The sequence below is a fragment of the Leptonotus elevatus genome, chromosome 2, assembly GCF_054856555.1.
Source record: "Leptonotus elevatus isolate MCC_2025b chromosome 2, RoL_Lele_1.0, whole genome shotgun sequence".
In the NCBI taxonomy this organism is placed as follows: domain Eukaryota; kingdom Metazoa; phylum Chordata; class Actinopteri; order Syngnathiformes; family Syngnathidae; genus Leptonotus; species Leptonotus elevatus.
The window spans coordinates 25,581,764-26,735,196 of NC_141240.1; the positions used below are offsets into that span (position 1 = coordinate 25,581,764).

A 1,153,433-nucleotide genomic window follows, 5' to 3' on the forward strand; every position below is an offset into this window, starting at 1 on the left:
GCCAACAGACTCTTACATACTATAGGTCAAAAGCTCTTATTATATGCAGAGAGACAGACATACAGTCTCGAACAAAGAAGCTTATTTCCATGGCAGCGACTTCAAAGTACCACATGTCAAGCATGGCGTGTGAATTTTTATCTACTCCTTCCATAGTTTCATAGTTCATGTGACATCAACACAGTGCTACTGCTAGTTGGCCTCAGATTTCGCCATGCCGAGAAATATGATACAATGACAACTAAAACACTTTTTGGAACGGTATTTTTAACGTAATGTAATGTGATTTGTCCCTTCGGCCACAGTACATTTTAGATCATCTGGGAAATGTATACTTTCTTTACTCCGTCAAGTATTTTCTTCGGCTTTTTTTGTTACAGTTAGTCCCCAAAAAAAGTAAAAGCCTCAATAAGACATGTTAAGAAAGGAAGAACAAGAAGTGAAGTAAGCAGACTCACGTTCAACTCTCCAGCAAAGTAGAATGTTTGATTATTCTTACGATTTACTTTTGCAGTGCTCAACTTGAATATTTTTATTATGCATGAGCCGCAACACATTAAAGCCTAGTTATTCATCATCATAACTAGAGCCATGTCCACAATTATCTAACATAAAACTATTACAGAGCGTTTCAAAGTTGTGCAAATTATCTTTCTGAGATAAAACAAGATTTATGCAACTATTAATTCCTATGTTCACCATTAGCTAATGAAAGACTATTATATAGTTTACAGTCCTCATGTTGACCATGTTACTAAAGATCCTTATTTAAATTTAGTAGTATTTGCTAATTTGTCTTGAATCACATTTGAGGTATTATAAGAATTTGTGTTCATGTACAATATATTAACACTCTTATTCCATATAGCCTACAAAAAAAAATCCCATATCGTTGGACTAATTATAGCCTATAGCCTGCTGTCCCTTGCTTATGTCTGTCGTTGACAAGCTATAGATGCTGTTCATTCTTCTGTTAAGGCTGCTAGCAGTATGTTAGCAATGTTAGCAGATGAAGCAACAGGTGAAGTAGCATGAAGTCTTTCTCCATTCACGTTGTGGACATACTGCACAAGTGTGCTTTTGAAGAGACTATCTACAACTCAGTGAGTGAGAGAGCGTGCACTCATCAAGTTGAAGGCAGCAGCAGAGTAGAAGGCACGCACACACGAACATACACACGCAAAATCACAATGCAATTTTCAGTCGAATTCATCCACATGCACACATGCATTCTGCACTGCCTGCTGTGCTTACACAAAGAAAAGGCAAGGACGAATGAAAATCCATGTTCCACTACAGTGGCTTCACAAGATGAGTTCTCCAACAATTCCCAGTCTCTCTCTGGGAGAGGGAGTCACGGCATGTACGGTCTGGGAGTGGGGTATATTGTATATGCAGTCCTGGTGGCCAGAGCAGCCACATTCTCCCGGAATGTAGTGTGGGCATCTAGTGTAAACCCCAGTTTACACCAATAACTAGTTTACAAAAGGGGAAACAGTGTTGCCAACTTTACAATTTGGTTGCTATATTTACCGACTTTTATGTCCCCTCTAGTGACTTTTTTTTATTACTACTTCCGCAAAAAAAATAATTGACAAAATGAGCAGGATCAGTTTCACAATGTTTTATATATGATAAGAAAGGTGCCCAGTTGAAGGCAAATCACAGTCAGTTGCACTGAATATTGCCAAAGACAATGTGCATTGACATAAAAAACAAAAGCAGTGATTCATTGACATTTTTGTTAATTTTAACTTTTAAAAAATAGACAACATCTGGGGCATTTCATTTTGGAAGGTTCATGGTAAGTTCAAGAGTGCCATTCTCGTTTTTCGTTGTTATCAGGCACTTACTTTAATCAAGGCCTCTCCTTTTAATTTTGATCATATCTGACACATTACCTTTTTACTGTCAAGAAATGGAGACCAGATAATTTTGAATCATCCATTAAGACCAAAATGAGGATAATGAAGAAGCTTGCCCAAAAGCATTAAGAAGCCGGCGATGTAAATATTACATGGACAACTGAGGGCAGAGAGAAGCCCTCATCTCAACAATGGATGCCCCCCAGGAGAAGACTAACACTATTACCTGGACACGTTAAACGATGCAATAGCCTCTTTGATGAGATGAGCGAGCTGCTCAGTGATTTGTCCACTAGTCATCTTAAGGGCAGTGTGCATTCAGCTATGTTGCCATGACAGTGAGGTACACACCAGGCACAAGTTGTTACATACAGCAGCCTTCCTAAGGTTAAAAATCACATGAGCGTGGTCTTTATAAGTGGAACGGAAGCCTGTCCTGCTAGTAGAGGGGGTAAAAAAATAAAAATAATAAATCCATAATTGAGTCAAAATTGCTTCATTCAAATAAAAAAAAATTCGGAATTGTGACCACTACAAAACAGTCAATCAATTGAACACGGTACAAGTTGTGCAACCATGTAAAGCGAAGCCACTGACCACAAGAAATGTGAGGCAAGGCATGTAAACATGCATTGTTATTGATTTTGCCCCTTCTGTTAGTTATGTAGTGATCCCAGCAGACCAAGAAAAGCTGAAGCAAAAGGGATGTTTCAATTCAATAAACTATATACTTTTTTTTGTTGTTGCTTTCTCTAATTAACGAGAATGCTGATATTTATTACACACCATATATTAGTCAGGAAAAAAATGCCAACAGATTTTTTAAATTAGTGTCACACAAATCCTACTTTTTGTCATCAATTCTTAAGTTTTGGCTTGGGGTTTAAAGTTAGGGACATTAACGATGGTGAATATTATTTAGGGCTGCTACTAATGATTATAGTGATAATAAACTAATGTGTTGATTATTTTGTCAATTAGTGGATACATCATTTAAAATACAAAAAACCAAACATCCCCTTCATTCAAGAACAGGACATTATATGAAATTGGAAGTGCAGAGAAACGCACAAACAAATGAATTATAATTAATTCCTGGTTTGGCCCGTACTATGAGAGAAATTCTCAAAAATATTGATCATTGTTTTCCAAAGCTAAGAAAGATGTTCGAAGCAAATGCCTTATTTAAAAAACAAACAAAGATAATCAGTATGCTTTCATGGATGACTACAGAAATCTGACCATATGAATATAAATTAAGCAGAAATCAACTCTCAATCGACTATTTAAAGGGCTCAGGTAATGACCAATCACAGCTCACCTGTTTTCTGAAGCTGAGCCGTGATTGGTTGTTACCTGAGCAACTGTGATGTCATTTTCATTTGACAGCAAGTGGCTAAATGGTCGCACCCTAAAATGGATAAGAAGGGGTGGATTTTGCGGCTTAATTTATATTCCACCAACGCAACATTAATCACAATACCGTGTTACTGTTTAAACTAGTGAAGGTACATAGAACAAATTATTGTAAAGAATATTTTTGGGTTGACTTCCCCTTTTTACTGATTAATTAATGATTGAGTCTCTTGGTAATTGATTAGTGCACCTATACTATTACAACAATAATACAATTTTGTACAAACTGCTATTGAATCTGAGGAAGCCAAAACAGATATATTTAAGGCACCTTACAGATGCCTTGCTTCCAAATGAAATAGTGACGATGTAAGGAAAAATACAGGTCTTCTTTGGTGACTGCACTGCAGATAAGACTGACTAGTTGATTTGAATCCGACATGACAGCTTCTCAGAAATCTTGCCACTTCATTTACCTCCATAAAAAACTGCCAATCACTTTCAAACCAGCGAATGAGGACATTTGCAAGATAATCCAACAGACAGGATTTCCGCTGTTTCACTTTTTCCACGTGTTATTTTACACTCTTCCCAAAATGGAAAAATATATTTTTTCTCCCAGAAAAATTCTACACACAATATCCCATAACGACAATGTGAAAAAAATTGTTTTGAAGTTTACGTCAATTTATTTAAAAACAATTTAAACTAAGACATCTTATGTAGATGCACAGCTTTGCTTAAATACTTTGTTGATGCATATATAAAACGTTTGGCACACCTAGGCTCCGTCATTGAATCAATCGCAACTGGACTGCTTTGTTTGTCTTTGAAAACGTTTCGCCCCACACGATAGTTCTTGGGCAGAAAAGGGAGAAATGTTGTTGTTTTTTAAGAAAGAGAGAAAAAAAAGCACTTTGACTAGTACTTTCCAGATGCACTGTACACCCCCAGTCCATCAGATTGTGCATGCTGTGTGTTTTACAATCCTGATCTACGCTGATACGGCCAGAAAGTCTATAATCGCCAGCAGATCGGCCCTTCTGGACCTGCCAATGCTACTTGAATTTAGAAAGAGAATAAGAAACACTTGGCTTCAAATCACCTCCAAGTGTCACTTATTTTTACTCTCTCACACAAATACAGAGTGGCAAACATCTACAGTAGGCCTATTGTTGAATTAAAGGGAAATTATATTGATGCCAACCGATCAGCAAAAAAATTTGATCTAGTGAAGTTAAACGGAGAGTGTTCCAGGAGGTCATTTTTCGGTATTCAAATAACTTTTCCTTATAAGAAGCTTTTAAAATAGAATGTGTCCATTCCAACTGATTTAACGTGGAAGTAAAGTAAGTAGTAGCCCAGCAAAAAGATGGATGGACATATTAACTAGTTACCTAGTAAATACACAAATAACTACTTGACTTTGCCAACATTTCATAAAAGCTTCAAGTACACCAGACTCGCAGTCGCTGGTACAATTTAATTTATTTTGAATGGTACAAACACACAAATACAATAAGAACACTTGCTGGTGGCTAAATTACACATTCTCCAGTATTATGTTTTTTTTAAGCTTTTATACAACACATTGCTATTTTTCTTTTTTAAAACACTTTAAAAAATACTTTCAGTTTTTGGGGGCTGAAGCAGATTAGGCCAATAGAATTTCAATGCAAGTCATATTCATGATTGTAATATTTTTTTCCCATTTGCTTATGGAAAAAGAAAATGAAACCAAAAAAAAAAAAGCTTTTACTTTTTTCCCTTTAATTCTCAGGCATTAAAAAAAAATTCTGCACAGGTGAGTCAAGGCAATTTTACCAAAATATGTGACATAGAAGCCCATACCTGGGGTCAAAACAACTGCTTTGCAATGTGAATCATGTATTTTGAAATTTACAGCATGATTGACTCCATGATTGCCTTCCACCGGGCTTTTATCTTGTCATACAGAAACGAACGTTAAAATGATTCTGCTCACGTCGTCTGGGAAATGAATGTCGCTAGTCACTTTTTTTTCAAGTCACTCGAGCATTTGGAAATGCTATTAAATATAGCCAAACTAAATTGCTACTTTAGTAACATGCATTTGTAATGTGAACTCTCTGTTCACATCCATACTGTCAGTGTAAGCAGTGCACGTCAATGGAGTGGTGCTTTCAACACTTTTTTTTTTAAGTACCTGTACCCGTTATAGTACCCGTCGACAATTAATAAAATCACTGTCAATACTGATGTCATCTGCCTCACACTTTGACTAAATGAAAACACGTAATAGAAGCAACTATTTACGTTTAACATTAAGTGTCTTAAAAGCCCCACTTAAGTACTGTGAAGCTTTAGCTTTAGGCGCAGATTGTTTTCCCTCCGGTCTAATTGTGACCTTTTAAAAACAAGCATTTTAATCCCTAAGTGAAATTCAGCTTAGACAACCATCATCATTATCATCATTAGGAATGTTGTTCTTATTTATATGTTTTTTCACAGTGACCACATGCTGTTGTTACCTGCAGCAATTGTGCTGCTTCTGCTACACAGCGGACACATGCAGATTAGGCTCCCAAGTCTTTTTTATTTTTTGGTGGTTCCACAATCATTGTCGGCTCTTTCATCTCCATCTACAGCAAATGTTTCAGCTCACGCCTGTTTCAATGTTATTGCTACCCTCCCTCCTTCAGTGACCCCGCCTCTCTTGCCCGCCCGTTCTTGCCCCTTTTATCTCCACATTTCCTCTCTGCCTGCGGTGAGCACTCACCAAGCTTGTTATTAGTAGCTGAAGCCGACCTGCAATGTAATTCCACCCTTGGAATAAGCGGTGGAACCACACTGAGTGGAATACCTGAGGCAGACAAAATAATGTAATATAATTTTTGGTTTGTGAGGGTACATGTGGTGTTTAAACTTTGACTACTTTGTCGCCATATTGACAAAACGAGACAGGACAAAACTGAGAAGTTTGCTTTGTTGTCACAGAAGAAAGACAGAATTGCAAAAGCTGTGCTGTGTTACAGCCCAATAGGAATTCATTAAGATGACAAAAATAAAACTCAGACACGTATCCAACATGCAAAATCACAATTCTATATCTTCTCACAATATTTTTACTCTCTCGGTTATGATGTGGTTTAGAATTTGACTATTTAAATGTTATTTCTGTGTTGCAAATTGTGTATTACTAACATGTTTTCAAGTCAGTAGCTTTCAGTCACTGAAATAAGTGACAGAAGTAAAAAATATTAGTCTGTGAAATAAAACAAAACAAAATGTGACAAATGGAAAACTAAATATTTATGGTCCAACATAATTACTGTAGTCTGCATAAAAATGATCAAACAATTTCAGTAATACTTAATGAGTTGTGCACGTGTCAACTCACGGTATTTTGGCCAAATCCTCATGAGTAAATAATTGCTCCAGCCGTCTCAAGATTGAAGGGTCCCTTCACCAGATTTAGATCAGGCTCTTCAGAATAATTTGCGGTTTTTGTTCTTAGCCATGCTAATCTATTTTTAGCCATGTGTAGCTGTGTATTTTGGATCATCATCCTGTTGGAGGACAGCTCACTGACAACACATTTCCTTGCAGAAGGGCTTGATAATCTTTCAATGTACCCTGCACAGATCCCAGACACCCTGTGCTGAATGTCGCAAAGGAAACCCAACTATTCCCACTCCTTTCAACACACAAGGCTCGAAATAAGCGTTTTCGCATTGCAGATTGCGACACAATGAATATCAAAACTGAGAATCACAAAAATTTCTGTTTTTGCGATAATTGAACGGAGGAGAGACAGTACCAAAAAGCGGAAGACATGCTAATTGATAAGATAACCTAATGTCATCGTAACAGATCGTAATTAAGTACTTCAGAAGTTTGTCTGGAACTGCATCACAGCGGAGCGTATCCAATGGTGAACAACAAAATAGCAGGAAATTTAGTAAGTGCCTGGACAGAAAATTATATGAGGTAATGTTACACACATACGCTTAGCTTAACAGGAGCGTAAATGTTATAGCATACCATAGATCTGCCGGAAGGAATGGCCTAGAAGTTAAAATTATATTAATAGTATAATGAATATCATTATCATTGATTTGTTTTCACCAAATAATTTGTCGATGCCCAACTGTGTCAAATAAACCTAGAAAAATATAAAATCATGTAGTTTTTTTCCATAATGAACCAGAATAGCTACAGTAGCTAAAATGGTAACCCAAGTTATAAGAAACAGCTATCAGTATGATTCAATGGAGTTCTATAACACTATAAACTGTAACCACAATAATAAACAATGCCAAATTAATGTTTAATAGCTCTTTGCAAAGGCAGACTTTTTAATATGACTCTCGTATAGGATCTCATTAGATTTGCAAGTGTCCCTAATGTTGTGGCCCGTGAACATTCATATACGGTAAATTTTTTAAATTAATGAACACAGTAAATGGCTTGTAATCAGGAGAATAAGTTCTGTTGTTGCCATTGCAACATTGTATCACCTGATGTAAAATATTGGTGGACCGCCCATGTTGTATAAGTGTCCGCACAAATATTACTGTCGTCACCACAAAATTAATTATGTTAAATGGATACTTTTGGTTTGTCTGGTGGTGGTACTTACAGCATGGCCCCTTACGCAGCACCTTGATCCGTCGCTGGGTGTGGCACTGGGCTTTCTCCAGCTCGCACTCATTGGTGTAGGTGGACGAATCGGAACCACACACGGGCGCCACCAAGGATGGACATTCGCCTCTCTTGCACACGCACTCTGCATTGGCGGGGTCGCTCGAGTCTCGCTCACACACTGCGCCAAAGCCGCACAACTTCCCTCGGCAGCCTGAATAGGAGACAAGAGAAGGAGGTCTTAGGAGTGATTTGGTACAAATTCATATGATGAGTGATGGAGTCTTTGCAAAACATTACTATGTACTCTATTCAGCTATTTTAAATAACTGTATAATACTATACAACATAATTCATCAAAAAATAATGTGAGAACTGATTAGTTGTCATTAATCATTACACCTCTACAATAAACAAACCATAAGAAAGCGATTCAAACATGAAACAATGACTGTGAAGACAACAATGCAAAACGTCTGCCTTTGTGCTTAGCTTCATGACCAGATATTAAAGTGACACACTGCTGAAAGCATAACAAGCAGAATACAACATGTGGATGGCTTTGTGTTTTTATGTTGTGTGAACATAAAACACAAAGTTAGAAACTAATTGACCCGTGTTGTGGCAGCTCCAGCTGGTGACGCGCTGCACTCACTTTGAGGGCCGCTTGCGAGCCAGCTGGAAGCTGTCCTTGCAAAAAACAAAAATATTCGCAAAGGTACCCCACCTGATCATAACTCAGTGGACAAATTCACACTCACGGGAGTTTACAAAGCCTCGTGCGCTGATGAGAAACATGTCACGTTAACCCACACCTGCACACAGATAGCCAATTCTTATCACTAGCTAGCAGGCTGGGACTTTAAGCAGTCCAGCATGTCCACTTGGACCGGCTGCTGGGTTTCGCTGAAGTAGATCGACAGTTTGATACACATCGCACACACCCACAAACACAGAGTGTGTGTGTGCAACCAGTCCAACTTCTCCCCAAGGCATCTCACTTTATCCTGAGAGTGAGAGTTCCGTGTGTGTGTGTGTGTGTAAGACATGCCCACTATTCCCAGTGGGAAAATGCCTGACAGCTACCTGAGCTCACACTCTTTTGTATCTAGGGAAAATATATCTCTGCATGTGTGCGTGTGTGTGTTTCATTCACACATATAGAATGACTAGAAAATAAACCACTCTGCGCCTGACTTCACCTTACACCACATATACAGTATAAATGCAACACCTTTGTCTTTGCTCCCCTTTTTTATGAGATGAACTCAAAGATCTCAAACTTTTACTGCATACACAATATCACCATTTCTCTCAAATATTGCTCACAAACCAGTCTAAGACCCCGTCCAGACGGAAACAAAGCCGGCGTCGTTTCTCAAACAAATCTCGTACACACAGAAGCATTTCACGACTTGCGTGTGTCCAAAAGATTAACGTTTAATGGCTGTAATGTATATGCCAAGTCTGGAGTGGCGCTGTAGCGCAGCCACAGGGAGTTAACGGAAAACGTAGAAGAAGACAAACACTTTTTTTTTTCTTAACTTTATTGCAATCTACAGAACAAACATGGCTTTGCATGTATCAAAACAACATGAAAAAGACGAACATAGGAGAAGTGAAAATGGCGGGTGATTCAAGTTCAACACCGCTTGTTGAACGTGGGAATAAAGAAGCAAAATATTTTGCTGCAAAAGCATAAGCAAGCTGAGGAGGCTGCGCAAAACGACTACGACACGGCTATCCGCCATTGTTGTTGACAGACTGACGGTTCGCGTGCAGTCCCGCGAGAATTGGCGCAAACATCATCAATCTGCGGCAATGTGTCGGCATCGAGCTGCAACCATTACATCATCATTGGAGGAGTATCCTGCATATGGTGTCCAGACGGACGCGTACGGGGCGAGTTTTGAAATCTTTCTACTCTGGAGCCCGGTTTCAAAAGTGATCGGTTTCAAGCTCCGAAACCGCGCCATCGTGTGGACGAACGGCTTAAACGGTAAGAAATTTGTGAGGATACATTGAAACTGGCTTTCGTGTGGACGGGACCTAAATCTGTGATAGTGAGCACTTCTACTTTGCCAAGAGACTTATTAGACACCATGATTAGTGCACAGGTGTGCCTTTGACTGCCCACAATAAAAGGTCGCACTCAAAAGTGCAATTTTGTTTTGTTGTATGTGTGTGGGGGGGGGGGGGGGGGTGCATGGGGGTGACCGATTGTCACCAAAATGTATGTGCACATGTGTAACCTTGCGATAATCAAAATATTCAAACTGAAATCAAAATATTTTGGATTGGAAGCACTGACCTACTTTTACAACTTACATAAAATTGCATTACTTTATTTCCAACCATCTATTGTCTTCATTTCATAGTGTGTCTTAGCTGCCCAGCTTTCATTTGTGTGTGTTAGAATAAAAAATTGTATGTATTTATTTTTTGTCCTATCAGAGTCTGTTTCTGTCTGTTGACATGTCTTCAGTGCCTTAAGTGATGGCAAATGGCACATACAAACTGTTGACTATGGCTGTTTTTTTTTTTTAACCAATCAGATTGCAAATTCACCATGCAGGCCACAGTGATGTTGGCATAGCAAAAATAGTTTTGCGATATGCAGCCAATCATAATGTAGCGGGACGTGTCTTGCCTAAATCTTGAGTGAAGTTCATAATTCTTCACAAGTTCCAGGGGCGAATTATTAAAACATTTTTTTATGGCAGACTTGGAAAAACTGGACACTTGTGATAGGTCGGCTAACACCGTATCTGGCCGGCTTGTTTCAATCCAGAAAATGATTTATTTGTTACACCCGAAGCAATAACAACTAGTTAACTTTGACAACCAAGCTATCTAGCTCTGAGGAGAGAAAAAAGGAAAGATTTTGTATATAAATAATTAGCATCTCTGGTGAGTATGATGTATTTTATTCAAGGTTTTTACTTTTTTGTCATGTTATTAAATAAATACTGATTTTGAGCTGCTAATTGCAGTGTGAGATTCTGACTTTTACTGGATTTTGAAAGGACCACAGAATATTGTGTTCAATTGCTATAAAAACATGGAACAATTCTATCTGTTTCCGTTTTATAGCAATTAGCATTAGAATATAGCTAAATTTCATCCTTATTTACAAGTCTGTTTAAAACAGTGGGGAAAGGAGCATTTTTGCAACATGGCCCTGGTTGATCTCTTATACTCTGCTGCCACCTGATGGCCATTTTTGTAATAACTAACATTTCTTTAAGCGTTCTCTTCAGTTCGGAGGCTGCATCAAAGCCTTCTTTATGCTCCAGCATTAAGAAAACATTTAAACAAATATATATATATATATATATATATATATATATATATATAAATACGATTTTGGGACCACGGCAATATTTAAAATATAATAATAATAATACGTTTTGGGGAGTGAATGAGTTAAAAACAGTAACCCCAATGTGAAAATATGCCCTAACCTCATCAAAGTTGAATAAACAAGTACCATATATAGCCCGTGTTTAGTTTCAAACACACAAATTTGAATGTCATCTGTGCACAAACTCTGCGGTGGATGGATGATGAATCGAAAGAGGGGTACAACAATTCCCATATAACATGATGAAGGGCTACGAAAAAAAATGCTTTCTCTTGACAGTTGACACACCACCTGGAGAGAAAAGAAGACAAAGAATGACGGTTTGCAACCAAATCTCTTCTGCAATGTTTTGCTCTGAATCCTGACTGTAGCCTGGAGCTGAGCTGAGTGAAGAAAGACTGACATTGAAGCTGCAGGTAGGGTGAAAGCCAAGGCACAGTATCAGGTGCATGCAATGGACTGAGCGTACAAACTGCATACTTATGTAGTTATTTCCTGGGGGAGACCATCTCATAGTTGATGATTTTGTTTTCTTCAGATCCACAAACACACAAGATACTTAACAGGAACATCACAGCTAAACAATAAAAGCACCCAAAACTTTGTCCATAATAAATAGAAAATGTGTTGGCTCTATCTCAGTCTGACTGACAGGTGGTCTGTGGGAATATGGAAAGAATGTGAACAAAATAGCTCAGATAAACGTATCCAGGAAGAAGAAAGGTATTAGTTTACAAACTTCCATTCTTTCATTTATGTTCTATTGCTTATCTTGTTTAGGGTTATGAGTGACCAGTTGAATAAATGTAACATATAGAAACCACAACCAATGTTATTTTTGTTGTTTTTCATTAAAGAAATTAATGACATGCTAATAAATTCACAAAATGAGTCTCATCTTGAAGCTAATTGAAGCCCCAGTGAGAGGCGGTTAGACCAAAATCGTTGTTAGCTCTCAAAACATCCATTATCTGGACTTTTCCCCTGGATAAATAACTAAGGCTGGATGCTGGACTACATTATCCATCCTTCTCCTGGCGTGCTTCCACAGTTGACCATTCAAGGGTGTCCCCACGACAACAAGACGATATGCCTCGCAAATATGACTCAGCTGCTAATTCAGCCTGGTTCCATCACGTCCTCAACCATGCTTAAACTATGCTCTCCTTTGGGAGCATGGCTTGAGCCTTGAATTTTTTTCTGTCTTCCCTTTTTATCCAAGATCTCGCAGTACCGACTAGCCTCTCAGTCCTGTCTCCCTTTTTTTTTTTCATGTGTCTTGGACGAGGTTTAGCCTGTTAAGTTCATTGCTCTTGTACTTGTGCATGTTTCCAGCACTGATCGCGGACTTTTCATGCATATCAAAACATTCAGGAAAATGTTTTCAATCTTAACACTCTATAAACATGGTGGACTTGCCTCCACCATGGAGAAGATGTTGAACCTTTAAAAAAAATATCTGTGGGTTTTTCGGGGTTGGAAGTGCAGTAGAATACAGCGGTTTCAAGTAAAAAGGTACAATTATGTATGTTAATTTTGTTATTAATGCAATGTATGACTTTGAGCGGATGATGCAACAAAATGTTCATGTGAACAGGCTTAACAAGAACTCTGTATGGCTACTCATACACCATGCATAATTGATCAAAACGCTACAGCATTTTCTACTTCTACAACAAATCTACTTGATTAATGGTTAAGAGTCCCCAAAGTTTAACAGCCTTGTCCATTCAACCAACAACATTCACATGGTTTTTAATTTAAAATTCCTTGCATGATGAATGCAATCATGTCCCTAGTGTACATGACACAATTTTGAAGAAGAAAAAAAAGTGAGGCGAGGGCATAAAGACTAAACACTTTTCCCCATAGGTAGCTGTAATGCCTGCTATCTTTCAAGGACGCAGCAAAGTGAACACTGTGTACTATATTACGGAAGTGTCCAAAGCAAAGGCAGAAAAAAAGTTACTAACTCTTAACACTGGCTAGTCAAATACTAGGAACGGTACCTTGTTATAGCTGATAGTAGTAGAATGCAAACACACGCACAGGCAATAGTGTACATGGATTCAAATGATCAAAATATGCAAAGTTGACAGCATGAGCTGAGCTTGGATTTTAAATGTGTGTTTGGTGAGCGTGTGTGTGTGTGTGTGTGTGTGTGTGTGTGTGTGTGTGTGTGTGTGTGTGTGTGTGTGTGTGTGTGTGTGTGTGTGTGTGTGTGTGTGTGTGTGTGTGTGTGTGTGTGTGTGTGTGTGTGACGAAAGAGTCTGCTGTGAAGAATGTTGACTGGATGGCTGCACCGTGTTGGATTTACACTTTGCTCACTATTGATTAATAATACAAACTCATACCATTTCCAGTGTGAATACACACTTTGCAATTCTTTGTCCAAAGGTCTTACAGAGTGAAAATGAGTGTGCGTATGCATGTTTGCTCTTCCATGCACTCACAGAATGTAAGGTAATCTCCCTTGAGCCCTGCAGCGTTACAAGCTTCACTTCCATGCTATTTTTTTTCTTTTCTATTGGAGGCTGAGGAAGAAAATCCCATTGCAGAGAAAGACAGCATGTCCATTTTGTACTTGTTAAAGCAAACATGTTTTCCAGGTAGCGCTTCATTGTTGTTGAGGCTCATCCATTAAACATGATGGTTTGACGGCGCCTTAAGTATCGACAGAATGGGTCATTAAAGGGATTGAAACACGACACACAAGTGGAAAGATGTGGTACCATTTAACGTCACAATACCCAGTGCTGATTCAGTATGTTCCGAACTTAAAATAATAAAATGAAAAATTCTGCCTCAATGCTGTTTTATTTTTTGTGGAAAATTTAACAACGTATAACACTGTGTGCAAATATACTTATCAACACTATATTTTACAATGGAAAAGTGAATTTTGCATGACATCACAGTGTGTACCGTTCATCTCCTGACATTATTTTATTCATTACTGTATTTGCTTAGTTTATTGATTTTGTGTACTCTTATTAAGTTATTGTTTTTGTGAACTTTAAATGTAATAATCAGATGTAACGCTACTTTAAAATAAGTGTTTTTTTTCTGGCCCCTGTGTTATAACATGCATTTTGGAAGCCAGAGTAGACGTGGCTTGTGGTATATTTTTCCCCCTTCATTTAATCGATGTGAAAAATGTAAAAAATAGATACATAAATAAAATGAAAACATTTATAGGACTGGTTGAAATTACTTAAGCAACTGTGTCCGGTTTTAGTCTTATAGCATCCTTTCTGTCATCTGAACGTATCAAAATACATGTTTCGGAAAGTCTCAACTCTAGTCAGAGCGAACCAATTTGTGGATACAGTGATAAGATACATTTGGAGGGAATTCACGACTTGGCACAAATTACCACCTTTGTCACAGTTAGCTGTAGCTGTTGGTAGGAATGGGCCATTTACTGGTTTCAAGGCATACTACGGTTTTAAAAAGTCTTGGTTTAAAAAACGTTAGAAACATTCCGTCAGGGGGATTAGCTGTTTTCATTTATTTATTTATTTTTGAGTCCCCGGTGCAGGCAAAGTGACACAACGTCTTCCTTGTTCTGCACAGTAAATTTCGTTGAGTAAATTTCACTATATTCAGTCCCAGTTTAAAGTCAAATTTACACTTGAAAGAGAGTAAAATATTCAGAGTGTAAAGTGTACATTTTACTCTGTACTTGGTAGAGGAATGCTTTGCAAAACTTGCTGGCTTCCAGTTTAGTTAGTTAGTTAGTTTAGTTTCTGCTCCTGACTCCAGTAGTGGCTGTTACAGCAAAGTCAGTCTGCAGATTTGCCACAACCGTGAAACAAAACATTAAGTACATGGGAGAAGAGCAAAATGAACCAAGTGAAGAAGGTCATGAATAATTAAAAGTCATGAACTGAGTGAGACAAGACTAGCGACAAATATCTAAGGAGCACATGGGCGGAGATGCCCAAATGGCAAACGTGTTGATTAGCCCTTTGAGGTGAACCCTCAGATTTGGTCAGTGACACAAACACCAGCTAACAACTGACAGCAAGGGTCCATTTCACAAAGCATGTTCAGCAAACACCGAGACTAACCCTGAACAGCAAGTTGGCATGCCCTGAGATTCCAGGACAGCTGACTTGAGGTAGTTATATCAACGCAGAGTAGTTTCACCTGGCGTTGCCACTACACTAAAAAGGTCCACGATTGGACCCCCGATTTGCCGAGTCACCATGGCAACGGGGAAACGCAGTGTGCGGCGCCGCCCTTTGCTTCTGCGTTTTTGTTTTTGTACTCCTCTCAACTGAAAATCTTAATGCAATCATATGGCGAATTTGAACACGTCTTTAGAAAAAACATGCAATACTGCAGCGGCTCCCCATAGCGGAAGGCGGCGCGGGAGAACGTTGCTGCTCAGGTGTCCGGTCAATGCGTACATTTAAATGTAGTCTTTTGCAATCACAATAATATTACAGGGAAACCTGTTGAATGGTAACTCATTAATTAATTTAATTTAGCTGCAATGCTGCGGGGGAGAAGCGTACTTGACTTAAGATGAAATATAAAACCATGGTTATAAGAAAAAGAAAAAAAAAACAGAGCATAACACACAGTATATGCTGTGATGTGAGCGCATGACTACGGCTGGTAATGTGCAAATGTAAGGACGGATTAAGATGTGTATGGTGTAGGTGATGGACTGTGATGTGAAACAGTACAGTTCAAAAAGATAACTGTCCGGAAATGCCAGCATATCTATGCGCGGTCTGATAATCTCACGACAAATATTTAATTGCCTGCGCAATAATGCGGCACCTTCATCAATAGGGTAATTGTCAAAAGGACATGCCATGTTTGTGACAAAAGTGGACTTCATGCTATAGACTATAGGCGTATTTACGCAAAAACTCGCCGCAGCAGACTTTATGAATGAGGGAATGTGGCTGAAAGGAGGCGGGGACAGAGAAAACCTCGAGGTACATTGTGGAAAACCGGCAATCGACCAGGTTTGGTTCATGGAACATGTTACAACAGTAACTGACCGAGAGCTTAAATGACCTCTTTTTATGAGACAGGCTAGAGTTACCTCTTTTTCTCTGGTTTCAATGACCTCCCTTTCTGAAACGGAAAACGTAGAGTTTCCCACATTTCAGGGTTTCCTGACCCAGAGTTCTCACAAAACCTGTTTTGTGAAATAGACCCGAGATCAGAGAAGGAAAGCGGATGGTGTTTCCGTGGGAGACACAGCTCAGTGGCATCCAAGTGACGTCGCATCAATGTTGAATGAGTGTAAATTCATTACACTCCAGCACTCCTGAGGGACACCTTCCACTTACTGCCCAATAAATGGAGCTGTTTTTTTTCCCAGCTGATGCTAAGTAATATAGAGGAGATCTCTTAATGGTTCTCTGTCTTGGCCCTTCTATTTATAAGCAGCGCTCCTATTAGCGGCGGGGCCTGAAAACTTGAGGCAGTGAGGGGAAAGCTTGCCATGACAACATCCGGTGATGCAATTAGAGCGGCTTGCATCATACAGTAGTCCGTCGTGCACACAGGTGGTTTAGATCACACAATCAACACTCAAGTTTGACTCCATCTGGATCTTCGTGTCGACGTCCACATTAAATTTGCATCAGTAGTCAAATCTCTCCATTGTTAATTGCTTCGGCTCACTACTGTAAAAAAATATATTTTTAAAATTGAATTCCAGGCATGGAGGCTCAATATAAGTAGTGAATGAACAATAAGGGATTGGAGCAAAATTGATAAACAGTTGTGGTGGACCTACATACATTTGTTAATTGGTGATGTGTCTGTTTAACTAAGGAAATGATCTGTATCAATAGATTGATAAAACAAAAATACTATTTTTACCCATGAAAACTCACAACATAGCAAATCTTGAGTTATTGAGATTGTCACATGATTTGTGTTTTATTCAATCATGGTGAAACATTGACTTTTCAATGTAACGTAAAGCGGGCATTGAACATTCATGATACAAGACGGTCTCTGAGACAACTAGGTGATGGTAATAAATCTGTTGAGTACTGTATGTGCCTTCGGCTGGTTGCTGCAAGTAATGACATTCATGAAGCCTCCATTCCCTAAAGGGCTGATGAGCTGGTAACGGCTAGAATAAAATAGCTAATGGAAAAATAGTAATTAGTAATTTTACAAGCTGTGAAGCAACAACATACACACCTTAAGAGTTCTCACATTTCCAGTGCATTTTTATTTTTAACCAAATTACTGGTAAGTGTAAGCCATTTATTTTTAAGACTATTTTTACAAGATGAATGAAAAATGCTATCCAAGTTATTTTGGAGCATATTTTATCGTATAATGTTTAAACTTTTAATCTAGTTATTTATCCACAATGTTTCACTATTCAGATCGGGGCCAGGCATTCGTAGGGGTTCCACTAAAGCAATTTCACCTGTGTATCTGACTATGACACCCACACTCACACATAAGCCATCTGGTTCTCACTCGGCTAAGGTGCAGGATGAACGCAATCACCAAACAATATACCCTATATTGTGCAAGCATAGGCTAGACCAGCACTGCAAGTCAGTAAGGACATTTAGGAAAATGAGAAATAATCTTGAAGAGCGCAAACACGGAGGAAATGACATTAGCTAGCTTCATTAGGAGTTTTAGGGCAATGTTGTATGCAGGATAGGGAAACAAGGGTGTCAAAATGAGTTTGCAAAAATAAAGTATTTTGTTTGTATAAACTTTTAAAAGCAGATCGTTGCTGATGTTCACTGTGCCAGAGTAGAGTATACATCACTGCATCAATACCAATAGGTCATCTCTAGAATACAAAGATATTCTGCTTGTTAGGATATTGTGTTTCTTTAAAAACAAACCAAGATCAGTCATTTCCCCACGCTAACGTTGTTTCCTATTGTTGCTCCTGCTTTGGGATCCAGTCATTGCTATTTGTAGACTCCCTTGGCTAATGCTTCTTTCCTTTTAATTACATCCCACTGGCATTGGCTGAAGACACCAGACAAAGAAGCAAAGAGCATATGAATACTTGTGGCGCATAATTATATGTAAAGCTACCCGCATCAAAATAAATATTTACACTATATCTTTGTCATTTAAGTTGAATGTTTTATTGTTTTTAACAAGAAAAATCCAGTAAAGTGAATTAGTAGATTTGTAAATAGGGGAGACCGGGGCTAGTTGTATCACGGGTCACATAGCAATTTTCTTCTCCACCAGACTTTAAACTAGAGCAAGTATTAGCCAACATGGTAGAATGGGGCAACTTGTCTCAGTCATTTTGGGGTTTGTTGTTACATTTGCAAAGAATGGGACAATGAAAAAAGGCACCTCTGGCAACTGTTTACGTATGCCAGATTTGTTCTTCAGATGAAGAGTCTAAAGTCTGAAGAGTGAGGAAATTAGTTTGCCAGGTTTTGTTTCATTGTTTAAAAATGGATTTCCCAGTTGTTGGAACCTCAGTATGTGCACATTTCAGGACTGGTTTACGTTTTTTGATGAACAATCCTTCCATTAACCAAAATGCTTTCTTTTTTTGAAATTCAAAAACAAACAGGAGAACAAGGATAATTTTGTCCTTGTTTTATTAGTTGCAAAATCCTATGTGACATCTTACCTCATATAGTGTGACCATTGGTGGGGCAACATGTCACATGTTCACTCATGTCACGCCTCCGCCACAACACAACTTGAATCCCATGTTGCATCAGATATCCGGCCCAATTGCTAGCTTACACCCTGAAAAACCATCATCCCTTCGGATAATCCTCTGAAGGGACTGTTTTAGAGTGCCTCGTAGGTCATGAATGTGTGCAGAGAAAGGCGGCTTCGAGCTGGTATGACAACTTAGCAGCATGTGTCATGGCATGGGAAAGCCCCATGACAACTTGGTGCGAGGCTCAAAGCAGATTTGTTTTGCGGCTCAAACATGTAGTTCAAGAGGAACTTTAACGATGGTTAACTTGTAATACAAATGTTATTTAACACATTACCTGTAAAATTATAAAGATGTTTTGTGATTGCAACAGTTTTCTGGAACAGGTAGTTTCTATTTTCTACTGTAAATATTGTCTTCAAATCATACGTCAGCAAACAATTCTGGAATGGGCTACTGCTACATGAAATAGGAGTCATAATTTATAGTCTAGCACCCTGTAAAAAAACAGGAGAAATAAAATAGTTACCTAAGCAACTGTCCGGCAGCTACAGCAATCTCTTCCATCGTTTACTGTTCTTTTAGTCTTGGAAGCAAGCATATGCTGTGTCTTCATAAATCAGCTGTGAAATATGATAGTTGTTGACAGCAAAGAACATCTGCCTAATCACACTTGTTATGGCAGGAAAACAAGTTTGTTTGAAGGATAAGACACACAGCTATATCTCTTCAATGAGCAACAGTGACTGACAGGCCATTAAATTCAAAGTCGTACCGATTGCAATTATTAATGCGGTAGAAATCAACAAGAACATTGTGTCTGTCCTCCGCGTGTGGAAACCAGAACTTAACAAAAATATTACATATACTATTCCTTGGATACAAATGTGAAACGTTCAAAGATAGCTTAAAATTACGTACCCAGTTCCGTTGCACGACAATCATAGGTCACTGCTTACCTACATATTTCACATGCACGGTTCATCTATTTGCAGACAAATTGGAACAGCGGGCATAAAGTCGCTATACCCTTACTAGTCTAGTGCAAGTTAATATTGACCCGATGGAAATGGAACAGAGTTACTTTCAACTCTATTGTCTTCTTGTTTTGTTGTCGTATCTTTTTTTCTAAACATTATCCATGCAGCCGTGGATGATTCTGATCACCTCCTATCTCCAGCTCCAACTCATCAGCAGTTAGCCACAGAACTGATTTCTGCGGGTTTGCAATATGTATGAAGGAAGCCAGCATTGCTGCCGGCACACTGTTGGATTCAATTATTCAGCCAAGCTGGTGTTATGTGGAGAAAGAGTGCCGCTTTGTTCACATCACTGAGTGCGACATCACTTCACATAGGCCTCTGATGGACTTTCTGGAGAAAATATTTTCTCGTCTCTCGCTTTGGGTATTGTATTTATTTATTTTTTTACCCTTTCTAATTACATGCAGTCGTTGTTAGGAAGTGTGAGGAACACGTTTTAATGAGCAACGGCATACTCTGAGACATGCTTCAAATAGATGCAAAGAAATAAAGATAATGATGCAGACGCATGCAGACATTAGACCACAATTTCAGAAGCTCAACCAATTTCCAACTCTGTAATTTGGAGGCAGTTGCTGCATGATATGAACTACTTTTTAAATATTTAAACAACTTTGAATCGAGCTTTGGCTGAGTTCCCACAAGTGACTCCTGTCCAGTTGACGCTTGGCAAGAGGAAGCCATGCTGTCAGAACTCTCCTTGGAAAAAGGAGTTGGACAGGATTGTAGCCCTGCATGCTGGTTCCCGCATTGGGCAAATCAGGGTTCTGTTTTTATCTTTTTATTTTTTTATTTTCCTGGATTTTTGGATGGAGCCCAAATCAATAGCAGATGGCAGCAGGATGCATCTCACAGGCAACCCGGAGAGGGCTTGGATGGCGAGCCAGGAAGCGCCCGCGTTCCTAGATGAGAGAGGCAAGCCTCCTCCATATGGTCCTCATTGCCATCCCTCAGCACAACAAAGTGCACACAGACTCATTACCACTCAGGATAGCTGGGAGAGGAAATGTTTCTTACTTGTGCATTAGTGCCACCATATGGGAAAAGAGGAATTAGGACAGGGCTAGCCTTCTGATGGCTCCATTAAGAGGACAATTTGAGATCCTGCAGGTAATGCACTTCATCTTGCACAAATTTTTTTCCACCGAGTGTTGCAAATCAGTAGACTAAACATCGCATGGCATGCTAAGGCAGAGAGATGTGCCCTAAGACATGTGCCGCATAGAATTATCAAATTTTACTCATTCAACCTTTAAATTATTATGTATTTAATAGGGTCTGCGTCGCTCCTAAAATCCTGATTTGCTAATTGTGCCGATGTCAGCGAACAAATTCTGGTTTGATTCGTAACTTTATATGACGTATTTCCAGGAAAATAAATACAATTTGACCTAAATAGTAAATGGAGAAGACTTATATAATGCTGTATTTATATCAAAACAAAGCGTCTAAAGTGTTTTTTTTTATTATTTTAAAACAAATCATAATCCGTAGACACATTGTTGCCACATTGTTCTAACTACGGAATAGTGGTTTGTTCTTCAATTCAAATGGCTTAATTTAATAGAATCTCAGCATTGCATTATGGCCAACGGTAGAATGTGCATCAGTTATTGCACATTTTGGTGTTGTAAAATAGTGGACCTCATGCAAACATCCTGAATGTTGGATGGCTTAGCCTGTATGCTACTTGGTACATGAGCTAGCTGCGGAGATCATAAATGTATCAGCTTTTGATGGCTCCAAGAAGTTAATAATAACAATGAATTATTTATCAATTTTGACATGGATTGGTTTGTTACAAACATCAGACATGCAGCTATGATATAAGCCACAGATGTCATTTTATAATCGAGCAATTAATATACAGACCATCGCGGGACTTGCTCAACACAGTAGTCACTCTGACTGAAGGCTCTATGTGTAGACATCTACAGTATGTCGACGGTTGCTTGCCTCAAATCGATGTTTGCTTCATTTTTCGCGTAGCATTTCAAAAAGTCTTGCCCAGCTTGGTAAATTGTTGTGCTGTTGGCCTTTCAACTAACAATCAGGAAGAAAAAAGCGTCAAAAGCAAACGCTTTACATGAAATCACCGGAGAAGATTTGCAGGATGCCCAGAGAAGATTCAGTGCATTGTCAACAGAACAGAAGATTAGGCTTGTCTTCATGTGTATTGAGTCAATAGTACACATTTTCTTTGAGGATGCCCCTCTACTTTCACATCCAATAGAGTGATTCATTCCCTTTTGTCGTTGTGTTATTCCGAGTGGACCTTGAATGCATCATGAGCAGTCGGCGCACACATGCACAAGATCAATTACCCAGTCAGCAGATGAGAGACGTATGCTGGTCCTGGCAGAGCTAAAACAAATATTTAGTAAAGCAGCATGCAAGAGGCAAGAAAATCTTGCCTATATTCTTCCAGACAATCCATGTCAGATGGGAAGAACTGTTACACATTAATAATGCAGCCAATTTATGACAAATAGGTAGGCAAATTAGTGTCTCACTCATGATCGAGATTAGTCATTTTGTTGATTATTTACTCAATTGATTGTGTGATTGGTAGGTATGCAATGATTTTCAAGGTGATATTTGATAGACAAGACAAGGAAATGGTGTTTTGCTTTGAAAGTAATTTTGTCATTGGTGATAAAGCATGACTCTTTCTTGTGACTGGCTCCAAGTTAGCCCTTAGATCCTTCAGAAGCTCCGTTGCTGATGAGACGATATGTCGTGATCATGTTGTGAAGCCAGCACAATTTGTCTCAAGTTTAACAACTCATATTGTACGTGCCATATTGACTAATTTGCATATGCTCTTCCCACTGACCCACAACTCGAAAATTAGATGTGCAGCAATTTAGTAGATACACTTCCACATCTGTTTGCGTGTGAAATCAAATGTGTCTCCCAGAGGTGTGGACTCGAGTCATTTGACTTGGACTGAAGTCAAACTCGAGTCGTGAATTTGACGACTTTATACTCGACTTGACAAAATGTTAAAAGACTTGCAACTCGACTTGGACTTAACCAACAATGACTTGTAACTTCACTTGGACTTGAGTCCTTTGACTTGAAAAGACTTGCTACTTCCACCAAAACAAAAAGATTCAAATGTATGTTAACGAATCAGTTCTGTCTCGGTGTGTGGAAGCTGGGCTGACACAGCGCCGTCAATCCGACGTGTCAGGGATGCCGCAAACACACGCCGCCTACGCTCTAAGACAAATTTCAAAATAAAGCTGACCAAATAATACAGTGACACCAATGGAACAGCCTTGGCGGATTTGTCTGCCTGCATGGTGGCGTGAACGCCAGCTTGACTACTTCTCTTTGACATTTTGGCTTGCATTATCGACGTTTTTATTGAAATTACATATTTTCTACTACCATTAAAATAATGCCACCCTAAAACTATATTAAATAACTTATTTAGGACACGAAGAAACCGCAAGTTAATTACGCCGTCATTGTACGATACTGTACAAGTATCCGGTGTTGGTGGCTAGCAGCTTGCTGTTAGTGTTAAAATCAGGTGTCTGGCTGGCAACAGTAGTTTGACAGCTGTTGCTTGGCTCACTTGATTTTCTCATTGGTTTCAATATTGTAGACCTATGCTACTTTGTAATTCACTCTCCACGTTTAAACGAAGAGAATGTGGCTTAAATTGAACCTAGATGTATTTTTCATTAAAAAAAAATAATAATAAAGAACTTTATTCATTTATAATTATTTTATAAAACAATAGCTTTATAAAAAAAAAAAATAATAATAATAATAAAAATGTCCAATATGGCCATTTGGATTTTAGGAACACAACTTCAAGTGCATTAATAAGTACAATATAACTTAAGGCAGGATACCTTGTTATTTTATACATGGATCAGGTATAAAATAATTATGTATCTTGCCTTATATTGTACTTAAAGTTGGATTCCTAAATCCTAATGGCCATAATAGACATTTTGAGTTTATATATATTTTTAAAAATGTAATGGGCAAAAGCATTTTATAAAATAAATTAAGACAAAGTTCTATTTATCTGATTTCATATTATCTTTTTTTTTTTTTAACAATCCAATCCGTGACTTTTGTGATCGGTTGCACCACTCGTTGTTTGGGTACAAAAACTATGAAGTGGTCAACCAAAAATGAATTGCAGTATGTCCAAGATTAGATCACTGACGGGGAGGCAACAACTTCAAACTACGTTCAGCATTAAAGTTGCACAAAGAACGGTAAGTAAGCTAATGTCAGTCGTTTATCGCCTAATTATCATTGCTAGCTGCGTAGTTAATGAGACTGTAAACTCACTGGTAACACATTGCAAATCTGTTGCACCACTCTGGGTTCACTCCCCGACTCCCACTTTTGTGGTCAACCGAAATAATATAATCTATGATATTGTTAAAATGACTCAAAAGGACTTGAAACTCAAAGTGTAGAACTTGTGATATGCTTGATACTTGTCAGTACTCGGGACTTACCAGTCTTGACTTGGGACTTGAGGACAAAGATTTGAGACTTACAAAACAATGACTTTCTCCCACCTCTGGTGCATGGTATAGAACTTTTACAAAAGAAAGGCGCAATCTATCAAAATGTATCAAAGAAAACTACAGTAATCCTTCAGTTTGTATCGAGTCTCTATCAAGGGGGATGTGATGAAAGCTGTGTTGTTAAGGTAGACAACGAGGTCTGGATGACCTGTGACTGGCCTAGTTGTGGAGGCACCTCCAATGAGCACCATAATTCACCTCCCTTCTGTGCACCTCCTCATTCAATTGCTTTAGGTCTCTGATCAATAGCCCCAACCAATGTGGCTACAAATCACTTCATTCTGTTCGCCTCCTCCCTCTCTCTTTCACCAGCTTCTCTGAGGGAAAATAAAAAGGGGGCCAGGGGGACACAGATGTGAACAATTGACCTCTTCTTTAAAACCAGTTCAACTTTAGGGGCCCAAAGAGACCAATATAGAGAGTAATAGAACTAAGTGATTTTCATAGAAGCAAAGCCTGTGTAAACCCTACCACTGTTTGCAAACTTTTATCTCGGACTATCTCTCTGTTAATAGCCCTGAAAGTTGAATGTAGCACATAATTGCATTCGCCCAAAAATCAACATGCGACGACGCTTGCAAATCCATCACACTGAACTTATTTTCCGAGGTACCTTGAGGGCCTTCGGCGCACATAATTTACAAAAACACACCCATTTGGAGAGGATGGCTAACCGTAAGGGATCGAGAATGGGTGTAGATTTGAATTTATTGGCAGTATACGCACACGCACCGCTGGCTTTAAGCGTAGTATCGGAGCAATGTGAGACACCACTAGCGGCCGCTGAGGAATTAATTGAGGTTGACACAAAAGAATCTCAAAAAATGGCCACACTTTTGTGCTTTTCATTAGCAGGCTGGGAGTGCCTGTTGTGATATTTTCTCTGAGAGGGAAAAATGGAAAAACGGATATAACTTGGGCTCGTGCATAGTTTGGAATATGGCACTGAGTGGGAACGCGTTTAGCACCACTCAGATCATTTGTCTTCATTTTCTCTCTTATGAGCACTTAGCTCATCCTGACCCACAACATTATGCCACCGCTATGTTAACAGCTGTGGGGAGCTGAGCTTACACTCATGCGCACACACTTGCAAGAACTTACAGCATGAGCAATCAGATTTAACAAATAGGTAAATAGTCACAATCTGCGCCAGACGCTATCCTACTCTTGGTACGGTGTGACACATCAGAGTGGATAGCTGTCCAATAACCACCACAACATTAAATACAGCTGCACAGTCTAATAAGATTCAACAAGAAGGGGAAACTTATGTCTCTACAAAGTTAATAATGCAGAGGTTTTTTTTTTTATAGACACTGTCAGAACGTTATTAAGCCAATAAAATCTTTATCATATTGGCTGTACGTCAGCGGTGTACAACTGCACTGCATCATACTGAGAAATTTTGTCATATTTTGTTCCATCCTAGTTGCGCTAAAATCCTTGAAATAGAAATTAATGGCAGACCACTACTGATGCATCATTACATACAGTAAGTTACTCCACATAACAACAGCATGTGTCCAGAATGGCTACACACGATCTAAAGCTTTTTGATGAATATATCCGTTTTCCATATAGCTTGTCCTTGGTGGGGTCTTGGCTATCTGGAGCCAAACCCCAGCTGAAACAAGATGCAGTGTACACACTGGAGACACAGACAGCCACTCACACCCGAAGCTCCCGACTTTGAAACAGACATGCTACCCACTATTTCATTGTGCCTCCTAAAACATACAGCATTATTAAATAGTATTATAAATTTCTGCAAATAAAAGTTAAGTCTGAGTTATGGATGTTTTTCGATCCAAATTATGAATAATGATCACCCCTTCTTTATATTGAAGCTAAATTTAATCCATTTCATCTAAATCCATTCCCAACAAATAAATAAATATGCAAGGCACAAAAGCAGTTTGAGTGCCTGTCTGTTTTATTCATACATAAACAGCACAATATTAAAGACTACAAACAGTTCTCACCCTCCCTCTAAAATCGCTCCTTTGACTAAGCATTTCTGCTCACTAGGAAATAATAAAAATAAAAGAAGGTGCTTCTTACTCTCACACAAAAGCTCATTTTCAACAGTGTCAATCAGAAAAGATGGGCTTTCAGAAGTGCCGTTTGGTTACCCGGGGCAACAAGCTTTTTTTTTCTGTTAACACATGCCTTTGCCATTAGGCACTGCCATTTGTCTTTGAATGTGTCTCTGTCTGTGGTTATGCTTGTTAATTATCCACTCCCAATATGTCCTCCATACTAAGGAATGTTTTAACACATGGCTTTTCTGCTGTTTTAAAATACAGTAATTCAATGAACAGATTTTGCTTCAGCGCTTTCCACGACCAGGCCATCACTGGATGAAGCTTACTGATTTTGTCCACTTTTCTCACAACTCTTCATTTTGACCTGTATTGGCGTGTAAGGTAACCTAAGAATATTTTTGTATATAGTAATAGGAAATACTTAGATTGGATACAAACTGATGGACATGGATATTTATTTTTTCATCTAGAAATTACAACATAATTATATATTTTTTTTCCTTTTTGGCAATGTCCTTTGAAGAATACCTAGCCATTACAAAAATGTACTATTAATCTTATGGTAATTGGTAATTTTTTGTAGACATCCACTTCAGTGAAAACCTGCTAACCTAATGTACATGACCTACTTGGCCTATAAAAGCCGCGTTAAATCTTAACTTCCCGGTTCATTAAAACGTACAAATAAAGTGGCTCGTTTAGCGGTTGCCTTCCCGTTCCGTTCGGCACGTATTTGCTTCAGAGCTTATCTATCATACCTTACGTTGAGCAATTTATATGGAAAATACTTTTTATGTGCAGCAAAGAAGCACATTGCCTGAAAACGAGACATCCGTTTAAAATACACGTCAGCAATGTTTCATCTATTAGAGGCTTTTTGGCTGAATGATTTCGCACCTCCCGATGTTCACATATGGCAATGCAGATAAATGTTGCTCTTTGTCTCTACTGCACCACGCTCACTCTCTATGGTCGTCTTGTGCATAAAGAGAATCTAGTAGAAATGGAAAGTAGTCATTTACAGATTATCACGGCCTGTGTGAGTCTCCAGGAAGGTGCGCTCAACATCCTTTTAGCACCAACGACACATCGTTGAGGTTGATTAGAATAGTGCATCCGCTCAGCCCAACAACAGGGATCATGTCAGGGTGAATTTGTTCACCTGTAGTTAGATAGCTTCAACATATGTTGAGGCTTCGTGGTACACTTTGGACACGACCTGAACTTTACTGTGCAATATCCAATTCCAAAGCTCGCGCTTTGTTTAGGAGTCATAAAAACAGAGGGCCACGCCTTCCTCTGTGCAAAGCTTTTGTTTCCTTCATACATACACAGATTCTCTGACACGATTTGAACTGCCAGTGCCTCTTAAGCGTCACCTTCTGAGTTCAAACTGTGAACATAGACCATTCAGTTTGTTTTGAATGGAGCATGTGGCACACAAGAAAAAGCAGCTGTGAAAGTGTCCAAGCTACTTAGGGCTGTCGCAACACAACAAAGGCAATGTGCATGTAGTACTCAACAAAAAATACACATTTGACACTTGTTTTGGCTCCCACTTTCCATAAATTAAAATAAAAGATGTCCTAAAAGCAAACAAAAAGGCGTACAACATATCTTTCAAATGGGTTTCAATTTGAACCTGTATTACAGAGCACTATAATAACTTGCAATTCATTGATGAATGCTGTCTGACAATGTTTACAATGTCGTGTATTTTATCTAATCTTTATCAAATACGTCAATAAACATGAGAAATCTCTCTCTGTCTCTCAACACACGCACAGCACTAACAAGACAATGTAGATGTACGGTGTTTATTGTTATACTGTAAAGGGTGATAGACTTTTCTTTTCTTTTTTAAACACAATTAAGCAAGTGTAAAGTGAAATGTGTGAGGTACATCCATGGCATGACTCATTGCAACATGCATTACATCTTTGGATTTGTATGAGTTTTAATAGCTTTGGTGAACTTATTTTGACAATTGTATGACTTAAAATATTTTCTATTCATTAGTTATAAAAATCTGAGGAAGTCATGGAAAAGGACATGAGAGGTTAAACTGTATATAGCCAAAAAAGGGCAATGGGCAATGTGCAAGTAGCCATTTTTCGCAAATATAGAAATTAGAATAATAGAACATTTTCCTTAATTTTACGCAACTTTAAGGAAAAATTCTATACAGTATTGAGATATGTACAGTCGATCTTTCTTTAAAATTATCTGTAAAGTTTTCTTGGGGGAAATGTTATGCATCAAAAGTACTAGTGGCATTGGTAGACTACTACTCAAGAGTTAAGCACTTGCACTGTTAGCGGTCTGAAAAGTGAGGTATCGAACGTCCCTACCAAATATTAGCAAGTAGGCACACAAAAATCATAAAATTATACTGTTTTCATTCATATAAAAACAAAGGTCACGCACACTTGTTTTCCAAAGCAGTTTTAATCTGATAAAAAGCCTAATTTAATATCAGTGGACCTATTTCATCTGGCAATGACGTTACCTTTAAAAAGCCCTTAGAGGCAAAATAAGAGGACAGCAGTAAGTGGTTTACTGATGCTTGTGTGTTGAGTGTTTGTCATCCCACAGCTAAGCAGAGTGGCTTTGAAGCAAAGATTGCATCAGATTCGCTTTTCATTTAATGGAGTGCCAGAATGCATTAAGTACAATCATTTACGTACTAAATATAGGCCAATTCATATCGTGAGATGTGATGGTTGCGGATGTATGAAAATGCCAAGTAAATAAATGAGCGGTAATAACAGCCTTGGTTAAAAAATAACCAAGCTTAAAAAAAAAAAAGATGTATTTTTATAAACAAAAACAAAAAAAGAAAAGGCAAACAAGGCCCAGGCTCAACACAAAATATGACATTAGCAAAGTCTATGATATATGTGTGAATTAAATGGTGGTTGTTGTTTGTTTACTTTAAATGGTAATCACTGGCGGGCTAATGCAAATCGTGTCCGCTAACCGTTTAGCATAGGCTAGTCTTATCGTACATGAGAGTCAGATACATTAAATTAATCAATGATGGATCAATCCATGGAATCCAGCAATCCACTAATTCAGTCCAACCATCTCCCATCCATCCATAACTGTGCATTCACCCTCCATAAATGCATCCGTCGCCCACCACCCACTGACAAGCTGTGCACATTTAACTCACTTAACCTTCTTCTACCTTTACTTCCATCACTGGAAGCACATTTCTTTCTAGCTGGTTTGCACTTACTGTACACAAACACACTAAAGTGCAGGTGCAGTCTCTTAACCTGAGACACGATGGGAGCTGGGATTTGACCAGTTCATGTGGCTGTGTACACGTGCGTGCGTGCGATTTTGTTTTTGTTACATAGTGGGCCCACCCATCCACGTGGGGCCATTTTGCTGGGCCCCACAAGTTTAGACCTCTTTTTAAGGGTCAAGAATTGGTTTTAGAGTTAAGTTTGAATTTGGTTATGGTTGAAGTTAGGGTAAAGAATAGGGGTAGGCAATCATTTTTGATGGTTGGGGTTAGGGTTAGGGGCTAGGAAATGCATTATGTCAATGAGATGGCCCCACAAAGATAGTAAAACATACGTGTGTGTGTGTGTATACATTCTGGGTATAATAGCAGCAGGGCCATTGGAAAGGGCATTATGAATATTGCATTAGGATGGGTGGGGTCAGACTCTTCAATGTCCGCAACCTCTCAGCAGATGATCTCCAGCTGCTTTTGGTGGGTTTCTTTGACTGGTCAGACATTAGTGCGTGTGGGGGTGTGCCGGAGTTTTTTTCAAGCAGTGACTGTTCCATATTTATGTTTCACTCATAACCGGAGTATAGAGTGTCACATGAGGTCATTTACATCCTGGAAATTGTAGGTGGCGACATTGGGGGTGGGGGTCCGACCTTTGAACCTTGCTTTGTGAATGAGAGTTATTATGGAGGTTTTGTTCAATTTAGGACTGTAAATTGAGGCTTTGCTCAATAACACAAATGCTAACAAAGATTGTTTTTAATAAAGCTCTCCTGGATCACATTTCAATCTTCAGTCAGTCTGCTGATGAATGGTCACATATCACACTCTTTTGTCGGTCTGATCTATTTCTCTTCTAATATTATTGTGCCTCACACTGAATACTATTTAATAACGGTCTAGGCAGGCAGGTAAACAGCTTCGACCGATCTGTTCCTTCTCAGAAATGAGACCAATCTGAAGCAGGTCAGGGTTGACGCCATATTCAATGATGGAAAATATACACTGGAAATTACAGCAATGGATGAAACACAAGCAAATCATTTTAAAATTGCCAACCTCAAATGCAGCTTGGGCTGTTTCCATTGAGTGGATGCTGGGGGATAAGTAATAGCTGTTATTATTATTATTAGTAATAGTATTCATGCTTAATTGCAGCAGCAGCAAATTTCAACAGACAACATGTGTGGCTTGTTAAGTGAAGCACACAATTGTTGAGCTAACCATGGTTATAGTCCTCATTTTATTTATTTATTTAGGCATTTTGTCTTGGTTACATGAGCGTTCTAATTTGATGTGTTGCTTCATACATTCTTACAGTTGGTAAAACGAATTTCTGTTCAATATTGGACATTTATGTGTTTACGGATGGCAACCAACCACTATTCATCATTTCGTTTAAAAAGTCCTTACTGTATTTTGGAGGTCGGTAAATGACACAGCACAGCGACAGTTTGGCCGACTTCAAAGCTGTGATCGATGTGGTAAATAGACATAGTTTACATTTAAAAATGTTTTTGTTTTAAAACAGTCGCAAGTAAGCACAGCTAGGCGGTAGTAATTCAATCATCGCGGTGGACTCGCCAGCGAGAGTCCAGGTCTCCGTCAGGCAGAGGAAATCCAAGTTGTTGGAAAGGAAAAAACTCCCTCAAAAAAAAAAAACGTTTTGTTTGTCAACGACTGCGCATTTAACAGCCCGAGCAGCAGGGGTGCATGACCCTTCGATCCGGCGGTCTCGAGGAATCTCCTTCGGAAGCTGGAGGTCGGCACCGCGTCCAAAACGCGGAGTGCAGCACAGCCGAAGCTTTTCGGATGAGCCGACGAACGGTAGCAGCCAGGAGTCGACAGGGTCCAAGGATACGCCACAACGGAGTACATCTATGCGTTCGGGAACGAGAAGGGGACGAAGCTTGTTCCAGTGCCCGTTTTCGCTTCACCAACTGGCCGCCGCGCTTTTTTTTTTATATCCCGCCCCCGTGAAGAGGTTGCCGTTTGCCTTTAGGAATAATGACTACCGCCGCCGATGGTACGGAGGGGAATTACTTCTCGCGCATGCGCTGAAGGTACGTAATGGTCGGTGCAACGTGCCAACGTCTGGGCCGACGCCACAGTAGGTAGGCGTCGGTCACATTTGGCCGATGTCGGATTTGTGTATCTAGGCCTTTAAATGAATCTGTCTTGTATGTTATTGGACTATGGTACGAGGACGTAGCATTATAACCCACATAAGTACAAGAGGAACATGCAAAGTTCACACAGCAAGGCCTGAAATCCAGATTCGAACCACCAACCTCAACATTTATGTACATGCAACCTCATCCAGATTCTCACCAAGTTTTCCTTGCCAGCTCTCTTCAAAGTTTCATGGAAAAGTGAATCCCGTTATTTGTTCCCATGTGCTAAAAGTGAAATATAGCATGCCTTTTTCACAGCCCTGTATGTAATGATACTCTCTCATGCATAAACATACCCAAAGAGTTCTTTCTTCACTTTTCTTTGACACCTCAGTGTTTTATTATTAATCTTTACACGGATTCTCTCTGCACTCAGAACTCCTCCAGTCTCCAAATCTAAACACACACACACACACAAATTCACATACACACTCTGGCTTCAATAATTGATACATTTCCCAGCTCTCCCCCTAAAAATAGCCTGATCATCTTTGTTTTATTCAGGATGCTTTCCTCTCCACAAAATACCAAATTCAGACTACACAGACTGAAATAATGCACAACCACATACACCAACAACACCCACACCCACAAACAATAATCCTTGCCATGGTGGTGTGAGAGAAACAAGTCCTGAGGACAGGAATACTAATAACAAAATGCTTCCCAAGCACACCGAGCTCCTGTTGAGCCCTCAGGCAGGAACACAAGAATGCACCAACCCACCCAAACACTCATGTGCAGCTAATCAGACGCAATATTGGCTTATGCAATGCACGGGCAATCCTTCATAATCCATCACTATCCTTGAGCCGCTGTCCACTGAGGTTTAATAATTACCAGCAAAATAGATGGACTTGTAGTTGTACAAAACACTCAGATGTATCCAGAATTTGTATTCAGCCGGTTGAGCTCGGAGCCATGCTGAAAAGCATTTGGGAATATTTTAGAGGACGCACTTTTGTTTTCAAATTAGTGAAGGTGAGAGGTACTGTTCTGTTAGCTGTTTGTTGATTGTTTTGTTAGTAAGCAAGATCATGCAAAACGGATAAAGACCATTTCTGCAGAACGTAGTGATGGAGTTGCACACGTTCAAAGAAATCCTCAAGTTTGTGAGCAAATGTATGTAAAAATCCAAATACAAACATTTGTTTGAAGGAGCAATGAAATAGTTTCTCCTCTCCAGAACACAAATGTTACGAGTCCCATCAATCTTTTACTAAGGTCAACCACCAACCACAACAAACAGATAGACAAACACATTGTATCCACTTTTGTTTCAGAAACCATTTTTTTCATTGTGTGGTTTGCATGATGATCATCATCATATTTGTGTTACCAGTAATTGAATTTGTGTAGTATTTAACACATTTATGTCTGTCTATGATTAAAAAAAAATTTTTTAACAACCTGTAACTTTAAGTTGTGTGTAAAATAATTACAGTAAATAATTACATTGCTCATCTGATTACGAATTTATATGTTTTGTTTGTGGCCGGCTGATTAATTGGTCCGACATTCCAAAAAAATTTTTTACTTTACAAAATCGTCTCGCGGTCTAGATTAAACCCTTTTGCGGGCTTGATCCGGCCCACGGGCCGTATATTTGACACCCCTGTTCTAAATGATGGGTTTATCGGTATCGGTTGAAAATAGCATTATCGTGCATCCCTAAAATGAAGTGGTCAAAAGTAGACAGTGAGGCAAGTTAACAAGAATGTCAAGTTGCAGGATAAATCAATCTCAACATTGAGGCAAATGTGTTGTGACAATCTGTAAATCTTTCAAAATCATCTTTATCTTTACCAGTCTGTATTTGCTGTGCTCTTATCTCCAATGTGCCTGAGCTGTACGGCAACGACCCGTATTCATGCTATCTGATCCAAACAGTTTTCAATGCGTTGCACTGTTCCCAACAAACCTATTCCGGGCTAACGTAAAGCAGTTACAGCCAAGTATATCTTTGGCGAACCCTCCTCTTCTCAATTTTTTTTTTGTATGATATGCACGTTAATCTAAAACTTCTCTTGAATAAGAATGCAGAAATGTACTCCGATTTGAATCCCCTCTCATGCACCTAATGGGCTGCATGTCATCTTGGCAAGTGCCTCCACTGACTTCTCTCCTTGCTCATTAAAAACTCAATGAAACTAAAACACTTCCTTAAAAAAACGGTGGCGTTTTGACAGCGGCTCTGACTCTGACCCTTACCATTGTGTCCTTTCACTATTTAGTCAATGGAGGAGATTTAAATGAAGGAACAAGAACCATGCATGGTATAAACCTGCCACGTACAAAGTATTGAGTATTGACTTGTTGTTTGTTAAGGAGGACCTAAACCTTTGAGTAATAAGTATATCCATTTTGAGTGACATACATCAGAGGCCAAATTAATTTACTTTGAGATCTCTGCCTACAAAAACTTTTAAATTTTCTGTCTCTCTGTGCAAGAATCCTGCTGATTTGAAACAACTGCTATGTTTGAGGTAACCAGGGTAAAAGGTCAAATCAGTGCATGTTTTTCCAAATTTGTGAATAACTACAGCAAGTCGTGGTCCCCGACCAGCTTCCCCTGCGGCTCATTTCTTTACAGGGTTGCAGAAAAAAATTAACTAAGTAGCATTTTTTGGCAGCATGTGTTTGTGAGTGTTGCATTCTCCACTAATATACTAAATTAGAAAACACTCCCCCTCTTCACTAAACGTCATTCACAAACATGTGTCCACAAAAACACACCTAATAAGGTATGTGTGGCGCAGATGACTATGTAGATTGTTGCACTTCTGTGTGGAAGTATTGTGCATAGTAGTTACCAATTAATCCAATTGAAATTGACATGGCAATGTATTAGAATGCAAATTTCAAATCGTAAAAGGCTGCACAAAAAAAAGCTTCATAGTATAGAGGTAAAGAGCAAGTCTGAGGATTTATACTTGCAGTGTGAGGAATGCAATTTTTCTGCTTTCCATTTTAATGTACCCCTCTACCTTAGCTGATTTAAACTCAGATGCATTCAATTAACATCACATCATCAGCCAACCGGTAAAAGTGGGAGGGGGGAAAAAACAAGCAATGATAACGATTACAAGTGGAAAAACTCTAAACTTTAAATGTCAAAATAAGAAACTTGTTAGTGGAATTATGGCGAAGTGGTGACAGGAAGCAGCTGTGGCAAAATTAGAATCTCCTGACACCAGTGGCTAATGTCACAGCTAATAAATCGCAAGTGGAAGCCCTCACACTGTTATTCTGCACATTGTGTGTGTGCATGAGCGTGCATCAGCTGTGCAGGAAGTTCGAGCAACGGTAATCTCGAAATGGCACCTAGTCAAGCGCAGACCTCCGCCAAGGCTGGTCCAGCATTATAACAGACTACAAATGTATCTGAACTGGGGTCACCATGGCAACAACACACAGACTGTGGCCTTCTCAATACAAGCCTGGGCAGCATCAACATCACGCCAAAGCTGTTATTCGGCTGTCAAGTTATTCCCTACTGTCGCTTTAAAGCCTATTTACAGTATATATCTCCTACAAGGTAGTAGTGCCGCTCCACCCAAGATGTGCTCTGTCTCTATAATGAGCTTGGACCAAATATCCATTTTCAGTAAATGTAGCTGCTTCCTCTTCTTTAAAAGAGCACATATACACACACAGCACTTGCACTGTTGACATTAACTCCTAATTATAAAGACAGAAGGGTGGTAGGGGGGCTTAAACCGGAAGACTTTAGAACTACCAGCATGCTTGCTCACTTACTGTATAAGGGGAGCTTTGTATTTCTCATGACTTGTTTTTATGCCTGTCACATTATTACCACGAGCAGCTAACTCTTCACAGAGTAAAGCACAGTTTAAATGAGCCTGTTTCATGGAGTGTACTTAGTAGCGCCATCAGTCGTGCTGCTTTTATTGTGTTTGGAGCGACTGTGGCTGTGTTTCCAACAACATTGGCGAAAGATTGCTGACATTGACTTCTGTTCTTCATTTTTTTTTGGAACATTGGCAACCACTTTGTGCGCATTACCATATTAAGTACGTCTCAACCAATCTCTGCCCATTCAGCATTTTGTCAGTCTTCTTCTAACCACTTCAATGTCAAAATCAACCATATGACAGTCATGGAAAAGCGAATGCACATCCATTTTAGCTTTATGGGAACATCATTTTAGAGCACAGGTTTGTAATGCACATTAAGGTGCTATAAGTTACATGCATGTATTGTAAACAAGCCCCAGGGATGTTTATTAAAGCCATTTTAGGTGCGGACAAGCTGGTAAACAACATAATGTGTCTTGATCATCCACTTTGCTTCTGGCTGGCTTCACGTGGCAGCAAACAATATGTGAGCTCTTTGCACAAATAGTAAATCTATTATTGTTTATTGATGTATTTTCTGTACACTCACATGTATAAAAAAAATAGTGTAGCAGAAGCATTACCATAATAGTGATTTACCAGCCTTCTTTCTTCGACTTGCTCCTGCTTTTGCTGTCATAAATAATATTAGAGCGGACAACGAGCAGCATCTACTGAAGCGTTATTGTGTATTGTGAACATACATGGTGTCAGTCATATGTCACTGAGGCATGGGTTTAGGTGTTGCAATGGTGTGAGGCAGAACACAACGTGGTTGTCAAACTTGTCATGTCAGCATCCATGAAATTAATACAGCACATCACACTGAAAGGGACAGTTTTATTTTTTTATCTTATTATTTAGCAATATCTAGTGGTGAACTAATATTCCAAATAATATGCAAAAAAATATGTTCTATCACATCATCTTACATAAAAAAAAAATGTAGGTCTAGTGATCGCTAATTCTATTACATAGGTCGTGCATGCCGTGCTTTACAAGAGGCCGACATGTCTCGCCGCCATCTTTCTGCTACGGGTACTCAAAAGAGAAGAACTTTGCAAACGTAGTTAGCCTCTGGTGGTGCTTCCAGATAGCGTCGGACCCAATGGGTCGACCACTGCTTAACCTTTAAGCCTGCAGTTGGTTGCCCCGCTTGTCTCCATCTGCTTTGCTCTTGCTAGCTTTTGCTAGCTTCTCCTGCTAGCCGCTGTTGTTATAAAGCACGTTTACGTCCGTCGATTGGGGTGAGTACAGATGGTCCCTCTCGTTCCACGCATTTTTGTCATAAATGTCATGAAGCATTCGGCGAATATGCAGAAGCACGTGGTGAAAAGGTGGGCATCGTCATTGATGGGAATTGACGATTAACAGAAGTGCTCAGCTCTGGAATTAACTTTACAATGTTCCACTGTCAACAGAGAGCATTGAACCGCAGAGCTCTGTTCGTTGAGCTTGCAAGGATTGGGTGTGTGTGCGTGCATATGTATGTATGTGAACATTCCCCCCCACCACCACTAACAGCTTAAATAACTTCACACAGCCTCATTACGGAAGACAATGACTGTGATGGAGGACTCAGTTAACAACAGGAAATCAGAGAATGATGTTGTTCAGCAACACATTGACATGGCAAGACATTTCGCTCAATCTAATTGTCATATCTCACCCTAATTAACATATTAATCATGACATTCGTCATCCCGGTTATGTTTTAGTGTGTGTGTGTATGCACGTGCATGTGCTTTTTATATATATATGTAGAAAAAAAACCACTTCTGTCAACACCACCCAACAATTTAATTACAGCCATCACTGCCTGAACACCTTTCATTTTAATATAATAAACTAATTATGATTATTAAGGAGGAACGTAAGACAATAAGTCGACATCTCAACATGAATGAAAGAAACCATTCCCAGCATATTAGCACATGCTAATTTCCTGCAATATGTCGAGGTGAAAAGGGTACTTTCCCTCGGTACCTCCATGTTGATTGATAAAGGCTTTGATTAGCAAGCGGAAATAATTAATTATCTGACCCATACTACTAGGTTATTCCATCTATTTTTTTTTAAAGCATATTAAACATTTTCTTTTGTTGAAATACATTTTCCTTATTGTATCAACATAAAACGAATAAGGGGTAGGACGTTTTTAACTTCCTCTTACCCTTTTTGAACATATAAACTATTTTTGGTTTCTTCCTATTCTTGTTTTTCTTTTTTTACTTCAACTTATATTTTATACTTGTAATGTGTTTTCTTCACGTTTATATGTTCAATAAAAACATACCCCCCCCCCCCAAATAAATAAATAATATACGGGATTGAAGCAATGAACGTTCAGAGAATTTAAAAAAAAAAGCTTAAAATGCTTAAAAAATGGTCCTGACATACTGTACATCATTTTGCCCACTCTTCTTTTCTCCTTCAACTCCATTTATTTTCAGTTTAGACCAAAGATACGTTGATCCGTACAAGGGTCTGGGTTATAAAATGAGCAAAATCAACATCAGCTTGACAAGACTCTATGCAACAATACTCAACTAGGTCATGTAAAATTATTATTTTGGGCAAACAGCAGTGTTTTTCCTTTCACTGCACCTATTTGCTGTAATATTTTGGCAGTGTATATTTGCAGAATTAAGAAGGGAGGAAGAATGCAAATGGCATTTGAGGTTAATTAAACTGCAACTGAATGTTATTTCTACTCTTTTGAATAAACCTTCAACATGACGCATATGATGGGGTCATGAAATGAAACGGAGCACCCTGACCATGAGTTTTGTGTACTTTTGAAGGGCATTCAACTTTGTTTTGGTGGAGTCAAGGCCTTCACAGGGGTCAGACATGAAAACACTTCTGTGAATTTCTATTTGTGGGCAGGCAACTTTGACAGCATGCATTTGCCAACTTAATGTGAGACCTTCTCAGCCAGTAAACCCACCCCGCCTCTGAGATGCAGAAGATATTTTGTCTCTGTTGTGAGAAATCTATGATGTGAAAAGATTTAATTAAGATAGGCTGAGGAGTCATAATTAATTCCGCTCCTCTCTGAGTCAGGCATATTGCCAAGAACATAGGAAAGACTCAAGCAGAATAAATTGCATTTGTGTATGTGTGTTTAAATGTAAACCCCGACCTCCCCACTTTTCCATGGTTTCTAATGATGTAAAATGTTTGGTTCCTGTAGTATCCCTGAGCTGGCAAAATGTAATATTCAATTGGAGATAGTGTTGTGCTCAAAGTGTAAACAAGCATGCAGCCAATTTTTTGGCAGGGGTCCCACTGCCTTTGATCAAATCTAATATCAGTCCTACAGGGGTATACTTTGTCTGTCACTCAGGAATAACCTCTGGAGAACTCTGTTATACACCAAAACTGGCTGCTGTCAAGAGAGCTGTTCGCAAAAAGATTGCAGACCTCCGGCAAGGCCTAAATATTAGTCATCCGAGAAATGAAAGCGTGATTGACTGATCTAGGCTCTTGATACTTCAAAAAGAGCTACAAATCATCCAGATCCAATTGTGGAACTTGTGATTCCAAAGGAACACAAAGTATTTAGTTCCTCCCAAAAAAGAACAATTTGTATTATTCAATTTACATGTGCTCACACCGTAACATTTGGTTCGTCTCACAAAACATGTGGACGGCTTGAAGAAGAGCGGTCTGGTGGTAGAAAACCCACCACACATGAATCTAACAGACAAGACAACATTATGGTTTCCATATTGCCATCACATAAAACAGCCCAAGAGTGTTAATTGGGTTAATCCAGTCAGGTTATGTCTTCATGCATAAGATTTTTACTTGGCAACTTTAGGTTTCATAATCAAAATAGTGGCGTGAACATTACCACCACTAACCACAGCCAACAAATCATTGGTTTTATGTTGCTGATTCCAATACCGATCATTCATGCGTGGGATCGTTCAATAGCAATTCTGATAACGATCAGGATTAGCTGCACCTTTTTCAATCTCAGAGCTGCTCACTAATTAGAATATTATTAAGTAACATATAAATATATTTTTTAAATTAATCAGTTAAAAAAAACCATTAAATCCAAATTTCCATTCTTTATTACACGAAAACAGGACATTATTTCAAATTGGCAGTACAAAAAATGCATGATGATTCTGTTACCGATTTGATCTGTAGCATGCGCGGTGTTAAGGAAAAGGGTTAGGGACGCTACACTGCACACATGCTGGTCTCTAGTTGGCTGCAGGCTGCGGGTGATTGGCAATAAAAGGTATTGATTGACATATGCCAATCGTGCACCCTTCCAAGGAAACCGGCCAATCAAGATTGGTGGTCAATTGATCGGAACACCACTAAAAAAAACTAATTTTCTAGAAAGCTTTGCCTATTAAAAAAATAAATTCTTTACTTTCTATTTTTTTATGACTTCAGGGATGTTTATTACCAAAATGAAATTGGAAAATCCTTGCAAGAATATAACCCATAATAAAAACAAATCCAGATGCTATATCAAAAGCTGTAGTCAGAAAGTTGCACAAAAACAAGCCCAAGGAAACAGGACAAACTTATTCAGATGACAACATAAACACTAGAGGTCATCCCTACAGAACCACTTGCACCAAAATTAAGAAGTTAGCTCATTTGTTGTCCTCCATAAAGAACTTCCTAAAGTACACTTCTAATACCCTAAACTGCCTATTAGCAGAGCTTTCTAGCTTTGGCCAAACATCTAACAACTGTCTTATCATTAAAAGACAACAGGCACTAAAGAACGTGGCTGAGCAGAGCTAATTAAATGCTGTTTTGTGACTTTTATCATTGTAGGGACTGGTGATTATAGGTCATTCATCTGGCAGGGAAGGGGACTTCACATTCATCTGTGGGTGGTACACAACATAAATATCTAAGAGCTAGGGTAATTTGTCCCCCAAGACCCAGGATTCTCTCGCTCTAGTTTGCAAAAGAATTCCTTTACAATCTGTGAGCCAAAAAGGAACGTCTCATCAACAGCAGTTCCGAGACAAACTGGGCTCTTCAAAAATGCGCTCTGCTCGCTATCCTTGTCTGTGATTTCATGTAATTAAGAACCAGGGAGTGGAGTGTCCTTGGCGTGGAGGGCGGATTCTGTGGAAGCCCTGCTTGTGCTCTTTGGACCAGATTTGACTAATGGCATGGTTATATTAGCCCTTGGATGCTGGGGAGCATCTTCTAAATCACCCCTCCACGACTACTAAACCTCCAAATAGTGGCCAACTTGTATTGAGGCAGACTGTAATTGTCTCACTAATCTCCCCGGCGTTAAATGACCCGCAGAAACAGCGTCCCACCGGACAGGCTTAATCCACTGATTGGAGACTGGCCTTTTTGTTTTCCGTGCGATATAAAAAAAACATAGGGTTGCTGATGGAAAGCCTACAGAACTATTGGAAAGGTAATTAAGAACCAGCAGCGGTTTTTAAACGCTTGACTTGTGCAGAAACAAACTGTGCCCCCAGACACGGAAAATACATGGTGAATGCTGGGCTGAGTCCATCAGCAGGATTTTATTTCTTTTGTGTGGGTAAAATTAGATGAGTGCACGGCAGACTCCCCAAAAGGGAATCACATTCTGTCACAATATTTGCTTTTCAAATGTGTGTTACTGTTTGTCATTTGTCAACTTCTTTGAGTTAATATCATTAAAATGCAAATAAATTACTGCCCTAAATTGTATTGCCTGCAATCAAATATCAATAGCTTTTGGCACACAACAGCTCAATAAGCAGATGCAGGTGGAAGGCAAAGTAAAGAAATGATCAATTAATCCACTTCAACAATATCTCAAGACAGTAAGCAGCCTATTAGCGCTAAGAGGACAACATCCCTCTGATGGACACGGTTCTATCACTAAAATAAACCGGCCTATGTGGGGCACGATGGAGCACTTAGTGTATCAAAGGAGGATTCAGCAGCATCAAGGTCTGGCTGGAATCATTATACTTATTCGCCCTTTAGGCTCCCAGCTTTGGCGCCTACCAATAAGCAGGATGATCCATTACCTTTAGAGCTTGCAAAAGCCCAGCCCAGGGCGTTGAAAAACTACACAACTAAAATCTATCAAGCACTATCACATTGTGCTACAGCTGATAAATATTCATGCTGAGGCTTGAAACAGAGATGTGTTGGCTTGGGTTGCAAAAAATGAACTATGAACTTCATGATATGTATGTGACAGAAAATTAACAAATTAATATTTATCTAAGGTGCCTTTAGGGACAGTAAGAGAAATGTCCAAATAAAATATAAATTGTTCTTCCTCATTTACATTTACAGTGAATATATTAAATGACAACATCAAGGAAAGGACAGAAGCAATGACGATATACGATATACTGTGCATAAGATAAAAATATTGACCCATGATCCTGAACTATAATGACTGTAGCCAACTTTCTGTTCAGAGTCTTTAGTTATCTGCAGTATCTGATATCCTCATAACAGTGGTCAACAATAAGAAAGCACAAAAGACTTACCATCAGGAGGCTGAGCAGGTGTAAAGTGAGGAGGCTTGTCTGAAAGAGATAAGAGCAAAAAATATGTTTTTTTAAATCCTGCAGCAAAGATCAAGTGATTAAAACCCATTTTGCCATTTACAGATCATGGAGTTATTATTGATATACCGGTGCATACATTATGTCACACAATTATTGTTTTGGGGGTTAAGAGCAATAACATATTGAGAGGTGTGTTATTTTCATTGGAAAGAGACATACATACATACATACATACACACATACATACATATATTTGTACGATGTTGCCATATCATAAAATAAAGGGAGCACACTATCATTACTGTACAGTGTACAGTGTAGCTGCAAGTGAATCACAACCTGAACTCTTGGACACAAGCCGTCCTTTATGAACGTAACCAATTGCCGACATTTGAGAGGTTTTTTGGCTCATGTTGCGAACTCTTGTACTTTTATAAACAGACAAAATTGGAATGTGATCCACATAGTAAAACTGTAACCTGTGTTCTGTGCATTAAAAAAATCAACAAATAGGTAAATTATCTGAAATACTTGTGATTCATACTTGATTACTTGTACAATGGAACCAAAAAATTGAGATGTCCCACAAACTTGTACATTTCAGACTTCAACAAGAAGATTTGGAATGAATACGACTTCAAAGTGACCTAATATTTCTGAGCTCAGACATCAAAGAAGAGATCCGCATAACTTAAATGTTGAAATGATATTTAAACGTACAGTGTGTAGGATTTAGTCCTATCTAGTGGTGAAGTAATAGAATACAACAGTTTTGAAGCACGCACACGATGGTGCCTCAGACAGACCACACTGTAAGCCTACCACCAATTACTACCGATTATTATTTGGAGTGTGCAAGCAAGCGAGCAGCCCGGCGAGTAGGAGATAGCATGAACAACGTTCAAGAGCGGCAGCAGGAACAAGCTGGAGCGGCTAACCAGAGCGTCTAGCGGGAGAAGCTACCAAAAGCTAGCAAGAGCAAAGCAGAGGAAGACAAGTGGCAGGAGCCCATATCATAGGACTCAGCAACAACCACCTGCAGACCCCAGCTGTGGAAGGTAAGCAGCGGTCGACCCATTGGGTCCGACATTAGCTGCAACTACCACTAGAGGCTAACTCTGTTCGTAAAGTTCTTCTCTTTTGGGTATCCGTAGCAGAAAGATGGCGGCGAAACATGTCAGCCTCCTCTAAGGCGAGGTGTGACCTATACAATATAATTAGCAATTACTAGACCTAGGATTATATAAAAAATATATGTTGATGTGATAGAAGATAAATTTGTTTGCATATTATTGAAATTAATAGTGTTTATTTAAATTAATGAATTATTAGTTCAGCACTAAATGGTGCTAAATAATACACCCTTTCCCTTTAACAACTTCCAATAAAAAAATAACGTCATTAACAGATTGCCTAAAAAACATGAATTCTATTTCCATTTTTGTTCCCACTTTTCTATGGCTAAAATTGTTTGGAAATATGAATGACTCTGAGCTCGACCACAAGACATCAGAATGAGTTATGTTCAACCTTGGAGGCGCGATAGTTTGAAACTTCACGTAACAAAAAAACAACAACATGCCAACAATATGCCAACATAGCGTGCTCCTCAAAGATATATGGATCCCAGAGCAGCAGCTAGCTGGAGTGCAGAGCTCAATCAAACCTCCATCTCCACTCGGATGCCAGTCTCACTAAACAGAGCCCCCTGGTGGGTCAGGGCTGCCTTCGCACCAAATTTCACACCTTAACATCAATCTGCACGAGTGCACTGCGAGGAATAGTGAGGACGATAAAAGACATCAATTAAGCCACCAACATAATACACTGATGCGCAGATCCACAAGTCTTTCTCCACACTTTCCAAGAATGCTGAGACAAGGCCAACTTTGAAATCGAGACTGACAGAGAATTGCTTGTCAACAGCTGGGGGCTTCAGGGGGAGAAAGAGAGCGGGAACAACAAGACGAGAGTGGAAAGACGAGGTCGGGGCTTGAAGTGAATAATGAAGTGTCTGCTGAAGCCGTGTCCCAGTCACTCATGACGGGAGCCTTTTCCAAGCTTTCTAGTGAAAAGCAGATATCGCTCTGAGATAAATATAGAGTACTTAAGTAAAGGGTCTGGTCAAAAGTCTTGGGACACACCTATTTATTTATTAAATACAAAGTTGGGCTACACCTCTTAACAAACCCAGAACAAGCACACTCCATTATTCCTTTCCCTCAGTGTTTTACCCATTTGTCATTTGTGCTGAAATGTCAAAATCACATGACCAGAGAAAATACATGCACATGCACACAGCACACCTAGAACATACTGAGAGAAAGATGACATACAGTAAGAAGTGAAGGATAGGGTGGAGAAACAATTTGTCCAATTTTTACGGACATGATAAGCTCTTTTCAAAAAACATATTAGTCTTCTCCCATCTCACTTTTTTGGCACAGCGGCTGCCTGTGTGAATGTCACCGCATGAACATCATTCAGCCAATATCTTTAGTGAATCAATAAGTGTCTGAGTGTGACATTTAGCCATGCGCAGGAACAGAAGACGTATGATTTTGTGTGTCACTTTTCCCCTTTCATGTATAGTTCAACACAGCGCACGTGTGTGTGTGTGTGCGTGCGTGCGTGCGTACGTATAGCAACATGCAGCATGAATGAGTGCAACCACAGTCATTCTTGAATCACATGCTGACTTCATCCATCTCTACAGTACACATTTCCACCCCCTCCCACACACATAGACACACCGGTTTGCTCATTTAAGAAGTCATATTTGGCCAACATTGTGTGACATTCCGTCTGTCTCGAAATGAGGTTAGAAATGAGCTGCCCTAGCCCCAGTTGCCACCAAAAGTGCAACATGAGAAGCAAAGGCTCGCAAGGATTAAACAGCATAGAAGCGAAAAGTGACATAGCCAACTGGTTTTTGTATTTTACTCCGCCTTGTCTCCAGCTTGTAATAACATGTAAAATGGATTGTTGATACTTTGGCAAAGTTGAGAAAGGGTACACACTTTCAACTTAAGGTTTGGAAATACTATATACACTGTAGCTGAGTTGTGAAGTTCAGGAAATAAATTGATGCACATTCTCAAACATTGAAGGAGAAATTTGAACAAAAACAACAGTGGATATGCCCTATTATTATAACATTATTTACTATTTGCATAGAGCCTTGTGTCCCGAGTCCCGGCGTATTTCCCCAGCTCCAATTGTCTCACTTTTACGCAGGTAATGCACCGTTCTGTTTGTCAGCAAACCAATTGTTTGGACAATGTGTATGTTATTCACACAGTTGTCATAGCGATTCATACAGAAAACAATTAAAAAAGGAATTAAATTGTTAAATTCCTTCCTATTTACATTCACATTTACGTTTGCGTTTTCATTCTCATCCGCATCTAATCGCGAGCAGGTATGTTTTCGTCATACTGGAAGTAGAACTACTTCCTGCTTCTGTGTGTAAGAATCATGGGAAATGTAGATTTTCTGGCAGCATATTTCCAGTGTTACAATGTGACCGCCGCGAAGCAAGAGGAGCAGCCAGTTTCCAATAGCTGCTGGGGCTGGGCAAAAAAGGTTGGATTATGGTAAGTGCATTGCATTGTTTAGCACTGTTGAACTGTCAACAACGATTCAGTGGTATTTAGCATTAGCTAAAGTCATAACACAACCACCGGTCACCAGATTGACTATCAATTAAATTTATTATAAATATTTCCTAGTGAGAACTTATTTTATTTTTGATTTCCAGCGAAACTGTAGTGTCCCGGTTCTGGTCAAATCAGGTCGCCCTATATTAGTCTTTTCAACTTCTAATTTCCAAAACTATGACTGTCTTAATCCACTTTGAAAACTTTTCTGTTCCCATCCCATTGGCCATTTTCTGGAGCTGAATCAAGAGTGTAGGGAAAAGGAAGCGAGAAATTAATACAGTTCAACTTCCTTTCCAAGGGTTGTTAGAAGAAACACTAACAGCTGTGCACCATACCAAACTGAATCAAACTGTACTCATATGTAAACAAAGTTTTTCTGCCTGCTTTTTCGGTGCAACAAGCAAAGTGTGGTACATTTAGAATGCATACATATGCAAAAACAACGACTGGGTGAATGCGGACTCAACAGGTTTAAACCTACAGTTATTAAGGAAGAGAAGTACGGCAAATCCCAGGGTGGACGTGGCCAGCAGGATCAGGCAGATGTTGCACGGGATCATGAAGTAACGCACTACCAGAGACACTTTGTGCTGGTACCTCCGCTCCCGCTCCGGCGGTGTTGGCGAAGGATAATGGCACCCGGCCATGGTCCACTCCATTGACCCCCTTCCCTCCAGGGCGGCAGAGGAGACAACGGGGCGAGGAGGGCGTCGAGAGGCGCCCAAAGACCCGTTAGAGAAAATGATGGCGGTTGGGCGAACGACGCCCAGAGAAGAAAGACAAAAAAAATGCAACTGTAATAGTCCGCTTTTCAGGTGCGTTTCCAGCCGTGGACCGTGATTGGATTGTTTCCGGCAGAGAATGGTAGTTGCAAACTTTCAGCCGTATCCAGGCAATTCATTTTGAATCACAATAACATCCACGTGGGGGGAGAAGCTTGGACAGAGGGGGACTTGTTGGACTCAGCCCACCACCTGTCCATACTACCGCTTACTACCTACATCCTGTCGTGGCCCCTTGGGGAAATCCTAATGGTCCTTTGTGAGTGGCGGGAATGTGTTAAGACTTAAGAGTGCAAATAAATGATTGGTGTAAGTGGGTGGTGACAATGTGATTGTAAATATGCACAAGAGAGTGTTGCACTGCTATGCCTCCAAGTGATGAAAAAAAAGTATGGTTAAAAAATGGTAATATATCCACACGGAAAACTCCGACAGGAATCCTCTTCTGTTTTTATAGTGACCCTGACTGCCGATTTGTTGATTTGGGGATTCCCTTCTCCTAAAAGCCCTCTACCTCCGTGTCAAAAGCCCTTAGAAACCACGCCAAGGTCTGGTGCTCACCAGCAACATGTCAAGTATTTCCCTAAGAACCAAGCATCTTATTCCAACGTCGCCATGGAACCTCGGAGCTCGCTGCTCTCATGAACAACAACTTGCTCCTGTAACTCGACACAGCTGTTTCTTTATATCCCGCGGAAAAGCTGGTCACGGTGAAGAGATACACAAGTGTGGCACATGAGAACCTGACACCGGCACTGGCGCGTATCTGTTGCAGCAGATTAGCTGCTGGATCCCTTAAAAAAAAGAGCATACGCTCTTGGGCTTTCTATTCTTCCTCTTCTGTGGCTCCAAAGTCTGAAGAAGTGTTAAGAAGCGGGAAAAGTTGAGGATTGCGATCCACGCAACCTGTCAGAGTGGTCCCACCAGGATGAGACACAAGATCAACGCTCTAAAGGAAATAACTCTAAGACGGTGAAAAGTGAAACTCAGCCAGAGGTGGAGATTTGTGGCGCTCTCCTGGAGCAGATTAACGCCACAACTAAAAATCCCAACTGCAAAAATGAGAGGAAAAGGTTCTCATTTCACTTCAATCCAGTTTATCATCATGCTCTGTTACGGCTCCTTACAGGAAATAACTTCTTCATTCTCTGCCCTCATTCATCAGTTTATTGTCAGCTGTTGTTTACGCTTCCCTGACCATCCATTCCTTTGGATTGTCTTGATCCATGCATGTGGCCAAGTGTAATTATGTGTCCCTTCTCTGAGGTGGACCCTCACAGCAGTCTGCAGCCAAAGCGACAAAGCGGACTTCGGCACGCTTAATCCCCCGGCAGCAGGTTGTGGTCCCAGTGTCAACAGCCTCAGCCGGCTGAAGCAGCCGTGAGTGAGCTTGTGAGCCAAGTCCGCGCACAGATGTGGCAATAGAGAAAGCGCGAGTGAGAGATGGGGGGTGGGAAGTAAATGATAGGGAGCCAAAAAACAAAAAGAAGATCCTTACACTTTGGTCCACCGCATCATTTTTTTCCCCCCAAGAAAAACAACAGCAGCGTGTCGCTGGTTTCCCAAACACGCTCCTCCTGAGCCGGCAGGATGAGTGCGTAATGAGAGAAGAGAGAGAGAGAGAGAGAGACAGAGAGAGAGAGACAGAGAGAGAGAGAGAAATGGGGGGCGTTGGATGAGAGACTGTCTTAACAAAAGGGAGAAGGGAGGAGGGGTCGGGAATCGAACGAGCAAGCATAAAGGCTTTGCAGAACCGTCGTCCTACAGGAGGGGAGGGCAACAGTGTAGCGCTAAACAAAAGAGGTTTGAGGTCTTGGCAGATGTCAGCCAACTCCAATTGTTTAGAGACTAATCAAAAGAATCTCTTGTACAAAAGTGTTTTTACAAACCATTAGAGAGGGGTTGACCAACAGATTTTGATAAGCTCACCGACGCAAGTGTGCATTAAGTGGCTCACTTTTTTATATAGCAAACAACTCATTACATTTCACTGAAACCTATGTAAATACTGCTACATTGCTAAACAAATTTATTAGACCGTAAAGCACATTGAGTTGCCTCGTGTATGAAATGTGCTATAGAAATTAACTTGCCATCTGTAATAAAAAAAAAACATCATTCAATAATTTTTCATTTGAGTGATGTTTTACCATTTACAACAGGAATTGAAATATAAATTCCCTCTTTAGTATCCACATTTGAGACGGTTCACTTGAGCTTCTCTGACATTTCTCGAGTAAGTCAGAAATTAATAGACATTCGACCATCAAAACATATTTCTTTCTGGCTTGCAATGCAGGGAAATAATCCTAATTTAAAATCAATCCATTTACCGTTACCATTTACCATAATTTGACATCTTCAAGAACTAATAATGTTCGAGGTTTTAAAATAATCCTAATTTAAAATCAATCCATTTATCGTTACCATTTACCATAATTTGACATCTTCAAGAACTAATAATGTTTCTTGTTTTTTTTAACAACTTAAAAAGCAGTAGTAGGCCTACAGATATCGTATTGCCATTGGGCCGATGCCAGGCTCAAGATAGGGAGCCCTCGAGTTACGACGTACGCAATCCTTGACTTTTCGACTTTACAACACCCGTGCCTCGCCAGTAGCACCTTCTTTTTGTTCATTTCCCACCATAATCACGCCATTTTAAAGTTATTTAAAGTTGTGTTGTTGGAATCTCCAACAAAATGCGTCCATCAAGCAGTTTGGCTCGCCATCAGGCGCGTCAAATGTCCATGTTTAAGTTTCCATTAGCTCCACTTTGCTGTCCGTCAGCAATGTTCGTGTGGAAACACAAAATATTAGTTCCGGCATATTCCAGGTGGCGCAAATATGTTTGTTTTTTTAATTATAGTACAAAGTATTTTGATGTAAATATTGACTTTGAAATCCAATTTACGTTGAAATTCGGGTTACATCGCCAGCGTATGAACAGAAGTCGTTCGTAACTCGAGGACTCTGTATTCGCCACCGATATACAAAAAAACAAAATCAGTAAGTAAGTTCTTGTCAGTAGTTGTGCTATACTGCAGCAGTTTGACATGGCAGCAAATCATAAGCATATGAAAGAAAGAAAGAAAGAAAGAAAGGTCTTTCTTCACAATTATGTGTCATTGTGTTAATTGAATGAGTTATATCGGTATCAGTCTAAAAAAAAAAGTGGGATCAAACAATTGTACCTTTTACCAATGTGAAGTACAGTATGTGAATCAAATGGAAGAAACACACCAAAAATAAGCCTGGGAAACACCATATATGCGACAAAAAAGCAAACATTGTTGGACTGCGTTGAGATTTTCTTTCCAAAAAGGTAAGCACTACATTCTTAAAATAACTTTGCAGTAACGTGAGTAACCACCACAAAAATATTGGATGACATTTGCTCTATTGAAAACGCCCTGTTGTGTTAATCAGAAGAATGCCATTGCTGATGTCACCGTCATGTTTGACCTCTTTAGAAGCAAACTAGTTGATACTAAATCAACAGCGCCTCTGCTGTTTGCACCAAAGTAGTGCACTCCAGTTCGCCTCAACACAACCCACAGCCGCCAATTATGCCCCGCTTTTGCCTCTGACACAAATAATACTAAATCCTCAGGCTCTCCGATTTGCAGCTCTTGCTAAATACAAGAGGTGTGGAGGCATTTGCATCCATATCATATCATTAAATTTTTAAAAGGTATTTTTAAAAAGCCATTTATCACTGCTCTCCTAATGCGATAATGAGGTCATGCTATGTTTCGACTTGGAATAAACTCAACGACAGCAGGCGGCAGATGCGAGGCGGATCGGGCATCAATTATTTATGTTTCTTCGCTCTCTCATGTTCTGTGTCTTCTCCAGCTCCATCTCTGCCTCCATCGTCATCTCTGCCATTCGCTTCCCCGCCACACTGTCTACACACATCCCTGAAATCCCTTTCCTCCTCAACATCGTCATCATCATCAGTATCTCAGCAACCTCTTTGCTTCTTAATAGCGCGACAACCCCAATAATTCAGTTGTATAGCAAAACATGACTGAAAACGAAAAAAAGGTCATCATTATGGTCTGTTTATTGTCCTCTTCACTTTTACAACCGTTTGCGGGCATGAAAAATGTCGAGCAACCGCACCAGGTCAGTGAAATGCTGCATCCTCCCAGCAGAGGGTGACGAGGTTCGGGCAGGAGCCCTCGTGGACATCAAAGCTGAGCCGCTTTGATCCATTTTTAATGCCACCGGTACCGCACAAGGTTAACATCTCTTTCATGAAGCCTTTGAAATTACAAAAACTATTAAAGGAGCTGATCTCCCCTGTTTAATGATCATCATGATCACGATGGTGAGAGGGGGGCGAAGAAAAAAGTTGTGTGCTTGTTAAAGTTTGTGTGCCAAGAGAGACATTTGTCGAGTTCAATAAGTGATTGGGAGCGACGGGTCAATAAGGCGTGTGTGGTTTGTGTCTCCTGGCTGCTACTTTAAGATGCGCACAACAGCTGGCCGTGCTGCATGATGATCTCTTCACCTAAAGGCTGCAAGGCTTATCAGCAATAGGAGCAAATCATGCCTTTAAGATTCACTTTAAAGAACACAAGGGATGAGATATCCCTTACGTCATTTTTACCACAGAAGTTGAACGCGCCTGGTGTGAGTCACACAATTGCCACTTTCATCATCATCATGTTCAGAGCATCAATGGATGAACTCTGCACATTAATGTTACACCATGGCAGTGGTGTCTAAAGTACGGCCCAGAGGACATTTGTGGCCCACTATATATTTTTCAGTGGCCCACAGCATATGAAATTGACATTTGAAACAGCCTGCAAGAGAAGTTAAAACAAAAAAAAACATAAATATGCTAAGATACAAATAAACTATTTACGACTAAAATGATAACATGATTCCTCTTCAAAACACTAGAATAAATAATTCAATTTTATAAGCAAAAAAATCCACTTTCTGCTCTGTGTCAAGGTCTTGTTTATGAACATTAATAGTTCTCAAATAACATTTAAAAATGGTCATCTTACTACAGTTTGCTCTTGTTTTGGTTCTGAATGTGGAGGTGGGGTTTGGTCACTGTTCACTGCAGGGGTGGATCTAATCTAGTGTTATGCAGGGCCCCGAGGCCACCTCAGAATCTTGAAAATTCTCATCTATTTGCCATATCACCTTTAACAGAAAAATGTTCTGTAACAGGTTTTCAAAATAAGTACAAAATACAAACCCTATACAGTGAAATTGCTTTCTTGATAGATTTTTGTGTCTTAATAAACTTACAAGCAAAACATGCATCATTCCATTATTTTTTTTTTCTGTATTGGCCCTCAAATAAAAATGTTTCTGGGTACTCCCATTGGTTTTTGAGGGCAACAGAAGGACAATATATCCTGGACATATGAATGGCATTCAATGAAATTATGTTCACACATTGTGAGTGTACATTTTCATCTTAAAAGCGCCAACAGCAGGTGTTTAAACTCCCCGAATTGTATGAAAAGTGCTAAGGCATCGTTATGCGCTGATTTCCTTATGGTCAAAGCCAATATCTGCAGGATTTGCAAAGCTGTACCCTGAAAGCGAGAATCCAAAGTAGAAAAAATAAGTACATGAAGATGACTAAGCACACAAGGGATGTAGTTCTTAAGAAGCAGCATTTATTTTCTGGGTTAGACCTGGTCAAAACTCTTAAGTAAAGTAAGTATGTAGTCAAACTTGTTATGATGGCTCTACAGGCTTCATTGAGTAAGATTATATTTCCTCTAAAGTTTTCTGTTTGTTCTTAAGATTGGGTATATTTGTCACAAAATGGTCATAAATACAACATAACATGCTACAACATCAATCCATCTATCATCTTTAAGACTTCTAAATCCTTTGCAATGTATCAAGGTCACACAAATGATGCTTTTGGGGTCATTCGTTTGACATGTGTTGAATCCTGTGCAGCGAGGCGTACAGCCGAGTTTGCAGAGGGGAGGCTCGCTGCAGGTGGGCCAATTGTCTTCCTGAGGTATTAATTCCAATCATCATTAACTTGCCCTGCAACATTAACCTTGTTCTGCAAGCTGAATTCTCGCGGTGGTCACAAACTCCGAAGAATACATCTTGTACCGAGCCCATTGATTTCCACCGATTCAAACCACTGGTGGTTCGGACCAATCACAGAGCGACATTGTGTTTGAGGGCGGGATATGCAGCATTGACGAAACCAGGAAGTGCAGACATCTAACACGGGCGAATGGACGCTGCGATGAATTCTGTTCTTGCTGAATTTCTCACAGTTTCCTTTTTGTATGTTGAACAGCTGCGTTTCGTGCATTTTTATCTGGTAAAGATGTTCATGCATTTTTTCCCCCCTACAATGAGATCGAAGACGACATTTTCATCCGTTGCTGTGATTGGCCAAAACAAACGTGAACAAGATGCCGCCATCGTCCAATCAGCTCGAAGTATTGTACTGAATGTCCCGCCTTTGATTGATATTGTGGAGAAATCTCTTGAGTGAATCACAATTATCAATCTGGCTATTGCCAGGTTACTGCAACATAGCCTTAACTTTTGCTGAATTGCACTTTGTTGTAGCCTATTTTTTGGTATTCTACATACACACACTATTCAAAGCGTGTTGGACTTGGCCATCATTCCCTCACGACTCATCCTAACCCCAACCATTAGTCTGTGAACTAAAAATTAACACTAAGATCATTATTGGACTGTTAACTCAGTAAGTTAGACGTCAGTCTCCCAACCAGACGATCCAGGTTTAAGTCTCAGTTTTGTATTTTTTCGCTATTTAACATGGCCGATAGAGGTCGCTAAACTACAATATGTAACACTTGGTCGTATTTTGGTGCATGGTAAAATGAGCAATATGGTCGTTATTGCATGCATGACTGAGAATGTTGTGGACTTCTTGGGGAGTATTTAGAGTCGTGTTAATTTATATTGTGGTTTCTTATAGTGAAAACTAATTACAAATCAAATTAGTTTGCCCATTATTAAAAGACTATTCATTTCTAATTGATTTAAGCTAATTGTTTAGAGAGTTCAGACAGTACCTCAATGGTTTTTCAAGCAGTAGAAATCTGATCCGAAACTGCCAAAGACATTTGCTTAGTGACTGGGCCACGGCATGTAATTTCATACTGTGACCTGTATGGAAGCATACATTTATCAACTTGATTTCAGTTGGCTTTTTTTGTGTATTGACTCAAATCATTAACTCATATTTTAATAGAAAATCCTTAGAAGTGTGATTCACACTTAAATAATATAAGAATAAATAATTTAGAAGTGGTCACGAAGAGCCAAGTATTTGTACTGACAAACATTTAAGAATCTTACTTTTACTCACAAATCAAACTAATACCAGAAAAAAAACGAATTGTTGAGGTCAGTAGGAAGAGGTGACATGAGTAAGCTGACACGTACCTGCATATGCTGTAAATAAATATGCATATATGAATAAATTATTCAGGGAAATTGAATAACATTGAGTTTGAGAAACAGATATAGTGGGTAAAAGAGACTAAAAACTGCTGGAGTTCAGTTGCAGCACGTCATAATAGTGGAGGTTGACACGTGTGACTGGCATGTGATTGCGGAAAGACCTTAGGAAGCCTCCAAGCCAAGACGCAAAAATGAAAAGTCTGGAAGGGCAGCACTGAAAAAGGAGGCTGAAGGATGACACAGATGCCAGTCCTCAGCATTCAGCCAACAAAGATCTGGCACAGTCTTAGAATGAATTGAGAAGCATGACAACCAGTCATTAGAAATTGGAAGCTGTCCTTCTAAGAAGGAAGCACCTAATTTGCCCTCGACGGTAGCACGACAGATTTGAATTATTTGTGCTTGCATGAGTTGTTCCCCTCACAGGACAAAAACACGTATAGAATGTTAAGTACAATAAAGACTCTAAAGTCAGAGGTCTTCATATAACTCACATTTGTATCCATTGCAATTGGACCAATTTCTGACCTTGGCTGATTTTTGGTCAGATATTTCCACATGATTGTATAGCATATGCCATCTTCTAAGACTAATAAATACCTCCTTTAAAAGCCTGTATCCCACTGAGAGGTGAACATTTGCGACACTAACGGATGTTGGTTTCACATTTCCTAAATTGTCTTGTTTTGAACATGCGACACGAAAAAACAAAACAAAAAAACATTACAACTGTTTAAAGAATCATTAAAACTGTTTAGAGAACGTTTAAGAAAAAACTTGAACAAACCCTGATGAACCCTTACGTGAAATCTTTATTGGATATGGGTTAGCACACAGCTGTTGTCCGCACATCATTAGACAAAACATTTTGTTAAGAAGATGGAGCTTCACTTCACATCTTGATGATTTTATTACTAGTTTAGTGATCGGAATAGCCAAAGCTAGCAAGGCTAACCACTATTCTCCTTCACAACCCAAAATCGTATTTTTGTACGCTCTGACATCTGAGACCGATGCATTCTGGCACCAGCATTGGACGACCTAGTTGAAACTCTGTAAATTGGCCGTTTTGAAAATGGAATCCCAAAAAAGACATGATTAACGATTAGAAAGCTTCGTGAAAAAAATAAATAAATCACACTTTACTGAATCTATTCCAATCTGAAATACCACACACCACTCTGTGTACCCGAGGAGTAGAAGTTCATTATAAGCATTCTGTGAGTTTCCTCTATTACCTTTGCAGAGAAATGTAGTTTCAATGCCAAAACTGCTTTGGCCAAAGGAGTGTGTTGCTATTCACAGATGACGATCAGTGCCGAACTGCCGATGCACAAAGTGAACAATTCTTCCATGCACAGCTCCTGTTTTATTTTAATGAGCGTCACGCCTGGCAAAATATTCTATTTTCCATTCCAATTCCATCAAAAGCCTTTATGTGCTATTTTCTTTTTTAATGGCAATTCCCTTGTTGGTGCTTTTTTATTGCATGCATGCCTGGATCTTTCTCTAAACAGTGTAGAACAACATACAGATGTAAAGCAAACATGCTGTATAGCTGATCATTTTTGTCCTATTGAAAGTGACAGCGAGAAGCGATTTCGTAGCAGTGTCCATTCATTTGCATGTACAGAACAGAGCTCGCTCCAGTTTTTCTCTCCGTCTCTGTCACCGGTTGCTGGCTGCCTGTCGAGTTGGATCTTCTCTGATACAGGGAGAGGGGCTATATTAATTGGCCAGCTATGTTGAGATTCAGCCAATAAATGAGACTGCCATAAATTTTACATACATATGCTCACGTTGTTCATTCAAACAAAGTCAGTCACTGTAGTTTCTGCTATCTTTTTCACCCTCATAATTACAGTTCTTTTTAATAGCGGTGCAGTCTGACAGCATGCTGAAATTGTGCCAAAATAAGGAAATCACAATTACTGTAGCAGCAATCACACAGACAGGCAAATGAATGGGCTGTTTCGCAGCATTTATTATAACTTGACAAGTGTTGGGAAGGTAAAAATTGAAGCAAATACAGATATAGCGTAAAAGTAAACTACAATGACCAGTAGCTGGTGCGAAAATGTAAATAGAATTGTCACATTTTACAAGAGACATTACAAAAACAAAACAAAAAAAATTATAATTTTGGCTGTGTTGCCTAGTTTTCCCTGCATGTACAATGCATCCGGTCAAAGTCTTCTTAGTTAGCTTAGTAGGAAATCAGTATTTTGCCAACAAAACCCCATATTTCAAAATCATATAAAAATCATTTAGTTGTTAACCAACAGTGGTTAGAGGATTATGGTAAACCTCTTTTTTTCATAAATATTGTCTGAAGATGATTATTCATTCAGCTGATAACCCGCAGTACAAATTATTTTCTATAAGCTCAAAAATCTGCAGTTTGCAATTGCAGTAAGAAAGCCAATGTCGGGAAAAGAGGCTCCCATGCAGCCAACACAACCTCGTGTAACCCAACAAAACACACAAGGATTTTGGCGTTCACCAGAGAACAGAGAAACTTCACACAACAATAAAATGTGTCTTCTTATTATGGCCGACAGTTACTATACATGTCAAGCAAATACACAAGATCCTTATCAATTTCAATAGCGATACATCCAGTTGCTGTTGTCAGGGTGGCGTGGTTCAGTGCTAGAGTGGTCGTCTCACAACCCTAAAAGCATGGGTTCGATCCCAGGCTAATGTAACTGTCAAAGTGTCCTTGAGCAAGTTTCTGAACCCTCAGTTGCTTCTGATGCCATGTCATCAGTAATCAAAATGTAAAGCACTTTGAGGGAGTGTAAGGAGGAAAAGTGCTATATAAATGAAGTACCATTTACCAGAGTAAAGTGTCACCATTGTGAGTACTTTTAAACACTACTCAGTGCTAACTAGTGTCGATTTTTAACACTACACAGTGTTGGAGTAACACTGGTTAAGTGTGAAAAATGTCCGATTTACAGTCATTGGCCTGGACACATAAATACTTTTCTAGTGTTAGATTTAACACTCTCAGTGTTAATCTAACACTGGAGATTTTGATGTGTACTGTTGTTTTTATATGATATATATTTATATAAGTATAGTAGTATATAGGGGGTTAGGGTAAGGGTTTGCTTGTTTTTGTTTTATGGGAATCACTATAAGTTTAATATGTCCAATGTAGGTGGATGGATGGATGGGCTATTCTTCAAGTGTGATATCTGTTGAATGTAATTTTTTTTTTTTTTTGGGGGGGGGGGGTGTTGAGGGGTAACATGAAATGAAAAGAGCTGTGTATGTCCCTCGCAAAAGAAATTGACTGAAGCTTTTTGTGCACGATGACAAAAAGAAACAATTCTTTCTTCATCCAGAGCACAACTGGCAAGACTCAACAAGAGCGGCGGGAGCCTATATGCATCAACTCGTCTGTCATCCACAAGTGGCTGGGGTGGAGTCGGAGGGAGGCGGCACTGGGAGACGGAGGGAGGTCAGCGGGCTTGATTTTTCTTTTTTCCTTTACGAGCTAACGCATCACAGCGATGCGCTTGGCGTGTTGCCAGGGCCACAAACCACCTTCTCCATTATTCATCTGGCTAACAAACTGCTAAACGAGGTAAAAGAAAAGGAACAACTACAGTGAAAAGTGTGGCCATGAACCGAGACCAGCCACTGCACAAAGACCGCATGCACAGTAGCATAAATACTAAAGTCCACTCAATAGAATGTTGACCTCGAATGACAGAAAATTGTGATTTCAAAATGGGCAGCACTGTCACAAAAGGTGTAGCTGATGGATCGTGTGGATCACTTCACCCCAAAGCAAGTGACCAGAAACTGCCAGGAGAAAAAAAAATTGTATTCCCACTAAGACTTCTTGCACTATTAGCAAAAGAAAAGTATTTCTATATACCTGGTAATTGCCTCGGGCTAACTTGTAAATTTTGTATAACCCTGTTTACTATTAAACAAACTAGAATGTCTCTCCTCATATTCCAGCAAAGACTGAAAAAAAAAACTCAATTGTACACCTTTATAGACAGCCACCTCCTGTGTGTCTATGTAACTGAAGGAGAAATGAAGAAAAATGAGAGAGAAAAAGAAAAACAAGAAAGAGCGGGGGGGGGGGGGAGTCCTGGATCCGTAATTGTATTCAAATCTGCACCAAAATGAAATGGTTTCTCTCTTGGCCCATGCCCCCGTGTCCTCATCAAAGCTTCATGAAATTCAGATAAGTCATATTCCTTTTGCATAATCCTGCGAAGTAATAAACCTTCGATAAAAACATAACCTCCTTGGCAGTGAGGTAAAAATGTGAAGTCCTCCAGATTCTTTTAGTGACAAAACCCAGTAGGTTCCCCTCAAGTCAGCCTAAATTCAGAGGATGCTTTCGACACAAGTCATTACGTCATCTTGCATGCAGCCTGCACACCTGACCCGTCACCTTGGCCCTCTCCCCAAAACGCAAAAACGAATCACTTTGCCACAGACGGCAAGCACATGTTACAGAGAGCACGGACAGCATTTCACATCTCGCAAGTCGGACCAAATCCATGCATCCATGATCTTTACAAGACAGCGGGGGGAAGAATTATTGCCTCGTTGCCACGGCAACACCTCGTATGGAGAAAACACCACATTGAAAAATGGTGATTTGTGAGATTTCATTTTGAACACCATCCCGAAGACGGAGGGGGAAAAAAGGAGTCGGTGAAATGAGAGTGGAGAGAGAAAAGGAGAAGAGTGCGGTCTGCTTGCAGCAATTTGCGGGAGTACGTTCCACAATTTGGCTCACTGTGTTTTTATACGAGGCGAGCTGGAACACCTCTTCTGACATTCATTTCATTTCCATTTCAACACCTGCAAACCATTCCTCCACGAGCGGAATGATAACTACGCCATGCTGGAACACGACATCCTGCATCCAAAACAGGAGGAACATGTCCGACCTTTTTTGACGTGCTCCAATTGCCGTCCCAGTGGTCCTCTCAGGTTTCCACTTGCACCCCCCTCCTACCCCATACACCCTTCACCTCTTGATCTAAACCAGATCTTTACCATGTGACCCTTTTACAAGCCCCACAGTGCCCAGTGGCTCCCTGGGGACCTGAGGCCAGATCGTATGTCTTGACTCACCACGGCAACAAATGAAGCAGGCGCTCAATAGCTGGCTTGATTGGGCCGTCATGGGCCATCATTCCGGACGGCCACCACCGGCCTTTGCTTTTGTTGCAATAGCGCAGTCATAGGTGGAAGAGGGGAATGCTTTTGTGGCCTCATTTTACATGACAATGAAAGTGATTTTTAACACAAGAGAGGTGGTTATCATGAGAAAGACCTACAACAGTTGTATGCCAGAAAAGTAGCATCTTAACATACTTTGTAGGCAGATTTACAGTACATGGCATTTTTAAACAACATTTTGGGTTACAAGCATGATATGACTTTTATACAAGATTATTTCCAATAAAGGTTCCTGACTTCCTGTTATCCGGCTGCTTTTCCATTTACTTTGCCATTTGCTGGTGTGCAGGGAAAAAATGATCAACAACACAAAATGAGAAAAATGAAAGGGTTTCAGCACCATGGATAGCACCACTATTTTATCATCCATCCATCTTCCATCCATTTTCTATGCGGTAGATGCCACGGACTTCCGACTTCCGGGTTTCGCAGCGTCGTTTCCGGCCACTGATGGCCGCGTTCCAACACTCGCGTCCCCACCCCTGAGACAGACACGCTACACACTCGCACCAGCCGACGGGAACGCGCAACCACAAGGGCACAAAGGCGGAAGCGCAAGAAATGGGACGCGGGCCACACGTTGCAAACAGGAAACGGAAACAAATCTGATGTGTGAAAACCAGGTCGGAAGTCCCGCCTCCTCTGTGGCATATGCCCCATTGTGTTTGTCGTCATTTGAGTAGCAGATGAGCTGGAGTTTCTTCCAGCTGATTGGACAAGAGCAAAGCCAGAGACTGTAAAAAAAATAAAATAATTAAAAGCCCGCAGTCAAGAATTGAGCCTTTAGACTTGGAGGCAGATGTGTTAACTACCTTGAAAAATAATAATAATAAATGAAAAATATAAATGAAATAGGGGGCTACGGCCTACACAACAGAGGTTTTTAAGCTTTTAAGGTGATGGTAGATTTTCTGCAATTAAAGATTTTGTTTTGCTTGGAGGCCAAGTGTGAAACGAAATGAAATATGATAAATAGTAGCCTGAAGTTACGTAATGATGAATAATCATATTGCTGTATATTGTTATTTGACTTAAGGCATCAAAAATAACAGATGCATTTAGCTATGGGATGTTTAGTGAGCCTCCAAAAAAGCAGCTATTTAGTGATACTACCGGCATTCTATTATTAATAATTGCAGTACAAATCCACGTTATTCTTATTGTTTTTAAAAGTTTTGATTTTGTACTATTTTAGTTGCTCTGGACACACCACATATTTCTGAGTTTGCCTAATCATATAGGTGTCATTTTGGGAAGTGTCAGTCGAGCACAACTCCTTATTTGGGGGCGGGTTTCATTTCAGCAGAGTTTAATGTGATGTAATGTTATGTAGTGCTTAAACTTTATGGAGGATTTCTTACCCAAAAACACATACACATTCCAATATGAACGATATGAGTTATATGTGAGCAAAGCTATAATGTTGATATTTTACATTGAAATTAGCCCAATTAATAAATGACTGGCAACCTAGCTACTCGAGTTAGCCTGCATGCAACACTAAGACCTGATTGTTTATTTTCATTTGTTATTATTGTCAATTATTAGCTCAGATCCGTCTTCTAAACTTGTCACTACTAAACTTGAAAAACAGAAATGTACAGTATACATATTTTATGTTTAAGTTATATATACAGCTCAAGAAGGAGTATCAACCACCCCGCCCTGGTGAATCGACTCATTGGTCACTTCGGCCATTTTTGATCACTTGTCTGATTTCTTGCAAATTCCGTTTTTCAGGATTTAAATATAAGAATGTAATTGTATTTTTTTTTATCTTCTTTTCTCACTGCCGTGCCCCATGTCTAAATTGCGCCACTTGGGAGCTATAAATTGTACTTAAACCATGTCGTGTAAATCCAGCCAATGAAACTGAAAGCAGTCGGTCTGACCTTGGCTCTTAACACAATGAAGCCATTTAAGGCCAAATATCCGGGAAATGATCTCCCTCAGCAAAGTTTATCTTTGCTCAGTCTCATATCGGTCCCCAAGTCAATAATGTTGAGCCATCGATCGTCTCTTTCTTTGCCGTCAATAAAGAACAACATAGCTTTTAAGCTAACACACCTTGTTCAACAAGCAAAGTGGATGACCTCCAAGATCTGAGCAAGAACAAAAAGAAAATGGAAAACAAGACACAAAATAGTTGACATTAACCCATTAGTAGGTGTAAAGCTTTACATGCTGTGCTTTATAGGCATCCTGTGTGTTGTACTTTTTTCACTCCACAGTTAGCACACAAGTTGCAAGCAGGAAAAACATACAATAATTTGTGAGGTGACGGCCATGAAAACGCTCGATAGTAAGATTGCAATTGAAAATTAAATCACGAGTATCTGTAAGACGATAAACATGTTTTTCCAAACCAAGGTGAACACAAAGTAACTGACTCGGAAATCAATTTTCATTATGTCTATATAGCAAAGGTTGAAGAACGAGAAAAGGAACGTTTCTCCTTCCTGTTTGTCCTTGTTTAAGATCGCTATTTAATCTGCCTCTTAAACTCTTCCACACAGACCGCAAAAAAATATCAAATACTCTGCAAGGAATAAAGAGTAGAGTTGTCCCAATCCAATCATGTGATCACATCATTATCAGATGATCTTCAGGGGAAAAAGATTGGAATTTTTTTTTTTTTTCAAAATTCATAAAGTGACAAAGTAATCCTGGGGTTTTAAACTTGTTTAGAGGGCTTGTACAGCACCGGTTTATTTATTCCATAGACAAACTAAATGGTTAATTTCTAGATGTCCACAAAGGAATGGATGCCAAAAATTTACAGAACACTGTCAAAATTCATCTTTTCTTTTACAAAGGTCTGTAAAAATACATGTCAGAGAATGTTGAAGGCACAGATTAACAAATAAATGGTCCTCCACGACAAAGGCTAAAGTGATGGAGAAAAAAAACATTAAGACTCAAAAATATTCCAGCAACAAACATTACGTTATAAAAACTAGCAAGTGAGGTGTTCCACAAATTACACATTAGGTTTGCTATTTGTCACACAAAAAAAGTCTGCACATCTCAACACATTTAACATCAAATTGCATTTTCCCTGGATTTCCCATGGTGAAACGTTACCCCTGCAATTGTGTATGCACAACGTGCGGTGAGAGGAAAATGGCAGCATGAGATATGAAACACAAAGAAAAGAGATGGTTGTGAGTAAAGGGACGTTGTCAGCATTTGTAGGTCAGTGTAAATGTTTAATGCTTTATGCAAATGAGATGATGCTCAATCCGCCTCTAAAAGGATACACTCCATCATTCCACACAAACACTTTGGAAACATCTTTCTCCTACTACTACATTTCCCCGAAACTCCCTACCCACCAATTTAGCACCCAAAAGTGCCAATTAGGCTAATGGACCTCTGCGACACAGGACCTCTCATACTTGCATTACTCATTTCCCAAGCAAGATGTCGCATTCGTCTTAACCAAACTATCACAATTCTTCCAGTTCTCCAGTCAGCCTGCCGACGTCACGAGCGTGTCCAAATAATCTAATTTTAAACATTCAGAGGTTCGCATTCAGCTCCTGCTCTCGGCACTGCATGTACAGTCATTTTTTTTTCTTCGCAAAATGACTTAAGCAGTGTTCTGAAAAGGCCGTGCTCCGTGCACTCCATTAGGGAAGCCAGGGATGGATTAGTGTAATGTGACAAGGAGGAGACGACTGGAGGTGTACACTAAAGGTGGAGCGAATAAATCTCATAATGGTCTGCTTATCTGATCAATTAGGGAGCAATAATACATGCTCTTTCGTTCTTGTTTATGTTTTTTAATAAGAAACTGCCGGGCTTTGCCACCAGGTACAATCATATCCTAAATTAATTGAATTTCATTTGCCTATTCTCAAAGGACTACTGGAGTTTCAATGCAAGGTATTGTATTGAGTCGACAATTTGACATTTTTAGGGGCGAGGGGCTTAATTGAAAAAGCTTTTCTAATTAATCAATTCATGTTTTTAAAATAATGTCCCAACCCTAAACCCCTAGCCATTTTAATATGCTGTGTTTTTGCGTTTAGTTTTTGCGGTGTTTTTGTGTCAAAATAAAAGCCGGCAGAACCTGTAAAGTCATGTAATTACACTGTAAATTCTGTAGAGTAAATTTAACTCTATTTAGAGTAAGACCAAATAGACTCACAAACAAACCTAACAGACAAATGGACGCGGCGATTAATTCTGTTCTCACAGAATTACTTACAGCGAGAGGCGCTTCGTGCATTTATATCTGGTCCAGATGTTCGTGCTTTCCCTCCCTCTCCCTAAGATGAGACAGAAGACGACAATTCCATCCGTTGCCTTGATTGGTCAAAACAAACGTGCAAGATGCCGCATCGTCCAATCAGCTCAAAGCATTGTACAGCAAGTCCCTCCTTTCCCGAACAGATCTGCCGAGTGAAATACCAGATTGATAATGTGAAGAACTACCTCGAGTCAATCACAATTATCAATCTGGCTTGCGAGGTTAGTATATCGCTCGTGTCAGCTGGAACCTTTCTAACTAAACAATGTTTTTTGGCTCCTCTTGGAGTTAAGCAAATAGTAGGAGGGGCATAGCTGAGCGAGCAGTGTGGCAGTCTCCCAAGCTGAAGGTCGTGAAGTTCCTCAACTCTTGAGTGATTTATTTATTTCAATTCTTTATTTTACTCTCTTCCAAGTGTAAATATTACTCTAAAACCGAGTTTATATGGTCCCGCTCTAAATAAGAGTCAAATTTAGTCTAAATAGAGTCAAATTTAGTCTATTGAATTTACTGTGTAGGAGTGGGATCAACATTTGAAAACACATTTCCAAAACGTTCATTTTTTATTATTTTTTATTTTTTGAGTGAGCAGCAGCATTAAGAGAATGCTAAAGGCCGCTGCTTGAATTGTGTGTTGTTGTGTTTTTCTCTCTATGTGTCATTTCTCAACCTAGTGAGTACATAATGGCTTTTAGATGCTGCCTCCCACACGTGTGCTTTCCATCGCAGAATGAGTATGTCGGGTGCTCACAGTGGTTTCATCACTCCCATATGTTGTGTGGTTATGAACTCGCCTGTGTCACAAACGAGAATCTTCGTCATATAAGCCAGCGCGTCAAAAATCCAAACTGCCAATGATGGTAATTGGTGGCGAAAATTAAAGGAAGAAGTGACATGCTCCGTGTTAACCTGGCAAGAGGCTTATTTGTTTTTTGTTGTTTACATAAAAACAAATTTAAACTGCACATGTACATCATTTTAATAATAATGATGTTGAATAAAATATAAAAATAAATAAAGGCAAATGGAAAAATGTTGAGGCAAATGTGCTAACCAAGAGTCCACAGTGATGACCTTGTTTTTACGCGTGGATGCCAAAATGTAAAGACATTAGATGGAGAAATGGTTTAGAAATCTGAACCAATCAGAAATGGACTCAAATAGCCCTTAAATGTTCCATTGTAGTTTATGCGCATACTATGTCATTTTTTCAAAATTTTCAGTAAGCACAAGAAAATGAACCATTTTCATCACGAGGAGACGATTTAAGCAAAAAAAACAAAGATTTTTTTGCAAAAAAAAGGACTTTGACAATTAATTTACGAGGGTGATGACATATTGTCGTCTGCTCGATCTACTGGACCATGTTTTGGGCTGTGTCTGGTGTTTACAGAAGCTCAACAAGGCGTCGAGCCCCCAACCCACAATTAGACCAACAACATAAAAAGGGCTTCTCTTGACTGGGTGTGTCCTGAATTCGAATAAAGCCAACCCCCTGCGGGTTAGTGCCTTGTGAGTGGACTGTACGGACGAGCGAATTGGGGCCAGCAGAGAGGATCCAGGGCAAGTCTGGCCTGTGGATGGGGAGCCAGAGGAGGGAGAGGATAAACAAACGCCATCGGATATGTGGGGGGAGTATAAAGGGTACTTGGATGTGCAGGATCTGGATTATCGTTCAATTAAATACAAATCTCCGGGCAGGAATAGGAGCAGTCATCAATGGATGCTTATCAGCTTATCCTAAGGTTCTTATCAGTATCACCATACACTGATTTTTAAATGTTACCCTTTACACTATAAATCGATAAAAGCTTTGCAACTTCAATGAAGACCAAAGGTTTTGATTGGCTGCCACTTGATATGGATTTTATTTTGCTTTATGCTTAATGTCTGTATCCTATAATACTTTTTTTTTTTATTATTATTCTCCCACCGCTGCCTTCTTTTAAGTCCCTTTTTTCCCTACGAGGGGGGTTAGGCTGCTAATGGAGACCTCACCCCAAGCCTGTCCCCTGAGCTTGTCCGTCCAAACCACAAAATGAGGATGACAGTTGGGGGCATTTAGTAAAGGAGTTAGTGGGGGAGGGATGGTGCATATTCTGGGTCAGACACTGGCCTCTTAATCTGGGGATGGTCAACATGTGCGCACACACACCAGACGGAACACCCCAATTGTTATTTACCTTACTTTTGTACACAAAGTTATATTTATCACTACAGTAGATGCAATCATGGGTAAATGACTTCATAATACTATAACCTAGATACTGTACACCCCCCCCCCCCCCCATGCTTTACTGGGTTACAATAGGAGACAACGCCCTATACAATAACCCAGCGGTGCACCCGAGCGGCGAAGACTCCTCACTCCGGGGCTCAAATGACATATTAAAAATGAATGGGTATGAACTAGCGCTCTCCTTTTTAGAGTTCTGCCTCCCCAATTGCTCCCTTTTAATGATCGCGGGTCTGCATAATGTGCTTATGTCAATTCCCACAGCCCCTTTGCACTCATTACCCGTTCTCATCACTCTCTATCTAATGACAAGATGTAATATAAAAAACATAAACACTTGGAAGAAAAAAAACGATTAAAATTGAAATAGCTCACTGGCAACACATTGTGGGAGTTTTGCCTTGTTTGTCATGTGCAAGCATGCGAGTGAATGGTAATGTAATGTCGTGTTAGCAAGTGATTGAGGATGAGCAGTGGCCACACATTGTGGCATTTCTTCCCCCCCCCCAAAAATGTGACATGAAATGTTTTCTACTTTGTAAAGCTGTAACCTGTTAATCACTGCCGTTTATATGGTAATTTGCACACACCCTTGTGGAGCCACTCTGCTGCAGAGATGCATAGTGACTCAGCATCTCTAAGTAAATTTGTGTGTGTTTGAAACCCAGGACTGAGACCAAAGCAAAGAAAAATCTTTAGGTCCAACCGGTCGAATAAAACCAATGCTAGTAATTCAATGCAGTCATTAGAACCGACAATCCTGTCCCTCATACATGATCAAAAATGAACAGGGTGGTCACTGAACAGACCACGAACCTTACTCGACAAGATAATAAAACATACATAAACTCCAATGTCCAATACCAATGTTTGTCAAATTTCATTAAACACAATGACAAAAAAATGTGAAGCAAGACCTTTCTTTCTAATCTGGCATGGATGATGATTTGCCGATGGCAGAGTATAGAGCCAGCTACTGCTGAGGAGGACTTACTCAAGTTCAATTTATTTATTTATTTTTTGCCTTAAGTCTCAGTGGCCGGTTTTGGCACTCCCCGTGAGTGCCCAACACCTAAAAATAAGGCCGATATTGGCCCGATACCAATACCTGGTATCACGCATATACTCAGTATACTCACCCATCCTTACTATCTACAAAATGCTACTACATAAGCACACCTAGCTTCGACGGTCCGTGTTGTGTTGATGTAATTTTCTCAGTGAATGCAAACTTTCCATTCGCTTTGTATTACCAGGTCACTGCTAAATGTTGGAATAAAACGCCCAGTTGAATAGCTGAACATGAAGTGCTGGCCAGAGGAGATATCCCTTCATCAAGAAAAAAAAGAAGAAGAATTTTCAGCCTTGAAAGGTACCAGCACCAAACTACATTAAATATAGCTATAGCTATACGCCACCTTATCACACAATTTAAGAATGAGGTTATTTTTCTTTCAGATGGCATCCCAGTATCTTGAAACGAACAGACACTGGAAATTGATACGCCGCCTAATCTTACCACACAAAATGCTCAAGGTGTTGCCATGTACATGATACATCTCATTTTAGATGTTTGTGTTAAATCAATAACAGTTGCATGTGTGTTACACTCTAAATTAAGTGGATGTCCTGTTTACTGACGCCCCTGTTCACTTCATGATAGGCACATTGTCAGATCAGTTTAGGCCAATTCCTTGCTTCATTAAAGAGCCTCTTCTCAAAGCAAAGCGGAAATGTTTTTGCTCATTTCTTGTGTGACTCATTAATGCCACAGCCTTCTGTCCTTTTATGGGGGAAAGGTGGATTCCATCCTTAAATTGCCAATAACCTCTCATGCGATGTAAAGGTGGTTTTACTGTAAGGAGGTAATTAAAGGGGCTCTCTCACAGGGTACCATTGAAACTAGGAGGAAGAGGATGGTCGAGTTCATAGTAGGTAAGCACTTGAAGCTTTGTGCTGGAGCAACAGGCTCCTCTAGTGGTCCTGTTTGTGATTGCAGCTGGACGGCGCAACCTCTCTTCTTCTTTTTTCCCCCTTATGCGATTAAAACATGTCATTCGCTCAGGTACCACTTGACTTCAGAAGGTGACTTGAATTTGCTTTTAATCACCTAAAATGCACCCTCTCAAAATAGAATATGAGTTGGTAAGGGGGGGCTCATCGAAGTTGTTAAATACCGCAAATCATTTAACATGTGGGTGAAAACTAAAATAAAATTAAAAACAATACTACTACTAATACAAATGCATGTAATTATAAAACACAAGAAAACTCCAGGGCCCAGTCAGCTGGGCTCCCCCGCACCCATTGAAAATAATAAATGAGGAGAATTGATGAATATTTTTTTGCAATTCCCCCTGGTTTTAGCAGCAGGACGTTTTTGTTCACTCAACACATATAGTACTGTACATACATGCAACTCGCCAAGAGATGGCAGCAGTTGCAAAGAGAAGAGCACCTTGCTGAGCCGTGTCAGGATTGTTGGGAAAAGAACTACAACCTTTCAATTATGGCAAGAGCTTTTAATCCCCTTGAGAGACCTTCAATTTTGATGCCCGAGTCAGCACAATTCACACAGTAAGACATAAAAGGGAAATATATCAGTGACATTCACACATTTAAGTGCCGAGCATTTACAGTGTGGTAAAAAGAGAGACTAAAAGTAACTTGACTAAAACATTGCTGTAAAACCAAAGCACTTTTTGAAATGAAATATTTAAAATTAAGTATCCCACCCATTTGAAGGTGCTGTTGGACACGTGGCGGGTCAAGGCTCGTCAGAGGCATGAGCAGACATTGCAGGAATATTTCACCAAGTTTGATGAGACCTTGCAGATAAGAATTTACATGGGGGTTGGAATGAACACTCTTGGTTCTGGTGCTACTGTATCTGTACTTGGGGGGGGGGGGGGGGGGGCTGACTTCAATTGTTACACTTTCTGAAGTAGACAGAAAATCAAGTGTTAAGCTTAATGATAGTGTGCAAAGACAACCGCAGCAACTCAATAAACATGCCCTTTAGGCAACAATCGTCTTATATAGTGAATCACAATGGTTATGCAAAAAAATACTTGAAAGACTCATTTATTTATTATTTCTTTGGCTTTTTTTCTCAGAAAAGAATGTGAAAGGACAAGCTCACCATACTTGTATTATTCATATATACATATACTATTATGAGTTTTTAACCTATTTCTACACTTAACAATCAGTGGTACTTTTAACACCACTGCTAAATGTTACAATGTTACATTTCATTAATCCGGAAAAAAAAAAGGCTACTCAAGATACAAACAAATCAGAGTCCTGTTCCATTTGTAAATCATTGAAACTCAATTCTGTCTGTGAATTGCATCACCCTAAATAAAAATAAAAATGGATACATGTTAGAACAAATGTTGTCTGTGCAGTGATAAAATACAAGAAAAAAAAACATTTGGTTATAGCTCTAAAATATAGTCATTATTTATGGCCTTTTTTGCATGACTATAATAGGATCAAATGTATGTCTGCCCCAAAAATCCACATTAGTGTTGATTTAATTGAAATCTAAAATTATAAAGCCTTTAAATGTGAACACTAAACTGCCAGAGGCGTCTGCTCTCGACACAGCTCATCTGCTTCAAGACACTTTTGGAAATAAACTCTCAGGCTCAAACATGTGGAGCGAGAAATAAACAGACCTGTGTGCAATTGTCCATTGAAATAAACACTTATAAGTCCTTTGCAAAGACACTACTTGCACATACCAGCCTGCAAGAACTAACATGTTTATATTCCAAGGCCCTGACACCTTGAAATGGGCACAAACAAGGCGGAGTTGATACTGGTAATGACTAACAAAGATTTGTCACAGAGGACTTGAAATAACAACCAAAGAAAAACAATGACTAAGAACCAAGAAGGTAAACCATGTCAAACTCAAGCATGAGTCAAGTATGTGATGTTTAAGGAACTCTGACATTGAAGCCCCCGGGGGTCACACAATTTGGAATTTGTCCAAAATCTTCAGGAAAATATGCGTACAGTAATCAGATTTGAACCACCATCACATCACGCATGACATCACACAAGATCTTGGCAAACAGAGACACACAACGATCAGCTATACGTTTAACTTGCAAGTATTTGGTGTATCGTTTTTAGGTTATGTTTTGCCCTCCCAAGAAGGGAACTAGCGATAACAAAGAGAAAAAAAATCAGAAGGAAAAAAAAGTTCATATTTTTACACTTATATCGCTGTTCTTAATGATAAAATGCAACATTAAACTTTTGCTTCCGTTAATACTTGTTCTGACAGTTTGATAAACTTGAATTTTTTTTCACTTATTACAGTAGAACCTCGAGCTAACAAGACCTGAACCAATGGACACCAGATTAAAATAACAGAAAATAGTGTCCAGTACAATCTAAATGCTAAGATTTATATAGACTTTTTTTTTTACTCGAAAAGATGAACATTTTTAACCAATCCAAATGCTGCTTTGCTCAGTACCTTTTAAAGTCTGTTAGTTCCAGAACGGTCCACAATTGACGGCAATTTACACCAGCAAACAGTGCTGACATAGACTGGTCACATTTCCAGCTTGCATTGCTCTCTCATCTTCGATAAACAGACTTATAGTAGACTGCGTGCTGATGTGACAGCCATGTTGATTTTCCCATCAAAAGCAATGCATGTATATATGGGGCGGCCATTTTAGCAGAGGCGACTGTCCCCTCAATGGTTACAAAAATATATAAAACAAAGTTGTTGTTTTTTACTTTATTAGATGTTTTTAGTCAATGAAAAACTTACTTTGATGTGACGGATAATTGATTCAAACTGATTATGTCTTCCCTCTAACAGCCTGTAAAATCGAGGTTCCACAAGACTTATGTTTCTATTATTTTCTATGGGAAAAATATGAACGAAACATGAAAACTCTGTGTTCAATTTATTGGATCCTATTACTTTAATTTGAGTAAAAAAATCATATGTAATTAAAATGTGATTTGAGTAGCAAGACCCTTATCACATTATATTTAGAAATTAGGGCGGAGAATGATTTGTCTAAAAAATACATTAAAAGGCACTCGTTTTTGCAAACAGTCCTTATACTTGTGATCATGGGAGAACAACAACACATTCAAAATGCAACAATAATCTTCATCATCAGCTAGAAGAGCTTCATTTGCCTGACCTTCAAATGTTACAAAGTGAACGAGTATGGTAGCAGTGCCAAATGTGACAAATCTGCCGTCAAGGGCCTGTAAAATGGAAGAGACAAGTCCAGGCCTTGAAAACGTTGCTGAGTGTGTCACGTCATTAGACTCTTATCTGTACAGAGGCAGAAACACAGGGTCAGGACGGCCCTGACTACTGGGAGGCTTTCCAGATAGATGAGGACTGTGTCTCATCCAAGGCTGGACCTCCTGGGCGGGGCCTTTAATCTGAAGGAGGATGGGATGCCAAAAAGAAGGCGAGATAACTCGAGCACGAGAAGGTGTTGCTTGCTTGTCTTAAAATGGGCAAAGCGAAACAGTGTCCACAATAAATGGAAAGGGGAAATGGGTCGTGTTATTGCTGGTAGTTGACTAAATATCAGGCATTCACTGACTATCCCGCTGAAGGTCTTGGGAAAAAAAGGATCACTGCTGGAGATAAAAGGAAGAACTATTTTCGGCTAAGGAATCCACAAAAGATGCGCTTGTGTGCACTGTTAATAGACTGTTAACTTTTGAGAAAGTAAATGATACTGCCTTTCAGCGAAGCACCTGCAAGCTCAATGTGCTCGTCGTGGGCTTTTTAAAGAACATGGCCAAACTCTAAGAAATGAATTGTTTTTATACAATACCACACATACCGTACATAGAGATATTGAACAAAGCATGGAAATACCTAATTCTACTTTAAATTGAACTAATGACTACGGGAAAAGGCAGCATATTAAAACCAGAGCCACAGGTGATTACAAGGGACCCAAATCAGTGCATTCACAAATGTATATGCACCGGTTTGTGTTCCGGTCTTAAGAGGAGCTGAGGTTAGACACCTTTCTATCTTAACGCATCACTAATGGCTTGATAGTTCCTCTAATATAGAAGATGCACTGTGCTCAGAAGAGTATAACTTGCAAGTGGGAGTCATTGCTAATCATTTATCAACAGTTTGTTCTTCACACAGGGAAGGTCCATAGATTGATTGCTGGTAACGATGCTCAAAAAGTGAAATATAGTATTTTGATCGATTGGGATTTATTTCGCTTCAAAAAAAAAAAAAAAGAGAGGATCTGCGAGAGGAGACTTTGTTATCTCTCTGCGTAGGAGCACCTTTAGTCAGTCCGCCTGGACTGTGAGAGGGGACAGGGAATGGAACGCACTGCCAGATCAGATTAGACAGTTAACATATAAGGCTTTTACTAAACATTTGAAAAAAGTGGCTTATTGATTCATATACTTGTCAACACTAAAAATACTGAATCTGTTGTGCTGTTATGTGTATTTGTAATGTACTTTATTGTTTCTATTCTTAACAGCAAAGTTGTGTTGTCTTGTTAGTGTGCCGGGACCTGTTTAGTCCAATTCTATGTTTTTACTAATAGTGTGTCTGTGTTGTACTTATATTTTTGTATTTTATTGCTTTTTTTTTTAACATCATGGCCAGGGGAATACAGATGGAAAATAGCCTTCTGGCTAATTCTGGCTTTTTGAACTTGTGAATTTCTATGTGTTTTATTAAATTGCACTGTCCCCTTTTAAATACAGTGGTATCTCAGAGTTTGAACATAATTCGTTCCTGCGAAGTGTTCAAAGTCCGAATTGTTCAACCTCCGGGAAAAAAATTTATCATAGGAAATAATGTAAATGCAATTAATCCGTTCCCAAGCTACAAAAACAGAAACTTCAGATTTTTATTTCTATTTATGTTTTTTACATTTACACCCTGTACAGTATTTAAACAATAAAAAATACCTTACTTTACCTGTTGTGGTATGATGGCATCAGTGGATGATAAATGCTATGTTAATGCTTGCTTTAGTTCAGTGCTGAGTTTGTGTATTTTACATTGGGCATATTGTTAGACTACTAAGCGGTCCTTGCGTGTGTTGTTTAACATCAGGCACGTTGTTGAACAGCTAAGGGGGGTCCTCGTGCCAGTGCATCGTCTCAACTACCGCAACGTGAGCATTCGTCATTGCTCGGCTTCCCGTTTTCAAGGTACGTTCGGCTTAGCTGGCTTTGCTTGGGTGTTCGAACTCCGAAAATGAGTTCAAACTCTGAGGCATTTTTTACTCCAATTTTTTGGGTTGAAGTCCGATTTGTACGAGTTCCGAGACGTTCAAACTCTGGTTCCACTGTGAAGCACATCAAATCAAAATCAAGTTCCTTTACCTGTCAAACTGTTTCAGCTGTCATCATTTTCTCTGCTCACCAAGTATCATGACGGCAGAAAGGGAATTGGTCCCAAATCAGGTCGAGGCGAATAAACACAGCGCCATTTCACAACACTCTCGGCTCAGATACACTCTGTAAACTTTGGAGATGATCAGCGCATAGCCGTGACTTTTTTCTTCTCAGTTTTTGTGACGTGAAAGACACTTTGCTAGTTCGCGAACTACATCTCGAAGTTGTCGCCGCTTCTTGATGTGAGACCAAGCCCTCTAAGATTTGGGACACCCCTTTGTTCTTGTGAATACGCACAACCAAGGGCTAAGGGGTATAATTTGAATTGTCTTTAAATATATTGGTGGCATGACGCTAATTAGCCCATAACAATCCATAAATTAGCTGTCGTGTTCTAAACTCGAGAAAAACGTAACGGCTTACAGTCCAGAAATTACGGTAATTCAAATTTTAGCAGGGGTATGTCGATTTTAATGGTTATAATATTTTCGATTTTAATGGGAGTTTGCGTTAAGAACGGCACTGATGTTAAGAGCGAAGATGGCAACAAAACTCACCCTCTTCCTACACTGCAGGTTGGTACCAGGCAGCTACATTGTCTTATCTTCTTAGAGGTGATTGTTTGCCTCGGCTTAGACCTCCAGAGTTGCAGTTAATAAGATCCCTATGGAGACCAGTTCTTGGGCTTTTGCAATAGCCAGAATCTTTTGCTCAGCCACTCATGATCTTTGACCTTCAACTCACTCTTATCCTTGCCTAAAAGTCATGCAAGTGTTTAAAGCCTCACTTGAGGGTCGATACCACACACAGATGCATTCACAGACTAGTTTGACTGAACATTAGTCATTATGGATTTCCCCAACCCGTAAAATGTTAGATGTGCAGCTATAAACTAACATAAAATGTAATCAAAGAAGGAGAAATTCCAATGAGCAATAACAGTTGGAAAGGTGCAAACATTTTCATGTCAGATCTCCTTGAACTCCAGCACAAGTAACACTGACTGAAACATTTTGAACTTTCACACTTGATCTTAAAAGTGGTTCACAAATTCCATATCGGTAAGCAAGTTAGAAGATTAGCTTGGTAAAAGAAAAGTTCTTACCTGCAACGATATACTTGTGAGCTTTCGTTGGCAAAAAGAGGAGGAGAAATAAGAGTTATTGGAAGTTAGCTTGAAGAGAAAGTCTGAACAACAAATCAAAAAATATGGCTGAGGGTGTACAAGATGAGAATGACTTAAATGAGGCAGGAAGTAAATCACCACATCTAATGATTGTCTTCATTGTTTTATACTATGAGGTCAAAATCTGTTTTGTGTTTCAAAAGTGTTAATTGTTTTGGTTTTGATAGCTGCTTGCAAAATGCACCGGGAGCTAAAACGTCCCTTATGTGTGAGCCCCTTACACATGGGAAACACCAATGGAAGGCCATCAAGCAGTTGAAAGAGTGCTGCTGCCCCCCCACCCCCTCCTCCTCTCAAACTAATTAGAAAAAGAATTGAGAAAGTAACACACTGCTGGTATTGAAGCACTGTCACCAACATTGATCATTGATTAAAGATTTTATGGCAGTGACAGTTCCTCAGTGACAAATTGGATGCCATCTATCATCACTATTTCATTCAGTACAAATTCAAATGTTCTGAATTGTGGTCAAATTTGATCAAAGTCCTTGATCTAGCCCCCAAAAAGTAGCCATCCGTCCTCCCAAACAAGACTAACTTTGACGGAAGTTGTCCCTGGGTGGGTATTAGCGCAACATCCTCTGTCCTTCTCTGTTCGCCCTCTTTACTTTCTCTCATTTTGCTTTCTGTGCTCTCTTCTTGATCCTCATTATTCCAAACTGGGGTCTCTGAGGGAGCAAACAGTCTATTATCCAAAGATGGAGCTTAAGACAACTTAAATCTCCGGAGGAGTGGCTATTTAGTCAAGTTGAAAGAGTGCAATAGAAGGAGGGAGTGTGTGTCTGGCCTGGCGTTCCCATATCACTTAGGCTAATGTGATTATAAGGGGAGCGAAGAGTGGTGGTGGGAGTGGGGGGGGGGGGTCCATTTAGCTCAGTGTGTTGGTTCTAAGTGATTCATGTCAGGGGGAGTTGTGGCTATAGATCGAGAGAAGTGGCTGATCTCAGGACTTCCTTTAGCTCAATCAAGCTAAATAAATAAGCTCGCAGAAATACTGAAGCTCATAAAACAACAGCCCTTCAACAAGTTCTATTTTTCATTTGGCTTTAACACTCGTAGGCATGGATGTGGGCTAAATCCATTGAAGATACCTGGAGCTATACAGCGGAATTTAGGAGGAAGTATATTATTTTCTTATTAGTAGTAATAGTACTTGAAGAGATCAGACTGTACTCATTACACCATCTACTGTAATTAGTTTTACGGCTGCAGTATGTTGTCATTACAAGAAGGCCATTAATATAAATATAAACAATATAATTAGAAATTCAAAGCTTTCTTCATGTAATGACATGTAGGGGACTCTCTTTCACTTGTGTATGTCATTTTCATCTGCTCTTTTTACGCTCTTCCCTAAAAAAAGAAAAAACACCCACTGACATGTTCAAACTCCCAACTAGATTTTGTGCAATATTAGAGCTGTATTTTTATTTAAAGTTTTAAAAACTCTGGGCCATTCAAATTTAGAAGTTCCACAGTCAATTTTGTTAAATTCACAACATGGCTAAATCCAAATGGAGACGATTAAGTGTGAACCGGTTTCCCTAATTTATTTGGAATTCCAATGAAATTCCAGTCAAAATGTCTTTGTTAAAAGTTGTGTGTCCCGAAGGTAGGGGGTCTTTGTTTACAACTTCTGATTCAAGTTCACCACATGGAGAGAGCCCACAGAATACTGTCCCTCTCAAAGAGAAACCCCCTCTTCACGGTCTTTCAAGGCAGGAAGAAAAATTTGTCATCCGTCCCATTCTTTCTCATTCCATTGTACACTTCCAAAACCTCTCTCACCTCACACTGGTCAAGGGGAAATGCTTTCTTGGCATGGAAATGTTTCTTTATGTAAAGACCAACCTAAAATCAACTGCATAACAAGCTTACAACCCACCAAACACCATAAATGAATGCCATTGGTAAAATTTCGGACATCATCATAAATAATTTATTGAGGCAGACTTTTCAGACTGAAACCTCGTGAACAAGCTTCAGAGATGTGTGAGTCCGGACTGAAGAGGCGTGGGGCCAAGACCCATAACTCGGAAACCAGCTGTGAGGCATATACAAACCTTTCACTATATTCCCTCTTTTTCTCAAGAATAAATAGAAGCCGAGAAATAGGCCGGGGGCAAGAGCAGGAAAAAGGGAGGGATGGGATGGGATTCTTTGGGTCCTTGTTTACTTCATGCAGCGAATCTTTCAAGTAGCACCAATTGCTGTGGTGGCCTTTGCCAAAACGTGACTAGCTGGAGGGGAGAAAAGAAAAGTTTAACTAACCGCTTAGTAGTGATGGGAAAATTAAGCTTCATGAAGCACTTGTAATATTTTTTGACTCCTCTAGATGCCACTCTCGGTTGAAAGATGCAGTGGAAATGTAATCAATTTCCTTTGCACTAGCCTTTATATTTAAACCAAGAGCACCGTCGAGGGGAGTCAAAAAATATCACAAGTGCTTCATGAAGCTTCAATTTCCCATCACTACCGCTTAGATCCACCATTCTGGCACAATTTGGTGTTATTCTTTTATTAGTCAGTCAAGTTATATTAATGTCAGGACACCCTGGCCTAGAGTTCGTACATTGGTGCAGTCCAGTGATATTGTGATTATGTATAAATGACTGTGAAGAAATGAACTTATCTAAAGCACTGATGCATGCCACTGAGGTTTATGAGTTCTCACAAATCTGTACCGGATGAATTCAGCTTCTCGTAAGGGAGTGAGAGTTTCCCCTGATTTGACAAGGGTTCCAGAAACATTCCTCCCACACCCACAGTTTGATGATGAGCATGCAACTCCTCCTACAATCTGCTTGCACTGTGTTGACGAGTTGAAAGGTGGGAGCTGCCGTGATTATGAAGAGGTCCGATGGCTGGTGGGACTGAGACGGGGGAGAAGTGTGATGGCTGCTTATTTCCTTTCATCTTCCAGAACTTCATATCGAGAACAATTTGTCCGAATCTCCTTTTTTTTCTTTACATTTTGTCAAGACCGCTACCGTAGGACAGTTATTGCAGCATACAGGATAAAAATATTTATGCATACTGTTTAGTTGCAAAACCAAATCATTACTCTATAATCATAATTTTTTTTATAAATTAGGGCATCAATATTTGTTATTATAATCTATGTATTGCATCAATCGTATAATGGTGAATACAGTTTTAGCCTGAATTAAAAGTATATGAGATTTCAGCGTGCCATTGTCCCAAAAATCTGTATCTATGGATGTAACCTGTTTTAAACTGTAGTAAATAAGATCTATAAAATCATAGTACCGGTAATCAGATCTCAAAAGTCAAAAAAAAAAAAACCACGCTATTTTGAAACATTGTTGATAGATTGTATAAGATAATTTAAGCTCGGACAACATTTTGATTTCTAATTACTAGTGTTGTTCCAATACCGATACTGGTATCGGCAGAGGCCCCGGGTTCTGCATTGAAACAGTGATATCGGTATCAGTGAGTACTAACAAGTAACATGCCGATACCATTAATTGTTCACTGCATGCCGAGCTAAGATATCCTATTGGCCCTTGAATGCTCTGAACCAATAGCAGGACAGCTTTTTCATGTTGAGAAAAAAATTAGGTATCGGTATGGTATCGGCATCGACCGATACTGCAAAGCTGGTTATCGGTATCGGGGGCCAAAAAAACGGTATTAGAACAACACTACTCATTACTGCACTGTAGTTTTTTTCTATTTCCTTTATGTACCTACTATTGCTGATAAAACAACGGCAATTTTCACCTTGTAGTACTAATAAAGGTTATCTTATATCAAAATATTTATTATATTAGTATACTTTTGACCTCATAGGTTTGTCCACTGGACTGACATACTGTCAGGTACTAATTCATTTCCTCTCCTATGTAGCTGTGTAGCATTATTTTTTATGAGCTCATATTATATCGTATCAAGTGTACTGTATCGCCCACTCACTTATTTCAGTGTTCCACATCCACATGGCCGTCGCAGGCGCTTAGCAATTAGCATAGCTTCTCCGTCCTTCTCCCTGTCCTCGTTTGGCTATAACGATACTAGTCACAAGTGTAGCTGATTGGCGATGATAAGTGACTGTGTTCTGTGTTGACACCGGATGTGAAATCATGTTTCGCTATACGTCAGCAAGCCAGCCAAAGCTCGCCAGCAGCTATAGGGCAGCACAAAATAGCATATTGAATCTCATTTTTGACTTTCAAGACTCGCTTTCAGCTGTTAATCATGAGCATGTTCAGCAATGGGTATGCCAAGCTGTACAAGTTAAATGCTTCGTTATTACACAAGGCCATAAATGGCTGTTATGGAAAGGGTACTTGTCCCGATCCATTGGTGTCTACCTGTGGTCACGCTAGATCAATCAATTCAGACAGGTTTGCTAACTGATGCTTCCAAATATTCCATATTCTGATAAAGGCCTGGCAGTGACGCCGTTGGAGCAATACTCTCGCATTAACCTTGTCAAGCGTTCCATGAGGCAGCAGTTGCTTTGGACGGCTTCACCGGGTTTCATTTATCTAATACGCTCGTCCAGTGCAAAATGCCGACTTGGCATGGGCAGCCTTTTCAGAGGGTTTTGCTGCATAATTAAAGCAGGCAGATGTTATCAGTATGTTCAAAGTCAAACAGATATAAGGAAATTAAATATATCGTATATATGTTGTTGTTTTTTTAAGTTCCATCTTGCTGCCTGATGCTATCACTGTCTGACCTCCATTTAACTATATGTTGTCCTAATATTTATTGCTATATTAGGCTACTCTTTTTTCCTTTTTTTTCAAATATATTGCTCAGTTAAAGTCTCTGAAAGCTCCCACGGTAAAAGGACATAGCTTTACATGTATGTAATTAACAAGCTCATCAATTTGTCAATGGAGCAAGATGAAGAAGAGAGAAGGACGATGTGGATCATCATTCCGTATCAAGGTTTAATGATGAAAATCACATTTGGAGAGGGCTGGAGCTCAAGTCAGGCAAACGCACGAAGTGTGAGACATTTAATGATAATGTCCTTGCTTGACGACACACATTGGCCTTTTACAGATGAAGGATATTATTATTTTAGACACGCCTGCACAGTAGAAGACCCTTGCACTCAAGATGGAGTGATAAAAGAACAACGTCAAGTAGTTGATGCAGTCGAGACAAGATGCATCAGGATGAAGGTTGCGCAAAGATGATAGCGACAACAACAAAAGAAGGCAACTGGGGATTGTCAACAGATAAGGCAGTAGTGGGTGGTTAATAGTGGAACCTTCAAATCCAACACAAACTTCTTGTTCGCCATCAATTTGGTCAAGTTTAGAAACATGTTTCTCTCCATATATTAAATTATCAGTGTGAAAGCTGGACCTATTTGATTGAACACAAGTCTGATGTACACACAAGACGCCATGACTTTTTTTTTCCAGGTTTTGCATTCTGCCATCTTCAGGAAGAGCATTTAATTGTTCTGCCTGGCCCGATGCGTTGCTGGAATAGATAGATGAAAAATATATATATTTGGAATTAACTCATTCACTGCCATTGACGGCTATGGACGTCAAAAATTCATTTGAACTATTTTTATTAGTAAAACATTTTTGTTAAGAGTTTGAAAACCTATATATATATTTTTTTTTTTATTGTATTAGATTGGGCAATTTTAGTACGAGACATAAAAGGATGGTTCATATTTGCACCAAAGACATCGCAGGTAGAGTTTTGACTTTCAATGAACGCAGTGCAGCTCAGTCTGGTGCCATTAATATCCATAAATGTCACTGTCCTGCCACACATTTTCCTCAAGTGGAGAAAGAGAGTGACGTTTGTACAAAGCTGCTGTTTTTTGTTGTATTTTTTTTGTTTCGCTCATGGAGGCCAAGATAAAGGCCCTTGTGTAAAGGTTGCCATCCATCTTCATCCGCTTGGCATGTGCTTTGGTTTATTCTGCCCTCAATGTGTCTTTTTGTCTACTCCTTGTGTGTCATTCCGCGTGTGCGCTTATGCACGTGTGTATGTGTGTTTATGTTGCACGTGACATTGAGGTTAATGAAGTGTATCCAACGCTTCCTCCTGGAGGGAGCAAGGCTTCATGAAGCGGACTACTGACTATCCTGCCATTCTGATGAGGTAATACGTACGCTGGCACATGCATGGACACACTCACATGCAGTACTTGAGGAAGGAATTCATGTGCTCACATTACAGGCCCTCGAACAATGCCTTGTTTTGGCAAGTGACACCAAATGAATTTTTGAAAAAAATTAATACATACATTTAACGCTATATGACGTGAAGTCACTATAATGAAACTCATATCAAGTGCACTGACAATGTTTTAAGTCATATTTTAGCATGCCTAATAGTCATTGAAATAATTTACAACATGCATAAGACATAAGACGTCAGGAAGATGTTTTTAGAACAATTTTCCTCATTTAGTGGCATTACAGTATTGTTAAACAAAATTTATGTATTTCTAATGCTTTTATTTTCAGGTACATTTTCCGCAATATTTTGGTTGAACTCCAAATTTTACCACTTAAATGTTCATCATATCCTCACAACTATCTTAGTAAATGGTTTGACATCTGGTTCAAATCTTATTCATCAAATATATATATATATTTGTTTCCTGCGGTTAATGGCCACCATAGGTGGGAGTATGTCCCACTTTCCTTCAACGTTACTCAAGGGCAAGTCTTTTTTTCATTTTTTTTTTTTTTTTTTTACTTAGAAATTTAATTAATTTGAAAGTATCTCATAACACTAGTTTGTAGATGACTTCCAGATCTTAGTATAAACGTGATAAGTGCACTGCAAGATTGTTTCACTGTAATGGAAGGATTGAGCTTAAAAACTGATAAATAAATGCAATTTACTAACTTATTTTTTAGAACATTAGTATTTATTTGCAACAAAAAAAAGCAGTTTTTACAGATGCTGGGATTTTTTTGGTGTTGAAATGTTCAAATTTCCATGTCTTGTCTTAAACCTGTGAAACAATGTACAATTTTGGCAGTAGATAAAAGAATGACATCAGTCATCATCCGTCAACATCAAGTTGCGTCCAATATTTAGCGAGCGATGGGTTTGAAAGCACCCTTCGTATACTGAATGTCTATGCGCCCCTTCTCTATCGCATTACGTCACGAGTGCCACTCTTTCCTCTCTCTTAGTGTGTCCTTTCTTTTCAACCTCCCACATAATTCAGGTTATGGAAAGCAATCGTCTAAAGTGTTCTGCCGGTCAAGAGCTGATGAGAACACATCCAGCTCAGGTAAGAGCCTGGCTGAATCGCTGTGCATTACGTAATGCAGCCATTTTGCAGACGCTATATCACAATCGATTAAACATGATTGTTGTCAGATGATAAGATTAACCTTTTTCAAAGGGTTCATTACAGAAGAGTCAGGTGATGTTAAAGTATACCTGAAGAAAGCAATTCATTGGGATGCTCCCCAGGAAGATAGTGACCCAAAAAAAAAGTAAAATTCTGAAATAGAAATATGTATTTCTGAGTCTTTAAAATTGCACCGAAATATGAGATTGTTGGACACTCTTCATGTTACAATATTTTTCTCCAACATCTTTTGAATGGACTAACCCTGCCCACTTTATCCTCATTATCCTCTCTCTGCAAGTCAAAGATAATAAAACAGAAGTTCATACAAGTCAATACAGAGAAAGGTGTTCCTGCCTCTCAGTTGAATCATTAGTTTTATTGTGGGTTAGAATGTCTCATTCATCCCTCTAATCAGCTGTCACATTCTCAAACAAACAGTAAGTATATCTACCCAAAGCAGGATCTCAGTTGTGGACAAGCCCCAGCAAAGCCCAGACAAACAACTTTGAAGACCTGGCAGTGTCATGCCTGAATAATAACACTGCTGAGAAAGGATGTTACAAAACCATCATGAAAGCATGGCCGACATTCTCAACAACTTAAAATTGATTGATTGATTAATGGTCACTTGCTGGCACCCTTTGATAGTGTGTCGTCAAAACAAGAAGAAGAGCAACATGCTCATAATAGTAAGGAATTACGACTTAAGTCCAAATTCAATTGGAATTTTCTATTTACAAGTCCTCACTTTTTGCGGGTGTTATGTTCGACACCCACCCACATTAGTAGGGTTAGTAGAAAAAAATAAATAAATAATAATAAAAAATCTTGGGTTTCAAAACCTCATAATGTATGAATTTTGGACCAAAATACAAATCTGCGATATAGTGAATCCACGACAAGTGAAGTAGCGAGGGACCACTGTAAAAATATAAGAAAATCGATCAAACTTTCAATTGCCATGTCAAGTATGATTCTTTACATGTGTTTTGATTATTTCCAATGGATTTTTCTAAAAATGCAAATACAAATTAAAACGATCAACTTTAACAATACTAATCAGCATCAATCTACATTTCAAACTGCACTGGCAGAAAAAAAAGTGGCTTGTAACCACAGGTGTTGGTTGATGGAGTACACGTTTGCAGACAGACCACAGACCCATTTAACATCGCTTCGGTTCCCAGGCCTCACACTAGCAAAATACCCCCTTTTTTTTTCTTATTTCTTTCCGGTGAGAACATCTGCATCCAAGACATTTGGCTTCACACAAAAGGGTACATTCCTCAATTTCTAATCTTGAAGGTGACAAATTTGATATGACGGCGTAATTACCGAAGCAGCAATCTGACTGATGTAAGGTGACAACTGTGAAAATTGCTGCGATGACATAACTGCTGAAAAACACCTTCATATCCTGAGAAACCGCTATTAAAGCTAACACTGGAGCCTAGCATGGCAGCTCCTGGGGCTATCTTTCCTAATCCTCTACTTAAATTCAGTCAGAGGTCCAAGTCAGCTTACTGTGGCATGGCAATGGGAGCTCGTCTGCATATGTTGCATGCAGATAATTGGACCAAAGCTGGAATGAAGGAGGAAGGGTCCGCTTGTCCCAGTCATTTTGGGCTTCCCTCCATATTTACATCAGCAAATCCCATCGCACTAGCGCCTCCACGCCCGCTGGCATGTGTGCAGCCAAAAATGGTCACTTATGTTCCCACAGGGGAAGTAAAAGATGGTGTAAGCCCCCCGCACATACACACAAAACAAATGAGTGAAAAAGCACACACGTACATACAGTATAGACACACGCACACACACACTGAGAAGTCAGCCCTTTTTATAGCCACTAAACATTATATACGGCCAGTGACATTGTGATGACTGATGGCGAAGCAACAAAAATGAGCAGGATGGTTGAAATCTCCAAAAGGGTGAAATGAGGTGAAAATGGGAAAAGTGGAATTCCGAGTTGAAATGCACTGTTGCAACCATCTGGTTGAAGGATTTTGTGAGATGAGGATTTGGGTTACAGGCGGAAAATCTACAACCTACACTGATAAACAACAGAAAGAGATGTTACATAATATGAAGGACAAGGAAACATACATGAGAATATCTCAATCTCATGTTTTCCAGACCGATACCAGTATGAGTATTCAACTCCAGAGTACTCACTGATAATGATACCAAGTAACCAATACAACTTTCCTTCATAATATTTTAAGTTATAAGCCTGAAGTTTCAGATAAATAAATCAATTTTTATACAAATCTTACAGTGTGCATGTATAAGTTTACTGATTTTCTAAATTTGAGTAAATAAATCGCAATAATCGACTTATAGATTAAATTACAAAGAACTGGTGGAACCTTGTGTTTAGAAATAACATCTTAATGCGAATAAGCAGAGGTGGAGGGTTTTTGCTTTCTGGACCGGAATTCTCCACCTCGGAGTATATGAGAGCATATACAAGGATGCAATTCACATAAAAATCTTCTGTCAGCCTTGTGTGCTATTGACTTCCTGAAAGTAGAACAGCCACAGGAAAGCACCTTAAACCTCATTCACTGCCATTCACGGCTATAGATGTCAAAAATTCATTTGAATTATTTCAATTAGTTTAACATTTTTTCGACTTTTGTTAACAAGAGTATGAAAACCTAGGATTTTTTTTATTGTACATTTATAACACATAATATTTTTGATTAATCGTGAGTTAACTATTTAAGTCATGTGATTAATTACAATATAAAAAAAATCTCCTGATGTGATTTAAAAAAAAAGATTTTAAAATCAGTCGATTAATTTTTTTAATCATAATTAATCGCATAGATTCATTAGTTAACTCACGATTAATCACAAATTGTATATCTGTTCTAAATGTACAATAACAAAATTCTAGGTTTTTATACTCTTGTTAACAAAAGTGGGGGGGAAATGTTAAAATAATAGAAATAGTTCAAATGAATTTTTGACGTCTATAGCCGCCAATGGCAGTGAATGAGTTAAATATCGGTGACTGGCATCGGCAGCATTCATGAGGACTTGATACATCGGAATAAGGCCATATCAGTACTTGTCCACTTGACAGTGTCAATTGAACATCCATCCATCTATTTGGTTGTCTTGTTCCTGCCGATTTTGGGTGAGTGGCAGATTATTTATCTAACGTATGTTTTTGAAAGTGGGAGGAAGACAATAACTGGTGAGAGCACACGCAAGCATGGGAAGAACATTCAAGAAGATGTGTGTTTAAAATTTAAAGGTAGATATTTGGATCCTGGTAACACCCATTCCATATTCACAAGTTCAATTTCAAAAAGTGCATTTAGGTCACTGGACACTAGTGATGGGAAAATGAAGCTTCATGAAGCACTTGTAATATTTTTTGACTCCTCTAGATGGCACTCTTGGTTGAAAGATGCAGTGGAAATGTAATCAATTTCCTTTGCACTAGCCTTTATATTTAAACCAAGAGCACCATCTAGGGGAGTCAAAAAATATCACAAGTGCTTCATGAAGCTTCAATTTCCCATCACTACAGTGGACACAGCCCGAAAAATGGCTGACTGCCTTTTCATGCCACAGTGTCTGTCATTATCTTATCACTTATATATTTATTTTACTGTATGAATGAATGGATTCATCCAAATATGTTTTCATTTTGTCATCAATCCACATGTACAGTATGAGTCCCTCAATAACCACTTTTTATTACTTTATATTATTTATGATAAGCTTTTGCACTGAGAGGAAAAAAAAAAGGAATAGTCCTCAAAAACCCCGACTGCAAGTGTTGGCTTGTGTTGTTGAATTATTAGCTTCCATGTGATTAAAAGATGGACGCTGTGAACATTAAGCATATGGTAATTATCGCAGGCTTATGATTGCTCATCATTAGGCTATTACACTGTCCCTTGATTGAGACGGTGTCCTGAACCCATTTAGTGAAGTGTTCCATTGACAATACTCAGAGAAGAGATTGAGCGATAGACAGAGATAAAGATGGACAGAGCGAGAGAGCACATGCAAGAATGTCAGTGCAGGCTGACACAGGATCAGCCGGAGACATGCCTAAACTTGTCTTTTCCTGAGCTGCATCATTCATTCCTCATGTCTCGACTCTTTGCTCAGGTGTGACTCCCTCCCTCTTTCAGGTCTCACTGTTCATCATTTTCTTGTTTCGCTATGGACCGAGAAGAGGAGGTCTGGGAGATGTCTCGTTTGGGAAGTTAGCAAAAGCTTTGGTGTGTGCGTGAACGGTGACTGGAGCTGTTGTCACATGGAGGAGCTTGAGTTGCTCTCACAGGAAGTCCCGCACACATACCGCCAAGTGGTGGGTGTCCCCGGTGCTTGCCACCATGTGAGATCATCATGCCTCGGCATTACACTGGTGCACAGGCGTGCACGCAAACACACAGGCAAGCATGCGGCACTCATGGATTTTGCAACATTTATATGCACCGTGCTGAGCTTTTTCGAATTTAGTATTGCACCAAAATTCCATTGGAGATTTACAACCAATGAAAGATGTATCTGGATGCTGGTTTCCGGTGTCATACTTTACCCTACCTAAAATCTGAGGACACATTGGTTGGCATTTCAGCACATTTTGGGAAAACACGATGATGATAAATCATCTTCGAATCTGTTAACCCCTTCTGCACAGATGTTGAAGACAAAGTGTAAACAAAAGGCCAAACACATGACTTCGTTGATTTGATTAAGTGACTTTTTTAAAATTCAAATGTATATTCATTTTAAAGTAAAAAAAGATATATACTATTTATAATATTAAATTATCCTGTGTTGAATAAACCGTAAAATAAATATAGAAGAAGGGAGAAAACATTGCCATCTAATACATTTGTCTCTAATGTTGTCTCTGATTTGTAATGATGATTGAAGCGTCAAGTTGTTGTTGCATTCATTAATTTCATAGACACATTTTTACACATTTAGAACCCTCAGAAAGCGAGATCACATCTCACGTCGATAACCCTGATTGATAAACAAATACAAGATGAAAGCTCCACCTGCACCGCCACAGCTCTCCATGTTCAGAGCACAGGACTGCACATGGGAATAACTCAAATTCCTTCCTCAGATGCTATGGACCTAATCTTATTATCTGGAAGGATATGAAAACCACATTCCAGCCTCCTCTCTCTCACTCTTTCAGTCTATCCTCCTCTCTCACAAAGGTTTAACAGTTCAAAATAAGGACAACAAAGTGCACATCTAAAGTTGTATCAAAGTGCCATCAGGAATGGCGTCATTGCAAACTAAAATGACCTCCAGTGATGCATATTTAGTTTTTTCTTTGGATTTTGTGGTTTCTTTTCCAAAAGAAAGAGCAGCCTGAGCAAGATGCGTTAAGAGAAGAACGTATACCAAAGATACATGAGAAAATCTGATTCACATTCAAAACAGCAAAAACCAGTGTCATTACTTGTTAACAAAGTTTAGATAGAGCGTATGTATTCTGTTTTACAATTTACGATACAACAAGTTAACAATTAAATTGATTTTACATTGACATTTTATTTTTTAAAAGGCACATGTTTTATTGGCTTTGTGTTCTAATATAAACATTGGTTACCTTAATTCTACATTAGAGTAAAGAATGCTCAAATGCTACTTCAAACATTGCCTGCAAAGTGAATACAGATTTGATGCTGATGGCAGTTCCACCCTGGAACAGATTCCATTATTCGCAATGACTAAAATAGTTTCAACCAGCATCACATAACTAATTGTGTTCTGCCTTAGATTTTCCATTTTCATAAAGAAGAAAAAGCTTCTGATACTGAGGGACTGGCTGAATAAAAAACAACGTGCAGCTTCCTCCTCTGAAGAAACGCTAGGTTGGAAGAGATGTGGGCACCGCACGGAGTGACAAGAGGACCTCCCACTTTAAAGAGGCGCAGCGATGAGGCGTAACCACTCCTCTGACAGGTGTTTTGTCTCGCTCAGTGCAACGTGCAGTGGCCACTTCCACTCAAATGACACACAAAATGGGGGGGAGAGACTTAAGCTATGTCACAAACACACACACAAACGCAAAAATGGACGTCAATCAATAAGCCAGCGGGACAATTCGAAGAAAGGCCAGTGAATCGAGTGACAGCGCATCAAAGCCTTGAAGGTTAAACAGTTTTTGTACTTGTTGGGGTTCTGGTGGCTTTATTCAGAGAAAAAAAATGTAATAGCCGCTGTCAATTCTTAAGAGCAGGCTGGAATTTAATCAGCAGAAATCTGCAGTAAGCCACAAAGAGAAGGTATTGAAATCCTATTACAATGTACAAGGCCTCCACTGTTGTGTGGTATTGCAGTGTAAGGTACTTAACTTACTTTCATTTTTAGCTAGCAGCCACTATTATTTGATCTGTATTTTGGTTGACTCTGTTTTGATTAGATTTTGCTTTCTCATGTTTTCCTTCTGTGCCTTTTTTCATGTCTTGTTTTTTGTTTCCACTGTTCTCATCAGCACGGTCCTTTGTGTCGACCAATCAGCACCCTCCAGTCACTCATGTCAAGAGTACCTCACGGTTCACAGTTTGTGTGGTGTGGGTGGGGAAAAAATGGAGGGTCCAAGCACAGGAAGGCAAGAAGTACAAATGTCTAAAAAAATATTTATTCCCCAAAAATGAAAAAAAGGTGTGTTGAGGAATCAAAATACGAAACTAAAAAAGTTAAACAAAAATACTTTAAAAATAACTAGAAATAATGAACAGACACACTGGCAGAAACCTCATACAAGATTTTTTTTAAAAACTGTCAAGACAATAAGGTACACCTGTACGGACCACGGGTGGCTGAAGGGAGATGATAGACACAAGGAACTGGACAAGCAAGACAACATAAAATCGACACAGGGAAAACATGACAAAATGTGAAACAGAACTAAATCCAATCATGACAGTTTGTATCCGAAATTACAACTATGCTCTATGGGCCCTTTGAATACAACCTTTTCCTGTCTCTATTAAGCCATTAAGTACCCCCCCCCCCCCCACACACCCCCTTCCACACACACACACACCCACACACACACATTTTGGTTTGCATGCTTCTTTTAAACTTTTAAAATAACTTTTTTCTTTGCTTTCTTTATTCATTCAAAAATCAACATCCAATAAATACCGGTGCTGGAGGAGGAAGAAGAGGAAGAGGAAGAAGAAGAAGAAGAAGAAGAAGAAGAAGAAATTAGCACAAAAACCCACAAAATAGTGAGGTAACCCCATAATAGATGAAGTTATGGTCACAAATGAAAACCTTGTAATACAGTGCAGCCGCAGCAACCAAACCGTGAAGTAGTGAGGTAACATTGTATGCATATGGATGCGCAATCACAGCGTTTTAAGCTACTTTGCTGGTTACAGCTGAAGAGCAGCTCGGCCGGGACAGCACTGACAGGAAGGGAAGGGCAAGCGAGGGGAACACATGAAAGGACATCTCTGTCATCTGAAAGCTTTAATAACAGACTGAAAAGCTGTGTTTTGACTGAAGAGCTCTTTCAATATGCATAACAAAAGACATCCCTACGAGACCTTCCCTGGCAACGGCGCTCCAGCCCCAGACCGAGTCTTGTTGTGGTGCGCCTCTACGTTTCATCGTGTCATCATCTGCGGTGGTTGAAGGCGCCATCAAAGTGGATGCGCCTTTAACCCGAGCAAAGCCATCTGCTCTTGCTGGCCCATTCAGAGAGTTGGAAATCAGTGTGCTTCATGCACAATGAGTTTCAAACAAAAGGGGCACACAGTTCAACTTCTAGGCCTGCTGAAATTGGGAAATCAACCAACCTCACTCACTCACTGTAAGCTTTAAAAGCATTCTTCACTCATTGTTCTACTTTAGCCACTTTCACACAGAGATCCCGTGCAATAGCCGTAAGTGAACACTGGTGCCTTTTTCACAGAATCACACACAGCGACACGTCATCTCGCAATTATGTAATCAGAAGTGTGACAACCCTGTTGCAAGCCACATTTGCTCGCAACACAACAGCAAAGAAAAGTGAGTGTGCTGTTATAGTCTGATACTACCTGTAAAAGTGCATTATTGGCAGGCAATTTGGTGGCTCTGTTTCTATGCTAGGTATATAGTGTAATGAAGACAATATGCATTTAATCATGTATCATTAGATCATGCAGGACGATAAAAGGATGGGGTGGGGGTTAGCAATATGTTTTAGGGACCAGGGTCATTACGATGGAGGGAAAGTCAAGAGAGTGGTCTTACCTGGAAGGGCGTTGGCAGGACGAAAGGCAAACAGCACATGAAAGAAAGGGAAGAAAACATTAGGAACTGTTTGCCAAGACTGCAGGCATCCATCAATATTGGTATTGGACTACGTGGCTACACTGTCTAGACTGGAGCTACATTTAAGTTTATGGGCTTCACATCAAACAACAGCCTGGATGGTAATGTTGGAGGGCATCAGGAAATCAAAATCAAATCATATTCTGGGCCAAGAGATAAAAATACTTCACTTTTCTAGTACATTCTTGCTTGTATTGACTTTTCTGCTACTAAAATCCGACATTGAAATATAAAGCAAACTTCAACACAGCATTGGCATAGGGCCAACAAGAACAAAACAAACTACTGCACAAACTGTCTTTCAAATACAAATACAAGATAGGAATACTTTTTTCCAAAGACTGCAAAGTAGGGCAAGTATAAATATGTCAATCGCATGTACAATATTTAGTAGTGTGGTTTGTATAATAAAGACAAATGTGGAAGGCTGAGGAGAAGGAAGATGGTGAGTGTGAATTCCAAGGGAAGCTCTTCGTTTATCACTTGGGATGGTGCCTTGATGGAGAGATACTGTGTGGTGGGAAACAGCTATAGACAAAACAGGAGCACTATCGACCCCTATCCATCTTGTCAGGGTCACAAGACCAGTAGGTGAACCCAGCAACAGGCGAAAGCCTTTTCTGACCCAGAAGAAGTTCAAAGAGGTGAGATGGACTGCGAGAGAATTCGGGCACGCCTTTTTTCTTCAGGAAAGGAAGGAAAATAGCTGAGTTTTCATTTCTGTTAGCTAGATGCTATATGTGATGGAAGAGGCTGGAGCAACTGAACTGTAGTCTCTCTACGAAATGACATTTTTTAACCAAGAGTCTCCCTTCACTTCAAAACACACTTGAAATTGGCTGTCAAATCAACACAAACGGACAAGTGGATGTATTACTAACTACTGTATAGCGTAGCATCATCTTGGAATCAAAAACAAATAGTAACACTGACACATCAAACTGGCTCCTGAGTCATGTACCTTTTTAGGCAGTATCTTCAAGGAGGACATAACGTAGTTATTATCTTAATTACATCTCACAGTTTAACAGTGAATATAGTAGAAAAATGATTTTTTTTTTTTAAATATGTGGACTCATTGTTCATGAATTTTTACAGCCATGATGCAGATTTTCTGCAAGTAACTATGCTAAGTTGGCAGATGGACAACACACAAAACAGCATCTAAAAGGAGCACCTTAAGTTTAATGGCACTAAAGGTAATCAAGTTCACAAGCAATCTTCATTACTCTGAAAGCACTCAGCTTTATTGAGATTTGGAGACGAAGGGAGGTTGCAAGCGCACAAAAAGGATTTATTGATTGCACTTAATGCAATAAGCATGAAGGTTCTACGGCAACCATTTCATTACAGTCAGGCTCCGGAGGAACAGTGCCGCTGACTTTTAGAGGAGAATCACTGAGTAAGGACGAAAGGAAAAGCTGACGCACGAACATATGGAAGCGAAGACAGACATGGCCCTTGAATGGGTCGTTTAGAACTCCGTCATATACAGTACTCATCAGACTCTTGTGAGAATTAATTAGCGATGGGTGCAATAGAGTTTCTGATTCGTATTCTCAATACATATATTGATCATATAATATTTAATTCAATTCAATCATTCCTAAACAAGCTGTCTTGAAGCAATGAATGCTTCACAACCAACAGAGGGTGCAATTCATTTCGACTCAGCAAACTTGTTAGCTAGCTTTAAGAGCTTAAACAAGAACTAGGTGAATTCACACCACATTAGAATTGACCAGAGTATGATTAATTTTGCATATGGCATATTGACCATTAATCTTTTCAAGAGAGCACATTTGAATCCCTTTACCCAACCATAGTATATTTTGAAGAAACGTGCTCACAGAACACAGAACCATCAATAAAAGCCGCAGAGCATCAGTATGTATACTTTTCGAATCAACGCAAGAAGAATCTTCTCTCCCAAAACAGGCTTCAACAGGAATGATTATACACAAGCTTGATTGGTCCATGTTCTTTTTCGAAAACCTCAATTCTACTGGTGTTGACATAAGGGTTGTATTTGCCTTAGTTTTCCCATTTAAATCATCTCCCTTCTTATTTATGGACAGCTGGATCTTTGCCGTCCATAAACAAAGAGGGACCAATTAAATAAACAGATCTGGAGGAGAGGTTACGAGGAACAGTCGACGACAGTCAACCATATGTTCCAGCTGTTTGGTTTTCTCCCAGTGCACCCCCCAATGTAGAGCGCTAGCCAGACGACCCCCAGCTGAAACCCCTGTCAACTCTTCATTCAACCTTCCCATCTCCATCCGCCCGCCCTGCTACCCCCCACCACCCACTTCTCTCCCTGACCCTTTACAGATTGGGTCAGGGCAATAAACTGTGGGTGCCGCTCTATGGAGGCGTGTTGTCAATTCAGCCCCTGACACCTGTACAAAGACTGAGGAAACTTGAGCAAATGAAGACAGCAAGCTTGACACAGACATAGTAAATCTCCACATTTTTTCCAGGGGATTTCTGCGGATATCATGTTTTACAGTGAATTCATGTTTCTGGGTCTGTAAGTCTCCTGTTGGCTTGCTGGTTTTGAAAGATTAGGACTGTTTCCAAAAAGGCGGAACATTTTTATGGTGCCGTTATTCAAAGACGTTTAAATTCCTGATGACAAGACAGAGAGGGGATGTTCATGAGGAATTAGCTATGGAATTCAAGAGTTTGAGAGGCTGAAACAGAAGCTGAAAATGGCAACAGTAACTTTTAATAGGCAATCTATCATATCCTCATTGAATTCCAGACACTCTTCCCTCCTGGGAAGTTGTTACTGGATGGTCCATGTTGGCCAACTACTTCTGACTTTTAAGCAGTCACGCTCCACCTCAGTTCAGTGGTTGTTTGCCAAGTTAATAAGCGCATTTACACAACTCCTGCTGTGGTTGTAGAAACAACATCAAAGCTCACAGTCAGTGTAAAACGAACACCAGGCAAAATTCGGAACTGTTACTGCGACCCAATAAGCTGAGAAGCATTGTAAAAACAGCCATTTGTTTTATTCATTCTCAATTGACCACCATCATATTTTTTCCTTTTCGTCAACAGCAGTACCTCCCTGTGGTGGTAGCACAAAATGTAAACAAAAACAGATGTGGAGTTAATCTTTTAGCTCAAGGGTGTCAAACTCACTTTTGTCACAATCCACATAATAGTTAAGGTGTCACTGCTTTATGGGCCATTATGACTGTGAACCCATATAAATGTAAATCAGAAGATGGTAAAAATAAAAAAAAGTTCAACTATTTTTCTATTTCGTTTAAAAGGGGCCACAACAAACGCTTGCAATATCACAATGTAATGTATTGAAGACAATTAGCAATTTTGGTATTTTAGCTAAATTGATACACATAAGTTGCCTTCCTGCGCCACATACAATGATGTAGCGGCCCAAATCTGGCCGCCTGGGCCTTGAGTTTGACTGACACCTGTGAAGATGAAGTCGTACGTAATGTCACACGAATAACTTTTTGGAGGAATATTCTTTCCAAAACTGTAGTCTGTTCCCAAATTTCATGGTCTCTACTGTAGATCCCAATGTAAACTAGAAGTTCAACACCTGTTGGTATGATTTCTAACTTTAATCCTTAAAAAAAATGAATTTACTTATGAGGTATAAGCCTGCAGAGCTGTTAATAACTGAGCTAAGAATGACAAGGTTCCCTTAGTAAGCCACTTTTCCTTTGCAGTTTCACACTTCACAGTACAGTTCCTCCTATTATGACCAAAGGCACATTTTTAACTACTGCCCATATCTTGGGTCTTCTGTGGTTTCACTGCAGAGGCCTTGTTGCATGTAGCTGCTCACCCATTCATCAGCCTTGATTAGGCTGCCAGCCGAGTATTGACCTCCCCTTGACACACTGAAGACATATATACGCCAAGTGAAACGAATGGACCGACGGTGGGCCGCTTTCCCTGAGATGGATGGACATGCTGTACACACCCACCAAGTTTTGTTTCCCTACAACCGCAATGCTGTTGTTTGAACAGCCTGACAGGTATGAATGAATATGCTCATGTTAGAGCAGGTCAGTCTTAGAATTTAGATGTTTTAAGTTCAGTACTCTCAACGAAATCTGCTCCAATAAGAAAAGGGTGTGCATGTGCGTGCGCTATGTCTGTGATTCCCACATACTTGCAGCGTTACGCGCACTACCTGACCCGATACACTACTAATCCTCCCCACCCTATCCACCACTTCAAGGTTTTGAACTTTGACCTTTTGGTGATGAGAACTTTCATGGCTCTGTGATCTTGTTTCATACTATGTTTCTGACTTTCTTCTTTTTTGGTACATACTTTCCCCACTTCCCCCACTGCCGTTACCCCCCGAGCCCTGCTACTTTAGTGCATGTCTGCGTGTGAAAGGGCTTTCCCTGAAGATTAAAGGTCTGATTTCTGGGACGGATCTTGAGCTAGTTGACTAGTAATTAGATGTTGGGAATGCATGTAAAAATCAAGACCAACTGTTAAAGCGCATTAATTTATTTATTAATAAAATATTCATTTGGCAAATACCCCCTCAATCACTGACTGAATATGATTTAGAAGCCACACAAAATACCAGAATTGGGTCAAGACGGGGATACTGGCATAGTTTGGATTTAAACACACACACGCACACACACACACACAATAACGTGCACTATTCAGACTTCATCTCTTTCCCCTCATCAAAGCAAGAGCTTGCACAAAATCCAGTGACATGCAAGGGTTTAGCAAACAAAGACTTTTATGATCAATGTCTGGGGTCGGATTGGGTGTTTCTCTGAACTCACTCGCTGGCTCTCCTCACCACAAAGTCAGATTTATTTTAAAACTAAGACCTACATAATGACCTTTGAAAAACAACTCTACTTTAGCATCTAAAACTGGGTATCAAAATTGTCTTTAACCTCGCTGTACTGTACTTAACACATTGTCTCTGCCGAGGGTGTAGAGCTGGTCTACTGTTCCACGGCCGGGACAAAAACCACCAGCCACCTTACGACCACATCTCCGATCGGCTGCCTCAACAATGGAGGCGCGGAACATGGCCCACTCAAACTCAATGTCCCCCGCCTCCCTCGGGGCAAGAGAGAATTTCTGCCGGAGGTGGGCGTTGAAATTCTTTTTGGCAGATGTTCCGAGCAAACCCTCACAGTACGTTTGGGTCTGCCAGGTCTGACCAGCATCTTCCCCCACCATCGGAACAAACCAGGTGGTGATCAGTTGACAGCTCCGCCCCTCTCTTCACCCGAGTGTCCAAAACATGCGGCCGTTAATCCAATGACATGACTAAAAAGTCGATCAAAGAACTGCGGCCTAGGGTGTTCTGGTGCCAAGTGCACATATGGACACCCCTATGTTTGAACATGGTGTTCATTATGGACAATCTGTGATGAGTACAGAAGTCCAATAACAGAACACCACTCGGGTTCAGATCGGGGGGCCGTTCCTCTCAATCACACCCCTCCAGGTCTCACTGTCATTGCCCACGTGAGCGTTGAAGTCCCCCAGCAAAACAAGGGAGTCTCCAGAGGGAGCGCTCTCCAGCACACCCGCCAAGGACTCCAAAAAGGGTGGGAACTTTGAGCTGCTGCTCGGTGCATAGGCACAGACAACAGTGAGGACCCGTCTCCCCCACCCAAATGCGGAGGGAGGCTACCCTCTCATTACCGGGGTGAACACCAACATACAGGCGCCAAGCCGGGAGACAGTAAGTAATAATAATAATAAATCAGATTTATATAGTGCTTTTCTAGACACTCAAAGATGCTTCACAATGGAATGGATACATTATTCATGCACACATCACACATTCACACTGTGGTGGCAGTAAGCTACTTAAGTAGCCACAGCTGCCCCGGGGCACAGCTGCCAGTGTGCACCTACGGCCCCTTCGACCACCACCAAACATTGGCACCTTCCATACACCAGTGTGAGTAGCACTGGAGGCAATGTGTGTGATGGCCTTGCCCAAGGACACAACGACACATGACTTGGGTAGAGCGGGAATTGAACAGCCGAACTTCTGGTTAATGTCTCTTCATCCTGCGCCCCGGCCGGAGGATTGGTACCAGAGCCCAAGCCGTGTGTGGAGGAGAGTCCGACTATATCTAGTTGGACCAGCTCGGGCTCCTTCCCCGCCAGAGAGGAGACATTCCATGTCCCAAGAGCTTTGGGGATCGGACCGCCAAAGTTCCCGCCATTGGCCGCCACCCAACTCGCTACGCACCCAACACCTTTGGCCCCTCCTACAAGTGGTGAGCCCATAGGAAGGGGGACTCACGTTGCCTTTTCAGGCTATGCCCGGCCGGGCCCCATGGGTGAAGGCCCGGCCACCAGACGCTGCCTCCAGGCCTTGCTCCAGAGGGGGGGCCCAGTGACCTGCGTCCGGGTAAGGGAAACCAAGATTGTGACCCTACCAGGGGCATAAAGCCCCAGACAACATAGATTCTAGGATTATTGGGACACGCAAACCCCTCCACCACGATAAGGTGGTGACTCACGGAGGGGCAAAAAAGGGCACAAGTGATGGCAAAAATGTTAAATGATGAAAAGCCGAGAATCTTAAACTTAAAAGTTCAATATCAGTTAAAATTGGAAAGTGGCCTCTTACCACGTCATATCTTGATGACTCATCTTTGTGATCACCACAAAAAAAATTGCACAACGTTTAGTAATTTAAAGTACATTTCTGGTATATTTATGTTATAGTTATAGGCCAATGTTATTCCCTGTACACTTATTAAAGGTAATGTGGTAGTGATAGTTTTAATGTGGTACAGATTACTCCCTTTTGTTCCAAATCAAGACAAATTGGAAATGGTCCAATGTCCTGGAGTGTTTTCAATAACTTCTAATGCTCAACTAATTGCAAATTACACATTTTACTCAAGCACAACTATATTTCTTTACTAATAACCCCTCTGTAAATAGAGAAAGCACAATATTGTGTGTGATGTGATGTTAAGCCCAACCTAAACAACTTATATGGGGAATAAAAGGCAAAGTACTTCAGTTTGAGCTACGCACGTCCACCCTCTTTGCGGAGTCCACCCACTACCAGGTGAGTATTTAACTTTAACTTGGAAACCAGACTCATTGCTGTACCAGTGAGTGAGTCTGGACACAGTCGTCATCAAGCACATTTCTGAGGCGGGGCAAACCTAACCAAACAGACAGTGGAAAGAACCAATCAGCAAAGAGCGGAAGTTATGTATTTTGGGAACTTCCTACGTATTTTGACCTAGTGTAGCTGCCGTAGTTGGCGAACAAATATAGCCTCGCGTTCTTACCGATTGAATTGCATGTAGCTCTTCTCCCAGTCTGATCGGTGGCATTTTCGTCGCTGACACAGAAAGTAACGTGAAAATGCCGCCGATAAATCAATGTATTAAAGTTAAGTGGCCTTAGTGAGTGGCAATCAAAGATGGCCACCGGTGGCTTCACTTATCACGACGGTGAGTAAGCGTCATTGTTAGTCCATTCATATATCATAAGTCTGAGATCTTGACATGTCTTCTTTTTAAATAAACGTGTTCAGTGCCGTCAGCTGCAGGGCTTTATGACAATGTATTTCTGATCATTTAACCTTGCTTTCTTTATTTAACAGATTGTCTTTAATGTCAGCAAAAACCTTTGAAAACCTTATACAGTTCATGGTAATGGTTGGCCGCTGGGCATTCTTTCCGCGCCCAACCAGTCCACACTGGTATTTAAGCTATTCAACTAAGTCCTTCCTCAGTTCTGTCTTGGGCAACATTTGGCCTCATGAGAGACAAGTTTGACCTGAGAGCACAGCCCCGTGAAGGAGAAGTCTGTAATCTAATATCTAATTATGGGAAACAAGCTCAGACTGAAAACAGTTTATACAGAAACAAAAGCACACTCCGGGAAATTTGAGCAAATTTACAGGCACGTTCAAAATATATCAGGGAGAAAAATGATGAAAATATGTCTTGCTGCATGCAGTCCCAGCATTATTTGGGAAACCTCAACAACAAAATGGTACTTTAACATGCATGCAATACAACTGCATGCCTCCATGTCTTTATACAGTATGATTGATAGAAGGTATTGTCTTAATATGGATGTAGCTACAGCTTTGGATTTGGTTGTTTGATGACACAATCTTTCATGTACAGCAAAGATAGTGAAGAGGTCTGATTGTGTCATCATTTAAAAAAAAGAAAGAAAGAAAAAAAAGCACATGCCTGCCTGGGTACCCTGGGGGAAAAGGGTTAAGCAGGGAGGAGAGGAATGAGAAAGAATCCCATTGTTGGCTGAAGAAGTACAGAGGCACCGTGACACAGGTATTCTGCTCAATAAGGACCAGCATTGTACTGTACAAAGAGAGCAAAAACTTTACAAGAGGGAGAGGGGGGGGAAGAATGCGGGGCTACAAAATGCTTGAATAATAACCTTCGCATGGATTGAAACCTTCAATTGGAAAACCTTGAGAAAGAGAAAAGGCATTGCTTTTTTTTTTTCCAACAACCACTTTTTTTTTACGAAAACAAGCACAACAACATTAATGACTTCCAGAGGAGTCGCTTCATGTTTTTGTGGCAAATGTTGTTTTTCAACACAGATCGCCCATCATGTTAGGTGGAGTGATGTGTGGCAGTGGAACAAGCCATTGTTGCTTCTAAAAAAAAAAAAAAGAGTCCAGTTATGATGGCTGCACTGTATTCTGGTTTACTTTACATATAATCTCCTACTCAAAACTTGTGAAAACATAATGAATGTATTATATAGGTAGGGTTTAACTTTTGGTGTAACAACCCATGTTAAGAAGATCATGTGGCCTTTTTTTATCAATACCAATGTGTATTTTTTTGTAATGCCCCTAAGTTCACGTCAGTCATTATTTTTATTATATATTATATTTTTAAAGTTGTTTAAACCATCATATGACAACAAGATTGCCACAATTGCCTTTCATGACTTTTTTGCAACACTTTTTTTTTATGACAAAATGGGTGTTGAGAGAAAAATGGCATTGGAAGAGAAGGATATATACCAGCTATGAAAAGTAAGGTTTAATGTTAACCATTTTTTACTTACGTGACCATTAAAATAACACACCACTAATAACTCATTTTCCAGTATTGGATTAAGCGTTGTGTATAAAGAGTAAAAGTGCAAATATCTCTGGCATCTTATTCCCTGAATTTTCTTTTAAACCGATTAAGAATCAAAATAAAAACATACCATGTGCAACCCCGTTATCCTGGTCACGTGACCGCGATGACGCATCCCGTGCGTAAACGACAGCTGCCGTCATTGACTTGAATGGGAGTTTGCTGACGTAACGGGCAAGAAAAAGGCCGTCTTCTATCCCAATTACTGCGCCAATTCTGATCAGAGTAAAATCCTCAGCCACGTAAGGCTTCATGTCATTCTGTGTGGGGAGGGACGGTGGCCTCGCCTAATGTGGGCTAAAAGCGTGCTTAGCACACAACATTTAGCATGGCCTGTCGAATAAAGTCACCCGGATGTTTACCGTCCAGTTAGGGACCGTACACAACTTACATTTCCAGAGTGAACAATGTCAATGGTGACTTGACTGCTAATTTGAGCCTATGTAGCATGCAACTTGTCGACGGTCCCCAACTCCGACTTGCTATGAGCCGGCCGGCTGAATGAGTTGTTATCGGTTTCTTTCATCCCTGCTTTCAGCTGTGGACACAAATCTTTGGCAAGTCTGTACTGCTTTTGAAGAAGTGCTTCTTTGCTATGGGGCGTAATTCCACTTTTGATGTCCGCCGTGGGACGCAATAATTCCTGGCGAGTGTCTTTGTTGTCATTAGCGGCCATGTCATATATGCGTGTTTTACGCACGCAAGACGTCACAATGATCACGTGACTGTCTAAAATGGCCGATACTGTACGAAAATATTCACAAAAAGTGCTGTAAAGTCATAATCGCTCAACATAAATTGCCATTTTTTCAGGGAACAGTTGAAATACAGAATAGCTGGTTAGTTTTTCATAAGTATTATATTCCTTTAGATGTTAAAAATGTGATGCATAAGGCAAATCCGGTTCACATTACACCATCAAACTAGTTGGTATGCCACACAACAAAATCTAAATATCTGATCACACAGGAAGTGCAGGACTGAAAGTGCACAGGCCAGTTACTACATTTCCAAGTCTAATAAAAGTCAAATGTCATGGGCATAATCTTTGCATATTTTACGATATCCAAAGTCACAAAGGAACTTGTTAAAAGAGCATCTCAAGTCTCTATCTAAAGTTGCTCCCTGCTGCCACTATGCAGGTCGCCACAGCAATTCCATTATTGGATTCCATTCCCTTCTCTCACTCTTCGGACAAAGCAAAGGCAGATACAGTGGCATTGATTCATCCATTGCAGCCCAGTGCAGTTAGAATCCAATGCGCTTTTCTCTGGATCCTCAGCAAGCAGTGGCTGTGATCTAATTACCAGTGGAGAAATTAAGTTGTCTCCCCCGAGCCGAGCTGAAGGGACCATTCTTCTTGTGAATAGAAAAGAAGGCTGATTCTCCCATCAAGTCATCTTACCGGAAAGAAGCTAATGCAAGAGTGTATTAGTAAAGACCATGGTCCATTGATTAAAGCTCAGTTTCAACCAACCAATAGATTTTAAGTCAGTTCATTATGTAATGTTTTTCCAAGGCTTTCTTCAGGAAGGGCACTGGTAGTGTAGTGCGTTGGGTCCAACGCAAAAAACATACCCACAAAACTCAAGCAAGTGAGTAACATGACTCAGTTTAGTGACCTTGACAAAATGGTAGCAGGCAAATACATCCAATCATATCCTGATGTCAGACACAAACTACAGCAAAACGGGTGGCACACGTGGATTTAAAACCCAGCACTTCCAATCAAAGTCAAGGAACAACACAGAACAAAAATGTCAAAATATTGTATATGTGTATAACAAATTATTGAGGTTGGTTTAAATATTTAAAACGCAATGTATTCTACAATGTATCTTGTCATGGTACGGTAGCTATACAACCAATGAAAACATGTATTATTGTATACAATAGTTAAATGAAAACAAAGGTGCTTTATTGAAGGTCTGTCCATCTAATTATACCTTCTCATTGGATTTTTACCTGGGAACGTAACCTTATTGAATATTCACACGATACTGTGGACATTACTCCTAGTCTGGAGAGGGTTAGCCTTTAGCCCTGCGAATGCCAAGGGTTCAAACACATGTCAATGAGACGATAACAAAGCTTCCCATAGACGAACCCTGTCACACTGACACTTCACCACCGCTGTGGTTGCATTCCTCTGGCTTGTCCCCTCCACAAGCAAGTGCGCTCGCCTCGGGAAAACGGCTTGACCTGCTTCAGCCAACATGTACACTCACAAAGTTCTTTGTCCAACCATTTTCTTTACGACTGAGACACGACCACACACAAACACAATCTCTATGACTAGTGCTGGTATTGTTTCTCATGGTTGCTAAGGTGCCTTTGAGGTAAAACAGACAAGGGATTGGCCACAGTTGTTTCAAGGCTAATGAATGGCTTGTATTTATCCTGCCATCACTGCTGGCAATAACTGTGCAACTGGCTGTATGTTTAGGGAACACAGTTGTTTCTCTGTCTAAAGGCTTTGGTAAACCGGCGCTATTTCACATTTGCTTTCCGATAATCAAACTGCTAGTAAACTCAGGTTCACAGGCGTTGATTATGCAAAGCCCCAAACAAACGTCATATGTGACAATCCTCACAGAGTCCTTCTTATTAGGTATTCAGATGAAAGGGATTACGTTTGCGCCTCAAGCCAAGCATGTAAAACGTTTCTAATCCTTTTGTCAGACATGTTTGTCTTAATGATCAAACTCATTAATTTATCATATTACTTATTTCATGTTGCAAATCAATCTCTATGCCGTGGCTTTAATTCAACACATAATATTAAACTTTCTGATAATGACTGAATACTGTACTAACAAGCAATAGAGTAGCATTAAGCAGACCTCGGCTTGATCTCTTTCATTTGCACAGTAAAACAATGCCTCCCCAGGCCTCAAATTACTACTTGTTTCAAATTATTGTTAGCATCATGTCTGCTGGTGTCATGTTAATCAGGGTTTAACATGACACTGAGGTTTCTAGAATTAGCAGGCACGGGAAGAGTAAGTAAGGCATTATGCAGCAATCACAGTCATACACTTTGACGGTGGATATGCACTGAATACATTTACAAGCAGAATAACCAGATGTTGGCAAAACCGTTGTTACATCAGCCTGTCAGTGACAAATGCCCACCTTTCAGCCAATACCTCAGCATTTTCATCGAGTGCTATATGACTCGAAGCCTCGAAACGTGGACGCAGCGCAGCAACACACTTTTGGAGCGAGGAGGACACTGACTACTTTATTAGTGTGGTGATTGAAATGAAAATAATGTATTTTATCGACGGTAGATGATAATAAGAAGCGGAAATTATGTCTATTTATGTCATGATATTAATTTTTCACCAGACTAAAACTAGACTAGACTGGACTAAAACCCTCATTAATAAACAATAAATGAGACTTAAATCAGTATGCATTTTTGTCGACTAATGAAGACGATATGAAAATGTAGTGCACTTAAAGTTCCTGAACAAAAACGAGACGAAAATTAAATGATTTTGTAAAATCTTGTCTCTGCTAATATGTCAAATCTGCAGCTAGCGAGTGCAACATCCACAAACACATGGGACAGACAGGAGGTGTGTTCACGGTGAAAGGTAAAAAAAAATTACAGTATATATTATAGTTCAAACGTAAGAATAATCTAACAGCTATAACGTTCCAACAACAATGTTAATCCAACCGTTAACTAATGCTGGCTAATTTACTAGCTTGTAGCATGGCACCATAGTAGCCACTTGCTGATATACTGTAATTGTGTGTGAAGTTGTTTTTTATGTGTTATAGTTTTAGATCCGAAATGTTCAACATTATCTGCTGACAAAAAAATATATACAGGGGTAAAATGATTGCCCTGACTAAAACTACACTAAAACGTTAACCGTTTTTGCTGACTAAAACTAGATGACTAAAATTACGTTTTCTTGGACTAAAATAAAGACTAAAATGCTAGATTTATAGTCGACTAAAAATGGACTAAATAAAAATGGGATGAGGTTGATTAAGTGTTATTAAAAACTAACAAGCGTGATTGAAAGTGGACTAAAACTGAGACTAAATTTAAAACTGCCTGATAAAATTAACACCGTCATGACACTGTCGGTGTGTCCTGTCGTGGTTTAGTGGTATTGATCTCACATTACCGTAAGGTGTCACTCTACTCGCGCATGTAAACCAGTTATTCTGAATCCTTCAGAAACCAGAATATATTGAATTACTAATAGGAATATAACATCTGTTAAGTTTTGTATTTCCATTAATGGGTTTGTTGCTGCAGTTCATTCTTGACAGTCAACCAACATGTTTAAAAAGTACAGCCTCTACTCAAGAATAAGAACATAGCTTTGATAAAGGCAGAAAAGGTACAACAGGTGGAACAAGTGCCCACTAAAGCTGCATATTTTCCAGCACAGATCATAGTAAGCACCGTCAACTTGATGTAAGAAGATAAACCATAAGATATGTGCTTCACGTGACACTTTGGACACTTTTGTGTCTCATGAGCCTTGACCCCAACAGCTGACGGAAGACTTGCTAATTTCCGTCCTGGCAAACAGACGATGCCAGAGGGAGATAACGGGAGGTAATAAAGACTGAGTCACATTTTAACCAGCGCTATGGTAAACTGAATTTCAACATCAAATTCATCCATAAGAATATTGTTGTAATGCAAACCATACTGTACACCCAATTCCAACAGACTCACCTGTTGTCGGAAATATAACACTCCCAGGAAAATAAATCTGTTTGAAATAGTGATTAAAACTGTCATTTGATGGTTGTCTTATACTGTGCAGATCTATAACAAGATGTATTCCGAATATTTAGTTAACCCAAGCAGTAAAAAAACAGGATGTACCAAATAAAACATCACCACAAATTAAAGACTCAATGTCACATTGAAAAAGTGAAGAGAAATGATTTGTGTGAGTGATCATTAGTGAGGGCAGAGATATTCCTCATTCAAGGCTCTTTAATTATCAAGCCGCTGTGGTAACCCAGAAACTCAAGGAAGAAAAGCAAGCAGGCAAGAGAAAGCAAAAAAAAAACAAAGTCTGTTGGTCAGGCCTCATATCACAGACTACGTTTTCAGGTTTCTAAAAACCCGAATAAGCCCCTTGGGTTACCCCTTTCATAACCGGAATACTGGTTCATATAAGCGCAATCGGAATACCTCCAATCAACGGTGCATTGCTTTTCATTGTGCGCATGCTCACAACCTCTTTTTCGTCTCCTTTTCCTCTTCTTCGCTTATTTGTACTCGCAAGGAATCGTGGTCTTTGTAGTAACGAATTGCATGCGCAGCGCTGTCCTACACGGGCCTCGCTTAAATACATTGATTTCTCCGCGGCGTTTTCACATTATATTGTGCCTCTATGGCGAAAATGCCACAATTTGTGACACGTTAACTATTCATGTGAGACAGACGCGACATCACTCGTAATGCTTGAACAATGTTTATCTCCAGCTTTCAGTGTTCAACAATACACGTCCGTGTAGGAACATTAGATGACACACACATAGTTCTGCTTTATCCAAATGAAGTAAGTCCGTGCTTCTGGCGTGTACCGACAAGCAACCGCACTTCTGGAGGGAGTAGGAAACCGACTACTTTATTTAGCGTGGTGAGTGACATGAATATAATGTATTTTATTGACAGTTTAGAGTTAGAAGCGGAAATGACGTCTATTTCTGCCATGATGCTGTCCGTCCTTCACCCCCTTACATCCGGTTATTCCAAATGCCAAGTATACGAGGGTAACTCTGTCAACTCGCGCATGTAAACGTGTTATTCCGATTGTTCCAGAAACCCAAATTCTGACCATAACCCGAATATTGCCTGCATGTAAACGTAGTCACAGTAGTCTCACTTAACAGACACAATTTATTTAAAATTACAACACTGCAGTCTTTTATTTGAATTATTTATCCCAAAATGCCTTCACAACATGATTTTATTTTTTATATTTATTTGTGTAATATATGACAAAGTTTATGGTTCTTAGTGGCTCTGCCTGACTTATTTACACAATCCGAAACTCAGTTCAAGTAGCTACCTGTCTTTATAGCAGTTTTGACAGGTATAACTACCTCAAGACCAGTTTCATGAGGTGGAAAATACAATGTTTCCTCTTACTGGCGCCCAAGGACTTATTTCCAATGGGACCATGTGTTTTTGGAATCTGCTTCTTATTAGGTATAATAGCTACAGGCCTATATTTGGCTCTGGTGTGTAGTGTTTAAAACCACCGCACGAATGGATTTGAAACAGGAAGCAGCTGCTTAGGGCAAGTTAGGTTGAGCTACAAGACATTGAGCCACTGCAGCAGGTTAAGTTTTGGCAACATCCCTGTTAAGCCTTTATCCTTTCTTTCCAGAACCTGCAGATAAAGTAGGTATCTAATGAGATCTGTTCTCACAAGAATGTCTTTCACAAAGAGTACCCGTAATGCTAAAAGCAAGTCATTTTAATTTTAAGAATCTAAACTGTTTCCTGACTATGTCCTTAACAATTTGGAAACGCAAACTTTATGAAGGTGCTGCAGTGGTCAAACTATCAATGTATTAATAGATAGCATTTAGTACAATTTTGTACTGCCTCCGCCTTCAGTCCAATTCAAAAAGGTGTTTCAGGAGGTGGAAGAGGTCACTCGTCTAGTTATAGGTCCTTTGAGGTTTGAGGTTATAGTACGGCTTAGCAGGGATCCTTCATATGACGGATGTCCGCAAGGCATATTATCGTACAGCCAAGCTGATGTGGAGCGCTACATCATGGAAATTCACTGAAGTGATGTGAAGTTGACATACTCGGTGACTTTACAGCCTTATTAGCTCTTGCAAATGCGGGGAGCATTAGTGGCATTCACAATCCGAGACCTGAAGCGACAGAAGCACGTGGGTGGATTTCATTTGTGAAAAGTGTGGAGTCACAGTGAGCGAAAACGGCTGTGATAGGAACTAAAGTGCTGCCTGAAGAGCTACTTCATGAGAAGGACTGTTAATAAGGAGGTGGTCATATTTAAAACCAGCCATGAGCGAAAACGCTCATAGACAGCATGAAAGTTTTGTTATTTCTAAAAGCTGCCTGACTGTCCTTAACTAGAGTTGATGTAAAATAAAATATTGGAATTCAATTAAATCAACAAAGATTAAATGATACTGTAATACTTTTTTTTTTTTTTTTTTACCTATTTGGGTTATCAATTTTGATGAGATTATCCTTGAAGTGAAATGTGATTTTCACTTTGCTGAACCGACCAATCATCCACCCATAATTCCTACAGTCCATCCTGAGCAATTAAAATAAAAATAAAAAAATGACCATATGATTGACAAAAAATGAGAGCAATCAAGACTAAATCTAAGGGACATTGCGGCTTTTGAGGTTTTCTCTGGCTGGCTCTGTATGTCATCATACCACTGAGCAGTTTGTGTTTGCAGCTGCAAGGCTGGCCGGACAGCTGTCCACTCGACTGTCTGGGCTTTGGTCCAAGCTAGCGTGGAGGAGGATGCATTGGCTTTGGGCTTTAATCCTTTTTGGTCAAACCTGAGATGTGCAGTTGCGCATTTCTATGCTCTGTGAGTGTTGGAATTGCTTTATGAGCCTGAAGAAAAGCCTGGAGGGAAAGTCGGTCTACTACAAACTATCCAGGGAGGAATCCAGTTGCAGCGTACACATGCTCTGAGGCGCATCGCTAGCAATGATTAGCCCCAATATCCAATTTAGAAAGTTGAAAAATTATTAACAGATGTAAAAGGTCTAATGGAGCCTAAGAACGTTTGTCAATGTAATCCAGCTATGGAATTTAGGTTTATGTAGCTTCACAAAGTGCAAAAAATAAGGAGGTGCTTGTGTTGCTTATGCAAAGTGAACCACAATTGGAAGATATACAAATAATCCTACACTGTTATTTATCTAACATAGGTATACTGTACATTAGCTAAAAACTACCTCAGTTTGTTTTTAGGGTGTTTTTCACACTTGCATTCATTGGTCCATTGAACTGTAGTTTGTTTACCCACCCCCACTATTGACTGTTTCACACGATGTGACGAAACAGTGAAGGATTTGGACTCGTAACACCACTATCACAACAGAACTCATTTCTTAGCAACTCTCTATACATCCCAGTTACCAAAGTAATATTATCCAAAATAAAACTTTTTCTGCAATATTAATATTTCATTGGAAACTACTCATTATCTTTGTGTTCAATCCAAATAAAACATTAGCTTTTACTTAGAAAACAATGCTTTACATTTTTGCCTATTTTTTTGACATGTTACAAACCAAGGCAGTTATCTTAAAGAAATGGAAATGAACATGTATCTTTATATCTGATTCAACAATTTATCGACAAAATAACTGACAGATTCATGGATTATTAAAAAAAATAGTTGCAGCCCTATTGGAAACCAACCAGGAAGATTTGAAAGATGTGAGCGATACCTAAGGTCACATTGGTTGCTTCGTGTTCCATTCCCATTTCCGACAAATCTTATTATTTTCCTCCGTGAAAGGCACACAATGCATTTATTCTATCCAAGTGGTGGTGACAATGCAGAGTTGAAACTTACACCAGGACAAGGCCGGTGGTGCAGTGGCACGTGACGACAAAAGAACAAAAGCCATCAATAGAGGAAGGAATTTGAGAAATGTTGAAAAGTCAACAGAAGTGCACACGCACGACTACATTGTATCCTCAGGTTTTAACTTTAACCTGGGTCGCTAATTATTGCGAGATTACAGAACAGTCTTGTCTGTAGAGGATGCAACACTGAGGTTGGAACAGGGTGAGAAGGAATCTGAGGAGAGGGCTACTAAAGTAAGCGCAAAGGTCATAGGCTGTGACATTGTGACAAGCCTTAAGGTAATGGAGTTGAAATGGCATCTGAAGTTAATGAGTATGTGCTGAACTTCATACTCAGGTTCACATTGTGTCTCTAACAACAACAAGAAAACGTATGGAACCTCCTTGACCTTATACGATTCAGAATTTACCAACAATTGGGGGGAAATATTTTGAGAAGAATGTGAGCAGAAAAAAATTGACTTTACTTTTACTTTCACTTTTTATTTACTGTAAGATGTCTCACATTGTAAAACAGCAAAACTCCGCAATGAGGGAGACTGTTGTATTGTTTTTGTACATTTCACAAACTTTAACTACTTCTAACACTTACTTGATCATATAAATTCATGTATAGTTAGACATGTTATTCTTCTAGATCCATTATTTCCTATGGGAAATGTTCACCATTATAACAATGGTTCTTCACCTGGGTTCGTTCAAAGCCAGGGGTTCGGTCAGTCTCAGGGGTTCAGCGGGGGTGAGGACACACACCTGACTCAAAAGATTTGTGATGATATACCCTGTTTGGCCATCATTGGTGTGCTGTTGTGATGGTACATGATGTGATTTCTTTATTATTGTAATCATCAGCCAAAAAAGAAAGTGGTCCGACAAATATGTGCAATATGAACTCACAAGTATAACAGAATGTATGGTGTTCCACAGGGTTCAATTCTAGGGCCACTGCTGTTTTTATTGTATCTGCTGCCGCTATATTTCATTTTAAGAAAACAGCTGTGGTTGTTTTAAAGCGCTCTATAAAGAGAGTTGAGTTGATTGATGAGAGACAGCGTCCTAACTGCATTATTTACAATACCAAGTTGAGCCATCCTAGTTAAGCAAAACTAGCTATCAAGAAAAACTAAAGGTATACTTGCTGCATGGCGATGGGAAATAGAAAAACACTGCACTTTCTAAATTCAAGGTGAGGAGAGCCAGATTCAGTGAAAAGGTTACTATCCTTGTTCATTTTGTTCACCAGTAAAACCTGTCTTGAATTAGATTTTTTTTTAAATCCTATTTTATTTTTCAATGAAGAGGGGTTGGGTGAATGTGCATAAAAAACTGGTACGGTTCAGTACATCCAAGGTCAAGAACCACCGCATTGGACATTACATTGTAGAGAAAACACCTGCTGACTAAAATAATGTGCAAATTCCTCCCAGAAGTGTCAGAGCTGTTACGGCAGCAAAAGAAGGGCAAAATGTCTTCTTTCTGCAGGTGTAATGACCAGGTTTAAAGTGTAAACCACATTATTCTGTTTCTGTTGTAGCTGTGTTTATTCTGTAATTTGTCTCTAGAATTGCAACTATCAAAAATCCAGACAGTGACATAGTCGATTTTATGTGCTATTTATTTGCGAGTAAACATTTTCCCAAAAGGCCCATGGCTCAGCTGAAGGACATGTGCCAGCTCCCCCACCCCCGCCTCTATTTTGCTGCAATTCTATGCTATGTGCTTAGTGTTCACTTTGGCCGATTCCCAGCTCTTGCTACTTTGCTCCAGTTCCCATTCCCCTCTCACTTGGCCCCGCTCTCTCAGGCTCAGCACAATCAAGTGCTCCCGTCAGCCATGGGCATTTCATTAGCTAAGTGCCAATTCCTTAGCAACCGGGCAGGTATAGCACTTGACCGCAAGCTGGATGTTGAATTTGAATAAGGGCATGAGCCTAGTCCTAGTGCTTATATAGACAAAGACTTAACAAATTATGAAAAACAAACAAGCAAGTTAAAGGGACAGTAGCGTAAATCAACTTTTTGGAGTTTTTAGTCATGTTAAAATGCTAATTCCTCACTAAAAACATCACCGAAGTGGTGTTTTCCTCTATTCGGCCCTCTATGAGAAATTCTAGGTCATTCTGCTCTCCAAGCACCAGTCCCTCCCAACCCGAGAAAACGAGCGTTATGAACCCTGCTTCCGTTCAAACAAAACTAGCACTTACTGCCGTTACTCTCCAACAGCAAGTGAATTCTATATTAGGAGACAACATGAGACATAAGATCACTAAAAAGTACTGTGCTTTCCAATTCGAGTGGAACTCTATCTCCTTTACCTCAGGCAGCCGTCAGGTAAAATGACCCTTAATGTCCCCTGAATGGAGCGGCTAACTTTACGCGCTCATGTCATTAGGGAGACAAAAGGGCAAGCCAAACAGCTAGACCACCATAGCCCCCTTTCACCAATCTGAGAACTACTGTTCAACAAACACTCCTCATGATTCCCCTCACAGTTCCTTATTATGTGAGCAACAGAGCAGAACTTTCCCAAGTTGGATAAAGACAAGTAGATAACAGTGGAATGGAAAAAATTAAGTTGGGTGTTTGCAATTGGCTCGCGTTCAGCTGAAGTAGTCTGGATGGCTGAGGATGTATTAAAACGGCTAACAGTCCTTTTGGGAGAGCCTGACAGCCATTGCATCGACTAACCTAACGATGTTTGCAGATGGCTAAAAGGCCAGCAGGGAACATTGATGATAACCTTGTGTTTGTGTGCATTTCCTGTTAGCACTCTGCAAACGCACAAAGAGCACTCACACAGCAGAGATTATTCATGTCTCACTTAACTGTCTTCCAATACTGAATGGTTCTCTCAGATATCAAGGTCACACGATGACTTACAAAAATGTACTGTCTGAGTGTAGACAGTAGTGTCCACTTCATCCTCTGAGAAAGAATGTTGGAGGTCAGTGCTAAGTTGTGCTAACTGCAAGATGTCATATTCTCAGCTTGTCTTTTTCAAACAGAGACAACACCAAGCTAGCCTGGGATGTGCCAAAAGTTCAGTATTTGCCAACCGCCGAAAGAAAGTAGAAGAAGAAGGATACCACTGAAAACTTCTAAGGCCAACTTATTAATAAGCCTGAATGCATTCTGGAAACCACAGATATGCAAAATAGGACAAGATGACACGTCCGTAACCGTACGACGCCACGCGCGTTATGTTCCTGGACGACTGGACTCAAAAAACAAAATATCAAGGATGCAGCCTGTTCTGTATTGATAACAAACATTTTGGCGTAAGTGAAGCGAAATTTGGTTGAGATATATGAGCAATTAAGTTATGATTTCTTTCACTTAATAATTTCACATGTCATCCCAAAACCAACATGCATTGCATTGTGTGTGAAATGCATGTGCTTTTTGAACATATAATAAGCTTGCGTTCATTGTGGCCAATGTTTGTTTGCCTCTTCCACTAACAAAGCGCAAAACCCTCTTTTAAGTATGGGATATGAGCTATTGGTATGTTTTGTGTGCAAAACCAGAAGACAAGACGCCAAGTCAGGCTGTGGGCCTTCTCGCTATCCCATAATCCAGAGGTGGGCATCGAGGGCCGGTGTTCTGCAGGTTTTGCATGTTGCCCTTCTCCAACACAGCTGATAAATGATCAGTTCATCAGCAAGCTCTGCATAAACCTGATAACAATCCTGTTGATTGGAATCAGCTTGTGTTGGAAGTGAGAAACCTCCAAAACCTGCAGGACTCCGGCCCCCGAAGACCGAGATTGCCCACCTTTGCCCTAATCAAATAGCCAATCATCACAGGTACAAACTGCTTAACTCTTTGACTGCCAGACATTTTCAGAAAAGGGATGCCGTCAGTGCCAGCCGATTTAATAATTTTGACTGATCTTTCAAGGTCTACAGAAAATGTTCTGTTTGGACTATGGAAACAATACTACCAAATGAAAGATTAACTTTCATCTTTCATCAGAAAAAAAACGTTTGTTTCTACCTTATTCCGTTCTTTAGTAATCAACAATAGAAAATGGTTAGTTTCACCCGATTTCGCTTGTTTTGGACCAAAATACGGAGAAATCAAGCTTTTAGTGAAACGATATTATTTCATGCACTCTAGTGAATTTTACACTTCTTTTTGTCCATGAATGATGCCACAAACACATAAATAGTGCTTTACTTCTATAAAATACTACCACCAAGAATGAAAAAGTGTTTTTTGATAGCAAAATACGTTTATTTACATTCAACAGTGTAACAATTTGACAACAATTTGGCAAACTATTTACAAATGTGTGCAACTGTGGTGCTATTTACAATTATGTGAATGTTTCAACGATAGTTTTTCTTTTTGTGAAACACTCCTCTGCGTGCAAGGAGACGCAACATGATTTGCACAACATATTAGTTTTACTGCGATTGCCTCTTCGCGTGCAGAAGCTACACTTTCTTGCAGGCCGTTTTTTCCGGGGAATAGCAAGTATATACTGCAGTGTGTGTTGCCATAAAGTCTAATATCAGGATATTTGTTACGGTTACATTACGGTGGTGTTACGTCTGGCTTCCTCATGTCCTTCAGTTGCTAGATGTTCTGATCCATCTTATCCACTCCATTCATGGTGGCATCGTAGTCCAGAACCAGTATCTTCTCCGTGATCAGACTGTACCCGCTCCTCCGATGAATATGCATTGGACTCGGGGTACTCTTCATTGTCCGACCGAAAGTCCGCATGTGCAGCTCCGGCGTTAGCAGCGCTAGCCGGTGATGCTTTATGACGTGAGAATAAAGGCCGTGTCCAACTGTGGCGTCCAACTGTGGCGTCAACCTCGGGATTCACCATCATCATCATCATCAATGTGCATTGGTCGATGCTTTTCGACACCTCTCCTTCGCCCGATCGAATACCCGGTCGGTTGTGCTGCGCGTTTTCCAGCGTTAGCAGCGCTAGCCGCGCTAGCCGCACTAGGCGGTGAGGATTACTACGTGATCATAACGGTCGCGTCAAGGCTTCCAACTTTGGCGTCAAGCTCGGAGTCATCATCATCGTCGACATCAATGCGCTTTTTAGTATTGATCGATGCTTTCCGTTTTTGAAAAAAAACATAGTGAACGTCTTTTAACGTCCTCGGCGCCCTTCCGTAGGTTTATACTACACGTTTTATAACGTTTATGGCGGTCAAAGAGTTAATACTTGAAGACACCACAAAACGTATGTTGTACTGAAGCGGTTTACTTTAATTAGAGATGTTATAATGTAATATGTTATAATGTATAATGAAATGACGATGATAGTTGTGTAGTCTTGTAGTTTTGAACAAAACATGAGTGGTCATGCACTTGCAGTTTCATTAGATGTAGATAGAGAGGCAGCAATGAAGCATCCATCCCCAACACCCCCCCTCAACCCACGGCTGCGATATTTTTGAACAAGATGCCAAAACCCTGAACTGTTCCGTGGTTACTGTAGTGGGTTCAATGCAGGACAAAGGTTTTCATGTGCTCAGCACAATAAAGATGATTCTCGAATCTCTATCTTTTATGTGCTTGAAACGTCCCTGACAATAAGGCCATGCGCCCACTAAACCTATTTCAAAGGGGAGTTGGAATGGAGGGATGGATGAATGGATGGAGGGATGATTTTGGGGGATGTGAAAATTACAAACCCTTTAAATAAATAAATGAATGAAAACTGAGCTGTAGAAGTCTCACTCCAACTAAACTAGTGTGACAAAAAAAAAAGAACATCAAAGTTGTAATTTCCTGTGGAAAACAAGACCTTGTTGTCATTGTGGTAGTCAAGCACACTCCATCATCATCATAATTGTTCTACTCTACATCTTTTTTTTGGGGGGGGGGGGCACCCTGTCACCTCCAAGGTCAAGTTACGCTGCACAAACCAACAAAAGGGAAGCCGAACAAAAAAGAAGTGGCCAGCTCTGGAAGTGACTTCTTGAAAGGCCCTCTTGACTGAGAGAAATCATTTCACCTCATTTAGAATGAAATCCCTGTAGATAATCTGCCAACATGAGAGCCTGACTCTGTTATCCAGAATGGTCCGGATAAAGCATGCTTGGGTGAGTGTGAGTGTTATATGCATCCCAGAGGATAGTCAGTCAAACCCTTTCTGGGTCTGAACCCACCTGACTATCGGACACTGTACGGGTTTGCGCCCTCACCCAAATGTCGCACTCAGAAAAGAGACATCAGATGTGACTAAATAAGGCAGTTTAGGTAAGGAGGCAAAAAAGATCAACTGCACTACAAGGTAAGCCACATTTGCAGTAGTAAAATTTTGCTTGTGATACATTTTAGTTTGGAATACGGAACTTCAATATGGACAAAATGCCACATTTTGTGTTATTAAAAGGGGGGAAACAAAGTGGATGATAATCCACAATTTTAAATTTGCATATGTTGTGTCCTTCCCATTATATTACCAAAATTGTCAAGCGTCACAAATGATTTTGACAGGCTGGAATGTTATGAGCTTCCACCGCTTGAGAATCTTACGTTTAGAGTGGTCGTCTCCTATCCGTGAGGTTGTGGGTTCGACCATGTTGAATTGTCCTTGAGCAAGACACTGAATCCTGATTTGCTCCCAGTGGACCTGGCAGTGCCTTGCATGGCAGCAGCCGACCACTGGTGTATGAATGTGTGTGTTGATGGGTGAATGTGAGGCTTAAAATGTAAAGCGCTTTGGGCACCATATGGTGTAGTTAAAGCGCTATTTAAAAAGCAGTCCATTTACCATTTATCATTTACTCCCCCAGTCATTTGTGTCATCCAATCAGATCCCTCAGCCATGTGTTTCAGTTCTGCGCATGCTCTATTCGCAAGGAACGTTGGTCTTTTGAGAACAATTGGTACTTTACTTGTGCAGCAGTCTCGCACGCATGCATACTAGCCACCGGGAAAACAGAAGTCAATATAAACAAAAGTAACAAAAAGTTTGGCGCACAGCAGCAAAACACTTTGGAGCCAGGTCGAAGCTGACTTCTTTATTAGTGTGGTGACTGATATAAAAATGTATTCAATCAATGGTAGAAAATAAGCAGAAATGACATCTATTTATAACATTACGATGTCCGTGCATCACAGTTTAAACAGCAGTCGATCACATTACCATGTAAGGCAAACGAGAATTACTTTGTCTACTCACGAATGTAAATGGGTTATTCCGAATCTTTCCAAAAGCCGATTTTTAACCTTAACCTGAATATTGAAAACATAGTGAGTGTGATGGAGCAAGAATGGCGGTGCACCTCCACGACACCCACTTCCCCCTTTCTGCCTTGATGAGCGAGCGTTTACATAATACACCAATTCTTTAGAGCTGTCACCGTCCCTCCGTTTAATCACCTCCCAACAGTTCATTCCTTGAACTTGAGGGTATACACTGAGGGCCATTACATTTTTTGTAACCCCATCCATTGTGAGCCTCTTAGATCCTATCCGATCTCCTAAGTCTGTGGTACTTTGAGCCATGATGGAAGACAGGTGGCTGGGAGGGGATGCTTTCAAAAAGACAACAAAGGCAAGCACCGCCTGTCACCTCCACCCATCACAGCCCACCAGAAAGTGGCCTCCAAGCTTTGTCTATGCTGATCTGAAAAAGCGAGAAGCCGAGTGCTGGTGATCATTTACAATCAAACTCAGGGTACTTGTTCTGCATGCCTCGACCATGTAGCACACAAGCAGATATAAAGATGAAGCTCTGACACTGAACCAGAGGCACTCGTACATGGAGTAGTACGTACTGAGTAACTGCTGATTTAAATAACAATAACTTTAGTTAGACGGCTCTGCACTATATCCTCAAAAAACATTTTGTGTAAGATAGGGATCGTATTTTAGCCTTCCAAAAGCTGATTTTCGGGCTAGATGTCGGCCAGTTCACTGGCTATCAAAGTTTGAAAATTGACACTGGTTGCAAATTCTGTCAAGTCTGTAATTCTGGACTATTTAGCATGTTTAATGTCATTGAGCATGATATTCCCCCACGTAGTGACTCTGATGATAAATTCAAACTTTTAAAATGTGTCTTTTGCAGTTGCTGACATTTCTATGGAATGCAATAAATAGTTGTGCGGCCTGAAGGTAAAACATTTCAGACACAGTAAATCGCATTGCAAAAAAACTTACGTACAGAATAGTACTGTTTTGTTTTGTTTTGGGGGGGTTTCTCTGATGCACTGCTCTTTCCCATGTCTTGGACCACAATTTAGTGACCCTTTATAAATATTTAATAAATTATTAAGTTTGAGGGGGGGGGGGAGGATTTTATGTATCAAATGTACTAGTGGTGTCGGTACTTCACATTGGTATCTGTAACCACTCAAGAGTGAAAATCCCTAATATTGTGTCTATTTTGTAGTGCTCACTTCAACTCAAAAACGTATAAGTATGTTAAATTTTAAATATCACCATGGTCCCAAAAATGTATTTGTTTTTTATGTGTGACCTTTTTTTATGCTAGAGCATACAGAAGGCTTTGATGCAGCTACTGAACTGAAGAGAACGCTTGCAGCAATAGTAGTTATTACAAAAACAGCCAGCAGGTGGCAGCAGAGTATAAGAGATTAACCAGGGCCATGTTACAAAAAGCTTTTTTCCTTATTGTTTTAAACAGATTTGTGAATAATGATGAAACTTAGCTATATTTAAATGCTAATTGCTGCAAAACAGATGAAAGAAGAGAGACTAATCTTTCTTTTGGTGGGTTCCATGTTTTTATAGCAATAGAACAGAATATTCTGTGGGCCTTGGAAAATCTGTCAAAATCCAGTAAAACAGCTGGGAGCGAAGGGGGTTGCTTCAGTGAAAATGGCTAGGAGTGAATGAGCACTCTTTTGTTTTGTTTTTTTGTTTTGTTTTCTCTTTTCTCTCTTTTGTTATTCTCAGAATCTTACATTGTAAAGGTTACCAACCTACGCATTGTTTAACTTTACATCATTTGGCATCTGTTAGTCTGTTACTATAACTGGCGGGAGAGAGAATGATCAACTATTTTGAAAAATGGGACTAGAAAACAAAACGTAACAAAAAATTTATAATAGTGCGGACTACTATGGAATATAGTTCCAATACAATGTCAAGCTCAACTGTACTGCTTAGTGGAAACGTGGCTCAAGTGTACTGACAGACCAATATCAGCTCACCCTGTTTTACTTGTCTAAGGGAAAATGAATTGACCGTGGAAAGGTTTGAAACAGGAACATATTTGCCCTGTCCTTTCTTGCAAATCATGTACCATTAAAACTGACACTAATTACAGATTTTGAAAAGCCCAAGTGCCCCCTGACAGGCTGTTGACATTTACAATTTGTTAAAACAGGATGAGAACATTTTAGTTGGGAGTGCTTCACCCTAATCTGAGATGCATTAGAGCATGAGGAGGGGCCAGTCTGTCAAACAAGATCAGCGTATACATTGCAAAGCCTGAATATGACACTACAGGTATTGGTATGGCAAGTCCTCATGTCACATACAAATGTATTGTTTAGGTCTTAAACGTGTTAACGTGTAAAGAAACGTGTGCTGTTCATTAGCAGACAAGCTTTGCCTTTGTGATCACAGATGAAGTTCAGTCACATTTACTTTAGTCTACTGCCTCCATCTTTTGTGCACCCTCTTTCAAGACATTGCATTACCAAAAAGAACAATGAAAGAGGAGGGGTTGGTCGGGACAAGCCAACTGAAGGAGGACAAGGAAGAGGAACGGGAGGTTCAAGGAGGGGAAAAGAGACCACGCGATGAGAAAGACTGCCTCTCCATTCTAGCCATTGTCTTCATGTAAATTGGAGCTGATCAAAATTCTGCAAGTGACACGAACGGTAACTTCAACCTTCACCAACTACACAGGGAAAGGCAATGCCACCACGCTCAAAAGCAAAATAATGGAAATTTCACATATACATAACCTAACAAATGAATAGATTGGATTTTAGTGTCAGTAATGAAATCAGCCTGAACTTCATCTACCAACAACTCACTTTTCAGCTTTTATCAAATATGTGTGGACACAGGAAATGTGGAAATTCATTAGGATGTCAAGTGAGATGTCACTATATCTCACATGATCGGGGTACGACAGTTTAATGAGTATCAAAGAATTAAAGGGATTAAAGCATACATTTTGTTGGACTCTTTGGGGCCTTTCTGCAATATTTATTCCCAAACCACCAGCATGCATGACATCATGTCAAATGTCAAAAAAATTGCACAAGCCTCAGCATACCACATGAGAGCTCAGGTCAGTGGCCAAAGCATCAAATCTGCCTGTGTGTTTTGCTTTTCCTTTCACTTTCTTTTGAGTACACTCATTCCAGAAGAATGGGACCATCTCAACAAGATAAGAAGATACACCAGAAATCATGCAAAGTAAACAGAGTCATATTTAAAGTTCAGTATCACCATATGTGTTGTCACTTGTCATTAAACTTTTCTTCTTTTTTTTTACGAATTACAGTGGTTCACTTATATACTTATACACTCTCATATACAGTGTTTTCCTGATTCCGTGATTAGGTCATTAGCAAAGTAATCATGAATTGAAATTACAGAATGAAAATACAATTTCACCTCTGGAACTATATTATATGTGCTCTGTCTAGTCGTATACAAAAGAGTCACTGAATCTTTGAAAATTATGCAAATTAAATAAAAAAATATTCCAAATGTAAACAAAAATTAATAATTCGATTAAATTAAAAGAGATACAAATTAAGTTAAGACTTAAAATGTGCTTTCGTGTAGCCTTGCATAGTGTTTAAAAGTGTTTTGACACAGAAAGAGGTGGTGAACAAACAAAACCATATCATATAAGAACTACAGTACACCAAAAAATTGCCATGGCTTCAGTTTGAGAAAGAAGCGTGCAGCATATCAGAGATTTAAGTATGAAAACAGAACACGATGACACTCGAGCAGAGCGTAGGTGCTAAGGGTGACAGATGAATGCGGATGTAACATATGGATCGCTAGTACGCATTCACCATCTCTCTCCTGGAACAGTTCAAGGATCTAATTGAGTGCAGTGCTACTTTAGCAGCGTCCGTGAAGCCTCTGCTACCAGCAGCAAACAGTTTGAATGTGTAATAAACCATATGACTCCAACTACATCAAATTTGCTTTTGGGTACGGGAGAAAGGAAAAGTCGCCTCCCTTGTGTGTGGTTGATGGCAAAGTAATTGTCAATGGCCACATGAAACAGTCAAAGTCCACCATTTAGTCCCATGGATAGCTAAACTTAAGCTCGCCTTAAGGAAGATTCATATTGTGATCATATTGTGTACTCAGTTGGTGGAAGAAAAAAAAGAGAACCACTGTATTTGTACTTGTATTATAGGATAATAAATAAAATAACCAACTTGTACAAAGGTGACATTACGCGTGATGAAACTTTAAGGACCTGACAATGAGGGAAGATGGGCGGCTGCTATACCAAACATGCCTTTAGAGTTAGAGTTCCAAGTCTGTGATAGAACTTCTCCCCTCAGGCAAAACCTCTCTAAGAGGCTTTGCTTCACCAGCAGATGCTGTTTTGAGGGAGTTGGCAACAAGATACCATCACTATTTGGGGGTTGTACCCCACAGACAAGTCATATAGGCATTGTTTAATATTGCTTATAACAAAGCCAGAGGCTAATGCTTATGTTTTCAGATGAATTTGAAGATTTGAAAAAGAAAAAAAACTTTTTCATGAAGTGAATTATTTCAGAAAGTAAAAAAATGAAGACATTTAAAGTCACCTCAAAATACTACTTTTCACATCAAATTCAACAAAATGTATTTTTTAAAAATGACTCAAATGTTTTTAAGAGTTCTTACAAAGCAAGATATTAGAAGAAGAAAAAAGACAGAAATATTCACATAAATCTTAAATGCACTGTGCATCGTCACTGTTTGACTTTGCGGAGTGTGCGTCATGTTTGGCTGAGATTGACAAACAACTTTGTAGGCTGAGGGGAGGAGATTGCCTCTTATGAAAAGGTCGTGTGGGGCAATAATAATCATAATGATGCTTCTTTGGCGATAGAAGATGTTGGACAATGACAACATGGATGTTATGTCATGTATGATTTGGATGGCTGTGAATATGTGTGATTAAAAAAACAAACATTTGTATTTTATTTTGGTTACCACTCTTTATTGTTGTGAACAGGCTTCAATGCTTCACGTACATTTTCTTTGTATGAGGGCAGAAATGTGTGTGCGTGCGTGTGCATGTGTGTGTGTGCGTATACACAGAGACATGGTCAAGTTGGTGAGACATCCTTCCCACTTATCTCAGTTTGACTCAGAAAGCCATCATGTCCTTGCTATTGTTGGCTAAAACAACAGAACGGAGCAGGACAAGTTCTTGCCATGAGGCTGGAAGGCACTGACCCTATTTTTAGGAATTGGTATGATTTTCGATCACATTTAAGTCACGGAAGAGATAAGAGTTTGTTAGCAAGTATTAGATTTTAATCACCATAGCAAATCATGTTTCAGAATGTTTACTTATGACATATCCCTGTACAATGACAATATACTGTAGTTAACACCAACTCCAACTTAGTCAAATAGTCTGTTTTAAAAGTTAAAGAAACTAAAAGTGTTATTCCACTCAGTATTTATTATTCCTGATGACAGTAACATATTTAATCGGAAGACATTATCATATGACCGATGACATTCTGTATATTGTATGTGCAGGTCAGCTAAAGAATGTGAGAGGCTGACTGAAGATAACGAATGTAAGTTGGAAGTAAGGCAAAGTGATAAGAGAAGAAAACATGGCATTCAAAGTGGGTTCACCATGACAACTCATTGACAGAGGGACGGATGAGTGGGTGGAAAGGAAGTCACAGAGACTGACTGAGGTGTTGTCCGAAGGGCTAAAAACAAACCAGCCATCCCGTGTTTATTGATAAAAGTGGGACCCCCAACTGTCAAGTCTGCCGTGCTTCCTGTATGTGCAAACCTGACAATTGCGTTGGCATCAAGCAATGCATTTGGATTCAAATTATATCTTTTGTGGGACTATTTATATATATATTTAAAAGAAAAGAAAAGAATAACAACATTGTTTTTCTTTTTAAATTGTATTTGATACTTGTGGTTCTATAAATGCAAATTCCAATTCCTTCTACAATCTCTTGAGTGTCCCAGCAAAATTTGATTCCCCTAATTGCGATGATTTTGCGTGATAACAGTAAAGAGCCGCACTTGCCCCAGCAGCTACCCCGCTTTAGTAATGTAACCCAGGAAGAGGAATTCAGTTGCCCAGAGGGAGTCCAAATCTCATGCGGACTGCTCCTCTGATTTCTTTATATCTCAGACACAAGAGGGACTTTTCCGGGTCAGTGTACATCCAAGTGACAGCCCAGAATCGCTTTGGGCATTTCAAGTTGCCTCTTCTTCACCTTTAAAATGATTTAAAAGGGACATTGGCATCAACTAAATTTGCACCTTACAGGTCAGTAGTCTTCAAAAAATAAGATTAATTGAGAGATCTCGCTCCTGCAGAGTCTAGGCTGTTAAAGTCCCATAACCCACTTTTATTTAATTTTTTTTACTTTTCATAGTCTTTGATGTCATTTTATTATGTACAGTTGCTCTTAAACACCTAGCATCTCGGATGGCTGGATTTCTCTATCATATTCAATAAATAGTGTACGATAGGACTGTTGAATAATTGGGTACAAAATAATTTTGCATTATTTATTTATTTTTTAAGTTCCAATGTCTTGATTTAAAAAAAAAATAGCACTGCATTGTGAAAAACAAAACAAACAACAACAAATAACGAATAACAGACCATGTATACAGAAATGAATCTTTCATTAAATGTAATAGTTGAATGTTGGGACAAGCCAGAAGACACATTAACCCTTGCACTCCTGAGCTGTGCGCCTTTAAAGGGGGCATGGCCTTGTGAGTTGTGTAAAGAACATCGATGGTCTGGACTTGAGTTTTATTTTTATTTTATTTTTTTATTTTTTTATTTTTTTGCTGTAGCGCCTAGCCAGTGTTTACATTTTGTATTTGTGTTGTAAGGTTTCGGGTCTTATGGAGTGAACAAAGATGAGGGGCAGAAAACCATCTCCACATGAGTGCTTATAGTTTATTCAGGCTGCAACATATTAAGCTCTGTTAATATTTAGTCATACATGAACCAAATAGTGCCACACGTTACAAGGTGAATTGAGCAACAACAAAGAGCTTAAAAAATGACAAGGTAATGTCAATTGGTATTTGACCATTCAATAAAAAGCTGAAAGTGCATTGTGACTATTTTTTTTTAATGTTTTTAAAAAGTTGCCTTATTCCACAAAGAATGACTTGCTCAAACTAAGCTAAAAGAGAAAAACATTTAAAGTAGCACTAAGGAGCTTTGCAACCTTCATAAAATATTTTCATAACGCTTCTGATGCAACATTGACTTAAAACTAGTTGAATGGTACCTTTGCCATAGCCTGAGGGGGTCTGTATCATTTTTACTGGCACTAAACAACTTTGAGGAGGATTGTAGGAACACTGCCACACAAAAAACTACAAATGTGCTGACTGCTTTATGGCATACGTCACTTCCCCCTTTACCCATTTGTCACAAAAACGGAAGTCAATTTGAATGTCGTGAGCTAAAAAATTATGCAATGTGCTTGTCCTCATGAGAAACGTAGTCTTTCTTCCAGGCATAACGTAACCGATTGTGTCCATATGGCGGCACCATAACCAACGTAAACTGAAAGTTCCTTAGTGTTGCTTTAAAGATGCTCCTATTCTAAAAAATAAATAAATAAATGTTTTAAATACATAAAACCTTTAGCCATGGAGTGACTCATGAGGTGAACCTGGGAAGTGACCTTGCGTATTCCAGAAAGTCTTATTCTTTGAAAAAAAAACGGTCGGCATGGGCAATATTAAAGTTAAAAAGTACCACTGATTGTCACACCCAACTAAGATATTTAAAAAAAAAATGCTCTCATATAGGGAAAAGGCAGACAGGTGGTTTGAGCAGGTTATAAATTCCAGACAATTCAGTGCCTCCACCTTGCACAAACAGTTGGCAGAGGCCAAGACTCATTCACAGAAGGAGCAGCGGAGGGAACGGGAGAAAGAAGGGAATGAAGGGGAGGGGGGCTTGACTCATACAGTTCTCTATCCCACCCACCCCGAGAAGAATTCCACAGACCTGTCTGCTTGCATGTCATTAAGCAGGACCTCCTGCTGGTAAATCAGGACCCCCGTCATGATCTCAGCAAGCCCGGCCGGCTAACCCAATCGCTATGGAGCCCGATCATAGAGATCGAATGACTGAGCAGGAAAATCCGCCTTACGCATACACAGTAAGTATCAAGCAAGGATGATACAAATACTATAACCATCTCTTTGTAAAGTCAATAAAAAGAAGGGAGGAAGATGGAAAGGAAGAAACAACCTTTTGTTTCTCCACCGTGTCAGACTATTGAAGGAAAAAGTAATCACAGGCTAGGCAAGAGCAAAAGTGATAACATCTCAATGTGTTCAACACATCTCCATCAAATGGGCTTCCTAGCTTCCCAAACCTGCCTCTGCCACTGTAATTAAGTCAACAATGGGGATGCAATGAAAATTAGTTGGAAAACATAAGAAAGACGGCATACATTTAATATTCTTAGAACATCATCAAAGACAAAGCATAACTTTTTGCAAAGAATTTGCAGATTTTTCATTAAAACCCTGTTTACTGGAATATTGTAAACCCTGTTCAGGGGAGGGCTCAATGAATGCCTGTCAACAAGCAGTTGTACACATGATACATGCTTCCGCCCAGCAATACAGTTGAATATGATAAAAGGGTACAATAGCAAACAGTAAACCCTCATTGGACTTGTGTTTCCACTACTGGGAGTGTTGCTGGGCAACATTCAGTACAGAATAAAATGATCAGTGTTTCCATTTAATGCATCACAACATATCCACTTACGCATCCCACTTTTCAGCACTCTTTTGTTTGAAGTGCTCTATTTATCTTAGTAGAATGGTACGGGATGTGCATTTCCTCTTTCTTCTCCTGAATTCTCAAATTCCCAGTGTCAAGTGTCTCACACAAAGCCCTTTTCTTGAGAGCATGTCTCCCGGTCTAGCTCCCTGCCAGGCATTCCGGAGTCTATCCAACATGTCAAGAATGAAGAGAAAGCATGGGAGTGCACAATGAGTTCGATGGCAGGTAGAGTCTTGTCCCATTGCTAACATCCAAATCTCTGAAAGTGGTTGTTGCACACAATCTGATCTGACTTAACGCTTTCAATTCAAATGTAGCCTATAATAAGCCTAAAATACCAATTCCTTTAGATGGAGCCATGTCATCAATTGGTCCAATTTATAAAGGTTTGGTACTTGTCCAAACTGCCAATCTTCTTAGAATGTTGAACAGCATAGTAAGAAAATGAGAAATGAAGTCTTGTAAACTCTTACATGTTTAGACCACAATGGGGTATATTAGATGGAGGAGGCGGGACTTCTGACTTCCTGGTTTTCACACATCAGTTTTTTTCCATTTCCTGTTTGCAACGTGTGGGCCACGTCCCAGTTCTTACGTGTCCGCCTTTGTGCCCCTCGGTTGCACGTTCCTGTTGACGGGTGCGAGTGTGTAGTGTGTCTTTCTCGGTTGTCCGAAGCATTTCAGAGTTGAGACGCCCGCGGGGAGTGCGCGGTTGAGGGACGCAGGGTTGGGGGTGCAAGTGTTGGAACGTGACCATCAGTGGCTGGAAACGACGCTGATGTGTGAAACCCGGAAGTCGGAAATCAATGGCATCTACCCCATAGCCGCGTTTCCACTTCAGGACGTTCTGGTAGAGAGCGGGGGGAAGGGGCTTACACAGGAATCGTCATGAGTTTCGATCGACGTGTAATCGCCGTGCGACGGTTTCTCCCGTGACGTCACACAAGTGCGGCGCAGCAAAAATCTGAACAACGGGGAAAGAGGAAAACTTTTTCTGCTTTTTATTTTTGTGTACTTGCTGTGGATGGATGGTTTGAGTGAGAGGAGACGGCGTCTAGATGAATTTGTAAAGGCTAACAAAAATAGGCAAAGGATTATTAGGAGAATTATTCTGGTGGAAGAGACTTTAGCCGAGAATCGTCGCACATGAAAGTACTGTAATATATTTTCGGGAGTTTATCAGGCCGGCAGAGAACATAACCTTAAGTAGGACCTCCGCTCGTCCACATAAGTTCCTGTAAATGGTGCCCAGTCGGGAAAGGTCCCGCAGTGGAGACACGCACATGCGGGGCTGGCCCCGTAAATGATCCCCGAAGTTCCTGCGGTGGAAACGTGCCTATAACAGATGATGTCTTGGCGGGCTAGCACCACATGTATTTAGTTTTATCAAACTTGAATTTGTTTTCACCTTTGGTTTGGTGTAGTTCATTTGGTCAGGTGTAAACATGTTTGGGGGGGTTTTCCCCCACACAGGTTGATTTCTGGACCTAATCAGTGAGGAAACTGCAGAGACTCTGGCATGGTTTGGCTGTGGAGAGTAAGGGATCCAAACTTGAGTTGTACCAATACTAAATGACTGAACTACAGGTAGTAAACAGATGAGACTCATTGAACACATCTTAAAGTTGAACAAAAAATCGCATTCAAGTTTCAACTCATTCGGAGGAGAGAAATTGAACTTTAAATCTCCCAAAAAATAGGACACTTTTTATGGTGGGGAGGGGGAACCGAGACCGCACCACGACTCTCCGGTTTGTGAGCGCAGAGCACTACATGTGAGCTAAAATTCCGACACACCTCAGCACCATATTTGAACACTCAGAAAAGGCTGACAAAGGCCAAAACAAACAGGAACGATAGTAGCCAGTTAGTCAGAGTCAAATATCTACTCACTCCAAAGGACTAGTGAGAAGACAAGTGGGGGTGAAGGCAATAATAGACAAACACAAATGAATACTTGAAACAACAACACTTAAATCGAACTAAACATATCTGAAGTGAAATATTGGCCCTTATTCACCTATACCACCCTTACTCCCACCCCCCAGAAACAAACTTTGAACAGCTGCAAACAGTAAAAGTTCAACAGCGGCAAGCTCACTTCCCACTGGTAAGGGGGTACAGGTGGCAAGCACCTTCATGAACTCTAAAGATGTATTATTCATGGCTACCTTGTTCATCTCATAAGAAGAGAGATTAACGTTGAACCGTATCATTGCAAGCTAATGTTTAATTTATTAAATTGAAAATGGTGCGTCATAAAAGAGTGGGCACACTCAGATTGGACTGTTACAAGGCTATAAATGGTAAACTGTTCAACCCCGGATTTAAAATAGCAAAGCAATTGAGTGTAAAGGTCAGAAATCACTCTTTGACCACTAAAGTCTGATCCTTCGGGTGTTCGTCAGGCGCACCCACCTCCAGGCAAGGCTAAAGCTTCACCATAGCAACAAAGCACCTAAAATGACTCAGGTGTCCTTGATTCATAGAGTTCTGGGAAACAGAGTCTGTAAGCCTAATTTAAGAAGTGCCCAGTGTATGAAATCTTTGCAGCTTTAAGTGATTAGCAATTTACTTTACGTTCAGTCTATTAAAAAAAATCAGTTGCGACGTTCTAGGTCGACAGAATTTGGCATTTCATCACATTTGATTGGTTTTACTGCTTACCTTCCACACAGTGTTCCACATCCTCCAGGTTCCGCAGCGTAATCCTCATCAGGCTTGAGTTGAGCATCAGTTCATTCTTGTGTTCGGCCCCCATGGACTCCGCGGCAGGGTTAAGGAAGAATATGCGAGTGTCACCCGTGGCAACCTGATTGTCGCAGATTCCTGTGTTGCCAAAGCCACCGATCAACACCTTGTTGCCACCATCCAAGAGAATTTCACGGTTTATGCTGGTCTTTCCTTTCAAGTAGCGCCACACCCTGACCTATTAGTCAAAGGACAACAGAAAAACACAACATAACTACCTAAAATAATATGAATAATTAACAATTTTCACACAAAAATGTTTTTGTGTGGGACAAAGAAGAAGCCATAACATTGGTTTAGGTACAGATTGTGGAAACAGGATATTTTTATTGAACTAAAATTAATCCACCTTTAGGACACACATGCCACAACGATCAGCAAAATAACTTTTATTGACCAAAGTATTTAAAAACTTATAATCTGGTAACACAGTATCTAGTGTGCAACAGCGAGGATCCTCAGTTATTTTCTGGGGCTGCTGCTACATTTGGCATAGAGTGTCTTGAATTTGTGCAAGGTACAATGAAATATCAAGACTATGAGTGCACCAAAACCAAAGCAAAATGTGCTGCCCAGTGTCAGAAAACTTGATTTCAGCTGCAAAATGGCTAAGATCAAAACAACAGACATTTTTAGGTACCATTGTTCATGTTTATAAGGATCTGAAAAATTTGGAAAAGGCAGACTTCAAACGTCAGACAATTGCAGTTTGCTTACGAGGAGTGCACCATAATACCTGTTGGCAGGTGCACAAGTCAAGATTGCAGTTATTGCATCCAAAAGTTGTGCAACAAATGTTATTTTTTAATCATATTTGGTTGGATCACAAAAATAAAGCAATGACTGATTTTCATTAGCTATTTTTAAGTAAGTTCTTGCTTATTACTTTTGTCAGCTTCAATTTATTTCAGTAAATATTGTGGGTTTTCCCTTCTTTCATGCGAAGGTGCCGACATTTTTACCACGTGTGTAAATGTACAGTATGCAGTTTGTTCAACAATCCATCCAACAGGTTCCTATAATTTAATTAGTCCAAATCACTTAATTGTCATAGGGACAATCTGAATTCATGTCATAACATTACAAACACACAATCCAAATGTAACTTTGCTGTGTGTTGTGCGAACAAAGTATCCCGGGGGTTCGTTCAGTGTGATACAATAATAAATCTTATCTGGATCCACAGGGGATCCAACCACTGCAGTCAAAGATTGCTTGACATTACAGGAAGTGGCACGAAGTCTGATGTATGCATTGTCACAGGGGGACCATTTCCATTTTGGAGGAATAGTCTCAGTTTAGCCATTATTGTGGTTTCTGCCTCCAGTGCAAGAACTGTGTGCCTCTAATCTACTCAGCTCATTCATTCGGAGACGGAAAGCAAGTTGACCAAACACGGTTGTTTATTTTGACAGATTATAGAGTGGTCTACCACAAGTCCACTGCGGTGCATAAGTTTCACAATGAGTGCCCATGAAATAGGGAGCGAGGACGACTCCTTTCAGAGCGAGGCACCAGAAAGTGTTTTTTTCCCAGTGCTATTTTAAGGACCACACAAAATTTGCAGTTAAAATGTCATAAAGATGTGAATATAGCCTAAATCACATTTTATAGCCCATAGGGTGGGCCAATAAATTGTGAGCATTTATTTTGAATCTTACAATTTCCAACATAACATAGATTTGTTTTTTCATTTTCAGGAATTTCAACAACAAATCACATAATTCTCACCCTAATTGATCAAAAACAATATATACTGTGGATGAGAGAGTAAAGATTGTGGAAGCATTTTGAATCCAAATCGATAAACAACACTGAGCAACAATTCACGATTGACTTTTCGGGAAGAAATCCTCCAAGCAGACTCACAATTAGACGTCTTCTGCAGAAGTTCAGGTAGAAAAGGACATGTGTGTGACAAATGTGAATGAATAAATGGCATAGTGGTAGACCAAAGGTCTGCAAGGGAAGCCATCAACACCATCTGGAGAAATCACCGACAAAATCAACCAGACTTTTATCACGGGAGACTGTCGCTGAGTGTGGCTTATCAATATTGATTCAAAAAATGCTTCCACGATCTTCACTCTCTCCCTCCACAGTAGATTGCTTTCAATCCATTAGGGGGTTAATTGAGTGCTTCATTGTTGATATTCCTGAAAATTTAAAAGTTATTTTGGAAATTGTAAGAATTAAAAAAATAATAATAATAATTGTTTTGTTATTTTGGAAATTGTAAGAATTAAAAAATATATAGTTTTTTGTAGCACATGTCCTTACTTGGGTCATAGGAGAGCAACTAATCAGCATATTTTGGGTAAGAGGTGGAGGACACCCTGAACTGCATTGTCACAATCCAATTACGGGGCAAATATAGACAAACAACCATTCATATCTAAGAGGAATTTTGAGTCAATGAAGTTGAACTACTAATTAATGTGGAATAAGGTTGGAGTACCTGAAGAAAACACAAGGGTGAGGACAATATGAAAACTCTGGATCCCCATGCTTAATATTCGATTCAAAATAATCACTACTTGAACTCTTGCACATTAAATCACTTTGGTAAATTACCAGACACACTAACTCTCCACGCACTGAGTAAAGTTATTTGTTCAAGATTTTTCATGCTTATCGGCCTACGCTGGGATCTTCCGTCTCACCTAAAAATGTGTTGAAGGTTTATCACAAATATTTTCATCTTAAATGTTAAATTTGGTTCCTCAGCAGGAGCCATGCTAAAATACATAATGTGATTCCAAGAACATAAATATGAACATAAATACAGTGCATATTGTGAACAACACAAAATAGATCAATCTATCAATGAAGTGAAAAAGCATTTGCCGAGAAATTAGCCCATCATTAGAAAATATTCATAAAAAATACTGCAGGTAGGCGACATATCAGATCTTGATGTACAAATATATTTGAATTTGATACAAATTATTGTATGCGCCTCCTGCTGCAGCAAATGTATGGTCTTTATACGTCTCATCTGTTCCTTGTGGAAAAGAAAACCACTTCGTGTGCACAGCAAATAACTTGTTCCGTTCTTTCCGGGCAAGCAAGTGTGGCCGTATAATTGCATACGCTCCATTTTGTGAAGTTTTTCTGCATGCAGCAGGTGTACTGGCTTGCTAGTTGCAAAAATCACAAACCGCATGGAGAAGCACTCACCTTGCAAGAGTAGGTGTTGTGCACCGGGTCCATGTTTATGATTTCGTCCACTGTTCCAGTCAAAACTACGTTGGCCTCTTCTTCGCGGTCCTCCAAGTCTTTCTCCGGGCAACTGGCCGCACAGGACCGCAACAGGACCGCCAGCAGCCCGGCTAGGAGCAGCGTTGCCCGGCCGGCTCCGAGTCTCCGCTGCGAAGTCATGACCGCCGCGCGAATCTGCATAAATTAACTTTTCTTACGTTAACACGATCACAAATGTTACCACCTGGAGTGTACGACAACTCCCAACTGGTTTTGGATGGGTTTGAATTTTGGACCGAGGCTCTCCACAACTTCTCTACCGGCTACCCGCGTCTCTTCCACTCCACAGACCGGTTTCGCGCATTTGCAGCCGGGAATGAAGATCTCCTTTTCGCAGCCGCCGGCAAGAGAGAGGAAGGAGGAGGAAGGGGAAGATGGGTCGCGCGCGCGCTCTCTCTCTCTCTCTCTCTCTCTCTCGCTGCAGGAATGCAACAGCACTTTTCTCTCCCCCTCTAACACTCATGGATTTGCATGCAATCTGAATAGCTGATCCCACAAGTGTGTCTGTGTGTGTCCTCTGGGTTGGGGGGGGGGGGGGGGGGGGATTGCAGGAATGGCCGAGTTAAGTGGCTGATCAAGGGCGCCCCCAGTCGCACAGTTGATGTCCTTACCATTTTTGTCAGTGTCAATTTAGAAGAAAAAAAATCACGAGAAAAGTAATGAGGTCAGCTGCAAGCAAATGAAATGCATTTGATAGTACTCTCATATTAAATTATTAATTTGAACTGATAAGAAATGTTTTCTAAAAAAAGTTTTTTTTTTAAAGGTTTTTAAAAATATATGAATCATGCCAAACCTATGTGCATGCAATCTCTTTTACTTTCTACCATAAACACATTTTGTATGACCATCATTGTAATCTTTTAAAATGAAATAAAGTATCTTTACAAAACCATCATTCATTCATACAGTATGCGTAAAGCAAGACAATCATTTTCTCATACACCATCACCGAGTGGGAACAGAAAGACGTAGTCCTCTTACAAGTGACAACACTTCTTCTTAATGATATGTTACAATGTCTTGCTTTTGGTTTAGTATGTATAAATCCAGGTGCAATTTTGGCACTAATATATGTCTAACTCGCTAGGACAAATTAAAAGTCTTATGATAACGTAATTGTTTTAATTTGCAAATGACAATTAACAAAATAGTAGTTTTCCTTGAATCCCCCAAAACATTTTTTAAATGCAGATAGTTCACAATTACAAGAAGCTTTTCAGTGTTGCAGGAAAGTTTTACCTACTGTACAATTTCTGGTGGAGGAGCTTTAAGAAACCAAATTCTAATGCTGCAAAGACCTAAGCTAAATACACACTGTGTCATATGTCATTTAGGACCTATGCTTATATCATGAACCTTGAATAAATGTATAAATGATGCCATATGGTTATATTCTCAGAGCTCCATTTGCAAACAGACAGTGCGTCAATTTCTAGTCCTTATAAGCTGTAATTTTAACTAGGCGTCTATTCCTGGGGAAAATGACAGGCTTGCTCCTGCACAGTTGCTGGAGAAGATATTTGTAGAAATTTGTTTCTAAACCTCACTTTTGACAACTGAGTTAGTACAGACAACTTTCTTGGGTGAAATGGGAAAAAAATTGACACCAGGTGAAATATTACAAGAGTGAGCTGCTGGAAGAACTCACTTGCTCATGACAGTCTGTCGTTGCTAATTGTTTATGATTCAGCCATGAACCATGACCATGAATAATCTGACATATCATTAAAGAACAAAATCAAAAACACCATCAACATGTGTGGCCTGGAGTTGATCCACGGGTCCAATGCTGGCCCAATCCAATTTTGGGGGATTCTAAATGTGCGTCACTTCAGAGCAGTAAAGACCAGTTAGAGCCACAACAAACACTTGCATATACATACAAAGATAAAACCAGAAATAACTTCATGCTGTGTGAGCCGTGTCTTGTTTAAAAAATAAGTCAACTCTCATAATTTCATCAAAATATCAAATACTGTAATTACTTTTAGATGCATGCATTTGTGAACAGTAAGAAACACACATTGGCATACTGGCATGGTGTTTGTTACAATGCAAAAGTATTTACAAGCATAAACACCTAAAAAAACCATCGTAATCTTAGTAAAGTAATAATTTATTTGCACTTTTTTCATAATCATATAGCCATAGCAAATTGCCGTTTTTGCCATAGCTCGCTCTCATAAAAGCTTTTTGATCACATAATCTTAAATCTTTCGTATTCAATGTTTTCAATGTGAACATAATCATTGAATAAACTGAAATGAGGAGACACATGCTTTTATTAGACATACTGTCCATGGGCATTAAAACACATTTACAAACAGTCCCCCCAAATAATAATCTAGATTTGTCACAACTGTTTTAGTTTTTACTAAATTCCTTATTTCACCAATCACGTATAGTTTGTCCAAGTGGTGTTGTCCTATTAGATTAGGTAGATCTGCAAATTCGTTACTACTGTAATGATTAGCATGTATACACCGATTGACATCACGGCCAGCGTCCCGTGATTGTTATGGCATTTATTTTTTTCCCACAAGGACACATATACAAGACAGAGTGCTGTAATTTGACTGAAATTGTATGCAAATCTAGTGGGAATGCTTGTGATGAGAAGCAGCTGCACTACTACACCCTAGTTGTTCATGGGATGTCGTTGAAATATTGTGTAGTGCCATGCCAAAAGTCTCTCTTAGCGTACATTTCAGTCATGTGATATCACACATTGTGTGAAACATGAATAACTGAGCATACCTGCTGAAGTTGAGATCCTCCGCTCCTCATGCTTTCTCAGATTTTTGGCTTTGCAGTGCAATATGTAACTGAGAAATCCCTAAAGACGTTTGTGTTAAGAGAAGAATTTGTGAAAAAAAATATTCGTTAGCATAATTTATTTCTGACATCAGTGATTTGACTTTTTTCCAAGCAATATGCTGAATACAAAATACAGTGGAACCTCGGAGTTTGAACGTCTCGGAACACGTATAATTCGGACTTCAACCAAAAAGTAAAGAGTAAAAATGCCTCGGAGTTTGAACTCCTTTTCGGAGTTCGAACACCCAAGCAAAGCAAGCTAAACCGAACGTACCTTGAAAACGGGAAGCCGAGCGAAGCCGAGCGAAGCAGAGCGAAGCCGAGCGAAGCCGAGCGAAGCCGAGCGAAGCCGAGCGAAGCCGAGCGAAGCCGAGCGAAGCCGAGCGAAGCCGAGCGAAGCCGAATCCTCACGTTGCGGTAGTTGAGACGATGCACTGCTCATTTCCAGCCAGATCGTGAATACTCCCGGACTTGCTCCATACTCGCAAGTGCATTTAGATTTTTCCGCGACAATTTTCTTCGCCATGGGCCCAAAGAAAGACAACAGTGCCAGTGGCAGCAAAGAAAAACATACAGTGCTACGAACCACAGTGGATTATCGCACCGTTACTACCGTGACTACTTCTGTAAATACTGGCACGAGGACCCCCCTTAGCTGTTCAACAACGTGCCTGACGTTAAACAACACACGCAAGGACCGCTTAGTCGTCTAACAATATGCCAAATGTAAAATACACAAACTCAGCACTGAACTAAAGCAAGCATTAACATAGCATTTATCATCCACTGATGCTATCACACCACAACAAAAAAGGTAAGGTAATTTTATTGTTTAAATACTGTACACTGTATAAATGTAAAAAAACATAAATATAAATTAAAATGTTCTGTTTTTGGAGCTTGGAAACGGAATAATTGCATGTACATTATTTCCTATGGGGGGAAAAAATTCGGAGGTTGAGCAATTCGGACTTTGAACACTTCGCAGGAACGAATTATGTTCAAACTCTAAGGTACCACTGTATAATAAGCAGTGAAATGTGTAACGCTATAAATCTGCTTTCCTGCAAATCAGAACATAGTCAGGACAAACCAGCACACATCATATGGTTGGAATAGTAAGAATGGATGGATACTTTAGGTGGTCCACAAGTTCCATTTTTTTCTTTTTTTTTTAGGTAAGTGGTCCTTCTCTCTCTCAAAAAAAAAAAAACCCCAACAACCCCAAAACAGAGCTGTCAAACCACTTTGTTCTAATGAACCCACCAGTAGACCACTGGTGACTCCAGAACACCCCAATGACCTGATAAAATTAGCTAAAACCAACAAAGGAGAGACCACCTGGTTTCTTTCAACCCAACACCCACAGATTGAAGTAAATATCCAATGCTACATTTACAGTATACTTTATGTTAGAGTTGAAGTCTGACCAGCACAGAAGTAACAAGTGAACAATAATGCAGAGTTTCATTCATTTGTTTTCCTTAAGTCAGAACATTGGCCCTGGTCAATAAATTCAGTTGACAGAAACCCTCAACACAAAGGACTGTAGACGGGTTCTTAGCACTAACTGGTGGTTGCTTGAGTGGTAGTTGTAATGCAAGCAATATTTTACTCTGAATTACTGCAATGGCACTCAGTAGAGCACAGAATTTCCGCCAAACATACAGTCTTGATTTGCACCAAATTGTAAACCCACTTCCTGAATGTGGATTAAAAATGAAGCCATTGTTGACTGAGAAATTTGAGAAAATGTGGAAAAAATAGGTCAACACAAATAGCAAACTATCTAGGTTGAATGTTTTTTTGTGTGTGCAAATGATCCACTTCTCAATGTGGAAATGTGTTTCTGCAAAATCCTTGTAATGGAAGCCAACAGATACATATTAAGGACATGCTTTAGGCGGCTGGTGTTAAATTGTATGTTTCAAGTGGCACAATTGCAACATTCTGCTGCGGCAAAATTCAAGTATACATCGTGACGGCGTCAAGAGAAAAAAAAAGGCACATACTCAGCTAACCTAAAATCATGCATCTTCCAAATGTGGATACAAGTCTGATATGTAATAGATATCTGCCAATGTGACTGCAGATTAAATGCTAAATAGACAGATGAGATACTGATACTCTATGGCCCTTTTAACATTTAACAGACTGGGACTTGTATTTCAGATACAATTCAGTTGTGCTTAGTCAATAACAACATTTCAGATATCTGCAATTGCATTTTTGCAATCAGCAAATATCAGTTAAAATATGTTCAAATATTTCACCCAGGAAAAATTATGTCATTTTGCCATTCATCTGTATGAAGTCTGAACAAATAGCTACAATTCAATTGCAGATACTGTCTGTTTTCCGTATGTGGAATACTGCAACTAAATTCCGAAATCTGTAACGCCTGTTTGATGTATCTGAAACATAATTTTGACTCATCATAATTGCAGTTCAAAACATTAGATTAAGTTCTAACTAGGCAAAATGACGTGGATATTTATAAGTTGATTTATGGCTACTAAAAATTACAATGTAATCTGTATAGAAACTAAGGGTGCGCCAAAAAATCGATTCTCATAAGAATCGCGATTCTCATTTTATGCAATTCAGAATGGATTTTAAATGTCCCCAAATCGATTTTATTTAAATTATTTTATACTGTCTTGCCTTTGTTTGTGTGTGCCTTTTTTGGAGCGCCGTTCATGTTGTACTCGATTTGGCCACTTAGGGGCAGTGTGGTTCCACGCGGTCTGATACACTGTTAAGTTGTAGCCACATTAGAGAGTAGAAGGAAAAAGTCACGATCAAATTATTCCAATAAAAGTTGTTTTTTTTGCAGCGTGGAGCCGTTATTTTGAGTGATAAAAGTGCCGCGAGTAGCGCGCTAATTAGCATTAGCCAGTCTGACTGGAGTAGATCATTACGATTTTTTGCACATCTATAAATTGAAGCAAAAATCATTGTCAGTCAAATCATTTTGAATCAAAAATCATTCTTAACCGAAAATGGATTCTGAATCGAATCGCAGGCCCAAAAATCGGAATCTAATCGAATTGTGAGAGATTCAAAGATTTCCACTCCTAATAGAAACTCCATACTCATGATAAATGGTAAAAGTGATGTAGTTTGTCCTCCTAGGCGAAATAACGTAATTCTGCTTTGACCAGGAAAAATTTAATCATTGTACATATTTTTCTATCTGTCATTTGAAATAGTCACAATTGCATTACAGATATCTTGAATGAAAATTAAAATGATTCAAAATAGAATTATGTTTAATCGTATCTACAATGTTAATTCTAGACAGTCAAGCAATCTTTAATCGCTTTAAAACATTAACTATATTTGCCTCAATGTGAACTTGACGTCATCGAAATACATCGATGGGTGACGTACTGTATTGTCTGCTCAAACAACACAAACAAATAAATGTAAAAATCACCTGGGGGTCTAACCAACCATAAGTAAGGCAAATAATTGCAGTCGGTGGAGTTACATGGGGAAAGCATCAGTTGTTGTGTTTGCCACATTTGCTGCACCGCACTGGAGGAGTTGCAGCAAACGCTGTTGGTTAGCTTTCTGACAATTTGCCAGATGCTGCTTTGTGGTGTCAAGTCCAAACACGAGAGCGGGATTCACACCTGGTTTTATCCCTGTGCATTTAACAGGAATGTCAACTGCTTGATTTTCTCTTGAAGACTTTCCCATTTAAATTTTTCTTGACAGCTTCCAAAATTTCACAATGCATTGTTTTTCTCTTATGGTAGTTAAACAGTAAATAATAGCTAAATATTGATACTATCGATGTTCAGTTATGTTAATAAAGTATTTTCATGACGTATGCACACTTTATCATGATTTTATTTTTGGGCTTTCAACAATGATGTAAATGTAAAAATTCTGTTCATATCAGGTACAAACTGCAAAATTAAAAAGGTTAAAAAATAGAGTGTATTATTTATTTATCTATCTATTTGTTTATTTATTCATTTATTTTAACTCTGCATAAGTTGTGTGCTCGCGGACAATATGGGCTACTGGGTTGATTGCCAAAAAGATTTGCATTCTTTTAAATAGCTGTTGTGAAAGTTGAACAAATGTTTACATTTCTATTGTGATTTCTCATGGATGAATTTCTTCCAGTAATATACGTTTAAGTTAAAGCACAATTTCAGACGCATAATACCATTGACAATTAGGAATGTCCCGATCCAGTCACGTGATCGGAAATCGGGCCGATCACATGGTTGCTGACTCAATCGGAATCGGACATTGTCTCCCGATCAGGACCCGGATAAATATATGAGGTTATTTTTGATAACTTTTTATAAAATCTGGAGTTGGGCGATGGCACAGAGGGAGAGTTCATGTTTCCACACAGCTTAGCGTGCGGCATGGCGTCACTTTGCTACAGTGACACTATTAATGCCATCGAGCGAAGGGGCCAAATAAGGAAATGGTGCCGAGGTATTTGGAGGTCGATGATAATAAGTTATTATCATCTTTAATGTGGAAAGCGGAGACAGTGCGACTTGCACTGTGTGCAAAGTGAGCATTTTGGGTGGCGGAAAGGATGTCTATAGCCTAGCCTAGCGCAAATCCGGATGGTCGGACGTCCTAGCGGAGCCTCCAAATCCCGCCCGGGCCGGCAATCTGACCTGATGCAAGTCCAGACCCAAAGTCATGATATGATAAGATTAAATACATTTTGCTTGCTTGCTCTTCAAATGCAGCCTTTTGTTTGTTGTGAAGTTGGCTTGTTTTACGCACTTCTTTTTTCTTGCTAAAGTAAAACAACATTAGGTTAGCGGCGTTAGCCCATCAATTTGTGTTAAGTAGCATGCTTTATGTCTCACGGCTGGCTTGGGAACGCCTTGGGATCCCGTCGGAGGAGCTGGCTGAAGTGGCTGGGGAGAGGGAAGTCTGGGCTTCCCTGCTAAAGCTGCTGCCCCCGCGACCCGACCCCGGATAAGCGGAATTGAAGACGGAACGGAACATGCTTTATAACGGCTACAGTAGGTTGTCAAAAATAAACCTCTTGTGAAAAATGTATATACTGGTTAATAATAGCCCTTTGAGTTCTCACAGATGTGCCAAAAAAAGGAGGGGAGGGGGTAAATGTTGTACTTAGTTTAACCACTGTCCACACACCATATTGGGGTAGTTTTGTTTAAAAAATAAAAAATTAACAAAGGATAAATAAAATAATAAAATGCAGAGGTATGGTATCGGGACTCGGAATTGGCCAATCTCAAAATGAGGTGACTCGGGTCCAAAAAAAGTGTGATTTGGACATCCCGATTGACAATGTATATCGTGATTTACTCCACAGACAAAGCACAGTCCCTTTCTCCTCTAATTTTCATCCCACGTTCCTCGGGGGTCCTGCTATTGGCTGACTATATCTGTCAAATCCGAATGGGTTCTAAATATAAGTTTGAGTGGAGCCAAGATAAAGACATGTCTGCGACAAACACCACTTTGAGGGGTTTGCCTCGTTTAGATAAGGTAGATAATACCTACAATATCTATTCACTATTACACAATTTGTCAAATACTGTATAGAGTGATCTTTGCAAATAAATTATCACATGATCATGCAGACCCTTTGAAAAAAAACATGATGAAATAAAACAAAATAAATTAATTCATTAATTCATTAATTTCTTATCTGCAAGTGAAATTAACAAGTGCTGAAATATCTGTATCGTGGCCTATTTTCTTTTAACCCTGATGGATGTTTGGTTTCCAGTTGCCACTTTAGTTTTAAAGGCTTCATTGTTGGACTCTGCTCTGCCTTTCCATTTACAAAGTCAGACTTAACGAAATCATCGTTGTCTGGGAAACTGTAGCTTTTAGGGGTGCTCGGCATCTCTTTTGTCTTCATTTTCATTTGGGGTATTTATCCACAACTTTGCCTACAGGTTCACGGCTTGACTTTCGTGCTTATTGGAGCTTGTTAAACAACTGACGATGCGTTAAGATGCGTTATGGCCACAAATTGGTCAGAACCTGTGTGTCTCATGGATCACTGCAATAGCTCTGGTATTGTAAATTAATAACCAGTGCAGGGACAACACTGGGTGACAGGGAAAACATGAATGCAGTTTGCAACCCACACTTTGGCCAAAGCCCCATGGTTAATGACATTGCCTTTGACTACGTAGGCAGAACTGCTACATTAAAATAAAAATAAATAAATAAATACAAACTCATCCATCTCCCCTAGCCATTTATAATACGCCCTGAACACAATTTATGCTGGCTTTTTGTCTAATGGATACTGCACCTATAATATATTCCCTGCTTGATCTTTGGCAGGTGGTCGCCAAAGTACATTAAGAGATGAGTCTACTCAAAAAGCCTGCTTGCAAGCACAATGCAGTCGGCATCTATAACCAGGTTTCCACCAGTTCATTTTACGATTGTGCAGTTAAAAATATGATTTTTATTTGTGGGGTGTGTCTGTGGGATGGTGAGAAAAAGTGTGACAACGTAGCAGTGTAAAAAACGTCCACACGTTTTTACTGTCACTTACCTACTGAATATTGTGATACAATACATCGTTGATAACATTTCTGACAATATTTCGAATATCGTAGATATTGCGTATTAGGGGTGTGAATTGTCTAGTACCTGGCGATTCGATTCGTATCACGATTCAAAGGTCACGATTTGATTCAATACCGATTAATCCTGATACGAACCTATAAATTGATTATTGCGATTTTTTTAAAAACTCAAATTTAGAAAAATACTTATCAGTAAACTTGTACATGTACACTGTAAGATTTGTATGAAAATGTATTTAAATTCAGGTTGCAGTCTGTTTTATGTTTGAACAGCACTGAAATAAAATATTAAGATTTAATGTTCCATTAATATAACATTCTTCCATGCTTAATGTGTGAATCCTAACCCTAAGATGTTTTGTTGAATATTCCCATAAAAAATTAATCGATTCGAGAATTGCGGGCTGTAATATATAATGCTGAATCGATTTTTTCTAACACCCCGATTGTGTATCGTAATATTATTGTTATTGTGGGCAACATATCGTCACAGTATCGAATTGTGAGTTACCGTATCCTTCCACCCCTTTTGGATCAGCAATAGTGCTTGATGTCTCACCAAGGAGTGAAATACAGTAGATTTCTACACAAGGACTCTGTCTTTCTAACTGCCCTTCGAGTCAGAACGCTGATGTGTGAGTGTGCCAGAGATTAATTTAACTAGGGACGCAAAAAATTATAATACAAATAAAATAGTGCACCATCATCATGACTGCCTCCTTTACATACTTGGTTTGGCTCTTAAAAGGCTGTCCAGTTGCATTAGCTAATTGCTCACCGCAGTGTCATTGTACCACTTTATGCCCTGTCATTACACAAGCTGTGCTGACTCAGCTCAGAATCAAAGACGCCTGGCTGGGTTGAATAGTAGGTTTCACATTTGACTTAAGTGGAAATAAAAGTTTATTTTAGGCGCTATGATGACATGGGATATGCTTTGAAATCACAAATTTTGCTTTCAAATGTGAATGCCACTTGAAGATTTAGACCAGCCAAGTAAAGAGTAATTGTCATATTGCTGTTGTCATGCCGTAATCTACAATGTACCAGTTTGCTAAATTTTATATTTTTTTCCCACAAATCTATATTATTGGTCAGTCCACAATTGTCCATCTATCCATTTTCAACTCTGCTTATCCTTTTCAGGGGTGGCATTGGTGCTGGAGCTATTTCAACAGACTTTGGGCAAAAGGCAGACTATAGACCAGGGATGGGCAATCTCGTACTGCAGCTTTTGGAGGTTTCCCTCTTCCAACATAAGTTGATTCCATGCACTCAACAGGATCGTTATCAAGCTTATGCAGAGCTAGCTGATGAGCTGATCATATATCAGCTGAGTTGGAGAAGGGGAAAAATCCAAAACATGCAAGACTCCGGCCCTCGAGGACAGAGTTTGCCCTCCACTGCTATGGACCCTAAACTGGAACGGTGAAAATGGCGTGCTCTGATGATGCAACTTTTAGTGTCTCCTGAATAGTGATGATTTTGGAGGTACAAGGATTCTGCCCGACGCCAGTGATATTATATTAGCTACCTCATCCTTTAAGATCGGTAGATTAGCCGTTATGAATACTAAAAGCTTGAAGGAAATGTGGGACTTTTCTATGGATTAACCTCGGTCTTCTGTCAGATACATTATGCTTTTGAAATCAGTACATCATTCACAACGTCATGATCGGTGTTTTTGTTGTTTACTTCAGTGTTTCTCAACCCAGGTCCTAGCCAACGTGTTTTCCATGTCTCCTATTCCACACACAGGTGAGGATCGTTATCAGGCTTCTCCAGAGCTTGCTGATGAGCTGTCATGGGAACCACCTGTGTGTGGAATAGGGAGACATGGAAAACAGGCTGGATAGTGTGCACCAAGGAGGACCAGAGTTGAGAAACTGGTTTATATTACTATTAGTTTTGTCACATGGATTGTCTTGTCCTGATCATCATCAACCCTTTGAAGCTTATAATCGTCTCTCAGCAACTCGTCTTGTTCAGGTGTTCCTTGTTGCCTCGTCAGCTAGCTAGCTTGTCTTTTGTCGGTACATTATAGCTTCTGTTGCTGTTTTCAAGTACCTAAGTCATGTCATGTTTTCCTTTTGTTGTGAGTTTGTTTTCTGAATTTCCTTGTTACTTTACTTAGAACTTTGCTTTTTGTTGTTGTTGACTTTTTTTAATTTAGTATTTTGATTATTGTTTGAGTAAATCATTTTCTTACCTCCCTGTTTCCCTGCACTAGGATCTTCATCCATGAAAAACTGTAACACACAAACTAGATTGCAAGTTTCTACAGACAATCAACGTGGACCAATGATTTGAACTCTCCATTCATCCCTCCATTTTCTATAGGCCTGCCGCATGTCCTCAATAGGGTCGCGGCTGAGCTGCAGACTTTGGGTGAGAGGCGAGATAGAACGTGGACCCCATGATCACGGAGAACATCAATTAAGCTTGGTTGAAATTTGACGCAGCACTGCGAAACAATACATTTGACACTGGAGTTAAAAAATCTCAGCTACCGTGTGTCAGTTTTAATTCAAATTGACTAAAGCGTTTCTGTAGTCGGTCGCTATCAAAGTGGACTAATTTAATTTTCAAAGCACTTCTGTGACACAAATCACCGTAAATATTTGTTAGTCATTCATGTTGTTTATCTTAATAATAGATGTACATTTTTACACTTTCTTGGCATTTGTCAAAGTGTTTCTTTGGCTGCCTTCTCGACCATGAACAGGATAAGTAATCGATCATGAATGGTTCAGTTTTACATTGTACCTGCCACAGTCTGTGCATACAATTGAGCTCTACAAATCTACTATTTGTGAATTGTGTGTCAAAATAAATAAAGCAAATCAGCAGTGTCGGGGCTGGTGGATATACTAACACACGGGATCGTGGATACACTTCTGGGCTGTGTCCAGGGTCGGTGAGGAGAGGCGTCCCTCAGCCCCTAAAACCAGATGTTGCCGTGTGAATCTTTACGCAGGAATCTGTGACTCAAACAAAACCCCTCCCCCTGCTTAAAAAAACATTTTAAAAAAAAGTAGATTACAAGAATGTGATTGTTGGTGGGTAGGAAGGGGGTAAAGTACATGATAGTGGGAGGGAAGTGTGAAGGTGTGAGTGATTAGCAGATGGATCAAGAAATAGGGGAAGCAAATATAGGCGTTGGCCCACCTTTTCAACGAGCATATGAATTTCCTTTTGCTCTGGTCTCTACATAATGATGGGCTTAACCACTGGCAAAATATTTCAAAAACACATTGGCGTGAAGAGACAAAGCACAAAATAAACACGCGCATGAAATCAAAGCCTTCGTTAAAGTTGGCCCAACATCATGTCCAGAAGAAGCTGCTGGGACAGGAACACTGAAGTATGTATAGACTTGTCGAACATGTTCCCTGTTACTCACGCATGAGCAAAAGTTCCACAAGAAAGCTACTAACTGATTGAGTATGACAATATATCAGTTAAAAATGATTGGCTTGCCCAAGATGAGGCAACAAAAGAATTTGTTCAATCCCCCCAATGGCGGAGGCACGTGGTGGTCAGGGGTGCTTCTCCTCCATTTGTAAAACCACATCACGCATAATACAAACATTGATGTTATCACACACTGATGTTGAAAAGTACTTTCTTAGCTATTATAAGTGACAATGGGAGAATGCTGCTGAAAATTATATACTTGTGTGTATATTCCTTTTAAAAGCTTTTATTTTTTTACTCGATACCACTCTAATTAATTGGTAGTCTGCATTGCTGATGCATCTTCCCATCCATTTTCTTTGAGCCCTAGCCTCTTGAAGAGAACTGGAGCATATCCCAGCTGACTGAAGGTGAAAAGCAGACAGCCTGTACTGGGCACCAGTCAATCACAGGGTACAAAGAGAGATACTAAACCATTATCGTTACAGATATTTAATGAATCTGAAGGCCAATAAAGCTTGCATCTCACTGAGCGGTGTGAAAGCTTGCAAACATAGTGAAATTTAGGGTTTTCATCAGGATTTGTAAGATGTTCACAGACAGTTTTTACTTGCCGCAAAAACATTTCGAACATATTCAGATAATTTTTTACTGTCTGCGAAGATCACCTGAGTTGCAAAAAAAAGGGGGCTTGCAGGCAAAGGACATTTCTGCAAGTACTGATTTATAAATTTTTTGATCAGCAAGCAAGAGGTTTGAGGTTGATATAAATGGTGGTCTAGGACATGATATTGGTGGCATTGGGGTTCTAACCTGAACAGGAGCAGGCAGGGATAGTGAGGTGAAGACTGCTGAAGACAGAAGCCAAATAAAATGCTTCATATTTCTGTTTATATATGGTGTCTATGGTAAGGAAAAGAAAAGTAACCTGTGCATTGGTAACCAATATTAAACATGGCTTGCCTTGCCTAATGAAACAATATAAATAAATACTGTGTTGTCTAATATCTCTCCGATGGTGTCACCCAAAACTGAACATTATTATTGTTAAAAAGGCATAATATTTGTTACACGTGCTGTACTTTGTAATGTGTACCATTGTATTACAGTATTTATATCCTGTATGTATAAAAAAAAAATACTAACACGTTTTGACAAATATGTACAGTATTTATATAGCATCTCATATCTTATACGCTATTTAACCGATGCTTATGCACTTTTTAGATGTTATCTGCATTTCGTTGCTTCAGTTTAAACACGGAAATACAAGTTGGGAAAATACAACTTTGATTTGCTGCTGTGCTTTGGCGAATGCACGCCAGGCACCGTTTTGTCTCCCCTTAGGGGCCAACCAATGTAAATTACAAACTAAAAATCAGTTTTAATTTGTATTTTTTTTTAATAATCATCATACTCATTTTTCATGTTATATATTTATGCTATTTATTAATCTCGAATTTTAAGAAATAATAATAATATTTTAGTGATGCATTGCGTAGCCTGCGCAAACGACGCGCAGCATTACTCTCGTTAAACTACACTAAGCGCCCTACAGGACGTTAGCTTCCTTTAAACATTAGCTAGCTAACCTTGCGCTCAGGTTTAGCCTAAGTGTATTAACCATGTGGGATCATCTGCAAAATTCGAGTACTATATAAGCTATGTGCCTGTAAAAACGTAAGTAAAGTAATACGATTAATTTAAAAGTGTGCTACATTGGCTGTGATAGCTTCACGTTAGCGCTAGCTCACATTAGCTAAACATAAACAACTAAAGCTGTTTATGATACTTGTAGGTATCACGTAAGAATCTCTGCAGTAATATGTGATAAACAGTGTATACTTCATTATTTTTTCGGGATCAAACATTTTCAGTAGATATAAGCATTTTGATACTGGCCAGAGACGAAGCGTGTCGTGCACATGAAGTCAATTTAGACATATTATGACAACATATAAGTCGTCACTTTTTGACAGTTGTTGTTGTTGTTGTGAATGCAGATCAGGCCATCGAAATGGTGATCATGTCGGGTACAGCCACTGTGCTGCAGCAGTTTGTCAGTGGGCTCAAGAGTCGAAATGAAGACACCAGAGCCAAATCTGCCAAGGATCTGCAGCACTATGTGACAACAGAGTTGAGAGAGGTATGTCTGTCAGGGAGGACTCCCAACTCCACATTGACTTAGTTTTCACTTCCTGTTTGTTTAATGTTGCTTTTTAAATGAATGTATTTACAGTAGATTTCCATCGCTGATCGAGGCTTTTTGAGATGGTTTAATGGAAACACTGGTTTTGTGCTGTTTATTCAACAGTTAAGTCAAGACGAAGCCACCACTTTCTATGATGAATTAAATCACCACATATTTGAGCTGGTCTCCAGCTCTGATGTGAATGAGAAGAAAGGAGGGATTCTTGCAATAGGTAATATCTTTTTTGGGGGGTAAAATCCTCAAATAATGGCCTATGCTCCAATAGATGTAAATTTATCAAATATAGTTATGTTATCTGCGTGTGTACCATACTGCCCCTAAGATGTCAAGGTGCGCACAGCACACTCAACATATATAAATAAAACACACACACAACAGCGGTAGCAGTGCACAGCCACCATTGATCCAGCAAAAGTATTACTAAGCGGAGGAAAATAAATTACAGGATTCAATCAATAGAAGCAAGGTAAATGTAATGATATAGTGATAGAGGACTATATCGTATGATAGAAATATTTATACCATGCTATGATAAACACTGCTAAAAAAAATAAATGGAACACTAAAACAACAAATCCAAAATCTGAATGAATGAAATATATAAAAAAAATTATTTACATAGTTCAATGTGCTGACAGCAAAATCACACAAAAATTAGCAATGGAAATCAAATGTATTAACCCATTTTGAAATCACACAATAAACTGATCCAACTTTGATGTCTGGTAAAAATGAGGCTCAGTCATACGTGTGGCCCCAACTGCCTGTATGACCTCCCGAGTCCCCACAATTCCTGGGCCGTGGGCATGCTCCTCATGAGGCGTCGGATGGTTTCTTGATCGGATGATCTCCCCCCAAACCTGGACTAAAGCAGCCTCCTACTCCTGGACAGTCTGTGGATCAATTTGGCATTGGTGGATGGTGCGAGACATGATGTCGCAGAAGTGCTCAATTGGAATCAGGTATGGAGAACGGGCAGGCCAAGCCAAGGCATTGATGCCTTTATCTTGCAGGAACTGCTGACACACGCCAGCCACATGAGATCTAGCATTGTCTTGCATTAGGACTAACGTGTCACATGGCCAACTGCACAAGCGTATGGTCACACACAGGGTCTGAGGATCTGATCTCGGTACCTAATGGCAGTCAGGCTACATCTGGCAAGCACAGGGAGGGCTGTGTGGCTCTCTAAACAAATGCCACCCTACACCATTACTGACCCACCGCCAAACCTGTTGGAGGATGTTGCAGGCAGCAGAAATGTTCTCCACAGCGTCTCCAGACTATCACATTTGTCACATGTGCTCAGTGCCAACTTGCTTTCCTCTGTGAAGAGCACAGGATGCCAGTGGGGAATTTATCAATCATCTCTCCATCCACCAATGACACATTGTCCCACACACTGTCCATGTCTGGGAGGAGATCCCTCAGGAGACCAGATCATACAGGCACGAGGACTACACACACTACTGACCCTCATTCTGACTCGTTTTAAGACATCAACGTTGGATCGGCCTGTTGTGTTTTTCCACTTTAATTTTGAGTGTGACTCCAAATCCAGACCTCCATGGGTTGGTAAATTTGATTTATTTTAATAATTGTTGTGTGATTTTTGTTGTCAGCACATTCAACTATATAAAGAACAAAGTACTGTGTTTGATACAAATCTGGGATGTGTTTTTTCAGTGTTTCCTTTATGTTTTTGAGCAATGTATTAGCAATACCTGGAGTGCAGTATCATAATTCATTTCAGATGATTTAAAAACAAACTTTCACAGTGCAATGCAAAAAAAGGACTTTCCGCCCCACCCTTGAAAGTTGAATAAATTATCATAATTTTTCACTATATGGGGAAATACAGAGATTACTTTAGGATTATGTAAAGTACCGGCTGTTTTTTCCCCTCCACAGTCAGTCTGATTGGAGTTGAGGGAGGCAATGCCACCAGGATCAGCCGCTTCGCCAATTACCTACGCAACCTGCTACCCTCCAGTGACCCAGTGGTGATGGAAATGGCTTCCAAAGCCATGGGTCACTTGTCTATGGCAGGGGACACCTTCACTGCTGAATATGTGGAATTTGAGGTGAAGAGGGCCCTAGAGTGGCTGGGAGCAGACCGGAATGAAGGCAGACGCCATGCTGCAGTAAGTGGCAAGACTGGGGACTGCTGATGGTAAAATATCCATGCTTTTCATTTGTGTTTGTATGGTGAAGATTTTCCAGGTGCACCAAGAGCAAAGACATGTGATGGGTTAAAAAATAAAGTACAATATGTTTTGATGACAATAAAAGTTTCTAATCTGTTTGGAGATAATGTTGATCACAAATATTTAAGTAGTGTTTCCTCAAATAGTGGACTCCACTCTAGACATAATCCTAATCCTAAAGTAATTTCTGAGATGGCATTGAAAATCGAAGACCCCGAAAAAAAAGTCTGGTTTCATTTGATCTTTCCAACTCTCCTGCTTGAAAACAAACAAACAAAAACAAAAAAATAAACGTTTTCCCCTCCTTTTGAGCTTTGCTTTATTTCTCCTGATACCAAACAGTTTTCCCCCAACAATTAACTTTCAACAACTAGCTAATGTAAGTAAAAACTTACAACAACAAAAGAAAATAGGTCAGTCAGAGATGGGCTACTTGCAGCCCAAAACTTTTTTCTTGTCTTTTTCGGTTGGTTTATATTTTCATGGTTTCCTTCCTACTGCAGTTGGACCCCTGAATATGTGGTTCGGGACCCATGAACTCACTGATTTGTGTATTTTTTTTTTGTGTTAGGGGTGAAGTGTGCGGACCTACCCTGTATGTAAGCAGGGGGAGAACAACGCTATTGTTACTTGAGATTTTGACCTGATAACAGCGATGTACAATATACACCTCTAACAAATGCCAAGTTCTCTGCATTTAAGATAAACAAAATATCTCCTTCACTCTTACTCGTACTGCAGTTGAAGTAGTGTGTGCGAAGATCAATTGTGCAACATTGTTGGACTTACACTGTAGAAAAATAATTTAAAAAGGTGATTATGGCATAAAAATATTTTCTGTCTTCTATTTCAGGTATTAGTGCTGAGGGAACTGGCTGTGAGTGCGCCAACCTTCTTCTTTCAGCAAGTGCAGCCCTTCTTTGACAACATCTTCTACGCCGTTTGGGACCCCAAGCAGGCCATCCGAGAGGGTGCTGTGTCTGCACTGCGGGCCTCTCTCATCCTCACCACACAGAGGGAGACAAAAGAAATGCAGAAACCACAGTGGTACAAAGTATGGCCCTCCGTCGTATCCACTCAAAGCACCCTTTAATGCAAATGTTGTCAAGTTATTGATTTATTTTATGTGACAGCAAACATTTGACGAGGCAGAGAAGGGCTTCGATGAAACCTTGGCGAAGGAGAAAGGCATGAATCGGGATGACAGGTTCCACGGTGCTCTTCTCATCTTGAATGAGCTGGTTCGCATCAGCAGCATGGAAGGAGAGGTGAGGCATTCACTCAGTAAGTTTACTCACAGTTTAGTGAATGCAGTGAAGATGCATAAAAATACTTTTGTTCCATGGCTTTATTGTAATTCGATTTTAGCAAACGTATGTACATGTACTGAGCGCAATTGTCCATGTAATTGTCCATCAGCGCATGCGTGAGGAAATGGAGGAGATCACGCAGCAGCAGCTAGTGCACGATAAGTACTGCAAGGAGCTCATGGGCTTTGGAACAAAGCCCCGCCACATCACTCCTTTCACCAGTTTTCAGTCGGTGCAGCCACAACAGTCCAACGCTCTCCTAGGCCTGCTAGGATACAGCTCGCCGCAGGGCTTCCTCAGCTTTGGAGCTACACCGGCGCCCGCTAAGAGCTCACTGGTGGAGAGCAGATACTGCCGTGAGCTGATGGAAGAGCGTTTTGATCAGGTGAGGATTAATCGGCCGCCGATATTGCCCTTCAAACACAATTGGGCCAAATGGCCGATTATTTCCCCCAAAGAGTTATAAACCTTATCGAAGAGACCCAAAGTTTTCCACAATGTGAAAGTACCCCGAATGCACCATTTTGCTCGCATATAATGATTAGCAACTACCAAGTGTGCAGCGAGCGTATGTTATTATGGTTATTCTGTTGTCCGCTGAGTGAATTAAGCGTTAAGCATTATGACGTTTTGCTGACATCATTGCGTGATTGGATCTGGCGAGTGTTTTATTCTGAAAAGTAACCAGAAGTTTTTTTATTTTGAAACTGCGTCTGTCTTCCTGTCCCGGTCGATGTATTCTGCTGTGCTAGTTTGCCGTTTGACGGATGTGTCGTCAGGTGTCCTTGTTGATGGGTGTCAGCGTGAATTTCCGAAAGCCATCCATTGTTTTGTTTAAAATTTGAATTGCAATCACATTTTGCTTTCTTGTCAACCTTGAAGGACTTGAATACGGAGTATCAATTGCTTTGGGATGAGGTCTTAAAGTTTTTATGTTTTGATATGTGAGAATGTACATAGTGGCTGGTAGAACTGTTTCATCTTTCTTTTTAAAATTTTTAATACAATTTTTTGTTTCCCTTCTAGATGTTATCTCCCATTGAGAGTTTGTAAATTGTTTTTGTGAAATACATTTAAAAAAAGCGTGAATTTCCAAACGCGCCCCCTTATGTCTGCCAAAAGCATTCACTAGCTCCTGGCTCACACGACTCCAGTTCCTCTCTTCTACTTAACACAGTAATAAAAATTGTGGTCAACACACATAATGACAAATGCTATTGCAATACATTGTCATTAGTGGCCTGTGGTACGGCCTGCTAGCGGTTAGCTAAATAAATAAAATACATCAAGTAATATATCGGAACAATTTTTAAGCATCTAGTAAACTACTTTATGTACAATGAACCCAATTATTTATTGGGTTGTATGGACATCATGAATGTACACTCATGTTGGTTGTGTAAGTAATTGGATATTAGGACATAAGGGAAAATGTCAATACTGTTAAAATAGCCAAAGCCTTTCACAGTTGTATGGATTCTCTGGGCGCTGTTGTTAATAAGGACAATCTTTTCATTTTTGGTGGAAACTGTTGGCATTGCCACATAAATTGTTAATATAATCCGTCTTTGTGTGTTTTCCCCCAGGTGTGTCGATGGGTGCTAAAATACAGAACCAGTAAGAATCCCCTCATTCAGATGACCACACTAAATCTGCTGCCACGACTTGGTGCCTTTCAGCCGCATACTTTTACTGGTGGGTCGAATTCTTATTTAAATTTGACAATGCTTCCTGACTCTGATCGAGGTAGGACGCATTTTAGTGCGCCGCGAGTTCACTCCCGTGGCGCCAGCTGAAAACAATAACTCCATTGTTATTTTTCAACAAGCCTAGTGGGAAAAGAGCAGACAAAACGTCTTAAAGTCTTCTATTCAAAAATTGGAGAGTACCATATCCAAAATGAGTAAGCAGATGCTGGAATTGATCCAAAACCAAAACCAAGACCTTCTGAAGGAAATCCAACAGCTGCGGATTGAGAATCAGGAACAAGTGAAGGCGATAAAAGACACAGATCGGCGCATTGCAGACTTGGAGAAACTGGCAAAAGAGCTTGATCAAAATGCACGCACCAATGATCTCATCATCACAAGCTGTGGCCTGAAGAAGTGAGGAGGATTCTGATCTGAATCCTGACAACGAAACTGTTAAACAACAGGTGATTGCCAAACTGCAAGAATTGGGAATAACAGTGGAATCGCAGCACATTCAACAGTACTACCCGCTTCCATCTGGAGGGAGCAAACCACCAATGGTCCTCATGAAGCTCACCGACAGGAAGAGCAAGATTGCACTCCTTAAACAGGGGCCTCCCCTCAAAGGTTTTCTTTCTTTTTTTTTTTTTAATGAAAACCTGATCAAAAAGAATGCTGAAATAGCAAGAAAGGCACATCAACTGAAGAAAGCTGGAAAAATTGTGGGGACCTGGACCGCAAACTGCAAGATCCTCATCAAAACACAAGATAATGAAAACCAGGGTAATCAAAAGCGTGGAAGTCCTGGTGGCTTGTGAAAATTAAACATGGCCCAATCAACTGATTCCATACTCTCATCACATCGGAATCTGGATGATCAATTTGAGTATTGTTTTTTCGATGAAAGTAGTAAGGAAGAATTCGCAAATAACAATTTTTTTGTATCTATTGGTCCTGACCTGGCAAAAAATATCCCCACAGCTCAGTTTGATAACACTCAAGTATGGAACTTACACTCAATGTTTCTGGAACCAGTCAAGGACACTGAGATAAGACACCTGGTTGCAAAATGCGCAGCCAAATCTACCACTGACTAAATTCATTGATATGAAACTAATCAAGCTTAAAATAAGCGAAATTCTACAGCCCCTAACTCACATATGCAACATCTCATTTATTACTGGGATGTTCCCAAATGAGATGAACATTGCTAAAGTTGTCCCCATTTATAAAGGGGGAGATTCATACGAATTTGGCAATTACAGACCCATTTCAATATTACCACAAATGTCAAAAATCTTGGAAAAACCTTTTAATGATAGGCCTGATAAATTTATAACAAAGCACAAAATAAAATATAAAATATTGAAAAGAGCTTTTGTTTGTTGGTTTGTTTTGTTACATGCCCCAACTTGTGTAAACATGATATTGTGATTAATATTGCGTTTGTGGAGTAAGAATTAATAAAATTAATCCATCAGTTTTCATCCATCAAAGGGTGCAGACATTTTGACATTTGACTGCAACTTGCTGTCGACAGAAATTGACGTCATAGAGCACTCTCCCCACATTACCAGCATCACAGCTCATCTGTTTTCTGGGTTTTGTCACATGAAATTCGCAATACGAGCCGAGGGCTCTTAAACATCAATTTCAGTTGACAGCAGGTGGGAAACACTGTTTAGGTTAAGCTAAATTCTAAATTGTCCACAGGTATTTGTGTGATATTGTATGTACTTGGCTGACAATAAGTTCAGGGTGTACCCCACCTCTTGCCCAAAGTCTGCTTGGGTGCTGTCTTGAGGAGGAAAGGTGCCAAAAGAAAATGTTTTCCAACACTCGGCCTAACTTTTTTTCAAATTATTTTTCTTTGTCGGACCAATAACCCTGTTGATTGACTTCAAGTTGCAACCTAATGTTCAGTGTTTTCCACACCATGTCAATACTTGAGTGGGCCACCCAAGTAAATAGGCCATCACCCAAGTAGATTTCAAGAAAATTTAATAAAAATACACATAAAAAAAAAGTGTCGCGAGCAGATATACTGCATATAAAATTTGTCCCCCCACACCCCCACCCCGCCAATGGAGTCCCCCCACCAGAGTCCACTCACGCCAAGTAGATTTTAAATCTGTGGGAAACACTGAATGTTGCTTCACTGGTTTGTCATGGCTTGTTCATATTTCAGCCAACACACAGATTTACTAATATAATATTTACATGTGGATAAGCTCCTCCAGGGTGCCTTTCCTCACAGGGTTTTTCTGTGCCCCACCATGTTGTGATTTGTGTTTGTGTATTTGAGCATGGGGATGCTGGGGGAGGGTTGGGCTATGTTTTTATTGTACTATGAATTTTTAAATTGAGTTGTGTTTTAATGTATGAAAAGTGCTATATAAATAAAGTTTGATTGATTGATTGATGTGCATTACAGACCAATACCTGTCAGACACAATGGGCTACCTACTGGGCAGCCTCAAGAAGGAGAAGGAGCGAACAGCAGCCTTCCAGGCTCTGGGCTTATTGGTGGTGGCAGTCCGAGCTGAAATACAGCCGTATCTTTCCAAGATTCTGGAGATTATAAAGGCGGCTCTACCACCAAAGGACTTCGCTCACAAGTTAGTACAGGGGTCTACAGTGAGCACTGTAATCTAACATATGACCTCTTGAGGTTACAAAAGTTGTGCAATGAAATAGTTTTTGGTTTTGCAGCCGTGTAAAACTGTTATCATTTGATCGTTTTATATTCATGGCCTTTGTCCTGCAAATAATTACTGTAATTATGACTTTACTACTGCGTCAGCGTAGGTTAGTGATAGTTTACAGTACAGTCTGACTTCAGTGTCAACTTCGTAAACCAGCACTTTTTCTGGTTGTTGTGTCGTACAATTGCAAGACATCACATCACTCTCTCTGCTCATCCCTCACCATCGGCTGGTTGGGCACTCCTATTTTTAAGCAATTTAAAATATAAATATATTTGAATAATTGTACATTTCATCATGTTGGGTGGCTTATATAAGTTATTTCTCTTTCCCATATTTCATATGCAGGAGGCAGAAGTCCATACAGGTGGACGCCACTGTGTTCACATGTATCAGCATGCTTTCCAGGGCTATGGGTCCCACCATCCAACCAGACATCAAGGAGCTGTTGGAGCCAATGCTTGCTGTGGGCCTCAGGTATCATACATACTGCAAGCAATATGCTATACAACATATACCTGCATGTGTCCTGGGTGCTTGAAATGGTTGCGTTTTTGAGGTATGAAATGTGAAAGAATATTTAGCTTTGAAGTACTTGGGGGAGGGGGGGGGGACAGTTTTTTTATCTAGTATAAATGCTCTCAAGGATATTGTAGCTTTTTTCACAATGGCCATAAAAAAAAGAAGCTGTGGCTATGATATTCTTCAACACGATAACGTCAATGTATTTTCTATTTGTCCAGTCCTGCACTGACAGCGGTGCTGTACGATCTGAGCCGTCAGATCCCACAGCTGAAAAAGGACATACAGGATGGGCTTCTGAAGATGCTCTCGCTGGTTTTGATGCACAAGCCGTTACGTCACCCAGGCATGCCCAAAGGCTTGGCTCACCAGCTCGCATCGCCAAGCCTTACCAACATCCCAGAGGCCAGTGATGTTGGCAGCATCACATTGGCGCTGCGCACTCTGGGAAGCTTTGAGTTTGAAGGTAAGAGTCTTGACATTGACACAGTTAAGAATGTTGGTGTATTTCCTACCTATTGAAGACTGCAATCTTAAAAGTTTTAGGTGGTCCATGAAAGTTGAGTTATTGCAATTGGAAAATTATACTGTACATCTTGGTAAACATCACTTTCAAATCTCGATATATAAAGTGCATGCTATGAATGGAATAAATTTGTTTTTATTGTCAAAATTCGACACACAACTGATGCTAGTATGCACATAGGAGCGATGTATTGTTTCAGATAAACACATTTTGACTACACATGAGCCATAATGAGGGATACAATGGCCACAGTTTGGAAGTCAGACAGGTTTAGGCATTTTACACACCGAATGTGTATGTGTGTATTCGCACACATGTATTTCTCGTGGTAGTTAGCAGAAGTGTGTGTCATGATCTTGAAAACGTGCGATACCGATGATATCAAAATTAATGTCTAAGTCACTGCTTTGCTTCATACATTTCTTCTCACAAAAAATAGTTTTTCCCCATTTTCTGGGGGAAATTGATGCATTTGGTGAACAAAAGAGGTTTATTTAGATAAATAAACCTTTCACTGTGATCTTTTATCAGGACACTCCCTCACTCAGTTTGTGCGACACTGTGCTGACCACTTCTTAAACAGTGAGCACAAGGAGATCCGAATGGAGGCAGCTCGCACTTGCTCTCGTCTCCTCACCCCTTCCATACACCCCATCAGCGGCCATGTTGTGAGCCAGACGGCTGTGCAGGTTGTTGCAGATGTGCTGAGTAAACTTCTCGTGGTTGGCATCACAGACCCAGGTAACTTCGGACAGACTTCCACTAAGGATGACCATCCACTCTAACATTTGTCCCCATCCTTCTTCAGATCCAGACATACGGTATTGTGTGCTGGCGTCTCTGGACGAGCGATTTGATGCCCATCTTGCCCAGGCAGAGAACCTGCAGGCTCTCTTTGTGGCCCTGAATGATGAAGTGTTTGAGATCAGAGAACTGGCTATATGCACAATCGGACGTCTCAGCAGCATGAACCCGGCTTTCGTCATGCCCTTCTTACGCAAGATGCTCATTCAGGTTGTAGACGTTGATGAGAAAAATTGTGCGAATGCTGAGAGATTGGCACTCAATTAAAGAAAAGTGATTCTTTAATGTTCTACCGTTCAGTGTTACATACACTTTACATCAATCCTATAAATACTCTGAAATGTCATGCATATCAACCTTATGATGTTCATTATCAGTTGTGTCATGCCTATTAAGTACCTTTAGAGGGCAGTAAATACAAATATATCAAATGGCCATTTGTGTACCGTATCTTTAGTTCAAGAAAGTCTTAACCCACAGTAGCAGAGTGCAAAATTATCTTCTTATAACAATATGTATTATATATGTACTGTAATATGTAAAAAAATGAAATTGGTACAATCCTGTTAAAAATGTACAGGATATGCGTATAAGCATATTCATCTACCGGTATATAACTTGTTACTCCAGTCAAGGTCCTGAAATGTAAACCTTCTCCTAGGACAAATTCTCAATAATAAAAACATTTCACACATAAAAAAAAATAAAATACAATCTTACACAAGCACAGGATTCTTTACAGTGATGTTTACCGATTTAAAAAAACAAAGATAGCATTTTTGTTGATGATTTTGTGTTGCAGATTTTAACCGAACTGGAGCACAGCGGTGTTGGCCGTAACAAAGAGCAGAGTGCACGTATGCTCGGGCATCTGGTGTCTAACGCCCCTCGCCTCATACGTCCCTACATGGAACCTATTCTCAAGGTACAACTGTGCTAATTTGCCATTGTGAAGGTGCATATGGCTATACATTTAAGCAGAGTTCTGAAACAGCAAATTTCTATAATACATTCTCTTTGTCACTAAAAATCCCTTCTGCTTTCTTCAGGCTCTAATCCTCAAATTGAAAGACCCAGACCCTAATCCTGGAGTGGTTATCAGTGTACTAGCCACCATTGGCGAATTGGCTCAGGTAAGGGTTGAGGCACTCTGTCCAAGTCATTAACAATTCTTCTAAGTAGGCAGCAGAAGGAACCAACTGGAACCAAATCAAACTGGGAAAAAAAGCATAACCATAATAGCATTTTCACTTACCTGCTGTACAAAATAAGATAAGAAAAAGTTGAGTATATGTACTTACTATCATTTTGAAAGACAAAGGTTTATTTTTCGAAGTCAGTGCTGGAGAATACATAAACAATACGTTGCACATGCTTTATGTAATGTGTCTTAGGCAAACAAGCATACCGTAAGACTGATTTGTCACAAGCAAGGAAGTGTCAATTGAGGAAAATGTGTGCAGCGCAATTAGCAAGAATGAATCTTTAAAATTAATTTGAGAGGACAATATTAAGAAAGAAATGTGATTTATGCTATGTGTTCTCTTGTATAGGTGAGCGGTCTGGAGATGAGGAAGTGGATGGATGAGCTTTTTCCTATTATCATGGACATGTTGCAGGACTCGTCCTCATTAGCCAAACGACAGGTATGTAAATTTATTAAAGTACTGTTTTTATGTTTCTCTTTAAAAAGCACGGAACAGCAACATTTTTTCCTGTAAAAAAAATTATGAAAAAAAACAAACAGTTTTATGTTGAAACTAAAACAGTGTTTGAATGAGTATTTATAGAACTTAAAGCTAAACTAATTGAACAATAGTGAACCACTGGAAATGAGTCAAAATCTGTTCCATGAGGCAGTTCTACTGCATTTCAAATTAAGTTTTTCCTCAGAGAATGAAATGTAATTAGCCATTTCTACTGTTAGTACTGGTAACATTTGAAGTAACATTTTAGCATAGTTAATTGTCAATTAAATGCAGGAAGTTGTTGTACAAGTAACTTTTAATGCAGTGTAAATGACAAATTAGCATTGAGTGGGAAATAAAATGCCAAATGCCATTTTTATTTCAGTACATTTATTTCTGGTTCTGACCTTCCACCAGGTGGCGTTGTGGACTTTGGGCCAACAGGTGGCCAGCACAGGCTATGTAGTGGAGCCCTACCGGAAATACCCTTCCCTTCTAGAGGTGCTGCTCAACTTCCTGAAGACCGAACAGAATCAGGGCATCAGGAGAGAGGTATGCACATTGATGCCTCTGTCCTCTTGTGTTTCTCACGCTTTGCTTAGTAGCACATGCTTGCTTCAGGAATTCATTGACTTGTAATGTGGCCTTGCTGCTCACATATGCGTAACAAATTAGGACTTGCATATTTTGATTTCAACCATTGAGTCATCATCACATGAATACAAGCACTCCAAGTTGCATCCCTACTTTTCCATTGAGACTTGAAACTCTTGTGCAATGATGTAATTGGTTATTGTTTGTTTTTGCTACCTGTTACGCAATGAGAGACTCAGGGAAGGTGAGTCATTATTGGCAGTGTACAAGAGTACAGCATCCACACAAATTGCTCATTTAAAATTATTGTCATTTTATATTTTAGAGGAGTAATATACTTTTAGTATTTCTTTAGCTGTTGTATTGTTCTTTAAACTGTCTTGTGTTTACCAGAATTCTATATTCTTAATACATACAAATAATAGTATTAAAGAAAACAAGGAAAAACTACCACCACAGCATACACCACTTAAACAGTAGTTTCTAGCATGCTGTTTTTATAGATGTACAGTAACCAATATTTTATGTTTACTGTAGCCTGCTTCATTCGTGGTAAAGAGTTTATTATTTGCCAACAAAGCTTTATTTTCATATTTTTTTGCTAGCCTTTACGATAGTTTTGTTATGAGTGAAGCTTTAAAAATATTTGGTGAATGTAATTTTACCAACATTATCAATGTTTAGCCAGTAGCTACTATTTTTATATAAGTTTTATCTGGGTCTGACCTGTTTATCGCATTTAGCTGCAATTAGTTTAAATTTTGTTAAATTTCATTAGGTTAGCGTATTTTTTTGTGGGTCAATTCAGATTTTTTTGTCCATATTCGACATGTGTGAACAGTACAGTTCAGACACGGGCCTCTTTCATATGTGGATATAAATCAGATATGTATTTGATATGTTTGCAGTATAAATACTGCTCCGTACACGTTCAACCTATACGTCATCAAAAGCCCAATAATATATGCACGTTAGTGTTACTTTTATGTTTGATTTTGATTTAATCCCACATGAAACGTAAAGTGGACGTTTGCAGTGATTGTAGCAATTAATCCATACAGATGGTTCATTTGTTACACGCGACGATGACATGATGTCATCTTTAGTAAACATCTCCATGAAATGAGGAGATCAAAGAGCATTGTCTTATTTCTCCCAAAATATGTCTACCTCCTCCAACTTTGCCTCTCCGTCATTCCGAAATGAGTCACTGCATGCAGGACCATACTATGCCACCTTTTTTTTGTCGTTCGTTGTGTTTCTTGCGTAGATGTATCATTTCTAGGACGCGTTCCATTCACATTACAATGCGGGTTTCATTTTGATTGAGTGACCGAAAAATCTAAATTGGGCATCATGACCTGCATTGTGAATGTAGCTAAAAAAAGGTGAAGTTACCATTCAGACCCTAGATTTCCAGTTACAAGGGAATAAATGCTGAAAACATTGGAGGTGCCCGTAATCCTTGATAGCATCGGCTAGAGTCTGTGCTCCGTGATTGTTCATGGGTATTGTCTGTTTTAAGAAAATAATCATTAATAATTGCAGATTTCCACCACTTAAGAGATGACTTACTGTCAACCCTTCCTAGGCCATCCGCGTTCTAGGTCTGCTTGGAGCTCTGGATCCGTACAAGCACAAGGTGAACATTGGCATGATTGACCAGTCACGAGACGCCTCTGCAGTCAGCCTCTCTGAGTCTAAGTCCAGTCAGGATTCAGGTATGCCTATAAACACCGTGACTAACCTCTGCGTAGGCAGCACTTTTTATTGTGCTCTGAATATTGATTAGTTAAACATATATTTTTTTTTCTTAAAAAGAACGAACTAGTCTAAAAGCTGCCTTATTACCTGATCCGTACTGGAAATGTGCAATGTCTGCCAGATTTTAATACGCATGCTGACCATTGGACATTTGTAGCCATAATAGATTGTGTTTGGATATACATTTGAAAATATATATTTCAATGAGGCATGGAGGATACAGTGCATTTGAAATTGCAAACCTGCTGTGGATGGCTAAATGCATTATGAACACTTTAAAAGCAGACTGTGACGGGACATTGAACATTTAAGAAATGTGTGTAAAAGCAGTTTAATCCACAATGCCATTAAATATGTAAAATACATTTTTTTGTAGGGATTGGAAAGCCATTTAATAAATCAAATAAAACATTTGAAAGGGATTCAGATTGACTTTATCAGCCCCTTTTGTATTTTGGGTTGACAAAATGTCAGTTAAAAGATGGTGAGAGCATCTGAACTTTTTGGCCATTCCCTTTCAAAATGGTTCTTTAGTTTTGACTGAGTGATCGAACATTACAAGCGCATGGTCATTGTTGAAAGATGTCGTGTTGTTCATTCAACCTGTGTATTTACAAGACACCGCACGTGTCCATTTGAGTATAGACAAACTTGGGAAGAGTAAAAAGAGCTTCTGGTTTGTGGTGCTTTAGTTTGACTAGATTTACCAGCTGGCATTTACCATTGACACGTATGAAGAACAGAGTAATTGATACCTTTGCATGCTAATCACCGGATTCGAGCATGCATTTGACCTCCTAAAGACGAGACTGAAGGAATAATCCCCTAGAAACACACAATAACTAAAAAAGGCTGTGTAAAGGTCTGGAAAAATATTTCAAATTAAGAATGCAACAGTCTGGTAAAATCAATTTCCGACTTTTGCTCTTGAATAATGAAAAAATTCTTGGCAAATAAATTAATGCAGTTATTGCAAGCAAAAAGGTTATGCGACTAAATATTAAATGTTATTCACTTGAAGTTAATTTGATGATGTCTGTTTCAATACTTTTGCTCGCAAATTAGTGGGTTCACATCTACATGTAAATGCAATGAAATAAACGCTGGAATGCTAAACTTTTCTTTTCATATTTTGCTCTGAAACTCAAATTTCATCAGTATACTGTACACCAAAAAGGAATTGACCTTACCATTCCAATACTTTTGGAGGGGACTTCATATATTGTACTGTATATAGGTTTACTTTCTTGCTGTCAGCTCAAACTGACAGCTTTACACATATGACAAAACATATAAGCATATAAATTGCAAACTGCCCCTATACAATTAGAATTATGTTTTTATGCTTATTGTGGAAGGGTGAAAATTGGAATAAACCACTGTCGCAATTTTAGTCTAATAGAGCTATCACTGTTCATTTTTGACAGACTTTTAAGGCTTTAAATCTACAAAAATACATACATTTGATGGATCTATAGTTAGATAAATAGATAAATGGGATATATTTTGACACTGAATCTACATGTAACCATGCATATATTGTAGAAAACCTCCGTCTGCACCCCAGCTTGTTTCTTGACTTACAATACAATATGGTGATATTCTTACCAGATTGGTCTTAAACTGAATGGAGTCCGGCCAGACCTGAAGGATCAGGTTTAATGTGTTGGCAGATTTATTAGGGTCATTTTGTGGAGTGTGGGTTTTTAGGGCACCGTTTTTGCTTATCACATTTTTCATTGGTTCTGCCCATCTCTGTGATTCTTTTTTTGCTATTGCTATGACTCAAAGTTGCTAAATAATTTCCGTCAGTTCTGTTACTTCATTTAATTGCACTGATAACTTATTTTAGAACTAAATAAACAGACCATTATCTGTCTTCTGCAGACAAGTTGTTGGTTTGAATAATAAAAGTCACAAGAGCAACATTTTTCTCTGTTTTCTGCAGGCCTATTTGACAGTCTGTTATGTCTACAGTCTTGAGTCTTCAGAGAGATGAGCTGTATTGCAGAAGCTCAATGAGACCCTGAATATCAGACGTCGAGTGTCTAGTATCAAATGTCTGTCTACTTATTTACATTTAAATGGACACATTAACACTACAAGCATCACCTGTGTAATAAAACATGCACAAACCTACTTAGAATGACAAAGGGTTGAATACTCAACCAACAGCTGTCATTTGAACTTCGAGATTACAGTGTGTCAAGCTAATAACTTATTACAAAGGGACAATTATTGTATGTTATTGAATAACAAGCACTCCAGTATGCGCACCCGCAAAAATTGCCCTCGTACTCGCATATTTTTTCGCTCCCTCAATTTACTGGTATCAGTGCTCAAAAATTGAAATATTTCTGTATCCACAAAGTAATTTGAGGGATTAGGATTTCTTGTGTTCAGACACTAGGGGTGGGAAAAATACTGATTCATTATTGCATTGCAATACTTCGCGAATTTAATCGAATTGCTTCCTTCATATACAAGGATCTTTGACCGTATTGTGTTATGAAAAAAATAGCTAGTTAATAAGGTGGTACACACCTTCTAAGTGCTAACCAAGGTACACAATACCAACACAAAAACATGTCAGAAGTCTTATTTGTGTGTTTTTACTTCTTACTGAATTGATATCAAAACATTTTAATCAATATTGAATCGAATCAAATCAAATCGCAACTTGAATAGTCAAAATAGGATGGTAACCTATAGAATCCAATCGTGAGATTTTTAACAATGCCCATCCCTATCAGACACACATTTTTGGAGTAAAGAAAATGTATATTACCTTGCTAACCGTTTCGGCTGTCAACAGTCGAGCCTTTTTCAGAGCTGTCGCCACTTTGTGTGATGAATTTTGTTCCACTTTATGATTGTGCCCTAATTAGTTTGGATTCTTCACAACAACAAAAAATCTAATTAATGTAATATATTTGTTTTGAAGCCTAAAATGTGGCAAAAGGTCAACATTTAAAAGTGGATAATATTTTTGCAAGGCTTGTGTGTAATACTCCAGCTAAATTTAGGATCTACATATTTTTTTATAACCAAAATAACTGCATGTTATTCTCAAAATTACTGTACTGTATTTGGCAAAATAAGAACTACTTGCTCTTATTAAGAACTGCAACGCGTTGTGTTAATATACAGTAGTCTTACCTCTGCAATTGCTGTACAACTCGTATGGAAATGGCATTGTAGAGACTCAACACGTGACAAAGCCTTGTGTGTCTGCAGGGAGCCATTATAACCATACAGTATATCCCCATATGATTAGGCATTACCTCATGAAGCTCATAGTCGGAGAAAAACGTAACTATGTTTGCTTTGGCAGACACATACTCTACCACGTTGGTTTTTGAAGATGAGAAACCCACAGGATATAGTCACTCATGATCAAGCATTATAGCTACTTGCTACAAGGAAAATTCTTTGAGTTTGGATGTAGTGCTGATTCATGGTTATGCTTATGTTCATGCATTAAACCTCACCCACTATGTTGGAGCCAAAGCCTTACAGTTAAGGTCCTTAAAAACTCATTCACTGCCAGCCATTTTAGAAAAAAAAAACTTCCAATACCCACACAATATTATGTTCTATAATTATATATGAACCTATTATGCCAAATGACAGAATAGACTCTCTCCTTTCTGCCTTGTCCCCGTACTTTTTTATAATTGACAGTAGAAAAATGTATACTTGTCAAAAGCAGTGGATGTCCTCTATAAGTATTGAGTATACACAACCACTAAGGTGCAGGCATTAGTCACCATCCAGTGCACTCCACTACTATGCAGATTACAAAGGACAACTACTAAACAACTTAAAAAACATGAATCACGCCATGTATGAATCTGCAGGGTTTTTCCTGGCTCAAATTGAGGCAGAGGTGGTTTCATCCTGACTATGATGGGTGACTACCGATCGGTAGTGATGGGAAAATGAAGCTTCATGAAGCACTTGTGATATTTTTTGACTCCCCTAGATGGTGCTCTTGGTTTAAATATAAAGGCTAGTACAAAGGAAATTTATTACATTTCCACTGTATCTTTCAACCAAGAGTGGCATCTAGAGGTGTCAAAAAATATTACAAGTGCTTCATGAAGCTTCATTTTCCCATCACTACCGATCGGTGCCAATGCAATACGATGACGATACAATTACCGGCACTCTCCTGCGGCCATTTTACGATCAGGGACAAGAAATTAGAAACGATGTCAATACAAAGTTGCCATTAACTTCATGCAATTTTGAGGAAAAATTATTTATTGGCATATATAGGTCTTTCTTTAAAATCATCTGTCATTTGTGGCTGGGGAATTTTATTTACTAATAGTATCGCTATTTGGTACAGTAGCGGTGACTACTCAAGAGTTGCGTATTTGTCAGGAAAAAGTGGTATCGAACATCCCTAATCCTGATATAATACGTGCATGTATTCTGTAAATTCAACTCACTGGCTTTTATTTTTTTACATTCAACATATAATAATTCCATGTTTCAAAAATAAGAATCAAATTTTTTTATTATCATTATGCAAGCATAACAAAATGTAGTACCCAGGAAAAACCCAGATTCTGTGTTTTCACTTTTCCATTGGAATTTTTTGATCCGTTATGAGAAGCCATTGGTAGTGTAATGGTTCACATAGCATTATATTAGTAACCTGGCAATAGCCAGATTGATATTGTGATTCACTCAAGGAAGTTCTCCACAATATCAGCCTCCATGGTGATTTGCTCGGGAAAGGCGGGACATAGTATATAATACTTTGAGCTGATTGGACGATGCAGCATTGCACGCGTTTGTTTTCACCAATCACGGCCACGGAAGAAAATGTCGTCTTCCTTTTTGTCGAAGGGGGAGAAAAAAAGCACAAATTTATTTACCAGCTAAAAATGCACGACGCACCTCTCGCTGTTCACAATTCAATGGTGAGTAATTCTGCAAGAACAGAATTAATTGCAGCGTCAATTCGTCCATGTTAGGTTTGTTTGTTTGCCCCGGCGTCGGCGCTGGCTTCCTGGTTTTGTCACAGCTGCATATCACGCCCCAAACACAATGTCGCTCTATGATTGGTGGTTCGGCTTGGTGGAAATCAACGGGCTCGGTACAAGATGTATTCTCGGGAGTTTGTGAACTCACAAATACCGCGAGAATTCATCTTGCAGAGCAAGGTTATAATTATAGTGCTGGTGTGAGATCAGTTTCCATTCAGTTTGCTCTTCACAATCGAAGGTTCACACTTTTCAGATTGACTGAGTTAGAGCAACAACTTGACTGCCCTGATGTTATGTTCTCGTCACTGGTATTTCCGTCATATCCTGTTGATGACTGTAGTTTTCTCTTGATCCCAGCTGATTACAGCACCAGTGAGATGCTGGTCAATATGGGAAACCTGCCCCTGGATGAGTTTTACCCTGCCGTGGCGATTGTTACTCTGATGCGCATCTTGAGAGATCCATCGCTGTCAAACCACCACACCATGGTGGTCCAGGCTGTTACCTTCATTTTCAAGTCTCTGGGCCTCAAGTGTGTCCAGTTCTTACCGCAGGTCATGCCCACTTTTCTCAATGTGATTCGTGTCTGTGATGCCAGTATACGAGAGGTAGGTAGCACGACAGATGGGCTATGATATCAACTTCCTTGCAGTTAATAACACCAATATTCACACAGCCGGTGTGGTCTTACTCTCTTTCCTCCTGTGTTTCTCCAGTTCCTTTTTCAGCAGATGGGAATGGTCGTCTGCTTTGTGAAGATCCACATCCGCCCCTACATGGATGACATATTCACCCTCATCAGAGTGAGTAATTATGTTTACTTTCCAGCCTTCTAATTACAGTCCCCCTTTTCCTGATCACCAAGGATGTTCCAATGATTTAATATGTCACGGATAAGATGAGCAATGGGAGGAGAGAAGACCTCGAGAGAAGCTTAGAGCAAAGAAATAGCACTGGTTGCAGATGTTTTTCGGAAATTCTCTCATTTGGAACATGTTTATTGATTAGTCATCTGGCTCGACTGTAAAAATATTTTCAGAGAGTAGCCTGGAGCGAAATACCTTTCGGGATGCATTCTATCATTTTCATTGTAACAATTTTGGTCTTAAAGATAGGAGAGGCTGCTTGGTAATAAAGAGCTTGCTACCTTTTGCCATCAATAGCTTTTTTGTAGTAATGTGCACATTCATTAAGGTAAGGAATGATATATGTTATAAACTAATGGTTTTAGTAATCATATTTTTATTTATCTGAGTTGGATGCTTTGTCATCATGAAGGACACAAAAGTTTTTACGAGACAAATTCTCGTATTTCCTGACCCCTAGATTTCAAACAGGAATGACACAGTCTATCTCTTTATACAAACAGCTATAAACCTTCGAGGTGGAGGTTGTGTTCTCTACTTGAATCTTTTGTTACCCTATCAGGGCATCTAAATGACATCTGGTCCCCTCGTCACCTAGCAGAGCACATCATACGGCAATTTATTACACAAAGTGTCACTCAAGCAAGACCCAAAGAATCATGTCAAATGTTCAATCAAGTTTAGTCATTAAATTCCTTCCACTCAGGCTTTTCCAGCCTCCCATTTGTTGGAAATAACACTTCACACACAGCATTGGTAGCCACACTTAACGGCTCTGATGAATGTTTTCCACTCAAAATGTCCAGTTCTTTCTTACCCTTAAAACCGACAATGACTCATGAGACTCACCTTTATCACATGATGCTGAATAATGGCTAAGTCCATAGAGTCCTCTGCACTTGCACAAACCCACCTGTCAGGCACATAATTAAATAGCAAGGCACAAAATATCATATGACTGTCTTTGTTGGAACTTGCTTGCAACTTCAAAAGCACTTTTCCAATGATGATAAATCCTAGGGCTAAATAATTGAGAGAACGATGCTACTGTGTCTCAAGTCTCACTGAGTTAATAAAAAACGAGTGAAACAAAGAATCTATTCATTTTTTTCCCCTTCAGCCTAACTGCTGCATCCAGATGAGGTGGCTGGAATAGTCATTCAAAATGTGCACTCATGTGCTATGTAGTGAGCAGCCAAAGGTAAGCAAGGCAGGAAGTCAGTATTTGCCCTTTGGCCACTTGACCAAAAACACCTCAACCAGTTAATGTTACTTTACGTGCCATCTCTCAGGAACATAGCGGTCATGCCTAGCAACTATTCCTAAAATGGTGTCATAATCCTCGCATAACTGTAACGTCATCTTACTTCCCAGTAAATGTCCCCACCATCCCCCATGGCCGCTGCACCTAGTATTGTGACTCTTTTTTTCTGGATCCAGCACATGAAAGCCTCCCAGACTCAGAAGAAATACATTTTGTCCCATTTTCTCAGATCCATACAAATCGTCAACACTAGACCACAGCCGGTTAAATGCTTTGGAATCCACACTCTGAATAATATATGGCACATAAAAAAATTTTCACATGATGTTCCATAATTGAAATAACATTTAATAAGGTCACTCATATTTTTGAGAAACCTTCAACGAAGTCCTCTGTTTTTTTTTACTTAAACATAATTTGGTCTGTGCCATCTTTTGGATTGTATGATACACGTAAAAAAAAAAAAGTACCACATAGTGATTGATGGTTTGATGTCCAGTTCGATATTTTGAAGAGGCCCATATCTGATATCAATGTGCATTTACATTTAGTTAATGCCTTAAACAACCCAAATGCACACATGCCCAGGAATCACATCAACATTGGACAGTGACAACACAGAAGTGAACGATAATAAGTAAATAAATAAATGAGAAAAATATCAAATTTACAGATACACATTTATTTCTGATCAACATTAGAAAGAGGTTTATTTCAAATTGTATTTAATCTCGTTAGCTATATGTTTTAATTGTGCCACACGGGTACAAAGAATCAGAACAGCCACTTGAATGAGTGCAAATCCATCTGAAGAGTCTAATAATCTCTGATAGTCTTGCAATTTATGTAGGCCTGAAGTATGTCTTAATAAGTGGCATGCTAATATATTTACAAACAATATAACAAACATACTGTTTTGTTATTTTATTGTTGTTACTGGGTAAACTAAAGTACACGTTGTTTTGCAGGAGTACTGGACACCCAACAATCCCATGCAGAACACGATCATCCTTCTGATAGAACAGATTGTGGTAGCCCTTGGTGGAGAGTTTAAACTTTACCTGCCTCAGCTCATCCCGCACATGTTGCGTGTCTTCATGCATGACAACAGCACTGGACGCAGTGTTACTATTAAGGTAAGTGCAGTGTTGTGCTCATAACAAAAACAACAGTCTTTTTTTTAAACTGAGTACCGGTACTTGAAACAATGACTGCTGGTGAAAACTTCAGCCTCCTTTTTTAAGGTTGAGGTTTTAATTTGAAACAAGTTCACATGTGTTTGTAATAGTTTTTTGAATATCACCATAGGCTGAAAGTGTATAGCCATGAAGTTGGACAAATGGCAGAATTAGAATAATCAGAATGTGTACCTTTTTGTTATGGGGTGAAGAAATAATTTAAAACTGCCTCGTTTGTTTAGATAAGAAGCTACACTCAAGCTGCTTTTAATGCTGCATTGCAGTAAATTGACAGATTTTACTGTTGAGCACAGTTCGCTTGCAGAAGCTGGTCGACCTACTGGTGTGTTTGGATTTCAAAGTGATTATGATTGAAATACAATAACTTGTTCCTGGGTCAAACTGATACCATCATAAGCCCTTTATTAATGTACAGTCAAATGTTAACATCACATTTTATACAAGAGGAAAAATATGTAAGCCACATATATTATTATGCAAAAACAATAAAACTATACCTAACTTGGATATGAAGTGAAAACACAGCTGCTGTCTGAACCCTCTGTATGCAGTCTGGTTACGTCATGTAACTTCTGGTATGCATTCTTCTTGTCTTAATACACGTTGTTGAGGCTGCTTGTGATAATTATCTTGTAATATCATGCATGATGGTGGTGTGAACTCCCAATGTTTGTGTGAATTTAGATGCATAGTTTTAACAAAAAATGTCATCAAATTCCCAATTGTAACTTTGTGGCATTACAATTTGGAGGTTTCAGTGTAGTTGACATATCACAGCTCTGTTTTCTGTTAGTCCATTGAGTTCACTCAAGGCTAACCAGTAGTGTTCAATCATGTAGCCAAATTACACAATATAGACCTGCAACAATCACTTACTCCTGTTTTAGGTGCTTCTAGTGTTTTTTTTCCTTGAAATCCCAAATCATAGTTCGGGATTAAGGCTGCAATTACATTATCATATCATCGCTGCTATGTGAAAAACACTTATGTCCATTTTTCTCATTTTTACATTCTGGGATGTATGCGTTCAGTTTCATCCCAAAAGCATAAAAAAAGTAGTGAGAAAAAAAGACAAAAATGGATATCTAGTGTTTTTCAGCGACAATATGCTAAATAGTCATATGCAGTGCATTTGCCGCCGCTACTGGTTAGTCTCTGAGGCTTTAGTATTAGATAATAGCAGTCTATAGACTGGGTCATCTATGAGTCAGATCTGGGTCTGGATTTGGATTTGGCTTTTGAGGATTGGGGGTTGCGCAAAATTTAGAAAAGTTGGACTCCGGTTACTACTAATCCAAAGGAGAGGAAAAGAAAAACATACTTCCATCATTCCAAGGAACTGTTCATTCTATCTATAGCCATTTCTCAGCATACATATGCACACTTGCACACCTCCATCTCGGCTTCCTGCTGTCGCTCCATGTGCACGTTAAAAAGGGGCGCTGAATTATGCTCATATGTTTTAGCGACTGGAGGTATCATATCAACACTTTAGGACTGTTACAAATGAATCTTTTTGGGGAATTTATTATCCTATCAATTATTCCATCGAATACTTGGTTTTTCTTTTTGTGTATTATTCCATAGCAAGGATGACACCATTGACTGATTGCGCCTGTCTGCAACAAATGTCCGTGCAGTAAACACAGAAGTGGCCAATCACTTTTTAGAGCAGTGCACTCTTTTAACATGATTAATTTAATAATAGTTTCAAGTTTTTTGTGTCAACCAGTTTTTGGGGTTGAATGGTGGTTTTATGTTGAATCGAATTAGCTGATTTCTCACCCACCCACCCACGACTTGCATACAACACGACACACTAATCCACCAAGCCATAGAAATCAGTAAATCAGCAACATATTTCTAATTAACTTGCATGTCTCTTGTCAGCTTGTTATAATAAGTGAATGGTGATGCCATAAGACGCCTATTAAGATGTTTGTGCTGAGTTGTGTGCTTTCATCTGCAGCTGCTAAATGCTATCCAGCTGTTTGGTGCCAACCTCGACGACTACCTCCACCTGTTGCTGCCTCCTATTGTCAAGCTGTTTGATGCGTCTGATGTGCCCCTGCAGTCCCGCAAGTCTGTACCACACATTTGTGGATGTAGTGTTGTATTATCCTGAAAATGTTATTTCAGTCAAGCCTCACTAAATCATTAATCTTTACTTGCTAAGAACATGTTAGTCTATGATACCCAATAACAGTAACATTAATAGTTTGACTAGTAATAGTAATGATTAGAGTTGTGTATTACTAATCCTAATAATTATTATATAACAAGAATTATTGTTATTTTGCAAAAAAAAAAAAATGTAGTCATTTTGACATGAAGACTGCAAGTTGTAGGACGCATCCAGGCTGAGCATGATTGAAAATTCCGAACTATTTTCACAAAACTTGAGAGTGGTGCACGGAACCATTGAAATATTTAGGGAAATTTTTTGGGGGGGGAGGATGATAAAAAATGCTTCTTTAAAAAAATGTTTTTGTTATAGTTTTAAAGTTTATTATTATTACTGTATTATCATTTAATTTTATTTTCTGTGCCTCAGGGTTTCATTGGAGACTCTGGACAGGCTGACAGAATCCCTGGATTTCACAGACTACGCTTCTCGCATTATCCACCCCATCGTCCGGACACTTGACAGTACGCATGAATTGCGCTCTACATCCATGGACACCCTGTCCTCACTCGTGTTCCAGTTAGGCAAGAAGGTAGTTGTTTGCTCTCTGTGGGGTTCCCAGATGGAGCTATTATTCAGTAGAACACTTCCCTCCTTGCCTCTGCCGGCCGCATATGAACGGTATTTCAGTTATCCCTACACCCCCTGTTCTTTATTACTTCCCGTTAGACTGCTTATGTCATGGTCTGTTTGTCAGTGGGGGGTTCTGTTTATGAGCGAGGATAAGGTCACATTTAGTTGGTCTCCTCCCAGGCCTTACCCCTCCTCATTCATCAACACTATCGTTAGCATTCCTCGTGTAGCCACGTCTGGCAACATGTGAAAGGGAGCTTTTGATCAAAGCCCCTGAAGTAGTTTGATCCTCATTTATTTGGCTTTTAGGAAAAAGGATTTTCGGGTAAACAAAATTAAGTATATAATTAAGCGCACATAAAACCCTTGTATTTACTCTTAATTCACCATCCTCCCATCTGCAGTACCAGATCTTCATCCCCATGGTAAATAAAGTGATGCTGAAGCACCGGATCAACCACCAGCGCTATGACATTCTCATATGTCGCATTGTTAAGGTGAGCCCCTGTCTCCTGTTGTGTGAAGTAAAAATACTGGAAACTCTATTAAAGTAATAAAAAAATACACATTTTAACAGAATTGAAGTGATTAAATAGTTAAACTATAAACAGTTAGCCCTTTAACGTAGCGCAGTGCCACACTATCGAGAAAAAAAGTTCAACAAGACCAAACAAAGCCTTTTATATTCATATGTAACATAAGCAAATAATTAGTTGTTATTTCCCAGAGTAGATTTGCACTTGTTAATTCACAAATCTCTTTTTTGGTCAGCTAGATTCAACAGTTAGCCTGTGTGACTGCGTGTGGCCTTTTTTTTTTAATTTATTTATTTATTTATTTATTTTCGTGTGTGGTCCTACAGGGCTATACTCTGGCAGAGGAGGAAGAGAATCCTCTAATCTTTCAGCACCGCCATCTACGAGGTAACCAAGGTGATACATTGGTCAGTGGACCAGTGGAAGCAGGACCAATGAAGAAACTTCATGTCAGCACAACAGCACTTCAGAAGGTCAGAAGGAAAATAATAACAAAACTGTATTTGGCTTTGTTTCCATTGTGATTAGCTAAAGTAAACAAACAAACCTAAGTCTTGTGTGCAAGGCATTTTAGTTCACTTGAGGTGCGAGCTTAAGAACAAAGTGACAAATTAAAGAGGGGAAACACTAAAGACTGTTGGGTAATTCTAATGAGTGCAGATGTGCACTGGGTAACTGAATGCCTTGATATGTAAAAGAAGAGCAACAATGCTGCAGAGCACAGACCTCTACCAAGAAAATAGAGAAATAATGCAACGTAATTGTAGATATCTCTGTCACAGCTTAGCAGAGTATAATACAGGGTATTTTAAGTCTATGCCACTTTACAAAACTCATACAATATCTTAAGAACTGGCAATGGTAAGCAAGATAGAACCGGTTAACTTGAAAGGTGAAAAATCTTTTTTACGTCACATTCAATGTTTTTACTTTTCGCATAAAACATGGTTTGCACAGATTTCATTGCTATTTACTGATAATTCTCTTCACTGCAAAGGAGGAGGTGTTTTGTGTTAGTTTGCTAAGAATGAGTTGTGGTCACGTGCTCAATGCAAATTTTAGATATAATTTTCAAAACATTTATTACCGTTTTGATGTATACCATGTAACCAAGGACTCGCATATTGAACATTTGTGAAACGGGGCAAGTCAAGTAAAATTTCTTTACAATAATACGTTCAATGCAGCCTCACTTGTCAAAACACGGTATTCTGATGAATATTGCATTTGTGGAATATGAATTATTAAGTAGCGAAATCAACCCGTTTTTATCTATCTCACTGGGCAGCCATTTTGCTACATGCTGTCGACTCAAAATGTTATCACGGTGCTGAAAGGCTCAGCTTGACCAAACCGAGAAAACAGGTGAGCCGTGATTGGTCATTGCCCTTGGGCACTGTGAGGTCATTTTCAGTCGACCGCAAATGGCAAAATGGATGGATAAAAATGGGTGGATTTTCTGCTTAACTCATGTTCCACAAATGCTATTTAAATCGGAATGCTGTTTAAAACTAGTGGGGGTGTATCAAACATAATATTGTAAAGGTTTAAAAAACATAAAACTTTTTTTAACTTGATTTTATCTTCAATAAAACATTAATTTCTTGGATTTTTTTGTGTTCCAATTTTTGCTACAAAAACTTAATACTATCTTTTGGGAAGTATATGTTGAGTTTTCATACCTTCAGCAGTCTTTGAGATATAAGGTGATGTAAAGTGACACAGACTTATAAAACATTCTGTACTGTACTCAAGAGAAACATATTTTTGTACTGACACATCTTAAAATAGCTGACAATTAGAGAAAGCATGTCCACTATCTTCCATAGATCAGATTTTTAATAGTGATAAACTGTACTCAGAATGCAGATATTTTAACAAAGATTTTAAAATAGTATGAAGCACTAGTTTGCTTCTGGTGTTTGTTTGTCATTCTGTTCATTTGTTAGTTGGCTACCCTTTGGTTCGTAGGGGATGATGTAAAACATTAGGAATGGCCAGGAGGGGCTCTATGTGTTCCGTGATACCGTGGGCAGTTCCAATGATTCAAACAGTGACAATAAATGTGACACCTTATTCCCTCTACAAAGTTTTGTGGGAAATAAGTTATGTAGTATTTGCATAATTTCTCTGACAAACTGACCAACTCATACCACACCTAATTTCACTGAAAGCAGTTGCTGAGTTAAGGTTTTAAAATAATGTTTGATGACAGAAATGTAAGTGTGCATGGCAATCATCCAACAGACTGCTCCCACGTAGTTCCCAAAGCCCTTAGAAAACGATCTCTTGCTCACAGGCCTGGGGCGCCGCTAGAAAGGTTTCCAAAGATGACTGGCTGGAGTGGTTGAGACGCTTAAGTGTCGTCCTCCTGAAGGAGTCTTCCTCCCCGGCACTGCGATCGTGTTGGTCTTTGGCTCAAACCTACATCCCACTGGCCAGGTACACCACCACATTAGTCATACACAGACTAAAGTATTCAGACACCTGGCCATTATACGTACAGGAATTGAAGATGGAAGAAAATATGGTGTTGATCTTCTGTTTGCTCAAAGACTTTAACTTTGTCTTTTGCCATTGATCCAGGGAAAAAAATGTTCCCACAAAGTTATAAACTGTCCAAAATGACTTTGTGGCCAACAGAAGAGTTAAGATTAGGGTTGAAGGGGGAAGTTTAATTAACACATAATTAATATAATAGTTCATTAAGGGATGTGACTTTTGTCCATATAGTTTATCTGACCCGTTAAAACTCTGTTACTTAAGTAAAAAAAAACTTTAAATTGGCCTTTTTATTTGTCCCACAAGATGGGAAAACACAATCGAATAGCTACAGCTGAGCATAGCAAAAAAATAAAAAGTAACAGAGTGAGTGTTGTTGTGGATCTCTGTACTGGTTGCAAACACTAGTAGTTTCCAGATGTGAGCATGCAAATTTGAAGCAGATTGCACTTGTTTAATCATTGTGTTTGTAAGCTGCAGTAATTTCAGGACTACAAGCCGCTATTTTTTTCCACTTGCATTAGACCCTGCGGCTAAAACAAAAGTGCGGCTTATCCATCAGATCACAATGGGGCGCACTATAAAGGAAGCGCAAGAGCGTCAAGCAGAGCAAAAGAAACCAAGTGAGCCCAAATACAGTAGGAGAGACAGAACGAGAGCGAGACAATTTGCACCCTCATTATGGAAAAGAAAGTAGCGAGAACCCGGTGCGGTAACATTAAAACACCTGCGACATACAGTCGGGTGCGGCCTATATCTGTAACAAAATTGAGTATTCCCCGAATTTAGCTAGCGCGGCTTATAGTCAGGTGCGCCTTGTAGTTGAGAAATTACTGTAGTTGAAAGACTGTGTCCTCCCCAACAACTCCAAGTGTATGTGTTTTTAACATTTGTGTGTCTCTGTCCATAGGGATCTTTTCAATGCAGCTTTCCTATCCTGTTGGTCCGAGCTAAGTGAAGACCAGCAGGATGAGCTCATCCGCAGCATCGAGTTAGCTCTCACTTCACAGGACATTGCGGAGGTCACACAGACGCTACTTAACCTGGCAGAGTTCATGGAGCACAGCGATAAGGTTGGCATTGAGCAGTAAACTAACAAGGCATATTTTTGGTGGAATCTCAGATATTATCGATGTGCTATTTGAAATGGTCCGCTGAAAATGTTCCAATTTCCTAGAGCTGGGATGGGCAACTTAAATATTGTATGACAACATTATAAAGTAGGTATGTACACAGTGCATGCATATGTGCAAAATATGTGCTATTTTGTTTCTCATAATACATTTCTCAATGCATATACAGAATAAAAGATCCACTATCCCAACCCAATATAAAGGGTTTGAAGCAAACAAGAAAATAATGAATTGTAAATTGAAATTGAAATTGCAAATGGCTCTTACATAAATTACATTACATTTACCCCCCGTTTTTCATGTAAAACATTTATTGACATTTTTTCACCAAAATAATAAAATTAATTTATCAAGGGGTCACTTCATTAGGATTGTGTATGAAGGAAATTAGTCTTTCTTAGGGATTGCATTTAACTGCATTTTCTTCTTAGACATGTAATATTAACATATCCACATAACAATACAATATAGAAAGAGTCAGTCTAGCAAATATAAACACAGTTAACCAATGCTGTGATAACGAAGGACTAATGCCACTCGCTTCTGCGCTAACTTCGCTAGCCTGTGTGCTATGTTAAACTGTGCTATCCTGGGTGAACTAGCTTGTCAATGTATAGGATTGAGGAGCTGTAGAGCACCTTCCTTGTTGGACTTGTTGCTTGTTTTGGTATAATTTGTTCTGCTTTCCAGGGCCCTCTGCCATTGAGAGATGACAATGGCATTGTGCTGCTTGGTGAGAGAGCTGCAAAATGCCGCGCCTACGCCAAAGCTTTGCATTATAAAGAGCTGGAGTTTCAAAAAGGTCCTTCGCCCCTCATCCTGGAGTCTCTTATCAGGTAGGAAGTTGAAATTAGTTTCCTAATTGAAATTTCATGTGAATGCTGAGACGTGCTGACTGAGTTAAGGTGAATTAAGGGAGTGGTTAATATAAACATATCATATTATAACAGCTCAGACAGCACAGACTTCTGCCAAAGCTAAAACTTAAGATTTATTACCGGAACTGCTAAGATCTAATATCTTAATTTCCTTAATTTCCTCTGTATGATTAACAAAACACATCAATCTAATTCTAAATCTAGGTCTGATTTTGAAATGGTTGTACTCTATGCTTTACAGAATTTGTCTTTTTAATGGCATATTCGTGATTGTAAAATATTGTGATTGTATGTCAGTTTAAAGTAGCATTAGGTAAATTGCTTTATTAACATTGAGTCAATTTAACTTAAAGATTACAACTGTCTCTATAGGCCAATTTCACGTCTCTATTAATTGTTCCTGGTAGTTAAGCGCAGCTATTGTCACAAAAATCAAGTTGGACAGATGACTGTGATACAAGCCAACTGTTAATTTCCACACAAAAAACAAACGGAAAATGAAATTACAATACACATGTCATTAGTCCCACAACCTTTTGATATAATTCATCATGTTTCCAACCCCTTTGTGTTTGCATTATTTCTCTGTTTTTGGAATGGCGTGCAGAAAGCAGTTTTCCAGGCATCTAATTGGACATTTGCCCCTTTTTCATCTATGAGTGTCTGGAGTTGTGTTTCACGGGGGCCTGTTTTCAATTTCTAGGGAGCCTTGATGATGATGAATGATGGGAGCAGGCACTCTGTGTTTTCAATATCCCCATATGGTTCTCACCTCTCCAGAATTTCTCATAAAAAAAAAAATCGTGTGCAAAAAGCACTACGTAAACCTGGCTCTAATGAGTCGTGACTGTATTTGAAGAAAAAAAAAGAAGGGTCTTCACATGGCATCTGATTGCCATTCTGATAATATTGAAGGCAACATGCTGGCGTTTGAGTAAGTGATTAGTCATGGTGTGTGTTAATGGCTTTCTGATTACTGTAAGAATTTTTATTCTGACACGTGGATCCCCATGGTCAAATTTTAACATCATTTTATTTACAATAATCAAGATGAAAAACGTCTGTCATTGTATTTAATTGTTGCTGCAGTTAGATTGCTGCCGTTTGAATCTTATAAAGGGTCATGTTTTCATGACCATTTGTAGGCCTATTTGCTATGGCCAATTTCAGAATATCTTTTTACCCTTATCCTCAACTGCAGAGGTATGCTGTTCATTGAGCGTGTTCCATCACCATTATAATGATCAAGGTTGGCAGTAATATATGGGGCAATGGGCTTCAGAATCCGGACCACATGTTAATAATAAATGCTTGGGGGTACAATGGAAATGGAATTTTCAATTACCTTTAGGGTGATCTGACTTTTTACATGGCTACAATTCATAATGAAAATGTCATAATAACCATCCAGTCTACCCTTTTAATGTACTTTTTTTATTTTTATTTATAAGGGAATAGCCAAAATACAGAAACATTTCTTCGTGGTAGTGCAGCTAAATACAGTGCCTCACATGATGCTAAATGAGTTCAACATATTTGTAGAAAACAGCTTATATGGCATAATATACTGCAAAATACTCCCAATGGGCCATTGCCTGCAAATGTGAGTTGCCAGTGATCACACGAAGATGTAATCTTTGTGTGCAGCTGTACCGTAACATGGAAAGCATTACATTTGTCTTTCTAGTATAATTTTGCTAGTCCACATCACTGATAATAAAACATCTGAATGTATACCACAAATTCAGCTCTGTTTAGTGTTAATGTGGACAACCATCCAGCAATCGTCAGTGTCTCTTGCAGTTATGGGTGTGTAGTTCATAAAGTCTACTGTACAATATGTGTACGTTTGTAATATATATGACTGATTGTTTTTTATGCAAATATGGCTTTTAAAAAAGGTTTTAAAATGCTATAGTGTGCCACGTTATATTATTTCCTTGGGAAAATTTGAACAAAGTGGTGGTTGGCCAGCGTTAGTCAACAGACTGTGTTCAACCTTAGAGCCTCTACAGTACATAAGCTATAGTTGTTTCACTTGTAAGCCAAGATTGAGCTAAGAAGCATGCGGAATCTAAGTGAGAATGCTAAAGGTCTTGGCACATCTCTGCCAACATTTTAAAATGCTAAGAAAAACAAAAACTATTATCACCAAGCTTTTAGTATCGCAAGCCAAAAACACTCAGTTAATCACAATGCTGTTTCCGCTTTGTAGCAGCAGCGGCCCATCGGCAACATTTTTAGACCCTGTCTGGTCTCCTGTACAGATATATGCAAATCTTGCATTTTGCATGTTTTCGGGATAAGGACGTTTGCCTTTTGGCTTCTATTGCAATGTCATTTTTGTCCAACAGAAAGCAGGTTGATAAATGACGGGCACTCTCAGAATGCAGCTCATATACAATGGGAATACATTTTTGATTTGTCTTAGTCAAGCCCATTAAAAGTTCATGTGACTCGGCACAGTCCAAAGTATTAATATTTTCCACAGTTTTTTGCAGTTGGTTCCACCAGTTTTTACTTAGACTTGGATTAGTGAGTCTTCCGCCACATTCCAAAGGTCTTTTGGTTGACTTTATTCCAGTGTTAATTTCTTCCAAAAGGGAAGCGATACCATTACAGCCTTAATTAGATGTTTATCGTAATTTAATGTGGCACCTTGTAAAAGGAAAATAATCTGTCTAAACCTACCACAGAGTTCCTAGAGGCAGGAGCTTCTTTCAAAGTTTTCTTCTTTTTTTTTTGTGTAAAAATGTTTAACACATTTATTGATCAACACATAGCCAAATTTAATAGTTGTCAAGGCCACGGAGCTAGCTAAGCATGTTTGTTGATGGCAGAATAAAGTATTTTGTGTGTGGTCTTCATTCCAGTGGTAGCAACCTTAGGACCTTATGTCAGGAGGTGACCACAGGTCAGAGCCAGAGGTCAGTCAGTCACTCAAAGCAAATGGTGATAATACTGTGGTATTCATTGAGTTAGTCACGTTTCAAAATTATGTAGCCACAGTAGTATAGTTAAACGTCAGAGGCACGTTAGGCATGTAATTTATTTTAAAAATATGTTTATTTTCTGTCACATAAAAACGGCATACTTGCAGCTCTGTACACATTTCACAAATGAGAAATTTCAGACATCAATAGTTAGTTTTAAAATAAAATGCAGCATAATTAAAATATATTTAGTCCCATTCCAGCAAATAAAGACATACATTGAAATTGGGTTTCACACATGAAATAGATTTAATCCAACTTTTATCCAACATAGAATGGAACTGATCAAGTGGGGGAAAAACCCTTTCTTGATTTTGCAATTACTATAAATGAGTCATAATCCAGCCACCCATGTGGTACAGTGGTAAAAGAGCATGTATTTAAGATTTTAGAAAATATACTTTACTGATAAATACACCAGACACAACTACAGTTTACAATCACACCCAGTACCAACAAAACATTCAACTGACTTGAACCTAATCAGAACAATTACAGACAAATTGACTTCCTTTGACAGCTGAGGGGAAGCCATCATTTGGTTGATCGTGTATAAATGAGATCTCGTGTGATCTTGATCCAGGATGTACAGCTGTAGAACTTATGGCTGGAAACCTACTGGCCGGACCTTCATCTCCACCTTTTTGAGGGAATAGTTGGGGCCATGCCATCCGTACCAAGTGATCCCATCTGTGCTCTTCATGTGCTCACCATATCGGTAAAAAACTCCATTCAAGTTTGAGTCAGTGCAGCAGTTGTACCAGTAACCACCTACAAAGAGATGAGATTGAGTTGAGACAATTTATTTGAACATTCACATTAAAGTTATTTGACAATCTCCTTTAAAACTTTCATTGTTCTGTTTTTGGGAAGGAGTTGGTGTCATGAATTACCTTTGCGTAATGAAGCACAGTCATCTACACACTTGTCATTGTCTTTGTTGAGGGTGCTGAAGTTGGTGTTGTTATGGTAGCGCAAGGAATCGCCAGCATTCCCTCGGTAGTGGGCAAGGAAAAGCTTGTAGCTGTTGAGCTCGTTGGCCACAGTGAAAAACCCATACTCAGCATAACGGGTTTCTCCTTCCCAGTCCTGATATTAAATGTGTAATAGAAGCAGTCATTTTTGTGCACTCATACTATTGCTTATAAAAATGTTTTATGCATGGTTTATGCCCTTTTTTTTTTCGTGTCTAGACTTGTCTTTGCCAAGTTTGCCAACACTTACCTCCATCTCAATCCTGAGCACACTGGGCTGCCTTGTTAGACGGAATATATGATCATTGCCAAGCCAGAAGTCTCCACGGATGGATCCAAATCCGCTTTTGTACTGCTTCCAGTCACGGTTAAATGATGTCAGACCAACTTTGCGCCTCTGGATCAGAGTCCAGCCGCCTCCGTTCGTCTTCATATCACAGAACACCTGAAAGGATTTTCAAAATGTTTTACCAGAGTTAAAAGCCAAACATTTATCATGCTTTAGTAAAGTTATCACAATAACACAAAATACAGAAGGCTTCAGGATTACTCACACTGATCTCAGGTGTTCTCAGGAACTCGTCTTTTGGAAGTTTGTACTCGCCAGAGATTTTATAGTTCTTGGTGTAGAGTGATGCGCAGTCATATATGGCATCTGGATAAAAGAACATTGTCAGTCATTTGAAAGTCTTTAAATGATTTAATGTCCTGATTTGGACTGGTGCAATTTTTTTTTAATCTAAACTCTAGCCCAATCCAAATCCCTTCCTGCTCTATGCTCCTGTCTGATTTGCTCAAGTTCTCCAAAGGTCTCAGTATTCCCTTTCCTAGTGACACAGATGTGACCCTGTGAGACTGCACAGTCAAGTTACTGATATAATAAATGACGTCATGGCTGGTTTACCTCACTGTGGCAGGCAGCACTGATTAGTGTTGTTTTAATCCTGAAATGATATAGCTTTGACAGACGGTCAGATTGACACTTCTGCAGATCAGATTTACAGTTTTTAATAAAATAATTTTGGGCCAAATACAAACAAGACTAATTATTCATTCCCCCAGGAATGTTCACATGGGTAACCGCTGATGATGGGTAACTGGTGGTGGTTTGAAATAGTACAGATACAAAGAGATTCTAATACAAATATTAAAAAATACTTGCATACTAAAGTACTACTAATTGGGGTACTGTTAACACCACTATAAAACTATGGATACTCACCTGATGATGTCTGAGGAGCAGACTGCAGGGACTGAAGCTGCATGATCTCCACGCGGTTGTTAATTTCAGAGTACTTGCTCTCGGCCTCGGTGACCCTGTCTTCCTGCTGCCGGTTCTGCTTGTCCAGGTCCATGATTTGCCTCACGACATTCATCAAGTCTGCCTCCTGCTTACGACTCAGCTCCCCCAGGAGACTGGTCAAATTGGCCACTTGAACCTTGAGAGAACGCACCTCGTCGCAGCACTGGGCTTTGGTTGGCTTTGATGGTTTCAGTGTCTTCCTGGGAGTCTGGGCCCATGCCCCTGCTACCAGAAGAACGGTGACTACCACAACACTGAGATTGACTTTTGACATCTTGAAAATGGTCTAGATTTATACTCTGGTTGCTGATTGCCTTTAGAGCTCAAACAATCTAGTTGCGGTTGCTCAGTAGCTCCTATTTGAACGGCGGCTCTCTCGTGTTTCTTCAATGAAGACCTCCTCTCACGGGGCATCTTAAGTAATTGCATGTGGATCTGGTTCCTCCCCTTTTCTCCCAATGCTCAGCCCTCTGGGTGTAAGTCATTTTTCATCCCTGCCCCTCTACCTTTCCTTCCAATTTACTTTCACTTATTCCACAGAAGCTGGATTCACATTCTGTTTGGACTTTGTCTCCTGGAACGTAGTCTTTTTAAAAATGTATTTATTTATCTCTGAATTATTATTATTATTATTATTGTCAATAATAATAATAATTTTAATTATAGGACCAAGCTTAATTATAGGACCAAGCTCATTGTGCATTAACAACAAATTGTGATTTTTCTTTAATTTTGTGAAATATAGTAAACACTTATCCCCTAACCCAAAAAGTGTTTAGACATGTGGTAATGTTATATGTATATTATATATTTTAGCATAGAACTGCAATTTGATATCCTATAATAATCGAGACAGAATTGAAAACATAACATGGTTTTTGAAATGTCCAATTTAAATACCCAATTTTAATAAAAGGTAATTCAGATGCATTTACTTTGACATGGTACAATATATCAGATCAAGTTTGTTTTTTTTGCGCAAATCTGCCATTTTAAATTATTACTCACATTTATGTGAAATAGTTTTTGTCATTTAACTTTGTCTCCGTTCAAAGTAATTACAGGGAGTTGGTGAAGTGTTAATAGATGGTCATTGACTTTCGTGTGAATCCTATAACTTTAAGTCACTGATGTGTGTCAGCCTCTCTTTATGGAAAAATGGGATTCATTTGCCTTCCTCCATTTCCTCATTTGCCTAACGCATCCCAGCGGCATGCATCACTTTCCTCTTTACTTGCCCTGGACTCTGTCATTCAGTGCAAGCACAGGAAAAAACAGCTGGATGTTGTTTTTGTATGTTTACAAGCACACTCCCCCCCCCCCCCCCCCTTGGAAACAGCACACTTAAACACAGTTACCCTCTAACTTGTCTCATCAGACACTACAAACTCACCAAACAACCTACCTACTGTGTCTTTCCCAGATTTTTCTGTCCTTTGTGTAGTCACTTTGAACCACCTGTCAAGCTAATTGCATTTACTTTAATATGGTGGCTGACATAACGCTGTAACTACAAAATGCTCACTGGAGACTTTTCTGTCACTATGTATCCTGAAAGTTGTTTTGGTATTAAGCAGTGACCACTGGGGCTAAGCTTTCAGCAGAACACTCATGGGTTCAATTACATGAAGAGGGGAAAAAAAGAAAAAGAACAGCATTTTTTTCTCTCTCAAAATTTTGAATTACATAACATTCGTTAACTGTAACCCTTTTCTACCTGTCCTGCCAATCCTTCCCCGTAATGCATTTTCAGGGATTTTTTTTAATGGTAAATGGACTGCATTTATAAAGCGCTATAACAACACCATATGTTTCAACATACCCCACCTCTTGTGAAATATCAGCTAGGCTTGGTTCCAGCACCCTGTGACGCGGTATGGGCTAAGTTGTATCAATATTGGATAGATATCAAAGCTAAACATAATATTTTAGCAATATGGTTTTCATTAAATGTAAGTTTGGAGATTGCGCTTCTCTTTCCTTAAAATTGCCAGTAGATATGAAAATTGATAGTACGGTAATTTAATTTCAAGCGCCAATCCAACAATGTTGTTACTATAGTATTTTCTCCATCAACCTCGGTTTGCTTAACTTTTGCTGCCAAGATACCACACTTTTTATTGGTTGATAATACAGCAAGAGTTTGATTGAAACTAAGCAGAGTTAAAAACCTTTTGATTTTATGAAGTAGTGGTGCGCTGATTGATGGCAACCAATTGTGATTGGACAATTTCTATGGAAAAGTATGTGATCGGCATATGCCATTCAATGCCTTTCATCGCTGATTAGCTTTACAGCTTGCAGCCAACCAAGACCAGGCTTTTAACACTGCACTTACAGACCAAACAAGCAACTAAATCTTTATATGTTTAGGCATTTTCTGCACTGTCCGTTTGAAATAATGAACTGTTAATGCATATTAAATTGATGGAAATTTGGATAGAATGTTTTTCTTAAATGTAATACTACACTTATTTAAAAAAATATATATTACCAGATTAGTCAATTTTCAAAATAATTGTTAGTGAACAAGCAGCTCTAAAATAAAAAAGTGCGTTCCTTGCGCATGGAATCGGCCAATTTCATTCATGGATGATTGCATTGAAATTTCCAGCATAAAACGTTAATCAGAACACCCTATTATGAAGTCAATATGAAATAAATTACTGTTGATTTGCATTGGGCTGTATATATATATAAAAAAATACAATAGAAGATCTGCTATGCAGTTTAACCTTTTGACTTTGGCTTAAATCAACTATACTAAGATACAATTTTACTATTTTCCATCAGGTGGTAGTCTGTATCAATACACTGGGTGTATTGTGCAGCTCTGAGTTGCTGACTTCATGCCTTGGCAGACTTTCAAGTGTCCTGGTAGCTTAAGCTGGTGATGGCTGCCAGGTGGTATCTGTTATACAGCAAATGCAAGCCACTCCATCAGCTAGCAGTTTGCCACCCTCCAAACCAGTAGCTCAGATAAACATCCTGACCGAATAGAGCATTATCCATAATTCTCAAAAGTATTCTCACTGATATGAATGAGGACATTTTCAATGTGGTATGGCTTCAAGAGAAATGTAATGACAACTGGATGAAAAACCCACAATGTTATTTTGTTTATTATATTAACATGTTTCCTTAAACAATTTGTATACAATTTGTGTATCACCTAATTTTATACGTTGAACAAATAAGGAATATTTCTGCTTTACTGACAATATTGTTAAGATGCAACCAAGTCCAGACTTATTTTTTTCACACAGTAAAAACAGCATTCCAATGAGGTCACTTCCAGTTTTTTAGAGGTGGGAGCACCAGAGACACTTTGTTCTGCCGGCCTCTTAACCTGAAGGTGACAAGCCCAGGAAACACGTTCTGCTCTAGTCTCCCAGTTGGTGATTGTGTTTCAATAGTTTCTCCAGCTGTAAGCCCAACATGCTTGAGGCAACAAAATAAAACCACAAACTGTTGCCTGCTTTCTGTTCATTGTTAGAAAGAACTAATGTTATCACTGGTAAAAGAACATTCTGGATAGTTTTACGGTGTCAGAGCTTTCCACCTTTTATTCCAGAACAGATTGTGAGTGTTGAGGTAATGGGCTTTACCTACATGCATCTTTCAACCAGCTATCTATCATTTTCTCCTGTATATATTTTTGCTTCTTGTGAAAAAAAAAAAAAAGTACATAACTCTAGTATGGAGTTGGTAGACAGATCTTCATAGTCTGGGTTTGCGAATGGATGAACCACATGTGGACCCACCTTATCGACATCAAAGTTGCTAATCCCTGATCCACATGTAAAAATATTCATCCATAAATTCTCTGAACCATTTATCCTCACAAGGGTCGTGGACTCACAGGTTTGCTAGAGCCAATCACTGCTGTCTTTGGGCAAGATGTGGGGTACACCCTCAACTGGTCGCCCGGCAATCGCAGATTGGAAAATATTTACTCTATTCTTATGTGAATACTTGTGAATACCTGTACATTTGACGGACCCGTATTAATTTCTGAACTGTGCATTACCTGCACCCTTATGTTTAGATATGCATTTGGCTGGCCTCATTTATTTATTATGGATATAGTAGTGGTAGATTTTTATTCAGCCACCATATATTCCACAATACACACACTGTAACAATTAGCAGTCATATATTGACTGCTAATGGAACTCGCACAGGCAGAAGCAAAAGCTCAATTGATCCTGGCCATTTTTTTTTAATGTTTTGTTTTCCCTTTTTTTCTTACAAACATATTTGCTTAAGCTACAAGTTGAGTGAATCTAAATTTTTCAAATTTATACTTGCATCATTCCAACATTTAATTCCAATAACACAAACACATCTCCTTTTAAATCCTTTAACAGCTTTTTGTACAACACCTCTTCAATTGGATTGTGACTCCTGAATTAAAAGGAACTTCTTTTTTTTAATGAAGGAAGCGATTGTTGCTTTGAACATTACGTGCATTATTTTAGTATTATGTGTTTTTTTTTATAACTTCATAACATTAGATTTAAAAATAATGGCTTAGTATAAGCAAAAGAGGTCTTTGAATTATTGCTCATTTTTCCAAAGTGACAATTATTGCCTTTAATGTTGTTTTTTTAGTAGAGCCCCTCTACACTGGGATAACTCCAAGAAATGTTGTTTCAAAAACTCTTTCAATACTAACTTTACAAATTTATAGTGTAACCCCCTTTTGTCTGATTCCCAAAGACCATAAAACTTGATATTAATGGTGCTTTGTGGAGTTTTGGCATTTTTTCATGCGACTGCCACCTCTGGCCTAAAGCGTAACTGCAGCCTTTATGCCAAGCTCGTGCTTAGTGCACGTGCAACTACGTGCACTAGAATGAACTCTTCGTTGTTTCAGTTTTCTTGGAGTCTAAGAAGGAGTTTCGGCTGTGCTCGAAGCCAGCCTCTGGTTGTTCCAGTTTCCATTCCATTTGTGTCATATGCTAATACTAATGTCCATGGGGACAAGCATGATGTCACCCTCCACCACTCCACCTCTCCCCAGCCCCAAGAAACTATAGATTGTTTGCCCCAAACACTCTACAATGTAAGGCCAATACAAAATGATAGTCGGAATAAAAGTCATGGCTCTTTGTATTGGTACTCATCTGGGTATTGGCGGAGCATGCATGATGTAGAAAAAAAACTAAAATATTACTGTTTGAACTGCACAATTAACATTTTAAGAGATCATTTACCAGTACACCAAGCTACAACTGGAGAACAAAACTAATTTGTGTCATCAGATCATCAAAAGTGGCATATTAAAAAAAACAATGCAAATTTCATAAATGTAAAACAGAAATACTGTAGTTTTGAACCAATCATGGTCCCTTATGGCACTCCACGGGTAACCTGAAACTCTGACACAGTATTATTCATTTTTACACATTTCACATTTCTATTCTCCAAATAGCTTTAGACCCCAAGAATAAGCAACACCCCTTATTCCGTATGTCTCCAATTTCTCAAGTAATTGTAATCTATTGTATCAAACACTTCCTTCTTATCGATTATACAGTACAAGCCAATAGAATATTCATTATTTTCATTTGCAGTGTCCTCTACTATTTGCATCATTGCATATATAATGGTCCTATTTTCTCTAAATCATTATTGGTTTTCATTCAAAATTGTGTTTTTATTCAGACATTACTGGATTACAATTATTAGATTAGGTAGTTGTCGCAGGCCTACATTCTTCCATTTTTAGTCAAGTTTGATCAGGAGTCTTTGAAACAAATATGTTAAAGGTTTAATTTATATATTTTAGTCACAGTCTAACGTTTGTTTGTTTAGAATTACTGTTCTTGCAGTAATTGTGCAAAGCCAAGATATATTTTGATTAGCCCTGATGAAGACTCTGCAGTGTACTGCACAATCATTCTTTCCTCTTGATTGTGAAGATAAACGGTTCAGATTATGAATAGCTGGATAGTTGAAGAACAATAAAGGAGCAAAAGTGTTTTTCTAATCAGAAGGCCATTAAAAATTATGATTCATTCAATCTGAAAAACAATTCTGTTTGTTCAATAGGTGAAAACCAATTTAGGGCCAATATATTTCTATATAATCAGAAATTTTTCTTTTTGAATGTAATTTATTCGGTTTCTGTGTTTTGTTTACATTCAAAAGTCAATTGCCTGGCCATTCCTCTTTGCAATTGGAATCAGTTTTTGTCATTTGTTTTAGTGGAGGACTCACGTGCCAATAACCCTGAAGAAATTCAATGTCTGAGTAATTTGACTTTACATACACAGCACTTAAAAAAAATTTTTTTTGCTAATAGTTAGTTATTTTCAATTTAGACTCGGCAAAGTTTCAACATTTGGCTGTCACCTCCCAAGGCCTCACATTTGAACAAGAGAGATTCTTGACACTAGTCTTGAAAGTTCGTCCTTGCCAATAGTTAAGATGGAGAACATGATGTTTGAGCCTTGTCATATGGATGTGTTTAGACTGCATGTGTTCTGGAAGCTGGTTGCCAGATGGTTTTAGCTGTGGGACAATTAAATCTCCAGGGTCTATAGGAGAGAAGACTCTTATTCACAGTTGTCTCCTCTGATAAAAACCACATCTGGGCAACTTTAGCATACCTTAGCTGCTTCTGTGTTTCACGGCATGGATGTCCATCTGTTTTGTAGAAATATTACATGTCTACAATATATTTTTTATTTTACACAAAATATCTTCATGTCACATCATATCATATCATATCATATCACATCATATCATATGTATAAATAATACACCAGCGATAAAGAAACAATATTATTGCAAGTTCAGGTTCAAACAATCATGTGATCAGCCTGCAATTATAGTTATCTGTGCACACACAGGAAGTCTGTCATCCTGTTTTTTTCGATTCAGTCGTTGTATGCCGCATAGATCTAAGTTGTATTATTATTATTATTATTTTCATTATTTTCCATTTTTCTTAAAAAGCATCAATATATTTAATTGAGCATTTTTTGTGCCAATATCATTCCGGGAATGGTCAACGTGAACTGTATAAAACAAGGTTTTACAAAACCTTTTTATTTTGTAATTTCTATTACAACAAAACAAAACTTTAGGTTCCTATAACCTTCCATGATGTTTTACGATTTGGTGCTGATTCAAATTTAGTTTGCTCAGCTGTTGTGTGACTTCTTAATGCAATGTTATTAATAGTAATATATCATATATTTTAATCAAATTTGTGAAGCTGGTGTTAAAACTAGCTTTATGACGTTCTCCTTGGTTTTCTCATGTTAACTATGCTAGTGAATGATGATCATTTCAGAGTTCAGCGTCTAGTTTTTACATTGCTTATAGTGGTTACATTTGGTTTTTATTCAAGTCAATTCCTGGTGTGCATATTAATTGTACCTGTTATGCATTCATTTGCTGAGCATTTCATCACCCTTGGACCTCAACTCTGTGTCAAAAGTAATTCCTGACAAATATGCTCAGGTATCTCTCATTGACTGTCCTCAGGAACTCCACTGCATACCAGCATTTATTACATGCCTTATTTTACAGACATATTGGCTGGCCCCTTATGGGTTTTGCCATTAAGGAAGTACAGTACAGCTGCCCTTCACAGGAGTGTTTCCAGATGTTGAGTTCAGGGGTGTTTAAACAGGATCTGCAGTGAAAGATAGCACATTTATGCGAAGTGTGGCAAATGTCAGTCATTCTGTTTATTTACACAAAATCCAATTTACATAGCATTGCCAATATATTTGCTCAAGGTTCTTAGTCACCTGTGAATGTATAAGACTGTTGTTGATTGCAACCTTCTAAAGCATAATAATTATCTGAGAATAATTATCCAAGTTACTTGTTGTCGGTGTCTGGAGTGATTGTTTACAGACCAAACCATGTCATACTCTCATATTTAGCAGAGGAGTCTGAATTCAGATCTTAAATGAATAGTATTACCTACATCAAATGCAAAGAGGTTATGTCAACAATGATTATAATAAGTTATTTGGAGATCATAGCCATAGGAAGGTCAAACATGAAATTTGAAAATGTTCTAGCCTGTAATTATCTATTTTTTTGTCCAAACTTGATGGACATGGGGTTGATTGTTAGTAGACCAAGCATACATTTCACATAAATTTGGTGGTCATTTATGTTAACCTTCAGGGGAAGTGCTTATGGTCAAAAATCAATGGCAGTTGTTCAGCAAACCCACTGTTATTTCATCAATATAAATTATGTTTTCACAAATTATGTTTGTGTTGCACAGAATTTATTTTTAACCACACAACATTAAAAGTAACTGATTCATTAAATTTTCATTAGTTTCAATGGAAAACATTGAGTTTGCAAATAGAACAAGTTAGCAAAACAAATTAATTTTTTAACCCAATGTTCCACTGTATTGTACTCATACTTGATAGTAAGGCAGTTAGTTCACTTGTGCTTTACAAATATATGTACAGCAATTTCTGGACTAAAAGGCGCACCTCACTATAAGCCGTGCTAGCTAAATTTGGGGAATACTTGAGTTTGTTACTCATATAAAGCGCACCAGACTATAAACCGCAGGTGTTTTAATGTTACCGCACCGGGTTCCCCTGCTTTCTTTTCCATAATAAGGGTGCAAATTGTCTCACTCTCGTTCTCTCTCCTACTGTATTTGTGCTCACTTGGTTTGTTTTGCTCTGCCTGATGCACTTCCTTTATAGTGCGCCCGCGTGTGATCTGATGGATAAGCCGCACCTTTGTATTAGCCACAGGGTCGAATGCAAGTGGAAAAAGTAGCAGCTGTAATCATTTTCTCACTGGTATATATGGCAGCATGTTTAAGTAAGAACAATTGTAATTTGAAGTATGACAACATTGGCCCAAAATTTCCATCTTAATGTAAATTTTATTGACAAACTATATTAAACTTATTTCATCACAGTATTTGGAAGCTTTCATTGAAGCTATTTTACGATAACCAAAAGGCGTCTGATAAAGCTCATTCCAAAAATGCCAGTGTAGATATTTATCTGAAAGCCTGTATGTGTCTTATTTTTCAGTATCAACAATAAACTGCAGCAGCCAGAAGCTGCATCAGGTGTGTTGGAGTATGCCATGAAACATTTTGGTGAACTGGTAAGTATTTTTTGCCTAAACTAAAGTGTTATCTGTAGTGTGCTCTAGAATCCTTTTTGCCGCCAATATGTGTGGCTAGATTGGTTTTTTTTTTTTTTTTTTTTTTACTTGATAAAGATTGAACTAGTTAATTTGTTGTTTCTCAGTCTAATCAATTGGGATAAATGTTGGCATCTTTCCATATGCGTAACCTTGGGTTAAATGTAGGGATGCACGATAATGCTATTTTTCACAAATATGCGACACTACTATAGGAGAAGGGGAGGTTGGGCACAACTCAACAGATGGACCAACGTGGCTATCGGCTGATTTCTTTATTATCTGGTTTATCTGTATGACGTCAAATTGGTTGGTAATTGCCTATAATTATCGGCAGATTTCTTTATTATTTGGTTTATCTGTGTGACGTCGAATTGGTCGATAATTGCCGATAATTACCGGCCACCGATATTATCGTGCATCCCTAGTTATATGTAATTCAAATTATGTACTTTAAAAGTGTCAAGACAGATCAGAAAATATCATGATGAGCCTGTCTACAAGTGGTTAAATCGATTTTTTTATTGTCAGATTTTGATATTGGGTTTCAACCTCTTGGCAATGGAGTTGATAATTCTCATTCTCACGTTAGTTTATCAACACCACCATTCATTCTCATAATAAAATAGAACCTTAAAGAACTGTGCAGTGGGTGGTCTCGTGTCTGCTTACACCTCTTTAGGGGGTATCCTTGGTCATTCCAGCCGCATATTCGCAGAACACCTTGTTCTCAAAATGCAGCATGTGGGAAACCCATTTACTTGTCTTGGGAGGGAATATTTTCCCAGTTGTACAGACAAAAAAAAATACTTGAATATGCACACAATAAAAAATGAATCTTGACTTGTAATATACAGAAAACATGTGTTATCTCATGTTGCATTTTTTTTTAGCCATTACACACTCACTCAGTGACATCGCAATTAGTGGTGCTGCTATAATTGACATCAAGAAATATACAGGCTTACTGATGATTTTTAAAGTCCTCAATGGACAATTTTTGTAGGTTCCACTTCTTATACACATGCCTAGAGAAAATACATGCCTTATAAGGTGGACAACAGTAATTTCTGGACTACAAGGCGCACCTAACTATAAGTCGCGCTAACTACATTTGGGAAATACTTGGGGAGTTTGTTACACATATAAGCCGCTGTAAGCCGCAGGTGTTATAATATTACCGCACCGGGTTCCCGCTACTTTCTTTTCCGTAACGAGGGCGCAAATTGTCTCGCTCTCGTTCTGTCTCTCCTTCTGTATTTGGGCTCACTTGGTTTCTTATGCTCTGCCTGACGCTGTTGCGCTCCCTTTATAGTGCACTCCCTTGTGATCTGATGGGTAAGCCGCACCTTTGTATTAGCTGCAGGGTCAAATGCAAGTGAAAAAAGTAGCGGCTTGCAGTCCAGAAAATTCTGTACTAAGATTTGACATTTTGCTACAGCTCATGTTTGATGTTTTACAAAAAAAAAGTAAGACTATAATTGCCTTACTTTTGTAATTCATCAGTCCAAACAATGCTGTTTTATATGTCTGCTTTTTGATTAGGAAATCCAAGCCACTTGGTATGAGAAGCTCCATGAGTGGGAAGATGCTCTGGTGGCATATGACAAGAAGATCGACATGAATAAAGAGGATCCAGAGCTCATTCTGGGCAGAATGCGCTGCTTAGAGGCCCTAGGAGAATGGTATGTGATTATATATTATTATATTATTATATATACCTTCAGTTTGACATCAGAAGTGCCATTCTCTACTACTCTAGCCTTTCAGGTGTGTGTGCAAACACCTAATTGTGAATTCATCAACTATGTCCTATTTATTAAAGACTTTCATCATTAATAATATTACTCTTCACGTATTTAGTTTTTGTCCTGTGTAGGACAGGGAGTTAGTCAATGTGGTGCGAATGTGTTAATTATACCTGTGATCTCTGCCTTAACAGCCTTTTCCAAATCTGTCCTGACAAAATTCCCTTTGAGGAGGTGAAAAGATTAAAAAAAAAGGTTCCTTTGAGTTGACTGAAGTAATTCAATACGGAAAGAATGAACAGACGGCCAACTCTGGTTAGAGGTGCAGCCACTCTACTGAAAGCTTACCATAGCGACAAAGAGCATTCTTAGGGAAAAAGACAGTAATGTCAAAAAGATCCAAAAGCTCTGTCACTGAAATTCTGACATTAAACAGATGGCAATCTACTTATGTAACTGTCTTGTGTGATTGTTGTCAATGGTCTTTTTGGTAAATGATATGCTATTTATTTAGCAAGAAAATGATTTTGCTGAGGTTGGGCTTTGTGTGAACTGTAGAGTCTGAAGATTATATAACATTTGACATGGTCATGAGTAAATGAAGATCGGATTTTTTAGTACGCATAGTTTCCTGTCAGGTTAAGGGATATTGTTCAGATCCTCACTGTGCTAATCCAAAACTGGCGTCAAAGAGCTTAAGTACATTTATAGTATTAATATGGGAAAGCGTTTGAAGGCTTTAATAAAAATACCAATCATAACATTTAAAAGGACACATGTATTAAAGTAGTAACCCTTTAAAATACAAAATATTTCTGCTGTTCAAAATACAGCGTACCTTCTAAATTTAAACCATTAAAATGCATTTAATCTGCTCCAGGATTACTTTACAATGTTTTAAGTATCATTAAACATTATTTACTAGGAGTATCAATTAGGTTAACAATTGTATAAATAAATCAAATGTCCTTCAGTAATGTTTTCAATGAGTAAATGATTAAAGCGTAATGCAGAGATGATTTGTCTGAAAGGTGTGGCTCACACATTCTGCTTTTTAACGTAGGGGTCACCAACTCCGGTCGTCGAGGCCCCCTATTCTGCAAATTTGAGATGTTTCCCCTCTGCAACACACTTGATTCAAATGATCAGCTCATTAGTAATCTTAGCAGAAGCCTGATAGTGATCCTGATCATTTGAATCAGGTGTGTTAGAGGAGGGAAACATCTAAAACATGCACTGGATAGGGGCCTTTGAGGTGACTGCTGTTTGAACATAATGTTGTAGAATTTAAAAACAACAAAACAATTAACTTGACTTAACAAGCAACAAGGTGTGTAGTACCATTTGAAGCTTACTGGTTTGAATGAGACTACTTGCAACATTACAACTAGTTTTAAGTTGATGGTTCATCAGAAGAGTTGTGAAAATATTTTATTAAGGTTGACAAGTTGGAACTTCCAGTGTATATTCTTTTTCTCTATTCACATCCAGAAAATGTCCAAGACAATCATAACACTTGTTAAGAACTAAAGAAAGAAGTAATGTAAAAAAATAATAATAATCGTTCAACAAAAAAAACAGTAAACACACCCACAAAATCAAATGAATAGGAGCATCCAGGCACAATTTGGATTTGTCTGCTCCTTGAGCTCAATCACCTTATTTTGGTGAAGGGGTTAATGCGTCCCAAGGATCTTCTGAAATCAGTTTTCGGAGGCTTAAGGCCTCTATACACCCATTGATGTTGTCAGTTGGAAAGTTGGCTGAGCATCTATGAATGCTGTCTGCCAAGTGTAGCGCATACCATCGGCATATCAGAGCCATTGGCAAACTGTTAATTGGCCGTCTGGGTTTTTTTCCCCCCCGATTCAACATGTTGTATCAGCATCAGATGTCGTGCCAATTGATCACTTTGATTCTAGTGCTTGAAACATTTAACGGAAGTGATGAATGCAAACAAACAGCGAAGAAGAACAGTCTCAAGAAGATGGCACGCACAGGTTGTCCTCATAGTCATACTGACAACATGGACAGAAGAAAGTGAAGAGCAATTTAGCATGATTTAGGATAGGTCACAGGGTACGACATTAGGGAGAATGCTACGTGCCAAGATCAACTCTGTTGGCACAACTTTGTAATTTCAATAATCAAGTGAATTTAAATTTTTTTTTAGTTTTCCGACCCACCATAACATTTTAACATTTGTCTATGACCAACTCAGGCACTTCCTTACATACTGTATTGATACACTGTATTTGAGCTGTGTTTAAATGCATCTGTTGCATTATCCAATCAGATGGAGAATGGCGTCACTTTGTTTCCAAACCTGCCTCGTTCTCTTTCTGTCTTTGTGTATCCCTCTGTTTTTCTTTTACTTCAACGCTTCCTATCTAAGAAAATGTGATGATTTGGTCTCCTGTAGGACTGTCTGTCCAGCACTGATTGTTCTGCTATAGGTGCAGTCATTCTTTAAGAAAAATGCATTGTGGAATATGCCACAGTAGGTGCATTGCTAAGATACTTGATGTTATCACGCTGTTTATTGGAAGTTGCCTTAATCTGAGATGTAATGAATATATGAATGGAAAATTATATTGTTAAAAAGAAAAAAAACATGAGCCAATATTTCATCCAAGAGCCAGTGCTTTGTGTTTTTTTATTTTTTATTATTACCTGTATTTACTTAAATTAGCTCATGCAAGTGCAATAAGCTCTATGAAGTAAATCATTGTCACTTCATATCTAAATTATAAATGGAATTTGGCATGGTGAAGCATGTGGCTAGCACGTTTGCCTCACAGTCAGAGGAACCGGGCTCAAATATATCCATTTTTTCTGGATCTACACTAAAATGGAATGTGTTCTTCTTTGGTCCATTTCACACCCCTCAAATAGGCTTTGCTGGAGATTACTTGGCAGACCTCCACCATGACTGAACAATCAAATTTAACAGTTGTGATTTTGTCATTGAGATTGATGCACTATACATAGCAAAATTTAGGAAAAATGTTGCAGTGCTAACCTCAGTTTAAAAATTCCTGCATCTTATGTATCTGGAACCATGCTACAATTTAATAGGTTATCCTATGTGCGACCTTTTCACAAGTTTTGTACAAATTCGATTAAGTATTACATTGTGGACAAAGCTGACACACTCGCCAGTGCGCAAAATGCAATTAAAATGACCTAATTGACAGAGTGTCCTTTGGATACTTGATACATTACTTTAGATCACTAAAGCCTTTTATTTTGTATAAACATTAGAGGCGTACCTTACCGATTTTTTTTCCCGCCCCCTCTTCATTTTCCAAATTGTGTGCCCTTGGAGGTATTTAAGATTTCACTGTGTTTTTCTTGTATATGCACACTTGTAACCCATGCTGATTTTTATTGTTTTTTAAGGGGTCAGTTGCACCAGCAGTGCTGTGAGGAGTGGACTCTTGTCAGTGAAGAAACCCAAGCCAAGATGGCTCGTATGGCTGCTGCGGCCGCTTGGGGACTAGGTAATTCAGATACTTTTTAATCACATCAATCTTAAGCATAAACTCTAGTTAAGAATAGCTAATGAGGAGTAGGTTTAGCAAATTGTATGCATTTAGAGCCACAGACAATTCAGCAAATGGGTAGCTGACCGATACAGTGCCAATGAAATATGAAGATTCGCCACCTCGCATAACATGGAAGTGGCCAACCACAACATTGACATAACGCATAATGGTGGAGGAAAAATGTGCCACTGTCAAAGCGCATCCCTTGAGATTTGTGGTCTGTGACTTTGCCATCATAGCTGTCTATATGAAAGCTATCTTTACCGCATATGATTTACAAATCATGTTTTTTGTCCTTGCATTATGTAATTGGTCAGCTAAGGTGAAACGATCATCACATTTCTTTTTTATAATTGATTGTTTTTCCTTCAGGACACTGGGACAGCATGGAGGAATACACATGCATGATCCCAAGAGACACACACGACGGTGCCTTCTACAGGGCAGTGCTAGCCTTGCATCAGGACCTGTTCTCATTGGCCCAGCAGGTATGTTACCTCATCATATTTGAAATACACCCAATGGAGCGAACTTCCACCCCCCATTTACTGTACAGTGCATTAAGGCTGTATTTTTAGAAAACTTAAACACATGCCATGGGAATGCACAATAGCCTCACAGTTTCTGGACTTTCCATTAGTCTTTTGAGCAATCCATTAAAAGTCTACCTCATCAGACAAACTACTATAAAGGAACAAAAATGTCTATGCATATTCCAGACTCAATCAAATTCCCTCATTGCCTTATTATGTTCGCAATGGGTTTGTTTAATAACGTGATACCTATATGGTGTTGAAACATTATGTAACTTGCATTTGAAGCATTAAATCGTAATTTTCAGGTTCACGCAGTTTACAACCTGTTCCTTTCTGCAGGGTGTGGTGGAAGATAGGATACAGTAAGAGTCCTCGTTCCTGTTACTATTTGTGCCGGAAAGGAAAACATTTATAAAACAAAAACACTATAACAACAAAATACAAAACATGCTGAATATATACATATACAGTTGTACACTAGGGGTAAGATGATGGAGTGAATGGGGCTGCAGTGTCGCAGCTGAGCAATTGTGGATTTGATGCAGTACCAAATGCAAAAAGCATCCGTTTACTAAAAGGGTCATTCCATGTCATTTCATCAAATTTTTGACAATCTTCGTGACAATCACATAATTTCTTGAAAAAAAAAGTGTAGTACATTTATTGATAGGAAAAATCTAATTATTATGTCTCTACTGTCATTAGTTCTCGCATGAAAAAATCTGGGTAGTTAAGATGGTTTTTTTAATAATTCTCTGAAAAGCCATTTTTAAACAGCAACATCTGGAAAACACTCTCACCTGTAGCCTTCAAAATGTCTCCAGTCAATGTATGTTACTAATAGCCTCCAAATTCGGAATGTCAGGTGTGGTGCATCATTATAACATATCCCAAAATTGGGCTTCTTAAAATGATATTGCAAATTTGAAGAGCGGCTGACCTCCCAGTTTTGCCTCTATCTTGGGTGCCATCTTAAACATTCTCCAAGATATGGATTAGTTTCCCATATATTGAGGCTAAAAAAGGGAAGTAAACAAATGTTGGCCCAACTTTAGAGCCATATTCCAAAAAACTGATGAGCCCATGAAGGGTTAAAGCCATATACTATAGTAAGAATAAGCATTTTATCTTCCAAATCAGTCCTATTCATATTAACACTCCATAGGCTAATGGTAAAAAGCCGTCCTTAACAAGTGTAACTCAGCTGATTCTGTAGTTGTTCATTTTAATCACACAGTGCATCACAAATGCTAACTGATCAGCCTGTGACTTTATCTCCCGTTATATGATGTTTACTAGTCAACAAGACCTGTTTGAACACTAAACCAGGGCCACATGTGCTTTTCAAAACACAAGTGTTTTTGTGTGAACATAGCCTTAAATACTTCTCTGTATCACCTTACTTACATACAACTTGGTAAATGATATGGTTCTGTATTTGTCGTATCTTGAACCTGCAGCCTTCTATCTCTTAGAGCCAAGTCCTTAATGCAAACGAGATGAGCTCATTGGAATACAGTACGTTGCCAACAGTTCTAATGAATACAAGCTTCACCATTGACAGACGTAAACACCTGTTCCTCCAATTTCCTGGGATTCATCCACCACGTCCCCTTTTCACTACAAAGCCCCTAAACTTGCTCTCTGTGCTCCCTCGGCCCTCCCCACCTCATCCCTCTAAGGCAGAGATTAGATCCAGGTGTGACCTATAGGATGCAGCGTCTGATGAATAGGAAAAGCTAACTTTTTACTCTTACTGACACCAGGCCGCTCAAAATGAATAATGAGCAATGAAAAGCAGATGGAGCACGGGTGAAATCTTAAATGTCAACATGAGCTCAGTCTAGTCCACCGGATGAGGTTCTTAATCCTCACACTTAAATTATTTTGATTTCATATGGGCTGGTTGTTTTGCCACTCAAGCAGACTTATGCTCGCCAAATCCCAAATCTTCTGTGTCTGAATAGTTTTAGGTGACTTTGTAAATTGACTGTTCCAGCAATGATGCATAGCCATAGCAATCCCAGTGAAGCATTCTTCTGTAACAATACTGATGATATAAGCGGCTTTCTACTGTGTATTTATTTAATTTTTACATGTTTTAATCTTTTTAGGGACAGACTTCATACCAATGTTTGTCTCTACTGAGGGCAATTTGTCCCAAACCATTCATAAAGCAACATACATACCATGCTTGAATGGTATATTTAATGATATAGTAATGTCAGAGGAACCACATAAGTGCATATAAGCACAATATTTAAGGAAGAGAATAGATTGGGTCATATTTTTGTGTTGCCTATAGCCAGACACTGCATTTATCAGGAGCCGTTTGGGCTGCACAAGTCCACTGAGGGCCCCAGTGCAGGAATTCAGGTGTAAACAGAACTGTAACTGAGGCTGTAAAGAAAAAGCCTCATAGTCACCTCTTCACCATTTCTCTCCCACAGCCTCTCCTCTTGTTGTGCAAGCCTGCACAGGTGTTTTGCACACCAATCTTCCTTTCCCTCCCTGTGAAAAATAATTACTGTTAGTTGGTCTGAAACAGCTGTTTGCCCTGGCTTGTGAAAACTTCCTCAGTCATGGGCCATCATTTTAACCTTTTTCAATTGACAGCTCCACAAAACATCATTTTTACAGGCAGCAAATCAGTATCAATTAAAAGGATCTGAACACAACACATCTTGAAAGATTAATTAAAACGTTTTGATCACCCTACAATTTTTCTTGAATTCTCTTAGTCAGAAGCTTGTACTGACACCCCCCCCCCCCCCCCCCAAAAAAAAATTCTATCTGATCAGTGTTTGGGCCCACACAGCATTGGCGGCCTTTCAGTACACTGAAACAATTATCAGTCTAAACTTTTTGGATGCAGGAATGAAAAAAAAGTATTATGAGCAAGTATATACAACTTAGTTGATTTCAATAATGATGTATGGATAACTTTCACCACCATACATCTATTATTAACTGTAATAGCAATGTTTTAGTATCATTTTGTAAAAATAAAACCAATAACTCATTCTCTGACAAAGATAAATGGTTCATATCACTGATATGCTTCCCACATTAAAATAAAAAATATGCTATTGACGCAAGTGTAACAAAAAATTAACCACCATTAAACATTAAACCAATAAAATTGACATTTATGATGTTGTAATCTTACTAATAACTATTTGAATGACTTTATGACATCTGGTTTCAAGTTGAATTCCTATATATTCATTAAATGTACAGTACTCTTTATATTTAGATACTGTTTATAAAGTTAGTTGTTAGACAAATTAAATTATTGTTTCATTCCACAAATTAGTGTACATCTGTAAATTTAGTAAATCATTTACACTAGAGATACCCTTGTGAGGAATAAGAGCAGTTAAGAAAATGGATGGATGGATTTATACTGGAAATTGAATAATTTTAAGTACAGCTGTGTATTCTTCCTCTAAGCTTACGTTGATCTTTTAACACAAATTGGAAGGTTGATCCTTATGTCACCCACAAAGCCCAAAAAATCAAAACATACACAGTGTTAATCCTTTGATGTTCACTGAATTAATGTATTGCACAATAGCCGAAGAAAAAGCAAAACAGGCAAAAGTCCTTTGAGGCTTAATGAATTAAGGTCTTGCACAATAGTGACATCATGCATAGCAGTGGTTGGAACTCAGATCTTTTGTCCATATTGCTAATAAATAATTATATTCTCCCCACACTTGAGGTTACGTGTCTTCCACGCGGTGGATTTCAACAGTTCATTTTATGTAACACCTACCACTGAACAGTTAATTAAACTGCTTTGTTGTATGCACTGGCCTAAAGTCTTAGTCAGACTCCTGGTTCACTGTTGGCAACCTAACAATGGTTCAGTAAGCCTGTGAGCCTTACCCTGCTTTTCCTCATTCTTGAAGTATTTTTACCAGGCTGCAGTCCAATACCATCTGCTTTTTATTCATTATTGTTCTTAATTGCATGCTACTGAATCAGTAACCAGCGCCGAAACTTTTGAATGAATTCAGAAGCTTATTCATAGATTGACATCAGGCATGCTTGCTTTTCAGTGACCCTGCAGATCCAGTCTTACGGAACACATTTCCCTATTTAAGACTACTATTACAAACCAGCAGGGTGCATTTTTTTGTGCGTGAGAGCATTGTTGTCAACATCCAATCTATAATTGCATTGTATTTGTTTTGCAGTGCATTGACAAAGCAAGAGACCTCCTTGATGCTGAACTGACAGCCATGGCTGGGGAGAGCTACAGTCGAGCATATGGGGTACACGCACACATACACACATACATACACACATACATACATAGAATGTGTGTGTGTGTATATATATATATATATATATATATATATATATATATATATATATATATATATATATATATATATATATATAGACAAACTCAAGATGGTTGAATAATCCTTCCACGAGGCATGACAGAGAATGCTGGAAAAGTGCTTCAGACTTGAGAGAGAAAACATGTTGTTTGGAGTTCAGTGGTGCCTTGAGATACCTGATTTACGAGCTGTTATTTGACTGATTTTTATTTGTTTGTTTATTTATTCATTCATTCATTCCTTTCACATGTGAGTGCTAACTTGAGAGACGAGAGCAGTGAAATCCACTTGCGCCCCAATGAGGAGCACTTGGGAAAAAAAATTCCACAATTATTTGAAAAAGTGGCTTCAATCTGTTTAATGCCACTCCCACATAATGTTTACTGTCAAACTAAATGCAAAACTAGGAGTATAACACATTGTGTACAACCATATAGCCTTGCCTGCTTGGTACCATTAGTCCAGTAGATTAATGTGAATACTAAACTAACCAAGGTTATTACAAAATAACTAAAACTAAAATAGAAAAACAACACAATTTTTGTTAACAAAATGAAAATGCTTTTTAAAAAAATTAACTGTCTGAAATTACATCTTATATTTATAAAACTAAAACTAACCAAAGTGAAATAATCCTTGTTTTCATCTTTGTCAATTAATATAATTCATGAGCATTTGGGGTTCATTTTAAATGTATTTTATTTTGGTATTGCTGTACATCTGTCAGTTCTCTGAGAATTGTAGTTTATTTGTTAACACAATACTTAGTGACCTTGTTTTTAATCTTGTACTCGACAAATACTTAATATATATATATATTTTAAAACAGTTATACTAAAACAAATGTAAATGAAAAGGAAGCATTTTTGAGAAAAAAAGCAACTAACAAACGTGCTTAAGTTGCGCTGATAATTCACGGAACAAATTAAACTCAAGGCACCTCGGTATAGTTTTTGTGACACCAGTCCTGGAACTTGTTCCCCACCTCATATAATGAGTTTAGCGATAGACAAAATCCAGCAGGGCTTTATTTGCCGCCTCCACGCTAAAGTGAATTAAAAGGGATTTTCCCTGAAGTTTGAAGACACCATGCCCTGCAATATCAAGTTTTTGAACGTAGCCTAGGCCGTAATGAAAAGGACAGATATCTTCTGATATGAAAAAAAGCATAGTTTTTAACCACTCAACCATAATTATTGCCATTAAACATGACTGTATTTACCATATAAAAAGCCAATTCAGCCTTACTCTATGAGGTAAGTAGCTATAGCCAACTATAACACAATGTAGTTGGTCTAAAAATAGGCATTTTAATGTTTAAAATCAATGTTGTGAAAGTTAGTCCAACAGTTAAAAACAATAACTACCAGGGTACCACAGTTGGAGGAAACAGCTCATTTAATTAGTTGCAAACAAATTAATCATTCACATGGATGATTGCTGCTACCCACACAACATAAAGTTAATAGTAAATCATCTCCATCTCAAAATGAGACAGTTGATTTTTGGCATTGCAGCTAGCTATGTCTCTAAATAGAGGAATGGCAGAAATATGAACCTGAAGTACAGTAACTGAATTATTATTATTTTTGATCATTATTCGTTTATTTTCTACTGTCCATGATGCAGTTCGACCCTACATCCCTAGCCTATATTCTTTACTTTTCACCCCTAGTTGAGATTTGTCATTTTGGAATTAGTGCCGCCAAAAAATAAATAAAGTACACTTTGAGGTAATCCTTTAATGCTTGCTTTATTGAGGTCTTGAATTTTGAACCCTATTTAAAAGGCCTATTTTGCACACAATTGTAGTTGAATACCAGATATGACCACAGGGGTGCACAACTTTTCTAGAAGATGTACAGTATCGTGTCCAATTCCAAAAAGCTGACATGTGAATAACTGGTAATGTCCATGTTCTTGCGACAGCCACACATGTTCACGTGACTTTTGTATTGTACATTTATGGCATTTTGTCCCAATAAATTTAAATGCTTAAATCATAGCAAATGTGTTCATCTGTTTCCCAGGCAATGGTGTCGTGCCAGATGCTGTCAGAGCTGGAGGAGGTGATCCAATACAAGCTCGTGCCTGAGAGGAGGGACATCATTAGGGAAACATGGTGGGAGAGACTTCAGGTAACCTCAGCCTTTCAACATATGATGTATGGGAGCGCGCACACACATGAACTCACGTGTTAAAGCTTAAACGCATCTTATAGCAGATGTTGAAAAGACTACTGCTGCTCAAGGGCGTCATTGTATGCCAAACATCATACAGTTTGTGCGCACAAAGATACACGAGTAGTTTCCCAGCCAAACTATATAGTCGCAAAAGTATCAGGAAGCATGCTCCTCTGTCTCTGAATTGGACAAGTTTTATGGCAAGTCAAACTTAACTTTCTTTTATCTATCAAGATAGTAGTATTTATTGGTGCTAAGAGTTGTGCTTCCTGTTTTTAGTTTATAATCTAACTATGTGTGATCTGATGTTTCAATTAAATATCAACCAGCATTGTGAGGGACAGTGTTGTTGGTTTCTCATATTTGGTCAGGGAATAATTACAGTATTTGAGTTGAAGTTTGAATGTGTCTGTTGACAAAGGTTGGCTCCTCACCACTATTACTTCAAACTGAAAAGCAGCTCGTTTCATCCCGGTCTATCCATTTTCTTCTCACGGTTTGTAATGGCACCTGGCAAATTCCTTTCTGTGACTTTTCAAAGCTTATAGAGCTAACAGTTGAAAAGAGAGCATTTCCAGACACACTGAATCCCTACCACAGTAAGGTACTCTTGATCAGACTACCTTTTTTTCCAATCATAAAAGATGGGATTTGTTTTGTGAGGGCCGTTCGGAGCGAATACACTGACCTTATAATGCCAACACCAGAGCTGTATGGACAGACAGCCTTTTTTCCTGATCATAATGATTCATTTGGGACTGACCTCACGCATCTGTCAAATCTGTCCCTGTCCCACTCCTCAACTACGCCTTCTACTTTATTTTATTTGTAAGAAGCCTGCGCCTTATTCTGTAGGCGATTATCATGCATTATAGGTTTTCCAGATGTTTGTTTCTGTCAAGTTGACTCAAACTTGTAAAAATTGAGATCCCCTCAGAAACTTTGCCACAACAAGGTTTTTGCACCATCTCTAAAATGGATTGAAATATGGTCATCGCTTTATTGCAAGACTTAAAATATTGAGTTACACAATTTTGCTCTTTCATGCAAAAAGAAGAATGTATAATACTGCCTTCCTCATGTAAATCATGTCAGAGTAGAGGATGCCAGCGATTAGTTCTTGAAAATACATAAATGATGACCCACAAGTGTATGTCTGTTTTTTGTTCTGGCGCATGGAACCAGACTCACGTGTGGGGGTGTTGAAAATGGCACTAATAACCTCCAGGGTTTTAACTATACAGCTCTCTTGTGTCAATAACATATATGATAATGAGTATGAGTAGGTGCCTGGCTTTAAAGACAGGAACAAAAGAGTATTTAATCCGCGCTTTTTTTGTTGTTCTTTGTGTGTTTTCTCTCAGGGTTGTCAGCGTATTGTAGAGGACTGGCAAAGGATCTTGATGGTCAGGTCACTGGTGATCAGTCCCCATGAGGATATGAGGACGTGGCTGAAATACGCCAGCCTCTGTGGCAAGAGTGGACGTCTGGTAAGTCCATTTCCCGGAAGCAGCCACACACTTCTGTTTTGTATATTCTCATAAAAAAAAAAAGATTTATTTGCCACAAACAACGGCATACCTAAAAACTCTGGTTGTTTTTGCAACATGCTGAAGGTCATTGTCCGTCTGCACTGTAAAGCGCTGTCCCCACCATGCTTTACTGATGAGGGGGAACTCTTATGTTTTGGATCACGAGCAGTTCCTTTCCTTCTCCATACTTTTGTCTCCCCGTCACTTTGATACAAGTTGATCTTTGTCTTTTTTTTCCTCGATTTGGCTTTCTTGGCTTACATCTTGTAGTGAGCCTTCTGTATTGACTCTGGTGAAGTCTTGATCGTTGTCTTCGACACACTTAGACATACTGTACCTGCTAGAGAGTATTTTTGACTCCTCTGGCCAACTGTTGTGAATAGTTTCTTCTTCACCAGGGAAAGAATTCTTCGGTCATTTTACCACAGTCATTTTCTGTGGTCCTCTGGGTCTTTTGGTGTTGCTGAACTCACCCGAGCGTTCTTTCGTTTTAAGAATGTTCCAAACAGTTGATTCGGCCAAACCTAATGTTTTGCTAGGTCTTATGATGGGTTTGTTTAGATTTTTCAGCCTAATGATGACTTGAGGTTTAGGGTTGGTCTTGGTCTTTGGATATGACAGCAAGTTGACATAAAAATAGCACACATGATATGAAATCTAGAACTTTTGTCTGCTCCTTTTAATTGGGATAATGAGGGAATAACACACACCTGGCCATTGAGCAGTTAAATAGCCAATTGTCCTATTACTTTTGGTCCCTGAACAAGTGTGAGTGTGAGACAAATATACATTTGGAGGATTTGGATGTAAATACACTCCAATTGAAATTAAAGCAGAACATCTTTCAGTTCATGTTGTTTCAAATCTATTGTGGTGGTGTTTAAAGCCGAAAAGATGAGAATGGCAAACTAATGTGTGCACAATTCTGAATAATCCTGTGAAACATGAGTGAAATGATGTATTTTATTTAATCTGCTTTCACAAATGCAAATATGAAGTCTGTAATTTGCAAGGATTTCAACTTTTTTCAACCTTTTTGGACTATGGTTACAGCAAGGCTCTCTTAATGGGTGTTCAAAAACAGCATTTGTGGGTGTGCTCATTTCAAGTATTTTCCATCTTTTGCCTCACTGTTATTTTCATTGATTGCAAAGTATTGCAGACAATCAGCCACGCACACACACGACACACAACATGCTTGAATGACAACATGCTTGAATGACTAACTGTGATGTAACTGAAAGTGAAAGCAATGGCAAGCATAATGGAGAATGTGAATACAGTGTGTTGGAAAAAATGACCCAAGTTCTAAGACTGTTCTTTTTCTCATTTAAACTTCTTTGCTTCCTAATAACTTTTTTGCGCCCACTTCCCTAAAGTTGTGTCATGGCCGTTATATAATGAAGTCTGTCTATAAGGTCTCAAGCCCTATAAGTTATTCCAAAATGACACACAAAGTGTATGCCTTTACTGTCTATAACCTTCCTGACATTGTTCTTCATCCTACTGTGATGCATTTACCCATTTTTTACTTTCTCGCCGCCCTCTCTCCAGGCTTTGGCCCATAAGACTCTGATCCTTCTTTTGGGTGTAGACCCCTCCAAACAACTTGATCATCCACTGCCCACAGCCCATCCACATGTCACCTATGCTTATATGAAATATATGTGGAAGAGTGCCCGCAAGGTAAGCACAAGCAACCTCTCAATTTGGTCACCCTTTTTAATGGAAATACACTAACTAATACAAGGAATTGGAAGTTTCAAGCTATCAGTCTTGTGACCACTTAATATTATTTTCGCACATCCTGTCTGGGCTCGGCCAGTTTGACTCTGCATGTTGGCCTACGGCTGCAGACTTTTATATTTCCATCACAACTGTAAAGACAGCCTGTAATGTTAGACGTCCTTGAGTCAGTCGTTCAAGAGCAGCGGTTTATGATTTATGGCGTAAAAGTTGGATAAAAAACATTTTGTTTCCAATAAATTCCTTGCAATTGAAGTCCTGCAGAGAAACTTTGATTCACTAGAAAGTTGAGACCTTATTTTTTTTCCATGTAATTTCAAAGTTAAAACAAAACTAAGACTCATGAGTAATTGTTTTAAATTTGGCAATTAAGAAGCTATTTAAAATGAATGTAGTTGTGTGTACTCATACAGCACAGATGTCAAATTCATTTTTGTTATGGGCCACATCATAGTTACAGTTTCCTTCAGAGGGCCATTATGACTTTGAAACCATATAAATGTTTAATCGCCTCATCATAGTATTACATATACAGAAAAAAATGATGGGAAAACAGCTTTGCAATCTGAAGTCAAGGATAGCAGTTAATAAACTAATGTTGAAGTTACAGTAAAAAGGGTTTTGGTATCAAGAAAATGCTTGGATCTATGTGCATAGGCCAATTCTACAAAAGAAAAAAAAAATCGCAATACATCAGACTATGTTCTTCACCTTTTTGCTTGTTCAGGTGATCTTACTACACCTCATTTTGTTCTTAATGTTTTCATTAGCTTTAAAGACCTAAAAAACAAGCACTAACTTCGTCCCACATTGCAGAAACATCTATGTTAGTTTAAATCAAGAATGTGTGTGAATGACTGGCGATGAGTGCAAGGTTTACATTGCCTCTCGGCTCTCGCCCAAAGTAAGCTAAAATGGGTTTTTGCTCATCTGTGACACTGAAAAGGATAAGCAGTAAAAAATAGTAAATTATATAGAGTTCAGTTTATAAAGAAAGTATTTTTTAATTTACAATAGAGTACATTTGCCATTTTTTGCCCTGCTCTCTGCTGATGTTCCATCTTTATTTTTGTTTCTTTGTTTGGTTCAGAGTGACACTTAAAGGCCAGAAAGCCCTCCACGCTCTTTTTTTATTTTTATAAAATTTTAATTTTGTGCTTCTTCAGATTGATGCCTTCCAGCATATGCAGCATTTTGTGCAAGGGATGCAGCAGCAAGCCCAGCATGCTATTGCAGCAGAAGACCAAAAACACAAACAAGAGCTTCACAAACTGATGGCAAGGTTTGTCACCCCCCCCCCCCCCACACACACACACACACACTCTTTTTTTTTTTTTTTACATGGTACAGTACTTTACTACAAAATTCAAAACAGATCTAATCTAGTTTGTCCTGCTGACGTTTGACTGGCTTGTGGTTTGGTTATCTGTACATATGGAAAGATGTTCAGGAGGCATACTTGAGAGGAGGATTGCTCAACTCATTTGGGTCAGTTTTCTTTATTTTCATTGACAGACTGTGTCTGTCTACATTATTAATGCTGTTTGGTGTGCCAACTGTCATATAGCCACATCAGCCAAAAGTCAAACTCAACATGCTAATTGAAGGAAAATATAGCCTTATGGGTTTTTCCTCTTTTAAAAAGTACCTTTCATTCCTAGGGTCTTTTTCAAGGTGAGCCAGACCCTTTGAGTGACTGAATAGTAAATGTTTGCAACACAAAATTAGCCCTTTTTCGCACTCTATTACGCACAACCACTCATCAGCATCCCTAACATGGCACCATGCCGTCAAATGTCACAGATTGTGGTGTGTCTCCTCCACAACACGTCGGTTTTTCACCTTCACGCCTCCCACTGAATGGTTGACTGACAGCTCTGGCAGAAAGATGCAGCTCACTGTGGGAAATCATGCATAGCATGAAATCTTTTTCAAAATGTTGTCAGCTTAAAATTCCGATGGTCTTCCTGTGTTGTCAGATTGTTGGTTGTCAGTGATTACGGAGATTTGATTCAGATTCAGAGTAATGGAAAATGGAAAGCAAAAACCTGCTCTGAATACAATATTACTTTAAATAGAGATAATACTTCCATTCTAAATTGTTACACAAATATAAAACAGAATTGGACACTGCAGTATTAATATAAAACATTGCACCTCAACAAGTTACCACACGCACCGTGACACTGGATTCCTACTTTGTAATATACAAAGAAAAGGAAAGCACATGTATCTGTGATCCTTCCATACGTACTAGAATAAGGTGTTATTGCACACCCACTACAATAGGTGGCAGTTGTGTGCTCATTGTCAGGGTAACAGCAAATAATTGAGAAGCGCTGATTTGAGTGCAACCGTAGAATATCATTGTACATTTGTAGTATTTATAATATCTGTTAATTGATTAATTTTTTGTTTGCTGTACACACGAACATCAATTAATATGAGATCATATCCTTTTGATAATATCTGCAAAGGTTTGTGGAGTGAATTGATCAAGAAGAACAAATAGGCCCTTTTTGCTTTTGACAAGTTCCCTTCTGGCTCGGCTTCTTGCACAAATACACAGACATGGATCATTGCTTCTTATTAGTCACACATCAAAACAGAGAAAAGCGTGACAAGTTGAAAAAAGACCTGGGCTATTTTGGAAAACTTATTTCACCCACCCAAGAGGGAAGCTGGTTATCTGAGGAATGTATGCTAGTGACAACAACAGTATCTTGTCAGACAAGGACAGGCTCCCTCCAGACAAGCTGACACACTTTAAATAATACAGGTTGGATATGCGGTATGGGACAGGCCTGGCTCGGCCCGACACTGTGTCCACACAATCATGGGGACATCCCTCCGCAGACGAATCCTATCTAGTGTGACTAAGCTCTGCAACCTGGCACCACCAGTCCAAATCACACATAGTTCTGACATCCCCCAACGTCCACACACCCTCTGCTATTTTCCCAAAAGTCAACCTGTAAGACATTTGCTGCAGTTTTAGGACACCATTTGGCATTGATACGTGAAACCGGACTGCATGCCTGCACGGAAAAGTGCTCAGGAGAAATTACATAATCTCCATGAAAACAATTTAGTTTAGGTATTCTGCAAATGGGCCTTAGACTGTTGGATTCTTGATCGAAGGGATGACAACACCATGTGTACCAAGTGCTCAGTTTGACGTGTGAATTTTTTATTCAGCTTTTGCCAGACACCAGTAGTTTGCTTGTGAACGTCTTACCATCCAGAACTTGATGGATGAAGTACAATACAGCAGAGCTCCATGTAACTAATGAAAAAAGCAGTTTTGGATAATTAAGGAGACCCTCTGGATGTACTCCCAAAACCTTTCAGCACGTATGTGAAGTTTTTATTACAGAGAGATTTAAAAATGCCCCCTTGCTGCTCCCAAAGTCAAAACAGAATTGGTTCCTTTTTTGATCTTAGTGCTCTGAATGTCACTTATCACGTTTTAGAAGCTGCAACATCATAATTATAATCCTCAGTACTACCATTTTACTGCTCATGTGGTCATGTAATACAAGTGCATATACAATTAAACATGTCCCTTGTTAAAATATATATATTTTTCCTAATGTAAGGGAAAAAAGAGACCATTCTTTATGAATGCAATCATTTATGGAACCTTTTTCTTTCCTTTTCACAGATGCTTCTTGAAGCTGGGAGAGTGGCAGCTTAGTCTTCAGGGCATCAATGAGAGCACCATTCCCAAAGTCCTGCAGTATTACAGTCATTCCACCGAGCACGACCGCAACTGGTACAAGGTCAGCTCCATCCCTGCTCTTTACACTCTAACCATTCCCTTTTGACCTCTCAGGCCACCAGCTGTGTAGTCCATGGTACACAGCGTATACACACTTTTTCAGTCAGCATTGTGTATACCCACTTCTTATTCCCCGTGATGTACACCATTCAGAAATATATGTGAGCCAGGTTACTCTAACCTGGCAATAGCCGGATTGATAATTGTAATTCATTCAAGGGAGTTCTTCACATTATCAATCTGGAACTTCACTCGGCAGATCCGTTGGGAAAGGAGACACTTGCTGTACAATACTTCGAGCTGATTGGACGATGCGACATCTGTTGCAAACGTATCAGTGGGAGAAGTACAAGATATATTCTGGTTGTATTTGTGAACAAATACTGCTACAATTCAGCTTGCTGGCAAGGTTAAGATTACGGTACCCATTTTTTACTCAAGGTAGTGAAGCCATGACCCATCCTCCTCTACCTTTAATTGCTGAGCCCATCAGAGGCAGCTGGGGAAAATAATCCTTCAAATATTGTCCTGAACTGTGATGACAGGCTGGATATTTAGCTCAGCGGAAGCACTTTGCGCTCATAAACTGGAGACTTGCTCATGGTGTGGGTTCAATCCCCAATGTGGGCGCCGCCAGCTACACACTAAATACATGATCTGGTTTAGTAAACTGTATTCCGTTACAGTTACAGGAAATAACATGTAATCAGATTACAGGTACATTTATTAAAAATGGGGATTACTTCGAAGGATTACAATTTCTAGGATGAGAGAGAGTGCGAGAGAGACACACACACAGAGAGACAGAGTGCGAGTGGGATCGTTGCTACATATCGGGGAGGTGGGGACGAATGAACTGACTAGTCGTGTCCTCCACACGCGGGAAGTTTGAAAAAGCTTCATGAGCGGGAGGAGGAAATGGCGACCGGTATTCACTGGAACTTGTCTTGCTGAAGGAGCGAAAGTTTGAGCTGAGAGTCCAGCGGCATGCTACGCGCTGTAGCTTCTTGTTAGCTAGCCCGCTAGCCTACAACCGTAATGTGAGTTACTTTCCAAACAAATCTTCCTCCCACCAATTCACTATTTAAACATCATACATGGCTAAAAGTTAATTTTGCAGTTGATGACATGCATCGTCATCCTCATTGGATGATTGTATCTGTCTGTCTGTCTGTCTAAACTGTGAGGTGTGGTTGCTTTCAGTGACAGTTCAAAAACAGCATATGGCCTTCAATCAATCAATCAACCTATCTATAGCCTACATGTTTTTTAATTACACAAGGATTTTTGCTATTTGTAGGCTGCCCGGGTCCCTATCACCCGCAAATAGCAAGGGCACATTTTATAGAATATAAATTGTGGTGATATTTATTTTTATTTTGTCTTCATTAGCATACTCGGTATTGGCGTATCCAAAAGTAATCAAGTTACGTTACTTTAATATTATGGTACATTACGTTACTAACTAAATTTTTTAGCAGGTAACTTGTAACTGTAACGGAATACAAAGGAAGTAACCCTCCCAACACTGATTGTGAGCAAGTACAAATGACAGATTTTTTTTGTAAATTTAGAGGATACCCACTTCTCCAAGGTCCCCTACACCTCTACTGGCCACAGTAAAAAAAGAAAAAGAAAAATCCAGCTGTGTCAGCAGAAGTTATTTCCTAACAACATTTAGTTTCAGTCGGTGCATGGCCCATTTATATAGACAAGTGGATGGTTATATTAAAAGTGCATCCTTTGGTGTATCAAAGAGTTCACAAAATTGCGGTCCCGGAAATGAGAGCAGGAGTTGTTGTTTTTTGGTCCAAGCCAACGCTTCAGGCTACGGAATGTTTGCATTTTACTCACCTACCCAGCTTCCTAACCATCCCTCCTTGCCAACTCCCTTAAGCTTTTAACCTTTCAATAGGTGGTTGCACAACCCAGCAAACATCAGACTCACGCTTTGTTCACCCCTGGAAGACTTTTTGTCCCACCCTAAACTGGAAAATTACATAATGTGCCGTCATCATGGTGGAAGTCATTTCCAGTTGTTGCCCTGTTTTGTTGACTCAGCTTGTACCATCTTTTGGCAGGCCTGGCACGCCTGGGCAGTAATGAATTTTGAGGCGGTGCTGCACTACAAACATCAGAGTCAGGCTCGAGATGAGAAGAAGAAGCTGCGGCATGCCAGTGGTGCCAGTGCCAACAGTGAGGCCAGCAACAGCGACAGTGAGGTTGACAGCAATGACCACAGTCCTGCTCCCTCGCCAGGACAAAAAAAGGTTAATGAGGTGAGAATGGTACAGAACGAACAAATTCATTTTAACATGACTGCAATATTCAAATAGTGACTTAAGATCATGCCACAGTCCATTGGACCAAGCAGTAGAGTAGGTATAATAATCTGCCTTATTTCACCAATTTTGAATTGAGATTTGCAAAAAATATCTAGACAAAAGAGCACCATTGTGGCACAGTGAAGGTGACAGTAGGGTTGGCTACTCTTAGATCATTGTCTTTGGAATGGTCACACAAACAAGCTTCTTTATGCTAGACAGTGCATAACAATATGTGACTTGCTGCTGAAAATTGTAAAATAAAATGAGGTATAGGTCCCAAACTCTATACAAATTTGCCCCCAAACTGATATTGTTACTGTTGCGACACATGGCTGACAGCTGTTAAGACGCCAACTCCCATCACATAACTAAACGCTATATTTATAGTGCACTTTAAAACAACCACCACTATTTTCTTAAAGGGATATTTGACTCGTGCCATGCAATAAGAAGATAATATTTTGTTTATAATTAATGAGGTAACTTCATAAATTTTCATGAACAATTAACACCTTTAAAAACTAATTTTACCACTTGCTGTTAGGAAATAGCTAACGAACAATCATGGCTCAGTTTGCTGACCAAACCCAGAAAACAGGTAAACCATGATTGGTTGTTACCAATTTCCTCAGCACAGGTGATGTCATCTTCAGTCGACAGCAATTGGCAACATTTGTTTATAAACATTTTAATTGTTTATGAAAAATAGTGATGTTATCAACTTAATTATAGACAAAATATTAACGTTTTCTGCTGAAATGTGTTCTGTTAAACGTGTATAGATATAGTTAGTATGAAGGGGTAAGAAATCACACGACATACCATCACAACAGCCACAAGTTGACGGCTGAGCGCACTGAATTCTCTGCAGAACATATAGGTCAAGCAATGTATTGTGATCACCTGCCGCCAATGATGGCCAAGTGGGGTGTATCACATGGATCATTTGATCAGGTGTGTGTCTGACTCTTGACCTCTGCCTAACTCCTGAGAGACTGACTGACCGGGGTTCGCTCTAACCCAGATTAAAAACCACTGTCCTAGAAAAATAGACCACAGTGTATAATAGATAGATATTTACTGTTATTTTATTCATCCCATGAGTGAAATTAAATAGTTAGATTTCCTAGATGGACTATGGAGGAAGTTAAACAAATTAAGTAATTTATTGTCAGGGCATTGAATCGATCACAACTGAGCTTTTCAGGCTGCTTGAGAAGATGTTTTTGTGCCCAAAGAATTGATAGGAGAGCTGTAATCTGAACCCAATTATGGTATTATTTATACTCTAAGACAAACACTGGTACACCCCAAAGACTGAACACATACCCAGAAAAAAAATCTGGTTGTATGCTGTCCAGTGAGAAATGCAATATTGGGAAAACCAAGCAGACACTAAGCAGACACATCATAACTAGATAGCTGTGTTCACTCTTCAGGTCACAACTTTACTGTCTACCTGCACCTCAGAGAAACAACACTCTTTTTGAGGACCGAAAAAATTACATATCATTCAAAATACTGCCTGAAGATGTACTTTAGCTCAACCTGCCTTAGCTGACAGACTATTGTTCTACAAGTTGAAGCTTAATGAATCAACAGAGCCTCACAGGTTGGAGCCAAATAATGCAGTGGACTCCATTGCTTCAAACAAAGAATGATTAAGCAAAATCATGACATGATTTATTAACAATGGCATTTTTAACACTCAATTAAAGAATTTAATTAAAGATTATAGCAATGCTTATTAATAATTGCAGATATATCGTGTTCCTCAATGTGACTGTTTTGTTTTCCCTCTCAAAGACATTGCTCCTGTACACGGTTCCTGCTGTTCAAGGGTTCTTCCGCTCCATTTCTTTGTCCAGAGGAAACAACCTACAAGACACACTCAGGTGAGTCAAATAGCTGTAGTACTGCCATGAGTTGTCAAAGCAAACGCTTATCAGTAGACCTGTTATGTGGGTTTAAGGGGACCTCTAGTGGTCGGTTGTCCCCCTAATCTTAGTTTGGTCTGTATTAACTCGGAGAGCTCTTGTATCTCCAACAATCCATTGTCTCTGCTGCTAATCCTCACAATCTATTTTATGATTGTACTTTTTAGGGTTCTGACTTTGTGGTTTGACTATGGCCATTGGCCTGAAGTAAATGAAGCCCTGGTGGAGGGCATCAAGACCATCCAAATAGATACCTGGCTGCAGGTAAAACTTGCACACATACTATTGTCATCAAATTAAGGCCAGAACAAATTAAATGTGTTTTTTTTCATCGCTATAGTTTTTCAATCACCAATGTATAGCCTGTTTATTAGTTTACCATATGCCCAGTTGTGTTTAATTAATTATACTAAATAGTTATTGCAATAATGTTGTATTTGAAAAAAATCAGGTGAGAGTGAATATACACATTTACAAACTACTACCACAACAAAACAGCACTATTTTATACAGAAATTTGCCATGTAAGTAAAATCCAAAGTAATGATAGACCGATTTTTGGTCAGGCTGATTAGCTAGTATTTGACATTTTGGCAAATTTTTTGGCACTTTCTATTGTTTTGAACTTTAAACAAATGTAACAGTAATGAATGATAAGTGAAAGATTAAAATTTCACTTAGTCATCCCCCACTATTCGCGGGGTATAGGGACTGGGCCGGCCTGCGAAGAGCGAAAATTTGTGTATGATTGACACTTATTGAAATAAATACATTGGGAGGAAAAAATTGTAAACCCAAACAATAAAAAAAAAAAGTTTTTAGACTCTGTATTGAAACTTTATAAAACTTTATTTACTGTAGAAAACTTTAGGGGAAGTCTTTCTTTGTTAAAAAGTTTCAGTTTATTTGTATAAGACATGCTGCTGAGCTCAGGAGCTCCCTACACTTTTTGTTAGAATTTTATGATATAAAAGCTGTTTTTAATAAGCATGCTTAAAATAAAATTAAATAAATACACAAATAATACTGAGGATTAGTAATGTTCAAATTGAACGGGTTTATGAACAAATTTCTGGGTGTGAATCTTGACGACAAAATCTGCATATAAAACATGTTAGGGCAAAGGTAGTACGCACTGTTGGATTGTTGGGAAAGGCCAGACACATATTAAATGAGAAAACAATGTATATTTTGTATTGTTCATAAATATTACCATATTTGAATTACTGTGTAGAAGTTTTGGGTAATTCCTACAAAACCACAATACAACCATTATTCACACTGCCAAAAAAAAAGCCTTAATCAAGTAGGGTACCTTGAACACACCACTAAATTTTTTTTTTTTACGCACTGTTAAGTTTAGGGATTTGGTAGATTTTAAAACTGGACAAATAATGTATAGGGCACAAATAATAAAATGCTGCAGGGCAACATACAAAAGTTATTTACAGAGAGGGGGGGGGGGGTATTATTTGAGAGGGGAATTGAAATTTAAACATTAGGCTTGCACAAAACTCAAAAGTATGTGCATTTCGATCTGTGGAGTGGTTTTGTGGAAGGATCTTGAGGAAAACATTAAAAGAAGTACATGTATTTGTCAATTTAAGAAATTGTATAAAAAATATATTTTTGCTAAATATACTAGGGAGGAATAATAAAAACAGTGGTTGAAAGTACAATTTTTGTTAAGGCTTATATGAATAATGAGTTAAAGTAATAAATGAGGTATTGGTTGTGACATTATGCTTTTTTGTTTTATTGTCATTTTAAATGTTCGAAATAAGTTGAAAAAAAACATTTAAATGACATAAAGTGTTAGTTTGTATCATACAAAAAAATAATTCCCTTAAATGAATCGACTCCAAAATATTGGTTATCGACCTCCGTGACTACTACAAAGTACAAACTGGTATTGGTATAGGCTCTAAAAAAAACCACATTGGTATCACTAGTCAAGCCTTCATGCAAAACCAATATCATCTTGAGCTGATCAATATGAGGCATTTGCCAGCAATTTTATTTTAAAAGGAATTTTCTCTGTCAACTCTCAGCTCCAGTTATTTGTTGTAGGCTTATTGTGAGATGACAGTTATTTAAGACTTGGTGGAGATCTGCCATTTTGGTCTTTGTTTTTGCTATTTAGGTGATCCCACAGCTCATTGCTAGGATTGACACTCCTCGTCCTCTCGTGGGACGCCTCATCCACCAGTTGCTAACAGACATTGGACGGTATCATCCACAAGTAAATTTGCTCTTTGACTGCAAAATGGGTTCCCCATTTTTTTTCTCAAGCAATTTTTAAAGCAATAACTGTACAAATACCGTTCTTCTCTAGGCGCTGATCTACCCACTAACTGTGGCCTCAAAGTCTACCACCACAGCTCGCCACAATGCTGCAAACAAAATCCTGAAAAACATGTGTGAACACTGCAACACGCTGGTTCAGCAAGCCATCATGGTATGGACATGATTGTCATTACGTTCGAACTATGCTTTAATAAATTGTAACATCATCTTCAAAAGAATCATTTTTGTGTAAGCTGTTGTGAATGGCAACGGGGTATTTTTGTGTCCTTTATCCAGGTTAGTGAGGAGCTCATCCGAGTTGCCATCTTGTGGCATGAGATGTGGCACGAGGGCCTCGAGGAGGCTTCACGTCTCTACTTTGGGGAGCGTAACGTCAAGGGCATGTTTGCTGTGCTGGAACCTCTACACGCCATGATGGAGAGGGGGCCGCAGACCCTGAAAGAGACCTCTTTTAATCAGGTGTGTGTCTGGCAGATTAAATCTGTCCACTTCGCCAGAAAGTACACCTAGTTCTAACCTTATGACAAAAAATCTAATGTGTGCCATTAAAATTAAAGCATTTTAATTTAAGATTATTAATTAAGTAACATATTATGACTAAATCCTTGTTTTTTATTTGCGCTAAAGGCTTACGGCAGAGACCTGATGGAGGCTCAGGATTGGTGCAGGAAGTACATGCGCTCTGGAAATGTGAAGGACTTGACCCAGGCGTGGGACCTTTACTATCATGTGTTCAGACGTATCTCCAAACAATTGCCGCAGGTAAGCAAAGCTGCACCAGCACCAATCTCTTTAAGATCAATACTAACTTCCTCAGCGTTTGTACTGTATATGCTACACAAGCATGTAAATGTGTAATTCAATGCAATGAATGAATGAATGTTTCTGCGCTTATAAATGTACAGTGAGTCAGCGAATACCCACTTAACAATATTTATCATTGCGTGGCCTTCCTATTCTTTGCTAATTGATTTTGCTGTGTCACACTGCCACGATATCACAATATTTACTCAGGTGACAGAGCTATTGCCACCCCACCTACAGTGCACTCAAGCCAGATCGGGAGTTGCCATTCTAATCTGTACAATAGTCAATTTAACTCTACTGTTTGGTGGAGACTTTGCTTTATATGTGTAAAACATAAGAATGGGGAAATATCCCTTATCTCATAATAGTTTTGGTGCAAATTGCTGGCAAATGTCATAAAGTTCCTCACATTGAGAATGCCAACAGTTTTAACAGGGGCACTTCCCTTAAGTTAATTCACACTGTGCCTTGGTGCAGCTCTTATGAAATATTAAGTGACATAAGAACATGCTGAGAATGCTGCAACTGTATGCCCACTGGGAAATAAACCCTCCTTGGAGCCTGGTACCTCCAATCTGCAAACACAGGTTAATGCAGTGATGAAATTAGCTTACGTCATCATTCATAACTGTGGCAAGTCTTTAAATAACTCACATATGCATAAATAAGCACAGGTGGTGGATGCAGAGAGACAGTAGGTATCTTTTTTTCTCTCCAAAATTTACAAATTTTGGAGCACACATGAGTAGGAGCATGTAATTAAGGTATTGCTGGCAGTAGCAGTTTTGTCCACTTATCCATTTATTCTCTAGACCGCTTGCTGTAAAAGAGTTGCAGGTTTGCAGGAGCCTGTCCCAGCTGACTTAGGACAAAAGGCAGGGTATACTCTGAAGTCTGAACTGGTGGCCAGCCCAATTACAGGACACAAATACTCACATATGCACATACGTATAATTTAGTGTTCGATTAACCTACAGTACCATGCATGTTTTCGGACTGTGGGAGGAAACCGGAGTACCCGGAGAAAACCCACGCAGGCACGAGGAGAACATGCAAATTCCACACAGGAAGGCCAGGGCCAGGATTTGAACCCAGGACTGCACTTTGAGGCAGCTGTGCTAACCAGATCCGCTTTTTTCCCTTTGACACGAAAATTTGCTTCCTATCCTGCATCATGAGCCCATCTCATTAACTGTTCCCATCAAAATTCTATGCAGCTTACCTCTCTGGAGCTGCAGTATGTTTCACCCAAATTGCTGATGTGCCGTGACCTGGAACTGGCTGTGCCGGGCACCTATGACCCCAACCAGCCTATCATTCGTATCCAGTCCATTGCGGCCTCCCTGCAGGTCATCACCTCCAAGCAGCGGCCACGTAAACTCACCATTATGGGTAAGGAATATTGTTTGCTTTAGGCCGGTTATCAGGTTAGGAAAACTGATTTATGATTCTTTAACTTTGATTTTTAAACTCAAAATAGAGTAAATTTAATTTGTAATTGAGTTACAATTAGTATTTTTTTAAGGAATCCACCACCCACCTGAAGTTCAGAATTTGAATCACTGGCATTCCGCATGCATAAATTTGTGCAAGTTATCCACGTCTTACGAGACCTCTGCTTAGTTGAAGCTTGTTTTGAATTTATTAAAATGGTACACATTCTGTTTCCATTATTTCTTATATTTGATTAAAAATCTGACCAAATGGATGTCAACCAGAATTTCAGAACAGGTTGTTTGAAATTAGCAGTTCCATGATAGTGGTGATTGAAAATGTCCATACACACATAAACCAGGCACACTGCCTAACATCAATCTTTGACAATAATTTGAAGGCATAAATAAATAATAGTGACACAGTGCTGTATGGTATGGAATATAATCCTGAAATGCCTTTAATAATGCCATGCCACTGTAAAGTCACCTTGTCTCGAAGCCAAATCACGCTGCTATTAATCACAAATGGTTCACTTTACCTCCCACTTTCCACTGGGCAGTGTCGTACCTTGTTCTCATGTTTCGCCATCAGTGATACACAACATGGGCTGTAAAAGATGAAAGGCAATAAATCAACTGACCTCTGGAGCAAGACATCAGATTAAGACCTGTCACCCACTACGGAGCTCCTAGATTTACTGTCAGACCTCCCTGGCGACAGAAAACACGTATTGCTTCGATGGTCTTGAGGAGCAAACAAGAGCTGTACTAATCTAATGTCACCTTTGTGAGTGCAAATTAGACTGTCGGCGAGACCACAATAATGCATTCGCAACCCTTTGTGTTACTTGAAATGGTCACAGTGATCCCTCATAGAACTCCTAAAGGACATGAACATATAAGCAGTTGAATGATTCGGTTTTCTTATGTGGTAACAGTGCCAATGTTGTTTTGTGGCTCCCTCTGCAGGAAGCAACGGCCATGAGTTCATGTTCTTGTTAAAGGGCCACGAGGACCTCAGGCAGGATGAGAGAGTCATGCAGCTATTTGGTCTGGTCAACACACTGCTGGCAAATGACCCTGCTTCTTTGCGCAAGAACCTCAGGTAGACTAAATGGCGTGTATACATGCATCTTTGTTGAAAAGCCTTCACTGACATAATTAATCATTGTTATCATTGTTCATGTGTTAAACTCCATAGCATCCAGCGCTACGCAGTGATCCCTCTGTCAACAAACTCAGGTTTGATTGGCTGGGTTCCCCACTGTGACACCCTGCATGCTCTCATTAGAGACTACAGAGAAAAGAAAAAGATACTGCTGAACATTGAACATCGCATCATGCTCAGGGTATGTCACCACAGCTTGAACGTCCTCTTTCCTCAAGACTGTTTGCAAAGCGATCCGAGAATGGGTTTTAAGTCTGCTGCCTATAAGAGGCCTATAAGAATGTATGTAATCCGACTCTCTTTATGGGTCTGCCCTGAGTGCTGTTTTGGTTTCTTCTATTTTCAGTTCAAAAGCCAGTTTAATTTTATTTTTCCCTGCATTTGTAACCAATTCCACATTTGCCATCATTTAGTGTATGTTTTATAATAAAAATAAATGTATTTTACATTTATGTCTCTCAAGGTACTCAAAGACAAATGATCCAAAATTATATGTCACCTGTGCATCCATTACCCTATGGGTGTTTTTGTAATCATGAAAGAATTTGATTTTGTTTTTGTTTTTTCTTCTAGTAGAATTTACTTGCAGCTTGTGAGCTGTTACTAGATTCAGCTTTGGAAAAGATGACAGGAAAATCAGAATTACATGTATATAACCTTTTGGATCTATGCACCAACTGGTGATTCATCACTGTCATGTCATACAGTACATGCAAATGTTCCCATTGTAACAAATGACATACTTATTGAGAGTTGTCCTTAAGTGCCCTCCTAGACAGTGCCCTTAACCTCCTAACAGCATAATGCCTAGTGAAAAACATGATCGATTTTATGCTTTGGTTTGTGTATTAATCCCAACGCAAAAATCTTCTGAAACATAATGGTGTTGTCAATATATTGAACAACAGTCTACTCTGTATTGATTTGTTTTTGCCAATTGCCCCTAACACTTTCATAGTGGTCCTTTAATTCAAAGAGCAACACTGAGGTGCAAATTTTTGTAAGAAATTACTGATACTGATACTTCATTTTGCAGAATGCAGATTTAATTAAGCAAACTCATGGCCTTCACTGTTTCTGCCATCTGTAGTTATAAAATGACAGTTTCCAAATAAGTCATCGATGTTAACACGTTACATTTCAAATTGATTCCTCAAAACACCAGATGCTATTTGCATTCATTTGTTCTAATGAACACCAATCCGTCTTAAATGAAGATGCACTTGTGCTTCTTAATTGCGGTGTTCTAATTAAATAAGCATGCATCAGACATGCCCAATTAACCAAGTTATATCAAGCAAATCCATCACTGCAATTTTCTTGAGGTCATTTATAAAAGGAATTGAAAGCTTTTTGCTTTTGTCCCAATAATTATGATATCTAATTATCCAATAGTCAATGACAACAAAGCTTCATGAAATGAAAGGTATGAAATCAAAAGCCTGTCTCATTTATTTACGATGGAAGTTGATGAAGGTGAGGCCGAGAGGAGCGTTTGTTCTAGGGCCTGCTAATGATGTGTGGCGATGCAGTCGATGTAGGATCTGTCTTATGGGAAATTTACTTCTTTTTTCTTTTTCTTTTTTTCTTTTTTTTTATGGTCTACCGGTACTTCTTTGGAGGGCCAATTTGATATAATTCTGCTTAGAATATTTCTTGGAATGGATGTAAGCATGATACCTAAAGCTACCTATAGCAGTCCTTGAGGTTTCCTTTTTTTACTCTTGATACCTAGACCTTCAGCGTAGTCGCTTGGCACTTTTTCTTCTTCAGCTAAATAGCTGATGGGGTAGTGTTGTTGCCATTTCTGGGTGTGCTTCGATGACTTCTGGTGTTATCCATCCGGACTTGGTGCTTTGGAATCCTTCAGTTATTTTATATCCTTTTTTATTTATAGTTTATTGTACCTGTGTGTGTTGATGTTGAGGGTGTGTGATTGGCTAGATCTGTTGATCTTTGTCTGTTCAAAAGTACCTAAAGTGCTTATCCCATTTCTTTAATTTTCCTTTCTCATGAGTGTTTTTACATAAGTTGTTTGCATGTTGTGTTGATTGGCTGTGTCTTCTATGCCTGGGTTGCAAGGTTACTCATGAACTGTCTTTTGTCTTCCCTGATGGTTCTTTTCACTTAGCTGTGTTTTTGCTTTTGTGGCTATTGTTGTGGGTGTCCTTCACATTTTCCAAGTTTGCCGTTCCTTCAGAGTGTCTCCAGATATTCATTCCATATTTGTTCTGGTCCTTCACCCATATGTCTTTGCATGCCTCTATCCATGCCCTCTTAATTATTGGCCACTATTTAGCTATGGTCTGTTCTTCTTCACAGTTGACTGGTTGAATAGGTGGAATAGCCTGGAGGAATCTGATGTTGAATGTTGTGCTGGCTTTTTTCTTCTTCGACATGTGGTTTGTGGGTTGTATTTTATGAGGGAAGACTTTCCTTTTGATCACCAAACTGTGAAAGGCACAGATTAAGACGGTTTATTGTTAAGTATTGGTTTAATTTTCCTTTCACAGTATTGCCCATTGTTTGGTCTTTTCACATGTTATCTTGATTTATCTTTAAACTCAGGTTCCATCAATAGGTTTTTTGTAGCTTGGTTTGTTAATGAGGTTTTCATAAATCGTTTTTTGCTGCTTTGTTATAGGTGCATAGCACTGGAGATTTTCTTGGTTTTGGACGGTGCAAAATCTTGCTGTCAAAATATGAGAGTTTACTGGTTCCCACTCTGAGGGGCCTGGCTGCTTCTTTTAAAAGCATAATTTCTACTCCTTCTGTGTGTGGGGCCTGTTTCTAATCTTGGCCTGAATATACTATTATTTTGCTGCAGGTTGTGTTCTGCCTGAGTGAGTCCATGTTATTGTGCGAACCCTGTTGATGATAAATTATAATTTTAGCTGTTCTCTGGGATGTTTTACCATCTTAATTGTGTTGCTCTTCCAGGCTCTTTGTGATGTTTGGTTGTGAGAAGGGGTGTCACCTGGACGACCAGCGTCATGCTTTTCTTAGGGCAGACATCTTCCATTTCCTATCTTTGCCGGATATTTTTCTTGAGTGTTTCTGTACCACCATGTGAATGAATTTTTTAACCTAGCTTCACGAGAACCCCGTTGGCCAGCAAGTTTTAGGTACATCCGGGTAGACCTTCATGGCCACCCACCATAGTCTGGCAATAACAAACTATTATGTCCTAGTGGTTATGATCCCTGTATTGAAATGTTTAAAATGTTTTTATTTTATATTTTTCTTTTTTTGCAATAATAATGACCCTTTTGATGTGTAGGATTGGTTTCTATTTACTGTAATGGTGCCGCTTTAGAGTCCTTGCTAACTGAATATCAAGGTTGCACGCCAAAAGTTCATGCAACGGGCTGTTTTTCGTCCAGATGGCGCCTGACTATGACCACCTGACGCTGATGGAGAAAGTGGAAGTGTTTGAGCACGCTGTCAACAATACGGCCGGAGACGACCTGGCAAAGCTCTTGTGGCTAAAGAGCCCCAGTTCTGAGGTGAGATGCTCTACTTTCTTTATTTGCAGCACTGGCAAGGATGAATGAGTGTCCGTGATCTTTTCAGCACCCGTCCTCACAGTTCAGTGGTTCAGAGGTAAAATGTCAAGGACACTTGACAAAAACAACTGTCTAAAATAGGAAAGCATACAATAAAGAGAAACTATTGTAGGACAAGGAAATTGTCATTGAAGGAACTCTACCTCTACCTGCAACTTTTAATAAAGTTTGTGTACCTTATTAGAATTTGCATAATCTACATCTCATTTAGATATTTTGTAACCCTGTCATTATTTCTCCTCTAGGTGTGGTTTGACAGGAGGACGAATTATACACGCTCTTTGGCTGTGATGTCAATGGTCGGCTACATCCTGGGACTGGGCGACAGGTCAACTCATCAACGATATCAAAGTTACCATTGCATGACATTATTTATAAGGAAGTGTTGTGCTTATGTTCTTCACAGGCATCCCTCTAACTTGATGCTGGATCGGTTGAGTGGAAAGATCCTCCATATTGACTTTGGAGATTGTTTTGAGGTAAAACGAAATTATTTATGCGGCACGCACACATCATACAATTATTTAGCCCAAGATTAACTAAGATTACATTATTGATTAGGTTGCCATGACTAGGGAAAAGTTTCCTGAAAAGATTCCCTTCAGATTGACAAGGATGCTGACCAATGCTATGGAGGTAACTGACACTACATCATCTTATGTGTTTACGTCCTTTAGCCTTTTGTTGCAAATAGTGGAAGAATGTATTGATCCTGAGAGAAATCTGTGACTGTGCACAAGGTTTGTGGTTGTGGCCACTAAATTGTGTATTTGACTGTGTGCAAGGTGACGGGCTTGGACGGTAACTACCGCATCACTTGCCACACGGTGATGGAAGTGCTGAGGGAGCACAGAGACAGTGTCATGGCCGTGCTGGAGGCCTTTGTCTACGACCCGCTGCTCAACTGGAGACTCATGGACAGTAAGAACCCATTGAAGACAATTTCACATATCCTAGTCTTTCATTACGTAGGCTAAAGTTCCATTAAATGATCAAAAATGTGCAGTGGCACTGAAATAATGTGAGATAAGTTGCCATAAATTTAATTTGCTAAAATTAATATTGACAAGCTACAAAGGAGAAAGCCCTTTGGAAAGGTGAGAGACAGCTCTATACTTACTGAAAAAAATGAGCACACAAGTACTACTAGTCCTACTAGCTACTAGTAGATGCCATGGACTTCCGACTTCCGGGTTTCACACATCAGCGCTGCTGGCCGCGTTCCAACACTCGCACCTCCACCCCTGCGTGCCTCTCAGCTCTCTGAAATCCTTCGGACAACTGGGACAGACACACTCGCACCCGTCGACGGGAACGCACAACAGAGGGGCACAAAGGCGGAAGCGCAAGAACTGGCCCACACGTCACAAACAGGAAACAGAAACAAAGCTGATGTGTGAAACCCGGAAGTCCCGCCTCCTCCGTGGCATATACCCCATAGCATGTCAATAGGGTACCTAGTCTAACTCTTCAGACAAAAAATATTTAAAAAAAATGAATAGGTGATTTGTAGTTATCTCATACCACTTGTAGGCTCAAGAAAATGTAAAAAGGATGCACGATAACTGCTTTTTTTCCTCCACTGAACTATGTTATTTTAGGCTGTGAGGCAATGAGCAATCTCAAAAGCTCTGATGCATATCAGTACCTACACAGTTAGGTAAAGTTGGTCATGTTTTGTGAAGAGGTTGGATGAATATTTTTAATCTTAAAGCAGACGTAGGACCCAACCAAATCCTTAATCGTATATCATCCCCACTTCCTACTACATGGTAACCACATCACATGTATGCTCCAAAAAACAAAATATCAGGCGCATAGAGAAATAAATTAAAATACTGAATTGTTTAACAATTTATTATGTCTGTGCTGAAATTATTATTATTAATGACCAGCACCAGTCCAAATGCATGTCACATATGAACGATTCAGAAAAAGCTGAAACTACATGTTGTCTGACTAATGAAATTCACTCATTCACTGCCATTAACGGCTATAGATGTCAAAAATTCCTTTGAACTATTTCTACTAGTTTAACTTTTTTCTCCACTTTTGTTAACAAGAGTAAGAAAACCTAGAAACAAATATTGTACATTTAGAACAGATGTAAAAAAATATATATATTAATCGTGAGTTAACTATTGAAGTTATACAATTCATTACAATCAAAAATTTTAATCGCCTGACGCGATTTAAAAAGAAAAAGAAAAGATTATTAAAAATTAGGGGCGTCAGGCGGTTACAATTTTTTATTGTAATTAATCGCATGATCTTACCAATGCTGGTGTATTTGAGGTGGTTCTTGTTATCAGTCCAGTTTTGTTGATATTGGACATTTTTTCCCCTATATCGGTCCAATAGTTATCTGGTAGTTATCATGAATCCCTAAAAAATATATATAACTTTTTGACCAACCTATATCACAAATAGCAATGTGCTGTCAGCTAGTAGGAAGAATTGTGTATAGTTCAGCGTGTGTGGATTTGTTGTGCGTCTGCTGCAGCCTGGCTCAGTGTGACCGTTTTCGCTGCCTGTGATAAAATGACACATTATGACTTTGTGAAATAATGTCTCAACTGCATGGCTGGACAAAGGAACAGGATGTATGTAGGCGGTTTAATGGAAGTCCAGCAGGCACCGTCATTTAAAGTATGAATTTCTACTTTTCTTTCCATTTTCAAGGTCATTTCAAGCAACAGAACAGATTTACAGAACAGATGGTGATGCACTATTAGTAAAAAAAACTACATATCAGTTATCAGAATATAAGTGTAGTGTAGTGTCATTCACCTACGCATTGATGTGTATCCTTCAACATCTGGTTGACTGTAAATTAGGCTCTTAGTTTAAAACTAAAAAAACAAAGAATTCTAGGAAGCTAGTATACAATATGTTTTAAAAGTAGGTTTATAAATAAATGTATCAATGTGAAAATGTGCCTTTTTGTTTTGCTTTTTAATTATAATAGTATGTGATTTTTCTGTAAATACAAGTGACTACTATCTTTAACTATATGTAGTATAATATATATATATTATATTTTATATTTACAACACTAAACTGTTTGCACATTACCGAAACTTCAATCAGAAATAGAATTAACAACAGTTTCTTGAACATAAAAAAAGGAGCCAAGTTGTTGTCATCATCGCTAACAAACTTGACCTGATTTTCCCCCCTAGCTAGCACAAAAGGCAACAAGCGCTCACGCAACAGGACAGACTCGTACACGGCGGGTCAGTCTGTGGGTGAGTCACCGGTGTTGCTTGATGTTGTACAAAGATGTCCCCCAACCCCTCTTGACAATGTTTTTTCCTCTTATACAGAAGCCCTTGAGGGAATAGAAATGGGTGAGACCACACACAAGAAACCGGGAACCACAGTGCCTGAATCCATTCACTCATTCAGTGAGTTGTCTGTCTTTGAACGCATTATTTGCTCTTGTTGTTACTGTTGAACAAGCTCAATTCTCAATGTCACAATATAGTAGTACACTTTGATATCTTTGAAATTTGAATTGTCAACTTTATAGTCAGCAACTGTTTGTCTATTTCAGTTGGAGATGGCTTGGTGCAACCTGAAGCCCTCAACAAGAAAGCCATTCAAATTATCAACAGAGTGCGAGATAAACTTACAGGTAAGTCCTTCAACCAGTCACCTTCAGATTTCACATGGCAGATGTATTATTTGCTCTAGCTTTGTGTGGTCACAGTGCCACATCTCGGTGAAAAATCAATGTAAATGTAAATGAAACACACAAAAAGGAGAGGGAGAGAAAGAGAGAGAGAAACCAATCACAATGGTACATTTGCTGGCAATGCTGTTTGGTCAGTCAAGGCCATCAGTCAAAGATGAGTATTATCTTCAATGCCATTTCCCCAACTGACACTGTGTGTCATCTACTCAAGAGAAATAAACATCTCCCTCAAATCAAATAGATGTCTCCCTTTTGGACAAGGAATACAAACAATTACAACAGTTAAGAGACACAGACATCACAACGTTCTCACACACACACACACACACACACACACATACACATTAAAAAGGTAATTGCGCAGCCCTAAAACAGCAGCGCCTATCATGAAGTAGTGTTTCAGATAAATTAAAGTGTGGAGACTAATTGCATGTTGTTGACAAATGTATTGCCCAGTATTAATATGTATTTCATTTCATTATTCATTCATGTAGAGAAGGCATCTTTAATGATAGTATTTTAGTACAAGTTAAGGCTATTCATCTACAATGTTGTCATTTGACATCCATGTGTCGGGTTCATCGTTTGCGTAAAGTCACAGGTCAAGAAAAAAAAAAGCACCACATGCCGGATGTTCTCCATATTTGCCCTTTATTTAGTTTATTTAGCTGAATTTGTTGTCATCTGCACCATCCCACCTACACACCCGGTGCTGGGAGGGGAAAAAGGTGAGATCATTTCAATGACCAGTCAGATTTTTATGTATTTTTTTATGGATTGAAATGGACAGCACACATTTACTTAGCATGTCACAATGCTCATTTCAGATTTGTGTTTTGTTTTTACTATTCACATCCACTTGTGATAGCTCATATCTGATAGCAACGTGCTTCCATTTCCCTCATTTATTATTTGCCCAAAATGCAATGAAACAACTACACACAGAGAAATGGTAGCATCAGTAATGGACACTGAAAATGGATGTAAACAAACAATAGAAATGTGCAGAGGGAAGCGATGACTGACACATTTTGCTAGGTACATCCTTAGTGTAAATGTGGCTGTATTAAATTCATCGGTGTGCTTTGTTAGTGTTGGGAGAGAAACTTGCCACATTAATAAAGAACTACTCCATCACCCTGCTAACTTCATGGCATTTCACACTAAACACAAACGCACGCACACACACACACACACACAGAAGGTGCAGTCTTTCCTCCTGGACACTGGAAATTAATCTTAAACCGCCGATGTTATTTTTTCGAACTTGGCCTGCTGGCGCTTGGCTGCTGGTCCATCAACAAACGGCATTTTACTTTAAACATGTGAAGCATTTTGACGAGCCTGTGGCCCCTCCAGGTCGAGACTTCTCTCATGATGAAACTCTGGATGTGCCAACACAAGTAGAGCTGCTGATAAAGCAGGCCACGTCCCATGAGAACCTCTGCCAATGTTATATCGGATGGTCAGTACCACTCTTTCTTTGTGCGTGTTTGCTTCCCTTTTTGTGGTTTTGTTTTGTTATTCTACAATACAATTGGCAGCGTTGTCATGATAATTGGCAAGCATATTAATGAAATTAATAGAGTGATTATTACTCTTTATAAAAGCTGTGGAAAGTAATTTTATCTGACTTGTTCATATTTTTTCGTTTTTCTCTCTTTAGGTGTCCCTTTTGGTGAAGAATAATTTTTGGAAGCCATTTATACACTCAACATCCTTAATGTTAAATCATGAAGACACATTCTTAAACTCAATCCACATAGTAATTCCCTCAATGAAATTGTACAATGGGGGCACCTTGACCACAACTGATGAACTTCAATTTAGTCGACTTTTAAAGCAACATTTTCAATTATATCTGGAGCAATTTGTTCCAGATTCCAAACTATAATCATCATGAAATCTTGGTTATACAAGCCATTTTTAAATAGACACATTATGCATTAATATGAATTTAAAACAATTCCCAGACTTCTTAACATTTCTGTCATTTGCTTTCATCAAACTACACCAATGATGAAGAATTAAAGACATAATTTTACTGCTTTGGAGAAACAACTAATGCTGTAATGTCAGTCCTCATCTTTCCTTACATACTGCTGGGCCAAAGTTAGACTGACATTATTCGTTTGATTGACAACCATTTGGCTGGCTGGCTGGCATTCCTGCCAGGGTTTAGCCATCTCATCCTTCACCACCAAGCTACCGAAACACACGTGACAATGGCAAACACAGATAAACCCTTCCACGTCTACAACTTAGCCAAACATTATTATCCCTTATATTCAAAAGCTGTTACTGGTAAAAGGATTTCACTTACTCTGTATTCGGAGAGTATTCAGAGTGCTTGACTTTTTCCACATTTTATGTTAAAACCTCACTCCAAAAGGAACTCGGGTGCATCATGTTTCTACTGATCAGCCTTTTGATTGATTGATACATTTTAATTGGAGTCAAGTTCAGTTGATTGGACATGATTTGGAAAGGTGGGGCTGCAGTGCACAACAGCTCACTTAGAAATATTTTCAAAGGATTTGTTTAATTTCACAGTTTAGAGGTGTGCAAGCAGTGTAGAGATGAACTGTAGTACAGCCCGCGAATAGTGAAAATATATAAATGCCGCCCATTGAAATGCTGCATAAAGGGGGAAAAAGAAAAAAGTGCATTTTAACACAAAAATAATGTGTGGGTGCCAAGTCACGAGAATGGGGGGACTTGGGGTCCACTGTATATGAACTGTATAAGATATTTACAAAATAAATGTTCCATATTTCTCCTCTTTGTAACATTTTAACTGTACTGTCGTACATGTATAAGCAGTAAACCAGTCTAATATTATTGCATTCAAAACAATGGAACACTTGTTAATCACACTTACCATTAGCATATGGCAGTTAGCCAGTGAGCGTGAGAAGCTAACATTGCAATCTACAGCTTCACTCAGTGCTCCTTTTTTTTGTTTTCAATTGTTGCTCGTACTCCAAATTTCATCTTTGGAAGTTCTGCTGTATGTTGTTTTTTTTTTTTTTTTTTTACACATTGTAGTTTTTGTTGTTTGAGTCCCACCTCCCGCTCCCCCACATCCATTGTGGAGCCTTGTAATCTATTTCCGTTTTGGGGAAAAGCTACTTCCAAACTCAGTTTTTACCTGATTATCCTAATTTAAGTCGACTCGCTGCGTTCCCCCCAGTAACAGCACATAACTCAGGGCTAAAAGCTTTCCACTGTGGCTATGTTGGCAAGTAACACAATTTTGCTTTGCACGCTGGTGCTTCATAGACACCTGGATGTCTGGTTGTGTCGTACTGTATTACATTGATATTTCAGTAACATGGTAAGCCTTTTACTAACTTCAAATCAACATGTAATCCTTGACCCGATATGAATGAAATTTGAAATCATGAGGACACAATGTATAGGCATTGTGTGCCATTAAACGTGTACAGACACACTTTGTGTTCATTTGGTTGTCCTTTGTCCCAAATGAAGACGGAAAAAAGGAAGGCTTGCATATTTGAGCATCAGGCAGATGCAGTCTATCCTTCCCCTTGTTTTTCTTTTATTGCCCACAGAGGGCACTCTGACTCCTAATAAGACCATCCTCCCACCATCTTCTCTGGCAATGGAGGATGTGCTTATCAGGCCGCATATAAAAGACAAAATGTTCTTTGGAAATCTTAGCACTCATACTTTGCATTTGTTGTTGAACATTTGGCCCAGGAATGAGATTAGATGACATGTCTAACAGCAGCGACACAGTGTTTACCCTCATCCCAAACCCAAATTGCTGGTGTTTTATATGTGCTCATTGTTATTCCCTCTCTATCGCGCACATTCTCCTTTGAAGGTTAATTACTTGTAGATAGTTAAGGATTACAGATCACAAAAAAAAAAAAGCAGCTCATTGATCTCTTCCCTCACCTCTGCAATGTCACACACTTTACACATGGGGACAGAGCCCTGGTGTGATTATCTGTTCTCATCGATCCATTGCTCCTCTGTTTCCTCTCTGTTCTTCGCTTTCTTCCCTTCATTCCTATCTCACTCTCTTCCCGCTGCTGCCGCCAAAACCTCATTAGCGAAAATGTGTCTTTTCATATGCCGACTGCCACCATTTCTGTTGTTCTTTTCTCACTCGTCTAATTTGTTTGTGTTTTGTCCGTGCCCGCCACCGAGCCTGTTGAGGGGCAGGTGAGTCATTAGCTCATGGTAAATAGGCTCCATTGATTGAGGGAGGGGTTAAGCTGTGTACTAACGGTGTATATGGACTGGGGTCACAGTAAAACAGTGCTGGTTTCATTGGGTAGTAAGTCAACGGTGACAAATAATACTCTGTGGGACATACAGTGTGTTTCAATGGCTTAAAGTGATGACAGAATCTTGGGATTTCCACCTTTTCCAAAACATTAGGAACAAGCAAGCAACATTTTCAGGCTTAAACATCAACAATAACTAAAATTCTTGCCAGATAGCCAATATGTACAGAGAATACATATTAGATAAAAGGTAGATGGCACATGGTACGAAAAATGATTCGTTTAGTTTGCTACGGGTGAGTCAGATTTTTCTTCCAAGCGGCGCAGAGAGAAAAATTGAAGAATGCAAGTGCCACTTTCTAATTGTTCACCTTTAATTTTGCAAATATTCTAAAAGCAATCCGTGTAGATTAGCGGTCTCTACTCAAATTACGAGGGTGCCACTGGAGATAAAGTGTGTGGGCCAGCCGCATGAAGTATTCCGCAAAAAAAAGAGGTTCACGTTTTCAAAAAGTTTGTCCAACTAATCCAATCTTCTCAATCGTTATTAATGCAATTAAAAACATAAACGGTTCTTCAGAACGTGAACAAGATTGGTGACCTGGTCCTCTCGCTCATCTCCCTGCTACTTTGCATACTCCTCAGCATGTCTAGTTTGACTAAAGACATCCGAGTTCTTGAACACTGCTACTTTCTCTGTGCATTCACGGCACGTCAGGGTGTCGCATCTCCTGTTTTTCTTGGAAACGGCTGTTCTTCTCACCAACCTTTCTCTTGACGGCAGGTTTTGAAAGAGACATGACTGAGACTGGGTGACAGGATATCTTTTCATACCAGTTGGTATCACTTCATTTACAATAGTATTTGAATTTCTTTTGTGCGCTGATCTGTGTTGAAATTCCTCAAAACCCAAAGCAGACGGAGTGGACAAGGCTGAGAGTTTGAGAAATGTAACCAACGCTTCGTTTCAATTGCACGGCCATTGTAATGACTGACCAAATTTCCGACTCAATTCAGTGCTCTGGTACTTTATTCTTGTACATGAGTCACTTGTTTCTCTGGTATTCTGAAATACTAAACCGAATCACTGAAGGCCCCTACTGCAAACAAGTGGACTCAAATAAAAACGGGGAATCCAACTGGTGAATGGAAAACACAATTCATTTTCACCTCAGGGATCACAAGCAAAGTAAGACAGAGTGCAGGCCTTTCTGCTTCAGCTTGAGGCCTGCACATCGGATTTAATTAAGATGTCATGAAAATGTATTGCTCTTCTAAAGAGGCGTAAATCAGGTGTGAAGGTGGAGCGCTGCAAGAGAAAATAGCGTTTAAGTACTACTTTCAAAGTTGCTCACAAAGAACTTGAGACAACAACAGCCGCCAACCTTCCCCACCTCACGTCTCTTTCTTTTTCCGACCGCGTCGAAGCAGAAAGAATATGGCCAAATTGACGGCCCGATCCAGGAGTTTGTTAGCAGGCTGAGAAGTTGTTAAGAAGCACCAGCTGCAGCCAGTCGTGGGCTTGTCTTTCTTCACTGTGCTGGAAAGCTTGCATCGATGAAGCTGACAACGATTTAGGCCACCAGAGACCGGCTGTTCTCTAAGGGAGCTTTTCAATGTGCTTTGTTTCCCTTCCTGTTAGTCTTCTCTGCAACACGGAATCTTTGATCAAATACTTTTTCTTTTTGCACTGATCTTCTGCGGAATTTCTGTGTTTGAATGTAGGGACAAAACAATAACTGCAATCCTGTGAGCCTGTTCCTAAACTACAAACAGGACTGAGATTTAGTCTAATCTGAAATTTAGATCGAGATTATAGTCTTATATTGTTTCAGAAATGGGAAATTTTGTGCCGCAATAGTGACAAACATGGTACAGTATTGTACCCTCGACTGCAAATGAAAATGCAATTAGAACAGTCCTAGAAAATAATTTTAAATCATTAGTGTTCATAGTTTTTGAAGGGGGCAAAACAAGAATTGGGTGTGACTACCACAGTGACTTGAGATACAAGTTTAATTTTTTCTGTGACCACGTTCGGAAGTCAAAACACTTTTCTCTTTAAAATCATATTTTCCTATCGAAATGAATGGAAATGCCATTAATCCCAGTAACACCATCTACCCCAGCAAAAAATGTTATCGTCTTTTTAATGTTATATTGTACATTATGAAAACATACAATAATGACATAATCACAGAATGCAAATGATCAAACAGATTTTGACACATTGTGTTTAGCTTCAATGGAAATTGTAGTCAACCTTTATTAATTATCTAATCGCTTCTTTCTTTGATTTAATAATTGGGTCTCTATTTGTTTTATATACATCTCCCCAAACTTGAGCACAATATGACATGTGAGGCAACACGAGAAGAATACAATATATGAATACCTTTCTTATTTAGGAAATCCTTTATTTATAAAGAACAGCCGCTGTTTAGCTAGTTTCCGTTTCTATGGCTTAACTTCATTTGGTGAGTGTTTATATTAATAATCACTCCCCAAAACTTTACTTAAGTAATTTGTTCAATTTCGGTACCATTTAAATTCAGTTTTATGTTACAGTATGCAAGGTGTAATTCTTAATTTTGTTTAGTTTGATAGTAATCTTAATGCGCGATGATAAAGCGCTTGATGCTTGAATTGCTCGATATCTGCCAAACTGCTGTTTGATGTGAAGGGAGTTGAGTTCCTTTCCACCATACAGTGCTCATATCTCAAAAATGTTCAAGGGGGAAACAAACTAGCAGAATAATGGCTCTTATCTCGAAAAACTTCTAAGTAGGGTCACTTGTATTTCAAGTAACCACTGTAATTTCTACGTATGTCGCAATTGCAATTTTGTTGCCCCCGAGGCTTGAATTTTACATTACAACAGAATTTACATTGTGCTTAGACCCACCATGGGATTCAACATTTTTATTCTGTTTTGAAGGACAGTCAGTGGAGACAAAAGATGGATTTTACAGAACAGGTAATTATTGTATGACTATTTTCTGTTACAGAAATGTAAAATAAGGTTTAGTTAACTTATACAAATGGGAAACGATGAACCTTACTCGGTCAAATGCGTCCTTTCCGGTACATACTGCAGCTTTAGCGAGCTTTCTAGCTTTATGGACTATTTGACAAAGCCTACTTTAGCTTCAAAACAACTCAGGAAAATGATACCTTGGGATCTTTTGGTTAGCATTAGCACCGATACTAGCACTGTGAGAGTTGTCCTGGCTGGTCCATCCTTATTAAAGATCAGAGTAGTAGTAGATTTGGGGTCACTGTGGCAATGAGAGATGATATTTTCCGTTTAAAGAACCCCATAATTTGAAACCGTTATTTGAAAGTCATACAATGCTTTGAATTTAATTGATTTTTATCCCAGTTTGTTGGTCACGTTACAGGATTAGCTGCAGTACTTTTTGTTTGTGAAATTGGAGTAAAGCTTACGTTTGGCTGCATTCTGCCGTCTGCAATCTCGATGTACCCTGACCGACGAGTTATGCCCAGTTTTGCTCACCAGAAAGCCCACAAAAGAAACACACTGTGATTTAAGGTGCATTGTGTACTACTATGTGCAGCCATGCTGATGCAATCCAACCTTTTCTTCCATCATCACGCGTTACCCCGGCGGACACCTTAAGTGGTGCTAGGCTTTGTTGGTGGGGGGCGGGTAAAGGTCTCCTTTAGCCAGGAGCGCTCAACCTTTTCAGTCATCTACGTGTTCGACGTAAGACTATTACTGATTTAGCAGCGGTAGACTAGAAGTGTTATTCCGAAGTTCCACCAAATGCAACCTCAACATTTTGTCCGCCTCAGTTTGGATCTGAATAGCGTGTGACAGCTCAGGTGTGAGTCTGTTCTCCAGACATTCTTGTGCACTTTCACAAAGTCTTCTCAATAAAGACCAATATTTTTAAATGCGCATCTCAGTAACTACCTGATGTGATTGCAGCATTGTCATCTGGAATGCATCACACACTTATTGGATTGCAGAGATGCATTAAGCGACTCATTTTCCCACACAGGCTAAGGAGCCAAAGAGTAGAAATTGAATCAAAATGCTCTGTGGTGATATTTCACCGTCTTAAGAAGCCTTCACGGCTTAACCCAGGGCTGGACTGGGACTCATTTTCAGCTCTGGAGTTTCAGGGCTCAGACCGGCCCATTTTAGGTCACATTTTAATGAACATACACAATTTTACAGTATATTTAAAATAGATGAGCATTCCCTTCAACAATAATCATATTCCGTTTGATCAAAAATGTCATTTACAATTGAAAGAGCACAGTCTTTATTTCAACAAGTATGTAAACAAAAATGGGCACAAAAAGAAACCAATAAGCAAATGTACATTAAATGGGATAAGACATTGTACACTTTAAAAAACACACTCACCAAATAAAGTTAAGGCAGCTAACACTGTACTTCCTGTTAGTACTCTTATTTTGAAACATTTTCTCACCACTTCTGGGGCATACTTCTGAGCTGACTGACGCTAACTCGAAGAGAGCAACGTTATTCGTAGGAGACTTTCCCATCAAGCTTTGTGATTGTGTTTTGCCTCTTATGTGTTATTTTTGTACAGACAAGGTTTAATATAGTTATATTGTTTCTATTCAATTCATGGATTTAAGTTTTGCTACTTTTGATATTAAATTATTGTACCTCTGTGACAAAGGCAGACAGGCAGTGCTATATGTAATTCAATGGCTGTTACAGTTGATTGACAATGAGAAAGTCAACATAACATGACGTGGATACTCCTTATTTTTACAGGCTGATTCAAAAAGGAATGTGTGGGCCGCTGCACGATTTTGTAACGAATGTGTTGGCTCCTGCCTGCCGATTCGCGGCCCTTTATATAGTTCCTCCAGATGGCCCAGTCCGGGCCTGGCTTAACCTGATCATGACCATGTGCGCACTGGGTTTTTAGATTTAAAAGCAATCACAAGATCCACCCTTAACCTAAAGAACTGCTCTAATGTACTGTAAACGTTTGAATGACAACAATAGGAGGCTTCATCGATCTTTCATTTTTAACTGTTATTTTACACTGAGGGATGTCAGATAGAAATGTCTGAACATGTGGGTCACACACTCCCTCGCTTAAAGGATATCAAAAGGCCTCTTTTAAGAAACCAGTCCCAATTTCCCCGCAGCGGGTCTTGAACCCGCAACGCTTCAGTCCCCAAGCCAAAAGCCTTGAAGAATGACCTCAAGACCAAAAGCTTGTAAGCTATCAGCATCAAGTGGCAGTCATGGGGTCAACTTTATGGAAGCTGAACCAAATCAGTGGTCCGCATCGATATGGTAGATCCACGGCAGTATAAAAGAAAATCATGTCATCACTGTAAATGTACTCATTAAAACAGGATTTTCCCGATGTTAGCAGCCAGAGTGGTCACGCTCTCTTCCTGCACACGCCCTTAACTCATTCGCTCCCAAAAATGTATTTAAAAAATGTTCTATTTAAAATAGTGCCATGGTCCCAAAAACGTATTCATGTTTTTTTATACTAGAGCATACAGAAGGCTTTGATGCAGCCTCTGACATGAAGAAGTTTCTTTATTTATTTCTCTTGAGAAGAAAAAAAAGAAGTTTCTCAAAACAATGGTAGTTTTTACCAAAAAAACGACCAGCAGGTGGCAGCAGAGTATAAGAGATCAGCCATGTTGCGACAAGCTCTTTTCCCCCCAGTGTTTTAAACCGGTTTGTGAATGATGATGAAACTTAGCTATATTCTAATGCTAATTGCTGCAAAACTGAAACAGATACAAACATACTTTTTTTCCTGATGAAAGAAGAGACTCTAATCTTTGTTTTGGTCGGTTCCACGTTTCTATAGCAACAGAACTGTGGGCTTTGAAAATCAGTCAAAATCTAGTAAAACAGCCGGGAGCGAAGGGGGTCGTTTCAGTGAAAATGGCTGGCCATAAATCATGACGCTTAATCATGCAAGCAAAATCAAAACACATGACAAATTACAGTCATCTGGAAATGCAACTGTGCCAGTTTATTATCAGCTACCAGTTTTGCATAAATTAAAAAAAATGTGGTCTGGTCTTGATCTAAATCAACAATAGACAAACACTGCCGCAGTGCTTCTTGAGAATAGAAAATTGAAACCTTGTGTGTGTTTTGATGGGGCAGAAAAGCTTTTACCAACTCCTCAAACCTCTTTCCATTGATTGGCGATAATAATGTCATCAGGCCTTGAAAAAGCTCCTACTGTCACCCTGGCAGTATACCGGTTGTTCCTTACAAACATGCATCAGTTTGAATAAAAATCGTCCCTGCTCTCTAATGCAAATGTAGTATTTGAGGCGTGACCTTCTAGCTAGTGTGGGAGAATTTGGAATGTTTGGTTGCTATTCTGTTTGACACATGGCTGCAATTCCTGTGTATTATACATGTGAGCTGCAAAGAGACTGCAACCATCCCTCAAATGTCATCAGCCTTCATGGCATTGCCCACCAGCAACAGCAGCACGGATGTTTGTAAAAAATAGTCAAGCATTAGCTTATAGCACAAGCAAGCCATCGCTTCAGTTTCTGCTGACTCTCCCGAGCTCTTCAGCTCCTTGAACCCGATGCTTCAGGCTAAATAACTTGTTGACGCGGGCCTGTCTTCCACCCGTCTCAGGTCGGCCATCGACGGACAGATTTACACACCGGGGGTGTATAGCTATTACATCTCCTGTTATTTGTCATAAAAAAGCACTGAACAGTGACCAAGTCTGAGGCGGCGATAAAAAGCGGCGGCCTGTGAGATGGCAACCGCGCGTCATCAATCAGACACTGTGGTGAAACAGTGGGCCCCTCCGCTGGGTGGTGGAAATTGATTTTTCTGTTAAGTCTCACCGATTAGGGTGTGAAAGAGGCAGCGAGGGGGAATGGGCTCACATTAGATCGGCCACTGTGAGAAAACAAAGCAAACGCTGATGATTCCCAGTAGGTTGGTAGCTTATAGACTGACCCATCTGTACAGATGTAAGTATACATCATGTCTTTATTGCAATTTGTTGAAAGGATTATTTTTTTTCCACCTGTAAGGAATAATGGAGACAGTCACTGATACGGTCGTATGTTCCCACACAGTGACAATGTCAATTTAATCATGTGAATGATTCTCTCTCAATATGTGTACCCAGAATATCATCAAAGCAGCTGTGACAGGTTTTTGCTCGACTTCAGAAAAATTAATTCATGGATGGATGATATTTGAAAAGCTTCCAGGCCAAGGCGAATGCCATGTGTGTCCCATCTAAAATGCGTTGCAGTTCCTTTTGCCAAAATGTAATTTTTATTTTTTTTATATCATAGGTGGGCAAACTTTAGTCCTCAAAGGACACATTATAATTGATAAAATGATCATTTAGTGCTTTGTAGGTCAGCAGAAAGCTTTTATATTTAATTTTTAATTTTATTAGCTAATAAGGCCAGCACTGGGGAGAAATGGACTCTCCTCCTCATTCTGGCATTCTGGACCAGCTTGAGATTCTTTCATGACTTATTGGAGCAGCATGTGAAGAGAGCATCACAGTAATCGAGCCTTAAGGTCACGATGGCATGTCGTTTTTCAGGACCAGCTAATGGCAAGAAATTACTGTTGTTATTATTATTATTATTATTATTATTATTATTATTATTGTTATTATTATGTTGCCCAAGTGTGTGACTGCTGTCATTGACAATTTTTGGATGCGAGTCACAGATGTTACCAAAATTCCTCACTATACTGCTTGGGGCGAGTGCAAAATAATCTAAAGTAGCTGTATCACTAGAAAGTTTAGCTCTTAAGTCATGGGAGCCAATTACTTCAGTTATATCGGAGTTCAATAGTAAGAAATTATTAGCCATCTAACTCTTGATTTTTTTTTTAAGGCATTCCTGAAAGTTGGTTAACCAATTAGTTTCCTCAGGTTTCATAAATAGGTAGGTAGTGTGTCATCAGCTTTGCAGTGGAAATTGACAGTGTTTTCTACTAATACTACACAAGTAAAGACTAAAGAGTACTGGCCCAAGTACAGACTCCTGTAGGACACCATATTGAATTTTAATAAGCACTTAGTCTTTGTTGTCAATATTTACTCACTGTTGGCGATCTGACAAGTACGAGTTAAAGAAATGTAGGTGTGGTTCATTTAATACCAATGGCATCGTGTTTATTTTTATATTAAATCTATTTTAACTAGGGGTGTCAGCCAATAAAAAATGTTAAGCATATCTAATCACATGACTTCAATAGTTTACTCATGATAATTGCAAAAAAAAATTCTGTTCTAAATGTACAATAAAAATAGTTTTTCTAGTTTTCATAATCTTAATATAAGAGTGGAAAACTGTTAGAAATATGGCTGCATCTTTTAATCATTGATACAGTAATTTCATAATTTCATAAAATTTTGTTAAAATGTAAAAGTACTGTAAAAAAATAAATAATAATAAATAAAAAAAAACTAGTGTAATATTGATTTGTGTTTAGGTCATTTTTCTGCCACTAGATGGCACAATTGCATGTGTAAGACGTGACAGCTCGGTGCATTTTTCTTTTCATATTAAGAGCTATCTAATCTTTAACATGAAGCAACTTGTGAAATTCTGCACGTTTTTAAAATTGTAAAGTACAACATGACCCATCTCCACAAATATATGGATTATTATTAAGTTCATTACTGCTCATTTTCAACGTCGACGTGTCTGCTGTGTTGTGACTGGAATGACCCCAGTACTGGCTTTTCAAGTAAGGGACTAAGTCATTAATCGCATTAACGCACTAATTGTGACACCCCTTATTTTATGATTTAGTTTGTTCGCTACTTTCCACCAAACAAACGTGACACTATTTTCCTACATCACAAAGAGATGTCGCTGTGTGCATCCACTTCCTTGCTCTTATCTTCCATTCATTCACCATGCGCAAAAGTGCGCCGTTGAAATATGATTCAGTGCACTATTCTTATTGTGTGATGTTCTGAGGCATGCTGGTGCAGTGACCCCCGCACCCCGTCGCCCATCTACCTAATAAGCATAACAATATGTGACAAGGCTAGAGCTACTGAAGGAAAAGAGGAGTATTCTCGCCTGCTTGAAATGTAGCTGACCTCTTTTCCACATGTTTGTAAATCCTTCCTCTTCGCCTCATTTCTAAATGCATTTAGCATGTACATTAAATCCGCAAACTGTATACCTTGGCTCATAATGGAAAATAATCTCAGCTATTTTACCACCAATATCTTGTGTTAATATGTGTGAAGTGTCAGTTGAGAGAAAGTTACAAATTGCTTTAAGACGGAATTCCAGCGGATAAGTTGATTCGAAAAATAGACCTGGTGGAATTTGTGGTGGACGTAGTTGGCATAATTGAGGGGCTGGGTAATGAACTGAATTTTTCAGTTATTCAGATTAATGGCAAAGATGGGCTCTTTTGACTCTGAAATGTATAGCTTGTTATAGTCTACTCGAAGGCGTGCCATAATGTTTTACTAAATTACTCAAAGACCGCTGTGCTGTATTACAATTTATGCAGGTTTGACATTTTCCTGAACTAAGAAATGAATTAGGAGTTGATCAGTGAGTCATTTGTACTCTCAGCTTCTCCTGCTGCTGCTTCAAACCTGAAAGTTGAAACACAGGCCACTCAAATATTTAGGATTCGACTGCGTGGTTTAAAGCTTTTCAGAGTAATCAAGAAGTCTAGAGTACATGGGGAAAAAAAGTGTTTACTATCTAAACATTTTGTGGTGTAGAGGTTAGCAAAGTGATAAAGATACAGAACGCCTGAATGTTTGCTTTCTTGGTCCGGCAAAGCTACAGAGATAAACTTGATGGTCGGAGGTTCTGGGTTGTAAGCGGACACTTTTGTGAATTCATTAAGACCTTAGATGATTAGCTATTCATTCTTTGTCTTCAGCCTCTATAAATAGGCCAGCAAACCGAATTGCTGAGCTTTAGTTCCCAGTTTGCCTTTTAAGAAGTCTTACAATGTTCTCTGTACAACTATATCGATATCCAATCACTTTGTCGTCCTCACGTCAAAGAGTAAAAAAAAATATATATATATATATTTTTTTAATATATTGGGTGACGCAAAACCTCTTCTCTTTGTGTTCTTGAGACGTCGTGTTGATCTCACAGATACGTAAATACGTTGACATTAGAAACATTGAACAGGTTTAACATTTATGGTTGTCGGACGCACCATTGTCCAAGCAGATTCGAAAGGAAAAGCCATCTCCACATACCCCACACCGAGTAAACCAAAGCGTACTTGTGTTGGCCAGAGAAAATAACGCAAAGAAGGATACAGTCTCACATCTGTGTATTTTATTTTCTCTACCCCCGCATTTCTTTCTTCGGAGTCAATCTTGTGTCTGCAGAAACAATGTGCATACGGCCATTATCTCAAGCAGGGCGTGCCAGAGCGTGAGGGGCATCCTTCGCCTGACTGACTTTCATTTACAAAGTAGTCGTGTCACTTTTGTGTGGGGAAATGAGATAGCACTGCAGCTACATTATCCCAAGCACGCTTTGCATCCTGTTCTTTCTCTGCCCCCCTTTTATCAGACCACCCCCCCCCCCCCCATATTGTTTAGCGGCTCCCGAGACTCCCCGTTCTCCTGTCTCCCAGGATCAATTAGTCACTTGCACAGAGCGACGGAGCAGAAGAGACAAAAGGGCCGGCCAAGATGGCGTTGCAGCGAGGTGAGGAAGTGACATGGACTTGGTTCCAGGTTATAAACATGACAAGCGGTCCTGGTGGGAACAGAGGACTTGACAGGTACTGCCGGGACATCAACACAAAGTCAAAAGAGGGCTCACTTGATGTACAGTTGCCCATATTTGATGATTTCATAAAAGAAAGGTGAGAGAAAACTCGAACTCTCTCCTCTTTCTTTCCTCCCCTTTTTGAACCTCCTTTCCTCACATTTATGCCTTACTTTTTAAGCGCCTTCATTTAAAGGACTATCATGGAAATTTGACTTTTTAATTGCCCGTGTACATACAGTGGTGCTGATTTAACGGTTGCTACAACTCATCCGTTTTGCTTTTTGTTGTGAGACAAAATTCAATATATATCTGAAGGAGCTGCTTCAGATACACTATCACTCAAGTCAAGTGAAAAATATGTTTGATTAATCGTAGTTTTAGCTGCAATTCACTTATTATCGAAGCATAGTGTTGAATTTAATGACAGTGCTATTTGCAGTAGTGGTACACACTAAAAACAAATGCTGGGTTATTTTCTTAACCCACTTGCTCGGTAGCAGAATGGGTTTGACCAACGTTTAGGTGAATTATTTTGACCCAACAGATTGGGTTGAAGATTGGATTTGGGCGGGCTGAAGACTGCGTTTGGTCATGTGACTTTGCAAGATGAGCCGTAATTGGTCGAGAACAAATGTGAAGTCATTTTCAGTCGATAGCAATTGGCAAAATGGCCGCCACCTGAGATGGATAAAACCAGGTGGATTTTGCTACTTATTTCAGATTGCACAAACGCAATACTTACAACATATTATCGTAAAGAATAGTTTTGACTAAAAAATTCATAAATCTGCAATTTTAGACATGTCTTTGAAATTAAAAGTGCTACAAAAACACTAAATATGGGGCAAAAATTTGAATGTTGTGCCATTATTATTATTATCTATCTGTTTAAAGCTAATACGTGATACAATTCTCTAAAAATGTTGTAAAATTGTTTGACAAAAGTATTAAACTTTTTTCTGGAATATTTTAGTGGTGAACTCATAGACCATTTATTTAACTTTTTTTTTTTTTCATTTGCACAAAATCTTACTAAATTCTCTCCACAGAAGATGGTGAGTCAGCCAGTATTGTGTTGTGTGTGAGGGCCAAATGTTTGTGCTCATGTTTTTTTGTTTGTAAACTCCTTTGACAACGACCCTCGGGAATATTCATTTATTTGCTCATTCATTCAAGGCTCATTCTCCACAAACAGAACATGTTATTGTGTCAATTATTGTTGTAAACAGGCTACTTACCGAGCATTTAAATGGTACGTTTCGGTCATGTTTCTCCGCTCAAATGGATTTACTTGAAGATCGCCAAGGTGACACTGGCCGTGCAAAACAGTGAGTCACAGCAGGACCAAAAAAAGGTTGGACTATTTTTAGTATTGGCTATGACGATTCCACCAATGCTTGCCAGAAGCATCGTGGATTGCATTGAGAGCTGGGAATTTGGAACCCACTGAATCGCGTACAAACCCCACAACCCCTGCCTAGTCGCAGTTCATGTTTCACAGATTCACTTATAATCCCCCCCTTTTTTTCCCCCTATGTAACCTTTCATAAACTATTTAATGAAAAAGCTATTCCCAGCTCTTAGCATATTGTGTGCTCTTTCTGTAACACACGCAAAACCTGCCACATTTTGGCAACCGGCAGTTAAACTATTACCTGCCGGTTGAGTAGAAGCACCCTGTGGCTAAAGCCACAATGTGGTAGGGTTTTTACTTTCTGGATCTAGATCTGACAACATTGAAAAGAGTCTTCACTGCATGTATATTTTTGTCCTGTTGAGTGGCTGTTGAAAAGCTCAAGCTAACAATTACGCTAATGCTAATTAGCTTACGCCTCTGGAGCAAGTTTCTCAAATCAAATCATCTGTAAAATTGTTGTGAAATGATCGGTTCAAAATGATTAAGGTGTTTTGAGATTTACTATAGGTAGTTGTAAAAATGTGTCACCGAGTTCGGGCCTCACCTTTCCCCTGCAAATATCTGGTGTTTACTGTATCCTGCTTTTCTTAAAATGTGTGCAATTCCTTTTTCTTTTCGTTTTTGTCTGCTGAGTTTGCTATTCAAATTAACCGTGTATGGTTGTTGGCAACTTTTATTGCTCTTTTCACATGATCCACGTCCCCCCCTGGCTGTCGGGACAACATGAGTGATGAGCAAAAACACTGCTTTTGTTAAACGGCAATAGTATTTCAACTAATAAAGTACTACTGACACTCTGGTGTGGGCCAAAGAAGAAACCCTGTAAGGATAATTCTGGCGAGAATAGAAATAGAGGGTTTTTTGTTGTTGATCCCTTGTTGTGAAAAATTCCATTCCAGAAAAGACAGAGGCCATGTTTCTCATCTCCTTCAGTTTTAAGGCAACCGCTTTATTGCATATTATTGCCACCGACTGTTTCTCATATATACAGTGTTGCCAAAAAGTTAGGAATATTTGGCTTTCAGGTGAAATTTCCAGATGAACCTAAAATGCACTATTAGCTTTCCTGGTAAACTTAATTTGACCTTCTCTGAAACTGTTCAATGTTTCACTCACCTGCCCAGAGCATAATGTGCGAAAATAAAAAGCTGCACAGTGCACAGTCATCCTGTAATTGCTGTAAAGTGTTCCCTTCTCTCTCTCGTCTCCTCCTCACATGTTAACATTCTGATACCATCCAGCTCTCCTACTTTTTCATTCTCCTTCGCCTTTACTTTTCTTCCTCAAGGTTTCTTCCTCTAAATGGCTTTGAAGACAGACACTCCATCACTTCTTTTCCCGTTACGACCTTCTCAACAGAACCACCATGTATCTCATTGGTCACATTCAATTTGACAAAAGCTCTTATTTGAATATGGTTGAAACAATCCTACAGTGTAGTATTCAATTCTATATACAGGGAGTCCTCGAGTTACGTCGTACGCGCCCTACGTCCTTTCGACTTGACGCGCCCGTGCCTTGTCCGTAGCACCTTCTTTTTCGCTCATTTCCCACAGCAATGACGCCATTTTAAAGTTATTTAAAGTTGTGTTGTTGTTACCTCCTCCAACAGACGTCCATCGAGCAGGTCGGCTCGCCATCAGGCGCGTCACATTAACGTGTTTAAGTTCGTATTAGCTCTGCAGTCCGTCAGCAATGAATGTCCGTGCAGAAACACGAAATATTGCAATATATATATATATATATATATATATATATATATATATATATATATATATATGCAAATATGTTTTTTTTAAACTTACTGTACAAAGTATTTTGATGTAAATATCGACTAACGGTGAAATTAGACTTAAGTCAAAATTCGTGTTACATCGCCAGTGTAGGAACGTAACTCGGACGTAACTCGAGGACTCCCTGTACTAATGTTAATTTTATCAGCCATTTTTTAATTTAAAGTTTTTCCAGTTTCAATCACGCTTGTTTGTTTTTAGCATAATTCAGCATAGTCAACTATTACTATAAGTTGAGCATTTTAGTCCAAAAAAACAATATTATTGATCTAGTTTTAGTCAACAAAACCTGTCAAAGTTTTAAGTGTAATTTTAGTCAGGACAACCATTTTACCCTTTTACATTGAAAATTTCCATCTGGTCCAAAACTATTTCACATTAAACTAATTTTATTTTCTCTCATCTTTTTGTTGAAAAACAACTTCACACACAATTACAGTATATCAGCAAGCTAGTAAATTAGTCAGCATTAGTCAGTGGTTATATTAACGTTATTGTTGGAATGTTAAAGTCGTTGGATAAATGTTACGTTAAACACCACTAAAAATGTTCTAACAAAAGCATATAATTTTTGTCTCGTCTTTATTCATGAAGTAAAATGTCCTTTGGTCCAGTCTTTATTAAGTGGACATTTCGTCTCGTCGCCATTAGTCAGCAAAAATGCATACTGATTTAGTCCCAGTTCTTATTTAGGGTGGTTTTAGTCAAGTAGTCTAATCTAGTTTTCGGCCGGTAAAAAATGTTAGTTGACAAAATTATCTTCATTTAGTTTTTGTTAATGAAATTAACACTACTATATACTGTATATAATTTACTGAAAAACTCATTGTACCGGTTCCTATCTTAATCCGATAATCCCAATATAAAAATGTAACTAACAGTGAGGGAAGCACAACCACCTTGGTGGAGGTAATCGATCTAGTTTAACTTTTCAAGGACATTGAATGTGAACTGTGAAGTTAAACACTCAAGTGTTCTATTAGAAACATCATTCATCTTAAAAGCACAACTTTTGGTCACTGTGAATGACAGCATTTTTAAATAGCTATCGAACAAGTGTCGCCTCATGTCAGCTCGCCACTGGCTTTTGTCATCTGCCTTCATTCCAAGCCTCCAGCCTACCTGACAGGCACATTTTGTTGCCGGGGTTGGAAAACACAACTGTCATACTTCAAATTTGAATTCATAGGATGTCTGTGATTTATTTGAAAAGCTCCTTGTCCAACATGACTTACCGATATAACATACTTACTTTGTGTCTGTTAAGGTAATATACAGGCTTGGGGAGTAACAAAATATATGTACTGCCGTTACGTAATCAGATTGCAAAAAAAAAAAAAAAGCAACTGCATTCCATCACAGTTACAGGAAAAAACGTGTAATCAGATTACAGGTACTTTAATTAAAAATAGGGATTACTTCGAGGATTACACTTTCTACGATTAGAAAGAGGAAATAGCAAGAGAGAGAGAGAGAGAAGGACAGAGCTAGAGAAGGATAGAGCTAGAGAGAGTGCGTGCACGTTTGCGCGAGTGGGACTGTTGCTACATGTCGGGGAGGTACGAACGAGCGGACGAACGAACGAACGAACTGACTAGTCGTGTCCTCCACAAGCGGGCAGTTTGAAAAAGCTTCACTGACGGGAGTAGGAAATGGCGACCGGTATTCACTGGAACTTACTCGGAGCGAAGGTTTGAGCTGAGAGTCCAGCGGCATGCTACGCGCTGTAGCTTCTTGCTAGCTATTCCGCTAGCCTACAACCATAATGTGAGTTACACCTTCCAAACAAATCTTCCTCCCATCAATTCACTATTTAAACATCATACACAACATATATACGGCTAAACTTGTGACTGGGATCAAAGTTTCTTTTTGCAGTTGATGTCACGCATCGTCATCTTCATTGGATGACTATCTATCTATCAAACTGTGAGGTGTGGTTGATTTCAGTGACAGCATATGGCCTTCAATCAATCAATCAATCAATAGCCTACATGCTTTTTAATTACATAAGGATTTTTGCTATTTGTAGGCTGCCCGGGTCCCTATCACCCGCAAATAGCAGGGGCACATTGTATAGAATATAAATTGTGGTGATTTTTATTTTCATGAGCATACTCAATATGTGAGTAATCCAAAAGTAATCCAGTTACATTACTTTAATATTATGGTACTTGGATTATGTTACTAACTACATTTTTTTTTTAGCAGGTAACTTGTAACTGTAATGGATTACATTTTAAAAGTAACCCTCCCAACCCTGGATATAACATACTTTGTGTCTGCTAAGGTAATATAAATATAGTATATGCTGAATGGTGATGTGAATTTTCATACTGTTTCATCTTTGTTGTCCCCGAACTGCGTTTGAGTTGATCCATTGACATCTTTCCATGTTAGGTTGCAAAAGTGAAATCTTCCGTCACAATAGTGTCTTCAAAAGCATCTGCTCAGGCGGAGGGCTGCACAAGCTGTGGTGGTAACGCTGGTGTTGACTTTGTGCACGGCGCATGCAGGTTGCTGCAGGCCTCAACAGAAGAACACAAACAGCCACCAAGTGTGAATTCGCTTGACTAAGTAACAATCTGCTGTGCCTGCCTCTTCTTCGAGATGCCGCAGCAGTGAGTTACCAAATTACAGTTGTAAATTTTGCACAGCTGCCTCACGCTTGATTATCTTGATCTTAGTTTTCGCTCTCTTTTTTTTCTATCACTTCTCTGTACCTGCCTCGTCAGTTCTTGCTGTCCCCATTTTGCATTTGTGTCTCTTTTTTTCCCAACATTGTCCCAATTTTCCTGTTTAGCCTACTTGTATTTGAAGATTCTTACTCCTGTGTTTTGTTTGATTATTTGCCAAATCCTTCTATGGTGGGCACGTGGATAGCAAGCGGATTCCAATCTCTTCTCTCACCTTTGTTTGTGTGTGTGTTTTGGGAATTCACACAGTTGTGGGGCCCACCAGTGCTTGTGTCGACTTCTTTTTGAGGGTCAAGACTTGGTTTTAGAGTTTAGTTTTGAATTGGGTTAGGGTAAGGAATAAGGGTAGGCAATCATTTTTGATGGTTAGGGGAAGGGGATAGGAAATGTTCAATTTGATTTCCATACTTTATATCTTGTTTTAAAAGGAGCTGTGTAAAAAAAAATAATAATAATTTGGGATTTGGATTCAGATGATCAAAAGTTGATCATTACCTACGATACTCACCGTAGTTCATTGATGCATGTTCATTGGACTGGTTTATAGAATGATGTGAATGCAAATGCAAATGCATCATGTTTTTCTAGAAAACCATCACTTGTGTTTCTAGTAAATCCCCTTAAAAGCACAAAGGTCTGTTGCATTACGTAGGTCATATTGTCAAACCACCATAAAAAGGATAAAATCCTGTGTTTTTTTCCTGTGAAATAATGAACTGGAATTGTTTGTTCCCTGGAAAAAGCTGTTGTATTCCTCTCATGGGCTCTAGCCATGCTTTCTGAACTGAGACAGCATTTTTTCGGAATATCACAATGCTCGCTGAACGGGATTGTGCAGCAGACTTCCTTTACTGTTCCTCGGTCGTGAATATTTCATACAGTTCAAGGCCTCCGTGTAATGTGCCGGCCCAGCACTTTTGAGGACTCCATTTGAATGATGTGCCTGTTGGCCATCTTCAGATCCAGGCAGAAGGAATAAGGGCTACTTTTCAGAGTGGAGCAGCTCATTGCTTCTAAATAGAGGTTAAGGTGAGCTCTTCTGTATGAGGATGACTCATTATAAACGAAGCTGCCATTCAACATTTAGGTGGACAGTGCTGTGATTTCAGCAACAAAACAGCAAAGGCTCCTGAGGGAGGAAAATGTTGGAGCAGGGAAAATATGCACGGCTAATTCCAGTTCATCCAGTTTTTTCCCCCCGTCAAGTAAATAAAATGTTAACGTGTGCGGCGCTGAGTGCAAGACGAGCAACATTACTGTTCCATGACCAGGAAGTCACTTCGTCCCCGACGAGCAATTCAAACTTTGCGCTGTTTACATGTCACTGTGCTTTTTAACTTTAGAAGGAATAGGCCTCATTAAAAACAAATCTATATCTATGCATGTAGGCGATTTCCTTTTAGTATACTTCCACTGAAAAAGCAACCTCAAAATGGTCACTTTAAATTGAAAGTAACAACAGTGGAATTTTGCCCAAATGCGCTTTGATAAACTGCAAAGCTTCTAGAATTTTGGTTAATCATGATTAATCACTTAACTCATTCACTGCCATTGACAGCTAGAGACGTCAAAAATTAATTTTAACTATTTCTATTAGTTAAACATTTTTTTCCAATTTTGTCAACAAGAGTATGAAAACCTAGATTTTTTTATTGTACATTTATAACAGATATAACATTTGTGATTAATCGTGAGTTAACTAGTGATTTAATGCGATTAATTCCGATTTTAAAAAATTATCGCCTGATGGCCCTAATTTTTAGTAATCTTTTTTCTTTTTTTGTAATAATCGTATGACTTCAAAAGTTACCTCACGATTAATCAAAAATGTTATATTTGTTATAAATGTATAATAAAAATGTTTTCTAGGTTTTCATACTCTTGTTAACAAAAGTGGAAAAATGTTAAACTCATTGCAAAAGTTAAAATAAATTGTTGACATCTTTAGCCGAATGAGATAATTAAAATAGCTTTTTATCAACATTTTTTGCACGCTAAATTTGAAGTTGTGTTAATTATTTTTACATTTAATGTTATGAAGACGACTTCCACATTTTTTGATCCACTGCATGTGCCCGTCCTCCTCTTTTTCTAATCAGTTAATTACTTGCATAATTTAAAATGGGGGGAAAAAATGTCATACTCAAATATCTATTAAATGCTTTACTTTAATGTATGTGGTTATGTTTATTGCTCACATGTGCTACCTTTAACGTAACCATCCGCTGTCAAGCTAAAGGATCTTCTGTGTGATTAATCTGTTTTAATATATGATTAATGCGATAATGTTTTGTGATTAATCAATGAGTTAACGCTTTAACTTTGACGAGTACAAATTGAATTGTTGAACCACAGCAAAACTAGAGAACAACAGTCAGTCACTATTGACAGCTAATTGCCAAACTGCGCATTAGGGGATAGTTCAGTCAGGTCGGTTGTGTCGGTCGTCATGAGGAGTGTTATAGTTCAAAATAGTGGCAACCAAATATTTGAGTACATTTGAAGAAAAGTGGGGGGGAAATCCATTTTAGTACAGATTCAACTTCACAGAGTTCCATGCTTTTAGTATGTGTAAACTCCGTGGCCAAATTTACAGGGTAAACTTTAGTTTTACAGATGCCACATCTGCTATGTCAGAGAGAGATGTGTGTTGTGGAAATGAGGTCGACTGTGTCACAGATGTGTAATTGCAGCCATCTTGTGGAACCACCTGTTGGTTTTTTTTCTGTGAGGGAGGGCGCATCTATTTGAGGCGAGGCATTTATTTATGCACGTGTGCTGCTCATCTTGTAATTCGTAGCACATCTTATGCTGTATTGGATTGGCTATTTCAGTATTCAAACACGCGAGCTGGTGGGTGCATGGTGAGGTCATCACTTAAAATCTCAGCAAATGTCATTCAAGTGAGCGTTGGATATTAGCAGTCGAGTCATCAAATTGAACAGTTGGTGAAACTACTTTCCCGCTGACGAAAGCGAACAAAAATGGAATGGTTGGAATAAATTAAGATTCATTTGAAAAAAAATAATAATAATTCATACTATTGGAGTCTGCAAAGAAATGAGAAAGCGGTGTTTGGGGTTGGGGTCTACCTCTGGAACCCAGGTGGATGGATACACATATGCGGCATTCTTTCAACTCATTCACTGCCATTGACGGCTATAGACGTCCAAAAATTCATTTGAACTATTTCTATTAGTTTAACATTTTTGTTCCACTTTTGTTAACAAAAGTATGAAAACCTAGAAAAAAATATTGTACATTTAGAACAGATATAAATTTTTTGATTAATCGTGAGTTACTAGTGAAGTCATGCGATTAATTACGGAAAAAAATGTAATCCCCTGATGCTCCTGATTCTTAATAATCTTTTAGTCTTTCTTTTTTTTTATTGAAATTTTATTTATTTTATTTTATTCAATAATCTGTTTTTTTTAAAGAAACAAATATTCAAATTCCAAGTAAAGCAAAAGAATGAAGGTCAAACTTGTTTTGTCTGCCCTTGATCAACTAAAAAAAAAAAAAAACACGATTAATCACAAATTTTATATCTGTTCTAAATGAACAAAAAAAAAATCTAGGTTTTCATACTCTTGTTAACAAAAGTGTGAAAAAATGTGAAACTAATAGAAATAGTTCAAATTAATTTTTGACGTCTATAGCCGTCATTCCTGTTCATTCATGTTTGAATGACTTGTGTGTCTTAAATTCGAGAGTAATACAGTGACAAATCACACTGGGTTCCTGATGAAATACTGTATATCTCACCTAAAGACACTCCAACTTCTTAATCCTCTCCGGGAAAATTCTGTAATAACTATGGAAGGCCTCGAGCCTGCACCAGCTACCTTTCTCCATGCACATTGTTTGCATTCAAAGACCCACACAGCTGGAGGATAAGCCAAGTCGCTTGGCGGATAAAGTATTGCGCCTTTGGCTGCTGCTCCCTCTTTTCATTTCCGTCTTGTCTGCTGGAGTGTCGGAGGCTCCTGGCCACAGCTGGAAGATGAATAGTACCGCACCACTCCACTCTGTCATGGTGTCCAAGAAGGTCCTAAATGGCATTGAGAGACTCCGAGGCTCGCGCAAACAGGATCTCAGCAGCCCCCGTGTAACCTTGTATGAATCTAAAGAGTTGCTGCATAGCCGCGAGTAGGCAACATTGTAAGCAGTAAGGTGTAGTCGTTTTACTTTGAAATATAATCTTTGACATCATTTAAATGTAGATGCCCTGTCTTGCTTGAAGTGTGACCAACTGGCAGTGAAACGGAGCAGGGCACAATGTGTAGCTGCAAATATATTGGATAATAAAGAAAAAGCAGATGCCAGACACATAAAAAGGGCAGATGTTTAGCAAGAAATCAATAATACATTGATTTAATATGCTGTCTTTTGAGCAGCCCAATGACTAAAATGCATTATTGAATAAATATAAAGAAAAATAATCAGTCTAGGGCAAGCTACTTGGAAAATAGGGCAAGCTAAACGACAACGTATTCTACATGAAATCCGTGCACTACACTGAAAGAGAGAGAGGCAAAGTGCGTCCGCTCTCATTCATTTCTGAACGCACTAATGTGTTGTGTTAGCAAAACTACTACTTGTCTTTTGTTTAGAACTCAGCTCGGCAATAATCAACTCGCTAGCCCACACAGCTAGCTAATATCAACGTTAGCCACCGCCTTAAGAAAAGTACCACTCCCAGCGCAACTAAATCTCAAATTTCAAGGGGGTGTAATATAAACATAGCAATTTTAGAATTGCCCACGGTACATGAATGGCGAATGACGTTTATATCCCCCGTCACATGACAACCTTCGCATCTTGCTAGTACTGTGTCCATCTCCTACTGACCACTAAAAGAACTAAGATTCGTCAAGCAGAACTCATTTTCCACATGACCTCAGATACCTGGATTGGACCACTCTAACTTTAAATTTTATGCCACTATTTTACAAGATAATTTTGCAGATGAGAGCACAGACTGCTTTTTCATTTGTGTTTCATGTGACAGGTGTGTGTGAACTCCGTTTTCCCCACTTCATGGATGTGCCAAACTTAAACTGGCTGCTGGTGCTTAAGCTGGCAAGGCAGAGATAACAAAAATAATTCCTCCAGCGGTATTTTTGTCTCTGTTCCAGTTGGGCGGTCCGCAACACTTACCTACTCCTGGAAATGCATCAAAAGAGCCGAGAGCAACACCCGCACTGACAGAGGAAGAGAAACGGTGCTGTTGCATCCTTGGTTACTGTTGTAAATCTTCTTTTGGTTAAGCAGCTGATACAACACACGCTGCCATGTTTCCGCTGGTTTTAATGTATTTGTTGCCAGTGTGTGTTTTAATGCGTGAGATGAAAAAGTGGCGCTGACGTACGAGAGCTGCGGGGCCTGAGGAGTTTTTAGAGCCGAGATAAAACCGCAGACGCCGTAGGCCTACAGGCGCTGATAACACCAGCTCCCATTTTAGAAAGTCTTGATGGCAATTCCGAGTGACGTGTGCGTATGGAGAGGATGCATCTGTTTGAAGGAGCAAATGAGAAATAAAAGCAAAATTAGGATTCAAGTATAGCAGGGACACTTACAGGAAGTGGAAATGGAAGATACAGCATTATGGATTTGTGGATGTAACTGCATCCGCTAGGAAGACTCTGAAAGGTGTCAGAGTGTTGTTGGATGTCTGAATGTTTCACAACAACCTTATATATGTGAACAGACAATTAATAGCCAAACGCCTTCTGTCGATGCTGCCGCGTCATTGCAGCACAGCAAACTGCGCTCTGACATTTGGAGGAGATTTACTTGTGACACAAAAACACTCCCCTGTGAATCCTGTCCTTCCAGTGCTTCAGGGGGGAGGAGTTAAGACCCAGAGGCCCGGCTCGGGAATAAAAGGATGCTGGCGGTGTGCCTAATTCCGCCTTTGAGGACTCTGCAGCACAATGGCTACTCTCGGCACAAGCGATATGGCACATGAAGAAGGAAAGGCTCACATTTAATCTCGGGGTACTGAGGCAAACGTTACGCTCAGCGTGTGTCATTTAAGCTGTATGTCCGCAATATGTGTGGGTTTTCTCAAAACTGTTTTCTCCACTGGGTGATGGAAAAGATTTTTGCCGTATAAAAAATTGCCAAAGCAGCAGGTGGCCCCACAACCATAAGGCCACTCTCGTCAATCAGAAGCCTTGGGACATTCATTTTTGGAAAAGAGCACAAAACTAAGCAGCGCGCAGGTATTCTGCCAGGGCAGAAAGATTGTGCTCTGCATATCAACACAAAGGATTCCAGACAAAGAACATAAAAAAGTGAACATAATATAAGTGTACTTATTCACAATAATGGTATAAACAAGCAAGCGTATACAACGAAAGCTAAGAAACACGATTGTACTGTATATGCTCATGTATTGGATTCTCACAAGGTCACATGGCTTTGCACACTCTAAAAAGGGAATCGTTGAACCAATTGAAGATTACAAATGGAATAGTTGACCAACTTTTTTTTTTTTTTTTAATCGCTTCAATTGGTAACACTGTACACGTGATGGAATTAAGTTAGTCCAAAGTGAATATATTAAGTTAAATTAATTATGAGTTCATCTATCCATTCATTCATTTTCTTAACCGCCTATTCCTTAAAAGGGTCGCGGGGTGCTGGAGCCCATCCCAGCTGCCTTCGGGCAGTAGGTGGGGTACACCCTGAACTGGTTGCCAGCAGATTCAGCTATGAGCATTAAACTTAATATATTCACCTGAATTAATTTCATCCAAAGTGACTCCGATCCAAACTATTAAGTTCAATGAACTCGAAATTAAGTTAACTTAATACATTCACCTTAGACTAACTTAATTCAATCGTGTGTTACCAACTGAAGCATTTTTTTATTTTATTTGGTTAACAATTCACTTTTGTGTCTTTTTAGAGTGTAGCACTGCTAACCAACCAACGGGTCCAAACAATCCCTCCTGACTTTACAATTTTGCACTTGTCAGAGGCAACAATGATGGCGTAACAGTAAAGTGGAAATCAGTTATAATGCCAACACAACGAAATACATCCAGCAAAAAATAAAAATATTTCAAACATCACCAATTATTAAATGTTTCACTGACAAAAAAATAACCTATTTCGATATCTAGATAGTTACGGATTTTGTGGAATATTTGAAAAATCTGTCATTTTTTTGTTTTTAGTGAAGTTCAACTCATTTGAATGCTCGTATATGATGTAGTGGTTCATTCATTGGCCTGACGTGTGTGCCAGCACTTGTAGTCGGTGCAGCAGTTCCCACTCAGTGATGGATTGAAATGTTAGTTGTCTCTGCCCTGTGATTTGACTGGGGATCAGTCAAGGGTGCAGTCTATCTTTTGCCCGGAGTTATCTGGGATAGGCTCCAGCTCCCCGTGACCCTCGACGGGCTAAGCACTACAAATAGGGATGAATGGATTTCATGCCATAGTTTTCTCCATCTCCTTGAAAGTTTTCATTGTCATTCGTTGTTATTTTACCTCCCTTTTGATATATTATGGATTATCTAATGTGTGGTTCCCATTTCAATCACGAGAGACTAATGAGCCAAAAGACAATTAATTTTTAATAGTACTCAAAATCAGCTCCCGAATACAGTTGAGTTCATAGTGTTGTGCCTGAACGAGTTCAATGAATGAAAGTCCGTGAACTCGGGTATGTTTACCTCAGCCTGGTTCCCACTGTGAATAGTATTCGTGCTTATAAATTAAAGACGACAGTCATTATTTTAGTAGGTTTTTTTTCTTGTTTAAAAGCAGTGTTAATGTTCAAAAGATGATTTTTGGTGATAAATCGTACCTTGCTCTTGATGAATACCTATCTTGGTCGTGGTGGTCCTCAGAGAGCGGAGTTGTTGTTTTTTTTAGGTGGTAAATGTTGTGAAGCGTTTGGGAAGCATGTCGATAGAGGATCTTATCGCATTGTACAGGTGGACTGAGCTGGAGAAAGGGTTACGGAAGGTCATGGACAGGCTGATGGACATTGAATGTCATGCGCATTCAAAATGAATTTCATCACCGTGCATCCAATCAGATCACTTGATGTTATCATCCGGCTTGGGGAGTAACGGAATACATGTACCGCCAATACGTCATCAGATTGCAAAAAAAAAATTTTGAACTGTATTCCATTACAGTTAAAGGAAAAAAACATTTATTAAAAATGGGGATTACTTCGAGGGATTACAATTTCTATGAAGAGAGAGAGAGAGAGAGAGAGAGAAGGATAGAGCGAGAAGGCGTGCGTGAGTGGGACCGTTGCTACATTTCAGGGAGGTGGATACGAACGAACTGACTAGTCGTGTCCTCCACACGCGGGCAGTTTGAAAAAGCTTCACGGACGGGAGTGGGAAATGGCGACCGGTATTCACTGGAATTTACTCGGAGCGAAAGTTTGAGCTGAGAGTCCAGCGGCATGCTACGCGCTGTAGCTTCTTGCTAGCTATTCCGCTAGCCTACAACCATAATGTGAGTTACACCTTCCAAACAAATCTTCCTCCCATCAATTCACTATTTAAACATCATACACAACATATATACGGCTAAACTTGTGACTGGGATGAAAGTTTATTTTTGCAGTTGATGTCACGCATCGTCATCTTCATTGGATCATCTATCTATCCATCTATCTATCATCTATCTATCTATCTATCTGTGAGGTGTGGTTGCTTTCAGTGACAGTTCGAAAACAGCATATGGCCTTCAATCAATCAATCAATCAATTAATAGCCTACATGCTTTTTAATTACACAAGGATTTTTGCTATTTGTAGGCTGCCCGGGTCCCTATCACCGGCAAATAGCAGGGGCACATTGTATAGAATATATAATGTGGTCATATTTATTTGTATTTTGTCTTCATGAGCATACTCAATATTGGAGTAATCCAAAAGTAGTCCAGTTACATTACTTTAATAGTATGGTACTTGGATTACGTTACTAACTAAATTTATTTAGCAGGTAACTTGTAACTGTAATGGAATACATTTTAAAAGTAACCCTCTCAACCCTGGTTATCATTTACGGCCACCACTGGGGGATACTTGCATCACATTTGTTAATTAATATGATATGTTGTGTTGTATTAACCAGCATGTCCACAAATTATTTATTTTGTGGCATTTAATGCATTTATGCAAATTCCACTTTGAAAAATGGTGCTACAAAAAGAACAACAGCCTCCAGAAGCACAAGCACTGTTATTTTTAGCCATACAATGACATTAAGTGGTGTTTAGAAAAATGCCGGCAGAGCTTCTAATGGGATTGAAAGTCCCACCTAGGAGGATTTAATTAACGCTCGGAATGAATAACGTTTCACCCAGATCTCTCTCTGTCCTTGGTAATCAGTTCTGGGCCATTAATGAGCGGCTGACTATCGACTGGCGGAGCACACGCCTGATAATTGAATGTGTAAGAGGCCATTAAACATTCCTGATCAAAAACAAACATTCCAAAAAACTGTTTCTGCATAACAATATGAAGCAACAATGGAGTTATGTTTGTTGTAAAAGTGACACTCTGCTGTAAATCTCTAGTAGCCTTCAGGGCGAGCAGCACACAACGGAATCATTCAGAAGACACGGTCAGAGATCCCATCCTAATCTCAACCTTAGTGTGTCTTTTCCACTACGCCGTACCTAATTGGCTCGGCATGCCTCGACTTGATTGACACTTTTCTCCAGGCAAAAGCAAGTACTATTTCTGGTACCTGGTAAGAGCGCCAAGCTGTTATTGCTGCATCATTGTATCATTTGAGAATATTGTACATGGCTCCAAATGGGACAAATATGAAAGCATGTATTAGTACTTGCTGTAGTGCCGTGGCGCACTACGACAGTAGTTCAAGTTAGCAGCCGTGTGTGGGCCTAAAAAAAAAAGATTTTTTTTCTTTCATTTTAAAAGCAATGCAAATACAACATGATCAGCCGTTCGGACATCTCCCAAAATTCCCGATGGCCAGTCCCACATGACCATTGATGTTGTCCGTTTTATTATAGTTAGCGACACCTAACAAAACCACTCAAATTAAAATAATTTTTGTTAACGGAACACAATAAAAAACGAAAATATTTTTACAAAAACGAAAACTGAAGCAACATCTTAGATTTAACTAAAATAAATATTTGTTATATATTATGACCTTTCGGGGTTCATTTTAAATTATTTTTCATGTTGCACTCGACAAATAATCCATATATATTGACAAAAAAAATACTAAAAGTGACAAAAATGCAACTAAAACAAAGCGTTTTCAACAAAATAAAAAGTAATTTAAAAAAATAGGGCTATTTTGAAGAATCTATAATAAGAAACATATTTTTTTCAATGATTTCACCTTTTTTTGTTAAATACGTAACTCCACATCAGTTCATACATACATTCTGATGGCCTCAGTGAGAATCTCCAAAGTAACCAATCATGAGAATAAAGTAAATGCATTGAATAAGAAAGTGTGTCCAAACTTATGGCCTGTGTTGTACAAAGTAACAAAAAAGAGAGCAGGGCTGGATGTTAATGTCATGGAAGAAAAGCTTAACGTACTGCCAACGTGTCACTGAGCAACTCGAACTTAAATACTCAGAGACGTCAGGCCATGCCCAATCCTCTGTGACAAAATAAAGGTGACAATTTAAAGGACCCAAGCAACTGATCACATCAAGGTCCAAAACCAAATCACAAACAGTCACAACATATTTGTATCTTAAACTTATGACAGGTAATAATGCTTAAATATGATTTTTGAAATATTCCCCGTGCATTCAATAATGCTTATAATTTTTCCAACCCTGTATTTTTCCCCCTGGATTTTTTCTTAAGAGAATTGGCAGAATCCAATTTAGTCCCACGTCTTCCTTCCACCTGCCCACCAGCCAAGTCAGAATGCTGCATGTGGCCCGAACAACGTCATCCGCCGGTTTCCAAGGCAGGCCAGCCTGCGAAAACATCTCTGACACAGAACAATGTGGGCCATTTTTCAGCGTATGACAGCGGTGATGAGGCCGGCCCAATACGTCATCTTAAAAGCCATTCCGAGAGAAGGCTGATGGCGGAGCCGCACGCTGGGGGACATCTTCATCTGCTAATAAAGTGCACCTTCTTTAGTCATGGAATATGCCGTGAGTGTGTGTGTGGGAAGATATGTTATCGTAATGATCCTTGAGTGGCAAGGGAGTCTTAAATGGTGCACTTTCACGAGATAGACTGTCTTTTTTGCCAACACTTTTGTGTGCACAACACATTCACACATGCGCGCGCACACTCACACCGAGTATAATTTAGTGCAACTTCCTTAGCCCTTTATTAGGCACAGAGTGTTTTTTTTTTTTTTTTTTTAATGGAGTCTGCATTCACTATGAAGTACTTTAGGGTTAGAACGGTGTTACTTCTCCAAGTCAATGAAAAATAATAATGGTGATGATAATGAACCAAATATTTTGCAGACCGAAACCTTGTAGGTACATCCAAAAGCTTGGTCAGTTATTTGTAAAAAAATAAAAATAACACCCACACGTGTGGATTGACCAATAGTGTATATTTTGGGAAAAAATAACCAGCAAATGTATCTTTATATGTTTAGTTTGAATGAATTGGGTTCAGTAATGGTCATCCTCCAATTTGGTTGAATTAACTCATTCACTGCCATTAACGTCTATAGACGTAAAAAAATAATTTGAACAATTTCTATTAGTTTCACTTTTTTTTCTTCACTCTTGTTAAGACTATGAAAATGCTAGAATTTTTTTTGTGTACATTTAGAACACATAAAATTCATGATTAATCTTGAGTTAACTAGTGAAGTCGTGATTTTTACAATTAAAAAGAAAGGATTATTAAAAATTAGGGGCGTCAGACGATTACATGTTTTAATTGTAATTAATCGCATGACTTCACTAGATAACTCACGATTAATAACACATTTTATATCTGTTCTAAATGTACAATAAAACAATTCTAGGTTTTCATCCTCTTGTTAACAAAAGTGGGGAAAAAAGTGAAACTAATAGAAATAGTTCAAATTAATTTTGGACGTCTATAGCCGTCAATGGCAATGAATGAGTTAAGAACCAATCTTTCCCCAAAAAGACATGGAAATAATTTGCTAGTATGGCAAATTGTTACCTCTAACGACAAGCAATTTCAATTACAACTAGACAATTAAAACCTGCATGGCCAGGTTAATATTATGTGCATTACTGCAGTCAAAATCCGTTAAGTGTCAGAAAAAAAGCTGCAAAAAGAACGAGCAAAGCAAAACACAAGCCTAGAATGAATCATCGGATACTCAATGAACTGTAATTCTGCTAGATTACAAGATTCACAATGGTAAACTTTAGTGTAATTTAATGCACATTTTCCACAAAGCGGTGTTTGTCTTTACAGCGTCCACTGTAAAGCAATAATATCCATCTATTTTCTTTTCATGAACTGGAGCCAATTCCAACCATGAACTGGTCGCAAGTCAATTCAGGGCACATATGGACAAACCACCATTCAACACCACTGATGGACAAGTGAGAGTCTTCAATGAGGAAGCCCAAGTCCAAATTGGAAAACGTGTTTGTCGTCATTGTCAGTGAGTGCATATAGTCCTGTCAGATAAGCGTGTTGTTGTCATGGTGGTGAGTTAAGATAGCACATCTGAGTGTGCGTAAATCAGCATCATCTACACTTTGGGGTTTATGGCCCGAGAGAAAACGTTCTCTCACTTGGAGGAAGAAATGAGGGCAGGGTGTGTGTGGGTGTGTGTGTGTGTGTGAGAGATAAATTGGGGAGGCTCAATACATCAAAAGGCAACACAAAGTGCGCTACTGATGTTCGTCCACTTAATACGGTAAATATTTTTCATCACCATCACGTCCATCCACTTCACAGGCCTGCACAGATTTCTATCCATCATCCATCCTTTTTTTTTTTTTATACCACTTCTCCTGTTCAGGGTCACGGGGTGCTGGAACCTATCCCAGATGGCTTTGGGCAAAAGGAAGACAACACCCTAGACAGGTCGCCAGTCAATCACAGGGCACATAAAGAGATGGGCAGCAACCTTTTAAGATTCAGATTACTTCATTGATCTCTAAAATGGAAATGGGGGGGGGGGTAACAATTTAACAATGAAGAACAGGGAGAGACAGAATTGGAAGCCTGGCAGGTCGCCTTTCAGTGCCATTAGATTCTTAGATTAAAATTTCACATGTTGGTTTGCAATCATGGATGCCAGGGGCAACACGAGTATTGTGCCACTTCATTTGTGGACCATTAGCATTCACACTGTGCCAAACATAAAATACTGGAACAGTTCAATAATTTGTTGGAAAAGAGAAAGATGGCCGACATGCTCCAAATCCTATTCGGTGACGGGGGACCGCTCCAAAAATAGATCGGCCGTTCAAAATCCCCGATGGCCCACTGGGCCTGGAGCACAGCTCAGTGCATTTTTCTTTTCATATTCAGAGCTATCTAATCTTTAACATGAAGTCACTTGTGAAATTCTGCACATTTTCAAAATTGTAAAATACAACTTGACCCCAGTCTTCACAAATACATGTATTCATATAAAATTAATTGCTGCTAAATATTTACGTGGATGTGTCTGCTGTGTTGCGACTGGAATTTCCCTAGTACAAGCGTTCCAAAAAAAAGGGTCGGTTTTTAATCGCGCATTAAAAAACGTATTGGCCTTAAAGGACCTTTAAATTAACAAAAAAATACCACACTAATTTTCCATTCATCCATCCATCTTCTACCGCTTATGCGAGGTCGGGTCGCGGGGGCAGCAGCTTTAGCAGGGAAGCCCAGACGTCTCTCTCCCCAGCCACTTCAACCAGCTCCTCCAGCGGGATCCCAAGGCGTTCCCAGGCCAGCCGAGAAACATAGTCTCTCCAGCGTGTTCTGGGTCGTCCCCGGGGCGGGAGGCGTCCAGGAGGCTGTCCGAACCAGATGCCCGAGCCACCTCAACTGGCTCCTCTCAACGTGGAGGAGCAGCGGCTCTACTATGAGTCCCTCCCGGATGACCGAGCTTCTCGCCCTATCTCTAAGGGAGAGCCCGGACACTCATTTCGGCCACTTGTATCCGGGATCTTGTTCTTTCGGTCACGACCCACAGCTCGTGACCAGAGCTGAGGGTAGGAACGTAGATCCACCGGTAAATCGAGAGCGATATATAATTGCATTTTCCCCGCAGTTAATTGATGCCATCACAGCCTCCTGACGCCTCCTCCCTTGCTCTCCGCTCCTCTGCCACTTGTACACCGCTGACGCACTTTCGCACCTTGAACCAGTCGCAGACGACACGCACAGGTTTGCGCTCAAGTTTGCGCACCGTTGGTTTACGTTGCTTTGGATTAAAAGTCGTGCGTAGAAGTAGCCCGCGAGGGAGGGATCCTTTATTTACTGCCATCCTCTTCTTCCTCCTCCTCCTCCTCCTCCTCCTCCTCCCCATTCCCGCGTTTGGATCAGAAGTGCACATTCTCCTTCCTCATACAGAGCCCAGCTTTCATCGGAACCACTCGATTCCGTCGAACTGGACCCACAGCTGCGTGAACTTGGACACATCCCCCGACATTGTGTGTTTGCAAAACTGAATTGGATCTGCATCTCACTGAGGGAATTATCTTTTTGGGGAAGCGGGGGCAGGAAAGGGGATTTTATTTTATTTTTATGTTTACTTTTGCCTCACCAGCCCCCTCCCTCTCTTTATTAGCCCAAAATGGATGCCGTCGACGGGATGTGGAGGCACCCCTGGATTAGCCGCTGATGTGATTGACAATTGAGGGGGGCACAAAGTTTTGGTCATCCAGGCGGCGCGAAAAAAGGTGCGGGATGCAGTCCGGAGTGAAGACGCTCTCCGCAGGTGGAGGTGCGTCCCTCTGTTTCCTGCTGCTACTCTGGCTCATCTACTCCCATCTGCTCCGAGAGGGTAAGTCTGCAGTCTTACTTTGCCTCCTGGGGGGCTTTTACCTACAAGAAATGGTCTTGGTGACGTATTTGAATGGCATGCAGCAGCTCAAACCGAGGGCCACACTCCAGAGTCACGTCATTCTCTCAGCTGACTTTGGGTCAAAGATAGAAGATAAGATAAATCCTAGACTGGTCGCCCATAAATCACAGGACAGACAGAAAAACATTCACACTCACATCCATGCTGTTGCTGAGTGGGGCTGGGAACTGAACCCACGCTACCATCTTGTGACTAGGAATGTATAATTTTGGACCACAGGGAATAGTATTTAAAAATATAAATATTTGGATCTACATATAATTGAATCTGCTGTCCCTTTTGGATATAGTGCAGTCGAGGGCAAGGACTGGCTGCTTAATACATTTTGTTAATTAATTCCAATTTATTGCTGACATTTTAGCATTGTGAGCACAGTGCCAATTTATCGACTTTTATCACCCCTCCAGCAACTTTTTTGACCAAAATTGAGTAGTGATGTTAATTCCCACTAAGAAACAGGCACCACGAATGAAATCATTTTTTTTTATAATTGTTTGTGTATAATAAGAAAAGTGCTCAGTGGAACGCAATCATGCAGTCAATTTCGCTGAACATTGCCAATGTGCCTGGTGCACATTTATTGGTTGCAAAAGAAGGAATTTATTGGCACGTTGGAAACTGAGCTTCCAAACACCAAATTATTTCACTTAGGCACAAACTTTTTTCCCCCTTAGCACTTATTTTCACATGATCTCTACAGGAATCCAGTTTTATATCGCATTGATGTAAATTGATGCTGGGATAAAAAATAATAATAATTGTTTTGATGTTCATTTGATATCAGGAGAAGTAAAGCAAATCTCAGATAAGGGGAACTTGTTTTCAATATTGTCATTGGCATGTGTTTTTTCTATAAGCAATGGGTGAAATCAATTAAAGGCATAAATCAGAACAAGATCTGCAATTTTATTCTAAGGCCACAACCTTCAGCCCAGGTTTACATCTTCTGAATTTTCAATATTTTCAGTATTATTATTTCCTTTGTTTATCTGCTAATATAGAAAAAAAACTTACATAGAAATAAAAATACATAGATTATACACACGTTTTTCAGTTGATGTTGTAGTGATGTTCCAAGTGGAAGAAATCACAATTATGAAGCATTGTGGCTATAGTGTTAACAGTACTAACTTTGGCCTCCATTGCTAATCAAAAATCACATTTATCTGTATCTGTCACAATTTGCCCCAACAGACATTTTATGGTCTCTGGTGTTCAAAAGCATGGGTTCAATTTGATCAATTCTTTCTTTATATATGAATATCAATAAAAGTGACTTTTTGAATAGTCAGAAAAGCCCTCACAGGCACGCACGCTTTTCATTGGACAGCGACAATATTTAAATGGAAGAAAGTAAAACTCGCGTCATGAAGTTGGTGAACTACATCGAACCCAGATTAAGAACCACTGCTCTAGCAAGTGGGACCTTGGTTAAATACCAAACAATTCTCCCTAATTTTGTCCCAAATTGGGATTTTAAGTATTGATTTCTAAACAAAATATGTTTTGAATATTACAAGAATAAAGTAAACATAAATAAATACATAAATAATAATAATAGTGCGAGAAGCTATAAGAAAAACATTCTAAAAATACATTTTCAAATTGTCTTACAGATAATCACTTCGACGTTTTGTCTTCTAAAAGAGGCTATTTGACACAAACATGAGCAAAACGGTGCAAGAAATGACGATCTACCTTGTGGAGTTAAAAGCTTGCCATTATTTGTGTAATACTAACATGACTTGACATTTTCCCCTCCACCCCACTTTTGTGTTGGTTGTGGGTCTTTGACACGCATTGCACTGTGTTATTATTGTCTGGAGTAATAGCTTGACGAGGCTTCAGGTGAAAGAGAGCGACACATCTTATTTCAATTCCGGGTGCAGGAAGAGCCCCGTCGGTGCCTTCGGAGCGTTATAATTTCTGACGGTATAAATCTGGAATCCCGTAGTGCTTTCCTTCTTGAATAAAACATCCTCTGGTGCAATTACACTATCACCCTGACACGGAGCAGAAAGTAAAATGATGTTTTTTTCCTGCACTTTATTGGTTGTGGTTGATGACAAAAACACTCAGATTTCACTGTCCTAGGCTCGGGAGAAAAAAAAACTGGATCTTGTTGGGGGATGTAGAACACAACATTTGGAGATTAGATCTTTTAATCAAGATTTGGCCAGCATCTTAATTACCTCCTGGGAGAAGACGAAGAGCGCCTACGCCGACGTATCTGGCGGCGTGCTGACAGCACAAGTCGACAGTGATGTGAAAAATGAACGGGATGAGCGTTGAAATATGCTCCCTTGTGTCTAATTTACACGTTTGCGCAAATGTGCTTCCGTCACCGGCCTTTCAAACTCCTTCAGCGAAGAGCTTGTGTTCCCCTCAGCTATTTGTAGTGCACTACTTTCCATTGCACAATCATCTCATTAGTGTCTTATGGCGCAAAATTGTTTAATCAATCTCTGCTAACTTTACTCACCCCGATATTCTACAGTAAATAGAGCATGATTTTAGCCTTGATTACTCCTCATTCCAACTGAGGCGTAAGCCCAAAGTGAATCATGTTTTCAAATGTAAAAAAAAAAAAAAATCATTGTATTTGTTGAGTCTTATTTGAGGTAATATCTGTCTCCTGCTAGCACAGTCAGCTGCACTACAGAATATGAATGGATGGATGGGATCCAGCCTGGTGGGGACACATTGTTGTTGTTTATGCATAAATCCCTCGATGTTGTTAAGAGCTGTGGCACACACAGCGCATAAACAGAAACAAATGCCAACATCGTATACATTGTAGACAAAAATAATGATGCTCACTCATGACACAGTGGTCAGGAACTGCTGTGCAGTTAGTGAGTAGGTGTGCAGCAATGAACCGGTTTTGCGTTTTTAAACAGGATTAACAAACCGCAGCCGTTCAACAACGCCGGTTATTTCCGCTCACGCGCAAAATGAGCCATGCGGCATAGTTCATTAGCCTGGTAAGCCACACCCACTTTCTTGAAAGAGAAAATGGGTCTGGACAGGCGTCCATAGAGCGCGATTCAGACTATAATCGTACACCAAAATCTGAAACCGTCGCACCCCTCACAGAATGAACTTACTTAACACTGGCATTGGGCGGGAACCTCTCTTCTCTAACACCATCACTTTTGAGGATAAAAAAAAGAAGAACAGCATGTTTGTAACAGCGACAGCAGAGGAGAAGCCCAAGGGCTTATATGTTTTGTCATCAAAGAAAGAAAGCCATTTTCAACAGTTTATATTGGTCAATAATTTGTTAAAAGAAGAAAAAAAAAACACGGCCAGATGGGGACTGATTAGTGGTATTGATATGTGAAAAATATTAAATTGACCAAATTTGGCCTTAGGTGGTTTTGGCACGATTCCAGTGTTAAGCGATTCCCCTTCAACACGAGCCGAGGTTACATGGAGTTTTTTTGTGTGATTCCGATTAAAATCATTCCGAATGAAGATCTGTGCACACCTGTTTACATGTGATGTGATCCATTCCGACCTGCCATTTACATGCTCTGCTCCTTTAATCAGATCAGCCCCGCAACAGCTGTCGTGATAGTTTTAACACTTTTATTGAAGCAAAATATTGATAAAAACAAGTTCCAAGTACTTTAAAACAAGTCCTCCCCTGGCAGACGAGCTCTTGGCCAGACGCCGCCATTTTTACGCACGGAAAACGCTAACGTCACGATGCGTTTATGTAAAGACGGAGCATGCGCATACCGGACGCACTATTCTGAGTGTTTACTTGCCGCTCGTTCGGATCGACGAAAGGAATATACCCCCCCACCCCCCCTGTGATTCCAAATGAAATTCCGGTCGGATTCAGCCATTTCATTCCGATTGATGTATTTATATGGAGCATTTTCATTCCGTTTGGCCGTCTGGATTCATTCTAATCGGAATACACGGCTCCATGTAAACCCGGCTAATGACTACGTTTACATGCAGTCAATATTTGGGTTCAGGTCAGAATTCCGGTTTCAGAAACATTCAAGATTTTTTAAAACCCGAATAAGAGTATATTCGGGCTGTTGTGTGGGTTTACATGGCATGTGCTGCTGTGGTGCGAAATACGTGGCTGTGTTTGGCAGTCGTATTACCGCCTTTGACAGCTCTGGAGTGAAACATAATTGTCATGATATTCCATTCAAAGAAATGCTTTTGGGATTGTTCCACCTTGGAATAGGTTTGCGCTCTACTGAATGTCAGTCTCTATAAATGACATCATCTGCTGTCTAACTGTGAGTTGGGAAGGCCTATTATTCTGATCCTAGCATGATAGTTTGTAGCTTGTGTTTGACTGCCCAAAGCGTAATCATTGTCCATCACTGCTACTAACATGTGGATGTGTTTTTTGTCGAGGGGATGGAAGCCGTCTTTGGTCAGAGAGGCGAGGCCGCCGCGTGGCAACGAGAGCCTGTTTTGCCTTCCATCCACTCTGTAGTTCATCTGTCAGGCCAGCCAGGACAGGAAATCAAAGCGCAGCGGCCCTGTCTGTGCACGGCATCGAGCCAGCGCCCACCACGATGAATGGCCTGTCAGCTGCTCTCTACGCTGCCAATTTATTCAACGATAAATTTGGAAATGTCTGGATTCCCTCACCGGACCACACTCACAATGCGAGGGCCGCAGTCTGAGCTGTGGCCACGCCTCGCAGCTTTGAGCTTGGACGGGTGATTTGTTTTGAGTTTTTGACATTTTTAACCACATTAATTAGGAGGTGGACAAACTGCTGGCCTCTGCTGCAGTTGGCCAGTGAAACAGTGAAACCGTTCTCCTGATATGATGGATGGATGGATAGACGGATAGATAGATAGATAGATAGATAGATAGATAGATAGATAGATTCAGTATATATATATATTTAAATATAATAGAACTTTGTCTTCATTTATTTTATAAAACATTTTTTGGCCCATTAAAAAAAAAGAAAAACATTCAACTCAAAATGTCAAGTTTGCTTGTTTAGATTATAGGAACACAACTTTAAGCCATTAATACCTTGTTATTTTACACATGGACCATGTAAAAATAAGAATGTTTCTGCCTCATATTGCATTTAAAAGTTGTGCTCCTAAAACCTAAACGGCGGTAGTAGACATTTTTTTATTGATATGTTTTTTGTTTTATGTATTTAACGGGAAAAGGTGGTTTACAAAATAAAGACAAAGTACTATTTATCTTCTTTTTTTTTTCGTGGCTGATCCCAAAAGCAATCCGATCCATGACTCAAATCCATGATCCGAACCGTGACTTTTGTGACCCGTTACACCACTAATAGATAGATAGATAGATAGATAGATAGATAGATAGATAGATAGATAGTAGGGGTGTTAGAAAAAATGGATTTGGCAATATATCGCGATATTACAGCGCGCAATTCTCGAATCGATTCGATATACAGCCAAATTGAATTTTAAACATCCATTTTTTATGGGAATATTCAACAAAACGTCTTACTTACGGTTAGGAATCACACATTAAGCATGGAAAAAAAATTATATAAATGGAACATTAAGCCTTAATATTTTATTTCAGTGCTGTTCAAACATGTAACAGACTGCAACCTGTTTGTCAAATGCAGTGGCTCAGTTATAAGCCTGAATTTTCTGATAAATAAATACATTTTCATACAAATCTTACAGTGTACATGTACAAGTTTACTGATTAGTATTTTCTAAATTTGAGTTAAAACAAATCACAACAATCAATTTATAGATTCGCATCGGGATTAATCGGTATCGAATCGAATCGTGACCCATGAATCGTGATATGAATCGAATCGCCAGGTACTCGGCAATTCACACCCCTAATAGAGAGTTAGTTTGAAAATATTTCAACACCCCAACTTCATTGGAATTGGAGTTTGTTGAAGCACCACTCGTAGTGAACTGTGTCAGACCAGTGCTGCAATTTTGCTCCTCCCGTCACACGCGTCATAACATAACGCACTGAATGATTTGGACGCTCCAATTGGAGGCTCCTGAGACGAACAACACTATGTTGCTAGGAAAACCAAATCTATAGTGTTATCTTGCCGTGGCGTACAGGCCCGTCGATGGGACTGACAGACCATATCTTGTGAGATATGACTGTAGGCTGTCTCACTAAATTGTGAAGTGACTCAGTAGGCCTTCAACAATCAGTAGCGAGCCGCTCCACTGATGAATGGCCAACATGCTCCACTGTACTTTATGGACGCCACTGTGTCTCTCTGTTGTCCTGAAATGTCATCAAGAGACCAGGCAGATTTTATCTTGGGGAATTAACCTGTGTGCTCTCATGGTTATTTGTGCATTGTCGTGTGGTGAATCTTTATGAAGCGTCACAATCACTATGTTTACTCTACAAGAACAGTTTAGTTGAGCTGCATATTGCTGTAGATCCATGAAAGTGGGCTACACATGTCCCAACATCTTTTAACGTCGGAACACATTTTTCGAATTTAAGAGACTCCACACATGGAGAGGAAAAAAAAACGGATATGCCTGTTCACTGCTCTTACTGGTCAAGATGATTTAACATAATCTGCTCCTCCAGAAGGACTCAGATGTCTGTTGTCATACCAAGACTGACCTGTGGGAGGCAGCCTAGTGCTACAGCGTATCCAGACAGCCGGAACAAAGAGTAGTGCTACTTTGTAGAAGAAATGTTAGAAGCTAGGCTAACAGTTAGCTTAGGAACCGGGCCGAGCAGTGAGCGATCAACAAACTCTTTATTTCAAAGCAAATTATTGTCTCTCGAAATTAGTACTGTAGGCTACTGTACCGCAACCGTCAACCGACTTGTGTACTTTGTCACTGGGTATGACTGTCCGCGATAGATATTTTCTCAGCCAAAAGTCGGCTTCCACTGCATCTTTGGTTTAAAATAGCAGACAAGAACAACATCCGGGTATTCTGCGTGTTCGTGAATGACGACGTTTCACGAGGTTACAAGGACGTAAGAACGGACAAGAACACCAAATTGAGATGTGGCTGACGTAGCCTCTTCTCTCAATGCTCTTCGACCCCTCAGCCAATCACAAAGATTTACTCGTTTGGTTGCTTTTAAGGCCACCCAGAAAATAATAAATGACAGAATTTATGAACGTAACTTCAGTGTTGTGAGTGTGACAACATTCAATGATTTTATGTACCATCACACTTTTGCTGGTTCAATAATTAATACAATTGATGAATTTGATTGTAATCAAATACTTTTAGGCTATTGCCCATTCCTGATTCAGAGGATAATGATTAGTTAGTAATTAAGTGGGACTAACGCAATACTAGTAATTTCATTCTCCCTGTGAGCGAATTGAAGGACTTGAAACTTTTAACTGGAGGACCACGGCAGCAGGGCGTCTCCCTCCTCGCAATAAAGTATGCATGCGAGCATGGAATGGCGGACTTTTCTGAGAAAAAATGGCAGATTTCTCTCGCAGTGACTTTGAAGGTGGCATTCCATATGCAGCGTGAGCGCTGCTTGATTATGACCTGGGCTGTAAATGTTAAGCAAATCGCTAAGGCCCACTGCTACAGGCGGAGGAGCTATAAAAGTATGAGCATCTTTATGAAACAAAATGAAAAGAATTTTTACAGCTAAATCAATTTGGCAGCCCACAAAGTTCATATTTCACAGCCCCCCGAATATGAATTCTCTCTCGCTGTCAGCGTTGACCTCCCCAGTGGATGAGTGCAGTGCGCCGCTCGGTGTTTTTCCGCATTGTAATACTCTGGGCTGAGTGTGCTGGGCCTGGAACGGCTCCATCTCCACCTGGGTGGTGCGCATGATTAGTTATACTCCTTCTGTCTTGTGCCATACACCATTTGCCATTTTGGTGCAGTGATTATGTTGTCCTAGAGAGTCGTAGCTTAATATTAAAGCTGCGCGTCACACAATCATGCATTTTACTGTCATTTGGGGGTTTAATAGTCTTGTGTTCTGCGTTATTCTTTCCGTCTTTGCATTAAATGAGGAGGAGGACGTCCTGGAGGGCTCTTCAAGTGAAATTTGAAGCGAGCCACTCTCTGCTGTATCACAGTGAACATTTTTGCACGTTCACTCTTCCATCTTCCATACTGCCTATCCTCATTAGTAGGGGTGTGCGCCCAAAAAATCGATTCTCATTTAGTACGATTCAGAATCCATTTTAAATGTCCCAAAATCTATTTTATTTAAATTATTTTAGACTGTCTTGCCTTTGTCTGTGTGTGCCTTTATTTGGAGTGCTGTTCATGTTGTACCCGGTTTGGCCACTGAGGGGCAGTGTGGTTCCACGCGGTCTAATACACTGTTAAGTTGTAGCCACATAAGAGAGTAGAAGGAAAAAAGTCACGATCAAGTTATTCCAATAAAAGTGGATTCGTTCTTTTGAGTGATAAAAGTGGCGCGAGTAGCGCGCTAATTAGCATTAGCGAGTCAGACTGGAGTAGATCATTACGATTCCTTGCACATCTATAGATTGAAGCAAAAATCAATGTCAATCAAATCATTTTGAATAAAAAAAATATCTTGATTGAAAATTGATTCTGAATTGAATTGCAGACTCAAAAATCGGAATCAAATCGAATCGTGAGAAATTCAAAGATTCCCACCCCTACTCATTAGGGTTCAGGTGTGTTGATCCAAATCATCAACCTCAGAACTGTGGATGTGCTGACCGTTCTTCCACATGAAAAGACATTGTGACATAAACATTGTGTTCCGATTATCCAATGCTCAAAATGTCATATGTGGAACCTCTAAAGCAAAACGTAATCCATTCCATACTGCTAGTTGACCTCCGAATTGTTCATAAGAAACTATTCTAAACATAAATCAAAATAATCTGTTCCTGAGTCTCATTGTCACAGTCATAAATAAAACATATTAGCAGCACAGGCAAGGGCACCTTTACAGTAGCTAGTTGCCATTTTTACTATTCAACACGGCATGACTTGAACTGTGACCCTCTGGCTTCAAAGCCCAAAGTGTTATGGATGAGCTACTGCTATCTGCCAACATTTCATTGACTTCTCTCATTGGTTATATCAGGGGTGCTCAAGTTGGGTCGTGGAGAGCCCCTATCCAGCCTGTTTTCCATGTTTCTCTCCACTAACACACCCTAATTCATGATCGGGATCATTATCAGGCTTCTGCAAAGCTTGCTGATTAGCTGATCATTAGATTCAGCTGTGCTGCAGGAGGGAAACATGGAAAACAGGCTGGATAGGGGCTCTCCAGGACCCAACTTGAGCACCCCTGGGTTATATGATTTATTGTAAATACCTGTGGTTAAATTCAGAAATTTGACTAAACTATTTTATTACTAAAATGAACTATTTTGCAGGTACATACATAATTGTTTAGGTTAGGGATGTTTGATACCACTTTTTGTTATACGGTTACTAGTACCAGTACTGTACTCAACTTTGGAGTAGTCACCGATACTGATACCAAGTACCAATACCACTAATACTTTTGTTATGGGGGTGGAAATCTTTGAATGTCTCACGATTCGATTCCGATTTTTGGGTCTGCGATTCAATTCAAAATCGATTTTTGATTAATAACGATTTTTTAATACAAAATGATATGATTGACAATGAGTTTTGCTTCAATCTATAGATGTGCAAGGAATTGAAATGATCTACTCCAGTCTGACTTGCTAATGCTAATTAGTGCGCTACTCGCGGCACTTTTATCACTCAAACGAATGGCTCTAGTTTTTGCGGCAGTTGTCCGCTGCGCGACTTGTTAAGCGGGCGAGGATCACGACGCTGTTGGCACAAGGAGGCCACGCAAACATCTGCCTCATTCACCTGCTGTCCTCAGTCTCGCTTCTCGTCTGGCGCAGCTAGCGCACACGCGTCAAACGGCATCTCGGTAATGAGAAGCACTTGGCCGCCGTGATGAGCATATGCTCAGTAGAACGAGACCGCCGTTTGATGTCATGATGTGTCGTCGGGAGCAGACATGAAATGAGAGCATGTGTTAGGGTGGCAGTCGATGCTGAATTCAGGCTCGAAAAGATGTCTGGAATTAATAATACATGAGATAAATGATATGGGGGGGGGGGGGGGGGGGGACACCAGGAAGTGAAAGTATATTAAAAAAAAAAAAGTTGTTTCTTCTCCGCATCTCTTCACTTTTCTGGGAAGACTTTGAAGAAGACCTTGGAGTGTGTCTCGAGAACATTCACGGATTTGGCCTGTTGGCTCCGCTTCTAGTTCATCTCCAAGGTGTGATGGTCTTGTTCTCCCACACCAAACATTGCGTCCTGTTCTTTGACACACCTAGTTTTGCGAACCTACTGAACCATTTTCTCCTTATTGTCATATATGTGAGACAAGATGTGTTTCTAGTGTATTGACTCACCGATGTAGTGGAATTATAATTTTGAAATAACCCTTTGTGAGATATAGTACTACATCACTGCAAAAATGTGTCAAATATGAATGCCTTTTATCTTTGGCAGACAAGCATGACACGGATTCAGCTCTTGTACGGGATATACATAATAGTGTAGCTGTTTTGCATTAAAATGTCAATTTTCAAGTATAACAACATTTTACATGTAGTAAAGATGAGCAAGATTTCCTATCAATTTCTTAAACAGCATATACTCTGCCCATCTAAATGTATTAGAACAGTATATTTGCATGCATGAATGAATGAATGAATGAGATTATTTTGATGACCTAATACAAAATTAAATAACATATACAAGTGATATCATTATTGACAGTTATTGTATGTATGAAACACACAAACAAATGTTTTCCCCAAATGTCAAAAAATGAATATAAGACAAGAAATCCACATGACAGGTAATTACATCTGGACCTGATACTGCGATTATTTGTAACAAAACGACACGATATTTTTTTATGAAACATTTGGCCAATCTTTTGCATTCTAAGTAAGTCTGTAAGTAAGACTGATATGGCATGGTTGAAATGTGCTTATTTGGTGCTGCCATTGTGTGTTGCATCAAAGAAGATTAATGAGCCTGTTCCAGAAGATGCAATGTGAGCCCAAGCCATGGCATTTCCTCCACTGAGTTCCACAGATGTGACTGTACAGTAAATTGGGATTATGATTACATCATTTTCTTTCGCTCAGCTTTTGCATGCACTGTACATATTTTTGGTATATTTTTGTCTCATTAGTCTATAAACTTAATTTTGAGGTTCCAGCTCGGCCATGAGAGGTCTGTGCTTTCTCGTGTAACATTTCTTTTGGTCATGCTAATGATGTCACTCGTGCCCTCTGGAGGTTTCTGCTGAAGCTGCTAGCAGATTGTTTCCGTGGTCTAATTTTTTTAAAATGTTTTATTTTATTTATTACAGCTGTTGTTTTCATTGGTCTACTAGTTGGACATTGTTTAGTATGCGTTCATCTGATTTCTTTCTTCTTAATGGCATTCTCAGTGGCTGTTTTGTACAATGACTATGGTCAGGCTTGGGGAGTAATGGAATACATGTACCGGCGTTACATGATCAGATTACCAAAAACATTTAACTGTATTCTATTACAGTTGAAGGAAAAAAAACATCTAATCAGATTACAGGTACATTTATTAAAAATGGGGATTACTTCGAGGGATTACAATTTCTACGATGAAAGAGGGCGAGAGAGAGAACCTGCAAAGGGGCACATTGTATAGAATATATATTGTGGTGATATTTATTTTTATTTTGTCTTAATGAGCATACTCAATATCGGAGTAATCCAAAAGTAATCCACTTACATTACTTTAATATTATGGTACTTGGATTACGTTACTAACTACAATTTTTAGCAGGTAACTTGTAACTGTAATGGATTACATTTCAAAAGTAACCCTCTCACACCTGGCTGTGATTGATTGTAGATCTTCATTCTGCTTCACAATGGATTGGACGTGTTTCTAGTTTTCATGGTTTCACCTTTAACGTGTAAGAATGTAAGGTTCATACAAAAAAAAAAGTCTTCTAAATTGTGCATCTAATCTAGATGTAAACACCTGCAAATGAAATCCGGAATATTGATCTCTTCACCTCATAATCATGGTGAGACGTCAAACCCAGATGTTCACCTTTTCATTTCATCCAGGCCAGTCCAGTTTGTACTCTGCATCTGGACTAAAGTCAGCCACGATAGGCTCCAGCTCACCTGTAACTCAGCACACAAGATAAGCCGTACTAAAAAATGAAGCAACTAGCGTCAGGGAGCGGAGGTTGTGTTCGACTTTACATTTTTCACTGGAGCTGATGCACGGAATAGCACAGTATTTTCTGTCTTCTGTATCAAATGGATGGCATTTTTCATGTTAATATGATTGTCTTTCTCTCTTCTCTCCGCTGCTTCTTTATTGTTAATAGCTGCCATTTTCATTCTTGAGAACCGCTCTTCCATCAAGAAAAGGAACTTAATGGACTTAATGTTGTATGCAAGTGTTTAGCGATTACAGCCTGGTCGGCTCTCTCGCGGCGGGGAATTGGGTAGATTCTCAGCGCCCGGATATGAAAGACAAGTAGAACATCTTAATATTGGACTCGGGTCTTACTAGAGAATTACACCAAACACGATACATATTGTCATGAATAATGAAGTGCATTCGAGTTAGAAGAAATTTAATTTTTAATGAATTATAGTTGGAAAAGAAAGTATTTAGCAGCAGTCTTTAGCAGCATGTAATTAGAATATACATAATTAAGTATGTTTTGGGGGGGTGTAATGAAATCTATGTATTGCACTGTGTATATATAATAAAATATTCAAAAACACAAGAAACATATTAAAATTGATGAGAAGTTGCTGCTGGATGCAGTGAGCAGAAATGTTAGTTTAAAAAAACTACTGAGTGGAAACCTGGACAAAAGGTCAGTTTTTGCCGAATTTGCATATCACTGGAGGTTTTACAGCTATCGCCTCACTGACAAAATATATTTCCATAGATTGTCAACCACTCTCGCTGGTAGAAGATCAAAGGCTAAAAGTGCTGCTTCAAATATCATTGTTGGACCCAATTTGAGAAATGTCCCGAATAAAGACTATTTCAAACAAATCCAACAGTTTTTTATGACACTGAAAAGCAAGCAAAAGTTGATTTATGCGAGAAAGCCAAATGTGTCGCTGTGATTGGGTATCACTTGAACTCGGTCAGCATATTCTGCTGTTCAATAAATGTTTGATAATATTAGCTTTCTGTCAACATTTAATACGCTAATCCATCTGTTGTATTGGCATTTTTTCTCTCTCTCAGCTGAAATGACTTTTAATTTTTTTGCCCATTGTGTGCTTGTTTTCTGAAAATATGTTTCTCACAGTGGAGATTGTTCTCACACATTGCCGTGGAAGTGGCAAATGTTCGGCAAAGTTTGAAAGTCAGCTCACTTGGCATCGCTCGCAGATGCGTGCGATCACTAGTTTGACAAGATGCAACGTGACCAGGGTTGGGGGAGGGTTACTTATAAAATGTAATCCATTACAGTTACAAGTTACCTGCTAAAAAATGTAGTTAGTAACGTAATCCAAGTACCATAATATTAAAGTAATGTAACTAGATTACTTTTGGATTACTCCAATATTGAGTATGCTCATGAAGACAAAAAATAAAAAATAAATATCACCACAATTTATATTCTATACAATGTGCCACTGCTATTTGCGAGTGATATGGACCCGGGCAACCTACAAATAGCAAAAATCCTTGTGTAATTAAAAAGCCACTATTGATTGATTGATTGATTGATTGATTGAAGGCCATATGCTGTTTTCGAACTGTCACTGAAAGCAAACACACCTCACAGATAGATAGATAGATATATAGATCACATTATGGTTGTAGGCTAGCGGCCTAGCTAGCAAGAAGCTACAGCGCATAGCATGCCGCTGGGCTCTCAACTCAAACTTTCGCTCGCAGTAAGTAACAGTGAATGCCGGTCGGCATTTCCTCCTCCCGTCCGTGAAGCTTTTTCAAACTGCCCGCGTGTGGAGGACACGACGTCAGTTCGTTCGTTCCCACCTCCCCGACATGTAGCAACGGTCCCACTCGCACGGGCGTGCACGCGTTCTCTCTCGCTCTGTCCTTCTCTCTCTCTCTCTCTCTCTTGCTCTCTCTTGCTCTCTCTCTCTCTCTCTCTCTCTCTCTCTCTTTTGCACTCTCTCTCATCGTAATTGTAATCCCCATTTTTAATAAATGTACCTGTAATCTGATTAGATGTTGTTGTTTTTTTTCCTGAATACAGTTACAAAAATCTGATTACGTAACGCCCGTACATGTATTCCGTTACTCCCCTAGCCTGAACGTGACCATGTGTAAATGATCAATACTGTTCTTTATCTCGCTGTTTGCAACTTAATTACATTTACACGTTGATTGAAAAATATGGCGTTTAGCACAAAAAGGCTTCACTGCATGGGTTAGGGGCCGAGTAAAACTCATTTGGCTGGTAGTTCTCACGAATGACACCCCATGACATCGACACTGCTGTGTCGAAAGACGTTTGTACTATAAAACAGGTGCCTTGGCTTAATTAAGGTTAGGAAACTCTAAATTGCTAAAGTTGGCGATGTGGGGTCACCATGGCAACGACAGAGATGTTAATCACCTCATGAGCCCGTGTCGCACCCAGCTGCTCTTTTAAGCGGAAATTACTTCATATTGTTCCTTTAATTACCTCATCGTGGCCACTCGGTCTCAACGTTTCATATTGAATCAGCGGGACACTGCAATTGCTGGCTCCTGCAGCCAATTTCAGGCCCAGATATTGCTGCACTGCTTTGGTGAGTGTTTCTGATCACAGTGCTGATATGTTGCACTCAGACACGTTTGCCCCGAGCAGTGTATTTGAAGCCCTCTGTATGTATGTGCGCGTGCAATGTGCTGCTGTGCGGGACATTCTTGATGACGATTGGCTGTCGGCGGAATGGGTGAAAAATGTTGGAGAGCGAAAAAGCAAATTTGACAATACACGCTTACACCTTCGATATTGTTTTTTTTTGTAAAACATTGAACAATACCTGAGAAAATAATACAAACTCGCAAATACAAATGAAAAGCCGATTAGTCATCTCAGAGCAGTCAAGGACAGTGGCTGATTTTTCAGACCGGAGGGAGACGAGTTCGTTTTTTTATTTTTTTATTTAATGATCGGCCGATCACCAATCCCCCAAAATTAAGGAAATTGAGCAACTGTGATGTCATTTTAACTCAACAGGAAGTGGCAAGATGGCCACCTCCTGATATAGATAAAAACTGCTGGATTTTGCTGCTTAACTCATATTCCATTAACGCAATATTAGCCAGAATACAATATTATAATTTTTTTAAATATTTTTATTTATTTAATTTTACTTAATTTTATTTATTTTGTGTGTGTTTGTGTGTGTGTGGGGGGGGGGGGGTATTTTAATGTTTTTAAATCCTATGTAATTTTGGGACTTGGCTTGGGCTTTCCACCTACAAAATAGCAAGGAATCAAACTCCAATGTAATTTTAAGTTGGGCAATTTAACTAAATGTTTTACATTTTGCTTTTGTGAAAATTGACTTTTCCACATGTCATAACAAAGAAACAAGCCTTTATAAAACATTGCATTGAACCTCAATTTTCAGTGGGGCAAATTTCAATTTCTGGCCTTGGCAGAGGTCTGCTTCTGATTGGCCCAAGATATACTAAGATATGCTGTAGTCTCCTCGCGCCATACCTCTCCAAAACGTGCACACATTTCATCATGTTAAATAGGGTTGCACAGCAGGTGCATTCTTGCTATTGAATGACATGAACCCCCCCACCCCCTTACTCCCCCCCGTTACATGAATCATCAGTAGTTGGAATGATGGAGTGCAAGGCGGTGGCAAAGGACACGTTACAAAGCGCTTTCCAACCTCCCACATTCCCACAGCCCACTCACCGCACAAGCCCTTGCTCTACCAGTCTCTGCCTTCAGGCTTATTGCATGAAGCCCATTCATCTGTTGAATGGAGAAACACAGCAGACAGCACTGATATCTCACATCACCTCCGCCCTCGCAGCACCCACATGCATAAAAGGGCTCGCCTCAGCAAAAGCAACATCGGCTGGGCTGAGTGGTGGTGATGATGGGCTGTGGTGAGTGAGCAGAATATTAAATACACCACATTTCCATAGAGATAGTTTCCCGCTGATTGTATTTGTTTTTCTAAATTGCTGAAATGTATCAGAACCAAACAGTATTTTTCAGAAGCAGCGCCGTTTTGTTAACACAACAACCCTGATGATAACTTCATTAGCCGAGTTTTTCTATCATGCTTGGCTGTTAGGGAAAATAATTGGCTCACTGAAATCAGGCAAAATACTTAACTCATTCACTGCCATTGACGGCTATAGACGTCAAAAATTCATTTGAACTATTTCTATTAGTTTAACATTTTTTTCCACTTTTGCTAACAAGAGTATGAAAACCTAGGGGAAGAAAAATTTATTTAGAACAGATATAAAATTTGTGATTAATTAGTGTCATGTGATTAATTACAATAAAAAAATTTGAATCACCTGATGGGCCTAATTAAAAAAAATAATTAAAATAAGGGCCGTTTAATCGTAATTAATCGCATGATAATTTTATATCTGTTATAAATGTACAATAAAAAAATCTAGGTTTTCATAAAAAAAAATGAAATGAAATGAAAAAAAAGTTAAACTAATAGAAATAGTTCACATGAATTTTTGACGTCTATAGTCGTCAATGGCAGTGAATGAGTTAATATATGTTTATTCCAACCACTAAACTGGTTGCCAGCCAATCACCGGGCAATATTAAAACAAATTCTCGACTCACTGTGACGATGCTTGACGGACGCTGTGGCAAACGTGCAAAGGATGTGCCTGGTAGGTCAGTGTCTGGTCTTCACATTAACACTAAACATATCTGACTCCACGGTGTACATTAGCATCGTCCCTCTTGTATTATTGATGCCAGCTCACAGTCGCTTTAGTCATATTGTACTGAGCCGCCAGGACGTGTATAACTTATGCTGTTCAGTTGTCAGCTTAATGGGGGGCCATCACACTTTCCATTTTGCCGTCATTGACATCCTTTGGCGGTGGCATCAAAAACAAACTAACTATATTATTATATTTTTCCCTGTTTGTAGTTACCCCTATGTTTCCAATGTAAAAATGTTAAGGTTCTCTTTTATTCTCACCGTGACATGCATGTCAACTTTTTTAACTCTCAGCTTACGTCACATCATAAACAATTTGTGTTAATAAATTTTTTTTTTTTACCCATTTCACTCTTTGGAGCAACTTGAATATCTCCAATTGAAGCTTTGCGGGTGGAGATGTATCATACTTAAAGAGCGATGCCTGCTTTGACCTTCTGGAATGTGCAATTTCACTTTTCGCAGCTGCTTTTATTTTCTTCTTTTTCAAGGCAGCTTTCCACTGAAGGAAAAAAGTGGTGAAACCTTTGAGGAGACTGAGCTTTAAGTAACCTCCAGAAAAGGTGCTCTGATAGGTAAGATAGGTAATGGACTTCTTATGGGGAATCTTTCATTTAATACCCTCAAAATGTAAGGTCATCTGTTCTTCACCCTTTTATAAAGTGGTACCTGAAGTGGGTATTCAAAATGGACCATCCACTCCTCATTATGAGACTAGAACTATGTGAGCTCCCCAGCAAAATACTGACAAGTGACAACAACAACAAAAAATAATTAATAAAATTTCATTCAAAATTATTAATTAAAATTTTTCCAAATCAATAACTATCATTATTAAATGTTCTTGACATCACTTAGGCACCCTGGGATGTTACAATATTAATTTCACAAATGATGCTCATAATTCAAAATGTTTATTATTATTATTCAAATACAGGTATTTGTTTACTAAGTGCACCAGGCATTTATTACATATAGGACATTTATCAAGAACTTCATGATCATTAAGAGGCTATTATTTCTACAAATGAATTTAATCAAATAATATAACTAATAATATGGATCATAGAAAATAGATGAATGTACAGTACAGTATTAATCGCGGTACGTCATTAGTATTGCCTTTATTGTCATTGTAACATTAAGATACGAGATGGTGCTGCTCCCTGGTGCAAAATTTAAATAGTTATCATATTCTAATAAAAAAAAACACACAATATGAAATAAATAATAGTATATAGTAATACAGATTAGAAATTAATTAAAAAGTAGATACAATTGTGATGATGTTAAAGTGCCCAGTGGTGTACACAAAAAAAGAGTCATTTAACTAATCAGGACGGGTGTGAGTTGAGTGTTGCAACAGATAAAACCTAAAGGCAGTATATTGCATATATTACAATGAATATCATATAATTTGCTTTCGACTTGTTTTGCCATGCTCAGGATTGTCATAACTTTGTGAAATGGCACTGCATTACTTCAGCAAGATACTATAAGTTCAGACTTTTTGGTTTGAATTTTGTGTTTGACTCACCTGACTTATAATTGGGGCATGACGTGAATTAGAGCACTGGTCACTATTTATGGAAATATGATCAAATGAATCCAGATATTTCAATGAGTGCAATATTAGGCCTTCCAAAAGCATATAATTTTTGTCCAACATAAATCAAATAGTCAACAAATGAAGGTGGGATTTAACAGATCGCTTTTTAAACATCGTTTTCAGACAGAACTCAAAAAGACTGCAGATAATAATCAACACACTGCAGCTTCAACTAGTTTTCGGTCATATAAATGTATAATATAATATAATATAAAAATATTTCAAACCCAAACATCAAGTTTTCCCGTTCACTGTGGCACAAAATTTATTACTACTTCTACAAAGACATCCTGCGTCAAATGCTTCGTTCAGTGTGCGAGAAGAAACAAGCATTGTGGCAGGACAACTCGTGGCCGAATGTTAGTGATGGGAAAATGAAGCTTCATGAAGCACTTGTAATATTTTTTGACTCCTCTAGATGCCATTCTTGGTTGAAAGACGCAGTGGAAATGTAATCAATGTCCTTTGCACTAGCTTTTATATTTAAACCAAGAGCACCATCTAGGGGAGTCCAAATATATCACAAGTGCTTCATTTTCCCATCACTACCGAATGTGCCTACTCACAATGCCTTGAGCATCTGACTGTTCCTGGCCGTGCTGGAGTAACCTCCTTCCTTGCCCAACCTGGCTCCATAACGAGCGCCGTGTTGACGGAAAAGCTACGAAAGTGTGTTGGACTCCAGGGAGAATTCTTCAAAGGGGAAAACTTGCAGTGTGCAGTTGTAATACGTTATCTTTTGTGACACCAGTTCTGAACATTTCGCAGAGTTATGGCCATCAGTAATTTATTCAGGTTATGATGGAATTAGGACAGAAGTGTAGGGAAGTAGGGAGGCGAGGAGTGCCGAAAATAATTTGTTTTCACAGGAACAAAAAGAAAGCAAAGGCACATGGAAAAAGCAAAAGTGCTGACAACGTTAACAAAGTCCAAAACAAATATGATACTCAATACAAAAAAAACAGACGAGACAATGAGGAACACCTGGACAAGATACGAGGAAGCTGATTGGTGCGCCAATAAACAAAAAGAAGAGAAGCTGTTTGGTAGTGATGGGCAGATGAAGCGTTTTGAACACTCGAAACTTTCCATCCAATTGGTTCACAAAAAGGTTCTGCTGGTGAGGCTTCATGTACACACAAACCCCCCTAGTGGTCAAAATAAAAACTGTACTTTCAACTACTTGGCCTTTTTGCTGTCTTGCAACAATGTTGGATTAGGAACAATTACACATGCATTTGTATTTTTCTTTATTTACTTGCAATTGAGAAATCTTTGTTTTGTGTATTATTATGTATTAGAGAATACAACCGTTATCAAGGAAATTTAGAATGGTAAAGATTCCATATGAACTCTTGGATCAAGAGTTTTGTATGAAGTGTGTACGTGGCGCGTTACCCTTCATCTGACGCTGCCACAAAAACCCCTACTGTGATTTCACCTGGTAAAAGCTGTTGTCTACAAACTGAGCGCTGACTCATCGCTTCTCCGAAATGTCACTTGCTGTGATTACATCGTGATTATTCATAGAACACCATTAGTGACTAATCGTTCTCTTGAATGCACCGGCAAAGTCTGCATAAAAGATAATTAAACACCTTCCCTCTGGTTTTCAAGTCCTTTCATCGACAGAACAACTGTCTTAATGTTTAATACTCACTGGAGCTGCAAGCTTTAGAAGGCCACACAGAGGGGAGCAAATGCATCAATGATTGTGTGGTGTTGTGATTGTGTGATCTTTGAAAAAAACCTGGCCGAGTGTGAAGCCGGTATGTCAAAGAGACCCCATCGAGCAAACATTTGAAGCGCCGCTGTTGTTTGTCCAGTGAAGACGTTGTCACTGCAATCGGGATCAGGAGAAAGTGGAGAGCTCAGTCACGCTCCTAATTAAACATTTCATTATGTTGCTGCACACCAGATCTATTTAACCTTTTCCACTTGGCATTTCACAATTTGAGGTTTTCAAGATCATTTTTGGATTACATTTGCAGGAATCCCCCCCCCCCCTTTTTTTTAAGCTTTGAAGATTCTGAATTGGTCATCTGTAAGGTTAGGCAGGCATCATAACTGATTCATCTATTTGATGATTGCTAGGAACTCTGCTGATTGAATAGAAATGGAATGCACTACTTGATTGCAACCAGCAGAAATGATTCTGATTGATTTAGTCTCAAATAGTATAGCAGAGGTGAGCAACTACGTCAATCACATCATTAGTTGGGTTTCCATTCACCCATTTGTATTAGAATTTTCAAGAAATACGAAAATAAAACTGAATGGAAACGCTAGAAAGAAAAAAAAATTTTAAAGGCCAAAATATTGCAAAAAAAAGTTTTGACGCTTGGTGGGAGTGAATTTTGAAGCGTATCGAAAAAAGGTAATAGCGAATTTTGGCTATGGAAACAGGTTTATAATAAACGCTGGCAAGACTGTATACACGTCACACGTTTTGACCGGATATTACGTCACACGTACGTTTGTAGTGACAAAGCAATGGCGGACGATAAAGTAAGGTATGTTTGGGGGGGCTACGAAACTGAAATATTTTTTATATTAATTAAAGAAGTGAATATTAATGCAATTTTAGGTGGAAAACAGCAAAGAAACGCTACGGTTGATCAAGAATTACAAAAGCAAACTCATACGACGTTGTCGCACGGCGCAGTCACTTCCTGTTCTGCTTCTTCTTTTAAATGACTGGTAGATCACATCTCTATGGTGTATACTGCCACCTACAGCGGCAGAGTCCCCTCTCAATATGTGCAAAAGAAGAACAGATGAAAACAGGCATAAGTCGCATGTCCGCATGTTCAGTAAATTCGCTTAAAAATTTCAAAACAATAAAAACCCATTGAATGATAATACCCACCTTTCGACGAGTGCTTAATGACGCAAAGCAACCCAAAAATAAACCGACTAAGGGAGGTTCACGTCCGTCGATCGGGGTGAGTACAAACGGTCCTTCTCATTCCGTGTACTTTTCGCAAAAATGCAGAAGCTTTCGGCAAAAGGTCATTGATGGGAATTGATGATTGGCGAAAGTGCCCATTTCAGTAGTAGGTTACAGGGATTCCCCCATTTCATTTAACACTACATCTTAAGATAAAAATGTAATTATTATTAGAATTTTGGTTATTACTCTGTCTTTGCTAGACTTCCATGTGTGTACTCATTTTGTGATTATTTGAAATCAACAGCACACATCTGATTATTTATTTATTCTGTATGTGTATTAAAAATTTTTTTTCGATGAGCAATTAAAAAAACAGCTGAAAATATTGCATAAACATCAGAGACCATTATTTGATGAAAAATATATTCACTCACATTTTGTCTTCTTCCGGTTTACTTTTTCGTCTTTCTTCCAAAATCTGACAATACGTGATTATTTTGTTCTGCATATTACAGGAAATTCCAATGCATTTTTATGCTATGTAAACTAAACAATGTATAAAATTGCAGCAGTACAATAGCAGCCTCTCAGATCTTTATAAGTCTATTAGCAAGACAATACATTTTTTTGTCATTTCACATGTTTAATTTATTTAAATTCCAGACACACAAGGCGACATTAGTACAAATAATAAGAAGACTCGCACACACACACACACACACAGAATCCATTTAAACTGCACTTAAAAGGAAGAGGCATTCAGGCCGTGTAATTTTCGGCAGTGATGAAATCACTTGTGCCGTATTGATGGCTTTCGAAGAGCCGCTCACGCCGCCTTTCAACAGCATTCGTTTTTGCGCAATGTGTCCATTACAGGCTCATTATGCTAATGCACTTTGCTGCTCACCGCTGTGTTTCGCAGGCCAGTTGGCGGTGGGAACCTGCGAGATAGTCATGCTCAACAGGGACAGCAGCGTTCCCAGACGGACCATCGCCAGGCAGACGGCCCGCTGCGCCTGCCGGAGAGGTCAGATCGCCGGCACCACGCGGGCGAGGCCGGCATGTGTCGATGGTATGTGGAAAATATGTTCTGCTTTCTCTGGGGAGGGCACATACAGTGTTTTTATAGGCATTATTCAGAATACATTTTCAATGAGTTTTTAAAATGTATTTTGCTCAGGACATTGAATATTGAATATAAAAAAGACATTATATAATATTTATAATATTTAAGAGGGTCTTCTATTGCTTTTGTAGTTTGTTTCGGGTCTTTATCAATATCTCTTGTCAACTAGGCAAAGTGCAATTTCTGCAGAAATTTGATTTTTCCACGACAATTTTCTTCGCCATAGGCCCAAAGAAAGACAAGAGTGCCAGTGGCAGCAAAGAAAAACATACAGTGCTACGAACCACAGTGGATTATCGCACCGTTACTACCGTGACTACTTCTGTAAATACTGGCACAAGGACCCTTCTTAGCTGTTCAACAACGTGCCTGACGTTAAACGCACACAAGGACCGCTTAGTCGTCTAACAATATGCCCGATGTAAAATACACAAACTCAGCAGTGAACTAAAGCTAGCAATTAACAAAACATTTATCATCCACTGATGCCACCACAACAAAAAAGGTAAGGTATTTTTTTTTGTTTAAATATTTTACAGGGTATAAATGTAAAAAAACATAAATAGAAATTAAAATTCTGTTTTTGGAGCTTGGGAACGGATTAATTGCATTTACATTATTTCCTATGGAAAGAAATGTTTCGGAGGTTGAACAATTCGGACTTTGAACACTTCGCAGGAACGAATTATGTTCAAACTCCGAGGTACCAATGTCTTTATTTTTAAAAGTGTCGTCTGATGCTGAAAGCTAACATGCATTCACTTAGCGTTATAGCCATGGTTATATTTACAATATACAGTCAGAGGTGGGAATTGAACCCTGCGATATCCTGGTTACTGGACAATGCACTTTACCAAATGCGCCACTGACCAGTACAAGACAGGTGATAATGGGCCGGTGTGGACGAGCCAACCAACGCGATGATAACAAGGCATGCGTATGCATTGTGTAGAATCCTAAATATGCAAGTGTAAATGTCCCAGCTGGAAGGACAAAACATATTGTCTCGTTGCCATGGAGACGGCCTTGGCTGGCCTGATCAGGGACACAAAGCACAGGAGAATGGGAGAAGATGATATATGGTTGATTTACATCATAGTGTGTTTTAGTAAGTTTGCAGTTTACAGTGCAAGATAGAAGTGTGTGTGTGGGTGTGGGTGTGTGTGTGTGTGTGTGTGTGTGTGTGTGTAGGGGTGTGTGTGTGTGTGTGTGTGTTAGAAAAAAACTCTGGAGTTCAGTTAAACTGTTGCTCTGTCTCCTGATAGCGACACGTTCACAGTCTATATGAATTCACTTTTGATGTTTTTTAGTGTGCTGTTAAATCACCCGCATCCTCAGCTGTTTAATAACGCCGGCTAAATAGGGATCACTCATGGCGTAGACAGTGAGCTGGATATGGTTTAATGCGCGATGGCCTGTCTGGGTTATCAGACGATATCTGGTGGAACGTGACAGACGGGCTTTAACGGCGGTTGACACGGCCGTGCTGATTGGATCTCCCAATATCACAATGACATGCACCGCAAGCCCCATTAGTTCCGATGACTCTCAGCATCTAATAGCCTCCGCGCCGCATGCGGTCCCATGGCTCGCGTCACGTTCCCAAACGTGGTTTTTAACAGCCCTCTGTGCTTCCCTCTAAACACTCAACAGATACTAATTAACTTAGAGAGAACTATGATTAAAGCAGGAGGAAATTGATTTCCACTGGTTTCCCGCTGCACTGCGCCCTGTACTCTATTAGCAGCCAGTGCATTAAAGACTGAATCTGTTGCTCGTGGCCTCATTGAAATGCTTCCTGCGAACAGCCGATAGGGCCCAACGCTGCAAAGCTTTTAAGTGGAATTCTGCATATTGTGTGAGAAGCTCATGGGACAAATAGCTTCAAATATCCTCTTTGACCTTTTTGTCCGAAGTATATTCAGTTACTTTGGCCTCTAACGGGGATTGCCAGAGATGGGCTGTTGCCCTTCTAAGCACACAAACCACTTTTCTCACTTAATCTTGTTTATTCACCACTGACTCTTTGGGACGTGTATTCTAGTCTCTGAAACTGTTGGTAGCAAAAACAAAGAAGGTCTTACTGTCCTGTTGGTCAATTTCTTATTATAACAAATGAGAAGCAGCTTGAATGTTTGATTGCCTTTTTGAGGTCTACCTGGCCAAGTTAAGGGACGGGCAAATTTGATGGTAACGAGTGGCCAGGGTTGGGAGGGTTTCTTTTAAAATGTAATCCGTTACAGTTACAAGTTACCTGCTAAAAATTGTTGTTAGTAACGTAATCCAAGCACCATAATATTAAAGTAATGTAACTGGATTACTTTTGGATTACTCATATAGTGAGTATGCTCATGAAAATAAAATTAAAATAAATATCACCACAATATATATTCTATACAATGTGCCCCTGCTATTTGCGGGTGATAGGGACCCGGGCAGCCTACAAATAGCAAAAATCCTTGTGTAATTAAAAAGCATGTAGGCGATTGATTGATTGAAGGCCATATGCTGTTTTCGAACTGTCATTGAAAGCAATCACACCTCACAGTTTGATAGATAGATAGATAGATAGATAGATAGATGCTTCCAATGAAGATGACGATGCGTGACATCAACTGCAAAAGGAACTTTTATCCCAAGTTTAGCCGTGTATATGTTGTGTATGATGTTTAAATAGTGAATTGATGGGAGGAAGATTTGTTTGGAAGGTGTAACATTATGGTTGTAGGCTAGCGGGCTAGCTAGCAAGAAGCTACAGCGCGTAGCATGCCGCTGGACTCTTAGCTCAAACTTTCGCTCCGAGTAAGTTCCAGTGAATACCGGTCGCCATTTCCTCCTCCCGCCCGTGAAGCTTTTTCAAACTGCCCGCGTGTGGAAGACACGACTAGTCAGTTAGTTCGTTCCCACCTCCCCGACATGTAGCAACGGTCCCACTCGCGCGGGCGTGCACGCGCTCTCTCTCGCTCTGTCCTTCTCTCTCTCTCTCTCTCTCTTGCTCTCTCTTGCTCTCTCTCGCTCTCTCTCTCTCTCTCTCTCTCTCTCTCTTTCTCTCTCTTTCGCCTGTAATCTGATTTAAATGTTTTTTTCCTGTAACTGTAATGGAATACAGTTACATTTTTTTTGTAATCTGATTACGAAACGCCGGTACATGTATTCCGTTACTCCCCAAGCAGTGGAATTATACGGACACATTGACGTTGCAATGTAATAGAATGCAATTGTTAAAACGCAAATGCTGCAATCGGGTTTAAAAAATAATCATCTCTGATTCATTTTATATGTATGTATCTACTTGCGTATTTTATTTATTTACTCATTTTGTGTCTAGAAATGTTCCATGCTTAAGAAGTGCAGCATATTAAAATATCCACACAGTCTTCAAATAACACTGATCAACCGCAAATTGTATTCAGATATGGCTTTATGTGTCATTAAATGTGTTTTGAACGCTGATTTAAAAATGGCTTTCCTGTTTTTTGGAGCATATCAGGTTTTCCAGATATTTTCTTTTTTTGTTTTTGTTTGTAAGCTTGACCTATAAAAGCAAAAAAGAGTTTACCATGTTTTGTAATTTATACACCTGTTGCTGAGCCTAACCCTTAATTCTTAAATATATTATTATTATTATTATTATTGTTATTATTATTATTATTATTATTATTAAATGTTCTTGAGAAAAACCGAGATTCGGAATCAGCACAAAAAACTTGTCTGGAAAAGTTTACTTGCATGCTTGAATAAAAAAAGAAATGGTAAAACCAAAACATTTATGTATATAAAATCTGATATTATATATTTAAAAAAAATGCATGGGAAGAGTACCTTGAAAAAATAGTTGCAATCGCAATATTGAGGATTTTTTTTTGTTGTCTTTTTCGTTCAGCCATCACGCCCGAAATGTTATGCTTGCTCACCGGTTGTAGGCAGCTGCTGCTACTAAGCTTCTCCATCTTTCCGATGTCCCCCTGTTGGTAATTTGAATCTTTACAAGGTGGACCTGATTCACATGCCATCATCCCCAACTCAGTTACGCATGCTTCATGTATACTTATTTGTCATCCAACATTTCTACTGCCAGCTCATGATTGAAGAAAGTGAGGGGATTACAAGACGGCACTTAAACTTCAAGTCTGTGTTTGCAATTCCCTGAAGCTTTTATACTGCTAAGCTTACATTCCAAACATCAGTTTTAAGACGTTTATAAACGTTCCACCTGTAAATCCTCACAACCCTTGAGGAGTAACGAGTGCGCGGATTTGTTTGCGTTGTCTTCTATGAAGAGATCGGTGATTCAACCGCCTTTGGCTCTGATCAGAGTCAGGCGCTTTCTCAGTGCTTGCTGGTGACCTCGAGCATTACTTTGTGGTTCCAAAGTATAAAATGGCCAACTAAACCGCATGGATTTGTAACTCTAACTTTAGTCTGCTGTAATGAAGCGAAAGTTAAATCCATGGCTTAATTCCTCGAGTGTAGCCTTCGGGACATTTACAACATTTACAATAGTGTGCAACTGGTGGCTTAATGAAAGAGAAATGGGCTAATACTTTGAATCGCACCTCCCAACCTGTTTGCAGTCACACTTATTGACTCTTGCACAAGCCAAAATGGAGTTGCCGTTGAACAGGAAGTGGGTGCAAAGTGGCTCATTTGTAAGACCCCAAAACAGAGTAATTTCAAGTGGAGGGCAAGCTTGCTGAGTTTCTTCATCCTTTGTGTATTTTGGGGAATATTTGTGTCATTTTAGAGCTCGACACTTCCTAAAATGTAGAAATGTGCAACATTAGGGGCACTTAACCTTTTGAGGCGGAACTGCACTGCAAAAACTGAAATCTTAAGTAAGATATAATTTCTTAAATGTAACCTAAATTTGCTTATTTTGATAAGTTATTTTTACTCAAAATGAAATTGTCAGGCAAGATCATTGTGCTTATTTTAAGATACTAATTACTTAATGATCTTATTTGATCAAGCAGTCTTGGCATTGAGTGTTAACAGCCAGTTTTAAGTACTGTGAGGATTAAAACAAGCATTTCCCACATTTTAAGATGACAACTAACCAACATCAAAGGCCCTGAACTGGGGTTTCACAAGTTTTCTTATTTTAAGATTTAAGACGAGTGCAATATGGTTCATTTCGTTATATTTAGTAAGCTAATTGTTCCTCCTTTCAGTACCAGCTTAGTGGTCTAGTGGTAGAGTGCCTACCCTCAGACTTGGAGGTTGTGGGTTCAATTCTTGGCTAGGTCATGACAAAAAATGGGAGGTGTGACTGCTCTTCCATATTTCATTTTGTCAGGAAAACATTGCGTCATATCGTCACCTTGTTAAAATAACAGACTGAGCCACATTTTGATTTTTGTTTGTCTTAAATATCTCATAATGCAGATCAATCAACTCTACCTCTGAAATGAAATTTATAATAATAATGTGGTTCTGTTTTTCGTGTTTTCTGGAATTTAAAAAACGGAAACAATGACTCGGGCCATAACTTTACAACATGTTCTTCTGTATAGATAGAAAACACACATTTGTATGTAGAATTTTCAGTTTTTTAATTGATTGTGTATCTATTTTCTAAACTCAATGGTCAGTCTGTTTGAATCTCTTCCTCTTTGATCTCATGTCCGGGCCACATGCATTTTCTTTGTCTTTGTTTTGACCTGCTTTTTTTGATGACATCTGCACACAACATCGCAAGATCTAACTCTAATCTTCTTCCCAAGCTGTCTTCTTCTCTCTGCTGGCCTTCCTGTTGCCATGCCACCACACCGTTATCGCATGTGGCTTGATAGTCATCATGATAAGAGTCAACTGTGAGACTGTGTTTATTCTGGCTCCAAGCATTTATGCACACTTTGCAAAGAGGTCACGCATTTTGCAGATGTTCCGTTTGATTCTGCTTTTAGTGCAGCCTCAACATTTCCTCGTTGTTTTGAGAAATCGTTTTTTTCTATTGTGCTATTTCCACGAGTGCTTGAAGCACAATTACCGTGCCGCTCTCAGACTTTTACATTTTCTACTCTACACACAAATTTATTTTGGACTAAGCAGTTATTTTCAATTGGGGGGGGGGGGGGGGGGGGTAATTGATGCCAATCAACGATGACTGACAGAAGTCATTAAAAACAAGAAGGCTAAGAACAACATCCAAGAAACAAATCTTTCATGGCACTACATATGGTAATGTTTTCCAAAAGATATATGTTGTTTGGATCAGATTTTTCCACAATGATTTGATTTCTTTTGTGCTCCCAGCTACAGTGGTTAAGTGTAGGCAACTTTTACAACACTATGATAAGTACATATGGACAGGAAAAATTTAAATCTTAAGTAAGATATAATTTCTTAAATGTAACCAAAATTTACTTATTTCGCTCTGACAAATTAATTTTATTTAAAATAAAATTGTCAGACAAGATCATTCTGCTTTATTTTCCGATAATTATTACGTAATTTTCTTATTTGATCAAGCAGCCCAGGCATTGAGGTTCAACAGCCAGTTTTAAGTACTGAGTGGCTTAAAACAATTTTTTCCCCATATTTTAAGATGACTAACCAACAATCAACGGCCCTGAACTGGGGTTTCATAAATTGAATTTTCCTATTTTAAGATTTAGCATAATCTAGTAATGAGATAAATGGAAAAATACAAAAGTGAAAACAATCCGACAAAAGTGCAATATAGCTCTTTATTGTATAAGCATTATTTGGAGGGGGGGGGGGGGCGTTCATGTGGTTTGTTTCGTTATATTTACAAAGCTAATTTGTCCTCTTTCCAGCACTACCAGCTCAGTGGTCTAGTGGTAGAGTGTCCTCAGACTGGGAGGTTGTGGGTTCAATCCCTGGCTGGGTCATAAAGACAATAAAAAATGGGACCTGTTACCTCCCTACTTGACACTCAGGCTAAGTTGGCCAAGCATAAGAGAGTCTTTATGTGTTTTAAGAAAAGAGTTCTATATATTACAGCTTGAAAAAGTCAATATTACTTGTTTTAAGTATATAAAAAAAAAGATTTTCAAGCTGTGGTTGAGATTCTTATTTTTCTAAATCTTACAGGCAAATTTAAGTAAAATGTTCTTGTTCTGTTGGCGGATAATTTTGCTTATTTGACGTAATCATTTTCTTATTTGACGTAATAATTTTCTTATTTTACTATATTTATTTTTCTGTAACTACCCCAAAAAAAACCACAGCCTGTAATAGTGTGGTTGCACAAGCCCTACAAACAACTGCCCTAGCTAGTCCACTAATAGCATAGACCTCTGTTTGCAGCTGTGGCAATGACATTGGATAATTAAGTCAGTGTTGCATTTCCTCACTACTAGCCTAATAAAACAATGCTGAAAAAAAATAATGAGGGGGTAAAAAAAAGACTGCCAGTGAAATAAAGATGAACATGTGGGGAATCGAAATGTCAAAAAATAACGGCACTGTTCTATCTCTATAGTGGTCTACCTCCTAAAACACTATTAGACTAGTTAGACCGCTTCACAGTTTGACAGCCTGGATCAAGTCATGGCCCCGCATTGAAGCAGTAACAAGGTCACAGCACAGTGCGGCAGCCTGAAGACAAATTTATTTCATCTGACCTCCACCATTCTCAGATGGAGTCGGACGCGCTCCCTGGTTGGTTAGTCAGCACTCCCGTCGCTGCGCCAACTCAGCCTTTTTTTTATTTTCTCGGCTCTGGAAATTGAGTTTTGCTGGCCCAGTCATGTACCCCCAACTACATGTGCAACTGACTGATAAATTTGGAATGAAACTTCACAGAGGTGTTACAGGAGGAAGGTCACTGGAGCGTTTCTGCGGGCTCCCCGTAACATTTTTTTTGTATGGGATTGCAGGTATGAGGTGCAAATAGGCTCTTAAGTCTTGTTGGGCTTGATGAGATAACCTGTCTCGTGAAGGTTTTATTACTCTGCTGATGGGATACGCCGTATTCAAAGAAATAAGATACACCCCCCCATCCATAGGCGTTCGACAAATCGTCATCCCTTTCTTTCAATTTGCCGACCATGTTACCTCGTTCCACAAAAGGCTGCCTATGGAAGGGAAGGGGGAGGTAAGTGGGTTGGACCCGGCCAGGTCCATTGAGGGCCGATAACCTTTGCGTGTGTTTTTTTTTTTAGCACACTGTGTAAAGAACAATCAGCTCTTATCGTTGTGGACCACAGGCGGATGCTAATTCAATGTCACGCAGATGCAGCTCACAGGAGCGACGAGAGCGTCGCTCGCAAGATGACGGCGCCCTCCTCGTCTGCATCAGACTGATAGCTTGGATGTGTCAGCTTTCCATTTGCTTTTTCTAATCTGGTCCTCTTTTCATGATGTGGTTGGGAAATGTTTGTCAGCGTTAATTTTCACATTAGGACAAATAAACATAATAATAATCTTGGTCCGCTGCTTACTATGTACTTTAACAATGCATGAATATAAACTGCAAATTAGTGTGTAATTAGTAGAAAGTGGATGAATAAATTAATGAGATATTCCATATTTATTTATGTATTTATTAGTTCAGTTTGAATATAGTATAAAAGAGTGCATCATTTAAAGTCTCGTATTCTCTTATTCAAAAATATACAATTCGAACCGTCTCTGTCCTTCGCAGCAGCAAATGCTGTTAAAAGCAATTAAGCAAGATTAACTTCATTTTACACCTCAGCGACGATTTATTTTAAATAAGACTTTGCATTCGACATTTGAGTAGGATTAACTAATTAAAATAAGTACAGGTTATTTCTATTTGCACTATTTCCTATAAGGGAAATATAGAATAAAACAGTATTATTGCTGCAATGGGGAAATTCAAAGGCAAAGTACTCAGTATCAGCACACAACATTAAAAATATATTTAACACACTGTATTTGCAATGAGAATGCACAGCAATGTTCTATGTGTCAATTGTACGTGAATGAATAAATACAAAATGTTCAAAAAAATCTAAATAATCTGTCCAATGGGAGTTTGACAAGGATCCCAGCATGGTTCCACTGTGAGGTTAAAACAAACTAAATATACACACATGGCCTGCTTATACCATTCTTGGTAATCAAGTAATCCAAGAATCTTCACGCAATCGAAAAAATGCTGTCTAATTTATTGATTTATTGTTTAGAAAAAAAGATCATTTGGAAATGTTGTCCTCTGCGAGGTATAGTACCTAACCCGTGTCGCTCCTCTCCCAGCGAGAATCGTGCGGAGTCGTCAGTGGTGTGAGATGACTCCCTGTGTGGACGGCGAAGTTTGCAGCCTCCTTTTCAACCGCTCGGGATGGACTTGCACCAGAAGCAGCGGACGCATCAAGACCGTCACGGTAATTTACGCCACCCTATAAAACTGCCTTATCAACTACATGTACGTACATGATCTCGGTTGTTTAATGTTCGTTGCAAGGGAGTGGATGGTTCATTGGGCTAGTAGGACTACATTTCCGATGATTCTTAGGCGCGGAAGCGGGAACTAGTTCTAGTTCCGGTATGATACATACCTGTTAGATAGCAATTGGCTTGCTGACTGAACTAAAAATAAAGAAATAAATACTTAAATAAATACTTAAATAAATACTTAAATAAATACTTAAATAAATACTTAAATAAATACTTAAATAAAAATAAATGAATAAATACTTAAATAAAAATAAATAAATAAATACTTAAATAAAATAAAAAATAAAAACAAATACTTAAATAAATAAATGGTACTCCTGGACGGCACCTGCATAATAGTGGGACAAAACAATGTGGCTGGCAAAATCCGCCGAGACTCGGGACTGTCCCGGTTAAATTGAGACGTCTGGTTACCCTGACTCTTTCTCACTGCCAAGAATGCAGCTGTCAATAAAAGTGTCCCTGCATTTATGATCTCCAAAAGACCGTCAGAACTGTCCTTCAGAATAAGTACGCCCGCTTTCGACCATACCTCTGCCATTCACTTACTTTTGAAAACGAGCAAAGACATTCAAGGCAAGAACTGATCACCGTTGCTTTGCTTTAATGAAGCAAGTGTGGACTACCTTAGCTTATGAATGCTTTATTTTGTACAGATAACTAACAATGTACATCTCCACTTGTTGCTGACCGTGTTAGAGGAGGAGCAGGAGATTTTGCTGTAAACGTATTGTCATTCAGAAACGCTGGTGCAGCAACAGATGATCATTTATGCTTTAATAACAACGGCTTGCGATGTACTTTTCTGAAACACTTCACTAGACCATGACCAAAGACGCATGAAAGCCGAGATGCAGTTTGATAAATCAGCGTGGTTCATGCCCTCATGAGATTTGACATCTGTCATCATGGTCAGGTACACAACGTCAGAAGTAAAGCTGTAGCCGGTTTTCAGTTGATCTTTGCTCTCTCTCCCTTTTATCTTTCTCACTTGCTCTCCCTTCTTGTCTCTCGCTCATCCGCCTCCTCCGTCCGACCGCCTCGGGCATCTGCGGCAGATTTCACGCATGCTTTGCACTTGTGTCCTAATCTAGTCTGACAGCATACTTAGGTTCATGTTTGTGTATGTATACTGTATGTGTGTGCGTGTGTGCGCTACATATCCAAAGATATGCTTCTCTGCATCTTTTCAATTAGCATGGCTGAGGAAAACAAGGTTATGAATTATAAGACATGGGTTATGTAAGCACTAGCTGGTAGCTGAATGGGAAATACGATCTATACTATAGTGGAGGTTAATTAATACAGGACCAAGCACTTTGTAGACGACGGTCTCTGTCTGGTGACCTTTTTTCATTTAAGCGGTGATGCATTCAACTACACACACACACACATGCATGCATGCACACATACACGCACACACACAACAAATATTTTGTGTGACACAAGTAAGTTGATAATTGGAACATAGTTGTAGATAGTTCACAGGTACGCATTAGGGCCACATTGAAAAGAAAAAAACGAGGAAAAAGTAAAAAAAAAAAAATTGTCATGTGATGAGAATTAAGTCATAATTTGTTTTCTTTTTTTAAATGTGGCAATATTAATCGAGTAATGGTATTGAATATTTGTTAAAAATAGATACATTACATGGCTCAAAATGAGTTTTTCTTTGAGGAGCAAATTTGCTAATTGAGGAGTAAATTAGTAAAATTGAGAAGCGTTTTTTTTTTTGTAGCTTAATGTAAATATACTGTACGCTCTTTGACTGCCCATTGGCCATAATGTGTCTTATTACGCTGACAACCAAACACCCATATCATATTAATTGGTGGCATCGACAATTTACATATAACTTTCAAGAGAAGTTAAATTATTTAACATTGTCTATAATGTATACGATAACGTCACACAATTTAAAATTAAGTTCCATTAAGTTCACCAAAATCACATTAACTCATTCACTGCCATAAATTCATTAAAAAAAAAAGATTATTAAAAAATGTTGAACTAATAGAAATAGTTTAAATGAATTTTTGACGTTTATAGCCGTCAATGGCAGTGAATGAATAATAAAAAAATAAAATAAAAAAAAGATTATTAAAAATTCGGGGCATCAGGCAATTACATTTTTTTATCGTAATTAATCGCATGACTTCATTAGATAACTCACGATTAATCACAAATTTTATATCTGTTCTAAATGTACAATTAAAAAAATCTAGGTTTTCATACTCTTGTTAACAAAAGTGTGGGGGGGAAGCTAAACTAATTGAAATAGTTTAAATGAATTTTTGACGTTTATAGCCATCAATGGCAGTGAATGAGTTAACTACCTGCGCCAATCCTTAGACGTGGTTCCAGCAGACCTTAAACGTAGCCTACTTTTAGCCACCGAATGATCACGTGCATCAGGGGCCTGTCAATGCAAACACCCTCCACCGTCCAGCATGGTGCTGAGCCCAACCACACAAAACTTGACTAAGTAAAGTTTTACGCTCAAGCTCATCTGTCTGCTGCTTACGAATATAGAGCGCTGAGTCTTCAAACTCGGAATGCCCCACCCCCCACCCCACCCCCACATGAACCTGATCAAATGACATGGCAGCCTTTAGGAGGGCAACGTGATGTTGCGAGAGCTGCTAATGATCTTTTCCATGCTCGGGTCTGCTTGGTGGGGCGAGCTTTGAAATGAATGCTGACATGCTCCCTTGGAGGATGATTCACAAGTTTTGTGAGCCAATTAAATGTGTCACTCCTCTGTGATTAAACACATTTGAGGATGCACTACGGTGAATGAGTTTTCATCAGATTAAGGCTGGATTTTGTTTGACGGCTCATGAAGACACGTTCACAGTGGCAAGACCACCCAGAGGCCAAATGCAGACGACACCCTGGATTGGTCACCAGTCGCTCGCAGGGCACATTAACTCATTCACTGCCATTGACGCCTATAGACATCAAAAATTTTATTTTAACTATTTCTATTAGTTTAACATTTTTGTTCCACTTTTGTTAACAAGTGTATGAAAACCTAGAATTTTTTATTGCACATTTAGAACAGATATAAAATATGTTATTAATTGTGAGTTAATTAGTGAAGTCATAAAAATAAAAAAAATAATCACCTGATGCCCCTCATTTTTAATAATCTTTTCTTCATTTGTTTTAAAGATTTCAAAAAGAAAAGATTATTAAAAATGAGGGGCGTCAGGCGATTAAAATTTGTCTCATGACTAGTTAACTCACGATTTTATATCTGTTCTAAATGTACAATTAAAAAAAATCTAGGTTTTCATGCTCTTGTTAACAAAGTGGAAAAAAATCTTAAACGGATAGAAATGGTTAAAATGATTTTTTGACGTCTATAGCCGTCAATGGCAGTGAAGAGAAAACGATTCACACTCCAGCATCACTGATTAGGAACGGAATCCGCGCTGCAAGCATCGGAGTCAGGTTTCACAATAAAAGCATGTTCTACTAATCACATTTTTAAATGTAAGTTTAAAAGAAGTGCTTTTGACAACATGATTGTGATCTTGCACCGCTTTTATTTCCATGTGATGTATTTTGTTCTTTGCGCACTTGAGTGAGATGTGCCTCCTGCACGTCGTACAAAAAGAAGGGCTCTCGAATGAATGCGCTCTATTGTGGTAAAATTACTCTCATTAGGCTGCGACGAGCACAGTTCATTGAATACAATGCAGGAGTAACGTGTAAAGTTGTCTCTTGAACCATGGCAATAAAAATGTGTCTGGAGAAAAATGGATGTATTTTAAATGGTCTAATTTCCATTCAGCCGGAAAGTGTTGGCGAGGGATATCAGTACTAAAAGTCATTAAAGCAATGTTTACATCGTTCAAATTCAATGGCGAAGTAGTGGATTTCCGATATTAAATATGAACGCCATGCCGCATGTTTTGTGTCCTCCAACGTTCTGTCCTTGCCGCCTTTCAGTCTCGATTGCAGATGAATTTATTTGATTTAGTGCAACAAGTAATTCTATTTTGTATTTATGATGTAATCGATATCAAATGTGATGGAGTCAAACAAGCATTGTTTTTACTTTTTAAAAGGCTGTTTTTGAATCAGTTCGCCAATGCTACTTTTAATCTTATGTGTTGCATTGGTTTCCAAATCTGGCTTTGAATAAGAGTGACTTACAAATGAGACAAAGAGCCGTGTGTTCAGCTTTTGTGTTTGCTGGCTTGGGATTTGGTGTACATTCTGTTCGTCGCTCTTCTTCATGCACTTCACTAATACTGCATGAGGCTATTATTTTTGCCAGCCAACTTGGCAGCGATACTAATTGCTGCTAGCCATGTGTGGCTGGTATCGGTAGTGTGCTGACGGTTAGCATTCATTTATGTTGCATTTGATACAGAAAACAAGTAGAAAATGCCGTTGTTGCACCTTCCTCTTTTCTTTGCTATATCAAATACAATTTGCAGCACATTGTGAAGTACCGTAGTTACAGCAGACAATCGTTTTCCATGTTGGTTATACTGTAAAAAAAAAAAAAAAAAAAAAATTACATTTACAAAAAATAAACTCAGATTTTACATGCCAATTGTAAAATAAAACGAAATCACTGTAACTGTAAAAAAAAAATATATATATATATATTTCTGTTCTTTTACACACACAAAAACTCCATTAGAAATACATATATTGATTATTAAAATACGTTCACAAATGAATCATAATTTCACAAATATGTGCCTGTTATTAAATGGAATAAAATTTAAAACCCTAAAAAATATATAAAGTTACTGAGAAATTAACAATCAATTTTACCATAATTTCTTTGTGAATTGACATTTTTTTCAAAAGGTGAAAGTAACTACAATTTCTGTAATGTCCTAGATGGTACCATTCTTTGTATTAACATTTCTTTTGAAAGGACATCTAATGAGATATAGTTAAAAGGAAAGCTTGAGAGGGTGAATAATATGCAAAGCAAACAATTGGGCTCAGTGTGCAAGTGTGCATTTCATGATATCTAAAATCATAAACAAGAGTGGCAGTGTGGATCAATGGTAGAGTGCTCGTCTTAGGTTGTGGGTTCGATCCCCTTGGTGGACATGTTGAAGTGGCCGTGAGCAAAATACTGAACTCCTAATGCTGTGTCGTCACAAGATGAATGACTAGTCAAAATGTAAAGTGGTTTGAGAGCCTTGTAAGGGGAAATAATGCTGTATAAATTAATCACCTTAACAGTAAACTGTTGAAATTTAAAACCCGCTATCTAGTCTTTACAGTTATTGGCCATGTTTTAAAAGATTAATCACATTATTTTTTGTCATATGCTGTTATATTACATACAATATACAATTTATCTTTTTTTTTTTTTTTACGGTGTAGGATCTCCATAACGACGAGTTCAGTTTTATGCTGTAAGTCAAGTGTAAAGAGAATGTAGCAAGAAGATATACTTTAACTTTTTTTTTTATATAGTTCCATGTTACGATCTTGTGTTATTCATTAAGCGGAGAAGACAAATACACTCTTGAGTTTCTTCACATTCATCTGCGGGATGCGGTGGCGTGGTCATCCGTCTTGGGGAAATAGCCTGTGGAGTGATGCGGAAAATAAATTCAAATACGCTTGATTGTAGGGCTGGGCGATATGGCCCAAAAAGAAAATCTCGATCTTTGCAGTCATTCAGGACGATTACGATTTGAATCTAATAAACCCAACAAATGTTTATTTAAAGGTTTCATTTATTCAAAAATAATTCCTGTGCAAAATGTTAAGACAACAATAATGCATACTGATTCTAAATTAGTTTTAACATAAATTTAACATTTATAGTTTGTGCTTAAATGCCACAATTGAGTAGTTGGTAGCTATTGTAAACATGTCTTGTAAACCACCCATCCAGCATTTTCTGCAACTTGTACAAAATTGCAACTCACAATAACATTTGAATGTAACAGTACGTAAGAACAACATCTTTTAATAATCCAGAAGACAAAATGCGATCTCACGATTTAGAACATTTTCAACAATTAGATTTTTAAAATGACGATCTATGGAATTAATTGTATGTAAGAACAATTGTGTGACAAAAATCCATCTTTGCGTGCACTTTGAAATTATTCAGTTTATGTAACAGAGATTTTCTTTCAGTTTGGTATTTATTTATTTTATTTTATTTTTACATACGCACAGTATGTATTCTTCAGTGTTGTTGGATTCCTCCTTTCAGCTGTGCTCTGGAGGTCTTTTCTCTCTCTAATGTATGAGAGGCTGTATGCGCTCCCTTGTGTTGTCACATCGAACACACTTTATCCTTCTGCCCTTTTTGAAGTTCTGTCATGGGCAGCCTTTGAACTGCCATTTGTGTTTTAGCTCATCTCCAGAGCTTCATCTGGTGTGAAATTGTTGAAGCCAAAGGCCACGTTTCAACACTGACACTTTATAACACTTCAGGCAAAAAAAGCCTTTCACTGGGTGAGACATGCTAAAGCTCTCAGCAACACTGTGCACCTTTTTTTCCCCCTCAATATGTTTTTTTACTACTTGTGGCATTGGGACAGCACGACAGGTGAGTGGTTAGCACGTCTGCCTCACAGCTTTGAGTTTCGAGGTTTAAATCGCGGCTTTGGCCCAAAGTCTTTCTTAGGTTAATTGAAGACCCAAATTGTCCGTAGGTGGGAATATGAATCTAAAAGTTTGTCTATATCTCTATCAACACACCGATATGGGGCCCATTTGGCCTGCTCAGCTGGGCCCCAGTTAATTTTGTCAAGGGATTTCATGGTGGCCCCAGGTGGGCAAGCCCAGATGGGCTCAAGGTGCCTCATAGGGGCCCTAGCTATTGATTTAAAAATGGGCCTCATAGGGGCCCTAGCTAAAACCTACATAGGTATGAAATGGGCTGGTGAATGGGCCCCCATCTAGGCTGCCCAGCTGGGTCCCGGTTAAAAGTTGGCTCCTAAAAAATGGCTGCCATGACAGGGGTTTGAACCAGGACACCTTGGAACCAAGGTCAGACACATGACAAAATTGATGTTTTAAATACATGTAACGTGACATCAGCCTATCACTGATTTAAGATCCAAATTTTGAGTCCAGTTTTTGGGGAAGTCTCTTCTGTAAGTTGAAATGAATTCCAGTGCCCAAATTCCTTTTGTTCGAATGTCAATGATCCCCGTGACAAGCGAGGAAAAGGAAAATGCCGCCAACTCTTCTCTAAAACTGAGAAGTGCTGGTGTGAAAGCGGAGCTTAATTACATCTCTAATCTACAACTCTGTAAAATAACACTTAACTAAATATTAAAATTACACTTCAGAAGTTGAAATCTGTTCCCAAAACTTCCTACAGGGTGATTAAAAAAGAATATGTAAAAATCATCATGCATTATTTCAAAAATTTAAAACAATAAAAAAAAATGTAGCTTCAATTTTTTATTTCATTATTTTACAAGTGGCCAATGTGGCTACGACCGGCAGCACGGACAAACAGAATTATTCGTTTTTGCAACTCAAATGAACCTGGAGCCTGAAGTACTCGTTGAAGTGGCCAAATATTGCCAGTTGGCAGACTTCCTTTAATTGGCTCAAAGGGGGTGGTGTTTTCCCATATCTTTTCGGAATACTGTGCAGCGCTTTCTTCTAGGTTTGAACATTAATCTTGTGCTATCAAACTTGTATGAAATGGCCTATTAATAGTCCAAATAATAATAAAAGTCATTTTTTTGCAAAAATTATTATTTTGGGCTAAATCATCTCCTTGTAGAAATGGTTTAATTGTTTGTGTTTGTGTGTAAATAAATTACTTGTCATGTAATTAATTGTGTTCTGTTTTTCCTTGTGTGTCTCCCTTGTGTCTTGTTAAGTGTAATCCTGCCCTTCCTCGTGTCAACCAATCAGTGCCCTCAGCCACTTGTGTCTTGCCCCAGGTGTGTCTTGTTGTGTCGTTGACTATGTCGACTATGTCGTTTTGGCACCTGTAATGAATACTGTCCCTTTTTCAGAGATGACATTTCTTTTTTTAGTTGTATTATTTAAAAAATGTACGTATTGCCTTCTCATGTTGAAAACCTTGTGGAAAAATAAACAGTATATACAAAAAAACTAAAAGAAATAAACCCAGAAAACAAGGAAGCTGACCAGTTATGCTCATGTTCGATTCCTTAGATTTGTTTTATCTCACATGGATAAATTGGAGTCATAGTTATGCAACTACTTGAGATTTTATTTCTTCTTTTTTTTGTAAGCAAATCACTGTTCACATATTTATTTGTCACATTTTGTGTGTTCACAAGTATTTTGAGATCTCAACATCGAAGAAAAATGGTTTCTTTGAAGTGTCGCTCTGCTTCGGCGGATTCTCCTCTGAGATTAAAAACACATAGCTACTCATCAGATGTGTTTGTGAAACACAATGAGGTTCCTAAAAACACTTTGATCCTGAAATATGCCGTGTTGATGAAGGAAATAAGCTAATTGATTTCCTTTGAATATTTCAGCACCGATCTTCGCTGGCGCCTTCTCAAAGATTCAGGCGGCGCACCTCATTTGAACTGCGAGACTTTATCATTTATTTATAGCACTCCATGTTTACAAGTCATGTTGAAACAGGGGCACCTCCAGCTCGGAGAGGAGGTCCAAAAATATTTGTTGCGTTACACAGCAAAGTGCTTGTGAGCGAATACCCCTCATCCTGTGTGCTGGCAGGAAATCAATGTTTTCCACGTTCCGGTCTTGTTAGCAACCATGGACGATGAGCACTGGTTGCACAGGGCCGTTTCTTGCACTCGTCCCGTGGGGCCACATTCACCTTGTTAACCTTTTAATTAGTGGGAGCAGTTCATCGTGCTGCCCGCTTCTGCTGTCTCAGCACTCTGCTCCGACTTTACGAAGTCCCCGATCGATAACCTAAACCTGAGGAAAGAGACAAGGTGCTCCATTGTGAGCCTAGATACTGTAAAATATCTAAAGAGGAACGCGATCGCTCCAAGTAGCTGATCAACTTTCAACTGTGTCGTAGGAAACAACGAAACAGGAGTTTCGCTACGCAGCAAGGCAGGGATGAAATCAAAAAAGGGATTTAATCAAGCAAATGGCAAAACAAGATACCACAAACTAAGGCCCCGTCCAGACTGAAGCAAAGGATTCGTTCCTCAAACAAATCTCGTACACACAGAAGCATTTCAAGACTTGCGTGTGTCCAAAAGAAGACGCTGAGGACGTTTAACGGCTGTGATGTATATGCGAAGTCTGGAGAGGCGCTGTAGCGCAGGCACGGGGAGTTAACGGAAAGCGTAGAAGAAGAATCAGCAAAGAAGGCGAACACTGTTTTTTAAAAACTTTATTCTAATCTACAGAACAAACATGGCTTTGCATGCATCGAAACAACATGAAGACGAACACAGGAGAAGTGACAATGGCGGGTGATTCAAGTACAACACTGCTTGTTGAATGTGGGAATAAAGAAGCTAAATATTTTGCTGCAAAAGCATAAGCAAGCTGAGGAGGCTGCGCAAAACGACTACGACACGGCTATCCGCCACTGTTGTTGACAGACTGACGGTTCAAACTACGACAATGTGTCGTCGTTGAGCTGCGACTATTACGTCATCACTGGAGGAGTATCCTGCATACGGTGTCCAGACGGACGCGCACGGGGCGCGTTTTGAAATCTTTCCACTCTGGAGCCCGGTTTCAAAAGTGATCGGTTTCAAGCTCCGAAACTGCGTCGTCGTGTGGACGAACGGCCTAAACGGTAAGAAAGTTGTAAGGATACACTGAAACTGGCTTTCGTGTGGACGGGGCCTAAATACACCTCTGCTAATTACTTGACAAGACACACCTGAGGAAGACACACGCGTCTGAGGGCACTGATTGGTTGACCACACGGGGAAGGGAAGACACACACACAGGTGGAGGTGGTACACATGACGAGACAAGGGGGGAGATGAGGAACACAAAACAAAACACTGATCACACAGACAAAAGACAAGAACCACAGAACCAAAACATAACATCATGACTCTCATTTTCGGTTTGCTGTTTTCTTCTATGGCATACCCATAACGAGGGTGCGGGGCGGGTATACAGCTGTGGAGCTCATCCATTAGATGCTGAGTGAGCTGACTTTAGTGGCAGTGATAGTGAGATTTAGATACAATTTTACGAGTTCCCTTTCTTTGAGGGAACCCAAACAACTTTGCTACTTTCTTCTAAAGTCACCTTTCTATTGGGGACCTCCATAACAATATCCTCTTTTCATTGTTTGCCCATCAGAAGGGTTAACAAGGTATTGCGATCCATCGTGTTTGTTCCTCTTGTCCAACCCTCTCTAAGCTGATCCTTGAATGTAATAGAAAGCCAGAGGTTTGCTTTGCGAATTCCGTTGCGGTCGTTGTGGCTTTTATCCCTCTGGGCGGCCTCGTTTTGTTCCTTGTTTTGATTTAAAGATGCAGTGGAAGTACTTAGCATTTAGATGACATGCCGGAGAGAGGTGTGATGGATCAACAGCTCTTGGGAGGGCTGAATTCCGACACCAGCGCCGGCCAGGCCCAGCGAATCGGTCCTATACAGATGGACGAACCGAGTGACAGATCACAGGACGACAAGCCGGGCTGGCTGCGGAATACCAAGTCGGCAGACACGAGTGAAATAGAACGCCTGGCACGACCAAGAGGGGAGCAGCGGAATGCCAATGCGGCTCCCCAACGCTTGCCTCGCCTTGGCTCCTCTCATTGGCTAAACACATCATTAGCTTCGTGATTATGATTAGCCGAGTCATTATCTACACAAAAGTGGCTCATTCACCAATATTAAGATGACAAGGAAGTTGCTTTGTCCCACCAGTCAAGGGGAAAAATAAATGTCGACATTAAGTTCTTGTTCTCGGTGCACCTCTCCAAAAGAAGTCAAGCAAAACTAAATGCATACTTAGTAACCTTCCATTGTTTCACCTTGGATATAATTGGAAGCCATACCATCTGTGCTTTTAAATGAACATATGCTCTGCGCCAAAGGCCAGCATGTTGAGGGAAGGTTCAATAAAACGTTCCTCTAATGCCAATCTACTTTCCTTTGCAGCCTTTGCCCAAGGAGCCATCGTAGGATGCGGCAGGGGGGGGGAGACAACCTGGAAGTATGTGAGTATTACATTTACCGGTATTCATTGGAGGCATACAGGAATGTATGACATGATGTGGTATATAAGCAATATACGCCATTTTGATTACCGGATTGTTAGAATTACTCAACCTCTGTAAAATACTGCAAAAAAAATTCTGGGATTTTTTTGTTTTTTGGCTCAATAAAACGTCTAAAACTAAAAACATATGCAGAAGATACCGAATGTAAATAAATGATCACTTGTTTGGCACTTTAGTTTTCAGCAGACTTTGTATAAAGTTTACCCAGGATCATAAAACACCAAATTGACTTTGCTGGGAGGTTTACATCCCTTTCCTTAAAAAAAAAAAAGAGAGAGAGAGAGAGAGCTGAGTTATTTTCCCAAAGCTGTGTCTGTGAAGTTTTTATATTGGGCAAATCCAGAGGCTTTTGGAATATTTGAAAGATTGATTTCCCCTCTTCCGCTGAGAAAACAAAATGAATCATGGACAATTACCAAGGACACTGAGAGAAGGCGAAAAGGGGGCACCATAAATATTTATTTGCTAGTCCTGGGAATTTGTATTATACTATATGGATTTGCCAAATCGCATTTAGGTGTCTGAATGATTTATTTATACAATCCTGGGTGTCAAATTTGTCTACTTATGCTCAGCCATGTATATGCTGTATTAGCATTTATGGATTTATCCATAGGACATGGTCGGCTTCTATTGTCATTCAAATGGGTTCATAATTAGATGATTGGCTAAATGAAGTCATTACCTGACCATTTTCAGCAGAGGTAAAATGTATTCCACATGGAATTACACAATTAGTACAATGGACCCTTGTCTTCGTTCAATTATTCATAGAAGTCACTTTTTAAAGATTTTACTGCTGTGACATACATATATTATATTTAGCTATATAGCTATATTTAGATATCCATTCACCCAAAATGTCTCTGAGATTTCACATTGATATCGGCGTAATTATTTATCTACTTTAACCTCAGTTGTAGAGAAACAAAATCTAAATGAAGAACTCTTTTTCAAAATGTTGATGTGTTGCACATTTCACACTGTTGCACTGAAAAACGGACTCAGTCTGAACAATAGTCAGCAGTGTACACAAGATGATTGCGATGCAAAATTGTGTTATTTTTAATGATACGTTTATATCATTTTGCAAATGAGCTCTTGGAATCCTCATGAAGTGTGGGACGAAGTGTTATCACATGCCGTTGATATGTTTCATGAGTCCGTTGCGTGTTCTTGTGTCCCATCATTTGTGGCTTCCCCGTTTTCTAATCGTTTGTTCCTCAGCAGGTTCGCTGATCCGTGCTGTGAGGCGAGCTGTGGCCAATCACTACAGAACATTGCGTCTGTCCAACAAAAAGGTTCACAAACTCCACACCGCACCTTGAGCGTCTCTACTTTGGCCTTTTTCTTCTTCTTCTTTTTTTTGTTAGTCTCAGCGTCAGCCTTGAAACTTCATCGCGGCCACATTTTATGAAGAAAACATTGAGACAAACCTTGTGTATCAGCTGTGAAACATTCTTCAACGAGTATTGGCCATGCAGTCCGGAGGACGTTGCCAGCGAGAATATCTTCCCAAGATCAGCCCCTTCATCTTCTGGCTTTGCCACTGTGAGGTCACCCAGGGAGATTTTACAAACATCCTTATGACTCACTGCAAACTTCAGCCGTGTGCACTGATGAGTCCACAGGACTCACGAGGATGCAACCAACAACACATCCTCAGTGTGAAAGGAGAAAGACATTGTGAGCGTGGACGTCGACTGGACCCTGACTGAGGTGAAAAATACTGACTCACGTCTAACCAACCCAGTCAACAAATATGGTCCAATGTGGCCATTTTGAATGGCTCTCGTCATACAACGTGTGCTTTTTTTTGTTGTTGTTGTTGTTGTTGTTGTTGTTGTTGTTTTTACATAGCGTTGAGTAGTTTCTGTCAATGACGCTCACTTTATCTGAAGCATTTATGGTAGCAGACCCCTGGTTCAGTGTGAGTGTGTGTGCTTGCACAGCCAGGGATACACTGTGAAATAAATCATATCAAATTGCATTATTCATACGCTTTTGTATTTTTGGCCACGCCCAGACAGGAACGTTAAAGGAGGCCGAGGGTTAGGGACCCACTCAAGGGGGAAAATTACTACCAGAATTAAATTCCACAAGGGAAAAGAGCCTAACATCGCAAGAAAAAAAAAGTTAACTATAAAAAATGTAAGCTTTTTTTAAATTATTATTATTTAGCGAGAATAAAGTCATATTACTATTTGTGTAAGCAAATAAAGAATAAGTTTTAAAAAAATTAACAAATCAACCAATTGGCCCATTTTCAACAAGCAAAATTAGTTATGTTGTATCAGTATGTATGAATAATGTTGAGGATGTTGCCAAGTTAAATTTGTACAAACTTGACATGCAATGAAACAGTGTTAGGCACATCAACACCAGCAGCTGTATGAACACTTTTAATGTGGAAATGTTTGATTTGACTTGATTTGATCTTTAACAATAACAAAGGTTCGAGAAGGGGCAGAAGGAAGCCAAAGCTTTAATGGTTTAAAATGGAAAGGTTGAACGTATGTATTGAACTCACCTCTGTTGTATTTGACCAATCATTAAGCAGAAGTGCTTTTCAACAAATATGAAATGATATTTGCTGATGAGTATATGACACATCACTTTTGTCGCTCACGTGTTTTAAGAAAGAAAAAAAAGCCACCGTTTATTCTTACAACTTTAAAACTGTTCTTCTTATAATTTCACTATTTTCTTTCCAGTGTGGCCCAACTGTACACCATTGCACTCAATTGTGTCATTGTGTTGAAATTGCAAAGAGTTTTTTTCCCCCATTTCTGTCTTAATTTTATAAATAGCGATATTTATATTGTAGGGGCGGAGCGGAAATATAACTGAAAGTAGCGAGCATAAAGTCTGCTATTCAGAACATTTCCTTTGTGCTGTATTTGGGAATACTGTTCTAAAATCAAGACTATTTTCATATGAAATGTTTTGTTCATCTGAAAGTGCTATTAGCTGACCAGATGCTTGATATATTTGACATGGTATACTGTATATATATATATAGTGCAATTAACATATTTTTTGTTCAATGGATGTCATCACAAGGCATAGAGTAAGAACACAGAATTTAGGCCCCTTTCACTAGTGATGGGAAAACGAAGCTTCATGAAGCACTTGTGATATTTTTTGACTCCCCTAGATGGTGCTCTTGGTTTAAATATAAAGGCTAGTGCAAAGGAAATTGATTACATTTTCACTGCATCTTTCAACCAAGAGTGGCATCTAGAGGAGTCAAAAAATATTACAAGTGCTTCATGAAGCTTCATTTTCCCATCACTACCTTTCACTGGGTTAACTTCACTTCAGCTGACTGTTGCTAATGCTACTTCATTGGATAAGAGTTCATCTATAACAAAAGTTTAAGCAAAAATTTAACAATTTATTAACTAATGAGACGAGTAATTCTAAATCGTGAAATACTGTTCCGACCATACCTCACAACTGTGGAATCTAATAATAGTGATCCAAAACTAAAACCAGCATTAGAAAGTTATTGTTTCCTATGTTTTTTATTGGGACCTATCAAATCTGTGTCAGCCAGTTTTAGAGTATATGATGAACCCTTTTCTCACATGTTTCCGTCTTAATAGTCTTAATGTCTTAATAGTATGACCAAATACTGAAATGTCAGTTTCATGTTTTTTCCTTTGCCAGAAACAAATGGTAAAAAAAAAAACAAGTTAAAAGATCAATTTAGTAGCAGAAATGTAAATCTTTTAAAATGTTAAATAGTCTAAATGGACTTCAGAAGGTGCACAGAAGGAAAACTAGTCAAATAAAACGACTGTATACGGTCACACAAAATTATTACACAATCTTACTCAAGTATTTACAGTTTGCAGTTTTGTCTGTCAGCTCTTCAAAAAAGGTTGTCGGCACCTTTTTATTAAAACAAAGTATATATAATTATCAAATCTGTTTTTGGCGGTGTAGCAAGTGGGGAAGCGGATATGTTAAAAACAATTCAGTTAAATATGTGTTGTTAGCACAACAGAAAGATTCTGAGATCACATGAAAATGTCTTCACCGAGGGCCGTATTCTCCCATTATGTGTAAGCCTTTGTTTCCACGTGCATGGATTTGCACACTTTTGCCATCCAGACTACTGACACACCCTTACTGCATATAACTGAACACATGTGTGGAGGTCCATCAAAAAAAAATACAAAATAATTGGAGAGCCAACCATGCACTAGATCAGCGGTCCCCAAACTTTTTTGCACCACAGACCGGTTTCATGTAGACATATTTTAATGAAACTGCCATAAAATCAATTAAATGTACAATTCACCATTTCGATGAATATTGTTGAATTAATAGTGGGAGTCCTGCACATGTTTCTCTTCATTGAGCTGGTCCTATCTTGTGGTAAAAAAAGAAAAGAAAAATAAATGCTGGCCAGGAACATGTTTCAAGCAAAAAAAAAAAAAAAGTCTGCAAAGCCTAATGTGATCTGCCCAAAAATATTACAGATAAAACACTGTAATCTTAACACCTTTGATCACCTCAATAAAATGTGTTTTGTTCAGCCCACGGTGATTTGGGACCCCTCCTCAAGATTCGTGAGATCATAAGCACCGGTCAAGGCTGAGTGCTTTAGCAAGGACCCTTAATGTCAACATAGAACTATGCTAACATTGGAAAAGCCAACATCATGAGACTGCTGTGAAACGAAACAAAAAAAAAGAATGAAAGAAAATCATACACTGTGATTGTGGCAGTTTAAATACATTTCATAGCTTTCAGGACCTCTATTATACATATCTGGCCAAGTGTGTTACGAACAAGACTTAAATCAAGTCAGAAAAGTGCGCAACTGTGCACCTTTCCCCCCGTTTGCATATCGAAGAATATGGCCCTGAGTGCATTCCTGCTTGTGTTTGGACGCAGGCACTTAAAGTATTGACAGTCAATGTTAGATTATCGATACCCTAATGTGAGATAACGAATAGTCTATCGCCCTTGTTTTTAGTTGCTGTTTTTCAGCAAGAGAGATCGAAAAGCTGCTTTGTTGTTATTGTTGTCATTAGTTAGCAAGTTGCCGTTAGCTTTCCTTCATCTGATTGATTAAATCACAGATGTCACCTTTGTTTAAGATAAATTAATTAATAATCAACTTGACCTGATTTCATCTTTATTTCAAATACTATGAGACAAAATAATAATAATAATAATAATAATAAACATGATTAATGCCTTTACTTTTGTTTATTCTATTTCGATCTTATCCTATTAGCGTACACTGTGAGTGGAAGTGAAGTTACGTCCAGGAAGGAAGACCGAGATCAGACACAACAACATGATTGAACACCAGTGACTTCTTTTAAAAAAACAAAACAAATGACATTACACATGACACATGAGTTGAAATATGGAAAATAAATTAGCAGTCTAAAAAAAAAAAAGAGCTTCTTTTGTTTTATTTTTCTTGGACAAAAGCATTGTATTGCATCATGTTGTGCTGGTGTCTCTGTTAATGCGACCAGCCCTTTCTTTTTTTCTTTCTTTTTCTCTTTCTTTCTCTCTCTCTTTCTTTCTTTCTTTCTTTCTTTCTTTCTCTTTGCTGTTGTTTATTTGTACGTAAAATACTGTACATCTCTGTTGTAATGTATGAATTTGAGAATATAAAAAAAGCATCTGTTTGGGGGAACAGCGCCTTTTTTTGTTTGCGTTTGCGGGTGTGTACGTTCTCATCATTGGTGGTCTGCGACATTGCAAAATATAATTTTGCACTTGATGTCAGACCCTTGATTTCATGCTGCTTAGTTTATCACCACTTTGGTTTGCACTCACATCAATAATTATGGGGATTTTTTGGGAGCAAGTTGTCACTGACACAGAGTAAAATAGAAGCGCTTGTTTTTGTCATCATTTCCACAAACCCATAATAGTACATGTATGGGAAATTGTGTTGCAAATGACAACTGTGGCAATAGTCATCGTTGGATACATTGAAATACTGGTTAAAGCAGGGCAAAACTATTGATTTAAACATTATATTTTTTACGTCTGGAGCACACAAAAAACACATTTTTTAAATGTTCAAAATAATGATAAACAAGAAAAAAAACTGCCCCATCATCCATCAATCCAACATCACCTTCTATCAGTTTACATTTCCTAAAATAAGTAGATGTACTGTTTATATAACTTACCTATTCACAACTAGACAATATTTTTTTCCTGTCATGCTATAAATATGTAAATACAAATTTTTTATTTGTATTTTTTTTAAACAACAACAACTGAATCAGAGACAAATAGGAATCATACAAATACTGTACAACAACGGGCGGCTTTTTTCATTCCAATGAAATTGTACTGGAACAAAAAACACACGAATATAGCAGATGATAATACAGTCTACTACATAATTCATGAGAACGGCTTGCATATTACAGTGCAACGGTTGCCGTCAGCCGTTGTGCAGGGCCTAATCCACAGTGAGGGGGATGCAATTATTGCTCCGCTCAAAGTAGACTTTTTCCATACCTACATGCTGCATCATGAATATTCCAGTCAAATGTTTGTAAAAGGGGAAGCGGAAAGTTTGTTGCCTTTCAAGCTTCAGTAAATCTTGCAGACAGGCTGAAACTTAAGACATCACAAACTACTCAAGAAGGCTGATATCACTCAATTTCATAGGTAATTGAAATGGAAATAAGATGTTTCATTACATTTATTTTTAACACAACAGGCATGTTTTTAGTCAAATGTAACTGTCGCACAAGTGTAAAAATAAGTTAACCAATGTACAAATGAAAACAATAAAACCTTAATTTGGCCTACCCTTGAATTTCCTTTCTTCGTCTAACTTCCAGTGTACTGTGTGGTGGTAAGTGGCGCTGTCCACTGAAGAGTGCTGAACAAGGCAGCAGGCAGCAGTCAATTATTCATTATTTGAGTCCCAATGTCGCTTCTTGACGAACCAATGACAAAATATTATTATTATTATTTGTCATATTATATTTCTTGCAGCTCTGCCAAGTTAGCGGTCCCCCACCCGGCCACTCTGTCGATGATCTTCCAAAGGAAAATTGAGTGATTCGATGATCGAGAATTGTGATATCATGCTAACCAGCTATGAGCTGTGAGCATATTTATTCGATTAGACACGGCGGAAATGTGCGCGACAGGAGCTAATCAATGTCCAGCTTTTCTTACTGTACTTTGGTTATCAGGTTGAAGAAGCAAACAGGAAGTATTCGAAATAACAACGATAACTGAACATGCAGCTAAACGTGCGCGGCGCACCTGATGGGCAGCCATGAGTCGGCGTTTTTATTCCGAAGATAAATCTACTGACAAGAGATGTTCTTCACCATTGTTTGTGTGGCAGTATCTGCAAAGCGACGTAGAGTGAATGAAGCCGTTGTGCTAGATATGTCGTCTAAAAACAGGCAACGCAACAATCCTGTTGAATCGTAGAAAAAAATGATAAATGCCTGCCACTGTAGCGTTAACATGTAGCCACTACTAACTAGCCACAGGACCACAGCATCAATCAATCTTGTCATCTTTTGATCATGCACATTTACAAGTAGTAATGATGTCAATGTAGGATCATAACTTGAAAATATCTATGTTTATATTTTAAGGCCTAGTCATTATTCCTGAGTGGTCGGTTTTTAGTAGTTCTCTGTGTTAATTTGCTGTACTGTTGAGGGTGCCCCCCCCACACACTTTCATTATATACATCATTGTTTTCATTTTTGTCTTGATTAATTTCATTCCAATGTTATTGAAGAACTGAAGAATATTTGACTTAGTTTTCAGTACAAGTGCTCTAAAACTGGTAACTTAAAATCAATGTAAAGTTGTGATAATGATCACAACTGTTTTAATACTATTAAAAAGCTACTGTACTACAGTAGTTGTACTTTGTTTTACAGTGTTGCAGAAGTAGGGAATGTAGAAATGTATGCTGAAGTCCAAATTCAGTATTGAGACATTTTGGCCAATTCCACAGTGTACAGTCTCAGGCGTGTTCCTTCAGCAGTATTTCAGCCCAAATCTGAGAAGCGACATCTGTGTCCACACCAAACAAACTTGGGCCAAACGTCTCATTCTGGATGGCCTTCATAACTGAGCTTTGGAACGGAGACCTCTAAATCCCAAATAGATCTCTGGTTGAGCCTAATGAGGCGCTCCGACCACAACCGCAGGCAAATTAGCATTCATACTGTTATAAAAACTCTATTTACTGAACCATTAGCTTAGCATAGTCCTAATGATATGGTTGTGATGACTCACCGGAGATTTGGGTTAGCCGTTGGCTCGTCGTTAAAGGTAGATACTTGGGATGGGAAGGTCTGATGCATGTAAAGGGGATCACAGCAAATCAAGTCAATTGCTGTTGAAGTAGTTGAAGTCCCACCTTTTCCCAACGACAGTCATTAGTGTTTTCACATGATTCCAATCCTAAGCAAGTTTTTTTCTTCACTTCTCGAGAGTTTAACCCTGACAGTCGCGTGTCTGCAGAGAATGGAAGTACTGCTGTCTCGTGAAATCTATTGAGCCATCCCTCAAACTAACAGCTGCAAACAACAATTACAGCCTGGCCTCTGATAAGCAGAGTAGCACTGGCTACAGGGATGGCACTTCATATATGGTGAGTGACTGAGACTAAACTAGTAAAGTTTTCATTTGAGAATCATGCTGCCTAAACGGCCTCGTGATGTATGAGCCAATAACTGAGGTAATCAGATCTGTTGCATTGTCTTTTACGGATGACAAAATAGCTAAATAATCCGTGTCCTCACTGTTATTGCCTGAGGCACATTTGTAAAAGCACCTCGGTAAGGTTAGTGCCAATGGCAGCGCTGACACTATCATACAAAAGCAATGATGCAACATTCTGAGGCAAAAAGACCAAGCAACTCTTCTTGAAAACTTGGATTGAACCATAACCATACCACTGTGGTTGTGTTATTACTTTAGCTAAGGCCAAATGCTTGGCAGCTACACACTAGCTACACAACACTATAACGTATAACTTACCTGTGGCTACAGCATGAGGCTAGTATTTTGCCATGATTCTCAAACACAAAAGCAGGATGTAGTTCTAGTTCCGGTATGATGAAGACACGCCCGCTAGCGATTAGATGCGGATGAGAATGCAAACGTGGATGTGAAAGTAAACAATGACAATCCCTGGCCGGGTCATACCAAAGACTATAAAAATGGGATTCATTGACACTCAGCATTACGGGTTGGAATTGGGGGGTTAGTTCACCAAATGATTCCCGGGCGCAGCCTCTGCTGCTGCTCACCGTTCCCTCAGGGAATGGGTCGAATGCGGAGAACGGATTTCGCCCCACTTAGGTGGGTGTTGCAATCAGTGGTACTTTACGACGAACTGCACTGCAAAAAGTTCAGAACTAATATGAGCGCAGACTGTGGCATAAACTAGTGATGGGAAAATGAAGCTTCATGAAGCACTTGTAATATTTTTTGACTCCTCTAGATGCCGCTCTTGGTTGAAAGATGCAGTGGAAATGTAATCAATTTCCTTTGCACTAGCCTTTATATTTAAGCCAAGAGCACCATCTAGGGGAGTCAAAAAATATCACAAGTGCTTCATGAAGCTTCGTTTTCCCATCACTAGCATAAACACAACGTCACCTGGCTGGTCCACAAATGTAATTTTCAATTTAAGTATGTGATGAAAGGTTGAGATGATATCATCATTAGAGCGTCACATCCAATCATTTTAAAGTCTGATTATTACATATTGTTGTTTCAGCATATACTGTCGTCCCTTTGTGGCACTTCGACACTAAAGTGCAGCGCGCTCTGGAGAGAAGATGAAGGTATAAAATGGTCGTTTTGCTAGAGCAACAGAAGCTAATTTATCATTCTCTCGGGGTCAGGTGACGCTCCCTTGGTCGTGAATTTTAATGTTGTTTTTTATGGCTCTTAATAAACTCGATTTTGCTGTGGGCGCTTACGCAGAGAAGCACAGCATCCTTCACTCAGCTCACTTAGTGACTCAAGGAGAGGGAGCCAGATTTAGCCTACAGACCTATGCTGTCCTGTATTATGGAGTGTAGTGAGGGGAACTATTGAGGTCATTAGACACCGTATGGAAGTCATTAATATGTTGAATCCGAAGTTTGTTTTAAACAACACTAAAGCCGAGCATATGAGACGTGTATAAAGAATGTGCCTTCAAATTTAGATGTGATTTTCAAATCAAGAAGCGTTTGTCATGGCCTTAAAACATGCCCAGCTGCTTTCTAGTGAACTGTGAAGAAAAAAAAGAGTTATCAGTAGTCATGCTAGGGGCGGGGATGCTCTTGCAGTTTCCAATTGTATGGTAGGAAATTGTCCGAATTGCCTTCAGCCTTGATCAGGAACACAGTCACATGCTGGAGTTACTGCAGTTCTTGCAGGGATGAGGTCTGTCTGCGGCACGACACCTGCGGTTTTGTTAACACTCACTCAGAGATTTGGCTGCCGACAGCAGGGGTTAGTCATAAAAATGGTGTGTTCACTGGACCATGTAATGTAAATCCAGCATTAGACCTGATGCACTGATGTGCAATTCTCCCATCCTTTAACATACTTTCGAACGTTCCGACTGGAATTGGTGTTATAAATCATTGGTTTCATATTTTTATGAAGAACCAGAGCCTACAATGTGCAGATTAACTTTAAGACAAACCAAACGAGAAATCTAACCTAACCAAATCTAGAAGCACGTGTTGCTACATTTTCAGAATTTCAATGATGGTCGGTGGAAAACAACTGTGTGAATTAATGTCTCATTGTCCTTTTAAATGAGCAGCAGCCAGTCATTTCGAGGGCCCTGACAAAAAAGGTCTGGTGTCACAGTTGGTCAGCGACCCTTTCACGCGGCAGGAAATTCCAGATGATGAGGGTACGACTCTTCACACAGCTTAGCGACTTGTTTATCGGATTTTTAAAGGTTGATTGGCATCATTTAACACCGGGGTCAATTCATCACATGATTGCATCCGGCCACATCTGCCTCACTAATCCACAGCTCTGCATGCACACAATTAGCAGACCTACTGCTGAGGACTCATTTATGTTTTTGAACATTTAAAGCCCATAAGGACTTGGGTATATCCCAGGTAAAAACACTAACAGAGGACCAATGGTACTTGACCAGGAGCATTTGATTGATCTTAAACCCCTTTTCCAGGGATACGCAGAAATAAAAAGCTACTTTAGACAAAATAAGATACTTAAAGTGAACGCCACTTTGTCACCATTTTGCAATAGCATTTCCGCCATTGGCCTTGTCGTCGTTGCCCTAACAACCCTGGAGTTAAAAAAAAAAAAAAAAAGATTGACCCAACAAGGACACCTCTCATGTTGTTACATTGGCATTGACATTCCACGGTCATGTGCAGTTGTTTTACCGTCAACATGAACGTCATCCTCTGCCAAGGCCAAACAAAACATTCAGCGCAAACATATGGTACTATTTACATAAACATAACACATACACATGGCACACATTATGTGGTTTGCTTCGGGATGAGCTCGTCTATTCCTTAAAGGAAACATATTATTGTTGATAACATTTGTGTTGCAGTAATGATGTAATTCAGTCGTTTGGAGGTGAAGTTCTGCCTCCAGACTACTGATAGTTATTTTTTTTTTTTAAATGGACTTAAAACCTTTCTTTTTAAAAAACATTTTAATTTATAAACTTGTTTTATCTGTCTCTGTGACTTTTACTTAGGTTTTCTTCTTTTAACATTTTTAGTATAGTAGCACTTTGAGATCTCTGGTAGATGTAAAGTGTGTTACAAATTAAATGTATTATTATTATTATTATCATTATTATTATTATTATTATTCAATGAGTGAAAATACCAAGGAGACTTCTTTAACATTGGCTGTGTCCGAATGTCAAACCCTTGTCCCCCACCCCGCACTATACAGTGCACTCTAAAACAGTTGGGTCAATAAATAACCCAACTATGGGTCAAAAATGGACCGATCCTCTATTTGGGTCAATTTGACCCAACTTTGAGTCAGGAAATGGGTCTTTTAGTGTAAAACAACTCATAAATATTGGTCAGATAGTACATATTAATGCATCGCTTTGATTCGCGCCAGTTTTTTTTTCATGCTTGCAATGCATTGTGGTCTATATCAACCCGGTTGAGTAAACATTGATGTTCACTACTTTTCACAATGCTTTGTGGATAATTTTGAGTAGTGAGGGGAAAACGAAGCTTCATGAAGCACTTGTGATATTTTTTGACTCCCCTAAATGGTGCTCTTGGTTTCAATATAAAAGCTAGTGCAAAGGAAATTGATTACATTTCCACTGCATCTTTCAACCAAGAGCGGCATCTAGAGGAGTCAAAAAATATTACAAGTGCTTCATGAAGCTTCATTTTCCCATCACTAATTTTGAGTGTTATACATTTTCACTCTTTGGACATTTGGATGCCACTACAAAATGGTGTGACCCTTTAGTAGGGCACTATATAGGGAGTAGGGTTCACATTCGGACACAGTCTTCTGTCTATAATGTGCTTTCAACCAGAGTGTGACAAGTGAATTTTAAATTTGCTGTAATTAAATACATTTAAATATTTTTAGGCATTTTCTATGTAATTAATCTTTGTATATGTAATGGGGAACTTTTTAAATAGTGGTTGAGGCACAGTGTATGTTTTAAATGTTATTTTGTTAGTTTATTTTGGGTGGGAGTGAAACCATTTAAAAAAAAAAAATAATAATAATAATAATAATAATGTTGTCAAAATGTTTCTGAAACTTTGTGAAGATGAATTTCTTCCGTTTGGCTGTAACGTTAAAATGTTGAAATCATTACAGCCATATGGAAAAGAAACTAAAATAACAATACCACAAGGATAAAGTCAACATTCTAATCAAACAAAAGGTGATGTTTTCTAAATTGAAGTGAATCCAATCTGTATGCAAATACCTGGAAGTGAAAGCAGATGTTGATTTGTTATGCATCTTTTCAGGTTAAAACTAATTTTTTTCAGTCTGTAGCAAAAATAAAGGAACTCTTTCAAAACTTTTGGAGATGAGTGTACCTTAGTATGAGTTTGGCAAACAATGAAGTGTTTTGGTACCCTAATGTCTTGTTCCTGTTCAATTATTTAATGGACTGTAAACCCAGCGTTTTGCGACAACTTTACTCTCACAATTTACTTTCTTCTGTTCTGTAATTGTAAGGAGAAATAATGAAATATTTTCTCAGTGACCTCAATGCTCTTTCGTCGTGACCTATCATGCCGTATTGCAATCGAAGCATACAGCAGATGTTGGAAAATGAGAACCCCAAACATATCTGAATTACCTCAAGCTGTCGAGTCCCTTGATGTGCGATTCCATGATGCCTACCAGGATAAATGGACTTTTATTTTCATGCCTCCAACCCGACAGACGATCTCCTCCGCTGTGAAATATGGAGAAAATGTCTGTCATTGCAGGCAGTCTGTCATTGCCAGTCTTGATTAGCTCAAACTCTGCTGAGCTCAGTGTGCTGTCGTGGTTCTCCAGACTCAAAGACGACGTCCGCTGGGTTTTAGTTGTGACAGATTGAGGGTGTCAGGGGGGACTCCCAAGGGTGCGTGTGTGAGCGTGTTTGCGTTTGTGCGGTTCTTGATACAGTGTGTGTGCGTAAGCATTTGCCTTTTGTGCAGCAATGCATGATTTAATCTGTGTTCATTTGTGCGGATGTGCTTACGGCCCACAAACTGTACCGCGATTGTGTGCATGCACGAGCTGTCATCCTCTTGTGTTTGTGTGCGTTTACATGTGTGCGTGGTTGGAGGCTGAGCGTACCAGGGTCAAGATCCCGTCTGTGAATCGCATGTCTCCCATCAGTCTGACAGCATTAAGCCGAGTCCAATCAATACCCAGAGGGCTTCCAATCCCTGCATGACACACAAAAGGCAAGTGGGGAAGAGATTGCTATGCGATGGTGACTTGGAAAGTGATGAATAAGATTGAGTGCAAAGCTCCATCCACATTTTCAGTTTAAGTTCTCATGTGTCAATGCGCTCAAATTGGACCCTTTCTTAATTCTTAATTCTTTGCATAAAGTTAGAACAAACCTCACTTCTACTCGGAATCTTCATTACCCTCATGACATGTGAGATAGCAGCAGGTGGAGAATAACTTGGCAAGCCACACCTACTTTCTTGGCCCAAGGCATAAGTGAACTAATAGCGTATTTCCACTGCAGCCCAGCACCGCACCACGCGCGGCGAGTGTTTCAATTACAGCTGACCGTGTCGTGAGTGGACCGTGAGGAGCTACTTGCGGCCCTCGCGCCTACGTTGGGCCAGAGCGAGCCCAGGACATGACGTAAAAGACCACGGCAGTTGATTGGGCGGTCGGTCCTGTGATGCTATCAGCAATGGACATCGGCGAGGGAAAAAAAAAAACTTACCAGCCGTTTCCTTTTCGACAAGTGTTCGTCTTCTTCTTCGTTCCCACTGCTATCAGCGTGTATAGCCTCGAGGGCTTTCCGACGATAAAACATCGTCCTTTTCTTCGCGGCGGCGATCCTCCTTGCGTTGCGAGCTCTGAAGAAGCGCCACATCCGAAGCACCGCAAAAAAACTGAACGCGCAACCGATACCGGGCAGCGTCGTCCTCCATGGCTTGCATGTTTTGGCTGTGTGTTGTTTCCCGCGCTCTGCTATTGTGTCGCAGCGTTATACGTTACTTCCGCTCAGTGTCCCAGATGCACATTGGAGGTGAGAACGCAGTGCGGCCGCGGGCCCCATGACCATAAGGGGCCGGGAGAGATAGAGAGACTGTCAAATGTTTGTTTCTGTAGAAAAAAAAATTGAGATTTATTGAAAATGCACCTCTCCATTTTTATTATTCTAATTATTTTACTCCTGGTAAAGCATCCATTTTCTTCTTTTCTCCTTTTCTTCTGTTGGCGCCACAGTGAAACCACCGCGGAATGCAAATGTTAGGTCTCTGCCTATTGATTCCATGAACCAGAAACAATCGGGCAAACTCACTTTTGTTAGAGGAATTCCCCAGCGAAGACCCATAAGCACATTGAGTGTTTAGCATTTTGACGGGAAACTACTGCACATGCACTGAGGTGCACCACAGGTTGTTTGATCATGAAGAAGTGAGGGTGGATGGATGGAAGGACGGATGGTCAGACTGTACACGCTTGTGGAAAGAAATGTACCTAATACTCATTCTGAAAGATTTAGAGGAAATAAGGTTTCCTAGACAGCGTTGCTACTTTGCATTTGGCTTTTTAATGTGTACTTCTCGGGCATGCAAATCAATTAGTTAGCAAAGCGGCTATTGGGATTCCACACGCGGGCGTCTGATCGGTTTGCGCCGAGATTCACGGGGCAAGTCGATCAAAGGTAATTCACTATGAAATATCCAGAGTTACGCTTCAGTGGGCGCGCCTGGCCCACACCATTCATTTTGTTTAGTCGGCCCAATGTGGCAATCAGAATGAATTAACATGACAATTTTATTTCTGAAAAGGCTTAGGCCAGCCTATTTTTTTACTGATGAATTTCAATAAGGACTCCACAAAAGGTCCTTTGAAAATGTCCGTCCCCCTCTTTTTCCACTTGACCTTCAGGTATCTGTGTCTCGTCTGTGTATGGTTGTATGGATGCGGGCATCGTAAATGTGCACATCAACCGTAATCCTCTTATATTGGTTTCCAGATCTTCATTAGTCAAGGCTCAAGTAGCTAAGCAGCCAAGGCGGTGAAAAGGTCTGAGTAGATGACGTTTATGGAGATATAGCTCCCAAGATGTTGCCAAAGAAAGCCATTCTGAGATCTACCATGACTTGCCTGTGGCTTCAATACATTGAAATGGGATTATTCCCTTCAAGCACTTTGATTGTTGCTCGACTAAAAAATAATAATAATAATGAAAGTGACTTCAAGCATGTTAATATATTTCATTTGTTTAAGTGGCCCACTCAAATTTAGGCTTCAATTGAGTGTGTGTTAAGGCTGAATAATCCTAAAATGGACGCTGAAAAATCTTGGATGCACACAAAAATATGATGGATTCTTCTTTGGCCCTTGCCCTACTTCTCCACAAATTGCAATTGGGTGTAATAGTTTATGCAAAATTTTGCTGACTAACAGCAAAAGCAAACCTCTAAGAAAGCAGAACTTACTTACCAAGCTACAGTATAAACCAAAATGAACAATCAAATGAAATGGGGTGTTTAATATTTGGCAGCTTTTACAGGCCTCAAGGCTACGCACAACTTTTAATAGACTAACTTCAGTCTGACGCTGTGAACACTCTCAGATTTTAGAAATGGTGTCTTTAAATCCAGCCCACATAGCACAAAGAAATCACCTTTAAGTGTGAAAATGTTGCAAACTGTCAACAAAATAGAGACAGAAGACATTTCGGCCGCCTGTACAACATAAAGGCAGCTCCACTGCCGCACTTTTGTTTTCTGGTCCTAGATGATAATAACCCATAAGGCGGCCATGATGCCCTCGGACCCTCAGCACCATCTCTGCTATCATCACATGAAGTTGGTGTGTGATCCGGCCCGGATCAAATGGTGGAAGGACAGAACTGTCCTGGGGTGCACAAATTGCAGGGACTGGGGAATATGTGGTCGGGAAATGCTGTATTAGCCAGCAGGACCTTGTGTAATTGAGACCAAGGGAAGTCCATCAAAGATCCTGGGGTTCTATCCCACAAGGCCTCCTCTGTACTTCTTCAAAGGCCAGAAGCTACCTTAAATATCACACTGCTCGCCGAGTTTCATTAACTACAACCCTTGATTCCGATCTCTCACTATTATATCATCACAACATGGAAGAACAGAAAGCCTCTTACAAGTTGATGCCAGGCAGTATTTTCACAACTCTGCGGTGTCCAAGTGGCTTTCGTCAATTGATGTCTGATGACCGAGGAAGTCGTTTTGGCCTTAATCATGTTGAAGCATGTCATCTCTTACGCGCGGGAAGGGGCCTTCCGAATTAGCTTCAGGGCCGTGTGAAAGAAAAGAGGAACAAGAGAGACAGCTAGAGATCTGGTTTTCCTCGCCATCCTTCATCATAACCAGCTGTCTTTAGACTCTTGGCTCACATCCTTCGTAGCACAATATGTTGAAAGCAAAGAACGGGAGAGGCGGTGATTAGCGGTGTAAGAGGAGGAGGAAAAGGAGGAAAAAGAGAGGAAGAGCTGATGAAGAAAACGGGTACAACAAAGGAAGGACAAAGTTCTCCTATCAGGTCAGCATTACATGTTGTGCAAGTGCACCAACGCTGTCTAGTCTAAGGTCTCGTGTTGGATGACTGCGCTTAATGATGCCCCTGCAGGCGTAACAGGTCTTCATTTTCATCTTTCTCCAGACTCAAACAAGCTGCTCTGCACTCCACATTAGTTTATGTCAAAGGATGTATTTGCATTGTTGGAGACATTCACATGCACGTTTCACTTTTGGCACCGTGAGAGCAACACAGAGGCTGCAGTTACGCTTTAAGTCAGAGGTGGCAGTCGCGAGTAAAATAAAAATAAAAAAGTGACCAACTCCACAATGATCCTTTAATTCATAGGTGTCCTGCAGGTTTTGGAGGTTTCCCTCTTCCAACACAAGCTGATTCCAATCAGCAGGATCGTTATCAGGCTTACGCAGAGCTTGCTGATGAGCTGATCATATGTAACAGATAGAAAAACGACTGTTGAAAATTATTGTAATTTTGTTTATTTATGTATTAATTTCTCAAAAATTATTGCATTGTTTCATTTGATATTTCGATTGGGTTATTATTGAACAGTCGTGATTTTATTTTGGTTACTTCCCGTGTTTTTGTCAGTTAGAGCTTTTATTTTGAAAGAATGAGGGATATACTGTCGTTGCTCCCCTGCGTTTTCAGCTGGCGTCTGCCTAAAAAGAGGTACGTCCGTGGGGAGAACGGGTTCGATTAAAAAAGTTTTCTAATGTTTAAGTATAAAGATGAAGCAAAAATGTTTTTATATGATGTTATTTGAAAGAATGTTAGACAACTGCCGTACTGTATAGTGTGATTGAGGGGTTTTGGGCGGTGGGAGAGTAAGCTTTTTGTTTGAGTGGCTCTTCTTAATATGTGTGTGCGTGTTAATTTGTCGTCGCTAACTGCTTACTTTTTGTATTAGGCATGTGATAAACGTGGGATCACGCAGCTTGTTGCCCAATTTTCGGTTTTTCTTTCACACTTGCAGGTATGTGTTTGCTGTTTATAATGTAAAAGTTTAATGTGATTGTCATTCATTTGTATACAGTTTTCATTTATTTTTATAACATTGTGATGTCAATTGAGCTGGCGTCTGCCTACAAAGAGGCATGTGATAAACGTGGGATCACGCAGCTTGTAGCCCAATTTTTGGTTTTTCTTTCACATTGCAGGAGAAATAAATCCCAACTTCGGATCCAACTCAACGCCTGTTTATTTTGTGCACCGGAACACAACTACAGAGTTGATTTTTTTTGTATTGAGTCGTTGCGTTGCTACATCATTAACTCGTAAGGAGGATTTCCAGGCACTCCTCGTTAATTACACATATCGGGTCGCAGTGCATGATAAGTTAATTTGTATATGCATGAGTATGGAGGTAAATTTGGTGCAAAACTAACTTGTGCAAAAAATTTGTACCTGTAGAAAAAAGTCTAAATTTGTATCTGTAAAAGTCGTGATTTGTATCTGTAAAAAAAATGTGTGCCTGTAAAAAAAAATTTTGTGTCTGTAAAAGAAATTTGTACCCTGTAAAAAAAAAATGTGTATGTGTAAAACAAATTTGTATCTGTAAAAACAAATTTGTATCTGTAAAAACAAATTTGTACCTGTAAAAGTCATGATTTGTATCTGTACAAAAAATTTTTTGTACCTGTACAAAAACTATAAATTTGTATCTGTAAAAGTTGTGATTTGTACCTGTAGAAATGACAACTTGTAGTCAAAGAAGTCGCCACTAGGAGTCACAAGTGGGTTTTCTGCTGCTGTTCAGTGACGTGAGTTTTGCCCCATTTGTCGCGCTACAAATGGAGCAAAACTAATTTGTACTTGTAGAGCGCCGTGATTTGTACTCGTAGAGAAGAGGGCGGGCTCTGGAGGATTTGGGCGGGCTAAAGCTCAACTTCATTGGTTGAGCGAACGACCGTGGGTTGAACTCAAATGACGCCCATAAATCCGCAATTCCAAACAGAGTAGCCACACTAGTTTACGCGTCATTTTGGAAGAAGAGGACGTCCCAGGCGTGAAAATTGCAACATGGTTCAATATACGAACACTGTGTGGAACAGCTTAAACGTTGGTTGACATGCAGAGCACTCCAAGTGGGCAGAAAGAAAGAAGTTTAAGTATGAAGGTAAGATTTATTGTACGAACATAGCTCGTAATCCGGTGCTAGCTAGCTAGCTCATCTCATGTTGTCACGAAAACTGAACACATTGAAGTCACGGTTTGTATTTCAAGATTTGAAGCCTACCAGTGTAAACATACGATCAATAGCTTGTACCTGTAAAAAAAAAAGTGGACAGTACTCAGCTACTTGTATTTGACTAACATTATATTCAAGCATCTGTACTCTTACTATCATAATAAAATGAAAAAACGTTTTTACTGCGAGTGGATCTTTAAGCCGCTCCAGGTATTTCAACTTCAACCCTTTATCCTCTGTATTTAATCATTTTGTTTCAAATATTATAATTTATTGATAAATGTCAGTATTTTTGCAATGTATGCTTTGCAAACAGTTAAAATAAAAGGCTCTTACACTTTTAAACATACACATTTGCTTTCAACACTGAAGCCAAATAAAAATAATGCAAATGGGAATGTGTATAAACAATGTCTGTGTCTATCAGTATTACCACTATTTCTGATATTAAGATGTGACAAAATCTTAGTTTTTTTCCTGGCTAACAAGATAAAGCTAAACATTTAACTGATTACGTATAATGTCAGTGGCTGTGTTTTGATAATGACACAGCTAGGAAGCTATGATTATTTTTTTATTGTATGAATATGCTGACCCAACCATTCTATTCGCACAGATGCCAGCATGCAGTCAATCAAAGCTACTTCTTGATTAATCGCTAGACGGTGGCACATGGTGTGACATCAAACCTGCTTCAAAGTGGCTGTGAAGTCCAACAAATGAGAATCCTTGATACACTGGTTACGGTTCTGAGATAATTTCACTGCAAACACCTTTGGGAAAGTGAAGAAATTATGCTTTCTAAATGTCTTCCAATTTTGAGTTTGAAATGTTGCAGGAGTACAATTTAATCCATATTGAGTTATTTGAAATAGTCAGATCAAAAACCAACATGTATCATTCAATAAACAAGATTGTGCATCATTTGAAATGTTTTATTTGATGTCCAGAAGAGCCGTTTCTGCATCCATCCAAGACGAGAACAGTATTCTTCTCACAAACAGAACAAAAGTTATTGATGGAGCTGTATGAGGAATTCAAGACTCACCAAAAAAGGCAATACTGCTGCTATCACTAAGACGAGGGAAATATGATTGGCAAAAAGAAAAAGAAAAAAGCAGACCGACTAAATATATAAGTTATAATTGTTTCATGTTAGATGTGTATTTCACATTAATCGTGTTATTAATTATTGATTTAATGTAAAGCACCTCGAATTTACCTACACATCTCAACAGTAGCCAAAAGCGATCATGGCAGCAAGTCGGCAAGTAGCCTATAACAATATATATATAAAAAATAAGACTAAATAGGTGTTGCCCATTATTGTAGCCACCAGAAAAAAAGACTGACCACTGCCACAGGTAGATCTGCAAAATAATTTTCCATAATCCAGTTTGATGGAATACCCCCAGGTGTCATCTCCTGTCTCTTGGCTGCTTTCTGATGGAGTGGGTCATCCTTTTCACTGATGCTTCAGCAGTGTCTCCAGCAGTTGTCTCCACCTTTTGAGCAATATTTTGAAATATATGAGATTCTCATTTAATTAAAAATAAATAAACTAACATTTGACCTAGTTACTTTTGTTAAAGTAGCTGCGTGACAGTGACACTGCTCACATCTTAGTAATACAGATAGACTGGCATTTCAAAAGCAGAATAGCCAATATTTAAATAAGAGTAATGTTACATTGGAAAATGTAACTCAAGTAGAAATTAAAAGCACAGAAAAAATACTTGCACAAATATTTGAGTACTGTGAGTGATGAGTAAACTAAGAGTGTAAGAGCAAAATACTGACATTTATCAATAAATTATAATATTTGAAACAAAATGATTAAATACAGAGGATAAAGGGTTGAGGTTGAAATACCTGGAGCGGCTTAAAGATCCACTCGCAGTAAAAACGTTTTTTCATTTTATTATGATAGTAAGAGTACAGATGCTTGAATATAATGTTAGTCAAATACAAGTAGCTGAGTACTGTCCACTTTTTTTTTTACAGGTACAAGCTATTGATCGTATGTTTACACTGGTAGGCTTCAAATCTTGAAATACAAACCGTGACTTCAATGTGTTCAGTTTTCGTGACAACATGAGATGAGCTAGCTAGCTAGCACCGGATTACGAGCTATGTTCGTACAATAAATCTTACCTTCATACTTAAACTTCTTTCTTTCTGCCCACTTGGAGTGCTCTGCATGTCAACCAACGTTTAAGCTGTTCCACACAGTGTTCGTATATTGAACCATGTTGCAATTTTCACGCCTGGGACGTCCTCTTCTTCCAAAATGACGCGTAAACTAGTGTGGCTACTCTGTTTGGAATTGCGGATTTATGGGCGTCATTTGAGTTCAACCCACGGTCGTTCGCTCAACCAATGAAGTTGAGCTTTAGCCCGCCCAAATCCTCCAGAGCCCGCCCTCTTCTCTACGAGTACAAATCACGGCGCTCTACAAGTACAAATTAGTTTTGCTCCATTTGTAGCGCGACAAATGGGGCAAAACTCACGTCACTGAACAGCAGCAGAAAACCCACTTGTGACTCCTAGTGGCGACTTCTTTGACTACAAGTTGTCATTTCTACAGGTACAAATCACAACTTTTACAGATACAAATTTATAGTTTTTGTACAGGTACAAAAAATTTTTTGTACAGATACAAATCATGACTTTTACAGGTACAAATTTGTTTTTACAGATACAAATTTGTTTTTACAGATACAAATTTGTTTTACACATACACATTTTTTTTTTACAGGGTACAAATTTCTTTTACAGACACAAAATTTTTTTTTACAGGCACACATTTTTTTTACAGATACAAATCACGACTTTTACAGATACAAATTTAGACTTTTTTCTACAGGTACAAATTTTTTGCACAAGTTAGTTTTGCACCAAATTTACCTCCATACATGAGCGATGGCAGTAGGAGTGTATTTACAGTTCATGTCTGCACTTACTGTAACAATACTCCCTTCAATTCACACACATTCATCCAGTAATGGTGGAGGCTGCCGTGGAAGGTGCCAAGCCGCTCATTAAAAAAGCAGCTGAGGGTACAATGGCTCAAGCATACTTTAATATTGTCTGGTTACTGGTTCTGAATTCAAGACAGGCTCTTTTCCCTTGAAGCATGCTTCAATGTTTCGCTTGTCCTGAAATTATGCTCTCACCAAAATTTGGTAGTCAACCGCACAATAAATTAAACACTCTTTCATTTTTAAGTACAAGTAGTGTGCACGCCTTGGCACATTCCAAGTACAGGGCAGGCAAAATGCTACATTTTGCAGAAATATTGCAAGATCTGAAAGCATCGCAAATTATTTGATATTCTGCCTTCTACGTGCCCCCCCAAAAATTTTTTTGGCCCATCTTGAAGAAATACTCAAATTTAGAGATGGCCGATAAATCAATATTCAATATGCATCATGATAGACACATGATCAATATCAATAGAAAATACGCAGGGTTCAGGGGTTTACACACAGACACACAATCTGAGGTGCAAGGCAGTCTCCATCCAGTCTTATTTTAAGGTATCGGTACTTACGGCGGTGACCAATACCATCCGTTTTATGATCAGGGACAAGAAATTAGAAATTATATAAATACAAAGTTGCCATTGCAATTTTAAGGAAAAATAATATATTGGGACCTATAGGTCTTTCATTTTAAAATCATCTGTCATTTAAGGGTGGGGAATTTTATTTACTAGTGGTATTGATATTTGGTATCAGTAGCTCCCAAGAGTTGCGTATCGGTCTGGAAAAAAGTGGTATCGAACATCCCTAATCTTGACCATGCGCCATGACGTGTATGTATTCCGTAAATTCAATTGACTCGCTTTTATTTTTTACAGGCAACATATAATAATTCCATGTTTCAATAATATGAACAATAGTTCCAATAAGAATATGACTATCATGTTAAAGTATTCATTCATTATCAGTCCTTCAGGCTGGAGGTGGTGAGCAAATAAGGTGGAGGTGGCCTCCTCTGAATTTTGTATACAGGAAAAACCCCGGCCACTTTATAGTGGGCAACTTTATATCATCCCGATATCATCCGCAAGTGGAGATGTTCTTGCAGTCCCTTATAAACATACAGACCACCTACATGGACTCCAACGAGCGTGTCTGTTATTCTTCCACCATGTAAACTTAATTTAAAGGGAATGAGAGGAGCCACTGCAATTAGCCAGGTATCAATTAAGTCGGCAGTGTTCACTCCCACAAAGCGCAAACAACCATTTCTAACTGCTGTCATGTTTCGGTTTCGTGAGGTTGGGTTTTTGTTTAATTTTGGGTGTTCTTGTTGTTTTTTGTCTGTGTTTTGTTATGTTGTCCCACCTGTGTTGGCCTGCCCTTCCTCGTGTGTCAACCAATCAGTGCCCTCAGCCACTTGTGTCTTGCCCAGGTGTGTCTCGTCATGTCAATTAGTGTCGGTGTATTTAGGCCCCGTCCACACTATAGCTCGTTGTAATGTATCCGCACAAGTTTCTTACCGTTTGGGCAGTTCGACCACACGGCGGCGCGGTTTCGGAGCTTGAAACCGATCACTTTTGGAACCGGGCTCCAGAGTGGAAAGATTTCCAAATGTTCCAATGTGGACACCGTATGCGGGATACTGCTCCAGTGATGATGTAATTCTTGCGTGACTGCGCACGAACCACCGGTCTTTCAACAACAATGGCGGATAGCCATGTCGTCGTCATTTTGTGCAACCTCCTTAGCTTGCTTATGCTTTTACAGCAAAATGTTTTGTTGTACTTGAATCGCCCTGCATTGTCACTTCTCCTGTGTTCATCTCACTGATCTGTTTATATTACTGGCTAGCCGATACACGCCCGTGCAAGCCATTGAAGCGGCAGGGTGGTCATCTCACTCCCCCCATCTCGCGAGCAGGCTTATGTATAAACTATTTTGAAGATTTTTTTTAATCGCTCAGTTCCTAGACCCCAATATTAGATTTGGCAAAGTCATCTTTTGTTGAATTACAGTTAATTTGTTAACAAAAAATATACAAGTTTCCTCCTGTAAACGTCATTAAGCATATAATTTATTTTATAAGTATTTAAGGCAAGCTGTAAAATGTCTGAAGTCCTCTTGTTTATGTTTAACAAATTTAAAAACATCATGCTGTTTCTACTGTCAGTAGGTAAGTAAGTACTGTCTCAAATGTTCTCTAATTTCGATACTGTAAATGTATGGGATCGTATGCCGAGAAACGTTTCTTGGGAGGAGTAATATGGCGGCCTCGCGGTTTCAAAAGTCTTGCCCTATCGGCTATTCAGATCAGTGGTTCTTCGCTGATTCTTCTTCTATGCTTTCCGTTAACTCTTTATGGCAGCACTACAGCGCCACTCCAGCTTTGGCATATACATTATAGCCGTTAAACGTCCTCAGCATCTTCGTTTGGACACTCGCATGTCTTGAAACGTTTCTGTCTGTACAAGATTTGTTTGAGGAACAAACAAATCAGTGTGTGTCTTTTGTTCAGTCCTTTTACTTTTTTGTTTTCGTTTTGCCGGTCAATATCGTGTTCTCCATCTTGTTTTGGTTAAATTAAATTATTATTATTATTTTTAATCCACCTCTGCCCCCTCGCCTCTGTTTCCCTGCACTTGGGTCCTCAACCATGCCAAACCATAACAACTGCATCCGTCTACGACAATAACAAAAGAGAGATAACTCCCCCCATGCATACAGTTGGATTGCACTTTGCACTAGATTTGCGCTGGGCAAGAAAATAGGGCCCTTCTTCTGCCAGCTGGCCTGGGGATTGCCCCAAAGTCTGGGTTTCCCTGCTTAAGCTGCTGCCCCCATGACCTGATGGATGAGTCAGTAGATTGATGCCCACTCAAATAGAAAGACTTTTCTCACTAAATCTGAACCCCAATGTAAGTGCGTGCGTATGTGAGCATGTTTTTGTACAATTTTAACCCTGGAGAACCCAAGAACCCTTTTCTTCTTTTGAAAATTATGAATTATACATTAAATGACTGCTATAAGTTCACTGAACACCAAAATATGTTTTTTCAATTTTAACCCTTTTTTTTTAACTAGCTCAGAGTTGCTAATTTACCAAAATATATATATAAAACATACTCCTAGGCATTCTGCAACATGATATGAAATAGATTAACAAAAAAAAACACAATTTTAGCATCTGATGGTTTGCTGAGAAGATGGTTTTGTTTGGATTGATTTCCAGCTCAACAAAACAGCATGTTGCCAGCCATCTTGTCACCACCACTCTGGCTCATGTAAGTGCAATATGCATCCACTAGATGACCCCATGCAGGGGTCAGAAGTGGCACTCTGGACTTTTGAAGTTAAATTTGTAAAAAAAAAAAAGGTCTTTGTTATTTGAGTAGCAGAATTTATAGGGGCCAAATTTGACCCCCTGGGTTCTCCAGGGCTAAATGCATTACATTTTTCAAAATCCCACAAAGCTCTTGTGAAAACAAGTTCAAGTGTGCGACTTCAGTTCCACTCTAAATAAATGCATCATATGTGATAAGCTTACAGACATTATTGTAAATGTATGTGTGTGCACTGTGCAAATGGTAAACTATTTACTAAACTTTGACTTTTAGGCACTTTTAATGTATGGATTTCTGCATGTTGAAATTGCTCAACCCACCTTCAGTTTAAATTCGACCCTGCTACTAATAGACTTGCATAGGTTAATACCTCGCCGCAATGATGTACCACACACACGCTCCATGAATCCCAAGCAGCCAGACCCTCGATTGCCTCACTCTTTTTACTAGATTTTGTCTGAAACATCTTAAGCTGGATTCAGTCATTTCCCCTCTCTCCTGTATTTCCCTGCCTTTTCCTTTTCTCTCCTTTCTTCTTCCTTCTGATATTGTCAAAGTGCAGAATCATTATGCCAGAGATAATCCCGATTCCCTTGCTCCTTCTCAGCCTCACCCTTCAAATACTTCTGTCTTACAGGATGTAAGAGAAGGGGGAGCTCATGCAAAATGGAGACCGCTGGTAGGGGGAGAGGAATGGGGAGATGCGGGACAGGGAGGTGGAAAGCAGGAAAGGAGGGGTTGCAAATGACTTCTTAGCAGAGCAGTGAGATGTGAAGGACAGACTGGCGTGAGACAGTGTGGAGAGCAAACTAATGAGCAACACAGCTCCTGCCGAGAAAGAAGGGAAAGAAGGGAGGGGGAAAGACGACAAGGAGGGAGGGGACCTGGAGCAGGAGGGATGAGATGATGACAGAGATAGAGTGGAGGGCAGGGGAGGAGGAGGAGAAATGATGAAGGGAAAACAATATTGAAAAGATGAAGTGAGAAGTCCCACTCTGGCAAAGTGAAAGAAAAAGAGGAGGGGAGGCGAAAGAGTGATATGAAAAATGACCTTTCACTGCAAGATTTTCTCATTTATCCTTTCCATGACGATGAACAATAAAATTAGATGGGATGAGATATTGTAAGGGCACATCTTCACACAGGCGGCTCATTTACCTTTCATCTTTGTTAAAATATGACTTTCAAAGATTTCTATTCATTTGACTAAAAAAGAAAGAAATGAGTATTTGATGCAAAAAGGATGTTCATGTTTTGTATTGCTGGTATGAGCTGTAGTGCTTTCTAAGCACAGGGGAGTCTTTAGTCATTTGGAGGCCCAAGGCAAACCCAGTCATGGGGCCCCTCCACATCCGTATACTGCAATGATTGGGAATATCAACGTTTATCATCAAATTTAAACATTATTGAACAGCTTGACATGCTCAGACATCTTCGGAAGGGCCTGGATAATCTTAAAACCCCAGACAATTGCCCGTGTTTGCCTAATGTACAACTGAGCAGCAGTAAAAGATCATGCAGTCAGTTTTATTAAATTCATGTTGGACTCAATAAAATATGATATAAATTGCTACATGTGGGAAGTACAATATATTACAACTCCTTCTCACAAGAATGTAGTCGACTTATAGTATTAAGCAGACACTTATCAATGTGTTTTTTGTGAGGGGGGGAAACAGTTAATTCACTGCTGGAAAGAAATGTATGATTGAAATAAAGACAACGTTACTACAAGTGTTATTTCCAGATGCCCTAAACCACTTCATGTAGATAAATAAAGCTTCTTTGTGGGTGTTACCACTTCGTGTCTGTTCAAATAACTTTAGCTATTTCTATTTTAGCTTGCTGAAGTCATGCTACATGGAATAGAAACTAAATTCGACAGTTTTACCATGACACTTTTCACCCACGTCTAATGCACTAAAGAAGCAAGCAACAAACACTCTAAAGGTTTTACCATCAATATTTGATCAATCATTTGGATTTAATATCAATGACTCCAGTCGAAAAATTTTCATCATATTTTTTGTCAGAATTTTTTTTTTTCAAACGAAAATTTAATTAGAAGCCATTCATTGAGACGATGGCGATAACTAAAATTTCGTTCATGACTAAAACAACACAGTAACGAAAATTGAAACTGTTCACCACATTTTATTTAATATTCAAACAATATTCAAACATGTTTCCATTCATTGTGCAGCTATAAAATTAATCTCAGGCAATCGTGCTTTTTTTTATTTATTATTATTTAGGTGAAAACTAAGTTTTAAGAATGCATATTATTCAGTTTCATTAAAACAAAGTTTAATAAAGACACCATTGTATTAAATGTGTTTTATTAAATGTGTCATCATTTTCTGTATAAAAGTTTAAATGTATGCTGAAAGAAAACATCGACTAAATTGTCAATTTAGTTAACTAAAATTGCTCTTTGTTTGGTCTACTAGAATTTCGCTATTTCTCGTTGACTAAAATTGGATTAAGACTAAAATACAATCAGATGACTAAATTAATTTTAGTCAAAAGACTACAACTGGCACAAAATTTAAATTTCTTGTCACTGTGTGACTCATGATTTAGCGAACTTGCTCGTTGTTAGATAGTTTTTTTGGGGTGGGGGGTTACCCTTTCTAAAACAGAATAGCAAAGACAGTGTTAAGTCTGCATTGCTGGTGGAGGGCTGCTGACATGATACAGTCAAGGCAGTGGCAGTGAAATATGCGCCACAGGCGGTCACTTTCAAACACTTGTTTCCTTAGGATCCTTAGATCACCGCTTGGTCGGTACTTCCCTTCGTCCACTGTGTGATCTCACAGCGGGACTAGTGGCAGGGCTGTAATCCGGCAAAGGCCGATCAGATTGAGTCTATTGTTGATCTTTGCAAGCGCGTTGTCTGGTTTCCATGAAACAGGAACTGAGGTACTTGAAAGAGTGGACGACTTCCAGCGTCGTTCCATCAAGTAAGATTTCAGGTAATTTGGTTGGCGATACTACGGTTGCCATGACCCATGTCTTGACAGTATTGACGTGCGGGCCCACAGCAAGAGTGTGCTGATTTAATCTGTTGAGAACAGAGTAGATAGCAGTATGTTCGTTTATAAGGAGAACGATGTTGTCGCCATATGCCGGATTAGTGATGCGAAGATGAGAGCCAATCTTCACACCGGTGAGCCGGAGTATCTTGGGTAACATGCCGTCGGCGTACGTCATTTTTTGAAGCATATATCGGTCAACAGAGTCAAAGGCTGCAATGAAGTGGACGAGACACAGCACAGCTGGCCACCAACATCACTCCAACGTGCAACAAAAGATTTGGTCGAGGCAGAACCTGCCTTGGTTCAGCCAAGACCATTGGTCCTGTGCAAACTGAAACCTCACGATATGATAATTATCACTAAATTGTGGTGGTGTTGGCAATATTAAAAAAACAAACGCTCATAACACTATATATATATCAACCTCTAATTTTTCTGCTATATCCATGCCACTATACCAGTATGCTCACCGCCCTCTGCCATCTTGAATTACTCTGTAAACAATGCACAGCATATGTTACTATTGGTTCGGCAAACGTAAAGTATCATAGTCTATGTAGTTAATAGGGGTGGGAATCTTTAAATGTCGCACGATTCGATTCAATACTGATTTTTGGGTCTGCGATTCAACACAGACAAAGGCAAGACAGTATCAAATAATTTTAAAAAAATCGATTTTGGGACATTTAAAATCGATTCTGAATCGTACTAAATGAGAATCGCGATTCTTATGAGAATTGATTTTTGACACACCGCTAGTAGTTAATAATGCTGTGCATGGCTGAAGCAGGTGAAAAGTAACGTTTTTGATGGATATGTGGTGCTTTAAATATCAAAGCATGAAGATGACGATATTGTGGCAATTTTAAAACCGCAATATCACGATATTGCAGTTATTGTTACATCCCTAATCCAGAATTTTCCAAGGACACCATGTCATCATGTCATCTGCCCGGCCTGTTTGCACATTCCAGTCAACGGCAATGAGTACTTCATTTGAGGGCTGGATTGAATTCTCCATGTCTTCATTTAAGTTGTCCTTGAGTTGTTCATCAGCCACTTGTATGACTTGTATGGTAATACTATTAAAAAGGGGGCTGGGGGTGGCGTGGCTCAGTGGTAAAGTTGTCATCTACCATCCATGAGGTTGTGGGTTCGATCTCTCACCCCATGGTGAACACGTCCAACCCTGTGTGGCAGCAACCAACTACTGGTGTGTGAATGGGTGAATGTGAGGCTTTGTAAAGCGCTTTGGGCAATACTGTATAGCTTAAAAAATATACAGTAAGTAGCAGTTCATTCCTTCAACCTCCCTCCCTGTTCTGCATTTCCCTAACAACTACGCATCCATCGTGTGTACACATTTAATTGTAGGGGTGTGCCAAAAAATCAATACTCATAAGAATTGTGATTCTTATTTAGTACGATTCAAAATAAATTTTAAATGTCCCAAAATTAATTGTATTTAAATTATTTGATACTGTCTTGCCCTTGTTTGTGTGTGCCTTAATTGGGAGCGCTGTTCATGTTGTACACAATTTGGCCAATTAGGGGCAGTGTGGTTCCGCGTGTTCTGATGTAGAAGGAAAAAGTCACAATCCAGTTATGGCAATAAAAGTTTGGGGGGGTTGCAGCGTAGCAAGAGCATCTGCCGGTGAGTGCGATTAAGACACTTCTCTGTATACCTTCCTGAAGCGTTTTGTATGAATAGCCGTTCTTTTGAGTGATAAAAGTGCCGCGAGTAGCGCGCTAATTAGCGTTAGCTTTGAGCTAGCTACATTCAAGAAACAAGCTAAACAAGTCACTGCTTTAATTGTCCACCCTGTATGGTCAGTGAGAGCGGAACAGGGTGAAACAAATGCCAGCATTGGACTCTTTTTGAGGGACTGTTTGCTGTCTGAGAGAAAAAAGAGAGAGCAATGATGATATGTTGAAGTATATACATTTGGCAATTTATATGCCCCTAATAATGATGATCCGGCCTTTTTCCATGATTGTTTCTATCAGCTGTTTGATTTAGCAGCAAATTCCACTATTATTATTGGAAGAGACTTTAACACAGTCCTAATCCATTAATAGATCGTTTTAATAATACGACACGTACAAGGCGATTACAATCCGCCAAAGTAATAGGGGAATACATGGATGATTTTGGCCTCGTCAACAGCTGGAGAAAAGCCGACTTGAATTGATTGCTGATAAAATTGGAACAAAAATACATCCTATTATTATTAGCGACCATTCACCATTAGTCTCCCTTACCCTACAAGTTGATTACACCTTTAAACCACCCCCGACATGGCGTTTTAACATCTTACTGCTCAATGATGCAGAGTTCGAGAAAATTATTAGAAGAGAGTGGGCAGACTTACTGAAAATAAATGACTCTCCAAACTTATCTCCATCTCTTCTCTGGGTAGCTGGGAAAGCGGTAATTAGAGGTAAAATTACATCACATTCATCTTATAAAAAGAAACAGGATAAAAATTTTGAAAAAGACCTGAAAATTAAACAACTGACGAATGAATAAACCCAAAAAAAACGAATATGGACTCACTTACAAAATACAGTTAGATGATATGTTATCCAAAAAGACGGAGTTTATAATACAACGGCTTTGGAGGCCGGGGGTGGCGGGGTTGGGTTGTGGTGGGTGGCGGGTGTGGGGCGGGGAGTCGTGGGGGGAGCGGAGGCTGTGGGCCAGTTGGGTGGGCCTGCCGTGCCTCGTTCTGCTGCGTTTGGATTGGGGTGCGGGCTGGGTTAGGATGGGGTCGCTTCGGGCCCCTGGGTTTGCTCGGTGGACCCCGCGGGGCCCGGGCGTTGTGCCCTGGTGCTGCCTAGGGGGCCCTGTGGGGTTGTGCTTGCCCTGTCCTGGTCGACGGCTTTCCTCAGTCTCTCCTTTGGTCTCTTGAGGTCTCTCTAATTTGTTGGAATTTAGATATTTCTGAGGTTGGTGAAAGATTCTGGTTTGTAACCCTGTGGTAGTAGGTGGTGTCTGATTTCACTTTTCTTTCTTCTCTTTGATCCTTCCTCGGGTCTCCTGACAACTTCACGACTCTAGCGAGATTCTGAAGTCTTCGGTTTAGGTGAAGGGTATGGGATTTTTAATAGGTTTCAGGTAAATTAATGAGCACAAACTCGCACGTATGCACACACGCTCATATCCACACACATATTCACGTACACACACACACACACACACACATAAAGAGAGAGCAATGATGATGACATGTTGAATCAGTAAGATTACCGAATGAACAATACTGAGCGAAGAAAAAAATCAAAAAAACAATTTTCAACCAAAAACAGTCATTAACAGTGCATGCTTACTGTTAATTGAATCCTTAAAGTGAACCTTTCAAGAGCATGCACAAGTTGTACTTATTTATTTTGGTGGGCCGCACTGTCTGGAAGAGGCTGTTCCACTAAATGTATGTGCGCCTATTAAAGGAGACACTCAGCATAGCGCAAAATGTCAAGGGCAAGCAAGCAAAATGTGAAATACAACTAGCTGTGCTGTGTGCTGACACACACAGAGAAGCTGACATTTCGCATGCAAAACACTTTGCCGCCTTTACCACAGCTTAGATGCAACTCTGTGATTAATATTGCTTCTTTCATAACCACATTTTATACGTCATATTTGATCTATTAACACTGGGAAATGAATGGAAACTGTCAGCGTTGTATCCCTAGTATAAATCAGTGTTTCCCAACCTTTCCCAAACCACATATTACATTAGAAAAATCTCACTGCACACCACCAAACAAAAATGGTCCCACAAGGCACATACAGTAAACTGACAATGACGATCCCATCTCAGTTTCCTCTTTTGGTGTTGTTCTGCCTGTCTGTTCTGTCACAAAACGGCACTGGCACAGATTGACGGACAAAGATAGATTATTTATAGGAAATGAAAAATTTTCATATTAATTAAGTGAAAATTTATAATTTCCTGACTAATGTGCCACACTACAATGGATCAGTGCAATAAACACATCCTCATTGTAGCTGATATAAATTTTTGTCTGTCAAACAGTACACTCTGTGGATTTGTGACAAGGATAAGTCAATGGCAGCTCAATGATGCATTTGGGCACGTGCAGTATACAGTATAACATACAGCGTAAGGCAGGACAACATGCATTACCTTGACAATGACAGATGACTCTGTTGTCCACCTGTTCAACAAATGAATGTTTCTGGCTTTCTATATGCATGGTGGGGGCCAATCTGTGTGCAATCATGAACGCTAAATTGCAATAATAGAAGGAGAGAGTGCAGGGGAACAACACAAGGCAGTCCAATGATGTGTGCGGACACAGATTGTTGTATTTTATGTAAATTTGGACCTTTCTGACAGTGCTGGCTATCAGGCTTGTCGACAGCAAGGTGCGTACTGTCCGCCTGTTGACGTGACGAGCGGGGAAGACACGAGCTGTCACCCCTGACTAATTACACTGCAAGCAAACAGTTGAGTCTTCTGTTTACATTCGGACAGCCTCAGGAGACTGAGATGATCGCCATTAATCTGATTTTCTTTTGCATGTGAGTCTCACATGCACTTGTGAGATTGCAGAAAGCCATCAGTCATGTTTTAGACACAAAGGGACGGTCCATATAATTACCAGAGTGTTGACGCAGTGATGAATGTCGACAGTCTGGCCACATGTGGCCACTCAAACCTCTTTTACGTTGAAAATGTGGTTGACTACAAGACTAATGCTGATAACTGCAGAACAGCACTCAACACTATTACCTTAATAGCCTAATTTGTATGTCATATCGACGTTATTCCTGTTGCAATAGTGTTTTTTTTCTCAACCTAATCCAGTCAACACAATTGTTTGTTTGCAGTCATTTCGTACTATTTTGTTGTTTTTATTGTCTTGCAATTTGAGCTGCATTAGGACATTTGTTGTTTCCTGTTGGCACTTTGTGCACCACCTTGTTTTTGTTTAATTAATAAAACCCTTTTGTTTTTTGGACTCTACCTCGGCCTCCTCGCTCTGCCAACCCACTATCAGGCTTCTTCTTCTTTTTTTTTTGCTGTTTGTTTACGCTTAGCTAAAACAGTAAAGAGCAATTCTGCTTCAAACATGTTCCCAGTCAGCATTAAAAGACAAGCATCTAGAGTTTTTTGTTTGTTTGTATTTATAGAAAAATAAAAGATTATCAAAGATGGGGCCAGCTTGTTGAAGAGAAACAGGAGAAGGACTTTCATTCCCACATTCAGAGTAATGGAGATTGGTGAGTTCTACATGAAATCCTTTGTTGTCAAATGAAACGGCTCTGTGGCACAGAAAAACATTTGGGTCTGCTTATCTAGGGCACACTTGGCTGTTGGAACAGTATTCTGAATAAATTCATTTTATTTATTTTATTCCTTCCAGAGTTGTTTTTGATGTGGGTTTTTTTTTTAAAGCATGCTTTCTTTCAAAGTGAACACTAAAAAACAAAAATGAAATCTTGGAAAAAGTCGATTTGTTTCCATAATTCCATTCAAAAAGTTTATTTTAAACAATTTGAAGTATTGATTTGCTTATACCATAGATTATCAATGGCGTTAAGGACGGGCAAGTTGGCTGACCATTCAAGCACTGTGAAGGCATGAGCATCAAACCAGGTTTTGGTACTTCTGGTGGTATGAGCAGGGGCCAGTTCTTGCTGGAAGGTGAAATCTGCATGCATCAACTGAATCAAAATATGGTCTTTTCAGAACGATATGCCAATCTTCACTGCTTGGCTGGGAATCACTTTGCACTTATCACTGCCTTGATGCGCAATCAGCCTGTATTATGAAAGCCCAAATATCCTATTTCCTATCATCAGCAGAAAATTGGTTAGGAACAGAACCAGAGCTGCTAAAGGTCCAGTGTGAAATATCCTAAATCAGTCATAAAATGTCCAGTGCAGGTGTTGGTCAACTGCGCTTTCGTAGCCCCTTCAGACCAGCATTTTTTCTGCGGGGCAAAATTTCTTCGTTTTTTTTTTGTTTTTCTGATTTTGACTCTTTTCCCACATAAGAACAACATGGAAATTTTTGATGAGGTTATCTCGTGTTTTTAGTTGTTATAGTGGACGCTAGTGATGGGAAAATTAAGCCTCATGAAGCACTTGTAATATTTTTTGACTCCTCTAGATGCCACTCTTGGTTGAAAGATGCAGGGGAAATGTAATCAATTTCCTTTGCACTAGCCTTTATATTTAAACCAAGAGCACCATGTAGTGGAGTCAAAAAATATCACAGGTGCTTCATGAAGCTTCAATTTCCCATCACTAGTGGACGCCAGGATAATATGGCTGTAACGTGTTGTAAACTTACCAAGCTTATATGCAACATTTTTAACATGAACATCATGCAAATCAACTTGCGATTGTAATTGGTTAGCTATCATCCAATCATGAACATGAAGTGTTGAAATCATCCAGCCAATTTGCCCAACCTAAACCCCATTGAGAAAATCTATGGCGTAATATCAAGTGGAAAATGATGGCCCCCAGACCCAAAAAAAACAAAGAAGAGCTGACAGCAAGCATCAAGGAAATCTGTGCTTCCATAACTCGCAGGCAATGTCATTGTGCATCGAGGCTGTGATTAAGGCAAAGGGAATCCCAACCAAGTAGTAAAGATTGACATATGATTTTGAAAGGCCATATTTTGACTGATTTGATGTGATCCTAATTTGTTCCTTTTTTTTCCTGCATAAACTAAGAAGTACATTGGAGATTTCTTCACTGTATTCTAATTGATTGAATACCTGTTTTTGTGGGTTTTATGAGCTGGAAAGTTTTATAATTAATACCTTGAATTATGGGCCCTGATTCTAAAATCTATGAAATTTTAACTTTTTGAATGGAATTATGGAAACTTTTCCAAGATATTCAATTTTTGGGGAAAAGGTGTGGAAGTAGAGCTGAAGCAGTTCACATGTCCTGATTGACTACACATCTGCTATAAGGTCATTTAAGGTGTGTTTTATCTTTTTTGTGGATTTCAACGACATTAACAAGACTCGGGGGAAAAAATCAAAGTATACATGATTTTAAGCTAGTCTCAGCTGTTGGTAAATAATACCTCTTTGGTGTTTCCACATGTATTCCCATTTTTGTGTCATGGATGTGTCAGAATTGTGGATGAGAAAATGTGTATGGATAAAAGTGCAGGCAGGCTTATAAAACTTAAACATGAATGGGAGAATATGGCCAATGTGGACATGTTCCCCAGAATAGTAGAGGGTCTTCCCCGAACTGGTTGCACAAAATTGGATGCATACAGTTATCTTGTTTGGATGAAGAATCAATATTCAGGGGGCAAGTGGTAGCGGTCTCGATCCACGGCCGAATGATTATCACATTGATTGAGAGGGTTCAAAATGTGCAACTGGCTGGCGACGCTGCGACCCATCTCTCAGCCAAAGTCAGACGGGATAGGCTCAAGCTCATCCATGACACTAATTATAAGAATAAGCGCTATATGATTAAACGGGTGTGTGCACTGTATATGTGTGACTTTTGTCCATTTATAGAATGAAAAGGAAAGGTTAACAACAAAAGGCGCGGCGGTGAGTAATGGAGTCTCCATCCTTCTCGTTTTAGCTTTGGACCGCTGGTCGTTTGTGGCTTTAGGTCATGTGGCACTAACACACTGGGCCTCAGAGAGCAACATACTTAGACAAGGGCCACTGGGTTGTGTATGTGTGTATTTGCAGGGGAGGGGAAGAGGTTTAGCATGACGGCTGTGCTGCAGGCTTTGGATTAGGGCCACTCAGGAAAATGGAGAACAGGAACTAAAAAGGTTGCATTTCCATATTACCATTATTAGCAGTGGAGTTGTGTTGTCATGTGGTGTGACGGTTGAAAAGCAACTATAGCTCCTATATATACTCTCAGATGGGGTTTTTTCTGTCTTTTTAGTGGCTAACCAGCTGTCTGTGAGGGGCACATGTAAGACTGGAGAGTTGAAGTTAAGGTGAGAATGTGCCGGTTTCTCAGGTAGAACCAGAGGTGGCCACTAGCCACAACAGTGCAGTTTAGCATATAAAACATACTGCCACTGCCCTTTTGTGTTAAATGCACTGTGTGAATGTACACTTTGGACATGACTTCCTTCTGAAAGGAACAGGTTACAGGCATCTTAGTTCTTACACCTAAAATACACCTCTGATAGAATCAATGCAGCGTTAAAGCTCCTTATAACTGGCATCAAGCCCCAACCTGAATCTTATTGAACCCAAGTGGACTTTGCTTAAAAAGTGTGTCCATGCCAGTAAATAAAGCACCAGTTGTGAAGAAAAGGAGTGGTCAAATATCACCAAGAACTATGCCAGAGGCTTGTTGATGATGACCAAAAACATATCTGGTTCAGATTAGACTTGCTAAAGGACATGTAAGGCAAAATTTAATAAAGTTGACCCTGTGTGGATTATAAGTCAATCCATAACCATGTTAGTGGTAGTGATAAATTGCAATCTTCTCAGAGAAACCCAGTGATCCTAAATATATATAAGTCTAAAAAGGTAGCCACATTATTTTCCAAGTTCCCATGCCTGTTCAAACGTCAGCTCACTGAGAGGTGGCCTAAAGTGTTTAACGCTGTACTGTACGTTACATATTAATGGCCGAATGCACGTCATGTGTGTGTGTGTGTGTCCTGTTGCATCGCTAATAGGCTTCATGCATGGGAGTATGAATTGGCAGGTGACAGATCTTCTGGGCCACCGAGCCGGACAGACAAGGCGCATCACTGTCCCCTCACGGATGCTCTGACACACAGCCAGAGCTACCATGACAGGCGGAAGTAACACGTTTTAGCCTGGACACTAACAACCTTTGACACATGCATAATAGCACAAAAGCTGCCCATCCAGTGCATACATTTGCTATACTAATTAAAAACACCACATCATGTTTTTAATGGTGGTGAGTCATCTCTCTCTCTCTTTTTTTTTTTTTTTTAATCAAACACTCACAATAGAGATAATGTGTTACTCAGAAGATGATTTGGAGCTTAACCTCGAATGTGACTTTTTAGAGCACACCAATCCTAATTTGCACCAGTGTAAAATTGTACAACTTAACTGATACCTGACTCCTAAATATGTCTGTAACTTTTGTTTAAGATTCATGTATTAATTCTTTACATATTAAGGAACCCTATTTATGTTTTTTTGGGCAGTTTATTTTTATATATATCTTTCTTGTTCTTTTTATATATATCTTCCTTGTTATTTGAGATATCGAGTTCATATTTTATGTATTGGTAACACATGGGGTGTCTTGAAATTGTATTTAGGATAGTGGTTTCTCATTTAAATACAGAAAACCTTTTGGGGTCCGATGGACACCAATTTTCAAAATCAAATTTGAAATTAGAATTGACCTAGGAATGACCTACGAATGTGTCTCGGGAAGCAGCCTGATGCAGCTAGGGAGGTCAGTCAAGGAAAACATGTGATTCATGATCTGATTCGTCCATGGTACCGATCAGGTCACATTATAAGATTGCAAACTTTGCAGATTGGCAAGTACGGCGCCGTGCATCCAGGAGCTCAGAATAAGCCTTGTTGAAGAATAAAGCAGGAGAGTCCAAAAGCTAGGAATATTATGCATACACTCTAAAGCCGCTCTTCGCACACTTGGCTATCTTAAACATCATGAGGAAACGCATAGAGGGCAGCCTGCTGGAAAGAAAAGATGCTACCTCTGTCCCAAAGATCAATACAGAAAGACAAGAACATGCTGCTCCGACTGGAAATCCGTATGAAAAGATCATACAACATCAAGCATTCTGGGTGATGAATTGATACAAAGAGTAAAATAACTGATTGAACGGAAACCTATACAGAAACATTTGCGATTATGACAGAAAAATGTGATTCTTGGATTTAGCATTCAAATTTAGCATTGTGGAAAGAGAGGCCAAGTGTGAAGGCGATTACAGTTTCGTTTTAGCTACATTGAATCTCAGATATTTCCAATTTATATTACCATATACAATAATAACTAATTTATTGTATGTGCCAGACAATGAAGAGCAATCAGGTCAACAGCCACAGCATAATCAAACAGGTTTTTGTTCATATTTTGTGGGAAATGAAAATTATGTGTTTTTCCTTAACAAATTCGATGTTGTTTTTAAGTGAATAACTGACTCAGAGCAGGGGGTTTCCTAACTTAAGTGGGGAACTTCATGCAAAATGCCTCCTCACCAGCAGCAGACACCAACACATTCAAACAGATCCAATGTAAAGCACTAAAACATAGCCAAACACACTTTGTGTAACGGAGGTTTTCTTCTAATAGCAGGAATAGGCTTAAGGAAAAAGATCCAACTAAAAGAATAACATTAATTGGTTATGCAAAAACTGCATGTCAAACAACTTCTTAGTTTAGGTCAAAGACATCCACCAACAAATTGTAATTTTGTGAAAAATGTGAGTCCACTTTGTTAACTGGTGTTGGGAAAACAACATGAAGCAGGATACATGGACATACATTTAACTACAGGCATACGCGGAGGACTTCCAGTTTATATATAAATTATTACCCCAGTGGTGAATAGGTGGAATAGGTCCCCAGCAACTGCTTGCTGACAATAATAGGTGACAATTGGGGTGTCTTGTCTTCGGTGAATTGCGACCTGTTTTGCTGGAGAAAACAATCTGCCATTAAAGGGAAGTATCAGTCTGCTTGCGAACAAACTTGCCACACAAAATATACTTGACTGTATATCTGGCTAGCCAAAGATAAACCCTAGCTGATTAATAATAGACACAACTCCAGCTAAAATGAATAGTGCAGAGATTATATCTCAAGGAAGTCAGACCTCAATAACTAACAAAACAAAAAACACCTTCCAAGGAAAAGAAGAAACAAACTCCCGATTGGACCAAAATCTCAACATCTAGCCAAAGCAAATCCACCCACAAAGATGACAGCCCAAGCCAAAAGAAAAATAGATGTCAAAATGAATGGCCCACCATGAAGCTCATCAACTAGAAGCAAACACGAGACAGCCCTTCATGTCCCACCAACTTGATGCAAAAATAAACCCATTATGCAGTGAAACAACAAAGGCAACAGAGTAGCATATTGCATCTGCTTAGAAAATATTTTGCATTTAAGATATTAACTCCAGAAGGTACAATATTTTTTGAAGAAATGTTGTCTGTGAAAAAATATCATTCATACCTTGTTGACTCGAGAGGACTTGGACAACGTTGTGCACCATCTGCCACCGCCCTACATCATCATGAGTGATTTCAATGGACAATGGCCAGCTCCAATGGCAAAGGCAGAATTTTTGAGGATATTATCAGCAACAATGCCTTTTGCCTGTGAAAAGAGAACACAATATGAAAACAATACGAAGAAGAAATGCGTAGAATACGGATGTAAGCCCAATGAACTTGCATTTTTCTATCAGAAAGGTCATTTGGTAAATTCACAGTAAGTTCACTGTCTGTTGGAGATTCTGCTGCCATTTTACCAATGGGAAAAAGTGGAGGCGAAAATAGCAAGTCTAGATGATGTTGCACTTCTCTTCATATCTAAAAACAGTACATTGCTGCAATAAAACAATTTAAGCCATACTGAATACATTACAAGAGTGGTGGGCAAATTTGGTCGGCCTGATTCCAATGAACAAGATCGTTATCAGGGTTTTGCAAAGCTTGCTAGGGTGGCAAAGTGACATAATTCTATCTTTTCATGGGAAAACACTGAAGAAATGACACTTAACAATGTAAATGTATTGTTCCTGCAAAATAACTCAAAATATAGCCATAATAGCTAAACCCCTGGCAACAAAAGTGAGTGCACCACTAAGGGAAAATGTCCCAATTGAGCACCGTTGGTCATTTTCCTTCCCCAGTGTAATGTGACTTGTTAATGTTACAAGGTCTAAATAGGCAGCAGGTGTGACAAATTTGGTATAACAGCTCTCATAGTCTCTCATATACCGGTCACTGAAAGTTCATCATGGAAGATCTGGAAAAAAAGAATTGTTGCTCTACATGAAGGTGATACAGTACTTGAGAGTTCATGCATCTTCTCTTCGAGTCTGATCGTTTGGGTGTTCGAAAGTAGACATTGTCCCCGGAGGCAGCTTTGAAATGGAATAGATTTTTTCCAACATCCTCGCCAAGGCTGTAGGGAAGGTCGCTTCATTAATCAAAGCCAAATGCCAATGCCTGCCCGTCTCTGTCCTTAACCCAGCAACAGATAACGTAATTCATTGATATTATAATTAATTGTCCGCCGGGACAGATGGACGGAGAGTATCATTACGTCGGGAACCTTTAATTACCATGTAAAGACTCATTAGGTTAATGCCACCGTGTGCTTGCTCCAGAGGCAAAGGAACGTCTTCGTCTGGCTTTGGCCTTTTGGGAATCTGTGTTTTCCCGTTGCGAAGCTCCAGCATGGTCGTGCCAGCCCACTTTGTGTGCTGATTCAGTGTTGGAAAATGTCAAGTCAAATTTCGCTTGAGAGGATTTTGGCAGATGGGTTGAAGCGCAGGGAACGACGGCGAAAGACACACAGCTGGGGTTGTGATGTACGGTATACACACATTTGTGTTTGTGTGTTTGTCTTGAGTCACACGCATACCACCAGTCACGCCATGGACTTTGCACCATAGGCAAATTCAAAGGACATGTCATAATGTTTTACTATCTGACAATCTGTGCTGTAAGATGGAAAGGGAGTTAGGAGGGGGGTGTATTGTACCCCCAAGAGTCTTTGCTTCAGTAATGTTATTCTGTGACGTGTTCGCCAACATAAATGTCACAACATGCAACTATCGCTCTTGTTTTGTTTGCATCCGTTATAGAGGGTGGAGAGCGGATTCAAACGATATGCTCGGGAATAATCCTGCAAGGAGGATGTCATTGTATTATTATTTTTATTTATTAGATTTTTTTTTGCCACTAAATCCCTAACTCTAATTCAGGATCATGACACTTTTCAGACTGCATAACTTATTTGGTGAATATCATTTATTACAATAAGCCACAAAGTAAAGACAATCAGTGTACAGTACACACAAGCACTTTTCAACACAAAAACCACATCACAACAAAACGCCAGCGCCATCTATTGGTACTGACCAGAACATAATTGTGCGCTGTTGCATCTGGTGACAGCATTCTGTTAGTTTTTTTGTTTTCCTACATGACATATTTATTAACTTAAACTTAAGCATGTCATGACGTGAGTAAATAGATATGATGTGAAATTCAGATGTAGACCCAAGAGTGTATTTATAAAACAGGTGGCTTTACTTCAAATCACAGGGCAACAGCCCCATCTATTGATGAAATTGTTGTAGTACTGTCTCTGTTTACATCTCAAATGTTTTCAGACACTTTGCTGTATGCATTCAGATTTTCCTTTTTCTTAGTATGTGCGTGTTCTATATTTGGTTTTGCTGCTTGCGTAAAACCACTGATGATGTGCAAAGTGAGGCAGACAGTATTCTGCCTCCACACTGTGGCAGGCAAGCTCATACGGAACGGGACACATGAGAGCATACAAGTTCATGTTAGTGTCGTTCTTCTAAGCCAGGGGTGTTGAAATCAGGTCCTTGAAGGCCACTATCATCAAGACATACCCATTGAATGTCCTTTTGAAAATCTTGTAATTTTACTTATGTATTTTAATTTATGACAGTTGTTAATAATTCAAATATAATAATTGTACATTTAAAATAATATTTTCAAACTTTGAATGCCAAAATGTCTGATCTGTTGTGTGTCCTGTCCCAAATAAAGTTTCATGATTTGCAACACCTTTCTGAGAACACAAATTCTATGTTTAGATATATAAGATTTCTCTCCCATTGTTTGCCAACTACATTCCATGAAAACTAACACAAATAGTATTTTTTACTCCAGCAGTCGTGCCGTTAATGACATCACTGAAGAGAGCTTCTTGTTGGAGTTGGAAGTGGAACATCCTACTGCAACAACTTTTAGGCTTAATTTTCTGAGCGATTTGTATGCTAGTCTGTGGTCACGGGCAAAAGCAATACAATGCTCGTTTGTTTTCACCGTGAAAGGGCGTTGCATTGCGGAAATATCGGAAATGTCCGGATGTTCGGAATTGTCCATTCCATTCCATTCACAAAGGATATTGCGCTAATGATAATGCTGCACAAACACAAAAGCACTTTGCGCTTGATTTATCACACATGGCAAAGTATAAATCCTGGATTTGCGCCAAGAACCCGTAGCAGAACAATAGTAGTTGGGAAGAGAAAGATGAAATGATCAGATTCAGAACACCGCAGTCGAATTTGGCCAGGCAATCTTTAACGGCTGAACCACGATTCTGTCATAACTTAACTGTATATTCCAAGTTGTCAGCAACACGGCAGTATTTAGCTGTAAACAGCAGAAATCTTTGCTCGTTTTTTGCTGTTGTGTTTTAACTCTTTATAAAACCGCTTATATTCAAAGCACACGCCACAGGCTTTGGCGCAATAAGTGTGTTTTCTGTTGCTCTGAGCACTCCATTTCCGGTTTTGCGTTGCAGAGCTTTTATTTTATAAATTGCCCCAGCCGGAGATGACGTAACTGTGCGCTACCTCGCACTTGTCCAATGTTTTCTTAAGTGACAGACGTTAATGTGAAGGGAGAAGTTATCGTTTCGTTCTCCTCTTCGTCATGGAGGCTCGGGCGAGCTTCTGTCGAGAGGAAATCAACAGCACCGTGTGGGAGGTTCCAGAGAAGTACACCCATCTCAAGCAGATCGGAACCGGGGCATACGGCTGTGTTTGGTGAGTCGCTTGCATTCGCATTCTCACTGTGGGGTCGTATGAAGACTACTGCCTTGTTCCAATGGGAAGCTTAAGGGTTAGCTACACCACACACACGCAGGAAGCAATGGACCTGGCTGGACTGGATTCAAAACAAACACACATAACACACACGGATTCACACATATAGCTGCTGGTACTTCAAAAGATACCCAAAATGCTGGAAACTCAGATGGGAGGGCCCAGCTCCAATACGGTACAGCAGTCTATAATGCGCATATGTCTCTGAAACACACTTTCAAACTCGTCTTGTCGTGCATCAGAAGATATATAATTAATTGAAAGGAATGAGACTTTTCAGCAAGATACGTTAGATAAGTTAATATTATGGACACTGAAGCAATGATGTCATGACTTGTCCAGAAGATCATAGCACCTAATATTGTATTAGACCAGTCAGATTTTTTTTTTATTTATGGTTCTCAACCACTCACAGTCTTGGGGGCATGCAGTATTTATTTTCATGCAATCAGGGAATTGCTGATGGCCTTTAAATTCTAATAGTCTTTGCCTCAATACCCTATATGTACTGCATTAATAAACTATCATTTTTTAACCAAACATTACATCATGGGCCATGGCATACTTTCTCAGATACTTGTTGACAACAAATGGGTGTACTGTACGCCGGTATACTGTATGATAGTATAAACTAACCACAGCTTCAGCAGCATAATTTAAAGCAAATTATTTTTGTGTAAGTGTATAGTTGTAGTAAACTACTAAATATGGGGTACTTACTTACTATAACGTACAAGTTAAATAATAAAATATAATTTCAGGCTCTGATGAGACAAATAAACAAACAATGTGTAAACTACACAGACTGAGAAACTAAAAATGAACGGGAGTGTAATACAGTATGATCTTTGTTTTATGACTATAGAACATTTCAGGAGGCAGTTTATTGAAGGTACATACTTTTTTGAATTTCTCATTGGGTTGTAAAATTATTATAATCGGTATTTGTTCTTGTATTGCTACTTGTACCTGACTGCAATATTTACACAAGTCTGTGTCTCTTGCAAATGTGTTGGTAGATGGCCCTGCAAATAGCCCAACAAGCTTTCCCTCCCACAAACTGGTGCCCTCCAGATCTCTGCAAACATTGCCAACCTGTTACTTGGCTTTGCGAAATACAGAAAGACAGGCAACCTCTCACGCTCACATTTGCACCACGGTGCAATTTAGAGTCGAACATAACCTGTAGAGGTTAATCCAAAGATTTAAGACACTGAGATGCTGCGCCAGAGTTTAGTAATTGACATTATTACAATGATTGATGAATGAGTTTGAAACAAACTTGCTAGTTGAACATATGGTCCATTTATTTCCTCAAGCAATCTTCATTGTGATCATTTAATTTCAATACTTTTCAATGAACATAAACATGGCAGCCAGGACTGAATTTAAGACCTGCTTGTTTTGTGGCCAAAGTGCTGACGGAACACTGGCATATGCAGACTTTGAATGCAGTCTATTTATGTCTTGTTCCATTATTCACCGCAGCTCGGCAACAAATGAGAAGACTAAGGAGAGAGTGGCCATTAAGAAGCTCCACAGGCCCTTCCAGTCAGAGATCTTTGCTAAAAGGGCCTACCGGGAACTGCAGCTGCTTAAACACATGAAGCATGAAAATGTGAGTAGAAATATGGTCAACACATTTCCTTGAACAACAATATGCACTGTGTCTATGATCTCAATGAAATGAAAAATATTATAAATATATATACAACATATATATGAATATAATATATATATATATTGAGGCACTTACTTGCTAATGCAAGCACACATTGAGTTCCTACACATATTAACTCTGTTCACAAGCATATTACATTCCCCTTCATCTGACAATTAGCATGGATTTTAAACATAGAAGGGCCAAAACATGCCTTGTGAAAATTATACTGCACTAACAAAAATTGCCACCAGAGGCTGCTACAACTGCACAAATGGAAATCAACCTGACTTTTTTTTTTAACAGATGTGCTGCTTTTAATATCGTGATATGACAACGTCGATATATTGTGGCAGTTTTAAAATCGCGATATCACCATATTGCCGTTATCGTTACATCCCTAGATATTACATACACATACTATGTATGCAACAAATTGATAAATAACTAGTTTTAAAATCAAAATGTGCAATTTTGGTAATTTAGCAAGAGACATGAAGTTGACACATGTTTCGTCTTCACGGGCCACATGAAATGGCATGACAGGATGACTTGACTTCCGCGCCTTGACATTGACACCTGTGCTCTTGTCATTCCTCCTCTTGAGTGTGTGAACATTAGACATTAACTTTAACCATTTTCACAGAAGCAACCCCCTTCGCTCCCAGCTGATTTACTTACTGGATTTTGACTGATTTTGCAAGGTGCACCGAATATTGTGTTCCAAAAGCAGGGGGAAAAAAAGTATATTTGTATCTGTTTCCGTTTTAGCATTAGAATATAGCCAAGTTTCATCATTGATCACACACCTGTTGAAAACTGTGAAAAATAGCCTTTTTGCAACATGGCCCTGGCTGATCTCTTATACTGTGCTGCCAACTGCTGGCCTTTTTTCTTTTTTTTTTAGTAACTACCATTGCTTTAAGCGACCTTTTCAGGTCAGAAGCTGCATCAAAGCCTTCTGTATCCTGCAGAAAAAAAAACAAAAAACACATTTATACATTTTTGGGTTTGAATGAAGGATACAGTTCCCAAAAGCAATTCAAAGTTTAAGTCTTGCTATGCCTATGTCTATGTTATGATTTTAATATGTAGGCCTACAGTTCATTATTCAACATTTAGAATAACATGTCCTATTTAACTAACTGGTCCTGTTTGTTAGTTAATTCAAAAGTTGCATGAATAGAATTTGTTGTGGAACAGGTTGCATAAACTTCTAAACCACCATGAACAAATGTATTTTACACCTGTGTTCCCAATCACCCTTTACTCAGTCATCATTTTCTTATTCCAACTAGGTGATAGGACTTCTTGGTGTGTTTACATCTGTTTCAAGCTTTGATGACTTCCAGGACTTGTGAGTATTTTTTATTTTTTTTTAAGCTCAACAACAAACCTCCCAGGCAGTGTTGAGTATTCAGCTGCTAAATACTCACATGACATCTGACATTTGTCCTAAATCCTTAATATTTGTTTCTTGGGGACACAATGAATGGTAACATTTTTACATAATGATTCTGTCCAGTTCAACTAAGCAACTGATGTTCTAATTATAACTAACTGCGTTAGACATAATTTTTTTACAGAGCATTTTTAGGACTACAGTAATTGAATACTATACAACAGCACTATAGTTATTAGGACGTTCGCCTTGCAGTTAAGAGGTTCTAAGTTTGAATAAATATTTAATTTATACACACACACAGAGAGAAAATCAATAGACAAAAACTACAGACATTTTACTTAATGTTTAGTACAGTGGGTAAAGCAAACACCCCATAAACAACCACCCCTAAACCACTTTCCTACATGGCAGACTTGTTGGACAAATGCTGGCATTAATGCATGTTGAATATGAGGCTTATTTGTTCTCCTCGGCTTAAAAGAAGGTTAAAGTGCAGTTTTAGTAGCTTTGGTAACAACAAGGTCTGGAAAAAACAAACATTTTATCTTGGGATGATTATGGTGTTCAACGTATTTGTTGATTTCAATGTTCGCTTTTTATATTCAAACAAGCAGCATATAAAGACGCCCCATTAGAAGAGATGGGACAAGAATAGACCTATACACAATCTGTTTCCATTCAAGCGAAGTCCATCTGTGAGTGCACACTGTAGATGGATAAGTGGGCACGCAAACATCAAACCAATGTGTTTGCTTCCAATATGCTGCAGTGCCAGTTCTTATTCAACTGCAGAACCTAATACCACAAAATGTGTTTTCTCAACAAGTTCAGAGTGGGTGGCTACTATCTACGAGCCATTAGGCCATTAGGGATGGGCATAAAAATCAGCAAATCATAACATCAACTGTGAGAGCTATGTCCACATAGACCTCCGCCGTGGCTCAACTCCTCTGGGCAGAATTATTCTACTGAGTGTGACACTATCATTGATGCAGGAGTCCAGAACATTCAGAGATTTTACATTTCCATGAAAAATAACACTAAAACCCATTAATCGATTGTTAATTTTCCCCATTGTCGATTTATTTCATTTAGTAAATGTTTATTATTAATCTTATCGACAATGTATAAGATCCTACACTTTAAGCACAATAAATAATGCCCTCATATGACGAAATGTGAAAGAGATACTGTGTAAGCATAAACAAAAATGTATCATTTCAAATTATAGGTAGAAACGGTGGTGTGATTGTTAGCACATCTGCCCCTGTTCAAATCTCGATTCAGGCTTTTCTGTGTTGAGTTTTCTCCAGGTACTCTGGCTTCCTCCGCATCTCAAAAACATACATGGTTAGATAACTGAAGATACTAAATTGCCCCAAGGTCTGAATGTGAATGGTTGTTGACCAGTCCCGGATGTACCCTACCTCTCATGTGAATGAGAACAAGTGCTGTAGAAAATCTGATTGTAAGAAAGATAGAAAATATAATCTTTGCCTATGAGCTGCGAGGGCGTTGCACATAAACAAAGGAACGAACAAGCTAATAAACAGACAACCTAAAACAAAATGGCTGGAAATGAGAAATTTACATAAACATGTTACATAATCATGCACTTATCTCCTTAATGAAAGCATGCAAATGTGCAAATCTCAATGGGCTGAAACAGCTTAATTGTATGGATTAGTGAGTCAGCAAAAGTGCATGTAGAATTGTAGATTGTCTCATTGATGGCCTGATGAGGTCATTACAAACCCATTGAAACGATTATACTTTATCATTTTCTCAGCTACCTGGTGATGCCTTACATGTTTACTGACCTGTCAAAGGTGCGAGGTCATCTCTCTGAAGACAAAGTCCAGTTTCTTGTCTACCAGATGCTCTGTGGACTCAGGGTAAGCTTAGTACCTTGAAGGCCTATTTATGTGATAAAACCACACATTTTGGTTTTAGAGAAACTGGCCTAAAACATATATATATATTATTATTATAATAAAAAAATATGATTAAATATTTTTAATAATTATTATTATTAAAACATATGATTTAATATTTTTTTTAATAATTATTATTATTTAGAAAAATATGATTTAATATATTTTTGTTTTTCTTTCAATTCCAAGCAAACAAAACAAATACACTGAAGTTATAGGGATATTTGTTCATTTTTAAATGTACAAAGAATACTGCCCCATAAAGTTTGAAATGCTGCAAATGAATGCCATACATTTTACATGTGTAATTTGAATGTGAACTGTGATTGTGCTATCTGTCTTGTCTACCTCTCTGCAGTATATTCACAAGGCTGGAATCATTCACAGGGTAAGTACAAGTTGAGTTGTAAGTAAGGATGATTTACTTGCATTAGAGTATTGGTTGAAACTATTAAGTAGCTTTACAGGACAGCGCTTTGTGTTCCTCATTTTTCTGACTCAGACTGTATACATGCACGGCTGAATTGCAAAACATGGGAAAGTTGATTCAATTCATTGCTACTGAGTCAGATCAAACTGCACCTGCACCAACAGGTAGTATGAGCTAGCTCTGACTGCATGTCTGGAGTTGTCAGGCCACACCCTTCAGCTCCATTACCATGGGTGCATGTGTGGTGCATAGACTGTCTCTAAAAGTAGAGTTAGCCTCTTGAGTGGAAAAAGTGAAGTAACCAGTATGAGGTTACTCGACCCATTTCTAATCAGATTTTTGTGTGAGCTTCTAATCACTTCCTTTAGTATATCCCATTTAATAAAGGAAACATCAATTATATTAGGGTATGTCGTTGTGAAGCCCTTTGGGACTCTTGTGTGATTAAGGGCTATATAAATAAACTTGACTTGACTTATATTCATCACTCCACACAGTAGGTACAGTAGTACCACAAATGAAGCCAAACTCCACTGAGGTTATAGAATTCAGAATTTAAACGAAATATGCCTCAAAAGTTACACAAGAACCTGGAGATTTAGCCTCAATCATCCAAGCCACATGAGGTATCAACACAGTTGATTACATTTTCTTGACCGGAAATGGGGACATTGAACAATCAGTTTTTTTGTTTGTTTTTTTGGGTGGAAGAAGCTGCCACAGTGAACAGGTCCATGGATGTAGGCCATCTTGTTATTGTACTTGACACCAGAGACTATTTGAAAATTAATCAGCAGCACATCTGCTGGTTGTAGTCAAGTAATGCACTCATTATTGCCTAAAATTTCAATCTATTGAACGCTAAAAGGCAAGGGGGCGTTCACACATGAGCCGGATATATTACACTGAAGCGAAACAAACTGTTAACCTTACGGTAAGAACTAAACAAGTGTGAACATTACAAAGTAACACAGAAGCAAAATGACTGCTAGTTCCACAACAAGATATGTACAGCAAAAATAAATTCAAGAATGTTAAGATTACATACAACATGACCTTAGAGACATTATGACCTTAGAGGAACCACTATATCGTGTACTAGTGTTTTTTCTTCAATTGAGTCACCATGCACTTTGTCCACGAGAAGTTATGTACCTCAAGTCTGTTAATTTTGTTTTACTAACACATATATACAAATCCCAATGAGCTCTTTGCACAAATCCACTACTTCCTGAACTCAATACCACTCCTTCATTTTCTGTTTTTCATGATTGGACAAACTGATTAATCCAGGTGCGTCTGGCCATTGTTGTTGTGGTTACTGAGGTCAGCCACACCTGGATTAATCAGTTTGTCCAATCATGAAAGAAAGAAAATGAAGGAGTGGTACTGAGTTCAGATGTAGGGGATTTGTGCAAATAACCCATTCCAAGGAAATGGGATGTTATGTAAAATGCAAATAAAAACTAAGTACAATGATATGCAAATGTTTTTCAACCTATATGAAGAAGATAACCATCCTCTTTTTTTGTCATGTACACATTGTGTACTGTACATTAGGGCTCCACACTGTGACCATTATGCTCGCAAATGCTTTTCAAAATGTCCTCTAACGCGAGTGCATGTATTAATGCTCCCTCTGCAGTCTCACCGTTTAAAACGTGCTTGACAATCGCCGTCTTTTTTTCACTACATAAGCCAGTCTCCATGCTCCCATTGGAACAAGAGAGTGCCGTCTCCTTAACTGTGGGTGCATTTGGAAATACAATCCCAGTGCGCTCTGCTCCACTCTGTTTAGAAACTCAAGAGTATTTTTTTTTTTCAAAAGTGCCATAGGGTTATTCAGAGTGCCACAAAAAAAGGGGTGCGTCCACCAGTACTGATGATTACACTTCAAGCATGAGCTGCTGATTGGTTTATACAATTTAGGATGCGTTTGCCGCTTGACTAGGCTTGAAGCTGGAATACTTTTGTCTGCTGCTGCTTCTGACTCTGCTTCTGCTGCTGTCGGCAGTATTTCTGTGCGTTGTTGATATATGGTTCATTTTGCATGGTAGAGTTTTAACTTTCATTTGTCCATCCATCCATCCATTTTCTGTACCGCTTGTCCTCACAAGGGTTGCGGGGGTTGCTGGAGCCTATCCCAGCTGGCTTCGGGCAGTAGGCGGGGTACACCCTGAACTGGTTGCCAGCCAATCGCAGGGCAAAATGTAAAAAACTTTCATTTGTAGATGGTGTTAACTGACAAAGGTTTTATAAAGTGCTCTCGAGCCCAAATGGCAATATACTTTACACAGTGATTGCGCTTTTAAATGCAGTGCAGCCTGCATGATCGAAGGTGGCAGGTATTTAATGTTGGTTTTCGGCCTGTTTATTTGTTTTTACATTTTACACAAAGTCCCAACTTCATTGGAATTAGGGTTTGTATTTTAAATGATCTTTGTGCAGTTTGATATATGTTTCATTTTGCATGGTAGAGTTTTAACTTTCATTTGTCCATCCATCCATCCATTTTCTGTACCGCTTGTCCTCACAAGGGTTGCGGGGGTTGCTGGAGCCTATCCCAGCTGGCTTCGGGCAGTAGGCGGGGTACACCCTGAACTGGTTGCCAGCCAATCGCAGGGCAAAATGTAAAAAACTTTCATTTGTAGATGGTGTTAACTGACAAAGGTTTTATAAAGTGCTCTCGAGCCCAAATGGCAATATACTTTACACAGTGATTGCGCTTTTAAATGCAGTGCAGCCTGCATGATCGAAGGTGGCAGGTATTTAATGTTGGTTTTCGGCCTGTTTATTTGTTTTTACATTTTACACAAAGTCCCAACTTCATTGGAATTAGGGTTTGTATTTTAAATGATCTTTGTGCAGTTTGATATATGTTTCATTTTGCATGGTAGAGTTTTAACTTTCATTTGTCCATCCATCCATCCATTTTCTGTACCGCTTGTCCTCACAAGGGTCGCGGGGGTAGCTGGAGCCTATCCCAGCTGGCTTCGGGCAGTAGGCGGGGTACACCCTGAACTGGTTGCCAGCCAATCGCAGGGCAAAATGTAAAAAAACTTTCATTTGTAGACGGTGTTAACTGACAAAGGTTTTATGAAGTGCTCTCGAGCCCAAATGGCAATATACTTTACACAGTGATTGCGCTTTTAAATGCAGTGCAGCCTGCATGATCGAAGGTGGCAGGTATTTAATGTTGGTTTTCGGCCTGTTTATTTGTTTTTACATTTTACACAAAGTCCCAACTTCATTGGAATTAGGGTTTGTATTTTAAATGATCTTTGTGCAGTTTGTCATTTTTTTACTCGCGACTGCCACGTCTGGCCCCAAACGTAACTAACATCTGTGTCGGGCTAGTTCATGGTGCGCGTGCGAGTACGTGCACGATCTTAAAGACAGCCACAGTTGACAAACAAAGACACGACTTCAAATGAGGTAAGAAAAACTCTGTCCCTCCACTCCCCAAAGAAACTGTGGACCGTGAGGGTCCGCATGCTCTACTATGAAGGGAAGATAAAAAGCTGATAGGTGCAGTCAGAGTAAAACAGCCAGGGCTCAGAGCATGCATGATGTTGAAAAAGCTTTAATATTGTATTACATTTTTAAACTGCACAATGCAACTTTAAGGTGAAATACTACAATTGCCTGTTTCACGTTATGTAATGTAATGCAATTCCGCCTTTCCAAGTACAGCATCAGCTCCACCCAAGTACGATTTACTTGGAGCGATTCCACTCCTTAGTGTAAACCTGAATATCTGGTGTAGCACTACTTCCAAGAAGACAAATGTGAGCTCAAATGGTGGCTATTTGCTTTTATTTTATTTATTTTTTTCCTTCAGTAGTTTGGAATGCAGGCATAATGGTGGCTCGCGGTTTTGTGGTTCAGGGTTCGAATCGTGGTTCAGAGTTCGAATCATGGCTCAGGATTTCCTGTGTGGAGTCAGGGACCCGTGCCTTTCGCCCACATATTAAAAACATGTTCAGGTTCAGTGAGGTTTAAAGGTGCAAGTGTGAGCGTATTTTTATCTATATTTGTGGATCGTCGACCAGTCCACAGTGTACCAAAGTCATCTGGGATACGCTCCAGCTCACCTAAACTGTATAGACCCTTAAAAAATGGACCGTCTAATTACACTGTGCTGCTCTAACTCTAGTCACAGAAAAGCTGCTAAGAAATACAAACAGGCCAAACACATGTCCGAAAATGTTATGGGTAACCATGGAAATGCATGTATGCAATTATTATAAACCTTCAATATATATATATATATTTTTTTTAAATCAACAAACAAATGTTGCATCTTATATAACTCCAAATATATTTACCTTCAACACTGGAGCGCAGTTGTAATAACCTCGGGGATCGAGTGGTAATTATTTGTCGTCCATTCCGTTACAAAGCCGTCAAAATTTTCAACATCCTCATCGTCTACAAACATATTTCGTAACAATATGTCACTGTCGACTCGTTACACTGATTCGAATTCCTCTTACGCCGTCGTCAATCCCGTAATTTATTTCATAACTCCCGCGAATCTGCATCAACTATAAACGCTCGAATAAAATTCCAGGACATGCTACGAGGCCCCCTGTCACCCTCTCGTGTATATTCTGATTCATTTAATTGGGTAAGAGACCAAGAATTGGTCAAAACAAAAGGGAGAAGCGCGGCCAAGCGCTCCCGGGCCTAATGGGTTTTAAGGTAGGCAGTGTAGAAAACACTAAAGATCGCAGTGCAAATAATAACTAACCTTCACTCATCTCATCTTCTATTACAGGATCTCAAACCTGGAAACTTGGCTGTAAACCAAGACTGTGAGCTGAAGGTTTGTATTTGCACGGAAGAATCATTACAACCTTACTGGCAATCAATGCATTTGAGTTGATGATTGTAAACATAACTGTATTCAAATACTAGTAACCGGCTGCATAATTATGAAACTGTTCTCTTTTGTGCGGAGATTATGTAATCATTTACCTGTAAGTTTTTGTACAAGCACTGAAAAATAACATTTGCACTTAAGCTCACACTAACATGAGCAGTGTCGTGACTGGTCTATCAGTATCACAGACATAGTGTGTATGTTGCCAATGTCATACCAGATGGTGTATATATATATATATTGGAGGGAAAGAACAATCTATTGTACATGGAATGGCAAATAGGAAACTTTATAAAAACCTGAAGCAACAAGACGTTACTGAATACCGTATACAAAGCTCCATTCAATATGTTGCATTCAAAATGATACATTGCGATATTTATCTACGTACTTGCATTGCAGACCATTAAATGAAGTAATACAAGGTCAGTATGGGAAGAACAGAGATAGTGTTCTTATTACGCACCAGTTTAGGAGCCACTTGATTTTGCAGCTGTTATTTTAAAGGTCAAAGAATTACATATTGAAGCATTATCTTACACAGTGACATGAAGGCTGTAACACTATACAATAGCACAACAAAGAATATCTGCCTATGTTTAGAGACAAAGTATTCAAATTACTTTTCAGTGGTTGTTTTGCTTGTTAAGGGTTTATTCTAACGTTTTTTTTAATTGTGGTGTTCCACCTATGCAGATCCTGGACTTTGGCCTAGCCCGCAGTACCGACACTGAGATGACAGGCTATGTGGTGACCCGCTGGTACCGAGCGCCTGAGGTCATTCTGAACTGGATGCACTACACACAGACTGGCAAGACAACCACAGCTATTAACATTCGCAACTCCGTCCTTGTTACTGTCTCAGTGCTCAATTAGGCTTGTCTGTGATCTTTGAGTTTATGATGTGCAAACATTGTGGCTCCACTTAAAGGAATGACTTGTCTTTCGGCCGTGACTTCAGCAGTGTGTCAAGGGTCTTTTTGTCATTTTTTCAAACCGGTGAGGGAACTGCATTTGAGATGGCATCACTCTGATAGTGAAGCTGACTCACTTTAATCTGTCAGTGGAGACAGATGGTCCTGACAGCAGACTGTTGACAAGTGATAATGTTGAGACTCTGTCACCCTGCTGCCAATTGCAATTGAAGGACTTCCCTCAGGATTTGTGCTTCTTCATGCAATAGCTTTTTCTGCTAAGCCTCCATTGTATTGTTATAATCCCACTTTACTATGACGAGCAGCACAATGGTTTCCTCTCACCATTGAAAACAGGAATTTTGCTTGTGCACGTTTCCACATTTTTTTTGAAGCACTGAGTCAATGATGACATGTCACAGATGTCTTCCTCACTCACACTTGTCTCCTGTGTTGTTTTTTCTAGTGGACATCTGGTCTGTGGGCTGCATCATGGCCGAAATGATCAATGGAAAAACCCTTTTCAAAGGGAAAGACTGTATCCTTTCTCCTGCCTTGTTAAAGCCACAATTGAAGTGGAGGTGATCATATTGGTGTATACTAAAATAATTTCCTAATTCAAGAGGCCCTGGAGTTTAACTGTTGTGCATGACGCCACCCCTTTTGCCTTTACGGGTGCCTTCTCCTCATTTCATGTTCCTTCCGCAATGTCCAATGGAATTTAGATCATGTCATCAGGGCTCATAGAATGCCACTTAAGCATCAACAAATTGAACATACCTATCTGTTTACACCTTCCTTCGCCTGACCAAACCTTAACTCTAGACCCAGACATGGACCAGCTGACACAGATCATGAAAGTTACCGGAGTGCCTGGGCCAGAATTTATACAGAAACTTGACAGCCCAGAGGTACAACCAGTTACAGAATTGAATTTTAAAGGGGACATATTATGGAAAACAGGATTTAATTCATATCATAAGGATCCACACACAGAGTTTCTCAGCCACTGATTTGGCAGCTGGGCTGTACGAAGTGCCAAAGCAAAAGAAACCCTTCCACGTGGCAGCTGAAGCACAATCATGTCAAAACCAAAAGGAGCTGCAGTGTTGGTACCACTTGGCGTTAACTAACACCAAGATTAGCTTCTGAAAATGTCGTAATATGTTCAGCCAAGTTGTCAACATGAGAGTGGGAGGGAGATATTTGTGTTTGCTGACGTCTTGCACCACACTGCTGTATTTTCGCGGGTGGTAATGTAATGCTCCATGTGGTAATGCAATAGAATCTCGATGGATGCTTTTAGTGTCTTTGGGGGACATGGCAAAATTAGCCACTTCGTTCAGATTAGCATGAGCTGACAACATTAGCTATGTTAGGCACTTGTGTTTGTGTTTGGCACCACATACTCACTTTTATGCTACACTCAGGGCTCTGCTTCCGCTTGTAGAAGCAAACAGTCAGCTGGTGCAAATGTTCAGTGCCAAGAAAAAGAAGCGCTTGTCAAGCTTTTGAAGGCCAGGCTCTCCATTTGCCCAGCAGAAAGTGAGACCGGATGAGGGCTGGCACACTGTATGAAACAGATCTGACCCTAAAATGAGGCAAATACCTACTCCATGGCAATTGAGGTTGTTTTTCTACAATGTTTTCTGACAAAAACAGGCAAAAAAGTATGTAAAGGCCCTTCCCCACTATCCCAGAAAAGACTTCTCAACATTGTTTCCACGAGCCAGTGTAAACGGTGAGTTGAATTTAAGTACAACTTTTTCTTACGTGCACATTGCTGATAGTTTGATTGTTTGCAGGCATTGACCTGCTGGAGAAGATGCTGGTTCTGGACGGCGACGAGAGGCCTACAGCTGAACTGGCACTGGAACACCCGTACTTTGACAGCCTCAGGGACCCAGATGATCTCCCTGAGCCGGAACCATACGATGACAGCCGTGACAATGCCAAGTTAACTCTCGAGGAGTGGAAGCGTAAGTTAGCATACATCATTTTAAAGAAAACATATGTTCATAAGACAGTTCAACTTTTTTTTTTGTCATTCACAACATAGGCTGATACTGTTAAAAATTAAACTTGTATGTCCCCAATCTGGATGGTAAGAAATGTTTTAGCCAATCAGAATCCTGATTCAGCAAAAGCAACTGTCTTGTACAAACGTTCTCCTTTAAAATCAACATTTATATTCCATCAACACTTGTGTTGTTGATGTTAAAAATGCCCTTTGATGGTGCTCTGTAAAACCAGTGGACAAACTGGAAAAAATAACAATGTTCTCTTCTGGCCTACAGGGTTATGTTTCCGAGAAGTGAAGAGCTTTGTGCCATTCCCTCGGCGAGATTCCAAGAGAAAAAACACATTGACAATGACTCCCTGACTTGACAATTGTCATGTAAATACAAATAAGTATGCGCATGTCCCACCAACTGCACAGCCAATTGTGCCCTTCTATATTACAATTAAGGATTCCTTTTATATCTTTTACCCTTATCATTTATACATTTGGAATCTTTTTTTTTTAAATAACACTTTTGAGTCAAGTGTAGGTGTTTGTGAAAGAGACATTTCATGTTACGCATTCTAATTACCAATCACTGAATTGCCTCACAAATTTGGTTAGCCTTTCCCAATTAATAAATGATGGTACTTGTGTGCATACCCAGTTGATATTATTATTATATTTTATGATTATTAGTACAGTGATATTATTATTATTATCTTATTATTGACTTAGTAAGGCAAAATTAATCACCATCACAAATGTAGTGAGTAAATGAAATGTCAATTGTCAAACACATTATATGACTTTGGAACTTGGTATTATTTTGTTTTTGGTCATTTGTGATTTCTGTTTACTATGCTGTCTGTTTGCACTTTATGACTTAATTTTAAGCCAAATGTGTGTCTCGCAAAGATGTTGCTATTTTTAAGTGAAATGAATAGGTATATTTGCATGTTTTTGTTCCAAAAATCAATACATACAAAGTAAATGAATAATACAATTGGAACAAATTAATGGAATTGTGAATATATATATATATATATATATATATATATATATATATATATATATATATATATATATATATATATATAATGTATTTATTTATTTGCAAGTACATTGAAAGCATCTATACACTGGTCATAAAATAAGTTCAATGCAATTGTTTCAGATATTTTATGCTTCAATTAATATATTAATTCACTTTTTTTTTTCACTGACCTTACATTTCCAGGCTGTTGAATGTCAGATTTTGCACCCAGCTCATACATTGGTCATAATAAATAACAATGTTTAATTTTTGCACTTTGATTGCATTTTAAGTGCTACAGTGGGCCAATTGTTACCTTGTGTAAACCTAAAATAATTTACAATTATATGACTGAACAGTTAGCACACCTGTCTACGTGTATTTTGTGTTTCACTGCGATGGCAGGGCAGGTGTCACATTTGACTGTTTGTTAGCCTGGGCGCCAAAATCATGCAGAGTGACGTCAAGAGGGCGGCCGAAACATACAATCAAGTAGTACAATATTAGACAAACCGGAAATTAAACATTTAGTGAGTTTAGTAAATATAATTTAGACGATCAGTATTTACCCCGTTTAACTACACAATTCATTACGATTACAATAATAATGTGGTATATGAAAGTAAAACCACTTTCTGAATAACGATGAATGATAGAAAAAGATAATTAATGGTGTTATTCGCGTTTCGTTTAAAAAGCAATTTTATTTTGAAAGACATACCCGGATGTTATGTGGTATAACCAATGGTGTTAGCCTGGATTCGCAAAGCTAGCCGGAGGAGGCTAACCCACAAAATTAGGTCGACATTAGATACTCTTATAGTATAATTGCAGATATGTCAATCGTATGCTCGTTGGGTGTATGGGCGTTAGTCCCCAACTCCTTAATCTCCGTTTTACGAAAGGACGGACGCGTTAATAAATAACGACACATACCGGTTGTACCAACAAACTGTAGCTGGCTCAGACAAGTTAGCTTTTAGCTACGGGAGGCCAGCAAGTAAGACAGACCACAGGCTAGGTGGAAACCATTTCTGTAGAAACGCCTCAGACCGCCGGCTGTGGAGCTACTGTGTCACCCAATTAACATAATAGGTAAGAGTGTTTCATTTTAATCAGTACTCATTTATAAACTTTAAATGCCTACTAAACAGTGACGATGTGTTTAGTTATTTCCGTGTCAGCGTAAAAAAATAAAACCTTAGGTTAGTACAGCATATTTTTCAAAGTTAGCAGCCGAGCTAGCTGTAAATATACAATTATACAACCGCTCTGGATAAGTGTCACGACGCGTTTCTCACGCAAAAGGGGCGTAAGACCATGCTTCAAAATAAAAACGGCGAAAGTAAGATATAAAGTTCTTATTATGGTGTTTTAAAACTGTAAATATGGCTGACAGTGTATTCCTGAAATAAGGAGAGAGTAATGTAGGAGGCTGAGGCTTTCTCCGAGGTGATTGGCTAAGGGTGCCTCAATCAAGTATTCCTGAAAGCTGATAGGCTGGCTGCCTCTGCGTTTTGGCTATTTCGGCAAGGCGTTCTGTTGTTGAAGTTACAGTACTGTAAACGAAAGTAATTTTAACTTTAAATGTTCTTGTCCTCGGCAAACCTCGACCAAACAAAAAAGTAAGGAGTAAGTTATCAGTAATTCATTGTATATTGGAGAATTTTTTTTTTCTATTTTCTAGGGTACAGTGTATATATATATATAACATTAGTTTTGTAAATTCAAATTGGTTACATATAACACACTGTGTAATAGTAATTAATATTTTATATGTTCACATGATTTAAAATTGTTACCTTGTATGTCATCCACTGGCCTGCGTGGACAACCAACCATTCATTTATTATTCAAAATAGATCTGTTCTCATTTGTGTTCAGATGCCTTATGGTGCTTGTTTTGCTACATTTGTATTCAACAGGAGGGAACGTGTGATCAGTGGCCTATGAGGAAGCCACGTCGAAAAGGCCTGGTGGGCCTGGGATGTGGCAAAGATGACAGGAAGACTAAGAGGACAGCAATTGGTGGTTGTGGCGTTGGTGCCCGCCAGCGTTCCCCATCCCCGTACAGTCTCAACGCATCTCCGAGCAGAGAAACACTTAGCTATGCCCAGGCGCAAAAGGTTGTGGAAGTGGAGCTGGATGGCCGGCTTCACCGAATCTCTGTTTTGGAGCCCTTAGCCGTCATCACTGAAGATGAAATGATGGCGCAGGACATCAGTGAGTGTAATAGCAACAAAGAGAACAGTGAGCAGCCATCGCCTCCCGTCAGTGCTACGCAGATTGTCAACAAACCCATCACGCCCCGTGGCCGCCGGAAAGACTCTAAATGTCTATCTTTCAAGTCTCCGGCACCTTCAAAAAACCACTGCGCCCGCCCTCCACCACAAACGCCGGAAAAGTTAAATGCAACGCACAATCACTTAATACCCCTCCCTGAGCCTTCGTTTCGCCTTGTAGACACTTTCACCCATGTGGAGGCACCTCCTCTGCCCACAGCATACTACCGCTACATCGAACATTCGGCCGAGGAACAGGAAGCTCTGGCAGAATACGACATGGACGAGGAAGACTCAGCCTGGCTGGAGATGGTCAATGCCGGCCGCACAGCGGAGGGCTGCGCCATGCTTTCGGCAGACACGTTTGAGTTCCTGGTGGATCGCCTCGAGGACGAGGCCTACCAGGAGGCGCGCATTCGGGTGCCCTCTCAGAACACCATTGACGACGACGCTTTCTGCTGCGTGTGCCTGGACGACGAGTGCCTCAACAGCAACGTCATCCTCTTCTGTGACGCGTGCAACTTGGCCGTGCACCAGGAATGCTACGGCGTTCCCTACATCCCAGAGGGTCAGTGGCTGTGCCGCTGCTGCCTTCAGTCCCCTCAAAAACCCGTTGACTGTGTGCTGTGCCCCAATAGAGGCGGCGCCTTTAAGCAAACCAGTGATGGCCGCTGGGCGCATGTGGTTTGCGCTATCTGGATCCCTGAAGTGTGTTTTGCCAATACTGTTTTTTTGGAACCAGTGGAAGGTGTCAAAAACATTCCCCCCGCACGCTGGAAGCTTACCTGCTACCTGTGCAAGCAGAAAGGTCGCGGGGCATCAATCCAGTGTCACAAGGCCAACTGTTACACTGCCTTTCATGTCACTTGCGCACAGCGTGCAGGCCTGTTTATGAAAATTGACCCGGTACGAGAGACAAACGTCAATGGGACCACGTTCTCCGTCAAGAAGACGGCGTTTTGTGAGACTCATTCACCTGCGGGCCAAGACGGCATCTCTGATGAGGAGAGTGAAGGACGCGTGGTGGGCAGCAGAGGCAGGGCCAGTCGAGGACGGAGTGCGTACACGGATGGTCCCGTGACGCCAAAAAAAGGCAGAAAGTCTGAGAGCGATGACAAGATGGAAAAAAAGAAAGGGAAGAGGGACACGGGCTCCACAACACTGAAAAATGCTTCGCCGCAAGTCATAGTGCCTGAAATACCCACAAGCAGGTATATCTTAGTGTACCGGTATGTCATCTTGGGTGTTGTGTAATCATCATACATATATACATAGCCCTTTTAAAATATGAATATTGTGAACCAAAATATTCAGCATTTGATTTCACCTTATCCACTACACACCCATTAACCAGGGATGCAACTACCCATCGGCTCATGACTTTTTATGTTACTGCATAAATGTTCTTTTGTAATGTTTACTTTTTAATTAAGCATTGTGGGGGCTAAACATTTTTTTTTTTTAATGGAGGAGGATATGTTTCTCTACATCATACCTTCTACAAATCTATCACGGTCAAAACCGTGAAAATGAAAACGTATCAACTTGAATCTCTTGTTGCTCTCCAGGTTGAATGCCATCTGCAAAGGTATTCTCTTCCAAAAGAAGAGTCAATTCATGCAGAGGTTGCATAGCTACTGGTTACTGAAGCGTCAGTCCAGAAATGGTGTGCCACTGGTCCGCCATTTACACTCTAATGTCCAATCCCAACGGAATACTGAACAGGTCAGGCTGGGACTCGACCTTATACTTTCCTCACCGCCTCCCCAATTTTGGTTGACATTCTGAGTAATATTCTAAAACGTATGGGATATTTCTGGGATGTAAAGTTTATCCAATGATGACATTTATATAAACTATTTTATTTTTATTTATTTTTACTTTGTAGCCTGAGGTGGTTAGTGAACAAGTATCTGCAGCCAGAGATGCTTTGAGATTTTGGCAGAAGCTTCGACATGACCTTGAAAAGGCCAGGCTGCTGGTGGAGCTCATCCGTAAAAGGGAGAAACTCAAACGAGAACAGGTAATATTGAGCAAGGCTATGTAAGGCTGCATTTACAATTCTGGTTTAGAGCTGATCAGTGTCTCTTTACGTGCCTTTTGGAGTGATCATTTCTGATATCACTATTTACTGAACACATTAAAACTCGTCATGTGCAGATATCCAAAATGCAGTTAGACATGTTAAGGAAGTAAACAAATAATTCTAAAACATTACATGGCATTTAGTTTGCCTGGGCTGCTTCTTCAACTTATTGGTAAATGCAAATAAACTTGACATTACTCCACTGATTGCCATCAGCAGTTAAGTACTTTAATCAATTCTATGCATCCATTATCTGAACCGCTTATCCAAACACAACAAATTTAGATTTAATTTACGGTAATGTTTTATGGAATGTGTTTGGGTAGATGCAGGTGTGGAAACATCAGATGTCAGTATTTTGATCAGATCCTCGTGTTTACGCTGATGTTGCCATGTTTTATATCCAATTTATATCATGGAAGAAGCCTGATTCCGATCCAGTCCCATGCATTTTTTTTCTCTATGCTGCCATGATGCATATCACAGTTGTCACCCGAACAATATTGTAAAGCCAGCCTATATGGGCTTTTACTTTGACAAAGTACAATATATGAATATGCTTTTTGAGCCTAAAATATTGGCACTTCCATGGATTGCTTGAATTTTACTATTGTACATATTTTTTTAAGATATTGAAAATATTTAAAGTGAATGAAATTACAGTGAAGCCATTTGATTAATAAATCAACAAAAGTAAGACATCGTAATGGCATATACCTGCTCTGTCCTTTGCTTACTTCTCTTGTGAAAATATTGATTGTGGATGTGAATGGTTGTTGGTCTGTGTGCCCTGCGGTTGACTGGCAACTTGTTTTAGGGTGTGCCTCGCCTCTCGCCGAAGTTAGCTGGGATAGGCCCCCGGCTCACCAGCAACCTTAGTGAGAATAAGTGGTATAGAAAATGTATACATTTGTGCAATTGGCATTTATTAAATAGTTGAAGTTGACAGAGTGCATTTATTCATGTATTTATTTGACTTAAGTTGAGTCAAGTTGCTTCTCTTGTTAGACAAGAGCTTGTTTACAGATGTGCATTATCTTCCACCAACAGTCACTTGCCCATTTAACAATTGCAGATAAAAGTCCATCAGGCAGCTCTGGAGCTGCAGTTGACCCCGATGTTGTTGTTGCTCCGTTCAACTATGGACCAACTGCAGGAGAAGGACACGGCTGAGATCTTTGCAGAACCAGTCAACATCAAGGAGGTCAGACATTCTAAAATGTCTTCCCATTATTCCCACAAACGAGAAGACATACATGTGTCCCAGATATATTTGTGAGATTAAGGAATGCATTTATGTGCCCCAAGAAAAAATGCTGATCTTGCTTATTAACTTATCGACGTATGCTCCCCAGGTACCAGACTACATGGAGTTCATAAGTCATCCAATGGACTTATCGACGATGCGCTCCAAGATAGAAAATCATGTCTACCGTTCTGTGGCTGACCTGGAGGTTGACTTCAACCTGATGGTGTCCAATTGCCTCCTGTACAACAGTAAGGACACCATCTTTCATCGCGCCGCACTGCGTCTTCGGGACCTTGGGGGAGCCGTCTTGCGCCACGCCCAACGACAAGCCAGCAACATGGGCCTGGAGCTGGAGACCGGCATGCACCTTCCCGAGTCGCCGCAGAAGCGAGAATTTTACAGCTGCACATGGGAGGATGGTAATGATGCAGGAGTTTTTTCTGCTTTGTATACAGTGGTCCCTCAACGTCAACCACAATCAGTTCTGTGACGCTGGTCACCTTCCAATTAGTTCTATTTTGAATCATTGATTACATAGCCCGACGTTTGATACAGGTGACGTTAAAAATAACCAATGGACATTATTGTCATACAAGCAGATTTTAACCAGGCTAATACATTAATAACAATCGATCATTGTTAATGTCATGAGTTCTTTATTCCACAAGTTTCAAATTAAATCACCCCCTAATGCACTGATTCCCTAATCATGGCACAATCTTTGCAGCGGGAAATGATCTAATGTCATTTAATTTGTCAAAAATTTGTAAGTTATTAATTACAAATACATCTTTGTTCATCTATCTATGCTCGCAACATTTACTTAAAGAACAGTTAACTGTTCTTCCATTAGCTCCCAGAAGGTTCACTAACTGTAAACCTGTATGTCTACCTATTTCCATACATACAACAGAATAACTTGTGGCTTTCTTTGTGTATATCCGTTGTTTTTCAAAATTAAACAGACTCTGACTTCACTCTGAGTATGTCAAGTTGGAAGTAAATTGAGTCGAGATTTAGGAATTAATATTATTCAGAATCTCACGTTTCAATTAGATTCCGATTCTTTAGGTTGCGCTTCAATTCAATTTTGATTCTTTAGGTCAGGGGTCACCAAAGTGGTGACCACGGACACCAAGTATAATAACTTCATTAAAGATCATTTCAGCAAATTTGTTAGTGTATATATCAGAAGTGTATGCTAAATGTTGTGGTTCGCTATCAATTTCAATACAATATAGTGAGAAGTACAAATGCACAAATAAGAGCGCATTTAGACATTTTTAAATATTTAAACTTGCCATGTAAACATGTCGCAAGTGACGTCAAATTTTTTTGCAAAACCATGAAAATGTTTTTATTGTGTGCAGGCAAATTTACAGGGGAATCATAAATGACCGTAAAAGTTTAATATAAAAGCAGATGGCACTCACTTTTTTTTGTCACTCACTATGTTGTTGTTTTATGATCGAACGTAGCTTCCGCCTGTACAATACGAATCACCCACCGTAATGTAAGACATTAAAACATACACAGATATAGTACAACAATCTACCTGTTAATCACTAGTGACAAGCACATATGGCCGCTATCCTCCCTGTTGTCAGCTAGCTAAAGGCTAGTGTGAAAAGCTAACAACGGTCTATGTCATCACGCTGTGCTCTTTTTCAAACAGCACAAACAACTATCCGAGCGTTTTCTTCCGCTTTTCTTGGCTTGTGCACAACAAGTTGGTAAATGAAGCGCAGACGAGAATGGGTGGGGAAAAACTAGGCAGTAGAAAGTGATGGAAATAAAACCAGTAACTGCATGGCTATTTGCTTTACCTATAAAGGGTGGTTACGCTAGACAAAAGTAGGTTAAGAGTCTTAACTGCTTTAAGTTAGTCCTCTTGCGTCACTTCTGGTGCAAAGTCAGTCTTCTCACGTTTTCACGTTGAGAATAATTTGTCCGAAAGCATAGCATGCTTTGATGCTTAATGCATTTAGTTGTAGGGAGGCGTGCTGATGCCTTGTATTGATACAAAATAAACATTTTCAATGTCCTAAATGTATATTTTCGGCACAATATTCCCAAAAATGTTGGTCAAATCCAGATGTTACAAACTTTTAAGACGTTCAACCTTCCAGGGACCCATACGAAGAGCATGTCAAGGAGGCGCTTGAGTGAGCTTACTTTTCTTTGCCCAGTGGACAGCGTGCTGAACCCGGACAACCGGCTCCACATGAGTGTGGAGGAGCAGCTGAAGGAGCTGCTGGACAAGCTGGACTTTGTCAGCTCCACGCGATGCAGCGCTGCTCGCACGCGACGCATGCGCCTGCTCCGCCGCGAGATCAACAACATTCGGTTCCGGCAGGGTTCGCACCGCCACAGCCTTCACAACGGCCGTCTAAAAGAACACAGCGATGAAGATGAGGAGGAGGAGGAAGACGACGACAAGGCTGACGACATCAAGGCAGAAAACGGTCTTTCAACGTCAGACAAAGGTTAGTGATCAAAAGCGGGCATGTAAGAGAACTTGCCAGTGCATGTGCTTCCCCCCCTCCCCCCTTTGAATCCTCTTGTTTGAATGAGACCCGTTGTGAACATGAGCTAACGGCACATTGTCCTCAGGTAATTGAGCCAGGGTCTCCCCCACGCACCAACCCCAACCACCCCACTGTCTCCAGTCTAGTAAGTAGGGGTCCACAGAGTCTCGTTAGCCTCGGCTGCCTCACAACTCCTCTCTCCAAGTGCACTCTGCTCTTCTACACATCACTCTCATGGACTCACCACTCTCCATTGGCAACATACTGTACAGCCATGCCATGTCACCCCACTTCTGGTTGGGACGGGCTCGTTAGGAGTCTAAGAGGAGGGCGGGAGGAAACTGATTGGGTCAGTGGCAGCATTGAGATCCAGCCCTGGTACCATGGTGCTGGTGTACAGTTGTGAGGGCAATGTTAATTCTTCACACATCTTAATATCGTGTGTGAGTGTGTATGATGTTCCATCCCCCCAGAATACAGTGGAACCTCCATAAAGTCAAGCGCCATTGTGGTCGTGCGGTTTGGAATTTGGGCAAAATTTTGCTCAACAGCTGTAACATAATTTTTTTTAAGAATGTAAAAAAAAAAAATACTTTTAAAAGTATTTCAAGTTATTATGACAGTTTAACCGAGTAACAGATTATATCTAAATACATATTTCCATTGGGAAACAAATATGAAGTTGCCCAACGTCCTATTAGTGGCTGTTTGACTTCAGAGGTTCCACTGAAGCTCGAGTCTCTTTGTGCTGTGGTTAGGCCGTTGGGTAGAATTTTGGACCACAGACAAGACCCCATTCTCCAGTGTGACTACAACACCACCACATCACACTACATACTCAATGGCCATTTCATGAAGTACATGTAGAGTGAAAGTGAATTTCACGTTTCCTCCTCTCTTGCAGAAGACCTGAAATCCACGTCGCCCCCAACACTGGAACCAACTGGGCCGGCCCCTCCTCCACGAACGGGAGACGCGCCCCTGGAGCCTCCCACGCTGCGGCCGATCACGAAGGAGCCCCCGTTCTCCAGCTGGCCCTGCAAACGCCGGAAGCTCATTGGCGGCCTCGCAGACAGTGATGCGAAACGCGTCGGTTGCACTAAAGCCCAGGAGACGTCGCCGCCACCAAGTTTGCACAACGAGGGGCAGGTGGTGGCCAACGGCCTTCCTGACCTCAGCACCCCCACAAGGCCCCTCGCTGGGGGCGTTGGACGACGGACTTCTGTGTTGTTCAAAAAGGCCAAAAATGGTGCAAAGATGTTCAGAGACAATGTTTTGCCGAATGGGAAGGGCTCGCAGGATGGCAGTACAAGCACCTCACCCTCCGCACCCGACACCCCCTCTACTACTCCTTTATCCACTCCTACCAAAACCCCTCAGAAAGCCATAGGACCCCCCTGCCTGAATGACCCATGGACCCCGAATCGAGACGTAAGCTCAGATGGAGAACTGGACAGAATGCTGACTCAAAGCCTGAAAAGTGGTAAGAAGCTTTTTAGCTTTGTTGCTTTTTTCACAAATGACGCACCAACAAAATCATGTGAGATACACATTTCAAGCCAGTTCTTGTGGTAAAGGGGAGGGACTGACACAAAAAGTGTATTTACTCCCTTGGCAGTACACAAATCAGGGATAGGCATAATACAGATAACACATTTTGCTGTACAATGTACACTAATTAAGTACAACATATGTGGGGTGTGCCAAAAAATAGATTCTCATAAGAATCGCGATTTCTCATTTAGTACGAATCGATTTTATTTAAATTATTTTATACTGTCTTCCCTTTGTTTGTTTGTGCCTTTATTGGGAGTGCTGTTCATGTTGTACCCGATTTGGCCACTTAGGGCCAGTGTGGGTCCACGTGGTCTGATACACTGTTAAGTTGTAGCCACAATAGAGAGTAGAAGGAAAGAGTCACGATCAAGTTATTCCAATAAAAGTTGTTTTATTTTGCAGCGTGGAGCCGTTCATTTGAGTAATAAAAGTGCCGCGAGTAGCGCGCTAATTAGCATTAGCGAGTCAGACTGGAGTAGATCATTACGATTCCTTGAACATCTATAAATTGAAGCAAAAATCATTGTCAATCAAATAATTTTAAATCAAAAATCGGAATCAAATTGTGAGACATTCAAAGATTCCCACACCTAACGACTATACCTATAATTGTCACAGGATGTGCACAGCAGATTTGGATGACCCACAGATAAATTAGCTGTTGAGATTTTGAGCTGGGTCCAGGTCTGTTTGTTTCTCGGGGCAAAACGAGGTGGAAACATGTCTTAATGTTTGGGAGATAAACTACCACTTTGATATATCAGGATTCTACAAATGTTGTTATACATCTGTCCATTATCTGAACCGCATATCCTCACCCGGGTTGCAGCGTTAATGTTGTTATTTGGGGGCCTTTTTGTCAGATTTGTACAGATTTTGATTATTTTTACGATAGGTAAAGTGAAACCGAGTTCTCATTTCACTAGCAGCCTGGCATGGCCACGGAAGGCTCTGTTGCTTTTTCTTGTGACAAGTAAACATCACTGACTGTGTGTCGCACATTGTACGTGCCTTTTAGTTCTAAATTAGCCCTCAGGATGGCCTGGCCTGACTGAAAATGAGAACTGCTTATGATAGTGATATTAGGTAGCCTTTTTGTTGGGGGGGGGGAATTATAGCTGAACACTGGAATTGTGTTCATGCTTGTGATCTCGCTGCAGTTTAGTGTATTAAAAACTGCCGTTTGTACTGTAATAGTAGTAGTAATAATTATGAATCAATTTTGTGTAGCACTTTTCTCAACACCGAAAGACATCCAGTAGGTGCACACAAACACGCAAAAAAAAAAGGGAAAAAAAGTCAACCTTGGTGTAAGCAGTGGAGGCCTTTCAAAGCAGTCCCTCAGCCGAAGCTAGTGATAGGTAAGCCAAGTCCCAGCCAGGAGCGTCTGCCCGGGTTTCACCTTCGGCCACACTATGAGCTAGCTGGTGAAAATGTTTGCCAAGATTCGTGGTCTTAACGTTTCCGTGGAAAACCCCTTCCCTTTCTTGCTTCTATCTTGATCTGCCTTCCACTCACGGGACTAAACAGCTTTGTTTATGTTCACCATGGATACAGCTAGCACAAAATGGCTGCCACATCCCAAAATGCATTGTAGATTTGCGTTGTGTTGTGGCGGCCATTTTGGGCCAGCTGTACCCATGATGAAGGTCAACAGAAGTTAAGTGCCCGACATCGCTCTCATGTGCTTTCAGGACTGACCAATGGCTTCGACAAGCATAAAGACGGCGGGTCCGATTCCGAATACAGCCCCTGTCCGGTCCTCCACAAAGAAATGTAAAAACATCATTGTCATCATGTCTGCTTGTCAGACAGAATTGTTGGACTAATGCGACACGTTATTTTATAGCGTCTCGCCACCCAAACGAAGCTTGGGGAAACCTGCCCTTTCCAAAGTTGCCTTCCTGGAAATAATCAACGGAGACGGTGATTACACTGGTGGGCGTCCATTTTCTTTTCGCTCAACTTTTCCATCTCTGCACAGTAAACGCATGTGTTTTATTCTTAACCGTAGGTCATGGCGGCCAAACATCTGAGGATGAGACGGAGCTCGAGCCTCTGGACTTGGTTTGGGCCAAATGTCGAGGATATCCCTCCTATCCCGCCCTGGTAGGACAGACTCCAATATCTTTTGTCAGCATTCTCGTCATCAGTCTGGCTGACCGCAAGCTGGTTGCAGATCATCGACCCGGAGATGCCGGAAGAGGGCCTGCTGCTCAATGGCGTGCCCATCCCAGTCCCGCCCAAAGATGTTCTCCGGTTGGGGGAGCAGAGGCAGGAGGAGAGCAGCCAGAGACTCTACCTGGTGCTCTTCTTCGACAATAAGCGAACATGGTGAGACGCGTCTTCAGATAAGATCGATAGAACCGAAGACGCTACTTTTTGTAGCATGGACCGATTTGGGTCGGTACTTCCGAGCACTGATTCACGTCAAATCAAAACGGTGCCATGCTTCGGTTCTGAAGCACGTCATTCTAAGTTGGGACTGTGCAGGAGTAGAAGAGTTGATGATTTTCCATGGCGCACTTGAACGCAACATTGTACGTTCGCCAGCGTACTGACGTCACCTACTCGCGCTGGTTTTCACCCGCTAAAAATACATTTCCTGGTTTGAAATCCAGCGAGATTTTTTTGCGGCGCCAAGCCAAACAAAATCCAGTTTATGAAGTATGACAGCCTCGGCGCCAAGTGGAGGATGGCGATGTCCCCGGTTCATTGCAATCGGTGCACGGCTAGCGGGAGGTGCCGGCGCCGTCGTGCTGCCAACCGCCTTTTAACAGGTGCAGTACACCTGAAACCGGGAGGTCCGCCTTTCCCCTTCCAGATCGAATCATCTTGGACGGTACTTTACCTTTATGGTAAATATACATGTTAATTTTGGAACAATAAAGCTTGTGACCAAAATATAGTGAGCATTACAGAATTGGAACCCAATTATTCTCTTTGTCCACGTTATGTCCTCTTCCGACTGTCTTCTTTTTTTTTGTTGTTGCTATATTTCAAACTTCAAACTCATCGTGCGGCAGGCTTACGTTCTTGAAAAACAACTGCACAAGAAACAAAGATAACATCAATTATTAATTTATATATTTACTGGTAATGTTTAACTGTTCATTGCACAGAACTTTGCTTCACACTTTTTTTCTAATATTAATGTATGTGTATTAATTAGACTTCAGTAATTGTAAAATATTATACCTTCATTTTTACTATTCCTATGTGGCTCATTTGTTTTAATATTACTCTTAAATAAACAATGACGAACATTTATTACCACCCAAATAATTATATATATTTTTTTTTAAGAGAGTACAAAAGGACCAAAATTTGGTACCGCTGAGTACCGGTACCGAGAATTGGAACAGTAGCGGTTCAAATGTGAAAGGTACCCACCCATCCCTGGTGCTGACAGCAACAGACAAGTTCCGGTTGGACCAAATGTCCGCTTCCATGTATGGAAAGTTTTCTTTTTAGTTTAAAATGGCTTACCTTAACTGGAATGTCACGTCGCATTGTGGTCAAAGGGAGAATCCTGGTCACTAATTGCGCCTGTTAGTGAAGTCAATTGTAAATCCTTGTTGTGGCGGAAGCCACATGCTAATGGCAGCAGCACATAGACGTTGTTATGTCACACAATAGTTGCCATGACTACAGTTCTTCTTTTGCTTCCATTTCTTCTTCTACTTTCTTTTAGCGGTTGGCATATACCTTTGGTGCATTCCTGCTGCCCTCTTTAGTATGCAATCCGCGTTAATGCATGACTACTTTTGCAGACAGTTTTGGTGCCTTATCGCCAGTGGACAGAAGGTGGCAGTAATGCACAGAAAGTCAACACAATTAGGGAAGAGGGATTTTGGCTGTCAAACTATGAAACAAAAGTACGGTATATGTACAATATGTATTTGTGTATAAATGATGTAACGATTCATACACTAAATCAGGAGTCACCAACTTTCTGAGTACTGATACCAGGTTGTTACACACTTGGAAAATGTTTTCAAATTATTTTTAACTCATTCACTGCCATTGACGGCTATAGACGTCAAAAATTTATTTGAACTATTTCTATTAGTTTAACATTTTTTTCCACTTTTGTCAACAAGAGTATGAAAACCTAGAAAAAAAATATTGTACATTTAGACCAGATATAACATTTGTGATTAATTGTGAGTTAACTATTGAAGTCATGTGATTAATTACAATTTTAAAAATGTAATCGCCTGACGCCCTAATTTTTTAATGATCTTTTTTCAAATTTAAGTTAATCACAAATTTTATATCTGTTCTAAATGTACAATAAAAAATCTTTCTAGGTTTTCATACTCTTGTTAACGAAAGTGGAAAAAATGTTAAACTAATAGAAATAGTTTAAATGAATTTTTGCCGTCAATGGCAGTGAATGAGTTAATTATATATTCTCCATTAACCCCACCCCAAAATATAAAATCTTGGCACTAATATGTTCTATGCAGCCCCGCTAGTCTAAATATGGTACAGTATTCTGCGTTAGTAGAATATGAGTTAAGCAGCAAAATCCAGCCGTTTTTATCAACATTAGAAGGCGGCCATTTTGCCACTTGCTGTGAAAATGACATCACAGTTGCTCAGATCGCGGGTAACAACCAATCACAGCTTAGCTTCAGAAAACAGGTGAGTTGTGATTGGTTGCTGCCTTGAGCACTAAGCAAAATGGCTGCCCCCGGAGCTAGATTTTGCTTCATAACTCCTATTCCACAGATGTAATATTAATCAGAATGTCATGTTTAGACTAGTGAGGCCACATATAACATATTATTGTCAAGAAATGTTTAGGATTGACGTCCCCTTTAATGCACAAAGGTATCAATCAGGAGAAAAGTGCAAAAGCGGCCCGTGCATTGGTGTGCTTTGGTCCACCAGATGGCGCCACATTCTTAATTATTTTTTCACACATCTGTCCTTGTACCCGCAGGCAGTGGCTCACACGTGACAAGGTGACCCCCCTGGGGGTGGACAACACTGCGGACAAGCTGCGCATGATGGAGGGCCGCAAGCCCAGCCTGCGCAAGTCTGTGCAGGTGGCGTACGACCGCGCCATGATCCACCAGAGCAGAGTGAACCACAGCCAAGGTTTCGTCACCTCCAACTTCCTGTAGAGCCTCTGCCGACATGAAGCCGGCCGGGGCGTCCCGCCCCTCTCCGCCCTCCTCATGTATGGTCCGCTGCGCCCCCCCCCCCCCTCCAGAGTCGTGTGTCCGCTTCTACTGTACGTCCTGCAAATCAGTGGGCGGCGTGTTTGTGTGCGCCGATGAACTTTGAAACAATATTTATACCAAGTGCGGAGGACCTATGAATGGATCACTGCCATCTTTTATACAATAGCTTTTTACACTTTTAATCTTTTATGAAATACTCTTGTACATATCAAAGGTACACTTAGTGTGCATTATGTTTGTAAGATGAAGTCTTGGTCACTTTGTGTTGCTCGATTCAATCAAGCCACAAGGGGCAACGTGAGTGAGTGAGGCGAGGCGGTTTATATTTGTGGAGGATTTGTTCCCGATTTGCTGCGTTGTGTGTGTGTGTGTGTGTGTGTGTGTGTGTGTGTGTGTGTGTGTGTGTGTGTGTGTGTGTGTGTGTGTGTGTGTGTGTGTGTGTGTGTGTGTGTGTGTGTGTGTGTGTGTGTGTGTGTGTGTGTGTGTGTGTGTGTGTGTGTGTGTGCGCGCATGTGAGTGTCAGTGAACAAACTGAATGAGCCATTGTTCACAATTATGAATTCTCTTCTTTTGATACAAGAGAGAAATTATTTATTTATGAAAGACAAAACTATAGAAATGAAATTATATTGGTAAAAGCAATTATATTTAAAACAAATTGAGTGGTTTAAAATAATAAACATTTTAGCAGATAAATATCACTGACGTCGGGCAGAATCCTTAAAACATGTTTAGTCAACCATTAACATCGCAAGAATAAGCCATTTTCAACCCTTGGATTTTGTCAATACAGTGTTCCCTTGTGCAATTTGACATGCATTTTTTTAAAGTAATGTACCTATTTTATCAAATTTATGAAGGTTTGAACATTGAGAATGTTTAAACGAGAGAGGAATGTGAAGAAATGTAAATGCCTCAACGAGAAAAGTGTATATAAACTGTGGTGAGGGGTTTTCGAGCCTTAAAATATTTATAATAAATGTAAAATATAAAGCTATCTACTTCGCGGATTTCATTTATTGCGGGTATTTTTTGGAACCTAACCCCAGCGGAAAATGAGGGAACATTGTGTTTTTGTTTTTTAAATAATCATAGTAATTTAAAAAAATAACACCCACACTGTAGACTGACCAATATTTCAGATTTGTGGGGGGGAAAAGGTGAATTTTACCCAATTGTGAGTTTCGAGCCCGACGCCAGGGATATATATGCACATGAATTGTTGCTCTCAACATGACGCCCATCCCAACACAAATATTTATTATTAGTATTATCAAATATAAAACCCTACACCTTCATAAGCTTGTGCATATTTTCTTTTACCCACCAAATACTTTGTTTGAATCCATAATTCCTCATTTTGGGGAAAGAAATGCTCTATTAAAACCTTTTGGAATATCTAACTGTGGCTTGTGATCTTTTTGAATTGAAGGCAGTTTTGAAAATAGTGTGAGAATGCTGCGCTTAATGGCCAAAGACAAATTAATGGAGTTGCCCTATGATTGGCTGTCAACTAGTGATGGGAAAATGAAGCTTCATGAAGCACTTGTAATATTTTTGGACTCCTCTAGATGCCACTCTTGGTTGAAAGATGCAGTGGAAATGTAATCAATTGCCTTTGCACTAGCCTTTATATTTAAACCAAGACCACCATCTCGGGGAGTCAAAAAATATCACAAGTGCTTCATGAAGTTTCGTTTTCCCATCACTACTGTCAACCCCTCCAGCGTGTAACTTGCAACTGGGGCTGGCTCCACTTCCCTCATCTCCTGCAATCAGGACAATGGCTGTAGAAAATGGATGGATGGACGAAGTCGGGCAGCTTCCTGATCATGTCATACTCGTTATGATATGGATCTTGTAATCAAACCGTACTGTAGAATTGCTATACTAAAGGGAGTAACTACCAAGTGGCGCCGGAGGCATTGAGTTTGTTTCAATGGCTACGGGTTGAGGACGCACAAAATGTAAATATTTCTCCACCAGGGGTGCTCAAGGGTCACATTTGATTTTTTTAATAACATGAACCAGTTATCAAAAATAATTTATTCTATTATTTGTAATTCATTTATTATAATTAACCTTTTTTTTTTACATAAATATTTTTATATGCTGAATGTATTGTATATTGCATGTACAATTGTTAATTTTCATAACAAAAATAAATCTTATTTTTAATTGTATTATTCTCAAAAATAATTATAAGCAACAAATTATTTCAACAAGAAATGTTACATGTGTAGCTCAATTTGATAAAACTATTCTTATTTTTAAATATATCATAATTAATTTGGTTGTAATTAAACAATTTTAAAAGTAAATTAATATCCGTAATATTATTTCTATTAGTGATGAAATACTGCATTCTTATTTTAATTATATTTTTGTAATTAATGCCATTATCACCAACAGACAATTATTTGATCATTTTTATAAACTACATATTGTAAATGTCAAGTGTATGAAATATTGTATATTGTAATGATAAAATATTATTACTATTTTGTTTTAATATTACATTCAATTTAATTGATTTATAAACATTTGAATGATTTAAATATAGTAAAATGATTAGTTTATTTTAGTATTTTTTTATGTTACTATTTTCAATAAATCAATTAACCATTATTAAGTTACCGGTACTTAAACTAGTGATGGGCAACTGGCGGTCCGCGGGCGACCACACTCTGAATGGCCACTTGATTCATTTGTGACCGGTGACCCCCTCCAGCATAGTTGCCCCTCCCTGACATAAATGAATACAATAAATACAATACATTTTAAAGGGATAAAATGGCAAAATTAATGCAATGAATATGATGGGACTCGATCATTTAAGTGCTCTGTGGTCCAGATTAAAAATCAGAGTGGTCCGTATATTGCCTGCAGACCAAACATTGCCCACCCATGCTCGAGAAGGAATCTATAAAAGTACTGGAATGTACTCGCAGAGCTGCAGAAGCCAACGCAGGTGATCTGAGTGCTGGTTCAAAGACAAAGAGATTTTGCGCTTGATCCCTCATCAGGGTCCATAGTTGGGTCGGGTCAATAGGAGGTAGTTGTGACGGAGGGTCCGAAGCTCCGTCAGCCGGCCCAGAAGACGACCGAACCTCCGCGGCCCGCTTCCCGCCACTCCAGTCTGAGTCCCGCACACGCGAGACAGCAGGTCCAGGATCAGCTCCTGCATTTTTTCCACGTAGCTGGTGGCCAACAGCGACGTGCTGTCTGCAGGATGGACGCAGCACAAGATCAACTCAAGCACAATGGTAAACTCACCTCTGGTCACTATTTTTTTTTTAAACAAGTGAAAAATATTCTATAAATCTATTAAGTACGGTCTCAAATGTTCTTCAAATTCGATACTATAAATGTATAGGATCGTACGCCGAGAAACGTTTCTTGGGAGGGGTAATATGGCAGCCTCGTGGCTTCAAAAGTCTTGGCCTATCGGCTTGAAGTACTTCCTGTTTTTTCTTCTTCTTTTAAATTAACAGGTCAACACAATATTGTACCACCACCTAGTGGCTTAAAGTGGAACTAGACCACAAAATAAAAAACAAAATTGAGTTTTAAATGGACAACATATAATTGCTTGGTAACCAAAAATTACGCCAAATTAAAACTTTTATTAGACTAAGTGAGCTTTTTAGCAAATAATTGAGCATAGGTCCTCCACCCAAACCCCACCCAAAAAATAATATGATAAGGCAAATCTGTGAGGGGTTCACTGTAGTCCTAACAGAGGTCAATTTATTTTACTCTAATCCACAATTGACAGTAAATGGCAGTCATTGTTCAGATTATAATTCTGACCTGGGCAGAGCAGAGCGGTGGCACCGAGCAGGGTGTACTCGACCTCCGTCACCTGAAGCGCCAGCATGCTGTGAAAGAAGTTGAGCACGGAGCCCAGAAGATCCTCGCTGTGTCCTGTCCACACACACACATTTCTTTTTACTTTCTTTGGTCTGCCACTAATGAATTTAATTTGTGACTGATATTCACTTTGGAAATTGTCTTTTGAACCGTCGAATCTCTGACAGTTGTGTATTGGCGTGCTGAAAAACTGCAGTGCTGAAAAAGAGACAATTGGAAATGAGTGCGGTGATAAATCTAAAAATATACTTTAAAAAAATATATATTATAATAACAAATGTCAAAGTGCAGTGCAGTGTGGTAGGCCCAAATGTTCATCAAACATTATAGATATCGGGTCTATTACTAAAAGGTTGATTTATATGGATTCACGTTTATATAGGTAAATAAAATAAATTCGATATATATATATATTTTTTAAATAAAAAAGAAAAGAAAAAAAAAGAAAAGAAATTTGATATATGAAAGAAAACATCAGTAACCAATGCTTTGCATTCAACACTTTGAGAATCACTGGCCCACTCTGGTGAAGTCCAACTGGTCTCGACTTGTGTTCTCACCTGCAGCAGGCTTAGCAGTCGGGTTGCTGGCGAAGTTCTGGGCGGACAGCAGGAACATGAGGTCCAGTGAAGACGCGGACAAGAGGCAGCGCTGGTCTGACAAGTCCAGCAAGTCAAAACCTGAGTGGAAAACCAGCCATTGGATATAGCACTTATCATAACTCAGATCGCCAAAAATTTTCATAGACAATAAAGTATGACAGGTTTGCACTTTCTCCCACAATCAACAATATTTACGAATAATATTCCTGCAACTTTCTCAAGCATCTTACCAGGCACCGTCCTGGCAAATTGCAGGTGAGGCGACGTAACCTCCGAAAGCCCCTCCCCTTCGTGTGAACACAGCCAATCAAACATCTAAGCACAAACAAAAGATGAGAAGAGCACACACAAAAAAAGGGGGCTGCTTTTGGACGAGATGTGGTGTCGTCACCCTGCAGCGGTCGCTGTACTCAGCTCGACAAGCACGATGAGCCTCCACCATCTTGTCCACTGTGTGCTTCTGTTCTCGGCTTAATGTGCACGAAACAACCTGGTGGCGCAAAATCATCAAATAGTTAACACTGGCCGTAATACTGGAAACTTTGAGTCCACAGAAATTGAAAGTACAGGTATCTTAACACAAAATAACCTTGGTAGAAGTTAAAGTCACCTTGTAGAATACTGTAAAAGTATCTGACATTTGCTGTACCTGTACTTAAGTATCAAAACAAATTTTCTGATATGATGTACATTAGTATATGTACAGGAAAATTACAATTGGTTATTTTCCGTTGTTGTTGTTTTGGTTAGTTTTTGTTTTTTACTTAGTTTACCTTAATGGTATACTTTAGTTAAAGATTTGCGTGTTGACTAATGAGCAAAGTTAGCTAGCACATGTTAGCCGTTAGCCATGTGCCTAAACAAGGGTTTCATATAAATTAAAATTGCGGTACTCGCTCCGGACAGACAGGACTATATTTCTCCGTTTAGTGCTCCGTGGTTCAGGTATTATATCAACAAGCAATGTCTTCTTGTTTTTGTAGTGACTAGTAACAAAGGTGGTTAAGGGAAAATGTATCAAAGTAAAAGTGTACGTTTTATTCAAGTGAAAGTTACCAGAAATTCCGAATAACAAAATGGAGTCCAGATTCATAACAGTTCGAAAAAGGTACAGTATTTGTACTGTGTTACTTTGCAAGACTGCTCCCCAGTAGACAAATGAAGCATCCATTCGTACCTGTCCATGAAGTCTGCTGGTGGAGCTGACCTGCTTGCTGTCGGCGCTCTCCTCTTCCTCCCGTCTTCTTGCTCTTCCTCCTTTCCTCAGCCGTTTGGACTGACACTGAACCTCCGTCAGAAGACCTGTGGAAAGGATGAAGGAATTAATTATTATCCCTTCTTCAACATTCTGCTGGCCGGTGTCATTTAAACCATAACTATAAGTTACTAATGGGACTGTTTCTTTTAACCAATCAGATTTCAACTTCAGCGGTTCGACTCGCAAAACACGTTGTAGTGATCCACACACATTAATATGTTTAATAATCAACATATTTGCTGAATATAATGCCCTTGATTTTCATGTTTGTGTCATGTTGGATTGGTTTCTATAATTGCCACGTGACCGTGGTGGTATTCACAGCTGCATTAAAGCCCAGGTACTAAAAATTTAACATTCACAACATGTTTTTAACATTCTGTAGCATTTTAAAAAATTCTACAACATTCTCTGATAGCCTATCGTGCAAAATTTTTAAAAAATATTTAATATTCTTCAAACGCATGTGACACTTTGCAACACCCTCCAAAATTCTTAAAGTTGAAAACCTACTGCAATTTTTCAACATTGCACTGCAACGTTCTCCTACATTTGATCTAAAATTCTGTGACATGCAATATTTTATTATTATTATTATTATTATGTAATCTTGACTAACATTCCGCTAACATTCTCAACGTTCTGCAGCTTAAAAACATTTTCTAACATTCTTTCATCTCCACAACAGAATCCAAACTTCTGCGATGGTCTTCAACCTTCTCCAACATACTTCAACACTATCCGACACGTTCAACAGTTCACAACATTCTTCAACAACATTTTCAAAATTATACATTTGTCGTCATTCTCCAAAATTATATGATGCACGTAGAATTCTGTAACATTCTTCTACATTTACAGCATTCCCTACAGTATAATGCATACCTAATGCATTCTACAATATTTTCCGTCTTACACGTTCTTCAACATTCTCCAACATTTTCAAGATTCTGAAACATTCATAAACACTCTCCCAAATTCTTCAAATTGATCTTACATTCAGCAACATTCTTCAAAATTGTACAACATTCTACAATATTTTCTAAAATGGTGCAGCTTTAGCCAACAGTCTGCAACAACAACATTCTGCAACTATATATTCTGCAACATCTTCAACATTTTCCGACATTCTTAATAATGTTAGAAAATTCTCCAAAAATGTGACACCATTTTTACAAACTTTTCAATCCCCATAAAAAATAAAAAATATATTTTTTTAAATTCACGGTTGACCTTTCAGTGATTCACCAATTTTGATCATTTGTCTCCCACTAGCGGTAAGCGGAAGAATTACTACACCAGGTCATTTCAGTTGTATATCATTTCCTGCTACAACATAATTGTGTTTAATCTTTAAGAACTGTATGATTAAAAACTTTAATTTAGGTACAATTTTTATTCAACTTTTGTGTACAATAAATTGTATTTCAAGCACAGTCCAAAAATTTTTTAAGTCTAATTTAGTATGTCTGTGAATTTGGTCGACCATGCTGTGAGTCACTAAGCATTACGCAGACCGAGGTCGTTTTCTGTTACACGCCCCCTGGCACATCTGCAAATTTGTTTACAAAAAGTTGACTATATTTGAGACTCGGTAAAACCACAACTAACTCGTGGCGCATGTGGTGTAATGCGATTTGGGTGGATTTGACGGAGGCGCAAGCGGACGTGTGTGGTGAACGCTAACGTCAAGCTCAGCGTGCGCTCTGACCACCCTGATTTTAAGGCAAATGAGTGATATAGCTACGATTGGACGGGACTGCAATGCCCCTTTTCACCCAGTTCTACATGTGATAAGTCTAGGAAAATCCCCAATGAAAGACTACGCTTTGCACTAAACTTGCGCTGAGCATGAAAACAATTAAATTTTACAGTGTCTTAGAGTAATACTTTACAGCAGGTGTGCTCAAGTTGGGTCTTCGAGAGCCCCTTATCCAGCCTGTTTTCCATGTTTCTCTCCACTAACACACCTGATTCATGATCAGGATCGTTATCAGGCTTCTGCAAAGCTTGCTGATGAGCTGATTACTAGATTCAGCTGTGCTGCAGGAGGGAAACATGGAAAACAGGCTGGATAGGGGCTCTCCAGGCGCGAACTTGAGCACCCCTGCTTTACAGGAATAAAGTTTCTGTTTTGTTTTTTTAACCTATGCTAATTGCCTTGTGTGTGTCATCAGTGCAATAACCATCTACTCACACTCAGCCAGCATTCCCACAGCGCGGCACTTCCTGAGGCGACAGTCTTGACATTTCCTCCGCATGTACATGTCCATCTCACAGGCTCCGCCTCTCTTACAGTGATACACAGCTTTTTTGGTCACACTCCGCCTGAAGAAACCTGGCGACATTCAGGTGAGAAAGAGAGGGAAAAACTCCATCACTTGACAACAACGGCGGTCGGCGGCGTCATGCGGGAGCTGTCACCTTTGCATCCCTCGCAGGTGAGAGCGTTGTAGTGATAGCCCGACGCTTTGTCCCCACACACCACACATAGCTCGTCATGACCTCGGATCCTCCCGACGGACCCCAGGCGTGGTCTCCGTACCACAGGAAGGCCTGCTAACCCGAGGCCCTGAGGCAAGCATTGGGGCTCGGCGGGGACACGATCACATGGACCCTCCAGGAAGTCCGAGCCAAAATGATAGAGAGCGTGGCAGGGCTGCGAGGAGGACGAAGATGTGGAGGATGACGGCGAGCCGTAAAGTGGGAAGGACAGACTGGCTGGATTGTACTGATGTGGGCTGTAAGGGAGCAGCTGGAAGTCAGGGTCCGGCAGTGGGTAGCCCAGAGGGTCAGCCAACATGTCTGAACGAGAAAATAAATATGTGACTATTTAGAATAAAATCAAATTATAAAAGGTGGTGTGCGTCATGTTTAGAAGAAGAAACACAAAGGCGGTGACTTGAATTGAGATGAGAATTAGCCGTTAAAAACGAATGCCGAATCTGAAATTTCGGATATGAGTGAGGATGGAAGGATTGAAGGCAACGTGTGTGACGTATGAACGTATGTGGACAGCGCACAGCATCGTGTGACGTCACGTTCCGTTGCGACACGGCACCCGGAAGTGTTTGTGTGTGTGTGTTTAGCCAACTAATTAGCATTAAACTAAACCGTTACGCAATCAGTCAATAAAGCCCGTCTGGGCAGTGTATCAACGCCTTAGTCGTTAGGCTACTCCGTTGTTAGCCTCTGACGCCGTCCCAGCGCAAAAGAAGATTACAAACTTGAACGCTCTGGACTGGAGCGACAAAGACTCGCAAGGGTTATCTTAGCGCTAGCTAGCTGATATATGACAGTCACAGACACAGATAGATTTAAAACTTTACAAAAAGTGAAAAGAAAAACAAACAAAGTACCGAGTAAGTTATTTTAAACTAAAAATGAAAATATTTCCGTAGGTTGACGTCGGCCATATCTACAGTCCGATATGTTTTCCAAAAAGTGTGTATGAGGCTAAAGCACTTTGGTCAACATATGGTGTCGATAACGCGCTGTATAAGTGCACTCCATTTACCATTATCATCAAATTGGATTTTTCCTTTTTTGGACTATGACGTGTTTTTTGGCAAAAGTACAGTTAGTAAGCCATTCAAATGGATTTGGGATTCGGTGGTTGTGGAGCAACCCACGCAATTACCAAGCAACTAGCAATTTCTACTTGCAATTTACTCTTCTACATATGTCATGGCCGAGAGCTTGTGACGGTTTCAGAAACTGCAGCTGAAGACGTCCCGGTGACGTCGGCCACATTTTGGTGTCTGCGTATGTCATTTAGTCTCTGCTCAACGCTCACTCTCAAGATGTCTGAAGTGCTGCCTCCTGTGAGAAAACATTGGAGTCCATCGGCAACCTCCTAAAAATGCAGCTGGGATGGAGGGAAGATAAATGATGATATGTTTTATCAGTCAAAAGATTTACAGCTACAGTAGTAGTCTTACCACCCCCCTCTGTCACTTTCTGTTTCTTACCAGATGTTTCTTGTCGTTATCGGACCATGCTTGTGTATGTGTGTGTGTGTGGGGGGGGGGGGGGGGGGGGGGGGGTGTCCATATCATGTGACCAAAGTGTTTATAAACCATTAGAAAACTCTCTAAACACCCCTCGCATCCCTTCCATCCCACATGTTTGGGAGCCAACAACAATCTGCCCCCCGCCCTCATCACATACCCCCCCCTCCACCCCCACCCACCCAGCTCCAGCCCTGAGGGTAGGCAGGGAGCCAACAAATGTTTGGGGGTGGGAGTGCTGCCTCCTGCATGTTGGACCTTCCTGAGTGAGTCTGCGTGGCAAATAAATACAATTCATCAAATGATTAGACGTGCACCTGTTTGGAAAGGGGGTGTTTCCTTCCATAACTAGTTCTGAAATCAGAAGCCCGTAGAAAAACGAAATATGGTTCAACTAGCAATGTATTTTGAAAGGGAGATTGTAAAAAAAAAAAAATGGTTGCAACATGATTAAATGTGAAGACAATTTGCATTTTTGTTATTTTAGTAAGAAACATGAAGTCGATAAACATGATTTGGCTTTGTGGGCCATATGACATGATGTGGTGGGCCGTATCTGGCCCCCCGGGCCTTGGGTTTGACACCTGTGGTAGACGAATGGGATAACATAGAAAATATTTTTGCAAATAATTTTTTTTGACTTGACTTCTACTTTAACTACCTTTTTACAAAGTTCTGTTTACATTATTTCCTGTGGGGGAAATTGTTTGTCGAGAAGCTTCTTTTTATTCCTAGGAACACTTCATTTTCAAAAGAAAATGAAGTCATTTTGTTGGGACACACTTCCTAAAATCTCTTCATAACACCACATCGCCCCTTTTTTAAATTTTTATTTTAACTAAGTTCATTATCTTGTAGAAGCAAAACTTCACCTTCATGTTACAATTCCACAAGAGCACACGCTAGGGTCAGAGTGCAATTTCTCACTTTCACTGAATAGTCAACTTTGCATCCCAATTAAAAACTTTTGTCTTCCATCTCCCACAAATAAATCCAAAGAATATATCTTTTTTTTTTACGATTAAGAAGAAGATGAAGCCTCACCATAGAACTGGAGCTGCTCAGACGAGCAGTAAGTGTCGGAGGATGAGAGAAAGCCTCCCGCCGAGAAGTTCATGTCCAAGTCCGTCCACTCTCTCATCGGAACCCGAGAGTGTCTCTCTGCTTACTGACTGCAACTTTTCCAACGCACACAAAATGGTCAAGCGTGACACAACTCAGGCAACGATCTCCACACGGACGTCAAATTTCATGAAGTATCTGGGAAGGAGGGGAGAAAAAAAAACATTCCACAATCCCCCAGGAGCAGGTCTCTTAGCGATCCTTTTTAAAGCGGAAAGACGAGTCCAGCTGAGGCTTGTTGGATTCTGTGATAGATGATGTGTTGGAGGAGGTCCGAATGCGGCCCCCCCAGAGGTTACGACCAAAAGGGGGAGAGGGGACACCCAGCAAGAGGACTTGGGATGTGACCGAGATCCAAACAGCTGGGACTGACTGGGACTTCGCAATTCAGGACATGTCCACACTGGAGGGAAAGATGGTGACCTTTCACCTTCTTGGCAACACCATGTCCAACATCTATACGTGTGTGTGTGTGTGTTGTATATGTATATATATATATATATATATATATATATATATATATATATATATATAATTTACAAATCTGATGGTTATTATTATTATCATTATTATTATCACTACACACACCTGCACTCACATACGTATTATGGTGAGATATATAAAATATACATAGACGGGCTTTTCGGAGGCTTTTACAAACAAGCGCTGCTAATTAATTATTTACTGTGTGTGTATTTGCATGTGTGTGTGTTGTTGTGACAAAACCTTGGGAGTGTGTTTACTTTGCCTTTTGTTTATCACTCATCTGTTTGTGCTGCAGTTAATATTGGACAGAAACAGATTTTTTTTTTTTTAAGGCTTTGGCCCCCTCCCCCCACAGCCGATGCCCCTTCCACCCCACCTACGAGACGTGTGGCTTGTCAATCACAGCGTGACATGCGGCGTGCCCATTCAGGATGTCATGCGTCGTTTTGGAAAGCGTCCAACTTTGGAGACTCAGCCAAAGTTTGCTCCATGTTGACGTCATTGCGCAAACACAAAGAGACGCTGAACACGGTGGACAACAAATGAATCACGGCGAACCTTTAGTCACGTGCAAGCCAATGCCTCGTCAGTCCAACAAGTGGTGCTTGTGTTCTTTTTTTCACGTGTGTATTTTATAATTAATACAGAGTAGACAAGTCAAATGTAATAGGCTTATTGTGTTTTGTACTGTAACGAACGAACTAACTAAGTGTGTTGTGTATTCCGGTGTTGCCATTTCTGTTTATCACTCTTATGTCCTACTGTTAGTAAACGCAACATATGTCTCGCGGGAAGAGAGGGTCTTTACGTGCGGCTTTACGTGTGCGTGAGTTCTGGTTTCCGGTGTTGGCTGCGGCCAACAGTAGCTGTTTGTTAAGCTAAATAAAAGGGTGACATCCCAACCAACGTTTGCGTTCTTGCAGAGTACGACAGAGAGAGTGTTGTGGTTATTTTTGTGGACTAAATAGGTTCATTGAATTAGCAATAATAATGTTTATTATTAGCTAGTAGTTTTTTTTTTAATTACATGGATCACACAAAGGCACCTACTAAGGGGGAAAGAAGGTCTTACTGTTGACTGTGAACTTGTATTTGTTTTGTTGAGTTCTGCTTTCAATGTTTTGTATTGGAAAAGATGAAATGAATTTAAAAAAAGTATTTATAATAATAATAAATTAAATAAAAGTGACCTGAACCAGTGGGGAAAAGGGGTGGGAGTTAATAACAAATATCACAATGAAAGAAATCCGATCTAAAGATAAAAATAATACACATTTAAAGGTGAGGTCTTTAGTTTTCACTCAGAAATAAACACTTCTTAAACACTGGATGTATACACATGTAATCCTTCTTAATCAACACCTCTGGGCTTCTGTTAATGTGTGGTGGTGATTTTGTCATCATCCACCACCACTCTATTTTGCCATTTTGTTGTGTTTTGCCATGAGAGGGACGTTTGTGGGCGGAAAGTCTATCTTTACCCCTCCAGCCAATCACAGCGGGGGGCGTGTCGCTGAAGGCAGGCGCAATGTTGACGAGAAAAGTGGGGGTTGAGCCATGGGAGGAGTCCGTTTTAAATTGGCTGTTTACAAACACAAACGATTGTGTTTACAAACACAAACAGACAAAACTAAAGACCCCACCTTTAAAGCTGTCATTTAGTGATTCTCCATTTGGAAAGTGGGCTCCCTCTACTGGTACATGAAATAATTACTACCTAAATGAAGCTGAGTTGTATTTAACGTGTAAAATCAATACAGTAGAATTTGTCCTAATAATACCATTAAAAAAAAGTCCCCCAGTGATATCCGACCAGTCAGGAAATAAGATGTTATTTGAGGTTTGTGTCACCATAGATCTTGGAGGTGTCACCCTGTTTGAACTCCACCCAAACATCGAGAGCTCACTCGCCCATGGGAGATGGGAAAGAATGAGGAGGAGGATGCTCAGTAAACAGACACTAAGAACAGCATTAATCCCACAAATCTAACAGCTCGCACAGACAAGTGATGTGAGGACATCGCACGAGCATCAGTCGTGACACACTCAATTCAACACACCATCAATCATGTTTGTTTTTATTTACTTTTATCATTGCTGGTTGGCCTTGAGTGTTTTGTAAGGAAACATTGCGATAGCTGCGTCCCACAATCAGCGAATTAAGTCCAAGACGTATCAAGAGGAATGTAAACAACTGATGACTCTTCAGAAAGGGCAGCGCATCCACCAGATGGCACTGTTTTGTTTCTCAGATTCAACACGCAGCAGTGGTCCAATTAATGATAAAATGCGTGTACAGCTGTTCGCAATAGTAACCGTGTTTCAGTCACAAACAGTAAAGCACACAATGCTTGCAGTAGCTTTTAATTCCTGCGAATTGGGAACACTGCACATTCTATCCCAGATCTAAACATGGAAGAAAAATGTTTCAAGCATATCACTCCTTTTCTCACCAGTTTGTATTGGCTGAAAGTGTCTCATTAAGAAATTCCCACGAGAGTTGTGTTTATAAATCGCCTCCGTTCATCCTTGGTGATGGATGGGCGCTTCCCCTCACTGACTCCTAAAAACCGGTCATCACAATCTCTTTTGCCACTGTTTCACAACCGCACACGCGGAAGCCTCATTTTTACATTGACCTTACACCCCAAGCGGGTGGGCTCTTACGGTTTGTGTTTGTGTGTGCGGTTGCGTAGTGGCAAAGTTCATGTTTGAAGAAGTCCCTGTGAGGTTGCTAATGAAGGACAATCCTTCATAACATTCATTCCAAAATAAAAGAAAATGAACAGTAAGCAGAATTACATTGTTTCCATTCTATTTTATTGACTCTTTTTTTGTTGTGTTTACAGTACACTGACCCAATGACCCCCCCCCACCCCCCGAAAAAATAAAGTACAAAAACGTGCAAAATTATGTGAGAATGCTGACTGAAAATGTAAATTAAACGTGCATGATATAGTGTGTTGCAGTTTATATGACATGCCTCATCATCACCAGTGCAAATAAAACCAGTCATGGTGTCTGTATTTAAAATGGAAGTACAAAGTCAAATAAAACCTTGAAACTGAAATAATAATGTGTTTAAAATACACAAAAACAAAAGCACCACTTTTTTCAGATTCCAGGGCTTTTTTTTTTTTTTACATTTAAGAGCATGAAAACAACAAGTAAAGATTCAAGTTACAGCTGTACTGTAAACGAGCATGCAGCAGTGTTTGGCAACTTGGTAGAGAGAAAAACTTTACACTCCGATGGGAGAATTCTTCACCATTCCCTTTAAAACTAGGACGGAATGTCATCGCTGGTGCCGAAACCACACCAGAAATGCGCATAATCAGTCTTCACTCGGTTAAAAATAAAATCATCTTCCTGAAAAAGGGAGTGAAATAAATACAACTATACAATTAAAAAAACGAAATGTGTTTATCCCTTTTTGGGAGGCATTGAATGGCCGAGGAGCGATTTGCGGAAGGTTTTAGCTCCCGATCAGAGGCGTCGTCTCCGAGGTGCTGGCGTCCAGCCTGTCTGCTGCTTTGCCGTAGCTGATGAACTGCACGGAGATCTGAAGCGCAACGTTAAAGATGAAATGACAACAGGTGTCTTTTCAAATGTCTACTTTGGCCATCTCATAGATATTTGCAATTGTGTGCGCACAGTCACAAGACGGCCCCCTGAAATGTAGCAAGTACACGCTAAAGCGACCGTAAGCATGGCGGCGTAAGGATACAAAGACGTCCAAGAGGAGCGTTCCGAGGCTTCCGATGAGCCAGGGCAGGTGATGGATGACGTAGCTGTTCTCTCCTTGACCCTGGTCAGGGTTCTTCAGCAGCACGCTCAGGCCGTATGTAGTGTTTCCAAGGATTACCAGCGCAAACAGGAAGAAAGACACCCCCTCCGTTGACTTCCTCTTGAACTGTTGGGGAGAAGTCAGAGTTGAACATATTCAATCACTCCCTTCACAAATGACTAATAATCTTGGACATGCACACTCACACAATCAATTAATCCACAGTGTTAATTTAGGGTGAATATTTTGGGTAACACCGTTATTTCACATTTGTAATGACACTCACTATACTGTACATCTGTATACATATTTAATAGGCCAAAACAGGTGTTAAACTCAAGGCCCGTGGGCCAGATCTGACTATCCACGTCATTTTATGCAGCCCGCAAAAGCCTATTTCCATGAAATATGTTCAAAACTCGCCATAAAAATTAAATAATACCCAATTACATAAAGGTTCTATGTGGTCCCTCTAGTCTATACACAGCATTCTGGTGAATATTGTGTTTGTAGAATATGAGTTAAGTAGCAAAATCTACACGTTTGTATTAGTGGTGCAACGGATCACAAAAGTCATGGTTCGGATCGGATCTTTTTTTGGATCAGACCAAAAATCAAATAAAAAGATAAATAGTACTTTGTCTTTATTTTGTAAAGCGCTTTTACCATAAAAAAAAAAAAAATCTATTCAAAATGTCTAATATAGCTATGTAGGATTTAGTGTCTTCATTTATTTTGTAAAACGCCTTTTCCCAATAAATAAATTTAAAAAAACAATACAAAATGTCTAATATAGCCATTTAGGATTTAGGAACACAACTTTTAAGTGCAATATGAGGCAAAAACATTCTTATTTTTACATGGTTCCTGTGTAAAATAAGGTATTAACGGCTTACAATTGTGTAGAGCTAAGTTTGACATTTTGAGTTGAATGTTTTTCTTTTTTCGTGGGCAAAAATGTTTTATAAAATAAATGAAGACAAAGTTCTATTTATCTTTTATTTTTTTAAGTAATGAAAATACCTCAACGTGCAATTTAAGGCACTTCCCTTCTTTTAAACATGGAAAGTGAATTACAAAGTAGTCTAAATCCGGAATATTGAAAAATAATTAAAGTTAAGCTGCCAAACTTACTGAGCCGGCAGCCAGACATTTAGACAGTCATTGGTCACGCTAACAGGTAGCCGCTAGCCACTTACGTCTGAGACTTCTGCCGTGTCATACGTTGACGGCGTAATTAATTAGCGGTTTCTTAGCGTCCTAAATTAGCGAGTGAATATGAGTTCGGGATAGCGTTGCGTTGATGTTGATCGCAACTACAATGTCAATCAACTACGATAAAGTAACGTCTGAAAGAGAAGTCAAGCTAGCAATCACGACGTAGCCGAACTTCAAAGTAAAAGTGTGCTTAGGCTCTTTGCTTTGCCGTCAATGTATTACTGCATTTGGTAAACTTTATTGTGAAGTTAGACTTAGTGTGTATACTCCGTTGAGTATGTTTCAGCTTCCTTGACATGTCACAATGGACAGTGAATGCGCACTTTGTTTTTTTTCCGAACTGCGGGGCCTGATCCTAACCGACCACGGATCAATGATGATCCGTTGCACCACTAGTTTTTATCCATCTCATAAATAATGTTGCCACTTGCTGTCGACTGAAAATGACATCACAGTGCCTAAGGGTAGGTAACGACCAATCACGGCTTATCTTGCCAATGTCACATGACCAAACCCGGATAACATGTGAGCCGTGATTGGTCGTTACCTGAGCAACTGTGATGTAATTTTCAATCAATCAATCAATTAATCAATTAATCTTATTTCATTCATTTTAATCAGAATGTTGTGTTTACACTACTGAAAACCTTATTATTAAAAATAAAAATGTCTAACTTGACTTTCTCTTTAAGGTTCCCACAGAAGAAATAAGGTAAGCAACAAGCAGTATATCAGACTTGTACTCTAGCCACACTAAATAGTTTAAATAGAATTCACACTGTTCGGACTGTTACTGGTGCACTTGTCTGTATTCTTCATTTCCTTCAAGACCGACTTGACTTTCCTAAAGAAAATATTGACGGTTCATTTTCAAAGTCCTAAAATGTGCTCCTGTTTGCACAAAAGATAAAGATTTGTTTTGCATGTTTTCCACTTACTGAAGAGAACGTGATGTGTTGCCCCCCGGGGCAAACCACAACTGCGATGTGGCCAGCGATATAAACAAGTTTGACGCCTCTGCTCTATAATCCAACAGCCATTAACTTCGTACTAAACCCCCTTTAGCCACATGAAAACCTCAGGGTTCAAAAGGCCATCTTATACGACGTCATATTGCACGTGACCTTAGTTCAGCAGGCAAAGGATGACTCCTGTCAATGTTTTGCTTTTTGTGACATGTAGTCTATGTATTAAAGGGGAAGTCAAGCCCCCCCAAAAAATTCTATGCAGCCACACGAGTCTGAATATTGTATTTTGGTTAAGATTACGTTAATAGAATATGAGTTAAGCAGCAAAATCCAACCGTTTTTATCAATATCAGAAGGCGGCCATTTTGCCACTTGCTGTCGAGTGAAAATGACATCACAGTTGCTCAGGCCTCAGGTAACAACCAATCACAGCTCAGCTTCAGAAAACTGTGATTGGTCATTACGTGAACCCTGAGCAACTGTGATGTCATCTTCAGTCGACAGCAAGCGGCAAAATGGCCGCCCCCTGAGATGGATAAAAACAGCTGGATTTTGCTGCATAACTCATATTCCACAAATGTAATATGAATCCGAATGTAGTATTATTGTCAAGAAATGTTTAAGGTGGACTTCCCCTTTAAGAGAAAAGGAACGTGAAAAGGTAAGAATACACAAAGGACACTATATAGGACATTTAAGCAACGTAGCAGGCTAGCTCGTGACTCGCTAGAGAACATGGGGAATATTTTCGCATCATTAAAGACAAAACATTAATTTACAATGACACGAGCATGACACATCTGCAAAATAAATAAAAAAATTTAGTACGTGATGTAAATACGTCCCATGTTGTCATACTCACGTTAGTGTATATCTGAGGAAGTCTGGAACACAGGTAGAGCACTGACGATATCGAGCCAATGGAGAATCCGATGATCTCTTTGGGGGTAAAAGACTGAAGCCATAAACACGAGAGAAGAGCAAGAACATGATTTAAATAAATAGTTGCAATAAATTCATTAAAAAAAAAAAAGATTATTAAAAATTAGGGGCAAGAGGCGATTAATCACAAATTTCATATCTGTTCTAAATGTACAATAAAAAAAATCTAGGTTTTCATACTCTTGTTAACAAAAGTGGAAAACAATTAAAAACTAATAGAAATAGTTCAAATAATTTTTTTATGTTTATAGGCGTCAATGGCAGTGAATGAGTTAAAAGCCATCCGCATCACTCTAGATTTAATTTAGCCCTTATTTGAGCTATTATGATCCTACTTAAACGCAATTACAGAAATAATAGTTTTAAATAGGGATGGGCAAGCACCAATACCTGGTATTGGTTATCGGGCTGTTACCGAGCCTTATTTCAGGGTATCGGTATTTGAACCCTTGTGGTCATTTTACAATCAAAATCTAGGAATCAGACATTACAAGAATAGAAAATTGACATCAATTTCATGGAATTTTAAAGGTACAGACTGGATTTAGTGACATCTAGTGGTGAACTAATATAATACATACCATTTTGAATTACGCGCACTACGGTGTCTCAGAGGCCACACTTCGCAAGCCTATCAAAAATCATTTGGAGTGAGCAAGTGAGCGAGCAGCCCCGCGAGCAGGAGTTAGCCAGAGCGGCTAAACAAGAGTGGCTAGCGGGAGAAGCTAGAGAGAGCAAAGCAAAGGGAGACAAGCGGCAGGAGACCAAATCACGGGAATTAGCTAAGATTATATTTTAAAAATGTACGTTGATGTGATAACATCTTTTTTGCATATAATGGAAATCAATAAAAAAAATATATACATTTTTTTAGATGAGTTAGTGAATTAGTACACCACTAAGTGGTGCTAGATTTTACACAGTATTTCTTTAAGGAAAAATACTCTATTGGGATATCTATATGCTTTTTTTTTTAAGTTGTCAATTTTTTTTAGGGTAACAAAAGTACTTGAAGTATCAAACATCCCTATTTAAAAAAAAAAAAAAGATCATAATTTCTCCCACTGACATCAATGTGTATACACAGCTAAATTAATTCAGATAGTTTAACAGAGAACTTAAAATTTTTTTTCCATAATACTCAAAATCATTTATTTTTTGTAATCATCTATAATGATCTCATCCAATGTTGACTGACAGCAAATTTCATTTGGACTTGGTAGAATTGGACCCAGAAGGGATTTCAATCAAAAGTTCTTCCCATAATGAGTAGATGAAAACAAGACATGCATATGTAATACAGAGGTGAATTTATCATTCTTAAAAAATAAATAAAAAAAGTGGTACAAATGACCAAGGCTCATACTGACCGCAGCAAGATCTGTACTCGAGAGCAGCGTACGCCCCGGCCTGTACGGCGAGGGGATGGCTTCCTGTTGGGTGGCGAGCCACCCTGGAAGGCCGGCGAAGCTTGTAGTGAAGCCCAGCACGCATGCCACACCCACCACGTGCAAAACCCTCCTGTCTGGTGAGGAGGAGAACAGCTGAGTCAGGCAAAACAAACATTTCAAACATTCTTACAGGGGGAAAAAAAAAAGAAGAGCTGTGAGGCGAAATGGACAGCGATAAAAGGGAAGAAGGTGACAGCAACATGACAGGACATCATCTTCCTGAGAGTGGAAGTGCAGCAGACTCAACTCTGCACAAATGAGTTCCCTAAAAACATCTTCATCTTAACTGATGACTCCATTTTGTAAACTGTTCATGGTTGTAGTATTAGAATTCTATAATACAAATTTTTCTGCTCCGACTTGGATTTGTCCAGCTTTTAAATCACTATTCATGCAATCAATGGGCGGTTTTATTTTAACTCATTCACTGCCATTGACGGCTACAGACGTAAAAAAAAAAAAAAAATAGAACTATTTCTATTAGTTTAACATTTTTTCCCACTTTTGTTAACAAGAGTATGAAAACCTAGATTTTTTTTATTGTATTAGAACAGTAATAACATTTGTGATTAATCGTGAGTTAACTAGTGAAGTCATGCGATTAAAAATTGTAATCGCCTGGCGCCCCTAACCTTTAATAATCTTTTCATTAAAAAAAAAAATTTAATTAAAAAAAAAAATTGCATCAGGCGATTACAATTTGTAATCATAATTAATCGCATGACTTCACTAGTCAACTCATGATTAATTAAATTTTATATCTGTTCTAAATGTACCCCAAAGAAATCTAGGTTTTCATACTCTTGTTAACAAAAATGGAAGAAAAAAAGTTAAACTAATAGAAATAGTTAAAATGATTTTGTTTAAGCCTATAGCTGTCAATGGCAGTGAATGAGTGAATATTATTTGTTTACTGTAACAACTACAAAAAACGAAAGAAATGCTATGTTAATAACGAAATAATTTATTGCACATTGTCCTTCAACAACTTTGTTAAAAGCGATTTTAGTGTTGGCTGCAAAAAAAGACATGATTTGATTTGTTAAAAAAAAAGGAAAACAATTCAGTAGAAATGCACAATTACGATTTGTAATCTATATATATTTTGGCACTGTTGACTTGGTAAAAGGCCATCGATGTATTAAAGGTCCGTTTCAAACGTGTCTAGGTGAAAATAATTCTCAATAAACAAAGTATTTTGCATACAGATGAAAGTAATTAGCAACATGTAACTCAGTTTGACAGGATTCCTTATATTTGAAAAATAATTGAAAACAGGATACTTACTTTCAACCATTCTGTTCCTCATCTTGTAGTATGAATACATGGCCAACATCAACAAGTCCGCCAAAACATAATAAACTGCAGTGTATGTCTAAAGGAAGAAACACACAGGGTAAAACGAAAGAAAGAAAATCAGACAGATATAGTGGGAGTAACATTCTATAATCTGGTTAGCCAATTCATATATAGTTCAGATGAATTATTTAAATCTGGCCCATTGAGTCCTTTAATAGTTCCAAAAACTGGCTAAATAAAATACATTTGTTTAATAAAATATGTTTATTCACTTCTTATTTTATTTGTATTTGTCTTATTAGTGCATTAGTTTATTAACAATCAAAAAATAAAAACATCTAATTCTCATTGTATTTGTTTAACTGCTTAATTAATTCATTAAAAGGAAAAAAAATCATGAATTAATTGTTAACAACACGTTTTTAAAGTGAGAACAGCTTAACTTTCCTCATACAACGTCCACACTGCCATTCTGTGTTTTTTTTCAGATATAAACTGACAATTGTTGATGCAATCTTATTTGAATGATGTTAAGCAATTAATAATCACTGATCAAGCCACACCGAGCATAACAATAGTGTGATTAAAAGCTCCACCCGGTGATCACTCATCACGTCTTGAAAAATATCACAGAGTGAAACCTTGAAAGTCAAAACATTCCTCAAATCTTACAATTCAGGGCGGACAATTTAAGTCACACAAAATGTTAAATCGCTGTCAAGCACGAAGTTCCGCAACTGTTCGGTGAGCAATTGAGCATGAATGCATTAAACACACACTTGTGTTTTCTTTCGCTTTTTCTGGTTACACGTATTCAATAAGACCTCTAAAGCCGATACCCTTATCAGCCACCCTCTTGTGGCAGTTTTACAATCAGGAAATAGAAATTAGTAGAATAAAAAATTGCCATCAATTTCATACAATTTGAAGGAAACATGCTATTTGGGATATACAGTTTAAAATGATCGGTCCTGTTTTGGGGGTGACATTTTATGTATCAAAAGTACTAGTGGTATCTGTACTTGGTATCTATTCGCATGCATGTGAGATCAATCAGATTTGCAATAAAGTTTTGCCATTCATTAAGTTTACATACGGTTTATACAACTTAATATTAACAGTGTTGTTTTCAGCTTGTTTTTACACTTGTATGACAGACAGATGTTCAAAAAACGACTTTATAGTTAAGCATTACTGTATGATGGTGACAGTTTGACGCAGAAATCAATTATGTCTACTTCTATTGTTTTCTGTGGAACAAATAGTTTTGAAATCTGGGCAAAACGGAGGAAGTCCAGCATCCCGGAACAGACTGTATCGACTTCAGAATAGCCATTGAAATAGGAAATTGAAATTTGATAGTGCGCCACTCGTCATCAGAAGAAGAGAAGATCTTTTTCACCTGAAGTGGAAGCTGGTCTGCCAAAAAGGACCCCACCAGATTGCAGGTGTCACCTCCCAACCACAACAGCAGAAACCAAATGGAGAGCGCACTGTCCATATTCCCCGTTTTGCACGAGCTGTAGTACTGCCTGTGAACAATCCAAACATACGTTGTGCTGCGTTCTGGTGAAGGCTTGTTATTTCCCTCCACAAGGTCAAGAGTGGGCAACACTTACGGCAGTGAGGACATCATGAAACAGAGGATAGACAGCAGGCCCAAGTAGACGCTGGCCATGTCCCTTGCGTCCTGGGCACATTCTCCAAGACCATCCCAGACCCATTTGGACCCGTTGGGGCATAATGTAGTTAGGTTTCCACCGGCGGCCCATCCAAAAGGCACATTTGTGAGGACTCCGTCCTTCAACATGTTCTACAGACAACAATTGCTGTGAAAATCAATTGTAAATGATTGTCTCCAAACCGGTAAACAACGTCTCGCATGGTGTTTCACAATGTTTATTGAGCCAATACACATATTTTACATGAGAAAAATCTCATGGTAAACAACCGGGCAAAAAATGTCAATAATGACTCGTCTCAATTTACTCACACATTGAGGTTATTTGTGTACTACATACACTGCTATCTACTGGAAGACAGTTTCGCCTGCTTGGTCTGCATTCAATATACATAGACAGAGGAAGGAGACAGATTATTGGCAGTGGATATTTTCCATGACCGGCAACTCTCCTGCTAACGCTATTTCGCCGTGAACAGCTGTGACTGGTCAATCTCCGCACCGAGTCACGCACTGCGCGTGGTTCCTGCTTCGCTTGATCTTTTCACAAAGTTTTCATTTTGTTTTGCCACCGAATATAGGCTGCTATCAGCATTGCCAACCTAACCCCAACCCTGGCACGTAGGTTATAGTGTCAAATGTCAAGACAATATAGTTAAAATAATAATAATAATAAAATCGCCTCGAACCCGTGAGCCCGCGCTTACGTGGTGGTCACCCTCACCATTATGCCACAACACAAAGTAACACAACTCACCGGCTCAGAATTTGTGCTTGTTTTCGCGCTATTCGTGGCAAAATAGCTGGCGAGTTGCCGGACTAGACAAAATATCAACTTCGTAGATTATTTGTAGGAAATAGTTCTCGTGAAAATGAAACGGTGGAGAAATGTAATGTAATCAAATTTAAGGTAATCGAATCAAGCACGCATTCATTTTTACAGTCTTAACTTTTCGATCTAAAATGACATCCTATGGGCTCAAGTATCTCGACCTAATTAATTAATAAAACACGATTTCCAATAAAAAACAAATTCGAAAGGACAAAGGTTAATCGTGTGACCCCTTTTAGATTAACCGAAACCTCATCCGTGTGGATACAGACTTCTAAATGACACATCTACTTGCGTTTTGTGCAGTCAGCAGATAACAAAGAAAACAATATTGGCCACTTAGCTAGCTTCTCATATAGCAAGAAACAGGTGACTGAGTTCCTTTCGACTGTCACCTTCTAACATTAAATAAAACACGTCAAGTGAAACTAAAATGAGCAATGAAAAGGTATCTTGCCTGTGCAGTAGCTGGTCGGCGGATATAATAAAGCCCACGCACAACGAACGGTTCTGTTAACTTCGCCGTGCCCAGCTGAGGTAAAAACAAGGAAGCAGATGACAAATAAACAAGCTCGCTGAGGCCTGATTGGCCAGAGCGTCGTTGTCATGTGACGCGTAGTGGGCCAATAGCGAGGACGAAAGCAAGAAATCGTCCTGGCATGTCCATCGATATATGATATGATATGATATGATAGACAGATAGATAGATAGATAGATAGATAGATAGATAGATAGATAGATAGATAGATAGATAGATAGATAGATAGATAGATAGATAGATAGATAGATAGATAGATAGATGTTGAAAAATGGCAATTGTGGCCACAGTATAAATACACAAAATGCTAATTTGTGGCTACGAAATAGGCATAACATGCAATGCAAACAAATGTACATTTGTGGCCACCATTCACAAGTAACCGTATGTTGTTATGGGAGGCGTGGGAATAACAAATCAAGTGCAATTTATCTCAAAGCAGTAAGGCATTCTTGTCTTGGGCTCCTGTACTTCTTTTCCATATTTAAAACCAAATGAATAAAACATAAGTTTGGTGGGAATTGAGCGTTCCTTCTTGTGCCACGTGACAACGTATAATGCTGCACACGGTGTTGCGATGTAATGAAGCCTTTGTGGATGCCTGTTAGGTAATGTGTTAGGGTTAGACAAAGTGACATATTGTGCAGGCTGCAGAACAAGATTGTGTTATGCTTTCCAAGTAAATGCCACTTTGCAGAGAAGTGTCATAACTAATGCGATGGCACATGTTGTGTACCAGCACACAAAGATTTCCCACGACCTTGTCACATATCCACAAACCTTGACAAAAATTGCATCGTGTGTCTTCACGTGCCGATTTGGTGATTAGTGAACACTGTCACCAGCTTTATATTTTTTGAACACGGTCGCGAAAGTGACAGTGGTAATATGCCATCCTGTGCAAGAAGAATGGCTGGGCCAATATTGATTTGTTGTTCAAATTCAAGGTTGAGTTAAAGCAGTGCCAGCCTGAGGCACAAGACAACTCAGCAGATGCTTGGGGAACCTTGGCAATTCAATTTAGGGAAATTTGAGTACCCCCAAAATGAGCTTGAAACACCTGGTATATGGGCTGGCCTTTTGTTTAGAGCAAGGGTGGCCAAGCTTGGTCCTCGAGAGCCATTATCCAGCCTGTTTTCCATGTCTCCCTCCTTCAGTGCAGCTGAATCTAATGATCAGCTCATCAGCAAGCTTTGCAGAAGCCCGATAACGATCCTGATCATGAATCACGTGTGTTAGCAGAGAGAACCATGGAAAACAGGCTGGATAGTGGCTCTCGAGGACCGAACTTGGCTACCCCTGGTTTAAAAGCATGGTCCTGGAGGGCCAGTTTCCTGCAGGTTTTGGAGGTTTCCCTGCTCCAACACACCTGTTCAAATCAACAGGATCATTATCAGGCTTATGCATAGCTTTCTAACTAAGAGAAACATCCAAAATCTGTAGGCCTACCGACCCTCGAGGACCGAGTTTGGACACCGCTTGTTTAGAGAGAGGTGGGAAAACAAATTTGTGTTATTACAACATAATTCTTAGTAGATGGATGGGCCAGCTCATTTGTATATGAGGTAAAATAAAATATAGAATGGAATGGTACAAAATAAAAATATATAAATCTGTAAATTTTTTATGTTAATCAAATGTATTCTCATTATTTAATTGCATTATGTTATTAGTTTTATATTTTTAAAAAAGAGGAAATTGTTAAAAGTAGCTATAGGCTTTATTATTTTACTAAGATGTGCTCTACATTGAAATGCATCAATTATTAAAAAAGGTAAACGAATAAAACGTTTTCACACATTTTAATAAATCGATTTTAGGAAACAAACATCTATTCCAGGACAGGACTCTTGAGAATGTGAATGCACGCTGATGGGCCGAATTAAAAAACAGATGTTATCCGCGGCCCTGATGCAGTTTCCTGGCAATTCTTTACGTCAGCAGAAATAATGAGCAGACAGCTGAGCCAGCCATGCATACAACTGACGATACCTCCCCACACATAGGTCAAAACCACAAATTCTGCGAAATGTCAGCTGACTGCTGTTGACTCAGCGTCGGACCACCAGCCGGGGTCAACTGCACGCGATGGCCAGCGCGCTGCGTGCAGGCTGCACGCGAAATGTCACGTGCTTGCATTACATCCGCATTCGAGGAACGCCTTGCATGAGCTGCTATAGCACAGTCATAATCAAAAATACGATACATGAATATGTGCAGTGTAAAGTGTTTTTGTTTTCGTGTATTATAAAATGCTTTCCTGAAAGAGATTTGCAATTGCATTAATGCCAGTACACGGACGTACCAAGCTGCTTTTAACATGGAATTACTTTAATTTAGCAGAGATGTAAGAAACGCATTGTGAAATATCCCGGTAACAAAACCTGCCTTTCACCATCATCCCGTGATACCGCGTTGTTACTTAAGTTATGCCTACCTGCAAAAAGTGCCGCTGCATTTTACAATTTCGCTTCAAAACATGATCTACTCAACACTGTCGAATTGGGATGGAAAGGTACTGAATCAAAGGAGGAACAACGCCAGAGTTTGACGAGCTTCAAACAAAGTCAGAAAAATAATCTTCAAATACGGATATATTTGGATGACGACTCGAGTTGCATTTAGCTGTTCCTGTCACATATTCTTATGATTGACATGGAACTCTAGGATCAGATATACTGTATGTTAATGAAATGGTGTCAGACTCATTAAAACATGGTGGTATATTTTTCCATTCATTTTCCACCGCTTATCCGGGTTGGGTTGCAGGGGAAGTAGCTTTATTAGGGAAACCCAGACTTGTTCAACTCTACTGGGGGAATCCCAAGGCATAGACTCTGCCCAGTGTGACGGGGCCAGAACACCTCACCAGGTAGGCATCCTATATGCCAGAAGCACCGCATCTGGTTTCTCTCGATGCAGATACAATGATATATTTTCTTTCTTCCACAATTAAATAATTACACAGCCAATGTGCATGACAGGCTTGACAGCAACATGCGACATTCATTCTTGCATGGTTTAAAAAAAATACTAGAACCACTACTCGCAAAACAAACATTAACAAAATGACATCTATGCTGACGTCACATGTCCTTGCTAACATCAGCAATTTGCCATCATGATTAAGTTGGTCAGCGCAAGCAAAGTTCGACTCGCAAAACATCTGTAGTGATCTGCACAAATTTTCATCCAATTTTATCGGCGATCTAATTAAACAAAATATTTTTTGTACGTTATGTGCTAATGCTGGTATTAAGATTTGGATTAAACTGAAGGCCAGGGTCCATTAAACATTAAAAAGAATACGACTTAAGTACACATTCACAAGCCCAATTTCATAACATATATTTCCTTTAATACATTTCAGTTGACGATGCACCCAACCACGAATACCTTCCTTCAACGGGCTAGACTTTCTTATACACACAAATTCATCAAGTTATCACTTGACAGATTCCATGTTTTAAAAAACAAACAAACAAGATACTGTATTTATTACACTCAGGTTACGGAAGGTTTGTTTTATAAAGAAATTGTCACAACATATATACAAATGAAAATGTTTGTTCAAAAAAAAAAAGAAAGTCATTTACAACTGTCGGACACATCCAACTTGAAAATCTAAAGGAGGCATGTTGTGAAATGTTTATGAAACTGGAAACAGGACGCAGCTTTTCTTCTCACTTGAAGTGTAAAACTTTGTCATCCGTTTTTAATCGTTTACGTCGGGGCTGAATGAAGTCGTCATCAGAGTCGTCCGTTTCTTCCCCCTCTCTCTCCTCCTTCTCCTGCTCCTTCTCGTTTGTGTCCACGGCCTCCTCGTCAGGCGGTTCGGGGAAGCTCTGCCCTGGGAAGATCTCCTTTAGCTTCTCCTCAAAGTAGACACTCACCGCCTTACCGGAGACGGCCATCTCGGATCCGTTCTGCCAGGGAAGGGGGAGAAAGAAGAGGAGATGGGGACAGGATGGGTTGAAGAGGAGGCGACAAATTAGATGCGATTAAAAGTTGTGCTGACAGGTCAGCCCTGGCTCAACCTTGCTGTGGAGCACCGATATCTTGCCACGACATGTCACCGCATCCCAACCCACTGCGGCTCCAGGAAACATTGCTGCAATTCAGGCAAGGTTTGCATGCACTTTTAGTCACGCTTCCACCGGAGCTCCACTTTTCCTGGATTACATGTGCCGTGTATGTGCTTCTACTGCCGCTACGCTGAAATTGGTCAATGAGATACTCCTGCCGCCATATATTATTGATCATCTCTCTTTTGCACAGTAAAAAAATATATAAAATAACTAAATAATCCACAACGAACACAGTAGAGTCCTTGAATTGGGTCCCCCCCTAAAATAAAATAAGAGTAAAAACAGACTGGGTTTTTGTTTTCAGAGGACGATATGGTTTATTGATTGTTCAGTTTGTTTTGTACACTCATTGTGCGTGGCTAGGTTGAGTGAGTGTTTTGTGAGTAGAAAAAATACAAAGGAGAGAAACAGCCAAAAATGTTATGAACGTGTCTGTGGGATGAAAGCTGATGGTTGACACAAATGCCCTTGCCTTGTATGTTTTTTCTTGAGCAACCATGATTGTGAGTCTTTACACTGTTTTCACAGGACGTTTGGTGAATTGGATTTAAGCTCTTAGTCAGCTAGCATTAGTTGATGCCTTTTTCAGACGGGCATGTAGAGCGCTTGTCCTTTCGTATAGACTTGCATATTTTACAAGCGCTCGTTCCACCGGTCCCATATTTAATAATATATTGGTACAAGCTCGAGGCACCGCTGCTAGTTTGCTGTGCCAACCGACCAAATGTTGATTTCAGCGAGGCATCGGTTTTCTTTCCAAAACACGTGATCGCAGCATAACAAATTCACTCCAAGCCATTTTCACTGAAGCAACCCCCTTCGCTCCCGGCTGTTTTACTAGATTTTGACTTATTTTGCAAGGCCCACAGAATATTGTTTTCTATTGCTATAAAAACGTGGAACCTACCAAAAGAAAGTTTAGAGGATACTTGTATCTGTTTCAGTTCTGCTGCAATTAACATTAGAATATAGATAGCTAAGTTTCATCATTATTCACAAACCTGTTGAAAACACTAGGGAAAAGAGCTTGTTGCAACATGATCTCTTATACTCTGCTGCCACCTGCTGGCGTTTTTTGTTGTAATAACTACCATCGCTTTAAGCGACCTTCAGGTCAGCGGCTGCATCAAAGCCTTCTTTTCTGTATGCTCTAGCATAAATAAATAAAAAAAAAACATACAAAACGTAAATATGTTTTGGGGACCATGGCAATATTTAAAATACAACATTTTTGGCAGCAAATGAGTTAATTGAAGTGGTAAAGTCGACACGTCAACAAATGCAGGGGGGTTAGATTATATGGCCTGCAGGCCAAGACCAACCGTCAGGGGTCCAATCCAGAAAGCGGGGATTCATTTTTACATACAGACTCCTATTTTGAAACTTGCTAATTGTCAAATGATTTTTAATTCACAAGTAATTTTATAAGATACAGACAGTATATAGATCCACTCCGATCGGTTAATTGCACATGTGTACATGAAAATTGATAACATTGTTGAAATGGCACTCACTTTGTTCAGAAATTTCAAATTGCTCAAATGATTCGAAACAAGATTTGCAACAAAACAAAATAATCAATTGTGAATATTTTCCAAATGTACTCGCACCAAAAAAAAAAAGGGGGAAAAGTGGAACTCCTGCGAGGAATATACCGGTTCAGCCTACTTGAGATCCAATTTGGGTACATGTGGCCCTTGAACTGAAATGAAGTCAGCATGTTTGAAATAAGTGAAACTAAACTGAATGCCAAAGGGCCACAATATTTCTTAAAGCGCAGCGGGAGGGGGCAGGACATCTGTGCTCCATTTCAAACATCTTACCTGCGTATTAATCGCTTTCTCCTCAGCATAAACCTGGATTATTCGAGACATCTAAAAAGGGGCAATAACATTACAACACAGACAGTCAAGTAGCAGGGGGAGAAAAGCGTTCAGAGCATAGGCAGATGTGGAAAGAACAGATTGGAAGTCTGTGTATGGGTGACCGTGTCCAGGCTATTTTCCAATCACCCAGGGCGAAAAAGAAACATGACCCGTGTTGTAAACGCACACTTTCCCTGACATGTGATTTCTAAAAAAAAAAAAAAAAGGGGGGAAAAAACATGCTTTTTTTTTTTAAGTGCAGTTGTGTTTCGATAAAAGGAGTACAAACTACTACTGTCTCGCTAACAAATAATCTTGCAGATTTAAGACTACTGTACATTTGGTAAGACTTCAGCTCAGCCAGCATCTAAAGGATAAAATCAACAAATGTGTTTTGCTTTTTCTTTGGCTTTTTGTGATACCACCAATGAAGGAATGACCATTGTGATGAAAAATTGAAACGAAAATAAAACTTAAGGTGAGATCGGAAAGCAGTACAATACACAAATCTTTGTTACAATATGCCCAAAGTGACGTCAGGAAGGTTGACTGTGCAACTAGTTTTTATATTTTACTATTAACACTATCAACTTATTGCTAAACTATCACAAAAAGTGCATAGCCTTATCCAAGTTGATTTGCCTTCCTAGCAATAATTTTTCATTTCACCTCTTCAAAGGTGCTCATTAGTCATTTCACATTGACAACCCGTTTGAATATGTAAAAAAGAAAGAAAAAAAGAAGTCAAAACTAGCTTAAAAATGCCTGTACAGTTAATAGGGGCTTTATAATGAGACTGAGAACTTCCATTACAGTAGAACTTTGGTTTATGAAGAATCTGGTTCACAAACAAATCAGGTTAGACAAAGTTTTCTTACCTACCTACCTTACCTTGATTTATGTACTATTTCCCATGTGAGAACTCTCTTGGCATAAACGCCCTGAAGGATTAGTTGGGGAAGGGGATTTATTTATACCAGTAAGCCTTGCTAAAACTATATCCAGGGAGCTCGCGTCCTGGTTGAAGGTGGATTCGGGGCACTTGATGGCTTGACACTGCTGGCTATTCTACAATGGCTAGCTTTCACTGAGACTGCACTTCCTCGCTGCAACAATTCACAGATTTTGATATTGTATAGTTTTTATTTTAACCACCACCCCATATAGATACAGTAAATACAACTGTGTTTTAGGGGCTGGAATAAATTAATTTCATTTTATTCATTTCAAAGGACAGCATTTTTTTGTTGCGACATCTTCATGTTGAAAACGAGGTCACAGAACTAATTACCGGTAAATCTGAACCCATGGTTTTCCTAATGGGAAAAATAGGCCAGAAATTAGGACAAACCAAACATTAACTAGTGTCCCGGAACACACTTCTGGTTTATGTGTAACGTATCATCACCATCAACACTTGTCTTCACAATCAAAGTCAAAATGACATGTATTCGATCCTAATGACCGTTGTCTGTTTTGTGTGGAGTGTTCTCTCCCTCTACTACTTGAATTTTTGTTAACACTCAATGTTTAGGATAATCACATTTATCTATGGCTTCAGGAAGATAAAGACAATAAAAGATGTCAGCAAAGTCAAAGTTCTCAATACACTATCATGACAATGTTGACTTTCCAAAAGCATATAAACATAACTGCACTTTCCACTAGAAGCTATTCATTGCACCTTTTGTGGTCATTCTATTCAAAATATGCATGCACACTCAAACACACACCAGATGTTATTCCCAAAGCAGGCAAAAAAGTCATGCTACGCACCTCGTTGTACTTTGCACAGTTTTCGAAGATCCTGCGCAGGTCACACACAAATTCCTGGATGGACATGTAGTGCTGAGGGTTCCGCAGCTGCAGCTTTTTCTTCACCTTCTTCAAGTCCATAGGGTGCTTGATGATTCTGTAGTAGTTAGGCACCTAAATTAAAGAAAGAAAAAAAGGTAAGACAGTTTAACGCCTGATTGAAACATGTGTGGACTGCAGCTTTGTATGAAGAGAAAATACATTAACAGTGAAAACGTTTTAAACAATCTTGGTATAAAAGGAAACATGAATGACCTTGCTTTGTTGAATACAAATACAATTTACCTGTTGTGGAAAACTAGTTTTGCAGTTCAAGCACCTCACAAACAAATAAGACCCCGAGGCCATCCAATTTGGTATTTGGCCAGAATTTTAAACGGTACTGCCATCACATCACGCAAGAAGTCATGCATATCATGAGACCCATCAGCATAACGTCTCAACACACCACAGTTAAGCATTTAAAGATTAACTATGTACTCTGCTTTTCTTTGGCATTTTTGTAACACATTTTCCAAAAGTGGGATCAATTTCAACAAGAGAAGAACAATAACGTGAGACGGGAATAGTAGACAACTGAGGTTAAGCATAATGCCTCCATCAAAGTTAATTTTGCTTTATTGTTTGAAAATGTTTTACATTTTTATGACAATCAAAAAGTTAAAATGTTGGAAAACTTGTTTCTAAACCTCAAAATGATGGTAGAGTACTATAGAAAAGATTGAATGAGATTAAGTTTACATTTACCAAATTAACAGAAATTTAACGTTGACGGTTGAACTGTTGTGTGTGTGTGTGTGTGTGTGTGCTTGTGTCATGCATGGCAACTCACAGAGCTAGGGACAGGCTCCCGGAAGCCCACACTCAGCTCATGACAGAAGATATACAGTAGGAGGCGCTCACTTTTCTGCAGAGACGTAAGAAAAGAATGAACTTTGCCAGCCAGGATGATCGAGCCCAGTGCAGATGTGCTTTGGATGTACTCACCCTCTGGTCCTCAGGATTAAGGGCATTCTCTCCACTGACTTTGCTGCTGTCGTCACAGTACTCTATTTCGGGACTTGATATACTCCGGCAAAATGTGCACAGAAAATCCCCCCTGAGAAATATATATATATATTTAGAAAAAAAACATAACTCAAACAGTGGAAGTTTGAAAGCGCAGAACTCATTCACGTCATACTCACTTGGGGAAGATTTTGATGGTGGGCACATGACATTTCATGTGGAACACTTTGGGACAGCGGTCACAGCACAGCAAGTTGCCACCATTAATGCAAACAGCACACCAGTCTTCATTGGGGTCATCCTCCTTCCCGTCAGGATTGCCTGTCGCGTTTGATGCCCCCTGCCCTTTGGCCATACACCCGTTGGTTAGCTGTGTACCAGAGCCGTTGAGCCCCGAGCAAGAGGTTTCAGACTGGAGCTCCGATTTAATATTTTCCCTTGAGTTGTTTCCAGGACTGCTCATCTGTAAGGAAGAGAAAGGCAGGTTTTAGTCTAGTTGTAATACTGTACACAGAAAAACAAATGGTCAACAAACTTAATGATTCATGATATAGCATCTAATTTAGTGTTGGATGGAAAACACATTTTGATTCAAATTATGCACATTTTCTTTTCGTTCATGCTACTTTCAAGTAGCAAACTAGGAATTGAAATTTAGCACAGACATTTTAAAATATGAATGATTCTTTTCTGGGCAAGCCGGAAATTTAGTCCCGGTTTCCGTCGACTCCGGGTTATCAATACCCAACCCTATGTTAGCTCTTTCACACGCAGGGTTGATTTGATCATGTGGGCTCTCCATGCTAGATTTAGACGCTACTGGATAAAAGAGCAGGAGCGGAGTCATGCGTAATAATTTGCAACGCAGTGTGTTTTGAGCGTAATTATGCAGGCGTGGACTATTGACAAATAAGGTGACTTCTGAAGGCAATGCTTTGACACAAATGAACACCACAATTTTCAGATTGATTTGTCTGCTTAACATTTTAAAAATTCTTTAGCATTTTCACCCATCTCACAATTATGTGCTACTTTGTGTGAATGTAAGATTACAAAATATACACCCAAAAAAAAGTTATGAATACTTTTTCAAGGCACTGTAAAAGCAGGTACAAGATAAATGTCAGTGAAAGGGGTGTGCACAAACAGTGCTGTATCTCTCAAGCTAGGGCGGTGTAGTCAATGCTATGCTCAAGGGTGCCTCAACAGTACACAGAAAGTAGACTAGCACATCTCCAATGACACTAGTTGCCATTTTCCATACCATGCAAGCACTCCTCCCAGAGTCTCGAGCTTGCTCCAACTTGGTGGAAGACCCTGGACACCCGTATGTGTCATCCGAACCAGGCTCCTGTTTGACCCGAACAGTTTCCACAGTACCGCTACCTACTGCTGTTCTCCCCGCAGAGCTACAACTTGAGAAGAGGGCAGAAGAGAACAAACAAGCCATGTAAGAAGCTGGAACAATTGCTAAGGGCCACGCCATGTTATTTTGTTCAATATAAACTGAATGTCTTTATATGAAACAATAAATTGTGTTGTTCTAAAAAGCTTTAGATGGTCAAGGCCTTTTCACACTGCACTTGTTGTCTTTGTTGCATCATGTAAGGACGACCGAATCCTGGTGCACGCTTGCCCATATTTGGAAGTGCTTGCATAGCGGCCAACCAGGAAGTAACAACAGGGAAGCTTTCTTGCTGGTTGGTCAATTGCTGTTAGCATTTTGAAATCACTCCGCCAGACACACTCCTATTGGATGTAGCACGTCACGTCACATCACCACGACGGCCCTCTTGAAGTGTATTTTTCAAATAGAGGGTGCATCACACACCCACCTTACACGTCACACTGCGACTCGCTGTTCCCTCGTCGAGCCCTTGTAGCAGTTTACTAAGTTGCTAAGTGCAGTGTAAAAAGGCCTTTATAATAAATAAAAACGTAAAATTTAAAATGAGTCATTAATATTACACACTTCCACTTTTTTTAGGTCTGCAAAATGAAGCAATGACACAGTGACACCTCACCTGCCTCTACTGCCTGTGCTGGAGGTGCTGGACGGCCGTGCTGGAGTGTGTGCATTGGAAAGACCTGCAGAGTGCAGACACATATGGCATCATATAAAAATTTATGTTAAAACGTTCAAGAGGCGAGTCTGAGGTCCACAAGCGGTATAATAATATATAATGTAATTTGAGTTGATGAAGACTAAATACTATATTAAGGCATTAATAATATGTTAGGAATTGGATACCTGAGGATCCAGGCGAGTGTATAGAAAGTCCAGGGGAGGGGTTCATGTCCACTGAACCGGACTGCTGTTGGGTGCTTGCTGCGATATAGCGAGTCAGAAGGTGGCCAAGACTGCTTGAACCCGCATCCTCTAGCTATGGCAAAAAAAATTAAAATTGCGTTACATTTTGTTGGTGCTCCAGATAAAATACTAAAAGCAAAATTACTAAGTTACATATTTGCCAAAATGACTAGTATATTCAAAAGGCAATGTATGGTGGCATGCTGCAATTCAAAGTGACACACCCCTGTTCAAATGCAAGGCTTTTGTGATGAAAAAAAGAAGAAGAAGAGACCAAGATAAATTCTACCAAAACTATTTTCACCATTAATGTGACTTAACCTGTTGACCCCCCCCCCCCTAATTTTTTTAAGGTGAGTAATAAAATACAGAAAACGTACAATAACTTTGCTGCATAAATATGTACGTCTACCAATTATTCGAGAGATCCGTATTACTAAGGCAGAGGTTCCAATTTGAAGAAACACAGTAAACGAAAATTTGAATGTAGGATATAGCACAATTTTAACAAGATTGTTTTGGTTACATCTGCACAATTCATGTGGATGGTGTTTCTTCAGCTAACTAAACTGTTAACAGTAGTGCTGAACGATTAAATGCATTTGAAATATAGATGTGATTTGCTTACTGCAAAGGCTGCAATTTGATTGGTCAAAATGTGTCCTCTGAGCAAATGATTTGAAAATGCAAAGTTGTCCGCCTGGCCGTCACATATTAAAAGTAGAGGAGGATAAATGCGTCTGTATGTGGCCACATGCTACTTCGTCTGAAATTGAAGACTTCATTATTTGCACCTTTCTTGTCAATAACATTCTAATATGCACACCTGAATGGGTGGGATCTCTGGTAGACAGGGTAAGTTCTCTGGGTTGGTGACTGAAGGGATGAGCTCAATGGGACCGATGACTGGGTTGGCGGGGCCTCGATGAGCGTGTGCTCCTGCCATGCTGGCGCTGGTGGGACTTGTGGGGTTTGCATTGTGACCCGACGCCACTGGGAAAGGGCCTGCATGGCCTGGGTTGGAATGCTGAATAAAAACGGGGAAAGATTCGGGGGGAGGTGTTGAGACAAAGGAGAAGAGAAATGTTGGAAAAAGAAGAAAAAGGATCAATCAGTAAGTGTCGTTAAAACATAAAATGAAATAAAAAAAGTTTGCTGTGTGAAGATGGTTGGCAATCATGCATTTGGATGACAAACATGCTTCTCAAAATACACGAATGACAAAGTAGAAAAAGGTACCAAACCCCAGATTGCAGTAAGAAACGAAACCTTTGGTGGTTCATCTCAGATTCTAACGACATCTGGACACAAAAACAAACATGGCGGGGTATAGTGGAGGTTTTGCTGACCTAGTTTACATGCAAAAATGGGTGTACAATTTTAATACCGCAGTAAAAGACAAACACCCTGAGTCTCATTACTAAAACACGAGGATGATCATTCTACTCGTTATTCCTTTTTTAATTTGTTTTTACTAGCAGCTCTTACGTTACGATTTGGCATTCAGTACATTATAATATATTTAATAATTCGGGTTTACTGCATTTTATTTGACCGTATAAATATCAATAATGGGTGAGCAATCAAATAACGGTTGTGTTGTATGTTAAAGTATGGTCATGGAGACTCACTCCTATTGAATCTTAGGTAAGATTAAATGAGATTAATTTAGTTCTTATATACAGATAGTGCTATGACAAAGTATTTGTCATTCTTACTTTTTTCATAGTTTCCTTAGTTTAATGTCTACGATCATCAAACAAATATCAGAGTTCACGATAACCCAAGTCAACATTAAATGCAGTACTTTATAGGGGATTTTATTTGGATGTGCTATTCAAAATGAAAGTTACGTATGTAACTACGGTTCTATGAGTCCCGGACGACCGTCAGGTGGCGGTGCTAAAACAGCACGGAAAATCCCCCACGCGCACGCGTCAATCGAGAAAGAATTCATAAAGCATATGTCCATTGTTCTGGCTGACGTGACCCTTATGTATAAAGGTGGAGCGTGTCTCTCAGAACCTTCTCGCGCAAACCAACACGAGGGTCCTGAGTGACAAGCAAGGCTGGCGGTCACTCGGGACTCATAGAACAGTAGGTACATACCTAACTTTCGTTCTATTTCGTCCCTCCCAACTGCCAGGTGGCGGTGCTGAAACAGCACGGAACGCCAAATACCAGCGATGTCACGAAGACCCGGAAAAGTGTACCTTACAGATGGGCCTCCGCCGGACCTCGAACCACATCCAGTGGATGAGGAGAGGTGACATCCAAACTGTAGAATCTGGAGAACGTGCAAGGAGACGGCCAGGAAGCAGCCGCCCAAACGTCCTCCAATTACACTTCTTTCAGAACTGCCCATGACGTAGACACTCCTGGTGGAGTGACTGCGCACCCCAGGAGGAGGGGGACGACCAGAGACCCGATACGACTGCTGAATCACCTCCCCGATCCAACGTGAGAGGCGTTGCTTGCATACAGCAGCCCCTTTATTCGGGCCGCTGTAAGCCACAAAAAGCTGGGTGGATGCACGGAAACATGCCGTAGTATCCAAATAAGAGCGGAGCGCCCTCACAGGACAACAAAACCCAGGGGCGTCAACCCCATCCGTCGACGGTGGAGCAAAACGAGCGAGACGAATAGGGTGGTTGGCTTGAGAGCCAGACAAAACTTTTGGCACAAATGCAGCATTTGGCCACAACGTGACCCCTGCCCCGTCAGGGAGCCAAACAAACGCATTCGGGGCTAACAGATAGGGCGTGGAGCTCCCGCACCCGCTTAGCGGATGCTATTGCAAGCAGAAACACTGTCTTGCGAGACAGCCAGCGAATTTTCCCTTCGGCCAACGGTTCGAAAGGGGACTTACTCAATGCGTCGAGCACCAGACAAAGGTCCCAGGTGGGGACTTGAGGCGGGTTCCTAGAACGAAGGCGAAGGGTACCCCCGAGGAAGGAGGCCACTAAGTTATGGCAACCCACAGACTTGCCATCCACTGCAATATGGCGGGCCAGAATGGCCGCCACGTAGACCTTGATCGTAGAAGGGGAACGCCCCTTATCGCAAACAGATTGGAGGAATTCCAGCACAGTGGGAATAGGGCACGTCACGGGATCCCTTCCGCAATTTGCACACCACTCCGTAAACAGCTTCCACCTGTTAGCATACAGCGAACGAGTGGACGGAGCCCTGGTATTAAGGATTGTATGCTGAACAGAAGACGAGCACTCAGTCAGCAATGGGTCTCGACCCTCAGCGGCCAGACACACAGATGGAGTCTGCGGGGATCGGGATGCCAAATCTGACCCCGCTGATGGGACAGTAGATCCAAGCGACTGGGCAGGATCCACGGTTCAGAGAAGCAGAGACTGCGTAGAAGAGTGAACCAAGTCCAACAAAACCTACAAGTGCTCACGGCAACACGTAAGTGAGCGTTTGTGTCGTCATCAAGTAGTAAACATCATGAAGCCATCAACCAACATCAAGGCGGCTGGCGACCCACGGACGGACCCGCATAGGTTGAGAGGCAATACAAGTTAGAAAACGATACGCATAACCGTATCAAACTAGCGAGTTTTAAAACAAGCCAAGCGACCGTAGGCAAGACGTTAACGGTCGCTGACTCCCACCATAAGTACTCACGAACTTGATGAGGAGCGGAGCCATGCAAAGATGGAAGGGGAGCTCCAACGTTTATACATATAATTAAAAAGTGAAAAATACACTGAGCCGTGGCCCAGCCCCCTTAAATATAAAAGGTTGGCCATCCTCAAAGAACAACTGAAATCAAGCGGTATCTATAACTGGCAATGACTTTTTCACATCTCTAGTCTATGGAGATATTGGACTACTGGTCCTTCCAGAATTGCTTTAATTGAGCAACACTAGAGGGTTTTCGGGCATGAATGGGCTTTTCATTGATTCAGTCCAAAAACGCCATTTATTTATTTTTATTTTTGTTTAACCGTTCGGAAGTAGACTTTTTGATGTCTTTGTATCGCTGACCTGCTGCGTAGGCAGCATGGGCAAGGCAACAGATTTGGTTTAGGTTTTGAAAATAATAATACCCACTGAGGGAGAACCTGGATCTTTTAGTGAATATATGCAAGGTCTCAGTATATTTTAAAACATTTTTTTAATCAGAGTTTATTTGTTGGCATTCGTAATTCTTGCACATTTTTCCAAAACCACATTACAAAATTTTGCTACATTTGTAAGGTAAAGGCAGCAGCCTACTACATCATTTGAACCAATGTTATTCAGCCAAACAGGCGTAGATATGCAACAGCTGTTGTTCTCAAGAATATTCAACTGGTGGTGTAGAGTAGATATAAACAGGAAACGAAATATCAAGTGAAAGGAGTAGCGTCTACATTTGCAGGTAAGTAAAAATGTTGGAAAATGCTAGCTATGCTATTTATTTGCTGTAATAGGTTTGCCAAAGCTAATTTACAAGAAAAGGTACGAGTTAGCTACTACTGTTAGCCTAATGGTAGGTCTTCTTGATTAGTTAAGCACGTAAAGCTGGAGACCTGAACCTACATTTCAACATTGCTGACTATTTGTCTCAAATTAAAATGACATTAAACACCTCAAATTGTGTAGACACTGTAGAGGAAAACCCAAATTGATGGATGCTATGTGGGTGATAATATGCCAGCTAGCCAGTGATGTGAATAGACATTGAGGGAGAGATAACGGAAGGAATATAAAATGATGTAAAAAAAATAATAATCCTGTGGTATACTTCGAGCAAATTTAAAAAGTGAAGCAAACGACCTTGGAATTTTGTTGAACATAAATCAAATGCAAATCTTATTATACACGTCATTTAAGTTCGAGTTTAACCGAACTTAGTGGCATAGCAATTATATGAAATTTTAATTTGTTATGATCCGATTTACAACATTCCCAATACTCCCATGTCATGACTATGAGAAATGGTGCTCAAACCAAACGCTGCTGAAGAGTTGATTTTATTCTAGTACATTTTCAGTTAATTGAACCAATGCAGGAAAGGTATATCATGGCTGTGTAAAAGTACCCCCCCCCCCCCATCCTTATAACAAGGCTGTCCATGAAAGAACTGGTCTATCTGTGGATTCCTTGGGCTTTGACATGCATGTATATTGCTTAATCCATGATTGTCACATAACATAACGACCATATTGCATACAAGTATAAATCTCTGCACTGCCTCTTCTGCCACACCACTTTCTCTAACAGCAAGGTATTTCCAAAGAAACAAAGCATTAGTGAATTTCTTCCATCCTGTCACACATCAAGCATGTTTCAAACCGAAGAGTCACGAAGCATTACAGTTTTAAATAAAGCAAAGCAGGCCCTGAATCACAAAACACTCCACATTCTATACTGTTAACTCGTCCTTCCATTTCTAACTTATGGTTCAGAGTTCTGCGGTCATAATTATTACACAGGTGCAATATATCTACCAATCACTCAGGAAAAGAGGGCAGACAGAAAGTAATAAAGTAAGACGCTTATGTAAAAATTTTGATGTATGACTTCTGACAAATAAGAGGTCGCGTCCCCCTCCTACTGAGATAAGTATTTGTAAATTGTTATAGATGGATAGGCTACTGATGATTAATGAATGGCGGGTATTGTTCTGTGGTTCATTGATGATGATTATTGATGGCATGCAGATGTTTTGGGAAAACTCACGCGTACAAACACACACGCACGCACGCACACTTGCAAAGACAAAACCTCAGAGACCATGTTACCCCTGGACATCAACCACTGTCCCTTCTTCACCGAACAACATTCCTAAAGTAGCTGCGCCTTCATATGCAAGTTTTTTTTAAATCACAGCTCTAAACCCCTTGTTCATGCTCTCTCTTTGCCGTCGATACATGGCACCAAAGTAGCCATCACTTCAGAATCAAACTCCTTCTCAAGTGAAGACAGCTCACATCTGCGTCGCCAATGGAACACATGGTTTTACTGGACATTTTCAGATTTAATTTTGTATTCTTCGACGACGGTTATAACGTTTTTGATAATGTAATGATGTAACTCATTATGGTAACAGTAAAATTGAGTTTGAAGGCTACAAACCACATCCAAACTAATCGGGAGAAATTTCATCATATAACAAGCAAATTACCCAAAACACACCATCAACACAACAAAAGATATCATCGGGGAAAAAGTGGAAGGTCTTAGACGGACGGTCAAGTCAATCACTAGACCCAGATGGAACTGTCAATTCTAGATATCCCACAGATGGTTTGTTCAAGGTTGCAAAAACCTTCGGCAGACACTTGCAAACAATTTTAATGGTTGCAAACGACAAGAAAAACTGTTTGCGACATCCATCCATCCAAGGGTCGCGGGGGTGCTGGAGCCTAATTTGTTTAATCCTTTGTTTTACAGATACATTTTACAGGAAACTATAGCTGGGAGTGACAAACAACTTGAAGGAAGAATATGTTGCCACCTATTTGCAGAAGTGTTCACTAAGTGCCCCGACACCCACTCTACAGGGAAGAGACACTAACAAGACCTGTCTTTGAAAGGATGGTACTATTTTACCTTACAACCCTATCAGATCATCTTGAATGTAGATTAAGAACACAAATCTAGATTAAGAACACATGTTCATGCCCCCTACATCTCTGTAACACTGGAAACTTGACCCGCGATGACTTCTGCAAGATGTACAGCGATGACGATCTCAACCTGAATACAGTGTGGCGCGCAACTCTACAACACATATATTTTCCACCATTAACAATAAATGATATGAGACAAAGCACAGACAAATATTGCACAGTTAATGGGCAAAAAAACATGCCCACTGACTCCGTGTTTTGTTATTCTATAATATAAAATTGGCTTCATGATCTTCTGTTAATTACTACTACGTCCTCCTTTTGTAATAATACATGTCAGAATTGTGGCTTATTTGCCACTATATGGGCGATGATTAGTGACTTTTAGAGGAGTGGCCGCGCATCATGCTAGCCACACTAGTGAGCCAGTTGTAGCTGCAGTGCGTATTCAGTCAAACCCATCAAAACAATACCTTAAAAAGAAAAAAAGAAAAGAAAAAAGAGACAGCTTTGCTCCAAAGATGAACGGCAATAGTTGAGGAACACTCCTAAAAAGGCTTGTGAGAAGATAGTAACAATTTATGGTTTTACACCCAAAAAAAAGAAGAAGAGAAAAAACACTGTGTGCCTGCGTGTGCACACTGACCTGTCGCTGTAGTTGAGGCTGCATCATGGTAGGATACTGTTGGCCATTGTGTCTCGGCTGAGCTGTGGGTATCCTTCCCTGTGGTGGGCCTGGTAGACGCATATGGTGGGATGAGGAGTACATGGAGGGAACATGCCCACCATTTACGACCATTTGGCCTCTCGGGTGCTGCTGCATACTGATGAGCCTGGGAGGCTGGTCAGGAGGTATAATGCAGAGCGGAAGGTTAGACACTCAAGCTAGTCAGTACATGCAGATCACAGCAGCATCCTTCACTATAAAGACAACGAAGCGCCTCTCGCTGTTCAAATTCAACAAGAAAACGGGTAAGTAATTTTGGAAGAACAGAATTAATTGCAGCGTCCATTCGTCTGTTAGGTTTGTTTGTTTCCCCCCCGCCATCAGCGCTTATTGGTTTCGTCCCGCCCTAAACAATGCCTAATTGCTGCAAACGTATGAGCAGGAGCGGTACAAAATAGATTCTCCGCAGTTTGTGAACACAAATACCGCGAGAATTCATCTTGCTGGCAAGGTTAACTAACATGGTCAGTTCCGACGGACTTCCGTGCTGTGTGTCTCGCGCGTGCTTGTTCACTGGGGTGACTACACCGGCGTTGCCGAGTGGATTAAAGGAGGGGCTCCTCAAACTCCTACAGAAAAAAAAAAGTTTGAACATTGCTAGTTAATCTGGTGACCTGCGGTTGTGATGGCTGCTTAATCTCAGTTCCCATTCTATAAAACTGCTTTGTTTTTAAGTTTGAATATGAATACATTGATCAAATGCTAAATGCTTGACTTGCACAAGTGGAAGGTGAATTAAGCAGTAAAATCCAGCCATTTTTATCCAATTTTAGGGCGCGTCCATTTGCTGTCGACTAAAAATTATATAACAGTTGCTCAGGGCTCGACCAATCACAGCTCACCCGTTTTCTGAAGCTGATCCGTGATTGTCACCTGAGGCCTGAGCAACTGTGATGTCATATTCAGTTAAGTGTCAAAATGGCCGCCCCCTGAGATGGACAAAAAGTTGTGGCTTTTGCTGCTCAATTCATATTCCACAAACTAAATATTAATTATACAGTGCATGATTTCACATTTTTCCCCACAATGCCACGGGGTATTGATTTGAGCATAATGCAATGTTTCTTTATGAGAAATTCTATGTTATTCTGCTCTCCAAGCACCAGCCCCTCCCAACCTGATAAAACGAGCTGTTGGTAGGGTTTGACGTCATTGCGTGCGGCCCCGCCTCCGCACCGCCCCTACAGACTAAACGCATGCCCACTTTCTTTGAGACCTCCCCCTCAATGGGATATTGACAAAAGTAGCCTTTATCAATAAACATTATGTCCAAGTGAATTCAAAGCAATCAATTATCCTTCACATTTGCAATGCCAACGTGCAATGACAATTGGCCGTCCTAAAATCCCATGTAAACCACAAGTAAAACTTATTGTGCTACCGTTCATAACGGCATGGATGGTATTGTGGTTAGCACGCTCGCCTTGTGAGCAGCAGGCTTGAGTTCAAGACCCACTCAAGGTATTTTTTTTTTCTTTTTCAAATGTTTATTGAAGATTTGAACATCCATCCAATTTCCACATGTAAAGAAGACACGGTTGTACTACAACGGCTGGCCGGTCTTGTAGCGCTCGACAACCACACGAGGAGAGGCGGGGGTTTTACTGCGTTTTACTCCTGCATTGGAAAAGTAGCCAGCAAAATACCTATTATTATTATTATTTCATTAAAAAAATACACCGCGATTGTGTCAAAAGGTAAGATGTCAAGAAATCAAGAATAAAAATGGTAGTAACAGTTGCTTGTTTTGACCAAGCAGAGGGGGAACATTATGGAATGACTCAATTCAAAGGGAAAACATATGGAATCATAAAAAAAAGGAGGGGAAGCCCTAGCATAAAATTTGTAAATTAAGATTTTGATTTGACAAGATATCTGAATACATCAGCCATTCACACTCATGTGTGGCAGGCCTTGTTCGTGTCAAGATCTGCATCTCTCAAAATACCATTAAACATTATATCACTATTCAGTTTTTACTTTTAAAAATTAAAAGCATACACAAGCAATTAGAGCCACGGGTGATAATTACATGCTTTTTTATACCTTTATGACCCCTTTTGATTTAAATAATTTTAATGTGAGACGCAGTGTGAGATGTAGAAGGCATGCAGCTTTCCTAAAGTATTGTATTATGATGGCTGTTCAAAGCAGTTTCATTTTGAATTACCTGCTGCTGAACCATGGATGGGACATTCTGTCTGGTATGTTGTTGGGGCATTTGGGAAGCGAGGCGCATCTGTTGCTGCATCTGTTGTTGCTGCTGCTGCTGCTGCTGCTGGTGTTGCTGCTGGTGTTGCTGCTGGTGTTGCTGCTGGAGATGCTGGTGCTTCTGTGCCAAGGCTGCCTGCTGCATATGCTGCAGACGGAGCTGGGCCAGATTGATCTGTCCTTGATTTTTACCATGTTGACCGTGGCCTGGTGAAACAGGAGCACCACCACCCAACATACTAGGTGGTTGTGCAGGTGGTGGTGGCTTCTCGATTACCAGATTACCTAGAATTAGAAAAAGAAGTACTTATAGTAACAGTGGGGCGGATGCATAGCAATCTATTTACTACAAACATTATTTTCTAGCTACAGTCAGGACAATAAATATTGGGACAATGACAATGATTCTGATCTTTTTGGCTTTGAACGCACAACAACATGTGCTTTAACTACAGAAAGTTTAAGAATTACAACAGTTGGCATGTATGAATCCCACTTTTTAAGGGACCAAAAGTAAAGGGACAAATTAAAAATTATTATTCAAATTTTCACTTTGTATTACTTGGTTGCAAATCCTTTGCAGTCAATCAGAACACATCACCACATGCTGAATTCCATCTTTGGTGATGGATGCTCTGCCAGGGCTCTAATCAGCAAATGCAATGCATGCTCAATCAGATTCAGGTCAGGTGATTAGTCGGGTTTATATATTCAGCCTTGTATTCCGATCAGAATGAAACTGAATGAAAATGCTCCAAATAAACACCTCAATTGGAATAAAACAGCTAAATCCGATTAAAATTTCATTCTGGTTTGGAGGAGTGGTAAATTCCTTGTGCCAATCCTAACAGACATCATGCGTACGGTTCAATCAGAATAGCCAGGCTGCTTGAGGTTTGCCACTTGCTCTCTGTTATGTAAATGTGTAGTGACGTCGCTTCCAAACAGAAATTGTTTTAAATTACTCTTATTAATGTAAAAACATTTGAAACTATTGTGATATAGACAACTGAACTCCATCATGTCCTATGTAAACGGTTGACCAGAGCTATTGAAATCAGAATTGATAAATGCAAGTAAATGAAAGTATTGCCTGAAAGCTATCAGTCTAGTGCAAGTAACTATGGTGTCACAGAATTGGGGAACAAACGGCCACGAAATTTCATTAAAGTGCATCTTCATTCTGGGTTACCATTGGGAAAGGCTCTGACATAATTGTATGAACAGCCCAATTCAACAATTTACAGTTCTCTTTTGCTGGAGGATATACAGGGTTGAGCTGCGCGAAACTTAAAATGTTCTTGCTCTGCACGTGCCACACTTACTACTTTTGATGGAACACAGTGTTGTTGTTATTGCATGCCAACTGACGAGTGTTGCTTTATGCTTGGAAGAATTAAAATGAAGACTCAATCACAATTAGAAAATTCTGCCATCATATGCGAAACATGTGCCATACCTAGATTTACCACATTTTTGGCCCAGAAGGTTGGATCACAGAAAAATCGTACTTCTCCATTGGACACAGGCACTGGCTCTAGTCTTGCCTTAAAGAGTTGGCGTAGCTGGAAGAGTATCTGTAAATACACACACATAGAACACATTTGTTTACCTGACAGCACAATCCCATTAAAAGTTTCAAGTGGGACGATCTGTAATACTCCGAGCGGATTGGACGATGTGGACCCACAATTTACATTTCCAGATTGAACAATGTCAATGGCGACTTGACTGGTAATTTGAGCCTCGCGATGAGCCGGCCGGCTGAATGAGTCAGCCACTTTCATCCGGCTTTCGGCTGGATACAAATCTTTGGCGAGTTTTCCGTGGCTGTACTTCCTTCGAAGAAGTGCGTCTTTGCTATAGGGCGTAATTCCACCTTTGATGTCCGCCGTGGGACGCAATAATTCCTTGTGAGTGGTTTTGTTGTCATTAGCGGCCATATCATATATGCATGTTTTACGCACGTGACGATGATACTGTACTTAATGAAAAACCATTCATAAAAAAGTGCTATACAAAATCATAATCACTCAACATATACTGACATTTTTTTCAGGGAACAGTTGAAATTAACCATTTGACAGAATAGCTAGTTAGTTTTTCATAAATCTTGTATTCCTTTAAATCGCTGGCTGTCCATGACACTGTACTGTTGAAGGCCCTCCCATATAAACAATGGCCCCCTCCATTGTAAATTTCCCATCACTGCTCTATCAATCTCATAAATGGGGATACTTGAAACATGCTCTGCCATTAATCCCTTATTATTGGCCAATTTGGCGCAGGCAGCATAATGTACACAGAAAATGACCAAGGTATATTTTCTCATGACCCCCTACATAATTATAGCATTATACATCTGAACATGCTGTTCAACAACATACCGGCCTCTTGCTATAAAGCAGCGCTGTGCTGCTGCCAGTCGAGATGGCCCATTGGCAGAAGTTCAGCACATGGTGGATCTGCTGGGCGAGCTGGGTGGTATCCTTATGCTGGGATATCAGCCTCGCACTGCGCTCTTTGCTCACAGTCTAGACACAAATGTGAATATTTCATAATAAAATTACTACAATAGTCACACAGAGGAGGGTAAGAGCAGATTGACCCTAGACACTTCAATTTTGACCCAAAAACAAGAAATAAAATAAACAAATAAATAATAAAGAGTTTATCAGATAAATTATTCTTACCTCCAGCTGCTGCAGTAAAGACTTGCCCTTTTTGTTAATCTCATTTATGAGAGTGAACACTGCAATCTTGATATCGTGTTCAACCTTCTTATGGGATTCAGTCAGCTCTTTTAACCTGCATTTAAAAATCACACACATTCAAAGTAAACTATGTAATTCTTCTTTAGCCAGGTCACTATCATCAGAACAGACAAATGTATGTCAAGAGGATGCATTCACTCACCTGTTTTGTAATTGAGATACTGAGTAATGGACATAGTTTTTCTTCTCCTGTAGTTTGGTCATGGTTGATTCAATGATGCGTTTGTGGTCAATAAACGCTTCCTCCAGGAACTGATAGCTGAAAATAGGGGTGGGCAATGTGGTCAAATAAATATATCTTGATTAATTTTACATTTTTTCCAATAGTTATATTCTGACCATGTCAACAACAAAAAAATGCTGTAAATTTGATTCCCGGGACATTTAGGGATAGACACGGACAGCTTTCCAAAACAGCTTGTGCGGTTTTAATTTTTAAAGTGCTTCATACTTCTTCTGCGAAACTTTGCACAACAATATTCTATGGCTGTGATTGGCAGTTTAAATGATGGAGGGGGGCAATATTTTTTTTTAATCAGTGCTACTACTGGCGGAGACGCGCACACTGTAAATTTGGCTATTTAGATTGGGACCAAATAGACTCAGTTTTAGAGCAATATTTACACTTGAAAAATTTGAAAAACAAACTCAAAATGTAAATCACAGCCGTTTAGATTGTACACGTTTAAGCCCTTAAGCCCAATTCACACTGACTCTGGAACGGACGTGGTGCGTTTTTCTCTATACGGCCGCCGCAAGGAATAGAAAACATTCGAATCTGTGTGTCAATTCACACCAGCAGCAGTGTGGTGCAGTGTGGTGCGTATAAGGTGCGGTGTGTTCTATTTTTTCCGGACGCCGCATGCGAAACACTTGCGGATTTCCATGGAACTGAAGAAATTACACGAGCTGGACAGGAAGTCGAGCGTCGGCATCAAGGTGGATCCGGTATATTTCTAAATAAAGCCATTTGCAAAACCATTTTTGGGGGGGGAAGGTAGCTAGTTAACTATACAGTATGTCATGAGTCTGACATTTAAGACAAAAAACGAGCTCAGAATAAATTAAACATGACCATTTTTTTTTGTTAATTTATTGGGAATTATTATTTATTTATCTGATCCGAGAACCGATCCGACCCGTGGCTCAAATCTGTGATTCGAACCAAACCGTGACTTTTGTGATCCGTTGCATCACTAATACTATGTGTTCTGTAAGCGCTTTGTGACAGGATGCGGCTGTTTGAATGCGTTATATAGATAAAGATGACTTGACTTAAAGGGAGGGGTGAAGGGAGAAGCCGGTTGCTTCTTTGGTAGAGAGTTATTGTGTGGCAAGTAAAGAGATATGACTTGCTTTCGCCTTCTCGTCTCATCATTTACTGCATCTCCACAGTGTGCCATAATCTAGTGGACAACAGTGGAATTATACCCAAAACAAACCAACAAAAGTGAGTCACGAACTATACAAAACTGCTGGAAGATATAATTAACAAACATGCCCAGTACCTATGCTCCTTGTGCTCGAGCAGCTGGCAGTCCCGGCAAGTCAGGGTGTCACAGGTCTCACAAAAAAGCTTGAGAGGCTCTTGCTTGTGGATGGGACAAAAAACGGGCCTCTGTTCGGCTGCACCCACAGACTCTGGGAACATAATGGAAACAGCGGTGAATGAACTGGTGATATAAACGTTGAAAATACTGTATTTTTCCACACATAGTGTTGTGGAATATGAATTAAGCAGCTGTTAGGTAACCCGTTTTTATCTATCTTAGGGGTTGTCCATTTTGCCACTTGCTGTTGACTGAAAATTACATCACAGTGCTGAGTTTGTGAACGTCACATGACCAAACCCAGGAAACAGGTTAGATGTGTTATGAGGATCATTATTTCAGTGGTGACTCAAATAAGCAAGGGAAGGGATGCAAAATGGCCATTTGAAAACAAATGCCTAATCACAATTTTCTGATTCGAGTCAGAATGGGTCATTCCATTTGTCGCTTCTAATGGCACAGAGAAATGTTGCATGGCCATCATACCTCAGCATGTGTGACGTATGTGAAAATCACGCTGCTTTGAGCCGGACACCCGGAATAGTTCATTAGTAGTTTGTTAATGAGCATTCGTCTTCAAATAAGTGAATGAATGAGGCTAGTATGTTTATAAAGTGCTTTGCAGTATGCACATATTTTGAAATAATTTTGCTAGACATGTTTAAATATAGATTTTCCTACTTGATGTTAAGAGATATTAATTGCAATTCTTGACAAAACCCTTTACACATTTTGTTTAAATAAGCATTTATTTAATCTGCAATCTCTATATTGATCAGCGTTTTTATTTGACATTTTCATATAAGTTGACCTCTAAAGTTTTATAATACTACCATACGGTGGCCTTAATACCGCGAGGATGTCATACTCACGACCCAATTAAATTACAATTATTTGGGTGTGAACATTTAACTCATTCACGGCCATCTATTCATTAAAAAAAAAGTTTTTTAAATAAAAATTAGGGGCAAGACGCGATTCATTTTTTTATTGTAATTAATCGCATGACTTCACTAGTTAACTCGCGATTAATCACAAATGTCATATCTGTTCTAAATGTACAATAAAAACAAATTCTAGGTTTTCATACTCTTGTTAACAAAAGTGGAGAAAAAAATTACACTAATAGAAATAGTTCAAATGAATTTTTGACGTTTATAGCCGTCAATGGCAGTGAATGAGTTAAGGTTCAATTAACATTTGTGACCAGTCATTACCAGAAGCAGTGTCAGCATCCTCCTTCGTACGAATCTTGTGGTCTTTGGTTATTTTGACCCTCTGGTGGGCCTCCACACAGGTTTTACACAGCCATTCACCACACTCTACACAAAAGCCTATGGTTCCAGCATTGTCCTCACAACTTGTGCATACCTTGAAAAGATAAAAGTCAGGTCAGACACAGACGGTAAAACAGCTGCATTAATACAGCAAATCACTGGCATCGGGCTGAAACCTCATAAATCACAATTTGGTATAAAAAAAAAATAATAATAAAAATCCAAAATCTTTACTATTGGTCATCCCAAATGTGTAGGTGCTATTTTTACAAATTATTTTCCAAACTAAAGTTGAAAATGGCTTACTCGGTCTAAGGGTGTAATGTTAAAGGTTGAACAAACATGCCATTTTTGGGGTTTCCTGAAAAGTGACGATTTTGGAGGTACAAGGTTTTAGCCCGGTGCCAAAGAAATAATGTCCTTCATGATAACGTCAATTGAGAAAAGGCCAATCCTATCCACCGTCAAACAGACCTCCAAACACCTCAAAAGGCTGTACTGTTTGCAGGATCGGTAGCTGGCGAAAGATGAGGTCCAAGCCAACAAATAAAATTGCCCAAAAAAGAAGATAAGATTTCTACTGTTTACTTTTGACATGAGTATAGTGTTAATATCAATCACCTTAAGCCAACTTAATTTGAAGAAGAGTCTATATCACTGTTGGACCAGGGGTCTTAGAACGACTACAGTAATTTCTGGACTATGTATAGGCTGCTACTTTTTTCACTTGCATTCGACCCTGAGGCTAATAAAAAGGTGCGGCTTATCCATCAGACCACAAAGGGGCACACTATAAAGAAAGCGTAAGAGCGTCATGCAGAGCAAAACAAACGAAGTGAGCCCAAATACAGTAGGAGAGAAAGAACGAGAGCGAGACAATTTGCGCTCTCATTATGGAAAAGAAAGTAGCGGGAACCCGGAGCGGTAACATTAACTCATTCACTCCCAGTCATTTTCACAGAAGCAATCTCCTTCACTCCCGGTTGTTTTTGATTTTGCAAGGCCCATAGAATATTGTGTTCTATTGCTATAAAAACATGGAACCTACCAAAAGAAAGATTAGAGTCTCTTGTTTTATCAGAAAAAAAGTATATTTCTATCTGTTTCCGTTTTGCAGCAATTAGCATTAGAATAGAGCCAAGTCAAATCATTATTAGGGTTGGGCGGTATTCAAATTTTGACACAGTTTTACAGTCTCCACATTTCACCAGGGTATACGTTAATACCGTTGCTTATTCTATACTTTTTTTCTCTTTTTTTTTAAGACTTATTTTGCGCTGACAACAGCCAATCTGTCTAGAAGTTAATGGTCACAGATCTGTTCACTGTGTGCTCCGGTTGCATTTGTAATAATCTTTTGTATGACGGAGCGCATTTGAATGTCTGTCACTCCATGACAGCACGTCTTTAGCTGAAGTGTGCAGCTGACGTGCATGCGCTCCTTTTACGCTGCGGAGCCAAGCATTGGAGGTCATATGGACTTATAATTGTGGACTCGACAAACACATCTCTTTGCAGCAGTGAGCGGGGGATATTGTTCCTCAGATTAATCCGGAGATACGAAGTATATTCCATCTCACACCATTACAGATTTTGCATACAGGCCATATCGACATTTGCTGCTAAATTGTAGCGGTTGCAATTTTTTTTTTCCCAAGGGACCGCTTAACCGAGCTGTGCCGACTGGTCATTTTGTCTCACTCCGTCTGAGCGGTCATGTGACTGTCACATGACTAAAAGCTTACTATTAATTTTAAACTTTTATAGTAATATTAATTGTTATTACTCATTTGAAAACAACTACAAATGTCGTGTTATCAACAAATTATGTTTAATATCATAATACGCGGCTGTTTTTTTTGTTTTGTTTTTAATGACGGTACTGAAAGTGACACAGTTGCCATTTTTGGACACCCCGGGATACCGTCTTAACGTTTTATCGCCCAACCCTAATCATTATTCACAAATATATTTAGAAATGTGAGTAATTCGCTTTTTTTCAACATAGCCCTGGTTTATCTATTTTGCTCTGCTGCCATCTGCTGGCCGTTTGTGTAATAACTACCATTTATTTAACTGTTCTTTGCAGTTGAGAGGCTGAATCAAAGCCTTCTATATGCTCTAACATAAAAACAAAACAAAACATATGAATACGTCTTTGGGACACTTAAAACATATTTATACATTTTGGGGAGCAAATTAGTTAAAACACCTGCGGCTTACAGCCAGGCGCAGCTTATATGTGTAACAAACTCGAGTATTACCCAAATTTAGCTAGCTAGTCAGGTGCGCCTTATAGTCCAGAAATTACTGTACTTGAATGGAGTTATCGATGGAGTAATTGACAGGATAACTGATACTACAGAGCTCTGGAATCTGGCAGGATAAAAAGGGTGTCCGCTACTTTGAGTAAATGGCAAGTGCCACACTTTAACAATGATTGACAGCTGTCGTGGACTAGGTGCCACAACAAGAAGGCGGCAAAAGAAGGGGTGAGCATTCTGCAGGCTACCAAAAGATGAACCAATGCGTAGTTAATGGATCAAAGCAGCCATAATGTGTTCATAACAAGATGGAGGAATTGGGTCCCATTCATCGTGGTAGATATCACCTGTGTAGCGATCACTTAAGATCGATCGGGTGAGTCAATTACTGAATCAGTCGAGTAGATGAAGCTTGATTGTATAGTTATTAAATGAAGGCAAAAGATGTGATCGGGCACTTGGCACATGGCAGCTGAATCAGCAGATGTCAACCTACGTGAACCTAGCCTCCTACCACTCACAAAATGTAGTGGAAACTGGAAATACGGTTTTGTTTGTTTGTGCTGCTAGGGTTTAAAATATATTACACAGCTGAATTTAATAACTGACAACAGCAGCAGCAGAGGTGACAAATCCAAGACAAGAAAGTAATGCTAGCACTTGGAGCTAAAGCCACTAGGGAGCTAGCTAGGGACTGCTACTGCTAGGGAGTTAGCTAGCTAGCATCAGGGGCTAAAGCCAAACTGTGGCAGGGTTTTTACTTTCTGGACTTGGATTTGCCACCTCTGAGTAGCAGAGGTGAAATCTCATCGTGTACATTTTTTAACTGAACTGAAAAATTCCAAATCCCACAAATGTACAAAAAAAGGGGAAAAAAAGTTAATGATAATGTCACTTTCCGACGTGGCCTTGTTTAAACAGAGAATTTCAGCGAACACTGGCTCCATGTAACAGCAAATATTTTGAATGACCATTTTATACTTTTACATTTGGTATACTGACATATCAAAGCCTTGAGATCTACAGAAGACACTTCCTGTCTTGTTTGTGACCCTGGGGGGCAGGGTGATCCTAGGGGCGAGATGGAATTAGAAATCTCAATCTGAGAGGATCAGGATTATTCTGATCAAATCCAGCAAAATGTTGAAATACCGGGATAAAATATCCAAATCAGGAAAGTGGGATTTGGAAATCTAGATGAGTTTAATCTGGATTAAAATTTTGAAACACTGGGCTCCGCCATCTAGAGTGTGACTGTGACCTAATTACTCAATAGTGCAACAACAACAGAAAAAACGTAAGGGGGGCTGGTAGAGTAAGAGTTTGCACCGGTGCAACCAGATGGCTCTCCTCTGATTGACCATGGTAAAGATATTCACGTGTGTGTACATTTCAAAATGTGTATGCTGCATATTCATCAATTTCTCAAATGTCAGCAACATCCTTGCGCTTTTGTTTACATACTAGTGCCTCCCCAACAGAAATTCCATCAAAGAGTGAGGGCATTGACAAGACTGAGGCAGGAAGAGTCAGAAGCATTTAGGGGAAATAAGGCAATCTCTCCTCAATGTCGTCATTTGATGGAAACGTCTACTAAAGTTGACATCACGTCATTGAAACATCACAAATGCACAATCTGAGCGCCTCAATTACACACTGGTCTGCATAAAAAATTAACAAGAGTGACAAATATTTTCTAGATATTTGTTTCCCCTCGAAAACAGTGGTACTATTCATTTTGCCCTTTCTGTTAAATGCTACGGGCCATTTTTTGAAACAGGTGAGCATTTATCAGGTACTTTCAAGGCAATCTGTTAAATGCATCCTAGACTTTCTGAGGTTTCGCTAAGGTATCTTAAGGCATATTTTAGTGGGCAAGCATTCTTGCCTTAAATTGCGGCTTTTCTTCACTTACCTGTGCAGCCTTTTCATCGGATGTGCTGGTCGCCTCTGAGGTATCTTTAATGAAGTAGTTGTCAACAATATCACTCTGTTTGTAGTCCTGGTGGCACACTGAGCATCGCATAACATTTACTGAGGACAGAAGAGAGGTTCAAAGATTGTGATTCAAGTCAACTGGGGTTGGAAATGCTTATTGTTCATGTTTTGTATTATGCATTCTGTAAAGCGTTTGTTACAGCTGCAGCTGTTGTGAACGCGCTATATATATAAAAAAAAAGGTGAGTTGAGTTATTGTTTGTAAAGTTTTGTGAATTTCATAAAAGGGAAAACTGTTACCATTACTTCACAGATTATGAAGTCAGATAATAATGATGATAAACACCTTAAACAAAAGCTTTGCTCGGCACGTATTCAGCTTTTCTACGTCTCCATTTCATCGGCACTGCACTACAGTATTTTTTTTTTTTAATTACCTTAAATGGCAATTATAGATTGAAATTGAATATGTAATGAATTACGAACAATTCAGCTTTCCAACATTCTCTTGGGACCCTGTGTTTGTATTTTGGAGACCTCCTGTATGTTCTTATAATGCAATGTTAAAAAGCTACTGTTTATTTCTTTGCTTTGGAATGTCTGACTTTTTTTTATAAATGTTTAAATGTCACTTCATGTTAGCAATTTTATAGGCTACTTGTTTTTTATTTTTTGCTTTGCTTGTTTTGTTTGTGAATTCCTTTATTGTACTCGTGTGCAGCACATTCACTTCCCTTGTGTAATAAATGTGCTACATGGAAGTTTGAATGAGGTTTCAATCTTGGTATGCTTGGGTAAGGTTACTCGTAGGTAATTTAATCTAACATGGTAAATTACGCCAACTGGGATTGTTAATTACATTAAGCAATGCACAAATTACATCAGCATGCCAATAATTCCATTAGGATTGACTGTAGAGTTGCTACTCAATTAAACCACGAGATTAAACCTCGTGATGTTTTGAAAGTAAAAGCCAATAACCCGGTCCATGATCCGCCATCTTAACCAACAACCGGAGTAAGGTGGTTTGAGCCAGTCAAAACCGGTTTGAGCAGCCTACAGCCAGTTTGTGGAAGTGCCATCTGCTTAGTTCCCTGAATGATTGAGCGCACTTATGCACGCGCATGCACACACGCACACACACAATTCCTAGTGGGGACATGGCATTGACATAATGCATTTCCTAGCCCCTTACCCTAAATGTAACCATCATAACTGATTGTCTAATGTGAACTGTTAGAAAACGATCTATGTTTTCTGCGTGTTCGTAAAATTGTTTTCAGAATCAGAGTTGAGATCTGTGAACAGTTTTTTCTTCGAAGGTTTTATTAGCAGACATTTCTGAGACACAGCCAAGCTCACTCAATCAGTGATTTCCCTCAGTGTGTGTCTTTACAGCAAACTCACAGCATTCTTATACAATATTGAAAAAGTAGTACAAGCCTCCAACAGGATACAGCTCCCCCCTCCCTTAATCCCCCAGTCCTGTGAATAATGGAAGGGAGACATGAGAAAGCAGATAAGACTTTGACAGCATCATATTTTAGTTCAACCCCAGATCTGTCCTTTAGATCTTAGCCCTGATGACCTGATAAGAGGAAGGAAGAATCTTCACTGAAGCTTTACTGAGTTAACATAGTTATCTCTAAAATCTACACAGCTATAACTAAAATCAAAACAGTTAAAATTTAAATTGAAACAGTAAAATGTTAACAGGACACAACATAATTGGTCAGTTATAATAAAAATTAAAACAGAAGATTCTCTTCAGTCACTACGCACTGAATGCGTTGCGACCTAAACAACAATGGCGGCGTATGTACGTACGTACAAATAAAATGTCTACAAAATGTAATAAACTGGAAATGATTTTGGAAAAATTAATCTCATAGATATGTTAGTAACAATCAAATAAATCATATGGAGCAAACTTGTCATTATAGTCAGGGTTCCTTTTAAATCGGGTGTGGAATTGACCCAGAAATGTTCAGGCTTCAGTGTCACAGGCGCTACAGAGACAGCAGCCAAAATCCAAGTGTGGTGTTAATCATCTGCAACTGACTAAGGGGGTGACAATTAACTAAAGGATTACTCAACAGGAAGTCAGACTCTTGCTCCACCACTCACTAAGATTTGAAATCGGCGCTCAAAGGGGTGTTGCCTGGAGGACCGCTGGGTTGCGAACGGGGAGAGGGTTGGGCGTGGTCTGGCTGTGATTGACAGCAGCAATTCACTAAGAAGCCGTCTACGAAGGCATGTACGAGAATGAGCTGGTGGGTGCGTCTCCGTCATGCAGAACAAGTGACGTAGTGCGTATCGTCTTGTGTAATGAGAGGATAAACAGCCAAATTGTGTTTATATCAGTCTTTAACCTTAAGATGGCACCAAACGCAAAATAATGACCAAAACATGTAGACAGTAGGCGTGTGAATTGCCTAGTACCTGGCGATTCGATCTGTATCACGATTCATAGGTCACGATTCGATTCAATACAGATTAATCCCGAATCTATAAATTGATCACAGTGTTCCCTTGTTTGTCACGGGTTCAGCGCGCCACCTGCCACCCGCCCCATGGTTCACGCAGACCCACGCTGGCCACAACGCTCGGGTGGAATTTCGGAGACACCGGGGGCAATGCAGTCCCGCGGTGGAAGAATTGGCGGCATTTGAGAGACAATAACTGCAATCAGTAACTCACATCATTAAATTGTGGATTATGTTTTACCCAAATGAAATTATTGTAACATATTACTAGTTAACCCAAAACTGGAGCTGTTATGATTTGAATAATGTAAATATAGCATATGATGACTTGCCATGGTTAACTTGTTTATACACCTGCATTGATAACATGTATTGCTGTTCCTGTAAGAATGTAAACATTGTCTGGCTGTATTTCTGTTTGGACATTTGATGTAACATGCAAGGCTGTTGTGATAAGGTTGTATTGTGGCTGCAATGTATTTTGCTGTAAATAGTTACAATGGGGTTGGTGAACATTGTTCCGGGATGCGGCTTGCGGGGGCTACTCCGCCGGGTGGGCTGGCCTTGGTGAGCGCTCAGGAGTATCAAGATCTAAGCATCATCGGATGCTGGCAACAGTGGTGGCTGAACTGATCAGAATGGAGTGAACATTGCTGTGGACGCAATGGGCAGAATGCAAGCCCATCTACTCTTCTGGAAGCCACAACGTGTGTGAACGCTGATCCAAGGTCAGCGAAGGCGCTACTGGTGAACGAGCACGCGCTCGCCTTGGCTGCTCGCCTGGTTGGGTGGGCTTGTTGGTGGCGTCCGGGGACCGATTTACCAATTCCAAATGTTTGGTACGAGCTGCAACTTATACACGGACATTACTCAAGATGAACTGAGCGAGGAATGTGCAGACTTAAGTCTGGGATTGATAACGATATGAATCAATGACCTTCATAATCAATGAATATGACTGATGCGAGATGTATGGAGTTAAATTAGGGTCAAAAGTTTTGTACTTGGAAAAAATAAAACTTGAAACTGAAAATTGTTGTGTTAATCTTGCTAGATTTAAAAAGGTATTCAAAATAAAAATAAGCTTGCAAAACGTTTTTTCGGGTCAAAAATCTTTTTGATTCACTTCGGTCATTCCTTTGAATCAATTATTTATTTTCACTTTTTGCTTCCATATGTATTTTGACATTTTATTTTTTTCAGTTGCATGTTTTTTCTTTTCAGGTTCAGATCTTATTTTTTTAGAGTTTCAACCTCTCCCCCCCACCCCACCCCCCAACCCCACACACACACACTTTCAAATATTTTATTTTCAGTTTCAGACTTTTGACCCGAATAGTGGAGGCATGTGTCAACTGAGCGGGGAGTGGAATCATGAGTGATAGCTGCACAAAAGTGCTTTGTAACCACCCCCCAGTGACAGTGCCTTCAGGGAACATAGGAATTAAAAGAACTCTTAACTCAACACTTATATACACCATATTCGTGTGATTGGCAGCATATGAATTGATGCCAGTGACAAAATTCCATTTAAAAAACTGTTTTAGACAGTATTGCGCACCAATTGCAGTCTTTGAGCGAGTGATTATGTCAGATTTTGCCGTACAACAGCCACGTTTAAGTCCCTGATATGTCCGACGTCTACTTGGCAAATTGAACGCAGCGTAGTCTTCCGCTTGCTTGCAAGAATGCCGCCCACCTGGTCATTGTCAGGGCAACTTGCTGAACCTAATGCACGGGTGTGACATGCTAAATCATAACAAACAGTAAGGGGTCGTTTTGTGACAAAACATTTATGGGGTGACATCTTCTAAATGCCGACTTTGTCAAAGCTGAAAAGTATACACTGAGCAAAATCTGGAATAATCAATCCCTCAAAGACCGCAATTGGTGCTCAGTACTGTCTAAAACAGGTTTTTAAATGGAATTTTGTCACTGGCATAAATTCATATGCTGCCAATCACACTAATATGGTGTATATAAGTGTTGAGTTAAGAGTTATTTTAATTCCTACGTTCCCTGAAGGCACTATCACTGGGGGGTGGTTACAAAGCACTTTTGTGCAGCCGTCACTCATGATTTCACGCCCGCTCAGTTGACACCATGCCTCCACGTAACATTCGGGTCAAAAGTCTGAAACTGAAAGAAAAGAAAAAAAGATTTGAAAGTGAAAAGAAAGATTTGAAAGTGAAAAGAAAGATTTGAAAGTGAAAAACGATTTTGAAAGTAGAAAAAACCCGTCGTGAAACTCTAAAAAATAAGATCTGAATCCAAAAAGAAAAAATATGCAACTGAAAAAAATTAGACCTCAAATGTCAAAATATATATAGAAGCAAAAAGTGAAAATAAATAATTAATTGGAAGAATGACCGAAGTGAATCATAATTAAAAAACGTTTCACATGCTTATTTTTATTTTAAATACCCTTTTATATTTTGCATAATTCAAGATCAACACAACAATTTTCAGTTTCAAGTTTTATTTTTTCCAAGTACAAAACGTTGACCCTAATTTAGCCAAAAAATGAAATGTTGATTTTTGCAATCATTCAGGACGATTACGATTTTAATTTAATAAACCCAGCAAACATTTATTTAAAGGTTTAATTTCTTCAAAAATAATTCCTGTGCAAAATGTTCAGACAACAATAATGTATACTGATTCTGAATCAGTTTTATCATAAACTTAGCATTCATAGTTTGTGCTTAAATGCCACAATTAAGTCGTTGGTAGCTATTGTAAACATGTCTTGTAAACCACCCATCCAGCATTCTGCTACAAAATGACAGCTCACAAAAATATTTGGGTGTAACAGAATCATAGTTTGTGCTTAAATGCCACAATTAAGTCGTTGGTAGCTATTGTAAACATGTCTTGTAAACCACCCATCCAGCATTCTGCCACAAAATTACAGCTCACAAAAATATTTGGGTGTAACAGAACATAAAGAAAACAGCTTTTAATAATCCAAAAGACAAAACTCGATTCCACTATTTAGCAAATTTTCAACAATTCGATTTTTTAAATGGCGATGTATCAAATTAATTCGATTTATTGCCGAGCCCTAGCGTGTAGTAAACCCGATGGGGACGGGTTACTAATAAGCTATTGCTTCTACCCGTCATCCCTTCTTTCGGGTGTCAATGATGCAAATTATATGATGTGATCGATGTAACCTGTAATAATGCGTCCGAAAGGGGAAAATGAATAAAACAAAACAAAACACACGAGAAGCTTGGACGACCTTACACTTCGAAGTAAAAGGAAACCAACAGAATTATGATTTGATTTATGTAATAATGAGGTTATGTGCCTGAATATTTAGTTCAATTTTTTTCTGTATACTATATATATTTAAGGTTTTAGGCTTGAGCCCCGTAAAATAGGTCTAACGACGACGAACTGTCATTCGTTACCATACTTCAGTGGTCAAGATCAAAGCTACCATGACAACAACTAGTTGAAGAATAAACACAGTGATGTAGATTACTATACATCAAAGCAGCAGCCCGTTTGACTTCGCGCGCGGTGCAATAAATGAAAAACTCACCAATATGTGTGGTGGCTTGCCCGTGTGGTCCAGGCACCTGCATGCTGATCTGCCTGTCTGGTTGCGGGATACATTTCAGGCAAAACGAGTGCAAGCAAGGTAGAAGCTTTGGTTCGCATTCTCGGCTCTGAAGACTTTGTTTACATACTGCGCACGTATCCAATAAATTAATGGGAGTCTGTGCCGGCGTAGTCGCCGGGGCGGTGGGTGGTGGGGACATTTGTGAGACGAGTCCACTGACAGCGGAATCGCCAGCAGCGGGGGCTTCCGCCGGACTCGGCTCGGCGTTGTTTGGGCTGGTATCCATAGGGCTAGCGGCGCTGCTGCCGCTAACATTGCTGATGCTAACCTCAACGCCTCCCTCGCCGGTGGCTGTCGCCGCCTCGTTAGTGGCAACAAGCGGCTCGGTGTCTTCCACTTCCTTTGTTTCGCCTTCATTGACCGCAGGCGCAGTTTCGGGTTGGGTCCCCTCCTGCACGTTTTCTTGCGCCGAAGGAGGAGGCTCCGGGTTTGGCGACGGTTCCATACCATCGACGCCTTTGTTATCCGCCATCTTCCTTCCTCTTTGAACCGCTTGGACGTCCGACGTGACTTACCAAGCCACAGCTACGTCCGTGCGTCATGACGTCAGAGCGAGAGCCTCGTGAGCTTCCGTTTTTCTGTCGCTCTTAATCCATGTATGACATTTCAAACAGACGTACGTCGCCATTACGTGTAGCGTCATTTTTAACGTCATGCACCTACATCATGCTCGCGGTATAATGACGCCAAATCACAAAAACAGTAACATGGAGTGACGATTGGACGAATCTGTAAAATAGGTCAGTGCAGTGCTCCGTATTACCACTAGAAGGCGCTCCTGGCAAACTGAAAACACGGACGCCATGTTGTTACCCTCGGTGACAGGGCGGGGCGTGCGCCCAAGCGTGTAGCGCACGAGCAGGCCTATCGTTGTGTACGCAAAATAACTTTCTTTCACAAACTAGGTGTACAGTTTATTTGATATTTTTTAACCTTTAAGGTTATTGACAAGCTGATAATATAAAGAATACACTGCATGCATGATACAGGCTTTTCTCTGTACATACATTTTGATTTTCAACGATGTGAATGCTGGAAATGTATAAGTGTGTTCATACATAACACATAATATGTTCAAATAAGAGATCTGATTACATGTATTTGCTTTATCTCCTGTCTTTGGCTCCTGATATAGCAAGCAAGATACTTGATAATAAAGCCAATTTTTCATGGTACCAATAACTGTATCTTAACAGGTTCCTCTGTAATTTGTTTGTCATAATGAATATATGGTCCTAATTTTTTTATTTAAACGTGATTTCAGTGTAACTGACAACCAAATGTCATCTTTTCTTTTAAATTTGATCAATGGCTTTCAATTGTGGATGTGCAATATTTAGAACTTTTATTTACAACACAAAATCCACCCAGCCCTACTATACAATAACTAATTTCCACATTATGGGCCCTGTTTTATCAAGAGTTAAAATCGATAATAATATTATTTAAAGCCCATTCACGTTGTACAGGCTTATAATTAAAATCAATTATATGTGTATTTTCAATTATAACTCTTGATAAAAAGTTGAACTGCTAGTCACATGACATATGGACGCCATGTTGTTACCCCGCCGCTAGGATTTTTCGTAGTGTTTTGCAATAGGTGTTTCATGTTCCGATCATACCTTGTTGCTCAGCATGCCATTGTTCACGACCAAAATGAAGCGCTATTATGATGCATCGGTTCACTTGAGACTCACAGAGGAGGAAATTGTGGGAAGTGAAAGTCAAATGAGAGGACTGTAAAGTAAATAACACTTCATTGCTGTGTAAAGTAAAGTAAAATAATACGATTTGAAGTAGGTCTGACTGCACAATGCAGCCTACGGGGGGTGCCCCATTAAATAAATTATATATTTTTATGTCATATTAGCCGGTGGAACTTATGTTTTAAATATTAAACAAATAAATTATTATACCACTATATTGTTTTATGCTAAGTGTATTTAAAATGAATAAAAATAGAGCAATTTCAACAGTCAAGTTCATAGAGTGCATTTTACTCTAAAAAGCATTTGGTCCTAGTCTAAACTGAGAAAATTTTAAATTTACAGTTGGAAGAGACTAAAATATTCAGAGTAAATGTAAAAAGTGTCAGTTTTACTCTAGGCTGGGACCAAATAATATTTTAGAGTGAAATCTACTGTGATGTGTGTAATGTGCATAGTGCACGTTTAAGGAAGACTATTGTAAGATATGTTGCCAAGTTGAAATAGTAGAAGTGGGTGGTTGGATGGAAAGGGCGCACGTTGGACTGCACATCCCCCTCACAGTTCTGTTTGAGTTTGAGGGATTTAAATAATAAAGCACATTAGTTTACTATTCTTGAGTTTCTGTTGTTTTTTTTAGGTAGTTTCTGATTAAAAGCACCCCCGCCGCTAGAGAGCAGTCATTGTAACTTAAAAGCAGTTCCTCTAACGCGAAGAAGAAATAACCGGAAATAAATACACGTAAAAAAAAAAAGCGGCTCAGTTTAACAGGAGATTACGATTGCGAATTGGAATTATTTTATCTAGATTAACATGTCTGGGACTGCCTCAGTTGCGGGTGAAGTGTTTGTTGATGCATTACCATATTTTGACCAAGGTTACGATGCTGCCGGTGTCAGAGAAGCTGTGAGTAAAGCGTATTGTAATCGGAGAGCAATTATGCTAAAGCTGAACATGTGCTAAAACAGTGGTTCTCAACCCTGGTCCTCGAGTACCCCTATCCAGCTTGTTTTCCAAAGGCTGCCTTTGGCTGGGGAGACATGGAAAACAAGCTGGATAGGGTGTGCTAAAATACTGTGGGTATTATTCGTTTAGTTTTATTAGTGTGCTGCATATCTTTCGATCATATCGATCAGTTCAATATAATACTAACGGTCGTTGTATCTGAATTAGAATTTTGAAAGCAGGTTAGATTGGACCGAGGCTGAGCCATATGACCTTAAAATAAATGAAGTGGTTGTTTTGCCTTTACCGGCAATTAGCCAGTGTCTTAACATTATTTTGTTGTGAATTGCACAATAACTGTGTAAATTATTATTATGAAGTATAAATTCAGCGCCTATAAATGTGTACCACTACGAGCTGGTGCCAGGCTGTAACAGCATTTACACTCTGGGCTGACTTTACTTCTGTTGACAGTTTATTCCATGTGTGTGCAGCATAACAGCTAAATGCAGTTTCACCATGTTTACTTTGAATTCTGTGTTCCACTAATTGACCCAAGTCTGCAGATATCATAGCCCTTTGGGGTTTATATATTCAATCAGCATTTTTTTTTTTTAAATATCTATCCTGGACACAAACCATTAAGAGACCAGTAGCAGAGTTTTGAAAGGATTTTGAAATCTGTGCTACGGCTATTAGCGTCACAGGTTCAAATACCGCTATGTAATATTTATTTATTTATTTACTATGTTTAAAATTTATTTTGTTGTAAATGAACCGGGTTTTTTTTTCACATCTACTGAATAATTGAACAGTTATGCAATTGGAACTGACATTGCCATGTCTTGTGTTTAGCGAGGCGTGTCTGTCTTGACGAGATGGTGTACGACGATTGACCAATCAGAGCTATTCACAACAAAATAACACTAGCAGGAGAGTTGCCGGTCGCGGCAAAATAACCACTGCCTAAAATAAAATCTCCATATGCTTTTCCACAAAAAAAAAGGTTTTTAATGGCTGTATTTCTTCTTAGCAGAGAAAAAAAAAGCGAATCTCATTATTGAAAAATAGTATTGTTTTTTTTTCCAGTGAGTCTCTTTGGACTAATGGACTTCAGGATGGCATTGTTTGTTGGGGAAGACGGGTAGTATCCTAAGCCATCTATCTCCCTCTAATTTAATCAAAAATGTGATCTGATTCTCAGGCGGCAGCATTAGTGGAGGAGGAGACCAGAAGATACAGACCAACCAAGAACTACTTGAGCTACCTACCTACTCCTGACTTTTCTGCTTTTGAGGTGACAAACACACTACATCCCTAAAATTCCCTTTAGAGGTCCCGCAGTGACAAAAATCTAAACCTTGCCTCTTGTCATCCTCCAGACTAAAACTATGAAAAATGAATTTGATCGCCTAGCAGCACGACAACCCATTGAGCTCCTGAGCATGAAGAGGTCAGTTCTGCACTGTTGTGTGTGTGTGTGTGTGGGGGGGGGGGGGGGGGGGGGTACTTATATAAAGAATACCTAAAGTAAATCGTTGAAGACAAAGTACCTTGCATGCTTTGTTTTTTTAAATCTTTAGTAGTAGGTTCACAATGGAGACTACCAAGGCTGCCCCTTTGTCAGCGGTTCTGTCTATGAGATCTATCTGGAAAGAATTTGTCGATGCAGTTTGATGAGCTGCCATATTTAACTCCCTGTCCCCATTACTCCAAATAGCGTAAGCGGAAGAAAACGGATGCATCTTTAAATTTGATTTCATCATATGACGTCGTCTTTCCTCTAGGTATGAGCTGCCAGCGCCCTCTTCAGGTCAGAAGAACGACATTACAGCTTGGCAGGAGTGTGTGAACAACTCCATGGCCCAGCTAGAGCACCAGGCGGTCCGCATCGAGAACCTGGAGCTCATGTCACAGTATGGAACAAACGCGTGGAAAGTCTACAACGAGTATGTGAAGGTTACTTTTTCCCCGTTAGAAAAATTTGGAGTTTGACCTAAAAGGAATTCATTCTTCCTCCTCCAGTACCCTGGCCTTCATGATCGAGATGGCTCAAAAGGAACTTCAGAAATTCAGGTGAACTGTCGCCTAAGAAGGTTCTGTCACAGTGAAGTCAAATGAACACGTTAATCAGTTAATTTGACTTCTGTCACAAATAGGAAAAAAATTCAAGATTTGAATTGGCAGCGTAAAAATGACCAGTTAGCCGGAGGAGCCAAACTGCGAGAGCTGGAGTCAAAGTATGTCGCGTGACGAGCCGCATGCATTTCATTGAGTTTCATTTGTTCGTATCCAGAAGGCTAAGATTTGCCACATCTTGTCCCCCAACAGTTGGGTGTCGCTGGTCAGCAAGAACTACGAGATCGAGCGAGCCATCATACATCTGGAAAATGAAGTGGGCCAGCTCAGGCAGCAGCAGGGAGACGAGAACAAGGAGAACATTAGGCAGGATTTCTGACTTTCTCCCACGATACTTATTGATTCTTTGTCAGACAAGTCGCAGTTGTTTTATAATGGCAAAAGAAAGTCAAACTTAGAGGAGCCAACCTTTGGAAAGGTGAATCTTTGAGAACAGACTGAGGAGGGAAGTTAACGATGCTGAATGACTTTATATTTCCAGCCAAGAGCAGATATGAATGATGACGCTGAACCTGTGTTTGGTCGTTTCCTGTCACTTGGCCGTTTACCAGCAGCTCTCTTCATTAACTTCTGTTTTTATGGCCTTTTAATAAAGTCAACGTTTATTTCCTAAAGTGGACTTTTTTCATTATGGTGATCAGCAAGCCTGAGCCTGGTAACAGTTATTTTATTGTGCTTAGGTAAATAAAATATAAAACAAATTAAAACATAATTGCTAAGCCAATTGGAAGCCATGGAAATGTAATTTCTAAAAAAGAAAAACATAGCAAAAATTCCTAGCATGTTTTTCTTTGGGCAACAGGCAGCAATGTAGACAATTAGCAGCCTTATTCCTGAATATTATACTGAAATGAGTTCACAAAACAAAATGCAAAGAGATAACCAATGCTCATTAACCCACTTTTATAGAAATCTAAATATGCTTATTCATTTTTCAAAACTTAGAAAACATATTTTTCAAGAAACGTGCATTTCACGTTAACTCATTTGCTCCCAAAAACGTATAAATACATTTTATTTTAAATGTTTTAAGTGCCCCAAAGGCGTATTTATGTTTGTTTTTTATGCTAGAGCATACAGAAGGCTCTGATGCAGCCTCTGAACTGCAAAGAACGGTTAAAGAAATGGTAGTTATTACACAAACAGCCAGCAGGTGGCAGCAGAGCAAATGATCAACCAGGGCCATGTTGAAAATAAGCTAATTTACTCACAATTCTAAATAGATTTGTGAATAATGATGAAACTTAGCTATATTCTAATGCCAATTGCTGCAAAACGGAAACAAAAACCTTTTTCCTGATGAAAGAAGAGACACTAATAATTATTTTGGTAGGTTCCATGATTTTATAGCAATTGAACACAATATTCTGTGGGCCTTGCAAAATCAGTCAAAATCCAGTAAAACAGCCAGGAGTGAGGGGGATTGCTTCAGTGAAAATGGCTGGGAGTGAATGAGTTACGGAACTGGATTAGCAACCATTAAATGTCAAAATTAGGCGTTCAATAAATTATTCAGAGCGGAGAAGGATTTTTTTTTTATAAATATAGTGGTGAGCAATTCTTAGAACGTTTGACAATGTTGTTGCTATAGAATGTCTATCTATATTTTATGTTCCATTTTCCTGACATTCCAAAATGTCTGGATGTATTTGACCGTAACCAGACTCAGCTCGCTATTCTTGGTCAGTGTTCCGTGCTGGTGTCCAATTAGATTAGCTGAAAGGGGCGACATGGTTTAACGTCACCTCCCAGTCCAATGACTCTTATCTCCAATGACGTGAAGCTGGCATGGTTCCGCTAAGAGTCAATAGTGTCTAATTAGGTTATGTTTCCGGAATAATAGGCTAAGTGAGTTATGCTGCATCATCTCAAGGGGGCTCTGTGTCCTCCGTTCCATTACACGTGACAACCGTGCAGTTACAGCTCCACTGTCGCAAAACTCCAATGTTGGGCTGGTGGGCCTTATGCAATTGAAATAAAAGGAATCCCGATTGTAGTGACAGGTTTGCTCTATATTATTTATTTGGTTGTTGCTAACAACTATGAGATTAATTTTTCAAAAAGAATTTCCAGTTTAATACATTTTGTAGAAACTTAATTTGGACGTACGCCACCATTGTTATTTACGTCGCAACGCATTCAGTGCGTAGTGACTTAGAATGGCGGTTCGCTCTCTGCCGAGCAATGTGAAACGCCTATTAAAACAAAACAAAAACAAGGTAAGCCTCAAACATGCGATCGGGAGAGTCACCCTCCCCTGCACCGTGCTCTCGTCATTCATCAGATGCATTCAAGAGTTTTGAACGGAGGCTTACCTTGCTTTCTTTATAGGAATTTCATATTGCTCGCGGCAGAGAGCGTCACTACGCACTCTGAATGCGTTGCGACGTAAATAACAATGGCGGCGTACGTCCAAATAAAGTTTCTACAAACTGTATTAAACTGGAAATGATTTTGGAAAAAATAATCTCATAGTTACGTTAGTAACAACCAAATAAATGATATAGAGCAAACTTGTCATTACAGTCCTTTCCTTTTAACTGTTTCCATGCATAATGCAGAGAGGCATAGAAGTGGATGTACTTAGAAATGAAAAACACAAAACCTTTTTGTGACTTCTGCCATTCAGCTCCGTTTTGAGAACAGTTAAATTGAGGCCAAAGTGGGATTTAAGCATTTTCATAAGCAATGAAGAGCTTCATATATGGATTTTAAGTTTTTTTTTTTTTAACTCCCATCTGACCACATTGCCAACCATGAAGTCAGTCCACTTAAGGGTTACCTAACCTTCACAGATGGACAAACTGGAAGAAAAAAGTCACATTAACCAGTATGTAGCCTAATAAAGCATTGAACAACAAACTGCTTTTATTTTATTTTTGTTAACGGCCAACCTTGGTAGTTATTTATATAGTTTGGTTATTTTTACAACATTTGGCAACCAATTAAGCAATGCTTTTATATCTCTATGAATGCCAAAAATGAGATGGATGAATAAATAAATAATGGATGACAAATGATTATGTGGAATCTGCATTTAGAGTACAAGTCCTTGTCAACGGGGTGCATAACAGTTTGTGGTCTGACTCGTTTTTCTTCCTTTGGTCAGGAAAATCAAAGTGAATTAAGTCAGTGGCAAAATGAACGAAAAAATGCTTCATGAAATAATTGTATGTTAACCACACACCTGCAAATCAGGTATTGAACTTGACGTGAACGCAAGAACACTCAAGATGAGGTCTGTCCCGAGTTTGCAGGCACTTAATGTTTGTCGCAAAGTCACCCTCTGGGACTGTTGAGTTAAATTTGTACAAATTCCTGTGGGAAATCCTCCTTCACCTGGCAGCAGTCATTTGTCTTTGTCCATGTGGCAGACTCATATACTGAGTGTGTTAAGGGCTGGTATTAAAGTGACAGCCTCCGGTAGATTCTGGTTCTGGTCCCCTCTGTTGTTGAGGACTTTGTGTCGATTTCGTTCCTCTTGACGCCGCTTCTTCTCTTGTCGCTTGTCCTCTTTTCTCTGCTTGTTGGACACCTGACAATGACAGAAACATTTGGTTTGAAGTCGCTAATGTGTCTCGCAGCACAGGGAAAGGCTGGAAAATGTTGAATGTTAAAGGTCTCACAGTAAGAAAATGCACTTAAGTGGGGTTTTCCGTCAATAATATGCATCCTCGGCCTGTCTACAATCCAACCAGGTATGAAAAAAGTCAGTCTGCGACCTCTTTAGCTTTCTCCTCCTTTCTAAAATGTGTGCTTCAAACGGGTAGATTAAACTTCCGTGACTTGGTGACGTCAACAAGACACGGAAGTGCACTCGACCCCGCCCCCTCGGGTTAGTGGCACCACCTCTGGTAAAGGTTTGTCGCACCCACAGAAATTCAAGAAGCTTTTTTTACCTGCTCACATACGCTCCATGGAGAACAATTGGGGAAACAACGATCAGGAAAAAGTGGTTGCTTCCTTCGAGTCTTTGAGAAGACAGTGGATCAAAATTTTTTTTTTGAAGGACGTGTACCGACAGCATTTCTCAAAGAACTGTTTTGTTAGTGAAAGCCTGTTCAGAGCTGGATTTGCAACCATAATGGATCGGTCCCAACGGTGTGTGACATGACTGCAAACGCGAAAGATGTAAGTTTAACATCTTATTTGGCTTTAGCCTTCCTTCCTATCCTTTCAATTAGAGATGTGCCATATCATACCTTCTACCATATTACCGGTGTATTTTTAGTGCCTAAAGTGGGAGTTACATTTGTCGTGTTTGGTTACAAGAGGTCAGATATGATAAAGCTTTGATACAATCCGTTGTGTTTTTTTTGCCGTGACTGGCAACTCGCCACCTAGTTGACGTGAGTTTGTGATGCTAACCGGCCGCTAAGTGTTGTGTTACTCATAACCGGTTATAAATGCTTAGAAACATTCACAGCAAATCAGAGACTTTCACAGCAAAATAACGCTTGCAGGAGAGTTGCCGGTTACGGCAAAATAACACTACAACATACTGTCCTTAGTAACGTTATGCTAATTTTATTTACGGTAAAACGTTATGCCACTTTTCCACATATTAAAATAGTTCTCAAATGTTTAAAAAAAACATGTCTGTCTGGCTCAAAATGGTACGGTTGTACCACGCTGCTTTACTTGCCAATGCCGCAGAGTCGTTTCCATTCACAACATTAGCATACGGCTACCGGAGCCGAAATCACAGCCCCGTCGAGAGAGAAGGGTATGGCCTAGGCGTGGTGCAACTATTTACATCAATAGGACACACCCCTAAAACAGGCTGTTTTGAACAGAGCGTTTTTCGGCTGATTTAAGGACAGCAAAAATGTTAGATCAAGTCAATTTTAACGAATGCATGTCACAAACATATCTTTTACACATTTTAGAACTATTTTAAGTATGTGGAAAAGTTGAATAAAATGAGACCTTTAAACAATCAGTCGTCTGGCCCCACCCATCTTGTGCCTCTAATTTGATTGACAAGACTCTAAAATGTCACCGGTAACAAAAATCAGTTTTTATTTTGATACCAAGCTTCGATTTGAGGAATTCCAAAATGGCGCGCGCCCCCAAACCTTTTCTGTGTCCCATTTTACAGGGCTGGACCCTAAGAATGACGTCTTCATGAATATGCAGAACTGTCCGCTTACCCACCAGAACCATCAAACTTCTTTTTATCAGCAGGTCATTAAAAGCTATAAAGTACAATTGATGACCATTGCCTGGCTTTCATGAGCTAAAACTTCGAAGACAATCCGGGTTCCATAATTTCTGGTACAAGTCCGCTAAAAGACCTTATTCAAAGATCAGGCAACTATAGCTTTGAATTTAGTTGGAAGATGGCTATTAAATAAGTACATGTTTGTTGCAGACACTTAGATGTCTTCCATGTTTACATGGTTTATGGTGGCTGCATTCAGGTAGAACGGGTTCTCCTTATCAACTGAAGAACACACTAGTGTTCCTTCCTGGTAATGTAGAACAAACTTCATCAAAAGTGCTTTCTCATTATTTCTTGCATATTTGTCATTCTTATTACCTGTCCTTTGCAAAAGTTCCTTGCAGCCAATGAGACAAATGTAATCTCTGAATCTGCATTCTTTGGTTCTCGATGGAGGCTAGTATCATATTGTCATATTCCGAGGATGTCGGTGAAGTTTTTTCTCGTCTGTCTCGCTCTGACCATCCTCAAATTCCTGCTGCTGGCCCTGCAAGTTCCGCGAGCGGCACAAGTAAAACGACATCAGCACCTCACTGACTAAAGGAGAAAATGTATTTCTTTGGGATCGTCTGGTGGAATCTTTTTAGGCTAGTGTGCCAGCCAATACTTTTGATGAGCGTCACTGCCGATGGTTTGTTTGTATTTAAAAATGTGACCATTGAATAGAGTCATTTATGTAACATGGGTTCATGATTGTGTGTACATGCTAGATGCATGGTGTTGGTTCATTAGGGTCCTTTCGGTATTAAGTGCTTTTCCGCCATCTACATGCGACAAACTAAGGCTGGGTATGGATTCTAATTTCCTCAATCGATTTGATTTTGATTCACAAGAGTTCGATTCGATTTTTCCCAATTTGTTTCGATCCGCTTCAATTCAATCGATATTGATTAATTGTGGAACATCAATTATTTTTTAAATCAAGGGAATGATTAAAAACTCCACAGGCAAATTCCATATTAAATTTGGCAGAGGCCGTAACTGGTTAAATTATTTAGTTTATTAATGAAAGTAACAAAATCCAAACACAATCTGCTTCTTCCTCTGGTCGTTGAATCGGTGGAGGCTGTTGTCAGTGGATCTCACTCTGCTTCATCTATCCTTCCTTCCTTTCCTCAGTCTCCCTAATTTGTTGGAATTTAGAGGTTTCTGGGGTTGGTGAAAGATTCTGGTTGGTAACCTGGTGGGTAGTAGGTGATGACTGGTTGGTGCTGGATTTCACTTTTCTTTCTTTTCTTTGATCCTTCCTCGGGTCTCCTGACAACTTCACGATTCTAGCGGGATTCTGAAGTATTCGGTTTACGTGAACGGTATGGGATTTTTAATAGGTTTTAGTTGAATTAATGAGCACACACTCACACGCACGCAAATATGCACACAAACACCAGCACACGCAGATACAAAAAAAAGGGGAAAAAAGCGCAATGATGATGACATGTCGATAATCACTTATGTGTTACACAAACATTGACATTAGCAAGGATGACATGGAAATATTTCCTAAATTCGAATTAAATAATTGTAAAATAAAAATTCTGAATGGTCTTTAAGTTCAATAAGTCAGGTCTTTCATCAATGTAAGAAAACACTTTTAAATTCATGTGAACAATACATTTCAAGAAAACAGTAAGATACAAAAAAAAGGCCTTTCAAATTTTCTTATGAAATTATGGGGGGGAAAAGTGATATTAAAATAATCGATTCATGGTTTTATGAATCGATATCAGGCTCAAAGAGAAAAATCGATTCGATAGATTGTTAAATTTTTTAAAACCAGGCCCTATGACAAACCCATTTTAGGGTGGAGTCTATTATTTTTGCTATTCGCAGATTGGTTCGGTTCAGAGTTTACTGTAATCACTCAATTGATTACTTTGATCGCAAAGGAGGGAAAACGCTCAAATGTAGCCCAATTGTCAGTTTTCATGTAATTTACCAGTACAATGAAGCAACCAAATGAACATTTAACATACATACCGGCAGTTGTTAAAAGACATTACTCCCACATCACAAATAAACAATTTGATTAACTGACTAATGTCACAGGGTTTTTTTTCTGCATGCATACATTTACTTCCATATTGATTAGAAAAGCTGCCGGAAATAAAATAAAATACGGTAGGACAAAAGTCTTCCTCAACTGTACCTGATAATTGGTCTGCTTATGTTGCAAATCAGGTAAGAGTGGGGAGTGAGGTTTCCAAGCCTAGGACAGTCTGCAAAGTCTGCTTTGTATTATTTGTGCTTGTTAAATTGTTACAAAACAATTTATTTTTGAGAATACATGTACTGTATTTCATTGTAGGGGGGGGGGGGTAGCACTTTAATTAGGATTATCTACATTCTCAAATACATGTTGAATACTTGAAATAATATCTCCTCAGTGAAAGCGGTATAGAAAATGGACTGATAAAATAACGAGTTTAAGATACCTTAATTATCAGTCAAAAAATTTAATTAATAATGTGAAATATTGAAACTGGTCAAACTGCTCCTGGTGCTATTCAGGATGAATAAGATAGTCATAGTACACTTCATTCCCTGCGCCCAATATATACCTGAATGCGTAGCTGACCACGGCTCTCTGAGTTGTCACCGATACGCCTCACACTGTCGTAATGATCCCCGTAGCGGTACGCAATGTGTAGTTCTCTACACATCTGCTTTTCTGTGCCGTTAATCTGTCAGCAAAAACAAAAATGAGAAATCAAAAGAGTAAAGGTTGTTTTTGCATAAGTATTGGTTGATTCAGGTTGTTAAAAAAAAAGGGTGAAAAAAAACAGTCATAGCCTCACCTCCCAAAGTGCCGTGTTCAGCTGATGGATGACCACTTTCACCTGCTGACTCCGAGCAAAAGCCACGATTGCGTCATTGCCTGCAAAAGTTCCAGGCTGTGCCAGGTTGGATACTAGGCATGAAAGGAACAAACAGGTTGTCTTTTCACAAAATGCAAGGTTTCCCAAATTTTGGACCAAAATTGGTTATGTGTCAGTTAATGCACATGCACAGAAATTGAAACTTGTTTCTTAGCTGCTCTGTTTGTTTCCTAAAAGTGTAAATAGCTTTAAAGATTTTATCCTTCTGAACACACTGCACGACATGAACAAATAATCTTAGTTTTGCTGCCATGCTTATCAGTGCAAATTTGTGGCATAGTTAAGTCTTAGTTCACCTGCATTTGTCCCTGTTTTCAAGTGTAAAAGCAGAAGTTTGAAAATGTCTTACTTGCAGTAAACAACAGGATAATCTTTCTTCTCTCATGAAAGACTACAGAAATCAGAGAATAATTTCTGTTGAGAAGCTGAAATCAAGAGGATTTGGCCACCCAAAATGGCTCCAAATTATTACTTGAATATTGAAATACTTGTTGAATAATTGGGGGGGGGGGGGTCGCCGATTAAAATAAATATACTGTAAAGGTAAAATGTTCCTAATCATCACGCAGGCACACAATGATTTATCAAAAGGTTTTTGCTTCATGTTTGTTGCATTTACTTCGATCTATTTTAGTCAGCTTGGGTCACAGTGCGGAACACAATGTCAAACATGGTTTTTATACCACATCTGCCTCACAGTCAAAAGTTGTGGGTTTGAATTTCAGCTTGTTCTCTTTGGAGTTTGCATGTTCCTCTTGTGCTTGTGTGGAATTCCTCTGAGTACTCAAACTTACTTCCACATTCCAAAAACATACATATTAGCATAAATCAGTGATGGTCAACTTCATGGAAGGGGTCACAAGGGCCCCACACTTCCGAACCAGATGGCTGGTAAAACCCAAAAAATATATATATATTAGGAACAAAATATGTATATATGTGCAAAATATGTGCTCTTATTCTTAATATATTTCTCAAAGCATGTGTGTTAGATCCAGCCTTCAACAACAAAAGGTTTAAACAATCAAAAATAGCCACATTCTGTGATCCCCACCCCCTCCCGATGCAAAGGGCTCTCGTGCATAAAAATTAGCTTTCAAGGATGGCACAAAACTGCTGAACAGCAAACCAACATTAATTGCAAGAACTTTGTCTTTCTTTTTTTCACAAAAAAATTAACTCACTCAATTTTCTTAATACTATCGAGTACAGTACTATGTTTGTTCTGCGTGTCATTCCAAATCCACAAAAAGATTATTAGGCCTACTCATGTTCTAGTACAGGGCAGTATAAGACCCTGTGAAAGTGAAACTACGCCATGACTGCCATCTAGTGATGAATGGTGATATTTCAACTTAAAACTATACAGTGCTATTTGCAGGGGATATGGACTAGGTTGGCCAGAGAATGGCAAATTTCCGTATGTATTGATACTGATAAACTTTCAATTTACAGGATCCCTACCCCGAATACCCCCCCCCCCAAAAAAAGGGGGAAAATAAATAAATGAAAAACATCTGCGAATAAGTGAAAAATAAGTATTCAGTGGTCCATTGTAGTAGAGGAAACATGTTTATAATCGCCCCCTAGCCCCACCCCACACAATGTTTTTAAATTAATAAATGATGTTTTGGCATTATTTTTGTGGACAATGAATCAAGCAAGGGTCCACTCAGAGTGTGGTTGCGAGCCGCCAGTTGCCCGTACCAAGCTTGATTGAGAACAACTGCCCATCAGTGTGAATGTGAGTGTAAATGCTTATTTGTCTCCTCTATGTGCCCTGTGATTCATTGGAGACGAGCCCATGGGGTAACCTGCCTCTCACATCTTGAGTTTGGGAAACCCTGACTTAACATCAAATGTGACAGTGTTAACGACGGGGTAATTTTCTTACAGTGCTCCGTGAAGGGAATATCGTCCTCTACAAAGGGTTCAAAGTCTTGTCGATGGGACATCATATACTGGACGGTCTCCTGACGTAGCTCCAGGTGAGATCGGGAATGACCCTCTAACTGGTCCCCGAGAGCTCTGAACAAGCAGTTCCTGCAGGTAACATTTTGACAAAGTAAGAAATAGGAAAGTACAGATGCTGAGGTACCTCGATTTACAAGGGTCACAAAATCATGATGTTTTTATTTTATTTTAAATCAGAGCTCTTGCTCAGCCAGTTTTTTTTGTCTTGCAAGCGCTAAATTATGGCAGCCAACTTCACGACAATTCCAATTATAACCAGACTATGTGCAATTTCTGTAGAAATTGCGTGTGCTGAAAGCTGAATGCTTATGAAGTAAATTGAAAGATAAATGATGTGAAAATTAGAAAGTATTAATTGTAGTTGAAAGAAAAAGTATTAAAAAGAACACTTGAACCCAGGAGGTGTGAATTTTTGAAGCAAGTTGAAATTTATATGGAAACATTTTATTTGAAAGTACCCTTCATTCATTTAGATGGAAAAGTGGAAGTATGATAGTCAGTTGGTATAGATGTAATTCCCTTAGCATAAGGGGAGTGGAAAGTGGAACTTATAAAAAGTTTAATGTCAGTCCCATTGAAAATGAATGGGAAAAAGTTGATATTTAACGTTATATTGTGTGAGTACTGTAAGTAATGTGGATTCAGACGCTAAATACCCCGGAAGGCGTGAATTTTTGAAGCAAGTGTAGTTTGAGTGTAAATCGGATGTATTATGTGGGAGTTATTGAGGAGAATAAAATGCTATAAGTAAGAATAAAGAATCTCAATAACATATGTGGAAATGCTGGAAGCAGTTGTTCAACAGTTGTTCAACAATGACGTCAAGCTGTTTATTGCCATTTCTAGTTCAAGTTTAGTGTCAAATCAAACAAATAAATTACATATTGACACATAACTGTCTGATGAAAATCTACTCATATTTCTGCAGTTTACTGAGCAGCTGTGACCGTCTTCTTCATGTATTATACTGCCCCATGTTGGCCAAAGTGTGCACACCAAGAGGAGCCACACAATGAATGCATAACATCATGATGCACAAACTGTTTAACTCATAACATTCTATTGTAATCATGTTATTTATTTATTTGATATGAAGTACAACATTGTAGTGTGCTATTTTTCGTGTGAAAAAATATGTTATGCACAATTTTGTTGCTATTTTATGGGGGGCTGGAACAGAGGGAAAGATGATTTGAGATATGCATTTACAAGCAACGTCAATCAACAAATATGGAAAGGCACCACTCTGTTTTCAGATGCAGGGAGTAAAATTAAAACAAGCAAATATTTTTTTTTTTAATTACAGATACCTAAAAATCTACTTGAGTACAATAATGAAGTACTTTCCACCACTGGTGGACAAACATAATTGCAAAGGATGCAGCACAGGACCACCCATCCTCAAGATCCCGTCGGACCCACAATTGTGGTGTCCTTCAGCAAGACACTTATACCCTGAACAGCTCCCCTGGCGCTAAGTCGCTCAATGCTCCAGTGTATTGCCACTATCAGTATGTGTTTATTCAATACGGTGATGGTTATTTAACACATCACAAGACATTATTCATGAAAAGGCATGTAAGCATTCATAACAAACAAGATGATTTTTTTGTCTTCTATATATTCAGCAACTTACCCATCACCGGGGACTTCTCTCAGCTTCAGCCCCATTGCCTGCAGCTGAGTGGAGAAACTGAGAAACTCTGCTCTGTCATCATCATCCTGAGGAAGATTCTTACGGGCCTTAGCGAGGGCCCGGCGCGCTGACCGCTCGTCTCGCTTTCGTTCCAGTTCACTCTTTTTGTTGCTCCGCGAAGGCTTGGCTGTATGTTTCGTTGACATGTTATGTGACAGCCCTGCTAGACCAGTCACAGAAGTACAGAAATTAAGGTGGGGCTATGGCAACAAGCAATGAAAACAAACTGATTGCTGAGACAAACCTAAAACAAATTACATAAATCTGGATATCTATATAATAAATTGCAGTTTGCACTTCATTCTTCTAAAGATCTTGAAATGCAAAGAACAACTGATATAGGAAAAATGATTTTTTTAATAAATGCATAGATGGATGGATATTATAAAAATAAATGAACTTCATTAAAACATTTAAAACGATCGAATGCACCATACATAAAAAAAATACATCAACAGCAAAAGTAATTTCAAATTCAAAAATAAATAAATCCAGCTACATTAATAAATAAATACGTGTGGTGAGATGGTTTGCTTCCATTTATTTCTTAGGTATTAAAATTAACAGAAGCATATTTGTTGAAAGTTTTTTTTGCCTCATTAAAAATCTTTTTCAACAAGCTGAACATTTTTTTAAAGCATGGACATTTTGTTCAATAAATATAAACGCCACAAGGGTTGATAAGAAACGATAACTGGTAATGTTGGGTAAAGTCACGCGTTCAAACGCATCAACTTTCACAGCTTATGCTAGCAGCTAAGCACATGACGGCTCGTGATTACGTAACAAATCATTGAAAAGCAAACTTACTCCGAAAGACGAACAAATGGAGGATTACACACAGTTTGTAATAGTTACTTACTTGAACTCGATTCAGTTGTAAAATGCGTTTGTGTTCAAAGAGTGAGATAATGATGTTCCGCATACGTCACTCCAAATGTTTGTTTGCCTCCGCATACGTCACCCGGAAGTAAAGCAAATCTAAAATGCTTTCGCTTCAAGAAAAAAAAATGCTGTAGTCAAATTCAGCAAATTCCATTTTTGATTCTTTATTATCAGTGCAATCCATTAATTACAGTTTTCATTGTTACTTTGTTTTTTTTTATATTATAATTCATATATTGTAGACACTCAAGGCAGTCAAAAAGGAGAGACCGTTTATTAATTTAAGAGGTAAATAAAATAAAATAAAAAATAGCAGCCCACCTTCTGCTGTTCTCAGCTCTTAGCAAATCTACTCGTCACCTTGATGACTCCACACAGTTGGAGAATGTGATGTGGAGGAGGCGTGGGCTGAGAAGCAATAGACCGAATGTTTACTAAATCAAATTCACAGTGAGACAAGAGCATAAAAACTGCATCAGAAGAATGCTGCACGGCTACACACAGTGAGGTATCTAAAGGAGCATTGCGTGGAAGCAGCTGTCATAGCATCAGGGCCACCCATGCATGTGCTGCAATGAACGTTGGCCACCTGAGTGGAACAGGATAGCAGTCAGCCGAGTGCTGGCAAACCATCCTTACATTTGTCCGTATACATGCTGTGTGAGTGAGCCTAAAAATAACAGCTTGACAGCCTAAGCGGGTTATATATCAATGTATGTGACTCGTCTACTCTATATAACACATAAAAGTTCATTTTACAGGCCTACCTAGTGGCTAAACTAAAAAAAGGGTGGACAGATTGGACTGCCAATATATAACACAAGAAATTACACAAAAAGCAGACTTGCTGTGGTGAAGTGGGATTTGTTTTCACAGTTCCAGCAGTGGAGCATTGGCCATTTCATATATAAAAGACAAAAATAATTTTTGTAAATGCAGAGATTAAGATTTAGTGTGACTTAAACATGTAACCGTTAAATTATTTTTCTCAATCAACTTTACTTTGACAATATAAGTTCAGTCTATTTTGCCATTTACCTTCCAAAGAAATGCACATTAAGTTCATTGAAGACTATATTGTGAGTGAGTATTGTAAGTGTGAATGTTTTTTAGTCTGCCTTGTGACAGGAGTGACCACTCCAAGGCGTACTCTGCCTGCCACTGAAAAAGTCAACTGAGGTAGTTCAAGATGGCATAGTGCAAAAAATGAATCATAGCATTTCTCATCTCATTTTGTTGACACTTCTGATCTGCATCTTGGTGGCACTGTCAATATTGCTTTTTTTCTGAAAAATGTAAACTCACCCTTCTGTGCCAATCAAAAGAGGGAGAGGAGGTTCAGCCAAATAAATTAACGACTGTAGAATGAGAGTTAGGTGTGCCTTTGGGAGGCGGTACCTACGAGGTTGGCATGTGACATTGACGACAAACAACCTTTCACACTCCCTACTAATTGTTAGTATCACAATGAAAGAGATACAACAATCTAGATAGTTGTAAACAGCACTGTATTTAACAGCAGGGGTCACCAACTTTTTAGAAGCTGGAGCTCCTTCTTGGGTTCTCATTAATGAGACAGGCTACCAGTACACGACTGAATTAAAAAATGTGCTCAAATTACCTTTAATGATGGTATTATTAGGGCCCGGCAGATTTCATTAGCCAATATTAGCTATTTTAAAATAATCAAAAATTGTCACAAAAAAATCTGCCTTTTTTCAAATTATTGAGACAAAGATACCATTATTCAAACATCCCTCTATGAAAATAACTGGTGGAAAAATATGCCTATTTTTGAAGTTTGTCCCTCTCTGTTGTATGGTTAAACGAATACTCAAGGACAAAATATTGTAAAAAAGCAATTCTGTCTGCACGACATATCTCTATTGTAAGTGCTAAAGGGACTGCAACGTGAAAAATCAACTTTTTGGAGCTTTAGCCATGTTAAAATGCTAATTCCTCACCAAAAACATCGCCGAAGTGGTGTTTTCCTCCATTCGCCCCTCTATTCTCGCAGTTGGCGTGATGTCACGATGACGTCATCTCACGTAGCAACGTGTCGTCCATTTTGAAAAGGGGGCACACACAGGTAAACATCGTTCTAGGCCATTCTGCTCTCCAAGCACCAGCCCCTCCCAACCTGACAAAACAAGCTGTTGGAACTTTTTGACGTCATTAGGTGCAGCCCCGACCCCGCACCGCCTCTGCGGGCTAAACGCACGCCCACTTTCTCTGAGACCTCCATCGGATAGTGACAAAAGCAGCCTTTATCAATAAACATTCTGTCCAAATGAATTCAAAGCAATCAATTATCCTTCACATTTGCAATGCCAAAGTGCACTGACAATTGGCTGTCTTAAAATCCCAGAAAGGGTTCTGGCTGACACTTACGTAAACTACAAGTAAAACTTTTTGCGGAATTGAACCTAACTGAATGAATGATGTAGTGGTGAGCTTGCTCACCCTGTAAGGTCTCTGGTTCAAGACAAACTCAGGATTTTGTCTGTTTTTTCTCTTCTTTTCTTTCTCCCCTCCTCCTCCACTGCGATTTCTTGCGGCAAGGAGCCATTTTGTTTCAAATGTTTATTGAAGAATTGAACATCCATCCAATTTGGCCACACAGCGCTCCTTGGCTTGTAGCTGGCTCGGACGAGACGGACGCAGCAACCACACGGGAAGAGGCGGGGTTTTACTGAACCGGGCGTTTTACTTTCGCATTAGAAAAATAGCCAGCAAAACACCTAATATTTCATAAAAAATTACACCGGCATGGTGTCAAAGGTAAGATCTAATCATATGCCTATAGTTAACTGTGGAACTGCTTACAATTATTTGATGTAATCTCTTTAGGAAGCAAATTTATTTTATTTTATTTTTATTTTATTTTTAACTAAGCAGCCGATTTATCTGAATTTTATTCTACCAAATTTCAGAATTAGCAGACTAAGAAAAAAATCCATATTGGTTGTACCCATTATTAACAATTAACAATATTCATTTATGTGAGGACACTGACCGCACGCATGTTAATGATTTCCCATAATAATTGGGAAACAGATAAATATAATAGTATACAATAAATAATATAATACAATATAATTGAAAACAACAACATTTTGTTTAAATATCTGCCAGTGTTCACATTCTAAAATGATCACTATACAACATTGAACATTTATGGGAAATCAGTTGTCCCATTACTTGTGAGCTATATTTAGAACATGCCTGCAGGCTACTCTTCCTGTCGATGGAGGCTAGGCTATACCTGGTGCGCGCGTGCACCATTGTTGACCATTATATCGGCTATTGTGAGAAATTGTTGGTTCAATTTGTGGGGCATTTTGTCCAGTGAACAGTTTTGTTTTTTAGAACAATTGCACGTCAAAATGGCCCAGTCATTGCCGCTCCTGGTCACAGTAGGCAGGAGCGCTATAAATGGGATATGTGGGTGTCGCAACACCACCAACTTTTTAAACCCACAGTTTTTACGTACAACCTCCCCCTCCTTAAAAAAAAAAAATTTAAAAAGAACATTCCGGCCAATGTTGTTTTTAGTAAATGTTGCTGGCCGGAACCACAATGCCCCCGGGCCGCTGTTTGGATAGCCCCGTTTTGGCGCTAAAGACAGACATTTTGCATGGCATTAGATTGTGTAGCCAACCTAAAAAAGTGTCCTGTGTGTGTGTGTGAAGAGAAGCGTTAACCCTCCCCTCCTCCCCCATTCACGCCGCCCACCATGCAGTGGCGCGCGCGCACCGTCGTGGGAGTTGGTGCTGGTCTTGGTCTGAGCTGCTGCTGCTGCTGCTGCTGCTGGGGTGTCCAGGATGGGATAGTCTCGTCATGTGCGTGTGGCTAGGGGCGTCGATACAGCTTGATTCGGACCAGGACTCGGGGCGCAGCTTGGGTCTAACCAGCTCACAGTCTTTGGACACCCTCATGTCGACCGAGGGAGGAGTCGTCGGTGCACATCTTTGACACATCCAGCCGGGGAAAGTCACCGTTCTGGCCCCATGGAGGACAGAATTTGCCGGTACTGAGGCGGAATATCCTGGGCCGAGGGACAACGGATAGCGAGGCATCCCTTTTAGCGAGGATACACTTTCATTTTTGTCCATTTGATTTCCAAGATGGATTGAAAAAGGATTAGACCCCTTTGCATTCGTAATTAGGAGACAGCCGCATCCGAGACACCGGGGAGGGGGTGTCGTTGGACGGCGAGGGCCCACTGCTGCTTCCCGTGGAACGAAGGAGGACACCGGAGAAGGAAGGGAAGGGAGGGAGGGGTTCCCCGGGTAGCCTTCACCGGGTACACCGGGAGCCAGGGGCTGTGCGGCGGCTCCATGAGGAGGAAGAGCCCTGCAGAGCCCAGCAGGTGTAGAGAGAGAGAGAGGACCAGTGGTGGGCCAGTTTGGAAGTTTGGATGCATATGATCACAACCACCATGATTTTTATGATTCTGGGTGCTTCAGTTGTAATGGTAAGACTGTGATCGACACACACCCTACACATGCCCCCCATGCATGGTGGTGTGCGTTTTACTAAATCAAATGCAACCTTGCAGTCGCTCAATTTAAGTTTGCTTGCCTTTATAATCACCTTCCTTCATAAATAAATAATCCATTTTCAGCCATGCCCCCCTCCTCCACCTTCTTCTCCCCCATCCTCCTCCTGCTCATCTTAGAATCTGGAGGGTTCTTCTCTCTGTTTTTAACCTCTCCTTGTGAAGCTTGTTTTTTTCTTGTATATTTTTGTGAGAGAATTTAGTTCCTTTTTTTTTTTTTTTTGCTCGTCATGTCCCAGCTGACTGGCATGTGCGTTTTCAGGCGATCGCCTGTTTAATGGACATGAACGCACTACTGGATCGCTTTCACAACTACATCCTGCCACATCTACGAGGGGAGGACCGCGTCTGTCACTGCAACTGTGGGAGGTAATAAACGCCGTCGTGTGCGTACGATGCTCTTTTTCATGCTTTACCCATCGATTTCTTATGAGGAGGCCCGGGGGCGGGGGAAAGGGGGGAGTGGGGGGGGGGAGTGGGGGTGTTGCGATTGAGCTCCGCAAAGCTGTCTGTTGTCTCCGTTTATTCCAACACAGAAACACTGGTGGTCGAGGCGTGTTTTGCATGCGTCGACTGTACGCCTTTGCTGCATGCAGCCTTGCCAAGGTGTGTGTCGGAGGCGCCATAAATAGGTGATGGAGTGTGAGCCTGCACATGCACTCTATACGCCTTATACGGGCCTAAAAAAATAAAGCTGGATACGATAAAAGGATGGATGAGGTTGAAGATGTGCTAAGAGAGAGTAATGTTGGGTGTTGTGGGGGGACAGCAGCAGCAGCAGCAGCAGCAGCAGCAGCAGCAGTCAACTCATCCATGTATTCATTAATGTGCACTAGAATGCATTTCTATTAACTGGAAGGGTGTCAGATACTGCAGGGCAAACATTGTCCTCTTTTCTGGACTGTTGCATCCATTCAGGGTGAATTTGATATTAAAACAGCAGGCTTCATATACATTATAGTACTTGCCACAACATTAAGTACACTAATTAGATTCAACTTAAGTGCAGTATTGAAAAAAAAATCGGTCTTAATTTGCTGTTAATTTAAAACGTTTACAATGGGGATTCAACAGCATTGCATCACAGAGCTGTTGGTAATATTTGTACCCCCCTTTAGGTAAGTCAATTTGATTGAGCATTTTTTTTCTCAAAGAGGACTCACAAAGTGCTTCACATAGTTATTGAATAGTCATGCATACATAAAATGCTTAATTATAAAATTTTACAGTTAATAGGTGAGTTTATCATTTTAAAAACACCTTTTGTCATGTTAGTGAAAACAGTGATTTAATACTCGAGTAAATGATAAATGTAATCTGTGGAAAAAAATTATACTTTGGCCCCCTCTCCAATTTGATAATTAAAAAAAACCACCGAACCCGAGGACATTTAACCAATCAGATTCAGAGACAGAAGGCGTGACTTCCGAAGTGTCAATCTCATGTCGCACACTTGTGGGAACACTGTGCGTCATCACACAAAATAAAACTTCAATCAAGTACAATTTAGTGTTTTTCATTCATTGCGATTTTTCAGGGGTAACAAGGTAACAGGTCAGCGTGAGGCTGTGGGGTTGTACCTGTTAGTGTGTGACAAATAATTGACACCTTGTAAGTCATACCTTCTGTCTCCAATTGCAGGGATCCAGGCTGCCCCTAAATAATTGCACGCCCCTAAATTCAAGATTTTTCATCCACTTGCGCTTGTGCAACTTTTAAATTAGCAATACAAAAAAAAAAAAAGTTACAGGTGAGATGGTTTGCCACTGTTAAAGCAAACAGCAAAGAGCTTAATTAATTACTAAAGCATCGTTTTTGTTAGTCATTTGGTATAAGTTCGGGTTTGCAACATCAAACAGTGAGCAACAGTCCGAAGTTGCGAAGTTGAAACCAAAGTGAATAACACAACTGAATTATTGCAGAATGTAAACTAGACACACAGCAGCAAATGAGCAGAATTATTTCACATAATATCTACTTAAGACAAGGAGCCTATAAAGGAGTCGCACGCTCTAAACATTGTCAACGTTGCCCGTCCAAAAGCCTCATCCTGAATAAGCGTGTTCTTATTCACCGGTATTCGTGTCACTTTTTTACACGACTACTTCCTGTGGTGGAACTTCACAATAAGAGAGCGACCGGAAGTTTAAACATTAGAGCAGAAATTAGCTCTCTGTATGCAAGTGTCCTATTTAATAAGGGTTTTCAAGAGGGTGACATTATGACAGGGCATACAATGTAAAGCCTCATGTTGTTGACAGTCTTAGATTACTTCTCAAAAAATGTCAGTAATCGAAACTAGGCAACCTAACTGACATGTAACAGGACTGCTCAATACTCTTTGCAGGATTTTGCTGACATTTTCGGGTTAATTTTGTTTGGAGGCATTACCTTTCATTCATGTTATGTATGTTCAGTGATAGTTTAGTTGTTACATATTAATCCCAAAGGGGATTTTTTTTATGTTGCATTGTTGAACTTGTATTAGGGGTTGTGTTTAAAGGGTCATGTCAGAGTTTTTAATATTATCTTTGTCCTCTGATTTGTCATAGTATTGAAGGGGGGAAAATAAATTCAAATCATCAAATCAGAAATGGAATTTCTGGGGTGTTGATTGGCTAATGTTTGAAAAGAGGTGGTTCTTGGAGTTATTTCATGCAAATCTATAGGTTTCACATAACTCTTGTAATCGCTCAACAATGGCAAGGAGGACTACCAGTGCTTACTTTCTCCCTAACAAACATAGTGTGTGGTAAATCCTGATAATGAGTCCAAATCGTTTTGTGATTAACGGCCATGGCGAAAAAAAGGCATGAAATGAGTTGCTGCATATTATAAATAATACAGTGAAATGTGAATTTCTGCTTTGCAGTTCAATTTAAAGTGCGCCCCTAAAATTTTAATTTAAGGGTGACTGTGCTTTAATCTGAAGGTCTGGATTGGTTATTTTTCCTCGGACGTGGTGGTTTTTGTATATCAAATTGATGGCACAAGAGACCAGAGGAGGCCAGACATGGTTGTTTTTTCCTCATAGATCATAATATTTATTAAGTGCTACAGCCAAATTGTAATGACTGTTTTTGCAAATATGATTTTTTTTAAGTGTTTACATCAATATATAAATACATCAAAACATAAAAACAGTCTCAATGGAATGCCTGCCAAAATAAATGTGTTTTTCTATTACTTTTATAAATTTCCAATTATTTTAAACTCAAAATGTAAGTGCATTCCACAATTTGGCGGGAACAGACTGAAAGGCTCTAACACCTTTAGTTTTTAATTTTGTATGAGTGGCATTAAGTAAAAGGCAGACAGCAGTCACTGAACAAGATAATGAAATGATACAAAGTCCTAAAATGAACAAGGAGTTAGTGCAAGGACGACAGAACAGTGACGTGACGTGACATGGCTGAACCTATTAATTTAAAACATTAATCCAACAATGTGATTAAGGTTGCAGCCTGTGTAGAACAGTACTGCATGATAACAAGAGGTGTTCCTAATACTTCTACATTTTGCAGCCCAAAAAAGTTGCCAAAATATTACAACCCCCGTCAGAAAATTTGTGGAAGGAATCACAGAGTAACTCAGTAAAGTTTTTTTTTTTTTTTTTTTTTTTTTTTTTTTTTTTTTTTTTTTTTTTTTTTTTTAAAGAGCTCAGTATTGTTCATTCGGAAATGTCATCATCATTGCTCTTTTTTTTTTTTTTTTTTTTTTTTTTTTTTTTTTTAAATATATATATATATATATATATACACATATATACATACATATATACATATATACATACATACATACATACTTTTTTTTTTTTTTTTTGTGTGTGTGGGTGAGTATGTGTGTGTGCGTGCGTGCGTGCGTGTGTTTGTTAGCTCACCAGAAAACCTATTAGAAAAAAAAATCTTATACCGTTCACCTAAATCGAACACCAGGAGACCCGAGGGGACCGAAGAAAACCAAGGAAGGTGAAATCCAGCACCGACCAGACACCCCCCACCAGAACTCCTCCCCAGCCCAAGAAACATCCAGACCCCAACAAATCCAAAAAACATAAAGTCAGGGAGGCCTCAAGAGACCAACGGAGAGACCGAGAAAAGGAAGGAAGGACAGACGAAGCCGCGTGAGATCCGAGACACCAGCCTCCACCGATTCAATAACCTGAGGAGGAAACAGATTGTGTCTGAGTTTCGGTAGATGCTGGTGTGGTGGATCTGGCATGCATGAAAATCTCCACCAAAGAGGGGAGCCGTCGACCCCCGCCGGAACAGAGCAAGCGCAACACCTCAGGGCCCCCCAGGCCGCGGCAGCGCCAAAGGACGACCCCCGGGCCCCACCAGGGCCACCGGCCGGAGAGCAAACCCAGGAGCAGGAGCGCCCCCCGCCCCAACACGGCCCGCGCCCCCGGCCCAACGCAGCAGGACGGGGCACTGCAGGCCCACCAGGCACCCCACCGGCCCCCAACCCCCGCCCCCCCACCACCCCCCGCCCCCCACCCACCCCCCGCCACCCACCCCAACCCAGCCCCAGCCGCCCCCATGCCCCCAATCCCCCAGACACCCCCCACCCCCAGCACCCCCCCACCCCGCAACCCCCACCACCGCCCCCCCCCCAACAAAGCCGCCCCCCCCTCCCGACCCCACCCCGACCAACCGGCAGCCCCCCAACCCCCGACCCCCAGCCCCCGGGGACCACCCGCACCCAGGCACCGGCGCCGAAGAGGGGCCGGACAGCGGAGCGGAGAGGGCAGCCGCGCCCACCCCACCCCCCGCCGTGTGGAAGGACGGAACACCGGGGGCAGAAGGGGGAGATGGGGGCACCGGAGGGCGGCCGACACCCCCGAACCCCAGGCCCAGCGGGGGAAGGCCCCGGTCGTCACCCCAGCGTTCTTTGTGAAAATTAACCCCTGTTACTGAGTCCGCCAGCTCGCGGACTGGCGAACTCTACCCCTAAACCGTGAATGTGACCCCACCCAGTGTATATACAAGTGTGTGTGTGTGGTGCATTAAAATTAGGAGCAGGTGAACCGGAGCCGATGGAAATGATATTCCCACGCTCCGATCCACCCGCCACCCAAGCATGTTGCTGAGTGTATGTGGTGCATTAAAAAAAAATAGATAGGGCGGGGGGGGGGGGGGGGTGGCGACACGGACAGGGGACCGCAGCACTGCTCTATACTGCGGCCCCCAACCGATGGCACCCCCACAAGCCCCCCCCCCCACCCACAAGTTGTGTGGTGTATTAAAATTGGAGGGGAGTTGTAGGGTGAAGACGGTGTTTCCACCCTACCCCACCCCCCAAAGTGTGTTATGTGCCCTATATGTCTATAAAAGTGTATTGTGCAAACCTAGTGTAGTGAGTTAAGAGGTGTGACCAGCGGGGCCCCCCCCAACCGGGCGGGGGCAGGAGGCGCACCGGCCCACCAAGCCCCCACCCACCCCACCAGGACCCCGGCGGGCATATGGGACCCGTCCGGCGGGGCGATAGGGCTCGCCCCCCGGATACTGGGTCCCGCCCGAGGTGTCAGGACGCCCACCGGAGCGGGGCGGGCACGACACCAAACCCCAGCTACCCCCGCCGGCCCCCATAGCACCGAGACCCGGGCCATGGATGGAGCCCCCGGCCCAGGGGAGGGGAAGGAAGGCGTACCGGGGAAGGGGAAGGGAGGAGGGAAGGGGACGACAAGAAGGGCAGGGGGCAGCGGCAGGGACGCAAGGAGAGGGGGAGAGGAGGAGGAAGGGCGACGAGGGAGAGGGGACAGGGAGGCGGAGGACGGGCGGGGAGAGGCGAGGAGGGAGAGGCAGCAAGGGGGAGGAAGGGGGAGGGGAGAGGGAACCACCGGGCACCCCGGCGGCCCACAGGCCCCGAACCGCGTCGCCGGGCCCAGAGCGACGGACCGCGCCGGAACGGCGCCGCCCCCGACACCAGGGAAAGCCCCGCAACGCAGCACCCCCCAAGAGACCCAGGGAACGGCCAAGACGCAGCCGCCACCCAGCAGCCAACAGAGGGGCAGACCCGCCCACTCCCCGCCAGGGGGGACAGCACCCACAGAATTAACCCACTGGCATGCCGTGAATCCGAATATCAACCCCTGGTGCCCATCGGAGGTGAATCCGCTCGATCCCGCTGGCAGCAGCCGGGTTCCTGACTATGGAAACACAACCATTAGTTACAAATTGCCTAATACAGAAACATCAATGCCAGTTATAACGCTGCTGTGGCTCTCGCTAACAGGCAGAATTAAAATCCAAGTTTAGGTTAAAAAATTCTATATACGTAGACCATGTTTCTTTAAATTTTGACATTTGGTTTTTATTTGAGGCAGATATTTTTTCCATTAAAATATGATTTATGAGGAGGTTAGACCATTGGTCGATATTCAAAGTTTGTTTATTTTTCCAGTTAACAAGAATTGTTTTTTTTGCGATAGTAAGGGCTACAAGTATAGATTGAAATTGTTTATGTGGTAAGTCAATTGTTGTTAAGTCACCTAGCAAACACAAGTTTGGAGAGAACGGTATCCTACAGTCCAAGACAGCGGAAAGTTTTTCTAAGACTTTAGTCCAGAAACACATAACCGGAGTACATAACCATAAAGCATGAAAATAAGTGTCTGTAGTGTTTTGTAAACACTGGAGACAAATGTCGGAGTCTGAGAGTCCCATTTTCTTCATCATATATTGAGTAATGTATGTTCTGTGAATAATTTTATATTGGATAAGTTGTAAATTTGTGTGTTTTGTCATTTTAAAAACATTTTCACAAACTTGAATCCAAAAGACAGATTCCGGAGCTATAGACAAGTCTGTTTCCCATTTTGAGATGGGTAAAGACGTTTTATCAGTATATGAAAGTAACTTATATATTTTTGAGAGTTTTTTTGTTGTTGTTGGAGAAAGCTTGGTAATATCTTTAGCTAAAACAGGCGGTTGGAGCGTACCCTGGAGTGTTGGAATTTGTTTCTTTATCATACTTTTAACTTGCAAATAATGTAAAAAGTTTCCGTTTTTTATTTTATATTTTTGGAGCAAGGATGTATATGATATAAACATATTATCTGAGAAGAGATGGTGGAGATGTGTAATTCCTTTCTGCTCCCACACATTCAAATAAAACGATTGGTTGTTAATTTGAAAGTCGGGGTTATGCCATAGGGGAGAAAGCCCGCTGGGCTCCACTTTGGCTTTTGTCATTTCTAGTGCCTTCCACCAGGCAGTCAGGGTGGCGGAAATCATTGGATTTTTAAAGCAGTTATGGCGCTTAATCGATGTTGTAATAAAGAGTAAATCTAGGAGTCTGAGGTTATTACAATCCTTCTGTTCTAGTTCCAGCCAACAGTTAGTATCTCTATTGGGTTGTGCCCATAAAATAATATATTGTAGCTGGTTGGCTATATAATAGTGCATAAAATTTGGTGCCTCTAGACCTCCTTTGGATTTATTTTTCTGAAGAGTAGATAGACTAATCTTTGCTTTTTTTTTTTTCCAGTAAAATTTTGTAACGGCTGAGTCCAACAACTGGAACCAGTTAGCCGTAGGTTTAAATGGAATCATTGAGAAAAAATAGTTTATTTTGGGTAAAACTTTCATTTTAATAGTGGCTATTCGTCCTATTAGAGAAATAGGAAGATTATTCCAGCGCTCCAAGTCACTATAAATGCTATCCAGAAGTGGAGTGAAATTTAAATGAACTAAATCAGTTAATTTAGGTGAGATTTTTATGCCTAAGTATTTTAAATTACCTATAGGAAATGAGTAGTATGGGTCCTGGCTTGCAGGGTTCCATGAATTTTCTGTAATAGGTAGAAGTGTTGATTTTGTCCAGTTAATAGAATAGTCTGATAACTGTGAGAATTTAGTTATTAAGTTAAATACTTCCCCTAATGAAATAGCAGGCTTTTCTAAATAAAGTAAAATATCATCGGCATATAGATTAATTTTATGTTCTGTTACCCCAGAGTGAATTCCTTGAATCATTCTTTCCTGGCGTATGGCTAATGCAAGCGGTTCAATAAATATTGCAAATAATAAAGGCGACAGTGGGCATCCCTGTCTTGTGCCTCTCTGTAGAGTAAAACTCTTAGATATAATCCCATTAGTAGTAACAGTAGCTTTAGGAGAATCATATAATACTGACACCCAGTGAATAAATGACTTCCCAAAGCCAAATTTATTTAAAACAGCAAAGAGGAAGGACCAGTTAACTTTATCAAAAGCTTTTTCTGCATCCAATGATATAATAACTGCCTTTTTATCATGCCGCTGTGACATACTAATAAGGTTAAAGAGCCTTCTAATATTATTAGTAGAGTGACGCTCTTTAATAAAGCCTGTTTGGTCGCTATGAATGATTGTCGGGATTACTGTTTCTAATCTAGATGTAAAAGCCTTAGTGATAATTTTAATATCAGTGTTAATTAGTGAAATCGGACGGTAACTTGATGGAAGGGTGGGGTCTTTTTCTGGCTTTAATAAAAGTTTAATTGCTGCTGTATTCATGTGTGGGCGTATGTGACCATTAGTTTTAATTTCTGTTACTACTCTTAAGAATAGTGGAGCAAGCATTGACCAGAAGTGCTTTAGAAATATAGCCGGATAACCATCAGGGCCGGGTGCTTTGCCATTTGGCATACTATCTAGAGCACTGTACAACTCGTTTATAGTAAGTGGTGCATCTAACATATCTTTATATTCAGTAGTTACCTGAGGTATACTTAAGCTACTGAGGAATGCCTCAATATGCTCTGGGTTAGGTTTATTAGTTTCTGAGTATAAATTGTGATAATAATTATAAAAAATTTGATTAATTTCTTCTGGTGATTGTGTACATTCACCAGTTGTACCTTTAATAGCCGTTATAAGCGATTGTTCCCGATTACGTTGAAGTTGGTTTGCAAGAAATTTACCTGATTTGTTATTATATTCAAAGTTGTTGTATCTCAATTGTTGTATTATAAACTCTGTCTTTTTAGTTAACATATCGTCTAACTGTATTTTTGTATTTTGTAAGTCAGTCCATATTTGGTTATTTGGGTTTATTGCGTACTCATCCGTCAGTTGTTTAATTTTATCTTCCAAGTCTTTTTCTAATTTTTGATCCTGTTTCTTTTTATAAGATGAATATGATATAATTTTACCTCTAATTACTGCTTTCCCGGTTTCCCAGAGAAGAGCTGGAGATAGGTCTGGAGTAAAGTTTTTATAGTGAACCACCTGGACGTTCTGGCGAATTCCTGCGCAACCAGGCTACAATATCCGATGTTTACATTCCAGGTTCCACCGGGCAAGACAAAAATACAGTGTATTGTATACAGTACAGATATATCTTTAACAATACTTAACCATATTTAATATGTTACACGCTGTTTGTACAAAATAGCACATTAAGGAAGCTTAACACAGTCACAAGTGTTACTTGTAACAGCAACAAAGCATGATGGGAAAGCCTCTTCATCCTTACTGTTTCTGTCATAAAATTAGCGTTAGTCCCTTAAGTAGTGCACCTGAAGCGGTGTGTTTTCAAAATAAGAGCAATATGAGGAAGTGCTGTGTTAGTTGCCTTAATCTTGCTGTTTTAGCAGTGTTTGGTAAATCTACCTACCATGTTAAGTGTTAAATGTTTTATGCTTTATGGATACTTGCCTATGGGTACCTTTTTGTCCTTTTGCACATTTTAACTATTTATCTTCTCATACTGGTTTATATAAACACTGATCGTGATCTTGTAAACACATTCAATTGCAAATTTATTTTGGATCAAAACCCCAGAGTTATCACAATATGATATTGTATTCTGCCAGCAACAATCACTAATACAATTGATTAGATAGTGTTTCTCTATTTTGGTAAAGGATTTTCTCCTCTGTGCCATTCTAGTAAATAGCCTACAGCATAGGTGTCAAATCCGGTCCTCGAGGACCACTGTCCTGCAGGTTTTGGAAGTTTCCCTCTTCCAACACAAGCTGATTCCAATCAGCAGGATTGTTATCAGGCTTATGCAGAGCTTGCTGATGAGCTGATTAAATATCAGCTGTGTTGGAGAACGGAAACATAAAAAACCTGCAGGACTACGGCCCTCCAGGACCACGGCCCTCCAGGACCGGAGTTTGACACCTGTAGGCCCTACAGTATATTCTCTAATGTCAAACAAAATCTCATTCAAAATAATCAATTAAACTGTTGCCATCATAAAAACATTTTTCTCTGTACAGGCAATGTTGTAAGCAACATTCTAACAATTGTAACTGTCATCATAAAATAAGTTAACCTCTTTTAGTTAGTAAGATTCAAAATCAACATTCAGGGTTCTTATTTTTATGAACAATGTAAATGCAGCGCCGCATGTGGCATAGATCTGCGCAAAGGCAAATTAGACTCGGTGTTGGTTTTGCAGATGCGCGCAGGCCAGTGGATCTGATAGAGGGAAGCCTGCACCGCTGTGAGGATAGTCAGAGCTCTCTTTAATTATAGTCAATCAAAGTGGTTCCTCTCATTCTCTTTAAAGTAAAAGTCAAGCTTAAAATTCTTGTAAATAATATGTTATATGTGACCTCACTAGTCTAAACATGACATTCTGATTAATATTACATTTTTGGAATATGAGTTAAGCAGCAAAATCCAGCCGTTTTTAGCCATCTCTAGGGGCGGCCATTTTGCCACTTGCTGTCGACTGAAGATGACATCAATGTTGTTCAGGCAACAACCAATCATAGCTCACTTGTTTTCTGAAGCTGTGCTGTGGTTGGTTGTTACCTGAGACCTGAGCAACATTGATGTCATCTTCAGTCGACAGCAAGTAGTAAAATGGCTGCCCTCTGAAATGGATTTTGCTGCTTAACTCATATTCCACTAATATTCCACTAACACAATATTAACCAGAATACCATATAGACTAGTGGGGCTGCATAGAAACTATCATTGTCCCCGCCCATAAATTGGGGGTTGACTTCCTCTTTAATTGTGGTGCAGTAGTCGTGCACTAGAGTCTCGACATGGTGGAGACCACATCTGCGCCATGAAAGTGGGCACTTGGAGATTGACCCCTAATCCTAGGCGTACCTAATCAATTGGCCAAGATGGCCGCCGCCCTGGGTGGGCAGAGTGGCAAGAATCCTGGGCGTACCTAATCAATTGGCCAAGATGGCCGCCGCCGCGGGTGGGCAGTGCGGGAGAGAATCCTGGGCGTACCTAATCATTTGTCCAAGGTAATATTATTATTATTATTAGTAGTAGTAGTAGTAGTAATAGTATTTGCAATAGTAGTAGTCATACATAGAACAAGCCTTGAGTACACGGGAAAAAAAAGGGGGTGAGTTGAGAAAGATAACAGGCAGCCCTGAATGGCTGAGGCAGTTGCTATGCAGAAGTGAGAGACCTGGCAGTATAGCTAAAAAAGCACGATTTAAATAGCAGTCCATTCCATTATATATATTTAAAAAAAGTGCTTTTATTTTTGAAAATAAATAAATAAAATTTAATTGGAAATGAGCTGAACAGTTTAAAATTGGAACGATTGGAATCGGTCAAGAAGTGTGGAAGTTAAGCCATAATCAACATCAACTAAAAGTTTGCTAGTGTCGCTTTAAGAAACATGCACATTCACGCACACACATTTGACTTTAACTTGTTGGACACATTACGCACACACATTGTGCTTCAACTGAGTTGTATGAGAAAGCGCACACCTCGAACAAAAGGCTCTCACGACTTAACGATTCAAGATGCAGATTCCAAAAATGGCTCGTTAGAACGGCAAGGGTTTGGGGAACGTGAGCATGTTCAAATGTTTTATATCGGATGAAAAATGACCGAATTCGAGCAGGTTGAAAACTTGTGACTTTAAAAAAATTTGGAGAAAAAGGCGGCGAAAATAACATGGGGTTGAATGGCCGGAAAAGTGTGACTTCTCCTCGCTTGAAGTGAAATAAAAGGTACTAAATGACACCTTTGCCAAACAAAAGTGGGTTTGTCTGAAAGAAGACCCTTGTGACTACAAAATGTCTACATTTGATGTTTAGTGAGCAAATATTGTGGCCACGATGACGAGTTGAAGTGAGATTTTTTGAAAGATGTTTTTTTCTCTCCTCATTCTGACGTTGATTGCTCCACTCTGGCAGACGCAATACACACCAATGTTAAAAGCATTTTTTCCTCCATTTCGTTTACTCTCTTTAAACCCGCACAGGAGGGAGAGCTTACATTCCTTAAAAAAATTTTGGGCGTTTTTTTGGAGGGGGAATTTCGTCGCCATGGTAACTCGAAATTCCGAGAAAAGTAATGGCGCAGCGAATCAGATCGAGCCGCATCTTTTGATACCTCATTTGTGCCGGTGCGTTCAACGGTACGGGCCGCATTTTTGCGGAAAAAATCCGTGGAAAGATGATGTAATAAACCAGATTTTCTACGATAGTAATATGTGCCTGATTTGCTTCACGAGCTACTGCTTTGCTCCGCAGCAGTCCTATAATAATAATAATACTTGTCCACAGAGCTCAGAAACTGTCTGTCTTTTTAACGTTTAGCGGCGCCTGTGTAAAGACTTGTTCTGATCGGGCATGTCGACGACTCTCTGCCACCAAATTGTCACTCCGCCAGTCACATCTCCAAAGACGCACCCTCACTGTGCTGGAACGCTCAGATTGGCTTGAGACCGGTCTGCCAAATTCGCAAACACACGCAGTCAGCTTTGCGCTGATACGAAAATCAGGATAGTTATATAGGAAGAAGAAAAGATTGATGCCCACCAACTCTCTGCCGCAACTATAAATGGTAGAATTTGTCTACAAATTTAATATAAGTACATATTATCCTTATTATCATTAAAGAAAACAAAGAAAGAAACACAGTATAGATCAACTTGCAACAAAGAATAACTTTTATTGATCGTATTAGGTTGAGCAAGTGTACCGTGGTGTATTAACATCAGAATGATTAACGTGTATGATTGACCTAGTGGACTTGCCGTAGTTGAGCAGCGCGCCAGAGAGAGCATGCGCACAGGCATCCACGCAGTAAGTGATCGCTCACTGATGTATGTGAATGTGAGTTCCTGCAGTTGAAGATATAATGCCGTTAAAACGTGTGCAATGCCTCATTATTGGGGACACAACATAATTGGCGACGAGGTAAATACGTTATGCCCTCGTGAAGAGCAGCACAGTGAGTTAAGATGGGACATTTTTCACAAAGACCGGACAAATTCAAGCCGGAAGTGGAATCGTGGCCTGCCTATGTGGAGCGCATGGAATTGCTGTTTCAGGCCCACAATGTTGAAGACGACAAAAGATTTGTTGTCCTGTTAAGTTCAGTAGGTGCATCAACTTATGGACTTTTACGTAATTTAGTGCAGCCGGACAAGCCAAGAGACAAGACTTTTTCAGATTGTGTGATCTTAAAGATTACTATGAACCCAAGCCGTTGGTGATTGCCGAACGTTTCCGGTATCGAAAATGTGTTCAGAAAAGCAACCAGAAAGCTGCAGAATATGCTGCTGAGCTACGTCAACTTGCTGCGAAATGTGATTTCGGGGACAGGCTGGATGAGGCTCTACGTGATGGCTTTGTTAGCGGTGTCAGCTCTGAGGTGTGTCAGCGCAAGTTGCTGTCAGAGGACAACCTGACTTTCGCGAGAGCTGTTGAACTAGCAGTCAACATGGAAACAGCCCATCACGCACAGCAGTTGAGGAAGGGTGATGATGCTGCCGCACCTGTTCACAAAGTCAAGGAAAAACAAAAATCTGGCTCCCAGTCGAAACAAGATGGATGCTATCGGTGTTAGAAAAAATCGATTCGGCAATATATTGCGATATTACAGCGCGCAATTCTCGAATCAATTCGATATGTGGCTGAATCGATTTTTAAACATCAAGTTTTTATGGAAATATTCAACAAAACGTCTTACTTAGGGTTAGGATTCACACATTAAGCATAGAAGAATGTTGTATTAATGGAACATTAAGCCTTAATATTTTATTTCAGTGCTGTTCAAACATGAAACAGACTGCAACCTGTTTGTCAAATGGAGCGGCTCAGTTATAAGTCTGAATTATCAGATAAATAAATACATTTTCATACAAATCTTACAGTGTACATGTACAAGTTTACTGAGTTTGAGTTAAAAAAAAATCGCAATCAATTTATAGAGTTGTATCGGGATTAATCGGAATCGAATCGTGTCCTATGAATCGTGATACGAATTGAATCGCCAGGTACTAGGCAATTCACACCCCTAGTAAAAATCATAACGCTGCTGAATGCTACTACAAGAATGCTAAGTGTCATAAATGTGACAAGGTTGGACACATAAGAAAAGCATGCAGGTCCGCTACTCCACCTCATGAAAACAAGGGAAGGAAAAGCAAAGAGCGGAAGGAAGGAAAAGTGACAGGCTACGTGAAAGCAGACACAGACGATGATGATGTGGACATGCTCACTGTGTTCAGTGTAAATGGAGATGGCGAAAAGCCACACAAAGCCGTTTCTTGTGTCAATGGAAAAAAGGTTCTGATGGAAATAGATATTGGTTCCCCCGTGTCTATTATTAATGAAACTATTTACAAGCAGTCATTCCCACATCAGCCTAGATCTGAAAGACTACTCTGGAGGGCCAATTCCAGTTAAAGGAGAGTTTGTGGCTACAGTGGTCTATGAAAATCAGATGGCTGAATTGTCACTCATTGTAGTGGGAGGAAATGGACCTTCACTGTGTGGAAAAAATGGTTGAAGAAAATTTGGCTAAATTGGAAAGTGATCAAATCGATCACTGTAAGCACACTAGCAGCACAAATTAAATCCAGTCTAAGAACTGCTGGAAAAATATGATGTTTTCAAAGAAGTATTGGGAACATTAAAGGATATCAAGGCAACCATCTCAGTGAAACCTGATACAGTTCCAAAGTTCAACAAAGCTCATATCCTGCCATTCGCGATGAAAGAAAAAGTTGCGAGTGGGCTGCTCCAGTGGTTCCTGTAACCAAGAGGGATGGTGGACTCCGTCTGTGTGGAGACTACAAGGTGTCAGTGAACCAAACCACCCAGACTGAAAGATACCCACTACCACGCATCGAGGAAGTGCTAGCGGCGCTGTCTGGTGGAAAAATATTCTTGAAAATTGGCCTAGCAGCCGCTTATCAGCAAGTACTCCTGGATAAAGAGTCAAATAAGTACACTACAATTAACACACATAAAGGATTGTTTGTGTACAACCTTTGTTTTGGTATCTCATCTGCTGTGAGTATCTTCCAGAGGATCATGGAGAACCTGATGAAAGGTCTCGACGTGGTGATTTACCTCAATGATTTCCTGGTGGTAGGCAAGAATGAGGCTGAAAATCTGATGAAACTGGACAAAGTTGAATGGCCTGAGAGTGAAGAAGTCCAAATGTGACTTTGGCAAAACGCAGATTGCGTATCTGGGACATGTGCTGGATGGAAAAGGAGTTTATCCTTCCAAAGACAAGGTGAGAAGCCAAAATGCTGTCATACCAAGTGCAAGGGGAAACAACTAACCAAGTGTAAAGACGACATGGAGACCAGCTGAGACCTCGTTACCATACGGATGTTGCAGACCCGGGGGAAGAGCAAACGATTCAGTCAGCTGAGCAGGAGAGTGACTTGGGAGAACCTGAGGCCGCAGCGCCTGCAAAACCAGTTTTTGAGCTGGATCCACCTGAGCCGCTGGACTGTAACAGTGAGACGTTCAGGGCGTGAAAGGAGACGACCTCAGCGCTAATATGACTGAATGTTTTGCTGATATAGTTCATTTAATAGAAAGAGTTTGAGTATTATTGTATATTCAGTTACAGCTATGGTGTTTTTTGTAGTTAATGTTTTTCTACTCGAGTATTGTTAAAGCACTGTGAAGAATTGCCTTCATGCTAAGGGGGGAGGTGATGTGGCGTATTAACATCAGAATGATTAACATACATGATTGACCTAGTGGACTTGCCGTAGTTGAGCAGCGTGCCAGAGAGAGCACTATTTTTTTAATGTCTTAACATTAAAACATACAGATTGACAGGTTCTAGTTATATTTCTGTATCATTTGTTACACCTTAAAATACAGTCACATACCGATGCTTGTACAGTAAATGCATGTACAATACCTTTAACTTACATCACTGGGCTTTGCACACGATTGATTGTCCCGTCAATATTCGGTCAAGTGTGTCTGGTGCATGACTTGTGCAGACGTGGGCTGGTCCACCCGAAGAGTGTGATCGTGTCACGGTGCCCACATGGTTCACCTTGTCAGCCTGGAGTACACAGTCGGTGTCTTTCATTTAGGGACCTCCATCACTCTGTTTTGAAATGAAGTGTAGCATAGATGTCTGTCTTTTTTTCTTCTTCTTTTGTTCAAAATGTTCTGGCATTTTAACAATTTTCCTGAATCTCTTACAAAAATATTAGATTAATCTATACAAATGTATTACATAAGAGGTTTTTTTTTTAAAGTGTTACCAAATATCAGAATAAGAAATGTGTTTTCCCATACAGCATTTTAAATTCCAGTATTCTGTTTTATGTTATAGGTTTATTGCATAATTGTCAGATCAACCAATTATAACAACATTCAACACCAGTACTTCATCTCACATCTTGTTATTGATTTATTATAAAAAGATCAGTATATACCACAAATATTCTGTCTATCAAGAAGTTTTGATGGATTACAAAAACTAATATTCCTTACACAATGGATGTAAGAAGTCTACACACCCCTGTTCAAATGCAAGGTTTTTGTGATATATATGTGTGTGTGTGCGTGTGTATGTATGTATGTATACATATATATATATATATATATATATATATATATATATATATATATATATATATATATATATATATATATATATATATATATATATATATATATAAACTGAGACCACTTACTGTATGAGATTGTGCACACTTGTACAACTACATGATCTCACTTGTTAAATTTTACACCCCCCTCTCTAAAATATTGCTTTTTGTATTTAATTTAGTTGTACAGGTTATAAATCATATTGATGGTAGAAAAAGTTTGGAAGTGATTTATCTTGATTTTGTAAATATTGCAAAAAAACTGGGATTTGTATGAGTTGTGTATCCATTGTAAATATGCTGAACAAGTACAGTATTCTGTCTTCCAACATGTTAGGTTTGTTACAGAAATGTAATAAAATATTTGTACATTTAAATTAGTGCTGTCAAAGTTAAAGTGGTAACTCATTGATTAATCACAAAAAATGATGGCTTAGCTTGACAGCGGATGGTTAAGCTAAATGTTGCAGTAGCACAGTTGTTTGATCAATAAACATACATACTAACTGCATTAAAGTAAAGGATTTAAAAAAAAATGCGTACAATGTTCAGAATATTTGTTTGTTTTTTCATCTTTAATTATGCAAGTAATTAACTGAGGATGAGAGTCTGCATGCAGTGAATCAAAAAATGTGGAAGGCATCCTCATAACATTAAATGTAGAAAGAATTAACACATAATAGCTGCTCTTCAAATTTAGTGGGCAAATTCTTTTGATTAAAAAAAGCCTTTTTAATTAAGGGATTAATCATAATTAATCAAAATTTTCAAATGTTTCATCTGATTTAAAAAAAATTTTTTGGACAGTTCTAATTTAAATATACAGTATTCAATATTATGATTCTGTCTCACAACAGAGTGGAGGAAGCGAAGTGCTTGTTTAGTGTAGCGAAGATCTTACAAAACCATTTTGACTTTTTTGTTTTTTTTTAAACCGTGAATAATTTGTGGAAGTATTCAATTTGGTAGCAATCAAGATGAAGAGTATTTGGCTGGAGTTCTCTCCTACTTTCACATTTATCTTCATATTACAATACTATACAACGTACGCCAAGATTCATTGTAATTCGATTCACTCAGTGTCCTGTTGACCGGTGTTAAACTGAATGACAATGAAGTCTATTGCGTGCCAAACTAGATGTTTGGTGTTGTTAATGGATTTTAGTTGGTGGCATTTCCCACCAAGAGAATGAAATATCTGATCTACAGGATTAGATTTCCACTTTTTATATTTGCAATTAAAATGGGAAGCCTGTAGGAGCTGAAGACATGATCAAGCGGTGAAGCAAGAAGCACAAATGAAACAATCAGGAAGAACAAACTATCAAAGACTCAAAGGAATTTGAACAAACAGAACAAGACTCTAGAGACTGCATGGCAACGAAGAACAAAGAAAACTGGAGTGACAGAAAAAAAAAGCACATCTGGTAGCACAAGAGTGATGTGTAGGGACCACAATAAGAAGAAAAGTTTCTCATTTAAACAAGTTGAGTGCAGTAGTCGTGTGGTTAGTGTGTCTTCCTCACAGTCACATACGTTTAATGTTTGAATCAAAGTTTGGGACTCCTAGCCTAATTGTTGTTTGCATGCTCTCCCTTGCTACATACAGTCCGCGGGGACCTTGTCATGATTTTTCAATCGCTATATGATGCCAGTATAAGCTTTGCATTTGTTTTGTCATTAAGTTGATAATGTACATACATGTAAAGTTTCAGGAGAGGGGGAGTGGCGGATTAGTGGTCGATAGGTTCTGGGTTTGAATCTCAGCTCTTTTTAGGTTCATTGAGGACACTGGTTCATAAGTGTGAGTGGGAATGGCTGTTTGTCTATATGTACCCTGCGATTGGCTAGCGACTAGTACAGAGAAAAATGGATGGCTAAGTCAGTGGTACCTTCATTTATGATAACTTTATGGCCATCGGGGTATATTATGTATATATTAGGACTCCAGATGGTACAGAAAATGGATGGATGGGTTATTTTTTTGCTTTTTTGGGAGTGGGGGTTGTTTCTAGGGGCTACATTGGTGCTAGCGTATTGCTAGCAACTGTATGTACCCTACTATTAACTGTTAAAAAACTTATTTAGAACAACATTAGCGATGGCCTAAGCTTTTTGAACACTACGGTACATACCGTAGCACACAGTAGATCTAACAGGTTCCTGTCTTTCCCTACAGACATCATGTCCACTATGTCATTCCGTACGACGGGGACCATTCGCTGGTGGACTCCTCGGAGAACTACTTTGTAAGTGACAGTGTGACCAAGCAGGAGATGGACTTGATGCTGGGCCTGCTGCTGGGCTTCTGCATCAGCTGGCTCTTGCTGTGGCTGGACGGCATCCTGCACTGCGCCGTCAGAGCCTGGAGGTCGAGCCGCTACTACGGTAAGACGCCCTTTGGTTCTGGACCCACTCGGGTCTCACTGCCGACAGTCTAACGTTTGATACTTTGACATGGGGAAAGTGAAGGTTGAGCACAAGTCATTCTATGATGTTGAATTTCAGGAAATGCTTGCATTAGGAATTTTTTTTTTTGTGTGACTTTCATTCTAGTATTTTCAGACTATGATTAGCACATGGCGGCACGGTGAATGACTGGTTAGCACGTCCGCCTCCCAGTGCAGAGGACGTGAGATCGAGTCTGGGCTTTGGACTTCCTGGTTGGAGTGTGCATGTTTTCCCCGTACTTGCGTGGGTTTCCTCCCACGTTCCAAAGACATGCATGGCAGGTTAATTGAACACTCCAAATTGTCCATAGGTGTGATTGTGAGTGTGGATGGTTGTGCCCTGGGAATGGCTGGCAACCAGTTCAGGGTGTCTCCCCCCCAAACACTGAGCGACATGTCATACTTAACGTTTCCTTTTCTCGAAGGGTCGAGTAGATACCAAAACACAGTTAGGGCGCACACATGCGGAGAGAATGGACATTTTATCTTGCTGATGATTATCTGCTGTCAAAGCAATTGGTCATTCATCTGAACAACCTTGTCAGTTCTAATATTGCTCAAGTGGCGCTTTGTGAGCTGGATCTCCCTTTGGAACAAATTGTGTGTTGCGCACTTTTTGACGCTTTTTTTCAGTGCTGTATTATAACCACTATGTCATCAGTGACGTCCTGCACGATCTAATGAGATGAAGTATAAACTACATTAAATGCATGTATGACAAGAGGATTGTATAGAGTAAATTTCTGTCTCTCAAAAGTCCAGTTCCCATCCATTCCATCCATCCATACATACATCCATCTTCTCTGTAGTGCTTATCCTGGAGTCTATCCCAGCTGACTTTGGGCAAAAAGCAGACCACACTCTGACCTGGCTGCCAGTCAAACAGAGGGCACAAATAGAGACAGACAATCATTCACACTAACATTCAGGCCGTCACTGAGCGGGAAATGAACCCACGCTGCACACTGACTCAAGTCAAAGTCAGGGGAGCGAAGCCCTTTACTCTAAGTGACAGTCCAGTGCCCCACAGGACTAATTATTTGACTCCAATGTCAATCGTTGTAGCCTACTTTCTTTAGTTCCAAAAAGTACAGATATGCTCCGAATCAATCGCTGATGGTGCTGATGGTACATTCATCTTTGGTTCGGTTCCTTTTCATTGACGGTGTGAATGTGAGAGTGAATTTTTGTCTGTTTCTACAGTATACAGTATGTGCGTGCCTTACAAGTGGCTGGCAACCAGTGTAGGGTGTCTGTCTCTTGCTTGAAGTCATCTTAGATAGGCTACAATGATGATTTCCGTTATTAAAATGCTATACAGTGGAACCTGTATAGTATTTTTTTTTTTGTTTTTTGATCCAGTTCTTAATACCACCCCTACAATATAGCAATTTTAGAAAGTTTAGAAACCATCAATACTATATAAAAAACACAACTGCGCCACGAGCATGTCTTGGAGGAGCAATTCATATATCGAATAACAACACTACCAGTCTCACTGTACTGGAAGCAGAGCAGCAAAAGGAACACATTAAGATGAGCAATTGTTGGTAAACACAATGTATTCTTGCATAGAAACAGTTCAGCATTTGCACATTTGCTACTTTTTTTTTTAAACAGATCCTCCTTATTGTTATTAGTGTTCAAGCCAAAGCCCTGTCTAATATAAATATATTACTTTGGTGCCATCTTGTGGTATATTGGTGTCAAGGAACTATGTTGAAATGCGGGGACAGCTTCATTATTTAGTCAGACCATAGCCTTGCCGAATTGAAAAAAGTGCGTGTTCGCCATCTTGTGGTATCTATGGACAATTACAACCTTTTTTGGGTGGGGGACAATAAGTCATGGATTTTCTCTATTCACAGCAGGGCTCGGTTCTCACTGAAAATGAATACAACTTCATCGAACAACTATTAGAATTTAGGTTGTAAATATAGAGAGAAGAGAAGCAGAGAAGGTCTTGCTGGCCCTAACAGCTCACCATAATGTTGTGTTACCCGCATTCATGTATTTATATGGCCTGAAAGTAACCCCAGTCCCACATTCTGCATCATCATTATCTATATTTTCCCACACCATATGCTTGGATCCAATTAAGAATGATCGTTTTGTGCCCTTATTTCCTTTTTACCCTTAAAGCAGTTCAATGTGCTCTCTGATTGCGCAATAGCCAGTGAGCTGGATAATAAAACATCCACGACGTTCTTATGTTTGAACGGCCATCTGCTTTTGCATCTAAATATGGAACATATTCAGTCGTTTGGCACAAACAGGCAGGAAGTTCTACAAACAGAACATTCTATGCAAGCTGGGGCTTCTGTCCCTCAGTTTTTTAAAGTTAATAGACAAGTTGGTGGCACCGATTAACTTTAAACTTTTTGGGATTTAAAACAAATCTTTCCCATAGGAAATAATGAATATTCTATTCCAGGGTCAACTGTTCCCATCATAACAACGTTATTTACTGTGCACACAATGTACAGCTGATAAAGGCAAGTGCCGGTAACAAGTAAGTTTGGTTGTTAAATACATTTCACTTTTTAATATTTTAATATTTTTAGGGGCAGCATGCACACGTGCCTTACAGTTCTGAGGTTCGATTTAGGGCCAATTGCGAGTGCAAACTTGAGATCCTGTACCAGCGCTGTATGGTGGTATTGAACTCAGTTCAACTCACTTCACAATTAATGTCAGTTTGGCAAATAATGTATATTAAAAAGAGGCTTCAAGCTGTTTAATGCCATTCCCAGTTTAATTTAACCGAGTCGGTTACACTAAACATAGAACAAAAATAATAAACATGAGTATTTTTTTTTTAAACAATGCAGCTTCCCCTTATGGAAAGTCTGTGTAGCTCAATGCTAACAATGCAAAATACCATTGACATGCTAATTGTTAAATAGCCAGTATTTCAGAAGCAATGCATTTGAACAGTTTGACAGCACTTTTAGGCATATGTTCTTTATCCTCTACAAAAAATTACTAATATTACAGTATCTTACTAAATCACTTACAGTAGTAGTAGAAAAACAATTCTAATCTTCTTTGTGTCTGCATGACATACGTGCAGTAATATAATGTACGTTAGGAGCAGCACAATTAATTCGATTGTAGCATTAAATCATGATGCACAAATGGTTTAATCTTTTACATTCTATTTAATTTTGTTACTACGATACTCTATGCTTTTGTAATGCATAATCTTACATTGAGTACTATTTGTCCTCATTAAAAACACAAACAATTTTGTTTTTGGGGAGGAGGCTGGGATGGATTAATGGCATTTCCTTTCATTTCAATGCAGAAGATGATTTGAGATACGACTGTTTTGATTTATGACGTAGTCACTGAACAATTTAAACTTGTATCTAAAGGCACAACTATATACTGTATGAAAGTAGCAATCCTATTCATTCTATTGCATTTCTTTAACCACATACTGTAGAAGGACGAATAAGTGAAACAATAAAATGCACATAATACACAACATACATAAAATACTGGTAGTAGATACTAATTGCAATAATACAAAATGTTAGGACACTCACACAACAATCAGTGCATTATCGGATGGAAATGGCAAAACAAATGAAAGTTGAAGGCCCATAGTATGATGAACAGTTTGGGAATGCCCCCTGTGTGTAAAAACATGTGTGCGATGCTGATGCTGGGTCATACTCATTTAGCCCCACAGCGATGAAGAGTGGAGGTGAGGCCCACAACAAGAGGAAGGATTTCAGTTTGTATGTGTGTGTGTGCAGTGCAGTTGGTGGTGGTGGTGGAGGGAGGTTCAGGATGAAGGTGCCGTCACATTCCCACCCCCACGTACACACCACTCTCTCCTCCACCCATTCTAAAAATAGAATAAGAGCGAGTGAACAGCTGGAATGGCAAGTGAGGAAGACACACGCATCCCCGTGCGCACACACACCGAGTTGCTGAGATTTTCCCATTTCTTATACGATGCTCGATGTTCTGTAAATATCTTATAACAAGAAAAAACAACACAATAATTGCAAAGTTCCTCCGCGCAACTGGAAATGATTAAAAGAAAGACAATTTCCAAGCTGTGCACTGTCATCTCCATTATTTTATTCAAATGAGAGACCTGTCTTTGTTTGCCCCTCTTTTCCTTTGGATACCCTTCAGAGCAGTCCTTGTGGACAGCATGGCCCATTCACAGCTATAAATAACTACCCCCCACCACCACCACCACCACCCTTCCCCCACCCCCCTCCATCCCGCGCACACACCCCATCCTCACTCAACTTCCCCGCCATGGCCGCTGCTTCTCCTCCTCGTCCTCCTCCCGCTCATCCTTTAGCTGGGCCATTTGCGGTCTAGGCCCTTCCCTCCTCCTGTCTCCGAGGGCCTCGCCTCACCTCCTTCCCTTCACAACCTGACAAACTAAAATGTCTGCCCCACTCCTCACCTCACACCCCCAAAATTCATCAGTGTCGGCCCCTGGATGACCACTGGTCTACATCTACATGACTTTCATGCCACCAAATGATCTATGTAATACTGCATTGTAATTTCATGTTTAATGGAGTTTGAATTGGGATAATGTAGACAGGCCTTAAAAAAAATTGGAAAATCACTTTTGATTGTATAGTTTTGTATATGCATGTATAGAGAAACAGACTATAATAGAATAAGTTTAGCTTTGTGTCAAAAAATATAAAAAAATAAAGCAGATCTCTTAACACAGCATCAAAAAGTTGTCTGTGTTAATTTTTGGTCTGTAATTGTTCATTCAAGGTTCATATCCTTCATAAGAAGACCAAAAAGTTCTCTTGACTGCCGAGCTGAAATATAATTTCAACCTTCATATCTATGATAGGATATCATAAGAAATAAATCCGGGACAGTGTACCCTGCCAGTGTGAGAAAGCTCCCTTGTACTTCCCAGAATTAAATGTTATTAGAGTGATGATGGAGCTGGGGGCTAAACGACCTCCGCGACTCCGGTCCAAAGTCTGTGAGAGTGCAATAAGTCATTTTTATGCTGCGCAAATGAGTGAAACTTTAATGCGAGTGATTCTGGGTCATTTTGTGCAAGTGGCCCCTCCCAGCATACGAAAAGCTGCAAGGAAGATGTGCTTAGGAGTGCCTTCATTTTTAAATGATTGCTGTTGAAACATGGACAGTGTCATTTGCATATTTCACCAGCGACTACGTTTACATGCAGTCAATAACCTTTTGAAAGGCCATGTAAATGTACCCAAATATGCTCTTCTTCTTTTTTTTTTCTTTTTTTTTACGTACCAGCAGAGCTTACGCATTAAGCACTTACCCTGGTGGAAGAAAGTTTGTTCCCACCAATTGCATATCACTTAGACAAGCTCTCAATCATTTACTTCCTTTCCGCCGTGTTCCTGTTATTATCGGCGCATCACATCCGCTCGCATCTCTCTTCTCCAGATACGCCGTCTTGGTCGTGGCTGCCGCAGTTCTGCAACCTTCGAGAGTTGCGTCGCAGGGCCCAGCTCCGACAGTTGGACGACTCCAGTGGCAACATGGTGCACATCAAGCAGAAGCTCTACCACAACGGCCACCCAAGTCCCCGTCATCTCTGACTCAACAGCAGAAACACAACCAAACCTGGGCCTGTCCGTCCAGAATCTTCCTTTCACCCGCCCCCAAACCTCACGGCAGGCGGCCTCACGGGAGCCCCCACGCACCCTGCATAACGTTGCCCTCTGAAAAGCCCCAAGAGAACTTTCCTCGGTCCGACGCAGGCCCCCATCAGCACCAGAGAAAGTCCCAGATGAAGCAAATTGGGTCCAACATTTTGGGAGCAGGAACAAAAAAACAAAACATTTTTAAGGGTGTTTTTTTCTGTATAGAGACATTTTCTGTGTTCATTGTTTAACTTGGCATGCTCTTTTAGAACAGGGTACGATGTGGGCAGTGTTTGCTTTTTTATTTTGGGTGGGAGAGTTGTTGCTTTGGGGGGCGGGAGTGAATGCGACTTTTGGGTGGGTGGGTTTTTGTGATGTTAGATTGCTGCTTGTGTACATAGGTATAAATATGGATGGGTTGGGGGGTAAAAAAAAGAATAAGGGGAGAGGGGTTTCATGATGCTTAGCACTAATGATTGGCTTGATGGGTCCAGGTCACAGCAACAGAACAGGAATATGAATCTGTTTTAAAACTGGAAGTGAGAATGTGAAATTCTGCCAAAAAAGAGACAGATGAATTAGCTTTATAGTGAATTAACTGAATGTAATATTTTTGTCCTGTAAATATGTGAAGGTGAGGGAACGAAAAGGGTTGTGGTTTGGGTTCTCTTTGCTACATGTTATTATCATTTGTGAGAATACACAAGAGGAGAGCATAAGTGCTAACTGATTTCACATGTATAGACCCTTTTCATTTTCCAAACACATCACTATAGGATTAAAGACCCTGTGAAGAAATATTTGTTTTTAAATACATACATGTTTAAAGATAATTGCTGAAAACACTCACTTGTGTATACCATTAAACTGTTTTCACCATTTAAGTTTTCCTGATTTGAATGTGGCCCAAAAAAACAAAAAAACTCCCCACTAAGAACATTGCTTTTGCTCACATCAGTGGCAATTGTGAGTTGTCGGTTACTTTTTATTATTAGTTGGCTCAAGCCTGCTAGCTCATTAGCTAGCAGTCGCTAGCTCGTGAGGTAGCTGGTGGCTGGAACCTCTCGTCGTAGCATGGAATGCTCCACGGCGATCCAGCTGGTGGCTTTTAGTGAATATATTTTTGCGGCTCATACATGTACAAATGTGTTTGATCAGTGACTGTACACTTAAATAAACTCCACAGTCCGTACCTCAAGTAGACAGCTCATTTTCCTCCCCTCAAAAAGAAGTTTATAGTTTGGGTCATATAACTTCTGTGTTGCTGTAGACTTCACTATACCACGACAGACAACACCTTTACAGTAGGTACTAGGTGTGGCATCTGTAAAGATGATATTTATGGTGGAGATTAAGGAGAAAGTGCTGTAAACATTTCAACAGTGACCTAAAAGTACACAGTACACACACAGACATTTATGTAATCCCCTCTCACTTTTATCACCATCACAAATTAGGCGCAGGGAACCCTCACCACATCCCCGCTCGCCCACCCTCTTCCTGTCCAGACATTGCTGTTGTGAGGATGAAATGTCTGTTTTATTAAAAGTGCCATTGAAGCACAGCAGTGACCTCTGATGTTTGATTGTGTCAGTACAACCACACTCATATTGGTGCGTCTAAGAATGACATAGAAATGTCAGTCAATGGGGTATCAATTAATGGGCCCAGTACTATAACTGGATGAACCTATGGATGCATAAAAATAAAAAAAACATATATATATATATATATATATATATATATATATATATATATATATATATATATATATATATATATATATATATATATATATATATATATATATATATGTGAAAGTGAGTTGATTTTAGAGGTTTGAAAATCAGTATGTGTTCTTTAAACTTTTCCCATCATTGACTAATGACTTGACATAACATACTGTACGTATAGTTGATTTAACCATGAGAGTTGTGAGGGATCTAAAGTAAGACTCAGACACAACTTTGTTTTTAGGGCTGGATCACATTACAGTCTACACACCATTATACAACTCCAGCTAGACAAGTGACCTCCAGGGATCAACACTTACTCTGCATAAGTAAATGGAATGAATTGCATACAAGCCGAAAGCACTGTCTGCCAATTGGACAAGAACCAACAAATCATTTGTTGGCTGCTTTAAGATGTGAAATCAACAATCTGGTGTTAGTGGCCGCTTGTCACTTCCATATCGCAATATTTTTAAAGGGTATACAGTACTGTAATGCTTAGTCATTGATTATGGATTATTTTTTCTAGAAAGTTTTGGTCTCATCCTGACTGTTATCACACAGGCATTTGAAACGAATTTGTTATATACTCGTTTCTGACAATAATACACATATCTGTACACTAAGAGGATGGATATCACTGTGCATTAGTGGCAACATGGTTCACCCACTATTAAAAACTGTGACTGTCTGTGGTGGTTAGAAGTACACACAGAGGCTTGCAGCACATCGTATATCATAGATAAGGAGCTCTGCTTCCCTTAGTCCTCTACAGTCCTCCTGTGGAGAAAGTGTAACACGGCTTGACAGCTTTGGCATAGATTTACCCAGCCTGCAAATTTGTCCCACTTTGAAAAGATACTGAACTTCCACTCCACAAAACACTCTTTCCACTATCCTTCTAAGACGATAATGAGACCAACTTCCACTACTGTGACAGCCATTGTCCCCACTTTGAATCGGTGCAGACCTCAGACTTCTGAATGTGGATATTTGTTTTTAATTGCGTATAAATGGACACCATGTCACCGACTCACCGGCAATGTTATGCATGACAAATTCATTTTTTGTTCTATGATATACACAATGTTAAAAAAGAAAATAAAAATCCGCTAATGTCTGTTTACTAACTGAATTCAACTTGCTAGTCACTTTTTTGAAAAAATAGTCATAGAGCGATAAAAACAAAAAACTAACTCTAATTATAGTGACCAAATTGCTAAATTGGCAACATACTTTGTAAAGTAACTCCTCTCAGTTCTCAGACCAGTTGTTAGTGGAAGCAGTACCCATAAGCTAGTCATAATGGGTAAATGTTAAAATAATTCAATTAAAATTGTTTAAAAATAATAACAACAATAATAATAATTCCCATCCCATGGCATTCAGTGGTACACAATGCACATGGTCGTTTTGTTTAATTAGAATGAGGAGTCTTTAGAAAATTTCTTCTGTAGTAGTTCCCTGGGTCCAAAAATTTTGAGTTTGGAGTTGTCAATGAACCTAATGTGCAGGTTTTTGGAACGTGGAAGTAAACCAGAGAACTTGGAGAAAACCTACTCAAGAACTGGATGCAAACTCTTCACAGGAAGGTCAGAGCCAAGATTTAAACGCAAGCCTACAAAATGTGAGGCAGACATACTAATGCTAACTACTAAGTCACTGTGCTGCCCACATGCATACTTAAAGTATTTAAGCAACTACTCTGGATGCCTTGTACATTTCCCTGATTAAAACCAGATGTTGATGCTGATGGCGACTTGATGGCTCCAGGCTTCCACTGATATGTAAATATCTCATTTGTTAAAAGCATTGATTTATTGACGTGTAACGTGGATGTTATGTGACATGGACAGGCTGAGGAAACTTTTGGCCGTGGCATTGGCTTCCCCCATTTTTTGCAGAGCTTGCATTGCTCTCACCTTTACCTTTTTGTCATGAAAATAGAGTGTGGGACAGCTAGACATGCTGAGTGCCATGGGGATTTCAGATTTATATTAAACGTCACAATCATATCAGAGCTTTTAATTGGCCCAAAGCTAAGGTCGGGAGGAAGTAATTGTTTTAGCCATGCTGTGTGTATTGAAAATAGGATTTTTTGAAAAATAATTCATTATTTTTTATTTAAATAATTTTCAAACATGTAATATATATGTCTGGGCCAAAAAAACAAGTGACAGGTCTCCAGACCCCATTTTAAGAACAATGGCGCTAAATTGTTCATAGCTGATTGTGTGTGTGAATTGTACTTTCCCTGTAACAAGTTAAACAAGGATATAAATGATAATATGTCCTCACATAGTTTAAATACATTGACAGTATAATATGCATTGCCACTGTAGGTTTTTGGTTTCTAAAGTGACTTACTGTTTATGTATGTCCATTGCAATGCGTTTAAGAAGGCGCGGCATATAACTTCATTTGCTATCGGACATAACTATTTCTACTATTTGAAGCTTTAATTAACTGACTTGAAACAGAAACAAAAATACTAAAATATTATAGTTATAAAGAAGGTATTGTAAAAAGAAAAATCTTATTAAGCGTACCACACACAGTCACAGTCGGGCAACATTGCTGACTCGTTCGACGTTCCATTGCGTCATTAAATGCAACTTAAGGGGCGGTGTTTAAGGTTGGAAGCGAACACGCGCGTTGTTTAGTTGAATCCGACAACTGGCTAGTACTGCAGCTTCATTTTAACTAAATAAAAATGTCGGTAATTTGTGTCGCCTTGACCCGGAATGCTTTGACCGTCAGGAACTCTGGCATTTTGGTGGTAAGTTGCCTTCGAGACACATGAACGTGATATATAGCTCAAATGCACTATCTTCCATTATACGACGCTATGCATTATCAAGCTATATCATAGTTTATCAATTTTGTGATGAAATGTATTTGGACAACACAGGAAACTGCCGTAAAATAGTCTCTGTACTTGGTTTTTAAGTGGCAGCTACTATGGTAGATTTTGAAATACTTTCAATATGTCATAGCGTACTGTAATGTATTTTTAAATAGTACATACAAACAAAAATAAGTTGCAGCCCTTCTTAAATTCAGCCGTGATTGTCTCAAAGACAGTTGAGTAACAAAGAAAGGACAGTGATGTAATACGACCATGCAGTTCACCTTGCGATCACTAAGGGGAGTCTCTTACACAAAAAGAGTCACTCAACGGCCACAACATTAGGTACGCCTGCGATTCTACGCGCATTACGTGGTCTACTATTTTAAAAAAAAACAGCAACCAAAAAAAACCCCATATTGATCACTTTTAGAATCTCTATGCGTTTATTATTGCATTCCATCATAATCTAATCTGTTTTGACATTTTGGCCCTATCGTGTAACCCAAAAGCCAATAAAACATTAGAAACTGCCCTCAGTGCGCAGCAGCGACGTTCTAATCTGTATCATTGCAAATTTACACATTTATTGGAACTAATTAAATGTGCAGGTGTGACTGTTTAGAGCTGAGCAAAGTATATTTAATCCGACCCTCCGAGCAAGAAAGACTCTTGTAATGTCACATTTTAAATGTTTTAATTAGTTTCTTGTATTTTATCCACCACGTTAAAGTATGAGTTAATTTGAATAATTGTAAATAATACAATAAGAGTGATTAACATTATTTTACACATGTATGACAATTTTTTTCAAACGTATTAAATGGTTAGCTAATTATAATCCAATTATTGCTAAAATAATAATAATAAACATTTAAAAATATTATTTTTCAGTTATTTTAAAAAACGGTTTTATATGTTGTTGTTTTTGTTGTTGTTTTACCTCATCTCTGAATGAGTTGGGCCAGCTGCCTTTTCTGTGAGCACTGTAAATGATTGGTGGCTGCGGCTGGTGACCACTCCTGGGTGGACCTCGCCTTGACTGCCCACCTAATGAGATAATCTGTATGAATAAGCGAGCAGTTCAGAAAATGAATGGATGGATGTAAAGTTGACCTCAGCTTGAAGTCATGACGAGCAAATACAACTTTTCAAAACGTATTGTTGCTGTGTGACAGAGTTATAGTTTAGTGGACAGAACAATGACTAATAAATCCAGTTGCACGTCAACATCTCCCTTACTGACAGTTTAATCTTATAGATGGTGATTATTATTTGTTGTCTATGATGCAGACGGTGCGCTATGCCCAGACCCTGGCTTCGCCTGCTCCTGAACCGAGGATAAAGAAGTTCCAGATTTACCGCTGGGATCCAGACACTACCGGAGACAAGCCCCGTATGCAGACATATGAAGTTGACCTTAATACGTAAGACATGTGACACATGGTGCTGCAAAAGAACAAAAGTAGCAGGTGGTGCCACAAGATAACAGGAATGCCGCCACACAGTATTACTCACTATTATTTTATAAACTTTTCTTTCTAGACAAAATGGTGTGGGCAGGTGCGTCTATTGGACAGCAAAAAATGTACCACTCCAAGTTTTCTTTAAATCAGTTTGTTTGGATTGAGTCTTGATCTGTTTGGTGCTTCCACTTTTCTATCAGGACAAAAAGATCTGAAAGTAAAAAATATTTCACTAAAGACTTGGGTCTCATTTTGTCTCTCTGACTAACCTAGCCTGCATTGTTAGTTCCTTTTGTTTAGTTTGAGTATTGACTCCCTCATTTTTTCTACCATGTCTACATTGTTTTGTAAGGTCAGATCAATTTTTGTTGGACACTAATACTATATTTTAAGTGACTATCCCTTTTTGTACATGCACAGGACGATTAAAATGTCCGAGTGAACATGACAGTGTTTTGAATAGTTTCTCTTTATATACAGATGCGGCCCAATGGTCCTGGATGCTCTCATCAAGATCAAGAATGAGATGGACGCCACCCTTACATTCAGACGATCTTGTCGTGAGGGTGAGGGACTAACTATAGTTTTTGTCACTACGACTTACCTTCCTGTAAATGAATTGTACAAAATTGAGAATTTTCTTGCGATGTTCATTCCAGGTATTTGTGGCTCATGTGCCATGAACATCAATGGAGGCAATACACTTGCATGCCTCAACAAAATTGACAGCAATACAAACAAAGCCACCAAAATTTATCCGCTTCCTCACATGTATGTGGTCAAAGATCTTGTACCTGTAAGTACCGTACTGCAAGCTTGTTTAGTTGTCTTTTTATTTTATTTTAGCAGATTGGTGAGTTTATTTATACTATTACGTGACATTTAATTGCAGCTAAAAATGACATTTCCTGAGTTAGAACATTTTTGTTAAGTGTTGATTCCACTACAACGTCTCTACTAATAGATAGCATCAGAAAAATCCAGAAAATTTATTTTGGGAGACTAAGAATAATATACCATGGACTTCATGAATGTTTTGTTTTTTTCCAACTTCCTCCAGGACATGAGCAACTTCTACGCACAGTACAAATCTATTGAGCCCTACCTAAAAAAGAAGGACGAATCTCAGGAAGGGAAAGACCAATATTACCAGTCAGTGGGAGACAGGCAAAAACTGGTAAATATATCAACTTCTTTTAATCATTATTAAAACACATTTTCACCAAGTGGGACAGTTCAGTTCAGCTCACCACATGGTTTAGAATTGTGAATCTCAAGTGGTTTGTAGACACGTAACTACGCACACTGGCTGAAATTTTGTGAAATCATTTGCACCACAACATATTATAAACCACCAAATTTATTCAAAGAAAATGTGTCACTGGTTTTGTACCCAGCCTGAGCCTTATAGTACCTGTAAAAATTAAAATGCTTGTGACATTTTCCCACAATTTCAAAACATGTCAACATCCTTGACCAAGTTGTGAACATAAGATCTGAATTCAATCCCCAGGCACTACACTGCTGCCACCCACATTTCCTTAGGGTTGACTTAAATGCTAAATGCAGACAACAAATAGCAGCTCTATGTATTATTTCATAGTACATGTGACAAATGGTGTATTGACCATTTGCACTGACGTCACGTGATCACGTGACTGACTGCCCTATAGCGGACGACGGAGGGAAATAATTGTTGAATGGAAGTGGACGTGACCCGGAACGACTTAGTGACTTAGCGACTGTTAGTTTACAAATTAAAAGTTATTATTGCCCATCGAGCCATGGAATCTATTACTTCAAACGAAGGTCGCCTGTCAGTCGAAGTTGCACATTTGCTCGGGACTCATAGAGCGCGATATTTACTTAAGTTGGAGATCGCTAGTTTGAAAACAGCCCCTCACCTTCTGTTGCATGCTGTTTTTACCAAGTTAATCAAATCGCCGACTTTGTCGGAATTCACAGCGCACGACCTATATCATTATGTAGTCAATGCCATCTCTCCTCCTTACGCCGGCTCTGTAATGCAAGGGTAAAACTTGTTTATCATGTTAACTGACTTATTTTTACATTGTCCGTTCTATATTGAAATGCTGTGATGATGTTATGTTACTAGGTTTACTAGCATGGAATAAATGACTATCGTAGTGGCAAGCTATGCGCTAATTTCATGAATATGACTCCAGCTCCAGAGTGAAAAACTCCAAGCACAAAGACGAAATCCCCCATTATTAAACAGTCAAATGCACTTAATAGTTTTGAAGAAGGTGCATTTTAAAACTAAGCCGTGTGTTCGTGCAGTTGGAGCGGACGCTAACTATCTGGCTTGTTAATGTGATTTGAAACACGCAATTCGACACCTCTGTTACAATCTTTGTTAGAGTGTACGTTTACTAGTAAAATGTATGAACATTTATCTACTAATTACAATATTTATCTACTAACCTCGCAAAAAAAGATCACTGCAAATCCGTGAATACTTTGTGGGCTGCCAGTCCTTTCTGTTGATTGCTGCTATCAATCGACGTTTTTTGTCTTCATTAGTAGGTATGCGATAAAAAGCAACATTTGGTTTACTCCTTTGTGTATCTGTACAACCGAGCGCAAAGCAAGATATGAACATTTTACAAGATAATTGATTAGATAAAGGACTTTACGCTGTACGAGATTAAATGGTTACAATACAGGCAAGTGGCTCTTTTGCCGCCCGGTGTCCCCGAGGGGGCATTCCCATGAGGGCTGTGACGTCACGTGCAAAAGGTCAATATAATGCTCACGTTTTCATGCCCTCCGCTTCTATTTTGCTTCTTTCTATTTCATACTGACAACATTGTGTCTGAGAATGGACAGAGCGATATGACGATATGATGTTACCTATGATATGACGTTGCGTTCAACCCAACAGGACGGCTTGTACGAGTGCATCCTGTGTGCATGCTGCAGCACCAGTTGTCCTAGCTACTGGTGGAACGGGGACAAATACTTAGGACCTGCTGTTCTCATGCAGGTATTGTAAATATAATTCAGGATAAATAATCAAAAGTATTTGCTTTTTTGAGTTCATGTAATAGGAGAGATGCATGGTATGCATTCTTTTTTTTATGTATTATGTAATGTATTTTCTACGGTGTTTTAATATGTCTGTAACAGCTTTTTGTCAAAATAGACCCAAGATATCTTGTCACTGACATTAGCCCAATTTGAGGGACCGCTCCATATTATTTGTTATTATTAGTAGCATTACTATGCAAATAGTGTATTTCACATTACATAGAATAAGTGAACTTTGTGCTGTCACACAGGCATACCGTTGGATGATAGACTCTCGCGATGACTTCACTGAAGAGCGACTGTCTAAACTTCAAGACCCCTTCTCTCTCTACCGCTGCCACACTATCATGAATTGCACCAAGGCCTGCCCCAAGGTACTTCCATGAACATTGCATTTGATGAGTTATTAACATTGTTTTTCAGTTTCAATTTATATTTTAGCCGTTTTGGATTTAGTTATAGCTGTGTAGCTCAATGAATAGTATTGTATTCTTATCTGTCTCACTCTCATGAGAAAAGAAGGGCAACGGGTTTCTTCCACTGCTATCTTGAAGGGAGTATAGCCTGGTACCGGTCTCTGTCGGAAGAGGGGAGAGACATGCTGATGTATTATTGTTTTTCTCTAATCTGATTTGTATTCCTGGGAACTTGCTGAACTTGCTGATGGGAGGAGACTTTTCGTATTCACCCACTTTTCAATAAATAATGATGTGCAGCAGAAGGAGAGACACAATCTGAACAGAACACGGTTTGAGTGTCTTCAATTGTTGTCATCAGAAGCTTCTGTTTTAATGATACCTTTGCAAAGGGACTTCTTCACCAGAATCTCACCATTCAGTTAATTGAACACGTAAAGAGTAGAATACCAAATATTGTCTACTATAACACATTCCTCCCAGATTTAAGCTATCTCACGGTCTCTGCTATCCACAGGGACTCAACCCAGGAAAGGCCATCGCTGAGATCAAGAAAATGATGGCAACTTACCAAGAAAAGAAAGCTGCTGCATCATGAACAGACATGAGTAAAGACAGCTCAAGAGTCATCAATAACACTTCCTCAATTTGAGTGGAATATACGAGAAGGTCCAACCAGGAACATTTACACTTTTTGCAGATGTGAGCACTTTAGTTGTTGACTATGCTACAAAACGGCTAGCATGTTCATTTTCACATTGCTCTACCAGTTGCAATTGAAATCTTGTTTTTAAATCATATTGGACCTAAAGAAGTTTGATGTTACTGCAGTCAAAGGTTGTAAAACTAAAGGATCCATGTTTTGTTTTTTTTAAAGCAAAAAGGTGGCTGGGTAAGCTAAGCTCAAAGTTCACACATCTTGCTGGTCACCTCTATATTTTAAAATGTCATTATTTTCTAAATAGTGATACATGACATGTCTTGTGTCAGAGTTAAAAATGAGCATACACCTCTAATCTGTGATTTTGTTTTGGACTTGGATTAAACATGTCATTTCCAATTGTAGAAGGTGTCTGTGCATGTGTATTTAGGTGCAGTGTTGAGGAATCCAGGTGCAGAAAGTAAAAACCCTGAAACAGTTTGGATTTAGTCACAGGTTCTTCTACTCAACAGATGGAGACAAGATCGTTTACCTGCCATTTGAGTAGAAGCACCTGTTGGCGAAAGCCAGTTTGTGGCAGGGTGTTTGGACCTGGATTTCCCAACCCTGTTTATATGTGATGGTGTATGAAAGAATAAGAGAATATCAGGGCAGTAAAAAAAACACATTCAACAAAAAAAAAAGTATTTAAACTGTAAATATGTCACATGTACTCATTAAAATGTGTTGAACTGGACTCATCGTGAAATCTGCATTTCTTTAGAGCTGGTGTCCTGTCAGGACTGAGGCAGTTTACCTCAGGCGACAGGACAGCATGGTACTGTGATGCCTGTATTCAGCCATCAGATCAGAACAGCATACTGGTGTTAAAACGATCGATATGCTACTGTGATGATAGCTCTACTGTTAGTATGCATCAGTGTTTCATTGCAGTGTTTTATCATTTACTGGAACATCGTAACGTAGGTATGCTATTGTGAGTATGCTGGCCCGATAGAGAGAGCTGTCTGACCGGTATGCTGATTTGACGTATTTGATTTGAGGTATGATAAACATTGGCTCTTATAGTGAGCGGTACAGTGCTGCACTGTATAATCAGGAACTTGCGTATCTGTTTTTTCACCACCTGAAGCATACAGTATTCATGTTTTTTTTCCCGACGAACCACGCCTAATAACTCGTACGTTTTCTAACACCCACGACCACGCAAGATTTTCATAATAAGGCCTGAGAAGTGACTTGGACCCTGTCGCTTACCGTAGACGCATGCCTGCGGATGACGTATTACCTGTTTTGTTTTGGGCGGGCAACATGGCTAAAATAAAAGTGAACCAAGTCATACAATTGGAGACTCGTCAGGAGAAGACGTAAGTGCGTTTTATTTGTCAATCCACCCAAGTCTAAACGGTTTAGAGACCAATTTATACGGCAACATTGGCGCAGCCCTAAAGATGCTAATGCTACAGCTAGCAACTACCTTAGTCACAAGTACTGTACCTATATTAGTTTAACACGGGCGCTACCTGAACTGTCTCTAATGTATTTAATGTGTATGTGGAGTACTGCTCATAGGATTTAAGGATTCTACTAAGTGTTCATAATTCTATAGTACTGTATCGATAAAATGAGACGAGAGCCAATTACCACCAGGCAGCCTGTGTGCATTTCTCACACACAGACACTAAAATGTATAATGCTAATTTAGGGCATCTACTTGTACTTTGGTCCTCTTTGCTGTTCTGTTGTAAATGCTTGTAGGTGCAGTGCTTTTGGCTGTGTGAAACACTGTGGGTTCTTTTGTGTATGAAATGTGCTGTAGAAATGGTCAAAGATGTTTGCCCAACCATTGTATAACATTTTGATAGAAGTTGATCTTGGGTAAATTTATGAAAACTAAAGTGGCCCCTGATAAGAAAATGTTACCTCTAGTGAAGCTGACATAGTAGAGAGGTGTGCGACTTTTCAATAAAATATTATTATTCGATACACACTCCGATACATGGAGTGCATTTCAAGGACGGTTCGTTTTAAAGTGGAAAGATTTGATTTGGTTAGATCCAGGGGGAATATGATTCGACTCATAGAATGGCTCAGTTGTAAATGTGATATTTCCTTCAAAGAAATGTATCAAAAAAATAGAGAAGTGTATATCTTTTGTCATGTTTTATTAAGATATAACACCAACTAAAGCTCTCCAAAACCCAAACTATTCAAGTTTTTATATTAAACAACAACTCATCAGAAACATCAAACCGATTTATAACTCTCTTTTTTTAATCATTTTTTGATTGTTCAAGCCTCGGTAGTGTGGGTGTAATTAAGTCCATGTGTATCTGTTTTGTTATACGTATGTACTATGTATAATATTTTGTATAGCAATTTTTACAACGGACAGATCGGCTAGGTCATTCAAAGGTAAGATTTGTTTTTTTTAAAGTTACATTTGGTAGTTTTTATGTGCTGACTTGTGCTGAGAGGTGGGACACACCCTGAACTAGTCGCCAGCCAATCACAGGGCACATTTCTGGGAACGGGAATTAATAAGCTTCGGCTTCATCCCGTCAGCCCTTTTGCTTTTCGGGTATTGTCCATAAGGAAAAATGAACAAATAAAAACAATAAAACAAACAAAACATTTGTCTATATGTACCCTACCAGCAATCGATTGGTGACTAGTGCAGGGTGTAGCCAGTCAGCTGGGATAGACTTCAGTTCACCCACAACACTAAAATGTTGTAGGCGCTATAGAAAATGGGTGCCTGCATTGACTATTATCATTCATGAAATTAATTTTTTTTTAAAGGTTTTGTACAATTGCATTTGTTTATTTTACTTTTTTTTTTCTTTTTTTTTTTTAAAGTAAATCAAGTACCCGCTTTTTAATTTATTAAATGAGAAAAAAATGAATAAATACATTTCGAGTAGCCAAATTATAGCATGGGATAAGGTAAGGTATTCTTACAGGCCTAATACATAATTATTGGTAAAGGCTATGATAGTCAATAGTCATTGTTTTTATTTATAACTAACTTACACATTACACATTAAATGAACAGAAATCATTTCAGATGCACCGACAAATGCAAAAGTTCATGTCATTCCCACTGATTTAAAATTTAAAACTATGTGAAAATGAATATGTTTCAGGAACTTTGCGGTGTTCCAGATCAGTGCTATTCATGACTAAATAACCATGTGATCACATTGCATCAAGCTTGGCAAGCTTTCACATGATTTCAGGCCAGTCATGTGTTGAGATTGCAGGATTATTATTATTTTTTTCAGTATTTATTATTATTTTGTCTTTCGGGGACTGGAGGGTCATAACTTTGGAAACCTTTTGTACAAACAGGAAGTGCCTCAGTAAAGCTATTTTGATACTCTTGACAAAAAGCAGCATACTGAACTGAAAGTAGCTATGCCTCTATCCGGGACACATGGGAAAAATAGAAGTTTTACTTGCTTTTATGCAAATATGTAGTATCGCTGCAGTACCTGCCCAGCCATCAGGTGTGAAATTAAACAACCAAATCAATATTTTGTTATCTGCCTATTTCTGAAAATTTGTCTGTGGTCTAGTTGCAGTGGGGTGAAATTTTTCTCTGGGGGGAGTCTTACAGATTGCAAAAAAAATCGATCAACGCCAAAGTATAACTTAAAAATAAATCAAATGTACTAGAATGAAATTCTGTGAAATTTATAGGACATTTTATTTGGCCTGAGACTGACAGGCAACCTGTGCAGGTTGTATCCTAACCAAAGTCAGTAACTGCCCGTTAGTTGAGGTTAGTGCAATCAATACATTGCATATTTTTAAAGGGTGCATGTTTGAGCAAAAAGGTAACGCATAACAAGGACACAAATCTTCAAAGCATCCCAACAAATTATAATTTCAGGGAAAGTGGTCACCAGATTCCCATGTGACTGTTTGCGTTCAGATGGCTCACTTTCCCTCTCCTGAATGGTCTTCAGATGCCATGTTTGTTTACAAATTAATCGTCTACTTGTGCAATTGTCATTTGCAATAATGCGGTGCGGTGTCTTGTTTATATTGACTTTGAGGGTGTGTACTGCTCAGTTACTTAGTTCAAGTTCATGCAAATGTTGTGACTGCCTGAGCAAGAGACCTGTGTTTGTGACATGATATGTGTCCTGCTTCTTAGGAGGTAAGCTGCTGGCTGCATGATTTGGCCTGCTCGTGCCTGACAAACACATGGTAAGAACCACTCGCCGTGTCATGAGACAAAAACAAAACAATAAAAAAGGGGATAATGGAGAACTGTTTTTCCTGTCCTGAGACTTTGATAATCACTACACTTACTAGTGTATAAATAGCTTCTTCTTTTTTTAACTGCCTGATAAAGCCATGACTTTTACGCCGTTTTCTGTGTCCTTCTGTATAAACCGTCATGACAAAGACTCATGGGAGTGAGTTTTCAACATTCCCTCTTCGCAGGGAGCATCAGAATTGTAACAGAGGCTTGACCGTGCCTGTGTAAAAGGAAATACTGGGCCAGGGGTGTGAAAACTTACTGTACAGTAGAGTTCTCCCACCTTATTGTTACGAGTACACTGTTTCGTTAGATCTCTGTAAAAGCGGTTACTGATGATAGATCAAAGAACATTTTAATAACCAGCTTCAAACCAAAAAAAACAACAGCTTTTACTCAGCAAAAGTAGTTTAACTAGCAATAATTATGTTAAACCTGTAGTGTACAGTGAATATTACTGTGTTTGTTGATTATTAATATGTTTAGAAATGCATGGTTGTTGTCCATGATCACTACTGGAAATCTCCTGGATTTTTCAGTACATTCCCAATGTGTAAATGAATAAAAGCACCACAATATGTTTGCTCTATCTACTAGCGAGGACTTTGTTCATTAAGTTTTAAGCAGCCCCTTTTGCTGTAATAATGCATATTTTTGTGTCACTATTAATACCTGTATTCTACAGCTAACCTTGCATTATTTTTCGTTTATGAATTGTTTTGGCTCTCACCAGGATGCCCAGGGATACAAGTGGGTGCGATGGCGGGTGTGGCTGTGTCACCTCGTGACCGTGCTGTCCTTGGGTGTTCTCCTGATTGTGTTTCACTGGCGCCCCCGGCTATCTCTTCTGGCACGCTGCCGTCCCTGTCCTCTCGGGCTCGCAGATTTTGTGCTACTACGGGTGAGAACAATGATTTAACTTTCTATTGTGATTTCTATGACGAATTAGAGCACTGTAGCAGCTTGTGCTTCAGAAATGGTTTAGACTCTTCTGTTTCATCGTTTGACCTTTTCCCCTTTCCGTAAAAGCGCTCCAATTCAAAGTGCTTTACAGATTAAAATCATTCACACAAAAACTCCTCACCACCCATTGTCCACCTCCCAGGCCCCACCCCTCTCCCTCAAATCAGACAGTCAGACACACACATTCTGACTAAACTTATGAGCATATGGTCATATGGCCGGGTTCATATCGTGAGAGGAAACATCCCAATGATGAAAGGTTTGCCTTGTTTCAAGTCTGAGGCGTGATCTGAATTTCAAAATCAACCTTTTTTCAGTCCCTGATGATCAAGTTTTGTGTTCATTTTCTCTGTGCGGCCCAGTACCAGTATGTGGCTGTGCACTTTGCGCTTAAACTACAACCTTGCAATGTACAGTATGGATGTGCAAACAAGGTACTGGTACAGCTGTACAAGGTACTGTACTCAAATGTCTTGCCTTTTTGCCTTCAGGATAGCTGTGGCCGATACCATGTGGTGGAGGTGCTCACAGAGGAGCTGGAGGAGGGCAGGTGAACTTTGAGCGCTTTGCTTTATGTCCACACAAGACTTTGTGCATGTCTAAAAAGAAATATGACCATTTTTGTGCTATTTTTCTCTCTGTAATAGTTTGGAATTATTGGAAGATACAGGGGTTACAGAATGGAGGGACACGGTTCAGCTTTACCAGGAGAAGGTGAAGAACAAGTTCTGTTTTTATTTTATTTTTTAAATGTGGAATTAGTGGAGTGCTCTGCAACCTTGTCAATGTTTTTTTGTACAGAAAACACTTCTACGCTACTACCTGTTTGAAGGTCTTCGCTACATATGGTTGGACATGAAGGCAGCTTTCTGTCTTGTCAGGTAATGTGAAAGGAATTTAGTGAATACTAAGCACGTCTAATTTTGATTCAAAGCAGCTTCCGAGCAGTATTAAATCACACAAATGTTTGCCTTTAAAATAAAATATTGAGATATAGTCTGCCAGTAATATCAATCATGGTTTTGTTTTGACTGTAGTGTCCTCAATGAGGACTGGACCTGCAAGGACCTTCATGGCTTCAAAAATGGTTTGAGTCACCTTGAGCAGAACTTGAGGTGAGCAAGGCAACATTATTGAGTGTTTGACCTATTGGTTTTACGGCTTAATTTAGTGGTATATTAAAAAAAACGTTATTTCCTCAAAATGTGACCTCTGATCTAAAAAGACACTGCTCAGCTAATTACTGATTATTTTCCACCTAATCAAATACAAGTTTAATATGTTGGTCATGAAGTATGTTATTGTGATTTAATCTGGTTGCAGGGCACCGCTGATTTAGGACTGCAGGCGCATCAACTTTTAGATAGACCTCCAAACATGCCTTTAGTCGTAAACACAGTATTCTGACTAGATTAGTTTTATTGAGTAGCTCTCCTTCAAAGTCCCAGTATGTTAGTCAGAGCGGTGTGCACATCTGACGACGTCTCTTCCTTTACGGATGTAATTTGTCTCTGCTGCATTTTCCAAATGTATTTCTATGGCATTCACAAGTCTCAGGAAAGCTCAGTGCTCCACAATTTGCATAAGCAGTTGCATACACATTTCCTGAATGTGCATAGCTGAAACATGCACAAGCTAGGTGTGTTAAATGTCTTATGCATGACCAGGAGAATATGGCCCTTTTGTTGTTGTGGCAGAATAACATTTGCAAGTATGAGTCACTCCCTCAGCGTTGGCAACTTTTGTTTTGTTGGTTTCACTTTTCGTGTTTCCCATCTTATAGGAGACAAGTGTATGGACCCAATGTGATTGATGTGCCTGTGAAATCTTACTTCAAACTATTAATTGAGGAGGTGAGATGGTTATATTTCACTTATTTTGTATTTTGCTTTGTATTTATTTGATACTACCAGTATGTATATCTTCATGATCATTTAATTGCAGCATGTTGATCAAAATGTTATCTTCTCTTTTAGGTCCTCAACCCTTTCTATGTATTCCAGTTATTCAGTCTGGTCCTGTGGACAATTGATGACTATTATGCCTACTCCACGAGTATATTTTTAATCTCTCTTATCTCCATTGGTATCTCACTTTATGAGATCCGCAAGGTGAGACTTTGGTCTTGATTTATACAGATTTTGTGTGAATGATAATAATGTATAGAAACAATAGCAATTGATCTACTCCACAGCAAAGTGTCATTCTTCACAACATGGCCCGCTTAGTCACTAATGTCACAGTGATAAGAAATTCTAGAGGTATTTGGTTTTCTTACATATTGTCCCAATTTGATTTTAAGTAGCATTTCTGGTCACTTAATTGTGAATGAGTTATACGTACTATAGTTGTTAAAACAAAAATACACATTTTGTCTCAGACCTGGAGAACGTTAGTTCAGTGGAGCTGGTGCCTGGTGACTGCATTTGTTTACCTAAGGATGGTCTGCTGATGCCTTGTGATGCTGCCTTGCTGGCAGGGGAGTGTCTGATCAATGAGGGCATGTTGACAGGTCAGCACACACAGCCATCTTAGAACTTTAGCAAAGATCATTTATGCCTCCTGGTGTTGATGACATAACAATAACACAAGCCCATGAAACAATTATTTGATAGATTGGATTTTGGATTTATTAAAATTTTGATTGTAAATTCCATTTAATTAAGATTTTGGAAAGCAATCAGCAAATGTGTAATATGGGTAGTAGGTACATGAAATAAAAATGCAATAAGAGAGAACAGACTTCAATAATGCATATAATGCTTTTAAAATCAGATGGGCTATTTTTAGATTTCATTCAATTGTGAAGGTCTGCCTATTGTGTGTGTGTGTGTGTGTGTGTGTGTGTGTGTGTGTGTGTGTGTATATATATATATATGTGTGTATATATATATATATATATATATATATATATATATATATATATATATATATATATATATATATATATATATATATATATATATATATATATATATATATATATATATATATATAATATATATATATATATATATATATATATATATATATATATATATATATATAAATATATATATATATATATATATATATATATATATATATATATATATATATATAAATGCAAGACATTATTAACTATTACCTGTGTTCAGGTGAGAGTGTCCCAGTTCTGAAAACTCCCCTACTGGATTCAGAGAGAAAATATAGCTCAGACTCTGAGCGCAAACACACACTTTTCTGTGGAACACAAATCATCCGGGCCAAAGGAGGAGGGCCTGGTGATGCTGGTGCTGTTGCCATAGTCACCGGCACTGGTAAGTAAAAATAGGGTTGTCTAAGGGGGAAGGGGAAGATGGAAAGCTGGGTGATAGGGAAAAAAGATAGAGTGAGTCCTATGCTCAATTTAACCCCATCATGCATGTTATGTTATGCCATAAGGCAATTTTTTCTAACCAGCTGCATTAACAAATTTATTATATTCACACTGAATGTGATTGTTTGTAGCAGGGCTCAACATTATGAAATATATATTCCTATATTAATTTGCCTAAAAACTAGTTAATTTTACGTACAGTAATTTCTGGACTATAAGGCACACCTCACTCTAAGATGCGCTAGCTAAATTTGGGGAATACTCAAGTTTGTTACACATATAAGCCGCACCCAACTGTAAGCCGCAGGTGTTACAGCACCGGGTTCCCGCTACTTTAATTTCCATAATGAGTGTACAAATTGTCTCGCTCTCATTCTGTCTCTTCTACTATATTTGGGCTCACTTGTTTTTTTTTGGTCTGCCTAACGCTCTTGTGCTTCCTTTATAATGCGCCCGCTATTGATCTGATGGATAAGACGCACCTTTGTATTAATCGCAGGGTCAAATGCAAGTGGGGAAAAAAAGTAGCAGCGTATATAGTCCAGAAATTACTGTAGTGATCCTGAAAAATAAAATTTGCTCAACCTACATAATCCCCGTCCCCCCCTAATTGATTATTAGAAAGTCTGTCAACATGCAGAACAACAATGTGTTATATTAAAAGGGAAGTTAAACACAATTCACTTTTGACCTTTGCTATGACTCCTACAAAGAGAATTATTCTGCTCAATTCAACGCTGCCATTGAAACAGCGTTTCAGAGCATCCAGAAATTCACCAGCACAATGTTTTTGTTTTGTTGTTGTTTTTTTAGAAATGTTAATGTTTCTTTAATTCTTCCTTTTTATCGAACGACATTTAGTCAAATGCCCATCTCTAGTTGCAGTAGTGTATGCAAAACCAGTTCATGCAATTGTTGTGTGTCATCTACAGGGTTTTTTACTGCCAAAGGTAATTTGGTCAGCTCCATTTTGTATCCTCAGCCCACCAACTTTCGCTTCTACCGAGATGCTGCAAAGTTCTTAGTCATCTTGGGATTTTTGGGTAAGAGCTTTTAACACCAACATTGGGCTGTGGCTGTCAGAATTATTTCTACATTTTGTTGTTTTTTCATACGTCTCAATGACACTTCAATATTTGGACATAAAAAAGTCCCCAAAAGGTGACTACTTTACCAACCACTAGTTGATTACCTGATTGATACTGTGTCTCACAAGTTATATGGCCATATCGGTATAATTTCAAAAGTATATAGTTCAGATTTTACATTCCTTTATTCCCTTTTTCCTGGTTCATACAGCTTTTATTGGGACTATTTACTGCTTCGTTATCCTCTCACAATATAATGTAAGTGTGCACGCGAACATCTAGGAAAAAAATTCTGTTAACATCTTGACAGTCCAACCAATTCAGGCTTTGCATGTGTCTAGATGAGCTGGTTTCATTTGGTAATTCGGGCTTTGGATATTGTCACCATTGTGGTGCCTCCGGCTCTCCCTGCCGCCATCACCGTTGGCACCATTTATGCCCAGCACAGACTGAAGAATCAAGGCATCTTCTGCATTAGTCCGCCACGCATCAATGTCTGTGGCAAGGTGTCGCTTTTTTGTTTTGACAAGGTGAGGACCAGCATTGAGGTCTGCATGTATGTGTGGTACTGGCCAGTGTAATATACACCATAACTCCTCAGATAGGGGCTGCACCCCAATTAATCACTGTGTTTTATCCACTTGAATTATTAAAGGTCTCACCCCAAATAGTCTCTCTCTCATACTTTTCATTCTCTAGACAGGAACTCTGACAGAGGAGGGGCTGGATGTGTGGGGAGTAATGGAGGGTGGATATACCGGTTTTTCAGATGTGGTCTCTGACCCGAGACTTCTACCGCCAGGGCCTATGCTCTCGTGCCTAGCTTGCTGTCACACTCTGGCCCTGCTGCAAGGGCAGCCCATTGGTGACCCTCTGGAGCTAAAAATGTTTGAATCCACCGGTTGGGTATGAGCCCAAAAGTTTTATTTCATTCATCACATGATTTCAACTTGCTTACAATTTCAATGGGACAACTGACAATGCCCAAATAGGAATTTTGTCAGTTGACCTACTTGAACCTCGACTGAACCGCAATTTGGTGTCCCATCCCAGACACTCCAGGAACCAGGGGAAGATGGTGGTGAGCCGGATGCCGAGTTTGGAGGGCACCGAGTGTTAGCTGTAATGAGACATCCTCCAAGGCTGCTTCCTTTTCATGCAACTGTAAGTGTCTCTGCCACAACTCAATATGTGCAATCGACCAATAATTTATGTCTTTTTTCATTGGAACATTCCCTTCATAACTCAGATTTGGCACTCACTTTTTATAGAACTGTGAATCTTTTTAGACAGGCAGACTTGTCTTGTGCTGTTGTGCAACCAAAATGCTCAATAATCATATCTCATCTGTGTTTTCACAAAAATGTAATTGATTGAAAGAAGCAACGAAGTAATACATAAAAAGCTAAATACATTTTTAAAAACTATAAACCGATTGACTTGGATGAAGTAATCCTTAATTTTATTGTGTATTGTGCCATTTGGTTAATTGATGCTATGTAGCATTGAAAAGAGTCAATATCTCTTTTGTGTTTCCACTCGCTCATAACTTTGACCCGACCTTTCATTTTTCTTTTAGTCCACAAGTGAGCCTGTGGCTATCGTCCAGCGGTTTCCCTTCTCTTCGGCCCTGCAGCGGATGAGTGTGGTGACTGTGGCCTGCGGTGGGCGCTCTGCCCTCGCTTTCATGAAGGGCTCTCCAGAGATGGTGGCGACCCTCTGCCGACAAGAAACTGGTCAGACATTGGTGATATGCTGTAACTTTTCAAATGCCATAAAGGTATTCCCAGCAACTTCTCAATTGGTCTGAAACGTATTATTTAGCACAAATAATGTTTATCTGTCTATGGCAGCGATATATAAGTGACAGGCAGACACTAGATGGCAGAAGCTGCAGCTACTAATGTGTATGACCACCTGTTTTAATTCATACAGTGGGAGAAAAAAGTATTTTATCCCTTTTGAATGTATTAAATTTCTAGATAAATTGGCCATAAAATGTGGTCTGATCATCATCGTAATCGCAAGAATAGAGGCAGAAAAAATGACAGCTTTTACTGGCAGTGTAAAAGGGGCTTTGAAACCTGGCCATTATACCTGTTGAAGGCTTAAATAAATAAAAACAAGTATTGTCCTTTTAAGAGGTGTTCCACTATACTTCAATTCATATAGTTTATTTTAAAGCATTTTATTCATGATTTGGAAACGTTTTCCATATTACATGATATATCAGTATTGAATAAGATGCATTCTGATTACAGTGCCGCCACAGTTCTCAAAGAAACTATGCAGCTTTTCCAGCGCAGGTCTTCGAGTTCTTGCTCTTAGTTATAAACCACTGGACACAAGCGCTGATCTAAGTGCCACTGAACGGTGAGATTCCTGTCTTGGTCAGTCATGTAATTCTGTTCTATGTAAATACTGAAATTGATTTGACTGGTGAAACTGTCTTTGTGCATATTTATCCATAGAGGGGAGGTTGAGAAAGACATGCGGTTCTTAGGCCTGCTGATGATGAAGAACCTGGTGAAGCCAGAGAGCGCCGAGGTCATACGCACATTAAGGCTGGCTAAGCTCCGAACTGTCATGGTCACAGGTGGGTGACACTTGTTAACAATGTTGTCCCTCAGCCATATTATGTTATTCATAAAACATTCCCAAATTGTCAATCTCTCCTCTCACAGGTGACAATATTCTAACAGCAGTCAATGTTGCCCAAAACTGCGGGATGGTGAGGTCTGATGAGGGGGTCATCTTTGTTGAAGCTACTTCCCGCACGGCTCAAACCACACCCACATTGAGGTTCACCGCAGCAGATACAGAGAGCACATTAGTCACAGCCCAGGTCAGTCCCACGTAAACATCACTCAAGATCTTTTCTGTGAGAAATTATAGTTTGTGCTTGTGGATTAGGTTTAGTAACTGGCATTTTCAATACAATATACACAATTATTTGATTTTTTTTTAAAGATTGTTATTTTTGCATAGAGAAATATGCTAATCTTTTTTTATTTTACTTAGGTGTTGTAACCATGACTAATTTGCATACATTTGATCATATTTTTGTGTGACTTAAATTCACGCAATTTGCACTTGCACGCTGGAACGTGTGACGCAGTCAATCTGAGGATGTTGTGTGTGTGCACATTGTTGTGAGTTTGTTCAACGGTGTGTGCCATTGGCCTGTAAGTCGTGTCATGCATAGACAAACATTGCCGTGTCGATCGTGACGTTGACGTCAGTCCGCTAAGTAGTGCACCGGAAGTGGTGTCTCATCGCACGTTATCTACGCTTATCATTCTATGTTTTCCCTCCTCTCAGGGTCTCTACCAGGCAGAATTGGGTTATCACTTGGCTCTTAATGGCAGTTCATTTGCTGCGCTTTGCGACCACTTCCCTGAGCATCTTCCAAAAGTAATAAAACCATGTTCTCCGCTTTCCTCAGCTATAAAACTATGAAGAGTATGTTCTGTCCTTTTGGATTAATGTTGTCATGATGTCTTTGCACAGGTTCTGATGCGAACAACAGTCTTTGCACGTATGGCTCCTGACCAGAAAACACAACTGGTGGAAGAGTTTCAGAAACTGAAGTGAGTGTGCAGACAGGAAGGAATTAAAACATTTTTAATGAGCATGATCAATGTGTGCATCAAGTAGAAAGTATTGTCTTTGTCCCTCACTTTGGTACAACTTTGGCATCTTGTTTTCTTCACCTGACCTTACATCGCGTTCCAAATGATTTTCCTAAATAGTCTATGTGAATCATTTGCAGCATTAGGAGCTTAGAAAATCCTAAATCAAACTATTTAAATCAAAAACATTTTAGCAGGTCTTGTTACATTTTAACATACTTATTTATCTCATTCACTCCCAGCTATTTTCACTGAAGCAACCCCCTTCACTCTTGGTTGTTTTACTGGATTTTGACTGATTTTGCAAGACCCACAGAATATTGTTCAATTGCTTTAAAAACATTGAACCTACCAAAAGAAAGATTAGAGTCTCTTCTTTCATCAGGAAATAAAAAAGTATATTTCTATCTGTTTCTGTTTTGCAGCAATGAGCATTAGAATATAGCTAAGTTTAATCATTATTCACAAATCTATTTATTTAGAATTGTGAGTAATTGAGGGGTTTTTTTTCAACAAGGCCCTGGTGGATCTTTTTTGCTTTGTTGCCACCTGCTGGCCGTTTGTGTAATAATTACCATTTCTTCAACCATTCTTTGCAGTTGAGAGGCTGCATCAAAGCCTTCTGTATGCTCTAGCACAAAGATGGGCATCGAGGGCCGCAATCCTGCAGGTTTTGCATGTTGCCCTTCTCCAACACAGCTGATATATGATCAGCTCATCAGGAAGCTCTGCATAAGCCTGATAACGATCCTGTTGATTGGAATCAGCTTGTGTTGGAAGCGAGAAACCTGCAGGACTCCGGCCCTCGAGGACCGAGATTGCCCACCTCTGCGCAGAGGGGGGCATCGAGGGCCGGAGTCCTGCAGGTTTTGCATGTTGCCCTTCTTCAACACAGCTGATATATGAACAGCTCATCAGCAAGCTCTGCATAAGCCTGATAACGATCCTGTTGATTGGAATCAGCTTGTGTTGGAAGTGAGAAACCTCGAAAACCTGCAGGACTCCGGCCCTTGAGGACCGAGATTGCCCACCTCTGTTGTAAAGAAATGAAAATGGTCCTATCTTGAATTTGCTCCTATTAACTCATTTGCTTCCCAAAACGTATGAATATGTTCTATTTTAAATGTTTTAAGTGTCCCAAAGATGTATTTATAAGTTAAAAAAAATTTTCTTATGCTTTACAACCTATAAACCATAGGTGACAAACTCCGGTCCTCGAGGGCCGGAGTCCTGCAGGTTTTGTATGTTTCTCTTCTCCAACACAGCTGATATATGATCAGCTCATCAGCAAGCTCTGCATAAGCCTGATAACGATCCTGCTGATTGGAATCAGCTTGTGTTGGAAGAGGAAAACCTGTAGGACTGTGGCCCTTGAGGTCCGGAGTTTGACACCTATACGGTCTTAAAACTATGTTGTGCATAATAATTTACATTAGTACATTTTAAATTTTCTATTAAAAAAAATTATATTATCATGATGTTTTTTTTCTCAAAAACATTTGAATTACACTCTAATGGTTGATGGCTTGAAAATTGAGTGTTTGTCAATTCAACAAAACAAAAACAAAAACCTTTAATTTCAGTATTTCTCAAATTTTCTTTCGTGCTATTTCTTTGCAACAGCTACCGGGTGGGCATGTGTGGAGATGGTGCCAACGACTGTGGAGCCTTGAGAGCCGCCGACGTCGGGGTCTCTTTGTCAGAGGCAGAGGCCTCCATCGCGTCGCCTTTCACCTCCAAGACAGAAAACATCAGCTGTGTGCCACTGCTCATTAGGTGAGCAATCATGGTGATGCAATTCAACCAGGTGTCCACTGTGCCGCACGGTGGGGTAGCGGTTAGCACATCAGAAAGTCGGGTTGTAACTCCGAGTACTCTGTCTTCTGCCCACATTTCAACAACATGCATTTTCGGCTCTCAATTGTCCACAGGTGTCAATTTGCTTTGAATGTCGTTTGTTTATATGTGCCCTATTCTTGACTACCAATCAGTCCAGAGTGTATCCTTCCTCTTGGCCAAAGTTAGCTCGAATAAACTCCAACTCACCTGTAACGTTAATGAAAATGGATGGATGAGTTCGCCAAATTACAAGCCCTGGAATTTGCCCAAAATGGACGCCTTTTTATTCAGCTTTTGGGCATGAATTATTGAGACTTTTTCGTGTGACCTGTTGTGATAGACACGTTCAACCAATTTCACTCATGTCTGAGGCAAATTTGTAAAAAGGTACTGAGTTTTGGAGGGACTCCTACAATCTATCCACTTGTTGCTAAATGTGACGACCTCTGACTTATTTCTTTGTAGAGAAGGTCGATGTTCCCTAATCACTGCATTCAGCCTCTTCAGATACATGGCCGTGTACAGCATGATACAGTTCTGCTCTGTGCTCATCCTATACACAGTGAGTCCGCCAGCTAACACATACGTCAGGAAAATAAAACTACCACAGAGGACAGTCCTGTATTATTGTAACATGCTGAACACTTGACTAGGTGAGCACCAATCTGGCTGACCTGCAGTTCCTGTTCATTGATGTCGTGCTGGTGACTCTGCTGGCTATCGTGATGGGGAAAGGCGGCCCCAGTGAGAAACTAAGCCCCTATCGGCCTCCAGCCAATCTGCTGGCGCTGCCCGTCTTAGGCAGCCTCTTTCTACACATATCCATGATGATCTTGGGTCAGCTGTCTGCGCTCTTCATCACCACCTCACAGGATTGGTCAGTGCAAGATTAATCAACAGTTATAATTTTCTTAATCAATTAATTGATCCTGAAAATAATTGTTTTTCCCCTCAGGTATATTCCGCTCAATTCCACGGTGTTTGGGACTAGCAATTTACCCAACATGGAGAACACCAGCGTGTTTTCCTTGTCTGGTTTCCAGTACATCTTCATGGCCGTGGTGGTCACTAAGGGCCACCCCCACAAGAAACTTCTCTACCACAACGGTAAGAGGTGTTCACGCATTGTCTATTTTGTTTCTTGCTTTAAAATCCAGTATTTTGTAAAATATGTTGTCCTTGTTTTCCTTGCAGTGATTTTCCTGTGTTTACTCCTCGTTCTGTTTGCCGTGATGACTTGTCTAGTGTTGTATCCTGGATCTTTCTTCATAAAGATTATGCAGCTCTATAACTTCACCGATTTGAATTTCAAGATGCTGCTTGTCGCTCTGGCTGCTCTCAATTTCCTCGTTTGTTTTGTTGTGGAGGTGAGTGTCACCAGGAATGTGGAAGCATTGCTATTCTTCTGCAGTTCTTTACACATTAATTAAAGGGGAAGTCAAATAAAAAAAATTCTATGCGCCCCCACTAGTCTAAACATGACATTTTGATTAATATTGCATTTATTGAATATGAATTAAGCAGCAAATTCCACCCGTATTTATCCATGTCAGGTGGTGGCCATTTTGCCATTTGCTGTCTATTGAAAATGACATCATAGTGCCCAAGGGCTCAGGTAACAACCAGTCACAGCTCAGCCGTTTTCTGGGTTTGGTCATGTGACGTTTGCAAGCCAAGCCCTTAGGCACTGTGATGTAATTTTCAGTTGACAATAAGTGGCAAAATGGCCGCCGACCAGAGGTGGATAAAAAAACGGTGGATTTTGCTTCCCCCTTAAGTAACACTGTGTCTACACAGACGGTTTAATCAGGAGTGGCTTTTTTTTCTTTTCTCCAGCGCCCCCACTAGAGTTCTTAAGTGCAAGTAATATTTAATCTGCTGTTGAAAAAAAATGGAGACTGTGTCTATGTACTGTAGATTCTCACTCATACAGGTCATGTTTAATCTAAATCTTAATCCAGAAGGACAGAAAGAAGCTGCTCTTCTTTGTTGTGTCATGTGTTTGTAGACAATGTTGCACTCCCTACAACAGCGGACATGCATTAATTTTAATATATTTCTATGGCTGTGGAATCTACATTATTGTCACCAGACCTTACCCAATACCCGACATGTCACAATATCAATATAAACAATAGAGTGATATAGTATACGGTAGATGCTTTATGTTCCAGTGCAATATACGTTATATTGCACATCTCTATTTTGTGACCTATAATAATAATTTACAAAAAGTAAAACCCTTTTTGTTTATTCTTGCACCGTTACATTACCCGTTAAAAATAAATGGCTTTGATTTCATTTTGAAAAACTATACAAGCATGTTGCCTTTGCAACCCATAAAAATAGCCGTTGTCAATTAGTAATGAGGCATCAACACATGCAGTCGAGTCTCCACGAAAAATCCTCGGCATAATTTAGAACCTCCCTGACTTGCAAAGATGTTCATCTCTCAATAGACGGTATCTCTTCAACATACTTACTAGTATTTTCTTATTAGCCAGGGCTTTAGTGCCATCTTGTGGCATATTTAGAGCATTATAAAAAGAGCAGTTTTTCAGCAATTGGCTAAAGATCAGTCTGGGTGTTTGTTTGTTTTTCCCCCAGATGGTGGTTGATGTTGGTGTACTGAACTATCTTCGCTGCTTCTGCCCAAAGCGTTCATCCAAGAAAAAGTTCAAACACCTCAACTCACTCCTTTGTGACCCATGTGTATCGTCATGGCCGCCCCTGAACCAAACACTGTACTCCTCGGAGTACACAGCCATCGGCATGAACTAGCATCTCTCGCTCAACATACAAAAACTGTCAACATAAAGTATAGGAATAAAAAAGTAATAATAAAGTATTTAGTTTTATGACATCACTGAGGCCTGTATTCTCATCCCCGCCGCTGATATTAATGAAGCACTTTTTTTTTTTTTTTTGCAAATCAGTTTATTAAATCTGTTTATTTACAAGCTGTTTGCATTGGCAGAGTTGTCTGCTGCACTGTCGCTAGACGTTCCGGCGGCCTTTTTCACTCACATTCTCCACTTGCTTACACCCCCAGAAAGAAGTGATACAGGCGGAATTGGACCTTTCCGTCGATGGCTTGTACCACAAAATATGGCTTTCTTGAAGTCTACGTGAACAACAACTGAAACGTGGGTGTGGGTGAAGAACTTGAAACCTCAACATCATTCCTCGGCTAACTGGTGACTTGCTTTCTGCTCTCTGGATCATGTTTGAATACATCCTCCTCTTTCACAGCAGTGTCAGAATTCCAGCAGTGACCTTTTGCACAAGGAGTCACGTAAACATTTCAAACAAACAGCCACCATGTTGGCATAAGTCCATGCTAAAAAAAAAAAGAAGAAGGAAATACAATCCTTTAACCCATTAAAGCCGGGAGCGCCGCAGCACTCTTTCTTCTCCCCTTAAAGCCAGGAGAGCAAATACATTTATTTTAACTAATTCTTGGTCTCTTAGCCAATGAAATGCCATGAGAATATACACGAGAGGGTGACGTGGGCTTTGTAGCATGTCCTGGAATTTTATTTAAGCATTTATGGCTGACGCAGATTCGCTGGAATTAAAATGAAATAAATAAATGATGCAATTAACGACGGCACGGGAGGAATTTGAATCAGTGTAACGAGTCGACAGTGACATAGTTAAGAAATATATTTGTACGATGAGGATGTTGAAAATTTGGTAGCTTTGTAACTGAATTGACAATGAACAATTACCACTCGATCCCCCGAGGTTATTACAATTGCGCTCCAGTGTTGAAGGTAAATATACCCGCAGATGCGACTGTAGTTTATTTTTTTATTGAAGGTTTATAAAAAACGTAGGTTTGTGTGACCACCACAGGTGTACGCTCTGAATTTTTTTGAAATTATGTTTCAATCTGCTTCAGGAGCTGAGATATCAATTATTTAGTAGGCTTTACAATATTGTTGCATTTCCAGGAAAATTTCAGGTTTTCGGCATAGGTTTCAGAGGCATGTTTTGGCAGACGCTTTAGGCCTTAATGGATTCATTCTAGAGACATTTTGAAAGAGTTGACTTTTTGCATGTTGCACTGGAGAAGGGATGGCCATGGTTGCTAAAAGCAAAGAAAACTCGTATGTGCAAAGTAAGTCGGGGTAACCTGATTTCCATCTTTGTTCTTAGGTTAAAATACTGCTGACGTTGCTCTTGTGTATATTTAAAAGGCAGAAAAGTTACTTAAAAAGTGAACGTCAAGCCCACTTTACTCGAAGCGCTTACTTTTAAACAAAGATGGTATAGTCCAACGAGAAATGCCGGCAACAAAAAACAACCAAATAAAGCAGAAACAAAAATGGTTCAAAACAAATAGCGACGAGCTCATAAGGGTTGCGCTGAAAAAGCTACATTGCAACACGACAAGATGATCAATTTTGCATCCCAAAAACAATGGCTATATTTCACATGATTTATGAATCTGGAGGGCTGGCAAGTCCTCTAAAGAATGGATTTATGTAAAAACATCCAAGCAGAAAAACCTTTGCAATAATCCAAAAATTGGGAGGGGAAAAAAAGAGCAAAAGGTAAAAAGTTGGTGATCGAACGTGAAAGATTTAAAAAAGCACAACTATAAAGTGACGTCTTGACTATTATTGCTGGGGGATGGCACTCACTGCACCTCTTCTTTGCTAGTCTTTGCTTGGAGAGGTGGAGTGAGGTGTTCCATATAAAGGGATCGTCACAGTGAGTCCAGGCGTTCATAGTCACAGTGTCAAGATGGAAGTATGGAGGGCTTGGGGGTGGGGTTATTGGGGGAAATATTTCTTCCTGTAGAGGCGGTGACATCCCACCCCGGTGGGTAGAAAGTTTGGAGCAGTGTTGTTTGTCTGCTCCCTTGCACCCCCACCAAAAACCCAAGCTCACTCTCCTTCCGGTGGCCCCTAGGTCCAATTTATCTGTGCTGTCGGAACCCTTGGGTGCCGTCGGGGCTGGTTGGCTGTCGGACCGCATGATTATTGGATCTGGTGTCCTCTGAAGGCAACGTTGAGTTGATGCGACCGGCCCTGGAGGAAAAACAACAGGAGCTGAATGTTTCCATGCACGGGTCAACATTTTGTGATGTTTTGGGAGCACAGATCACAAATAGCACGAGTAGACCAGAATGTGGTTGCCAACCTTTTTCACCTCAAAATCCAATTCGGGAATTCAGTTTGACAACAGATTGTAGTTGGTATGAACTTCAACTAATAGTTTTGTTTTATAAAGATGTCTACATATGTCTTTGTAGTACAGTTTGCCTAATGGACATTTACCTGTCTGCGCCGTTCTTATCTTGGGCCGTCTCCTCCGGACAGGCGCTCCCCAAAATTCTCTTCCGGGCCTCGGCGTACTCCGCCTCGCGCTGTGCCAGTGACTTGACCTGGGGCGTGGGCCTGTTCTGGTTCAGGGGGGACCCCAGCGACCCGTTGTTTGCAGGCCGCTTCAAGATGCGAATCTGAGGCGGAGGCGCGGCCGGTAGAGAGTCGTCCTGGATGACCATGGCCGTCTTCAGTGGTGAAGAACAATGGTGGTTACTTGACTCTCTGAAAACGGCAGTCGGCAAATTGAAACTGTGAGGCACGCGGTCTTGACAAAATTCTGGTGTTGGAGCAGCATACTCCAAATTATTTACAAAAAAAATGCATAGAAACTGTTAACATCTTTTTTGAAAGATATTTAAATATATTACTTATACATTGCAAGTCTAAGTGAAAATTCCACTCTCATAACGTGTTTAACATGATGGGGGGGGGGAGACACTGGCCAAGTAGAGATTTCAAGTACTGTCATAAAAATTACCTTAACTAAAATTGCTCAGGTTCCTAATTATGAACGACAATTAGGGCTGGGTCGTTATTGATTTTATCAATTGATTCAAATTTGTCAAAAACATTTTGGGCAGATAAAATGTGCCTCTGCTGTCATGCACAGTTCTATTTATTGACATGGCTGCAAACAGTGGCGCTTGTTTACAAGAGCAGTAAGTGTTTCCAACTTGTCCTCAACAACAGTGACTATTTTTTCAACATTGCAACTTCAATTCCTGATAAGAAGCATAATGTGAGCGGAATAATTTTCACATTGTTAACAATAAGGAGGGAAGGTACACAGTGTCAACCACGCTGTACATTTGCCAACACATTGTGCCCATTTATATAACACATCGCAAAAGCCATGATTTATCAACATGTTGGAAACTCATAACTGCAGATATGTGCATCCAAGTAGCCCAAGGGCTCACCTTGTTTTCTGGGTTAGGCCACATGATGTTTGCAAGGCGAGCCCAAGAGCATAAACTGCCTGCCTCTATGGATGGCTGAAAATGGGTGGATTAATCTTAATTATTATTACATTAACACAATATGAATCTGAATACCATGTTTAGACTAGTGGGGGCACATAAAACATATTGCAAAAAACATTTGTGGCGAGCAAACTAGATATTTTATTTTAAAGGCACAGCTCCCAGCCCAATACAATTTAAGAAATAGTTGGAAATTACATTTATATCACTTTAACCCAACTTAAAAAGAAAAAAAGTTTGATCATCTTACTTTTCTCTCTGGCTGATTCTTAGTTTCTCCTCTAACCGCTTTTCCATTTCCTGTGGAAGGGAAATGCACATATGAATTGATGTAAACAAATTGGTCCAATGGGGAATTTGATTACAGAGAGAAAGAAAAAAGTGTGTGAAGGGTATCGGGCAAGTATTGGAATGGAAGGAAAGCAGGGTTGAGTTACAAGCTATTTATACACTAGTTACACTGGGGCAGCTGTCAAGTCATGAAAGCGCTCAGCTTGCTAACATTAACCACATTATACCGTCATTAGGCAGAGAGTTGTGTTATTTTTCGGTGACAATTGGAATATGCGAGGAAAAATGACGAACGACACAGCGCCGACGGCTAGCTACTTCCGGCTAGCAGCGCCTCCTCAGGCCGCGTTGGTGACGTCATAAATTGGCGCTAAGCTAACTTCGAGTGCAAACTTGATCACTAGGGACCGTCGTGAAATGGCCAACTTGGCCACTTTCCAGCGGAACACTGTCAGTCGTCAAATTTGTAAGATTAAGTTGGTTTAAAAAGTAACTTATACAAGAAACGCAGCTAAAATGCAAACACAATGAATTGGCTGTTGTGAAAAGTTGGAACCGCGCCGAATAAAACGGAGCTAAATGGCCGAATGCGTGTGCCCGTGTCGTGACAATTACAATTATGAAGCCTTGATTTTGCGCGTGTGCAACACATGTGTAAGTAAAATTAGAAGTCGTATCGGCGAGAGGAGCATCCGCCTAAAAGGTAAGCCGACACCAGCCGGTGACTACATTCGATTTTTCATGCCAGCCATAGCCGAATTAGCATTAGCTAAAGCTGAAGAACGGAAACTATGTCACTGAAATAGGCTCACACGATACACGGACCACTTCGAGATAAGTTACTAACTTATACTTACTCTTACAAAATAAACCATTAGCTTGTCGAGCCCGTTTGGGTACGGCCGTGCTAACTCGCCAACCGCTCAGCGTTAGCTTGCTAACTTTGCCGCTGCTAACGCTAGCACGAGCCACATTGTTGGCCCGCGGGACTCGGGACACACAACGAGCTTTCCAAGTATGTCTCGCAAGCAGGCCGAATTCAAGTCGCTGGCATGACGGTAGCGTACAAATCGATGTCAGGGTTGGGTTGGGTTGCTTTACCCCGTTGTCGGCCGCTTCCTCCCAACTTTCCGCGACCTCCTCATCCATGTTTCATGTTGCTGGAGACACGCTGCTCGGCGGCTGCTCTACAGCCGGGTCCGCCTCTCTTGCCCACAGGCACGTCAGCGTGACGGCTTCCCCCAGCGTGGTGAAACCACCCCGCTCCACCCCACTGCCGATTGTTGCTGTGCGTACGGTGGTTCCTCCGTTTACGCCTTTCTCGCAGGGGTTTCGCGGTTAGGAACACGCAATGAGGGGCGTTTCTATCCCCAGATAATGAAGGACCGGGGGGGCTGGAAGATCTTTTTTTGTAAAAGTTTTTACACCAAAAAAGCTTGAGCCTCACAAACATAAAAGTTTCAATCCCAATTTTTCTAGATTTTTTTTTTAATCATGCAGTTCAATGTCTCATTGTACTGAAATGAAAGTCATGGTATTGTTCTATAGACAAAACAATTTTTAAGCTTTTGCCTCGTTTACGTAGCCAACTTGTTGGCTGGTTAAACACACTTGTGCCATTTCTTTCTACAGTGGAAATGCGTATCTTTAGTTTGTGCAATTTCAAGCTAATCATTGAACATGAACTGCTTGAATTTCAATTTAAAAAATTGGGGTTCTCTAAAATGTCGGAATGCTAGTCTATTGTATAAATAATAGGGGCTTAATAAAAGCCAATTTGAATCGTTCAAAACAAATTGATTGTCATTATTTTAAAATGTACTTTCCTTGAATCATATCACTCTCGAGATATGTGTTAAATTGTACTTTAGAAGAGATGCACACCAGGTAAAAATCTATTTGATTTTGCTTATTATTTGTTCAGGTTTTGAAGAGCTTTTACATGTTGGTACATATTCATAAAAGATACAGCCGTACCATATGGAATCGTACTCCCACTGAATCAAACCTAACTGAATCGCTCCACTTCAAAAAGTGTCCCATCCTTGAACCGTATCGTACCCCAGGTAGGGGAGACCGGGGCTAGTTGTATCACTTTTTATACTTTTAAATATTTCTTGGAATCAATACATCATATAGAAACTAAATGTATACCAGATGAAAGACCAAAGTCTTAGGTATATTTTTTGTATTCATGTCATTTTCATACTTTGTGTCAGTGCAGATTTATAAGCCATCAAATAGAGGGAGTGTACATCAACATGTGACATGATGTCCCATTAGATTTTGCAACTAAATAAAACAAGGACAAAATTATCCTTGTTCTCCTGTTCTTATGTTTTTACAGCCAGAGAAATAGTTTATTATTGATCTTGAAAATGTACCATAGTCATTGAGCAAACTTTAACAAAGTATTATGAAATTAGGAACTGCTGGCATATAGGTCATAGCTCTTGGCCTCAAATGCCTGTTTTGCTTCGCTTAAACTGGAAATTTGAGATACAATTGTTTCAAAATATATGATGTTGAAAATGTTTACTTTGGGTTGTGCAAAACAGATAACTGGCACTCATCTCAGCTCACAATATGCTATTCTCTTTTCAGATAGGACACAACCCCTGACTATTAATATGAAAACTAATATTCCACTTTTTCGTTGCGCCCTCTGGTGGAGAAGAAAATGTCACAATTTACCCGTGATACAACTCGCTCCGGTCTCCCTACAGTATCAAGATATGTATGGAATTGTCATTTATTGGAGTCACACCCCTAATAAATAACTTAAAAAAACAATTACATGGTCAAAATCTTAGTAAACAAAAAAGGAATGGAAAGCAATAAATTAAATATTCATTGCATCTGAGTGATGAGGTCACTTCATTTTGTTGAATTTTTTTTTTTACAAGCCTCCTCGTTGGGGCGCCATTAACGAATCCTGACGTGTTATTGAAGAAGCAAAATCAACTTTACGGTGATGACATACTGTTGTCTACATGCATATTCACAATATTTGGCCTCTGATTTTAACCCAACACAGAAAACACACAGTTAGTGGCACACACTGGAGTGTTTAGTTTTCAAGAAGAACAGTTCATAAACTATTGACATACAATATTCAAACAGTTTTTCTCAACCCAAAGTTGGCAAGTATGCTGAAAGCACATTTAGGTGTAGTGAATTACAGTTTTCCCATCTACTGGACAAAAACTGTCAGCAATTTCTATATAGAGTAAATATTGAGATGTCTAATTCTTGGTATTGTTTTTTTTTTTTAAATCAAGTAGCGCACCAAAGTCGAAAACGAGGCAAATTAAGCAAACATGTCACAATATTTTTGAGTGGTTTGGAGTGTTGAGAATCCTCCTTGTTTTGGTTTTTAGATTGACAGTTTCTATTTAGGCAGGTCTGAGTTTTGGGGTTTAAATTAGCATGTTCTCCCCATGCGAATTATCTGCAGGTACAAAAGCTTCTTTCTACATAAAAAATGCATGATAGGTTCATTACTTATTCAATTAAAGACTAAATTGCCCATGTGAGTGGTTGTTTATCTATAATGTGATTATAGTCCAGGCGCCAGGTGTACCCCACCTCTCACCCAACATCAATGGGATAGGCTCTAGTTCACCCGCGATCATAATGAGGACAGATTCTTTAGAAAATGGATGGATTTAGTTTTTTATTTTGCCAAGCAAGTAAAGTTCAATATAATCAAATGTTTAACTTAATTGGTAACCAATACTGCTACAAAATCACCAAACATGATAATTTAATGGAATCAAATCAAGGAAATTTATCCAGTCAACCTGTGTTATGAATTGCTTTATATGAGGGTAGGTCAAATCAAAGTAAGCAACGGGAAATCCCCCATGTCTGACAAAGTATGACATCCAAAGGAAATTGGGAGTGTGGGATTATATGCGTGGTGTGTCGCCTCCCTTCACCACAACACTGATAGAGCTCTTGATGTTCTGCAATTTGTCACTGTCAAAACTGACCAGCAGCACGCTGGAGCCAGCCGTGGTAGGAGTGAACACGGCGGTGGCTGTGGCTTTCCGTTTGGGGCCCACACGTCCGATCCTGTGAGAAGAACATAAGAAGATTAAGACATCCATTTTCTATAGCAACTACACTACTGTACTCTACACTGGTCAACAGTCAATCACAAGGCACATCAAACCAATCATTCACATTCACATTCATATTCACACCTATGGACAATTTAGAGTCTTCAATTATCCTAGCATGCATGATTTGGAGGGGGCCGTGTCAAATGCTGTTGCTCTTTAGGTTTCCCAGCCCCTCATTGAATGTTTTTGTAAACAGTAAAAAGTTAGAACCAATACATACTTGATTGTTATGGGCTTGCCATCAACGAGGCCAGCCCCCCCAATGGCGAAGCTGCAATCGTGGAGCGCCTCCGGCAATGGGTTTAGCATGGTCAGCCTCACTGACACTGGTCGCTTCACCTTGGCTTCTCCTAGCAGCTGCACAGGCACATTTCATGAAAGGATAATGCTACAGAAAATAAAGATATTACGTCTGTAAGTACTCTAATCTTTATGTTTTGATAGAAGAATGTCAGAGACCTTTTATTTAGACCACTGATCTCGCTCAGTTCCTTAGATCTCAATATTAGACTTGGCAGAGGCTACTTTTGTTGAATTCCAGGTGGAATTCTTTCATTAAAAGAAATATACAAGTTTCCTCATGTAAACATAATTAATCATCATTTATACAAGTATTTAAGGCAAAGTGTTAAATGTCTGAAGTCCTTGTTTATGTTTAACACATTTAAAACATAAATCATGCTGTTTCTACTAAGTACTGTCCCAAATGTTCTCTAATTTCGGTACTGTAAATGTTTAGGATCGTATGCCGAGAAACGTCTCTAGGGAGTAGTAATATGGCGGCCTCGCGGCTTCAAAAGTCTTGGCCTATCGGCTATCCAGTAATATATACAGATCAGTGATTCAGACACATGGACGCTGTTTGAAATTATGTCCCATCTCATATTTCAACATCATACCTTGATTTCTACAGGTGGCTCATCCAGCACAATTGTCTTCTCAGCCTTGTGGTAGTCGATGCTTTGTTTGTCGATGGTGATGGCTGACAACTGAATGAGTCGATCGGATGTGATCACCGATCCATAAGTGGAGTACTCCAGCTTAAGGTACAGTCGTCTCTCTAAAAAACACCATCAGCCAAATTCGCATCTAAAATTAATTCAAATATAGATGACTACCATACTTTTTTTCTTTTCTTTTTTTTTTTTACTTTGATTTCAAATCATTTTAATGGGATGGGAAAGAATGAAAAGTATTTTTATGATGCCAGTACAATATTATTTGAACGACTGGGGCACTAATAAGCAATTTTCCACAGTGTGTGTACATTGTAGTTGTGGTTGAGGAGGTTGTCACCTTCTCCAGTGGGCACCTCCACCCTTTCTGAGGCAAATCCACAGCTCCCTCCTCGCCCGCCGTTGTAACCCACAGCTTTGGCAAAGAAGAGGAGCGTACACTTCTTTGTCACCATGCAATTGTTGGTGAGGACGGCGTACACCTCAAAATCTGAACCCACGATCATATTTTCTGCCAGCTTGATCTTCAATACAAAGGGCAACAATTACATTCTTCAGTGAGCATTGCATGCGTTTGGATCACGGCAGGAAGCCAAAGACAACTTGCAGTTGATGTTTGGTTAACCTTGAGATGGAGGCCCGGTCCCTCTCCTCGCTGTTGCAGCTTGTTGTGGTGCTGCGCCTTCTCGTATACCTCCCGCTCCTCTTTGGAACCTGAAGCATCAGGAGACAGAATTCGTAGTCGACAATTGACATAGTTGCTAATCAAAGCCCATATGAAGAGACAAAGAAGATATGCGTTTACCTTCAGGATATTTGTACTCATCTGTGATGTCCTGTCTCTCATCTGAGCCAACAGCTTTGGTGCTGATGAAGCGTCCGACGGATTTCGTCGATCCGCTGAACTTGACAAACTCTCCGTTCGACAGACGCACCAAGTCCACCACGTCGGCATTGACCTGACGCAACACCCAGGTACACCATGTTGTCATTTTTCCCCGCCAAACTCAAATTACGATACTTACTTGGTAGGTGAGGTTATGCATGCTCACAAACCATGAATGAATATAATTAAAGCTTAACCACTCACATACGATTAAACATTTTTTTTACAATCTGGTGTTGATCCATATTAGGATTGGTTGAGCTCGTCACTTAACAATGTATTATTATTCTTTCCAATGAATGATGTCATCACTAAACCATCAACTCACCTCAGCAAAAATAAAAGGAGCGTCATACTTTTTGGTGAGCTCTCCTTCCTTAATGGCCCTCAGTGCAGCTGGTCCACAACAGTAAACACCTGACAACATATACAAGTTGAACTTAAAAAGATTCATGTGTTCATTCAGACATTCGTATGACGACAGTGTTGTATTTGTGTTTCAATTGTGTGATTACAAGTAGACAAAGTACACTCACGACAATTAACGTGATCCACAACAACACCTGTCTTAATGATTCTGCCTTTACAAAGATAATAAATGAAACTTTTTACATAACATCTATTATTGTTTGTATTGTGCATCATCCTGAGAACTGACAATAAAATGTCAATAAAAACCGAGCAATTGAATCAAACTTGCCAGCAAGATGAATTCTCGCGGTATTTGTGAGTTTACAAACTTTGGAGAATACATCTTGTCCATCCAGACGAATGGATGCTGCAATTAATTATGTTCTCGCAGAATTACTCACGGTTTCCTAGTTGAATTTGAACAGAAAAGTTTCGTGCATTTTTATCTGGTAAAGATGCTCCCCCCACCTCCCTCACTAAAACGAGACGGAAGACGAGATTTTTATCTGTTGCCTTGATTGGTCAAAACAAATTGTGCAAAAATGCCGCATCGTCTAATCAGCTCGATGTATTTGTACAGCAAGTCCCGCCTTTCCCGAACGGGTCTGCCTAGTGAAGAACCAGATTGATAATGTGAAGAACTTTCTCGAGTGAATCACAATTATCAATCTGGCTGGCGAGGTTACAATTGAATATTGGTAAAGACAGAATTTTTGGTACAGCTCTTGTTTTGGATGGCATTAGATTGTGTAGGTGTACCTAATGTTGTGGCCGCTATATGAAAATTCAAGTTCACCGTCACTCTTCTCCTGTGGAGTCGGATCGCTGGTTTGCCAACCTTCAAACTCCTTCCCCAAATCCGGACGGGTCATCCAGCTGTCCACCCAAACATGGAAGTTCCTGCACATATGAGTTAACGATCAACGTTAATATTGATCATCATCATCATCATCATCATCATCATCATGGCCGGACTAACTGTTACTCACCAGATTGAATCCCCATCTGAAAGACTTTCCCCATCCTCATCATAAAGGTTTTCTATGATCAGGTTGGCGTTGCTGTCGTGTGCCGAACCAAAGTTGGTGACCACCCGACAAGGGATGCCCAGGGCGCGAGACACTGGGGGAAGCAGGTAAACATTGAATACTGTCTTTACTGTGTGTGTGTGTGTGTGTGTGTGTGTGTGTGTGTGTGTGTGTGTGTGTGTGTGTGTGTGTGTGTGTGTGTGTGTGTGTGTGTGTGCGTGTGTGTGTGTGTGTGTGTTGCTTTTCATTTGATGGATGGAGTGTAAAATGAGATCGTCATGCTGTATAATGGGAATAATATGATTGCATATCACGTGTCTTACAGTCATAGAATCACCTCTCAAAAATAAGATTGAAAAAATAAAAACGTGCTGTCCAATAGCATTATTATTATTATTATTAATTTTTCACTTAGTACATTATTTATTTTCATGTCTGGCTCAAAGTCAGCCGAGATAGCTGGTTCCTATGCCTGCCATCTTAAAAGTTTGCAGTGGTTAAAAAAAAAAGTCACATATATTCAAAAAAGGTTAACGGATTACAAGTCATCAATATTGCTGCTTTTCCTTCACGTATGGGAGGGACCACATTGAAATTGAGCGAACAGAAAGGCTTTGTGCAATTATTACTTCAGCTAACCATCATTGATCAACATTAATGACAATTATTTGCAAGGTTTTACCGATCCTCTACCTGTGCATCCGACAGCAGCAAACACCCAACACTGTCCAAAGCGAACCGGGCCGCTCTCCGCCCACTGGCGCAGGATGTCCCCGGTCCCGACCCAGCGGCCGGGATGAACGCCGCCACTAAAGTCATGCCACTCTCCCACCAGCACCCCGTTGTCGTCATTACTGTTGATCTGAGGCGACAAATGTGAGTGTGAATTCTTGTTTGTCTGTGATTGAGTCCACGGGGACAGGCGCCAGTTCACCTGCGACCCTAATGACGACAAGGATGGATGGATGCTTTTTGAAACTGAAATTGGTCTTTGTCTTTCCATTTTCTATGGTGCTTGTCCTCATTAGGGTGAAGCATACTGCTAATTTATTTGTGTTCATATCATAATGTGTAGAAAAAAAAGAATTGTTCTTAAAATTGATTTTTGATGTCTATAGCCGTCAATGGCGCTAAATGAGTAAAAGCCTCATTCCTTTGCCTTACTACCTACCATGGCACTGAGGACCCGGGTCACGTAGATAGGATTTCTCCTGGCCGAGCAGTCTTGATCGGCGTCCATCACAAATTTCGGGTTGTCGTCCAGGATCTTCAGACAGATGTCCAGAATTCCTGCATCAAACTGCACACACAGCAAATGCAATGATCGTCAATAACATGAGTGATTTATGTTTTTTTTCTTGAGCGCACACACCTGTCCGAAGTTCCACGGTGTGCCTTTGATGCGCTTGTGCGTGCCTCTGTAGATCTGCCCATGCTGCGCCAAAACATACTCTTGCCTCTTGGACTCGCCGCGCATGTAAACGGCGTCATCTGCAGGAGTAAAAAAAATACATATACATTATGTATATATATATATATATATGTATATATGTGTGTGTGTGTATATATATATATATATGTATATATGTGTCGGGCAATTATTATTTTTTTATATCTGTTCTAAATGTACTATAAAATATTTGTTTTCAATGTTTTAATACTCTTATCAACATAAAAGTGAACAAAAATGTAACTAACTAATAGAAATATGGCTGCATCTTTTAGTCATTGATACAGTAATTTCATAAAAATTCATTACATTTAGTAAAAAAAAAAAAGTACTGTACTGTAAAAAAATGAACGTGCTATTGTTTTGTGTTGGTCATTTTTCCGCCACTAGATGGCATAATTGCATTTGTAAGACATTAGTTACAGCTCAATGCATTTTTATTTTCATATTAAGAGCTGTCTAATCTTTAACATGAAGTCACTTGTGAAATTCTGCACATTTTTAAAATTCGAAAATACAACTTGACCGCAGTCTCCACAAATATATGCATTATTATTAAATTTAGTACTGCTAAATTTTGACGTAGATGTGTCTACTGCATTGTGACTGGAATTCTCCCAGTAGAGGCTTTCCAAGTAAGGGGCGGTCATTAATCATGCGGAATTTCTTTTTTTTTGTGGTGTTAAAGGAACATTAAATTAACTCAAAATTAATGCACTCATTTTGACACCGCTAATGTATATATATAAATATTAGGGGTGTGCCAAAAAAATCGATTCTAATAAGAATCAACATTTTTATTTAGTATGACTCAGAATCGATTTTAAATGTCCCAAAACATATTTTATTAAAATTATTTGATACTGTCTTGCCCTTGTTTGTGTGTGCCTTTATTGGGAGCGCTGTTCATGTTGTACCCGATTTGGCCACTTAGGGGCAGTGTGGTTCTGATACACTGTATATATATATATATATATATATATATATATATATATATATATATAATTTCTTTGTCTTTTTTTGTCAAACATGAAGACAAATAAAAAAGGAACTGACTTGGACACCAAGCGTTAAAGAGCAAAGTGAATTGCCCTAAGGTGGTCTTCTGCCCGTGGTGGTCTAGTGTCAGCGAGTAGAGCCCAACGGGGGCGTTGGGGGAGGACATTATGGTGACGGAGACTTTGTTGCCATCGTGATCATGAGTGGCCGAGGCACTCCACTCGCTGTCCACTGTGGAGTCGCTGAGCGGGAAGGAAACCTTGGTGTCTGATTCTCTTTTGGGCAGCGGACCTGCAGGGTCAACATATAAAATCTAAATCAAGACACACGCATGCACACGTCTTCTGGCGGCGGCGGCGGCAGGCGGCGGCGGCCGGGTTTGCTTTCGGACCGGTGTGGACAATGAAGTTGAGGCCGGCGTCGTGCGCTTTGAGCGTCTTGCTGCCGGGTCTCAAGTGGACAAAGATGGTGAAGGTTCGTCCCCGTCGGACGATCAGACGCTGGTCAGCAAACAGATCCGTGTGATGGCTGCTTTTGTTGCCGCCGATGTTCAGGTCACAGCGCTCGATAGCCAAAACTGACACAAACGCATGACCACAACATATAGTCACGCTACAGTCTTTCTTGATGATGTAACTCAAAATGAATTATGACGTCTACAAAAGCATTTTAAACTCTCGAGGTTCCAAGCATGTTTGTTTTCGTGAAGGGTCTATAATAACGACAACCAATTAATTCCCGACTGAATACGTATACATACTGCAGAGTTCTGGTTCGACAGCTACGCCTATTCTAGCCTTAGCGGAGATGACGTAGACCCAACAACAGAACTTTCCTAGAACCAATTTTATGCAATCTTTCAAAGTGAAAGTGTGAAGTTGTCTTCATCTGGTTGGTCCAGACGTGACGTGTCGTTGTTGCGCAGAAGATGGGCTGCTTGACGTTGGTGTCATACGCTTGTGGGTTTTGGTGTGCAAGGATCTGGGTTCTAGTTCACAAAGTAGGTTTAGTGAGAACTCTGGTTCAAGAAACCCTGAAATGTAGGAAACTCTGCCTTTTCCGTTTCAGAAAGGGAGGTCATTGAAACCAGAGAAAAAGAGGTCATTTAAGCTCTCGGTCAGTTACCGTAGCAACATGCTCCATGAACCAAGCCTGCTCGGTTGCAGGTTTTCCGAAATGAACCTCAAGGTTTTCTCTGTCCCCGCCTCCTTTCGGCCACATTTCCTCATTCATAAAGTCCGCTGCGGCGAGATTTTGCGTAAATACGCCTATAGTCTATAGCAGGGGTGCTCAAGTTGGGTCCTGGATACAGCCTGTTTTCCATGTTTCCCTCCTGCAGCACAGCTGCATCTAATGATCAGCTCATCAGCAAGCTTTGCAGAAGCCTGATAACGATCCTGATCATGAATCAGGTGTGTTAGTGGAGAGAAACATGGAAAACAGGCTGGATGGGGGGCTCTCGAGGACCCAACTTGAGCACCCCTGGTCTATAGCATAAAGTCCACTTTTGTCACGAACACGGCATGTCCTTTGGACAATGACCCTATTGATGAAGGTGCCGTATTACTGCGCAGGCAATTAAATATTCGTCATGAGATTGTTATCAGACCGCACGTAGATAGTGGTTGGCTTCAAACAAAGTTGTTTAACTTGTCTGATGTAAATACCACAAAATAAAAGTTAGAATTCTCAACTTTTTTCTCATATGAAATAATTGAGTAAGTCACTATTTTTGTTGTTGTGTGCAAATCATCTCCTCGTGATGCGTTTTGTGTTTCCTGAAAAACCTGAACAAATGATTTAGGCGATTATTTTAGAAGGCGTCGATATTCTGCTTTTAATCTGAAACCCAAATGTCTTCACTAGTAATTAGTAAATAGAATCGACCTTCCTGTTCCAATACTTTTGCAGGGATTTTTTTTCTTCAATTTTCTTGTAAGATAACAGCATACAAGCACTTTACTTTTATCTCACAATATTGTAAAGATGCAACTAATGATTATTGTAATAATTGATTAGTTTGTTGATGATTGATGAATTGGATTCAAATAACCCTAACCCTTGAATTTCCATCCTTTTATCCCAAAACAAGGCATCATTTCTGATTGGCAATGTAGAAATTGCACAAACATAGTAATTAAAAGTCACGTCCTGGTTTGGTTCGTATTATGTCAAAAAATTGCAAAAAAAATGTTGATGATAATTTTCCGAAGTGTAAGCAGATGTTTGCAAATGTTTTATTTTGATTCAACACAGATCATCCGAAATCTGAGAATATTTACTGCCGAGAGGCTAAACTTGAGTAAATTGAAATGATTGAAGGATTCATTGGTTATCAAAATAATTATCAATTTGTTTGATAGATGATTAATTGTCAGTTAATCAATAAATTGTTGCACTTCCACTTTTGTTTCATAACTCATTCACTGCCATTGACGGCTATAAATGTCACACAATTATTTAAACTATTTCTATTAGTTTTACTCCCCCCAGACCTCCACACACACTTTTGTTAACAAGAGTATGAAAACAGATTTTTTTTATTGTACATTTAGAACATATATAACATTTGTGATTAATTGTGAGTTAACTATTGAAGTCATGCGATTAATTACGATTAGAATTGTAATCGCCTGATGCTCCAATTTTTTAAAATCTTTTCTTCTTCTTTTTAATTCATTCATTGCCATTGACGACCATAAACGTCAAAAATTCATTTAAACTATTTCTATTAAAGCCTAGAATTTTTTTACTGTACATTTAGAACAGATATAAAATTTGTGATTAATCGTGAGTTAACGAGTGAAGTCATTCGATTAATTACAATTAAAACATTGAATTGCCTGACGAGATGATTATTAAAAATTAGGGGCGTCAGGCGATTAAAAGTTTAATCGTAATTCATCGCATGACTTCACTATTTAACTCACGATTAATCATACATTTTATATCTGTTCTAAATGTACAATAAGGTCTAGGTTTTCATACTCTTGTTAACAAAAGTGGGAAAACAATTTAAACTATTAGAAATTGTTCAAATTTTCTTTTTTTTATGTTTATAACCGTCAATGGCAGTGAATGAGTTCATTCTTGCAACCTTCAAATTTTTTTCCCTCCACTTCTAAAACGTAACGTTTTTCTTAAAATATTCTCACTTCTGACACTTTCATGTGAATGTCAAACATCACTGGAATATGAACGCTTGTCTCTCTCGATACGCAACGTAGAAACAAAAGAAAAACGCATTTTGATACACAGTGTGAGTGTTTGTCTCTCAGTATTCACACAAATGGCATTACATCTTTTCTTATCTTTTAAATAAATGCACGTCTCAGCATTTTGATACCACAAAATTACTTTGCCAACCGCACATCTTTTTTAGCATACACAAACCCTGCCATTAACATCCGATATCTTGAGTTGTGAAAGCGTCTCTCAGCATTCCCACAAATATTAATTCATGACTGTTTCCCAAAATAAAAGTCACAGATACCCCGTAAAGCGACTGTGCCGTCCCTACTGTAAAATGAATAAGTAAATAACAAAGTAAAGCATGCTTCTTATAGCTTACCTTGACTCATGATTGCAGTGACACTCGAGGTGTGTGTGTTCGTGTGTGTGTGTGTGTGATGTGCCTGGACGGAGCAATGTGACAGCTCCTGGTCCTGGTTAGTATTTGAAGCCAAGTGAAACCAGAGTGGGCTGTTCTCTTCTGACCTCATCTGCTCATAATTCTGTTTTTAGTTGGAAGGCCACACAGGCTTGGATGGCTTCCTCTTTCTGTTTCTCTTTTGGAGGGACATTGCTTTCTACCCAAGTCCATTTGGCGCGAGGCATTTTTACAATCATATTAAACAATAATAGTGGCGAAATGATGTCAATTTCATTTGTTCCACCAGTTTCCACCACTGAAATGAATGGAACACCCCCCCCCCTACAAACAAAGAAATTGTGCATTTTTCCCCCCAATAAAATATTCTACACTCTACAATACTAGTAGCATCATACAATGATAAAAATGATAAAGAATTAAAAAGCCAGTATTGTTAGTTGTTCTTCTCAGAGGATAAAGAACATACGCCTGTGAGTATCGTTTTATAGCGTATGTCTACATGCTCTAGTCTGCGCTTAAAAGCTACCACAATAGGGCACCAGTATTTTAATAGGTTTGGCGCGAGGCATTTTTACTTTTCTAAAATTATTTTTATTTTTTTTTCAGGCAAACTGCTTATTCTGAATTCAGTGAGTTAAGTTCACTGCCACCAAATGGAGCAAAAAAAAAAAGTCAGGTGACTTGTATTTTAAGGCACCACTGTATTAAAAAATGTTTTTTTTGTACATATGAAAAAAAAAAAACATGTTCGTAGGTGTGTGAAGCTTCATGCTTCAAATGTCAGCCTTTATTTTGTCACAAATTTATGTTATTCACTATTTATACAATGTGACAGCATGACATTTATTTGTAGTTATATTTATTATCAATGACAGACAAATGACATCTAAGAAATCAACATGTTTTGCTAACAGCACACAACTTTATTGGTACCAAAACAACAAGTGAACTGACTGAACATTTAAAAACAACAACACTGACTCATCTTGTGTAAACACCTTGAGAAAGAAAATATGATTTAAAAAAAAGTTTGCATTGTCACAGGAAATATCAACAGTAACCAATACGTGTTTGACCAGACAAAAAAAAAAGGAAATCGTAGTGACCTTCTTTTTTTTTTTGTCATTTCAATTTTCAACTCAGTGTCCATTGTCTTGTTTCTGTGCATTGATTGAATGACGCAGCGCTTCAAATCCACACACTGTGGTCTTCCCTTTGGTAAATAATTCACACACGCACACACACAAAAATGACATCAAATACAACATTGGCATATTATGGAGAAAGAACAAAATCACGTCAATCAATTCACGACTCATCGGTACATACACATTGTATGTACATTGTGTCCATTAAGCACAGCAGGTGCTGGTGGGCTTTTCCTGGAGTTTCGCAAATGTCATTTATGTCTGTGGAATTAATACAATCAAACAATAAACACATTAGGCTCCGGCATAAAATAAAAAATCGAATGCGCTTGCGCAGGTGGTCCTCACTTTAGCAATTGTTCGAAATGGTGCAAAAGGAAGGAACTCATTTGCATAAGAACACGGCACAAGAATTGCACATTTACTAACCTACTGGTTTTCCATTTGCGTGTTTCATATTCACGGCCGAGAAGTGTTGTTCATGCAAATATTTACTCAAATTGTGATGTCATGCTTTAAGCATAGCTTTTGACTTAAGCTACTTAAAAATGCAGTTTACATTGTACGAATGGAAATATGTAAAGCGAGGACCGACCCCCTACCAGATGTGACTTATCAGTGAATTTGCCCATCAACGTAAAAGAAAATATAAACCATAAAGCACAAATTTCAAATGTTAAATTGAATTATTTCAAACATTTTGGATTGTCTTGCATCTTGTTTGTATTCTATGAAAAAAAGCTTGAGTGGTGAGGTTAAAACCTCGAAATAAACAACCATGCCACTAAATGCTGACTGAGTGTGTGTGTGTGTGTGTGTGTTGTGGTGTGTGTGTGTGTGCGTGCGTGCGTGCGTGCGTGCGTGCGTGGCCACATCATGTCCAAAAGTTACATTACATGGAAAGAACCAAGTGATAATAATAACAGATTGATCAGGTGGAGCAGAAGACGGCAGACGGACGATGAGGCGCAGACGTCTGCAAAAAACGAGAAGAAACAAAGCAAATGTGTCAATCTCGGGTCACGTCACATGACTACAAATGCCACGACGAGCACAACGTGGTGCATCCGCTTCAAGTCTGACTATGATGGGGTAAGTTGAAGAAAACGAACGGTCTCATGCCACAAAATGATTTATAATCATTGATGTCATTTGATCAAGTTTTGTTTGGAAATGAGAAGGATGCCCTTTTTTTAATTTGTGATTTGGAGTCAGCAGTTTTCTCATTAATATTCAAAAAGATTCAGTATGTAAATAAGCTTTGCTCCACGCTGTTCTCCTTCAATTGATGTGACTTGACTTTGTGTCATTTTTCTTGAATTATTGTGACTTTTTTTCCTCAGTTTTTATCGACAAATGACATCATCCTTCTCACATTAGGCCGAGGAACTTTTTCAGCTTTTCTTCATAGGCCGTTTAACCACTTAAATCCAACATCAGTTCCGCCCAATATGACCTTTGACCCTTCCCAATGAACACGTCACTCAATTTACACACTTTACTCTGCATTTACATTTTTGCACACAAAAATACAGATTTTTTTTTTATTTCACTCATTTGCTCCCAAAATTGTATTTTTATGTTTTTCATGCTAGAGCATAAAGAAGGTTTGGATGCAGCCTCAGAACTGAAGAGAACGGTTGAAGCAAAGGTAGTTATAAAAAAAAAACGGCCAGCAGGTGGCAGCAAAGTATAAGAGATCAACCAGGGCCATGTTGCAAAAAAACTTATATTTTTCCCACGGTTTTAAACAGATTTGTGAATAATAATGACACTTAGCTATATTCTAATGCTAATTGTTGCTAACATAGATAGATAGATATATACTTTTTTTTCCTGGTGAAAAAAGAAACAAATCTTTCTTTTGGTAGTTTTTATAGCAATAGAAAATAATATTCTGTGGGCCTTGCAAAATCAGTCAAAATCCAGTAAAACAGTCGGGAGCGAAGGGGGTTGCTTCAGTGGAAATGGCTTGGAGTGAATGAGTTAAGTACAATGATATTGCAGTTGTATTAACATCAACAATTTAGACAAGAGGCTTACCTTGTCCTGGGAATTCAGTTTAAACCACGGTTGATTTTCCTATTGAAATTTCTCCCTATAATGCAAAAACAGATATTTGTAACAAGAATGAAATCCAAGCAGGCCTCATAGTTCGTCCAAAAAAGTAAGACTGGAGGAGTTTTGCAGTGAATAACGGAGGATAGCTTCTGAACAAAACAAAGTACCTGAGTATTATCCAGGTGTGGAGGCTTGGCTTTTACATTTGCATTCTTCCTGTTGACCGCTGGCGAGCTATTCATCTGACACAGTGATGTGCGGACGCGAGGACTGTGGGAGGCCAGCGAGGACGAGTCGGCAACGTCCCCGCCCAGGGCCGACAGACAACTGCACTCCGAGTCGCTCAAGAACACGTTGCCGCTCTCCTCCGATGAATCTCCCGCGTCCGCCAAGTCTGAAAGATAAATCAAGTCATAAGCTCAAGTTTGTTCAACTCAGACTAAACTCTAAAAACACAGTTTTAAATCTCTGAGGTGGTTTCTGTCAAACGTACTCGACGGCCGACGGTTTGTCTTCCAGCGTTCACGGTCGTGACGAGCGTTGACCTCCTTGTCCGGTACGCCGTCGGGGGCGGGGCCAGCGGCCGGGTGTCCGAGGTAGCCGGCGGGCGAGAGCGAGCCGCGTCCCGACGACGAAGAAGACGATTGGCTGAGGGTGGTGGAGGCGGAGCCGATGGAGTGCGGGCGAGCGTGTTCTAGAGGCCTGTGTGAACAGCACGCCACAGGGACTGACAACACACACGCATGCAGCGGCTCAGTCACTTGGGGAGACATGTTTTGCATTAAGACATCACGTGAAGATTTATTTTCACAATTTGTAGCAGTTGCCAGGCATTGGTGAAAATATTGCAAGGATCTTTGTCTTGTTGAAATGAGCTCATTTTGGGAGGGCGGCCCCCCCGTCTCATGCAAGTGAGTGGCTCTAACCCCTGCCTCATATATTGCTGGGCCAATGGCGAGGCCAGTTTTCATAACCATGGAAACCAGGGGTGTACGGTGCACCAAAATAAAAAAATAAAAGCGAAAAAATATATATATTAATTGAAATAAAAACAAACAAAATCATTTAAATATATAAATAAATAAAAGTAAAACAAACAATAAAAGCAAAAATAAAACTGATATAAAAATATATATAATTAAACAATTAAATTCAAAACATATAAATTGAAATAAAAACAAACAAAAAAAATGCAATACATAAATAAAAGTAAAAATTAAAAAAATAAATATAACATTAAATGTGGAAATAAATATAAAATTTGATTTCAATATCAGTTATAAATACAAAAATAAACATGATTCAAAAAATAAATCTAAATGTACAAATAAAAGTGAAAATAAATACACAAATATATACATTTAAATATTAATCATTTAATAATAAAAAGAATACACAAATGAACATGATTAAAAAATAAATATACAAATAAAAGTGGAAATAAATATATAAATAAATTTAAATATCAATAATAAAAAAATAAAAATGATCTACTTTCATATTTATTTCATGCTGCAGACAATGTCAGCATGAATGATGAGGGGGCGGTCCTAAGTATTTCTCCTGGTTGTAAAATGGGGGAAAGTAATAATTAAATAGCACCGCATCAGCCCCCAAAGACTTTGGCCCACTGGGCATCTGCCCTTTATGCCAGATGGCCAGTCGAGCCCTGATGTCAAATAATGATGGAAGTGGCCGCAGACCTACAATGAGTTTGAGACCACTGAAATCTACTTGATCACCAATAATATTGAGTCCAAATGTATAAAAGTATTGTTGAATGGGGCCTGCTATCCTCTCTCTCAACAACTACTGCCACGCCCACAAAAGTATTTTTTTTCTGTTACTTGTTATTTTAACTCATGCACTGCCATTGACGGCTATAGGCGTCAAAAATTAATTTGAACTATTTCTATTAGTTTCACATTTTTTCCATTTTTGTTAACAAGAGTATGAAAACCTAGAATTTTTTTAATTGTACATTTAGAACAGATATACAATTTGTGATTAATCGTGAGTTAACTATTGAAGTCATGCGATTAATTACAATAAAAAAATTTAATCGCCTGACGCAAATTAAAGAAAAAAAAGAAAAGATGATTAAAAATTAGGGGCGTCAGGCGATTAAATTTTTTAATCGTAATCAATCGCATGATTTCACTCGTTAACTGACGATAAATCCAAAATTTGATATCTGTTCTAAATGTACAATAATTTTCTTCTAGGTTTCATACTCTTGTTAACAAAAGTGGATTTTTTTTTAAAACTAATAGAAATAGTTCAAATGAATTTTTGACGTCTATAGCCGTCAATGGCAGTGAATGAGTTAAGGTACAATTAGTACCTAGTATGACTTTGGTTCTTGTCCCAAATACCTCGAGCATTCCTTCCATATATATTTTCAGATACCGAATTTGAGTTAGGAACGACGTCATGGACAGCTTAGAGAATGGCCTTCCATGCCTGGTGGTGACCACAATAAATGTTCTGTATGCAGAACGTTCCCGGCTCTTACCTCTGCCAGGCAGGATGCCGCCGACGTCCCGATCGCAGATGGCACCTTCGCTGGGCTGAATGTCCAAAAATGTTTTGTGGCCGAGTCCCATGAACACTCGCTCCTGCAGCCTCAGTTCTGCGACGTACAAGATGGATGGATGCAAGAAAAGACGGGTAGATTGATAGAGGAATGTATGGACATGTTATCCTTAAGACAGTCTGCACTATTCAGTTGATACCTCTACTGTGATTGGCCTGATTCCAGAGAATCTTCTCCAGGTCGTTGGTCCAGGCTTTCTTCATCTCCATGCTGCTGGCCTTCAGAGTGTAGGTGTCCTCGCTCTTCCTCCTGCGGAACCAAATTTCAAAGCTCAGGCCACTCACGCCGGCGTCGTGGGTCATCCCGATGTCACTGGTCTGGGCAGAAGACACAACGCAAAGGGACACATTCACACTATTTTTGAGTGTATTTGTCCCATCCAACGAGACAATAGGAACAAGTCGGTGGTCCAAACCTTAAAGGACTGTTTGTAAACATAAACTTCATTTCCAACTTCTGTCTTCTTGGTCTTGCTGAAGAGAATGAGATGCTCAAAGAGGAAGATGCGGCGGAGGCATTTCTTCTTCCGAAAGAAAACGGTGAACTCATCCTGCCGAAGGAGCCGACCTTGCTCTTTTAAGTTCACCTGCCAGCAAAGAAGAGAAAGACTGGCTACCTCCATCTTGGTTGGAAGTGTTTCGCTGCTTGCACATTTTTTGTGTGTCTAAAAAGAGTTTGAACGTGTTTAAACCACGTGGGGGGAGGTAAAACTATTACATCACAATCCTGGATTGCATCCATGGTGAGCAGATCGTTGCCGTGACGCATCTGAAAGCGAACCAGGTCAGCGGCAGCCCGGATGTCGGCCCGCTCCCGATCGCGGACACCCGCGGCGTCATCGTCGGTGATGTCTCGTGGCCAGCAGGAGGCCGCCAGAGCCAGCATGTCCTGCAGAAGGAGGCTGTACTTGCTGATCCTCTGGATGGGCCTCAGCAGATAAGAGGACAGATCCATCTTGTCCTCAAGCTCCTGCTGCTTCTTCTGTGAAGAGATGGAGACGTGAGTGTGCGCAACTTCAACTGCTTCGTGGCAAGTCTCGGAAATGCTGTAGCTTTTCCATGCAAAAACTTATGCGACCTAAAAAACAACAAAAAACAAATTAGATCCTTTGTGTAGAGGCCCTTGTGTCAAGAACCACAAACACTCAAAACGTAAAAGATTTTTTAAAAAGTTCTCTAAAAATCCTCACATGTGGTACGTAGGGTTGTGGTCATGTGAGTTGCACACCCATAGATGACAAATCAGATGATTTGGTTTCCTAAGCTTCTTTTGTGTGCGTGTGTGTGTTTTTTTGTGGCTTTCTCTTCATGTGCTTAAACCACAAAAATAAAGAAACCAGACCATTTGCAAAACTAAATGGCTACATCTCACTCATAGGTTTTGATTAGACATAAAATGACCTTGAAGATGTCATGGCGACGATGCAATATCAGGGAGTCTGACTGAGGTTTGTTCTTGCTGTAGAGTGCATAAAGGCCAAAACTGTCACTCTGCGGAGAGAAACAAATGCACAATGTCATCAAGATCCTGATTTGATATATACTTAAAAACATGATAGATGAATCCTTATCATCATAAATGAGTGCAAAATGAGGGTGAGATATCAATATTTCATCAACATGAATTGATCAATTGCAAAGAATTGATGGCTGAAAAAAATTAAGTGCAGTACTATGCTGCAACCAGCAGAGGTGCTGTTGATTCATTTTCATCTAGTTGTGCGATATAAAGAAGACCAACATGACTTCAGCTAAGGGAAGTTGCACTACATCCAAGGGCACCTTAAAAAAAAGTCATGATGATTGTATAGCTCACTGATTACTTTTCCCAATTAATTGATCAAGGAAATGCAGTTGAATATCCAGCTATAATAGTTAAAATTTTTATTACATGGGCAATTTAAAATCTTCAACTAAGCTACTTTTTTTTTTTAACATGGGCTAAAACAGGAATACCAAAAGAAAACACAAGCAGGCAAAGAGAGACAAAACATTACTGTATATATCACAATATCCAGTGGCAAGGCAACATTCCCCAGGGGCCCTAAGAAAAAAGATTGGGGGCCCCAGCGGCCATTCCTATCATACATAGTGCGTCATTTTAAAATTGAAAAGTGAGCCAGGAAACGGCAAAATAAAATTACAAATCGCAGGGTCGTTAAAAAATAAAAAATAAAAAAATCTTACTATATACATGGTAATTTTTTTATAAATAATAAAAGCCTTATTATACATGATCATTTTTTGATAAAAAAAAAACTTACTGTGCATGGTCATTTTTTAATGAAAAAAATAAAGCCTTACTACATGGTCATTTAAATAGAAAAAACGAGCTGTCGTTTTTTCTCTTAATAAAAGCTTTACTGCTATTCATGATAATTTATGAAAAAATATTAAAATAATCAACTTTTTTTTGTTTTTGTTTGTTCTTTAAGAAAGAAACCCCACTTGACACACTGCTAATGTGAAGGATATGTGGTTGGTGTCAAATCTGTTGGCTCTGTGGGGGCCCCTGCTGGCTAAGGGGCCCCAAGCAATTGCCTGCCTTGCCCATTGGCAAGCTACGCGTCTGACAATATCAATGTACAGTAGAGTGTGCACTATCATACGTTTCTGAGAAAACAACGGGCCACCATAGCAGGATTTCCGTGACAGGCCTCCAGCTCGGGCAGGAAGTAGTGGCTGTGGAAATCATGAAGCTTCTGCAGGTTCCCGAAGATAACGGCACGCTTGCCCCTGAGGTCCTGGGGGATGTCGAATCTGTCCAGCAGGGGCAGGTAGTGAGTCAGGATGTAGCCCAGCGAGCGGACGTACTCCCGCTCTGTGAATAGGAGTTCCTCCAGGACACGCTGCAACCTCCTGGGAACATGAAGAAAGGAAATGTTTAAATGACGTACACTGTAGAACAAATTGCCAAAACCACAGAGCTTCTATTTGTTTTCAACTGTTAGCTACGAGTCAGGAGCTCTCTGAAGTGATTCTGAGAATATTTATGAATGCAACCCTTTATGATGAGCGTCCGTTGAGAATCCCAACAAGAAATCAAAAGAAAAATGATAAAGGAAAAAAAAAATCTGAACAATATTACCTGTAGAACTTCAATGTAAGCTTGGAGACAAAGAAAATTAGAAATGTCAAACAGAATTGTGCATTCATCCCTCACTAACACCACTTCAATATCAACTTCATCCACTTACAGAGCATTGTTGGCGCCCTCTTGTGGCCTTTCCGAACAAAACGTCCCTTCACCCCTCCCAGTGGGCAGGCTGGAGGGTTTGCAGAGATAATCCCGGCCATCCTCCGCAGCAACCCGATTGCAGGAGCCCTCGGAGCAGAAGCTTCCGTGGCGGGAGAGCTGAAACTTCTGAGCCTCTTGGAGGATCCGACAAGATGGCTGACCGTGGTGGGAGCAGGAAGACGATGGTCTAACCTGCTCCTCTAGAGGTGCGGAAGACCTGCACGCCTCTATCACTGTCAAGGATGAATCATGGGACTTGGTTCGCAGACCTCGTCCCCACGGGAACCACTGGCAGCCGACGGTGTGAGATTGTGAGAGAGCGGCGGCGTCACGGTCAATTCTTGTCCTGTTTCTCTTTGTCTCACGTTCCGCTTTCCTTGTTGACCTATTTGGGGAATAAAATGAATGCAAATGTCCTCAGCAGGATGATATTTGTTTCATTTTTGTCGCCCCCCCCCCCCAAATAAATAAATAAATAAATAAATATATATATATATATATATATATATATATATATATATATTGACAATAATATGTTCTATGCAGCCCCACCAGTCTAAATACGGTATTCTGGTTAATATTGTGTTAGTGGAATATGAGTTAAGAAGCAAAATCCAGCAATTTTGAAGGATATCAGAAGGCGGCCATTTTGCCACTTGCTGTCGACTGAAGATGACATCACAGTTAGGTAACAACCAATCACAGCTCAGCTTCAGAAAACAGGTGAACTGTGATTGGTTGTTGCCTGATCCCTGAGCAACTATGATGTTATCTTCATTTGACAGCAGGTGGCAAAATGGCTGCCCCTGACCATGACCATGAATAAAAACAGCTGAATTATGCTGCCTAACTCATCATTGCTATGAAAAACTCATGTCCATTTTTTAAAAAACGTTTTGGGGATGTCTACATTCAATTTCATTCCATAAACATAAAAATGTGAAATAAAATAAAATGAAAAAAAAAGACAAAAATGAATTATTAATCAGAAAGTCATGTTTATACTAGAGATATTGTCAAGAAATGTTTAAGGTTGACTTCCCCTTTCAAATAGTATGGCGGCACGGTCTGTGTGTGCAAATTAAATCATTTAAACCAGTAGTTTTCAACCGCGGTCCTCGAGTACCCCTATCCAGCTTTTTTTCCATGTCTCCTTCAGTCAACACAGGTGTTTCAAACGACCAGCTAATCAGCAAGCTCTGCATGAAGCCTGATAACGATCCTCAGCTGTGTCAGCTGAGAGAGATATGGAAAACAGGCTGGATAGGGGTACTTAAGGACCAGGGTTGAGAACCACTGATTTAAACCATGATTCTAGTAAAGTAGGTTCTAGTGTACATGAAATGAAACTAGTGTAAAAAAAAATTCAATATGGGAGGAGGAGGCCGAGAAATCGAGAAAAAAGCACAGGAAAAATAAGTTAGCGCCACACAGGAAGTCCAGTGCAGAGATGCAAACCCTAAACCTCAGAACTTTAAGACAGACTGCTGAAGTATGTTTCTTTTGTCATCATTTTTATATATAATTTATCATATATTTCCTCTAATCAAGTGAATGCCGACCTGTGAGATGACTTTGCTGTGACCTTTGCCACCTGGCAGCTGTCATTTTTACTTTGATCTTGAGGTTTGTTGGTCATTTCACATTCAACTTCAGTTGTGTTGTTCTTGCCCAGGATTGGTCTTCTTTTCTTTAAATCCCCTGCCTTGGACACAATGTTCTCCCACTCGGGGTGCCGCGGCCCTGGCGTTGACTGCACCATCAGACTAGAAGGTGGCGTTGTCTGAGTGCTGGCCACATCCACATAACGACGCCCGCAACACCTGCTACAATGTGGCCGACTGTCCAAGACCTCCTTAGTGGTATCCTGCAGCCTCTCCTGAAGCAAATGCCGGGCTTCCTGGCACCGCAGCCATGCCGCGTTCCACACCCTCATCCCCCTGGAGCCCCTCAGGGCACTGGCCTGGGCCCTCACCTCTTGAAATTTGTCTAGGCTGAACTGAAGGAACTTGTCCTGGAAGAGCTGGAGGATAGAGTTGTTGTTATCTGAGGGTAATACGGTGGTGTTGCTGGCCGGAATGGAGATGAACGCAGTGTGGATGTCACACTGGCTGCCGCGCGGTTCAGGGTTTTTGTTTTGATGGGTTTGATTGACAGGTGCTGTCCTTAGACTACAGTCTTGGGTTGTAAGGATCCTGGATTGATTCTGGTTCAGATAATCAATACATTCAACAGCCAGTGATGTAGCCTGTAGAAAACGAAGAAATAAATATTAGACTTTCTAAAATTTTAAATCTGTACTTTTTGCATTTACATGCCTATTAACTATTATCAGAGGCTGTGAAATGGACCGAGTCATTGCTATAAAGTAAAAGCTGCGTTTTGTAACAATTTGCACAAAAATATCTTTACAATAACTGTTTTATTTGACCATTTATGACTGACACATTTTCTAATTAGTAGATTAACTCCTAGCTGTTCATAATGGGAACCGCAAGCCTCTGGCTAATAGATTTTAGTTAGGATTCTGGTTAGAATTTCCCACCCTCTGTCTGCAGATGTGGTGTTGTGTTTGTGATGCAGGGAAAATGCATTTTCATTTTTCTGCCACAGGTGGCAGTAGTGATTCAAAATTAAATTTTCTGTATTCAGTACCTTTAAGTATACTGTACTGACAGATTAAAAAAAAAAACATTTCGCCTAATCACCAGTTTTGAAATACAGATTGCACAATGATAGTGAATTCACACTTACCTGCTCACAAAAATCACACACATTGACCATAATCTGCAGCTCCCGGCCACATGCCTCCGCTCTACACAGGAAGTCGTCCAGGTCCGACTTGAATGCACGGATCTGGCTGCCGAACACCTGCGTCTCTGGGTAAGACATCCCCGCCTGCTGGAGGTGCTCGCCCTCTTGCGCTAATGCCACGGCATGGTGTCTACGATCCTGGGAGGAGACGGAGAGGTTTAGAGATCATGATGTATCGTAGTTCACCAAACAATGGCCAGTGCTAAACTGCAGAGATTACTGGCAACTCGAACCCTATTCACAAAGCTCATGCAGTTATCAGATTTCATTAGAGGGCTGAGCACTGAAAGGTCAGACTAGTAAAAGTCAAAAACGGTCACAAGCAGACTATTACAAGACTCACATTTGCCTCTATCAGAAAAGCAGTGAAGCTGTTGAGGATCTGTTCCAGTTGGTCTCCGGAGTCCTCCGCCGATTCAGCCTCCTGAAGATGGCGCTCTCCCTTTACATAAAACCACTGCTGCAGCTGTACAAAGACAAAGATATGTGAGTACAAGCATCATTAGAGTAAAATGACTGATCAATTAAAATGTTCATTTCAGTACAACACACTTGTTTGAAGTGTCCCTCCATCTCTCGGACTTGCAGCAGATACTCCAAATGTTCCAGAGACTTGTTGGAGCTCTGTACAAGGATATGGACTTGCTCCTCCACATGGTTATACAGGCTGGTCAGTGAGTCCACAGCATCACTGCAGGTAGGACCAAGCCAGTTGAAATGAAAATAAGGCAAATATGAAAGGCACAAAATACATGTTGTGCCCACCTGAGATCCTCACAGTGAGGATATCTGAGGTCACTTTCCTTCCTCAGTCTCATCAGGATGGCCCCGCCCTCCCTCTGGAGGCCGACCAATCGCGTGTCCTCCAGTACGTCACGCATCAGAGTCCTCTGGTCCTTCATACACTGCTGCACAGTCTGGACAACAAAGTACAATAGCGTCATGAGGCCGCATCAGGAGAGAACAGGATTCCAAAACTCACAATACTTGTTGACCACTGACCACGTATGATACAATTTATGGGCAAATGAATTGAGAAACCCGGCGGCCATTTTACCAACAGAAAGTAGTAATAGCTTCCAATGCTTTGGATGAGTTATTACAAGATTTTGGATGTGTGGGAATTTTCAGTCATCCATCCCGGACATTTGTGAGATCACTGATGAGAGATGTGGGACTGAGAGTGTAACTCCTGATTGGTTGATGAATTAATTAATTTAAATGTTTGTCATTATTTGACTGGAGCAAAACATGGGCAATGCAGTACCTGTACAGAATTTGTCCTCCGAGGAGCTTTTAAATTACTGATTGCCCTCAGCAGCAGACTAGATGCGTCATGGAGATCCAATGCAAATGGAAAAAGTTTCTAGAGAAGACAAAGATGTGGTCACTGCATCACATGATTCGAGACATGAGGACTTTGGTCTTTGGAGTACCTGCCTACTCACCTGATGAAGTTCCATCCAGTCACAGTGTTTGTGAGGCAGTGTTCCATCCAGACGGAAAGTCCGTTGACTCTCCTCCATTATTTTCGTCAAGGCTTTCATCGATGTCACCACTTCTGTCTGTGTGGTCCCAAAAAGTCAAATCAAGAAGTATTCACATTAACAGCATTTATTTATTTAATTAATTAATATCCAGCCCAATATTTAATGGGTTCTTCTTTTTTTCCATGCACCAACCCTTCAGCAAAGCTTTGTTGAAATCTGTTCACTTCACATTGCCTACTCTCCGAGGGGGAAAAAAGCATATCGTAGATACTCTCCAGCATAATGCTGATTTTGGTGTGTTTTCGTGCTGGTTTTGCTGGTGTCTTGCTCTCAATAAAGGGCTACATATTTTTTTTTACAATTCACTATTAATGATGAAACCTTGACTAACCTGCATGGTGGGGCATTTCTCAGGTCGGGTGCCGCTTTCTTTATCCACTAGAAGCAACAAACTGTTCACTGCCTGGGGAGATTGCTCCTGAACACAATAAATATTTTTTTTACAAGTTAAACTATTCAATTGTTAGTAAAAAAAAAAAAATCAAATTTCACATTTGATGTTTTGTGACATCTGCATATTCACCTGTCATATGTTATGCATGTAAAAAAAAAATGCTTAAGACTAAAAATGCTGAATTCTACATACTATCGCCAAGACAGGGGCCCTATTTTTGTGTCCAGAACAAGTTGAACAATAATGGCAAAAAAGGGGCATTCCCTGGCATTTGCGCTATTGTGCAATGGAATGCAGCCATCTCCTGGCCAATTGAAGAGGCTCCCCAATGACACACATTCCTTGACATTGCGTGAGCAGAAATTCACGGTGACTCACGGTGCAAGGGATTGGTGGGTGCACAAGATCGTGCATCTGTATGTGAAAACCATAAACCTCACATTCCCTACCCAGTCCACACACAAATTACTTTTGGTTCACCAAATCGTAGATATGCCGGGGGGGGTAATAGAAAACACCACCTGAACAGCGAGGCACACAATTCTCAAACACACTTAACTAAACTTGGATCAGCACGAAAATGAAGATGTGCCAAATTCTACAAAAATAGGGCCCAAAATGTTAAATAAATTATGTGGGATTCTAACATCATAGCATATCAGAGAAATCCTAAAATCCAAAATCCCAGCATGGTGGTCTAATTAGAAAGTGCTTTAAGATGATTTCTAATTTCTAATTTGCTCATAGAAAAGAGACTCACTCCTTCCGGGCAATAAACATGTAATGTCTTCTTTTCATTGAAGTTAATAATCAACTTTCCATTTCAGATGTTTGTGTGTTTCTTACCTGCAGTGTCATCAAGGCTTTGTACAGCTGTGGAAGAGGATTTGATTTCCTGGCATCAAAGATTAGGGTCATCCCAGATTCTCTGATTTCTCTCCTTAAAACATACATCACAATGTACATTGCAAGTCCTTTCCTTATTATTGTTAGCTTATGCTATCATTTAGCTATGATATCCTGAGGTGCCAGGACAGGCCTGCTTGTACCCAATTCTCAAGCACGTGTATATGCATACCGTATACCATTACACAAATATCAACATATTTCCAGTGAATTTAGTGATTTTCTGCAAGCTCTGTTAGGCCTCACCTGACGATAGAGTGGAAGTAGAGCAACATCTCCAAGAGCTCCTGGCTGGTCACATTAGCGCTCCATCCTGGGTGGTCCCCATAAAGCTCAGTGATCGCCCTACCTGCCCTGTCTCTGCCTCCTGCGGGAGTCAATGAAGCAAAGGGTTAGGATAGGAGTGCATCTAAAATGTAACCCCAACTAAGTCGGAATGATCTCCATTTTCAAGCATCTTAAGGTGAAAATAAATGGCCCACACTACCTTACCGCATTTAGCCTGACTACATAGCCACTTGTACAATATGTCCAGTGGAAGAACTATTTATGGACAGAGGATTTGAGGACTATAAGGACCTACCTGTAAGCGCTGCTACTCCTTGATACAGAGAGTGAGCTCTGGGGTCTGGAGATCCCAGAGGTAGGTGGTCCGGTCTGTGACTGGGATTAGCGGAGGATGGCGGAAGGTTGCGCTGAATTTCTTTTGCTGGAATTGAAACATTGGGTGAAGATCTCTCTCTCTCTCTCCATATATACATATATATATATGTTCAATATCAAATAAGTTGGTGAGTGTTTACCTGGAATGGCCATCTTGATTTTGTTGATCTTGGGTGAAATTAATTGAAAGGCTGTGCTTTTTTTACATTTGACCACATGAAGCTGAGGCACATCTGCACCGGTGTCATCATTTTGGCCTTTTCTGACATTTGCACCATCAACGAGGACCAAGTGGCATTTCTCTGAGGTGTCTACCACTGCGGTGGAAAGGGAGGAACATCTTCCATCTGATTGCCGTTTGTTCTTCTGTTGTGAAACAGGCGTAGACACAGTTGCACTCAGCCCAGTGGGTTTGGGTGTACTTAATGCTCCTTCACAAGGTTTGGGATGTTCGGAACAAGATGGCAAGCTGTTGTGATTGGTGGAGCTCACACATGCCTTTGGAGGGTCACTGGTGCTCTCCAAAGCTCCGTTGTTTGTTTCACTCGCATTTTGTAAACCGATGAAGGATTTGTCATAATGTTCTTGAAAAGGCACAGTGGTCCTGCAAGTTAGTTCTGGCCTTTCGTTGTATTGTCCGTGATTGTCAGGTATACAGAGAACAGGGTTCGTATCTCCTGGTCTCCAAAATGGAGCCGTGTTTTTCTCTCCCGATTCCTCACAGATGGTACCACAGGCAATGGAAAGGTGTTGGTTTTGCGTCCCAGATTCATAGCAAATATTTTGGTCATGACATTGAGGTGCACCTTTCACAGTCTCTGCTGGTCTCCTGCCATGGCAATGTGAGATTTCCCCATCCTCCTTCACAACACCCAACATCCTCGCTCTGGCCTTCTCATGCTGAACAGTGACAGGATTTCGGAGAGCGGCCCTATAAGATTCCCGATGACGACATCTCAACTCCTGAGTTTGGGAAGCCATTTTCCCGTGTCTCCTGGCCATGCATGGGGTACAGGGTTTTTCAGAGAACTGGACACGTGCACACTGAAAAGGTTCAGAGGTAAGAGGGTAAGGTTGATGGGATTGGGGATGGTCGAGAGCAGATGAAGATTCAGCGGCCATGTTTGCGTGTTGTAACAGAACAGCTTTGTTTGTACCATAACGGTGTGCTTGTGTTTTCTGAGGGAAATGAATGAGTAACTGTTCTGTACGTGGCTTTGGTTGGCTTTGCATATATGACTCAGTTTGTGCTCTTGGTTGCATTTGTAACTCGGATTTCTCTTCCTTTGTTGCGAGTGGAGTGCATCCAAAAAGCATAGTTGCCTGGAGAATATCAATGTAGTCATCCTCGAGGGCTAGCTTTTCTGACAACTGACTTTCTTGCTTTGTATTTTCAACCTCACCCTTATCTTCAACTAAAGGTGCAGGGTTGCAAACATCCATCGTTGTATTGACTTCCGTCCCATTAAAACGGCTGTCCCATGTATTAGGGGACACCCAGCCAATGGGCTTTGGATCTGTCTCTGTATCTTTGTTTCTGGCAAGCCTGGATGAGGAAGCGGTGCTAGTATCCACAAGGCAGACAGACACCGCAATTCCGTGCTTGGCCGGACATATTCTGGTCTCAAGCGAGAAGGCGGCAGGTTGTGAAAAAGATGGTAAGAATGAGGTCTGTTGAGTTACACGATACGGTTTAGTGGCAGTTTCCTTTGAAAGAGAAGGACCAAGCGACATATCAGGTAAATGAGCATGAGACGCGGGAGTTGGTGATGGAGCATATGAACGAGGAGGAGAGGCCATGCTACTGCTAGGACTTTGTGGCCGACCCACTAAGTCAAACACAGCTTCAGGTTCACAGAGGAACCGGATCTCATCCTGCTCTGCAGTATAAGGTAAATGAAAGTGTATGACAATTGAGCTCTCCTCGACTCAACTGCTTCTTTTCAAAGACCCTCCCTCTTCTTCCAGGAGGCTGCAGACCACAAAGCCAGATGATTGCTTCACAGAATGGTGTCACTTTGAGGTCACGTGATCCACGGTCAGCATGGACGACTAAAGCACCAACAACGGGTTCTAGATGAATGAGAAAGAGAGAAAGAAGATTTTGTTTTTGTTTTTTACTGACCACTACAGTTATCACGATTAACAACTTACAAAGCGCAGTAAATAAGAGGATGAATGGGGCCAATCACATTCCTCATGCTGTTGTTAAATTGTGCAGGTCTGTCACCTGTTGAGAAAAGAGCTCAGCAAGCTCAAACATTTGGTGCTCACTGTCAAAAATGCAACCAAACGATCCCAGTCAACAGGCTGATGGTGGTGGCTGCTCTCCAGGCTGCCATGGGCCCTGGTTTAGCGTTACACATTTCCTTTGACCCCTTTGACCTCTTGACACATTTAGGCCCAACTTTATTTAGCCCGCTAGTGACCTTGAGGTTAATGTATATACATGTATGTATCGGGTGGGTCTACGGTATCAGGATGGATGGGTGATGTGCAAGTGTTGACACATGGCGTGAATTTATGAGCCATTTGTTTTTCTTAGATAAGACCTTCACGTTACTTTACATAAAATACTGAATAAAGTAAGTAGCCCTTGTGTTTTGAGTGTATGGTTGCAGCCTGGAGACCTCAACGCTCATGCAGACCTTGACAGCGGATTCATTTCAAAATAAAATTAAGCTTAACACTCATGCGTATGTCGATGCCTCGACTTGATGAGTGGTTTTAAGGGTTGGGTTTAGGGTTAGCTGCTAATATGACACGCTAATGTTAGCTCATAATATTATAGCGGAAGTAGTAATTAGATGTTTATATGGTTTTAAAGGTTGGGTTTAGGGCTAGCTGCTAAGATGACAAGCTAACGTTAGCTCATAATATTATCTTAAGTGTAGCGGAAGCAGTACTGAAATGTTTATAGGCCTATGGTTTTAAGGGTTAGGTTTAGGGTTAGCTGCTAACATGACACGCTAATGTTAGCTCGTAATATCATCAAAAGTCTAGCGGAAGTAGTATTTAGATGTTTATATGATTTTAAAGGTAGGGTTAGGATTAGCTGCTAACATGACACGCTAACGTTAGCTCATAATGTTATCTAAAGTGTAGCGGAAGTAGTACTTAAATGTTGATATGGTTTTAAGGGTTGGGTTTAGGGTTAGCTGCTAACATGACACTAACGTTAACTCATAATATCTAAAGTGTAGCGGAAGTAGTACCTAAATGTTTATATGGTTTTAAAGGTTGGGTTTAGGGTTAGGTTAGCTGCTAACATGACACACTAACGTTAGATAATAATATTATGTAAAGTCTACTACTACTAGATAGGCTTTTGCATAAAAACTTAACTTACTTGTGACTTCATATTCTTTTTCATTGGCCCTCTAAATTCTTATTTTGACAAATAAAGATAGCTTCGGTTCATCAAGCTTTCGCTGATCGAGGTCCGCATGAACGCCAAGGTCTCCGGACTGCAGCCATACCCGACTAATTTTTTTTTCTCACTAGCACAACTAGGAACAACTAAGAATCACTCTTAATACACCCCACAAACCACAAAATAATCAGTCAGGATAATCTTTTTAAGATATCCAGCAATGGGGCTTTTTTTTTTTTTTTTTTACATTGATGTTGCTGACTCATATCTGCTTCAGCATCTGCTCTTTGTAGGGCATATCTTCCTCAGAAGTAGCAACATCACCGCATCATGTAATAAGCCTTACAAAAGATTATGTGTAACTTTGTGGTTCATTTTGTAACTGACATTGCATGTTTATTTCCTCCCTCACTATCTAATTACTTTGCATTATCATCTGGGTCTACTGTCCACAAACAGTCTCAGCCTGTCGACAGAACCCGTGACTCAGTCCAGCCACACCCCTCTGGGACAAAACACTGGTCATCATGATGACAGGGAGAAGGAGAATTGCACTTGGAGCAGAAATGAGGAATGACATCAACAATAGCTACCATGCAGTAGAGTTTGAACTTACCAAAGAAACAAAATATTACGCATGTGAGTAAAAGTCATAATGTTACAAGAATAGTGTCATGTATTTATGAGGGGAAAAAAACTTTTAATGAATATAAAAATGATTTTAGGACCAATATCAGATGATTAACTTCTTTCCTACATTAAGAGGAGTCATGTAGATTTAAAACTGTATTTAAAAAAATATATAGTAAAAATATTTAACTCATTTTAAAAATAATTAATAACAAATTGGATTGAATTAAAAGAAAAACTTTAATTTCCATCCCTTTATTCCTAAACAGCACATTATTTCAAATTGGGAGTGGACAAAAGTACACAAATAAGTTGCTGCATGAAAATTCCATAGCTCTTAAAATAATAAATTGGTTGGTTGTTTTCACTAATCACACTGAGCACCAACAACACCCTATTGTTGACCGCCTCCCGGGGAATACCCTCAGGGATCTAGAGTGCAACCAATTCGGTTGCAAAGGCGCCCTAATTTCTAAAATTTGTCAAAAAAACAAAAATGAAGCTGACAGCTACTTCTTAGCAACTAGTGTGTAAAAATTGTTGGCCACATAAATCGGTCGACACAAACATTTCTGCCTCGAAACAGTTCCAACAGCTGCCACTGGCTGCTGTATAACTGAACATTGTTTATTAAAAGTGTTTTTGCTTTGGCCCGAAAGGAGGTCATGGCATTCCGATTTCTGTAAATTCACACGGCTCAACAAGAATATAGAGTAGCTGGCTTAAAGCTTGCACTCACTCAGCCCCTGAAATAAACGACCACACTCGTATTACTGAGGATAAGATGGCCCACTGTGGGAGATGAGGATGGTTTCAATATCTGTGTCTGCTACCTTTCAAAAACAAAAATAGTCTTTGCGCATTTGGGATTTTATAGTGGTTCTTGTCAACGACTGCAAAGCAATTAGACGTTGACACGTCCTAAAGATGAATGGAATAACTGCAAATGAATCTGAATAAGAATATTTGACCCATATCACTAATTCTTCCTACAAATTATTCACACAACACGCCATACTTGCAATTTAACAAAAAATTCAAACTAAGAAATTAAATGTTGAGAAGTATTCACAGCATTTGTCATAAAGAACATTTTCTGGTCTGATGAGACAAAGATTTTTGATGAGATTCATGTTTGGAAGAAAGCAGACACCTCTTACCACCATGCCAACAGCAAAGCATGGCGGTGCGAGGATCATATTGTGGGGATGGAACCGGAAGACTAGTCAGGATTGGAGAATGCAGCAATGTACAGGGACATCCGGGATGAAAACCTTCTTGAGAGTGCTCCTTAACACAGGATGGATACACGGTTCAGCTTTCAGCAGGACAAACCAAGCTAAGCACACAGACAATATTGAAGGTCTCATATTATTCAACTTTTCAACATACCAAAATAGTTCTCAAATGTGTAAAAGACATGTCTGTGAGATGCATTCGTCAAAATTGACTTTGGACCTAATATTTTTGCTGTCCCTAAATCAGCCAAAAAACGCTCTTTTCAAAACAGCCTGTTTTGGGGGTGTGTCACTTTTATGTAAATAGCTGCACCAGGTCACGCCTAGGCCATAACCTTCTCTCTCGGATTTCGGTCATGGTAGTCATGTGCTAATGTTGTGAATGGAAACGACTGGCCATGGGAGCAGAAGAAAAGAAAAATACAGACATGTCTTTTACATATTTGAGAACTATTTTAACAAGTGGAAAAGTGGCATAACGTTTTACCGTAAGAAAAAGGAGCATAACGTTACTACACAGACTGTGTTGTAGTGTTAGTTTGTGATTGTTTAGGCAATGGTTATTTTCGCCGTAACCTGTAAATCTTCCGCAAACGTTATTTTGCCGTGGATGTCTCCGATTTGCCGTGAATGCTTTGTAGATATTTACAAGCGGTTATGAATTACACAAATGTGCACATTTAGGCCACTGCGCGGTCGCAACGTGCAAGCCGTCTTGTCGAGACCACTTAGCGGCCCCTTAGCATCACAAAGTCACGTCAACTTGGTGGCGAGTTGCCAGTCACGGCAAAATAACCACCACGGATTGTATCTTGACAAAACAATATGCAACCGCTTCATATTATCCAACCACCGTCTGCTTTATCATATCTGACCTCTTGTAACGAAATAACCTCCACACGACAAATGTGGCTCCCACTTTAGGCACTAAAAATACACCAGCAATATGGTAGAAGGTGCAAATCTCTTACTAGGAAGGATAGGAAGGAAGGCTAAATAAAAAATGCAGTCGTGTCACACTGTTGGGACCGATCCATTTTGTTTAAACGTGTTGCTAATCAACCTCTGAACAGGCTTTCACTAACAAAATAGTCCTTTGAGAAATTATGTCGGTGCACATCCTTCAAAAATAAAATTAATCCAGTCTTCTCAAAGACTTGGGACGAAGGAAGCAACCACTTTTTACTGATCATTGTTTCGCTTCTGCGATGGAGCTAGCTGCCGGCAAGCTACAGCTTGACTCCGGTGGGAGCGGGACACTAGATTTTGCTAATGGCCTGGACTCAAACCACGTCTATCGCATCTCTTCCAATAGCTTTAACGTCATGTTTTTTTTGTGTTTTCTTTTTTGCGCCTTGCTTATTCATTTTTTTAATTTGCAAAGAATGATGGCGACGATGGCACGCACACTAGCTACCACTTTTTTTTCAGCTCGCATCACGTCGAGACTCATCGTGACTGACAGATGCCGAAGTCAGGTGATTAAATGATAATTTCCGACATCGTATTTATAAAATAACTCTAGCTGTTTATTTCCCTGTTTTTGTTCTCTCTCTCTCTCTCTCTTTCTTCCTTCCTTTCTTTCCTCCCCCCCTTCTGTTATGGGCCCTTGCGCTGTCTCTGGGCTGCACCGTCAATATTTACGCCACTGTCATGACGTGACTCAAGGATCTCAACGATTTCAGAGGAAAATTCAATTGTGCAGTAACAAATTAGTGACAAGCAAGTTGTCAAACCACAAGAACATCATTTCAAGGTAGAAAACATCTTTGCACCAAAATTCATTCAGTTTTCAATATTTTTTGTTCAATCAAAAATGTCTTTATGAAGAGAGAAAAAAGATGCTTTGTGTGACCTGGTGAGCACAGGAGTTCATTCCCAAATGCTGAGGTTGATCCCAAAGCGGGAATAGTCGGAATGGTGGATGATGGTAGCAAGGGCATGGCGGGTGGATAAATGCACACACTCACACACACAAGGTCCCGCCAAGTCAAACCTACAGAAGGGCTGGGCGGGTATTTTAAAATTCATTTCCCAGCATAACATCATTCCAGTGAGCCAGTGGCAAACAAATCAGCCTTATGTGCGAGCTGGCGACACCCTCCCTGCAGCCAAAAGGTGGAACAACACAGAGGAAAAACACACAGTCAGGGAGCACACTCACATTTTAAATTTTTGGGGGAGTGAAGAGGCTTTGTGTTCCGAGACACAATTTCACATATACGTCGCAGGAGAGTCACAGCTGCTGATGCATTTTTGGCCGTTTACAGTCAAACAAACAAAAACAAAATGACATGGCTCGCTAGAAGTTACAGGAGGACAAAACTCACGTCCAGAAGCTTATACATAGACTAACTAGTTAAGTTCTTAGTTTTGTTTTTACATACTATAGTTTAATTTTTCTACACGTAAAGAATATCATTGATAATTAATAGAATATAATTGAGTTTTGGGGATGCTAAAGTGGATTAGTGATGGGCGTGAGCATCTCTCCAATAAAAGATTGAATTCAATTTGATACATACCTCAATGCACAATTCGATTAGGATTCAAATCGATATGGTACGGCTCAGTTTGAGAGGGTACGATGCAATGAGTTCCTTGTTATCATTTTACAATAAGAATAAGAATGAACAGTACTGTAAAACAAACGCAGCATTTCTTTCATAGAAATTCATCAATGACTAGAGAAGAAATGCATTTGTAGCTTTGGCCATGTTCTTTTACATTTAACATTTGAAAGTATGGAAGTGCTCCAAGCTATTAAAGTTAATTCAATTCATAAAGAAAACAAATCATCAGCATTAAACCGATAAAAAAAAAAGATTTAAAAAAAACATATACATCCATATATATATATATATATATATATACATATATATATTTACTTTTTCCATACATTTCAAATTTGAAATTTACCCGGATTTTTGCGAAACAACAACGGTCGACTCTACTAGTTAAGTAATTAAACTTGTACCACAGTTTTGGGACAACTAGTCATTGGACCAAGAGTCACAGAAGAGATTATTTTGTCAGTCTGGTGTGGCTCCTGCGTGACTCACATACCAGGCAGTTCAGCAGATACATGTGGAAGGCTTGTGAAATCCAGCCTAATGTTCAGCAACGTGAAACCTTCACCTTGAGTCAAAACAGTCTCGCGGTAACACCGTGCGGCACCCAGTCACACTTCATGCATGTTGCAACACAAATGACTGCCTGTCAAGACGTTATAAATAAAAGACTTGGTTGGACTACGTGGTTGACGACAATACGTCACATGAAATAAGAGGCATTTTCAAGTTAGCTATGCGTCTCAACCGCCCCTAACCCCACATTTACAATATACTGTATGTGCATGTGTTAATGGACAGACAACTGTTTAATTTATGTGTATAAGTGACTTGACAGACAGGTGTTTACATTATCTGCAACTGATTGTGATTGTATGGGCAGATGTTTACATTTTGTGCCTGGGCACAGACAGATTTGAGTGATGTGATGAACATATTGTGCTCGTATAATACGCTGGCGTCTTTCAGGGAACACGGTATAAAAAACAATGACTTTTTAATAGCTTGTATACAAATGGTTGGGCCTCTGAAGTGACTGGCTACAACACCAAGTGTGAAATTACACAAACATAAATCATTTATCATCGTCGAATATCTTTTTTTTTTGTATGTCACAGTTGTGTAATTTTATATAATGATGGAGTTTCTCCATCCTTTATTTGGTCTTTAACTGAACAAGATTATCAAGACACTTAACTGTAGTAGCCTACTGTTGACAAAAAATAAGAAAATAATAGATAAAAATCAGAATGGTGTTTCTGTTTCTGGTCTCGCTATCAGTTTGCTTTGGCTCAAATGGAGTTATTGAACAATCAGCATGTTTTTATTTTCATGTTATTTCTTCAAAATGAAGTGTTTATTTCTGTATAGCATTGTATTCCATTGCTGCTTCAAAAGTGTCCCCTTGGCGCTTGTTGCACTGTTATTATGCTGGGTCCTGGAATTTGGACAAGCACTACATAAATCAACAGCTCATCTGGCTATCATTTCTTTCCATTTATAAATACAGATTTGACATCATTTTCATTTTTGACTAAACCCTTAAGCATGGTCTTAGGGTAGGAATAGATTATTTCTATTCACATTCATTTTTTTAAGCCGAAACATGAATTCAGTTTGTGAACATTTCAGTTAGCTTTTTTCAAGTCTTTCTGAAAGAAGGACTGTGGTAAGTGAAAAAGAAACATTTGAGAAGAGAAGAAGAAAATTAACCTATGAAGCAGATTAATTTGAAGCAGAAACACTTCAGTGTTTTAGTGCCAATCTAAAATATTTTAAAAAAATCGCCATTAACAATATGGATGACTAAGCAACATTGTTGGTTTTGTTCTGTGATGTTTGCTGCTGATATTGGCAGTTTTCTAATGCCTGTTTTTGCTTGCAGCAGGAATTACTGAACATTTTTTAAGGACTTCCTTGACTGGTTTTGTGCATTTGAGTCTGTTTGTGCTGTTCGACAAAGAAGCACCAAAGATAAATGTGAACTGCTAAGTTTGCTTCTTGTACTAGCTGAAAGCTATTCAGGTGCTAGCTACCTCGCCACTGATTGGCTAGCTGCCATTTGCTTGTCAATTGTGAGCAAAAAAGTAGAGTACTCTGTGTGTATTATGTTTTTTACGATTTTCCCTTTCGTTAGTGGTTGATTTCCTTTTACACTTGTGTGTGACCGTGTTAAATAGAAGAAACTAGCGAGATGCATCAGCGACGCAACATCAACCAAACTCATTTGTAATTAAAATTATTAATAAAATGTGAATGTCAAATATAAATTTTACACTGGATAAATGCACTACCATTTAAAAAAAAATTTTTTACAGAAAATTGTCAATTTTTTATTAATTATAAAACTGAATTGCCCTTATGGGACAGTGGGACTATTAAAATTACACTGAATCGGAATAAAAAAGCATCAGCATGACACAAACGTTCCCAATAGTCAAAGTAAAGGATATATCCCAACGAAGAATCAGATGCAATTTCATAAATTCAAAGTTGAAGGTCATTCTAAAGTCTATCAAGGCTCAGTAGTTCACAACTAAAGGAAATTGTCACATTACCATCTTTGCGTCCTCCTGTTGCAATTCCCGCTCTTCATAGCAGCCTGGCTCACTGAGGCTCCCCAAGCTGTCCGAGCTTAAGAACTGCGACCAAATGCTATGCGACAACTTTCACTTCGCCATGTCGTGACCCATTTCACATTTCTACTCTCTGGCTCGCTCTCCTTCATGTCTCTATCTCTCTGAGCTCTCTCTTCGAATGGCGGCTGTGTATGCTGGTTGGAAAGTGACCAAACATGAGGAGAGGTGAGAGTGAGAGCAAGCGCGAGAGAGGGAGAGGGCGGGAGAGAGCTTGTAGCCAATCCAAGTACATCTTCTTTTTTTTTCTCACTGACGCTCCCTTTCCCCCCCACTTATACCTACACAGAGGCTTGCTAATGTTCGTTCATATTTGACTAGGCATGCTAACCAAAAAGCAGCACTTACAAGGGAAAATCATTCATGTTTAATTAGAACATTTCACAACGTAATTACAATTTAAATTCTTTCAACTTTGTGCAGCCACTTTTAATAATAACAATACAAATTTTTTTACACCAAGCACTCCTACCATGAACTGTTTAGCAAATGTTGAGACATTGAATGAACCCTGACGAGAAGTCAACTTAAACTTAAACAAATACACGTTCAGCAATTTACATTTCTATTTAACACAGTAGTTAAATTGATACTTTTACAATTTAGGGGGAACACTGACGCAAAAACAATAAAAAATAATAATAATCTTATCGCGACCCTGAAGATTTTTTCACCAATTAAATGGTGAAATAGTCTCAACTAAGATGGAGGTGAGCATGATGAGAATTAAAAAGTAGTGGCATTGCTATTAGGTGACAACGTCATACCAAGTGCAGCTGTTGTGATCCGACGAGAACGTCTCATCTTTGTTGGTGTGAGCAGACTCGACAGAGACAAGTCCGACAAAAAAGAGTGCATGACAGGGCTTCAACCTGCGCACATGTCAAACATGCCTGAGAGCAACTTCAACATTTGAATGTAATAGATTTCTTTCTGAACTGTTTCAAGGTCAGAATGCTTTCTCACCACATTCAAACCGCTACGGACTTAGTATAGAACCAATTTCAGACCGACTGATTTGGCCTCGATTGCTTTGTTTACAATTCTGTACAATCAAATGTGTTCCTCAAAGGCTTGGGCCAATTCTGAACGGTCGATGAATAAAATGTCTGCAACGAAAATATTTGTCATAATTAGTTGAGAATAACTGAATATCACAAACTAAAAATAAACAAAGCGTGTGTAGCTGCTTTTAAGTCAATGGATGGAGGATTCACTGGACTGACAAATTTAGGCTAAAATAGCATGACTGGGAATTCAAAGACCTGAGTGAAATCTGTGTTTAATGAAGTTCTTAAAAGATGGCGCTAAGGAGGCGAGTCCAGTCAAATGTACTGCTTGTGTACTTATCACATCAATGTAAGATGGGAACGTTGAGAAATGGGACAAGGGCAATAAGGCCTTCACTGCGTCCGCATGATTCAACAGCTTGTCTCCTCTGGCAAGCATGAACACACACCAAACGTCACTCTCCATTGTGACCATTGCATAATTGCCATGTCACCCAGACGAGCAGGGTTTAAAATTTGGGTGTCGAAGTAGTGCTAAGGTTCAAAATTAGGGTTTCAAACTAGGGCTAGGGTTTCAAATTAGGGTTAGGGTTTAAAATAAAGGTTTTAAAATAGGGCAAAGGTTTCAAATAAGTGTTTCAAACTAGGGCTAGGGTTTCAAATTAGGGTTAGGGTTTCAAACAAGAGCTAGGGTCTCAAATTAGGGTTTCAAACTAGGGTTAGGGTTCCAAATAAGGGTTTCAAACAAGGGCTAGGGATTCATATTAGGGTTTAAAACTAGGGCTAGGGTCTCAAATTAGGGTTTCAAACTAGGGTTATGGTTCCAAATTAGGGTTTCAAACAAGAGCTAGGGTATCAAATTAGGGGTTAAAACTAGGGCTAGGGTCTCAAATTAGGGTTTTAAACTAGGACTAGGGTTTCAAATTAGGGTTTCAAACTAGGATTAGGGTTCCAAACAATGGCTAGGGTTCCAAATAAGGGTTTAAAACTAGGGCTATGGTTTAAAAAAAGGGTTTCAAACTAGGGCTAGAGTTTCAAATTAGGGTTTTAAATTAGGGTTAGGGTTCCAAACAATGGTTAGGGTTTCAAATTAGGGTTTCAAACTAGGGCTAGGGTTTCAAATTAGGGTTTCAAACAAGGGCTAGGGTTTCAAATTAGGGTTTCAAACAAGGGCTAGGGTTTCAAATTAGGGTTTCAAACTAGGGCTAGGGTTCCACATTAGGGTTTTAAACTAGGGCTAGGGTTTCAAATTAGGGTTAGGGTTCCAAACAATGGTTAGGGTTTCATATTAGGGTTAGGGATCCAAATTAGGGTTTTAAACTAGGGCTTGGGTTTAAAATTAGGGTTAGGTTTTCAAACAAGAGCTAGGGTCTCAAATTAGGGTTTCAAACTAGGGTTAGGGTTCCAAATTACGGTTTCAAACAAGGGCTAGGGATTCATATTAGGGTTTAAAACTAGAGCTAGGGTCTCAAATTAGGGTTTCAAACTAGGGTTATGGTTCCAAATTAGGGTTTCAAACATAGCTAGGGTATCAAATTAGGGGTTAAAACTAGGGCTAGGGTCTCAAATTAGGGTTTTAAACTAGGGCTAGGTTTTCAAATTAGGGTTTCAAACTAGGATTAGGGTTCCAAACAATGGCTAGGGTTCCAAATAAGGGTTTAAAACTAGGGCTAGGGTTTCAAAAAAGGGTTTCAAACTAGGGCTAGAATTTCAAATTAGGGTTTTAAATTAGGGTTAGGGTTTCAAATTAGGGTTTCAAACTAGGGCTAGGGTTTCAAATTAAGGTTTCAAAATAGGGTTAGGGTTCCAAACAATGGCTAGGGTTTCAAATTAGGGTTTCAAACTAGGGCTTGGGTTTCAAATTAGGGTTTCAAACTAGGGCTAGGTTTCCATATTAGGGTTTAAAACTAGGGCTAGGGTTCAAAATTAGGGTTTCAAACTAGGGTTAGGGTTTCAAATTAGGGTTTCATACTAGGGCTAGGGTTTCAAATTAGGGTTTCAAACTAGGGCTAGGGTTCTACATTAGGGTTTTAAACGAGGGCTAGGGTTTCAAATAAGGGTTTAAACTAGGGCTAGGGATTCAAACTAGGGCTAGGGTTCCAAATTAGGGTTTTAAACTAGGGCTAATGTTTCAAACTAGGGTTAAGGTTCCAAACAATGGCTAGGGTTTCAAATTAGGGTTTCAAACTAGGGCTAGGGTTACAAACTAGGGCTAGGGTTTCAAATTACGGTTTCAAACTAGGGCTAAGGTTTCAAATTAGGGTTTTAAACTAGGGTTAGGGTTCCAAACAATGGTTAGGGGTTCAAACTAGGGTTAGGGATCCAAATTAAATTTCAAACAACGGCTTTGGTTTCAAATTAGGGTTTCAAACTAGGGCTAGGGTTTCATATTAAGGTAATAAACTAGGGCTAGGGTTAAAAATTAGGGTTTTAAACTAGGGCTAGCGTTTCAAATTAGAATTTTAAACTAGGGATAGGGTTCCAAATGAGGGTTTCCAACAAATGCTAGGGTTAGGGTCAAAGTATGGTTTAAAATTAGGGCTAGGGTCTTAAATAAGGGTCTTAAACTAGGGCTAGGGTTTCAAATTAGGGTTAAGGTTCCAAATTAGGGTTTCAAACAAGAGCAAGGGTCTCAAATTAGGGTTTAAAACTAGGGCTAGGGTTCAAAATTAAGGTTTCAAACTAGGGCTAGGGTTTCAAATTAGGGTTTCATATTAGGGTTAGGGTTACAAACAATGGTTAGGGTTACAAACAATGGTTAGGGTTTCATATTAGGGTTTTAAACTAGCGTTAGGGTTCCAAATTAGGGTTTCAAACAAAATGCTAGGGTCTCAAAGTAGGGTTTAAAACTAGAACTAGGGTCTCAAATAAAGGTCTTAAACTCGGGCTATGGTTTCAAACTAGGGCTAGGGTTCCACATTAGGGTTTTAAACTAGGGCTAGGGTCTCAAATAAGGGTCTTAAACTAGGGCTATGGTTTCAAACTAGGGCTAGGGTTCCACATTAGGGTTTTAAACTAGGGCTAGGGTTTCAAATAAGGGTTTAAAACTAGGGCCAGGGTTCCAAATTAGGGTTTTAAACTAGGGCTAGGGTTTCAAATTAGGGTTTCAAACTAGGGTTAGGGTTCCAAACAATGGCTAGGGTTTCAAATTAGGGTTTCAAACTAGGGCTAGGGTTACAAATTAGGGCTAGGGTTTCAAATTAGGGTTTCAAACTAGGGCTAAGGTTTCAAATTAGGGTTTCAAACTAGGGTTAGGGTTCCAAACAATGGTTAGGGGTTCAAACTAGGGTTAGGGATCCAAATTAAATTTCAAACAACGGCTTGGGTTTCAAATTAGGGTTTCAAACTAGGGCTAGGGTTTCATATTAAGGTAATAAACTAGGGCTAGGGTTCAAAATTAGGGTTTTAAACTAGGGCTAGCGTTTCAAATTAGAATTTTTAACTAGGGTTAGGGTTCCAAATGAGGGTTTCAAACAAATGCTAGGGTCTCAAATTAGGGTTTCAAACTAGGGCTAGGGTTTCAAATTAAGGTTTCAAACTAGGTCTAGGGTTCCAAATTAGGGTTTAAAACTAGGGCTAGGGTTCAAAATTAAGGTTTCAAACTAGGGTTAGGGTTTCAAATTAGGGTTTTAAACTAGGGCTAGGGTTTCAAATTAGGGTTAGGGTTACAAACAATGGTTAGGGTTACAAACAATGGTTAGCGTTTCATATTAGGGTTTTAAAATAGGTTTAGGGTTCCAAATTAGGGTTTCAAACAAATGCTAGGGTCTCAAAGTAGGGTGTAAAACTCGGGCTAGGGTCTCAAATAAGGGTCTTAAACTAGGGCTAGGGTTTCAAATAAAGGTTTCAAACTAGGGCTAGGGTTCCAAATTAGTGTTTAAAACTAGGGCTAGGGTTTCAAATTAGGGTTTCATATTAGGGTTAGGGTTACAAACAATGGTTAGGGTTTCATATTAGGGTTTTAAAATAGGTTTAGGGTTCTAATTTAGGGTTTCAAACAAGAGCTAGGGTCTCAAATTAGTGTTTCAAACTAGGGTTAGGGTTTCAAATTAGGGTTTCAAACAAGGGCTAAGGTTTCAAATAAAGGTTTCTAACTAGGGCTAGGGTTTCAAATAAGGGTTAGGGTTCCACATTAGGGTTTTAAACTAGGGCTAGGGTTTCAAATAAGGGTTTAAAACTAGTGCTAGGGTTCCAAAATAAGGGTTTAAAACTAGGGCTAGGGTTTCAAATAAGGGTTTCAAACTAGGGCTAGGGTTTTAAATTAGGTTTTCAAATTAGGTTTAGGGTTCCAAACAATGGTTAGGGTTTAATATTAGGGTTAGGGTTTCAAATTAGGGTTTCAAACAATGGCTAGGGTCTCAAATTAGGGTTTAAAACTAGGGCTAGGGTCTCAAATTAGGGTTTCAAACTAGAGCTAGGGTTCAAAATTATGTTTTTTTAAACCAAGGTTAGGGTTTCAAATAAGGGTTTTAAACTAGGGGTAGGGTCTCAAATTAGGGTTTCAAACTAAGGCTAGGGTTTCAAATAAGGGTTTTAAACTAGGGCTAGGGTTTCAAACTAGAGTTTCAAACAATTTCTTGGGTCTCAAATTAGGGTTTCAAAATTGGGCTAGGGTTTCAAATTAGGGTTTCAAACTAGGGCTAGGGTTTCAAATTAGGGTTTTAAACTAGGGTTAGGGTTCCAAACAATGGCTAGGGTTTCAAATTAGGGTTTCAAACTAGGGCTAGGGTTTCAAATTAGGGTTTCAAACTCGTGCTAGGGTTTCAAATAAGGGTTTAAAACTAGGGCTAGGGATTCAAACTAGGGCTAGGGTTCCAAATTAGGGTTTTAAACTAGGGCTAGGGTTTTAAATTAGGGTTTCAAACTAGGGTTAGGGTTTCAAACCAGGGCTAGGGTTTCAAATAAGGGTTTAAAACTAGGGCTAGGGATTCAAATTAGGGTTTCAAACTAGTGCTAGGGTTCCGAATTAGGGTTTAAAACTAGGGCTAGGGTTTCAAATAAGGGTTAGGGTTCCACATTAGGGTTTTAAACTAGGGCTAGGGTTTCAAATAAGGGTTTAAAACTAGTGCTAGGGTTCCAAAATAAGGGTTTAAAACTAGGGCTAGGGTTTCAAATAAGGGTTTCAAACGAGGGCTAGGGTTTTAAATTAGGTTTTCAAATTAGGGTTAGGGTTCCAAACAATGGTTAGGGTTTAATATTAGGGTTAGGGTTTCAAATTAGGGTTTCAAACAATGGCTAGGGTTTCATATTAGTGTTTCAAACAAGATTTAGGGTCTCAAATTAGGGTTTAAAACTAGGGCTAGGGTCTCAAATTAGGGTTTAAAACTAGGGTTAGGGTTCCAAATTAGAATTTCAAACTAGAGCTAGGGTTCAAAATTTGTGTTTTTTAAACTAAGGCTAGGGTTTCAAATAAGGGTTTTAAACTAGGGCAAGGGTTTCAAATTAGGGTTTTAAACTAGGGTTAGGGTTCCAAATTAGAGTTTCAAACAATTGCTAGGGTCTCAAATTAGGGTTTCAAACTAGGGCTAGGGTTTCAAATTAGGGTATCATTCTAGGGCTAGGGTTTAAAACTAGGGCTAGGGTTTCATATAAGGGTTTAAAACTAGAGCTAGGGTTTCAAATTAGGGTTTAAAACTAGGGCTATTGTTCAAAATTAGGGATTCAAACTAGGGCTAGGGTTCCAAATTAGGGATTTTGAACTAGGGCTAGGGTTTTAAATTAGGGTTTCAAATTAGGGTTAGGGTTTCAAACTAGGGCTAGGGTTTCAAATAAGGGTTTAAAACTAGGGCTAGGGATTCAAATTAGGGTTTCAAACTAGTGCTAGGGTTCCGAATTAGGGTTTAAAACTAGGGCTAGGGTTTCAAATAAGGGTTAGGGTTCCACATTAGGGTTTTAAACTAGGGCTAGGGTTTCAAATAAGGGTTTAAAACTAGTGCTAGGGTTCCAAAATAAGGGTTTAAAACTAGGGCTAGGGTTTCAAATAAGGGTTTCAAACGAGGGCTAGGGTTTTAAATTAGGTTTTCAAATTAGGGTTAGGGTTCCAAACAATGGTTAGGGTTTAATATTAGGGTTAGGGTTTCAAATTAGGGTTTCAAACAATGGCTAGGGTTTCATATTAGTGTTTCAAACAAGATTTAGGGTCTCAAATTAGAGTTTAAAACTAGGGCTAGGGTCTCAAATTAGGGTTTAAAACTAGGGTTAGGGTTCCAAATTAGAATTTCAAACTAGAGCTAGGGTTCAAAATTAGTGTTTTTTAAACTAAGGCTAGGGTTTCAAATAAGGGTTTTAAACTAGGGCAAGGGTTTCAAATTAGGGTTTTAAACTAGGGTTAGGGTTCCAAATTAGAGTTTCAAACAATTGCTAGGGTCTCAAATTAGGGTTTCAAACTAGGGCTAGGGTTTCAAATTAGGGTATCATTCTAGGGCTAGGGTTTAAAACTAGGGCTAGGGTTTCATATAAGGGTTTAAAACTAGAGCTAGGGTTTCAAATTAGGGTTTAAAACTAGGGCTATTGTTCAAAATTAGGGATTCAAACTAGGGCTAGGGTTCCAAATTAGGGATTTTGAACTAGGGCTAGGGTTTTAAATTAGGGTTTCAAATTAGGGTTAGGGTTTCAAACTAGGGCTAGAGTTTCAATTTATGGTTTCAATCTAGGGCTAGGGTTTCAAAAAAGGGTTTAAAACTAAGGCTAGGGTTTCAAATTAGGGTTTCAAACTAGTGCTAGGGTTCAAATTTAGGGTTTAAAACTAGGCCTAGGATTTCAAATAAGGGTTTCAAACTAGGGCTAGGGTTTCAAACTCGGGCTAGGGTTTCAAATTAGGGTTAGGGTTCCACATTAGGGTTTTGAACTAGGGTTAGGGTTACAAATTAGGGTTTCAAACTAGGGCTAGGGTTTCAAACTAGGGCTAGAGTTTCAAATTAGGGTTTCAAACGAGGGATAGGGTTCCATATTAGGGTTTTAAACTAGGGCTAGAGTTTCAAATAAGGGTTTAAAACTGGGGCAAGGTTTTCAAATTTGGGTTTCAAACTAGTGCTGGGGTTCCAAATTAGGGTTTAAAACTAGGGCTAAGGTTTCAAATAAGGGTTTCAAACTAGGGCTAGGGTTTCAAATAAGTGTTTCAAACTAGGGCTAAGGTTTCAAACTAGGGTTAGGGTTCCAAATTAGGGTTTCAAACAAGGGCTAGGGTTTCAAATTAGGGTTTCAAACTAGGGCTAGGGTTCCAAATTAGGGTTTTAAACTAGGGCTAGGGTTTCAAATTAGGGTTTAAAACTAGGGTTAGGGTTCCAAATTAGGGTTTTAAACTAGGGCTAGCGTTTCAAACTAGGGCAAGGGTTTCAAATCAGGGTTAGGGTTCCACATTAGTGTTTTAAACTAGGGCTAGGGTTTCAAATTAGGGTTTCAAACTAGGGCTAGGGTTTTAAATTAGGGTTTCAAACTAGGGTTAGGGTTCCAAATTAGAGTTTCAAACAATTGCTAGGGTCTCAAATTAGGGTTTCAAACTAGGGCTAGGGTTTCAAATTAGGGTATCATTCTAGGGCTAGGGTTTAAAACTAGGGCTAGGGTTTCATATAAGGGTTTAAAACTAGAGCTAGGGTTTCAAATTAGGGTTTAAAACTAGGGCTATTGTTCAAAATTAGGGATTCAAACTAGGGCTAGGGTTCCAAATTAGGGATTTTGAACTAGGGCTAGGGTTTTAAATTAGGGTTTCAAATTAGGGTTAGGGTTTCAAACTAGGGCTAGAGTTTCAATTTATGGTTTCAATCTAGGGCTAGGGTTTCAAAAAAGGGTTTAAAACTAAGGCTAGGGTTTCAAATTAGGGTTTCAAACTAGTGCTAGGGTTCAAATTTAGGGTTTAAAACTAGGCCTAGGATTTCAAATAAGGGTTTCAAACTAGGGCTAGGGTTTCAAACTCGGGCTAGGGTTTCAAATTAGGGTTAGGGTTCCACATTAGGGTTTTGAACTAGGGTTAGGGTTACAAATTAGGGTTTCAAACTAGGGCTAGGGTTTCAAACTAGGGCTAGAGTTTCAAATTAGGGTTTCAAACGAGGGATAGGGTTCCATATTAGGGTTTTAAACTAGGGCTAGAGTTTCAAATAAGGGTTTAAAACTGGGGCAAGGTTTTCAAATTTGGGTTTCAAACTAGTGCTGGGGTTCCAAATTAGGGTTTAAAACTAGGGCTAAGGTTTCAAATAAGGGTTTCAAACTAGGGCTAGGGTTTCAAATAAGTGTTTCAAACTAGGGCTAAGGTTTCAAACTAGGGTTAGGGTTCCAAATTAGGGTTTCAAACAAGGGCTAGGGTTTCAAATTAGGGTTTCAAACTAGGGCTAGGGTTCCAAATTAGGGTTTTAAACTAGGGCTAGGGTTTCAAATTAGGGTTTAAAACTAGGGTTAGGGTTCCAAATTAGGGCTTTAAACTAGGGCAAGGGTTTCAAATCAGGGTTAGGGTTCCACACTAGGGTTTTAAACTAGGGCTAGGGTTTCAAATTAGGGTTTCAAACTAGGGCTAGGGTTTTAAATTAGGGTTTCAAACTAGGGTTAGGGTTTCAAATAAGGGTTTCAAACTAGGGCTAGGGTTTCAAATTAGGGTTAGGGTTCCACATTAGGGTTTTAAACTAGGGCTAGGGTTTTTAAATTAGGGTTTCAAACAATGGCTAGGGTTTCATATTAGGGTTTCAAACAAGAGCTAGGGTTTCAAATTAGGGTTTCAAACTAGGGCTAGGGTTTCAAATTAGGGTTTCAAACTGGGATTAGGGTTCCAAATTAGGGTTTTAAACAAGAGCCAGGGTATCAAATTAGGGTTTAAAACTAGGATTAGGGTCTCATATTAGGGTTTAAAACTAGGGCTAGGGATCAAAATTAAGGTTTCAAACTAGGGCTAGGGTTCCACATTATGGTTTTAAACTAGAGCTAGGGTTTCAAATTAGGGTTTCAAACTAGGGCTAGAGTTTCAAATTAGGGTTTCAAACGAGGGTTAGGGTTCCATATTAGGGTTTTAAACTAGGGCTAGAGTTTCAAATAAGGGTTTAAAACTAGGGCTAGGGTTTCAAATAAGGGTTTCAAACTAGGGCTAGGGTTTCAAATAAAGGTTTAAAACTAGGGCTAAGGTTTCAAACTAGGGTTAGTGTTCCAAATTAGGGTTTCAAACAAGGGCTAGGGTTTCATATTAGGGTTACAAACTAGGGCTAAGGTTTCAAATTAGGGTTTCAAACTAGGGCTAGGGTTCCACATTAGGGTTTTAAACTAGGGCTAGGGTTTCAAATTAGGGTTTAAAACTAGTGCTAGGGTTCCAAATTAGGGTTTAAAACTAGGGCTAGGGTTTCAAATAAGGGTTTCAAACTAGGGCTAGGGTTTCAAATTAGGGTTAGGGTTCCACATTAGGGTTTTAAACTAGGGCTAGGGTTTCAAATAAGGGTTTCAAACTAGGGCTAGGGTTTTAAATTAGGGTTTCAAATTAGGGTTAGGTTTCAAAACAATGGCTAGGGTTTCATATTAGGGTTTCAAACAAGAGCTAGGGTTTCAAATTAGGGTTTAAAACTAGGGCTAATGTTCAAAATTAGGGTTTTAAACTAGAGCGAGGGTTTAAAATAAGAGTTTTAAACTAGGGCTAGGGATTCAAACTAGGGTTTCAAACTAGGGTTAGGGTTCCAAATTAGGGTTTTAAACTAGGGCTAGTGTTTCAAATTAGGGTTTCAAACTGGCATTAGGGTTCCAAATTAGGGTTTTAAACAAGAGCCAGGGTATCAAATTAGGGTTTAAAACTAGGATTAGGGTCTCATATTAGGGTTTAAAACTAGGGCTAGGGTTCAAAATTAAGGTTTCAAACTAGGGTTAGGGTTTCAAATTAGGGTTTCAAACTAAGGCTAGGGTTTCAAACTAGGGCTAGGGTTTCAAAATAAAGGTTTCAAAATAGGGCTAGGGTTCCACATTATGATTTTAAACTAGGGCTAGGGTTTCAAATTAGGGTTTCAAACTAGTGCTAGGGTTCCAAATAACGGTTTCAAACTAGGGCTAGGGTTTCAAATTATTGTTTTAAACTAGGGCTAGGGTTTCAAATTAGGGGTTTAAACTAGGGCTAGGGTTTCAAACTAGGGTTAGGGTTCCAAATTAGAGTTTCAAACAATTGCTAGGGTCTCAAATAAGGGTTTAAAACTAGGGCTAGGGTTTCAAATAAGGGTTTAAAACTAGGGCTAGGGTTTCAAATAAGGGTTTCAAACTAGTGCTAGGGTTTCAAATTATGGTTTCAAACTAGGGCTAGGGTTTCAAATTAGGGTTTCAAACTAGGGCTTGGGTTTAAAACTAAGGCTAGGGTTTCATATTGGGGTTTAAAACTAGAGCTAGGGTTTCAAATTAGGGTTTAAAACTTGGGCTAATGTTCAAAATTAGGGTTTTAAACTAGGGCTAGGGTTTAAAATAAGGGTTTTAAACTAGGGCTATGGTTTCAAACTAGGGTTAGGGTTCCAAATTAGGGTTTCAAACTAGGGTTAGGGTTCCAAATTAGGGTTTCAAACAAGGGCTAGGGTTTCAAATTAAGTTTTCAAACTAGGGCTAGGGTTTCAAATTAGGGTTTAAAACTAGGGCTAATATTCAAAATTAGGGTTTTAAACTAGGGCTAGGGTTTAAAATAAGGGTTTAAAACTAGGGCTAGGGTTTCAAATTAGGGTTTCAAACTAGGGTTAGGGTTCCAAAATAGGGTTTTAAACAAGAGCCAGGGTATCAAATTAGGGTTTAAAAGTAGGGCTAGGGTCTCATATTAGGGTTTAAAACTAGGGCTAGGGTTTCAAATAAGGGTTTAAAACTAGGGCTAGGGTTTCAAATTGGGGTTTCAAACTAGGGCTAGGGTTTCAAACTAGGGCTAGGGTTTCAAACTAGGGCTAGGGTTTCATATTAGGGTTTAAAACTAGAGCTAGGGTTTCAAATTAGGGTTTAAAACTAGGGCTAATGTTTAAAATTAGGGTTTTAAACTAGGACTAGGGTTTCAAATTAGGGTTTCAAACTAGTGCTAGAGTTCCAAATTAGGGTTTAAAACTAGGGCCAGGGTTTCAAATAAGGGTTTCAAACAATGGCTAGGGTTTTATATTAGGGTTTCAAACTAGGGTTAGGGTTTCAAATTAGGGTTTCAAACTAGGGTTAGGGTTTCATATTAGGGTTTAAAACTAGGGCTAGGGTTTCAAATTAGGGTTTTAAACTAGGGCTTGGGTTTCATATTAGGGTTTTAAAAAATAGGACTAAGGTTTCAAATTAGGGTTTCAAACTAGGGCTAGGGTTTCATATTAGGGTTTAAAACTAGGGCTAGGGTTTCAAACTAGGGCTAGGGTTTCAAACTAGGGCTATGGTTTCATATTAAGGTAACAAACTAGGGCTAGGGTTTCAAATTAGGGTTTCAATTTTGGGCTAGGGTTTCATATTAGGGTTTAAAACTAGGGCTAGGCTTTCAAATTAGGGTTTTAAACTAGGACTGGGGTTTCAAATTAGGGTTTCAAACTACGGCTAGGGTTTCATATTAGGGTTTAAAACTAGAGCTAGGGTTTCAAATTAGGGTTTAAAACTAGGGCTAATGTTTAAAATTAGGGTTTTAAACTAGGACTAGGGTTTAAAATAAGGGTTTTAAACTAGGGCTGGGGTTTTAAATAAGGGTTTAAAACTAGGGCTGGAGTTTCAAATTAGGGTTTCAAACTAGTGCTAGAGTTCCAAATTAGGGTTTAAAACTAGGGCCAGGGTTTCAAATAAGGGTTTCAAACAATGGCTAGGGTTTTATATTAGGGTTTCAAACTAGGGTTAGGGTTTCAAATTAGGGTTTCAAACTAGGGTTAGGGTTTCATATTAGGGTTTAAAACTAGGGCTAGGGTTTCAAATTAGGGTTTTAAACTAGGGCTTGGGTTTCATATTAGGGTTTTAAAAAATAGGACTAAGGTTTCAAATTAGGGTTTCAAACTAGGGCTAGGGTTTCATATTAGGGTTTAAAACTAGGGCTAGGGTTTCAAACTAGGGCTAGGGTTTCAAACTAGGGCTATGGTTTCATATTAAGGTAACAAACTAGGGCTAGGGTTTCAAATTAGGGTTTCAATTTTGGGCTAGGGTTTCATATTAGGGTTTAAAACTAGGGCTAGGCTTTCAAATTAGGGTTTTAAACTAGGACTGGGGTTTCAAATTAGGGTTTCAAACTACGGCTAGGGTTTCATATTAGGGTTTAAAACTAGGGCTAGGGTTTCAATTTAGGGTTTAAAACTATGGCTAGGATTTCAATATAGGGTTTTAAACTAGGGCTAGGGTTTCATATTAAGGTAACAAAATAGGGCTAGGGTTTCAAATTAGGGTTAGGGTTCCACATTAGGGTTTTAAACTAGGGCTAGGGTTTCAAATTAGGGTTTCAAACTAGTGCTAGGGTTCCAAATTTGGGTTTAAAACTAGGGCTAGGGTTTCAAATAAGGGTTTCAAACTAGGGCTAGGGTTTCAAATTAGGGTTAGGGTTCCACATTAGGGTTTTAAACTAGGGCTAGGGTTTCAAATAAGGATTTAAAACTAGGGCTAGGGTTTCATAATAAGTGTTTCAAACTAGGGCTAGGGTTTCAAATAAGGGTTTCAAACTAGGGCTAGGGTTTCATATTAGGGTTTAAAACTAGGGCTAGGGTTTCAAATTAGGGTTTTAAACTAGGGCTGGGGTTTCATATTAGGGTTTCAAACTAGGACTAAGGTTTCAAATTAGGGTTTCAAACTAGGGCTAGGGTTTCATATTAGGGTTTTAAACTAGGGCTAGGGTTTCATATTAAGGTAACAAACTAGGGCTAGGGTTCAAAATTAGGGCTTCAAACTAGGTCTATGGTTTCAAATTAGGGTTTTAAACTAGGGCTAGGGTTTAAAATTAGGGTTTTAAACTAGGGCTAGGGTGTCAAATAAGGGTTTCAAACTAGGGCTAGGGTTTCAAATTAGGGTTTCAAAATAGGGTTAGGGTTCCAAATTAGGGTTTCAAACAAGGGCTAGGGTCTCAAATTAGGGTTTCAAACTAGGGCTAGGGTTTCTAATTAGGGTTTCAAACTAGGGATAAGGTTTCAAATTAGGGTTTCAAACTAGGGTTAGGGTTTCAAATTAGGGTTTAAAACTAGGGTTAGGGTTTCATATTAGGGTTTAAAACTAGGGCTAGAGTTTCATATTAAGGTTACAAACTAGGGCTAGGGTTCAAAATTAGGGGTTTAAACTAGGGCTAGGCTTTAAAATGAGGGTTTTAAACTAGTGCTAGGGTTTCAAATAAGGGTTTCAAACTAGGGCTAGGGTTTCTAATTATGGTTTCAAAATAGGGTTAGGGTTACAAATTAGGGTTTCAAACAAGGGCTAGGGTCTCAAATTAGGGTTTCAAACTAGGGCTAGGGTTTCATATTAGGGTTACAAACTAGGGCAAGGGTTTCAAATTAGGGTTTCAAACTAGGGCAAGGGTTTCAAATTAGGGTTTCATACTACGGCTAGGGTTTCATATTAGGGTTTAAAACTAGGGCTAGGTTTTCAAATTAGGGTTTAAAACTAGGGCTAGGGTTTCAAATAAGGGTTTCAAACTTGGGCTAGGGTTTCAAATGAGGGTTTCAAACTAGGGTTAGGGTTCCAAATGAGGTTTCAAACAAGGGCTAGGGTCTCAAATTAGGGTTTCTAACTAGGGCTAGGGTTTCATATTAGGGTTTCAAACTAGGGCTAAGGTTTCAAATTAGGGTTTCAACATAGGGCTAGGGTTTCAAATTAGGGTTTAAAACTAGGGCTAGGGTTTCATAATAAGGTAACAAACTAGGGCTAGGGTTTCAAATAAGGGTTTCAAACTAGGGCTGGGGTTTCAAATTAGGGTTTCAAACTAGGGCTAGGGTTTCATATAAGGGTTTCAAACTAGGGCTGGGTTTCATATTAGGGTTTCAAACTAGGGCTAGGGTTTCAAATTAGGGTTTCAAATAACGGCTAGGGTCTCAAATTAGGGATTCAAACTAGGGCTAGGGTTTCAAATGAGGGTTTCAAACTAGGGCTGGGGTTTCATATTAGGGTTTCAAACTAGGGCTAGGGTTTCAAATTAGGGTTTCAAATAATGGCTAGGGTCTCATATTAGGGTTTAAAACTAGGGCTAGGGTTTCAAATAAGGGTTTAAAACTAGGGCTAGGGTTTCAAATTGGGGTTTCAAACTAGGGCTAGGGTTTCAAACTAGGGCTAGGGTTTCAAACTAGGGCTAGGGTTTCATATTAGGGTTTAAAACTAGAGCTAGGGTTTCAAATTAGGGTTTAAAACTAGGGCTAATGTTTAAAATTAGGGTTTTCAACTTGGACTAGGGTTTAAAATAAGGGTTTTAAACTAGGGCTAGGGTTTTAAATAAGGGTTTAAAACTAGGGCTGGAGTTTCAAATTAGGGTTTCAAACTAGTGCTAGAGTTCCAAATTAGGGTTTAAAACTAGGGCCAGGGTTTCAAATAAGGGTTTCAAACAATGGCTAGGGTTTTATATTAGGGTTTCAAACTAGGGTTAGGGTTTCAAATTAGGGTTTCAAACTAGGGTTAGGGTTTCATATTAGGGTTTAAAACTAGGGCTAGGGTTTCAAATTAGGGTTTTAAACTAGGGCTTGGGTTTCATATTAGGGTTTTAAAAATAGGACTAAGGTTTCAAATTAGGGTTTCAAACTAGGGCTAGGGTTTCATATTAGGGTTTAAAACTAGGGCTAGGGTTTCAAACTAGGGCTATGGTTTCATATTAAGGTAACAAACTAGGGCTAGGGTTTCAAATTAGGGTTTCAATTTTGGGCTAGGGTTTCATATTAGGGTTTAAAACTAGGGCTAGGCTTTCAAATTAGAGTTTTAAACTAGGACTGGGGTTTCAAATTAGGGTTTCAAACTATGGCTAGGGTTTCATATTAGGGTTTAAAACTAGGGCTAGGGTTTCAATTTAGGGTTTAAAACTATGGCTAGGATTTCAATATAGGGTTTTAAACTAGGGCTAGGGTTTCATATTAAGGTAACAAAATAGGGCTAGGGTTTCAAATTAGGGTTAGGGTTCCACATTAAGGTTTTAAACTAGGGCTAGGGTTTCAAATTAGGGTTTCAAACTAGTGCTAGGGTTCCAAATTTGGGTTTAAAACTAGGGCTAGGGTTTCAAATAAGGGTTTCAAACTAGGGCTAGGGTTTCAAATTAGGGTTAGGGTACCACATTAGGGTTTTAAACTAGGGCTAGGGTTTCAAATAAGGGTTTAAAACTAGGGCTAGGGTTTCATAATAAGTGTTTCAAACTAGGGCTAGGGTTTCAAATAAGGGTTTCAAACTAGGGCTAGGGTTTCATATTAGGGTTTAAAACTAGGGCTAGGGTTTCAAATTAGGGTTTTAAACTAGGGCTGGGGTTTCATAATAGGGTTTCAAACTAGGACTAAGGTTTCAAATTAGGGTTTTAAACTAGGGCTAGGGTTTCATATTAGGGTTTTAAACTAGGGCTAGGGTTTCATATTAAGGTAACAAACTAGGGCTAGGGTTCAAAATTAGGGCTTCAAACTAGGTCTATGGTTTCAAATTAGGGTTTTAAACTAGGGCTAGGGTTTAAAATTAGGGTTTTAAACTAGGGCTAGGGTGTCAAATAAGGGTTTCAAACTAGGGCTAGGGTTTCAAATTAGGGTTTCAAAATAGGGTTAGGGTTCCAAATTAGGGTTTCAAACAAGGGCTAGGGTCTCAAATTAGGGTTTCAAACTAGGGCTAGGGTTTCATATTAGGGTTTCAAACTAGGGATAAGGTTTCAAATTAGGGTTTCAAACTAGGGTTAGGGTTTCAAATTAGGGTTTAAAACTAGGGCTAGGGTTTCAAATAAGGGTTTCATACTAGGGCTAGGGTTTCATATTAGGGTTTCAAACTAGGGCTAGGGTTTCATATTAGGGTTTAAAACTAGGGCTAGAGTTTCATATTAAGGTTACAAACTAGGGCTAGGGTTCAAAATTAGGGGTTTAAACTAGGGCTAGGCTTTAAAATGAGGGTTTTAAACTAGTGCTAGGGTTTCAAATAAGGGTTTCAAACTAGGGCTAGGGTTTCTAATTATGGTTTCAAAATAGGGTTAGGGTTACAAATTAGGGTTTCAAACAAGGGCTAGGGTCTCAAATTAGGGTTTCAAACTAGGGCTAGGGTTTCATATTAGGGTTACAAACTAGGGCTAAGGTTTCAAATTAGGGTTTCAAACTAGGGCAAGGGTTTCAAATTAGGGTTTCATACTACGGCTAGGGTTTCATATTAGGGTTTAAACCTAGGGCTAGGTTTTCAAATTAGGGTTTAAAACTAGGGCTAGGGTTTCAAATAAGGGTTTCAAACTTGGGCTAGGGTTTCAAATGAGGGTTTCAAACTAGGGTTAGGGTTCCAAATGAGGTTTCAAACAAGGGCTAGGGTCTCAAATTAGGGTTTCTAACTAGGGCTAGGGTTTCATATTAGGGTTTCAAACTAGGGCTAAGGTTTCAAATTAGGGTTTCAACATAGGGCTAGGGTTTCAAATTAGGGTTTAAAACTAGGGCTAGGGTTTCATAATAAGGTAACAAACTAGGGCTAGGGTTTCAAATAAGGGTTTCAAACTAGGGCTGGGGTTTCAAATTAGGGTTTCAAACTAGGGCTAGGGTTTCATATAAGGGTTTCAAACTAGGGCTGGGGTTTCATATTAGGGTTTCAAACTAGGGCTAGGGTTTCAAATTAGGGTTTCAAATAATGGCTAGGGTCTCAAATTAGGGATTCAAACTAGGGCTAGGGTTTCAAATGAGGGTTTCAAACTAGGGCTAGGGTTTCATATTAGGGTTTCAAACTAGGGTTAGGGTTCCAAAATAGGGTTTTAAACAAGAGCCAGGGTATCAAATTAGGGTTTAAAAGTAGGGCTAGGGTCTCATATTAGGGTTTAAAACTAGGGCTAGGGTTTCAAATAAGGGTTTAAAACTAGGGCTAAGGTTTCAAATTAGGGTTTCAACATAGGGCTAGGGTTTCAAATTAGGGTTTAAAACTAGGGCTAGGGTTTCATAATAAGGTAACAAACTAGGGCTAGGGTTTCAAATAAGGGTTTCAAACTAGGGCTGGGGTTTCAAATTAGGGTTTCAAACTAGGGCTAGGGTTTCATATAAGGGTTTCAAACTAGGGCTGGGGTTTCATATTAGGGTTTCAAACTAGGGCTAGGGTTTCAAATTAGGGTTTCAAATAATGGCTAGGGTCTCAAATTAGGGATTCAAACTAGGGCTAGGGTTTCAAATGAGGGTTTCAAACTAGGGCTAGGGTTTCATATTAGGGTTTCAAACTAGGGTTAGGGTTCCAAAATAGGGTTTTAAACAAGAGCCAGGGTATCAAATTAGGGTTTAAAAGTAGGGCTAGGGACTCATATTAGGGTTTAAAACTAGGGCTAGGGTTTCAAATAAGGGTTTAAAACTAGGGCTAGGGTTTCAAATTGGGGTTTCAAACTAGGGCTAGGGTTTCAAACTAGGGCTAGGGTTTCAAACTAGGGCTAGGGTTTCATATTAGGGTTTAAAACTAGAGCTAGGGTTTCAAATTAGGGTTTAAAACTAGGGCTAATGTTTAAAATTAGGGTTTTAAACTAGGACTAGGGTTTAAAATAAGGGTTTTAAACTAGGGCTAGGGTTTTAAATAAGGGTTTAAAACTAGGGCTGGAGTTTCAAATTAGGGTTTCAAACTAGTGCTAGAGTTCCAAATTAGGGTTTAAAACTAGGGCCAGGGTTTCAAATAAGGGTTTCAAACAATGGCTAGGGTTTTATATTAGGGTTTCAAACTAGGGTTAGGGTTTCAAATTAGGGTTTCAAACTAGGGTTAGGGTTTCATATTAGGGTTTAAAACTAGGGCTAGGGTTTCAAATTAGGGTTTTAAACTAGGGCTTGGGTTTCATATTAGGGTTTTAAAAATAGGACTAAGGTTTCAAATTAGGGTTTCAAACTAGGGCTAGGGTTTCATATTAGGGTTTAAAACTAGGGCTAGGGTTTCAAACTAGGGCTAGGGTTTCAAACTAGGGCTATGGTTTCATATTAAGGTAACAAACTAGGGCTAGGGTTTCAAATTAGGGTTTCAATTTTGGGCTAGGGTTTCATATTAGGGTTTAAAACTAGGGCTAGGCTTTCAAATTAGGGTTTTAAACTAGGACTGGGGTTTCAAATTAGGGTTTCAAACTACGGCTAGGGTTTCATATTAGGGTTTAAAACTAGGGCTAGGGTTTCAATTTAGGGTTTAAAACTATGGCTAGGATTTCAATATAGGGTTTTAAACTAGGGCTAGGGTTTCATATTAAGGTAACAAAATAGGGCTAGGGTTTCAAATTAGGGTTAGGGTTCCACATTAGGGTTTTAAACTAGGGCTAGGGTTTCAAATTAGGGTTTCAAACTAGTGCTAGGGTTCCAAATTTGGGTTTAAAACTAGGGTTAGGGTTTCAAATAAGGGTTTCAAACTAGGGCTAGGGTTTCAAATTAGGGTTAGGGTTCCACATTAGGGTTTTAAACTAGGGCTAGGGTTTCAAATAAGGGTTTAAAACTAGGGCTAGGGTTTCATAATAAGTGTTTCAAACTAGGGCTAGGGTTTCAAATAAGGGTTTCAAACTAGGGCTAGGGTTTCAAACTAGGGCTAGGGTTTCATATTAGGGTTTAAAACTAGGGCTAGGGTTTCAAATTAGGGTTTTAAACTAGGGCTGGGGTTTCATAATAGGGTTTCAAACTAGGACTAAGGTTTCAAATTAGGGTTTCAAACTAGGGCTAGGGTTTCATATTAGGGTTTTAAACTAGGGCTAGGGTTTCATATTAAGGTAACAAACTAGGGCTAGGGTTCAAAATTAGGGCTTCAAACTAGGTCTATGGTTTCAAATTAGGGTTTTAAACTAGGGCTAGGGTTTAAAATTAGGGTTTTAAACTAGGGCTAGGGTGTCAAATAAGGGTTTCAAACTAGAGCTAGGGTTTCAAATTAGGGTTTCAAAATAGGGTTAGGGTTCCAAATTAGGGTTTCAAACAAGGGCTAGGGTCTCAAATTAGGGTTTCAAACTAGGGCTAGGGTTTCATATTAGGGTTTCAAACTAGGGATAAGGTTTCAAATTAGGGTTTCAAACTAGGGTTAGGGTTTCAAATTAGGGTTTAAAACTAGGGCTAGGGTTTCAAATAAGGGTTTCATACTAGGGCTAGGGTTTCATGTTAGGGTTTCAAACTAGGGCTAGGGTTTCATATTAGGGTTTAAAACTAGGGCTAGAGTTTCATATTAAGGTTACAAACTAGGGCTAGGGTTCAAAATTAGGGGTTTAAACTAGGGCTAGGCTTTAAAATGAGGGTTTTAAACTAGTGCTAGGGTTTCAAATAAGGGTTTCAAACTAGGGCTAGGGTTTCTAATTATGGTTTCAAAATAGGGCTAAGGTTTCAAATTAGGGTTTCAAACTAGGGCAAGGGTTTCAAATTAGGGTTTCAAACAAGGGCTAGGGTCTCAAATTAGGGTTTCAAACTAGGGCTAAGGTTTCAAATTAGGGTTTCAAACTAGGGCAAGGGTTTCAAATTAGGGTTTCATACTACGGCTAGGGTTTCATATTAGGGTTTAAAACTAGGGCTAGGTTTTCAAATTAGGGTTTAAAACTAGGGCTAGGGTTTCAAATAAGGGTTTCAAACTTGGGCTAAGGTTTCAAATTAGGGTTTCAACATAGGGCTAGGGTTTCAAATTAGGGTTTAAAACTAGGGCTAGGGTTTCATAATAAGGTAACAAACTAGGGCTAGGGTTTCAAATAAGGGTTTCAAACTAGGGCTGGGGTTTCAAATTAGGGTTTCAAACTAGGGCTAGGGTTTCATATAAGGGTTTCAAACTAGGGCTGGGGTTTCATTTTAGGGTTTCAAACTAGGGCTAGGGTTTCAAATTAGGGTTTCAAATAATGGCTAGGGTCTCAAATTAGGGATTCAAACTAGGGCTAGGGTTTCAAATGAGGGTTTCAAACTAGGGCACAGAGAACAACAATAAAAGCTAAAGCAACACAAAAACAAGAAACCACGCAAGAGTTTAGACTTTATTTCCTTTCCATCACATTAATGTTTGTTCTCTGCATATCCAACGCTCCGCGGCTAATAGGCTACCAAATTATCAGCTCCATGTATGACTTTATAGGTCTAATAGATCCAAACATCCAATTAACTGAACAAGCTTTAGCTTGCATTGAACTTGAAGAAAAACATCTCTAGAAAAGATGATCACAATACTTACGGTGCCAAAGAGAAAAACTGGAGAGCATATCTATAGAGTATGCGCAAACACTCGCTGTCTTTGAAGACTAACCTTTTCCATATTCTGTTGTTAGGCATTTGGAAGGAATGGAACCCTCCATGATAAATGGTGGACAAAGTAGGTGAAATCTGCATTTTTGGCAACGAACAAGCACAAATGTTCGTCTTCGTCCTTGTGGCATTATTTCAGGTCAGAACACAAACTGTTGATATGGAGTGATATTTGATATAGTATATCTGTACCTGATGTAGAGGCGGCCAAAGGTTTTTATTATTATTGTTGTAGTTATCACTAGGGGTGTCAAAATTAGTGCGTTCATTTTGAGTTAATTTAAGGTTTATTTAATGTAACAAAAAATTTTTAACGCACAATTAATAACCGCCCCTTATTTGGAAAGCCTTTACTAGGGGAATTCCAGTCGTAACGCAGCAGGCACCGCCACGTCAAAATGTACAGAATTTCACAAGTGACTTCATGTTAAAGATTAGTTAGCTCTTAAAATGAAAATAAAAATGCACTGAGCTGTCACCAACATCTTAGAAATACAATTATGCCATCTAGTGGTAGATATATGACATCAACACAAATCAATATCACACATTTACAGTAAAGTTTTTTGTTTTTTTTACGAAATTGTATCAATTATTATTACATTACTGTGTCAATGACTAAAAAACGCAGTAATATTTTTTATTAGTTTAACAATTTTTCCCACTTTTATGCAAGAGAACGAAAACTTGTACATTTAAAAATTGTACATTTACAACAGATATAAGATTTGCGATTAATCATGAGTTAACTAGTGTTAACTAGTCATGCGATTAATTACATTATATTATAAATTTGAATCGCCTAACACCCCTAGTTATCACTATTGGTTACATCTTTAATAAAAATAAAAAATTAAAAAAATTAAAATAAAATAAAAGAACATCCGCGATACTTGTTCCAAATCAACCAGCTTCAACATGACAATGTAGTATGCACATCGTTTATATACTGTACAAAAAAAGCAAGACGTAGAAGTATGACCAGTGTCACCACACACGTCGACCCTGAAGTTTACCTTCAATCATCAGACAGAGTACTTCAAGCTTCTCAGCTAATTTCAAAGTCATGTCCTAATCCTAATAGCTGTTACGATTCAGGAAGTATGAGTGGCAGCAGCGTGTGTGATCATATTAGCCATGGCCTGTCATCTTTGTGTCTTCTTCATCTTCACTCAGATGTTGAGATGAATTACAAGCAGACATTAAAACAAACCTGCCACTCTTCACGCAACACTGACTGTATGTGTGATAATGATGTACTGTGTCAGAATACGCTACGCGCGTGCACGTCGTATCCTTGATGGAGCAGAGTGCTTACAAACGGCTAATCCCAGCCAATGATGGAACTAACGCACCTCAGGCCGGGGCAGTCTATTTTTTTTTTTTTTTTTTTTTTTTCTTTTTCCTTTTTTTTTCTCCTTTTTTTTAGAGCTCAGTATTGTTCATTCGGAAATGTCATCATCATTGCTCTTTTTTTTTTTTTTTTTTTTTTTTTTTTTTTAAATATATATATATATATATATACACATATATACATACATATATACATATATACATACATACATACATACCTTTTTTTTTTTTTTTTTGTGTGTGTGGGTGAGTATGTGTGTGTGCGTGCGTGCGTGCGTGTGTTTGTTAGCTCACCAGAAAACCTATTAGAAAAAAAAAATCTTATACCGTTCACCTAAATCGAACACCAGGAGACCCGAGGGGACCGAAGAAAACCAAGGAAGGTGAAATCCAGCACCGACCAGACACCCCCCACCAGAACTCCTCCCCAGCCCAAGAAACATCCAGACCCCAACAAATCCAAAAAACATAAAGTCAGGGAGGCCTCAAGAGACCAACGGAGAGACCGAGAAAAGGAAGGAAGGACAGACGAAGCCGCGTGAGATCCGAGACACCAGCCTCCACTGATTCAATAACCTGAGGAGGAAACAGATTGTGTCTGAGTTTCGGTAGATGCTGGTGTGGTGGATCTGGCATGCATGAAAATCTCCACCAAAGAGGGGAGCCGTCGACCCCCGCCGGAACAGAGCAAGCGCAACACCTCAGGGCCCCCCAGGCCGCGGCAGCGCCAAAGGACGACCCCCGGGCCCCACCAGGGCCACCGGCCGGAGAGCAAACCCAGGAGCAGGAGCGCCCCCCGCCCCAACACGGCCCGCGCCCCCGGCCCAACGCAGCAGGACGGGGCACTGCAGGCCCACCAGGCACCCCACCGGCCCCCAACCCCGCCCCCCCACCACCCCCCGCCCCCCATCCACCCCCCGCCACCCACCCCAACCCAGCCCCAGCCGCCCCCATGCCCCCAATCCCCCAGACACCCCCCACCCCCAGCACCCCCCCACCCCGCAACCCCCACCACCGCCCCCCCCCCCAACAAAGCCGACCCCACCCCGACCAACCGGCAGCCCCCCAACCCCCGACCCCCAGCCCCCGGGGACCACCCGCACCCAGGCACCGGCGCCGAAGAGGGGCCGGACAGCGGAGCGGAGAGGGCAGCCGCGCCCACCCCACCCCCCGCCGTGTGGAAGGACGGAACACCGGGGGCAGAAGGGGGAGATGGGGGCACCGGAGGGCGGCCGACACCCCCGAACCCCAGGCCCAGCGGGGGAAGGCCCCGGTCGTCACCCCAGCGTTCTTTGTGAAAATTAACCCCTGTTACTGAGTCCGCCAGCTCGCGGACTGGCGAACTCTACCCCTAAACCGTGAATGTGACCCCACCCAGTGTATATACAAGTGTGTGTGTGTGGTGCATTAAAATTAGGAGCAGGTGAACCGGAGCCGATGGAAATGATATTCCCACGCTCCGATCCACCCGCCACCCAAGCATGTTGCTGAGTGTATGTGGTGCATTAAAAAAAATAGATAGGGCGGGGGGGGGGGGGGGGGGGGCGGGTGGCGACACGGACAGGGGACCGCAGCACTGCTCTATACTGCGGCCCCCAACCGATGGCACCCCCACAAGCCCCCAAGCCCCCCCCCCCCCACCCACAAGTTGTGTGGTGTATTAAAATTGGAGGGGAGTTGTAGGGTGAAGACGGTGTTTCCACCCTACCCCACCCCCCAAAGTGTGTTATGTGCCCTATATGTCTATAAAAGTGTATTGTGCAAACCTAGTGTAGTGAGTTAAGAGGTGTGACCAGCGGGGCCCCCCCCAACCGGGCGGGGGCAGGAGGCGCACCGGCCCACCAAGCCCCCACCCACCCCACCAGGACCCCGGCGGGCATATGGGACCCGTCCGGCGGGGCGATAGGGCTCGCCCCCCGGATACTGGGTCCCGCCCGAGGTGTCAGGACGCCCACCGGAGCGGGGCGGGCACGACACCAAACCCCAGCCACCCCCGCCGGCCCCCATAGCACCGAGACCCGGGCCATGGATGGAGCCCCCGGCCCAGGGGAGGGGAAGGAAGGCGTACCGGGGAAGGGGAAGGGAGGAGGGAAGGGGACGACAAGAAGGGCAGGGGGCAGCGGCAGGGACGCAAGGAGAGGGGGAGAGGAGGAGGAAGGGCGACGAGGGAGAGGGGACAGGGAGGCGGAGGACGGGCGGGGAGAGGCGAGGAGGGAGAGGCAGCAAGGGGGAGGAAGGGGGAGGGGAGAGGGAACCACCGGGCACCCCGGCGGCCCACAGGCCCCGAACCGCGTCGCCGGGCCCAGAGCGACGGACCGCGCCGGAACGGCGCCGCCCCCGACACCAGGGAAAGCCCCGCAACGCAGCACCCCCCAAGAGACCCAGGGAACGGCCAAGACGCAGCCGCCACCCAGCAGCCAACAGAGGGGCAGACCCGCCCACTCCCCGCCAGGGGGGACAGCACCCACAGAATTAACCCACTGGCATGCCGTGAATCCGAATATCAACCCCTGGTGCCCATCGGAGGTGAATCCGCTCGATCCCGCTGGCAGCAGCCGGGTTCCTGACTATGGAAACACAACCATTAGTTACAAATTGCCTAATACAGAAACATCAATGCCAGTTATAACGCTGCTGTGGCTCTCGCTAACAGGCAGAATTAAAATCCAAGTTTAGGTTAAAAAATTCTATATACGTAGACCATGTTTCTTTAAATTTTGACATTTGGTTTTTATTTGAGGCAGATATTTTTTCCATTAAAATATGATTTATGAGGAGGTTAGACCATTGGTCGATATTCAAAGTTTGTTTATTTTTCCAGTTAACAAGAATTGTTTTTTTTGCGATAGTAAGGGCTACAAGTATAGATTGAAATTGTTTATGTGGTAAGTCAATTGTTGTTAAGTCACCTAGCAAACACAAGTTTGGAGAGAACGGTATCCTACAGTCCAAGACAGCGGAAAGTTTTTCTAAGACTTTAGTCCAGAAACACATAACCGGAGTACAGTCTATTTTTAACTCCAAACATCCTCAGAACTTCAAGCTTGCATCTTCAAGCTCTGACTTAGGAGCTCGCACCTCATTAGCATTCTGTACGACACTTAGCATAGCTGCAGATAAATCTCCCCCAGCAAGCAAGGCCGGGGTCAACGCGAGGCTACGCAGGAAGTGCTTGGAGTGAAACAGTTCGAAGGCCAAATGATTTTTTGTGCTTTTTGAGTCAAATGGCATTCCACATCGAGGTTTTTAGCCTCCTTTGATATAGGATAATAGTTTCTTAAGTCTGAATATTGATAACCTTTTCAACATTGTGCTACCAAATATACTGTGTATACACATTTACTGTCTATAGAGTGTGTGTGAGAAGGTCTATATTCCACTGAGCAGAGTTTCTTTGAATCCATTACAAACTATCCAAAAAAGGGATATACCGTTTATCGGCCGGGCCAATTATATCGGTGCCGATATTTTTGGGTTTTCATCAGGATTCGTGAGATGTTCACAGTTTTTATTTGTTGCAAAGAAATTCTGAACATATTCAGACATTTTTTTACTGTCTGTAAAGATCTTTTAAAACCCTGACAAAAAAATAAATAATTCTCTACATTCGCATGCATTTGTCGCTCAGTGAGATACAGGTAACTCTTCATTTATGCATTTATTTAAATTTCCACTTTACTGCATAAAAAAATATGCTGACACTGGGGACTACCTACACTTTTTTTTTAATTAAGAAATGATGTTGAAATTTTAGAAAACTTTATTTACAATAAAAAACTTTAGGGCGCTCTTGCTTAGTTTTTAAACTTAGCTTAACACATGTCCATTACCCTGGAAGCTCCCTGCAAGTTTTAAACAAAGCTGTCTATTCTTTATATGTTTATTATAGGCAAAGAGATACAACGGGCAGTTGCAAAAGGCAGCTGCTGCTGACCTTTTAATTTAAAAAAAAAAGTTTATTTACTATTTTTGACACCAATATTTTCTCTTTTACTGCAAATGACTATCGGCTTGAAACATCGGTTATCGGCCTCCTTGACTACTAATAATCAGTATCGGTATTGGCCCTGAAAAAAACCGGTCTATCACTACAAAAATACAGCAAAAAAGAGAAATAATGTTATCCAATTATTTATTTATTAATTTATGTGTTTTACTTACATTCAGCATAATGTTCTTTTTGTTTACTCCTTTGTCTTCTGAAGCTGTGTTTAAATGTGTTCTATGAATAGACTTGCACTAAATAAATAAGTGTTACTGTTTTGAAATAAGGATTATTTGGCATATAGCGAATGTCATCAATTTGAATGTTTTTAGTGGGGGTACATGGTTTATTGAAAATGTTTTTCATGTCAACACTTAGTGTAAATATAAAGTAAAAAAAATCTTCATTTAAAAGCTTTGGTACCGGTATGTTCATGCAGGATCCTATTTGTGCACTTTTCTGCACCGTCAATTTAAAATTAAATAATGTCCTTCAAAAATCAAAACTTTTGGGGGATGCTGGATGGTAAGAGGTTATGTCTTGCTTCATACAGCATTTGCACAGTTTTTTTTTTTTAATAGTAGACATTCCAAATGAATAGCGTCATGAACAAATGTTCAATCAGCAGAATTATTACTTGGACACGTAGTAAAAATCCATCACAGTGAAAATAACAGTGGCCCAATGAGCTGAGCTCACTTGAGAAACTTACTAGAGAAGCATCATTGCAGCGACAAATCTTATATGATTGTATGGAGTCCACAAAACAAGCTTAAAACAGCTACTTAGCCATGCAAACTACATAACTAAAGACCACAAAAAAACCAACTTAACCACGGGGCCTAAAGGACAGAATGATGGGAAAAAAAGACCCGATTTCCACAGCGTTCAGCTTGAACTTAAAATACTTACAATATTCCAGCGCTGTCTCCTCATGTGTGTGTAGATATATAATCAAGTGGTCAGCAGACCATAAAAAAAGACTTTCCTGGTGCAGTTCATGTGCGTGTCCTCGTTTGTTTTTTCTCACACCACATATGAGGCTGCAATCCAAGCAGCAGCCACTGGCAGTGCAATGCGGCAAACCTCCAAACCACGCTACTGTACGTCCTCTACGAGTACAACACAAAATGTGTGTATTTTTAAACTAAAGGCTTCAAGTCTTCAGGTGGGGCATGCTTTGGGGTGGGCTGTGCGGTGTGCACTCGTGAACCCTCAGCTGTGTTGGACGCGCCTCTTCTTGAGGCACATGCATATATGGAGTTACTTGGGACACACCCCTTAATTACGTGGAACTTGTAAAGATGAACGCAAGGCGTTCCAGGACTTGGGTCAATTTCAGGCTTGATGAAATTTCAAACCATTTTTTCCCCATTGGAAAATATGGAAACAGAAATGATCTGTTCCAGGGTCAACTGGCTTAAAATTGTAGAGGCAGTGTTTGAAGTTTGAAACATTTAATAATCTTAACTGTCATTCAAGTGTAAAAATATGTTAACCGATGTTAATATCAAAATGTTAAAACACTCTCACTCTTCACTTTAATGGCCAATGACAATTTTTTGAATAAAGGAATGGGTTTTTTTAACGATCTGATTCATCGGTTAATCAACAAAACAATCAACAGATTATTCGATAAATAAAATAATTGTTACTTGCAGCCCTACTTCACATAACTTGTGGTACTTGACATAACTTCTTCTTCCCAACTCACATTCTTCACTTAACACCCCTGTTGATGTTGCTTTGGGATGTTAAATGCAACTCACAAAAAGCCAAAGAAAAAGCAGATATTAGCAAAGTGGGAATTTCTTTGCTGATACATTATATTAGTGAACTGTACTATAAATACTGTAAAACCCATGACACAGAAAGTAGGGATGCACGATGATATCGGTGGCCGATAATTATCGGCAATTATCAACCAATTTGACGTCATACAGATAAACCAGATAATAAAGAAATCCGCCGATAACAATAGACATGCCACGTTGGTCCATCTATTGTGGTTGTGCCCAACTCCACAACCCCTCCCCTCTCCTATGGCGGTGTTGCATATTTGTGACGTCATCATGCGCACGACCTTGTGTTCACGGAAGATGCATCATGGCGACATGGCAGTCGCCAGTAGGGGCATTCTTTTCTGTGTTGAATTTTTAAAACAGGACATGGGTCAATTTCAATTTGATCAAGCCTGAAATTGACACCCAACTGACGCTGTGATACCTTGTGACCCTGCAAAAGTGGTAGAAACATCATCCTGACAAATAAACTTAAATTATGAGGATACTGTAATTACACTGATTTATCGGCCAGCCCCAAACGCTACTATTATTGTTTTTAACATCTCAATGGGAATAGTTGAAAAATATATAAATAAACAGTAGTTATTTAAAACATTGCCTGCACAGTAAAAAAAAAGAAAAGTGAAAGTAGGCAGAAATCCAGTCAAATCCGTGTAAAACTGTGAGGCTTCAAATTGCTGTCATACAGCCTGTATGAGACGAGCAATGCTGGTGGTCTGCTCTAAAAAAACAAAAATAAAAAAATAAAGTCAAGGAAAGACACTTTCCCACGCACTGAGCTGTCTAGACCAGAATAAGAACACACACACACACACACATATATATATATATATATATATATATATATATATATATATATATATATATATATATATATATATATATATATATAAAACCATAGAGTTTAAAAGTCATATTTAAACAACAAAAATACAGTACACCCCCCCCATTTGATTGAAAATGGTTTGATCCACCTCGACCCCTCCCTTTCCTTGCTTACAAGCAGACGAGCTGAGCGAGTCGTCCTCCCCAGTCCAGTCACACTGTATGTGGCTCTAGTTGAGTGAAAGTGTTCCTTCCTTTTACCAGATGTGTGAAAAGTTTCTTACTTTATACCACTCAACACCAACACATTATTTTCATTACTAGTCTGCTTCCTTTTTTTTTACTCCTCAATCTTGTTGCTACGTGCTAATGAGGGAAACAAGAGTTAATATTAATGTTTCTATTGTGTTGCTATTGGCTAGCTTACTATAACGTGTGTGTGCAGGTTTGTGTGTCTGCACAGAAAAAAACTAGTCTCGTGGAGTAGGTCATGGACATAAAGATTGTTTTTCAGCAAACAAAAGCTCCATTTTGAAGTATTTGTGTCAAAGACAAGATGTAAAAAGGCAGACGCAAACAGTGCTCAAGTCAATTTGTTTTGTTCATATGTTTTATATGTGTCTGTACTTCACCCATTCACAGACTTGTACATGCATTATTATTATTTTGTAGATTGAAGCACTTTTTTTATGTGTACGTAATGTAGGTTTTAAGTAAGTATAGTAAAAAAAAATATCATTCTGTATTAAGTTCATATCTGTTAACATATTTTATATGTTGTGTGTTTCATTTAAAAGAAAATTTCAAAAACAAGTCCAAGGTCCATCTTTGTTAACTCGCACTGTAAACTGTGTCGAGCTGGTTTACTCCAGAAACATGCATACTGTTAATGCGTATGATGAAGAGCTGTTGTATCAAAAAGAGTACCCTTCTCAAGAAATTAGGGTTGTGATATGTTTATATTTTAAGTCCTTTTCTCCTTTGCATAACTTTTATTCGTTTCGGTTTACTTTCTGACTTCCCATGTAATTTTTGGAGCGGGAAGTAACCCCAAACCACGACAATCTACCTATCACATATCTCCCCCGTTGTAGTACCCAAGCACCCCTAAATGTCTTTAGAGCACCCCTAAACCGCTGATCCGAGAATCGCCTCTGCCTTACCCTAACCTCAACCTCAACCCAATTCAAACCTAAACTCTAAAACCAAGTCTTGACAATCAAAAAGAGGCCTGAACTTGTGGGGACCACCAAAAATGTCCCCACAATTTCAAGTCGATCCCCACAATGGTAGTTAAACCTGGGAAAACATGAGTGTATGGGCCCCACAATGTAGCAAAGACAAAAGCACACACACACACCACGCACGCACGCACACGGGGATTTTGAATCAATCAGATTTAGGACAACTCAATACTCTGTCATTGCACTAACAACTCAGATCACCTTAAGTGGTCTACATTAACAGTATTTATTTATTTTTTTGCATTATGTGATAATTGGTTCATTCCCTACCAGATCTAGGGTGAAAAGGGGTGTTCTTTGTCTTACACATTCCAATTCATGTTTTTATATTAAAATTACATTATCTAATATCTACACAACATAAACAATAACTTTTGCCCAGATGTGCCGTGAGACTTTAAGTTCATCCATGAGGTCAGCGGGTCGGGACATTTTTTTTTTATCATCAAACAGCAACCTCTGGTGCTCATTTGACAACCATGCCCACAGTTTTATGGAAACCCATGATTATTATCATTAAGGTCAAACAACAGGAAATAAGTGATTTAATTAATTAATTTCATTTATTTATGGTAAGTGTTGCTATGTACATTTCACCCACTTTAATTTCCATCTCTCCATTCTTTAGCTACTTAATTCCTGATCTCTAAATTGATTCATCTTCACCAAATATTTCCACAATCTGTATATCGTTTAAAATAATTTGTAATGCCCTTTCAGAACATTTATATAATAAGTTTGGCAGAGAACCTGGAAGCAACGAAATAATATTATTTGCAGATTCAAGTGGTTGATGCCAACATTTTGTCTCATATAAAAACACCAAAATGCTGGTGGACCATAATTAGGGTAGCATTAGCTTCAGTGCTAACAACTCTCTTCAAAGTTGCGCATGTAAGGCGATGTTTTAAAATGTCAATTACATTGATTGAGGTGGCGAGGTCTCCAGCGAATAACGCAATTCTGATGGTTGGGGAAACGTCACAGCACAGCGACAGGTGATGTCAATGGAACACAAATAGCACAGCTTTGCCTTGAAGTGAGCTTTCAACAGTCCTGAGAAGAGCATCAAGAGGCCAGACAGTGACTACACCTGCACCGAGAGGGGACAAACAAACATTCTCAGCAGCTGGCCAAACAACGCATGCATGCATGCATGCATGCAAAAAAAAAAACCCTCCATCAACTCCTATTTATAACCTCACCCTCACGGCCGAGAAGACGTCGACAGACGGTAGCAGCTGCAAAGTGTTCCGGTCACACAGGAGGGGCACCGAACACTTGAAGGCTTCAATTACATTGTGCTTATATGATAATCAGTAATGGAATGACACTTGGTCCATGCACATTTAAGTTAAACCCTTCTATTTGTGGGGGATAGAGACAGAGCCATGAGGCCAATAGTGAAAATCCGTGAGTAATTGACGCCCCCTACAAAGGGTTATGATTGCCTATTTATGCCACACCATGCCACTTAAAGCAGAAAAGGTTTTTTTTAAGGGTATTTGGTGTCTCTAGGAAACTTAAACGTTCAGAGTGGTAAGGTGCAAACACTGGTATTCCATTTGGATTGATTTATCTACTGTGGTCTGTAAGAAAGAATAATACGCAAAGCATCAACACCATGCATCTAGAATGTACATCATAAGTCAATGTTACATAAATGACTGTATGGTCAAACCCCAAAGACACCTTGAGGGAATTTAACCTAACAACAACAACCACGCCAAGATTCCACAATATGGTGCCAAAGTAATAATTTCATAGGTTTGGTATGAGCACAAAAACAGCAATTAAGCAAGTTTTTCAGGAAATAACAAAATAGGTTCCAAAAGAAAATACACAAATTGATGAATTTGCGAATGAAGGTGTTCCCTGAGTTCACAACAACATGGCTGGTCTCGTCCAAGCTTTACACTCAAGTCATGTGCATTCACGATGTAGAACATGTGAAGCCCATAGTGAAACAGGAACGTGCAGAGGGTGGGGCCAATGGGTATCTATTAGAGAGAGGGGGGGGGGGGGGGGGGCATCCATCCAGCATTTAAGCACAGGTTTGACTTCCACTCCTCGCCAGAACGTCTCGTTACATTCACATTCGTTTCCAGTGTGTCCTCGATGCTCACTGTTCGTTTCTTAGTCGACATCAGTTGTACTTTTGTCTTACTCCTAGTTTGAGTTTTTGCTTGTTACTTTGTTTTGTTTTCTTTAAAAAAAAAATCCCCATGATTATCCCAACGCTTTTACTTTGAACTGAAATCCATCCATCCATCCATCCATCCATCTATCTATCTATCTGTCTTCCAAGCATTGGATCTCCAGATTTCACATTCACAATAAATGGAAAATCACGTAATTTCTATATTAAGTACATTAGTTCTAAAACAACATCATTTACTCTAAAATTCTTACAAGACCAGTGTACTGCGTAATACTGAAAACATTATCATGCACAAAAGTCTACCAATTATAGGCTATGCCAATGCTGCGTAGGCTGATAACAGTACAGTAACACCTGTTTCAGACAGAAAGGCAAACAGCGCCATCTCGAGATAAACTGCCTTTATGCAGTCCTGCGCAGAGCAGTGCAGTGCTCGAGTTGATTGTAATAAGCAGGCGAGACCACCCAACGCCAATACTTATGTCCACACATTAACCTTAGCTACAATTAAAATGTCGCCTATGTATGTTAGAACTGGCGTGCCTGATAAACGGCTCAAATGTCCACCCATTCGAATGAAAATGCCTTCTCAACGGCAGCTCTGACACGTTTGTAAGTTCTAACACTTTTTTTTGTAAGTCGTTTGGTCAGGGCTTAGCTTATTACAAAGTAGATGCTAATTGACTGTAGAGTCGACTCGTACCTGGCTCCTCGTGGCGTTAATGGAGCTTGACAAACAAGTGCAGCGAGGGAGCGCAAGCCAGATTCGACTGACTTTCTCGAAGTTTATCCGGAGACGAGTGAAGGAAGAGGTTCGTGGGGGTGCAGGGGGAGGGAGGTCGCCGGTCCAAGGTCTTGCTGGGCTCCCTTTTCTCAGCTTGTGAAGCCAAGAGCAACTATTATTCACAAAAGGTTATGGACATGTAGGGTGAAATTTGGGGCTAAACCTAAACCATAATTTGATCGTTTTTCTTTTCTTTTCTTTTTTTTTTTTTAAACATATTAATGCGGTCCGAGTCCACATTACTTTTGGTACAATTTGCTATTTTTCCTACATGCTAAACACACTCTAAAATGTAATCATTTGGAACATCCCATTTGAAGTATCTCAGTAGCGACGTGCTGTTGATGACGTGCGAGGTGTTGCTTGGTCTCATGATGTTAACATTTGAATGCATATTACTTTGTGGCCCCGAAACGCATTGAATATTCATGATGATGCTTCTCCAAATGCTGTTTACATCACCACTTCCATTCTCATGGAACAGACACAGAGCTGCTCATTATAAAGGGAGGTCCTCTGTCCGTGTCACTTGGACAGTAATTCAAGACATTTGAGAATAATATATCATAGTTTTTATAATTGTGCTTATCTCACACACAGAGGGCAGGTTAAGTTCTCACACTTTGAGACTTACATAAAAATGATTGTACTAAAAGTAGAAGTACTAATCCAACTCTTTAACTAAAAGTAGAAAGAATGCAGACTCTCAATTGTACTAAGTGCAAAGGTAAAAATGCTGTTTTTATACCTGGGAGCAGGTAAGATTTTATTCATTGATTTTTTAACAAAATCACTGGATAAGCCATTTAAACATATGTTCCCATGGCCTTGCTTGCGGCCAAATAAAAATCCAGATTCTAATACAGTATTTATTTACGGGAAGGATTGAACCTGATGCGCAAAGAAAACGTGACACAGTCAAATGACTTCTGTGAGAATTGTTGGCCATTCAAGAAAAACTTGATTCCCTTTCTCCAAGTTTATTGAACTTTCAACGACAACACAATGGCTCACATACAATGCGGTATATATGTATATTTACAAACAGAAGTCTTGCACAGTGGTTATCACAGGATGTCAATGCTACAGTACAGGTCTACAGAAATAAATATAACAAATATTTTAGATTTCCAGTGTAACGTTCTCTTGCAGGTTACTATGTCTTAATTACAAGATGAACAATAAATAGCACATATATAACGTATATATACCAGGCATGATGTCAAATAGAGGGTCTGCTTGGACACTAACTGCAGGCTCTGACCAGGTTGAAGCAGTACCGCATTTCCTCATACAGTCATGTGGGATGGAGTGGTAGGGTGCATGTCAAATCTTGGTGCATATCAATATAAAGCTGCACGTTAAAATTGCAATACAAAGATTTTTTTTACCCCACATTTTCCCGAATCTTAATGGAAAAAATCAGACATGCAGAAGAGCCATATGTATGAACATAGATAATTTGTTGTGTTCTTTAATTCAGACACTGAGCAAAATCCACACGCTTACAACACACAGTGTTCTTCTCTCCTGATTGGCTGGTCAGGATTTATGGCAGAAGAATCACAGCTTGACTCAGTAATACAACAAACGCGCTCTTGTTGGTCAAACCAGACTGGTGGCTGCTCAGCTGGGGACTTCCTCGCAAATGTTTACTCAGCATCGGACTTTGTCTGGTTCTCAATTAAAGACGGAAACACCAAATAAGAGTAAAGTTCTGGGAGGCTCTCTAATATTTTCCAATGAATTTACATCGACGGTGAAATCTTGTTTCTGAACTCTGAACGTGTGCATATCAGCCGCAGTAAACGCACCAACCTACAATGATAGCAACTGAAGCATCACAATATTAAAGCACATAAACGATTTTCCGGCCTATTTTTATCTTTCCCTTTAAGAGTGTGGTGTTTGTGTGTTATGACTTTATATCATGGGAAGACAACAACGAAGACATTTAGTTCAAAACAAAGCACCGGTACCAAATGAGGGATGATGAGAAGCACTCCTTGGCTGGATTTACATTGCAGGTCTTAACACCAAATTCCAATTTTTGTGCCTATGGTATATGCGATCTGCTTCAACTTTCCATATGTGATATCAACATACTTAACATTGAATGAAAAACTTGAAATAAACACATGAACGACAGAAAAACAGTACAGACTGTGTCTGTGATTGTAGTGACGGAATACCTGATCAGTCCATTTACACAGCAGGCATCTTGAACGATATCCCCCCCCCCCTTTTTTTATCCATGTATAATTGAGAGCTGATGCTGAGCGTAAGATAGCCAATTCCATGTTTTTTTCTGCTTACACTAATATGCAAATGAGGCCACATAAAGATACAAAAGTCCAAATTTGGTCAGTGATGCCTTGAGTGTAAAACCAGCCTTTCCCTTTCAGTTATGTGTTCAGGTCAATCGGACGGTTCACTCCTGACTGGAATCACAAACATGCAAATATTTGGAAGCTAACCCGCTAAGTGACATGCATGCTGTGTATGTGTTTGTAGGTGGGGGGACTTCTGTAAGGAGCAGGCATTATGGACACTGTGGCCCTATTGTTCTAGGGCCTACCACATGAGGCCCTTTAAGAAGACGACACGTGCAGGGGGAGGTTGTGCATTAACACAAAAAAGACGCTGGTCAAAAATCTCAATTACAGTATAAACCACTACTATCTTTTTTTTTGTTGTTGTTGCAAGAATCAAATTCCAAAATATCCCAGGGACAACTTGATTGGCTGAAGGATTGCCGGGTTCTGTATTTACAAAAAAAACAAAAATAAATCCTGCGCTAACTTAATTGACAGCTGCCCGCCTATAGAAGAAGTAATTGGGTGGCGCTAGAAGAAGGAGCTTGATCTACTTAAAAGGCTACAAAGCCATCGTCATCATCTTCATTGGCGATGTGGTTAGAGGAATGGAGAGGAAGGCTGCATGCAGATTGCTGGGGCGGAGGGTGAGGGTCATCGGACATGTACAGTGTTTGGTCATCACCTGGGGAGAGACCAACAAAAATTACAATCAATAAAATTATATAATTCTTGGGACAAATTGAACACTGCGTGCTTCTTAGTTGACAATAATACTATAATAATACAAAAATAATAATATCGCATGTAGGAAAGGGGAGCCACAGTTGGACAATGAACTTTTCAGCTGTTTATAAACACAATGAACACACTCACGCAGGAGCTGCTGTCGGCCACAGCTCACGGACTGACACTCACACGCAGAAATACTCTACAGTAGGTGAGCTAACCTCATCCACCTTGGCCCCGCCTCTTAAACTCTGCTACAAATATGCATGTTATGTTTCGGTTTTGTAAGGGTTGGGTTTTGTTTATTATGGGTGTGTTTGTTGTTTTTGTCTGTGGTTGGTGTTTGTCATGTGTTCCTGATTTCTCCCCCTGTCTCGTTATATTTGATCACGTTCACCTGTGTTTCTTTTGAATTGAAAGTACATTTTAATTACACCCAACGTCTGTATCTTGTTACCTTGGTATTAACTTGCAGCTGTCTCCTGGTGAGCGACGAAGTGTCTATTCGAATCGTCCACCTCGCTGCCACAGTGCACATCGCTCCTGTTTAACAAACAAACAAAAAACAACCTTCTCCATTGGACTAGTTGCTCCATGCTACTTATCACTAAGTAAATAATGCTCAGTTTTGGCTGGCATTTTGGTTACTTCGTTTCACTACAGGCAGGATAAGGTACTGTCTCTCGCTCACATTCCAAAACATGCATTTTTGTCTGAATTGTTGGGGTGTAGCTCAGTGGTAGAGCATTTGACTGTCGATTAAGAGGTCTTTGGTTCAATTCTGGATGCCCTCTCATACTCTTGCAAATGTCTCCATAAAGGTCATAAAATTGATCTTAAACTGTCTATTGATAGCAACAATTCCACATCACTGAAAACTACAACAACGAACATCTTGTCAAATGAATACCTCACATCCAAATTGAGCATTATTGTATTTGCATACGCAGAATGTTTGCTATAGCTCTTGCATACCTGTACCTAAAATTGAGGATCCTGGTGATATTGTATTTATAGACTGAAAAAGCTCAACATCCTCACCTGTTGTCATTGATGTCTCTTGTGTCACTCGTGCTGTTTCCTGTTGGCAACAGAAAATGAGTTTAAAACACATACTTCCTGCTTTACTAATAGATTAATTCACAGATTAACATTGAACTGAACCATTTTCAATATTAAGTGGGAAGGACTCCAGTGTGTCTCCATTGTATCTGCCCGCTCTGTAGCCCAGTGCTGTGGAAACTCTGTAAAACAGCAAAAGGAGCATCAGGATAAAGCTGTTGCAAACCCTATTGTATCGGTGGTGGTCTTTGGCAAAAAACAGGACAAAATATGTTAGACGCACGTGTTGGTCTGAACAGAGTTGGGGTTGCAGTTGATGCTTGCGGAGTCGTTTGGTGTCATGTTGCTCTGAAAGACGGCGTTGCTGTAGGTGTTGGCGTGCTCAGTGGCCCGGATGTACGAGTAGAAGGGGTTGCTGGGAGAGCAGACGGGCATTTGCTTCGGCCTCACGGGTTTGGCTGGGGGCGAAATGAGTACAACTGTCATCAAAGTGCGTCACTTTCAAGCCATTTTCTGCACAGGTTATCGTGTTCATTTCTCAAACAAACATACAGTTTGCGGTCTTCAATAATTATACATATTTTTGCAAACATTGGAGACAATTTTGTTTTTGTGAACATTAAAGACGAACTAGAAAAATTCCCGCGGAAATTTTGAATGGGCCTGCTAACTCTTGCAACTCTTTTCAATGAGCTGAACAGTTTAAAATTTCAACCGTTGAAATCGCTCAAGAAATGTGCAAGTTAACCATAATCAAGATCAAATAAAGTATCTTACTGTCCCTTTAAGAAATATGCACATTCACGCACACACATTTGATTTTAAGTAACATTTCAATGAGCTGAACAGTTTAAAATTCAAACCATTGAAATCGGTCAAGAAATGTGGAATCTACCATAATTAACAGTATCTCACTGCCCCTTTAGAAAACATGCACATTCACGCACACACATTTGATTTTATGTTGTGAGGAGACGTCACGCACCAACATTCCATTGATTTGTATAGGATTACGCTCACCTCAAACAAAAGCCTCTCGCGACTTAACGGTTGAAGATGCAGATTCCAGAAATGGCTCGTTAGAACGGCAAGGGTTTGGGGAACGCGAGCATGTTCTCAGTTTTTTAATCGGATGAAAAATGACCAAATGAGAGCAGGTTGAAAACTTATGATTGATCGAAAATGAAGAGGGAAAAACGGCGAAAATTACATTGAAAAGAGATCAAAATAGTGCGACTTCTCCTCGTTTAAAGTGAAAATAAAGGTACTAAATGACACCGTAGCCAAATAAAACTTAGTTCTTCAGAAAGCAGAGGCTTGTGGCTACAAAATGTGCGAATTTGATGTCTAGTGAGCAAAGATTGTGGCCATGGTGACGAGTTGAAGTGAAACTTTTGGAAATATATTTTTTGGTTCCCGTCACTGAAAGCTTAATTGGGTATCAGAGTGGCGATTACACTCACTGTCTTTGAACCCGCACAGGGGGAAGAGCTTTCATTCCTTAATTTGTTTTTTGACACTGAGCTAAAGATGGGAAAAATTCCAACAAAATGAGCTAAAATTCATATCAATCGGTTAACGTATGCGCGCGCAGCATCTCTTTGAAAAAGGTGCTTGATGTGTGATTTTGTTTTTCCTTTTCCCATTCATTCCTATGGGACTTTTATTTGGGAGTTTTTTGGGAATAGCGTCGCCATGGTAACTGGGAATTCTTATAAAAATAATAGCGCAGCGAGTCAGATCGAGCCGCATCGTTTGATACCTCATTTGTGCCGGTGCGATCTACGGTACGGGCCGCATTTTTGCGGAAAATAATAAACCCTTTTTCCCTTTTTCTAGGATAGTAATATGTGCCTTCTGCTTCGCAGCAGGCCCATAATTAGAGAGATGCATCTCAGTTGTTGTAAATATTCAAGGACCAGTACCAATCTGCGCCGCATGAGGGCGTCGCATGGCATTTTTGGCCCTCATGGCATCTTTAATGCGGTCGACTTCCTGCTGGTAGCGACGGCGGTCCATCATGGCGCCCTCCTTGGCGTCCCTCAGTGCAGTCTCCAGGGCCTTAACTCTCTCAGCAGTAGACCGAAGACGTTTCTCCAGCTTTGGAAGCTCACAACGCAGATCTGCATTGTCACGAACCAGCTGGATGGATGTGAGGAAATCAGAGGACTAACTTGAGTGCTAATGATGTCACTTGATGGATGTAGACACAGAAAAGATGCGCCACGTGTGCTCCTCACCTGTTTGTGAACTTTTGTAAGTTGGTCCAGGTTATTCTCAAGAAAGGAAATCTTCTGCTTCTGGGTGCAAGACCCCCCGCTATCATCAGGTTCCATTTCGGAACTCTGTAGATTGGAGAGTTTATGGAAGAAAAAACAAAATAAATAAACTTCACAATATAATGGAGATGAATGATTCCTTAAGAGAGTATGTTGACTTACTTTTTTAACCCGCGACGTGAGGTCCTGAACAAACAGCTTGCGGAGGTTGTGGAGGGTCTGGAGCTCGCGGGCCTAGGGCAAGGACGGGTGAAGAGAAGGTTAGAGGACGCCCTCACTTGCAACATCTGATATTTCAGAAAGGACGTAAAGGAGAAGTTGGTGGTTTAAGGTTTACTCACGACAGTCTCCTCCAGACCCTTCAGGTCCTGTTTAGTCTGCTCATGGCGCTCGTGCAGGAATCTGATAGTAAAAGGTAAACATTATCATCATTACTTCATGCATTGATCACCAGCATTACTATTCTACTTTTTCTCACAAGAAAACACAAAATATCCTGCAGATTCTGGATTCTTCACATATTCATGCTCCCAAATTTCAAAATCCAAGGTTTCACTCTGTGCATATTAATTCATTCAATCCCCAAAACGTATGTATAAATACGTATTGTAGCCCCTTCAGACAACCACATTTTTTCTGATGGGCATAAGAACGACATGGAAATGTTTTTTTTTTGTGGTTATCTCATGTTGCCAGGATAATATGGCTATAACGTGTTGTAAACTTACCAAGCTTATATGCAACATTTTTAACATAAACATCATGCAAATCAACTTGCGATTGTGATTGGTGATAGCTAGGATCTGATCATGAACCAGAAGTGTTGACATCATCCAAATTATGCGTTTTATTGGTTTAGACATGCAAATATGTCATGTCCACTGGGACCATCTACGGGTCTGATGGGTTAATACTTTGTCCTTCCCTCCCAAAAACTTATTTATAAGTTTTTTTCCTCCAAAAGTTTTTTTTATGCTATAGCATACAGATGGCTTTGATGCACCTGAAGACATTGTTTAATGCAATGGTAGTTGTTACAAAAAATAGCCAGGAGGTGGCAGCAGAGTATAAGCGATCAGCAACATGTTGCAACAAGCTCTTTTCCAGTGTTTTCAACAGGTTTGTGAATAATGATGAAACTTAGCTATATTCTGATGCTAATTGCTGCAAATCAGAAACAGATACAAACATTTTTTTTCCTAATGAAAGAAGAGACTCTAATCTTTCTTTTGGTAGGTCCCATGTTTTTATAGCAATATAACACAATATTCTGTAGGATTTGCAAATCAGTCAAAATCCAGTAAAACAGCCGGGAGCAAAGGGGGTTGCTTCAGTGAAAATGGCTGGGAGTGAATGAGTTAATGTTTTGATTTTATTAACAGTCATTGGTGGCTACCACACATTCATTTGAGTGTTAATTGGAAGATGACTTACGAGAGCTCCTCCAGGCGCTCGCTCTTGGTGCTGTCCTGACTCTTCAGACGTTCAAAGTCGGAGCGAACCTGAGCCAACTCCAGCTCCATCTTGGAATTGCGACTGGACATGATGACACACGTACTATTAATGTCATGTTCTATTCTTCATTACAAGCAAATCAACGTGTATTAATAGCAAAAACAATATTTTGTAGGTTAAGAGTTACAGACTCGGTGAGTTCGTCGATGAGCCTCTGCTTCTCATTGATCTCATCACGCAGACGTGCCAGCTGCTTGTGATGGAGGCCACGGTGGGACTCGCCATGCTGGCGGCTAATCTTCTGCAGAGTTGCAAATCGAATTGGAAGGAAGCAGAACACATCATTCAACTATGTGTTTGTTAAAAAAAAAAAAACTAAGTTTGTCTATAGCAAAAGTGTACATCACATTCATGACGAGCTCATGAAATGTCAATTTTATAATAAACCGCCAATTTACATAACGTGTGCAATTACATTTGTATGCAATAAATATAGTTGATTTAGACATACCTTGACTTAAATTATTTGTATACAAATGGTTAGGTCTTTGCAGTGACTGTCCACGCTTCAAGTGTAAAACGAAACAAGTAAAGCTTATTTTTGAAAATGTGTGTGAACGACCCGTTCTAACGAACTGGGTAAAGTCACTAAATTGACAATATTGAGTACCCATTCGCTTCGTCACAACAGTCTAAATCTACCCCCGATCGTCATGGTAACAAACACTGTACATGGTATTTGCATGGGAGAGATAACAAGACGGCACCCTTCCCAACCCAAGAACTGAGTGAATTCAAACAGAATGTTGTAATTGTACAATCACTTTTTTTTTATCCTTAGTCTATTTTGATGGAGAAATGTCAGAGGCCTTTTATTCCGACACCTGGGAACAAGTTTAAATTTGGAAGAAAAAAAAAAGCTCAGTATGTCTCCTTTAAAGTTACCTATGGAAAAACACCATGATATATTTTTTACCTTCACATTTCCATCTTCAGTCTCTCCCTTCTCTCCATCTTTCTCTTCCAGAAGAGAATTATCTTGTAAAAGAGAAGAAAAGGAGAAATGGTTGGGCACTGAACATTGAGTGTTTAAGATTTGTTCTACCTGTTTACGCCATCTTGTTACACTGATTGTGTCCTGAACATTACCTTGGTCTTGCAGCTTGGCCAACTCTTCGCTCAGAGAGTCGTGACTTTCCTCCAGAAGCCTCTTCTTGTGTTCCACGCTCTGCATGTACTCAGTCAGGGAGCGAATCTTAGCTTCATGCTGCAATGCAATGTTAGCATTATCACCCGTCACATGATAACCATGACAAACCTCTTTGATTCATTCCACTAATTTCTTGTTTGATCCTGTGGGCCTCACCTGAGAGATGAGGAGATGGCAAGAGGAAAGCTCCCTCCCAGTCTCCTCCATTTTGCGGTGACACTCCAACTGCATGTTCTCCAGTTGTCGGCAACGCTTCACCATGCTCTTCACCTCCGACTTGATCTTGCTGATGTAGAGGCGAGCCACCGTGAACTCCTCCTCGATGGCGCCGCTGATCTCCACCGGCTGAGCATAGGAGGAAATACGGCTTTCAGGTGTCATCCATCCATCCATCCATCCATCCATCCATCCATCCATCCATCCATCCATCCATCCATCCATCCATCCATCCACACTCCAACTCACCAGTTTGATTTCACCATTGCCCACAATGGAGCTAAACTCGCTCAGGTCCCTCATCAGCCCATTGAGGACGTCAGCAATACGCTTCCTCTGCTGACCGCTTACTTCCTGCATGCGAGATAGCTCCGCCTCCAGCTCCATCAGACTGGCCTGGTTCAGAGAGCCCAGATAAGGTGGACAGAATGTAACTATTGACGCATCTCTAAAGATAATATAATCATATCAAATATGAAATTAGAATAGCTCATAAAATGTTAACAGTAGTTATTTTTTTATATAATGGGCCTTAGTAAGTAATCTTGCACTTAAGCCACTCTTCATTAATGTAATGATGTGATTTCATTTCATTCAATTTGATCTCTTTTATATTTTCATAATAATAATATTGTCAATATTTTTCTTTGTTAAGTGTATTGGCATTACAATTTTGTTTTAGTACGCTTTGGCATCCATTTTGAACATATTACAATCACAGTTTCTTGCCGTATAAAGCGTTAAAAGGGATTTTTTGGGGGAAATGTATTTTAACATTTCTTTTATTGTGAAAACATAGCAAAGTATTTTTTTGTGAGCCACCTATATGCCTGAAAACGTGTGGGTGAGCGAGCAAGTTAGGTCAAATTGTGGGAATCCCCCACACCCACCCACAGTATTTCTCTTTCATCTAGTCCCATCTGAGGCAAATCACATCGAGTCACGCGCGTGATTTGTTTGGCAGTTTCTACTTCAGATGCTGCCAGACGCAAGCCAACCATTTTTCTATCTAGGCATGGAACTGGGTCGACAGTGACCGGGACTCACACTCGCGCTGTCTGCACAAAAGGCAGCAGCATGTACCACTTCACAAGCAGTGCAGTGAGCCTCCTTGAATATGTTAACAAATTTCCAGTGCCACGCTCTTCTTCTTGAACGTACCATTTTCTGGGCCAGCTGGTCAGCCAGTAGCTGGTTTTGCAGACCTTTCTCCTCCACCTCCTGGCTCTTTTGGTCATAATTGATGGCCAGCTCCTCCAGAGCCTGCAGCACCTCCTTCACCTCTGCCTTGGCGCAGTCACTTTCCACTTGCAGCCTGCCGAGCTCCGCCTGCACCTTGTCGCCGTCCCCACGCGAAGACACCAAGAGCTGCCGGTAAAGATGACACACGTAAGAAAGAAGACTTGTGAGTCTTTGTGTGTGAGTCTGCGTGTGTGAGTTGGTGTGTACCTCATCCTGATCCAACATTTGCTGCTTGAGTTTCTCCACCACCTGACACTGCAGGTTGATCTCATCATCCTGTAATACACATCACATCTCCATGTCAACGGCCACTAACAGATCCGTCCATCCATTTTCTATAACATTTTAACCTGTTCAGGGTCAGGGGAGAATGGAATCTATTTTACAGCTGACTTTGCGAGATAGGCAGACTAGTCGCCAGTCAATCACAGGGCACCCAGAAAGTTGTTTTTTTGTTTTTAAATCAGAATTATACAGAGAAATTTAAAAGCCCCCCAAAAAAATTTAATTAAAATATGTGTCGTAAAATTTGGATTTAGTTCTACATTGGATTGTATATTTAATGTAATATAATGGCCATAAAAAATATTGCTATGTGAATAAAGTTCTATATATTGGGCACATGCACTTCAGGTCATTCTGCATAGCTTAGGCCAGAGGTCTGCAACCTACGGCTCTGTAGCCACATGTGGCTCTTTAGTAACTCTCCTGTGGATCTCTAAAAATAAAATTAGGAACAATTATTTAAAAAAAAAATCCTTTACAAATGTATTTAAATTTTTTAGATAAAATATTATTCAAATTAATTAATGATTAAAATAAAAAATAAAAAATAACCAAATATTCTAAAAAAATTTAGTCCAAATGTTTTAGTTGCCAGAAAAAGAGAGACAAAAGCTAGATGGAAAAGTGTTTTAAAATTACCTAAAATTTTCCAAAAAGGAAGAAGAAATTAATAAAATTACCATAAAATGTCCATGAAATTGCCAAAAATGACAAATACTTTCATTAAAAAGGCTGAAAAGAGAATGTTCAAAAAGTAACCATAAAAATATACAAACAAAAGAAGAAAGGCAGGAAATTACTAGTGATGCATCGAATATTCGGCCACCGAAAATTTTCGGCCGAAATGAGAAAAATATGCATTTTCGGCATTGGGCCGAAATAAAATTGGAGCTGAAAAAATATTGCCGAAATAGGATGTTGTGGTAACGCAAGCAAAAAAAACGTATGTATGTATATTATATATGTATATGTATGAATTAATCGCCGGGGTGAGCGTTCTGCCTCTATGTTAATTCATAAGCAGTAGCCGAAAGCTAGCGTCTTGAGGCTTACCCGGTCGATGCTATCTCAAATCAGGGGTGAGGAATAATGGCAACGGCACAAATTGTTAGCGGAAAGCAGTATCTTGATCTCCGTATGGTGTGTACGCCAGCGAGAGAAGAGGACGCAGAAGACAACACAAGGCAAGTGTGTGTGTGTAGCAGCTACGCGCTAGCTTACAGCGTTCAAACTTCTTATTCTGCAACTGAAGTGTCGTAGCAAATTGTTTGCTGCTGAAATGCAAATAAAGCCCCCGTTGAATAAGCAACACGGCGCCCGGTTCCTTTACATGATAAATTTGTTTATTTCACATGACCGAGACGAGAGCTGCGTTACCAGCAGCGACCCAAATCAATTGAAGTTGACGAGTGACGACACTCGAAAAAGTTTACAAAAATAAAGCTTCATCTCCAGATTATTACGTCCAACAATGTGCAGAAAAGCACTGTGTCTGTGTGCTAACGACAACTTTATTTATCATAGAATAACACTGCACTGTGTGCTTACTGTATGCTTGTGGTTATTCGCATTCATCCACCTCATTTATTTCTCAATCATTACTGTAGTAATATGTGTTGAAAATGTGGAGTGGACTGTAACTAATGGTGAATCTGAATGATTATCGGTTTCGGCCCAAAATTTTCATTTTGATGCCTCCCTAGAAATAACTATAAAATGTTTTTGGAATTGCCAGCAAAAAGTCTGAAAATTTATTCAAAAAGCTCAAAAAGTAGCGATAAAATATCCAAAACCAAAAGAAGAAATCCTGAAAATTACCATAAAATGTCCACAAAATTGCCAAAAATATCAGAAAATGTATAGCAATAAGGCAGGAAAAACACAAAACATTTTTGAAAAACAAGATTTTTGATTATTTAATTGGCGTAAAATGTCTCTTTTGACGGTAAGGTTGCTGCACTGACCCCTGGCTGTGCTTTTTTTTTTTTTTTTTTTACATTTTTTGCAATACGACTGTTTTTGACTGATAATCAAGTGTCTTCTATCCATGTGGTAGAGTTGGATTACAAAGTCGAGGTGATGTGTCGAGAATGCTGAAGCTTACCTTGTCATCCAGCTGCTTGTACAGTTTGCGAATCTCCTCTTCGTATTTCTGGCGCTCCTCCTCGGAAATGCGCACCACAATGGAAGAGGTGTCATTATCCAGGATGGGCCGCTCTTCCACCGACTCGTAACGGCTCACAATCTCTGGTTGGGTCCTCTCCGTCTCGGGTACATCCTCTCCTGGAGAACGTGATGATGGCACAGATTTAGAGAGTTGCATCTTTTTTTCAAAGAATGCTCATTTGGTTGTGGACATTTTCTCACCGTTCCTCCAGCGGTTGAGCTCAACCTCCAGCTTTTGGATGCTGTCCTTCAAAGTCTTGTTCTTCTCCTTCTCCTTCTCGTACTTCCTCTTCCACTGCTCAGCTGTCAGTTCCAAGTTAATGGAGGCGGTGTTTCGAATAGTCTTAGCACTGTGAGGAGCATTTAGATTATATTTTAATGAGTGAATAGATTTGTAATATGTCAACAACAAAAAATAGGAATAATTCTCCAGTGCAAAGTACAAAGAAACAATCCACATAGTTGTACCGTTGTCCAAACATCAGTGTGGACTTAGTCTCAGCATCGTTATAGCTGGATGGTGAGCAGCAAATAAACATGGTGGTGCGACAATTGCCGCCAAGAGAGTCTTGCAGGATGCGGGTCATTTTGCTGTCACGGTATGGTACGTGGCTTTTCTGTGAAAGGAGAAGATACAGTAGACACGGCGCCTTTGGATAAGAGGCAGAGGAAAGGACGGAGGTGAAAAAGGAAGAATCATGCGAGTGAACCCTCACCGTGCCCTCCGCCAAGGCGGAGATGACATTTCCCAGGGCTGAGAGAGACTTGTTGATGTTTTTGGCTTCATCCAGTACGGCTCCTGCAGCCCCTGTCTTACTGACCTGGTGCACAGGGTGGATGGTCACAAGTCAAATTTAACACCTGACATCTCCTATTGGAAGGCAATGTTTGCATGTGTGCGTTTGTGGATATGTTTTATGAACAGGATTTAGAATACTATTAAATCAATTTACATTTAGTTTGCTAGCACAATTGCCTAGTCAGATTAGCACTGCAGTGGTTCAGTATGGATCGGATTTTTTTTAATATATATATAATCGAGAATATTATCTAGAAAAAAAGTAGCATATAAACTAGTGCTGTCAAAGTTAAAGCGTTAACTAATAATTAATCACAAAAAATTATCGCATTAATCGCACTATTAATTTTGACCGCAGATGATAGCAAGAAAGGTAGCACAGGTTGTTTTTTGACAAATAAACATAACTACGTGCATTAAAGTAAATTTAAGAAATGTTTGCGTATGACATTCAGAATATTTGTTCATGTCAAACTATTGGGATAAAAAAACAAGATTTTAAATTATGCAAGTAATTAACTGATAATTATAACTTAATTAAGCGATTAATCGTGATTAATTCAAATTCTAATATGTGATTAATCTGATTTAAAAATGTAATCGTTTGACAGCTCTAATATAAACATTCATCACTATCTGGCTCGCTTGTTGATTTTTATCCCACCTTCTCACTTCCCGCCAGGTCCACCAGATAGAGTTTGCCACAAAGCTTCTGCTCGGTCTCCACATGCTCCTGCTTGATGTTGATCAGGAAGATGCTGTGGCTGCGAGAGCTGTGCTCATTCATGTCTGCACAAATACAGAAATAACACCATTTTTAATATACATCAAACCTGCAGAGTCCGCATCACCGAAGACACTGCATTGATGAGCCTGTCGTTCTCCCGCTTCATTCTTCCCTCACTCGTGAACAAGACACCAAGATACTGGAACTCCTCCACTAGGCGAAAAATCTTATGCTGACCTTAAGAGGGCCCTGTAGACTTACTCAACCGAGGGAATAGTCTCACACTTGGAGCTACTAGTTTTTCAATTCCATTGTAATAATAAAGAATAATACAAAGCACTAAAATTCTCTTTTTCAGGCATCTTTTATTTATTGCATTCACTTTGTATGTATGTATTTGATGGTAATTATAATTTATATAAAACAAGCAAAATGACAGTTACCTCAAATAATTAATTTTTTAATAACAGAGACTTTTTTTATCATCATATTCTTGGCTAGCAGTTGAATAACTATTGCAGATTTTAAAAAAAATAATGAAAATTGATGTTAGCTGCTGGAGACAGGCCAGTTGGCTTTGGAGCACTCCTAAGGTGCCCTTGAGCAATGCACCAAGCTCCTTAAATGTTGTTCAACAAAAGAGGCTACAAACATAATGTGAGCTCAAATAGATCTGAAGAAAGCACACTTTGAATCTATACATAAGAACAAATTATAGTGAGATGATCAGTCTGAAGGGTGCACACGTTACAAAAAATGGGGCCGAAATTAGGCATTCTTCTATTCTTCCAAAACGTGCAAGCTTCGGATTTCTTCCAAATGTGCTGTCGCTCAGTTTCGTGTCACAATTATACGGAGGTAGTTCAGTTGAACTCGGTCACACATAAGGATTTGCCTCCCGGTGATCAGGGAGGCAAAATAACTGTTAACACAGCCAACACAGCAGAATAATTGCAAGATATTCTTTTTAAGAGACATTTGAGATCAGCACCTTTACTGCTCCCAAGGGAGTGAAAATGCTCAAACTTGGCTCAATGGTTTGCTTTAGACACCCTAAGCCATCTGGGATACACAAAAAACTTCCCTATGACCGTAAACAGGATAAGCATATGGAAAATGGAAAGTTGATGTGGCTTCATAATGTAATTCAGTTTTTTCATAAGATATTTCAGAATGACCATGAATGCTGATGACGAGTGAAAAACAAGCAGGTCATTCAATCCCAGCTGTAAGTGCAGCAAGGTGACCTCATCATGCAGAAAAGCGGCAGCACTATCTGACTATCTCTTCCCAAAAACAACGTTCAGGTTTCAGAACTCAGAACGCTGTCCTTGCAGCACAGTGAGTCAGCATGAGAAGACTGCAATGGCGGCATCATCGATATCATTGCCTTGGATTGTTACACTTCAACAAGCTTTGTGATATGTGTGCTTTATCGGCTGTGTCATGCAGTGAGCATGTTGCCATGGCAACAGGCCCTTCCCATCCAATCAACGTTCTTATCATTTTCTAACATACAACACCATGTAATCCATAAAGTACATACACAATCCTTTGGCCTTAATCAGACAGTGTACATCAGCCCAGTGGTTTAAGGATGAGTCATCGCATTTCCTCAAACACAATATCAGTGAGACACAGAAAGCAAATACATAAAATTTGGAACAAAGGGCTCTATTTTTGTAGACTGGCGCATGGCGTAAAAAAAACGGCAATTTTTGTACAGGCATAAGTCTAGTCTACCGTGTTTGGGACCTTGTTGTGCAGACTTGGAGTTCGAGAGACTTACTGGTAACAGCAACATGGCGGTTTGATTTGCCCACATCAATCACATCCATCACTTCATCCGGGCTGGACACAAAGCGCTCAGTGCACCCCTGAGGATTGGAGAACAGGTTGAGCATTGGATGGATAATCGCGGGATGAGTCATACATTCGTAACTGTCACACACCTTAACATATGGCACACGGTTCTTATCCTCATGAACAGACAGGTTGGTCTTTGTCACTAAGAAAGAAAAAAGAAGATTGCAAATGGTGAAATACCAAATATATGCTGCACATGCAAAGAATATTTATTTTAGTCACTCACCATCCAGCAAGTCACGGATTTTGTCCATGTAGATTTCAAAATATGAAACCTTTTAGAGACAAAGGAAATAGATTATAGATGATGAGCAGGGAATGAGGCGGAAGTAGGGAACAGCAATGTACGCATAAAATCAGCCAACAGGAGGCGACATTAAAACCTTGATGATGAATTCCAGGTTTTCATCCATGGCAAAGATGTGGTTGAAGATGTCCTCCGCAATGCGCGGGATGATGCCCATTTGGTGGGGATCGTGCAGCTTGCCCTGGAACAGTAAGTCACATAATGAAATGACTGCGCATCGTAATCACTCAACTTATCACAGACCGATAAATAACTCAACAACACAAAATAAACACACTGATTTATTTATTTTTACCTCGAGAATCATATCATATAGCATTACATAGCATCGCACCGTAACTTATCTCATTGTAAAAAAAAAAAAGGCCAAATTGTAGAAGATGCCTCAGCAGAGATGCAGTCAAAATAAAGTAACTGTGACGACTGTACCTCCATGGTGTGAGTCTTGCCAGAAGAGGTTTGTCCATATGCAAAGATGGTGCCATTGTAGCCACCCAGCACATCTATAAGAGTAGAAAATGACATGACATTAATGACACTAATGGTAAATATTTCGATGATCTGGTTTGCATTCGTACCTTTGACAATCTGCTTAGCACAGGTGTTGTACACTTGCTCTTGGGTGGTGTTGGTTGGAAACACTCGATCAAACACGTACGACTTGCCCTGCAATCGTGCATTATATTAGGGAAGCCGTCAAATATTTATTCAACTGTTACAATCGTTGCTGTCAGGTCAATTTAATCTGTTCCCACGCCATTTGTTATTTATGTATTTATTTTTATGCATTGTTAACCAACTAAGAAGGGAAGTCAACTTCCCTTTTTTTTTTTTTTTTTTTTACAATAATATGTTCTATGCAACCCCACTAGTCTATAGTATTCTGGTTCATATTGCGTTGGTGGAATATGAATAAGTAGCAAAATCCAGCCATTTTTATCTGTCTCATGAATGAATAAAAAATAAAAAACATTATTACAAATTTGGGGCGTCAGGTGATTAAAATTTTAATCGTAATTAATCGCATGACTTTATTAGTTAACTCACCATTAATCACACATTTTATATCTGTTCTAAATGTACAATACATTTTCCTACTCTTGTTAACAAAAATGGGAAAAAATGTTAAACTAATAAAAATAGTTAAAATTACTTTTTGACATCTATAGCCATCAATGACAGTGAATGAGTTAATTTCTCAGAATTCTGCAAGCTCCAAGAAAGCAGACTGATGTGTTTAAACGAAATAAGACATTTGCACACAATTGCTTTTACCTTGCAAAACAATGATCAACGTTTTTGCACATTTTCTGACATGTTACAGACCAAAACAGTAACTGAGACAATTTCCACATATGCATTTTCTGCACTGACAATTTGAAATAATGTCCTTTTTTTTTTATAAAGAGATTTTTTTTTTATATCAGACTGGTCGATTACTTTAAAAATTAATTGACAGATTAATCCATTATTAAATAATCCTTAATTGCAGTCCTAAAATACAACAAAATGGAAATTTGGGTGGCTTTATTGCCTTTTTTCAATGGCCAGGTCGATCGCCTTCAACTTGAAGTTTGCATCGTCGGCATTACGTTGCATTTTCGGGATAATGAGGCAGTGTGCTTGAGCAGAGCTAATCTGATGATGATCTAAATGGTTTAATATGTCATTTGATGAAAAAAGTTTATTGAAAAATAAAATGAATAAAGAGTGAACATGGGGGAGGCAAAGCAAAGGGGGGAACCCTGTATTTATTTTATAATATCTGACAGGTCATGAACATGATATCCATCCATTTTCCATAGTCCATCATGCTGCCCTTAGTGCCCACTGCCCAATATAAAATAATGAGCTCCATAGTGATATATATGAACTTTCTGTTTAAACTAATCCCATACAAACAATAACTGCGCGACAAAGGGACGAGTGACTCAGCACACACAAAGGCCAGCGACAAAATCACATAGCGTCACTTTCGTGGCACACTCGATGAGGAAAAGTGCTATTAGCATATTGACTCTACAACAACATACATGAAAAAAAAAAGATTGGAAATCAGGTACTTGGGAGGAGCTGCAATAAAGGAGGAGAAAGCAGGTCAATTGCTAATGCTCAGGCCGGGGAGTTATTGATCCTAATTTGAGAAGTCACTTTCGGACTCCATTATTGCTTACGACAGTACAGCCTCTTCTCGCTCTCTTCTTCGAGTGATGTGTGTGCCATAAAACAATACAAACAACATAAGCTGAAGTAGTAAAGAAAACCACATTGCCTAATTTGGTTTACTACTGTTACTGAAGGGGGTTATTTTGTTTATATTCATTTGATATCCAAAATTAAAACATAAGAGAACAATGACAAAGTTCTCTGAAAAGTGCTAAAACTTGAATCATATATGGAGAAGTAATCATTTGTTGGATTAAAACATTTTTAGATTCATTTCATACTAATCAATGTTTTTTAAAATTAGTCGTATTAAAAATCTTTTTAGCAGCTATTGTTTTAACAATAAAAGACCAGTAAGACCAGAAAAAAAATAGTAACGGACATCTTTTTTTGCCATCTTTAGTTAATCAATTAAATCAAAATGGACATAATGAATCCGTTAAGAAATGTAACGCAAATTCTAAAACAATACCTAGATTGAAGATTACAATTACAGAAAAAAGTAATTTTTCATACAACTGATGTGGCTGCCATGTTTTTGTTCACTGCTATCTCACCTGACATTGGGCAAAAGACAGACTACACCCAGGACTGGTCGCCAAACAACCACTCTCATTCACACTGTCACTGAGTGGGAACTGAACCTATGCACAGGTTCAACTAGCACACACAATTTTAATTATGTTGCCCTGACAAAATGTCCACACAAAGATAACCACACACGAATAGTGAATAGGATATCATATGTGCTGCACAAAAACAGAAATACAAGAAAACACGTACGCACACGTTAAGGCCCAAAGCGATGATGATGATGATTAATTGATGAAGGGCCTTGGGTGCACAACAAGGCGACTCCCTTTTCTACATGAGTTGATTTTTATGTATTCATTTATTTTTGCTCGCTTACCCCGACGGCGACAGTGTCATCTCCTTGGAATTTGGGCAGGAAGAGGTCCCCCCGAATAATCTCGGACTGGTTGAGAGGACGAAAGCGACAGAGCACTTTTATGTTGCACTCGGCTGGGACGTCGGCCATGGCGCAGATTGGATGAGGAGGATGAGGAGGAGGACGCTGGCGAAGATGCTGGTGGCGGCCTGGACCCGAAGCGTCGGGTAAAGGAAAAAACACGACAAGAGATCCAACAAACGAGGTCGCGTCTTCTTCTTCCACAGGGACTGCAGAGAACCTTCGGCTGTTGTTTCTTTTTTCTCGACTATTTAAGCGTTAAAGGCAAAGAAGGTAGGCGGTGTTTTCGTGTCGCAGTGAGTGGGGACGGCGATAATTAGTCGTCGAAACGCCAAATGGCCGGCCTACATTATTAAAAGAACAGATTATGTGTAATGTGCCCTCCGCTTCTCTGGAAGATATATAAGGTGTCGTGTAGCTGCCTTTTCCTTCTTGGGGGTGCGTCAGGCTGGTTGAAGGTGAGCGATGCTGCTGTTGGAAGGGCACTGAGTGAGGTACAAGGCTACTTCAGCGCCCTCTGTTGGCGGGTTCGTGGAGGGCGTGGCCTGCATCCTTGTAAAAGTGGTACCCATATAGATTTCGTTCATACGTGCTTTGAGCATAGACGCGTACGTCGATGTCAGCGCCATATTAGATGTGGAGATATGGAGGATCAGGGAAACACTTACAGCTTTCTATAGAAATAAAATGTTGCATATTGACAATTCCAAACATCGGAGCATTTCTAATATTTCCGCAATGCAACACAATGCAAATTCTTGCTTTAGCCTACACGGTGAAAACAAACGGTGTATTGTGTTGCTTTTGCCTGTGACTCTCGTGGCATTTCTGCTATTTGGACTTATTTGACTTTGGGTACTATTAGAAATTTCAAATATTTAGTTCTTAATTGCTAAATAATATCTTTAGAAAATGATTTTAAGATATAATTTCTATAAGACAAGAGTGGCTATGAAATAATGTTGTTAATACCTTGTTTGGAATTTTGGTTTCCTTAAATTTATCATTTCCAACCCAAAGAACTGAAAGACAGGGGATTGTTGGTGCAGGGCCGCTTAAAATGCCTCATATCAAACCAATTACTTAGGGATTGTGTTAGTTATTGAGTAAAACATTTTGCAATAATTATATAGCATTATATAACAAAAAGTATTAGGCACGAAATCTTCCTGACTGTCAACTAAGTGCAACACTGACTAAATCCCCTTTTTCGTCAAATATCTGTTGTTCCGAATTGGTGTATTGTGTGGGGTGAAGTTATGATTGTATAGAAGTTTCCAATGTATAAGGACGTGTTGGTGAAACTGTGATTTGATGGGGAGTTTTTGAACATTAGAGTCGGCATTTCGGAATTGTCAATACAACCGGGCAGATTGCTCTAGTAGTCAAATGACATTCCATCACATTTTGAAATCAAAATAATCCTGAAAAATCTAATTACAACGATGCCCAATGCTTTTCAATGAGTGGAGACCTTCCTTTCACTGAGTTGACCACCATTTTGACCTGTGACGTAAGGTCGGAATTGTCAATAGACGGATGTTGATATTTATCACTTTCCGTAATAATTAATAACTCAAGTAACCTGTACAAATAAACAGAAGGTAATATCAGCAAATTTATTATTTCACAAGTAGGCTATGTATCGAAGAAGTATAAGTAACATAATTAGTTGCAACTGTTTTGGTGTTAATGAAATCAACAGCAGGTGCGCTTGGGGGGCAACAACGAGACAACCTCCGAAACAGGAATGGTTTTACAGGTAGACGCCACTGACATTTCCCCTATCATCTTTTCTGACTGTTTTTCACTAGTTTTGCATTTGGCTAGGGTCATTTTCACTACTGGTAGCATGAAGCGGTACCTGGACCCTACAGAAGTTGCACAGGCAGTCCAACTCCTCCAGGACGGCACATCAGGCATGTGTGCAATTGCCATAAATTCTAGTGTGTCTCCTGGACCCTACAGAAGTTGCACAGGCAGTCCAACTCCTCCAGGACGGCACATCAGGCATGTGTGCAATTGCCATAAATTCTAGTGTGTCTCCCAGCAGTCTCAAAGAGGAGATTACAAGAGATAGGCAGTTACTCTGTAGAAGGTCCTTGATCCATCAGCAGGACCAGTATCTGCTCTTTAGTGCACGGAGCTCAATGATGCCCTCACCCAGGGGTCAGCAACCTTTCTGGTCAAGAGCCATTTTAACCCAAATCAATTACAAAAATAGATTCCCCTGAACAACATCTGTCGTCTGACTCATCTCATTAGGAGTGTCAGGCATTCATATAAGCAGGCAGGGGCCATACGAACTACTGTGTACAATTAAGAGTTGCTGCAATTAAATTTAAGCAACATGGACTAACTTGCTGCATCATTTTTTTCACTTTGATTTTCGAGGTGTCTTTCAAGTCAACATACTGTAGGTTGATAGTTTTCAATTCCGTCAAATGCTACATCATTGGGGTTGGGGGGGTTCCCCGTTTGTGATACACAATGAACTATATGCCACGGAGGAGGCGGGACTTCCGACTTCTGGGTCTTCACCCATCAACTTTGTTTCCGTTTCCGGTTTGCTACGTGTGGGCCCCGTACTTGCGCTTCAGCCTTTGTGCCCCTCGGTTGCATGTTCCCGACCGAAGCATTTCAGATAGCCGAGAGGCCATCCCCGCCAATGAGCGGGAGCGCGTGGTTCGGGGGCGCAGGAGTGGGGGTGCGAGTGTTGGAACGCGGCCAGCAGTGGCCGGAAACGGCGCTGATGTGTAAAACCCGGAAGTTGGAAGTTTGTGGCATCTACCCCATTAGGAAGCCGATCAAAACACTGCTTTAGAATGAGGCTCTGAGATTTGCAGACTTGGGTCAACGGGGTAAGGCACAAATGCTATTTTTAGACCGCAAGCTCGCGTGACTTTCAGCAGCTTGAAGCGGGAGGTCAAACAGAAGCGGTTCGTTGACGACCTATGCTAGTAGTGCTTGTTTTGTTCTCGTTTATCTCCGGGGGAAAAAACATACCGAGTAAATACAGCTAATATGGAACTTGCAGAAACAACTCCAGACACTACGACAGTCTACATATGAAGCTGTTATGCTGCATACAAACGGAAGATGCCAACAGAAGTGAAGTCAGCTCCATGTGTAAATGCTTTTAAATCCTGCTAGGTTTAAAAAAACAAACAAAAAAACTTGCTTTTGTTTTGCATACCTTCAAGGTCTTTTGAGTTTTTAATCTTACAAAACTGCCTTGCCTTTACATGGATGGAAAAAAATGAAATAAACACAGATTAGATTTTCTGTAAATAGTTTTAATATTAAATAAAAAAAGACTCCCATATAAAAAAAAAGAAAAAAGAAAGCTACAGTCCACAATTTAATCATCTTTTTTTAACATAAGTATTGAAAGCCCAGGGGGTAAAATGAGAAAAATACTCCCAGAAAAATTCACAATTGTTTGCGCTCATCTCTTTTCTCTAAACCATATAAAATCATAATAAAACACATTAACTGTACATATATACAAATCTCCAAGTGTATAGAAATTGCATAATTAGCTTTTTTTTCTTTTTTCTTATTTTGAGGGGAAGGGCAGTGTGAGGATATCAATCCATAATCTACAGTTAGACAAAGATTTATCAAATCCACACAAGATATCACAGCTCTGGCTTTTTAAGAATCCCCATTGTTTGTTCATGATGGAGGGGCTACATGATGGTTGGCTGTATATTGAATGGAGGAAACTGATTACTTTATACTATGAAATAAAAATATCGTCTAATTTTCCAGCACCATCTGAAAACATTAGGAGTGTGCCTTAATGAGTCCTTTCTGTATTTTAACAGAGGGTCTCATTCATTACATGACCAGAATTCCTACTTAACCATGGCTGGAGAGTGAGGGGCTCAGCAATAGCACTGTTGTCCTACACAATCAACATATTAAAAAGACATCCACACCCACACACACACACACACACACACACACACACACATACATACATACAATTACATACACACTTTCCACAGAGAGCATGGTTCAAGTAGACGGGCTTCATTGTGACTCACAGTAACACATAGATGAGAACAGTACTCGTTTTTCTGTGTAAAAATTAAGTGACGCTAAGATCATGAAGAGAACTGTGATCACATCAACACAACCATTATTGTGTGAACTAGACCTAAGAGTGAGAAAATATCTTTTTTTTTTTTATTCTTTTTTTTTAAGCTTTCTATTAAATAATTTTCCCCCATACTGGAGCTCGTCCTATGTTTTATTTTCCACTGGTTTCCATGGCGTCGGTTAAACTGAAGAGCATAATTAGTGCAGTTGACTGAGAATGAAGAAAAACAACAAAAAAACATAGGTGACGTTTGGGTGCAAGGATGGAGCCAGGAAACAAATTCTATGATTGGTGAACAGCTGTGACTGACAGCTGCTTCCACCAATCACTGCCTCTGAGACCTCGCCCCTCGCCTCCTCCTGCCTCGGACTGACGTGTCAGGCTTCAACAGGGCCGTCTGCAACAGGACGGAGAAATAACGTTATTTCAATTGTACGTTGAAAAGGTGCTGTTGGTAATTGAATCTTTATCAGCTTGAACAATAAATATAAAAATCAACTGAAAGAAGGGTTTACAAATATTGTTTTTATTTACACGTCACAATTTGGAAAGAGGATTTATACGTTTGAAGAAATACTGGGACTGGATAAAACTTACGTTTTTACACATTACGTTCAACCATTGTATTTGTTCACACAGAGAAAGACTGGCAGTCTTTCTTAAAAAAAATAAAAATAAACAGAATAAGCAGGGTTTAACAAGTAACCAGTCTCCTTTATCTCAACAGACACTAGAGCTGTAGCTTACTCTCATAATAAAATAATAGCATCCCTTCATCCCTTGAAAGTTACTGTATAATATAAACAAGGTGTGTTAAAAAGTTCCAGGTCTGTTGTCACAAAGGATATATTTGAAACAAGATTACGAGATTTCTCTTTAAATTGGGCCAGACAATCAACCAGCATGTCTACAATTAAATCGTGAGGCGTTCAGTGTGTGAGAAGAAGGAAGAATTTAGCTTTTGCAAAAGTCCCACCCCTCCTCAGTCTTTCTGGACAAAACCTACCACAGCACATTCAGTGAGTGTTTTTGGAGCAATACAAGCGTGATATCTTCCAGATCGAGGCAAAGCGGTCTGCAATATGCAGTCGAAGGATATATTCATTATAGTAAAATATTCAGAAAAGAGGACTACACAACTATCGAGGCCAAAGCATACAGATCTCAAGATAAATCCGAGGTAAACAACGACGTCTCTCTCTCTCTCTCTCTCTCTCGCTCTCAGCGTGGACATTTTAATCCCGCAAAATAATTCCCATTTTTAATAAATGTACCTGTAAACTGATTACGTTATTTTCCCTCTACTGTCTGTAACACAGGTGTTAACTCTGAGGTAACACAACATGCTACGTAAAAGATGAAAACAGAATACGTTCAAAGTGACCTGTTCCGATGCTATTTTTACTTTGTGTAAATTGATTACAGAGCTCCCAGTATCAGACCCAGTGTAAACTACCTAGGACATCAAGTTACCCAGCTAACAATAACAATGATCAAGCTAAACTTAGCGAGTTATGCACGATGCAAAGATTCATAAAAACACACAGACTAAAATAGGTTTACGTCCGTCGATCGGGGTAAAATCTACAGATGCTCCATATAAGTCCGTGTATTTTTACATCATAAAGAACTTGCCAAAAAACATTTGTCGATGATAATGATATCCTGATAATATACAATACTAAATAATTGTAAGTATAACTTTGATGTCCAGAGCTAAAGTGAATTTGACAACAGATCTCGGGTGTTTGGTTGCTAGTTAGCGATATGGCTTTAGCCTAGCCCGTCTAGCTAAATAACAGGCTCTACCATTGGCGCAAACGTGGGAATGCTTGTTTATCTTGGAGTCATTTAGCTGGGGGTGAGGCCGTCCACACTGTTTAAGCCACTGAAGACACCGCTCCAGCTTTGTTTTTGCCGTCTGAGCGTCTGACAGTTCCTGGCCAAAAAGAACATCGGCGTGCTGGAGCAACGTCTCTACTCACCTGACCTGACTGCGTGGGATTTTTCCCTCTTCCCAAGCTCAAGTTCAGTGGACAGCATCAACATGGCCGTGATAGCAGAGCTGTGGAGGATCCCTGAAGAATCCTTCAAGGAGTGCAGGAAGATGTGGCAAAGAACGCTAGTAAAGTGCCTTAACACTCCGGGGGGATTACTAGAATTTGAAATATCTTTTGTGACACCAGTCCTGGAATTTCTCTGACACATCTCATACAGTACTTTATACACCCACACTCAAGTCTCAAGACATTGTTGATTCAACAATTGACCTAAATTAATAGCACTAGTAATACTAAACTTCACAACTACTTCACAAAATCATGTATGTTTCCAGAAGGTTAGCCCAACAATAACCTTCTGTAGGCCAACAATGCGATCCCGATGCTTTAATCAGTCACTTGTGCTATTGCCAGTTCCAGCAACAAAAATGAGTCATACCGTAGTATCCTTTGTTTCTTCGAGTGCTGTTGTAGCATCCACGTCTCTGAAGTCTTCCAACACATTCTGCAGCCTAATCCACAAAATATGAAACAATGACATTTGGATATGATTAAAAAACAACAACTATAAGCTTAGCTCAAGAATCACTGATGAAGCAACTTACGTTTGTTTTCTTTTTCTCCCTCGACGGGCTCCAGACACAGTTCCTGACTGTTCCTTGGTGAAAAAGGAAAAATGCTCAACAGTGACGTTGATTGTACATTGTAAAAAAAATTACAACTTCAAACCAATCTGTGTGTTACAGTAACAATTCATTATGAATAATACATGCTACCAACGTAGCAGCCATAGGTCACGGCTTCTTTACAGTGCTATGTTTAGTATTGCTAGTACTGTTATTTTGTTGAAGATGAATATGCATTCTCTGTGACTATTTATGCGACTAATACGTTCTATCATAAATAATCACATGCCGTTATGAATGTCCATGTTTTAGAAATACGGTCAAGCATGTTAGTGAGGGGCGTGACTTTGGTCAAAGACTCGTGAAGTGAGGCCACATCAAATATTGCTAGCAGTTTCACAGTCAACAGCCCCTTTAAGAGCCATTTAAACGTGTGTGTGTGGGGGGGTGTGGGTGTATTGTCAGGTCAAACATTCAAAGTATGTAAACTTTTGATCAGGGCCATTTGGATGATTTCCTGTAATCAATTATTTAAAAAGGGCACACACAAATGGCTTCCCCTGATCACTCTTCCTAAATTGAAAGTTATTTGAATGAGTGATATTATTTTCCCAAAAATCGCTAATATTTATCAAATTCTGCCAAAGTATGTAACATGAATTACTTAACACTAATTACTACATTCCAATTAGCAAGGGCTTTGGTGCCATTTTGTGGCATATTGAGTGTTACAGAGCACCACAAATGCAATTGGGTAACTTTTACTGCAAACGGCTGAAAATAACTTCTAAGGTTATTTTATTGAGCCGTGAAAAGGGGCTCACAGTATTGTTCACTAATGTCTCTGTAATTAATGTCACAATGGAAAAAGCAGCAAAAAAAGCTTTGTAATAATAGACAGTGTTGTTTGGTGGCCTTTTGAAGTAGAGGCTGTAAATGACCTGCTAGACTTAAAAAGAAACGGCACACACTCACCCTTCCTTGTTCGCTGTGCAGCAAAGTCCCTGGTGTATCCTCACAAGGCCTCCCACTGCAGCCATCCCTGGGACTCAGATAACCGGCCTGTCTCTCCACACCAGTACACTCTGTCTTAGCTTCCTCCAAGTATATGGATGGCAAAGGGGGCTCTGGATGGGTGTGTCCCTCCACCATGACCGTTTTTCTTTGTAAAGGCGATGTGGCCACATCCTCGGTGGGTTTGGGCGTACCCTGGGCGGGAGAATGGGCTGCCGCTTCCAAGTTGAGGCGCGACAAGTCTGGGTTTCGCAGGGAGCAAGCCCGCCGTGGGCTGAGGGAGACCGGAGCACTCGCCTGGTGCTGAGTTGGGGCAGGTGTTGAGAGATTGTGGTGCTCCATGGGGAAAGTGACAGGTGGTAAGGCACAGAAAGGTGATGTAGGGTCAGATGGCCTAGAGTGGATCCCGTCTTCTTGCTCTTTAGCGTTAATTTGAAGGAAGGAGGTATAAATTGTATCCATGAAAGAGGTGTAGGGGTCAATAACTGGCCTGCTGTCGGATCCTCGCTGTGGCGGTCGGCTAGGTTCTTGGGCAGGCGTTGGTGCCGGACTAGCAACCTCTTCAGGAGAGATCTGAGAGGCTGGAATGTCACCGTGAGAGGCGGGGCTCTGTATTTCCTGCAACGAGTCAGACTTCTCTCCCTCAGAGGACGGGGCAAGATTCAGCTTTAGGGAGACAAACAAAAATACAAGTTTAAATTAACCGTGTGAACACGGACGTGCCTTCACTTCTCACACTTTAGCTTACAGTCATTGCATACCGACATCTACAGACTGTACAGTCCTGTCGATTTTGATAACAAAGCATTGCATTTCTCTAAGTGTGTCATCTGGACTCAAAATGCCGAAAGTATTCAGTGAGTATATTTGCCACAACAGATTAGACTTAAGTTTTTAATAACATGTCTGTTACTTACCTGAATGTTGTTGAGCAAGTTGATGGTCCCATCAGGACCTTGCAGGAGAGGCATGCTCAAAGATGAGGTCTGCACTGAGGGTAGGAGGATGGAACCGGCTCCAATACCCACCATGTTGTGGAGTCCAGCGATGCCAGAAATGTCTCCTACAAAGTCGTGTTCCACAAATAATATTAATGGGATAATGTTAGTGGCCATTATTTTTGAAGTGACATGGGGACATGCCTCAGATGTGCGTTTTTATCACAAACTCACCTAACACAGCAGGGTTAAGCAAAGTGGGAAGTAATTGCTGGAGAATAGGGTTTTCCTTGCCTTGGAGAGAAAGGGGGATGAGGGTGTCTACACCAGCGTCTGACAGTTCCTGTCGGATTGCAATTGATCAAAATTAAATTCAGAAATAAGTTTTAAGGCACCAGAATAATGAAATAAATATATATGTAGGCATGAACTTGTAATCCTTTTGGATTTAATTTTTTTTCAGTTTTCATTTGTTTTTAGAACTTTTTATTTTTTAAATGCTTCATTTTAGTTCAGTTTATATTAGTTTCCCCACATATACATAATCTCTATACATAATAGAAATAATGAAACCAATAAGACAGTGCTCCAGACTACCCCTAAATTAAAATTAAAACATATGTTTTGTTGCTGACACACCTCTGCTCCACACTTCAGCCCATTTATTACTAATATATTGAAAATGAGGGATGAATACAATGTGTGAACCCTTAAATCTTGTGCACCTAAAATTTGTTCTTTTTTTTCTTCTTTTTTTTTAAGGGAAACAAAGTTAGTCTGGAGCCCTGCAGTCAGGACATACACTCAGGGTTTATCCAAGGAAACTATGAGAAGGTAAGAGGAAAATAACCTAACAAGATGGGGAGCCTACCTGAGGTTGGGTATGGTGAACAGAAGTTAACTGTGTATGGGGTAGGTCTGCTGCGTTGAGAGCAGCTGTGAGGAGGGCGGGGCTAAAAGGCAGGAAGGTAGCTGGGTGAGGAGGAAGGGCTGCGGGAAGGAGCAAAGACTGCAAGCCTTGAACAGTGCCCTCAGCTCCAGGCGGGAGGGAAATACCCTGGGTGACTTCCAGAAGCCCCGGACCATGAAGAGTTGATGGATCGAGGAGAGCAGCAGCCTTGTCCAACGTGAGGCCCTCCAATGTGGCGGGGATCTGTGGCGGTTGCTGAAGAGGAACCTCTAAGCTGACCTGACCCAACTGACTCAGTCCAGATAGGGATAACAAAGGCGCCTGATGCTGCCCAAGCAGCAAGGACGCCATAAGCAGTGCTTGAAGACTTGGCTTTTCTGTTAGCCCCAAATCAGATTCCTGTCCTGTGCCAGAGGCTGAGACTGGAGTTGGGATTGGGTTTAGAAGGCCCAATAGATTTAGAGGCAAGTCCCCTTGCACACCGCTTAACAGGGGCAACAACGGAAAGGGAGGATTACTGTTTATTTGTTGCTGCTTCTGTTGCTGATCCTGACTTTGCTGCTGTGTATCTGATTGGATCATTAATGACTGCTGCTCTGCAAGATTTTGTGTTGCAGCAGTGGAAGGAGGCACCTGTGCGTTTTGCCCACCCAACCACATCCCTCCGAGGTGTAATGAGGACAGCACCGTGGGGTCCAGGATGGATGGCAGGCCTCCTGTGGAAGACAGCAGCTGGAGGAGCTGATCTTGGTTCATGAAAGGGAAAGCCTCTGCCAAAGGTAAAGGAGCGGTTGAGTCGCTTATAGCTGAAGGTGTTTGAGGACTGTCCTCCCCAAGCTGAGAGGAGTTGACGACCTCTGAACTGGTGGGTGTCAGAGGTTTTATCGATGTGGAGTTCAAGTCCCCACGTCCAGAGTCACCAGAACCTGGAAAACAACAGGTAAAAACATCTTAACAACTGTGTGAATGACTATACTCAAATGTATATGTTTATCTGTTTGTCTTTTAAAAAAACAACTAGTGGTGAAACCAATAAACCGTAATAACATTTCAGTTATTATTACCGTTTTGAGAGTAGCTGTGTTAGTGTACATAATTTTAATAATGGAGTACCGGTAATCATTTAATGATATTGGTTAACCTTAAATTGTCCAAATCCTCTCATTTCAGCCTCTCAATGGTAATTATTCTCTAAATACGGTAGTCCTTCATGTAGTCCAGCAGACAAATTATCTTTTGTGTTTAATCAAAGTAAGATTACCGGTGACAGCCAGTACAACCTTGACCATGGTAAACCGTCAAACCAGTTATCGACCCATCTCTTAAGTGGGATACGGGTCTAATACCGATAAACATGATCATTCTGGTCACTGTAATCGTGATATGAAATTTCCGTACCATTTCATGTCTTATTCTATGACACAGTATGACAAAAATAAAACAATCCACAATTTAAACTCAGACACAATCTATTCCAGGTTTCAAGTTATTCTTTCAAATCCTTTTTTCCAAAAGAAATGTAGGGGAAAAAACGCATGAGGTCTCAAACTTTTATCATGATAAAACTTAAAAGTTGTATAAAAAAAATAATAAATTATACAAATGACCGTTTCTAAGTCCAAGTTTAGAGCGTCAACTCACAATGCATTTACATTTACACAAACATTTCTAACACATAAATCAAATGAGCATTACTCACCTGCAGTGTGATTTTCTTGGGAAGACATCACTACATCTGTAGTATGGTCAGCTGAACTGCATTCCTCCTGCCGTCCAGTGGAGGATGCTGCAAGAAGGGCTAGAACATGGTTGCTAAGATCAAGAGGCTTTGGCGAGGTGGATAACGCCACAGAAACACTGCCTTGCGAGTGAGTCAGGTCTGCTGTTGACATGCTATTACTGATCATGCTCTGTGGCGATGCTTCTGGCGAAAGTACCCGGGAAACCGTGTCAGTTGCTGGAATGTGATTCTCCGTTGGATGATGCCTGTTTAGTGGAGCGGACGACGCCATATGTACAGATGGGTTGCTGCTGTTGTGTAAAGCTAAATTTGAGCGTGACAGCATTGAGGAAGGATAAGAATGTCTTTGTACAGGACTTAATCTCACAGGCTGAGATTGTGACTGCACTGATCTGAAATGAGTGGAAGTGCGAGGGGGAGAAAGCATCTCTGAAACCAAAGGTATCATATTAGTGTTACTGGTTCGGCATGGTGACGGAGGCTGCGGATGGTTGCCACTGAGATGAGGGATTATAGACGAGGGCGAAAGTGTGGGGCTCTGCGTTTTAGTGTGTGCACCCCCTTCAACAGACAACAATCCCAGATGAGCTGGAGCAGGGTTGGATGCCGAGGCTGCAGCCTGAGCATTCTGTACACTGAGTAAGTGCAACAGAGCAGAGAGGGGCTGGGTTGGGGGATCCAAGCTAAGGGGTGTCGGTGCCAAGCCTGTAGTGATATCCAAGGCTTCTGCCTGTCGAGGAGTTCCAGAAAGATGTGCCGTCTGTTTGGAAGTCAAGAATTTGGAGGTCTGCCCTAGTAGCAGATGATGGTGGTGCTCGGACGTGACACTATTCGGATTCTGCACATCTGAGGTCGAGGCAGAGTGAGGGAAAGCTGAAGATGATAGATTCATAGCAGTAGGAGACACAGAGTCTCCAGGTGGGGTCTTCTGCAGCCCATTGGTGTCTCTGATCATGCTAAGAACAGTGAGAGATCGCCGTCGCCTCTTCCTGTGCGACACATTTTGCTCTGTTTTGGGAGGCAAATGGGCCAAGGAAGAGGCCAGGGACTGGGATGAAGGAAAGAGGAAAGAAGAGGTTGTAGCTAGAGAGGGATAGTGAGGCCTAGAGGCAGCGATAGGGGAGGAAAGGTGGCTGTTTTTTAAAGTGCTGTTTGTTACCTTTGTTGACTGTTTTTGCTGTGCGTCTGTCAAGATTTCCAAGGAAGAGGACACACTTGTTTGGCTGCAGGCCACATTTGAGCCCCGGCCTTGGGTTGCCTGGCTAGCCAGCTGAGCTTTAGCAGCCGCAGAGAGCAGACTACTTGCAGGAAAAGAAGTTGAGGGCGGCAGCTGGCCCTGGTGACTGTGATGGTTCAAAAATGGCCCGAGAGTAGCGCTAGACATCCCCGCAGAGTTCAACCCAAGACCTGGTGGTGCTGTGCATGGGGGACTCGCTATACTCTTTGAGGGTTTCAGAGAGGGAACATTAGGACTGTGACTGCTTTGGTTAGTCAATATGTTGGGGTTTGTAGAGTTTGGGAGGTGGTGGTTATTAGTGCTACTGTTGCCAGAGTTCTTAAACTGCTCCAAGATGTCTTCCAGCTTAAACTTGAAGACGTGGGGGCTGGGGCTTGGCGAACCACAAGGGAGAGGGGAATGTGGAGAGGAAGAACAAGACTTCCTCCTCCGTGACAAATTGCTTGCAGTCAGTCCTTCAACTGCTGCAGTCGAGCTCCCACCCTGGTCAGACACTTGAGAAGGGGAGGCTGAAGGGTGGTAGATCCGCTGCTGAGGAGATGCACAATTCATGTTATGGGCAGAGGGAGAGTGGATGGGAGAGGGGGAGAGGGGAGAGCCTCCACCTACGACCCCATGTGGATGCTGCGCTTGAGTCTGTGATACTCGTCCTCCCATGATGAAGCTTTTAGGAGAAGAGCATGGAGGTGAAGATAGTGGCCTTAGGAGAGGGGAAGCGGGAGTTTCAGGCATTTTTTTACCTTGACTGACATTTTGAGGGGTGGGAGTGCGGGGTGACCTTTGGGTAACATGGTAAGCAGGGAATGGGGGGCTGCTGGAAGTGGTAAAGGGCACAGTATGAGGAAGAGGAGAATGGTGAATCCTTCGTAAAGCATCAAGAGGATGGTGAGTGTTTGCGCCTGTGTGAGGACCTGGGGAAGAACCATTATAAGGATAAATAAACTTCTGAGAGGAATTGGGGCTGGCGCAAGGGTTCGGGTGGGCATTATTCTGAGGTTGGGCAGGAGACAGATGAAATTTGGGATGGTAAATGCTTCTGTCCTCTTCTTCCCGCTCAACATGAGCCCTCTTTGGGTTGCAATTGCCCACTCCTTTGCTCATGTCTGGAAAAAAACACAGAAATTGTTGATGGTTGAAAATGACAAAACGTGGTTGCTTTCCGATGACAACGTCCTAGTAGGGCCTGACGCATTAATCAGTGGGCAAATGGCATCAATCGATATTATGCCTTTTCAAAATAATCATCCTAAGTTTTGACAGTTAAACCCCAATATAACATTACTTTCACATGCAACAGTAAACCCTATTCATTAGGTATGGGCAGGAAGTAATGGACATGCATGACTGACAGAACATTATTCTGCGTGAATTACATCCTTTTATATGGCCATTAAGACATAATGTCTGTAACTATATATATATTTATAGCAAGAGTTCAGGAAGACATCATACTTATTTGTAAAAAAAAAAAAAAGCAAGAAAAAAAAAAGCTTACTGTTCAAAGCAGATGTTTATTTTCTCTAAACGGAGGTAATCGATGCATGTAGGGTAACTTAGCAATTAAACTGATTTTTTGTCAAATTCAATGTAAACAACAACTCATTCTATCTTGAAACAGGTGTGTGATGGTGGTCATAACTTCCCACGTCTTCCAGGGTGAGAGTAGTATGCACTAACCAGCAGGCTAAGAGCCTGGGCTCCTAACCCACCTGCTGCCGCTACTTTCAACGCTCACAAGGAGTGAGGTTTGACTAATGTACTTTTACACATCAGCTGCTATCTATTACACATGCTGCACAGACTCTGTTCAGTGAACTTTGTTCAAAAGTGATGAGCCAACATTAGCAGCCACCTCTTTAGCACATCATCCACGCACCCCACTTCCAGGCATGACTAATCAATTCACGCTCAATTAGGTGAGGATTGATTGGTCATGCCTGGAAAGTGGGGAACAATGATGACGTAATAAAAAGGTGACTGAGTTACCAGCATAGATGCTACAGACATAACACACCTCAGATCAAAACATTAACTGCTATGGGCGGTAGACATTTTTATATCACACTATGGTACCATATATAGTTATATCACACAGAGCTAATTGTGAGTATTTTACATTGCCTGTCTGAATTACTGCTGCACGGTTTATGGGTTTATGTTCCTCTGTCACTGAAAAGGTAGTAACTGCCATGACACCGATGTTACGTTTCCTTAGCTCATCTATGGAATTTTGCATCATGTGTTAGCATTAAGCTAGCAAACTTTAGTGAGTTATTTGGCTTTGTTAGAAAAACAAAGTGTCATTGTTTTTGTTTGCAAGCACTTGACCTCTTTTCTTCTTTTTTTAACAAAAAAAATGTTTACTCTCTGCTGGTTTTAAGTTCATAGTAACCATGTAGTAACTCAAATTTTTGCATGCAACTCAAGACGAAACAAATCGGGTAACCTAGGACTCATTTCTAGGAAAACTCGTAAACTTTGATACCACTGTACAAAGAAAATATAAAGATAACCAAACCAAGTTCAACATGAAGAGGATGCTTGGTAAAGCTTACCTGGGTGATGAAGATGAGCAAAGGGCAGCTGTGACGCCTGCATACTGCGACAAAGAGCAGCCATTGCCACCACTTTCCTGCGATGGTTGCACAGTTTGGTCATATCCTGCTCTGCTTTGCCTAAAGCCTGCTTGTGCTGCTCCACCTTTACCCCCAATGTAAAGTTGAAAACCTGTCGAAAGTAAGTAAGTAAGTAAATAAATAAATAAATAAATAGGAAAACATGTTGCTATACTGACACTAAACTATATTCTCTGGGAGTTGAAAATTACAATATACTTCAGCATCATCGCCAAAATAAATTAATCAGAAATAAGTCAATTTAACTGCCTTTAGCGTAAACAGCACAAGTACATGTTCATTTCCAGTCAGTAGCCCAATTGCCAGCCATGGCCGGTCCCAAGCCCAGATTAAAAAATATATAAATAAAAATGTCAAAATGACACGAGTGACTTGTGTTGAATACATGGTAGCACAAGCAAACAAATAGATTTACCTTGTTGATGACAAGCGGACACTCCAGACCACATTTACAGGTGCCATCAGTCAACAGATAGGTCTTCACTTCATCCAGAGAGGACAGAGAAGTACCACTGGGACTACAAAAACATGAACATGCACATTAGTATCTCCTCGCTGACTGATATCTGGAATGGCTTCAGATGTATTAGCCAAACTTGAGAGTGTGTCATTTTGAAACACAACATAGATCTTTGTCGTTTCTCTGACTTCCTGCCTAACTCCTGAAAAGAATGTCTTCCCAATCTGATGAATTTACAGTTATGCAGTCATGCAAAATGTGCAGATTATTATTTTTATTTAATGAATATTGCTCAGTTAACAACATTCATTATATAAAACGGGATACATGCACATTGGCTCTTCAGCAAAATACATCATTGCATTAATAAAAACTTTTCTGGCAGAGTTTAGCCCCTTGACGCGGTTCATGAGCACTTAACATAGTTTTGATGATGCTACCTGAAGACTAAACATAGTATCTAATCTATTATCCATCTTCATATTTTAACCAGCATAATAAACACACCTGACATACACCACCTGGCCGCCATGCACTCTCCTCTGCCAGCCGATGGGGACGTGTATGGCAGCGGTGACCATCCCATCTTTGTCCCCACTGCCAGTGTCACTTCCTCCCATCATTCTGTAGCTGCAGCCTGCCAGCGGCTTGGCACACAGACAATAGAAATCGGCATTGAAATCATTTTGGTTCTTTTATAGTTGCACCTGCAAGGTCAAACATGTTTTTGGGGGGGGGTTGGCGTGTGTCTTAAATGTGGTACAGGTTTTGAACAATCAACTGGAATGAGACATATACATTGTGAATTTGTGAGCTATCGGTGCATGTCACAGACACCATTTTAACCCCCCAATTTTTGGGGGGGAGAACATAAGAAAATAAAATTCACAGCTTGTTACCATGAAGTAATCCATAAAGAATCTATGTCCAAGTACAGTAAACCACAGATATTCACGAGGATGGGAACCGAGCCTTGCTGCGAATATGCGAGTAATTGATGCACCCCAATAATAAATATAAAAATATTTAGAATACTATGGCAAATACAGTAATTGCTGGACTACAAGCAAAAAGTATGATCCAAAACACTTTCTAACTCACCTTACATTACCCATTCAAATTCAAGGCATATTGATGATTTAATCTCGAAAAATGCTGAGCGAAGTTGTCAGTCATGCAAGAACCCAGACAAAATTTACACACGGGAAAAAATTGTTAGTGCCCACAATGGTCACTGAAATCACTTAAAACGTACTAACGCTATCAATATTATTGCAATATTTAAAATTTACCTAATGAAATTATATTTTTATTATATAATGAAAGAACTAAAAAAAATTCATGCAGCAAAATAAGCAGGCTCAATGTATTGCAATTACCCTACATACTTTTTAATTATTGGATAACTTCACATAAAAGGATAAAATTCCATATGAAACTTTTTGCATGCCTTTGGGATATGAATATTGCGTTCGTGGGTCGATATCACAATATTCATACAGCATTTTTTTTTCAATATATTGTGCAGCCGTATCTTTGAGTCATAAATGGTCAAATAAAATGGCTATTGTAAGGATATTTTTGGGCAAAATCCTCCATAGAGGAACTTTAAACATGTCCCTATAGTCAAATTATTTTTTTATAGGAGGCACTATTATTTTTATCCAGGCCTGTTTCATTATTATTATTTTTTTTAACAATTCTGTTGAACAACAACTCGAAGTTAATAGCTGGTTTTGATTGTTTAATTTTCAACATATATTTTTTATTTATTTATTGTTACTTTTATAAGTTTCACATGATTTCAAATGACCGTTATCGTTTTTTCTTTCATTAACAGAAGTAGCAACAATCTTGACCACAAACAAGTTAAGACGCATCACTAATATTAAACATACTTCCTTGAGACCAATCACTATTTTCCCATCATCCAGGGCTTTGGCAACATCTTAGGGTGTTAGAGAAAGATGTTTGCAATCCGCTGAAGCACTTCAACCCACCAGTTCTACAGATATGTCAAATAGGTAGCTACAACACACCTTTTTGAGCAGGGACAAAGCCTCAGCACATTTCATGCGCGTGGACATCATGAAAACCAAAATAAGGATGTCTGCACATTGAACAGAATATTCTTTCACCCAGTGCTGTACAATCACAAAGTGGAAACTGGGAATATACTTTTTATTTTTCTCTTTATTCTAATGGTCTGTAATAATAGTCCATGCTGTAACGTTAGCGAAAAAAGTAAACCTTGTGAAAATCAACTGACAACTGAGCAGGTTGTGACTTATTTTCCATTTCCATGCATTGGTTTCAATAAGAACGTTGCTCCCACAAATGCAGCCACTACGTAAGCAGCTGGCAAGGGTGTTGACATATCACATTTTCTATTCAGATCTGTGGCGGGCACCATCAAAGTAAATGCACGGCAGACAGAGGTACAGAAACAACAGAAGCTGTTAGCGCTCGCCGTCCTAGTACGGGTCTGAAGCAAACAAAACTGAATCAAACGACTCTCTTCAGGCCCAAAACTAGTACATGAAACATCAACATTGGACAAACGTGCAAATTCACTCGCAAGGTCTGATCGCAACTTTTCAATTGCCCTGCAGACACCATATAAAGACAATACTGTCCTGAGAAAAGCTGTTCTAAAATGACACTTTTGGTCTGTTCAATTCTGATCAGGGCCGTTCCTATTTGTTTTTCTACTCTTTTGTATTGAAGTGCAATTAAGTGCATTTTTACAGAGTTAAAAATATTCACGCTTGTCTATTATTTTATACAGTTAGTCTAATACAATCCATTTAAATTAAATACATTTGCTTTTTTAGAACAATGTTATGATTAAAATGTAATTGATCAAGATTAATTGATGACAAGCCTGTAATTGTTTTTTTTTAATCGAGTCCCACCTATAAAAACATATTGGTATTATTTTTTATTGTTTGCTTAAGTAACATCAATGCCCGGTATTGATGCTTATAAACGCTATTAACAATTGTTTTTGAATAAATGAGTTCCACTTTGTGCAAAGTTAATAGTTTTATGATATTGACGGTGTGATCCTAGAACACCTGAATTCATGTAACAGTTCTGATGGAATAGCCTGTGCCAACTTTAGAGGTTCTATTGTAATAACAACAACAATAACAAAACATGTTGACTATCTTAATTATAAGATTAAGATATAAATAAGCATACCTTGTCATCTTTGGGAAGCCAGGCTCAGGTTTGGCTAGGGTATTGACTGTCGAATAAACATGCTGGTGGGTTAGAAGCACACAGACCGCCAGTTAACCTGACTCAATGTCCAAAGTGTCCCCAACAACCAGGCCAATCCTCTGCTCAGAAGGGTGAACACTGCAGATGTTAATTCAGTTCACATCCGAGGAGCTGTTATGAGGATGATGAGCCTGCAACAGAAAAGTGGAGGTGGATTATGTAATATGGGAAGCCCCACGGTAGCAGACCATTTAGAAGATTTCTTAGATATACGATTTATTTAGATCATAGCTAATGAGATGAAATGCACTGTTCTCACAAAGAGAATAACATCAGAAGTTCATCACATGCTGCCGCTATTTTAAGGTGGGAGGGTGTGTTAAAATATGGGCCTATGTTTTAGTGGGTGTCCAGCTGCATAAATAAGAGGAATTTACAACAACTTGTGCACACGCTCTAACAAAGCAATCACGGATACAAATGCCTAATAATTGGGATAAAGTAACGGTAAAGTAATACATGTCTAAAGTGTCGAGTCATGTTAAAAGCAGAACCTAAACACTACGATTGACACGGCAGGCTATAATGCTAGGCTAACAGCTAAGCTAGCAACCGCGTCCACTTTGTAGTGTTGTCGTGACAGCTGTCAGGCGCACTAAACTCTTGCACAATTAGCCACGACAGTATGCAACAAACCTCACACGCAACTGCGCGACAGACACACACACTTATAAATACGTCAAATAGATTGTTCACTAAAAAATATAAAAGCTGCGGTGATCGGCGGGGCGAATCTATCCACCTTTCACGGCGTCGGGCTCTCTCTGTGTTGGCGAAGTTTTGAAGTCTTCCCTTTGCTGGCTCGCGGGAGAATCAAGTTAGCTGGCTAGCTAATGAATGCTTTTTGACGGATACAACGTTGACACAAACATAAAGAAAAACATCCAGTGTCGCTTGCGTAGTCGTGCGACGAACGACCGACGTGTGAACAACGTGGGCAAGTTGAATTTACAGACAAAGGGCAATAACGCCTCAATTTGACTGCGCCTTGGGTAAGGGGGCTAAGGCTAGCACAGAGGTTAGCGAAGCAGAGCTAGCTGACTGAATTTACTTGATTTGGAGTGTCCCGACAAGAGTGGAGGCTGTCCCGCTGCCGGTTCAGACTTATCCAAGACGTTGTTTTCGTCCCAGTACTTCTAGGCTGTTTTGCATGCAGAAATATTCCGATAACCATTGCGAGCCATATAATCCAAAATTCACAGTTGCCTTGTTTTTCAGTTTTTTGTTTTTATTTTAGATTCCCAGCAAAAAAATAATAATGGAGTTTTCTATCGCGCATGCGCATTACTCAGAGCTCGAGGAGAATTGTACCCAACATGCAACGGGAGCTTTGTCACCTTCTAGGCAGACGTGGTACAGGCTGTCAAAAATAACAACAGCGCTTCACGATCAAACATAAATGATAGGCGAAAGTTGTCACATTTTTCATCAATAATTATTTTGATATTTAGGCTGATGCGCGTAGTTTTTGTTTTGTTTTTTAATAAGCAGGCCTACGTTATACAGTCTCGTAGTTCTGTAATTGTTTTACGTCACGTTTTATTTTTTTCATAATGATTCTTTACCCGTTGAAAGTCGAGAACAGGGGTCACCAACCCTTTTGAAGCTGAGACCTACTTATTGCATACTGATTAATGCGAAGGGCAACCAGTTTGATGCAAACCTCTGGAAAAAACAAAACAAATTTGCTCACATTGTAAATGTAGTTATTAAATAGTATTTTTTTGTGGAAACACCGTGCCATGCTAATGAGCTGTCACAATAATTAGGAAACATAATTATACACAATATGCAACACTAATATGAATCTGTGCCAATCACATTTTCAAATGGTCACTTTCCACAACATTCCTAAATTAAGTTTCATCACTGGTGAACAATTTTTTTTAGAACAGACCCGTAGTCTTTGGGGACTACCTGGTGGCTGCGAACACCACGTTGGTGACCCCCTGGTTTACAACATATATTTTAACAAACCTAGGTCATGAAGCGCCAAAAAAATATATGTTGCCCCAGATAAACCAGCTCCAGTATTTCATTTCTTATATTAAATTATTGTATTTACTCATTTAAGCTAAACCATTAAAACATTTACGAGAAGCCATTCGGTTCCAATCCAATCCCACTTCTGTGTTTGTGCCGCACCGTATACCCAATGTAGGTTGCCTATATTATTTATTTCACCAATTTCTTAAATTATATACGATGTAATCCGAAATAAGAACGTAGAGAGCATGCATGCACACTCCACAGAGGAAGGTCAAAGCCTGGATTTGAACCCCCAACCTCAGCACTGTGCTACCCTGCTGCCTAAACAATAAGATGTCTACCTATAAAAGGTGATGTCAGTTGCGGGGAGTCTTGTCTGCCTCTTGTTTGAAGGTAAGTCCAAATCTTCTATTTTCACGTTCTCTTAGTGAGAGTACTCCCTTATTCGGAATCAGGGTTAGTAAAATCCAAAAGGAAGAGGAACATAGTGTTGCAACATCTTGTATGACGTGGGCCCATGAGAAGTTTTTATTCTTGACTCGATAGAGGTTCACCTGTACAATAGATTAATTTCAAAATACTGAGGACCTTATTGGATGACAATAACTGACATTTCTTATTTGTTTTGGCAGTGACTACAAAAGATGGGTTTGGTACGTAAAAAAAAAAAGTGTGAAAGGGGACGTGTGACGAAGATGGAGGGGATAGAGAAGGTATCTAATTTCTCTTCATCCTCGGACCACAGCCTGAGGTCCGCAGCTGTCCCAAACAGTCAGCTTGACACATGAGTGCTCAGTTTGGCATTTACATAAACACTCATTCAAACACATTCAACATCATAGTCAGCCATCAACTCACATGAGGAGTCAGGGAATCACGTTGGAAATCACCTAAAGGAAACTAAGACATGCAAAGACAGTGTGAACATTAGCTAAGAGAAGGCATCGCTTGGTCAGCTGGGTTACCGGACTCGGATCCACATATACCCCCCCCCCCCCCCCCCACAAAACACTCTAGTTATTGGTAGCAGCTGAAGGACTTATGCTCGTGAACAGAACTAGCACAGTCGTTCTTCTGCTGTGACTTTCCACAAAAAGGTATGCATGTTCCAGCTTGTTTTACACTATACAATTTTTTTTTAAATAAGTAATATATAGTATGTCTGTACAGAGTGACCTGCTGTATTTGCAGTTCCATTTTAGATGTTTTGTTGCTACCGTATATATAGCTCTGGAATTAAAAAGTGAATTACGAACTAAAAACAGTGCAACAACAACAAAAATAATAATTTCTGCCGCTTGGATGGCTGGCTTTTCTTTGATAACGTAGCACCCACTTTAGCTGTGATGAGATTCAATTTCAGTAGCCTAGAATAGTTTAGGTCAAGTGCACAAGCGTAGTGTGAATGTATGTCTCACAGATAACTTGCATGTCCATCAAAAAAAATAAATTTAAAAAATTGTGTTGCTGCTTTGTAAAGTGACCTTTAGTGCTTTGAATTGTTAATGAACATTAAATATGTCAAATTATTATTATTATTATTATTATTATTATTAGGAGTAACAGTAGTAATAGTTTGTGCTATCTTTTATGGAAGCGTATTGCATTCACTTGAGAAAAAAAAAACAGTCCTATTTTTCGGACTAATTTTTTCGAGCAGCTTTGTTTTTTTTCTTCTGTTTTTCTGAATATTTTTTTCTGTCAAAAAAATATTCAGAAAAACAGGCTGAAAAAAAGTATTCAGAAAAACAAGAGGAAAATTAATCAGAAAAACAGGGGAAAAAATAATTTAAAAAAAACAGGAAAAAAATGATTCCAAATTTTTTTTTACCTCTGAACTCCAAATACTTGTTGCAGACTCGCTAATAGCGGAAGCGGACACTTTCCCGCATACCCCCATATGCAATAACATGGTCATGTTTACTTACTGGCTCTCTATAAAGGAATTAATGTGTATAGTGTATTGTGGTTTGTTCTCTAATCTCTGAGGGAAAACCCTTTTGAAAAAAAATATTCAGAAAACAGAAAAAAAATATTCAGAAAAACAGAAATATAATTATTTTATAAAACAGGGAAAAAATACTTTGAAAAACAGAACAAAAATTATTCAGAAAAACAGAGGAAAATAAAAAAATTTAAACTGAAAAAAATTACAAAAAAATACAGGGAAAAAAACATTCAATAAAACAGAAAAAAATACTCAAAAAAACAAAGCTCCCCCCAAAAATTAGTCCGAAAAACAAGACTTTTTTTTCCAAGTGAATGCAATGCGCTTACGTAATCTTTCAATTAATAGTGGACATTTGTATTATTATTCTGGTAGATTTGATAGAAAAATAAATAAAGACATTTTAACTTATTACATTTGCAAGGCCAACATCCCGATAATATGCAATCAGTAATGTGGGGGAAACTATGCAGTATAGTAATAGTAAAACAAATAAAGTATGAAAATAATACAATTAAAATATGCTACTATCACCACCACCACTACGACTGCTCCTACTACTACTAATAATAAGAATAATGACATATAATAGTAAATTTCTACTGTCTATCATTGTAGGTGTAGCAGTGGTGACAGAACACAATGGACCAGTGAGTATACTTCCAGGAATCTGTTTTGGTTGCAATTTTCAGGGGAATAATTGGAGTGTCCTTGTTTGCTTTGCTTCCATTTTGATGTCTTTATATTCACAAGAATACAAATTTTGAAAAAATTTGGTTTAAATGTACTGCTAATGCAGCTTTCTGTTCATATAAGGTATATAACTCCCTTGTGAGAGTTAGGTAATCATTAAATGAATAAATTAAAACAAATGTATGAATGCAGCCTGCTAATTGTTTTCTAGGCTTATTGGTAACACCCTGTCATGATAAAAATGGGTAGTTGATGTTTTTTTTTTTTAATTATCACTAGTTCACTTACAAATCTCTAAAACAGAATTTACAATTTTGTGTAAAACGTGAATACTGGTGCTTACGAGAGTGTTTTGTCTCATCTATACTAGGGAAGACGACAAAAACTCGGTGGATATTCATGACAATCCACCAGCTCCTGACAATTTTGTGAAGGAGGACGGAGACACGGTGAGTGACAGAGTCGTGCCAAGTCAACCCGGTCAACAGGGGCGTCCGCTCGAAAATAGCCAGGAACGCAGGGTGTTGTTGGCAACTACAAAAAAGTACTGGTAGCATTGTAGTGTCCCTTTTTAAACATCCAAGAGTACGTTCTGAAAATAACCAAGTTCTCTATAAACATTAGTTACTGTATGTTGTGTGTTGTCCAGGTGTATTTTATATATGAAGAGGAAGTGGAGGTGGAGGAGAAAGAACCAGAACCCCCACCACCTGTCATCCGAGTCAATGACAAGCCCCACAAGTTCAAAGACCACTACTGCAAGAAGCCCAAGTTCTGTGACGTCTGTGCTCGCATGATAGTCTGTACGTCATGGAAAATAAGGACAATTTCATGCTCTCTTTTCCCACCTTAAAGCTCAGGTGTATCTTTTAACACGCTTTGCTGATCTTACAGTGAACAACAAGTTTGCTCTGAGGTGTAAAAACTGCAAGACCAACATCCACCATTCATGTCAGTCCTATGTTGAGTTCCAGAAGTGCTTTGGCAAAATCGTGAGTCTCTCTTGTCTTGATATGTAAGGCATTGAGAATATTATTGGACAGAAAAGAAGACACAGTGGAACCACTTTTCCAGAACACAGATTAACTCATTCACTGCCATTGACGGCTATAAACGTCAAAATTTCATTTGAACACTTTCTACTAGTTGAACATTTTTTCCCACTTATGTTTAAAAAAAACTAGAAAAAATGATTGTACATTTAGAACAGATACAATTTGTGATTAATCGTGAGTTAATTAGTGAAGCCATGCGATTAATTACGTTAAAAAAATGTAATTGCCTGATACCCCTAATTTTTAATAATCTTTTCTTTAAAAATAAATAAATAATTGTAATTATTATTTTTATTTTTATTTATTTTTCCCCCCGCATAACTTCTCTAGTTAACTCACGATTAATCACAAATGTTATATCTGTTCTAAATGTACAATAAATGTGTGTTTAGGTTTTCATACTCTTGTTAACAAAAGTGGAAAAAAAAATTTAACTAATAGGAATTGTTAAAATGAATTTTTGATGTCTATAGCCGTCAATGGCAGTGAATGAGTTAATTTAAATTCAACTTTAGAGGTTTCGCTGTAAGCACGGGGGAATGTAATCTTTACTCGTCTGTTTTTACTTCTGGTATTTGTTACTCAAACACAACTCTTAAATTGTATATTTTGTATCTGTAGCCTCCTGGCTTCAGACGGGCCTACAGTTCCCCTCTGTATAGCAGCGACCAACCGGATCCAAGTGGGTTTTCCTGATTCTATACGGTTTAAACCATAAAACATCTTTGAATGTCTGTTAAGTCATAATTTGAGTTGTGTTTTTGCTCTTCGATGCATAACCTGGATAACTGCTGTCATCAACACAAACCTATCAACAACCAGACAATCCAAATCGGAATGACCCAGTCTTTGACACCCTAAGGGTGGGTGTCATCATGGCGAATAAAGAGCGCAAAAAGAATGAAAATGACAAGAAAAATGTAAGTGACCTATTTTATGATTATTAAATCTCTCATTTGTCCAACACATCGTTTTCCACGTAACTCATTAACGGCTATAAACGTAAAAAATAATTTTAACTATTTGTATTAGTTTAAAAAAATGTCCACTTTTGTTGAAAATCTAGATTTTTGTATTATACATTTAGTTTTGTACATAAAATTTGTGATTAATCGCGAGTGATGTCATTCGATTAATTATGATTAAAAACTTTAATCCCCTGACGCCCCAAATTTTTTATAATATTTTTTTCTTTTTCTTTTTTTTATTCATTCACAACTGTTGACGGCTATAAATGTCAAAAATTCATTTGAACTATTTCTATTAGTTTAACATTTTTTTCCACTTTTGTTAACAAGAGTATAAAAACCTAGAGTGTTTTTATTGTACATTTAGAACATATAGAATTTGTGATTAATCGTGAGTTAACGAGTGAAGTCATGTGATTAATTACGATTTAAAAAATGTAATCGCCTCTTGCCCCTAATTTTTAATAATCTTTTTTTAATGAATTTATGGCAGTGAATGAGTTAATAACTTTCAAGTGATAATGATAGTGAACAGCACTTTCTGTGTCCCCAAGATGCTGATGATGATGGAGGAAGAGGAAGATGAGAATCAACAGCCCAAAGAAAATGAAGAAGGGACAGAAGGTACAAAAAAAAAAGAAGGACATGATTAGATCACATAAGATGCACTTTTATACATGAAACACAGCATGGAATTGATCACATTGCCAAAATCTTCATGGAATGAGTTTGCCGTCTGGTACAGGGAAGGCTGAAGAGAAGAAAGAGAAAGGAGGCGAAAAAGCTGATGACAAGGTAAGCAAAAACATAGATTAGCAAACTTTTTATTTTAAATAGTTTTGGTGTTCTGCTGGAAGTGTGCATTGTGGAATGGGAAGTTTACAACACGTCTTATATTGAATAAAGATACTGCAACATGAATACGTGTTAGTAGACTTACAAGCAGCATGGTGTGGGGTAGTGGTTCATTACTATGCCACAGTCAAAAACATCTGGGTTGGAATCCCTGTCAGTTTTTAATTCATTTCTTGAAACCAACTTCTTCTTTACGTTCCCAGTCTATCCACAAAGAGTTAAAGTTGACGTGTTTTTTTTTAAGCACATCATCCAGCAATTGGTACATACTATTGCATTCACTTGAAAAAAAACTCAATTTGGGGGGGGATATTTTTTTTTTGTTCTATTGAATTTTTCCCCAGTTTTTTTTAGTTAAAATTTTTATATTTTCTCTGTTTTTCTGAATATTTTGTTTTCTGCCCCCCCCCTGATTTATAAAATAATGATTTTTCAGTTTTTCTGAATATTTTTTTAAAAGGGGTTTTCCCTCAGAGATTAGCGAAGAAACCACAATACAGTATACACATTAATTCCTTTATTGAGAGCTATCAAGTAAACATGACCATCTTATTGCATATGGAGGTATGCGGGAAAGTGTCCGCTTCCGCTATTAGTGAGTCTGCTTGGAGTTCAAAGGTAACATTTTTTTTTACTTAGAACAATAGAACACCAGCTCTGTTTTTCGGAATATTTTTTTGAAGAAAAACATTTAAAACTGTTAAAAATTAAATAAATCTGTTTTTTTAAATAATTTCCCCCCTGTTTTTTAGGGAAAAAAATTCTGAAAAAAATTTGACAGAAAAAAATATTCATATTCAGAAAAACAGAAAATTAAAAAAAATACTCAAAAAACAAAGCTCTCCAAAAAAAATTGTCAGAAAAACAAGAGGTTTTTTTTCAAGTGAATGCAATACGCTTCCATAGGTACACACTATTATTTATGAAATAAAAACACGATTGCTTCTGTGCTCTTTCAACAACAGCAAAAAGGAACCTTCTCGCAGTCACACTACTACTTGGCCCTCTACCGCTTCAAGGCCATAGAAAAGGATGATCTGGACTTTCAGTAAGCGTGGCAACAACAACAAAAATTCTATGTATTGGTTTTCTGACTCATTCATATCCTCAGCTGATGACTAAAATTTGATAAAATATCAATGTTTATACAAAACAAGGAGACTGATATTTTGTCTGTTTCATATTAGCCCTGGTGATCGCATCACAGTCCTGGATGACTCCAATGAAGAGTGGTGGAGGGTGAGGTCAACCTCTTCAGGCAATCCAACTTTATCTACAGTACAGTACAGTATATATAACTGTACATTTGTATACATAAAATACAGCTTTAGAGCAGGAAAAATGTAATTGACTGCCCAACATAAACATCATCAAATAACAATCAAATATACATAAACTAAAAATGAAGACGATTAAAAAAATGGCTTTCATAAACAAGAATAACAAACAGGAAAATAACCCTTAAACTCATGTGATACTGAACAGCCTAATCTGTAGAAAATGAGTAACTGAATGAAATGCTCTCCTTTTTTCCAGGGAAAAATGGGAGAAAAGAGTGGCTATTTCCCCACCAACTACCTCATAAAAGTGCGCGCATCAGAAAGAGTTTACAAGGTCACACGCTCTTTTGTCGGGAACAGAGAGATGGGACAAATTACACTGAAGAAAGACCAGGTAAGAATTTAGCATGATGTAGCATGTTCGTCACCTGTCGTTACTGAGCTACCTGGGTATGTTGTTAAATGTGCACGAGAGTTGGTTGCAAGTGCTTCCTATCACCAGGCCGTGGCGCTTTTACTCTGCCTTTTCAGATCGTAGTGAAGAAAGGAGACGAGAAAGGTGGCTACTTGAAAGTCAGCACTGGACGCAAGCTGGGCTACTTCCCCTTGAATCTGCTGCAGGAGATCACTGTAACATAAAAAGAAAAATATCAAAAACATTTGTGTGCAAACACTAAAGCCAGATAGTGAAAGAAAAAAATTGTGCCGTGAAAGATCGTCAGTTATCATGCCGCGAGAAAGTCTCCAGTGTAAATCATTTGGATGGGAAATGATTTGATCTCGATCAAATCTTTATTTGCTTACTTTGTAAAATCACGTTTTGTTATCATTTCACCAGATTAGAAAGCTCCGCATACGCAGGGCATCAAAAAATTGAGATAGACTCTTGTTGTTCCTCCCCACGGAAATCTTTAGTAAAAGGCGAAAGATTTATACGATCTGAAGAGAAACAAGAGTGAACAGCTGTTACTCGGTGGACACGTGCTATTCCAATACCCGTCATGCCCTTTTAACAAATGGTTGTACACGCAAATAGGCCACAGTTTCTGTCTAATACGAATGATACACTCCAATTATCTCAACGCTCATCGTAAAGAGATGATTTGGTCGGTTTAGTGTACAGGACTAGAGTTCATTATTTTACTAGACACCAATTTGGCGCAAAGGTTTGTGGGGGATTGGAGCACGCGCTCTCAGCCAATTGCCGTAGCTGTAGCGATCGTGACGTCACTCACGTGACGCATGTGCATCGTAGCATCTCGGCTAACATTCATGCTTACGTTGGCGGCCATGTTGTAAGAATCGAATTTAATAACAAATTTCTTAGAAGAATATTAACTAACGAACACTTCCCTTTACCTCTTAGAAGACAGAATTTAATGGAAAAATTTACTAATCGTAATGTTAAGTCTAGATGCCCATTCCACCCAAAGCTAAAGAAGTACAATTTAAAATTATTAACAATATTTATCCCTGTAAGGATTTTTTTTCATTCTAAATTTAACATTGAGAACAACAAATGCACTTTTTGCACCAGTAACATAGAAACAGAAGAACACTTGTTTTTTACTTGTTTCTTTACAAAGCTTTTTGGGGGGAGCTTCTGTGTATGTATGGGCTGTTTCTAATGGTTTGGGCACTGTGTCTTTAATTTACACTGATGTAACATTTAGGGTAATGATGGAAAATAAGGTTGTTGTTTTTTTACATTGAATAACTTTAATTTTACTTTAACTTTAAATTAATAAATGCAAATTTGGAGAGACTAAGCCGACCTTTATTTTAAATTTTTTGAAGGAACTCCTTTCTTTTAAGGACTCACTACAATTTTGTAAGTCTAATAAGGCTTTATTATAACATGGTGATCTTTTACTTTGATGTGTGTATGTTGTTGGTTTTCACTGTTTTGTTTTTGTACCGCTCAGTGGTATGTTTCAATTTTTCTGTAAGCCTGTAAGCTTTATTTGTTAATAAAGAGATGGGGGAGAAGCATTAACACAACATCAACACACGCGAGTTTCCTTGATTAAATAACATTTTATCAGAAATGTACTTTTAATACCAAGAACAATTGAAATTAAAACCCTAACTAAACTTAGTTGTATGACTAGTAACTACCATTATAATGTTTTCTCATGCATTAAATAAAGGAATGCATTTCAAAACGAGAGGAAAGAAAATTAGAAAAAAAATTACCTTTTGAAATAACGTGCTAACCTAACCTAAAAGTTAAATATAAAAGTTTGAATTCCCCCTGTACTGTAATGTAGAAATCACAAGTTGAGTACAAACCAACCGTTTATTATGCACTTCAAAGTACTGGAGTGACATGGTAGTTGGTGGTGTGAAAAACTTGAACAAGACTGCCCTCCAATGGTCAAGTATATTTTACACAATATGCTAAGAAGACTGTGCACTGTTGAGAAAATGGCAATCAGATTAGATTTAGTTCATTATGCAAAACTACAGCATTTTGTTATATCACAATATTATGGGTTACGTACAGGTGACTCCAGGTGAGGGGCAGAGAATCCCCTGAACTGGCCGCAGTCGCCGCCTGATAACAGAGCGTAAACACATCGCCTAATTACATCATTTTAAATAGAATTGCCCGAAGACAACTGGAATCGGCTCTCCTCCCCGTGGCCATATCATTTTGCTGCAATTTAATATCTATATTGTTTCTTTATTTCACATAAGTATTAGTCTCCGTAGAGACCGTCAAAAATTGCCATAGCCGACTATATTTCAAGTCGTCACGGCGGGGTATTGGGTAAAGTTTTCAACTAGCAATAATCGCGCCTCGGATAGACCTCATGGGCTACGATACTGCCACTGCGCAAAGCTAATGTTGTCTAAGCATTAACAACCAGGTCATCACCCAGCAAACGTTTCACAGTGACGGTCTCCACATAATAGCCATAAAGCGTGAAGCCGTTCCGAGATGAATTCCACGTTTATCTAAATGTGTTACGTGCACAAAACAGATACATTTCTGATATTTAGGGAACTGTATCTACATCCAATATAAGTGCACTCAACTCAACTATCATTTATGAGTTCTGTATTTGTGAGATTACGCCGCAATGCATTTTGGGATTTAACCGGAAGTCGCGTGTAGCCCGAAATGCATAATTTAATTGGCTATGTAGTATCACGTGGTGCGTTTAGTCAGTTACCAAACCACGATCGTATGTACTTGTAATACACAAGTTGCAGTAGCACTGGTTATATTAGAAACACACACAGAACGCTGTGCTGATCTTATTGAGATGCCCCACCCCCACAAGGGTTCGACTTTTTTTGCAAATAAAAAGTTTACCGAAATTCCAACTAAATAATCAAATGCATGTACAGTAACTGGACTAACATGGTTATTACTACAAAGTCTCCGTTAGGAGCCAGATCAATAGAGGTTTTGTTTTTCTTTCGACCAGAGTAGGAAGCTCCGCGTAAGCAGAGCGTCAACAAATTGAGATAGACTCTTGTTGTTCCTCCCCACGGAAATCTTTAGTAAAAGGCGAAAGATTTATACGATTTGAAGAGAAACAAGAGTGAACTAATGAAATTCAGCGGGCACGGGCTATTCCAATACCCGTCATGCCGTTTTAACAAATGGTAAACTTGTATACTCAAATATGCCATTTTCTGTCTAGTACGAATGATACACTCCAATGACCCCAACGCTAATCGTTGAGAGATGATTTGATCGGTTTTAGTGTACAGGACTAGAGTTTATTATTTTACTAGACACCAATTTGACGCAAAGGCTTGTGGGGATTGGAGCACACGCTCTCAGCCAATCGCCGTAGCTGTAGCGATCATGACGTCACTCACGTTACGCGTCGTAGCACCCTCAGCTAAAGGGCTCCAGGTGGCGTGGTAACGTCACTACGCTGCAGGTTGACGTGGGAGACCATGTGAGTGTGAGTGAGTGGGAAAAAAAAAGCATCTCGGCAAAAGTCCTGTTTACGTGGCGGCCATGTTGTAAGGGTTTAAGGGTCAAAGTTCTTCAAAGGAAATGCATGGACATTGAAATAAGCATTAACTCAACACACGCGATATTACGTCTGTTTCCTTGATTAAATAACATTTCATCAGAAATTTACTTTTAATTCCAAGAACAATTGACTATATGCCACGGATAAGGCGAGACTTCCAATTTCTGGGTTTTCACCCATCAACTTTTGTTTCCGTTTCGGGTTTGCGACGTGTGGGCCGCGTCCCAGTACCTGCGCTTCCGCCTTTGTGCCCCGCGGTTGCAGAGCGGGAGCGCGCGGTTGGGGGGCGCAGGGGTGGGGGTGCGAGAGTTGGAACGCGGCCAGCAGTGGGCGGAAACGGCGCTGATGTGAGTTTCATAACTAGCAAGGCACTGACTTCTCTGAAATATGGACACAAAATACAAGATGAGCCTATTTCAATTTTCACATTAATTAAAGCATTTGTTTTTATTTGTTTTGAGTCACTTTTTTGGCCAACGTAGCACTCAAAGTGCAATGCCTCTGTTCACTTTGTGCCCATGTATGTGAACAGGAAATGCGTAAATTCAGCTAATTTATTCATTTTAATGGTGAAATCAAATTTGACATGATTGAATTGAAAGTAAAATTCAATGTAAAGCACAGACCAGCTAACTAAAATGTGAAATAATTTAATTAATCACTATTAGTTTTGTTTCTATTGTTATTATTATTATTTATTTGTTTATTCATTCATTTATTTATTTATTTTAGTGCTTGTTTTACTTTTACTATCGTTTAACTCTTCACATGCATGGGGAGAGGACAGGGAGGCTCCGCATGTCCCTGACACATACGTGCAAGTTGGTACCATGTCGTAAAAATCCCGTTATGAGTGCACATGAGCGAATGACTGAGAGAAATAATAATAATAATAATTTTTATATAAACTTATTACCCAGTAGTTTACTGCATGCATATTGCTGCATCCGCATATGAAACCAAAAACATTAATTTTGAATGCACACTTGTGCTCAATTAAACATGCTGTATCTTTCTAACTAATTTCATATGAACAAGTATTTTTTTTAATTCCCAGAACAAAAACCTGTGATTAAGTGAATACAAATGGATTTCAAACAAACATCAAATGACAGAATCATGGCAGATTATAAAAAAAAAAAGTAATACTTTTGTTTATTAACTAAACAAAACAATAGTGGAATACCCCATATTGGCCAATCCCTTCCCCACCTTAATATTTTATTCATGGCGTTACCTATTAAAAACAAGGCCTAAAATAACGACCACACATTGCCAAATGCAGAGCATATCCAGTGTTTTAATTGTAGAGCAAACAACACAGAGACACACTAAATGATGTACCGACAGACACAGACAAGCAGATTGACTGACTGACACACGAATATGCAGACAGACAGACAGTGCTCCTAACTGATCAGATCTTGTTATTTATTTATTTTGCTATATTAGTACCATCTTTACTCGAGATGAATCACTTTTATGTTTATATTTGTTGGTCCTTAGTGATGATAGTTGATCAATTTGTATAAGTTACTCCAAAATCAAGACTTGTCTGGTTTGTTAACGCAATCGCTTTCCCCCATTTTCCACAGACGGATTTGTCATAACATTAGCTGACTTGTCAGTATAATTTTTACAAATCCTCTTAAATGGATGAATCCACTTGATCAGGCTTGCGGTGGTTTGAAATGTGCAAGGACAGTGGGTGGCTGTCAGACCGGATCCCACCAGAGACGTGTGTGTATGCGTGTGTTCAGGGGAGAAATACCTCACTTTGAAAGCGGGTGGGAGCGACGGGGGGGGTTCAGCCTCCCACTGCAGAATGTCCTCACTTAGTCTGGAGGCTTCAAGTCAGTGAAAGCCATTTTCTTGAGTCAAGCTTGATCTCTTCCTCTCAGAATGGACCTTTGGTTGCACAAGATGAGGTCCATGGGTTTGAAGTTGACCATCACTTGCCTGTGGCTTCTCCTTTCAGCGGTAAGTTAACAACCTTGGCTATTATAATTAATTAATTAAAGACAATATATATGCAGTTTTTGCAACCTGTGATCGACATTTACTAAATAAGTATTCCAGGAAGAGATTCTGATTGATGTCTTGTGATGGAATTCTTCTCAGGTAGGGACAAACCACAAGTAGCCTTCATATCTGGAAAACTACACTACTCTCTAACAGGCTACTGTGTTTTTGTATCACTCTTCTTTTGTAACATCACCATTGATTCAAAAACAAAACTATATAACTGATTAAATAGTTAACTTTGATCAACAGATTTATTTAGATAATCACAATTGCCTAGATTTTTTTTTTATGTTCGAGCCTGGTATTGCCATCTGAAAGATGATGTGGCTCTGAGGCTGGATTTACACTGTAAGTGACACCTTCAATATTTTTTTGCTGTCAAGTGGCATAATTGGGCTATGCGTGACAGCAGCATAAATACTCTTAAGGGGAAAAAAGCATGGAATTCTCAAATTCGAATCAGGCCTCCAATAAATGTGCATAAGAATCTGATCTTATATCTGCCAACACGAGGATAGTGTAAACATGCAGAAGCGACATACCCTCTCAATGCGAGCTTGACATCATCAAAAAAATGCTTGTTTGTGATGTATATACGGTATACCTTGTGTCTATTCAAACAACACAAATACATATATTAGAAAGGGTTCTGCTTTAAATCTAAACTGTGGCAAAAGCAGACAAATATGCCTAAATACGATATATATATATATATATATATATATATATATATATATATATATATATATATATATGAGGTTTGTCCAACATTGAATGAGCAATATAATTTCCAATGGTGACCAGTGCAGTAATGTAGAAATGCCCTCTCATGTTTTTTAAAGTGTTATCTTTTTTTGTTTTTATTTGTTTTGATCAATTTATTTTTCCCTTTCGGACATGTTATTATAACAGCTTTCCACACAACCTATACTCATTACAGCATCCGAAAAGAAAAAGAGCTGACCGGACGAAGTCAAGGCTTATTAATCATATAAATAAATCATATAAATCATCTTGACTTACCAACGTGACTTTTTCAAGATATGAGCCGTTTTTTGTTTTGCTTTTAGGAATAACTTGAGTTACGGGTGAACTTCAAACTCTCCGCAGCTGTGAAGAAAAAATAATAATGCACCAATTAGGGTGTAAGCTCAGTTCATTCTGTTGTTGATTTGCTTCTGTGTTTTGGATCATTGTGATGTCAACACCCAGCCTCTTATTACTTTAACCTGTTGGATGGATGGCCTCAAGTTCTTCTGCAGAATATTTTGATCAACTTGTGAATTAATTTTTCAGTGATGATAGCAAGAAATTCTCCAAAATCAGGTGTCTCTTCTTCAATTTTAGCCTTGTTTCCACCGCCAGTATCTACTCTACTCTACTCTACTCTACTCTACTCTACTCTACTCTGCATTTAGCCCCGTCTCTACCAACAACTCTACCTGGCTCTACTCTACTCGCTTTTTTCTGGTACCTCCTTCTTTGCGGTTTAAAAAAAAAGTAGACCAGTTCCAAAACGTGACGTAATTATTTAACGACAAAGAGAATGGCTTCCAAACAGATTAATGCTTGGACTTTTGAGGAGGTGCAAACCTTTTTAACATTATTGATTGCAGTCTTCTGGTTGCTGCAATATTCATTCAATGTCTTCTGGCTGAAATAAACAGCCACAAACCAAGCACTAGGTACAAAAAAAACAAAAAAACATCCACGCTCTCCATTGCATTCGCCTGTGTGTGCAGTGCACGCGGTCGCTTTCGCATGATGTCACTGGCGAGGTGAGGAGGAGCTCACGGGTGTCCATCCATCCATCCATCTATCATCAATCCATCCGTCCGTCCGTCCGTCCGTCCGTCCGTCCGTCCGTCCGTCCGTCCGTCCGTCCGTCCGTCCGTCCATCTATCTATCTATCTATCTATCTATCTATCTATCTATCTATCTATCTATCTATCTATCTATCTATCTATCTATCTATCTATCTATCTATCTATCTATCTATCTATCTATCTATCTATCTATCCATCTATGTCCGCATTAAAGCAATTTTAGAAAGTTTTCCCCCCAGGTTTTAAATGGTGTTAAATGGTATGAATGCACGTGCCCAAATTGTAATAAAAAACAGTTTTCTGTAAAAAAAAAAAAGGTGTACTCTAATCTAAACATCTCCTAAGTATGGCTAGTACACAGTGCCTAGGCAATAATTGCATATTATTTACAAAATCTTAATTTATTTCAGTTTTACGGTTTGTGTTTTCTAACAAGAAAAAAACTGTAATAAGCGTTTAACACATACCTGCGATTCTTTTGTATAATGGATGTCAGCAAAGCTGCCTGGCAACCCGTTGCCGTGCAAATAAGTGACAAAATCATTTCCAAAATCATTATACAACTTAGGCCATCTTTAGGTGTTTATTCATCCCCCAACCCCTCCCAGTGTTGAGCTGGCATCCACTACGGCTCTCACCCGGAAGGCATTGCGCTTTCATGGCGCCACAGATCCACTGACATGGTTGTCACATTTTGGCTCTAATTGGGCTCGCTGCGAGAAGCGCATATAACGGCAGAGCTTGCTTGTGACACGGCATGGAACAGCGGATGTGAATTGACAACGTGGCCAAGGTGGCTGGAGGTGATTCTGCTTAATGACATCCCGCATCGGGAGATGTTTATTCCAAAAATATCGAGGAAAATGCAAACCTCCGTCGGCTGTCGGCAAGTTTTCACAAGAAGAAGTTTTGCTTCGTTCTTTCCATGCATTAAAAAGTTGAACCTGTCTCTCGCACTGTAGCCAAACTTTAACTTATGAATGATATTTAATGAGAGGAACTCAAGAATGACAACTAGATTTGCACAATACATTTGGTTAGCCGTCACAGTGATTTTGTCAGCATTGCTATTTTAAAAACGGAAATGTACACTTTTTCCAGTACACAATAAACATTTTCATGGCTCATATTGAAAATGGAATTCAACGACAAAAGCAACCAACTCATTTGTTGATTAAATCTTCAGTTTTCCTTATGAGGGGACATTTTACATGTTTATTATGCACAATTGTAAGTTTAATGTTTTGTTTTGTTTTGTTACAGTTCCACTGGATTTTATATGTGCTTCAAATTGCATGGAGAGCCTGATCAAATGTTCACATTTCTCACTTACTGAGTATTCATGTGAAAATAGGCTCTAACATATCTCTTGATGTCAACCTTAAACATTTCTTGACAATAAAATGTTATATGTGACCTCAGTAGTCTAAACATGACATTCAAATAAGTACAGTGGAACCTCAGAGTTTGAACGTCTCGGAACTCGTACAATTCGGACTTCAACCAAAAAATCTGAGTAAAAAATGCCTCGGGGTTTGAACTCCTTTTCGGAGTTCGAACACCCAAGCAAAGCAAGCTAAGCCGAACGTACCTTGAAAACGGGTAGCTAAGTGAAGCCGAGCAATGCCGAATGCTCACGTTGCGGTAGTTGAGACGATGCACTGCTCATTTCCAGTCAGATTGTGAATACTCCCGGAGGTGCTCCATACTCGCGAGTGCATTTAGATTTTTCCACGACAATTTTCTTCGCCATGGGCCCAAAGAAAGACAACAGTGGCAGCAAAGAAAAACATACAGTGCTACGAACCACAGTAGAATTAGGAAGGAGATTATCGCGCCGTTGTAACTACCGTGACTACTTCTGTAAATATTGGCACGAGGACCCCCCTTAGCTGTTCAACAACGTGCCTGACGTTAAACAACACACGCAAGGACCGCTTAGTAGTCTAACAATATGCCAAATGTAAAATACACAAACTCAGCACTGAACTAAAGCTAGCATTAACATAGCATTTATCATCCACTGATGCCATCATACCACAACAGGTAAAGTAAGGTATTTTTTATTGTTTAAATACTGTACAGGGTATAAATGTAAAAAAACATAAATATAAATTAAAATAGGAATTTTCAGTTTTTGGAGCTTGGGAACGGATTCATTGCATTTACATTATTTCCTATAGGAATTTTTTTTTCGAAGGTTGAACAATTCAGACTTTAAACACTTTGCAGGAACGAATTACGTTCAAACTAAGGTACCACTGTATTACATTTGTGGAATATGAGTTATGCAGAAAAATCCAGCCGTTTATATCCATCTCAGGGGGTGGCCATTTTGTCACTTGCTGTCGCCTGAAGATGACAGCACAGTTGCTCAGGCAACAACCAATCACAGCTCACGTGTTTTCTGAAGTTGAGCTGTGATTGACATCTGAGCAACAGTGATGTCATTTTCACTCGACAGCAAGTGATAAAATGGCCGCCTTCTGATACTGATAAAAACTGCTGGATTTTGCTGATATTACACAAACGCAATATGAACCAAAATACAGTATTTAGACTAATGGGGCTGCATATAAACTAATATTGTCAATAATTGTTTAGGGGGTTAACTTCCCCTCTAAGGTTCTTCTCTAACAAGAGACTTTTCATTCATGTGTTGTTCCCCAAAGGGCCGAGGAACAACCCAAGCCTCTAACTTCCCAAGCCAACAATGGAGAGCAGAGGAAGGCAAAGGAGGAGCTGCTGTTGGAGCGGCGTTGAAGGTGAAGCATATTTCCAAGGACTTGCAGATCATCTCCACCAAATACAAAACGCCTGCGTATGGATCCCTTGGCCCGTATGGCTGGCCGCAGAACTTTTCCCAGGCCCTGTACAATCCTCAGTCCAAACTTAATTCAAAAGTCTCCCCGAAGGCCAAGAAGATTTTGGGCTGGGGTGATTTCTACTTCAACGTGAAAACATTAAAGTTCAGTCTTCTGGTGACCGGGAAAATCGTGGACCACATCAACGGCACGTTCAGTGTCTACTTCCGCCACAACTCCTCTCACTTAGGGAACATATCTGTCAGTATTGTTCCACCTTCTAAAGCTGTTGGCTTGGATGTTCTGGATCCAGGAGTTCCAAGTATTCAGGCCAGGAACTCAGTACTATTACCAGACCTGGCTTCCCACTTTCAATCCACTAGCGTCACCTCGGCAGACCGGCACGAGCAGCCGCAGGACCTAATGGTGATGACTGAACTCAACTGCCGCATCGAGTACCAGAGAACAAACCGGTCCAAGAAGACCAAGCCCTGCATGTACGACCCGGGTCAGACATGCTACTCAGAAAACACCCAATCACAGGCAGCATGGATCTGTGCCAAACCTTTTAAGGTGATATGCATCTTCATCGCCTTCACTGGCACCGATTACAGGCTGGTGCAGAAAGTTTGCCCAGACCGCAATTTTCAGGCAGACCAGAACCAGCAGCACTTTGGATGACTGCTTCTAACTGAAGAGTTAAACACTAACTGTAATTCAATTTCTAAAATAGGTTGGATGGACAAAGTGTGTAGAGGGTCACTCTACTGAATAATTGCTGTCTGTGTCCCCACTAAATAAAATAAATATAAATATAAATATATATATAAATGCTCAATTAAGTTTAGGATGCATTGTGGAATTGGTCACTTTTTTACTCACAACTGCCACCTCTGGCCTAAAGCGTAACTGCAGCCTCTGTGTCAAGCTCGTGCACGTGCGAGTATGTGCACTCGAATTACCCCCCACCCCCCCACCCCCACCCCACAGTTTTCTTGGCATCTGAGCTGGAGTTTGTGTTGTGCTAGAAGCCGGGCCTTTTCTTTTTTTTCAGTTTCCATCCCAATTGTGTCATACGCTTCGCTAACACAACACTACTGCGTGAGGACAAGCGTGACGTCCCCCCAAACCGTCCCAAACACTCCACACTGAAGGTAAGATACAAACTAATAAGGTGCAGTTGTAGTTAAAAAGTTCTTTGTACTCACCTGGGCATTGTTGGAGCATGCATGAAGAAGAGTAGAACATTTAGAAACGACGACGAAAATTCTTTAACGGTACAGAACGAAACTCCACAATGAACCATTAAATGTAAAATATTTTTTATCAAGCAAATTGTCCTGCACATTTATCTGATTGCATAATAAAACGATTCATTTTAATTACCTTAAAGACTTTGTTTTCTGTCTCTTCCTAAAGTTAGACTGAAATACTGTATAATAGATTAAAGTAAACTTTTTAGTTGATTCCCCCCACCCCAAAAAAAAGTCGTTTAAATTCACCCTTTAGTCATGTTTCACATAATAAAACAATGACATAACAAACTAGAAAAATTCCCACGGAAATTTTGAATGGGCCTGCTAACTCGCGTGGAAACACGCAATAAAAATAACATTTAAACCATTGAAATCGCTCAATAAATGTGCAAGTTAACCATAATCTACTAAAAGTATTACTGCCCCTTTAAGAAACATGCACATTCACGCACACACATTTGATTTTAAGTAACATTTCAATGAGCTGAACAGTTTAAAATTTCAACCATTGAAATCGCTCAAGAAATGTGGAAGTTCACCATAATTAACAACAAAAGCCTCTCGCGACTTAACGGTTGAAGATGCAGATTCCAGAAATGGCTCGTTACAACGGCAAGGGTTTGGGGAACGCGAGCATGTTCTCAGTTTTTTAATCGGATGAAAAATGACCAAATGAGAGCAGGTTGAAAACTTATGATTGATGGAAAATGAAGAGGGGAAAACGGCGAAAATAACATTGAAAAGAGATCAAAAAAGTGCGACTTCTCCTCGCTTAAAGTGAAAATAAAGGTACTAAATGACACCTTAGCCAAATAAAACTTAGTTCTTCAGAAAGCAGAGGCTTGTGGCTACAAAATGTGCGAATTTGATGTCTAGTGAGCAAAGATTGTGGCCATGGTGACGAGTTGAAGTGAAACTTGAAATCAATTATTTCTCTGTCTACACTCTGTTTCTTAATTGGTCCGCTCTAGCTCATGCAATACACACACATGGGATAAAGGATATTTCACTCACTGTCTTTGAACCCGCACAGGGGGGAGAGCTTTCATTCCTTAAATTTTTTTTTGACACTGAGCTAAAGATGACAAAAATTCCAACAAAATGAGCTAATTTTTACATCGGTCGGTTAACGTATGCGCGCGCAGCGTGTCTTAGAAAAAGGTGCTTGATTGGAGTTGATGTCTTCCGGTTTCCCATTCATTCCTATGGGATTTTTTTGGGGAGTTTTTTGGGAATAGCGTCGCCATGGTAACTGGGAATTCTTATAAAAATAATAGCGCAGCGAGTCAGAGCGAGCCGCATCGTTTGATACCTCATTTGTCCCGGTGCGATCTACGGTTCGGGCCGCATTTTTGCGGAAAAGTAATAAACCCTTTTCTAGGGTGGATAGTAATATGTGCCTGCTTGCTCCGCTTAGCAGGCCCATAATAATGTCGCTTGTTAATGTCCAATACACATTTTGTGCAATTCAATATGCGTATTAAAGATTTAGATTTTGGGAAAAAAGGCAGAGACTCGAGTTTGAGTTACAACAAACAAATGGCACAGATTCAGCGGAATGGCTCTAATGCACTTCTTCAGTTTAAAAAGAAGCATTCATTGATCATTAATAATCTAATGTTACCTCAGAACTTGAAAACAAACATTTCCAGGAGGGTTTGACTTTATTTTTGTTCCTATGTGAAATAAAGTACTGTAAATAAACCGAATCCATTTGATGGTTTCAAATGTTGGACAACTTGACTGATATAACTTTATCAAGCTTAAGGACTAAAGGGCGTAGGTTCAAGCCCTTTTGCAGTTGGGAATTGGGGCTGGTTGCTGGGGTGACACCAACAGAGAACCGGCAGAAGACACAAAACCCCAAAATGGTAGCGGCCGCAAAATCACTTTACAATGTTAAAGCTGACATGTCGTCAGACTGTAAATTGAAAATTCAGAGAAAATACTAATTTGTAGTGTTTGAAAGTAGACATTCCCTCAGTGAGACACTTTTCTGTTTTTCTTCACTTGCTCAAAGGCTGGATTTACACTGCATGGTTTAAGTAACACAATTCAATTATTATGGGCCTGCTAAGCGGAGCAAGCAGCAGCGAAGCTGCTGCTTGCGGAGCAAGCAGGCACATATTACTATCCACCCTAGAAAAGTGTTTAATATTATTATGGGCCTGCTAAGCGGAGCAAGCAGCAGCGAAGCTGCTGCTTGCGGAGCAAGCAGGCACATATTACTATCCTAGAAAAAGGGTTTATTATGGGCCTGCTAAGCGGAGCAAGCAGCAGCGAAGCTGCTGCTTGCGGAGCAAGCAGGCACATATTACTATCCTAGAAAAGGGGTTTATTATGGGCCTGCTAAGCGGAGCAAGCAGCAGCGAAGCTGCTGCTTGCGGAGCAAGCAGGCACATATTACTATCCACCCTAGAAAAGGGTTTATTATGGGCCTGCTAAGCGGAGCAAGCAGCAGCGAAGCTGCTGCTTGCGGAGCAAGCAGGCACATATTACTATCCACCCTAGAAAAGGGTTTATTTTTATTTTTTTTATATTTTATTCCACGATTTTTTCTGCTAAAATGCGGCCCGTACCGTAGATCGCACCGGCACGAATGAGGTATCAAACGATGCGGCTCGATCTGACTCGGTGCGGCATTATTTTTATAAGAATTCCCAGTTACCATGGCGACGCTATTCCCAAAAAACTCCCAAATAAAGTCCCATAGGAATGAATGGGAATCCGAAAGAGATCAACTCCAATCAAGCACCTTTTTCAAAGACACGCTGCGCGCGCATACGTTAACCGACCGATATGAAAATTAGCTCATTTTGTTGGAATTTTTGTCATCTTTAGCTCAGTGTCAAAAAAAAAATTAAGGAATGAAAGCTCTCCCCCCTGTGCGGGTTCAAAGACAGTGAGTGTAATCGCCACTCTGATACCCAATTAAGCTTTCAGTGACGGGAACCAAAAAATATATTTCCAAAAGTTTCACTTCAACTCGTCACCATGGCCACAATCTTTGCTCACTAGACATCAAATTCGCACATTTTGTAGCCACAAGCCTCTGCTTTCTGAAGAACTAAGTTTTATTTGGCTACGGTGTCATTTAGTACCTTTATTTTCACTTTAAGCGAGGAGAAGTCGCACATTTTTGATCTCTTTTCAATGTAATTTTCGCCGTTTTTCCCTCTTCATTTTCGATCAATCATAAGTTTTCAACCTGCTCTCATTTGGTCATTTTTCATCCGATTAAAAAACTGAGAACATGCTCGCGTTCCCCAAACCCTTGCCGTTCTAACGAGCCATTTCTGGAATCCGCATCTTCAACCGTTAAGTCGCGAGAGGCTTTTGTTTGAGGTGAGCGTAATCCTATACAAATCAATGGAGTGTTGGTGCGTGACGTCTCCTCACAACTTAAAATCAAATGTGTGTGCGTGAATGTGCATGTTTTGTAAAGGGGCAGTGAGATACTGTTAATTATGGTAGATTCCACATTTCTTGACCGATTTCAATGGTTTGAATTTTAAACTGTTCAGCTCATTGAAATGTTACTTAAAATCAAATGTGTGTGCGTGAATGTGCATGTTTCTTAAAGGGGCAGTAACATACTGTTGATTTTGGTTAACTTTTACATTTCTTGAGCGATTTCAATGGTTGAAATTTTAAACTGTTCAGCTCATTGAAATGTTGGTTAAAATCAAATGTGTGTGCGTGAATGTGCATGTTTCTTAAAGGGGCAGTAATACTTTTAGTAGATTATGGTTAACTTGCACATTTCTTGACCGATTTCAATGGTTGAAAGTTTAAACTGTTCAGCTCATTGAAAAGAGTTAGCAGGCCCATTCAAAATTTCCGCGGGAATTTTTCTAGTTTTTATTTTTTTTATATTTTATTCCACGATTTTTTCTGCTAAAATGCGGCCCGTACCGTAGATCGCACCGGCACGAATGAGGTATCAAACGATGCGGCTCGATCTGACTCGGTGCGGCATTATTTTTATAAGAATTCCCAGTTACCATGGCGACGCTATTCCCAAAAAACTCCCAAATAAAGTCCCATAGGAATGAATGGGAATCCGAAAGAGATCAACTCCAATCAAGCACCTTTTTCAAAGACACGCTGCGCGCGCATACATTAACCGACCGATATGAAAATTAGCTCATTTTGTTGGAATTTTTGTCATCTTTAGCTCAGTGTCAAAAAAAAAATTAAGGAATGAAAGCTCTCCCCCCTGTGCGGGTTCAAAGACAGTGAGCAAAGGGTGAAAGTCGCCTATTTAGAGTGTGACTAATTAAGGTCTGAGTGCTGGGAACCAAAAAATATATTTCCAAAAGTTTCACTTCAACTCGTCACCATGGCCACAATCTTTGCTCACTAGACATCAAATTCGCACATTTTGTAGCCACAAGCCTCTGCTTTCTGAAGAACTAAGTTTTATTTGGCTAAGGTGTCATTTAGTACCTTTATTTTCACTTTAAGCGAGGAGAAGTCGCACATTTTTGATCTCTTTTCAATGTAATTTTCGCCGTTTTTGCCTCTTCATTTTCGATCAATCATAACTTTTCAACCTGCTCTCATTTGGTCATTTTTCATCCGATTAAAAAACTGAGAACATGCTCGCGTTCCCCAAACCCTTGCCGTTCTAACGAGCCATTTCTGGAATCTGCATCTTCAACTGTTAAGTCGCGAGAGGCTTTTGTTTGAGGTGAGCGTAATCCTATACAAATCAATGGAGTGTTGGTGCGTGACGTCTCCTCACAACTTAAAATCAAATGTGTGTGCGTGAATGTGCATGTTTTGTAAAGGGGCAGTGAGATACTGTTAATTATGGTAGATTCCACATTTCTTGACCGATTTCAATGGTTTGAATTTTAAACTGTTCAGCTCATTGAAATGTTACTTAAAATCAAATGTGTGTGCGTGAATGTGCATGTTTCTTAAAGGGGCAGTAACATATTGTTGATTATGGTTAACTTTTACATTTCTTGAGCGATTTCAATGGTTTAAATTTTAAACTGTTCAGCTCATTCAAATGTTGGTTAAAATCAAATGTGTGTGCGTGAATGTGCATATTTCTTAAAGGGACAGTAAGATACTTTATTTGATCTTGATTATGGTTAACTTTTACATTTCTTGAGCGATTTCAATGGTTTAAATTTTAAACTTTTCAGCTCATTGAAATGTTGGTTAAAATCAAATGTGTCTGCGTGAATGTGCATGTTTCTTAAAGGGGCAGTAACATACTGTTGATTATGGTTAACTTTTACATTTCTTGAGCGATTTCAATGGTTGAAATTTTAAACTGCTCATTGAAAAGAGTTGCAAGAGTTAGCAGGCCCATTCAAAATTTCCGCGGGAATTTTTCTAGTTATGGGCCTGCTAAGCGGAGCAAGCAGCAGCGAAGCTGCTGCTTGCGGAGCAAGCAGGCACATATTACTATCCACCCTAGAAAAGGGTTTATTATGGGCCTGCTAAGCGGAGCAAGCAGCAGCGAAGCTGCTGCTTGCGGAGCAAGCAGGCACATATTACTATCCTAGAAAAAGGGTTTATTATGGGCCTGCTAAGCGGAGCAAGCAGCAGCGAAGCTGCTGCTTGCGGAGCAAGCAGGCACATATTACTATCCTAGAAAAAAGGGTTTAATATTATTATGGGCCTGCTAAGCGGAGCAAGCAGCAGCGAAGCTGCTGCTTGCGGAGCAAGCAGGCACATATTACTATCCACCCTAGAAAAGTGTTTAATATTATTATGGGCCTGCTAAGCGGAGCAAGCAGCAGCGAAGCTGCTGCTTGCGGAGCAAGCAGGCACATATTACTATCCTAGAAAAAGGGTTTATTATGGGCCTGCTAAGCGGAGCAAGCAGCAGCGAAGCTGCTGCTTGCGGAGCAAGCAGGCACATATTACTATCCTAGAAAATGGGTTTATTATTTTTCTTATTTTTTAATCTTCCGCGTTTTTTTCTGCTAAAATGCGGCCCGTACCGTAGATCGCACCGGGACAAATGAGGTATCAAACGATGCGGCTCGATCTGACTCGGTGCGCTATTATTTTTATAAGAATTCCCAGTTACCATGGCGACGCTATTCCCAAAAAACTCCCAAATAAAGTCCCATAGGAATGAATGGGAATCCGAAAGAGATCAACTCCAATCAAGCATCTTTTTCAAAGACACGCTGCGCGCGCATACGTTAACCGACCGATATGAAAATTAGCTCATTTTGTTGGAATTTTTGTCATCTTTAGCTCAGTGTCAAAAAAAAAATTAAGGAATGAAAGCTCTCCCCCCTGTGCGGGTTCAAAGACAGTGAGTGTAATCGCCACTCTGATATGCAATTAAGGCTTCAGTGACGGGAACCAAAAAATCTTATTTCCAAAAGTTTCACTTCAACTCGTCACCATGGCCACAATCTTTGCTCACTAGACCTCAAATTCGCACATTTTGTAGCCACAAGCCTCTGCTTTCTGAAAAACTAAGTTTTATTTGGCTAAGGTGTCATTTAGTACCTTTATTTTCACTTTAAGCGAGGAGAAGTCGGACTTTGGCGCCTATCTCCTCCATGTTAATTTCGCCGTTTTTTCCCTCTTCATTTTCGATCAATCATAAGTTTTCAACCTGCTCTCATTTGGTCATTTTTCATCCGATTAAAAAACTGAGAACATGCTCACGTTCCCCAAACCCTTGCCGTTCTAACGAGCCATTTCTGGAATCTGCATCTTCAACCGTTAAGTCGCGAGAGGCTTTTGTTTGAGGTGAGCGTAATCCTATACAAATCAATGGAGTGTTGGTGCGTGACGTCTCCTCACAACTTAAAATCAAATGTGTGTGCGTGAATGTGCATGTTTTGTAAAGGGGCAGTGAGATACTGTTAATTATGGTAGATTCCACATTTCTTGACCGATTTCAATGGTTTGAATTTTAAACTGTTCAGCTCATTGAAATGTTACTTAAAATCAAATGTGTGTGCGTGAATGTGCATATTTCTTAAAGGGACAGTAAGATACTTTATTTGATCTTGATTATGGTTAACTTTTACATTTCTTGAGCGATTTCAATGGTTTGAATTTTAAACTGTTCAGCTCATTGAAATGTTGGTTAAAATCAAATGTGTGTGCGTGAATGTGCATATTTCTTAAAGGGACAGTAAGATACTTTATTTGATCTTTTACAACTTTTACATTTCTTGAGCGATTTCAATGGTTTAAATTTTAAACTGTTCAGCTCATTGAAATGTTGGTTAAAATCAAATGTGTGTGTGTGTGAATGTGCATATTTCTTAAAGGGACAGTAAGATACTTTATTTGATTTTGATTATGGTTAACTTGCACATTTCTTGACCGATTTCAATGGTTGAAAGTTTAAACTGTTCAGCTCATTGAAAAGAGTTAGCAGGCCCATTCAAAATTTCCGCGGGAATTTTTCTAGTTATGGGCCTGCTAAGCGGAGCAAGCAGCAGCGAAGCTGCTGCTTGCGGAGCAAGCAGGCACATATTACTATCCTAGAAAAAAGGGTTTATTGTTGCGTTTATTATTATATCATCTTCCACGATTTTTCCGCAAGAATGCGGCCCGTACCGTAGATCGCACCGGCACGAATGAGGTATCAAACGATGCGGCTCGATCTGACTCGGTGCGGCATTATTTTTCTAAGAATTCCCAGTTACCATGGCGACGCTATTCCCAAAAAACTCCCAAATAAAAGTCCCATAGGAATGAATGGGAAAAGGAAAGACAAAATCACACATCAAGCACCTTTTTCAAAGAGACGCTGCGCGTGCATACGTTAACCGATTGATATGAATTTTAGCTCATTTTGTTGGAATTTTTCCCATCTTTAGCTCAGTGTCAAAAAAAATATTAAGGAATGAAAGCTCTTCCCCCTGTGCGGGTTCAAAGACAGTGAGTGTAATCGCCACTCTGATATGCAATTAAGGCTTCAGTGACGGGAACCAAAAAATCTTATTTCCAAAAGTTTCACTTCAACTCGTCACCATGGCCACAATCTTTGCTCACTAGACCTCAAATTCGCACATTTTGTAGCCACAAGCCTCTGCTTTCTGAAAAACTAAGTTTTATTTGGCTAAGGTGTCATTTAGTACCTTTATTTTCACTTTAAGCGAGGAGAAGTCGGACTTTGGCGCCTATCTCCTCCATGTTAATTTCGCCGTTTTTCCCTCTTCATTTTCGATCAATCATAAGTTTTCAACCTGCTCTCATTTGGTCATTTTTCATCCGATTAAAAAACTGAGAACATGCTCGCGTTCCCCAAACCCTTGCCGTTCTAACGAGCCATTTCTGGAATCTGCATCTTCAACCGTTAAATCGCGAGAGGCTTTTGTTTGAGGTGAGCGTAATCCTATACAAATCAATGGAGTGTTGGTGCGTGACGTCTCCTCACAACTTAAAATCAAATGTGTGTGCGTGAATGTGCATGTTTTGTAAAGGGGCAGTGAGATACTGTTAATTATGGTAGATTCCACATTTCTTGACCGATTTCAATGGTTTGAATTTTAAACTGTTCAGCTCATTGAAATGTTACTTAAAATCAAATGTGTGTGCGTGAATGTGCATGTTTCTTAAAGGGACAGTAACATACTGTTGATTATGGTTAACTTTTACATTTCTTGAGCGATTTCAATGGTTTAAATTTTAAACTGTTCAGCTCATTGAAATGTTGGTTAAAATCAAATGTGTGCGCGTGAATGTGCATATTTCTTAAAGGGACAGTAAGATACTTTATTTGATCTTGATTATGGTTAACTTGCACATTTCTTGACCGATTTCAATGGTTGAAAGTTTAAACTGTTCAGCTCATTGAAATGTTAGTTAAAATCAAATGTATGCGCGTGAATGTGCATGTTTCTTAAAGGGGCAGTAATACTTTTAGTAGATTATGGTTAACTTCCACATTTCTTGAGCGATTTCAACGGTTGAAATTTTAAACTGTTCAGCTCATTGAAAAGAGTTGCAAGAGTTAGCAGGCCCATTCAAAATTTCCGCGGGAATTTTTCTAGTTATTTTTCTTATTTTTTAATCTTCCGCGTTTTTTTCTGCTAAAATGCGGCCCGTACCGTAGATCGCACCGGGACAAAAGAGGTATCAAACGATGCGGCTCGATCTGACTCGGTGCGCTATTATTTTTATAAGAATTCCCAGTTACCATGGCGACGCTATTCCCAAAAAACTCCCAAAAAAAGTCCCATAGGAATGAATGGGAATCCGAAAGAGATCAACTCCAATCAAGCACCTTTTTCAAAGACACGCTGCGCGCGCATACGTTGACCGACCGATATGAAAATTAGCTCATTTTGTTGGAATTTTTGTCATCTTTAGCTCAGTGTCAAAAAAAATATTAAGGAATGAAAGCTCTTCCCCCTGTGCGGGTTCAAAGACAGTGAGTGTAATCGCCACTCTGATATGCAATTAAGGCTTCAGTGACGGGAACCAAAAAAATCTATTTCCAAAAGTTTCACTTCAACTCGTCACCATGGCCACAATCTTTGCTCACTAGACATCAAATTCACACATTTTGTAGCCACAAGCCTCTGCTTTCTGAAAAACTAAGTTTTATTTGGCTAAGGTGTCATTTAGTACCTTTATTTTCACTTTAAGCGAGGAGAAGTCGGACTTTCTCGCCTATCTCCTCCATGTTAATTTCGCCGTTTTTTCCCTCTTCATTTTCGATCAATCATAAGTTTTCAACCTGCTCTCATTTGGTCATTTTTCATCCGATTAAAAATCTGAGAACATGCTCGCGTTCCCCAAACCCTTGCCGTTCTAACAAGCCATTTCTGGAATCTGCATCTTCAACCGTTAAGTCGCGAGAGGCTTTTGTTTGAGGTGAGCGTAATCCTATACAAATCAATGGAGTGTTGGTGCGTGACGTCTCCTCACAACTTAAAATCAAATGTGTGTGCGTGAATGTGCATGTTTTGTAAAGGGGCAGTAAGTTACTTGATTGTGTTGAACTTCCACATTTCTTGACCGATTTCAATGGTTTAAATTTTAAACTGTTCAGCTCATTGAAATGTTACTTAAAATCAAATGTGTGTGCGTGAATGTGCATGTTTCTTAAAGGGGCAGTAACATACTGTTGATTATTGTTAACTTCCACATTTCTTGACCGATTTCAATGGTTGAAAGTTTAAACTGTTCAGCTCATTGAAATGTTGGTTAAAATCAAATGTGTGTGCGTGAATGTGCATATTTCTTAAAGGGACAGTAAGATACTTTATTTGATCTTGATTATGGTTAACTTCCACATTTCTTGACCGATTTCAATGGTTTAAATGTTATTTTTATTGCGTATTTCCACGCGAGTTAGCAGGCCCATTCAAAATTTCCGCGGGAATTTTTCTAGTTTTTATATTATCTTCCAGCGACTTTTCCGCAAAAATAGGGGCCGTACCGTAGATCGCACCGCGACAAATAAGGTATCAAACGATGCGGCTCGATCTGACTCGCTGCGCTATTATTTTTATAAGAATTCCCAGTTACCATGGCGACGCTATTCCCAAAAAACTCCCAAATAAAGTCCCATAGGAATGAATGGGAATCCGAAAGAGATCAACTCCAATCAAGCACCTTTTTCAAAGACACGCTGCGCGCGCATACATTAACCGACCGATATGAAAATTAGCTCATTTTGTTGGAATTTTTGTCATCTTTAGCTCAGTGTCAAAAAAAATTTTAAGGAATGAAAGCTCTCCCCCCTGTGAGGGTTCAAAGACAGTGAGCAAAGGGGAAAAGTCGCCTATTTAGAGTGTGACTAATTAAGGCTTCAGTGACGGGAACCAAAAAATCTATTTCCAAAAGTTTCACTTCAACTCGTCACCATGGCCACAATCTTTGCTCACTAGACATCAAATTCGCACATTTTGTAGCCACAAGCCTCTGCTTTCTGAAGAACTAAGTTTTATTTGGCTACGGTGTCATTTAGTACCTTTATTTTCACTTTAAGCGAGGAGAAGTCGGACTTTGACGCCTATCTCCTCCATGTTAATTTCGCCGTTTTTTCCCTCTTCATTTTCGATCAATCATAAGTTTTCAACCTGCTCTCATTTGGTCATTTTTCATCCGATTAAAAAACTGAGAACATGCTCGCGTTCCCCAAACCCTTGCCGTTCTAACGAGCCATTTCTGGAATCTGCATCTTCAACCGTTAAGTCGCGAGAGGCTTTTGTTTGAGGTGAGCGTAATCCTATACAAATCAATGGAGTGTTGGTGCGTGACGTCTCCTCACAACTTAAAATCAAATGTGTGTGCGTGAATGTGCATGTTTTGTAAAGGGGCAGTGAGATACTGTTAATTATGGTAGATTCCACATTTCTTGACCGATTTCAATGGTTTGAATTTTAAACTGTTCAGCTCATTGAAATGTTACTTAAAATCAAATGTGTGTGCGTGAATGTGCATGTTTCTTAAAGGGGCAGTAACATACTGTTGATTTTGGTTAACTTCCACATTTCTTGACCGATTTCAATGGTTGAAATTTTAAACTGTTCAGCTCATTGAAATGTTGGTTAAAATCAAATGTGTGTGCGTGAATGTGCATGTTTCTTAAAGGGACAGTAAGATACTTTATTTGATCTTGATTATGGTTAACTTTTACATTTCTTGAGCGATTTCAATGGTTGAAATTTTAAACTGTTCATCTCATTGAAATGTTAGTTAAAATCAAATGTGTGTGCGTGAATGTGCATGTTTCTTAAAGGGGCAGTAATACTTTTAGTAGATTATGGTTAACTTCCACATTTCTTGACCGATTTCAACGGTTGAAATTTTCAACTGTTCAGCTCATTGAAAAGAGTTGCAAGAGTTAGCAGGCCCATTCAAAATTTCCGCGGGAATTTTTCTAGTTTTTATATTATCTTCCAGCGACTTTTCCGCAAAAATAGGGCCCGAACCGTAGATCGCACCGGGACAAAAGAGGTATCAAACGATGCGGCTCGATCTGACTCGCTGCGCTATTATTTTTATAAGAATTCCCAGTTACCATGGCGACGCTATTCCCAAAAAACTCCCAAATAAAGTCCCATAGGAATGAATGGGAATCCGAAAGAGATCAACTCCAATCAAGCACCTTTTTCAAAGACACGCTGCGCGCGCATACGTTAACCGACCGATATGAAAATTAGCTCATTTTGTTGGAATTTTTGTCATCTTTAGCTCAGTGTCAAAAAAAATTTTAAGGAATGAAAGCTCTCCCCCCTGTGAGGGTTCAAAGACAGTGAGCAAAGGGGAAAAGTCGCCTATTTAGAGTGTGACTAATTAAGGCTTCAGTGACGGGAACCAAAAAATCTATTTCCAAAAGTTTCACTTCAACTCGTCACCATGGCCACAATCTTTACTCACTAGACATCAAATTCGCACATTTTGTAGCCACAAGCCTCTGCTTTCTGAAGAACTAAGTTTTATTTGGCTAAGGTTTCATTTAGTACCTTTATTTTCACTTTAAGCGAGGAGAAGTCGCACATTTTTGATCTCTTTTCAATGTAATTATGGGCCTGCTAAGCGGAGCAAGCAGCAGCGAAGCTGCTGCTTGCGGAGCAAGCAGGCACATATTACTATCCTAGAAAAGGGGTTTATTATGGGCCTGCTAAGCGGAGCAAGCAGCAGCGAAGCTGCTGCTTGCGGAGCAAGCAGGCACATATTACTATCCACCCTAGAAAAGTGTTTAATATTATTTTTATATTATCTTCCAGCGACTTTTCCGCAAAAATAGGGGCCGTACCGTAGATCGCACCGCGACAAATAAGGTATCAAACGATGCGGCTCGATCTGACTCGCTGCGCTATTATTTTTATAAGAATTCCCAGTTACCATGGCGACGCTATTCCCAAAAAACTCCCAAATAAAGTCCCATAGGAATGAATGGGAATCCGAAAGAGATCAACTCCAATCAAGCACCTTTTTCAAAGACACGCTGCGCGCGCATACATTAACCGACCGATATGAAAATTAGCTCATTTTGTTGGAATTTTTGTCATCTTTAGCTCAGTGTCAAAAAAAATTTTAAGGAATGAAAGCTCTCCCCCCTGTGAGGGTTCAAAGACAGTGAGCAAAGGGGAAAAGTCGCCTATTTAGAGTGTGACTAATTAAGGCTTCAGTGACGGGAACCAAAAAATCTATTTCCAAAAGTTTCACTTCAACTCGTCACCATGGCCACAATCTTTGCTCACTAGACATCAAATTCGCACATTTTGTAGCCACAAGCCTCTGCTTTCTGAAGAACTAAGTTTTATTTGGCTACGGTGTCATTTAGTACCTTTATTTTCACTTTAAGCGAGGAGAAGTCGGACTTTGACGCCTATCTCCTCCATGTTAATTTCGCCGTTTTTTCCCTCTTCATTTTCGATCAATCATAAGTTTTCAACCTGCTCTCATTTGGTCATTTTTCATCCGATTAAAAAACTGAGAACATGCTCGCGTTCCCCAAACCCTTGCCGTTCTAACGAGCCATTTCTGGAATCTGCATCTTCAACCGTTAAGTCGCGAGAGGCTTTTGTTTGAGGTGAGCGTAATCCTATACAAATCAATGGAGTGTTGGTGCGTGACGTCTCCTCACAACTTAAAATCAAATGTGTGTGCGTGAATGTGCATGTTTTGTAAAGGGGCAGTGAGATACTGTTAATTATGGTAGATTCCACATTTCTTGACCGATTTCAATGGTTTGAATTTTAAACTGTTCAGCTCATTGAAATGTTACTTAAAATCAAATGTGTGTGCGTGAATGTGCATGTTTCTTAAAGGGGCAGTAACATACTGTTGATTTTGGTTAACTTCCACATTTCTTGACCGATTTCAATGGTTGAAATTTTAAACTGTTCAGCTCATTGAAATGTTGGTTAAAATCAAATGTGTGTGCGTGAATGTGCATGTTTCTTAAAGGGACAGTAAGATACTTTATTTGATCTTGATTATGGTTAACTTTTACATTTCTTGAGCGATTTCAATGGTTGAAATTTTAAACTGTTCATCTCATTGAAATGTTAGTTAAAATCAAATGTGTGTGCGTGAATGTGCATGTTTCTTAAAGGGGCAGTAATACTTTTAGTAGATTATGGTTAACTTCCACATTTCTTGACCGATTTCAACGGTTGAAATTTTCAACTGTTCAGCTCATTGAAAAGAGTTGCAAGAGTTAGCAGGCCCATTCAAAATTTCCGCGGGAATTTTTCTAGTTATTTTTCAACTTATTATATTATCTTCCACGGGTTTTTCCGCAAGAATGCGGCCCGTACCGTACATCGCACCGGGACAAATGAGGTATCAAACGATGCGGCTCGATCTGACTCGGTGCGGCATTATTTTTATAAGAATTCCCAGTTACCATGGCGACGCTATTCCCAAAAAACTCCCAAATAAAAGTCCCATAGGAATGAATGGGAAAAGGAAAGACAAAATCACACATCAAGCACCTTTTTCAAAGAGACGCTGCGCGCGCATACGTTAACCGATTGATATGAAAATTAGCTCATTTTGTTGGAATTTTTGTCATCTTTAACTCAGTGTCAAAAAAAAAATTAAGGAATGAAAGCTCTTCCCCCTGTGCGGGTTCAAAGACAGTGAGTGTAATCGCCACTCTGATACCCAATTAAGGCTTCAGTGACGGGAACCAAAAAATCTATTTCCAAAAGTTTCACTTCAACTCGTCACCATGGCCACAATCTTTGCTCACTAGACATCAAATTCGCACATTTTGTAGCCACAAGCCTCTGCTTTCTGAAGAACTAATTTTTATTTGGCTAAGGTGTCATTTAGTACCTTTATTTTCACTTTAAGCGAGGAGAAGTCGCACATTTTTGATCTCTTTTCAATGTAATTTTCGCCGTTTTTCCCTCTTCATTTTCGATCAATCATAAGTTTTCAACCTGCTCTCATTTGGTCATTTTTCATCCGATTAAAAAACTGAGAACATGCTCGCGTTCCCCAAACCCTTGCCGTTCTAACGAGCCATTTCTGGAATCTGCATCTTCAACCGTTAAGTCGCGAGAGGCTTTTGTTTGAGGTGAGCGTAATCCTATACAAATCAATGGAGTGTTGGTGCGTGACGTCTCCTCACAACTTAAAATCAAATGTGTGTGCGTGAATGTGCATGTTTTGTAAAGGGGCAGTGAGATACTGTTAATTATGGTAGATTCCACATTTCTTGACCGATTTCAATGGTTTGAATTTTAAACTGTTCAGCTCATTGAAATGTTACTTAAAATCAAATGTGTGTGCGTGAATGTGCATGTTTCTTAAAGGGGCAGTAACATAGTGTTGATTATGGTTAACTTCCACATTTCTTGACCCATTTCAATGGTTGAAAGTTTAAACTGTTCAGCTCATTGAAATGTTACTTAAAATCAAATGTGTGTGCGTGAATGTGCATGTTTCTTAAAGGGGCAGTAAGATACTTTATTTGATCTTGATTATGGTTAACTTTTACATTTCTTGAGCGATTTCAATGGTTGAAATTTTAAACTGCTCATTGAAAAGAGTTGCAAGAGTTAGCAGGCCCATTCAAAATTTCCGCGGGAATTTTTCTAGTTTTCGCCCTTTTTCCCTCTTCATTTTCGATCAATCATAAGTTTTCAACCTGCTCTCATTTGGTCATTTTTCATCCGATTAAAAAACTGAGAACAAGCTCGCGTTCCCCAAACCCTTGCCGTTCTAACGAGCCATTTCTGGAATCTGCATCTTCAACCGTTAAGTCGCGAGAGGCTTTTGTTTGAGGTGAGCGTAATCCTATACAAATCAATGGAGTGTTGGTGCGTGACGTCTCCTCACAACTTAAAATCTAATGTGTGTGCGTGAATGTGCATGTTTTGTAAAGGGGCAGTGAGATACTGTTAATTATGGTAGATTCCACATTTCTTGACCGATTTCAATGGTTTGAATTTTAAACTGTTCAGCTCATTGAAATGTTACTTAAAATCAAATGTGTGTGCGTGAATGTGCATGTTTCTTAAAGGGGCAGTAACATAGTGTTGATTATGGTTAACTTCCACATTTCTTGACCCATTTCAATGGTTTAAATTTTAAACTGTTCAGCTCATTGAAATGTTGGTTAAAATAAAATGTGTGTGCGTGAATGTGCATATTTCTTAAAGGGACAGTAAGATACTTTATTTGATCTTGATTATGGTTAACTTGCACATTTCTTGAGCGATTTCAATGGTTGAATTTTTAAACTGTTCAGCTCATTGAAATGTTAGTTAAAATCAAATGTATGCGCGTGAATGTGCATGTTTCTTAAAGGGGCAGTAATACTTTTAGTAGATTATGGTTAACTTGCACATTTCTTGAGCGATTTCAACGGTTGAAATTTTAAACTGTTCAGCTCATTGAAAAGAGTTGCAAGAGTTAGCAGGCCCATTCAAAATTTCCGCGGGAATTTTTCTAGTTTATTTATTTACTTCTTTAGTTTAACTCTCTTGGCGCAATTGAGTCATGTATCATGGCAGCATAAACAGAACAACAACACATATCTTCAGGTAAAAATTAGGCCTCTTCCGAATGTGGATAAAAATCTGTTGCGGAAAAACTGCACAACTGATTTCAATGGAACTTTGTGAAGGTTTGGCACGTTTACCAAGGAAGAACCTATTAAATAGTGACCGAAATCTGGGTTTGGATTGGGCCAATCATTTTACATCTAAACCAAAAACCTCCACGACCGCCCAAAGATCCTTCCTCCTGTTAAGAGCAGTCATGTCCAGTCGTTTGTTGCTTCAATCTTAATGGCTTTTTTGACTCATTCACTGCCATTGACGGCTATAGACGTCAAAAATCCATTTGAACTATTTCTATTAGTTTAACATTTTTTTCCACTTTTAACAAGAGTATGAAAACCTAGAAAAAAATGTTTATTGTACATTTAGAACAGATATAAAATTTGCGATTAATTGTGACTTAACTAGTGAAGTAATTTTAATCGCCTGACACCCCTAATTTTTAATAATCTTTTTTTTGTATATATAATAATAATTGCAAATTTTATATCTGTTCTAAATGTACAATGAAAAAAGTACCTTTCATACATACAAAAAATGTTAAACTAATAGAAATAGTTCAAATGGATTTTTGACGTCTATAGCCGTCAATGGCAGTGAATGAGTTAAAGAAAGGTGATAGAAATGTTGTTTTTGCCCATGCAGTTGTGTGCGCCAGCGTTTGTCTGATAGCTGTGATTATCTCAGGTCAGCAAAAGGGAAACCAGCGCTGCAGACTATTTTGCTTTGAAAGACGGTTGGCTGTACAGCCTCCTGCAAGACTTAATACACCAAAGGCTTAGGAAACATAATGAAGGCAAAAGATGAAAGGAGACACACTTCATTTATGCTGCAACAATAATGTTGTGTGTTTGGACAAAGCAACACACAAGAAGAAGCTGACTAACAAACAAGCTCTAACATATTACCATTACATTTTTCATAATCTTCCATAAGCACGCCAATGAAAAAACACATTTAGGACTTTGCTGCCTTTTATTTGCTGGATTGTTTAGAACTTCAAAAGGCCCATTAGTCCCCCCACCCCTCCAGTGCAAAGTCTATTATGTGGGGTGATGAAAGTGTTTTTGCACAGGCTCCCTCGCCTTGTTTACCAAAGACACAAGCTGAGAAATTGCAAAACAACAATAACAAAAGGAGCCAGAAACAAAACATTTGCATCATAATGAAAAGTTAGACCATAATCCGCTTATCATTTGTTCTTTCAATTTTTATTTGGCAGATTGCAATTTTTTTTTACTGATTACGTTCTTATAAAAATATTAAAAAATGATTACTTTTTCTTGATTCATTTTAGGCTGAGATAAAAAATATGAAAAAATAAAAATAAAAATTCAATTGCATTGAAGATGTTTGGTAACAATTTAGCATCAATAAAGATATAAACATTGGCTTGTTTGCTGTCACAGTCAATCAGGACCACGACTACCATCCATCAAACTATCCATTAGCCAGCTTCACCGTGGTCATGTGACTGTTCTTAACGTCTCATGTACATCTTAACATATAAAGGAGCACTCAAAATTGTCCACCCCCCATTGCAAAAAAAATGGGGTGGCCGTCTACCTTGAACTGAGTATGGCAGCCTGAGCCTGACATGACATATCAAGTGGCTTCATGCATGACCACGGTGTGAGCACCAACTTTTTGTGCATCTTTAAGAGATGGACTGGACAAAATGTTGACTTAAGATATCTTACACAGGTTCACAGTTACTCACACAGTGGATGTTACGCATGAAAAAAAAATGCTGCTAATTATTCTGAATTCTTGCACTCAGGACACATCTGTTACATTTGTTCAGTGTGAAAAGCAATTTGTTAAGCCAGTGCATTTAGTCTCCTGTTACACATGACTGGAGGTCTTTATAGGCTTTAATATGCTATTAGTGTATCTATACCTTCTACTGGCACCAATGATGAGGTGCTAATTACCCTTTTTTTTTCTAGTGCCTAACAGTTGTTATGTGTGCAGTTTCATGTCACTCAGGCAGGTTTAGAGGCATGAGACATCTCTGAAAGTTTGGAAGCAGCAGAGGTAGGGCAGTGATGGAAAGGATGAAGACAAGTGACAAAAATTGGCTGAGATGGTGAGGAGAAAAAAAAGTACATACAGAATAACTTTTTTTCTCGCAGTTCCATCTCACCGTCTGTCTCGCGAGTGAGATTTGACACATGGTTACACTGCAAGCGCGAGTCCTCACGACAGCGCCTCATTTACGGACTTTTTTTTTACATTCATTAATTGGATTCCATTTTCTAGGATCTATTTAGACAAGAAATGATGAACATTTATTTGTATGCTTCTTCTGGCAATGTTTGTAATTTGGATTTGCAAAACAAATGTTTCATAATATAGCAGTCTAGTAAAGCTGTGTAGAATTTGTGTTTGCAGTAGATTGCAATACGTCTACTTACTGCACAGCATGGACTTTGCTTCCACTGCTAAATAAAGTTGGATTTGAGATTTTTGTACAAGCATGATAAGAACTGTCATTGCGTCTGCATGGTGACAACTATGCCCTGTCAAAACATCCACATTTGATTTGATTAACTCAATATTTTATATTAGACTTTACACCAATCTGATCGGCTGGATTGGGATCGGCCGATATTTTGTATTTATGCAAAATTGGTGATCGGCTGTAATGTCTTTATTTGCCCGATCGATTAATGTTATCATTGATCAGCTCAGCGAAATAAGACATTACATGTTATTTATTTTCAATGTGTGTATCGGTGTTTTTTGAATATTTTTTTCCACTTATTTTTCCCCCCTATGCATTTTAATCGCCCTCATTTATACATGATTTTTTTCGCTATTCGTGGGCGGAGCCACATATCCCCCGCGACGCGAATGGTGGCAGCCGACTGTAGAGTAAACATAAAAGATGTTTAAATGGACAGATTGTTTCATCTTATGATTGAATTGGTGATCTTTTTTTTCAAACTCCCTGATTGCTGATTGGCGATCGCCCGCCCCCTAATTTATGTTTCACAGCCATGACAAGAAGGCCAAGTTTGTATTAAAATAATAAAAGAAGAAGGGAAAAAAGGGAAAAAAAACATACATTCTCTCGCTGTCCAACGAATGATTAACACATAATTCACAAATAATCAACAAAACACATTTTTGAAGCACTTTGAAGGCCTGACATGCTGTCTTGAGCACCTTGCTGTTTTCTTGGGTCAGAGGTTGCCTCATGGTCAAGGAGATTGACAGGAACACAATTAAGAAACACATTTAGCAATTAAATTACCGCTCTGAATTAAATTGTAAAAAGATACAAGAGAAAATGTTTTTGAGCCAGTGAGCACTACTACTCCCAATACAATTGGTCAATCATTCACCAGATTATTTATCTATTTATTTATTTGATTGATTTATTTGTTTAAGGGAGAGTACATATTAATAAACATTTCAGTAAAGGTGCCAGAATTAGCCTAAAGGCTATTTTTCCTCTGCAGTCCTGAGACAGATCAGAAATGTCACCCTAGTAAAATAACTTTCTTAACTATCTTAACTATAAAACAGTAATGCTTAGCATTTAGAGAAGTGATTCACAACTAGAATGCCGTGATAGATCAGAAATCATTTAAATCGATTTAATTATTTGGAAAATTATTAATTTTCTACACTAAACTCATTCACTCCCAGCCATTTTTACTGAAGCAACCCCCTTCACTCATGGCTGTTATACTGGATTATGACTGATTTTGCAAGGCCCACAGAATATTGTGTTATATTGCTATAAAAACATGGAACCTACCAAAAGAAAGATTACAGTCTCATCTTTCATCAGGAAAAAAATATATATTTCTATCTGTTTCCTTTTCGCAACAATTAGCATTATAATATAGCTACGTTTTATCATTATTCACAAATCTATTTAGAAATGTGAGCAAATTACCTTTTTTTCCAACATGGCCCTGGTTGATCTCTGCTGCTACCTGCTGGCCATTTGTGTAATAACTACCATTTCTTCAACCGTTCTTTGCAGTTGAGAGGCTGCATCAAAACCTTCTGTATGCTCTAGCATAAGAAAACATAAACATCTTTGGGACACTTAAAATAATTTAAAATATAACGTACTTATACGTTGTTTGGGATCAACTTAGTTAATGTATCTGTGTTTATCTCTCTATGGCAATATGTATAGTGAAAGCCAGCAGAACAATGAAACACTCTAATTTATGCTTCCACATTTTGTGACTTTTCTTTTACCCAATAAGTGCCTTGGTTCAATATAGATTGATTTAGAGTATGCTGGTATGGTTTTATCCGTCACAGCATTACTGCAGGAAGAACTGTACTTGCCCTTTTGCATCCCATGCGAACAGCTGGAAACACCCTCCCTTCAGCAGGATTTCGACTCTGCACATCAAATGGGCAGGTTGCTTCAGCAGAAGCTTTCAACTACAGCCAACCAACACTTTGAGATCCCCACCCCACACCTCTCCCTTTCAAAACTGTGAGATCCCTTTTGTGTGTGAGTGTGTGTGCGTGGGTGTGTGTGTCTTTGTGGCTCGCTGTCAGTGTCTCAGCCTGAGTGCAAAGTCATCCACCGACATTGGTCAGTCACACCATCACACAACCAGGCCGGAACTGTTTTCAGATGGACTCAAGCTCCAACTTCCCGACAGCTGAAGGAGGCAGGCTTTTCATTATGAAGGCAGCGTTTTTAGCTGTGGAGGCCTGGCTGTGAAGTTTTATCTTGTTTTCACTGTAACTCCAATCTCCAAATTATCCCAAGGCTCTTTTGGTATAAATTAATGTGTGAGAGTGCACATTGAACATAATAGCGACATTATCAGTCATGACGTGTAATAATAGCAGATTCAAAAGCAGATCATCATCAATTTCTTTGCAGAACTTGACAGTTTGTTTTCATGACAAACCACCTACAAGACTGTACAGTGCAAAGTGCCACCAGTAGGCGGAGCTATCCGCCAAGAAGCCCTTCCCCCATGGGGGTGACTGACTCCTTGACCGCTAGCTCCAGGTCAGGGTGCCTCAACTTCCTCTCATATTGTATTTGTACAAACACTGTCACTCAAATGAACACAAACACAGATTAACACAACATAATATGTGTCCTGGCCGGTCTACTAACATTATAACCCACTAAAGTGAAGTCGCCATGAAGACAAATGTTATGTAGTATTATTCTTTATATCACCAGGCAGTGTAGATCCACCTTATTTCTGAAGCTAAAGTTATCACACATTGTTGCTGTAACATCAAATAAATGAAGCTGCATGCCAATTCGGCTCCTGATTGGAGGACTGGTTTCAGTTTTGAATGTTGTGTTTACAAGCTGCAACGGAAATCCGTTGGAGCAAACGGCGAATATCACTGCAGTTTACTGAGTCAGATGTGAAAATCTTCTTTGTGTGTGTGTCTCTAATTCTATATCTGTACTGTAGTGCTCCCCGGTGGCCAAGGCACGAACACCAGAAGTCCATTGAACTGAAGCAAAAAATTTGTCAAAAACTCAATTTTCTTTACATTGTATTTCAATATGTCATTTTTGTATGTTTTCACAATGTGCAATATTAGAAAATGCTAGTTTTCTTATTTTAAAAAGTGACAAAATATTTAGTTGTTTTGTAGGCTGGAATGAAGTAATTCATTAATTCAGTTCACTTAGGAAAAGTGATCTGAAACGAGCGTTTTGAGTTACAAATTAAACTTGTATCTGAAGGCACAACTATATTTATTGTTGGGAGCAGGAGACTACCGAATAAAGTCCCTCAGTTATGTTACATTTTCAAGTAGTATTCACCCACCGCTGGTTAAGTGGCTTGTGTTGTTTGCTTTCAAAAAGAAACATAAGTACAAGTACATTTAGGTATTTGGCTTTTTGTCACTAAGCCCCACTTCAAACTATTGAGGGCGCCAGGCTTTGTTGCAGGCTCTGGGAACTAAAATGTTATTTGGCTTGATAATGTGGGGTCGGGGGGTGGGGATCTTTGTGGTTGATCAACACAGAACCAGCGTGTTACACTGTTGGCATTTCCTTTGGTCATTTCCTTTCCATGAAATAACATTTTGGAAAAGAGCAAAGAAAAAAAGACTGGAATTACAACATCACACTAGGAGAAAGTAAGTAAGTAAGAAAGTAAATACGATGGTTTCACTATACCATGTTGCTTACTTAAGAGCTCAGCTGACGTTTTATTCCAAGTAAATTCAAAGAAATATCATGAATCGTTCCATTCTACATCCTACATTCATTTGACATAGCATTTGTCCTCATTGACAGTGCTTTAAAAAAAGATAACATGAAACTACATTTTTGTAAAACTAACTGAAACTAATTATAATTACAACAAAAAATGTAATTTGTTGTCATTTTTGTCAATAATTTCATATGAGTTTTTGGTGTTGATTTTAATTGTATTTATTTTTGGTATTACTATTCAGCCGTAAGGAAGAAGATGAAATGGTATTTTTACACCTACTTAATAACATTTATTTATTTTATTTTATTTTAAATCTTGCACTCCACATATATACTCTCTATACTAAAACTAAGGAAAACTAAACTAAAATCTAGCTCTCTTTTTTTAAGTAAACCAGTCAAAACTAACAAACCCAAAAACTAATTAAAACTATGAATTGAAAAAAGCTAAGCTGAAAGAAAAATAAAAAACAACTATGATAAAAAATCCAAGTCAAGTCAAGTCAAATTTATTTATATAGCCCTTAATCATAATCACAAATGAGTCTCAAAGGGCTTCACTGGCCCAGAGTTGACAAATATTAACAACATCACCTAATGTTAACCCCACAGGAAGGGAAATGACAATTATTATAACCCAGCTAACTTGGACTGCAATTCCATTGTATCTTCTTTTTTTTTTTAAGGAGCTCAAACTTTTTTTTCCCCACAAAACATTAGTTTCTTTATTTCTTTTTCTTTCTTTCTTTTTTATTTGAGGTAATATTTCCATAAGTTTTAAAAATGCCTCATCAAAAAATACAAAAGTCTACTGTATGGTGCTGCTGCCTATTGGAGCATTAAATAATCATTCTGCCCCCAAAATGAATGGACCTTTGTTCCATGTATCACTGCTTCGCATTGGATCTCAGCCCTTCCACGGTTTCCCCTCAGTGGAATGTGTCACGTCCGCAGAGGCTGACCAGCTGAAGCACGGCTCAAAGGTCAGCGGAGTTTTCAGGCCGGTCCTCGGCAAACGCATACAAACCGATGTGAGGATGCACGTCCTCACAGACTCACAAGCAACAAGACAAATCGTGTCTCATCCGCATCACATCTGCGCCCGCTTCTCACGACCCGACTGCTGCTTTGACACGGCGTGCGGGCGTCCCTCAGAGTAGACTCATAAGCCCGTAGAAATTCTTCGTGTGGAAGCTCTTTGTATCTCACTTCAACCCCACTTGGACTAAAAGGAAATACTTTTTCATTCAGGTCGCTCATAGTTAAGACTTCATACTAATATTTTTTGGGGTGGCAATAATATGTTATATGCAGCCCCACTAGTCTAAATGTGGTATTCGGGTTAATATTGCATTAGTGGAATATGAGTTAAGCAGCAAAATCCAGCCGTTTTTATCCATTTCAAGGGGCGGCCATCTTGCCACTTGTTGTCGACTGCAGGTGACATCAATGTTACTTAGGTCTCATGTAATAACCAATCACAGCTCAGCTTCAGAAAATAGTTGAGCTGTGATTGGTCATTGCCTGAGACTGAGCAACTGTGATGTCATCTTCAAACAGTAAGTGGCAAAATGACCGCTCCCTGAGATGGATAAAAACAACTGGATTTAGTTTCATAACTCATAATCCACAAATGTAATATTAATCAGAATGTCATGTTTAGAATAGTGAGGTCACATATAAATTATTATTGTCAAGATATGTTGAAAGTTGACTTCCACTTTAAAACTCATTCACTGCCAGCCCAGTTAACTCATTCACTGCCAATGACGGCTATAGACGTCAAAAATGTATTTGAACTATTTCATATTAGTTTAACTTTTTTTCCCCCCACTTTTGTCAACTAGTGTATGAAAACCTAGAAGTTTTTATTGTACATTTAGAATAGATATAACATTTGTGATTAATCGTGAGTTAACTACTGAAGTCATGCGATTACAAATTTTAATCACCTGATGCCCCTAATTTTAATTAATTTTCGTCTTTTTCTTTTTTAATCGCGTCAGGTGATTACAATTTTTAATATTAATGAATTGCTTGACTTAAATAGCTAACTCATGATTAATCACAAATGTTATATCTGTTCTAAATGCACAATAAAAAAATCGGGGTTTTCATACTTTTGTTAACAAAAGTGGATTTGTTTTTAAACTAATATAAATAGTTCAAATTAATTTTTGACGTTTATAGCCGTCAATGGCAGTGAATGAGTTAAAAATTTATTTTTGACGTCTATAGTCGTCAATGGTACTGAATGAGTTTTAAGTGTGCATGAGTGTCATGTTGTTCTGTGTTGACTTCCAGTGTATCAACCGTACTGGCCAGTGGGGTTGTTGCCTCACTCTTGCTGATGAAAAGAAGTTTGAATGACAAACATGTGCACACAGGATGTTGTTATAAGATGTGCACATCACTCTGGGCGGTAACCGCCACACGCACACGCACAGTGTTAACAGACCTATATAGCGCATCATGGAAAAAGATTTCTATCTCACACCAATCATCAAGTCCAGCTCACACAACTGCCATAGAAAATGGATGGTTGTACATGACTTCTATCAATCACAGACTCTCATATTCCTGCTTCGTGTTTCAGTGCTTGGTCCTGACAAATATTTAATTATTCAACTATTAACTAAATGGGCTTTTTTTATTATATTGGTAGTCAAACATTAGTCACATTTAAATCAGTAAAGAAATTGACATTTCAGTTTGTGAAAGCTTTGGAATACCAACATGTTTTTTCTGTGTTTTTCTAAAATATCCCCTTTTTGTTGGGGGCAATAAAAAAAAGGGAGTAAAATAAAAGAGTTAAAGAAGAATATTTTTTTCATTTTTATTGACTTCTTAATAATGAAATCATGATGTGGTTGAAATATTTGCATGTGACTATTTGGACTGGCGGAGGATGGACGACTCAATTCAGAAATCAGGTCCTTCCTTCTTCAGATTTTTATAGTCAGTGTTGATGGCCACAAACTAAAGTGGAAAGGAGGAAGATTCACAGGATTGTTAGTGTTGTGTGCTTGATGCAGTGTTTGCGTGTGTGGACTACAGTATATCACCTTGTACTGATACGTAGGGTCAAGTTTATTCCAGGGCTCAGGGTTATTGGTCTTATCCCAGCTAAAACACACAAAGAGAAAGTCCAATGTTAATCTCTGATCATCTTACTTTGACAGTCTTTAAAAAATGTGGGCTACACCTGCCAATCAATTCATTCATCAATCAGAAGTTAAAAATAGAAAGAAAAAAAGAAGTTAAAAATAGCCAACTGCGCAACAGATTTTTTTCACACCAAGTTTAGGTCCTTACATGACATAAGGTCCCTTGGCCTGTCGGGCCAGGTATAGAACAGCGCTGCCCATTCCCAAGCAGATGAAGAAAAACTGAGGGATTAGCTGAGGGAGATAGACAACACAGGGGGAAAAAAATGTCCTCAACCTTGTCAATGGTAATTTACAAATATCATTATTTGTAAGATTATAATTAACATCGTCATCATCATGTAAACAAAAACAAAGATGTCATATGTACAGTACTAACAAATGTATTTGAGCTGGACTTAACAGCAGCTACACGAAAAGTGGAATATGTGAATGAATAGAACTCAAAGTGAATAGTAATGTAAGTTTACTATTAACTCATTCACCATTGATGGCTATAGACGTCAAAAATTCATTTGAACTATTTATTTTTTGTATGTATGAAAACCTAGAACATTTTTTACTGTACATTTAGAACAGATATAAAATTTGTGATTAATCGTGAGTTAACTAGTGAAGTCATGTGATTAATTACAATTAAAAAATGTAATTGCCTGATGCCCCTAATAAAAAAAATAAGAAAAGATTATTAAAAATTAGGGGTGTTAGACGATTACATTTTTAAATTGTAATTAATCGCATGACTTCAATAGTTAACTCATGATTAATCACAAATTGTATATCTGTTCTAAATGTACAATAAAAAAGGTTTTGAAGAGAATCTTGTTTTAATATACTTATTTCCTCAATAGAACTTTTATCTGTGGATGTGTCTTTTTAAGTGCGGTCACAATTTCTGCTCATGTCATGTCTAAAGGACCTTGTCTGTTTCCACATCAAAGGGCCATTTGTCAATGTGTATCGAATGATGTCTGTCTTAGCTGAGGGCTGGTGGATGGGGGAAGGGGGGGAGCCAGGAAGTCTGGCTTACTGTTTACATATCAATCGACCATCTGTCTGTCTTGTGATTCAGAGGCGCCAATGAAGAGGGCTTTTTGGGATGCTGAAAGTATAATGGCGACTGCAAGTGGGAGGAGCGAGACAGAGACACGGGGATTTCATGGCGTTTGGCTGAATCTTGTGCTTTGTCCAGATATTTCTGTAAAATAAAACCTTCAAACATTGAGACATTTACACACCTGGTGGCATCCCTTCATGAGACAAATTGTTAAAAATGAACTGCAGGACTGCAGTGTTTGCAAAAGGTATAATAGGACCCCACAAGGCGACGGAGAGGACATCTTGTGCAGTTCGCCTGTACAGAGGAAGGGACACGTGGTTCCACACCTCGTCTACATGGCCCACTGGATCCGCCTCGGGCTCAGCAATCCCACGACCGGAAAACCCAGTCTCAGCAATCCCACCACCTGATGATCACCTGATGACGACCCGACCGGAAAACCACGTCTACTGATCCAGTGTCCAGCTGCCCCTATTGAGGACATCATTCAACAAAATTGAGTCACATTTACGGGCAAAATAATCCCGGTGACCAATCCTAGGACCTCGAGCAGTCGACCCTTGGGTCCTAAAAGAAGCTGACAACGCCATTTTCTCATTCAACAAAGAACATCATCTCGAGATGGCTTCAAAGTGGGAACGCATCTCCATCTGCTGCTACATCACGACACTCTTTCTCATATTGATTTGTATGCCAATCTGGTATCTCTGGAAGCCCCTCAGTACAACTTTGAACACAACCACAACACATCGTATTACACATATGCTTATTTCACTGAAAAATCTTTTAATTAATCAAATTGTTCTTTAATGCCACATCATTGCTAAACAACCTCCTCTCACTGCTAAAGGGATGTTTCATTGATGCATGCTTCTCTGCTTCTTATTCTAATGATAATGTCCAATCTTCCCACACAACCCTTGCTTAGTGTTGCGCCAGCCATCTGCGACGATGAAGACCCCGCTGGAATTTTTCTCTGAAATGTTTATCTGCGTGTCGGACTCTTTCGAGTCCAAAATAAGGAGTGAAGATAATCTTCGGTTTTAATTGAACTATAACTGTTTTAATTTACTTATTTCCTCAATATAACTTTTATATGTGGATATATCTTTTTAAGTGCGGTCACAATTTCTGCTCATGTCATCATGTCTAAAGGACCTTGTCTGTTTCCACATCAAAGGGCCATTTGTCAATGTGTATCGAATGATGTCTGTCTTAGCTGAGGGCTGGTGGATGGGGGAAGGGGGGGAGCCAGGAAGTCTGGTTTACTGTTTACATATCTGAAGGGAAAAAAAACATGGTTTGATATGTCCTCATTTAACCTCTTATATAAGGATATGTTGTTGTTCTGAAATGTTGTACGAATCCAGGTGCCCAACAATTAGTAAATAAAGGGCGGGATCAGCCTGGGAACTCTTCCTTGTTTTTACTACAGTTTTCCCTGCTTTGCAAAACATGTTTTCGAAAGTGTCTGAGAAAGGGCTTGGCTAGCCCGGTTTCCCACGCTAACGAATAAAAGACGGAGCGACACACGGTCCGGACGGAATCAGCTGTGGAACACGTACGATTGCCCAGCCGTTGTTGCAGCTTGCTTCACCCGGACCGTAGGCTCCCCGGTCTAGTGTCAAGGTAAGCGCTGATGATGATCATATTATGCTGCTTAACGTTGTAGTGTATTGATTGCTGTTTGCGGGGAATAAAAGGTACAATAATTCTAGCAAAGCAAGTTGTGATTATTGCTGTTTGCGGGGAATAAAAGGTACAATAATTCTAGCAAATCAAGTCGTGATTGTTGCTGTTTGCGGGGAATGAAAGGTATAATCATTCTAGCACAGCGCAGGTGTTGATTACTGTTTGCGGGGGATAAAACGTACGATTATCCTAGCACAGTATAAATGTTGATTGCTATATGCGGGGAATAAAAGACACAGTTATTCTAGCAAAAGTATATCAAGTCTCTGTGTATTCATTGTTGCCGCCGACCACTCACTATCCTGCATAAAAATATAAAGGTGAAGTAGTGTTTTCCACAAAACAATATCAATCGACCATCTGTCTGTCTTGAGATTCAGAGGCGCCAATGAAGAGGGAGGGGGTTTGGGGGCAGCAGAAGGAAGAAGAACAAGGGGAGGGGCTTTTTGGGATGCTGAAAGTATAATGGTGACTGCAAGTGGGAGGAGCAAGACAGACACGGGGATTTCATGGCGTTTGGCTGAATCTTGTGCTTTGTCCAGAAATTTCTGTAAAATAAAACCTTCGAAGGAACTGTTCACCGATCTCCAGTCTGATTTCACGACCACGCAGAAAACATAAGGATTGTTTTCCAACAGTTTTAATACTCTTGCTAACAAAAGTGGAAAAACATGTGAAACTAATAGAAATAGTTCAAATTAATTTTTGACGTCTATAGCCGTCAATGGCAGTGAATGAGTTAATTCCATGTGATTTGATTTGAGCACCTTTGCTTGACCAACAGCTTGTCTTCTTTTCTTTTTGGCTTTCTGTCTCATGTGACGTGATGGTGGCGGCTTGGACAGCCTGCACTCCCCACCCACCCCCAAACCATTGAAACGAAGCAAAAATTGTCACATGTAAGAGCTTTCATGTCAGCACGACAAGCATGAAATAAATAAATAAACAAACAAATAAATAAATAAATACATACATACATACATAAAGAAAGAAAGAAAGAAAGAAAGAAAGAAAGAAGGAAAGAAAGAAAGAAAGAAGGAAAGAAAGAAAGAAAGAAAGAAAGAAAGAAAGAAAGAAAGAAAGAAAGAAAGAAAGAGATATTATAATCCTCTCCCCTGTAGGTGCAGACTTGGATCCTCCCAAACCACCCCCATCACCCTCAACACACACACAATTTTGTCATTGTGGCTGTTTGCATCACTTTGAGTCTCGCACGCCTCGCACGATTTTTCTATGTGCGCAAGAGGCGCATTTCCGTCAAACCAGTCAAAATGCGCTCAGCTGTATGTTTTGGGTTGTTAACTTGATGAATGAAATCAAGCTATTACGACACTGCTCAGCACATTTCACTTGATAGTCTTGGAGATTTTATTGTACCCTTCACCGGACTCAAGCCATCCAGTGCCGGATGTAGCAAAGCAGCCCCAGAACCTAACTGAGCCTCCTCCATGTTTCACAGTAGCAACAGTTTTTCTTATGCTTCTTTCTATTAACATGGATCTAATGTGATAGTTTTGTCACATCTGGCATTGTCGGAATACATTTTGACAAATTCTAGTCTAGTCAGTTTCAAGTTATTTTTTAATTTTTTAATAACAATCATAGCTTTTTCTTGCTTTTGTGAAAGTGTACTAGCAATTTTGCCTATGTGATGTGCACAAAGAAAAGAACAGTGTATCTACTGTGCAGCATTGCAGAGACCTGCGATTTTGTTCTGGTAGGGTGCCTTGAATCAACATTGCACAATGAAATCTGAAGCCTATCAAAGCGTTCTGGTCCAATAAAATCTCAATCTAAAACATCAGACTATTATGACGAGTCTTGATCTCAGTTCGATTGCACATCTGTCAAAAGAGCTGAAACGGGAAATCTAGAGAATTAAGGCAACCTTTAAACCATCTTTTTTTGTCCAGGCCACTTTTTTTTGTAAATAATTCTGTTGGACCCCCCCAAAAAAATATTTTGTCAGTTACTTCATAGAAGACGTTTATCTATCTAATTAGGATCAACTTTATCAGCTGTGTTATCGATTTGACTCGTAGCTTCAGACCAAACACATGCAAAAAAAAAGAAAAAAAAAGAAGAAGCAGAAAATAAAAATGACTACTAATTATTACTAAGGTTACTCACGGCAGGGTACTTCCTGGCATGGTTCACCGCTGCCCGAAATCTCATTGCTCTGCACTACTTTTAAACAAAAGGGGGACTTAAATCAGCTCCTTGCGTTTGCTTGGCCTCACTTTGTTCGTTAGTTCCCATCTAGACCTGTTGCACTAAACAAGGAGGCAGGAGGAGGGAGGAGGAGGAATGGGAGGGGAAACAAGTCCTTTATATCTGATTACAGCTGCCTCTGATCTCTTGCTGGTATCCATTTAGTCCTCTTAAAAAAAAAAGAATAAATAAATTGCGACATTCATCCAAATTATTGGACAACAATTGTTATCTTGTGAGGATGCTGTGTAGTTGTGAAAGCTCCTGTAACTGTTAAGAGATCAAAAGATCTTTGCTCCCTTGCTTCCTTGACTTCGGGGCCTTTTGGGAGCAAACTGGAGGAAATGGGAAGGCGTGCAAAAAACATCAGCGTCTTATGGACCTCCTCACTAACAACATATCAGTTTCAGAGACAGCACAGGAAGATGTCAAGTCTCACGAGAAATGGAAAGCTTAAAAAACAAATAAAAAGTCAAGCAGGAATGAAGCTCATACGGCTTAAAACAAAAATTTAACAAAAGAATGGAAACAAGACTGTAATAGAGCTTTAGTAGGTATTCAAATGCACAATTAAAATATATGCAGATAAAGCATTCATTTTCATTTATTCACATTAGTAAACACATGCATGCATGCATACACACACACAGTAAAGTGTTTGTAACCTCCTCATTGAATTGTGCCGATGTATTCCAATCAGGGCTAAATTATTTATAAGTGGTCTTTGTAACTAAGGTAACCCAAAATTGCGTCCATCATCTCATGCATCTTATTCGGACTCATCAGAAAGCAAACAAGCACATTATTGTGTTGGTTGTGATGTTGTGGGGACGATTGTCAACTGGAACTGCTGCAAGGACAGGTGCAACATCCAAAGCCTAAAAAAAAGCCTATTTTAAGCGTAATTGGCCTCAATTACGATATTTGGCAGAACAAAATTCTGATAACTGATTCATTGAACAATTATTTTAAAATGAATAAAACACTTTTTTTGGGGTTCACTTACAACGTTGAGAATATTAATTACAGACAGACTATTTTACTGTTTTCCAACATTTTTTCCATTGTGTTGATAATTGTTCAACTTTAAAACAGAGAGCAAAATCGATCGTTTTTTTGACAATTTTTTTGACGGAGATCTTTGAATGAATGAAATAACCCTATAAAAGCAAAACCGGATCGGCCCTTTTCAACAAAATCCACTTCCACATAAGACTTGATTTGTGTCATATTTGATACATCCGGTTACAATGCTTTAAAGTCGTACATTTATAACTTAAAATAAATATAATAATAAACAGACATATCAAACATATTAGTATTTCCAAAAATCAGAAAGAACATTTCCCACTATTAATAAGTATAGATGTCTCTCTTGTCTCAAATGGGGCGATCGTGCAAGGTTGCTGGAAAAGCCATCAGCTGAGTGAGACTGCCCTCTAATGGATTATCAGTGAAATGCATGTGTCAGATCATATACGTCAGGGTTTTAAAGGGGAAAAAAATATACTCATGAAATAGAGGGCTCAAAATGTCTTGCATTTAATACAATACATTTGGCTTTATAGGGTTAACTTTGCCTTATATTATGTTATAATGTGTTTTTTTTAAAAATCAGCAAAAATTGAGGGGAAGAAAATCAACCAATTTTTGCTGACTTTAAAAGAGCTAAAATAGGCCAATTAAATTGGTGGAGTGAAAAGATTTGTCCAGTCATATACACACACTTCTACTGTCTTAACAATAACCAAGGTCAGGAACCCCGTCATAATTGGCTACAGCCGTGATGCATACAGAACCTCAGTGGGACATTTAACTCATTCACTGCCATTGACGGCTATAGACGTCAAAAATTCATTTGAACTATTTCTATTAGTTTAACATTTTGTTAACAAGAGTATGAAAACCTAGATTTTTTTTTAGAAATACAGATATAAAATGTGTGATTAATCGTGAGTTAACTATTGAAGTCATGCGATTAATTACAATTTATAATGGCAGTGAATGAGTTAAAGATCCACTCTGCATTCAATACAAAATAATATTGCAGAGTCTCTGAGGCTATCAAGTTACAATGAAATCATACAGCAATTCTAGGTCTGTTCTCCTAAAGAGTGCCTGGTGTGATCACAGCAGCTCACCATTATCCCTACTTCACATAAAGAGAAACCTGTTTAGAAATAAACACTACCTGCATGATGCAGCAGAAAGTTTTGCGCTGAAGTCCGTGTAATGCTGACATGAAGTAATAGCAATTCATCTGACAATGGATCTTAAACAAAAGCGGAAGGATAACACAAAATGGAATAGGTACTATCCTTTTATTTTGGGGGGATCAAATGCATCAAATGAACTTAAAATGAACCATGTTGCAATGTCATCAAGTTGCACAAGCAGTTTTTTTTAAACTCATCATAATGGCAAGAAGGGTTGTCGACACAGAAATAAATACTCATGCAAAAATATTGCCTTGTTGTGCTGTGTTTTTTTTTTTATCGACCTTGTTAAATTTGAGCCAAACATCCTGCAGTCCCAACTCACAAGACTGGTTGGGGTTACGATTAGCCTCCCTATGCCCCTGCTGTGTGTGTGTGTGTGTGTCTTGTTTTTGTTACACAGTGGGGCCGACCCGTCCATGTGGGGCGATTTTGCTGAGCCCCACAAGTTTAGACCTCTTTTTGAGGGAGGGTCAAGACTTGGTTTTAGAGTTAAGGTTTGAATTGGGTTATGGTTGAGATTAGGGTAAGAAATAGGGGTAGGCAATCATTTTTGATGGTTGGGGTTATGGGAAGGGGCTAGGAAATGCATTACGTCAATGAGATGGCCCCACAAAGACAGTAAAACAAACGTAGGTGTGTGTGTGTGCGTGTTTTGAGGAGAAACAGACAGGCTGGCAGAGGGTTTGAAGCTTCAGCAGTGACAGTTTCACACTACTTAACGCTATTAGACTGCACGTCTGCCCAACACTTCAAAGTGTGACTGCTTATTTTGATGTGGTTGGTCTCTGCTAGCGCAATAACCATCTCCTTATTTGGAAGCCTGACAGAAAAGCATTGGCGCTGCATATATTTCGTTCCCGCCCAGGTTTCTGTTTCTCCCCCCTCATAAATGTGCCGCGTTCTCGCAGATTCCACGCTTCACGTTGCAAACCTGCTAGTTTTCCCCCCACACTATTCTGCTACTTTAGAATGTCACTATTTGACTGCTTTTACCCACATTATTGCATTTGGGCATAGCCATAATACCATCGTGTTTGCCTGACCTTTGCCATCTAGCACAATCCTGTTCGACATTTCGTCGCTTCCTGCCGCTTTGCTGTGGAGTGCCAAAAATGGCACTTTCTTTTTCATACATTAATGAATAATTCCATCGGTTACAGCGATTGCATCATATTGGGCTTGTTATTCAATATTTGGTTAAAAACGTTTTCCCTTTTTGAATAGCTGCTTGTGATATGGGATGAGAGAACTCGCCGCCCTGAGGCTTCAACGTCTTGCGCGGACGGGCATGTGTGGGCTATCGGCTATACAGTCATATGTTCAGGCCAGTTTTATTTTTTATTTTTTGCAACATTCGGCGGGCGTGTCTCCATTCAGCGCGCATCGCTACAGAAATGCCTCGGTGCTGCTTGCAAGGCATCAAACAGTGGCACAATCAACACCGGTTCTCTTGTGTGGTGATTGCAAATGACACACAACCCTGCTATCTTAGCTGATTTGAAATGCCAGGCACAGGCAACGGACTACAGTGTAGAGCAATTTAGCTGTGTCGGTTATATCTCAATGCGCAAAGATCAGTTGTCACACAGCTAACAATTCTTTAACAGATTCACGCAGCAAACAATATTATTCCCTCGCGGCAGCCACTAAGCTGGAAGAGCCAGACTGGATGCCGGCCACTTCTATATTGCACTTTGCCCTATAAAGCCTTTATTAAATATGGATGCTGGTTTTAATTTGCTGAGGGGTGGAAATCAGTAAAAGGCCAATTAAATAAAACGGGTCAGGGGGATAAACAGTGGCACAGAGCTCCTGGTTGGGCACTCCTACAAAGACAAACATTGTTTCTTGCATTGTGTAACTGAATGCATCCATCCATCTTCTACCGCTTATCCCATTATTATAAAACTTAAATAATAATAAAGGTAAATTTAGATAAAAGTGTCTTGATAGGAGAATTGTATTCAACTAAGTAAACAGGTCATACCTTTTGGACAATGCTCCCTCCCAAATGCAACCTTGCTTCCGGGCTGTTGCGCAGGTGCCGGTAGGCTGAAATGGAGCCCTAATTGAATGTGACAGATATCAGCGGGTAGTAATCTTATGACAGTTAATTTTATTATATGCTTAGCGCCTTGACGGATTCCCTGCTACTTCGAGCAGCTTACTCGACAGGTGTAGAATGGGTCTAGATTCTCTTGTGCAATATGTTGGGCGTCCTCGTGTCTTTGGCTATGTGGCCACATGCGCACCTGCAGCAATCAATGTGGGATCTCACGGGCGCCACTCCTTCCTTTCCCCAGGTCCCAGAGCCCCTAGAATGTCCCCCCGGGTCCTCAAGCCCACTACTTTACACACACACACACACAGCTATATTTAGAGGTCATCAAACTGTTGTAACTAGTGATGGTAAACTGAAGCATCATGAAGCAATGAGGCCTTCCATCCAACTGGTTCGCTCCTGGGCCGACGCATCATGAGGCTTCATTTGTTCTATTGCGCCTTCATGTGGAAAATAAATGTCATGACAGACAGTGATTAAAATGATACCATGGATTTGATGGGGTCAAAATGGCTGGGAGTTGTGATGTGAATGAATGTGCGTGTGGTAATTGAAAGAATGATTGCTTTATTTTAGACATTGACATATAAACAAGGAACAAGACACACCTTTCATTCATTTTTATTGAGGAAAACTAGCATTTCCAAAGTTTTGGGATTTAAACGGTTTCTTGTTTTAGATAGGATTTCTCCTGCTTTTGAAAATAGTCTTTCGCAAGGGACGGATGAGGCCGGGGTACAGAGAACGGTTATTGCTAGTTTGTAGAGGTTTGGGTAAACATGTTTAAGCAGCTCCCAGTAGTCCTGACATCCTGCTTATGTTGGGTTCCCCCAGGTAAGTGTGGACCTCCACAGTCGCATCTGCGGTCTCACTCTGGGTTCTCCTCTGCATGACTGTGTGGTCCAATCGCCGCCACAGTTTGTCACCTAAGACACAACAAACAGACTAACAGCCAACAGGCAGTTCTGGCTGCCCATCATAGAGATGGGAGCAAAAGAATGCCTTATCCCACAATAATGCACTGCCGCTCATTTCCTATTGCTTAATTAACACCATTAGAATGTATTGAATATTACCCTGCTCCACAGGCTGGGAAGCTTCTGATGTGTCCGGTTGTGTTGATGAAGATGATGGGCTGGAGGAGAGGAGGAGGAAGATGCCCTGTGCCGGATCACTGTCGCACATTCAGCTGTGAGCCTCCTCTCAGCCTCTTGTGCTTTATTGGGGCTAAAGAGTGTTCTCTTGGCACCCAAGTTCTTTAGAACAAAGTTTACACTTCACCTTTTGAAATATCAGCAAGTAGAAGAAAGACATTAAAACGAGGGATACACTGTGTTGTCACAATAATTTACAATATATATTCACACTGGATATTATAATATGTACCTTTTGAGGAGAGATCTGCTCAAAATGATCCCAGACAGGGAATGTTCTCTTCTTTTTCGTTGCAGGTGCGTCCATTGCAAAACGAATCCGATTTAATTGAGGTTTGAAGATGCGAGTTGGGCGTGTTAGTGTCTCCTGTGAGCTCATTGTCGTCTCGGTAGGCCATTTTATTTCGAATCACCCGCGAAACTATGTGTTGGCGATGACGTAGGAAGCCCGTCTGGCGAGGCTTCCGACGTAGCAACGCGCGTTCCGAGGCTTCGGGCGTGGCCACTAGCGTAATCAACACATGCCTCGATGCGCGCTTTGCAGATTTGTTTCGGGTTTACTCGGCACACGCATCGGCGCCTCGGCACAGTAGGGCGCATCACTAGTTGTAACTCTTCAAGTTTTCGTTTCAGGAATACAGCTTTATTTTTACGTGTCATAAGTGTTCATGTTCGTGGATGCGATGCGCTGATAAGCAATTTTGTTGAGGAGCACGACTTTACAGCTTTAAAACAGCGCTGTAAGGGTACTACACGTGTTTCTTTTTCATCCAAATGCAGTTTTAATGTATCCCTTTATATATCCTGGTAAATATATCGTTCAGCGTGATATTTCTGTTTATTATTACATCATGGTTTTCCCCGGCCATGAGATTTGTCCAGCTGGAGTTGCCGTATGTTCCACGTGACGACGATACTCCGTTCCAGCCCGCTTTGGCGTAGACACACACGCTTTCACGCTTCGCTATATGATCTTTCTTGATTTCGGACTGAATGGACTTAAACATCGACACTGTGCGTGCGTCGCTACTTTAGAGAAGTCTAAAATAATTACTACATTTCGTGTCTGCTTACATTCGTATCAGACAGTGCTCGTTGACATCTCTCGGCCCTGTTTAGCTTAGCTTTGCTTAGCTTGCTAGCCGCGTTTTGTTAGCGACTAATTGGCTCAGCAGACGCCAAGTGTGAGCATAGAGTGTCGCCGATATCGTGAATATGTGTGCTGCAACGAACGTGACGTGCGAAAAAGAGCTTTGTGGAGCACAGGAGGAGAACGAGCGACAACGTCAGCTGCTGGACGCTGTGCGCAAGCAGCCTCGTGTTGTGTTGAACAGAGCAGGTTTGTCGCTTGCTTAATCAACACTTTTCAACAATATGTATTTATTTATTTTGAGAGGAATCTTCATCCGGCCACTGTGTTACCTTGCGTTTACAGTTTTTGTCTGTCGCTTTGATACATTACTCAGATCTTAATTGAATTTCTCAGAACTGCTTTTTCAATTTTCACATCACTGTGTCACTTGTACACAGCACTAAGCAATTGCTTTTTTTTCTTTATTTTTTTTAATTAAGCTGAGGCAAATCTGTTGTTTCTACACACATACATGTACATACATACACATCTATACACGTATACACACGTACGTTTTCCCGGCTTTGTTATTATTGCGCACACGTGGCCCATGTGATAATCTTAAATATAAAATACATAACCCCACAATAAAGTGAATTTACTAAACCTTGTGTCTCTTGTGTCCCGCAGACGTCTGTGAAATATATCTTTGTTCTGAGCGGCAGGAGTCAGACTTCCCTGGCGTGAAAGAGGAGGACAACCTGGAGCCTCTCCAGGTTAAAGAAGAGGAGCAGCCACACCCTCCCAACATAAATAAAGAGGAGCAGCTGCCGCTATACATTAAAGAGGAGGAGGAGTTCACAGAGTTGCCCGGGACTGATGTCCATTTGAAGACTAAAGATAAATGTCTATATGAAAACAACAAAGGGGCGGAGCCTTCAAGCAGCAGCTCAAGACAACTGATAACAACAGAAGATGATGAGGACCACCGTGGAGGATCACAAGCAGACAGCCGGTTAGCTTTAATGTCAGATGCTGAAGACGCGTCACACTCTTCTCACACTGATGACGAGCAGTCTGACGGTGACGTGACATGTAACACTGGCAGCAAACGTTGGGAATGTTCTCTATGTAAAAAATCTTTTCGCAGCAACGCTCATTTGAAAAGACATATGATTAGCCACACTGGTGAAAAACCTTTTCCCTGCTCAGTTTGTGGCCGACGTTTCTCTTACAAAACAAGCTTAAAAGTGCACACAAGAACCCACACTGGAGAGAAGCCTTTTGCTTGCTCGGTGTGTGGTCAATGTTTTAATTATAAAGAACTCTTAAAAGTGCACACAAGAACCCACACTGGAGAGAAGCCTTTTGCTTGCTCGGTTTGTGGTCAATGTTTTGCTCAAAAACCAAACTTACAAATGCACACAAGAACCCACACTGGAGAGAAGCCTTTTCCCTGCTCAGTTTGTGGCCAACGTTTCTATGACAAAACAAACTTAAAAAGGCACACAAGAACCCATACTGGAGAGAAGCCTTTTGCTTGCTCGGTTTGTGGTCAATGTTTTACTCAAAAAGGAATCTTAAAAATGCACACAAGAACCCACACTGGAGAGAAGCATTTTGCTTGCTCTGTTTGTGGTCAAAAGTTTGCTCACAAGGGAAACTTAAGCCAACACACAAAGACACACACTGGAGAGAAGACTTTTGCTTGCTCGGTTTGTGGTCAAAAGTTTGCTCGCAAGGGAAACTTAAGGCAACACACAAGGACACACACTGGAGAGAAGCCTTTTGCCTGCTCCGTTTGTGGTCAAATATATTCAAGTAATGCCAACGCTAAGAGGCACAGGTGTGCTGGTGAGAATAGCCGTGATTAATGAAGCTTGATATGAACTCATTTATGGATTGACTTTTAAAATGGTGCAGAAATCCTGTCTACCGCTGAATGAACGAAGGATCTGTGTACTTGTATGTGTCTTGACTTAACCCTGTTATATGCGTATATTTCTTCTTCATGTACCAGGTCTGCTACAGACATCAGTGATCATTGCCCTCCATGCCTCTCTGTCATCCGTTTTCCTAATAAATTCGCTAATGGGGTCCTTCTTCCGTGTTGCAAAGTTATTTAAGTTGTCTGTATATTTTGCCGCCTTCTGTTTTTTTACTCCACATATCTTGCCATGTTTAATTTGTCTTGCCATGATATTCTTTGCAGAAATATACCTATAGTAGGCTGCAATTACTTTGTATAAGGGCAAACAATTCTTTAAATGATTCACACAGCAAACAAGAATATTTCTGCACGGCAGCCACTAAACTCTGACAGAGCCAGACTAGATGCCGGTCACTTCGAAATAGCACTTTGCCCGATTAAACCTTTTAAAAAATAGATACAAGTTATAATTTGGTAAAAATTGTAAAGAAGTAAAAGGCCAATTAAATACATCTAGTCAGGGGGCTCAACAGTGATACAGAGCTCCTGATTGGGCACTCCTACCGCTGTACAAGTACTACACGTGTTTCTTATTCGTCCAAATGCAGATTTAATATGTCTCTTTTGTTCTCCTGGTAAATATATCATTCAGTGTGATATTTTTGTATATTATTAAATTTTGGTTTTCCCCAGACATGGGGTTTGTCCAACTGGAGTTGCCGTAGGTTTCATGCGGAGATGATACGCCGTTCCAGGCCGCTTTTGCGTATACACACACACGCTGTCACGCTTCACTATATGATTCTTCTTCTTTTCGGGCTCTTTTACAAAACAAGCTTAAAAGTGCACACAAGAACCCACACTGGAAAGAAGCCTTTTGCCTGCTCAGTTTGTGGTCAAAAGTTTGCTAGCAAGGGAAACTTAAGCCAACACACAAGAACACACACTCGTTCATCAATCAGAAGTTAAAAGTAGCAAAAACCGCAACAGATTTTTTTCACACCAGGTCAAGGTCCTTACATGACATAAGGTCCTTTGGCCAGTCGGGCCAGGTATAGAACAGCGCTGCCCATTCCCAAGCAGATGAAGAAAAACAGGGATTAGCTGAGGGAGATGTGGGAAAAAAATTCCTCAACCTTGTCAATGGTAATTTACAAATACCATTATTTGTATGATTATAATTAACATCATCATCATCATGTAAACAAAAACAAAGATGTCATATGTACAGTACTAATAAATGTATTTGAGCTGGACTTAACAGCAGCTACACGAATAGTGGAATGTGTGAATGAATAGAACTCAAAGTGAATAATAATGTAACTTTACTATTAACTCATTCACTGCCTTTGACGGCTGTCGACGTCAAAAATTCATTTAAACTATTTTTTGTTTTCTACTTTTGGTAACAAGATATTCAAATGAATTAATTTAATTATAACTGTTTGATTTTTAATATTACTATTTAGAAGTGGACAAAATTGCTTTAATTTACTCTGTATGTCTCTGATGGAGAATTTAAGGATATGTGGGGGTGTGAAGCGAATGTGTTAAATAGATTCCTTTGTCTTTACAAACCAGTTGGGCAAGAGGGGGGTTTTCTCTTCAAATTACTGAGAGCAGAGCGAATGTGTTAATTAGATTCCTTTGTTTAAACGGGGGCCAGCAGGTTTGCTTTGAAAAACAAACTAAATTCTTATCTGATCTCTGCATAACATCATTGTGGTCAGGGGGAAGGGACATCTTGGTCGGCTCTGAAAACAACATCATTGTAGGAGGGGGAAGTTTGGTGATGTATATTGATGTATCATGTGACTGACTGGGAAGGAGAAGAACGGCTAAGGATTGGACGAAGAAGACGGGGAGGGTTTTGAAGAATCACAAAAGGATATTGGTGACTTGCTCGAAGGAGGAAGGGCACACATGCGGGGGAACAATGGCGGCGTTTGGCTGCGACTTCATGTGTCCTTAAGCTTATGTGAAAATAAATCCTGATTTCACCGATCTCATTGTCTGAGTTTGATAATCAACATTGTGAACACGGGAAAACAAAGAATTGTTTTCTAACAGATGGTGAACCCCGACGCTGAATTCTTGAGGGACAGGACTTTCTAGGCGCCTAACTAAGTAATTACGGTAAGTGGAGATGTTTATCCACGTAGGGAAGTCCTGTCTTTTGAGAATGCTTCGACGGTTTTCGTCTGATAAATTTTAACTGCATTGTACATGAGATCTGGATGAATGGGTGTTTTTCTATTTTTTAAATTACACGTACGTGGGGTGGAGCACTGGTGACGGAAGTGCTGGCCTGAAAATTTATGCGCGGCTGAAGAAGCATTTTTTGACCACAGGTTGAAGTAGCGGTTTTTATTTTGTTTTATTCCGTTCTGCTACGAGGTAATCGCTGGACCATGACAGCTATTTTATAAATTTTGAGAGGGCTACGAATAGACGTGGGGATTTTTTCTTCCACTAGGCAATGTAGAGGTCATGGTAGCGCGCCTGCTTTCTTAGCAGTTCTATGAGTTCAGGATGACTCACAGTGGTTAATTTTACCTGTGCGGTGCATTCGCTAGCACGTAATAAGTTATTTTAAAATGTGCGCCCTGCTAAAATTAAGCAGTATTGAAGGTAAGGACAGGTTGGCGCAGTGGTAATTGGCTTGTACCGCTGTTTGTTCGATCGAGAGATTACGTGATTCGTTATTTATGTATGTTCAATGTCTGTGATGAGGTAAGGAAGGAGTAACGAGCGACGTTGCGAGGTAAATATGGCCTGTTGAATTGTGGTACCACCAGTGAGACGTCACTGAATTAATGATAATGGTTTATACATATTGCATGTGATAATAAATGTGCAAATGATATAAGGAATGGGAGGTGAATTTGACTGTAATACTGTGTGTTTTGACCCTGTGATAGGTGTGTGTGGGTGTGTGAGCAGCATTTGTGGAGGAGGTGTGACTTCAAGAGAATGTTTTTTGTTCTAAAATGACTGGGGTCAATTGTGTGATTATTATGGGAGTTTTTCGAGTTGATATGTGTGGAGTGTGTGTGTGTGTGGGGTGTGTGTGTGTGTGTGTGTGTGTGTGTGTGTGTGTGTGCGTGCGTGCGTGCGTGTGTGTGTGTGTGTGTGTGTGTGTGTGTGTGTGTGTGTGTGTGTGTGTGTGTGTGTGTGTGTGTGTGTGTGCGTATGTGCCGGCAATAGTTTGAAAAGTTGAGAGTGGAACTGGGATAGTGTGTAAAGGGTTGTGTGGCCATGTTTGTATTTTTTCTCCTCACGGTCTTTAACTGTATCAGGCATGTGATTTTTCCGCTAATTCGCGGAATTCCGCTTTTTTTATCTCCCCCCAAAAAAAAAAATCCGATTTCGTCTCTCTACAGCATTCCGTTTTAGTGTTTCCGCAACTGAAATGAAACCGATCTTGCGATTGGCGGAAGTCTCCGTGTTGACCAATAAGAGCGCTTGTTATAAAGGCATAGGAGTATGCCATTGTTTGTTGACCAATAAACGCGCTTGTTATAAAGGTATAAGAGTATGCCGTTGTTCATTTCGCACACGTTTTTGCCGAGTGTTTAAAGAAAGATGTCCGTGATCGAACGCAAAGATGCTCCGCGAGTTAAGGAAATTGACAAACTCGTAAAAAACAAGTTTCGCTGGGACTGGTTAGAGAAGGATATATCGACAAATGTTGGAAAGAAGACTGTGACGAATTTGTTCAGTGACTTCATTCGGAAGATCGATCGTGCCGGGAAAGCGCTTTGCATTTGGTGCCGTGATACCATTGACTATGGCGGGAGAGGTTTCAAAGCTCTTGAAAGTCACGCAAAGAGCAAAAAACACGTAAAAGAACTCCAGTCAAGAACAACAAATTATTCCATCGCTGGAAGTTTTGGTGCCCAAACGAAAACTCCAAAACTTTATGGCCTCCATCCCTTATTGACATCACAATCGGGAGCGGTAATGGAGAGACGTGATCCACCCCAACAACCTGCACCAGTTGCTGATAGAGTCGTGAATTTTGAGGTAGGTGGTAAACTTTTCAAATTAATCGGAATCAAATTTTCGAAAATATTATAACGTAATAAAAATGGCCTTAACTATTTAACATGGTTAATCCACAAACTCAAATGAATGCTGCATGTTAGCACTTTCAGTTTTCAATATGTTGACTGTCTACAGTATGCAGTTAGTACAGAGATGATCGAAATGATTGTGTTTTTACCAGAGCTTGCTGCATGAGGTATTTTATGTTTTTGTTATGCATTATGTATTAAATTAAGAATGATTGATTAAATGATTTATTGCATGGTAAATATTATTTCCAATGGTTAAAGATAATTTATTATTTTGTAGCTAATTTGCAACGTTTTTTGTTACCATAATAAATACTCTGACATGTGAATGTGCATGCAAGTTTAGACTAAATCCTTTTTTATTTACTTTGGTCGCATGACATTTAGGATTATAATTCAAATAATTATTTAAATTATTTAATTGTTTACTGATTATTGTTGAATTTCTTTTATTCTTCAGGCAATGCTGTTGGGAGTGCTGGCCGAAAATTCTCTTCCGTTCACCATGGCCCCAAAGCTCATCACACTGTCAAAGGAACTGGCAAGGGATCCAAAAGCTCTGAATGGACTGTCCATGGATAGAACCAGTGCATCATACAAAATGAAGTATGGCCTTGCTCGCACTATGCTTGATGAGACTTTAACAAACTTAAGATCCTCCCACTTTTCAATGAACATTGACGAGTCCACCAGCAACAATCTACACCGTGTCCTGTGTGTACTCGTCAGCTATTTCTCCCCGTTGACAAAGTCTGTTGTGGTGGAACATTTAGCATCTTTGAGTGTTGTTAAAGTTGACAGCAAATCTCTCTTTGATGAACTCTCAGCCCTCATGACCAAGAACAATATTCCCTGGAGCAATTTGGTGTCTGTGTTGATGGACTCATGTGCAGTGATGCGGGGTTCCAAATCTGGAGTTGAGACGCGTTTGCGAGGGGGACCAGCACCACATCTCCTTGACATAGATGGGGATACCTGCCACCACATCCACAACGCCTCCAAGCATTTTTGCAAGCCATTTGAGTACAAGATTGAAGGACTCCATAATGATCTCTTCAATGATTTCAAGTGGTCAACCGATCTGAAGGAAGCTCTTCAAGAAATTTGCTTTCTTACAGGCATCACCTTCACCATGCCAGAGAGATTTGTCAGCCATCGATGGCTTTCAAACTATGATGTTTCAATGTCCACCTTATGCCTCATGGATGTCTTTACCATCTTCTACCATGCATTTCTTGGCAGAGAAGATAAAGAACTCTATCTCCCCACCATCATGGCCATCTACCACAAGAAGGATATTCCAAGAGAAGTCAAAGCCAAACTCAAAGACATACAATCAGCTTTAGGCAAAAAGCACATGACTGAGGAAGGAAGGAGGAGGAAGCAGAGGATCTATGAGAAGATATTCTTCACAAGATTGGATACGCTTCTCACCCTCAACCTGTACACAGCAGTTCTGCCCTTGCTGAAGAACTATGTGATCACCTTTGAGACGAAAACACCCCAATGATCCACAAGCTGAACGACAAGCAAGTGGCCTTCTTCAAGAAGTTCTTGTCCTGTTTCCTGAAGCCAGAGTCCATTCAAGGCTGTAAACTGACAGAAATTGAGCTGAACAACAAAGCCAACCAACTCAGAGAAAAGGATATTTTCTATGGTGGTGTCACCAGCAAATTGATGGATTCTTCCAACAAGTCGTCAGTTGTGTTCAAGTTCAAAGCCAAAGCCAAGGCAGCATATCTGGCATGTGGACTGTACCTTCAGAAAAAGTTGCCCATGAACAGCAAGCTTCTGAAAGCAGCCTCTGCCATTGACCCACTTGCCAGAGGACACAGCTTAACTTTAAACCTACTGAAGAAGCTGTCATCGTTGGTCACCAATGTCCTTGATGAGTCAGAGCTGGGGAACTATGATCTCGAGGTGAGAGAATACCAGTTGGACAGTGAGTTGCCAACACCTTTGGACTCAGAGGGGAAGGCAATTGCACTGGATCGTTGGTGGGCTCAAGTCTTTGCTGTTGGAAGATACCCAACCTTGGCCAAGATGGTGAAGGCTCTCATGAGTTGCTTCCATGGGCCTCAAGTAGAGGGGGCTTTCAGTGTCATGGGTGATGTCCTGAACCCCAGAGCATGCAGAATGGACATAGCCACATACAGTTCTATTCAGACTGTAAAATATGCCCTAAGAGCAAGAAAGACCACCTCTGTCAGCCATTTTGGCAGGAAAGACATTCTGATGGATCCTGTGCAGTCCAAACTGTGCCTAAATCTGAGGACATCCTCCAAAAGGTACAGGGAGGAGAAGGATGCAGAAGCAGCTATGTTGTCTGCAAAACGAACAGAACTTGCTGTGAAACAGGACACTCAAATGAGCAAGGCTGCCTCAAGAAGAACCATCAAAGCTGCACAGAAGCAGGCTAGAAAGACCCATTCCAAAGCAATGAAGTCTAGGAGGAAGTAGTGTTTGTGTCATGTGAATGGATTGTGCTCAAGAATGAACACTTGTATATTCCTGTAAATATGTTGAATGTTTTAATGAGCAAAAAATAGAAAAACATTATTTATGACATAAATAATTTTTGAATGTGACTGATTTTAAGTTGACTAAAACTGCAATTTTATATGGGATAGTTCAATATACATTGGAAATTTATGCTGTTGTTTTGTCTATTTCTTTGTCATCTGAGTGCATTGAAAGTACTTAAAATCACGGAAAACACATGAGCTTCGGGGGGCTTCGCCCCCCTGGCCCCCCCACCAGGGCGCTGCCCTGGACCTAGCTGGATGCCTGCGGCCCCCAGACCCCCGGCTAAATTTTCAGATAATTTCACTTTGGTCAAATCACATGCCTGCTGTATGTTTGGTATTGTTTATGTGAGGTAAGAGGAGGCTTGTTCTGGTGTTGTCTGTTATAAAAATAAAATATACAAAGGACAGGAGAGTTTGTTGTGGAGGAATATCCCTCCATTGTCTGTGTGACTGGTGTGTAAATGGCGCTTGCCTTTCGCATAGGTAAGTGGGAAAACAGGTTTTCTTTGTGTCAGGATTGTGAAATGTAATAAGTATTTTTTTTCTCATCCCTTTGTCCCCAAAAAGGGTGTGTGTGTGTGTGTGTGTGATAGGAATGTTGAAGAACAGGTTCTCCATGTCTTCCTGTCTATAACAGTTTTAAATTTCCCCCGCTTCCATGTGGCCATAAGGGGGGGGGGGGGGGGGGGGGGTGCTATTGTTTTGAGAAGGAGACTTGTAATCTTTTGTGTCAGGCAACATCTGATTGTTATTTTAATGAGTGTTTGCAGGACTCGTCTGCTGCTTCTAGTTGACTTCATGCTGTGCAGACGGCTGTTGAGGGGGATGTTAGAACCAGGTGATATCCGTATTGTTTTATTTGATTAGGTCCGCTTTTATAGTTGTATGTGAAGTAATACTTGTTTTTTGATAAAGACTTTTTAATTTAAATTTTTTATTTCCTATGACTGCCTGATAACTCAGCCGTAGGCGTGAATTTTTTTTAACCTTTGTTCTCTCTCTGAGTTTCATTTCAGAATTTGGTGATCGGCCATTTTGTGGGCAGTTCCGAGGCTTAGGACACCCATGTGGGCGCTGATTGGTAGTTGTCACATTTTAGACATTATTTGAGGTAACATGTCATGAAAGAAGAGTCTAAGGTAGACTGATATGAAAATATGGTAATACTACCTGCTATAGTTATGCAAAATATATTTTTTAAAAACATACTATGCATAAATACAGGTAGTGAACTCTCTTGCTGTGATCTTATCTCCCTCTGTCTATTGCGAGTGGGTGATGTGTCAACCAGGTTCAATCATTGGCCAAAAGGTGTTTCTCTTGGGTGACCCAACATCGTGCTGGATTAACCTGGCTATTGTCATGATTGGGGTCAGCTGTTTCTGTTTTCCCTTGCAGTTGCTGGGGAAACAGCTGGAGGGCGGATCCCGCCAAACACACCTGCTGCCCATTAGCTCGTCAGGCCAAGATAAAAGCCTGACAGAAGCAGCAAGGAGTGTCGGGTTATTACTCCGTGATGCTAGTCTGTATCCCACACTACTCGCTGTTTTAGCCGCCCTCGGGCGTGATTTTGTGTTTCCTTGTTTTTGATTAAAACTAAGTTATCAGCATCACTGCCGTGGCTCTCCTACCTTCCTGCATTTGGGTCCTTCACTCCGTTTCGTGACAGCCAACTTCAACCGGGACAGATCGTGACAGAATAACCCGACCAGAATGGACCCCGCAGACCCCAACAGCCTGTGCCAGGCCATGGCCAGCCATGGGCGCTTACTCGGCCAGCACGAGCAATACTTCCGCGAGCTGAAGGAGGCAATGTCGACGCTAACCGCCCAGATCGGGTCACTCACCTTGAAGGTGGAGCGGAGGTCGGAATACACGGCCGCGGAAGACTTACGACCAGCCGGGGCGTCACCTGTCTCCTCCGTGTCCCGATCAGCTGGCAACTTTGTTCTTCGGGAACCCAATATTCCCCATCCTCCCCGCTACTCTGGCGAAATTGGTGGGTGTGAACAATTCATTCACCAGTGTAGCCTGGTTCTCGATCAACAGCCGCACACCTTCCCGAACGATGGCGCCAAGGTCGCCGTTGTAATGAGCCTACTTTCCGGCCAGGCGGCATTATGGGCGATGGCGGTCAGTAAAGCCAATCCAGAGCTCCGAGCTTCATTTCTTGCCTTCCTGGCGGAATTTAGAAACGTCTTTGACCACCCAGTAAAAGGGAAGGAAGCGGGCAGCCGCTTGCTGGACCTCCAGCAGGCCGACTTGTCCGTGGCGGAATACTCCATCTCCTTCCGGGTTTTGGCGGCCGAGAGCCGTTACGACGAAGCGGCGCTGTGTGGGATCTTCCAGCGAGGACTCAGCCCGCGAATCAAGGACGAGCTGGCGGCACAGGACGAGACGTCCCGTCTGGAGGAATTCATCAACCTGGCCATCCGCTTGGACAACAGGTTGCGGGAGCGGCAGCGGGAACGGGAGGAGCGACGACCTAAGGCAGCAGACACTGCCGCTCAGCCGGTTTCGACCACGTCCGCGGGGCACTTCTTCGGCGCCTCGCCTCCCGACGCTTCGTGGCGACGCCCTCCTGCGGGAGATGGCATCGAGCCTATGCAGCTGGGGGGAGGACGGCTCTCTGCAGCGGAACGCAGGAACCGGTGGAGAAATCAGGCGTGCCAATATTGTGGTCGGCCCGGACACCAATCGGCCTGATAGACGTCGGGACGTCGCACCCGTTCCAGCCACAACCATTCAACCCCAACGCAACAACCAGTGTGAGTACTCCCAGTCCACGGGATCAGGTGACCCAAATGGTCAGTTGGACACTAAAAGGCTCCAATTGTCAGGAGAAATGACATGGGGTGGGGTGAATGTAAAGATGACGGCTTTGGTGGACTCTGGGGCTGATGATTGTATTGTTGACCCGAAAATTGTTAACATCTTGAAATGTCCGGTGATTAGACTCGAGAAAACCAAGGAGATGTATGACCTCAACGGGCGCCTCTTGGGGGTGAATACACATAGAACAGAGAGTCTACATATGCGTGTATCGGGAAATCACGTGGAGACTAGACAGTTTTTCATTATGCCCTCCAGGTCAACCCCAGTGGTCCTGGGTCTGACTTGGCTGGCCAGGCACAACCCTGACATAAACTGGGGCATGCCTAGGTTAGAGAGATGGAGCTTGTTTTGTCACTCACATTGCCTGCAGTCAGCCGTAAACCACCACCGTAGCCCAGCTAAAGCAATAATGGAATCTATTAACCTAGAAAATGTGCCAGTAGAATACCACGACTTACGGGAAGTTTTTAGTAAAGACCGGGCCTTATCTCTCCCTCCGCATCGACCTTATGATTGCGCGATAGAATTGGTTCCTGGCGCACCACTGCCTAGTACACGCCTGTACCGAATAGCCAAGCCAGAACTCCAAGCCCTTAATGAATATGTCACAATGTCGCTGGCTGCCGGGCTTATTCGGCCTTCCAAGTCGCCGCTAGGGGCAGGATTTTTCTTCGTTGAGAAAAAAGACAAGACTCTACGCCCTTGCATCGATTTCCGTGGTCTGAATAACATAACAATTAAAAACAAATACCCATTACCGCTAATGGAGTCAGCATTTGCTCCATTACATTCTGCTGCGGTGTTTACCAAATTAGACCTTCGCAGTGCCTACCATCTGGTTAGGATAAGGGAGGGCGACGAATGGAAAACAGCGTTTAGAACACCCATTGGGCATTTTGAGTATTTGGTTATGCCTTTTGGCCTCTCAAACGCTCCCGCAGCGTTTCAATGTTTCATTAATGATGTCTTGCGTGACATGCTTAATCACTTTTGTTTTGTTTACCTTGACGACATTTTGATTTTCTCTAGAAATCTAGCAGAACATTGACAACACATTCGGCTGGTTTTGGAGCGACTGCTGGAAAACCGGCTATACGTGAAGGCAGAAAAGTGTGCGTTTCACACCAGTTCGGTCCAGTTCCTCGGCTATATTGTGGAGAGGGGTCAATTGAGAGCCGACCCGGCCAAGATCCAGGCCGTGGTCGAGTGGCCAACACCCACGTCAAGAAAGCACTTGCAGAGGTTCCTGGGGTTCGCTCATTTCTACCGTCGGTTCATCCGCGACTATAGCATGAAAGCGGAACCTCTGACGAGGCTGACGTCTACCAAGATTCCATTTATTTGGACTCAGCAGGCTGAGGCCGCTTTTGTTAAATTAAAATTATTATTTTCACATTCACCGGTTTTGACACACCCTAACGAGGCTCTTCCATTTGTGGTCGAGGTTGATGCTTCAGAGACGGGAGTGGGGGCGGTGTTGTCCCAACGGTTCCCGGTTGACCAGAGGTTGCATCCCTGTGCCTTCTTCTCACATCGGCTCAACCAGGCGGAGCGCAACTACGATGTGGGCAACCGTGAGCTGCTGGCCATTATTTTTGCGTTGCAGGAGTGGCGGCACTGGCTGGAGGGCGCGGCGGAAACCTTCCAGATCTTCACGGACCACAAGAACTTGTCGTACCTCCGGTCCGCTCAGAAACTAAATCCCCGTCAAGCGCGTTGGGCCCTGTTCCTGACACGTTTTAATTATATCATCACTTACCGACCAGGAGCCCGGAATACCAAGCCGGATGCCTTGTCCCGCATGCACGGTTCAGCCGCCGAGGGGTCTCCACCCGAAACGATCGTGCCGGAGAACAGAGTGTTGGGAGCCCTTCAGTGGGAGGTAGAGCGGAAGGTGGTGGAAGCAACTGGCGACACGCAGACCCCGGTAGCATGCCCTGGGAATAAGTTGTTTGTACCCACACACCTTCGTCAAGAGGTGCTGCAGTGGGGGCATGTGTCAAAAGTGGCATGTCATCCTGGGGTGGGTCGAACACTGTCCCTAATAGCACAGAGGTTTTGGTGGCCAGGGCTACGCAAGGACATAAAAGAGTATGTCACGTCCTGTACAGTCTGTGCTCGTAATAAGCCCTCTCGCCATATGCCAGCCGGTCAGCTCCGCCCCCTGCCCATTTCCCACCGTCCTTGGTCGCACTTGGCGCTGGATTTCGTTACCGGGCTACCACATTCCAACGGGCAGTCGGTGATCCTTACGGTGGTGGACCGGTTTTCCAAGATGGCGCACTTTACCGCCCTGCCCAGATTGCCCACCTCGTTGCAAACGGCGGATATCCTGAAAAGGGACATATTCAGGATCCACGGGATCCCATCCGACCTCGTCTCCGATAGGGGGCCTCAGTTTGTGTCCCGGGTGTGGAAGGCTTTCTGCAAGTCTTTGGGAGCTACGGCTAGCCTGTCTTCGGGCTATCACCCCCAATCAAATGGGCAGACGGAGAGAGCTAACCAGGACTTGGAGGCGGCGCTCCGATGTGTGTGCCATCAGCATCCTTCCTCGTGGGCATCCCACCTTCCATGGATCGAATACGCCCACAACACCCTCGTGTGCTCTGCCACAGGTTTGTCCCTGTTCAACGCTGCCTATGGCTATCAACCCCCTTTGTTCCCTTCCCAGGAGGGCGAGGTTGCCATTCCCTCGGTCCATATCCACCTCCGCCGGGCTCGCAGGATTTGGCGGGACGCCAGGAAGGCCCTGTGCCGCACAAGGGCCCGCAACAGGCGACTCGCGGACAGGCACCGGATCCCAGCACCATCCTACCGACCGGGACAGAAGGTATGGCTCTCCACTTGGGACCTGCAGTTAGCGGGGAGTTCCAAGAAGCTGGGGCCTCGGTTTGTCGGCCCATTTGAAGTCGACTCCGTGATCAACCCGGTGGCAGTTCGGCTCAACCTGCCACCCACACTCAAGGTGCACCCAGTCTTCCACACGTCCTTGCTCAAGCCTGTCTCTGCCAGCCCATTGTGCCCGCCGGCCGCGCCCCCACCGCCTCCCCGGGTCGTCAGCGGGCAGCCTGTCTACACGGTTAGGGCCATACTGAAATCTCGAAAGCGTGGCAGGGGGATGCAGTATCTGGTCGACTGGGAGGGGTACGGTCCTGAGGACTTGTCCGTGACTTCCATTCGTCGCACCCTTCTCTGCCAGGTGGTCCGCCTGGGGGCGTTCGTTAGTGGGGGGGTACTGTCATGATTGGGGTCAGCTGTTTGTTTTCCCTTGCAGTTGCTGGGGAAACAGCTGGAGGGCGGATCCCGCCAAACATACCTGCTGCCCATTAGCTCGTCAGGCCAAGATAAAAGTCTGACAGAAGCAGCAAAGAGTGTCGGGTTATTACTCCGTGATGCTACTCTGTATCCCACACTACTCGCTGTTTTATCCGCCCTCGGGCGTGATTTTGTGTTTCCTTGTTTTTGATTAAAACTAAGTTATCAGCATCACTGCCGTGGCTCTCCTACCTTCCTGCATTTGGGTCCTCCACTCCGTTTCGTGACAGCCAACTTCAACCGTGACAGATCGTGACAGCTATTGGGCCCCGATTGCGGACAGCGTTCTCCTGCTCTGCTTGGTGTAATGAGTGGGCGGCAAGCTGCACGAAGGCTGCTTTCGGAGGGGTGAAGTGGCCGCAGCCTGCATATGGGATGGTGCACCGTGTATACGCACGCCCAGTGACTGTTCAATGACTCTTATGCATTGTTTTGGGATTGAGCATAATGTCCAGTCTATCTTTTGAGAAGACATCTCGAAATCTCCTCCTGCGGCCTTGATGAACTCTTCCTGGGAGCAACACAGTGAAAGCCCAGGCCTGCTTTGAACTTTGCCCTGCACAGCTGCTGACATCTGCTGGCCAGGAATGGATATTGACTCCAGTTGTTGACTCAAAGCTCTCTGGTCATCTGAGATTTGCCCCTCAGGTCGTATTTTGGTCTGATTGTATGCATTGCACTTTGTACTGTGTCAGATTGGGAGATGTGATCTATAGCAACACAGTTTAGGAAATTGAAAATAACATATGTGAATTTGTGATAGGTTATTTGGTAAAATTTAATTTAAACTTAATTACTCTATTTTCCGTTATTTGATGCTTGTTGGATTTGGTCTACTAAATTGTGTCCATTTTCTTTTTAAATCCCAGTTTCTGGATTGAAATCTTGGAAGTGGAACCGACAACAGCGAGTTTGCTGGTTAATTATTTTTTTTTTTCACAGCACTGTGATTTATGAATCCCACAGATGTTACTCTTTTTATTTTATTTTTTTTGCTGTGTTTTTACAAGCCCCACTAATCTGTAGAGGCGGTGGGGTTGATTAGCATTTTGAGAATAATTTTCAGTTTGCTTAAATCTAGGAGTATTGTAATTTTTTTTGCTTTTGATTATAAAACGTTTGTTTTACTCGGTGAGAAGGCAGATATTTGGAAGTTTTGTGTGATTTGTAACCTGAAATGGATTAATGGGATTGTCTTAACTCTATTTTTTTTTCTTCTTCTTTGACCCAAGTCCTCACACTGAGGTGTCTCCAATTACATCTGCTTACACTTATTTACATTGTGTGGACGTAGCTAGGGCTCTGTTTTACATCACAATCTCCTGCCTCAAAGGCTTTTTTGTCTTTTATGACTTCATGTGGGTTTTATGGTGGCTGGCAGGAAATGCCACATGTGGTGCTTGAGGTTTGTTTGACAGGCCCCGATCTGATGATCCTTATTTATGGGCCACATGCTGTGTGTCTGGTGACCTTATCTTTGCGGTTTGAAAAAGATCAGAGTGGATCTTTTGTCAAAAGGAGGATGTGTACACAGGAAAGTTTATGTTTAAGAAATTAACCAATGTAGACGAATTAGTAGATTAAAAACGAAATTAAAAGGTTGTGGGGTATCGGCCTCCACTCCAACTGACTGGGTGATTCTGAATGTGATAATCCACAGTCTGAATGTGATAAGTCCACAGGAGGAAATCAAGCTGTCAGAAACAAAGTAAGTTTGAAGCGGAGACAATAATGAAGCATATCGCCAAATGAAGGTAATTATATTATATATTTTATCTCAGAAACAATTGAAAAAAGTAATGTTTGGAGCCCAGTGTTTGCAAAAGATTATATATGATATGAATATATATGGGCCTCTCCCCAGGGTGTTCACGTTCTGGCCGGAGTGATTTCCCTGGGTTGAGATTCACATTCATGCAAATTTAGAACAGTAAATAACGTGGTAAAAACTTACATACTATTATATGGGTTTTCTAGAAAAATTTGACCAGACGATGAAACCCATTTGAAAAATAAATATTTACAAGCTGTCTGTTGTATTAATGAATGGGCGAATGTCATTCAACTCAATCAAAGGCTGGGCTCTATTTCACTGTAAAAAAAATAGATATTTTCCTGTTCCAACAGCGCAGGACCTACCGATCTTAATCAAATAACATTTACTAATCCCAACTAACAAAAACTATCAGGTGTTTTTTCTCCAAATAAAATTGATGTGGGTTTGTGAGAGACTAAATGAAAATGTTCTGCACCCAAGGTGAACTGGACCCCACAGGGTGACGGAGAGGACATCTTGTGCAGTTCGCTGCACAGAGAGGAGGGGGAGACGACATTCCACATCTGGTCTACAAGCCTGCCGGATCCGTCCCAGGCTCAGCAATCTCACCACCTCCGACTGGGAAAACAACGTCTACTGATCCAGTGTCCAGCTGCCCCTATTGGGAACATCATTCCACAACGATTGAGTCACATTTGCAGGCAATTTACCCTGGGATTCTGCAAAAAGCTGACAACGTAATTTTCTCATTCAACAAAGAAAAACCAGAGATGGCTTCAAAGTGGGAACGCATCTCCATCTGCTGCTGCATCGCGACACTCTTTCTTGAACAACAACATTTCGTGTTAAGCCTCACATACGCTATGCTTATTCCACTGAGAAATCTTTTAATATATCAAATTGTTCTTTAATGCCATATGACTGCTAAACTACCTCCTCTCCTGCTAAAGGGATGTTTTAATGATAACTACTTCCCCCACACAACCATTGCTTAATGTTGCGCTTGCCGTTTGCGATGATGAAGATCCTCGCTGGAATTTTTCTGTGAAATTAATTAATTATTCTGTATGTTGGACTTTGTCAAGTCCAAAAGGAGGATTGAAATGAATTAATTGAATTATAACTGTTTGATTTATAATATTACTATTAAGAAGTGGACAAAATTGCTTTAATTTACTCAGTATGTCTCTGTGGGAGAATTTAAGGTGATGTGGGGGTGTGAAGCGAATGTGTTAATTAGATTCCTTTGTTTAAACTGGGGCCAGCAGGTCTGCTTTGAAAAACAAACTCAATTCTTATCTGATCTCTGCATAACATCACTGTGGTCAGGGGGAAGGGACATCTAGGTTGGCTCTGAAAACAACATCATTGTTTATAACTCACATACGCTATGCTTATGCTTTTTACAAGCTGAGGCAAATCTGTTGTTTCTACACACATACATGTACATACATACACATCTATACACGTATACACGTACGTTTTCCCGGCTTTGTTATTATTGCGCATACGTGGCCCATGTGATAATCTTAAATATAAAATACATAACCCCACAATAAAGGGAATTTACCAAACCTTGTGTCTCTTGTGTCCCGCACACGTCTGTGAAATATATCTTTGTTCTGAGCGGCAGGAGTCAGACTTCCCTGGCGTGAAAGAGGAGGACAACCTGGAGCCTCTCCAGGTTAAAGAAGAGGAGCAGCCACACCCTCCCAACGTAAATAAAGAGGAGGAGTTCACAGAGTTGCCCGGGACTGATGTCCATTTGAAGACTAAAGATAAATGTCTATATGAAAACAACAAAGGGGCGGAGCCTTCAAGCAGCAGCTCAAGACAACTGATAACAACAGAAGATGATGAGGACCACCGTGGAGGATCACAAGCAGACAGCCGGTTAGCTCTAATGTCAGATGCTGCAAACGCGTCACACTCTTCTCACACTGATGACGAGCAGTCTGACGGTGATGTGACATGTAACACGGGCAGCAAACGTTGGGAATGTTCTCTATGTAAAAAATCTTTTCGCAGCAACTCTCATTTGAGAAGACATATGATTAGACACACTGGTGAAAAACCTTTTCCCTGCTCAGTTTGTGGCCGACGTTTCTCTTACAAAACAAGTTTAAAAGTGCACACAAGAACCCACACTGGAGAGAAGCCTTTTGCTTGCTCGGTTTGAGGTCAAAGTTTCTCTGACAGGCGAATTTTAAAAATGCACACAAGAACCCACACTAGAGAGAAGCCTTTTGCCTTGATATGAACTCATTTATGGATTGACTTTTAAAATGGTGCAGAAATCCTGTCTACCGCTGAATGAACGAAGGATCTGTGTACTTGTATGTGTCTTGACTTAACCCTGTTATATGCGTATATTTCTTCTTCATGTACCAGGTCTGCTAAAGACATCAGTGATCATGGCCCTCCATGCCTCTCTGTCATCTGTTTTCCTAATAAATTCGCTAATGGGGTCCTTCTTCCGTGTTGCAAAGTTATTTAAGTTGTCTGTATATTTTTGCTTGCTCGGTTTGTGGTCAATGTTTTGCTCAAAAACCACACTTACAAATGCACACAATAACCCACACTGGAGAGAAGCCTTTTGCTTGCTCGGTTTGTGGTCAATGTTTTGCTCAAAAAACACACTTAAAAATGCACACAAGAACCCACACTGGAGAAAAGCCTTTTGCTTGCTCGGTTTGTGGTCAAAAGTTTGCTCGCAAGGGAAACTTAAGCCAACACACAAGGACACACACTGGAGAGCAGCCTTCTGCTTGCTCGGTTTGTGGTCAATGTTTTACTCAAAAACCACACTTAAAAATGCACACAAGAACCCACACTGGAGAAAAGCCTTTTGCTTGCTCGGTTTGTGGTCAATGTTTTACTCAAAAACCACACTTAAAAATGCACACAATAACCCACACTGCAGAGAAGCCTTTTGGCTGCTCCGTTTGTAGTCAAATATATTCAAGTAATGCCAACGCTAAGAAGCACAGGTGTGCTGGTGAGAATAGCCGTGATTAATGAAGCTTGATATGAACTAATTTATGGATTGACTTTTAAAATGGTGCAGAAATCCTGTCTACCGCTGAATGAACGAAGGATCTGTGTACTTGTATGCGTCTTGACTTAACCCTGTTATATGCGTATATTTCTTCTTCATGTACCAGGTCTGCTACAGACATCAGTGATCATGGCCCTCCATGCCTCTCTGTCATCCGTTTTCCTAATAAATTCGCTAATGGGGTTCTTCTTCCGTGTTGCAAAGTTATTTAAGTTGTCTGTATATTTTGCCCCCTTCTGTTTTTTTACTCCACATATCTTGCCACGTTTAATTTGTCTTGCCATGATATTCTTTGCAGAAATATACCTATAGTAGGCTGCAATTACTTTGTATAAGGGCAAACAATTCTTTAAATGATTCACACAGCAAACAAGAAGATTTCTTCACGGCAGCCACTAAACTCTGACAGAGCCAGACTAGATGCCGGCCACTTCGAAATAGCACTTTGCCCGATTAAACCTTTTAAAAAATAGATACAAGTTATAATTTGCTAAAAATAGTAAAGAAGTAAAAGGCCAATTAAATACATCTAGTCAGGGGGCTCAACAGTGATACAGAGCTCCTGATTGGGCACTCCTACCGCTGTACAAGTACTATACGTGTTTCTTATTCGTCCAAATGCAGATTTAATATGTCTCTTTTGTTCTCCTGGTAAATATATCGTTCAGCGTAATATTATGTTTATTATTACATTATGGTTTTTCACGGCCATGAGATTTGTCCAGCTGGAGTTGCCGTATGTTCCACGTGACGACGATACTCCGTTCCAGCTCGCTTTGGCGTTGACACGCAAGCTTTTGCGCTTCGCTATATGATCCTTCTTGAGTTCGGACTGAATGGACTTAAATATCGACACTGTGCGTGCGTCGCTACTTTAGAGGAGTCTAAAATAATTACTACATTTCGTGTCTGCTTACATTCGTATCAGACAGTGCTCGTCGACATCTCTCGGCCCTGTTTAGCTTAGCTTTGCTTAGCTTGCTAGCCACCACAAAAAAAGGAGACGCGTTTTGTTAGCGACTAATTGGCTCAGCAGACGCCAAGTGTGAGCATAGAGTGTCGCCGATATCGTGAATATGTGTGCTGCAACGAACGTGACGTGCGAAAAAGAGCTTTGTGGAGCACAGGAGGAGAACGAGCGACAACGTCAGCTGCTGGACGCTGTGCGCAAGCAGCCTCGTGTTGTGTTGAACAGAGCAGGTTTGTCGCTTGCTTATTCATCACTTTTCAACATTATGTATTTATTTATTTTGAGAGGAATCTTCATCCGGCCACTGTGTTACCTTGCGTTTACAGTTTTTGTCTGTCGCTTTGGTACATTACTCTGATCTTAATTGAGTTTCTCAGAACTGCTTTTTCAATTTTCACATCGTTGTGTCTGTCACTTGTACACAGCACTAAGCGATTGCTCCTTTTTTTTAACAACTTAGCTGAGGCAAATCAGTTGTTTTTACACACATACATACATACACACTTCCACACACGTACGTGTTCCCGGCTTTGTTATTATTGCGCTCACTTGGCCCATGTGATAATCTTAACTCTTTGACTGCCAGACGTTTTCAGAAAAGGGATGCTGTGAGTGCCAGCCGATTTAAGCATTTTGACTGATCTTTCAAGGCCCACAGAATTTTTATTTTTTACAAGCTGAGGCAAATCTGTTGTTTCTACACACATACATGTACATACATACACATATACACACATACATTTTCCCGGCTTTGTTATTATTGCGCACACGTGGCCCATGTGATAATCTTAAATATAAAATACATAACCCCACAATAAAGGGAATTTACCAAACCTTGTGTCTCTTGTGTCCCGCAGACATCTGTGAAATATATCTTTGTTCTGAGCGGGAGGAGTCAGACTTCCCTGGCGTGAAAGAGGAGGAGAACCTGGAGGTTCTCCAGGTTAAAGAAGAGGAGCAGCCACACCCTCCCAACATAAATAAAGAGGAGCAGCTGCCGCTATACATTAAAGAGGAGGAGGAGTTCACAGAGTTGCCCGGGACTGATGTCCATTTGAAGACTAAAGATGAATGTCTATATGAAAACAACAAAGGGGCGGAGCCTTCAAGCAGCAGCTCAAGACAACTGATAACAACAGAAGATGATGAGGACCACCGTGGAGGATCACAAGCAGACAGCCGGTTAGCTTTAATGTCAGATGCTGAAGACGCGTCACACTCTTCTCACACTGATGATGAGCAGTCTGACGGTGACGTGACATGTAACACTGGCAGCAAACGTTGGGAATGTTCTCTATGTAAAAAATCTTTTGGCAGCAACTTTAATTTGAGAAGACATATGATTAGCCACACTGGTGAAAAACCTTTTCCCTGCTCAGTTTGTGGCCGACGTTTCGCTTACAAAACAAGCTTAAAAGTGCACACAAGAACCCACACTGGAGAGAAGCCTTTTGCTTGCTCGGTTTGTGGTCAATGTTTTACTCAAAAAGGAATCTTAAAAAGGCACACAAGAACCCACACTGGAGAGAAGCCTTTTGCTTGCTCGGTTTGTGGTCAATGTTTTAATTGCAAAGAACTCTTAAAAAGGCACACAAGAACCCACACTGGAGAGAAGCCTTTTGCTTGCTCGGTTTGTGGTCAAATGTTTGCTCACAAGGGAAACTTAAGCAAACACACAAGGACACACACTGGAGAGAAGCCTTTTGCTTGCTCGGTTTGTGGTCAAAAGTTTGCTCGCAAGGTAAACTTAAGCCAACACACAAGGACACACACTGGAGAGAAGCCTTTTGCTTGCTCGGTTTGTGGTCAAAAGTTTGCTCGCAAGGTAAAATTAAGCCAACACACAAGGACACACACTGGAGAGAAGCCTTTTGCCTGCTCCGTTTGTGGTCAATGTTTTAATCGCAAAGAAAACTTAAAAATGCACACAAGAACCCACACTGGAGAGAAGCCTTTTGCCTGTTCCGTTTGTGGTCAATGTTTTAATCAAAAAGAACCCTTAAAAAGACACACAAGAACCCACACTGGAGAGAAGCCTTTTGCTTGCTCGGTTTGTGGTCAAAAATTTGCTCACAAGGGAAACTTAAGCCAACACACAAGGACACACACTGGAGAGAAGCCTTTTGCCTGCTCCGTTTGTGGTCAATGTTTTAATCAAAAAGAACCCTTAAAAAGGCACACAAGAACCCACACTGGAGAGAAGCCTTTTGCTTGCTTGGTTTGTGGTCAAATGTTTGCTCACAAGGGAAACTTAAGCCAACACACAAGGACACACACTGGAGAGAAGCCTTTTGCTTGCTCGGTTTGTGGTCACAAGTTTGCTCACAAGGGAGACTTAAGCCGACACTCAAGGACACACACTGGAGAGAAGCCTTTTGCTTGCTCGGTTTGTGGTCACAAGTTTGCTCACAAGGGAAACTTAAGCAAACACACAAGGACACACACTGGAGAGAAACCTTTTGCTTGCTCGGTTTGTGGTCACAAGTTTGCTCACAAGGGAAACTTAAGCAAACACACAAGGACACATACCGGAGAGAAGACTTTTGCTTGCTCGGTTTGTGGTCAATGTTTTAATCAAAAAGAACTCTTAAAAAGGCACACAAGAACCCACACTGGAGAGAAGCCTTTTGCTTGCTCGGTTTGAGGTCAAAGTTTCTCTGACAGGCGATTTTTAAAATGCACACAAGAACCCACACTAGAGAGAAGCCTTTTGCCTGCTCCGTTTTGTGGTCAAATATATTCACGTAATGCCAACGCTAAGAGGCACAGGTGTGCTGGTGAGAATAGCCGTGATTAATGAAGCTTGATATGAACTCATTTATGGATTGACTTTTAAAATGGTGCAGAAATCCTGTCTACCGCTGAATGAACGAAGGATCTGTGTACTTGTATGCGTCTTGACTTAACCCTGTTATATGCGTATATTTCTTCTTCATGTACCAGGTCTGCTACAGACATCCGTGATCATGGCCCTCCATGCCTCTCTGTTATCCGTTTTCCTAATAAATTCGCTAATGGGGTCCTTCTTCCGTGTTGCAAAGTTATTTAAGTTGTCTGTATATTTTGTCGCCCTCTGTTTTTTTACTCCACATATCTTGCCACGTTTAATTTGTCTTGCCATGATATTCTTTGCAGAAATATACCTATAGTAGGCTGCAATTACTTTGTATAAGGGCAAACAATTCATTAAATGATTCACACAGCAAACAAGAAGATTTCTTCACGGCAGCCACTAAACTCTGACAGAGCCAGACTAGATGCCGGCCACTTCGAAATAGCACTTTGACCGATTAAACCTTTTAAAAAATAGATACAAGTTATAATTTGCTAAAAATAGTAAAGAAGTAAAAGGCCAATTAAATACATCTAGTCAGGGGGCTCAACAGTGATACAGAGCTCCTGATTGGACACTCCTACCGCTGTACAAGTACTATACGTATTTCTTATTCGTCCAAATGCAGATTTAATATGTCTCTTTTGTTCTCCTGGTAAATATATCGTTCAGCGTGATATTTTTGTTTATTATTACATCATGGTTTTCCCCGGCCATGAGATTTGTCCAGCTGGAGTTGCCGTATGTTCCACGTGACGATGATACTCCGTTCCAGCCAGCTTTGGCGTAGACACTGTTAGATTATTAACATTGTTTTTCTGTTTCAATTTATATTTTAATTGTTTTTGATATTAGTTAGAGATGTGTAATAATGAGATAACAGTTCATTCACATGTTAGTCAATCTATAGTCTTTGTTCTTTTCCCTCGGGAAGTAAGGTTAAATGAGGGGTGTCTGTAAATACAAACCAATTGGCCGTCTGCGTGAATCCCTGGTGCCAGGAGGCGCAGAGGGCCAAATGTTTACCCACATCTGTTGTGGACTAAAATAACTGAATGTAAGATAATCAAATTGTATTTCACTCTGCTGACAGGACAAGATGAAAGGGGGGCACAATCTCTTGCCTCAAAGGCTTTTGTGTTTTTGGACTTTGTGTGGGGTTTTATGGTGGCTGGCAGGAAATGCCACATGTGGTGCTCGAGGTCTGTTTGAGCAAAAGGTACTTCTTTGTCGAAAGGGGGGGGAAACTGTTTTTGTATAAATAAGGGAGTGTGATTTGAGAGGGACACTTCTGGACCAGATGCTGTTTGAGCGGGGTTCTTTGTGTCTTTCAGAATTCTGAAATAAAGCCGGCAAACTTGTTCACAGATTTCAACTTTGAGTTTCATTTGAACACGCAGGAAATCAAAGAAACGATTTCCAACAATTGGTGACCCCTGACGCTGAATTCTTGAAGGAATGGTGACGTTCTAGATGTTTGCGAGCTGCAGCGTTCACGGACGGGCGGAACTTCTAGGCGCCTAAATAATTAAGTACGGTAAGTGGAGACTTTTATCCACGTAGGGAAGTTCTGTCTGTTTGGGACCGCTGCAGCTGGTTTTCGTCTTCTAAATTGTCTAAAATTTTACATGAGGTCTGTATGAACAAGTTGTAGTTTAATGTCGTTCTATTAATTCCTACGACATTGAACTGTACACGTACGTGGGGTGAAGCATTTTGTGACGAAAGTGCTGGCCTGAAATGTTTTGCGCAGTTTGATACAGGAAGAAGCAGCGGCTTATTAATTTGTTTTGTTTTATTACGTCCCGCTGTCAAGGATTCGATAGACCATAATAGTTGTTTTTATGAATATTGAGAGGATTGCGGGATGACGTGGAAGATTTGTTTTTTCTTTCGCTAAGAATTCTAGAGATTATGGTAGCGCGCCTGCCTTGGCAGTTTTGTTGGTGAGGACCGCTTTTTTGGGTAATTCATGATGCCTATACATTAGCGTCCGTTTTTACACGTGATAAGTTATTTTAAAATTGCGCGCCCTGTTGAAATTGAACAGTTTTGGGAGATCAGGTCGATTGCAGTGGGGATTGGATTTGTACCGCTGTATTTGCGATCGGGAGATCACGTGATTTGTTATTTATGTATGTTCACGACATCTGTGATGTGTGTATGTCTTTGTGGGCGCCTGTAAAATTGTATAACGTTGTCGAATAAATTTAACCCGTTGATCTATCATACTACAAGTGAGACGTCACTGCATTAATAAATATTAATACTACTTGTGTAGGATATAAACTGAAGTGGTGAATAAACTACAAATGGAGGGCGATTTCGACCGTGACACCGAATGGTTTGACCTTAATGTACTTCCGGTTCATAGTGGGAACTTATTTTTGGATGCACAAGTTAAGAATGCTTCCGGGGTTGCAGTCGTAGCCATGCCGGAAAAACATCCGCGAAAAATGAAAACATTGTTAATGGATTGGATGACGGCTGCCTGTGACAAGGGGTGGTTCCCACCGTTGACTTCCGCGGTTTGTTTAGTAGCTCTGATGAAAGCGGTGGAATTGGCATGCGTGAACAAACGGCTTTCGCTGGAAAAAAATGGTACGACAGACTTTTGTATTTTCCTTGAAGGGTAGGAGAGTAAGACGAAATTGTAGAAATGTGGATCAGATGATGAAGAATGCTAGAATGTTGGCAATGGGCAGTTCGGTTAGGATCGCTTGAGGGGCGTTGGTAGATGATGAAGAATGCTAGAATGTTGGCAATGGGCAGTTCGGTTAGGATCGCTCGAGGGGCGTTGGTAGAAGCGGGTGATAATGATGTGGCTGATTTTGATGCTAAAATTATTTCTCCTCCGGCATATGCTGAACCGCACGTGGGTGATTTGTTTGAAGCTATTAACCCGTTTACTGAATTTCCGTATAAAACTGCGGTTTGAATGCTGCATGATTTGCAGATAGCGAATTGATGGAACAAAACCGTTTATTGTTTTAAAATGAATGAAGAGGGTGTGCGTATGTACTTGGAAATTGGTAGACTTGTTAAGTAATCGTGTGTGACCTAGTTACCAAAGGTGGGGGCTACCCTGGTGGGTTGTGATTGTGAGTGAGAAATGGGGTATGGAGATTTTGTTTGTTTTTCTTCCATATCCTTAACTGTAAGTTGGTTTTGAGTAAGATGAGACTGATGTGATAATGGCGTTTGTTTTTCGAATAGGAATGTGGTAAAATAGGTTTTGCGATGTGATAATGCTAAGACTTTTTTCCGCTCCCCCTCTGTCTCGGAAAAACGGGTGGGGGGGGGGGGGGGCTGTGTGTGTGAGTTGGGGGTTAGTCATGTGTCCTCGTGATGTGAGTTTTTCTCTTTTCTAGGTAAGAGAAGAATGATAAAACATAAAATAAGTAACAGTTTTTGAAGGATATTGCTGAGTTCTTGTAGAAGGATATTAGATTAGTGTTTTTATTTAGTGACTGTATTGACAGTCTTTTACACTATACTACTCAGACAATTAACTTGTTACCTTTCTCTTTTCGAGGCAAATGAATCAAGAATAATGGAAATATAATGGTATTTTGTATTGAGCTATATTGAGTTAACATAATTATACCTACATCTGTACAGCTGTGGCTAGATTTAAGATAGTTGAATAAGAAGTTATAAATGTTTTTGAAGTCGGCATGATAATAATGATTTTAATTTTTTTTTTTTTTTTTTTTTTTTTTCTCTGAGTGTGTCATTTCAGAAACTGATGCTTAAGTCCCAAAGCAGATGGGGGTTTGATGACTATCTGCGAACGGGATGCGCCCAGCTCTGCTGATACGTTGTATTTGCAAGTATTTCTAGTGGCTATTTTGAAGGGCATTCCCGAAAAACAAGTTATGGTATAGTTGAAACATTTTTGAGAAAGCAGGAAGTGAACTATCTTGCTATGATCCCACCATCCTCAGTCTGGCATTTTAAGTGCATTGGATCAGAAGAGAGCATTCATTTGACTGGGTGAGCGCCTGGGAGGGCCGAAATGTGTCATCGGGTCCATGATTGCAGACAGCAACCTCCAGCGTCTGGGTGGACGTGGCAGAGATCAAAGAGCTTCACGCCGCAACAAAGTCATTCCTCTGTGACCAACAAACATGGTGCTCAAATTCCTCAATGCCCAATGACTGTGTGCACGCCTCATTCCAGTGACTTCTCCCTTATGGCTGTTTTGCATCCAGTGGAAATCTAAATGCCTGCTTTGAACATTACCTGACAACCGCCGCCCTGACATCTGCTGGCCAGGACTGAACATTGACTACTTAAAGCTGGTGGTCCAACTGGGATGCGACCCTTCAATCATTGATATGCTACACGGGTTGTATGCAAGGCATTTTTAATGTGTTGGATGGGGTAATGTGATCTATAGCAAGGTATTTCAGAAAATTGAAAACGACATGTGAATTTGAAATGAGGGATTGGGAAAATTAATTTCAATCTTAGTTCCTCTATTTTATTATTGAGAAGGGCCTACTAAATTTTTGCCTATTTTCTTGGGAGAATCAGTTTCTGAATTGGTACAATGGGAATTTAACTGATACGATGCGATATACTTTTGTTTTCCCCGTGGGGAACTTTTTCCTGGACTTCGTCCAGCTGCAGCTACAGTATAGAAAGAATAATAGAATAAAAAGAGCAGCAATGAGTAGAAGCCTTCCCAGAAGTCTTCACAGAAGCATATATTATGAATATATATTATCAAAGTATGTGTTCTATATACATAATTTTGAACTATACATCTTATCGTACTGAGTTAATGTTATTTGACAAATAACAGCGAGTTTGATGGCTAATTTTCGAAAAAAAAAAAAAATTCTCACAGCACTGTGATTTATGAATCCCAGAGATATTTTTTGTGCTGTGTTTTTTACGAGCCCCACTACTCTGTAGAAGAGGTGAGGTTGATTAGCTGTTTGAGATTTTTTTTTAGTTTGCTTACATCTAGGAGTATTGTTTTTAATTTTTGCTTCTGATTATGAACCTTTGTTTTACTCGTTGAGAGGGTAGATATTTGTTGGTTTTGTGGAATTCGTATCCTGAATTAGATTAATGTGGTTACCTCTATTCTTTCATGTCCCCGAAGTCCTCATATACTAGTGTCTTAGATTGTATCTGCTTGTGCTCATTTTTATTGCAGTGTCCTGCAGGTCTCTCGTTTACCTCACAGCCTGATTTAGAGGGTTGTGTTATTTACTACGTCTTGCGGAAAGCTATGGTCTGGTATTCCTTATTTATGAGCTACAAGGTCTGTTTTATCCTCCCTTTATCTTGACGTGTTTGACAAGATCAGTGGATCTTTGTCAAAATGAGGGTGTTTATAGGACAATTTATGTTTAAGAAATTAACCAATGTAGACGAATTAGTAGATTAAAATATGAAAAGGTTTTGAAGTGATAATCCATAGTCTGATTATGAAGAAATCTACCAGAGGAAATCGAGCGGAAACAAAGTAAGTTTGAAGCAAGCGAAGACAATAATGCATATCGCCAAATGAAGGTAATTATATTAGATTATATCTTTTATCTCAGAAACAATTGAAAAATTTAATGTTTGGAGCCCAGTGTTTGCAAGAGATTATATGATATGCTAGTAAAATGATTCCTTTCAGGATGGTGAAAGGCACAGTCATGCAAATTTAGAACAGTAAATGTCGTGGTAAAAAATTACCTACTATTATATGAAATCTATTTAAAAAATAAATATTTACAAGCTCTGTCTGTTGTATTAATGAATGAGCGAATGCCATTCAACTCAATCAAAGGCTGGGCTGTATTTCAATGTCACAAAAATAGATCTTTTCCTGTTCCAACAGCACAGAACCTATGGATCTTAATCAAATAACATTTACTAATCCCAACTAACAAAAACTATCAGGGTTTTTTTCTCCTTTATGTGAGTTTATGAGAAGACTAAATGAACATGTTTCGCTCTCAGGTTGATGACGGGAAGGAGAAGGAGACAACATTCCACAACTGGTCTACAAGGCTGCCGGAAACGTCCCAGGCTCAGCTATATCATCAACTGATGATCATCAATCTTATCACCTCTGACGGGGAGCCACGTCAGCTGATGACCCAGTGTCCGGTTCTGGAGCGGCCGTTTGAAGGACATCAGTCAACCAAAATCAAATCAAGTGCCTTTTCTTGGGCAATCATTCCACGAAGAGTCACATTTTCGGGCAGAATAATCCCGGTGACAGATCGAAGAATTTGAGAAGTCTACCCCAGATTCTAAAAGAAGAGAAAAACTACCGTGACACTCTTTTCATTTAACAAAGAACTTCATCACAAGATAGCTTCGAGGAGAGAAAACATCTCCAACCGCTGTTACATTAGGACACATCTTCCCATGATGACATTGATGCTGATTTGGTATTTCTGTGACCTCCTTGCTCCAACTTTGAATGTAACTACAACACATCGTATTGAGCGAGGTATTGATCCTCCCCACATTCCCTGGATCATATCCTGGACTTATAATAACTCAATTACTGTGATAGTGGCTCCAAACACAAACACCTCTGTTAAAATTCCAATTAAGTCTTTGAAACGATTCAGAGGAGGAAAGCAGACTAAAGGGAAAGACTGGGTAAAATACTGGTGGTATTTGACAGGACATGTTTTACAGCTAGACTGGAGTACTTTTATAACTGCCCAGGACGGAAGTTACTGGCCACCGGGAACTAGTGAGGAGGCTATTTTCTTTAGCAAAAGGGTAACACTGAGAAAACTGGGAGGTCTACTCAAATTGACTTTTGCTCTTCCTGAAGGAAATTTACGGCCACATAATGCAACGCTATATAACGCCTCTTGTTATGGGCTCTTACTATGGGCTTTATTCGCCGGACCTGATCCATATTTTCCCATTTTAGTATGTGTAAATAAGACTATGAGTAAGTTAGAACAGCCAAAAATGAATAAATATACAATGGAGTCCGGGGTGGAGGCGTTTAGTGTACCGACTGATGAGTTAATTGAGAGGTTTCGTGTTATGACAGGATTTTTCCGGCAGCAGTAACAATTGGCTATTATTGGCGAACGAAGCGGCTCGTGCCTCTGAAAAAACTGTGTGGTATGTGTAGGTCCACGTCCTTTACTGAGGGTAATTCCGGCTAAAATAGATGATAACTGTGTAATGGAACTAATGAATAAGACTATCCCCGATGTCAAATGCTCTCAATGGAATAAGGTGTATCCCCTCGTCAATTGGCAGACAACTAAACCAATATTTTCAAACACAGTTGCAAATGGTAATTTTTCATGTATAAAAATGACAGGTACTGGAGAACAATTGGGAAAACTAAATCAAATCACCCAGTGCGTGTCTACAATTGATGTGGGACAGAAGTTTCAACCAAGATCCAGAGCGGATATATACTGGTGGTGTGGCGACAACAGAATATTTGATAAGTTGCCTTCGAATACAAGAGGATATTGTGCTTGTTTTTGTGTACCCTGTATTTGTTCTCTTTGTCAAAGACTTATTATCACTGATATTGAAAAACAGGATGTACAAAATAAGTCGTCTTATATGATGGTGGCTTCTGCTAATCCATGCATGTCTCCTGTTGCTTCAAATGAGGGGGATGAAGATCCGGCTGGTAAAAAAAAAAAACAATGTCAAAAGGTGTTGAGTTCAAATGAGGGAATGTTAGATTATTAACATTGTTTTTCTGTTTCAATTTATATTTTAATTGTTTTTGATATTAGTTAGAGATGTGTAATAATGAGATAACAGTTCATTCACATGTTAGTCAATCTATAGTCTTTGTTCTTTTCCCTCGGGAAGTAAGGTTAAATGAGGGGTGTCTGTAAATAAAAACCAAATGGCCGTCTGCGTGAATCCCTGGTGCTAGGAGGCGCCGGGGGCCAATTGTTTACCCACATCTGTTGTGGACTAAAATAACTGAATGTAAGATAATCAAATTGTATTTCACTCTGCTGACAGGACAAGATGAAAGGGGGGCACAATCTCTTGCCTCAAAGGTTTTTGTGTTTTTAGGACTTTGTGTGGGGTTTTATGGTGGCTGGCAGGAAATTCCACATGTGGTGCTCGAGGTCTGTTTGAGCAAAAGGTACTTCTTTGTCGAAAGGGGGGGGGGGGGCTGTTTTTGTATAAATAAGGGAGTGTGATTTGAGAGGGACACTTCTGGACCAGATGCTGTTTGAGCGGGCTTCTTTGTGTCTTTCAGAATTCTGAAATAAAGCCGGCAAACTTGTTCACAGATTTCAACTTTGAGTTTTATTTGAACACGCAGGAAATCAAAGAAACGATTTCCAACAACACGCACGCTTTCGCGCTACGCTATATGATCCTTCTTGATTTCAGACTGAATGGACTTAAACATCTACACTGTATGTGCGTCGCTACTTTAGAGAAGTCTAAAATAATTACAACATTTCGTGTCTGCTTACATTCGTATCAGACAGTGCTCGTCGACATCTCTCGGCCCTGTTTAACTTAGCTTTGCTTAGCTTGCTAGTGAAGTGAATTAATTTAATTATAACTGTTTGATTTATAATATTACTATTTAGAAGTTGACATAACTGCTTTAATTTACTCAGTATGTCTCTGTGTGAGAATTCAAGGTTATGTGGGGGGTTGAAGCGAATGTGTTAAATAGATTCCTTTGTTTTTATAAACCGGTTGAGCAAGAGGGGGTCTAGTGACACCACTTCTGGCTCTGAAAACAACGTAAATCTTTATCTTGTGAGAAGAGGGGGAAGTTTGGTGACGCATATTGATGTATCATGTGACTGTCTGAGAAGGAGAGGATTGGCCGAAGAAGACAAAGGAGGGGTTTGAAGAGTCACGAAAAGATACTAGTGTTTGGGACAAGAGGAGGAGCATCACACATGAGGGAGAAATGGCCGGCGTTTTGGTCGTCTCATAAGCTTATGTAAAAATAAATCCTGATTTCACCGATGTCGTTGTCTGAGTTTGATAATCAACATTATGAACACAGGGGAAACAAGTCTTGAATTTCCTAACACTAGCCACCACAAAAAAAGGAGACGCGTTTTGTTAGCGATTAATTGGCTCAGCAGACGCCAAGTGTGAGCATAGAGTGTCGCCGATATCGTGAATATGTGTGCTGCAACGAACGTGACGTGCGAAAAAGAGCTTTGTGGAGCACAGGAGGAGAACGAGCGACAACGTCAGCTGCTGGACGCTGTGCGCAAGCAGCCTCGTGTTGTGTTGAACAGAGCAGGTTTGTCGCTTGTTTAATCAATAGTTTTCAACAATATGTTTTTTATTTATTTTGAGAGAAATCTTCACCTTGCGTTTACAGTTTTTGTCTGTCGCTTTGGTACATTACTCAGATCTTAATTGAATTTCTCAGAACTGCTTTTTCAATTTTTGTCACTTGTACACAGCACTAAGCAATTGCTTTTTTGTCTTCTTTTTTTTCACAAGCTGAGGCAAGTCTGTTGTTTCAACACACATACATTTACATACATACACATCTTTTTTCTTTTTATTTTCTCTAAAAGAGCTCAGTATTGTTCATTTGGTAATGTCATCATCATTGCTCTTTTTTTTCTTATTTTTTTGTATGTGGGTGAGTAGGTGTATGTGCGTGCGTGCGTGCGTGTGTGTATTAGTTAGCTCACCAAAAACCTATTAGAAAAAATCCCATACCGTTCACCTAAACCGAACACCCCCGTCAGGAGACCTGAGAGGACCAAAGAAAACAAAGGAAAGTGAAATCCAGCACCGACCAGACACCACCCACCAGGCCACCAACCAGAATTCTTCACCAACCCCAGAAACATCTAAATTCCAACAAATCCCAAAAATCCGGGAGACCTCAAGAGACCAAAGGAGAGACTGAGGAAAGGAAGGAAGGACAGACGAAGCCGAGTGAGATCCACAGACACCAGCCTCCACCGATTCAATGACCTGAGGAAAAAGCAGATTGTGTCTGAGTTTCGATAGATGCTGGTGTGGTGGATCTGTCATGCATGAAAATCTCCACCAAAGAGGGGAGCCGTCGACCCCTGCCAGGACAGAGCAAGTGCAACACCTCAGGGCCCCCCAGGCCGCGGCAGCGCCAAAGGACGACCCCCGGGCCCCGCCAGGGCCACCGGCCGGAGAGCAAACCCAGGAGCAGGAGCGCCCCCCACCCCAACACGGCCCGCGCCCCCAACACAACGCAGCAGGACGGGGCACTGCATGCTCGCCAAGCACCCCACCGGTCAACAACCCCCGCCCCCCCACGACCCTCCCGCCCCCATCCACCACCGCCATCCACCCCAACCCAGCCCCAGCCACCCCCTGGCCCCCAAGCCCCCAGACACCCCCCCTACCCACAGCACCCCCCCCCCAACAAAGCCGCCCCCCTCGACCCAACCCCGAACAACCGGCAATGTTGAATGTGACCCTACCCAGTGTATATACAAGTGAGTGTGTGTGGTGCATTAAAAAAAAGATTTGGGGGGGGGGGGGTTGGTCGCGGCGGGGACACGGACAGGGGACCGCAGCACTGCTCTATACCGCGGTCCCCAACCGATGGCACCCCCCCCCCACCCCGAGCTCCCCCCCCAGTTGTGTGGTGCATTAAAATTGGAGGGGAGTTGTAGGGTGAAGACGGTGTTTCCACCCTACCCCCCCCCCCCAAAGTGTGCTATGTGCCCTATATGTCTATAAAAGTGTATTTTGGAAACCTAGTGCAGTGAGTTAAGAGGAGCGACCAGCGGGGACCCCTCAACCGGGTGGGGGCAGGAGGCGCACCCGTCCACCAAGCCCACACCCACCCCACCGGGACCCCGGCGGGCATATGGGACCAGCCCGGCGGGGCGATAGGGCTCGCCCCCCGGATACTGGGGCCCGCCCGAGGCGCCTGGACGCCCACCGGAGTGGGGCGGGCACAACACCAATACCCTATCCACCCCCCCGGCCCCCGGAGCGCCGAGACCCGGGCCACGGATGGAGACCCCGGCCCAGGGGAGGGGAAGGAAGGCGTACCGGGGAGGGGGAAGGGAGGGGGGAAGGAGACGACAAGAAGGGGGAAGGAGACGACAAGAAGGGGGAGAGGAGGAGGAAGGGTGACGAGGGAGAAGGGGGAGGGGAGAGGGAACCACTGGGCACCCCGGCGGCCCACAGGCCCCGAACCGCATCGCCGGGCCCAGAGCGGCGCCGCCCCAGACACCAGAGAGAGCCCCACAACGCAGCACCCCCCAAGAGACCCAGGGAACGGCCAAGACGCAGCCGCCACCCAGCAGCCAACAGAGGGGCAGACCCGCCCACGCCCAGCTAGGTGGGGACGAGCACCTATAGAATTAACCCACTGGCATGCAGTGAATCCGAATATTAACCCTTAGTGCCCATTGGAGGCGAATCTGCTTGATCCTGTTGGCAGCAGCTGGGTTCCTGACTATAAAAATACAACCATTAGTTACAAATTGCCAAATACAGAAACATCAATGTAAGTTATCACGCTGCTGTGGCTCTCGCCAACAGGCAGAATCAAATAACTTAAAAATTCTATATATGTAGACCATGTTTCTTTAAATTTTGACATTTGGTTTTTATTTGAGGCAGATATTTTTTCCATTAAAATGTGATTTATGAGGAGGTTAGACCATTGGTCGATATTCAGAGTTTGTTTATTTTTCCACTTAACAAGAATAGGTTTTTTTGCGATAGTAAGGGCTACAAGTGTAGATTGAAATTGTTTATGTGGTAAGTCAGTTGTTGTTAAGTCACCTAGCAAACACAAGTTTGGAGAGAACGGTATTCTACAGTCCAAGACAGCGGAAAGTTTTTCTAAGACTTTAGTCCAGAAACACATAACCGGAATACATAACCATAAAGCATGAAAATAAGTGTCTGTAGTGTTTTGTAAACACTGGAGACAAATATCGGAGTCTGAGAGTCCCATTTTCTTCATCATATATTGAGTAATGTATGTTCTATGAATAATTTTATATTGGATAAGTTGTAAATTTGTGTGTTTTGTCATTTTAAAAATGTTTTCACAAACTTGAATCCAAAAGTCAGATTCCGGAGCTATAGACAAATCTGTTTCCCATTTCGAGATGGGTAAAGACGTTTTATCAGTATATGAAAGTAACTTATATATTTTTGAGAGTTTTTTTGTTGTTGTCGGAGAAAGCTTGGTAATATCTTTAGCTAAAACAGGCGGTTGGAGCGTACCCTGAAGTGTTGGAATTTGTTTCTTTATCATACTTTTAACTTGCAAAAATTTCCGTTTTTTATTTTGTATTTTTGGAGCAAGGATGTATATGATATAAACATATTATCTCAGAAGAGATGGTGGAGATGTGTAATTCCTTTCTGCTCCCACACACCCAAATAAAACAATTGGTTGTTAATTTGAAAGTCGGGGTTATGCCATAGGGGAGAAAGCCCACAGGGCTCCACTTGGGCTTTTGTAATTTCTAGTGCCTTGGATTTTTAAAACAGTTATGTCACTTAATCGATGTTGTAATAAAGAGTAAATCTAGAAGTCTGAGGTTATTGCAATCCTTCTGTTCTAGTTCCAGCCAACAGTTAGTATCTCTGTTGGGTTGTGCCCATAAAATAATATATTGTAGCTGGTTAGCTATATAGTAGTGCATACAATTTGGTGCCTCTAGACCTCCTTTGGATTTATTTTTCTGAAGAGTAGATAGACTAATCTTTGCTTTTTTTTTATTCCAGTAAAATTTTGTAACGGCTGAGTCCAACAACTGGAACCAGTTAGCCGTAGGTTTAAATGGAATCATTGAGAAAAAATAGTTTATTTTGGGTAAAACTTTCATTTTAATAGTGGCTATTCGTCCTATTAGAGAAATAGGAAGATTATTCCAGCGCTCCAAGTCACTATAAATGCTATCCAGAAGTGGAGTAAAGTTTAAATGAATTAAATCAGTTAATTTAGGTGAGATTTTTATGCCTAAGTATTTTAGATTACCTATAGTAAATGAGTAGTGTGGGTCCTGGCTTGCAGGGTTCCATGAATTTTCTGTAATAGGTAGAAGTGTTGATTTTGTCCAGTTAATAGAATAATCTGATAACTGTGAGAATTTAGTTATTAAGTTAAATACTTCCCCTAACGAAATAGCATGCTTTTCTAAATAAAGTAAAATATCATCGGCATATAGATAATTTTATGTTCTGTTACCCCAGAGTGAATTCCTTGAATCCTTCTTTCCTGGCGTATGGCTAATGCAAGCGGTTCAATAAATATTGCAAATAATAAAGGCGACAGTGGGCATCCCTGTCTTGTGCCTCTCTGTAGAGTACAACTCTGAGATATAATCCCATTAGTAGTAACAGTAGCTTTAGGAGAATCATATAATACTGACACCCAGTGAATAAATGACTTCCCAAAGCCAAATTTATTTAAAACAGCAAAGAGGAAGGACCAGTTAACTTTGTCAAAAGCTTTTTCTGCATCCAATGATATAATAACTGCCTTTTTATCATGCCGCTGTGACATGCTAATAAGGTTAAAGAGCCTTCTAATATTATTAGTAGAGTGACGCTCTTTAATAAAGCCTGTTAGGTCGCTATGAATGATTGTCGGGATTACTGTTTCTAATCTAGATGTAAAAGCCTTAGTGATAATTTTAATATCAGTGTTAATTAGTGAAATCGGACGGTAACTTGATGGAAGGGTGGGGTCTTTTTCTGGCTTTAATAAAAGTTTAATTGCTGCTGTATTCATGTGTGGGCGTATGTGACCATTAATTTTAATTTCTGTTACTACTCTTAAGAATAGTGGAGCAAGCATTGACCAGAAGTGCTTTAAAAATATAGCCGGATAACCATCCGGGCCAGGTGCTTTGCCATTTGGCATACTATCTAGAGCACTGTACAACTCGTTTATAGTAAGTGGTGCATCTAACATATCTTTATATTCAGTAGTTAACTGAGGTATATTTAAGCTACTGAGGAATGCCTCAATATGCTCTGGGTTAGGCTTATTAGTTTCTGAGTATAGGTTGTGATAATAGTTGTAAAAAAAATTGATTAATTTCTTCTGGTGATTGTGTACATTCACCAGTTGTCCCTTTAATAGCCGTTATAAGCGATTTTTCCAGATTGCGTTGAAGTTTGTTTGCAAGAAATTTACCTGATTTAATATTATATTCAAAGTTGTTGTATCTCAATTGTTGTATTATAAACTCTGTCTTTTTAGTTAGCATATCGTCTAACTGTATTTTTGTATTTTGTAAGTCAGTCCATATTTGGTTATTTGGGTTTATTGTGTACTCATCCGTCAGTTGTTTAATTTTATCTTCCAAGTCTTTTTCTAATTTTTGATCCTGTTTCTTTTTATAAGATGAATATGATATAATTTTACCTTTAATTACTGCTTTCCCAGCTTCCCAGAGAAGAGATAGAGATAGGTCTGGAGAGTCATTTATTTCCAAAAAGTCTGCCCTCTCTTTTCTTATAATTTTGTCAAATTCTGCGTCGTTTAGCAGTGAGATGTTAAAACGCCATGTCGGTGGTGGTTTAAAGGTATAATCAACTTGTAGGGAAAGGGAGATTGGTGCATGGTCGCTAATAATAATAGGATGTATTTTTGTAACAGTTTTATAAGCAATAGAGTTATTTGTAAGAAAAAAAATCTATTCTTGAAAAAGACCGGTGCACAGCGGAAAATAAGGTAAATTCCTTATTATTTAGGTTTTTAAGTCTCCAGCTGTCGACGAGGCCAAAGTCATACATATATTCCCCTATTACTTTTGTAGATTGTAATCGCCTTATACATGTTGTTTTATTAGAACGATCTATTAATGGATTTAAGACTGTGTTAAAGTCTCCTCCAATAATAATAGTAGAGTTCGCTGCTAATTCAAACAGCTTAGAGAAAAACTCATGGAAAAAGGCCGGATCATCATTATTAGGGGCATATAAATTACCAAATGTATATATTTTATTAAATATAGTCACCTGAATAATAATGTATCGGCCCTCTGGGTCTATTATTGTATTATTTAGAGTAAAGAGTAAATTCTTATGTATGAGTATACAGACTCCCCTTTGTCTACTGTTATAAGGGGCAGAGTACGCTTAGCTAAAATTCTTTAATTAATTTTTTTTTTTTTTTTTTTTTTTTAAGGAGCTCAGTATTGTTCATTCGGTAATGTCATCATCATTGCTTTTATATATATATATATATATATATATATATATATACATACATATATATACACATATACACTTTTTATTTTTTATTTTTGGTATGTGGGTGAGTATGTGTATGTGCGTGCGTGCGTGCGTGCATGCGTGTATTTGTTAGCTCACCAAAAACCCCATATTGTTCACCTAAACCGAACACCGCCGTCAGGAGACCCGAGGGGACCAAAGAAAACCAAGGAAGGTGAAATCCAGCACCGACCAGACACCTCCCACCGGGCCACCCACCAGAATTCTTCCCCAACCCCAGAAACATCTAAATTCCAACAAATCCCCCCCCCAAAAAAATCAGGGAGACCGAAGAAGAGACTGAGGAAAGGAAGGAAGGACAGACGAAGCCGAGTGAGATCCACAGACACCAGCCTCCACCGATTCAATGACCTGAGGAGGAAGCAGATTGTGTCTGAGTTTCGATAGATGCTGGTGTGGTGGATCTGGCATGCATGAAAATCTCCACCAAAGAGGGGAGCCGTCGACCCCTGCCAGGACAGAGCAAGCGCAACACCTCAGGGCCCCCCAGGCCGCGGCAGCGCCAAAGGACGACCCCCGGGCCCCGCCAGGGCCACCGGCCGCAAAGCAAACCCAGCCCCAGCCGCCCCCAGGTCCCCAATCCCCCAGACACCCCCCACCCCCAGCACCCCCCCAACAAAGCCGACCCCACCCCGACCAACCGGCAGCCCCCCAGCCCCCGGGGACCCCCCGCACCGGCGCCGAAGAGGGGCCGGACAGCGGAGCGGAGAGAACAGCCGCGCCCATCCCACCCCCCGCCGCGTGGAGGGACGGAACACCGGGGGCAGAAGGGGAGATGGGGGCACCGTTGGACGGACGACACCCCCGAACCCCAGGCCCAGCGGGGGAAGGCCCCGGTCGTCACCCCAGCGTTCTTTGTGAGAAAAACTCATGGAAAAAGGCCAGATCATCATTATTAGGGGCATATAAATTACCAAATGTATATATTTTATTAAATATAGTCACCTGAATAATAATGTATCGGCCCTCTGGGTCTAATATTGTATTATTTAGAGTAAAGGGTAAATTCTTATGTATGAGTATACAGACTCCCCTTTGTCTACTGTTATAAGGGGCAGAGTACGCTTGGCTAAAATTCTTATCAATAAGTAATTTTTCTTCAGATTTTTGTAGGTGGGTTTCTTGCAGGAGGCAAATATCTGCTTTTAATTTTAAGAGATGGTCTAAAGTTGTAATTCTTTTTGCCTGTGAGCGAGCGCCACAAACATTCCAGGAAACCAGAACTAATTTATGCATACAAACAATATAAACTCAGTCCTGTGTATATATCTGTATAGGCCACCACTGGCATGTTATAGGATAGAATTAAATTGGTTAGGTGATTTATGTAAAATATGAGGTAACGTGTAAGTAAATAAAACAGTGAAAAAACGAGAAGGGAGGTGAAAGTGAAGGAAATTAACAGGGGATTAAACATAACAATACACCAGTAACCTAAGCGAGATTTTTTTGTTCAAATATACTTTAGATATAGTTGTGTATTAATATTATATTTATAATATAGCCTAAACATAATAAGTATTCATATTTTTGGTTTTATAACCACATATACAGTATATGTATACACCTAATAATCAAACTAAGTTTAGTTCCACCAATGCCAATTAGAACAGCCAGGGAGTGGAATTGGGGTTCCGGAATAGTTGGCCATCGATATATAACTTATCAACGGCTATCGTAGTCCGTTTACCCTCCTGCCTATTTTGTTTCATTATAGGAAACAGTACCTTTCGCCGCTCATTGATCTCTCTCGGGAATTGATCATTCATTCCAAATGAGGTCCCTTTAAGCTCCCGTCCTTTACTTTTTACAAATTCTTTCTGTTTAAAATGCTCAAACTTGGCAATAATAGGACGGGGTTTGTTGCCCTTACGGGCTCCAAGCCGATGTACCCGGTGCAAAGAGATGTTATTTACCGTCTCCTGAGGAATTTTTAACGACGTCGTCATAATTTTTTTTATCTCAACCTCTGGGTTGTCAGAGGTATTCTCGGATATACCTGAGAATATTAAATTCTCCTGCATATTACGGGATTGGACATCTAGAACAGTTTCTTTTAGCTTTTATTCTCCTTTTTAATCGTTTCCAGCTCGGCTGAAACAGCCGCGAGTGAAGAGTGTAACTCGGCATTATCATGTTGAAGGTCACTTACCTGTTGGCTGACGAATTCCAGGCTTACCTTTAATTCTTTGACGTCCTCGAGGATGAGGCCGAGGATGTCAAGTTTTTTATTTATGGACTCCAGCACACTGACCGAAACGTCCATAGTGGTTAGGTCGTCCGTGTCCGTCGCTGAGTCATTTTTCCTCTTCTTCGAAGGTTTCTTCGACGGTTTCTCGACGGAAAGATCCTCCATCGCGCAGCTGTAAAAATATCCTTCGATGAAACGTTCAAGGTCCTCCACGCTGGGTGGTATTCCAAATCTGCCGGATGAAAGAGAGAAGAGAAAAGACAAGATATATGATGGTTAAATTTGGATTAGTTTAGTATAATAGAGCTAGTTCTATCTTAGCAGCAGGGCGCCGCCATGTTAGGGTTTCCTGGTCTCGCTGTAGGTCATACATACACACGTACGTTTTCCCGGCTTTGTTATTATTGCGCACACGTGGCCCATGTGATAATCTTAAATATAAAATACATAACCCCACAATAAAGTGAATTTACCAAACCTTGTGTCTCTTGTGTCCCGCAGACGTCTGTGAAATATATCTTTGTTCTGAGCGGCAGGAGTCAGACTTCCCTGGTGTGAAAGAGGAGGACAACCTGGAGCCTCTCTAGGTTAAAGAAGAGGAGCAGCCACACCCTCCCAACATAAATAAAGAGGAGCAGCTGCCGCTATACATTAAAGAGGAGGAGGAGTTCACAGAGTTGCCCGGGACTGATGTCCATTTGAAGACTAAAGATGAATGTCTATATGAAAACAACAAAGGGGCGGAGCCTTCAAGCAGCAGCTCAAGACAACTGATAACAACAGAAGATGATGAGGACCACCGTGGAGGATCACAAGCAGACAGCCGGTTAGCTTTAATGTCAGATGCTGAAGACGCGTCACACTCTTCTCACACTGATGACGAGCAGTCTGACGGTGACGTGACATGTAACACTGGCAGCAAACGTTGGGAATGTTCCCTATGTAAAAAATCTTTTGGCAGCAACTTTCATTTGAGAAGACATATGATTAGCCACACTGGAGAGAAGCCTTTTGCCTGCTCAGTTTGTGGCCGACGTTTCTCTTACAAAACAAGCTTAAAAGTGCACACAAGAACCGACACTGGAGAGAAGCCTTTTGCTTGCTCGGTTTGTGGTCAAAATTTTACTAAAAAAAAGACACTTAAAAAGGCAGACAATAACCCACACTGGAGAGAAGCATTTTGCCTGCTCAGTTTGTGGTCAAAAGTTTGCTAGCAAGGGAAACTTAAGCCAACACACAAGAACCCACACTCATTCATCAATCAGAAGTTAAAAGTAGCAAAAAGCGCGACAGATTTTTTTCACACCAGGTCAAGGTCTTTACATGACATAAGGTCCTTTGGCCAGTCGGGCCAGGTATAGAAAGCGCTGCCCATTCCCAAGCAGATGAAGAAAAACTGAGGGATATGTGGAAAAAAATGTCCTCAACCTTGTCAATGGTAATTTACTAATACCATTATTTGTATGATTATAATTAACATCATCATCATCATGTAAACAAAAACAAAGATATAATATGTACAGTACTAACAAATGTATTTGAGCTGGACTTAACAGCAGCTACACGAATAGTGGACTGTGTGAATGAATAGAACTCAAAGTGAATAATAACGTAACTTTACTATTAACTCATTCACTGCCATTGACGGCTATAGACGTCAAAAATTCATTTCAACTATTTTTTGTTTTCTACTTTTGGTAACAAGATATGAAAACCTAGAATTTTTCTACTGTACATTTAGAACAGATATAAAATTTGTGATTAATCGTGAGTTAACTAGTGAAGTCATGTGATTAATTACAATAAACAAATTTAATTGCCTGATGCCCCTAATAAAAAAAGAAGAAAATATTATTAAAAATTAGGGGTGTCAGGCGATTAATTTTTTTAAAATTGTAATTAATCACATAACTTCAATAGTTAACTCACGATTAATCACAAATTGTATATCTATTCTCAATGTACAGTAAAAAAAAAAAAAAAAAAAAAAAAGGTTTTCATACTCTTGTTAACAAAAGTGGGAAAAAAATTAAACTAATAGAAATAGTTAAAATAAATTTTTGACCTCTATAGCCGTCAATGGCAGTGAATGAGTTAATTTCATGTGATTTGATTTGAGCACCTTTGCCTGACCAACAGCTTGTCTTCTTTTCTTTTTGTCTTTCTGTCTCATGTGACGTGATGGTGGCGGCTTGGACAGCCTGCACTCCCCACCCACCCCCAAACCATTGACACGAAGCAAAAATTGTCACACGTAAGAGTTTTCATGTCAGCACGACAAGCTTGAAATAAATAAATAAATAAATAAACAAACAAACAAACAAGTAAATAAATACATACATAAATGAATGAATAAATAAATATTATAATCCTCTCCCCTGTAGGTGCAGACTTGGATCCCCCCAAACCACCCCCATCCCCCCTCAACACACACACAATTTTGTCATTGTGGCTGTTTGCATCACTTTGAGTCTTGCACGCCTCGCACAATTCTTCTATGTGCGCAAGAGGCGCATTTCCCTCAAACATTGTTGACAAACCAGTCAAAATCCGCTCAGCTGTATGTTTTGGGTTGTTAACCTGATGAATGAAATCAAGCTATTATGACACTGCTCAGCACATTTCACTTGATAGTCTTGGAGATTTTATTGTACCCTGCACCGGACTTAAGCTATCCAGTGCCGGATGTAGCAAAGCAGCCCCAGAACCTAACTGAGCCTCCTCCATGTTTCACAGTAGCAACAGTTTTTCTTATGCTTCTATCTATTAACATGGATCTTGTCACACCGCGGTGAGGTTGTCTTGTCATTTCCTGTTTTATTTTGAAAATTCTGACTCCTTTCGTTTCAGGTCACTTGCCCTTCCTCGTGTGGTGTCAGTGTCAACCCTGATTCCTGATTGTGTCCACCTGTTTCCCATTACCCTCATGTGTTAAATGGTCTGCGTCTCCCCTGTCTTGTGCCTAAGTGTTTTCGTCAGAGCCACTCAGTCCTCAGCCTTGTTGTCCTGTATCTAGTCATAACTTTGGTTTGTATAGCCACAGTATGGTTTTGTTTAGGAATTATATTGTTTTGTTTGTAGTTTAGACATCCTCCCTTTTTGGAGCGCCTTTAGTTAACTTTTAATAGCCTTTGTTTTTTCCCTCTAAACGAGGAGTTTTTTTGTTTAATACATATTTGCCTTGGCCTCAAACCCCTATCTCTGCGTCTGAATCCTAAAACTGCCACGTCGTGTCAGTTCTGGCTTCCCATCGTAGAGATGGGAGCAAAAGAATGCCTTATCCCACAATAATGCACTGCCGCTCATTTCTCATTGCTTAATTAACACCATTAGAATGTATTGAATATTACCTTGCTCCACAGGCTGGGAAGCTTCTGATGTCCGGTTGTGTTGATGAAGATGATGGGCTGGAGGAGGAAGATGCCCTGTGCCGGATCACTGTCGCACATTCAGCTGTAAGCCTCCTCTCAAACTCTTGTGCTTTATTGGGGCTAAAGAGTGTTCTCTTGGCACCCAAGTTCTTTAGAACAAAGTTTACACTTCACCTTTTGAAATATTAGCAAGTAGAAGAAAGACATTAAAACGAGGGATACACTGTGTTGTCACAATAATTTACAATATATATTCACACTGGCTATTATAATTTGTACCTTTTTAGGAGAGATCTGCTCAAAATAATCCTAGACAGGGGATGTTCTCTTATTTTTCGTTGCGGGTGCGTCCATTGCAAAACGAATCCGATTGAATTGAGGTTTGAAGATGCGAGTTGGGCGTGTCAGTGTCACCTGTGAGCTCATTGTCGTCTCGGTGCGCCATTTTATTTCGAATCACCCGCGAAACTATGTGTTGGCGATTTGTCCAGCTGCAGTTGCCGTATGTTCCACGTGACGACGATACTCAGTTCCAGGCCGCTTTGGCGTAGACACCCACGCTTTCGCGCTTCGCTATATGATCCTTCTTGATTTTGGACTGAATGGACTTAAACATCGACACTGTGCGTGCGTCGCTACTTTAGAGAAGTCTAAAATAATTACTACATTTCGTGTCTGCTTACATTCGTATCAGACAGTGCTCGTCGACATCTCTCGGCCCTGTTTAGCTTAGCTTTGCTTAGCTTGCTAGCCACCACAAAAAAAGGAGACGCGTTTTGTTAGCGACTAATTGGCTCAGCAGACGCCAAGTGTGAGCATAGAGTGTCGCAGATATCGTGAATATGTGTGCTGCAACGAACGTGACGTGCGAAAAAGAGCTTTGTGGAGCACAGGAGGAGAACGAGCGACAACGTCAGCTGCTGGACGCTGTGCGCAAGCAGCCTCGTGTTGTGTTGAACAGAGCAGGTTTGTCGCTTGCTTAATCAACACTTTTCAACAATATGTATTTATTTATTTTGAGAGGAATCTTCATCCGGCCACTGTGTTACCTTGCGTTTACAGTTTTTGTCTGTCGCTTTGATACATTACTCAGATCTTAATTGAATTTCTCAACTGCTTTTTCAATTTTCACATCACTGTGTCACTTGTACACTGCACTAAGCAATTGCTTTTTTTTATTATATATAATTAAGCTGAGGCAAATCTGTTGTTTCTACACACATACATGTACGTACATACATACACATCTATAAACGAATACACACGTACGTTTTCCCAGCTTTGTTATTATTGCGCACACGTGGCCCATGTGATAATCTTAAATATAAAATACATAACCCCACAATAAAGTGAATTTACCAAACCTTGTGTCTCTTGTGTCCCGCAGACGTCTGTGAAATATATCTTTGTTCTGAGCGGCAGGAGTCAGACTTCACTGGTGTGAAAGAGGAGGACAACCCTGGAGCCTCTCCAGGTTAAAGAAGAGGAGCAGCCACACCCTCCCAACATAAATAAAGAGGAGCAGCTGCCGCTATACATTAAAGAGGAGGAGGAGTTCACAGAGTTGCCCGGGACTGATGTCCATTTGAAGACTAAAGATAAATGTCTATATGAAAACAACAAAGGGGCGGAGCCTTCAAGCAGCAGCTCAAGACAACTGATAACAACAGAAGATGATGAGGACCACCGTGGAGGATCACAAGCAGACAGCCGGTTAGCTTTAATGTCAGATGCTGAAGACGCGTCACACTCTTCTCACACTGATGACGAGCAGTCTGACGGTGACGTGACATGTAACACTGGCAGCAAACGTTGGGAATGTTCTCTATGTAAAAAATCTTTTCGCAGCAACTCTCATTTGAGAAGACATATGATTAGCCACACTGGTGAAAAGCCTTTTCCCTGCTCAGTTTGTGGCCGACGTTTCTCTTACAAAACAAGCTTAAAAGTGCACACAAGAACCCACACTGGAGAGAAGCCTTTTGCTTGCTCGGTTTGTGGTCAATGTTTTGCTCAAAAACCACACTTACAAATGCACACAATAACCCACACTGGAGAGAAGCCTTTTCCCTGCTCAGTTTGTGGCCGACGTTTCTCTTACAAAACAAACTTAAAAAGGCACACAAGAACCCACACTGGAGAGAAGCCTTTTGCTTGCTTGGTTTGTGGTCAATGTTTTACTGAAAGAAAAAACTTAAAAATGCACACAAGAACCCACACTGGAGAGAAGCCATTTGCTTGCTCGGTTTGTGGTGAAAAGTTTGCTCAAAGGGGAGACTTAAGCCGACACACAAGGACACACACCGGAGAGAAGCCTTTTGCATGCTCGGTTTGTGGTCACAAGTTTGCTTACAAGGGAAACTTAAGCAAACACACAAGAACCCACAATGGAGAGAAGCCATTTGCTTGCTCGGTTTGTGGTGAAAAGTTCGCTCAAAAGAGAGACTTAAGCCGACACACAAGGACACACATGGGAGAGAAGCCTTTTGCTTGCTCGGTTTGTGGTCAATGTTTTACTAAAAAAGAAATCTTAAAATGTCACACAAGAACCCACACTGGAGAGAAGCCTTTTGCTTGCTTGGTTTATGGTCACAAGTTTGCTCACAAGGGAAACTTAAACAAACACACAAGAACCCACACTGGAGAAAAGCCTTTTGCTTGCTCGGTTTGTGGTCAATGTTTTACTCAAAAACCACACTTTATAGTGCACACAAGAACCCACACTGGAGAGAAGCCTTTTGCTTGCTCGGTTTATGGTCACAAGTTTGCTCACAAGGGAAACTTAAACAAACACACAAGAACCCACACTGGAGAAAAGCCTTTTACTTGCTCGGTTTGTGGTCAATGTTTTACTCAAAAACCACACTTTATAGTGCACACAAGAACCCACACTGGAGAGAAGCCTTTTGCTTGCTCGGTTTATGGTCACAAGTTTGCTCACAAGGGAAACTTAAACAAACACACAAGAACCCACACTGGAGAAAAGCCTTTTGCTTGCTCGGTTTGTGGTCAATGTTTTACTCAAAAACCACACTTTATAGTGCACACAAGAACCCACACTGGAGAGAAGCCTTATGCTTGCTCGGTTTGTGGTCAAAGTTTCTCTGACAGGCGAAAATTAAAAAGGCACACAAGAACCCACACTGGAGAGAAGCCTTTTGCCTGCTCCGTTTGTGGTCAAATATATTCAAGTAATGCCAACGCTAAGAAGCACAGGTGTGCTGGTGAGAATAGCCGTGATTAATGAAGCTTGATATGAACTCATTTATGGATTGACTTTTAAAATGGTGCAGAAATCCTGTCTACCGCCCTCCATGCCTCTCTGTCATCCGTTTTCCTAATAAATTCGCTAATGGGGTCCTTCTTCCGTGTTGCAAAGTTATTTAAGTTGTCTGTATATTTTGCCGCCCTCTGTTTTTTTACTCCACATATCTTGCCACGTTTAATTTGTCTTGCCATGATATTCTTTGCAGAAATATACATATAGTAGGTTGCAATTACTTTGTATAAGGGCAAACAATTATTTAAATGATTCACACAGCAAACAAGAATATTTCTTCACGGCAGCCACTAAACTCTGACAGAGCCAGACTAGATGCCGGCCACTTCGAAATAGCACTCTGCCCGATTAAACCTTTTAAAAAATAGATACAAGTTATAATTTGCTAAAAATAGTAAAGAAGTAAAAGGCCAATTAAATACATCTAGTCAGGGGGCTCAACAGTGATACAGAGCTCCTGATTGGGCACTCCTACCGCTGTACAAGTACTACACGTGTTTCTTATTCGTCCAAATGCAGATTTAATATGTCTCTTTTGTTCTCCTGGTAAATATATCGTTCAGCGTGATTATTTGTATATTATTAAATTTTGTTTTTCCCCGGACATGGGGTTTGTCCAGCCGAGTTGCCGTAGGTTTCACGCGATGATGATACTCCGTTCCAGGCCGCTTTTGCGTAGACACACGCTGTTGCGCTTCACTATATGATTCTTCTTCATTTCGGGCTGAAAAGATTTAAACATCGACACTGTGCGTGCGTCACTACTTTACTCAAGTCAAACATATTTACTACATTTCGTGTCTGGTTACATTCGGATCAGACAGTGCTCGTCGACATCTCTCTGCCCTGTTTAGCTTAGCTTTGCTTAGCTTGCTAGTGTTGGAAAATCGTTCTTTTTTTCCCGTGTTCATAATGTTGATTATCAAACTCAGACAATGAAATCGGTGAAATCAGGATTTATTTTTTACATAAGCTTATGGACACATGAGCTCGGCCAAACGCCGCCATTGTTCTCCCTCATGTTTGTCGCTCCTCCCCCAGTTCCAGGCACTAGTATCCTTCCGTGACTCTTCAAACTCCTCCCCGTCTTCTTCTGCCAATCCTCTCCTTCTCAGACAGTCACATGATACATCAATACACATCACCAAACTGTTCCCCTTCCTCTCACAAGATAAAGATTTACGTTGTTTTCAGAGCAAGAAGAGATGTCACTGAAACTCCTCCTGCTCAACCTGTTTGTAAAAGACAAAGGAATCTAATTAACACATTCGTTTCAACCCCCCACATCACCTTGAATTCTCACACAGAGACATACTGAGTAAATTAAAGCAGTTATGTCCACTTCTAAATAGTAATATAAATCAAACAGTTAAAATTAACATAATTCACTTCATTCCTTCTCTTGGACTCAAAAGATTCCAACATACAGAATCATTAATTAATTTCACAGAAAAATTCCAGCGGGGATCTTCATCATCGCAAACGGCAGGTGCAACATTAAGCAAGGGTTGTGTGGGGAGAGTAGTCATTATCATTAGAATAAGAAACAGAAGCAAGCACTAATCTTTTAGCAGGAGAGGAGGTAGTTTAGCAGTCATATGGCATTAAAGAACAATTTGATACATTAAAAGATTTTTCAGTGTAACAAGCATAGCATATGTGAGGCTTAACACAAAATGTTGTGGTTGTTCAAGAGTGTCGCGATGCAGCAGCAGACGGAGATGTGTTCCCGCTTTGAAGTCATCTGGAGATGAAGTTTGCAAATGTGACTCAATTGTTGAGGAATGAAGCCTTGGATAGGGTCAGCTGATAATGGATCAGCCGATGTTTTCCCGGTCTGAGTCGTCAGGTGTTGAGATTGATGAGCCTGGGATGGATCCTTATTTTGATGTGGTTGGTCTCTGCTAGCGCAATAACCATCTCTTTAAAAGCATTGTCGCTGCATATATTTCGTTCCCGCCCAGGTTTCTGTTTCTCCCCCCTCATAAATGTGCCGTGTTCTCGCAGATTCCACGCTTCACGTTGCAAACCTGCTAGTTTTCCCCCACACTATTCTGCTACTTTAGAATGTCACTATTTGACTGCTTTTACCCACATTATTGCATTTGGGCATAGCCATAATACCATCGTGTTTGCCTGACCTTTGCCATCTAGCACAATCCTGTTCGACATTTCGTCGCTTCCTGCCGCTTTGCTGTGGAGTGCCAAAAATGGCACTTTCTTTTTCATACATTAATGAATAATTCCATCGGTTACAGCGATTGCATCATATTGGGCTTGTTATTCAATATTTGGTTAAAAACGTTTTCCCTTTTTGAATAGCTGCTTGTGATATGGGATGAGAGAACTCGCCGCCCTGAGGCTTCAACGTCTTGCGCGGACGGGCATGTGTGGGCTATCGGCTATACAGTCATATGTTCAGGCCAGTTTTATTTTTTATTTTTTGCAACATTCGGCGGGCGTGTCTCCATTCAGCGCGCATCGCTACAGAAATGCCTCGGTGCTGCTTGCAAGGCATCAAACAGTGGCACAATCAACACCGGTTCTCTTGTGTGGTGATTGCAAATGACACACAACCCTGCTATCTTAGCTGATTTGAAATGCCAGGCACAGGCAACGGACTACAGTGTAGAGCAATTTAGCTGTGTCGGTTATATCTCAATGCGCAAAGATCAGTTGTCACACAGCTAACAATTCTTTAACAGATTCACGCAGCAAACAATATTATTCCCTCGCGGCAGCCACTAAGCTGGAAGAGCCAGACTGGATGCCGGCCACTTCTATATTGCACTTTGCCCTATAAAGCCTTTATTAAATATGGATGCTGGTTTTAATTTGCTGAGGGGTGGAAATCAGTAAAAGGCCAATTAAATAAAACGGGTCAGGGGGATAAACAGTGGCACAGAGCTCCTGGTTGGGCACTCCTACAAAGACAAACATTGTTTCTTGCATTGTGTAACTGAATGCATCCATCCATCTTCTACCGCTTATCCCATTATTATAAAACTTAAATAATAATAAAGGTAAATTTAGATAAAAGTGTCTTGATAGGAGAATTGTATTCAACTAAGTAAACAGGTCATACCTTTTGGACAATGCTCCCTCCCAAATGCAACCTTGCTTCCGGGCTGTTGCGCAGGTGCCGGTAGGCTGAAATGGAGCCCTAATTGAATGTGACAGATATCAGCGGGTAGTAATCTTATGACAGTTAATTTTATTATATGCTTAGCGCCTTGACGGATTCCCTGCTACTTCGAGCAGCTTACTCGACAGGTGTAGAATGGGTCTAGATTCTCTTGTGCAATATGTTGGGCGTCCTCGTGTCTTTGGCTATGTGGCCACATGCGCACCTGCAGCAATCAATGTGGGATCTCACGGGCGCCACTCCTTCCTTTCCCCAGGTCCCAGAGCCCCTAGAATGTCCCCCCGGGTCCTCAAGCCCACTACTTTACACACACACACACACAGCTATATTTAGAGGTCATCAAACTGTTGTAACTAGTGATGGTAAACTGAAGCATCATGAAGCAATGAGGCCTTCCATCCAACTGGTTCGCTCCTGGGCCGACGCATCATGAGGCTTCATTTGTTCTATTGCGCCTTCATGTGGAAAATAAATGTCATGACAGACAGTGATTAAAATGATACCATGGATTTGATGGGGTCAAAATGGCTGGGAGTTGTGATGTGAATGAATGTGCGTGTGGTAATTGAAAGAATGATTGCTTTATTTTAGACATTGACATATAAACAAGGAACAAGACACACCTTTCATTCATTTTTATTGAGGAAAACTAGCATTTCCAAAGTTTTGGGATTTAAACGGTTTCTTGTTTTAGATAGGATTTCTCCTGCTTTTGAAAATAGTCTTTCGCAAGGGACGGATGAGGCCGGGGTACAGAGAACGGTTATTGCTAGTTTGTAGAGGTTTGGGTAAACATGTTTAAGCAGCTCCCAGTAGTCCTGACATCCTGCTTATGTTGGGTTCCCCCAGGTAAGTGTGGACCTCCACAGTCGCATCTGCGGTCTCACTCTGGGTTCTCCTCTGCATGACTGTGTGGTCCAATCGCCGCCACAGTTTGTCACCTAAGACACAACAAACAGACTAACAGCCAACAGGCAGTTCTGGCTGCCCATCATAGAGATGGGAGCAAAAGAATGCCTTATCCCACAATAATGCACTGCCGCTCATTTCCTATTGCTTAATTAACACCATTAGAATGTATTGAATATTACCCTGCTCCACAGGCTGGGAAGCTTCTGATGTGTCCGGTTGTGTTGATGAAGATGATGGGCTGGAGGAGAGGAGGAGGAAGATGCCCTGTGCCGGATCACTGTCGCACATTCAGCTGTGAGCCTCCTCTCAGCCTCTTGTGCTTTATTGGGGCTAAAGAGTGTTCTCTTGGCACCCAAGTTCTTTAGAACAAAGTTTACACTTCACCTTTTGAAATATCAGCAAGTAGAAGAAAGACATTAAAACGAGGGATACACTGTGTTGTCACAATAATTTACAATATATATTCACACTGGATATTATAATATGTACCTTTTGAGGAGAGATCTGCTCAAAATGATCCCAGACAGGGAATGTTCTCTTCTTTTTCGTTGCAGGTGCGTCCATTGCAAAACGAATCCGATTTAATTGAGGTTTGAAGATGCGAGTTGGGCGTGTTAGTGTCTCCTGTGAGCTCATTGTCGTCTCGGTAGGCCATTTTATTTCGAATCACCCGCGAAACTATGTGTTGGCGATGACGTAGGAAGCCCGTCTGGCGAGGCTTCCGACGTAGCAACGCGCGTTCCGAGGCTTCGGGCGTGGCCACTAGCGTAATCAACACATGCCTCGATGCGCGCTTTGCAGATTTGTTTCGGGTTTACTCGGCACACGCATCGGCGCCTCGGCACAGTAGGGCGCATCACTAGTTGTAACTCTTCAAGTTTTCGTTTCAGGAATACAGCTTTATTTTTACGTGTCATAAGTGTTCATGTTCGTGGATGCGATGCGCTGATAAGCAATTTTGTTGAGGAGCACGACTTTACAGCTTTAAAACAGCGCTGTAAGGGTACTACACGTGTTTCTTTTTCATCCAAATGCAGTTTTAATGTATCCCTTTATATATCCTGGTAAATATATCGTTCAGCGTGATATTTCTGTTTATTATTACATCATGGTTTTCCCCGGCCATGAGATTTGTCCAGCTGGAGTTGCCGTATGTTCCACGTGACGACGATACTCCGTTCCAGCCCGCTTTGGCGTAGACACACACGCTTTCACGCTTCGCTATATGATCTTTCTTGATTTCGGACTGAATGGACTTAAACATCGACACTGTGCGTGCGTCGCTACTTTAGAGAAGTCTAAAATAATTACTACATTTCGTGTCTGCTTACATTCGTATCAGACAGTGCTCGTTGACATCTCTCGGCCCTGTTTAGCTTAGCTTTGCTTAGCTTGCTAGCCACCACAAAAAAAGGAGACGCGTTTTGTTAGCGACTAATTGGCTCAGCAGACGCCAAGTGTGAGCATAGAGTGTCGCCGATATCGTGAATATGTGTGCTGCAACGAACGTGACGTGCGAAAAAGAGCTTTGTGGAGCACAGGAGGAGAACGAGCGACAACGTCAGCTGCTGGACGCTGTGCGCAAGCAGCCTCGTGTTGTGTTGAACAGAGCAGGTTTGTCGCTTGCTTAATCAACACTTTTCAACAATATGTATTTATTTATTTTGAGAGGAATCTTCATCCGGCCACTGTGTTACCTTGCGTTTACAGTTTTTGTCTGTCGCTTTGGTATATTACTCAGATCTTAATTTAATATCTCAGAACTGCTTTTTAAATTTTCACATCGCTGTGTCACTTGTACACTGCACTAAGCAATTGCTTTTTCTTTTTTTTTAATTAAGCTGAGGCAAATCTGTTGTTTCTACACACAACCATGTACATACATACACATCTATAAACGAATACACACGTACATTTTCCCGGCTTTGTTATTATTGCGCCCATGTGATAATCTTAAATATAAAATACATAACCCCACAATAAAGTGAATTTACCAAACCTTGTGTCTCTTGTGTCCCGCAGACGTCTGTGAAATATATCTTTGTTCTGAGCGGCAGGAGTCAGACTTCCCTGGCGTGAAAGAGGAGGACAACCCGGAGCCTCTCCAGGTTAAAGAAGAGGAGCAGCCACACCCTCCCAACATAAATAAAGAGGAGCAGCTGCCGCTATACATTAAAGAGGAGGAGGAGTTCACAGAGTTGCCCGGGACTGATGTCCATTTGAAGACTAAAGATGAATGTCTATATGAAAACAACAAAGGGGCGGAGCCTTCAAGCAGCAGCTCAAGACAACTGATAACAACAGAAGATGATGAGGACCACCGTGGAGGATCACAAGCAGACAGCCGGTTAGCTCTAATGTCAGATGCTGAAGACGCGTCACACTCTTCTCACACTGATGACGAGCAGTCTGACCGTGACGTGACATGTAACACTGGCAGCAAACGTTGGGAATGTTCCCTATGTAAAAAATCTTTTGGCAGCAACTCTCATTTGAGAAGACATATGATTAGCCACACTGGTGAAAAACCTTTTCCCTGCTCAGTTTGTGGCCGACGTTTCTCTTACAAAACAAGCTTAAAAGTGCACACAAGAACCCACACTGGAGAGAAGCCTTTTGCTTGCTCGATTTGTGGTCAATGTTTTGCTCAAAAACCACACTTAAAAGTGCACACAAGAACCCACACTGGAGAGAAGCCTTTTGCTTGCTCGGTTTGTGGTCAAAAGTTTGCTCAAAAGGGAGACTTAAGCCGACACACAAGGACACACACCGGAGAGAAGCCATTTGCTTGCTCGGTTTGTGGTCAAGGTTTTAATTGCAAAGAACTCTTAAAAATGCACACAAGAACCCACACTGGAGAGAAGCCTTTTGCTTGCTCGGTTTGTGGTCAAAAGTTTGCTCGCAAGGGAAACTTAAGCCAACACACAAGGACACACACTGGAGAGAAGCCTTTTGCTTGCTCGGTTTGTGGTCAATGTTTTACTCAAAAACCACACTTAAAAATTCACACAAGAACCCACACTGGAGAGAAGCATTTTGCTTGCTCGGTTTGTGGTCAATGTTTTAATCGCAAAGAACTCTTAAAAATGCACACAAGAACCCACACTGGAGAGAAGCCTTTTGCTTGCTCTGTTTGTGGTCAAAAGTTTTCTCGCAAGGGAAACTTAAGCCAACACACAAGGACACACACTGGAGAGAAACCTTTTGCTTGCTCGGTTTGTGGTCAATGTTTTACTGGAAGAAGAAACTTAAAAATTCACACAAGAACCCACACTGGAGAGAAGCCTTTTGCCTGCTCCGTTTGTGGTCAATGCTTTAATCAAAAAGAACTCTTAAAAAGGCACACAAGAACCCACACTGGAGAGAAGCCTTTTGCCTGCTCCGTTTGTGGTCAATGTTTTAATCGCAAAGAACTCTTAAAAAGGCACACAAGAACCCACACTGGAGAGAAGCCTTTTGCTTGCTCTGTTTGTGGTCAAAAGTTTGCTCGCAAGGGAAACTTAAGCCAACACACAAGGACACACACTGGAGAGAAGACTTTTGCTTGCTCGGTTTGTGGTCAAAAGTTTGCTCGCAAGGGAGACTTAAGCAGACACACAAGAACCCACACTGGAGAGAAGCCTTTTGCTTGCTCTGTTTGTGGTCAAAAGTTTGCTCACAAGGGAAACTTAAGGCAACACACAAGGACACACACTGGAGAGAAGCCTTTTGCCTGCTCCGTTTGTGGTCAAATATATTCAAGTAATGCCAACGCTAAGAGACACAGGTGTGCTGGTGAGAATAGCCGTGATTAATGAAGCTTGATATGAACTCATTTATGGATTGACTTTTAAAATGGTGCTGAAATCCTGTCTACCGCTGAATGAACGAAGGATGTGTTTCCTTGTATTGTATGTGTCTTGACTTAACCCTGTTATATGCGTATATTTCTTCTTCATGTACCAGGTCTGCTACAGACATCAGTGATCATGGCCCTTCATGCCTCTCTGTTATCCGTTTTCCTAATAAATTCGCTAATGGGGTCCTTCTTCCGTGTTGCAAAGTTATTTAAGTTGTCTGTATATTTTGCCGCCTTCTGTTTTTTTACTCCGCATATCTTGCCACTGTTGGATTATTAACATTGTTTTTCTGTTTCAATATATATTCTTCAAAGTGTTTTTGATTTTAGTTAGATATGTAAAACTGTTCCCATATGTTAGTTAGAATGTGGTCTGTTTTCCCCCCTAAGGAAGTGAGGTGTCTGACTTAATCTGAATAATCTACAGGGCAGATATGCGGGAATCTCTGGTGCGAAGCTGCTACAGAGTTCAATAGTTTATCTAGGAAGCCAATAATTTACCTCACATCTGTTAAGGACTGAAAGAACTCAATGGGAGATGGCCTGATTGTATTTCACTCTGCTGACAGGACAAGATCAAAGGGAGGGCACAGTCTCTTCCTCGGGGGCTGTGCTCTGTGTGGGGGTTTATGGGGGGTCCCTGGTGCAGGGAGGTGGCGGGGGCAAGGTGTTTGCCCACATCCTTGAGGAAGAGATAAGGATAGGGGGTGTGTAGACTTTAAGACTCTTGTTTTGACAGGATGTGCCACATGGGTTGGGCTATGCCTGGAAGGGCAAAATGTACTTCTTATCAATAAAGGGGGTGGGAACTGTTAGGTATATATGGGTGAGTGTTTTTTGAGAATGTTACACTTCTGGGACCAGGGCTATTTTAAGCCGGGTTCTAGAGATGCCTTTCAGACTCTGAAATAAAGCTAGCAAAACTTCTCCACAAGACTTCAACTTTGAATTTTATTTGAACACGCAGAAATCAGAGAAATGATTTCCAACAATTGGTGACCCCCGACGCTGAATGGTGTTAAGAGGATTTCGAGCTGCAGTGATTCATGAACGAATGGAACTTCTAGGCCTAGATAATTAAGTACGGTAAGTAGAGACTTTTATCCACGTAGAGAAGTTCTGTCTGTTTGGGATCGCTGCAACTTGTTTTTGTCTTCTAAATTGTATAATTTTTTTACATGAGGTCTGTGTGGACAAGTTGTAGTTTGATGTCGTTCTAAAAATTTCTGCGACATTGGACTGTAAACACGTACGTGGGGTGGTGCATTTTGTAAAGCAAGTGCAGGCCTGGATTGAATGCGCATGTTTTGTTACAGGAAGAAGCAGCGTTTTATTAATTTGTTTTGTTTTTCTTATTTTTCGCTGTGAAGGATTCGATGGACTATGATAGTTGTTTTTTGAATATAAGGCTAAAGAGGATACGGGGTTTCGTGGATATTTGAAGATCCATTGATAAATCTGAAGATCATAGTAGACGCGCCTGCCTTTGGCAGTTTGATTGGTTGGGATTGTTCTTTCAGGTAGTACATGTCGCCTGTTTAAAACGTCCATTTTCACGTAATAAGTTATTTTAAAATTGCGCGCGCTGTTGAAATTGAACAGTTGGGGGAGTCAGGTCGATTACAACGGACATTGGGGTTTTATGCCGTTATATTTGCGATCCCTAGATTACGTGATTTTTTTTGGTTTTGCGCTTCTGCATTTGCAGTTTGGTTGGTCAGGATTACCGTGTGTGGTTACTTTTTTCCTCTACGGTTTAATTCATCAGTACGTGACGAGTTACTTTAAACGAGCGCCTTGCATAAAATATGCAGTAAAAGAGAGACAGTTTTGACACAGCGGAATTGGATGACACTGCTGTCTGTTAGAAACGATAGGTCACGTGATTCGTTGTGTATGTATGTTCTGTGATTCGTTGTCTGTGTATGTTATATGTTGTGCTGTGTGTTTTGTGAGCTTCTGTGTTGCTCGTTGTACGGTTGTTTAAACGTTGTCGAATAAATTTACCCTATTGAACTATCATATTGTAAAGTGAGACGTCACTGCATTGATAAATATTAATACTACTTGGGTAGTATATACACTTGTTGGAACTACGAGTGGTAAGAACTCTGAATTATGGAGGGCGATTTTGATCGTGATACTGAATGGTTTGATCTTAATGTACTTCCGGTACAAAGTGGCAATTTGAACTTGGACGCGCAAGTTAAGCATGCTTCCGGAGTTGCAGTTGGGACCATACGAGAAAAGAGTCGGCGTAAGATGCAAGCATTGTTGATAGATTGGGTTACGGCTGCTTGCGACAAGGGTTGGTTCCCACCGTTGATGTCCACGGTTTGTTTGATCGGTCTGATGAAAGCTGTGGAATTAGCATGTGTAAACATACGGCTCTCGCTGGAAAAAATGGTACGACAGACTTTTGTGTTTTCTTTGAAGGGTAGAGAAGTACGACGAAATTGTAGACATGTGGATCAAATGATGAGGAATGCTAGAATGTTGGCGATGGGCAGTTCGGTTAAAATTGCTCGAGGAGCGTTGGTAAAAGCGGGTGCTAAGGATGTGGCTAATTGTGATGCTAACATTGTTGCACCTCTGGCAAGCAGCGGGCCACTCGTGGCTGTTTTGTCTGATGTTGTTAACCCGTTTACAGGCTCGCCGTACAAGCCTGCGGCTCAGATGCTGCAGAATTTGCAGGCACCGATGTTGACGGTAAATAGCGGTAATCTTGATGTGGATTGGCATAGTGGTAATGCTAAAAATTCTGGACCACTTCGGTCTACGTTACAGGCCGCGGCTGACGGCTTGGCAGCTGGCGTAACCGCCTCTGTGACACGATTGGAGACTCTCTTGAACGAAATTTTGGAAATGAGGGAGAGTCCGAAAGTGAAATTGGACAAAGCAAGTGCTTTTAAATTGGAACTAGCTTCTAAAAAAGGTGGGGGCTGCTCTGTTGGGGGTGTATTGTAAGTGTTTGGATATTGGGAGGTTTTGTTTGATTTTCTTCAATGTTCTTAACTGTAAGTTGGTTTTGGGTAAGTTTAGACTGGTGAGATGATGGCAGATGGAATGAAGTAATGAAAAGGAATGTGGTAAAATGGGTTTTGCGATGTTGAGGGATGCTAAATGAAGAAATTTTCTCTCCTCCTCTGTATGGAAAAAGAGGGGGTTTGAGTGTGAGTGGGGGATTAGTCATGTGTCCTCGTATTGTGAGTTTTTCTCTTTCATAGGTAAGAGAAGGATGATAAAACAACATAAGTAACAGTTTTTAAGGCTGTTGCTAAGTTCTTGTAGAAGAATATTAATTTATACTATACAGGCATGTGATTTGACCAAAGTGAAATTATCTGAAAATTTAGCCGGGGGTCTGGGGGCCGCATGGGTTTTTCCGTGATTTTAAGTACTTTCAATGCACTCAGATGACAAAGAAATAGACAAAACAACAGCATAAATTTCCAATGTATATTGAACTATCCCATATAAAATTGCAGTTTTAGTCAACTCAAAATCAGTCACATTCAAAAATTATTTACGTCATAAATAATGTTTTTCTATTTTTTGCTCATTAAAACATTCAACATATTTACAGGAATATACAAGTGTTCATTCTTGAGCACAATCCATTCACATGACACAAACACTACTTCCTCCTAGACTTCATTGCTTTGGAATGGGTCTTTCTAGCCTGCTTCTGTGCAGCTTTGATGGTTCTTCTTGAGGCAGCCTTGCTCATTTGAGTGTCCTGTTTCACAGCAAGTTCTGTTCGTTTTGCAGACAACATAGCTGCTTCTGCATCCTTCTCCTCCCTGTACCTTTTGGAGGATGTCCTCAGATTTACGCACAGTTTGGACTGCACAGGATCCATCAGAATGTCTTTCCTGCCAAAATGGCTGACAGAGGTGGTCTTTCTTGCTCTTAGGGCATATTTCACAGTCTGAATAGAACTGTATGTGGCTATGTCCATTCTGCATGCTCTGGGGTTCAGGACATCACCCATGACACTGAAAGCCCCCTCTACTTGAGGCCCATGGAAGCAACTCATGAGAGCCTTCACCATCTTGGCCAAGGTTGGGTATCTTCCAACAGCAAAGACTTGAGCCCACCAACGATCCAGTGCAATTGCCTTCCCCTCTGAGTCCAAAGGTGTTGGCAACTCACTGTCCAACTGGTATTCTCTCACCTCGAGATCATAGTTCCCCAGCTCTGACTCATCAAGGACATTGGTGACCAACGATGACAGCTTCTTCAGTAGGTTTAAAGTTAAGCTGTGTCCTCTGGCAAGTGGGTCAATGGCAGAGGCTGCTTTCAGAAGCTTGCTGTTCATGGGCAACTTTTTCTGAAGGTACAGTCCACATGCCAGATATGCTGCCTTGGCTTTGGCTTTGAACTTGAACACAACTGACGACTTGTTGGAAGAATCCATCAATTTGCTGGTGACACCACCATAGAAAATATCCTTTTCTCTGAGTTGGTTGGCTTTGTTGTTCAGCTCAATTTCTGTCAGTTTACAGCCTTGAATGGACTCTGGCTTCAGGAAACAGGACAAGAACTTCTTGAAGAAGGCCACTTGCTTGTCGTTCAGCTTGTGGATCATTGGTGTTTTCGTCTCAAAGGTGATCACATAGTTCTTCAGCAAGGGCAGAACTGCTGTGTACAGGTTGAGGGTGAGAAGCGTATCCAATCTTGTGAAGAATATCTTCTCATAGATCCTCTGCTTCCTCCTCCTTCCTTCCTCAGTCATGTGCTTTTTGCCTAAAGCTGATTGTATGTCTTTGAGTTTGGCTTTGACTTCTCTTGGAATATCCTTCTTGTGGTAGATGGCCATGATGGTGGGGAGATAGAGTTCTTTATCTTCTCTGCCAAGAAATGCATGGTAGAAGATGGTAAAGACATCCATGAGGCGTAAGGTGGACATTGAAACATCATAGTTTGAAAGCCATCGATGGCTGACAAATCTCTCTGGCATGGTGAAGGTGATGCCTGTAAGAAAGCAAATTTCTTGAAGAGCTTCCTTCAGATCGGTTGACCACTTGAAATCATTGAAGAGATCATTATGGAGTCCTTCAATCTTGTACTCAAATGGCTTGCAAAAATGCTTGGAGGCGTTGTGGATGTGGTGGCAGGTATCCCCATCTATGTCAAGGAGATGTGGTGCTGGTCCCCCTCGCAAACGCGTCTCAACTCCAGATTTGGAACCCCGCATCACTGCACATGAGTCCATCAACACAGACACCAAATTGCTCCAGGGAATATTGTTCTTGGTCATGAGGGCTGAGAGTTCATCAAATAGAGATTTGCTGTCAACTTTAACAACACTCAAAGATGCTAAATGTTCCACCACAACAGACTTTGTCAACGGGGAGAAATAGCTGACGAGTACACACAGGACACGGTGTAGATTGTTGCTGGTGGACTCGTCAATGTTCATTGAAAAGTGGGAGGATCTTAAGTTTGTTAAAGTCTCATCAAGCATAGTGCGAGCAAGGCCATACTTCATTTTGTATGATGCACTGGTTCTATCCATGGACAGTCCATTCAGAGCTTTTGGATCCCTTGCCAGTTCCTTTGACAGTGTGATGAGCTTTGGGGCCATGGTGAACGGAAGAGAATTTTCGGCCAGCACTCCCAACAGCATTGCCTGAAGAATAAAAGAAATTCAACAATAATCAGTAAACAATTAAATAATTTAAATAATTATTTGAATTATAATCCTAAATGTCATGCGACCAAAGTAAATAAAAAAGGATTTAGTCTAAACTTGCATGCACATTCACATGTCAGAGTATTTATTATGGTAACAAAAAACGTTGCAAATTAGCTACAAAATAATAAATTATCTTTAACCATTGGAAATAATATTTACCATGCAATAAATCATTTAATCAATCATTCTTAATTTAATACATAATGCATAACAAAAACATAAAATACCTCATGCAGCAAGCTCTGGTAAAAACACAATCATTTCGATCATCTCTGTACTAACTGCATACTGTAGACAGTCAACATATTGAAAACTGAAAGTGCTAACATGCAGCATTCATTTGAGTTTGTGGATTAACCATGTTAAATAGTTAAGGCCATTTTTATTACGTTATAATATTTTCGAAAATTTGATTCCGATTAATTTGAAAAGTTTACCACCTACCTCAAAATTCACGACTCTATCAGCAACTGGTGCAGGTTGTTGGGGTGGATCACGTCTCTCCATTACCGCTCCCGATTGTGATGTCAATAAGGGATGGAGGCCATAAAGTTTTGGAGTTTTCGTTTGGGCACCAAAACTTCCAGCGATGGAATAATTTGTTGTTCTTGACTGGAGTTCTTTTACGTGTTTTTTGCTCTTTGCGTGACTTTCAAGAGCTTTGAAACCTCTCCCGCCATAGTCAATGGTATCACGGCACCAAATGCAAAGCGCTTTCCCGGCACGATCGATCTTCCGAATGAAGTCACTGAACAAATTCGTCACAGTCTTCTTTCCAACATTTGTCGATATATCCTTCTCTAACCAGTCCCAGCGAAACTTGTTTTTTACGAGTTTGTCAATTTCCTTAACTCGCGGAGCATCTTTGCGTTCGATCACGGACATCTTTCTTTAAACACTCGGCAAAAACGTGTGCGAAATGAACAACGGCATACTCTTATACCTTTATAACAAGCGCGTTTATTGGTCAACAAACAATGGCATACTCTATGCCTTTATAACAAGCGTGTTTATTGGTCTACAAACAATGGCATACTCCTATGCCTTTATAACAAGCGCTCTTATTGGTCAACACGGAGACTTCCGCCAATCGCAAGATCGGTTTAATTTCAGTTGCGGAAACACTAAAACGGAATGCTGTAGAGAGACAAAATCGGATTTTTTTTTTGGGGGGGAGATAAAAAAAGCTGAATTCCGCGAATTAGCGGAAAAATCACATGCCTGACTATACTATTTTTGATAAAGACGAGCCAGGTTAACTTTTTCTTTTTTGGGCAATTGCAACAAAAGGAATAATGATGAAATAATAGCATTTTGTATTGAGCTATGTTGAGTTAAAATAATTATCCCTATAGCCGTACAGCTGTGGCTGGATTTAGGATAGTTGAATGAGAAATTATAAATGTTTTTGTAGTCAACATAATGATTATGATGTTTAATATTTGTTTTTTTTCTGAGTGTGTCATTTCAGAAACTGATGCTTAAGTTCCAAAGCGGATGGGGTTTGATGACTATCTGCAAACGGGATGCGCCCAGCTCTACGGATACGTTGTATTTGCAAGTATTTCTAGTGGCTGTTTTTGAGGGGCATTCTAAAAAGAACAAGTTTGAAATATTTTTAAGAAAACAGGAAGTGAAATATCTTGCTATAATCCCACATCCTCAATCTGGCATTTTTAATGCATTGCATCAACGAGTGTGCATTTTTTGGTCAGGTGAGCTCTCAGAAGGACTATGTGTCATCGAGTCCGCCATTGCAGACAGCAATTTCCAACGTTTGGATGTACGTGACAAAGAGTCAAAGAGCTTCGCGCCGCAGCACAGTCATTCTCCTCCTGTGCCGACAGACAATCATAATGCTCAAATTCCTCAATGACCAGTGACTGTGTACACGTCTCATTCCAGTGACTTCTCCCCTATGGCTGTTTTGCATCCAGAGGAAATCTAAATGCCTGCTCTGAACATTGCTGCCACAGCAGCCGCCCTGCTGGCCAGGATTGAACATTGACAACAGCTGCCGTCCTGCCTTCTGCTGGGGGACTGGACAAAGAAAGTTGGTGGTCGGAATGGGATGTGATCCTTGTTCAGAGATATGCTACATAGTGATATGCAAGGCATTTTTAATGTGTTGGATGGGGAGCTGTGATCTATAGCAAGGTATTTCAGGTAATTGTACACGACATATGTGAATTTGGAATGAGGGATTGGGAAAAAAAAATTAATTTCAATCTTAGTTCCTCTATTTTATTGTTGAGAAGGGCCTACTAAATGTCTGCCTATTTTCTTGGGATAATCAATTTCTGAATTGGTACAATGGGAATTTAACTAGTACGATATGATATATTTTTGTTTTTCCTGTGGGGAATTTTTTTCCTGGGCTCCGTCCAGCTGCAGTTAAAGTTAAATACGAAGTGCAGCATTTACTAGAAGTCTTCCCAGAAGTCTTCACAAAAGTATGTTATAAATATGTATTATCTAAGTATATGTTTTATATACATAATATTGAAACTTACATCTTATCATACTGAGATATTGTTATTCAACAAATAACTGCAAGTTTGATGATTCATTTTCGATTATTATTTTTTTTCTTTTCACGGCACTGTGATTTATAAATCCCAGAGATATTTTTTGTGCTGTGTTTTTATGAGCCCCACTAATCTGTAGAAGAGGTGGGGTTGATTAGTAGTTTTTGAATCATTTTTAGTTTGTTTAAATCTAGTAGTATTGTTTTTCATGTCTCCAAAGTTTTCACATTTAGTGTTTTAGTTTTTATCTGATTGTGCTAATTTTTTGCAGTGTCCTGCGGCTATCTCGGTTGCCTCACAATCTGATTTTGAGAGTTGTGAATTTTACGACGTATTTTGCGGGGGCTGTAGTCTGGCAGTCCTTATTTATGAGCTAACGGGTTTTTTTGATGTGTCTTCCTTTGAAGTGCACTGCGTGTTTGTAAAGATCTGTAGATCTTTGCCAAAATGAGGGAGGTATGAACAAAAGGACAGTTCATGTTTAAGATATTAACCAATGTAGATGAATTAGAAAATTCAAAACAAAATTACAAAGGTTGTGGGGTATCGCCTACACTCCATTTGACAGGGTGAGTTTGATGGGAAAATTCACAGTTTGAGTTTGGAGAAATCTACAGGGAACAAAACAAGAGCGGAAGAAAAGGTAAGTCAGAAGCAAGCATGGACAATAATGAAAATATCGCCAATGAAGGTAATTATATTATATTATATCTGTTATCTCAGAAAAAATGTAATGTTTGGAGCCCAGTGTTTGCAAAAGAGTATAGATAATATGAATATATGTGAGTTTTTCCCAGCATGCCAGGATTCGGCCGATCATGGGATTCTGGGAAGAGAATATATGATATGAAAGGCAAAGTTATGCAAATTTAGAATAAATTTAGTCGTGGTAAAAAATTACCTATTATTAAAAAAAAACTATTTGAAAAATAAATATTTACAAGCTCTGTCTTATATTAATGAATGAGCGAATGTCATTCAACTCAATCAAAGGCTGGGCTCTATTTTAATGTCACAAAAATAGATCTTTTCCTGTTCCAACAGCACAGGACCTACGGATCTCAACCAAATAACATTTACTAATCCCAACTAACAAAACTATCAGGGTTTTTCCTCCAAATAAAATTTATGTGGGTTTATGAGAAGACTAAAAACATATTCCGCTCTCAGGTTGAAAGGAGAGACGCTCTCAGGTTGAAAGGAGAGAGGAAATTCCACTACTGGAAAGGAGACGTGCCAGGCTCAGCTATCTCATCAACTGATGATCATCAATCTTATCACCTCCGACCTGGAGCCACGTCAGCTGACCCAGTGATCGTTCTGGAGCGGCCGTTTCGACATCATTCGACACTGTTTGAGGACATCAGTCAACGGATCAAGTCAAGTGCCTTTTCTTGGGCAATCATTCCACGAACAGTCACATTTTCGGGCAGAATAATCCCGTGACAAATCGAAGAATTTGGGTAGTCTACCCCAAATTCTTAAAGAAGAGACGAACTATTGCGACACTCTTTTCATTCAACAAAGAGCTTCATCACAAGATGGCTGAGAGAAGGGAAAACATCTACAAAAGCTGTGACATCACGACACTTCTTTCAATGTTAATCTGATTTGGTATTTTCCTTTAAAAACAATGTCTTAAGGTGTTGAACTATAGAATAGTTCAAATGAGGGAATGTTGGATTATTAACATTGTTTTTCTGTTTCAATATATATTCTTCAAAGTGTTTTTGATTTTAGTTAGATATGTAAAACTGTTCCCATATGTTAGTTAGAATGTGGTCTGTTTTTCCCCCTAAGGAAGTGAGGTGTCGGACTTAATCTGAATAATCTACAGGGCAGATATGCGGGAATCTCTGGTGCGAAGATGCTACAGAGTTCAATAGTTTATCTAGGAAGCCAATAATTTACCTCACATCTGTTAAGGACTGAAAGAACTCAATGGGAGATGGCCTGATTGTATTTCACTCTGCTGACAGGACAAGATCAAAGGGGGGGCACAGTCTCTTCCTCGGGGGCTGTGCTCTGTGTGGGGTTTTATGGGGGGTCCCTGGTGCAGGGAGGTGGCGGGGGCAAGGTGTTTGCCCACATCCTTGAGGAAGAGATAAGGATAGGGGGTGTGTAGACTTTAAGACTCTTGTTTTGACAGGATGTGCCACATGGGTTGGGCTATGCCTGGAAGGGCAAAATTTACTTCTTATCAATAAAGGGGGTGGGAACTGTTAGGTATATATGGGTGAGTGTTTTTTGAGAATGTTACACTTCTGGGACCAGGGCTATTTTGAGCCGGGTTCTAGAGATGCCTTTCAGACTCTGAAATAAAGCTAGCAAAACTTCTCCACAAGACTTCAACTTTGAATTTTATTTGAACACGCAGAAATCAGAGAAATGATTTCCAACACCACGTTTAATTTGTCTTGCCATGATATTCTTTGCAGAAATATACCTATAGTAGGTTGCAATTACTTTGTATAAGGGCAAACAATTCTTTAAATGATTCACACAGCAAACAAGAAGATTTCTTCACGGCAGCCACTAAACTCTGACAGAGCCAGACTAGATGCCGGCCACTTCGAAATATCACTTTGACCGATTAAACCTTTTAAAAAATAGATACAAGTTATAATTTGCTACAAATAGTAAAGAAGTAAAAGGCCAATTAAATACATCTAGTCAGGGGGCTCAACAGTAATACAGAGCTCCTGATTGGGCACTCCTACCGCTGTACAAGTACTACACGTGTTTCTTATTCGTCCAAATGCAGTTTTAATGTGTCCCTTTTGTTGTCCTGGTAAATATATCGTTTAGCGTGATATTTTTGTTTATTATTACATCATGGTTTTTCTCCGGCCATGAGATTTGTCCAGCTGGAGTTGCCGTATGTTCCACGTGACGACGATACTCCGTTCCAGCCCGCTTTGGCGTGGACACCCACGCTTTCGCGCTTCGCTATATGATCCTTCTTGAGTTCGGACTGAATGGACTTAAATATCGACACTGTGCGTGCGTCGCTACTTTAGAGAAGTCTAAAATAATTACTACATTTCGTGTCTGCTTACATTCGTATCAGACAGTGCTCGTCGACATCTCTCGGCCCTGTTTAGCTTAGCTTTGCTTAGCTTGCTAGCCACCACAAAAAAAGGAGACGCGTTTTGTTAGCGACTAATTGGCTCAGCAGACGCCAAGTGTGAGCATAGAGTGTCGCCGATATCGTGAATATGTGTGCTGCAACGAACGTGACGTGCGAAAAAGAGCTTTGTGGAGCACAGGAGGAGAACGAGCGACAACGTCAGCTGCTGGACGCTGTGCGCAAGCAGCCTCGTGTTGTGTTGAACAGAGCAGGTTTGTCGCTTGCTTAATCAACACTTTTCAACAATATGTATTTATTTATTTTGAGAGGAATCTTCATCCGGCCACTGTGTTACCTTGCGTTTACAGTTTTTGTCTGTCGCTTTGGTATATTACTCAGATCTTAATTTAATATCTCAGAACTGCTTTTTTAATTTTCACATCGCTGTGTCACTTGTACACTGCACTAAGCAATTGCTTTTTCTTTTTTTTTAATTAAGCTGAGGCAAATCTGTTGTTTCTACACACATACATGTACATACATACACATCTATAAACGAATACACACGTACGTTTTCCCAGCTTTGTTATTATTGCGCACACGTGGCCCATGTGATAATCTTAAATATAAAATACTTAACCCCACAATAAAGTGAATTTACCAAACCTTGTGTCTCTTGTGTCCCGCAGACGTCTGTGAAATATATCTTTGTTCTGAGCGGCAGGAGTCAGACTTCCCTGGCGTGAAAGAGGAGGAGAACCTGGAGGTTCTCCAGGTTAAAGAAGAGGAGCAGCCACACCCTCCCAACATAAATAAAGAGGAGCAGCTGCCGCTATACATTAAAGAGGAGGAGGAGTTCACAGAGTTGCCCGGGACTGATGTCCATTTGAAGACTAAAGATGAATGTCTATATGAAAACAACAAAGGGGCGGAGCCTTCAAGCAGCAGCTCAAGACAACTGATAACAACAGAAGATGATGAGGACCACCGTGGAGGATCACAAGCAGACAGCCGGTTAGCTTTAATGTCAGATGCTGAAGACGCGTCACACTCTTCTCACACTGATGACGAGCAGTCTGACGGTGACGTGACATGTAACACTGGCAGCAAACGTTGGGAATGTTCTCTATGTAAAAAATCTTTTGGCAGCAACTTTCATTTGAGAAGACATATGATTAGCCACACTGGTGAAAAACTTTTTCCCTGCTCAGTTTGTGGCCGACGTTTCTCTTACGAAACAAGCTTAAAAGTGCACACAAGAACCCACACTGGAGAGAAGCCATTTGCTTGCTCGGTTTGTGGTCAATGTTTTGCTCAAAAACCACACTTACAAATGCACACAATAACCCACACTGGAGAGAAGCCTTTTGCCTGTTCAGTTTGTGGCCGACGTTTCTCTTACAAAACAAATTTAAAAAGGCACACAAGAACCCACACTGGAGAGAAGCCTTTTGCCTGCTTGGTTTGTGGTCAATGTTTTACTGAAAGAAAAAACTTAAATATGCACACAAGAACCCACACTGGAGAGAAGCCTTTTGCTTGCTCGGTTTGTGGTCAATGTTTTAATCGCAAAGAACTCTTAAAAATGCACACAAGAACCCACACTGGAGAAAAGCCTTTTGCTTGCTCTGTTTGTGGTCAAAAGTTTGCTCGCAAGGGAAACTTAAGCCAACACACAAGGACACACACTGGAGAGAAGCCTTTTGCTTGCTCGGTTTGTGGTCAATGTTTTACTCAAAAACCACACTTAAAAATTCACACAAGAACCCACACTGGAGAGAAGCCTTTTGCTTGCTCGGTTTGTGGTCACAAGTTTGCTTACAAGGGAGACTTAAGCAGACACACAAGAACCCACACTGGAGAGAAGCCTTTTGCTTGCTCGGTTTGTGGTCAATGTTTTACTCAAAAAGGATTCTTAAAAGTGCACACAAGAACCCACACTGGAGAGAAGCCTTTTGGCTGCTCAGTTTGTGGTAAAAAGTTTGCTAGCAAGGGAAACTTAAGCCAACACACAAGAACCCACACTCGTTCATCAATCAGAAGTTAAAAGTAGCAAAAAGCGCGACAGATTTTTTTCACACCAGGTCAAGGTCTTTACATGACATAAGGTCCTTTGGCCAGTCGGGCCAGGTATAGAAAGCGCTGCCCATTCCCAAGCAGATGAAGAAAAACTGAGGGATATGTGGAAAAAAATGTCCTCAACCTTGTCAATGGTAATTTACTAATACCATTATTTGTATGATTATAATTAACATCATCATCATCATGTAAACAAAAACAAAGATGTCATATGTACAGTACTAACAAATGTATTTGAGCTGGACTTAACAGCAGCTACACGAATAGTGGAATGTGTGAATGAATAGAACTAAAGTGAATAATAATGTAACTTTACTATTAACTCATTCACTGCCATTGACGGCTGTAGACGTCAAAAATTCATTTCAACTATTTTTTGTTTTCTACTTTTGGTAACAAGATATGAAAACCTAGAATTTTTTTTACTGTACATTTAGAACAGATATAAAATTTGTGATTAATCGTGAGTTAACTAGTGAAGTCGTGATTAATTACAATTAAAACATTTAATTGCCTGATGCTCCTAATAAAAAAAAGAAGAAAAGATTATTAAAAATTAGGGGTGTCAGACGATTAATTTTTGAAAATTGTAATTAATCACATAACTTCAATAGTTATGTGTATTGTATGTTATGTGTATGTTTTCAATAGTTTCCTGACAAAAAAATAATAAAATATATATATATATAAACAAAGTCTACTTAGAAAATTGGTTTATTTACAAATGTAGATTATACTTCAGGTAGGATAAGTATAATAATCATTTAAAAGACAGTTCAGTCATTTATTTTGGAAGAATAAAGTTATTTTCTGTTATCCCACTTTAGTCCTGTGGGTGGCAGCAATGTGCGTTACAGTGGTTGATAATACAATTTAAAAAAAAACTAAGAAACTATGCCACGTGGAAATTAGTTAACCTACGGAAACCCATGTATAATTGTACCAAAACCAACCAGCACACGCTCATGCGCCTCTTTTTCTAATCAGTTAATCACTTAATAATAATTAATTAGTATTAAGTAATAATAATTAATAATTTAATATGAAAAAAATAATAATATAGTGATTAATCTGCGTTAATACATGATTAATGCGATAATGTTTAGTGATGAATTAAGTAGTTAACGCTTTAACTTTGACAGCACTACTTTTAATGTATTGATTTCACTTTATAGATGCTATCGTACGTGAAAGCGTTACCTGCTGAGCCCACTTGAATTAAGTTGCTAACCAAAATCATTGACGCATGAATTTGGTCTTTCCGACTGATGAAGGGAGGAGACTTATGAAATGTTGTAAATGTGTTTCCTGAACACTGTTAAAGACACTGCTACTATTCGACTTTCTCTGCTGATTGGCTGCTATACAATAAAGCATGTGGCGGCCATTTTGTCTAAATCATAAACGTCCAAATACGGGCCCTTGCCATGTAAAAAAAAAAAAAAACCCACTGCTTTTGCGTGATACCCCACACAAATACATTAACAGTCCCAGCAACCACTGTCACGTCAGGATGAAACCATGGGAGCATCTGAAGTAGAAGAGGAAGTCAGAGCTGACGTAACCACGCCGACCGCTCCGGAAGCTCCCGTCAGCATGGTAACAGAGGGCTCGACCTGCCGAGCGGGGACGGTCTTGTTGATCTTGATGGGGACGAAGACGTTGGAGGCGCAGTGCTCGCTGAGGTACTCGCCTCCCTTCTCCTCGTAGTCCTGCCGGCTGATCCATCCCACCGCTCCTCCTCCATCAACGCCGCCGGGAGGATGCTCCACGGCCCAGTCTCTTGCCCCCAGCCACGCGCCCAAGGTTGGCTGCTTCGCCATGGTCACCTGGGGGGGGTCATAGCAGAGCAAGATCTTGATGCTTGAAGCACATCATTTTGCCAGTTGTTTGTGAAAAATGTAAAACACAGTACTTGATCGAATGAAGACATACACTAGTAATTGAATAAACTAGAACGAGAAAGAAAGAAATGTAATAAATATATTTTTTTTCACATATAGCAGCTTCACATTTGCCTGAGCTCTCATTATAGCCTTTATCAACACATTCTCACTTACTTTTTTTAGGGCCTGTGAGAAGAAAGAGTAAATGCAAGCACAAAACTCGCTACAAGCTAACCATGTGAACAGACGTAAGTCGGACGCTGTGAAGTTTGCTGCCGCCATCTAGTGGCCATCTAGTCACTAAGCGTTTGGAACTCTGCAACGGCTCGTCATTGAAGTTGGGGCACTTGTAAATCAAGGTACCTGCTTTTATGTTATTCACCTTACTCGATAGCAAAACAACTTATTTTATTTGGTAATTAGAAAATAGGTCAGCTCAACGATAGGTTCATTCACACACAAAAAAAGATACTGTGTCACTTTTTCTTCACATCCATAGTTCTATTTATTTGATACGATATAGATTTCAAAGAGACATAATTGGGATTTATTTCAATTTTATTTATTTTTGTACATAAATGTTGCAAACTGTCAATTAACTGTAGAGACTGCCCAACCATTGTGACATTAAACAACCAATCAAATATCTTGCTATTGCCTACAAAATGTGTCTGAAAGCAAACCGTTGTGAATTTTAAAAAAAAGGCGGGACGGTGTACTCACTTTTGTTGTGTACACACACAAAGAAAGCAAGCATCATCAATTTAAGGCAACAAATTAAGTACCTTGAAGTAAGACTGGAAGGGTCTTATGGCCAGCAGCTCCCTCTCCATTCTTTCCTTCATCCCAGGATACTGCATGTTTCCTCCCGTCAGGAACAGGTTGCTCATCATCGCCTCCTGCTGCTCGGGAGTGTACCTGAACATCAATAGGAAACAAAGCAAACAATGTTTTAATCATTTACCAATAAAATTAATCCCCAAACCTGCTAAATAATGTGTATGTATGACATTATTTGTATTATTTAATTTCAATTGCGACCGACTAAAACCGTCACACTTTTTGGCACTAGGAGCTAGATGCAATGCAGCCTGTTCATTGGTGCACAGAGATTGGCGTGGGAGGAGATAGGATAGATGGATAGTTTAGATTTGAGACTTTATTGCTCCCGTGAAGAATGTACAGTATTGCATCATTACCTGGCCAGCACATACTGAAGTGTCTCCATCATCCCCATCTGGTCTTCTCCAGTCAGCGAGGGCTGGAAGAGGATCTCCGGACAACGCAGACGCTCCGTGCCCACAAACAGTTGGTGGTATTCCGCCATGTTGAAGGACGGCTGGAGAAAGGTCATTCTTTAGTACATAAAATTAATCAGCTGATTATTGACCTTCAAACAACGGCCAGAATAATCGGCCAATTACTTTCCCTTAAAATATTATCGAACAAATCCGTAGTTTCAAATGCTGTGAAAGTACCCTGAATGCACCATTTTGCTTGCGTAGCATTAGCAACTAGCAAGTGTGTAGCGTATGTTATTCTGGTTATTCTGTTGTCCCTAAGCGTCCTCCAACGTGTTTAATGACACCGCAGTGGAGTTAACTGTAAAACTAAACACACGACAATAAGAATTACATCCACTGTATATTTAAATACAAAACATGCTTCGTTTTTAAAACATCGCTAGCCTAGTGCTAATGCTAAAAGCAAAGGGAGGATCCCATTCGAATGCTAACAGGAAGTTAGCATCGACTTCGGGAGTGTTCTTCCTTCAAATAACGACTATCCACACACAAATCTCGTGGGAGCACATACCCACAGGTGAGATAACACTACGCAAAGGCACTAATTCTTCCCAATGTGTGAAAAATGAGTTATTTTAACAAAACTCAATCGCAAGTTTCTTCTGTACGCCATGGATGCACTGCACCACACTGCCCCAAGAGGCCAAAACGTGCAGCAACAGTCAGTATTTGTTCATACAGTTTTTTCAGTTGCTATTCTTTTATTTTTGTCTCTTCTTATATCACTATCTTATTGTTTTAATTTGTCATTGTCCTTTCAAGATATAATTAAAGTTGACATTTCAAGGATTCAAAGACTTTCCTATCTTAAAATTCAAGGATGCAAACGTCCAAGGATTTTTTTTGTCTTAACACACACATGCCATGGTACAAAATGCAATCCTCGAGGTCCAAGGTTAGCACAATAATTCACAAGACTTGTGTAAATAACATAAGATAAAAATATATAATACATTAAATAAAAGGTTTAATGCTTTACAGCAGTTGTAAACAAGTAAGAATGGTTTAATTATTGACACAAAAATCTATACAATAACCTTGTATATTGTCATTCAAAGCAGAGAATCTTAATAGCAAAAGTTTGTGTGTAAGTAACAACCATTGAAAGGGTGGGGGGGGGGGCTTTTATGCATTATATATATTTTTAAATAATTGACCTAAAAAAATACACATCAGTTGGGCACTACTTAAAATTACTTACAATTTTAATAAAGTGAAAAATGTACATAATCATTCATTATTTTTCTATTTCTTTTAGTTCTACTTTTGTTTAATAAAACTAATTAATTAATGTTGTAGTAAAAAACAATCTAATTTGTTTTTTTCCATGTACATTAGTTGGCATACATGTGAGCTTTTCACAAACCCAAATAATCAATTGGTGGTCTAAATTGTCCATAATTTTTCATTAATTCCAAAGAAGCTACATTCACCAATGAATTGAATATTAGCCTCTATGAATAATGACTTTTGCTTTTATTCTTAATTGAGGAAGTTCCATCTTACCTGGACCACATTCACATTAGGTTTTTCCGGCAGTGTGTCCTCAGAGAAGTCAGGATACATCATGGCCATGCCGTCGCCCTCCTCCATGTGCGGCTCCAACTCGGACACCTGGTGGGAAAAGAAAAGTGTCAAATTGGCGTCAGCTCCACAGTGCAGGAAAATCTCCGTCCGCCTCACCTCCGTCTTTCCCTCGGCGCCGTCGCTGTGCAGCAGTTTCTGACGGCCCTGCTCCACGGCCAGCTGCAGTTTGCTGATATACGACTGCAGCTCCTCGGCAGAGTCCATGTTGAGCGCGACTAGACTCTTGTGGAACTGATCCAGTAAGCCTTCCTCCAGCAGCTCCTGCACACACATAAATAGCCGGCTTAATGAAATGGAGGATTTGTTTCAAATGAGCTACTGTTTAGAAACATGCTATAAAAATTTGACATTTGCTTCTTGTACTTCTACCAACAGAGGGCGATCTTTAATTGCAGTAGGCATATAAATAGGCTTATCACAAATATTGGCTGTCATTCTTAATATGTTTTGTAATTAAACGTGTCTAAAGTCAGCTGTGATCCTAATGAAGACAAGAGAGAGAAAATGGACACTTGGATGAGTGAGACAGACAAGACGTTCCTTACCTGTACGGCCATTAGTCTGTCCAGCCTCTCTTGGTCCTGATGCAGTTTCTCGCCACGACGTCGAGCATTGATCTCCTGAAGCCGCCTGAGTTGCTGCGCTCTCCTCTCTTGCCTCTCCTCCACGCTGGCACAGCCGCCGGGCAACTTCCCCGAGAAGGGAAGTTGCATTCGGTGAACCTCGCGCTCGTAAAACTCCGGGCTGCGCCATTTTTCCAATTCTGCAGACAAGCACAAGAAAATACAAGCCATGCAAACATGCATCATTAAGCCTTAACTGCACTTGAGATTCAATCTCTGTTCATGAATTTGTTGCCTCCCACTGCACCTTCTTGATAGTCCACAGCAGTGTAGCTATGTTCATGCAGCAGTTCCTCCATACGGCTGAGTGTGATGGCAGCCAAGTGACCCGGATATTTGAGCTGGAGGAGCCTCTGCAGGTAGGCTGCTGCCTGGCCTCCCGCCACGTTCACTCGCTTACAATTCGCCGCATCTAACCTAGGGGGGAGGCCAAATTTTTAAAATACCCATTGTTTTTAAAGGTAATTCAACAACAAACGGAAGAAGATAACGATAGCGGAGCCTCACCTGCCGTTGATAACAGGCAGCACGTGCGAGCAGTGGTACCCTGAGGACAAAACAATGCCGGTCTGTGGCGGCCGCAGAGTTCTCTGATTGTTGCTGTGATGGAAACTGTACAAGGCGTCAACTCCGTAAGAGACGTGAGGGACATCGTAGCACTCGAACAGCAACTCGGACATCATTTGGCGGCAGTGCAGAGGGTTGCAGGGGGCCTCAGTCAGCACGATGGGATGCTCCACACGGCCCTAAAATACACGAGGGAGTAGGGAAGACAGGACATGGAATAAAAAATCACGCATAGGGTCCTCCCTCCCTTTATTACGGCGTTCCATACCTATGACGGCGACTTAACCCAAATTTGTAACCAGGTCAGAACACACAGTAGTCAATCACTAATAATCTGTATGAACAACTTCTGGGTAATAAAACAATCAAGTAAGGCTGGGGCAAAAAGTCAACCAAGTCGGATAACTGGACCACAAAAATAAGTCAACAGAAATTTTTTGCCCCGAGGCTTCGCCAGCACCATTTGACGACATCAGACGGACATTTTCAGTCTCCATAAAACGCCATTGTACAGGTACTGTAATCAAACCGCTCATGACTTTTTCACAGACTAATAGCAGCTTCTATTGGTCTAAAGTTGATACTGCACAGTCAAGATTTTCTGAGATATGAAAAACAATAAGCATGACACTTTAAGTGGTAACCGCGTTGAATGACGATTTTGGGACTGCCTGAGCCTACTTCAACATTTTTTTTTATACAAACGAGGTTACTATATTACTTCCAAATGTAAAATTTTACAAGGCATTACATTTAAATTTCAATGGCATCTGCTAGCAAGTCTCGGGCCCATGGCTTACAGGATGATAGAAAATAGTATTTTCAATTACTGGCATCAAGTTGGTGCCACCAAATTGCTATTCCCACCATGGGGCTACAAATTCCTGGCTTGCACCCTGTGAAACTTTTCCTGCCATTGGCAAAAGTACAAGAAGCAGCAAGGCAGAAAAGCATTAGAGCATAAAGCTAAACTTTTAAAAATAATTAAAAAGTCCAACAGACAAGACTTAATGCAAGTAGTGAAATGCAATTTGCCTTTATTTACCAAGACATACAGTACTACACTTACACAACAAAACAATGTTGGAATGAACGTGTGTGTGTGTGTGTGTGTGTGTGTGTGTGTGTGAAAAATGACATGATTACTATTGCTTAAAACAAATAATAAATTGGGAGCGTTTGTTTCATTCTAACTCCACTTTTTCCTTCAATGCGAGCACTGTACAGTATGTGTACATTAATGTATTAAAGCATTGCATAGATACGGAGCATAATGTTTGGAAAGTGATCACGTATTTAAATTTTTCGCTCAAATCCATCATTTTCCAAATATCAATTTCAACAACTAACCCACTAGTACGTACAGCCAAAGTGCTCATGGCACTAACCTCCGAGGTGATGCCCAGGTGAGTAAACACATAGTCGAAAATCAGCTCCTGGATCTCGAAGTTGACCACTACATTCCGGTCGAATTGACTTTTAAGCAGCCACCGCAGAGGCTCCAGGTTGGGGATGTCGTTCCCGATCTGGGTCTCGCTACGGGCGGCTCCTCTGCTGCGCGCCGCCACCGACCGAAAGAGCAGCCGCGGAGAGTCCACCGACGCCCAGTCGGCCCTAGTCTGGAAGGAGCCGTTGTCGATCACGATCGGCATTCCACATGAGGCCGCCAACGGTTCTAAAATCTGATCGGGCAAACTTTTACAGTCCCGAAATGAGAAAATTTGGCATACTGGTTGCTGCCGGGTGGCCATTTTGGAAGTGTGTCACACAAAAATACATCCGAGTGGAACTATAAGAATGAACAATTAATTGTTCCACCCCATTCACGTTTGCAAACATATTTACCTTTCCAGCTAAATATGCTCCTCTTGCTGTTCAATATTCAACAAAGAAACGATGAGAAATTCTGCGAGAACAGAATTAATTGCAGCGTCCATTTGTCTTGTCCATGTTACGCTTGTTTATTTTCCCCGGTGCCGGCGCTGGCTTTCTGGTTTCGTCACAGTTGAGCTGCATATCATGCCCCCAAACACAATGTCGCTCTGTGATTGGTCCGAACCACCAGTGGTTCGGATCGATGGAAATCAACGAGCTCGGTATAAGATATATTCTCGGGAGTTTGTGAACTCACAAATAGCGCGAGAATTCATCTTGCAGAGCAAGGTTAGGTGGGGGGTGAAGGAATGAGACACACGCATTGGCCTTATAGTGTTGGTGCCAGATTGTACAATTAACTAGGGTTTGCTCTAAAAATAGCTCACCAGTGATGGGACAATGACTTCCTAAGAAGTCATTCACCCTGGGGGGTAAATCTGAAAACCCCGTGAAATACAGAGGTACAACCCGAGGTAAACCCCACAATGTACGAGTTATGAACCCAAATAAAAATCTGTGACGTTGTCAGATGCAAACAAAATTATAAAATGTGTTAAGTCTTCTGCTAGCCTAAAAACTAGAAGAAGTACGACGGCGTATTAGGGCCACGTATATACATATATATATATATATTAGAAGGCGGAATATTCTGAGAAAAAAACTCAGAAAGTTACTACTCGACTGTGCCAATAATTTCCTGTCGGGTTTCCAAATAAGGAGATAGTAATTGCTTTAGCAGAGATTAACCATATGGTGTTAAGCATTCACTCTTTGAAGCTTTGTGTACGGCGACTGGCCAGCAACAAAGACGCATCGCTTTGCGAAGGTCCACACCCGTACGATCAAACATTTAAGTTCATTTGTTAAAATGTATATTTACTTGTACATTTATGTTTCCAGAATTATTATTTACACGTTTATACATTTTCGTATTTTTTGGTACAAGCATCTAAGTGGATATGTCAAATCTGCTGCTCTCCGCCATTCACTAGCATTTACCTAAAGTATGCTAGAAATCTGATTGGTTAGTGTTAGTCAGCTGATAGGGGATCAGGAAGTGTTGTCGCTGTAGCTGCGGTGAATGACGAGTATAGTTTAAATTTAAGAATTAATCCGTCTCCATCCTGCCATTTCATTTTATAAAGTGTCCCATTAACCACCAACGAATCCTCACATGATTAGACTACAGCTACGCTACATGTATTACTGATGTTTTTTTCTCACAAATGTGCCACTTTATAAAGTGGCACATTTGTAAGTTTTTTCCTCTGAATATTGCCCCCGCCCTCTAAAAAATATTTATTTATACGTGGCCCTAATGGGCTCTTTGCACAAATCCACTACTTCCTGAACTCAATACCACTCCTTAATTTCCTGTCTTTCATGATTGAACAACTGATTAATCCAGGTGTGCCTGACCTCAGTAACCACGACGACAATGGCCAGACACACCTGGATTAATCAGTTTGTTCAATCATGAAAGACAGGAAATTAAGGAGTGGTATTGAGTTCAGGAAGTAGTGGATTTGTGCAAAGAGCCCATATGCCGTCGTACAGAAGACACAACACATTGGCCCTTTTTTTTAAATTTAGATTGGCCTCATATTGACAATTCACAACATCTGGGCATTTCTGATATTTCTGTAATACAACACAATCCAAATGCTTACTTTACACCACAGGTGTCAAAGTCCAGTTCTCGAGAGCCAAAGTCCTAAATGTTTCTGAGGTTTTCCCTACTCCAACACACCTGATTCAATTATCAGGATCATTATCAGGCTCCTGCAGAGATTGCTGATGTGCTGATCAGTTGAATCACCTTCAGGCTCAGGTATGAATGACAAGAAATTACAAATAGAGAAAATAGTGTTGTTCATATTTATTTTCCTGGATCGCGTCATATGAGTGTAGGAGATGAAAGATGATGAAGGCAGGAAAAATGTGTGTGCGTGTGTGTTGAGAAGGGATACTGTATGATGGTGTGTCACCAAAACATGAGCACAGTTCACTGCTCAGGCACAAAGCTCTAAGTGACTTCTGCACCCCCCACCCCCACCCCCACCCCTCCTTCCTGATGCTAATAAGCAGATCTGGGTCAACTCACCCTCTCAAACTCACACAAACACACACAAACACACTGACATACTCACTTCCATGACCAATAGATGCATACGGACACGAAACATGCTTAATTTCTCTCCTCTTTTGCATACTTACACATGCCCTCACGTCTCTCTCTCTCTCTCTCTCTCTCTCTCTCTCTCTCTCTCTCTCTCTCTCTCTCTCTCTCTCTCTCTCTCTCTCTCTCTCTCTCTCTCTCTCTCTCTCTCACACACACACACACACAAACATACACACAAAACTGGGGTACACCCCTTGAAGGTCTGACCTGTGTGCCCATGCCGCTTATACACATTGTCGCCATTGTGATGCCTCCATTTTGTGGGGGCACAAAAGGACAGTTAGTCTCCAACGAGGCATGCGAAGGAGTGGAGGGATGAGCGAGAACAGAATGCTGCAACAGAAATAACAAATGGGAACATTTTGCACTCAATTCACACACACATACACACGCGCACAAAAAAAGGCTGACTGGCTGTCATCTCCACAAACACGGTTTCTTCCCACATTCCAAAAACATGCAGATATGAACTAAAAACTCTAAATTGTCTATAAGCAACATAGAAAATGGTTGGATGGATCAAAATAAATGATCAATTGATGTTCTTCCCCATAATAATCAGAACAACAACGCATTTTAAAGTGAACCCCAATATGTCATCTTTGATTTAAAAAATGTGGGCGGACTTGTAGGTTTGGCTGAGGGCACTTTTGATATTTCACAGCCACACTGCAGATCCACCACCACCACCTCCCCTTCAACCTCCGTGACTTTCATCCACGCCCTGTCATCATTGTGACCACACACGCACACACTTTAACCTCCATCCTTCTATGACTATCACAGACACACACACACACACACACACACACTCATTCGTACACCCCATCCCCAACAGAGTCTGTCACCACAGCTTTCTTCACTCTGTGGCCCATTGAGCCTTGGACTTCTTTTTTTGGCCCAAAGGGTGATTCATGTGTTTGTGCACCTGCCACTACCCATGCATTTATATCACAATGTGTGTGTGTGTTTTTAATGTTGAAACATATTATACTCCGTCTATAGGACATTCTGTACATCTTTTTTAAATGCTGCATACTTACATGTATTTGTATTTGAGAAAATAGAGACGTTAGGTGTTGATATTTGAATCATATTCATTTTCATTTGTATTAATTTCACTTAAAAATGCATTTAAAAGATCAAGCTTTATGAGACGATATGTTTCAATGAAATATCAACACACACGCGTGCGCGCACCATTCCCAATTACTGTGACCATGGCAACTATCAGAGATTATTGCTGCCAGTCAGCAGTGTTAAAATGCAACTAAGCCCCTCCTTATCAGGCCCCCACACACGCGCGCGTGTGCGCACGCTCGTATATGGAGTAGAATTAATCCTTTTTGTGGCGATACAAGGTAAATCGGTCGCCTTGGTAACCAATTTCAAAGACCTTTTCGAAAGAAAAAAAGGCAACATAATTGATGCACGTCCGAATCAGATTTTTTTTTTTAAATCATCATGTTGAAGAATAAGAAGGAAGAAGAAGAAGAAAAGAATCACAACATTTCGATATGTTTAATATTTGTACTTATAGAATAGTAAAATATATATATATATATGGAAAAAAAATATTTTTTATGGTATGTCTATTTGATTAATGGTTATTCGTTTTATATTTATCCAAATAGTGTGCTCATATTTATTTATTTTTTTGACATAGCGCGTGTCCATGTGACATTTGCAGCCGATCCAGTTTGTGCATGATGTGATGGTGAAGGGAGGGGGAGGGTAGAAATGCCTGGAGGACGCTCGCTATATCTCCTCAGCACACACACGCGTCCAGGCACACGCAAGCGTGCACATAGCCCCAGACGTGGGTGACACACTAACACGAACCAACACTGTGTGAGCATGGCCACATATAGCAGCTGGGCCATGCACACAAGCCGATGCATGCAAGCCAAGCATGAAAATATGCACAACTTTCTCTTATCCTCTGGCTGCTTACTAGATTTAGTCACGTCTTCCACCGTGTGGCTATTTTTTTTAATTTATTTAAAAAATTTTGTAATAATGTTGGTAAATGTTGACTGTTATTTCTCAGGCCAAACCAATGGCAAGATCCTTGGCTTAAAAACGCACGTGCACAAAACGAATTCCTTCGTGTTCACCCATCCCCCATTTTACAAACGTCTACATTTATTTATTTATCTATTTATTTATTTTGCGAGTAAAATGGAGAAAAACATTATGATAGTTTTGCCCATCTTTGTCACGGCGGATTATAGAACTGAGGTGGTGCCCAAATATTAATAGCCTCACACTCACCAATTAAATTTACATAGTGAAGCGTATAGGCCATACGAATAAATGCACCAAATATATAAAGTAGGCCTTAGTAAAATGTAGAATAGGATATTGCCCGTGTGTGCGTGAGCGCGGGTGGGAGCTGTCCACGGTGCTCCGCTTGCTGCAGGCCATGTTCATCATATCAGCAACGAGTTGCATCCTCGCAGTCTGCTGCTGCATGCTGCTGCTCATCTGGAACCAAGATGTTTAAATAAACAATCTGCAGAGCATGCATGAGCAAACGAAGTCTTTGTTTTTGGTTTATTAAGCACTGAAAGGAAATGGGGGCGAGTTGGCCAGAAAGAACTATACCGCCTTTCAAAAGCAAAAACGGAGTTACAGGCACTCAATATGAAAGCAAGATTCGTAGCCTATGCAGACCTATAAAATCGTGATTTGGCAAACATATTTATTTAACTTTTTTTTTATTTTTTAGCAATAACAAAAACGATGAGATAGTACCTTTCGATCAAACGTCGTATTTAAATCAAAATGTCAATATTTCTATATAGACAGGTTATATGAATTTATGGACACAGCATCTAATAGATTATATACTATAGCCTACAAAGAGAATCAAGAAAATGTAATAAATTAAAATTGAAAAATAAAAATGCGTCGTTAGCAACAGCCATTTCAATGCATGCCATCGGGTTAATGATGCTCATTTTGAATATAGAATAGAATATAATATAAAAGAATAGAGTTGGCCGAGGTGACAATTTTTTTTTATTTACTCATCCATTATTTTGTTCATTCAAATTTGTCTCTTGTTGGTCCAACACAGAGACATTTACGTTTTTTTTATTTTACTTTTCACGTGATTTGTCGTGACTGACCTGACCATCCGCCTCTCTCTCTCTCTCTCTCTCTCTCTCTCTCTCTCTCTCTCTCTCTCTCTCTCTCTCTCTCTCTCTCTCTCTCTCTCTCTCTCTCTCTCTCTCTCTCCCCCTCTTGCGACGCAGTCACACACCAGCGCTGCAACAAAATCTTTTTAAATATAGAATTGATTATTCCACTGCATGTTCTATTTTTTTTTCCGGACAAATGAGGACATCTTTTGCATTTGAACATATTTTTGTTACCGCAAAATAGCTTTTAAAGGCGTGTTGGACAATGGAAGTGCGAGCCAAGAGAAGCGGCTGAGGATTTTTGAGTGCGTGTCGGTTTTGGGACTTGAGGACAACAGGCATGACTTTGCAGCATCCGCAGTATTGAACCCCCCAAAAAGAGGCTAATAATCCAGCATCTATTTCTTCGCCACCGAGGCTCCCCTGTCTTCTGGATTAATTCTTTCGAGCAGAGAAGATGGCTCACTTGATCCGCCACAAGCTGACCAACAAGCTGACCAACGCGGCCCACACGGTCTCCAACAAGTCCCAGGCCAAGGTCAGCGGCGTATTCGCCCGCCTCGGCTTCCAGGCCGCCACGAACGAGGAGGGCGTGGGATTTGCAGAATGCGACGACCTGGACTACGACTACAGGCAAGGCATGCAAATGGACGTCCTCCAGGGGGACGACGAGGGCGGAGAGGGCGGCCTGGAGGACGGGGACAGCCACTACCAGAGGGACGGCACCACGCCCAGGCCTAAGGGCCTCAAAACTGGAGGATCCCTGGAAGAGGAAAAGCCCAAAATCACGACTTGGGAGGCTGGATGGAACGTCACCAACGCCATTCAGGTACATCGTGTGTTTGAGAGCAAGGGGGGCCCTCCCACGCTGCGTTATCAGGCCTGCAGGAGTCACCTTGAACACATTTACCATTTACCATTTACATACGCCATTACGAACAGACGCATTTTAATTGGATGCAACCCGAAATTAAACCTATTGTATACCCCCCCTCCCGAAAACAATTGCCATTTTTTATCAAATGGGTGTGCGTTAAACCCTTTGTGAATCGTGATTTGTCTACTCAGCCAATTAGCGTGAACAATAAAATAATGACAACAATTATGTAATGTAACTCAAAATGCAATATAAAGCGTTCATGAGATGTGTGAGAAACATTATGTAATGTAACGCAAACGGTCATGAGATGTTCATCATATGCACACACAGTATACATTTACTAAAGAAGCCTGCTCGCATTATTATTATTTTTATTATTATTTTTATTATTATTTTTATTATTATTATTATTATTATTATTATTACTATTATTATTGTGGACACTGTTATAAATGCATGGGTTGGAATTTAATCATTTTGGCAAGGGGATTACGTGTAATTATGTAAATCCTTTTATCAGTGAATTTATAGGCCTAATATTTAACACCCCAGTGGGCCAAATTTGTTACATGACCAGAAGACAATGATTGAATCAATACAAAAACAAACCACAAAATCTTAAAATAAAATAAAATAAACGGAAATCCTCGTAATTAATTGGACTTTTGCACGTCAGTCTAATGTTCGTCATAGCGTTGAGATTACGTAAAGTGTGTGTGTGGAGCTGCCTGCACGCACGGTCCGTGACTGCTCGGCCGCGCTTGTCTCGTCCGCAGGGCATGTTCGTCCTCGGCCTGCCCTACGCCATCCTGCACGGCGGCTACCTGGGCCTCTTCCTCATCATCTTCGCCGCGGTTGTGTGCTGCTACACGGGCAAGATCCTCATCGCGTGCCTCTACGAGGAGAACGAGGACGGCATCAAGGTGCGCGTGCGCGAGTCCTACGTCGACGTGGCCAACGCGTGCTGCATGCCGCGTTTCCCCTCGCTGGGCGGGCACGTGGTCAACGTGGCGCAGATCATCGAGCTGGTGATGACGTGCATCCTGTACGTGGTGGTGAGCGGCAACCTGATGTACAACAGCTTCCCGGGGCTGCCCGTCTCGCAGAAGGCGTGGTCGGTGGTGGCCACTGCCGCCTTGTTGCCCTGCGCCTTCCTCAAGAACCTGAAGGCCGTGTCCAAGTTCAGCCTGCTGTGCACGCTGGCCCATTTTGTTATCAACGTCCTGGTGATCGCCTACTGCCTTTCGAGGGCTCGGGAGTGGGCGTGGGAGAAGGTCAAGTTCTACATCGACGTCAAGAAGTTCCCAATCTCAATCGGCATCATCGTTTTCAGCTATACCTCGCAGATCTTCCTCCCGTCCCTCGAGGGCAACATGCAGAGGCCCAGCGAGTTCCACTGCATGATGGACTGGACCCACATCAGCGCCTGTGTCCTCAAGGGGCTCTTCGCCTTGGTGGCCTACCTGACCTGGGCCGACGCCACCAAGGAGGTCATCACGGATAACCTGCCGAGCACCATCCGCGCGGTGGTCAACCTCTTCCTGGTGGCCAAGGCGCTGCTCTCCTACCCGCTGCCTTTCTTCGCCGCCGTCGAGGTCCTGGAGAAGTCGCTGTTCCAAGACGGTGGGCGGGCCTTGTTCCCCGACTGCTACGGGCCAAGCGGCCAATTAAAATCATGGGGCCTCGGCCTCCGAGTGGGCTTGGTGGTCTTCACCCTGCTCATGGCCGTCTTCGTCCCCCATTTCGCTCTCCTCATGGGTCTAACCGGGAGCCTGACGGGCGCCGGCCTCTGCTTCCTGCTGCCGAGCCTCTTTCACCTGAAGCTCCAGTGGAGGAACCTCCTGTGGCACCACGTCTTCTTCGACGTCGCCATTTTCGTCATCGGGGGCATTTGCGCCATATCGGGCTTGATCCACTCCATTGAGGGGCTCATAGAGGCGTTCAGGTACAATATCCAAGATTGAGAACTTTGCGGCGATGACCTTTATGCCCCCCCCCCCCCCCCCCCGGCCAGTCCTGCTCCGCTCCCCATGACGACAAAGAAGCCCGCAAGGAGGATCGTGTGTGTGAAATGTTTTTAATTTTGCCTTTGTGAAAATGTGCAATAACAAACTCTACAACCGTGGTGTAAAATAGTCTCCTGTGGTAAAGTGGATGGAAGGACACAACCTCTTGAAGAGGGTGTCTAAAGTTGTCAAGCAGTGAAACACGGCTACGAGTGTGTGCGTGGTAATATTTGGGCTGGGGTTTGAAATAAGTGCAAAAAATAATGGAGTGTATTTATTAATATGGCAGTGAACTCTTATGTGGCCCAGCGACCATGTTGTCTGGGCTAGTGGCATAGAAAAATTACTTTAAATTACTTAAAATTACTTTAAAAAAAAGTATGAGACAGGATGGTGTGCGTTCGACTACTACTTTTAATAGAAACTATTTACACATAAAATAGGAACACAATTTCTCTTCATAACATTGAATAAAAACTATTCCATCTCAGGAATGAAAAGTCAAGGTCCAATTTGTGAACATACCATATTGCAGATTGCTTTTGTTCTGGTTCTGAATGTGGGAGTTTGCTCAGTGCAGGGGCGGATCTAGTCTAGTGGCTCCAGGGCCGTGGCCCACCCCCTTTATCCTGAAAAATCCTAGACTCGTTGCCTAATCACCTTAAACAAAATACTGTGACAGAGCAGTTTTTCCAAATGACTACAAGATATAATTGATTAAAAGTTTCAAATGTGCAACTTGGCAAGGAATTTGCCGAGGGTGATTACCTGGGAGGCGAGTCTCTTCTAGTTAAGTCTTAACAGGGGACTTACTAACAGGTGGCATCACAAAAATACAAGAAAAGAAAAAAAGCAAGCACACGGTCATGGAGTAAAGCTGTTTCTATCCATCGCAGGGGGCGGCCATTTTGGCACTTGCTGTCGACTTAAGATGATATCACAGTTGCTCAGGGCTCAGGCAACGACCAATCACAGCTCCCCTGTTTACTCAAGCAGAGCTGTGATTGGTTGTTAACCCAGACCTGAGCAACTGTGATGTCATTTTCACGTAACAGCAGGTGGTAAAATGGCCGCCTCGGGATATTGATAAATGGGGTTGACTTCCCATATAAACGTGAGTAACCCCATCATTTGCTAAAAATATGTGGTGGAGTACATGCCAGATAACCAACATGGCACACCACACATATAACGACATCTTTACCGACAATCACAAGTCTCGTCCCTCCAAGTGAAGTCTGTTGCAGTACCAAGACTGACCTGTGAGAGGCAGCATCAGGCCAAAGGACAACCAGACAGCCAGAAAATACAGAAGAAGAAAGAGTAGGACAGTTGTTGCAACTTTGAGCTTGGCCCTGTTGTGACTAACTGCGAGTAATTGAAACAAGCCAAAAATATAAAGTTTAATGAATTTAATTTAATTTAACTAAATTGTCAATATGATTGGGTGGAATTTTTAAACTGGGCTTGATTATTGGCATGTGTAACCCGTTTTAGGGGCATATAATTCCTAAAATGTTTGGTCTGTCTGACTTGTAAGGGGCAATTAATTTCAGCTGTTCTATCCTATAACCACAATTTGCAAGTATTTATTTTCAGGTTTCAGGTAAAACAAAAAACATGCCACATTTGGACATGTGTAATTTTCATTGTGCAGTGATGATATGCTAAACAACCTCTAAGAATATTCCACCTGTATGCTTTCCATTGCACAAAACCAAACCAATTTATGTTAGGATATAACGTAAATTTTACTGTTTTTAAATCAAATAACATCGTGAGGTATTATCTATCTCTATGCAAGTGATCAAAGCTGTATTCTGGAACATCGCCACTCTGGCCAGAGTTTGCATGTGGGCACGAAAAAAGCCTTTTGTGTGTGTGTGTGTAAGTGCATTTTTTAATACCTGTATTCGTGTGGACATTGCCTAAATATAAAACCACATTTCCATTAAAAGTCTAGATCAGTTTGGTTCACCTCATACTGTTTGGAAGGATAAATCCTGAATTTTCCTGGATTTTCTTCCCACTTTGGGAGCGTAAAGGAGGTGGTGCTTCTGATAGTCGTGTCAGCTACCCAAGCAGTGTGACATCATTGCAAGGTAGCCAAGAAGAAGACCACACAGTGAATGTCATCTTCCAATTGAATCGATAACACACTACAAAGTGTCTACTTCCACCTTAGTACCATCCGACTGTGCTAGATGGTGGTTAAATGCCATATTTTATGGTGCCCTTTAACAGCTTTTGGCAATGGCAACGCTAAAAATAGTGAACTGAACTGTGTGGTGGAAACGGGCAAGCACACTTCAGTCAAGTTGGTGCGCATATGAAAAAAAATCCTGAATATCTTATGTGTCGTTGTTTGAATAATACTTCTCTTTTGTCACTTTGTTTTGTGCTTTTATTTTCCCACCTCAATAAAGCTCGTCGGTTCGTTTGTTTTCTTGATGTTTCCAATGTCATTCTGGATGGAGTGAATTTTAACGTGCAAGCAAGTGGGTCCTTCTAGTGTCGTATGCAAAGTGTTTGTTGGATGATATTCTCTCCCTGTTCAACCTGTCAATTGTGATTTAATGCAACTAATCATGGTGTGTGAGACAAAGAGTATTTGTTGAATCAAGCGATAAATAAATGGAATATTTTATGGCTGATGATTCTGTTTCCTTTCAAATAGTAGCCCTTAAATTGTGTTTGAACTGCTATCAGATCCTGTTTGTTAAACAATAGCATAAGTGAGTCCAAGAGTCCAAAACGCACCTTCAAATCATAATAAGAACCTTGCAAGCAATTTCAAAAAGTCCCTAAAACAGCCCAACATTAAATATAACAAAAAAATATAAGGCAATTAAATGTAAAAATAAATTATGGCTTAAAATGTACCTAATAACAAAATATTCAGGTTCTTGCTGCAAGTTTGTTTGGATGTTTTTGTTGATGTTAAATTACATGCTCTATATAAATAAAAACAAAATAATGTGTTTGATAAAAATTAGAACGTTAGCAGCAGGGTCCAAAGTTTCACTTCTACTTCATGGCTGTCTTGTCACGGCCACCCACACAAGCACGCAGGCATGTGTTATGATAAGTTTCACTTCTCACTTTACTGGCCAGGCCACGCCTTAAAAACGAGACGATACAAGTCAAGTCATCTGCAGTAACTCGCATTTCTGATGCATAATGTTTCCAAGCGTGCTAATAGTGCTCAGCCTCATCTTTTGCGCCTGTGGAGAAAATCCTGCGATACAAGTCACCCTGACCAACAAAGGACTTCAATATGGTAAGGCGAATCATATTGTTGTTAATACATTTCAATCACAAGTTTCAAAGGTGAAACATTTTAGTAAATGGATGCAGCTACTTTCAAATGATGGCTGGAGGGTGGCTACGCGACTTCACTCTTTGAAATAGAGCGGTGCAAGACTTTTCACGTTTTTTAGGATACTGCTGATATTTTGCTTGGACTTGTGAATGCAGACTTAAGATACGAGCTCTGTATGGTGGCAGTAAACTCGCCATAAGCACAATAACCTTTAAAGCAACAAATTGCACACACATTGGGAGAAAAAAAATACAACAGTACAAAATCCATCCATCCATTTCCCGAACCGCTTATTGATCACAAGTGTCGCGGGGGGTGGGGAGGGTGGGGAGGGGGGGGGTGGCTGGAGCCTAACCCAGACGGTTTCTGGCAGCAGGCAGGTACACCCTGAACTGGTTACCAGTTAATCCAGGCAGTACAAAGTCATATATCCTTTAACCTCTGTGAAGAATGACATATTAGTGTCGTACTAACAGGGTGAGAGCCGTTGTGACTCAATGTCTGTCTTATACTGCCCCCAGGTGGCCAGGAAGTCAAATTAGAAAGAGCAGCACATTGGCTATTGATGCAGTGTGACAAAAATGGTTTAACTATAATACATTATATTTAATTATGATTCCAGTATGTTTTTATAAAGTATAATATTGTCGAATGCTATTTTTTCCTCGTTAAAATACACATTACAACAATTGTAAACAATTATAAAGGGCAGCCTCTCAACACTGCAACACTCAAGTAAAAATGTGCTAAATTGAGGAAGACAAGAAATAGGTTGTGTACAGTCAACTATAATTCTTGATCCTTAGAGTATTTTTGTTGAAAGCATTTCACAGTATGCTATTGTGACACCTGTAAACTGTTTAAAATATTGAGGGGGGGGGGGGGAGATATCAAAACTCAAAAAGCTTCATAAATGGGTTGTGTCTCTCCCAGGAAGGCATGCGGCTGCAGGATGGATTCAGGATAGGTTGGAACATGTCACGCTCCCTGACATCAGTGGTGAAATACGTTTTGGCTTCCTGCTCCACGTAATCTACACGCTTAGAGGGTAGGATGACATTTTAGGGTGACGTACTGTATGTTCTCAGTACAGAGCATATTTTTGGTTCATTAAAAACATCCTTACCACCACCTAACTTTAATTGCATGGAAATGAAGGCAGATGAAGCACAGCAGACAACAGAATTTGAAAAAAAAAAAAGGACAATTATGTTTTTAAATTTTTATTTTATATCATTTTATAAACTACAATTGGCTCCCCTTTGTATATTTATTTCTGAGCTTTTTAAATCAATTAACATACTGTATAGACCAGGTAAAAAATATGTTTCCATTTCTGGTATTACATTGTCAATCTTAAATGAGTTCCTATCCCAATTTTTGAGCAGTTCTGTCTGCTCCTGTTAGTCGCTGGACATAGATTTATGAACAAAGATACATTGTTTTTTATTCATTAATTTTTAAGGCCAATTTTGTGAAATGTGCCCTGGTACACTGGTTGAGAAGCACTGCTTAAAGCAGGGGTCACACATTTTAAAAATAGATTACCAGTGATGTTAACATTTCTGGTGTTGATGAAAGCAACTTGTTTTGGGTGCAACACTAGATAGTGTAATATTTTAACACTACACAACAGTGATCAGTGTTGACTAGTGTTAAATTACCATCAGAGTTGTTTTAACTCAATCTCAGGGTAAAATACTTTCAAAAGTGTTGTTTGAACTATATTTTGTGCGGCTCAACATAGACACGTATGTGGACTGACGAAGAGTATAAATGTTTGAAAAATATGAAATTTACCAAATTGTGACATAGGAAGTTTTAGCCCGACACCAGCTAAATGGATACTCGCCTTGGCTCTTCTAGCGTCACTATAAGAAAGTGTGACTTTCCGGAACCGTCCGTCGAGTTCTACCAAGGCATCTCCGGCTTGAAGACGTCCATCACCGGCCTCAACGTTGCCCTCACAGGAGAATGGGAGGCCCACTGTGGGTTCATGTGAGTGGATTTCATCATTTATTTCATTGACTGAGACGAACGAGGCTTTCTCGCATAGGCGACCCAATTTGCTCCAGAGTGTCTTGATAGTTTTGATTTTGCACAGATTCAAGTCACCTGTCCTTCATGCCTCATAGTGCGTAAATATTGGCTCATTCACTGCCATTGACGGCTATCGACGTCAAAAATTCATTTGAACTATTTCTATTAGTTTAACTTTTTTTCCACTTTTGTTAACTCGAGTATGAAAACCTATAATTTTTGTTATTGTACATTTAGAACAGATATAAAATTTGTGATTAATCGTGAGTTAACTAGTGAAGTTATGTGATTAATTACAATTAAAAAAATTAATCGTCTGACACCCCTCATTTTTAATAATCTTTTCTTCTTTTTTTTTATTAGGGGCATCAGGCAATATTTTTTTTAAATTGTAATTAATCACATGACTTCACTAGTTAACTCCTGATTAATCACAAATTTTATATCTGTTCTTAACGTACAGTAAAAAAATGTGAAACTAATAAATAGTTACAATTAATTTTTTACGTCTATAGCCGTCAATGGCAGTGAATGAGTTCATATTTCTTGTGCACTTTCAGGCATGGAGGTGGATCTTTTGACATGGCCTTGTTTGGAGTGGAACTGGTTTCCATAGTGCAGCTGGGGAGAGATGCTGGCGGACATTTGTCCATAACCAGCGTGAATTGCAATGCTCAAATAGGCAACATCAACATACGTTTCTATGGCAACAGAAGGTACCACGCTCAAATCATATGGACCTGGATTTGCAATGAAATGTAAAGAAACCGCAATCTCACGTCTACAGCTGGCTCCTACGGCTGGTCGAGGACCACTTCAAGAATCACATCAGAGGTCAATTAGAGGTCATGGTGAGTGTTTTTTTTGCTTTAGTGGATATATATCACAAATGTTTGTTGTCAACAGGTAATATTCATGTCAAAACAATCGCCTTTACCAACATTTATTATGGCAAGGCACATCATATTTTACATTGGAAAAAAATCTCACGGCACACCACAAGACAAAAATGTCACAAAAAGTAGTTTAATGTGAATAAAGTGATTTTGGACCAATTAAATGATAAGCTCTCTCACGGTCATACTGGTTGGCAATCTGCCAATCACTTGTCTAACCTTGCCAGATTTGCCCTGCTGTGGACGAAGTCATTGCAAACCTGGAGAGCCACCTAAAGGACATGAAAGGTATTGCAGCATTGTTAGATGATCCTTACTGAAAGGCTTCAAAAAAAGGTTTACGTCTTATTCCGGCCTGTAATGAAAAATGTAACGTACACTCCAGGTATTGGAGGTAAATACAAACCATGTAAATGATTAAAAGTCTCCTTGAAGTAAACTTTCAGGTGAATCAAGACCTCACTCTGGACCTGCCTCTCATTGGCCTGCCTGTTGTCAATGCTTCAAGTCTTCGCCTCGGGCTCAAGGTCAGGAAACATACATAAAAGCTACTTAAGATGTTTGGTCAGTCTTTATTATGCTAACTATAACCATGCTTATCTGAACTAATAACAATGTTAAAATGTGTGTTTAAAGGGAGAATTTTACAGTATCAAAAGTCCAAAGGAGCCCCCGTTTGTGGCGCTGCCTTTCGCCGTACCTGAACAGCCATCTTACATGCTGTCCGTAGGCTTGTCTGACTTCACTGTCAACTCAGCCTCCTCCAGCTACTTCTCAGCGGATTTGCTGCAGGCCTTCATCAATGACAGCATGGTGAGTTCACCTGAAAGACAAACCCTTTGCTCTAGAGGCCACCCACCAATGCCTTTTGTCTTCCCTTTGAACATTTCATGTGAAAATGTTACTTTCTCTCCTCAGATACCACCAGGCTTCCCCGTGCGCCTTAATACAACCTCATTGGGTCCCTTCATTCCACAGGTAATTTGGCAGCTGTAAAATGACAAACTTTACCTGCACTAACTGCTATTTTAACTAGGGCTGGGAATCTTTGACTGTCTCAGGATTCGATTCTGATTTTTGGGTCTGCGATTTGATTCAGAACGATTTTAGATAAAAAATGATTTGATTGACAATAATTTCTGCTTCAATTTACGGATATGCAAAGAATTGTCATGATCTACTCCAGTCTGACTCGCTAATGCTAATTAGCGCACTACTCGTGGCACTTTTATCACTCAAAAGAACAACTATTGATACAAAAGGCTTCAGGAATGTATACAGAGAAGCATCTTAACACTCTACACTGCAAAAAAACAAAACTTTTATTGGAATAACTTGATCATGACTTTTTGCTTCTATGTGGCTACAACTTAACAGTGTATCAGAATGAGTGGAAACACACTGCCCCCAAGTGGCCAAATTGCGTACAACATGAACAGTGCTCCCAATAAAGGCACACACAAACAAGGGCAAGACAGTATAAAATAATTGAAATAAAATCGATTAGGGGACATTTAAAATCGATTCTGAATCATACTAAATAAGAATTGCGATTCTTATCAGAATCTATTTTTTGGCACACCCCTAATTTTAACCCAAAAGGATTCTTCTGCAGCTACCCGAGAAGTTTCCAGACTTGCTGATGGCACTGCAGATTTACGCCAGGAACATTCCGGTGTTTTCTTTCCACGCCGGTGCTGTCATGCTGAGCTCGTCGGGTGTCATCAAGGCTTTCGCCATCCAGCCCAACGACACCCTGACCCCGCTGTTTGAACTCTATGTGGTGAGCGCTGCTTTGTTTGTTCCATTTAATGCTATAAGTTAAGTCTAATAAAGGTGTTTTAATAACATCACACCGTGAAGCTTCCCATCTCTGTAGAACATATTTTTAAAAAATAAAATAAAAGATCCACTAAGACCCAGGGCTCAGGTTATTGAGCAGCCATCACTAATAGTTGGGGACTGTTTCGGATCAGGAAATAACCAATCATGGCTCAGCTTCAGAAAACAGGTGAGCCGTGATTGGTGGTTACTTGAGCAACTGTGATGTTGACAGTAAGTGGCAAAATGGCCGCCCCCAGAGAAGGATTAAAAACACAATCTAAATCTAAATACTATTTTTAATCTAGTGGGGTTACATAGAACATATAAAGAAAACATTTTTGGGTTGAATTCCCCTTTCTTTAAGGACTCGGACTTCAGCGGCAAAGTGCGGATCACCGACGGACGGCTGAAGGGCTCGGTGGCAATGGACAAGTGAGTGCTGCAACGCTGTCTGGATTTCAAACGTCGAAGTCATGTAATGTAATGAGGCGGCCCCTTTTCCAAACAGTTTCACTCTGAGTCTGGCAGCAACCGAGATTGGTCCCTTTAAGGTACTGCTCCACCACGCGCGTCATCTAGCATAATGGATACCTCATGAGCGCTTCCTTTTGCAGACTGATTCTTTGGAAGACACGGCACGGACGCTAATTGAGAAAGCGGTCTTGCAACAACTCAATGGTGAGTCGTGTGTGTAGCATTGTAAGAAAGGCATTGTTGGACGGATGAATGGATGAATGACTCTTTGACTGGGTACTTAATTTATACAGCAAATATTGCAGGACCCTTGATAATGTAAATACTCCGTGAGCCAGATAAAAGAGCCGAGTGGACCGTGTGTGGCCCCGAGCAGTAGTTTGATTAAACTTGGTCTAAGAAACACTTGTTGATCGAAGCCACGACATTGATAGGTGGAATCCTTGATTGCATTTGTATTGCAGAGAAACTTGCCACAGGTTTTGCTTTACCACGGACAATGCACGCTCAGCTCGTCAACCCAGTTCTCACAGTAGAAGAGGTAAGTACCGAAAGAAAATGTACTGTAGACATTGCCTTTGTTTGTTTGTTTGGGCTGATTTTTTGCACCTTCAAACAGGGATTTGTAGCTTTTGCTTCTGATGCTGAGCTGCTGGAGAATGACACCATTTTCAGCTGAGCACAATCCTGGCTGGCCTCTTATCATTTTTCGGACTCATGCTCTGCACATTATTTTTATGTTTAGTCGCTGATGAAAACAATTATAATAATCACAAAACAGTATAAGCCTATCAGACGAATCATATTTCATGTATTTACATTATACACCATACACAATAAACAACTACAAAGCCGCTTCAGATGACTACAACAGTATTTTTGTTAACACTATATGTTGTTTCTAATGTCATTTTGTGGATTTTATTGTCTTTATGCCTATGCATCCGGCACTAATGGCTTTTACATGAGCTGTAGAATAGATTTCAAATTCTGCTATTGATCTATAAGTCACTGAATGGTTTGGGTCCTGAATACATTAAAGAAATGCTGCTTAAATATATTGTTGTCACGATACCAACATTTTGACTTTGATACTATACCTGCATAAAATACCTCGATACCGGTACTGAAACGGTACCTCGACCAAACTCGAAAACATCAGCAAAAGCAGCAAAATTAAAACTGACAAAATAACTTAAAATATATATTTTTTATTATTAATTCAAAAATATTGGGATGTATACATCTTAATTTATGTACGTACTGTATATATTTATGTTTATACTGTATGTGCTTTCACATTGCATGCCACATTCTTGAAGTATGGTTTTTGACTGCATTTGATGTCATCCGTTTGAAATATTGGCAGTACAGTGGCACTCCCACGACTCAATGTAACGTTGCTTGAGTGTGCGTGGATGTCTCTGCTTCTCTCCATTACGCTCCCAATTAGTCGAATGCGTCATCAAATACTACAAACCGGGAACAATATAATTCACACTCCACTTATTTTTTGAAGAGAAGGGTAAAAAATGTGTCACAACCTGTGTCTGTTGCTCTGTCAAGTCTGTGCTAAAAGAGGCGTGTCGCTTACTTAAGGCGTTTTCCACATATCGGTTGAAAGGCGGCCATGCGTGTACCTGCCTTTAAAACAGAGTTGTCTCATATTTAATTTTTAAAGTACCGGTACTAAGAAAAAATTATACCAAGCTGTTTTTGACGCCAAAACATCAAGATATGGTACTGGTATCCCAATGCAACACTACTTAAATATAAACCCAGTATGGCTCTTAGATCAGCAGCCTTGGGTCAATTAGTGGAACCCAGAGTTGAAAGTAAACATGGTGAAGCTGCATTTAGCTGTTATGCTGCACACGAATGGAATAAGCAGCCAACAGAAGCGAAGTCAGCGCTGAGTGTAAATGCTTTTAAATCCAGGCTTATATATATATATAATTTTTTTTCTTTTTCTGTTATTTTAGTGTGAAGCACAGTAAGTTGCCTTGTGTATAAAATGTGCTATATAAGCTGCCTTGCCTTACTAACGAGGGGCTTTGTACACAACATTGGTCATCAACAGGTTAAATAGAACAGAATGTACAAGACAATTTCACCACCACCATGAAACAATAGCATCACTTTATTTTCAAACCATGTCAGTGGGAATTATCCTTTTAGTTACATGCTCACATTCTTGGAATGTAACACCACTCTAATATAAATATTATCCTATTTACAGCCGCTGTTCTTAAAATGATGCCCATAAGAAAGGCATCACAGTTCATGAAAAGAACTAAACTGCATGGATGTATGGCTGAGCAAGACACAGATCTTCATATTGAAATAAAACTTCAGGCTGCTTTGAAAAAAAAAAAAAAAGCTACTGACCAAGACACAAACCTCTCCGAATAACCATCGTTACTGAAGGTCTGCGTGGTGAAGCAAGAAACAAAAACGCAGCCTGAATGACATCATGTGAATACGAACGCAGATTTGAGGTTTGCTCAACCACCTTTTAATCCTTCCTGCTACCTGAACTCAAACTAGATCAGCTCTAACGCTTTGAGTGAATGGCACCGCGGAATAAAAGAGAAGAGAAATAAAGTAAAAAAACCTAGAATTTTTTATTGTAGATTTAGAACAGATATAAAATTAGTGATTAATCGTGAGTTAACTAGTGAAGTCATATGATTAATTACAAAACAAAATTGTTAATCACCTGACGCCCCTAATTTTTAATAATCTTTTATTAATTTTTTTAAAGATTTTAAAAAAAGAAAAAAGAAAAAAAATTTGGGGCGCCAGGCAATTCATATTAGTAATTGTAATTAAATCGCATGACTTCACTAGTAAACACAATTAATCACAAATTTTATATCTGTTCGAAATAAACATTTTTTTCTTCTTCTAGGTTTTCATACTCTTGTTAACAAAAGAAAATAAAAAAACCGTCAAACTAATAGAAATAGTTAAAATTATTTTTTAACGTCTATAGCCGTCAATGGCAATGAATGAGTTAAAGAGATTAACAGCTGTTTACAGTGCTTTTATGACATTCTTGTTGGACGAAAGGTACTGAAGGAGTGAGCTTGTGGCACGGCGTGAATAAAATAAAGTCATGTTGGCCTTGTTGGCTTTCATTTGCACACATCATTCTCAGACACACACACAACCTCACAATTTCACACGCGCACAAAAGTGGCTCCGAGGGGCCGTGGTAATTAGGCTCCACTGGCTGACGAGGTGCACCGCCAACCAGAGAGGCGTGTCAGTTCATGATGGGTGGAGACCCGCTATCATTTGTCTGCAACGGCCGCCGCCATGGGCACACGCAAGGTGCCGCGAGCCGTCGCCGCCAGCTCCTCGATTTCCGCGTTCAAGCGCCGGATAACCCACTCCATCGCCTCGCGGCCCTGACACCGTCCAACGGGGCAAAGGGTTAGGAAAAGGAGGTGAGAGAGGTGAAAGGAAAGTTCCGGGTTGTCCTCACCTTGCCGGCGTTGACAGACATGGTGCTGGCCATGAGGCCCTCCAGGTAGCTGCTCAGACTGACACCTTTCACACTGATCAGAGCCTCCTGCGTCAGCACCGTCCTGGTCAACAACAGAGACAATACAGTACGTTCAACGCAAATTGAAACAACCCGTCTCACGTTCATTTTCATTACTGATGAAACTTTATTTGCAGCTTCACGTCAAGATACGTCAATATCATTTTTGCTTCGGCGATATTTGTTTCGGGAAACTAACTATAATTCTCCAGGGATTCATGATCGTCATATTCAAGGGTCCTACCATTTACAAGGATTTCTGAGCCATCATTCATATTGTTACCAACAAAAATGAGTCACACAACATGTGCATCGTATTCACCGTTGAGACTAAAAGAAGAAGAGAATAAAACGTACTTGTCAGGATCCTGCGGATGAGGCTTATACGTCAGCTTCTCGTCCACAGACACGAGGTTAGTGAAAGATATCTGACCAGACCAAACAAAATTTGAAGTTAGTGCTTCCTTGAAGGCACTTCATTGGAACTGAACACAAAGACTTCAAACATCTGATTGACTTTTCACCAATATATACATATTTTATTTTGCTATTTTATTTATTGTGTCTTAGGTTAGCTCTGTCAGCATATAGGTAAGTAGTTCAACTTTTTGACTTCCCTTTTCAGTGATACTGAGGCAAACGTGCGGCATCACATGTTTGTGAGTCACAGAGCTAACCAACGATACTAAGGATAGACCGAGAATCGGCGCAGATATTCAGCATTTTATGAATATCGATATCTGCCTCTTTTTTTTGTTTTGATGGCCGATATATTAAAATTTTTTTAAAACTTTTTGCTCCTATGGGCGCTTTTCTCCTCTGAGTCAGCGGCTGTTGACTCCCTGCAGCATTGGCCCACCCACAGCACCATCTGATTGGTTGCTCGTGCAGTGCTAACAGCTAGCAGCAATTTGCGGCTATTAGCCCATGGGCTAGCTATTAGCTCGCGGGCTAATAGCCGCTAATTGATTAACGGCTATTTGGGAGTTATCCCAGGGTTAGCGCGTGGGTGAACAGTTAGCCCATGAGCTAAGAGTTAGCTCGCGAATTAGCAGCTATTTGGAAGTTAGCGTGCGGGTGAATAGTTACTGTTAGAATTATTAACATTGTTTTTCTGTTTCAGAATATATTCTTCAAAGTGTTTTTGATTTTAGTTAGATATGTAAAACTGTTCCCATATGGTAGAAGAATGTGGTCTGTTTTTCTCCTAAGGAAGTGAGGTGTCGGAATCCACAAGGCAGGTATGCGGGAATCTCTGGTGCAAAGCAGTTACAGAGTTCAATAGTTTATCTAGGAAGCCAATTGTTTACCTCACATCTGTTAAGGACTGAAAGAACTCAATGGGAGATGGCCTGATTGTATTCCACTCTGCTGACAGGACAAGATCAAAGGGGGGGCTGTGCTCTGTGTGGAGTTTTATGGGGGGCCTGGTGCAGGGAGGTGGTGTGGCCAAGGTGTTTGCCCACATCCTTGAGGAAGAGATAAGGAGAGGGGGTGTGTAGATTTGTTGTGACAGGAAAATGTCACATGTTGAGAAGAGACCAAATGGTACTTTCTTTGTCAATAAAGGGGGAGGGAACGATTTCTGTATATATGCATGCATGAACTTTGAGAAGAACACATTTGTGGGTGAGCTGCGATGATTGAGCAGTAGCTCAAAGTGGCTTTCAGAATCTGAAATAAAGCTGGCAAACTTGTTCACAGATTTCAACTTTGAATTTATTTGAACACGCAGAAATCAAAGAAATGATTTCCAACATTACCCCGCGAGCTAACCGTTAGCTCGCAAATTAGCGGCTATTAGCCCGCGAGCTAACCGGGTAGCTTGCGAATTAATGGCTATTAGGTTAGCCGTCAGCTCGCGGGCTAACCTAATAGACGTTTTTTAGCGACTATTTGGGAGTTATCCCGGGGTTAGCATGTGGGTGAATGGTTAGCCCGCGAGCTAACAGTTAGCCCAAGAATTAGTGGCTATTTGGGAGTTGGCATTATAGTTGGTGCAAAAGCTGATGAAAAAACCTTAAACATGTTGTAAATCGCAAAAGCTGTTTAATAAATATGTGCTTGAAGGCATTTAAGCAGTCAAGTGCTGGAGTTTTTATTATTATTAAAAATTTTGACACCAACTTTTTTTTTTTATACCAAATGTATATCAGCTTCAAATATCGGTTATCGGCCTCCCTGACTACGATAATCGGTATCGGCCCTGAAAAAGCATATCGGTCTATCTCTAAACGATACAACAAATATCCCATAATTTATAACGCCTTAATTATTGCCTAAGCTTGCCCGGAAGAACAACAGAATTGTGAGAATGTCACACGACACACGTGACTCGACGGAAGAATGGCCCAAATCATGGAAAATATTGAAAATTCATTCCGCTTAATTTGTATTTTACAGGTTCACTACACACAGTGAAATATTGATGCACAAGTATGTAAGTGGCTACTCACATTTGTAGATTTGAGCTCAAAGATCTTCTGTTTGGGGTCCACTACTGAATGTTCTTGGACATAAGTGCACGTTCTTGTTAACCCAATGATCTGCAGGAAAAAGACAGAAGTATTTATAATCTGAATCCAAACTTTTTTTTTTCAATGTAATGACAATTTGCACTTACAGATTTGGCGATGGCGGGAAGACCCCACTCCGTGCTAAGCAGTCTTTTACTGTGTAACCGCCCCTCCGTGTCCACCCGTCTGTCCAGAACATCCACACCAAACACACTGGGATTCATGGGGTTGGGGTACTTCTGCATGGCTGCCTTGGTCACCGTCTCCCATGGGTGACTGTTAAACCATGTGGGATAGTATGTATACTTTGAAATAATGGAAAATTTCACTTATTTAATGGTGGTGGGGGAGCGGGTGTTGATCTTTGCTGAGGTCATGCGGCATACATGTGTGAATTAGAGGGGTTGGGCGTGATTCCCTGCGTAATCGATGGAATAATTGAACAAATATTTGTGTGACAGCTCTACAATAATGTAACGTTTATATTACCCATAAGATTGAAATAGCCACTAGAGTTCAAGTTCCAAGCTTTTAAAACATACTGTCGAACAGTTTGTAAATTATCTCGTCAGCTGTTGACAAGAGAAACGCCCCCGTTATTACCTCATGCTGGGTAGAATGTTATGTAATCGTGGTTATGTCAGATTCCAACTTCATAAGTGATGCAAAATATGATAATGAGGGGGAAACTCCCGTATTTATGAGCTGCCCTAATTCCCCACTATCATCTTATGTTTAAAAAACGTATATCTCGATAAGTAAAAGTTTTATGCTTGCAGCACGAAACTAACAACAAGTTGAGGCATTTGCTCCAGAGACTTCCATGCTCGAACCTTTGTTTTATAAACTTCAAAACGACTGGTTGTGACGCTAAGAAGACCTACGCCTTCTATGAGAACAACACCAGCAACCACTTTGGCTACTTGAACCATTACCTTACTCAAGCCAACTTCCCTAACTTGGCTAAAGTGGCTAACCTTGTTCAAGCTTATGAAGAAGCGGCGCAATGAACGTTTTCGAGGAGGTCTAAACGTGTGACTGATTACGAAACCCAAAGAGACAATAGCACTCACTTGAAAATGTGCTCTGACGTCCAGATCTTCATTTTTGTGTCCTGCTTTGTCCGTCAGAGCTCAGGAGCCGGTTGAGCTAAGGCGATAGCGTGACCGCAGCGAGGAAGGAGAAAGGACTCACGGATAGAAAGTCGGAAGGGACAAACTTCTCAGGCGGCCTCCGGAGATAACAGGCTCCCTCTCGCGGTAGACACGTGGATATTTTTTTCCCCGTTGTATCCTATAGTACGGTATTTTATTGGATACAGTATTACGGTGGCCAACCTAATTCTGAATGTAAAGTGGCAAGTACAATAATTGCAAAGACTTGTATTATTTACTGTCTAGGCTTATGTTAGCCATTTGTATCCATCTCACTAACTTTTTGAACTATTTTACTAGCTGTGATAATGCAAAGAAACTTGCCAACGATGTGGATTTTTTGTCTGAATTATCGTTTTATCATTCCCAACTTCAGCTCATTATATGCTTCTTATAAATTTTACCTCAAGTGCCCCTACCGTTGGCCTTTGTTTTTTTCAGAAAAAAAATATGAGTACTCAAGAGTACAGATGCCAGCTTTCAATTTTGGTGAAAATAAATCATTTTAATCAATAGTAATTCAGATTTGACATGACCTGTATTTATGTACTATATCTATAATGAGAATTGCTTAAATGCCTATTGTCTAACCTGCTAACAGAAGGTATCGAAACAGTAACTCTAGGAATGGAAAGCAAATAATTTCTTCAATGAGTAACTTAAACAATTTAAAGGTGTAGTTTAAATCGGTTGAGTAATGTGGAGTGGGGGTTATGGAAAATGTCTCTTAATTGTGGTCTTTTTTATGAAAACGTGCCATTCTGAAAACAGATTAATTATTGGTAGGCTATGGCAAAAAACGGTTCCCTAGGATATCTTGATTCAGAATAAACTGAACATTATGAAGTTGAAAAAAATGAGCGTGTTGAGTTGAGAAATGCAGATTAATTAGTTTTGTAAGATTGTCAACATTTCTGCAGTAATTTCAGAATTATTGTTTTGGAAAATGTGAAAAACTGGGGGCGGTGCTCAAATAGCTTGGTTAATTTAGGCATTTTTAATGGAAGATGTGAATGCTGAAAAAAAAAATCATTTTGGGATAGTGACATATAACATTGAAATACTGTAAATACGCAACATAATTTAGCAAATAATTGTAATCTTAAAATGATAGCTGGATTGCTGAGGTATATTTTAGCCACAGACACAATATACAGTATTCTTACTATTCCAGTCGCCCAAAATCGACTAAATGTGTGTGTGTGTGCGTGTACAGCAAAAAAATATCTCTTTTTTTCTTCTTTTTATTAAATTAGAGTTCCAGACTGACTTTTTTTCTTTTACCTGAATTTTTAAATTGGCTGAAGGGTAGAGCAGAACTTTGACAGCAACAAAAAATACATTAATCAATAATAGTAATTGCATATTTAAAAAAACAACAACTGTAAACTTATTGGTTGCACTGGCACGAGTAGAGTGCAAATTTTGCTGCGCTTTCTCAAATTTTAGAGGTAACACGGGAGGGGAGGGGCGAACCAATGTGTAAATGACGTCATCACGTACGCGGCCGACTCCTCCGACCTGCCCTTGAAGCTGAAGCTCCACACAAAACTGCTAAGATGGTCGCGTACTGGAGACAAGCCGGGCTCAAGTGAGAACAAAGACCTCGATGACACGCATTTTTAGTTTGTTTAAACGATTGACGGATGCACGAATAGGTGTACTGTAGCGTAATATGTTAAATCTTCAGTTTTACGGTTTTGACGGATCTTTGCTAGTTAGCCGCCATGCTAATGCTACTTGAAGTCAGCTCGTCCACACCGTTAACGCTTTACTTGTGCTGCTTCTCGCGTCGTCCATCCAAAACGTGCTGTGTTCCCGATTAGACATACGACCACGTATCGACATATGCATTGTCATTGTTGTTTTTTGACATACTATAGCTTTCACTTTAACGTGCCGCTGGCCGATTGTGTGTTTGTCCTCTGTGCAGCTACATCCGCTTCTCGTCGATCTGCGCCAACGCGGTGCGGGCGGCCCTAAAGCCACAGGCGCAAAGTGTAGCGATGAAGGCGGCCGAAGCCAATGTCAAAGTCGTCAAGCCCAAAACTGCATGTAAGTTCACGTCTGAATACGTGGATCGTTCAACACCAGGAGGGTGACTCATTTTGTTATGGACTTTAATCTCACAGTGTTTCCCAACATGAAAAATCTCACCGCACGTCATCGACCAAAATTGGCATGCCTTACTCTGTGTGAAATTCGGGTCTTTTTAATTGAACACAAAGCTCACAAGATGTCATGATTTACTCTCTTGTCTTGGATGAATGGCAGCAGGTGGATACACAGGTTGTGAATTACATTTATTTTTGCTATACACTATAAGTGACAACTTTGGTGAGACTGGACAAATACTTCGGACACCACTGAACTCTCGAAGCACCCAAGTTGAGAATCACTGCTAAAAAAAATAAATCAATACATAATTTGGCCTATTATAATATGCTTGATGGCTCATGATCATTGTGCAGACTGATTGCGGCAGCTAACAAGCTAAAGCGTTTTTATTGATGCATGTTACTAAACCGCTGGGTAACGTACACCTGATCAATTAAATATTATAATACAGTCATGTGGTCCGTTTTATTTTCCATTTTGTATTTTTTGTTCAGAGCCTAACATTTAAATTAGGCCCAGCTACACAGGTCAATAACGGAGCAGAGATTTTCCTCACAAAATATGTCAGTAGGTGAATCTGAGTAGTGTGAACGGCAGGGGAAAAATCACCCACTACCAACACACATCAATTTAGTAGACTGTATATTTATTTTTTTACTCTTGTTTGGTGTGCTGTGAAATTTTTGCAATGTAAAATATGTGCCTTGGCTCAATAAATGTTGGGAAACACTAAAAGAGGCTAACCGTCATACTATATGAGGACAATGCATCTCTTTATGGATATAGTTATGTTGATAATAAAAATAAAGTGCAATCCTTTTGTATTTAAGAAAAAAAAAAGATCTGCTTTCAACTTGTGTATGTGTTCCTAATGAAGTTTATGTTGTAACTACTAGGGCAGTCCGCCTAACCAAATTGTTGTTGTTTGAAAAATGTTTAGACCAAATGATAATGCTTTGTAAAGTATTGCGAGGTCTTAGTTTTCGTCTTCTTCTGCATTTCAATCAAAGTGCACCTAGTCAATGTGCATGCTCTGTTCTAGGCATTTATTTCATTTCATTTCTGCCTCTGCAGGATGTGCTCCTGTGATGTAGAACGCTTCCAACTGCAACTGTCTGAAAAAAGATGGAGGACGATGTGATGTCCTGAAGAGACGATATAACATCATGGAAATTCCCTCCCTGTTATTTGTAATTAAAGTTAAATTAAACCAGATTCATGCTAAGACTGATTTTTATTTTATTTGCGTTGACAACTTCGAACAAAATTTTAAACTTTGTGAAAATGTATTGTAAATGTGTAAGACTTTCAGTTCAGTAGTTTGTACAAGGAAAATCCAAAACCAGGAGTCAATGCCCTCAAAGAGGTTTTTAGTAAAAAGGAACAAACAATTCATGTTAGAAATTAAGGAGGAACATTGAACTACATTTTGTTAACAGAGTATGGGGAAAATTAACATTCATTTTTGTGTGCACATTTTAAATGGAGGAAAATACAAAGAGACTCCAGCATCAAATCAATTAATCACGTAATTGATTATTAGTATCAATCCCAATTAGAAATACATGCAATCAAGTGGGCATCCGGTAGACCATTCATTTGTATTCTTCTGGTTTAATGATTAAATCACTTTTAAGTGTTAGGTGTCATGACACCAGACATTTGTATAATGTAAACTTCATCTTGCTTTTGATCACAGTCGAGATGCATCGACATCCATCATTTCCTACTTGAATGATTTATAAAGCAGCCCTTTAAGTGGCAGAAGAGTTGACCGTTTTCTGCAACATATATTCAGCTGCATCCGGCGGAAAAGTCCACAGAAGAGCAGCAAGTTCCCAGTCTAGCTGCCCTTCTCTCTGGTCATCTTGATCATGGTCTCGGGCGATCTGTAGAGGAAGATGAGCTTCTCGAAGAGCGTCTCCTCCAGCTCCATCTCTCCGGTCTCGCGCACCACAAAGATGTCCGTGCACAGCTTGAGGACGCGGTCCACGCACGGCAGCTCCTCAAACATGATGGAGCGTGAGATGCCGTTGAAGAACTCCCTCACAAACTTGCCGATGACCAACACCACTGACATGTAGAGGCCCACAATTCTATGGAGAAAGCAAAGCAAGTATTGCTCGGAAACGTCTTGAGTTTATGCTCCTGTGAATTAAATCCTACATATTTAAGTGACTTGTTGGACTTCACATACTGTTAGGATTTTTGCACCCAGGTTACCTACCCGTGTCCAGCCAAAAAGCCCAGACTGGCTGGGCTGACTTTGTCACTGAACACCACGATTTCGATGCTGTCACATTTGTGGTCAGACGAGACAAGTGCCGGAATGCACTCCTGTACCATCCACCATTGGCCCGCCTCCCGCTGCGAAGTGCTGTTGACTTTTCGGAGTCTTATGGACAAGGGTCTGAAGAAAGCCAGGAGTTCTGGACGGTCAGTATGGCCTATGGGCAACACAAACAGGGACACTGTTAACAAATAGCAATATAACTGCATAAAATGTACTATAATGAATTAAAAATATAGCTCATGTTTCGATAGTGTAAACTTGGATGCTTGTATTTAAAAGTTTGCTATTATAAATTGAAAAGTGGGCTAATTTATGTAGGCAAAACAGCATGTTTATTCAGCCATTAACATTGCGTCATTAAAGAGTTAGTCATTTTCAACACTTTAGATAGGTCAAGAATTCATAAAAATGTTTGTCATTGTCATAATTGTATATTTTTGGAAAAGTATGACATTTGCTAAATTGGGACTTATGAGGTTTTGGCCTGACGCCAGCGATATGCAGGTGAATAATTCATTGATTGTTCCATACTTGAGCTATTGCATTGAAGTGTGGTGGGTGTGCTGGTAAAACCTACAATGAACCCTTTTTAAAAAAAAATTTTTTTTTAACAGAAACGTACGATTTGTGTCGTTTTCAGATGTGGATACAGAGGTCACACTAATCCAATATTTATACAACTAAAAACTTTAAAATTTAATGAATTGATGGAGTTAAACCGCCTTCAAATAATATACAAAGTCCATCATTAAATTTTAACAATTAACATGCAAATCACAAAAAAAGGGGGGAAAGTGAGTACAAATTAAGAGGAATTTATATTTATTTCAAACCTTAATATAGAACAAAACAAAAATAACGATGTATTTCAACTCAAGGTGTCAGTTTGTGGAACAATCTGGACATAAAACTAAATCATCTCAGTCTCTTTGTATTTTAAAAAACAAAAACAAAAGCACAATTATTGGAAAAATACATACAGCACAAGGTCATTTTGTTTGTTACATTGAAAGCGTCTTGACTGCTTGCTGTCACTTATTTTGTGTTGATCTTTTTTTGTGAGGCAGATATAAGTTTTACTTCTATTTTGTCTCCCTTTTTTTTTTTTTTAAATAATGAAATAAAAGTTTTTAATTGAATTGAATTGAAGAACTGAACAAAAATGTGTCATGACTGTTATTAAAGCATCAACTAACCTATGTTCATTCTGGTTGCCATTTTGGACTCTGATCCTTTGGGACCCCTGAAGAATTTGGGCAGCAGTGAGTCAATAATCCTACCAGGACAGAGAAGCAGATCGCCAGTTAGACTACATTTCAAATATCCACTTGAGGCTGTGTGGTGCGACTATCTGGCTTGTCATTGACTGCGACTCACACGTGTTCGCTGCTGTTGCCTTTCAGCATGTGGACTATTCCTTCCTTCAAGTCCTTGTCTTCAAACTTCACCGTGTGTTCCCCCACTGTCTCGGCGTTCATCGATATGGAGGCATTTCTAAAACAGGATATAGTATGTAAAACGCCTGGGGGGGAAAAAAAACAACTAAATGAAGCCAGCCTGACCTGAGCAGTGTCCATCGTAGCGTCATGTATAAATGAGGGGAGTTGCTGAGATCCTCAATCATGGCCTCCCGATTGGCCGGGCTGATGCTCCAAAGCAGGCTGGCATCACTCTTGATCTTTGCAATGATAATGTCTTCAGCCTCATAGTTCATTATGAACTGCATAGCGGACTTGAGGAGAGAGAATAAATAAAAGCAGTCAGTCAGCCATTTTAGTCTAAATAAATAACAAAAAAATCTGTCTGGAGACGCAAAATATTTGGACATTGTGATGAACAAAACAGTGTGTTTGTGTTATTGTTAGTCTAATGTACTGAGGGCCCAGGTGGGCCCTAATTAGAGCTGCACCAGAACAGGAAAATATGAGAGCAACAAGTTCATGTTCTACTACCCTTTGTCTTCTGTTTTCTGATTAGTTTTTATTATTTTTCAATAATACTTTTTTGCCTTTCTGACATTTTTGGCAATTCTATGGACACGTGTGGTCATTCTGCCTCTCTTCTTCCTTTTTTGGACATTTTATATTTATTTTTTCCCTGCAATTTTTATGGTAATTTTCTGGATTTATTTTGTTTTTGGATTATAATTTTTTTGGTTACTTCTTGGATTATAATATTTTCTTTTTTGCCTTTTTTTTTATCCAATTATCTGACATTTTTGGCAATTTCGTAGACTTTTTGTGGTAATTTTCTGCTTTTCCTCTTTTTGGACATTTTATTGTCACTTTTTAGAAATTGTTGGTCATTTTTAAAACTTAAAAAAAAAAATCTCGATTACTCTCTTTTTTCTGATGACAATTTTTTTTTTACTATTTAATTTTTTAAAATTTATTATTTATCATCTAAATTATTAATTCATTTAAATTATATTTTTAACAAAAAAATTAAAATAAAAATCTATTTATTTCTACAAACATTTTTTTTTTAAGAGATCCACAGGGGGCCACAGGAGACGGACCAAAGAGCCACATGTGGCAGACCCCAGTAGTAGTAGTAGTAGTAGTATTGTGAATTAGTGAACTAGACATTTGCTTTATTGAAGAAGAGAAGCTCATCTTACTGGGTAGGTTGCGTAGACTTTGGTGAGTCGGTTGAATGCCGCTTCTGAGTAAGAAACTAAGTTCTGCTCCTGGGCACTCATAGTGAAGAGAGGCTGCAAACAAAGGGAGTGACCCGTGATAAATACACTTGTGGCATTGTGTACAACACCAAACCAATTATGCTTGTCATTTCACATCAGTTGACAGTAACCACTATTATTGCTGTATTGAACACATATACAAACACATAGTGGCTGTAATTACTTTTCCGATAATATCTGACACCACCATAATACTTTCTAGATGCCCTGTGTATTGCGTAAACAAATGTCCCTGGCCACTACGAGAGTAAATACGACAAAGTGAATATCAAACAACAAGCACGTGAATTCCTCCTGACCTCATATCCAGCAATGCTGAGTTGAATGGAGACGTCAATAGGCTGATTTGTGACACCGGCTGCTGATTGGACGAGAGACATGAAGAGCAGTGGGAACCAGATGATGCCGATGAGAACAAAGATGAGGAGTCCTCCCATGCCGTATTTCACCACCTTCTTTTTCTTTTGTCCTGGCGGGTGGGGGAATTTCTGAAACAATGATCAATCAATTAATAAGGAAATAAAATACTACCACACTGCTTTAGAATTTTTGTGTAGACTTTATTCTTAATCATTTAGATGTAGTGGCACACTGTGGTCCCAAGTACTGCCAATGCCACACTGACAGTTATTTTCTACCCAAGACCCTGTAGAGTCCATTCAGAAATGTGTTTCAAAATAAAATTGAAAATAATTGCTGGAAACATGCAAATATATATTTTTTTACATTAACCATGAATTATTTTTCACCATTTTGGTTTATCTTTTGCATGTGGCTTTGACAAACTTGGAAATCTGGCATGACGTTACTTTTTCAGACTCCCTCCAGCACTTGAGGATGAATATATTGGCATAGATGTCTTCCACACAGATCCAGCTGGACAAGGACAGAGTGGTGTCGGTCCAGACCCAGTCCATCACAGCCCTTAACTCCGTTAGGAAGGGGACCAAACGAAACCTGGCAGAAAAATACAATGTAATGTCATATCGTGTGTATGTTTTACTCCTTAAAAGTTCTAGTTAAAGAAAGGCAGCACATGGTTACCCTTGGAAGAGGAAGAGATTAAGGTAGTTGAAGTTTTTAGTGAGGAAATTTCCCAGGATGCGATTTGGGTAGCCACACTTGATCTGGTACGCAGATAGGCCAAAGTAAATACACTTTACAAAGTACCACAGCTGGGCGACAGGATTACGGTTGAATCTCCTGTGTGCACAACACAAGACATTGAAGGGGACATCAACAGTTGTTTTTTATTCCGAATGAATGAATGAACACTTTACCTCTCAGTGACCCCGGGTAGGATAAAGAACATCCAGAAGTGTATGCCAAACACTAACACCACTTGGAAAACACACTTTCCCAACAGAGATTTCTTCAGGTAGAGTGCCCGGTCCACTATCATTGTACCAAACTGGATGAGCAACATGACCAGGAAGGCTTCAGGGACCTGGTCCTCAGACAGCGACTCGGTGATATCGGCCGCTGCTGAGTATTTCTATACATACAGACTAGCATTAGACAGTGATAACTGCGTGTGCTTCTACACCATTACAAATGACAACCACAATCATATTTTGCAGTACATGATGTTCAAAACAATCAGTATTGGCTGGTGTAACTAATAAAGAGGCCTGTTCCAAGGTGACAACATAAATGTCTCACGAGTCCCAGTTACTTACTCCAAAAGCCCAGTACCCGTATATGGTCACGATGAAGTTGACGACATCGATGAGAAACATGAGGGCGTAGAGGTCACACACGGGACTGTAGTCTGGGTGGATGATGTCATAGAAAAACTGCCTTATGGGTAAGTAGACGTGAAGGGCCCTGAAACAAATGAATACAAATTATCTATCTATCTATCTATCTATCTATCTATCTATCTATCTATCTATCTATCTATCTATCTATCTATCTATCTATCTATCTATCTATCTATCTATCTATCTATCTATCCATCCATCCATCCATCCATCCATCCATCCATCCATCCATCCATCTATAAAAATGCCTATGCTATATATAAAATACTTTTTACTTTTTTACATTTGAATGATGAAAATATTATAATTTATATTATTATTTAGAACAAATCTAAGTACAATTTAATTGTGTAGTTTTTTAAAAATAAAATATAATTTAAATGTGTTTGTAAAAGTGATTTATTTTACCCACATTTCGGTCAGTTATTTATATTTAAAACAACCAAACAATTTGTAATGATAAGTTCAGACCAGTGTTTCTCAACCCTGGTCCTCGGCGCACACTATCCAGTTTTCTATGTCTTCCTATTCCAACGCAGCTGATTCCAATGAGAGCTCATCAGAAGCCTGCTAACGATCCTCACTTGTGTTGGAATGGGGAGACATGGAAAACCGGCTGAATAGTGTGCCTCGAGGACCAGGGTTGAGAAACATTGATTTATATGATAGATACATGAATAAATACATTCATTTTTTTCCTCAGAATATTTATTTAAATATGGACTTTAGTGATGAAGGCCTTGCATTTATGGCTCACCTGAGAATCAAATTCTGGATTTTAAGAATTGAACATCCAACTAACAAAAGCTGTTTTACTCACACCTCAATGACGGTGGTTTTAATCTGGAGCATCCTCTCCCTAATCAGCTGTCTGATCCTCTGTCTCCTGGTCAGCGGGGCCTTTTGCCGACGCCGTCTCTTCTTTTTGTTGTTCTCCTTCTTGGGCTTGCCTACTACAGATGAAAAATTAAGAAATCATGTGAGGAAAAAATAAGATGTCTTTCAAGAGCAGAGCAGAACTCTACAGTAGTATTCATTTTATCAGCCATTTTTAAATGTAATCACAATTTTAGTCCAGTTTCAATCACGTGTGTTAGTTTTTATCATAGTCAACCTCATCCCATTTTTATTTAGGGAACTTTTAGTTGACAAAAATCTAGCATTTTAGTCTTTAGTTTGGTCCAAGAAGACTTCATTTTATTTGTCGAGTTGTGGTCAACAAAAACTGTCAATGTTTTAGTCTAGTTTTAGTTAGAACAATCATTTTACCTCCTAAAGCTGCTGCTAACCATGACCCGATAAGCGGTAGTAAATGGATGGATGGACAATCATTTTACCCCAGTATATTTGTTGTTGTTTTTTGTCATCATACTGATAATGTTGAACATTTCGGATCTAAAACTATTACACATCAACTTATCTCTCATCTTTTTGATGAAAAACAACTTCTAACACACACACAATTACAGTATATCAACAAGTACGATTGCTCCATGCTACGAGCTAGTAAAGTAGCCAGCAGTAGTTAGCGGTTAGATTAACATTATTGTAGTTAGATTGTTACGTTATAGCTTATTATATTAACGTTATTTTTTAAGCTTTCACTGTCCCATGTGTTTGTGCATTTGCACTCGCTAGCTGCAGATTGGAAAGGGTGGGTGCGTCACTGAGTTACAATTAGCAGAGAGGATTTTATCAAATCAAATAATTTTCATCTTGTTTGTATTCATGAACTAAAATGTCCACACATTTTAGGCCAGTTTATATTAAGTGAAGTACATTTTGGTCTCTTCTTCATTAGTCGCCGAAAATGCATACTGATTTAGTCCCAGTTATTTTTTTTTATTAATCAGGGTTTTAGTCTCGTCTAGCCTAATTTTCGTCCGGTGAAAAATGTGTGTTGACGATAATATTTTTGTTTAGTTTTTGTCAACGAATTAAACCTTTTAGAAGAATTCGGTTTGAACATACGATATTATAGATTCATCCATTTGTTACTAATAAGTTGAGTTGAATAAAAAAAAAAACTATATAGTGAACTGAAGTGACATAAAGTGCATGATTTTCAGTTTAATTGAAACTTGCATTAAAATGTAATGGACATTTGTAGGTGCAAAGTGCAGGTGTAAAGTGCTGCCAAAAGGCCAACAGTTTTAGAGAAGTGCGTCTTGAGTGTTCACCATCAGATTCTGTAGAGTTTCCCCTCTTCAGCTTCCGGAAGATGGAGGTGGTAGACGACTGGAGGGGGAGGAACTTCAGTCGGCGTGCTTGTTTCTCCTTTTCTCCTCCAGTAATTTTCTTCTTGTCCACCTTCTTCTTTAGCTTCTTGAAGAAATCGGGCATCTCCACTTCCTTGTTGTCCCACAGTCCGTGGCACTGTGCAGTCATGGACACTTGTACAGTATATTTTGTGTGGACAAGAATCTTGGGATACAGCTTAATTAATTCAACAAATATTATTATCAAAGATGGCCAACTGTCAGCCCATCCCAGCTGACAGTTACTGCTGCAGCTGAAAAAAAATAATAATTTTGCACATAAAGCGCATCATGTTATATGAACCTTGAGAATGGAGCGGTGGAAGAAGAGAGCAAGCAGTTGAATGAGGTCAAAGAGGACATAGCCGTCCTTCTTCTCCACCCCGATGATGTTGGGCAGGGCAAAGGGACGTTCGGCATTGATGCCTCGGTAGGCAGAAGTGGTCCAGGGGAAGAAACCGAACTGGAAGAAATACTTCACCACCACGTTCAGCTGAAATAAAATAAAAAATTGGGGGGGGGCATCAGACAAAACAAATAAAGTGTCATTCATTGGTAACTTAGGTGGGATATTTAAATGACTACATATGATATGTATCAGATAATAACATCCATAAACACATTTTCTATAGCGCTTGTTCTCCTTATGATTGCGGATGATGTTTTGTGAGTTATGCTAATGTGATTGAACGATGTTCCTGCGAGTCGTTGTACTTTTTTTCTCTTTTTTTTTTAAAAAGAAGAATGGTAAAGGGATACTTGACTCATTGAGCCATTTTCAGCAGTAAAAAGTTAATATTTTGTCCAAAATTAATTTGATAACTTCATTATTTTTCATGTATACTTTTAAAAACTCATTTGTCCACTTGCTGTCGACTGAAGATGACATCACCTGTGCTGAGGAAGTAGGTAAGTACCAGTCATGGCTCAGTTTGCTGACCAAACCCCGACAACAGGTGAGCCACTTCCTCGGCACAGGTGATGCCATCTTCAGTCGACAGCAAGTGGAAACATTTGTTTTTAAAAGTATTAATTGTACAAGAAAAATAATAAAGTTATCAAATAAATTTTGGACAAAATATTCACTTTTTATTGCTGAAAATGGCTCAATGAGTCAAGCATCCCTTTAATTTATTTCCAGTTTTGAGACTATTTACGATCATAAAATCCAACTTTGATAATTTTTTAAACATTGACATTTTAATGCCAATAAAGGTATTGTTTTCAGATTGATTGATTCAATATTCTATAAGATTTTTTAAGGATTCCTGGCAACCCTGAAACTGTACAAATACAGTATATACAGTACTGTATATTGTGTTTTACATTCATATTTAACTATATTCATAATTTCATATGTTTATGTGGCTAAAAGGAAAAGCGTGGGGAGCCCCTGTTGCAAAATGCAGTCAACTAATGAGGCAATCATTACACAAAAAAAAAAAATCTACACTCTTTCCTTTATTTTGCACCAATTCAATACAATACAATTATAATACTGCTACAGTGGCCAGGGCTTCTTCCTTGACAATTGGGACATGTTGTGGTTACATAAAAATAATGTAGTACAGTATACATGGTGCCCCAAAATGTTGTTTCCTAACTCATTTGCTCCCAAAAACGTTCTATTTCAAATATTGCCATGGTCTCAAAAACGTATTTATACGTGTTTATGGGTTTTTTTAATACTAGAGCATACAGAAGGCTTTGACGCAGCCTCTGACTTGAAGAGGTCGCTTAAAGCAATGGTAGTTGTTACCACAAAAAAAACGACCAATAGGTGGCAGCAGAGCATAAGAGATCAGCCAGGGTCATGTTGCAGATTTGTGAATAATGATGAAACTTAGCTATATTCTAATGCTAATTGCTGCAAAATTGAAACAGAAATGTACTTTTTTTTCCTGATTAAAAAAAGAGATTCCAATTTTTCTTTTGGTAGGTTCTATGTTTTTATAGCAATAGAACACAATATTCTGTGGGCCTTGCAAAATCAGTCAAAATCCAGTAAAACAGCTGGGAGCGAAGCGGGTTGCTTCAGTGAAAATGTCTGGGTGTGAATGAGTTAAATAAACTACACAAGGGTAGCAGTTTTTCCATTGCCGCGAGGTGGAATGGAATTGCCAGGTGTGTGAATTTCTGTAATTTGTTTGTGATTGACCCCGATTGTTCCCTTGGCTTTTATCTACTTGATGTTGTTAAAACAGACCTCAGTGTAGATGATTGCAGTCATCCAGAAGCGTTTGCTTGGCCGTGGCACAGACAGCATGGCCCACATGAAGATGAGGATGGGCAGGATGAGGGAGAGGAGCGACGCCGACACGATGTGGTTGAGGATGATGACGAAGTAGCACAGCATCTCCGACTTGGACATAATGGTGTTATAGAGGGCAAAGATAAGCTTTAAAGGCCTCGGAAGCGTCAGGAAAAACTTGTCGGACTCTGAGATCTCGTCATTCTCAAACATTCTGTGGGAGGAGCGGAAGGGAGGGGAAGACATGAACAACTTGAAATAATAGCGTTGGCTTCTGATTGGCTAATAATGAGTAGACTGACTTGTTGAGCAGCAACTCGCTGGCAGTGAGGTTTCGTCGTTCCTGACTTAAGGGTCTTGGTGACTCAGAGCCATCCATACTTATTTCTAGGATTTCCTCCCTGAAGCCAAGGGAGGTGCATTCTGGGTACTGTAGGTAATCATCTTCCTCAATTTGCTGGGATTCATCAAGTAGCTCCTCCCCCTCCACTGCCTCATCTTGTTGTCGCTCCAGTTCATCAGACCCCTCTTGTTCGCTCCACTTTTCATCTTCATCTTCCTCCACATCTTCTTCTTTTTCAACGGGGCTTGCCTCACAGCTGCTGAGAAAAAATTGTGGTAGTTAAGATCTCATTTGGGCTAGAAACGGTATCTACTTTTTGCAATGTAAGGAATTTTATTTAAAGGGTTAATGAAACAGTTAACTCCATCACGAGGTAGGACAAGTAAACAACAATAAGCATATTTGTAAATTTAAGAAAACAATACATCCATTATTCATTTTTTATTATTATTTTTTTATTTACTTTATTTCCTCAATTCCATTTTTTTGTATATAATTTTTGTTGCACACCACACATGCAGGCCTTCCCGCTTCACCTCGGTGAGAGCTCATCCGCTTCGTAAGAGGTCCATTCAACATTGGCAGATTTCAGGAGTCTCTTTCTGAGATTGTTGGCAGGCGCCGTGACTGGAGGTTCATCTAGTTCTTCCTGGGTTGGTTGCCGGGAGCCCAGCATGGTCTCCTCTGTCATGCAGCTGATGGGCCACAAAGGGGCAGTGTAAGTGAAGTAAAACAACAATATTATACCACAAGAATGGTCTAGAAGTGGAATTATTAAATAAAACTTTGGGTCATTAACGAACCAAACTTTGTTGTTGCCATTAAGACAATTTAGAGCTTACAGTTAGATGAAAAGTGAACATTGAAATCTTTAATTTAAGGTAGGTATGGTCATTTTCACATATTTAATGAACTTAACGTGTTTTGAAGACAATTTAGTGTCATCAATGAACCTGATAAAACTGATTTTGCAGACAATAACAACAATTTAGACTCAGAGCATGAGTAAACACAACTAAATTAATGACACAAATATTCAACATTGAATACTGTTAAGTGGCCTTAGACTGACTCTTTCCACTATTTAACCTTGGCTGGGCAACCTTGGCATGACTCCACTGGCAACAATTATCTTGCTTATTTAATGACTGACACACTTCTACGCAGTAAATTCTGTAGAGAAAGTTCGACTCTCTTTTGAGTAAATCTGACTCTGTTTAGAGTGGGACAAAATAGCTCAGTGGCCTAGTGTCCGCCCTGAGACTGGGAGGTCGTGGGTTCAGTCCCCAGCCGGGTCATACCAAAGACCATCAAAAAATGGGACCCATTGCCGCCCTGCTTGACACGCAGCATTAAGGGTTGGAATTGGGGGGTTAGATCACCAAATGATTCCCGAGCACGGCTCCAACTGCTGCTCACCGCTCCATCAGGGGATGGGTCAAATGCGGAAAGCGAATTTTGCCCCACTTAGGTGGGTGTGACAATCAGTGGTACTTTAATTTAATTTAATTAATAGATTCAGTTTTAGAGTAATATTTAAATAATTGTGGGGGGAAAATTCTACTCAAGGGTTGAGGAACAAACTCATGACCCATGCTGAAGGTTGTGAGTTTGTTCCTCAATTCTTGAGTGACTTTTATTTTTTATTTTTTTCAATTCTTTATTTTACTCTCTCCCTAAGTGTAAATATTCCTCTAAAACTGAGTCTATTTGGTCCCACTCTAAATAGAGTAAAATTTACTTGACATAATTTACTGTGACATGTACAGCACATGCTAAGTAACTAAGTAACTAATAGCCCTGGTACTGCTACTTTAACCAATCAGATTTCAAATACGGCACAGTTATGTGAACATTGTTCCACCCGCTAAGCTAACTGAATTTCAACTAGCAAAACATGTCTGTAGCGATCTGCACACACTACTACATTTTACAATCAGCATCGCTGGTTGGTATGATTCGTTGCATTTTACTGTTCTAAAGGAAATACTAAACTTCTTAAGAGCCTTAAGTTAATTGATGTCTCCCCTTCATTTTCTTGCCAATAGTTATTAGTCATTCTATGATTGATTATATTTTGTGTTTTTGTATTTTTATTTGTATGCAATTCCATGTTTCTTTCACATAACACTAGTGGTACACTTCATAGCTTTGGTGTCGCTACCTTGAGACACTGCTAGCCCAGGACATCTTGGAGGCCTGGCTCTTGAGTTTGGCGTAGGCATGGCGGGAGGTGGGCAGAGCAGCTGGTGGTGATGAAGGAGGCAGAGAGTCTTCTGGGTCTTGGGGTGAGGATAATGTGTTCTGACGCGACAACCAGCTCTCATAATACTGCTTCACGCTTTGCTGGCTCACCTCTTTGCCCTGCGGAGTAAGACAGAAAAACAAAAAAAACAGAAACAGCGTGCTGTGTGTCGTACACGTATCATCTTGTGTCCTCTCACCTTCTTCTGCTGCTGACTAAGTAATGATCTCTCAAAGAGCAGCACTTTGGAGATGTCCAGGTTGTCTTTGCAGAACGAGTTCAGACCCTGAGTCAGGTCATCAAGAAGTGACTGCAGGAACGCTATGCCAAATTTCAAAGTGTTGATGAGCCGCTGTAAAATGTTTTCTGGAAAAGAAAATGTTTTTTTAGGCACTTTCTCTGTTCACATATGCAGTCAACTCAATCATGTTGTTGTTACCTTTATCTTCTTCACCATCCTCTTTCACTGTGCTTTCATCAAGTTCATCTTCACTTGAGTCCACTCCATCAATACCTGAAAGAAAAGATTTTGCACATTTGGCCAAATTGGAATACTCCAAAAAGGATGTGAGGCCTGTGACAGCGCACTCCACATGGCCATTCACCTTACACTGAAAATGCTACACAGCTATGTTGCCACAAAAACATGGCTCAAAATAGGACTACTTTTTTCTTTTTCCTTTTTTGTTGTTGTTGCTTTGACTAGCTTTTGATGAAGTTTGTTTTCCCATACTGTAACTGCAGTTAGAAAAAAACTGTTAATATGAAACTTAATAGTAGGCCTACTGTTTTTTTTTAAACACGCTTAACTGCAGTTAATTTTCCAGTGTTTTCCTTTTACCAACTGTTCCAACAATTTAGCAACCCTAAATTTACTTTTTAGTTCTAAATCCTTCTAATTTCACACAAGAACGATATTTCACTCACCACTTTTCACAAGGTTTCAAGGATAAATTCAAAATTAGAAATGTATTTTTTATCTCAAATTTCTTTAAAATATTCTGTTTAGCGTTAATAACAAGTGAAGTCCTCCCATTTTTGTGTCCAAACTCCTCCTCACTCTGCTGTGCCTGAAGCGCTCTCTTTGCTCTCTTCTTCTCCTCTTTCTTCATTCGCCTCTTCTCTCTGCTCAGATCCTTCAATGCTGCTTTGGAGCTGGTGACCCAGGCGTTGTAAGCCAGCTAACAATAAGAACTTTTGACATTAATTTTCGGGTTTTGGTTTTGTCTTTTTCTCGTGTCTTCTATCTTCAACAAACCTGAAAAGCAGATTTCTTCTTTGGGGGCTCCTCCTCTTTCTTCTCTGGATCCTCCTCTTCGTCCTCCTCACTGTCACTTTCAAACAGGTGGTAGCCACAGTTGTTTTCCACTGTGTGAAATAGAGCAGTGTCACACTGACAATATCGAGAGCAGAATCCCTCAATTAGCTGTCTACTATTTTCTATATGGCCAGTTTATCCCAATCAATCACATGGTACATACAGACAAGCAACCATCAGTAAGACATTAAAAGAGGTGTGTAATCTACTTTCCTTTGTTCTATTATTTGTCATGTGGTGTTGCTTCATCATGTACCTCCAGGCCGTGAGACCCAAGGCTTCCACCATTTTCCTGCATCCATCTTGGCCTTCTCTTCTTCATCTGGAAAAAAAAATCAGTCTGTGCACATTAATTCATATTTGTAGTAGTAGATACAAGTGTAGAATGCAATTTCAGTTCTTGTGTGAATGCTGAAAGACAAGCATTCGACAGAAAGGATATGACTCAGATTTGTGTCCAAAACAATTATACTCATAATTACCCAGTTTCTCTGACTTCTGATCAGCCGGAAGCTCCGCTTTGTCTGCTGGCGCCGGCCGATTCCTCTGTTTGGATTTAATCTTCTCCATCCTACAAGTAGATGCGCAACGTTTACGTTGGTTCCCAACATTTAGTACAAAAGTATTGGGACACCTGGCCATTACAGCTACATGAAGGATTCGTGAGTTTCCCATCTAAAATGTCTTAGTCAGAGGAAGAATTAAGATTTAGTAATGTGGTTTTAGTCTATCCCTGCATCAATTAACTAATGGGCTTAATCGAGGGATGTCCCAATTCATTTTGCCCATATACTCTATAGGACAAATGGGAGCAGAGTCACTGTTTTCTTTGGCTAACTGGATGCATTATTTGCATTCTACTGTGTGTCTTACTGTTTCTTCAATGTCTCCACAGATTTCTTCTCCATCTCTAGCCGGGCTGCAACTTGCTTTTTGACCTTAGCCTCAAACAGTTCAGCACCCCTAGGACACCAAGAGAGACATTTTGAGTTTGGAAAATAAAATCAATGATTGTTCGTTGTTGGAAAGAAAAACTAAATCTATGCTGAAAATAAAAAACAAACAAACAAACAAATAAACCATGAAGAGCAGACAAATTCCAAATGCCGCATTTGTGTTCCAAACATTCTTGATCCATTATGACAAATCTGATTCCACAGACCTGGAAGCCAATATTTTGGCAGACTTGAGGTCAGCGACCACATAGAGGAAGTAATAGCTGAGGAAGACCCTCCTCTGTGCTAAAAGGACGGTGAAACAGATTGCATCCCACACGATGCCGGCCTCGCCCTCGGGCAGCTCACATTCGTCATCTGGCTCAGCTAAAGAACATAAAGAATAGTTTTATTATTATATTATACACATATTAGACATCTATCCACTCATTTTCTATACCACTTTTTAGGGTTGTGTGTGAGCGAGAGTTTAGACCCAGCTAACTTTGGACATGAGGCTAGGCACACGAGTCGCCAGCAATTAGCAGGGCATAAATAATGTAAATAACCCTTCTATTCAATACAATTTAGAGTCTTCAATCAACCTAACATGAATGTTTTTAGGCAGATAAAACTAATGAAATCATGGAGAGAACCTGCAAACTCCACAAAACAGATGAAATTCTAATGTTGGACAAGTCGACTGTGAAGCAGATGTGCTAACCACTGCCAACAGTTACCGGTAATAATACAATTAAATGTGTAAGCGGTTAAGAAAATGGATGGATGGATGGATGTTTTGTTTTTAATCACAATTAAAGTAATCTTAAAGGAAATAGATAATGACATTTCCACAAAATGACAAACCTTTCCAGGGTTTTTCCTGTGTACAAAATTCAGAGGCGGCCACCTCCACTTTATTTCCTCGCAACTTCCAGCCTGAGTGACTGATAATGAATGAATGCTTTAACATGATAATAGTCATATTCTTATTGAAACTATTATTCTTATTATTGAAATATGGAATTATTATATGTTGCCTGTAAAAAATGAAAGTGAGTCAATTTAATTTACAGAATACATGCACGTCATGGCGCATGGTCATGATTAGGGATGTTTGATACCGCTTTTTTCCCGACTGATACGCAACTGTTGAGTAGTCACCGCTACTGATACCACTAGTAAATAAAATTCCCCTCCTATAAATGACAGATTATTTTTTTTCATTAAATTGCATGAAGTCAATGGCAACTTTGTATTCATATAATTTATAATTTCTTGTCCCAGATCGTGAAACGGCCGCCGATAATGGTATCGGTCACCGCCGTGAGTACTGATACCTTAAAATAAGACTGGTATTGGCACCAATACCGATACCTGGTATCTGTAGTAACCCATCACAGTCAGGATGATACCACCTCTGCGTCAATTTGAGCCAGGAAAAACCCTGCTTAGGCCACACATATGTACGTAGCAGTAAAAATAGAAACTTGATATGGAAGTCAGTCATTAGACCTTATGTCACTTAAAAAAAAAATCTAAGTTAGTTAAAAAAAAGAAGTTGTTTTGTTAGTTTTATTGTTCACAGTGGTTTTAACGGTTTTATAAGAATATTTGATAAACATGACAATTATTATTATTATTATTTTATTATTATTAGTTAATTATGTACACACATCAAGGTCAATCAGCGGCAACACAAACACTCACGGACATCGTAGCCTTTTATGGTGCAGAACATGCTGAAAGCCTGAATTAACCAGCAGCCATTCTTCAACAGGCTGCCCAAGTAGGCACAGGAACCGAGCTGAAGAGAGAAAAGAAAGAAACCATGACACATTACATCCAGAAACGCAGCAATATGGACACAAATATTGAGATATGCCTTAAATCCAATACTAAACCATCTAGATTGGCTTATCCTTTTTGAATCACCTTGTATTTGGGCATTTGTATTACCATTGTGCCTTCCTCTTTTTGCCGGCACAGAAAACCAGTTCTGGTCAGTACAATGCTATTTGCTATCATCTGACAAGGTTGTCGGACTCACAGAGAGGAGGTTCTTCATGGCGATCACAAAGCAGGTGTATCCAATGAGCCAGTCCCACAGCCGCAGGATGTATTTGACAGGCTGCATCAGCACGCTGCTTCCAAACAACATGAAGTAGAAGCAGGCCACCAGGTAACCCATGCAGAAGATGTTGATGCGAGTGGTGCCCGTGATGAAGATGAGGCACAGCACCAGCCAAAAAAAGTAGCTGAACACAAACACCTTCACCATGTCAAGGTAAGACCTGAGGATGGAGAGAAATTTTGTTTAGTTTTTTTTTGTCTGACCTGGTTGCGCAATCAGCAGTAGGCAGCACATGTCACAAAAAGGAAACATCAAGTTAACAACAGGCTTGACTAATTATAATGAGTGCTACAGTGAAGATGATGAGAGTTGACAGGACTATACCTGTCCTGCCTCCGGTGGGCAGATAATTTACCTATAATTAGACTTCCTGTTCAAATGCTGTGATTGTTTCTAAGTCTACTCTTTTATTTTGTAAAGTGTGCCGTTTCCTGTAAGAGCGAGTCTGAGTTGGTCACATGATTAGATCCCGAAAGTAGTACCGTGGCTAGAACGTTGCCTCGTTTCTTTCTATCCGTCCTGTGAGCTTTGCATACGACTAGATACATCTTGTCCGTGGCATCGTCGTTTCACTCTCTAGCCCTCCAAAAGTTCACTGAACACGAAGGCAGTAGGTTCAACACCTTCTAATTATCAATAAACCTGGAGTCCACTGGTCAAGCTGGTGTCCAGAGTATTGATGAGCGATAATATTTGTAATAATATGACTTCTTGTTATAAAAATAAAATAAAAAATTTGATTAGGATAGCGACATGTATTGGAGGGACATATGTTGTTTTTTCCCAGCATGGCCCTAATACTCCTTTTATTGTTATTTGAGACCTGCAGTGAAGGAAGTTGTCGACAGGTATGAACTGGTTGCAGGAGCTGGGGTCGAGACTACGGCTGATCTCCACATTGTCTCCAGCCAGCAGTCGCACCGCTGCCCGGTTCTCCTCCTCAAACACCTGCCACTGCAAGGAGGAGCACAGTAGCAAGAGATGGTCGTCTGCACAGACGAACCAGAGCGGGAGAGATGAATTAATTTGAAAAGAAGCAAGCACTTCCACCAGTTCTATTTTTAAACACTTTGAAACTATTTTTATATGTTTGTTGTGATTTTTTTTTTAAAGGTTAAGACAAAAAGCGGAACAGACTTTTCATGCAAACACTTTTTTTTATATATATATATTTTTTAACTTAGTGCATGTATATTGCAGGCAACGGGCTAAAACATCGTACCTCCAAAATCGTCACTTTTCAGGAGACCTTACAAGACTTAAAATTATTCTTTCAATTATTAACATATCATCATCAAATACAAGCCATTTTTAACACTTTAGATTGGCCAATAATTTGCAAAAATGTCACCCACAAGTATGGATTGACCAAAAGTATAGATTTTTGAAAAATTATAAAATTTGCCAAATTGCCATTTACAAGGTTTCGACCCGACAGCAGCGATATGTTTCTTTGACTCTCTCTCTCTCTCTTTGCGTGTGCTGAATTACGCAAATACTGTTTTCACTTTGCGGAGGGGTCGATATACTCACAGAATATGAATAAGGGATTGGGACTCATGGCAAAATCAGGCATATAAAACCATTTGATGACATTGGAGCTCAATGGTTGAACTGCAGTCCTCCAGGGGTAATCTAGAAGGGAATACAAATTAAATTAACATAAATTATTAGAGCTGGGTTTTAAAAAAATTAATAATCAAATCGATTTTCCTTTTCAAGCCCAATATCGATTCATAAAACCATTAATCCATTATTTTATATATCTCTTTTCCCCATAAATTCTTAAGAAATTAGAATTTTAAAGGACAATTGTTTTGGTATCTTATTGTTTTCTTGGAATTTACTGTTAACATGAATTTAAAAGTATTTTCTTACATTGATGAAAGACCAGACCTATTACACTTTAAGACAATTCAGAATCTTTTTAATTTATATTTACAATTATTTAATTAGATTATGAAATATTTTCATCTCATCCTTGCTGATGTCAATGTTTGTGTAACACTTGATTATAAAAACTTTCATTAATAAACAAAATCACTTGACCAGTTACTTCCTCTGCAAAATTTACTTTGGAATTTAGTATTTGTGGAGTTTTTATCATGCACTTGACATTTAAGAAGAATTGATGTGCGATAACCATAATTAATCGATCTCGGATTGAATTGAAGTGAATTGAATCGAATCAGGAAAAAAATCGAATCAAACTGCACTCTTGTGAATCGAAATCGAATCAACTGAGGAAATTAAAATGGATACCCAGCCCTATAAATGATAATTAATCAATTTTAGTTTATTGTACATGCACATTAGGGTTGCAGGTGAACCTATCTGACTTCTAGCAAAAGACCCATTTAGACCAGCTATTCACACAATTCACAGTCACATTTAAATCTACAGGCCATATAAGATCTTTAATCAATTTTAGGTTGCAATGCAAACCCCACAGATAGATTTCAAGCCGGATCGGAGGCACATATTGAAGCCTTCTTAAAATAAGTAAATTTCTTTAAAGATTTTTTAGGAAACACAAAAAAAAATACCATTTGGACCATGAGGAGATGATTTAGGTGAAAAAAATAATCTCTGCAAAAAAAAAAGAAAGCCTTAGGCACTTATTTTAAAAGGGTGACATTATGCTGCTACTCCTTCATAAGAAATCAAACATAACATATCAAATATAACATGACATACTGTAAAAGGGGTGTCACTGACCTGACTTGAGTGTGGGTTCAATTCCCACTTCAGTGACAGTGTGAAACTGTGAATGTGAGTGTGTCTAGATATGTCCCCTGCGAGTGACTGGTGACCAGCTCAGAGTGTAGTTTGCCTTTTGCTCAAGGTAAACTGGGTTCGGCTATACCTCACTCATGACGCTAATGAGGACAAGCACTATAGAAAAAGGATGGCTGTGATGATAAAAAGGATTTTGCATTATTCAGATGTGGCAAAAAAAAAACGTTAGTAATAATAATCATGATTCATAAATCATAATTCACGATAATTTATCTTGTCTTAAAACAATTCAATCTTGATTTTGGACTTTCCGTTAGTTTGTCCAACTTGCCACCTCCCCCTGTCCTAGAACCCTTGGAACAAAGTTGCCAAGGAAACAGCAGTGAATGCTACAGATGACTGAGTGAATATAATAATATGTGACGTGAATCGGAAAAATTCCATCACCATCCATACAGATACACATATTTTGTTATCTGTGCAGTTTCTTACGTCTGCTTTTCTTTAGAAATGAAGCCATACCAACACAAAAAGCAGGCGGGATGCCGATGCAGAGTAAGTACTGCAGTACTATGAGTCCAGCTGTGAAGCAGCAGTATTTAGGCCACACCTCCCCGATCGCCTTCCTGCGGCGCCGTGACACAACCGCCATCAAAGCGCCGGAGTGAAGCAAGGCGTAGAAATCCATTCTCTGACCAATCACATTAACCGCCACAATGAGACTCATCTAAAAGAGTACAATATATGGAAGATGAAGACGTTAAGGAGCCACTTGAAAAGGACAAATGCTTAATACTGAACTGAAAGCACACCTCGAGGCCAAATTTGTAGAAGAAGAAGTTGACAAAGTACTTCATGCAGGGCCGGATGCCGTGATCCAGGTGCTGTCTGGTGATCCCGTGGAAGAGGATGCTGAAGGGCGGCGGCTTCAGGTTGTTATGGAGACGGAAGTAGAGCTGGTGCCGATGGACAGTCGCCTCAAATGCCAGCAGACCCAACACCATCAGATGATTCTACCACAGATCAAGATACAAGGACGTGATGGATGAACGGCCTATCGTACGTGGCCGGACTGTTTTGGGACACATAGGGTGACACTGAGAAACAAAGGGAATTTATGATCATGTTATTGTGGCACATGTAGTCGTACCCTGAGGCAGGGAAGGATTCTTCCTTCACATTTGAGCAGGGCGCCACACCAGTAGACGGGATCCACAGGCTCGATGTAGAGGATGGACCTCTTCAGCAGCTCCATCATGTTCCCCCTCATTTCTACTCCGACATCCAGGCTCGAGAAGTTGGACGAGACCATATTCTGAAATATTGGTATGTTGGAAACGTTAGGTTATTTGTTCTTTCTTTCAAAATGTTTTGTATTTTACATATAGACTAAAGGTGGCTGATCGCTTCAGTAAAGCAGTAAATCTTTTAAATACCGCTAATGAATTTGTTTATTCACTAACGTCGACTTTATTGGAACTTATTTCCTCTCTTTTTAGTGAAGCTTTTAACTAGGACAGGGGGCAGCAACCTTTCCTGTCAAAAGAGCCAAATAGATAAGCAAAAATGTGTCTGGAGCTGCAAAACATTTAAAGATTGAACGTGTTCTTTTTATTCAGTTTATGCTGACATTTTTCGCAATTTTTTTTTTTTTGGTAATTTTATGCTTTTCCTCTTCCTTTTTGGACATTTTATTATCACTTTTTGGACATTTTAGGTAATTTTTAAATTCACTGCCCAAAATTCATTAAAAAAAAGATTATTAAAAATTAGGGGCAAGAGGCGATTAAATTTTTTTATTGTAATTAATCGCATGACTTTACTAGTTAACTCACGATTAATCACACATTTTATATCTGTTCTAAATGTAAAAAAAATATAGGTTTTCATACTCTTGTTAGCAAAAGTGGGAAAAAATTAGAAATAGTTAAAAAAAAAATTTTGACGTTTATAGCCGTCAATGGCAGTGAATGAGTTAAGAACTTTTTCATCTACTGTACCTTTCATCCCTCTTTCTGACAACTTACACATTTGGATGCTGACATTTTTTAATATTTAATTATTCATTTTTAATCTATATAATTAATTCATATAAAGAATATATTATCTAGAAAATGTCAATGTCAAAAAATAGGTATCCACAGGGAGCCACAGGAGAGGGACCAAAGAGCCGCATGTGGCTCGAGAGCCGCAGGTTGCAGACCCTTGAACTAGGAAAATGTTGACCAAATTTACTCATCTGTTAATTTCCTTGTGTGAAATTGACTTTGTGTATGAAGGTGTTGTGTACAAATGCTTGATTTGATTTAATCAGGTTTATGTCTCCACCCATCTTCAAAGCAGGGGCACTCACTGCTGTGCAGTTGGAGGAGTAGCCAAGGGGTTTGATGACCTTCAGCTGGTAAAACATTTTGCACACCACCATGACGCAGGCCCACACGGCAGACACGCTGGATGCGGTGGGCCGTAACCGCCGAAAGGGGATCGCAAAGACCCACAGAACCAGGAAGAGCGAGTTCATGAGAGACACCTGTCAAGATGGACGATGAAAACAGATCCCAACAGTGAAGCAGTTGTTTATTCTGGCCGATTAGAAGATTCAACTTTAAACTCCACCTCTTTCAAGGACACCCAGATGATGCCGGAAGACACTACTTTGAAACCATGGAGCTCCATTAGTCTCCAGCTCAGCTCCTGAAGTTTCTGGAGACCTAAGAGAGCCTGAATGAGCAGCAGGCTGGCCCGGTTCACAATCACAACCCATTTGTCCTCATAACTGCTGGCCATAGTGTCTGGGAGGGAGAGGCAAAAGGAGAACATTGCAAACTGCAAACAGGAAGGTCTAAAGTGAGATTCAAAACCTGTGAGGCAGCCATGGCAGGACATGCACCCTGTTTCACGATACCTTCAATCAATAGCTTACTCATATAAAAACGTGATTAATAATCCGTTCAACTTTATATAGATCTTGAAAAAGAAGCACACAGAGCCCAGAAAATGGTGCTACCTTCTCCCTTGGTTTCCTCCTGTCCCTCCTCATCACCTCCATCTGAGGTCATCTGCAGTTCGATGATATCCAAAGTCTCCTGACTTCTCCCGCTGCTTATGTTCTCCTTCTGAAGTCTAGAAGAAGAAAAAAATCCCAAATTTGGGAAGACCAAGTATATTACTTATTTATTATATGTCTCAGTTTCAGTATTCAAATGCTTACCTTTTCCTGAGCTTTTCAATGTTTTCTTTAATACTGGGAGAGAGAAAAAAAGAGAGAGAGAGAGAGAGAGAGAAATAATTAAATCAGTCATGATTTATTTTCATTAAATAGCCACGTAACAGAAAGAATACAAAAATGTATTAAGTACTAATTAATCATAAAAAATATATATAATTAAATATTCATGCATTTTAACACTTACTAGTGCCCAATATAACAGTTAATCTTAATAGCTATACATTTTAAATAGATATAACTGAATAAAGACTATTTACATTGTTGTTGCTTCAGTGTAAAATTGAAAATTCAAGTACTTTTTTTTTTTTACTTCCAGGACCATTCTGATTTAATTTGACCTTAAAACATGAAAGGAGGGATGAAGACTTACATGTCAGAAATCATGTTGATTGGATGTCTGAGTTCTTCTTCTCTAAGTGAAGAATGGATAAAAAAAAAAAAGGTCATTTAATTGATATATATATATATATTTTAAAGTACTTTATTATGCTTTCCCTGAAGTGACACTAAAATAAATTAGATGGCAGAAGGTGCATAATTAACTTGTGCATCCACTTTTTGTGACATTTTTGTTCGGTCATGTGTGGCAACTTTTTTATTTTTTCCTCATGTGAAAGAAGTGCTTTAGCTCAATAACGATTACGAAAACTGTATCAGAGGCACACAATTTGAGGAAATACTGTACACCAATCACCAACTACCTAATTGAGACACGAGTCGCATTCTTTCTATATTGAACCCTTACACTTTATTAACATAAATAAACAATAAAACAAATGAATAAATTGCCATTTGTTGAATCTGTTTGGCTATTCTACGATTCACCTCTATGCTCAGTGACCAACATCCTGTACATTTAATCGCTCACTTTCTCTGCAAAATGGATTATTTGCCTTCCCTCTCACCTGGGAGCTTGCCTGACAGGAACATTGTCGATGTCACTTAGGGTCAGGAAGTCGGAGTTGAAGTAATGCAGCTGGAGAATGCAAGCCAGTAGGAAGGCCGCAGGAAGTAGGATACGGGCAAAAAGCTCCACGGTGTCATAGCGTTCCAACCCCAGATCTCGAAGACTAATTGACGATACAATGTGGAACGAACGTAAACGTAAAATCCGCGTGTCATTAACTGCGACTTACCCATCCTCGGACATGCCCATGATCTGTCGGAAGAGTGCGGACACACTTCGGAACTGGTACATGTAGATGGCGATCAACACCAACATGGAGTAGCCGACCACCACCGCCCAGAACATCTTCAGGTATCGACGCCACAAGTCAAGACGAACCTAAGTTGTAGAAACCAAGCATGACATCAACATAGCATTAATACAAAGAAGCATAAATTATGCATAAGGAATGGCAATTTTATATACAGTAACTCACAATGACGTCATTGCCATTGGTAATGATAGTATGAGGATGGTCGATATATTGGAAGCAAATTATCTTGGATACATTTTTCATGATACCTATACTTGCTATTGTTCAAATCCAAGTTTATTACGGACATAGACAAAATTGATAGTACCCTTCAATTGAAGATAGAAAATTCACTGAATTTACTTTTTTTTTAATGGTGAAACATAATGAGGTAACTGCTTCAGACGGCATGTTTCAGATCAGTTGTTCAATATGATTTCCACAAAAAAAAAAAAAAATTGTCCAATGTTTTCTTCTTATTCATTTCATTTCTACGTTGAAAGCTTTGCAACAAGAATCAGTCGGCAACTGTTATATTTACTTTTTCATAGCAGGTTTGTTAATTTGATTAAGAAGAAACGTAGTAAATTCATTCCAAAAATTGTCAGTCAATCAATAATTGATCACTATATTTTCTGTTAATCTATCAAGCAACTCACATCCTTACTCCTGAATGCAAATAGACCACAGGGTTGCTGACGATATCCAAATAGAGAATTAATGGTGTCTTGTACCCGCCACCTATGCAGCCATTAGGCTTTGTGTGCTAAGTGTGCAGCATGCATTTGAAAGGTCAGCAGAAACACAAGAGGGGCGAGGAAAACCAGGAAAATGAGAGCAAAAATGGATGTGTGTGCATTTATGACTTGAAATCAATAGAGAAGGCCACTTTGAGTGTGTTTGTGCCCTGCCTGGGTTTAGATACCTTAGAAGACCTCCTGAAAAGCTGAGACCTTCTAAAGATTACTCAGATATAAGTTTCCTGCTATGATTTTGACTCTTACTTAGGTAACCAGAGCAACCAAAATAACACATTAGGGGTTGGATCACAGACCTGGTACAGAACGACGAAGGAGAGGAAGAGAACAATATAAAGAATCTTGTAGACAACCACCTAAGCAAGTGATACAAAATCAAGATTAGTACATTTACATCATTTACATTCTATCACATCACATTCTACACAACTGTTACCACAAGTTGAAACACTGTGGGCTCTATTTTCGTGACCGGCGTAGCACTGCGCAGAGGTGGGTTAGACCCGATGTTGGTAATTTCAGTGTGTAGGCTGGCTAATCTGCAAAATGGAGGGCTGTGCCACTGTGGGAGTGGTAACTGTCTTTAATCATGACTAATCAAAGTGGCTCCTATATAAGGTTTAAATCAGGGGTGTCAAACTCATATTAGCTCAGGGGCCACATGGAGGAAAATATATTACCAAGTGGGCCGGATCGGTAAAATCATTGTATATAATAAAAAAAAAAAATCATGTCAATTATATGTCGATTTTCGCTATTTGCGAGCCAGCCCTAAATTGCGGGGCACAACTGTAAATATATTGCCCCAAAAAAGAACACAAATGCAAATGAAACACGGCAACACTTTGCCCATAGGAGTTCCGGGCGTGTTAAATCTACCTATTTTGCATATACCTGTATATTGTTCATAGAATGCATTTTGTGATGCCGTTAATGAAGCTATAAGGACATTAATCCTTTTCATATGAGTTTTAGTTTCAAACAGACATATATATATATATATAGAAAAAAAAATCTACTCAAAGATATTAAAAATCATATAAAACAAAAACATAACCTAAACACATGTCTGGAAGAAAAAAAAGGAGTAGAAAGAAGTAAACACATATGTGTACTGTAGTTGAATGTGTCTCTTATTCAGCACGTTTGTGTTTGATTTATGTTGGTCTATGCATTTATATATTTTTTTAAACAACTAGCTTTAAATTGCATGTAAAATAACGACATCCAGAGCAATTCCGTGTACAAGTCGCATTGCTCATCTGAGGATTGCTCGTGAAATTACGAATTTATATGCTTTGATTGTGGCCGGCTGATTAATTGGTCCGACATTACTCTTTTTTTCTTTTCAGTTTTTTTTTCAACCGCATCTCAAGAGCATAATTCTGTTGCCAACCACAAGAAGCGAGCTTTGCACTGACATGAAAACCAGGATCCACAGGCATCTGCGCCACAGCGCAGATGAACTGTCTATAAAAATAAAGCCCTGTATGTGCTTTGTTGCACCATTGTATCCCCATACCAATGTTTCTAGCTTCTATCTTTATTTACAGAATAATGACAGGCATCTAGTGACTACCATGTTTTTCCCGAGAGGCAATATATTTAAGGTGAGACATTTATCTGTTCAAGTTGACCAATCATCGAGAGGTGGTCACTTTGACAGGTTATTAGGCACCAGTAGAGCATCAGATCTAGCAAAACAGTGTCATTTATGTTAAAGGAGAAGTCAACCTTAAAAATTGCTTGACAATAATATGTTAAACCTGTTTTCTGAAGCTGAGCTGTGATTGGTTGTTACCTAAAACCTGAGCAACTGTGATGTCATTTTCACTCAACAGCACGTAGCAACATGGCCGCCTTCTGACATTGATAAAAACTGCTGGATTTTGCTGCTTAACTCATATTCCACTAACGCAATATTAACCATAAAACCGTATTTAGACTAGCGGGGCTGCATAGAACATATCGTTAAGACATTTTTTAGGGGGGGGGGGGGCGGGGGGGGCGGGGGTCGACGTCCCCTTTAAATCTCTCACAGTCCTTTAAGTTCCATGCTATGGAGTCATTTCTTTAACATGTGTTCTTTTGTTTATCGGCGCATGTGTACCGTTCCAGAGAAGCTGACCACAAAGAACATGGAACAGCAGAAGAGGATCCAGTATTTGACCAGGACCCCTTTCACTCCTGAGATCAGCATGGCCACAACTGGCGACGGCTGGTTTTCCTCTGCGGAAAAAGGTAAAAACAAAGGAGAGAACGACAAGGGATTCCGACTTTTTACATTCGTTAAGTGATATGAAATCTTTGTGACAAACAACGAAAATGAAATTACGTTCAATAACTTCATCGAGCGATTTGGCCTTCAACCTCTGTTCCTGTCTTTCCTTTAGCTGCTGACGAAACATCAGCCAGAAGCTGAAGCTGTAGAAAACCTGCATACATAGCAACACAAAGCATGCAGAATTAATTTAAATAATATAACGGATTAACTCATGAGGTGCACTTGACTTTTTCTTTGGCTTTTTTTGTGTGTGTGTGAAACGCCACAAAAGGGCAGTAAAAATACAGAGCTAGCCATTGAAAAGGAAATTTCTATGCAAAAAAAGTGAGCAATACAATTACGGCAAGTAAATACTATTACATATGTAAATTAATATGGCCAAGAAGAGGCTAATGTATTGTAAATGTGCTTCACGCATACCATTAACACATCTAGAAAACACCACGAAGTGACAATATCACTCTAGAAGCACCTTTCTGCTTTTTCTTCTCCATATGTCTCTGTCTGATATCTAAAAGGGTGTGTTGTTTAACTTTGTTTTAACAGTAATAATGGTTAACTGTTTATTGCACTTGAATAAAAGCACTTGAGTGTGTTTCGATGCTACTTGAAATTTTGCCTGTACATACAATAAGGTTGTACATAATATACTGTATGTATAATTAGTATGATGTTATGTTATCATGGGATATTTTCTGTTAGATGTTCAGGAAAATTTGGATTTTACCCATTTTGGAAGCAACATAATTGATGAAACGTTTACACTAATTGTGTTCAAACGTTAAATACTGATTACATTATTGCCGTATTAATCTGCTATTTAGGCTAACATTTTTAATCATTTGAATTCCTTAAATATCATTTATAATTCCATTGACATATCACCGTCAATACTATACTTTTTGCTTTGTATTCATTGTACAAATATTACTCGCATAATTAAATATTATTACTTATTGTTTACTGTAAGAGTTAAAATTAAGTAATATCTTGGAGGCCTATTATTTTACAGTATATAGCTTGCAAGAAGTAACAACAACCATAGATACAGCAAAGCAGTATGAGTGTTCCGTTATCTTCACTAAACATGGACTGTGCTCTATCTGACTACATTGTCTTGTCACACGTCAGGAAAGCGATCCTGTCTGACTTTGTCATCCTGTGATTTAATCTAGAGGAAATATCCACCAAGCACAAACCTGCTCAATAGTCTCACCAGTCATTAGTCAATATGAAGCAAACCAGCACTGTTATGTAAAAATGTACAGAATCCTATCTATGACATTTCCATTAACTTACCATATAACAGCATACAAGATAATATTCATTTATTGTTTGTTTTTTTGTTGGATTTTTTTTAAACACATTTATTTTGAATGCCTTTTCAATTTGTTTGTACAGTACTTTCTTATTGGTTGCACATGTAAAGTGTGAATATCGCGCTGTGACAGTTTCATTTACAATGACATCTGACTTTTGTTGATATTTTCTATTTTGTTAATACCACTGTACACACATCTAGACAGTATGCTTGATTTCTAACTAATGTAAACAAAATTCTGACATATATGTGTGGTATTATGATTTGATAAAATGTTATTTTTGTAATTTTTGTACCAAAAAAGCTACTTAAATTTCTTGACATAATACAAATCAATGGCAGATATGGGCAACTGCGACTCCTGACCACATTCTGAGTGGCCCCTTGACTAATTACCCCCAAAAATATAATAATAATTGTTTGTTTTACAAACCCCAAACATCCTCCAGAAAATGCTAATAAGCACATAGTAGCACTGATGAATCTCTGACATGGGGCATATGGCTTGGTATAAGGAGCAAAGCGAGGAGACACAATCTCAAACCTAAAACTATAAAAACGCCGCAAAGTTAAAACACTATAATAACAAAATAATATAATAAAATGAATGTTAAGATAAATAAATAAAATAAATATTACTCAAAGGCTTAATTAAAATGATGGATCCTGAGCCTTTGCTTTAAAACATAAATGATCTATGTAGCCGTGAGGTGCTCTGGCAGTTTGTTCCATAGAACAAACTGGAACAAAACAGCAACAAAAAAACTGGAACAAAACCTTCAACTGAGTGTGTGTCCTAATTTGAGGAATTGCTAAATGGCCAGATCTAGAGTTACTGTAACTTAGAGCCCGCGGGGGTTCATATAGGGTAAAAGCAATTCTGAAAGATAAGACGGTCCCAGACCATCAAGACACTTAAAAAAAAAAACAGTAAAACAACCTTAAAATCGATCGGCATCTACAGTATGAATGTGTATAATTTAATGCTGATCTGACTTAGGTTTGCTCAGCCTTGGCAAAGATTTGCACTCTTCTAAGTGCCACTCTAAACAATACCCAGTTTTAGATAGTTCCTCCTTTCGTGGATTTTTATGTTACCTTAGGTCCCAAGTGGATGCAGGGTGCCGGGTGATAACTGTTCAGGTCAAAGTCCGATATGACAGCCGGAGGCAGACCGGGGTACAGCTCAGCCCGGCTCAAGCGCAACCCGCTGACAAAGCCCAAAACCACGAGGACGGTGCCATACACGGCCAGGAAGGGGGCGGACATCATGGCATATCGCCGTCGGTCTCGCATCATCCAGATGATACAGGACCAGACCAGCAGGGCAAAGGTCAGCCAGTTGTTGTAGGTAATACTCCAAATCTTCAGAGCAGACATGAGTTTATTAGTCTGGACGATTTTTTTTCAATTAATAGATTTTGTTTTTGTTTTTGGTGCTTCCGTAGTTCAAAGCGCTTACACAAACACCATGATGAGAAAAGTGAAAAGCTAGTTTAGAAAAGCAGAGTCAGATTATTGTTAATTTAGCGATTGGGTTGCTACATTTAATGACTTTTCAGCAAGCTCCAGTGACTTAATAAAAAAAAAACACTACCAACTTTAAATCCCACCAAGAAACAAGTGAAAGGAGCAGAATCATTTATACATTGTTTCACACAATAAAACAAGGCATATTAAGGTAGACTTTTGGGTGGTGGGCATTAAATGCTCAAGATCGTTTAAATCTGGTTTGTGTTTTGTTTCTGTCTCATGGAGAAAAAAATAGTAGAAAATATAGTTCAATATTGTTTAATAGAAAGCATTTCTCCTCTCATTTCTGTGCATACCTTAGCAATGAGTCCATTGTTAAAATTCCTGGTCAGGCTTACTGTATAGAACACTAATGACATAATTAGAACACTAAAAACTGTTGGATTTACTCCTTTGGACATTTGGGAGCACTTACGGCTTTGTTCAAGATCCACTCAATTACAAATCTATTTATAATTCATGGTTGATCAATGCCTTCCTACCATCATGATGATGAGGGCGCTGACATAGCTGTGTTTTTGGATCAGTCGACCAAAGATGACCAAACCACTTGGGCCTGAGTCGGGAGGAGATGTTTCTGTCAGACTCGCCAAGGACTGATCAGTCCTCTCCATTTCACCTTGGCTCTCTGTTGCAAGCAGAAACGATGAAGCAGAAAACAACATTAACGAGTATTTTTAACATTCAGTGCAGCAGATAGCCAATGAATGAAAACACCCTTTGAGATATTTGATTGTGTGTACCGTGCATTGGCGAATTTACGCCTTCATAATGTGGGAGAGAGTAACAGTTGGTATAGCCAGCACCACCCAGCAGGCTTCCTTGATCCTCTCCATAGACACCTTGCCACGAATTGCCCCTCATTAAGATCATTGGCTTTGAAAAGAGGACACGAAATGGTGAACATTTGGACCACGTAAATATTTTTTGTGCTAACAATATAATTTAAAATTTGAATTTCTGCACCTCATTAGGTAGATACATTTCCTCTTTTGTGCTGCTCAAAAGCTGAAATTGGGGAGAAAAAAAAACACTTTCCGGGTCATTTCTTTTAACTGTTACATCATTACAGTAAATGCTTCTGTGTAAATAGTGCCAAAATAACTCATCCAAAGAGGATTACTTTTGGTCAACTTTGATTAACAAAAATAAATAAAAATGCCACTCCACTTGTAATGTTAAGCTAAAAACACTGAATTAACTTTTTTTTTGTAATGAACGACAATTACATGATAAGCAGAACTGATGGAAATGTGGGGAAAAAAAGGGAAAAAAAGGGAAAAAAAAGGGAAAAAAAGGGAAAAAAGGGAAAAAAACTTTTTGTCATCAAGAGAAGAAAATTGTGGACATAATTGAAACGACTATGTAGAAGTATAAAGTACGTTATTCCCACTTTCTTCCATAAATCACGCTTTAGTACCTACCGGTAGTTCATATTAAGTAGTATTTCTAACAAGACTAATAATGTAAACAATACAACTTAACATACATTAATGAACACAAACATTCATTACACCTAGCGAAAAGTGATTACTGATGGATAAACATTTGATTGTGTCTAAAATTATTATTCATTCCAATTTTAAGTGTATGGATAATAAACCAAGACAAATATCAACAATACTGCTGTAAACAGCAACTGAACCCTAGTGAACCGAATTGGACAGCTCGGTGGTAAAGTAGCATCAGAAACAAAATACATGATTTGAAGTAATTAAACCAGGACAAACATGCATGTTGTTTACATCCTGCTTATCTCCTGAGATGTATACAACTCTGGAGAAGCTTGGCGGAGCATCTGGAGTGTAGATTGGACTCTCATAAGCGTCAACATTATCCTAAAAAAAAAAAGGAAACACAAGCGTTAATGTTAAAACAAAAAAAGCATGCCATGTCATACTCTACTCTACAGGTGGTGCTGTTCTTAAAAAAGCATGTAGTGTTTCAATTACGGTATTACGGTGTCGCATGTAGTTGGAGCATCTATTTTGCTTTCAGATACTCTGACTTCCTCCTACGTACCAAAATCATTGCAGTTGTGTTCATCTCGGAATGAACGTTAGTCGAGGGTGACCCCAACTCTTGCCTAAAGTCAGCATGGATATGCTCAACTCACTCATGACCCTGAACAAATATACAGAATATACAGAACTGCAATGCCCTACTCTATCAAGCAGATGGTGCTGCTGTAAAAAAACAAAACAACAACAAAAAAGGGATTCAAATGACAGTGTAAATACTCTTGTCTCATAATCATTATTGTACTAATTTCCTTAGAGTGTTTCATAAATCAAAATTTGGTTGCTGCTGTTTCTCCCTGACTTTTCTCTGCTGTGCAGTGCAGTGAAATTAGTATACAGCACAGTACTGTAAATGCCCTTTTACACTATGGACTCGGGTCAATAATAATTGTGCTCTACAAATTCCATCTCGCAATGTTATCATGACGTTCCCATTTTTTTCCTTGAAATTGTTGAGTTAGAAATGTTGAATTATTATTTTTTTCATTTAGCCAAGCAGCACAAAGATAAACACAATGTTGACCAACCTCCTCTGTGGTATGGACCCATTTATGCAGCAGCGTAACCAGAGTGTAATACAGCAGCAGCAGAACAAATGGGTTGATGAAGTCAGGCCAGGTAACATTGGGCTGTAGACCAAGCATGTACGGGTCAGAACTGTTGGTTCGGATCACTCCTGTCATTCCAAACAACCTGTGACATGGACAGACATCCAAAAGGATAAATAAAATACAACACCGAAATCTCAATACAGTACTCTTCTCTGTAGCCAGTGATTGTAGTTTTTGGATAGCGGGAAACCTTGCGTAGATATCATCAGGCGGCACAAGCTGCTGGGACAACGGCAGCTGGTAGACGTAGAGTGCTAGAAGGTGCCCTCCGCAAAAGATGGTCATCATCACACACAGGGAGCTGAAGAGAAGCAGACTGATCGATCGGCCAATCACCCACCACCACACCAGTCCGAGGAAAGTCCCAAAATATACAGCAGAGGTAAGGGACGGAAGTGTGATACCTGGGCATATACATACATAGTATGAAAATTACGTGATATCTGCAACAGCATTTATACAACCGTAACTTTATTGACAAATGTATTGGGACACCCCTAATCAATTAATCTGAGATTCTTTTGAATTTATTTTGTGTGTATATTCGGCATTCAGTTTTCTGCTCCTCTAATATCTTTTAACTTTCTATACATTTCTCTTTTGCTTCTTTTTGGCGCCACGCCAACATTTATGAGTTCAACTGTTTTCAACAAATGAGGGCGGCAGAACAGTATTTTTGAAGGATCAAACATGCAATGATGAGCGTACTGGAATGTTGAAAGTACGTTTTCGGCACTTTGAGAAGTAAAATTTAGGCTCATTAAATCAACAAAGCTATCATAATTATGGCTATAGTCAATATTTTTTCCTGTATTATAGAAATGAGGCAGCAATGAATCTGGCTCTTAAACTCAAACATCTAGCAGAAAGTATTATCAAATGGTAAAAGCTGTTATGGCTGCAAAGGGGGACCACTTCCAGATTTCACATCCTGCAGGTTTAAACAGCAATGTGTCGCAATTATGTTGTATTGTCCAAACAGTATACCGGCTGCACTTTACCTGCCAGTCCCAGTAGCAAAGTGACAACCACTTTCCCTGCTGTGTTCATGATAGCAGATAACAGCAGCCTAAAGCCGGCCGCAAACATCAGCAGCTTCTGAACAAACTGCGGTGGAACGGACTCGACCGGCACCGTGCTCTCATCAGAGCTCTCATCCGAGCTGTCAGAGGTTTCGCTCCCTCCATCTGACTCTGTGTCGGAGGTCTCCAGGTCCTGCCAGGAATCAAAAAAGCAGAGTCATGTTTCGATGTTGATTCCCGATTCGCTTTACCTTCCTGACTCCTTACCTCAGAGTCAGAGGGCGGGATGCCATTTTCGTGGAGATTGACCTGAGGTGCAGCTCGTAGTAGCTTTTTGCAGAGTCTTATTATGAAGAGAGTGGAGACTAGGAGGCTCACGTCTGGTGCCAGGAGGCGCACAATGTTCCCTGGATCGACAGAACTGAATCTAGAAGTGAAGATTTATTTATTTTAATGTGCATCAATGACAGAAACAACCAGAATGTCCATTTTATTCATTAAGGAAGTTTTTTTTAAGTAGAATTTTTAAACTGAACCACGTCAGAGATTGTACCAGTTAGAATTCAAGCAAAATATTAGGGGTAAAAGAAAATGTATTAAAAAAAACTCATGCACCTGACAAGAGGATTAACTCTGCAAGTGTTTGGGGTTGCCTTTTGTTTTTCATGTGTTAAAAAAAAAATATATATATTATTTTGTAGTTGCAATAATTCCAAAAAAAGGAGCATCCTGTACAACTTAGGGATATTAAAAGAAGGACAACATGATCTGACTTAACAACAAAAGTTACCGGAAATAAGTGTGGTTTATTATTCACAGTGCTTTAATTATTATTTTTTTTATATATATTAAAATGTTACTTACAGTTAAATTGTCTTTCGATGGCGACAGTTTGACTCTAAAACTGAATATTTCTTATTCAATAATTCCTTATTGTGTTTTTTTTAATCCAGACAAATTGAAGGTCAACCAGCATCCTGGACTAGTTGTACTGTATGCAATCCAGGTGCATTGAATTCAATGTTATGTGTACATCGGGTAAGATCTTTAAGAATGCACTGAATGTGATCTCATACCTCACAATGCCCACATGGTAGAGGAAATCCTCCCAGTAGCCACTAACTGTTGAAAAGATCATCAGGTGAAGCACAAAAACTGGTCAGGACACTTCATGCTGGCAGGCAGTGATTTTGGAATATTGAAAAAAAATTCACTCCTGTGTTACTCTACCCTGTGGGGTGATGTAGGCGAAAGGGATCTGCATGAAGCACTGCAGGGTGAGGAATATCAAACTAGTGTAGATGATCCTCCTTAGGAACTGCCCTGTGTTACCTAAAGAGAATAATAAAGAAGAAGAAATACGGTTAAATTATTATTATTATTTTTAATCCATCCATTCATCCATTTTCATCACCACTTATCCTGTTCAGGGTCGCAGGGTGCTGGAGAACTAATTGCTAGTCAGTTGCAGCGCACATATAGAGACAAACAACCATTTACATCACACTGTCACTGAGGGGTAACTGAACCCACGCCGCCTGCACACAAGTGAGTGTACCACGACACCATCAGTGGTTACAGAGTAGAACACATTCAAATTAATTGACATGCACTATTTGCAAGTAGGAGGCAAGAGAACTCACATTCTATCATTCTATACCCATGTAGAAGTACAGGCACTTGTGTTTAAAAAAACAAACACTATGGGGAAATAAAAGTAGGCTACTGATTCAACTGTATAGCTTTTACTTTTATAACTTGACACGAGAAAAAAAAAAACAATTTCGGGAGACGGGCATACCTTTGACATAAACACTTGTCCAGAATTTTTTTTTTAATTAAGTTTATCACCAACCCAGCAATCGCTCAGCGGCAACTATCGCTGGGACAGACCTCACCTCTCAAAGAAAATACACAAAAGTAAACTACATTTTGCACCTCCCAGACTTTAGAAAATCAAACTGTAACTTTAAATTAGATAATGATAATGGAAAGAAATACAGTTTACCTGTGTAAAAAAGGCTTTGTCAGAGTTATCAGTGTTCATATCAGTTATCAGTTAAGGTTAAGTGTTCTAATATTTTCAGGTTCTAATAATAACTTTTTTTTCTCCCGTTACATGACTGTAGAATGGATAATGTTATTACCATTGTAGTTCATCATTAAAGTTAAGAATAACTGTGCTTATCTTACTTAACAATGGTGTCAGTTTGACCTCTTAACAGATTATTTCGATGATGACATTTATTGGAATACATTATATTCTATTCTTGAGAGGTCCCACTGTAGCTTAGTTGTGTGTTTATAATGAGAAGGTTAAATGCATTGTACATAGTATTAATGATTCTAGCTGAGCCAGCAAGATTATTATTGATGTTCAGGTTTTTTTTCATACGTAATCTCACATACAGGGATGGTTTCACAAAAACCTGACAAGCACAACTACACATTTACACACATGCAGGATGCTGCATACACACTTGGGCACTTAGGCTGAGGAGAGCAAGCTCATATTAGGAGGGTGAACATCATTGTGGGCTGGATGGAGCTTTAAGAGACTCAAAGACTGAAAGGCAAACAGTTTTTAGATGGACAGTAAAAGAATAGTAGAATGCTGACATCACATGTTTTAATTCCTCACTGTAATTACCAAGCTATGTATAATTGATTTCACTGTTCCAACCACATCCCCTTTACAAAGTGTGTGTGTTTGTGTGCATTTGTGTTTGGAGGGTGGCTTTAAGTTATTAGAATATAGTGAGGAAAATAAGGCAAATCAACACACAAATTCACATCCCAAAGGTTTTGGCACAATTCTCTTGTATCATAGTTCACTATTTCGTGCTATAACACATAGTTAATATTAAACAGACGGTTTATATTAATTTTTGCCAACTAATAGTGAACTAATAGAATCCAACAACCTAATTTCAAAACGCATGCATTATGAAGCACGCTAACTACGGTGCCTCACAGAGACCACACTTCACTAGCCTAGCACCAATTACTACTTTCACTAAGTTTGTCTCCATCTATCAGTAACAGAAAGATGGCGGCGAAACATGTCAGCCTTCTGTAAGATGAGGCACGACCAATGTGGCCCAGAGGGACCACACTCCGCAAGCCTACCACAGTACCACCAATTCTTATTTTCTGTGAGCAAACGAGTATCTCGGCGAGCGACGGCGACTTGGCAACCGGTGAGCCACGCTGAAATACAGACCAAGCCGGATTTAGCCGGAGTAGCTAACAAGCTAGCAGGAGTTAATCAGAGCCATAGGCTGGAGTGGCTAACAAGAGCGGCTAGCGGGAGAAGCTAGTAAAAAAAAAAAAGAAGCTAGTCAATCTTGCGAAAGCAAAAACAGAAGGTGACAAGCGACAGGAGCACGAATCACAATACTCAGCGACGACCAACTGCAGGCCACAGCTGTGGAAGGTAAGCGGTAGTCGACCCATTGGGTCCGACACTCGAAGTTGTCCTTTGGGCATCCGTAGTAGGAGGATGGCGGTGAAACATGGCAGCCTCTTGTAAGGTGAGACTACAGCCATGTAAAATAATTAGTGAATACTAGATCTACGATTATATTTGTAAAAAATACATTTATCACTGACTGTCTCTTTAAGAAAAAGGTGTGGATTGGCTGTACTCTTTCTCAATAAATTGGTTTGGGAAGAAGAAATCATGTAAACATTTTACCCTACTCTCTGCTGTATGAACATTCATATCTATTCAAGTCAAACGCTCATGAGGTTATAAAATTCTGAAGTTGACTAAAATATTTGGGGAAAATGCCCCTCTAAAAAAATGTAAAATTGCTAACTTTGTCAAGCATGATTTCACATGAGACCTCAACATCCAGCCCTCCATTTTCTATTCATACCGCTTAGCCTCATTAAGGTCGCCGGTGAGCTGGAGTCTATCCCGGCTGATTTTGAACGAGAGGCGGGATAAACCCTGGATTGGTTGGCAGCCTTTCACAGAGCTGAGATTTCAGCATATAGTATGTTTTGAGATCATTTACAAGTTACAAATAGAAAGTTACTTACAAAGTTCAGGTAGTGTGATGTTTTACCACAAACAGTGATTAACCTCTTTTTACACTTTTATGACAGTTAAGTGTTGAATAATTATATAATGCATGAGGCGCATCTGGCATGCACTGGCATTATGCAGTGTCGTGTTTACAACTCTATGGCTGTTAAAACAGGTACATTTTGTGATCGCAACAGTTTGAGAGTAAGATTTTTTTGACAGTATACATTCTTAAACATGCTGTTTTTACAAGATGTGTTTAATAAAGACTTCATATTGTCCATGTGTTTCAATATGAGCGTGAATAGTTGTTTGTCTATATTATGAATGGTTATTAACCAGTCCATGGTGTACAACGCCTCTCACCCAAAATCAACTGCGAGATGCTCCAGCTTACCCGTGACCTTAATTAGAAAATTGATGGGTGGACGGATAGATTATTCTAAATTACAGATGTATCTCCACATTTGTACAGTATATTGTCTTTCCAATGGAAACGTTGCTTAAAAACTAGGAGGACTCTCACCTTTCATTGTGAGCAAACTTGGATTTGGCATCAGCGGCAAGGTGAGTACAAACAGGAAGTAGACCACGGACAGTCCATTGTATCGGAAAGCGGCAGCTGTGTTGAGAAAACAGTTTTATTTTTACTCAATCGAGTTCAGCCTTGCGGGAGGGAAAATGCAGATGATTAGAATCACACTGGCTACACTGTGTGTGCACATTACCAAAACATCACTCAACTTGGAAATTAACTCAAATTAATTAAATTAACTTAAATTGGTGCTTCACACAGTTTGACGTTGTGCCATAAATTGTATATTCATACATCACTTTTTAATGAACACTCTACCACCAAATACTTTCAATTGTCGTTTCTTAAGCAGATAACACAAACTTTGATTAGTAGGTCAATAAAAACCCAGAAGACACACATTTATATTAGCATTAAAGTTTAAAAAAATCTGAGAAATAGATAGTGTATAATTATTTACTGAATGAAACAACAAATCACAGGAGCTAATATGAACATTTGTCTTAAAATCTATGATTAATATAAATGTACAATAGCTAATTACCATTACTCATGCTTATTGTATATATTATACTCAGTTACTCATAAAAACATGATGATGATTTTAATGTCTGCAATTGGCTTGTGAGCAGTCCGGGCTGTACCCCGCCTCAGGCACCAAATCAGCCGGGATTAGCTCCAGCTCAACTGCAATCCTAATGGTGATAAGCGCTTTAGAAATTGGACAGATGGATTTAAATGTGTAAACTGCCTCTATCAAAAGAAGTGACTGGACTGCACATTTTACTCAGGAATGTGCTTTTGCTCCTCAGGCTATAATAACTTTCTCTACTCATAAATAAATCTAAAAAACTATACTGTAGAAATTATATTGCAATTTACATTGTGTTCGTGTGTGTGCGCGTGTGTGTGCGTGTGTATGCGAACATGCATTTGTCGGGGATTAGATCATAACCTATTTGTTTTACTGCCATTTTTGTCGTTTTATGCTCTGTTTTCCTGTGAGTCATGCATGATTTATGAGGATTAATTCTGTCCCTGAGTGTGTGTCTTATTCTTTGGTGTTTATTAACAAAACATTAATACAATTATTATTATTCATATATATATCATTATCTGTACATTTTTTATTCACCAATAAATGAAAAAAATGAGAATGCACATTATTTATTGAGTTATATATTAATAACAATAATAATAATAACAACAACTACAATAATAATTAATATTAATACTACTACTACTAATAATAATAATAATAATAATAATACAGCGCCTTTCTCAGTGAGGACGAGCGGTAAAGATGATGTATAACAACAACGCTGCTGCTGCTACTACTACTACTACAATTACTACTAATAATTATAATAATAATAATAATAATAATGTTATGATATTATTGTAATCATCATCATTATTATTATTATTATTATCATAGGCCTGACTTATTTCACACAAGGGCACTTAATATCTCATGAGGGTAATGAAAATGTTGAGGTCAAATAAATTATATTTATCTGCTTACCTTTGTGAACACAAAACTATTATGCTAATTTCTGGTTTCACATGAAAACTCAAATTTGTGCATTTTAATAACCCTCGTTTCTGTCACACGTGTAACACATTGACTTTTACTGAAATTGAGATTGAAATAGTCAGCATTAATGCACTACATGATGATGGATGAACTCTTCTCATTTTTATGATAGATGGGTTAATAAGTTTGTGAAATACTGGATATATGCTGATTAACCTATGAAATAATATTAAGAGTCCCTGGATCCCTGGAAAGACGCTAGTATAAAATGATTTCCATTATTTCCTAAGGGAGACAATTTAATGGAATTAAAACTAATTAGATTCTCACAAATTCAGAAAAATATAGTGAATTATTTCGCTACTCTCTCCGCAATTCAAGCATGACAAGACTCACCAGCGAGCAAGTTGAGTGGCAGAAATAAGTTGTACAGCATCCCGACCACCATGTCCCCAGCCATGACTCCTTCCTCTTTTACGATGCTTATCGTCCTTACTTTTTTTCAATGATGCAATCGTCCTCACAAGCAGGACAACATGGTAAAAGGGTTCATGGTCTCACACATGATCCAAAAAGGAAAGACTGAGCCAGAATAAAGTTTGTGATCCACAGAGCCCAAAGGGAATGAGGAGAGGTCTCCTCTCACGCAGGAGGATGAAGAGTATCTCTGCTGCTCTTCTTCAGTTCCTCTTTCCCCCTCCCTCACCTCTTCTTGCTCTCTTTTTCTCTCAGCGTTACTAATGGCTTGTGACCAAACATCCCTGTTACTACGCTGAAATTGAGGCTAATCTTCCTCGAGGGATAGTCTGCTGTCATTATATCGCCGACAATCATAAATTTATTGCTCGTAAAATAGAGTGACTTGGTGAACTGTTATGGTGATCGTTGCCCTGCGCCATTTGTCTAATTCCTGTGAGTGTTCACTTTCGTCTATCTTTGCATGAAATGAGTTAATTAGCTTTCGGCATTTCTGACCCCATGCTCATAATCACACTGCACTTTTTGTTTGCTTATAGTGGCATAAGGCTGGCTCATCACATTTGAGCTGCAGGGTGAGGGGAAGTGTATCTAATATTCATGGCTGCCAGGCCATTAAGCACTGGTGTGACGACAGAGGAATGATCAATGCTTGGACAAGCAAATCAGATTTTTTTTTTTTTTATACTGAATATTTGAATATAAACATTGCCCCCTTGTGAATATGGTGGAATTTCTATATTGTGTCATTACCAAGTGTGCTACTTCTATTTAGCACAGTCCTTCTAAAATATGGGGGCGGAATCCCTGGGGGAGGCGTGGTGTGATACCAGGTGGGTGTGTGCCGTGTGACTCCGGGGTTTTTTGTTTGGTGGTTAAACTGGAATGAAGTGTAATGGCACATCCACTACAGTAGGTGGCAGTGGTACTCTCATTGTCAGAGTGTGTGCAGGGAGTCTTAATGCTTAGGTGTAGGTTTGCTAGTTTTTTTTGCATCTAACATGCAGTATATGAGGGTAAAGGAAACGCACCTACTGTTATGCAGAGGTGTACTTAAAACAAGTGTTTTCTTCCTTGTGGGTTGCAAAAGAAAATAAGTGACAAGCAATGATTTAGCAGTAGTAATATTGTATTTATGAAAACGATGCTGTGTAGCCGTCGCAGTGTTAAGGGTGTCATTTTAAGCAAATATACACTCTAGACAGAAAAAGTACTGAGACATCCTTCTGGATAGAGAAGACCAGTTGACCAAGACACACCGTTTACTGTTCTGGAAACAGTTTGGGCAAGGCCCTTTACTGTTCCAATGTCCGTAAAGGCAAGCTTGGATGAGTTTGGAGTAGTGATGGGCATGACAGTTATTTTAAGTGAACTGAATCTTTAGAATCAGTTCATTAAAAGGAACTGTTTAAAAGATTCGTTCATCGAATCGATCGTCTACGCATCCCCCACCCCCGCCGGCACGGACGTAAAAAAAACAACAACACACAGTTAATGTTATGTTGCTATATTTGTTGTCATGAGTGTGTTTCTATCAAAAACAAAAGTACGTTCACTCACTGAATCCTTCCTGTACCGGAATTGACAACACGTTCACTCATTGACTCGTTCACTCGCTGATCCGCGTTGGCTAACGCCAATAGCATAGGAGTACGTTCGCCCGTGTCTGACGCAGGCTGCTGATTGGTCGTTCGCGAAGATTGACGACATGAGCGTGGCTGAGCTCAAATGAACTGAGAAAAGAAAAACGAATCACTTCAGGAAGTGATCCGTTCACTCGCGTTCACTGAAAAGATTTGTTCTTTTTGAAGAAAATCTATCTGAACGACACAACACTAGTTTGGAGGGGAAGAACAAACTCATTCGAACTGAGATTGGAGCAGAGCAATATGAGCCTCTCTCAAGGCTGACATTGCATCTCTTCTGGATGAATGGAAAACCGGTTTACGTCACTTTGAAGGAAGCTGCTCTAAAGAGATGACCAAATCCATATTCTATACTTCACACTAATGATCACACGTGACATGCCAAATTGTGTTCATGGAGGACAGATCTTAGATGCATTCATCATTACTGTACACATAAGTCCTCAGCCACCTCTGTCATATGTCTACAAACAGTGTTCAAATCCAAATCCTAAAATAGTTATTGTGCTCAAGGAGCTTAAGTATCTGTGGAGAGGTTCAAATCATTAGACCTTGGCCAACAGTGACATCATCCTATATTTTGTTCCCTTCAGTTCTGAAAAAAGTACATCCCTCATTTTACCTGTTGCAATCCTTCACTCACTGATTCCACAGGCGATAATTAAGCCTCGGTCTGCTCAGCCCACTCTAATCAGTAAACTGTAGCTACACACTACGTAGTCCATGAGGATTCCTGTTTTGACAATCCAAGTTGGTGTTACGCACAGTGTTGGAAGAGTGCTGCCACCTTGTGTATAATGGACCTCAAAGCAATACAATTTTGGTCCTGGTCTGAATGATAATTTTCTCTCCATGATAGATGCCTGACCAAAATCAGGTCCAGTTACTGTTATGTATGTACAGTACACGGCTTAAGGTGCCCGTAACGTTAAGGTCTGTGAAAACAAGACCAGGAACACCAATACAGAGTTGGATCTTGGTCTATCTGGAATGCCAAACACTACGGGTCAGTAATTCCATTAACCCTCACCCTGAGGAAGCATAGTCACCGGAAGATTACTGAGTCTTAAGCAAGGTGCACACATATTGACATTAAGCCTAATACAAACAGTATCCTATGCAATCAAAATCAGCACAGACCAGTTCCTTGGATGTATGTAAAATACTTTCTGGAGCAATTATCCTGGTGTGAGGTGTGATGAGTGATTTTTTTGCCCTTAATCTGCTTGATCGAGGGAGTCAACCTTAAATGATAAACCTGATCGATATTTACAATTATAAATCCTGTCGTGAGAAGTCAACACCAAGTTTGATCGAGCCATAAACTCTGTGATTGTGATGAGAAACGTAACGATAGGCAATTAAGAAGCCACCTGATGCTCACACTGTTGCCGGACACAAATAGAGTTTGTTGAGTGTTTGTATGACAAGTCTCACAAGCCATTCACCATAATAACAATGGTATGGTGAAAAGTTTGCAACTACATCATGAAAGGAAGTTTGACGATTATATCAATGACGATAAATATCGCCCACCCTTAGCAGCTAATGCCAGTATTGGAATCTGTCGAGCTTACTCTGAATGATCAGTATCGGAATCAGCAGCACAAAAAAACCTGAACGTATACCACTCCTAGTTAATATGTTAAAAATTGGAGTGTACCGAGTGGCGGCCTGTGCCTGGGCACTTGCCTGACTTAATGCACTTTTTAATAACATCAGTATGACAAAGAAAACCAACAATATATTACAATACTGTACAATAACACAGTATATCAATTAGCCAGTACCTCAATGATCATGTTAAATATGTAAAAATTTCTACCAGTCTATTTTGAATCAACCAACTTGTTGATATGTAAACTACAGCCGCCGCCATCCCGTCTCGCTTCAAAGCAGTTTACCTCAGGTAACATCTTTTCAACTCACAGCACACATTCGAATTAGAGGGATAGAGAAGAAAGCTAAATCCACCATTCAAGCCATATTGACCCTGCATTCTGACCTTTTAGTTTACAAAAGCTTTTGCAACCCGGAAGTGTGACGTCATAGCGAGGACGCTGACGCCTGGTCACATGACCATGAAACCAATGGCCTCTGGTCCCAGCACTACAACGTCACAATCTCTCTCTCTTTCTCTCTCTCTCTCTCTCTCTCTCTCTCTCTCTCTCTCTCTCTCTCTCTCTCTCTCTCTCTCTCTCTCTCTCTCTCTCTCTCTCTCTCTCTCTCTCACTCTCTCTCTCTCTCTCTCTCTCTCTCTCTCTCTCTCTCTCACTCTCTCTCTCCTTCCCAGGGTTCAATGAGCGCGGCGTGGCCCCACCCCGTCTCTCGCAGATTCTTGCCTAGCCCACCCTCAATGTAGGCTCCTGTTCTCGGAAAAGAGAGAGCGAGACAACATGTGGGAGAAGTAGAAGAAAAAAAGAATAAGCTCCAAGAAGAATCACTACTTCCCTCGTTTTTCGACCTCCACAAGCCTTGGCCCGGCAGCTGAGCGACGACGGCGGTGGAAGAGGAGGAGTAGGGCGGCCTAGGCGGCGCGAATGTGCTGCTACGACTAGCTAGCGTGTGTGCTTTTTTTTCTTTTCTAGTCAATGTAATTGCACATGCAGTGTGCTAGCCTGTATTTTTTATTTTTTTGCGACCGACCTCGGAACTATGGGGGAGAAAAATGCATGTATGCGTACGAACGTACGTGTGAGTGCAAGTACAGGCCTCATGTAGGCTCCTCTCAGTCCAGTCTGACAGCCAGCTGCTTTTCACCCTAACAACAAACCTGGAGACATTTTGAGGCTGCTCCCCTCCACCTCCACACACATACACACTTCACGCCTCCATTTTCTGCTTTAATTGTGACTCGGGATTATTCACGTGTTGAATTTGGACCCGAACCGGCCAGAAGAAAAGTGTCACGGTGCGGGATCGTTTGTGATGTGAGGGGCTGATAACACCAAGCCAGGGACATACACGCTCGAGACCCCGGAGGAGGGCCCCCTTCTTTTGGAGAAGAAAAAACAGCAACCCGAATAAGGAATAGAAATCGGGGATCTGTGTTCGGAACCGGCCCAGAAGGCTGTGGCTGTTGCTGTCTGGCTCAGCTAGCTGAGGAGAAGTGGTCCGGAAGCAATGAAAATATCTCATATGTAGCTGTAGTTGGGTGTTCTTCCTTTACTTCCTACTGGCGGGGCCCTTATCAACAAGACCACCGCCGAACAGAACCAATTGGATTGGCAAAAAAAATGCGTGTTTTGAAAGGAGGCTTGGGACCAAGCCGCGTTACCATGCGGGTGAGGGCCACACTCACGCCGATTTGCGCTCCCTTTTGCGAGCAGCAGTGAGACGCAAGACCCGGGCTTTGGCTCATGCACACCGGGCTTTTCTTCTGCTCCCCGTTCTTCTTCTCCGAGGCCAACCACAACTTTCGCCGTTGTCGATATTTCAAGTCATCGTTGTCATTTGTTGAGACACAAGTAACGTCAAACTGAAGGGTGGGAAAAGCCACGGAAAAAAAGAGAAAGGGGATCCGGCCTTGTCGGTGGCGTCAGCAGCTCCGATTGCTCCCATTTTGGGGGACAACAAAACTTCCTCTACGGACATAAATTACAAATATTCTGTATCTGGGCTGAGAGGCTACCGTTTTTTTTTGTTTTTTTTACCAGGCCATTGGGGGACATTTCTTCGTGTTTGTGGCTCTCCTACCTAACCCTTGGGTCAAACGTGGGCTCTAGACTGATGTCCACGTTAGAGATATTTATTTATCTACCAACACTCGTGTATACTTAGATCACCTTTTCCCTCCCCTTGGACTCCCCTTTTTTTGTTTTGCTTTTCCCTGAGGGAAGATGGGTTGTTTGGGCAACAGTAAGACTGAAGACCAGAGAAATGAGGAGAAGGCCCAGAGAGAAGCAAACAAAAAGATAGAGAAGCAGCTCCAAAAGGACAAACAAATCTACAGAGCAACACACAGACTATTGCTGTTAGGTAAGTGGTTTCATTTCTTGGATCAGTGCAAATGCCATCTTGCAAAACAGTGGTATGGCCAAAATCCAGCTACCAAACTAATATTCAGTGGGTGATTGGCGACAATGTGGTGATCAATTAACAGTCTTTTTCATAGTGTAAGCAAATGTTTCTGTTTACTAACACTTTTACTATGTGAGATGTTATTGTTTTGGTTATACAGTAGCCACTCGTATAATTTGAGTGTTGCCAACACAACTCTGTGGAAGTGAACAGACACAACATGTGGTTGTGTGTGTTGGGCGGTGGGCTGGGGCTCCACGTTACATACGAGTTTCTTGACCGCCTCCCCTCCATTAACTCCTCCTCTCCATGTTCATTTAGACCTCAATGTTTTTTTGGTCTACTTTTTTTTTTTAATACAAACAACAAATATGACAGACCATGGCGTGAAAGACACACCCATATTATGTTGCGGAGGAAGTTGTGGCGACTTGAACAAAGCAGAAGGGCAGGATTCACATGAAAAGAAAAATGTGCTTGGTTGTCTAACATAACTGACATTTTTCTCTTACATTTGTTTTGATTTCACCCAAGAGCTTTGCCATTGATAAACAGATTCAAACTCAAGAATAAAATTAACATTGTGCTGAATGAACTTTCGAGTTGTTCCAAAAATTTCTCTTTTGAAGTGCAGGACCTTCACTACATGATGAAAGGCCAGATTATAGACAGAAAGGCAATGTTGTTGACATCCCACTGCAAAGCATTTGCTAGTGTCCAATCAGATAGACCTTTGATCACATGATCGATATTTTGCTTGGCCAAAATGGCCACCATTTTGGAGGTTGAGATCTGGAGGATAAGATGGCAAAAACGAGGAGACCTATTTATGTTTGTAGGGATGCACGATAATATCGGTAGCCGATAATTATCGGCAATTATCGACCAATTTGACATCATACAGATAAACCAGATAATAAAGAAAGCCGCCGATAATATTAGTTCTGGTTGTGGCTCAAGTTGTGCCCAATTCCTCAACCGCTCCCCATTTCTAAGGTAGTGTCGCATATTTGTGACGTCATAATGCGCGCAACCTCGTGTTCACAAGAAGATGCATTGCCGTCGCCAGTGTGGGCTTTCTTTACCGGGTCTCCTCAAAATGTTACCTCGCAGTTTTTTGTTGCATTTTTAAAACATGACTTTTTTTGTTTTGGCAAACTCAAAATGAGTTACTGGTTGTCTTTGAAGGAGACATATCAATAAAATTCAGCTTCATGGTGCTTTATACTATGTTTCAATGTATTTGTACATGTTAGACTTATAGTCAGACGCGAAAGTATATTTGTAATCAAGTTACTTTTGCAAACAATTATCGGCTTACTTATCGGTCAGGAGTGGTCCCTTTCTCTATTGCTTTGTGGAAATAAAGGAGAGAGAGAAAAAGAGTAGTCTTTCAATCATGCGTGTTGATTCTACAAAAGTAGAATGGAGCAGATCATGATGGAACATTTTAGCATATTTAATTAATTTGAGCATTGTCTTCTTTGTTAGTCAAGTTAATATGCTATACGAGTATAATAATAATCAAAATAAAGAATAAACCTGCATTTGTAAAATGTAATTTTCATAACATTCACCACAAAAACTCTGGAGCTCCTTTGAATAAGTTCTCTGTAAACAACATGTATAGACAGCATGAACAAAACACTAAAGAGAATAATAATCAGACCTGCTATAGTATTTTTATTTTATTTTCATCAGTCATCAGTGATTGGGAAAATAAATAATAGAATTTCCACGTGTACCCCCTGCAATGTGCTCACGTAGGACTAGTCATCGCTGTTTGGTGCACTGAAGGTTTTTTTTCTATGGAGATTTGAGATGTCCTATTGTGTGAGTGGTCATTGATCGCACCTCGAGTCTGCTGCCGAACGCGAGTATGAGTACTTTTCTTTTGCTTCTCCACGCAGCTATTGGTCGTTAATTACAAGCACCTGTTTATAAAGCTGAAATATAAGTGTGTCGTTTGTGTCTTTAAATGAAAAGACTGTCCGTAGTAATCATGCGTAGTAGTGTGACATTGTGTGCGCGCTCCCGCGGAAGGGGATACGATTTTTTTCGTGGGTAAGTACATTGGCATAACACCTGTTAACTGGGCACTCTCGGCCCCGCGTTTTGCTCCGCTATGTGGAAGAATTTATTTAATTTCACTCAATATGGGCTCCAGGAGAGGAATGCAAATTCACACGGGGGACGAACCAACAATCCTGACTACGCACTAGGCCGGGGTTCACCAATTCTGGTCCTCGAGGTCCAGAGTCCTGCATGTTTTAGATGTTTCCGCCTACCAACACGTACCTGATAAAAAAGATAGGGATCGTTATCAGGCATGCTGATGTGCTAGTGCGCGGAAACATCTAAAACCTGCAAGACTCCGGACCTCGAGGACCGGAATTGGTGAACCCTGCACTAGGCACTCTCGCCCGCCCTCCAGACGCTCTTGGCCTTTGTCTTTAGCTCCGCGTACGTCCCAAAAAATTTAATTTACACTCTGTGTGGGTGAAAGAAGAGGAACACAAAATTTACAAACTTTTATTTTAAATATTACATACTGATATTATTATAATTACTATGATTCTGATTTTTTACAAGCTTGATTTTTTTTTTAGGTGCGCCCCCATCCCCCAGGCAGTTGATGCCCGACGAGCAGTGCATGATAAGTGTATGCTCGAGCGCTTTGTCGGGATACTACATAGTAGACAGACTGAAATGGTCTATTGACGTTGTCAAATGAGAATAAAGCTCAACATTCTGTTTAAATAATGTCAAATTGGTTAATTATTTAAATGTTGTAAATTAGTGATAGATTTGTGGACGCAGATACATTTCAAAGCTATAAGTAACAAAGCTATATATTATTAATAATTTTGATAATATTGATAACTTGACAACAAGCAATGGTGCATCGCGTTGTTTTGTTGTTGGGCTAAAAGTTGTTTCACTAGAGTGCTAATGTTGCTAAAGCTAAGCGGCAGCGAGCCGAGCACCCTAATTCACAGAAAAACTCCAATTGACGTTAAGCTGTTTAATGACACTCCAGTTGGCGTTAACTGTAAAACGAAACACACGACAAGAAGAATTAGATCCACTGTATATTTAATTACAGAACATGCTTCATTCTTATCACATCGCTAGCCTACCTCTAAAGTTAAAGTCAATGGAGGATTAAATTGCTAACGGGAAATTAGCATTGACTTTGGGAGTGATATTTCTTCAAATAAGGAATATTCACACACAAATGCTGTGGAAACGCATACCCACAAGTAAGATAACACTACTCAAAAGCACAAATGTATTCCCAATCAGTGAAAAACAAGTTATTTGAATAAAATTAAATCACAACTTTCTTCTGTTCTCATTGCAAGTGGTACACAATAGATACATGGCACCACACTCCCCCTAGGTGGCCAAAACGCACAGGAACAGTCAGTATTTGTTTTTAATGCTAGTTTTTTATACAGTATTCTTATTTTATTTACTAATCTAATTTCTCACTGTCCTTTTAAGTCATATTTAAAGCTGAGTTTTTAAAGATTCAAAACATTTTCTTACTTCAAAAATTCAAGGATACAAATATCCAAACTCCAAAGACTTTAGTTTTTGTCATACCAACACACATTTCCACATAACATTGCACAAAATACAATCCCTGAGGTCCCAGGTTAGCCCTCTAGGACTTGCGAAAAAAACATAAGATAAAATAAATACGATAGCTGGTACGGTAATTCTGAAGTTTGAAAATTAAGACATTGACATTCACGTGGTATTTGCAAGGTTATTTTAGACATGACAAAAAGAATAGTGTTCAAGAATAAAGTGTTCTATGTGTCGTGAAGCAATGAATGGGCGTAAAGCTATGATCATAGTTATGAGTAGTTAAGTTTTAGTAGTTAAAGAAATATTGAAGTTTTAAAATCAATGAATAATTGTTTTATTAATTGTGATTTCAATCTCAATCAAAATATTTGTTGTTATTATTTTTTCCATAATCGTCCAGCCCTACACGAATCATTTAAAGTTACGGCTAGCTGTGTGTGCAAATGCATTTGTATAGTTTCCAACCTTAGATTAAATTTCTAATTTACAAGTGTTGCAAGTTGCCCTGTTGTTATTTTTTCTTTTAAATGTCACCAAACTTTTGAGTCTTGGGCGCCACGTTTCTTGCTGGCTGCGCAAATAAATAGCGTTGCCAGTGAAATCAATAAGAGAATTGTTTGCAAAAACGGCAAATGATGGGAGCCAGTTCTCAACAAGAATAGTTTTTTTCCCGGTTTACTTCTCCCTAATTATTGCAGCCAAACATTGCACAGTAATACACCATTATTTGAAGATGGCTATTACCGTAATTTCCGGACTACAAAGGGCACCTGATTAAAAGGCAAAACAGCTAAATTAAGCCATTGTTTTGCTTTTGAAAAGGTGGAGTGCCATACTTGGCCAACCAGCACAGGCTCTATTGATTTGTCTTTAACTCGTTTAACTGTCTTAACAGTTACGTTGAGCTACATCTATACAGTCCGCCATAAGCCAGCATGGAAATAGGAGTTCATAACATAAAGGTGATCAAAAATATTTTTTCCCCATTTTCAGTCAAGGACATCAGTATAATGAATGTCTGTAGTTGTCGTCACTCAGTACATGAAACTAATCAAACATGCTATTGTTTGTAAAAAAAGAAAAGTTGGCCGATTTAGATAATGCTTAAACTTAACTAAATCCACAGATTTCTTCAAACAACACTAAATAGACATTGCACTGTGAACCCACTGGCGGTTCATATACAGTATGTGACCATCAGTCATTACAATGTAGTGGTTTTGTATGTTTTTTGCATCTCATGGTTTCATATTTGATGTTGGACATAGCACAGTTGACAGTGGTCCTACTGGAGATGTTTCTTCTTCTACGCAGCACAGGAAAGGACATTAAGAAGGGAGAGAGACAGTAGGGCTGACATTGTTACATGAGGTCATCGGTCATATTTCAGAGCATGATGTTATGAGTTGAGATGGAATGAGCGGCAGCTTGCTGGGCCACTAAAGTGCTCGGCCGAGCATCAAACGGTTCCATGGTCACATCACGCGCTTGGCCCCCACAAATTCAGCTCATGGATAGAAAAAGCAAAACTGCTGCTGCTAAGGATTGTGATGGGCATTAGATTACTGTTCTTTAAGATTCAATTCAATTAAGAAGAACAGGGCAATGCAGATGGGAAAGATATGAACTCTTTGACATACCTGTACTGTACTAGTGGGCAAAGACGTAGCATCTGGGGAAGTTTGTCACCCCGCTTACCAGAAGGGATGACTGCATGGCCCCGCAACCTTTGATAACTAGTATCTGGATGTTTAAATCGATGGAACAGCCAAGTTCAGCTTGTCACTACAGTTAGAAACTCTAAAACCGACTAAAAGAGAACTCAGACTTACCAAGAATGAAGAAGTCTAAAAATGTACTGTTTGGCTGGTATACTTTTGCGCTCCAGTCATGAGTGTGGCAGCAATGGACCTTATATCCATGCCAACTGTCACATAAAGGTTAGTTTTTATGACCACATTTTCATCTGCGCCCTTGGACCCCAATGCAAGCGGCCCATAACTGTAAAAAGTGATTGAGTGCTTTCCTCATTGTTATAGGTTCCTCCTTTACCCATGTACCACCCCTCTAAAAAGTTTCTGCATAGTTCAGCTTCAACAATCTTGTTACTGTATTTGTTTGGAGCTTTAATAGCTATAAATTGTGTAATAATAAATAATACAATTCAAAGATGATCAAGTCTAGCTATATAATCAAATTTTTCTGATTACTGCATCTAGCAAAGAAATCCGGTTATGTAATACGTATTATCTCAGCCGTGAGCTTGCACCTCTGTCCTGGCCTGTAGAAGAAAAAAAGTGTCTATCATGTGAAAAGTCTTTTCTTTTTTTTTTTTTTTTTTTCTGCTCATAATTGCACCACAGTCAAATGCGTTTGTGGCGTGTAGTCTTTCTTGTGTGTAATGTCAAGTTAGCCTGGCGTCAACATTTAATTCTCTGTTTTTTAGGAGCTGGTGAGTCAGGAAAGAGCACAATTGTGAAACAGATGAGGATCCTCCATGTCAACGGCTTCAATGCAGAGTGAGTACAATACAAGTACAGTATACTGTGGCACAAGCTGCCGAGCATCCTATTTGTTAACAATAGCGTTGCACTGCCATAACTTCAGTCGTGCTTGCCCTGGATTTACCACTTTTATTTATTTATTTATTCATTCATTCATTCATTCATACCATATGCAATAATTTACTCCTAGTTTTTCCTAGAACACCAATCGCGTTGGAGCCAAGCAGAAGGACATTATAATGTAATACAAGAATAAGCGCATCTATTTGGTTGAAGATTGCTTAGAACAGCAAGGCATCACATGCTCCTGCAAATTGATAGCGGCAAATTGGTGGTGGGTTGGGTGCAGTGGTTGAAAATAACACGGGGTGTTTTATTTTTGAAATTCAGCTCATAGGGCCTTGATTTACTATAATCCCGAAATATGGGCATCAAATTGTTTTCACTCTTAAAGTGACTGTGTGTAATAATTAGCGCCATCTAGTGGTGAACTACATATGTATTCATTTTAAAATCTACATTTGATTTTAACAATATTCCCAAAAATCACAGCAACCCCTTTTTTTTAATATATATATAGTAATAGATCTAATTATTAAACATGGGTCTTCCTGCTACGGATGCCAAAAGGACATTATTGCGAACGTAGTTATCCCTGGTGGTTCTTGTAGCTTGGTGTTGGACCCAATGGGTCGACTGCCGCTGGGACCTGCAGGCGGTCGTCGATGAGTCCCGTAATTCGGGTTCCTAGCGCTTATTGCCCTCTGCTTTCCTCTCGCAAGCTTTTACTAGCTTCTTCTGCTAACCGCTCTTGTTAGCCATTCGGTCTAGCCTTTGGCTCTGACTAACTCCCACTAGCCGCTCCTGTTAGCTGCTCCGGCTAACTCCGGCTTGCTGGTTCTTTCGGCGTTAAAGATTATGTGCGCTGTTGATGGGCATGTTGCACATGATCTAAATTTAAGAGTGTGTTATTTTACTAAAAACCCAAATAGTGAGCGCTAAATTGCACGGACACTCACTCTGACAGATTAGATTGCACATGCTTCTGGTTTGTCGTCGGTGTCACAGGATCAATACAAATTGGGCATCTTACAATTTGCATGGAGATAAAAAAATAAAATAAGCACGCAATTATCAAAGACACTTGTTTGGAGATCATAAATTAGTCAGATTTGGATCAAAATGTATATTATGACACGATATTAGTGTGATTATTTACATTCAGGCAGATTTTTAGTCAGAGAATATTGAAGAGGCAACAGGTGTAAAAGTAGTGTTGTGCTTTAGGTAACTCCGGTTTTCACCATGAGATATGAGAGGAAGTTTGACGTAGAGGTGCAACGATGAACTGATGACTAATTGATTGACTGTCAAATTAATCTATAAATATGTGGATAATCAATGAATCGTTTTGAGGTCTTGTTTAATTGGAAATTGACCAACTCTTTGGAATTTTAGCTTCTCAATAGTATTCTCAGATTTCTGTCATCCTTAATGAAAGCAGACTGATTATCTTTGCTTTTACTTTGGGAAACGATCATCAACATTTAGCCTTTGTCTCTGACAAAACCATTCACTGAATCATAATTAGTTTATGTGCATTTTCTGCACTGTCAATTTTAAATAATGTCATGTTTTTTAGTTAACGGAGGAAATGCATGTATATGTTGCAATTGGGATTCTGGGCTAACACTACCCTAAGCCGTAAACCCAATGAGATTTGAAATGATCCTAGATTCAAAGATTAGTTAGTTGACAGGAGCCAAGGCAAGAAGTGGGCTAATGTCGCACAATGTATCTGTCTGTGGTACACATAAGGCCTCTATTATGGAACGCTGAACTGCTATCTAGCATCATGCTGGTGTGGTAACACGCCAGTGTTGATAACTAGCAAATCAATGAAAAGTGCTGCCTTTGGTGTCCTTTTTACAGCAATTTTGAGTAACTTGCACAGAATGAGCTTCTGAATCAGATGTGGTGGCTTCAACAAGGACGAAGTCATCTTTTGCAAGTTTATAGTTTGAAATCTGCACCTGAGGCAGACGAGCGTATGACCCAGCGCATGACTCCTCAACACTGTGAGCTGTGTGTGCACACTGGGCATGAATATATGAGACTGTGTGACTGGCCTTATCAGCCAGACTCCCAGATGCATGGGGAATCATCACTTCCGGACAGATATCTGATGTTGCTCGGATTAGCTGCTAGGTTTCATGGTTTGCCCATCTGATCTTTAGTTATAGTTAGTTTAGTAGAGATAATGAAAATATTCATGTTGCTTTCTGTTTTGGATGATGTGGTAATAGTTTCTCTCACAACAAATAAAGTATCTTGGGTGAAAGGGTTTTTTGTTCTTCAAAACTGATCTTTGAAGTGCTTGAGTCTGATCTTTGATAAGGGTTACTAACGCAGCGATTTGCCAAACTCCTTCATGCAACTATATTTGTAATCAATAGCATCCTGTTTAGTTTGTTTTGTGTGGTTTTTTTAGACAATGTTACTGCATGAAATCTGCATTTAGGTCAAAAATGAAAGTATCATCACGAGAAGTACGCTCACAGCATTAATATCATTATTATTGTTGACTGCATATTTTTTTTATTCTTCAGACAAATATCTCTCTTTCGCAAGGTTGCACCAGCGAGCAGCACTTCTTGGCTATTATTGGCACTACTGTACATTGCTGCGCCTAATTAATAAATTAGCTTATATGTGCCTATGAACCGACAAGACACTGACAAACCGAACTGAAACAGTCCAACCGAACCATTTAAACGAATTTCAAAAGCTGTTCTGCTCCACTCCGAGTGTGAGTGTAGTGTGTGAGTGAATGTTGATGATATATGTCAACAAACACGCATGTAAATGAGCATTTATTGACTCTTGAGGTAAAAAAATAAATACAAATTGTGTGCATTTTATTCATCGAGCAATAAGTCGATTAGTATTAATTATTGCGACAGGCCGAGCTCTCGGAGTGCATCCGTAGTATTGATACTTAATGAACGTAGGTGATGCCCAGTTAGTACTTGTGAGAGTGTCGATATGTCAATACCACTATATTGGCAGGGTAGTGAGAGGAGCAACAACACAGCAGAGTTTGACGTGTCAGGGGGAAGTGGATGCCAATTTTTGCAGCCTTTGTTTTGATATCCAAAGAGTGAAACGTTAGTGTTCGCCTTTCACTCGGTGGAAAGAAACCGAAAGCTTTGGCCTAGTCCTGTTTTACTTGTATCAAAATGAGACGGTAAACACAATGCTGTGTTGTCCTGTAAGACTCAAGGTGAAAGCGAGTGAATGACTGAATCTCTCCATTCACCTTTATAAGAAATATTTCTCTCTGAGAGAGAGAGAGAGAGAGAGAGAGAGAGAGAGAGAGAGAGAGAGGGGGCCCAAATGTCTTGTACCAGAATGTAAAAACTATTTTATAGTTGGTGGGTGGGCAGGTACTCCAAATGCTCAAATACATAGACGAGCAATGAAAAGAGTTTTCTATAATGCCTCCTTCTTTGTTGTTACATTTTGCCACTTTTTTTTTTTTAATTGGCAATATATGGATTTTGCGCTGTGAGTCGTAATAATTGAACAAATTACGCTGAAAGTTATTGAATGATGTTGATATTTACAATCACAAATAACTGCCCAGTTAGACACAGGAGGTTTTCAACTTCAGTTGCTGTGGTTATTGTCATTCTATTATTTTCATTTTGCTGTAGTATTTTGTGCACAATATTTGTTTTCATTTAGGCCTCTGTAACTACAGCTTGGTGGGGACTTACTTTCACTCTTGTGTCTGTTTCAGAGAGAAGAAGCAAAAAATTCAGGATATCAAGAATAATATCAAAGAGGCCATTGAGGTGAGGGCTCCTATAAAAACAAAAATGTTTTATGTATTCATTCAGGGATGACTTGGCTTGACTTCTTGTGTGTTTATTACAGACAATAGTGACAGCAATGAGCACCCTGACGCCACCGGTGCAGTTGGCCTGTCCAGACAACCAGTACCGCATTGAATACATCCTCAACCTCGTCAATCAGAAGGATTTTGAGTTTCCAGTTGTGAGTAGTATGCTGCAGTACACACATCACAACAATCATAACGCAGTTTGAGAAATGATTATTGAGGATAAAGCAGTACAGAATAAAGTGGCAAAATATTTATATTGCAATCAAAAATATTGCAAGTGCGTGTAAAAACGTAAAAGTCAAATAGGATTGAAGATCAAGATAAAAAATAAAAGAGACTGTAAAATTCGCATATATCTCTTGATTTACAGCACAAACACATGGCTAAGATGATTGTATAAAGGTATAAAAATATAAAAACTGCCCAAATTAAAATTGTCTAAATATTGTGAAATACCAAATTAGTTAAGATTGTAAAATTTTACTTCAAAGTCGTTTTTTGTCATCATTGTAATTGATCAGTGTTAAGCGGAAATGAGCTTGTACGTGTGTGCATGAGTGTACGGCTAGTAAGCAGCTTTCCATAGGTAAGTGTCACCAAATCCCAGGTGATAATCCCTTGACAATAAGTAGTAAACACTGAGGTGTGCTAATGATCATTGGATAATACTTGTGTGGGCCTCATTTCCTCAGTAGGATTTTCTCATTAGCTGATTGTCCAAGCCAAGAGACTATTAATCAAGTGCCACTTATGGGACACCTGTGCTCCTGTTATACGTAGTTTTGCTTCTTTTTTTTTTGTAATGGAAAATCATTTAATTTCAGGTTTTTTAACATGTCTGTTCATGAGCAAATAAATAACAGTGGTTTTTAAATGTTTGGACAAATTTCAATTGACACCAAGCACTTAAATGCCAAGAAAACTGACTTATACCAATTTTTCACTACACCCCACATTCAAAAAAAGTCTGGAATTTAATTATAAAACCTTGCAGTTTAGCCACATAGTTAGTATAACACTATAGGTCTCGTATTCATTGGCTGCTAAAATGTGTGCATTTTCACTTGGTGCTTGGAAGAATTTGCGGGACCAATTAGAACAAATGATAGCTCACTTTTTTTGTATTTTTTTTTTTTTTACTACAGCGTCATCTGGTGGGGCACTTCGTCTGCTCTACTTCCCCTATTACAAAAGTCCCATTTGCTTTTATGATTTTATGATAGTAACACAGTGCTTCATCTCTTATATCACACATTGACTTTGGGGAAAAACATGTTCCTTAATAGCATCCATGTGATGGGAATTATTATTTTTTTAATCTATATTTTTCAAGTTTTATTGATGATTATTATATAAATGTGTGTACCTGACTAGTTAACACCATATCATATGTTTGAACTGGTCAGGTAATTGAAGAGAGAGGAGTGAGATGCCACACTTGAATAGAATGGATAGGGGAATGAAGTATTTTTTTTTCTGCAAGCACATGACATGATTATGAAAGAATTCTGTGTTGTTAAACACATGATGAGTCTGCCGTCATGAAGAGCTGCTCTAAAAAAAAAATGGAGCCCATGCGTGTGACAATCTTTTTTCGTCACAAAGAAACAAAGAATAACTAACAAAGTCATTAATTACAACACAGTACAGTGAACCCGCCATTTTGTAATAGGGACCGAGCCCGACCATAGCAAATTTTAGCGAATAATTGATGCTCCCAGTTAAAAACAGTTAAAAGCATAATCTAATCATGTCACAAAAACATTTTTCTTTTATGGTGCTGCAAATACAGTGCCTCAATGACTGAAGTATGGATGTTTAAAGTTTGGGAATCAATCTTGGTGGCATCAGTTCAAACAGTATCGGTTTGTCCTTGCTACCTAGCAGGCATAACGGCTATAGCGGCCATCTCGTCGCTTCTACAGCACACATGGTGCTCATTTTGTCTTTTGGTTTGGAAACTCCACTCCATGTTGGGCAAAGCCTACATATGGTGATCAGGGTGTACTGAGTAGGGATGTTCAATACCACTTTTTCCCCCAAACTGATACCAGTACGAGTATTTCTTTGCGTACTCACCGATACGGAGTACGAATACTTTTAGTACTTTTGATATGTAAAATTGAAAAAAAAATGGCTGAAATTGAATTGTTACAAAAAAAAGTTTTTTAAAAAATCTCATATTCACAATTTTTGTTGGAGCTGGGCTGTTTTTTGTTTTGATGACTGGCATTCAAAACAAGTTCAGTTTTATTTTCTTATCAGATCATCTCATATCATCAGTATCTTATCAGTATGTTCTCATTTCGGGGGGGAATTCCCTTTTGTCAAAACATGTATGGAAACACAAGCTTTTGTAAATGAACAATTGTTCATTGGTTTATCATAAAATGAGCTGTCACACTGCCTGGCTCAACCGGTTGATGTTTATTGTCGAGGAGTATAGAACCGCATCCCCTCCAGAACTCTCATGTTCTTCTCATGTCGAGGTGTACATGTGAGACAAGGATCTGCCAAATATTTGCATCTCAGCAGCACATACTTTGGGTCAAAAGGTTCCAACTTGTCGATACATTTGTGCTTTTCCAACATATAAACAATGTCTTTCTTTGGTAATGTCCAGGGTGATTGATTGTTATTTCCCAATGTGAATTATTTTGCTCATGCAATTAAGCCTTTTTGAGTGATGGCTTTGTGGGGCCATAGTGAGCTAACTTTTGGGAGGCCCCATTGGTACTGACCCCATGGTCAGTACCATGTTACCATATTAAAAGCAGCTGCTAAAAATGCCAGGTTGTGTTCTATTTGTGCAGTTCCAGCACCCTCTGGTGGTTAGTTTACAAATTACTAGTGTAGTTAAAATTTAACTAGGCATGTTTTGGTCGCTTACGTTAAGACCCACGCAAGTCGCCAGATGAAGGGTAACGTAACACGTTTGAGTTCCTCCACAAATCCACTCAATTCACAATGCGTGTGCAAGAGGTGTCAGAAAAGTTGCTAACTTGGCAACACTGGGTGTGATTTGTAAATGAGCTCTTCTCTGTTGTGAGGCATGTTAGCAATGCACCATAAAATTGGACAAACTGAACCTTTTTTGAATCTAACATCTTATAAAAACACAGCATTCATTTGGCTGATTATGGCATACTCCGCATTAAAATATGGAGCCTACTTTCCTGATATTTGGTGGGTATGTGCGCTGAAGTAACTCGTATCCTTCAAGACTAGTGAACAGGGATAGTACCATATTCTGCTCTCTACAAAGGATGTGGGAAGTCTGTGCTTTGTCAGTCTGTGTAGTGTGTACAGTGTTGTCTTAATTTGTTTTTCTTTTCTTTTTTTGTACCCTCCTCTACCTCTATTTACATTTGAGAGACATGTACACAGGCGTCGCCCAGGCACAACGTACATGCTAGTGGTGTCAACAAGTAGTCAAGCACTCCGTTCCTGAGTCGTGCCACCTTTCTTTCGCTTTAGTTTGAGTGAACATGTTTGGCAACGGATGCCTCAGTTGTTGAGTAGCAAATAGACTGATTTGAACCAAGTAAAGATCACTAAATTTGGTGTGTAACTGAAAGATTTTTTGGGGACTGTGTTCCTTTTGTTGTACTCATTCATGCAGTTTGTTCTCCAAGGTCCAGCATTTGTTCATATATTGATTTTTTCTTTCTTTCTATGTAGCCAAGACACTGTAGAAAAAAATCAGTAACTATTAATGAAGTTGGTCGTGTAAGTTATCATATATATATACATACATATGCACAAAATTATTGTTTACTTAGCAGTGACATTTCAACAATGCACATTGAAATTAGTGTTGTACCGATACCGTTTTTTGGCCCCGATTGCCATCTTTGCAGTATCGGCCGATACCATACCGATGCAAAGTGTTTTTTTTTCTCAACATGAAAATGCAATTGGTTCAGAGCATTCAAGGGCCAATAGGATATCTAAACTCGGCATGCAGTCAACATGTCAGACATCAGTGAATGCTGTGCATGAGCAAGACACAAGATGCTGCATCCAAAGTCCTATATTAGCGTCAGAATTAATGGTATCGGCATGTTACTTGTTAGTACTCACCGATACAACTCTTTTAATGCAGTATCTGGGCCTCTGCCGATATCAGTATCGGTAATGGAACAACACTAATTGAAACACATAATGCACAAATTTCTAATGTAGGACAAACATTTTAGTGCTACTGGCCATTTTCATGTGAAGACTTTTTCAAGGACCAAAAGTAAATAAATAAAAATATCATCTACGGAGTTTGCCAGACCCGTCAGCAATCCACAGAGGTCCTGTAGGTCACGCCATCTCGTCCAAGATGTTGAAAGTGTGGTGAAAGTCACTGGAACTCATCAATTTATTTTGTACTGTACTCCATGTTGATTAAATCCACACAATTATAGTATCTAGCAACGAGGGTAAAAGTACATTTACAAAAAGAAAAGGCACGGCCCAGTCGCCGTCTGTCTGCTGCGTCCCCGACGCATGCCTCCCCCCAAAGCGGTCCACACCCAGCAAGCGGGTGCGTGCAGTCGTGAAAGTATCAATGCTTATGAATATTGTTTTTTGAGCCGAGGAGACTTTGGCTGGTTGTACTTGTACAACATATATTTTTCAGTCACCACATGGTGAAATAAAAAAAAATTAAAATAAGATTGGCGCAGCCTTAGAGAGCCCAGGTTCAAATTAACTGGTGTGGGACAAGTGAAGCCATGTTGACTTCTGAAGTCGCGTGCAGTGGCACCATACTACCTCCTACCCCATGTAGTAGAGAGCTTGGATTAAGCAAAGTTTCCCCGTTATACAAACAATGAATGTTCCTCCTATACCATTAATATATGCTTTGTTTTTCTCTACCTCTGCAGGAGTTTTACGACCATGCAAAAACACTGTGGCAGGACGAGGGCGTCAAGGTGTGCTTTGAGAGATCCAACGAGTACCAACTCATCGACTGTGCACAATAGTGAGTAATCCAACATTTAAATGGTAATGCGTGCACTTACTATGTAGACCTTTATTATTACTTATTATATATGCCAACAAAATACAGTTGCATTTTTAAAATATTTTTGTTGAGAAAGTACCGGGTAGCTCAATGCAATTTTTTTAATTCATTAAAAGATAATTTTATTAGTACGATGTTAGAAGCGTTGGTTTATGTATCAGACTTCACTTACAGCCATGAAGTGTAATTAATTTTTAAGCCACTGTAGCAAACACAAGTATAGTGAACCTTAGCCGATTGGCGGTTCGCTATTCACCCCCAAAAATTCCCCCTGTGGAACTTACAGCAAGTATCCTCAGTTATTGGCTGAAAAGCTCACGAACAGTTGTGCTTTTTCTGTAATTGTGTGATGTCACAGGTTGGCCTCACGTGCTTTGGTGTGGTGGCAAGGAAGCACTGTATGTTGTAATGATACAATACGTCTTGGCTGTTCAAAAATCTTTGTTGCAGAGGATCCAAGTTGAATCCCATTTGTTAGCGGAAGTTAGAGTGTTGCTGCTGAGTGGCTGTTAAAAAAAGTTCAAGCTCCCAAATAATGGAGGTCTCGTTATTTTTTTGACAATTGATATGTTTACAGGTTGTGAAGGGGCAACATGCCTCCACATTTTTAGTGCATTTAAAAATATATATATATTTTAATGGCAATAACGAAAGATGACCTTGAATTATATTAGTGTTTTGGGATCACAGTTTGTGATATATTTACAATATAAACTATTAATATAGTGAATTTTTAATGGTGCTGTGTCAGTGACTCCCTATTTGCTGCAGGCATAGCAGAGTTTCAACACTGGACACAATGGTAAACTTGATGTGGGTGGAAGCTAAAATAATCAAGTCAATGAATGTCGCTGTTAAACCAGCCAGTGTTGTGATGTAATAAACATAATTTTAGTGAGTTTGTACAAACAATATACACAACTTGGGTTGTACAAACAATATACACAACTCAGGACAGTAATTCAGTGTTGGTTGTTGTGTCTAAAAATAAGATTCCAGCATGATTTGACTGTAGCATGGATTAGATTAAAATTCAAACCACTAAATGGACGTTTAAAAAAATAAATAATGTATTTCCCTTTTTGTGCTTTGTTAAAAGTTCTCCCAGAATTTAGCTCTTTGATGACACCTAGTGACAGACTGAAGATTTGCGCTTTCTCCATAGATGGCATAAGTCAGCATGAGCAGCTAACAAACACTGTCCGACATGATCCTATCAGTTGTCCGAAGATAATCGTTTGGAATAGATAATAGAATATTGATCATTTCTAGCTGTTCTGTACAAAGATTGACAACATTAGCTTGTTGTTGTTGCATGTTCATCACATGCAATCTGCCAGTGTGTTCAAAATCAGCATTGTCTTCAGAACGTGATCATCAATACTTGTCTTTGTGAGCTTAAGAGGGTGTTGTGAGCTGGTGGGATCGCTAACTCAAAATAGGACACTTATAAGACGACAAAGATTGGAATCTTCTGGAGCAACCTAGCTTTATGTAACAGCAGAGTCCAGAAGCAAACATGGCCGAGGTTGAGTCATCTGTAGGCCAGATGATGCTGAAAAGAGGAGGTGGAGGAAGAAAATAAGGGCTGATATTTGATGGCTTGCAGTCTTGAATACGTTTCAACAGTTGGCCACAAAATTATTAAAAAAAATGTTGTCCGCATAGGAATTAGAGCTTCAAGACTTTGCACTTTGTTTGTTGAATGTAAACAAAGAAAGGGTAACTCGGCTGTTCTTCTTTATGGCCCTTGCTGGTAATGGTACAGTCCAGTCTCATGTTACCCTCCCTCCTCTTTGCCGTCAGGTCCTCCTCTTCCTCCTCTTCCTCCTCTGTGTGTCTTTCTGTCTTTCCTGGAGCCACTCCAGTCTTGCCAGATTGGGAGCTGATAGACTATTAATAGCACTTGTGGTCGGGTCTCCATGGTAACGGTGCCGGAGGCTGCGGCGCCGGGGAGCTATTTTTGAAATGTGCTCAGTAATGTCAGACAGACGCCACTATGCCTCTGTCTCTTTTTTGCATCATGTCATCGCCCCACATTGTCTTTTAACAACTTTTTCCACTGCAATAGCTTCCACACACACAAACTCCAAATAAGGTCCGTCAGTCTTATTCTGTTAAGTAGTACATTTCAGTTCACTGCCAAGCAAATGTTTTGCTTCCATTGCCTAAACTATATTGCAAAAGTTTAGTTCTTTTGAAGCATTGGATCTTTCGGCTAAAGCGGAAGTGAGTGGTGTGACTTAAATCTTTTTTTTTTCTCCTTCATGATGCTTTTTTTTTTTTTAAGCGTATTCTTATTTTATATATATATATATATGTATATATGCCGAAATGTGGGCATAGCTAACAACAACTGTCCGCAACAGAGTTGCTGTAAAGGTTTTTGCTTGTGTCATGTGACAACGTCCTGTTTCGGCCATTGCTGTTTCGTGAAAAAATATTTTGGGCCGTAACCCAAAACGGCGCGTTTGGGTCATTTTCAATGACTGAATTTTTGGCGCATTCCTAGAAATAATTACAACTATCTAACAGTTGTCCTTTTTTTTTACTCTCTGCTCAGCTTCCTAGACAAGATTGACATCGTGAAGCAGAGCGACTACACTCCAACAGATCAGGTGGGTCTGCACTCACTACTCGCGTTGCCACTTCCACTGACCTTTTGAACATACCGTTTCTAAAAACAAAATCTTGTTTTTTTGCAAGAAGTTAATCATTGATGTAACAACTACTTGCTCATCGTCTTTTTTTGTTTTGTTTTGTTTTTTCTTCCATGCCAGGATTTGCTGCGGTGCAGAGTACTGACATCAGGGATCTTTGAAACAAGGTTCCAAGTGGATAAAGTTAATTTCCAGTAAGTCGAATGCAGAAACCTGAATCATGGCTTAACATTTTCACCCTTGACAAAGGACCGTAAACTATCAAACCTAAAAAGTTGCTTCTAACTTTTCTTTCAAATCCAATGCTTAATCCAACATAGTTGCAAGAAAGTACAACTTCATTTCTTGACTTTTGAAAGACATATAAGAGACTTACAATTAAATATAAATGTTTGTGAAATGCTCACTTTGGATCTCATCCTGATGGAATTTTAATAGCTACAGTTATATAAAAATAAAACCAACCTCTCACTAAACTTCAAGAGAAGTTGCATCTGAAGGCTGATAAGCTGAATGAAAGAATATTGAAGTACTGTATTGGAATTATATTAAATATTTAGTAATGTATTGAAAGTTATGGAATGAAGTGGAATGACTTGGAATGCTATAGAACAGGGTTCACCAATTCCGTTCCTCGAGGTCTGGAGTCCTACAGGTTTTAGATGTTTCCGCCCACTAGGAAAAAAACATGTTGCAATGAACTGAATTTAAAGTTTGAATGGTTTGAATCAGTCGAAAAAATGTACAAATAAGAGGGGGAAACAAAAAAAGTCTTCATTTACTTTTTGTTTTCCCGAAATAGTAGCAATAAGATGAATAGCTGGAACTGTTTGAATCTGTAAAAAAATATTGGGGGAAATTAGAGCAAGACATTTTAGATGTTTGGCTTTTGAAATTTTGAGAACATTTTGTAGTAGCTGAATAGAAAGCCAAACAGTGTGTAAATGAGATAAAAAAAAAAAAATTTAAAACATAATTTCATTGAGGCTTATATTTTGAAGTAAAATGAATAAATTGGGGTCGAAATGAGCTGAACAGTTTGAAGTTGGAGTTACAGGTCACTTCTGTCATTTCCTGTGTGTTTCCTGTGCCACTTCCTATTCAATTTGGGGCACTTACAGGTCATTTCTTGTTGATTTTAGGACACTGCCGGGTAACTTCCTGTTCAATTTGGGGCACTTCCTGTTGATTTTTGGAAGCTTCCGGGTCACTTCCTGTTGATTTTGGGAAACTCCAGGTCACTTTTTCATTTTAAAGGTCGCACATTCAAGTATGACATTGTAAGCGTATATGCATATTAATGAGCCAATGCATATACCCTTACCAATTTACGATGTTAATATAATCCAAAATATTGCGAGTTTCGTTCTAAATATTTTGATTATGATTATGACATGCCTACACATTTATTTTGGTGACAAACGGTCATGTTTTTGGACATGAAGTGACGTGATGTTTTTGGTCTGCGAGGCAACTAGGAGAACCAACCTTATGACAGGAATATATATATTTTTTTTAAATGTGAGTTTCGCTCTAATAGTCTCAGACTTTGCCTATGCATGTCCAGCTAAATTTTGGGGAAAATGGATCGTGTTTTTGTTACATTAAGCCATCTTAATAGACCGGTTGCACACTGCTGTACAGTACACAGGTTGGCCGCATTTATCAGTCATTTCCACAATATGGCGTATGAAACGTCTTGCAACATTGTCCCTATGGAAATAAATACAGGTACTTGAATTGAAACATCATGTAATATGTTCATGATAATAATGTCATTAATGCTATGGTGTGTAATAAACAAATCCAACAATAGGATATATTAAACTATATTTTGCAAAAGATGGGACATTTATCGTGTGCTTATGAATGCTTCAATAAAATAAAAAAAAGCCTCTGATTTCGCTTGCATTAACACTCAAATATATGACCAGCCCAGAGAGCCACATGGTATCCGTATTTCACCTCTGAACCTTAGTCCATCTCTTTTGATTGACAGCATGTTTGACGTTGGTGGTCAGCGAGATGAGCGCCGAAAATGGATCCAGTGCTTTAATGGTAGCGTGTGACCGTCTATTGCCTCTTGATTCACTCGCCCACAGAGTTATCTCACAATTTGTGACATTTCGTGCCTTCCTGCTGGCAGATGTAACGGCCATCATCTTCGTGGTGGCCAGTAGCAGTTACAACATGGTGATCAGAGAGGACAATCAGACCAACCGTTTACAGGAGGCGCTCAACCTCTTCAAGAACATCTGGAACAACAGGTGAAGAGAACTACAGGGGGAAATTGTCAGAAGTCACAGACTTAAAATCCAATACAGATTTTCAAGGCGGGCACTATTAATAATAATAAAAAATACATTTAGATGTTTAACAGCACTTTTTAATATGAGATAATGTGATGTCACGCAAGAGACAGTTGTTTCTGTGAGGAAAATTGATCACCCTCAGCAGAAATGGAAATTAGATTGTATAATTTGTTCAGGAAATCACTGAACATTAGCTCGTTATGTCTGTAACATTGCTTGTTCCAGATATGTAAAAAGGAAGAGGAAAAAAAAAAGGTTGAAATCGATATATCATGCTAACTTCCGGACATTACATAACATTGAGAGCATCAAACTCTTCAAAATATACTCAGTCTTCTGTAATGATGTCAAGTTACCATAAATGACACATTGTCTTTCTAATCGCGCCACTCATCCAAGTGTTGGGGAAGCGATCAAAGTACCATATCTGCTTTAATGAGACATTTGCTGTTTCACAGTACATGCAGGTCCGTTTGTACATAAGATTTGCATGGCTTATACACAAGGATTTGACTTTTTTCTTTTTCTTTTTAATCTAGGGATGGGCCCTTTTATTATTGACACTCACTCACTTTAATTCCTCCATTACATAATTTTCAGTCTTTACATTTTGTGTTTGAAAATCTCTCCCCATTTGGACAAGACATATACTTGTCATGCACAATATTATTTAAAAAGAGTCAGTCAAAGTCAAATGAAATATTTTTGCTTTAATCCCTGCGCATGGCATTTTCACATTGAACTATTAAATATACCTATTACACAAACACGTGTGAACGCAGTAAAGAATGAGGTAATTTTTCCTCTAGAATAGGTGTAAAATTCCGGTCCTCGAGCAATTCTGCAGGTTTTGGAGGTTTCCCTCTTCCAACACAAGCTGATTCCAATCAGCAGGATCGTTATCAGGCTTATGCAGAGCTTGCTGATGAGCTGATCATATATCAGCTGTGTTGGAGAAGGGAAACATCCAAAACCTGCAGGACTTAGCCCCTCGAGGACCGGAGTTTGACACCTCCTAGAGGGTGAAACAAAGGAAGACCGGAAATACGTAACCATCCGATTGTGTAATGTGATGCCGTTCATATGGTCCTTTTCGGTAAAATGACTTCCTGTTTAGTGTTATTTACCAACCGATTATTGTACTTTCAATAAGGGATGTAACGATATCCAAACATCACGATACGATATCACAATATGAAGGTCATGATACGATAATTATCACAATAATGTGGGGAAGTTGGCAATTATTTAAAAAATAAATAAATAAAAAGTCACAATATTATTATTTTTTTAAATGTGCGCATACTAAAAAAAAAGCACAATATTGTGCTTTCATTCATAACAGCAATGCATATGAAGCACCTACGATATCTAATTACACTTAATACTGAAACACTTGCTTGCTAAAACACGCACGCATGGAGTTCCTCCACACATTGACTCGGTTCACAAGCATATTACGTTTCTCTTCATCTGACCATTAGCGTGGATTTTAAACATAGAAGGGCCAAAACATGCCTTGTGAAAATTAAACTGCACTAAAAAAGTAGCCACCAGAGGGTGCTAGAACTGCACAAATAGAAATCAACATTACTTTTTTTAACAGATATGCTGCTAATCTTGACATGGCAACGATGATATTGTGGCAGGTTTAATATCGCAATATCACAATATTGGCGTTATCGTTACATCCCTACTTGCGATATGTTTAGAGAGTTTGAGTTGCTACATCATTGCTGTCTGATAACATTTTAACATTTGGACTTTTTAACCTAATTGCATTCTTTGCATTCTCCTGCTTTGTACTGTATTTAGCTAGCCAACCAAGTTTATAGCCATTCGACCCTGTGTCAACTCTGATCCCCAAAACCCAAAGCATCATCAAAAACCAGTCCAAAAATTTTGAAAGGCACTAATATCAAGGCGTGACCTCTCAGACCCCAGACCCTAAATCCTTCTGTGGATGGAGCATTAGGTTAGGGTCAGTGATCGAAGGCCAAATAATCTGGATGATCTTGGACATATCTCTATGGTCTTATCATCCCTCAGAAGAGACATGTATACCTACAGAAAGAGGTTGTTGCCAGTTTTGGATCAAAAAGGTTAAATTATTGACTATTTACTGTCATTGGCATTTTCATTTTGGCCTAAGCATTTTTTTTCTTTTTCTTTCAGCAAACCAGTAATTTTTTTCATTTGGCTCACGCAGATAGTGTAGTTGTTGTGAATGCAAACAAACTGTAAACATGAGTTATGATCATTTCATTAGACAAATTGAAAGGGTTTTTGTAGATTTCCTTAAGGCGCTAATAATTTTGATCTTAACTGTATATAAAAGGCGTAATGAATGCTTTTCAAATACACTTTAGCTACTTTGAAGTCACTTTCCCATCTGGTTTGTGAACTATCCTGTTTTTCTCTTCAACGATTATATAATCATACGTGAGGGTTCCCTAGCAACAAACACTGCACAACAACATCAAATATACATCACGCCATTTATTTACAGCATTCGGCAGCCATTATAGTTGCACAATAGTGGAGGACTACCAAGAATTTTGATGACTGTGCAATTTTCTGTTATTGTGCAAATAATCCAACGTTTTCAATTGGTTATGTTCTCTTCAGGTGGCTGCGAACCATTTCCGTCATCTTGTTCCTAAATAAGCAGGACCTCCTTGCAGAGAAAGTGCTGGCAGGGAAGTCCAAAATCGAAGAATACTTTCCGGAATTTGCTCGCTACACTACACCTGACGATGGTGAGCAGTCCTTGTACAGATCTTCTCCAAAAATCTTGACACACAATCACATACAATGTTAACATAGAGAATATATAACATAGCAGCTAGTGTTAATGGTTCTATGTAAGAAAATGAGAGCAGCAGGCAGACGAATATGTGGAGGACAACTAAGCTCGTCCCGTCTCCATTTCTCATACGATATATGTGGGCAAAATTGTTAGTGCTCCGCTGTTTATGAAAGAAAAACCCACGTCGGTCGCACTGACTTGATGTAAATTAATTAGTGACGTCATTGATGTACTTGAAAATGCCAGCTGTACTTGTTTTGATCAAGTGTTAACGCAATCACGACTCCTGTGCTAAACGGACAAATGAACTCCATCTTGATAAATCATGGATGTTTACATCAATATGCATGTCACACGGCTGTAGTGCGCTCTGTATAATATATTGGCTTATGTAAATGGTACATTGGAATAGATCCCCTTCAAACAGAATGACCAAAAAACGTCCCTTTGTAAACCCATCCTTTTTCCTTTATTTATTTTTATTTTTTTTAAATCCGCTTCTGTGGTCTTTTGTACTCTTGCAGCGACACCAGAGCCTGCAGAAGATCCCCGTGTTACAAGGGCAAAGTACTTCATAAGAGACGAATTCTTGGTGAGTGCAAAAGTTTCTTCATTGTTTCATATTTAATGAGCAACTGATTTCTCAATAGTGGCATGACCGGACCTGATAAAAACTACATACAAAGGGTGCTCAAAGACGCATTTTGTACACTCACAATTTAGGCATAATTTTTAAAATACAGTGAATTTTGGGACACCCTTTTCCAATTTCTAAAAATAAAATAAAATTCCAATTTCTAAAAAAAAATCTAGATAAAAAAAAAAAACTTTTTCTTCTCCCCACATTCTGATCCATATGATATGTTATGTTTTTTTCTCCTCAACAAATATGTCAATGTAGAATTTAATTAACTCATTCACTGCCATTGACGGCTATAGACAGATATCAAATTTGTGATTAATGGTGAGTTAACTAGTGAAGTCATGCGACTAATTACAATTATTATTACAATCGCCTGACTCCCCTAATTTTTCATGATCTTTTCTTTTCTTTTTTTAAATTGCGTCAAGCGATTAAAATTTTCAATTGTTATTAATCACATGACTTTAATAATTAACTCACGATTAATCACAAATTTTATATCTGTTCTAAATGTACAATAAAAAAAAAATTGTTTAGGTTTTCATACTCTTATTAACAAAAGTGGAAAATTTATAGAAATTGTTCAAAAATGTTGGTATTTTGGGGTCACCAATAACAATTCTACCTGTTGGCAGCAACCAAAAGAGGGCGCTGTAGCTTTAGTCTCTGCTCGTGAGATTTAGCATGCATCCATCCGGAGTTGATTATCCCCCGTGATGATCATTAAAAAAAAAATCCAATTGCTATCGAGTCCAAGCAAAAATAAAAACATCCTGAGCAATACACTCAAATTAAGCTCCCGAGTTTATCATCCTCTGTGAACCAGGAACTGGTCTGATAAATACAATTGGACAAATGCACCACAAATGAAGTGTTCACTTTTAAACCAAAAAGCATTAATTTGCCTGAAATCCATCCTTACTGTATGACAAATATGAATGCTCTCTCTAAACACAGAAATGAATAAACTATAATTAGTTGCAGTTGCACAAACACACGGACGGGGGTGGGAGTACTTAATTTGATCATGTGCATGCGTTCACATGATTAAATTGTGATAAATTGATAATATTTTCGCCTTGAAAAGTGTCAAATATACATTAGTTAAACATATTTTAATCATGAGCAACTGGTGTACATGTTTGAATTCAGTAAATCCAAAAGATTTTTTGTTCCCCGTGTACACACAGACACAACCGCAACAATCTGCTTCTGTTGTAAGGGCATCTCAATACTGAGACGATGTCACTGTGTTCCTTCTTTAGAGGATCAGCACTGCGAGCGGGGACGGGAGGCACTACTGCTACCCCCACTTCACCTGCGCCGTCGACACGGAAAACATCCGCCGCGTCTTCAACGACTGTCGAGACATCATCCAGAGGATGCACCTGCGGCAGTATGAGCTCTTGTGATGGGACGCGGCAAAGGGGTTGTGGCAAAAAAAAAAAAATACAAAAACAGAACAAACTTGGGAACACCTTGAGTCTTTGAACTCTTCCACAGACATGCCAAAAAGACGCTTTACACAGTACACGATGCCAACTTCCCCTCGCTGCTAACTCCATCCTGATGGATGAGTCTGAGGGGGCGTGGCCTAAAACCAACGCTCACTTTGGCCAGTTTTCCTCTTGTCAAACAGTCTGGACTGGAATTCACTTTACATTTGCAGCCGCTTGCAGTGCTGCTATTTTGGTGGAACAAGAGAATTGAGGTCTCGTATCTACTGGGCAGAAATACAAGTGACATGCTCAGGATTTGGATCAAACTGTACATGTGAGCATGAGGACACGTACGCGCGCGCACACACACACACACACACACACACACACACACACACACACACACACACACTGCAGTCCTTTGAGTCACATATGCATATCGCAATATTCGAAAGTAACATTTGCTCGCACACTCTTGGGTGGATCCAATTTGCATTTAATGTGTTGCAAAAGAAATCAACAACTGTTCTGTGGAGTGTGGCCTTTTCATCAAAGAGCCACTTTTATTTTATTATTTGTATTTTTTTGCTTTGAGATTAAACCCATTAGAGCCCAGTTACAGGGTCAACAGACATTTATCAAGCAAAGAGGGATGTGTGCTCTCTTTCTGACATGTCCGCAAATGCGACAGGTGGGCCTCCTGCCCCCGCGCCCCCTGCTGGAATTTGACAAAAGAATGGAGGAACAATCCCTCCTCCAGTTGACTACAGAGATCAGACATTGTGCATTTGAGTTGAAGACTTCTGTGCGACTTAGCAAACGGGGGGAAAAGCATCCAGTACAGTATCTAAGTTAAAGAGAAAAAATGTCTCTTGTCAACACAGCTGTTTTTTTTCCCCCTTTGGTTCTGTGTGGACTTGTTTGCCATTGTGCCCTGCGTGCTCTCTTTCTCTCCTCCTCCTTCCCAAACCACCCTTCTTCCTCCTCTGACCTGCATCTGCACCAAAGAGGGAGGAAAAAAAGACTAATTGAGAAATTTAAAGAGAGGATGAAAATGGCAAAAACAGATGGGGGACGTGTCATCTCCCTGCACCCCCCCCCCCTCCTTCTCTGTCTGTCTATTTTAATTTACTGCTGAACTATTATTCTTGTACAGACTGTAAAATGTATTATTTTGTACAACTTTATTGAGGAAAAAAATAACTTTTAGAAGATCCCTGTGCCTTGATCACGACTGTACGTGTGTAATGAGCTAAAGTGGGTGTCATACTGCGCTGTATAGCTTGGCCAATTAATACCGCCCCCTTCGCTTCACCACTTCCTTCCTTTTCTTTATCTTCATCCCCCAGGCTGCCGCCCTGTCTCTTTGGGACCCGAGGGATGTACATTTGTAGCTTTTTGTAGGTTCACTTGCTCACGTTTCCCCTTTCTTTCTTTAGGATTTCCATTTCAGTTTTTGGATCCATATCCCCCGAAATGATGAATATGTGAAATGTTAAATGAGTTTTAAAAACAAAAGTATTTTATTAGGAATCAAATCACAAATTGTACACCAAACAGTGTGCGCCTGGCTTATAAGTTAAATCCTTTTAACAAAACTTGTGTTCTTTTGTTTTCTCGCATACATTTTGGAATGTTTAAAAGGGAAAATGAACCGATGCAAAAACATTGCCTTGTTTGTACACGTCATATTCTTTTGCTACCAAAATATCTTCCCCCAAAAATAATTTTTACTTTATTTGTGGAGAGGGAGAGCACGGGTCAGTGGGTCCTTCTGCCTAGCCTGCACATCAGTCATCTCTCATTTTATGTATGTCATTTATGAGCCTTCTGAATCCGAATCAGAACTCGAGAAATAAAGATTGGGGGGGGGGGGGGCGTCGCGCCCGTCCTTGCACATGCAACAACACTTCATACATACTGCATGTTGCTATTCCCTTAAATTGCAGGAGGGTGTGGAATTTCCTGTTATTTCGTTAGCCTTTTCCCATCTGATATGCATTTGTTAGTCAAACTGGGTTCAGAATGAAGGTCCTCAAATGACTTTCTGACAGGTGCATATTGATCTGAAGCACATAGTGTGGACACTGAAGATTAAAATTGTCTAACAAGCATGTTTTGGTTTGCTAGTTCTGGCCATTTCAATCTACTGTACCTGTACCTCTGAAATATAGTGGAGAACTCCCCTTTTGGTCAAATTGTACTTAGCCGCCAGGACAGACGTGTACAGTACAGCCATACTGCTTTACATCATCGCACTAAGTTCTGTGCTGATCATCACACTTTTTGCTATCAGTGGTGTCTCTTGTTTTGTTTTTTTGTATACTTTCCAAAATGAGGTTCCACTGTGTCGGGATATCTTAACCAGAGTCTTTTTTTCCCACTTCGACTGGCTAATTACCCCGCCTCAAATAAGTCTAATAGCATAGGCTTCCGTTACCTGTAACCACAAATGGCCAGTTTCCAGGCCTTCATCGATTTATCGACCCTTTCAGTTTTTTTTTTGTTTTTTTGTCTTAATTCATCCATCTACTACAGGGATGGGCAACGCAACAGTCCTCGAGAGCCGAAGTCCTGTATGTGTTTTGTTTCCTTCCACCAACACACCTGATTCAATTGATTGATATTATCATGCTTCTGTAACGCTTGCTAATGATCTGATCATCCACCCTTAATCTATTAGCTATACATCTTATCCTTTTCAGGGTCATGGGTTCACTGGAGCCTGTCCCACCTAACTGCACCCAGGAATTCACATCTAGGGATTGAACCCACGCTACCTGGACCAAAGTCAGGCAGCTCTACGTATAAAATATCCATTCATTTAAATTTTTTTAACCCTTAAAATGGCAGTTTGTTTGAGCAATGCGGAGGGAGCAAAACAAAATTACATTACGCTTTCTATTTTGCAAGTACAGAACATTCTTTCGACTGATAGCAACAACAAAAATTGTGTCATTTGTTTGCTTCATTGGTAAGCCATTACGCCTAAGGAAATTTAAGAATAGTAGCCTGCATGATAATACTTATTTATCTAAACAAATAAAACATTTAGGAATTGCGTTTGGACTAAAACTCATTTGACCAAATCCCCCAAATTACAAGGAATAAAAGAAAAAATGTTTCATGGTCAAAAGTGGCCACAAAAAAGGTACAATGAAATCCATATAGTCTACAATTTAAGAGCGGAAGTTTTAATACATATATGTGTGTGTGTGTGTGTGTATATATATATATATATATATATATATATATATATATATATATATATGTGTGTGTGTGTATATATATATGTATATATATATATGTGTGTATGTATATATATATATATGTGTATATGTATAAATGCGTATGTATATGTGTATATATATATATATATGTGTATGTATATTCGAGGTCCCGCCCCTTTGCCAAGCCCTCCTTGTCCGCACCGTCCCTCCATTCGCTGCTAGCTGAGTTAGCAAATTAGCTTCCAGCAGCTGTCGGTGGCAGTCAGTCACTTTGGTTTTACCGGGTGCTTCTTTCACATTACTATAGTCGTAGTCTTAGTCCGCCCCCTTCGCGCCTCGCAGGAAGCCTCAGACGTCAGTATTATTTCTTTCGGAGCCAACCAGCTGCAGCCTCGCGTCTCTTCTCCCGGCGACCTGTGATCCAAATTGTTGCCGTCGCCGCCCCGACAAGGAAGAAGCTCTGGGACATGGCCAGACCAGAACAAGTCCTGGTGCTGGAGCCGCAACACGAGCTGAAATTCCGAGGTAACGCTACCAGGACAGGGCCGGTGACGCCTCGGTGGCTACACGCTAGTCGTTCTACACCGCCCCTGCGTTGCTCTTTTTCTTTTCTGCACGCCTTGTTTCTCGTCGTCTAGTTGCGCATTTATAGAGTGCACGGTGTACTTTTTAGCTAAAATGGCAACGGCGCGCTTATGTTAACAGGCTAGCAGCTTAGCGTCCCTGATGGCTCGCTAGCTAGCTAGCTAGCTGTCATTGCAGCGTCAGAGCAGGCCCGCCGTCCATAACATTCGTTTACCCACCAGGCTCAGCCTTGATCATTCTTTCAACGCTATGATTTCACTCTTTTTGACGTCCGCTTCTGCTACTATGTTAACACCTAGCTGTCAGGCGTGAGTCTTTCTAGTGCTTTTTTACAGTGCTGAGCTTTTAATCTTGTAGTTGATCCACATTATTGTAATATATCTAATGTGAATAATAAACTATATTTAAAAATCACACCAAGGTGGTGGATGAGGGATATTGAGTGTTAAAGGGAGGATTTTCTCCTGGTTGTAATATTGATTTACAAATCTGTATTAAAAAACGAATCAAATCAAAGTATAGCACAATTTCACTAATGCTTTTAGGTGTGTGTCTGTTTATTTATGTGGTTGTGGATGTGTCTTTTGTGTGGCTTTGGGTGTGTTTGTGTGTGCACCTGCTGTTGTTTTTGTGTCTGTCTCTTGGCATGTTTACATATCTCCTTGTGTGTGTTGTTGGTTTTTTTTCCATCCCCAGGACCCTTCACCGATGTCGTCACTGCCACTCTGAAGCTCACCAACCCCACAGATAGAAATGTGTGTTTCAAAGTCAAGACAACCGCGCCGCGCCGTTACTGTGTTCGCCCAAACAGTGGCATCATCGACGCTGGAACCTCCATCAATGTTTCTGGTCAGCATTCACAGCCGTGCCGGATATCCTACACCAATCTGATGTCTGTAGTTTAGTTAATTTCTCCTGTTAGCGTAATAATATGCCACGTGACTTTAAAACAGAACGAACTGTGCGTGTGATTGATTTCATTGAACGAGATAAATTCGACAAAACTGTCACCGTCATGAAAGCATTGATTCCTTGGCCGAGAGTCCTTTCAAAGCAACAGAAATATGAACAAAATAGGATGTAGTAGCTTATGAAACTAAAACTACTAACAGTGCTAAACATTGACCGGACCAACATTATTTGTTTCTCTGTTACATACATGACATCTGCGACTGACATTGTACTGGAACTCGGTTACACTGGACGGGTGCATCTCAATAGATTAGAAAATGGTAAAAAGTTGATTTATTAAATATAATCTTAAATTCAAAAGGTGAAACTTAAATATTACAAAGATAAAACCGGTAAGTAATTTTCAGGAGGCCGATTCATACCTTATTTGTATCATAAACCTTATTTGTATCATAATATCAGGATGGTTTCTCAAGTAATGTAATCTTCATTTCTTTCAATTGTGATTTTCTTTTTCCTGTTATTAATAAGATATAATCCCCTAATAAATTCTTCAAAAATAGTGAAATATTTCATATATAATAATTCTTGCTTTGCACAGTATTCTAATTTACTGAGATGCACCTGTACTTGAACACTCCTGCTTTAATCAAGTCAGCTGATGAGATGGTAACTTTTTTTTTCTTCTACCACAGCCAGTTTTTGAAGAAAAGTTTTGCGTTACACCAATGCAAAAAGCAAGTTGCACAGTTAAGCCTTTTATGCTGGCTGAAAGGAGGTCTAGTGATGAGCGCTGATGGCTTGCGAGAAATGCTAAAAGAGTTGAGGGCATTTATATTCATGACATTTTTTTATTTTAAAAAATGATGCTGAAAAGCTTGAGGACAGTTACATTAATTAAGTTTTTCCTAGATAATTTTGGTCAGACTGCAAATTTCACGAAATGTATACGCCATTTGAAGTACAGTGATTACCATTGTATACTGCCATCATTGACTAGTTTTGATCCATGTGCTCCATTAGGCGACAAAGGTTGTTAGCATGACTGCCTCACTATTTAGGTTCCGGGTTTGAATCTGGGCTCTGGTCCTATTGTGGGGAGTTTGCATATTCTTCCCGTGTTTTTTCCCCCAGGTACTCGAGCTTCTCTCCACAGTCCTTTAGCCCAAAGTCCATATGTGTCAATAAATAGAATTGGATATTTCTGTACTCCAGCTGACTTTGGGTGTGAGGTTGGGTACCTTGACTGGGCGCCAGCCAGTTGCAGGCCACATATAAATAAACCAACAGTCAACCGGGGTCACCCCCTTAATGTTATTTCAAGAATGAATATTTAATTGTATAAGTAAATCAAATTCATATTCCATGCTTTATACAGTTATGCTGCAGCCTTTCGACTACGACCCCAATGAGAAGAGTAAACACAAATTTATGGTGCTGTCCATGCTGGCTCCCTACGACATGACTGACATGGAGAGCGTTGTGAGTATCCGCATGGGCCAGCTAAATATTAAGCTTGATTCCACTCGCAACTAATTGAGTGGAACGGTCAAACTGTTGACCTCGGAAAATCTGACATTTTTCTTCAAAATACCGAATCTTAACACATAAATACAAAATAATCAGCTAACAAATGAATGATGGTGAATTGTGTCACTGATTAGTCTTACAATTGTAAACTCATCGGCCCTGTTACTGCTTGTATGTAACGAAAGGGTCATTGAGTTCACTTGAACAGTATCGTGAAAGATGTTAACTAATCTGTCATGGCTTATACTTGTCTCTCTGTTTTTGTGACGATGCCATTGACAGTGGAAGGAGGCCAAGCCCGAGGAACTGATGGATTCAAAGTTGAGATGTGCCTTTGAGATGCCTCTTGAAAACGAGAAAGCGGTGAGTGTCATCTCGTCTCACATGTTCGCCTGCGCATCAACCTTCGAGCATATCACGTCGTCACCATTAGCAACTCATCACTGTATCATCCATTACCAGCATTATTTATTTGGTGTTTTTTTTTGTTTGTTTTTTTGTTTGTTTGTCTGCACTTTTATCCCCCTGTCTGCACATCTCCCCGACCTTCCACCCCCTCCCCTCTCTCTGCAGCATGAGCCCGCCGGCTACTACACTGTGAATTCCTCTACCCCCTCTGTTAAGACGGAGCACGCCGCACTGCCAAAGTCATCCAGCGCTTCGCTGGACGACGGAGAGGTGAAGAAGATCATGGAAGAGTACAAGCGGCTGCAGGCAGACGCGCAGAGACTTCGGGAAGAGAACAAACAGATCAGGGTGAGACTGTGTTGCGTTATTCTCTGAAAAACTATTTAATCTTTTTTTTTAAATTCATACTCTTAGATGCCACAAGGTGGCGCCAAGGACCTGCCTAAATATAAATTGGTCTCATTGAATCATGTTGATACGATAAATCTACAGAGACAAGTAATCAGTGCTCTTGGTTGCACAACTATTCCATTGGTTTGTGTGTGCTTCCCTTCATTGGCAGGAGAACGACGGGCTGCGGAAGAGAAAATTGACGGCGGCCGCAGCCGTCTCCTCCCCCTCCTCCATGATGGCGTCCTTGTCCACGAGGGACGAAGGCCTGAGCACGCGCGCGTTGGCGCTGTGCGTCCTCTTCTTCGTCATCGGAGTCATCATTGGCAAGCTGGCCCTGTAGACGCACAGGCGGACAACACCATGAGGGACGGACAGACGGACGGCTGGTGAGCTGGAAGGACACGTGTCATTGACGGCAACACGAGGAGGTCTTTTTGGCTTTACATTTTCTCTCTTGTTCTTATTTTTAAACTTCAAGGCAATATTGTTCTGGCTTGTCATGGCAGGGCGAAAAGGAAAAACATTTGAATGTGTTCTTAAACCTCGACTTTTCTCTTTTCGTGTGTGTGTGTGTGTGTGTGTATGTGAGAAATAATCAACACCTTCAATCCAGTGGCTCCGTCCATCGCTCTCGATCCTTAAGAGCTTGCACCGGTAACAATTTGTGGTGATGTGGCTCAAGGCTTCCATTGATTCCCAACTGATGTCACCTAAAAGAAACACTCTGATTGCTAATAATCCACACAGAGATTGAACACTAGTGAAGTGACCATTTATATTCGGGACTTCAACTTTATGTATGTAAATGCGTGTTTGTGTGTTGAGGGTGAGAGGGCGGATGCTTGCTTCCAAGAGCACATGTCAGATTTAGTTATCGGGGGTTTTGTCCAGTCTCAGCTATCGGAACCATAAAGAGAATCAACTTTAGTCATGTGATTCAAAGCTGTATTCGGTTTTCCTTCCCCAGACTGCACTTTGCCAGCAATGGCCTTCCACTTGTGTGCGGAAAGAGCGTAGCCGCTAACTCATTAAGAGTCGTGAACTTCATGCAAAACCAATGTGGATGTTTTCAATAAACACTTGTATGCAACTACAGTTCAAACTGTCACTGGTTCATGTTTGACCACCTGCATTTGTATTGCTATCAAATGTTTTCTACTAATTCAATTACAAATTAAATTTTAAATGTGGACGTTGTTAATGTGCACATACAATTACAAGAAAGAGTATATGAACCCTTTTAGAATGACCTGGATTTCGGCATCAATTGGTCACAACAATAAACTAACACAGTCATCTTAAACTACTATGCGAAAAATTCTGTTTTCAGATTTTAATGGATACACCATGTTAACATTTGCAGCGCATGATGGAAAAGGTATAGCATGGAAACCCCTAGACAAATGATTTATTCGATTAGTTAATCGCAGTTTATGGAGTCCATATTTGGCAGCCCAGGACACTGCTAGCTTTCTTAACTACACACACCTAAGTCTCTAAAAGTAAAGTAAAATGTCTGTCCGCAATGACATAAAACCATTTTGGGGCAGCCACCATCTCATAAAAGGTCCTAAGCAAGGCTCTGCTTATGTCAAAGAAACAGTCTGATCAACAAGTGGAGGCAACTCTGACCCTTGTACATGTCCATCAAGTCCAGTTAGAGACCACTGTCTCAATTTCGGAACACTGGATGGTCATAAGTGTGTGTGGTCCAAGGTTATTTTAGCTAACTAAAACTAACGAAAAAACAAACAAAAATTCAAAAAACAATTTCGTTAACGAAATAAAATAAAAACGAAAACCAACTGAAACTAAATTTTATGTTTACAAAACTAACTATAATTATAGCAAAAAATGTCCTTCATTTTAGTCTAAGAAATGTAATGCATGAGGCTTTGGGGATGATTTTAAGTAGATTTATTTTCATATTAACCGCAATAAGGACATTTGAAAGTGTGCCACACAAAAGTGACATCATCTAGCAGCAGCCAATAAAAAAGTACCTTCAGATGACGTTGCTCCCATGGTGTTTTTTAAATATTGCGTACAAGTAATACACTTTTTTTTTTACAAACTAAAACAAAATTAAAATTAAGCATTTATTAAATAACTACAACTACTAAAAACTAACAGAATCACCTTGAAAACTAATTAAAACTAATGAAATTTAAAAACCAAAACGAAATAAAAACTAACTAAAATGAAAAAATCCAAAACTATATAATAACCCTGGTGTGGTCAAGGTTTCCTATAGTTCTTAAATTCAAAATTATGGGAAAAAATAGCACATTGTGTTGAAATATCTATATTGCATATGTCCGGCAGATGGCGACAGATCACTAGCAATCATTGGGTGTCGTCATATTGGATTGTGACGTCACCCGGCCTTGTCCCGGAAATAGAGAAACATCAACAATCCCCTAGGCAGGGCGAAGTGTCAAGAGTAGCCAAGCAGCAAGGTAGCAAAACCCAATCAACGGAATATATATAAATATATTTTAATACTGTTTTAGGGTGTAGCCATGTCGATGTTCGGTAAGATATTTGGCGGGGGAGGCAAAGGGAGTAAGGGACCGAGCCCTCAGGAGGCGATCCAGAAACTCCGTGAAACCGAGGAGATGCTAACCAAGAAGCAGGAATTTTTGGAAAAAAAGATTGAACAAGAGCTGCAAACTGCCAAGAAAAACGGCACGAAAAACAAAAGAGGTAAGCTATCCGCTCTCTTTTTCTTCACCAGCATCTTCTCCCTGTTTTAATTAGCTTGCCTTTAATCGTTGCTCGGAGTTAGCATGTTAGCCGAGTTGGCTAGCGTTACATAGCGGCCGTCGTAGCTGTTGGCAGCCTCACCTGGCGACCTAATCTCGTCCCTGGAGGAATGAACGTTCAGGCCGATCACAGTCGATTACATTAGCTTTAGTTTAGCCTGGTGTATATGTAACGAGGTTTTACACGAGCACCGCTTATGTCGGTATTAAGCGAGCATACACACGCGTAGTAGTTTTTAGAGTTCAAACTCGTCTAGTGAGGGACATTACAGAAGACAAAAAATATATATACAAATTGTGTCAGAAAACAGTTAACGAGAGGTAACTGTCCAAAGTAAATGTCATGACTCATAAAGTACTCAAAGTTCAACTCTGATTAGCATACTCAAATAAGTGGTTCACACTGTCAAAATGGGCCATTACCTTCTCATATTCAGTTATTAGACTGAAATACTCGTAGGGACAGGCATTAATTTGATGAAATTCTTATTTGCCCTACTACAATCAAATGTCCATCCATCCGTTTTCAATACTGTTTTGTGATCAGACGTCTTGAAAGTCATTGAATCCATGAGTATACAAACAAGGCCTCATATGGCATTAAAATGTATTAATGTGTTTATTGTAGATGTAGATTAAAAAAAAAAATCTGTCCTCAATATTACTAAAATATATGTTCACAACAATAGCCATAGCTACACACCCAAACAAAAAAGTCAAAAGCTTTGCTTTTTATTTTGAATACAAATAAGAAATCCACAACTTTATGTAGGTATTGTATAGATGCCAAAATGTTTGTATAGTGACAACAATAAATTGTAGACCCGCCAGTCAATCCTCTTGGTTTGTTGTGTGTAAGTCATTGTTTTTCACACTTTTCTAGTTTGCATCACTTTTTGTTACGAGGTGACAAATTGTTCGAGTAGTTATCATGCTTGCCTCAGCATTCTGAAGTTCTGCTTTTCGACTTAAGACTTTGTTTGGGGCGTTTGCACGTTTTCCTTGATTGTGTTGGTTTTCTGCTGATACCCCGACCTCCTCCCACATTACAAAAACATGCATGTTCAGTTCATTGAAGACCCTATATTGCCTATAAGTGAAAGGGAGTTTGGCTGGCTGTCTATATGCTCTGCAATTGATTAGCGAGCTGTCCTCACTACTTGTCCAAACGTAGTCATCTGGGGTAGGTTCTAGCTCACCCACGACTCTAATGATGACAAGCGTTATTATTTGGTAGAATAACCGAAAGTGACGCATCAGTAGAACAACATAATGAAATGTGGTCATGAAGTGGATTTAAACATCGACATATTCAGGATTTCCCCCAGCGTTTTATTTACCCGGCGGCCCACCGGACTTTCCTTGCGCTCCCACTAGGCAAAAAAGTAAAACTATTCATCCTTTGTTAGTTATTATTAATTATTATGACAGTGTTATTAAAGAGTTATTATTATTAGTTATCTGGTTCGGATGCCTCCTGGACGCCTCCCTGGGGAGGTGTTCCGGGCATGTCCCACCGGCAGGAGGCCCCGGGGACGACCCAGGACACGCTGGAGAGACTACATCTCTCGGCTGGCCTGGGAACGCCTTGGGATCCCGTCGGAGGAGCTGGCTGAAGTGGCTGGGGAGAGGGAAGTCTGGGCTTCCCTGCTAAAGCTGCTGCCCCCGCGACCCGACCCCGGATAAGCGGTAGATGATGGATAGAAGATTATTAAAAATTAGGGGCGACAGGCAATTACAATTTTTAATCGTATGACACTAGTTAACTCACGATTAATCACAAATTTAATATCTGTTTTAAATATACAATGACAATTTTTTTTAGGTTTTCATACTCTTGTTAGCAAAAGTTTTAGAAAACGATTTTGTTTTCTTTATTTTATTCTTGTTTTTAAAGTTTCCTGTTAATGTGTTTTAACATTGTCAATGTATGTGCTTTTAATATTTTTTTTTCTTGTAAACTACTTTTGAAATGTGTTATGGACATAAAACTGCCTTGCCTTTGAAGACACTTGACTCATAACGAAGAGGGAATATATGGAATATTGTCATTTGTGATAAGGACAAAATTGTTGGTGAAAGAAAAAGTAACAATCAATCAATAAAATAAATTGAATCTGAAAAAAATATTAATGAATACAAATGTAGTGAAAATGATCAATGTAAATCAAACTGTTTTTTTTTTGTTTTTTGTGGTGCAGCAAATTATCATTACATTTTTGTATATATATTTTGCTCCACTATTCTAGAGCAAAGTGCTCAAACATCTTCAAAAGTGTACCGCTTATTAGGCCTTTGAGATCGTCCTATAATTATATGAATATTTCAATATCCATTTGGGGCTTTTTCCAATCTCGTCAACATCCAGCTGCTTCAACATGAACAAGCACTATCTTGTTGCATATTGTATTGATCATTACACACTTGGCACGTGATGTTTTCCTTTTCTTTTTTTTAAGACAAAGACACGTTTGTGCATCTGTCATAGAATTCTATTCTGCATTCATGTTTTAGCGCTGATGCATTATTCTGGCCCCCTCTCCTTTCTGTAGCGGCTCTGCAGGCTTTGAAAAGAAAGAAGCGCTACGAGAAGCAGCTGAGCCAGATCGATGGCACGTTGTCCACCATCGAGTTCCAGAGAGAAGCTCTGGAGAACGCCAACACCAACACCGAAGTGCTGAAGAACATGGGCTTTGCTGCCAAGGCCATGAAGTCTGCCCATGAAAACATGTGAGCGAGCACATATTTGGATGGATGGATGGGATATAATTGTTTATTTGTTCTCATTACGTACAGTTAGACGTGCGTGCATACCAGAGGGGGGCAGCACAGTATGTCTAATATGTGCACCCACGTATAAAAAAAGTTACGATTTTAATTTATTTAGTGAGTGCTGCTTCTGTAACTGCGCTCAATAGACTTGAATTTGAGAGTTTTCGCGTCTTAAAGCGTTTGAGTGCAAATGGAGTGTGCCCGCCTAAAGACTACCAATATGACCTCCACTGTGGTGCAGTTCTGCCATTGTTCAGTGCAGCGCGAGTAAGGAAATAGGAGTTCACCACATAAACATAAAGTAATTGACGGTTAATGTAACAAATTGACACTGTAACTGAAAGATATAGTTTGAATTAGCCGTGGTAGTTCAAAAAAAAATGTCCTTGGCCTTAAAATTGAATGATAACTTATCTGATTAATCACGGCTGAAACTTGTGGAGGGGTGTCAAGTCACGCGGCGAGCCACAACCTTTCCAGTCATCTTATGTCACCCTCGGTGAACCAGGAAATGGCCTGTTAGCATGCCGCTCGACCTTGGTGGAGATCTGGTTCCCATTCTTGTTTACCGGGTACATGCATTTTATTAGACAAACACAAATTATAATTAATATATTGAATATTCCACAAATGAAACCTGAACTACGTTGTTGCGGAACGGAACTGGAACTGAGAAGACAAACGGCAGCCTATGGCTGAAAGAATAAGCAATAAACTGCCAATTGCAACAAACTAAAATAAATGCAGCCTTCTGATTGTCGTAGGGCATATGAGTGTGTCATCATGGGAAAGTAGAAAGACAAAGTATTGTAAAACAGTTCTGCCCGAGTGTTATGAGTCCAACAAATATGTTATTTTATTCATTATAGCAGTGTGTATGTTGTTATTGAAATTTAGCGTCTCTTTAATTAATACAGTGAATGGATAATGTCGATGTATCACATCTAAATGACTGTCCATGTTTGTTGTCACAAGGCGGAAGAAATGAATGACGAAGTATGCAAGTCATGCCGGCCCGTTAAACTTTTGCAAAACAAGTAAATAAAGTGCTATGCAGTCAAAATGGCTCCTCGGAAAAGGGAAACGGTTTAAGGGAGCAGTAGGAAGGACTTGCCAATAGATGACTGGGAAAGATCGGTGCTCTTCTTCACACATTTGTTGTTTTCCCTAGAAACGCTCACTGGTGATTGCTTGAGCGAGGCAATCAAAAATGAGTAAAATGATCCAAAAATAATTGTAGCAAATTAATATGAAATCACAATGTGACACTGCATTTTATGGTTTACTTATTTTTAACAGAAAGACAAATTTCCCTGGGTTGATGTGCCAAAATGCAACAAATGAATTAGAAAAGAAACAGACATAAAAATAAAAATAAACATGTGAGTCATAAAATTGTACAGGAGGGCGGGGCTGATCATTAATTGCTTGGTCACTGGCTCTTTTTTACTATTGTTGTTATGTAATTATTGCTGAGCTATACTGTACTCTATGCAGACCGTTATTTAGATGGCAACTACAGTGGGGTACAAAAAAAAAAGTATTTGGCTAAAATCCAATTGGAAGTCTATGATAAATTGGCCAAATACTTTTTTGCCCCACTGTATATGTAACTATGTACACATTAGTTTTCTTCATCTGTTATTAACATCAGTTGAACTTATATAGATGTAACTTTAACATTAGGGAAGCGAAAGTAGTATGTATCACGTGTAATATAAATTTGAGGTGGGGGTGGAATTCAATATGTTTTCTTCTTCCCAGTCCTTTTTCAGAGCAGCGCATGCGGAGATTTGCAGTTAGCACTGATGTTTGGCTTCTTAGATAAATGAGATGTTTTATTTTGGCCTGCTCAAAAACAAACATCAAATGAGTATTTCCCCATGTTATTATGGAAGACTTTTTCAATGGAGCAGCTGTAGTCCTCCCCGCCTTTTCAACTCCATAGTTAAAGGAAATTCTTTTTTTCTTTAACCACAAACTGTTTAAAAAAAAAAAAAGTACAACTTAGTTTTGGAGCTACAAAAAATTTAAGAAAAATCAACATGTCTGTCGCGAGTTCACATACGTTTCCACTCGTTGTTGTTTTAGGGACATCGACAAGGTGGACGACCTGATGCAGGACATAACCGAGCAGCAGGAGTTGGCTCAAGAAATTTCGGACGCCATCTCGAAACCTGTTGGCTTTGGAGAAGATCTGGATGAGGTGGGAAGCGAGTCTCGGCGGCGGGCAAACATTCGTGGTTTAATTACACTTTGAATGGGACCTATTCAGGGAAACAGTGAATGCACTCTTGACAAGTCACAGTCAGATGATTTGACATGACGCATATCCTAATTATGTCCATTGAGGGGGGGGAAAAAATCGAAGTAGTTACTTGAACCCTGCAGGGTACTACATCCATCTTAAAACATGCTGATTGATGTTGCTAATATTTAGTGTCGCTGGTTGTCTTCATCAGGATGAACTTCTTGCTGAGCTCGAGGAGCTGGAACAAGAAGAGCTGGATAAAAATATGCTGGACGTCGGATCAGAGGAGATCAACCTTCCCAACGTGCCTTCCACTTCATTACCTTCCAGACCCGGTGAGGCCTATTCAAATGAGCTTGTTTTTATTTAAATGCGACAAAGAAAGATACCCGTTGAGATGAGCAATCATTTTCAAGTGTTCGGGCCAAAACAGTTACCACTTTGAACATTTTAAAAATAGCACAGAGGCACCAATATGACATACTTTTTCTGATAGCAAGGTCTGAGAGCCACAATATTGTCATAAACACCTTGCATTTTTCATCTAGTTTTAGTTCCTGAGATGTATTTTTGTTGTTCATTTGAGAATCTCCTATTTCTCTCGTACCCAAGCGGCAAAGAAAGACGAGGACGAGGACGATATGGGCGACCTGAAGCGCTGGGGGATGGAAGCCATATAAATGCATCACGCGACGCATCTTGCTTACCTGTATCACAGACGGAGCTGAGAAGAAGAAAGAAGGCACGAATGGACTGATAAGATGTTGTGTGTTTGTGTTGGAAGAAATCACCTGAACTCAATTTAACACTCCTCCCCTTCCCCCGCCCCCCAAAAGCTGAAATGTTGTAGTCTTTCTTTACCCAAGTCTTCGATTTTCCGACGTTTGCTCTCCACTTAGAGGCTTGCCAATGGTGGGTGTGTCTCATACAGCAAAGTCACTATTATTTTATGAGAACTGCCGCTGAGAGTTCATGTCAGAGTGTGGCACGACTCCTGTAAACTGTCCGTACACTTTTCATTTTCATAGCTTGTGTATACAAAAAGAGATGCTGCAGGGTGAAGTTATGATGGGGTCTCCATTGATTTCAATTTTAAACCCCATGATCCAAGCCAATCTGTGTGTTTGCACCGATCCTTAAAACACACACACACACCTGCTCACCAGTGCTTAGTTATTTGCTGTAAATATTCAACGTGTCTCTTTTTCTACTATGAACATTTCTGCTGTCGCTGAGAGCCCAGTTCGGTTATGGAAAGCATGCAACAAAAAGTGAGTTGTCAGCAAACACAAAAGGCATGACAAGAAGAGGAACAAGTTCAGAGCATTTCAACACTTTCACACTGATTTGGGTCTTCTCACTATTAAGGTCTAGGTTTCAAATGTTATAATGTTAGAGTGATACTAATAACATCTATGGTCACATTTCAATTGTATCCACAAATGTCTATTGTGTCTTTAACATTGGTTACATTTTGTTTTGGAGTTCAAAAGTGTTTTACAGTTTCAAATTCATGATGTAGATTTTTTTACATTGTCGGGGAAACACACTAGAATTACAGATGGGCAAGCGTGGATGCATTTCAATCTTTTATTTATCCAGATAAGAATATTATTTGAAAATTCATTAAAAGAAGACAATTCTTGTATTTGTGTGATCTGTCGTTCTTTTTAACCTGTATTTTGATTGTGGCTAAGTCACGACTGTTTTATTATAGTCTAAAGAATTGTAACGGGTTGGTTTGCGGTGTTAGGCACAATCTTGTATCATTTGTCTAGAATGAATTCCTGAATGAACATGAAATGACTGACAAATACTGATAGGCCGACAGCCACTTGGAAATTTAACATCAATGATAGTTTGTGCTATGATCCATGGTCGATATGTATAGGAAAAAACAGTTTAAAAAACTAAAAGTCATATTTTTGGACTCGCTGAACAGCGACGTCGCATCCAAGTGACGTCATGTAACGCTGACGCATGCGCACTCCACCTCTATCGCTGACGCAAGATACTGCCGTGTAGAACCGATCGACAAGCAAAAAGTAGCCAGGTTTTTAGCCCCCGGTCCATTCGTAAAAATGTCCGGAGACGAGGTAGGTCATCCCGCTTCCTTGTCTGTCACACACTTGATTTTGTAGACATTTTAGGGTGAAATATGTGAGTTGAGGGATCAGATAGGAGATGAGGATGACTTTGGGCCTCGGCACCCCTCCCCGTCTCTAGTTGGTCTCACATGGCTGGTGTCGAGCTAACAACGGTGCGATAACGCAAAAAAAAAAAAAAACCGCGGCGATTGCGACTATATTGCTATATCACACACCACATCACTGTGCTGTAAGATACGTTCCACGATGGTTTATCAATAGGACTTGTCACCGCTGCTGGAGAACTTAAACTGAACGGAAATGTGTAATGAGTGAGGTTAGTTAGCATTAGCATTCGCCTTAGTGTTCCACATCTTGAACAACTAAATATTGTTTTTCCTGTGTCGAACTGCAGGCTTTGCTGCTTTCAAATAAATACATGTAAATAACAGAAAGTAACAGAAGATAGCTTATGTAATAAATGAGGTTTTTGTGCATTTAGGTGACTGCATGTAAAATACTGTAAACGAAAATACTGTGAGATTAAATTTGGAGAACCACGAGAATATAGTCGTATTTACTATAATATTGTTGAAATTGTTGAGGGTAGTGACGTAACATTACGTTGACGAAGTTCTAGTTAAATGTGAAAATACAGCTGTAAATTCGTGATATAATTGTGAATAAAGTGTGAACTGTATACTTTTGCTAAAATAAGGTATTTTTTTAACCACAAAAGGGTTAGCTTTTATAAGTATACCCTTGTAACATCTGGAAAAACAAGAATACAATTATGATTAAAAAATACACGGCCAATTAATTCAAATACCGCTGGCGTCTGGCCGAAACCTCCAGTAACAATTTGGTAAATTTCATATTTTTTTCAAAAAGGTATGCTATTATTCAGTGTTATTTAAGAAATGATTGACCCATCAAAAGTGTTGTTGTGGCTTGGTCTCTTTGATGATGTAATGTTAATTGTTGAAAATGTCATTTTTGGGGTCTCCTGAAAAGTGACTATTTTGGAGGTACAAGGTTTTGGCCCAACGCCAGTGATGTATAATGAATTAGAACTTCTTTTTGGTCCCTTAACACTTTAGAACGGGTAACGATATGAATTACAGGCAGAACATTTGACAATAAGTTGTATTTGTTTTAACTTTACAACTTTGTTGTTGTTGGGGCGGGAGGCAGATTGAATGTCACAATTTTTGTCTTATGTAGAAATTTGTGTGCATATGGGAGGGGGTGGGGGATGGGTCAATCGACAAAAAAAAGAAGCCAATTTTTTAAAGTGCTAATATAGTCGGATTAAATTGTCCAGGCCTTAATAATGTCATTACACAAGAATCAAATATCGCTGAAAACATTGTCATTAATTCTAATTCTTACTTGTCTGCTTCAGATGATTTTCGATCCCAATATGACCAAGAAAAAGAAGAAGAAGAAGAAGCCCTTCATGCTTGATGAGGAAGGAGACGGAGTGGGAGGAGAAGAGGTGAAAGAGGTGGAGGTGAAGGAAGCAGAACCGGAGGCTAGTGAGGATAAGGACTTCGAGATCGATGAAGATGACGTCAGAAAGAAAGGTTAGAATTTTGTGTATGTGTGTGCTTCAACGATAAAGCACACTAGCACACCAAGCCCCGAATCTTATGACTTGAATCCAGAATAACCATGGTTACATTCTTATTTCCCAGAAACATCTGACGGTTTGAATGACCTGAACTTCTTCAACCAGAAGAAAAAGAAAAAGAAACCCAAAAAGGTGTTTGACAATGACCTTGAGGAGGGGATGAAAGTAAGCAACATCTGTCTTTTTTGCACCTTTTTTAAAAATGATTTGCCGCGAGTGTTGCAAGTGCATCTTTTTTGTTGTTGCAATTTTAAACTAGTTTTCCTTGTTCATTCAAACCAGGAGCTTAAAATTGAGGGAGAACAGAGTGATGTTGTGGACGAGGACAACCTGGACCTGATGCTTCCTGCCAAAAAGAAGAAGGCCAAAAAAGTCGATTTTGATGAAGGAGAGCTTCTTGAAAAGGATGATGGTAATTAGTTTATCATTTCAAGAAAGGGAACTTAATACTAATCATGCACATCAGGAAGGCCACAGATCCATCCAAATCACAGACTTTATTATTAATATGCATGCATAAGAGGGCACATTTCAGGCATGTCTGACTGATAAATTAATGCTGAAAAATATATGTATACAATATATGTCTGAAGACACTAAATAAATGCATCTGATACAAGAGCGGTATCTACGATTTTACATTTTTGGTTATTACTGTCATCTTTATTGTCTTAATGTTGGAGCTGGTCGGCAATGATAACCCAGAGTTACATGGAAATAGGGTTGTTAGACGTAAAGTATTTACCCTTAGAAGAGAAACCTGCACAATTTATCTCCTACATTTTTGGATGAGTAAATTAATTCTGTAGATTTTTTTTTTTTCAATTTTTGTTCCTACTATTACTATTGCGTGACAATGATTTTATTTATTTATTATCTCGAGCCTTTCTTTGTCAGTTTGATGACACGTAAAGCATCCCTCGTACCCTAAATGGTGCTCTTTGAATGAAAATGTGTAGTAGTAATTACAATATTTTCTGTATGCATTATATATTAGCATGTATCGAGGCAATTGTGTTTGTGTGTTATCCAGCACTGGAAGACGATGAGGGGAAAAACAATGATGGCATTTCATTCAGCTCCACCACAGGACCAGCCTGGGCCGGCTCGGAAAGAGACTACACGTATGATGAGGTAACAGCACATACCTGCATGCGCACGCACACACACACACACACACACACACACACACACACACACACACACACACACACACACACACATAAAAGAAAGCCTTCCAAAGACATTTTATTGTAATTTTTACTGAAAACGTTGCCCACTGTCATCATGACAGAACAGTAGTATTCTGGTACAGACAATTGATATTTACACACTTATTTGGGATTGTTTTACACTTAAAAAATAAGAAAAAAGGTGTCTACTGAAAATCATAACTAACAGCACAAATAGTAAGACAATAAACACGTGAGATCAAGAAAAGCCTGGCAAGTAAAGCGCTGGGGGTGGGAACCCTGTTGTATAAAGGGAATTGACTCAATCAACTCATTTTATTGTGCAACAATGGTCTCTCAGCTCCTGAACAGAGTTTTCAACATCATGAGGGAAAAGAACCCCGACATGGTGGCGGGAGAGAAGAGGAAGTTTGTGATGAAGCCCCCTCAGGTGGTGCGAGTGGGGACCAAAAAGACCTCCTTTGTCAACTTCACAGATATTTGCAAACTGTGAGTCTCCGTTCAGTCTAAACCTTACGCGTACCCGCCCATTTTTCATCCTGTACAAAGACCCCAAATGTACCTTTTATGTTCATTTAATCACAGGTTGCATCGTCAGCCCAAACATCTCCTCGCCTTTCTATTGGCTGAGCTTGGAACAAGGTCAGCGTCTACACTTGCAGTGTTTATTTCACATGTATTGCCAGTTCAAATTGTAAATCTAAAACACCATGTCATTTCAGCGGTTCCATTGACGGTAATAACCAGCTTGTGATCAAAGGAAGATTTCAACAGAAACAGATAGAAAACGTCTTGAGGAGATATATTAGTAAGTAAAATGATCACATCACTGTCCCACTGCAATACATGAGATGCTTTCGTGTGGGTTTTTTTTTTGTTCTGTACTTGGGGTCACGATATTGGCCAAAAAATAAATTGGTTTCTTGAGGAATGTATGTCCTCTTCCTGTTAAGGGCCAAAAGAAACTAAATGGCATTCCATAAAAGGTAGAGCTCTAATCCTCTTGTGTGTGGGAGTGCATAAGAAAATCCTAGAAGTGGTTACATGTTTAAAAATGGACCTAAACCATAAGTACGAACATTCAGATTTACAACAGACAAAAAAATTGTTTACAATAATTCTACCGAATCTCTTTATTGACACATGTTCAGTGCACAGTGTACTGTTATACTTGTATTCATCCATTCAAAAAGCAAACAAAAAAACATTGTGGCTCTCCTTTGCCAAATATTCAATAATTATCAGGTCCTGTTTGTCTGTTGACCACATTGTAAGAATGTCTGGTTGAAATACGCCGTGCTCATCTCATTTTGTGTCCCCCCTATCCCACAGAGGAGTATGTGACGTGTCACACGTGCCGCTCCCCTGAAACCATCCTGCAGAAAGACACCCGCCTCTATTTCCTGCAGTGCGAGACGTGCCACTCGCGCTGTTCCGTCGCTAGCATCAAGACCGGTTTCCAGGCCGTGACGGGCAAGAGGGCGCAGCTCCGCGCCAAAGCCAACTGAAAGGCCATCGCGAATGGGTTTGCCTCCTCCTTGCTTCTCCTGGCTTCCCCTCTCTCCTCGTCAGAAGGGTCAAGGCTGCGGCAGGAAGCTTCCTCCATAATGATAAAGGACTTAATGCATTGAAGTGCAGGTGGATTGGGTCGATTACAGTGTGCTGCCCCCACGTGGGCGGGAGGCCAGATTTCTGCCATCTACATTTTCGACTGCATTTGGATTTTGACCCTCTACATTTTTGCTGTAATTGTTGATTCCTGCAATAAAATCTGATTTATCAAAAGTTGAATTTTCCATGTTCTGTCCTCTCAGTTTCATGCAGCAGTTGAGATTCAAATTATGGTCTTTGTTGAAGCAGACTTGTGTCGTGTGTGTATTTAAAAGTGATAAGGTGAAAAAATAACCACTCCATTTGTGAAGGTAATTTGGTACACAACGCTTTATTATGTTGTAGTTACTATAAAAGCTTCCAAAAATTATTTGGTGTGCTGACTGTTAAAATATTGCTACATATGCGTCTAGGGTTTGTCATTACAGATGGCTAGGATTCATTTGCAAATATTTACTATATGAATTCCGTTGCCAATATTGGTCACTGAATTTTAGACAAAGCCTATAGGCCTACACATGAATGGCAAAAAAATACGTATTGTTTTTCCTTGGTTAAAGATGTTGCATATATCTGCGTTTTGATTTTGACTAGGCACTTACGTCTACCTAAACTCCAACTATTATAAATTCAGTTACGAGTAGTCAGAAGGACGTTATTACAGTATTCATTTCGTATAGTTAAACTGTTGGTGATAATAAAATGTTGAATCCGCTTTCCGTAGCAACAAAACTGCCACTTGACGTGGTTTGAGTTAAACGAAATAGCATTTTAATGTCAAGTTTTAATACCGGAAGTGATCCGTCATTTGCTAATCTCTGATTGGCTTGTCTTAGGCTGTCAGCGGCCTGGAGAAAAGAACCGTACGTCATCGACCACATTTCCCCACCACCACCAGCGGCGGCGTAGCTAACAAAAAGCGGCAAAGAACCTCTGCAAAAGGGGTTGGATCAATTCAAAATGCCTCGCGTTTACATAGGGCGACTTGGCTACCATGTCCGCGAAAAGGACATCCAGCGGTTTTTCGGCAGCTTTGGCAAGCTCTTGGAAGTAGATTTAAAAAACGGGTGAGATTCTTGCTGTGGCCGTAGCTTGGTTCAACGTCAACCAAAATGTCCGAGGCATGCTGTTTTTGTCAGCGACTGGGTGCTTTGGACTCACGCACGCGCTTTACAATATTTGCATATATTATTTCATTTAAGTATGTGCTTTGGGATAGCCCTATAGTATTTAACACGGGAAGCGAGTTTTGGTAACTTTGAATGTAACGTTTTAGTTAAACGCCGCATGGCCAATATGGCGCTCGGATTCGCTACTATGCTAATTTTAGCTTAGCGCATGAACTGCATGAAAGCTCCCAGCGAACGCACTTGGAGATTTATTGTTGTGATTCGTTGTCGTCACGTATTAACGTCCTTTCTCAACAGTTACGGTTTCGTGGAGTTCGAGGACAACCGAGATGCCGACGATGCCGTGTACGAGCTGAACGGGAAGGATTTGTGCGGCGAGAGGGTGATCGTCGAGCATGCCCGCGGGCCTCGGCGGGACCGGGATAGCTACGGTGGGGGTCACTGGGGTGATGATGGGCGCGGTAAGTGAAGTCTTGCAATAATACCCTATCGACCCCTTAACGGAGGGAGGTGTGAATGTGGACTGCACACAGTATTTCTCTCTCTTTTTTTCCTGGTGCTTGCTAACGTAAACTTCACAGGAGGCCTCGTTTATATGTACTTATAAAGCGTTCTCTCATTTTGAGCATATATGTGCAAGCTTACTAAGGAATGAAATGATAGTGGTAGATTGTTAGTCACAAATGAACGTCCAATTATTAATTTTTGTCTGATTGGTACAGTGGAACCTCAAAGGTCACACGCGCAAGGGGATGAAACACGAGTTTAAAAATTGTCAGCTTGCGCATCTACATATAGAGCTTTAACAAACTATTATTTTAATGAGTCTGTCGACCATATTGTTGGTCAATCGATTAATTAAGAAAAACATTTTTAAATCGGGGAAAAATATTTATTGTGCATCCCTTTATTTAAAATCAGAACATAATTTCTAATTGGCAATACATAAAATGCAAGTATAAATTATAATTCATTTATGGAAAAAATGTTGGTGATTGTTTTCTAAAGTAAAAGTAGCAGTTTGAAGATGTTTGCAAATGTCTTATTGTGAATAAACAGTCTGCTTTAATAGAGACTGCTGAAATATGACGATATTTACTGTTGAAGCTGAAGTTCCAAGGCCAATTTTAAGTTTGGCAAAAACTCTTAAGTGTTTCATCAATTATTTAAACAAAAAGTTTGATTATTGATTGCCCCTCTATTTACATGTAAATATTACATATTGAATTTCAAAGAAATTAGGATTTAGCTTTATGAGTTAACATTTAATAAATGTTCAAAGGAGACAAGCTTTTCTTCGCAATTTGAAACATTTTCCAGGTATCTTAATAACGTATCTGTCATGCTTTTGTCAAAACATTCCAGGAATAAAAAAAATTACAGACATATTTTTCCGGCCCGTTTCTTGCCATGGTTGCGTTGAGTGCACCACCCTTCTTCATCCTGCCCCATATTTTACTGCCTTTGTTTAAATCAGCGACCAGTGAGCTGCATTTCAGATGCATTGTCGTCTTGGCTTTCTCGTCTTCGTCCTCACTTGGCAGCTGTTGTTCGCTGCGGCTGGCTTCTTGCTTCTATGGTGAAAGTAGGGTCCAGAGTGCAAACTAAAAGCATTTTAACGTGTCTATGGCGCAAGGATACACCGGCAAGCAAAAATTGATAAATCACATCGGACATTTTGGACATTAGATTTTTGAGGTTCCATTGTAATTTCATGTCCGTACAGAACTATTGTTTTAGTTTGTTCATCTCATTTGTCATCTTGTGTGGTGCTCAGCCATATGCACAGTGGATTTCATTTATTTTTTACTTTTTTGCATTGCATCTTAAATGAAAGAACTTGTGAGTTGTTACACCTCCCTGTCAAGTTCACGCCACTTTTTGCTAGACTTGTTTTGTGTCATTATTTGTTTGGGAGGGGCAACAATTTGCGAGACACACCCAAGAACCAAAGAGCAGAGACTTTTAATTGGATCATAGCAGCTGTATTGTGGCCCAAAAGAGGAACTTGTATAAAATCTTAATTACACCAGTTCACAATTTCAGTTTTGTGTGTGTGGATTTGCTTTCCAAATTTGTGTACCTCACAATCAGTCACTGAAGCCACATCAAGATAATTTTTAATTGAATCATCTGAGGTAGACTAATATTTTTCATGTGGTGTGTTTTTTTATTGATTTATTTTTTTAACTTCTTTATCTTATCTATTTTTATATTCAACATTAACAAAGTCCTTGATGTTTCAATTTGAAAGAGTCCAGTTGCGGGCTGAGGCTGAGAGTCCATTGAGGCAAAAGATGACTGGCTAAGATGACTGCCTGTCCCGTTTGGCCTTGGCTTTCACCTTTACAATGTGTGTGTGACCTTTGCCCCCCCTTGATCCTTGGCTGACCTAACCGGAAGCCATGATGACATCAGCCTTTTGCCAATAGACCAGGGGTGATGGTGAGGATTGCCATTGGTTTCTATGTTGACAGCAAACACATAAGGAGCGGCTCTAGTAATCAACTTGCAATCGTACAAATATTGTGAGTAAAGCGGAACGCTTAGCCTTGTTCTTAACTAAATTTGATCATTTCAAGAACCTCCGATATTGGATGCCTCCCGTCTTGTCTTTGTTACAGGGTTTGGAGGTATTGAAAGAACATCACTGTCCTTTTTTGTTTTTATTTTATGCCGCTAAACCAAAATACCATAAACCGGAGTAAGAAAAAGGCTTTGTGTTGTCGGGCAAAGCTGCAGTGGTGTTCTTTGCAGCAGAGCCCAATCGCCAAATGCACAAAAATTAAAACTTTGTAAAGTTCTAAAGCTTTGTGATTACGTTATGGCGCCAGAGTGACCTTGTTTCATTAAACGCACACTTAAATTACCCTCGCATCGGGCAAGTCTCTAGCACCTACCTTATCCAATTAATATTCGAAGCCATGGTGGTGGTTTTGACTATGTCCACGCGCTGTTGTTTTTAAAGGTAGCAGCCGGAGCCACCCAGGCAAGGACAAGTACGGGCCCCCGGTTCGTACCGAATATCGTCTGATTGTGGAAAACCTGTCCAGCCGCTGCAGTTGGCAGGACCTCAAGGTACAACTTCGACCATCGCTTTGCAGCTGGTTTCGTTAGTGCTGTTGGCCTCACTCTTCAGTCTTCGCCAGGATTTTATGCGTCAGGCAGGTGAGGTCACGTATGCCGACGCCCACAAGGAGCGAGCCAATGAGGGAGTGATTGAGTTCCGCAGCCAGTCAGATATGAAGCGCGCTATAGACAAGTTGGACGGGACGGACATTAATGGCAGAAAAATTCGCCTGGTGCCGGAACGGTCTCGCAAGCGAAGGTCCTACTCTGGCAGCCGTTCCAGGTGGGACTGCTTCTCACACACTCAATGTTTTTTTTGTTTTGTTTTTTTATTGGAAAAATGGATTGCTATATTAGAATGCGTATAATGCCTTTGGCAGATCTCGAAGCCGCCGTCGCTCCCACAGCAGGAGCCGTAGGAGCAGAAGCTCCAGAAGTCGCTCCAGATCCAAATCGAGGTGAGAAAAGTCATTCGAAGTTGTTCAAGAAAAACAAGATAGCCATAGCCAGTAATGGACATCCAACAAAAAAAAATTTGTAACTGTAAGAAACATTACCATTAACTTTAAACTGCCATGAAAACACACAAACTGCAAATCACGCACTTTAAGGTACTTTTATTATTTTTCTACCCTTCGCACCCCTGCCTATATGGATAACTGATCCTTCACAAAAAGCAAACATTGACTGAGATTTTATGCACTACTGACACAAGAGGGTGACATGAATGGTGCATTTAACATACATAAATGTTGCCCCACCCCCAAATCCAGCAAATTCCAGATTTGTCCAACTTCTGTGGCTTTCAATTTCAAACATTGCATTGTATTTTAAGTTTATGTAGCGAGAAAAGCAAGTACAGTTGTGAACTTTGGAAAGTTTAACTCGTGCCATTTCTTTGCATATTTGCTCCATGCAGGTCCGGTTCACACAGCAACAAGAGATCTCCAAGGAAGTCTCGCTCCAAGTCAGGCGAGAGCAAGTCGCGCTCTCGCAATCGCAAATCCCGTTCGCGATCCAAGTCCCGATCCCCAGAGCGCAAATCAAAGTCCCGCTCAATGAGCCGTTCCAAGGTGACGTCTGAGCGGGAATCACGTTCCCCGTCCAAGGAGAAGGCTGACGAGAAGTCCCGCAGTCGCTCAGCCTCCCCTGTTGAGAACGGGAACGATGAGCGTGGGGCCAAATCCGCATCCCGCTCCCCTTCCCCACGTGAGGACGACCGCCGTTCCCCGTCCAGAGAAGGGCGCTCAGCCTCCCGCTCAAGATCTCGTTCGCGGTCTAGATCGGCTTCTCAGGATTAGGGCAGAATTCACATCGAGTGCCAGTCCTTTTCTATACATAGCAAGCAGTAGTGACATTCTGGTTTCCGCTTCCCAGACTGTCCGAATGGGTCTTTAAATTGTTGCTTTTTGTTCTAGTTGCGGTAAGAAAGATTCACTGCATCGTTTGCTGGGGCCTACACATCCAGTTGGCTTCCAAATAGATGTGCAAACAACTTTATTTTGATTTTTCATGGAGAATGGTCAGGTTTCATTAGAACTTCAATTGACTTTTGGCAAAGCCCATGTACACAGATGTCTCTCGTCAGAATTACAGTACTTAAGTATGATATTTCAGATTTTTTGGTTGTTGTTTTTTCCGCATAGAATTTTTAAGAGGAGCATAACGGTGTTGTTGCCATTGAACTCAAATACAGCAGAGTGTGGAAGGTCTACTTGTGTTCTTAAACTCCTGATTTATGGAAATATTCTTGTTCATTTTTTCCTTTATACTGGCCACTCAAGTCAAGTGTTTTTTGTTATGATTATGTGTTTATTAAAGGTCTTTAACTCACGCGTTGGTCTGTGAAACTGTTGTCGATATGACCCACATTCTGCTAATTATATAATAAAAACACTCCATTAATAAAGCTTGATAAGAGATTAAAAGGCAGATGCTGTTTAGGTGACTTCATAGTCACTAATGAATCCAGTTTGGACCGTCACAAAGCAGTGTGGTTCTGCTCGAGTGTCGACTGCTTCATGCGTCCGCGCATGCGCAGTGAGAGCCCGGGGGCCGCAGGAGAGCAGAGCTGGTAAGCCCAAATTTTCACTTCTAAAATTGACCCACAGCGGCGAATTAGCTCAATATTTAGGGATGTCGTGCGTATTTGTGTGGTGCTGTAGTGATAACAATTGATCTAATGTAAACACATTTGCCGTTTGTGTTTTCCTCAAGCGGGGAGACGTTTTAGCTTTATTAAGGGCACCATCACCCACCAAGCTTTTAGCATAAATTTAAGAAAATGGCACCGCTGTAATTGTCGTAATTGATTTAATTAGTTGAACATAGCACAAACCGCTTTGTTTCCGTTGGACACCCAAACGCTTGATGTTATGACTAGGTTAAAAAAAAACTAACCGGAATACGTCTCAGCGTTCGTTTAAAAAAAAAAAAGTCGTTTTAAGGTTTTCGATACTGTTTTTTGCTTTAAGCCTTTCCCAACCTCCGCCATTTTAAATGAAATGTGAAGACTGGCACATTAATATGTATATGTTGATGTATCGCTGTAGTTTATTTTATTGGAGGTAATAGCTGTTTAAAAGTCATACAGTGTGTCTTCATTGTACAAAATAACGCTCGTAAATACTGTACTGACTTGGCATATAAAAGGTTCACGGGAACACGGGTCCGTGGTGTCTGCTCATTTTTATTTTATTTGTTTAAATTTACTGATACTGTGACATTGCTTAATTGTGAATCATTAATTACAGTTGAGGTCAATATAGTATAATTGCTCTTAATTTAAGAACAGGAATGCCTGCAAACTGACCACGCTGATAAATACTGTAACAGTGTTGTAAATTAGACGAGGTTACAGTGTCAATTAAGTCTAGGGTCAAATTGACTTGTCATCTCCTTAATCTGAAGGTTTTCCAGAACAATCCAAAAATTCCTGTGTATTTTCTGCTTTATAGAGCTTGAATTTCACATTAGAAGAGGCTATGATCAATCTAGGTAATCTTTGCTTATTTTCTATACAGTGCAACCTGGATGCTGGTCAACTTCAGATAAAACGTTCTCCCGCTTAATCAGGGAAGGAAGGTAATGATAAAAATGACAGTACTAATGCATGTTGTGTTGCAGCACTCCAAAGTAAAGCACAGGGCCACCACTATGAGTGCCAAAGTCAACATGGAGTGTCCGCCCAAAGAGCCCAACTGTGCCCCCGTGGCCCCGCCCGCGCTGCCCTCCCCTTCGCCAGGCGATGCCATCCTCCTCTGCGGGGTGGATAGTGTGGCCAAGCAACCTCGGCCTCAGACGCATACCACCACAGCTCTTCTCCTACCAGGTGATGACACGCAACCTTAGATAGACATACAATCCACTTTGTACAGTTCAAATTAACATGGACAAAAAGTCAACGATTGAAGTAGTCATGAAGTGCTGACTGACTGAAACACGTGATTTTACTGCTGTATTTTCTGATCTGACGTGTTACAATATCTCAGGTGTCGATAGCGCATTTTGCAAAATAAAATATTTGCACAAACCTCCACCTCTGGCATGCACAGGGAAGGAAAAAATCTTGGAGAACTGGAAACTTAGTCGGAACTTAACTGACCTCTTAGAAATTTATCTGATCATCACACATCCAGTCAAGAGCGACCAATCACTTCCCCTGTACTAAGGACACCTGACCAGACTTAAAATCATCCCTGAGGCAAAAGTGGGCCAGCCGACTCACAATTCAGCTTCAAACAGGTTCAAAGAAGACATAATATTATGGAAAATTGACTTCATTGCTTGTATGCAAATAGTTGGGTCTCACAAGTGCCTGCACCCATCAATTGTGAAATTGCACAACCAAATACACTTTTATATTTACAAACAGAGCCTAGTAGTGCTGAGGAAAAGTGTGATCACAGGTTAACTAAAACACTTTGAGGACTTGAAGCCAGTTGAACTGAAAGCATCTCCTGAAGTGGCCACTTGTTGTTAGGCAGAAGTTGTGTCAATATGCTTCGCAAAAATTGTTACAATATACGCCAGTTGCTCACGTAACTGTTTCCTTAGCAACATAGGCCAGAGGGCTCCGATGCGTCACACTGCAAAGAAATGCTCAAGAAAAGTCAGAATAATCAGGACAGATGCTGGCACTAGAAAATGATTCAAAAATGCTTCTAGAAGTATTTTGAGAGAAATATATAATTCAACCGTAAATTCACATTTGAATCACAGTATATTTTTTCCATCTACCACAGCACTGTCTTCTGAAGCGGGTAGGCCTACTTGCCTTTAATGCAAAATGGTCACTGTTTGCACTCTTTTACAGCTCAAGCTCCGGGCCACCAAAAAGTGGAGCTGGCGCCTACTATGGCAGTGAGTGATCCAAGTAAAACGGGCAGGGCCACTGAGACAGTCAAGCCCACTTTGACAGCGCAGGTGGCAGGGGCTTGTAGCATCGTCCACGTCCTCGAGTGGAAGGAAGGGATGGCCATCCTGCCCGGGAGTAACCTCAAGGTGTACTCATGTTATTCATTTGTGACAAGTTGTATGTTGATATGGTGACTCATTTGTTTTCACTGTAATTTAGTGTAAGTAAGTTGAACATGATTAAAATGCTAGCAATAAAAACAATAATTTTCAATATATAACAGAATGGATGTATTAAAGCAGTCAGAAACCTGACAGTGCATTACTAAGCAACTCAGGTATTACCTGCACAAGGACTAAAGGTATAAATAGATAAAAGAAAGGGTAAAAAAACTAAACTGTGTCATTTGTGTGTGCGCATGTGTCTGTTTTTGTGGTTGTTTAGTTCTGTGTCAGTGATGTAGGAGCCCTGAGTACATTGATCACTCCAGGAACCACCAGCACCACCAATGAACCTGCAGCAGGGACTTCTAGTAGATTGATCAATGCAGAAAGCTCCCCACTGGACAAGCAAGGTAAGCCATTACAGACACCGCAATTTTGCTCATTGCACATTTCGGAGAGATAGAAATCAACATCTGCACATCATTCATTTGTTCATTACAGAAGCGTATTGCAAACACTTGGAAAAATACCCTCATGTTTTTCTGACATTTTTTTGGGGGGGGGGGTCGTTTTTTGTGTATTTAAAAAAAAAAAAGTAAAAACGGGGAAAAAATACTCAGAAAAATGAAAAAAATTGTCAGAAAAACTTAACAAAAAATTAAACAACAAAAAAAACAAAAAAAACAAAGCCCCCGCCAAAAATTACTCAGAAAAAATCTACTCAGAAATTGTTTTTGTCACGTGAATGCAATACGCTTCCGTACTTGCTAGCTCTCAATAAAATAACCTTAGAGGGACAACAAGTTGTTTTTTTTAAATATTGGTACTCAGAAAAACAGAAAAAAATTCAATACAACAGAGGAGAAAAAAAAACGAATTTCATTTGCTATCCTTGTCAGTTTCAAGTTATTGCAGTGACCAGTGTGAGTTTATATTTCTTTAATAGAGGGTACCAACAATTTTGCCCACATGTTGTATTCCATATACTATACTTTACTGCTTGTGGTTGTGAGGTGAGAATCTTCACATAAAAAAAAAGCTTGACAAAAAAACTTAAATTCAAATTCGAAGGCTCCGCAGTACTTCAAATTCTCAAGCGTTTCTTTACGATAATATATTCTACGTGCCTCCTACTACTACTAGTCTAAACAAAGTATTCTGATTAATATTGCGTTTGTGAAATATGAAGTAAGTAGAAAAATACACACGTTTTTTTTGTTTTTTTTATCCAACTCATGGCCTGCCATTTTGCCTTGTAATGTCACTTGCTGTTGACTGAAAATGACATCAGAGTGCCCAAGGGTTTAGGTAACAACCATCATGGCTTACCTGTTTTCTGGGTTTGGTGATGTTTGACCTGACTTCCCCTATAAGTACAGTATAACCCTCCCACCCCCCATCCCCATAGTCCAAAGTATATCAGAGGCCTGTTATTATTCAGATGTGCCAGCTCCTGTGGTCTTAGTGAGCGGTGCAGGTGTAGAGCCAGAGAGGTTACTTCAGGTCAAACCGGAGGTCCAGATGGGACCGGGCCAACAGAACCATGATCCCAGAGCTCAGAGGATTTACACAGAGGAACTACGCAGAGAGCCTATGGTAGATAAGTACGTTGCTGCACCACTCACTCACTCACTCACTCACTCACTCACTCACTCACTCACTCACTCACTCACTCACTCACTCACTCACTCACTCACTCACTCACTCACTCACTCACTTTTGGGAGGCACATGCAGTTAAGACTCCTTCCGTGGTCCCTCAGGAGGAGTGTTGGAGTGGACAAGGTCCCAGCTGGCGCGAGGGTCTCCTCTTTAAACATTGATCATCTGAAGCCCATGAGGAAGAGGAAGAGAAAGGAATACCTGGGCCCCTCTGATGAAGACTCCGACATGGAGGGCATGGTGGGAGGTTCTCAAGTCCTCAATGTAATGTAGTCTTCTTTAAGTATGTTTAAAGTAAACACTGGTATACTATGTCTCTCATTTGGTAAAATTTGTAAGAACTAATAGGAAGATTATTGCTGACCTTTGTCTGCATATTAACCTTAACTTGCTCTTAGACAACTTGAAAAGGAGGTGGACATTTTTTTTATTTGCAGAAACCAGTGTTGGAACAGCTTCATAACCTTCAACTTTTTTTTAGGAGGACAAAATGGAAGATCTGAAAGCAGATGGGAGATACATCAGAGGAGGTGGGATTGATTACCATGTTATGCTTTTGTTTAGTTCATGACCCCATTGTTGCTTCCACCATAGAGGTTATGTTTGTTAATTCGTTCACCAATAAGACAGCATGGTGATGTATTAGTGTGCACGTCCGCCTCACAGTCGAGAGGTTCTGGATTTGAATCTCAGCTTAGGTCTCTCTGTGTGGATTCTGTTTCCATAGTATTCAAAATGAATTACACATTAAATGTGAAAAAAAAATACAACTCCCACTTAACATGCTCATAATGTTACAAATGAGTATTAGTATAATAATTCTTAGTAGCTAAAATAGGATGCATGAAACTTGTGGTTGGATCAGTAAGGTGAGTGGGGATCATCAACTTCTTTGGTTGACTGTACCCGGAGTCCTGAGCAGAGAGAAGATGACCATATTTAGACATGTGCGTTGATCTGACATCATCTTGTGCCAAAAGTCGAAGAAGAAAAAAATGCTTCAACGCTACCAGTGAAGTCACAAGGTGTAATGCTACATAGTATTCATTTGGCAAGCATGCCACAATTACCCCCAAACCTGATGTCATGTAGAGATTATATAACACACATTTGCACTTCATCAGTCCTTTACATAATTCAGTTTAGAATGATTTATCATGGTGTCCTGCATTGAAGGGGGAGACATGAAGACGGAGCAGTGGACGTGGACTCAGTATCTAGAAGAAACCAAAACTATCGCTGCACCTGACAAGCTTTTCCAAGAGGTACCTTTTCACATGGTTTATATTCACATCTGTCTTTATTTAACATGGTATCTTTTTTACTTTTAATAAAAAAAAACTTAATTAATTTTAATGCTGCAGGTGGATGTCATCTGCCATCATCATTGCAATCGTTAATCATTTTCAGGGATTCATCTGAATTCTTTGTCGATTTTGCTTTATGTTATGGTAGCATGCCATTGGAGGTCTTACTGTATATTAGCCTGAGCCAGGGTTTGAGCATATTAAAAATGTGGTTCTTATTGGGACCATCTTAGTCACTCATGTTCTTTATTGTACAACACAGTGACACACTGTAAACTAAGGATTAAAAAAACACACACAACCTACTACAGTACTCATTCGGTGAACTGATAAAAACTGACCCGGGACCTGTATTGGGTGCTGAGCCAAAATTCTAGTCAGCTTTTGAGTCATTGTAATGTCATGAGATCTGGTTTTGGGTCACCAGGTGCTTTACGGCTACTGCTCCACAGAGATGGTTTAAATACATACATATATTCTAATAAAGCACCTTTGTATTTTAATCTCTGAGAAATATTTTCTCTTTGTCCAGACTCAGAGAGCACCTGCAGTAAAGAATGGCTTCAAACAGGGGATGAAGCTGGAGGGCATCGACCCACAACACCCATCCATGTACTTTGTTCTTACTGTGGCCGAGGTAAGACACATTTTTACAACATCCATCTTCTTGGCCAACATTGTCATGTCAGGTCAGGTTCAGTTGAGTACTTTATGAAACCCGTGCAAACTGCCTTGTCGTGCTTGGTCACGGTGGCAATGGGGCTTTTTGACTCATGTCATCATGCAGGTGTGTGGCTACCGCCTGCGCCTCCATTTTGATGGCTATTCCGACTGCCACGACTTCTGGGTGAATGCCAACTCACCCGATGTGCACCCTGTAGGCTGGTGCGAGAGCACAGGACATAAACTGCACACTCCCAAAGGTCAGCGGTGACAATGCTCTAACCACGCCTAAAGTACTTTTCCATTAATGTCTGTGTCATCACCACTTCCCCAGGTTGTAAAGAAGAAGAGTTTACATGGACCAACTACTTAAGAATGACTAAAGCACAAGTGGCCCCCAAAGAGCTGTTTGCCAGCCCTGGAAGGGTAATTTATACTAATTGATATGATTACATGATAAAATGCTTACATGGATGAGGTTATTGATTTGCATTATGCCAACAAAACTGTTAGGACACAGCTTTTGATCACTTAATCAGTCATTTGTGGGTTGGACTAGACTTTCTCGCTGAAGCGTAATTATTCATCTTATAAAGACATGTTTTTGGTGTGGAAGAACTTGACTTCACCTGACTCAAAGATAATGGCATAGAACATACAATCAGATGAATGTGATCAATGTCAATACTTTTTTCAGTGTTGCATATACAGTATGAGTAATATTCATCCTTTTGTCAGAGAGCATAATACAGTAGCACACTGCCATTGCTTACATCCACATTGCTTAAGGTCTGTATAGGTGTAAAAGGTGGTGTTTGACTGCTGTGCCTTGAAGTGACAATGCACAGTTGCACAACAGGACTGTTTCGGGATTATACTTCATTTGTGAGAAAGTACTTGACGTAGTCAGCACAAAAACAAGACTCCCACAACTTTATGTAGCAATTAGTGTACAGCGGTTTAATAATTAGAAAACACATTTAGAAATGGTTTTGTTTCTTCTACTTACTGGTAATATTCTTTCATGCCTGCCATTTAATAGATTGACACAAAGTGTGACTTCGAGATAGGGATGAAACTTGAGGCTGTTGATCGCATGAACCCTTCCCTCATCTGCGTAGCAACCATCACCGACATGGTGGACGACCGCTTCCTTGTGCACTTTGACAATTGGGACGACACATACGACTACTGGTGAGCCTCAAAAATCCAGATATTGTGCCTAAATCCGATGTTTACACTTGTTGTTTACACTTTAACCGAAAACAGTTAAGATACCCAATTATAGCAAGGCATCACTTTAACTGAGGCCTTGTTGCATGTGTAAAACTCATTTAAGGCACAGACAATTGTCAGCTGCGAAATCAATTAGTAAACAACAAGCAGAAAGTAGAAAAATAAAATAAAAAAGTATGTTCTTTAAAAAGGTATATTAGGGCCACACTAAAAAAATACAATTACAAGTTTAACAACATGAAAAGCATTCAATCTTATGCAAAAAAAGGTCAGTTTTTTTCTCATCCTATTAACTCATTCACTCCCAGCAATTTTCACTGAAGCAACCCCCTTCGCTCACGGCCGTCTGTTTTACGGGATTTTGACTGATTTTGCAATATTGTGTTCTATTGCTGTAAAAACATGGAAACTACCAAAATAAAGATTAGAGTCTCTTCTTTCATCAGGAAAAAAAAAGTATATTTCTATCTGTTTCCCTTTTGCAGCAATTAGCATTAGAGTATAGCTAAGTTTCATCATTATTCACAAATCTGTTTAAAACAGTGGGGGAAAGAGCTTTTTGCAACATGGCCCTGGTTGATCTCTTATACTCTGCTGCCAACTGCTGGGTGTTAAAAAAAACATAAAACGTATAAATATGTCTTTGGGAGCATGGTAATATTTGAAATAGAACATGGGGACATACATTGGAAGCAAATTAGTTAATAGTTTTCTGTGTCTCAGTTTGGCCTTAGACCAGCTTGCGTTTGACCATGTAAAAGAGGTTTAGACATTTAAAAACCTTAAAAGTACTCTGAGTACAACAGTAATGTTTTTGTATGAAATTGATGATGATTAACATTATTCTGTGTGCCTCCCCTAGGTTTTCCTTTCAATTACAGTTTTGTCAACACTGGTTGTTAAATATGTTGTTACATTATGCAGGTGTGATGCCACCAGTCCATACATCCATCCTATTGGTTGGTGCCAGGAGAGAAATCTGGGCTTAACACCACCCCAAGGTGAGAACATCATTATTTCACTTGTTGTATTTTTGTTAGGTAGGTCATACCTTCCCTCATATTCCAATGTATCGGTATCTGTTCTGTGTTGTTGTTTTCTGAAAACAGCTAACAACATGGCGTGCAATTTACTATGCATACCACATGCATGCATCAACATACACTTTACTATTGTAATTAAATAAAATAGCACATTAACACAACACTTGTCTGGTGAGCTTTGCATTAAAAGTAGACACAGACACACACACAGAACTGAAATAAGTTTTTTTTTCACGTTATTTCAATTTGTTTTGTTCCAGATTATCCTGGCCAAGGAGCGTTCTCTTGGTCCAACTACCTGCATGAGACCTGTTCTAAGGCAGTTTCAGCCGACTCATTTAAAATGGTGAGAATGTGTGACATTCAGTAAGAAATTACTTAAAACTCATCTTCAAAATAGCGTACAGCTAATATATTTCCTCCACCCCTCTTTGTTTGAGTATTGTTGTTGTTGTTGTTGTTGTTGTTGTTGTATTAATGTTGTCCTACGAATGACTGGCAAACAGTCCAGCCTCTCGCACAAAATCACCTGCAACCTTAAAAAGAACAAGCGGTCTAGAAAATGGATTGATGGATGCTTGGATGTTTTATTATTATTATTGTAGGTAACAAAGTTAAGCAGAGTTAATTGTTGTCATGATAATGTTGTAGGTAATCAGCTGTCCGGCAACACAATTTGTTTTTTTCATTGTATTTACTATGCAATAAATAGTGTGTCATTTTACATTATATGAAGATAGAGAGAAGAGCAAAGATCAGAGCTTCTCTATAATTTTCAACTTCAATGACAACTCGCTCCTCCAATTTCTCTGGTCCATGTCTAGTGTGGTACATACCATGTCACCAAACATACTTGTCACTGGGTGTGGAAATCTTTGAATGTCTCACGATTTGATTCAATTCCGATTTTTGGGTCTGCGATTCGATTCAGAATCGATTTTCGGTTAAGAATGATTTTTTATTCAAAATGATTTGATTGACAATGACTTTTGCTTCAATTTATAGATGTGCAAAGAATCATAATGATCTACTCCAGTCTGACTCGCTAATGCTAATTAGCGCGCTACTCGCGGCACTTTTATCACTCAAAAGAACGGCTCCACGCTGCAAAAAAACAACTTTTATTGGAATAACTTGATCGTGACTTTTTCCTTCTACTCTAATGTGGCTACAACTTAACAGTGTATCAGACAGCGTGGAACCACACTGCCCCTAAGTGGGCAAATCGAGTACAACATGAACAGCGCTCCCAATAAAGGCACACACAGACAAAGGCAAGACAGTATAAAATAATTTAAATAAAATTGATTTTGAGATATTTAAAATGGATTCTGAATCGTACTAAATGAGAATCGCCATTCTTATGAGAATCGATTTTTTTTGCCACATTCCTACTTGTCATCCTTTGAATGGGCCGACTGACTGATTACAAGTTTGAAGATGCCTTTGATTCTTATTAGAGGACATACCTCTATGTCCCTATATGAACATGTCCCTATGGTCAGATTATTAAAAACAAATTCAGATTCAAATTACTTCTATGACTGCTGTGTGTTTTTTCTTTCATTAACAGAGGGGTAGCAACAATTGTCAGAAAAGTCAGATGCTTTCGAGTTTTTCCGTGTCCTAATGTAGTCAGAAACAACTGTGAGACTGAAGCAGATGTTCAACAGTGCTATCTTCCTGTAAACATGCAGCGCCCAGCCCACAGCTTCCAGCCTCAAATGAAACTGGAGGCTGTGGACAAGAGGAGTCCTGGTCTCATCAGAGTGGCAACGGTGGAAGAAGTTGAGACTCACCGTATTAAGGTATTTTGTTTGTGTGCGTGTGTGCGCATATGAGAGCTTTATTCTGGTATGCCCCCATGTTTATTCTTTCCTCAGATCCACTATGATGGATGGAGTCACGTCTATGACGAGTGGATTGACTCGGACCACCCTGACATACACCCAGCAGGCTGGTGTGAGGCCACCGGTCACCCGCTCAAACCCCCACCACAGGACACTAAAATACAGCAAACGCACGGTAACTCTTGTGTATTAAAAGCAATCCCCAGATACCATGCAAATATGCCCTCTAGTGGTTGCGAGTAGAAAAGCCATGATATTTGAGCAATCTCATCCTAGTTTTTGTGATTTTTCTGTTTGTGATAACAGCATGCAGTTGTGTCATGACGTTTAAAAGACAAGCCCAAAAGATGTTCCAAATAGAAAATACAATAAAAAAAGTCAGTCACAGTCTTGTTGTGTATACCGCATGTTCGTGTGTCATATCTATCCACTTAGGTCAGAGGGAGCCTCCTATTCTGGCCCAGTCCACTTATCCTCCTTCTGTTCCCTGTAAGCCCATCAGCCACACCAGAACCAACAAGTATAACTTCCACAACAGGTGAGTTCACTCTCTGGATTCAGGTATTCATACTGTGCAGTTTCTAATGTCAAAAATGAGATATTTCACTAAATGGAGGCCCTGCTTTCAAACAGGAAGTGTCCAACTCCAGGTTGTGACGGTTCAGGTCACGTGACCGGTCGCTTCACGGCGCATCACTGTGTTTCGGGCTGCCCATTAGCTGAGCGCAACCAGGGCAGGCTCAAAGTGGAACTGTCAGACTCTGAGAGTAAGAGGAGCGTCTTTTTTGGCCAGAGAACCAAGAAGACACATTATCGTGGCAGGTAAAGGTGCGTGTGTGTGAGTTTGAATGAACTTTTGTTTTTAGTTTATTTTTCTTGACCTTTTTTTCCCAGGATTGGCCGTCCACCCAAATATAGGAAGAACCAGCAGAGAGATTATCAGAGTAAGTTTATAGTTTATATACATTAGTGTGTATTAACCAGTCTGGATCATTTTTATACTTCAGAAAAGCTTATTAATTATAAATGTTTTTAATTTTTGGTATTATCTTGGTTCCTGCATTATCTATAATTCTGGATTTATTATTCATTTATTATTATTATTGTTATTTTTATTTAAAAAAAAAACTATTATTGTTGTTGTAATCTTTTTATTATAATTTATAATTATTATTATTAGTAGTAGTAGTAGTATTGCATTGGAAAAAACTGGTTCATATGAATGAATGACTAGTAGTAGTAGTAGAATTGACATAAAATAGGAAGTAATTTCTTAGTTCCAAACTCAACTATACAAACATGCATGGACTGTGAACTAACTTGTCACAGGTCATAAATTAAATATACTACAGTAAGATACATTTTGGAGTGCAATATTGCAATACATGACAGGTATTTGATAGGTATTGCACATTACCGGTATATAAATTTGATATCTGTAGTAAAAGTATATGGAGCAGATAATGAAAGTGGATATTGTGATTTGTGTTTTGGTCATCAGACATGTCATCCGAGTGTGTCTATCCGTCGCTGTTTGTGTCGACACTGAGCGGTCAGTCAGACCGCACTCTGTCTCTGTGCTGGGAGCAACACTGTAAACTACTACCTGGCGTCCTGGGCATTCCCGCTAGTCAGGTGGCGGCTTGGAGTGTTGAGGAGGTGAGCTGATGATTTTAAATTTTTGGTCTATTTTGAATACCATATGGTGTAAAAAAAAGTGCTATATAAGTTGAGTCCATTTACCATTTCAACTAACTAATGTGATGTTTTGGGTGTCTTCTACTGCAGGTCTTCAACTTTGTGCATAATCTAATTGGTTGTGAGGATCAGGCCCGTCTTTTTAAAGAAGAGGTATGATGCCCACATGTGTTTGACTCAATCACAGTACAATGTAACCTTTGAAATCAGAATGTCCCAGAGGCCATATACCAAAACTTACTACTTGAACTTCTAACCTTGTCTTTGTCACTTAACAAATGCATTTTTGCCACTATCCATCCCTATTTACCACAGTGGTTTAAAAGTAAGTGAACACTTGACACCTGTAGGGGGAGCCCTGGAATGTGAAAAGAGAAGTTCCTGAATTATTTATGGTTGGATAGAGTGGTACAAAAATGTACTCATGTAAGAGTGCTGTTACTTCAGAATAATAGAAATTGAAGTAAAGATTAAAAAAAATAGTCCTCCAAATAATTACTTAAGAGTCAGAAAGTACTCAGTCAAAAAACGACTCAAGTACTGAGTGACTGGTAAGGAACTTTTGATAATTTTTTATTTGAGCATGTACGTCAAACAAAATAAACCCACTCGTTTAAATCATGTGACGTTTGCAAGCTGAGCCTTGATTGGTCGTTACCTGCAAGTGGCAAAATGGTCGCTCACCGAGATGGATAAAAAAAAAACGGTGGATCTTGCTGCTTAATTCATATTTCAAAAACGCAATATTAATCAGAATGCCGTGTTCAGACTAGTTGGGGGAACATATAACATACTACTGTAAATCATTTTTTGGGGTTGATTTCCCATTTAACTACTTGTTTGTGTGCGCCATCCCACGGCAGATGATTGACGGCGAGGCCTTCCTACTACTGACTCAGGCCGACATCGTGAAGATCATGAGCATCAAACTCGGCCCCGCCCTCAAGATCTCCAACGCCATCCTCATGTTCAAGAGCACGGACGAGGCTCTCAAATGACTCGGTCTCCTCGCTTGGGGTTAGGGTGGGGTCGTGGGTGCAGTCATCACGTGCCAAATTCATTGTGCAAGGCAAAGACCCTTGCCTGAGCCCTTTTTGTGTGTTTCGTGTCCTGTGCCCATCAGATGGTGTGGGGAGGTGTACCAGTAGAAGTAAAGGACAATTTAGGAAGAATGTGACAGACTCCAAATAGATACCAGGGTGAGTGAGGGAACATCATAACATTTTCGTTGAAGAAAGACTTGCATCATTGAGCTTAACTTTCCCAAAAAGTGAGTTCGTGTCGCGATCTGTAATGTTGTATTTGATGATCTTATGGCTGGAAATGACTCAAAGAAGTGACAAAATACTATAACAAGTTCTATTAGAGATTTTTTTGTTTTACATTTTAAAAATAATATCAAATGATTTGCACACTGCTTAGAGATACTGCTAACGATGGACGTCTTGTCACTTTCCATCGTTGACTTGCTATCTAACAGCCAATCAGAGTGATCCGTTATCGCAACTGCTGACACCGTTTTTCATGTACAATCTGTTGAAAACGGCTCGCCGATCAACTGCGCATTCATTCAAGTCATATCCGAGAAGTGCAATGACAGGAAAAAGTACAACCTCTTAATTCTTCATATGTACAAAGAAATTATAAACCTCTATCTAGTAGCAATTGCTAAAGAATTTGAGAACAAAAAAGTAATAATAAACACATTATTTAGGAATTTTAAATAGTTCTTATTACATATCTTTATTATCTCAATTACTTCAGGAACACATATTGTCTTGAAGGAACTTTGCCAGTAAATAACACCAATAACAAGCACAAAACACACACAGCTCTAACGAAAATGTACAAGTGTCATTATGTTGTAAAAAAGAAAAGAAAAAAATAGAAGGACAATTGTATATCATTGAACCAGGTAAACAAACATTGTCTTGAAAGTACAATGAAAATACAGGACAGCAAAACAAAACTAGTTGGTAGATTTCTACAGTAAAAACAATGTAAACTTTCCCAAAATAATGCTTTTTTTCAAAATCATTTCAAATACATGCAAAGTGAACCTTGATTTAATATGTGATTATATAATCACATATTAAATCGCAATATTATGGGGGCGGGGGGATGTATACATTTACAACATCGGATATGCTTTTTTTTTTCTTAAAATGTGGAAAAATAACATATTTATTCATTTTCTTTATTATATTCTTCAAGTGGAAAATTCAACATTCACTCTTATCATCTTTCTGAGTCATTTACAGCTGTAAGATTCCCATTTGTCCATAAAATTTATTTATTTTATTTATTTATTTATTTATTTTTAATCTCTTCACCTTAAAATTGTCACGGTGGGAATGAATAGAACCCCCCCCCCCCCCCCCACACACACACACACACACATTTTTCATTGCAAAGTGACATCCACTGATCAGCTGACTTGAATTTCTGAAATGCACAATCATTATTTACAGGGGTTCCCCATTTACAAAAGCACAATCAGTGTTGCCATTTTAGCAATTTGGTTGACATATTTACTGACTTTTCTGTCCCAATATAGCAAATATTTTTCGAAAAGTGACGAATGAGTAACTTCCCAAACAGTCCGCGTATCTCATTTTAAGCACCATTGAATTATGTTGTTGATGCCATTTTGCTTGATAAACGGTGCAAAGGAATTATTGGGGAAAAGCAATACTGATGCAACTCAAATTCAAAACAAAAATGACATAGTAGGGCAGGTAAATAAGATTTGTTGTTCAGAATGAATTGAAATTCTGGTTAAAAGCAACATGTAAAGTTGAAATGCAGTGTACAAATGAAAAGTGAAGAGTGTGGTCAGTGACTAATACATAATGCAGTAAACTAGGCCGGCCATTGAAGCTCTTTGAAGCTTCTTTTTGTGCAATAATAATAATAATAATAATAAACTATTTCAGTATTTATTATTGGAAAAAGAACTAACTGAAAGTTTGTGACTGATGTATTTTTCAGGTTTTATTTTTGCCTTTCTTGTGTTTTGTGCCTCAAATGTGTCCCACTTTGAGTACCACTTAAAAATAAAAATAAAAAAGTACAGGAGCTCAGTTATGATGCTGAATCTAAATGACAGAACTTTTATTGCATTATTTTTATGCAAGAAATTATTTGTGAATGCATTGGCATTGGAGCACAACTGTGAACCCCAAATGGGATTAGAGTGTTTAAATCACTATGAACAAGTTTACATTAATAATGTGTTCTTTAACAGGTTTACACTTGTGTCATTGTCATGATTGGATTTTGTGCGTTATTTCACTGGAATGTCTTAAGGGCTCTTGGCTTTTTTTGTGTCTCTCTGGTGTGTGTGCGTGTGCTAAGATGATGTCAAATGTCATTCAAATAAATGTCCGAAGTTGATTTTTTTTTCTCTCGTTTATTCTTTTTCACAATTATGATGTACGCCCACATAACGGAGTGAAATGTACTGCCGTGTGTTGCACTATTGACTATAAACATACTTTGCTTATAGCATATCCCCCTATTGGCCATATTGACATCAACACATTGTGGTGGTACGTCTCTCGTCTTGCTACATTAGGCTTAGCTGCCATATGTAAGTATGCAGTATACTAGAACTTCTTAGGTCGAACATTGTTGCGAGACACTGGGCAACCACTGATTGTATGACGTATGAAAATAGGTTTTCAAATGGATTTGAGCGATTAGGGGGGTTATTTTTGCTGAAAAAAGCTGTCTATAATTCCATATTTCTTTACTCCTCAGTTCTGTATGGAGAATAAGTTTTTGTCGCAATTTGTCAGTAGGAAGGAGGGGGGGCATTCACAATTTTTGTGGGTGAGAGTGACATACATACACGGCGAGTTTGATTATTATTATTTATTTTATTTTTATTTTTAAGTGTTTTTGCTCAATATCTCCATCGACAAGTCTCTCCTAACCCATCCAACAATTCAAGCTTGATTCTGTGTCTGGTGAGCCATGTCTAAAAAATGTCAGTATGAGAGTAGCCTATACTTCTGCAAAAGACTTTTAACACATCTTAACCAGGGGTGCCATTCATTATGCTAGGTATGTTAAAAAAATAATACTAAAACATTTTTTTTAAATACTAAAATGAAGCATTTTATGCATAAAAATACAAACAAATAAACCAGATCTAAAAACGAATTAAACTGACTGGTTTAACATGTACGATTGTAAGCCCCGATTGCTGATTTGTGACTGCCTCCATGAAATCCGAAACACAAAATTCACCCCTCCCATGGTGAACAACTTTCCATCAATCATTCACTTTCTTGAGGCGTACAACAGACTTGAGATCAGTCAGTCGTGGGCAAGCAGCTGCCGCTGCACATATTTTGCTGAGCGCCTTCACACATTGATCGTCTTCCTGCACTCACAGGTGAGCATGCTGCACACCTTACACATTTTTAATAATAATTGACAATGCATTGTTATTCAAGTGTGTTTGCTGAACTTTTAAGATAATATTGCTGTTAGATTTAGAGATGAATACATTATAATATAGAACTGGCTTTTCAGAGCTATCATATTTATGCTCCTTGACCATTAGGAGAAAGAACAAAACTTTTTTATAGTTTCCTTTTGCACGTCACAAACTTTTCCTTCAGGCTTAAAGGGTTGCTTATTTTAATACTGCATTCCTCAGCACCATGATTATTAATATTGACCATAATAATAACACAATTATTGGGATACTGTGGTACATAATTTGTTTTAATCAAATCATAAAATAAGATTAATTCTCATTGTATTTTATGAGTGTATGATACTTTTATTTAATCATATTTAATTTGTACTCACTATTTCTTGCAATATCTCAAATCAATAGCATTATCACATAACTATTTGCTGGTTGACTAGGGGAAATACAAATATCAAATTCCTTATTTTTATGGTATAATGAGAGTGCAATTAATGTTATAATGTATTCTTAAGTAAACTTTCCCTGCCTTCTTTTTTAAGGGCACTTTTACAATAGGAAAATGATTGTGACTTACAATTTGGTTCCTGTATGTTGTGACAGCTACACGAATGACCCAATATTTAGCTTGTAAACACACACACACACACACACTCTGTATCACTATATGTCCTTCAGTTCGTCTCTGCTGGTCCAGCATCTTGTACCTTACAAACCAGCCGGACCCGCTCTGCGCACACTGCACTCAGCATTTCATTAACACACACACAACAGGACATTAGAGTAGTGTTTCAGTTCCACGGCATAATGATACCACCAAACAAAAATGTCACAAGAAGCATGTGTACCGAAATAATTAATGACGGTCTCATCTCAATTTCTACATTTACCGCCACAGTCGAAAGGAATGGAATTGTTGTGCGTGTCACTATAAATCCCTGTCAAAGGCAGATTATTCAAGTATTAAGTAAAACTGGATAATCGTACCTGATAAACTGGTTGGGAATCACTGTATTAGTGATGTGAAGTAAGTATCTCTCTTCTTTGTTGTAAGGTCGATCAAACGGATGCTGGGTTCCCACTAGGAGTGGAATGGTTAAGAGCCATGGCCCACTGTAATGTAAGTTTGAGTTTTACTCCTTGTGTTTGCTGAAAAATACTTTATTTTCACCTGATGCTGCTATTTCACTTAATTTATTTGCCGGCGTCGTTAAAGCAAGAAATACTATAAAAAATGGTATCAATGTAGGCAGGTAGCAGAGAAAAAGTATACAATTAGAATATGAATCATTTGTATTTGGCCACTGGCCGCCTGTTGAACTCCTTGAAATGTGAGGTTGAATTCCAAGTCGTTCATCTGCTTGGCAGTTCAAAGGGGTCATTTGAATCAAACAAACAAACCAGTAGTTATCTCTTGAATTAATTATCTACAAATGGAGGCCCGCGGTCGAGCGGGTTTAGCGGGATGCCATGCAGTGTTCATTTGGTGATTAAGGTCAGAGGCTATGTCGAAGCATAGACCCTTGGACAACTGGATGAGAAACCGTCCGTACATGCTCGGTCAAGGTCCAGACTGATGGTAACTTCACGTGTGCCGCCTAAAACTACGTAGGAAACTGACTTTGATTTGGCTAGCTGTGACATTAGCTAATATACAGAATAAGATGATAACCAAGACGCTCGTCAGGACATTGCTAGGACATTGACGGCGACACTGCCAAGATACTTGCTTGGATATTGGACATTATGACTTAGGCTAAGATAATGACAAGGACATTATCTAAGAAATGGGTTTCTGGTTAGATCCTGACGAGCACACTTGCTTTGGCATTTGCTAGGACATTGGTTGGCTAATACATTGACTAGGGTGCTTTTCAGGCAACTGGCTCAGGTCCCTAGGACAAGGACCCGAGGACACTGGCTAGCATATGAGATTCTGATTGGGCTTGGGCACTGGCTAGCACACTTGCTACTGCATTTGTTTGGAGTACATTGACTAATACATTGACTGCTGGCTAAAGTACTTGTTACACTGATTAAGACATTTGCTGCTAGAACATGGGCTCGGACTTGTGACTAGCAGACTCTGGTTTAGTGCACTGACTAGGACACTTGCTAGGAAACCGGCTAGGCGACTATGGTTCTTGCTAGAATCCTATTTAGGGCACAAAACACGGAGACTCGAGTGAGTTTTCTCAGGACGGCGATTGTAAGTTCACTAAATTAAACAATGAGGTCAATTAAATTGTTGAATTAAATTGAGTGAAATAAATTACAGTTGTATATTGGTACAAAGGTTCTGGAGGATCTGCTTTTAGCCTTTTAGTTAATTTTTTGGCATAAACTGAAAACACACTAATTTAAATTTAACAATGACATTCTATGACCCCTCAAACTACTGAACTAATATGATTTTTATACAGTAGGTAATTAAAAATATACTCAAGCAACATTGCGCAAAGAATCTAATTAATTCAGCATTTGTTTTCATACAGCATCTTTTGTGTTATTTTATTTTTAATAATTGGACTATTGTTGCCTTGCAGCTACGGTCGCCATCCTCCTCCCCCCACGATGAAGTCAACCTCGGTCCTTCAGCAAACCCTCAGTAAGTACTTTAGCTCCTCTGGGTTGATCCATGAACCTTATTGTTGAAGTTGCTAGCTTGCTTTCAAGGGCAATGGCTCTCAAAATGGGATCAACAAGACAAGGACTGTAAAATACATTATTCATAAATGGTTAAATTAAATATTTGTAGTAATTAGTATTAAAAATGTACACACCTGCTTATTTAGAAAATAAACATAAATAAATCAGTTGCTCATGCTTAACTTAGCCTTGGGCCAATTAAAAGCGCTAACATAAGTGTATAACCGTTAGTAAACCTCTCTAAAATATTTTCTGCTTGGAAGCTCATATCTCGTATCAAAATTTATTTGTAAATATTCTGTGCGATTGGCTCCGTAATGGATTCGCACTGGGATTCTTTCTTGTCATAAAACGGAGAGGATCATAAAACATCCTCGTCATTCTTCTAGCATGTACGCTATCATGAGCCCATGTTACATAAACAATTGTACTCAAGTAGCTAAATAATCAACACAAACAAACCACATTTACAAGAAGCTCATCAATAGTATTTGCTAGCATACTAGCCTAAATTATATGATAGCACTGTGTGACATCACACATAATACTTTACAGAAACGGTATTAAGTAATTAAATTCACCTTCTGGCATTTATACGTAGACGTAAAACACTATCACTACCATATCTATACTATAAGCTATAAGATGTCATAGCTCACTATAATTCACTATATATGCAATTAATGTTTACTTACTCCATTCATACTGTACAATCTTTATCCTGTTTATAATCCACCATTACAGCACAACTTTTAAGGTGAGTGTGTAATGTTGTGCACGGAACATTATCAAGCCTTTAATAGATAACTCTTTGTCTTGTTGCAGTGCCAAGCCCACTGACTTTGACTTCTTGGCTGTCATTGGCAAAGGGACCTTTGGAAAGGTGATACAATTACTTATTCACCTCATGTTGAAATGAACCCATTTTGCCCCTGGGAGGCCATTCAATAGCACTTTGCAAAAAAAAAAAAGAAGCACATTCAATATTTCATTTTAGAAATAATTGTATACTTTTTTCAAAATTCATTAACTTTTCACACTTTAATCACATTTTTAATCATCTATGACTACTTTTTCCTTTCGTGACATTTTGTTGTTGCTTATGTGCAGCAAATTACCTACATGAAAGTAACTCCAAGCAGGAATAGCGTAAATGAGATTTGAATCCAGAACTATTAGGTAGACATGCTTACAGTGTGTCACCATGCTGACTATTTCTTCTTTTATATCCAAGTATTTTCAAGAGTATCATTCCCATTTGTCACTGGCAACTGTATGACAAATCACATGCGTCTACTGCAAATACAGTTGCTATACCGTCAGTATCATGTCTCTGTTCATAATAACTGCAAATTCTGCAATGATTCATATATACAGTAGAGGACTGAAGATGGATTCACCGACGCAGTTATCAGAGGTCATGTTGTACAGTACCCGAATGTGACGTAAGAGAAGGAAAAGCCGTGGTTGACGTTGTGCACACAATGTTTTCATGAATCATTAACTGTGCCGCCACTTAAGGTCGTTTGACTCTCACCAATGGCAAAGTCGCATGAAATGTTACCAGGCAATTGTTTAAAGATGAAGTAGCCTTAAACGGTTCCTCGAGCAGGAAGTCAGTGTTGATTATTTATTTATTTTTTCCCCTTTTTGGGGGGGAAATAAAACCAAGCTCATGGTGTGACAGTAAACTACACCTCTCTACAGTAAATGCAGTTAGTTACTAATATAATTTGTATTTTATTTTCCAGTTCTTAGTGTTTAGTTTGTTATTACACCCAAATCACCTGGAATAGGCCCCAGCTCCTCTATACAAACAAATAGATTTATGTATGGATGTACATAAATTAAGGTCACTAGTAACAACTCCAAACTAGCTTATGAAGTATACTCTATTTAGATTTGTCAGCAAAAATCGCGCTTTTACAAAATGCCTTTTTGTCTTTCTGGCTAAACGTGACTCAATTTTGCCAGTGTCATGCGTTTCCACAGTTCACACAGACATCTGAGGGCTTCTGTCGCCGCAGAGCGTCCACACACGGCGCTGTGAAGTGTTTACTAAACAAAAAAATTAACACACAAACCTTGCAATGCAGGTCCTGCTTGCCAAGCTCAAAGCCATCAATCAGTTCTACGCTGTCAAAGTGCTGCAGAAGAAAGTCATCTTGAAGAAAAAGGAGGTGAGCGCCACTTTGCCAGAGGTGTACATCAGGAATAATGAGCCCTCCTCAGAGAACATCCGATGCCCGGGCTGGATATACCCTTGTATGAATAATTTAGATGTGAAACGGGTCTGGAAATAGATTTTCATTTTCCCACATTGACACCACAAACTCGCAAGGCCTCTCTAAAACTCAGTCAGCTTCTGACGGCAAAATAATTTATTATTGCTTGTCATACTGTACTTTGTATTCGTTTTTATGTTACTATTTCAAATTGGATGAAAATCTTTAATATTAGCCCTTCTGTGAAATTCCAAATCAGAGAATTAAAAAAAAAAGCAAACAGAAAAGTAAACATCTGATTTTCATCAGACATACATTTCACAAAGTGAATAACTGCACAGTAAATTGTGTAGAGTAAATTTTACTTGAAAATAGTCTTTTTATTTAAAAAATAAAAATAAAGTTACACATGGGTTGAGGAACAAACTCACGACCTTCAGCTTGGGGAGACTGCCATTCTACCACCTGAGCTATGCCACCCCTACTTGCTAATATCCAAAACCGTTTAGTCTCTTGGAGTTACAAAGATTCCAGCTGACATGAGCGACATACTAACACACAGTAGGCCGGAGCTGCGTGGCTCACGGAGTAGATTGGCTGTCTCCCAACCTGAAGTTGTGGGTTTGTTCCTCAACCCCTGGGTGACTTTAAAAATAATAATAATAATAAACTAGAAACATTTTGTCAAAATCTCTCCTTGCAAAATTCACTTAGAATTTCTAAGTGAAAAATCTTTAATAGTTTTTTTTTCATGTGATAGACAAATTCTCTCGTACACATTGAAACTACTTTGAGTAATATTTACTCTGAATATAATATAAAACGTAAATAAACCTAAGAATATAAAAGCAAGATATATTGAATAAATAATAAATTTGATTGAATAAATGATAAATACACACATTAATTGCCTGAGATGTGACAAATATTGTCAGTTAAGATTGCTAATGTGGTCATATTATCATTAAGACTATTTTTGTGATGTATTGTGATTTGTGAACTGCTAAAAAAAGAACGGCAAGCTCAACGGCGATTCCATCAATTTTTCTATTTTTATTTCTTAAATCTTCAAGCATCCTGCTTTTATATTCATAGGTTTATTTACGTTTTTACTATTTCAGTCCATACATTTTGTTATTTAAATGACATCTTTAATATTTTCTTTCCAATGTTTTAACGTCCACCGAATATTTTTTCAAATAACTTTATTGAACAATTTTAAACGGAAATTCTCCAGCCAATCCTGTAGCGTGACGCCATCGGTAGGCGACTCCGATACAATCTGCCAGCCCGATCACATCTGGTACAGACACCGTGTATTCTGCATTAAATATCATATTAAGATTAGAAGAAAGAAAAACACTGCCATCTAGTAGGTCTGATGGGGTACTGAACCTCACAGAACAAACTAATAGAGAGCAGGAAAAAATGCATGGAGCCCAACTCTAATGAAGCAGAGCGACTTCCTGTGTTGTCATCAACAATGTTTGGAAGCAACAACAGTCTTATCTAATCTGCAGAATGCTCTGTGCAAAGGACACTTTTTATGACTCACAAAAAAAAAGTTTATCTCATTCACACACACATACATGGTTTCCTGATTTATCTGTTCAGTTTTGGAAAATAAAGGTGACATTCAATTTAGATATCCTGTTTTGATCCCCACGTGTTTCCTTTCGCAGCAAAAAAACATCATGGCGGAGCGAAACGTGCTGCTCAAAAGCCTGCAACACCCGTTCCTGGTTCGGCTCCATTACTCCTTCCAAACGGCGGAGAAGCTCTACTTCGTCCTGGACTACGTGAATGGCGGAGAAGTAGGCGCAAGCAATTAAAACAAGCAAATGAGTGTTGAGCGGCGCAGTCTGATGTGCTTGCTCTGTTTTGGTGCAGCTCTTCTTTCACCTGCAGCGTGAGAGATGTTTCTCCGAGCCCAGGGCGAGGTTCTACACCGCGGAGGTGGCCAGCGCTATCGGCTACCTTCACTCCCTCAATATTGTCTACAGGTCTGGTTTTTTTTCTGCCTACTTGTGACCCTCCATCCATAATTCATATACGCATCCATTTCAAATGTGATCGTCTGTGTGTGTTCATGGCAGGGATCTGAAGCCAGAAAATATCCTGTTAGATTCTCAGGTGAATAACAATCAACACGTTTTCTCCTCCTGTCTGTGAATGGCAATTGTTTTTGTACAGTGTGATATGTATTATATGTATACAATCTCCTGTTGGTATTTGCTTTGTGCAGGGCCATGTGGTGCTGACAGATTTTGGTTTGTGCAAAGAAGGTGTGGAGCCGGAAGGAACCACCTCAACTTTCTGTGGAACACCGGAAGTGAGTTAAAAGGATGTGCTGTATGGCAAAGAATCCCACGACAAGATGTTGCTATATCATAGAACGCAGTCGAAGCGCATGCATTTCGAAGCACACACACTACGGTGGCTCAGAAGCCTACCACCAATTCGTATTTTGCGTGAGCGAACGAGCATCTTGGCGAACATGGCAGCTGATGTGAAGCCCGGCGAACAACGCCAAAAGACAGAGCGAGCCGGATTTAGCCGGAGCAGCTAGCAAGCGCGGCTAGCGGGAGTTAGTCGGAACCATAGGCTGGAGTGGCTAACAAGAGCGGCTAGCGGGAAAAGCTAGTAAAGCGGCTAGCAGTAGTTAGTTGGAGCCATAGGCTGGAGTGGCTAATAAGCTAGCGGTAGAAGCTAGAAAAAAAAACAGCTAGTAAAAGCCTGCGAGAGCAAAGCAGAAGGTGACAAACGACGGGAGCCCGAATCACGGTACTAAGCAGCGGTTGACCCATTGTGTCCGACACTCGATGCACGTTTGCAAAGTTGTCCTTTGGGCATCCGTAGCAGGCCGATGGCGGTGAAACATGGCAGGCAGACTCTTGTAAGGTGAGACTCCAGCCAAGTAACATAATTAGTGATTACTAGACTAACGATTACATTAAAAAAATGTACGATGTGATAGAACTTTTTTTTGTTGTGCATATTATTGAAATCAATATTGGCATTTAAATTGAATGAATTATTAGTTCACCACTAGATGGCGTTAAAGATTACACACTGTCACTTTAATATCTGAAGAACTAGAAGCAAAAATATATCAAAAGTCTGATAAACATGTTTACGGATATATCAGTGTTTGGATTTTCCATGTAAAATTCACATTCAATTTAGTGCCAAATGTGCAATCTGGATTTGATCCCGATTAAATTGGGTTTACCTACACAAAGCAATTGCACATAACAAACTAGATCTTCAAGGCCCTACAAGATTTGAGAGTTTTGATAGATGTTTTGAAATTGTCCACGAAGATGGTGATTTTGAAAAGCGTTTTATAATTGCTTCTTTTTTTTTTCCTGGTCTGAATTTGAACGTTTGCTACCAAAGTACTTAGCGCCAGAGGTTCTGCGCAAGGAACCTTACGACAGGACGGTCGACTGGTGGTGTCTTGGAGCTGTGCTCTATGAGATGATTTACAGCCTGGTAAGTGTGTGTGCGTGTTTGCGTGCCTTTGTCTTTGCTACATTGTGGGGCCCATACATGCGTGTTTTTCCAGGTTTAACTACTATTGTGGGGGCCGACTTGAAATTGTGCCATTTGGTGATCCCCACAAGTTCAGACCTCTTTTCGAGGGTCAGGACTTGGTTTTAGAGTTTAGGTTTGAATTGGGTTATGGGTTGAGGTTAGGGTAAGGAATTAGGGTAGGCAATCATTTTTGATGGTTGGGGTTAGAGGATGGGGCTAGGAAATGCATCATGTCAAGGAGATGTCCCCACGATGATACAAAGACAAGTGTGTGTGTGTGTGTGTGCGTGTGCGCGCGTGTATGTAGATAATAACATCTGCCCATTCCCTTCATGGTAGCCTCCTTTCTACAGCCGTGACGTTGGAGAAATGTACGACGGGATTCTCCATAAGCCTCTGCTGCTTCCGCCAGGGAAGTCTGAGGCCGTGTGCTCCCTGCTGGAGGGTCTCCTGCAGAAGGACCAGCACAGACGCTTCGGGGCCATCGCCGACTTTGTAGGTATTTTTTAATTAGGATGGGGGGGAAAATAGATATCCGACACTTAGATCTTGCTATTTGAAATACAGTTGATGTGGTATTAATATGTGGTTGTGTTCTACAGTTAGAAATCAAGAACCACACCTTTTTCTCGCCAATCAACTGGGATGACATTTACCACAAGAGAATAACTCCTCCTTACAACCCCAATGTGGTTAGTGAAAGATATATATATATATTTTTAAATGCCTTTGATTTCATGAATACTTTGTTTAGAAAAAATGCTATACAGTATTGGGATATACAGGATTACTCAGAAGAACCATCACAATGTCCTTTCCCACATTTAGAGGGGCCCTGCCGACACTCAGCATATCGACCCAGAGTTCACCAGAGAAATGGTTTCTAATTCGTTGAGTCGGACGCCGGAATTCAACGCCAGCACGAGCGCCAACAACGCCTTCAACGGCTTCTCCTACGTGGCCAGCGAGGACAGCTTTCTTTGAGTGAACACAATATGTTGGAGGGCTAACAATATGGCGGCCTCGCCGAGTGTTATCGGACAATGTAGCTGATTCAACGTTAGGGTTCACAATGGGGCCATTTTGTAACAGAATGAGTGTGCTTGAAAGAGCCACAGTTAATACAGTTTTTATTTTATACAATGAGGAAGCGGAGGTGGTGAACGTATTTAAATATGTGATTATGCTATTATTGTTCGTCTGATGTGAAGCAAATAAGTGCAATGGTGAAGAGAGTTGGCAAGTTCAACAGCGGGTGTTTTATGGACTTGTTCTTCTGTACCATGCTTGCCTTTATGGACCTTGTTTGTACACTGAGAACAGATAAAGAGCACTCCCCGAACGAACAGTTAGAAGCATACAGTTGTTTTGCTGATAGGAGGAAATTATATTCAGGGACAACAGTTTGAGTGACTTTTTTTTTTTTTAGCTTCTCTTACATCATCCCATTTGTCATTTGACTTTGAAGCAGTAGTATACGCAGAACTACAAAATGTAGCTGTATTTCTCAAGCCGCAAGAGGAAGAAAACACGTTTGATGGTGACTATTATGTTATAGGATACATTGTAAATTGATGTTATTGTTGATTAATGTGTTTTATTGATACAGCTTGGTGATATGCCCACTGTAAAGTAATGCAGCGCTTTGCAGTACCGCCTATGGGGTAGATGCCACGGACTTCCGATTTCTGGGTTTTACACATCAGCACCGTTTACGGCCACTGCTGGCCGCGTTCCAACACTCGCACCCCCACCCCTGCGCCCCCAACGGCTATCTGAAATGCTTCAGACACTGAGACAGATGCTACACACTCGCAGCCTTGCACAGGTCGACGGGAACGCGCAACCGAGGGGCTGTACGGAAGCGCAAGTACGGAAACAAAGTTGATGGATGAAAACCCGGAAGTCGGAAGTCCCGCCTCCTCCGTGGCATATAGTCCGTTAGCCTGACTTAATGTTTATGTCACTTGTCATGATTAGTGGTGCTTCATATTAGCAGAAAGGAATAAATACATGTTCTCTTATTATTGCTATGATTTCATTATTTTTTGTATTTTCTTTTGCCACTGTTATGCAAGTTATTATTATTATTATTATTAGCCCTCATAGGAACGCCCCCTCCGGGAAGCTGGACGGCAAAATAACCACTTGCAGCTAGCTAGCTATTGAAACCGTTGAAACTCGTACAGCGTATAGTCCTGTCTAATCGATTATCTTCTAAAATGGTCATATCTTGCTGTGCGCCCGGTTGTACAAATAGACAAGGGCGTAAACCAAACGTAGCTTTTTATCGCATGCCTACTGATGAAGAAAAACGACGTCGATGGGTAGCAGCAATCAACCGAAAGGACTGGCAGCCCTCAAAGTATTCGCGGATTTGCAGCGATCATTTTTTACGAGGTTAGTAGATCAATGTTCATATATTTTATTAACAAACATACACAATGACAAAGGACTCGTGCATCTGCATTTAGTGGCCTCGGCTTGTGCCGAGGCAGCAGCGCGTCACTTCCGCATTGATCTAGCTGGTCACTATTTTTTAACAAGTGCTGCTTTGAAGACCCCCCTTTTTTTCTTTTATCACTCAGTTCCTTAGACCCCAATATTAGATTTGGCAGAGGCATCTTTTGTTGAATTATAGGTATAACTCTTTAATAAATAAAAATATATATATTTATACAAGTTTCCTCCTGTAAACATCATTAAGTATATAATTTATACATGTATTTAAGTCAAGTTGTAAAATGTCTGAAGTCCTCTTGTTTATGTTTAACAAATTTAAAACATCATAAATCATGCTGTTTCTGCTAAGTACTGTTTTCAAATTTCGACACTGTAAATTAGGATCGTATTCCGAGAAACGTTTCATGGGAGTGGTAGTATATAGCATCCTCGCGGCTTCAAAAGTCTTGGTCTATCTATCCAGTTATATACATATTAGTGGGCACTGGGCATATTGCGCCTCACTTCCGTAGATCCAAAAAAAAGGAGAGATACAGTACTCAAGATTTCCCAATACAACACTGGGTAATCTGTGGTGAAATTTGGTATTGGGCATCAATGGTCAGTTTATCGTGACAAAATCCCAACACACACAACCAAAGATGGTTGTAATAATTTGCAGTGCCAGTGGCCCAGGCAGTCCAGATCAGGATCAGGGTGATGACAAGAAAACCCTTCAACTTGAAAGAGATGGAGATCATGGATAAAGATAGCAAATAGGCAAAAATATCATGCAAAAAGCTGATCAGCAACTATATATGATGTGTTTTATTTGCTGTAATAGCAAATAAAGGCTTTTCTATTGATTTTTGAGAAGGATATGAATTTAATTTAATTGAATTTATTTATTTAAAAGGGACAATGCACATTAATCAACATATTACAATGTTAATGTGCCCAAGTTAGCTAAGTCAAGCTAATTTTCATTGGCAGTCCCTTGGGCAAATGTAAAAGACTAAAATGAGAGTCATTAAAATCACAAATCAATTTCCAACAATATACAGTAATATTACACAAGTACATTTACTGTAACTTAACAATGTAATCATTTTGGATGTGCCACTTTTTGTTTAAATGTATATAAAAGATGAGAAATATTGTTTCCACAGTGATGCCTCTTGTACAACATCCTCTTCTGGGAACACCTATGTCATTTCCAATCCACGAAAAAAAATGCTGTTTGAATTGAATACAAGTAACTTTAAATCAAAATTTGCCCAGGGTGTGAATAATTTCTCGCTTGACTGTATTATATAATCTTGTAAATTATGCCAATCACGGCCTTGCTCTCCATGGGGGTCGCCATTGTCGAGTGACGCCAGATTGAAGCCCGTCAGTGAAGTCAGGGACAGGGTCTTTTTTTTTTTCTCTCCAGAATTTGCAACTCGGACCTCCCAGTTCAAAAGGGCGTTCCAGTGCCCTTTTCCTGGTTGGAGCCAGGTCGAAGAAGTTAAACTTTCCACTTTCCTCGAATGCAGCATATACGGTCAGGGATTGTGAAATAATGGCAAGGTGCATGCTGCTAGTGCTAGCCTGTTAGCTAACTCATTCACCATGCTCAATCGTAACGTAAGCTCTTAATTCATTAGCATTATTGTTTGTGATGTTTACCTTTAGCCCTTTTCCTTGCATCCTAGAACACCTCAAGTGATGTTCAACTCATGTGTGTCTTTCTTTTTACAGGTGAGATGTCACTGGACAACAAGAGCCCTGATTTTGTGCCTTCTATTTTTCCTCAACCAAAACAAAAGTCCAAGGCAAAGATTGAAAGGTAGTATAATAAGTAAGATAGTTTTTTGTGTGTTTTGTGTAAACTGGTGACAGTAATGTTTACCAATGTTTTACCCTATTTGCTTGTAAGCAAGTCATAAACCATATCTTATAACTACGATGAATTGTATTCGATCTTGAGATTAGTATTTTTGTTGATTCATTGAGGTTTTTACTTTTTCTTTTCTTTTTATGTGAAGGAACCCTAAAATAAAGAAGCGGAGTGTTTCAGTTGCCCCACCAGTCACCAGTCTCGATCACTGTCCTGGTAAGTGGAGCCGATGTCGTCACATTCAAATTTTCTGCATTGTATGATGGTTCAACCATTTAAGACCCTCTCCCTCTATGCTCATCTTGCCTGTAAGACTAAATACACTCTCAGGTGTGTATGCCCTAGCAGAATTTTGAAGCCTGTCATACTCGCTCACTTTTTTTTTTTATGAGGTTGTAAACAATATGCGCTAACCTGTTGTCTTTTCTGCTAAAGCTGAAGAGGACATCGCAGTCACAAGAACAGAGTATGATCATCTGAACACGAGGTACATTTAGACGAATAATCCATGTCAATTTGCAGGAAGATTGTAAACGGCTACGGAATGAAAATGAGACTGAAAGAGTATCCTAAGAAAATCTACATTTTCTAATCAAATATCAAACGCAACGTGATACAACTGTTGTTTTTCCACTGGAATTAGACCTTTGTTCTTTGGTTGTGCACTAAACTGACAGGAAGTGTAAAAGTATTTAGTAAGAAATTCTCTCTACATAATCATCTTTCGGTTGTGTTGATGAAATTAAGGCTGGTTTTAACAAACACTGATTAAGTCTACAGGTTTATGGTTTTGAACATCTTATCTTTAATTTTCTGGAGCTGGATTCCTGCTATGGCCATAATACTTTATTCAATAGCTAAGTAAGGAAGCTACACAAATGAATATGCCCAAAATATTCAAGCCAAAGTTTGAGAGATGTCGTTGTATAACAGATTATAAAGAGATGTTCATCAATTTAATAGACCCAGTGATATGACCTCCAGATACCAGTCATTGTCAAACTATAAACATAATAACACCATAACTATTTGACTGAAGGAAATTCCTTTGTATAGTCTGTACATGGCCACACGTCACATATTGTGAGCATCCAAATTCTGGTAGGCTCACAGTTTCTCTCAAGTGTAAACACTAGGTTACTTCACTAAATAAAGATGAATATGTGGGCATTGGACCACTTTGTAACACTTTCCTCCCACTCTGTAATCCCATAAGAATTGTAACGTTGCTTCCTATATTATAATGTTAGTTGTTTTTTTTAAGTCATTTTCGCCATCCTTTACAGTTAGCCGGCTTGTGTACGTTAGTGAACCTTGACATTCTTTCTGTTCCAACAATGTGCGTGCATCATGATTATGTCATGTTTGTTTACATTTTATAAACTAATGGGTCTATTTGCTCTCTAATCTCTGAGGAGAGGATGAAAAAACTCAAGAAAAAAATATAATTAAAACAATAAAAAATACTTGGGGGGGGGAAATAATTCAGAAAAACGGCAAATGATTCTGAAAAATAGTATTCCGGAAAAAAAGAGTGGAAAGAACACAAAAAAAACCGGATTTTGTTTTGTTTTGTTCGAAATGCAATACGCTTCCGCAAAGTGGAAAACAACACGTTTTCTGTGGTTGTGCGTGTTGCATTTGCGGTTTTGGCCAGAGGTGGCGCTATACTTGGTGTGAGCACAACAATTAGCATTTAGCAGCAACGCTGCTTATGTTCGTGGGAATATGCTAGCTAAGTAGTTAGCGCCAGGCTGGATTTTTTATTAACCCATTCGGACAAAGAACGTAAGCATTTTTTTCTCATAAGATATGAATTATTTAAATTAGCCTAATGTTTTTCGCGGTGATTTGTATTGATTTACGTCCGCTATTAACTACCGATTCAGTTTATTTAAAGCTAGCGTTAGCTCACCGTCGTGGAGCGGCACGGAAGTGCATTAAACTGCATTCAAATGTTTCTCTCCACCTATGTTTTACTATAGGGATTTTTTTCAAAGAGAAATAACGATTTTGTTTGCATCACAACTGGTGGTTGTGGATAGCACGAAGACTCGTGTCGTCTTTATGTAAAACAACTTCCCAGTGGTCCTTGGTCGTAGAGCTACAACGTGTTACCTGCTTCAAATTGGAACTCGAGAACATTTTTCCCAAGCGTTTATTGAGCCAAGGCACCCATTTGGAAAATCTCACGGCACACCACTAAAAGTTTGACTATTGAAATGAATGTAAACCTAGCACGACTAATTATGTTGTATAAATGGCATCAGGCAGATACACGTTTATTATACCTTATGTCCATGTCACAAATGTGTGATAGATATACACTAATGCAAATACTACAAGGCATGTGCTCTTCGTTGTGGGGACTACTTTGTCCACCTTGTAAGTTGTATTACATGTTGCAGAAAGTTGATTATATAGATGGAAGTTTGGGTTCTTGTTTGTTCTTGGGCAGGGTGATTAGTTGACCACAATTGTATTTATTTTTTATATTTTTATATTGCTATAAAAGTAGATTTTATAGTCAAAGTGTGTCCCCGCTCATGCACTGCTTGTGGAAACAATGGTCACAGGTTACAATAATTGCAGTTCCGACTTCCAAAGCTTGGTATAAAATAAATCCAAGCTTAGAAGAGAAAGAAAATTGAAAAGGGAAATAAATATGAGATAAAAATGCATGATAATTCATTTTAAGGCCATACCCCTATTTTGTTCCATATTAAAGGTGGAATGGAATGAAGATCCCTTCCAAGCATTTGACGTATTTTGTGTTTGAATTGTGCATGCTGAAATATGTAGTTTCTTCCCAATGAGTCAGCTCACTGTCAATGTGTGTTTGCAGGATGGCAGAACAGGCTGATGTTTCTCTGAGCGTTAACATAGACTCTGTGGATAAGGATGGCCCCAAAGTAAGGTGGACTCAGGAAGAGGTAAGTGAAAAAACTTTATTTATTTACTGAATTACTCATTAGGCATTAAGTAGATTGGCCATCTAATGCTGTATTTACACTGTCTGTCCAAGTGATCCATTCTGATCGAATGCCTGATTTAGTAGGTGTTTTTGAATGTGTATTATTTGTGTTGTTTGGGTAGGCGCAGTCACCAATCTGTGTATGTAAATGATGTCAAGCTCTTCTATCAGTGTGTTTACTCTGGACTGCTATTGCACATGCTGTCATGATGACATATCTCAACTGGGACACTTGAGAGCTTTAAAAACAAAAACAAAGCAGAATTGTGATACTTGAACCGTGCAGTGTAAATCCACCTTAAATAAGTCAGAGGATACGTGTAATTGTATATGCTGTTCAAATAACGTGAATTACTGCGCACTGTATTATGGGTATGTATTATTATGTACTATGAGCTACTTTCCGTCTTTTGGCAAGTGGTTACATTAACAACAAAGTATTGGACCTGATATTGATTTTCTCTTTTGTGCAGGATGAAAACCTGAAAATCCTCATCCAAAATTTTGGAGAACGCAACTGGAATACCGTCGCCACTTTGTTACCAGTAAGAATTCATTTGAATGAATAACATTGTGCTAGTGCTTTTTTAAAATTTAATTTACAGATAAAGCAATTGTATGCAATCTAGTAGGGGTGTTGTCGATTGTCAGCAATTGATTATTGATGCATAATATCTGTAAGCAATTGAGACAAAACCACAAATGGGCTACAATGACTTCAGCTTTGGGAAGTTCACCCGCATCCACACAGACTTCCACCCTTCTGCATCTCACTTTCAAGCATTTCAAGTGATTTGTTCTACCAAATCGCCATCCCATCTAAACTTCTACAGGACTTTATGGGCCATGTTTTAAAATCAAAGAGATGGAGTCCATATTCACTGAGAAACAAGTTGATAAAGGTCTATTTTGTCCTCTTGCTTGATAGGGAAAGACGGAATTACAGTGTACGCAACGCTGGAAAAATCTATATGACAGTGTGGCCTTAGACAACTGGTCCAAAGAGGAAGATGAAAAGGTGAAGAACTTGGTGCCTAATACAGTACAACCTTTAAGGAATCTGGATTTCAAACAATGTTTTCATTTTCATAATAAGCAATTGTGCTTTTTTTTGTTGTTGTTGCGTTTTTGTTTCATTGGGCAGATCAAAGAGTTGGTGGGCAAGTTTGGCACCAATAACTGGAGTTTGATTTGTAAGCACCTGGATGGGCGGGTAGAAAACCAGTGCCGTGACCGTTGGCTCACCCACTTGGAGCCCCTGTTGAAGAAGTCCAACTGGAGCCATGAGGAGGATCTCATCATTTACAAAGCTCATTGCGTCTTTGGGAACCGCTGGTCGGAGATTGCCAAGCTACTTCCTGGAAGGTTGGATGCTTTATGGACCGTCTGGTCACATTAAGAAGTCATTCATTCAATAAATACACAACAAGATGTATATGGGGTTTTGCGCGTGTTTCCTGTTTGTAGAACAGAGCACTCTGTGAGGAGCCACTGGAACTCCACGCTTAAATCGGAAGCCGAATCGGGCCATCTCAAAAACGACTCCGACACCATCTCTGTTGACATTCAGCAGTTTGTGGAAGGACGGGTATGAACACATCTTAAAAGAGAAACTTTTTTGGGAGGGGGGGTGAGGAGGGTGCTAACATATGCATCTTGTTGGTTAAAATTCTTCCTCAACCAAACATGCCCCATTACTATGTTAAGGAGATTTCATGATACCATCTTTTGCAGGTGAACTTCAAGTGTGACATTGTATTGGACACCTTGCCACAGATTCCAGAAGCGGTAAACTCCTTGTTGCTTCTGCACTAGATCCTGAAACGATGGTTTGAAATGCACGACTTGAATCGTTTTTCCTCCTTGCTGAACTTCTACTCTTGGCTTTCCTGTAGGTCAAAGATATGAAAGAGCAGCACAAAGTTCCCCAGAAGTCCACCCCACCCGCGAACACGCCGACACCGAAAGGGACCTTGCCTCCAAACGGCGCTCCCTTGCCCACCCGTCCCAGCTCCACTGGCGTCACTGCACCAACACCAGCAGCAGAGGCGGTGGATCAGAAAAAGTTTGTTGATGCTGCGTTGAGGATGATTGCTGAGGACATGCTACCACTCAGGTAGATTTGGAATGGTGCTCACTTTTTGGTTTGTTGGGGGGCTGTTGGTTTAGTCGCTATGTGCAGTTGAAGCAATGGAAGCTCGATGTTTGGGTGTTTCTTATAATCAGTTAGTGGACTGGCGTTACAGAAGATAAAAAATAATAATTGAACGAGAATCCAAAGCCCAAACCAAAATGCGTGTATAATATTAAGTGTTTTTGTATTGTCAGGTCACCAAGAAACTCAATATGGGCTTCCATTTTGTTACGAGCTGTCGATTGAAAATGACATCACAGTTGCTCCGGTATTAACCAATCAGAGCTCAGCTTGCGAACGTCACATGAATAAAACTCAGAAAACAGGTGTGCCGTGATTGGTCGATAGCGGAGCCGAGCAACTGTGATGTCATTTTCAATCAATCAAGTGCAAGCAAGTGACAAAATCGATAAAAATTAGTAGATTTTGCTGCTTTATTCATATTCCACATTCTTAGACTTGTGGGACTGCATAGAATGTATTACTGGAAAAAAAAAATTGGGGGGTTAACGTCCCCTTTAAACAGAAGTTTTGCTGTGGTTAAAAATGTCATCTCATTTTCCTCCTCCTACCCCACAGTTTTGTTGAAGGAGCAGGTTTCCGGTCCTTCATTGCCACCATTGGACCCGGATACCACAAGCTGTCCCAGCGTGCCGTCAGCTTGCAACTTTATGATGACGTGGAGAGAACGATCAAGCCTCAACTCATCCGTGACTTAAAGGCCTGCCTGGGCAAATCCAAAGATGCGGAGGGTGCCATTCATGTGACCTGTGACCTCTGGGCGGGCGTGCAGTCCAATCCGGTAGATGAGACCATCGTTATTGTGCAGCTCCACTTTGTTAGCGATTCGTGGCAGATTCGCCGTCCCACCGTGGCCTTCCGTCACGTGAGCCACAAAGACCTGAGTGACGGCGTGGCCAAGGAGGTGGAGGGCGTGCTGCTCAGCTACGGCGTCTTCCCGCAAAGCATCGGCTACGTCCTCGTCAACCACGCCAAAGAAATGCTGGCTGCTAACAGCGTGTTCTGCGACTACAAGATCATGTGCCCGTCGAACAGGGGCGAGCCCGACGGCGACGAGATAGTGGCCTTTCTGTCAGACCGGATAGCTGAATCGGAGTCCCCGTTTTCAGAGCTCAAAATCGGGACCAGAATTTCTTGTGTGGCAAAAACGCTCCAGATTGTGATCAGCGAGGCATTAAAGAACTCCAGGGTGGTTGAAAACCTCCTCTCACATGTGCACAATGTGGTGGCTTTCTTCAGGGGCAGTACGTACTGGAGTGAGGTATGAAACATGTCTCTTTTTTACTAACAATTAAAACTACTTGAATCCAACTGTCACTTACTAATGCCTGTATAGCCAAAGTAACATTTCAACATTCTTGAAGCCGTACAAGTGTAAAAAGAAATTAAGGTAACCGCTATATAGCACATATTACAACATAAATGCATAACTAATCAACTTATTGCTTTAGCCATAATTTTCTCCGACACATTCTACCGCTTACATGTTAAATTTCACTTCCATGTCTGGTGGTCATTGCATTTTCATCACATGTACCCTACTGAGGTGGCGGTAGAGCCCCACTCGATCCAAAGGATGAAACCGATATCCATATCCATATTTAACTGCTGCGATTTATCAGGTAGTTGAAGTTAATTGCCATTTCCTTAAAGCTACTGAACACAGAAAATTCCATTTTGAGTCACTACTGCCACCTGTTGATGCAAAATGAAACTGCATACACACTTCTTTACGTACACAATGCTCACATGACTTCACATCAGCAGACAGAGGACGGGAAATTTGAACCCAAATCCAGTCTTAAAACTATTGGCCAGAGGCTTGAGGAGTACCCATTGTGTTAATCTACTAATTAGGAAATGTTCAAACAAAAAGGCAATTGTAACGATGTTTTGGGTCAAATGTTTACAAAGAGCAGCCTTAAGTTACACATGGTTGACGGGTCCACACCAAATCACGTCCTCTCCTCTGTGTCCTCGTGAAGGTTTTGGCGAAGGAGTGCGGCGTGTTTTTGTGTCCGCCCTCTAACCAGTGTCGCTGGAACTCCATGATGGTGTCTTTGCGGCGAATGGTGCAGGAGTCGGCTTGGAACGGCATCCTCACCGTCCTGGCGCAGGCTCGCAGCGAGGCCAGCGACACGGCCAGCGCCCCGCCTCTGATCATGGTCAAGAGGGAGCAAGTGCTCGACATCCTGGCTCTTCTGGAGCCTTTCCAGGAAGCCTTGCAGGTTTGGATTTATCTTAATGCGGTCTTGTGGTAGAAGGGATTGTGTGAGAATCTTTTTGTGTGTGTGTGTGTGTGGCTGCTGTCACCTGCAGGTGTTGTTAGGAAACGCAGTAGCCATCTCGTATGTCGTGACCTCGCTGGTTGGCCTCGATAAGACATTGGAGGGCTGCAGCACAAACTACATCCACTTCAAAAAGGCCTTACGCACGGGCCTCCATACTCACTTCCAGTCCCTGATTCACCAAAAAGACCTGATCGTAGCTGCCGTGCTTGACCCCAGGAACAAACTGAAGGTGTGTACTCTATAACTAAAAATATGTTTTATTTTTCATCAGTCGAGTTTATTGTGATAATCTGGCACAGCCGTCTGTGCTTCTATAAAGCGCTTGTTTTGGTCATAAGCTAGCAAAAAAAATATTTGAAAAAGAGTGCTTCTTCGAAAAGAGGAAGGCCAAATAATCAGACAGAAAGAGCCAAAGTCAAAGCAAAATGAAGCGGAATTTAAGAGACGATATCATCAGTCCTGCTCAAGGTTCCTGTTTATTGCTACCGGTGATTTGCTGACACTAAACCTGCCTATTCTGCCCAATATGTGACAACAGGCCCGCAAATTCCTTAAATGAGCCATCAAATCTGCTTTGGCACAGTGAGACAAAACAGTCGGCATACATTCTTTTCATAGAGCTTAAAGTACTGTGGCATAGTGCCGGATTTCCGCCGTAAGAGCCACTAGCGCAATGACAAATCCAGCGAAGTAAACAGTTAACACGTGTGGCAAAACACCCCCAATGCGGAGAGGAGGGCCAACTTCAAAATAAACTTTTCATACCAAGTAATATGGAGAGCGCAATGCCAAGAAATGCTTTTATTTTGAAGCATTGGATGACTTAACTCGTCTGGAACGTGTCTGCTGTCCTTATTGCCGGCATAAACTCTTGCGACCAAAGTCAACAAAACAACTTAATACAGAAATCACGTTCCATCACCAATAAAGGGCACTAAAAAAAGACTTAATTACGCTGACAGTGTATTGCACGGTGTCTGTTGCCAGTGATTCGGGCGTCTACTACAGTGTTAGTGTGCTAACGGTACTAGCGGCTGTAGCTAACGGACTACTTTTTAAAGTCAGTCTAATCGACGTGATGATTGCACACTTTGATGTTGACAAGACGGACACAGTTGCCGTTCCTAGAGATCAGTTTAATAAACCGGGCTCACGCCATTGTGCAGTCGACGCTCGGCAAAACTGCGGTTCTGACGTCACGTTGTCTCACAGACCAAAAACTACTCAACTCGGAATTTAATTTCATACAAAGTGCTGTACATGGAGTAAAAATCAGTCATGGAATAAAGACAGGTAAAACAACACCAAATACATTAATAATTATCTTAAGTGGATAAATCAATAAGTCCATAAAATAACACAAGTAGGCCAGTAAATAAAATAAATAATAAATTAATAAAATACAGTAGGCACCATAAAACATTGAAACAATGATGAGTTCATGCTGACTCAAATGCCAAAGAACAAAGATGAGTTTTAAGAGTGGGTAGAGAGGGAGGTTGCCTAATATTTAACGGAACGTCATTCCAAAATCCACGGGCAGAGATTTGTCTAAAATCTCCCTAACTTTCTAGAGAGGAAAATAATGTGCTGTTAGCACAATTTAAATTTAAGTTAAAAAAAAATACTTTTTTTAAGGAAGTTGACTATCTAGAAATGAAAGTTGGTCGATCATTATTAAGTGGAAATATATTTTTTAATGTCTTCTGTATTCATAATTGTTCTTTCACCATGCAAAAATATTATTTTTATCCAAATACCTGATTATTCAGTAGAATTTTCCGTAAAATATTTGAATACCAAAATATTCCATATCTGCAGCTCTAGAGGGGACTGCAACCCGCATTGCTATACTGTACTAAAGACATGACCTGACGCTTGGGGAGGACTGGCCATCGGGAATTTCACGAGTTGGCCCGGTCCATCCACGATAGCGACGAATCGAATAGTAATGGCTTGATGCCGGTCGAACAACCAATCGTGCCAGGCACGTTGGACACTGCACCACCGCTCCCCGGAAAAAGTTCAGGCTCAGGATATTTTTTTTTTACTTTAAGCCCTGTTATAATAAATTGCAGAATTGGTGAATGAACTATAAATTAAATCAATTATCAGTATTAATTATACACATTTTACATGCATCCTTACCCCCCCCTCCATTTTTTATTAAATCTACATGTTCTTATGCCTTTTTATTTTATTTTTATGATTACTCAAGAATAAAGAGGTTAACTTCACACTCAGTGGAACCCCAAAATAATATTTTTTTATATGTGGTTGTATAAGATAGCTGAGTGGAAAAAGAGCTCCATTTTGATTTGCACACTAAAGTCAAATTCTCACTTGTCTTGATCAGATGTTCACTGATGACCACCTTGAAGACCAGACCGGTTTCCTAACGCCTCCAACAAAACATGAGGCTCGCACCATAGTGGAAGCATTAATGGGGGGCCAAGCAGGCTCAGCTAATCCCGCAGCAAAGGCAGAGGAACGCCATAAAAATGAGGAGAAAGGCCAGCAGCTGGGCAAAGAGGAAACAGCGGCCGCCACCCTGAGGGAGGTCTCCAGGGTCAGCTCGGACGACAACTCTGACGCCCTTAATCTCGTCGGCATCAAGCGCAAAGCAGATGACGTCCCACAGCTTCCGTCAAAGACCATGACGTCAGAACTTGACGTGTACCTGTCGGAGCCGCTGTGTGGAAACGGCTCCAGTTTACTGTACTGGAAATCCGCCAGTCGCTTCCCAAAGCTGCAGGGCATCGCCAAGAGGCTGCTGGCAGTACCCGCCACCTCAGGGGGCTTCGACAGGCTCTGCCCGATGGCGGCCTGTATCGTACGGGCTAAACGGAACCGTATGCCACCTCACACCACAGAGAGACTGCTTCTTTATAAGAACTCTTTGAAGACAAAGACTGGTAGAAAATCCGGCGGGGTCACTAAACACAGACTGAGCAAGTGATCGGGTGATGCGGTCTATGAAGTCAGTTAAAAAAAAAATGCATTTGGAAATTTAGATGACCACTTGACAGTTTTTTTTTTTTTTCAATACAATATAATATGCGTCCCCAAAGTGACCCGCATGCGCAGAATAAGGTACGAAGTCCCTCACAACGCTCTGTTTGTGGAAATAAATGCGTATGGTCCAGCGTGTCAGGACCATGGACTTTTATAAGTTAGAAATATTATTTTGGGAAAATGAGGCGAGCCTGTTTGAGCGCCTCATCTCACGGAGACCTCTCCTTTTTTTTTTTTTTCAAAACAACTTTGCCGGTATCAGTCCAGCGGCACACCTGCTCTGGCCAAGGTCAGCGGGCGTCTGCTCCAACTCACAAGCGACTCTGAGGACAAAATCTATAGAAAATTTTGTAAATAGGAGTTTTTACACATGGTGTTCATTGCCCATAATAAAAGAGTTTGTCAAGATGAATGTTTCATAATGATTGTTATGTTGGTCGAATACCAATGTTGCTCTTGCTTAATTTTAAGCCACTTCTGTCGGACATCATGAAAACTGACCAGCATTGCACCGTTAGGTGTCATTGTTAACTGCATTTGCGGTATTAGGCTGTGGTGCGGTATGGTTGGAAATAGTTGTAAGTCACTCCTTAAAACCAGTGAAAGGGGAGCCACGATTGAAGGATTTAAAAAATATATATATATTTTTTTTTTGCTTCTGCAAATGTGTTTTGACAATGTTTGGATTTTCAAACAGGTAATTATGGGCCTGCTAAGCGGAGCAAGCAGGCACATATTACTGAAAAGGGTTTATTACTTTTCCGCAAAAATGCGGCCCGAACCGTAGATCGCACCGGGACAAATGAGGTATCAAACGATGCGGCTCGCTCTGACTCGCTGCGCTATTATTTTTATAAGAATTCCCAGTTACCATGGCGACGCTATTCCCAAAAAACTCCCCAAAAAAATCCCATAGGAATGAATGGGAAACCGGAAGACATCAACTCCAATCAAGCACCTTTTTCCAAGACACGCTGCGCGCGCATACGTTAACCGACCGATGTAAAAATTAGCTCATTTTGTTGGAATTTTTGTCATCTTTAGCTCAGTGTCAAAAAAAAATTTAAGGAATGAAAGCTCTCCCCCCTGTGCGGGTTCAAAGACAGTGAGTGAAATATCCTTTATCCCATGTGTGTGTATTGCATGAGCTAGAGCGGACCAATTAAGAAACAGAGTGTAGACAGAGAAAAAATTGATTTCAAGTTTCACTTCAACTCGTCACCATGGCCACAATCTTTGCTCACTAGACATCAAATTCGCACATTTTGTAGCCACAAGCCTCTGCTTTCTGAAGAACTAAGTTTTATTTGGCTAAGGTGTCATTTAGTACCTTTATTTTCACTTTAAGTGAGGAGAAGTCGCACTTTTTTGATCTCTTTTCAATGTTATTTTCGCCGTTTTCCCCTCTTCATTTTCCATCAATCATAAGTTTTCAACCTGCTCTCATTTGGTCATTTTTCATCCGATTAAAAAACTGAGAACATGCTCGCGTTCCCCAAACCCTTGCCGTTGTAACGAGCCATTTCTGGAATCTGCATCTTCAACCGTTAAGTCGCGAGAGGCTTTTGTTTGAGGTGAGCGTAATCCTATACAAATCAATGGAACGTTGGTGCGTGACGTCTCCTAACAACTTAAAATCAAATGTGTGTGCGTGAATGTGCATGTTTTAGTTGATGTTAATTATGGTGAACTTCCACATTTCTTGAGCGATTTCAATGGTTGAAATTTTAAACTGTTCAGCTCATTGAAATGTTACTTAAAATCAAATGTGTGTGCGTGAATGTGCATGTTTCTTAAAGGGGCAGTAATACTTTTAGTAGATTATGGTTAACTTGCACATTTCTTGAGCGATTTCAATGGTTTAAATGTTATTTTTATTGCGTGTTTCCACGCGAGTTAGCAGGCCCATTCAAAATTTCCGCGGGAATTTTTCTAGTTTGGTTTGTTCTCTTATCAAGCATAAGATACCTGATTTCTATTAATTTTTTTAAGATGTTAAAATCACCAGAATTTATGTTAATTAAAACATCACTTTTTCCACGAAATTTCCAAATTTTAAACTGCTAGACAAATTCACTTGGTTCACAAATACAAAGGAAGACATGTTTTGCCAAATGCAATGTGGCCTCACCAAGCAGTCGCTGTTGCTGCAATTGTAAGACACAGCTGTGCACAAAGCCGGATACCACAAAGCGATGTGTGGTGATGACTGCAATTCGGAAAACAAGGAAAATGCAATAATTATGGTAGCACATAAAAAACAAAACAATGAACTGTTAAACAAACGGTGTTCTTTTACCATTTAAGGCAGGGGCAACCAACCTTTTTGAAACTGAGCTGCTTCTCGTACTAATTATAATTCATGTGAGGGGGCTACCAGTTTGATGCGTACTTTGAAATAACGTGTTCAAATTACCTTCAATAATAGTCTTCGTTACTAATTATATTCATTCGTGTGAAGCTACACAATGATGTTATTGCTTTCTCACAATTACAGGAATTAGAAACATCAATGTGCAACACTTTTTTTAATCTCGAACTTTTTACATTTTCAAATGATCACATGTAGTTTATAACATTCCTCAAAAATCACAATGTCCCATCACTGGTGAATTAGTTTTATAACAGGCCCGAGGGTTACCTATGTGGAGTCTTCGTGGTCGTCAGGATTTATTTTCAGGGCTACATTTAGCCACGTTAAAGTTGATGCACCTTAGCCTACTTATAACAGCGGGTGGATGAGTATTTAATTATTCTGCCTGTTAATTCCATCACTGGCATAGGGATATCGTAATTTTCGGACCAAGTCAGTAAAAAGAAAGACAAAAAAGATCATTCTCCACGTCACACCTAATGATTTCTCAAAGTTCAAAACACTACTGTGGGCATCACTGATCTAAACGATTATATTGAAGTCATGGTGTCACGATTTTTGTGGCAGATTAAGAGGTGCGGGTTGCAGGATTTTTTTTTTCAATTGAAACGACAACTTTTTAATTAAAAATAGTACGTAATATGTTCATTTGTTTTGCAATCGTGTGAAAAAAATCATAATGTACGTTTTATTTCTTCACGTGGTAATGAATACAAGACAATATTCGTCATTTTGATAAGAAATATACCTGAAATCCTAAATTAATTTAAAAAGTAGTTGGTATGATTTTTTTTTATGGAATATTTTCATGGCAAAATAGCTTTATTGACAAGCAGTGGTTGGCGCGAGCCGATGACGTCAGAAATGTGGTTCACTTCCGAGGTTATGGCTCCGAGTTCCTCCACGCGTTTGTAATAACATGTTAGTTCAACTCGTGGAACTACGTTCAACTAATGCCTGTCGTCCCGTATATTTATGTGGACTTTATGTTTTCGCGGAGTTACCCTGAACAAGACCAGTAACATTACGTGAGGACACTTCGAATGACGTTTAATCGCTAGCTCGTCGAACGGTTCTTTTCACCATGGCGCTGTACACGAAAGCCGCTGAAATCCTGGACAAGGTGGAGAAGCAACAGGGTGCGCTCAAAACGCTGGTGTATGAAAGTAAATTCGCCAACATCAAGCAGCTCTTTGCTTTGGTCTGCGAGGTCCAGAAGTTCTCGTCCATCTTGGAAAATATCATCGTGTCCACCAAGCTGGTGAAGCACACGAAGCTGAAGATGCCCCTGGCCAAGGTGTGTGATGGAAACGTTTTATATTTGCTGGTTCCAATGTGTCTTCAATGTTGAATCATGGCAACACGTGGTTTAATCCTGACTGATTTTTGATAAACTGCGCAATCTCAAAATGTACTTTTCTCCACACCAGGTTCTCGTCTTTGACATGCTCATGGGCCAAGGCCTCAAGTGCGGCGGCTCCTGGAAGGCGCTGCTGATGAAGCATCGCTCCAGACTGCAGACAGAGCTGGCCCTCATGAAAGTCAAGCAGAAGGTCAGCAGGAATGAAGACTTGCTCCCCAGTAACGTCCGACAACCTGTCGGAGACCAGCTGCCCAGGTACGCGCGTGTCAACATCCTGAAGACCACCGTGGAGGACACGGTGGACTACCTCAAGAGGGATGGCTTTATCTACAAGGGGGAGGCTTCCAGGTTGGATGACTTGACCCTCAGAGCGAAGGAGTTTGTGAAGGACCTCCACCTGCCAGAGGTGCTGGTCTTCCCGCCTAAAACCGACTTCCACGACCACTTCCTGTACAAGGCGGGCCACATCATTCTCCAGGATAAAGCCAGCTGCCTGCCCGCCTTTCTCCTCAACGCCCCACCCGGGAGTCACGTCATCGACGCCTGCGCCGCCCCGGGGAATAAAACCAGCCACCTGGCCGCCATCATGAAGAACAGAGGCAAGCTGTTCGCCTTCGATTTGGATGCCAAGCGTCTGGCCACCATGTCCACCCTGCTGCTGCGAGCGGGCGTCACCTGTCACCAGCTGGCCAATCAGGACTTCCTGAAGGTGGACCCGAATAGCAAGTTGTACGGGGACGTGGAGTACATTCTGCTCGATCCCTCGTGCAGTGGATCAGGTTGAACAATGCTTGTGTTATTACTTGAAGCTTTATGGGACAAAAATATTTATTTTGTAATTAATCAATTAATAGGTTGTCATAATTAGTATAAAATTTTTTTAAATACAATTTTACAGGTTACGTTAGGTCAAATTAATGGTGGAATTTTTTTTTTAAATTTGTCTCACATATTCAGCGAGTGTGTGTGTACTGGCGTGTGTTTCAGGCATGGTGTGTCTCCAGGACCGTCCGTCTGCCGACCCTCAAAAGGACGCGTCTCGTCTGGCTTCGCTGGCAACCTTCCAGCTGCGTTGCCTGAACCACGGTCTCCGGTTCCCTCGCCTCAAGCGCCTCATCTACTCCACCTGTTCCATCCACAGCCAAGAGAATGAGGAGGTCGTAGCGGCTTGTCTCCAGGAGAATCCCGGCTTCAGGTACACACTTTCGGACCAGTCGGCGGTGACGCCGAAATTCCATTTTCGGCACTGTCGCTGTTGAATCATTTTAGAATAGATTACAATGATCAACAGTAAATGTTAATCAGAGATCGCTTTATGTGTCCCTAAACATGTTTTTGACGCTGATTTAAAAAATGTCTAGGTTTTTTCTCTAGCACATAAAGTTTTTGAGATTTTTTTTTTTTTAAGTTTGACCTTTTAAATCTTGCACAATAAGGATTTTACCATGCGTTGTAATTTATAGCTATGACATAAAAAAAAAATTCCACCTGTTTTAGAACAAACTCCTTAATTCATAAATATTACTAAATTACATAATGTATGACAATATTACATATATGATTGTTGTATTATTAATGTTATTAAGAAAACCTGATTTGGGGAGAGAAAAATAAGGGCAGATTTAGAATTGCTGCAAAAAAATTCAAGAAAAGCATACTTGTATCTGATTAAAATTTAATAAAAATGTGTTGACCAGTGTATTGAACAATTTAATAAAACTGATGAAAATTAGTGGGATGCAACAGGAACGGCATCCTGTTTAAAAAGGTAAACAAAACAAATCACTGGCACCTGACAAAACTCGATCCGGGGGAAAAAAAAAAAAAAATCGCGCTGGCTGCAGTGTCAACTTTCCACCAATAGGGGGTGCTGATTGACTGAAAAGAGTGCAATGGAAGTTTATGTGGCCTGGCAATGGATGACGTATTTTGTGTTAACACGTTTTTGTGGTCAAATTGGACGCCATACTCACCCCCCCCCCCAATCCCTTCACCATCAGCCTTATTTCATTTCCATCCTTTTTTTGTGGAAGCATGTGGATGCTAAGTGGCTCTAAAAAGCTCAAGCTTAGCAAATGACAGCCTCATTATTGCTTGACAGTTGCTCTCTGTACTAGTTGCGAAGGCAATATGTTTTTTAAAAAAATCATATAAATGACTTGCGACAGGGCTTGGAGCCGTTTCACAGGACTCGAACCAGCCTCTTTCCGGTCCCCTAAGCAAGTCCTAACATTTTATGTGTGCAAAGGCCACGTTGCCCGACCTGCAGGACTTCCTATTTGTACTGTAGAGTGAGCATCTCTTGTGTCTTGTGTCCTCACAGGCTGGTTCCTCTGCTGGCTGAGTGGCCAGAACGAGGCCTGCCGCCCCTGCCTCAGTGCCTCCGGGCAAGCGTCAACGGGACGCGCACGCATGGATTCTTTGTGGCCCTGCTGGAGAGATGCAAAAAAGTCAAGAATCTGATGCCACAAGTAACGGTCCAGATAAGGTAGCTACCGTTGCACTTGAGAAAACGGTGAAGACCTACTTCCCCTCTGAACTATTGTTTAGATTTAGATCTGGATTTGCTCATCACAGGCATCCGGAGATGACGGCGACTTGCCCACCCACCAGTAAGAAGACCCCTGCAGCCACTCCCGAGTCCGAAGCGTCCGAGTGCGAGGACAAAGCGACGGCCGCCGAAGACGGCGCGCCTGGCGAGAAGAAGACCAAAAAGAGGAGGAGGAAACGGAAGAAGAAAAGCGGAGGCATGACAACAGAATTAAAAGACTGAGTTGGCATGTCCACAATAGGATGTCACGATGCAAGCTTTTTCATTTCATTAAACAACTTTTCTAATGGTCCTCCGGTTAATGTTGCTTACAAGTGAACAAATGACTCCTCATCGTTTAAATGCACCACATTTCCATCCCTCCATTTTTATTAGCTGCTGAACATTTCCACATTGGCATCAGGCGCACACGTCAGTTAGGGAAGGGTTCGAAGAAAAACAAATTCTCACTTTTCTCTTTGAACAACTTAGGGATTGAGCACCAAGGGAAGCAACATTTTAAAACATGGTGGACTTCCTCTATTCTGAACACAGCTGGATATGTAGTGCAGATTGCAATGTAAACTGAAGGGGGCGCTATAAGACATGATGCAGCTTTATTGTTGCTTTTAGTGGCGTGTCTATCGTGTATATTACATTGTTCTTTGTTATCCCTGCTGTGGTCTGTGCCCTCTGAACATCACACATCCTCCCTCATCCTCTCATCCCTGCCATTTTGACCCACCCCCCAAACACCCCCACCCTCTTCATCTTCAGTCTTTTGTCCAGGTCAGCGGGGATTGATTTTTCGACAAAGGAAGGCGGGGTCATGCTGTTACCACACTGAGTGGTTAGAGAAACCTTTTTTTTTTTATTAATCATTATTTTCAATTAATTCATCGTGTTTTTTTTGTGTTCTTACATGACTAAACGTTTTATTAAACGCACTAGTTCATGCAGGTGCTTTTCACATACATTCATATAATATTTGGGTCATTCCAGAACCGTAGGACAATTTGGCGCCAACATTTGGGAAAAAAGTGATCAGGTATACCATCAATTGTAAACTTTTTATGAGATGTTTTGTTTTCTACGTATTTTGCTGCGTTTGGTGCATCCCTCTTACTGGTAGGCACCTAAAAACATTAAAAAATATATTGACAATTCAGTGATGACGTCGCAAGTCGAAAAGGCGGTCAATTCGGTGAAAGAAATCTCCGCTCATTGAAAAGCATTGGACTTTGGATCGTTGTCATTTGATTTGCGGAAATTATTTTGATTTTAAAATGTGTTGAGATGTCGTTTGACTACTATAACAATCGATGTGGTTTGTATGATAGTCACAGGCAAAAGCAATACAATCCGCCGTTTGTTTTTAGCGTATACAGGAAGCACTTGCATTGTTGCATTGGGGAAGTATTGAAAACATTGGGAAAAAAAATAAGATATCGGTCTTAGAGCAATAAGCATGGCGATGTTCTTTCTGCTTCAAGAGCAAAACAAGTATTTCAAATGTATTTAAATTATTAGTATTATTAAGATTCACAGGACACATCAAAAAAATCATACAAAAAAAAAAGACGTTATATTTTATATGTAACTTGCTCATCAAGAGTCTAGAAACTCTCTTAAAATATGTATAATAAAAATATTTTCAACGGGAACCCCGTTTCACGTTTGTTTGCCCAAGACATGGCAGCTATCATCATATCTTCATATCTCAAAGTATGTCACATTATTTGCTCCCTGCACTTTCGTCCTACTGTATTTGCCACGATATGTTCTTGTCTTGTCTGAACGTCAAACCCCCATTCATAGGCAAAGCCTACTTTGTATGATATTCCTTTGTGTCTAAAAGCATGGCTGCAAGGCTCCTCACTCAGACGGCGCACGTTTTGCAGGGGGTGGGGGTTGTTGGGAGGTGAAAATGATAGAAAGTGACTGAAAGGAGGTTCTGAAGCTGTGGCGTGTGTGTGTGTGCGTGTTTCTATTCATGGGGTGCATCCACACAGCAGATTGACAGCTGCATGTATGGCTGAGACAGTGTGTGAAATACACTATGCACGCACACACACGCACGCACACCTCTGAGACCAGACAAGTCCTGATGGCTCTATAGGCACAGGGTCATAGGTCATTGCAAACATCACATCTAATATATTGAGGCAGCAAGGACTATATAAGCTGCCAAAGACTCATTTTTAATCTGCTCTTCATTTCATCAAATATTACTGATATTTAATAATGATTGAATGCGTACTTACAACAAACTACAATGGATGAAATGTTATGACATATGACGTACAGAATAATGATTATATTATACGCTAAATAAGTACAGATAAATTCTAATGATTAGAAAGTAAGATTAAGTTGAATTATGATTAAATACAATTTAAAAGATACTGCACATCTCATGTAGAATCATGACTACAACCAGAAACACTCAAACTGGTATAATAACTACAATAAAAATACAATTGATGCATACTAATGCTTTAGTACAATGGATAACAATAAAGCTAAATTATGGTAATTATTTAATAATTAATACATTAAAGGATCTTTGTGCAGTTTTTTTTTTTAACTCGCGACTGCCACCTCTGGCCCAAAGCGTAACTGCAGCATTGGTGTCAGGCTCGTTCATGGAGTGCGTGCACGATCTTAAAGCCACAGTTGACAAATAAAGACATGACTTCAAATGAGGTAAGAAAAAACTCCGCCCCTCCCCAAAGAAACTGCGGAATGTGAGGGTCCGCACGCTCTACTAAAGGCAAGATAAAAGCTGAGAGGTGCAATCGGAGTAAAACAGTCAGGGATCTGCGTACTCATCTGGGCACGTTGGCGGGGCACGTTTTGCAACGTTTACGGTGTCGAAGACACAGGATTACAAAGTCCAGTGATTGAATGAAAGCACAAAAGCAAGCCACATACTGTACAGTTATGAAGTTATAGCAAAGACACATGCTGCAGTCTGTGTGAATATTTCAAAAGGCTTTTCAATTATTAACACATATCAAATATGCACAGCACATGGTGGATGTGGGCTTTTATGACATCCCCAGGACCAGCGATCGGGACCCATGCAAACATTATTTTGAATTTCTTATAGTGGAATGAGTGACACTGCTTCTTGTTAAAAAAAAAATTCTGATTATATATATCCAACACAGCTCTCTACGACGGCGTATTAGGGCCACGTATAAATATATCTTTTTTTAGAGGGTGGGGGCAATATTCAGAGAAAAAAAAACTCGCAAATTTGCCATTCTATAAACTCGCAAATGTACTATTTTTTTCCCGCATATTTGCGACTTTATAAAATGGCAAATTTGCGAGAAAAAAACCTCGGAAACTTACGAGAAATACACGTAGCGTAGCTATAGTCTAACCATGTGAGGATTTGTTGGTGGTTAATGTTTATAAAAATGTTTATAAAAATGAAAAAGCAGGATGGAGACGGATTCATTATGAAATTAAAACTTTACTTGTCATTCAATGTAGCGAGAGCGACAACTTTTCCGGATCCCCTATCAGCTGACTAACACTAACCAATCAGATGCTAGCATACTTTAGGTAAATGCTAGTGAATGACGGAGAGCAGCAGATTTGACTCATCAACTTACATACTTGTACAAAAAAATTAAAAAATGTATGAACGTGTAAATAATAATTTTGGAAACATAAATGTACAAGTAAATATAAATTTTAATGAATTAACATAAATGTTTGAACGTACGGGTGTGGACCTTTGCAAAGCGACGCGTCTTCTATCGCCAGTGGCCGTACACAACGCTTCAAAGAGCGAATACTTACGCTACGTGTATTTCTCGTAAGTTTCTGAGTTTTTTTCTCGCAAATCTGCCACTATATAAAGTGGCAAATTTGCCACTTTATAAAGTCGCAAAAAAAAATAATAAAAAAAAATCTGAGTTTATAAAGTAGCAAATTTGAGAAAAAAAAAAAAGAGTTCATAAAGTAGCAAGTTTGCCACTTTATATAGTGGCAGATTTGCAATTGCCCTCTAAAAAAATATATTTATACGTGGCCCTAATACGCCGTCGTAGATTTCTGTCTGAAAACTGAAGCCAAAAACTGGTGTACCCCAGAGCTTACTTCTGTGGCCCTTGCGGTTATCTCTTCATGAGAAGTGCAAAAGTTGTGCAATAGTTTAGATTGCAACCACTGAGCAGTGTTTTATACAGATAGCAGCAAAATGTCCTTTCTTTCAAGGTTTAAATGCTACAAAAAAAGGGTCAGACACAAGTGTTGTGAAGAAAGCATCCTTTTATTAGTGTGAGGTCGTCCTGTCGCAAGTGAGGACCAAAAGAGGGTTTAAAAACAGTCAGTGCTCCGAAACAAAATGTCACCACCACAAGTGACTGGGTTACAATTGAGTGTGGGTGTGGCGTCGCACCCACGAGAGGAGAGGGCTTGCACAAAAATTTGTGAAAAACAAAACACATCACTTTACTTCTCTCACTTCCACACGACAGCAATATCACAACTTTTTCGGGGAGACAGGGAGGGAGGGGTTATGGATTTTTTCGTGTGCGCGCCAACAGAACCGGGCCAGGGTGTCAAACAACATCAATAACAGATTTTTATTTTTTTTAAATGTAAAAGGGCTTTTCATGAGGAGCGGGCCAGCAGTCGCTTCCCTCCGCTCCCCGTATGCATTTTGTCGTCATGGTGGCGATTCGTTTGTCCTCACTTGGCGTTGGCGGCGCCGCTGAGCACCTTGCGGACGGCCTGAATGATGGCGTCGCGGTCGATGCCGAAGATCTGGAGCAGCTCGTGGGGCTTGCCGCTCCGGGGCACCTGCGACACGGCCAGGCGGTGGACGTTGAAGCCGCTTTCGTTCACCACCGCCGAGCACACGGCCTCGCCCAGACCACCTGACGGGGAGCACAGCCAACGTGGACTCTTGTAAATATGGTTTGGATGTCTGTATTGCTGTCGTACAAGCACTGACACAACAAAAATGCTAACACCGAGGCTAGCGCTAGCACAACAATACCACTTTCTACTGTATAACAGAAGGCTCAAGTATGGAAAGGAAAAGCAGACAAGAAGACAAAATACATTTTTGGACATGTAAATGCATGAAGCTGGTACTGTATGTAGGTCAGCGCGGGCCCACAGGCCAAAGAGGAAATTAAGAAGCTCTGACAGGCTGTGCCAGCTCCCATCCCCCTCCGCCAACATACAGTATCATGGCCATCCTTCTCATCTCCTTCTTTACGAGAATCACAAACATTTCTCCAGATCTTGTCACGCTGTCTGCAGCCTCATCTCGTCTTTCAGTATTTTCTCATTCAAGCCATTTATTCTGCTTCAAGCCGTTTTGTTTACGATGCTCGTTTTTTCTTTCTAATTTGAGGCGTAAGGGCGGAAATACATGCCATTTGTTTATTATTTTAAGATATGTACATTTTAAAAGAGTTAGCAGCTGTATTATTAGCATTAGTTTGTCAAAATAACACAAGATTGAATTAATAGAAATACTTCTACTTTGACGTCGTGTATTTAGCTCGTTTTGGGGACGCATCTGTCTAATGCAGTGAGCCCGCCTTAGTCCCGCCCCACATACTGCTGGGCCAATGGTGGGTGAGGCTTTATTTATTTATTTATTTATTATTAATGCTTTATTTAACAAATTGAAATCACCAGTCAAACATGGCAAACATTAAGCAAACAAACATCATCACAGTACACAACAATCTCACAATAACAATAAGGCATCTACCCCATGAGTATGGGGTAGATGCCACGGACTTCAAACCTGTTACTGGCTAATCTAACCATATCACGATAGTTCTGGCAATTAGTCCAAACTAACTGGACTAACTGGTTTTGCCTGAAAAACTTAGTTGTGGGGGTGGTTAATATGTAAAAGTCATAAACAGGACTCATTAGACAATCATAACATGGTGGGTGTTTAACTCCAGTCCAGCAGAGGGCGATACATAGAAATCACTGAATTTGGATGATATTTTTACCTCGTTGATTTTATGTTGTTTTTATTAGCCGAAAAAGTCTCATTAGATCAGTGGTGTCAAACATACGGCCCGCGGGCGGGATCAGGGCCGCAAAGGGATTTAATCTGGCCCGCGAGACGATTTTGGAAAGTAAAAAAAATAATTGTAATGTCGAAGTAATTAATCAGCCGGTCACAATCAAAACATATAAATTCGTAATTTCACAAGCAGTACACAGAATCGTCCTGGATCTCATTATTTTACACACAACCTGAAGTTCAAGTTACGGTTTGTTTAAAAAAAATAATAATAAAGTCACAGACCGACATATTCGTGTTAAATATGACACAAATTCAGTTACTGGGATGTTCACTCAAAACCGGTTGATACAGACCAGAATCTAAGCGATGCATGAAATATATACTACATAAATAATTAATTAGTTTTAGTTGAAAACATATCCGACAAAGGAAATAAAATACAGTTTTAAAACATTTTCGTACGTAATAATTTATGCGGCGGTGCGTCGTAACGGGTACGTTGGTCACGTGATATGCGACAAGAAGAAAGTAGTGAGCTGGCTGTTCAAATCGCCAAATAGATTGAGAGCACTATAGGCCACTATATAGTGCGGGACCATGTCGTGAATGAGGGGGTAGGGGACAAGGGTGGACATTCGGACCCAGCCTCTGACATGGGACATCTTGCAAGCCCTCACCCGATGAACTCGCGAACAAAATCGACTTCTCACCTTCATAGTAATGGTCTTCCACGGTGATGATGCGCCCCCTGGTGGCCTTGGCGTTGTCAATAATGGTCTTGGAGTCCAAAGGTTTAATAGTGAACGGGTCAATCACGCGGATGTTAATTCTCTCTGTGGAGGGGGAGTGACAGGATTCTTCAGTGGGCGCTTTCACACATCCAAAATACAGAACGAGGTTCGCTATACCTTTTTTCAGGTGTTCGGCGGCTGCCAGCGCCTCGTGCAGGGTCACCCCCGCGCCAATGACGGTCACGTGGTCGTCATTGCTTTTGTGGACCACCTGAGATAGAAGGCGATATTAAGGCAGCTCCATATCAAAAGACAGCGTTCCAGATGGCAGAGTTGGAAAAACTACTCACAATACTTTAGTAGGAAGATAAAATACTCGAGTAAAAGAGGAACTACTGATGAATACTACAGATACTGCCGTTGCCTTGATAAACTCTTTTTATGTCTTTTTTTTTGCGTTGTGTCATCATCCGCATAGGCTATAAAAAAAAAAAAGTAAGCAGTCTATTTTGACCAAGTAAGGAGTAGAAAGTAAACTTTATATTTCAAATGCAGGTTGCAAAATAAAAAGTCAGTCGGTACATTACAAAGTATTTGTACCTGGTTACTTCTCATCACTGCTATGAAAAATGTGTTGAAGCAACATCTTCGCGCAATAATGAAGTCGTGTGAAAAAGTAAGCATGCACACTGAAGACGATTAAGTGAAGTGTTTGTTGCTTTTAGAGATAAACACGACAAACCTTAGCCTGTCCAACATGGAAGTCCTCATTGCAGTTGTAGATGATGTTGTTCTCTGGGCGGCTTGTTCGGATGAAACACAGACCCTGAGAGAGAGAGGTGGGGGGGGGGGGGGGGGGGCTTAACTCATGCTGATACTGTGCCTTGACAACAGAGAAGAAAAAAGTCCATCCAGCTAGACCAAATACCATCCGTACCAGAGGTATTTTTTTATTTTTTTATATAAGCTACTTATATATGCTGACAAGTAGTCGATCACGTCTTTTAAATTGTTTTCTAGTGACTGTTCACAAACTGCCTTATTTATTTATGTCCGTGCACTTGACGCATTTAATGCAATTTACTGCACATATTTGTAAGCATATCATTATGGGTATATATATATATGTGACTTTGTGTTGTATGCTTGTAAACTGCTGCAAACCAAATCGCCCTACAAGGGACAATTCAGTAAAGTGAAGTGAAGTTGAATGGCAGTTGACAGTTGAGTCACGCCCAATGCTTTTGAAAACTGAGACAAAGGCCTGATTTGTCCTGATTTTGAAGCCTCATTTGATATTTTTGACGATTTTTCTTTTTTACCGTTCAAATTTTGCAGTGTTTTAAAACCACTCTTCTTGTGTGGTGAGTGTATTAATTTTCATTTTACTAGAACTTCAAGATGCGTTATACTTTAATTGATTCATTGTAAATAATACATAAAAATATGTGTAAAATAAACACATTTACAAATACTTTTTTTTTTATATAGAAAAGAGCATGTTAATTAACTACAATTGAACTGAACAAATACAGTAATCACACCTACAAATGGGAAAAATAAATTAATGATGAAAACAAATGCTTTCACATTTTCTTATTTGATCTAATAATTGGTTAATTAAAATGAAATTAACTATACATAATACAATTAAAAAATGGAAATAAATTATTAATGAATGAAAAAAAAATCACAATATGGCCATTAGCACAGTGAAAATGGCTGGGAGTGAATGAGTTAAAATAATTGGCTGTCATTTTTTTTTTGCAAAAAAAACAAACAAAAAAAAAGGTTAAATTTTTTGTTTCCTAAAAAATCTGGAAAAAACGACTTAGCCGATTATTTTAAGAAGGTGTCGATCTGTAAGCGCATGAATCACGGATACCTTTGTGTTGGCAGCAAGCTCCACAGCCTTCTCAGTGGAGACGCCATCGCTAGGGTAGAAGATGGTGGTCCCGGGAATGGCTCTGAACATGGCCAGATCCTCAAGACCCATTTGAGAGGGACCGTCCTCGCCTACACAAAAACACACACACAAACACATGAACAGACGTGAAGCTAACATTTGCGCAGCATGCTAGCAAACGAGCATGCATTCAGGTAGTGACCATGCAGTATACCTGAGGAGGTGGAGGAGAAGGTGAAAGGGAAGGAGGTGGGGAAAGAATCAGATCGCCTCTATGACTCGTGGGAGGGACACGGGGAGGGAGGTTGCTAATTCCAGAAAGAGGAAGAGGAGGAGGTGCTCAAGTCATTAAGAGAGAAGGTGACAAGATGGGAGGTTCAAGTTAAGGATTCTGGGGAAGCATTTACAAGTTACACTTTTACGTTCAAAACATAGGCCATTAATGAAGCTAGTTTGTGATTGGCTGACCGATGGAGACGCCGCAGTGGGATCCGCACAGGTTGATGTTGCTCTCGGAGATGGCGGCCATGCGCAGCTGGTCGTAGGCCCGGGAGAAGAAGGTGGCGAAGGTGCTGGCAAAGACCACGTTGCGGTCTCGCACGGCGCAACCGATCGCCACGCTCACCTGGGAGAGGGAAAAGAGAGTGACATTTTGAACCGCCAGACCTCCTGATGTCAAACTCATTTTCATCAGCGTAAGCACAAAATTAGTAGGACGCAGGTGTCGTCTTCTCAGCATTACGTATTGGAATTGCCAGTGCAATGTATTTTTATTGGTATGAGCAGCAATGCAATACATATCTACATTTTAAAATAAAAGTGGCTAGCAATATTTCTTCTTGCCCCTGTGATGTTTCCATTAGTTTTATTATTATTAAGGGGGGTCAGTCAATTTTTTATTTTAATTGTAATTAATCGCATGACTTCAATAGTTAACTTACAATTAATCGCACATTTAATATCTGTTCTAAATGTACAATAAAATATTTTTTCATACTCTTGTTCACAAAAAAGTGTAAAAAATGTTAAACTAATAGAAATATGGCTGCATCTTTTAGTCATTGATACAGTAATTTTATAACAATTCCTAAAATTCAGTTAAAGTTCAAAAGATGTACTGTATTGTAAAATACGAGTGTGATATTGATTAGTGTTCAGGTCATTTTTCTGCCACTAGATGGCATAATTACATTTGTAAGACGTTGGTGACAGCTCAGTTCATTTTTTTTTCATATTAAGAGCTATCTAATCTTTAACATGGAGTAACTTGTGAAGATCTGCGCATTTTTTAAATTTTAAAACACAACTTGACCCCAGTCTCCACAAATATATGCATTATTATTAAATGTATTGCTGCTAAATTTTGACGTGGACGTGTCTGCTGCGTTGCGACTGGAATTCCCCCAGTAGAGGCTTTCCAAGTAACGGGCGGTCATTAATCATGCGCTAAAATAATAATAATAATAATAATAATTATTATTATTATTATTATTATTATCATTCATTAACAGAGGAGTACCACCAATTTTGTCCATGTGGGAAAACAACATTTTAGCGTAATTAACAGTAACATAACTGCAAAATAAAGCTAAGACAAGTTACTGTTGTACATAAAAACAATCGAATGTGTATGGAATTGTAGCAACCATAAACAAAAGAAGCCAAAGAAAAATAATTTTGATTCTAAGGTTCCACTGTCCTTCAAATGAGAATTGATGTTGCTATAACATTTCATTTGTCAAGTTCTACATACTACAGTATTTATGGCTATACTGCTCAATAACCTGAAAGTATGCATGCCTGCGAAAACCTGAACCTCTGGGCCCATCGTACCATGTTTTGCTCGGCGATGTAGCACTCCACGTAACGGTTGGGATGTTCGTTCTTAAAGAGCTCGGAGAAGGTCGAGTTCTTGGTATCTCCGTCAAGCGCCACCACGTGGTCATTGTAGCGGCCCAGCTTGGCCAGAGCCATGCCGTACGCCTTCCGGGTGGCGATCTGGTCACGGAGGCGCAGACAGATACTTTGTGACCATACATTTTGAAGTACAAATGTTAAACTCATGTTTTTCACAAAGTGTTGACGATAACCTTCTCTCCATGTTTGTAACTGGGTGCGTTGGGCATGCGGATGTTGCGCAGGCTGACGGGTGCGACGTCCTCGCTGGGCGGCGAAGGATACAGACGCTTGTTGCTGCTGACCATGCGGCTCTGCAGCTCCTTGATGACGCTCTCGGCCATATCTTTGGGGAGGGGCTTCCCGTGCCAGCCCATCTTATCTTCGGCCGCTGAAAGAGACGCACGTCATTGTGGTTGTAGTGTGCAGTGGGGTTTCGAATATTTGGACTGTTGTGCGTAATTTTAAAAAAGTAATCGCAATATTTCATTCAGTGCCACTGACGGCTATAGACGTCAAAAAATATTTAAATTATATATATTAGGAACCACTTTTCTATGCCACTTTTACCAGCATTAAGGTCAAAGGGTGAAAAGAACAAAATGTCAAGTTGATAAAAATGGTCCTTTATTGACTTTATAAAGGCAGAATTTGAATCGTAAATGCTACGACCGTTTTTGCCCACATGCATGCTGACTCGTGCATGAAATCAAGTTGACACAACAGGCTGCATGAAAGGTCAAAGGTTAGAATCATGTGGAGCACAGCCTTAGAAAGTTATGACAACTGCTTCTGCCCGTGTTCTGGAGCCCCCCAAGCATGCAATAATGCACATTCCCCTCCTTCATCATAACAAAACAGTACAATAGGCCATTGGTGTGCGTATCCTACACATTCTTGGGGATTAGGAAGAGGGGATTACGTGTGGTCAAGGTGTCACATTCAATTTGACAACAGCTTGAGCGTAGAGGTCATCAATAAATGAAAATAGGAGTAAAATACTACCTTGTATGCCCTTGCCCTTGATGGTCTTGGCGATGACGGCAAGCGGCTGGTGACGGGGCTGACTGAGGACCTTGCACAACTCCTCCACACTGTGTCCGTCCACAATGACAGCATGCCAACTGCACGAATACACACCGTTTGGGATTCAATTCAAATGTCAATTTCTTTAAATAGATGAAAAATAATTCACACGTTATACAGATGCATCTCAATACATTTGAATATTGTCAAAAACAATATTTCAGGAGTTCAGAACAAAAAAATTTAACTCATGTACAATACTTTACAGCTTCAATAAAAAAAATTCAGGTCATGTAATATTCAAACTTTTTGAGATTAGGAATTTGTTGTTGTTGCTGTTTTTTTGGGTTACATTTCCCTCCATACATAGTAAATATATGCATGCTAAAATACCAAAAATCAGATAGTCTCTCTGTATGGTATGCAAAGAATCAAATATTAAAACAGTACATTGAAGTATCTTAATCTTTTTTTAATCCAGTACAGTACATTACAGTTGAGCTATATTTACACATTAAGTGTAATACAGTTGCATGCTTATTTAGGTAAAAATTTTCCACACTTATGTGCAATACATTTTAATTGTAAAATTATTTTATTAAGGGGAAGCCCAAAAATAAATAAATAAATAAATAATGTTCTATGCAGCCCCACGAGTCTAAATACGGTATTCTGGTTAATATTGCGATAGTGGAATATGAGTTAAGCAGCAAAATCCAGCAGTTTTTAGCAATATCAGAAGGCGGCCATTTTGCCACTTGCTGTCGAGTGAAAATGACATCACAGTTGCTCATGTCTCAGGTAACAACCAATCACAGCTCAGCTTCGGAAAACAGGTGAGCTGTGATTGGTCGTTGCCTGAGCAACTGTGATGTCATCTTCAGCAAGTGGCAAAATGGCTGCACCCTGAGACGGAGAAAAACGGCTGGATTTTACTTCATAACTCATATTACACAAATAGATTAACCAGAATGTCATGTTTAGACTAGTAAAGGTCACATATAACACATCACAAGAAATGTTTAAGGTTGACTTCCCCTTCCCTTTAAGTCTTTTTTTTTAATTTGTATTTTCCTATATTTAGGTGCAGTGTTAATCATTCTTTTTAGAATAAAGTTTTTGCCTAGTTTTTGATGAAGACTGTATTTTTACTCATTTACTGCCGTTGATGGCTATAGACATAAAAAAATCATTTGAACTATTTCTAATTAATTAATTACAATCGTTTGACGCCCTAATTTTTAATAATCTTTTATTTTCTTTCATTTTTTCTTTTTGAAAAAAGATTATTTAAAAAAAGAAAAGAAAATATTATTAAAAATTAGGTCGTCAGGCGATTACATTTTTTTATTGTAATTAATCGCAAGACTTCAATAGTATAACAATCACAAATTTAATAATAATTTTATATCGGTCTAAATGTACAATATTTTGTTTTTGTTTTCATACTCTTGTTAACAAAAGTGGAAAAAAAATTTAAGCTAATAAAAATAGTTCAAATTAATTTTTTACGTCTATAGCCGTCAATGGCAGTGAATACGTTAATGTTGGTCATGATGGTGGTACTTGCAAACAGTTTGAGAACCGTTGCTATCAATCATTTATATACCCATTGTACAAATGTACATTTCGACAAGTATTATTATTATCATTAAAATCTGATGTATTATTATTTCCAAGCCGTAGGATTTACTGTACAATATGTAACAAGCTCACCCGAAGGCCTCGCAGCGTCGTTGGTATTTCTCGACATGGTGCTGGAGAGGCGTCGGGTCACTCTGGCCCAGCCTGTTGATGTCCAAGATGGCCACTAGATTGTCTAGCTGGTAATAGGAGGCGAAGGCCATGGCTTCCCACACCGAGCCCTCGGACAGCTCGCCGTCTCCCAGCAGGCAGAACACCCGGTAGCTGTGCGCACAGAAAGTCGCATGAGCAAACACTTGGATCATATTTTCATCCCTTCATTATTCTCTTTATCGACCATTAGAGGATTTTTAAGGATGCACTTCAGTGTTTGGGAGAGTACACTATTATTTAAAAATCTATTTGAGATTTTACAGCCTCAATACACAATGACTGTATCTCTTTTCTAGTCAGCACTCGAGTAGCATCATTTTGGAGCAGCTGGGGAGGCTTTACCAGCACCTTTCTCTCCAGAGCACAATTTGGGATCAGGCCTGATGTGACGCTTCAACACACAAAGGCACACTTCACCGGCGCCCCACCCACCACGCCCTCGCGCCCGCAGCGTAACGACTGCTGACAGCTTTCCGGTCAAATAGACACGTTCGTATTAAAGCTGCAAGATAGGCACAGACACTTCGCATTCCAACCTCACACGCAAAGAAACAACAAACCGCGCAGAAGCTAAAGGAAGAAAGGGATGAGCTGAGAGGAATTCCACAAAGGCGGACGCAATGAGATGGAGAGATGTTAGTTGAGGACAGTTAAAGCAACAGTACGGAAGAACAGCTCCGGGGCTTTCCCTCCAGCTGTCAAGGGTTAGTCTTTTAATTGAAAGCATGGAAAGAATAAAGTCGTTTTAAATCTGAATTAAGAAATCATTCTTATTTTTATACTACTGTCATACCAAAAAATGCAGATAAATTCTTACCATAATGGAAACTTTTAAGTAGTTGTCAAAAAAAGGTAGCAATTAGATTTGAATGATTTCTTCTAATGTCAAATAATGCCAAATCGCTTTTCAGAGGACGCGCAAAGACCCAAACACTGCATACAAATAACCAAAAAGACATTTCCACTCCGTACATATCTCTTGCCTGTCTGTGCTTCACTCAATAATCTCACATTTCAACATTCATTATGGTGGATTACTGCAGCATCATCACCCTCAACTCTACTGCATTTGACACATTCATTCACGCATATATTTTCCAATTTCCTTGAACAACCACACCCTTGCTTTGCTCAATTTTATGACTCATTTCCCACACCTTTAGTGAATAGTCCAACAATTCTCAGCTTCTCCCCAACCTGCCAGTACAAGGTCATACGACGGCGTGTTATGGCCACGTATACATATATTTATTTTAGAGGGCGAGGGCAATATTCAGAGAAAAAACTCGCAAATTTGCCAATTTATAAATTACGAGAACTACACGTAGCGTACTACTCAACTGTTTGTGCCAATACTTTCTGTCGGGTTTCCAAATAAGGAGATAGTAATTGCTTTAGCAGAGATTAACCATATCATGTTAAGCATTCGCTCTTTGAAGCGTTGTGTACGGCCACTGGCCAGCGACAAAGACGCCTCGCTTTGGGAAGGTCCACACACGGACAATCAAACATTTAAGTTAATTTGTTAAAATGTATATTTACTTGTACATTTATGTTTCCAGAATGATTATTTACACGTTCATACATTTTGGTATTTTTTTGTAAAAGTATCTAAATTGATGTGTCGAATCGGCTGCTCTCCGCCATTCACTAGCATTTACCTAAAGTATGCTAGCATCTGATTGGTTAGTGTTAGTCAGCTGATAGGGGATCAGGAAGTGTTGTCGCTCTCGCTGCGGTGAATGACGAGTAAAGTTTAAATTTCATAATGAATCCGTCTCCATCCTGCTTTTTCATTTTTATAAACATTTTTATAAACATTAACCACCAACGAATCCTCACATGGAGACTATAGCTACGCTACGTGTATTTCTCGTAAATTTCCGAGTCCCCCTCGCAAATCTGCCACTTTATACAGTCGCAAAATTTCCACTTTATAAACTCGTTTTTTTTCTCTCGCAAATGTATGAGATTTTTTTCTCGGAATATTAAAGATATATATTTATACGTGGCCCTAATATGCCGTCGTTAAATACAGTTAAGTACTTAAAATAATTTAAATGTTGAACACCAGGAAATATTTTTTAAAGTCATAATCATTATAATGCCAGCGTTGTTGGGCAAAATCTAATAATTTTACTGTCTAACATGGAAGCGTGTGGCATCAAACCAAGTGCAATCCATTGACCTATAAAAAGCTGCAATCCACTGAAGTAGGTGATGCGGGGTCTCCATGGCAACAACATGCAGTCACGCCCACATGGTTATAGGGCATGAAACCCTTGCTGTCTCTACTCACTTCATTACAAGACTGTGTAGTATCCTAATGATTTCAAACTGTCACTTTGAGGCAATAGGATGGAATTTCCATGAAATCAGTGGCTGAAGCCTATTTTGGGAATTTGGATCATTTGCGTTGCATTGAATTAGAGTGACGAGCTGCTCCGAGCATCACGGTGGGGAAAAGCTATGCAGCCTTATGCACACATGTATGCAGTTGCACACACAATGGAGCAAAGAGTAAGGCAGAAGACACACCGAGAGGGAGGGTGTGTACATTTCCACTTTGGGGAGGTGTTGGGGGAGAGTGAAGCAGATGGGGAGATGGAGCATGGAGGGCGTGCACTTGCATGCGTGATTATTAGAGCAGAAACAAGTGAGTGCTCACAGCGGGGAGGGAAAGAGAGAGTACACTATAGCATTCCTCACACTGATGCTGTTCCTCCCCCCGCAAAAAAACCCCCTATATATTGTTTTTAAGATGCACTGTTTTTATTTCCTCAGCAACTAAATGTACCAAATACGCTTAAAATTCAATTTTTTTTAATCTACCCGTGGTGAGTTGTGGATGACGTGACTAGGATAAATTACACGAAATAGGTAATCTTGGATGTTAAAAAAGAAAAAAAAAGTGGCAGCTTTAATGTGCATCGTCGGCTTTTCCAAATATCAACAGAGAGCGCACCTGTCAGTGTGCGTTTGTTTCAACGCTTCAGGCTAAAATGTCACGTCAACACAATGGGTTGCTGTCATTCACAATCACTTACACTATATGGATGCAAGTCTTGGGAGCCATCAATTAATTCATTAATTATTCAACAATGAATGAGGCCAGTTGAACCTGAATTTGAATTCATTCATCTTGGCAAGACTTAGGGAGGTTGCACACTTTCCTATACTGAATACTCCCCCCCCACCCCCCCTGGGTATGTCAGATACATAGGAAGTTTGCATTCAAGCACATTCTACGAACCAATATAATGTTTAAGACAATTACCTAGCAAAAACGAAACAAAATTGGCAGCTTTCTCAAATTTTTGCAACCCTTGGTGTGATCTCCCTCTCGACCAAATCGGTAATCATACGAGCGTGGTTTTTGTGTAGGTTACCTGGCCTCGTCAAAGTACTTCCCAGTGTAGGCCATTCCACAGGCAGCTCCCAGACCTTGGCCCAAAGAACCAGTGGCCACATCCACGAACTGCTGCCTCTGTTGGGACAACAAATAATGGGCTCAAAACACACGCATGGTTGTTTGGGTTTTCTTTTCATACACACAATGTAAAAGATACAGCGCATTATTTTTTGATTGGGAATGTGGATAGTGCAGGGATCTGCAACCAGCGGCTCTGGGGCCATATGTGGGTTTTTAGTCCCTCTCCGGTGGATCCTTGTGTATCTCTAAAATTTTTTTTGTAGAAATTCATATTTTTTTACATTTTTATTTTTTAGATACAATATTCTTTAAATTAATTAATAATTAAATACAAATGAATTAAATATTCCCCAAAATGTCATAGTCCAAATTTTGAAGTTGTCAGAAAAAAAGAGATGAAAGGTAGATGAAAAAGTAAAACATTTCTAAAAATGTCCATGAAATTGCCAAAAAATGTCAGAGTTCAATTAAAAAATAAGGCAGAATAGAACATTTTCAAAAAGTAACCATAAAATATCCAATAACAAAAGATAAAAGGGAGAAAAATAGCATACATTTTTTATTTTGAATTGAAAAGAAAAAAAGTCCTGAAATTGATTTGAAAGAAACGCAGAAAAAAAAACATTAAAAAGGTAACTATAAAATGTCCAAAAACAAGAAATCCCAAGAATTATCTAAAATGTCAACAAAACTGGTAAAAATGTCAGATTTTTTTTAAAGCAGAAAATGCAGGAAAAATGTCTATAAAATTGCCAAAAAGGTCAGAGAGGCAGAAAAATCTAAAAATTTATGAAAAATGAAGTACGAAAAATTACAAAAAGGCAGAAGAAAGTCAAGACTAACACTAACACACTGGTTTGTTCAAATGTTTTGTGGCTCCAGACAGATTTGTGGTTATTTATTTGGGCTAAAATGGTTCATTTGACAGTAAAGGTTGCTGACCCCTCGGATAGTGCAAGTTGTCCGCATATCTCCACGCTTTCTAACGCATTCTAGAAACATCTATGGTATGTTAGTTAATTGAATGCTCTAAATTGAGGTGTAAATCTGAGTGCGAATGGTTATTTGTCAACATGTGCACTCTGCTCAGGCCCGGCAGGTGTATCCAGACCAAACGTAGCTAGGACAAGCTCCAGCTCACCCACCGCCCTGAAGTGGTAGAAAATGGACAGAAAGAAGAACTTTGCGCAGCTTCCTCACCGGTACAGGGTGACCCTCAAGGATGGAGTCGACCTTGCGCAGGTTGAGCAGCTCATTCTCCTTCAGGTAGCCCGTTTCCGCCCACACAGCATACAGCACAGGCGCAGCATGACCCTGGAAAGATGTGGCAAAGATCAAATAGTGCTTTATCCTTGTTATGGAATGACCGAGGAAGTAGAATTTCATTTGAGTAAATATATTTACTGTATGTTAATGAGAAATTTTGAATGTCACAAATGTTAGATTTCTTATGCATTCTCATACCTAAATTGAATTCGAAGTCTGATTGCCATTGTTGGGATATCAGTTTGTTTAACCCCTTTTGATAAAAGTGTTAGTCATAATTGAAGGAGATCTCAAGTGCTACTACAAAATCAAATCAAATCGAGCATATATGTAGTTTATTGTCCTGATACAGCCAATCTGGACATGTCGTACTACCTTGGAAAGGATGAAGCGGTCGTTGTTGGGGTTGCGTGGGTCTTCAGGTCGGTACTTCATGGCATGAAAGAAGACCACAGACATGATCTCTGCAACACTGCAACATGATGTGGGGTGACTGGAACAGATGAACAAGACATAAGATATGTGATGCTTCGGTTCAATGTTGAAATAGACCACAGCCAAAGAATGACAATGTGAGGAAGTAAAACAGACACAAAAAAAAAAGCCATCAGTGGTGTATATTGACAGTTTCTGTGCATTTACTGGGTTAATTCATGCCAGAGCACACAAAGTCCAAGTTAAGAGAGGCCTCCCTCTCGCGCACACACCGGATATTGTCATTTTTGTGCATGCACACTCTTTAGATATTATATCTTGCAGGTTATTGCTCTGTCTATTTCCACTCGACATGCCAGAAATACCTCACCGTAACCTTCCTCCATCAAGGCTTAATCTTTCCTGAAAGGGAAAATGTGTTCAAATGAGGGGAGTCACAACCTTAAAAATATATAGTTTAAGGGATGAAATGAAATGAACATAGATAATGGGGGAATTATCACACTAGGAGCATCCTAGGAACAATATGACCATCATAAAAAAATAAAATAAAACAAGTTGGAAGCAGTCAGTTAAATTGACCGAAAAGTGTACACAGGAAAACTAATAGTAATAGACATTCTGTTTAAAAACACCTTTATCTAACCTGTCACAATACAGTAGTTGGTGATTTATTAAGACAAACACAACAGACGAGTTTATACTCGAGGTAAAAAATAAATAAATAAATAAATATATATATATATATATATATATATATATATATATATATATATATATATATATATATATATATATATATATATATATATATATATAAAATTTTATTTTATTTTGAAAGTTTAACTGGATGTAGTTCGACTGAATCCCGAGCGCTTAACGTCGCAGTGACGAACCGTGCTAGCGAGCTCGGCTTAAATCAGGACACGCGTGAGAGCTCCATTCGGCCTTGACTGTGCTACATGGACCGCTGAGTGCATTGGACCGCTGACTGCACCGAACCGGACTCCGCTCCTCCTTTTTCTCCTCCCCCTTCTTATATAACCGAACGCGGAAACATTTCAAACCACTGTTGGATGGATCTAATCATATTTTTTTCGTTTTAAAGCTCGTTTGTTTAATCGATGAACGGAGAGCGGAACATATGACGAGTAAAATCTATTTAAAAAGTTTTTTTATTTTATTTTATGGAAACAAAAACATTCAATTCGCTCGCAACATTAGAGTTAAAAAAATAAAACGTAGCGTATCTACTAGTAATAATAAACACATATCTACTCCACCGTCATTTCACTTGCTAGAATAATATTCCTTCTACTCAGTTATAAAGAATTCTACGAAAGCTGAAAAGAATACATGATTAAAAAGCGAAGAAAAGCGTTCGGAACAAAGCTATTTCCAGAAGATTACGAGCAATTGCATTTACGTCCCATACAGTCAGGTACAGTAGAATGAGCAACCATTTTGTGTTCTATTACACTTTCATTTCTTCTTCTACTTTCGCAAATCAAGTATTCTACGGAAGCTGAAAAGTTTAATAAAAGAATTGCATGGCAACATAAGAGAAACCCAAATACAGCAATGATCACACCTGCATACACATGACAACCTTTCCTACTTAATTCGTGTTAAATACGATATTCCCATAACATTACGAGTAAATTGAAATGCGTTATTATTGTGCACCTGTCCTGAGACAATCCTTTTGCAGTACAGTGTATCCCCCCCCCCCCCTCCACATATATATTTTTGAAATACCTTTGCAAACCGCGTTATGTGTCTTCCGTTGGACTTTCGAGCGCTGCGCTTTCGACTTGGACCGTGACATGACATGTCAAGGTGGGATCAATTCAGCTCTTACCCGCTGCCCGCCGCGGTGGTCGCCTTGATGGAGTTGATCCGGAGCCGGTTGGCGAGGTTCCTGAGCGCTTGCAGCGTCTGCTGGTCTGGCTTGTGGTAGTCTTCCATGTTGTACCCGTGTGCCCAGATTAATAAGAGTTAACACCCCCAAAATGGTCCCGCGTGCGCAATGCTCGACTGCAGGGGTTAAAAAGGCGGTAGTGAGTCTGCAGCAGAGTGACAGAAGTGAGACGGGTGAGGGAGGGTAGGGATTTGGGGCGGGAGGGGGCGTGTTAGCAGGCAAATCCTATGAATATGGCTAATCTAGCGCTAAAAGCAGCCTGCGCCATACTCCGAACAGTCACGCACGAGCACAGCCAATAGTATGTGGGTTCTGGTTTGAGAACAAGGCAGCACTGAGGCCACGCCCACAGCCGCAGTCTACTGCGTTGTATGTTTATTGCTTATGATGTAGGATTAGCAGTAGACCCCCGTTATAAACGGGAGCTAAGGATCGGCCGCGAATAGCGAGAATCCGCATATGAAATGAATTTGGGTGAGGTGGATCTTCTTCTTTTTAACTTTCTTTTCATCAGTCATCTAAGCTTCAATCAGACACTTGCTGTTACTGATCTTGGAAAGACCATCATTGAATGTTTCCACATACTCCCTGCAATGTGTCAGACACCCCTAGGGCTAGGTGTACCCTTGGGGGAAACACTGGTTTAGAGAATTCTGATAGCTGGTAGTTAAAAGTTTAGCTAGAAACTAAAACCAGAACTAACGTTTAGAGAACATTAGCTGTTGATTATGTGGAAGGTAAAAAAAAGAAAAAAAAAAAAAGAAGCCAACCAAGGGTAACCAACCAACCAAAATCACAACCTCCTCACAACGTTTTGTTTGGTTGCATTTTGATTGACCTGCACGGTGACTGGTTTACAAATAATATACAATATAATACAACATATTTACAATTATACAAATAACGATTTACATTAGCCTACTATATTGTGTACACAGTAAATTTGAGATTACTTCTTTACAAATGAAAGGCTTCATTATGGAAATCAATTGCACCAGTTAAAAAGAAAAAACAAAACAAAAACGTGTTGCTTGGGCTATTATACACTATTGCGTTTCATGCAGTTCCCCCCATGCATACAGTACTATATCGCAGCCGTAGCAGGTAACCTCATATGCCTGGCGACATCTGGTGGCGTAACACTGGAACTGCACCACCAAATCCTACTTAAACTGCAAGTTGAACTACGCAAGAAGTTGAGTAAAACTCCCAGCCCAGCGAGGCCCTTAATACGAAAAATTATATAAAATGCGCTCGGGGATTTGACAATATATCAATGTGTATCCTGGGATAATAACAAAACAAAACAGGTGTAAAAAGGTAAACTCATTTGAATTTCTCATTCCAGTTCAAAATTGTGAATTCACTGAAATTGTGGAGAGCCCGTATTAAAGAAAATTATGTGGCAGGGCGTCCTTTTTTCTCTCTCTCTATATATATATATGTACAAACACACACACACACACACACACACACACACACACACACACACACACACACACACACACACACACACACACACACACACACACACACACACACACACACACACACACACACACACACACACACACACACACACACACACACACACACACACACACACACACACACACACACACACACACGTAACTGCACTCGTTCCACAAACCCATGACTATGGATGTTTTGCACATAAAACAACCTCCCTCTCGTGAATGTAAAAAATAATGTTTGTAACAATCCTTCAATAAACAAAATACTCGGAATAAACCAAATTACACCTGTACTTTCTGTACACCTCATTTAGAAAATGTAAAAGTAATTTTAGAATTTCCCCAAATTATGAACTCAAACATCTGATTATTGAAATATCCTTAAAATGATTACATACAAAAAATACAAACAACCTCAACGCGTGAGCAAACATTGGTTTGGGCAGAGGCTGGCAAAACACAACTACAACAAATTACATCTCATTCATGTGTACTGAAATCAACTTTGTGAGTTAAAAACATCCTATTAAACCGCTGGTTGCAGAGTCCTCCACCCCCACACTGTACACTTTCTCATACATGCAAATATTCAAAATGAACTAATCAGTCACAAACAATGCATTTTGAAGTGATAGTGATAGAGGTTGTATGTACTTTAAGTGCTGTTACCATAACACCAGTCAATTATCTGTAATGGTACATTAGTTAAGTTTTGTGTCTATTCACATTTACAATTGTTGCAAAGAGTAACTATGCACATATGTATTTAGTTGGGTGTATTATTATTAATCTTTTCATTTGTTTTCTTCTTAACCCTGTTCTCACAGGGTTTGTTTGTATGAAGTTTTTTTTTTTTAACACTTGGGCTTAATTAGCTACTTGGGTATACAAGATGCTTACATTTGGCGTTGACATTGCACTGTGGTAGCCATTTACTTAAAAAAAATGCGAAAGGGCTTAAAACTCGGTTACGTGACATCTGGCACTGTGTTAGCTTATATAGCATTATCAAAATGAGTTGGATTGACTGGCATAAAAGTTTAATAACAGGTTCAAAAGTCATATAAAACACTCAATATTCACTTAAATCCCATTTTGCTCAACTTCACGTCAATGTAAACATTTGGGTCATTTTCTGACTGCTATGTAAATGAATGGTAAATGTAAAACGGCTAGACACAAAACGAAAGAAAATAGAAGGAAAAATAACTCGTTTTGTGTGCCTTCTGAAAACTAGCTTTAAAATCTAGACTTTTTTCCCCTCCAGTTTGGCTAGTGCTTTTCCACAAACTCACGAAAGGACTGATACGATAAGAACCCGACTTATTCAAAGAGATTCACAGTGACAAAAATGTGTCTCTGTGGTATCCACAGGTGAAATAAGGAAAATAATATTTCCCAGCAGCGTTGAGGAATCCAGGCCCAGAAAGTAAAATCGCTGCCACAGAATGGCTATAGCCGCAGGTGCTTCTACTCAACGAGCTCGTCCCCACCTGTAGAGTAGAAGCACCTGTGGCTAAAGCCATTCTGCGGCAGGGTTTTTACTTTCTAGACATAGATCCCCCAGCATTGTCTCCCAATAGGGCAATGTGTCAAAAATAAGCTTTCCACGTCCAGAGACTAAAGTTTAGGAATCCGTCAGTGCAAGTTTGGGGACAAATTGGGCAGTTGTTTTCCATCCTCTAATCCTGGTCCTTGTAGAATGACAAAATCCACTACGAGTGGTCTGCCACGCGAGGAGTCGGTCATTGGATAATTAAAGCTTCAGGTTGGTGAAATCCTTGGACAGACTCCGCAGGTATGCGTCATGAATGGCTCCAAGGAAGGCTGGGTCGTTCTGGATGGGCAAAACGTGAGTCGTGTTACGATACTGGGAATGCAAACGAGTGGCAATACATTATAGAGTTATTGTATCCCACAGTGGGAATTTGCACAATAGATTTCAATTCATAGTTGTTTTGTTTTGTTTACAGAACACAGGTCACATTTTTAGAGAGGAGCATTCAAAAAACAATTTTTTTTGCACCTTGGACCCAAGGAACTAGCTTGATGTGAGTTGAGGAGTTTCCTTTCGACAAAAGTAGTGCTTTTTCCACCATCTTGTTGAGTCTAGTTAGAGGCAATGATATGCCTGTGTAGGGGGTGTATTCATATTATATTATTATTATTATATTATATATTTTTTATTACTATTATTATTATTATTATTTTCTTTCTTTGAATAGTTTTGAGTGACAAAATATGGACACTGCTTATTTTTGAAATTGTTGTTTAGCTGCCACATCAGCCAGCTCGGCATTAAGCTAACTAAGCTTGTAGACTCGCGGCACTGCAAAAGCTACTTTACTACACGAGGGATGATGCCATGATGTCAACAAACATTAATGTGGCGGCCGTGGCTCAGGGTGTAGAGACGGTTGTTCAGTAACCAGAAGGTCGGCTGTTCGATCCCCGCTCTCCCCAAGTCACGTGTCGTGTCCTTGGGCAAGGCACTTCACACACATACGTCAAACCGGAACCCTTGCCACCTTTGAGTATGCTGTGTAGTTTTATGTTCCAAGTTAACCTGGCTCTGGCCAGGTTTGAGATGTTTCAAAACTGGTCTCTGAGAATACTGTACCTTAATAAGGTGTATGAGAGTCTTCTGGAGCTGAGCTTTGTTGCAGGGAGGTTGTGGGGCCTCCATAGACCCAGCAGAGGTGGTTTGGAGTTCGGAAGGGGCTGGAGGGACTACCGCTGCAGTCGTCTTACTGAGGGACTGCTGGAAGGCGCTAGGGGACAGAAGCACAGAGGAATCCGACCCAGGAACTGCAAGACCAGGACTCATAGGGACTGCCTATAACCAGGGGAGACAAAAAAAAAAGTGTAACCTGAAAAACCCAAATGAACTAACACATTTGTAAAGACAGAGTGACAACTCACTGAGAGAGGTTTGATCAGCTTTGGGGCTTTAGAGAGAAGATCCATCTCTTGTGCGAGCTGGAGGACTGGTTCCCTCATCCGTTCTTGGAAGTTGTGGGGTGGTACCAGGGTGCTCGGCAGGAAATTGGGCGCAAGGATGGGTTTGTGGAGTTCCGCATTCAGCGACTGGACCGGTGGTTTGAGTGAGCCTAGTAGCTCCTGTTCCAAATAAGCACGGGGAGCCGCTGATGGCACTGCAGACCCAGCGGGGACAGTTTGAGTTTGGGAACCTGCTGGTGGCACCATGAGAGGTAAGACTGGGCCAAGAGACCGAGGCGCCGCCCCCGGGCCCACCGGCTGGAAAACAGGGCCTGGTTGTAATGCATAAGACAGCAGGCTGTGTCCTTGGTGGATCCGATTTGACCCAGGATCCTGGGTAGCGAGGCGGGGAGGGCAGAGAGGGTTTTGGTGGTAGGTCTGGTTCTGGGGGTAGGTTACTGACGGCTCGTTGGAAACAGTGGCGGGAATTTGGGTCGGCATGGCAGGCAGAGATGGGTCCTTAGGGATGGATGAGCCGAAAAGCTCCTCGACTGTGATCTGCTTCACCATTGTATGAGTCTTCTGATGGGCAAAGAAGACAACATGTAAACAATAAGGTGTGTCATCACATCTAGTTGATTAAGTTCTGTGATTGTCAGAATGTTGTAAGGAACGTTCCTGCTGTACATTATTATTGATAGTATAGTTTAAAAAAAATAAAGAAGAAACCACCTTCTACAGGTCCATTTCGTCAGGAGGATGATATTACTATCAAACCACGTTTATTTAAATCTGTATGTGTGTGTTACTGAGCAGATTATACTTATCGTGTTTATGTTTGATCTTATGTACAGCACTTTCTTACAGCTGTATGTTGTTTTTGTTTTGTGCTCAATAAAAGCTGCGTAAAGATATAATAGAAATCACAACATATTGGTGAAGAATTGACATGGCATTGTTTAAAAGTGTACTGTATAATGGGTACATGTAAATCTCACTTTAAATGGTTGAATCTAATTACATTGGAAGTGGTCAGAAGGTGCAAAATTGAATCCTATTCTGGTCCAGAGTTAGCTTTTTACAGAAATTCAATCGTAACGTGGAAAATTTTCATTGAACGTTTTCAGACAACTATAGCTAATATCTGCAAAATCTCATCAGATCACATCATAGTCCGTAGATCTTGTGGATGCTTCTTCATTCCATTGGCAGAGTTCTGCGTTCCTATTTTTCATAAAGAGTATTATGTTTATGTATTGCATACCTTATTAGGCGGCTGAGAACTGTGGACATGATTTAAAGCTCCTGTTGTGTTCAGCTCTGTCGAAACGTCAGCATCCCCAGACTGAGCCTGCATTACAGGCACAAACATGAGCTCTTTGCTCAATTACAATTTCCTAAAAACAGACGAGGTGTTTTTGGAAGTTCAATAGATATAAAGAGTCAGTGCACAGATCAAACTACGGAGAATTTGGAAAGCTGATTCTTGGATGTGGTAAATGTTTGTCTCTGCAGAGATAATGCCTCATTGACAGACTTCTAAAGCCAAGCATCAATATTAGTGAGCCTACTAACCCTCTGGTATTCCTCCTTGGCTTTGCTAAGCAACTCCAAGATGTCCCTGGGCCGTGCTTCAGCCACACCATTGGGCCGCCTGGGCTCCGCCTTCACTGGTGATTGTCTTTGGGCATGTTCAGCTTCTAGTTTGACAATTCTGAGGAGAGTATGTGACACGGGGTAAGAAAGTGACGACATTGGAACACAACCCTAATTACGCATACTGTACGTCACTGCCGTCTGGCTCCACACCTCATAAGTCACAATTTGGTCAATTTAATATTTATTTAAAAATCTATACTTTTGGTCAGTACACACATGCGGTGGGTGTCTTTTTTTTCTTTTTTCTTTACAAACTATTGGCCAATTTAAAGTGTTGAAAATGACGTGCTTCCTTTGATGTTGCAATATTAATGTTTGAACAAACACACCGTTTGAAGTGATTATTTTAGGGGTACAACGTTTTGGCCTGATGCCAGCGATATGCAAGAATGCCAAAGCACTACATGAGTTGACCTCATTTCCCTGATCTAGTGGCAGGAGGACATAATTGCTCAACTGCAGAGAGTTGTTGTGACTTTCGGAGTCGCCACAGCGAGTCACAACAGTTGTCTATTGAGGAAGAGGCCTTAAATTGTACAAATGCATTTGATAATAATATTGAACAGTGAAACCCTGTCGGCATAATTGCAGTTGGCATTTGCAAATTTGGTCATACGCATATATATTTTTTGGAACCTCTCCTTTTTGTATTAACTAAAAAATGTCCTGATTTACAGCAGCAAAAGGCGCAATAACCGAGCAGGATTCTACTTTTGGCCACATTACGACGCAGGATTCTAGTTTAGCGAAGCCATTTTAAACGAAAAAGAAAGGTGGTTGGAAGCAGAAGTTTTCAGCCATCAACAAAGTGTGTGTTCAGAAATTCACAATGACACTACCCTACACTACTCTGTCAGTGTTTATGTTTGGAGAAACAGAGCACGCTTCCCTTCCACTAATTCATAATAAGGGCAAGCCTATAGCCTAAACAAAAAATGTGACTTTTTTTTTCTAGATGTATTTTTTGACTGTTGCAATTTATACTCCTTAGTGACTTACAGTCTGAAAAATACGCTGCTCGTGATACCTACAAGGCGAGTCCTCATTTGACAAAACACGATAGAATTGAATTCACACTTACTTCACCATGAGCTGAGAAATGCGCTGACAATCCCTCTTGTCATAGAACCAAATACTGTAGATGCCCACTGCAAGAAAAAAAGAAAATATTACATATGGCTGCTTTTAAATTGTTTTTATGCTTACACAACAGATAAATAGTGCTAGAGTATTATTTACAGTATGAAATGTTCGGCAACCTGTCTTCAGCAAGTCTCTCTTGGTCCAAGTCACACAATTTCTTGTTTTCAATTTTCTCAAATTGTGTTTTCTAGGTATTCGGCAGTTAATGTCTTGTTAAGACTTAAGTTAACTTGGTTAAATTGTTGCTTTAAACATGGTCTGTAATGTTTAATGATGGTGCCAGTTTGCCATGTAAATATTTCTATTTCCATAATTTCACTGAAGGTTGTACTGTGTATGCCTATATATTTTTATTAGATGTTAATTGCACTAAAACTTGATCTTCAAGTATATTTCACTCAAGGTGTGTGGTGTGTGTGTGTGTGCATCTGCTACAGGACATGGATGCTGATGTACGCTCGTCCCTCAAGAACCTAATGTTACCTAGCAACCAAGGTGTTTGCATCTCCTGTATCCGATGGGATTATATGGCCAAGTAAACAGGAGTATGTGTGTGTATGTGTATGCATTTACACTCTCGCTAGACAGCTTGCTCGAGCTTTTACACGTCAACCTCGGACAGGGTGTCCAAAAACCAATATGGATGGGATGCTAACTGGAACTAAACTTGGAATTTTTGATCTTCAATCATCAAGTTTTTAAAACTTGCTTCTTCGGAGACTTCAGAGATTTGTTTCCTAAGTCTTCTTGGAGAATCTCAAGATTCTGTCCATTTCTGATCCTGGGAGAAAAACCATCAAAACAACCAGGCTGCTGAGGAACAAGCTGAGGAATACAGCCTTTCTATTGACTTTTTAACATACTGCAGTATTGGGATTCAAATGACGCCGTGGCTGCAGTGACGCTGGAAGAAAAGCCGACTGAGTCTGAAACGTATTCAGAAGTGACATCATGTCTTCCATACCAGGCAGGTTGAAGTGCAAACAAAACCCAAAGGGAGAACATTCTCCATTGACTTTGACGCTGGCTATGCTCTTCCTCCTGATAAGCAGACAACTGGGGAAACGTTCCAATTCTTTATTCGTCGCCTTAATGAAACTGATCTTCAGACTTGTAATAGATTGCCTTGGTGGGAGCACAGTCAGCTACTTTCTTAAGTTCTGAGGATTGTCCATTTTTATGTCCGTACAGAATTGAACAATATGACTGGCATGAACTCTAAACCGAAACATGTACATTAAAATATGCGCTAAAAAGCGGTCACCCAAGGACCCCTTGTATGGAACTGGACCTTCGATAAGGAACACGAACAATTAGGGCCAAACCATGCCGAACCTCAACCATCTATTGGACCCCCGCGTGATGATTTGAGCACAGTGAAGTTCACCTGCTAAATGCAACCTCAAGGCACCTGAGAGACTTCAAGCAAAGAGAAGAAATGTTTCTAAGAACATTGGGAAAGTGTTTATTTGGCCTCTTCAGAGGTACTGACATTCTCTCTTTTTTCAATTGTGCAAGAGTTTATTGCTATATACAGTGTGTACAAGTTACCATTGCCTGTACAACCACTGGCTTGCTATATAAATGTCTGGAGTTGAGAGATCTTTTGTAGCTTAGCAACACCGCTAAATATTCCTACAGAGGACCAGTGACATTTTCATCAGCACCTGAAAACATGATGAAAATGTCCAAGAGCATTTTCTTTTGTTCTTAGGCAAATACATATTAAGAACACAGGAACTGCATATTTAAAAAAAGACAACAATATATTCCACATAAATTATTTTCATATAATTTGATCAATAAAAGGTAAAGACATACCCCAAAGATATTTCCTTTTGAAAAATTAATTAATTTTACTGAAATAAGTATTTGAATTATTGGCAGTTGATATAATTGAAACGGTAGAAACCGTTTCCAAGATTTTTTTTAAAGTAATATTTTTCTAATTTTCAGTGACAAAATGCCTTTAACTGTTATGTGGCCCAAATGAAGTTTTTCGCAACATGTTTTGTGAAGATGCTAATTCTGTTTTTGGATATATAGGATTTTCTTTTTTCATGAAAACTAAAGCAGGTGCATCTTACAAATGGTTAGTGTTTGTCACTCAAGCCGTCTTTACTATTAATGCCACTGGAGAGAGTTTCATGACGTAGTTGCAATATACCGGAGGGACTCGTCAGCTTTGCCAGGATGAGGCAGCCAGTTTGTATTCACAAAAGAGCAGAAAGCACAAATAAATGGTGTTACTTCTAAGATACGTATAAATTAATAAGCGTCTTTTAACTATTGAATGCATTTATCATTATTACAATTTATAAAGACAAACGTGTAATGGGTTAATTGAGCAGTTATGATCCTTTATGTACTTGTATTTGCAGAGTTTGACGGCCATCAGATGTAAATTGCGCAACTCGCAGTATTTTTATGAAGCTGTTTTTCTGTACTGTTATGCACTTTTGTCTTTACATTACGCAAGAAGTGCATTTCAGTGGGCCATAGCAGTTTGCTCTGTCAATAAGGATTGCCTATACCAGGGGTCACCAACCTTTTTGAAAGTGAGAGACACATCTTGGGTTCTGGTTAATGCAAAGGGCTACCAGATTGAAAGAAAAATATTGCATTTTTTACAGTTTACCTTAAAACCTCCTAAGGCTTAGTGGCCACATACGTGGTTGGCACTTTGCTTGTAAAAAAACCCAGCTTGGGCCTTAGGAGGTTAAGTTATTATAAATGATTCATCTAAGTGAAAACACAAATCATGATTTAACTAGTTCGGAAAAAGATACATGTCAACATGCAACACTAACCACCTGCGGGCACCACATTGCTGAGATCTGGAAATGATCAACAACCTTTTGAAATAAGACTAAGCATTGCTGTTTGAGCATGGGAGGCATTTGCACTTAAAACACATGATGGTAAAACAAAAATGTTACAGTCCCAGATGCATCATTAGTGTATAGCAACAAAGCTAACCCGATACCTCACAAATCCAATTACAAAAACAATAATACATCGCTACTAATTGTTATAATCTACGTCGGATTCCAAACCACCTCCGTATGTGGTCTGGGATGTGCCCTGCACAAAATTGGTTTCTGCTGTTCAGACTTCCGAAAACCAAGACAGATACAAGCTGGATATGACAAAAATCGAATTTGACGAACTGAACAAGGCCTAAGAGCAAAAGGGCACCCAATTAACTGTACAGTAAACAGTGCATTCAGTAGCGATTGAGTCCAAGTTAGCTATGTGAACCGCTACCTCGTCAATGGCAATAGCTTTTATTAAAATGCATATATTTTTTTAAATATATATGACCAAATTGGAGGTCCACCAAGGGCCTTCTTGTATGTGACCTTAGAGGTTCGCCTATGTCACTTGCTCAAAAACATTGCACTCATTATCAAAGGCGACACAAAATGTGATTGTACTTTACTCCAAATCAAACTGTATCATGCGTTTTGCGCACAAATATCTCTGCAGTAGCCAAACAGCTGTAAATTCAATGTATCACAATGGTGGGATAAACAATGTCAGAGTTAATGTACATTTCCTCTCTTATAGAAAAGTAGTGTACTGTGTATAGCACTCACTGTTGCAATTCTTGTAAAGAAGGAAAGGCTCCTGTAGCTGGAACTCCAGGTCTTTGTTTATTGGCTCGATCAGGTTCTCTGCGCTCAGTCGGTTCATGATGGTGAAGCCATGGTAAGGGGAAGCAGACCTTGGTAGGACATTTACAGACAATGGATTCTGTTTCCATTGGTTTATCTTATTTATTTGCACACATAGTGCCCAAAAACAGATGCATTAAATACAAAATATGAAATTATTATTAACAGTTAAACACGCTATAGAGATTTATTCAAATTATTACATTCTTACCTCGTATAAACAAACAAGGTGCCCTCGATTTCGGTCTTCTCCTGTAATCAGTCAGATAGTGTTAATCATTTGAAATAGGTCACTTGAAATCAAAATAATTATGTGACATGCGCCATACAATACAGTACATTGCTGGGAAAATGACTGTTGTTGAGTGAAGATTAGTGGGCTGGATTCCTCCACGCCCAACTAAAACCGAGCGCTCCGTAGAGATACTACTGTATTGCATTTGCATTCAATTGAAACTAGGTGAATTTAGATTATTATTATTTTTGGGCCTGTGGTCATATCGCCCAGCCCTAGAATAAAAAAAGATGTCGCCTTCAACGTAAAACGTATTATTACTTGATAATCTGTGTTTTAAATACACAATATGAGTGTGGTATTATATTATTTTGTAGTGTATAATATATTAACTGTCATGATTATTTTCACAATTTAGACATGCCCGTTGCATTTTTTTTGTTTATTTGTTTGATTACTTTCTACGGAAACGTTTATCCAATTTCCCAGCAGTCTGGAAGCCAGCATTTGTGTCCATTCTCTCTAAAAAAAACTCAAAACATGGTAAAAGTAGCCAACGTAGCATAAGCATATTAAACAACACCCGTGTGCTAATGCGACATTTATTGTATTTGTAACAATGTCACTCAAACATTTGTTGTTTAAGGGACTTAACACAGCTCACAGTGTTGTTTTTAGTTAGCTTCGACATGCCAAGTTAGTTTTCCGACGTCGGGGGCTTTCCTCGCTCTCGCTTTTGGTCCTAAACTCACCCATTCGTTGACTTTAGAGTTGAAGTTGTAGAGGGCCACCTGGCCGGTAACGTCAAGCAACGTGTTGACATATGGGTCTTGTCTCCGGAGAGCCGCTAAGCTCATCATATGTCCAGCATTTGCGGTGTCCATCTTAGATACGATTGTTGCTCCCGCACGGACACATATCAAACGAACACCTTTAACTTCCGCTGTAACCGGAAGTAGAGGAGCGTGTTTCAGAAGTACTGTCAAATTAAATGCAGTCACTGACCTGAATGCAGTACACACTGGTCTAAATTATATTTTAAATTTCTGCTCAAATAAATTTGAATGGCTACATATTACGCAACACCACAGAATTGCAGTGCATTATAACAAACAAACATGTAGCTGTCACCTACGGAGCCGTCCTGCATAAAGTGAATGGCATTTTTACATCGGCTACTGTGCTCTATTTTGTGACATGAGGTGTAGTGGCAGGCATTTCACACAATAAGCGTGTTCTCAATCATTTAAGGGAGAAAACACAGTTAATTAGTACTTAGGGAATTATGTGAATTGCACCCAAACACTGGATGTTAATCATAGTCATTTGTTCAGAACATTTGCTCAATACACTGCATTGTCTCAGTTGAGCTACAGCTGTGTCTGCTTCACTTTTTCTTTTGGACACTGAAGCAGGGATTATAATGGAAGGATTACGCACAACCGGTTATCCCTCATACAGGCACAGGTAATCCAATCACTGGTAACCTTCCAGCTCAGCTTGGACAACTCATTTTCTCTGGAATAGCAGCACAGTGAAGGCACAACACGACACTATGAGGCCTCAGTGGAAAAGCAGGTGACAGAATGCCATTCATTATAAGAGGAAGACCCCTAAGGGGTAAGTGCTTTCTTTTGACCTTAACTGAGGAAATAGTTCCTTATTTGATACCTAATTTAATGTGTCTATTTGATCAGGCCTTTGATTTTGAACACAGAACTATTAGGTAAAGATGTATCAAACAATTATTAAAATAGTTTGGGCTCTGTTAAAACATACATTGCATTATACGTAGCCTACATCGAACAAAACCTTTTTAAAATCCATATACCTAATTGAAAACAATTCAGAAGAAAAAGGTGTCTGTCAGGTAAACAAATAGGTTATTGGTTATTTCTATTGCATCAGAACACTGAGATTTTGTATGATCTAGGAACTATTTCTAAATATTATACACGTTATTTATAACAGCAACAAGTGCATTGTGTGATTTTATTTTATTGCATGTCTAAATATGCATCATAGTGATTTGCTCCCACGCCATTCACTCCATTTCGGGTTCGGTATGGCTAACAGCTGGCTGTCTTGCTAAGGGTGGTGCGGGTTCGGTCCAGTGTTAGCAGAAGTGGTCTGAGGTTGCGCTGCCCTCCCCGATTAACGTGCGCACAGGCACCCGGATGTGGCCAACATGTTTGTCGCTCCTCTCAGGGTTCCGCGCTCGGAAAATGTTGGGAATGTAACTCAGGTTAGCCTCGGATATACTCTCCAACGATGAGTTGGATCTGACGTGGAGCTTTTCCATGTGGATTCGAGGATGCAAGAAGAAGATGAAGTGTCAGAAGGTAATAATATAGAACAAATAGGAAAACCGATGGAGAGTTGGCGCGCTCTTGTGTGTGCGTGTGTGCTTGTGCGCGCGCGTGTCCGTCTTGATTCGCCACAACTGGAGTAAATGAAAGGGCTGTTGTCAATTTATTGAAATGAAAGTTTTTTTTCAGATGTTGGCATCACTTTTTCATGACGTCTTTTCTGTAGTAGCTATAAAGGACATTATGTACAGTTTTGAAATGCTTTGTGCAACCTCCTCGCCCCCAAGAAAAGTGGTTAACAGTTGTTACCCAGCAATTGTCACCTCCACACATAAGATACATTTACATTCATACACCTCATTTGGGTCCTCATTCAAGATATAAAGTATATGACCTATAATGCTTTAAAACACAAGATGTCTCTTGTATTTTATGTCATGGGAAAAAAACGTGACTGATCCTGGCGGTGTAGGCAGCATTGCAGTTCCCACTCAGTGACAGTCTGAATGTGAATGTGTGTGGGAATAGTTGTCTGAGACTGTCACTTTTTATGCCCTGTGATTGACTGTGGACTAGGGCATAGGCTATAGTCAGCTGGGATAGGCTCTACTTCCCTGTGACCCTGAGCAGGATGGAAAATGGATGGATGGATGGATGTTTTGTTGTCAACGCTTCTTGTTGCTCCATTTGCACCCCAGTTGTCTCTGTAGCCACATGCATATTATTTAGACTCGTTATGATTTGAAGACTTGTTTTTTGGATGACATGACAATTTGTTCTGTGAGCTGCAGTGTTCCAAAGAGATGAGTCAAGGGCACTGTCTTTTTAACTCTCAGTTTGCATTGATTTTAATGACTCGCACATTCATTCATGCAGACCGTCCTCTTTGCTCCCCTGTGCTCACGCCAAACCAAATCATTTTATTATTTATGCCATGTGTAAAAGCTCGAGGGAGAGCGGTAGGCTTTAGATTTAATTGTAAAGTTGAATTACAAAAAATAAAGAAAGGAAAAAACACTTCTCACAGAGCTTTGTCATTGTGTTAAATTTTGGCGAGGGTCTGAATAAAGATAAAAAACATGGTTTTGCCATTCCAGTGCAGTGTGCCATTTAGCCTAAAATTCATACAGTTGTGCTTAAGAGTTGACATATGTAAACTTATAAGCAACGACTGTAAATTTACAAAAGATAAACGCGACTTATTGACACAAAAATGCTATGAATCGTTACCAAAATTCACATACACATCTCTACTCATGTCAACCTAAACTTAAACCAAAAAAGCAAAACAATTGCCATAGTATTTTGGATTTTACGGGCATTAAGTCTCATTATCACCATACAGTGCGCTCATAAGTTTGCATACCCGTAGGTACCGTATAGCAATTTCGATTTTTAATTTGAATCACCATTCTTATTAAATTAAGTGTGATATTGTCCAATTGGTGTTGTATTTGTTTATTACATATAAAAATTGCTATAGAAATATTCTCCTGATGCTTGCCAACCTGTAAGACAAGAACTTTCTTGTTATGGGTTAGTCGTGTTGATATTTATTGCTAATAGATTGCCTCTCTCTCATTGTCCTTATAGGGGCCCAGTATGCCGGCAACAAAAGGACCACTTCCTCTGCTGATGCCTCAGCCCTCTGGTCAGAAAGCCAAACTCATCTGCACCACCTCAGTCCACCTGAGCCCCTGCACGCCCCCGCCAGCAGCGGCAAGCCTGTTGGCTCGTCTTATGGCCTCATGGGAGCAAAGAGTGGCACCCAAATACCCGGTGGCACCGGTTCCGGTGTCAGTCCGGTCCTCGCTTGGCATGCCGCCATCAACGCCGCTCGCCAAGCGCAGGGCGATGTTGCGAAGACTGACATGAGTCCGCAGCACTCAGCGAGCGCCACCGCAGCGGCTCCCGTTGGCTCGTTGGCACAAAGAAAGAGGCAGCAGTACGCTAAGAGCAAAAAACAGGGTGGGTCCACTAACAGCAGGCCACCCAGAGCGTTGTTCTGCCTCACCCTCAACAACCCCATCCGCAGGGCCTGCATCAGCCTGGTGGAGTGGAAGTATCCTTTCGATGTTTGGTTGTGGTTGTTGATGAAATAAATAGGCAGAAAAGCTGTGTGAGTACATGTATATTCCTGTATTGTACAGTCTTTCTTTTGGAACAGCAATCGTGGTTTAGGAAAGGTTTCATAAATTTGGGTGAATTGCTGGAATGGTTGAATTGCAAAGATCCTAAGTAGTGGCCACTAAATTGTATTGTAAGGGAAACCGGTCCAATTAATTATAAAATCAATAATGGTTAATTAAAAATGTAATAATCAATTAACTCATTAATTAAAAGAGACTCAAACAAATTTTGAGCACCACATAAATTTTTTATTATTTTATCAAGATAACAGATGAGAACCTAGTTGAATCAGTCATTAAAATGAAGGCTGGACCCTTTTTAGGATTTTGTGAGTTATTTGTTCAGTTTAGAGGTTAATATAAATTGATAAACACACACACACACAGTACATAATCATGTTTTAATTTGTGCACGTTTATTTTCTAATCTATTTGGAAAAATCTACTTGGAACTTAAACTAAAATGACAAAATAATCAAAGAAAAACATACAAACAGAAAAAGGGAAACAGTCTTAAACGAGGTGATGGAACTTCCTAATTAAGCCAATAAGGGACCCAACATTTAACCTAATTGCTTAACTCAATGAACTAATTTGTACAATCTGGTTAATGTTTGCAAAGTTGCACTTAGAGATGGTCTCGTGTAGGCTCGAGAGATAGAGAGAGAGAGAGAGAGAGAGAGAGAGAGAGAGAGAGAGAGAGAGAGAGAGAGAGAGAGAGAGAGAGAGAGAGAGAGAGAGAGAGAGAAAGAGAGAGATCATCACCGCAAGTGCAAAATAAAGTTGGAAGTAATGGAATTGGAAGTGTTAGTGGAAGACAAACAATCAGTTACGGAAAAGAAACCTCACTAATAACTTTGAGGAAACAAGCAACCACATAAAATCCATGAAGGAATCGAACGTCGATCAGCGTTCTGAAACAAATTGTGTTCGACCTTTGAGATTCCACTTGACATCAAAATCCATCATCAAAGCTGCTTTTACGCATTGGTGGGAGAATTAACCTACCATTTTGACCAATTTTTTTGTAAGGAAGAGGCTTTTAATTTGGATGAGAGTATAGACCAAATGGATTTTAATCTGTCAGCATTGTCGTGCATTCCTATTCTTATATTTCCATGTCTTACATTAAAAACCTTCCTTAACAGTTTGTCTTTCAGACCATTTGATATATTTATACTGCTGTCTATTTTTGCCAACTGCGTGGCCTTAGCCATCTACATCCCTTTCCCTGGAGATGACTCCAATTCTACTAACCAAGAGCTGGTAAGTAAATCTCAAAGTATACAGTATGGGTAGTGATGTAATGGATCAACTGTTTACTGCCTTGCGCATGCTGTCTTTGTACCAGAACAGCGGATTTGCCTTTGAGGGTCATGTCATACTGTCAATATATCAATTATTTGTTGATTCATGTTAGGCTGCCTCAAAAATATACCGGGTTCAAGTCTTGGCTTGGGATGCATGCTTTACTGCGATTTCCTCACACATGTCAAACTTATAATTGTTGTTGCCTTTTTTTTTTTAGAGCTGTCAAACGATAATTTTTTTAATCAGATTAATCACATTTTAGAATTTTGATGATCACGATTAATTACTTAATTAAAAAGGCTTTTTTTTTTATCAAAATGCCCCCCCCCCTCCCGCCAAATTTGAAGAGCACCGGTTATGTGTTAATTCTTTTGACATTTAATGTTATGAGGACGTCTTCAACATCTTTTGATCCACTGCACACGCTCATCCTCCTCTTTATCTAATCAGTTAATTGCTTGCATAATTTAAAATGAAAAAAAATGACCCCAATATTTTGACAAATATTCTAAATGTCATACGCAAACATTTATTAAATGCGTTACTTTAATGCATGTACCTTTAACGTAGCCATCCGCTGTCACGCTAAAGGATAATCTATGGTCAAAATGAATAAAATCAATAAATAATAAATAATTAATTATTATTAATTATATAATTATTATTAAATGATTCATAATAAAATTAATCTGTGTTAATTCATGATTAATGATTAATGCGATATTTTTTTGTGATTAATTAATCAGTTAAAGCTTTAATTTTGACAGCACTACTTTTTTTTTTTTTTTTTTTTAAATATTCAGTTTCTACATGTCCTTAGAAGACCTTTCATTCAGTCTTTGCTTTCTTCTCTGAGCCTCGCAGGAAGTGTGTGTTTCTGCAAAGCGAGAGGAATTGATAGTTGGGCACAGAGAAACGTTGCATGTTCCCTCAACAGATGGGGATTACTCACCCTGTGTGTATGTGTATGTGTATGTGTGTGTGTTCGTGCACTCATCATCACGAGAGCACAATGCACAGTGCACAGTGCACAGTGTGTGTGATCACTAAGGGACATGAGACATTTCATTTTAATGTCAGACATATTTCACATAATTTCAATTTGTTTGAATAATTAAAAAAAAACATTCTCAAGAGGATATACCGGAAATAAAATTAGGTTGTTAAATGTGTTTTAACCTGGATCAAACTGATACCATTGTTGACACTTTGTAAATGATAAAGGCAATATAAGAGTACAAGAAGTTAACTGCTGCTGATTGCAACAATAAAAAACAGAATTGTAAAGGTGAGTTGCGTATACTTCACATCAAAGATGTACCAGTGTTGTGGAATTCAGGTCCAGAAAGTAAAAATCCTGAAAGAGGTTGGCTTTAGCCACATGTGCTTCTACTCAACAGGTGGAGACGAGCTCGTTTACCTGCCAGTTGAGTAGACGCACCTGTGGCTAAAGCCATTCTGTGCCAAGGGTTTACTTTCTAGACCTGAATTCCACAACCCTGACTATGCCTCATTCATCTCGTTTTTTTTTAAATTCTTAATTGTTTCGTGTGAAAAAATGTTTATCTCATCTTACGTAACGTTTGCCAAGCGATGATGTGCCGCCATTCTGTCATCACCACTGAATCCTTCACACAAAGCGCTAATGATGGAAATTCTATTTATTTTGCTCTTGAATGCTTTCCATGCCGTTGGTGTTTTTTGGCGGCGGTCAACTGGACAAAAATGAGTCACGCTGTGGACACACAGAATGACAGTCACTGGCAGTTGAGGGAAATGAATATCCTGAGTTACGACCTCACTGCGGTTTCAGCCTCTAATACTAAAATATACTCACACAATTTGTTAAACATGGTTGGTGGAACTTCGGTTTATTTGTATGCATCAAGGATACATTGGATTTACACATTTTCATCCAGCGAGAAATGGTTTCGTATACTTATTGCTTTTGAGTGTGTCATGCTGCTGTGAATATGACATAATGTATGTGTGTGGATTATTATTATTTTTTGGGTTCATGAGCTCAGGAGTGACGAGAGATACTTGAGCGCGTGCGTGTGCACATGTTGAGGGATTAAACTGGACAGTGGATTAGTCGGCCATGAATGAGCGTAGGAAAAGAGGGAGAGAATCTATCTATCTATCTATCTATCTATCCGCAAGACTTGAAATGAGCTATTTTGCTTTGCAGTTTACGAGTCAAAATTCACATTTCATGCCACACATTGAATAGCATGCTAAGAATCACAGATTTTTATGTTTTTCCAACGGAAAAGCTGGACTTGATGCACACTGCACGTTATGTCGCCTGCGCCGGAGGGTAGGAAGTTGAAGCAAGGTCATTTGCCCCTTATGCCATACCAGCTCGCTAGCGACAAGCTTTGGCTGGCTTGCCGAGTCTGAGTTTAAGTCAGTAATCATTGCCTCTATGGTGGCTACACTTCTGACAAGTATCGTTCTCACCAAGGGATGACGAGAAAAGACGGCGAAGCCACGCTAACTGCTAAGATAACCTTTCACAGAAGTCGGGCTGTAACGCATTAAAGTGGAGAATATCCAACTTCAAACAGCGAAACATAGGCAACAATGTTAATAGTTGTTTGTATATTTGTGCCCTGTGATTGGCCTGCAACATGTCCAGGGGTTTACTTGTCGGCGAACACGTACGTTTGTTTATGACGTCTTTGTTTTGTTTGCATTTGATTTTGCGTGTGTGATTCTCAGAATCAAGAGTTAGATTGCATCATTTTCCCAGTCGGGGATTAAAGGTTTAGAGGGGAGAGGAAATGAGAGTCACACTAAGCAGCATATGGCATTGACCGACACTTGTGTCTTTTCCTTTGTGTGTTTGGCAACATAAACACTGTATTGAACACTTCTGTGAAATAGAAGCGTGATTAAATTGAATTTCGCCTGAGCAATGACCTGACATGCTCGTGACAATTCTGTAGAAATTCAGATATAATTTAAATGCTACGGTACTGTAGATTTGTAAAGACACTCCCAAAAACAGTCCTGTCGTTAAGCACTACACAAATATTTGATTTTCAAGACGTTGCAAAAGCGAGCGGTTTTGATTGCTGATTGCCGGTTTATTTGCCAGTTTCAGTTTGTGACGTTAATCCATCCATTTTCTATAGTGCTTATCCTCGCTAGGGTCGAGGGTGAACTTGAATCACCACGAATGGGGCGCGTGATACACCTTAGACTGGATGCCAGACAATTGCAGAGTAAGCATAGGCAAACAACCATTTATACTCACATTCTCACCTACGGATGTGTTTTTGAGATGTGGGAGGAACCCTGAACAGCCACAGAAGACTCATGCTAAAAGTGGGAAGAACATGCAAACTTAAATTCCCAACCGCAGAACTATGAGGCAGAGGAATTTACCACTACTACACTTTCCCACATGATGATAAGAGTCACACAAAAATACTCCAGAGTTCCAAGAAAATCCATGCAGATAAAATGCAGCTAGAGGATTTTTCTTTCATGATGGAACTGTTTCTCCCTCCTCACAATGCAAATGGCCCATTTGTCTGTTCCAAATGCTTTTATATCATTCTCCATGATTTTTGTATTTTGTTGAATGAAGGTGATGTGGTGGTTGTTTGCCTCGCAGTTGGGAAATACAGGTTTAATCGACAATGATCCTTCTATTTGATCAAATGTCAGTTGAATAGCAGAAAGCATATTTCAGCTCAATCACTGTAAAGCAGGGGTGGGCAAAAGTGTGTCTCGAAGGCTCTCTCCGTTCTTTAATCTGCCCACCCAGCATTTGGCATTATCAAGAGTACTGTAATATTTGTTGCATAAATAAAGATATAATTTCTTTAAAGTCTGTCAAAAAATGCACTTATTCATTTCTATTTTTATTAATTTATCTAATTGAATTTTTTATTAATCGACAAAATATTAAATGTACTCTCATTTTATTGTGGTACATGGTTAGTTAATCATCTCCCCATCTGTCCGTCTGTCTGTGCGTCCATACATCTATCCTAATTAAATGAATTTTAAATATGATGTGATTTGACCCAAAATCAAATGTGGCCCTTTAGCACAAAAGTTTGCCCATCCCTACTCGAGAGTGTCAGCTGTCATGTCAACCATCAAATGAGAGCAAACAAGGAGATCGATTAGCTGTACTGGTGACTCGACCTAGCAACAGCGGGTTGACCCAGTAAGTTGTGTACTTTAGGGCACTGTTTCTCAGCCCCGGTCCTCAAGTACCCCTGTCCAGCCTGTTTTCCATGTCTCTATCAGCCAACACACCTGAGGATCATTATCAGGCTTCATGCAAGCTTGCTGATTAGCTAATGGTTTGAAACACCTGTGTTGGCTGTGGGAGACATAGAAAACAGGCTGGATAGGATAGGGGTACTTGAGGACCGCGGTTGAGAACCACAGCATTAGGGGCAGTAACGGAACGCTTTTTTTTTTTTAAATGTACATCTTCACATGCATTCTGCATTTTGCTGTGTTGTTCTAAAGGTTACCTACAATTCACTGTCCGCGTGCTTGGATTTGGTGGTGGTTGTGATATTTATTCATTTTTTACTTACTCCAATGAGGTTTTTGTTTTTTTGTGGTTTATGTACTGAACTCCCTAACTGCTGTCTTTAGTACCTGTATATCAACCTATGTGATTCCCCATCATCATCATAATAATAATAATAATAATCACATTTCTATGACACTTAACCATTTTGGATTGTGGGTGAGCTGGAGTATATCCCATCTGTGTTTGGATACAGGACAGAGTACACCCTGAACTGGCCACCAATCAATTGTAGGATAGCTAGGCAATTACAAAAACTCACATTCACATTTATGGTCAATTTAGAGTATTCAATTAACCTAATGTGCATGTTTTGGTAGGAAATTGAAGTACCCACACATGTACGGGGAGAACTTGCAAACTCCGCACAATAGGGCCTGATTCGAGATTTGAACCCATAAACTCTGGACTATGAAATACCCCATTCTGGAGCGCAATAAAGCAATGGAATTCACTATGCGTATGCAGGTGAAGAAGCTGTCATTTTATGCAGATTTCATTCACATTTTGCATTTGGCAGCATTGTAAATATCATTTGAAAAATCAATTGAACACGTTAGACACCTATCCCTCAAATCTCAACAGATCAGTTTTCAAATTGTGGCGCTTATGTGGGATTTCATTGTGTTTTGTTCCCTTTTAACGAGCAAAGGTGCACTGAGATATTCATGATATGATTTTAGGAATTGTTTTCTAAACTCTTAATTGAAAATGTACCTGAACAGTTTTTTCTTGAATAATTACAAACGACATTCCTGTTGATTTAATAATAATAATAATAATAATAAAAAAATAAAAATAAAAAATACACAACACTACTTTTGTGTCCAAGAAAGTAAGATTAAGTAAGACATAAATTCTGCAGACATGCATTTATTCATGATTTTTTTTCACTTTAATTGGTTTTGTTTAGTTTTAGATTACAATTGTCTTTCCAGATTGTTTTCCAAGTTTTTCCCTCCACAACATGCTAAAGTTTGACACTAGATGCAGATGAACAGTTTATTTTTACATATTGACAAGCCTTGTGTTGTTGTATTTTACCATGTGTCTCCGCTTACCTGGCTTCCCTAGTCCAGAAATCTGTGATCATCCATCTTTATTATAGCGCGTTCCCATCATTGTGAGTCATTTCTTCCTCTAGTGATCTGTCACTCCATTTCATCATTACCATGTTATATATAGATTCAAGAACAACAAGCCCACACAAATATTGTCATCTATACTGGTTGAATCACGCGGATGGTTCTATTTCCGTAGACAGTGCATGTGCGCTCGGCGTAAAAACGGAGGCATCTTGATTTTAAATTGTAGTTAACAGGATTTGGGAATTTGCCATACTTCGGGTGGAACAAGGCTTTTTCTTTTACACAACGGCAATTTGGTTACTGAAAATAGACTAGACTTCAGACAAGATGGTGAAATATCAGCATGAACCTAAAATGCACTATAACTATCACAGGATATTTTTATTTTTTTTTAATCTTTGAATGCTCATGCCTACTGTTGCGTACTGGAAATCTTACAGACTTAAATTCATGTGTAGTGTATTCTTTTTTCTCTCTTCATGCATGGGGAATGCTTTGGCATCCACTGGGTGTGCAACTCTTATGCAAGAGTTGTGTGTTTTAAATGGAGCCTGGGGGCTTTGTAGATATTTAGTAAGTAGGTGACAGATGTTGGTCGGCCTATTGGGTGACTGCTTAGCACCCAAAGACCCAGGGACCACAGACACTGCTGGGAATGTGGGGCAAAAAGAACACACACACACACACACACACACACACACACACACACACACACACACACACACACACACACACACACACACACACACACACACACACACACACACACACACACACACACACACACACACACACACACACACACACACACACAGCGTAACATTCTAGAGCTTAAAATGAATACAGCATCATGCCTTGCACAGAAGTAAAATGCAGTGATTCTGTCCAACAACTAGATAGAATTTGTTGTGGCTGTAGTCGTACTCCTATTGTGACCATGGTTCCAAATTATTTTATTATTTTTCATCTTTTTACACTTTTTTGATTGGTCTTTTTTTATTTTATTTTATTTTTTTTAATATACAACTATTTAAGATCTCAACACGGGCCAAAATTATCTGTCCTAACTTCAAATGATTATATGTATATATATATATATATATTTTTTTTAACGTTTGATCTCAGTTAAAGTCTACACTCTACTGAGTGCTGCTCCTTCACCTTGTTTACAAGCACAGCTGGCTTTCATGGCAACTGTCACCATGGCGACTTGTGGAGTGAAGTGTGCAGGAAGAGGGCTCAAGTGATGTAGACCAAGAAGGAGTAGAAAGCCGCGAGTCCAATAAATTGCAAAAAGAGCCCAGAGAACAAGCGAGGACAGAGGAGACTTTAATGAGTGTTGAGGATGATGATGAAAGAAAAAGAGATGACAAGAAAAGTAATTAAAATCATGGATGAAAGAATGAGGGCAGGGTAAGCTTGAAGGAATTAAGAGCAGAGAATGATGTGATTAATAAGACTACAATACAGTAGGAATTATGTTGAATACATCTTTAGTTTATACTTTTTGAATGTTCCACTTACATTTGATATCATGCGTTATATATTGTGAATGTATGAATCAATCAATCCATCAGTTAACAAAGTAACCGAAGACTCAAAGTTGTTCATTATCTTGAATGTGGGTGTGCATTGTTGTACGTCACTAAGTGTATTGTGATTGACTGGCGACCTGCCGAGGGTGTAGTGAAGTCTTCCGTCTTGCCCACATACAGCTGTGATAGGCTCTAGTTTACCCATGACGCTAAACAGCTTGAGCAGTAGAAAATAGATTGATAGAATAATCCCTTAATTGTTCCACAAGGTGGAAATCAAATCACAGTTTTAAATGTCCCTTTCCACTGCACACCACCTACTCAGCTCAACACTTGACATTTAGTTCATTGGTCTTACTTCAAGTCAAGTCAAGTCAGTATGGGTTTCAATTTAGCATATCAAACCTCTTGCATAAAATTCTCCTCCTTATTTTAGTGGATATACCTTTGGTCCATTGTTGTAAAGTGTTTCTAAATGGTTAGCATCTCATTTATCTTACAACAGGGGCCACTTTCACTGAAATTTGATCTGTGGCCTAATAAGCTCTAAATAACCATGGGTTAAAAAATATTTCTTGTTTTTTTGGTGCAAATAATTACACAGACATTCTGAAAACATTCCCATTTATGATCTTATTGCAGAGTAATATGACATTTCTTAACAAAAAATGAGCACAGCATTTTTGCATCAAATTCTGAGTAACAGCCACATTTCAGAATGTCATTTAAGCGGTTGTCAATGCGCTCTCCAGTGGACAAAATTAGCAACAACGGTTCATGTTTATAAAAAAAAAAGAAGAAGGGAGAAACCCCCACCCAACTGAAGTTCATGTTTTGCCCTCACGGGCCAGATTGGAGCCCCTGACAAGTTGGTTCTGGCTCGCGGGCTGTATGTGTGACACCTGCACAGTAAGTTATGTAGAGTAAATATGACTCTATTTAGAATGGGACCAAATAGACTCAGTTTTAGAGTAATAATTATACATGGAAGAGAGTAAAACAAAGAATTGTAAAAAAAATAAAAATAAATAAAGAAGTTGAAGAACAAATTCACGACCTTCAGCTTGGGAGACAGCTGATCTACTCCCTGAGCCACGCTCTATCTGTGTGTTAGTATATCACTCGTGTCAGCTGAAATCTTAACTAACTCCAAGCCCAAAACACATTTTTGGTCTCCTCTTGGAGAGATACAAACAGTAGGAGGGGCATTGCTCAGGTGGTAGTGTGGCAATCTCCCAAGCTAAAGGTCGTGAGCTTGTTTCTCAACCCTTGAGTAACTTTTACCCCCCCCCCCCCCCCATTCTTTATTTTATTCTCTTCCAAGTGTAAATATTACCCTATTCTAAAACGGAGTCTATTTGGTCCCACTCTAAATAGAGTCCAATTGACTCTTTACTGTGTGAGATCGATTGATATGTTGCATGCAGTGCTTTTTTTCTCTGAAGTGGGAGACATAGCACTTCAAAATGAGGCAAGTAGAGCTCAGCTAAGAGGGTGTTGTGTTCTGGAAAGTGAAACATAACAGCAACCAGCCACAACAGAAGAACTCTCCAGTCCAAAGCCTGTACTGTTACAGATTATTCCTAAAAATGCATCACAAATAGTGTTCCCACCCTATGATTAAATTAGCCAGTGGCACTCTTGTTGAAGCTTTTCCTTCTTTGGCAATAAGTCTTCCAATCCAAGCCAAAGAAAATCTCAATCAAATTCAGAAGTGGGTTTTTAATTGAAGAGGTTGCACAGAATTAGAATGATCAAATAAAGCTCAGTCAGGAAAGACATTTCACATTGAGAATTAGCAACGTAGCAATTACTGTCCTCTCATTTGACATCTGATTTAATCTACAAGTACAACTTGCATATCAATGCACTGGCTTTAATTGTTTGAGATGCAGAGTAAAATATTTCAGGTGATGCTAAGAGACAAGTGGAACAAAAGAAAACTAGATGTAAATGTGTTGTTTTGTCTTTATCCAACAAAACGGAATGGTTCGTGCAGCTATTGAACACACAGGCGTGTCAATGAACTCTGCAACATGTTTAACGTAATATTATCATCATCATTATGATCTTGTTGCCATGTTCAGAAGTAACCATGTGTACTGATGCCTTGGCCTTTCATCTTATTGTGGCTCATGAGAAGATAATCTAATAGGAGCCGATTAGCATGCTCCTGGCTGCCTGGTTGATTCGCCTACACTACGTTGTTCCACAAACAACACACACCATACAAATGATAATTAATGATGATGAAGGTGGTGATGATGATGATGATGATGATGATGATGATATGTATTCTTAAATAATTAGAAAATGTATTTGCCTTTTTGTCTTGCTCAGTGTTGTTGTTTTTTGCCATTAAATGCTTAACTCAAAGTTCTGTTTGTCATGAACAGTCAAGAACATTTCCAAATGATTCCAAATTAAGGTTAGTGAATGTATCATGATGTAGAGATATGACACTTTAGAGTGGTCACGCTGTGTTGACGCTCCTTCTGTCCGTCAAACGAACAGAAAAGGAAAGATGAGTTGCTGTCCAATAAAAATGATGTACAGTACAGTATCTACAAATGTGGTTAATTTCCTTTAGGAAAATCCTTTTTGTGTTTTTTCCTCTTTAGAATTCCTCCAATGTAGTCAGTCTTTGTTTCAGCATGTTACTAGGTTTGAATTATACCGGAGTGTTATGTTGGTTGAAAATATTTCTGAGTTTCTCAGACAGACAGACACTTACAACATTGTTGTGTCCGTCACTCTATAGTGGATGTGCAAATACATTTTATTCTAGTACGGAAAAACAAACATGCTCCCTGAGGTCACACGCAACCCCGGGTATCGTACCGCACCCCACCCCCACTCTTTGCGAGGGACTGCCTTATAGACAGTTGAATTCAAAACAAGTCCATATCGTTATTTAAGTGAACAACAAAGGAAGGTTTTGCTTCTTATTCTGTCCTCACTCACTCTCTGACAAGCTTGCTGTTTACTGGTGAACCACGTTACTTTAAATAATATTTCATAATACACAAATCTGTAATGACCACCTGTTTACGTTCATGAGTCTAACATAACAGCTCTGGGTAATACGAAGCAAAGCATTATGGGAAAGCGACTCATTGAGTGTTGTGTCAGCTTCAATTATTGTCAATGAGGTTAGTGGCAGAAAGTGAACCTGTGTGTGTTTGTGTGGCAATTCACTTTCACGGTTCTAAATTTAACCAATATAACCACAGGAAAGACAACAAAATAAGTACTAATCATAATTAGTGAGCCTTAATTTGCATGCAATACTCTGTTGGGTACAATGTGTGAGTGTGTTTTGATGCTTGTGTGTTGTGTGAAGGGAAAATGAATGTTACTTCTTGGTAAAACTGCAAAGTTTCACACAACATAATGTTGCACTTCCAAAGCACTGCCAGTTCATTAGTGCTGCCGCCAGTTTTGTTTTAATGTGAGTGATGTCGTCTTCTTTTTTTTTCCTCCCTGCTCTGCTTTTAAACACCACCAATTGAATTTTCTATACCGCTTAAGGGTCACGGGTAAGCTGGAACCTATCCCGGCTGACGATGGGCCGACATGACATCATTGCTGGCTTCTACAGCATAACCGTAATTCATTTGTTGAAAATGTTAAAATACTATCTTTAAAATGAATTGGATGCTTCACTGCCCTGTAAGGAGAACAATAAGTGTCTTGTACAAACTTGTGCTTGTACAAACACTAAATATGCATGCATACAACAGGAAGTGATATGACTGCTTCCTTCATTTTGCTGTTGCCGCGAGAACCGGGTTTCACAATTCATCTGCAAAAATAATCTGGGACATTTCATTTATCCTCTGTCGTACTTTGTCCTGGCTTTGGCACTAGTAAGCAGAATTTCTTGTCCGGTTCCCAAAACAGAGGATTTGGATGTGCTGCTCCTCCTTAAATCAATTAAGCTGCTTTGCTTTCTCTCTGCTTTGAGGGCACAAGCCTGCTTTTTGTTGCCATGAGTGAAGTCGTGAAAGGTAAAGCGCAAATTATTTTAGTTCCAACTGCAAATAAAGTCGGAGGTCATAAAAAACGAGTATGGAATGTGACTGCATTTTAGGCTGGATTTTACACTGCATGGTTCAAATGACAAAATTCCAATTGTTTTGCTTGAACAATTTAGTGTCATGACAATGTGAATATAAAAAAAAGAATGCATGGAACTTGATTCCTTCAGATCAGAATCCTACTTCTTCCAACAGTGAATAAAAAATATCTGCTAATGCGAGTGCAGCGTGAACCCAGAGATCGGATATGCCCTGTCAAATATGAGCTCATCGATTCAAAATTCGCCAATTGGTGACGTAAATACACCCCTGTCTGGCCAAACAACACAAATGAACACAATTACAAACACCAGGTGTAATTCTAAAGTACAGCAAAAGCCTCGACTTGTAAATATGGTTTAAATATAGTACATTGGATGTGTGGTCATCATTAACTCATTCACTGCCATTGACGTCTATAGACGTCAAAAATTCATTTGAACTATTTCTATTAGTTTCACCTTTTTTCCCACTTTTGTTAACAAGAGTATGAAAACCTAGACATTTTTTTATTGTACATTTAGAACAGATATAAAATTTGTGATTAATCAAGAGTTAACTAGTGAAGTCATGTGATTAATTATGATAATTTTTTTAAAATCTTTTCTTTTTTCTTAAAAAAAAAGAAAGAAAAGATTATTAAAAATTTGGGGCGTAATTTTTTCAGTAATTAATCGCATGATTTCACTAGTTAACTCACAATTAATCACGAATTTTATATATCTGTTCTAAATGTACAATATTTTTTCTAGGTTTTCATACTCTTGTTAACAAAAGTGGGAAACAATGCTAAACTAATTGAAATTGAAATTAATTTTTGACATCGATAGCCGTCAATGGCAGTGAATGAGTTAAATAAGCAAAACAATTGCTAATGATGACCAGTGGAGTAATGCTAAGGTTACATTCATTTGAATATATGGGGTGTAAAATATGCTCTTACCTATTAAACTGTAACATTTAATATTCCTATTATTCATATACTACCGATAATGACTTCTCAAACTCAACTTAAATGAAATCATGATGATATTTTTACTACGCGAAGCGTTATTGCAGATACTCTTCTTTCTTGAGTGTCCCAACACTGCCCACACGTATGAAAAAAAAAGCCTGATTTCCGTGGCAACCTTATCTTGACTGCAGCTGTATTATACGACTCACAAAAAGAATACTGTGATGATGTGTTAAGCATTTTTTCCTTCCACCCAGGTTCATATGCTTATTCCTCCAAAATGTGGTTGTACTCACTATACTACATCTTACTGACAGCCATATTTTCTCCCTTTCTGGGAAAATGTGAGTCTGCTTAATTGCGAACCTTCTATATTCATCTTCTCATCTCTTTTTCATTTCTTCACACTTATTGTTTTTTTACACCCCACAATGCCACACATGACTGTGGTTCAAACTAGTGCATTTTGTGCTACTTTTAAGGCATACAATTATCGTCATTTGACCATATGACTTGAAGGTGGTCTCTAAAGTGCTCACTTCACAGCAGCCATTTTGTGGAGATCTTCTTGCAGTTTCTTTAAAAAATTGCGTGCATCAATTTCCTGCGTGGACTTCAGCAAGTCCGTTTAGCCTCTGCTATTTAGAGGCCGGCAAGTCACCAAGTCTGTGTTCACTCCCACAACGATGCAAATGCCTGTTTTTAAATGCGCTATGAAAATACCAAAATAAATAATACTCCACCCATGTGTTACACCGTGCTTTGTGCTAGACTATCCCTTTATTTATATGGCACTTTTCATGCATTAAAACGCAACTCAAGGTGCTAAACAATTAAAACATCCATAATACAATGAAAAGAAAAAAAACACCCATCCCCCAACATCCCTAAAGGGCAATATGATAAAAGGAACTAGGATCTAAGAAAATAAATAAAAGGGGTTGAAAAGATCATTAGACTAAAAAAGTGTGTCTTGAGCCTCTTCTTAAAAACATCAATAGTCTCTGCAGACCTGATGCCTTCTGGCAGCCTATTCCATATGTGAGGACCATAGTGGCAAAAGGCAGCCTCACCGTCTGTGTGTGTGTGGGTGTGTGTGTGTATCAGCACATGAGCGGTCATGTGACTTTTGCATTTGCGGTCTCTTGTAATCTCCATACTTTGGCTCCTGTGTCAGCAGTTCAACAGGTCGATGAGCAGACAGTTCACAAGCGGTGTACAAACAACCAGAATGTAGGCGGGTTATCTCAGCAGCGGCCTTGCTTTGATGTCATCCCATATGCGGCTCACAGTCACTCAGGTTATATTTGCATGGTACATGGGGATTATTACTATGCTATGTTGTGGTGTATTAACCAGCTTTCTGAATGGACCTATTTCCTTGGCAGCATGGCTCAACGTTCAAAAAGGCAATCCATAGTGTTTCCGTTGGTTTGTTTAATTATTGTTTTTTCCCCTCAAAACATTGATGAAAGTTTTAGTTGGAGGCTTCAATTACTTTTAACTTTACTCAATCAATGTTCTCTCCTTTATTGTATTTGCACACAAGAGTCTGCAGTTTTTAAATTGGGCAACTGGAAGGCATTTACTATGACATGAAGGATTTGCCACAGTCATAGCAGTGATTTTTAATGAAGCCAGTGCTTCTCAATTATTTTTTGGTCATATATTCAAATCAAATATTTTGCGCCCACCCACCCAAACTTTCCGCTAACTATTAATAATATGATTTGTCTCTAAAATTGCTGTAAGTACGCCTCTGAAAAGGCTCCGTCTCTTACAATGAGAGCGCCACTGCCACCTACTGTAGTGGATGTGCAATTACGCTATGTGCAATTCTTTATTATATGGTACGGCAAAGAAAAAAACAACTGTTCTCTGGGGTCACATGTGGCCCTGCGGCATCACCCCGCACCCCTCTCAAAGAGGTCCCGCCCCCTTGAGAATGACTGAAATAAGCGGATCTACATCCGTCATCGTTTTGCGAGGTATGACTGTCAATTACTAGACCAGAACATCTGCCTCACAGGCTAGATGATCCTGGTTTGAAATATGGCCTTTTTGAATGTCCACCCAGTGATTGCGTGGTTGCCCTCTTCCCACAATGCAACACACATGCATGCCATGCCAGGTTAATTGAAAACTGTAAATTGTCCACAAGCGTGAATATGAGTCCATGGTGTACTCCACCTCTTACACAAAATTGACGCTAATAGGCTCCACCTCACCTATGATCCCGAACAAAATGAGCGGTAGAAAAACCACGTTATGAAAATCTATTACAATTACAGAAGTGCCGGAGATGACGTGTCTTAAACAGAGCTGACCGTTTCCTGCCCGTGAATGACTGTGTCCCGTTCAAGAGCACTTGTTGTGTTTACGTCCTCTAAATCAGCGGGTGAAGTGCCCAGCGTAATGGGCCTCTAAAGCTGCCAACTCGCTGACCCTTTTGCATGGCGTAATGCAGACATGAACACAGAGACTGAGTGTGTGCGTGCGTGTGCATGCGTGCGTGTGTGTGGGAGAAGCAGAGACGAGTGCACATGGAGGCGAAATACAGTAATAAAGGTGTTTTCTGTGGGAGAGAACACAAATCGAACGCACAAAGGATAGATTGCGTGCAGGATTGTCCAAATTCAGACACCTGTCTCTATTACCTAACCACGTTGCCATGGAAACATGTACCTTATTCAAGCCTAATCTTTGAAATATGCTTCAAAGGAAACATCTTTGTTGCCTGTAATTTTCCATCCCTCCATATAGCAGATATCCTTAGTAGTGTTTGGGTTTAGAGTTCGGGTTTTCTGTCACAGGCTTTGCGTGAGAAGCGGGATACATCCTGGATTGATCACCAGCCAATCACAGGACACATATACAAACAAATACTTACATTCAGGCTCACACCTATGGACAAATTACTGTCTATAATAACCCTAATGTGCATATTTTTGGAATGTGGGAGGAAGCTGGAGAACAAGCCAACTATGCACAGGCAAATAGTCAATGATGGTAAAGGTATAGTCCGGCTCCTCATATGTACCTTACAATACATCCTGCCACTCAAGAAATTAAATGTCTCTCTTCCTTTTACTCTTTTTTTTGGCATCTGCAATCATTGCTAGTTTGCTTACTTCATTTTGGAAATACATTTAATCAATTTTAGCACACGCTGTTATACAGATGAAATCTAAACTGTCCTAATATTTATCCAATTCTACAATCAGTTTATTGGAAATTAAATGAGTGAGACAAAGTGGCATAATTCAGTATACGGTTTGGCCAGTCAATACTTGAAGGATCTGCATTTAGGCCATTCGTCATTGGTTGAGTTCAACTGTTGTTCATTTTTTATTGCTGGCTTTGACACAGCCACCCCTTCAATCAGTTGCTATGCCAACTGTTGTAGCAGCCTTCCACCTGTGTGCATAACTCCTCCTAATGTTAAAAATAACATGTCTTGGGTCTGAAAGTATAACTGAAATGCATCTCTATTTTCTTTCTGCTTCAACCCTCCTTACAGGAAACAGTCGAATATGCCTTCCTGATCATTTTCACTATCGAGACATTTCTGAAGATTATTGCCTACGGCCTGGTCATGCACCAGAACTCCTATGTCAGAAATGGCTGGAACATGCTGGACTTTGTCATCGTCATAGTAGGGTGGGTTTTCATCCCACCCCCCCCCCCCTCTTCAAATTGTTAACAAGTACAAACAGAAATAAATCACTGTCATGTTCTTCTCTTAACGCCTCCTGTTAAGTCTACTCCTTCTTTTGGAATAAGTGCTGCAAAAAGCCAAAGAAAAAGTGTGTCAGTTGTTCAAATTCCCATGTGCGATTTTACTGTTATAATATTTCTTCCCCTATTTACTAAACCATAGTTTACATGAATACACATTCACACACTCATTAAAAGTGAGGGTTAATCAGTAGACCAGCTCGACTGTGGAAATAAGTAAAAATGCACGCATGTACGGCTCTCTCTCTCTCTCTCTCTCTCTCTCTCTCTCTTTCTCTCTCTTCTTTGTTTTCATCTTCCTTGCTTTTTTGACATCTCCATCATCACCCCCCCCCCCCTGCCCCTCAGTCATCATCACCCTCTCCTCTTCCTCTCTCTACAGCCTGTTCAGTGTGGTCCTGGAGATGATAACCAAAGACGCTGACTCGGGCGGCCAGTCAGGAGGAAAGCCTGGGGGGTTTGACGTCAAGGCCCTTCGAGCCTTTCGCGTGCTTCGCCCCCTTCGCCTTGTCTCTGGAGTTCCAAGTGAGTTAACACACAGGCAGCCGTGGAGGGCAAACTCCCAATCCAAAAATATAGTTTGTCTGGTTTACATTTTATTTATAGTGTATCCAATGACATATAAATCAGGTGCATTAATAATAATAATAAATAATAATAATAATAATATATTATTATTTTAATTTTAATTTAAATTTTAATTTTAATTTTAATTTATTTTTTATTTTTATTATTATTATTGTTATGATGATGAGAATGTGGAGTCTACACGGCAAAGGGTTTCTTTCTTTTATTTTTATTTTTTTGGGGGGAGGGTTTTAATGCAACTTTGTTTGAAAAGTGATTGCTTATATCTAAACAACAACAACCATTCAAAGTCTTATTCACACCTATGGACAACTTAGAGTTTTAAATTAATCAAACTAACGTACTGTATAAGATTTTGGAATGTGGGAGGAAGCCCACACAGCATCAGGAAATCATGCAAAACTCACAAAAGAAAGATGGTGATGAAATTGGAATTGAAATGAACCCAGGACCTCCCAACTGTAAGGCTGATATGCTAATTGCTTCCTACCCATTTATCACAAATAATACCACTAATAACCCAGGATGTGCCACTTGATCAATCCTCGACTAGTTCAAGGGTCATGCTTATGAATCCAGAAAATAACCAAGCCTATACAGGATATTCCTCCTCTGGCTCCTCCTTACATGGGGTCTTTGTGTTGTGACTTCATTTCCATAGCAACACATCATGAGGAAGAAAGATGAAGCTGAACTGAACTGAAAGAATTTCACCTTTTTGTTCAATGAATGTTCTGTTCCTGGGAAAATGCAATGCATTTATGACATTCTGACCTCTTAAAAGAAAAATCATTGCCTCGTATTTGTGTGCAAGCGAGTGTGTGCAGCATATGTGTGTGTCACTGTAAAACAAGCTCTCTTTCCTCCACAAGTGTCTACTACACATTCATCCATTCATCTAGGACTAAAGAAAACATACAATTTGAATACTTTGTCAAATCGCTTATACCTTGGGTCTTATGTAGGCGTGATGGTCTATATCTGTGCATTCATTCGAGTGTGTGATTGCAGGTCTGCAGGTGGTTTTGAACTCAATCATTAAAGCCATGGTCCCCCTGCTTCACATCGCTCTGCTGGTCCTCTTCGTCATCATCATCTATGCCATCATCGGCCTCGAACTCTTCATTGGCAAAATGCACGCTACCTGCTATGGGATAAAAACAGGTGAGGCTTTCACGTGACTTCATTGGAGACTCAAACTTCCTCCCCCCTTGCAGTTATTATTTCTTCTTCTTCTTATCATTCTTATTATTATTAAGATTCACTGATTGTCACACCCACCTAAGTGGGGCAAAATTCATTCTCCGCATTTGACCCATCCCCTGAGGTGAGCAGCAGCAGCGGCCGCGCTCGGGAATCATTTGGTGATCTAACCCTCCAATTCCAACCCTTAATGCTGAGTGTCAAGCAAGTCTTTGGTATGACCCGGCCAGGGATTGAACCCACGACCTCTCAGTGAGCTGGTATTAATAATACCACCAAGCTGGTATTATTATTATTATTATTATTATTTTATTTATTTTTTTCTTCTTCTTTTTTCTTCTTCTTCTTCTTCTTCTTCTTCTGTGAGGAGTGGGAGGGATAGAGAGAGGGAGAAGTGCGGAAGTTTGAGCGATTTTTGGTGCTTTTTCTAGTACTTTTTTCATCTTTTTTTGATAGTATGTGTAATAGTTTTTTTCTTTATCTTGTAGTTATTTTTGTAAAACTTAGTGGTTAGTGTTGGTGGGGGGTTTTCGGTGGTGGACCGGCGTCGCCGGTAGGCAACATGCCGGTGGCGGAAACGCCCGCTGCCGAGTTTGAGCGTCTCACTCGCCGGCACGCAGTTAAGCTGTTGCCGGCAGTGGGCTGCTCGGTGGAGGAGGCAGGAATGGCCGTGGGGAAGGTGGTGGGATACAATAGTATTAAATCTGCGTCCCGAATGAATGGAGCGATCGTTATCTTCCTTGATGACACTAACAAGGTGGGACAGGTGGTTGAGAGCGGTGTTGTGATTGGCGACACCTTCACTCCCGTTCTCCCCCTCGTGAGCCCTGCAAGAAAGGTAACAATCTCGAATGCTCCGCCGTTTATTAAAAACGAGGTGCTCGCTAAAGAACTGTCGAGATTTGGTCAACTCGTTTCACCGATAAAAATGGTGTCTTTGGGCTGCAAGTCACCGCAGCTTAAGCATGTTGTGTGTCACCGGCGACAGGTGCACATGGTGCTTAAAGACACGACGGGCGAGCTGAACCTGACATGCACTTTTAAAGTTGATAATTTTCCGTATATGGTGTTTGTTTCTACTGAACACATGAAGTGTTTTGGGTGCGGTGCAGAGGGGCACCTAGTTCGCTCCTGTCCGGAGCGGAGGGCGTCCGCTCCTGCCTCGGGCGGGAGCGCCCCCCCACCCGGGGATGCGGCGGTGGCCGAAGGGGCGCCGCAGCCCACGGAGCCGGTGGATTCGGCGGCGCCGTCGGCTCCGGTGTTGGCCGGTCCGTCGGCTCCGGTGTTGGCCGGTCCGTCGGCTCCGGTGTTGGCCGGTCCGTCGGCTCCGGTGTTGGCCGGTCCGTCGGCTCCGGTCGCCCCGGTGACGGCGGGGTTGGCGGATTCGGTTGATACGGTGCCGGTGGTGGGCGGGGCCGCGGAGGGGTCGACAGGAGCCGGCGGTGGGCCGCCACTGCCACAAACCGATAACGTATTACAGGAATCGATAAAAGAAAAAAGGGGAGCAAACGCCGTCATTCTACGACCGTGTGAAAATGTTTTTGTGAATGAAAACATGGCTGATGTGGGCGATGAGGCAATGTCTGATGATGACACACTGAAAGTGTCGCAAAAGAGAAAACTTAATGTTCTTGTGAAAGGTATTGTTAAAAATAGAAAAACGACTGAAAGTGAATGTGATTTTACACAGGATGACAACGATGTACCCTACTCTGTCGAAATGATTAAGAGGTTTCTTGAAGATACAAAAGGGGTACGGCAAACCGCCGTATCCGAGCATTTTCCCGATCTCAAGCTTTTTATTAAGTATAAATTTCTTTTAATATGGGAACTCTGAACGTGAATGGTGCCCGGGCTGATTTCAAAAGAGCTGCTCTTTTTAAGATGATGGAATTGAATGGACTGAATGTGTTGTTTCTTCAAGAAACGCACAGCACTGACAACAATGTCTGTGAATGGAAAATAGATTTTAAGGGGGAGGTAATTCTGAGCCATGGTTCCAGTGCCAGTGGTGGAGTTGGTATTTTATTAGCTCAGAATTTTTTGCCGGCTTCTTTTAGTGTAGAAGAAATTATTCCAGGTTTTTTACTAAAAGTTATAGCTTTCTATGAAAATGTTAAGTTAGTATTTTTAAACGCCTATGCTCCAACCAGAGGGGTGGAAAGGATCACGTTTTTGGGTAAGTTAGGTGATGCTCTTAAAGCGTGTCGTGGTGATTTCGTGTTTTTAGGCGGTGATTTTAATTGCACTGAAAATCCCGCTCTGGACAGGAATCATCCTGAGCCACACCCTGGGTCGTCTCACAGACTCAGACAGCTCATTAAAGACCACGAGCTGTCTGACCTATGGAGAGTTTTTCATCATGACACACGACAGTACACATGGAGCCATAGCTATGAGAATTATTTATCCCTCGCCAGACTTGATCGCTTTTACTGTTTTAGTCACCTTTTAAATATTTTTAAAAGGTGCTCGATTCGGCCTGTTGGTTTTAGCGATCATTTTCTTGTGTCTTGTTCCGTTTTTATTCAGAACATTCGCTTTCGTAGCGCCTATTGGCATTTTAACACAGCTCTTTTGAATAATCAGGCTTTTAAAACAGCTTTTAAGTTTTTTTGGTTATCCCACAGAGAGAGCAGACCCAATTTTCCCACCATCCAGCAATGGTGGGATTACGGAAAAATTCAGACCAGACAACTGTGCCAGAATTTCACTCGCTTTGCCACGGGTGAGTTAACCCGGACTGTAAGGGGTCTGGAGAGACAGGTAGAGGAGTTACAGTCTTTAGCTGCTTCTACTGGAAATAGAGGGCTTTTAGACTCCCTCAAGTCCAAACAGTCGGCGCTGGCCAGCCTGCTCGGGGTGTCTGCACAGGGGGCGCTGGTCAGGTCGCGTTTTATGAACATCTCGCAGATGGATGCCCCCTCTCAGTTTTTCTTTGGGCTTGAGAAGAAAAATGGACAAAGGAAGATCATTCATTGCTTACGCACGGGTAGCCGTTCTGAAGTCTCAGATTCTTCTGGGATTAGGAAATATGCTGCCGGTTTCTACAGAGACCTTTATAGGAATGAGTGGTCAAGTAATTCAGAGACACACAGTACATTTTTAAGCGGTCTCCCTCAGGTGAGCCAGGAGCAAACCCCCCAGTTGGCGGCACCGGTGAAGCTCGAGGAGCTGGAAGCTGCCCTGGGGAGCCTGCAGTGTGGCAAGGCTCCTGGCATTGACGGCCTTTCGGTGGATTTTTACAAGTCCTTCTGGCCGATTGTCGGACCAGACTTGCTTGCCGTGATGAATGACAGCATCAAAAATGGGAAACTCCCGTTGAGCTGCAGGAGGGCCATCATCACCCTGCTACCAAAGAAGGGAGACCTGCAGGACATTAAGAACTGGAGGCCTGTGTCCTTGCTGTGCTCTGATTACAAGATCTTGTCCAAAGCGCTGGCCCTTAGGCTGCGAGGGGTGATGTCGTCCATCATCCACCCTGATCAGACCTATTGCGTGCCGGGCAGGCTCATTAGCGACAATGTCAATCTAATTCGGGACTATTTGGAACTCTGCAATTCCTTGGCTAATGGGACTGGTCTCATTTCCATAGACCAGGAAAAGGCTTTTGACAGGGTTGAACACCAGTACCTGTGGCAAACCATGGGTGCCTTTGGTTTCAGCCCTGACTTTATAGCCATGATCCGGGTGTTTTATTGTGAAATTGAGAGCGTTCTTAAAATAAATGGTGGTCTGAGTGCCCCTTTCGATGTCCGGAGAGGGGTGAGGCAGGGCTGCTCTCTCTCTGGGATGCTTTATTCTCTGTCCATAGAGCCTCTGCTCCACAAGTTAAGGGAAACTTTAAACGGTGTGTACATCCCCCAGTGTTGTATGTCTTTCAAACTGTCTGCCTATGCCGACGATGTAGTGGTTTTAACTAAGTCGCAAGAGGACATTGATACGTTAAGAAAAGTTGTGAAAGAGTTTGGTTTTATTTCATCTTCGCGAGTGAACTGGGGGAAGAGCGAGGCTCTCATGGTGGGAGAGGGGCTGAAGGACAAGCTCAAATTGCCGGGCGAACTGGAATGGAAAAGTGGGGGTTTTAAATATCTGGGCATTTTTTTGGGGGATGAGACCTACAAAAAGAAAAACTGGGAAAATGTGTTGGAGACGGTAAGGGGAAGGTTAAAACGGTGGAAGTGGTTGCTGCCAAAAATGTCTTATAGGGGCAGAACCCTCATCGTCAACAACTTAGTTTCGTCTTCCTTATGGCACAAACTAATGGTCTTGGACCCTCCAGCCTCTCTCCTGGAAGAGTTGCAGCGCATTTTAATTGATTTCTTTTGGGGGGGCAGGAGGCACTGGGTTCCACAGAGCGTCCTTTTCCTCCCTAAAGAAGAGGGGGGGCAGGGCTTGGTGCATTTGGCCAGCAGGGGCGCTGCTTTTAGACTCCAGTTTATACAAAGGCTCCTGACTGGCCCCAAGGATGTTCTGTGGAGACCATTAGCCCGATGCATCCTGCAGCGTTTGGGTTTATATGGGCTGGATTTTAGTTTGTTTTTAATGGACTTGTCTCGCATGAGCACAGTTTCTCTGCCTTGTTTTTATCGGAGTGCTTTCAAAGTCTGGAACTTCCTGAAAAAACAGCGGGCGGAGCAGGCTGACTCACTGTACTGGCTCATGCAAGAACCTGTCCTGCAGGGAACCCTGCTGGACTACCCTAGCTGGGGGGGAGCGACTCTGTCCAAAACCCTTCAAGCTGCAGGGGTCGCAACGCTTGGCAGAGTGGTGGAGCTGACCGGTCCCAGTCTCGAAGACCCCGCTCCGCTGGCCTCCATTCTGGGGCTACATTCCTTGAGGGTCGTCAACCAGCTGCTGAACCACTGGAAAAGAAGACTGGCTGGACATGAGCGCTCTCTCCTTAGTCTGTATGGCAGTGGTTCCCTAACTCCAAACCCGGAGGACGGCTTCCCCCACATCGGCCTGCTCCCAGAATTGGGTGACTGTGGCGGTCCCCTGCTGGAGAACATTCCAGCAGTTCCGTTGGGAACCGCGTCCGGAAAACACTTTTACCGAACAATGGTCAAGACCTTACACAAAAACAAACTTAACGGACGCTTGGACACTCCATGGAGGAGAGTTATAGATGATAAACTGAAGCCAGCTTGGGGCACCTTATACAAGGCCCCAGTGGTCAAGAAACACGGCGATGTTCAGTGGCGGATCCTCCACGGCATCGTGGCCGTGAACTCCTATATATCCGCGATAAATCCAGCTGTTGCGGACACCTGCCCCTTCTGTGGACACAGGGAAACAGTATTTCACTGTTTCTATCAGTGCGAGCGTTTGCAATCTGTTTTTGATTTAGTTGATAGGGTTTTTAGTCAATGTAATGTAGTTTTTCACAAGCACTCTTTTATTTATGGGTTTAACCATAAGGGTCAGATCAAGAAGGAAAGCCGGGTTTTAAACTTTGTTTTGAGCCAGGCTAAGATGGGTGTGTGGTTGTCCCGAAAAAGGAAAGTTGAAGATGGGGCAGAAGTTGATCCCACGGTTCTGTGTAAAAAGTTGATAAAGTCCAGACTCTTTATTGATTTTAGTTTTTACAAGAGAGCAGGAGATTTGGATAGGTTTTGTGACATGTGGACTGTTAACGGGGCACTGTGCGACGTGAATGAACAGGCGCTATGTTTTAGTGATGTTTTGATGTAAAAGCTTTTGTATTTTTTTATCTATTTATTTAATTGCTCTTGCCGAGCTGTATGTTAGGAAAATAATGTAAATAAGAGCGGCAAATAAATGTATTTTTTCAAAATCAAAATCAAATCTTCTTCTTCTTCTTCTTCTTCTTCTTATTATTATTATTAATATAACTTTTTAAAAATCCAATCTGTTTGGCTTCTTGATCTTGCAGTATGGTGGCCTGCTTTCTTATTTTGGTACAGTTTTGCTGGCAATTATTATTATTATTATTATTATTATTATTATTATTATTATTATTTACATTCTATTCTCCCTCTGTGATGGATATTTATTGCAAAATAATACAAACAAACATTACAAGTTTTCAGATGGAACAGACATTGAGGGGTGAACACAGCAAATAAATAAATAAATAGTCCAGGTGGTAATCCACCTCTCACCCAAGTCAGCTTGAATAGGCTCCAGTTATCTGTGACTGTGTATCATTAAAAGCAATGAAGAAGATGGATGGTTTGTCTGTTATTATTATTGGTGAATTATATTTAATCATCAATTATTATTGTTTTCTTCAGGTGCCCTGACAGAAGAGGAGCCAACGCCATGTGCTCTGTCGGGGAACGGTCGCCACTGCACACTAAACACGACTGTGTGCAGAGAAGGCTGGCAAGGCCCCAACAACGGCATCACCAACTTTGACAACTTCTTGTTTGCCATGCTCACTGTGTATCAGTGTATCACCATGGAGGGCTGGACCGACGTACTCTACTGGGTAATATTTTTTATAGTGATGGGACATGATAAAAAAAAAGAAAAGAAAAAGTCGAAGTAATTATAGTGGAGGCTTGCACATCTGCCTGTGCTCTGGCCTTTTTCTTTCTGTTTTGTTTTTTGTTTTCCCCATGCTTGAAAGGGTTATCTGTGGGTACTTTTTCCTACATTCCAAAAACATGCATGTTAGGTTCATTGAAGAGTCTAAATTTTCCATAGGCGTGAATAAAAGTGTGAATGCTCATTTTGCTGATGAACACAATTCTATGGAGGACCAAAAATTCTAAATAAATAAATGACTAGATAAATAAATAAATGACTAGATAAATAAATAAATGACTAGATAAATAAATAAATGGCTAAAAGTGAAAATAAAAACGGATATAAAAATATATAATTCAAAAATTAAATACAAATGTATTTATTTATGTATATATCTATTTTGTTGTGGTTTTTAGTTCCATTTATATTATTATTTTTTTAAATTTAATTTTCAAATTATATATTTTTTATATCCGTTATTATTTACACTTTTAGTCATTTATTTATTTTGAATTTTGGCAGTTTTGGTCCTCCATACAATCCAACGTTGGCCGGTCGTCCCTCACTCTTATGGCCTTCCTTATTGTCCTCTTCAGCCTCTTGCTTTTATTCATGCATGCGTTACCATGCCAACGTCAGGCTATGGCTGCTGCAAAAGCAGCGTACAAAAGATGTGACAAACCTATAGGAAGGCTTCAAGGACAGAGGAAAAGAAACATTGAGACTTTGTAGCTTTTCAATGGCTCAATCAGGCATGGGTGAATCAATTCATTTATTGTTACGAACTCTGGATTGTGTGTCAACTTGACTGTTGATTGTGCCTTGAAACAATTGAGGCAAAACTTAAATAATTATTCATTAATCATAATTATAATATTGAAAAATTCAATACATATCCACCATCCCCAATCTTTATTGTCATTACACAATGTACAATGAAGTAATATATGTGATGATTTCTTTTGGTAATTATTATTATTAATAATGTATTTTCTCAAGTATTTTGAACACTTGTGTAATCCAGAGCAAGAATAAAATCTCACTATTTACTGATAATTAAACTAACTATAATTTTTTTTTAGATTTTTAAATAATATGTCTTATTTTTTTTGTGTGTGTTTGCAGATGAATGACGCGATGGGTTTTGAGCTGCCATGGGTCTATTTTGTCAGTCTGGTCATCTTTGGTTCCTTCTTTGTTCTTAACTTGGTCTTGGGAGTCCTCAGTGGGTAGGTGTCTTTACTTTTTTGCCAGTTGGTCACTTGTGTTGTGACAATGCTGACCTCTATGCCCTCGCCGTGCCTAGGGAGTTCTCCAAAGAGCGAGAAAAGGCTAAGGCACGAGGGGACTTTCAGAAGTTGCGTGAGAAGCAGCAGCTGGAGGAAGACCTGAAGGGCTACCTGGACTGGATCACTCAGGCCGAGGACATTGACCCTGAGAACGAGGAGGAGGGAGATGAGGAAGGAAAGCGCAACAGTGAGTTCCCTGCATTTAATTCACTTGTTCCCTATGTCCCCACCCCTGAACTCAGACCAATCACAATTCGGACGCGTTTCTGGTGTCGGTCCGCTGATTTCAATAATACAGTTTATAATTGTCGTAAAGGTTATGGTTAAATCATCACCTCGAAGTGGCACGCGTCATTTGGCGTGGTTAAATACTTTTTTATGCAGTACCTAAACCCCAAACTAACCCACATAAATGCAGAATGATAATAAAGCTACATGGATGCCTATAAAATACTTCAAAATTCACCTGCTTTAAGGTAAGCAAAGTATTTACAAATTACAATAGGGTCTATCCGTAAAATAATGCTAAAATATAATTTTGTTTGTTGATTAACCAACATCATGACATTATGCTATTAAAATGTAGCTATCCGTGACTCTAGCAAACATAGCGAGCTAAGCTAACAGGCTAGCTTGAATGCAGTATTGTACACTCTCACACTTTCTGCATTTGTACCAAGTGTATACGTCCATTCCTTTTTGCTTGTTTTATTGCTTATAATAGTAAAAAGGTTTACAGGAACACACAGCCTCTTTCACACTGCCTGTTGAAGCTTGTAAAAGGTACCAATGCGGAATTGAATGTTATTGTCACAGTACAACAATTATTTTAGATTTCGCACCAGACGCAGGTACAGACACTGCACATTTACTCACAGTATCTGTTTGAGGGAAGTCTGCTGTTCTTTAATCCCCACCAGAGAGACTGACTAATGTGTGTGCATTATGTGTGGCTGTGTCGCTTAAAACTGTGATGTATTTATAGCTTGTGTGAAATCTTACATTGACGGAGCCATCCTCCACAAAATGTGCCCAAACGTAGCACAATTCTGGTTTAAAAATACTTGGGAATTTCTCCAAAAATGTAATGATGCCATTTATTCTTTAAGTCCTACAAAATTGGCAGTGAGCGAGCATCTAGCAAACACGAAGTGGGCAAGTACTGTACTTGAATAATGAGTGATTAATACACGTCATAATGGAGGCAATTTGACCAATGCATAAAACAGTGGGGGGAAATTTTTGATTTTGATGATATGGGTCTTTTCAAGTATATTTTGTAATTATTATGTTTGAACAATTAATATCATATAGGCAATAGACATTTGTAGAGACAATTATCACAGCTATTTGTGGCAGGGTTTGGTCCTTATCCCCTCAAATATTGCAAACCCTTCTGCTATTTTATTTTTATTTTTTTTTTAATTCCCCAATATTTCTCAAAGTAATGCAGACAGTTTAAGTCTACATTGGTTCTGAAAGCTTGACAAACATTGCAACAGCAACCAACGCGCGCAAGTCTTGGAAAACTCCAGAACCAGCATTCACATGCCAGGAATGTGCATATAGGAGACTTTATACAACGTCACACCTACTTGCTTGCATCCATACTCACAGCAGCTCACAAGGTCTTCCTTCGCCGATGCAAACAGGTCTCATGCAAGACTTTTCAACGCTTTTCATTTATCTCTGCTTATATCACTACCTTTTTAGCCTCCGCTCTTCCTGCACTGTAGTTTGCTGCAAAAGTTTAATGAATAAATAATGCAGTAATCTGTTTAAAGAATGAACTTTCTTTTTGCCCTCTTTTTCTACTATTGCTCTTGTCTGTTGTACTGCTGTGTACTGACTCACTGCTTCCTCTGCTGTCTGGCTATGTGAACTGCATGTTGGTAACACCAAGGGGTCACGTTAGCAGATCTCACCGAGAAGAAGAAAGGAAAGTTTGGCTGGTTCACCCAGTCCACAGAGACGCAGGGTAAATGTGTGTTTGTTCCAAATGGTGTTTTCATGCACATTGTCATCATGGACACACCATCTTTGCCGTGGAACAAAAAAAACATAACCCTCATAATTCTCCTGCTTTGCTTTGCTGGACGCTTTCATGTTTTGCTTGGACGTACCCCCGCTCCCACATCACATCACCCATTACACACATCCTTTCACTCACTTTCTACATAACTAAAATTTGCAATGTTGCCAATAAGCGGAAAATGCAAAGAAAGAATAGTAGGCTAGCAGAAGAAGTCATATAAGAAGCTAGGCAAACTGTTAGCTTGTCTGGTATCTATTTTGCCATTTCAAACATTCCTACTAATTTTTTTATAATCAATTTTATTGTGGGGATTAGCGAATGACCTGTAAGAGTTACACAAACCCCAAATAACCAGTTGCCGGCTATCAGTTGCCTCTATTGTTGATGATTAGAATCACCTAGTCATTTTAGTTAAAGGGAGAATTTTTTATTTAAAAATGTTCTTTTTGTCATATTTGTTCAAAAAAAGATCATATGCGAAAAAAATATTTGCCATCTCTGGCCCCATTTTGTGTCTATAGTTTGATATACAAGGAACCACTGCGCCTGAGGAAAGACGACCAATCAGAGACACAAGGTGTGAAGTGTCAATCATTTGTCATTGCACTTGTGCACTCATTACGTGCACCTCCCCGCAGCCTTGCAAAAAGAAAACTTCAAACAATAACATTCAGGGCTCTATTTTTGTGAACAGTGAAAATCGACAGGTTAGCTTCTCCAAGTGAGCGCAGGCCGGTGGATCTGCGAGAGGGAGGTATGCGTCACTGTTGGAGTGATCGACTTCAATAATGGCCAATCAAAGCAGCTCCAGCTTACTGATAGTTTCGAAATGGCGGACTGCAGGCAACCGCTTCTTGACATGGGCGAAGCGGGCCGATGGGGGTCCAAAAAATCTGCACCGTGAACTGGACACTTGGAAAACGTCCCCACCTTCGATCGTTCATGTGCCCCCCCCCCCCCCCCCCCATCCAATAGCTGCGCTTGCCAGTTGCATGATTTAAAAAATGAATGAATCTAATGATGGTAATAAAATAATAATTAAAATATAACATTTATAAAATTTGAGGTCTACCAGCATTCTGGAATGAATTGTGTTCCACCTCAGAGGTTCCACTGTATATTTAGATAATGCAAAGCTGTATGTATGAAGTCATAACCTCATATGACATTAGGGGTGTCAAAATGAGTGCGTTAATTTTGAGTTAATTTAAGGTTGCTTTAACGCCACAAATGTTTCTTAACGCGCGAATAATGACCGCCCCTTACTTACAGACATGTCCACGTCAAAGTTTAGCAGTAATGACTTTAATAATAATGCATATATTTGTGGAGACTGGGGTCAAGTTGTATTTAAAAATTTAAAAAATGTGCAGAATTTCACAAGTTACTTCATGTTAAAGATTAGATAGCTCCTAATATGAAAAGAAAAATGCACTGAGCTGTCACCAACGTCTTTCAAATGCAAATACGCCATCTAGTGGCAGAAAAATGACCAACACAAATCGTTATCACACTCGTATTTTACAGTACAGTATAATCTCTTTAATTTAAACTCAATTTAATGAATTCTTATGAAATTACTGTATCAATGAATGAAATATGCAGCCATATTTTTTCCCACCTTTATCTTAACAATAGCATGAAAACAATATTTTATTGTACATTTAGAACAGATATAAAATTTGCGATTGTTTGTGAATTAACCACTGAAGTCATGCGATTAATTACGATTACAAATTTTAATCGCCTGACACCCCTAATAAATATTTTATTCAGCTCCTGCTCATTTTGTGACATATCCAAAGTATGAATTTTAAACATAATAATTAACTATATTCTTATGAAATAAATTGTCACTTTTCAACAAAAACATGCATGGTGCTTTTTTTAAAATCATTATTTTTATCCCCCACACAAAAACATTTTGGGATTATTGATTATTATTGATTATTTTTAATAACATAGCTCTCTATGTGCTCATTTCTCATCCCATCATCACCATTTGATATCACAAATACTTCTCTGTCACTTTACTGTACAATATTTACAATGCGTTTTCAAACCTAAACCAAGTTGTATTACAATTGTACTAATGAAATATATTACATCCTGAAATATGATAAAAGGCATGGTTGTCAGCGAAAACAATTCTTATGAGTAAGCGAAATGTGTTACTTTCAGGACACAGGAGGGTCATTGTCCTACTTTGTCCATTTATCTGTTTTAATGTGCCTGTTTTTGTGTGCGATTCAACAGCGAGCGTTCCCACAAGTGAGACCGAGTCTGTTAACACTGACAATCACAGCGAAGATGAAAAATGGCTTTGCTGTGCTCCTTTGTGGTGAGTGTCATACACCATTCTTTACCTACCTTTTCACATGTTACTTCCAGTATTTACAGTTACGAGACAACTCTGTTAAAAAAAGATTCATCTTCTATTCTCCTCAGTAAAAAAATTACTAGGTCAAAGTGCAGGTTAGTATCGTGGTGTGACATCACCCAGTAGGTATGTGCCTCATCGTGCATGCCTTGATTTACTTAAATTGCTTGAATTGATCCAATCCCCAATGTTGTCCATTCCTAATGAACTCAATCAATTATTGGATTAATGAATGCATCATTTGTCCTCGCACCTTATCCTTGATCATGATCGACCATGTCCTTTTTTTGCATTCATTGTGTTTTGTTTCATCCTGATGTGGGTCACTCACTGATGGTGTAGTGGTACACTTGCCTGACTTCCACTCATTGACGGCGTGAGTGTGAATGGCTGTCTTGCTTTGTATGGGCTGGCGAGTGACAACCCATCCAGGGTGTAGTCTGCCTTTCACCCAATGTCACGACCCTGTGCAGGATAATCAGTATAAAAACAGACGGCTCTTCCTAAAGAGTGACATGCTGTTGTTGTTTTTTTTGCAAGTCGTCAGGGGCGACGGTGGAATCGTTTCTGTCGCAGGAAGTGTCGTGCTGCAGTGAAATCTGTGACATTTTACTGGCTGGTCATCATCTTGGTCTTCCTCAATACTCTCACCATCGCCTCCGAGCACTACAACCAACCGGACTGGCTCACTCAAGTTCAGGGTAAGATGACTTTCTTCCTATATGTATCTTTTCGTCTGTTTCCACGTAGCTGTTGTTTTCATTGACAAAATGAAGGTTTATAACACTTGTTGGCACTTTTTATTTGGCCATCATCAGCAAAGCGGAGCCCTGGACAAAGGTCACACGATTCACCTTCTTTACTTCTTGGCCTTCCTCTTCCACTCGAGCGAGCAGTGTGATGCCAGCTAGCATTAACATTTGGCTTTAGAGCAGTGTTTCTCAACCCTGGTCCTCCGTCTCCCGATTCCAACGCGGGTGAGGATCGTTATCTGGCTTTTCTAGAGCTTGCTGATGAGCGGTCATTAGAATTAGCTGCGTTGAGAAACACTGCTTTAGAGGTTACCAAAGGGGGAGAAAAAAACAATCCCACTCCTCAGCTCCATTCATCTATCCACAGCAAGAAAACACCTGTTTTTTCCCCATATCTGGGGGCGGCCATTTTGCTACCTGCTGTCGATTGAAAATGCCATCACAGTTGCTCAAGGGCTCAGGTAATGACCAATCACATCTCACCTCCGAGTTTGGTCATGTAAACTGAACCATGATTTGTCTTTACCTGAACAAATGTGATGTCATTTTCTGCCGACAGCACGTTGCAAAATGGCTGCCCCCTGAGCTGGATAAAAATGGGTGGATATTTCTGCTTCATTCATCTTCCACAAAAACAATAATAATGCCCTGTTTAGACCAGTGGGAGTGCATAGAATTTATACTATAAATACATTTATAGGGTTGATTCCCCTTTAATAAATTTAAAGGATATTTGTGCGTAACTGCAACATCTGTGTCAGGCTCGTTCATGGTGCGCGTGCGAGTATGTGCACGATCTTAAAGCGACAGCCACAGTTGACAAACGAAGACATGGCTTCAAATGAGGTAAGGAAAACTCGGCCCCTCCTCTCCCCAGAGAAACTGTGGAGTGTGAGGGTCCGCCCACTCAAACATTCGGGACTCTTCGTACTCATCTGGGCATTGGTGGAGCATGCATGATGTAGAAAAAGCTTTAATATCGCATTTTTAAACGGCACATTGCACCTTTAATTGAAGTTGGTGAGTTACATGTGACATGTGACAACTGGCTGACATCTTGCAGTGGAAGTCAAATCAAATCCGTCCAATTCCAAATCATACTGAGTGAACTGAATTGTCCCACTTGGTGGCAATGTGTTCTCAGTTTCTCTGCTTTTTCTTTTTCAGATGCTGCCAACAAAATCCTCCTGGCCATGTTTACTTTGGAGATGCTGGTGAAGATGTACAGTTTGGGGCTGCAGGCCTACTTTGTGTCCCTGTTCAATCGCTTTGATTGCTTCGTGGTGTGCGGCGGCATCATCGAGACCATCCTGGTGGAGCTGGCCATCATGTCGCCGCTTGGCATCTCTGTTTTTCGCTGCGTCCGCCTCCTGAGGATCTTCAAGGTCACGCGGTGAGCAGCACGTAGCGTGTCCTGGCGCTCGGTTAAAAGGATTTCTTAACCCCAATGGATCGGATGGATTATCACGAAATATCCTTTTCATCCTCCTCAGCCACTGGGCATCACTGAGCAACCTGGTGGCCTCTCTGCTCAACTCCATGAAGTCCATTGCGTCCCTCTTGTTGCTTCTCTTCCTCTTCATTATCATCTTCTCCCTGCTGGGCATGCAGCTTTTCGGGGGCAAGTTTAACTTTGACGAGACGGTGACAAAACGGAGCACATTCGACAACTTTCCTCAGGCCCTGCTCACCGTCTTCCAGGTTGGTGGTTTCTATTTTGGGGCTAGGAGAAGGCGTACTATTTATTTGGAAGCATACTATTTTCATTGATTGCTTTGTATCAGTATGCGTAATTCTTTTTCAGTGTACCATTTTTGTACATGTGCTACTCAGATTCTGACAGGAGAGGACTGGAATACAGTGATGTACGATGGGATCATGGCGTACGGTGGACCAGCCTCCTCCGGAATGGTGGTCTGCATTTATTTCATCATCCTCTTCATCTGTGGAAACTGTATCCTGCAGACCACAAACGGATTGTGCTGAAGTCATGACACTTTTTGTTCATTTTGTTTATTTGGCTCATGATCAGTGTTTTTCCCTTAAGCCACACAACAAGACATCCTGCTCAACGTGTTCTTGGCCATTGCTGTCGACAACCTGGCCGATGCCGAGAGTCTTAACACGGCCCAGAAAGAAGAAGAAGAGGCAAAGAAGAGGAGGAACAGTGCTAAGTATGACGATGAGCACCTTCAAAGTTTCAAATGATCACAAGTGCTTCTGGCTAACAGCTCATTTTTAATCACTCAAAACAGAGAAGTGGGCATAGAACAGAGAGTGGAAATAATACCAGACACCGATGGCGAGACAAAGGTACACAAGCATGCTCATCATGACTTTACATCGGTGTTAGCTTTTTTAAAACTCCTGACCATGTGTTTAGGTGCCAGTCAAACTTCTAATGGAGGAGGACAAAGAACTTTATTCTGCCATTGACTCATCAGGTAAGACCAAACCCGTTTCTTTTCTATACCTTACTTATCCTGTTGAGGGTCGTGGGGAACCTAAAACTCTCGTATCACTGAAGGGCACAAGCTAACAAGCTAAATGTAACCTTTTTAAGGTCAATTTAAATACGAGAGATTGCTAATGCATAGCTATGTTGTTTTCATGACCGTATTTGTCTTTTTTCGAGTGTGCTGTGTGGATGACGACAACGACGAACTCCCAGAAGTCCCGGTTAGGCCTCGGCCCAAGAAGCTGTCGGAGCTCACCATCAAGGAAAAAACTCTTCCCATCCCGGAGGGTAGCGCCTTTTTTATCTTCAGCAGCACCAACCCGTAAGTTCTACCTTCTCGAGAATATAACAATCAAAGCTGGTCTGTGTTTAATAGGCCCACCCTGCACTGTGAATATTTACACAGTGTGTCTAATGAAAATATAAAAACATTTTGATGTGGTCTACTTGTTGCGACTTAAATGTAGGTCATATCATATCACGTTATATGATGATTGCATTTTTGAGCAATTCTGATGATTGTTTACTGATTATTGACTGTGACTATTTCCTTACCTCATATCATAGGTTTCGCGTGTTCTGCCATAAGCTGATCAACCATCAGATCTTCACCAACCTCATTCTGGTCTTCATCATGCTCAGCTCCGTGTCTTTGGCTGCCGAGGACCCCATACGCAACTTCTCTGCACGCAATATTGTACGTAAGCAACATCGGGGAATTGTCTGCAAACGTTCTTACTCGATAAGTTATCAGGCCATTAGTTGTCTCAAAAGTGGTAATCTCTGGAGGCTGCGATCTACTAAGATTGTGGCGTAGTTAGTTGAATTAAAGTTATTGAAGTAGAATTGATTGCCCTATGGAATGAGGCTTTTGTGCTTTAAGTCGCTCTGATAGTTGTCACCGTAGAAAATTTAGGACAGCACCGCAAGTGCAAATTTGAAGTGATGGAATTGGAAGTGATATACTAAGATGCGCATACAGTATCAATCGTTTTATTTTGAAAAATGATACACAGAAGACCACAAGTAATCCAATTTTAAGATTGTTTAGTGAACTGCTGCATATATTTTGTTTATGTGTTTTTTTAATGATGTACAGTGGCCTCCCATCTATTTGCAGAATTTTCTCCTCATCCCCTGCTTAAACGCAATAAATAATATATAAAAAAAATTGAATGGCACTTATAATCAGCGTCAATTATTCCTGGATTGGGTTGGGTCCCTATCCCCCACAAATAGCCGAGGTCCACTGTACTGTCTGTCTGTCTTTTTCCGTCGAGTTTTTCTTGGTCAAATGTTAGCTTATTCACAGTCATATATGTTAAGGAAATTGGAAAGCTAATTAATTGAACTTTCTGGATCAACACCAGTTTGTGCTGAAGCTGTTTTGGCTCAAACAGAACCCAGCGTAACCTTAATTAATTAAAAATTGGTGCAGTGCACACATGAGCTTGTTTGCACACGTGTGTCAAAAGTCAAACACAATCACTGTGCTGTTGTCCCCAGAACGTTTTGATGACTGCAATTTGTGCATTGCCTCTTGCAGATACTTGGTTATTTTGACTATGCTTTCACGGCAATCTTTACTGTTGAGATCCTGTTTAAGGTAAATGGTGTGTGTGTGTCGTGTGGTGCTGTGCTGGCTAGAGCTTCAGTAACCTCCTGCGTGCTTGTGTCACTCTTGCCTCCCCAGATCCTAGGCTATGCAGACTATGTCTTCACTAGTATGTTTACATTTGAGATCCTTATTAAGGTAAACAAGAGAGCGTTGAGATGCCTCTGTAAAATAAAATTAATTAAGTAAAAAAAAAACAGTTCTACCACTTCCCAGCATGCTGCATAAGCCCACCTTCCCCTGATGATTTTGTTTTGTTTTTGTAACGACCGTATGTAATGTGGTCATGGCAACAGTCCGTCGATATATACTTTTTGTATTGTAAAGATATTTCCTTGTCTGTCAATGACTGTTCCATCTCCTGAGTCTAATTCATTATTGAAAACTTTATCGACCAGTGGTTGACTTTTTTGATGACCCCCTCCCCCCCTAACCCCCCCAATAACTAGTTCCTTTTATAAAACTAAGGAAAAAGGGCATTTTTTTTCACTTGATAATTTTTTTTAAAACAGTCATACCGTGTTTAAGAATGAATAGATTTTAATGTGTACACCATAATATAATTAATAGTTATAATTAATTAAAAACTATTTTTATATGTATTTATTTATTGTTTAAAAATATTTAAAAAATATTTATTTATTTCTAGCCTCTAGGTCACAAGCAGATTGTTCTGACTCAGCAACCCCCCCCCCCCCCTTTTTTTTGGCCTAAATTCATATCGCTCAAGAATGCACTTGTATGATATTGAATGTTCAAGGTTGCACTTGAGTCCTTGAATTACCCCCTTTGTATGTTTAGACCTTGTTGTTTTTGTTTGCTATAGGCCTTTTGAATTTGATCAGGAAAAGATTGCAGGTCCATTATTATAGAACGTAGGCTTAATCTGCACCAGAAATGAATGTAGTGGCTTTAGAATGCTGTGTTGGATGTTTTTTTCAAATGTCTTATGCCTGTGTGTACTGCATATTTGTATGTGTGTACTGTATAAAAAAAATACAGTGGAACCACAATGGTTAAATTTTAAGGACACGGGTCGACATCTCATTTATAATTAAAAAAAAAAATCCCATAAAAATCTGTTATCATCAAACCTTTTTAACTGTACAGGCAGTATTTTAAGTACAATTTCAACATTCTTAATGGCCATAAAAGTTTCAGTCTATCCATCCATCCATCCATTTTCCAAACCGCAACAAAGTTTATTCAGTCTTAACTTCAATGACAAATCATCAAGACATAATATGTCACAAATGAGCCGAATGCATCTCACATTTTTTTGAGAATTAAAAGTTTACAGCTGTAAAAGATAAAACCAACAAAACGGTCTGATAACCTCACAGAGCTTCCTCCATAAGTTATTACTTTGCTTCTTCTAGGAACACAAGAATAAACAGTTGATTTTAGTATTACACACAAAAGGTACCCAGCCCACATGCATGGATATTTATACGTCTTAGTTTCAATGCATACAAAAAACACATTCTCTCTCATTTACCATGCCAAATAAAATTTGTCGAATGATCGCATCCCCTCTGAAACATAATTGAAGTATTTCACATTGGGAATCAATGTCTTAAATCATCATACAGTGGACAGAATAGCAGGGTACCAGTGTGTTTACTTCCCAAGGCAATGTACCCCCAAAACAGCAAAAAGCCAAAGAAAAAGAAAAACATGCTTACTGAAATGAGCCCTCACAAGGGTATGTTTATGGCTTGCATGATTCCACGCATAATGAAATTGATAATTGTTTGACTTCAAATTTGGCATTCCACTATGGTGGTTCCACTGTGCTAGATTACATGTTACCTAACCAACATTTTAAAAGTTTATTCAGAATTTCCCGTGTGAGAGTGAAGTCTGTGTCACTCCATCAGTTATTTTGATGTTTATATGTGTCACTTTAATGAGTTGTGCACTCTGTCCACAACCACCTACAAAACACAATGCATGGACTGTTAAGACAAGATTTACACACATTCTTATTCTGTTTCAGTTTTTTTTTTAAAGTATGAAATAGTCCCACAGAATAATTATTTCCGATGGTGTTTCTGGTCTTGACTGACACTTGTCTGTTCAGATGACAGCATTTGGAGCGTTCCTTCATAAAGGAGCTTTCTGTCGGAACTACTTCAACCTTTTGGACCTGTTGGTCGTTGGAGTGTCTCTGGTCTCCTTCGGTATTCAGTACGTATCATTCATCAATCAATGTTTCTGCATGTAGTATTTGTTGAGTGGTTTTTAATGTTCCACCCTGTGTTGATAGTGTGTACGTCAGTAACATTCGACCATTAAAGCAACTTTGTGTACGTATTGTTTTTTTTGTTTGTTAGTCACCTGACCCAAGTGGAAGAGTTCAAGTATCTTGGGGTCTTGTTGGTAGGTTGGAACGGGAGATCGACAGGCGGATCGGTGCAGCGTCTGCAGTGATGCGGACTCTGTATCGGTCCGTTGTGGTAAAGAAGGAGCTGAGCCGAAAGGCAAAGCTCTCGATTTACCGGTCGATCTCCGTTCCTACCCTCAGCTCTGGTCACGAGCTGTGGGTTGCGACCGAAAGAACAAGATCCCGGATACAAGCGGCCAAAATGAGTTTCCTCCCCAGCTCTCCCTTAGAGATAGGGTGAGAAGCTCGGTCATCCGGGAGCCGCTACTCCTCCGCGTTGAGAGGAACCAGTTGAGGTGGCTCGGGCATCTGGTTCGGATGCCTCCTGGGCGCCTCCCCGGAGAGGTGTTCCGGGCATGTCCCACCGGCGGGAGGCCCCGGGGACGACCCAGGACACGCTGGAGAGACTACGTCTCTCCAGGCTGGCCTGGGAACGCCTTGGGATCCCGTCGGAGGAGCTGGCTGAAGTGGCTGGGGAGAGGGAAGTCTGGGCTTCCCTGCTAAAGCTGCTGCCCCTGTGACCCGATCCCGGATAAGTGGTAGATGATGGATGAATGGATAGTCACCTGACTTTTTGCAGGCAGCGTGGGTTCATTTCCCGCTCAATGCGGTACAAATGCGATTGTAAATGGTTGTCTGTCTCTATACTGTATGTGCCCTGTGACTAACTGGCAGCTCGTCCGGCGTGTAGTCTGTCATTATCCCAAAGTCAGCTGGGATAGGCTCCAGTTCCAACAGGGTTAGGATAAGCGGTGTAGATAATGGATGGATGGATGGATGGATGGATGGGTGGACTAGTTGTTTTGTTGTCACATTCGATTACATATGCGGATGTATGCTCTTGTGAGTGAACTAAGTAGATTTTTTTTAAAGGGTCTGTCTAATGATGTTTTGCCTTCCTCTATAGGTCTTCTGCAATCTCAGTGGTGAAGATTCTTCGTGTTTTGAGAGTTCTGCGACCACTGAGGGCCATCAACAGAGCCAAAGGACTTAAGGTCAGCATGATAATGTTGATAAAGTTCTGGATTGTGTACATTTGTGTATGTTCAATATGCACTTCTTAATCACTTGATAAATCAATCAGAGGTTGGTCTACACCTATTACTTCGCCTTCATTTTTAATTCTTCATAACTTTCAATTTTATATTCCCAACTCCACGTTTTCTGCATTTTCACTTTCTGTAGATATAAAGGGAAGGTGTCTCTTTATATTGCATGCACCTATATTGTATATTCTAACATCTGCACCTTTTTCAGCATGTGGTCCAGTGCGTGTTTGTTGCCATCAGGACCATAGGCAACATCATGATTGTCACCACGCTGCTGCAGTTTATGTTTGCTTGCATCGGAGTGCAGCTTTTCAAGGTATAGTGAAGCGGGAAACACTTCAGTGATGTAACTGTAGAGCCACTGATGTAGCCACTCGGCAGTGGCTTTGTTCATCTTAGAATAGTTATAGTAATCTTGGCTTGCATGTCCATGATAGTTAGGTTGGTTACATAAATAATGCCACATTGTAAATAAATAAATAATGTCACATTGTATGATATGGCATCATCACATGATGTGTAAAGAACTCAACACTGGCTTGTCTATTTGCCGAATAAGGCAGTTGACTATCCTCTCCATACACAGGGTAAATTTTATCGCTGCACAGACGATGCAAAGTCCAGTCCCGATGAGTGCAAGTGAGTTTATGATTTGTTTTACTGTTCATCATGGTCTCACAATGTTCTTCGTGTATCCATTCCACAACCTTATTTGTGATAAAAAGTGTCATCCTCCAACTTCAGGGGAACGTACATTCTCTACAACAATGGAGACACGGCAATGCCCATGGTCAAAGAGCGGATCTGGCACAACAGTGACTTCAATTTTGATAACGTCCTCATGGCCATGATGGCTCTCTTCACCGTCTCCACCTTTGAAGGATGGCCCACGTAAGGAGTTTTATTTGAAACGGCATGTTTTTGTGTGTGTGTGTGTGTGCAAAGTCTCGACAAATTATACCATGTTAGCATCAATTTCACTGTATCAACCTGGAAGAACTACATTTTTTTGGAACCTATCCTCCGTCATTCAGTGGAAACTCACTTTTTAAATAATTTTTTTTTGTGCTCAGTCCAAAATTACTAAAATAACAGTATTGCTTTGGTGTCATCTGGTGGCACTGAGGAGCTTCATCTAGACCAGGGGTCTGCAACCTGTGGATCTGGAGCCACATGTTTAGTCCCTCTCCTGTGGCTCTCTGTCGATTTCTAATAAATACATAAATAATAATAATAATTAAATATTTAAAAAATGTCAGAGTCCAAATTTTTAAGTTGTCAGAAAAAGAGAGACAAAAGGGAGATGAAAACATTTTAAATATTAGCTAAAAATGTCCAAAAAGTGACCATAAAATGTCCAAAAAGAAAGGAAAAGCAGAAAATTATCATAAAATTCCATGAAATTGCCAAAAATGTCAGATAATTTAATAAAAAAGGCAAACAAGCAAATGTTCAAAAGTAACCATAAAATGTCCAAAAACATAAGAAGCAGGCTGAAAATTACCATAAAATGTCTTTGGAATTGCAAAAAAAAAAAAAACTGAAATAAATTACAATTTTAAAAAAAGTAAAGAAAAATCTATTTTAAAAAAAGCTGAAAAGAAAACGTTTAAAATGTAACTATAAAATGTCCAAAAACAAAAGAAATCCATAAAATTATCATAACATGTCCACCACAACATTGAAAAAAAAATCTGAACATTGATAGCAAAAAAGGCAGAAAAATGTTTAAAAAAATAGCCATAAAATGTCCAAAAAAGGAAGAGGCAGAAAATTACCATGTGTCCATAAAATTGCCAAAAATTTCTAAAATTTGACAGAAAGGCTTAATAGTCTAAAAATGTATGGAAAATGAAGTAAGCCTATGAAAAAATTACAATTTAACATTACATTACCTTTTTTTGTTATGGTGCAGCTCTAATTAGATCTTGGGCCCTCAGTACATGAGGCTAATACCAACACACGGTTTTGTTTCGTTCATCATAATGACTCATAAAGATTGCTGACCCCTGATCTAGACAACAAATAGTCCTTTGTGCCATTTATAGGCAGTTACAAACGTTTTTTAGGGCCGGAGTTAATTTCTCCTTGGACTTTAACTATCCGTGTTAGGACTCGGTCCATATCCCCCGATAAATAGCAGAGGTTGACTGTATAACCAAATCAATCAAATGATGTCTTATGTAAGCAAACATTTACTATACGTATGCAGGATCTGCACTTATCAGCAATTTGTAGTTAGCATGTCTAGGTTAACATAATGCTTATATCAAATCTCATCACCTTAAATTGTAATTAGCTGTGCTTGGGTAAAAAAAAAATTACATTATTTTGTTACCCTACTTTTATATCAGAAAAAATTCTTCATCTGAATAAAACCTGTATTGATGAAGGTCTGCCCTGTTTTATGCTGTTCTGTTGTGTTTGCTTCCCCACAGTCTCTTATACAAGGCCATCGACTCTAACCGTGAAAACATGGGTCCCATCTACAACTACCGCATTGAGATATCCATCTTCTTCATCATCTACATCATCATCATTGCCTTCTTCATGATGAACATCTTTGTTGGTTTCGTTATTGTCACTTTCCAGGAGCAGGGTGAGAAGGAATACAAGAACTGTGAGCTGGACAAGAACCAGGTACGTATATTTGTTTACCGTATATTGGTATGTAAAAAACAACAACATCTATGTACTAAAGTATTTCTCTTTCTTTACTTCACAACTGTTCCAGCGCCAGTGTGTGGAATATGCGCTCAAAGCCCGGCCCCTGCGTCGCTATATACCCAAAAACCCATACCAGTACAAGTTCTGGTATGTGGTCAACTCCACCGGCTTTGAGTATGTCATGTTTGTCCTAATCATCCTCAACACCCTCTGTCTGGCTATACAGGTAAGCATCCTTTTGAATATTGCCATCAATCTTCACGCTCAGTCTTGATTCTTGTTCCACCTGTGGTTCTTAAGACATTCATTCACAGAAGCGAGAGGACATTGCCATAACAAACTGTTGATCAAATGTGTGCGCTGCCTCTTTGCAGCACCATGGCCAGTCTCACCTTTTCAATTACGCCATGGACATCTTGAACATGGTCTTCACTGGTGTTTTCACTGTTGAGATGATCTTCAAGCTGATTGCCTTCAAGCCCAGGGTGAGATGCGTCTGGTGTGCTGTCGGGGTTATTAGAAGTCCAAAAGCTGCTATAAAAAACTACAGATGGACATTTTGACTACAAAAAGGGTGTACATTTTAGCTTAAAGAAAAAAAGCAACAGGATCGAGGACACAACTGCAGAATTAAAGGCAGCATGGCCAGAGGCTCAGAGCTTTTCATCTTTACATTTAAATGCCTAACAAATAATTGGCCTTGCTGGCAATAAAAGTGCGACCAATTCTTGAGAATTACGAGCATATGATGTGAAGACCGGGTATTGTTTATTGGTCCAGCAAATTAGAAACTGTCTATTTAGCTCTTTTACCGCCAAAAACGTTCAATGACGTATACTAAAATCCCAATGAATACCGCCAAAAGCGTTCATTGACGTCTACTACTGGGGGGTTTTCTCAATGGGCAGTGCAATGTATTGTGCAGCGCTGCCTACTCAATGGGCTTGTGAAATCAAAAACACCCACTAAATATGGCCAGCAGATGGCAGTATTGTATGTCTTTTCAATAGGCTCCCGGTAGTATGAAATTATAATGAAACATGACGCATCTGATGAAACGTTTTCAAGGATGACGCGAATGATCAAAGCCTTTGTCACATTAAATGTAATTCACAGAGCGTCACTAAACAAAAAATATTAGTGTCAGTCACTGTTGTGCAGAAAATTAATCTTTTTTTTTACAAAAAGCTTGTTTTCTCCTTATCTTTTCAATTTTCGCTCAATGTCACTCAAATTACCCATTTTCTTTTTTGATATATTTTTTTAAATTGGAAGACATTTAACTCTTTGACTGCCAGACGTTTTCAGAAAAGGGATGCTGTGGGTGCCAGCCGATTTAAGCATTTTGACTGATCTTTCAAGGTCCACAGAAAATTTTGTGTTTGGACTATGGAAACACACATACTACCAAAGGAAAGATTGAACTCTCATCTTTCATCAGAAAAAAAAGTTTGTTTCTACCTTATTCCGTTCTTCAGTAATCAACAATAGAAAATGGTTAGTTTTACCCAAATGCTCTTGTTTTGGACCAAAATACGGAGAAATCAAGCTTTTAGTGAAACGATATTATTTCATGCACTCTAGTGAATTTGACACCTTTTTTTTCCATGAATGATGCCACAAACATCTAAACGGTGCTTTACTTATGTAAAACACTACCACCAACAATGAAAAAGTGTTTTTTGATAGCAAAATACGTTTATTTACATTCAACAGTGTAACAATTTGACACAACAATTTGGCAAACTATTTACAAATGTGTGCAACTGTGGTACTATTTACAATTATGTGGATGTTTCAACTACAGTTTTTCTTTTTGTGTAACAGTCCCCTGCGTGAAAGGAGACGCAACAGGATTTGCACAACAGATTAGTTTCACTGCGATTGCCTCTTCGCGTGCAGACGCTACACTTTCTTGCCGGCCGTTTTTTCCGGGGAATAGCAAGTATATACTGCAGTGTGTGTTGCCATCAAGTCTACTATCAGGATCATGCTACGGTTACGTTACGGTGGTGTTACGTCTGGCTTCCTCATATCCTTCAGTTCCTATACCGGGTGGTAGATGTTCTGATCCATCTTATCCACTCCATTCATGGTGGCATCGTAGTCCAGAACCAGTGTCTTCTCCGTGATCAGACTGCACCCGCTCCTCCGATGAATATGCATTGGACTCGGAGTACTCTTCATCGTCCGTTTGAACGTCCGCCTGTGCTCCGTTGTGCTCCGCGTTTTCCGGCGTTTGCATCGCTAGCCGGTGAGGCTTTATGACGTGATCATAGCCGCGCGTCAACGCTTCCAACTTCGGCGTCAACCTCGGGAGTCACCATCATCATCATCGTCAACATTAATGTGCTTTTTAGTACTGATCAATGCTTTTCGTGTTTGAAAAAAATGCTCAAGCGTGAGCTGCTTGCAACCCGTCGCCATTGTTGCTTCATCAGCCATTGTCCCCTCAACACTCTAGCTCAGCCTCACGTCTTCTACTGACGCCCACCCAATCTTGTCCAAAGAGAGTCATCGCTGCTATCTAGGGGCCAAAACTAGTCATTATACTAACTAGATCTGCTTGATACTTTCAGCACAGCTGGCCAAGGCTTTCCTCCACCTGTTTCCAAAAAAAACCAACAACATAGTGAACGTCTTTTAACGTCTCCGTAGGTTTTTACTCAACGTTATTTAACGTTTTTGGCAGTAAAAGAGTTAATAAATGACATCAACAGCATCATACATAGAAAACACGCTCCCAGATTTTTTTTCCTCCCTCAAACCCTTCCATCCCATCCCATAGCCCAACCCATCCACAGAAGGACCCTTACAAATACAGCATACACAGTCCAAATTAATCTAAGAACTTCAAAGAAATATAGACCAAACACATACATCTGCATACACACATATATACATTTACCAATTGTTAAAAAAAAAAAAAAACACATACACAAATTAAGGGATTTTTTTAAACCTGTTTAAAATGGTGATTACTAAGAACAGAATAAGGTAGAAAGATACTTTTTTTTCTGATGAAAGAATGGAATGCGATCTCTCATGTGGTACCCACCATGTTTATGTAGTCAAAGCACATAATATTCTGTTTGCCTTTAAAGATGAGTTAAAATGCTCGAAATCGACTGGCACTATTGGGGTTGTTTTAGGGATAACGTGTGGCAGTAAAAGAGTTAGCCTTTAGCATTAGCATAACTTGACTGTAATAATGGAAACGTTAAATCAATTTCACATGAATGACAAAATCGACAATTGCAAATTTATAGTTATAATGATGATATCTCGAAGTATAGTGTTTGTATTTCTTCCTCGATATTGGATACCTGTCGCATACACGGAATTTTTGATCTGATGACAACCCCCCTTTTCCATTTAACACAGCCTTAATGCACTCTTCCTCTCCCTCTTACCTCCCTACCTCGGCCCTGCATCCCTTTTGCACCCCACCCTGCTTTTGTTTCCTCCTCCTGCTGGCTGCGCATGGTCGCCCTATTCAGGGCTATATCGGGGACGCCTGGAACGTCTTTGACGCCCTGGTGGTGATTGGCAGTGTAGTCGACATCATACTCAGCCAGGTAGAGAGATGCCAGTATGTTCGGCTCTGTCTTGTCCTGCCTCCGCCACGTGCCGCTTCTTTCCTGAGCACCTTCTCGCTTTTCCTTCCAATCTCTTTTTTATTTCGCTTTTACCACCAGACGGTAAATAGAGATGTCAATGTTGACAGGACGCATGAAAAAGTCTAATGACCCATGCTGGAAATTGAATAGGAAGTCGGCCATTTTGGGCAAAATTGCAGGATTCATATTTTGACAAATTACAACTAGTAAATCGAGCATTCTAGACAGATGGGTGCCAATAATTTGCTAAATAAATGTGGGCAGAACTTTGCGTCAAGGTTTGATGCTCAATTTGAGGATTCAGCATTAAAGCAGGGTTGTTCATCTCTGCTTACAGCTAATGATTTAAAAAACAATATATTACTTTTCTTTCTTGCCCTGTGTCTTTTGTTTTTTGTCTATGTGTGTTTGTCTTTGTGGCTTGCAGAACTATTTTGCTGATGCATGGAACACTTTTGATGCCTTAATTGTTGTGGGTAGCGTGGTTGACATTGCCATCACTGAGATCAATGTAAGTAATCACACATGCATGCATGTCTGTTTGCCACTGTTGTTCACTGCAGAGGGTTGGGGGCTTGATTTAGCTTTCAAGTCCCATTCAAGATTACACCCTTTTTTTTAATGAATTTATTTTGTGAGTTTTTAAAGCACAAATTATTATTTTTTTAAATATATTTATTTACTTATATTTTTATTTCTTGGCTCAGGAATTTCTTTCAGTAGGTCATTATCAACATTGACAAATAACTCATTAAATTCATTAGCTATTTCGGTAATTTTATCAATAATAATATTTGTATCTTTAAAAAAATATTCTGGGTGATCTATTTTAAAATATATATATTTTTAATTACATGATTTAATATTTTCCATATTTCATATGTGTTGCTTCTATTCTGCTTCAATAGTGTATGATAATAATCTTTCTTACTTGTCCGTTCTTATAATATTTACAAATTTATTTTTATAGGTCTTATATCTAATTTCATCAACAGTTCTAAATTTTATAAAAAAAAATTATATAAACTATTTTTCTTTTTACATGCATTCTCTATCCCCTTTGTCATCCATGGGTTATTTAGGCCTTTATGCTGACTTTAATTAATGGACAATGTTTATCGTACAAAGTGCTTATGATAGACTGAAAAGCATTATATGCAATATTGGGATCTTCGTGTGCATAAACCTCAGACCAGTTTTGATTTTCTAGGTCCTCTTTAAGAGCAGCTATGGAATGTTGTGTTCTTAATCTTATTTCTGAAATGTGAGTTGTTAGCTTTGCTTCTTCTTTTTTTTTTATCAAAATAGTTTTGTAAGATTACAAAGACAGGAAGATGATCATTTATAAGAAGTCCACTCTCTATTTTATGGTACATTTTATTTATAAATATATTATCAATTAGAGTGGCTGTATCAACTGTTATTGTGCTAGGTTTTATAATTGCAGGGAAAAAACTATACGTTGTTTTCTGATGTCCGTTATATACATATTAAAGTCACCACATATTATTCTTTTTTTTGGTGTAATTATTTATGTAACTGAGCATATCTGCTAGTTTTTCATTGAATATGTCAAGTGAAGATCCTGGTGTCCTATAGGCACAACTTATCATAACATTAGGTGCTCACAAATGACTTAAAACATGCACCATTTATTCATTAATTTATTTTTAATGTATTTATTTACAGTAATTATGTCACACTGGGATGTCTTGAAGTGATTACTAAATTGAATTTTGAGTCCAAACATTTATTCTCACCATTCCTACCAGTGCGACTTTTGTGTTTAAAACTCTTAACCACCGATGGTAAACTTAATAAATCATAAATCATGTCAACTTACTTTGTTATTTCTGGTAACATTCCAAATCACTTTTATAAGGCATCAAATATCAAGTCAAGTCAAATGTAGTATTTTTAATACTGCTGCTTTCAATTTCAGTGTATTTTAGACATTGCACCAATTTGAATGGAATGAGACATTTCAAACTGAATTCATATTTTTACACTCGAATTCGACACATTGGGAAGTCAGAAATGAATCAAGCTTAGCTTTTAACCACTTAGACATATTTCTGTTCATGCATGTAAATAATGGCTACAATTTGACAAATTGTGACCTAATATTTTCTTGTAAAACTTTTAATTAGAAAAATCATGGGTAACAATATTAATTGTGTTATGGCACTTAAAATATATCATTTTGGTTAAAGAGCTCTCAGCTTCTACATTGTAACAGAACCAAACAGTAGGTGGTGGTCTAATACTTTTGTCCTGCACTGTACGTGATGTAACAAAACTTTTCACGTTATTTATGTATACATGTATATGTTATGTACATTAATTTGTGTTTTCACGAGTCATCATCGCTAGCAATGTTTTGTATTCAATGCTTATACCTACTGCTCGAGTGAAGAGGCATACAGAAGTAGTTTGTCTTGATTTGTGTTGCGTGCTGTACATCTGGATTATGTAACTCCAATTAACGTCAGGTTTTTGGTTTTAAGTCGGCAGCGCTCCCTGTCGTCAAGGTGATAGTGGAACCAGGGGTAAGAAGAAGCCCCGCCTCCTTCATTTCAACTCCAAAAAGATTTGGTCACTGGAAAAAAAAACAAAGAGTGAATTATTGTGCACGCTGTCATTTCATATATTTTGAGAGGATCTTTGGAATTTCTTTCAATATGTTTTTTGGTTAAATGCTCAGCTGACATGTTTGATTGATGTAATTGCCTTGGTGCATGGCATGAGACATTATTGTTGTTCAAGTGTTTGCATTCACATGACAAGTAATTGAAGTCATCAGACTTGCGGTTGCTTGTATTTATGGCTTGATTGTTGGACTGTGGGCTATAAAATTGTTAGCCATCTTATAAACCCGTGTGATGTTTTTGTGAGGCATTCAGGTGCGTTCATGGCATGCTGTTGCTCTGCATGCGTCCTAATTAATATCATTGCCACGGTCAAGAAGTTTGAAATCTTCCACATATCATTACTGATATGTGCCTGTTTCTCTAAATCTGGTTTAATTGAAGACAGATGGGTTTGAATTGCATGTGTTTATACTTCTTAATTCCTTGACCAGGATCAATAATCTTAAATGTATATTATTTATGCACAGAACACTGAAGACAGTGCTCGCATCTCCATCACCTTCTTCCGCCTCTTTCGAGTGATGCGATTGGTCAAATTGTTGAGCAGGGGGGACGGCATCCGGACACTGCTGTGGACTTTCATCAAATCCTTTCAGGTAAGGCTAAAATACTCAATTGTTTTGACAGTAATAAAAAAAATATATTTTTGGAGCGTATTATCAGATGCCCTTCCTTTCTCTGTCCTCTACCTCCAGGCCCTCCCCTATGTTGCACTTCTGATAGCCATGCTGTTCTTCATCTATGCAGTAATTGGAATGCAGGTAAGGCATTATTTTGGGTACACAGAATTTGCATGATGAGACAATATTTAAAATTAAAACAGAGCTCGACGGATTGACTGCAGTTTGTTATGAGAGTCAGACAAACACCTCAGTTGATTGTGGGTTTCGATGAAACTTGAATAAATAAACACCACACGCCAAACAGACACCTCCTTCCCGTACCCCCACAGGAAATAGGTGACCGTATGTGATATCAACTTGTGTTGCAGAAGATGTATTTTATCCAATTAATTCAGTGGTGGAATTTTAAATCTGAATTCATTCTTTCTCATTCAAACCAGTTGTACAAATTCTTATTAGTTAAATTATCACAATATAGCAGTATGATAATGTAATTATATGACTTAATACATTATTGTACATTATATAGTATTTATTATACAATAAATATTTTATATAATATTTATTGTACACTGTTGTCCTTATGTTTCATGTTTGACTGTACATGTTTTTGCCGTCAGGTTTTTGGGAAAATAGCCATGGTGGATGGAACACAAATCAACCGCAACAATAACTTCCAAACGTTCCCTCAGGCTGTCCTCATGCTCTTCAGGTTTGAATCAATGGTTACTGCAACAATTGAATGTTAACGAGTTAACACCATAACCTGTCGCAAATGTTGAATGTTAGATGTGCCACGGGCGAGGCCTGGCAGGAGATCATGCTGGCCTGTCTTCCCGGAAAGTTGTGCGATGCCGAGTCGGACTACAACCCCGGCGAGGAGCGAACCTGTGGCAGCAGCTTCGCCATCATCTACTTCATCACCTTCTACATGCTTTGTGCTTTTCTGGTGATCCTGACACATTCCGCAAAACCACACAGTCATAGTCATAAGGCAGGCACAAAAAACATGTTCATGTCCTGGTTTCAGATTATTAACCTGTTTGTTGCCGTCATCATGGATAACTTTGACTATCTCACCCGGGATTGGTCCATTCTTGGACCGCATCATCTTGATGAATTTAAACGCATCTGGTCCGAATACGACCCTGAAGCAAAGTGAGTACTTGGGACGTTGACTTTTGCTGTGTTATTATTATTATTTTTTGACCATTTATACACCTAGACTGTAAAAAAAAAAAAAAAGAATAAAAAGGAAAGAGGTTGTATAATAATTAGTTTTATGTAACATAACAGTATATGACACAAAATGAATGTGATTCATCAAAAAACTGTTGAAATAATAGATATTGGTTTTAAAATTGCAAGAATGTCCTGTTATGGTAATTCATTTATATAGCGCTTTTCAACCTTACAAGTCCCTCAAAACACTTTACATTTAAAGGTCTCATTTTATTCAACTTTTCCACATACTAAAATAATTCTCAAATGTGTAAAAGACATGTCTGTGACATGCATTCGTCAAAATTTACTTTGGATCTAATATTTTTTGCTGTCCCTAAATCACTATTTATTATAATTTTAAATGATCCCCTTTTTTTGGAGTTTTAAAGTTTTTTTTGTGCTGTTTATTCACTTAAATAACAGACAAATATTTGTGAAATTATAAATCTAACGGTATGTATTTTTAATGCATTTTACTTTTGTGAAAGAACAGAAATATTGTGTGTTATCACAGTTACAGTGATTTCATGTTATTTTACATTTAGCATATGCGATCACAGTAAGTAAAATAAACAGTGAAATTCTGTTATTTTATGTTTTTTTTTTTACAGTGTACTATAAACTTATTGCAACTCAACACTGTGCATTATCCTATTGTGATAGTTCGCCGATGGTCTGACTTTGTCTTTTTTTTTTTTTTTTACAATAATGGTTCCTTGTTATTCTCTTCTTTTCTTGTTATATTCTTTTCATTTATTGGTTTGCGTTCCTGGCAGGGGCAGGATAAAACACCTGGATGTGGTGACATTGCTGAGGAGGATCCAACCTCCCCTTGGCTTTGGCAAGCTTTGCCCACACAGGGTGGCCTGCAAGGTGTGTAGTATACATTACATTGTATGTGACATTACACATTATAGATTAGCAGCCTCCCTCAGTTAGCCTAATATTTCTCACCTGTGAAGTTAATAAGTGATAGCTAAAACAACGTCATGTTAAATTCAGATCCAAGTTTTCTACAACACTTTAATAAAGTCCTACATGAACTAATTTGACTTAAATAAAAGTGTGCTGACATGTAAAATGTGTATTTCTCTGTTAATTAAACTTGAATGTGCATTTCTGGATAATATTCAGATGAACTGCCTGCTTCTGATTATCCACACACATAGCAATGTATTGGATTGTACAGCATTTGATCAGATTTGTTAACGTTCTTTTTAATATTTTTTTTACAGTTTACAGTAAATTTGTTGATTTGACATTCTGAAATCTGGATTCTTAGAAGATGCCTTTTCAATTTTTTATATTATTAAGTAGGGCTGAATAATTTTTAAAACAAATCTAATTGCAATTCACAATTGAGATTGTGATTTAATATGTAGCCTAATTAGTTTTTTAAGGACCTCTTCCCATGTATTTTATTAACAAACACAATCAATGAATAAATCTGTCTCACAATAAACATTCATCAATATCAAATTTATGGTCTCATAAAAAAAACTGAATTAATACCCAAATAACAACTGACAAACCTGAACAAAATAAATCTATCTTTGGCGAAGGTAATAATTATTGTAACAATAATAGATTTGTAATGTGATTTACATTATAAGCGAGCACATTGTACATCCTTCGTCTGATGTTTGACTCATGAACATCTGCAGCGTCTGGTTGCGATGAACATGCCTCTGAACAGCGATGGCACAGTTATGTTTAATGCCACCTTGTTTGCACTGGTGCGCACTGCTCTCAAGATCAAAACAGAAGGTGAGTCCAAACCTTAGCTCTTTGTAAATTGTCATTATAATCCCAGTTGAATTTTTATTGATAGTTTTAATGTCAAAATGATAAAAGTAGCCCCCAAATATAACAGAGAGAGAATTTCCATTCCTGAATCTTGTCTCCAAGGTAACCTAGAACAAGCTAACGAGGAGCTAAGGGCTGTGATCAAGAAGATCTGGAAAAGGACCAGCATGAAATTGTTGGATCAAGTAGTGCCCCCTGCAGGTGGTGAGTGGTCACTACACCCCGCAGGAATCCCACTCAGTTCTCTCCTGCTTTTCTCACGTCTGCCAAATATAACCGTTTTCAACTCACTGCTTAATATTTTTCTATTTCTAGTATAAATTGGCTGTGATAGCCAAAAGATGTTGTAGAGCCCAATGCTAAAGAAAGAAACGTGATGGACACGAAAGACCAAAGGTGGCAAATCCAGGTCCAGAAAGTAAAATCCCTGCCACAGTTTGGCTTTCGCCCCTGATGCTAGCTAGCTAGCTAGCTAGCAAGCTTCCTAGCAGGTAAACAAACATCATGGGAACTAGCTAGATAGCACGTGAAAGTAAAAACCCTTCCACAGTTTGTCTTTAAACCCTGATACTAGCTAGCTAGCTCCCTAGCAGGTAAACCAGCATCATGGGAGCTTGCTAAGGAGCTAGCTAGCAAGCTAGCACCTGGGGCTAAAGCCAAACTGTGGCAGTGTTTTTACTTTCAAGTGCTAGCTAGCTAGCTCCCATGGTGCTCGCTTACCTGCTAGGGCGCTAGCTAGAATCAGGGGCTAAAGCCAAACTGTGGCAGGGATTTTTTTTTCTGGACCTGGATTTGCCACCTCTGCTTAAGACTGATTAACACATAACAGCATATAATTGAGATTCCTACATGCCATGCAAATATGCACCTTAGTGACTGTAAAAAGGTTTTGGGGTAACATCATTTATAGGTAGCGTAAGTAAGGCCAAGGCACCTCATTTTATTGAAGACAATTAAAAACGACCCTCAGAATAAAACATAAAAAAATACAGTTTTGAAACTACCTGCCCTTTTCCAAACAGTTTCTGTCGGCCTACCTGTTGCCTCTTGATTATAAGTTTATAAGTAGTTAGTGCTTTTGTGGCTTTGCTACCAATAGTATTTTACTATTTAATCCTAAATCAAGCTGCCCATGTTATACAGGAAGAAAAATACAGTACAAACAGTTCTACTTAAGTTTTTAACTTTTTACATTACTGTGTTTGCATGTAGTTTCTGTCCCAAGTTGCTGACATGCTTCAGTGTTGTGTTTTAGATGCCAAATACATTCAACAGCATGTTTACTGTATATTAGCTTAACCCTACGTCTTTTTTCTTCTGCTTTTAACTTTGTTTGTGTCAAGCTTCTCTTTACCACAGCTTGCTTTTCTCAGTCACACACTTTGCCTTTTCTCTTTCTGCCCCCCTGAGCTCTCTGGGCAGTGCTGTTTTAGTCTGGTGGCATGAGACTGCTGAAATCTTACTTGGCTTAAAGGTTCACAAGGCTCTGCTTGGGGGAAAAAAAATACCTGTTGTACTTTGCCTTACAGTTTGTAGATAATCCTCAATTGGCAAAATACATGCATGCGTGTGCGTAAATCGTTTACATTTCTAGTAGAAATTTTGCCTCGTTCAAATCATAGTGTCCAAATGGCACAAATCAAATGCTTAAAAACATATGTAAGAAAATTTCAATATAGCATTCATTCATACAGTACACAGACCAGTGACCACACGTCAAATTCAGACCTTTAACCATACGGCAAAGTAAATTCACAGGTTTACTTTCTGAACAGAGCCTTGTGTCGTTTTCTTCAGCTGTGTTGCGTGATGCATGGAAAACCTCCATCAATATGTGCCCCAAAAAGGCTTCATCTATGCGTCCATCTTCAAGCATCCATCACCCTTACTTGGTTCTTTCCCTTATTAAAAAGGTCCAGGAAAAGGTGATGATGGAAGTACAGTCCTGTGTTTTTACGAGAACCTACCCCCCCCCCCCCCCCCCACACACACACACACACATTTCCTGTACCCATCGATGCAGCACACAGGCGCGCACAGAGGATGTGAGCGTTTTTGCGCCTTTGGTGTTGATTGGGGAGTCCTCGGTGTGTGTGGTCTGTTCACTCAGATGACGAGATAACAGTGGGGAAGTTCTATGCCACCTTCCTGATACAGGACTACTTCAGGAAGTTCAAGAGGCGCAAAGAGAAAGGCCTTGTGGGTATGCGCTCATTCGACAGGATTAACAGCACCATGGCTCTGCAGGTGAGTGCTGTCAAACTGATTCTGATTAAAAAAAATATTTAAAAAACGAGTTAAATCCCAAGAATCACCCTCCTGGAAGAACTTTATTGGCAGCGCTATTTCCTTTTGTGTTCTACTGCATTCCATCTGACGTGTTTACAGGCTGGCCTGCGCACGCTGCATGACATCGGACCCGAGATCCGTCGAGCCATATCATGTGACTTGCAGGACGAAGGGCTTGTAGATTTGACAGAGGAAGAAGATGAGGGAATTTACAGGGTATCCCACATTTTGTATACCGGATAGAAAGATAGATAGAAGTAGCGAGTCATAAACTGTCCAGCCTACTTGTTAACAACTTGTTGTTCCTGACATCTCTTTGCAGCGCAATGGCGGCCTTTTCGGTAACCATGTCAACCACATCAATACGAATCTACAAGGCTCCGCCCACCCGACCACAGTCACTCAACGTCCTCTACAGATCCTCCCCTTTTTCTGCAGTGCCTCAACAGAACCCGCCCAAGCGGGTCTTAGGGGCAATGATAGAAGCGAGGAGGCAGAAATGAACTCGTCACCTGTCCAGTATAATCATCATCATCATCAACATCATGCCTCTCATCAATCTGACTACTCCTGCTTTAATTCCAATCGCCAACAATCACCCGTACCCTCCAACGCCAACCTCAACAATGCCAACGTGCCCATGCTTCTGTCTGTGCCCCGTGGGAAGCAGCGGAAATGTTTGTTGGCGACAGACCGCCCGTCCTCCACCAAAACGGGCTCACCGGTGTCCACCCGCAACAAGCCTTGGAAGGCGCTCTCCACGAGGTCAGTTCATTTTGGCCATGAGACATTTTTTCGAATAGGGTCTTACCAAAATGTGACCAGACAATGTGTCCATTGATGCCCTTTTTTCCTTCTTTTTCTATTACGGGTCTCATGTGCGCCTCAATTTGGATCAGGAGGCACTGCTATGAGGCCTACATTAGGTACAGTATGCATCAAAAAAAAAAAAAAGAATAAAAAAAGTCAAAAGTAGCAGGTGCAAAATTAGCCATTAATTAAAAACAATTGCTTATTTAATAATAATAATAATAATAATAATCATCATCATCATCATCATTCTTGTTATTCAATCAAGTAATTAATATTTAGTTATTTTATTTTATAATCTACATGATACATGATCAAGGTCTTCAAATAGTTGTTGCATTAATTATAAGTCCCCCCCCAAACAAAATAGATTAGTTAAAATGCATGTATTCCATTTTTTATTCGGTAATTTCATAAAATATTTCATCAATTGATTTATAGAAAGCAGGTGCAAAATTCGCCATTAATTAAAAAATTGTGATTATTAAAAAAATATATATCATCATTCTTGTTATTTAATCAAGTAATTAATATATATATATTTTTTTATTTTATTTGGCCCACTAAGCATTTACAAAATCAAGGTCGTCAAATATTTGCAGCATTAATTTATTCCCACCCCCTTCCTGAAATAGGTTAATTAAAATGCATGTATTCCATTTTTTATTCAATTATCTCATTAAATATTTCATCAATTGATTTATAGAAACGATAAGATTTTACATGTACATTTAAGATTTTGTTTTACGGTTCACTTGCATTTAACTTTTTAGTTACAATAAATGTGCCAATTTTTTTCATTTTGTTTTAAAACTTTTATTTTGGTAAAATATCTTCACAGCTTTTATGTGCAATGCATTTTAATTGAATCATTATTTAAGTAGAGTTTACTTTTTCTGTTGTTGTTTTTTTTATTTAGTGCACGTGTTAATGTTAAAACTGCATAATCTTACAGTGAATTACAATAAAATTAAGGATCCTTTTTAGGAATAAAATCTCTGTCTTCTTCTACACTTTGGTTATTGAACTGATCAAAACCCGATTGTGATGTTTCGACTCTTGCATTTTGACCTGATCTTGGCTTGCCAGGTCAGAGGTTTGTAGGGGTCGCCGTCCCGCCGTTCAGAGGTCCGAGCCAGTGGAAGTGGACAGTGATGAGGAGCAAGGGTCAGGAGAGTACTACTACAGTGGCGACGAGTCCCATGAAGATGACATCATGCTCTCGAGGGAAAGGTGCAATCAGTTTTGGTGTCTAGTCACTAATCAGTGACAGGTTTGATGTACAGACAGACATTCAATGGCTCTCCAAATATGATTGGTTAGTATGCGCTACTCACATAAATCATGTATATTTACTTTGATGTTATTGCGCAGGCTGTCCAATAAAGATTCTCCCAACATGGAGGGAGATTTGGATGCAGAGGACTCCAGCATAGAACAGCAGTCAGATTGTTTCTATGACGATGACCAGCAGCCCATATGCCAAGACAGCAGGCAGTCGCCTCGGAGATGGCTTTTAGCATCCCCGCAAGGTGACACACTGCTGACCATGATTAATTTAACTTCCAAGTTACACCATCAAATATTCACACACCGGTCGCTTCATTAGGTACCCCTGACATTTCCTATACAAAAGCAGTATCAAAAATGATTGATAATTGGTAATGTGGGTTACTGCCTCCTACAGGACTGGAGTGGAACATTGTCATCCAGTTTTTTGCAGTGTATGATCAAGCTTCAGTATTATTGACACGCTTACATAGGAGCTCATGATATTGCGCAAGTGTACCTAATAAAGTGCCGTATGTAAACATTCATATGTAGAATTCCACATTTGAAGACGGCCAACAAGTCACAGCCTAAATATTCAATCTATATAACACACGTTGTGTGTCTGCACAGCCCTCAACAGACCGACCTTCAGTTTTGAGTGTCTTCGTAGAAGAAGTAGTCAGGATGAAGCTCCGCCCTCCCCTTCCTGCACGGCTCTTCCCCTGCACCTGCTGCAGCAACAGGTACAAGTTGCATGTTTTGGTTTAGATGCAACTTGTCTTTTTGACTTTTCATTGTCTTTCTGCCATCAGGTCATGGCAGTGGCTGGCCTGGACGCCAGTAAACTTCAGCGCCTCTCTCCCACGCGGTCGGTCCACTCCTGGGCCACGCCCCCTGCCTCCCCGCTTGCCTACGATTCTTCGCCCTGCTACACGCCACTCATACAGGTGTGCACAAACATTTGCTTACGTGTAAAGGTACTTCGCTTGGAACAATTGAGATTTCAAGGTTACTTGTTTTTCCCCTAATGTTTTTTTATTTTTTTCTCGCCCTCTTGTGGTTCGATCAGGGTGATGTTGTTAATATTTGTCAACTGTGGGCATGTGAAGCCCTTTGAGACTGTTTTGTGATAAAGGGCTGTATAAATAAACTTGACTTGAGTTTATACACTAAGATGAATTCAGATCGAAATGCATTTGGAGAAACCTGTGTTGACCATTCGCTGTTGGCCAATAAGCAAGAAGTTGAGGATCTGTAAGCTGTTGTTTTTGTGTTAAAAAATAAAAGGAAAAGAAAAATGAATTAGAAGCCCAGCTAAAATCACATATCCTTAAACAGACTTTTCCTTTTATATTGAAGACATTCAATGAAAAGTACAGTATATTACAATTTTTTTTGTCATTAAAGAAGATTTTTTTTTATCATTACCTACAGTAGATTTTTTTAAATGATCTAGTGATCCTTTCAGTTTGGGTTTCAACAGTAAAAAAAATATATTTAATTTTTTTTTATAAATTATTAAATAGTGAGATAAATGGCTTTATTTGGACAGTGACAATGGAATTGTATTTCACTGTTTTCCATATTGTATGTGTTTTTTGAAGAAAAAAAATTCGTAAAAATCTACACCATTAGACATATCTACATTAAATATGTTCTTCGATGGCCCCTCTATACTGTACACCTTTAAAGAAAGTTGTTTCGTATTTATTTTTTCATAATTCCTGTAGCATGTTTAATAAATATGTTGTGTATATATAGTACACAAAATAGATATATAATGATGAATAGATTATGTTAACAGTTTGGCTTTGGTCTAGATGGTATCATATAGTACTTTTGTTCATAATACATGAAAAATGCTATTGGGGGGAGGGGGGGTCACTAATTAGGTGTATAGATCAATCAATCAATTTTATTTCATAAATTTTTAACTCATTCACTGCCATTGACGGCTATAGACGTAAAAAATTAATTTGGACTATTTCTATTAGTTTCACTTTTTTTTCCACTTTTGTTATTAAGAGTATGAAAACCTAGAATTTTTTTTTTACATTTAGAACAGATATCAAATTTGTGATTAATCGAGAGTTAACCAGTGAAGTCATGTGATTAATTACAATTTAAAAAATTTAATCGCCCAATGCCCCTAATAAAAAAAAAGATTATTAAAAATTAGGGGCGTCAGATGATTATTATTTTTTATTGTAATTAATCGCATGACTTCAATAGTTAACTCGCAATTAATCATAAATTTAATATCTGTTCTAAATGTACAATAAAACAATTCTAGGTTTTTATACTCTTGTTAACAAAAGTGCAAAAAAATAAAACTAACTAGAAATATTTTTTTTGAAAATTTTTGACGTCTATAGCCGTCACTGGCAGCGAGTTAAAAGAAAAAAGACAATAAAAAGCAATATTCAAATACAAAGTAAAGCAAAAGAATGAAAGGGGACAGAAAAAAGTAAAACTTGTTTTGTCTGCCCCTGATAAAAAAAAAACTTAAAAAAAACGCACAAAAACAACAACACAAATTTAATGACAACGAGCGGTCAAAACGTGTTACAAGTTCAGTGTTACAAGATAATTCAAAATAATTCAACTGTGTGTCCTTGTGCTATATATATTTTATATTTAGATAAAGTGGTGAATGCCCTTGTCACCAAATATGTTTACTCTTTACTAAAAGGTAATTTTTGATGTGTATAACAAACACTGAAATGGTGGACTAGTGTTTATCACATCTGTTTCTCACTTCTTAGGATCGGGGTTCTAATCTCAGCTCAGACCATTTTTGGGTAAAATTTGCACAATCTCTCCTATGCTTGTTTGGGTTTTCTCCATTTACGTTAGGCATCCTTTAAATTGTCCAATTGTGTGAACGTTTGCTTGAAAGGTTGTTTGTCTAAATGTGCCCTGTGATTGGTTGTTGACATGTTCATTCAACGGCACCCACATTTTGCCCTAAATCAGCTGGGATAGGCTCCAGCTCACCCATGACCCTAAGGAGGACAAGCACTATCGAAAATGGATCATGTACATATACTAAAATGACAGTTGTGTGTCCTTAGGTGGACTGGAGGAGCTCAGGCAGTGTGGGCAACATCCCAGCCTCGGTAAAGAGGAGTTCGTGGTACACAGACAGCGCTCCAAGCCGCGGCCACTCCCCCTCACGACTCCAGCTTCCTGCTAAGACCTGCTCACATTTCCTGCAGAAAAGAGGCAGCGCCAACAGTCTAGTGGAAGCTGTAAGTGTTTTCATCCATCACTTTTGTTAGCTAGCGCAGGGATGACGTCGGAGCAATGTAATCCAACCACCGTGTGACATGAGAGATCATCATCAGGTGTGGCATGGTGGGGAAACTATCCAGTTTCACTTAATTGGTCCAATTTATTCTTTATTTACTCCAAATAATGTATCTTTGTTCATATGATTGCCAGTGATATGCAGTGGCAGGCAGAGCAATGAAATGCTCTTCCACTAGATGGCAGAAGGTCTAATTAATCTGTGTATGCTGAGAGTAGAATAATAGATTTGTGTTCCACTAAACAGCGCCAGATTTCACACAAAGTACTTTTTGGGTCAGTTGAACTTGAGAACAGATCATCATCATTTCAGTATATACAGTTTTTGTAACATTTTTGTGTGACCGTGTGCCCCACAAGATTTATGTGTCAAATTTGTGCCTCTGTTCAGTGAAGATTGAGAAAAACCTGGCGTGGAAATAGGATGGAAGTTTATTGCTGTAAAAATATTCAGGTGTTGAGACAGACAGTTGCTTCACTTTCTGTAATTTAGTATCATCAGGCACCAAATGTAGTCATAAAACACCATGAAAATTAAGTACGAATAACCGCATATATCAGTTTCAAGATCAACACAAAATACAGTGAAGCATATAAAGTGAAAAGAAATACAAGATACCAACATTTTGACTTTGATACTGTACCTGCATAAAATACCTCGATAGATACTACTGAAATGATACCGCGACTATATATATATATATATATATATATATATATATATATATATATAGTATATCAAAATATTAGGATGGATACATATTCATGTATGTACATAATTTATATATTTATGTATACTGTATGAGCTTTCACATTGCATGCCATATTCTTGTATTCGTGTGTGTGCGTGTGCGTGTCTCTGCTCTTCTCCATTACGCTCCCAACTAAAACAAAATAATTCACACTTAACTTGTTTTTGAAGAGAAGTGTCAAAAATGTGTCACAACCTGTCGCTCTGTCAATCATCTGGGCTTTTTTTTTTTTACGTATACCTGTGATTTCCTACTGTGTGCCTGTTCTTTGAACGCACCTCGAGTCCACTGCAGGAGTGACTGTTGCTTTTTCTTCTGCTTCTCCGCGAAAAACATTCGCTCTTGTTAAAAAACGGTTTTAAAACTGAAAATCGAAAACGACTCGTGTGTGTTTTCATTTGTTTATTGAAAACATGCGTAGGCGCAGCTGATATATATATATATATATATATATATATATATATATATATATATATATTTATATATATATATATATATATATATATATATATATATATATATATATATATATATATATATATATATATATATATATATATATATATATATATATATTTTTTTTTTTTACAAGGGTTACTGTGGCACAACACCTGTTAGCGAGGTGCCCGGCCATATTGGACGTGTCCCTGCCTCGAGCCACACTAACTTTAAAAATAAAAAAAAGCTTACAGACAGTCTTTGTCATGCCGGTTGGCTTGTTGTGGTTGCTGGCCATGAAAGCAAAAAGTTCCATATGACACATATGCGCGTCATGCTTCTCAACGAGGAGTGGACGGCCAGCGAGCGCTTCAGCTCGTGAAGCCATCTTTCCTGCGCCCTCTCGCACACACGCTGAAAGAGGCGTGTCGCTTACTTTTCCACATATCGGTAGACAGGCAGGCGGCTCTGCGTGTATGTGTACCTGCCTTTAAAACACAGAGTTGGCAAGCTGTCTCATATTCATGTATTTTTTTTAATGCCGGTGCTAAAAAATGTTTTGTTTTTTAAATGATACTGAGCCGTTTTTGACGCCGAAACATCGAGGTACGGTACTGATACCGGTATTCCGTGCAACGCTAATACAAAGTACAAGAAATGACAAGAATCTTAGCTTTGTTTTATTTCTGTAGCTAACATTCTAAGATTGTCTACTGAAATGATGAACACAAATACAATTACAAATATATTTTAATATAACGTGAACTTATCAAATCATTTCAAGAATACAGCCATAGCCAGTGACTTGCAGACAAGGTGAGCCTCACTGCCCCTTAGTGTGCTCATGATTCACAGCGGAAGTGAAATGATCACATTATTTCAAGACTTCAACATAGTGTTTGATATTTTTATTATCATTATATTATTTAATTATTATTATTATTAACATGAAAATTAACAAACCTTAACAGTAGAGAATTCGCATTTTTGAGACAATGTACAAACTCACTGGAACACGTCCCAGATCACAGTGGAAAACATTTAAAATGCGCTCACGTGAAAGAAGATGATCTTATTTTGAAATGACATTAAACCACAAATGTTTTAAAGTTTTTTTCATGTTATAGCTTGAAAAAGGGGACTGCACTGTCCACTGTTTACTTTGTTTCAGGCGTTGATCTCTGAGGGTCTGGGAAAATACGCTCGGGACCCCAAGTTTGTATCGGCCGCCAAGCACGAGATAGCGGACGCCTGCGAGATGACCATCGACGAGATGGAGAGCGCCGCCACTAATCTGCTGAACGGCAGCCTGGCCGACCCAGGCGGGGGCGGGGCCGCTAACTCGGACCCTGTCGCGCGCACCACGCGGGACTACAGCGACGAGGAGACGTACGTGGCCGACAAACGGGAGGAGGACCTCGCAGACGAAATGATTTGCATCACGTCGCTATAGCGGCGGCACCAATCCAATTTGTTTTTATTGATTGGTTCCACTCGACGTTCTGCTGCTTTTCCACACTGAGAGGATCCTTCAGTAGACGACGTACGAACAAAGTGCCTTGTTTTCTCTTTCTACAGGAACAGGAACAGACGAAGACCTCTGAAGAAAACAAATATTAAAAAGTAGAACACTGATTTGATGTTGTATTTGATTAATGTCTTCATGAATGGTGACCGTTGTTGAAGAGCAGAAAAATCTTCTTGCTCTGCAAAGCCATTCCGAATCCTATGAATTCACTTTGGCTGGTGATCATTGTGCTGATGAAACTGCGTGCGTATGTCGGGGTCAACATCAGAAATGTGTGTTTAGCTATGGGTCAGCTTTTAACTGGATTCAAAACATTTCCTTGCACAATAAATGTTTATCTGTCATACAGTGGAAGTGAAGGGTAGAACAACCCCCCCCCCCCCCCCCCCCATGAAAAGAACGGTCATACAAGTGTAAAAATATTACAGAGTTATGATTTTTCTTGCTTTGCTACCGGTATCCTTCCATGGTTAGACTTCAACCCATTTTGCACATTTTTCATGAGAAATTTGCTCACTTTCTGAATGACTCGAATCATTTCACTTCAGAGGTTCCACTGTCATTTCTATGCTTAATTTTAGGGTGCAGGAGTCAAAGCAAAGTTATTACAGGTAGGATGTTTTGAATATGATTTCATGTCATTGACTAGACTTGGAGAGAGAGAAAAAGATCACATATCAATATACAGGACAGTGCAGTTCAGGAATACAATTCAATTACTCTAATTTGACAACTTGGTCAATATATTAATGTGCTTTGTTATTTTTTGTGAAGCAGTCAATAAATGGTTAAAAATTATTTCTATTTATAGTTTAGCATTAAAAATACCAATTACGGATATGCAATCGTTGACTCGAACCTGCAGAACATTAAGATACATGAATAACTGCTGAAAAATGGTTTGATTGAGTGAGTTAAATATAAACTACATGACATTTACAAGCAGTTTAATGGGCTCCAGTCTCAAGATTACAAGTTTGATTTCTCATGTAAAAGTCAAACAGTCGTGTCTAATATTTGCCTTTGCGTCTTTACAAATTACGTCTATAGTGCAGTCCGGTATATAATTTCCTCCACCGAAAACTATCTGAAGTTCAGATTCAGAAAACTTTTTACGTATTTTCGCAGGGCGGCAGGTTGTTAAAAAAAAAAAAAAAAAACTAAAGGGAGATTGTGTCTTCTACCACCATATATGAATAGAATTATCTTAATAATGACAGTTGTGCATTTAAAGGGCTTTATGAAACCGAAAATAGAAAAGCAACATTTTAAAAACATTCATTTTGACCAACTCAGGATTTCTACAATTTGAAAATGTATTTTTGATGGCAACCTGACTACAACATTCCCACCCTATATGTAAAATAAAAAAACCCGAAAGCTCTTAAATGCGACTTGTATAACTGCTGTACATGCGAAGTGGTGGAACAACCTATTCCAATGAAAAGACAATCTCCCATTTACATTAATAAAAGATAACCCTTTCACAATCTTCAGAGGGGAAATTCGGGTAAAACAGAAAAGATTTAAAAACAAAAAAAACAAACAGAATCAAATTAACCTGTTGTGCAAAACAACTTTTTTGTTTTTATAACAAAATGACATTTAGGCCTAATGAATTTATTTTTAAGCCATATACAAAAACAGAGCAGCAGACAGGACATTTGATATGTCATAAAATGACATCATGCAATAACAGCAACCAGTATGGAAACATCAACAAAAGGAATGACTGCAGTTATTTTTGTTATATATTATTTGAATTTATTTTGGGAGGGAAAAAAATATTTGTGCAATCTTTATTTTTTATGTTTTGTAATGTTCCACTGCTTTTCAAATGTTTATTAAATATTGTAAGGTCAGGTTTCTGCTTTCTACCTGTTGTACAAAATAAAAAATCTGCTTGGTATCAGCTTTGTAGCACACGTTCGTATTATCTTTTCAGCGGATGGCAAATAGAATCACCGTTTTGTACACTACAATTCTCTATTCATAAAATAAAAGTCAGGATTGTCTCGTTGTGTTCTAATGTGAGCTTACAATTAGGAGTGTGCCCAAAAATTCGATTCTCACAAGAATTTGTACAATTTAGAATCGACTTTAAATGTCCCAAAATCTATTTGATTTAAATCTTTTTATACTGTCTTGAGCTTTTTTGTGTGTGCCTTTATTTGGAACACTGTTAATGTTGTATACGATTTGGCCACATAGGGGCAGTGTGGTTTCACGCATTCTGAAACACTGTTAAGTTGTAGCCACATTAGAGAGTAGAAGGAAAAAAATCACGATCAAGTTATGCCAATAAAAGTTTTTTTTTTTTTGCAGTGCAGGAAGAGCATATGCTAGTGAGTAATATTAACATTCTTCTCTGTAAACATAACTGAAGCGTTATGAATGAATAGCCGTTCTTTTGAGTGATAAAAGTGTCGCGACTAGCGCGCTAATTAGCATTAGCAAGTCAGACTGGAGTAGATCATGACGATTCTTTGCACATCTACAAATTGAAGCAGAAATCGTTGCCAATCAAATCAGTTTGTATCAAAAATCATTCTTAATGGAAAATTGATTCTGAGACCCAAAAATCGGAATCGAATCGAGAGACAGTCAAAGATTCCCACCCCTACTTATACTCATTTCTACCAGCAAACAATACACAGACATGGTGGGAGAAGTGTTAAGGCATTTCATTGTCTTCCCTTAAGAGTGAACAAATGTCAAACAATTTCAACATTACAAAACTTATTTCATGTAAACAATTATTGTTGCAGCATAGATAGTGCAAAGCTTTTATAGACAATTGTGACTCATTACACATTCATTACAACAACACATTCAATTGGCAACTGCTCCAATGTGCTTAATAACAATAGCAAATAATTGTTTTATGCTCCACGGATCCCACATTATAATTGTACTTTTTTACATGACACTGATAAATACAAATGGACAGTAGTTAAACGACAAACTGGTGAATTGACACTGCAAAAGTAAAAGCCACAAGCAGGTCACCCTCGGTTGTCGTGGCAATGGCAGCTATCGTTCTCATTAGAAGTTAGACATACTTTTAAGATGAATAAACTATTGTAGGGTAAGTACACAATTTGCAATTTTGCATTATGGTTTCACTACAATCAGTAAAACACATACATCCTTCTACTGTATAAGCAGTATTCACATTGAGTCTGATCTTACAAGGTAGCAATTTCCACTTACTTAAATATCTATATTACTTGTAAAAAAATTGAAAATGCAACACTTAATAAAGTTTGTAAGACTTGCACAGTGGCTGTTCTGCATTTGGGGCTTGTGGGGGGCAGGAGGGGGGGGGGTGGGATCAGTGTGCTACCAATTTTTTATTTTTCATGCAGAGCAGTCATTAAATTAGTGCAAATTTTGTATGTTTAAATAAAGTCAGCCCTTTGTTTTGTCATTAGGCATGTGGCTTCTTAATCGACCTTTCCGCGCAGAGTAGGAAGTGGCCATCAACGCCGCGTCTCCAAGACGGCCCGTATTGAGTTTTAGCTGTCAAGTTTTATTATAAATAATTAATGATTGATTCATTTGTTACTGATGGCGCGGTGGTTCGCTCGCTTCAGGTCCCACTCTTTTGATGTGTGAATGTGAGATGTGAATGAATGGTTGATATGTGCCCTGTGATTGACTGGCGACCAATCTTGGGTGTAGACCACCTTTGGCCCCAAATCGGCTGAGATAGGCTCCAACTTCTCATTACCCGTTGACAAGATAACAGTTTGCAATGGAAACAAGTAAAAAAAATGAGCAAGCAATTTGATGGCCCAGCAGCAAAGAGACACATTGGTTTCACCCCCCCCCCCCCCCCCCCAAAGTCTTTCCACGCCAGTAAACAAAGTGTTTGTGTGGAGGAAATGATTAAGGTTACGTGATCAAAGCTGTAAGAATCCAGTGTCACATTTCAAACAGATGTGAACAGAACCAACAACCTTCATTCGGCTATTCAGATGTTTTTTGACAATTATCTGATCTGTCAATGTCCACACGTGGACCAAAAGTCATGTGGCGGTTGAAGTGACACACGATCACGTAGTCAGGAAGGAGAACGACGGTTCACTTGTGATCTCTTCAGATAAAACAAAAGGTCGTTGATGTGACCTCATTTCATGAACACGACGTTCGAAGAAATGACAGACGGCTTACAATTGAGGTTTCCGTTCGAACAGCTGATAAGAATAGAAGAACAGATCAATTTTGGGAAATCTAAATCAAACATGTCTGAGCTTGGAGACATTTCTGTCCATCCATCAATTTTCATTTGTTCGCTTTAGATTCACAGATGGAGTCAATTCAGCAGACTTTTGGTCATTCAACATGCGCTGCAAGCATCGATGCTTTACATTCTCACAAGTGGACAATTTAGAAACTCAAATGAACCTAACGTGGATTTCGACAGGATATTGGAAACCCACACAAGCAAGTGGAATACATGCCAACTCCACGCACGAGTCCCTGAGCCAAGATTTGAACGGCAAACTGCGAGGTTTATGCCGCTAACATACATTTTTAGCAGCTAGCAGCTTTGCTATTTCATCCACAGGTGCACATACAATTGTAAATATGGTTAAGTGTTGTTGTAAAACACGATATGCGTGTTGTGTATAATGTAACTTTATGACTTGGCGGCGCCCGACAGGCGTCTGTGTCTTGCTCGTTTAAAAACAGGTAATGGCCATTGGTTCGTTCTGAGAAAAACGGTTCTATTGTAACCGCCCGGCCTCAAAAAAGTGGAATAGGAAAGCGACCAGAAAGGGCGGAACTTGGTTTGGAAAAAAACAGGTAGAATGCAAAAGGGGCATAATAGCAGAGGTGGGCATTCCATCAATATTGTCGGAATGTCCATCAATCCGTCAATGACCGACACCCAATTTGGTGACGATTGACGGGAAACTTAGCGTTGTCCATTATTGTAATCGTCAATAAATTCGGCAATCCGTCAATGTCAGACGTCCCATTTTGGTGACGGATTGACAAATGACGACTGACGGAACATTGACGGACGCCCACTTCAAGTGACGGCAACACTGATGGATGCTGACAAATGACAGATTGACGGTTCGACTTGAAATATTGACGGATTAACGATGACGGAAGAGTGTCCCGACTTTTGCCGATTGCCGAATGACGGACACTCAAAATTCATTGACCCGCCCACCTCTGCACAATAGTGGGGCAGACGTGTTCACCGCTATGCTACCGTGCTGCCGGGCAATTTCTATTTCGTCCCAAATTGTCGGTGGAAATTTGAAGTGTTGTTAGCATACCTCAGGAGACCTCAGTTCAGCTAGCATCAAAAAGTTGAATTGCATGTTGTGCCATTTTCTGACACTGATTCCAAAAGTATAAACAGGAATGGGCGTTAAAAAAATAACCTGAGATGAGAACAAGATTAAATACAGGAAGTTGAATTAAACAGTTGTCACTTGTTACCACAGTTAAAGAGCGAGTGTTTCGTTCCCAGTCACTGACGGTGTGAATGTGAGTGTGACTCTGTGTGTGTTTGTCTGTGATTACTGGTGAATACGATATGTATGTAATCTTTGTTTAGTTACTCGGGGTGTGCATCATTCCAGTAATTCAATATCTATTTTTGATAAATGGGGTCCGATGGGGTTCAAGGACGGTTCATTTTAAAGTGGAATGATTTGATTCGATTTGATTCGATTCAATATGGTGCGGCTCAGTCCGATAAAGTATGATGTAATGAGTTCCTTATTGTCATTTTACAATTTAAATGTCAGTACTGTAAAAATGGCATTTTCGTCAAAAAGATGACATATATCAGGGTTGTAACAACAACAAAATTCAATCAGAAAATTGTTTTTGATTTTAAATATGTGTATCAAAGCTAACCAAATTGAGTCATACCATTTTAAAATAAACCGGCCCGTGTATTGCGTAACATGTAACCCCGATACGTACCGTGTAATATAATATAATATTATATATATATATATATATATATATATATATATATATATATATATATATATATTATATTATATTACACCCGGATTAGTTACCATAGTGACATGATGTCAAATTAAACAAGAAACTTGTAATTGTTGTTATCGCTGAGTGTCTAGCGTCAACGGCCGGTACACCGGAACCTGCGGGTCAACTAGCGGCGGGCGACCTCTGATGAAGTCGGCAGCCTTCTCCGCTATCATGATGGTCGGAGCGTTTAGGTTGCCACTGACGACGCTCGGCATGATGGACGCGTCGACCACACGGAGGCCCTCGACGCCGAGCACGCGCGTCTGGGAGTCCACGACCGCCATCGGGTCGGAGGGCGCGCCCATTTTGCATGTGCACGACGGGTGATACGCACTGTCAGCCTTGCGGCGCACAAAGGCATCGATGTCGGCGTCGGATTGGATCTGAGGACCAGGCTGGACTTCCGCCCCCCGGAACGGGTCAAAAGCCTTTTGGGCAAAAATCTCCCGGGAGAGTTTGACGCATTCTCTGAACTCCAACACATCGACGTCTGGAAGGAGATGATGTTGGTCATCAAATATGGGATCAGTGTTGATTGCTTGTGCTGCCTAAGTGATGAGAACACACCTGTCGATAGATAATTGGGCTGCAGAATCGGGTGGTCCTGAGGGCTGGCGCTCTTTAGCTTCATCCAGCCAACACTCGTGCTTCTCATTGGTCCAACATGAACCTATGGAATTACATCACGTAATGTACATGTTCTCCAAATTTGAGGTCTGTGGAGCCCCTACGGAATTTCTTATCATGTTGGTTTTGTTTTTCTTATTATGTTTGATTCATTTAGTAGCACACCAGATGTGACCTTAAAGTGGTGTACTGTAAATGATTATTTCATGGCGGGTGCACTTTGATGACAAAGATCTCACGAGTCAGCTTCTCTGGAAGTTTCTGGGAACTCGATTTAGCTTTTCAGAGAGCAGCCGTTATTTTATTTTCCCTCTGAGCGACACGTGAGTCTCATTGCTCTCTTTTCGTGGTGTGTGTGTGTATTATCTGACCAATCATCCACCCACACTTCACTTTACAACATAAACTTACCTTCCACCCCCCCCCCCCCCAAAAAAAACCAAAATGTACCCACAGCGCACTAACCTGATAAGCTTCTATCTTTGAAGCAACCCGCCCATGGTCGATGACCTGCGAAGGCAGGAAGTGAAATTGGATGTCAGGATGTGGGACATGAGGCCGACTGCGAATAAAGCCTCCGCTCTCCAGGTGCGCTGTTGCTCCGTAACCTTGGAGATAAATGACAATAAGAGAGGGAGAACAATGAACAGTGTCATTGCCAGATTTGGAACGCTCATTTCTCACTCCATGGGGCCAATATAGTTTAATATAACAGTAACGTTATATGACTGTAGCAAGGTAAACATGTCATGTTTGTTAATACTTTGAAGAAAAAAATTTTACAGTAATCCGTCACACAAGCACGGACTGTCAGCCGCTGATCTGTATATATGCGGATCAGTGCTGTAAGCGCACACAAGACTTTTTAAAATTATTATTAATAAATAAATAAATACTTCTTTTTTTAACAACTTTTTTTCCCAAACGTGGTCTCCCCGAAGCGAATCCACGCCGCCTCTTTTTTTTTTCTTCTTCTTTTTTAGCAACTTGAGGTATGTGATTAAGAGTGACGTCTATAGAGGACGACGTAAAATTTCGTTTACTAATGGGACACACGCGACCACGGAGCCGGAGAAATATGCAAATCTTCACTTTTTAGAAAGTTTTTAAAAACCTTCGCTTGTAATGAAAAAAATCTCCGCAGACACACGTGGGAATGACAGGGCAAGCCGCAGAAAAATATCTCCAGTTTGCAAAAAACCCGGCTACGTGTATACATGGCCTCAGAGACAAAGCGTGACTGAGGTGTCAAAATTTGTGCCTAGTCATCATTTACCAACAACTATTCAAAAAGCTAATAAACAAACATTTTGATTTGTAATTGATTGCACCTTCAAAAAAGTAAAACTAAAAAAATGACAGCATTTACAAATAAGCCATCCTAGCTGTGGCTAACGCCATTATGCTAATGCTAGCTTAACTGCTGCCAGTTTGTTGAAGCTGGATAAGCACTCTTTGTGACTATTTGTCACGACTGCGCTTTCATAATTCCATGCCATTATGAATGCGAGGGACTAGTGAAGTATAGCTACATTAAAATCTTGCCAGCACCTTTAACAATAAAAAACAAAACAAATCAACTTAATACAACATGCAGCCTTCTGTCACTTTGTTGTAGTTCAATTGTGACACGGAATTAGGATTCATCAATAATTAGATTCGTTTTCATCATTTCCGCTACGGCGGTGGTCAACCTGAGTGGCTAATGCCTTTGACAGGAACTTCCTCGCCCAATATAGCCACCATTTACGTGGCCACCTGCCTACTGCTCTCATTATGCTGCTATTATCTCAATTTGTTCAATTGTCTCAGTTTTAGTCTTTTTGCAAATCAAAGTATTTTCTACTTGCATTTGGCTTCACCTGCCTTTATCTCCACCACAACATTGACACATTGTACTAAAAAAGACAATTGTAGTAGTAAGTAATTGAGTGAGTCATTTATTCATATAATTATGCACAAGTGAGTCTTACCAGTGAACACAGAGAGCCACTCCAGACCTATTTTGACCATGTGGAAAGGTTTCTGAGCTTTGTACAACGTGATGGGCTGAGTGCACCTCTGCTGGACGTACAACTCCAAATGATCCTGCAGGTTGCTCCCCACACCTGAAAAAAGAAAAGAAAAAAGTGATCGTTTCAAGCTCTGTAACGGCGCTGCCGTGTGGACGAACTACCCAAACGGTAAGAAACTTGTGCGGATACATTGAAACTGGCTTTCGTGTGGGTGGCGACCTCGTCTTTGAACGTTGTGAAATGCACCTGGTAAGTGTTGGACCACAGGGATGCCATGTTGCCGGAGCTCATCGGCGTTTCCCACACCGGAAAGCATGAGAAGCTGCGGCGAGTTGATGGCGCCGCCGCTCAGGATCACCTCTTTATCTGCAAACACCTGCAGTGTGATAACAGCTGTTTTGTGAGTTTGTAAATCGCTAAATGATTTGTATATACAGTGTGTCTTGAAAGTATTCACTGTACTTCACTTTTTCCACATTTTGTTTTAAAATCGTATTAAAAATTTGATTAACTTAATTTCACTTGTTACCATTTTATACACACACAAAAATGGATGCACAAATTTTATACACATTTTTTTATACACAAAAGTATATGAAATAAGTAAAAAAAAAAGTATTATATATATAGTAAGTCTTATTATTCATTTATTTGTTTATTTATTTATTTAATTACAAATTTTACATGAGATGTTCAGAGGAGTTGCCACGAAGCCCATGCTATAGCTAGTTTTCATGTGACGTCTCACACCGCCATGTTGGAGGTCAACGCATTGTTTAGTTCCGGTGTTTATTGCTTCTTTAAATGCACAATCCTGAAGATCAACTGCCAACATGGCGGACTTTCATACTCATGATTTCTTAGTTTGTATTTGTAATAAATTCGAAGAAAAAAAAATCCAAGACATTTTTTTTTAATTAGACTTGTCAAAATGTGGACAAAGTGAAAAGAAGTGAATACTTCCCTGGGCACTGTAGCAAATAAATGGAACTTTATCTCCCTCTGACCCGTTTTGTCTGTCCTTTCTGTACATATTCCACGCCCACAGCTCGGTGGCCATCAAACAGGATCTTGGTGGTCAGGCAGCGCACTTCTGTCTTTAGATTGGGCCGATCCAGGACTGGTCTCAAATAGGCGCTGGCTGTGCTCCACCTCTGACCTGCAAATTTTTGATGCAGTAAACATGAATATGAGTTGATAAACTGTGAAGCGGGGAAAAAACAATAATTTGTTGAGCTCCTAGTTAAAAACGTTTTCGTGGTGGCGGCGGACTATGAATCCAACGTAATACTTAAAGATCTCCAATTATAGCAGTTGTTTGGCCCCATGACCTTTAAAAATGGTCATGTCCATCCAGCCCAAGCCTTCTTGTTGGTATCCATTCATGTCTTCAGTGAACGGGTATCCCGCCTGCTGCCCTGCCTCAATAAAAGCTTTGTGAAGAGGATGGTTGGTCTTCCCCCGGGACACGTGTAGTGGGCCACTATCTCCGCGGTACCTGCAGGGAACACATTGAAGTGGTTACACAATTTGAGCATAATTAGAGTGAAATACTGGACGGACTTTAGGTTATATTTGATTTCGACCACATGTTGTTGTTGCTATACCTGTCGCCGCCCAGTTGGTGGCGCTGCGCCTTCCTGAAGTAAGGCAAGCAGCGGTCGTAATCCCAGCCGTCCGCTCCTTCCCTCTGCCACCGGTTGTAGTCTTCAGCGTGGCCGCGGATGTACACCATGGCGTTGAGCGAAGATGAGCCGCCCCAGACTCGTCCCCTCGGCCAGTACATGACCCGGTTGTCCACGTGGGCCTGAGGCAAAGTGTGGTAGGACCAGTTGTACCTGTTGGGAGAAAGATTAGTGAAATAATAGTTCAGATGGTGGGTCAAAAAAGATACATTGAGTCTAAAAAAATTTGATCATGGAAAAATTATTACAAATCCAAATGTTAAACAGCCTCCTAGAAAGGATTGTGTTATCTCATATTTATATTACACTAGAGTCTAGTGTAATATAAATATGAGATAACACAATCCAGTGACTAGACACTTTCATAATAGCCTATATCATATTTATATCATACTTCAATATGACTAACTGATATTTGTAACCCAGCAAAAGATACATCCAGTTTTTACTTCTATTGTGGTATGCACTTTCGTTTTGCATGCGGGTCAGAAGTTGTCAGGGATACCAAAATAATCAGTCCATACCATATTGCATTTTGGAACCCCCGTGTAAGGAAAAACATTGATAGAGATGTTTATTCAATTGGTTAGGATGTGACAATGAGTCATGTTGCTATGATGTCACACTGTTCATGCCGCCGATGTTATCACCACCCGGCCTACTTCGCCTCTACTGGAAACACAAGCCGGATCAAGATTCATCATCACCAGTGTTGCCACAAATACATTACATTGGAAATGTCATTAAGTTACTTTATGGATTACTTGATTTTTAAAGTCACTAAATTACATTACGCGTTACTTTATTACTTACTTTCTGCTTAACATAAAAATGACAACTGGTTTTGTCAACACATTATTGTACATTATGGGAAGTGAATGTTGTAAGATGAATGTTTAAGCATAATGTTTTTATTCAAAATAATTATTTATTAAGATTTTGAAATTTAACATAAATTATATATATATATATATTAGGGGTCGGGGTGTGAATTCCCTAGTAGCTTGCGATTTGATCTGTATCACGATTCATAGGTCACGATTCGCTGATAACAGGACTTGGCATACGAGTGATGTCACTCCCAGCCGATGATTGGGCATAGATGACATCATCTGTTATGATTCACGTTACATAGATACAAGTCTTTTCCCTGTACTTCTTTCTCGTTCCAAAATCTAGAGTTGTTTTTGTCTACCTTTTGCCTTTTGTAACATATTAGATGACTAGTTACTCAAAATGGCCGCAATGATTGAATAACGTGTTAATAATGCGTTACTGGCATCACCGATCACCAAACCATGATTAACTGAAATCGTACAACTTGGAATGTATGTAATAACTGACTAGCGTACTTGTCGTCACAAAGGTTGTAGGTGAGGGCAGCTGGCATGTGGATCTTCCATGACAAGCGTACGCTGCCAAGCAACAGGTCTTTCGGCCCGGCTTCCAACAACAAGACGGATTCCTGGGCATCCTCCGTGAGGCGGTTGGCGAGAACGCAGCCTGCCGACCCCGCCCCAACGATGACATAACTGTACGATTTCTGATGGGCTGCAGACGATTCTGAAGATGATGACGCTGGACTCCGAAGAGGGTCTGTGGTACTGACACATCTGTAATGGTGGGTGACAAGACCAGGGCGGCGGGTCCTCAGAACGGACTGATGATCAGGCAAACGGGTAAAGAAGCTCCTGCCGTATGCTGACCATCTCCCGCTCATAACGTGTCTGGCGCCAGCGAGGCCAGGCATGACCAAACACAACATCCTGCTTCTCGCTGGGTTCTTTTCATGTATCGGTCAGATGTCTGTGGAAGACAGCAAACATTGGAGCAATGATTCTCAAAGTGTGATACAACTAGTGATACAGGCTCCCTCTTGTGGTATGCAAAAGAATCACTCAATGAAATATTCAAACTTTGTATAATGTTTGTACAGTGACTTCAACTTTTTTTTAAAATCAGTACAGTACATTTTCCTATATTTAAGCGCAGTGTTCAAACGTGCAGAATAGTAATAATAATAAAACCTTCTTTTTTTTAATAACACTGTGCCTACTTTGCTACTGTATTTCACTGATGGTCATTATGGTGATATTTGAAAGTATTAGGCAACACATGTAAACAGACATTGACTAAAACAGTACGGTCTAGAGAAAAAAACAATATGGACAAACTATGTATGGGATGACTGTTTCGTGTAACACATTATTAATGAATGAATGTCTTCTTTTTTTTAAATGCAAGTGCACTGTATAAAACATCTCTTTTTTTTCCAGGTTAATGAGTTCTTGGAGGTGGCACTTCTCAATGAAATTGTAGGAGTGGAAAAAGTTGGAAGCCAGCAACCAATAAATAGTCAACTCAATTCCATGTCCAAAAAACAAAACAAAAACACATGTGCGGTTGAACATGCGTGAGACCCAAAACCAGAACTGCTCAACTCTTAGGCAGATGGGCTCGCCACTATTGCTCCATTTGACATTTAGACAATAAAATTTGTGGGAAAGTAAGACCTTATTACATTTTGTACATGACCTTATTAAGCTTCTGACCTAGATGGTCACTCATTAATTTCACAGGTAACAAATGTTTAACTCTGTCTGCTCTTGTTTGGATCGAAACAGGATTTGATAATGTCCTTTGCTGGACTAGTTCTTAAAGCAAAAGCTACAACAGTCCGTTTTAATCTTTCACTGATGGGTGAATGATATTCTCAAGTGCATATAGACAGTGGCACATGTGTGTCATATCATATAACCAGTTTACAATTTCAACTTCAATTCAGCCAGCAGCTTCAAATGTCAAGTTAGTCTATTTATGAATAGGAAAGTTGTGGGGGAAAGGAAAGAAAAAACACAGTTCAGTATTTCATTAGTTAAAAAAAAAAAAAGAATGTGTACACATAGAGTCCAATTTCGCAACATTTAGCTTATCAGTGTCTGGGTTCATTGTGTGTTTCTTATTGGCTGACCTATTTAGAATTTAAGACATACACTTTAAAATAAATAAAATGCATACCATTCGAAACCATGTGAATTAGGCTTTATATATATTCAATGATTCGCAAAAGTTGTTGTGTGACTTATTAGTTTGACGGCCAAAGGCTCGCATGCAGCAGAAATTAAAAGTGTCCAGTGGAGCACCAGAAGCGCCTCAATCCCACAAGGTTAGGGTCAGCATGCAAAATCACGCCAGTGTCACGCATGACAAACAGACAGTAATCAAATCCGAGCAGTTGCAGAAATAAACGAGCAGCCACCTTACCGTTTGCAAGGCGAGCGGAGCACACGCCAGAGCGCCTCGAGTGGGCGGGGTCTAGAACCGAATCAGCGGACTGCCCTTTCTCTCCACGCGTATAAGAAAAGAGAGAACATCTCAAATGGTGTGTGTCCACACTTTAAGTCATGCGGAGGCTTCAGCTGTTTGTCTTCTTTTACCTTTGCGCTCTGGTGACGTCAAACGACATTGTAAGTTGCCTTACTTTTTGGATTGCTCCATGACAGGTGTATTAAAATGATATCAAAAAAATAATAATGAGCCACATTGTGTTGTGTCTTTACAGAAAGTGAAGTGTCAAGAAAATTATGGTATGTATGTTTTATTTTTCTTCTATGTGAGCAAAAAAAAAAAGGGGGGTTAATGATAAATGTTTTACTACCACTTGCAATTCTCATTTTATTCGGTGAAATGCTTCATATTGACTTCTTTCTGCCTCATATTGAATTCTTAAGCAAAGCCATATGGAAATATCTATAAATCTTGCTTCTCCAAATTGTTTGCTTGTGTGTCATGTTTCACATTCCTCCATGTAGCTGCTGTTCTTTTTTATTTTATTTTATTTTTTTAAAGAATACTTACCCCAATTTTTTTTTTCATCTCTCAACATACTGTACGGTGTCCTTGAGTGCCAAGAAAGGCACCTCTAAATATAATGGATTATTACTATTATTATTATTACTTAATTCCGTTTTTGTGCAGAATTAATCATAATTATTTTCCAATGCATTAATTACAATATAATCAACATATAGTGTTACATCACTTCAACGGTGAAATAAAATGTCACTTAGGTAACAGTCGCACCATGTCAACAGAGTTACTCAGATTCTTTATTTTTTCATGGTTATGTCACCTGTTTCTGTTTGCATGGCCACTTGTCGCTATAGGAATATTGTTGTTAAGACATCAGTCATAACTGGCCAATAGGTCAATTACTAAGTGCTTTTATTCCAGTCACATCCACTCGACTAGGCTGTTTGAATGACAATCTAGGCCAGGGTCTGACCATGGTGGGGTTGCATGGCATAGCAAAGATTGTCATTGTGTTAAAATTTTTAAAAAAGTAAACCATAAATGCAGATTCAGAGTGGGTGCCTTAATTTTGTGATTTTTTTTAATCAGTTCTCAGTATTAAATGTATGAAATACAAAATCTAGGCTGGCAATATCAGATTGCCTCTCCTTGTTAGTGGCATGTCTTAACTGTAAATGGAATAGAACCCCATATGTAACTTCTAACATGCATGCGTTGTTCTGTTTACTTTGATTTAAAGCTTGTTGTGACCTAAGAGTTTTGCACAAAGTAATGATCTGTTCATGCTTTTTGACGAACATATTAAAACTGTACATGTTCTTGCTTTTTACATAACTACGCATATAAAAAAAATACCCCCATTTGAATAATATTTTTAATATTTTCTCCGCCAATAACTTTTCTGGACAGAATTTCTAGGCGCAGCCGAAGCATTGAGGGTCTCCGTTTTGGTGGCCTCAGCATTGCATCTCTGCTTTTTGCAGATGATGTGGTGCTGCTGGCTTCATCAAGCTGTGATCTCCAACTCTCAATGGAGCGGTTCGCAGACGAGTGTGAAGCGGTTGGGATGAAGATCAGTACCTCAGAATCCGAGACCATGGTCCTCAGTTAGAAAAGGGTGCCCTCTCCGGGTCGGGGATGAGATCCTGCCTCTAATGGAGGAGTTCAAGTATCTTGGGGTCTTGTTTACGAGAGAGGGTAGGATGGAACGGGAGATCAGTGTAGCGTCTGATGTGATGCGGACTCTGTATCGGTCCGTTGTGGTGAAGGAGGAGCTGAGTCGAAAGGCAAAGCTCTCGATTTACCAGTCAATCTATGTTTCTGCCCTCACCTATGGTCACTAGCTGTGGGTCGTGATCAAAAGAAAAAGCTCCCGGATACAAGCGGCCGTAATGAGTTTCCTCCGCAGGGTGTCCGGGCTCTCCCTTAGAGATAGGGTGAGAAGCTCGGTCATCCGGGAGGGACTCAGGGACGAGCTGCTACTTCTCCGCGTGGAGAGGAGCCAGTTGAGGTGGCTCGGGTATCTGGTTCGGATGCTTCCTGGATGCCTCCCTGGAGAAGTCCCACCGGCGGGAGGCCCCGGGGACGACCTAGGACACGCTAGAGAGACTATGTCTCTCGGCTGGCCTGGGAACGCCTTGGGATCCCGCTGGAGGAGTTGGTTGAAGTGGCTGGGGACAGGGAAGTCCGTGCTTCCCTGCTAAAACTGCTGATCTAGTTTTGAGAAAGTGTGACAGATATTATTGAATGCATAAAATAGAATTGTCTCTTTCTCCAGATTTTCCCACCTCAAGTGAGAACAGTCCGTCTCTGTTGGCAAATTTGAAAGTTGAGCTGGTAAAAGTGTCAGGAATAGACATGATCAACGTAAGCTGGGCTATCAACATTGATGGTAAGACTCATTGAGTTGCTTTTTGACTTAATAATAATCCCTTGTTGCATGATATGAAGACGAGGTAATTGGACCATGCACATTCAAAGTGAAGTTTTATAAATTAAGGTGAACTTCAACATGCAATAAGCCATAATTCATCGATGTGAAATTGAGTATACTTTGCTCTCCAAACTCTTTGTTGAAATCTGATGCATCTCTGCCATTTCTTGTCTCTGTGCAGCTAGTGTAAAATATCTGACTGGCACACGCATTAGGGGGATGGAAGTCTACCTCTGTGAATACTTTCCACCTTTCTCTGAAATGAACCTCACTGGGATACATCAGGTATTACAGCACAGATCAATTTACTGAGTAATTGTGAAGTTTGAATGTTGTGATCAACTCGTGGATTCCTTAAAAACTTATTATTATAGTAGTCTACATCTGCTGCCACAATATCAAAGAATGTGTGCCTCTCCTGCGCTGAATTTAAAGGGAATGAGCCAGTCGGCTTTGGTCACTCCCACAACGTCGCAAGCACACCTTTCGCCTGCCTACAAAAATAACAAAAGAAAGAAAACTTTACCCATGCACACAGTTAGACTATACTTTGCACTAGACCTGGGCACAAAAATACAGCTCTTAATCTGTTCGGTCAATAGCACTGTGCGTGTGCAAGCACTTATTGTTTGTAAAAGAGATGTGAAAGTTGCAAAAATTATATTTACAGTGTCAGCGTGTTTTCCGCCTGTCCCATTTAGAAATGGTTTCATTACTTAGTGAATGAAAACTATGGCTCCACGATCCAAGTGGCCAACCTTCCTTTGTCGCCACTGGGGAGCGGCTTTTCTTATAAATTTGCAAAAATCGTCACCACTCAACCCACTCGGAGTAAGTACACCTCTATCCACTACAACAACACTGTAACACTTTGAAATGATGACAAAAGTACAAAAGAAAAGGATGTTGTCATTGTGCGGCAACAGACCAGTGGCGTGCGTGGGAAGCACAGTAGATGACCGGGATGCCGCATTCATCTATTGTGAATCGGAAACAGAATGACACCAATTTTCAGCATTTTTGGTGGGCTTGGTGTAGAGACGGCCGTTCAGTAACACAGCAAGACACTTCACACACATTGCCTCCAGTGCTACTCACACTGGTGTATGGAAGGTGCGAATGTTTGGTGGTGGTCGGAGGGGCCGTAGGCGTACATTGGCAGCCACGCTTCTGTCAGCCTGCCCCACTTAAGTAGCCACCTCAGTGTGAATGTGTGAGTGCATGAATAATATATCCATTCCATTGTGAAGCGTCTTTGAGTGTCTATAAATCCAATGCATTATTATTATGTCCACCCATTCCCATATGGATTACTGGGGCAACTGCCTCACACACCCGGGACAAACAACCAAATGGCAAAAATTATTTGGCCTCCTAAATAAAGGCCAAAGTATCAGAGCATGGCATCCAGATTGTGCAATAAAAAGTTTGAGGTTAATGGGTGAGGTGGTGGCGGGGCCTTTCATTGGTGTAGGTGGGTCAAGCTATTAAGTCAATCATTTATTATTCTTTGACTTGCAAGGACACAAAACCGAACTGATCCGTGGAATTTATATATATTTATATAAATAGAATAATAATTCAAAAGATAATACAATAATAATAAGAATAATTAGTTGTGAATAATATACACTGTTAATTATTACTCCAAGGCATAATAAATTGGAATTTCAGAACCGTTCCTCCCCTTATATATATATATATATATAATTAATTGATATACATACTGGTATTTATTTATGTTAATCATGCATAGTTTACACATATTTGTTGTAAACGCAGCACACATTCGTTTCAGCATTTGAGATTTTTTTTTTCTTCAGGTCCCGCACCAGAGCCGACTAATTATCCAACAGGTGAGGAATCTGAAAACCATGTATACATAATGATACAAATAATAGTGATGATGATGATGATGATGATGATGAAGACCATGAACAAATGTGAGATATATATCATTCCAGTTGACATCACAGATATTGCTCCAGGAAACCACCTCACAGGTATCACACAAAATAGTTTGTAAAATCTTTTTATTGCATATTGTGCCGGAATGAGTATTTTTTTTGTGATTTTGCATTTGTTCACTGGTTCAGATCCTAACAACAACTTCACCAGCATATTGGTGAACATTTATTTAGGACTGGCTGCTTTGATGATCCTAACTTCTGGATATGTTATATGTAAGTTGAAAATCTCAAAACCGAAATTTTCACAATTGGATTGTACACATCAAGAATAAACACACCACCACACCCAATATTACACATTTTGTTTGCTGTGTAATAAGTGACTTACTTTTGATACAGACAAAAAATATGGGACAAACATATCAGTGGGGTTTAAAAGGTTACCGACCTCAGCTGAAGTTCCCGCCCATGTCTTGTTGGTGTACCCCCCTGAGAATGGAGCTTTCCAAAAGGCTGTGATGGCGTTGGCAGAATTCCTGCAGAAGCACGGAGGCTGCAGCGTTGCGATTGACGTGTGGCAGCAGAGCAGGATTGCACACGTCGGTCCCATGCGCTGGCTGGCTGAACAAGTCAAATCTGCACAGCATGTCCTCATCATCTGCCCATCGGTAAGGCCTACAATATATGTTTAGGCTGAATACAGAATTATGATGCAAGTGGCATGTTGTATCTGTAACGGGAATTTGGATGTTTTCCCTGTACTTATGTGGGTTTTCTTACGGGTACTCTGGAATGATGATGAATGATTTGACATTATTTACTTTCATTACAGTCAAGCCATCCTTCTTCCGTCCCCATCTCCACCACCACGGGGGGAACCTCGATACCAGCTGCCGCTCACGACCTTTACCCTCTGATCCTCAACATGGTGGCAAGCCACGCTAAGAGTGCTCGTGAGCTCGATAAGTTCTGGGTGCTGCAGCTAGGCGGTCAGCAAGGGAAGAGGTCTGGTAACCTGGCTCCAGAACTGAAGGCATGCAAGCTTTTTTGCTTACTGAAAGATCTGAAGAAACTGTGCCGCAGTCTGCACACTCAAAGACCTGATGGTAAAACAAGATTGACGCTTGTCTTTGGACCTGGAGTAATCGACGATAGGTGTAAGAGTATGGTGAAGTTAAGAGACTCTATTGAAAAACTAAATGGACGTTGTTTATTGATTTGCAGAGAGGCAGTGTCGGTCAATTCTGTGATTACCTCAGTTTGAATACTTTCTTTGAAATATTATAGTAATGTGAAGAATCCATATAGTTAAGTAACCCTATAGAATTATAAGACAATACAAATTATGTATTTGTTAAAGTCAAGTATAGAATATAGTACTCATGTTTTATTTAAATATGCACCTATTTATTCTGAATCTGAGAGTTTTTATTGTGTGGGGCTAGCTACAATATGTGTCTGGCTGCAATTAGTAAACATACATAATACATTAAAAATACATATTACATGCAATTAAATAAAATAATAAAGATACCATCTGTACCAGAATTGCTATTTTTAAGTACTGTACAGTATGAACAATACGAAGAGCAAGTGTTGTATCATTCCGTAAACTGGATAATACGTTATTTTAGGCGAAGTATGCATGCGTTAATGTTTGTGTTAATGTTTTTTCAATAAAGTTGGTTGAGACGGGCCCCTTGTGCTTTTTTTCCGGGGGAGAGGGAGGGACTTGTTTGGTTCCACGTGACCAAACACGGAAGTACCTCGCCGGATCATTCGAGTGAAATCTTGAGTGAAGTGATTTGTGGGTTGCCTTTTACACCGTTTTGGGTAAGTTAATCGATCGAGTTAGCAACTGAACATGACCCAAGCAGAGAAAGAGCAAGATAATGGAAAAGAAAAAGAGCGCGACAAAGAGAAGGAGAGGGAGCAGCGAGGAGTGAAAAGACCCATTGCTCCACCGACCATCCCGGAGCCCCTGCAGGAGGTGAGCTGGCGAGTTATCTTTTTAATTTTTAATACATATAGTGCTGTGCCATATAAAGTATTATTCTATTGGCTTTAGGCATCGTAATGTATCCCGGAAAGGGAAGTTATCGTTTTTAACATATGACAGCGGAAACTGCAACCCGCGACCGTGGCGTTATTAACTCCACGCTCTAACCAGACGGTGGACTACTATCAAATTTAAGGGGGGAAAAAATAATAAAATTAAGGTTGTTATTTAATAGTTGTTGGTTAATTTGCTAATAAATTAGTTTTCCTTTTTAGCAGATTAATTGTTGCACCACTAACTTTTTTTTTTAACAGCAAATACAGAGCAATTTTGTAATCGTCATCCATCCTGGATCAAGGACGCTCCGCATTGGCCGAGCGACAGACAACCTTCCGCTCACCATCCCGCACCTGATAGCACGCCGACACAAGCAAAGTGGCCAGCCCAAATATGAAGACGCCTGGCTGCTCAGGGATGGTCTAAATGTACGCGAGGTGTATAGAGGCCTGTAAATATTTGCTTTGTTGTTCTGATTGACTTCATTGCATGCTTCCTCGTGCTCTGTGCTAGAAACCTGAGAGTAACGAACAGAGGCAGAATGGGCTTAAAATGGTTGACCAGGCCATTTGGTCCAAGAAGATGTCCAATGGAGTGAGGAGGACGCCAGTGTCTGCTGAGCAGGTGTGTGTGAGATAGACTCCAGCTCACCCATGACCATACTGAAACATGTATGCGTGCATTTTTTCCCCCCGTAGTGATAATCCAAGATATATCTCTAATGATTGAACAAGTTAGTTACTGATTTCTCCCAAAAATATTGATAAAGTTGACAATACATTTTCCTGCTAGAAAAATACATGAATAGTTTTTGAGTGAAAAATTGGCCATCATGGCAAAATAGTCCCTTGGCTGGCTGGAAGAAGTGACAGTTCAGCCTACTGATAAACAATATGAGCATTACATCAGTCATGTTTTGAAATATGCAGGGTTCCAGTGGAAAATCTTGATACGGGTCTCCTGTTTCTGTTTAGGCGAGGGCATACAACTGTCAGATCCGTCCAGCCGTGCTAGACAGCAGCTCCAGGGTGAAGTGGACCAACACATCTCACCATCCCCCTTATTTGATAGGAGAGGAGGTAACTACAAGAATCTGCATGAGAATTAAGAAGTTCGGCATCTGCTCACTGTCTCCTCCTCTTCCCGCCATCACAATGCAGGCACTGTATGTGAAACCAACAGACTGTTACAACATCCACTGGCCGTTGGTTCGAGGTCAACTCAACGTGCATGCGGGTCCCGGAGGCTCGCTGACTGCTGTCCTGGCTGACCTTGAGACCATCTGGAGTCACGTTATTCAAAAAAACTTGGAGATTCCGCTCAAAGACCTGAAGGTAGAAAACATCAGAATTATTATTATTATTTTATTTTTTAGAGTGATATACAATGTCGATGAAATTTCAAGCCTTAATTGGTTGTTGATTGTTGGTAGAATGCCCCAATAAAATACTTTTCTCCTGATAGTGTATTTAATGAGGGCAACTGTTTACCAACCTCAAATCTGCCCCAAAGGTCCTTGAGAAAGCTAAATATTTCACGTTATTTAAAAAAAAAACTCTATTAATGTCTTTACTTCACATAATGTTTTATGCCTGTTGACAGTATTACAGGTGCATCCTTTTGGTGCCTGACATCTACAACAGGCAGCATGCCAAGGAACTGGTCTCTATGCTGCTGCTTAATATGGGCTTTTCAGGTATTTCACTTTATGCTTTCAGGTCAGCTTCCGCTTTACAAAAGCGTACTGTCGGCTTAACCCCCCCCCCACCCCATGTGTGTTTGTGTGTGCAGCAATCATCGTGCACCAGGAGTCTGTGTGTGCCACATTTGGCAGCGGGTTGAGCAGCGCTTGTGTCGTAGATGTTGGAGACCAGAAGACCAGTCTTTGCTGTGTAGAGGATGGAGTTTCCCATCGGAACTCCAGGTCAGGATATTTGTGAAGAACATTTTTAGTCGTGGATTTCGATTGCACCAACGTTCACATTGATAAGGTTATGATGCGTCGTCAATCATCACGTAATTGGTCTGAAATTTTGTATTGACTACATATAACATATCTTTGTTCTTGTATTTATGCCAGTAAAATACAGCGAGAGGCAATTCCAATCCAATTATTTTAATACTGGCATACCTAGAACAAAGGAAGAGACTAACATTCCCTAAGTCTGGCAAAGTGAGTACATCAGATTTGGTACTTTGGGTCTTTTGATCCTAGTAAGAAACAAAAGTTACTTCCTAAGTAGCTCTAATTTTTGACAGAGTAAATATTTAATGATGGGAAAAAAAATCAATTCTACCATCTATCCCTTATTTCCGGATGATTCATATTTGTTATTTTAACCCGAGAGCGCTATATAAATAAACATGACTTGACTTCACAGGTTGTCTTTGGCATACGGCGGCGCGGACGTGACTCGCATTTTTTTCTGGCTCCTGCAGAGGGCAGGATTTCCCTACAGAGACTGTCAATTGTCCAACAGGTTGGACTGTCAGCTACTACAACATATAAAGGAGACACTCTGCCATTTGGACCAGGTGTGTGCTTTAATGATGACAGATCTGTGTGTTTTTACACTGACTACCCTCACTGATCAAGATGTTATCATCTTTATGATAATATGCAATAGAAAATCACATTTGATGCACTAGTGTTTGAATATTATAAGAAGCAGTACGAACACAATGCAGGTCACCATTGTTGTTTACGTTGCAGTGTTTGTTTATCTTCCTATATGCAAATCAATCAAAAATAATGTACCTGGTTTCCACAAGGACATATCTGGACTACAAGATCATGAATTCCAAACACGTTTCCCAGATGCCCCAGCTTTTCTCTTCCAGGTTCGCTTAGGGGATGAGAAATTACAGGTACTCAAGTCAACTCCATTTTGTGTTGGTTGCCACGTGTCTACTCGAGGCTCCTCTTGGGGGACGTTTTATTCATTCCCTTGCATGAAATAGGCACCTATGGGACTGTTCTACCCCAGCACGTTTGGTATCGTTGGTCAGAAGATGACATCGCTGCAATACCGTTCCCAAGGGGACTCCGAGGACCCTCACGATGAACTCTATTTACTGGCCACTCACAGCAAACAGGACCAGGTAAAAAATAATTATTGTATATTATTATTATTAAATGGACACACTTGTGAATCAGTCAGGGGGGGAGATTGATGATGGAATAATCAAGATATGTGATCAAATGATCATTGTTAGGATGTAGAAAATCAGATTTTGCTCAATTTTATTTTAGAATATGCTTACTACTTTTTCCATCTGAATAATGTATGTAATACACTTGGCGCTTACTCACAATTCTCAATGTATTGCTAGTTAAATATTATTTCTACTGTTCCTCATCATTTCATTTGTATCTTTTTTTCCAACAGTCCTCCAAGTCTGCTTCAGACCGCAAGACGCTGTCAAGACAAGGCGGCGCTTTGGACGGTGATGCGAGTGGTCAAGGGGGCATCGGGGAACACTCAGAGCTGCCCAGGGGGAGCGGCGGCAGTGGAGCAATGCAAGGGGAGACGGATATTGGGGCCACCCAAGGGGAGTGCTTGATGGGAGTGGGGGAGGCGGAGGAGCCCCTCTCCACACATCTCTCCAGGAAGACTGCAATCATGAACCAGTTTGAGGGCAAAGCACTCGGCCTGGATAAAGCCATCCTGCATAGCATTGACTGCTGTGGTAATTAAACATAGAAAGGACGAAATATACGTACGGAGGGGTTTGTAAAAATAAAAGCGCTGTCCTGTCGTCTTTTGAAAGCCTCGGACGAGACCAAACGAAAGATGTACAGCTCCATCCTGGTGGTGGGAGGCGGCCTCATGTTTCATGGCGCTCAGGAGTTCCTGCTTCACCGCATCATCAACAAAATGCCACCCTCCTTCAGAAGGCTTGTGGACAACGTGGAAGTTGTCACAAGGCCAAAGGTAAAACGTGGTAATGAGTAATATGTCAAGTACAAGTTTATCAGTTTAAGTAAAATAATGCAATTTATGTAGAAATTCCACGTGAGTGGTGAAAAGCTGTGGATTTAATGAAATTGTTGAAATGAAGAATGTGAGACTTGTAAAGTGTCGGATTCGTCACGAAAACGTGGTAGGAAGAGGTTAAAAAAAAACTATACATTTGGGAATTTCATTGTGAACATTTATATATTTGCACACAGTATCGCCTATTCACAGCTGTTTGTTGACATGCTGTAGGACATGGACCCCCGGCTGATATCGTGGAAGGGGGGAGCAGTGCTGGCCTGTCTGGACACAACACAAGAAATGTGGATCCATCAGAGAGAGTGGCAGCGGTTTGGAGTTCGAATGTTACGTGAGCGGGCTGCTTTTGTTTGGTGAAACTATACAAAAGCAGAATCTGGTGAACATCTAGGGACAAGACAACAACAATAAAATTCATTTCAAATAAAATTGAAGTATTGAAACTAGAACACTGTTGTACACTTGAGTTAAACGTTTGGACAGCTTCTCAGTCAATAACGCTAGATTGTGGCAAAAACTATGCATCAATTAGGCTTCGTTCACACTGCACGCAAATGCCACCCAGATCGCCTTTTTTTTGCCCAAATGCGACCTGTATCTGTCTTATGTCAATCTAAACGGTTCAATTCCGATTTTTTTCATATTCGACCTGGGTCACTTTCATATGTGGTCCTAGATCGGATACTTATCGGAATTTTTGCAATGCGACCGCAGTCTGAACGGCCAGGCCGCATATATCCGACCTCGACGTCATCAAAAGTCCAATATGCGCATTAAGCCTGATTTATGCTTGACGCATCCGCGAGGTCCGCACGGCTCAGGAGACGTACGTGAATCTGCAAAGTTGTTTCGAGTAAAAGTTGTGACTTTATATTTGACTTAATTTTAATCCCACTAGAAACATGAAGTATAAAGATGACATTTGTGGTGGTGATATTAGTAATTTAGCCACGCAGACGGCTCATCTATAACGCGTGGCAATGACGTGACGTCATCATTAGGGGAAAAAAAGAGAGATGAGGCGCTCAAACAGGCTCGCCTCGTTTTCACAAAATATTATTTCTACCTCCTCCTGCATCACTCCTCTGTAGATATGAGATGGTAAAAACGTGAGCCCCAACGAAGGACTTATAAAAAGTCAGTGGCCCTGATATGCTGGACCATACATATTTACTTCCACAAACACAGCATTGTGAGTGACGTTGTATCTTCTTCTGCGCATCATTTTGGGGACGCATTACGTCCACACAGACTGAGGTCGCAATTAATAGGTCATGTGAACGCTTACTCAAAAAATCAGATTTCACCCAAAAATCGGAATTGAGCATTAAGACCTGCAGTGTGAACGTAGCCTTAGTCGACAGAATTGGAATAATATTCTGAATAGGGTTCTTGATTTGAGCAACAATAACTTAAAATGTGTTAATAACTGCAACCTGTTAATAATGAAGGTTACTTTTTGAATTTTGAATTGGATGCCCTTGCTTTTTCCACAGAACTCTCCGACAAAGTTTCCTAAATACAGATCCGGAGTTGCCCATTTTTTTTAAACTGAGAGCTGCGTCTTTTCTAGTATTGAGAATTACTGTATATTGTTTTAAATGGGAAGATGAATGACGTCAATAAAGCTTGGGTGTGGCATGTTAACTATAAGTCAACTTGAGTACATTATATATTTTTTATTTTTCAATCCCAAGTCATCAATTTACAATGCTGAAAAATATTTTGTACTAAATGTAAAGCAAAACTTTTAGTTATTTATTTATAACCTGATTTCTTCATTGGTAGACTGTATACGAACCAAAAAGGAGCATGCAGGCAGCAAGAGAATGTGGAGCCAGGAAGTTGGTGTATACAGCTTACAGCTGTTGATAACAATAGTATTTAGCATTAGTTGTATATTAGTATGTCTAGCAGTGTTCACGCGTTTTGTTTAGTTTTTTTCTTTAATATCAGAGAAAGAAATGTATATGGTATATTTAATGTTTATCAGCATTCTTTTATTTTATTTTCATTATTAATATTTTTTCCCAATGCATTACAATGGCCATCAATTATGTGGATTTTCGCTATGGCAGTGGTCGACTGTACAGTACAAGTTGTTTAAATATATTTCTCTATCTTCTGATCGAGTAGTGGGTTTTTTTTTTCAAACTCGCTGATTGACCCCCAAAATCCTGATTGCGTATAGTAAATAAACAAATTATATAGATACATTGCTCCATCTTGTGATCGGATGTAAACTCACTGATCGGCCCCCCCAAAAAATCTTGATAGTTTAATGCCTACTGCATAGTGTAATGAATTCTCAGATAATTTAGAATGAAAATGCCAATATTACAGCAAGCCCGCCGCTTGAATACATCACACTCAAAATGTTAAAGATAATTTATTTTAATGAAGTGGGGTATTGTATGTAGTAATATCTAACATCACATATTTCCAACATTAACTCCAAAGAGGGTTAAAAAGCAAAATGTATTGTAATTTATGTAATGAAAACAACTTCAGTATGAAAAAAGGGGTGGGGGGGAGGGGGGTGGGGCTTTGTGGATCGAAGAGCTGCCGGCTCAGCCAATCTGGTTCCTATTGTCAGGAATTCCCAAAAAGGCGTCAAAAAACTGCCGAGGCAGTGGCGGCTCAAGAAGTCGGGCTTCACCACCGGGACCACCAGTCTACAGTAGCTGAGCCCACGCCTACACCAAGTGTGTAGGCGTTTACCTGCAGAACAGAAAACAGTGTCAACCCAACATAAATACAACATGATATATTCATGTGATTGAATAATAAAAATGTACATCTTTAGTCCTGCACAATCGAATGAGAGCCAATTCAAGAGCTGTATCGCAAATTGTACCAATATAAAACTCGAGCTTGAGTAGACCGTAGTAGTAAAAGTAGTAGTTTGTTGTGTTTTAAAACTACTGCATCATAGTGACAACTGTTTCCAATACTTCAACCGAAGTAAATTTTGGAAATAGCACAACACTAGATAAAACAGCAATAATAAATTATGTTAAATGAATACTTCTCTGGTAGAATCAATCAAAACGGAACATTATGGGCTATGTAAAGATATTTCCTTCCATATATGCCACTCTTGTGTTGGACCTCCTTAGGCTATGCAAGTGTATGTGCGCGCGCACGTGCGCGCGCGTGTAGCCTTACCTTCCTCATCCTCCTCCCCCCATCGGAGGAGGACTGGGCCCGCCACCAAAGTTTACTCTTCCAATCCGTCTTCGGCTGCCAGGGGGACCTGGAGGACTGCATGAGAGAACAAAGCAACATAAGGCTATATAAAATATATACAGGAGTTCACTGTAATAACAGCAATGATAATAATGACTCTTACATACCCTCTGCCATCAGAAAACCCTGATGTACCACGATGTCCGTCTTTTGTCAAGTCAGGGTGAATTATTGTTTTAAAACTGGAGGGGAGGGGGAAAAAAAAGGATGCATGAACACAGTTTTATAATGACATTTACCAAAAGCATATGTACAATTTACTAATTGTTTTGGCTACGTGTTGCAAATGCAACTTTCAGTCTAAGTCATGGGTGCCCACGCAACACACAGTCAACTACGAGAGTGCGCATGTGAAAGCGATCGGATGTATTGTGGCTGTATGATAAGGAGGTTAGTTATTGCATGCTAGAAAAGTTGTGTGGGTTTATGAATGTTGACGCTCTCAGGAGCTTGGCTGCTTGAAAAGTAGATCTTTAAATGGTTTAAAAAAATTAAATAAAAACATGTTGGGCACCACACATGAATGACATCACTACAGCATAGTCATATAGTTACTGATTAGTTATGACTCATAATTGACTTACAACAGGCCAAAAAACTCCACAGCTCCCCAGAACAGGTCGACCAGTAAAGACAGTCGCCATGGTGACTGGCTTCTGCTATCCAGAACTTCTCCTGGCAAAGACAGGACATACAACAGTGTGTCCCGAACGTCTGGACAAACGGGTAATAGACTCTATGCACAAATAGCCGTGACGTATTTCCGGGAAAATCTCATAACGCACCGCCTTTTCTGGTAGTGCCATCGCCGTTTGTTCCTTCATAGAACCTCGACTATTTGTCAGCGTTTTGGAGTATATATATTTTTTTAATATGAGTGAGAGATGACAGTACGCTGAGTGATCACTGCTGTGTGCCCACATAGACAGGTTATAACTGCCGCGTTTTTTCTCTTATGCTGACCACCGGATAGTTTGTTGTAACTTGTTAACATTCGTAGGGATAACTGTAGTTGTCGATCACACAGGGGCGCCGTTTGTTAAAAACAGAGTTGTATTTTGAAGCCTAAACTTTGATGTGCTGTTACTCTGTTTACAAAATTATCGAATGTTTCTGCCTTTCTGGCGTTTTGACTTTTCATGTGCCTGTGTGTATTCATATGCTGCCATTTTATTGTATTAAAAAACATGAACATATTTATACGAGTCATTCTTGCACCGCTGACAACACTGTCGGATTTCCAAAGCAACCACTTTTCAGCAAGGCATTAAGAGAAATGTCACCATGGGCTGACGTAAAAAAACACACACACCAAAAACAGTGAAAAACATCTGGCTCAAAATATTGATCGTCGGATCCCGTCGACGAAGAGAAGACTTTGACGAAGAGGAGGCTACAGACCAGAGTTGTTGGCTGGTTGATGTAGTTAACATATTAGCATTTAGCACATTACAAAATATAAGTTGAAGTTAAAATAAAAATGTGAAGAAAGAAAATAATTAATAAATGTCGTAATTTACATGTTCAAAAGGAGTATGAAGCACAATAACCTATAAACAAAATCGCTTTAGCAGCTACTCAAACGGCTTGTATTTACGTGTAATAATAATTGTAAGCAATGAGATCATTACCAGAGCTCAAGCCGTTAAAATTACGGCTCTGGGTGATCTAATTAGTAGTTTTAAAATTGTGATAGACATAGTGTTAAAGCAAGGAGCGACTCCTGTTCTTTTTTCAGTGGGTTAAAGATTTAGGCTTAAGAGTTTTACATCACATCAACAGTGCGCTCCGCTGAAGTCTCCCCGCACCGGAAGTTTGGGTGCACTCATACGGCGAATGCGGAAGTGATTTGTGCAGAATTATTGTACGAATCTTGCACACACACACACACACACACACACACACACACACACACACACACACACACACACACACACACACACACACACACACACACACACACACACACACACACACACACACACACACACACACACACACACACACACACACACACACACACACAAAAAAAAAAAACTCTACCTCACGTATGTTGGAACTCATGTTGAAGATGTTACTTGTTAATGTTCCAATTTATGTTGGTGAAAATATGCGGGGTTTTATTTTTACAGTGTGCAGACTTGTGATCCTAAAACCAGTGTCACCATTCTAACGCTTGATTGAGGCGACTCAAAACATGGCCCATAGCCGCTCCATCAACATAACACAAGAACTACAGCGAACATACACTGCCTGGTAGAGTAATGTTATATGCCGAGTGAGTGACGAAATAAAGGTCGCTGTTGTTAGGCAGCACTGACAAGTTAGCAAGCAAGCTATTTAGCGGCTATAGCAACCAGCTCAAATTCTCTACTCGCCTTATACATTTAAGACGTGATGTAATTTGACGGTAAAACAGTTTGATAAATTGTTGAAGCGTCCAAAGTGATAGAGACATCGTGGAAAGGATAAAATCGCCAGATGGTACCAGAAAAACACTCACCGTTCGACACGTACACCATCTTTATTAGGGGAACAACAACATACGCACCTATGACGTTCACTTCCGGGTTCATATGTGACGAAATACAAAGTCAAATAATTATGAGTTTTACATTAATTGGAATACCAGAATATCAGATTATTCTAATCTCTACCGACGACTATATTGATTTGCGTAGAAAAAAATGGCACGTGACACGATAGCCTTTTATTGACGTCACATGCTCTCCAAGTGGCAAAGGTGGCAACGGCTAAACAGAAAAAGAATATTATTTGATTCATCTTTTAATTTATCTTGCTAAGTTTTATATTCATAAATGTAAATGTGTAAATTCGAAACCTATTTTTTTTTTTTGAAAGAGATGGATGTATAATTACAGTCCACCCCTACTTCCAAAAATAAGAAGGCTATCAAGATTTTAATTTTGTGTTCTCATTTTGGTATTTTTGATATTTCTTAGTTTAAAACCCCTGGTATATTTTTTCTTTTCTTTCTTTTTTCCTTCCCCCTCTTTTCCTTTACTGTTATTGTGAGATTGTTGTATACTGTGATGATGATTGTTTGCTTAATGTTTGCCATGTTTTGCTTTTGATTTCAATGTGTTAAATAAAGTAATAATTTAAAAAAGGCAACAGCTAAACATGCTACGTCAGCGCCAGTACATATAATTTAACTTGACAAGATTGTAGGATTGAAAAAAAAAAGTTAAACAGATACATTTAGCTTTCTACTGTACCATCCTAGTTTGACTTTACCATGCGTTAGTCGAAAGGAATAAACTATACGGCACTAATTTACATTTCAACACGTCATCACCAAAGTGCCTGTAGGTGTCACCATATTTAATTAGTACTGTTTTAGTAGGTTGCAATATTACTTCATATTTTTTGAATGGATCAGATAACGAAAATACAAGTCACCGTCAGGATAAGCAATACTGATATTTGCCTAATCAAAGTTTTATATCTCAAATGATTTTCATGATCTTTGTGTTTGTATCATGTGTGATGTGCCTGAACTGTGCTGAGACAGAAGCAGAGTGTCTGTTTACCAACTTCACCTGAATGCTACCTGCAGCAGTGCATACAATAGTTTCAATAACTCAAACTACTTTATCAATCTCATTATCACTTATCGATCCAACATTGACTTAGTGTCAATGATATAGATTATTTGGATTGATCTGCCCATATGAGCCGACCAAGCCAGTTTTGTTTTTTGGTGACTGTTGCAATTTGAGTTACAATCTGTATTTCCAAACCTTTATTGAGCCAACATATTTCACAAAAATATTACAAAAAAGTGAAATATTCAGGTTAAGACTGTACTTTCTGTCATCTAATGGAAGCACATTTAATAATTTTTCCTGTCATTAGACAGTATATTGCTGGCATAAATAGATGAACAAAGCTACATTGTAAATAATACTGTCCAATTAAGTGAAATTGGGTAATTTCCTGTGACACAATAATTACTGTTCAGGGTCTATTTCCTATTTATATAACTCAAGGCAATCGATAGTTAATGGCACAGACATGCTTTCTCTTTTGACATACTGATTAATTGTACAGGGAATAGTGATTAACTCATTCACTGCCATCGACGGCTATAGACGTAAAAAATTCATTTGAACTATTTCTATTAGTTTAACATTTATTTCAACTTTTGTTAACAAGAATATGAAAACCTAGGATAAAAATTATTGTACATTTAGAACGGATAAAACATTTGTGATTAATCGTAAGTTAACTATTAAAGTCATGCGATTAATTACAATTACAATTTTTAATCGCCTGACGCCCCTCATTTAAAAAAAACCTTATTTTTCTTAAAAAAATGTCTAGGTTTTCATACTCTTGTTAACAAAAGTGGGAAAAAAAGTTAAACTAATAGAAATAGTTCAAATTAATTTTTGACATTTATAGGCGTCAATGGCAGTAATTAATATTCAGCTTGAAATATAGAAAATAAAAGCTTCATTGTGGTGAGCCTCAACCATGTACAGTATCTGTCTTCTATAATATTGGCAGAACAGTTAAGAAACAGATATTTTACTTGTTTTATATACAGTGTGGAACATACTTTTCTTACAAAAAAAAACTGCATTCCTAATTAACTGAAAAGAAAAACAATATCAAAAGAATGCCCTCATGTCGAGAGCATTTAAAAATAATCCTTGTAAATGAGGATATATTTCCACATGAACATAAATTCCACAAACGCACACTTTGATTTGGAACTGTGTATAAACATTTGTTTTACTCATTTGGTTCTGTGTGGTGCTCAATTACTTTCTTGTCTTCATCATGTTTCATTAAGTTGATCTCAGTGTCCAATAGTGGATTCCCAGCGTCGCATTCTCTCTCATCAGAAGCTTTCTCCACTGCACCCTTTTTGGACTGGCCTTTAAGTTTTTGCTTCTTTCTGGCAGGTGGGATGTGTCCATAAGTGTTGTAGACACTCATCACTTTTATGACCGTCCGACTCGACACGTCACACAGCTTGGCCGAGTCGCGCACCGACATGCCTCCCAGTTGAGTGCCAACTATTTGGCCTCGTTTAAAGTCTGACAACTCACTCATTTCTGGATCCAGCGTTGAATCGAGTGGTTTTCTTCTTTTGAGTAAAGTCCTCTGTGAAATATGGTTGAATTTTCTTCACTGAGGTGCAGATTGCGAGAAGTCAGGATTGATTGTTGATGTCTGGACGGGGTGCACAAAAGTACACCTGTAAAGTTTCACATTAGCTATAGGCCTACATGCAAGTGCATCACAGTCAATTAGTCTGGTTGTTGTTATACATATAACGATTCACTAAACATGAAAATATTTTTAGGCCATTTCCTAACAAATTTCTTGTCGTTTAGATAACAGCTATAATGTTTAAAAATAATATGAAATATTTCTCTATGTATTGCATTGTTATGAGTTCGTACAATTAAACTATTAAAATAAAATAAAGGATATTCAGATTTATTAAGCTGTACCTGTACTTACACAAGTGGGTGTCAATAATGAAAAATAATACTTATTTAGCAGATTACAAGACAATAAAATTAATCACATAAGATAAAGTGGGAAAGGCAACATGTGAACACATCCGAGACGTAGGGTAAAATACTCATTTCTGAAGCAACAAATGTTAACAATAGTTAATTAACAATTTAGTTCACAAAAATCCATCAATTAGGTTAATAACTTTTTACTTCAACTGTATTTGCGTGTCAGTGACAGTCGAGGTAACAAAGCCTATATAGCACATTATCTGCTATGTTAAGATACACACTACTGTTTTTTAACAAGAACAGCAAACACATGCAATTCAACTGTTATGATGCATCATGCCCATTTACTATTTCAGCGACCTAATTTATGGGGGCTAGCTAACAGCGTCAATCAAAATCCACGTCAAAGCCAAAGAGCAAGCTACGCCTTGAAGAATACACAAAAACTCAACAGAGTGAAAAAGCTTTAAAACGTCGCACTTACAAAAGAAGTTGAAATACATTTCCCGAGCGCTATAAAATACGGGAGGGAAACATGTACACAAACTACCTCTACCATACCTAACCTTTTTCCTATTTATTATTATTATTATTTTTTTTGTGTGGTTGTTTTAGTAACCATGGATTTTCCGGCTCTGACTTTTCAAAGTAAGGGCAAGCCCACATTTGACTGGAGTTGGATCACGACGGGCACCAAGTTGCACTTCGACTATATAATATTAAAAGCATTTATTTTTGAGAATGGAAACAGATGCGCTTGCTGTATGATGGAAACAAAGGTCTAAAACTCTAGGATTCCGATCACGACGTTTTAGTTTCTAAAAAGTACACCGGACACGTTTGACCTAGCAAGTGCCTATTCTTTTTCGTCACAGACGCCAGCAGGCTGGGCACATCTGGGCACATCAAATGCTTTGCTGCCCTCCATTGGTCGGATGATTTTCACGCAACAGGACACAAATTATGGAAAGATGCTCAGAATTGTATTTCTGAAACACATCTTATTGCTTTAAACATATACCACTTATTTTGGCTATATAGCTACAAATGATATACTGATCAAAACACACTCATTTGCATTTTTGAAAATGAAATACATAAAATATAATGGATACAAATCAGAAACATCTTTAATTGAAATCAAGAATAATCTTTATTACAAAAACAAATTTTTGAAAAAATAAAAATAAATTACTGATGTCTAAAGCATGTTTGTGTGCTCTGCAACACCGGAGCATCATTGACGTAACCTTGCATGAAGTTATACGTCAGAGCCAAAAGTGGACCCAGTGGCTCGCTTTCGACAATAAAAAAGAGCAAGAATGCGACTACAACAAAAACCACAATCCGGATCTGAACGGGGACCATTCGGTGCTCTATTTCTCTTCTCTCCAGAGTGGTGGGGCTGGCTGGAAGTTTTGGGCGGTGATACTCCACAAGCCTCCTAGCTGCACCCTTGATTGGCCTCCGACAGGTGGCACTATAACAAAAAGAATGCAAGTGTGAGGAAGATCACCCCCCCCCCCCCCACAAACCAAACAAACAATTCATAGGGCATATGTTAGTGTGCCCAAAAATCAATTCTCATAAGAATCGCAATTCTCATTTAGTATGATTCAGAATCAATTTTAATATAGAAGCAAAAAGTCATGATCAAGTTATTCCAATAAAAGTTGCTGTTTTTTGCAGTGTAGGATGTTAAGATGCTTCTCTGTATACATTCCTGAAGCATTTTGTATGAATAGTCGTTCTTTTGAGTGATAAAAGTGCCACGAGTAGCGCGCTAATTAGCATTAGCGAGTCAGACTGGAGTAGATCATGACAATTCTTTGCATATCTATAAATTGAAGCAGAAATCATTGTCAATCAAATAATTCTTAATCTAAAATCGTTTTGAATTGATAATCGATTCTGAATCGAATTGCAGTCCCAAAAATCGGAATCGAATCGCATCGTGAGACAGTCAAAGATTCCCAGCCCTAGCATATGTGTGTAGTTTTTAATTTGGATTTGGGATGATCACATTTGACACCAATTGCTGGACCTCCCCACCAAAGTTTCTAACGCTCAATGTCAAAATTGAATATATGAAACAAATACTTGTACGGTATATGTACTTTGTAAGATACAATGAGCCACTACGTCCTTGCTTTTGACGGTGACAAATGTTTTCACTACTGTTAAAACATTAGGGACAAATAGCTTTCAAACAAAATGTCAGGATGAAGCCAAGATGCACTATGGTTCTCAAAAAATTTGAATCTGAATAATCATTAGTCTTTGAGAATGGTGCATTGTGTTAAATTGAATTTACCTGATCTTTGTGCTTTTCATTTTTGTGTCAGGAAGCAAGTCCTCTTTCACAGGCTCCTGTGGAGTAGAAGATTGAATTCAAATTACGAACAAAATTGGAATAAGATGGAGACATTGTTGAAGAAAGGCCCAAAAGTAGTCAGAAGACATGAAATAAGATTTATATGAATTACGCAACATTTATAATCCAATAAAACAAAATGTAACCAACAGTATGTTCTTATAGCCAAAAAGAACACAAATAGGATGACTGCACCTTCGCTTCCCAATTAGAAAGGGTCTCTTCTTCGGGAGTGAAGTACTGAGATTGCTTCTTATCCGCCACAAGCATGTCCAACTAAAAGACAAACGTAAACAAGACTTCCACTTCAAGTCCAAGCGGGACGATCACTTCTACATGTACTCACCCTGTTGGACTCAGTCCAAAGTTTGTGTACATCGCTCTCATTCAGCTCGCTGTCTGGAACAGGAACCATCCGTTTCTCCACCTGTTTCGTTTCATTATAGGGGAAATCATTGCGTGACCACTCCCGAGGAGACTCTTACCAAAAACGTACCTCTTCAACCGCTTCAGTGATGCTGAAGTTCTCTGGGGAACAGTTTGAGTCTTGGATTGGTCTAGAGGAGACCTGCCAGATTAAATGGTATTATAGCATTTTAGTCAATAAACATAAAACATATAGAGTGTGTCTCTCTCTCTCTCTCTCTCTCTCTCTCTCTCTCTCTCTCTCTCTCTCTCTCTCTCTCTCTCTCTCTCTCTCTCTCTCTCTCTCTCTCTCTCTCTGCCATCTATCAGATAAGCGGTTTCTGGCTTTCCCCATATTGATGAATACATAACCCAATTCCACCTGACTTTCAGTACCAAAACACTTCACAATTGAATCATAAAACTATAAACGAGTGGATCAGGCATGCGGTATAACATACCAGTGCATAACCGGTTACCAGATGCTATAATGCTCTTAGCAAAGACTTGCCCCCCCAAGGTAGAAGAAATCCATAATGTAAAAGTGTACCTTCGCTCCTAATCCTGAGTGTTGATCTAAGGCTGATGCGCTACTTGTCTCTTTGGGGGTCTGAACAGCGTGCGTCGAGTGAGGAACTTGCTCTGAAGTCAGCTTGTGACAAACGTCAACATTTCTTGAGGAACAAGCTACAAAGTGCTACAATACAGACAAGACTCAAGTCATTGTTTTAACGTATTGGATTTAATAAGAGCCAAATTACATGAAAACAAAAGGATATGAACAACATTTATTTACCATTCTGGACGAAGATAAAAAACACTGCTGGTAACCGGGTCCATTCTGAGAGAGCATGTCCACCTGTGGATAAACTTGGTATCGTGAAACACTATTTATGCAGTCTCTACTGCAGCTGCATAAAAACACATTTTAAAAGAGTTTTACGCTAAAATTTAGCATCATAAAAAACATCGTGTTCCAATACTTGTCTACTTTGCAAATGTCAAAACGTTCCTGACTGACCTGACTGCATTCTTGCTCTTCCAACTGTTCATTTTCTTCGCTTGATTCCTCTGAACATATAAAGAAAACATCATGAAGGATAATTATGAAGTAATTGGATACTATAGGAAATATTAACTCATTCACTGCCATAATTATTATTATTTTTTTAAAGATTATTAAAAATTTGGGGCAAGAGGCGATGAATTTTTTAAAATTGTAATTAATCATATGACTTCACTAGTTAACTCACGATTAATCACAAATTCTATATGTTCTAAATGTACAATAAAACAATTCTAGGTTTTCATTCTCTTGTTAACAAAAGTGGAAAAAAATGTTAATTTTTTATTTTTTTTACTAATTGACGTTTATAGCCTTCAACGGCAGTGAATGCATTTTTTTTAAACAAGGAAAATATAAAAAATTCGGGGCACTCAGGCGATTAAAGTTTTGAATCTTAATTAATCGCATGACTTCACTAGTTAACTCGCGATTAATCACAAATTTTATGTACAAAACTAAATGTACAATAAATAAAAATATCTAGATTTTCAACAAAAGTGGAAACAAATGTTAAACTAATAGAAATAGTTCAAATGAATTTTTGACGTTTATAGCCGTCAATGGCAGTGAATGAGTGAAGTGGTCATTTAGCACCTGATTCACTGTCTTCATCGCTCTGGTGGTCCTGCTCTTTGAGAGAAACAACTTTCTCCACTCCATTTGAAGTGTCACAAACAGCCTGGAGCCTCGCCAGGCTTGTCACTTTCCTCTCATACACAGTCCTGGTCGAGCCTTGCATACACAAACATTTTTACTGCAGATTCATGTAGGCTATTATTCACTGAGAGATGTGTGAAATCCTTGAAATAATGCTCTCACAGTGTTTGCAGAGACCTTACCCACTATTGGCCCAGCTTTGACCCCATACACAAGTAATGCAGCCCTAAGGTCGTCATCAGTCAGCATGTTCAGGTGAAGTTTTTGTCCATCTTTGGGCTTCTTTTCCTGCAAAGCAGTATTTTAGAACCAATGTAAGATTCACAGAAACCATCTGAGAATGTGCTTATAAAAACTGAAAAACTTCAAACCATTTAAATTTCTCTTAACTCATTCACTGCCATTGACGGCTATAGACGTCAAAAATTCATTTGAACTATTTCTATTAGTTTAACATTTTTTTCCACTTTTGTTAACAAGAGTATGAAAACCTAGATTTGTTTTTATTGTATTAGAACAGATATAACATTTGTGACTAATCGTGCGTTAACTAGTAAAGTCATGCGATTAATTACAATTAAAAATGTTAATCTCCTGGTGCCCCTAATTTTTATTAACCTTTTCTTTAAAAAAAAAAAAAGAAAAAGAAAGAAAAGATTATTAAAAATTAAACACCAATTTTTAAAATTTTTTTTTAAAGAAAAGATTATTAATAATTAGGGGCATCAGGCGATTAAAATTTATAATCGTAATTAATCACATGACTTCACTAGTTAAGTCATGATTAATCACAAATTTTATATCTGTTCTAAATGTAATTTTTTTAATAGGTTTTCATACTCTTGTTAACAAAAATGGAAAAAAAATGTTAAACTAATATAAATAGTTAAAATGATTTTTTTTTTTTTTTTTAATCTATAGCTGTCAATGGCAGTGAATGAGTTAATGACTTGTTTTCCCCTTGGGAATGACAGAGCTTCATTTTTTAATCTGCCCTGAACCTGTTACCAAATCACCACAACGTCGACATCCGGGCCAATTGAGAGCAATTCCCTTCCAAATCGGCTTGATTATCAGATTTGAGTGACTTGTACTAACCTATTTTATGCAGTGTGTAAAGACAGGAGTGATTTTCTTCCTACCTGATCGGTTGGGAAAATGGTCTAGGCCAACAACGGTATTTGTTAAACCCGTTTGATATTTATGATCGCAAATCTTTGTGTTCTAGTGATCGAACGTGACGATAGCCCATTAAAAAGTGACCTGAAGCTTGCATGGCTGACAAACACATACAGGAGGAACAGCTGGTTATGCTGACCTATATAGTATTAAGTGTCTCCCACATCATTCTCCACAATAAAAACAACATTTTGAAACAGATGCGTGACACTCACCATGGTGGGCGGACCACCAAGATGTACTGGATTTTAGACAGCATGCACTAAACTGAGCCGGCAGGCACGCACGTTCTCCATGATGCCGTACTGTGGCATGCCTGGGCTGCAGTGATTTGATGACATCGCCTTGAAAGAGGTCTGCTGAAAGCTTTGTGACATGGAGATGATGACCTGACAGCACATGTCATTTACACTCTACCTCGTACGACCCTGCCAACCACTGGCAGAGAAATTACCATGGTGGAAAGTACGTGCCTTGTCCGTCGTCAAAATACGATCAAAACCTCTATAAATGAGAGACCAATTGAAAAGTTGGCTCTTTTGACTAAAGGATGACAGGTGCAACTACTTTAGCCAGAGCATTCTCGTTTGGTTGGTTGTATTTCTCTTATTTGTATTTTGTGTTATTTGCTTGGGGTTGTCACGAAACGTCATCAGGAAACCTTTTAAGGCAGTGTCACGTAGGAGGATTGGACTCCAGAGTTCTTAAGAAGAAACTGGTTCTTGACACAAAGCAACAACAAGTCCTAAATATTAAAAGCAAAGGTAAAAGTAATTTGCTTTTGTTAAATTATCTTAAGTTACAACTCATTTTTTTTGCCTTAACTCGAAATCAGCCAACAACAGCAGGAGGTGATAAACTCAGATGGAACCTTTTCTTCAGTTCTTACTCTTGTATTTAAATTGAGGCGTCACAATCAGGTGAAAACCTTGAAATAAAAGAACATTGCCATTGATACATGAATTAGTTCCTAAACATACGTTAACTAAGGAATAGTACACAAACACTAACATGTCAGAAGCCCACGCTAAGCTAAATAAGCTAAGGTTAGGCTAGCTTGGCTCCAGGTTGTTACAAATGCAGGCCACATGCTAGCATCAACATGAAAAGCTATAATTGCTAGAGTAGCTTAAAACTTGAAACATTTGGTTAACATTAGCTAGGAACGTCACGTGACAGCACAATGTTTATCATTCCATGTTGGTCTGATATTACAAAGTTAGCTACAAGCAGAAAAGAGAAAGAAACACAACTCCCCCCACCCCGTGCTTATAAAAAAGTGTTTGCTCACTGCACAATGTTTATGGTTAATAGCAAGTTGCAAATAAAGTGAGAACGTCACAGCTGTTCATTGAGTTGAAGGACTGGTAACCTTGTACACAGGCCATGCATATTCAACACGCCAACAACTTAATTTATTCGCGCAATGAAGAAAACAACCTGAGACTCACAGTCACACGGTGTTCTTCATCCTCGCGAGAGAAAGCAGCTATGCTCCTCCGGTAAAAAAAATTCTTGGACAGTAAGTCTGGTTCATTCACTTTCTTTGTGGTCTTGGAGGAGAAAATCAACATATCCAATATTAGGCTTTTGGGTGAAATTCTAGGACAAATATAAAATCCAGTCTGTTACAACCTAAGCACCTAAATTGTAGCCAAGGAAGAACAGCCAGTCGTGGTTCACATGGGTTTTCTTCAGATACTGTATTATGACATCCCAAAAGCATGTATGTTCGATTCATTGAAGACTTGAAATTATGGATGTAAATGTATAGTTTGTACACTGTTGCCTCCCATATTCCAAAAAGATGCATCTCAAATTTAATGAGGACTCAAATAGTCCCACGGTGTGAATGGTTGTCAACGTGCCTTGTCAACTTGTAAAACTGGTGCTAAAATTCAGCCTGACGGATGGATAGAATTTCTGAGTGTTTGAATAAAAACACAAGACATGTTTTCTTTGCTACTGAAACTTTTCATTTAATATCACATTAAACACGAGTGAAACTTCTAAACGACATTGCTTCAAAATCAGGTGAAAAGTGCACAGGCTTGAAACGCGTCTCGTAAACCCTGGATCATGTCGTTTTGATAGACCATGGGTAACAACTCAATACCAATATTTCTTAGGCCAACACAAATGTTTTTCAATTTATATACAGTAAATAAAAAAAAAACATCAATTAGTCTGCAAATTCTTCACTCAATCATAATTTTACTAAAATAAGGTGAAGATAACTTTCACAGTAACCACTGGCTGAATAAAAAACAAATTGTTCAATATAAAAAACATAGTTGTACCACAGTTGAAAAAAGAAGGCATTGTAAATATTGGCAGTGCCACAACAATGGTAGTGGGAGTATGTATAATGAAATGGCCAAATGCAGTTCTTTTACTCCTTTTCTTCCGTGTGCGACTCGTTTACTTTCTTGTCTTCATCACGTTTGAGTAAGCTGACTTCAGTGTCCAATAGTGTATTCCCAGTGGTGCCTTCTCCCTCACCAGAAGCTTTCTCCACGGTGCTCTTTTTGGTCTGGCTTTTTACTTTTGGGTTCTTTCGGACCAGCGGGGTGTGTCCGTAAGTGTTGTAGACACTCATCACTTTGATGACCGTCCGACTCGACACGTCGCACAGCTTGGCCGTGTCACGCACCGACATGCCTCCTAGTTGAGAGCCAACTATTTGGCCTCGTTGAAAGTCCGTCAACTCACTCATGTCTGGATCCAGTGGTGAATTGGGTGGATTATTTGTTTCCAGCCAAGTCCGCTGTGGTTGGATTTTCTTCACTGGGGTGGAGATTGTGGATGTCTGGATGGAAGAAACAAAGATTTATACAATGGTTGATACCTCAATTTTACTACCTAAAAAAAGGATAAGCCTCAACACAGGATACTATGAGACAACAAACTGATACCTTGATTTAGGAGTGGCCCAATTAACAATTTTTTTTCAAATTACAAGTCATTGATGGCCAGCTTTGTCTTTTTTGTGTGTGCTTAAAGCTGCAATATGGAACTTTTTTTTTTCTCTCCCCAAAAATAACTTTACAATAATCTTTTTATTTGACTATTTATGACTGAAATGTCTTCTAATGAGTAGACTAACACCTTAGCTGTTCACAATGGGTACTCCTGCAAGCCTCTGGCCAATAGTTTTCAGACTGGATTCGGGTTACAATTTCCCGTACCCTGTCTGCGGATGTGACGTAACGTGCGTGGTTGTGTATGCTAAGAACGGTATGTGCAGTTTCATTCTTCGTCATCAGGTGGCAGTAGCGATTCCATCCATCCATCCATCCATTTTCTGTACCGCTTGTCCTCACAAGGGTCGCGGGGGTTGCTGGAGCCTATCCCAGCTGGCTTCGGGCAGTAGGCGGGGTACACCCTGTACTGGTTGCAGTAGCGATTCAAAATGGAATATTCTACGTTCAGTAGCTTTAATGTAGTGAGTGATGTGAGTTTAAACTAGCTGATGTAAAGGGGGGGGGGGACTGAATTGCATGGAAGATGATCAACCAGCTATTAAGCCTCTTCCAAATGTGGTTAAAAATCCTCCAACGAACGGCAGCGTTCACATACAGATTGGTGACATTTGTGTGTCTGCTCAATCAACACCAATAAAACCATAGGAAAGCTTAGCCAAACAGTAAAAATATGAGCATTATCAAATGTGCCCATCATTTAATAAAATATGTACAAATGTGGGGCTAATTTAGAGGTTATTTATATTTTTCTTTACTTTTGTGTTCTCACTGGCTGATTTTGACATCTGTGCAGTTATTGAATTTGACATGCAATTTGGGCATCTGAACAGCCATATCAGATATGTGTAACTTGAAATGTATAATCATGGAAATATAGACAGTCCAAATGATAGGAATTGGCCACTTCCCATGGAGCGTAAATACAGCCTCTAACTCTCCACAGACTGAAGAAAATAAATAATTACGTAATAAATAAAAGCGTAACATGCGTAAACTTTATGCAAATATATAAATCAGCGAGAAACGTGCTAGTTGACGACAGTAAATCAAAGCCTGCTACACAAGGCTGACAATTAAGGTGGACGGTTCAAATACATACAGATCGGGCATGACGCAACGGAATAAAACATTAAACAACATTACATTTCCCAGCTAAATCCGAAAGTTAGTGTTTGGTGCATCATGTTTTCAAGCAGTCTTTGAGGCTAACGGGAGAGCTAACCACAACGTTAGCTTCCGCTAAAAATACGAATACTAAACGTAAAACAAAAATAATTCGGCTTAAATAATAGACAAACTGAATTAAACCGTATGACGACTTTGGCGTGCTGTACCTTTTCTATGGCAATATTTGGTCGATAGCATCCGTTTCAACAGTGTAGCTGGAAAGATACGTCAACATAACACAAGCGTACATGCAGAGCATAACCCAAAACAGAATGCTAGTACGACTTCCGGCTAACGCTTAAAAAAAAAGTATTGAGGGATAATATTGTTCTGTTTAAAAAAAAATGGAAAAAAATACAACTCCTTTCGATAAAGCAGTTACAACTTAAGTAATGTACAATATGCAATATATTGAAACGCGTTACATACACGATACTAATTGGTTACTGTATGTATGGTATGGTACACTAGTTCTAGTACTACTATTTATTTTCTAATACTACTATTATTCCACAATTATTGTACTAGCGTTACCGTCTACCACTACAATATTACCTCTATTTATGTCGACTCGACCTTAACTAAAACTATTTTATGTATCAAGCACCTGGAAGGTTATCCCACTTGACCACTAGAGGGCAGCAAATATATTTGAATAACTGCAACTCACACAAGGTAGGCAACAAGCGTTTTCTAGCCTGCGATACCTTTCAGTCAAGAAGTCCCAGGTTTGAACAATGACCTAGATTCTCCTGTGTGACTTTGCATGTTTTCCCGTTGCTTGTGTGGATTTTCTTCCAGTATTCCAAATGTGAAAAGTTGTATGTGGCCTGCGACTGGCTGGTGATCATCATCAGTCCAGTGCGTAGGCTTACACTGCCTCTCATGCACCCAAAGTCACCTGGCTGGGACCTTAATGAAGACAAGCGCTTATGGAAAAAGGATGGCTGTTTGATGAATGTCTGGTTGTCTCCACCCCTCCCCCCGAAAATCTTTCTGTTTCTTCAGGCGTGTCTTCATCATGTAGGCCTAGTGATAATATACAAATCTGTATTTTGATATCGACCTTTCCGCCCTCTAGTCTTCCAGTCGTACAATTGGACTAATGAGTAAAAAAAGAAACAAAGCTGAGCTGTGGCGTGGATCTTTGATGTAATCGTGTACGTGAGCTGATGGTCCTATGCTGGCCACGACGCTCAAACCAAAGGTGAAAGATCAGAAGTGTTAGACAAAACATGGCTACTTCTCAGTACTGCTCCAGGCAGGGGTTGTGGGTTAAAGTTCATTCATAACAAGATGTAAAAACAGTCTCAGGAAGAGAGCGACAGATCAGGACATTACAGGGGTCTTCGGTTCGTGGTATCAACATATGACATTTAGAGGTTGCGAACAGTGCACAATAAACTACTGTAGATTGCACAGCGGGGTAAGAATCTACATGAATAATTTGGTTTCGTGTTTTAGCAGTCGTTCAAATCTAAGTTTATTGACACTGCACATTCACCTATCAGATATTCTGTCTTAATAATATTAGTTTTGCCACTTTTCCTTGGTGGATGCATTTCACTTTCTTTCATGCACAAAGTGTTTCACAAAGTTGTTAGTGACATGTAATGGTAGTTAAAGGTGACATCATTCATTTAAAACACTTCCCAGGCATGTTAAAACATTTCTGTGACATTTTTTGAAAAACCTCAAAGATCAAGAATTAAAAGACATTTTACACACTCATTTTTGACTCTCTGAAAGTAACCTGTTTAGAAGATGTAGTCTTGTCTCATGCAAACGAGCAAATGCAAAAATATGTGGGGTGTGCCACCGCAAGAACAGCTTCCATATCAGCATGTGGGCCCATAAAGACAGTGTGAACAAATATTTTCACTCTTGGAGGGAAGACTTGATCATCATACCGTGATTGAATTATACATCATCGATGTCGTGGATCCATGCATGTGGCGAAAGTTGGGTCCTCGAGAGCCCCCATCCAGCCTGTTTTCCATGTTTCTTTCCACTAACACACCTGATTCATGATCAGGATCGTTATCAGGCTTCTTCTGCAAAGCTTGCTGATTAGCTGATCATTAGATTCAGCTGTGCTGCAGGAGGGAAACATGGAAAACAGGCTGGAGTAGACTAATTAATGTGAAATATATGTACAACATATCGTGTTTGATGGAATGTCTATGATAGGTCAACGCACAATACAGGGTGGCCACTTCATTGCTTTTCTATTGACTATGTATTTGAAATATCCGTTTTCACTTGTATACTTTAAAATGAATTGTCACAACATTTTAAACAACTGATAATGGCTAAATGAATACAAAAATACAAATAAAAAATCCACTACATTGGGTTCCTACAATGACATTTTTTACACAAACCAATAACTTGAAAATGAATTACTTGTAGAATATACTCAGTTAAAAATGGGAAAGTAGTCTGGATGAACTAATTTTGAACTTGTTTGTGCTTGTGTAAGGGAAAAAGCAGTAGAAACACTGCTATCTCATCAATATTTTAGTCATGCACAAACTTATCTGGGAGTCATTATAGTTGATTGTTGTTACGTGAGGATTGGAAGAGCAAGGGGGACGAAATGCAAATGTCTGCCTTGTTTGGCCTTGTTGCTATTTGTGTTTATCACATGTGACATGCAGATTTGTGGCTGGATGCTTTGAGAACTTAGGCCAACTTTTGTGTATTTGTGTGCACTTTAAAATTGAGAGGAATTGGACTTGAAGTCATGTAGTATGTTAACTCATTCACTGCCATTGACGGCTATAGACGTCATTATTTCATTTGAACTATTTCTATTAGTTAACCCCCCCACACACTTTTGTTAACAAGAGTATGAAAAGCTAGATTTTTTTTGTACATTTAGAACAGATATACATTTTTTGATTAATCGTGAGTTAACTAGTGAAGTCATGCGATTAATTACGATAAAAAAAATCACCTTAAACCCCTATTTTTTTTTAAAATAATCTTTTCTTTTAAAAATAAGTAAATAAAATAATTGTAATTATTTTTTATTCAAATTTGTATTAATCTTTTTTATTTTTTAAAGACAAGATTAGGGGCGTCAGGCGATTACCATTTTTAATCGTAATTAATCGCATGACTTCACTAGTTAACTCACGATTAATCACTAATTTTATATCTGTTCTAATACAATAAAACAAATCTAGGTTTTCATACTCTTGTTAACAAAAGTGGGAAAAATGTTAAACTAATAGAAATAGTTAAAATGAATTTTTTGACGTCTATAGCCGTCAATGGCAGTGAATGAGTGGTTAATGAATATTGCTGCATGAAGATGATGATTTATCATTATGAAGCACTGCCACATCGGTTATTAGATGAGGTTCAGAACATACAAAATATTAGACAAAGATACTTAAAGAGCAAAAATATACTTTGCAATTGCACTGTATGAAGGGTGTAATATGATGCAAATGACACATTTCGTAGCATAACAGCTAAATGCTGCTTCAATGTCTCCCATTTTGAAGTCCTGTAAAAACACATTTATATTGTTATTTATAAATGTACGATCAATTGGTTTTGCTTGGTTAAAACTGCGCATGCTGCAGATAAGGTGCAAAACATGCGCTAACATGACAACTATTATGGCTTTAAGTCAAAGATGCAGTAAGATAGTAGCAGCTCATTGTGCTGCAGAAATAATATAAGCCACAAAAAAAAAGAAGATATTGCAGCTCATGTTTGTTAGTGTATTAGTGGCACATCTTAACTTGTCATGCAAACATACACACATTTGGCATAGCGCAGGCACTTGCACACATGCAAACACCCATCCATCATTTTGACACACAAACTCACACATGTGCACTACACACACAGTGATAATGTTTCCCCCACTTAGGCTGTCCTTTCACGAGGTTGTAATGGACGAGTCCATTAGTGTTAAGTAGTGGGTTAGACTATTATTCACACCCTCGCTTGTTCCAAAAACGGAACCACGCTGTCCCAATAAGAGCTTTCAACGGAATCATCACATGATGGACAACATGGGAGCAAGTCCGCATACTTATCAGTAGTTAACGCAATTCTCCACTCCCAACATCCCGTCCACTCTACCAATATTACTTCCACATGCTTGTGTAACACAAAAACATAAATCTCTCAAGTCATATATATTTTAATACAGCATAAGAAGTGAATTCAATCGAAATGTTTTGCTCTGCACAATTGTATTTAGTTGAACACAAAACTAGACGTGTGGTAACCCTTTTGTATTTAACTCTAAAATAGTTTATAAAATAAATACACTATTACATAAGATAAGACCTCATTAAATCTTGTGAGACGTCAGCTCCGTGAATTTCAGGTATCTCTCTCTCTCTCTCTCTCTCTCTCTCTCTCTCTCTCTCTCTCTCTCTCTCTCTCTCTCTCTCTCTCTCTCTGGGTAGACCCTGCTTTGGAGAATACTTCCTGCCGTCTGGAGAACCCACTTTGATTCAAAAAACGAATTCTGGCAGGACTCATTTTGTTTCATTTAGGCTTCCTTGTTTGTCAGTTTAGGATGCTTCTTTGATTGGCTACATTCTGCTCATGTCACAGTCCACAAAGACGAGAGTCACGAGAGTAGTTGGCTTTCTTTTTCCCCACGCACATAAAGATTTTTGGTCGTAAATAGTGAACACATTTAATAATTAAAAGATCTTTGTGCAGTTTGTCACTCTTTTTACTCGTGACTGCCACCTCTGGTCTAAAGCGTAACTGCAGCATCTCTATCAGGCTCGTTCATGGTGCACGTGCGAGTACGTGCACGATCTTAAGTTACATTAAGCTACTCCGCGGGAACGTGCATGACGTCACCCTCCACCACGCTACCCGTCCCCTCCCAAAAGAAAATGTGGATCGCGTGCGTCTGCACACTCTACTATAAAGGAAAGATAAAAGCTGATAGGTACAGTTGTACTCATCTGGGCATTGGTGGAGCATGCATGATGTAGAAAAAGCTTTATTATTACCTTTTAAAACGGCACAATGCACCTTTAAGATCATCGGCCTGACCTGTAACTTTGAGAACTGGTGGTGCTTTTGAATGCGAGTCTGCTGACTTCACATAAACTCCTGTGTATTCTTCTTTTTGCATGACCTTCTTTTAACATAAAATAAACAAAAAACGCCCTCGCAGGTATGCCGAATTCCCAAACACGGAGAACTAGACTTGCCCTGGCACGAAAATACAGATGCGTCTGTATTTACGTTTTTGTATCATGATGTCTTTTTCAATGCCAATCTGCAGATTTTTTTTTACACTTTCCCCCCTCCGAGTGTCACAGGTTTTCAGTTTCAACTCTGATTTTCAGTTTCACTTCTCTTCTTTTTAGTTTCAACTTATTGGCAGTGTTTTAACGTGGGAGGCGGGGTTGGGGGCGGGGCTCTGAGCGCGAGAACGCCTTCCAGCTTCAGGAGAGGAGAGCGCGCCCTCTGTTGGCTGAAGGCAAAACTCATGGATACAAGTTCACCAGGAACTCCTAAACCGCCTGTAAGCCACAAAGTTATATGTGGTTATATATGTTACTTGTGGCGTTAAAACCACCATGTTTGAAATTACTTTATGCGTCATGTCATGCTCATTTAGCTAACGTGCTGACTGGTTTACTACAGAAACATTAACACTGACGCCACAAGGTTATATGAAGAAAAAACACAGATTTACAGTATTGCCTTTAGCCAACAGAGGGCGCACTCTCCTCTCCTAAAAAGCTGGAAGGCGTTCTCGCGCTCAAAGCCCCACCCCCAATCAAAACCCCGCCCCCCACATTAAAACACTGCCAATAAGTTGAAACTTGAAAAAAAGAGAAGTGAATCTGAAAACCAGAGAGTTGAAACTGAAAATCTGTGACACTCGAAAAAAAGGAGTGTAAAAAATATCTGCAGATTGGCATTGAGACAATGCAAGACATCATGATACAAAAAATATGCTTCAAGAAAATAGTGTTGGTTTTTTTACGTCTGTATTTTATTTTTCAATACAACCTTTTACAATGCCAATACTTGTTTGAATGTCAAAGCAGTTTTTTTCCACAATGACAATATTTTTTCTATACCAAATCGTGTTGTGGCTCCATATGAAGCTCGTCAATCACAGCTAACACATACCTGTAAGCAACACAGGGAGAGAGGAAATTACATTTGAACTGTGAGTCTCTTGCTAATATTTTCTAGCATGTATGTAAAGTGTTGGAGAAGAGTGTCTGACTGGAAAAAAAAAGTTGAGGCGTAAGAGAGGAAAGGTGAGTGGGAGGTGAGGAACGATGGATGGGGAATGTGAAGCTGCAAGAAGACAATTGTACGGATGTGACCGCTCAGAGGGAGGGCCAAGCTGGCCTTCTTCCGCCACAGAGGTCAAAGGTTAGAAGCCGGCCTTGAGGGAGATGGTTGTGCATCATCATGGCAACCTGCAACTAAGTCAGGGAACTGCCATGCCTTCTTTTAGGAGTCTTTATTCATACAAGTATGTGTCCGGTTGGATGAGAGAAGTTCAGAGGTTACCGTACATCCTTTCATCCTTGTTTGGACACCTGAAAATACAAGACACGCCCAAAATATCAAAGGTGTTTGTTTTTTTTAACCAGAAAATGGGCGAAAGATCAGGATTTAAACTGTTGGAATGTTTACTTATAATTCATACTGACTAATCTGATGATAATGAGTTGATGATGATTGTCATTATTATTGTATCTGTTCACCTAGTTATGATTTATCGATTTATTTATTATACTGACAGACTGATACTTGAAATAGGGATACAGCTGCAAGAGGAATCATGTAATCCTTTAGAATTACTTGGATTTCTTCATCAATTGGTCATGAAAAATTTCAAGAAAACAGCACAGTTGAAACATTGTGTATTTTTCGACAGTATATCGGTTCCTAGTTATCACACCGTTATTGTGCTATTATGGAACAATCCACTTGTTACTCTCAATGGGAAATGTAGTTGAACACGAAATGCAGGAAAAGCTTAGTTCATCGCACAAATGTGCGCCGTGGAACGTATTGATTGTGTTGCGTTTGTGCGAGTCCAATAAACAGGTCACCGCTGTTTGTACTGTAACAACATCTGACAAGTGGCGAGTGTAAAGCAAGTCAACCGGCACTAATGTCACCTGGCACATGGAGTAAACCAAAGTATGACTATTTTTATGCTTTTATCTCCCCTTTTCCATTTGTCTGCACAATCTTCAGATTTTGTTTTGGGCTAGGGACTTAACTACAACTCCTATACATATAGGCTGAATTGTTGGTATCACCAAGAAAGAACCCACAAACGATGGTCACTGAAATAATGACAAAAGTAGTCATTCATTAAAAAATAAATAAAGGTATTTTATTTTTGAATTACAAAATAATTATTTCAAACAACAAATAAAACTGGCCTGGACAAAAATAATGGCACACATAAATTAAAAATGTTCTGTAACTGAATGAGACTTGTGCACCTGTTGACAGCTACTTTGACCCAATCTTCAACTTTTAGCTCCTTCCATGGATATTCATTAAATTTGGATTTAGATTAGGTCTCATAAAAGGCCACTTCAGAATAGTGCACTGTATTTTATTATCCACTCTTGAGTGTTGTTAGCTGTGTTTTTCATCATTATCCTGTTGGAGAACCCATGACCTGCAGCTGAGACCGATCTCCCCGATGGCGCTTATGTAGCCGCCATCGACCCTCTTGTATTATCGGGTGTGATTTAGTACAAGTGCATGATTGTGAAGTGGAGAGGAATTTCATCTTGGTGGAACTGGAGGCCAAACCTTTACCTGTTGTGCTCTTATAAGGCAGCATGAGCATGAGTGTCTGCAGGAATGTCAAGCTCATGAGTCCTCGTGAGGTTCTTTTGTTTCTCAACATTCGTATCTTCTCCATCGTTCTACCGCACACATACAGACACATGCACGCAAAGACACACCATTCCACTTTGTCGAGGAGAATAGCGGTCCTATCATGCTGATGGCTGCCAGACTCAGGCTCGTCTTTCACTGCAGGAGATGATTTGGGGCGGGGGGGGGAGTTGTAAAGGGTTATTTGTGGGCACGAGGAAGAAAAAAAAGGATGAATGACATGAGAGAAAATGAGATGGCTGAAAGAATAAAAGGCAGACAAGGCAGCAATATTGCAAAGGTATTTGAAGAACTATGTAATAGTCTCTCCCAGAATGCTTCACAATCCTGAAAGTTGCTTTGATTTGACACCTGCAACTTGTAGGAATAACATTAACCAAAATCGTAGATCCCCTTGATTGATGATGAGAATTAATAGATTACGATTACGATTTTTGTTAATTGTTTTTTCCCCTTATTTTATACTTTACCGGGGAGTAATCCCCCCGCCCTAAACAAATGCTTGTTCCAGTTCTCTTTGAAATTAACTCATTCACTGCCATTGACGGCTTTAGACGTCAACGATTCATTTGAACTATTTCTGTTAGTTTAACATTTTTTCCACTTTTAACAAGAGTAGGAAAACCTAGAAAAAAGTTGTTATTGTACATTTAGATTAATCGTGAGTTATCTATTGAAGTAATGTGATTAATTAAAAATGTTAATCGCCTGTCGACCTAATTTATAATCTTTTCTTTTTTAAAAATAATATTTTTTTCAAAAAACTAATTTTTGAATGATCTTTTCTTTTCGTTTTTAAAATAATATTTTTTTCAAAAAAAGAAAAGGTTATTAATATTAGGGCGTCAGGTGATTAAAATGTTTAATTGTAATTAATTGCATGACTTCAATAGCTAACTCATGATTAATCACAAATTTTATATCTGGTCTAAATGTACAATATTTTTTTTCTTTTTTGTTAACAAAAGTGAAAAATAAAAGTTAAACTAATATAAATAGTTCAAATGAATTTTTGACGTCTATAGTCGTCAATGGCAGTGAATGAGTTAAACATGAACTAACTTTCACATTTCTATCAAATTGTATTGCCTCATTTGTTTGGATTTAGCTGTAACAGAACAAAATGTCCTTGCGTACCAAAACACATTTTTTTGGTAAGGTTTGAAGAAACATGTAAATAGATGTCAATTCCAAATATTTTCTTCTTCTCCTGTAAGATTAGATCACCTTGTCTCACCTCCTCCTTCGCAGATCAGCTTTTCCTGTTGACAGATTTAGACTGAGGAGTGGAAGCATGACCGAAACAGTTCCGCTAGACGGGCAATCGCCTCCTATGTAATCCCTTCTCGTCCATCATTTTTAATCCGTTAAACCCTTTGCTCACCTTTGTGTCAAGGTATGAGGTGTAAACTGTCAACATTCACTACATTTCATAGCGATTCCTGAGCTTTGACTTCCTGATAATCTTAGCGTTGTCAGCCACTTGTCTGTGAAGTTGTCCAGTTTGCTGGTTCCGCGGATAGGAACCTTGAAGTCATGCATATACTTGAATCTTAAAAAAAGTAAAGTGTCCTGAGGTGACATTGACAGAGGGTCGGGTTACTCATGGCCGGAAGATAGATTAACCCACGACTCCTAACATGACTTTATTTTAACCCATTAGCTTCCATCAAACAACCCAAAAAACTCCACACCACAATATAATTTTGGAGCAATCGAAATTGATCTAATAACATGACAAATAAATAATAAATAAATAAATAAACATGTAATACTACTACTACTAATACTACTACTAATAATAATGACAGTTGTAGCTCTTATAATCTCTAAAGGGAAATTAAATTTACACTGCTGTATTTTCCTGCTGCATATATATTACACCATATGATCCAGATTAAACACAAAAAAATGTCGAGTTGTCAGGGTGAAAGGTGCGCACAATCAGTGATGCACCATGACTTACTCAAGGGCACCGAGTCAGGAAGCAGACTCGGGTCTATCTGACAAACGCGTTGTTATTTTTACATTTGCCTTGAACTGTGACCCATCAGCTCCAGCACCCCAAATCCTTTCAGATGAGCCGCCGCCTCCTTAAATGGTACAAAACAGATAGCTATTCATTTCACAAAATTTGTCGAAATTAAATGAGAAACCATCATGGGTTGGTATTTTGAAATCCATTGAGATTTACAAGTATTGTTAGAAAGGCGCAAATGCAAACATTTTCCAAATTAAATCGTTTTGTCTGGTGACTAGTACTACATACCCATGAATGTATTAAATCAATAAATCATTAGCATTCTTTCATCACCCAAATCATTCAGTTGACCGAATCCTTTTGCGGTCATCTAACCACATCCATAAGCTAAGAATTATTTTTGGCAAGTCTTTGTGAAAATAGAGCATGCAGTTGAATCTGGCAAAAAAGGAATCCGATGCTATCCTTGATGTGAAGCACCGTGACGTAAGAAAGAGAAATAACATTTTCAGTGTTTGCAGGAAATGGACTGCATTGTTCGCGACCACACACCAGTACATCCCGGCTGTTTCCAGCAATATCCAGAAAGCAGCCACTGCCGAGGTGCCAGATTTTGACATGGCTGCAATAACCACCAAGTTTGATTCTCATGTTGGCCATCAGAGATTGCTGCGTCTCATCTTGGGAATGCAGTCTTGCCCAACTGCAGATCCTCCCAAATTCCTGAATCATTTAATCCAGATTTTTCTTTTGGATGAAAGCACGTCATTACTTTTAAAGGACAAGGCCTGATGAATTGCTTTAATTGCATGAATTGCATGAATTGTTGTGCATACTTAGGGAAATGGACCAGACAAAAGCTGAAATGTGTTTCCATCTCCAATGAAATCCTATACAACTCCAAATCAATTGTTGGAAGTGCATTGTCCCTCCCTTGCCAGCCTGTTCACATTTGTGGTCGTCAGTTGTCATCGTTGTTTCAAATGGCTTGTTGCCTTTATTGGAAACGTTTGAGGAAAATGGATGAGTGGAGCCTCATTGATCATAATTTAAAAAAAATTAGGATATCGTCATTGTCCGATGACAGTATCCCATGTCTACTTCATAGTTTGTAATAATTATTTTTTTTAGCCCCCCCCCTAACAACCCCCCCATGTCTATGGCACGGATTTGAAAATCCTTCTGCATACACACTCTCAGTCAGCATGTATTCTTCTGCTCTGCTGTGGTCTGCACAGTGTGACTGTTAATGTAATTATTATGTAAATTCTTACATTGCAATCATTTGTAACAGGTTGGTGATGACCCATAGTGTGATCCACAAGTACATTGTTAAAGAAGATGAGGATTTATGGTGGAGTGATAGTTTAGCGGATTAACTTGCTGATCTGTATGAAAAAACGTTATACTTATAAAGTATTTCACAAAAGTGAGCACACTCCTCACATTTCTGCAGATATTTAATTACGGGTTTTTCTCTACATGGGACAACACTGAAGAAATGACACAATGAAAAGTAGTGTACAGTTTATATAACAGTAAATTTGCTGTCCCCTCAAAATAACTAAAAATACAGCCAATAATAGCTAAATCCCTGGCAACAAAAGTGAGTACCACCCTATGGGAAAATGTCCAAATTGAACACCTCCCCGGTGTCATGTGACTTAAGTCAATCCCCAATTTCTTTGGACAATATTATGTTCTATGAAGCCCCACTGGTCTAAATATGGCATTCTGGTTAATATTGCGTTAGTGGAATATGAGTTAAGCAGCAAAATCGACTGAAGATGACATCAATGTTGCTCAGGCAACAACCAATCACAGCTCACCAGTTTTCTGAGCTGCGATTGGTCGTTGCCTGAGCCCTGAGCAACTGTGATGTCATCTTCAGTCGGCAGCCAGTTGCAAAATGGCCGCCCCCTGAGATGGATAGAAATGGCTGGATTTTGCTTCATAACTCTTATTCCACAAATGTAATTTTAATAGTGAGGTCAGAAATGTTTTAGGTTGACATGCGCTTGAAAGAAAGAAAGAAAGAACCCACAATTGTCACTAAAATAGTAACAAAAGTAATAATTCATAAAAATGCAGGTGTTGTTTTATTTTTGCGTTACAAAATATATAATCCACTTTATGGAATCCAAAACAGTCTTTAAAGTCCAGAAGGTAAGATGGGAAAAGAGAACCATGCATGAGTACTGCAATGTGGGTCCAGTGGGCTTCACGGCTCATAAAAGACAGTGGACAGGTGCTGGCCATGTGTATGTCGTGGCAGGCAGTGAAGACACCACACACACTGTTTGAACATCCCCCCATGCATGTGTTTTTGGATGAAACGCAGCACAGGTCAGCAGGGGTCGTGTACAGGCATCTTTTTGTGTGCGTGTGTGTGTGTTTTGTGTGTGCATGAGGACCTTGCGAACAGTGACAAGCGGCAGAGGGAGATTGAAGAGTTTCAACATTGCTACATTTCTACAGTGGCGTCTTTGGAGTTTTTTTCCTACCGTGCCACGTGGTTTTATTCTAAAACATATACACATGGACTTGCATAGGTGAGCGATAGAGACTACAGTGTATGCTGAGTTACATACAAAGTCGGGCTATATTGTCGTCATGAAAATATGTAAATTGGCCTATACGTATGCCTGCAGTATATGTTTTTGTGAAGCCCAATACTTAGGGCTGAGGAATTGGTTGTGATTGAATAGAGAAGCTAATTGATCATTAAAAATGAACAGTAAATCAGAATTTTCAGATTTTTTTTTCAGATCATGGGAAATTGTTCTATATGCAAAGCTTTCTACAGTATGCAACAACAGCTGATATCTAGTGATACCTATTAGCTGTTGGCGGAGGGGAGTGGGCACAGTGGCCCGCCGGGCATTTTTACGAGGCTGCGCGTCATAAAGCGCTTGCTGAAAAATGCGGAAGCAGTCAGCAAAAGGTGGGCGTCTGTCCGTGATGGGCCGTTGCATTAAAATAAGTTCTCACCTCTGCAAAAGAACACCCTCATTTTTGCTGTTGGCCAGTGTATGGCCAGCAAGGGATCTTAAAGGAACTTATTTTAACCTAAAAATTATGGTGTAGCTAAAGCGCTATATAGTAGGCTATAAGTGCACACTTTACCATTTACGATCAAATAAGATTTTAAAAATGTTGGTCTATCACATGTTAAAAAATAGTAACCCAATCGAGTTGATTCAGAATTCTCTGCTTAACTCATTCACTGCCATTGACGGCTATAAACGTCAACAATTCATTTAAACTATTACTATTAGTTTAACTTTTTTTCCACTTTTGTTAACAAGAGTATAATAGTATAATATAATAGAGTAAAACAATATTTTATTTTATTTTATTTTGAAAGAAAAGATTATTAAAAATTTGTGGCGTCAGGCGATTACAATTTGTAATTGTAATTAATGGCACGACTTCAATAGTTAATTTTGTATCTGTTCTAAATGTACAATCATTTTCTTCTAGGTTTTCATACTCTTGTTAACAAAAGTGCAAAAAAAAAAGTTAAACTAATATAAATAGTTCAAATGAATTTTTGACGTCTATAGCCGTCAATGGCAGTGAATGAGTTAAACAGTAAACAAATAGCAAACATGGATGTTAGGTGCGAGTCAGCGCTCCACCAATTGTCTAATTTTAAAACAACAAGTAAAATCAAGGAGAAATAACACCAAACGCTCGATGTCTTCCACTGTTGTATACTTTGTTTACTGTGTGGCCTTGGTTTCCTCGCAGCATTGGCACCTTACACTGTGTTGACACATCAAAATTTCACGCTTTAAGCGTAGCTAATGCAACTCTTGACAAATAAACTCTTCTGAGTGGGAACTGCAAAGTAAGAAATATTGCGCACACACATTGTGGAATAGCGCAAGGTCTGAAGCAGTTCCGATTGATTTCATTCCCCTCTGTGCTGTCCGTCTGACTCTCTCAGAATGTAATTTAATGTAAGCTGCTCACACATGATTTAAGTCCCTTTGTGCTGGGGCCTTTTTTTTTCTTTTTCTTTTTTAGACCAAAAGGAAGTCTTGTAAATGGGGGGGGGGGGGGGGGGGCATAAAAAGGTGAGTAAATGCAGCTGTATGGACCAGCAGACATGCAGTGCACACCCCACACAAATTCCAAAAAGATAAAAATTGAATATAAGATTTGTAGGTTCATATTTTATGATGTGTTTTATGAATTTGTGATAAGTCATATTTTTTTATTTATTTGGATGGAGATGTGACTGGAAACATTGCAGGGGAAGTGGAATGCCACGGAGATTGTACAGTTGTGGATTTGACCATATTATTTTGAAAAACGACACCTTTAGTGACAGTTAGGGGTCTTAAAATGTTACTTCAAACATTTTAATTACCTTTTATGATGGAAAATTCAACCACATGACAGATTATTTCTGTTTTATATACCCAATGGGGAGGAAAATGCTTTTAAAATCCAATATCAATTATAGTCATTCTAAGAGGGCCAATTGCGTACAATACGTTTGCACCAATGCACACCAATAGATTAATACATATATATAATTAAACTTAATTAAAAAAAAAATCTATTGTCTCTACTACTTATTTAAAAGTATGTACTTATAATAACATGCGTGTGAACAGTGCACGTAGCAGCATCACATCGTTTCAATGGCGAAAAAGCCCATTCACATTCACACACAGGCGCTTATCAAACCCTTGTACTGAAAGGCACGTTTGTGAGTCCCTCTCTCACAAGTGATGGCATGTGCGTCCTTTCATGTGTGCGCATGAGTGCGAGCCGCTAATGAATTACACCCGTGAAGGATTGACCTGAAAGAAAGATGGGGCGAGAGATGGAGCAAAAAGAAATGCCCAACTGAATGTAAACAATCGCGACAATAAAACAACCAAGGCTGAGGGCCTCTTCCTTTTTTTTTGTGGCTCCCAAAGTAATTCTTGACCAAATCAAGGAGGAGGCTGGAAAAACTCCCATGATTAAACATTTCGTTCTGGGTCAACATCATTGGCCTCCTGAAAACAACAAAACTGTTTGATGCTTTTCCGTTTCTGTTTTGTTCAATGCGCGCATTGATCAGCTGTTGCTAATTGGCAACACATTCCGAGCGCTCATACTCAGCTGGTCTTGTTTGAATTTGAGAAAAACTGTGTCTGTGTATGTGAGTTTTATATTTCATATAGAAAGACATCGTGGTTCTGACAATTGCTACAATGATTTTGTAACTGTTCTTATAAAATATTAACCATTTTTATAAAAAAAAAAAATGTAGGAGACTTTACACTAGATTAGGAAACACTTTTAATGTGTGCCTCCACATAAGAAGAGGCGAGACTCGTAACACACACACACACACACACCCACACCCACACACACACACACACACACACACACACACACACACACACACACACACACACACACACACACACACACACACACACACACACAATCACCCCCCCCCCCCCCCCCCCCACACACACACACACACATACACATTCACACACACACATACACACACACACACACACAAAAAGATGCAACTCGAGTTCTTCCTGGTCACGGTAGCCATAGCTTGGGAGTTTGACTTATGTGAATCTATTCATGTTAACTATTAAAATTTGCATGTTAGAATGTAAAACTATTCACATTATAACGTGACGTACGTACACTTCTGTAACATCTACCTGTAAGTGATATTCAAATCAAGTCATCTTTCTTTTGGTTAGGACGGCCATGTTGTTGACTGGACCTGATTTAATACCATGCAGTGACAGAAGACAATTCTGAATTAAAATGTAAACGCATCTGTGGATAAAACTTTAACAGTACAATCATTATTGTTTTCGGTTGATGCAATCACAGCTCTCTTTGTGCAGCTGTGCACTGGAGGAACGGAGGCGAGGCACTTCGTGATTTAACATTTACGACTGAACGTTTTCCTTGCAGCAGAAATTTCTCTCTTACCGCACCCCACAGCGCAGGATCATCTTTCAAAAACATTTGAGAATCAAACCTTTGTTGGCTTTCATTGCAAGGGAAGGGAGAACTTTTTAAATTCGGTCCAAATGTCAGTCAGTACATGTGTAAAAAAAAAAGTTTTCTCCAACATAACCTTACCTACCGTATTTCAAAGCACCACGTCGAGGCACATCAGAAAATGTGGTGTTCAAAATCTGTTTTAATGACAACCTCTCTAGTCACTATTATGTTGGTCTTTTAGAAAGGCCCCACAATTTTACAATCATAAGTGAGGTAGACCACCATGACGCGCGGTCCGTGTGATCGGCTCTCAGTGGGCCTTAAGTGTGTTAACACCTGTACGATCCGATAATACCTTGGTGTAAACAGGTTAAAACGTTGAAATGAAAAACAGCAGTCCGTGTTTTTCAAAATATGTCAATGATCTTTAACCTAAAGGTGTCGTGCAAACGGTGCTTGCGCATTGTCCTTGTGTGTCTCCTCTTACTTAAATGTTTTGGCTTCGTTAAGCCACTTTGGCAGCTGCGTGAGTTGCGCCTGATTTACACGGTCAGACGCAACACAGTTCGCCGGCATGCTGTGAGAGTCGTGTGAAGCAAAACGCAGCTCACGTCACTAATATATCCACCCTGACATCGCTTGCCTCGCTGAATAAAAGGGCTTTCAGCGCTTTTGGTCTCTGTCACGCCTTTACCCCAACCCCGCAGCTTGCGCAGACAGAGTGGATTACACCTGACGGCAGCATGTTTTAAATGTTGGCATGAAAGTGAGAAGCGAGGGATGGTGTTATTCTGAGGGTTCCTTACGCTAGACTATTTTTCTAGTGTTTGGTCACATGTATCGTATGACAACATGACCGTAGCGTTAGCATGCTATGCGGGCTCGAGGTTTTTACTTTTTAACTTCTGACATTTCCGGGAACATTAGTGGTATACAATATTGCGTTGCTACACTCCAGGACACACATTGAGGCCAAATTCTGCGACATAGCTTTTCAGACTGATGAGACAAAAGATGGACATTTCCCTAAGTGCGGGGAGGCTAAAATCTTTCCAGAAATTTAAGGATGTACTCATGATGCCAAACATACAAGTTTGTCCGTGAAAGTCTCTTTGCTTCTGGGACAGGTTCATCGATCGTCTCGATGGCAGCAGCCAAATGAATTCAGTGGTTGACGCAAATATGTTTTCCGTTGTTTTAAAGAAAGATGAAACCAAACTGATTGGGAGCTTTTTCATCATGTAACAAGACAATGACCCAAAACGCTGCCAACACAACCAGATAAATTGAATAAATCAATCAGTGTGAAACAAATTAGTCCCCTGAATACTTTTAGCAGTTAGGCGAGGTTAGTTTGAGTGTACAGGAAATGAATAGTTGAAAACACACCTGTGTGTGTGTGTGTGTGTGTGTGGGGGGGGGGGGGTGTGTGTGTTCCTGCTGTCATTTAATCCATTCCCTTGCTCCGGTCCTCTGACCATTCCACTCGCGCATTCCTCCACCTTCCCAGGATCCCTGGTGGGATGGAGTGAGGGTCACCCAGCCTCCGCCTTCTTTGGCACCTCAGTGATTTGACGAGAATTGATAAGAGTGGCCAGCTAAAATATCTTGTTTCAATGACGCAATGATGCATTTGAGTAGGGGCCTTAGAAAAAAATCGATTCGACAATATATCGCGATATTACAGCCCGCAATTCTCGAATCGATTCAATATGTGGCCAAATCGATTTTTAAACATAACTTTTTAATGAAAATATTCAACAAAACGTCTTACTTAGGGTTAGGATTCACACATTAAGCATGGAAGAATGTTATATTAATGGAACATTAAGCCTTAATATTTTATTTCAGTGCTAATAGGACATGAAACCAACTGCAACCTGTTTGTTAAATGCAGTGGCTCAGTTATAAGCCTGAAGTTTCAGATAAATACATTTTCATACAAATCTTACAGTGTACATGTACACGTTTACTGATTTGTATTTTCTAAATTTGAGTAAAAAAAAAAAAATCGCAATAATCAATTTATAGATTCGTATCGGGATTAATCGGTATTGAATCGAATCGTGACCTATGAATCGTGATACGAATCGAATCGCCAGCTACTAGGCAATTCACACCCCTACATTTTAGGATTGTTGTTGCTCTGGCAGTGTTCTGTCCCATATTTTGCCTCCCACCATTAAAGTGAAATTCCGCTAAAAGTGGGTAAATCGGAATTTGGATACATTTTTTGTGTGAAAATATCTCTACAAATGCATAATTTCAGACTTCAGGAAACATTAAGGAATTTGCTGTCCGTGTGTGTGTGTTTAGCTTTTTTTTTTTCTGGATTTCAACCTCAGCAATGAAAGTAAAAAAAAAAAAATCTCTGATTTTATGATGACGTCATAGAAAATGTCAAGAAGGCTTGTTTTCTGCTGATAAAGTGGGGCCACTTTAGGAAAATAAATGAATACATTTAAAAAATAATCCACGTATGATTGCCGGGGTCAACTTTATTGCAACGCCATCCTAAGACTTTTAAAATTATTGTACAGCACTGACAAAACATCAGTGCTGTCATCAGTGACTTGTGGCTGTCGACTTAACTTGAATTACATGAGTGACTATAAAAAAAAAATTCTAATTTGTGCAACATTTATACTTTATATCAGTAGTTAAAAGTGCATTGCGGAGTTTGTCACTTTTTTACTCACGACTGCCACGGGGACGAGCATGACGTCACCCTCCACAAAGTCAGCTGGGATGAGGGCAAGTTCTGTAAAAAAATGGATGAATGGATTATTGCTAAGAATGTCATAATGTCATTTAAACCAATGTTTGTACAATATAAAACTTTTATGATGATAACAGAAACAAATGATTTCTGCAGTATTTCTATTATTGTCTATGGGAAAACTGCTTTCACATCCAAACCAGCATTCCATTGCGTTCAACCATGAAGCTTCCACTATAAAGTGAATTTATTTATTACTGCGCTCAAACAAGCTCGACCAGATGCATCATATCAATATTCTTAGCTGATCTTAAAAGAAGTGTGAAAATGTTCTTAATTAACTCTTTCACATTTGGCACTCTGCTGCTTACAATTGTGATCTTATCCCACAGCGAACATGTGTTTGTGTGTCGCACTCCCCGTCACACATCACACTCACGCTATGAACATACAGCTGTGACATTTTATTTATGATCCCGCATTGGCAAACAAACACATGCACACCTACACACCCGTTCGCACACACTTGCTGAGGGACAAAGTGCAGACATGGAAGACAGGTCACGGTGTTGTGGGATGTATTACGATTGCTGTCAGTACAAATACACACATAAATCCACACAGACACACACATGGACATAATAGTGCATGCATGGTAAGGCTTGAATTTTGGTGTGCTTGATCACACACCACATCAATAATGTTTATTTGGGGACGTTGCAGCCAAATCTGGGCCCCAAACATGAAGGGAGCTGGAGGGTTGATGATGTTGGAGGGGGAGCTGACAGTCTGACAGATATTAAACAAACTGAATATCGTTTCTAATCAAAGTGTCAGTAGGGGATGGGAGTGTGGGGTTGACTATTATTGCACACTATCTGCAACAATATTAGGACCACCATGGAAGGAGATCACAAGAGCTGTACCAAAAAAACAAAACAAAAAAAAAACAGCATAGCATTTTAAACATTTGTATGCTTCCAAATTTTTGGGAACAACTTGTGTGTGGCTTTTTATGTCGAGAAGCAAGAAGAAAAAGTCACATCTGGTCCTGTCTGATTTCTACGGAAGAGGATTCGGGCCAGTGAAGAGAAAAAGAAGTTTGGCAGGATTCTCACTTTATTCTAAAAAATTATCACTCTAAAGTGAGAATTCTCCCTTTAAAGTGAGAATTTTCACTTTAATCTCAGAATTTAAACTTTAATTTTCAGAATTCTGACTTTAATTTTCAGAATTCTCACTTTAAAGTCAGAATTCTGACTTTATTCTCAGAACTCTGACTTTAAAGTGAGAATTCTGAGATTAAAGTCAGAGTTCTCATTTTAAAGTCAGAATTCCGACTTTATTCTCAGAATTCTCACTTTAAAGTCAGAATTCTCACTTTTTTTTCTCTCTCTTCACTGGCCCTAATCCTCTTCCGCAGATTTCCCTATCCATGTTTAAAGTTTTCTATCTTCTATTGCCACATTATTTGCTACTCTGCTTGAAAAGCTGGCGTCTCTGAGTCTTCTTCTCACTGTTGATGTTTCGACTCTTTCTGCTTAAAGTATAGTAGCTGTCAGTCGACTGCCTGTGAGGCAACGTGTCCGAGTCGAAGCTGTGCTCATTTTTGAAGCAGGACCTTTCAGCACTCCCTCTAATTTGATTAGAGACAATTTGTGTGGTCCTTTGAGAGGATTATGGAAAACTGCTACATGGAAACGAGCAGCTTCTTGGCAGGGAAAAGATTGCAACTACAACGTCATGATAAGTGATGTTGCAAGATATTTCATTTGTTTTCATCGGCGCGATAGCTTTGTAGTGATGCGTAATAAAAAAGCTCGCAATCTCATCAACCAGAATGAGACCATCTTTTCCTCATGTAAAGTGCAAATAGTGGTTCGTTAGAGTGTTTTTGGCTAACAATTTAGATTACGCTTTTGTCGTTAGGTAATTTTATGGTCAAATCTTTATCCAAATCAGGCAGAACACAGTATCAGGGGAAAATTCAATTTCACTACTGTGACATGAAAAATGAATGCTATACATTGCCTAGCATCTTTCTTTTGTCTGCATACCCTTACATGTTTGAGCAACAAAAGTCATAACAGCTAAGTAACTTGCAATTGTGCCGGGTAACCAACCAACCAACCATAGGAACGGATGGTGAATTTTTGACCCTGCAAAAGATAAAGATGCCAGTGATGCAAATCTTCAAAATTTAGATGTACTGTCAACATGCTGAACTGCAGGTAACATCACCCATGGGAAAGTGCAATATCACGTTATTTACATAAACTTGCTGCGACTTCACGCAGTTGCACAGTTGTATACATTATCGCTTTACTGTCGAGTGTTGACTGCACAATTTATACCCACCATCAATGAACCACACGCTACTGTCATAACACTTCACTAACCAGTCTACACGCACATGCAAACATACGCACATGCACATACGCACATGCACATACGCACACTCAGAGTTGGTGTTGATTACATATAAACAGCCAACTCGGTGAGGGTCGCTTGCAGCCTGCAGGTAAAGTCAGACGAGTAATTGGTTCCATATTGTATACATGTGTGTGCGTGTGTATGTGTGTTTGCCAGTCGGCAATACAAACCTGGTCATAAGTGAAACAACATTTGCTTAACGCAGTAAGAATGGAGGCTGTAAAAGTAACGGGAAGTTTTTTCTATCTATCTATCCATCTATCCATCTATCCATCTATCCATCTATCCATCTATCCATCCATCCCTCCCTCCCTTCCTTCCTCCCTCTCTTTCTCTCTATTTATCTTTCAATCTATCCATCCCTCCCTCCATCCTCCCTCCCCATCTCTCTCTCTATCTATCTATCTATCTATCTATCTATCTATCTATCTATCTATCTATCTATCTATCTATCTATCTATCTATCTATCTATCTATCTATTTAACCCTCCCTCCCTCCCTCCCTCCCTCCCTCTCTTTCTCTCTCTCTATTTATCTATCTATCTATCTATTTATCTATCAATCTATCCATCCCCCCTCCCTCTCTCTCTTTCTCTATTTATCTATCTATCTATCAATCTATTTATCTATCATTCTATCCATCCATCCCTCCATCCTCCCTCCCTATCTCTCTCTCTTTATCTATCTATCTATTTATCTATCAATCTATCCATCCATCCCTCCCTCCCCATCTCTCTCTTTCTATCTATCTATCTATCTATCTATCTATCTATCTATCTATCTATCTATCTATCTATCTATCTATCTATCTATCTATCTATCTATCTATCTATCTATCTATCTATCTATCTATCTATCTATCTTTCTATCTATCTATCTATCTATCCATCTATCCATCTATCCATCTATCCATCCATCCCTCCCTCCCTTCCTCCCTCCCTCTCTTTCTCTCTATTTATCTATCAATCTATCCATCCCTCCCTCCCTCTCTCTCTTTCTCTATTTATCTATCTATCTATCAATCTATTTATCTATCATTCTATCCATCCATCCCTCCATCCTCCCTCCCTATCTCTCTCTCTTTATCTATCTATCTATTTATCTATCAATCTATCCATCCATCCCTCCCTCCCCATCTCTCTCTTTCTATCTATCTATCTATCTATCTATCTATCTATCTATCTATCTATCTATCTATCTATCTATCTATCTATCTATCTATCTATCTATCTATCTATCTATCTATCTATCTATCTATCTATCTTTCTTTCTATCTATCTATCCATCTATCCATCCATCCCTCCCTCCCTTCCTCCCTCCCTCTCTTTCTCTCTATTTATCTTTCAATCTATCCATCCCTCCCTCCATCCTCCCTCCCCATCTCTCTCTCTCTCTATCTATCTATCTATCTATCTATCTATTTATCCCTCCCTCCCTCCCTCCCTCCCTCCCTCTCTTTCTCTCTCTCTATTTATCTATCTATCTATCTATTTATCTATCAATCTATCCATCCCTCCCTCCCTCTCTCTCTTTCTCTATTTATCTATCTATCTATCAATCTATTTATCTATCATTCTATCCATCCATCCCTCCATCCTCCCTCCCTATCTCTCTCTCTTTATCTATCTATCTATTTATCTATCAATCTATCCATCCATCCCTCCCTCCCCATCTCTCTCTATCTATCTATCTATCTATCTATCTATCTATCTATCTATCTATCTATCTATCTATCTATCTATCTATCTATCTATCTATCTATCTATCTATCTATCTATCTATCTATCTATCTATCTATCCATCTAATCTATATTGTACCACACATCTGTTGCCACACAGTGAAAGTTCATATGATCAAACAAAACATACTTCAACTGTACGCTAACCTTGTAAAGCGCACCACATGTCGCGCCTCACCGGGCTGTAAATTTGGATTCCAGCGCTGCCACTTAGGGACTCATATTTGACCCGACCCCGACTTGAAACTGACCCGCATGTCTTCTGGTAAGCTGTAACTTTCAGGCTTGTGGACACGCACGTGTCAAAACAACATTTATCACCTCTGAGATCCCCGTCAGCACTGCTCATTTCTGTTCCCACCAACAAAACCCTCTACCATTTTGCACAAATGTGACTGTGAAAGCAAAAAGCAACTGACTTAGGGAACAGGTGTGTATTGGTTAAAAAAAAAAACGACGAAAGAAGCATTTTGATTTAGTTTTTTTACTCTGGCTCGAAGTTCTAATACAATAAATTACATGACAAGCTTATAATGCACATCTCACAACGATCTAAATCAGACTTGACTGGGCTAAATCCCCTGGAAGCAAATTTTCATGCGCCTAAACATGACTTTTCTGCTTCTTCGTGGTCATATATCAGCTACGGTGATCTCTGAAACAGCATGCAGGAAGTAGAATCCCACTAAACCTTTTCCAAACCCTTTAGAAATTCTCCCTGAGGACTGAACGACACACCCTGGGAAGCATTATTGTGTTTCTGAGGGTGTGATTAATGATGAAAACGTTTGGCGGGTGACATACCTGCAGGCCTGCAGCAACACTGCCCGGCGCAGATGGTTCGCTTGGATGTCTTGAGTGTACAGTACAGTAGAGACTCAGCTATTTTTATTTATGTCAACAATGAGAGAGAAAACATTGAAACAAGGTTAAAGCCCACTCCCCCAGAATTAAAAAAAAAAATTTTTTTTTTTTTTATTGTGGACCAACGGTTCTGTTTGTGTTAAGAGGATAAGGATGTTTGTACAATTTCATTGTCATTTTTCTCAGAATAATCAGATGGATTTATAGAATTGTGGAAAAGAGAATTTCGTCTTTGTCTCGCTCCTCTTGCGCTACACAACAGCACAACACAAAAACATTTCTGCCAGCAGTTTTGTTTTACGTCGCACCCAAGTACGCGCTTTGAAATGCTTTATTTATTTTGGGCTGGTATGTTGGCAAGAGCAATCCAGTAGGGAGCAATATTCCTCATCTCCTACTGCAAGTTCTGCTTTGGGAGGCAATTTGAGTTACTTGGATCTCATGTGTATACAAATCAAATCAAGCTGTTTTAATATTGTATTCCTCATGCCCGCCTCTGTGGTGTTTGCATGTTCCCCTTATGTGTGTGTGGTTCTCCGGATACTCCGACTTCTTCTCACATTCCAAAAGCAGTCACGGAAAAGTTAATTGAAAAATTCAGTTGCCCGTCCACGTGCGTTATGCGCATATTGGACGACTGCACATGCAGGTAGTTTCAGGTGTTCAGTAAATGTAAATGTACTGAAAGCAGACTTTGGGCAAACTTTAGTTGTGAATTGACTGTAAAAAACTAATGATATAAGCATTAAATCAGAATTGCACGTCTACACCTCAACCAAATGCATTGCGAAATGTTTTCTGCTCATCCATTTATTATTTACATATCATGCAGTTCCCTGACAAAGCACTACCTTTCCTGGCTTGGACAATTCTGCCTCATCACTTTACATTTGTGCGTTATTATCTGAGATTGACTTTGTCCAAATAAACAAACGATTTAAATTCCACAAATGTCACGTTCTTATAAACATCGTCTTCCTCTAAACGGTTTCTTTGCCCATGCCACACGGTGTGTAAGACTGACTCTTTGTTAAAGCTTGTGAAAGTGGTTGAGATAGATTTCTCCTTTATAGTCCATCCATGGGAATTCTTGGTGAGGCAACGGGCTCCCTGCTGAGTGGCCCCGTCCCGATCAGACCTCTGGTCCAACGAGCTTGTGTTTGCGGCTCACTCTGCAATGGCAGAGTCTGTTCTCAGGAGAATGTAAATGCAACGACGGCAACAAAAAACACTACGAATACGTATAAAACATTCATTTGCAGTTTTTCCCTCAGTTTTTAAATTCTACTTTAATTTTGCAATTGTATCCAAATATAGTTTTTCTCTGTGAAAACACATTTCAGCCTGATGTGTCTGTGGACTCTGTGGAGTGTTTCATATATTAATGTTTGTTTATTCTGGAGCGTATTCATGCAAACATCACTTAATCATTTTAGTCAAACGTCTTTTCTGGGTACAATTTCTTGCAAAATGTTGACTGACTACATGAAGTGATGCTACAAAAAAGTGAGAGATTTGTATCAGATGAGGCTTCTAATCGATTCTCAACACATGGCGGATACGTTTGCTTTTTTGGCAGATATTTGCTGCTCAGCAGGTGGGAGAGTGTTTAAAACACACACATTGAACAAAGTTCCTAAAAGTTTTCAGCTCTGTAAGTGATGAAAGGGTGGGTGATGGGTGCAGTTCAAAAGATGTGATGAAGCGTGAGTGTGTGTATGTGCTTGTGTGTGGATGTAGATTGTAATGTGGAGTGACAGTAGTGTATAGTTGAGTGATGGGGGTTTAATCTATGGTGTCACACAGCTAGATTTGGTGTGGCTGAAGTTGCCTATGGTGACCCCCCCCCCCCCACACACACACAATTCACACTTAATTCATACACAAATCATTTCTTATCAGCCTTCAGAGGCTTTGTGTCCCCAAATGAGAGCAGCGCTCCACAGCAGGGCCTGCGTAACCAGTTACTGACCCCATAATTGTGGAATACAATATTCACACAAATATCCAGAAAGTGACTACAGCTTGTGACGGCCGCATGAGGTTTCATATTAAAATCAACATGCTAAAACCATCACGCCATCAAGTCATCTGAGCATCTCAGTTTGTTTTACTGTCTTTGTGGGGCCATCTCATTGACATAATGCATTTCCTAGCCCCTCCCCCTAACCTCAACCATCAAAAATGATTGCTTACTCCTAATCCTTACCCTAACTTCAACCATAACCCAATTCAAACCTAAACTCTAAAACCAAGTCTTGACCCTTAAAAAGAGGTCTAAACAGCAAAATGGCCCCACAACTCTGTGAAATCCTGGAATGTTGGCCCCACTTTGTAACACACACACCCCCACACACACCAGCAATTGGGGTCTGGTTGCAAACGGGGACCACACATGGCCGTGTCATCAGAAGAGCAGCCAGAATAAAATCCCAAAGAAGGTACCTGGGATTGGGCTGCATGGTAGAGGACTTTTGGTTATGGAAATTATGGTGGATGAGTGAATTATGAAATCAGACTAAATTTTTACAGCCTTTTGACTGATGCCGTCACACAAATTCTATTGGAAATTGTGCAGATATTTGTGCTACTGTAAATTCTCTTCCAAATGGAATATTCTGTCTGTACAAGTATTACATTGTACGTCATACATTTGATACCAATCATGCATAGCTGGGCAAATTCCAGTCTGGTCTTGTGTTCTTTGTTTTTAGCACTCATCACGAATTGTTGTTGTTTTGCGTGGTCTGCCCATATTTCTGTTACTTGTCACAGCAGTGACTGGTTTCTTCTTCAGGACATTGCTTTCCATATTCTCTCAGATTTGCACTTGTTTCCCCCAACCCCCATTGGCTACACCTATAACTAGTCTAAATGTATTCTTCACAAAACCCCAAGTCCCGAAACTGAGTGTAAACATTTGTTTTTTGAATAATCAGCGAGATAGAACACATACACACCTGTCAGCCACATGTTCGAATACTTTTGCTCATGAAAAATTTATCTTATCTTTGAAGTTTTGTATCAGATCCAGATGTAAGCACATGGAAATAAAAGACGAATGTTGATGTTGTCTCATATTCATCTTTTGATGTCAAGCCCAAACCCATTTTCATCTCTAGCAAAAATCAAGGACTTGGCCTCAATGTTCCAATATTTTTGCAGGGGAAATGTGTATGGGTTTGTTCTGCAGCACAAAACAGTTGGGATGCGTATGCGTAGTGTGTGTTACAGCCTTTTTGTGTGTATTTCGCAATGAGGACCGTGTTAGCGATGTTGCTGCCTGCATGTGAAACAAAAACAAGGGGAAAAAAAACGTTTCCAGTTGTACTGGGTTGTTTGTGTAAATGGGAATAACAGCTAATAGTGGGGGCGAGGGGAGGAAGTAGACATACTGATCATATATGAGCTTGCATATATACTGTATACTAAATTAGGACAAAGGTGGATTTTTTTGCCTCACTTGTTCTTATCTAATAAAGGAGTTAAGAAATCAATCTGTCAGCCTCATGAGGATTTATTTATTTTAATTCTTCAAGGAAGAAGTTTCATTTTACTCCCCAGACCACCAAGAGGCAGACAAGGAGGGCCACCTTAATGATAATCCTGAGGCAAAATGGACAGACTCTTGCGGGCAAATCCCAAAAACGCATGGCAAGCTTTCGGGTGATGTGAATTTTTCAAGGTAGAAAAGTAATCTTTTGAAAAGATAAGAACATCCTTTCTTTGTTTGGGCCTTTAAACTGGTAATCCCTTTAAAAGTGGACCAGCACTTAGGCATCTCTCTTTAGCTTCCTGGTTTAGGACGTTAATGTAATCGAGTGGATATTCTCCACGACAGGCATTATGTGGGTGCCTTGGCAGGGGAAGTGAAGCCTTTTGTCAAGAAAAAGTCACGGCGCACATAAAGAATCATGGAAATTATGAAAATGTGGCCATTATTTTTGTAGACCATTTTCCACATTCCATCCACATTCATGGTGTTTAAAATTGGTTTCATTGTCAAATACATTTGTAAGGCATCAAATGCATTCCTAACTACTTGTAGCCGGTGGCGCTCAAGCCCTCATTTATAAGGCCATTTAGCCATGTCAGAACCCTGAAGAAAGTAATGTTGACAAAAGCAGTGACACTTCTACTGTGGCTCGTATTGATGAATTGGAGGATATGGAGTCAATTCCGAGTATCAGACTTAATTAAAAAGCTCCAAAAATGCTTTTTTTAAAAAACAGTGACTGCAATTTTTTTGGGCTAGCTCAAGGTCAAGAAGGAATGTGACATGAACATTTTTTTTTTTAAATGTAGGCAAAAGACCAAAATGGGTCAAAAAAAGATTTGCGGTTTGCGTTTGGAATCCTCAGTAATGGAGAGTAATAAGAGATGACTGTCAATGAGAAGAAAAGCCCTTGGATTTACAAAAAAAGCGAAAAGGGACTCAAGTTAAACAGAGCAAGAATGCCACAGAAACAACATACAGACAAACCACACAGGATATTAAGTTTGTGTTCAGCAGGTGAGATTGACACAAACACGCACACACACGTATACACGCTGACCTTAAGAAAAGCAATCTCCCAGCAGAAGCCAGTGTGGTTTTAACCTTTGACCCCATGACATCTCGTCTTGGTTACCACGCTGTTAATTTAACCGCTGAAAAAACGTCTCATGATCCTTGAGGTAAACTTGTAACCGGCCACTAATTATTTGTGGTCAAACCAAGTGAAAGGAAATACCGACGTGAATATAGGTCACATTTGATTCAATAACGTTTGCTGCTAAATTGTAGTGAAGTAAAACAAAATGAAAAAGACAGGTTTCCAACGGCTGCTTGACATTACTGTAACTTTTTCTGAATATGAAAAATGTAGTTTCTTTTATTTTTTGGTCCCCTACACAAAACTGAATTGTATTTGGTTTGGTTGATTTGGTTTTAATGTGATGAAGTTGAAATAGTCTTTATGTACAGCTACAAATAGAATAAAATATTGAAATTTCTGCTCAATTGCTGCTGTAAATAAAAACAGAACAAGCATGTCACCAACCATCTTTCTGACCACTTGCACAACATAATCATATCCGTCCCACATTTTGTTATATTAGAAAAAAATATATATATTCACGATATAACAACATAACATGATGATGCAGCATTGTTCTACCACTGCAAACCGCAAACACCGTCACGGGACACGGGAGTTGGGGAAAATAGGTTTTTATAGACAAAAATGCAATGTAACAACAGAACGCAAGGCTGGATTCAGATGGCCTTGAAGAAAACGCTTGACGGAAAAACTTTTACTAATAAATCTTGAGCTGACTAATAAATCTCGGGCTGGCTGGATGCGGAGAAAGCCTCCGCTAAGAAAGGTTTAAGTACTGACAAAAGTGCCATTCAGTAACTCTCGCTAGAGCAATGCAAAATTCTATACGATAGAATAAAGGCCTATATGATAAAATAAGACGAGACTGTATAATCTTGTATAATATACTGTACTATACTGTATGGCACTGTGAGGCATTCAGTATCTTGCTTCAGAAAACATGAACCAGGATTGAGGGCAAAACTGGATAACCAGTGGCTAAGCATTCAAGCTATTCTGCCCTTTTAGGGTATGTGCAAAGCAGTCTATAATTATTTCCATTTCATTCGGGATGGTAGAAGGAAGCCAAAGGTCCTCCGAGGTGAAGCAGAGTGGTTTCAGTAAGCTTCTCTTGAGACCAAACCCCTGACCTTCATCGCTGGCTAGACCTTTTTTTTTCTTTCTTTCTTTCTTTCTTTCTTTGTGTGTGCGTGAGCGAGTAAGAGAGAGCGAGCGAGACCTCACCACAGTGGATCCCCACCGCTGTTCATTGACCCGTCTGAATGAGAACGCATGTTGTCAGCGCAGGGCAGAACTTTGAAGGCGTACGTGTGTTTCTGTGTTTTTGTGAGGAGCTTAGTGACCAAGGCTAATCTGCGAGTCCCCACGGAGTCTGAGGGACCCACCAGTAGACTGACTTTGTGGAATTAAGTGACACAATAGGGTGTGTGTGTGTTTGTACGTGTATGTGGGTGTGTTTGCAGAGCAGTCTGCCTCTCCGACTGCTCCATTGAGACGAGCGCAACCCTTCACACTGAGACGTAAACCCCCACATTAAGATGTTGAGTCTGCGTCTGCCACTAGAAATGGATGCGCTAAAAAGAAACGAGACCTGCTCATATGTATTTTTTTTTTCATTTGTATTTGAATTTGTGTTTAAGGATTGTGTAACAAAACTAAACTAAACAAAACCAAACCATATTAAACTAAAATGATCCCCCATGTTTTAGATCGTTTGCCTCCTCCAACACGCCTGATTGAAATTATCTGTATCGTTATGAGCTTGCTGATGAGCTGATTGTTCCAGTGGCAACCTGTGAAGCTCTGGTTAACTCCATGCCCAAGAGAATTAAGGCAGTGCTAGAGAATAATGCTGGCCAACACAATATATTGACACCTCGGGCATTTTCACTTATGGGTCTACTCACTTTTGTTGCCAGTCAATGATTATATAGGTATTTGAGTTATTTTGAGGCAACTATACATTTTACATTGTTTTATAAGCTGTGCAGTGACTACTTTCATTGTGTTAAAGTGTCAATTCTTCAAAAGTTGTCCGTGAAAACATTTAATTAATTACAGTATCTGCAGAAATGTGAAAGGTGTGCTCACTTTTTTTCAGATTGCAGTAGATATTATGGTCATCAGATGACAATCATGAACATTGCAGGACTCTCATAATGGTAAAAAAGCCATAATTGTATACAAGGTTGCCATTGGACAGCGGCAATATCTTTCTCCGACTTTCCACAAAGTTGGAGAAAGAAGTCATTTTTGTGTAATTTTGCTGACAAAGCAAAGAAAAAAAAACTCACTAGTGATGGTAATGTGAGGTGACAAGAATTTAAAAAAAACATCCCTTGAGGCATTTTTGGAAGCAAAGAGCCAATGATTATAACGTGACATTCAAATCCACAAAACCATCTCATCGGACCTCTCACGACCATAAGGTTTGGAACTTTAGGGCTCCCTCAGGGTTGCTTGTGGGGAGCCAGTGGGTGTGTGTGTCTGTGTATGCATGCAAGTGTGTTTGTATGTGAGGAGTCATTTATAACAGAGTGAAGAAGGAAATTAGCCTGAGGTCTGAGAAAGGGCTTTGTGTGTATGTATACCCGTGTGGAATGGTGGAAATGTGTGAGCGTGTGAGTGGGAACCATATGTTTATTTTGTGAGGCCATTATGTCCGGAATATTTCACTGGTTGGTTTTCTTATTTACTCAAACTGTCAGGTTCAAAATTTTAAAGTATTATTGGTCCTAATATTTTTTAAACAACAAACAGACCAAATTGGAACACTGAGCTTTGAATGTTCTACCCACCGACTGTTTGGCTTTTATTTGACTACTTCGGTTTCCTCGCATTTCAAAATCAATCGAACTCTAATAAAAACAAACAAACAAACCCTCTCTTAGAATTTAAACTAACTGAATTTAAAACAAGTTAAAAATAAATAAAAACGAGCTTTAGACTAATGGAACATCCAAATCTATATCTTGCAACTGTGGCGCACAGTGGCTTAAAGGTCAGTTACACTTTCCTATACGCAGGTATAGTTGCCCTTAATATACAAATCACATTTTGTCTTTTCTAGGATGCTTTTTTAGTAGACAATAATACATGTGAACTTACGACATCGTATTAGGGCCACGTATAAATTTATATATTTTTAAGAGGGCGGGGGCAATATTCCGCAAAAAAAAATCGTACATTTGCGTAGCTATAGTCTAATCATGTGAGGATTTGTTGGCGGTTAATGGGACACTGTTTATAAAATGAAAAGGCAGGATGGAGACAAATTCATTCAGAAATTTAAATTTTACTCGTCATTTACCGCAGCTAGAGCGACAACACTTCCGGATCCCCTATCAGCTGACTAACACTAACCAATCAGATGCTAGCATACTATAGGTAAATGCAAGTGAATGACGGAGAGCAGCAGATTTGACACATCAACTTAGATACTTGTAAAAAAAAAAATATTTTTTATTTTTTAATGTATGAACGTGTAAATAATAATTCTGGAAACATAAATATACAAGTAAATATACATTTTAACAAATTAACTTAAATGCTTGATCGTCCGTGTGTGGACCTTCCCAAAGCGAGGCGTCTTTGTCGCTGCCCAGTGGCCGTACACAACGCTTCAAAGAGCCAATGCTTAACATGATATGGTTAATCTCTGCTAAAGCAATTACTATCTCCTTATTTGGAAACCCGACCAAAAAGTATTGGCACAAACAGTCGAATAGTTCACTACGTGTAGTTCTCGTAAGTTTCAGAGTTTTTTTTCTCGGAATATTGCCCGGCCCTCTAAAAAGAAAAAGTATTTATACGTGGTTCTAATACGCCATTTATGAACTACCCCCCCCCCCCCCTCATTTTTTAAAAGTCTATCCAAAAGGACAAAAAGCAGAGATGAGGTCTGTGTTATGAGATCAAAAGAAAGATAGAACAAATGTATTGAATAGACCAACATTATTTATATTTCAACTTCAAAGAAAATCCAGCGCTAGTTTTAATTACATTTCTGCTGCAACTTTTGGCAGGAATTTCTGTTTTACATCAGCTAAAATAGTTTGGACTTCACATCCTTTCTACCTTGATTGGACTGGCGATCAGAGTACCTATTGTCAAAATGTACTAAAATATGTTTTATATTATGTTTCTGATGTGTGTGTAAGAAAAAATAGCTCTTTACTTTACAAAATAGAATTGCACAAAAGATTATGCTAAGGTTATTTTTGCAGGCCAAGAGCTGAACTACAGAACAGTTGTGATTAAAAGATGGCGCGCTCTTTTTGAAGAAAAAAAAAAGAAAAGAAAAAGATGGCGCGCGTTTGAGGGTGAGCGTAATTCAAACATGACTGGCCTTTTTAAAGCCCCATAAACTAAACATACTTTAACGACTGTTTTGACAAAGCAAGCTCCACTGTTATATTTAACGATGCATTCACCCATCTAAACATAAACAGGTGACTTAATGAGCAGTTTTGCACATATATAAACGTAAGAATGTTTTTTCCCCCTACCACATCGGACACCTACAGATGAGGCACAGAACAGCACTTTAATAACCACCTCCCTTACAGTGGCCCTAAATAGTACTGCAAAAACTCACCAGACTCAATTCTTTGTGGAAGTGAATCCTTCAAAAGGGCAAACTGATAAGATAAACGATATGGAGCTCATTTTTATGTCAATGTACTTACACCAAATATTTGGTCTGGCCCAGCGAAGGTCAACTATAGATCAAGTAAATTCACTGTAAATACAATTTCTATGGGGTTTTGAAAAACATTTACGTTGAGACAACATTGGCAACATGATCCACATTCTCACAGACCTTTAAAAATGAGTGAAAACAGTTTTATATGCACGTCAATAGTTAGTAGACGTTGTACATTAAAAATGTATATGTCAGTAAAGCATTCCCTTTTGAAGTAATCCCCCTGGAGTCTAATGCACTTTCCCAGACCTTCCGAATAGCCTACCAAAAAAGCAAATGATGCTTCCTTAGAAATAAATTCCAGTCTAGAACAAAGGCTCAAAACTTAAGATACTCAAAGAAGTTAGTCTTTGTCAAGAGTAAAGTGAACATTTGCAGTGGGAAGGTGCTTTCGTGAATATCTCACTCTTCTGGGACAACTTTCCTAGATGTTGGTGTGTGTTGGTGGGAATTTTGTCCATTCAAACACAGATACCCGTTCATCAATTTGCATTTCTTGCCTTTAGGACTGCAGTAATATGTTTTGTGTTTGATTTGAAAAAATGGGCTCAGGCCACTTCGATTGGCTGGCAACCAGTTCAGGGTGTACCCCGCCAACTGCCCAAAGCCAGCTGGGATAGGCTCCAGCACCCCCGCGACCCTTGTGAGGACAAGCAGTTAAGAAAATGGATGGATGGATGGGCTCAGGCCACTAAAAAGCCAAACATATCATATTAATAAATACAAGACATTTTGAGCCCTCTATTTCATGAGTATATTTTTCCCCCCGTTACATGATCTGACACATGCATTGCACGGATAATCCATTAGAGGGAAGTATAACCCAGCTGATGGCTTTTCAGCGACCTTGTAAGATCCCTCAGATTGAGAAAGAATAGACCCCAATACTTATTAATAGCGGGAAATGTTCTTTCTGATTTTTGGAAATACTAATATGTTTGATATGACTGTTTATCATTATATCTTCGACAGTTATAAATGTGCAAATTTAAATCATTGTGACCGGATGTATCAAATATGACACAAATCAAAAGTCATATAAGAAAGTTTGTTTAAAAGGACCAATAAATACTATATATTTACAAAGAATCCACATTTTCTCTAATATATTTAATGGTTCAGGCTTTCTAGGGTGAATAACTGCCCTCCTTTCAGTCCTTACAAAGTAGTAGTTAGCCATTTCATACAACAGGATTACTATAAATAAATAAATGAATAAATAAATAAATACTTCCTCGAACCTTTGTAACCTTTGTTGACCCAAGGAACAACCCAATAATTTATTGGTGAATATCAGTGTAAAAGTAGAGTAACAGTACATGAAAAGTTAAATAAAAAAAAATAAAAAAAAGTTGATTTGAGTTGAATTGAATGTACTCTTGTACACTACTGTCAATAAAGTTTTCCCTCACGGTTTACGCTCCAATCTCTTCTTGCTTTTATACATTCTAGGCACAAGTCTTAATGCTTGGCTGACCCTCCGTCAAATGCCACAACCCCCACACACAACACCACGTTCAGCTCCTTGTTGACACGCACAGTCAGGGAGTGCCGGAGTGCATGTTGAGTGGAGTCGGGTTTTTATCACTGATGGGTTCTGCATGAAGGATCACCGATTCACAAAGAGACAAAAAGCAGTTTAAAAGTCGAAGCTTTTATGCACACGCATTTGCAGTATCTTTCCACACAGTTCAATTTTGGGATGACTCAAGTTTCTGTGCAAGTTGCAGTACTAAAGTGGTGGAACAGGATGCAACGTGTTATCCTGAAGGTGCTAAAGGAAGATATTGTTGGCGTTAAGCTGAGTTCCAAAGGCAAGCACTTGGAACTGATTTTGAAAGTGTATATGGCATACTGAGTTGAGTTCCTTTCCAAAATTCTGATATGCTCACGGGGTCAACAGCGGAGAGAGTCAACAGCGACGAAACGTCTCAGAGCTTTCCGACCTACCAACACAATTTCCGTTTTCTCTTCATTAAGTTGAACAAAATTCTTTGCCATCAAGTGGGACATTGCACTGGATGAGATCCTCCATCTGTCTTAAGTATTCAGCAGAAGTGTGTTATCAGCATAAGAATGATATATGTTATGCAGTTGCATTATGGAACCAAGTGGGTGCAAGTATAAATTAAACAGGAGAGGCCCAAGAATGGATCCCTGGGGAACACCAACCGCAAAGATTATATGATCTGACCAAGATAAATTGAAAAGGATTTACGGTGTGTAAAATGGCACGGTCAACCGTGTCAAAAGCAGCACAAAGATTGGCACCAGCTATTTGGAACTTCTTCTACATCTCTCCAATATGACTGAAATGACTCCCTGCAAATTACTCTGCATTAGTCTTTTCTTGGAAAAATAAAACATCTAAGCCAATCTATTCGTTGCATAAGCATTCACCGGGTCAACAAAAGCATGTAGCAAACTGTATTATGGACATTAATAATAAAACAAATTGAACAGTTAATTTCACAATGTCAAATGTGTAACATATATCCTAAATTCTCTACTCTTAGTTCATGCCATCATGCCATCCGGTGCCAATTACTAAAATAATTAGATATACAGCTCCAGTGTGTTTATATGTCACACTAGCAGACTATGACGCACAGATGGTTTAAAATAAGAAATATATCCCCATAATGAGAACTTAAACCACATATGATTTACAGTCTGTGTCCAGTCCAATCCCCCTTTTTCAAATCCCCCGCTGATGCTGGTTTTCATTTGGATTTCCACTCTCTTGTGAACACACATATGCACACACACCTACACACGCACACGCTCGGCCACAAACTTTACTGCTCTTATTAATGCACCTGAGAAACCCAGGTCACGGGGTTTATGGTCGGAAGTCAAGTGGGACAGAGCGCTGAGAAGGGCAATGGACCAGAGAAGTGGAGTAAAAAAGTGAGTGCAAAAAGAAAAAGAAAAAAGAAAGGTAGGTAAGAAAACTGCACTTTAAACACAATCATCCAAAAATCCTACTTTATTCTAGGGCTCAAAATTAGGACATGATCTTGTCACTCAGCTCCTGTCGTACTACAATGACACACGCACACACAACCAGCCTCCCTCGACACTTTGACAGCGATGATGGATGTCTTTAAGAATGGTGCTAATCAGAAAATAAACATTTGGGACCATGATCTACAGGTCAACAGGTTATAGACCATGGCCAATGCGTGAGTGTGTTTGGACATTATTTTGACCGCAAACTGATCAAGGGTCCAAGGGATCGGTAACCTCCAGGGCAGACTGTTGACCTCGACATGTTGTAAGAACCGCCCGACCATCATCACGTTGTCCTCCTTGAGTGGACACACACGAGCACACTTTTTTGTTTGTTTTCCATCCTATGATTATTGTTCGAATGTCTCCTCTTGCTTTAGTGGACGGTAAACAGGACAGGCCTGGCAGGAAAGACGAGAACAACGGACAGGAAATGTCCGAGAAGCACATTAGCACACGCACACACACAGTATTTAAACTGTATCACTAATAAGATGCATTTATGTTATTTTTTAAAATATAAACAAACAATAAATCCCATTCATATTTTTTCTATCATATTTCTTCAATAGGTTAGCTGGTTGGTCCTCACAAAAACTGCTTTAAAAGTCTTACATTTTGGAAAACTGAGGACAAAAACCGCAGTGTTCTCTTCTTATATGATTTCATTTCACCTTTATTGACACTTTTTTGATGTGATACGCTATGCTGAGTCTTTCAAGTTTCTCATGGGATAAAATAGCCTTTGTCAGTGTATGGGGCAAGATTGATGATCCAAGTGCAAGACGGCAGACGTGCTCTAAAAGGGGTTGCTTAATAAGACAAAAACAAAAAGGCAATCCAGGTACCAGTTAAAACAAAAGCAACCAATCACATGGACATAACTAGAATTAACTGAAGACCAGGAACCATGACAGTGACAATACACCCTCAAAAACAGCAGACTATATATACTCACACTGATTGACACAAGACACACCTGGGTGAGACACAAGTGGCTGAGTGCACTGATTGGTCAACACACGGGGAAGGGAAGACACACAGGTGGAGATGGTTACACATGATGAGACAAGGAACACATAACAAAACATTAGGTGGGTTTCCATCCACCTATATTTATTAGATTTTTTTAAAAAAAATGCGAAAAACCAACTGGGTGGAAACGACAGAATTTTTTCGAATTTCTGTCCCAAAATTTGCAAAAAAGTTTTTACGCTTGGAAGCGCATCGAAAAAGGGAAAATGCGCAATTTGGCGATGGAAATAACTTTGCCGAATAAGCGACTACAAAACCGGATATACGTCGCACATTTTGACCGATACTACGTCACACGCACGTTTGTAATCACAATAAATGGCGGGTGGGAAAGTAAGATATGTTTGGGCAGACGAAGAAACACAATTACTTTTATAATTAATTGAAGAAAAAAAAAAACATGAATGCAATTTTAGATGGCTTTATTAACTTCGGCTCTCAATGTAACAACACACTTCATTTACATGCGGGAGGGAAGCCAACAAGACAAACTACTTCCTTCCGTTCATTCCGTCAAAACCAACATTCCCACCTGGAACTCCCCATTGTCCCAAAGTTCCGTCACTACAACGTCATCTCGCGGCGCATATTCGCAAAAGAAGAGCGGATGGAAACGGGCATAAGTCGCATGTCCGTTTTGCGCATTTTCACAAAATTCACATAAACATTTCTAAACATTTGGATGGAAACCTGATTACTGATCACACAGACAAAAACAACAAGAACAGCCAAAATCAAACAAAACCCAACCAGACAGTACCGAAACATAACAGCCTTATGGTGTGGACACATAGTGCCGCCATTTTGTAAAAGGTAGAAATGTAATTGATTACTTGTATTATTTATTATTTACTTAAAGTTATTACAATTTGAGTACTTTTAATTTACTTTTTATGATGCCTATGTTAGTGTGTGTTAATGGGCAAACAAAATATTAAGAAAAATTCCATGTAGTGTATTATGCATGTAAATTTTTTTCACATCACAAACCGAGATTTAAAGAAAAACACTTTCACGAAGGTCATGCATTTGTTTGGGCCACAGCCTGCTGCTTTGGATCACGTTGCCTTCAATAAAACACCTACAAAGTTTTTTTATTTTTTATAAATTCACCATTGTACATTCCCCACATAAAATTGAGATTAATAAGGAATTACATACATGCATAAATCAGGCCGAGCATATGGACGGTAACCTGACCATCTGAACACTGAGTTGACATTATGCGGGGTCCACCTCAGATAAATAGATAATATCCTCATGTAGGCGAGTGAAACATAAAGACTCCCTTATTATGTGATCCAACACACACAAACACATCCACACAAGCTCCAAGTGGGCCCCTTGTGGGAGTCTGGGCCCCAAGCCTCAATTAAGAGTGATTACACGCTGACCTTCGCGGTGAACTCCCACACTCGGGACTCTCGCCTGTCCTGATTAAAGTGCGACCTCGCCACTGACCACTGGACGCTAAACACTACCAGACCAGGTCGGAACTCGGCTGACACATTGGGGGGCACCACATGGGGACCTGTATCATTTCAGAAATGCTTATTGAGTGGGCAAGCTGCATAAGGAAGTCATTTTAAAGACCTTTGTTCTGCCTCAATGGGATCTACTATTCATACAGCGGAAAGAGCTTTGTACAATAATGACACTTTGACCTGTTAAATATCCCTATAAAACTTTCTCTAGAGTAAAATTATAGCTTTAAATATACTTAGTGGTCATGTTTCACATAATTAAATTATGTTTCATTTAGCTTGTGTAACATTATTACCTCTGCCAATATATTTGTCAGATAATTTGCTCAAATAATCCATTGTAATATCGGCCAAATGCAGCTGTTTTTTTTATTTTACATAAGAAAATTAACAGAAATGTATATTTAGTAAAATGCACCTAACTCCATATATGGTCAACAAAAAGGCAAACTGAAAGTGTATTGTCTTCCCTTTGCAAGCTTTTCCTGACGTTGGTCAAAATATCAACGGTTCTGACGTATACAGTAGGACCGCAATTTGCAGTAGCAACATTCATGAGAACAACCTATGAAGTTCGACAACCTTTTGCAATCACAGCGTAAAGTACTGCAAGTAGCCGTGGCCCAGCATTGCATTTAACAGTATTCACATTTCATCTGAATTAACTGTTTGCAACTGGACCAAAACTCTCTTCAGCAAAGAATCTCATCCGGCTGTTTTGACTTTGTCTGCATGTCTGTTTATTATCTTGGAAACATTGCCCTGAGTCGTATTTGCAAATCAATCTGTTGAGTGGGGCAGTTAGGATTGAAGATATAGGAGCACAACAATCATCTGTTTCATATAACGCCAATGAATAGAACAGAAAATAAAGTACAGGGGAACCTCAATTTAATGGACTGATTGGGGAAAGAGGTCGTCTGTTAGAGCCAATTGACATTCTCTACTTGAGTATAAGTACAATTACTTGTAAAGTAAAAGTACTCACTCAAATAATGTCTCAAGTAAAAGTAAAAAAGTACAGGCTCTGAAATATACTTGACGAGTAGAAGTAAAAAGTATTTTCACCGGATGTTTCCTACTATGTCAATTTGAAAGATAGGTATTAGCTAATGGTGCAAAAATGGGTATATATATCGGCCAGTTGATTCTGACTTGCCCTGCGGCGAGTCCACAGTGTTGAGTTGTTCTAATCTAGCCAATGGCACGTCATGTGATAGCGTGTTGTAGAGCCAATCACAAGCTGGGATGTAGGGGCCCGTGTGTAATGCTTCAGATGATTGGCGGAACCAGGAGACACTGAGGTCAAGTATTTTAATTGCCTTTTTGCATTTCAAAACAAAAGTAACGACCTTGTTTTGAAAAAGTACGGATACTCATGTTACAATGTAATGGATAAAAGTAAAACGTAGTCTAAAAAATAAATAAGGTAGAAAACACTGAAAAAGCTACTCAAGTACAGTAACAAAGTAGGCTAGTTGTACTTTGTTACTTCCCATATCTGGTCTCCATTATGATTGGATGCCACAGAAAGAACCCCCCCCCCCACCCCCAACTTGTGTTCTGTACCAAAAATAGCATGTTTGAGTGTGCACTAATATTGCCTGAGTAAATAATTTAAAAAAAAATAGGTACGACTCGCTAGATATGACACACTCCTTTGAGCTGCATGCACACGCCGATGCTAAGCTAATATCAATGCTTTCTATTAGCTTTGATGGGACACCATGCTTGTGTCCAAATTAGGGTGGCCAGACGTCCGGATTTAGGCCGGACAGTCCTACTTTTCAGTGACGTGTCCGGAGTCCTGCGCAACCCGAAGCTGGACGCTGGTTTATCCGCCTTTTAAAGAAAATGGTTGATTTGATTTTGCGACGTGAGCAGTCAGGGCAACGCAGTCAGAACGTTACGCGGGGACGGAGTAGTTTAAAGCAAGAGGCGAGTAGCAGGTGCGTCACCATTTGAAGAAATGTTTTCCTTGTTATTTGTTTTTCAAAATAAGTTTATGATTATAAACCTTCAATATTTTTTTTTTAATCAACAAACAAATGTCGCATCTGCGGGTACATAACTACATATATTTACCTTCAACACTGTCGCACAGTTCTAAAAACCTCGGGAGATCGATTCATCCATTCCGTTACAAAGCCGTCACATTTTTCAACATCTTCATTGTCTACAAACATATTTCTTAACTATATGTCACTGTCGACCCGTTACACTGATTCGAATTCCTCCCGCGCCGTCCTCAATCGCATCATTTATTTCATAACTCCCGCGAATCTGCGTGAACCATAAATGCTTGAATACAATTCCAGGACATGCTGCGAGGCCCACGTCACCCTCTCGTGCATATTCTGATGAATTTAATCGGCTAAGAGACCAAGAATTGGTCAAAACAAAACCAAATGACTTATCCGTTCTCGCGGGTTTAAAGGGAGAAGAGTGCTGGAGCGCTCCCATCTTTAACGGCGCTCCCGGCCTTAATGGGTTAAAAACATGGTACTGTAGGCAAAATAAATTGTCAAAAAGAAGTTTGACTTTTTATTGATATTTTTGACCATTTAGTGCACAAACATAATATATGAACCATGCAAAACTTTATTGTTGATGAAAAATACACCGCGAGTCTGATATGCCGTGTTCTCTCATTTTCTGCTGGCGTTAGGTTCCAAAAAATACTTGCAATCAATGAAATTCACAAAGTAGTTATAGCTGTGTTTTACATTTATTATAATATTATATTTGAAGGCTCTAAAACCCCTCACCACACAGTTTATACACGTTTCTCATCAAAGCATTTACATTTTCTCACATTTCTCTCTTGTTTAAACATTCTCAATGTTCAAACCTTCATAAATTTGATAAAATAGGCACATTAACTGTAAAAAAAAATAAAAGCATGCAAAATTGCACTAAAAAAAAGAACAGTGAAACAGTTAGGCTGTGAAAAGTGAACTGCGTTATAGCGAGAGAACACTTATACATTTTTTGAAATATATCCTCCTTTTTGACCTTATGGAAGTGGCCACCCTAGTCCAAATTTAAAAGGATGGGTCCTCCGAAGGCTGCGTTACATCAATCAACAACACGCACACACTTACACAGGAATGGAGTGTCGGTCAATGCGCTACCGACAAGCAGCATTGACAATCCATTTATATGTAAGTCCGTGCGTGCTGGCAAGTCGCGGCGGGAGTGACATCATGCAGCCGACAAATTTGGCTTTCGGAGGACCCAGCCTTGTGAATTTGGACACAAGCAATGTATGTCCATGCATTGCCTTGATGGAAGATCGCCTCTGCCAACATGGCCGCCACAATGACATGTTTTAGCCTGCTAATCTACTGTCTGTAAGTCTGTTGATCCATGACGAGCGCATGCAGCGCAACCTGGAAACACATGAACAGTCTCGGTCTGTTTGGGCAATTAAATTACGGACAATTCTGAAGCTAACTGACTTGAACAGCTAGCGTGAAGGCTATTTTCTGTCTGTTGAATCCAGGGTCTATTACTTCCTTGTGTGTGACTTTTTTGTTTGTTGGCCAGTCATCAAACATATGTTTAGGAAAGAACTTCTTCTTGAAATTGTGAATAGTCAACCGCAAGAGGAAGTCCAGTTCCTTTCACTTCTTCCTCAACCACCATGACCTTGTTAGCTGAGGCTACACAGACCACACCAATACGGAGTTTCAATGCTGGACTTGATGGTCTGTTGGGGCCTGCCATGAAGAATTAGTTCACACAATTTAAGCGCTAAGAACTTTCTCGGAAGCTATGCTTTTAGTTGTATTTTTTCGTTCTATAACTTTGTCTTCTATTAGAGACACTTTGCACTGTCAATGTCACCTCCAGTTTGCCAAGAAAGATGAAACATTTATGAAGTCTCAAGATAAGTAAAGAATCACACCAGCTGTCTCCTCGGCCCTTAAGAGTGCTCTCTGTACCCTCTCTACTCTTCTTTCCGCAACGGGATTCAATGTATGCCATTCCCAGTCTGCACTCAAGCACCTCACTCTGATTGGTCAAAGTGACACAATGACAAGTTGCTGGGAAGGGGTCTTGTGTTTGATTTCCACAGATGATTGAAAGAGTCTTATCCTTCCTTGGAGGATTTTGTGAGTCTCAGACAGAAGAATTCAATCAGACAATTGAGCGCAACTCTACGACAGAGGGGAATTCAAAGAATGATTGTTCCTGTCAAAGTCTATTACATTGTATGATTTTAGCAGGGTAAGACATTTTAATGTCTACGCAGGGATTTCAAGACTAGCCTAAGGATCACGCTTGAATTATACAAGCTGGACATCAAAAGAGCCCAACCAAAGAAAATGGACTTCATTTACTCTAAATATGTTTTTCCCGTCATCATCATCATCATTTAAGTCAAAGCCAGTACCTTAGCTGCTGTACCCTTTCCCGCATCCAATTGGGCAGATGCAAATCTGGTTGTGACACTAATGGTAACACAGTACACACAATGAGTGACACTATCATTGTCATTATTATTATTAAAAGTGCTCAATCACAGTATAATTTGACTGTGAAGAAAAATGGGACTTAGTCACAGTACAAACCAGACTGAGAGGGAGAGGCCGAGAGACTTTAATGATCCAGAGGGAAATTAAATAAATGTTAAAATAGGCCAGAGTGCAGCTTTTTGTCAATCCCTATAAAGTGGAGGTGTCCAGGGAAATAAAAGGACATATGGTCTGGCTTGTCTGGGCTGGCTTTGGTACAGCGCCACTCTCATTCAGCATTCACAGCACACACACATTTCTGAGGAAATTGTAATTCTTCTTTCCATCAACAACTTCCTCTGATGAATGATCGGAGCAATCTAGCGGGAGGAGTGCTGTTTGCGCAATCTCATTAAGTCCTTCTATAGGTTTCCTGTGGCCTCTGATTGCATTCCCATATCACGTTTATGTTCTTTAGTTTGTGCTGCGAAGTACTGTCCAATCAGGAGTCACGACAACTTAAGACCACTTAATCTGAGACAATACGAGGCTTGATGTCTGTCACCGGCGGAGCTATTTGATTGTCCCGAGAAATATGAATCAATTCCTAAAATATTATGACTTCTTTGTCCTTCTCATAACATTCTGCCTGCTTTCCTGAAGCATTACAACATTTTTACTTGTTTTCAAATTTTCTTGCAATTGTATTCTTGTTTTATATTCAAAGTGGTCTTCATTGTTCTTGTAACAATCAAAACCACAGGAAATCGAACGCTTCCGTTTGTTCCACAACAACAACAAAAAAAGTGAGTAAGAAGTCAATAGTAGCATGTTTATTTAATCAGTCAGTCTGTGTTTACTTGAAACTTAAAAACAATAGCAGTGGAAATAGACCAGATTTCCCACGAGGATCTCATCCACAGCAATAACTTCTTTAATACTCTTATTACACAAGATTGTGAGACACAATGGGATCAAAACAGAGTTGGAGTATATTTGTGGTTTCCGAAAAGACTATGTCGTGCCATTCACTTGGAAATGTCACCAAGCTTAGGAATAACATGTTCCTCATTGAGAACAGAACATGCTGAGAAGTGCAAGTAGGAGGTCTTTCAAAATGAGTCGTCCACAAAGCTATGAGACACATGAGTCTTCTCCAGCATCCATCATTGCCACTAATACTTTGACACTCCACTCATCTTCCACCTTCCCAAGCGGCACGAAGCGAAGTGGAGCCTGGTTCCAGCTTCAAAACAAGTATTTCCAAGACTCATGATTGTGGTAACACTGACACTTTGAATAGCTTCCCCCTCACCCTGCCACGACCCCTGCGTTCACTTGGGCTTGAGTGTGAATAGATGCATAAGAGTGGGGGGTGTTACGGACGCAGGCCTACCCCGCAACTTAATTAAACTACGTCCCCCCCGGGAGAGAGAAATGTGGGAGCGTTGTCATTGTTTGCATTGTTAAAATTTGAAATCTGAAAAATGGATTTCAATTTGAATGCATTACAGGCACAATAAATAGTCTTGGGGTTAGCACGTTTGGAGGTTTTGTGTGTTTTGTCTTTTGCATGGGTTTTCGTTGGCTTCCTCTAGCACCCAAAAAGTGTGCATGTTAGGCCCATTAAAGACTCTAAAATGCCCATAATTGTTTTGTCTCTATTTTCCCTGCGGTTGTCAGGCAACCAATCCAGGGTGTGCAACACCTCTCACACTACGTCAACTGGGATAGGCTCCAACTCGGTTACCGTACTGAGGACAAGAGCAATAGAAAACCCAATCAATTCCATCCTATACACCCCAAGTAGTGGGCGTCCAGCGAGAAATTTGGGGAGTTACTGTCTGTGCCCTGGTCATATTGATCTACCAAATTTGAAGCCATATGTCATGAGCATATTTAATTCATTACTATGTGAAGTTGAAGGGTACGGTCACAGAACAAAAGTTATAAAAATAGTAGGACAATACAGTGAAGAATTCAGTCCTTCATTATGTGCATATAGAATGCAATGCTGTAATGCTTTAAATTGGGAATTAAAATTGGGAATTAAAAACTCTCCGGTCAATATATCAGGGCTGTCAATTATTTGAGTTCGCTGGCAACATTCACCCCAATTTGGTTTCAGGGCTGAACCATGTGTGGCTTAATAAACTATAAATAGCCACAATTACAAATCTTACCATTGCTAAGATGTAAATCATTACAAACACAGGTGGAATATGTTCACATTTATTCATTACGCAAGTCATGAGAGCAATCCGATTGCAATTTCCATAAGATTATTAATCCGTTTTCAAAGTGTATCCGAAACAACTCATTAAGATCTAGAAATAACTCAAAAATTCTATGAATTTCCACATCCTGACAACCTCATCACACCATACAAACCGAAGTGGTGGCTATTCAGAAAGTGTGTGCAGTTGTCCGCTGATCTTGTAAAAATACTTACAGGTTGTGGCAGTGCATGAAAATAACATAAAAGGCTTACACCGAGCCAATCTCTTTTGAACTGAAGCTGTTGACTGACATTTTGCAATAAAATATCCTTTAAATAGAAAGTATTAATTTCATAGAACTGTAGCGCAAAGGTGTTATATTCTTTTATGAATTAGACTTACTTATGCGTCTTTTTGGTCTTTACAAGTTCATTAATATCTGCGGTCAAATCATGAGCAGCAGTGAATGTCTGAAACTAGTCAGTTACTCTGACGTAAGTGTGTTTTGTCCACTTCAGTGGACAAAATTAGTTACTTTTAGAGTCGTTTTTTTCTAGAGTTACTTTTATTGATAAATGGCACTTAATGTGTTCTCTATTTAAAAGGCCCGTACTCAGGCGGGACAATTCCCAGTGGGTCGTCCTCACATTCGTTTTGAAATCAGCTCATAAATAAAGAGCATCCATGTCATCTTATGTTGACTGTCTCATTGTCAATCAACTACAACTCCAATTACCCTTACAGGCCCGTTATATAATTTGTAGTACTGACTGCCATTGTGACTAAGGGTGTCAAAGAGTTACAATAATTGAATATGAAAAGTAGCAAAACTTCACAAATAGAAATAAAAAAACGTGTCTGTACAAAAATAACACATCAAAGAGGCAAAACACAATCATAAGTGTTACTCGCACTAGCAACAAAGCATGATGGGGTTCATTTTAAGTTGGTCCGTTTTTTGACTTAAGCAATATGTTATAGCTTTTGGACAATTATTGTCATACTTAATATTGTCTAACGATTGCATTTTTGTTGAGCAAAAGCATACACACACCTCCTGACTGGAAAGTTCTGAAAATGTATAATACCAGTGCTCTCATGATAACAAATGGAAAATGCCCACACTTTGCGGGATGAGGCAGACAGATAAAAGGGATGCAATCCAGAAGAAGAGCAGATGCCTGTCGGATGGTCTCCAGTGCACTGTCAATTCTAATGATGTTGTTGCTCTTGGCTTAATACAAAATTGCACCCATTCTCGGCTTGATCTTTGATGCCAAAAGAACTGGGGAAACGACCATTTATTTATCCAGATCTGCATCCATATGCCATCCTTACACTGCAATGCATTGGAATAGTGATTTTGCAACAAACAATCACAAGTTGTGCAGAGAGAGAGAGAGAGAGAGAGAGAGAGAGAGAGAGAGAGAGAGAGAGAGAGAGAGAGAGAGAGAGAGAGAGAGAGAGAGAGAAACTGAGCGAGAGAGAGCAAGGGTGAGAGAGAAGAGCTAAAGGGGGGTTAGAGAGAGAGGCGTGGTGCTTCTTTCCTGGCTCCCAACATACTTGTCCTCTCTTCTGCTGCTGCACATGTGTTGGAAGCAGTGAGGAAGTGCAGAGCAGCCCTGGCCCAAGTCAGTCAGTCAGTCCATCATTGCGCTTGGAGAGACGCGCACGCCGCACGCTCTCAACCAGCATCCGCACATCCGCAGTCTTTATTTTAGGGCGCTAACACTCCTCATGTAGACTCTCCGTTATACGAGGACCACTACCTGGGTTTACGTTGTTAGAATATTCAGCCTGATGCCGAAGAGGGCAGGTTGAAATTGAGGAGTCTGTCTAGCCTGAAGAAGAACATTTCATCCAGAAGAATGGCAGGATTTACTCCAATTTTCTTTCTCTTGGTGCTCCTTGCCACTTGGGTCTCATCCAGCAGCAAGTCGAATGTGCCACGGCTCAGACTCTCCTATAAAGGTACATTATCTATCTATCTATCTATCTATCTATCTATCTATCTATCTATCTATCTATCTATCTATCTATCTATCTATCTATCTATCTATCTATCTATCTATCTATCTATCTATCTATCTATCTATCTATCTATCTATCTATCTATCTATCTATCTATCTATCTATCTATCTATCTATCTATCTATCTATCTATCTATCTATCTATCAATCTATGCAGGTGGCTGTCTGTATTAAGAATTAAAATCTTTGTCCTATTGTACAGTTTCTAACAAAATGTGAGTTTTGGAGGTAATTAAAGATGGTGTGACGTATGATTGAACATATATAAATAAAATGCAGTGTAACAGTGTACCATTAGGATTTATCAAGTGTGCCGTGAGAACTTGACTCACTCAAGTTGAAAACTAAACTATTTACTTCAAATAATGTATGTTTGTTTACATATCTAATGATAGTGTAATGATAAATATCTAATGATGTATAGCGACTGGCAGAACATTTAAATGCAGTTCCACTAGATGGCAGAAGGTACAATTAAAGTGTACAGTATTAATTTTTTTTTCTTCCTAATGTACAGTAAAATATGTGCCCTGACTCAGGAAAGGTTGGGAGACTTTAATGTGCATTTTTGGCTTCTGTTTGTGAGGACTTCCTGCAGTGGTGCTTTTTTACTGTACAGGTTAGAGGGGGGCGGCGTGCTTGTTGGATGAGAGCTGGAGGTGATTTGGCGAAGGTTCGCTCTTCTGCGGGGTGTGATTGTCTCATTATTCACAGCGGCGGGCAAGCACCCACGGAGGATGTTGGCTAATTTATGAAGTGTGATGGGGGACTGTAAAATAACTACAAACTAAATACCCAGCTCATTTCTTCCACATGAGCGACTGTTTTCAGCCTTGTTGTCTTTACGGGCGTTCATTGTGTGATTGATTGCTGAGCGTCAAATGTTCAGTGCTGGTTGCTCCAATGTTCAGAACCAGTTTTACATCCGTAAAACTGTGAGTCAATGCTGAGATTTAGAACTTGTGTGAATGCTGATTATTAAGTTAAGCACTGTCAAAATTAGGGCTCAACGAGCGATTCTATTAGCTGGCAGAATTTCTGATAAGTGATTCATTGACTGAATAATTTAATAAGATATCGTGAATACAACTTTATTTATTTTTTGGTCTCTTAACACTTACAATGACTTATGAATTACAGGCAGAACAATTGACTGGTTCACATTATTTTGTCCTGTATTTGCATTAACTTCATTAATTTGTATAACTTCATAACAGAGAGAAAAATGTACATTATTGTGGGTTGGGGGTTGGACATGATTGACTGTCATTATCCTTGTCTCATGTTATAATGTTAATTTTGAAATAGCTAATATCAGCTGATTAAATCAGGCCGGCCAATTGATCGATAAGTCACTTGTCAATATAAGATCAATACTGTGTTAGCGTAAATCTATGAATGAATGCTTCGAAAAATAAAAATAGTGAATGCTGCATTTACATTCAGTCGGCTGTTGGTAAATACTAGAAATTAAGCATTGATCCATTTGCTAAAAGCATTTATGTGAATGCTGAGGCCTAGTGCTCTAACTTTGCGTGAATGCTGAGAATCAAGTATTCTCACTGTTCACTTTTTGAGCTAACATTTAACATGGGACACTTGTCATGGTCAGGACAGTTTAGTTTGACATTTTTTAGTACTGTACTCTGACATCATACAGGTTGTTGAATTTTGGTGTGCAAGAGCAGCAATTGAAGCGGAGCCAGCAGGCCCTCTCTCAGGTGCAACATCTGTTGACCTCTCAAATGGAGAAGAATTTCAACACATTCCACATTTTGTTCACTTTTCACTTCCTGTAGAGATGGAATAGCCAGCTGTCTATGTATTGGATTGTATGTGTCAAGCCCTTTGTCCTCTTCCTGCATCTAATCGAAAGCCACTTTTGGCCATGACTCATTAAGCTTTCTTAAGATAAGCGTGCAAAAGATGGTGCATGTGTGCGCTTGTGTTTGTTTTCAAGGGCTGTTGACTTTGTTGTTGCCAAGTCGAGCTCATTGTTTGCTTCCAGTCAGGACAGAGTGGGAGTGTATAGTCTTCATCGGCGATAGATATCACACAGGATTTCCTTCTGTTCCGTGCCATGATTTCAGGGGAACAGTCACGTCGTCTTCCTGTCGGAGGCACTGTGACGGACGGCCGCACTCAGGGGGACAGGAAAAACAACGTGGCAGTGTTTTTTTTTTTTTTTGGTACAAATTGTGTTAAATCAGTTACTGTAACTGTAGACATCTACAGTATGAACATTTAAGCCTAGCATGTATTGTTTCATTAGGCTAGGTTACTATTATTATTGACTTAACAATTTAACTTTTTATTGTTTTATTTTTTGTGAGCATTAATTGTTTGGCGTGAACTCTACTCACTTCACAACAAGCAGCAGTTTGACAGATAGTGAACAATTCTTGAAAAAGGAGGCTTCAAGCTCTTAACCAAGAGAATCGCCTGTATTAATGTCCGTAGGAAAATCCACCATCTTAATGCTAACACACCATATAAAATGCCATAGATAGAGTAACAAATAGCACTGTTGTTGCGGTGTTATAAATCTTTAAGCAAAATATATTTGAACAGTAACAACACAAAATAGCAATACTCACTGGCATATATTCTTTATCCTCTGTAAAAAAACAAAACACTAATATTACTTCAGATTAAGGAGCTAGTTGTGAAACTCTTCTTCATGTGTATGTCTGCATTCTACTGCCCCTGGTGGTGGCCAGGCCATGCACACCAGACAGCATAATATGGCTCTGGAACAGATGAATGACATTTGCATTCATTTCAGTGGATAAAGCTGATTTGAGATACGAGTGATTTGAGTTATGAGCATGGTCATGAAACAAATTAAACTTGTAAAGCCAATGCATCACTTAATCTTTCAGCAACAGGGACTAAGAAAGTCACTGATTGTGCCTGACTTTTATGCAGGCAAGTGAAGGTTCTGTTTGTGCTCAGTGATGGTGTGAATTGTTGTTTGTCTCAGTATGTGCCCGCCCTGCAACTTTATATAGAAAATTGACACATGAATGCATAGATGACCACTTCCCATGACGCTTAGCAGGCTAAAGTTTCACTTGTGTACAAGACTGATCACAGCTGAATGGACAAGGTTCCAAGGAAAAAAGAACAAAAACAGTTAAGGCTACCATGGGATTCAGTTATTTAATTAGCCATGGTGTCTTTTTTGGCACCCTTCTATTTTCCCAGCTCCACAAAGGCCAGTTTGGCCAATGTGTGTGCATTTTAAACACCTTTTTATTTTATTTTTTATTTTTTTTTCTCTCCTAAAGTCTAATTTTCCTTGAATGCCACTCTAATGGAGAGTGGTAACACGTATTTCTTGATCAACCAAGACATAATCCAAAATTAAAGAAGTAAATTCAATGAATGTAAATGCTAACGGACACACACAAATTGTTCTGGAATATTAGTAAATATAATAATAATAAAAACTTTACTTCCTGTACAGGCCATGTTTAATCTACATTTTCATATTCTTAATTGTCAAATAAGTGGGAAAAAAAGTTAAAAACACTGTTAACAGTAAAACAATAAAAGACTCCTTTGCCCATAAAAAAAAGTGATGACTTTTCTGACTTACTGCTGTGAAGTTATTCCTTTGATACTAGTAAAATGAGATTTTGTGTGATATGTTGACACTTCATGTGAATGCGGTCCAAACTATAGTTTTTTCTGGACAAACTCAGGGAGAGAAAAAAGACGTGCGTGACCAAGCTTGTGAACATTTTTCCCCACTTTCAAGTAACCATGAACAATCTTTTCCTTCATTCTAAAAATTCGTCATTTTTGTTACTAACTTCTTGCAGAATGTAGGAAAAACCTCTGCCTATAACATTATTATTACTGGACAAATGCTTCCTGTGCTCTTGACCTATAACACTACAGGTTACGCACTTTTAATAATTTCCGCCTTGACTGAGGTGTGCTCAGCTCAGTGTGAATTTCTTGAATCATATGCGCCTCCTCGGTCTTCTTTCTTGCCTCACCTCAGGGGGAGGAGTCCGTTCCTCAATCTCCCCTCGTGCTCATGACAACCAGGAATAGCCTACAGGGTGTTTGGATTCCCGGGAGGATTAGGAAGTAATTTAGTGACAGGAAAAGGTGTCATTATCTCATTTCAATCAATTAGGGTGCAGTGGGGGGGGGGGCAGGAAGAAAGCAATTTTTACCTCGGCAAACCTGCAGTCTTTGTGCTTCTTCCTCCAAATCAAGAGCCACAAAGATGTTCACATGTAGGTCACATATAGCACCTAGTGGCCAAAGTAATAAACAAACAACAACAAAACAAAGAAGACAAACCTGATCACTATTACTCTTACTTGAAGTTGACATGTTTTCCCAAATAGGATCCATTGCAGGATCCGCAGCTATCACACAACTTAAAGAAACCGTACTTACGTCGTGTTTTAAGTAACATTTTAACATTGTTGAAGTAGTCATTTGCAGTGTTAAAACTGCTAGCAAGATTTGAATCAAGCCTAATTTATCAACCTGGAGTTTCTGACCAAAGCCAAGCCTGTCACTAAGCTAGCATTAGCACTGTAAACAAACAGATGTTAGGTGTGACTGTGTTGGTAGTATATTTTACTATAACACTAAAGGTTGTCATAAATGTGATAAACTTACCTGTCAAGAAGAATTATGTCTGTTAGTCTTTTGCCCATTTCAGTGCGAGGAGGCAGGGGTGTGCTTGCCAGTGCATGAGAAATGATTGACACCTCGTCAATCACGCCTTTGAGCTCTGAATTAAAATTTTTCTTGTAGATCAAATTAGAGCCAGACTGGGTTGATTTTTCCTCACAGGTTATTTTACCTAACCATGAGTGTCCAGTCATACTGAAAGTTCTGACAAAAATGACAAAGGTGTTAAGTCTTTTATAATTGCCATTGTCACACTACACTAAAATTTTAAAATTAAACTTTCTGGGATTTATTTGCATGTTCAGTTTTGTCTAGCATGGGGAGCGGTGTAAACATCCACAGGGGCAGGAGAAAAGTTTTGGTATTTTTGCAGACCCGTAGCACGTTAAAGTGTGGCTGTGGTGCTCAGAAGGAGAAACATAGGCTATATGGTTTATCAAGAAAAACTGTATCCAAATACACTTGTTGTATTAAATAAAGCCAGCTTATAATAACGCACATCATTTATTTGTTAAGACACCATGACAGAGTCAATACTGACCAAAGGTTCGTCAATATGTCACTGACAACGCCCAGATGAGACGCGACACGCTTGTATAGAATCTCCCAATAAATATCCAGTCTCGATGACTGATTTACATCCATATGGAAGCGATCTGGCGTATCACTCCATAATAACTGATTGGTGTGAGTGACGGATTACGGTGACAACACATCCGCTCCAACACGGAGACGCGCATTAATATTACCCAGCGGAATTATATTGGCAAATACCTGATTAGACACAAAAATGGGAACACCAGCTATGTATGAAACTTTACAATCTTGCTCCATTTTGCTGTTATGTTTAGCTGCCAATTAAAGTGGATTTTCCCATTCCCTTTAAAAGCTGCGTGTGAGGGGCATGCTGGTCAAGCAAAGTACGTTTTTAAGGAACTGCAAGCAGACCTCCATGGCCTGCCAACTTATTTTATCCACTCATCCTGTGTCTATTTGTGGGCACACATCATACACAAGCACACAGGCTGACCTGAGGCACACGCACGCACACACCCTGTCTTATACAATATTCACTTTGTTTCCAGCAAACACGGGGGGTCACTTGAAAACAGAAGCGCTCTCACTATTGGCCCTTTTGAGCCGATCGCATTAGTTTTCAGAGTCAAGACTTCTGTTAGTTTTGTCTCGCTGCCTGTGATTGAACTAGCGTGTTTGCTCCATTGGCATCGCCCACAAACCGATACAAAGACGAGTGTTGGTTGTTCTTGGACTCAGCGGGATAGCCTGCCGGATTTGACTAGAATGTGGCAGCCATTCTTGTCCTGGAGCGCCTTTTTTTCTTCTTCTCACGTTCACTATTCTTTTGTATCAGTCAGCTTTTTTTCACCTCCCCTCAGTCGTGTTATGCTATAGCGCGATGACAGCAATTTTTCTGTCTTTTTCTTTTCCACGAGTTGATTTTTTAAGTACTCCCAGACCTCTGATTGAAAACTCTAAGATAGAGGAAAAAAATTATAGAATGTGCCAATTTCACAATAAACAATAGGCCCACGAGTGCAACCGTATACAGTAGATCCAGATGGAACATGGAAATTCTGGTATCCTCGGAATGACAAGTAACTATGCTAAAAGGTTAACAAAACAATTACTTGTGAAATATTTAAAATCTTCAAATGATGTGACAAAGTTTCTTATGGACCACTCCAGGAACAATTTTTTGGAAACTCCATGTAGCAGCAATAAATGTCAGAATATTGAACACAAACAAAACAATTGTCCACTGAATTTTATGGATAAATAAAAATTCCTGTATCCACAATGCGGATCTTTCTGAAATCGTCAATTTCTTTGTCGGAGGCAATAAAATAATAAAACAAGACATGTGCACCAAGAAAAAATAAAAAGGAATAGAATAAAATATACCAGCACTGTCTATGAAGTGGACATACAATAACAAAACAACTACACACTTAATCGACATACCGTACACACTTTTGCATCATTTTAACTCATTCACTGCCATTGACGGCTATAGACGTCAAAAATTCATTTAAACTATTTCTATTCGTTTCAATTTTTTTTCCACTTTTGTTAACAAGAGTATGAAAACCTAGAATTTTTTTTATTGTACATTTAGAACAGATATTAAATTTGTGATTACTCTTGAGTTAACTAGTGAAGTCATGTGATTAATTACAATTACAAAATGTAATTGCCTGATGCCCCTCATAATATATTATTGCAAAATTAGGGGCGTCAGACGATAATTTTTTAAAATTGTAATTAAACGCATTACTTCAATAGTTAACTCACCATTAATCAAAAATTTAAGAGCTATTAATTAGCTATACAGGTACATCATGCATTATTTGGAAATGCATTAATGTGTGGAAGGCCAGAATCAATGAAAGCACTGTACTCCCCCCAAGTAGTTTAGAGTGATTGCAACATCGCCAATGGGGGGCCTCAAACACTGAGAGGCCATTTGTCCAAGCTTTCTGCACTTGACACACCCTGAACACAACACTTCAGCTTTGCACTGATTTATCGTTTCTTTATTTGGATTGGATGAGCAGTGTTAATTCAGCAGCTTGTCATGCCTCTCATAGGACACTGTGTGTGTCCAATTTTTTTGTTTTTGTTTGTTTTTGACACCACTCAACTATGCACCACAGTTTTTAGTACGTCCATCAATGAGAATGTTGTCATACCATCTGTTCCACACATGACCTCCAATTTGTTTATATTTGGAAACTAAAAATAATGAGTTCCAAGGCCAAATTATTGCCATCATAAAATGCCTTATTTATGTCTCCTTCGTCAATAGTGAAAGGGAGCTAGGACCCTAATAAAAATAGAAACTATACAGGAACTCACATACAATAAAAAAAAAAGACCAACATGAAAGTATTAAAGTGATGGAGATGGTAAATAATGCCAAGATTTAAGAGACATTGAGGATGAGACTGTAGATTGTTAAGGAAGCGTAGACGACTGAAGAGATGATCGGTAACCAAAACGAAACAAGACAACGAGACAAAGAAAATAGTTTCCGAGAGGTGGCGTGAAGCAGGGCGGGTGAAAATGAAAATAGAGAAGGACAGATGTAATGATAACGACGAGCACCAAGGGTGATGAGCTAAGAGGCTTGGCTGCGTTTTGCTCGGCACAACAGACTAATCAGAAGCCTCCTGAGATGACAGAGAGAAGTGTTGCATGTGTGTGCGTATGTGTGCTTGACTTACCAGACGAGTAATAGAGAAAACAGCATTAGTATTTGTTATCTATTCTTTATTTTAATCAATCATTTAACATTTAATACAGATCAGATCTTCAATCCGCTATTCAGGGTCAAAGGTGAGCTGGAGCTCTCAGCTGACATTGGATGAGACATGAACATTTGAACTGTTTGCCAGTCAATCACAGACAATATAGAGAGCTATTTATAGGCATATTCACATTCTATGGATATTTTAAAGTTTCATTGAACATAATATAAAAGCTGAATGTGAAATCGTAGAACATGACAACCACAACCAGATAAAAACCAAATTGGAAACAAGCACGTCTGACTGCAATCTCCACATGTAACAATTTTGCTCCACCTGAATGAGTCTTAAAGTCCTTTTAGTGCAGTTTTAGAGTCATTGCTGATGTTTGCCTGCGTTTCTGCATGTGTTGCCAAGGAAAAAAACATTGGACAGAATAGCAGTAAAAACAGTTTTCATCCACTTAATGTGCCCTAAGTGGTTGGTGCTCTACCCTTTTTCCGTTTAAATTATAAAAACAGCCTTGAAATAAACAAAAATCAAACCATAATATTTGCTGCTTATTTTAACACATGTCCACATCATCATGTCTCGCTGTAATGATGTGTTTGGGGTCAAAGAGGTGTTAGCCGTGAGAAACAGTGACAGGTTGCCAGGAAATCCCAGGATTTACTCTGTCATGACAAGACTATCAAGTGTGTGATTCATTTCAACAGTCTTTGTGAGGAAAAACAATTCCCTTTTACTTTGTATATCATTTATTTTGGTCATATGCATATTTTTTTTTTAGGGTTCTCTTCCAAAACTACTTGGTAATTGGTCTATATAAATCGCATTTAGCATTAATAGACGTAATCTTCTGGCCACGTCACTTCATCATCATCGTTAAAACATCTAATCAGGTTCTTAATATTGTTATGATACATTTCCTTCGACAGCTCTATGTTGAATTGTCCAGCTTCCTGGTTAACTTCTTTGCACGAGTCAGCCACACACACAAAAAAAAAGGTGGGATGTTAATATGAGACCAGGTTGCATGCACATGGTGCAGAATGTGTTAGATTCCAAAAATTCTTAACGTTCTGCAACAATAAACAACCAAGCTCAAGTAACCCTGGAAAGATATTGTCAATGAATGTTTGTCAGCGTGCATGTGCGTGGAAATAAAACGCGAAGGAGGAAATAATTGGAAAAGATTTGAAATTTGCTTAGCTTAGAAATGACAACAAAAGAAACTTTTAGAAGACCTTTTAATGTGTGTGAGTGATTTTGCCTTGCATTTCATATTTTGCAGGCATACAGGATCAAATTAAATTAATTTGTGATCTCCCTTTATTTTAGCTACAGTAAGCATACAGTATGTGTATGTGCATTTCAGTCTGCAGCTTAACGCAGTTTAGGATCCTACCAATGCCCAATTTGCACACAGGACATGTCAGCATGAGATTTGGAAATGAACCTTTCACTCCCTCAGCAAATCCGTCAACTCCCCCCCAAAAAAGTGCACTTCTTAAGAGCATCTGCTTTTTATCACTTCATGGAAACTTATAGCCAGGGAATTAATATAGTTTCCATGAAGTTATACTCAAAGCAGTAGAAATGTTTTCCTTATGTCTAATCAGAGTTAATGAAATTGGAATAAATACAACAAAACCAATGAGAGAATTCAGACCTCCATCAATCTTATGAATAATAATAATAATAATAATAACAGTAATCATAATATTAATAATAATAATATTAATAGTAATAATAATAATAAAAATCATTATTATTATTATAATGCAAGAGCACAACCCTTTGTTTGATGTCATGATGCTAGTTGTAGGATCGACAAGACAAAGTTTTCAATGTGAATTATTATAAAAAGAGGACATTCCATTTCCAAATCTTTTTTCTTCTTCTTCTTTTTTTCTTCCTGGAGAGCTCAGTATTGTTCATTTGGTAATTTTACCATCATCATCATCATCATTGCTCTCTTTTTTTTATTTTTTTTATTTTTTTTAATGTATATATTTTTTTAATTAATTTTTATTTTGTATGTGTGTGAGTATGTGTATGTGCATGTGCATGTGCGTGTGTGCATGCGTGTGAGTGTGTATTCATTAGTTCACCTAAAACCTATTAAAAAATCGCATACCGTTCACCTAAACCGAACACTTCAGAACCCAGCCAGAGCCGTGAGGCCGTCAGGAGACCCGAGGAAGGACCAAAGAAAAGAAAGGAAAGTGAAATCCAGCACCGACCAGACACCACCCACCACCCACCGGGCCACCAACCAGAGTCCTTCACCAACCCCAGAAACATCAAAATTCCAACAAATCAGGGAGACCTCAAGAGACCAAAGGAGAGACTGAGGAAAGGAAGGAAGGACAGACGAAGCAGAGTGAGATCCACAGACACCAGCCTCCACCGATTCAATGACCTGAGGGAGAAGCAAATTGTGTCTGAGAACGCACCCTACCCCAACACAGCCCGCTCCCCCAACCCAACGCAGCAGGACGGGGCACTGCAGGCCCGCCAGGCACCCCACCGGTCCACAGCCCCCGCGACCCCAAACCCCCCCCCCCCCACCAAGCCGCCCCCCCAACCCCACCAACTACCAGCCCTTGAGCCCCCGCCCCCCAGACCCCGGGGATCCCCCGCACAGGCATCGGTGCCGAAGAGGGGCCGGACAGCGGAGCGGAGAGGGCACCCACGCCCGCCCCACCCCCCGCCGCGTGGAGGGACGGAACACCGGGAGCAGAAGGGGGGATGGGGGCACCGGGGGACGGGCGGCACCCCTGAACCCCAGGCCCCGGTCGTCGCTCCATCGTTCTTAGTGAAAGCTAACCCTGTTACCGAGTTCGCCAGCTCGCGAACTCTACCCCTACACCTTGAATGTGACCCCACCCAGTGTATATACAAGTGTGTGTGTGTGTGGTGCATTAAAATTGGGAGCAGGTGAGCCGGAGCAGAGGGAAATTATATCCCCACGCTCCGATCCACCCGCCTCCCGGGCATGTCAGTGAGTGTATGTGGTGGTTTCATAATAATTTTTAACGATGGCGAATGTGGAGGAATTCTTATCCAATCCTTACCATTGGTAAAAGAAGGCAAAAGTCAACTCAAATGAATATTTTACACAATAATAGTACATCAGATTAGCTTTTAATGGGGAAAACGTGGGCAATTTTTTGCTATTTGGCATAACAGTAAGGAATATATTCTTTTAAATGTAGAACTTTCCTGTAATGTAACAAAGTGGATGAAGGTAACAGCAAAAAAAAAATATTTTTTTTTATAAGTACACTAGCCAAAAGAATGCAGACAAATTGGATTACCAGCACCCCCAATACATAAGAGCTCTTCAACATGTCTTAAAATAAATGTTGTCTTAAACTTATTAAAGATATTTCTCTCTATAGTACATGATGACTTCAAAGCAGCTGTTAGGGTCAAATTTCTACATATTGTTGCTTTAAAAGCTATCTGGTTGCAGCATGATGACAGTTTTGTTATCCAGGAAAAAGGAACAAAGAGACCAACACATGCATGTCTAATTGAGAGTCACCAGATACTCATCTGCACATTTTTGAACTTGCAGAAAAAAATAATACCTTAATTTCCACATTAAAACACAAAGGCAAATGCGGACAATAAAATGCATTCTTATGATACTCCAGTAAGACTTTTTTCTACCATTTGAATACAAGCCTCCAGACTAATCAATCACTGAGAAAATGGGAGAGCAGCAGTGAATGAGAAGGCAAAAAGCATCTTGTCTTTCATGAATTTGACGGAACCCAGCACAGGCTTGAGGCCAAGAGGACCACTGTAAACAAATCCTTGAATAAACTTTGTGCATATCTTTGAAGTGGACAAGTCTGCGCGATACCATCGCCGAGCTTTGACACGTCTGCAAAAACCTGGCGCTCTTTTGTGTGTCACTTTCGGTTTGTCGTGGTGGCCCGCGGGGACCTCAGGTACATTGAAGACAGATGTAGAGGTCTCCCTCATGGATGCTTTGAGACTCCCTGTATATGGGCCCAAGAATTTCAGAGGGATAAATACGGGAGTGGGGAAAGAGGAAAGCGACAAGGAGACAGATGGACAGACACGAGGGATGAAAGCCAAGACATATTTGTGAAGGTAAGCCGCTTTGAGAGGGGAAAATAAAACCAAAAAGGAAGTTGAAGATGGATAGACAGAAGGGAGAAAGCCTTGATGAGTATCAAAGGTTAAATGGACGGATGAATGGACGGATGGATGGACGGATGGCTACAGGACAATGAGGACAGGAAGAAGTGAGACTGACTCACAGTGAGGTGATGAGCTGCTAAGATGAATATAACAAGCTACAGATGTAAGCTATTAGCTCATTTTGTGTGTGTTTCTGTACGTGTGCTTATGTGTACGCCAGTGCTGTGTTTGTCCTTTACAATTTAGAAAGATGACAGATTTGAATGGGCTCCATTTATGTGACTGAGCTGGAGTCTGCTGAATAGCACTGCTATTATGCTTATTATTAAATCATAATGTTTCTTTTTTTCCAGCAGTCACACAAAGATTTTTTTTGGGGGGGGGGGGGGGTGTACATCATGTTTGTGGAAAAGAAAAACATCCTGCAAAACTTATTATATTTTGACAACTCCCCCCATTTAGCTACAATAATGCGAAAGATGTTAAAAGGTGCAAAAACTGAGCATTCTAATGATCTTAAACTAAATTCCCACTGTGACACCGGCAGACCTCAGACTGTTGCTACAGGTAAATGTGCTGACAAATTTGACAAGATAGTCCACGCCACACATCCTCCCATCATGGCCGCCTGTCATCACGAAATTAGACTTTTTCCACACTCCGGCCCTGGAATGAGCCGAGAGTGATAAGCATGACAGGCGAGAGAGTGTGAGTTGCGGTGTGTAGAGACCAGATGGCTTCTCCTGTTAGCGTGGATATGGGTGGAGCGAGGCTTATGGATTCTGTACACAGGTTCAGATTAAAATATTCCTCAACAGGAAGTCAGACTCTTGCTCCACCCCTCACTACGATTTGAAATTGCCGCTCAAAGGGGGTGTTGCCTGGAGGACCGTTGGGTTGCGAATGGATAGAGGGTTGGGCGTGGTCGGGCTGTGATTGACAGCAGCAACTCACGAAGAAGCCGTTTAAGGAGGCGCGTTCGAGAATGAAAACTACGTCATGCGGAACAAGTGACGTGTAATGAGAGGACAAACAGCCAAATTGGGTTTATCTCGGTGTTTAACCTTAAGATGGCACCAAACACACGGTTTTTGCCCCAAATTCAAGCTGTAAACAAACATGTAGTAAAAGGTCAGAAATAATGACCAGGACACGTGGATAGCAATTGTAGACACCAGTTTATACAGTTTATCAGCAAAAAAAAAAAAAATAAGTTGATTAAGTGTTTAATGCTTTAAGATGTCATAGTGATGTCATGCGATAAGAGCACACCTCTTTGTTTGGACACAAGAGATTGTAAAGCATGAATCTTCAATCACTGTACTTGGAACAAGCACACCCACCAAAAAAAAGAAAAAAACTTCTGCTGTTTGTATTTATATAAAGATAAGTACAATTGCATATTTGGGACACGTACGTGTATATATATATATATATATATATATATATATATATATATATATATATATATATATATATATATATATATATATATATTTGAGATGGATAATATTCAGAGAAAAATATCCAAGAAAAAACTCGCACATTTGTGACATTATAAAGTGTCAAATTTGCGAGAAAAAAGGTGTAATTTTACAAGAAATAAACTCGCAGGCTTGTGAGCGGAAAAAAACTCTGAAATTTGCACAAAAAAAATACACATATCATACTCAGATGTTTGTTCCAATACTTTTCAGTTGGGTTTTCAAATAAGGAGATATAGTAATTGATTTAGCAGAGATTAACCATATCAAATTTTGCACTTTGAAGCGTTGGATACAAATCACTAAATCGATGTGTTTAATCTGCTGTTCTCAGTCATTCACTTGCATTTACCTACAGTCTGCTAGTGTCATGTGTGGGAAGATCTGGTTTTGGTTGAGGGTCCCGATTGGTCCTGAGTGGGTTCCAGCCCTTCCGCGGGTTGACCAATCCGGGCCCTCAGCCACTTGTGCCTGACCCCAGGTGTGGCTAGTTACCCAATTAATGTGGGTGTATTTAGTTCCCGGGTGGTGATCAGTCAGGGTGGGATCATTCTGTTTCGGTGTGATCACGGGGCAGCGTGGTGTCTGTCGGCGTGTGAAGTGGAGGACCCAAAATGCAGGGAGGCAAGAGAACCGCAGCAGGAGTGCGGGCGAAACTGGCATGCTTTATTTGACAGAAAACACTAACCAGGGTACTGGTTAATGCTAACTAAACAACGACCTGAAAGATACAAAATCAAAATGACAGACAGAACTCCGGGGTCGACCGTGACAAGCGGCAATGATCCCACACTGACTGATCACCACCCGGGTACTAAATACACCCACACTAATTGGGTAACTAGCCACACCTGGGGCCAGGCACAAGTGGCTGAGGGCTGATTGGTCAACCCGCGGAAGGGCTGGAACCCACTCAGGACCAATCGGGACCCTCAACCAAAACCAGATCTTCCCACACATGACAGCTAGCTTCTGATTTTTTTAGTGTTAGTCAGTTGATTGGGGGTCAGGAAGTGTTGTCGCTGTAGCTTGCTGTGTGTAACGAGTAAAGTTTAGAAATTCGTCTCCATCCTGCTTTTTGATTTGATAAAGATTATTCCATTAACCGCTAACTAATCTTTACGTTATATAGCTCCTGGTGGACAAAAGCCAATACCTTGTCCGGACTGTAGCTACGCTACGTCTCACAAGTTTCTGAGGGACTTTTTTTTTGGGTTTTGGGTTTATTTCTCATACATGTATTATTAAATTAAGATAAAATAAATTAAGATTTTTTCTTCTCACAAATATACCACTTTGTAATATCACAAATCTGTGACTTTATTTCTTATAAATTTGTGAGTTTTTTTCCTCAGAATATTACACCCCTCTAAAAAAATATTTATACATGGCCCTAATATGTCGACGTAGATACGAGGCAAGTACGTAAATTCGTAAAATTAATTTGCAAGTAGTATATTGTGACTATGTGGTGAACACTGAAAAACAATCCACAATAATAACTATGCAGGCACTTCACAAAAGACAACTGATCCATCCATTGGATTTTACAGAGAAATCATGATGATGTGATGTTCCATTCCAGTCCTGTAGGTGGTGGTAATGTGGATTCAACTGCCACGTACAGCCCCCCCCCCCCCCCCCGCAATTCTGTTTACCCAATGTTATAAGACAGGTAGGGCCCTATTTTTTGTGCCTGTTTGGTATTTTGGTAGATGGGTGCAGATAGAAATGAGCGTTTATTTCATTGAGCGCCGTTGTGGGAGTGAACACAGCATTTGTCTGCCAGCCAATGGAATTCAGCATTCAGCTTTCACAAAGTGCATTGTAAAGTAACTGCAAGAGGATGATGCAAATTTGGAGTGGACATTTGGAGACCGACTACATTTTGTAGTGTGTGCATACAGTTAGGCCCAAATAGCCATCCTCGAAACTGTAGAGAAAAATGTACAGGATTGCCACACATATTTTTGAGTAAAATGTTACTTTCCGTCACAGCGGTGAACAAATTCAGCTGTGACATACTTGTAGATAAAGATGAAGAATATAGAACAGAGCAACATCACGTTGAGCTGTTCCTGTCCTCATTATATTTGTTCTGTTTGCTGCTGTCGACTTTGGCACATCCACCATCAACTTCAACAGCTTGTGGCTTCATCTGCCTGCTTGTTATTGTCAGACTCAAAGCCTCCCTCCTCGCTCTGACCTTATGTTTCCCTTCGCTTTATTCCTCACATCTCGTCTTGTGCATGGCCTGTTTTCTTCTGCCAGCAGCTCCGATGTTTTTATGTCAGCTTTTTAAGACTGCTTTTATCATCAGTAAGCTTTATGAAGGCTTTGATATGCGATGGTCTAGCTGGAGAATGCTGTTGATCTTCTGTCATGACTTTTGGTTGTTGCACACAATCATTAAGTAAACGTTTATGCGCTGGTAATGAGGTCGATAGTTCGTTTTTGCAGACGTGGTGTGTGTGTTTTTTGAGCGGTAAAACGTTAAACCCCCAGCACCCCCTGCTGCGCCCAGGCCGCCAACTGAATGCCGCGTTTATCGGATATGCTCTGACACCAAAACTCTGAGCAACCCTAAATTTCTGATCCTAGAATTGCCCCTGCTAACCACATTTCCACCATGTTGCCTTGTGAAAGTGAAAATTCCTGCACATATTTTAATTTAACTCATTCACTGCCATTGACAGCAATAAACGAAAAAAAATTATTTGAACTATTTCTATTAGTTTAACATTTTTTTCCATTTTTCCTAACAAGAGTATGAAAGCCTAGATTTTTTTGGGAGGACATTTAGAACAGATATAAAAAACAATATTAATTGTGAGTTAACTAGTGAAGTCATGCGAATATTTACAATTGCAAATTGTAATCGCCTGCTGCCCCTAATTTTTTATCTTAAAAAATAAAGAAATACATATTATATATATATTTAATTTTTTATCTTTTTTTTTTGTAAAGATTATTAAAAATCAAGGGCGTTTTTAATTGTAATTGTAATTAATCGCATGACTTAACTAGTTAACTCATGTTTAATCACACATTTTCAATCTGTTCTAATACAATAAAAACAAATTCTAGGTTTTCATACGCTTGTTAACAAAAGTGGAAAAAAAAATTAAACTAATAGAAATAGTTCAAATGAATTTTTGACGTCTATAGCCGTCAATGGCAGTGAATGAATTAATTCATTTTGGTGTATCATAGGAGATTCCAAATTTTGGCCTATGGCACCCTTTTCTACCTTTACAGATTCTGGGAACTGCAAGTAATAGAATACAGATGATGTCAGTGATTTGGAAAAACATGTAAACATCTAACCTAAAGTACCCATGGGTGTTAATTAAAAGTGATTTCTGCGTGTCAGTCCTGTGATTGACAGGTGATCAATCCAAGGCATTCCCTTCCTCTCACCTTCAAATCAGCTGGGATAGTCTCTCTTCTTTCAGTGATCCTGAGCAGAATGTGTGACAAAGACAATGGATGGAGATGTTTTCGTCCGCAAAGCTCCATTGATGGACAAGCCGTCAATGAAGACATTTGGCCCCTGTGCTTCAATCAGTCAGTGCTCCACTGAGTGGCGAGGGACTTCTGTTTTCCCGTGAGTGTTTTGTGTGCGTATCATCCCAGTGTCGAGAGATCGATGGAAAGCTGATCAGCCCAAAGACTCTGAGGCTTTCGCATACCAATGACAGCTTCTCTCTCCACGCATCCTTACCCGTCCCATGCAGCCTCTGTGAGAGTGCCAATAAAAGCTCAGCGTTGTTTTCGTTGCAAAGGCAGTAGTTTGGATCATGTTAGATTATACAAATGTACTTTAATGGACTGTATGTGTAAAAATGAATTCATCTATGATGAATCAACAGAGTGCTTTCTTATAATGTATTCTTTTTTTTTTCACCAAAGACAAAGACACCATTGAGTTTGAGTTTACAATAGGAAAGAAGCAGTGAATTAATTCTACAAAGAAGCATGAGGCCACACAGTAAAAAAAAAGAAAAAAGAAATAATTATTATAATTATTATTTTAATTTTTATTATTAATATATTTTTTGTGTAGTGTGCATACAGAATGTATGTTTATGAAGGCTGGAAATGTCTGTGTGAATAGCGTTGATAATGTGAAAAGAAATCTTATGCCTACTGCTTTTGTGGCTGACTTTTTTCACATTTGGATTTTATCATTATGATGCAATAGAGATGATCACCACAACATCAAAATTGTCCAAATAATACACCGAAGATCATAGTGACAGCTTGTTCCGGACACATCAAATGGGATTGGATTAGCTTCCACAAAACATGGCCATAAACATAATAAAAATATTAATAAAAAAATAAAAAATAAATAATAATAATACATCATATTTCTGTAAAAAAAAAAATTAAATACAGAAATTCGCCTATTCTGAAACATTGCAACAATTTTCTCTGCATTTGTGCGTCTGTGCATGTGTGTGCAGTGTGTATGTTGTGGGGCCCATACACGCGTGTTTTTCCAGGTTTAACTACCATTGTGGGGACCTTCATTTTGTTGGTCCCCACAAGTTCAGACCTCTTTTTGAGGGTCAAGACTTGGTTTAAGAGTTTAGGTTTGAATTGGGTTATGGTTGAGGTTAGGGTAAGAAATGTGGGTAGGCAATCATTTTTGATGGTTGGGGTTAGGGGAAGGGGCTAGGGAATGCATCATGTCAATGAGATGTCACAATGATACAAAGACAAGTGTGTGTGTGTGTGTGTGGGGGGGGGGGGTGTAAGTGTTCATAGAAAAGTGAGAGGAGACGCCCATGTCTCGTTGAACTTGAGTTCAACTTGCTCACTGCCACTCCTGCTGAGTTTTGCAACAACCTTTTGGACTTAAAAGCTGCTGTCAGATTGGGTCAGGGGTGACCAGGTGCATAAGATCTCTCCGGCACTCCCTTGACTAGATAAGTGAATATGTGGGAGCTTGTAATCTATTTTGTGTGTCAAGCACATTTTTTATTTTTATTTTTTACTTTAGCATGATTTAGTATTATTGGATGTAAACTGCAAGTTTGATATTATGACCTCGTAGTGGGAGTTATGTTTCTTGGTCTTGGTTCATTGACCTTCAGTGTAAGATTTACGGTGGGGCTTTATCAGGCAAGGAACCATATTTGGTGAATTGAGTTTCTTTCTAAAATACACCCTAGGTGCCTTGCCATTAAGCCAAATAATAGAGTTTTAACAGCCAATCAATAAAAAGAAAAATGACACCACCAGGTAATACTGTAATAAAAGGGAATTATATTATGATAATATATCAGTAAGTCTTGATATGTTCTCCAGTAATTATGTAGCGATGTGGAATGTCAAGTCACTGTATTTTAGCACTTTAAAAGATGTGGCATGTAAAATGAATGGATGGATTTAAAAAAGGACCACAATCAACCAACATATTCTTATATAGTAATGTACCCCGATAATTGTTAAGTTTCGAATATTTTAATGATGTCATCAGTGTGTCTAAGACATACCACAGATTAGATCTGTGTTTTTTAATAAAAATAAAAAAAGTAAATAAAAAAAAAAGTATTTAAAAAAAGTATTAAAAAATAATAATAAAATAAAATAAAATAAATAAATAAATAAATAAACATGTTCAAAAATGACTTTTGTTCATTTGAAAGGGCTGCCCAAAAAGTACTCAACATTTCCAACAAAGCAGAGCTCTCTTGAATTTTCTGGAATGATTACTAGACTACAGCACCAGTAGGAAAGTAGTATTGCATATGCACTCCTAATTTGGTGAGGTAAGTAAAATGTCAACATCTGCATGCCCACAGGAAGTCTGTTCATGAGTGTAGCGATACATCGGACTAAAAAGAATTACTGTACATGTAAATGCATTATTGGGCTTGTACTGAGTTAAGACCAGATGTGCCCGAGCTTGTATAAACGTATGGGAAAAAGTTCAATCACAAGGATGCTCTTTGTTGTGAGTGCAAAGATGAGAAAATAAAACATTTAAAGGAAATTAGTGACACATGTGCTATTGTAATTTGTAACCTCAACTTCTGCGATCTGAATGACCTGCATGATTTAGAATCTCACATTGAGGTTTGATAGACAAGCAGTTTCAAGTACCCAGTCTGGGACCTGAAAGTGATACAAGTAAACTAATACTAAACAGAAAAAAAAAAACTTTGGTAGAAGTAAAAGTTGTTGTTTTTTTAAGCAGATAAACTATCAAAAGTGAACATTTAGTTTTTCTTTTTTTCACTTGAATTTTCAATTTTCTATTGAGTTTACTTCAGTGGTGTACATTAGTCAAAGATCTGTGTGTTGGCTAATAATTGACAATAGCTAACTCATGTTAGCCTGACTATCACATAGCCATATGCTAACAAACTCTGGATAACTAAAAGTACATTGACCTTTCTACTTTAACGGATTAGTATAAATTGATTTTAACTACCATGCCTCAATGTACTTCTTCAGGTTGGGCGGCGTTGTTGAATATCAAAATTCTGAATCAATATTTCTGTCAATTTAGGAAACATAAGAGGCACTCATGAAAAACATTCATATTCATTAGGGGTGTGCCCAAAAAATGGATTCTCATAAGAATCACAATTCTCATTTAGTATGATTTAGAATTGATTTTAAATGTCCCCAAATCGATTTAATTAAAATTATTTTATACTGTTATGCCTTTGGCTGTGCGTGCCTTTATTTGGAGTGCTGTTCATGTTGTACCCGGGTTGGCCACTGAGGGGCAGTGTGGTTCCACGCGGTCTAATACACTGTTAAGTTGTAGCCACATTAGAGAGTAGAAGGAAAAAGTCACCATCAAGTTATTCCAATAAAAGGTTTTTTTTTTGCAGCATGGAGCCGTTCTTTTGAGTGATAAAAGTGCCGCGAGTAGCGCGCTAATTAGCATTAGCGAGTCAGACTGGAGTAGTTCAATACAATTCCTTGCACATCTATAGATTGAAGCAAAAATCGTTCTTAATTGAAAATCGATTCTATATCGAATCACAGGTCCAAAAATCGGAATCGAATCGAATCGTGAGACATTCAAAGATTCCCACCCCTAATACTCATATTCCACCAAGCCCACAGGTGTGTAATGTTATCCTATTATCACCACCACCACATAGTTCACCATTGTAGTCATTTTGGTCATCATCTGCTGCTGGAGATTTTGCATAAGCAGTGGAATCAGCAGCAAGTGCTTTCATCTTGTCAGTACTCACTTCGGTCATTTGATTAGGGGTAATGCATTTTGATCTAGGAAATGTAGTGGCGTAAAAGTGAAAGTTGCCAGCAATGCAAATAATGAAGTCAAGTACAAATACGTGACATTTGTTATTAACTGCAGTAACAATGTATTTGTAATCTGGTACAAGATAATAATCCGCATGTTTTCGCTTGTGTATGCAGATCTACTGTCCACCAACAGGTCATCCATCTTCAGTGGACATCATGGCCAACTCTCACTCTCAACCGTCTATCTGGATGAGTACCGTGACCGTCTCTTCCTGGGGGGCAAAGACGTCATGTACTCTCTCCTGCTGGGACCAGGCAGGAGCGAGTCCAAGGAGGTAACATGTACAAATGACTCCATACTACACTGTATAATAAGCCAAAACAACCGTAAGCCATATTATGACTTTGTTTTAATGCTGAATCATTGTCCCTTGTGAACCTCAACAAAAGTTCGGTAAACCCAAATAAAAATAAAAAAAGGATGCCACATGTCTCATTGGAAGGAAGAAGCGTGTGATCTCTCCTGGTCAATTACATAGGAAAGGTAATGGTGATAATTAGGGATGTAACTATCACCTATTTTTAGAATCGATTATTTTATCAAACGAATACAGTAATCGGAAGAAAATTTATTTTGCCTTAAAGTGCATTACCAACCCAGACCCCCCTTAGAGTTTTGCATCTTCCTCGCCATGAAGCATGAGTGTATCGTAACAAATCTGCTATGACAATTAAATCATTATTTTTTTTAAACACACACACACACAAGATAAAATCATTAACTGTGATCGGATTTCTATTGCTGGAGCCCATCCCCGTCCCAATGTTGGCATCTCTCCAGGATTCTTGGCCTCCTCCAATGTGGAATCAATTAAGTGACTAAAAAGATGTTTGATTTTGAAACTTAACTGCTTGAACATTCATCTCGGGAACAACTGCTGTGTTTATGTCACCGCAGGGGCACAGTGGGGGGTAGCTAACCTAATTTCTGGTTCCAAAGGCCCAACATGATAGGCAAACAATTATTAGGAAATAGTACATCGAGACCACAATCTCTATCTGCATACACGTGTCAGCGGGATGCACTTATGAAACAAGATATATTACACATCTTTTTTTCATTTGAACTCGAGAGGGCCAAACATTGTTATCAGCCCTGAAAAAGTAGAAGAGTTATTACACCTGAGTTTTACTTCATGCGGAGTGTTTCGCATCTCAGCGGGAATGAATGAATTCGACTTCCTGCAGTTTTCCAACTCAACTTCCTCTACTCCAAAAATCCCGTCATATTTTGAACGCATCAGTCAGCAAGCGATGCTAAACAACAAAGAAGAAGGAGGCCTCTGTAGGCGATAACAAGAAAGCCCATTTTACTGGAAAGAAGACTGAGGACAGAAAAACATGAAACTTCTGCAGTCAAGTGGAAATAATATCTACATTTTTACCAGTGATTTATGTCACCTATATGATGTACATTCGCCACTCCTGAAACGCCCAGAAATAGTACGGGGTAGGGGTGTGAATTGCGTAGTGCCTGGCAATTCGATCCGAATCACGATTCATAGGTCACGATTCGATTTGATGCGATTAATCCCGATACGAATCTATAAATCAATTTTTGCTATAAAAAAATTAACTCAAATTTATAAAATACTAATCGGTAAACTTGTACATGTACACTGTAAGATTTGTATGAAAATGTATTTATTTACCTGAAACAGGCTTCTAAGCTAAGCCACTGTATTTAACAAACAGGTTGCCGTTTCGTGTTTGAACAGCATTAAAATAAAAATATTAAGGCTTAATGTTCCATTAATATAACATTCTTTCATGCTTAAAGTGTGAATCCTAACCCTGAGTAAGACATTTTGTTGAATATTTCCATCAAAAAGTCATGTTTAAAAATCGATTTGGCCGCAATTTGAATCGATTTGAGAATTGCGCACTGTAATATCGCGATATATTGTAGTAAGCTGTCTTGGCCAATGTAAAAGCATCAATAATCAATATGTTCCTATGAAGAACTCAATATACAGCAGAGCACAATGCAATATACTAAACTATGATTTATAAAGTGGAAATGGGTACACTTTTTGGAGCAGAACAAAAGCAGCAAGGTTGTTTTTCTTATTAAAGTCACCGCCCACCGTACTTTTCGCTTTTTTTCTTTTTTGCCATTTCCGTAATTCATCTCATTGGCTCAATTACGCAAAGTGTGCAGCCGCAAACTAAACAGATCTGTTCAGTGTAAAAGTCGATTTCCCCCTATAAATCAAGCCACCAATGTTTGGATACATGTAGTGTGTGGACCACAAGACCTTGGTTTCATACCGCGAATCACAATTACAGCAAAAAGTCAAATAAACATGGATTCGACCGTTGGAAGCTGTTGTTATTCATGCCATCAAATGATTACGTTTGACATTAAAGCTGCATGGTCCAACATGCGGTTATCACGTTTGCCTCCAAGTCAAAAATTCTGGACTCCAATCTCAGCTCTGACCTTTCTGCGTGCCGTTTGCAAGCCTTGGCTTCCTCCCACATTCCAAGAAATATATTTTCCACAGGTGTGAAAGTAAGTGTGATCAGATGTACTTGGTTGGGATCAACCCCAGCTCATCCGTGACCTTGATTTAGAATGAACAGTAGAATGTGAGTGTGAGTGGTGACCTGTCCAGGGCGCCGTCAGCCTTTTGCCCATTCAGCAGGGATAGGCTCCAGTTTCCTACGACCGTGATAGGAGGTAATGAAATGAGATGATTCAGACAGAGAATGCGGGCAGCACATTGTGAGGTATGTCTGTTTTGCAATTGAGAGTTTCGGGGTTCAAATCTGGGCTCAGGGCCATCTGGCATGCAGTTTGCGCTTACTCCCATTAAAAAAAAAAAAAAGAAAAAAAAGATGGATGTCTGAATTTATTTTGTACATTACATTTGCTGATTTTTGCAAATTTGAAAACGCATATTGAAAAATTGATTGGTCGGGCCTTAATAGACATGTAAGTTTTATTGTGCGGTGCATTTTAATCAAGACAATGGGATTAACTGCCAATTTTAACTATCTGAGTTATTGTTTTAACTCAAAGTTTGTTTTAAAAATAAATAAATAAATGACATTGTTTTGACTCAATTAGTTGTATTCCTTTAACCATAAAATGTGGGTCAAAATTGAATAACACATTTTTTACATTGATTTTAACTCATTTTTTTGGGCTCAAATTGACCCAAGTCTGAGACGGTCTTTTTTTTATATATTTTTTACTTAGTATTTGGGTCCGATTGAACCAAAATTGGGTTCAATGTGACCCAACTGCTTTTAGAGTTTGTGCTTTCTCTCACATTCTAAATAACACGCATGCTAGGTTAAATGAAGACTCTAAAGGTTAGGCTTCAGCTCACCCATGACCCTAATGAAAACCAGCACTATATAAAATGGACGGAGTCATGGCTAAAGCAAGCTCAAAAATGTCTTTTGCAAGTCAACAGCTATGAGAGCGCGGAAAAAAAAACAGCGCGTATCTAAGCAATGATTTGTAATAGATTTTAAGGGTGTAAATGTCATGAATTACAAGTGGGACTGATCAAAGTTCTTCTTTTCAACAACTTGATTTCGTGCACACTGGTGCTTTTTGTTAGAACTCCGATTTGTTTAAGCATCTGGCACCAGAACAAAGACTGCGGCTCTTAATGGTTTTGGCTCACACGAATAGTTTGGTTGCCAGATATCAGGACAAGGTTGAAAAGAGTGAAAGGACGAGACGTGTTTGTGACTTTCCTGCACTTCGCATCTGTTTTAAGCTCTGGACAGATGTCAGCGATCAAAGGACGAAGACTTGTGACTGACGACTGAGCGTGGATTCAAAGTTAAAGAGACATTGTGGTGACATTTTGAGAGTTAAACAGGAAGGAAGTTGGATGGCTAGTGGAGGTCAGCCATATTTCTCGCAGGGTGGAGATCATGGCGGAATATTGCAGCGTAGCAACAAGCCAAGGAAACTGCGCCAGATCAGAACTATTCCAAGTCAAGTTTTAGACTAGCTCCAAATTCTAATGTCATGAAATTGTTGTATTCATCTGATATTTTTCCATGTAGTAGATACAGTTTATATACTACCAAGCTAAATGAGACCAAATATAACCAGTTAGCTATAGTGGCAGCTGGTCGTACACATGTAAATATATGTGCATTTTGTTATCCGACACACACGGTACCTGCACTTTTAAAAGTATGACATATGACCAGGGTTGGGAGGGTTACTTTTAAAATTTAACCCATTACAGTTACAAGTTACCTGCTAAAAAATTCAGTCAGTAACGTTATCCAAGTACCATAATATTAAAGTAATGTAACTAGATTAGTTTTGAATTACTCCAATATTGAGTATGCCATGAAGATAAAATAACAATAAATATCACCACAATATATATGCTATACAATGTGCCCCTGCTATTTGCCGGTGATAGGGACACGGGCAGCCTACAAATAGCAAAAATATTTGTGTAATTAAAAAGCATGTAGGCAATTGGTTGATTGATTGATTGATTGATTGATTGATTGATTGATTGATTGATTGATTGATTGATTGATTGATTGATCACTGAAAGCAAACACACCTCACAGTTTGACCTTAGAGACAGATAGATAGATAGATAGATTTGGAAGGTGTAACTCACATTATGGTTGTAGGCTAGCGGGCTAGCTAGCAAGAAGCTACAGCGCGTAGCATGCCGCTGGACTCTTAACTCAAACTATCGCTTCGAGTAAATTCCAGTGAATACCGGTCGCCAATTTCCTCTTCCCGTCCGTGAAGCTTTTTCAAACTGCCCGCGTGTGGAGGACACGACTAGTCAGTTAGTTCGTTCCCACTCTCTCTCGCTCTGTCCTTCTCTCTCTCTCTCTCTCTCTCTCTCCCTCTTTCGCACTCTCTCTAATCGTAGAAATTGTAATCCCTCGAAGTAATCCCCATTTTTAATGAATGTACCTGTAATCTGAGTACATGTTTTTTCCTGTAACTGTACTGGAATACAGTTAAAACATTTTTTTTTAATCTAATTACGTAACGGCAGTACATGTATTCCGTTACTCCCCAAGCCTGCATATGACCTAATAATGACCCCACTGTGGTAGTTTAAAAAATCATTTGCCTGACATGCTCACAAGCAAATCTATGTGGGTGCACTCACACGGCCGTGCACACATGAAACCCGTTTGTGTTGTCGTGCGCATCAGGACTGTTTGCTTTCTTCCCTGGGTCCCGATGTGTCGGTTGGAAAAACAAAGACTCTGGTGGTGTGCAAGAAACTGCAAGGTTTCACAGCCCATTGAAGGTCAATGTTGAGACAGCTTTCATCTGCAGGGAAATGTGAAATCTGATGTCTTGTATCAAAGTCAGAAAGCATCATGTGGACCAGTCAAAGCATTTTGTGTCCAAATGTTACATGGTGCTCATGAAAGTCACATTCTTGTGGCTTTGGGCTTTCCCAAACTAAATATGCATTGTTTGGGGAAAAAGCTAATGAAAGCTTTATTTATAAAGAGCTTCATATGTGCAGTATTAGGATAACTTTAATGTTTTATTTTTGATTGTATATTAAACAAGGGCCAGTCATACATTACAATAAAACCATATATTTACATTTCATTTGTATGATACAAAAATCAAAGGCACCGTTTATTTACCAAAGATGTTTTCTGACTGAAAATGGATAAAAAGGTAGATGGTTAGATAAATACTTTAAACATCTGGTGTCCTGTAACAACAGTTACAAATATTGCAAACATCACAGAAAGCTAACAAACGTTAGCGTAAACATAATTGTTTTGCTTTTAGTTTACATACCAGTAAAAACATTTAAAAACAGGCCTTCTTCTTATTGAGAAGGTTGATGAATTAATTGAGCCCAGGTGTGTCCCATCAGCTGCTGGCCACACCCTCCTGCCTGACCTGCCAGGAGAAAAACAAAGACCTGCCATGCACAAAAAACAATCACGACATACCTAAGCTTATGATTTTCAATTCAGCAGAACCTCTATTTTCTCAGCATGCCATTGGTACTTTATCTCAAAATAAAGCTTCAATAGAACAAATCCCTATATTCAAAATAAATTTATTAATACATAATTAGTAAATACATAAATTAAACATGATTTCCCCCAAAAGTCATAAAGCTAAGTCCATTATGGCTGTGGTTCATGGAGGAAAACAAAGTGTTGGTCATTCTGAAGGCAAGACTGTTCTGTTGGTCTCTTTCTTTCTTTCTTTCTTTCTTTCTTTCTTTCTTTCTTTCTTTTCAAATTTCAAAATGGTAATGATGCATTTCAAACAACAAAACTAGATCCTGCCTTAGTTTTCACGGTACTGTAAACAATTCATTAATTTCCAGTCTTAACACATGGATACTTTTTTTTTCAGTTATGGCCACATGTTTTGCTATAAAGTACAATAATTTTCAAGTCCACCAATTAAATAAGAACCACTGTCCCTCTGTCTTTTCCCCTCACAGATCTATTGGCCCCCGTTACCTGGCAACCGAGAAGACTGCATTCAAAGAGGGAAGGAGCCACAGGTACGTAAGTCATTAACGTTTAATGTGTGTGTGTGTGTGTGTGTGTGTGTGTGTGTGTGTGTGTGTGTGTGTGTGTGTGTGTGTTTGCCTTTGTGTATTATGAGGACATGTCACCTGAATACACGCAACACTGCGAGGACATTTTGAATTATGAGGACACAGCCCATGTCCTCATAATTCATTCAATGCAGAAGTGCTTCTAGGGCTGTAGAAGGCTTAAATCCAAAGTTTTAGCCAATGTCCTTGTAAACCATAATTACATGAATTTGTGTATTTTTGTGTATTTGATGACGCCCCCTGTAGGAAGGTCCTCGTAATGCACCACTTCATGAATTATTCACACCAGTGTATATTTCACAGCATTTGATTGGCTGACCGTCACCTGTCCCCACAATTACGCACATGTCCCCATAATTCAGTTTTTTTCTCAAAATGCTGTGTATTGTGAATGTTTGTCTGTAGACGCAGAGCCTTTTTTTTTTTTTGCAGCCACCAATTCCTAAGTAGATAAATTAAATAATGAAATACACTATGACATTTAATTATATATTTCAGCATTTAATTCTTGCAGTGGTTGTTTATTTGAAAATATACAATGGTTAACAGCTGTTTATCACATCACTTTGAACAGCTGGAGGCAGAGACAGAGAAACTGTCAGTGCCGTATATTGATTCATCATTTAACATCCCACCCTGCCTTTACAATGTAACATCTTTCTGTACACCAGTGGCCAAATGTTTTGAGAATGACATTGATTTTCTAAAAATCTCCAGTGCTTGACTTATTATTATTGTTTTTTTATGATGGCAATTTGCATGTACTCCAGAATGTTATAGTGATTAGATGAATTGCAAAGTCCCTATTTGCCATGAAAATTAAAGTAATTTCCTTTAGTGACCTTACAAACTTTAAGTGAAGAAGGCTTCAGGGCACCCAAGAAAATCCAGCAAATGCCAGGACTATCTCCCAAAGTTGATTCAGCTGCGGGATAAGGACATCACCACCAGTGTAGAGCTTGCTCAGGAATGGCAGTAAGCAGGTATGAGTGCATCTACACCCATGGTGAGGGAGTAAGACTTTTGGAGGATGGCCTGGTGTGACCAGTGAAAAGGGGATTCCATAAATACAGACCAAAATAAGAAAAAAAGAGTTGAAGTTATTTTCTCTGATTAACCCCCTTTCCAAATGTTTGGGGCATCCGGAAAAATGCTTGTCTGGAGAAGAAAAGGTGAGCGCTACCATCAGTCCTGCTTCATGCCAAAAGGAAAGCATCATGTGACCATTCATTTGCAGGGTTGCTTCTCAGCCAAGGAATTGGGCTCGCTCACAATTTTGCCAAAAAACACATGCATCCATTACCTAAAGTATAGTACTAAAACATCCTCGGACAGCAACTGTATGACAGCAGCAAGGTTATTTTATTTACTAAAGCAAAAAAACATTTTCGTTAATGAAAAAAAAAACCTTTTTAAAAAACTGAAACTGAAATCACATTTTATGATTACAAAATGATCTATAATTCTAGCAATAATATCCTTTGTTTTCGTCTGTGGTAATTCATTTAATATATGAGCCTTTGGGGTTCATTTTAAATGTGATCTATTTTTTTTATTGACACTGTAAATCATAGAACAATAGCCACTCTTATCAACAAAGTTCATAATCCAACGACTGAACCAATTTGTTGATTTGAACGGGATTTATTATATTGCCCTGAGTACGGAAGTGACGTCATCTAGCAGCCCCGATAGAGAACCGCCCCCGGCTCTATTTACTTCACGAGATGTGACGGCGTGTAGCTGTGCTAATGAGGTAGGTTAGAAGCTCGAATTTTTCCTGTTGTTGTTGGTCGCTTGTGTACATTGCTCCCTCTTTCGCGAAAATGATTTATAATGCAAGTCCAGTGTAAGTGCAGCTAAGCTTACGTTAGCATACCTAACCATCTGTTGATTATGATGGATGCAGCTAATTATTTAGAATTGCTACGCTTCTGTTAGCGACGGTTAGCATAGCAGAGCTAACCGTCTGTTGAGTAAGATGAATGCTAATTGCAATTCTTAAGAGGAAAGCAATAACAGGCTGGTTTTTGATGTGAAAATATACAATGGCTTAGTATTACCAGTACAGTATAAATGAAGTATTGGTAAATTGCTGCATTTGTGTTTACTTAAATTTGTTCTTTCAATAGAAATATTTCAGTAAAGTCTGTTAGTGTTCATTACATTTAATTTATGCAAACATAAATTATATTTCATTATTGTTATAATGAAATATTTCTGTTGTATCCTTTTTTCTTTGTAAGGTCGAGGAGTGTTCAGTTCCTGCTCCTTTCAGAAGAGAGACTTTCCTACTGAATATCGAGGAGAAGTTCTAAGCAAACAGGAACGTGAAAACAGGCTGAGAGTGTATCATGATGCCCGGAAGGTTTTCATGTTTGAATTTCGCTACAATGGAAAAACACTATGGTATGTTTATATGGTGTGTTGTCACACTTAATTTTGTTTTTTTGGGGGGATATCGTGCAAGGTTTGACAAAACATAAAAGATTAATTAAAACTCAAAAGCAAAAGTACATTCTTTTCTCAATATAATTTTTTTATTTTTTTATTTCATTTTTTACAATATTGTGACTTGTTTTTTTATTTTACTTTTACAGTTATCGTGAGTATCGCTAACCTCACAATATCATGTTAATTATCATATCGTGATTTCTTATGACATTTGGATATTGTGTCATACATGTGACATACTAGAATTACTGGTCGCACATTCATGATTACATGAAATTATATTATAGCAGTCTAGTCTTAGTAAGAATTTAATTGTATTGGTATTTTTCTATTCATCTGCCCCAGGTTTCCACTGAAGCACAACCTGATGAAGACACAGCTATCAGACTGCGCCAAAGTTG

At 39.7% G+C, this 1,153,433-nt stretch overlaps 52 protein-coding genes, 3 long non-coding RNA genes, 3 other non-coding genes and 6 pseudogenes across 128 annotated transcripts in view; 37 read left to right on the plus strand and 27 right to left on the minus strand.

Annotated features, from left to right (window-relative positions):
• The window catches only part of agrn (agrin), a 247,915-nt gene extending 117,540 nt beyond the window's left edge, over window positions 1–130,375 (minus strand). Inside the window, exons 1-5 of one of the 5 annotated variants that reach the window (XM_086067093.1) lie at window positions 129,798–130,328; window positions 126,534–126,795; window positions 74,413–74,433; window positions 42,294–42,332; window positions 7,843–8,058 (exon numbers count right to left, since the gene is read on the minus strand). In XM_086067093.1, the coding sequence (XP_085923219.1) occupies window positions 7,843–8,058; window positions 42,294–42,332; window positions 74,413–74,433; window positions 126,534–126,795; window positions 129,798–130,019 (760 nt within the window). In that variant the 5' untranslated portion in view covers window positions 130,020–130,328. Of the gene's footprint in view, window positions 1–7,842; window positions 8,059–42,293; window positions 42,333–46,457; window positions 48,359–74,412; window positions 74,434–126,533; window positions 126,796–129,797 lie in introns of those variants that run through there. The other 4 variants (XM_086067096.1, XM_086067097.1, XM_086067094.1 and 1 more) reach the window with 4 other exon arrangements.
• Window positions 130,376–144,221: 13,846 nt separating this feature from the next.
• mtor (mechanistic target of rapamycin kinase) lies at window positions 144,222–229,394 on the plus strand. Its single transcript, XM_086067932.1, has 58 exons — window positions 144,222–144,364; window positions 144,688–144,830; window positions 144,999–145,107; window positions 146,808–147,040; window positions 147,957–148,157; window positions 148,237–148,371; window positions 148,523–148,798; window positions 150,000–150,108; window positions 152,539–152,722; window positions 153,158–153,286; window positions 153,553–153,797; window positions 154,389–154,598; window positions 154,666–154,871; window positions 155,464–155,586; window positions 155,711–155,794; window positions 156,215–156,307; window positions 156,767–156,901; window positions 158,535–158,664; window positions 164,065–164,315; window positions 164,424–164,510; window positions 166,806–166,973; window positions 169,006–169,118; window positions 169,591–169,753; window positions 170,199–170,291; window positions 170,657–170,803; window positions 172,630–172,772; window positions 173,743–173,905; window positions 174,656–174,801; window positions 189,155–189,230; window positions 190,815–190,954; window positions 194,420–194,520; window positions 194,938–195,053; window positions 199,304–199,381; window positions 201,484–201,591; window positions 203,001–203,126; window positions 204,723–204,854; window positions 206,081–206,196; window positions 208,579–208,696; window positions 210,777–210,974; window positions 212,829–212,917; window positions 213,127–213,223; window positions 215,103–215,201; window positions 215,295–215,417; window positions 215,543–215,725; window positions 215,894–216,028; window positions 217,291–217,465; window positions 218,479–218,614; window positions 218,711–218,858; window positions 222,061–222,183; window positions 222,489–222,571; window positions 222,650–222,722; window positions 222,805–222,879; window positions 223,029–223,164; window positions 225,426–225,491; window positions 225,570–225,650; window positions 225,800–225,880; window positions 227,300–227,405; window positions 227,607–229,394. The coding sequence occupies exons 2-58, from the start codon at window positions 144,702–144,704 to the stop codon at window positions 227,620–227,622; spliced, it is 7,539 nt and encodes a 2,512-aa protein (XP_085924058.1). The 5' UTR covers window positions 144,222–144,364; window positions 144,688–144,701; the 3' UTR covers window positions 227,623–229,394.
• Window positions 150,138–151,478, plus strand: LOC147179348 (uncharacterized; annotated as a pseudogene).
• On the minus strand, window positions 178,062–180,488 carry angptl7 (angiopoietin-like 7). The gene is made up of 5 exons (XM_086069023.1): window positions 180,033–180,488; window positions 179,365–179,465; window positions 179,061–179,255; window positions 178,730–178,925; window positions 178,062–178,607 (listed from the first exon to the last, which is right to left on the minus strand). Exons 1-5 carry the CDS (start codon window positions 180,385–180,387, stop codon window positions 178,438–178,440), a joined length of 1,017 nt encoding a protein of 338 aa, XP_085925149.1. The 5' UTR covers window positions 180,388–180,488; the 3' UTR covers window positions 178,062–178,437.
• Window positions 229,395–235,601: 6,207 nt separating the features above from the next.
• Window positions 235,602–306,987, plus strand: tafa5l (TAFA chemokine like family member 5, like). 5 transcript variants are annotated; one of them, XM_086068770.1, is made up of 6 exons: window positions 235,602–241,063; window positions 261,601–261,816; window positions 284,224–284,373; window positions 293,617–293,744; window positions 304,876–304,934; window positions 306,228–306,987. In XM_086068770.1, the coding sequence occupies exons 2-5, from the start codon at window positions 261,720–261,722 to the stop codon at window positions 304,897–304,899; spliced, it is 399 nt and encodes a 132-aa protein (XP_085924896.1). In that variant the 5' UTR covers window positions 235,602–241,063; window positions 261,601–261,719; the 3' UTR covers window positions 304,900–304,934; window positions 306,228–306,987. The 5 variants fall into 5 exon arrangements, with proteins under 5 accessions (XP_085924896.1, XP_085924897.1, XP_085924898.1 ...); XM_086068771.1 differs by lacking the exon at window positions 235,602–241,063 and adding an exon at window positions 255,153–255,367; XM_086068772.1 differs by lacking the exon at window positions 235,602–241,063 and having other exon boundaries at window positions 261,140–261,816; window positions 306,225–306,987.
• A 41,361-nt stretch (window positions 306,988–348,348) lies between these two features.
• Window positions 348,349–363,266, plus strand: mapk13 (mitogen-activated protein kinase 13). The gene is made up of 12 exons (XM_086067657.1): window positions 348,349–348,578; window positions 350,127–350,256; window positions 351,597–351,655; window positions 353,493–353,598; window positions 353,996–354,025; window positions 358,848–358,895; window positions 359,649–359,763; window positions 360,333–360,404; window positions 360,698–360,777; window positions 361,529–361,607; window positions 361,672–361,845; window positions 362,164–363,266. Exons 1-12 carry the CDS (start codon window positions 348,466–348,468, stop codon window positions 362,247–362,249), a joined length of 1,092 nt encoding a protein of 363 aa, XP_085923783.1. The 5' UTR covers window positions 348,349–348,465; the 3' UTR covers window positions 362,250–363,266.
• A 398-nt stretch (window positions 363,267–363,664) lies between these two features.
• brpf3b (bromodomain and PHD finger containing, 3b) lies at window positions 363,665–379,204 on the plus strand. Of its 2 annotated transcripts, none has more exons than XM_086068098.1 (13): window positions 363,665–363,999; window positions 364,830–366,397; window positions 366,755–366,911; window positions 367,075–367,209; window positions 368,348–368,476; window positions 368,628–368,940; window positions 370,711–371,007; window positions 371,954–372,532; window positions 374,301–374,382; window positions 374,456–374,544; window positions 374,621–374,715; window positions 374,786–374,940; window positions 377,558–379,204. In XM_086068098.1, the coding sequence occupies exons 2-13, from the start codon at window positions 364,854–364,856 to the stop codon at window positions 377,739–377,741; spliced, it is 3,759 nt and encodes a 1,252-aa protein (XP_085924224.1). In that variant the 5' UTR covers window positions 363,665–363,999; window positions 364,830–364,853; the 3' UTR covers window positions 377,742–379,204. The 2 variants fall into 2 exon arrangements, with proteins under 2 accessions (XP_085924224.1, XP_085924225.1); XM_086068099.1 differs by having other exon boundaries at window positions 371,957–372,532.
• nr1h5 (nuclear receptor subfamily 1, group H, member 5) lies at window positions 378,167–388,700 on the minus strand. The gene is given in 11 exon segments (XM_086068100.1): window positions 378,167–381,026; window positions 381,615–381,728; window positions 381,804–381,872; window positions 382,235–382,354; window positions 382,507–382,591; window positions 382,668–382,766; window positions 383,454–383,578; window positions 385,732–385,873; window positions 385,875–385,931; window positions 385,933–386,339; window positions 388,589–388,700. Coding segments are annotated over 11 exon segments (1,518 nt in total). The 5' UTR covers window positions 388,686–388,700; the 3' UTR covers window positions 378,167–380,823.
• Window positions 388,701–392,040: 3,340 nt separating this feature from the next.
• slc66a1 (solute carrier family 66 member 1) lies at window positions 392,041–401,888 on the minus strand. 2 transcript variants are annotated; one of them, XM_086066950.1, is made up of 8 exons: window positions 401,788–401,888; window positions 400,437–400,630; window positions 400,220–400,349; window positions 398,806–398,893; window positions 397,438–397,592; window positions 395,988–396,080; window positions 392,880–393,065; window positions 392,041–392,714 (listed from the first exon to the last, which is right to left on the minus strand). In XM_086066950.1, the coding sequence occupies exons 2-8, from the start codon at window positions 400,625–400,627 to the stop codon at window positions 392,628–392,630; spliced, it is 930 nt and encodes a 309-aa protein (XP_085923076.1). In that variant the 5' UTR covers window positions 400,628–400,630; window positions 401,788–401,888; the 3' UTR covers window positions 392,041–392,627. The 2 variants fall into 2 exon arrangements, with proteins under 2 accessions (XP_085923076.1, XP_085923077.1); XM_086066951.1 differs by having other exon boundaries at window positions 400,437–400,646; window positions 401,788–401,869.
• A 3,316-nt stretch (window positions 401,889–405,204) lies between these two features.
• Window positions 405,205–438,923, minus strand: trim33 (tripartite motif containing 33). Of its 4 annotated transcripts, none has more exons than XM_086067492.1 (21): window positions 438,311–438,923; window positions 432,252–432,370; window positions 428,013–428,166; window positions 426,754–426,886; window positions 425,388–425,504; window positions 425,165–425,279; window positions 424,859–425,005; window positions 423,931–424,048; window positions 422,431–422,756; window positions 420,180–420,374; window positions 414,200–414,256; window positions 413,782–413,982; window positions 412,896–413,028; window positions 412,669–412,732; window positions 411,909–412,053; window positions 410,824–411,107; window positions 410,624–410,735; window positions 410,469–410,543; window positions 409,598–409,750; window positions 407,780–407,830; window positions 405,205–405,794 (listed from the first exon to the last, which is right to left on the minus strand). In XM_086067492.1, exons 1-21 carry the CDS (start codon window positions 438,861–438,863, stop codon window positions 405,552–405,554), a joined length of 3,495 nt encoding a protein of 1,164 aa, XP_085923618.1. In that variant the 5' UTR covers window positions 438,864–438,923; the 3' UTR covers window positions 405,205–405,551. The 4 variants fall into 4 exon arrangements, with proteins under 4 accessions (XP_085923618.1, XP_085923617.1, XP_085923621.1 ...); XM_086067491.1 differs by having other exon boundaries at window positions 411,909–412,059; XM_086067495.1 differs by lacking the exon at window positions 414,200–414,256 and having other exon boundaries at window positions 411,909–412,059; window positions 438,311–438,922.
• A 1,891-nt stretch (window positions 438,924–440,814) lies between these two features.
• On the plus strand, window positions 440,815–443,798 carry bcas2 (BCAS2 pre-mRNA processing factor). Its single transcript, XM_086067498.1, has 7 exons — window positions 440,815–441,006; window positions 442,250–442,342; window positions 442,428–442,498; window positions 442,833–442,994; window positions 443,071–443,121; window positions 443,205–443,285; window positions 443,377–443,798. The coding sequence occupies exons 1-7, from the start codon at window positions 440,914–440,916 to the stop codon at window positions 443,501–443,503; spliced, it is 678 nt and encodes a 225-aa protein (XP_085923624.1). The 5' UTR covers window positions 440,815–440,913; the 3' UTR covers window positions 443,504–443,798.
• Window positions 443,799–446,019: 2,221 nt separating this feature from the next.
• otud3 (OTU deubiquitinase 3) lies at window positions 446,020–455,909 on the minus strand. Of its 2 annotated transcripts, none has more exons than XM_086067496.1 (6): window positions 455,817–455,909; window positions 454,895–455,114; window positions 453,179–453,327; window positions 451,204–451,316; window positions 450,967–451,089; window positions 446,020–446,719 (listed from the first exon to the last, which is right to left on the minus strand). In XM_086067496.1, exons 2-6 carry the CDS (start codon window positions 455,098–455,100, stop codon window positions 446,561–446,563), a joined length of 750 nt encoding a protein of 249 aa, XP_085923622.1. In that variant the 5' UTR covers window positions 455,101–455,114; window positions 455,817–455,909; the 3' UTR covers window positions 446,020–446,560. The 2 variants fall into 2 exon arrangements, with proteins under 2 accessions (XP_085923622.1, XP_085923623.1); XM_086067497.1 differs by having other exon boundaries at window positions 454,895–455,117.
• Window positions 455,910–459,484: 3,575 nt separating this feature from the next.
• tmem240a (transmembrane protein 240a) lies at window positions 459,485–486,851 on the plus strand. Of its 2 annotated transcripts, none has more exons than XM_086067014.1 (4): window positions 459,485–460,316; window positions 460,640–460,769; window positions 479,383–479,591; window positions 485,081–486,851. In XM_086067014.1, exons 2-4 carry the CDS (start codon window positions 460,678–460,680, stop codon window positions 485,233–485,235), a joined length of 456 nt encoding a protein of 151 aa, XP_085923140.1. In that variant the 5' UTR covers window positions 459,485–460,316; window positions 460,640–460,677; the 3' UTR covers window positions 485,236–486,851. The 2 variants fall into 2 exon arrangements, with proteins under 2 accessions (XP_085923140.1, XP_085923139.1); XM_086067013.1 differs by having other exon boundaries at window positions 459,491–460,316; window positions 460,663–460,769.
• Window positions 486,852–489,617: 2,766 nt separating this feature from the next.
• Window positions 489,618–496,191, plus strand: LOC147179359 (succinate dehydrogenase [ubiquinone] iron-sulfur subunit, mitochondrial-like). Its single transcript, XM_086069844.1, has 8 exons — window positions 489,618–489,792; window positions 491,155–491,288; window positions 491,808–491,893; window positions 491,987–492,123; window positions 492,388–492,504; window positions 494,233–494,334; window positions 494,630–494,752; window positions 495,312–496,191. Exons 1-8 carry the CDS (start codon window positions 489,727–489,729, stop codon window positions 495,390–495,392), a joined length of 846 nt encoding a protein of 281 aa, XP_085925970.1. The 5' UTR covers window positions 489,618–489,726; the 3' UTR covers window positions 495,393–496,191.
• A 429-nt stretch (window positions 496,192–496,620) lies between these two features.
• Window positions 496,621–513,471, plus strand: atp13a2 (ATPase cation transporting 13A2). Of its 2 annotated transcripts, XM_086067901.1 has the most exons (29): window positions 496,624–496,822; window positions 499,618–499,670; window positions 500,459–500,626; window positions 501,180–501,238; window positions 501,336–501,402; window positions 501,490–501,569; window positions 501,726–501,803; window positions 502,472–502,541; window positions 502,665–502,799; window positions 502,883–502,949; window positions 503,069–503,200; window positions 503,826–503,987; window positions 504,979–505,089; window positions 505,346–505,392; window positions 505,476–505,664; window positions 505,834–506,040; window positions 506,188–506,298; window positions 506,714–506,870; window positions 507,396–507,507; window positions 507,606–507,730; window positions 507,819–507,979; window positions 508,456–508,548; window positions 508,645–508,724; window positions 510,390–510,542; window positions 511,071–511,167; window positions 511,259–511,482; window positions 511,561–511,712; window positions 511,800–511,972; window positions 513,213–513,471. In XM_086067901.1, the coding sequence occupies exons 2-29, from the start codon at window positions 499,668–499,670 to the stop codon at window positions 513,384–513,386; spliced, it is 3,387 nt and encodes a 1,128-aa protein (XP_085924027.1). In that variant the 5' UTR covers window positions 496,624–496,822; window positions 499,618–499,667; the 3' UTR covers window positions 513,387–513,471. The 2 variants fall into 2 exon arrangements, with proteins under 2 accessions (XP_085924028.1, XP_085924027.1); XM_086067902.1 differs by lacking the exons at window positions 505,346–505,392; window positions 505,476–505,664 and having other exon boundaries at window positions 496,621–496,822; window positions 505,904–506,040.
• Window positions 513,472–515,012: 1,541 nt separating this feature from the next.
• szrd1 (SUZ RNA binding domain containing 1) lies at window positions 515,013–518,538 on the minus strand. The gene is made up of 4 exons (XM_086067905.1): window positions 518,317–518,538; window positions 517,175–517,224; window positions 515,894–516,163; window positions 515,013–515,644 (listed from the first exon to the last, which is right to left on the minus strand). Exons 1-4 carry the CDS (start codon window positions 518,362–518,364, stop codon window positions 515,533–515,535), a joined length of 480 nt encoding a protein of 159 aa, XP_085924031.1. The 5' UTR covers window positions 518,365–518,538; the 3' UTR covers window positions 515,013–515,532.
• On the plus strand, window positions 516,400–540,096 carry LOC147179362 (uncharacterized). Of its 4 annotated transcripts, none has more exons than XR_015094031.1 (10): window positions 516,400–517,918; window positions 522,256–522,388; window positions 522,601–522,763; window positions 523,151–523,273; window positions 524,647–524,730; window positions 525,332–525,499; window positions 532,721–532,925; window positions 536,392–536,564; window positions 536,656–537,489; window positions 539,689–540,096. It is a non-coding gene; the product is annotated as an uncharacterized LOC147179362 (long non-coding RNA). The 4 variants fall into 4 exon arrangements; XR_015094029.1 differs by having other exon boundaries at window positions 523,158–523,273; XR_015094032.1 differs by having other exon boundaries at window positions 516,400–517,681; window positions 523,158–523,273.
• On the minus strand, window positions 520,894–530,703 carry LOC147179363 (protein-glutamine gamma-glutamyltransferase 2-like). The gene is made up of 15 exons (XM_086067904.1): window positions 530,644–530,703; window positions 527,464–527,649; window positions 527,130–527,363; window positions 525,996–526,114; window positions 525,795–525,923; window positions 525,317–525,485; window positions 524,585–524,717; window positions 524,392–524,495; window positions 523,513–523,601; window positions 523,104–523,257; window positions 522,924–523,012; window positions 522,639–522,822; window positions 522,242–522,402; window positions 521,563–521,699; window positions 520,894–521,292 (listed from the first exon to the last, which is right to left on the minus strand). The coding sequence occupies exons 1-15, from the start codon at window positions 530,651–530,653 to the stop codon at window positions 521,127–521,129; spliced, it is 2,064 nt and encodes a 687-aa protein (XP_085924030.1). The 5' UTR covers window positions 530,654–530,703; the 3' UTR covers window positions 520,894–521,126.
• On the minus strand, window positions 531,534–589,967 carry LOC147179364 (puratrophin-1-like). 4 transcript variants are annotated; one of them, XM_086067897.1, is made up of 24 exons: window positions 589,840–589,967; window positions 546,195–548,127; window positions 545,975–546,100; window positions 545,638–545,758; window positions 545,332–545,425; window positions 544,423–544,509; window positions 543,990–544,106; window positions 543,809–543,907; window positions 543,307–543,458; window positions 543,094–543,232; window positions 542,885–543,007; window positions 542,482–542,679; window positions 541,290–541,975; window positions 539,687–540,112; window positions 539,099–539,348; window positions 537,891–537,980; window positions 537,208–537,471; window positions 536,906–537,076; window positions 536,630–536,807; window positions 536,410–536,526; window positions 534,388–534,621; window positions 534,062–534,288; window positions 533,877–533,931; window positions 531,534–532,809 (listed from the first exon to the last, which is right to left on the minus strand). In XM_086067897.1, exons 2-23 carry the CDS (start codon window positions 547,852–547,854, stop codon window positions 533,896–533,898), a joined length of 5,595 nt encoding a protein of 1,864 aa, XP_085924023.1. In that variant the 5' UTR covers window positions 547,855–548,127; window positions 589,840–589,967; the 3' UTR covers window positions 531,534–532,809; window positions 533,877–533,895. The 4 variants fall into 4 exon arrangements, with proteins under 4 accessions (XP_085924023.1, XP_085924022.1, XP_085924024.1 ...); XM_086067896.1 differs by lacking the exon at window positions 589,840–589,967 and adding an exon at window positions 556,424–556,702; XM_086067898.1 differs by lacking the exon at window positions 589,840–589,967 and adding an exon at window positions 548,209–548,246.
• Window positions 589,968–590,884: 917 nt separating this feature from the next.
• On the minus strand, window positions 590,885–610,223 carry LOC147179365 (kinesin heavy chain-like). The gene is made up of 29 exons (XM_086067903.1): window positions 609,655–610,223; window positions 607,157–607,244; window positions 607,008–607,081; window positions 606,655–606,759; window positions 606,498–606,546; window positions 606,358–606,413; window positions 606,195–606,282; window positions 604,343–604,467; window positions 603,596–603,700; window positions 603,348–603,496; window positions 603,081–603,229; window positions 602,818–602,996; window positions 600,636–600,704; window positions 600,348–600,554; window positions 599,436–599,582; window positions 599,127–599,315; window positions 598,910–599,027; window positions 598,737–598,798; window positions 597,952–598,061; window positions 597,740–597,841; window positions 596,647–596,707; window positions 596,468–596,539; window positions 596,267–596,371; window positions 595,952–596,168; window positions 594,310–594,484; window positions 594,129–594,208; window positions 594,006–594,045; window positions 593,422–593,507; window positions 590,885–592,920 (listed from the first exon to the last, which is right to left on the minus strand). The coding sequence occupies exons 1-28, from the start codon at window positions 609,781–609,783 to the stop codon at window positions 593,429–593,431; spliced, it is 3,129 nt and encodes a 1,042-aa protein (XP_085924029.1). The 5' UTR covers window positions 609,784–610,223; the 3' UTR covers window positions 590,885–592,920; window positions 593,422–593,428.
• Window positions 610,224–612,989: 2,766 nt separating this feature from the next.
• mbd6 (methyl-CpG binding domain protein 6) lies at window positions 612,990–630,030 on the minus strand. Of its 4 annotated transcripts, none has more exons than XM_086068569.1 (13): window positions 629,721–630,030; window positions 628,589–628,800; window positions 625,892–626,031; window positions 625,340–625,442; window positions 624,844–625,015; window positions 621,010–623,391; window positions 619,272–620,236; window positions 618,635–618,743; window positions 618,380–618,525; window positions 617,424–618,128; window positions 616,428–616,474; window positions 616,262–616,334; window positions 612,990–614,219 (listed from the first exon to the last, which is right to left on the minus strand). In XM_086068569.1, the coding sequence occupies exons 3-13, from the start codon at window positions 626,005–626,007 to the stop codon at window positions 614,148–614,150; spliced, it is 4,890 nt and encodes a 1,629-aa protein (XP_085924695.1). In that variant the 5' UTR covers window positions 626,008–626,031; window positions 628,589–628,800; window positions 629,721–630,030; the 3' UTR covers window positions 612,990–614,147. The 4 variants fall into 4 exon arrangements, with proteins under 4 accessions (XP_085924695.1, XP_085924693.1, XP_085924694.1 ...); XM_086068567.1 differs by having other exon boundaries at window positions 616,428–616,480; XM_086068568.1 differs by having other exon boundaries at window positions 616,428–616,480; window positions 629,412–630,030.
• On the plus strand, window positions 629,252–639,458 carry LOC147179367 (SH3 and cysteine-rich domain-containing protein 3-like). Its single transcript, XM_086068571.1, has 14 exons — window positions 629,252–631,051; window positions 631,291–631,755; window positions 633,225–633,256; window positions 633,670–633,748; window positions 633,949–634,102; window positions 634,194–634,291; window positions 634,976–635,036; window positions 635,177–635,274; window positions 635,877–635,946; window positions 636,068–636,117; window positions 637,143–637,225; window positions 637,365–637,416; window positions 637,714–637,851; window positions 637,989–639,458. The coding sequence occupies exons 3-14, from the start codon at window positions 633,249–633,251 to the stop codon at window positions 638,094–638,096; spliced, it is 999 nt and encodes a 332-aa protein (XP_085924697.1). The 5' UTR covers window positions 629,252–631,051; window positions 631,291–631,755; window positions 633,225–633,248; the 3' UTR covers window positions 638,097–639,458.
• Window positions 638,303–638,416, minus strand: LOC147179368 (U5 spliceosomal RNA). Its single transcript, XR_015094282.1, has one exon. It is a non-coding gene; the product is annotated as a U5 spliceosomal RNA (small nuclear RNA).
• Window positions 639,459–640,163: 705 nt separating the features above from the next.
• Window positions 640,164–640,304, minus strand: LOC147179369 (U4 spliceosomal RNA). The gene has a single exon (XR_015094273.1). It is a non-coding gene; the product is annotated as a U4 spliceosomal RNA (small nuclear RNA).
• A 597-nt stretch (window positions 640,305–640,901) lies between these two features.
• On the minus strand, window positions 640,902–641,015 carry LOC147179370 (U5 spliceosomal RNA). Its single transcript, XR_015094283.1, has one exon. It is a non-coding gene; the product is annotated as a U5 spliceosomal RNA (small nuclear RNA).
• A 322-nt stretch (window positions 641,016–641,337) lies between these two features.
• LOC147179371 (neurexophilin-4-like) lies at window positions 641,338–676,735 on the plus strand. 4 transcript variants are annotated; one of them, XR_015094021.1, is made up of 4 exons: window positions 643,302–643,438; window positions 647,982–648,686; window positions 649,168–649,267; window positions 676,274–676,735. XR_015094021.1 is itself a non-coding variant. In XM_086067759.1 (3 exons), exons 2-3 carry the CDS (start codon window positions 643,361–643,363, stop codon window positions 648,792–648,794), a joined length of 891 nt encoding a protein of 296 aa, XP_085923885.1. In that variant the 5' UTR covers window positions 641,338–641,377; window position 643,360; the 3' UTR covers window positions 648,795–649,398. The 4 variants fall into 4 exon arrangements, 2 of the variants coding, with proteins under 2 accessions (XP_085923885.1, XP_085923886.1); XM_086067759.1 differs by lacking the exon at window positions 676,274–676,735 and adding an exon at window positions 641,338–641,377 and having other exon boundaries at window positions 643,360–643,438; window positions 647,982–649,398; XR_015094020.1 differs by lacking the exon at window positions 676,274–676,735 and adding an exon at window positions 670,721–670,924 and having other exon boundaries at window positions 647,982–649,267.
• On the minus strand, window positions 674,857–680,438 carry ndufa4l2a (NDUFA4 mitochondrial complex associated like 2a). The gene is made up of 4 exons (XM_086067761.1): window positions 680,084–680,438; window positions 675,350–675,435; window positions 675,100–675,160; window positions 674,857–675,013 (listed from the first exon to the last, which is right to left on the minus strand). The coding sequence occupies exons 1-4, from the start codon at window positions 680,126–680,128 to the stop codon at window positions 674,957–674,959; spliced, it is 249 nt and encodes an 82-aa protein (XP_085923887.1). The 5' UTR covers window positions 680,129–680,438; the 3' UTR covers window positions 674,857–674,956.
• Window positions 680,439–685,050: 4,612 nt separating this feature from the next.
• On the minus strand, window positions 685,051–686,606 carry LOC147179373 (uncharacterized; annotated as a pseudogene).
• LOC147179374 (uncharacterized) lies at window positions 685,944–688,768 on the plus strand. Its single transcript, XM_086067757.1, has 2 exons — window positions 685,944–686,938; window positions 687,362–688,768. Exons 1-2 carry the CDS (start codon window positions 686,815–686,817, stop codon window positions 688,543–688,545), a joined length of 1,308 nt encoding a protein of 435 aa, XP_085923883.1. The 5' UTR covers window positions 685,944–686,814; the 3' UTR covers window positions 688,546–688,768.
• Window positions 688,769–704,639: 15,871 nt separating this feature from the next.
• Window positions 704,640–706,150, plus strand: LOC147179375 (uncharacterized; the record flags this gene model as incomplete). Its single annotated transcript, XM_086067017.1, has 2 exons — window positions 704,640–705,240; window positions 705,675–706,150. Coding segments are annotated over 2 exons (1,077 nt in total), but the record flags the coding sequence as incomplete, so codon positions are not given.
• A 723-nt stretch (window positions 706,151–706,873) lies between these two features.
• LOC147179376 (uncharacterized) lies at window positions 706,874–718,074 on the plus strand. Of its 2 annotated transcripts, XM_086067754.1 has the most exons (3): window positions 706,874–707,390; window positions 708,018–708,342; window positions 715,961–718,074. In XM_086067754.1, exons 1-3 carry the CDS (start codon window positions 707,267–707,269, stop codon window positions 716,049–716,051), a joined length of 540 nt encoding a protein of 179 aa, XP_085923880.1. In that variant the 5' UTR covers window positions 706,874–707,266; the 3' UTR covers window positions 716,052–718,074. The 2 variants fall into 2 exon arrangements, with proteins under 2 accessions (XP_085923880.1, XP_085923879.1); XM_086067753.1 differs by lacking the exon at window positions 715,961–718,074 and having other exon boundaries at window positions 706,878–707,390; window positions 708,018–710,182.
• Window positions 718,075–719,104: 1,030 nt separating this feature from the next.
• LOC147179377 (uncharacterized) lies at window positions 719,105–730,694 on the plus strand (annotated as a pseudogene). Its single transcript, XR_015093970.1, has 3 exons — window positions 719,105–719,237; window positions 727,905–728,425; window positions 730,641–730,694. The product of XR_015093970.1 is annotated as an uncharacterized LOC147179377 (transcript).
• A 560-nt stretch (window positions 730,695–731,254) lies between these two features.
• Window positions 731,255–734,132, plus strand: LOC147179378 (uncharacterized; annotated as a pseudogene). The gene is made up of 2 exons (XR_015094019.1): window positions 731,255–731,740; window positions 732,162–734,132. The product of XR_015094019.1 is annotated as an uncharacterized LOC147179378 (transcript).
• Window positions 734,133–737,819: 3,687 nt separating this feature from the next.
• Window positions 737,820–739,375, minus strand: LOC147179379 (uncharacterized; annotated as a pseudogene).
• On the plus strand, window positions 738,707–741,758 carry LOC147179380 (uncharacterized; annotated as a pseudogene). Its single transcript, XR_015094018.1, has 2 exons — window positions 738,707–739,725; window positions 740,134–741,758. The product of XR_015094018.1 is annotated as an uncharacterized LOC147179380 (transcript).
• Window positions 741,759–745,358: 3,600 nt separating this feature from the next.
• LOC147179381 (uncharacterized) lies at window positions 745,359–748,649 on the minus strand. The gene is made up of 2 exons (XM_086067751.1): window positions 748,095–748,649; window positions 745,359–747,584 (listed from the first exon to the last, which is right to left on the minus strand). Exons 1-2 carry the CDS (start codon window positions 748,533–748,535, stop codon window positions 745,587–745,589), a joined length of 2,439 nt encoding a protein of 812 aa, XP_085923877.1. The 5' UTR covers window positions 748,536–748,649; the 3' UTR covers window positions 745,359–745,586.
• Window positions 748,650–753,068: 4,419 nt separating this feature from the next.
• Window positions 753,069–756,013, plus strand: LOC147179382 (uncharacterized). The gene is made up of 2 exons (XM_086067756.1): window positions 753,069–753,520; window positions 753,938–756,013. The coding sequence occupies exons 1-2, from the start codon at window positions 753,397–753,399 to the stop codon at window positions 755,293–755,295; spliced, it is 1,482 nt and encodes a 493-aa protein (XP_085923882.1). The 5' UTR covers window positions 753,069–753,396; the 3' UTR covers window positions 755,296–756,013.
• Window positions 756,014–756,025: 12 nt separating this feature from the next.
• actr5 (actin related protein 5) lies at window positions 756,026–763,062 on the minus strand. Its single transcript, XM_086067755.1, has 9 exons — window positions 762,683–763,062; window positions 761,235–761,473; window positions 760,975–761,144; window positions 760,650–760,867; window positions 760,201–760,365; window positions 760,024–760,131; window positions 758,413–758,552; window positions 757,999–758,131; window positions 756,026–757,156 (listed from the first exon to the last, which is right to left on the minus strand). Exons 1-9 carry the CDS (start codon window positions 763,043–763,045, stop codon window positions 756,836–756,838), a joined length of 1,857 nt encoding a protein of 618 aa, XP_085923881.1. The 5' UTR covers window positions 763,046–763,062; the 3' UTR covers window positions 756,026–756,835.
• LOC147179384 (uncharacterized) lies at window positions 758,358–760,576 on the plus strand. The gene is made up of 2 exons (XR_015094022.1): window positions 758,358–758,562; window positions 760,057–760,576. It is a non-coding gene; the product is annotated as an uncharacterized LOC147179384 (long non-coding RNA).
• Window positions 763,063–768,595: 5,533 nt separating the features above from the next.
• LOC147179385 (vesicular inhibitory amino acid transporter-like) lies at window positions 768,596–774,037 on the plus strand. Its single transcript, XM_086069741.1, has 2 exons — window positions 768,596–769,326; window positions 770,154–774,037. Exons 1-2 carry the CDS (start codon window positions 768,955–768,957, stop codon window positions 771,339–771,341), a joined length of 1,560 nt encoding a protein of 519 aa, XP_085925867.1. The 5' UTR covers window positions 768,596–768,954; the 3' UTR covers window positions 771,342–774,037.
• A 461-nt stretch (window positions 774,038–774,498) lies between these two features.
• bpifcl (BPI fold containing family C, like) lies at window positions 774,499–780,799 on the plus strand. Its single transcript, XM_086068710.1, has 15 exons — window positions 774,499–774,663; window positions 775,639–775,753; window positions 776,572–776,703; window positions 777,306–777,461; window positions 777,533–777,596; window positions 777,869–777,929; window positions 778,077–778,168; window positions 778,278–778,454; window positions 778,560–778,619; window positions 779,257–779,424; window positions 779,830–779,897; window positions 779,974–780,016; window positions 780,080–780,143; window positions 780,404–780,480; window positions 780,559–780,799. Exons 1-15 carry the CDS (start codon window positions 774,564–774,566, stop codon window positions 780,616–780,618), a joined length of 1,437 nt encoding a protein of 478 aa, XP_085924836.1. The 5' UTR covers window positions 774,499–774,563; the 3' UTR covers window positions 780,619–780,799.
• A 1,262-nt stretch (window positions 780,800–782,061) lies between these two features.
• LOC147179387 (PRELI domain containing protein 3B-like) lies at window positions 782,062–787,227 on the minus strand. Its single transcript, XM_086069998.1, has 6 exons — window positions 787,079–787,227; window positions 786,113–786,281; window positions 785,946–786,035; window positions 783,847–783,917; window positions 783,430–783,532; window positions 782,062–783,352 (listed from the first exon to the last, which is right to left on the minus strand). The coding sequence occupies exons 1-6, from the start codon at window positions 787,108–787,110 to the stop codon at window positions 783,236–783,238; spliced, it is 582 nt and encodes a 193-aa protein (XP_085926124.1). The 5' UTR covers window positions 787,111–787,227; the 3' UTR covers window positions 782,062–783,235.
• Window positions 787,228–788,617: 1,390 nt separating this feature from the next.
• Window positions 788,618–790,492, plus strand: atp5f1e (ATP synthase F1 subunit epsilon). Its single transcript, XM_086069645.1, has 3 exons — window positions 788,618–788,750; window positions 789,093–789,214; window positions 790,352–790,492. Coding segments are annotated over exons 1-3 (156 nt in total). The 5' UTR covers window positions 788,618–788,718; the 3' UTR covers window positions 790,354–790,492.
• LOC147179389 (piezo-type mechanosensitive ion channel component 2) lies at window positions 790,452–830,868 on the minus strand. Of its 3 annotated transcripts, none has more exons than XM_086069639.1 (56): window positions 830,737–830,868; window positions 828,795–828,890; window positions 825,466–825,567; window positions 825,312–825,357; window positions 824,503–824,662; window positions 824,215–824,428; window positions 823,404–823,617; window positions 823,130–823,295; window positions 822,327–822,419; window positions 821,548–821,589; window positions 821,325–821,457; window positions 821,064–821,209; window positions 820,147–820,413; window positions 817,779–817,878; window positions 817,554–817,672; window positions 815,740–815,799; window positions 814,623–814,771; window positions 814,392–814,556; window positions 813,857–813,898; window positions 813,469–813,501; window positions 813,265–813,380; window positions 812,874–813,049; window positions 812,611–812,787; window positions 811,408–811,572; window positions 811,070–811,270; window positions 810,780–810,984; window positions 809,052–809,153; window positions 808,342–808,507; window positions 807,435–807,678; window positions 807,095–807,191; window positions 805,612–805,771; window positions 805,323–805,412; window positions 804,932–805,020; window positions 804,706–804,771; window positions 804,390–804,499; window positions 804,192–804,312; window positions 803,571–803,645; window positions 803,331–803,497; window positions 803,051–803,250; window positions 801,423–801,581; window positions 800,846–801,142; window positions 800,499–800,757; window positions 798,597–798,785; window positions 798,215–798,410; window positions 796,855–796,987; window positions 795,951–796,098; window positions 795,552–795,766; window positions 795,316–795,474; window positions 795,081–795,228; window positions 794,571–794,759; window positions 794,191–794,283; window positions 793,133–793,302; window positions 792,948–793,064; window positions 792,767–792,846; window positions 791,505–791,724; window positions 790,452–791,373 (listed from the first exon to the last, which is right to left on the minus strand). In XM_086069639.1, exons 1-56 carry the CDS (start codon window positions 830,798–830,800, stop codon window positions 791,121–791,123), a joined length of 8,163 nt encoding a protein of 2,720 aa, XP_085925765.1. In that variant the 5' UTR covers window positions 830,801–830,868; the 3' UTR covers window positions 790,452–791,120. The 3 variants fall into 3 exon arrangements, with proteins under 3 accessions (XP_085925765.1, XP_085925764.1, XP_085925766.1); XM_086069638.1 differs by having other exon boundaries at window positions 800,846–801,145; XM_086069640.1 differs by lacking the exons at window positions 828,795–828,890; window positions 830,737–830,868 and adding an exon at window positions 825,650–825,904 and having other exon boundaries at window positions 800,846–801,145.
• Window positions 830,869–834,741: 3,873 nt separating this feature from the next.
• On the plus strand, window positions 834,742–863,557 carry gnas (GNAS complex locus). The gene is made up of 12 exons (XM_086069642.1): window positions 834,742–836,441; window positions 842,527–842,599; window positions 846,387–846,441; window positions 846,524–846,643; window positions 851,369–851,466; window positions 854,072–854,126; window positions 854,289–854,362; window positions 856,168–856,226; window positions 856,315–856,435; window positions 859,109–859,239; window positions 859,814–859,881; window positions 861,198–863,557. The coding sequence occupies exons 1-12, from the start codon at window positions 836,303–836,305 to the stop codon at window positions 861,342–861,344; spliced, it is 1,140 nt and encodes a 379-aa protein (XP_085925768.1). The 5' UTR covers window positions 834,742–836,302; the 3' UTR covers window positions 861,345–863,557.
• A 1,218-nt stretch (window positions 863,558–864,775) lies between these two features.
• Window positions 864,776–869,524, plus strand: LOC147179391 (vesicle-associated membrane protein-associated protein B-like). 2 transcript variants are annotated; one of them, XM_086069644.1, is made up of 6 exons: window positions 864,776–865,126; window positions 865,883–866,035; window positions 867,477–867,580; window positions 867,911–867,991; window positions 868,253–868,384; window positions 868,599–869,524. In XM_086069644.1, the coding sequence occupies exons 1-6, from the start codon at window positions 865,069–865,071 to the stop codon at window positions 868,767–868,769; spliced, it is 699 nt and encodes a 232-aa protein (XP_085925770.1). In that variant the 5' UTR covers window positions 864,776–865,068; the 3' UTR covers window positions 868,770–869,524. The 2 variants fall into 2 exon arrangements, with proteins under 2 accessions (XP_085925770.1, XP_085925769.1); XM_086069643.1 differs by having other exon boundaries at window positions 864,779–865,126; window positions 868,202–868,384.
• A 1,286-nt stretch (window positions 869,525–870,810) lies between these two features.
• Window positions 870,811–877,865, plus strand: LOC147179392 (charged multivesicular body protein 4c-like). Its single transcript, XM_086069850.1, has 5 exons — window positions 870,811–871,135; window positions 873,747–873,924; window positions 876,058–876,172; window positions 876,429–876,552; window positions 876,830–877,865. The coding sequence occupies exons 1-5, from the start codon at window positions 870,952–870,954 to the stop codon at window positions 876,895–876,897; spliced, it is 669 nt and encodes a 222-aa protein (XP_085925976.1). The 5' UTR covers window positions 870,811–870,951; the 3' UTR covers window positions 876,898–877,865.
• A 299-nt stretch (window positions 877,866–878,164) lies between these two features.
• Window positions 878,165–882,921, plus strand: eif2s2 (eukaryotic translation initiation factor 2, subunit 2 beta). The gene is made up of 9 exons (XM_086066915.1): window positions 878,165–878,313; window positions 879,710–879,890; window positions 880,002–880,102; window positions 880,220–880,349; window positions 880,971–881,071; window positions 881,471–881,619; window positions 881,716–881,772; window positions 881,853–881,938; window positions 882,463–882,921. Exons 1-9 carry the CDS (start codon window positions 878,299–878,301, stop codon window positions 882,636–882,638), a joined length of 996 nt encoding a protein of 331 aa, XP_085923041.1. The 5' UTR covers window positions 878,165–878,298; the 3' UTR covers window positions 882,639–882,921.
• Window positions 882,922–883,603: 682 nt separating this feature from the next.
• Window positions 883,604–888,773, plus strand: LOC147179394 (serine/arginine-rich splicing factor 6-like). Its single transcript, XM_086067738.1, has 6 exons — window positions 883,604–883,808; window positions 884,169–884,332; window positions 886,840–886,949; window positions 887,021–887,223; window positions 887,321–887,398; window positions 887,860–888,773. The coding sequence occupies exons 1-6, from the start codon at window positions 883,702–883,704 to the stop codon at window positions 888,239–888,241; spliced, it is 1,044 nt and encodes a 347-aa protein (XP_085923864.1). The 5' UTR covers window positions 883,604–883,701; the 3' UTR covers window positions 888,242–888,773.
• A 178-nt stretch (window positions 888,774–888,951) lies between these two features.
• On the plus strand, window positions 888,952–904,315 carry l3mbtl1 (L3MBTL histone methyl-lysine binding protein 1). 5 transcript variants are annotated; one of them, XM_086067735.1, is made up of 22 exons: window positions 888,952–889,014; window positions 890,067–890,271; window positions 891,256–891,443; window positions 891,742–891,871; window positions 892,903–893,065; window positions 893,224–893,386; window positions 893,604–893,652; window positions 894,299–894,387; window positions 894,962–895,066; window positions 895,217–895,352; window positions 895,427–895,518; window positions 896,135–896,286; window positions 897,253–897,329; window positions 897,632–897,717; window positions 899,069–899,179; window positions 899,255–899,396; window positions 899,657–899,759; window positions 899,855–900,043; window positions 900,116–900,165; window positions 900,723–900,880; window positions 901,010–901,072; window positions 901,783–904,315. In XM_086067735.1, exons 2-22 carry the CDS (start codon window positions 890,097–890,099, stop codon window positions 901,915–901,917), a joined length of 2,556 nt encoding a protein of 851 aa, XP_085923861.1. In that variant the 5' UTR covers window positions 888,952–889,014; window positions 890,067–890,096; the 3' UTR covers window positions 901,918–904,315. The 5 variants fall into 5 exon arrangements, 4 of the variants coding, with proteins under 4 accessions (XP_085923861.1, XP_085923859.1, XP_085923863.1 ...); XM_086067733.1 differs by having other exon boundaries at window positions 888,978–889,014; window positions 889,964–890,271; XM_086067737.1 differs by lacking the exon at window positions 888,952–889,014 and adding an exon at window positions 889,021–889,937.
• A 902-nt stretch (window positions 904,316–905,217) lies between these two features.
• On the plus strand, window positions 905,218–915,810 carry sgk2a (serum/glucocorticoid regulated kinase 2a). Its single transcript, XM_086068943.1, has 13 exons — window positions 905,218–905,321; window positions 906,418–906,483; window positions 907,910–907,971; window positions 908,838–908,895; window positions 910,109–910,192; window positions 911,920–912,051; window positions 912,128–912,240; window positions 912,334–912,370; window positions 912,483–912,569; window positions 913,637–913,732; window positions 914,114–914,269; window positions 914,377–914,466; window positions 914,603–915,810. The coding sequence occupies exons 2-13, from the start codon at window positions 906,469–906,471 to the stop codon at window positions 914,756–914,758; spliced, it is 1,086 nt and encodes a 361-aa protein (XP_085925069.1). The 5' UTR covers window positions 905,218–905,321; window positions 906,418–906,468; the 3' UTR covers window positions 914,759–915,810.
• A 77-nt stretch (window positions 915,811–915,887) lies between these two features.
• Window positions 915,888–928,945, plus strand: mybl2a (MYB proto-oncogene like 2a). 4 transcript variants are annotated; one of them, XM_086068931.1, is made up of 15 exons: window positions 915,888–916,174; window positions 917,960–918,047; window positions 918,247–918,314; window positions 918,534–918,585; window positions 920,944–921,031; window positions 921,546–921,617; window positions 922,001–922,090; window positions 922,217–922,437; window positions 922,540–922,660; window positions 922,807–922,860; window positions 922,968–923,188; window positions 923,786–924,488; window positions 925,213–925,455; window positions 925,547–925,747; window positions 927,875–928,945. In XM_086068931.1, the coding sequence occupies exons 1-15, from the start codon at window positions 915,997–915,999 to the stop codon at window positions 928,475–928,477; spliced, it is 3,003 nt and encodes a 1,000-aa protein (XP_085925057.1). In that variant the 5' UTR covers window positions 915,888–915,996; the 3' UTR covers window positions 928,478–928,945. The 4 variants fall into 4 exon arrangements, with proteins under 4 accessions (XP_085925057.1, XP_085925058.1, XP_085925059.1 ...); XM_086068932.1 differs by lacking the exon at window positions 915,888–916,174 and adding an exon at window positions 917,368–917,762; XM_086068933.1 differs by lacking the exons at window positions 915,888–916,174; window positions 917,960–918,047; window positions 918,247–918,314 and adding an exon at window positions 918,412–918,428.
• A 2,836-nt stretch (window positions 928,946–931,781) lies between these two features.
• On the plus strand, window positions 931,782–935,113 carry nsun5 (NOP2/Sun RNA methyltransferase 5). Its single transcript, XM_086068939.1, has 5 exons — window positions 931,782–932,204; window positions 932,338–933,049; window positions 933,258–933,465; window positions 934,594–934,758; window positions 934,848–935,113. The coding sequence occupies exons 1-5, from the start codon at window positions 931,992–931,994 to the stop codon at window positions 935,041–935,043; spliced, it is 1,494 nt and encodes a 497-aa protein (XP_085925065.1). The 5' UTR covers window positions 931,782–931,991; the 3' UTR covers window positions 935,044–935,113.
• A 3,956-nt stretch (window positions 935,114–939,069) lies between these two features.
• On the minus strand, window positions 939,070–955,438 carry LOC147179399 (transketolase-like). The gene is made up of 14 exons (XM_086068938.1): window positions 955,174–955,438; window positions 953,253–953,370; window positions 952,812–952,925; window positions 951,568–951,665; window positions 948,098–948,289; window positions 946,361–946,479; window positions 945,550–945,746; window positions 945,293–945,457; window positions 943,928–944,084; window positions 943,439–943,569; window positions 942,296–942,379; window positions 941,731–941,824; window positions 941,533–941,655; window positions 939,070–939,698 (listed from the first exon to the last, which is right to left on the minus strand). Exons 1-14 carry the CDS (start codon window positions 955,278–955,280, stop codon window positions 939,511–939,513), a joined length of 1,887 nt encoding a protein of 628 aa, XP_085925064.1. The 5' UTR covers window positions 955,281–955,438; the 3' UTR covers window positions 939,070–939,510.
• Window positions 955,439–957,346: 1,908 nt separating this feature from the next.
• On the minus strand, window positions 957,347–967,275 carry dcp1a (decapping mRNA 1A). Its single transcript, XM_086068940.1, has 9 exons — window positions 967,115–967,275; window positions 966,339–966,379; window positions 966,050–966,177; window positions 962,389–962,455; window positions 961,224–961,362; window positions 960,913–960,999; window positions 959,631–960,230; window positions 959,329–959,544; window positions 957,347–958,545 (listed from the first exon to the last, which is right to left on the minus strand). Exons 1-9 carry the CDS (start codon window positions 967,244–967,246, stop codon window positions 958,465–958,467), a joined length of 1,491 nt encoding a protein of 496 aa, XP_085925066.1. The 5' UTR covers window positions 967,247–967,275; the 3' UTR covers window positions 957,347–958,464.
• Window positions 967,276–967,849: 574 nt separating this feature from the next.
• Window positions 967,850–1,035,221, plus strand: cacna1db (calcium channel, voltage-dependent, L type, alpha 1D subunit, b). Of its 28 annotated transcripts, XM_086068910.1 has the most exons (53): window positions 967,850–967,982; window positions 970,265–970,733; window positions 971,961–972,066; window positions 987,853–987,992; window positions 988,453–988,595; window positions 989,670–989,822; window positions 996,119–996,315; window positions 997,482–997,585; window positions 997,663–997,832; window positions 999,549–999,623; window positions 1,001,937–1,002,021; window positions 1,002,129–1,002,155; window positions 1,002,601–1,002,761; window positions 1,003,980–1,004,205; window positions 1,004,306–1,004,513; window positions 1,004,646–1,004,766; window positions 1,004,872–1,004,986; window positions 1,005,068–1,005,125; window positions 1,005,196–1,005,256; window positions 1,005,448–1,005,592; window positions 1,005,838–1,005,967; window positions 1,006,817–1,006,876; window positions 1,006,964–1,007,023; window positions 1,008,969–1,009,075; window positions 1,010,179–1,010,266; window positions 1,010,529–1,010,636; window positions 1,010,907–1,010,959; window positions 1,011,065–1,011,211; window positions 1,012,759–1,012,960; window positions 1,013,055–1,013,213; window positions 1,013,362–1,013,472; window positions 1,016,488–1,016,565; window positions 1,017,035–1,017,118; window positions 1,019,115–1,019,156; window positions 1,019,726–1,019,854; window positions 1,019,954–1,020,019; window positions 1,020,502–1,020,593; window positions 1,020,671–1,020,830; window positions 1,020,912–1,021,039; window positions 1,021,882–1,021,978; window positions 1,022,770–1,022,872; window positions 1,023,014–1,023,115; window positions 1,025,022–1,025,158; window positions 1,025,300–1,025,416; window positions 1,025,523–1,025,965; window positions 1,026,100–1,026,126; window positions 1,027,100–1,027,243; window positions 1,027,385–1,027,542; window positions 1,027,913–1,028,025; window positions 1,028,095–1,028,229; window positions 1,030,048–1,030,083; window positions 1,030,357–1,030,533; window positions 1,032,953–1,035,221. In XM_086068910.1, the coding sequence occupies exons 1-53, from the start codon at window positions 967,949–967,951 to the stop codon at window positions 1,033,232–1,033,234; spliced, it is 6,873 nt and encodes a 2,290-aa protein (XP_085925036.1). In that variant the 5' UTR covers window positions 967,850–967,948; the 3' UTR covers window positions 1,033,235–1,035,221. The 28 variants fall into 28 exon arrangements, with proteins under 28 accessions (XP_085925036.1, XP_085925028.1, XP_085925039.1 ...); XM_086068902.1 differs by having other exon boundaries at window positions 1,006,817–1,007,023; XM_086068913.1 differs by lacking the exon at window positions 1,030,048–1,030,083.
• Window positions 1,035,222–1,039,307: 4,086 nt separating this feature from the next.
• chdh (choline dehydrogenase) lies at window positions 1,039,308–1,047,069 on the minus strand. Its single transcript, XM_086068937.1, has 10 exons — window positions 1,046,931–1,047,069; window positions 1,045,019–1,045,472; window positions 1,043,589–1,043,819; window positions 1,043,313–1,043,479; window positions 1,042,989–1,043,140; window positions 1,042,228–1,042,357; window positions 1,041,940–1,042,074; window positions 1,040,432–1,040,574; window positions 1,039,907–1,040,009; window positions 1,039,308–1,039,829 (listed from the first exon to the last, which is right to left on the minus strand). Exons 2-10 carry the CDS (start codon window positions 1,045,429–1,045,431, stop codon window positions 1,039,411–1,039,413), a joined length of 1,893 nt encoding a protein of 630 aa, XP_085925063.1. The 5' UTR covers window positions 1,045,432–1,045,472; window positions 1,046,931–1,047,069; the 3' UTR covers window positions 1,039,308–1,039,410.
• On the plus strand, window positions 1,046,914–1,053,017 carry il17rb (interleukin 17 receptor B). Of its 2 annotated transcripts, none has more exons than XM_086068942.1 (10): window positions 1,046,914–1,047,133; window positions 1,047,229–1,047,253; window positions 1,049,257–1,049,370; window positions 1,049,594–1,049,697; window positions 1,050,114–1,050,243; window positions 1,051,236–1,051,268; window positions 1,051,377–1,051,415; window positions 1,051,509–1,051,595; window positions 1,051,722–1,051,990; window positions 1,052,155–1,053,017. In XM_086068942.1, exons 1-10 carry the CDS (start codon window positions 1,047,071–1,047,073, stop codon window positions 1,052,584–1,052,586), a joined length of 1,296 nt encoding a protein of 431 aa, XP_085925068.1. In that variant the 5' UTR covers window positions 1,046,914–1,047,070; the 3' UTR covers window positions 1,052,587–1,053,017. The 2 variants fall into 2 exon arrangements, with proteins under 2 accessions (XP_085925068.1, XP_085925067.1); XM_086068941.1 differs by having other exon boundaries at window positions 1,051,377–1,051,414; window positions 1,051,502–1,051,595.
• Window positions 1,053,018–1,053,073: 56 nt separating this feature from the next.
• actr8 (actin related protein 8) lies at window positions 1,053,074–1,059,029 on the plus strand. Its single transcript, XM_086068935.1, has 13 exons — window positions 1,053,074–1,053,312; window positions 1,053,636–1,053,806; window positions 1,053,892–1,054,002; window positions 1,054,353–1,054,457; window positions 1,054,539–1,054,712; window positions 1,054,981–1,055,074; window positions 1,055,170–1,055,302; window positions 1,055,760–1,055,913; window positions 1,056,151–1,056,246; window positions 1,056,340–1,056,480; window positions 1,056,768–1,057,068; window positions 1,057,150–1,057,313; window positions 1,057,590–1,059,029. The coding sequence occupies exons 1-13, from the start codon at window positions 1,053,187–1,053,189 to the stop codon at window positions 1,057,731–1,057,733; spliced, it is 1,914 nt and encodes a 637-aa protein (XP_085925061.1). The 5' UTR covers window positions 1,053,074–1,053,186; the 3' UTR covers window positions 1,057,734–1,059,029.
• Window positions 1,059,030–1,060,748: 1,719 nt separating this feature from the next.
• LOC147179405 (uncharacterized) lies at window positions 1,060,749–1,063,276 on the minus strand. The gene is made up of 3 exons (XR_015094091.1): window positions 1,063,129–1,063,276; window positions 1,061,210–1,061,300; window positions 1,060,749–1,060,807 (listed from the first exon to the last, which is right to left on the minus strand). It is a non-coding gene; the product is annotated as an uncharacterized LOC147179405 (long non-coding RNA).
• A 4,047-nt stretch (window positions 1,063,277–1,067,323) lies between these two features.
• LOC147179406 (uncharacterized) lies at window positions 1,067,324–1,073,346 on the minus strand. Its single transcript, XM_086067021.1, has 11 exons — window positions 1,073,265–1,073,346; window positions 1,070,817–1,070,922; window positions 1,070,572–1,070,709; window positions 1,069,933–1,069,982; window positions 1,069,708–1,069,770; window positions 1,069,462–1,069,608; window positions 1,069,003–1,069,074; window positions 1,068,853–1,068,933; window positions 1,068,702–1,068,782; window positions 1,068,447–1,068,502; window positions 1,067,324–1,067,612 (listed from the first exon to the last, which is right to left on the minus strand). Exons 2-11 carry the CDS (start codon window positions 1,070,881–1,070,883, stop codon window positions 1,067,324–1,067,326), a joined length of 1,044 nt encoding a protein of 347 aa, XP_085923147.1. The 5' UTR covers window positions 1,070,884–1,070,922; window positions 1,073,265–1,073,346.
• A 420-nt stretch (window positions 1,073,347–1,073,766) lies between these two features.
• On the minus strand, window positions 1,073,767–1,076,291 carry LOC147179407 (uncharacterized). Its single transcript, XM_086069219.1, has 2 exons — window positions 1,076,132–1,076,291; window positions 1,073,767–1,074,622 (listed from the first exon to the last, which is right to left on the minus strand). The coding sequence occupies exon 2, from the start codon at window positions 1,074,527–1,074,529 to the stop codon at window positions 1,074,206–1,074,208; it is 324 nt and encodes a 107-aa protein (XP_085925345.1). The 5' UTR covers window positions 1,074,530–1,074,622; window positions 1,076,132–1,076,291; the 3' UTR covers window positions 1,073,767–1,074,205.
• Window positions 1,076,292–1,122,656: 46,365 nt separating this feature from the next.
• The window catches only part of sema3g (semaphorin 3G), a 66,216-nt gene continuing 35,439 nt past the window's right edge, over window positions 1,122,657–1,153,433 (plus strand). Inside the window, exons 1-3 of the mRNA XM_086067875.1 lie at window positions 1,122,657–1,123,059; window positions 1,144,130–1,144,290; window positions 1,150,459–1,150,521. Of these exons, the coding sequence (XP_085924001.1) occupies window positions 1,122,957–1,123,059; window positions 1,144,130–1,144,290; window positions 1,150,459–1,150,521 (327 nt within the window). The 5' untranslated portion in view covers window positions 1,122,657–1,122,956. The remainder of the gene's footprint in view (window positions 1,123,060–1,144,129; window positions 1,144,291–1,150,458; window positions 1,150,522–1,153,433) is intronic.
• Window positions 1,150,558–1,153,433, plus strand: part of LOC147179409 (uncharacterized) — a 9,400-nt gene continuing 6,524 nt past the window's right edge. The window contains exons 1-2 of the mRNA XM_086070046.1: window positions 1,150,558–1,152,987; window positions 1,153,378–1,153,433. The exon at window positions 1,153,378–1,153,433 is cut by the window's right edge and continues 5 nt beyond it. Coding sequence (XP_085926172.1) covers window positions 1,152,953–1,152,987; window positions 1,153,378–1,153,433 — 91 coding nt within the window. The 5' untranslated portion in view covers window positions 1,150,558–1,152,952. The remainder of the gene's footprint in view (window positions 1,152,988–1,153,377) is intronic.

What these genes read in the sequence shown, in the direction of transcription:
- mtor (XM_086067932.1), top strand. Translation starts at nt 144,702, where the DNA reads ATGGTGATCATGTCGGGTACAGCCACTGTGCTGCAGCAGTTTGTCAGT. An exon ending in CCAAAGGACTTCGCTCACAA is followed by an intron (nt 152,723 to 153,157) that starts GTTAGTACAGGG and finishes TTTCATATGCAG; the next exon opens with GAGGCAGAAGTCCATACAGG. An exon ending in GCTACAGTCGAGCATATGGG is followed by an intron (nt 199,382 to 201,483) that starts GTACACGCACAC and finishes TCTGTTTCCCAG; the next exon opens with GCAATGGTGTCGTGCCAGAT.
- angptl7 (XM_086069023.1), bottom strand. Translation starts at nt 180,387, where the DNA reads ATGTCAAAAGTCAATCTCAGTGTTGTGGTAGTCACCGTTCTTCTGGTA. An exon ending in TGAGAACACCTGAGATCAGT is followed by an intron (nt 179,256 to 179,364) that starts GTGAGTAATCCT and finishes AAATCCTTTCAG; the next exon opens with GTGTTCTGTGATATGAAGAC. An exon ending in TGCTCAGGATTGAGATGGAG is followed by an intron (nt 178,926 to 179,060) that starts GTAAGTGTTGGC and finishes ATTTAATATCAG; the next exon opens with GACTGGGAAGGAGAAACCCG.
- tafa5l (XM_086068770.1), top strand. Translation starts at nt 261,720, where the DNA reads ATGCAGTCCGGAGTGAAGACGCTCTCCGCAGGTGGAGGTGCGTCCCTC. An exon ending in CTCCCATCTGCTCCGAGAGG is followed by an intron (nt 261,817 to 284,223) that starts GTAAGTCTGCAG and finishes TGTGTTTCGCAG; the next exon opens with GCCAGTTGGCGGTGGGAACC. An exon ending in GAGGCCGGCATGTGTCGATG is followed by an intron (nt 284,374 to 293,616) that starts GTATGTGGAAAA and finishes CTCCTCTCCCAG; the next exon opens with CGAGAATCGTGCGGAGTCGT.
- mapk13 (XM_086067657.1), top strand. Translation starts at nt 348,466, where the DNA reads ATGGAGGCTCGGGCGAGCTTCTGTCGAGAGGAAATCAACAGCACCGTG. An exon ending in GATGCACTACACACAGACTG is followed by an intron (nt 359,764 to 360,332) that starts GCAAGACAACCA and finishes TGTTTTTTCTAG; the next exon opens with TGGACATCTGGTCTGTGGGC. An exon ending in AACTCTCGAGGAGTGGAAGC is followed by an intron (nt 361,846 to 362,163) that starts GTAAGTTAGCAT and finishes TCTGGCCTACAG; the next exon opens with GGTTATGTTTCCGAGAAGTG.
- brpf3b (XM_086068098.1), top strand. Translation starts at nt 364,854, where the DNA reads ATGAGGAAGCCACGTCGAAAAGGCCTGGTGGGCCTGGGATGTGGCAAA. An exon ending in GACTCAAAGCCTGAAAAGTG is followed by an intron (nt 372,533 to 374,300) that starts GTAAGAAGCTTT and finishes ATGTGCTTTCAG; the next exon opens with GACTGACCAATGGCTTCGAC. An exon ending in CCGGTCCTCCACAAAGAAAT is followed by an intron (nt 374,383 to 374,455) that starts GTAAAAACATCA and finishes GTTATTTTATAG; the next exon opens with CGTCTCGCCACCCAAACGAA.
- slc66a1 (XM_086066950.1), bottom strand. Translation starts at nt 400,627, where the DNA reads ATGTTGAAGGACGGAGTCCTCACAAATGTGCCTTTTGGATGGGCCGCC. An exon ending in GAGGAACAGAATGGTTGAAA is followed by an intron (nt 397,593 to 398,805) that starts GTAAGTATCCTG and finishes CCTCCTCACCAG; the next exon opens with ACAGGAGGGTTTTGCACGTG. An exon ending in TTCCTCAGATATACACTAAC is followed by an intron (nt 393,066 to 395,987) that starts GTGAGTATGACA and finishes TCTCCCCAACAG; the next exon opens with TTCAAGAGGAAGTCAACGGA.
- trim33 (XM_086067491.1), bottom strand. Translation starts at nt 438,863, where the DNA reads ATGGCGGATAACAAAGGCGTCGATGGTATGGAACCGTCGCCAAACCCG. An exon ending in CTTTACTGCAGCAGCTGGAG is followed by an intron (nt 425,006 to 425,164) that starts GTAAGAATAATT and finishes ATTTGTGTCTAG; the next exon opens with ACTGTGAGCAAAGAGCGCAG. An exon ending in CAGAGATCCCACCCATTCAG is followed by an intron (nt 413,029 to 413,781) that starts GTGTGCATATTA and finishes TTTTTGCCATAG; the next exon opens with CTAGAGGATGCGGGTTCAAG.
- bcas2 (XM_086067498.1), top strand. Translation starts at nt 440,914, where the DNA reads ATGTCTGGGACTGCCTCAGTTGCGGGTGAAGTGTTTGTTGATGCATTA. An exon ending in CTGACTTTTCTGCTTTTGAG is followed by an intron (nt 442,343 to 442,427) that starts GTGACAAACACA and finishes GTCATCCTCCAG; the next exon opens with ACTAAAACTATGAAAAATGA. An exon ending in CTGCGAGAGCTGGAGTCAAA is followed by an intron (nt 443,286 to 443,376) that starts GTATGTCGCGTG and finishes GTCCCCCAACAG; the next exon opens with TTGGGTGTCGCTGGTCAGCA.
- otud3 (XM_086067496.1), bottom strand. Translation starts at nt 455,100, where the DNA reads ATGTCAACGAAACATACAGCCAAGCCTTCGCGGAGCAACAAAAAGAGT. An exon ending in AGAGAAGTCCCCGGTGATGG is followed by an intron (nt 453,328 to 454,894) that starts GTAAGTTGCTGA and finishes TGTTACCTGCAG; the next exon opens with GAACTGCTTGTTCAGAGCTC. An exon ending in TGAACACGGCACTTTGGGAG is followed by an intron (nt 451,090 to 451,203) that starts GTGAGGCTATGA and finishes TTTTGCTGACAG; the next exon opens with ATTAACGGCACAGAAAAGCA.
- tmem240a (XM_086067013.1), top strand. Translation starts at nt 460,260, where the DNA reads ATGCATATGATCACAACCACCATGATTTTTATGATTCTGGGTGCTTCA. An exon ending in TGTCACTGCAACTGTGGGAG is followed by an intron (nt 460,770 to 479,382) that starts GTAATAAACGCC and finishes CTTTCCCTACAG; the next exon opens with ACATCATGTCCACTATGTCA. An exon ending in GAGGTCGAGCCGCTACTACG is followed by an intron (nt 479,592 to 485,080) that starts GTAAGACGCCCT and finishes TCTCTTCTCCAG; the next exon opens with ATACGCCGTCTTGGTCGTGG.
- LOC147179359 (XM_086069844.1), top strand. Translation starts at nt 489,727, where the DNA reads ATGTCGGTAATTTGTGTCGCCTTGACCCGGAATGCTTTGACCGTCAGG. An exon ending in GGAACTCTGGCATTTTGGTG is followed by an intron (nt 489,793 to 491,154) that starts GTAAGTTGCCTT and finishes TCTATGATGCAG; the next exon opens with ACGGTGCGCTATGCCCAGAC. An exon ending in TATGAAGTTGACCTTAATAC is followed by an intron (nt 491,289 to 491,807) that starts GTAAGACATGTG and finishes CTTTATATACAG; the next exon opens with ATGCGGCCCAATGGTCCTGG.
- atp13a2 (XM_086067901.1), top strand. An exon ending in TGCCATAGTCACCGGCACTG is followed by an intron (nt 503,988 to 504,978) that starts GTAAGTAAAAAT and finishes TGTCATCTACAG; the next exon opens with GGTTTTTTACTGCCAAAGGT. An exon ending in TCGTTTGTTTTGTTGTGGAG is followed by an intron (nt 511,973 to 513,212) that starts GTGAGTGTCACC and finishes TTTTTCCCCCAG; the next exon opens with ATGGTGGTTGATGTTGGTGT.
- szrd1 (XM_086067905.1), bottom strand. Translation starts at nt 518,364, where the DNA reads ATGGATGAGGAGGTCGCGGAAAGTTGGGAGGAAGCGGCCGACAACGGG. An exon ending in AGGAAGCGGCCGACAACGGG is followed by an intron (nt 517,225 to 518,316) that starts GTAAAGCAACCC and finishes TCCCTTCCACAG; the next exon opens with GAAATGGAAAAGCGGTTAGA. An exon ending in GATAAGAACGGCGCAGACAG is followed by an intron (nt 515,645 to 515,893) that starts GTAAATGTCCAT and finishes TTTTTCCTCCAG; the next exon opens with GGCCGGTCGCATCAACTCAA.
- LOC147179363 (XM_086067904.1), bottom strand. An exon ending in CTTTAACGCTTGGTGTCCAA is followed by an intron (nt 526,115 to 527,129) that starts GTCAGTTCCTTT and finishes TTACTCCTGCAG; the next exon opens with ATGACGCCGTTTACATGCGC. An exon ending in TCAGATGGGGATTCAATCTG is followed by an intron (nt 524,496 to 524,584) that starts GTGAGTAACAGT and finishes TCATATGTGCAG; the next exon opens with GAACTTCCATGTTTGGGTGG.
- LOC147179364 (XM_086067897.1), bottom strand. Translation starts at nt 547,854, where the DNA reads ATGGCCTCTCCTCCTCGTTCATATGCTCCATCACCAACTCCCGCGTCT. An exon ending in AATCAAGATGGCCATTCCAG is followed by an intron (nt 546,101 to 546,194) that starts GTAAACACTCAC and finishes TTTCAATTCCAG; the next exon opens with CAAAAGAAATTCAGCGCAAC. An exon ending in TGGAGGGACACTTCAAACAA is followed by an intron (nt 543,008 to 543,093) that starts GTGTGTTGTACT and finishes GTCTTTGTACAG; the next exon opens with CTGCAGCAGTGGTTTTATGT.
- LOC147179365 (XM_086067903.1), bottom strand. Translation starts at nt 609,783, where the DNA reads ATGGCCGACGTCCCAGCCGAGTGCAACATAAAAGTGCTCTGTCGCTTT. An exon ending in ATGACACTGTCGCCGTCGGG is followed by an intron (nt 607,245 to 609,654) that starts GTAAGCGAGCAA and finishes GCACGATTGCAG; the next exon opens with GGCAAGTCGTACGTGTTTGA. An exon ending in TTACAAAAGTTCACAAACAG is followed by an intron (nt 596,169 to 596,266) that starts GTGAGGAGCACA and finishes ACATCCATCCAG; the next exon opens with CTGGTTCGTGACAATGCAGA.
- mbd6 (XM_086068567.1), bottom strand. Translation starts at nt 626,007, where the DNA reads ATGATGGGAGGAAGTGACACTGGCAGTGGGGACAAAGATGGGATGGTC. An exon ending in GGGAGAAAAAGAAAACAAAC is followed by an intron (nt 616,335 to 616,427) that starts GTAAGTTGCTTC and finishes TTTGTGGATTAG; the next exon opens with GCTGCAGAATGTGTTGGAAG. An exon ending in AAGAAACAAAGGATACTACG is followed by an intron (nt 614,220 to 616,261) that starts GTATGACTCATT and finishes GTCCTGTTGCAG; the next exon opens with ACGGCCCTGTTGAAGCCTGA.
- LOC147179367 (XM_086068571.1), top strand. An exon ending in TGAAGGAGGACGGAGACACG is followed by an intron (nt 633,749 to 633,948) that starts GTGAGTGACAGA and finishes TGTGTTGTCCAG; the next exon opens with GTGTATTTTATATATGAAGA. An exon ending in AAATGAAGAAGGGACAGAAG is followed by an intron (nt 635,947 to 636,067) that starts GTACAAAAAAAA and finishes CGTCTGGTACAG; the next exon opens with GGAAGGCTGAAGAGAAGAAA.
- LOC147179371 (XM_086067759.1), top strand. Translation starts at nt 643,361, where the DNA reads ATGGACCTTTGGTTGCACAAGATGAGGTCCATGGGTTTGAAGTTGACC. An exon ending in TGTGGCTTCTCCTTTCAGCG is followed by an intron (nt 643,439 to 647,981) that starts GTAAGTTAACAA and finishes TGTTCCCCAAAG; the next exon opens with GGCCGAGGAACAACCCAAGC.
- ndufa4l2a (XM_086067761.1), bottom strand. Translation starts at nt 680,128, where the DNA reads ATGAGATTTCGGGCAGCGGTGAACCATGCCAGGAAGTACCCTGCC. An exon ending in ATGCCAGGAAGTACCCTGCC is followed by an intron (nt 675,436 to 680,083) that starts GTGAGTAACCTT and finishes TATCTCCCTCAG; the next exon opens with CTAATCCCTCAGTTTTTCTT. An exon ending in GCCAAGGGACCTTATGTCAT is followed by an intron (nt 675,161 to 675,349) that starts GTAAGGACCTAA and finishes TGTGTGTTTTAG; the next exon opens with CTGGGATAAGACCAATAACC.
- LOC147179374 (XM_086067757.1), top strand. Translation starts at nt 686,815, where the DNA reads ATGTGTGCTGCAACGAACGTGACGTGCGAAAAAGAGCTTTGTGGAGCA. An exon ending in TGTTGTGTTGAACAGAGCAG is followed by an intron (nt 686,939 to 687,361) that starts GTTTGTCGCTTG and finishes TGTGTCCCGCAG; the next exon opens with ACGTCTGTGAAATATATCTT.
- LOC147179376 (XM_086067753.1), top strand. Translation starts at nt 707,267, where the DNA reads ATGTGTGCTGCAACGAACGTGACGTGCGAAAAAGAGCTTTGTGGAGCA. An exon ending in TGTTGTGTTGAACAGAGCAG is followed by an intron (nt 707,391 to 708,017) that starts GTTTGTCGCTTG and finishes TGTGTCCCGCAG; the next exon opens with ACATCTGTGAAATATATCTT.
- LOC147179381 (XM_086067751.1), bottom strand. Translation starts at nt 748,535, where the DNA reads ATGTCCGTGATCGAACGCAAAGATGCTCCGCGAGTTAAGGAAATTGAC. An exon ending in ATAGAGTCGTGAATTTTGAG is followed by an intron (nt 747,585 to 748,094) that starts GTAGGTGGTAAA and finishes TTTATTCTTCAG; the next exon opens with GCAATGCTGTTGGGAGTGCT.
- LOC147179382 (XM_086067756.1), top strand. Translation starts at nt 753,397, where the DNA reads ATGTGTGCTGCAACGAACGTGACGTGCGAAAAAGAGCTTTGTGGAGCA. An exon ending in TGTTGTGTTGAACAGAGCAG is followed by an intron (nt 753,521 to 753,937) that starts GTTTGTCGCTTG and finishes TGTGTCCCGCAG; the next exon opens with ACGTCTGTGAAATATATCTT.
- actr5 (XM_086067755.1), bottom strand. Translation starts at nt 763,045, where the DNA reads ATGGCCACCCGGCAGCAACCAGTATGCCAAATTTTCTCATTTCGGGAC. An exon ending in CTGCCTGTTATCAACGGCAG is followed by an intron (nt 761,145 to 761,234) that starts GTGAGGCTCCGC and finishes CCTCCCCCCTAG; the next exon opens with GTTAGATGCGGCGAATTGTA. An exon ending in CTAATGTGAATGTGGTCCAG is followed by an intron (nt 758,553 to 760,023) that starts GTAAGATGGAAC and finishes ACCTTTCTCCAG; the next exon opens with CCGTCCTTCAACATGGCGGA.
- LOC147179385 (XM_086069741.1), top strand. Translation starts at nt 768,955, where the DNA reads ATGGCTCACTTGATCCGCCACAAGCTGACCAACAAGCTGACCAACGCG. An exon ending in ACGTCACCAACGCCATTCAG is followed by an intron (nt 769,327 to 770,153) that starts GTACATCGTGTG and finishes TCTCGTCCGCAG; the next exon opens with GGCATGTTCGTCCTCGGCCT.
- bpifcl (XM_086068710.1), top strand. Translation starts at nt 774,564, where the DNA reads ATGTTTCCAAGCGTGCTAATAGTGCTCAGCCTCATCTTTTGCGCCTGT. An exon ending in CGCTGTTTGAACTCTATGTG is followed by an intron (nt 779,425 to 779,829) that starts GTGAGCGCTGCT and finishes CCTTTCTTTAAG; the next exon opens with GACTCGGACTTCAGCGGCAA. An exon ending in CCGAGATTGGTCCCTTTAAG is followed by an intron (nt 780,017 to 780,079) that starts GTACTGCTCCAC and finishes TTCCTTTTGCAG; the next exon opens with ACTGATTCTTTGGAAGACAC.
- LOC147179387 (XM_086069998.1), bottom strand. Translation starts at nt 787,110, where the DNA reads ATGAAGATCTGGACGTCAGAGCACATTTTCAA. An exon ending in TTGAGCTCAAATCTACAAAT is followed by an intron (nt 783,918 to 785,945) that starts GTGAGTAGCCAC and finishes TGGTCTGGTCAG; the next exon opens with ATATCTTTCACTAACCTCGT. An exon ending in CATCCGCAGGATCCTGACAA is followed by an intron (nt 783,533 to 783,846) that starts GTACGTTTTATT and finishes GTTGTTGACCAG; the next exon opens with GACGGTGCTGACGCAGGAGG.
- atp5f1e (XM_086069645.1), top strand. Translation starts at nt 788,719, where the DNA reads ATGGTCGCGTACTGGAGACAAGCCGGGCTCAA. An exon ending in TGGAGACAAGCCGGGCTCAA is followed by an intron (nt 788,751 to 789,092) that starts GTGAGAACAAAG and finishes TCCTCTGTGCAG; the next exon opens with CTACATCCGCTTCTCGTCGA.
- LOC147179389 (XM_086069638.1), bottom strand. Translation starts at nt 830,800, where the DNA reads ATGGCTGGGGACATGGTGGTCGGGATGCTGTACAACTTATTTCTGCCA. An exon ending in CTGCAATCATCTACACTGAG is followed by an intron (nt 798,786 to 800,498) that starts GTCTGTTTTAAC and finishes ATTTTATTTCAG; the next exon opens with CTGAACGTGGTGGTGAAGTA. An exon ending in AATCTCTTCCTCTTCCAAGG is followed by an intron (nt 795,229 to 795,315) that starts GTAACCATGTGC and finishes TTTTTCTGCCAG; the next exon opens with GTTTCGTTTGGTCCCCTTCC.
- gnas (XM_086069642.1), top strand. Translation starts at nt 836,303, where the DNA reads ATGGGTTGTTTGGGCAACAGTAAGACTGAAGACCAGAGAAATGAGGAG. An exon ending in GTCAACGGCTTCAATGCAGA is followed by an intron (nt 842,600 to 846,386) that starts GTGAGTACAATA and finishes TGTCTGTTTCAG; the next exon opens with AGAGAAGAAGCAAAAAATTC. An exon ending in GTGGATAAAGTTAATTTCCA is followed by an intron (nt 854,363 to 856,167) that starts GTAAGTCGAATG and finishes TTTGATTGACAG; the next exon opens with CATGTTTGACGTTGGTGGTC.
- LOC147179391 (XM_086069643.1), top strand. Translation starts at nt 865,069, where the DNA reads ATGGCCAGACCAGAACAAGTCCTGGTGCTGGAGCCGCAACACGAGCTG. An exon ending in CTCTTGAAAACGAGAAAGCG is followed by an intron (nt 867,992 to 868,201) that starts GTGAGTGTCATC and finishes CTCTCTCTGCAG; the next exon opens with CATGAGCCCGCCGGCTACTA. An exon ending in AAGAGAACAAACAGATCAGG is followed by an intron (nt 868,385 to 868,598) that starts GTGAGACTGTGT and finishes CTTCATTGGCAG; the next exon opens with GAGAACGACGGGCTGCGGAA.
- LOC147179392 (XM_086069850.1), top strand. Translation starts at nt 870,952, where the DNA reads ATGTCGATGTTCGGTAAGATATTTGGCGGGGGAGGCAAAGGGAGTAAG. An exon ending in CGGCACGAAAAACAAAAGAG is followed by an intron (nt 871,136 to 873,746) that starts GTAAGCTATCCG and finishes TCCTTTCTGTAG; the next exon opens with CGGCTCTGCAGGCTTTGAAA. An exon ending in TTCATTACCTTCCAGACCCG is followed by an intron (nt 876,553 to 876,829) that starts GTGAGGCCTATT and finishes CTCGTACCCAAG; the next exon opens with CGGCAAAGAAAGACGAGGAC.
- eif2s2 (XM_086066915.1), top strand. An exon ending in GCTTCTTGAAAAGGATGATG is followed by an intron (nt 880,350 to 880,970) that starts GTAATTAGTTTA and finishes TGTGTTATCCAG; the next exon opens with CACTGGAAGACGATGAGGGG. An exon ending in TTCACAGATATTTGCAAACT is followed by an intron (nt 881,620 to 881,715) that starts GTGAGTCTCCGT and finishes ATTTAATCACAG; the next exon opens with GTTGCATCGTCAGCCCAAAC.
- LOC147179394 (XM_086067738.1), top strand. Translation starts at nt 883,702, where the DNA reads ATGCCTCGCGTTTACATAGGGCGACTTGGCTACCATGTCCGCGAAAAG. An exon ending in GAAGTAGATTTAAAAAACGG is followed by an intron (nt 883,809 to 884,168) that starts GTGAGATTCTTG and finishes CTTTCTCAACAG; the next exon opens with TTACGGTTTCGTGGAGTTCG. An exon ending in TACTCTGGCAGCCGTTCCAG is followed by an intron (nt 887,224 to 887,320) that starts GTGGGACTGCTT and finishes TGCCTTTGGCAG; the next exon opens with ATCTCGAAGCCGCCGTCGCT.
- l3mbtl1 (XM_086067733.1), top strand. Translation starts at nt 890,028, where the DNA reads ATGATAAAAATGACAGTACTAATGCATGTTGTGTTGCAGCACTCCAAA. An exon ending in CAGCCGACTCATTTAAAATG is followed by an intron (nt 897,718 to 899,068) that starts GTGAGAATGTGT and finishes GTAAACATGCAG; the next exon opens with CGCCCAGCCCACAGCTTCCA. An exon ending in CCCGTCTTTTTAAAGAAGAG is followed by an intron (nt 901,073 to 901,782) that starts GTATGATGCCCA and finishes ATCCCACGGCAG; the next exon opens with ATGATTGACGGCGAGGCCTT.
- sgk2a (XM_086068943.1), top strand. An exon ending in GCAAAGGGACCTTTGGAAAG is followed by an intron (nt 908,896 to 910,108) that starts GTGATACAATTA and finishes CTTGCAATGCAG; the next exon opens with GTCCTGCTTGCCAAGCTCAA. An exon ending in TCCCTCAATATTGTCTACAG is followed by an intron (nt 912,241 to 912,333) that starts GTCTGGTTTTTT and finishes TGTTCATGGCAG; the next exon opens with GGATCTGAAGCCAGAAAATA.
- mybl2a (XM_086068931.1), top strand. Translation starts at nt 915,997, where the DNA reads ATGGTCATATCTTGCTGTGCGCCCGGTTGTACAAATAGACAAGGGCGT. An exon ending in GAGGACATGCTACCACTCAG is followed by an intron (nt 923,189 to 923,785) that starts GTAGATTTGGAA and finishes CCTACCCCACAG; the next exon opens with TTTTGTTGAAGGAGCAGGTT. An exon ending in CTTTCCAGGAAGCCTTGCAG is followed by an intron (nt 925,456 to 925,546) that starts GTTTGGATTTAT and finishes TGTCACCTGCAG; the next exon opens with GTGTTGTTAGGAAACGCAGT.
- nsun5 (XM_086068939.1), top strand. Translation starts at nt 931,992, where the DNA reads ATGGCGCTGTACACGAAAGCCGCTGAAATCCTGGACAAGGTGGAGAAG. An exon ending in TGAAGATGCCCCTGGCCAAG is followed by an intron (nt 932,205 to 932,337) that starts GTGTGTGATGGA and finishes TCTCCACACCAG; the next exon opens with GTTCTCGTCTTTGACATGCT. An exon ending in CAGGAGAATCCCGGCTTCAG is followed by an intron (nt 933,466 to 934,593) that starts GTACACACTTTC and finishes GTGTCCTCACAG; the next exon opens with GCTGGTTCCTCTGCTGGCTG.
- LOC147179399 (XM_086068938.1), bottom strand. Translation starts at nt 955,280, where the DNA reads ATGGAAGACTACCACAAGCCAGACCAGCAGACGCTGCAAGCGCTCAGG. An exon ending in ACCACCGCGGCGGGCAGCGG is followed by an intron (nt 953,371 to 955,173) that starts GTAAGAGCTGAA and finishes CATCTGTTCCAG; the next exon opens with TCACCCCACATCATGTTGCA. An exon ending in ACCGCTTCATCCTTTCCAAG is followed by an intron (nt 952,926 to 953,252) that starts GTAGTACGACAT and finishes ACATCTTTCCAG; the next exon opens with GGTCATGCTGCGCCTGTGCT.
- dcp1a (XM_086068940.1), bottom strand. Translation starts at nt 967,246, where the DNA reads ATGGACACCGCAAATGCTGGACATATGATGAGCTTAGCGGCTCTCCGG. An exon ending in ACTCTAAAGTCAACGAATGG is followed by an intron (nt 966,380 to 967,114) that starts GTGAGTTTAGGA and finishes GACTGATTACAG; the next exon opens with GAGAAGACCGAAATCGAGGG. An exon ending in ACCTTGTTTGTTTATACGAG is followed by an intron (nt 966,178 to 966,338) that starts GTAAGAATGTAA and finishes TGTCCTACCAAG; the next exon opens with GTCTGCTTCCCCTTACCATG.
- cacna1db (XM_086068902.1), top strand. Translation starts at nt 967,949, where the DNA reads ATGCCATTCATTATAAGAGGAAGACCCCTAAGGG. An exon ending in TCTCAAGATCAAAACAGAAG is followed by an intron (nt 1,022,873 to 1,023,013) that starts GTGAGTCCAAAC and finishes CTTGTCTCCAAG; the next exon opens with GTAACCTAGAACAAGCTAAC. An exon ending in ATCATGCTCTCGAGGGAAAG is followed by an intron (nt 1,027,244 to 1,027,384) that starts GTGCAATCAGTT and finishes GTTATTGCGCAG; the next exon opens with GCTGTCCAATAAAGATTCTC.
- chdh (XM_086068937.1), bottom strand. Translation starts at nt 1,045,431, where the DNA reads ATGTTGTGTTTGGTCATGCCTGGCCTCGCTGGCGCCAGACACGTTATG. An exon ending in CACCAACTGGGCGGCGACAG is followed by an intron (nt 1,043,480 to 1,043,588) that starts GTATAGCAACAA and finishes TGTTCCCTGCAG; the next exon opens with GTACCGCGGAGATAGTGGCC. An exon ending in GGACATGACCATTTTTAAAG is followed by an intron (nt 1,043,141 to 1,043,312) that starts GTCATGGGGCCA and finishes AAAAATTTGCAG; the next exon opens with GTCAGAGGTGGAGCACAGCC.
- il17rb (XM_086068941.1), top strand. Translation starts at nt 1,047,071, where the DNA reads ATGCGGAGGCTTCAGCTGTTTGTCTTCTTTTACCTTTGCGCTCTGGTG. An exon ending in TGGTGACGTCAAACGACATT is followed by an intron (nt 1,047,134 to 1,047,228) that starts GTAAGTTGCCTT and finishes GTGTCTTTACAG; the next exon opens with AAAGTGAAGTGTCAAGAAAA. An exon ending in CTCCAGGAAACCACCTCACA is followed by an intron (nt 1,051,415 to 1,051,501) that starts GGTATCACACAA and finishes CATTTGTTCACT; the next exon opens with GGTTCAGATCCTAACAACAA.
- actr8 (XM_086068935.1), top strand. Translation starts at nt 1,053,187, where the DNA reads ATGACCCAAGCAGAGAAAGAGCAAGATAATGGAAAAGAAAAAGAGCGC. An exon ending in CACTCTGCCATTTGGACCAG is followed by an intron (nt 1,055,914 to 1,056,150) that starts GTGTGTGCTTTA and finishes GGTTTCCACAAG; the next exon opens with GACATATCTGGACTACAAGA. An exon ending in CTCACAGCAAACAGGACCAG is followed by an intron (nt 1,056,481 to 1,056,767) that starts GTAAAAAATAAT and finishes TTTTTCCAACAG; the next exon opens with TCCTCCAAGTCTGCTTCAGA.
- LOC147179406 (XM_086067021.1), bottom strand. Translation starts at nt 1,070,883, where the DNA reads ATGCTGACTGATGACGACCTTAGGGCTGCATTACTTGTGTATGGGGTC. An exon ending in CAAAGCTGGGCCAATAGTGG is followed by an intron (nt 1,070,710 to 1,070,816) that starts GTAAGGTCTCTG and finishes TGTGTATGCAAG; the next exon opens with GCTCGACCAGGACTGTGTAT. An exon ending in TTTGGACTGAGTCCAACAGG is followed by an intron (nt 1,068,783 to 1,068,852) that starts GTGAGTACATGT and finishes TTTGTCTTTTAG; the next exon opens with TTGGACATGCTTGTGGCGGA.
- LOC147179407 (XM_086069219.1), bottom strand. Translation starts at nt 1,074,529, where the DNA reads ATGAGTGAGTTGACGGACTTTCAACGAGGCCAAATAGTTGGCTCTCAA.